This window comes from Lepus europaeus, chromosome 11, assembly GCF_033115175.1.
Source record: "Lepus europaeus isolate LE1 chromosome 11, mLepTim1.pri, whole genome shotgun sequence".
Taxonomy (NCBI): domain Eukaryota; kingdom Metazoa; phylum Chordata; class Mammalia; order Lagomorpha; family Leporidae; genus Lepus; species Lepus europaeus.
The window spans coordinates 27824958-28978390 of NC_084837.1; the positions used below are offsets into that span (position 1 = coordinate 27824958).

General features: G+C 38.0%; 2 protein-coding genes and 2 pseudogenes across 3 annotated transcripts; 3 read left to right on the top strand and 1 right to left on the bottom strand.

The window, feature by feature from the left end:
* Window positions 1-51409: 51409 nt before the first annotated feature.
* Window positions 51410-967447, top strand: MDGA2 (MAM domain containing glycosylphosphatidylinositol anchor 2). Its single transcript, XM_062206573.1, is given in 24 exon segments — window positions 51410-51509; window positions 56069-56147; window positions 80460-80484; window positions 80823-81050; window positions 81159-81735; window positions 81936-82203; window positions 82287-82445; window positions 82447-82580; window positions 469052-469191; window positions 576366-576540; window positions 646883-647079; window positions 670111-670243; window positions 693228-693497; window positions 731998-732327; window positions 756290-756583; window positions 831516-831785; window positions 883463-883611; window positions 934709-934886; window positions 939266-939286; window positions 942786-942941; window positions 943878-944036; window positions 954909-955039; window positions 963585-963690; window positions 965987-967447. Coding segments are annotated over 24 exon segments (4368 nt in total). The 3' UTR covers window positions 966076-967447.
* LOC133769706 (26S proteasome regulatory subunit 4-like) lies at window positions 917445-918598 on the bottom strand (annotated as a pseudogene).
* LOC133769873 (26S proteasome regulatory subunit 4-like) lies at window positions 947321-948726 on the top strand (annotated as a pseudogene).
* A 182073-nt stretch (window positions 967448-1149520) lies between the features above and the next one.
* Window positions 1149521-1150165, top strand: RPL10L (ribosomal protein L10 like). 2 transcript variants are annotated; one of them, XM_062204609.1, is made up of 2 exons: window positions 1149521-1149600; window positions 1149709-1150165. In XM_062204609.1, exons 1-2 carry the CDS (start codon window positions 1149521-1149523, stop codon window positions 1150163-1150165), a joined length of 537 nt encoding a protein of 178 aa, XP_062060593.1. The 2 variants fall into 2 exon arrangements, with proteins under 2 accessions (XP_062060593.1, XP_062060592.1); XM_062204608.1 differs by having other exon boundaries at window positions 1149521-1150165.
* Window positions 1150166-1153433: the final 3268 nt, after the last annotated feature.

Below are 1153433 nucleotides of genomic sequence, written 5' to 3' on the forward strand. Positions count from 1 at the left end.
TCCTCTTCTGATCCAGCTCTCTGCTGTGGCCTGGGAAAGTAGTAGAAGATGGCCCAAATCATTTGGCCCCTACACCCATGTGGCAGACCCAGAAGCAGCTCCGGATCCCTAGCTTTGAATTGGCCCAGCTCTAACCATTTCAGCCATTTGTGGAGTGAACCAGTGGATGGAAGACCTTTCTCTCTGTCGTTACCTCTCTCTGTAACTCTACCTTTCAAGTAAATAAATAAAATATTTTTGAAATAAAATAAAAGATCTCTCTCCCTCTCTCTTTCTTTGCCTCTTTCCTTCCCTCTCTATAATACTGACTTTCAAATGAATAAGTAAATCTTTAAAAAATGAAAAGAAAAACCCAAGCAGCATCTTTGCTTTAATGAATGCCTGGCCCAGCAGTTTAAGTTTAAAATATTAACCCTAATCCTTTTGATTTACTCTTTTTAAAACTGTAACTAGTATAATAATTATAAAAAGTTATTCATCTCAATTATTAATTAGAAGTGTTGAGCTACATAGACTTATTTAAATAGAAACCTGAGTGGAGCCCTTTCTCCAAGTCGACAATGAATGTTCCATTAGATGTCTTTAAACACTGTTACTCTAGCCAATCCAAAGCTTTCGTGAGAACTCAGCCTTTTTTTTTTCCCATCTTACACACAAAAATCACTTAAGACAAAATGTCACAAGTTGATATAAAAAGTGATCATGTATTAAGATTGTTGGGCTTTCCTCCACTGGTACTATGATTCTTAATGATAAAAGAAACAGGTAAGTCCAAGTGAAATCTACTTCTTACTAAAAGATTGTTAAGTATTCAGGCTTGGTCCAGCATATATGTATGCATTTATTGTAAGAGTGAAGAGTAAGGATGCTGAATTTTTGGAATATGTAGAATTCAAGAAGACATCATTAGATAATGTACAAACACATGATGGTATTACCGCAATTTGATTTAATTCACATTCTCATTTAATAGTTGGGATGAGACAGATAATCTGTTTCTTGTACAAAAATACAGTATTTAGGATGGTGTTGCGACATAGCAGGTTAAGCCACAAGCTACAACACCAGCATCCCTCTGGGTGCTGGTTCAAGTCCCAGCTGCTCTGTTTACAATCCAGTTCCCTCCTGATGAGCCTGGGAAGAGCAGTGGGAGAATGGCCCAGGTATTAGATACCCACCACTCACGTCGGAGACCTGGATGAAGCTCCTGTCTACTTGATTCCACCAGGCACAGGCCTAGCTATTGTGGGCATTTGGGGAGTAAACCAGCAGATAGAAGGTGTCTCCCTCTTTCTCTGTCTCTCTCACTATCTCACTCACTGTGTGTGTGTGTCTGTGTGTGTGTATCCCTCTCTCTCTTTCTCCAACTCTGCCTTTCAAAAGAAATAAAATCTTAAAAAAAATACACTTTTTTTTTCTTCTTTTAAATGTATTTATTATTAATTTATTATTTTTTAAAATTGGGATTATCTGTAATCAACAACTTCAAGTGAGACATTCAACCTGTTTAAAAAGATGTCCATAAAATAATTCCAAGAATAGAAGTCTATTCCAGCAAAAAAAAAAAAAATTGTAGAAAAGATGATCAGTATGGTATATCAAAAAAGTTTTTTTTTTTTTGGGGGGGGGAGGGGGGCAGAGTTTAGACAGTGATAGAAACAGAGAGAAAGGTCTTCCTTCCGTTGGTTCACCCCTCAAATGGACGCTACGGCCGGTGCACTGCTCTGATCTGAAGCCAGGAACCAGGTGCTTCCTCCTGGTCTCCCATGTGGGTGCAGGGCCCAAGCACTTGGGCCATCCTCCACTGCACTCCTGGGCCACAGCAGAGAGCTGGACTGGAAGAGGAGCAACTGGGACAGAATATGGCGCCCCAAATGGAACTAGAACCCAGGGTCTTGGCGCCACAGCCAGAGAATTAGCCAAGTGAGCCGCCGCACTGGCCAAAAAGACTTTAAGATAATGCTAGTTCTGATGAAAAAAATCGGAAGGGTCAGATTTGAATTCCTGAGCAAGAAAACAGTTTCTGAGAACAATGGTAAATCATATGAATTCTGATGAATAGACTAGTTCTGCAAACCCCATGAATGTGTAAAATATTTGTGTAAAACATCACGCCCCATATTTTTTTTAATTTTTTTTAATTTTTTTAATTAAACTTTTATTTAATGAATATAAATTTCCTAAGTACAGCTTATGGGTTACAATGGCTTCCCCCTCCCAAAACTTCCCTCCCACCCACAACCCTCCCCTTTCCCGCTCCTTCTCCCCTTCCAATCACATCATGATTCATTTTTAATTCTCTTTATATACAGAAGATCAGTTTAGTATATATTAGGTAACGATTTCAACAGTTTGCCCCCATATAGCAACACAAAGAGAAAAAAAATACTGTTGGAGTACTAGTTATAGCATTAAATAAGAGTGTACAGCACATTAAAGACAGAGATCCTACATAATATTTTTTTAAAAAAATTAATTAATTTTCTATGCCATTTCCAATTTAACACCAGGTGTTTTTTTTTCATTTCCAATTATCTTTATATACAGAAGATCGATTCAGTATATAATTAGTAAAGATCTCATCTGTTTGTACCCACGCAGAAACACAAAGTGTAAAAATACTGTTTCAGTACTAGTTATAGCATCACTGCACATTAGACAACACATTAAGGACAGATCTCACATGGGATGTAAGTACACAGTGACTTTTGTTGCTGACTTAACAATTTGACACTCCTGTTCATGGCGTCAGTAATCTCCCTAGGCTCTAGTCATGAGTTGCCAGGGCTATGGAAGCCTTTAGAGTTCGCTGACTTTGATCTTATTCCGATAGGGTCATAGTCAAAGTGGAAGTTCTCTCCTCCCTTCAGAGAAAGGTACCTCCTTCTTTGATAGCCCCATTCTTTCCACTGGGATCTCACTCACAGAGATCTTTCATTTAGGTCTTCTTCTTTTTTTCTTTTCCATGGTATCTTGGCTTTCCATGCCTACAATACTCTCATGAGCTCTTCAGCCAGATCCAAATGCCTTAAGGGCTGATTCTGAGTCCAGAGTGTTGTTTAGGACGTCTGCCATTCTATGAGTCTGCTGTGTATCCCACTTCCCATGTTGGATCTTTCTCTCCCTTTTTGATTCTATCAGTTAGTATTAGCAGACACTTGTCTTGTTTGTGTGATCCCTTTGATTCTTAGACCTATCAGAGCCATCGAATGTGAACTGAAATTGATCACTTGGACTAGTGAGATGGCATTGGTACATGCCACCTTGATGGGATTGTATTGGAATCCCCTGGCACATTTCTAACTCCATCATTTGGGGCAAGTCTGATTGTGCATGTCCCAAATTGTACATCTCCTCCCTCTCTTTTTCCACTCTGAAATTTAACAGGGATCACGTTTCAGTTAAAATTTAAACACCTAAGAATAATTGTGTGTTAATTACAGAGTTCAACCACTAGTACTAGAACAACAACAACAACATCAACAAATACTAAAAAGGATAAAGTATTACATTGTACATCTAGAGTCAGGACAAGAGCTGATCAGGTCATTTTTTCTTATAGTGTCCATTTCACTTCAACAGGTTTCCCCTTTGGTGCTCAGTTGTCGCCGATCAGGGAAAACAAATGATATTTGTCTCTTTGGGACTGGCTTAATTCACTCAGCATGATGTTTTCCAGATCCCTCCATCTTGTTGCAAATGACTGGGTTTCATTGTTCCTTACTGCTGTATAGTATTCTATGGAGTACATGTCCCATAATTTCTTTATCCAGTCTACTGTTGATGACGCCCCATATTTTGAATGATAAACTTCATTCTTTTCTAAGAGATATGAAGCAAAAGATATGAAGATATTATGCAAAAAAAAATTTTTTATATACAGAAGATTGATTTAGTATATATTAAGTAAATATTTCATCAGTTTGAACCCACACAGAAACACAAAGTGTAAAATACTGTTTCAGTACTAGTTATAGCATTACTTCACATTGAACAACACATTAAGGACAGAGCCCACATGAGAAGTAAGCACACAGTGACTCCTGTTGCTGACTTAACAATTTGACACTCTTGTTTATGGCGTCAGTAATCTCCCTAGGCTCTAGTCATGAGTTGCCAAGGCTATGGAAGCCTTTTGAGTTCACCGACTTTGATCTTATTCCGACAGGGTCGTAGTCAAAGTGGAAGTTCTCTCCTCCCTTCAGAGAAAGGTACCTCCTTCTTTGATGGCCCTGTTCTTTCCACTGGGATCTCACTCACAGAGATCTTTCATTTAGGTCTTCTTCTTTTTTTCTTTTCCATGGTATCTTGGCTTTCCATGCCTACAATACTCTCATGGGCTCTTCAGCCAGATCCGAATGCCTTAAGGGCTGATTCTGAGGCCAGAGTGTTGTTTAGGACATCTGCCATTCTATGAGTCTGCTGTGTGTCCCACTTCCCATGTTAGATCTTTCTCTCCCTTTTTGATTCTGTCAGTTAGTATTAGCAGACACTTGTCTTGTTTGTGTGATCCCTTTGACTCTTAGACCTATCAGAGCCATCGAATGTGAACTGAAATTGATCACTTGGACTAGTGAGATGGCATTGGTACATGCCACCTTGATGGGATTGCATTGGAATCCCCTGGCACGTTTCTAACTCTATTTGGGGCAAGTCTGATTGAGCATGTCCCAAATTGTACATCTCCTCCCTCTCTTTTTCCCACTCTTATATTTAACAGGGATCACTTTTCAGTTAAAATTTAAACACCTAAGAATAATTGTGTGTTAATTACAGAGTTCAACCAATAGTACCAGAACAAAAAAAAATACTAAAAAGGATAAAGTATTACATTGTACATCAACAGTCAGGACAAGAAATGATCAAGTCACTGTTTCTCATAGTGTCCATTTCACTTCAGCACAGCAGGTTTCCCCTTTGGTGCTCAGTTAGTTTTCGCCGATCAGGGAGAACATATGATATTTGTCCCTTTGGGACTGGCTTAATTCACTCAGCATGATGTTTTCCAGATTCCTCCATCTTGTTTATGCAAAAATATATTGCAAAAAACAAGCAGAAAAGTTGAAGATGTCTGATGCCCTAAAGGGTATATGTTTTAACATCACAAGTGAAGCCAATGGGGTTGATTTCCTCTGTATTACCAGTGATTTCTATGAATAATTCATTAAGTAGATGAAAATGTCAATCAATACTAGTAGGTGAAAATCTGAATTATTTTTTAAATTCATAGTGATAATTTTTTATAATCTTGGAATATATATTTTAAAAGAATATTTCATGTATCCTGAATAGAATTTCAAAGAAAGCGTTCAAAATGATTAGACAGACATCATCTTATAAAAGTATTTATGTAGAAATATGAGTATTTTGGGGTAAATACACTTATTTAATGTACTGTTGATTCATTTTCCCAAGAAAGAGTTCTAAATGTAGGAGAAGCAGATTTTTAAAATTTTCTTTACTTTCATTTTATTTGGAAGAGAGAGAAAAAAATCTTTTATTTGATGGTTTACTACCCAAATGCTCACAATTTCTAAGACTGAGGCAGGCCAAAACCAGGAGCCTGGAACTTATTCTGGGTCTTCCTCCTGGGTAGAAGGGATCCAGATAGTTGAGTCATCACTCCTGCTTCTCAGAGTGCGCATCAGTGGGAAGCTGGAATCAGAATCGGAGCTGGGACTCAAGTACAGGCACTGGAACATGAGATTCGGGCATCCCAAGGGGCAATTGCTTTGCTTACGCTCAGCCCAGATTTGAAGTAGTAAATGCTCTATTACAGTGATGGTTAACTTGATGAACAACTGTCTTCTAATCATAAAAGCCTTTGAAAAGTTCTTAAAAATCATTGGTATTATTTCACAAAATTATATGAATCACTTTATAACTTACTTAAAGCTTTTTTGTATTTTAAAACTTTGACTAACATGTAATACTTGAATATTTTTATGGGTTATAAGCAGTGTCTCAACACATAGACACAGATTGAACAAATCAATATAATTCTAAAACAATAAGCATCATGGTATTTTTTTATTATTGCGTTATTCATCTATTCATATTTATAATTTATGGTGCATTTAATTTAAGAAGTATCTATGCCATGAAAAGATAGAAAATAACTGTTTTCTTATGTAAATAATTTCTGAAATGAAAGAAACTATTTTTTAAAGATTTTATTTATTTATTTGAAAGAGAGAGTTATAGACAGTGAGAGGGAGAGACAGAGAGAAAGGTCTTCTGTCCATTGGTTCACTCCCCAAATGGCCACAATGGCCAGAACTGAGCCAATCCAAAGCCAGGAACTAGGAACTTCTTCCTGTTCTCCCATGTGGGTGCAGGGGCCCAAGGACTTGTGCCATCTACTGCTTTCCCAGGCCAAAGCAGAGAGCTGGATTGGAAAAGGAGCAGCTGGGACTAGAACTGGCGCCCATATGAGATGCTAGCATTGCAGGCAGAGGATTAACCTACTGTGCCACCACACTGGCCCCCAAAAGAAACTACTTTAATGGGCTTCTGAACATCAAGCTTTTCAAAATCTATTTGTAAAATGTAAATAATTTTTAATTTTCCATTTTATTTTTTAATAATCAACATAAAGACAAAAGTTTCAGTATAGCAATTATTCATCTAAGATTTCACTCTGAATTCCATTTGAAAAGAACTGATCGTTTTATTCTGATAGACTATTAACATTAATTCAACTAAATTGTTATTAATGTGCATATATCCATGAAAATAAGATAAGAATATTTGATATTTTTATGTTCTAACAGACACATTTCAAACTGCTCTACTCCGTGGTCTTTTTAAACCTACAAGTCACAATGGAGTATCATGGGAATAGTAAAAATGTCTAAATATCAGGGTACATCTATCTTGAGATCATATGTTGTAATGCTAATTGTTTTATTTTAATAACTAGATGATACATTTAATTTATCATATCTTATGAATGACTACAATGTGCCAGGTGAGCTTTTAAGATATTGAGATACCCCACTGGAAAAAAATATTACAAAGAATTGTCTTCCATTTTACAAATTAGTGTGTATATTTGAATGGCTGGACAGGAAATGGATGTCAATTGCTTTTGATCCTGTTGACAACTCCACCTTTTTGTTGTAGTTTCTTTGGGTGACACTTCTTTGCCAAGCTCCTTCCTAATACTTTTCTAGCAACATGACATCAGTCTCACCTGCTAGCCCTTCTTCCAATATCTTCAATATTAATGTTTCCAGAATTATGTTGCTTGGTTGCCTCATTCATTTATCTGATTGCTTTAAATATTTTCATGCATTCCCAAGGTTTCATCCGCCATCTTTACATGGTTATTAATCATTTCTTTTTTTGATCTACCCTATGACTTTGAATCGCAGAACATTATTTCAGTTGCCCCCGATCATATTTCCCTCTGTGTTCTCAAATAAAATTAAAGGCACAAGCATTGTATAAGGCCTATAGGATAATTTAATTGATGCACAGGAAAATTAATACAGCATTAGATGCTAGATAATAGTTTCCAACATAAAAGGAGTTCTGCTAGAAATATGTATGTGGAAAGTGGAATTGAAAGTTTACTTTGGGTGCAAAAGCAATTTAAAATCTATACATAGATTTATTTTAAAACACATTTTTCATGCCATTTTTTAAATAAAAAAAGATTAACTTATTTACTTGAAAGACAGAGAGAAAGAGAGCTGGCAGGCTGGTGCTGTGGCGTAGTCGCTAGGCACCAGCACTGTGGTGTAGTGGCCTGTGATGTCAGCGTCCCATATGGGGGCCAGTTCAAATCCTGGCTGCTCCACTTCTGGTCTAGCTCGCTGCTATGGCCTGGGAGAAGATGGCCCAAGTGCTTGGACCCCTGTGCCTGTGTGGGAGACCCTGAAGAAGCTCCTGGCTCCTGGCTTCGGATGGGCGCAGCTCCAGCCATTGCAGCCATTTGGGGAGTGAACCAGTGGATGGTAGACCTCTCTCTCTGTCTCTCCCTCTGTCTGTAACTCTACCTCTCAAATAAATAAATAATTTTTTTTTTTTTAAAAAAAGCAAGCGAGAGACAGAGAGGTCATCTATCCAATGGTTCACTCTCAAAATGGCTGCAAGTGGTCACTCTCAGGAGCCAGGAGCTCCATGCAGGTCTCCAATATGGGTGACAGAGAGCCAAGCACTTACGCAATCCTCTGCTGCCCTGCATATTAGCAGGGAGATGAACTGGAAGCAGAGCAGCCAGGACTTGAACTGATGCTCTGATATGGAATGCTGGTATCACAGGCAGCAGTGTAACATGACGAGCCACAGTGCCAGCTCCTACATGGCCCCTTTTGAGGCTCCCTCTCTGCATAGTTCTCTGTTTACTTTTGCCCTGAAATAAACATCTTTTAATTCTATTTTTTACAAGCTTCTTGAAATACCCTTGTACATACATTAATCAACACAACAGTATGATAGCCTTTAATGCATCCCTCATCTGTAACAGGTACATTAAAATAACCAGTATAGTTATGAAGTTATAGAATACAGTATTATTCAAAACATGTAGACCTCTCTTATGTAATCAAAAGAAATTGTATGTGAAAATCAATGAAAGAATTCTGTTATTTATAATGTTTCAAATATTCTTAACAACATGAAAAATATAATCAGGAAACCTTGATACTGCCAAACTTAACTGAGCAATAAGTTAAATTTTGATTTATTTTAAGAGCTCATTGACTAGTATTCTTTATGTGTTTATCCATTATAAAGTGATGCTCGATCATTGTTCATCAACTTGACTGGTCTGCTGCTGGTGGTTGTAGCCTCTGGAAGTTATTTGTGGACTGACTAGTTGAAGGGGTTTGGAATATCCCAACCTTGGAAGGAAATACGGACTGCAGAAGTGAGGGTGCTTTGGAGACATGTGCGCTAGCCAGATTTCATTCATGCCAATACCTGAAAGCTGAACTTGAACCTCCTCTTCCTCTAAAGGGCTCTGGAAGTAAAGCACAGGCATCCATGCTCCAGTTTGTAGTCCAAACATGTGAGACAGAAGTTGTTCATGTGTATGAAAAAAAAAAAAAAAGAAATCAAGTTGATGTGTCCTTGGCAGGTTGAGAATTCTCAGTGGTTGAGCATTCTATTAATTTCTTATGATCTTAAAATTTTCATCTGGGAGCCAGTCTTATGGTGCTTGTGAAGCCAGTATTCCCTAACAGAGTGCTAGGTCAAATCCCAGTTGATAGACAGCTCCCTGCTAATGCACTCGGGAAGTCAGTAGATGATGGTCCAAGTACTTGGGTTCCTGCTACTCATGTGGGAAACTCAAATGGTATTTCAGGCTCTTGGCTTTGGCCTGGCTAAACCTGGCTGTGGACATTTGGGGAATAAACAAATAGATGGAAAATCTTTATCTTTCTGTTGCTCTACTTTTCAAATAAATAATTTAAAAAACAATTTTCCAGCAGTAACAGACATTCCTAGAAAGTCAGTATTATCAAAGCAGACTTTAGACAAAGTTGAGTGAACAGTTGCATCCTTTAACACACATCAACAGCTTCCAGTGAGGTAGATTCTTGGCAAAGAATATAAGAAAGCAGAGAAACTTCATGCCAAACACTGGAAAATTATATGACACTAATAAATTCCTGAAAAAGTTAATAAAACTGCCTGAAAAAGAAGGAATTTATTTCGGTTATTTATAACTATTAAGATCTTAATTCAGGGCCAGCACCGCGGCTCAATAGGCTAATCCTCCGCCTTGCAGCGCCAGCACACCGGGTTCTAGTCCTGGTCGGGGCGCCGGATTCTGTCCCAGTTGCTCCTCTTCCAGGCCAGCTCTCTGCTATGGCCCAGGAGTGCAGTGGAGGATGGCCCAGGTCTTTGGGCTCTGCACCCGCATGGGAGACCAGGAGAAGCACCTCGTTCCTGGCTTCGGATCAGCGCAGTGCTGATGCGCCGGCCGCAGCACACCAGCCACGGCGGCCATTGGAGGGTGAACCAACGGCAAAGGAAGACCTTTCCCTCTGTCTCTCTCTCTCTCACCGTCCACTCTGCCTGTCAAAAAAAAAGATCTTAATTCAGTACGATAAAATTTTTCCACAAAATTCTATCATGCCCAATTGGTTTATTTAAATTAAGTCCTAAATATTTAATAGTATTTAATAAACTTTTCTGCAGGATATGAAGTGGGAAATATCTCACACCTTACTTTAGGAGCAGTATGACACTGACAGAAAAACAGATAAGGATCATGTGAAAGAAATATTTTCAGATCATTCTCACTCTTGAATATAAATATAAATTTCAAAAGAAAAATCAGCAGATAACAAACAAGAGAACTGAAAAATTTCATAGAAACATTGATTTAAAATATTATTTGAGCATAAAAATGTTTTAAAATCCATGTGTAGGTTTTTCATAGTACATTTTTTTCAAGGACTTTTTGAAGTACCCTCATGTAGCATTGTTAATTTTAGAGTAACCAACAATTTCAGAGTTGGTTTAACACCAGAAAGTCTACTAATATAATTCACCAAATTAAGAGATTAAATAAAATCTAAATGATCATTTTGATAAATGCCAGGAAAAAAAATATAAGTCTGTAATCCCTTAACATAAGGAAGAAAAAGAAATTTTCAAAATATGACAAAGAATAGTCATCCAAAATTTTCAGTGAAACATATAAAATCATGTATTATTTTCTAAAATCTAAATTACATTATAGATTATTCCTACCATACATGATCCCTACTGTGAACATTATTATTCTGTTGTCTACACAGTGATAACATCAGTGTAATAGGAGAGGATAAATAAATCATATGCCACAATTCTTAAAGATGAAACAAGTATTTCATATTATTATTATTATTTTTTTTGACAGGCGGAGTGGATAGTGAGAGAGAGAGACACAGGGAAAGGTCTTCCTTTTTGCCGTTGGTTCACCCTGCAACGGCCACTGCGGCGGGTGCATCGCATTGATCCGAAGGCAGGAGCCAGGTGCTTCTCCTGGTCTCCCATGTGGGTGCAGGGCCCAGGGACTTGGGCCATCCTCCACTGCACTCCTGGGCCATAACAGAGAGCTGGCCTGGAAGAGGGGCAGCCGGGATAGAATCCGGCGCCCTGACCGGCACTAGAACCCAGTGTGCTGGCGCCGCAAGGCGGAGGATTAGCCTGTTGAGCCAAGGCGCCTGCTCATATTTTTCTAAATTATATATATATAAAAAAAACCTTTAGATACATATAGTTAATATATCATTTGAGACACAGTCAAGAAAGCAGAACTATCAGAGAGGAATTTAAAGACCCTAATTTACCGTCCGGCGCCACGTCTCACTAGGCTAATCCTCCACCTGCGGCGCCGACACCCCGGGTTCTAGTCCTGGTCAGGGCGCCGGATTCTGTCCCGGTTGCCCCTCTTCTAGGCCAGCTCTCTGCTATGGCCCGGGAGTGCAGTGGAGGATGGCCCAGGTCCTTGGGCCCTGCACCCGCATGGGAGACCAGGAGAAGCACCTGGCTCCTGCCTTCGGATCAGCGCCATGTGCCGGCTGCAATGCACGGGCTGTAGAGGCCACTTGGGGGGTGAACCAACAGAAAAAGGAAGATCTTTCTCTCTGCCTGTCTCTCTCTTTCTCTCTCTCTCACTAACTCTGCCTCTCAAAAAAAAAAAAAAAAAAAAGCCCCTAGTTTACCATATTGTTGGTAGGGAAACAAAGGTAGTATTCTGGAGAGATCAGGGACGATATTAGGGACTGGCTGATATTAGGATAGCACCACCACCCTGAAAGGAAAGAAGCTGATCTACTGCAATGGAAGGCACAATTCCAGGAGACCCCAGCCCTTTGCCAGTGACTAGCATCCGAAAACCTGTGCTGCTCTGAGCCTGCTGTCCTGAACCACGCTGGAATCACCTGTCAGACTGCTGCTTCTAGGGCTGCTCCCACCATGTCAGCCAGCAGTTACCTGCAAAAACCACAAGTCCAGTGGCTTCTACCTTCTTTCTCCCTTTTCTTTAATCTACTGAGAATGTTTCCCTTGGCTAGAACCTATGTACCACCTGGTTCTCAAGGCATTCTAGGAAGTAGAGTTTTCAAGCATCTAGTTCCAGCCCTAGAAGAATAGAATGGAAATGTGAGGGTGGGCCTCAGAATTAACAGAAAATATCAGGTGAAGTCAATAAGAGAAAGGGATAATATTTCTAAATACAAGAACTAGATTTAAAAATCACTGTACAAAAATTGATCAAATCAGAAATTACATGTTAAATTACATGTTAAAACAGCACTTATATTAATAAAAGTGAGAAAACTATGAATGATTCTAGAACACAATTCAAATATCTAGGAGTAACCTAGAATATAAATCTTTACTGCAAAACATTAAAGAATATCTAAATGAGTTACTAACCATGGCAAGACCAGAAACATTCAGTGTTTTCCAGCCATCTAATCTTACAAAACTGATATACAGAATCAAGGCAGTGCCAATCATCCTTGTACCATCTGTTTTGTTGAGTTTGTTTTTGGATTTTTAACAACTCTAAAATTTATATGGAAGACCAAGGTTCAAGATGTACCTGAAAAAGAATAAGTGTGAAATTGCTCTACCATACGTCAACACTTGTTATTTACACACAGCAATTTAGATTATGTTATATTGAATATTGAATGGATATGTGGGAAATACTAAACTACCCAAACTTATTCATATATTCCAGTTGATATAGTAAAGAACTACCATTGTCAATCAATATTTTTTAAGATTTATTTATTTATTTGAAAGGCAGAGCTAAAGAGAGGCAGAGGCACAGAGAGAGAGAGAGAGAGAGAGAGAGAGAGAGAGGTCTTCCATCTGCTGGTTCACTTCCCAAATGGCCACAAAGGCCAAAGTTGGGTCAATCCAAAGCCAGGAGCCAGGAGCTTCTTCTGAGTCTGTCACATGGGTGCAGGGGCCCAACCACTTGAGCCATCTTCCACTGCTTTCCCAGGCCATAGCGGAGAGCTGGATGAGAAGTGGAGCAGCTGGGACTCAAACCAACGCCTTTATGGGGATGCTGGCACAGCAGGTAGCAGCTCTACAGAAGAGAAAATACATCTGTCCAATAAGCATTTGAAAAGATGGTCAATCTAATCTGTCGTTGAAAACTCTCACAACCCCAGTATAATACAATTTTATATCCACCAAACAGAAAATATTAAAAAGTCTGACATTTCTGTTTGTGAGGATGTAAACAAATCCTGGCAAAGTATAATTTGATACAATAATTTTAGAAATCGAGGAGCCAACATTGTGGCATAGTGATTTACGCTGCCACCTGGGACGCTGGTATCTCATATCGGTGCTGGTTCAAGACCCCGCTATTCCATTTAGGATTCAGCTCCCTGCTAATGACCCTGGGGATAGCAGCAAATGATGGCCCAAATGCTTGGGGCCCTGAACCCACCTAGGAGACCCAAAAGAAGCTCCCAGCTTTGGCCTGGCCCAGCTGTGGCCATCGTGGCCATCTGGGAAGTGAACTAACAAATGGAAGATCTCTCTCTCTCTCTCTCTCTCTCTGTCGCTGTAACTCTGACTTTCAAATAAATAAATAATTTTTTTTAAAAAAATGAAAATTATCAAGTAAAAGTCAAAGATCTTTGCATCTTCTGACACAATAATTCAACTCCTAGAACACAAGGGAATATCAATACATTCACAGAAAAATAGAATTAGGAAATAAGTTTATTTTGGTACAGAAAAATACTGAACCCTAGGCACGGTTTTTTCATAATTCACATTTCAGTGAGCTTTTGGATGACCCTTCATACACCCTTGAAAACCATACATTCAAGGAGAAATTATTAGAATGATTATAGGAATATAATTTGTCTTAGCAAAACCTGGAAACAACCAAAATGTTTAATAAAAGGAGAATGATCAAGAAATATTTTTCTTTGTTAGCACATTAAATTAGCATAATTCACAGAAAGTTTGTGATAAATATTCCCCAAACTTCACAAAATTCAAATTTAGATTTAGTGGAAATATGTTTTTCACCCACTGATAGATTTCACAGCAGCTCATCTGGTTAAAGAATAAACTTGAAATCCTTTTTCCTGGAGAGGCAGCCATGGCAGACAGTGCACCTCAACTCCATCCCTGCAACCCCTACACTCTCCTGCGTCCCCTAACTCCCCTCAGCCCTCCTTCCCACATTTTCACTTGGGCTAGAAATAAACTCTTCTTAGCTTACTTTTCTCACGCACAAGAGAAGACTACATTTCCATTATACCTTGCAAGAAAGTTAGTGGAAAACATTCTTATCAAAGTCCAAATAATAGTTTCCAGGGCTTTATATAATTTACCATCTATCTTTCTGGTTACTTCTCCTTTTTAGATGCTGCTTTGTGTCTTCTGTTCTTTATTGTTCCTCAAATGTAGTAGGCAAGCAGCCAGTTCAAGTCCTTTGAGCTTGCTCTTCCTGTGGCTGAGAGCTATCTACACAACTCACTGTCTCATTTCCTTCCCGGCTTGCCTTCATCATCGCAACAATGTCTCCCTGATTATGTGATATGCAACTGAAATCCTTCATTGATTCATTTATTTCTATAAAGGGAACAATGTATTTCATATGTACAGTTTGCAGAAAATAATGATACTTCACACCCTCCGTCCCTCCTCCTTCCTTTCCTAATTTTCTTTTAATTTTTGCTATGACATACTTTCAGTTTACTTTATAATCACAAGCTTAATCCTCTGCTAAATAAAGAATTCAAGGAATAGTAAGTAGACAGACCACTGTTCCTCAGGGTATAGACAGGGACTATAAACAGTATCCTCCACTCTCAGCAGTCCACATGAGTCCATCTATGCCTCTTTAATTCCATAATGCTAATCCATTTATAACCCCTAATTTTTTTATTTCCTTTTTTATTCGTGTATTTACTATCTCTTGTAATCCCAGGAAATATGCTCTTAAAATACAAACTATATGCAGCTATTTTTGAATCAGTCACAAACTTGTCTTCCATAAAATAGAGCTGCAACATAGTACCACTTGATAAACCTATTTGCTCATTTGTGGAGATAGATAATGTTGGTCACAGTGCATTGTATTAATATAAAACACTTATTCAAATATAATAAATAGTCCTCATAAATATTTTAAGGCAGTAACTGAGTGGACACATATTGTACTCTTTTAAATGCAAAAAAAAAAAAAGGAAAATGTTCATAGAAAGAAGGTCAGTAGTTTTCTCATAGTAATGAAAAACACCCATGGCTTTGTTTATTCTTTATAGATAAGAAAAGTTGACATCCCCAAGTTATCCGAACTAGAAATGATGGAATAACAAGTTGAAAACCAAATTGTAATAAATCTTTGGAACATGGTGGTATTCGTCTGAGCATTCTGAAGTTTCTAAAGTATAAATCTCCCACTGAAAAGGATATTAAAATCAATCATTTTCTAGAATCACTGGAAGTGGTCTAACTTTGTTCTGAGGTTTAGAAACGATTTTTGTGGATATGCATATTATAGAACTTACATTAGACCAACAGAACTTATATTAGAATCCCCTTCTCCTCAAAAAAAAAATAATAATTGAAAGACAAAAATGAACCTAGTTCTAAAATACATCAATGAGTGTAATTCTCCAGAAATAAATCATTAAATCATTATGTTTTCTATAATGGCACAATAATCTTTCTGGCCTCAATAAGTAAAATCTAGTATGTTAGTCATCACAAAATTATTATATTTGAAAGAGATTAAAAACTAATTGGTCAAGGGAGGAAAGCAAGACTTTTAAAAAGTGTAAGAACTTTCACAAATCCTTACTGAGAAGATGAGGAAATGACCTTGATGTTATGAAAAAGTCACAGTTTGACAACCAAGTGAAAGCGAAAACACAAATTACAATCATTTCTCAAACTGAAAACAACAATAACATCAGGCTACCTCTCTGTTAGGACTGGAACAAGTGTGTTAGCTCTTATTTTGACATGCATGGTAATACTTAAATATTTAAGGGCATTATCTAAAACATCCAATTTATTTCTTATGGCTTGAAATCATTATAAAAGTAGCAAAAATTTAAAATGCTTATTATATATAGATGCTCTTCAGCTTATGATGAGGTTATACCCTTTTTAACTCATCCTAGATTGAAAATGCCATAAGTTGAAAACACATTCAATACAACTAACCCACCTGATACCATAGCTTAACATCACAATACTTGGTACCATTGTTGAGGCATGGGAGACAGTATCATTCCATATATCCCTTGCCAAGACAAAAATCAAGATGAAATATTTGCAATACAATTTCTGCTGGATTTGTATCAGTTTTGCCCCATAATAAAGTTTTATAAAAAACTAACCGAAGTGAAACCATCCTTAATAAGGCAGGGCAGGTCTGGTAGGCAGACTTTTAGGATGGCTCCAAAGGTCCTCTTCCTCTTGGTATTCACCTCATGTATGTCCTCCCTGTGGAATGGGCTTGATTTCAGCCAATGGAATACAATAATGGCAATGGGATTTTATTTTCATGTCTTGTTTAAAAATTTGTTGTGACTTCCATTGTTTTAGCTGACTATGGCCTTCTTGTACACTTCGATGAAGCAAGATCTCATGTTAAAAAACACCACAGGGTGAGGAACCAAAGGCAGTTTGTGGCCAACAATGAAATGAGACCCTTAGACCAGTAACCCAGAGGAACTGGTTCTTGCTAGCAATCACATGAGTGACCTTGGAATTTGATCCTTCCCAGATCAAGCCTTCACATAAGCCCCAGCCCTGGCCACATAAGGATTTTGAGAGAAACTGATGGCCAACTTACACTGTGCCAAAAAGCCTGACCCATAAAACTATACAACAAGTGTTATTTTAAGCACTAGGTTTGGGTATAGTTGTTATGCTCAGAATATAGGTAATATAACAACAATATTTATTTACTATTCAGTGTTCTAGGCATTGTTCTTGGGTGTTTAACATCTATTAGATTAATACAATATTTTAAGCCATATCCTGAGGTAGATGAGGTAATTATCTCCAACACAATCTGAAGCAAAGGGAGAGATAACCCTCAAAATTAAAATAGCCTCAATTAGAGAATTGATTTACACATAAACTCAGATTATCAGATTATTATTCTTATTTCATAAAAACCATATATGCTGGGGCCAGCATTGTAGTATAGCAGATAAAACTGCTGCCTACGGTACTAGTGTCCCACACTGGGGCTGGTTCATGTCACAAGAGCTCCACTTCCCTGCTAATGGCCCAGGGAAAGCAGCATAAGAAGGTCCAACTGTCTGGGCTCCTGGGTTCAGTGTGGCCCAGCCTTGACCATTGCAGCCATCTGGGGAGTGAACCAGCAGATTGAAGATTTCTCTCTCTCTCTCTCTTTCACTCTCTTTTCCTGGCTCCCTCTGTTTCTTTAACACTTTCAAATCACTAAATAATTATTTAAAAAAAAATAGGTAGTTGCTTTTACCTAACTCTAACAGCATCTATAATTTGTATAACTCATTATAAAAGATAAAATTATGAAGGTGATTTCATTAAATCTTTGAAAGAACTGAATTTTTAAAAATCCAATTTAAAGAATGATGAAAGACTTACATTTACTGATTTCAAAGTTTGTGTTACAGTAATGAAGATAATGTAATGGTGTAGAGTAGTTCAATACATCAATCAGGAGGAGTATAGAAATGAATCCACATGTACATGTTTAATTGATATTTTATACAGGCACCAAATGAAATCAATGGGGAAGAGAACACCTTTTCCAGACAAAAAAGATTTGAATAGCTGTCATCCAGTTACTCTTTATGATTTCCCACATAGAAAAATATTCTGGATTTCTATTCTATTCCATATATAAATATTAATTTTAAACCAACCACTCACCACTATGAAATTTAAAACTAGAAATCTGTAACAAAAAGGAATGGAGAATGTCTTCACAACTCTGGGAAGCAAGGGTATTTCATGACACAGAAATAGTTGACACAAAAAGAAAAGTGATAAACTGATCACGTTCAAATACACCACAAGCATCTGCTCACCAGAAGATTCCATTAAGGAAATAAATGGCACAACCACAGACTGAGAGAAAAAACATTCACAACATATGTATAGGGCAAAGAAGTTATATCCAGAATATGTGAGAAACTCCAATAACCCAAAAGCTTAAAAACAGACTCATTTAAAAGTGGGGAAAAGATTTTTAACAGAAATCACTATATATGAGTAACTAACAGGTATCGTTAATTATCAAAAAGTTTAAATCAGAAAACTATTGCTTCACACTCACGAGGTTGGCTAAATTGTTTAAAGACTGAAAATGCTGAATATTGCTGGGGTGCCCTGGGTTCTCATACATTGCTGATGGGAGTGTGTAATGATACAATTACCAGTTCCTTAGCGTTAAACCTGCACCTGCACCACAACCCAGAGTCCCCTTGCTAGCAAATATCTAAGAGAAATGCATGCACATGTTCCTCCACAAAATGAAAAGCTTTGTGTAAGAATATATGTGGTGACTGTATTCACAATATACCAAATATGAAGATAAGCCAAATGTCCATCACAGTGAAAACGTGAATGCTGCAATTATGATATATTTATGCAATGAAATACTACTCAGTAACTTAAAGGAACTGCTCATCACACAACATCGATGAATCTCAAATTTTGAATGAAAGGATCTTAACTTTTGTTTCACACCACTTGCAGGCATATTTCAGAGATATTGCAAGTTTGGCTCCAGACCACTGCAATAAAGCAAATATCACATTGCCTCTCAGCCGTTTGGTTAAGATCAAGTGTAGCAAATATCATGGCAAAGGAAGTCACATTTTTCTTTGTTTCTAACTATGTCTAGTAGTACACTATACTGCAGTCTATTAAGTGAAGTAGTATTATGTTTTTAGGCTATCATATATGCCTTAATTTAAAAATACTTTATTGTTAGCAAAGATTAACGATAATCTAAGCTATTGGAAAATGGCACTGATAGACTTGCAGGATTGCCACAAATCTTCAGTTTGCAAAATAAACTGCCATAGCCTGAAGCACAATAAAGTGATGAGAGATAAAATTTTCACCTGTATGCAAAATTTTCAGTAAACTAAGTGTGCTGATAGCAATCAAGCCAGAGGTTGCAGCTTAGTAGGATTTGCAAAAAGGGGACAAGGAACGAAGGCTCTTGGTGATCCCAGCATGCCATATCTTGATCAACACCGTGGTTACAAAGTCTAAAACCTGCCCTGCACCCGCGTGGGGGACCAGGAGGAAGCACCTTGCTCCTGGCTTCCGATCGGTGCAGCACGCCAGCCATGGCAGCCATTTGGGAGGTGAACCAACGGAAGGAAGACCTTTCTTTCTTTCTCTCTCTCTCTCTCTCTTTCTCACTGTCTAACTCTGCCTAACCAAAAAAAAAGAAGAAAGAAAGAAAAAAGAAATAATGGAAACAGCTGTTATACATGAAGAAAGGAAATTCTGACAGATTAAACATTTTCCCAGGATGACACTAAAATACGGAAATGTCTGCTTTGGGCCCTGAGTCTATAGTTTCTAATTGTATTGACCTTTTCAAATGGGCCAGTTGTGTTCAAATGTATTTCAGAATAACTACTATGTTTTCCAAATAAAGTCTACTTTAACATTTTGGTAACATAAAATGTAGGAGAGGGAACCAGATACTTATATAATGTGCATGTGTATTTCTATGGGTGCATCTGTTAGATAGGTAAACTGGTGTGACTTTTAAGGGCATATCCACAGTGCCCATCAACAGTAAACGTGCAGAAACATGTTAACTAGAAATTCCACCACTAGAATTTTATTTCACAGAATAATTACACTTAAAAATAACAATAAGAAGAAGAATATTGCAGGTGGTTGATTGTATATTCCTTATAATCACAGAACAGTAGAAGCAGTCTACATGCTTATTAACGAGGAATTAGTGAATAAATTATATAACATCAATACACTAGAAAATAAAGTTTCTTAGAGAGCCATAGGTCTCTATATGAAAATATTTCAAAAATTCATGGAAATGGAATCTAAAGATAATTTTTGGTGCCAAAATAACATTAAAATACTTATATAGTTTTTTTTTCTTATATACATGCTTCATGAACTTTAGGGAAAACCTGTGCATAAGTTTTGTATGATGATATGGAAGTGTCTTGGAGACTTTTTAAGTGAAAAAAATAGAAGGCCTAAGAATTGATATAATGTGACTGACTGCTCAATTGAAAATATGGGTGTATACTTCCGTGAGTTTATAAGTGTACAGAACACTTCAGAAAGATACAGACATTTTTTTAAACTTTTATTTAATGAATATAAATTTCCAAAGTAGAGCTGACATTATTAACATAAAGGGCTGAGAGGAAGATTCCCTTTTCATTGGGTAATTTTTGAACTTCAGCATTTAAGACTAAATATATTTTATTTTGCAATATCAACAATAACAAAGAACATAGGGTTTATATTAATAGGTAAATAGTGGTTTCTCCTCTGTAAGGATGAGCTTTGGCAAGAACGGTACTTTGGGAGGTGAACCAACGGAAGGAAGACCTTTCTCTCTCTCTCTCTCTCTCTCTCTCTCTCTCTCTCTCTCTCTCTCTCTCACTGTCTAATTCTGCCTGACCAAAAAAAAAAAAAGAAAGAAAGAAAAAAGAAATAATGGAAACAACTGTTATACATGAAGAAAGGAAAGTCTGACAGATAAAGCATTTTCCCAGGATGACACTCTAAAATACAGAAATGTCTGCTTTGGACCCTGAGTCTATAGTTTCTAATTGTATTGACCTTTTCAAATGGGCCAGTTGTGTTCAAATGTATTTCAGAATAACTACTATGTTTTCCAAATAAAGTATCATGAAAACAGGTATCACTTCGGAATGTTGGCGTAAAAGAGGAACACAACTGCAGGTACAAAAAAGAAACAGGAAGACCACTTCTGGAAGGTATTTTTTAAATCTTAAGTACAACGCTATAGGAAGAATTAAAGAGATACAGATAGTGTTGGGGTTAGGAGCAGGGTGAGGATAGGAAGAAGCACAGAGTTAGATTGATAATAGATAGGCAGGTATTTAGGGAGATGCACAGATAACGTTTTTGACTTCACCTAAGTAGAAGTCAAGGGAAAAAGAGTATTCAATAGTAAACATATGGTTAAAGATGGAATCTTTGGCTAGCGCTGCAGCTCACTAGGCTAATCCTCCACCTGCAGTGCCGGCACCCCAGATTCTAGTCCCGGTTGGGGCGCCAGATTCTGTCACGGTTGCTCCTCTTCAGTCCAGCTCTCTGCTGTGGCCTGGGAGTGCAGTGGAGGATGGCCCAAGTGCTTGGGCCCCGCACCCCATGGGAGACCAGGAGAAGCACCTGGCTTCGGATCAGCGCAGTGCGCCGGCCATATTGGCCATTTGAGGGGTGAACCAACAGAAAAAGGAAGACCTTTCTCTCTCTCTCTCTCTCTTTCTCTCTCTCTCTCTCTCTCACTGTCTAACTCTGCCTGTCAAAAAAAAAAAAAAGATGGAATGTTTGGGTAAAAGCTTATAAGAAATATCAGAGTTCACAGAAAAGAATCTGTTAAGGATTTATAAGCAATAAAGCATTAATTTGCAATGGCATTTCATGTATACCTTCTGGGTTCACTATCCACTTTCTTCACTTTTCACTAGCTCCTTAGGAAAATACATTCATGTCAATGCCTCATTTTCCAGCTGAAATGTTTATCGTCTGTCAAGATCTACAACTGCATGTGGCTGTCCCTAGATAGAACCAGAACAGATTTCTCAACTCCTCTGAATAGATCAAGTGCAGTACTAGCAGGTGTGGCATTGAGTGTTCTACAGAAATCTCACCTTTGCCCAACTGGTTGACACTGGGAGAGCATATAGAAATAGGTCATTGCTGACTCTTTATCTGTAAGAACATGGTCACTCCAGTTATTTCCCACCATTGCCAGCCCCACTGATTCTGCAGGACTCCTTGCCACCTCCCAAGTAGGTGACACTCCACTTACTGTCCTTGGGATCACTCTAGGATCAATGGCATCATTATTATTCATAGTTATTTTCAATAAGTCAGATAACTTGAATTTTATTTTATTTTGGGAATTTTTAAAATTTTAATTAAATATTGATTTTTTTCATTTTTTAAAATTTTTATAAAAGATTTATTTTATTTATTTGAAAGACAGTTACACAGAGAGGTAGAGACAGAGAGAGAGGTCTTTCATCCAATGGTTCACTCCCCAGATGGCCGAAACGGCTGGAACCGCACCAATCTAAAGCCATGAGTCAGGAGCTTCTTCCAGGTCTCTCATGTGGATGCAGGGGCCCAAAGACTTGGGCCATCCTCCACTGCTGGACATAGCAGAGAGCTGGATCAGAAGAGGAGTGGCCAGGACTAGAACTGGCTCCCATATGGGATGCCAGCGCCTCAGGCCAGGGCTCTAACCCACTGCACCACAGCTCGGGCCCCTAAATATTGACTTTTTTAAATTAAAAATTTCTGAATTTTTTATTCCTGGTACCACTACCATAATTTACAGGGCAATACAATGGAAATAATAAAAAGAAAGACACAACAAAAAATTAAAGTCTTCAAGAATATATTTCTAATAAACACCACATTGCATTAGTCAATGGCTGAACCTTTCTGCAAACTTTGGCTATGACAGTGTTGAACAAGAAGGCTCTCTTGTGTAAGCTGCAGCAAGTTTTCTAACTGTGGACCATTGTTCCTTCTATGATGTATTTTTTAGTTCCTCTAATGCATTTGCTATGACTGCTTCAAAGTAGCCTGCAGCTTTCCTGACAACTTGCCCTCTCTCCTGCTAAGAACTCTAGCCCCTTTGTACTGTTTTTAGAACTTGCTATAAACTGATCCACTGATTCCATCAGCAGATCTATAACCACACCAAAACTTGCTCCAATGATAGGTCCATAATTTGATTGCTGTGGCCCAGTATAATTTCCAACACCTATATATTTCTCAATAGCACCATATTTTTCCACTGCCAAAATTTCATCCCTCATTCACTTCCTCTACCATCATAACCATCATCTTGGTATTTTTTAAGATTGTTTGTTACTAGTGGTATGTTTCTAACTTGTAATTGGTATGATTTCTTTCTGTTTCTAAATATTCAATATCCTGTTTTGACATATAGAGAATGTAATATAATTTGTATTATGAAATAATATGATGTAATTTCTTTTTTCTGTGAGGTCCCTAAAAGTGTATGATTTCCACCCCCACAAAGCCCAGAATATGCTCCTAGCAAACAGGGACAGTTTGTACTCAGAAATAGAAGGAGAAAAATTTTTATTAGAGTAGGCATGTGTAATACTTAAGGAAACAATTTGGGAGTATCATCTCAAGTATCAACCTTCTGGCTAAAGTGGTTCTATACTACTTTTGATGAAAACTTCAAAACTTGAATTTTCAAGACCATTACTAATTTAAAAATTAGTTAATATGCACAGTGATTTTATACACACAATAAAAACATGCCAGTATTATAATCAGAAAGTAGCTTTACAGAAAGACTGATATTTTCACTGAATCAGAATGAATCTGTAGAACTCTACTGGAATGTTGAAACTATGAGAGAGAAGATACAGTTTAAGAAATGTAGCAGTTAAAAATGATTGTCTTTACACTTGGATTAACCTGGATACTTGATTTAATTTTCTGGGATACTTTTTCATCCAGTTCATCTACTATTAGCCAAGTGTATGATACAAATTCTTGCATCTATACAAAGTCAATGTGAGGGTTTATCTACCTAATATACCTAAAAGCTACCTGAATACCTATCTACCTAATATACCTAAAAGCTCCTGTCAGTTAGTAGGACTATTAGATTCCCCTGTTTGTACACATACTCCGAAGAATAAAAACCGCATTTCTTCAAAATCAGTGACTTATTTATTTATTTTAAATTTGAGAGACAGAGACAAAGTGAGCTCCCATCCACTGCATTACTTCCCAGATACCTGAAGTGGCCAAGACAGGGCCACATTGTAGTCAGGAGCTGGAAAATAAATCCAGGTCTCCCTCTTGGGTGGCAGGGACTTAATCCCATGAATTTATCACCTTCTGCCTCCTAAGGTGTACACTAGCAGGTAGCTGGATTCAGGAGCAGAGCTGGAACTCAAACCCAGGCATTCCAGTATAGGGTATGGACATCCCAAGTAGTATATTAATATCTAGCCCAAATGCCCATGTCCAATGTCAGTTATTTCTGTAAAAATCAGCACACATAATCTTTAACCATTTTTGTTCTAATATTTCTCAGTAATTTTTGTATTTCAGATTCTCAAAGTACATCTTGGTGCTTTGTCCTCAAAACTAGACAAGATTTACTCTCGTTGATAGAACCATATGTAAAGAATCCTTAAAATAGGATAGGTTTTACTCGGTTGTGTATTTCTACACAGACCTCTGTGCTCCATCCAAGTAAATAAATATTTTGAGATTCAGTAGCTCTTTTAGTGCTTCATGAAGACATGTAAGACACCCAAAGGAATTTTAACATGGTATTGTGTGTTAGCCGCCTACGAAAGTGCTCAAAAGATCTGAGTATAATTGCACAATAACGGTTATCAGAATCTTAAATGTTTGATGCTAACTTTAAATTCATCATTTACCCCTTGAATGTTGCCTTGTTTAAAGAATATCTTTTTCCTACATTTTCTCTTGAGTAAATAAGACACCACGGCATATTAGTTACACTTATCTGTGACATCAGCCATCAGACTCACCAATAAATTGTGACAAGAGATGAGCCTTTAGAAAAAAAACATTAAAAGCCTGTCAAAGATCCATTAAGTACTGATTCCTCTGGGAGAGTTGCCTTCTTAGCATCCACTCCCTGACATTGATTAGAAGCATGGAATCAGAAGGCAGCTCAATGTTTGTTGGGCCCAAAATTACACTCTGGAAACATACATAGCATTTATCTGAATTCTGCTGTCAGAATTTCTTTTACAGAAAAGCCAGAAAGAGAGATTTCTGTATCTTATATCTGTGCCCAACACAGTTCTAATTTCTAATCTGGTACAAAGATCTGATTAGTCAATGAACATATTTTGTTGATAAAAGCTCCAGAAAACAATTAAAATGCAAACTACTTTGTTTTGGAAACTATCAATGCCATCTAAAAGACTTGCATCTGGCATCCTAAACATTTCACTTTTCATCAGACTCTGCATGTCCCAGTTTTTGGCCATCTCAATTCATGATTATTCCCAATTTTTTTAAATAACCAAAAGACTAATTAGGTCACTTGTAGCTTGGCTTCAGTGCCAAGTCCACAATACCAGCTGGAAGTGAAAGCACTTAGGAGAGCAATCACCATGTCTAACGCTGCTGCCTAGCTTTGGGGATGATTGACATTTCAAGAGCTGAGCAAGCTTAGCATTGAGTGAAATGCATTGAGGCAGAGCTGACACTAGGAAACGAACACATTTGTTTGACATATATTTTCCAGGCATTTATTATGTGCCAACCACTGTGTTAGATACTGGAAATAGAAAGATGAATATAAAGTGGTCCCTGCCCTAAGAAATCACAACCTATGGATTCAGATAATTATGGGATCTATACTTTGCGTGATAAGTTCCACAACCAAGACAAAAAAAAAAAGGAATTACTAGAATACAACATAGCAATATAAATTGAGTTTTAAATAGAGAACAATTTTGAGGAAGAAGTATTACTGAGAACATAAAACATCTAAGGCAAATAGCAAATGCATGAGATGGGCAGTTGTCTGGTATAGCAGTTAATATTCCAGTGGGAATGATGGCATCCCATAACAAAATGTCTGTTTGCAATACCTCTTCTGGCTCCTGACTCCAGCTATCTTCTAATACAGACCTTCGGAGATAGTGGTGGTGACTCATATGGGAGATTGCTGTCATTCACATGGGACACTTGACTGAGTTCCTGGCTCCCAGTTTTCCCATCTCAATATTAGCCTTTGTGGCCATTGGAGAGGTGAACTGGGACAAAGGAACTCACTCTCTCTCTCTCTCTCCCCTCCCCCATCTCTTCCTGTCTGTTTCTCAAGTAAATACCATAAATAAATACAAATTTTTTAAAAAAGAATCACAATACAAAATATGAATACCTTCTGGGGAAATCTATTTAGACGAATGGGTGAAAACTCATTACCATGACCTTCACTATGTATTATTTATCTACCCTTCACTTTTCAGCATCCTGCTTCCGTTATTCAGGCTTTGAATCTGCTAATACTCTATGTCCTTCCCTGGCTCAGAGTCTCTGCCCATCTGGTTCTTCCTCCATTGGATCAACCTTATCTTTTATCTCAGACTAAATATCACCTCCTCAAGGAAGGATATACTTAAGTGATCATATCTCCCTGATAATTTTCACCATCATGACAACCTACAGAATCTCATTGTTTAGGTATAGGTATTACAGCTTTTAGTCAATTATGCTTTGCCTTTATTTTTAGCACCAATTTACTGAACATCTTTTTATCATGGTATGTTTTTTTCATTGTTTGCATGATATGAATGCTATTTCATCATGGTCTAGATCCGTGCCTGACATATAGTGGAAGATCAATGAATATGTATGTCACAAGTAAATGAATTCTTCCTCTCTTTGTATGTTTCAAGAGAGCAAGGTTAATATATTTTATTTACCTTTGTATCCTCTTAGTTTGGGTCAGTACTTGACACAAATTAGTGTCTCAAAAAAACAATAGATGTTGATTGGTTGCATGAATGTAAGCAGAGTTGAGAACAGTGAGAGATTGGATTGATGAATTAAGTCAGGAGCCAGATCCGGAAGGGTACTTTAAGCCTCATTAAGGAATTTAGATTTTGCTCTGAGGGCAATATGCACAAATGAATGGTTTTAAAATTGGGAGTGACAGAGTGAGAACTTTTTTATAAAGATTGCCCAGCTGCAGTGTCACAATGAATCAAAGGGATAAAAATATAGAAAAATCTGGGAAATAAGTCTGTAGAAACAATCCAATTCATTGCATGTCTCTACTGGGGATTAAATGTATTAGTATAGGAGTATAATGCTATCAAAGAACGTTCTCCACATGGGCCCTTTATCTTTATGTGGCTTATGAAGCTTTTAATGTTGATTTCACATGGTGCCTTAATATTCCTTTTTTTGGAAATTGAAAGAATATCTTGAAAATAAAGCTAATTTATCATCACACCACAGGGACATATTAAAAAAGAACAACTTTGTTTTTTTGTAATTTTATGGATTTATCAATATTTAACATTAACCTCCTTCCTTTTGGTAGGATTTGAGGTTCTATTTGAAATTTTATAAAAACAGGATATTATGGCATCTTACAAAGTATATTGAAAAGACTCTGTGACTATGTCTGATACCATCATCATCCTACCCTTCCCACACATGATGTGTTTAGCTAACACTGAGGAGATGTTAATTTAGCAAGAGACACAAATGAATATGCTGCCTTTCAGCAGGGAACTTAGCCAATTTGCTCTCGTTCATGACTCCAACGGTTGTATTTAGATAAATTTGGAAACTGATGTAATTGTCCTAGATAAAACTGATTTCATTTTTATTAAGTCCTACATAGGTGGCATTCCATTTGTATGTTTTGTTTAATATTATATGCATTTCATCATTTAATATAATAATTCTTATCATTTTTAATATTTATACGAGCATTATGAGAAAATTATAAAAACTCATTTGTAATTCCTCTTTATGAGACAAGGTATTTACCACTTAAATGTAGATGCTTAACCAGAATTTTATATCAAGCCAGCAGTAGAGCATAGCTTTGAAAACACATAGTACTTTTGGCTTAATCTGAAGCCTGACTTGGGTTCTCTTCATCTCTCTTTGTTTAGTATCTCTCAGGTTCATAATATAAAGGGTAGGTCATTGTGTCTCTCAGAGCCATTCTTATTCAAGAAGATCTTTATGAATTGTGGATCTGAAATTCTTTGTACAAGTATTTTGTCTGAGTGGCACCAAAGTATCCTGGCTGCATAGAACTATTTATTTATTTATTTTATTTTTCCCTAAGATAACTTTTTATTTAATGAATACAAATTTCAAAAGTACAACTTTAGAAATATAGTTATTATTCCCACCATACCTGCCCTCCCACCCACACTCACATCCCCAACTCTCTCCTCTCCTCCTCTTCCCTCTTTGCTTCCCAGTTCCATTCTCCATTAAGATTCATTTTCAATCAACTTTGTACACAGAAGAACAACTCCATACTAAGTAAAGGTTTCAACAATTTGCACACATGCACACATACACACACACACAAACTGAGAACAGGTTTTACATTTAGCTCCCATAATACAACTCATTAATGACAAGGTCCTGCATGGGAAGTTAGTGCACAGTGACTCCTATTGTTAGATTAACAATTAACACTGTTATGTATGACATCAGTGACCACCTGAGGCGCTTGCCATGAGCTGCCACAGTTATGGAAGTCCAAATCCACAATCTCCATCAGTATTTAAACAAGGCCACAAGTAAGGTGAAAGTTCTATCCTCCAGAGAAAAGTACATCCTTCTTCGATGGCCACTTCCTTCCACTGGGGTCTCACAGAGATCCTTCATGTAGAATTGTTTTTGCTCTAGTGTCTTGGCTTTGCTTGCCTGAGATGCTCTCATGGGCTTTTAAGCAGATCAGGATGCATTAAGGGCTTATTTTGAGGTGAGAGTGCTACTTAAAGTGGTTGTCATTCTATCAGTCTGCTATGTAGGCTGCTTCCTATGTTAGAATACTCTCTCCTTTTTAATTCTATCAAATATTATTGCCAGACACTTGATCCTATTTATATGATCTCTTTAACATTTAATCCTATCTACATGTTCATTTTAACACTTAATATAATCACTTTAACACTTAAGATGGCGTTTTTACCACCCAGCTTCATGGGATTTGAGGTCCCATAGCAAATTTTAAACCATACCCTTAGAATTAAGTCTATAGAAATGTGTGCAGAATTATACAGTTTTACAGTTACAAACTTCCTCCTCCCTCTCTTATTTCCACTCTTATTTTTTACTGTGATCCATCCTCAATTGACTTTATACACATATGATTAACGCTATGTTAATTAAAGAGTCAACAAATATTATGAAAAAAAAATGTTTCTTAACAGTCAATTCAAGTCCACTCAAGTCATCCCTTTTCAAAGTGTCAGTTTAGCTTATACAAATTTCGTTTCAGGTGCTCTATTCTCACAGATCAGAGAGAACATATTTCATTTGTCCTTTTGGGACTTATTTCACTAAGTAGGATGTTTTCCAGATTCATGCATTTTGTTGCAAATGACCCAATTCCTTTTTTTAACTGCTGTGTAGTATTCCATAGAGTATGTATTCCATAATTTCTTATCCAGTCTTCAGTTGGCAGACATTTATGTTGATTCCATATCTTAGGAATTGTGGATTCCTAATGGGGATGCACATAACTCTTTAATTTACTGATTTTATTTCCCTTGGATAAATTCCCAAGAGTGGGATGGCTGGGTCATATGATAGTTCAATATTCATATTTCTAAGGTATCACCATACTGTCTTCCACAGAGGCTGCACCAGTATATATTCCTACCAGCGTTGGATCAGGGTACCTTTTCTCCACATTGTAAGTAGCATTTGTTTTTTGTTGATTTTTATATTAAAGCCATTCTAAGTAGGTTGATGTGAAACCTCATTGAGGTTTTGATTTTCATTTCCCTGACAGCTAGTCATCCTGAACATTTATTTATGTGTCTGTTGGCCATTTGGATTTCCTTTTTTGAAAAATATTTGTTTAAGTCCTTTGCCCATTTGTTCACTGGGTTGTTTATTTTGCTGTTGTGGAGTTTCTTGATCTCTTTGTATATTTTGCTTATTAATCCTTTATCAATTGCATACTTTGCAAATAATTTATCCCATCCTGTCACTTTTCTCTTCACTTTCCTAACTGTTTCTTTTGCAGTACAGAAGCATTTCAATTTGATGTAATCTTACTTGTCACTTTTGACTTTGATTGCATGTGCCTCTTTGTTCTTTTCCAAGAATTCTTTGCCTGTGCCAATGTCTTACAAGGTTTCCCCAGTGTTTTCCAATAATTTGAATGTAACATTTGTGGAATAGACTGTCCTTGTTCTAGGAGCTGGTCAAATATAAGTTAGTTGTAGTTACTTGGATTGATTTCTGGCATTCCTATTCAGTTCCATTGTTCTATCCATCTGTTTTTTACCAGTACCAGGTTGTTTTGATTATAACTGCTTTTTATTCTCTTGAAATCTGGTATTATAATGCCCCCAGCTTTGTTTTTGTTATATAAGATTGCTTTAGCTATTCGTGATCACCTGTGTTTCCATATGAATTTCAGCATCACTTTTTCTATATCTGAGGAGAATGTCCTTGGTATTTTGATTGGTATCGCATAGAATCTGTAAATTGCTTTTGGAAGAATGGACATTTTGATGATACTGATTCTTCTAATCCATGAACATGGAAGATTTTTCTATTTTTTGTATATTCTTCTATTTCTTTCTCCAATGTTTTCTAATTCTTATCATAGAGGACTTTGACATCCTTGGTTAAATTTATCCCAAGGTATTTGATTTTTTTATAGCTATTGTGAATGGGATTGATCTTAGAAGTTTGTTCTCAGCCTTGACATTGTCTATGTATACAAAGGCTGCTGTTTTTGTGTATTGGTTTTACATCTTGCTACCTTACCAAACTCTTATATGAGTTCCAATAATCTCATGGTGGAGTCTTTAGGATCTCCTATATATAGAATCATGTCATCTGCAAATGGGGATATTTTGACTTCCTCCTTTCCAATTTGTATCCCTTTTTTTTTCATACCTAATGGCTCTGGCTAAAAGTTCCAAGACTATATTGAAGAATAATGGTGAGAGTGGGAATTCTTTTATGTTACTGGATATCAGTGGGAATGCTCCAACTTTTCTACTTTCAATAGGATGCTGGCCATGGGTTTGTCAAAAATTGCCATGATTGTATTGAGTTAATATTCCTTTTATACCCATTTTGCTTAGAGTTTTCATTATGAAAGAGTTTTATTTTATCAAATGCTTTTTCTATGTCTATTGAAATAATCATATGGTTTTTGCTCTTTAGTTTTTGCTCAATGCTATGTATCACATTGTTTGATTTGCAAATGTCAAACCATCCCTGTATATCAGGCAAGGATCCAGTTTGGTCTGGGTGGATGATTTTTCTGATGTGTTGTTGGATTAGATTGGCTAGAATTTTGTTGAGGATTTTGCATCTATGCTCATCAGGGAAATTAGTCTGTAGTTCTCTGTCTTGTTGCATCTTTTTCAGCTTTAGGAATTCAGGTGATTCTGACTTCATAGAAAGAATTTTGGATTCCTTTCAATTGTTTTGGATATCTTGAAAATAATTGGAATTAGTTCTTCTTTAATGTCTGGTAGAATTGAGCAGTGAAGTCATCTGATCCTGAGCTTTCTTTTCTGGGAGGTTCTTTATTATTGATTCAGTTTCCATCTTGGTAATGGGTCTGTTTAGATTTTCTATGTCTTCATGGCTTAACTGAAGTAGGTTGCATGTGTCCAGGAATCTATCCATTTCTTCTAGGTTTCCTAGGTTGTTTGCATACAGCTCTTTGTAGTAATTACAGATGAGTCTTTTTTATTTCTGTGGTATCTGTTGTTACATTTCCTTTTTCAGCTCTAATTTTATTGATTTAGGTCTTCTCTCTCCTTTTTTTGGTTAGTTGGGCCAAGTGATGTGTCAATTTTATTTATTTTTTCCAAAAAAAAACTGTTCTTTGTTTTGCTGATCTTTTGTATTTTTTATTCTAATTTTCTTGATATCCTCTCTAATTTTAAATATTTCTTTTCCCCTACTAGTTTTGGGTTTTGTTTAAAGTTGTTTTCCCGTATGCTTTAGATACATTAATAGCTCATTTATTTGGTGCCTTTCCAATTTCTTGATGTAGGCACCAGTTACTCTTGACACTGCTTTTGCTGTATCCCATAAGTTTTGATATGTTGTATTGTCATCTTTATTTGTTTCCAGAAATTTTTTGATTTCTCTCTGATTTCTTCTATGATGCACAGTTCATTCAGGAACATGTTGTTCAGTGTTCATGTGTTTGCATATGTTCTATGGGTTCCTGAGTTGGTGTTTTCCAGCTTCATTCCATTGTGGTCCGAGAATATGCATAATATCATTTCAATTTTTTTGAATTTTCTAAGGCCTAATATGTGGTCAATCCTAGAGACAGTTACATGCAGTGGAGAGAAGAATGTATATTCTGTAACTCTAAGATGAAAAGTTCTGTAGATGGCTGTTAGGTCCATTTGGTCTGTAGTGTCTATTAACTCTCTTGTTTCCTTGCTAATTTTCTTTCTGGTTGATTTGTCCATTGCTGAATGTAGGGTACTGAAATTGCCCCATTACTGTTGTATTTGAGTCTATGTGTCCCTTTAGATCCCTTACCATTTATTTTAAATAGTCCGGTGCCCTGCAATTAGGTGCATATATGTTTATAATAGCTATATATTCCTGTTGAATTGATCCCTTAATCATTACATAGTGCCCATATTTGTCTCTTTTAACATTTTTTGTTTTAAAGTCTATTTTGCCTTATATTAGGAAGGCTATACTAGCTCTATTTGGTTTCTATTGGCATGGAATGACTTTTTCCATCCTTTCACTTTCAGTCTGTGTGCAGCTTTGTTGGTGAGATGTGTTTCTTGTAGGGAGCAAATAGATGGGTTTTGTTTTTTAATTTATTCAGCTAGTCTGTGTCTTTTAACTAGAGAGTTGAGGCCATTTACATTCAAGGTGACTATTGATAAGTAAAGACTCTGACATTTTTCCATAAATATTCCAATTTTTTTACTTTGGGTTTGCTTTTTACTTTTACTGGGAGATTTCCTTCACTTTCTTTTCATTGTGATGACCATGTTTTTGTGTTTCTTTGTGTAGCGTATACTTAAGCATTTTTTGTAAGCATGGATGGGTAGTGACAAATTCTTTTAATTTCTATTTGTCATTGAAGTTCTTTGTTCATAAATGAGAGCTTTTCAGAGTATAGTATTCTGGGTTGACAGTTCTTTTATCTTAAGACTTTGACTATATCTCACCATTCTCTCCTAGCCTGTAGGATTTCTGATGAGAACTCTACTGTGAGTCTAATTGGAGATCTTCTGAAAGTAATCTGGCATTTCTCTCTTGCACATTTTAGAATTTTTTCTTTATGTTTTACTGTGGTGAGCTTTATTACAATGTGTCATGGTGCAGATCTTTTCTGATCATGTCTATTAGGGGTTCTATGTGCTTCCTGTACTTGGATGTCACTTTCTTCAAATTAGAAAGTTTTCTGTGACTATTTCATTAAAAAGGTATTTTAATCGTTTCTCTCTTTCCATGCCCTCAGGAACTCCTAGTACCTGTATATTGGGTCATTTGATAGTATCCTGTAGATTACCAACCGTATTTTTTAGTTTTCTAATTTCCTCTTCTTGTTTTTGGTCCTGTGCCTTGTGTTCTTAGTCAGATATTCTTTCTTCTGCTTCACCAATTCTTTTGTTAAGGTTTCTCCTGCATTTTTTATTTGTTTTATTGAATTCTTCATTTCCTTTTGATTTCTCTTTAAGGTCTCAGTTTCATGGGAGACATTTTCTTTCATGTTCTGTGTGGATTTCAGTAATTCGTGCATTTATTTCTAATTACTTCTATGTAATCTTATCAGTTTTTTGAATTCCATTTCTGGCATTTCTTCAGTCTCATGATATTTATAGTCTAGTATTGAAGTGCTGTGTTCTTTGGGGGGCATCACATTGTCTTCTTTAGTCTAGTTTCTTAAATTGGTGCATTTGTTATTCAGCATTTGTGGAGATACTCATTGGTTTCTTGTTTGTTTTTTCACTATGATGGTTTTTATCTTTGTATTAGACCTCTGTAGACTAGTGGAGTATCTGCTTTCAGTGAATATCTAGAGGCTTGTAGTGGGTGTGGCCAGGGAGCTCTGTTTAGCTCTCCAGGGTGAAGGCCATCTCTAAAGTGACACATCCACATTTGGCATGGTAGAACTCCTCTTTTCTGTTTTATCAAAGGGGAGGTTTAATCTACTCAGCTCAGCTCCTCTCCTAAAAGGAGAGCAGTGCCTGAGTGCTAGCCCTAGTGGGTATAATATTCCTCTGCTCTGCAACAAGGGCCACACAAAGGATCTGTGCAGTCCTCAGTGTAAGCTCATATTCCCCAGCAATATTCCTCACCAGGTAACCAGGGAGCCCAGAATGTGTGGAGTCTCCCACAGTGACTGCCCAAAGTCCCAGCCACATATGAGCCCTCCCACATAGCCTCAGTTTTTTTCACAGTCCCAGAACACAAACCTACCACAGTCACGATCACCCAGCCCCCTGATAGTTCTCCCCACCAAAGTCAGGAATCTCTACTCAGCTAGTTACTGGGTTCAGACACAAGCTGGAGTAGCTATTAACATATGTCCAAAATGGCACCCACCTCTATCAGCTTGTTGTAGGGTGATCAGGGAGAGAGAAACATGTCCCTCCTCTTTTTTTTTCTCCTCTAGTTTGGCAGGTACACTATCCCCCACATAGCTCCAAGCCAGGTTCCCTCTAGGCTCTTCCTGCAGCTTTATCATCAGTGGCCTGTGCTGCTGCAATCTGGTCTCATTTCATTCTCCAATGCTGATGCAGAAGCTCTCAGCTGTGAGGTCCTGAGTTGTGAGTGTCCATGCCCTACACATAGGTCCACTGTGTCCTTCTAATTCACTTAGAGTTTCCTCTGCCATTTTATTCCTAACTCTTCCCTGAGATTACACTCTCCATTGTTTTTTAACTATCTTCTCCTAAACTAGAACACTAAGTTCTCTCCCTGCTCCACCATCTTGGAAGTTCATCCATAACTATATATTTGCATCTTACTATCTCACAAAAATCCATTAGTCTTGCCTGTGATTCAAAACCATAGAAAGAGAATGAAATATCTAAATAAACATTAAGGCAAAGTGATGTAGCTAATGACTAACAACAAACTTAGTATCAAACTAAGAAAGGATAAAATTGAAAGCATGATTAAGTAGATGCTGTTAATTTCTAGCTTTTAGTTGATAGAAATCATCTAGTAACAAAGAATATTAAACTATTTATTTGTGCTTAAGTGATTCATAAAAATAAAATTGAATGCTCCTTTCCCTAAGATGAAAGGAAATACACCAAGGAATTAGGATGCCATGACTTTGCACTTTTGATATCTTTTAATTACATTAAATATTATAATTCTTAAAGGTAAATTATTTACATTGAACTTTATTGTTTAATAGATAGAATTAAAAAAGGAATTAATGTTCCAACATGGGAAGCAGTCCACACAGCAAACTCATAGAATGACGATTACTTTAAGTAGCACTTTGACCTCAGAATTAGTGCTTAAGGCATTCTGTTCTGGCTGAAAAACCCATGAGAGCATTTCAGGCATGGAAAGCCAAGACACTGTGACAAAAAATGTCCTACATGAAGATGGGTGAGACCCCAGTGGAAAGAGGTGGTCATCAAAAAGGAAGATACTTTTCTCTGAAGGGAGGAGAAAACTGTTACTTTGCTTATGGCCTTGTTTGTGGATTCAAAAGGCTCCCATAGCCTAGGCAGCTCATGTTGCTGACATCATATGTAAGAGTTTTAATTGTTAAATTAACAACAGAGTCACTGTGCACTAACTTCCCATATAGGACCTCTGTCCTCAAAGATTTGCATTGGAATTTCTTCGGTGCTTCTTTAAAGTTAATCAAGTTTCTAAAAAAAAAAAAATGGAAATTAACTTCAAGATGCAATGATTTGAGTAGCCTTTGTCTCAACTATTGAGGAACAGTTTTTTGTTTTGGTTTGGTTGGGTTTTAGTTTGGGGTTTTTTTTTTTTTTTTCTGTGCAAATTGTTGAACACTTTGCTTAGTAAAGAGTTGGTCTTCTGTGTATAATGTTAATCGAAAATGGCTCTTAGTGGAGAATGGGACTGGGATGAGAATGTGGGTGGGAAGGTGGGTATGGTGGAAAGAATCACTATATTCCTAAAGTTATGAAATGCATGAATTTTATATTCCTTAAATAAAAGGTTTCCTTGAGGAAAAAAAAAACAAGAACTTTATTGTTTATCAATTGTTGATCTCAGTGGTCAAAATCAAGTTCATCAGTAGGAGCCTTTGAAAAAGTACAGTCTGAAGCTTTTTCTAAAATTCTAACACAATGCATATACAGCAAACACTGTACCTAAATATCTAAGTGTCCTATACCAGGAACAGAACCTCAATGGGTAGCTTTTTATAGATAAGAAAATGATCTATTTAAGCAGTAGAGAAGTTACATGTTATACTTCTTTACAGAGAGTTCACATTTTATTGTCTATCCAAATATCTAAAAGAACAGCAAATCTGGTCTGTGATTTATGACTATAATCTTACTTTCCTAGTTAAGCTCTTCTAAAGTTAATCCTATTTAAAATGAATAGGATCAATGAATGCTGAAATTTAAGCCATGACAAAACTAAATGTATTATATAATTTTAATAACAGTACTATATGTTTATTCTCTGTGAAAGTTTCCCCCAAATAATTTTAGTCACATGTTCTTTTCCATTATTAGAAATGTGAAGGTTAATGTCTATCCTAGTTAATAATGTGTATCAACAGAGAATTGCTTGCTAGTTTTTTTTTTATTTTACACATTTAAATATGATCCCATTTTAGTCTGTTATTTAACTATCCACTACAATTGCAATATTCCTAAGTGAATCTCTATAAAATATCATTTCAATATCTTAAAATGAGCAACTTTGCTTGAATGTAACTAGATGTGTTTTGAGTGAGTAAAGAAATAACTGCTGGTGAATATTCAGAATTTCATGAAACAAAGAATGAGGGGAAACATGACTGTAAGGTTGTTTGATTTGATTTAGACAAATGGAGTAAGCTAAAAATGTAAAAGGTGACGTTTATGTTTATGTGAATTGGCAGAAGTGAAAGGTAACTGGCCCGTTTAACTTCCTTTCTGGAACAGACTGATAGCATGTTACAGCTGGAATTAGATACTTGACAATCACAAGAGGTCCATAAACCTCGGCCAACTTGAACTCTTTATTTAAGCAGCAAATGGTAATCTAAAAATGCCCTCTTTTGTGCTATTCAATTTACACAACATAAGAGATTAAAAAATGAGAAAGACAAATAGGAGGGAAACAAGAAGTTTCATTCAGGAAGAAAATGCACCTCAAAGCAAAAAATAGTTCCATAAAGTTATTCTTACAAATTGCGGTAAATCAAACACTGCTGTGTATATTTATAAATATATAATACTGCTTTATTGTATAGATTTTATGTCACTGGACTTGATCAGTAATGCAACTGTCATAACTTGTTATGTTCATGATTGTTCTATACTTGTTTTTGTTTGTACAACTGTGAAAAGTAATTAAGCAATATTAAGTCATTCATAAATTCAGTAAAAGAACTAAGAATAATGTTTACATAGTATTTTTTCTTTCCCTGAAATGAATAGAAATTAGGCAATTATCTAATAAAAACATTTTTTTGTCCTGAATTACAGCATCTTTGACAAATAACACCTGTGATGCATAGACTTTGAAAAAATCAGGCACTAAAGTAATTTTTGAGAGACTCTAAATATCAGTGGTCAATACATAACATGAAAATTATGTTTTGACTTTAAGCTTCACAAAACATGAAGATTTCCAATAAGGATACTCAATAATCAACTCGATCACCTTGCTCTAGGTTTCTCAAATTATTGGTCCCAAATTTTGTACCATTATATCTGCAAAAATATTTTTGAGAGGTAGAGAGAGAGAAGCCCCTTCCACTGAACGGCCTCTGGTCAGAATTAAAGCACTGGGAACTTAGAAAATTCTGGTGTCCTGTGCCGGAGGCAGGAACACAATTACTTTAGCCATCACCTGCTACTTTCTAGGATCTGTATTAACAGAGAGCATTGTGGGGGACTAGAGCCAGGGATTGAACCCAGGGACTTTCATATTGGAGGTAGGTGTCTTATGTGCTAAGCTAAATGCTCGCCCCCAGAATTCAAAACTTTAACCTCTTCTAAGAAATATTCTCCATCTAGATTCTGCACAGAATCTTACTGTATGTTCAGTGAACCTAAGAATCAGTAGTACCAAGGCCAGCTCCACTCAGAGGTTGTTCCCTGCAGACTATTTAGAGCACTCTAACAATCTGATAGGCAATTGCTTAAGTGAATTAGTAACTTTCCTTTCAGAGCACTACCCAGGCTGATGCTTGCACTTTTGCTGCCTTGACCCAAACAGTAGTGCTATCTCCACCTGTGAAGAGAATAGTGAATGCCTTTGTTATTTTATTCTGCTACCCATATTCATATGCGGTTTAAGGACATAGGTCTTTCAGCATTTAGCACAGCTCTTATTCTCAAAAGTACACCTGCTTCTGGAAAGTCTAGGTCAAGCCTGCCTCATCGTACCAGGAAACTCAAGCTCTGTTTTTAAAATTGTCTCATCAGGCTGCTCTCCACAAGTTTGTAGGTAGAACTCTGGAAGCTAAAAATCTGCTAGCCAACTCCATCCCCAGGTCTCAATTTTTTCATGCAAGAAGTCTAAAATGTCACATTCTCCTATGAGGCATTTCAACTTCCATGTAGATCAGAAGATATACATGAACTAGGCCTCAGGGGAATGAGGGAGAGATTGATGTTACCCATTTCCATAACCCATGCTTAACATTGAATTACCCCACTGCACTAGAGCTCAGCTGATACAAGGCACAGGTAGTTGCAAAGGAATCAACAATATCAAATAACAGGGTCCGAGATCTTATATGTACAATTTCATTGTCCCAATATTTGTTCTCCTCAAACATTCACAAGACTCTGTTGTTGATTTTCATGGTATGTTGTCATGATCCTAATTCTGATCATCCTCACCAGCAACAACAGTAATGAGGGTGATAAGCTCTCAAGCTCTCTGTACAGCCCTTTGATCTGCCCCAGGGGACTAACACTACACATGCATTTCATGACTTCTTAAATGTTCTTCTTTATTCAGTATTCCATTTCAAGGCCCTGGGAACACATCTGAAACAGAGCAGGTTATTTGTAGTATACGTTTGCTTAGTAAATGAAGTGTTTCATGAGTTTGGCTGCTATGATGAAATGCCACTTTCTGAATGGATTAGAGGAAATGTATTTTCTGTGTTCTGGAGGCTAGAAGTTCAAGTTCAAGGTGTTATGGAATTGGTTTCCCCTTAGGTCACTCATCCCTGACTTGCAGATGATCATGATCCTACAGTGTCCTCCCAGGGTCTTTCCTGTGTGTGCCTGGATACCTGCTGTTTTTCTGTGTGTCCAAATTTGCTCTTCTTGAAAGATCACCAATCAGATTGAATTAGAGCCCAATCTAGGAACCTAGTTTTAATTGAATCACATTTTCAAACACTGTCTTCTAATAAACTCACATTCTATGTGAACGTTTATATCATCTGCTTAAAATTTAAGATGACAGTAAGTCAGACAAGTACCAACTTATGTGTAAATTTTGTTATTATCTGTTTAGTCAACAAGTATGCATATACTTCAAGTGGTCTAACAGAAGAAAGTCAATAAAACAATACATTTTAACAGGAAAAAGAGTCAGTTGTGCCAAGGCCAGTGTTTATAAGGAAGCCAGTCGTCATGCTACTGTGCTTCTTATAAAATTATCAGGATGTGTTAGGTAAGTAATTCTGGGTGACAACGTGAAGGATGCAAAAAAAAAAAAAAAAGAAATGCAAGAGAAAAGGGAAGAAATGAAAAGAGTTCTAGAATACCTAAAACCATGGTTTAGAGCTTAATGAGATAGTGATTTTTATTTTAAAAAAACTCATAAAAGCATTGTAAAAGAGATGCAAAATGTTGCAGTCGTTAGAATCAGAAGACCTGTGACTCCAGACCTGTGACTGCATTGCTGTCCTGCCAGTCCCCAGCTGTGATTTAGACGACTGTTTAACCATGCTGAACCTGCTTCTTCAATAAAATGAGTAATAATTAGGGATATTAGGGACTTAACAAGTGTGGTAAGTAAAGATCTTTGCACAGGACCTAGAAAAAAAGCAAATATTTAATAAATGACAGAGAAAAGCAGGAGTTTGTAAATTAAACTTCAAAATTCAATTTACCCATAGTACTATACGATTACATAGCGGGCTCATTTGGCACATGTTTAGCTTTCAGTTCAGAGCAAGAGATATGAGATCAAATCATTGTCTTTTTCTCCCTCTTCATTATCACCAGCCCTTCTGAAATGTGTATTTGCTGCTCAATATACCAACATACTCACATACAAACATTATTACCATTATCCACATTTTACAAATGAAATAAAGCAGTTTTCCCCAGATCGTATGCTCACATGTAACTTAGTTCTTTAAAGTCTAGAACATGGACTTGGAACTAACATACTTACTGTCAATCACTAATATTCAGGTCTAATAGATGTATACCAGTTGAATAAAAATGTTAGTTAAAATATTCAGAATGTACAAAATTAGCATATACTAAAATAAATTTTAAAGGAATCGGAACAAACATAAGGTTAAATGCTTTATTCTACATCCTGTTTTTAAAGAAGATATAGCTTGTGGCTGGCATTGTGTTATAGCAGATAAAGCTACTGACTGCAATGCCAGCAATCCATATGGGTGCTGGTTTGATTTCTGGCTGGTGTGCTTCTGATCCAGCTCCCTGCTAATGGCCTGGGAAAAGCAGCCAAGAATATTCAAGTTGTTTGGGCTCCTGACATCTGTATGGGAGACCTGGATTAAGCCCCTGGCCCAGCCCCAGCCATGTGGCCATCTAGGGAGTGAACTAGTGGATGGAAGTGCTCCCTCTATTTGTAACTCTGTCAAATAAGTAAGTAAATCCTTAAAGAAAGAAAAGGAGACATAACTTGCAAGTAAACAAGCTAACTTTGGACTTATAAGAAGGCATTTAATCTATAGGCCATTTTACTTGCAGGTGTGGACCATGGGGTGATCCTCCCTAAAATGATTATCTTCACTGTTCACCTTGCAAAAAAAAATCCTTTTGATCCAATAGAGACACAGTTACTTATAAGTAATCGATGCCCTTTCTTTCTGACTACTTTGAAGACTGATGTGGAAAGATGGGATGCTTGGAGCGGCTTGAGTGATCTTATCATGACAGTAAAGCTAAAGGCCTCTCAAGGGAACAGTAGTTATTAGAGGTTTTTGTTAAAATTCTTGAATTAGTTGTGTGTATGATCATACATATGCATATATGTGCATATATAATGATAGTGTGAAGCCCACCCAAATAATCCAAGTCTGCCTCATTGTCCAAAGATCTTAAATCAAATGTGTATTAATTGTAATAATTACATTGATTTATTTTTTTCTCTTGTTCACATATAAGATTATATTCATTTGGGGGAAAATAAGTTATAATTGTAGAATACCAAATATGGAAAGTTGTTCTTACACAAAAACTATTTTTATGTGTGACTAAATTAACAGAAAGCCCCTTGGCAAAAAATTTGCAGTAAAAATAATTTCACAGATGATGTGAACATTTTTCATGCAGTTCTAACTTCGAGTATATTGCCCATAAGCCAAGTGTCAATTTCCATATTTAGATCGATATCAAGCCAAAAAATAAAGAATGCCTCTTGCTATCATTTTAAATGATTGTTTGCTAAAAAATAATTATTTGTTTTTTGTGGATGCTGTTTCTTCCCAGGTAATATAAGAATTCATTCTTTCTACAAAAATTATCACACAGTATATTTTCAGTCCAAACTGCTTAAAATTTGGAGACTTGGTCAGCTGTAAACTATCCATAACAGTGTTGCTGGTACTCTCCCTGGTACTTATCAGCCCTGAAACACTTTCTGAAGTTTTCAAGCTATCATCACAGAATCACTCAACACTAAGGCCTCCAGTCATTTGTATCATCACTGAATTTCTTTAAAGGGCAATGAAGACAACAAGAGAAAACTTTCAGAACCAAAAAAAGGCTCTTTTCCCCCAAAGAGGTTTATATTCAAAGATTCTAGCACAGAGCCAGGCATATACAGAATCATAAGCTCAGAAATGTGTCCCAGATATAAAGTGTCTTTGTACCCACCTGCAGCAAAGTGAGACTATTCCTTTAATTTAGACATAAGCAGTTGATAGTGTGATGTGACAGACTGGAAGCTCCTAAGAATCTGCACACTTTATCCCTGTTTGAAAGTGCTAGACTTTCTTCTTTCCTCTCCAAAGCCTTCACATACCATATCCATAGTATATTATAAAATCTCTAAAACAGATGATTTTCTGTAATATCAAGTTAAATATTATGTGCTAACCTGTGGTCAATAGACATTCTAAATTTTAACGATGACCTTTTGTATTTAAATGTGACAGTTCCTCATCAGGAAGGGCCTTCCTTTGCTTCACGTTCATGTTTGCCCTCTTTTATGATGACAGTATCAGGTGGTAGTTGGGGAGATTTGAGGCATGCCAATATTGTTCGCTTAAAAGCGGATCCTTCAGCCCTCGTTCAGCATTGAGATGACTACAGTTCTGCTTGACAGCTTGAGTGCAACCACATGTAAGAGCCTGAGCCCAGGGCACTCTGCAGGCTGCTCTAAAATAAAAGACCTTCAGCAAATGTGTAACCTGGTGCATACATTAAGCTTCTAAGTTGTCAGGTTTTGTTTTAAAACAGCTCATAGAGGTACAAACTAAACAAAACTATTTCCTTGGCATTATAGTTGAGACTAAATCAAAATTGAAAACTGATAGCAGAGTCCACTTTGTACCATTGCTGATTCATGGTGTAGGGGTATTGATAAAAAGTGTTCAGATTGTCAATTTGCCCACTGATAGTGTATTTTTTGCCTTTTCTGCAACAAATTTCTACAATTACAAGAGTGTCTGCACATTCATCTAATGAGTTGTCTGAGATCTATATTTCTACTGATCTATTTATCTATCTAGAGATATGCGTGAATCAAATCCCACCTAAACAGTTGAGAATATTGGACCTAAAGAGGGCAAAGATTTCTTGAATGACTGTTTCTGTCTTAAAGAGTTTAATGTCCTATACCAATCAAAAATACCAAAGACATTCTTCTCAGATCTGGAAAAAATGATGCTGAAATTCATATGGAGGCACAGGAGACCTCGAATAGCTAAAGCAATCTTGTACAACAAAAACAAAGCCGGAGGCATCACAATACCAGTTTTCAGGACATACTACAGCGCAGTTATAATCAAAACAGCATGGTACTGGTACAGAAACAGATGGATAGACCAATGGAACAGAATAGAAACACCAGAAATCAATCCAAACATCTACAGTCAACTTATATCTGATCAAGGATCTAAAACCAATGCCTGGAGCAAGGACAGTCTATTCAACAAATGGTGCTGGGAAAACTGGATTTCCACATGCAGAAGCATGAAGCAAGACCCCTACCTTACACCTTACACAAAAATCCACTCAACATGGATTAAAGATCTAAATCTATGACCCGACACCATCAAATTATTAGAGAGCATTGGAGAAACCCTGCAAGATATAGGCACAGGCAAAGACTTCTTGGAAAAGACCACAGAGGCACACGCAGTAAAAGTGAAACTTAACAATTGGAATTACATCAAATTGAGAAGTTTCTGTACAGCAAAAGAAATAGTCAGGAAAGTGAAGAGGCAACCAACAGAATGGGAAAAAATATTTGCAAATTATGCAACAGATAAAGGATTAATAACCAGAATCTACAAAGAGATCAAGAAACTCCACAACAACAAAACAAGCAACCTAAATTTAGGAATCAACGTAAATTCCCATCAACAGAAGACTGGATAAAGAAATTATGGGATATGTACTCTATAGAACACTATACAGCAGTAAAAATAAATGAAATCCAGTCATTTGCAACAAAATTGAGGAATCTGGAAAACATCATGCTGAGTGAATTAAGCCAGTCCCAAAGGGACAAATATCATATGTTCTCCCTGATCGGTGATGAATAGCCGAGCACCTAAAAGGAAACATGTTGAAGTGAAATGGACACTATGAGAAACAATGACTTGATCAGCCCTTGTCCTGACTGTCGAGGAACAACTTACTATTGTATTCCCTTTAGTATTTTTTTTTTGTTCTACTTAATACCGTTGGTTGAACTCTTTAATTAACCCACAATTATTCTTAGATGTTTCAATTTAACTGAAAAGTGATCCCTGTTAAATATAAGAGTGGGAATCAGAGAGGGAGGAGATGTACAGTTTGGCACATGCTCAATCAGACTTACCCCTAATGCTGGAGTTAGAAACATGCCAGGGGATTCCAATTCAATCCCATCAAGGTGGCATGTACCAATGCCATCTCACTAGACAAAGTGATCAGTTTCAGTTCATAATTGATCATAATGATAGACCAAGTGTCTAAGGGATCACATAAACAAGACTAGTGTCTGAAAATACTAAGTGGTAGAATAAAAAAGGAGAGAACAATCCAACATGGGAAGCTGGATACACAGCAGACTCATAGAATGGTAGATGACCTAACAGCACTCTGGCCTCAAAATCAGCCCTTAAGGCATTCAAATCTGGCTGAAGAGCCCATGAGAGTGTTATAGGCATGGAAAGTCAAGACACTCTGGCAAAAAAAAAAAAAAAAAAAAAAAAAAAGACGTAAAAGAAAGATCTCTGTGAGTGAGATCCCAGTAAAAAGAATGGGCCATCAAAGAAGGAGGTACCTTTCTCTAAAGGGAGGAGTGAACCTCCACTTTGGCTATGATCTTGTCTAAATAAGGTCGGGATTGGTGAACTCAAGAGGCTTACATAGCCTTGGCAGCTCATGACAAGAGCCTCGGGTGATTACTGACATCATAAATAAGAGTGTCAATTGTTAAGTCAACAACAGGAGTCACTGTGCACTTACTCCCTATGTAGGATCTCTGTCCTTAATGTGTTGTACTATGTGAATTAATGGTATAACTAGTACTCAAACAGTACTTTATACTTTGTGTTTCTGTGTGGGTGCAAACTGTTGAAATCTTTATTTAATATATACTAAGTAGATCTTCTGTATATAAAGATAATTAAAAATGAATATTGATGAAGAATGGGATGGAAGAGAGAGTGGGAGATGAGATTGTTGTGGGTGGGAGGGAGGTTATGGGGGGAAAAAACCGCTATAATCCAAAAGTTGTACTTAGGAAATTTATGTTTATTAAATAAAAGTTAAAAAAATTTAAAAAAGAGTTTAATGTCTTTCTTAATGCGTTATCCATTCAAAGATGATGATTTGTGCTATTTAAGTGGTAAAACGAAAGCACACAACCTCAGTTGAAGTCAGAAAAAAAATCCAAGGAAACAATAAAAACATGCCAAATATAATCTAACCAGTTTGTATTGAGGCAGGTACACGGTGAGACTTGCTGCTAGATCAAGAAATTCTACTTCAACCAAGTCACACTGTATTAAGACGTATCTGCTTGTGCAATGTAAAATAATAGTTTTATATTTATTCATGTGAGAGGTATTGACAACAAAATGCTGACACTATTTAATTTTTTCCATTTGCTGCAAATTTCTCATGGAAAGTGCTTAAATTCACCAGTTGCAAATCATGGCATTAATATTTTATAATATCTAACACCTTCAGGTTATAATTTATAGCTAAAATAATTTACCTCTAAAAAAGCTGTTATGGGTTAGCTAATATATTCTAAAATTATAATAAAGCACATAAAATCAAATATGAAAAATATATTTTGTAACATTAAATTGTCATATTAATAAACAACTTTATTATGGTAGGACCTATAAATGATCATCTACTATCCAGAGCTTCTCATTCATTAGACTTTATTTAATAAAAATATATATGTATACAAACAAAGCCAAAAACAGAAGTAACACCAAAATCCAATGCACTGATGGTGATCAAAGTTTTTTTTTTTTTTTTAAGGAAAGTCCTATTTGTCATCATGCTGTATGCTTTACATAATTGATTTAGATGATCACTTTAATAGCTTTCAGGTGGTACCTTTTATGCAGTAAGAGTTCTGATATACATAGGCTACAGGTGTTTGAAGTAAATCTGGGAAGTTCTGATTTTTTTGTCTGTAGTGTGCATTTCTAGATTTCTTTTTTAAGCTGAACAACATCTGCACACTCTTCTTATTTTGGGCAAGGCTGCATGAGAAGCAGAGCCTGGGACCAGATTTTTCCACCTGGAAGTTTGAATTGTGAAGCAGTAAACCAAAGTCTCAGATATGGAAAAGAGAAATCCTCAAAATGGTGGCCTTTATGAGAACAATTCAAAAGTTAGCATGAAAGGCATAAGGGTTTCAGTGCCAGATGTCCTATGCATTATTTCTTTGACAAGGCTTTACCCATGCTCTCTGCTACTCAGTCTTCACTCATCTTGACCAATTTTCTGAATTTAACTCTCCAAGTTCAAATTCCTTTCTACAATTTTGCTCACAATGTGATAATTTTGCAATAAATTGGTTTTCTGCTTGAGTTGCCAGGATCAGTTTTTATAGCTCATAACCAAGAAAGGAAAAACAAACATGCGTGGCCACAGTTCAATACAATTGTGTGGAGAACAAAGTGTAGCTACATATTGCTAATATGTTCTCCAGCAGGTACTCTATGTTAGCACAGTCATTACCCAATGGTAGTGAAATTGTTTAGATATTAGACACTTCTTTGTTTTCATTTTTTTAAAAAGTTTGTTTTTATTTATTTGTAAGGTGGGGCTGGGGGAGACAGAAAATGTTCCATCTACTGGTTCACTTCCCAAACAGCAAGGTCTAGGCCAGGCAGAGGTCAGGAGTCTGCTATGTGCATGGCATGGAACCAAGTTCTTGACTCATCATTGCCTGCTGCTTCCTAGGATTCACACCAACAGAAAGGTGGATCAGAGTGGAGTAGCCAGGACTTAAACCAAGCACTGTGATAGGGGATGTTGGGATCCCAAGTGCTGGCCTAAATTGCTGCTCAACACCAGCCCTTCCAGTGAATATTTTTTAAATGTCAATGACTGCTTCTTTCACAGTATGGTTTGATAGAAAGATCTCAATGTTCTTATAGATCACTGATCAGTAACAGTATTTACAGGACAAACTACTATATCAAGAAACACTCGCAAAACAAGCAAATGACCTTCATCTATAAAGATAATTCATAAGTCAATCAAATTAGTAGAACTTTATAGAAAGCTGAGTATTCATCCTTCCAAAGCTAAAAATTATTTTTGTTAATTGAAAGCATGTCAATCACAGATACATAGGTCAATGAATTTTCACAGTTTTTTTTTTGCATCTGTGTAGTCAGTACCCAAATCGTAAAACCAGATACTGAATTACAAAGTCTCCTTCATGGTCCCTACAGATTCAGCTGAATGGAAACCATTACTCTGACTTTTGGTAGTGTAAATTATTTGTGTCTGTATTTGTACTTTGAATAAATGGAATCATTGTTCTCTTGTGTCTGAGTGATTTCATTCCACATTGTAGTTGTGAGATTCATCCATACTGTTATTGATAGTAGTAATTATGTTACTGTTATGGCTTTTATACAATGCATTGTATAGTTATATTTTTTAAATTTTGAATTTTTCTAAAAATAAGTTTTACATTATATCATCACAATGATTTATACTTATAACATTTCCTCTCGAGGCAGGTCTGTAATTACAAAAATCAGTTATGCTCCGGGTTAAGAACATTGAGGTAGTGCAGGTTAATTTGTCCTTTCATCTATGTCTCTTTCTTATGTTAAGACTTTGAGACATCGCCCCCCCCCCCTTTTTTTTATTCCTGTTTACTTACTTGCAGTTTCTTCTTTCTTTTTATTGTAATTTTTTGGTAAATAAGAATTTTGAAATCAATGAAAATCATGTCAACTTTTTTCAAGTAGTGTTAATTGGATACCTACAAGTAGCCTGTAATAACTCACCCTAAATTTATTGGATGAATAAGAAAGGAAAGTTAACAGCTTGCTCTTAATGACAAGGATCTCCAACCATTTTCAGGAAGGAACATGTTTTAAGTTTTCCCAAACTGTTGTGGACTTAAAATTTTGTAAAACGTAATAAAAGTAAAATACTATAAAAATGAAAAAGGTATATAAAATACAAGCATACATGCATATTTTATAAGATTCAAGTGCTGTAAACTTGAACCACCAAATTATTATGTATAGTAGTATTCTAAATATATACTATCATGTTTATATAATTGTGGACCTGCAATAATTGACCCTAGAGTCTACAGACCAAGTGACTGACCCAGTGAACTCCCCGTAAAATGTTCTAGATGTAATCCTTAGTTATTTCTGTGTGGTTTTATTTTCAAGGTCATTTGTGTATTTTGTCTTCTTCCCTACTTAAGCATAATATATATGACAAAAGTGATTTTTATGCTTCATCAATGTCAACTAAGACACATTCAATAAATGTTTACTGAGTGAAATAATAGGTAAATGAATTGGGTGGAGATAAATGTCATGAACCTTATTAACTGTTCAAAGACTATTTTATTTCGGGTTTGTACCTGGGTCCCAAGTAACTAATGGTTATTACTGTGTTTTAGGAAATTGTAATCCTAGAGCCATCATGATTTCTCAGCCAAACACATAATACTACTTAATGTTTGTGGGCAAGCTTATGTGGTCTAAACTTGCTATCTCTAGCTCAATAGAGACCTCTTTTCTTTTAGTTACCCCTCTGAAGCCATGCATAGTAGATATTTATCAGCTGTTGCTTTGAACCTTCCCTCATTAAGTTAGTATTTTCTTCAGATTTGAAAAAGTATATATGTGTCTGTAAATATATATATATATATATATATATATTATTTTCTCCACAACCTTTCTTTCCTTAATCACAAAACAGTATATTAAGTTGAGAGGGGTGGAATGTAAGTTAGAAATAATCTCATTGTACTAAGCAAATAATGGAATCTGTTTCCATTACTTTAATATTACTTTTGATACCATTATATCTCTTCTGATTATTTCCAGCAATAAAGAATTTCACACTATAACTTCAGGTAAATATTTATATAATCCAAAAGTGTGAGGAGTGCTAGTCAGAATTTTATATTGCCCACAAAATATTGATATACATTGTTATCTCTGAAAATAAAATATTTTGACCTATATCACTGTAAATCACTTAGGTTTAATAACATAATTGTTTACTTACTTATTCTCTTTGATTACCAAAACAGGTATACTGAAGCCATATTATACAGTGATTAAACTTCACCTATGTTAATAATAAGTGTGTCAAAAGATTTTTTCACACTTTGTTATTTGACTAATACGCTTATATCTCAGAGACTTAAAATGAATTTTTTGATAATTCCATAAAACTTTTTTTAAAATTAATATACTGTATGGATAGATACATTTTTATATTTGGAGCCTTACTTAGCATCTGTGTCCTATTCCTAGGTTTGGAAAGTTTCCATTTTGAGTCTAGACTAGAAGCAAATTCTTACTACAGTTATAGAAATGGAAAGCATAAGATTCTAAGTTACTTATTGCTTCTGACAGATTGTATTCAGGAGTGCCTGGATCTTTCAAAGCTTAGGGATCCATGGAGTGTGAGTTTTGAAGCATAGAAGAAGGATTTAGGCCTCATGGAAAATTCTTTGTAATAAAAGCAACAGGTCTAAAGTTTCAAGGACAATGGTGTTCGCTGTGTAGTGTATTTGTTGTTGGTGACGTGAATTGTGAAATGGTGTTTATACCTGTGTAGACACTAATTCTGTTAGGAAAGAAATTAGCCTATGGATATGCAGCTTATCTTTTTCCTTATCAATTTTAGGAGCTAAGACCTCCTGCTTTGTGATATTTCCATGAGACCCTTGACACCTAGTTAGCAGAAGCTTTTCTGTTTTTGTCTGTTTGTTTTTGATGTTTAATTTGCCAAAGTCAGATTATGATGGTTTGTGCAAAAGGAATCTAACTGATGAATTGGTAACTAAAGTATTACAGCAGAACCCCAGAAAAACAAGAGCATCTTGGAATAGTTTTTTGGCTGAACTTCAATAAAAAGTGGCAGAAGCAACACTCTTCCAGGGACAGTACTTAATTGTCTTTATGTCTCCTTTTACTTCCTTCGGAAAATTTGCTCTTAGGTACCCCTGGGCACCCACTTTTTATATTGGGCAAAACCAGAGGCCCATAGAGGAATCACTGTATAGGTCCTGAAATTGAGAGCCCTAGGTGAGCTCCCAGCGTCAAGTAGCAGTAAAGCTTTCACATTACCATAGCCCCACATGACAAATTACTGAAACTGCAGGCAGCATTCCAAAAGAACATCATCCAGCTGATCTTTGTCAAACCACAGAACCATGACAGATCGTAATCAGTTGGGGAACTAAGCTATTAAATTTTGGTGTTTTGTTATATAATGATAGATAGAGGAAGTGATATGTCAGTTATGGTCCAGCAGAACACAGAGACCACAACAGCAAATTGAACAAGGAAAATGTTATATAAATATCTGTTAGCTAGTAAAAGGGGTTTGATTCCAGAAAATGAGGAGACACGCAATTCTAACAGCTTATGGTTTCAATTGTCATTTCTTGTTGGTTGTATTAATTAACCATTAAATTTACTCATGATCCTACAATTATTACTTAGGCAATTCATCAAGAAGAGGTATCTACAATTTCTTTTTCCCAAGGCTATTTTATATTCTGAATTTCCTTTCCAACCTCTGGTGCTTTACCTAGTGGGGTAAACCATCTTTCTAAAAGGTCTGAGTCTTTAATAGCTTTAGTTTTCTGATGTTGTTTTAATCTCCTTTTAATATTTACCAGTGGTCACGGGAGCACTTCACTGAACCTTAGGGAATCCCCTGAGTTCCAGACATACCCACTTTGCCATAAGTGTAGCTATCAACCAATTTCTCTTAATAATTGGGATCAGTCACTTCACCTTTGCCCATTCACTCAGCAGGTCGAGAAACCCAAACATGTGCAGGCCACAGTCTACACTTCAAAGTAACTAGAAGCATTGTGTTTCCTAATAGAATAATCCCTTATTTGGACATCAAGACCTCAGCATACCTTCCAGAATGGGAAGCAAATATGCTGTGTTTGTTTTATTAGGTAAGATGCTAAGAGAAACCACCTCCTATCTTTGTTTCTCAGATTCATGTTTCTGACTAAGCGAGAAAAAGAACCACGTAATGTTGTCTGTGACTCAAAGTATATCTTACATCTATGAGATCACTTCACAATTACCACCATAAATGGCTCTTCCATAACACACTCCATGGTTACATTGGGACAACTATGTCTGGATAAGAGAGGATTGGTGAGACCATTTAACTGTGTAACACTGCTATGGAGCATGCTGAAAAATTATCTCCTTGTGCAAAATCCCATGACAGATCAAAATGCTACATGGATGCAGATGATGGAGGCACTGAAGGAAAATCTATATTCAGAAGGTATGTTTTTACAGTGATGTTAAATGTATACCACTTCACTCGTTGAAAAATTTCCAGTATTATCAATGCAGCTGGCATGCTTAGCGCACTTGAGGAAAGATGCCATATATGGAATTCAATGTTGGCCTATTTTACAAGCAGATTAAGCACTCATCAATGGTACTATGTCAGCCTAGGTAAAAGGAAGAACAGTTGTTGAAGCCCATCCCTCCTGCCATGATCTCTTTTTTCATGATCCATTGAATAAGCACCTGAGGAAGGAGGAGGCCTGGAAAAAGAGGGTGTTGGTTTAAACATAAGGTACACTTGTGTACCTTATTTTTAGGGTGTTTTTAGAGAATATTCCCTTCCTTTAAAACAATTTATTTAAAAGGCAGAATGACACAGGGGAGGAGGAGCAGAAGGAGGAGAGAGAGAGAGAGAGAGAATATCTTTCATCCACAGATTGACAGAGAGTGAGGTTTCATCCACAGATTCACTCCCTAAATGGATACAAAATCCAGGGCTAGGTAAGGTAGAAGCCAGGAGCTAGCATCCTCATTCCTGTCTCCCATGTGGATGACAGTGCCCATATACATGGGCCGTCTTCCACTGCTTTTCCTGGTGCATTAGCAGAGAGCTGGATCAGAAGTGGAGCAGCCAGGACTCACATTAGCGTTCTAATACAGGATGTCATTGTCACAGAAACAGTTTAACCTGTAATCCCACAATTCTGTCCCCTTGAATGCATGCATTCTGTCAGGTATTCATAAATAGCAAAACTATCTTCACAATTTTGTATCCATGCAGGGATATAATCCATAGACCTTGAATTCTGATGGGGTTATGTCACCATAAATCACTGTAAATTGAAAATATTAGAAGTCAAAAGTGGATTTTATATACCTAGCTTACTGAACTTTGGTAGCTTACTGTAGGGTATACTCCACATACTGTGTACTGCAGAATATGGCTTGTTCACCCTTGTGATTACATAGCTGATTAAGTGTTGTGATTTGATGCTCTTCCTCAGAATTGTGAAAGGTTCTTCTCTGTATTTTATTAGCCAAGGGAAAGATCAAACTTCAAAATTTGAAGTACTATCTCTATCAATATGTTTCAATTTCACACCATTTTAAGTCAAACCATCATAGGTCAGGTCCATCTATACTATATCTAAAGTATTGGCTTTGAACAGAGTCAAAAAACTCATCACTGAGATTCATTTAACTTTTGTGCTGGCCAAATAGTCAACTGAAGAAATGATGGGTATGACCACTCTGCATATTTACACTCTTTTTGATGAGAGCACAAATCTTTGCAATTTCTCCAAGAATGTAGTATTGTTTTGGATTGAATATCTGAATGGTGAGGTATAGACCCATGGATTTTGACGTAGGCCTTGCTACCATTGTGGACTTTATATACAGATCACAAAGCTAATGTGGGATTTTGCTAGTTTGCATGTGACTCTTTTTGAATCTATAAACAAGAACTGGAAAAAATAGCTGTGAAATCCATCTGATCAACCAGGGGCCCACTCTGACAAACTTGAGCTAAAATTTCAGCTTTGCCCTAATTACCGTTACTGGCTGATTGTGTATGACTATGGGGTTTTGGTGGAGGCAAAACTTTCTAAGAGGTGCTGGAAACAAAAGAGTAATTAGAACTGCTGCTATGGCTGCTGTCATGGAGAAGAAACAGAAGGCACAGACTCATAATCCAACAGAGTTAGTACTGTGGTGAATAACACCAGGCACCCCAAATGCCAACACGCTAATGGTCACGAGAGACAAAGCCCACGGGGAAAGGAAGAGAAGACCTTCGCTCTGTTCTTGTTTTGCAGTGCCTTTCCTTCCAGTGTTATTAGCAAAGACTAACACCAAACCAACTGGCAAATGAAACATGTTCAGACGGGCCAGCTTAATGGCCACAAAGCGAGGCAATGAAGCATGGATTTGGAGCTGAGACATAATAAATAAGTAACTAATAAAGCTGAAAAGATTAATTTCCTAAGATATACATTGAGAAATCTCTTGTAGTAGACTCAAGAGAGTGAGAACAGATATATCCCATGCAAGTAATAAACAAAAGACTCCTATGTTACAAAAATTATCAGATACAGAAAGTAAACTTCTCTGTATGTGTCATTTGACATCCCTTCTTGTCATCATGTTAATTTATGAAATTTTAAGTTATTTTGTATAATAAACATGAATGGAATGGCCAGTGCCACAGCTCAATCGGCTAATCCTCCACCTGCGGTACCGGCATACCGGGTTCTAGTCCCAGTTCGGGGTGCCGGATTCTGTCCCAGTTGCTCCTCTTCCAATACAGCTCTCTGCTGTGGCCCAGGAAGGCAGAGGATGGCCCAAGTGCTTGGGCCCTGCGCCCACATGAGAGTCCAGGAAAAGCACCTGGCTCCTGGCTTCGGATCAGCGTGGTGCTCTGGCTGCAGCACGCTGGCCATAGTGGCCATTGGAGGGTGAACCAATGGAAAAGGAAGACCTTTCTCTCTGTCTCTCTCTCTTACTGTCCACTCTGCCTGTAAAAAAAAAAAAAAATGAATGGGATGTCTTTGACAATCCTTTAACTTTCAACTATTTGCATATTTGACTATATATGAGTAATCTACAGCATATAATCTTCAGGAATATCTTGGATACCTGATATATCTTGGATACGTGGATATCCACATGCAAAATAGTTAGTATGACTGCATCATATCATATAGAAATAAAGAAATCCTCATTACGGATCAAAAACCTAAATGTAAGAGAAATAAGTATAAAGCTCTTATAAGGAAACATAAGCATGGATATTGTTGAGCTTGGATTAGGCAATAGTTTCTTAAAGATGAGGCCAATTGCATAAGCAACAAAAAAAATAAATTGGATTTTATCAAAATTAAAATCCCTTGTGTATTATAGGTATTACCAAGAAAGTGATAAATCAAAAGAGAGAAAATATTTGCAAATAATATGTTTTTAGTATCTGGAATTTATAAATAATAATCAAAAGTCAAAAAAGAGAAAAAGACGACTATCCAATATTCGATATTTCTCCAGGAAAGATACACAAATGGCCAATAAGCATATGAAAACATGCTCAGCATTATTGGATACCATGGAAATTCAAATGAAAACCATATGAGTTATTAATTCATACTCACTAGGAAAGTTATAACTTTTAGAGAAAGGAAAATAACAAGTGTTGGTGAGGATGTTGAGAAATTGTAACCTTCAAACATAATTGGTAAGAATGTAAAGTGGTTCAGGCTCTGAGATAAACAAAGTTCTCCAAAAACAGAAACCTTACTTACTTTATGACCCAGAATTGTTGCTCTTGTACATTCATAAACAACCTTTTTATTTATTGTTATTTAGTTGAAAGGCAGAGTTACACAGAAAAGAGGATGAGGAGGAGCAAAGACAGAGAGAGAGAGAGAGAGAGAGAATATCTTCCATCTGCTGGTTCCCTCCCCACATGGCTACAGTGGCCAGGGCTGGGACAGGCCGAACCCAGAAGCCAAGAGCTTCATCCAGATCTCCCATGTGGATGTAGGAGCCCAAGCACTTAAGCCACATTCCATTTCTTTCCCAGGCACATTAGCAGGGGGCTGGGTCAGAAGTGGAGCAGCCAGGTCTCCAACCAGAGCCAATATGGGATGCTGGCATTTCAGGCAGAGGTTTAATCTGCTACTCCACAATGCTGCCCCCTCCCATTTCTTTTTCGAACACAGTTTGTCTCCCATCCTATTTATTTTCCGTTTTGGTAACTCCAATAACCTAGATGCTAATTTTGTGAATTTTACATTATAATTTTCATATACATTATTTTATTGTTTCTGTAGTTCAGAATCATTTTTTATTGATATATTGATTCAAGAATGTTATCTTCAATATTTCTTTCATCTCTTTTAATTAAATATATACTTTCCTGCTACTCATTTATTATCTGCTCATTTTATTGTCAGAAATCTACATGCAATGTAGACAGCTACATCCTCTGTTTTGTATCTCATGAGGCTGACATCAAAATGTTGGCAGGATCACATTTTCTGAAGGCTCTGGGGATGAATTCATTTTCAAAGTATTTTGATTTGTTGGCCTAACTCAGTTCCTCACAGCGGTTAGTAGTGAAGTTCCAGTTTCATAGGCAGTCAGGTAAGGTCCTATCTTTTCTCCTTAGGCTCTTGCCACCCATCTCGTATTTTCCATATGGTTTCCTCCAACAATGGAGAAAAGAATCCCTCTCACATTTTAAGTCTCTCCAGTATCACTTCCTACTTTGACTCTCTGCTACCTACTGAATAAATTTATCTGATTGCAAAGGTTTGTGCGCTTAGATGGGGAAATACCCTCATAGTCCAGGGTAATCTAAATTACATCTTGATTACATCTGCAAGTCCCTTATATTATTATTTCCATGAAATCATTGGTTCCTAGAACACAGAGTGGATGTTTTTGTGGGAAACTTTTGGGCAAACTATAGACTCTAGGCCCACAATAATCATGTGTTTCAATTTATAACATACATTCACCACATCCCAACATTACCAAAGTCTTATCTTATTTCAGTATCAGATAAAAGTCCAAATCTCAAAGCTGAGAGCCCAATAGTACCCGTAAATCCATCATCTAAATCAAGTATGGTCAGGTAATCCACTGAGAATTGTCCCTGGGAACAAGAACTCTCCATCTGTGAATTAAGAGATATCATCTCTTCCTAACCAGTGGTGGAACGTGAAAAAACAACCATGTAAAACAGAATAACTATTCCAACAGTTTCAAAATGAAACCAAGTAAGCATTGTATGTTTCAAGACCTGAGAGTTATTCTTTTTGTTTCTTTGCTTTGTCATATAGTTTCTTTGCTTGTCTCATGAATTTTTATTTTCCCTAAAAGTTGTAGGCAACAGGTTTGGGTTTTCTTTTTCTTTCTTCATTTTTTTTTCCTTTTGTCCCAGTATCTTTTGAAATTTGTTTTAATCCAGTTTAAAGTTTGTTTTTACAAACTATATGGAAAACGAAAACCACAAAACATCTCAAACCTTCTTTGGAAATATTAGTTTGGAGTTTTTGTTTAATTAATTAATTTGAGAGAGAGTGAGTCTGTTGGTTTACTTCTCAAATACCCAGGAGAGCCTGAGCTGGAAGAGACCAAAACCAGGAGCTGCAAATTCAATCCAGATCTTCCACATGGGTAGCAGGAAATTACTTACTTGGATGTTGCTGCTGCTTTCCTGTGTCCATAATAGTAGGTAGCTGGAATCGGGTGCTGGAAGTGAGAAATGAGCCCAGATACTCTGATATCAGACCCAAGGTCTTCAACTAGATAGGCTACTCAGTCCTCCATGCAAAGATTAGTTTAAATTCAGAATGTAAGGGATGGCGTTGTGCGGAGCAGGTGAAGTCCCAACTTGTGATGCTGGCATCCATTTGGGCACTGGTTTGAATCCTGGCTGCTCTACTTACCATGTAGCTCCCTTCCAATGACCTGGGAAAAGCAGTGGAAGATGGCCCAATTACTTGGGCCCCTGTTACCCTCGTGGGAGACTTGGAAGAAGCTTCTGGCTTCTGGCTTCGGCCTCATCCTGGCTGTTGCGGCCATCTGGGTAGTGAACCAGTGGATGGAAAATCTCTCTTTGCTCTCCCTCTCTAATTCTGCAGCTCTTTCAAATAAATAAATATTTCTCAAAAGATATGAATATAAAACATCAAGGAAATCAGTAACAATGATAATGATTTGAAGTTCACATCCATGTATCTACTGATTCCCACTGTGAATCTTGTTATCCAATCAGGTTAGGCTATAATGAAAATTGTCAAACTAGGGCCCAGCAAACCAAACTGCATTCACAAATACCAATTATTTTTAGTTAAGTATTTATATTCTGGTAAGAACTTATAACATGAGATCTACTCTCTTAACAAATTTTTAAGTGTACAGTATAATATTAACTGTAAGCTCAAGGTAAACAGGATATCCCTTGAACATATTCATTTTTGTAACTGGAAGTTTATATCTGTTGAGCAGCATTTCCTCATTTCTACTACTCCGAGCCCCTGGCAACCACCCTCATATTATATGTTTCAATGAGTTTGCCTATTTTAGACACCTTATGTAAGTAAAATCATGCAGTCCTTTTGTAACTGGCTTATTTTAGTTCACATAATGTCCTCCAGGTTGCATTCATGTTGTCACACCTGAAAGGATTTCCTTATTTGATTAATGTTCCATTGAATATATGTATCACATTTTCTTTATCCACTCATCCATCAGTGGGTATTTAGATTTTTCTACCTTTGGGCTATTACAAAGAATACTGTAATGAACACAGAATACAAGCACATCTTTACCATCCTGATTTTAATTCTTCCAATAAATACCCAGACACTGGATCGCTGGATTGTATGGAAATTGTATTTTTATTCTTTGAGAAACCATCATACTGTCTCTATAGGGGCTACCCTACTTTACATTTCTTCTACCAGTGTGCATGGGTTTCAATGACTTGTCAGCCTTGCAACTTTTATTTTTATTTTATAATTGCCATTCTGATAGATATATGAGGATATCTAATTAGCTTTTGATTTACATTTTCCTCATAATTGGTGATGTTAAAAGTATTTCAATATACTTGTTGCTATTTATATGTCCTCTTTGGGGAAATATCTATTTAATTTTTGTTCATTTCCAGTTAGTTATTTGGTATTTTGCAGATGAGTTGTTAGAATTCTTTACACATTTTAAAGATTAATTTTTGGTTATATATATGGTTGGTAAATATTTTTTCTCATTCAATATGTTGTCCTTTCACTCTATTGATTCTTTTCTTTAATGTGCAGAAGGTGTTTAGTTTGATGTAGTCTCTTTTATCTATATTTGCCTTTGTTCCATATGCCTTTGATGACATATCCAAAAAAGCAGCTACTAAGGCCATTGTCGGGAAGTTTTCCTCCTATGTTCTTATGAGAGTATTTATAGTTCCCAGTAATGCATTTAAATATTCCATCTATTTTGAATTGATTTATGTGTATGTTATAAGATAAAGTTCTAGTTTCATTCTTTGCATGTATATATCCAGTTTTCCTAACACCCATTTCTTTTTTAAAAAAATTTTAACTGGCCGGCACCACGGCTCACTTGGATAATCCTCCGTCTGCTGTGCCGACACCCCGGGTTCTAGTCCTGGTTGGGGCACCAGATTCTGTCCTGGTTGCTCCTCTTCCAGTCCAGCTCTCTGCTGTGGCCCAGGAATGCAGTGGAGGATGGCCCAGGTCCTTGGGCCCTGCACCCGCAAGGGAGACCAGGAGGAAGCACCTGGCTCTTGGCTTCGGATCAGCACAATGCCAGCCGTAGTGGCCATTTGGAGGGTGAACCAACGGAAGGAAGACCTTTCTCTCTCTGTCTCTCACTGTCTAACTCCACCTGTCAAAAAAAAAATTGTTAACTTATATTGGCATATATGAAAAACAGAGAGAAAGAGAGAGAATTTTAACCTACAGCTTCACATACAAATTCCTACAGTATCAGGCTGGACCAGGCTGAAGCCAGGAGCTGCAATCCAATCCAGATTTCCCTTGAGTGTGGTAAGGACCCAAGTGATTGAATAATCGACTGCTGCCTCCCAGGGTTCACTCTAGCAGGAACTTGGAATCAGAAAGTAGAGCAACTCAAGCCCCAGCACTCCGATATGCTATGTGGCATCCCAAGTGCCATCATAGCCATAGTGCCGACACAATTTTTTGAAAGGACTCCTCTCTCCTTGTATGTTCTTGGCACCCTTGTCTAATATCAGTTGAACTTACTTGCGCAAGTTTATTTCTGTGCTCTCTTTCCTGTTCTCTTTGTCTATATGTCTATCTTTATGGCAGTGCTGTATTGGTTTGATTACTGAAACTCTGTTAATACATTTTGAAATCAGGAAATATGGTGTCTCCAACTTTGTTTTTCTTGCTCAGGATTGTTTGGGTTACTCAAGATATTTTGTGGTTTCATATGAATTTTAAGATTTTTTTTCTGTAAAAAGTGACATTTGAATTTTTTTTTTAATTATTGGAAAGGAAGAGAGGGAAAGTGGGAGAGAGAGAGGGAGGGAGGGAGAATGAGAGAGAGAGAGAGGGAGGGAGGGAGGGAGGGAGGGAGAAAGAGAAAGAGAGAGAAATATATAGAGAGAAACTCCTGACCACCAACCAGGGATGGGCTGAGGCTGAAATCCTGAGCTGGAATCTTATCCCTGGTCTCCTGCATGGGTAACAGTGCAGCCTCACAGAATCTGCATTAGCAGGAAGCTAGAGTCAGGAGCCAGAGCTGGATGGGGTATTGAACTCAGGCATTCCAATATGGAATGTGCATGTCTTAATTGGAGTGTTTACCACGAGGCCACCACCTATGCCTACAATGAGATTCTATAGACATTAAATGAAACTTGTTCAGTGCTTTGGATACTCGTTGCCAATTTAACAGCAAATCTTTTTATTTATTTCTGTCTTCTTTAATTTCTTTCATCAGTATTTTATATTGGTTGAGTTCATTCTTAAATATTTTATTCTTTTTGTAAGAATAAATGTTATAAATGGTATTGCTTTCTTTTTTTAAATTTTATTTAAGTTATATAAGTTTCATAAATTTCATCTTTACAGATTTAGGAACATAGTGACATCCCCCCCACACCCTACCTCCTGCCCATGCTCCAACCCTTCCTCTTCCCTCTCACATTCTCACTTTTAATTTTTACAAAGTTCTACTTTCAGTTTAATTAATGATCATGCAGTTAGCCCTACACTAAATAAAATATTCCAACAAATAGTATGAAGAAAAAGGAAAAGAAAAAGAAAGAACAAAAACACTGTTCCTCAATGGAAAAGACAAGGGCTATAATCAGTCACTGAATCTCACAATGTCTATTTCACTCCAATATATTACATTTCAGGTACACTGTTAGTTACCTCAGATCAGGGAAAATATGTGGTATCTCTCTTTTGGGGACTGGATTATTTCACTAAATATAATGGTTTCCAGTCACATCTATTTTGTTGCAAATGTAGCATATACATATACATATACATATACATATACATACCCTGATTTCTTTATCCATTCAACAGTTGATGGGCATCTGGGTTGACAGCAAATCTTAGCTATTGTGAATTGTGCTGCAATGAACCTGGGGGTACAGATAGCTCTTTCATATGCTGATTTCATTTCCCTTGACTAAATTCCCAGGAGTGGGGTGGGTGAATCAGATAGTAGGTCTATTTTCAGATTTCTGAGGTGTGTCCATGCTATCTCCCACAGTGGCTGGATGAAGTTAAAATTCCCACCAACAATGGACCAGGATACTTTTTTCCCCACATCCTCACTAGCATTTGTTGTTTGTTGATTTCTGTATGTGACCATTCTAACTGGAGTGAGGTGAAACCTCATTGTGTTTCTGATTTACATTTCCCTGATGGCTAGTGATCCTGAGCATTTTCTCAAGTGTCTGTTGGCTATCTGAATTTCCTCTCTTGAAAATTGTCTGTTGAAGTCCTTTGCAGATTTTTTTAACTTGATTGTTTCATTGCTGTTGAATTTCTTGAGCTCTTTGTAAGTTCTAGATGTTAACCCTTTATCAGTTGCATAGATTGCAAATATTTTTGCCCATTCTGTCAGTTGTCTCTTCATTTTTATTAATGTTTCATTTTAAGTGCAGAAGCTCCTCAGCTTGATATAATCCCATTTGTCAATTTTGACTTTGATTGTGCCTCTAGGGTCTTTTGTAAAAAGTTTTTGCCTATGCCAGTGTCTTGCAGAGTTTCCCCATTGTTCTCTAGTAATTTGATGGTATTGGGTCATAGACTTAAGTCTTTGATCCATTTTGAGTGGATTTTTGTGTAAGGTGTCAAGTAGGGATCTAGTTTCAAACACCTGCATGTAGAGATCCAGTTTCCCCAGCACTATTTGTTGAAGAGACTGATTGTGCTCTAAGGATTGATTTTAGCTCTTTTGTCAGAGAGGTTGGTTGTAGATGCATGGATTGGTTTCTGGAGTTTATTGTGTCCCGTTGGTCTACAAGTCTGTTTTTGTGCCAGTACCAAGCTATTTTGATTATAACTGCCCTGGAGTATGTCTTGAAATCTGATATTGTGATGCCTCCAGCTTTTTGTTGTTATTGTTGTTGTTATGTTGTTTCTTTGTTTATTTCCTGTCTAGTTGATCTGTCCATTGATGAAAGTGTGGTGTCAAAGTCCCCATTACTGTTGTATTGGAGTCTATGTCTCTCTTTAGATCCATTAATGTTTCTTTTACATAGCCAGGTGCTTTGTAATTGCATGTGTATATATTTATTATAGTCATATCTCCCTGTTGAATTGATCCCTTAATCATTAAATAGTGCCCTTCTTCATCTTTATTAACAGTTTTTATGTTAAAGTCTACTTTGATATTAGGATGGCAATACCTGCCTTTTATTGCTTTCCATTAGCATGGGATATCTTTTTCCATCCTTTTACTTGACTACAATATAGCATTGTGAAGGTCTTTTCTGGTCATGTCTGTTAGGAATTCTATGTGCTCTCTCTGTTTGGACATTCCTTTCTTTCTCCAAATTAGGGAAGTTTTCTATAATTAAATAGACCTTCTAGTCCATTCTCTTTCCACACCTTCAGGAACTCCTAAGACCCTTATGTTGGGTCAGTTGATTGTATCTTATATATCTACAACACTGTTTTTAGATTTTCTATTTTCTTTCTTTTTTTGGTTTGACTATAAGATTTCCAAAGATTTGCCTTCTAGCTCTGATATTCTTTCTTCTACCTCACCAAGTATGCTGTTAAGGCTTTCTACTGCATTTTTTATTTGATCTATTGAATTCTTCATTTCTATTAATATTTCATTTCATTTTGATTTCTCTCTAAAATCTCATTTTCATGGGATAATTTTTCATTCACATCACATGGTATTCTTTATTTCATGGATTTGCTTCTCATTGCTTTTGAGTAGTCCTATGATTAACTTTTGAATTCTATTCCTGGCATGTCCTCAATCTCTTTGAAATTGGACAAGACCCCCCTAAAATTCACACTGAAATGTGGCCCCTTAAAGTTCCCTAGAAATACTATCCAGGGTGCCACATGTGTGACCAGAATCTGGGGTGCCTTACAATTTCACCACAGGCTTATTACTAAATCCCTGATATTAATAAGCCCAAGAGGGTTCTTGCCTAATATTTAGAGAAGAATTCTAAATACCAGCACAGATAAATGAGGCAGCATGGTACATTTTAAGCTTTTATTTAGTGAGAAAGATGCATAGGAGAATGAGAGCTTTATTTAGGAGAGAGAGGTAAATAGGGGTTCATATGGAGCACCAGGAACCAGCCATGTGGAAGAGCATCTAGGCCTGTATCTGGGCCAGGAAGCCTAGACCACTTGGCCCGAAGGCCATGCACCCTGGAGACGCAGGGCTACAGCAAGCCCACTCCTAACAAGAGGCCGGGGAAGAAGAGCCGGCCAGGTCACACCGTGTCCCGGCTTTTAACCATTTCCAAATGGGAGTGGTTAATTAACTTGATTGGCTGGTGGGCACCCAGGTGTGGCCAGGTAGGGGAATGAGGCCACTCAGGGGCGTGGCAAAGGCATCAGGTAGGGGCATAAGGCCACACAGGGGTATGGTGAAGGCGTGGTCTTCCACTTCACAAATCCAGTCAATTTTAACCTGTGTGCCTGCCTACTTCATCTTCATCTTACATTCTAACTTTGAAAGGTTTTTGTGTTCCTCGGCGGGGGGAGGGGAGGTCATGGTGTCTTGCTTTTCTTGTTTTTTGAATTTAGGCATTTGTTTTTAGGTGTTTGTGGGGTATATTTTTGTTCTACTTAATAACATTGGTTGAATTGTTTAATTAACACACAATTATTCTTGGACGTTTAAATTTAACTGAAAAATGATCCCTTTTAAATATAAGAGTGGGAATAAGAGAGGGAGGAGATGTACAGTTCGGCACATGCTCAATTGGACTTGCCCCAAACGGTAGAGTTAGAAATCTGAATTCCAATTCAATCCAATCAAGGTGGCATGTACCAATGCCATCTCACTAGTCAAAGTGATCAGTTTCAGTTCATAATTGATCCTAATGATAGGATTAATTGTCAAAGGGATCACGTAAGTAAGACTAGTGTCTGCTAATAAGATGAGATCCCAGCGGAAAGAATGGAATCCCCTGGCACATTTCTAACTCTACCATATGGGCAAGTCAGATTGAGCATGTCCCAAATTGTGCATCTCCTCCCTCTCTTATTCTCACTCTTATATTTAACAGAGATCACTTTTCAGTTAAATTTAAACACTTAAGAATAATTGTGTGTTAACTACATAGTTCAACCAATAGTATTAAGTAGGACAAAAAAATACTAAAAGGGATAAAGTATTAAGTTTTTTTACTGGGTATAGTAAAATGTACTTAATTTATTTTCATACTTTGAAGATATTTTTCATTGTTATCTGGCTTCAATTTGTATTTTTGTTGAGAAATCTTCTTCATTTCTATTGTGACTTATCTGTAGTAAATTTATTTTTCCCCCTGAATAATCTATTCTTTCTTTGTTTTTCTGTTTAGTATTTTTTAGCAACACACTTACCATGTTAAGTAAATGTATCTTTTCTTCATTTCCTTCTTTTTTTTTTTTTTTTTTTTTTTGACAGGCAGAGTGGACAGTGAGAGAGAGAGACAGAGAGAAAGGTCTTCCTTTTGCCGTTGGTTCACCCTCCAATGGCCGCCGCGGTAGCGCGCTGCGGCCGGCGCACCGCGCTGTTCCGATGGCAGGAGCCAGGTGCTTCTCCTGGTCTCCCATGGGGTGCAGGGCCCAAGCACTTGGGCCATCCTCCACTGCACTCCCCGGCCACAGCAGAGAGCTGGCCTGGAAGAGGGGCAACCGGGACAGGATCGGTGCCCCGACCGGGACTAGAACCCGGTGTGCCGGCGCCGCAAGGCGAAGGATTAGCCTGTTGAGCCACGGCGCCGGCCCATTTCCTTCTTAATCTGAGGTTTTTTATCATCATTAGATTTTAAAAGTCTTAGCTATTATTTCTTCAAATCTTCAATATTTGTCTTTTTCTCTATGGAACCCAACAAGGTGTAATTGTCCTTTTTAAAAACATAAAAAAAAAAAAAAAAATTAGTCAGTTGTCTCATAGACTCTGTTTTGTACTTCCTGTTCTTTTAAATTGCAAATTAGGCAAATTTTCTTCAGTTCTTTTATCCAGTTCAATATTCTCTCTTCATCTGCATCAAATTTGCTACTAAACTTCTCTGTCAATGCTTAATTGTGGTTTGTGAAATTTTAATTAGTTTTCATTTTGTAGTTACTGTGTTAGCTGCATCTTTATCTACCTATACATGTATTAGAAATAGATTTTTTCTTTAAATCAATAGCTGCTATCATCAGTCTAGATTCTCTAAATATCATCAGTCTAGATTCTCTAAATATATGAACTAGGTTGCTAGTTTATATATTAAACATTTATATGAGAGACAGAGAGAGAGAGAGAGATTCCTCCACTGGCTCACTCTCCAAATTGCCCAACACAGGGCTGGTCCAGGCCAAACCAATGAGCCAGGAACTCCATTCTGTGCTCCCACACTGGCAGTAGGTGCCCAGATTCTTGGACTGTCTTCCACTGTCTTCCCAGGCACATCAGCAGAAAGCTGGTTAGGACTAATGAGCAGCTGGGATTTAAATTGTAACTCCAGTAAGGGATGCCAGTTTCAAGTGATGGCTGAAGCCACTGAACTATAACATTGGTCCCCTCTACTTTCGGTTTCTTTAGACTTTGATTACTTTGATAATGTGTCAGGTCTACCATAACAAAGTACCACAGATGGGTGCTCAAAATGAAATACCTTTACTTTCTTATAATTCTAGCTAGTAGTGAATCATCTTCCTCTGGTGTTTCTACATGATTTTTCATCTGTATGTCTATCCCAATCTGCTGTTCTTATAAAGAAACCAGAAATACCAGATTAGAGCCCACCCATATGACCTGTCTATCTTAGTTACTGCTTACAAATTCCACCTGTAAATATGGTCATATCCTGAATGGGGGTGAGAGATGAGCAGCAGCACAATTTAGTCAACAACAATCAATATGTCTTTTTATTCATATATTTAGATTGAATGATCAGTACTGTTTGTAAGACAATATTATCTTTCCCGGGATGATTTAGAGTTGCCCTGGCATGCAGCCTGTACATTAGCAATTCAAGGTCATCTTAATCCAGTAAGCACTGGAGTTGATTCAGAGCTATGATTCAGACCCAATGAGGACTGGCCTGTTTCCGTTTCATCCTTACTTTTAACTTGCAAGTTCTTCGGAGTTTCAAATCATGTATATTATGTATCAGGTTCTATTTTTTGGTGCGACTTGAATCACAAGTTTTGTGTCCCAAGGTTTTTGTATGTATTGGAAAGTTTACCGTACATTTCCATTTCTCAGCTGCCTCTTCAACGATAGGTTAATTCTTCATGGTGAAAAATGAATACAAATGCTCAACTTGGCCATGGCAAGTTTTCATCTTCTCTGAGATCTTAGCTGTGCAGTTGTCATTGTACTGTTATTTCTCTGTCATCTAGACAGATTGGTGTTGACAAAGGTACAGGTATACTCAAGTATGTAAATATTCATCTTTTATACTTCTTGGTGTAAACGTTGATCCAAATTGTCTACTATCATAACCAGGAACATAGGTCCACCCATTGGTATTTTGCAGTGGACTCAAACAAGCCATGATAATAATGATATCAGAGAAAGAACAAATTGAAAAAAATATTTTTATTTTTCACTGATATATAAATCAAGTACTTGGAATTATTCCTTGAGAGATAAATGATTACTACTTGGTAATTTTATGTTACTTCCCCCATCACTATTGTTTTTATCTATGCTCTTACACTTTTTCTTCAAAAATTGATTTAAACTCAGAGAATAGATATTGAATAAATGACTTTAGTAAAAAAAAATCCATAAACATAAATGCTTGGTAAATTACAAAAATAAATCACAAGTGCTTACTGTCTATAGAATAAGAAGAGATAATTTTCAGTGTTACATACTGGCTATCACTGTTTGTCAGTCCAGAATCTTCAAGTAGTTTGCAAAATTAAGATTAAAAATAAGTTATTATAAATTATTTTAGGTAATTTATTACTACCTAGGGTTTTTCTTTTGTGTCATTTAATTTGATATTCAGTAGATTTAAATCATATGTAAAAACTAATATATTGTGTTTACTTGAATTTTTTAACTAAATATGATAATAATAGTTATATAAGAAGACTGTATATTTGTTCCATACTATTGAAGGAGGAATACATAAAAATTTTATTACAAACCTAGAATTTTTCAGACCAATCATTAACCAGATATGTTTTTAATAGTTTTTTGTTTCCTACCTTTCTTTTGGAAAATTTATAAATTCAATATGAAAAATAAATATTAAAGCTGGGCATTATTTGTAAATGCAAATAAATAAATAACCTCATGAAATTAACTATCAGCCCTTTGTATTAACAAGGGAAGGGCTATACTTTAGCAGAAATGACAGAATACTCAGGCACTTCAATAATGATCTCCATTGGACATTTGTCCACTAAGTAACGCAATGTCTACTAAATATGAAATTACTGAGTATGATGGGAAAGTCAATACATTTCAGAAATATGTTCCCTTATGTAATCAACAAAATTAATTAGTTCAAGCACTTCAAATATTCGAAATTTAATCAACAGATGTATTTCAGCAAAAAGAAAAAATAATGTGATCATTCTGAAATGCCTCTAGTAACCCTAAAATACAGCTTTTCAACACTGATTATGGCTTAAGACTACATAAAATAACACGCATACCTGAATTAAAGCTAGAATGCAATGCTGTAATACTCCTGAAAATATTGTTAATAATGGTGCAGGGTTTCTTAACAAAATAATTCAATTCATGGAGGGAGAGGATGGCAAGTTTGAAAAACTTCAAAAGCTCAATGTGTTTCGTTCATACTTGGACACTGGACTCCACTTTTCCACTAAAGTCTAGGGCCATAGAGTAAAAGTACACCTTCATTAGACGTCTTTCTTCAATTCACTAAATTCAGATTTTGTTTCATCTTTATGATTATGTAAAATAATGACTTGAGACAAACACTTTATACCACATTTAATTAGATAACATTAATTTCTAGGAAATTACCACTGGCCCTCACATGCACTGCCTCCTCCAGGTGGGGTTTTCCAGATACAGAAAGAACTTTAGAGAAAGAACAGAAAGGGAAGAAAGCCAAAAATCAAGTTCTTTTAATTACTAGTGAATGTCCCTATTTAACATCCTAGTGGGCATTAATTTCCCCACATCTATGAACTACTCCTTCAGCAGACACAAGAAAACACTTCTTAAAGATGCAGAAAGCCCTTGTGCTGAGGGATCTGAGATGGGAGACCATTGGCTTGCCTGGGAATTCTTTACTAACCTGGAAGCTGAACTCCAGGACAGACCAAGAGAATAAGACCAGGGTATTAGAGAAATGTGACATGTTCCAATAAGTTTTTAACCAATATTTGATGCAAATTATTATTACTACCCATTAGTTTATGACCTTTGATTCATATTTTGTGGTTTTGTTTCATTTTCTTTCATAAGATATGGGTAAGAGAAGAAATTGGACGGTATATAATGTGATAGATGCAGGAATTTTGTATCCTTTCAAGATTCTGAGCAGTTTCTTCCAGATTTTCTTTTTTTTAAAGATTTATTTATTTGAAAGTTAGAGTTAAAACAAGAGACGGAAAGAGAGAGAAAGGGGAGAGAGATCTTCTACCCATTGGTTCACCCCACAAATGGCTGCAACAACCAGAGCTGGGCCAGGCCAAAGTCAGAAGCTAGGAGCTTCTACCAGGTCTCCCATGTGGATGCAGGAGTCCAGGCACTTGGGCTATCTTCTGCTGCTTTTTCCAGGTGCATTAGCAGGGTGCTGGATCAGAATTGGAGCAAATGGGACTCATATGGGATGCTTGCACTGTAGGTGGTGGCTTAACCTGCTTATGCCACAGCGCCAGCCCCTTTCCCCAGAGTTTCAAACAAGATCTCCCTCATTTTCAAAGTTGAAGATATGTGTTGAATCCATTTCAGTTTTTTTTTATTGTAGAGTCAGATTTGTCTTTGAGATTTTATCTGTGATCCCATCATTCCATCATTCTATTTTTTTTTTCCACTTAAAAGAACAACTTAACGGAATTCAAAATAACCCCCCAAATACATAACAAGGTATGGCATCCAAGTAGCAATATTAAGAATGCCATTTCTCATTTTTTGGTTGTCTACAAGAAAGGAAATGGAGACAATGACTCAAACTGAAAGAAGTCGAAACAAATTAAGGGTTATGATCCATATTTAGAGACATCTGGGTAAGATAACACTAAGACAGCCTTCTACCTGCAAAGAAAAAAATTGCTGAAAAAGACAAAAATCTATAACTAGGTAAAGTAGACACTTAGTGTTAGGCCTGAATATGTAAGGTGTTAACACACTTAAAAATAAATGCAAATAGTTTGAGGGAGAAAAATAGAAGGAAAGTAGGAAGTAGGTAGGCAGGAGGGAGAGAGAGAAGCGCAAAGGCAAGCAAAAGAAAGAAACCAAGCAACCTACATCTTTTTTGGCTTCAGCCTCTGACTGAGGACAAGAGATTGCCTGGAAAAGCAAGAAGGCAGCTGCTTTGCACATTCCCTGACTCAGACTGCACTAAGGCAAAATTAGGCTGCCTTCCCTCTTGACCTTTCAGGTGCCATTTACAAAAAAAAAAAAAAAAAGGTGACACAATATATATTTTCTGGGAAGTATAGCTACTATAGGTGAGCACTAAAGAAGGCACAGACAAAAAAAAATAAATTCCTGTTGCAGCATGCTGGAAATTATAATATTTGCCTCCCATATTGGTTTAGAACCAGAAAATGAGATTATGCAAGTGAGAGAAAAAGGCCCAGGAGTACCAGAGAAGCATGTGGCCTGCTCCTAGCTAGGGCTCCTTCAGCCCATGTCATCTGTGACTCTCAGGAGAGAATTGCACTTTTAAACAGTCGAAGAATAGGACCCAAGACAGTGCATTTACTTTGTTCACAGATGCAAAATTCTCATAGAGATAAATTCCTTTTAAAAAGGAAAACTGTTAGCATTGGGCTAATACACCACATAGCAAAGCAGTAAGGGGACAACGCTGAAAAGAACACGGCTCTGGCTATAATTTATCACAGGATCTAGAAGAAAATTACAGTCACTCATTCACCAGGGCTCAGGACCTCCTAAGTGTCAGAGAAAATTAAGAAGACAGTGGGACAAAGTAAACAATAAAAGGGTTAGAAAAAAACTTCAAAAAAATTCATAAATTAATGATAAAGTTAAAATCCTCATTGACTTTGCTGTGTGACCCCTAAAGCCATACACAGAGAGAAAGCATGAGAAGGATAATGACAGATTGGAAGTGGTAAGAAAAAAATTAACATATGCAAATACAAGCACACACACAGATGTGGGTGTATGTCTTCAGATTCGCTGCACCTCGGATCCCTAAACTCCTTTCTCAGAGACATATGTGAATCACGAGGGTTGCCAAAGGTGTATTTTTAATAGTTTGCTTGTCATTAGTTATATGCCATGTTAAGTATATCATAAAGAAAAAAATATAGACTTTACCATTTCTGCATGTTTAAGTTTGCTGAAATTTTCCTTAGTTGACTTCAAAAGAGTATGAACTACAGAAAGTTTAATTAAGACACAGCATTTCAGAGATGGGAAAGGGATTACTATATTTAAGGTATAAATAATGGGAAAAGCTCTAATCTAGATACATCCTGTTAAAATAGATGAGTCACAAACATGAAATAACAACAGTGAAAGCACTTTGGGAGAAAAAGAAAGCACCTATAGTGGATTCAAGTTGAAGTTTGCTCAGATCTTTCCTTTGCAACAATGAATGCAGAATACACTGAGGGAGAATTATCAAAATATACTGTAATAGGATACACAGCATGTAAGTAATTTATTAAGGTTTATTGCATATATTTACACATAAAGCTTTATATCCTACATTTAAAATTACAGAATATTTTCAGAAACTCTAAAATATTTTTCTAGAAAGAAACCCTTCAAAAGGCCAAAGAGAAAGTTTCAACAAATTTTTAAAAAGTAGAAGTGGTGAGGGATGTCACTATTGCAAGCTGTAGTTTAACCTGCTGTGCCACTCCAGTCCCATCACTGTTTTTTAAATATTACTTATGGACCATAATAAGTTATTATTGTTTATTGTTTTAATTATTATAGCTTTGTAGTGTGTTTTGAAGTAAGGGGTTGTGACATCTTCAGCTTGATTTTTTTTTTTCCTTTGTTTTTGCTCAGGGTAGCTATGGCTATTCTGGGTCTTTTGTAATTTGATATGAATTTTGTTTGTTTTCCACCTCTCTAAAGAACGTCATTGGTATTTTGATAGGATTGCATTGAATCTGTAGATTGCTTTAGATAGGATAGACACGTTAATGACATTCTTCCAGTCAATAAGCTAGGAATACCTTTCCATGTTTTGTGTCATTGACGATTGTTTTCATCAATGCTTTAAAATTTTCATTCCTCCCATGAATATGTAAGATTTTGAGAGGAATCAAGTGTCGAAGAAAGAAAGATTGGATAAATAATTGCATTTTGTCTCCATAATGGGATGCTATTCAGTCATTAAAAATGTTGCTGGAAATAAAACTTACTGAGATGAGATGTCACCATTGAAGGGAAAAAATATTACCTGATATTAAGTAAAGAAAAAATGTTATTTGATGTGTATCTCTTTAATAAGTATCCCTCCCCAAGGCCTTATCATGAAATTTATTCTCAGTGTGAGAATGAACGTTTGCATGTTCTCTCCAGACTTTTTAGATAAAGGAGATGTTTGTATTGTTTTATATTTTTGTTCTTGCTCTTTTTATTATTTCAGCATGCAAAAATTAAGCATTTTCACTTAATGTATCAAAATGAAATAAGTTTAATATGGCCCAATGACAATTTTTAAAGTAAACTAATGTGTAAAGGAATGTAATAAATTTAAAAGAATGTATCAGGGGCGCCGGATTCTGTCCCGGTTGCCCCTCTTCCAGGCCAGCTCTCTGCTGTGGCCAGGGAATGCAGTGGAGGATGGCCCAAGTTCTTGGGCCCTGCACCCCATGGGAGACCAGGAGAAGCACCTGGCTCCTGCCTTCGGATCAACATGGTGTGCCGGCCGCAGCGTGCCAGCCGCAGCGGCCATTGGAGGGTGAACCAAAGGCAAAGGAAGACCTTTCTCTCTGTCTCTCTCTCTCACTGTCCACTCTGCCTGTCAAAAAAAAAAAAAAAAAAAAAAAGTGAAAGAATATATCAGAATACTTTACATATGGTACAGGTAATTGCTCTGTGAAAGAGAAACTGTTTTGAATGTCTGGTTGTGTATAGTGTGTATGTACTGGTTCAGGAAATAAAATATATTAAGATACTTCAAAAAGTCCATGGAGAACAGAATGAAGACAACACATGTGGCCGGTGCCGCGGTTCAGTAGGCTAATCCTCCACCTGTGGTGCCGGCACACCAGGTTCTAGTCCTGGTCGGGGTGCCGAATTCTGTCCCGGTTGCCCCTCTTCCAGGCCAGCTCTCTGCTGTGGCCCAAGAGTGCAGTGGAGGATGGCCCAAGTGCTTGGGCCCTGCACCCCATGGGAGACCAGGAGAAGCATCTGGCTCCTGGCTTCGGATCAGCGCAATGCGCCGGCCGCGGCAGCCATTGGAGGGTGAACCAAAGGCAAAGGAAGACCTTTCTCTCTGTCTCTCTCTCTCTCACTGTCCACTCTGCCTGTCAATCAATCAATCAATCAATAAATAAATAAAAGGCAACACATGTATCCCAAAAACTTTTGGAAGACCCCTCAGAGTTGTTATTATGGATTGAGGGGGGAAAAAGTTACAAAAACAAAGTTTGGGAACCTCTGCTGTCAGTGGCATTTATTTAGAGGGAATGGGAATGGGAGCTTTCCCAGGCACTGACCACGTGGAGTAGTGTTCATCAGACACATGCAGGGGAACAGTGAGGAAGGCAGCACCTGTGTCTCAGTTCCTCACCAGGGCACCCCAGCCTTCCCACCGCTCTCTGGAGAGCAGCCTCATCAAAGCTGACTTGAGAACAGGAATCCTTCCAGTCTAGTTGTCCTGGTTCTGGTTCCCAGGGAGAGGGCAGGCTATGCCACCCATATGTAACAAACACTATTTCTCTGAAGTCTAAGGCAGTTGTTCTAAAGTTTCACAGGTGCCGCAACTCAACTCCTACTGAAGTGATTTCATTTGCCCACACTAGGCAAGTTTGATTCCCTAACGATTTAGAACAGAACTTCCTGAAGACAGGGATTTGAGACAGAGTTGGCAGATTTCCCAAACTGCCTTTGTGTAGACTCCCACCAAAGGGACAAGTGGTTTCCTGGAAATGCTCTAACAATTCAGACTAGGTGACTAAAGCAACAGAACTCTCTTCTCCTACAGTTCTGAGGGCTAGAAATCTGCAAGTACAGTCTCAACAGGCCCATGCTCTCTCTGCTGGCTCCAGGGAGAATCTGGTTCTTGCCTTCCTATCAGTTTCTGGTGTTGCTGACAATTCTAGATGTCTCTTGCAGACACAGAACTTCAACCTCTGCCTTAGTTGTCATATGGCATTATCTCCTGTATATATAAATCTCTAATCTAATCTAATCTAATGTATGTTTTGGTGTCTTTGTGTCTTCTTAGGAAGACACCTGTCTTACTGGATTAAGGGTACATGCTACTCCAGTATATGATCTCATTTTATAACCCTACTTCCAAATAAGGACAAATTCGGAGATTCTGAGAAGGAAAAATGATGTTGGGAACGGGGGCACACCACCAAACCTTAGACAGCTCCTGCTGCCACTTTTCATTTTCTCTTGTCTATCCTGTTCCATTCTTGCTTGTGAACAACTGTGACTCAGCCTTCCATGTTTATTTGGCTGGTCTGATTTTCTCTGACATTCCACTTGGGTGACCTGTGGGATACTTGTGTCTCCCACCTTCTAGTAAGTGATTTGTGTCCTATAGGTCATTTTGCTCCCTTTTAAGATACTTCTCACTGATCCTTCTGCACTCCCCACACATCTGCCTGTATGCCCATGGATCTGTTCCTGAGCTTTATTAACAAGGTTTTGCCTTCCTAGGCCACCTCAAATAGGCAGGCCCAGGCTCTAACACCTTCTTTTTTTTATTTTTGACAGGCAGAGTGGACAGTGAGAGAGAGACAGAGAGAAAGGTCTTCCTTTGCCGTTGGTTCACCCTCCAATGGCTGCCGCGGCTGGCGCGCTGTGGCCAGGAGCGAGGTGCTTCTCCTGGTCTCCCATGGGGTGCAGGGCCCAAGCACTTGGGCCATCCTCCACTGCACTCCAGGGCCATAGCAGAGAACTGGCCTGGTAGAGGGGCAACTGGGACAGAATCTGGCGCCCCAACCGGGACTAGAACCTGGTGTGCTGGCGCCGCTAGGCGGATTAGCCTGTTGAGCCACGGCGCCGGCTTTCTAACACCTTAATAACTTATTTATAGATGGTTGGACTGTGCAGCTATAACTAATATTTTGAAATGCTAACCTATATTAAATTTATTTCTGATTCTCTGTCATTCTTGCTACTCTGGGGCCTTATATTTACTGAAGTTGAGCATCCCTTCAGGGAAAGGGCAGAAGCCAGGGAAAAAAGAAACATCAGACATTTGAGAGAAAATGCTTTTTTGGGGTACTCTTATACTCAAGCTTTAAATTATTAAGCTCTGACTTAGAGCTCATAGCAGGGTTTCATTTTTTTTTCTTTCTCTTTTTTAATAAACTTCAAAGAGTAGGGAGAATGCAAGATTGAAATAAGGTTCATTATTTTTCCCTTTATAAGAAAGGTGAAACACCCTCCTCCTTGGTTGGGGATCTTGCAATGAGAGGCTTACTGTGTGGGAAAAACATAAGAGGCACTGGAGTTGTGCCACAGTGAGTTAAGCTACCATCTGCAATGCTGGCATCCCAAACTGGAGTGCCAGTTCAAGTTTGGGCTGCTCCACTTCCAATCCAGCTTCTTGCTAATGGGAAGGCAGCCATAGATGCTCCAAGTCTTGAAGCCCCTGCCATCCATTTGGGAGTTCCTGGCTCCTGGCTTTGGCCTGGCTCAACCCTGGCTGTTGCCGCCATTTGGAGAATGAAGAAGTGGACTGAAAATCTCTCTTTCTCTCTTTCCTTCCTTTCCCTCACCCCAATATTATTCAGTCTTTCAAATAAATAAACACATCATTATAAACAAAGAAAATGGAGGATATTGGAGGTGGGGAGAAAGGAGGGAGAAGAAGAGACAGCATAGTTTGAAGATTGGTGTGTGTGTGTGTGTGTGTATTAGAGTACCATGGCATGGTTTATTTTCCTGAATCTTGCCTTCTTTGGTTAAAATGCCACACACAATACAAATCAGAGAATCTACAGTGATGTAGAAGTGTCAGCATGGGGTATTCGAGTAAGGAGAAAATCAGAGGGTGCCCTTTGGTTTCCTTATGTGAATGTATATAGGAGATCCAGGAGGTCTTTAGTGGACCTGGAGAAGAATGAGAAGCGCTTGATGGTTAGATGACTGGGAAAACCTGTGACCAAAAATAGTGAGATGAGCTCTTCTGACTCAAAGTCATTGGGTGCCAATGTGAGTTCTGGATATAACAGGATGAGTGTCAGGCACCCAAAGATCAAGTGGGGGCCAGCAGTGGTGCTGGAAAAGGACACCTATCCCCATTAGCAGGACAAAACATGAACCAACTCTCTTGGGGTGAGGATAAGACTGTGTGAAAGAAACCCTGAAAAACTGATCATTTCATAAAACAGACTAATTTTTAAAACTAGCAAACATTATGTTTCTTTGACCTTTTCCAACCAGTAGCTGATATGGGTAGGTCAAGATAGCAGATTGAGTTTAACTGCAGAGAATGTTAAAAATTAAATGGTGTGAGAGCACCTATTGAACCCATCACCTGGTTGGAACCCAAATTTCCTACCCTTTATCTAGTATTACATTTACATCTGTAAATTGCTCAGAATGTACAATCTAGAGGTGTATTTTTGTTCAACTCTCTTTTAGACCCTTATGTCTTACCAGTGGGTTAATCAAATCACTTCTTTGTATGAAACAGTGGGTTTCTTTGTATTTATACCACTAAATTTCTAACCTAACTTTGATGCAGATTTTTAATCCGGTCTATTAGTGACTAGAATTGTAAGCATAAGCATAATTTCTTATTAATTTGTTTTTTAAAATAGTAAACCAAGCATAGCAATAAGCACGAACTTTTTTAAAGCTGTGGTTCTCTTAATGGATACAATTAAGGGTGTAGTACTTTCAAAAATAATCTTGAAGTAGATAATACTCCCAGTGTTTTAGGTTTGCAAAAGAGATCAACATTTTCCTAAGTACTAAAATACCAAACAATTACAACTGTGGAAAGATTAGAATTCAGTGTGGCTGGATAGACATGGACCAGATGAGCTCTGAATGAAAGCAAGTAATTGTTTTAGAAAATAAAAAGCCACTCCATTATAGTCATATAACTAAGAATTCTAAACTGTCAGCTAATCCCCAAATGGAAATCATTCAAGTTATTAATACCACATAATAATGCTCTCCAACAAGGAACACATATTATCAACCAAAATAGTCAAAGTAATAATTAATATGTTAGTTGAGCTCTATGTGCCAGGTGCTGAGCTATGGTATCTTACAGGTATTATTTTATTTGGAACTCTTACATCTGCTCTTTTCCTTATATGGAATGAAGAAGGTGTCCAAATCACAAAATGTCAGTGGTTCAAGCCCAGAGCCATCTGATGTCAAAGCTCAGACGTTTATGCACTATGTTCCATTGCCCTGCACTGAACATCTTCTACTCTGGAACAAATCAGTCTTTTGTCTGTTCCTGAAATAGTGTCAGAATTATAATAAGAGTTCAAGGGAGACATGCCAGGATAAGAATAAATCTAGGGCAGCCTACTAAAATTACAAAGGCTATATAGTATGTAACGGTAGGCTTTTAATTTTGGGTTCAGGATACAAATTGTACAGAAATTATGAGCAGTTCACAGAATCCTGGAAGTCTAGGGCTGAGGACCAGCGTGAAAGGAGGAGGGTAAAGAAGAGGGAATGCCTCTTACTAAATGTGTAGAAACTGAAATGTGCTGCAATTTTGAAGCTCTCAGAGGGAGACTATCTGCCTGTTTTCCCCAGCTTGTTGAACACTCCTCACTGTCAACCACAATATAGCTGAGATCGTAGCCCCATCATCTGGTTACAAATTACCCTGGCATCCACTCAAAACAGTATCCGCATATTCAACCTCAGCTGGGTACCTCCTTTTCTACTTACGCCTGCATTGCTGCCTCCAGGAATCATTCATTGGGTATTTTCTTGCTCCTTAAGCCAAAATATTTTTCTTGAACCTCTTAGTCCATACGATAGGGATTTCACTGTATTCCTATTTCTAATGTTAGGTTTAATATTCTCGTTATTCTTTTTACTCTCAGTATTGAGAGACGATGCTGTTCCCCCATACTAAGTCTTTGTCTCCCACTGACACAGTGTGATCTGCATCCCACTGCTTAGGAGCAACTGCCTGCTGCCTATCTCCTGGAAATGACCAGCATCTGGAGTCCTCAATGCAATGGTACACTCACGTCTTTTTTGTTTTTAATAGACTCCTTGTTGGATACTGGATTACATCAAGGAGACAATGAGTGACTTCTTTTTAAAATTTTTTTACAGATTTATTTATTTATTTGAAAGTCAGAGTTACACAGAGAGAGAAGGAGAGGCAGAGAGAGAGAGAGAGAGAGAGAGAGAGAGAGCGAGTGAGCGAGCGAGTGAGCAAGAGAGGTCTTCCATCTGCTGGTTACTCCCCAGATGGCCACAATGGCCTGAGTTGTGCCGATACGCAGCCAGGAGCCAGGAGCCTCTTCTGGGTCCTCCCACATGGGTGCAGGGGCCCAAACACTTAGGTCATCTTCTACTGCTTTCCCAGGCCATAGCAGAGAGCTGGATCTGAAGTGGAGAAGCCAGGACTAGAACCAACACCCATATAGAATGCTGGCACTGCAGGCAGTGGCTTTACCTGCTACACCATAGTGCAGGCCCCACACCCATGTCTTTTGTTACCATCTGTAACAGCCAGTTCTATGTGATGGTGCTTAAATGTCTGGCCTTGCCTATCTGAAGCAAAGTAGGAGGAAATTATACTATGTTCAGAGATTTGGCTATAAAACTTTGATCAGGAAGGATCGAAGATTTTGTGCACTACAGGGCGGTTCCAATCTCGCGGTTTTATCAAACTGTATTGTAGTCTGACATGGCTTTAAAGCGCTCTGTTTTTTTGGATAGAAATCAAGGTAGAGACAGTGTAGGGTCTCAGGTATATTTGCCCTGGCAAGTTTTAGAAATAGCAGAAATAGGTTTAGCCTCAGGACAAAAGGGCCAGGCCAGGGGTCCAGGTATGCAGCTAACTGAGGCACCACTCAAGGGGAGTTAGAGCCCCAGCAAGCTGCAGTTGGGGCTAGGAATCTGTGATCAAGAAAAACAGAGCACACAGAAGTGTGGAGCGGCAAGTCACTGTGCAGAAGTCCCAGAGACTGCCTTTCACTTTGTTTTTACAAACTGGACAGGCTGTATTGTTTATGGAAGGCTGTGTGATTTAATTGGCTGGCAAAGAAACAGGAAATACATGTAAATAACATAATAGACCCAGTATTTGTATTGTAGTAAGAAAGAAGAGATTTACCATTGATGTTCTGAATTTCTCTGACTCAGCCACATCTCCAGATTTTGGATTTTTTCCCCCTAATTTCTATCCTACTTCTTTGGGTGGGTCTCGGGCCATCCTCTAATTCCCTCCACAACATTGCATCTGCCATGCAGGCTGGATTGGAGCATCGTGCACACACTGGAGAACACACTTTGGAAGTTTCAATGCAGTTAGTCAAAAAATAGATCCAGCAAAGGAGAGCCCCTACATTTTCAAGGTCTGTCATCCTAAGTGATAAACGTCCACTGCTGCTCCTGTTAGAATAATACTTGGGATTGGAGCCTGGTAGTAAGACACAGTGCATCTCTGTAGGGTTCCATACCTTATGCCACATCCACCTTCAGTGGGTACAATCCAGGAAACAGGTGATCTCTAAGTTCTTTGCACTGCCTCTGTTGGAAACTGCTCTAATTGGGTTCTATATAGTGTCCTGTGTTTGATTTCAAATGAGCATCTTCTAGAGCTCCTGCCCTTGTCTCTGCTAAAACATCTCCTGCCTGTCCTGAAGCCTCAGCTCAGGCTCACCACCTGGAGGCTTTCAATAGCCATTGCTATGGTGTAGCTCTGTGCATCATGCCTGTTGAGGCAGCAGAGCCTAAAATGTCGACTTTGAAGAAGAAAATAACACCTCGGTTGATTGTATTGGCCAATTCCTCCTCCAAGTAACCTATGTCATATTTTCCTAGGGACAAAAAAGATCTCCAGTAAATCCAGTATTTTTTTTCCTGCTCACTGTTGTATAATCCAATTAATGGTTGCATGCAAAGATTTTGACACCGTACCCTAGCACTTTATTATTTATAGTGCTTAGAAAGCCAACAGAAATAGTGCATATGATCAACATGCCCTATAGATTGTTCCTTGAATGAAGATATTATCTTCTAGGTGTTTAACTGTCCAATATCTAGGTTAAAGCATGGATCAGAACAGATGCCAAGTAGCTTTTCCCTCAATTTTTATTTCAACATCAACTTCAGTAAATTGTAAAATGACTAGGTTCTCTAAGTTTTCTCCAAGCTCTAAGTATTTTATTCAGGAATTACTGAGGGCTCCATGCTGTGGGGCCCTTCCCTATGCAGAGATGTGCATTATAGAGAAAAGAAAAGGCCTGGTTTCCAGCTGAAGATTAAGGAAAGTAAACCCCAGCAGGTCTGATCACTTAGTCTGAGTTCCTTGCTAAAGGTGATACACTGACTTCTTGGAATGATGAAATAATCCTACATACACCCCAAACCCTACTGATCCCGCAACTAAGCATCTATAAGGGCATTGCAAACGTGAGAGGAAGTACGACTTCGGGGCCGAATGAGCTAAAATCCAGAAGAGCCTTACGGACGAGGTATATTCAGACCTCCCACTTGCGAGGAGGTGCTGCCCTGTGAAGCTTTGGTCCTGCGGTGTGCGGGAACCACCTGGTTACAAAAGGCAGCGCTCCCAGTGTAAGACAGCAACCCCCCCCACCCCCCCACCCCCCCCACCCCGCCACAGCCCGCGGCGCCCCGACAGGTGACCCGTGAGTGAGCCGCGCATCATTCATTTCCCTGCACAAATGCCACACAGCCAGCTAGGCTTCCGGAGTGCTACTTCATTCCATCTAGTCCAAGGTGCATTTCACAAATAAGGGGTCCTCCACACTGTCACCCGTCCCTGGGGAACCTCTAAAATTCGGTTTCCTCGTATTTTGTAAACGCAGAGAGTAAGCACTTGATCACACCGGGTCAAAATAACCCGCATAATTCACTTAAGAGAGGAGAAGTGGGGACCGTGCATGCCCCCCAGCCTGAGGGGCACCTGCAGTGTGTTGTGCCTCCCAGGCTACTACCGGAGCTGAAAAATGAATACTGTGCTCCAGATTTCCCACAGCACCTACTTTGATAACAGATGCATAAATGCAGGGTTTTTAACCATTACCGTCCCCTCCCTGCTGTCTGCTGTTTGAATAGGGAGAAACATGTTCTATGGAATGAACTGCGTAAACACTCATTATTAGGTTCCAGATATAAATCACCACCCCTCCTGTGTCCCCAGATTTTCCCTGTTAATTTTTGGTGAAGTTATTTCTATACTTGTTCCCAGGTACATTAAAGATGTTCTGGATCCGGTAACCCTTTTGTAACTATGATTATTTTTAAACATTAGAGCTATATCGCCCAAGATCTTTCATAAAAAAATGAAAGACTTTTCCCCCCAAGCAGTTCACTTTAAGAGGAAATAAGGCACCTAAAATAAAATAATCCCTGAACTCGAATGTTCTCCCAACAGAGCCTTCATCTGCTGTATTGACGGTGAGTGAGTGAGTGAGTGAGAGAGAATGAGAATATAATAGAACGGAAAGGGGAGGGAAGGAAAGGGAAAAGAAAAGAAAAAAAGAAAAAGAAAAAGAAAAATGGGGTGGAAGTGTTCCCGCTTCCATGCGCTGTGGCCTGTTCTGCCCTCTAGCCACGCAGGACGGATGCTGGAAGCCCTTGGGCGGCGGGGCGGGGAGAGCGTGTCACGTACTTAGCCGGGGTCTCAGGCGGTGGCTGGCCGACAGCGGCGGCAGGAATAAGTGAGGGCCCCCGGCGGCCGAGGAGCTCCGGGGGAGCCGCGGAGGCCTCGGCGGGGCAGGCTGGAGGCCGGGAGCCGCTCGGCGACACAGGAAGGCAGGGCGAAGGAGGAGCAGCGCAGGCAGAGGAGCCGCGCACCCGGCTTTGACGTCGCCCGGCTGCGGAGAGCAGCTCGCGCTCTCAGCACGTAGCGCACAACGTGACCACACACAGCCTTCCTCCCCGGCAGCCCGGCAGCCCCGCAGCCCGTCCGCCGGCGCCCCGCGCCCGCCTTCGCCTCCTCTTCCTCCTGCTCCGGCGTCCGCCTCCGCGGCGCGCACCCCTTGGCCAACCCAGGGATTCCGGCCGGCGTCGAACCCCGGGCGCTCCGCCGCCCAGCCCGGGCGCCTGTGCCGCAGCGGCGGCGGCCACGCAGCCCGGTGCCCTCCGCAGGCGGCCGCTCCCGCCTTCGCCTCTGGATGCCAGCGCTCCGGTAGCTCCGGCGGGGAAGCCCTTGCGCGGCTCCGCTCGCGCCGGTCCCGACCGCCCCCACCCCCTGCACCTGGCGGGGGTGGCGCGGAAGCGAAGAGGACGCGCGCAGTGCCGGTGGGCACGCGTCGACGTGTGTGCCGCTCGCCTCCCAGCTCGCCGTTCTGCCTCTCTCGCAAGTGGCGGCGCCTGGACTCTGCGCTCGGCTCCCCGGGATCGGCGCGGCCCGCCAGAACCCGCCGCTCTGCTGGCTGAGCGCAGAAGGCTGTTCGGAGAGCAGGAGCGGCCGCGGCGGCGGCTGGTGCCCCGGCGAGCTCCAGACGCGCACTCCGCTCCTGGTGGACCCCTCTCCTCCTCCGGCTCCCCTCCCGCCCCTGCTCTCCCCCCCCACCTCCTCCCCAGCCCCACTCCTCCTCTTCCTCCGCGCCCCGCTCGGCGATGCGAGTCTGTATCGTGTAACAGGATTGGCGTTGCAATGGCAACTGATGGAATGGGGGAAGGCAAGACAGCAGGGCTGAGGGCTCCGGACTGCGGGCAGGCGGGCCGCTGCCGCCGCTTGACGCTCCTCCGGGGACCTTCGCGAGTTACTTTGTAAAGGCGAACCCAGGCGACAGAGCCCTGCTCGGGGGCCCCCCGGGTCAGAGGCCACTTCCTGCAGCTCCGCCGTCCAAGCCGGCTCAGCCCCGCGCGGCCCCCGGCCCCCTGCCCGCGCAGCCGCCAGCCCGGCGCGCCGCCGCCGGCGCCGCTGAGGAGACTCGAGCCCGCGGCTCGCTGAGGAGCGCTTCGCCTCGCGGCTCCGCTTCGCCGTCAGCACCGCCGGCGCCTGCGGTTTCCCTCCCCCGCCCCCGGCGCCCGGTGTGAGTGCGGCGTGCGTGCGAGAGTGTGTCAGGGTATTCTGTGTGTGTGTGCGTGTGTGTGTGTGTGCACGCGTGTGCGGGCTCCTGGGCTCCGCTCGCGGCCGCCGCCGGGAAAGGACGGACGGACGGACGGAGCTGCCGCTTGGGTCAGCGGTGCCCGGGCGCCTCGGCTCGGGCCGGCCGCCGGCCTCCGGAAGGTCCCGCCGCGTCCCCCACCCGGACCTGGGCTGGATATGTTCATGTTCACGTGAAGATGGATTTGGTGTACGGTCTCGTGTGGCTGCTGACAGTCCTCCTGGAGGGGATCTCCGGCCAGGGAGTGTACGGTGAGTGCCATCGCGACGTTATCGTGACCTTGTGGTTCTGAAGGCGAGAGGGGCTCGGGAGCGACAGCGCACGAGTCGCGCCGCCCGGGGCCCCTCCCGGCGCGGGGTTTGATTTACACTTCCTCGCGCTGTGGGCAAGCGAGAGAGGAGAGAGAGAGAGGAGAGAGAGAGGCGGCGAGCGCGCTGCGGATTGGGCTGCGAGCCGCTCCCCCGGCGCCTCCGCTCAGGGCTCGGAGTTGGGTCGAGCCAGCGGTGGCCCCCGCACTCCCGCGGACGAGTGGCTCGCACTGGATGGATCCCCGCGGGGGGCTGGAGCTTGGGCTGCCTTTGATGTAACTGAGGTCTGGCTCCCTGCGGCCGCGCTCCCTCGGGGAGGGAAGCTCCGAATGTGACCCCCCCCCCCCCCCCGCGAGTCTCCCCCGCAAGCCCTCTCGATCCCCCGCGCCGCGCCGCCTCCCGCCAGCTCTCCACCTTTGCCTGGTGCCGCGGATGCCTGCATGGCTGGGTTTTCCGGCTCAGGAAGTAGGGTGACGGTGGAGTCGCGCTCTGCACCAGCCGTTGCCATGAGCACTGACTCGGGGAAGGGAACATAGCAGGCAGGGCTCTCCAGTGCCAGACACAATTAAGGGACATGTTGGTGTGAATGGATGAGCGAACGCATGAATGAACGGGCGGCCGAGTCCGCAGGACGCCAGCTCGCTGCGGCCGGGATACGGTCTTCAGCCTGTCTCTGGAGGACTCAGAGCTTGCAAGGGTTACGAAGGGCGAGTTTGCTCATTCGAGGGCGTTGAAGTCCTCAAAAGCAAATCCAGGTTCCTTCGCCTGTCAGCAGTTGGCACCCTTGGCTTTGAGACACACACACACGCGCACTCGCGCACACACACACACACACACACACGCAGGCCCCAGTTAACATTGGGCTGAAATGCAAGTGTTCTCCTGGGACAAGCCACGGGGCTCCTGAAGGGAAATAACTTTTGCGTTCTCCCGACCTAGGGTGGGAGGTGAAGAGGTAGACCGCAGGTCAGCCCCCTCTCCCCGACAATCTCTGGAAAATGTGCGCGGGGCACCCGGTTCGCGTCGCCCTTGGGGGTTTGCACCCCAGCGCTGCAAGGCTAGGTCGGTGGCGGCCCGCCCCGGGCCACCAGGCGTGAATGAGCATTTGTGGAAGTGCCCTGCAGACCCTGCAGCGGACTGCCGAGAGGACGTGGGTGCCAGTATTTGGGGAAGAAATCGGAAGTTGAGAGCCAGCCTTGACTGCCTGCCCTGCACGTCCAGTCCGGAGCCGAGCAGGGCTGTGGGGCGGCGAGGGGGTTTGTCCCCAGCCCTCAGAGCTCTGTTGAAGCCTGCTCTGCCACTCCCCTTTCCTGTCTTCCTGGTTCCCTGCTGGACTGGGGCCAGGAAACCTTCACTTCATCCTGCCTCTAAAGCATCTCAATTTCCCTGTCTCTCCACCCTCTCCTTTCCTAAGGAAAGACAACTTGCTCGGTGGTGGGAGTGGCTGCAGCGGGGTGAAGGGGGCGCTCGGGTGCGAGGGAGGCGCTGAACCTCCTGGCTGAGCTGTTTGACGGCGGGAGGTGGGACCGAAGACAGCAGGAATTCCCTGCGTGCTCTCTGGACTCAGCTGGACCTTGTTTTGTCCTGAGCAGCTGGGATCCTGGGGCTGGGGAAAAGCTGCAGACAGAGCTTTCTCGAGGGACCTGTCCCGAGGCCGGGAGACTGCCTCTCAGGCCATGTCCAAGTCTGTTCCTCTCTCATTGGTTCGGATCATCCCGGTCAAAAGGACACTTTTGTTCTGCTTTTACAAATTATTTATATGAGATAGTGTTGGGGGGCGGAAGTCATGAGAAGTAAGAAATTTGGGGAGGGGGTCGTGGTGGACCCTGGGACCCCAGGGATTCCAAAGAATGGTTCTGTTCTATTCTCCGGTCACTTTTGGTCAGTCACCTGATTTGTCTTGCCAAGTCTCCTGTCGGGCCAGGCAGTGGGAGAGGGTAAGACTCAACAGTGGAGACAAGTGGAAAAAGGATTGCATTAAAATAATCCCGTGCCTCCTGTCCCTTAGCAATAAAGGAGAAGGCAGTTCTCCCACCTCGCTGGTCATTGTGATGAAGATGGTGATCCTGTTTTTGTTTGTCTTCATGTTGATGTGGTTGTCACTTAGCTAGGAACAGACTTGACTTCAGTAAGAGGTATTAATCAGCACCCCAGGCCATTGTATATGCCACATTTATTATGTGGGCACAAGGAATACCTACATACTACTCTTCAGATATGGCTCCCATGTCATAGAATTTAGTCCTCAACCTGTGGTGCCCTGTACTCAAGTTGCAGCAGCTTCAACTTGTAACATGTTAGAAGTGTGAACTCCTGGCCCCTCCCAGACTTTTCTGAATGGAGTACTCAGCATTGGGGACCCTGCAGCCCAGCCCTTGCTCTTCATCACAAGTGACTATTGCTGTGCGACCCGAGGTCTGTGAGCTGGTCATCAATCATGACCTTTGCTACCACGAAGTAGTTTTATTTTCATTTGTTGGAGAGGTTATGGGGAAGAAAACAGTTTATTTTTGTTTAGTGGAAAGAGAACATTGATCAACATAAGGAACATAAATACAGTATTTGTAAGGTTATTAAAGTGTGCTTTGGAAATTTTACATGAAGATCTTTGAAAAAGATTAGTTGCAAAGCAGATCAGTTTCAAGTAGAAATTTCACAAACATAGATAGGATCTTTGCCAGCATAACACCTATATCCATATATCTGCCCCCACACTGCCTTTGCACATGTGTGACAGCTATGAGATTATTCACACTATGTACTATACATGAAATATTATTTCTTAATACTACTTTCTTGTGGCTAGATCTCATTGACAGTTTCCTACATAACAGGCAAAAATAATTTCACTGTAGCCTAAAATTATCTACATGATCTAGACCTATATTATTTTAATCTTTCTTCCCTGGAACAACCAAGAAATTCCTTTATCCTACCACTTCCTGCCTGAAAGACTTTGAGGATGATATTCAGATTTTTAATTTTGAGTAAGTTAAGGGTACTTGTTGTGATGCACAATCTATGTTTTCTTGAGAACCGTCATCTTCTTAGGATACCTGGTTTGGCAAGTATGTGCAGACTTTGGTGTAAAAGTTTCTGCTGTGATTCTAGGAACCTGCCTGTCATTCATTGCTTGTGAGTGTTACTAAGCAAACTGTGTACTGGTTAAGGTTTATATATGATGTGGCCATTAGGGAAGGGAGACTATGCTAGTATGCCTGACTACACACAACTACTAATTCTGATGTCATTAAATTTTTTAAAAATGGGGATTATCCTAATATTCCTTATAAATATCATGTCAGATTTGACATTACAGTAACATAAATTGTTTGAAAATACTTCTGAGAGATTGCAAAATTCTCTTTGTAATAGATTAGTATAAAAATCATGTGGTCTGGGACTGGTGCTGTGGCATAGCAGGTAAGGCCGTCGCTTGCAGTGTCAGCATCCCATATGGGTACTCGTTCAAGTCCCAGCTGCTCCATTTTCAATCCAGCTCCCTGCAGTGGCCTGGGAAAGCAGCAGAAGATGGCTCAATTCCTTGGGCCCCTGTACCCGTGTGGGAGACTAGGAGGAAGCTCCTGGCTCCTGGCCTCGGATTGGCACAGCTCTGGCCATTGTGGCCATCTGGGGAGTGAACCAGCGGATGGAAGATCTCTCTGTCTCTCTGTCTATCTATACCTCTGCCTCTGCCGCGCTGTAACTCTGTAAATAAATCCTTACAAAAACATTTAAAAGAATTATGTGGCCTTCTCAGGATGACTTTTTAATTGGGTTATACCCATTTGGAGATTGTCTATACATATATCTGTGTGTGTGTGTGTGTTTGTACTTATTTATTTATTTAAGAGGTGGTGTAATAGAGGTAGAGACAGAGAGAAAGGTCTTCCATCCTCTGGTTCACTTTCCAAATGGCTGCAATGGCTAGAGCTGAGCCAATTCAAAGCCAGGAGCCAGAAGCTTTATCCAGGTCTCCCATATGGGTGCAGGGGTCCAAGCACTTGGGCAGTCTTCTGCTGCTTTCCCAGGCCATTAGCAGAGAGCTGGATTGAAAGAGGAGAAGGCAGAACTAGAACAGGCACCCATATGGGATGCTGACACTACATACAGGCAGAGGCTTAGCCCACTATACCACAGCGCTGGCCCATATATATATATATATATATATATATATATATATATATATATATATATATAATATCCCCACAACATTCCTGGGATTTTTAAGCTCCAGATAAATTCTCTTTTGGCTTAATTGACACCACTACCTCCCCCCCCCCCCAAATCATTAAATACACAATAAACTGATTCAGTTTTATTGCACTCACAGTGTATTAGGTTTAGAATAATCAGTTAAATGTCAAAGGTCAGAGTGTTAACTCAGCTCTGCGTGTGCTTCCTGGAGTATCTACAGCCCAGTGACTCAAAGCATTTTCCTAGTCTTGAGAGGTCGTTTTCCCAAAGCCCTCTTGTGGTTTTATGTAATTTAACTGTATTTTCTTGAAACCCTGTTGGTGATGACTTAGTATGAAGAATCATACCTCCTGGAAACTTGTCAATTGACTTGCTTAAAAAGGGGAAAAGTGCTCCATTGATTGACACACACTGTATTTTTACCACTGGTCGTCATGCTTTAAATTAAAATACTATGACTGCATTAGCACAAACAAATCTCACAACAAAAGAAAAACAACATCAAGCCGGACGCCTGAGTCATTTGAGTGAATGCCCAATGGCATAGTGACTTGGTATCCTGAAATAGTTAATGCAGTGTCCAGAAATTGCTTCCAGGATGCGTTGGAAGAACTAAATAGACAAAGTTTATCAAACACATGTGTTTGTCAAATTAGCAAGCTATATTAACTCTGTTCATTAAATGTCAGTAAATCTCATACAATTCAAGAATGACACTGCAGGCAGATGCTGGCTACGCAACACGTTGTGGAATTGAGAACATGGAGGTAAGTGAGACAGGAAGGCTCTGAAGATATTTGAGGCCATCAAGGGGTTGAATCTGGATTAACAGTGATCCAAAATGCTAAGATTTCCACGGAAGCCCACTTGGCCATGAAAGCCAATCCTAGGATATAGCTGTTTTTCCTAGCATTTATCCTAAGGTCCGTTGATTGTGAATTCTGTCCAGTTTGGGCTAGGAGAACCCTGTAATGAATACAGCTTTTGACTGGATAGTGTTCAGGTTATCAACCAAAGAGGAAATGACTTTAATCAAGCTGCTAACAGAAATCAATTTGCAGCTCTATTCCATAGATTGTCTGTAATCTCTCTCTCCCTACTCCACTGTCCCCACATCTTCACACACACTTTTATTACCACCTTGGGCGCTATCACCAAGGAAAAGTGACTGGGCTGCCCACTGTATCTTGGGATCATTTTTTGTCCATTCAAGATGAATATACTATTCATATTAATGAGATCTCCTGCGCAAAATAGTAGTTTGTTTTATATGGTATAACTTGTTCATGTTTTGTATGACTCTGGTGCATCTTCTAGATGTACTTCTAACTGTAAAGTAATTATGCTTAATTGAGGTTATAAATCAAACCTAACGAATCATTTTAGAGTGAACAAGTCAGTGAGGGTGCCATGGTTCAGAGAATTAAGAGCCAGTGGTAAGGTGTAAAAGATTGGTTCGTCCAGTGATTCAATGTCTCAAAAGGTAATAGGAAGACCGTTTTCATTATCTTGATTTCCTTGATTAATTGTGTTGCCTCTTCTTCTGATTCATCATATATGTAGGTTGTATCTTGTTTATCTTAGTTTGTAGTTGTGAACCACCTTATACCTTTCTTGAGGAGCAAGGTGTAGATGAACTTCTCTGAAAGAGGATGTCCTGTATTCTTTTAAAGCAAGTGTGATTGGGATAGGGCTCATGGGAATGCAAGTTTAGCATGGTCTTGTGGGTCCAGTTTCTGTCTTATTAAGATGGTGTTAGTATCCGTCATGTTAGGTTGCTTTCCAAGTACAGAGGTGATTCATGACTCCTATTCTCTGGCTGGGTTCTCATACTTTGGGAAGACCCTTTGAGACTTGAGCCCAAGGCTGTAATCCACAAGGCAATGGCAAACTGCCACATGTACCAGCCTAATCCTGAAAGTGCCTTTTGGAAGCTTAAGTTGACTAAAGGAATGTGAAATCAGGTTGAAGTTAGATTGGGAAAGGTCTTTCTTCATCTCCCTTTTCACTACTAGAAGGATACAGAAAATATTATTATATTGAATGCATTTCAGATATGAATGAGGCAAATGGTTTTAGCTTCATGGTAATTCCCAAGAACTGAATAATCCCACAAAGTGCAGTTTAATTTTTTTGATTCAGTAATTGTTGATATAAATATATAACTTAAAGCAGACTGAATAAATAATTGTATTTATCAAAATCTGCATCCTATTTTTATTTTTAAATATAATTAATGAATTTTGACCATATAAGATAATAAAGTTTTAGATGAAAAAAGACTTGAATATGTCATAACTTACCACACTAATTGAAGACACAATGACTTAACCATTGTGTTAGGCAAATGGAGGTCATATTTAGTAAATTTTTTTTCCAGGGTCCAGAGACATTTATTGGGTGGATTTTTTTTAATTATTGAAAGTCCCCATGTTTCATTATATCCAATAAATGAAATCAGTGCAAGGTGGTATAGTTAGAAAAGAAAATAAAATTCTACTGATATAAAATCGAGAATAAAAGTTATTTATTTTTATGTTGGTTTCTTATACTTTTCCAAAACTCTTGTGCTACTTCTCATCTTATATTTGAAAACACTTTATTTCCTTTTCTGTTGATGTCACTGGTTGGATTACAAACGATGATTTCTTTTTCATAATCTAAATCATATATTCCCCAAGAATTAATAATCACAGAAGAGGACCTAAGCTATTAGGAACATGTTCTTGGCTTCAACATTTTTATTATAAATATCTCATTGAGTACATATTATGGAAGGATGAAAAAATTAATTTTTTTTGTTTTTCAATATTCTAGCTCTACAACTTTGTATAAAAATAGGAGACTCAAGATTTCTTTTTTCCTGTTCATGGTCAAGGCACTACTAAGGATTATTATGTGATTGACAGAAGAGGTTAAGTGTGTGACTTCTTACTGCATCTTCAAGCAGCATATTTCTCGCCTTACTTTGTAGTAATGAGGATGAGGGGAATACAAATAATTGAGTGACTCCATGGAGAGGAAAACATGTTGGTCTGAAAGTTTAAGGGTTTCTTCACAGCCAGGTATCCAGAGTCTTAATGGACAGCACAAAAGACAGCAGAGATCTGAAAAAGGTGAGTAGGCAGTAAAGGCTATTTGAAAAATGTGTCTGCCCTTTAAGTAATGGCACCATGGCAAAATCATATTTTTTTTTCTAAAGAAACTAGGACTTTGTTCACGTGTGTCCAACAGAGTAAAGGAGAAAAATGTCTACTGACAAGCTGAAAAACATCTGCAGGGAGGTTTTTGTGGTCTTGTGAGGGAAGAGGTGAGGGAATTGAGGGTTCCGAAATAGAGGCTGTGGTCCCTGGAGACCACAGTAATCTTCCTGCTGGAAAAGTGTGATCTGGGAATTGAAGGAAAGGTAGACACAAAGCAAGTGTTGAGACATTCTGTTACTTGGAGGTGTCACTGTGAGTTGGGTCCATGTCTCCACTACAGTGGACCTGTTGTCAAGAAGGAGTCTACAATGAGCATCTAAAGAAAGAGAAGTAGTTGAGGAAGGTATGCTAGTTTTCAGAAACTGTGACCAGTAGAAATTCTGCACAAGTTGCCCAGGTTCTAACTATGTTTAGGTTAAATTCAAGTGACTTCAGTTAATATATATAACTCCTGTGGAGAATGTATGTACCAAGAGTTGGAAGCTCCAGCAAGTTGTAAGTTCATTGATACCATAAAACCCAGTAGAAAAACTGATAATCAGGTTGTGATAGATATAGAAGTGCTGGCATATAGGAGCAAGAGAGCAATTAGAGCTGCTATCATGGTTAGAGAAAACATGAAAAAGCCACTCCAACATGATTTAAGCCTTGAAAATGAGTTGGCAAGATATCAATGAGGATGAAGCAAAGGGCATTGCTGCAGTGTGGATTCCACCCAGAGGCATGGTAGGGGCAGAGAGAAAACTAACCCTGTTGTTGATGTGTAACAAATTGGGAGAAATGTCTTCAAAGTTTACCCAACTGAGATGTATCTGTCCTTTAACCTATGCTATCCTCTTCCAAAAGTCCGTTGGTTTATGAGATAAATTTTATTGTGTGATAGTTTGGAACTTGCTCAGGTATTTATGTCCACCCAGAGTCAGAGTTAATGTGTTTTCAGTAGGAAACCAACTGACCTGTGCTTCAGAAGATGGGACAATTATCTGCCAAGTTGCTATGGGATACCGAGCCCTCCTCACATCTAAGCAAACTTGGGGAGCTTGGAAACCACACAGCAGCTTCCGTCTGGAGTTAAAGTCGGAGTCTTTCCAAAGCCTTTTTAGAGTGTGAAAAAGAAGTGTAGCTTAGAAACAGCAAACTGTGGGGCCAGAATGACTTAAAACCTCATGTTGTTCTTTACAAATGTACAGCCACTGAGATGAATGCATCTCCCTCATGAAAACAGAGGTATGTGCTGCCATTATTGTGTTTTATTCCTGTGTGAGGCAGCATGATGTAGAGGAGAACTGTTGGGTAACTTCGGCTTACTTCTTGTTCAGCTGTTATTTTACTGTGTGACCTCAGGCAAAAATCTTAATATCTATCCCTCAGTTTCCACATCTAGTACATTCTTTAGACACTGGGCAGGTGCACAGAAGAAATGTCAATAAATGTATCTGACACAGAAGGGAAAAAGCATGGAGAGTTAGAGTTCCCTCTCGTCTTACTACCCTACATTGAGATGCTGCCCCAGTTGAGTCTCATATGTATTGTTACTTAGTTTTTGGAACAGGATAAGGAACTAGGAAGTAACAAAGAGCAAGTCATAGATTTTTTTTTTTCTGTAAAACATACTCCAGTTATGCACTGTAGCAGAAAGTAACTGAAGTGGTATATTGGTGCAAATAATATCAATGTGGGTGAAAATGCTATTAGGTAAAGTATTTTGTATGTCTGCATAGTGGACGCTGTTACGGAGGCATGCCTGCCTGCCTCTCAATGCATATGGCCCTGGAATTTCTCCCTCTGCTCTTTAGTTTTGATGGTGGTAGCTGGCAGGGACCTGATGTCCTCCCTCTTGTAAGAACTGCAAACAACATTACTATAACCTCAGCTTTATGATTATGGGTAAACTTATATAAGTATACATGTGTTGTGAAATATATGTATAAATTTATTTTGCATCAAGGTGTAAGAAAATTCCAGACTAAGTTAAAATAGAAATTTATACAAAAATAATCCATCCAAATGGGGAAAAAAGACCCTGACGATATATTTATTACAATACTTATAATTGGCAGTGTAAAAACAGAAATTGAGGATAAATCAGTATATGGGGTTATCACAAACTTATTGCAAAACATCATTTTGATTGCAAAGTGACCATAATTGCTGTTTCCCAGATAATCACCTAATCATTTAGGAAATCTTTCAATGAATACTAACTGAAAAGCCTTGGGTTTACTTAGTGTTATACTCTTAGCAGCCACATATATAAGAAAGTGTTTTCATATTTAGTGCTTTTTAATTATCATTGCTAAACATTTGCATTCTGTTTCTTGAAGGTGAAAGGTAATTCATTTCAATAATTCCTATTGGTAAAATTAAGTAAATGGGTACAGTTGTTTAATTAGGTTAGTCTGTATGGTAGAATATTAATTCCTTATTGCTTGGGCATATCAGAAGGTGCCTCTTGAGCCGAACTAGAAGGTAATCTTTGATCAGGAATATAAACAGACAAAGTTATGAGTTGAAAGTTACCCCATTTTGTGGAATGAACAGCATTGGCTTTGTGAAACAAGTCACTTGAAGCATATGCACACAAGAAACTCTGGGTATGAGATGGGTGTGAGTGTACATAGTTTAGGAGCTGACTGTCTTATCTCAGTACCCCAGAGTTAGTGAAGATGTGACTAAGAAGTGATATAGCTAGTGTTTTCAATCTCTTTTTCTGCTTGTTCACTGTTTGCCCTGGCTTATTCTGCACCACTGCTGGGATTCGCCCTTACTTTTCAAGTTTCATTTTGCTTTTTGTTCATGTGCCTGCTGATCTCTGTACTACCTGTACCCTTTTCTCTTAACAGAGCTGCAATATTTAGTCTAAAGAGTTCTCATTCTTAGTCCACCGTTAATTAAAATTCTGTCTTTGGTTAGCTTTGTTCTTTCTTGGTCATGCGTAGATTCACCTAAATAGACTTGACTAAGGATTCTCCTTCATTAGGACCAACCCTGCAATATTGTACATTTTTTAGTTTTGTCATCAGTGTGATGATTGGAATTTCCAAACTTGCTGTTCTTTTCTGGAGATAAGAATAACTCCCAGTGGGCTGGCATGTGGAGTGCTCAGCCTTGTTACTCTGAGGCTGCTGCTGTTTGATAATCCCTTCTGCCTCACTGTCATGGTCCTCCAGTTGCAACAGCTGGGGCTGCAAGTAGGCTTTTTCCTGCTTTCTCTAATGTTGCTGTTAAACTCAATGCTTCTTATATCATTTGGATTAATATTGCAAAATGTTTACTTTTTTTTTGTTTTCTGCCATCATTGAAACACACGTGTTAATGCCATAACTCTTGGAAACATTTATATTGAATCACAAGAATACACACACACACAATCACTATAATCATGTATTTGTTGATAGAGTATATATATACATGTACTCTAAAACATATATTCATGCACACATGCATTTGTACACCATATATACATATGTATGTCTATGTGTATTCATTGAGTGGGTGTTGTGGGCTAGTAGCTGAGCTTTATTTAGGTAAAGCTTCAGGAATTGGATGACTTTCTCATTTCCCTTGCAAAGGTGACCTTGATTCAGTGTTGGCAGCAGGCCATGTGATCTCCGCCCTCAGCTTCATTTTGATTTTTGATATTTTCTGTGATTCATTCATGTTTGTACTGTTCATGAATTCACAGCATTACCTTTTAGGAACTCACACTACTTCTCTTTTCTGCAGTTGACAAAAGAGAAATAGTTTTAGTTGCATAAAACAGTACATATGTAGTTTATTCTATCTGCATTGCAGTGATGTTAACACTTGACACCTAGCATCAGCTTGTATCCACAGAAGGCCCTTCTTCCTTCTGTGTGCTCCTTTCTCCTTTTCATGCATCACACATACCTGTATTCATATGCAGATACTAAAATGTATCCACAAGTCATACTTAAGTAACTTGGGTTATCTTCCATCTTTCCCCATCTATTATTGAAAAATAATTATACACAGCAGATAGTATTCTTAATAAAATAATCTCTGTCAAGTGTCTGATAGATGACATGCATTATATTAGGGTTTAATGTATATCATACCATATTATAATCTTTGAATGAGATAGATCCAAAATCTAAAACACAAAAGGTTTAAATAATTACAGTACAGATGCTGGTGGCTGAGCTTAAAATAAAAAAATAAATATAAATATATGTATTCAAGTACATATCATTAACATTATGCTCATATATTTATGTTTATTGCAATTATAACATTCAAGTTAGCTGCTCACATTTTGCCATGCATGGAACTTACCTCAAACAATGTATTTTTGAAATGTACCTTTAGTGATAAATTTTAGATTTTTTTTTTCTGCCTGAGAAATGTGTGTAGGTAGCAAATGTCAGCATTTTATACCATACGGTTTTCTTTTTATGGAAAAGAAATGACATTTTTTTCTTTTTAGCATTGAAATGCCCATACTGAGGACTCTCTGGTATAGTTTATTTTTGGACTGATAGGATATTTTAAGCTTATTCATAACTAGTAACCTATAAAAATGAATAAATGTCTACACTACATATTCTGTAGAAGTCATATATTTCTCCATGTAAAATAGTGGGCATGTGCTTATAAAAAATAACCACTGTCAGATGCACTATTTTATTTTTCCCCTGGCTGATTAACAGTCACTGGCCTTGGTAAGATTGATAGTTAAATGTCACATTTGGCCTGATTTTTGCCTTGAGTTTCCTCTAGCTATTGGTTGAGATTTTTTTTTTCAGAGTTAATTGAGGAGACTATATGAGCGGATTTCTTTTTTTGCAAATCTTGTTGTGCTTAAGAGGACAGTTGATTGCAAGCTCTGCCCTTCTCTTAGCTGCCAGTGAGTTTGTCAAACCTCAAAGCTTACCAATTAGTGCAGCTAGTGATTGGAGGCTTTTAGCTACAGCATTTGCTTCTAGAAAAGTCACTTTTTCCTATGCTGTTTGAATGCAGTGACTGTCATATAGTGTAACCCTGTACCATTCTGGTTGTTGTGTGATTGATACAGAAGCTGCTTCGATAGGAAACCATTTCAAGAGAGAACAGGAAAGGTATTATACGCAGCTGTAGTGCCATGCATGTCTAAGCAGCTGAGGTTTTCTTTAACTGATAGCCCCACCCCCCAAATTTCCAGAGGAAGTTGAATCTTTAGAACTTTAACTCTTAATTCAGCTTGGCTGCAAGAGCACTGCTTTGAAATACATTATAAATTCACATTTCACACTTGGCAATTCGTTTAAAGTTGTACTGTAACCGTGTTGTTATTGGATTTTGAAGCCAAATCTCTTTATTTTAAAAATGTGGAGAAGGATCGACTTTGTAAATTCCTTCTCTAAAACAGTGATTTATTCATATTTGAGTCAAATCCTGGAAGATAATAGGATATGACTTTCTGCTCACTGAAAATTGTGGTAATAATGTGAAGTGGCATGGGCCATCATGTATTTTGTAACAAATATTTTCAAATTAAACTGAAGTCTTTATGAAGGAATACAGTAAAAGATGAGTCAAATCCAAGTTCAGAAGAGTTTTATAGAACTTAGGTTTGTTACTACTTTACTTATTAATGCTATATTGGGAAGTGCTTCTTGAATATAGCACACCCCAGTTATGTCTTTCTGCACTTCCAATTTTTTCATTTTAAGTACCATAGATTCATGCTCTATTTTCGGTGAAAGTGGATAGTGACTTAATAATAGGCATAAAACTATATACCCAAGTGTATCTGTATGTGATGGTTTAAAATTTATCTGAATATTACATAATAATTGAATGCCTACATAAAAGTTGGAAAAGATTTTTTTTCTTTTTTTAAATAATTATTGATTTGAATGTCAGAGTTACAGATAGAGGGGGAGTGACACACAGAGACAGACATTTCTCACCCGCTGGTTCACAGATGTTGTGGCCATCTGGCCACAACAGCTAGTGTTGGGCCAGGCTGAAGCCAGGAGCCAGGAGCTTCCTCCTGGTCTCCCACATGGGTGTCCAGGGCCCAAGCACTTGAGCCATCTTCAGCTGCTTTTCCTAGGCCATTAGCAGGGAGCAGGATCAGAAGTGGAGCAGCTGGGACACGAACTGGTGCCCATATGGGATTCCAGTGTCGCAGGTGGCAGCTTTACCCGCTATCACACAAAGCCGGCTCCAAAGAGATTCTTAAACAAAATAAAAAATGAAATATCTTATGATTATTAAAAATCTGTTTAAATGTCTTTGATTGGAAACATTTAATGTCAGGACTGGTGTTGTTGTATGGTGGTTTAAGCTACCACTTGCGACATTAGTGTACCGTATTGCACCAGTTGTAGACCTAGCCTCTCTGCTTCTGGTCCAGCTCCCTGCTGGTGCACTTGGGAAAGCAACAGAAGACAACCCAAGTACTTGAACCCCTGCCGCACATATAGGAGACCTGAATGGAGTGCTGGGCTCCAGGTTTGGTCAGACACAGATCTGGTTGTTGCTACCCCTTGGAGAACGAACCAGCAGATGTACGATCCCGATCCCTTTTTTTCTCTGTCTTTGCCATTCTGTCACTCTACCTTTCAGATAAATAAATCATTTAATAAAAAGGAAAAAAAAGCTATCGTCAAGATTTTCTTAAAGATTATTCTAAATTTGCCATAAGTGCACTTTCTGGTGGCTTAGCTGTTGTCTGTTTCTCATTCACTTTACAATGTTGCCATGCTCTCCATGATAATGGCATGGTAGAGGTTTTCACATTATTAATGAAAGAATCAGAAATTCTGCAGTTTGGATATTATTGATAAAACCAGTAATGAAGACTAATAAGGCAGCCTTCCAGCATACCACTGTGCTGTGCTCTGGGAGATTGAATTTGAGGTTGCATGGGTAGCAGAAGATGTGTTGACCCGCTCATGATCATGGCCTAGGGAAACAGGAAGAATCAACAAGAATAGATTTGGCGTTATCACAGAGTGATAGAAGGCTCCCAGATAATGCTAACTCATAGAATAAATAGTGGCAGAATGCAATACTTGCCCATCTTAGGTTAATTTCTTCAGGAAAGTGACCCTAAGAGGATATTTACAGACAGGTGGGTTATTAGGCAATGTTCTTGGGTGGAACACTTGTAAGGAAAAGAGGGAGCCAAGTTGAGTAGAGGGAGACGGTGAACTCTGATTCAGCTGCAACGCAGTTCTAAGCTAAGTGGATGGGATACACTGAAGCTAGGATGGGCCTTTGGAGATGTCCCCTATTCAGGGACAGTCGTTTTTACCCCTTTATCTACCGGACACTGCACGTAGCTCCTTTTGAGGAGGAGCCATGTCTCTGGGTGTGGTGGCTCCCAGTGGTCAAAGGCAGATTTGGGAGGAATTCAGCTGTGAACGGTCACCAGGTAACATTTTTGGTTGGATGAATGGATGCCTTCAAGCAGAAGGGGTTCTGGATGGCCAATCGCACTTGACCCTTTGTGCTGTTTGTAGTTGCTTGCTGAAGGGAATTCATCTAGATCTAGGCATCTTTTCTTAGCAAGATAAACTTCATCCCCTACTGTGACAGCTGATACTCATCATCCCCCTCTCCTGTCTCTCCTAACACCCGTCTCTCCCTCAGTTAGCAACTCAGATGGGCAAGTTGATGAAGTGCGTGAAGGGCCTGAGATCCTGGACACCACACCCTCCTCAGGACACAGCTGAGGTTTCTCAGTTTTCTCTTAGAACTAGGTAGGAGAACACCAAGGAGTTCTTAAGTAGGTCACCCGAGTGGCAGATGTCTTCTCCCCTGCTCATGTCACGTAACAGAAGTCTTGCTTCCTCCAAACATCGAGGGTTATTATTAATATTTTTTTTTGGCCTGAAAGACAACTCTTGCCTTTGTCTACTTAACTTTTGCATAAGGAGCCCAAAGTGAACAGATGACAAATGTCAGGGGAATTTGACACCCTGATTGTTGCCCCCCGGAGGGAGGAAGTATTCTTACTCTGGATCCAATATATGTTAGCCATACAGCATTCTAGGTAAAGGAAGCACCAGTAACCCATATGGGTCACTGGGTTTTTCCTTCCAGCTGTGGCTCTTGGGTGTGTGTATTCTACCTCTGGCAATACAGCTCCATGCTGTGCTCACAAGTTTAGGAGTCTGCCTGCTGTGTCTGGTATCCATTCCACTCATCTGTCATCTCTAAGCTGCTGTATGAGCTGGTTCCTCTGAAGTCTGTTGTAGCATTCTCTCAGGCCAGCAGCTTTTGGGTGGTGTATGATGTAGTAGACCCATTAGATTCCATAATCATATGCCCATTCTTTGAGCTTCAGTCGATCATTTTGTTTAGTGTAGTGTTACAAGAGATGCTGTTTTGGTCGATCTCATATTATGCAAATCCTTGGATTGAGGTATTTGTTGAGGCCCTGTAATCAGGAAGGACAAACCTATACCCAGAATAAGGGGGATCAGTAAGCTAATGGAAAGATAAAATTAAAAGACTACATATTTTCCATGAACTTTGTGAAGCCTCCCTATATGTGTCAGTGCCAGTCCAGATGAATTTTTGCTCTTTCATGTGTGAATGAATTCCAAGGTACTCAGTTACCACCAAGTGACTGCCCATCCCTTTAAGGAATGATGAGTATCAGAGACCCTCTTCCTGGCAGGTTAGACATTGGCAGCAGCATTCACCAGCTCGATCTTGACTAATAAAGGTCTGCATCATTCAGTGAACTCATAATCTTCGTATTTTGGCTTATATTCCTTCCTTCTTGTGCTCTTTGAACTCACATTGGAATGGCTTGATAACAAAGTGACAGATGTCAACTGCTGAAGTCATTATGCATGCTTAGTTGTTTATGACTTTATTCCCATTGCTGTTGCTGTGTAACAAGTCACCCCAACTTAGTGGTACAAAACATCCAGTTTATTATATTCATTTGTTTTGTGGGCCAAAAATCAACACAAGGGGTAGTCAGAATGGCTCGTCTCTGCCCCAGAATTTCTGAGTCCTTACCTAGGAAGACTTGAAGGTGCAGGATGACTTGACATCTGGACGTCAAAATCTGCTGGAGGCGTATTCACTCACATGTGTGGTGGAGGATACTCTGGGGGACAGTTGGAGCCTCTTCTGGATTGGTGGTAGAACTATTACATATGACTTCACCATATGGACTCTCCCATGGTCTGAGCTCCCTTAAAGTCTCCTGGCAGGATTCTGAGAGCATCTTTCCTGAAAGGATAGAAACATTCTCTTGCGATCTTGCCTTGGAAGACACACGCATCAATTCTGTGGTCGTCTGTTGTTTGAGGCAGACACAAAGGCCCACTCAGGTTAAAAGGAAGGGAGTTTATATTCCAACAGTTGATGGAAATAGTGTCAAGCTCACACATAAAGGCAGACTTGTAGGGTGGATAAATTGTTACAACCTTCTTCAGAAAATGCTTTCTGCTTCGTGTCCCTTTTGTGGTGAATGGTCTCTTAGAGGCAGTAGTTTGCTATACAGAGATCTATCTGCTTCCCATAGGAGGTACATTTGCATTCCACTTACCATGAGTTATTGTCACTGATCTGTTATTGCTATTTTCAGGTCTCCAGCCAACAACCAAATAAGCTATTTACTGTTGCCAATAAGACTATATGTACTGTTTCCTCAACCACAAGTCTTTTTAGACAAAACATAACATCCCTGAACTCTGCCCATCAGGTGGATTTTCCCTCTTTGCTGTTTTTGAAGGCAGATTTTATGGGGCTGCAGGGCAGGTGCAGTACCTTTTTTGTTTTTATCACATATGGAGCTAAGCCTTCTGTGAACACAGCTTGGAGTTGGTAGTTGTAAGGGACTTGCCATGCAGTCATAGGTATGAGTTGAGGAGAATAAGTCTGCACAACTATTTGTGCTCAGTTTCGAATGTACTGTTTTTATCTACTGATAGATTGCTGCAGGGTGTTTGATCTTAGAACCTGGCTGATAGATCCTAGGTTGTAATCGGCATCTGTGGCAATCTGGATTCTTAGGTAGCGTATATGTAAATACTTTGCCAAAACAAGTGCTCAATAGTATATCACCAGTTGTTTGCCAAGTAATTTGATATTACAAATAGGATGGACTTGCTCAAAAACCTTAAGTGTCTGTATTATTATTTTTGCTGTTGAGACTTGCCATATACTCCATATGGTGTCTTGTCTCACCAAAGATACTTCTAAAATCATAGAGTTTGTAAAGTTATGTGGTCCAAGCTACAGAATTACTCCAGTGGAACTTGTATGTTCTGTATGTCTTTGACTCCCATTGGCCCCACTCCAAGCCAGCATCCTTCTGTGGCACATGGGAAATAGGTCAGAGTGGATTTCCAATGCTGATTGTGTTTTCTTCTAAATGTTTCTAAGGGTTGTGTTTCCTTCTTTTTGATGGTTATTATGGGATGCAATAGTTTGTCCTTTCTTTTGGAAGAGATGTCCTCATTTGACTTGGACCTTAAACCCCTAAAACTTTCACTGACAGGGTGGTTGTTGTCATGCTGAGAGCACCTGTGTCTTTCAGGGGCTTCTAAAACACTGGCCACAGTCTGCTTAACTGGTCCACTTAACAAGATGTCGCTGACAGAATAGATTGTAACGTTTTCCCTAATATCCAGTGGGTTCCAATACTTTTGTACTGTATTATGGCAGAGGACACAAAAGTTATTGTAGTCCTGGATCAGAATAGTAGACATTTGCTGCTGTTTGTCTCATGTGAATGAAAACTTTTTCTTGTTCTCTTTCTTAATAGCTAACAGGTAAGAAAGCTTTTGTTAGGTCAATTGCCAGATACTGTGACCCACAGTTCTATGAATCTCCTTGAGCAAAGATAACACAATTAAATATGCTACAGCTGGGGCTTCCAGTTGGTTGAATTTGTGGTTGTCAAATACCAATTTAGAGCATCCCATCTGGCTGTTGTAGCCACAAGACTGGTGAGAGAAATGGCGAGAATAACAGAGGCTACAGCATCTGATTCATTTAGGTCTTTGAGTAAGGGACTAATGAATGTCTTCCGTAAATCCGGAATGCATTGTTATTTTTTGCTTTGCTGTTTTAGCTTGGGATGGGGCTGGTGGGCATTTTAGAAAACTCCCTTACCTTGAATACCATCCTGGTTATGATGTTTCTTAAGATAATTGTGTCAGTATTGTTCCTGGTTGTTTAGCACCTCAAAATACTGTCTTGCTTATAGAAATTATGATATTCCCCTTGCTATCAGGGAATTCAGTTCTGTGCTGACATTTCCTTCTCCTAGTCTTGACCTCCAGTAACTGCGGACCCATTTCCCTGGTGCAAACGTGGTGTTTCCACTCTCTAAGACCCTTCTAAGTACAATGGGCCGATCCTGATGATCCACAAGTGTTCTTTCTATTTTACAGTTAGTTTATTAACCACCTTAATTGCATCTCCAATGTTAATTCCTTTCTGTCTTTTGATCTAACATAGTCACGAGTTTCCAGAGAATAATGTATGAGCATTGGAGGGCATGTTTGTGCTGACCACAGTAACATATTAGTGTCGGCTTTCATTGGTGTTCAGAAAGAGCCATCTAATTTTGTAATTCTTGTAACTATTACTCCCATCAGCCTCCTAAACACTTCAGACAGTGAAGCCTCCTAAACACTTCAGACACATTCTCCTCTGGCATATCATCCCAGGTCACCCAGGGAAGATGCAGAACTGTGTAACGCTCACGTAGTCTCAGTCACAGATCTCAGCAAAGAATTGTGGCTTCCACAGTATTCCCTTGATAAATGAAGTTGATTCTCCTGGGAAATTGATTGATACTGTCTTGTTTCTTTGATTTCTGTTCTTCCATAGAAAATAGATTTTTCTATTTTAAAGAACCATGTCTATAGCAATTTCAGATCTTCTTATGGTAAGAATTATTTCTTGTCCGTGCAAGATTCTTACTGGATATTGACATTTTTCTGGCATTGCATTCATATGGACAAGCGGCTCCGTGATTTGTTTTTTGGAAACTAAGGTGTGAAAGTTGAGAAAAGACTATATGCCATACAGTACTGTCTCTTTTTCAACCTGAATCTGGCTTATGTTTCCAGCTACTTCCCTGTGGTTTGATAAGAATCTTGGCCTCACAGTCTGTCCCTTTAGGGATTTTGAAATCCTAATTTCTGAGTCTGAGTTATAGTCTTTACTCATTTTTAATTCTTTATAAAAATTTAAAGTGGTATTTTTCTTCCCACTATCAGTTATCAGTTGATGGCAAAATAGGTATGGGTGTGTATGTGTGTATATGATATTGGAACAATCTTTGTAACTTAAAAGATTATTTTAAAAATTATAAGGTACCTTTTTTTAAATTTTTTATTTATTTTTTTTGACAGGCAGAGTGGACAGTGAGAGAGAGAGAGAGAGACAGAAAGGTCTTCCTTTTGCCATTGGTTCACCCTCCAATGGCCGCCGTGGCCGGCGCGCTGCCGCCGGCGCATCGTGCTGATCCGAAGCCAGGAGCCAGGTGCTTCTCCTGATCTCCCATGCGGGTGCAGGGCCCAAGGACTTGGGCCATCCTCCACTGCCTTCCCGGGCCATAGCAGAGAGCTGGTCTGGAAGAGGGGCAACCGGGATAGAATCTGTGCCCCGACCGGGACTAGAACCTGGTGTGCCGGCGCCGCAAGGTGGAGGATTAGCCTCTTAAGCCACGGCGCCGGCCTAAGGTACCATTTTTTAATGAACATCAATTTGCCTGATTTGTTGATGTTTTATAACACTAGGTCAAACCTTAGGAAATAATTGTATAATCCTAAAATAATATTAATATCAGTAGGAAGCAAAGTTTAATTCTATTAAAGAACACTGGCCTGCGCCATGGCTCACTAGGCTAATCCTCCGCCTGCGGCGCTGGCACACCAGGTTCTAGTCCCAGTCTGGGCACCGGATTCTTTCCCGGTTGCCCCTCTTCCAGGCCAGCTCTCTGCTGTGGCCCGGGAGTGCAGTGGAAGATGGCCCAGGTCCTTGGGCCCTGCACCCCATGGGAGACCAGGAGAAGCACCTGGCTCCTGGCTTTGGATCAGCGCAGTGCGCCGGCGGCAGCGCGCCGGCCGCGGCGGCCATTGGAGGGTGAACCAATGGCAGAAGGAAGACCTTTCTCTCTGTCTCTCTCTCTCTCTCACTGTCCACTCTGCCTGCCCAAAAAAAAACACACATAAATGTTGAATAAATTAATATTTGCAGATAAAATTATTCTCGTTTTTCTACCATTGAAGCTGGTCTCATTTATGTAAAATTTAAAAAAACATTGATATATTATCTGATACTTTTATTGCTTACTATGTATGTATAAGGAAAGTTCAAGTTTCTTTGAATAATTTATAATGTCTATATAAAATTTTGTTCTCAGGAATAATAGATGAGAGGAATATTGTCTGTATTTAAGTTTTCTGTAAATAACGTTCCTTATTCCAGAAGAATTTGAGGTGTATCTGATAATATTTTACAGTAAAGGAAAATCATCATATTTCCTAACAGAAAAATCTATTTGATGGATAAAACTTCTTTGTATCCTTGGCTAGTTCTGTCTCCTCCCCATCATCACCAAACATTAAAAATTTCCAGAGTTCTATCATTTTCTCTGTTCTTCTCACTGTGTGCCCTATTACCTTGGCAATTTGAATAGCATCTCTGTCATGATTTTCATACTTAAACTCTGTATCTTATCTTTCTTCTGAGCTCCAGATCAATATACATAACTGCCTCCTTCACATTCGAGCATTCAAAGACATCATGGTTAGTCTGTCAAAAGTCAGTTAATTTTTGCCTAAATCTTTGTCCTTCTTCATCTGCTTCTCTTTTAAGGTCACCCAGTTCTGTGCAGTTGAGCTCGTCACCCCACCCCCACCCTTCCCCTGTCCTTTATGCTCCGATCCCCCAGTCCTTCAACTTCAGTGTGGATGGGGCCTGCTAAATAGGTCTCCTGTGTACCTCTGCCACCACCACCACCATAGCCCATGCCAGTTTTAGATTTTGTGCCTAGGAATGCACTTGTCTCTTAACTCGTGTCCTCACCTTTTGGAGCAACCCTCCACATAGTCCGTACACCTCTGCATTGCATAAATCAAACCTGTGTGATTTAAAAACACTAATCAGGTGTACTTCACTCCTGTCTTTGAGAAGTACTCAGTGGTGTCGCATTATCCTGCAGGTAGATTTTAAGCTCTGCTGTCATTCTCACACAGTTAAGACGTGGACCCCACCGGCCACTGCAAGATCATCTTGAATTGTTTCTCTAAGTGTTGTGCTAGAGACACAATTTTAAAAGGAAGTTTCATTCTACAAAGCTGTAGACTCTGTCAGTTCTTTCAATTTTTGAGTCTTTGTATGTGTTTATCCATTGCTCTGAAATGTTCTAACCTGTATTAATCAGTGTTCTCCAGAAAAACAGAACCAACAAAATGTGTGTGTGTATGTGTGCTCATACATAATGCAGCATTAGCCCAAGGCATTATGGAGGTTGACAAGTCCCAAGATCTGCAGCTGGCTCGCTGGAGACACAGGTGTAGCTCCAGTTCAAAGGCTGCCATGCTCCAGCCCCAGCAAGAGTAGATCTTTCAACCCAAAAGCAGGGGGAACGTGATGTTCCAGCTTGAAGTCAGGGGAGGGGAATTCCCTCGTATCCAGGAGCGGATCAGCTGTTTTGTTCTTCTCAGGCCTTTAAGGGATGGTCGAGACTACCTTACTTTACAGAGGCCACTTACTTTACACAGTTTGTTGACTGAAATGTTAAACTCATCCAAAAACACCCTCATAAAAACACCCTGAATAATGTTTGACCACACATCTGGGCAGCCTGGTATCCAGGCAGGTTTACACATAGCATTAACCATTGCCTTCCCTTTTTCCCTGCTAGGTTACCAAGCCTAATTTATTCTGGATTTTCAATTCTCAAATAAAACCAGCAGCTCTCCAGGATGCCCCACCCCCACCCATTTAAATTAAAACCGATAGTTAATTCTGTCATAGCATCATATGTTTCTGAGCACTTATTACAACTTCTTACTCTGTGTATACCTCGGAGAGGATTTGTTTGATGCATGTCTTCTTCACTAAGTTGTATGATCCTGGCTGAGAACTGCTCCGACTCGTTCACCATTTTCACACCACACGTTTATTTTATGAATGGCAAGATCCATGAGGTAATGCTTTGAAAGTTTACCCACTTGTAACCTTCTAAACAGTCCTTACAAACTCAAAATAGCAGGACAGTAGGAAAGTGGTATTATTTTCTCATTGATCCATTAAGAAGAATAAATCACTTGTGCTTTTTTTTAGCAGATTCTCTGAATCACTGTGACTACGAAAATCATTATTCAGTCATTCAATAAATATTCAAATACTTTATGTGATTAATTTTAGGTATTTCAGAGCTGGTGTTGTACTGTAGCAGGTGAAACTTGTGGTGCTGGCATCCCACATGGCTCCTCCACTTCTGATCCAGTTCTCTGCTCATGGCCTGGGAAAAGCAGCAGAGGATGGCTCAAGTGCTTGGGCTCCTGCCATCCACATAGGAGACCCAGAAGCTGCTGGCTCCTGGCTTTGATCTGGCCTAGCCCTGGCTGTTATATTCATCTGAAGAGCAGACCAGCAGAAGGAAGCTCTCTCTTTCTCCCTCTCTCTGTTACTCTGGGTTCAAATAAATAAATACATCTTTAAAACATGTTTAGGTATTTCTTAAATGTATTGGTATTGCCAACTAAATAAGTGTTCTAGATGTAACACGTACAGTCAGAATATATACATCAACCAATTTTAAGTGTTAATATGGAGAATTTAGTTAGCTTAGAGCCAGGAGCTTCTTCCAGGTCTACCAGGTGGGTGCTTGGGCCCAAACACTTGGGCCATCTGCTGCTGCATTCCCAGGTTCATTAGCAGGGAGCTGGATTGGAAGCAGTGTAGCAGGGATTCAAGCCACAGCACCAACAAATATGGTTTAATAAAAAAGTGTTAAACACATTCTATGACATCACAAAATTAATTTAATGAACATTATTTATGAACTTTTTACTGACTAAAATTACTTAAAATAGACTTCTGAAGTTTATTCTGTTGCTTTGTTCTCTCTAGAAAATACTGTCTTGCCTGTTCTGGTCCCCTCTGTCACTGATCTTTCCCTGACTGCCTGGCCACTCACATCTGATTCTTTGAAGCTGACCCTTTATTGTATTTGTATTTCAATGCCTTATGGTTTAGTAGTTAATTCCTCTCTATTTATTTCTGGTTACAGTTGTTCCTTGAGGAAATCATTATTAGACATTACCTACATGGTGTGATACGTTCCATACAATGAGGAAAACGTTCTACAAACTGTAATAATGCTCCTTGTCCTCATATGACCTTTATTGTCATTGAAAAGACAAGGAGGTTTGTAATTGTGCCCATGGTAATAACATTTACTGAGAAAGACAAGGAGGTTTGTAATTGTGCCCATGGTAAAAACATTTACTGAGAATGTACTAGGTAGCAGAAATGCTTTTTTTGTAAATTCTTAGATTACTTCTTTTATAGTAGCCCAAAATTGAGAAGAAACTAGGTTCCAGATAGTTTGCATAATTCATGAAAAGATATGTAGTAATAAATATGAAAACCCAGATTGGACACCAGAAGTATCTGACTCCACCATCTGTATTTATGTATCTTAACAGTATAGAACCACGCCTTGGCCATCGCCGAGGCTCAATAGGCAAATCCTCAATAGGCTAATCCTCCACCTGCGGCACTGGCAAGGCGGGTTCTAGTCCTGGTCAGGGTGCTGGATTCTGTCCCGGTTGCCCCTCTTCCAGGCCAGCTCTCTGCTGTGGCCCGGGAGTGCAGTGGAGGATGGTCCAAGTCCTTGGGCCCTGCACCCACATGGGAGATCAGGAGAAGCACCTGGCTCCTGGCGTTGGATCAGCGCAGTGCGCCGGCCGCGGCGGCCATTGGAGGGTGAACCAATGGCAAAAGGAAGACCTTTCTGTCTCTCTCTCTCTCTCTCTCTCACTCTCTCACTGTCCACTCTGCCTGTCCAAAAAAAAAAAAAAAAAAAAAAAAAAAAGAACCACACCTCATGGTGATCAGAAGACTTGCCTGAAACATAGTTTAAAGTAGTGTAGATGCTGATGGATATGATTGAAGACACAATTTGAATTGCTTTGTCCTAGTTTCTTTTTTCCCTTTGTTAGATTTTAAAAATGTACCTATGTTAATCATAATTATTTTATAGAGGTGAAGAAAAAATGTTAAAGATACCACAAGTTGTATACCTGGTTTTGTGTTTATGGTTTTGTGTTTATTGTTCTAAATTCTATAAGACACATATATGTGGGACATTAGGGCATTAACTTTCTATTTTTTTTATGTTAGAAGAAAAGAGCCAAGCCACCCTATCACCACACTGTTACTCTACTGCATAGAATAGATAAAGGAAGTGCCAATAAGGATAATAGGACTACTTTTTATCAACAAAACAGGATCTGTATTGTCTTCTGTGTTAGAGTTTGTTTCTCTAGTTCTGTTTTAATCATGCAGGATGAGAAATCTTAAGACATCCAGTCCCTGAGCCAAATAGTTTGTGAAATTATATTTAGAGGAATTATGATTTTTTGTAACCTTATTAGCTTGTATCTAATGTTAATACATACTATTATAGGGAAAAATCATCCCAAAGATGGTATTACAAAGATGCAGACAATGCAATAAAATGAATAATTCATTTGAAATAGGCCATATATGTTACTGCTGATAATCTAATAGAATACATTGCAGTTAACAGAAAACCTCTGGAGCGAATTTCATAAAGTGAGGCTTTAAAATCCATGTGTGGACTTCATATGTATTCAATCAATTAAAATTTTTGCATAGAAAGTCTTCCTGACTTAAGAGTGTTAGATATTTGGGTTAATTTATAATGTACTTATGTGTTCATTGGAGAAATTAGAATATCATATGTGATGCTAGGTATAGAGGTTAATTCAAACAGTATTTGCTGTTGACATCCCAACTTCCTAGGAGTTGGCAGTGTGTTCCATTAGGAAGCCATCTCTTGAATATGTAAATAAATCACAACACAGTAGAGTGCCACTCAATAGTTGAGTTAAACTTGTTTTATAGAAGCAGAATATATGAACATTTTATATAGTTCCATTGACACACTTGAATGAATATGGACTTAAGGAGCTGGTAAAGTTCAAATTCTAATTTCAGATTCATGAACAACCCCTTTTTACATAAAATCTCTCTTTGATCCAAATTCATCCCTGAATTCCAGCTGTCACCTAATGTTTGTTGAAGGTGTGCAAGACCTTGAGCTAAGTGTTCTAGGGCATAAAATTATATGCAATTAAAAACTTTGAATAGTAGAAATTGTATTTGTGTTTGGGTAAGCACATTATATTCATTATTAGAAGAGTACACAACTGTTATCCCCAATTTTACTGAATACAGTACTGTATGTAGGGAGGATAAATAAAACATCTATGTTTACCTAACTAATAGCCAGAAGGCCAGGATCCAGACACAAATAGAATGACCCTGAAGAATGCATTGTCAACTACTTTGCTGGTCTAGCCTCAGAATTAAAATTTAAAGGGAAATCTGGAATGAATATTTACATACCAAATTATATACTATAGAAATATATTTATATATTCTTATATGTTTATATACATGAAAAGTTTAAAGAAGTAGTATAGAGATTCTTACTGAAGTATATTTAATGAAAACTGGTAGTCCAGCCTACACATATCTTTAGCAAGTAAGAAAAATTATTGGTATATATGTATTTACAGCTTAATCTTTATTAGTGAATCTATTTCAGTAATGAAAGTTTGTGTTCAAGGCAATACAGTACGACCGGCACTGCGTCTCACTAGGCTAATCCTCTGCCTGCAGCGCCAGCACCCCGGGGTTCTAGTCCCGGTTGGGCTGTCGGATTCTGTCCTGGTTGCTCCTTTTCCAGACCAGCTCTCTGCTGTGGCCTGGGAGTGCAGTGGAGGATGGCCCAGGTCCTTGGGCCCTGCACCCGCATGGGAGACCAGGAGGAAGCACCTGACTCCTGGCTTCAGATCAGTGCAGCATGCCAGCTGCAACGCACCGCCATAGCGGCCACTTTCGGGGTGAACCAACAGAAGGAAGACCTTTCTGTCTGTCTCTCTCTCTCACTGTCCACTCTGCCTGTCAAAAAAAAAAAAAAAAGGCAATACAATAGAGGAAAAATTACTTTCTTTTTAAAAGCATTTATTTATTTGAGAAGCAAAGAAACAGAAACAGAACCAGAGAGCTTGTTTATGCTAGTTCCCTCCCGGAATGTCCACAGTAGCCCTGGGCTGGACTGGGCTGCGCCAAACTCAGAGCCAGGAACTCAATCCAGGTTTCCCCACAAGGGTGACAAGAACCCAATCACTTGAGTCATCCTTGCTGCCTCCCAGGGAGGCAAGAGTTGGAGCTGAGTATAAATTCAGCCACTTGGATGTGGGACACTGGAGTCTTAACCAGTGTCTTAACCCCTAGGTCAAACACTAGGCCCTACCTTCTCTGGTTATTAGGTATTATTGTTAACATGTCCTGAAACAGTTGTTACCATCATTGGCTGTTGGTTAGCTCTTCTTCTGATCAGTTAAAATATTATTTGTTAGTGCTACTACTGGATTAACACAAACAGAAAAAAATGCATATTAATGAGATATGTTTCCCTTGGTTTATACAGACTGTGTGTGAAGGTGGTGGCTACAGTATTTTTGTGAAAATGTATATGAAGAGGGTCTGAAAAGTTTATGGATATTTTGCATTATCTTAATTTCATTGTTTTTGTGAACCTTTGGAAGCCCCTCAGATTCTTTGTGTTGCTATAATAAATTATGATGTATTTAGTGGCTTCCAGTAACTCATATGTGTTATTTTTCAGTTATGGGGATCAGAAATCTGAAATAAGTCTTACAGGTCTGCACTAAACCTGTTTCCAGGGCTGTGGTCTTTCAGAAACTGTATCCTAACAACTGCCTGCACTCCGCGGTCCATGGCCCTGTCCTTCTTCAAAGCCAGCAGAGTAACGTTTTTTGAATAATTTTCCTGTTGTAAAACTGCTCCCTCATTCTTGTCATTCCACTGAAACTACCTGGGGAATCCACAATACTGCACACCCCAGGGTGATAGTCACCTTAGTGACACCTGCAGGTCCCTTTTGCCATATAAGGCAGTGTATTTACAGCCTTAGGGATCAGGATGCTTAAGTCATTGGGGGTTGGGTCGTTTTTCCGCCTACTTTAGCTAGATTCTATTCTATGAACTGGTGGCTCTTTTCCTGTAAAAACATATCTTTCTATATCTTCCTGCAAGAATATAGATGCTCTAATAAAGCAATTTAAAAATAGCTGCGAGAAAACTCACCTGCTGTACACTGTGATCCACTGAATGACCTTTTAATGGCTCATTTCCTCCTTTTCACTATGTAAATTATACCCAACAAGGAGAGTGCTCAGTAATGAGCTTTTAGAGATTACTGAATGAAAAAAAGACCTGATTTAATCAGTTGCACTCACACAATTTTTTTTTTTTTTTTTGCCTTTTAAAAGAGTGGAGAATCTAAATCATTTCATTTTCACTTTAGTACTAGTTGTCCCCAAGTTTATCTTTCTAGTTAAAACAGAAAAATAAAAACATTTTGATAATCTACTAAATGAAGATTGTTATTATCATTCAAAGAAAATGCCAGTCTAGTGGTTACTTCTTGATAATTTTATGTACACAGCAAAGCTTTTAGGGAGAGGTTCTGTGAGGCAGGTTCACAGTTGGTGTCTGCATGCTTCTGCAGACCTTTATTTCCATAATGAGGGTGCCATTTCCTCGCATATTAAACTACTTATAGTGGAAGAATATTAAGGAATGATTGGGAAGAAATTGCCATTTCATAGTTACATTGATGACCTTCCTACAGCAAGCCCATTGGACTTGGAGAAATAAGTGATTTACAGGTGCATGTCCAAATATGGTGAATGCCAGTGATTTCTGTATTATTTTAAAAATGATTGGCAAAAAGTATCATAGGGAATAAAACAGTCTGCTCATAGTGTATCAACATCTGATAGATATTTTATTAATGTGGTATAATATGGTACTTTAGAATGTTTTCCTCTTAAAATTTTTCTTTGTGAACAGAATTGAAAATAAATGCAAATGCATAGAATCCATTATATATTTGACAATTCCTTTAAGAAGAGAATGTGATTACTCATCAGAGAAGGGAAGGAGTATAGCCATTGTGTTTTATCCACAATAACAATTGTGATAATAGCAAATTTGTACATAGTGCTTATTTGTCAGATACTATCCTAAGTGTTTTGCTTACATACGTAATTACATATATTGGACCTCAGAAAAAAATACCTCAAAATATGGCACCTTGGCATGCTGAGCACTTTGAACTGGACAGTGGGAACATCTTAAAAGCGAAGTGTCTTTCTGACCTTCTTCTAACCTTCCCTTCTAGCCCAAAGCAGATTGCAGGAACTAGAACTCTTCTCCTCCAAAACCAATGTTAAAACCTGGAAGTATTGCTGTAGCTTCGCACCACTTTTCTATGTAACAGCTGGCCATAAAGGAATTCCCTGATTTGGGCTGTGTGAGTCGGTCCTAAGATGGGCACTCCAGACAGGAGCCTGTCCTATTCCTTGAGGATGAGGATCACCACATAGAGGGGCGAGGAAGAATTCTTGCACGGGCAGGTCTTGTTGGATTTCCCGACCCAGTCTGTTACCAGTAGGTCATAACTTTTCCGCCCTGTCACATGTTTTCATGGCTGTCTTTTCTTCATAAACTCTAATCATAAAATAGATAGCTTTCCCAAGATCATTTCTGAAGGCTCTCATATCACATGAAACAACAATAAATTGGTATGCTTTTGCATTGTTAACCTGTCTTCTGTTGTAGGAGTGTCAGCCACGACGCTCATGATGGAGAAGGAAGGTACTACACACTGCTGCACTCCACATACCTATACTGATACCCTTGCTTAACATATAAGGAAAACAAGGCAAAGACAGGTAAAGTAGAAGTCTTGTAACTAGTAAATAACATGTGGGATTTGAAGCCAATCCATACCCAGGGTCTGAGCTCATAACAAAATAAACTAAGTTATTTAAAATACTACTAAGCAGTAATCCTGATAAATATGCAAATACTTTGCCCCACTTAACAAATCTTCTGGAGCTTAAATTTACAAGGTTAACTCTTTAGTTAGCAGATGTTGGAATGTGGAACTTAACAATTTTTATGATATAAATGCAGATGTTGAGGTGTTGTAGCATTGAAGAACTAGGAGTTCAATATGACATGAGTTTAGGAGCACATTTGTTTTCTTTTGAAGAATATGAAGCTATATTTGTTTAGTAACATGTATCAGGTTGAGAAAATGTCAGTTTTTTTATCCAGTCATATCGATATTATTTTGATTGTATCCAGATGATACCCAGATAATAACAATCCAGATAATATACCTCCTTTGGAATGGCCATTGGTGGTGGGTTCTTGTCTATATTTCATTTGTTGAAAAGTCATAGTCTAAGCTTATTTTTTAAAAAAAAAATTTAACATTTTTATTATTTATTTGAGAGGTAAAGTTACAGACAAAGAGAGGGAGACAGAAAGGTCTTCCATCCTCTGGTTTACTTTCTAGATGGCCACAATGACCAATCCAAGCCAGGAGCCAGGAACTTCCTCAGGTCTCCCACGTGGGTGCATTTGGACTTGGACCCTCTTCCACTGCTTTCCCAAGCCATAAGTAGAGAGCCTGATCCGAAGAGGAGCAGCTGGGACACAAACTGGTGGCCATTTGGGAGGCTGGCACCACAGGCGGAGGCTTAGCTTATTACGCCACAGTACTGCACCCTGTTTTTTACATCTTAAAATGCATACATGTTTGTTTAACACAGAGTTACATAGTAGTCTGTCATTTATCATCCTTTTTTCTAAGGGCCTTGACAATATTGATTCATTTAATTCTCATAACAGACCAGTGAGATAAGTACCAAAATGATCCCTATTTTACTGGTTAGGGAGCTGTGTAGTGGGAAATGAGCAACCTGTCCAAGGCCACTGAGATAGAAGGTGGCAGACCTGGGATTTGAATCGGAGCAGTCTGTCTCCAGATTCCATTCTCTGTTCATTGATAAATCAGGTCAAGTCTGTGACAACAGATTCCCCTTGGGAAAGAAGCCTCTCCTCTCTAGGTTAGCTCAGTGCACTATTTTTCCTACATTTCTGTGTCACCCAGAATGAGGAGGATAGCCATAAAGGCTCTCTGCTCCCAATCTCCATCTGTTGGCTGTACTTCCAGTCTCCACCACTTGGAGTCTACCTTGTTCTCAGCCTTAAGTCTCTTCCCTCTCCTCTCTTTTTTTGCTTGTCCTTGCTTCTTCTTTCTCTTTAAAGAAAAGGAGTCAGTGGACTAGTGGACCAGTAAATGAATTTAGTTACTTCTAAAGTGGCATTTTGCGTGGCATGTCTGACAACCCTAGCTGAAGGTTTTCAATGGAAATGAAGTATTCCAGTAAAATTTTCTAATTATTACATGTCAAATTGTAGGATTACTACGGTTGTTCAACCTAAAATGCACTGCAACAGGTATCGTATCCTGTAAAAATAAATAACAACTGGTTGGAAGATAGCCGTGACTTATCAGTCTTTCTATTGATCTCTTACTGACTTTAAGAACTCAGTCATCATTCAGCTCCTTGCTTGAAAGCTGTTTCTACTTGGCATGCTTTTCTTCATGGATTTACTCTCTCCCTTCTTTTTTTCACTCTAATAATTGGCCACTCATTATAGGATTTTCATTAATCTACCTCTTATGGTCACATTTACACTTATAATCACATCAATAGAAATGATGAGATATGTCTACAGGCATTCTTTGAATCAGGGATTACAACTCCACAGGGTGGGGAGAATTGTCGATATAAATGAGGAATCATTGGTCCTGTTTTGGAATCAGACTTGCAATGGGACTTTTGTTTTCTTAAGATTTATTTAATTTATTTGAAAGGCAGAGTTACAGAGAGAGGTAGAAACAGAGAGATGAGGTCTTCCATCCACTTGTACACTCCCAAAATGGCCATTATGTCTGAGCTTGGCTGGTCCAAACCAGGAGCCAGGAGCTTCTTTCAGGTCTCCCATGTGAATGCAGAGACCTGAGGACTTGGGCCATCCTCTGCTGCTTTCCCAGGCACATTAGAAGGAAGTTATATTGGAAGTGGAGCAGCCAGGACTGGAGCTGGCACCCCTATGGGATGCAGGCACTTCAAGCCAGGGCTTTAACAAATGGGGACACAGTGCTGGTCTCCAAAGGAACTTATTTTATATCTAGATCAGACATAGTAATGTAGGAATCAAGGTAGTGGTCTGTATCCATGGTTAAACTACAGACTTCGTAGCTTAACTCCAAGTATAGAGTATATCAAGTTTAGACATATTTAATTTGCATTGGGTACATAAACCTATATATAGGCATACATATATTTTTGTATTTTCTAATTAAATGAATAAAACAAAAAATGCCAGCTATGTTTCATTCTCTGGGAATAGGTTAAATTTCTCTTCTTACCTATTGAAGTTGAGAAAATACAAAAGTAAAGAAATGATTACAAACTTGTATAAGAAATGTTCGATATTTACTTTCTAGATGCAAAGTCTTATTAATCCATGTATATGTAGATGTAGAACAGAGACAGTGCTCCTGCCTTTGGCTTATGTTGTGATTTTGATGATCTGCATAGAGCAAGGAATACATAAAAGGCTTGACAGCACAACGAGTGCAAGGTTTCAGAGAAGTACTGATCTTTGAGTATTGGAAGTACAAGGGAGCAGAAGATATTTCAGGTGGAGGGACAGACCTGTATCATAAGGTTTCTGACCCTTGGATGACTAAAAAGTGGGAACAAGGAAAAGTAGATGGATGTTGACAAGAGAGAGCATAGTCAGAGGCAGAGAGGATGTCTAACGAAGAAGCAGACCATGGTAAATGTGGACTTAGATGACATAAAATTGCTTTCTAAGCATTGCAGAATTATATAGGAAGCCTGGCAGAGATTTTTAGCAAGAAATATCTGATTGGTTTTATCTTGAAAAAACACATACCCCTTTAAGGACAGCCATGTGTAAGACTAAGAGAGGAAAGCCTTAGGGAGGACAAACAAGTCACTGCCTTAAATCTCATAAGAAGTGATGAAGACATGAATGGACTTAATCCTGCCGATGTTAAGAAAGGACTTACTGAACAGATAATTGGAAGAAAAGAGCCTACCCAGGAAGGAAACTGGATGTGCAGGGAAAGTAATTGTCAAATTCTTCCTTAGGTGGATTTCATTTCTCAAGATGTGGACTATAGACCATGGGGATTACTTGGTGTTAAATTTAGAGGTGAGAAAACAAGTGATGGACAGATATATGCCTTGTGTTTTCAACAGGTTGTGCCTTATATGGTCAAAGACACTCCAAGTCAAGTGAGCATACCGAGTGTAGTAGTAGGTAGAGCTGTAGCTGTGGAAACTAGGGAGAGTGTTCCGTGGAGTTGCCATTGACTTGGGTGTCCTCAATCACTAGGCAGGTATTTACTTACCTTCCATTATGCCCCAATACGGTGCTTGATGCTAATAATCCAGTGAATAAATTATACCCCCTTTCCTCATCTAGGTAAGATTACAGGAATCAGTGTGTTTATTTGGGAGCTGAAAATGTGTTGTTTGGGTAGACTGTTGTTACTGTGAAGAAAGTCACAGGTGGAATCTTAGGGAGCACTAATGTTTTGGTAGATTGGTGTTGGAAAGGTTTCCTTGAAGGAGACAGAAGCCCTAGGTCTTGTGGTGCTAACTGAACCAGAGGGGTCACAGGAACATAACACAGTATGTAATATAAAATGCAATAAAAATCTTAAATAGAGGCCGGCGCCGCGGCTCACTAGGCTAATCCTCTGCCTTGCGGCACCGGCACACCGGGTTCTAGTCCCGGTCGGGGCACCGATCCTGTCCCGGTTGCCCTTCTTCCAGGCCAGCTCTCTGCTGTGGCCAGGGAGTACAGTGGAGGATGGCCCAAGTCCTTGGGCCCTGCACCCCATAGGAGACCAGGAGAAGCACCTGGCTCCTGCCATCGGATCAGCGCGTTGCGCCGGCCGCAGCGCGCCTACTGCGGCGGCCATTGGAGGGTGAACCAACGGCAAAAAGGAAGACCTTTCTCTCTGTCTCTGTGTCACTGTCCACTCTGCCTGTCAAAAAAAAAAATCTTAAATAGAACAGCACAATTGCATTTTATTCCAAATCTGAGATTATCCATAACCCTTTGGAGACATAGTGCAGTTGTGAGTAAAAGTCAACTTACGGTGGTATGAGAGAAAAATATGAACTAGATAAAAGAACATGAGTGACTCTGAAAGGAAAGAGGATTAACTTCTCAAACACAGTTTTTTAAAAGCGTAGGTCAGAGAGTAAATACAGTGAGGGACAATGCATGGTGATATACATGGTAGTACCTAATGAATGTGTTCCTTCATCAAATTGATAGTTAAGTGCCATATTCAGAAGTCAAATAACTCTTATTAAGGAGCTTACATTCTAGTAGCTTGAAAGAGACAGCAAATTTTCATCTGTGTGTAACTATACAAACCCATTCATATATACATATATCAGGTAATAAGTATTTTTTTAAGTTTTATTTATTTATTTGAAAGTCAGAGTTACAGAGAGGAGAGGAGAGGCAGAGGGGGAGAGAAAGATAGAGGAGAGAGAGGTTTTCTATCTGCTGGTTCACTCCCCAGTTTGCTGCAATGGCAGGAGCTGCGCCAATCAGAAGCCAGGAGCTTCCTCTGGGCCTCTGGGCCTCACACGTGGGTGCAGGGGCTCAAGCACTTGGGCCATCTTCTACTGCTTTCCCAGGCCATAGCAGAGAGCTGGATTGGAAGTGGAGTAGCCAGGTCTCAAACCGGCACCCATGTGGGTGTTAACCCGTTGCGCCATAGCACCAGCCCCAGGTAATAAGTATTAAAGAGAATACGCATTAGGAAGAGAATATAAAGAATAGCGGAGATTCCTGTTTAAAATAAAGAAGTCGTGGAGGACTTCCTGTGGTGATATTTCACCAAGGACTCACATTGTGTGAAAAAGCTAGAGCAGAGCAGCAGAGTCATCCACGCTGAGGGAACTCTTCCTGCCTGATGCAGGAGCGGGTCTGGCATGCTCAGGGACTACCAAGCAGCTCCACAGAACTGGAGGAAATGATAGAGGCTGAGCCCAGAGTTGTGAGTAGAGACCCATCAGGTAAGCCTTGAAGATGAGTGTAAGCGTGTTAGAATATATTCTGATGGCATTCTGTGGGAACCAGCGGTTCTGAACAGGGATGTGAGAGCATCTGGAATGGGTGTTCAAGGACTCACCTTGGGTGTTTGGTGGAACGTGGATTGTAGATGGCCAAGGTTGGGTGAGAGGCTGGTTAGAAGGCATTTTCCTTAATTATGGAGGTACTGTTGTTCTAAGTTCTCATAACAAAACTGGTTTTCTAATTTATCATCTTCCCATGAATTCTCTCTGCTCCTCACCTGTATTGCTCAAACTGAGCTTATTTTCAATGATTTCAGCTGAAAAATGGATTTCAAGTTTTAGCTAAAAATTGTGCATTTGCACACACTTCTGTGGTCATGCACTGATTTATCAGCACGAATTTGTGCAGAATGAAGTATTTCTGATGCTGGATGTCAGCGACTTCATCTAAAATCTTTGTGTTAGGCATCATTAAGCCAGGCTCTCTGACTCTGTTGTGCCTTTGAAGGCCATAATCACATGTTAAAAGGCTGGCAGAATGATGAAAACAAAGGAGACCATGAGCTAGTGCATCAGAGTTGTGTCATCTGATCTCCTTGGGTAACCGCATAGACATTTAATATGTGCGCGTGTTGCTGATTGCCTTGCCAAAGCTGGTGTGGAAACAAACTGTGCAGTTATCCTGATAGGTCATTCAGGAAGAACAATGAAATGACCAGTAAACATTCAGGATTTATATATACATATATATATATACACATATATAATGCATAATGCATATATATAATTATAATATATAATATATACACATTTTATATATACATAATCACATCTGAAATCTGACACTTTGCTCTTTCTAAAACTATTTTGCAGTCAAATGTGTATAACACTTTCTGCATTGACTTCTCACTGGTTTGTATTTCAGATGCTATGTTACATTGTTTTTATTCAAAGCAGCACACATTTATGCTATACAGAATATTGACTTCTAAGAGGTAGGAGTTAAGCACTCTTTCTTCAAAATCTTTTAATGTTCAAAAATTTTCATTTAAACTCTTCAAAAGAGTATCATTCTTAGAAAATTATTTTAAAGTTATACTTTATACTAGTTATTATAACTGACCGTTTGTGTTATCCCAGAAGGAACTTGATGATAAAAGAGTGATATTTATCTCAAATTCATTTTTATTTATTGATATTCATGACAAAGATAGTTATTGTAATTTACTGACAAATTTAGTTTACCTTTAATTTTTTTTAAATTGAAAAGATCATTCATACTGAAAATAAATAAGTAAAATGCTTTATTCCAATGTTTAAACTGTGGGCATTTTAATCACCAACTGCAAACCAGTATCCCATAGAGGTTAAAATTAGGAGCTCTGGAGTTGTTCTGTTTGGCTTTTTATGCTGTTTGTATCCCTCACCAGATAAGGGACCTTACGCAAGTCTTTCGACCTTAAATACCTATATAGATGTGCAAGTGTGTTTTATGAGACCTTGTGTTCTCATTTATAAAATGAAGATCCATTGCCAGGTATCACTGGTGGAAATGAGTAGAAGCATGTGCAATTCTTATGATGCTTAGCACATTGTAAATACTTATTCACTTTTTAAAGGAACTTTGTATTTCAGAATGCTTTTACATTTATAAAACCAAAATTGTGAAGTAGTACAAAGAGTTCCCATATACCCTGCACCCAGTTTCCTCTTTTCTTAGCATCTCATTTAGTCTATTTGTCACAGTTAATGAACCACCGCCGGCCTCCCGGATCTCTTTTTTTTTCTTTTTATTTTTTTCAATCCAAACTACCTCCATCCCTCCCACCCCTTGGAGCCTCTGATAATCAACATTGTGTTTAAATTGAAGTTTTGTTTGTTTCTTAGCTCCCATATATGCCTTCTTTTCAGTGCTTGGAGTGCTGGGTTCACACATGCACACATATATTTCTTGATGCCAGCTTCTGGACATTAAATATCTTTAGTTGTAGCTATCTCTTAGAACAATAGTTTAGGTGGATTTTGCTCTGATGATTATTTTAAATGTAGAAACCAGCAAAAGCTCTCTACTTAATTTTCATTCAGTGAAGGCACCCTTAGATTCATTGTGGTTTCATGTATTTTGCTTCCAGTTATACTTAGAAGTCAATGCTGTTAATAGTCATCTTAATATTCTATATTATCATTTTGCTTACATTCAAGTTATACCTTTAGGAAGACACCTTAGTTTTAGGAATTCTGGTGTCTGGGAGCATGAAAGGGCTTGAAAGTATTATATTATCATGAATAGAACAGATGTAGTGATAAGATGTCCTGTTGTAAGAAATTATTGTGTTTATTTGTCTGCCGTATTCCCTAAGCAGATATTGGAAATATGTTACAGTGTATCCTGCTACCTCTTAAAAATTGTTGCTTATTGAAATTTTAAAGTAGGTAAGTTTTTGAATGAAGATTGCAAGTGCCTGTGTTTTTTGAGAATAAATTTAGTATCTTATCATTATTCTCTTAGATTAAGTCTTGCCTAAGGTGTGTCTGTTTTTGTTCTAATTTAATACATCTACACAACATTCTTGGGTATTTCAAACACTGCTTTGTATGAAGCCTACACTCACTGAAAATAACAAGGCGTGTTTTTCTTCATAGTAAATTAGTACTTGAGGGTGTTACATTTCCTGGAAAGTATGAATTGCAAGATTATAAAGTATTAACACTTCTGATTTCAAGGATCACTACACTTTGGGGATTCATTTTTTTTTTTTTCTGTGAAGATATATTTAAATCAGATGACCACAGTCCTTTCTGTACACACACTGGTATTTTTTAGTCTAGAAAGCAGAATATTTAATGTATCAGGAATAATGACAACTCATGAAATTTTACCTGTTGATTTTTTAAAATAAATTTGTGTACTCTGGAAAAACAATTTTGGACCCAATTATGCCTACTTTTAAAATTATTATTTGCAAACTAACTCCTCTATTAGATATTATGCAAGGCCATATAAAATTTAGGAGAAACATATTAATAATATTACATTGAATCCTACTATATTGCTCATTTAATCCTATCTAAAACATACCATGTTTTATTAGTGGCAGCTAATACTCAGAGAAGTAAGTGACCTTCCTAAAGTCAAAAATCTTGAGGCACAGAATTTTCTAGGACTTTCTTTGAAGAAAACGATATTTATTTCTTGCCATGCTTTGTAGAGTACATTATATAACACACAGAAAAATAAAGCCTAGCTCTAAATTTGAGTGATTATACAAACATTTATATGTTACTACCTGCCATTTAGTTTCTATGTGTTTTCCATTGAGAAACATTTTTTGTGCTGACAGCCACTTGATAGGTTCAGGGTAATAATCCAGGTGAGCAATTTGACGCAAGAGGTGTTAAATGACTTGCTTAAAGTCACACAGTTTATTACGTGAGGAGCTGGGATATAGCTTCAGAACACCCCTTATATTCAGTTTTCTTTCACATTAATGGCCTCTTTAGCTAAATATGATGTTAATAATCATAATTTAGATTGAAGAATGTATGAATGGTGTGTCTTTTACCTAGAATACTACTTACATGTTCTGCACATTTTGCAAAATAAAATATTTTTCACTTTGTATAAATTGTGATTCAAGAACATACAATGGTAAATTCACTGGTATGAAAATCTGTCTTTCTAACTTTGTACACTTTAGGCTTATGATATAGATGTGCTCATTTTCAACAAAATACAACCCGAAGAATCATTTATGAAAACAAAAAATATAAAGGTTTTGTCCACTAGGGACTAGATTGGCAAGCTTTTTTTTCTGGAAAAGATAATCTAATAGTAAAGCACTAGAACAGTGTGTTTATATTTGAGAAATTTTTTAAATGACAAATATAATAAATATTCATATTTTACATTTATTAAAAATGAACATTAAAAATTATACAATAAGTTATCGATCACCTATCCATATTGTCACATTTCTTGTTGATATGAATATGTAATTTTCACATAATTAAATGAATATACATAAAATTTTTTTCTTTTATTTACATAGCAATAGAAAAAATGTTTGTGATGTCATAATTTCAGTTTTAAGGGAAACATATTAAAGCCTGTCCTCATTTTGAATATACATTTTTTCAGTTTTATCCCTGTGTTTGGAGAAATATTACAATAAGTAACTTGATGGATTTGGCTTTTTTCTTCTTTTCAAAGGAGGTCACACCATACAAAAATTTTTGCAAATTGCTTTCTACAAGACATGCAGCTATTTTCTTTCTCTCTCTCTTTTTTTTTAAAGGTGTACTTATTTATTTGAAAGCAGAGCTACAGAGAGGCAGAGAGAGAGAGAGAGAGAGAGAGAGAGAGAGGTCTTCCATCCGCTGATTCATTCCCCAGATGGCTGCGAAGGCCAATGGGCCGATCCGAAGCCAGGAGCCAGGTGCTTCTTCCTGGTCTCCCATGTGGGTGCAGGGGCCCAAGAACTTGGGCCATCTTCTACTGCTTTCCCAGGCCATACCAGGGAGCTGGATCGGAAGTGGAGCAGCCGGGGCTCGAACCAGTGTCTATATGGGATGCAGGCCGGCAGTGCAGGTGGTGGCTTTACCCACAAACCACAGCCAGCACACAGGCAGTGTGCGGAATGGGTTAGAGAGAGACAAAGAGAGACTCAGATTTTCCTCCCACTGGTTCATTTCCCAGATTCCTGCAGTGACTGTGGCTGAACAGGCCAAAGCCAGGAGCTGGGGACTCGACTGAAGTCTACCACAAGGGTGGCAAAAATGCCCATCCACAGCCAGCGTGCACGGTTGCAGGAAGCTGGAATCAGAAGCAGAGCTGGGACCAGCACTATGCTATAGCAGGTAAAGCCACTGCCTGCAGTGCTGGCATCCCATGTGGGCGCCAGCTCTAGTCTGGGCTGCTCCTCTTCCAATCTAGCTCCCTGCTAATGTGCCTGGGAAAGCAGCCCAGCATGGCCCAAATCCTTTGGCCCCTATACCTACATGTGAGTCCCAGATGAAGACCCTGGCTTTTGCCTGGCCCAGCCCTAGCTTTTTCAGCCATTTGCTGAGTGAGCCAAGGGAAGACCTATCTCTATCTCTGTATCTCTCTCTCTCTCTCTCTCTCTCTCTCTCTCTCTGCCTCTGCTGTCTATCTCTGTAACTCTGATTTTCAAATAAATAAATCTTAAAAAAAATGATCTGTGACTGGAACCCAGGCACTCTGATATGGGATGAAAGCATATTTAACAGTGTCTTAACCACTGTGTCAAAGCCTGTCCCCGCAACAACTTTTGAAGATGATTTGGGTAGGTATTCCATACAGGGAGAAAAACCTACGTTAGACTTAAAGTATACTGTGGAGAAAATTTACATGGTCTTAATAGTAACATGAAAATTTTACAGCTTTTTTTTTTTTTTTTTGACAGATAGAGTTAGACAGTAGAGAGAGAGAGAGACAGAGAGAAAGGACTTCCTTCCATTGGTTCACCCCCCAATGGCTGCTGCAGCCAGCGCACCATGCTGATCTGAAGCCAGGAGCCAGGTGCTTCCTCCTGGTCTCCCATGTGGGTGCAGGGCCCAAGCACTTGGGCCATCCTCCACTGCCTTCCTGGGCCACAGCAGAGAGCTGGCCTGGAAGAGGAGCAACAGGACAGAACCGGCGCCACAACCGTGACTAGAATCCGGGGTGCCAGTGCCGCATGTGGAGGATTAGCCTAGTGAGCCGCAGTGCTGGCCAGTTGTAAAGCTTTCATATAGCATTTGCAAAATAAGCAAAGTGTGCAATGTAGTTCACTGAAAATTAAAGGTTTTTGAAGTTTTAAAAACTTTTTATTTTGATTTTTAGCTAAAAGTTTTTATTCAAAATAATTGTACATATTTATGATTGTAGCTGTTGCATTTATGGGATTCTGATGTTTCAAAACGTGTATAGTGTGTACAGATCAAAGCAAGGTATTGAACATCCCCCCTAGTGTGGCATCACTTTATGATTGGAGGCCTGGGCCTTCTCTCTTCTGTTTTTTTTTCATACACTATTTACCATGATATTGGGAGCTAGAGTCTCCCAAATAATTGTGTAACAGGAGGAACTTAGTCCTTTGACTAACTCTGGTTTGGTGGTATTCATTATCTCAACTCAGCCCACTCCCTCCCCCTACCACACTTCCCAGCCTCTAGTAGTCACCATTGTGTGTTTTCTCTTTGTTTTTTAGCTATCACATAGGAGAGAAAATGCGATATTTGCGTGTCTGTGTCTGAGTTGTTTCATTTAACATGATGCCCTCCATTACCATACATTTTGCTGCAAGTGACAAGATTTAATTATCTTTTTTTTGTAGCTGAATAATATTCCATTGTGTTTTCTTTATCCATTCATCTGATGATTAACACCTTCGTTGATTCTATATCTTGACCATTGTGTATCATGCTACAATAAACATGGTGGAACAGGTATCTCTTTGACAGAATGATTTTATGTCTTTTGGATCTATACCCAGTAGTGAGATTGCTGAATCATATGACAGTTCTATTTCTAGTTTTTAAACAGACCTACATGCTACTGTGGAAATTATTCATATGACACCAATATTTCCCAATGTCAGATTCTCTTTTTTTCAAACAAAAATTTTGGTGCTATAGCTACTTAGTGTTTTGCCACATTTATCTATGGATTTATTTATCCTTTATGTTTACAACACTAATGTCTTAAGTTGAAAACATTTAAGCCTAATGTTAGATCATTCTTGAATAGTTTAATTTAATATTTATATATTCACATACACTATGATTATCATCTTTTCCAGGAACAGTGTCATAATTTGAAAAGTGAATTCCCCATTAATTTGGAAAGAAATCTTTTAAATTTTTAAGCTCATGTTCTTTTATTGAATTAATGTTTAACTGGTGCTGTTAGAAGTTCATGTGCATCAGATGTCAGGAATGCAGTAGTAAATAAAATGACGGTACCCCTGACTCTCAAGAGCTTCAGTGTAGTGGAAAACACAATAAATAATAATAATAATAAAGACATCATCACTCCATGGCATGGGGACAGTGACAGGAGCAGTTGAGGCCTTGGTGAGAGCAGTTAGGATACTGTCCAAAAGCATTGCTAGGGTCGCTGAAGCACGTGATTAATAGCATTTGTTGACAATATGCGCCAGGCAGTGTGCCAACCACTTCCCAAGCATTGTTTCACTTAAGGGTTACAGAATTCTATGAGGTGTACATTTCTATTCCTCTCATTTTGAAGAGGAGGTGACTGGAAGTTAGAGAAGTTCAACAGTTCTCTTAGGTTTCTGCAGTAAGACATGACAGGGTCCCAGTGCAGAGATGGACAAAGTCCAAGGTGTGAGCATCTACTGTTGAACAAAACCTGAGAGATGAGTGAAGTGTTCCAGAGGGGGAGAGGTGAAGAGAGAAGGAAAAAGGACAAACCCTGGGCTTAGCCTTAGATATCAGCAAGGTTAAAAAAAATTTGAGAAGTTGATTATGAATATTTCATTTTTTTTTCACATTTTAATTGGAATTTTTAAACATATATCCATAACTCATTTCCTTTCATAATTTTAAAATTTTTGAATTTATTCTTTCATTTATTTCACTATGTTGAAGTGGCAGATTATATTGAAGTAAATATACATCATTTCACTTCAGCCATAAATATTTCAGCAAGGATCCCTCAGATCAAAATTCATTTTTAAAAGCACAACCACAGATTTGTTACACTTAACAGTGATTCTTGAATGTCATCATTTTAGTAGCCAACTTCCAAAATTACTTTTCTCAAAAATTTTATTTTTAATTTTCAAAAAATTTTTTGACATAAAAATTGTACAAAGTTGTGGTATACTTTAGGATATATCAGTACATGTATACATTGTGTAATATCCAATCAAAGTAATGGATATTTCTTTGAATGTGAAGGAAGAAACACATGGGATAGAGATAGAAAGCATAGTGGGGGGTCTGTCCATGAAGGACCTTTCAAGATAGCACTGTGTTAGAACCTTATTCTGGGGGCAGGCACAGTGGCTCATTTGGCTTATCCTCTGCCTGTGGCGCCGGCATCTCATATGGGCGCTGGTTCTCGTCCCGGTTGCTCCTCTTCCAGTCCAGCTCTCTGCTGTGGCCCAGGAAGGCAGTGGAGGATGGTCCAAGTCCTTGGGCCTCTGCACCTGCATGAGAGACCAGGAGAAAGCGCCTGGCTCCTGGCTTCCTTTCGGCACAGTGCCAGCCGTGGCAGCTATTTGGGGGGTGAACCAACGGAAGGAAGACTTTTCTCCCTGTCTCTCTCTCACTGTCTATAACTCTACCTGCCAAATTAAAAAAAAAAAGAACCTTATTCTGAACAAAATGTGGGGCCATCAAAGGTTTCACTAGGGAAAGTGACCTTTTACAATTTGTCCTTTTTTGTTGTTGTTTAGAGTTTAAATCTGCTTTTGTTTCCTCTGGTTCTTGTTTCTCTTATTCAACTTTTTGTTTCTCAGAAAATTTTATTATAAAGAGAACAGCTTTCATGTATTTCATAGGTACAGTTTTAAGAAAATAACCACATTTCCCTTCCTCTCCCTCTCATTCCCTCAGGATCCTCCCCTTCCTTTTTTTTTTTTTCTTTATCTTTTGCAAAGATGTAATTTTGATCCATTCTATAATCACAGGCTTAATTCACCACTAACCATATTATTCAACAAGTACAACAGTAGGAAGACCATAGTTTCACAGGATATAAACAGGGGCTAAAAATAGCAGTTATACCACAAGATATCTGTTTCATTCCTATGTTTTTTAGTATTCCAGACGATTCCAGTGCCTGCCATGCGTGGATTGTGGAGTAGAAGGAACAAAGTCAGGGGCAGAGAAGGAAGTTAGGAATAGTAATCTAAGTATAAATTAGCTAATTTATAGACAAGGCTGATGTCAAGGGGATAAATGTGAGAATTAAGACTTAATGAGTGGTTTCGATTGAGTCATTGGAAGCGTTTGCAGGGAAGAGAGACTTCAGAATAAAGTTACACTTCTAGGATGGAGCCAAGTCTTGTCACCATTCATTGCTTTAGGCACCATGGATAATGTTCTTGGGTGTAGTAAGTTTGGGTAGCTTTGCATGTATCTAGTATATAATTGCATACATGAATCCATGGGTCAAGACTGATAAAAGAGGGCATCAAGATTTGGGGTTTGTGTTCATCACAGTGTTTGTGCGGTCTTCATCTCCCTACAGTATACAGTGTGAGAAAAGCACCAAACCCTGAACAGAACCAGTGGAACAATACACATAAGACACACGAAACCTATGAAGTAGCTGAGAAGGACCTATGAGTGACAGGAGGACACTCCAGGAAAGTGCAGTGCTGCAGGGATGGAGAGAAACTGGAAGTCAAATGCTAGTAAGAAATGTGAAGTATTAGAACAAAAGTGGCATTGTGATTTTGATGAGAGTAGATTGTATTGAGCTAGGGGCCTTATAGTACATGGAGAGATGAATGGCAGATGTCCTCATCCATTGTGGATAGCTGGGAGAAGAAATGTGGCTGAAGTGATCACAGGATAGGCGAAAAGTGTATATACTGTCAGAAGAGGGCTTTTTTGTTTGTTTGTTTTAAAGGAGTAGAAATGGGCCTGCATTGTGGCATAGTGGGTTAAGCTGCCACCTGCAGTGCCTGCATCCCATGTAGATGCTGATTGGAGTCCCAGGTGCTCCACTTCCAATGGATCCTGGCCTGAGAGAGCAGTGGAAGATAGCCAACTGCTTGGGCCCCTGCACCCATGTGGGAGACCTGGAAGAAGCTCCTGGCTCCTGGCTTCTGCTGGGCTGGGCCAGGCAGTGGAGGCTATTTGGGGGCTGAACCAGCACAGGGAAGACTCTCTTCTCTCTCTCTCTCTCTAACTTTTCTGCCTTTCATATAAATAAAATATTTTTTAAAAGGAGGGGCTAAAACTAAAGGATTGAAAATGAATTGAATGGAGAGAGAGGTTAAGGCAGGTGATAAAGAGATAACAGTGCATTGGTTAAGGTTCCAGGAGTGGAGAGTGTGTATGTGGAACACTGCATGCCAAACTCAAGTGCAAATAACATTAGTGTGGGGTGGTAGAGACAGACAAGGAGAGAATATATATATATATATATATATATATATATATATATATATATATATATACACACACACACACACACATATATATATGTATATATATAATTAGTAATTAGTGTAAACCAAAGGAAAAGTGGAGAGACTGTGGATAGAATATCCCTGCCTGCTGCCTTGATATGGCAGTGACAAGTAGAAGAGCCTGTTGGATTGTCCTGCTGTCTCTGTGAAATGAGGCATGAGGCTATCTGCTTATGCTGAGGTGGGCGAGTCAGAGCAGGAGTTCCAGTGCTCCAGCACAGATGCTCTACATTCTGGTGCACGTTAGAGTCACCAGACACTTTAAAAACTAAGCACCTGACTGTTTATTTAGAATCTCCAAGAGGTGGGACCCAATAAGGCCTCCAGGTGATTTTTATCCATGGTTGAGAGATACTAAGAGGATTTTTACTTATCATTTTCAAGGAGGAGCTGTCTCCTTCTGTGATCAAGGATAGATCACTTAACATTTCTATTTCATTTATAAAATGAGGATAACAGGACCTTCCCCACATGTTGCTGTGCAAAATAGATAAGCAAAGAGATACAGAGCAACTGGTGTAGTTCTCAATACGTTGATTTGGTTGTTCTTTGTATCAAAATGGAAAAGAATTTCAGAAATGTGTTTCATTCCTAATATCTAGCCATTCCATGTACTCAGGCCATTAGTAGAGCTGTATTGACCTCATTGCAATGACAGAACAGATGTTCTTTGCTTTTGCACTCTGACAACTCATTTTCAGGGATATAGTGCACACGTACATCGGGTTTGTCTTGACATTCATTTTGTTTTTAATATTCAGACACTGTGAAAGTGTAAAGTGCCTTTCAGAAAGCCTCTGTGTTGTATGAATAATTCCATAAGTAGAGGAAAAGTAAGAATTTTACTCAGGAAATAGGCATGAATTAGAATAGAATCTTAATCATAAACTGGTATTATCTGTCAGTGAAGTATATCACATTAACTTTGGCATACAAAATTTGAAATCTGTGAATGATACACATGGACACATACATGCCCATGTTCATGCATATATACACATATTACAAACATTTGTACCCATATTACAATAGAAATTTTCATTCCTACAGTATGAAAATAACCTACAGATACTCTGTTTTCCATATAATGCATACTTGTAAAAATATCTAACATTTTGAAATATGAATTACAGAAGTGATTTTCTTTGCTTCCACAACTACTCACTGGTTTTGTTGGTGTGCCTATTGTACAAGTATAACAGTTAACTAGCTATGTGACTTTTTAAATTAGTTTTCATGACTGGGTTTGTGGACATTTTTTTCCCTTCATAAATGTGTTGTATGTCCTTTGTTTACACTGAACAGTGTATCAAAAGTATTGCCTTATTTATATATCATATTCTAGGAGGCCTATCATGTTCTTGTGTGTTTTTATACCTTGCTTCTCAAATTGTGGTCTATAGATCAGCAGTATAAGCATCACTTGGATGCTTGTCAGAGGTGCAGAATCCCAGGCCTCAACACAGAACCCGTGAATTAGAGTCTGCATTTGGATTAGGTCCTTTGGGTGATTTGTGTTCACTGTAAGGGTTGAGAAGTCCATGTACCCCAGGAGAAGCCTGCCCTGCGCTGTAGACATTTTCTAATAAGCTACATTCTCCTTCTGAGACTGCTTATTCCTTTAGAAAAAAAAATGTGTCTAATTCTAATTGCTTAAAGACAAACTATGCATGATTAACATGAAAGGGAGAAAGTAATAAGGGTTAAATTTAAGCTAGGGTGCTGAAAAACCACTGTCAAAGTCAGCTGGACTATTCTTTTATTTCAGTAACAAACACTCCTTTCTCTTGTGAACTAGCTATGCCCGTATACAAGCCTTACAGTCTGAACCTATGCCCTTATATGGATGATCTCCTGTTTCATGGAAAGGTGAACAAGAACTGCCTTAGAATGGCATAAGTATAGCATATCTGTGCATCTTCATGTTTTTTGACATAAAACTGTCTTCAACAATGTTTATATTCTCTTCAGGCAAATACAGATCATACTGCTTAATAATATTCTTTCAGAACCCAAGACAACAAGGTGAATGTTTGTAAACATCCATTATCAGAGTTGCTATTAACATAAAGCTGTGGAAAGAACATATGGCACTCATCTAAAGCCTGAACAATTCTTTAGTAATAACATATACATTGCCGCAATGTTTACATGTGTTTGTTATCTGCTATCTTTTATGTACTTAGAAATCTAACTTTTTTTCTTGTCATGGATGGATTTGCCACGAAGCAAACACTGAGATGGAATTTATCAAGCAGGACCTTTGTTGGGGATGGTGTTTTAGATCAGACGGATTAGAAGTGAAAGCAAAAAGAAAAGAAACCAAAAAACAAAAACAGGTGTGTGATTAGGGGAGAGGATGAAGGATGATATGTGTGTGTGGCAGCCCATGGGGGCTCTGTGGAGAGCTCCAGAGGTAAGGCAGCCTATCAGCATTGTCTCAAGTTGCAGTGAGGAAGCTGGACTTCTAGACATGGGAAAGATGAGCGACCCTTCAGTTGGAAGTGTCCAAGAGGCAAGACCGCACTGCAGTGATTTTCTTCAGCTGAAGCTGAGCTCACAAGGGAAGGTCATGCTCAGCAGTGGAGAGGGCAAGGCTCTGTTCCCTAAGGGAGATTTGCCTCCACATCTCAGCAGTCAATGTGAGGCTAGAGCCATACGAAGTTCTTCAGTGTGTGTAGATTACCAAAGAAAGATTAATACCATCCTTTTTTATTTTAGGGATTTGGGGTTGGTCTTTGAAAGTTTCCGATTTGATATAATATTTAGGGAGAATCTTCTGTAGGCAATTTGAAGTGTTACAAAGTCGTATAGAATCATCACTCTCCTAGAACATTGAACCTTAGTAATAGAGACATTATTATTCAACCAATATTTCTGAGCACTGCCTTGTACAAGTCACTGTGCCAGATAATGAGTCTGGAGTGATGAACAAAACCAAAGTGGTCTCAGACCTCATAGTACTTACGGAGACTGCAGAGGAAGACATTAAAATACTGGTCAGATAATCAGAAATTTAGGTAAGTGTTGTGAAAGAAAATAAAAATTTTCATGAGAAAGAAAATTGATTAAATTTGGGTGATAGAAATGACTTTCCAAAGAAGTCTTTTTTTAAAAAATATTTTTCTTTTTATTAACCTAAAGAGAGGAGATCTCAGTATCATAGATACAATTCTAAGGTAATCATATTTCCCTCCATTTTTCTTCCTTCCCTCCCTCATTCTCACCTCCTTTCTTTTTTTACCTTAATTTTTGCAATAACATACTTTATTATCACAGGCTTAGTGTACCACTAACCATAATGGTCAACAAGCAAAAAAAATAGAAAGACCACTGTTCCACAGGAATATAGACATTGAGGAAGAATGGGATTTGTGGCAGTGAAGCAGGAGGAAGAGAATACAGTAGACAAAGATCAGATTTGCATCCTAAGTTCCCTTCAAAAAGCCAAAACAAAGCACACCTGTGGCACGTGACTGAGCCTGTTGGGGAACTGGGCTGGGCAGGCTTCCGTAGAGCCTACGGAGCCAGTTGCCCAGAATTAGGAGGCAAGTGCTGGCTGTTTTTAATAACAGGATGAGGTTTACGTTTTTAACATGCAGAAAATGGATTTCAGCCTATGCTGATGGACAGAATGCGAATGTCTGGAGGATACAGTGGGAACACTCACGCGGGCACCTCATCAGAGGAGGCAAGAAAGCTCGTGCAGAGACCTCATGTAGGAGGGAGCTCAGGTGATCCAGGAGGGGGAAGAAAATGACCCTCAGGTGAGGGTACTGGAGACTAGAATTTATGGAGACTGGAACATTCTACTCCCTCGATTTCCACTTAACTATGATTAGCTTTATAAGGAGAGCAGATGTTCCTGGGACTGACGAGGGAGCAGCGGCCAAGTCAGAGGGCATTTGGGATTGAGGTAAGGGACTGTTGATTTATGAGAGTTCGTCCATGAGTTTGTGGAAAAATGGAATCAAAGGTAAGTTTATTTTGGTCAAAAGAGTAATAAGTTTGTGCATTTTTGCTAATATGAACTTTCAGGAATGTTTTGGAAGATACCCCTTGATTTCTTAAAACTGAGAGATACTGGTGGAGGCTGTGGAGGAGAAAACTGACAGTCTACTGAATATATTCAACAACAGTCATGCGGAGTAGATTGGACAGTGATAAGGTTAGAGATAGGGAACTGGTTAGAGAGATGATAAGCTTACACAATTTCATCAAGATTACAGTTTTTATTCATGTGACTGAATACTATTAGTAACTTTAAGGCATTGAAAATAAATATGAAGGAACAGTCTAGGAATGTTAAATATGAATCTATGGATGTGTATCTACGGGGGTGGAGCCAAACGGCCGCTGAGTAAGACACTCTGCTGATCATCTGCCCACAGAAACTTCAGTTTGAAGAGCTATCCTTGCACCAAGCCGCCTTCAGACTCTGAGGAAGCCAGGTGAGAGACCACAGTGCCTGCTTTTAGAATAATTTTTTCAATTACCATTTTTATTTAATCAAAAGTCAGAGCAATTTTGATAGTTGGAAACCACAGTTACCCTATTTAAGAACTGAATGTATAAAATTTTGTAATCATGCTCTTTGGTGTGTGACTGAGAGGAGTAGGTTTTAGTTTAAGACTCAGAACTGCACTGTTAAGTAGTCTTTTAATGCAGCAAAGAATCTTGTTCTGAAGCTTAGTGTAATCTTTCGTTTATGTGTGGTTTAGGGTCATCACCTGATAAACTTGATCGAAGTTTGATATAGTTATTGTGCTTGGAGAGACATCACTCCAGGTTGAATAAAGACCAATCATGTAAGTGACCATATTGTAACCTGTTAGTGGAAAATGAGGGCTAGCTTCAGGAGTCAGGGCTTATACTTAGGCCGCTGTAAACAACTGTTGCTTACTAGTTACACGATCTGGGGCAAGACACTTAATTTTGATGGTGGTGAGTGGATCGGTGCAGGTAAATTCACCTAAAGACAAGAGGCTTAGAAACAATGCAAGTGTGAGGCATTTGTAGGATTTCAGATGTCAAGTTAGTGGTAGAACTGGGTCTAAATGAAGGTTCCATTTAATTATTCTAACATAAATCTTTTATGGCAAAAATAAAACTGTCTATACAAAATTATTCATACAGGGTGCTTGCCATACAACTCCCTTATTTCTGTGTTTTATCTGAAAATTATTTATTTGGTACAGAGAATGAGTAGAAGTGCATGTTTCCCTAGGTTGAGATCAAAGGAGCTAAATTGGTTTTGACTTCCACCAGTTCAATATGACCTCAATTTTAATTTAAAATTAGAAGCACATAAGAAAATTGTTTACCACCTCTCTTAGCCTGGAGACTTTTCTTTTCTTTCTTAATTGATTGGATATAAGAATAATGATTTATTTGCAGGTCCTAGAACAACCCCTTGGCTCTATTTGTATTCTCATAATTTGGTAAAATATATAGATTTTTCTATCAAGTAGAAATCAAAGGACTTCTCAAAAGGAGCAAAGACTTTGCACCTTCTGAGACTGTAAATGTCTCCTTTAAAATTACTGTTTGCAATAATTGAATTAAAATTGATATCATTGGTAGGTGTTAAAGGGGAAATCGAGGGCTCTGAAAAGGGTACATCAAGGCTGACATAAGTAAACCTCCTGAGGATTTAATCTGGCTGAACACATTTCTCCCTGAGATGACCAAAAATCAGCTATGGCCTATGGTTTGTGAATCAAACCAAAGAATTTGAAATGATGGGAAACTTCAGTGTATATAGAGTATTGCCACGCGGATAATCTTTGAATGTTCTGCACTGATTGCTTAAGAGGCATACATCAGTGAAGTAACAATTACTTTCTGGTTATCATCTATCACAAACTCACCTTGGGGTCTTATAGGCAATTTTCAAAATTTTCTAAAAACCTGTATTGTTTCAGATATAAAATGATAGTAATAATAGTGGTTTTCCATAACACAGAATGGTAATTGCAGTTAAATGAAGCATTTTAAATAACTGGGAGAACACTTGAAACAAAAGGAAGTGGTATGCAAATAACTGGATCACTTTGACAATTCATAGAGAGCAACAGTTCTCAGACAGTAATACCTCAGGTAGTATGAGTGACTTAAAACTAAAAAAAAAAAAAAAATGCAGTAACTTCATTAGTGCCTTGCAAACTCTGTTTTTGTGGGGTCTTAAAGTGGAAGCACCCTCACCACCATCACTTCATTTTGTTCCTTAGACTTTATGGTCTGTAGCTCAGGGCCACACCTTGGCTGTTAGCCATCTTTCTAATTCTTCTTGGCTTCAGTGCAGCCATCTGGCACCAGGAGCTTGGATGGCACAAGCCACCTACCTGCTTGCCGCTTATGGTCTGAGTGGCCCTGTAGAGCATCCTCCAGCTCCGAAGAACTCTGCCACTCCAACACCACGCTCTCCAGTAAGACAGCAACAGAGCTGTGAAAACTTTGATTCCCCAGTCAGCTGCTTAGCTGCCTAGTTTGGAAATTGCTTCAACAGACCTCACCAAAGTTTCCAGACAGCAGCTTTATCCTGCAGTCTCCTCCCCCTCTCCCTTCCCTGGCAACAGATGGCTTTACCTGTTTTCACAGGGAGATAATTGTCATCAGCTGTTGGCTCTGCTGGCCCACATTGCTCCTCTTGATCTGTCTGCTTCCCTATTCCTAATGTTTTCCCCTACCTCTTTGCGTTTCCAGTCCTTGTACTTCTCCACATCAGAGGACACATAGCTCTCTCATTGCTGCTTACTTGTCATTATTTCTCTGTGCCAGCAAAGGCAGAATTGCATCATTGGCAGTTCAGTTGTTTCCTTAATGCTTATCACTTTCTGACTCAATTACATGTCCAGTACAATTTTTTTTTTTTGGACAGGCAGAATTAGACAGTAGAGCCAGAGAGACAGAAAGGTCTTCCTTCTGTTGGTTCACCCCCCAAATGGCCGCAACAGCCAGCGTGCTGCAGCTGGCGCACCACACCGATCGGGAGCCAGGAGCCAGGAGCTTCCTCCTGGTCTCCCATGCGTGTGCAGGGCCCAAGCACTTAGGCCATCCTCCACTGCCTTCCCGGGTCACAGCAGAGAGCTGGCCTGGAAGAGGAGCAACCGGGACAGAATCCGGCACCCCAACTGGGACTAGAACCCCGGGGTGCCAGCACTGCAGGCGGAGGATTAGCCTAGTGAGCCGCGGCGCCGGCCCATCCAGTAAATATTTACTGAATAAAAACAGATGATGTCGTCCATTCTCCTTTCTCACATTCTGCCCATTTTTAATCTTTCTAATGTGGCTGTCTTCAGGTTACTTTGTTACTAGTTTTCTTTGACTTGATGTAATACATATTAACCAGTGTCACTCTTCTAAGCATATCAGGAATGACTATTTAGAAAGCAAGTATTGCAACAATATTTGTTGGCCATGGGTTCAGCTGGGACTCTGTCCTAGGGCCTTTTCACTTTGTTAAGTAAGCAGAAAGAGCAGACTTGATTTGAAACATGTCTTAGTCCTTTTGTGAGGAATGCCAACACTTAGGCTGTAGCAAGACACGTGTTGATTCTTAAGGAATATATCATTTCTGCTCTCATTTTATTGGCTAAAGCAAGTCACGTGTGCAGTCCTGATGGCTATATTTTGATATATGTATCAATAGATAATATTTGCTTTGGTACTTTGAAAATTACAGAAAAACATACACGAATTTGATATTACAGAGTAGGCAGGATTTCTCATGAGTTTTTTGGTAAGTAGAAAAGTATGAAAAAGAATTTCTAGCAAATTGGTCTTAAATGTATTTAATAAGCAGTTGAGGGATTTGAAAGGACTTGAGCCTGAGTGAAAGGATAATGAAATTATTATAAGCAAGAATGTGAGTGGTAATGGGAAGAGGATTAAGATTTAATGAGTGGGGGCAGTCCTGCCAAATATACATATTCGCACATAAACATCATTGCGCTTAGCAATTAGGAGGGTGACAAAAATTTCAAAGGGCCTGCTCTATTGTAGCAATCTTCAAATACGTGTTGCATTGCAATATGCTAGAGGTAAATGACTAATCCAGTTGTCAGGGATGGAGATGCTCAATAATGACAATTGTTAGTGGACTTCAGGTGACACATAGTAGGTAGGTCCTGATGGTTTATGCATCCCCGATTAGAGTGATGGTGTTCCTCAACCAGTATGACCAGTCACAGTGAACATAATGTTCAGTCTTGTACCCTGGGAAATGCTCAGGTTTGCTTTCCAGAAGACTGGAAGACACTGCCATTAATTGTTCCATTCTTCTATGAAAGGTTTGTCCTACCTTTTGGCCATAACACAGCAACCAGATTCTTATTTCCTTACACAATTGTTTAACATTGTGATGTCATGCTTTTACTAATATTACAATTTGAGAATAAAAATATACAGATTTTTGAGGCATAGTTTATAGCATGATTAGGCAGGAAGCAGTGATGTTCTCATGTTCTTATTTGAAGAAAATTATTTCATAGGCATGCCCAGTATACCTGTGATTTAATGAGGTGCATTTTCATTAATTGGATCTTGTTATAAGAATTTATAGTTCAAATTGTAGTGTTTAAAAATTGATGTGAAATCCGTAATGCTTATCTTTGGATATGGACGTATACTCTGTGCAGACACAGTATGATATATTGGTAGAAAATATTTAATGTTGAGACACATTGATAGAAGAATCATTGTCATTCTGCAAAGATTCCCCCTGAGTTTCCAACGACACCTTTATATATTGGTAACATGACGTTATTGTCCACTACAGGTATATAATTTCTTCCTTATGTCCCAGAATAGGGAACAGCATCTTCACTGATAGTTACGCCTCTAATGAAAAAGACTGAGTTACTGATTCTCTTGAGTCACAAATGATGATGACTGGCTTAATAAAACATCATATTGCTATGCTGACGCCACGGCTCACTTGGCTAATCCTCCGCCTGCGGTGCTGGCACCCCAGGTTCTAGTCCCGGTTGGGGTGCCGGATTCTGTCCCGGTTGCTCCTTTTCCAGTCCAGCTCTCTGCTGTGGCCTGGGAAGGCAGTGAAGGATGGCCCAAGTACTTGGGCCCTGCACCCACATGGGAGACCAGGAGGAAGCACCTGGCTCCTGATTTAACTACTGTTAAAACTTGGCATCTATTGTGCATGTTGGTTTTCCTGATGTGTAACAGTAGATCTACGTTACCATCGTTAAGTCTCCAACTCCAGATTTCATAAACATCAGCCTTAAGCCAGGAATTCTGTATACCTCTAGCCCACATCTTCTGTGACTTTTTTGTTAGGGCCTTTTTTCCGTGGCTAAGATGTGATGAGAGCTTTGGGCTGTTGGAAATGAAGTGGGTGGCTGTGTGCTGTGATGAAGACAGCAACAGATCAATCTGTGGGTCCATCAGGCTCCACTGTTGAGAGTGGAGCAGCTGTGTCTCGCCAGTAATAAGTTAAATTGCAATCACATTTAGGATCAGTGTTAACCTGTTCAGACATCGCCGGAGTGGTGAGCAGTGTGCAGTCGGATGATTGACTTTGTCGAAGGAGAGAAAACAAACTCCACAGACTTTTTGATGATCAGTACCAGGCTTGCAAAAGGAATGTAGCCCCTTTTGGCTTGACAGGTGGGGACAGCAAAAATCTCACATGCCTACTAGTAGCACTATGTTGAGTCTTGGGAACCTTTCAGGCTCAGTCATTCAGAAATCTCATCTCTGCTATCCAAAATTTGGGCATCATTTTGTGTTGTCTGTTACTTACCTATGTCTAAGATTTGATGCAATACACAACACCTAATGTATGGCTACCTCTACCCTCCTCTGGTGTGTGGATTGAGAGAGCCTTTGGTTTCCCTGTAATATTATTATTATTTTAGTGTCTCTACTGTTGAGGACCATTTTTTTTTTCTTGATGCTATTTGTTAAACTTGTGATTTAGTGTAGGGTTAATCTTAAGCATATAAATTAAACTGAAAGTAGGTCATTGTAAAAATTGAGGGAATCTGGCCGGAGCTGTGGCTCACTTGGCTAATCCTCTGCCTGCGGCACCGGTACCCTGGGTTCTAGTCCCAGTTGCTCCTCTTCCAGTCCAACTCTCTGCTGTGGCCTAGGAAGGCAGTGGAGGATGGCCCAAGTGCTTGGGCCCTGCACCCTTGTGGGAGACCAGGAGGAAGCACCTGGCTCCTGGCTTCAGATTGGTGGATTGCGCCAGCCGTAGCAGCCATTTAGGGGTGAACCAACAGAAAGAAGACCTTCCTGTCTCTCTTACTCTACTGTCTAACTCTGCCTGTCAAAAAAAAAAAAATTGAGGGAATCGCAGTATGGGCATGAGGGAGGTTAGGGTGGGGAAAATCACTTTCTAAATCTGTATATAGGAAATACATTTAATTTGTATATGTTAAATTTATAAAAAAGGGTGGATACTCATCAAATACATCTGTCAGTAATCTTCTATTTACATCATATCTCATAGTGATATTGTTGCAGCTTATAAACTATAACAACTTTGATATACATTGTCTACTTAGTATCTAACACAGTCCTAGAGTTTTTACATGCATTGATTCTTGTCCTATCAACAGATGTGTGGAGAAAGTATTATATAGAAAAAATTAAGAGAGATGCTAATATATCAGTGTATGAAAAGCAGTATAGTATTTACTGTAAGGCTGTGTAGCAGTATTTTTGTTCTTCTCACTGAGGACATGAGAGCCTCTGTCTGGACCACATCTGACACCATTCTTTCAGTGTGGATTAGACATGTGGCCCTTCTCTAAGTGCTATCAGTAGAAAGTTTGGAAATCTTCAAAGCCCACTAAGATTAAGTACAGGAATTTGAGCTCAAGTCTGGTTGAATCCAAACTCTGTTACTTTGCTTCATCATGCTTAACTTTTTCTCAGCCTAATTTGGATCTTTTTCTGAATATAAGGATGTTTTAGATTTTGTGAATTAAAAGTGGTGAAATAGCACTTGGAGCAAAGCAAATAAGAGAAGAAAACTGGTGGAAGAAATAGCATATTGCATCAGGCATTCAGAAAGACTGCAAAATTGAACAAGATAGAGTGCCTACTTGTAACAGATTTGGAGCATATATTGCAGCAAGAAGGGTAGGAATGACGAGTCTTAGAGTCTTGAGAAAGCATAGGTCACATGGGTGACATTATAATTGGCATCCACGTAGTCATGGATGAATGGGTGGGTTTTTGATGGTGAGGGGTATAGAAATGGACACTTGGCAAACAACCAAGGCAACATACATAAAAGTACAGTGCCGGGAATGCCCACTAACTTTTGTAGAATTTACTTATCTTTCATTTTGAATTTTTTGTCTGCAGAAGCCATAAAAATGGATTCCCATTATTTCATGGATGTTGTAATGAGATTTAAGAAGTATTTTGATAGAATTCATTAGTGGAGCACTCTGATATGAAGAAACTTCCCCAAACTAGTATGGGGTGTGTGTGTGTGTGTCTGTGTGTGTCTGTGTGTCTGTGTGTGTGTCTTTGGCTACATTTTGAAAATAGACAGTTATAGTCTGTCAGCATTGTTCTGATTTTTGCCATTTTTACTCCTGTTACAGACTAGTAGTGTTTAGGAAAGAAGCAGAAAGGCTAATGAATTCTACATTGAATTTAGAATCCCAGATTCAATTATATTAAATATGTTACAAAATGAGTGTCCTCCTGAGCTAACTGCTGGAATTTGGATATAAATCCTAAACTGATCCACTTATTTGTATATACTGAATTATAAAATTACTCCTCTCCTTACTGACATTTTTCTTCTTCAGTCTGTCTCTCCCTATAAATGTTTAGTATTTGGTGCACACATATTATATGAAAACATAATAATATGTATCTGGTGAAAGAATCAAAGTGAGTTACTTTGTACTGAGCAAGCAGGTAACTTCCACCTTTTTTCCAAATTGCCCATAAAGAAATTGAGAGAGTTAACAAAGAAACAAATACATATGAGGTTTAAGAACTGTCCAAAGCTGATAGTCTTCGTACAGAAACTCATTTCTGAAGAATTACTGATATTTTCTTAAGACTTGCATAAGAGCAGTTTGCAAGCTCACCGATGTTCATTTAGATAGAACTCATAAGACTTACCTTAGAAATGATTTATGGCTGGCGCCGTGGCTCAATAGGCTAATCCTTCACCTGCAGCACCGGCACACTGGGTTCTAGTCCCGATTGGGACGCCGGATTCTGTCCCGGTTGCTCCTCTTCCAGTCCAGATCTCTGCTGTGGCCCTGGAGTGCAGTGGAGGATGGCCCAAGTGCTTCGGCCCTGCAGCCACATGGGAGACCAGGATAAGCACCTGGCTCCTGGCTTCGGATCAGCGCGGTGTGCCGGCCGCACAATGGCCATTGGAGGGTGAACCAATGGTAAAGGAAGACCTTTCTCTCTGTCTCACTCTATCACTGTCCACTCTGCCTGTCAACAACAACAACAACAAAAAGAAATTATTTATTCATCAGTTAACCAGTTAAATGCATTCTTCACTAGATAGAATGCTGGGTCATTTGGAGGCATGAGTTGAATCCATTGAAGTCTTTTCCTTAGGTTATCCCTACAGTGATGCTGTCAAATTAGTGCTGCCCAGTAGAACTTACTTGGATGATAGATGTGCTGTGTATTTTTGCTGTCCAATAGGGAGGTGGATAAAAATATTGTTTTTGAGTGCTTGAAATGAGGCTACTAAGAATAGGGAATTTAAAATTTAATTTATATGATTTTAATTTAAATTGGAATCGTCACATGCGATTTGTGACTTCCTAGTAGACAGTGTAGTTTTAAAAGATAGGTCATATTTTCAAGACTTATTTTGAATAAATATTTCTTGTTTTTATAAGATGTATATAAACTTGCACAAATATGAAAAATGTTAATAGTCCATGCTCTAAAAATACTGTATTTTATGCTGTAGTTGTAATTATTAAATTTGCTAGGATTTCAGTTATTGTCTTTGTGTGACAACCTCTAAAGTAACAGAAGTTACCACTTGGCCCATTATATTGTGTTTAAGGTAGAACAGTAACTAGCAGCAGCAGCCTGGAGAAGGGTGTATGGAAACCCAGATGTGCCTCAAGAAAAAGGCTTCTGAGTTGAAGAAGTGTCTGCCTCAAAATATAGAGGCAGGTGAGTAAAGAGGAGGCAGACTTTCATAGTAACATAAAACTTAGGTCTTTTAAAATCATATTAGCCCAGTACCCAGAATGATAGTAGATCATCTATTATCTCATAAATTATATGAATAATATAAATGCAAAAACTGACACCACTAGAATAAAGCCTCTAATTGGCTAATTCAGAGCTAACTGCCAGGAACAAGATAGTCGGCATTTTAGCAGCCTATTGGAGGAGGAGCAGACAATGTACAGCCATTGACCTTGATGGTTCTGTCACATCTGACAGTAAAGTTGCTTTACTCAGGTTGAAGTTGTCACAGCATTGAGATGCATCATGCTTGTTGACCTTGCATGCTAAGGTTTTGGTGGTCCCGATCATTCTTCCCATTGCCTCTGACTCCCACTGATCCCTGACCCAGAGACTGGAAAGGGGAACAAGGTCTACTCTTACAGATCTTTCTAGCCCTATGTATGGGAGTGCCATGGACTCTGCTTAAAGAACTCTGGCTAAGATTGTGTCAGTGCTGGCTGGACAGAGTCAGTCCATTTTCGTTCTGAAATGAGAATCGGGAATCTGGTTGCTTGCAGATAATATCCGTATCTTTACAATTGCAGCTTTATTAGTAACAGTGGGGTTCTAGTCTTTGTTCCAAGTTTGCCACTCAGATGGGGAATGAGGTTATTGTTAAACTCCTTTGAAATCCACTAGTTCCCATCTAACCTAGTGAGAAACAAGATGGATTCTTCCAGACTGTTCGTTAGACTCTTCTGGGGTAGCTTTTTCAAACTACGTTTGCACTCTTCGCTTCTCTTGCCGAATGATCTCGTCCCCTAACAGCCCTTGTAAATATCTCCTATTGAGAGTTGGCTTAGAAATTGGAAAGATTAATTGATGATTTTGCCTAGCATAGACTTAAATACTTTACATTCCATAACTACCCAAGGCTGCATTTTATGGTGTAGTAGATTATCTTGAGCTATAGTCATACAGTTAAGGATGATGTTGTTCTGTCCCTCAATACTTAATGTAGCCTTTGATTTGAATAATTGAAATTGCCTTAAAATGTTTATGAACTTGAAATGCTACATTAATTTTTAGTAAATGTACGTTATTATAACATAGTTATTTTGGTAGGAATTGAGTACCACAAAATCAAATGTAATTTTCAGTTTTCTAAATGGTACCATTTTATATTAATCCAGCATCACTTGCTCAGAACATCAAGGCACATGAATGTGCTCTTTTCAGTGGCCACTTACTTTTCTTACAAAGGTCGCTTTTATTTACTTGAAAGACAGTGATGGGAGAGACAGAGCTTTCATCTGCTTGTTCACTCCCCAACTGGCTGCAATGTGTAGGACTTGGCCACTCAAAAGCCAGGATCTCCCTTTGGGTCTCCCCGTTGTTGTCAGGGGCCACAGTGCTTGGGCCATAATTTGCTGCCATCCCAGGTTCATAAGAAGGGAGCAGGAACCTGTGCTCTGATATGGGATGCTGGTGTGCTAAGCGATGGCTGAACCCACTGTGCCACAATGCCAGATTGACTGTGTGTGTATGAGAAAGAATGTAAAGATGAAGAATGAAACCACCTAAGGAGGATGGATGATGCTTACCACTTGTGTTAACTTAATTTTTCTTCCCAACCAAAATTATTAACTAGCACCTAATCATTGTGGAATCTCCTTTGTCATGACTATCTCTAATAAACATGAAACTAAACTTTTAGAACAATCACTGTGTACCAAATCTGGGGCTACATCCTTCACAGATACAATCTTTTAAAATACAAACCTCACCTGAAGTGCATACTGTTGTTGGCACAACACTGCAAAAATAGACAAAACAAAGATAGAGAGGGTCTATCATTGCCAACCCTTTGAGCCATGCACTGAGCATCTTTGATATGGAATATGTGATACATGAGCAAATTGCTAGGCTTCCTAAATTCCTTTTCTTACTTTATTTAAGTAAAATAGGAATTGGTAGAAGTTTTTACTGATCAGGTGGCATTTAAGATCCTTGTCGGACTGGAGTGTCCTAAGTTAGGAAGATGATTTTTTTTAACCTTTTACTATTTCTAAAGATCACTCAATGATGAAGTATTCTAATATGCATTCATGAAAGAATACTGTATTAGAATTAACTTACAGTTACTCTGAAAACACAGTGTATATGAAAATAAATGAATAATGGGCACTTTAGGGTCCACTGAAAATATTAAACAAGTATGTATAGATTTTACATTTCTTCACTCGAATTTATCTTTTTTTTTTTTATTAAACTTTTATTTAATGAATATAAATTTCCAAAGTATAGCTTGTGGGTTACAATGGCTTCCCCCCTCCCATAACTTCCCTCCCGCCCGCAACCCTCCCCCCTCCCCCTCCCTTTCCCCTTCCATTCATGTAAAGATTCATTTTCAATTCTCTTTGTATACAGAAGATCAATTTAGTATATATTAGGTAAAGGTTTCAACATTTTGCCCATATAGCAACATCGAGTGAAAAAACTACCATTGGATTACTAATTATAGCATTAAATAGCAATGTACAGCACATTAAAGACAGAGATCCTACATAATTTTTTTTTTCAAAATAATTAATTTTCTATGCCATTTCCATTTTAACACCAGGTTGTTTTTTTTTTTTTTCATTTCCAATTCTCTTTATATACAGAAGATCACTTCAGTATATAATTAGCAAAGACCTCATCAGTCTGCGCCCACACAGAAACGCAAAGTATAAAAATACTGTTTCAGTACCAGTCATAGCATCACTTGGCTTTAGACGACACATTAGGGACAGATCCCGCATGGGGTGTAAGTACACAGTGACTCCTGTTGCTGACTTAACAATTTGACACTCCTGTTCATGGCGTCAGTAATCTCCCTAGGCTCTAGTCATGAGTTGCCAGGGCTATGGAAGCCTTTAGAGTTCGCTGACTTTGGTCTTATTCCGATAGGGTCATAGTCAAAGTGGAGGTTCTCTCCTCCCTTCGGAGAAGGGTATCTCCTTCTTTGATGGCCCCGTTCTTTCCACTGGGATCTCACTCACAGAGATCATTCATTTAGGTCTTTTTTTTTTTTTTCCCATGATATCTTGGCTTTCCATGCCTGCTATACTCTCATGGGCTCTTCAGCCAGATCTGAATGCCTTGAGGGCTGATTCTGAGGCCGGAGTGTTGTTTAGGACATCTGCCATCCTATGAGTCTGCTGTGTATCCCACTTCCCATGTTGGATCTTTCTCTCCCTTTCTGATTCTATCAGTTAGTATTAGCAGATACTTGTCTTGTTTGTGTGATCTCTTTGACTCTTAGACCTATCAGAGCTATCAATTGTGAGCTGAAATTGATCACTTGGACTAGTGCGATGGCATTGGTACATGCCATCTTGATGGAATTGTGTTGGAATCCCCTGCACATTTCTAACTCCACCATTTGCGGCCAGTCCGATTGAGCATGTTCCAAATTGTTCATCTCCTCCCTCTCTTTTTCCACTGTTAGATTTAACATGGATCACTTTTCAGTTAAAATTTAAACACCTGAGAATAATTGTGTGTTAATTACTGAGTTCAACCAATAGTACTAGAACAACAACAACAACAACAAATACTAAAAAGGATAAAGTATTACATTGTACATCTAAAGTCAGGACAGGAGCTGATCAGTTCATTGTTGCTTATAGTGTCCATTTCACTTAACAGGTTTCCTCTTTGGCGCTCAGTTGTCATCGATCAGGGAAAACAAATGATATTTTTCTCTTTGGGACTGGCTTAATTCACTCAGCATGATGTTTTCCAGATTGCTCCATTTTGTTGCAAATGACTGGGTTTTGTTGTTTCTTACTGCTGTATAGTATTCTATGGAGTACATGTCCCATAATTTCTTTATCCAGTCTACTGTTGATGGGCATTTGGGTTGGTTCCAGGTCTTAGCTATTGTGAATTGAGCTGCAATAAACATTAATGTGCAGATGGCTTTTTTATTTGTCAAATTAAATTCCTTTGGGTAAATTCCAAGGAGTGGGATGGCTGGGTTGTATGGTAGGGTTATGTTCAGGTTTCTGAGGAATCTCCAGACAGACTTCCATAGTGGCTTAACCAGTTTGCATTCCCACCAACAGTGGGTTAGTGTCCCTTTTTCCCCACATCCTCTCCAGCATCTGTTGTTGGTAGATTTCTGAATGTGAGCTATTCTCACCGGGGTGAGATGGAACCTCTTGTGGTTTTGATTTGCATTTCTCTGATTGCTAGTGATCTTGAACATTTTTTCATGTGTCTGTTGGCCATTTGGGTTTCCTCTTTCGAAAAATGTCTATTGAGGTCCTTGGCCCATTTCTTAAGTGGGTTGTTTGTTTTGTTGTTGTGGATTTTCTTGATTTCTTTGTAGATTCTGGTTATCAATCCTTTATCTGTAGTATAGTTTGCGAATATTTTTTCCCATTCTGTTGGTTGCCTCTTCACTTTCCTGACTGTTTCTTTTGAAGTACAGAAACTTCTCAATTTGATGCAATCCCAAATGTTAATTTTGGCTTTGACTGCCTGTGCTGCTGGGGTCTTTTCCAAGAAGTCTTTGCCTGTGCCTATATCTTGCAGGGTTTCTCCAATGCTCTCTAATAATTTGATGGTTTCGGGTCGTAGATTTAAGTCTTTAATCCATGTTGAGTGAATTTTTGTGTAAGGTGATAGGTATGGGTCTTGCTTCAAGCTTCTGCATGTGGAAATCCAATTTTCCCAGCACCATTTATTGAATAGACTGTCCTTATTCCAGGGATTAGATTTGGATCTTTGGTCAAATATAAGTTGGCTGTAGGTGTTTGGATTGATTTCTGGTGTTTCTATTCTGTTCCATTGGTCTATCCATCTGTTTCTGTACCAGTACCATGCTGTTTTGATAACAACTGCCCTGTAGTATGTCCTAAAGTCAGGTATTGTGATTCCTCCGGCTTTGTTTTTGTTGTACAGGATTGCTTTGGCTATTCGAGGTCTTCTGTGTCTCCATATGAATTTCAGCATCATTTTTTCTATATCTGAGAAGAAGGTCTTCGGGATCTTGATGGGTATTGCATTGAATGTATAAATTGCTTTTGGGAGGATAGACATTTTGATGATATTGATTCTTCCAATCCATGAGCATGGAAGATTTCTCCATTTTTTGGTATCCTCTTCTATTTCTTTCTTTAAGGTTTTGTAGTTTTCATCGTAGAGATCTTTAACGTCTTTGGTTAAGTTTATTCCAAGGTATTTGATTGTTTTTGAAGCTATTGTGAATGGGATTGATTTTAGAAGTTCTTCCTCAGCCGTGGCATTGCCTGTGTATACAAAGGCTGTTGATTTTTGTGGATTGATTTTATATCCTGCTACTTTGCCAAACTCTTCGATGAGTTCCAGCAGTCTCTTAGTAGAGTTCTTTGGGTCCCCTAAATAAAGAATCATATCATCTGCAAAGAGGGATAGTTTGAGTTCGTCCTTCCCGATTTGTATCCCTTTAATTTCTTTTTCTTGCCTAATAGCTCTGGCCAAAACTTCCAGAACTATATTGAATAGCAGTGGTGAGAGAGGGCATCCCTGTCTGGTACCAGATTTCAGTGGAAATGCTTCCAACTTTTCCCCATTCAATAGGATGTTGGCCGTGGGTTTTTCATATATTGCTTTGATTGTATTAAGGAATGTTCCTTCCATACCCAGTTTGCTTAGAGTTTTCATCATGAAAGGGTGTTGTATTTTGTCAAATGCTTTCTCTGCGTCTATTGAGAGAATCATATGGTTTTTCTTCTGCAGTCTGTTAATGTAGTGTATTACGTTGATTGTTTTGCGAATGTTGAACCATCCCTGCATACCGGGGATGAATCCCACTTGGTCTGGGTGGATGATCTTTCTGATATGTTGTTGCATTCTATTGGCCAGAATTTTATTTAGGATTTTTGCATCTATGTTCATCAGGGATATTGGTCTGTAATTCTCTTTCAATGTTGCGTCTCTTTCTGGCTTAGGAATTAAGGTGATGGTGGCTTCATAGAAGGAATTTGGGAGGATTCCCTCTTTTTCGATTGCTCTGAATAGTTTGAGAAGAATTGGAGTTAGTTCTTCTCTAAATGTCTGGTAGAACTCAGCAGTGAATCCATCTGGTCCTGGGCTTTTCTTTGTTGGGAGGGCCTTTATTACTGTTTCAATTTCTGTGTCAGTTATTGGTCTGTTTAGGTTTTCTATGTCTTCCTGGCTCAATTTAGGGAGGTTGTATGTGTCCAAGAATCTGTCCATTTCTGATAGATTTCCCTGTTTGCTGGCATACAAGTCCTTGTAGTAATTTCTGATGATTCTTTTTATTTCTGTGGCGTCTGTTGTTACGTTTCCCATTTCATCTCTGATCCTATTGATTTGGGTCTTTTCTCTTCTTTTTTTAGTTAGTTGGGCCAATGGGGTGTCAATTTTGTTTATTTTTTCAAAAAACCAGCTCCTCGTTTGGCTGATTTTTTGTAATGTTTTTTTGGATTCAATCCTGTTGATTTCTTCTCTGATTTTAATTATTTCTCTTCTCCTACTGGGTTTGGGTTTGGTTTGCTGCAGATTTTCTAGATCCTTGAGATGACTTGAAAGCTCGTCTATTTGGTGCCTTTCCAATTTCTTGATGTAGGCACCTATTGATATAAACTTTCCTCTTAACACTGCTTTTGTTGTATCCCATAGGTTTTGGTATGTTGTGCTGTTATCCTCATTTACTTCCAGAAAATTTTTGATTTCTCTTTTAATTTCTTCTATGACCCGTTGTTCATTCAGGAGCATATTGTTCAATCTCCATGTGTTTACACGTGCTCTAGGGATTCCTGAGTTGCCAATTTCCAATTTCATTCCTTTGTGGTCTGAGAAGCTGCATGGTATGATTCTAATTCTTTTGAATTTGCTGAGACTTGCTTTATGGCCTAGTATGTGGTCAATCCTAGAGAGGGTTCCATGTACTGCTGAGAAGAATGTAAAGTCCTTAGATGTAGGATGAAATGTTCTGTAGATGTCTGTTAGATCCATTTGGGCTATAGTGTCATTTAAATCTACTGTCTCCTTGTTGATCTTCTGTCCTGTTGATCTGTCTATCTCTGAGAGTGGAGTATTGAAGTCCCCCAGTACTATTGTATTGGGGTCTAAGTCTCCCTTTAAGTCCCTTAACAAGTCTTTTAAATAAGCTGGTGCCCTGTAATTAGGTGCATATACGTTGATAATCGTTATATCTTCTTGTTGAATGGATCCCTTAATCATTATATAGTGCCCCTCTTTGTCTCTCCTAACAGTTTTTGTAGTAAAGTTTATGTTGTCCGATATTAAGATGGCTACGCCCGCTCTCTTTTCATTTCTGTTGGCGTGGTATATCTTTTTCCAGCCTTTCACTCTCAGCTTGTATGGATCATTGTTGGATAGATGGGTTTCTTGTAAGCAGCAAAAGGATGGGTTTTGTTCCTTAATCCAATCAGCCAATCGGTGTCTTTTAACTGGACAATTCAAGCCATTAACATTCAATGTGACTATTGAGAAGGAGTAACTTTGCCCTGCCATTTGCCAAAGATATTTTCTAATATCTGGTTTGAGATTCCTGTGATCTTTTGCTCTGAGGTTTCCTTCCTTTACCTTCTTTCATATTGGTGACCGTGTTTCTGTGTTTCTGTATGTAACACGTCTTTAAGCATCTTTTGCAGGGCTGGACGAGTGGCGACAAATTCTTTCAATTTCTGTTTGTTGTGAAAGGTCTTAATTTCACCTTCATTCACAAATGAGAGCTTTGCAGGATATAATATTCTGGGCTGGCAGTTTTTCTCTCTTAGTACCTGGGCTATATCTCGCCATTCTCTCCTGGCTTGTAGGGTTTCTGATGAGAAATCAGCTGTAAGTCTAATTGGAGATCCTCTGAGAGTAATCTGTCGTTTCTCTCTTGCACATTTTAGGATCTTTTCTTTGTGTTTCACTGTGGTGAGTTTGATTACGACGTGTCGTGGTGAGGATCTCTTTTGATCATGTTTATTAGGGGTTCTCTGAGCTTCCTGTACTAGGATGTCTCTGTCCTTCTCCAAACTTGGGAAATTTTCTGCTAGTATCTCACTAAAAAGGCCTTCTAATCCTTTCTCCCTTTCCATGCCTTCAGGAACTCCTAGAACACGAATGTTGGGTTTTTTGATAGTATCCTGTAGATTCCTGACAGTATTTTTTAGATTTCTGATTTCTTCTTCTTTTCTTTGATTTGACTGTTTCCTTTCCTGTTCTCTGTCTTCTAATTCCGATATTCTCTCCTCTGCTTCATCCATTCTGTTTTTAAGGCTCTCTAATGTGTTTGCCATTTGATCTATTGAGTTCTTCATTTCATTGAGGTTTTTTTTCACTATCGCAATTTCCTGTTCCACTAGTTGTTTCATTTCATTTTGATTCCTCCTTAATATTTCATTTTCACGGGAGAGATTTTCTATCTTGTCCATTAAGGATTTCTGTAGTTCAAGAATTTGTTTTTGAGAACTTCTTAATGTTCTTGTGAATTTTTTGAAATCTGCTTCTTGCATTTGCTCTATCTCTTCATCTTCATAATCTTGCATTGGCATGTCTTGTTCACTTGGGGGCGTCATAGTGCCTTCCTTGTTCTTGGTAGCTCCGCTTCTATGTTTCTTGCTTGGCATGTTAGAGATAATTTGTGGTGTTTTTGTTTTTGTTTTTTTTTCTCTGGTTATACTATGCCTCTAAGTGAGCTGTCTGTTTTGTTGGAGCCTTAGGGGCTGTGATGGGTGTGGTCAGAGGGCTATGCTTGTTTCTTGAGGTTTAAGGCTGTGTAAAGAGCGACTCTCCCAGATTATTTGCTCCTTGCTGGGACGCTCTCTCTCTCTCTCGTTTTTTTTTGTTTTGACTTAGTTGGGAGTGGGGTTGAGGGTAGTTGAAATCTGGCCTCTGTGAGTATTCCTTTGATCTACCCCTGGGACCATACACAGCGTTTATGCAGCCCTCAATGTGTTCTCCAGTTTCGCTAAAGATACTGAGTTTGGCTGAGCTTTACATATGTAAAATCGCGGTGCTCTTTGTTTTGCTTGGTGAGTGAAGGGAGAGGCCTCTGTTCCCCCTCCCCCCAATGTCTCGGACTTCTCAGGTCTTTTGTCTTTCTTACCCTCCTCCGTTCCCGCGCTGGCGAGATTCTGTGGCTCTGCCTCCTCTCCCGCCGCTGCCGCTCGGCTTGTCTCGGTTGGTTTTCCACGCGGTGGGTTCCCTGTAAGTCCTCTGTGTTTCCTCCACAAGATCCGGAAGCGATTCCTCTGCAGTTTTTTTCTTGAGTTTTTTCCTGACGCTACAGTAATTCCGCTTTTATGAAAGTTTATTTTCCCAAACTAAGGCACACGTCCTCACTATCCGCCATCTTGGCTCCGCCTCGAATTTATCTTAATTCATTTTCCACTGGCTTGTATTTGCTGTTAACTTTCTGTTTGATAAACCAGAGTGAAATACATCTTTGGGTAAACAATGATTTAAATGATAAATATGATTTAAATGATGAATCTATGCAGATTTAACTTTTTATATGGAAGACGTTTTCTATTAAATCTAAACAAAGTAAATAAACTTCCATACTCACCAATTTTTCTGTCAGTTCCTCCAGTAGAATTTGTATTTAGCACAACTCAAAAATAGCAAAAATATTTTAAATATAGTAATGTTATTGAAAGAAATTGAAATATTTCTTAAAGCTTAAGTATTAATGTTTTCTCATGTAAGTTTCTCGTATGTGAAAAACTAATGAGATCTTGTACAAGTGAAGAAAATTGTTATTTTGAATAATAAATATTGATGTGACAGAGGGATTTTATTCACAAAGCAAATCAGGAAGTACGTGTAAGTGTGTTAAAGGATAGTATGTAATTCTGTAAGGTAGACTAGGTTGAGTGCTACTAGACCTTCTGATACAGCAACAAATCCCTTGTTCATAATAAAGAACATTGCAGCAAATCAGGATTTGTTTTTGAGGTCTGGGGGTGTGTGTGTGCATGCATGCATACATGTATGTGTGTGTATACGTGTGTAATGAATGATGTTTGTGGAGTGTGAATTCAGTACTTATCTAACAGAATGTGAATTCTGTCTTCTAGTGAGTATCTAAAATTACACCATGCAGCCTGATTTGTTTCTTTGCTTTCAGACCTTGTTAATAGATTAAGATGGAAAAGTAAATGCTTTAGACCATTTACCGTCTAACAAAAAACAGAGACTGTAGAATCTGAGAAATTTGGCTTGATTCTTGGACTTGCTGGTTGAGTGGGCACTAGGGGAGTTATTTGTACTCCTGAAGTCCTCAGTTAACTTAAGGAAAATAGGTAGTTACTTCAGAGCTGGTGTAAAAAGGTGTTAAGAAATCTCTAGCAATCAGAACAGTAGCTGGTGTGTGGAAGGTGCACAAAGCTCAAAATGAATGGCTGTCAGAGTCTACCCTGACTTCAGTTTCATTGCTAGGCAACAAGGATAGAAAATACAGTTATCAGTAGGTCTTCAGAAGATGCTTAAGTGTTGAAGATTCTGGGATGTGAAAGCTTAGATCCACAGACAAATTGGGTCTACTTTTAAATATGATCAGGTTGGTTTAGAATTCTGGAGCATATTTACCTGATAAGTCGTCATTCAGCTCCATATTTTAAGCTACTTGAGAATTTTCATTTGTATATTTTTACCAATGGAGATAGACTAGGTTAAGGCACAGTTGTGGGCTATAACGCCCTTGGAAATGCTGCTTTGGCACTTTATGTGGGGAGTGGGGTGGAGAGAAAAACTACAAATTGTATTTAGCACCAACTGTAGCACATTAGTTGGAGGAGGTTAATACTTTTCAAATAGAAGTGTACCTATATAATTTAGAGCCTATGATGAAAAAAAATTGTAAATGATGTTCAAGAAACTTAGACAATGCACTTTGAAATTCAAATGGTTTTAAATGCACTTGCCAGAAGTTAGGACTAAACATCTAGAAGATTAAGCAGCTTAATATAGTTAAATGCTGTTATTTTTTTGTTGTTCAAGGTTCTGTATGATAAATACTTTTTTAAAGTGTGGTATAACAAATAGTTACTTCACATTTGTGGTCTTTACGTGAGTGTATGTAGCTTCCTAAGATGCTTAAACTAGTTCTATGCAGTTAGTCTTTATCCTGCACCTACTGAGTGTGACACTTCATGTAACAAAGTGACTTTTTTATAAAGATTTATTTATTGATTTAAAAGAGAGAGTGAGAGCAAGGTGAGGGGATCTTCCATCTGCAGGTTCACTCCCCAGATGGCTCAATGGCTAAAGCTGTGCCCATCTGAAGCCAGGAGCTTCTTCTGGGTCTCCCACATGTGAGCAGGGGCCCAAAGACGTGGGCCATCTTCTGCCTTCCCAGGCCGTACCAGAGAGCTGGATTGGAAGTGGAGCAGGTGGAGCAGCCAGGACTTGAACCAGTGCCTATATGGGATGCTGGCGCTGCAGGCGGCAGCTTTACCTGCCCTGCCACAGTGCTGGCCCCAGGACAGTGTCATCTAATAAAAATGCAAAAGCTAGATGTGTGATGGGGAATAAACGCAGTGGGTAAACTGCTACCTGAAATGTTTGAGTCCCCTGGATTTGAGGGAGTCTTGGCTCTGTTTCTGATCTACCTCCCTGCTCACACCTACCCTGGAGGCAGCAGGTGATAGCTGAAGTGCACGAGTCCCTCTCTGTCATTGATCAAGTTTCCTGGGTTTGGTCTGGAACAGCCCCAGTTGCTCGGAGCATTTGAGTAGTGAGCCACATATGAATGATCTCTCTCTGTACTGTTCAGGGAGGTGAAATAAATCAAACATTCAAGGACAGCTATGTAAACATTCAGACATACATTGTGTTATTTCACTCTGGTATATTGTTTCACAGATACTGTGTTTATCACGAATGGAAGATTTGTAGAAACCCTGCATCAAGCATGTCTTAATGCCATTTTCCCAATACTTAAGATGATTAATAGTATGTTTTATCCATAAATTATTTATAAATTAAAGCATACACATTTTTAGACATAACAGGTTACACAAATACTATGAAATAGTGTAAACAAGACGAATATGTACCGGGAAACTAAAAAGATTATGTGATTTGTTTTAGTATGATAAGTGCTTTATTGTGGTGGTGTGGAAACAAACCAGCAATATCTCAGAGGACTCAATGTATAAAATAGAATGTGATGTGTGCTATGATAGAGTTAGGGTACAGGTTAGGAGAACCATATTTCTTGGGTTAAATATTCATTTGGAAACGTGAAATATTTTCAAATAAGAGGCTGAGTGTGTTCCTTCTAAATATTATGCTCAGAATGCCCAAATCATGTTTTCTTTCTTACTTACCCTTACTAACTCTTTTTTTTTTTTTTTTTTGGATAGCTGCATGCTCTTTGTACCTCACTAAATATGTCCTTTCACTTGTAGGAAGTAGTAGACTATGGCACGTCTCTTATGGGGAAAGTGTAGCACCACAAAGATCAGTCACTGTGCTGTTGATTGCCCCGTGATGCGTTTTTTTATGGGATAGGCATGCTGTTGGCTGATACACTTCATGTGTATTTTCAGTACATCCCAGATAACTGCGTTTCTTCACTTGAGTTGTGGGGCACATGGGTTTCCAAGCACCTGAGATTTGAGACATTTCAAACTTAACATTGAAACTGAATGTTTGCTTTTTCATCACTGGACTTGTACACATATTTCTCTTCTTAGTAGATGGCAGCTTGATTCTTGAAGTTGCTCATGGCAGAAACCTTGATTCCTTATCTCCCTCATCAGACCTAATTCCAGTTTGTGAGAGTCGCTAAATTTAAATCCAGAACCCATTTTCCCAGCTACCACCCTCATCAAAGTCTTATTTCATCACCTGAATCATACTCATTCCTAAACTAGTCTCCTGCTTCTGTCCTTGTGTCCCTCCAGTCTATTTTCAGTACATCAATTGGAGTGATTCTTTCAAAATGTTACGTTGGCTGACTTTTTCCTGCTTAGAACTTTTCAGTGACTTCCTATCTCACCTGAGGGAACAGCCATAAATCCTCACAGTGGGTTTTTAAGTCTGCCATGATGTGGCCTCTGTTCCTCTCTAAACTTGCCATTTCAATGACTGTTTCCTGGTGCTCCAGCCATCTGGATTTACTGCCGTTGTTCTCCATGTATGGATATGCATTTGCCCACATCACAGCTTTCATACCTTCCATTCATTTTGTTTGAAATGCCCTTCCCTGATAGCATCATTGCTGAGTTATTCGAGGCTGAACATAATGATACTTCCTGACTGCTCTCTTTGAAAATGAAAGTCCATCCACTCACACCAGTGTAGCATCCTATGTTTCAAAAAAGACACTTATTTCATTTTATTTGAAAGGAAGAGAAACGGATCTCTCTACTGATTTGCTCCCCAAGTACAGCAATGACCACGGCTGAGCTAGGCCAAAGCCAAGAGCTGGAAACTAAATCTGGGTTTCAAGGAGGGTGATGGAGACCCAGTTAATTGAATAATCACTTAAAGCCTCCCACAGTGGTTATTACCAGGAGGCTGGGCTTGGAAGCAGAGCCAGGCACTCTAAAAAAGGGTTGTAGGCATCTCAAGTGATGCCTCTACCACCATACCAAATACCCAAACCCAAAGTAGTATTCAACTGTGCTTCCCACTTTGTTTTATTTATCTGTGTCTGATAGATATTAGTCCTTAAAATCATTTTCTCTCCATTTCCCACTTATCTAAGTCCCATGAGAGCAAACAGTTTTTCTGTGTTTACTGTCTATGATGCTTTACATTTTATCTTGAACATTGTGTGTTTTCAAATATTTTATGCAAGAAAGAATGGACTTGGGGACCAGCCTTGTGATATAGCAGGTTAACCTGTCATTTGGAAAGGTGGCAGCCCACCTAGAGTGTTTGTTTGAAACCCAACTGCTGTCCTTCCAATCCAGCATCCTTTTAATGCATCTGGAAAGGTAGTGAAAGATGGCACAAGTGCTTGGGATCCTGCTACCCAGAGAGGAGACCTGGATGGAGTTCCTAGCTTCTGCCTGGTCCAGACATGGCTGTTGTGATCATTTGGAGAGTAATCTAGCAGATAGCAGTTCCCTTTCTCTCTGCCTTTCAAATACGTCTTTTTAGAAGGAAAATGTATGGATTTTGTGGGATATGCACAGGAATGTAACTATATAACTTGCCTTTCTGTTCTCTTTAGAACATGTTATGCAATTGGTATGGCTTGTTTCTCATAGTTCTGTTCAGAAGAATGTGCAGGAGGTTTAGAAGAACTAGTCCCCACCTTACTGGCAACTAGAAGTGCCTGTTGGCCATTCCTAAGCTGGGGTGTATGGACGGTGACACATTCTGTGCACCAGTCAGTGAGCTTTTCCCACCATGACCTGTAGTTAATGACAAATGTACATGAAAACATGTATTCTATAGGATTTTCCTTGACTCAGATCATTACCAGTGTTTTTGTGGTTGTGGAATTGTAAAAGAAACTTACAGTAATTTAGACAGTGGCATTCTTGAAGATCTTGGTGTTTTCCCTCCTTCTGAATAAAGCATTGAATTCTGTAAGTATATCAGAAAAAAGAAATGTGGCAACTGATGCAACCCAAAGTCTTGGTGTGGTATTTGATAACACATTATAATTATAAACACAGTTTTCCCATGTGCCCACATGAGGCTATTTCTTACAAGCACAAAACCATTAACCTGTTTTAGGTAATTGAATAGGTATTGACTACTTATTTGAACATACTGAATTAAGTTGGCTTATTAACCAGCCTTCTCAAATACAAATCCTGTGTTCCCTCTGGCCTACGTGATGAAGTCAGAAGCACTTAGTGTGGAAGCAAGGCCCTTCCTGCTTTGCCCATTCGTCTTCACGTTCTCGCTAGGCTGTGGCTTTGCAAGGACCCCCTGCCCACTTTGTTCTCCCCATTATGGTCCTTGAATTCTGTTATGGACCAAACCACTGCCACTGATGTTTGCAGTGGGTAATACAATGAAAGGAAACATTTTCTCCTTAGACATGTTTGTCTTAGAATTAAAGGCATCAATGATTGTCTTTCAATTTTTATCTTGTCTTGTTAAGGTATTTCATTTACAATATATTAATGCTTTTTCTTCTTAGCTGCAGTAAAAATGTAGAAAGGTGACAAATAAATGGATGAAGAAGGTTAATAGGGTACCTGTAGTGTTCCACTACAAATGACACTGAAATGCCTGTCTACATAAACAGGGACTCTGTTCTTTTTGCCTTTCTGATCTCGATTATAGGGGTGTAAAGAAGGTAAACAAATTCACAAATGGTGTATATTTGGAGATAGCAAACAGCTTATTTTCTACTGAAATATAGATTGTAATAGGAAATGTTAGTTTCCTTGGACATACATTTATGATAAAACATCTTAAGGGATAATATAACTCTCTATTCATTACCAAAGTAATCTTGAGCAAACAGTAACACAAACATCCTAAAATTTAATAGCTCCTGCTCTTCCCATATCAATTAAAATTGATAATTCAAATACATGAGTGCATGCAGCGTTTTTTCCTGCTCAAGTATCATAGTGTTATAAGACATTTTTTACTATGATTAAACTGCTAATGAAATGCCAGATTTAAGTGGTTGGGAAAACGGAATTTTTTCTTCTCTTAAATTCTCTGTGGTTCATGGAGCGAGGATTTCAGTTTTGCACAAGATGCATGCCTTCTGACTCACAGCAGCTCTTTTTGTCCTACAAACCATTTCTTCCCAGTGGGAAACAAATCATATCATACATCTTTATAAATGTACTGTGCGCTGTGGGGAAGGGTGGTGCATTTTCAAAGTCGTGTAGGTGGATCTGCTGACACAAGGCAAACAGTACCTTTAGTATTTAGCCTCAGGTGTACGCATTTAGCTGGAGGCTGAGGTTCCTGGATTGCTATACACTGCCTGGTCTCAGTTACCTCTACTCACGGTGAGGGGCAGAAATGTCACGCCCTGGTGAAGTGAGTAGTAAAGTGCATTTTAATCATGGAGAATACATATTTAGCTTTTGGATTAAATTATGTTCCCTTCAGTAGTTGCCATTTAAAAATTATTTCATTAACCCTATATCAAGGCCACCTTTTCTGAGTACTGATTTTGATAGAAAAGGAAAGGGAGGAAACCCCAAATTGTGTTCTGTGGCAGGGAGATCCTACATGGGATCAAGTGTTGGAACTTTACTAGGTGGTCGGCTCTATACTTCCTGGCTGTTTGATTAGTCAAGTGCATTTTAAAAAATGTGTGTATTCTAGTTGCTGAAGACAAAATAGTGTGCATGAGAAGGAAGGTCCTTGATTTCATAGTATGCATAATTTAATTGGAGAAAATAATAAGTCAACAGAGGAAGGTATAAGAATATCAGTTAATGATTTAGGCAGTGCCCATATGTGAGACACTAACTTGGGAGGGGAGGTACCATTAGGGACAGTGTGTAGAGATGGTCTTTGTGAAATAACACTAAAAAAGAAGAGACGTGGCTGGTGGTTGGCAGAGCTGTTTGAGCTGGGTATGTTTAGGCCAGAACAGGGAAGGAGAAAGTTGAAGGAACTGAGGAGAGATGGAAAAGATGCTAGGTTGCTGTGGGCAGTACATGTGAGATGCATAGATATTGTATAATAAGTAAAAATAGAGTTTGAGAACTTACTGTGAGAACCTACTGTAAATTCTTTTTTTCTTTTGTGAAGGGCATACTTGATTGCCACTTTGTGAGTTTTTTCCCAAGCTTCATTGAGAACACACAGTATAGTAATTTTTGGTAATTCTGAGAGTTGATTTCTTTCATTGTAACTTTTTTATTTGCAAGATTTTTTTTTTATTTGAAAAGCAGAGTTACAGAGGGAGAAGAGACAAAGCGAACTCCCATCCTCTGGCTTGCTTCCTAAATGGCTATGCTTGGCTGCTGGGCCAGACCAAAGCCAGAAGCCTGGGACAAAACCCAGATTGCCCATGTAGGTGGCAGGGGACCATATCCCTGGACTATGTTCTACAAAGGCAGGGTTACAGAGAGGGAAGGAGGGGAGAAGGAAGAGTGGGGTAAGAGTGAGCAATTGTCCATATACTGGTTTACACCCAAAATGACTGAAGCCAGGATTCTGGAACTCCACCTGCATCCAAAAGGCATGTAAGGGTCCAAGTACCTGGGGCACCTTCTGCTTTACCAGGGGCATTATCAGGGAGCTGGATCAGAAGTGGAGCAGTAGGGACTAGAATTGATGCTCATATGGCATGTAACACTGCAAGTGGTGGCTGAGCCCACTGTGCTACTGCACTGGCCCCCACTGCACCAATTTCCCAACTTCTCTGTAAGCCTGTGAGAATGTTGTGTGTTACCTGAGCTTTGTGCCCTTGAATATTTGTTGTATTTTTTTTTCACATTTCTTACTTGAGAGGCAGAGAGAGGAAGTGGGAGAGAGTGTGTGACTGCATGTGCTTGCTGCCCACCCCACCCCCTTTGCTCATCACACATTCATTCACTCCCTAAATGGCAGAGTGGTCTGAACCAGTGTGCTGGGCAGAGTCCAGGAGCTGAGAACTAGACCAAGGTCTCAGCCATGGGTGGCAAGATCCCCAGTACTTGAAGCATCACCACTGCTCCCCTGTCTGCATTATTGGCAGGGAAGCTGGAGTTGGGGGACAGAACCTAGTCTTAACTCACATACTCGTGTATGGGACATGGGCATCTTAACAGCTAGGCCAAATGCTAGCTTCTGCTACTGACTGATTTGATGTGATTTCTCCATTTTAGCAAGTCATGTTGTCCTTCTGTGTGTCTTCCAGGAAATAGGAAGGATATGGTAGTTATTGACTGCCCACTGCTTGACTTACCCATCCTTGAGGGACAACATATCTTCCCCACAGCTAGGACTTTGAGTTCAATGTCTTTCTAATCATATTAAAAACATATGGGTGTGTGCACACACAGGTGAACACTCATTGCCACTTCACTGTTTTGATTCTTATCTATAAATGGAGAAATGATGGTTATTTTTCAGTTTAATACTTTTTTTCAATTTAATGTATTTAATATAAATGGAATGAATTACTGGGTTTATGGTTGTATGTTGTTCACTAAAACAAAATGACTTACCAAATACAAAGAAATATGAATCTAGGGAGTAGACACATTTTAAACTTGAGAAAAGAGGACTGAAAGAAATGAGAGACTGTAAATGGAGTGTATCAGCTGTACTTTTTTTTAAAAGGTTTTATTTATTTTAATTGAAAGTTTCACAGAGAGAAGGAGAGGCAGAGAGAGAGAGGTCTTCAGTCTGCTGGTTCACTCCCCAACTGGGCACAATGGCGGGAGCTGCGCCAATCAGGAGCCAGGAGCCTCCTCTGGGTCTCCCATGCAGGCACAGAGGCCCAAGGGCTCGGACTATCCTCCACTGCTTTCCCAGGCCATAGCCGAGAGCTGGATAGGAAGTGGAGCAGCCAGGATTCTAACCAGTGCCCACATGGGACGCTGGCACTGCAGGTGGTGACATCATCTAATACGCCACAGCGTAGGGCCCTGTACCTTTTTTAATGAGACTGCTCCCACATTGACTGGCTTAGAAACAACTTGTTACTGGAGATTTTGTGAGTGGTGTGTTGGTTTGCTGGTTGTGCTTGGGCTCATGAAGATGCTTCAGCAGGTCCATCAGCTCCCATGGCAAGTCCTCTCTGCAAGCTGTCTTCCGGCTTCAGGAAAGCCAAGCAAAACTTCTTCAGAACATAATTTTTGGATAATTACTAAAAGGTGATAATTGGGGCTTCTTGGAAATGACAGAAATTGTTTCCTCTGAAAGCCACAAGGCCAACTGAGATCCAAAGAGTCAGGAAATACACTCCTCTTCTTGGTGGAAGGAGCTGCAAAGAAATGCATGGTTGTTTTTAACCTGAGAGTTAAGAGTAAGAGAAGAAAGGTTAAAGATAAACACAGTGAGAGAGGTGGAAAGGGGAGATGGGGAGGAAGTGTGAAAAGTGACATTTGAAATAACAGTGTGAAGGTGACGTGTATTTTTTTGAAATTTTATGCTTATTTTGCTCAGAGTCTATCAGAGTATGTTCCAGAGTCTTTCCTGTGGGTTTGGGGACCATGGGTCTTAGGTCAGTTTAAGGAAATGAGGAAGGGAGCAGGGAGAGGGAAAGAAGGAAAGAGAAGGTGAGAGACGATAGGATGAGTAGGCACACTGGAAATAAATTGGCATTCTAATTTTAGCTCAGTCGTTGGACACAATTAAAGCACTTGGCAATCATAGAAATGCAAAATATTTCAGAAGAGCAACCCGACATAGGAGTGCATTTCAGAGTAACATTAAATAGTCTTCCTTTTGAAGCAACTCTAAGTTGCATAGTAATGATTTTACATCTACCGCACATAATCTGAAGATATGCTCTGATGATTTGGGCTAATACATCACAATATGGAACTGGTACAGACCGATGTGTTAGTTTAATAAAGCATTCAAATAAAATACCATAGTCTAATGAATGACTGGGAAATGATTGTAAAAGCAAAATCAGTTAGTGAGACAGAAGAAAAATTGAAATCCTTTTATTTAAATTGTTAAAGGTGGAAAGAGTGAAAATGCTGCATGTCTCTGCTTTGGGCAAGTCGGACTGTATTGTTGCTTAGAGGACAGTAGTCTCCATTCCTACTGGAGTATATTACATTTAGAGTCATCAGTCCAAAGCCCTACATTGACCAGAGGAATTTGAAAGGATAAGCAGGCTCCTGTGGCTTAGTATGAGCAGTAATTGAAAGGAAGTCCTGTATGGGCTGGGTTGAATGCATGGCCTGTGGTCCATGTTGTTTCCTTTAATACTGGTAACTTTACAAGCTTACTAAATACTTCCCTTGGATTCCAGTGGTAGATTGACTTAGAACAAAGGTCAGAATTATTAGGCAGTTTTCATCCTAGCCTTCTGCCCTGTGAAACCACTTCTATCCAGTGCAATGTATTTCACAGCCCCTGAGCTCTGAACAAGGGAGATAAGGATGTTGGGCCACCTCCCCAAGCTCTGTCTTTCCTCAAGTTTACAAACTATGGAGGAACTAATGTTAAGTTTTCCTGCCATTCAAGGCCTCAAGGGGGCAAAAAGAAATTCTTGTTTGGAGCTCTTCTGTACTGGAAATAATCTTCTGTAAACATAGTAGGAAATCAAACATACGCAGATTTCAACCTAGTGTGGGGGATGGGGAACATAGGTGTTGTCCTTTCCCTGCAATTCATTTAGAGAAATTGCAATTGTTTTTATTTGGTGATGCTTTGGGGCTCTGTAGATGCTCTAAACATAAAGTGGAATTGCTCTCCTGTTGGCGTGATTCAGCTGATCCGGGTTCCTGCTTCACGTCTCTCCTGGCGCACTCTGATTGGAAAGCAGAAACTGATGAGGGCTCTGAGTGCCCTGGCTCTGTGCAGGATCCCGTGGTCTCCTCTGCCTTTGTGGAATTTAGAATAACTGACATTCGTCGAGCACCTTTGTGATCGAGTCTGTCAGCTAGGTGGCTAGTTATTTAACATGATCGTTTGGTAGGAGCATTAAGTTGTTGGTACAAGATTGAGGCACAATATATCCTACTTATTTAGAAAAACAGTGCCTCTGCAGATTCCAGGTAGTGTCCTCTTTACACAGCCCTGGGGCAGACTTCCTTAGATTCATCACAATGAAGGGATCACACAGCATACATAGTGTTCCTTCTTTTTGGAATGAGAGAATTTCCTACAGTGGTCATACTTAAAACTGCATAACGGATCCAGAAAAATAAGCCTAAGCCAGAATTCCAGAACTAGGGCAGAGAACATAATTTTTACACTAGCTTAGAGTCAAGAGTCTTCCTTGGAGTTAAGGTTTACATTTCATTAAGGAATGCTTTTTAGTGTAGGCACATATGGACATGGGTTGGTTTCATCCCTGCAGCTACACATGCACTGTGTGAACACATCCAAGCACCGTTCACAATGTAGCTGGAGTGTTACCCTTTGACCTTGTTTAGATGCCATTGAAACTAGAACAAAAATCCTTTTGTCCTCATGTTTAGGAACTAGGAACTAAATTTGGATTTTACTCATTATGTAACTCTGAACAAATACTCTTTTTTAAGAGAAAAAATTTACCATTGGATTTTAATGATGAAAATGGAAAAGGAAATGGTTAGAGCTGTTTGATCTTTGACTGATAATTGAAAGTTTTCTCTATATGCATCCTTTATAGTTTAAGGTATCATGTCTTACATTTTTACTCTCAAATAATTGTCTTCCAGAAAAATACCCTCAATCCGTGTAATTTCTTTTAATTCTTGTTTCTCGATCTAGAAGTTAAAATACTGTTAGAGAAAATCATTAATATGTAAATTTTAGACACAATAAACCCAGGTCTGTCACTTCAAGTGGATCCTTGATCTTGCCCTGTGACCACACTTATTCCAAATAATTCGGGGCAGTGCCTTGGCTCACTTGGTTAATCCTCCGCCTGCGATGCTGGCATCCCATATGGGCACCGGGTTCTAGTCCCTGTTGCTCCTCTTCCAGTCCAGCTCTCTGCTGTGGCCTGGGAAGGCAGTGGAGTATGGCCCAAGTGTTTGGGCCCCTGTACCTGCATGGGAGACCAGGAAGAAGCAGCTGGCTCCTGGCTTCGGATTGGTGCAGCGCTGGCGGTAGTGGCCATTTGGGGAGTGAACCAACGAAAGGAAGACCCTTCTCTCTCTCTCTCTCTTTCACTGTCTATAACTTTACCTGTCAAATAAAATAAAATTAAATAAAAAAAAAACTCTGCTAATTACTTTGTGTGTGTGTGTTTGTGTTAGAGACCTTCATTACTGTGCCTGCTACTCAACTCCTATCTGATGATGTCTATGAGCATTTATTCCACAAAACAAAAGGAATGGAAAACATAGTCCTCAATAAATGACATAGTTGGTACTCAAAATTATCCATTAATGAAAATGGTTTGTGTTCCTATGTGACTGGAAATTTCCTAATCTATGAGCTTGTACTCTCTGAGAAGCTTACGATGACTAATTTGGACTGTTACTCTATCCAACTCTACAGTCTTAGAGGCTTTTAAAAGTATTTTGTGGCATGTATCTCTGCGTGTTGTAAAAATTGCTGGTAATAACAGTAAATAATTTTCATACAGTAAACTTGATATTCTTGTTAAAGCTGCTCATTAAGTCATGGAATACTTAATGGTGAAATGACTTTTTGCAATGTTTGAAATGGCTTTTATTCACCTGTCAAAAAGATGCTTAATTGAAAACTACCTTTGATCAGCAGTAGTGAATTTATAGTAATTTAAATGCATTCTTTTCTGGTGTGTGTGTGTGTCTTAATCAGACACTGATATAGTTAGCTAAGACTAGGATGCTTGAGATTTTGGCTGTGCATGACAGTATCCACAGTCATGAGTTCATATGCATTTATGTAACTCAAAAGCCTGATACATAATGAATCAGAAGTACTAGGCAGCACTGGGAAAGGTATGGACACCATTACTGTTGTATCTAAAATAGGCAGTCGTTGATTCAGAAAGAATTCTATAAAGTATTAAACTGTTCTCCTGGGACAACTACATGAAGTATAAAACTGAAATACCATGATAGCCTTGTCACCCATTTAGCCACGCATCTTATAGTTCTCATTTCTTTCCAAGTTAGAATCGCAGTTCTTTATTCACTATGAAGTAAACTGATGACTAAATCAGTTCTTATTTTTCCTCTGTGTTAGTGATATTACTGAGGATATACAGAATGTACAATAGGCTATTTACCTAAATCAGTGTTAAATCTTCACGTTCATCTGTGTATATTTTACTTATTTCAGACACATTTCTCCATTTGAGTACACAGAGAGTTGAGGTTATAATGACACAAAATAATCCATCAGTAAATTTGATACTCAGTTCTGGCCCCAGCACAAGATAGCAAGGTGACTTTGAAAATGCAATTAACATTCTCTTGGCCTGATACACTCATGAAAGAAGAAGGCAAACTTATTTTTAAAAAGCCATTCACATTTAAAATTTACATAGTTTTAGATCACAAACTTGAAAAGTATATATGGAAGAAGGTATTTTGGTTTTCCAGATGGGGAAGTGGAGGCAAATCAAAGCCAGTTATTCAAAGCCTATTCTTTGGGTTAGCGTTAAATTCGCTGATGGGATTAAATTAAGAAAAAAAATCATGCCAGCTCATTCCAAGGACAGGCTACTTTCAACTAATTCTTGGAAGAAATAAAATGGTGAATGCATTAAAATACTCAGCTGTGTGTGAGTGCTTTGAGTTCCAGAGATTGCCTTTTTTGTGTGCCTAACTATACATCAGTAATTATCTTAATTTGATTTGCTGCCATTTGAATAAAGTGACAAAAAAAAAGAACTTGCTTAGTTTTCAACTGACTTGATTCTTTCCTGCCAGCAGAGTTTCTGTCTAGTCATGCTTCACATGGAATGACCTGGTAGATTCCTTTTAGCTTAAAACCATTGGCTCAATAGAATATCCACTTTCTGCACAGTGACATGGTGCGGCAGACCAGAGGACAGACTTAACGTCTTCCCCAAATCATCTTTTCATCTGGCTTAGGAGATGAAATAAGCTGGTGGGAGGCAAACAGACTGACACACTATTGGCGTGGACCTCTGGTTTGTGATTTGGACTTGGATTCCTTCTACTGGATTGTATTCTGTGTAGATTTTTTTCAAAAATAACTCTTCCTAAGGTGTCAGTCATCAGTTCTGCTGGTTCCTGTTTCTGTAGAATTTCAAGCAACAAAGCCAAAACTAGACACATGGTATTACGTTAAACTAAGAAGCTTCTGAAGCATAAAGAACATCAAGTGTGAACAGATGACTGATAAAATGGGAGAAAATATTTGCAAGTTATTCATCTGACAGAGGATTAGTATCTAAAATATATAAGGAACTAAAAAATAAGAGAATAAAAACATAACAATCAAAAAATGTACAAGTGACCCAAAGAAACAATTCTCAAAAGAAGTAGAAGAAATGGCCAGCAAATGTATGAAAACTGCTCAGACATGTTACCCGTTAGGAAAGTGCAAGTCAACACCATGAGAGGTAGTTCACCGAAGTTAGAAGTTAGAGTGGTTATTACCCAAAGACAAAACACAGCAAATGCTGACTAGGATGTGGAAAGAAGGAATCCATATAGTGGCAAAGAAAATTAGTTTAGCCATTATGGAAAATGATATGGAGGTTCCTCAGAAAACTAAAAATCGAACTCTCCTATGAACCAGCTATCTCAGTTCTGTGAGAGATATCCTAGGAAATGAACAGCAGAGGGAAAAGATAGCTGCAACACTCAGTGCTGCCAAGAACATCAAATACTCAAACACATGATTCACCTATGTTTCCATTGATGGATGGATAGTTAAATGTGTGTGCACATATACACAGCAATGAAATGTTACTGAACCACAGAATTGAATCCGAACTTTTGCAGCAAACTAGACAGAACTAGAGAATACTATGTTAAGTGAAATACGTAAGAAACAAATACAGGCATCCATATGGGTACTGGTGGCTCCACTTCTGATCCAGCTCCCTGTTGATGAACCTGGGAAAACAGTGGAAGATGGCCTAAGTACTTGGGACCATGCCACCCATGTGGGAGGCCCAGATGAAGTTCCTGGCTTTGGCCTGGTGTAGTCCCAGGCATTATAGCCCTTAGGGGAGTAAACCAGCAAATGGAAGAGCCCTCTGTTTCTCCCTCTCTGTGTAAGTCTGCCTTTTGAATAAATAACAAAAATCTTAAACCAGAAATACAGGGTATTTCCCCTCTCATGTGGAATTTTAAAAATTATATCAGAACTTAGAGCAGCGATCAGTAGAGGCTAGAAATGGTGAGTGGGTAACAGGTACTAAAACTCAGTTTAAAAGACCTAAAGTTCTGATGTTTCACAGCCCAGTGGTGACTGTAGTTCTTAGTAGTGCATTATGTATTGTCTGTAGAACTGGAAAGGAGGAGCACATAAGCTCCACACATAAAATAGGAGGAATTGGAGGTATACACTCCCTGATTTACTCATTTATGCTATGTACGTGTATTGAAATACTGTACCCCTGAAAATGTTCCAGTGTTACATTTTATTTATTTATTTTTTATTTTTGACAGGCAGAGTGGACAGTAGAGAGAGAGAGACAGAGAGAAAGGTCTTCCTTTTTGCCGTTGGTTCACCCTCCAATGGCCGCCGCGGCTGACGCGCTGCGGCCGGCGCACCGCGCTTATCCGATGGCAGGAGCCAGGTACTTCTCCTGGTCTCCCATGGGGTGCAGGGCCCAAGCACTTGGGCCATCCTCCACTGCACTCCCTGGCCACAGCAGAGAGCTGGCCTGGAAGAGGGGCAACCGGGACAGGATCGGTGCCCCGACCGGGACTAGAACCCGGTGTGCCGGCGCCGCAAGGCGGAGGATTAGCCTGTTGAGCCGCGGCGCCGGCCCCAGTGTTACATTTTAATGATAAATTTAAGTTAATTCCAATTTTATGGCTGAACAGTATTTGGTTGTACATATACGCTATCATTTAATCATTTGTTTATGGGTTCTTGTGTTGCTTACACCTTTGGTTTTTGTGAATTGTGGTTTTGCTGTGAACATTGGTGTTGAAACATTAGTTATAATTTTTGCTTTCAGTTACTTTGGTTACCTACGAGTAGAATTGCTTAGTCAAAATGGTAGTTCTCTGACCATTTGAAAAACTACCAAACCATTCTCCATAGCAGCTGCAACACCTTATATCCCCACCAACAATGCAGGAGGGCTCTAGTCCTTTATTTAAGTACTTAGTAAGCTTTGCGCATACACTTGATGTCTGATTCAGTAAGTAGTTGTCCTTTCTTAGTGCTTGGGCAACTATGTCTGGAAATGGCAAGACTAGATTCTGGGTGTGTGTGTTATAAGAGTCTTCCATATAGTTAACTTTTCCTATAATAAACTCTCATTGACTACATTTTATAAAGGAAGGCTTTCTGGCAGCTATTGAGCCCAGCCAAGAAAGTGTGGAGGTGTTTTAAAGTTATTATAGTAATGATAACTAGGGAAAAGGGAATTCAACAAAGGTCGTTGTGATTCAAATGACTGTTAAGTTGTCACATTTATATTCTTAAGCCATCTCTTCAAAAGGGAAATATTAGTTATTTTTCATATTTTTCCATTTCTGAGATATAAAGCTGTGAGTTAAAGGAACTCAATATATTCCAAGACATCCTAAAGACTAGACACATTGTGGTTGGACTTTCTAACCAACATTATTAAGTTCATCATTGGAAACAGGTATTGGTGAAATTGGCTAGGAAAACAGAGGAAAAGGTTCCCCTACAATTTTTCCCAGTGGACTTGAGTTGTACCAAAGAAGAAAAAAACTCTTAAGATACTCATTTTGTTTAAAAAATGAGCAGTTTAGTTCATAGGTGTCATTTCTTAATTGTGAAAACAAACTGAATAATTCCGTGAGAAATAGTCTTAGTTTATTTGGATGATTCTTGGAAATCTTAACTGGTTATATAGAAAATTTAACCTTAAAAGGGAAATTTTCATGATGTTAGGTGTGAAATGAAAGGGTTTTATGGCTGCTTGAGCATGTCTGTCAGAACCTCTTGTTTTCCAATGGGAGGAAGGTTTTGATGGGAATTTCAGTGTGGTCTTAGTGTAGTGGCACAATCCCTCACCAGCCCATTAGTGTGAATCCCTTGTTTTACTAGCTCTTGAAACAGAGTAGATTTTCTGTAAAATGGTTTGTCCCAAAATACATTGGCTCTGGAGGTGGGATCTTGATTTAGACTTGAACCAAAGCTCCATTACTTATTAATAGTTAGAAGTCATTTCTATAGAGATATGCAGCTTTCCTAGTTTACTCATTTGTTTTTATCAAAAGAAAATCAAAATGCTGACCTGAGGAATATTTGGAATATTAAATGAACTACTTTAGTTAGGTAACATTTCCCAGGCATTCTGCTATTTAGGAAATATTAACAGTTAACAGTGTTAATTTTGGTAATGCCAGTAGGAAAGAACAAAATATATCTAAATGTTTCCTATTCTTTAATTCTTGAAAGAGCCTTCTAAGATAGCCAGAGGACAGAATAGGTTTTTCTGGGAAGATTGGGGAAACGCATGTTCAAGGTGGGAGCAAATTACAGCTGCTTAACAATTTCACCATGGTCCCTTAGCCATTTGAAACATCAAAATAAATAAATAAATAAATAAAATAAGCCACTAAATCTGACTTTCTGAAGGTAATGAAGAGCCAAGTCCTTAACTTCCTCTGGATTTCCTTTTTTCCAGTGACTCACTTACTTTAATACCTTTCATTTTTCTGTAGGTTTTACTTGACTCCAGGATTTCTAGCCCAGAAATGGAAACTTTGGGGTCCTGTCCTCCTTAACCTTTAAATGTACTGATCTGGAATTAACATGCAACCAAATGCAGCTCTCTTAAATGAGTCAGAGTTTTGATAAAGATGTGTACTTGTGTAGCCACACCCACAATCAAAATAGAAAATATGTCCAGCACCTGCTGAAATTACCTAGCTGCCTTTGCAGGAAGTTGTTCAACCCTAGCCTCAGGCAACCACTGATCTGCTTTCTGGCATTATAGATAAGTTTTATGTGGTCTAGAATTTTAAATAGTATCACATAAAATTTACTCTCATGTTTGCCTTATTTCATTCAGTATGGAGTTACTATTGGATTTGTTCTTTAAAAATATTATGCATTATCAGGCTATTACTTTAGTTAGGGCTTTGAAAACCTAAATTGTATAGGAAAATCAAACTCTGGGGCAGAGATCAGTAAGTGCCTACATGCTTAAGACTAGTATGGGCACCGTTTTAATGACTATTTAAGAAGAATAAACTGCAGGAGGATCATCCATAGTTAATGTTTCTCACTGCTTTATGCTGTCGTATCCTTGAATGAATTACTTGCTTGAATTCAACCAACAACAAAAACATCCTAGTAGGGTGGGATTTTGTGAGCTGCTATTTTTCTAAAATCAGTTTTTATTTCTTCCACTAGTGCTGGAAATCCACAAACACAAGGTTGAAAGTCTCTAGTGGATCGTTTTTTAAGATTTTATTTATTTATTTGACAAGTAGAGTTACAGACAGTGAGAGGTAGAGACAGAGAAAGGTCTTCCCTCTGTTGTTCACTCCCCAGATGGCTGCAATGGCCAGAGCTGCGCCGATCTGAAGCCAAGAGTCAGGTGCTTCTTCCTGGTCTCTCACGTGGGTGCAGGGGCCCAAGCAATTGGGCCATCTTCTACTGCTTTCCTAGGCCATAGCAGAGAGCTGGATTGGAAGAGGAGCAACTGGGACTAGAACCGGCGCCCATAGGGATGCTGGCGCTGCAGGCGCAGGATTAACCAACTGTGCCACAGAGCCGGCCCCTCTAATGGATCTTCTTTTGAACTTGCCAGTTCCACTGGTGCTTGATGTGTATAATGTAGGCACCTGGTTATTTTAAACATAACTTTTTGTTAATCATGTTCAGGTTGGGAGAGAAATTTGAGAAAAACTGTTAAATGTCAAAGTGGGGTTTATGGAAAAAGTTGGGAGTTTAGATAGACCTTGAAAATAGGTAATTTTTAATTGTGAAAAGTGGGCAGACATTTTGAGCTGGCTGTTAAAAAAAGTGTCATAAAGATCAAAAGGTTAGATGGATATGTTTGGACTTGGGGAGACAGGTAAAATGTGACATACGCCTTACAGTGTCCTTTATCCATTGCCCTAGAAACATCGTTGGAACAGATGTTCCACTCTATTCTCAGCATCTGGCGCATGCTGATGATACAGCAGGTGCTCCATAAACACTTGCTGAAAATACTCGTGGTGCGTAGAACTGCATGTCAAGAGCTGGACTGCTGGGGCTTGGCTCCAGATCTACTACATAGTGAAGAACCACAGCAAGTGCTAGTGTAATTGTATCTGAGTCCTTAAAACCTGAAGACCACTTGATATGTAGTGCCTTCCCCTCTAAACTCTGAGGAGTAGTAAATCTCAGAGCTTGTTACGTAGAAGGGATGGGGATCCCTTCCAGCTCAGTCTGAAACACCGTCTTCTAATAATTAGTATCTTTCCATTGAGAACAACTATAAGAACCCTTCAAAGGAATCCACAGAAGGTTCTTTTGTGGGAATCTTGAATTCATTCACATGCTCTCAAGACATTTTCACTGCTTTTAAAATAAAAATAGGATCAGTCAGTCATCAAAATTTAAAAAAAAAAAACGGTATGGGAGATAATAAGTTAAAATAGAGAACGACAAGTGCTGAATTGTAGTGCAGCAGTTTAAGCTTCTGTGACTGACATAGCCTGTGATTGGGGTTTGGAGTACAGGCTGCTCCATTTCTGATCCAGCTTCCTGGTAATGCACTTGAGAAAGGCAAAGACGATGGAAGATGGCCCAAGTAAGTGGGCATCTACCCGCCCATATGGGAGACCCAGATGGAGTGTGTTTCAGGCTTCTGGCTTCAGCCTGGCTCAGCCGCAGCCATTGCAGCCATTTGAGAGTGAGCCAGAGATGGGGTCTATGTATCTTTCTCTCTCTAACTCAGTTTTAAACAAATAGATACTGTACAAAGATAAAGATTCTCAGTTCCATCTCCTGTGTCCCAAGAAATTGCATTTTAAAGGTGTGACCTGCTAATTGCATGTTCATCCTAGCAGCACAAGTGAATGACCTGAAGGAGACCAAGTCTTAAATTGGGAAGTAGTAGTTCTATGTACAAGGGCAGCGGCTTTCAATCTACACTGAATCTGAGTTCCTCTGTAAGGGAGGGAAATACTGATTGATTTTTGAAAAATATATAAATTTTATTCTGAAAACTGGTAACACTTAAAATTTCAGTAGTTTTTAGTGTATTTTAAATATGATGATGAATGCACAAGTTGTTGACAACATCTTTCCATAAGAAATTCTTTGCAGTATCGAAACTGACAAATAATCAGAGTACTAACTGCTGCCTCTGCATGCTGCTCAGAATTTACCACTGTTCTTGCCAAGCTTTAACAAATAAGTGTGAGGGCCTGAATGGCAGATATCCAATCTCGGCAGTAGGGCCTGAGAATTCCCACATCAGAGATCGGCAGTTTTCTTCTGCCACAAGGAAGAGCAGAGAGAAATTTACTTTTGTAAAACTGGTACAAAAATTTCATAAGGTTCCATAGAACAGAGTTATTTCTTAAGATTGACCAAAGTTTTTTTCATTGCAGTATAAAGATTAAATGCCATGTCTGCTCTAAAATTAGGCTGTAGTTGGACTAAATGCATGTTTTTTTTCTTAACAGTACATCTTTTATTTGTTGATTAGTCATCAAATCTCAAAAATACTGCTTTATGGAGTCAGTGCAAAAATGTCCTTGCCCTTGATGTGGATGGTCAATGACCATGCAGCCAAATAGTCTATACTATTGCATTTGCCTTGAGATAATACTTACGATGAGGTCTTGGTTTAACTGATCTGCTTGATTTTCATATCAAAATTCTTGGCATTTAAATCACTAAATTCACTAAAATGGGAACAGATCTCTATTTTCTGTTTTAAAAGTTCAGTAAGAAGTTTGGTTATTCCTCATATTCATATCCCTGTCCCAAGCTTATCTCTCTAAATGCCTTTGTCTTTGCCTTGCACTCTCTCAAGAATATACTTGATTTGTCAAAGCTCTCATGCTTCAAGATCCAGATTTTGTTCGAATACTGTAGCTCCTGAAATTTTGATTCTTTGCATCTTATTTTTGGTACTTCTTGTTTTGTGATTTTCACTTAAAATTTGTTATTTAACACCAAATCTTTACAATTGTGAGCTAGGCCACTGCAGAGCTTATAGACTAGTAGGAAAGACAGTTAATTTAATATGCCACTAAAACAAGAAAGCAATACCTTCTTTCACTATAACTTTACTGTGTGGGTCTGGTGAGTGATTAGGCAAGGAAAATGAAAAGGCATACAAATGAAAGAAGTAAACATTTCTCTGTTTACAGATATTCACATGATTTTGGTTATTGAAATCCCTAAGGATTGTACGTACACACATAATAGGATAAGTTTGTTTACCAAGGTTGTAGGGTATGATCAGTTTACAAACACTCAGCATGTTTCTATACACTGATAATCAAAAATGAAATTAAGAAAGCAATTCTATTTATAATATCAAAAAGAATACATTATTTTAGAATAAAGCTAACAAAAGAAGAGTAAAACTTTTAACTATAAAAATTGAAAGAAATTAAAGATCATATAAGTAGATGGAAATATACCTGACGTTCATGAATTGGAATATTTACTCTTAAGATAGCAGTAATTTCCCAATTGATTTTACTGACTCCACACAATGCATATTAAAAACACTCTTTGTTTTTCTTGCAAAAATTGATAAAGTAATTATAAAACTCTAATGGAGGATCAAAAGACAATAACCAAAACAGTCTTAAAGAACAAAATTGGAGGACTCGCACAATCCACTATCAAAATTACTTAGGACAAAGTTAAAGTAATCAAGACCTTGTTCTGTAATCTTTGATGTAGATGAATAGAATAGAGGTTGTCAGTACATTTGTGTTTATGGTAAACTGACTTTTCCAAGAATGCTATGACAAATTGTGTATAGGAGGAAAGAACAGAATTCTGAACTAACAATGCTGTGACAACTGGATATGCACGTGGAAAACAATGATGTTCGGCCTCACCCGCATCCCATATGCAAAAATTAATGCTGAATGAATTATAGGCCTAAATGTAAGTGCTAAAATTCTTAGAGAAAACATAGGCCTTAATTTGTAACCTTGACCTATGGTAGTGACTTCTGAGAAATGACACCAGAAGCAAAAGAGACAAAGAGGAACCAATTGTGGTAGGTAGAATGACTGCCCCCTCCCAGAAGGGTCAGTTTGCATCCTCAACATCTATAGTTAACATGGTAAGTGGACTTCGGAGTTGCAGTTAAGTTAAGGATCTCAACATAGATTCTCGTAGAATATCTAGTGGAGTCCAGTGTAATCACCAAATATTTAGCATAGGGAAAAAGGAGGCAGGACACTGACAGAAAGAAAGATAGACATGAAACTCATAGGTGGAGTGATATGGGGTCTACAAGCCAGTAAGCTCAAGCAGCCTCAGATTGTTCCTTCTAATTTCTACTGTTGTGTAGTACAGTAAGATGATTATAATTGAAAAGTATTTATAGAATATTTCAAGTTATCTTGGAGGATGGATTTTGAAGGTTGAAGTACAAGAAAACATTAATATTTGAGGTGGCAGACTTACGACCTTGGTTTGCTCATCACACATTGAAATATAACACTATATTCCATAAATACACACAGCTATTTGTCAGTTTAAAATTGAAATGATTTTATATTGGTCTAAATAAGTTTGCAGTAATCTGATAATATTGCAAATGAAATGTAACTGATAAATTGGACTTAAAAGGAAAATGTGCTGGCCGGCGCTGTGGTTCACTAGGTTAATCCTCTGCCTGTGGCATCAGTACTCCGGGTTCTATTCCTGGTTGGGGTGCTGGTTCTGTCCCGGTTGCTTCTCTTTCAGTCCAGCTCTCTGCTGTGGCCCGGGAAGGCAGTGGAGGATGCCCAAGTGCTTGGGCCCTGCACCCGCATGGGAGACCAGGAGGAAGCTCCTGGCTTCGGTTCGGTGCAGCGTGCCGGCTGTGGCGGCCATTAGGGGAGTGAACCAACGGAAGGAAGACCTTTCTCTGTCTCTCTCTCTCACTGTCTAACTCTGCCTGTCAAAAATTAAAAAAAAAAAAAAGTAAAATGTGCTTCAAAGGAGAACATCTAGTAAATGGAAGGACAAAATGGGAGAAAATATTTGAAAATAATATTTGTGAAATTTACACCAGAAAATATGAAGAACTCTTAGACTAAAAAAAAAAACAAGGTAAACTACCCAGTTTAAAAATGAGCAAAGGGGTGCTAGTGCTGTGGTGCAGCAGGTTAATGCCCGGCCTGAAGCACCGGCATCCTGTATGGGCGCTGGTTCGAGACCCAGCTGCTCCACTTCCTATCCAGCTCTCTGCTATGGCCTGGGAAAGCAGTGGAAGATGGCCCAAGTCCCTGGGCCCCTGCACCCATGTGGGAGACCGGGAAGAAGCTCCTGGCTCCTGGCTTCGGAATGGTGCAGCTCGGCCGTTGGGCCATCTGGGGCGTGAACCAGCAGATGGAAGACTCTCTCTCTCTCTCTCTCTCTCTCTGTGACTTTCAAATCTTTAAAAAAAAATGGGCAAGGGATGTAAATAATCATTTCTCTGAGAATATATATATATAACAAATAAGTATATAAATATATGCTTAACATTAGGAAATGCTAAAAAACAACACTTCACAAGTGATAGTATGATTAATAAAACACACATCATAATGAGTTTTGTTGATGGAAGAAATTGAAACCTTCATGCGTTATTGGAAGAAACAGAAATGGTAGGGTGAATGTTGTGACTCCCTCCCCCATACCCCTTCCTAAATCTTTCTCTGCCTCCATCTCTCCTCCTCCTCTTCTCCATCTCCCTATGTCTCTCTCTGCCTTGCAAGGAAATAAATATTTTTTTAAAAAAACAACAACTAAGGGGTCAGCACCTTAGCACAGTAGGTTAATCCTGCTCTGGCATCCCATATGGGTTCTGGTTCTGCTCCTGGCTGCTCCTTTTCCAAGCCGTTTCTCTGCTGTGGCCTGGGAAAGCAGTGGAAGATGGTCCAAGTGCTTGGGCCTCTGCACCCACATTGAAGAGCCAGAAGAAGCTCCTGACTTCGGATTGCTGTAGCTCCAGCCATTGTGGCTATCTGGGGAGTGAACCAACAGAAGGAAGACTTCTCTCTTTCCCTCTCATTGTCTGTAACTCTACCTCTCAAATAAAATCTTAAGAATAAATAATGTAGACCTGAATGCAGATGAACGTTAGAAACATGCTAAGTGAAATAAGCCAGCCACAGAAGGCCACACCTTCTGTGATTCCATTGATTTTGAACAGTCCATATTAGGCAAAATGATAGAAAAATATTAGTGATACTTAGGATATCTAATATGTAGCAGCAGGAAATGAGGAATGACTCTAGGTAGTACAGGGTTTCTTTTGGGATATTAAAAATGCTTTCGATTTACATTGTGGGCATGAGTGCAAAACAGCTGAATTATACTGAAAGTGATGGTGTATATGGTATATTAATTATAGCCCAATAGAACTAATATTTAAAATGAGGGACAAAATTAAGAGTAATACTCTTGGAGTAAAAGCAGAAGTGTTGCTGTGACCTAAGAGTGCCACCCCAACATGACTCAGTGTTTCCAAAGGCTTGTTTCCTGAGGATGAAGACTGTTTTGTGAGACATAGTATCTGATAGGGCATAGGAGTGACACAGTCAAATCAATAGGACTAGATATTGTTGTAGGATGCTATTGTTGTAGGATGACAATCTGTGTGACCCAAAGTGAAGAACCGTAGATTTATAGCTTTCTGTAGTCTGGAAATCTATGAGAAATATAATGTAGAGTATAAAGTAATTGCCAAGAAAGATTGAACATGACAGACATCAGGATCAAGATGCTCATTAAGAAAGGTGTATTGGATAGACCAACACTCAATTGAATCCTAAAAAGTATATGGGATACTACTTACAGAAAATTTTGCCTTCAATTTGGTTGTACTCAAAATCCTTGTATTCAGCCCATGTCCTTTGGGTTTCGTACACATGTTCATCCCTCTATGGCTTGCTTTGAAGGGCTTTGTCTCAGTCCTCATGGAGGAATGTCAGGAAATGCTTGGGGGACATGCTCTGGAGCTGCCCTGAGCCACTGATGAATGGCTGTTGGAGAATACTCCGGATTCTTCGTTTTGTTTTTTGTTTTTTTTTTTGGAGGGATAACTGTAAATAAGTGTCCTAAACCATCTCTGATTGGTGCCCAGTGGACTTGATTTCCTCATGCTTTCAAGAGTAACCCATTCATTAATACATACCAGACTGGCTGTCTTCCATTCTTTGTGTTACTTCCTGTTTTGTTCCAATGCTTCCTAAGGCCATCTTACAAAAAGCATGATATTCTAATTCTTATTTTATAGTTCTTTATCTGAGAGAACCATGATTTTAGATAATGTTGAAACAGGAACTGAGTTACAGTGTTAGGGAACAATTAGACTGATATACTAAATCATATTAACTGACACAGGTGAGGAGGGTAGAGAAAGAAGACAGCATGTCTGGTTGGATTTGTGACAGGAGTAGTAGTAAATAGTTAGATGTCAGCGGTTAATTTTGAATACTACTTTAGAAGGTAGTTATGTGAAAGTAAAAAGTAAACTTAATTTAGCTACAGGTGAGTAGAAAATGGGACTGTAATCAAGAAGTTTATTGTAATAGCTAGGGTTTTCATTTGTCAAGTCCACCTTCTTCCCTGTTGTGCTGACAGATTGTGTTCTCAAGAATGAAAGAGCAAGCACCTGAATTGGGTTGGACCACTGACAGTAATCCCCCTTCCTATGTAACAGTGGTCGTGATCCCAAGCTGACCCATCAAAGACGTTCCCCGATATGGTATTTACGGACTCAGAAGAGCAATGTTTCTTGTCTGATTTGCTGCAGAGGTTGATTGAAAGAATCTGGAGCTGCTGGCTTGAGGAAGCCTATATATGGTGGAAAACGATTGGAACAGTGTGTATAGGCATATAATGAAGAGAGAAGGATAAGACCTAAGTAGGCATTGAGAGATTGATGGATTGAGTCTGAAATGGAAAGAGAATTAACGAATTATGGCAGCCTATTTGACTCTATGCTTCCTAGTTATAGAAGGCAACTTTTTTTTAAATTTTTTTTTTATTTTTGGTGCTTCGGTTGGCTTATATTGGGTCTATCAGTTGCCTGTGTCTTAACTATCACACAGATTACACAGGGGTCTTTCATGAGTACTTAATATTTGCCATAGTTTGTCAGCCTTGTGTTTGCATTTTTATTTAAGCCTTATATCAGCCTTGTGAGATATGTATTGTTAACATCCCTATTTTATAGATGAGAAGACTAAGGTTTAGAAATAAGTAACTTTTCCAAGTTCATTTAGTTGTCATCAGTGGAAACAGGATGTTAGATAAGAAGTGTATGTAAATCCTTTGATAAATCAGTATTACTTTGGTAGGAGAATGGTGCTGATGATGGAGAGCTTTTGGTGTGCCCATATCAAGAGATTTGGGAGAAAGGCATCAACCACATCCTGGCCTTATTTAGCTTTCTGTAGGACCTATATGGCACCTTTTAAATAGGCATTCAGTTTATTTTTTTCATTGCATGCCAAATTATCTATTCATAATGCAGAGGTAAAAATCTAAATCTTGGGGCTGACACTGTGGCAGCACAAGTTAAGCTTCTACCTGCAAGGTTGGTATCACATATGAGTATTGGTTCAAATCCCAATTGTCCCACTGCTGATTCAGCTCCCTGCACACTTGGAAGGGAGTAGATGATGGCTCACCTGCTTGGTCTCCTGCCACCCACATGGGAGTTCCAAATCGAGTTCCAGGCTTCCGGCTGCAGTCTAGCTCATCACTGCCCTTTGTAGCCCTTTGGGGAGTGAATCAAAAGAAGGAGGATACCTGTCTTTTTCTGAGATTTTTTTAAAATTGTGATCAGCATATTATTGTGAACTGGTAATAGATATCTCATGATTCCATGTATCTATATATTACTAGGGATTATGTCTGAGTCTTAGTTATGATTGTGATTCGCCTATACAAACTGTTATAAGGGGAATTAAATAAGAAAAAAGCTTTTACTTAACTGGGAAAGTGAGATGCAGAAAATACTCCATTGAGTGCAGTCTTGATACGAATAGATATGTTCCACTGAGGGTGAAGAGGAAGGTATTCCATGGAAAGAACAGGAGACAAAGGCATGAAGCCATGGAACAGACCATGTTTTGGAGCTGTAGGGAATTGATTTTGTCTGTGTATTGGGATATTGATGGCATGTATGCAATTAATAGTTTGTGGAGGAACTTGAAAGAGTCTCTAAAAAGTTTAACTTTGTAAGTAGGGATGAAGGAATCATTAACGGTTTGTGTTTACACAGATGCCATGAGAAGATAGACTTAAAAATGGAGTGTCATTTTTTCTTACATGAGAAGGGATATTCGTAAAACTCTTAAAACTTTGCAAACTTCTAAATCAGTACTGAAGCAGAAGGTATGGCGAGGAGAGAGATTGTAAAGAAGATGGTTAAGATGTTTAGGAACTACTAATTTGGATGTCTGTAGTACAAAAAAGGCCAGGGATTTCATCTCTGAAGCTTTCAAGCTAAGCTTTGTGTTTGTCGTGATAAATTCACATAGTTATATCCACATAGTAAAGTATTAACAGTGAACAAGTGCAGAGTAAACAGGCACATATGTCCATACTAAAGGTGTGTTTGTCAGTCATTATTCACTTGCATGATCATATTTTATGTCATAAAACATTCAAAAACAAGTGTTTTGATTGCCAGGAAAAAAAAAAACAACATTGGATTCACAGTTGTATTCAGTCCTACTACAGTCTCAGAAATTGACGGTGCACAACAAAAGTTTTTTAATGACAGAATAACAAATTTCATGGAATCATTGGATCTAAAGAATGAAAAGTTTAATTAAAAGTTTGGATAATTTTATTATTTAAATAAACATCTGTATGTTGTTTAAATATCCAACCTCTTGGCATCAGGGAGATAACCTACCAGGGTGGCTACATTTTATCCAGACAGTTTGATATGAAAATGCAAGGTGCAGAGTAATCAAGAATAAGTAAGTTAATTGCCTAGTGCCTCAGTTTACTCATTAGCACAGTAAGGATAAGATTGTCTTCCATTAACATCACTAAGATGTGTTGAGGATTATGTGGGCTTAAAGTAATTAAAATTAAAAGTCTGAAGGGGTGGCAAAGCTCTTCAGAGAAAATGTTTACACACGTGGTAATCATTTCAACTTCTAAAGACAGCTAATAAAGAATTTGTCTTATAAAGTAATCACATGTTATCTGGGGATCACATTTTGCCTTAAACAGATGCACTTTCAGATCATTGTAAATCTGAGATCCAAATACAGGGATTTAAGTAAAGAACAGACAGATGTTAATAAACAGATATATTTAAAATCGGCCTTTTTTTCCATCCTTCTGAAAGTTTTAGGGAGATAATTTTGTTGCTGGGATCTGAAATACTCATGAGTTTTTCAAGGTAGAAAAGATTCAATGCTGGTACATGAATATGTATATTAATAAAATATTATTTAGCACCTAAGTCTCTGAGATAAATTAGAAGCCACTTAAATAGTTGGAAAGTGAATTGTTGGAATGAATTAAGGACTCAAATTCTGCTTAAGCCAGAAGTTGCCAAGTTGTCTCTGCTTCCTCTGCCTTGCTGCTGCTTATCATTCATGAAAAACTCGGCCTCAATCGCATCTCCTGAGAGAGACATTGTCCCAGGTGTTGCAGTATAATCTCACTGTCGTGGCTCCTGTAACTCAGCCTGAAGTCTGTACCACACTAGGTTTATTCATTGATTGACTTTCCTATTTTCCACCTCTGCCTCCCAGTTCTATGAGAGTGAAGATCTGCACTACTTGGCTTGCTTCTCCCTTTCTAGTGCCAAAATCGGTGTGTTGTATGTTCTCAGTAATGGTGGATTAAACTTTTATGAATCAAATTCATAGTTGGAATTGTCTTTGAAACAGATACCTTAAGTTTTACAAGATAGTTATTTGCCCATAAAGTTGGGTTCTGTGGCAGGCATAGTAAGGTGAACATTTGCTCACTTGTTGCAGCTGGAAGTTTCTGCAATGAGAGGCTGTATTGAATCTGACAAAGGTTGAAATGTTGAATAATTATGAGTTAAAAGAAAATTTTATAAGTAATGATATAAGATCAAAGGATGCTGATAAGTATTTAGGTTTACTAACTTGTTTGGGGAGACCAATGGTTATGTTCCATAAGCCTAGCAAATATACACTGTGCATTTAGTAAATTAAAGAAAAATGATGCTTCACTGCATCTAGGAATCTAAATTACGTTTTTGTCCTGTCATCTGTTGGGATGCCTCTAATTTATATTAAAGTTCAAAGTATCATAATTGCTAAAACAAGAAACTAAGAGATGAAGTCATCAAAAATAACATTTGTTAAAAAATGCATCTACTGAGAAAGGGGAGATTTAGGCTATAATTTAGAAACAGTTCTGGGGCCAGCGCCCTGGCTCACTTGGTTAATCCAATGCCTGCTGTGCCGGCATCCCATATGGGTGCCAGGTTCTAGTGCCGGTTGCTCCTCTTACAGTCCAGCTCTCTGCTGTGGCCTGGGAGGGCAGTGGAGGATGGCCCAAGTACTTGGGCCCCTGCCCCGGCCTGGGAGACCAGGAGGAAGCACCTGGCTCCTGGCTGCAGACCGGTGTAGCTCTGGCCAAAGCGGCCATTTTTGGGGTGAATCAATGGAAGGAAGACCTTTCTCTCTGTCTCTCTCTTTCACTGTCTAACTCTGTCAAATAAAAAAAAATAATTTAGAAACAGTTCTAATCAGAAGATGTAAAGATAATGTCAATGTGAAAGAATTGATATTCAGTCACATGTAAAAGCCATTCTCATTACCACATTTTGGAAACATAAATGTGTTGCAGGAAAATCCTCAGTGAGGCAGGGGGTTCTTTCTCACAGCACAGCCATGAGGGACTTGCCTTGCCGTCAGAAGGATGCCCCATGCCTGCCTGCCTCCTGTTTCACTTCCCACTTAGGACTGAGGCCTTCAGTAGCAGTTTGAGCCGTGAAACTATGTCAATTATTGAGGTATAAATTATTTAAAAATGCCATAACTAACATTTAGTGCATGCTTACCATATAGCAAACACTAGGAAGTTTAGTCTATCATTGAGTCATTGCAATGACAATAAGGGAGGTACTGTTCATCACATCACTTCTAAAATTGAGTAAGTTTACAAATTAATATCTTACCTAAGGTCCATCTTATTTGAAAGTTTGAGTACTTAACTGAGATGGTTTGACCTATAATCAAGATTGCAGCTTCCAGCACAATGAGGGAAACAGATGGCAACTAATTGTTAAAATATAGTGCACATTAATCTGTATATAATAATGAGCCCTAATTGATAAAAACCTCAAAGTTTCAGAGACTTAAAATGGCAACCATTTATTTTCCTGTGTAAGTTCAGGTTGCTTTACTTAGTGTTTGATTTAGGGACCAGTGAACCCTGGGGCATGCTCTTCCCATGGAGGAACAAAAGAGCAGAAGAGTTTTATGTCTACTACAGCCTTTTCTCTGAATTGGCAAACTGTCATGTCTGCTTTGAGTCCAGAGACCAATACCGGTCATGTGGCCACATCCAAAATCAATGAGTCAAAGTGTGCCTCTCTCATTAGAGGGAGAATTGGGGCTTGGCAATGCAATATATATACTTCATATAGTGAAACCTTCTATGTCCTTTCCATGTGATTGAACTAAGCACAATTAAACATGGATCCCATTGACTTGCTGACTACTTCAAAAAGACTGTATTCTCAAGTATTAAGTGTGCTAAAAAAAATCACTGTAAAAATTAAGAGTGGAAATGCGAGAGGGAGGGGGAGGAACGCGTGGTGCATGGGTGGGAGGGGGGTGGGTGGAAGTGCCACTGTATTCCTCTAATGTAAAGGACATATATGAAACTTGTATAACTTAAATATATATTATAAATAAATGAAAAGAGTGTTTTTAACATATTGCCCTAGAAAAATGGTTATTCACAATTCTTGATTTTTGTATCTTCTAATAATTACAAATGTCATGCTCAGCTAAGGCTTGACTTACTGGAAATGTCAACCAGATGAGCACAGCAGATAGTGTGGAGACAGTGTGGATACTGCTGTCTGTCCCCAATCTGATTGAAAACTTCCTTAAAAAATTGATTTTCTGTAGTCAGTTAGTGGACCAAAATGAAGAAATAATGTTGGAGAGGTTGATAGAGAATCTTAGTGCCTAAATATCTGTAAAAATAGGTGTTTAGAGCTTTAATGAGATGGAAAGCTAAATTAAGGGATAAAAGTGTTTAAGTTGCTGAAGCAATGCAAGGCCTTGTGATTGTTTGCAAGTACTTCCTGATTTAACATGATTAGAATCTTTATCCATTGGTGGAGCCATGACAACTTTAAACTTACTAGCAATCTTTTTTTTCCCCTAAAATAACCCAAGTTAGGGAAGAGTGCCGAGCCAGGCAACTGCTGTTAATGTGACCCGTTGATGTGTGGCCTGTGGAGAGGGCCATTGTCACCAAGGTAGCTAAGAATCAACAGGCAGCTAGCAGAAACATTATTTCTCATAATTCCAAACCATGGAGTAAGAAAACCAGTGCCTTTTTCTGAATTGAAACCTCAGAAAAATGTAAATATATTTTGTTCAAAAAAGACTTCTAGGGAGACATGTTGGCCTTTTTTCCTTAGTGCTTTCAAATATATAGAGACCCGGTGCGTTCTCTTTTCAGAGCACCCTGGCAAGCGTGATGTTTCCCTTTGACTGCTGTCTCAGCTCTTCTGTTAATTGACATAGCTTATAAGAGTGGTCTTCCTACTGTTTACTTGTTGAATATTATGGTTGTTGGTGAATTAAGCCTGTGAAAGTAATGGCTTAAAATGATGTCTTTGCAAAAACTAATGAAAAGAGGGAGGGAGGGAAGTGTGATCGTTACAGTCTTCTTGGAACTGTACCTATGGAGTGCATGAAGTCTGTTCTCTTTATATGAAAAAAAGGTGACTTGGGTAGAATCTTAATTATATGATTCCTGATTCTAAGTACAAACTGCTATGGTCTGGGTCTTGGGTTCCGCAGCAGATTGATGGGTTGAAACCTGACCCCTAAAGCAATAGTGTTAACAAGCGGGCCATGAGGAGGTGATCGGGTTGTGAGGGCACAGCCCTATTGAGTGGGATTATGAAACAGGCCTGAGGCAGACTGTGTGCCCATTCTACCGTGTGAAGGTACCTGGAAGGCCCCATGTGTGAGGAGTAGACACGTACTAGACAGTGGTGAGTCTTCAGTACCTTGATCTTGAACTTCTCATCCTAGCAGAATTGAGCAATTTCTGTTGTTTATACATTACTCATTCAAATGTATTTTGTTACAGTGGACAGAGTGGATTAAGTAAGACACTTATCTTTGTGTGGAAATGTCAGCTTTGGAAAGCACAGAATAGGGCTGTGTCGAAATTTTCGTGCTGACATTTAATTTTTATGTGAATGTGATAACACAATCTCTTTGGATTTGCTTTTTTATTTGTAATAAGGGGATAATAATTCCTCCCTCTTCAGACCTACCATGGAAATGAAATACAATTGTAAATAATACACGTATGTGTAGATAGTTATGTGATGTTATGACATGTATATAAGAATAGCTGCTCAGTAGTTTATGTAATTTACTTATCTTTAAAAAAGGGAAAATTGATGTGTACCAAGAATTATTTGCCTTCTGGATACTATCAGGGCCTATTGGAGTCAATTCTGCAGTTTTAGGAAAAAAAAATTATTTGCAGGGTTGGGGAGAGGGAGGTTGTAGCTGGGAGAGAGAAGAGAAACAGAGCTTCCATCTGCTGGTTTATTTCCCAAATGCCCGCAAAGACTGGAGCTGTACCAGGAGGGAGCTCGGATTCCAACCCAGGTTTCCCATGTGGGTGGCAGGCACCCAGCTGCCTTAACTATCACCACTGCTTTCCAGACCAGTGGCGAACAACCATAAAGCTAGAATTAGGAGAGGATTCTACTCAAACCCTGAAACTCTTACATGGGATGCAGGTGTCTTAACCAGCATCTTAACTTCCAGGCCAAATGCCTGGCCCTGATTGGATTTTAGGGACCTTAGGAGCTGTTCTGTTTGTACAAAACTGATATATCATGACTTCAGTTATTCATCAGAGGTCTTCTATAGGACAAAGAGTGCATTTACTTCTTTGAGATAGAGTACAACTTATTCTGTGTTCTAATTATCATGTGGGTCCATTGGATACTTTTATAAATCTAAAACATACTTTGGGACTTTACTGGTATTATTTTCCCTATATCTTAAAGCAGTTTACTTTTTTTTAATCTTCCTAGAAATTCTTTGTTCATCATTCATTTTCATCTATTAAGATGTTTCAGTTATTAAATGAATCAGAAGATGAAAACAGCAGCACTCTATACTTGTGAAATCTATTATATAATTTTGTTATAAATTCTGTATAATACATAAATGTTAAATTATATATTAAAATTTTCTTTCAACTATATAATTAACATCTCAGACCATGAGTCTTTAAATTATGATGTCCTAGATGACCTTTCTCAAACCAGGAGTAAGTGAATGAATAATGCCGTTTTATGGTCAGAAATTAAGATGACATACCCAGTTCAGTCATTCAAGTAGATCATGTCAAGTTTAAGACAAAAACTTGATCCCTCTTATTTTGATAAAAAAATTTCCTTTATAATACTTGTATCCTAAAATTCAGTTGAAAAAAGAAGCTATGTTTAAAATCTTACTACAAAGTATAGTAATTTTTTTCACTATTTTTTCCTGTGAATTATTCACAAAACTTCAATATGAAATATTTACATAAAAAATAAGACCAATATGATAAGTGATGATTGCTTTTTCTGGTATGATCAGAGCAAATATGCATATGCTTTGAGCTAATGTTGAATGCCCAGAAGTTTGTCTTAATGAAAATATTTAAACAAGAAAAAATTTCACTGTGACACAAAATGGAAACAAGCTAAATGTGTAATGTATAAATGCTTTAATAAATTGTGATGCATCAACAGGATGATCTGGTGGCCTGTAACAGAAATATCTATGAGGACTCCAAAATCAGAAATATGCTTATTTAAATAACAGTATATCAAAGAATAAATGTAATTTTAAAAATTAAGAACTTTTATGATGATGGTAGATTAGCTAAAACCAAAAATCTTAGTCATATAAAGAAGATAGTAAAATAACAAGCTGAGATGCACATACTTTTTTCATACAATCTTCATGAACTTTTGAAGAAGGTTCATCGGCATGAATTTCAATTTCTTTGCACAAAAATCATCTGTTAATTCCATTTTGAAAGCCCATTGTAGTATGATTACTTTATCATGTTCCTTCAGAATTCCTCTGACCGGGCAGTACAGTGGACTTTAAAGGAAGACAAGACATTTTTTTTTATATGTGAAAACCAAGAAATTTTATGTGATGCTCAAGAGTATGTTTTAGCCTGTTTTCCCCCTTCCTAAACAGGATGTAAGCTTCCTGAAGGCAGGCATATTTTCCAAGATCCTAAAGGTCTATGATAAACACATGCAAGATGATTCTTAGATTGAATAATTTTAAATGCTTCCGTGAGACAAACCCAGTACAATAAGGACACGCGTTCTTGAATCAAGGGGAAGAGATTGAAGAACACCAAAATTTCTTAAGTAATTGAGGTGTGCTGTCTGTGGCAATTAGATTTTAATATTTGTACATATGTCATTTATGGATGTTATTAAAAATATTATTATACAAACTTTTAACATATGGTAACATTTGGGCTCAAAATATGACATGTTTAAGATCACAGTGCAGGTACATTTCTGAGTCCAAATTCCAGCCCTGGCCTGTATGTTCCCCAGTGTGTATACTCTGCACTCAGTACTCCATACTGCAGCAAATACAGAAACAAAATCATCTGCTATATCAGCTGTTTTCTAAGTTTGAACACTTATCTGAGATTATCTGTGAACTTGGATGCCATCTTTAAAAATGATGCAGCCTAGAAAATGTATAATTAATTAGTTGGCTTGTCCAGGACTGTCTAAGGCTATGGAGCAAAGAGAAGTGAACTTTGATAGTGTTTTTGTTTCTAGTTTCATGTTCTATAAAGTAATTTATTGGCCTTAATACATATATTCTGTGTGTGTGTGTGTGTGTGTTTTATCTTTACAGTAAACCATCTTATTATTGCTGAAACCTTTTTGGGCTGCATGCAGCTGCTCCATTGGCATATGTTGCTGTGTGATACCATTCAAGTACACGGGAATGAAAATGGGGCAAAACTAGGTTACTGTAACAATGTTTTAGGATGGTGTTTGCTTCCATTTTATTAAGAAAAGATATAGAGGTCATAGGTTTGTGTTGGTGTTCGCAATTTGCATTCCACATAAACCAGTCACCAGGATGCAAAAGTACTGACCTTGCAGAGGGGGCTTGAAAGGTACATTTGTGGAAGTGTGTTTAGAAGGAAATAAAAAAATACCAATGCATCGAAATCAGCTGAGGTCATGAAGCTCTCATTCTCAAGTGAAGCTAGTGTGCTGAGCTTTCTTCCCTGCTCTTATTAAGTCCCATCTCCCTTTTCTCGCTGGATTTAATAATGCTTTCCAACCTTCAGCGACAATAGATGGAGCTTGTGGGGTGCAGAATCTGTGCGGTGTGAATGGTCTTTTTAACTACAAAACTGAAAGGACTACAGAGGGAACATAACTGATGGAGAGGCTTGAGCTAGCAAATGCACTTTGCCTTTGTTAAGGTGGGCACTGAGGGGTTGTTTATCAGTTAAATGAGTATTTGGCTCATAATATACTTTTAGTCCTATTAGTATGCATTTTTAAAAAAGATTTATTTGAAAGGCAAGGTTACTGAGAGGTAGAGGCAGAAAGAGAGAAATCTTCCATCCACTGTTTCACTCCCCAAATGGCCACAATGACCGGAACTGCACTGATTTGAAGCCAGAAGCCCCATATGGATGCTGGGGCCCGAGGACTTGGGCCATCTTCTACTGCTTTTCTAGGCAATAGCGGAGAGCTGGGTCAGAAGTGGAGCAGCCAGGATGTCCATATGGGATGTCAACATTGCAGGCGGTGGCAGCTTTACCCACTGTGCCACAGTGCTGGACCCTCGTATGAATATTAGCAGTTTTCTTCCTGCACAGGAACCATTTGGTAGATTTCTGAAAGGCTGTTTTTCTCATGTTTGTTCCCCACTTGATCCTTTCAGTTTATATTTTTCAATATTGCCAGCTTTCCACTGGGATTTGACACACTGGGGAAATGAGGCTGTTTGCTTTAAGTGAAGAGTTAAGAACTAAAAAAAAAAAAAAAATTTAAGAACATACCAATAATCCACATGAAAAGTAATTAGAGCAGCAGTTTAAAGAATACTGGATCTGTACTATAAGATCTATTAAGCTAATTTTAGGATAAGCCAGTTTTTATATTTGTGTCTTTTATAGCATACCTGTTTTATAAAAGCTTTGACATTGGTTAATAAGCCAGTAATTTGTAATGAAATAGTAAAAGACAAGTTGAATTAGAAAACATATTCCAAATACAAAGTTGCCAAATGACAAGCATATAGATAAATGGTCTCTGTGACTGACATTCCAATTTGGCTCTCAGCTCCCAGAAAGTTGGAGTAGGGTTCAGGAAAAAGCAAACATGGTGTAATTATATAATTGATAGTACTGAAAAGGAGTATACTGCTTCAGAGGAAACCCGGATTTCTTTAGCAACAAATTCCAAAATATAACAAGCAGATGTTTATGTGCTAGATAAAAATTGATGGAAAAGAGAGTACCCCATGTTTTGCATGCTACCAGCATTAGATTTCATATATACACGTTTTATGTGATCTTCATATTAGAGGCACAATCTTAATATATCTTTTAGCAAAGTTGACTTTGTAAGGGACATAATTCATATTCTAATTGTAGGTAATGTTGATCACTAATGCTATTTGAAGTAGCGAGAGAAAAGTGACTCATGATTTGTCTCGACATAGCTTTCATCTTTGATGGGTCATAGATAACAGAATATTCAAAGTTTTATTTTTCTGGTGATGACTTTTGAGGTTGATAGGACATACGTAGGTTGCGTAGAAATACATGCTTTAAAATTCATTTTACTGGTAACCATATTCGGCCAGTTTATCACTGGTTCCAAATGACATGGTAGAATTTCTGTCTGAGTCTGTGGAACCTTTGGTGGACATCGAATGGTTTTGTTGATTTGACAGTACTGCTTATGCAGCTGATGGAATTAATATGACCTCTTGCTTCTTTGCATATTTAAATATTTGGACCAGATTTTCGTTGTTTCCTGTTATGTATGAAAATTATCCATGAAGATAGTGAAAATCCTACCATCACATGCTTTGGTTTGACTTTTTTTTTTACTAGTTTTTTGTTACCTAGTAAAGTGTTTTCCCTATGCTAGTATGTACCACAGTGGTGGCATCTGCAAAGTTAATAATGATTGTATTTTGTGCAATGGCTATCATAATGAGAAACCATCTTAATTGAAAAATAACTTGAAATAGTAAATGTGGAATCATCTGATACTAAAATAGCAGTACTGTTCTAATAATAAAAGAGTGTCAGCTTTGGATCTACAGGCCCACATATGCTCATGCCTCTCTGTCCCACAGTGTTATGGCAAAACCCAATTCTGTCGTGAGTACTTGGAGGGTGTGAGCAACTAGAATAGGAATAGTAATAGTGGTGGCTCTGGGTCTAGACATGCTGTGTTCAATTTTCAGCTCTTCTTACCGGCTATGTAACATTTTTTTTTTCAAGATTTATTTTATTTATTTGAAAGAGAATTACAGAGAGAGGTAGAGAAAGAGAGCGAGGTCTTCCATCTTTTTGGTTCACTCCCCACATGGCCGCAGTGGCCGGAGCTGAGCTGATCCGAAGCCAGGAGCCAGGAGCTTCCTCCAGGTCTCCCACGTGGGTGCAGGGGCCCAAGGACTTGGGCCATCTTCTACTGCTTTCCCAGGCGGTAGCAGAGAGCGAGATTGTAAGAGGAGCAGCTGGGTCTTGAACCCGCGCCCATATGGAATGCCAGCGCTTCAGGCCAGGGCTTTAACCTGTGCCACAGTGGTGGCCCCGGGCTATGTAGTTTTGAGCAGGATATCTACTCCCTGATGCCTCATTTTCCAATTGGGCAAATAATAATAATAGCAGCTGTATCTGAGAGGTGGTATATAGTAACTACTTAGAACTTTCTAATTTGCATTAAGCAAAAATACATTTTAGCTATTTATTTTTGGATACAATAGTAAAAGTACCTGAAATGAAGATAAAGAACATCTGTTATTTTAAAAAGAATAAATAAGATAGAACCTTATAAGATAAGTAAGATATGGCCTCTCATGACTAGGGTGCAATTCAAAGGTAAGACAACCAAAGCAAATTATTGAACAGAAAGGGATATTTGGGAACGCTAGATAATTTACAAATAATTATTTGGACTTGGATTATTGGAAAGAGTATATTGAATTGAAGAAAGAAACATAGAATTCGGATATGGCAGTGAATTCAGTAGACCCAGAAGCAAGAGACAATCAGATGAAAGTCCTCTTGGTGAGCAAAGGTGTCAGGAACCCAAAAGAGGAAAGGGCCAATTACAAGGCTGCCATTTGCTTAGCATTTCAGCACCGTGAACTTAAGAAGAGCCCAAGAAATGACTGTCAGTAAGCAGTAAAGCATCCTAATTTAGGCTGATGGCATGAGCAGTGCCACAGAGGCTGAGCTTCAGCAGAGGAAAGAACCCTTGAATCCCTTAATACCCTCATGGGTTGAGTCCGCTCTCTTCTTTGGTCTAAGTCTAGCTTGCAAAAAATAATAAACAAAAAATAAATAATACCCACAGTGAGCAGAACCATTCTTGTCTGCAAGAACTTGACACTACTCACTCCCTGCTTCTGTTTCTACTTGGATGCATCATCGTAGTTTTATCAGCAGAGCAAAGAGACAACAGGATGGTGAAAAAATAACTTCAAAAGCCCATCTGGTGCAGCCATGAAATTTCAAGGATTTTCTTCCTCTCAGGTTCAAAGGTTGATCCTCCACAGTTGCACCTTTCAGGAATGTTTCAAGACAGTAACATTCTACAATGAAATCACTTTTTAATTTTAAAACAAGGTTAACAATTTCATGAGTTATAAAACACTCTTCCCATGTCATTTCCTCCAATCAGCTTTTCATCTGCTGTTGGCTGATTTTATCTTGCTTCTTAAAAGCAGTTGTGTTGAAGCAGCTGGAGCCCACAGTGGCCATTGAATGCATGCTGAGTAGCTATTTAGTACCACTTGGTACTTTACCAGGTATTACAACCTCTAATTAGTTAAACCAAAAAAATGCCTAAGAACATTAGGAAATTAATACTTTCACCCATTTCACAGATAAGAAAACTGAGTGTAAGGATGTTTGGAGGCAGCTGTGGCTTAGTGGTTAACCCATCCGTTGGCGTGCCTGCATCCCATTTCAGAGTACCTGCATTCAAGTTCTGATTCTCGCTTCCTGCTAATGCACCCAAGAGGCAGTAGGCAGTGCGTCTGCCGCTTGGGACCCTGACACCCACATGGGAGACCCAGATTGAATTTTTGGCTCCTGGCGTTGGCCAAGTTGTTGTGGGCATTGAGTGAGCGAACCAGTGTATGAGTGATCTTCACCTCTGACTTTCACTTAAATAAGTGAATTTGTATTTTTTTTTTTATAAAATCTAATGGTGAAATGTAAGATGTATGTATGCCAAACACTGAATATGTGGAAAAAAACTGAGATTTGCAAGTCCTTGGGGTTCTGGCAGGGACAAGTGAAATAACACTTGTATTATTGGAAGGATTGGAATGTGGCCAATAACATTTTTTCAGGGCTAGAAATAGCCTATGTACATTATGCTGGATTCAGTAATGCATGATTTATGATCAGCTGCTGGGAAAATATTCCCCAATAGAAAAATGTGGATGTCTTCAGGGTTATTCTAATCAAGTCTGATACCATTTTGTATTTACATTGATAACGTGATGGAATTGGTTTCACGTTAGTGTTTCTAGGTAGACAAAATGAAGCAGAGAAGTGCAGTCCTTAATTTGATTACAGAATTACATGTTTGAGAAATAATCACTTTGAGACGGGTTGGACGTTGGTGTTGTCTCACAGGGACCTGCTCATAAAACCACAAGGCCATGGTAAATGAATTATTTGATTCTGTCTTTAATCATGGCCTTGCACTGAGCTAAATGTAAAATATGAAATTAATCAGAAGATAAAGACAATTTGTATGAAAATGCTAATCAGGGTTGGGTAAATGTATTTCTTGTGTGAAGTTTAAATGACTTTGGCTGGTATGGTTGGTTTACACTTTTGGATAATGCTGCTGAGGCAAGAATATCCAATTCCATTTAAATATGGACCAGCTAATTTTCTAATGAGAAAAGATCTTTTCTGCTTCTGTAGTCTGTATTTCTAACTCCTGCTACTTGACTTCCTAGAAGCTGAGCTGCCTGTTGTGAGTGGAACCAAAGGGATTGGTGATATGGCCCTACTTAAAGAGAACATACTGTTTCTACCAAGAGTTTTGGGTCTTTGCAAGCTATCTCAGCAAAAAGCTGAGTATTGACTTAGGAGTATTGCCAGTTCATTGGATGGATATCTTTAATATTTCACTCATGTGTGAGTCAGGTCATAATTAAATAAAAATGTTAAAACTTAATCATATTCAAAGGATTGCTATTAATAACCTCCCAAATATTTCTAAATCAAGGGAGATGTGGATTGTCAAAATTCCAGTGCATAGCCTGTGGCACACAATATATAAAGTTTATGTGTGGAGATGTCAGAAATATAACAGTGACTTTTATAAAGTAGTAAGAATAGCACTTAGAAGTCAAAATTACTGCTCATGGTCACTACATATACACATAACTTGTATTTTGCCGAAAAAAACTGTAGCAACACTGTAAGTCAGAAATGCCTACAAACAGTGCAAGGAATTGAAGAAGGAAGGGATTAAGATTGGTTAGCCTAGAATTTTCTTTGGAATTTCTTTCATAAGTCTGAGAAATGGAAGGTGTGCTGTGCAGAGGGAGTAGCAAGAATCAGTAACATGTGCCAAAAGCTGGCTCTTATATTTTTGTTGGATTTCTTTCACACATGAGAAGAGTATGTATTTGCATATGCATCTATTAAACAGATGTGTGTGTGTGTTGATATACAGTGAATATATTTTTAAGAGATTTATTTTACTTGAATGGTAGTTAATAGTGAGAAGGAGAGGAAGAGAGTGGGGGACCTTCCATCCAGTGGTTCACTACCCAACTGGCTGCAACAGCCAGAGCTGGGCCAGGCTGCAGCCAGGCTGGGCTTCTTCTGGGCCTCCCACTTGAGTGGTTGGATTGAACATCCATCTTGGATTCCAGTATCTTTGTTTATTAGCAATTTTGGATTACAAAATTTTCACCCTTGGGGATCATTTATTCAGAAGACTGAGTGCCAGTGTCTATTCTTTTGTCTAGAAAGCATTTTTCCTTTTTAATTTTTCATTCTGTGGTGTATTTTATAAAGAAAACATTTTTAAGGTTTATTTTATAACATCTGAATTGGATATGTTCTTAAGGACAAAAAACTTTTATTCATAAAGTTGATTCATGTGTGGGGTTAAATCTCATTCCATTTGAAACATTTTTCTATCTTCTTCAATAGTGGGATTTGTTTGGCCTTAACATTTTATTCAGTGCTTCCTTAAAGATTTGCTTTGTGAATATAACCACAGGATCTTAAAAGCATCTTTACAACTTTGCAGGATTATCATGAATTTTTTTTTAAAGCTGACCTTTTTGAAATTAAGACCTTGAGGACTTTTTATTTGTACCTACGTGGAGCACTAGATCGCAAGAGTGAGCTCAGTATCTGAAATATGCGTAAGTGTGAATTCTCAACAGGATGCTTTCAGTATACCCATTTAGAATGCTGTGAGCTCTGAGCAATGGAAATTCTACAAAACTGTCCTAAGCAGTAAGAATTTTTCCTACCTTCAGCATTTTTGAGGGCTCAAGAATGTATTGTTGACTGAACCATATCATCTGGCCCTCGTGATGAGTGCTCTGCCATCTTTGGCTTAATAGATTTCCCTAGGATGGCTGCCATTGTGGTCGTGAGATGGCTGAGTGTGACCTGCAAGTATATGGGGATTTTGCTCATCCTCAAGGAGAGACAGAGAATTGCCTGGCTGTGAAAGGTGATTCTCTGTGTAGTCTGACCCAGATTAGTAACAGCTGTCATGTGCATACCATCCCCTGCTTAGCCCAGAGTGCTCCAGATCCAGCCTTGGGAGAAAGCATGAAAACAGCAGCAAAAGCTGCAGAAGCCGTTGGTGAAAAAGTTGAGAATGAGAGAAAGATTTTGGTCCTGCATGCCACGCATATGTGTTGTTTTATAATCAGTACCGGTATTACTCTCAGTTTTTATATAAGATCTTTGAATATTAGAGTTAGTGTGAAAAAAGGCATTAGATACAAACGGAATACAAAGTTGAATTTATTATTTTAGCACTCAGCCAAATTTATACCAAGGTGACAGTAGTTTTGTGTTTCAGTGGAACGTGAAGGAAACTCAGCTGCTAAAAAGAAGTTTTAAAAAAATCTGCAAATGGAGCCTACTTCATGACCATTAGGGGCTAACTTAAAAAAATACAGTGTATTTTATAACCAGCAAAGTATTAGCAACATCTAAAGCTGATCGCATGAAAACCTCGTATTTAAAAAATTATTTTGACACCAATAATTTCCAGTGTGCCAGACTGATTTTATTATATATGGTGTGCTTTGGTAGAAAAAGAACTTCACCAGTCTACAAAGATTTCTTGAGGAGTTAAATCTAATCTTTCTTCATCTTTATTGTTTGGGCCAACTTCTGTGATAGAGAAATAGGAGTAAATGACCAATTGAATAGCCTTTATGAGGCCATAGCACAGCAGATTAAGCTGCTGGTTACGATGCTAGCCTGTCATACCAGAGTGCCAGTTTGATTCCCGGCCATTTGCTTCTCATCCAGCTTCCTGATAATGTGCCTAGGACGGTGATGGAAAATGGCTTGAGTACTTGGGTCCCTGTTCAGGATGGAATTCTTGGTTTATGGCTTCTACCTGGTCCATCCTTGGCTGCTGCAGTCATTTAGGGAGTGAACAAGTGGATGGAAGTGTCTTTGTCTTTTCCTGTCTGTTTGTTGATCTGCCTTTCAAATCAATAAATCTTTTTTTAAAAAATAGTCTCTCTGTAGTCTGAATCATATTCTTTTTTTTTTTTTTTTTTTTGGACAGGCAGAGTGGACAGTGAGACAGAGAGAGACAGCGAGAAAGGTCTTCCTTTGCCGTTAGTTCACCCTCCAATGGCCGGCGCACCGCACTGATCCACAGGCAGGAGCCAGGTGCTTCTCCTGGTCTCCCATGGGATGCAGGGCCCAAGCACTTGGGCCATCCTCCACTGTACTCCCTGGCTATGGCAAAGAGCTGCCCTGGAAGAGGGGCAACCAGGACAGAATCCGGTGCCCTGACCGGGACTAGAACCCGGTGTGCCAGCACCGCAAGGCGGAGGATTAGCCTTGTGAGCCGCGGCGCCGGCCCTGAATCATATTCTTTCTTAATCAAAGATGTATTTAAAATTCTATTTACCATGAAGGGAATATTCTATTTTACTGGTGATATATTTTGGTCAAAAATTCATTATGAATCCATATTCCATACCATATCACTCAGTAGTTAGATGTAATTGGCACAAAAACAAATTTCCAAGTAATTACATTTTATTAAATTGAAAGATTAGTTCACTTTTATTTTTTAAAAAGCAAGCGACTTTCATTACTTGGCTGGCCTGGGAGGAGAGCTGGCCAGGTAAAGGCAGGGGGCATCTCTAACAAGAAATTGACAGTTCTGCCTGCAATGTTGCTGACCCTACTTGACCATCCCCTCAGCTGCAGTGGTCACTTTGGAAGTTGGGCTGAGTGAAGGGCTTTTCAGCTTAGAGCCAATAAGATCTGTGGCTCTGACCTGGGCATCCTTCGACTCCAGGGCAGGTCCATTTCCAGTGATCCAACTCTTGGCAGAGCTGCCAGGGCTCTTCACAAGCTGACTTCTGCTGAAGCCCAGGCTTACCACCTTGAAAGCCACTGCAGTGGACTGGCCTGTTGAGTCTCCTTGAGGGCAGATCACTGTACAGATCAGCCATTAATAGGCCTGCCACCCATTGCTTCTGATGCCGAGCTTTCTTTTCCTCCTGGTTTGTGTTCAAGCAGACCAGAGGATGCAAGTCAAGGGAGTGCCCGTTTCCCATCTCTATTCTTCAGTGGCCTGAACTACAAGTCTATAGTCACAGGCATGTTCTGTAGTAGTTTTTCTAAGGTAGACAATGCCAATGAGGAAAATTATATTCTCACTTTAAAACTTTCTTTCCCTTTGGTCTGAAAGGGAGGTTTTTTCTACTTACTGTATACTTCGCTGATGGCGAAGTGAATCTAGCTATGAGATTATTATTTGAGTTCTTATTTTGGCTATGCTATTGCAGAAAAATGTTAGCCATCTCTTTTATAAGGTCTAAAGATTAAATTGTGCATCCTACAGATTCCTTCATAATAGAATTAGTTTCCTACCTTGAAGAGAATAGAGAAATGAAAGAACAAGTTGGGCTTAGAATAGAGAAATGAGGGAGCAAGTCCTAGATCGCTTGCTGACATTAGCAATATCACATGAATACTTAGCAAACTGTTTCAACCATTAGATAACAACTTAAGAAAACATTTACCAGAAGGTCCAATGCCTTCTATAAATTTTAAGAATCATGTATTTGAAAACACCTCTTAAATATCTAACATGGTGTAGTTTGTTTAGCCAGTAAACTTAAGCACAACCATCTAAAATGTTTTGTTTCTTTCTACCAACAAGTCTAAAACATATGATACACAGATTCAGGTCACACAAATTAAAATGTATCTTTGATTGATTTTAGCAGCTTTAATTTATGGACAATCTCATCTAAAAGCCATTTAAAATAAAACTCTTAATAAAATTTCCCCATGTGGACATACAATATGTACACACATATAATATAGCATAATAGACCAATATAGCAATTTTAATAATAGCTTTTAAAATCTTTAACTCTTTTTGTAGATTGCCAATTGATTTGAATTGCTTTTTGTTTTTAGTAACCTCAGTTAACCATACTTTCTCTCAGTTGGTACTGTTAATACATTATTGGCTTCATCTGTTTACAGAGCCATCCCAAAGTACTGAATACAATAAAAGTGGCTGGAAAAAGTCCATAGGAACCTATAGGAGGACAGCTAAACACAGAACCAACAACGCTTTAGTTTTATGAGCAGCACATCATATATAACTGTGGATGACAAAAGACTTTAAGTCGCCATGTTTAAAATTATAAACTCATCAACCAACAAGAGGCACTTGCTTACTTCACAGTATTTTTGAAAGCACCTGTAGGATTTTACAAGTATTTAACCCTTTAAGCCTCTGGGGCTTTCTCATTAAGATAACTATCATGTCTAGTAACACAAGATCATTAGACTTTTTAATTCTCGAACATTTGTATTAATAGCATTTTCCATTATAGAAACTTAAAGTCTGGTACCACATCACATCTTGACAGTCCTTCTAATATACTCCAAATAGACTGATTAGTTGGTGTCTCTATAAGATGAGAGATATAGGTCCTTCGATTTTTTCAGTTGGGCCCAAACTGGAAAAACCAAAGTCTAGGATTTACTGGAAATTTTAGAGCCCAGATTGTTTGAAACTTTGATTTTTTGAATGCCTGTCAAAAATGCCAAGAAGGCTCAAAATCCAAAATATCTGGTAGAAATAAGATTCCTTAAAATCATGACATAACATAGACCAAATTTGATCACTGTTACAAGGTGATTATTCAAATTTTTGAAAAAAGCACATATTTAAATAACCCATAGCTCTTAATAAAAATTCAGCTGTTTTTGAACAATTAGAATTTAACAAGTAATGAAAGTCAACAGAGTGCCTTCCCCTAGGAGGTTCACACCTCCCTTAGGATATACCCCATGTGAAGAGATAGATAGGTCTGGGCCTCTGAATTTACAAGGCCTAAAGCCCACCAGATTATTATCAAGCCCCTTCTATCAGGTTCTATTTGCCTCTCAATCAGAAAACTTAATTGTAGCTTAGACAGCACCTTTCTTAGCTCCTCTAATAATGACTCTGTCCTTTGTTCTAGGCCCTGTCTAGTGCACTTGGGCCTCATTCCTTTGTAATCATAACCTCTACTCTACCACCAATGGCTCTACTCCCAACCTGTGTGTACTGATGGTCCTCTTCCCCACTTAATGCTGTATAATTGTTCAAACCTGGTAAATGCCACTCTTAGGATCATTGGTTACTATCCTCACTCTGTCTTTTATGACCTTGTCTAAATATGATCAGAGTCGGCAAACTTGGAAGGCTTCCATAGCCTTGGCAACTCATGACGACAGCCTAGGATGGTTACTGGCGCCATAAACTAGAGTGTCAATTTGTTGGGTCAACAACAGGAGCCACTGTGCACTTGCTCCTCAGGTGGGATCTCTGTCCTTAATGTGCTGTACATTGTGATTTAATGCTATAACTAGTACTCAAACAGGATGTTTCACTTTGTGTTTCTATGTGGGTGCAAACTGTTGAAATCTTTATACTAAATTGATCTTCTGTATATAAAGAGAATTGAAAATGAATCTTGATGCAAATGGAAGGGGAGAGGGAGCGGGAGAGGGGAGGGTGTTGGGTGGGAGGGAAGTTACGGGGGGGGGGAAGCCATTGTAATCCATAAGCTGTACACTGGAAATTTATATTCATTAAATAAAAGTTTAAAAAAAAAAAAAAAAAGCAAGCGAGTGTTGGGCAATGTTTTCAGTGGGCAGAACTGAACAACCTTAACACTCTAATTGGTGTTATAAGAATAAAATTCCCTAGAACAGCAGTTAATTGATGACTATAGTCCATGTAGACGACACGAGGAGTATAAAATCTACATGTGATTTTAAAACTTCCAGTTGTAATAAAATTGCTTGTGTCATAACTTAGGAAAACTGGGCATAGTCCATACCATTAGTGACCCAGTGGTACTGATCAGTGAAGAAAAGAATAGGATTTTGTTGAAAGAAGAGACTGAATCCAGGGAACCTGTAGGGCTGGATCCTTCCAGGGAAGCTAGTGTAGTAGGATCAAGGAAAATCCAACAGTTATCACCCAGGTGTTTGAAGCATGCCAACAAGCAGAGGGAGAGGCACTTCTAGACACCCTGACAGCTTAAAGCAGAACTTCAGTCGTGCCTGGAAGTACAACAAATAAAATTGGGCTCTTTTTGTTGGTGAAGTCCATGTGTATCTTTAGAACCTATTTTCATTTGTATTTAATGGGCAAAAATAAAGGGACAAAGACTAAGACATCTTTCTTCTATTGGTTCACCCCCCAAATGCCCAAAAGAGCCAAGTCTGGGTTAGGCTGTAGCCAGAAGTATAGAAGTCAGCCCAGGTCTCCCACATGGGTGCCAGGGATCCAACACCATCACCTGCTACCTCCCAGGGTGCAGTTTAGCGGGGAACTGGAATCGGAGCTCAGATACAACTCCCAGCACTCCAATATAGGATGCTGGCATCTCACTGTTAACGTCCATGCCAGATGCCTACCTCTTGGTGAAATTTTAAAACAAGGCATACTGTTGGTCTTGGCTAAGTAGATACCCCCTGGGTTAGGCCTCCTGGTCCAACAAGGAACACGAGTTTGGAGAAGTGAACGCTAAAGCCTATGGTTCTATTTCATGCAAATGAGTAGAAGTTGCTTCATAGGGGTGTGTTGTATTCAGCCCTCTCACACATGCTGGGAACACTGGATCTCATAAAGCATGGGTTTTAATATTTCCTTGCCTAGTGATATTTTTGCCCATAAAGGCATTTGCTGCCACGTCTAGGATGGACTCAGAAAACAGATGAAGTTTAGCTTCTTGAAGAGTGTTGCTGCTTGGGCAAGCCAATAATGAATGATTTCTAGAGTTTGTATTTGAATGCTTGGTGTCTCTATGATAATGTCTGACAAGCATTTGTCATTGAGGTGAGTGGGTCTCATTTTAGCTAGTCATAAGTAAAATTCAGTCTTGTTCTATTACAGACACTTGTTTGGTACAGGTTCTATAATGTATTGCAAATCATATCTGATGACTAGATATCTTTTAAAATAATACTTTAATGTTTTATTCATTTGTTTTAAAGTGCTTAATTATTTGAAACTGAATATAATATTTGAACAATTTCTTGTACAGCTCTTTTGCAAAGTTTGTATTAAATATTGAGATATATATATATAATTAAGAAAATGAGGAAGATGTACAGATTATAGCTGCCTGTTTTACTGCCTTAAAAAGAATAATTTGCTAGGCAGGAATGATAGTTAGCAATTTGTGTAATCAGGGTTCTAAGAGAAGTTCTGTGGTTAAAAATAATCACTTAACATCATTAATCCAACCCAAGATTTTCTAATAACCTTCCTTATATAGTATGTATTCCCTATGTGCCCTTAGGGAAAGAGATATATTTATATGCACCTATAAATGTGCAAGGATATTTTAATTGACTGGCTGGTGATAGTTACTATAATAAAGGCAGAGAACTCATCCGAATGGACAAAGGTATGTGTGTGTATCTCCCTGAAAACATAGGCTAATTATAAATCTCCCTGCTTAAAGGACTGCTTGCTTTTGTCAGTTTAGATCATTTATTTATTTCTGAAATGCAGAGATGTTTGTTCATTGTTTTTGGAATTTTGACAGTTCTTCATTTTGTTTAGGTACAAATAATGTACTCCCCCAGAAAACTGCATACTGAGTCACGCGTTTTCAGTAAACATTACTTTTCTATTGAAAATAAAACTTCCTCCAGATGCCAGGTTAAAATTAAAGCCAGCATTGTACTGGTCTAGACTTAAAATTTCTCCAGGACAATTGAGTGAACTTGGTACTACTTAGCCCTAAGAAGTTGGCCCCTATCATAGATATTTTTAAGCCATTATTGGCAGCTCTTTAAAAAGTAATATTTTGAAAAGCATTATATTTTTATCCATAGTCATACTTGAGAATAGTCAGTCTTCATTCCACCATAAATCTTGTTTGCTAAGGGTGCTAAAAGCGTGGTCTCGTAGAATGTCTATCACACCTTTCTGCCACTGCTCCCTGCTGGCTTTCATTTTCTTTCAGCTCTTCCATGGGATTTCTTTTAATTCACAATGACTCATAATTTCTAGAAGGTAGACCATTCAGACTAATAATTATGTAAGTGAAAAATTTTAATAAATTTTGAATAATGCTTACATGAACTTAGTTGGTCTGTGGATCAGTTGGTAACCCCCCATTTTTTTTTTTTACAATATGAGGAGGTGAGTTTTTCCATATAGAAAAAGAAGCCAAATAAAACATTTTATGAAAGGTAACTCATAAATAAATCATGCACATACACAGGTTATAGACCCAGGGTTAAACACACTATGTCATAACAGGTCTTCTATTCAGGATTGTGTAATCAGTGCCTAATATAGAACATGGCACACAGTTGGTATTTAGTAAAGGTTTGTTGGATGAATAATTTAAGAAATGGCTTTAGTTTAATATTTAGGAAGAATTTATTGAAAGGAAGAGAGAGGGAGAAGACAGAAAATGCTCTTTGAACAGCTGGCTCACTCCCCTAATGCCTGCAGCAGTCAGAGCTGGTCCAGGATAGAAGCCAGGAGTGCAGAACTCAGTCTGGATCTTCAATGTGAGTGGCAGGGACCAAGTACTTCAGCATCACCTGCTGCTTCCTAGCATGCGCATTAGCTGGACCCAAAGAAGACTACCGGACACTGGGACGGGATGCAGGTGCCCCAAGCAGTGTTCACCCCTGTAATTTGAGAATTTGAATGTTGACTCAGCTTTCTTTTTTCTTTTCTTTTTTTTTTTTTTTTGACAGAGTGGACAGTGAGAGAGAGAGAGACAGAGATAAAGGTCTTCCTTTGCCGTTGGTTCACCCTCCAATGGCCACCACGGCTGGTGCGCTGCGGCCGGCACACCGCGCTGATCCAGTGGCAGGAGCCATCTGCTTATCCTGGTCTCCCATGGGGTGCAGGGCCCAAGAACTTGGGCCATCCTCCACTGCACTCCCTGGCCACAGCAGAGAGCTGGCCTGGAAGAGGGGCGACCGGGACTAGAACCCGGTGTGCCGGCGCTGCTAGGCGGAGGATTAGCCTAGTTAGCCGCGGCGCCGGCGACTCGGCTTTCTAATACAGTATTTGCTCCACTTCTCTCTCACACCACAGCCTGCCCAGGTATTGAAGTTGTCACCTCTAATTTCTGGCTCATAAAGACTTGTTGTGTAGAATGATTTATTTTCACAATGGATTCATGAGCCTAGACACTGTTTTATAGATACGTTACATACTTGATGTGAACTTCCTTAATATAATAAACCAATGTCCCAGATGTCTCTGACCATATCAGGATGTTTGATCAATATTAAATACTAGAAGGTTTCAGTGCTCCAAATAGTATAAATTCCACTACCATTGTCTATGTTGATGCCATTTTCCTTCCTTTGATAAATTCATACAGGCACTATAGGCACTTGAAATAATTTCTCTTTTACAACTGGATAGCAATATGCATTGTGTAGTTGTTTTATACAAAACAGTGAGTTGTTAAGGAGAAAGATCGTAAAAATGTGGTCTCTCCCTCCCATGGAAGCTGTGCCACTAGTCATTCTGGTGTCCCAGAGCTTGGCATTTTGCAAGACTTATGTGTCTTTGGATCACTTTCTCTCTCGGAGTTTCAGTTTTCCTTCTAGATGAAACGATAACTCGCAGATCACACAATTATTGTGTGGATTAATACTGCAATGCAGAAATTTTAGGAAATCATATGCCATATAAAACATTAAGACATTAAGTGTCCCAGAAAAGCTTACAAAAGGAGATGAGTACTGTATACCCATTATGTTTTAATTTTTTTTTTTAGATTTGTTTATTTGAAAGGCAGAGTTACAGAGGCAAAGAGAGATCAATGTAACTTCCATCTGCTGGTTCACTCCCCAAACAGCTGCAGTGGACAGAGCTGGGCCAGTCCAAAGCCAGAAGCTTCTTCTTGGTCTCCCACGTGGGAGCAGGGGCCCAAGCACTTGGTCCATCTTCTGCTTTTCCATGCAGTAGCAGAGAGCAGGATCAGAAGAGGAGCAGTCGGGACTAGAACTGGTGCCCATAAGAGATGCTTGCACTGCAGGCGGCAGTTTTACCTGCTATGCCACAGCGCCGACCCCTATTTTACTTTTTATTGTAGTGAAAGTACACCAGAGATGTAATACTGATAATACCGGATATCTTACTGGGCATATATTGTGAACTGGATACTCTTTATTTATTTTTTTAATTATTGATGATGAGGGAGCATGTGCATTCACCCCCTGCATCTGCTTGTTTGTTGGGGTCTTTAGCCTGAAGCTGGCCCTGAGCAGCAGGGAACAGTACAAGCACTCCCCGACAATGGGAGAGGTAAGGTTGACAGGTCAAGCACACTGCAGCAAGCACCGGTGAGCTCTGTCGAAGCAGGAACTACTTTATTGAGGAAGTGTACAGGCTTATAATGCTTTTGAAAGACATGCGCAGTAGGGGAGCCAATCAGTGAAAAGGTCATGCAGGCATAAGTGGATCACGCACAGGGACATCTTAAGTAAGGTATAGGGATCATGCACTGTCCACGTGTCTGGAACTAAATCGGACCTATCCCTGCAGGTGGTCCTATCTCTCGTGGTTTAACTACAGCAGCCGCAGACACGCCCCCCTAACATGGACCAGGCGCCATGTTGTTAGGGACTATTTTAGGCAATGCCCAATACTGATTGACTCCCCAAATGCTTAGCGCTTCCAGGACTGCTCTATCCCAGATCTTAGTCCAGGTCTCCCATGTGAGTGCGGGGATCCAGTTACTTTAGCCCTCAGTGCAGACAGCCATGACGTGCATTAGCAACCAGCTGGAATTGTGGCTGGATTTGACATACTCCATTGTGGGATGGAGATGTCTTAACCACTTTGCCAGACACCTGCCCCCAGTATAATCATCCCAATAACTTGATGAAGGCATCATCTTTATTAGCTGCAATGTTCAGATTAGGATGTTAAGGTTAAGAAAACAACCTGATCAGAATATTGAAGCTGGAGAAACGAGTATTCCAAGCCAGCAGTATGGTTGCTCTGATGCTCTGCACAAGGTGATAAAATTTCAGAAAAGGAGAGGTTACTTCTGGCTGGATTCTAGAAAATTAGACTTTTAAAATCCAGCCTTGGGAATTGCGTGAAATTCTAACAAGTGGAGTTGGAATTCTGCCAAGAGCCTCTCCTACTCAAGGGTTGTTGAGAAGGAAATCTCCAAAGTGGGAATGCATTTGGGAGGCTTGTCTGCCCGGTGTCTGGGAAGAAGTGAAAAAGCAGCACATTACAGGTTCTGAAAGTCGAGTTAGATCAGATTTTGTAGTCTTAAGTGTTCGCGTACAGAGTTCGTGTTTTATGTAACATGTGTTATGTGACACTTGTGATAACGAAGAAACCCTGAAGCACAACCTAAATGCAGCCAGAGTGGAAGCAGAAGCAGGGGCCAGGAATCTGAAAGGGAGTCACTCAGCAAGACTAACTGCAAGACCAGAGTTCAGTAAGCCCTTAACTCAGAAATGTCAAGATGCAAGGCAAAGCAAACTTCTATTTCCATGCAATTATAATCTGGATTGCAGCCTGTTTAACAAAGGATTTCTTAATCCTGTTGAAGGATGTGGGATAGGGAATTCTGTCAGGGCTTAAAGATGGGGTTCACATGGACAGGATGGCAAATGACACAGTTATGCTGGTAGAAAACTATGTAACTTAAGGGTTTTAGACAGAGATTGGAGGTAGAAGTAGTTTAAAAAACATCTAGCAAAGTTTTGGTCAACTGAACTCTTTCACTATGAAAAGTAGGAAAGAATCATTTTCAGTGACTCACTGTTGCTCGATTTTCTGTTCTGAGAAAAAAAAATGTTAGAGTAAGTGATAAGTTTCTAAAAAACTCATTAATGTTACTGTGGTGGATTATTACTTAGATCCTTCTGAGGGCATGCCACTATGAGTAGGCTGATTGTGAATTTCAGGAGAACATAAGTGGCAACTTTACAACAATGCTGAGTATGGCAGCATGAGGTGTCCCAACACACATATTGCTCATAATGAGACATTGTGTCTTTCCCAGACCAGGAGTATATATTCATAGTTCAATTTCATGCCTGATTTCATTAGTCTTACAACTCACTAGCTCTCCACAGCTTCGCACTCCCAGTTCTTAGGAACAGGAGTGATTGAGAGTGTTGTAGCATTGATGAATGGAAAGCAGTGACAAGTCTGTGTTTCTGTGGTCTGATTTTACTGCTAGTGTTAAGTAGCTGTGTGACTTTGGTTAAAAATATTAAGAGATGTTTGCCTTCAGTTTGCCAACTTAAGGCAGAGAAGGTACTGGTAATCTGTTGGTGTTCGTTTACTTATTCATAGTATTAAGCCTGTCCCTTCCTACCTGCTTGTTCCTCGATTGAAATAATCTCCTTTCCTGTAATATTTGTAGGACAGAACTTACCATTTTTGACTGAATTGCGCTTACTTATTTGTGTGCATTTGGCCTTATTCTGTAGCTCCACCAAGAGAAACTAGAAAAGACAAGTGTGAGAATGAGATGAAAGTGTGCCACAGTAGGTGGTGGCAAATGACTTTTGATCTTAGTTTTCATATAAGTAAAAGAAAAGAATTGAAAGAAGGGATTGCTAAGACTAGTTAAAATGTAAGCTGTTTAAACTCTATATTTGAGTATAAACACAGTGTGGTGATAGAATTCTTATTCCAATCTCAGTTACTTGACACTTAAGTGAAATGGAAAAATAATTTCTTCCTTTAAAATAAGAAATTTGCATAAACTCATTATTTAAAGTGATAGCATTAAAACTTTTTATCATGGATACAGTTAGGGAAATAAAAATTTAACAAAAATCACTCATTAAAATTAACTTGCTCCTTGGACACTTTCCTAAATTATTAACTTCCTCTCTGTTACTGCCCATGTACATACTTACCCATCTGCAGTAGTGTAGTCTCATGTTTCCAGGATAGTCTATAAAGACAAGATTATTTTTCAAGGGTTTTCAATTCCTTTGAGCTTATACTCAAAAACAAGCAGAATTTTTAAACAAAATCCTTAACATTTTTTCTGAGCAGCAAAATTTCCATCTATATGTATAGTTTTTTTCCTGAGAAATTGAATACAGGCAGACTACTAGGTATACTATCTACTCATCTTCAGATAATCAAATGGAAAAGATAGATGCAATGCAGAGAAAGGAACACAACTGAAATCGGTAACACGTGTGATGGAACTCCCATGCCCAAATCCAGTACACTGGCACCCACAGAATCAAGGAGTCTTGCATAATAAAAAGTATTCATGGAAGTAAATGGACTTCTCAAATTATAATGGAAAAAAAAATAGGCAGAAAGTTAGACAACTCGGGGATGTACAACTGCCATTTCCCCACCTGAGAATTAAAATGTTTGATCATATCCATCTATGATTTTGCAATTAGGACAGTGTATGGTATTTACATATTGTCTTAACAGTTAATATTTCTTGAACACATAAAATGCAGAAAACATTAGCAAGTTCTAGAGATGCAAAAAAATAGGACACTATATATCCTCATGTGTTATGACTTAGTAACAATACTAGAAAGTCTTTGTTCTCCACTTACCCAGAATTATTCAATCAGTGTGGAAAGAAAACATTGAGTGAAATTATATGAAATATCTGGACTTGACCTGGTCTTCATAGAGCTTAAACTATAATAGTAGGTTACCTAAAATTAACTTGTGTGTGTCCAATGGACGATGATATGAAAATGTTTTGATAAATAGTTATGACTTGGTAAAATACTTTAAATATTTTTCTTATTACATGTTTTTTATAAGTATCCTTATAAATAACTTCTTTTGAGTTTGTGTTGTTTTCTCATGTCAAGAAATATAAATGAACCTATTAAGATTTGGGAGACTTAGCTCTGAATGTATTTTTATTACTTTTTGGCTTGTGTCTTGGGAATTAAATGCTAGGTTGTAAAATAGAAAAAAAATGTCTGATAATGCAGACTTCTTTATTGGAGATTATTAAAAGACCAGACTTGAGAAAGGTATGAAATTATTAAAATAAATTCCAGCAATACTTTTATTTATTTAATAAAATGCCATCAGGGTGTTATGGAAACTTGCAGAAGTAATATGTACATGTGTGGTGTGAAGAAGCAAAAACATCAAAATATTTAGCTTTAAGTGCAGGTGTGTGCAGTAGAGATGTTTTGATAGAACAGAAAAGCATAGAAAGCAACAGTGTTTATCTCCATTCAAAGAGTCAGTGCTGTGATTTTGAACCAGTTATCAGAAATCACTCTAATAAGGTGAAGGCTGGTGTTTTGTAGAAAGCAAAAGGAAAACCACCCCCGTAGGTAGTATGAAGGCAGAATTTACAGTTGTAGTGTTGAGGTATTTTTTGAATCAAAAACAGTATCCTCTGAGAGATACTAATTTTTAGTTACAGTATTTGTTGAGTTTGGAAGATGTTATACCAAGTTTTTAAAGACATTAATTATATTATATCTTTACTTTTAATATATATTTAATAAATTAGTATTAAATATGGATGTTTCTAATTTCAATAAGTACTTTTACCTTTATGAAAACTCTTAGAAATCATAAATGAATGAAATACTACTGAGTGCTTAAAAAGGATAGATTATTTTCACTCCTCAATGTGCCATGGGGATCATTTTAGTTGGATGGCCATGGTTGGCAGGGTAAAGATTCTGAGAGAGTATGCCACTCTCTGTGTGTACTCCTGACCAATTTCTGATCTTTAAATTCAATGAGGGAATGTTTTCTTTTTATGCTATCTGGTTATCAAAATGAGTTTGCCCTAGAAAGAACAGGATATAGCTTTTAACAGAAGCAAAGATTTGTCCCTTCTGGCATTGCTCATATAATTTCAAGGATTCTACTTTATTACTAAATGCAGGGACAGTGTCTAGACAGTCGCATGAAGAATAAAGCAAGGCAGGAGTTTAGTCATATTTTCAGAGTGAAAAACAAATTAGTGAATGAATCACATTAACTTGCATAATCTCAGAGAGTTGCTGTGATATTTTTTTTCTTCTCCAAATTGTGTACTTCACTGATGGGTGGTTTAAAGGTGCAGTAGACACAAATTTAATGTTACATGTACATTCCCTTTAATATCACTGGCTATGATAGTGATTTTCCAGTTATAGAGCATGGTTTTTATGCTTGCTGTTATTGATTCTGAAGAAAGTAGAGGAATATTAACATATTGAGGTGCCTTGCCAAAGACTCTGTACTATAATTTACTGCCATTGCTACAGATACGGGGAGAATAGAAATAGTTTATGCTCAAAGAAGTCACTAGTAAGGAGAATAAAATGCTAGATGCTCTTTAATCCTTCTTTTAGAAATGTCTACTCAAAAACTTTGAAAGACATTTTGCAAAATCAGTTTTGCCAGAGGATGAGCCTGGGTACCTGAGCTGTGAATCGTGCTTCAAATTATCAAAGACAGAAGTTTCTGCTTTATAGTTGGGAGTTGTAGTTGGACCCTGTTGAGATTTCAAAGCCAAAAAGACTGAGGAAGCAATGCCTAGCAAGATGTTGAATGTGGACGCTATTGGTTCTGAATTGAGTTTAGGGGTGGGGTTGAGAAATTGATTTGGATGGTAGGTGACTAAATATGTTATCTTTGGCTACCATAACAAAAATACCATAGATTGAGTATGTTAGTAAACACAGTATTTTCTCACAGTTCTGGAGGCCAAAAGTCAAAGATTAGGGTGCCACCAACACTTGATATCTGACAAGGATTCTCTATTTGATTTGTAGATAGCCATATTCTTGCTATATGTCCACACAGTCTTTGGTTGATGAATATGTGTGTGTGTGTGTGTGTGTATAGTAGCTATATAATATGGTCTATGATTTCCTTAACCTGGATTATATTTTTACAGCCCCTATCTCCAAATATAGTCATATTGGGAATTAGAGCTTCAATATATGAATTTGAGGAGAGGTACAATTTGATTCATAATGATAAAGTTTGCGAGTAGTAGATCACTGGTAGTTTAAGTATAGGAAAAAAAAAAAAGAAAAAACAAGAACCAGAGGAAAAGTCTGATAGTGAAGAATGATGAAGACTAAAGGAAACCTTTGACTTTGGGTCTTAAATTGCCCTCATGGGAGAAGCCCTTCTGAAATGATAGGGTAAGGACTTTGCAAAATCGTCTATTTAAAAAACAAGAATGCTGACAAAATTTGTCAGCATGAATTTTTCTCAGTTCTGGACATCAGTCAAAGTGTTAAAACCAAGTTAACGATTTTTTGAGAAAAAAATCATAGTGTTTCATTAAGAATTATGAGAGCCTTGTATACATCTTTTTTTTTTTTATACAGAAGATCAGTTTAGTATATATTAGGTAAAGACTTCAACATTTTGCCCATATAGCAACATAAAGTGAAAAAACTACCATTGGATTACTAATTATAGCATTAAATAGCAATGTACAGCACATTAAAGACAGAGATCCTACATAATTTTTTTTTTCAAATTAATTAATTTTCTATGCCATTTCCAATTTAACACCAGGTTGTTTTTTTTCATTTCCAATTCTCTTTATATACAGAAGATCAATTCAGTATATAATTAGTAAAGACCTCATCAGTTTGTGCCCACACAGAAACACAAAGTATAAAAATACTGTTTCAGTACTAGTTATAGCATCACTTCGCTTTAGACGACACATTAGGGACAGATCCCACATGGGGTGTAAGTACACAGTGACTCCTGTTGCTGATTTAACAATTTGACACTCCTGTTCATGGCGTCAGTAATCTCCCTAGGCTCTAGTCATGAGTTGCCAGGGCTATGGAAGCCTTTAGAGTTCGCTGAGTTTGATCTTATTCCGATATCCGTCCCCCTACTTCCTAGTGCCAAGGTATATATGAAAACCAAAGAAGCTACAGAAACCAGAAGCCTTAGAGCCACGGTGTGGAAGACAGGTTTGGAGCCCCTCAGGCTCCAGGCTGGCTGAATTGTCAGTACTTGGCATGCCTGGCAGATCCCCGGGAAAGCCTCATGCACAGGGCTTATCTTTATTTCACCTGATTGAGATTCTGTTCAGTGAGAAAAGCCCTACACCAGGAGTTTGTTGAGGAAATACTCAGCTGCAATTTTTAACATTGTAGTTGTCGGAAACAATGAAACCCTCTGAGCCAAACAACAAGCTGCCCCCAGATTAGAACATTTTGAAGAATGAGAAATTTAAAGGAAATTTGAAAATCTCTGCTGTATTCCTGGAAGTCCATAAGGCTACAGCCATGTGCAAGACTGTGTGCCTGTCCAAAAAGGAATTCAGGAAGTCTTAGTTTTTCACCTCTGATTGATCTTGAGGCTTTATATAAACAAAGTGAAGACAGAGTTTTAAAATGGCAATTTCAAGTATATGCCCTGAACACACACAGCTCCTTTGCAGTTTTGAAAAATCCCTTGGTTCAATGCATTAAGGATTCTGATAGGTATATGTGACAAAGAATATATACACTGTCTGGATTAACTAGGAAGTCATTAAGCAGACAGCAACAACCACAAACTGTTGGAATAGGGGATATGATTAATTAAAATACTGAGTTTTCAGCAACAAAAAATTCCATATACAGAGAAGTATGACTCATACAGTAATTTAAAAAGTCAAAAGAAACTCTCCCCAAGTAAGCCCAGATAATGGGCTTACTAGAGAAACTTAAAATAAGCTTTTATTAATACATTCACCAAATGAAAGTAAATAATGTATAATAAACTAAAGGAAAATAATAGAATCATGTGTCTCACTAAATAGGGAATAGTAAGAATGACATAAAGCTAAAAGAAAAATTTCAACTAGAAGTTAAAGATTGAAAGTATAAATGACTAAAGTGAAAAATTTAACCTGATAAGTGGACTTGTGCTTATAGAAGAAATAATGTACAAGCTTAAATATAGGAGAATTATGATTATTCAATCAGGAATAGAAAAAAGTGAACAGAATCTCAGAGAGCTGTGTGATGAGTTTACATATTTAAAGATACACATACAAGCAGTATCAGAAAATGGCAGAAAAATGTTTAAGAAATAATGTCCAGAGGCCAGCATTCTGGCTTTGCAGGTAAAGCTACTGCCTGTGATGCCAGCATCCCATATGGTTTGGGGTTTGTGTCCCAGCTGCTGCTCCTCCCATCCAGCTCCCTGCTAGTGCACCTGGGGAAGCAGCAGAAGATGGCCCAAGTGTTTGGGTTCCTGCTACTTATGTGGGAGACGTGGATCAAACTCCTGGCTTCAGTCTGGCCATTGCTGCCATCTGGAGAGTGAACGAGTGGATGGATGATCTCTGTCTCTTCCTCTATCTATAAAACTTTCAAAATAAATAAGTAAATCTGTTTTTAAAAAGTCATGGCTAAAAACTTCTCAAATGTGATAAATCTTAAAATATATATATCCAGAAAGTCACTGTATCTCAAGTAGGATAAATTCAAAGAAACTCATTACTGAATGCAGTGTAGTCAGAAGACAGAGAATTTTAGAGCAAGAAAGAAGCAGCCCATCATATGCAAGATGCTTTTAGTAAGATTAATAACTTAAAAAGTATGCAGTCCAGAGAGAGTGACAGAGTGCTAAAAGGAAAAGATTGTTGACAAAGGATTTTATGTCTAGCAAAACTACCCTTCTGAAAAAAGAAATTAAGAGATTCCATAATAAACAAGCTAGTATTTTCAGTTGTAGACATACATGGCTTACACAAAACCCAAAGCGAAGTCCTTTAGGTTAAGATGAAGGAAAAGCAGATAGAGGATGCTGCTTGGGCAACCAAGTCCCATATCATAGTGTCTGGTTCCAGTCCCTCTTCTTCCAGTCCTGCTTCCTGCTAATGTGCCTGGGAGACGGCAGTTGATGGTCAGAGTACTTGAGTATCTGCCACCAGTGTATAAGAACTGAATGGGGATCTTGGCTCCTTCCTGCCTATAGTTTGTCCCAGCCCTGGCTATTCAGGTTATTTGGGGGAGTGAATCAGTGGATGGAAGTTAATCTTTCTCTGTCTCTGTCTCTCTTCATCCGTCTTCTCTATCCCTGCCTTTCGAATGAATAAATACTTTAACAAAGAGCATTAGACAGTAACCCAAATCTAAATGAATAAACAAATGATGGTTAAGTGTACTGTGCCTGTAAAGACAACATGAATCTCTATGCCTTTGTAATTCTTTCATTTTATGTGATTTAAGACAACTCCATAGTTTTAAAATTGAGTTGGTGGATATATATTATGAAGCATTACGCTGTATAATCATAAGAGCATAAAGCAGAGGAGGGGCAGACATATTTTGGAGCTAAAGTTTCTCTTACTGGTGCAGTGAGATGGTATTAATCCTAACTAGATGGTTTTAAGTTCAAATATTAACTGCATACCCCAAGGAAGCTACTAAGGAAATGATTCACAAAGTGTAGTTCAAGAACTACTAGGGAAATAAAATACTAGGTAGTAACTAACAAAAAAGAAGGGTGTAGAGGGCAAGTAGAGGAACAAAACACACATAAGACATAGAAAATGCAAAAAAGTCCTAATCAGTAGTAACTTTAAGTGGAAAATCATTAAAGATGGTAATCAAGACTAAAAATTGAACAAGACTCGGCCTGACCTCTTTTTCTGCCTTCCTCTTGTGTATTTAATGATCCGTGCGATGGTGGTGGTTCACCTTCATAATCCAGGACAGTCACCACATTTAAAGGCCATATTTAAAGGCTGGATTCATAGGCTTAATTCCCCTTTGCCATGTAAAGTTGCATGTTTACAGGTTCTGTGGATAAAGATAAGGATATTTTGGAGAGCCACTATTCCGCCTATCAAAACTGAATAATGTATGCCAAAAAATTAGATAATCTGGATGAATTAGAGACATAAGTTGCTGAAACTGACTCAAAAGAAACAGAAAAAGATCTGATTAGATGTTGTATAGCAAGTGAAGAGATTTTTGAAGAACTTATTTGTAGGGAGAATTTTTAAACTTTGCACAAACAAAACCTTTTATGTGTGTGGCTCACTGGTGAATGTTTCTTTTTTTTAAGATTTTATTTGTGTGAGAGTCAGAGTTACAGAGGGAGGGAGAGACAGAGAGAAAGGTTTTCTATCCACTGGTTCACTCCCCAAATTCCACAAGTACTGGAGCCGAGCAGATCTGAAGCCAGGAGCCAGGAACTTCTTCCAGATCTCTGATACGCATGTAGGGGCTCAAGTAATTGGGCCATTTTCCACTGCTTTCCCAGACCTTAAGCAGAGAGCTGGATTGGTAGAGGAATAGCTGGGTCTTGAACTGGTGCCCATATGGAACGCTGGTGCCATAGGCGGAGACTTAGCTCACTATGCCACAGTGTCAACCTTAAACAGTTAATGTTTCTAAAGTTAAATATAAGGATTAGTAAAATTCTTTCCTATGTTTTCCTTCCTCCAAAAAAAAAGAGTTGGATATTTTTTAAAAAAGATTTTATTTATTTGAGAGGTAGAGCCACACAGAGAGGGAGAGACAAAGATCATCCAGCTGCTGGTTCACTTCCCAAATGGTTGCAACTGCAGGAGGAGCTGATCTGAAGACAGAAGTTAGGAGCTTCTTCTGGGACTCCCACACAAGTGCAGGGGCTCAAGCACTTGGACCGTCTTGCACTGCTTTGCCAGGCACATTACTAGGATGCTATATTGGAAGTGGAGCAGCTGGCAAAAACCGGTGCTCAAATGGGAAGCAGGCACTCAAGCCAAGACCTAGCCCACTACGCTATAGCACTGGCCCTGGGAATAATTTTGAAATCATTCTGTGAGATCTGAATTGCTTTGATGCCAAAGTTTTACCCAGAAAAATATAGACCAATGTTCCTTTTAAATATAGATGAAAAATACAAACAAAATGCTGGCAAACCAAATCTAGCACCAAATGTAAGATTATACAGCATGATGAGGTTGGATTTATCAGAGTTCAAGACTGATTCAGGAGCCGGTGCTGTGTCATAGTGGGTTAATCTGCCAACTGCAATGCCAGCATCCCATGTGGAGACCTGGCTGCTCCACTTTCAATCCTGGCCCCTTCTTATTTGCCTGAGAAAGCAGCAGAGGATAGCTCCATTGCTTGGGCCTCTGCACCCATGTGGGAGACCTGGAAGAAGCTCCAGCTCTGCCTTATGAGTATTTTTTTTTTTTTAAAGATTGACTCAACATCTTAAGTTCAGTTTTAACAGAATAAAAACAAAATAAGATGGCCATTGCAATAAGTACAGAAAAATATTTTACAATATCTAAAGCATTCAACAATTAAGAAATAGAAATGAATTTATTCAATTTGATAAATAACATCCACAAAAATAAATAAAACCCAGAACTAATATTATACTCTACCATCAAAGGAAGAAGTAAACTTTTACAGACAGGGTTTTCCATAGACAAAATCAGCTTATACAATCCTCAAAAATAAATTAAGGCTAAAAAACATTAAAAATTAGACTAAATTCTTAACAAATTTAAAAGTTGCGCAAGATTTGTACAGTGAAATCAATGAAATAGCTTTGAAATAAAGATTCAAATAAATAGACATTTCACATCCATAAACCAAAAAAATTTTTTGTTAAGATGGTGGTATTTCCAAAATTGATTTCCAGAATTAATGTCCTCTCAATAAAAATCCCAGATATTTTGGGCCGGCTCTGTGGTGCAGCGGGTTAAAGCCCTGGCCTGAAGCGCTGGTTCGAGACCCAGCTGCTCCACTTCCAATCCAGTTCTCTGCTATGGCCTGGGAAAGCAGTAGAAGATGGCCCAAGTCCTTGGGCCCCTACAGCTCCGTGGGAGACCCTGAAGAAGCTCTTGGCTCCTGGCTTCGGATTGGTGCAACTCCAGCTGTTGCGGCCAATTGGGGAGTGAACCATTGGATGGAAGACCTCTCTCTTCCTCTCTCTCTGCCTCTCCTCTCTGTGTAACTCTAACTTTCAAATGAATAAATAAATCTTTAAAAAAAAAAACCAGATTTTTTGGAAATATATAAGTTGATCCTATAATTCATAAAGAAATTGCAAGGGACTCTCAGTTGCCAAAACAATATTGAAAAAGAATCAAGTTAGAAATGTGCATTTCATAATTTCAAAACCTATCCCCTAAGCTATATTAAGACCCTGTATTACTGGTATAAAGATAGAGACTACTTGCAGATCAATGGGAAATTATTGAGTGCTCAGAAGTTAATTCTTAGCTTTTTGATGGCTGACTTTCAGGAAACATGACACAAGAATTCAGTAGTACAAATAATACACTTTTCTTTTTTCTTTTTATATTATTTTTTCAATGTTTAATTTTTATTAATGCAAAGAGAGCAGATTTTATCTAGTTGATACAATTTTAAGAATATAATGTTATTTATACCATTCCTCCTTGAATTTTTGCAATAATGTTTTTAATTTACCTTATAATTGAAGGCTTAATGCTCTACTAAATAAACACTTCAACAAGTAAAACAACCACTGTTCAGCAGGTGTATAGACTAGTGCTGTTGAAGTGTTTGATATCTACAGGTAAAAGAATTGGACTCTTAATGCCATAGACAATAATAATCTCAAAATTGCTCGTAGAGCTAAAACCATAATATGGCACCAAATGAACAATGACAACCATAGAATGGGTAAAAATACTTGGAATATATATTTTTACAGAAGAATGAAAAGAGAAGTAATTTTAAAATAGGCAAAGAATTTAAATAGATATTTCACCAAAGAAGGCCTGTAAATCTTCTTGGAAAGATAACATGATAGGAAAATTCAGAGGAAAATCACGATGAGATACTACTCCACAGCTACTTGAATGGCATATAGCAAAAAAAAAAAAAAAAAAAAAAAAAAAACCCAGCAAAGCAGAAAGATAAAACAACCAAATATAATGAGGGTTTGGAGACATGTAGACACTCATAAACTGTGCATGAGAATGTAAAATGTTGCACCCATGTGGTAAACATTAAGGAAGTGTATTAAAATATTAGTATATTAACCATAAAATATAGCAGTTCTACTTTGTGGAATATACTGTAGAAAAATTAAAATGGATCCCACATAGAAACTTGCCCATGAATTTTCATAGTAACATTGTTTATACTTGTCCAAAATTCAAAAAAAGTTAAATGTCTAACTGATGAAATGATCCTTGGCCATAAACAAATGAAGTAATGAGATACACTGCAATGTAGATGAATCTTGCATATATTAATTAATTCAGTTGCAACAAATATTTTGTGATGCAGCTTGTATTAAGTGTTCAGACAACACAAATCCATAGACAGTAGATTACACATTGAAGACTAATTAGTTGATTGTGAAATGCTGAGGGAAGGAGTGTATGGGGTTCGTTTTGGGGATGGTGAAAATATTCTAAAATTAGATTTGGGTGTGGCTTACAAAACTTTGTACATATGCAAAAAACTCATGCTATAAATGTGCAAAATTTGCATGGTATGGAACTTGTATATTACAAAGTTGTTATTGTAAAATGTCCTCATTAGGCATTTTACTAACAGGGTAGTGTACTTAAGGTAAAAGGAAGGACGGCGCCGCGGCTCACTAGGCTAAACCTCCGCCTTGTGGCACCGGCACACAGGGTTCTAGTCCCGGTCGGGGCACCGATCCTGTCCCGGTTGCCCCTCTTCCAGGCCAGCTCTCTGCTGTGGCCAGGGAGTGCAGTGGAGGATGGCCCAAGTGCTTGGGCCCTGTACCCGCGTGGGAGATCAGGATAAGCACGTGGCTCCTGCCATCGGATCAGCGCGGTGCGCCGGCCGCAGCGCGCCGGCCGCAGCGGCCATTGGAGGGTGAACCAACGGCAAAAGGAAGACCTTTCTCGCTGTCTCTCTCTCACTGTCCACTCTGCCTGTCAAAAAATTAAAAAAAAAAAAAAGTAAAAGGAAGAAGAGATAGCCTGAAGCAGTTGAGACTGAACCAGGATAAAATAATGCAGTTGTCATTTCCAGAACTTTCTTTGTGAACAAAAGTAGACACGAGAAATTTATGGAAGAAAATGACTCTTTGATGAGTCCTGTGAGAATTGAAATGTTTGAGGATAGAACATACATATGGAAAACACAACTGTGGGAGCATAATTTGATGAAGTTACTTGATACGAAAAAGTTACAATTCTTTTAATACAGATTTATTGTTTGTAATTATGACTGATGTCTGATATTATCAAATTAAGCTAATTATTCAATTTATCTATATCAGTGCTTTCCCACCCCCGAAGTATGTATGATGTTCTAACCTGAGCTGGATCTGTGAGTTAGATCCATGCTACTGAACTCGGAAAAATATGAGAACTGAAAATTTAATCATAGACCCTGCAATTCATGGCTGTGCCAGGCCAAAGTATTGGTAGTTTTTTTTCTTTGTCAGCTCAAGCAAGTTCTTTAATCTTTGTTGAATGGTTGACAGTTGTCAAAATGTTGGAAATAAGTGAAATGTAGTAACTTGATTCATCTGCTTCAGCAATTTTTTTTCCAAAATTCATTTCCAAGGATTGCTATATCTGGGTGACACTAGGCAGTGATTATTAAGTGTTTAGTCTGTTTTTAGGGACATTGATTTTTATATGTTCTGCTCAGTAGCAAGAGGAAACTTAAACTCTTCGCAATTCAAGAAAGTATTAATGAAAGATGCTGAGCCATGCTTTCACCTATCAGGAGGGCTGACAGAAACCTTCATTTACTTGTGATAAAGCTACGGACATTAGTTGACTCATACAGATCTTCTGTTTAAAAACTAAAAATATGTGCATGCTCTGCACAATGGCTGTTGGATTTTGCAGAGTAGAACCCTTAGTCTTTCTAATAGTAAATCAAAAATGCTGTTACTCCAATTTTCAATACCTTGTTGTTAAAATATCTATTTAAGAAATCTTTAAAAAGTAATATGAATGTTATAACTGGAAGAATTCAGATATGCAGCGTCTAACTTAAGATGGGGAAAATGTGAACAAATATGTCAATATGTAAATAAAATTGTATTTTCTAAAATATGACTGATTGCTACTTTAAAAATGTAAAATGTGGCCGGCGCTGCGGCTCACTAGGCTAATCCTCTTGTGGTGCAGGCACACCGGGATCTAGTCCTGGTCGCTCTTCCAGTCCTGCTCTATACTGTGGCCCGGGAGTGCAGTGGAGGATGGCCCAAGTGCTTGGGCCCTGTACCCACATGGGAGACCAGGAGAAGCACCTGGCTCCTGGCTTCGGATCAGCGTGGTGTGCTGGCCACAGCGGCCATTGTGGGGTGAACCAAGGGCAAAGGAAGACCTTTCTCTCTGTCTCTCTCTCTCACTGTCCACTCTGCCTGTCAAAAAAAAATGTAAAATGTAATACATTCCATAAATATTTTGAGTGTCATGGTAAATTTGTAAGTAATATATCCCAAGTAATAACAAGGGAAGATTTCTAGCCATGGTATAGGGTTTGTTTTTGCCTTCATCTAGTAATAGTGATAATTAATGAAACATTATTTCTAAGAATATAGGTAGGTAATATGAGTTCCAAAGAAAAGCACTGGGGAAAATGGACATTAATATTTGTGTGCCAGATGTTATTCTTAGCACTTTCTTTGCCTTAAGTCAGAAAACCATGATACTGACTGTCAAATCAGGAATGACGCAGAAGACCAGATAGGAAAAGGAGCGTGCAGAGGTGCACAGCACAGCGCTTTAGTGCCTGAGCTCCAGTATGAACCCAGAGATCCAGCTTCCAGTGTCTTGATTCATAGTCACTATGGAATACTGCAGTTTTTTTTTTTCTTTTTTCTCTTTGAGACACTACATTTTTTTCAAACTCCTTTCCCCTCACCTTTACCTATATTCCCAAAATAAATGCACTAAAATATGGTTATGTATTCTTTTTATTTGGTTGTGAAGAGTGTATCTAGATTTTGTGATGTTAAATTTGACATTCAGATAATTCCCTTTTTCCTGTCCAGTGTAGCAGGCATGCATTTAATACTTAAATTACTTAGTTATGTGAACATTTCCAAAAATTCTTAGAAGTGTTATATGAAAGTGGGGTTTGAATGCAAAGAGAATGTTGGTAATTGTTGGGAATCACGTGGTGAGCATGACTGTAACAATAATTTGTTTTCAAGGACACTGCTGACAATAGCAGTGTCTTTACATTTAGCTTCTGCGAAGAATTACATTTAACACAATTTTAAAGTGTAAAATCTGTTTCAAATTTATTTAAAAATTACTTTGCTCCTTTGAACTGAGAACATTTTTTATTCCAAGAAATGAGGACACAATATTGGAAATATGTTACTGTTCCACCTTAAGGACTGTAAGTGTGTTAGGGTGGACATCTTTATTTAGAGCAAATGTAAGTGGGAGGAATGTATTGGGTTTAGAAACAAAAGGAAAATCTGAATTTCCACCATGAGAATTAAACAATTTTCTTTAAAAATTTATTAGAGGGTGTGAGAGAGCGTATGAATGAGAATGCTCTCATCTGCTGGTTTATTACTCAAATACTGGCAAGTCTAGGACCACTATGCCACAGTGCAGGCCCCATGGATTTTAAATTGAAAAGTACTTACTCTGGAATCTCTTAACATATTTTCAACTTCGAAAGAATTTCTTAAAGCAGTAATCATACATCTTTCTGGATACATATGAAAGTGTCTATGGCTATGAGGAGTCCACTTCTCTCCGAGTGTGGCCTGTTTCTGTCCTACTGTTTCCCTTAGTTGGCAGCACTGAATTCCATCTTCTGCTTTTCCTGGGCCATGGTTTTGGCCAAGTCCTGGGTAGAAACACAAAGGAGCACATGGGAAAGTCAAAGAGAAAAATGAGGAAGGAAGAGTGCACATTCTTGGAGCTTTCTCTCTCCAGTAGTTGATGCTGTTCGGCACCAACAAAATGACATGCAGTGAAGATACAGGGATGAAAAATCAAGGAGATGTTCAGAGGTGCCCAATCGGTGCACGTGGTGGTTGATGACAGCAATTCTGCCCGTTACCTAACGCTTTTCATAGTAGCCTGATTCTCTTCTTTGTCTACCAAATAGCCAAGACTCACTTCATTCTCTCCTGTACAAAGTCTGCTAAAAAATGTATTTATTTTGGCTTAGGTCTTTTCCAATAAAGAAAAAAAATAATTTGTGATTAAAATGGAGGTGTTTTATTCCATATTTCCTTTTAGTAATTTGTATGGGGCAGTCTTACAAAAACTTTAAGAGCCTAAATACATGCTTCAGGAAAATAAAAGTTAAGAAGCATTTGTGAAGACAACCTATTTAATTCGTTTGTGAGTTTAGAAAGTAAATCTGGGTTAAAATAAACTTAGATATGTAATTGTTTGATTTAATTTAGTATGTTCTAAATAAATTAGGTTGCTTTTCCAGGCAATGGGCTTTAGGATTAATACGATTCAATTTCCTGCCTTTTTGGAGGCCCACTGAAGAAAAGACAAAATAACTCTCAGGGGACCAAGGAATGTTCCTAAGGTTATAAAAGAATGCAAAGCCCCAGACATTCCTTGAGCTCTCTTGCCACCTCCCTTCTTTGACAGCCAGATCTCTTGCCAAACAAAGCTGTTTTCCCATATGGCTTCCTTCAGAGAATTTCCATTTACAAAGTCTTCTGCATGGAGTTGAAGGCAAAGAGAAAGCAGTGCATTGCCACAAAGTGAGTTTCTGATAGACCACAAAAGAGCCTTGAATTTGTTTTCCTATGGAAATAGGGTGAGTCTCTTCCTATTTAATAGTAAATGAATATTATATCCAATGATATTCTGATTGGATTATGTGAGTCAACATCTATGTCTGTGCGTCTTCACCTGTACATACACACACACAGAACCTCAAGTAAATACAAACATGTATCTATCAAAAACACTTGGATATACATGAAGTTTCTATGTTCTTGGGATCATAGAAGCCAGTACTCCCAAATTAGTCCTATGAATGATTGATGAGCAATGTCATCTTCTTAGCTTCCCCTTGTGAACAGACACCTTCAGTGCTTTGAGGACGGGCTCTTCTCTGCCCAGCATGCCTACTTAAGGGCTGCTCCAGGCTCACTCTTGTTAGTTTCCATCTCTTGTGAAGGTTTCCATGACCACCACCCCAACCCCTGACCCCCTGCCTGTTAGGCTGTATGTGGTACCTTAACTACATTTTCCAATTTTGTATAGAAAGTATTTTTCTGTCTTATATGTAACTGTTCCTATTCTAGATAATCCAATTTTTTCTGAACTTCAGTATACTGATAAAACATTTCGAGTTATTGTTCTTAAATATAGTGCATTCTCCATTTCCCCATCATATTAATAATTTAAAGGATTAAGTTTTAGACTTTTAAATATTCCCCTAAGATGCCTAGTACAGTATTGTGTATTTCTATGATCATGTGACAGGTAGCCTGTCATGAACTGGATTACAGAAATCCCAGGCAAGCATCTCAATACACTCACAGTACTTTTACATTGTTAACAGTGCATTTGATGGGCATGGCTTGCAAGGCCCCACTTGACCCTCTTTGTTTCTGTTTGTAACACAAAGCTATACCTGAGACTGCTGCTTTTTTCTTATCGAATACTCAGTGTAAGTATCTGAGCAGATTTTTTTTTCCTTTTTGACCATCACAGAGTTCTTGAATGTCATTAATTGATTCCACAGAGTTGAGATGTATTTTAGGGAGGGAAGCTTTGTTGGCAGAAAGTCACCCATGTAAATAATAGATTAGAAGTAGCACCCTGCATAGTTTTTGTTTGCTTTTGGCATGTACAGCCCTTTAATCTATGGTTTTCATTCTTGTTTACAATGTAGACCAAGTCATGAACATATTTCTATTTGAAAAATAACATGTGCCTTACACCTTTCACATGATCCTTGCCCCTCGAATCTTTTTTTAATCTACAAGGACATAAGATCTTTAAAAATAAATATTGTGTCCATCTGACCACAAAATGGAGTGTTCCTCTTGAAATAAACATGTATGTTGATAGATTTTATTGTATGGTATTAAAAGTGCTTTGTAACCATGAAATAGACACTTGAATACATTTCCAGTTTAGCCATCAGCTTTTAGTGACATTAGCCTCCTTATTTTGTTATTGTAATTGCACAAATATTATGAAACACAGCCAATAGTGACTTTGCATTTCATGCCCATGAATTAATTCTTTTGTTACAGAATTTGACAGATTCCTTATTATACTAATACAAGAATTTTCATTGAAATATCGAACTTGGGTGTTACATAGTTCAATAATGAAAATTATTTTCTTAATCAAAATTGGTTTTAGTTGGCATAAACAGTACAGGTGATGATTTTATACTTCCTTCTCTTAATGTCATTCTTTTGAAAAACTAGATTTAGAACAAACTGGTTTACTTTTATAAACTAAGTTTGCATCTGCTAGACCTCTGGTGAAGGGAAGTAATTCAGAGGATTAGCTCCTATAATCTGGACCTGTGATGTCATTCTTGCCTACATATCTTTGATCCCATTAGACAGGCTTCTTTGTCTTTGATACAGATTGGGTGAGGGGACTGCTTTGATTAGATTTGCTTGTGAGGCTAGGTGGAGGGAAGATGGCAGCCTTACTCTGCACCACTTCAGAGGTCATGAGCTTGATGACTACAGATTCTGTCAACACCTCTTGACTGCTCGTTGGCCATCCCTCAGTACAATCAATGTATCAACCAAGCATGTTGTAACAAAGCAAATACATAGAAGTAAACTCCCTAGCACTAGTACACAGTAGCAGTTACATCTTAGGTACTGAGGGGTATTTGGCTTTGAAGAGGTATGATTGATGTATCCAGTGCACCCATTCATTCAGCATTGAATTTGAAGTGGCAGTGATTACTTCACATTGATCTTTCTGGCAATTAAAAGCAGTGTGCAACTTAGGAAGTACATATTTTAGTATAGCTGTTAACCTAGGACTATGGGATTGAAATATGCCAATTCTACATTTTACATCAAGGAAGAGTTAATAAAGTACACTTTTAACCTGATGATGATTTTGTAAGCACTTAACCACCTAGTCTTGTAACTGGTTGAACCTGAACATAATTAGATTTTGGATAGCTGTTATTTTCTCACTGGTGATACTAAGCCCAGAATTTAGTTTCTAATGCACTTTCTTTAGTTTTAAAGAGTGTGGATTTTTATTTGTAATACTCTTGAATATATTTAATTTTAAACTTGATATGAATGAATCTCAAATCTTGAAGATATTCCTGAGGGGTAGTGAGAAAGTTTGGATACTTTATGGTAAATACAACATAAATATCATGGATTAAATGGAGTTAATCCAGTTTGCTTGCCACAAGCTTCCTTGTAGGCTTTGTATGTTAACAGTCTTTGGAATCTCAAGTGGTGTTTGGTTTTCTAGGACACTCCCAGAGTTACCCCCTCCTCTTTGTTAGAAATCTCACTGGACTAACGTTCCACAGTATTCACTTTGGGGAGTGATATTTTAGAGCTTAAACTCTTAGGTAGCATCTTTCAACACCACTTCATTGCTGATTTATAGATTTTTACAGAGTCTGGTGGCTAGATTGGATGATTTATGACTATAACTCCAGCAGAGTGCATGAGTGAACACAAGATCTTTTTGAATTATCTGAGTAAATTCATTTGAAGTGGCAAGCACAAGGGTCATTAACTTATTAACCATGGGGAAAAACTGGGAAATTGATGGTGTCACCTGTTCAGATGTTATATTCAATTCTCTGTTTTAGATCAAGCCTGTGTCCTTAACTTTCTTAAATTGGAGTATGAACAATATAACCAACTCACGTTGTTTCAGGGTTTTAACTTTCTGCTTAATCATCTGAAAGTAGTAAGGGTAAATTGCAATCATCCATGAGATAGCCAGCTTGGTGCCTGATGGTGTTTATAGTACTTTGAGAACCAATGCATATTTTTTTATTTTTCTGCTTCCCATACTTTTTGGAAGTACTTAATTACCTCAGTAATATGAAAGGTAATAACTCTTATAGATCTGTTTTATAACCCAACACAAAGATTGCCAGTCTTTGCTTTAGACAGTACCAACATCTCAGAAATTAGTTCATAATGCAACATATAAAAGAATAACAGCATTTTTGTGACATTTTAGAATTTTTTTGTCTCAATTCTTTTTCAGGGGCTGGCACTGTGGTGTTGCAAGTGAGGCTGCCACTTGCATTCTGGCATTCCATATAGGCACTGGTTCTAGCCCTAGGTGCTCCACTTCCGATCTGGCTCTCTGCTATGGCCTGGGGTAGCAGTAGATGATGGCCCAAGTCACACATGTGGGAGACCCATAGGAGGCTCCTGGTTCCTGGCTTGAGACCAGCCCAGCTCTGGCCATTGCAGTCCTTTGGGGGAGTAAATCAGTGGATGGAAGACTCTGCCTCTGCCTCTGCCTCTGCCTCTCTGTAACTCTGCCTTTCAAATAAATATTTAAAAAAAAAATCTTTTCACTCTAGCAGGTTTATTTGCTTTCACTGCAGTTGACTTCTGGATCAACAGCAGTTTTTCTTAAAACTTTTTGTTTCAACACAGATATACTCTTGTTTTAATGAATGTAAGTGCTATTATTATGTCTTCAACTCAAAATTTATTTACGTGCTGCCCCTCTTCCAATTATAATTGAATATAATCTTAAGGTTATCATGAAATCTTAGCTGAATTTACCAGTATGAATATAAAAAGTTACCTGTTGAAAACTGAAAGAAGATGTGCTGGGTGAGTTAAAATCACCTTCTGATTTCCATTATGTGCTAACAGCCTAATCAAAAGTGCTTCCTAAGGGCTGTTAAAAATCCATGACAACTTTGCTAAGTACAAGTATTTTCAGAAATAAACACTTTTTAAATGTCTGCTAAAGAGACAATAACAGGAGATTGTGATTAGAAGTTCTCTTATGAATTCTTAAAGAAAAGCAACTACTGTTTTAAAATAAATAATTTCACTCTTTATAAAATATTCTTTTCTCTCATAATTTTAAGACCTTAGAATATATTCTTTTCCTTCAAGGGCCTTTCTGCCTGGCCCCCACCCCTCCAGCTTCACCTTTGTTCTCTCATTAGACTGAGGAAAGTAGTTGACAATGAATTGAGCCTGAGATAGTGATTGAGGGAACCAGAATGTTAGAACACCAGCGCTGAGTTTTTAAGAAGCTACTGGGGCCTTGTGTGTGATTTTCTCTGTTAAGTAGAAATGGATTTAGGCTACTCAAGGGCAGAGCACTCAGGATCCTGGAGGACAACCTGAAGACTGGTGTGGAGCAGTTACAGGAAGGCTTGAGAAGGGAAGGGGGAGTGATTTCCAAGGGAACTGAACTATTATGAAAAAATTAGAGGCGGTGGATGTGGAAGGTGATCAGAGTTCTTAGAACAACTGGGAAGTCAATTCAACCTGCCCCCTTGGTTTTCTGATGCCAAAGAAGACGCTTCTTCTGAAAATTTACCATGTGTGGGCCACTGGCACTAAAGAGCAAAATAAATAAGGGATGGAAATAAATAAGTAAATAAGTAAATAAATAAGGGATGGAAAGAAGGGGGGGAGCAGAGACACAATGATGTCTTTATGTGGACAAAGCCTATTTCGTAAGAGGGGACTGAAATGTGAGGACCTGAAAATCCTCCGTAGAGGAAGAGAGGATTTAGAAAGCAAACAAGGAATTTCCCTTTGATATCAGTGAGGGAAAACCATGAGGCCACCCTGCTGCTGTAGCTACATCCTCCTTCCAGGTCTGTTTTGTTCGTCTTGCAGAGTGTTTGGGTTTTATTTTTGGGATCCTTTTGTTCTGGAGTTGAATTAGTACCTGTTTTACAAACTAGGAGATGATACCTTTTTTAGTCCTTTTTTTCCTTCCTCTTTTGGACAGTGTGAGAATGACAAGACTTGATTGTTCTTTTTGTGTGGCCCAGTTTTTAGTAGGTGTGGTGAATAGCTGATCCCTCTGGCAGGTCTTGGATTCTCCACTCCTCCCAGGGACTCACTGCTGCCTACATCAGCCATTGACATTTCCTGCTTGGTGTCTGTAGGAATTTGAAAGTTTTAATGTCTAATAAAAGAGAAAGCAGTAATCTGGTCTTGAGTTGTAGGGTAAGAGTAACTCCACATGTAGTTATTCAACATGTAGTATGTGTCAGAAACTGATCCAGGTAGGATCTAAAATACAGTGCAGCAAACAAACATAAAACCAGGTTTGTGGACTTGGTATTCTACTTTGGATTGCAGGCAATAGTCAGAATGATCAAATTACATATAAACGCTCACACACACATAGTGTGTCAATGCTAATGAGAAATATAAAGCAGAAAGGGGACATGGAATATTAGCTGGTTGCTATTTTAAATAGGGTAGTTAGGAAAGGAATTAATGAAGTAGTGACAATTGATGTAGAACCTGAAGAAAATGAATGGATAGACCATGTGGCTCTTTGATGGAAAGGTGTTCTGGACAGAAGGAGAAAGCAGGTGCAGATGTCCCAAATGGATTTGTTGGTGTGTTGTAGGAACTTTAAAGACACCATTGAAAGTAGGAACAAGGATCCTGATCTGTAATGTCTCAAAGGTGACAGAAGCCCAACCTTCACTGTATAAAATATATGACCATAAACAGAAGACAACAAGTCTATGTCATACCTGTTATAAGCTACTCCATGAGGCTGGATATGATTTATTGTATCCAGATGTCTCCCACTTCTAAGAGATGGGAGCACATAACCTTTGCTCTTTAAACCGCTTGTGCATCTCATTGAAATAGATTGGTTCTAAGAAAGAGTTACAGATAGGACCAAAAGGTAAGAGACAGAGTAGGAATGATCAAGTCCTAGTATGAAGTGTTTATTGAGAATAAATTCATCTGTTGATTGATGAATGATGTTCCACTTACTCAATCTTTGTCTCAGCTCCAGAGTCAGCCGTCATTATTTGCTTCACTATGATGGAGTTGGATCCTTTGAACATTTCTCTTTTGCAGTGATTTTGAAATTAAGCTTTGTCAGTAGAGGGCACTAAAGCAAAATGGCAGGAAGTAGAGAGTTTCTTTCCAGGTCCAGTGTGACTCAGTGTTGCTTGTTGCTTCTCTTACTTACCAGGGATCCTCTAGTGATTCTGTGCTTCAGACACTGACCCAGAACTTGGAGTGGGATACCACTTACAGCTTGCCTCCTGCTGCCCTGCTGTTCAGGCAGTTCCATTGCCATGACTCCATTTGTGTGCCCACCAACAAGCCTTGTACACTGAGGGGAGTTTCCTGCTTGCCTAGCCGTTGTAATACGCCTCTGCTGTGGGCATCTCAATGGATTTTACTGTCCACTGGGCTGCAGCCATACCTGCTTCAATGAGATATGAATCCTAAACTTGGGAGAGATCTCTCTACCCATTCAAGTTGTTTCTTCCTTGTATACTCTCCCTGAGCTCTAGAGTTTTCATTACTTACACACACACACACACACACAGTATAATAAATATGATATAGTCATAAATAAGATATATATAATGCATTGTAGATCGGGGACCGGCGCTGTGGCTCAGCAGGTTAATGCCCTGGCTTGAAGTGCTGGCATCCCATATGGGCTCTGATGCTAGTCCCAGCTGCTCCTCTTCCAATCTAGCTCTCTGCTATGGCCTGGGAAAGCAGTAGAAGATGACCTAAGTCCTTGGGCTCCTGTACCCTTGTGGGAGACCCAGAAGAAGCTCCTTGTTCCTGGCTTCGGATCGGTACAGCTCCAGCCATTGTGGCCATCTGGGGGGTGAACCAGTGGATGGAAGACCTCTCTCTCTCTCTCTCTGTTTCTCTCTCTCTATGCAACACTGACTTTCAAATAAATAAATCTTTAAAAAAATACATTGTAGATCATATATCCCCACCATATTTTTTTTTATTAGAGAACTTTTATTTAATAAATAAATTTCAAAGGTACAACTTTTGGATTCTAGCAGTCTCCCCCCCCCCCCACCATAACCACCCTCCCACCCGCAGACCATCCCATTTCCTATTCCCTATCCTATCCCATTCTTCATCAAGATTCATTTTCAATTATCTTTCCATATAGAAGATCAACTTAGTATATACTAAGTAAAGATTAACAGATTGTACCCACACACATACAAAGTATAAAATACTGTTCGAATAATAGTTTAACCATTAATTCACATAGTACAACACATTAAGGACAGAGATCCCCCATGGGGAGTAAGTGCACAGTGACTCCTGTTGATTTAACAGTTGACACTCTTACTTATGACATCAGTAGTCACCTGAGGCTCGGAGTTTTCCTACCATATTTCAAAATTTATAATATTCAGTTTTGTCTATGTAAATCACGGTGTGGTTTCTGACTTCTGATTGTACCCTGAATGATACAGGTGGTGAGATTCAAAAGTTGCTTCTGAAATTTACTAACACATGATTGCTTTTACAGTATTCTCAAGGTTGCTTCAATTAGAACAACTCAGAATTGTGCTGTGGTCAACAGAAATTTCAAAAGACTAGCATGGGAGGTGGAGGGAGTACAGCTCCTGACATCAGTGAAAGCGCTCTAGGCAAAGCATCATGGGCTTAATAAAAATTGGAAAGATATGATTACATTCAGGGCTGTACACATTTATTGAACAGGTTTTACATGTAAAGTGACTTGATGAGTTGATCTGAAACCTATGCTTATGAAGAGATAGTATGAAGTTTACTTGATAGAGAGCTAGATGATAGATAAAATACTATATAGAGAGATAACATTACACAATTTATTAAGTGCTGACACACAAATACATGCAGGGTAATTGCTATGCTCATCACATAAACAGAATTTTCACCTTTCAAATAACAAAGTCCAATGAGGCAGAGAAAGGCAAAGAAGCACATCACACATCGACACAATCTCATCTGGATGCGTTGAAACCTCTGGTAGAAGCGACAAGAGTGAAATAGAAGACAAGGGCAAATATTCCTATCAGAGTTGAAGATACTTGGAATGTGAGAAAACCTAGTTGAGAAGAACCCCAAACTGAGAGGCATTGCGTTAACATTTTGTGTACCACTAACTCTTAGTAAGAAAAATAAGTTCTGAAAATACTTTGTCTTATTTACAGAATGAAATGATGTGCTGCGTCATTCCCTGTTTTAGAACAATAATTTACTGAGGATCACCTGGTGGCTGAAAAGTGAAGTCAGCTTCTAAGGGGCTCCCTTAACCCTCATGAAATGATTACCAGATTCTTTTACTCAAGAGAAAAAAACTCATAAAATTAAAACAGCATGCCAGTCGGTCAAACTTAAAAAAAAAAACTGATGCAAGGAAAACTCAATAATTGCATCATTAAGCCATTTTTTAAAGTGTGCTAGCACAGTTTAAAATCATCATGATTTGTTTACTGCCACTTATAAGTAATTAGAAATTAAAATGCCCAACTTTGTAATGGAAATTACAAGAGAAAAAAAATCTATATTGTCTCAAACATCAGTGCTGGTAACAGTAATTTTCATCTGAAACTATTTTTCCAACAACAAAAAAATGCTCATGTATATCAGTACTGTTGCGAATAGGTTTGTGTCAAGCTTTTTTTTCCTACCTTTGTCAAACCAGTGGTTAAGAATATTATACTACTGCTGTAGTTTTAATGATCTGTGATTACTTTTACATTTTCTATATATGGGTGAAATAGTCATCTTTCCCTTTGATTATTATTTACAGCACTTTCCTATAGTTAACTCTGAAGTAGATTCTATTTGCTTTTTACTTGTTGAAGTCTTTACTAAATGAAGCATTAAACCCTTGACTGCAATGCAAATAAAAATTTTATCTCAAAAATGAAAGAAATGGAGAGAGGGAGGCAGGCAGAATATATCATTATATTCTTAGAATTGTCTATGAACTATATTAAAAACTAAAAAAAAAAAACTAAAAATATAATTAAAACACTTTTCCTTGCAGAAATGGTAGTTTAGGATATAAAGCTGCCTGTCTGTGCTATCTAGGATTATTCCTCATTGTGTTATCCTGAAGAAGTCTGATTTCTAAGTATTTATTAGCTGAAACTCAACAGGTAGTTTTTATCCAACAGGGATATGCATAAATCTTTACTCTGTTCTCATGAGACTCGGCGAACTCTGGAATTAATGTGGTTACTGAAGAAGGGGGAAGTTGAAACCACAATTCTTTGGCACAGGATTCGTGGATCATTTCCAGTGTAAACAAAGGTTGTTTAGTCAAATTAGCCATCTGTCTGATGAATTTGAATAGTGATGTGACACATTTTAGTACTGTAACAAGATTTTGCTTATTTAGAAGTTTGTTGTTCACAGAGGGAAGTTATCAGTGGATACTGGCAGCCCCCAGGTTTCCTCTTCAGAGTAAGTCTTGCATTGTGTAGTAGTGTCTCTCTGCCATGTCAACAGCTGGTATAATTTGTCATGGTTGCGCATTGGGAGGAACTTTGATTTATAGAGCCTACAGTTCTGAAATTACTCCACTGTTACTTGACCTCTCTTTCAAGTCTTTTTCTTCATGAATTAGCCAAATTAGGTCTATGATTCTTTAATTATATGCTTAGAATTAGTGGCATATTTAACTTCTGAACAGATGGCAAGAAGGTGTTTTCTGTATTGTTATGTGACTCGCTTTTGAGCAAAATTATATATTTAGGTAAATCAGACCACTGAAATATTTCGGTGGCCAGGCTGTATGGAATATTCACGCTGAGCTGTCAGAACTGATGGTAATCTCATAAAGGTTTATTTATTTGAAAGACAGAGTGACATACACAGACTTGGAGCTGGATTGGAAGTGGAGTAGCCAGGTCTTGAACTGGCACTCTGATACAGGATACAGGATCCCAAGTGGCAGCCTAACCTGCACCAAAACACCTGCCCCTGTTAATGATTTAAAGAAAAGCCTTTTACTACTTACAAAGAATATCTCAATAGTTCTAGATTGGCTTGTTAGACAATTTTTACTTTATGAACTCAAAATTATGTTGTACAACAGGATGGATATATTATGGCACTTTCTCACTGTACAACTTGCTAAGATTGCTGGCTAGTGTTATTAACTGGTGAATGGAATACTTTTGAACTCTCACTCTGCTGTAGTAATATGAGTTTCAAGAATCTTCTATTTTAGAATACACAAACTGTAAGATAGTTATTACTTTTAAATCTTTTATGTGTGCTGTTAACCTAATATTTGTATGTATATGTGGCTAAAATTTTGATGCAGTGGCTTTTATGAAAAGCATTGACTTTGGGCCTGTTTTGTTAAAAAAAAAAAAAAAAAGAAAAAGAAAAAGAAAATCTTTGCCCCTATTCCATGTTTGAGTTTCCTTTTTTGATTTAATTTATTTATGTTGAATACCATTGTTCCTAAGATTAGTTATTTGCTTCTGCTAGTCAGCCTATCACTCTACTATGAAAATCCTCTCCTTCCCAACTAAAAGCCGCTTTTTCTTTCTTTACATAACAGAGTAGAATAAGCCATGTCCTTTAACTTGGGGAAGCAGGAAACTCCACACAGCAACTTCCAACTCCTTCCCAAAAGCAACTCCTTCCCTTGACTGCTAATTTAAGACATGGCATTACTTTCATTTCATTGGAACTCTATTTTACTTAATTTTACAAAGTTAACTGTTAAGCTACAGAAACTAAGTTTCTGCCTTACATCTGCATGTGCAAGAGAGGAAATCAAAATGACCTTAACCAGAAAAAGAAGGAAGTACTGTTTCTATTAGAATTTCCCAAAGGAAGAAACTCAGTTGTTTTTTTTTTTTTTTTTTTTTTTTTTTTTAACAGGCAGAGTGGACAGTGAGAGAGAGAGACAGAGAGAAAGGTCTTCCTTTTGCCGTTGGTTCACCCTCCAATGGCCGCCGCGGTAGCGCGCTGCGGCCGGCGCACCGCGCTGATCCGATGGCAGGAGCCAGGTGCTTCTCCTGGTCTCCCATGGGGTGCAGGGCCCAAGCACTTGGGCCATCCTCCACTGCACTCCCGGGCCACAGCAGAGAGCTGGCCTGGAAGAGGGGCAACCGGGACAGGATCGGTGCCCCGACCGGGACTAGAACCCGGTGTGCCGGCGCCGCAAGGCGGAGGATTAGCCTAGTGAGCCGCGGCGCCGGCTGAAACTCAGTTTTTAATGTAGCAGATATCTCTATTTTTAATTGCCCAGTCTTTGAGAATGTGAAGATGCACTTTGGAGCTTGTTGTACAAGGCAGTTGTGTAAGTGATATAAATGGAATTTACTTAATTTTTTGGTTTGCTAGAGGATAATTAAAATATAGACACTCTGTAACTTATAGCAAAGCTGTGTCCATTAAACTCATTGTCAGAAAAATCATGAGTTGAAAATGTGTTTAATACACTCAACCTTCTGAACAACAGCGAAACAGCACGCTGTGTCATATTGATTGGTTTCCTTGAGATCCAGTAGTTCCTGGCAGCTAGGACTCATTACTGCTGTTTAGCATCAGAGTCTACCACATATTGCTTGAAAAAATTCAAATTTCAGTTTCATAAGGTTGAAAAATCTTAAAACTTTGTCACTTTAATTGCACTCTCATAAGTTGGAACCATCTGAAGAGCCCTAATCCCCAGCATCTGAAAATCCTAATCACAAAATCTGAACAAGGAAAAATGAACAGTGTGTTGATGTCTTAATATGCTTATCTGGCCCACTACTTTTCACAACTGAGTTTCTAATTTTGAGACACAATCTGTTTTGTGCTAGACTTGACTTGAGTGGCATTTGCGAAGGCTGCAATACGAACAGCAATATTGTGTTACTTAATTTTTCCAAGCTAATCTGTAAGATGCGAATTTCTCTTCTGGTAGCCTCTGAGATCCTGGCGAGGTTGTTCATTGGATGTTTCAATGTAGTTCTGTAGTCACATACTGCATAATGCCTCCTAACTTTCTTGCTATTGGTGCCCCAATACATTCTCCAAAATTCCCCACACCTGTTTCAGAGAGCCAGCATTCTTTCCAAGACAATCTGTGACCACAAAGCTACTGTGCTGTTGGTGTCAAATCTGTGGAACCCCAAACCAGCCCTTTTTCATTGTTGCTCTGAATCCTCCAGCACCCCACACATTGGCACCTGTGCTCAGGGATTTATATATAAGTTCATAAAGACTTGACTGTAGATCATTCAGAGTAACAGATGTTGCTATCATTTTAAAACTCTCAGGTCTTCAATGCTAACTCACAGCACTTTTCACAATTATGAGACTCCCAAGGCATATCTAGATCTGTTTGATTACTATTTTGAAAAAGAGACTGCTTAAACTAGGACCTCTTGCAAATTATAAGGAAAATCTCACAGGGGTAAGTTTGATTATTTCAGCTGTGTTTAGTATGACTAAGAAAATGACAAAACGTACTTTGTGCTTTTTGATTCCTTTTTAAAAGACTTACATACTTGAAAGGCAGAGTGGCACAGTGGGAAGAACACACACACACACACACATATACTCCTATCTACCTTCCATCTGCTGGTTCACTTCCCAAATGGCACCAACAACAGACTAAAGCTGGGAACCTAGAATTCCAATCAGGAATACCACATGGGTGGCAGAGTGCTTATGCATTTTCCTCTGCTTTCCCAGACACATTAGCAAGGAGCTGGATCAGAACTGAAGTAGCTGGGACTCTGACATGTCCTCCAATATAGGATACTGGTGTTGGGAAGCAGTGGCTTAATCCACTATACCACAACACTGACCCACATACTTTCTGCTTGCTTTCTTTACTAATCAAGTCATAGAATAATAATGCCATTTAACAAATACATATTTGTGGCATACTATGTACTATACCTTTTAGTGACCTCTAGAGATACTACAATGAATAATAAGAATAATTTATTCTAAATAAGTGCTCAGGCCACTAAAGACAAATAAGTTAAAAATGTGTGGAAGTTATAGGGTTGAGTGGGCTGTCAGGACATTAGCAGTATGGAGAGGTCATGATTCTCAGTGTTCCAGATCAGAACGTGAGCATGAGAGTATATGTTAATTTTACATTATGTTCTAGGTATGTACCTTACGCATTCTTGGAAAACATGGTTGGAAAGACATACCCACTCATATTACCTTGGTGTACAAGTATCTAACCTGGTAGTAGATGCATTCATGTCAAAAATAAATCTTTTAAAAACGACACATACTGACCAATCAATAAATCCTAGCATATGTACTGAGTGTGAACTAAGAAGTCTTCAGCAGTGCTGGGTATTCTAGCAAAGGAGGTGAGGAGGACAGGAGGGAAGAGTAGAATGTGTACTTGATCCAGGCCCAGAATTTGTAACCCAGAGTGTGTGACAGACATCTCTTTCTTTGCTCCCCAGCACCTGTTTCTTGTTGGATACCCTGGTTGTCTATGAGGGAGTCATCCTGCCGCATTTCAAACCTGTGTTGTGGGAAGATCTGAGTAGTCCCCTGGTTTGGTAGACCTATCTCTAGTAGTGATTGATCATCACTATTTTTTTGTTGTTGTTTTTTGTTTTGTTTTGTTTTTTGTTTTGTTTTGACAGGCAGAGTGGACAGTCAGAGACAGAGAGAAAGGTCTCCCTTTTGCCGTTGGTTCACCCTCCAATGGCCGCCGCGGCCGGTGCGCTGCAGCCAGCGCACTGCGCTGATCCGAAGGCAGGAGCCAGGTGCTTCTCCTGGTCTCTCATGGGGTGCAGGGCCCAAGCACTTGGGCCATCCTCCACTGCACTCCCTGGCCACAGCAGAGAACTGGTCTGGAAGAGGGGTAACCGGGACAGAATCTGGTGCCCTGACCGGGACTGGAACCCAGTGTGCTGGCGCCGCAAGGCAGAGGATTAGCCTATTGAGCCACGGCGCCGGCCTGATCATCACTATTTCTATTGATGATAGGTAGACCTATCCAGTTAATGATGGACATAGTAGCTAAGCCAAGTCTAAAGAGAATTAATCCCCAGATAGGATGAATGCTACCAGAAGAAATGCTGAGGGACAGGTGTTTTGCCTAGTGGTTAAAATATCACCTGGAATGCAAGCATCTCATATGAAGTGCCTGAGTTCAAGTCCTGGCTGTGGTCCCAATTCCAGCTTCTTGCTGAGGTACATTCTGGGAGACAACAGCTAGTTGCTCAAGTCCCTGTCACTCCTGTGAGAGACCTAGGTTTAGTTCCTGGCTTCCAGACTCAGACTAGCCCAGCCTCTCGTTCTCACTCTCATCTGTGTCTCACATGCCCTGCAAATAAGTAAAATTCAATGAAAAGAAGAGATGACTTCTGTAATGTAAAGTGTGATGTGAGTAGTAGATGACTGAAAGGCGGCCCATGAAGGGAGGCGTGATGTTAATTTGAGAGCCACAGTATGCAGCTAGAGATAGAGCTGGTTCCATGGAAGCTAGAATAGGGAAGGGCAGATCCTGTGAAATCAGATCCTTGATAACATTGCTTGAAGGCCCTGTACAAAACTACAAGTCGAATCAAAACTGGGTCTGAATTTTAACTTGCCTGAGATGATGAGTTTTGTTAATAAAGTGGGTTTGTATTGCTCCTTGTGTTATGAAAAGTTTTTAAACTGGAGACTGCACTGCAACATAGCGGGTAAAGCCGCTGCCTGCTTTGCTGGTGTTCTATGTGGGCACTCACTGGTTTATATCCCAGTTGCTCCACTTTGCATACAGCTCCCTGCTATAGCCTGGGAAAGCAGTAGAAGATGGTCCAAGTGTTTAGGCGCCTGAATCCATATTGGAGACCCTGATGAAGCTGCTGGCTGTGGCCTGTCTCAAACCCTGGCTGTTGCAGCCATCCGGGAAGTGAACCAGCAGATGGGAGATCTCTCTGTATCTTTCTGTCTAGCTCTAAGTTTCAAATAAATAAGCAAATCTTTAAGAAGAAGCTCTAACTGATACAAAGAAAAAAATACTCAGTGGTATAAATAGTGAGGAAAACTCAATGTTAAGATAGAAGAAAATGGTACTACTGGCAACGGCAAGCAGTTTTATTTTCATGAGATGATACAAAGAGCTGAATATGATATGATTGTCTACATCCAGTGATCCTTGAGAAACTAGGCCTGGGATAGGGGTGAAGGCAGGACTATAGATATCTAAGGATGAGTGTTAATCAGAGATGAGCTTTACTATAAACATAGTACAATACTGTACATAAGTAAACTTAGGAAACTCAAATTTTAAGGCAAAAGACCCTAAATGAGATTAAAAAAGAAACAGAGGATGACCAAGCCAGAAGCTATCAAAGCCATGAGGTCCAAGGAGGAAGCAGCATTGGTAATGCCCATTGAGAAGAATAGATCCATTGCATTTCTTCAATACTAACCAATATGGAGGATAAACAATGAAGTTTTCCCTGCCTTTAAAGGGCTTTGTATTTACTCACAGGCCTGTAGGGGTCAGTGCTACTGCTTGATGCCCAGGTACTAAGTCTGTGGCTGTCTCCTCCTTCCTGAGCACTGTCAGCCTCCAATAATGTGAAAGGATGGCCAAGCCTGTAAGGAGCCCTCTGATGTGACTGTGTCTGGTGTGTAATCCTCACAGGGGTCAATTTTCTACAATTTTCTACAGCGTGTTTTGATCATAGCAATGTGTTGGTTGGTTTCATCTCATGGAATCTGCTTCAGGATGAATCTCTGTTGATTTTCTAGTTTTGAATGTAAATGCACATAGTTCCCTGAACAACTATAGTACTTAATTTGAGCTAGATGGTTTTTTACCTAGGTAAAGAGATGTGCCACATATAAAACCATTATATTCTTAATTTCAAAGGATAAATATTCAGAAATTGACTGTTGCCATATATGTTTGACAAATCCTTACTAATGGTATCTTAAGTCTAAGGAAAAGCCTTTCCACTAGGATGAAATCATGCTTAGTTGAATGTGTTAGAATGACAACAATGAACTGCTGTGTTCCTAGTATGTTGTAAAAGTTTTCTGCAGATTAATTCATTTAATCCTATAACAGTTGTGGTGCTGTTTCTAGTGTTCACATTTTGCAAGCAAGAGATGGAGGCTCAGAAAAGTTAATAACTCCCACACCTGGTCATATTGTATTTATTCAGTGACTGCCTAAAATAGTTAAATATTTCTACCTCCTTTTTAATATGGATCATGGTTAGTATTTTATTTTATCTATTTATGTAAGAAGCAGAAAGAGAAGGACAGACATAGATCTCAGCCACTGGTTCACTCTACAAATGTCCACAAAAAGAGCTGGGAATACAATCTAGGTCTCACACATAGGAGGCAGGCAACACATTTCTTGAACTATCGCCAGAAGGTCTCCCAAGGTGTTTGTTAGTCGGACACTGCAATCAGAAGCAGGGACTGGATCCAAACCTAAGTACTTCTATATAGGATGCAGGCATCCCAACCTGTTTTACCAGAAACAAGGAATCAGGAACCAGGAGCTAGGAGTCAAACCCATGCCCTTGATGTGGGACACAGGTTTCCTACCAGTACCTTAACTGCTAAGCCAAATACCCATCCTCTCTATTGACCTTTGAAGGTCAGTATACCATGTACAAATTCAGTGACCTCACACATCTTGATTTTTATATACTTATTTTGATATTGATGATATTTGAAACCTTGCTGGGATACCAAATAGAAAAGTGTTGCAATGTTAGCTTCCCAGGCACTTTGTAGCTTTCATAGGAAATTAAAATTAATTTTAGTTGGAAACTGAAGGGAATGTGTATTACACAGTTCTAATTTCTTATTTGGATAAACTCTAGAAAATTATTATTGGTTTTATTTTACCTATCACTTTGCCTTTTGCTTCATCATATTTCTAAATTGCAAAAATGTCAAACTAATTGAAATATTAGTGTAACTTCTGTCATTACCAAGAGTGGTGAAAACTGCTTGGAACTATATAAATATCATGTTTATGCATGCCCTACCAATTTTTGTGTGCAACTTTGCTTTGAGTGACAAGATTTCCAAAATCAAGAAGTTTGTAATCATGAGATGCGTAATAGCATTTACTCAAACACAAAGACTTACCATAATGAAAGACTACTACTCCAAGTATGGTCTGTTTGATCAATCTCGATACCTCCCACACAAGAAGTCAGAAAGTCAGGTCAGAAGTTCGGAATGCTGGGTAGGGCTTGCCATTTGAAGGTCAGTAAGAGTAAAAAAGGAAGATTTTCCTTAATTATACCTGTTCAAGGTTACTTTTTTTCTTTATTATCAAATCCTTCCCTATAGAAGTATGAGAAATAAATGACCATGGTAGCCTCTGGAAGAAATGTTGGAGTTGATATCTGTCTCTGGTTAGTTAAAACAGTCCTGTGATGGCTATCCAAAAAGGGATTCATGGGGCCAGTGCTGTGGCTTAGTGGGTAAAGCCACCGCCTGTAGTGCTGGCATCCCATATGGGTGCTAGTTCGAGACCTGGCTGCTCCACTTCCCATCTAGCTTTCTGCTATGGCCTGGGAAAGCAGTAGAAGATGGCCCAAGTCCTTGGGCGCTTGCACCTGCATGGGAGACCTGGAAGAAGCTCCTGGCTTCGGATCAGCACAGCTTCGGCCATTGTGGCCAACTGGAGAGTGAACCAGCAGATGGAAAACCTCCCTCCTCCTCCTCCCCCCCTCCCCCTCCCCCTCTGACTTTCAAGTACATTAATAAATCTTTTTAAAAAGGGGGGGTTCACTAAAGCTAAATAGCAATGAGCTGTAGTACAGATACAGTTTATGAGAAAATCTTTAATTTTTAATTTTATTTGCCCATTTTATAGGAAATTTTCCAAAATTATTTCTTGAAATATACTCAGTTTTTAGTCAAGAGTAGACATGTAGATGGTTTTCTCTGTATGGTAGATGGGTTATTACACACACAAATAGATTGATAGTCTTACTGCATATCAGGATTAGGTGCAAATAGAACTTGTCTATGTAAAATAGAACATTATTCACTTTACTCAATTTTTTCTGAAATACTGGTGTGTATTTGGAAGAAATAATGGGTAATAAACAGTGCTATACACAGATCATTTGTAAAAAGACAGTTAAAACTATATTTTAAAGCACTTGAGCTCCTTAATTTTGTTGTCAGAATGTACCTGCAACTTAGTGTTGATATCCTAGTCTTTTCTGAAAATCTGCTAGCAATTGAAATAAGAGATCTTGACTTCCTTCTTCAGATGGAACAGGGAAAATTGCCACAGGTTTCCACAGCCACGGACTAGAACTTGCTTTCATATTTTGCATGAAGTCAATAAGCACGACTGGTGGGACTTGAAGCCAGTATAGGCACTAGGACTAAAAGGCCTGACCTATCAGCAGTTCTTGTGAAAAAGATGGGGTCGTTTTCCTTGGCCTTCATTTTAATGTGTGCCCACTCTGAAATGTGAATACAGGAAAGGTCAGGGATAATCATATTCTGTATTAGAGCATCCAGGCAAGGGATCTTAGTATGTTGGCTTCGTGCTCTCTTGCCAGCACTTAACTTGCTGCCTTCTCATTATTCTTTGCCCTTAGTTTCCAAATACGCTCAAGTTTCAAACTAAGTTCAAACTAAGGCACGTCTTTGGCTTTTACCCACTGCTTTAGCTTGCTTTTTTTTCTCATGTCTGCATAATTAAGAAAGATAATTGGTAGTCGCTGCCTGCAATTTCTCCTTCCTGAGTTCCTTGTAGCCCCCCTGCAATGTGACTTTGCCACCCCTACTCTGCTCACGGTTGTTCATGTAAGCCACCAGTGCTGAGATTTGGAGGGTCAGATGCAGAGAATGGTTGTAAGAAATCTTTGCTGCGCTCGAGATCTCTCACATCTTACCCTGAAAACTCTCTCGACTTGGTCTCGGCGACTTCACAGTTTGCTCTTCGCTAACTAGCCTGGCTTCACTTCTGCTCTGTACTTCAGTTTTCCCCAAGGTTCTGCTGTTGAGTTTTAATCCACTTTGCTCAAGCAGACAAGCTTCATAGATAATCCTTTCTACTCCTATTATTATTTTCATTCATTTTTTTTAATTGATTCGAGGGACAGAGAAACAGAGTAGGGGAAGAGAGGGAGGGCTGCCATTTACTGGTTCGGTTCCCACAGACCTACAATCTGTGGTAAGGCTGCAGCCGGGAGCTGGAGACACAACATGGATTCTCATGTCGGGGACAGGAGCCCGGTTACCTGAGCCATTACTGCTGTCTCAGAGTCTGCATTCCATAGGAGGCAGAGTCAGGATCTGCAGCCAAGAAAGAGACCCAGGTACCATGTATCCTTGATGGATACACAATAAATTAATCGGTGTCTTTTTATTGGGATTCAAGAGGTTTTCAGTGTGTTTTTTCATGGTTACATTGATTTTCTAATTTTTTTTACAATGACTGCGAATTACCTTGATTATCAGATGTATGAAATGACATTAATTCCATTTTTAAAGAAAAACAGATTATTCTTAGGCAAAAATATTTTCTCTGACTTTCCTGCTACCATCTCAGACACGTAACCTTACGCCCTGTGTTAGATGAAAGCTGAGAACCACGTGTCCATCATCTTTTTAGTTTAGTGCAGTGCTCAAGATGTAATACTTAGAGGCCGATGCTGTGGTCTAGAAGGTTAAGCCTCTGCCTGTTTTGCCAACATCCCATATGGGTGCCAGGTTGAGTCCTTACTGCTATACTTCTGATCCAGCTCTCTGCTATGGCCTGAAAAAGCAGTGGAAAATGGTCCAAGTGCTGGGGACCCTGGACCCATGTGGGAGACACTGAAGAAGCTCCTGACTTCAGATTGGCCCAGCTCTGGGCATTGCAGCCATTTGGGGACTAAACCAGTGGATGCAAGACCCTGATCTCTGTCCCTCCTTCTCACTGTCTGTAAACTCTGTCTTTCAATTAAATAAATAAATCTTAAAGATATTTATGGGCCAGCATTGTGGCACAAAAAATAAAGCAACACCCTATGATACTGGCATCCCATTTGAGCACCATTTTGAGTCCTGGCTGCTCTGTTTCCAATCCAGCTCCCTGCTAATGCACCTTGGAAAGCTGCAGATAATGGCCTAAATCCTTGCGCCCCTGTACCACTTGGGAGATCTGGATGGAATTCCAGGCTCCTGGCTTTGGCCTGGTCCAGCGCTGGCCATTGAAACTATCTGGGAAGTGAACCAGTAGATGGAAGATAATCTCTCCCCTTCTTCCCCTCTCCCTGGCTCCCTCTCTTGCTTTCTCCCTCCCTGTCTCCCTCTCTCCTCTCTCTTCCTCTCATTCTTTCCTCCCTCCTTCCCTGTCTTTCTCTCTCTCTCCCCCCATCTCTCCCTCTCTCCCTCCTCCTCTCCCTCACTTCCTCATCCTCTATCCTTCCTTCTCTCCCTCTCACTCTTTCCTTGTCTCCCCTCCCTCTCCATAACTGTGTTCAAATAAATATGATAAAACTTTTAAAAATATTTAATATTCAGCAGTTATGCTCATACTATGATAATGTCACAACATTTTGCAAATGAAAATCACGTAGTGAAATCTTGGGAGATACAGGTGCAAGCCAAAAGTAGACAGGACTTGGGGCAATATCCTGGGTAGAAGAACCCACCATGCTAATCCCTACAATTGCTTTACTTTTCCCTGACAGGATGTGCTGATTTTCAGCCAGGGAAAGATAAGAGTGAGAATAAAGTGTCAGGTAGTGGCTTGCAACAGATTTGTTGGGTTGGAGAGAAAACTGTGAGCATTTAGAATAGTTACATAGATCAGGACTAGAAAGGGGAACGAATCTCAGAAAATTGACCCAGAAATGATACGTGTGATTACCTCCAAGGGCATGTGCCAGTTCTTAATCTGTAAGCACATAGCTTGAGAATTCCAGAAATAAAATAGAAATCTGTTTCCAGGGAAGCAAACAGCTGATAAAAGGCACCAGTAGCCTGGTGGTCCTACAGGAGACAGAAGTCCGAGTTTAGTGGCATTGAAAGTGGAGTGGCTCTTGTGTATTCCACAGGCTCATAGACTTGATCCTAGAAGTACTTGTGATCTAGGAGTTAGAACAAACTGGAAGCTCCATCTTAATAAATCCCAAACCACAAACCCACACTTCACCAAAGATGTCAGTGTTCTGCCTTCCACACACACACACACACACACAAAATTTGGGAAGAAATCAGACAAATATGGAATATTTCTGTGCTCTTTAGTATGCACTTAAATTTCCTCACATGCCAATAAACAGGTTCAGATGAACAAAAATGAAACAATAATCTCAGTAGATTATTTAAATACTGCAGTTATCAAGAATCCTTAAATATCTGGCTAGTATTTTTAAGAAATAAAGAAAAATGGAGAATTTTGTCAGAGAACTGAAATCTGAACAATGGAATATTGAAAAATTAAAAATTCAGTGGATATGATAATAAAAGATTTGGAATGTGAAAGGAGGAGCTGGAAGATAAAGACCAGAAATATCAAGATGTACAAGCAGAAAAAGGAATGGCTAGAAAATGAAGACATGGATTAAAAGGCTATAACATCTGACCAACATACATGAAATTAAAAGCTATAGAAAGTGAGAGGCAACAGAATGTGACAAAAAGCTATGAAAAAAATTTTTAAAAATGGTAATTAAGCTCCAAGTCCACAGTCCCCAACTGTAATGTAAAACCCAAACCTATATATCCTGTGGTAAAGCTATCACCAGCAAGAGAGAGATGGAAATCTTAAAAGCAGTCAAGCTATGTTTTAAATTGATTGAGTTCCCTGTTAATAGAAGGTGGATGAAAAACTAGAAATGCCCAACAACAATGTCTTGAGTTCATGAAAGATCTATAGAGTGAAACTCAAAACTGGAAGATAATGAAAAGATTGAGAGGCGTTTGAATGTTAAATGAGAAAAGATTATGTGAGGCAACCATGGTAGTCTTAAAAATGTTTGCAGTGTTTTGCAGTTGGGAAAGCAGTTTTTCTTACTCTGTGTAATCCGGAGGATTCAAGTTACTAAGATGCAATTTGTGATTGAACATAGGGAAGTTTAACCAATAGAAATGAATGAAAATGGAATAGTGAACTCCAAAACAGGAAGATTTTTTTTTTACCTAGAAACCTTTTATTTAAGATATACAAACTTCATGTATTTAATATACACAAATTTAGGAGCATAGTAATTCTTCCCACCCTATTTTCCCTTCTGCTTCCACTCCCACCCTCCTTCTTCCACCCTCTCCTAGTCCCATTCTTACTTTCTATACAGATCTAATTTCAATTAAGTTTATAGACATAAGATTAACTGTGCGTAAGTAAAGAATTCAACAAATTTATATATATATATATACACACACATATATATATGTAGATATATATTTATATAAACTTTTCCTCCACTGTCGAGAAAGGGCTGTTCAAAATCATCACATCTCAGAGTGTCAATTTCACTTCTATAGATTACCTTTTAAGTACTCTATTAGTTACCAAAGTTGAGGGAGAACATACAATATTTGTCTTTTTGGGACTGGCTTATTTCACTAAATATAATGGTTTTCAGTTGAACCTATTTTTTTTTTTGACAGGCAGAGTGGACAGTGAGAAACAGACAGAGAGAAAGGTCTTCCTTTTGCCATTGGTTCACCCTCCAATGGCCACCGCGGCCGGCATGCTGCAAACCTATTTTGTTGCAAAAGACAGGACTTCATTTTTTTTCTTAACACTGTGCAGTATTCCATAGTGTATATATACCATGATTTCTTTATCTAGTCTAAACTGGTGGACATCTGGATTGATTCCATGTCTTAGCTGTTGTGAATTGAACTGCAATAAACACGAAGGAGTAGAGAACTCTTTGATATACTGATTTCATTTCCTGAAAATGGAGAGTTTTGAAGTGAGATTTGGATGACTAGGCTCTTTTGGTTGTGGAAGGTATTCCTAAATTGAATGGGTTTCTGACAAGCTCTCCTGTAAGACTTTTTGTAACTCCAAGGTTAAATAATTCTATAATGTGCTTTCTAGTGATTGATTGTATTTTCGTGACTATAACCAACTTGAGAAGCCATTGATTTAATCATTGACACAGCAAATGTCACTGAGTGCCTGTTTCATGGAAGGCCCCATGAGAAGCTTTGGAACTACTAAGAGTCATAAGACACAGTCCATGACATCATCTTGATGGTGCACATGAGAAATCCTGTTCTGGAGAGTTTATAACTTATTCAGGCCATTATAATGTAACTTAGTACAAGGAAAGACAGGACATAGATTATTAAAATGGGGCTGAGTAGTATAAAAGAAAAATTTGTCTCCACCAAATGGGTATTTGATTCCATTTTATAGAGAAGATTACACACTGTTTGTCATATATTGAAGAAAACTGCCATAAATAGAACCCTTTTCCAGGACACATAGATGAGCTTTGCCTACTGTAGCTCCATGCTTTCAGTATCAATGTTTTAGCTTAAAGAATCTTGTGTGTCTACAAAAATCCCGACTCTCTGTTGTGGGTCCCTATGTGATGATTGCAATTTTCTCTCATGAAGTGATCAAATCAGTCTTTATGTCATGGCAGAAGAAAAATGCTACTGACTTTAATTTAAGTGTGTTTTCCGTGCCATTAAATTAAAATCCTTTGCACTTATTTCCTGCCCCCTAATTTTTCTCCCACTAAATCAGATGGGTTTGCAAATCTTTGATCTTGTCATTTTACTAACCCAGGCTGAAAGGTTGGATTACTCTGTGGTTTAAAATGATACAGACACATATCTTCAAAAATAGACATTTCCTACCTAATTCTGCTTATAAAAATATTATGTTTCAGGAAAGATTGTCGGGGCCAGTGGCCCTGGCCCGACATGAGATGCAGCAGGCTGAGGCTGTCCCTTATCTAATCCTGTTTCCAAGACTTTTCGTCCCATATTCCTGCAGGCAGGATGTGACTTCTGATGAAGGTTTATGATGTTCTTTGCACTATCTGCAGAGCTTGTACCCTGATCATTGCTACTTTGTAAACTTGCTCTATTCCTGTGCTATGCATGATTGCACACAATGAATGTTATCTGTATGGGGTCTGGGGTATATATCCTTGTCTTTCTGTGTGCTCGGGGCTGGAGACTGAAGGGTTTCCTTAGGGAGACTGCCTCCAGTCCCTCATCGCCGGGCCCCCTACTTTGGCTTGGAACGCGATGAGGCAATAAACGTGGTGATGAATTGACTGAGTGCTGCGTGTCTCCGTGTGGTTTGTCGGGTGGCCTCCGACAAAAGATGGTTAATATTTTTAAAAAATCTTGGAGAGAACAGAGGGAGTGTGAGAGATACACAGCACACCTCAGGTCATTGATATCTGTCCTTGATTTGCCCTCAAGCATGACTGAAAAATACTGTCAGTTCCACTCCTTGAAGATTGTTTTCAGAGGAAGAAAGATGTTTCAACTGTGACATGGTGTATTTGATACAACTTTCCTCTTGCAAGCTGTTGAAGGAAAAAAATAGGGTCATTTTATCTGAGTGACAAACTAAGGCAAAAGCAGCTCCTCGTATGATGGACAGCACAATAAAAACATAGCTGACAACCGTGTGCTGAAGGCTTCATGAACCTCTGTGTAATGCGACGATCAGCCCAGGCCTGGGCAGGTAAATAGACCCAGGAACCATCCCGAGCCCGAGCCTGCCATGGCGTGAGAGCAGAGCTCGGGGGCCTTGGCCTTTCCCAGCTCCCTGAGTGGACCTTTCCTTGTCATCTCTTTAACTTTTATATGAATTTATATCCATAGAACCTGAGGATTAACAAATGTAATATCCCTGGATTTCAGATTTCAGTCTCTGACATGTCCTTTCCACTTCAAACAGATTATCCTAAAAGCATACTGCTCTAAGGACATCCTCCAAATTGTTTTAAGATAAAAAAAAATTCATATATTCAGGCTCAGTATCAATTAAATGGTATGCAAACCCTGCTGTTTAGGCTAAACTGCCACTGTATGCCCAAAACTATTATGTTAGTTCTGCTTGGGTAGATTTTAACTTAATAGTTTTGTGTACTTACTGAGTGCTTTGTCATTTGACAACCAGAGGAGCAAGATAAATAGACTTGTTGAATCTATTTTCATCACTTCTTGGCCTCTGTGGCCTTTGCTTAATTGGCATCCCCAAATAGGCAAGGCCGGCTATTTTCCCTGTCAGGAGCATGTTGTTGGTGTTTGATAACTATATAAAGACACAACAATACTGATGAGCTGAAGAAATTAAGCCTTGCAAAGGGCAGCTTTAATTTGTTGATTTGGAGCCTGGAAATACGGGTTATTTTGTGATTGAATAACATTCTTGAATGCTTAATGCATGGCTCCATTTACCTTGATTAGCTCAGCAATTCGCTCCACATTATTTCCAAAGATGCTAATCAATTTTAAATCATAATAAATTGATTTGCCTCTAAAATTGTAGAGATTATCTGAAGGTGTCAATCTCTGGGAAATTGAAATTCTGGCGTTTTAGTGAATACAACCTAGTTATGGGCGTGCTGTATAAGAAAAATGGGTATTGAAAATAGTAAAAGAACTCTATTTCAATGACACTCACAGAAGCATTCAGAAGGCCAACGCTCCCCCCAGAGGCCTGGAGGAGTTTATGGAAAGGGACTCTCCTCTCCTGCGGAGGACCCGGCAAGCAGGCAGTATTGCATCTGAGGTTCCTGGCTCCTCTCGGGTACATGATGGGACTGAAAACAACCAGTGTTCTCTCCACCCCTTCCCAGTGAGCTTCCGCCAGCTGGGCTGGGATCACTGGATCATTGCTCCTCATCTCTACACCCCAAACTACTGAAAGGGGTCTGTCCTTGGGTGCTGCGCTATGCTCTCAATTCCTCTAATCATGCCATCATTCAGAAATTAAAGAAATCTAGTGTTGAACTTAATGTATTTAACAGTCCTCTTCGTAGTGACGAATGAGAGAACTTTGCAAGGTACACCGCCGAAGATTGGAGGGGAGGACATGGGGGATAATCCAAAAATACAGTTCCAAATCCAGTTTCTGTTTTGTTATTCAGTAACTGAACATTAAAACTGATAGTCATTGATCCACTGAGGCAGATGCCTTGGAAGGAGAAAAAGTCTCTTCCTGAAAAGGTTGTGGCAGATTTCCTGTGGGACATGGAAAATCAATTTGTGTGTGTGTGTGTGTGCATGTGTATACCAGCAAAATTGAAGTTACAATTATATCATAATAATTATTGTATCATAAACAATTTTGCTATCCTTGACTTTAAATCAATGACAAAATATCAATGTTCTTATTAAACATTAAAAAAGAAATAAAATTCCTATGTAAGCTGAAGTTGATTCTGTATTAATTTGTTTTGCAGTTTTTCCCTTACTGCTAGATGACATCATTCCTATACTTTAGAGAAGGTCAATATTGCTTTTAATTTGGATTTTTATCTTTAACTTGAAGGAAATTTATTTCAGCCTTACATGAATCCATTAGTTTGTAATCATATTTCAAGGAATGGTGACAATTTTCTTCAGTTTTTGGTGTGCACATTCATCTCCAACATAGCAAGTAATTGAAGACACTGATTCTTGAGTTTTGTTTGGCTGTGAGCTCATTTGTTTTCATGGAATTATTAATGTCAACTTTCTCTTCTGTGTTTTGTATCTGTTTTCTGACTAAGGTTGGGTGTATCATAGAAATAGGACTAATACAATTTTTCAAGGTTTTGCAAACTAGTAACTTTTTAACGTCCATAGTATAGATTTTTACATTCAGAAGTTCACATGGGTTCATAACATGCAACTTTATTAATCATTATTATCAGCCTCTCCTGGGAGCTGAATTCCATGAGTTGCTTCTATGGGATATTAGCAGCAACTATGTTTTAAGATTTTAGGTAATTTAAAATACATGAGTGCATGCATACATGTAGTTTAGTTTCTAAAAGGGCCCACTTGTGTCAGTAGCATTGGAGGACTTTTTAAAAGGAGGGAAAACACCATTAACCAGAGAATGGCAATCAGCAGATGGAAATTTTTTTTGGAGCTCATAGGCACTACTACGAATGCAATATAATGATGTGGTACCTCATGGGGAACATGACTTAGAACTGTGCATTTTATGCTGTGAGATCTGGAATGCATCTATAGATACAGTCTTTGCCAAATCAGATGTGACTTTGATACGTGCATCTAATATAGTTCTCCTTGTTGTCAAGCAGTGAGCTCTAGTGATCTGGTGCCTGTCTTTTTGGAGATGGAAGGATTTATTATCAAGAAGCATGATGACGATTTTCCAGCTCTTTGCACTTGTTTACCTGAAATGTTAGCAAGATAGGGGAAAAACATGTTTGCAATCTTGTTTTCCCTTTAATTCCAATAAGGAGGAAAACAGTGCTTACTGGGGTGGAAATCATTATCTCAGAAAGCATAGCTGACTGCATACCTGAAGGGAAGAGTGGCTGTCTCACTGGTGTATAGTGCAGACTCCTGATTTGTTTTCAGTTGACAGGATGACTCAAGATGAAGATTGAGGCAAGAGAACTTAGGAAGCAATAAAGAAGAGCAATGAGGGCTGTGATCCTTCTGTTGCTCTTCTGACAGAAGATTCAGACGAAAACTCGGACAAGCTTACCGTTGCCATTTCTGTACTTGTTTTTACTCCTTAATTTTCAAAAACATAAAGTATTTCAATTAAGGATTGACTGTAAATCCAAATGCTTTCCTCAAGGTAGAGTTGCAGCTTATTGGCCCAAATGAGGATATTTTTAAATCATACTTGAATCATAAAGTTATAATTTCAAAGAATTCTGTAGAGGGAGAGGCAAAACTAGTAACCTAAGGCATGTAGACCTTCCATTCCATGGGAGTAAAAGAAGACACCGAGAAGCAAAGAACTGAATCTGCTCTTTAAGTCAGAACCAGGAGACAAGCTCAAAAGGGATCTTAAAACTACTATATTAGTCCTTATTTTTCTACAGTATTTGTGAACATAAAGCATGCTTATTGTGTAAAAATATTCACTATTGCTTTCTAAAATATGAGTCAGAATTGCAGATTAAACAGTTGGAGATGATTGCTTGTTTTTTAGTAACAAAGGACATGTGAATTCCATCAAAATATTCAGAAGATGGTGAAGATAGTAAAAATGATGATGACCTAGCCCTTACCTGGCTCTGTGTGCATCCTAGATTCTGTTGACAGTCGCAGTTTAGTGCTAAGATGTAGGTCTTCAGTTAGCCCTGGTTGTGCTTTTAACTGGTTGGTACTCGAGCAGGCTTGCCTTATTTCTTTGTCTGCTTCATATTAATATAAAGAAAACAGAGTCCATACAGTTCATAGATACAATTCTAAGAATACAATGGTACTTCCCTTCCTCTCTCCACCTTTTTTTTTTTAATTTTTTTTTGCAGTAACGTGTTTTTAATTTATAATCACAGACTTCTTCCTCCACTTAATAAGGAGTTCAACAAGGAGTAGAGACAAGGGCTGTATACAACAATCAGATACCAAGATGTCAATTTCACTGACATGCATTAAAATGTTTGTACTGTATATATTAGCTACCACACAGAAGAGAAAATGCAACATTTCCCTTTTTGCAATCAAATGACTGATGTAACTGGAGACCATTATGCTTAGTGAAACAATCCAGGCCCAGCTTTGTTTTCAAAAGGCTTCTGTTTAGAAATAAGTAATGTTGTAGACTATTAGGAAAAAAAAAACATAAAGGAAGGTATAAAATGACAATTTTTGGCACAAACACTGATGCAATTATATTCACATTTGTAGATTGATAATGAAGGCAAGTATATGACAGGTGACTTCAAAAACTTTGTGGTGGGGCCAATGCTGTGGTGCAGTGGGTTAAAGCCCTGGCCCTAAGCGCCGGCATCCCATATGGGCGCCGGTTCTAGTCTTGGCTGCTCCTTTTCCAATCCAGCTCTCTGCTATGTCCTGGGAAAGTAGCAGAAGATGGCTCAAGTGCTTGGGCCCCTTCACCTGTGTGGGAAACTTGGAGGAAGCTCCTGGCTCCTCGCTTCAGCTCGGCACAGCTCCAGCCATTGTGGCCATCTGGGGAGTGAACCAGAGGATGGAAGATCTCTCTCTCTGCCTCTACCTCTCTCTATAACTCAATCTTTCAAATAAAATAGATCTTAAAAAAAAAAAAACCTTTGTGGAAGGATTAAGCCATAGTGTAGACGTAGCAACCCAATTGGAGTGCTGTTTTAAGACCTGGCTGCTCTGTTTCCTGTCCAAACCCCTGCTGATGTGCCTCAGAAAGCAGTGAAGGATGGCCCAAGAACTGGTGACCCTGTCACCCAGATGGGAGACCCCGATGGAATTCCAGGCTCCTGGTTTTAACCTGACTCTGCCCTGGCCATTGCAGCCTTTTGGGGAGGGAAGCAGTGGATGGAAGATGTCTCTCTCTTTCTGTGTATCTGTCACTCCGTTTTTCAAATGAATACATACATTAAAAAAAAAGTCTGGAAAATGGAATGAAAGGCATGCTTCTGTTAGTACAATTTTTAAAATCCTTGCATAGTTCATTTTCCATAAACATTTTGAAGACCATTCATGTGCACTATAATATCAGTTTCTTATGCCAAAATAATGATATCCACAGTGTTTTCCACATACTTTATGAAATCCCTTTGTGATGTTAGCTTATCATTCCTCCAGAAATCAAGGTTTTTTTTAAGAGCATGTTGCTGTTTTCTTCTTAAGCAGAGGAAATTTAGCAGATATTTTCTACTTCCGTCTCTGTGAAGCCTCTTGAACTCACCCCCACATGCCAGTCTCTCATCTCTGCAAACTTGGATGCTTCTGCTTCTAGAATTGTGAGCACAGTTAGGCTGTTGCTGGAGAATTACTAGCCTCACTTGACAATTTACATATGCATGTCTACTTAACACTTCATTCTTTAGTGTTGCAGCCCCTTGCAAAATTAGATCTATTTCCATGATATAATCTCCCCTACAGCATCATACCACAGAATCTGCCTCCTCATCCTGACTGATTACTTTCTTATTCTTTAACTTATCACAGTGGTAGCATTTTTGAAGTTGTCAAGAAAAATGAAAACTTAAGATGCACAATATGCTGAAGTCACCATTCTTTGTGTTACTTTTGCACAATCAGGGTACAGTCTGATAATTCACTACCTGTGTTCAGTGTGTGGTGATCAAATCTGGTTAGTTAGGATTTCCATCTTAAAACATCTTTATAACAAAATTTTCTAGTTTTGTAGTTGAAAAATAATAGTTTAATAAATAAGGATATATGAAAATCATGTAGTTAGGTCATAGGATTTTTTCTAACTTTCATATATTCAAATATAAATTATTCTTCATGATGTTTGAATTATGCTATGTCATTTGCTAGCCTTCTGTAGCTACAAGTGTGCAGGGTAACTGAAGATCAGAAAGGGTTTATGTTCTGCTCAAGTTCATTGAGGGAAGCAGACTCTTAAGTTCATTGCCTCTTTTAGAATAGCCTAATTTTATCCTAAGTCATCTATAAACATGTTTTCCATTTAACATGAACTTAACGTCTGCTCATATATGAGTTATTTTATTCTCTTGGTAATTTCTATATTGCTTTTTTAAAAAAATTGCCTAAAAAGTTTGTATTTTTCAAAGTTCTAAAATACTTTCTAAATATTTTGCTCTAAATATCCTCTGTTTTCTTCCCCATTTTTAAACTCATGGGATGAGTTTATTCAGGGTAGCACACTAATATCTTTGCATTATCTTTTGCTGAAGGATGTATTTTGACATCATAATTTTCCTTGAAAATTCTCAGGTGTTTTAAGCTTGATTTCCCTAGACTTCAGTTACTGAATTGCTCCTACCTTGCAAGTAGAGATCAACTGTGAAAGTCAGCAGCAAACATTTTTGCAGGCATTTTATTCCTAGGTACTTGTGGGAAAAAAATCAATCTAACATGCTTTTTATCTGACTGATATTTTCATTCTAAAAGGAGAATAGTCATTTGTGAAAACATTGTTGATATTTGTAAATTATTTTTTGTCACAATTAACAAATTTCAATCTGATTGCATCCAGTTGTTTCTTTGAATATATAGTACACGAAGAATTCTTTTGAAAATGTCTGTAGTTTTGGGTCTTAATGGTATAAGTTTGTACTTTCTCACCATTCACTGAGTTGCTCTTAAAATAGTGATACTTCAGTTGCATGTGTAGAAATCTCAACCTAAATTGGCTTATAATTTAAAAATAACTTTACACATGTCCCGGGAAAACAAGATTTTCTGACTTCATGCATGTTTTGATACATAGATTTGTGGTATCACCAGATTTTCCTTTATTTATCTTTTTTTTTTTGTCTAACTGTGCCCTCTCCTGTGTGTAGGCATAATGTTTAGTACTTTGGCACCTGGTTGCCATGCAAGGGTCAAACCTCATAACTTCACACCATGAAGTTCAAAAAAAGAGGAGACATTTCTCTTGGTGGCCTTTCCTCCCTAAAAAGGGAGGAGAAACTATTTTCTTGGGAAGACTCACAGATCCATCCTTAGGTTCACTGGCATGACCTGGGCTGTATGTTCCTTTGTGAGTCAAAGTTTGCAGGCTAGGGAATAGCAGTAACGACCCAGCTGAAGCAGGTGCCATTGAGAATCTGCATCCCAGGAGGCTGGGAATGAGGTCAAGGGGATTCACAGGAGCAAAGTCTGAGTGCACTTGGTGAGAGAAGAGTAGATGTTCAGGAGTCAAGCTACCAATGTTGGCTATGGATCTATGTGTAAAAGACTAGTTCACAGCATTCTTTGTGGAAAAACAATCACTGAGGGGCAGGCCATGTGGCATAGCAGATAAAAGCCACTGCCTCTAAGGCCAGCATCCCTATATGGGCACTGCTTTCTGTCCTGGCTGCTCCACTTAGGACTCGGCTCCCTGTTAATGGCCTGGGAAAAGCAGTGGAGGATGTCCTGAGTGTTTGGGCTTCTGCAACCACATGGGAAAACAGCTAATGAATGGCATATATAGTATTCCTCTCTGCATAGTCAGTATTCTGAATCACTGTGTTCCTCAAACGCGGGCCACCTTTTTAGTTCCCAGAGGAATCTGTGGTACTTGATGTTTCCTTGTCTAGACTTGCCCAGCATGGCTCATTTGTCTTCATCCTGCTGCTCGCAGTGCTCTGAGACTAGAAGTGAGCTCCCAGCAACAGGAGATGCCCCACTTGTCTCTGCCTTGGGTACTTGTCCTTGCTTGGGGCTCAGCCACTGAGTATGCGTTGTGTTTTCAGTGATTTGGGCAGCCGAAGATTCTGGTCGAATTAGCAAGCAATGATTCACTTACTCTGTGCGGAGAAAGACAGCAGAGACTCACCGTACTCTGACCGCAAAAGTGTCTGTGTGAGAAGCAGGCGTGGCCTAGCAGTTGTCAACTTTGCATCTTGAAGTGTGCAGGGTATTCATAGGTTATGCACGGTAAGCGCAACTGAATTATGATTCCGGAGGCACTGCTGAAAATGACCAGGATGATGATAGAGGTATCATCTTACATATTCATTTCTTGCTCTCAACTTTATGAATAACCAAGGAACTAGCCACTCGTGCAGCCTTACTTCTCTGTTGTGCTGTGAAAGTCAGTGAGCTACTCTCAGTTGACATAGACTCCTTTTCTGCAAAAACTATTCATCATTGCTTTCCAAGAGGGGCTGGCAGAGCTGTTTTTCTTACTTTGTGTTCTCCCACTAATCTTTGGTTAATTCAGTAAGCAGAATAGGAAAACATAAAGGTAGTACTTGGGATGTATAAAGAAATAAAATAGCAATTAATATTTCAGAAATAACTCTTCTTAGGTTATTCAGAGCTTTTCTTCACAGGGGAAAGGAGGACAGGAATGGTTTAATGTGGGTCTGAGAATAACGAGAACAGAGAGAGAGAAGAAAAGGTCTAATACTGTAGTGCAGTGACCCCTTGAGACCAACAAGTGCTGATAAGGGGTATCTGAGGGTATCGGAGGAAGAAATGTGGGGGCATTTCGCTAACCAATGAAGAGAAGAAAGAAAACAAGGAAAGGAAGAGAAAGATTCCTAAGTTAACACCCTTGTTATTCCTGTGTGATCGTTCAGTTACAAAGAAGAATGTGATACCTGTTTGAATTAAGACCTCCCTGTGGAACATGTACCACAAGGCAACGATGGCACATTTGAGGAGACCTTCTAGACCCAGCACGGGTGTTAACCTGTTTGTGATCTTCTGGAAAACCGTTAACGAGTTCCAGTGTTCTCCTTTGTAAAACAAGGATTAAAAGTACCAGGAGATCCCTCTTTCTCTAATCAATCAGGAAAACACAGGAGAACGTAACTCTGAAATTATTTTCAGTAGAAGTGACTTTCTGATGCAGTTAGACTGGCATTCTAAGCCCAGTTAGGAGCATGCAAATGAAGTAGAGCTTGTAAGTATCCCATTTCTCAGGACCTTTCCCAATCTTAACCATTTCTCTGTTTGACTTGTTGGTTAAAGGGAAAAAATGTGCCAAGGGGAGATTTTTCATTAATTTACAACTAATAATTGTGGCAAATATTCCCTTTCTCTAAAGTGAAACAAAACAAAGAGAATTAAGTGAAAGGCTGTTAAGATGATCACCTTGTTAAAATTAGAACTCCTGTTATTAAGTCTATGCTCAGTTGCTTTGTTTTCAGTCTCTGAGATAGCTCTGTGATCCACCCTATTCTCCTTGGTGTTGGGTTTAGTAGACTATTTCATTTTTTTAAAATCAAGATTTGCTGAGTATTTACTATATTTCATATACAACACATTCATTTCAGTATTCTGCAATAATGTCTGCGTAAAAATAAGACATACACAATAAATACTAGTGAATTCATATGGATAAGATTGTCTTAATTTGGAGATAACATTTAGTATGAATTTCTGGAGCACTAGAATTGAAGTCAATTTTTAACTTGGGGAATATGGTAAGAATAAGATGACATAGTTGGAGCTCCTTGAATTTCAAACATTTTGAGGCTTTCATTTATGTATGATTCTTGGTGTACTGACAATATGTATAGAATTTGTATGCCAGGAAATGTTTACTTTGTGGTTGATTATGCTATTACTGGTGAAATACTCATTGACTCATACATATTTTTAGATCCTTAAGTTATCTGTTTCTTGACATGAATAAAAAAAAAAAACTTAAGTGGCAAAGGATTAAATAATCCAGCATTTTTCACATCAGGGCCTCTAGCACCAGTTATCAAATAATCCCATGTAAATATATGATAATAGTTTGGTAGAGGCCCAATAGTACATAAATTATTACGGTTTCATTCATTGCAGTATCATGCACGTAGGAAATATGTGAAGAATTTGAGGGAACCCTATAATTTGTTGTATTTCCAATTTTCAATTATGGTTTCTATCATCACCAGCTTTACTTTAGTAACACCAACTATCTAAGAAATAACTTTGCATAAAAGTTCTCCTGCATTTCAGAAGTATTTAATTAAATGCATATACTAAATATAGAATAACTACATGAAATAAAAGATAACACAATTTTTTTTAAGATTTATTTATTTTTTTACTTGAGAGAGTTACACAGAAAGAGGAGAGGCAGAGAGAGAGAGAGAGAGAGAGAGAGGGAGGGAGGGAGGGAGGGAGGGAGGTCTTCCATCTGCTGGTTCACTCCTCAGTTGGCCACAATGGCCAGAATTGTGCTGATCTGAAGCCAGGAGCCAGGAGCTTCTTCCAGGTCTCCCATGCAGCTGCAGGAACCCAAGGACTTGAGCCATCTTCTGCTTTCCCAGGCCATAGCAGAGAGCTGGGTGGGAAGTGGAGCAGCCAGGGCTCGAACCAGCGCCCATATGGGATGCCAGCACTTCAGGCCAGGGCATTAACCCACTGTGCCACAGCGCCGGCCCAAGATAACACAATTCTTTATTAAAATATACATTAAATGAATTATATAATTAAGGGAATATAAAATATTATTGAAATTATCAAATTATCTTGAATGCCAGTTAGTCAGATTTTTATGGCATAGTATAGTCCATAGCAGAATTTTACACACACAAAAAAAATACTCACAATGCGTACTCAAGTTACCTTCAGTTTTTTTGAAGCAAGAATTCCTGACTCAATCCCAAAGAAGTTGTAATAAAAATCTCAATGTAGATAAACTAAAAAACAAGATATTTAAAAGTGCATATGTTTAATGAGTGTGATATTGGCCCCTATTTTCATCCAGTTCAGAGGTGGCTGGTATGCTCACAGTGAGAGAAAATGAGGGTTTTGAGTGGCTCTGTAGGTAATCTGCTTTATAAGAGACTGACATCAATAATTTCAACATTATACTGTCATCTCTTAAGAAAATCATTGAACTGTGGATCTAAATTAGCATTTCACAGTGGAAGTAATGTTAAGCACGGATGCTGGCATCCATGGTGATGGATTTATGATGTCACTGGAACAAGGCATCGCTTCATCAGTCATTCAGACCTTTGGCACTTGAGAGGTTGATACCATTTCAGGAAATAAAATGGCCAGTTTGATTTATGATTTTACAGTCCTTGAATTTTGGGGTCTCTGAATCTTTATGAGTGATTATTAACTGTAGTTGAATTGAGATCAGATTAAATGTTTGTGTAGTGAAAAACCGTTCATGTCAAAAATGTCCGTGACTTTCCTAATGCAAAAAGGTTGGAAGAAAAATGTACAGTGGGTTCTTTTAAGGTCACTTTTTTTTTTGCATTTGATGCTTATTTAATTTTTATTCATTGGAGATCAAACACAGTAGTAACAGAAAATATTTTAAACTTTACTATTTTGTATGTCCAAATATGTTACCTATACTTACAAAGAATTAAAATAGGAAAGCAGTTGATACGCATGATGTTCAGTGAGAATTTTTTAGTAAGACACATGATTTTCTATGAAGCAGTGTAGTGTAAGCCAGTTCTGTGATCTTGGCAGGAATTTACCCTTACTGAATTAGGTTTTATTATTTGTTGGTGTTGTGTTTATGATGCTGTTATCATGTGTGATTGAGAAGATGGCTCCAAAAATTTGGGGTATGGAGGCCTGCTTTTAAAAAAAACCTGTTTCTTAGATAAGCCTGACTGTGTGTTTCCATTACTTGTTCAGCTTTGTACATTACCCTCATTCCTTTTTTACTATATTTATTTACTTCCTGCATATTTGGTAGGGTGAAGATAGATTGTCCTTGAATTTGGAGGCTTCCTCAGTTGGGTTTATATTTCTAGTCTAAAATGTCTATATGATATGTATTCATTTTTCATCTTTATTTCCTTTCGTCCATGTGTGCAATACCTAAGAAATTTAAATAATTTCATGGCAACAGTTTTTATTTCCAGGGAATTGTAGTTAATGTTTAAGTTTCTAGAGTTTTATTGAAAAAGAGTAAAAGCAACCCAGTTACTTTTCAAATGTTTGCACATAAAATAAATTTTTTAAAAGTTTAATTATTGAATATGTACTTTCCGTTTTTTTTTTTTTTCTGTAAACATACTTAATGCTGATTTTATGGCATGGCCTTTCAAAATTCAGTTTCCTTTCCATGAGTAATGTTGTTTCTGTGGGATCAAGGTATTAGTTGTCTTCATACATTGATTCATTCATTTTACTGAGATTGGTTGACTCTCTCTGCTAGGAATTCGTCCAAGACCTGAACATAAACTAATGAATAAAAACACTCCTTGCCTGTGGTAATGTGTGGAGGTGTGTTGGTAGATATAACACAAACCAATAAAAATAAGAGACCTTTGGATCATAGTTGCTACTGTAAAGGAATTCACAGAAGACAATGGAATAGGAAGCAAAAACTTTGGGTGGGGGGAGGAAGGCTACTTTTTAAAACTTTTTTGTTTAAACAAATTTCATGTATTTCTTATATACAGATTTAGGAATATAGTGATACTCTGTACCCTACCATCCCTCCTGCCCACACTCACACCCTTCTTCCTCCTCTTTCACTTAGTCCCTCTCAATTTTTATAATGATGTACTTTCCAGTTACTTTAAGCTCATAAGATTAACCCTACACTAAGTAAAGAGCTCAAAAAATAGAAGAGAAAAAAACACTGTTCCTCAGCAGTACAGACATTACATTTTTGGTACTCTGTTAGTTACCTGGGATCAGGGAAAACATGGTATTTGCCGTTTTGTGACTAGCTTATTTCCCGAAGTAAAATGGTTTCCAGTTGCATCCATTTTTTTGTAAAACATAGTATGAGGAAGGCTACTTTAGCTGAAATAATTAAAGTTTGTGTCAAGAAAATGACACTGAAGCTGAGATCCACACTGTGCTAGTTAAGCATTCACACGGTATGCTGAGTGAATGACATGTAGGGTCCCTCCAATAGGAATATTTTGGTGCAGAGACCACAAGAATACACTTCTGATAGAAGGTAAAATGCGATGAGGTCAAGAGAGGTAGGCGCCAACTCCTGTGAAAACTTACTGACAACCTCAAGGAATTTGGATTTCATTGTATTCACAAAGGGGAATCACTGGAAAGCTTCCCTTTATCCTTAGATCACCTGGGTGATAAGGTCTTTGATTTCAAAAGGAGCAGTGGAGGAGGCATAACTAAATGGAGCAACATGACTGTTGGAGCCTTTGCAGATTAGCTCTTAAGCACATCATTAAATGATGAAGATAGCAGAAGATGGCCCAAGTGCTTGAGTCTGCCACACAGTGGAAGAAGCAGCTCCTGGCTTTGACCTGGCCAAGTCCCAGTAGTTGAAGCCATTTGGGGAGGGACCCAGTTGATGGAAGATGTGTCTCTTTGTATCTTTTTCTCTCTCTGTAGCTCAGACTTTCAAATAAATAATTTTTTAAAAGATTCTATGTATGAATTTTGATAAGATACTAGCAATCAAGCTATGAATTCCATACCTGGCCTGCCAAAATGCATGTCCTTCACCCATGTAAAATGCATTCATTACTTGCCAACATCCCTGAAAGTCTCAGCACCTTTTTATGGTCAACTGTTTTTTTTTTTTATTATTATTATTCTTGTTGTTTTTTAAAGACTTGTTTTGCTTGAAAGGCAAAGGACCAAAAAGACATGAAGAGATTTTAGAAATTTTATATCCACAGGTTCACTCTAAATGAGCATGAAGGTTGGAGCTGAGCCAGACCAAGGGCCAGAAACTCATTCCAGGCCTCCTTCATGGTTGTAGGGGCCCAAGCTCTTGGGCCATCTTGTGCTGCTTTCCCAGGAACTTCAGTGGGGAGCTAGATCAGAAGCTGAGCATCCAAGACTCCAGACAGCACTCTGCAATTCCTCATTGCAAGTGGCAGCTTAACTCACTGTGTGACAAGGCCAGTCTCCCACAAACAATTCTGAACTCTAAACTGCAGTGTTTTCTAAATATCTATATTAGACAAGAATGTGAGTTAGGTACAGTTCATCCTGAGGCAAATTTATCTTCAGTTGTGAAGTGAACCAGGTTCCAAAACCATAGCTCTTGTATAGAACTTCTTTTCCAAAAGGGAAAAATCGGGAAGAAGAGATACAGACTCCTACATTCAAGCTAAAGGAGAAAGACCATCACATTTCAAGCCCTGGTTTAATCATGTGAGTCTCCTCTTTGCCTTCCAGGCCCACAGGCGTGAGTGTGTTGCCATAGGCTTCTTAGGACATGTCATGTGTCCTAACCTCCCTAGTGGCTGTCTGGCCATGTCTTGCACCTGTCCTATTCCGGGGTCCTATGCCTGTGGCTATGCCAGGCAGTCATGTCTTTTGAAAGCTAGATAGGAGCAGCCTTGCCCTCAAGACTCTGTTGGGTATATCCCTTGCCAGAACACCCACATTTCTGAAATACAGGGACTTCATCAAACTTTCTTCTGTGCTTTCATATCACTATCTTTGATTGATAGAGTCCAGTCTCATGAATCATCACTATGTTTATAATATCCAAACTGATCTGTGATTCATTTTACCTAGCTCCAGAAAAAATGTCCAGGGTTTTTACTAGATACATGCAACTCTACCCCATCCCAGTAAAACTTCTTTTAGTATTCTGTGTTTTCGCTATGATAGTCTACCCAGTTACAACAAGTAGGCAAAAATTCTCTTTGATTTAGACAACTTTATTATTCGCAGCCTTTTCCTACAAATGGCAGCTGCTTTTTGTGATGTGTGTGTGTGTATTATCCTCAGTAGCTCAGCTTCTCTCATGGGAACCAATCTGCGTCTGCAGCCAGCTTGATTCCTTCTCTCAGTCCCTTCCTGCCCATGTTAATTATTTGTATTTGTGTGCAATTTGTATCTTATTTTGTTGTGATTGTGCAAGTCACAGTTGTAAGCTAGAAACCACATCTCTAGTTCAAATAAAGTATTAATGAAAAACAATGAAACAGCATTAGCAAAATTATTTTTGTGACCTTATCCACTTAGAGTATTTGTTTTTATTGCAACAGTTGACAAATAAAGATCAATATCCTTTTATTTTATACTTAAAAAAACTAAACAAAAGTAGATAAACTGCTCATAGGTAAAAACATTAAGCCACATGAAAATTAGAGAGGTATTTGGCTGACATTCTGATTACTCAGATATTTGTACAGAAATTACTGTAGCGCTGGTGATGTACACAGTTTATGGTCAAGCTAAAAGGGAAGAGTTTAGCATTAAAGCAATGATACCTTCGTTTCTTATTTTTATTCTTTGTATTTTTGTTTTTAAGACACCCAAATAGTTGAAAAAGATTCCAGCAGTAATTTTATATGTTTCTACCTAAACACACTGTTAGTTTTGAGAAAATTTTATTAATATGAAATAACTAGATGACAGAATTTATTAAGTTGGTCTTATAAATAGACTTGATGACTGTACATTAGAACTTAGAACAATAATATCATACTGGGGAAGAGATGTGTAGTTGTTTTCAGCATTGTCCTTTGCTTGTTATTTGAAAATGAGAGTCTTAATGTCAGCAAGCGATCTAGGACTTGCTCCCTCATTTCTCTATTCTAAGCCCAACTTGTTCTTTCATTTCTCTATTCTCTTCAAGGTAGGAAACTAATTCTATTATGAAGGAATCTGTAGGACGCACAATTTAATCTTTAGACCTTATAAAAGAGATGGCTAACATTTTTCTGTAATAGCATAGACAAAATAAGAACTTAAATAATAATCTCATAGCTAGATTCACTTCGCCATCAGCGAAGTATACAGTAAGTAGAAAAAACCTCCCTTTCAGACCAAAGGGAAAGAAAGTTTTTAAGTGAGAATATAATTTTCCTCATGGGCATTGTCTACCTTAGAAAAACTACTACAGAACATGCCTGTGACTATAGACTTGTAGTTCAGGGCACCGAAGATTAGAGATGGGACTTGGGCACTCCCTTGACTTGCATCGTCTGGTCTGCTTGAACACAAACCAGGAGGAAAAGAAAGCTAGGCATCAGAAGCAATGGGTGGCAGGCCTATTAATGGCTGATCTGTACAGTGATCTGCCCTCAAGGAAACCCAACAGGCCAGTCCACTGCAGTGGCTTTCAAAGTGGTAAGCCTGGGCTTCAGCAGAAGTCAGCTTGTGAAGAGCCCTGGCAGCTCTGCCAAGAGTTGGATCACTGGACATGGACCTGCCCTGGAGTCGAAGGATGCCCAGGTCAGAGCCACAGATCTTATTGGCTCTAAGCTGAAAAGCCCTTCACTCAGCCCAACTTCCAAAGTGACCACTGCAGCTGAGGGGACAGCCAAGTAGGGTCAGCAACATTGCAGGTAGAACTGTAAATTTCTTGTTAGAGATGCCCCCTGCCTTTACCTGGCCAGCTCTCCTCCCAGGCCAGCCAAGTAATGAAAGTCAACAGAGTGCCTTCCCCTAGGAGGTTTACACCTCCCTTAGGATGTACCCCATGTGAAGAGATAGATAGGTCTAGGCCTCTTAACTTACAAGGCCTAAAGCCCACCAGATTATTATCAAGCCCCTTCTATCAGGTTCTATTTGCCTCTCAATCAGAAAAATTACTTGTAGCTTAGACAGCACCTTTCTTAGCTCCTCTAATAATGACTCTGTTCTTTGTTCTAGACCCTGTCTAGCGTACTTGGGCCTCATTCCTTTGTAATCCTAACCTCTACTCTACCACCAATGGCTCTACTCCCAACCTGTGTGTACTGATAGTCCTCTTCCCCACTTAATGCTGTATAATTGTTCAGACCTGGTAAATGCCACTCTTAGGATCATTGGTTACTATCCTCACTCTGTCTTTTATGACCTTGTCTAAATATGATCAGAGTCGGCGAACCTGGAAGGCTTCCATAGCCTTGGCAACTCATGACGACAGCCTAGGGTGGTTACTGGCGCCATAAACTAGAGTGTCAATTTGTTGGGTCAACAACAGGAGCCACTGTGCACTTGCTCCTCATGTGGGATCTCTGTCCTTAATGTACTGTACATTTTGATTTAATGCTATAACTAGTACTCAAACAGTATGTTTCACTTTGTGTTTCTATATGGGTGCAAACTGTTGAAATCTTTATACTAAATTGATCTTCTGTATATAAAGAGAATTGAAAATGAATCTTGATGCAAATGGAAGGGAAGAGGGAGCGGGAGAGGGGAGGGTTGTGGGTGGGAGGGAAGTTATGGAAGGGGGAAGCCATTGTAATCCATAAGCTGTACACTGGAAATTTATATTCATTAAATAAATGTTAAAAAAAAATTCAAAAAAAAAATCTACAAGCAAAGCAGTGATGAATAATCCAGGCACAGGATTGGGATGTACTAATTTTCTCAATAGGTTAGAATAACAGAATTAATCAAGTAAGGTGAAAAAGATTAACAATTCATACTTTTTACAAAGATCTGAGGGGCTGCTGCTGTGGCGCAGTGGGTTAAAGCCACCGCCTGCAGTGCCAGCATCCCATATGGGCGCTGGTTCGAGCCCCGGCTGCTCTACTTCCGATCCTGCTCTCTGCTGTGGCCTGGGAAAACAGTGGATGGCCCAAGTCCCTGGGCCCCTGCACCCACATGGGAGACCCAGAGGAAGCTCTTGGCTCTTGGCTTTGGATTGGCGCAGCACCGGCCATTGTGACCAACTGGGGAGTGAACCAGCGGATGGAAGATCTCTTTCTCTCTGCCTCGGCCTCTCTGTAACTCTGCCTTTCAAAAAAAAATTTTTTTTAAACCAAAACAAGCTACTGGGACTGGGACTGTGATGCAGTAGGTTAATCCTCTGCCTACGGCACCGGCATCCCATATAGGCGCCGATTCTAGTCCCAGCTGCTCCTCTTCCAATCCAGCTCTCTGCTGTGGCCTGGGAAAGCAGTAGAAGATGGCCCAAGTCCTTGGGTCCCTGCACCTTCATGGGAGATCCAGAAGAAGCTAGAGGCTCCTGGCTTCGGATGGGTGCAGCTCTGGCCATTGTGGCCATTTGGGAAGTGAACCAATGGAAGGAAAACCTCTCTGTCTCTCCCTTTCACTGTTTGTAACTCTACTTCTCAAATAAATAAATGAAATCTTAAGCAAACTTCTGTGGTTTTGTTATACTCAATAAATTTCTCGTTAGCAGTAATATTGAAGCAGTTTCACTGTAATAGTTTGGTCATAAGAGATGAGACTTCCTATCTATTGTACTTGAATCAAATGCCCTTTAATTTGGTAATCCAGTCATCCACTCTAGATGTCTGTAGAATATGGGCATACAGAAAAGACTGCTCTACAATGCATACCTAGGACGGTAATAGTGGTACACACAACACAAGAAGAGATATTTTAAGGAACTAGAGATGTGTAGCCTGGAAAGGTTTAACTCCTTCAAATACCTGAATAGTAGACAAGTTGAAAAGTAATTTTTTCTATATAAAGAGTTGTCAATAGAGAATTGACAACTACAATAACTGGAATATTTCCTGATGAATAGAACCAGTTAAAAATAGAATTCTCTTTCACTGGTGTCAGGAAGGTAACTGGTGATTTTTAGACAGAGGCAAGACTTGTCAGAAAAGGTGTAGGACAATTTGATCATGAGGATGAGTTGGACTGCGTTGGACTTGAATCACTGTTACAATTGCGAATTGAATTCTTAGACTTTGTGCTGGAATAGTAGAAAGAACAACTGAGGTAATCAGCGTAGAGATCTTAAGCCACAGTTCGGCTTTATTCGGTTGCTGACGTAATCTTGGCAATAACAGAATTTTTGTGGGAATTATTTAGGCAGTTCTGACGGTGGAGATAAGATCCATGTAAGTTTTATCTTAGAGAGCATAAAGAAAAATGTTAAGAGAGTAATGTATTACCTTTATCACTAGGGAAAAGTTGAAATCACTGTTTAAAACCTTTTTTCTTCTGGGTGTCGGATAATCTGTAGCTAACATGTTATAGCTACTTGAAAAGAACTTAAAGTGAGAGGTTTATCAGCTCTTTTATTTAGGATCAAACGTGGATATGAGACATCCAGTCTTCTTCCTTTTTCATATCTGTTCTCTTGTATATTCTTTATAGTTCGTAATACCCTGAACTTATTTTTATGCAAATGTATGTGTAAACTGAAGATTTAGTTCTGCTCTCTGGCTAGTGTGTGCTTTAAATCTTAACACATAGAACATATTTTTCCACAAACCATAATTCCCTCTTCTAAATCCTGTTCCTTATTTTGTCACCTACTATTTATTAAATTTATTTGAGAGGTAGAGATATGGGGGAGGTGGGGATGGAAAGCAATCTCCCTTCAGATGGTTTACCCTTCAAATGTTCACAACAGCTGGAATTGGCCAGGAGGACGCCAGGAGCCAGAAATGCAATCCAGGTTTTCCACTCGGGTCGAGGAGACCCAAGTATTTGAGCCATCACCTGCTGCCTTCCAGGTTGCCCATAAGCAGGAAGCCAGAATTCAGAATGGAGCCAAGACTTGATGCCAGGAACTCAGATGCAGAATATTCCCACCACTTATTACCTAACTTTTTTTTTTTTTTTTTTTTTTTTGACAGGCAGAGTTAGTGAGAGAGAGAGAGACAGAGAGAAAGGTCTTCCTTTCCATTGGCTCACCCCCCAAATGGCCGCCAGGGCCGGCGCGCTGTGCCGATTCGAAGCCAGGAGCCAGGTGCTTCCTCCTGGTCTCCCATGCGTGTGCAGGGCCCAAGGACTTGGACCATCCTCCACTGCCCTCCCGGGCCACAGCAGAGAGCTGGACTAGAAGAGGAGCAACTGGGACAGAATCCGGCGCCCCAACTGGGACAAGAACCCCGGGTGCTGGCACTGCAGGTGGAGGATTAGCCAAGTGAGACGCTGTGCTGGCCACCTAACTTTTTAAAAAGTTTTATTTGTTTAATTTGAAAGCACAGTTGGAGAGGTCTTCCATCCACCTGGTTCAATCCCCAGATGGCTGCAATTGCCAGAACTATGCCTATTAGGAGCCAGGATCTTCTTCCTGGTCTCCTACATGGTGGGTGCAAGGGCCCAAGGACTTGGGCCATCTTCTGCTTTCCCACGCTATAGCAGAGAAGTTGGGTTGGAAGTACAGTAGCTGGGACTGGAACTGGCATCTATGTGGGATGCTAACAATGCAAGGGGTGGCTTTACCTGTTATGCCACAGTGCTGGCCCCATTGCCTAACTTTAAAGTAGCAAATCTGTGTTTCCTCCTGGGCTAATCGTGCAGTAGCTAATTAATCTGTTAATATACACAGTTCTGCATTCTGTACAGTTGATGTCTGTTCTCTTTTACTTTCTGATTTATGATGTTCACTGATTTGATGCTGTCTCTGGTATTTCTAACCAAGAAATGCACAACTGCTAGCAAATGCTTCTCAAGAGCATGATAACATGCAAAAAAAAAAAAAATAATAACAAAGACAAATGATCTACCCTCTTACTATCTGGTTCCAAGGCCATGACATGAAGTCTAGGCTGGCTCTGCTGTAGGGTATCTTTCAGGGATCTTGGTTTTGTCCTTTTTATGACTCCATATCTAGGAGCATTTATGTCACACACATGTTTGAAATCTAGTCGAGGTCAGAAACTTTCAGCCTATGGAGATGAGAAGGAGTGACAAAGTCAAGGACGAGCAGTTTAATGGAAAACAGCAGGAAGGGATTTGCATCCAACATTTGTGTATGTGTCCTGTGACAAGAAGTTGTTCACATGGCCATGTGTGCTGTAGGCAGGGGTGGTAAATAAGGTTTCTAAATATGTGGGTGAGGGAAAAATAGGTCTTTGAGGGGAACAGTAGATGTTTTCTTCACCAATTCTATTTTATGTATTTCTTTTATTCTTTTTTTGTTATTTCATGCATCAGTCCCAGTTGTAGACTTTTGGGTTATCCCATGTGGATGTTGTCTCTGACATTCAAGCTCCATTTACTTAAACACTTCAGGCTCAAAAAATACTTGCCCAACAGCAAATATACTGATTATTCCAGCCATTAGAAATCTACAAAGCTCTTGTAGTATCGGCTAAATTGCTCTCATCACGTAACTTCTGTATTTTGGTAGTTGCTTATGTGCCTGTCTGATCTCTCCTATCAGCTTTTATTTGTTGCTTCTGTTCATAATGGTCTCCCATTTTACTGAGGACAGTGTGTTTTGTCGATGATTTCTGCTCAGTATTGATTCAACAGATAGTAGAGTAGAATAATATCTGTCGTTTGGCCCAATCTGTAAATGAAGAAAATAGAATATTCAGAATATGAAAAGTATTGCCACTGAATTAGGAATTACTCTATAGATAAATAAATTTTGGATTTGAATTCAAATTATATTCTTCAACTGGTTTTGTATTGTTGTCCCAACAGATGGCAATGTAGTTGAAATTTTTAGTTTAACTCAAAATAAGGGAAGAATTAATCAACAGTTGAAAGTAATGGCATGAAAATTGCCCAGTACTTTTTTTTTTTCTTACTGGAGTGACCAACCTGTATAATTCACTTACACTTTGCCTAATTTACTGTTCAAAAAGTGCTTACAGAGTGATTAATAATACATTAAGATTGAGTCCTTCAACTGCAGACATAGCATGAAGAATACAGATACTATCTTTTTTCTCTACCATATAATATTATCATATAATAAGTAATACTTGTATGATGAAGAGCATGAATATTAGATACATTTGTCTATATTATTTCTCTCATACAAATATTTTTTTTTTTTTTGACAGGCAGAGTGGACAGTAGAGAGAGACAGAGAGAAAGGTCTTCCTTTTGCCGTTGGTTCACCCTCCAATGGCCGCCGCGGTAGCGCGCTGCGGCCGGCGCACCGCGCCGATCCGATGGCAGGAGCCAGGTGCTTCTCCTGGTCTCCCATGGGGTGCAGGGCCCAAGCACTTGGGCCATCCTCCACTGCACTCCCGGGCCACAGCAGAGAGCTGGCCTGGAAGAGGGGCAACTGGGACAGGATCGGTGCCCCGACTGGGACTAGAACCCGGTGTGCCGGCGCCGCAAGGTGGAGGATTAGCCTAGTGAGCCGCGGCGCTGGCCTCTCATACAAATATTTTTATATGTACCCACATACTGTTGTGATGTTTTCAGAACTGGTGCATGTTAGCAGTTTTCTAGCTCATAATTTGATATTCAGAAATTATTTTCACATCTAAGAATAATTATGGAACTATACACTTTTAAAAAACAGTTTTCAAACTGAGAACATGATAGATTGAATCACTGACCACTTAAAATTCTAATATCTTGAAAGAGCTTATTAATTTTTTTTCCTGTAAGTAATTTGGTCCTTGTCTTCCCTTAAATTTCAAACTCAGGTTTATTAGTTTCTTTACAGAATAATCATTAAGTATCGTGTCACTAGAATCTGTGAAATAACATCATAAATTTACCATGTGTGCTAGGTTTTTAAAATCTCAGGTATATACATTTATATGTCTCTACTCTATTGAGTATTAATACATTCTGAAACTCTTTTTATTCCATATGTAATATGTATAATCACATGCAATATGTATACTCATTTATATATATTTTATAATATCTCAAGAAGAGGGACCAGTTTTTCCCTTGTCTGACTGTAGCAGACTGCTACCTTGGAGGATAAGTTTGAATCACTAACTGTTAAACAGTATCCTTTATTTTGTTTTTACCTTTCCAGGAAATGATCAGGAATGCTGTAAATAAAACAGCAAATATTAGAATGTGTCTTTGGTATTTACAATTTTGCACTGAGTTCGTGGAATATTTCAATTGTTTGCATAGTACTTACCTAAAATCTTTCTCTAAAATTAGTTGTTAGAGTAAACTCAATGACATCATAAGGGCATGAATTTATAAATTATCATCATAAATATTGAAATATAGCTGGATTCTCTAACGAGGGTTGTGTAGTTTTCCAGTAGGTATCAGGCAGAATGTTGTTTTGGAAAGCGGCTTTAATTTCAGCTGTGTGTTCATGTTTAAACTTACCCACTAATTTAAAACTAGTTATTTTTATCAGATAGAAATGTACAGAGTGAATCTTCTACTTCACTCCTCAAATGTCCACAAAAGCTCAGTTCTGGGAACCAAAGCTGAGGGCCAGGGAATCAGTCTAGGTCTCCTGGTTGGCAGCAACCCAATGACTTCAACCATTGCTTGCTGTCCCCCAAGGTGCACATTACCAGGAAGCCAGAATCGCGAATGGAGCCTGGATGCAAACCCAGGAACCCTGAGATGGTATGTAGGCATAGTAACAGCTAGGCCAGATGCGTATGCCGATCTTTGGATTTTTAAATGTTTCTTATGAAACTTCACACTTTGCTGTTTCAATACATAAAATTTACATATTTGTGAGTTACCACATGATGCTTTCATTCATATATATATCGTCTAGAGTTCAAATAAGGGTTACCAAATCTACTCAAACATTTAATATTTCTTGATGGTAAAACATAAAATTCCTCTAAATTTAAAAAAAGTACCTTAGCAATGCCTATAGTTAGCCTTCTGTGCAATACAACACTAGAATTTCTTTCTCTTCTCTAACTGTAACTTAATATATATTAATCAAATTTTCTCCATCCCTTCCTCCAATGTCACCAAAACCTAAAGGCTGCCATTATACATCCAGTTCATTGCAAATAGACCATATTATATAATGAACCTTAGCTTAAATAATTTAAAGTTTCTATTCTTTATTTCTTCTCTCACTCTTTCTTGCTAGATATTTTTTAAAGATTATTTTATTTATTTGAAAGAGTTACAGAGAGAGGTAGAGACAGAGACATAAGTCTTTGATCCACTGGTTCACTCATCAAATGGCCGCAATGGCCAGAGATGGGCTGATCTGAAGCCAGAAGCCAGGAGCTTCTTCTGGGTCTCCCAAGTGCGTGCAGGGGCTCAAAGTCTTGGGACATCTTCCTCTGCTTTCCAAGGCACATTAACAGGGAGCTAGATTGGAAGTGGAACTGCCAGGACTCCAACTGGTGCCCATAAGGGATGCCAGTGCTGCAGGCTGGGGCTTTAACCCACTGTATGCCACAGCAATGGCCCCTGCTAGATACTTAAAATGGACATCTTATACATACCATTACATGGGTAAATACTTTAGAATGCATATCTAACTAATAAGGACATTTGAATGATGTATTAGTTTGCCAAGACTTCTATAAAGAGTACTGCACACTGGGTGAGTTAAACAATAGAAATTCATCATCTGCTAGTTCTGGAGACCAGAAGTCCAACATGAAGGTCTCAGCAGGCCTCTGGTTCTTCTGAAAGTGCTGGGAGAGAACTCTTCCATGCCATTGTCCTTGGCTTGTAGATGGCTGTCCCCCATGTCTCTTCATGTCGTATTCTTTGTATGTCTGTTGGTCAATCTCCATGTTCCCATCTTCCCCTTTATGACATTAGTCATAGTGGATTAGGGCCACATTCATGAACTTATTTTTAACTTGAAGTTAATTGACCTCATTTAACTTTATATGAGACTCTATTCAAATAAAGTCACATTCTTACATATTGGTGGCTGGGACTCTAACATATTATTTTTGGGAAGGACATTTGTTTTTTAAGATTTATTTATTTGAAAGGCAGAGTTAGAGAGATCTTCTATCTTCTGGTTCACTCCCTAAATAGCCACAATTGCTAGAGCTGGGCCAGACAGAAGTCAGGAGGCAGGAGCTTCATCCTGGTCCCCCATATAGGTGCCAGGACCCAATGACTTGGGCTATCTTCCATTGATTTTCCAGGCACATCAGCAGGGAGATGGATTGAAAGTGGAGTAACTAGGACTCAAACCAGTGTCCATATGAGATTCAGGCCTTGCAACTGGCAGCTTACCTGTTGGGCCACAATGCCAGTCCCAAGGGGACATAATTTAACACATAGTAAATGCTAATCCATTTCACTCATTGTTACATAGAAAAAAATTCCTGGGTAGTGTCCAATATGTGGGGTTGTTTTAGGTTTCCCTCATAAACTCTCAAATATTTTTGTAGACTGACTTCAAATCAGAAGCCAAACAATGTCTGCACATTGATACTAATATGTGATGTCTTTTTGTTCTGTAATGGACCCTGTCCCATTATTTTTCTTGTAAATGATTTATCACGAAATTGATCTATTTTTGTCCTATAGAATGTCAAACATTTTCTACATTTTTGATTTGACTGTCATTCTTTTTTTTTTCTTTGTAACTCTTTCAAATAAATACAACTTTAAAAAAGACAGAATGAGAGAAAGAGAGAGGCAGATCTTCCATCTGCTGGTTCAATCCCCAAATGGCCTCAACATCCAGGGCTGAGCCAGGCCCAGGCCAGGAGCTTCATCATAGACTCCAGTGTGAATGCAGGGGCCCAAGCACCTGGGCCATTTTCCACTGCTTTTCCCAGGCCATTAGCAGGGAGTTGGATCAGAAATGGAGCAGCCAGGAGTTGAACTGGCGCTTATGTGAAATGTCAGCTTTAGCCTATATGCCACAACTGTCATTCTTAAAATGTCATGTAACTTTTATATTATAAATTTCCCATCAATATTCAGTCTAACAAATTGATGAGAACAATATCCAGGATTTTGCTAGAGTTGCAGGACAGTGATTTTCTAATTCTTTTATTTTTGAATTATGATTGGAATCTTTAGTAAATTAGAATTATCCATCAGTATTTAGGAAAAAGCGTGAGAAATATCCATTACTCTCCCTCCGCACACTCTTAGAAACAACTCTGAAAATAAATAAACTGGTTGAATCTTGAGTTTTAAGGAGTTGGCTTGTTGATGAGTATCATTGTGAATCTGTGGATTGTAAATATTGGAGGTATTCTGATAGTTGGTAGTCATGTGCCTTTTTGACATTAATGTTGCTTATTGGATCTGTTGGAGTCCCTTGAGCTTGGTTCTGACAACTTCCATACTGGCAGGCACATTTCCCAGAGTCATCTTTTATCTGTTTTCTTCTTGTTAGAAATCACTTATTTCTATGAAAAGCTCAGGTTCCTTTGAAGTAGAAATTAGTATTCTTGTAACACAACTTTGGTGCTAGGTGTCAAATTTTGATTTTCAATAGAATCTCACTTCAGACTTTCTGGATCAGGTATCCAAGTCAGTAGATATTCTCAGCTACCGGTTTTGATCTTGTCTTGTTGTCTTATTGGAGAGCCCTTGTCACAGTTGTGATGTCCCAAATAGTCTAAATTGGGAAACAATACCTGCTACTGATTTGAGCCACTAAATAGGCTTTTGTCACAGGATTAATGTAATTCTTGAAATAATTTTCAGACTAAACAAAGATTGTAAGTTACCTGGAGCATATGAGAAAATGTGTACAATGTACTTTTCACTCAGTTGAAAGGATATGAGCCACAGACTTACATATGGGGATCATGTGTGCTTTCATGTATATTTCATAAGGTTGTGTGGCAATCTACAAATGATTTCTCAATGGAAATAGACTTGGAAATTTTGAAAGATTGAAAAATATTTTTGGTGTTCCAAAGATACCTACAACTGCACCCCACATTTTCTTTCATCTTCAAGTTAAATATAGACACATAAATCTCTTTGCTTACCTGGACAAAGATAAATGCCCTAATACAAGATGAGAGAAATACAGTTTTAATAGACTATATTAGATCTGATTGACAATGAAAATCTGCATATTTTCAATCGTGAACTCGCTGTGCCTGTATATTATGTCTTCTCAGGAGGTAGAGCTTAGCTGTCCTGATTTAGAGAGTGTGAAAACTCATCACAAGGTAAGCATAAGTTCTCCTGTTGTATACTGTTATTTTTGGAATAGTGTACTCATCTCTATTGCTGGAAGCTATAGGTATGTAAGGTAATTGTGGTAGTGAACTATAGGACAATTGTACTGTTAAGAGTCTAAAAATAGACATTAAAAATTAATTGCTTGTTAACTTGGTTTGGAAGACTAGGGAAGAATAGAATTTATATATATTGTAGCTATTAATGAAAGGGCAATAATCTGGTTAATGGTTAAATTTTTGCATAAATAAGAGTAGGGATATTATTTGCATATTGGAACAGACATTTCAGATAATTTTTAAGTGATTTTCCAGTAATAAACAGATAAACAAGATCCACATCATGATATCCCCAATCCTATAAAATTTGCTATGGATCTAAAATATTTGAATTGAGTAAAGAACAATCAACAGGAAGACAGCCAGGTACACTTTATGCAACTTTGTTCTGTCGTGATAGACCAGCTGCAGCTGGAATAATTAGGAAAATGTATCCCTATATCATGAAAACACACCGCTGGTTTCAAATACAAATCAGGATTAACTGTCCTGGAAAACTATGAACATATTAGCATATGACATGTTGAAAAAAATCCTACAGAAAAGAAAATGTACCAGAAATTGTTCATTATTTTAAAAAAATTCTAGATGACTACTTCCTTTCTACATGATTCATAAGCTGTGGTTTCATGTCTATAAATGATAATGTCATGGCAATGAATAAGGAAATTTATTTTCCTATTTTTAAGTTTTCAGACCAAAATATGTTATGATATAAAAAGCTACTTGGAAACTTCTCTGTATATGTTTTCCTGTCTTTCATTGCAAGATTTGACATATTAATATTTTTATCTTATTAAATCTTAGGCCCATTTATCCCATGTATGTTGCTACTTTTTCTAGTACATTTAGTAATAGCTTAATGATGTCTTTTTTTTTCTGACATAGAAGTGTGTCTTAAATATATCCTTTCTTGGTGAGTGCCTGAAGGAAAGTTCTCTATACCCTCTTGGAATAGCATTTCTGATATATTTGCTCAGGGTGGGAAGGACTTTGTAAGCATGCCTGTCTACTAATGCTATGCAGTAAAAAGGAGAATTTCTTCATCACCGCTTAATAAGACTTCAGAAACTATGGTTTTACATGTCCATACCGTACCAGGAATAGCTTCATGATAAACAGAATTTTTATCTCTGGTGTTTGAGTATTAGCTGAGTAAGTTGCAATGTGTTTAACGTTAGTCTCCGTGTGGAGATTGAAGGAATTACAGGAGGCAGGAGAGGTAAACGTAGAAGATGCCGGTACCCAGATGTTGATGGAAAACAGAGATGTGTAATGTGCATTTCAGCTAGCCTTTCTTGTGGTCCTGTTGGCATTTGTGTTCCCATAGTTTTGCCTCTTGTTTCCCACATGCAGCTTTTTTTGATACTTATTTAACTTCAGAGAAGCGCCACAAATAGAATATCATACTTGATTCTTACTTAAAGGAATAATTATCAGAAAAATAGTATACTAAGTGAACTACTGTGAATTAGATTATATTTTTCCATTGACTTACACTAATAATACAGACATGTGCCATGTTTGTAGCTTATTTTAAATTTCCGTAGCCTCTGATAAGTACATCTTAAAACCTCTCAGATGTGCATCCATACGAAATGACTAATCTGGTAACAAAGAGTTCTAAGGTATTAATTATAATTTAAGGGGACTGTTGTAGGGCTAATATTGTGGTGCAGCAGGTTAAGCCACTGCTTACAACACTGGCATCCCATGTCGGAGTATTAGTTCAAGACCTGGCTGATCCTCTTTCGATCCAGTTTCCTGCCAGTGTGCCTGGGAAGTTGGAGGAAGATGCCCTTGGCCTATTGTTACCCATGTGGGAGACTGGAATGACGTTCCTGGATCCTGCCTTTGGTTTTGCCCAGACCTAGCTGTTGTGGCCCTTTGGAAAGTAAACCAGAAGATGAAAGATATTTGTGTGTGTGTGTGTGTGTGTCTTTCTCTGTTGTTCTGCCTTCTAAATAAATAATCAATTTTTTTTTTAAAAAACAAGGGAATGTTCTGATAATGTAATTAGAAAAGGAAATATATTCTGATAGCACTATTCAACCCTCTATTAAAATTGAAGCGCAGTCACAGACCAGATTGCTCACCAAACCAATGAATGGTCATGAGTGACTTGTGTTTCAAATGGGTCTGAGTATTGGAAAAACCCAGTATTGGAGTCTATGTTGTGGATCAGCAAGTTAAGACCCTATTTGAGATGCTGGCAACCTGTGTCATGGTGCTGATTTGAGTCCCTGCTAGTGTGTCTGAGAAACAGTGGACAGTGATCCAAGTGCTTGAGTCCCTGTTAGCCAAGTGTGAGATGCTGATGGAGCTGCTGGCAGAGCCCTGGCTTTTGAGGCCATTTGGTGGGTGAGCCAAAAGGTTAAAGATCTTTTTTTCTCTCTCTCTCTTCCTTTCTGTCTCTCTGCCATTTGAATGAATGAATACATAAATCTCTTTTTAAAAACTGTGTATTGAAAATCTCAAAATTAGTCAAGTCTGATCCTCACTGGACATTTAATGATCACTACATTTATGGAACCCAGATGACCTGTGAGAAATAATTGATATGAACTTGAACCCTTTGATGACTGACATTATTTATATCATACTTAAAGAGAATTTGTGTATATAATCACTATTTTCATTGCAGATGAGTTAACTGTCTTTCATATTCCCTTAGGTAAATTATCTATGTTCTGTATTTTATAGACATTTTAACATACAGAATTAGCAAATATTAGGAGCCACATCGATGATAACGCACCTTGATTTTGCTGGTGAAGCATCAATAGAAGAGATACAGTGTTTCAAAATGAATGTGGAGAATGTAAACAGGAAATGGCTACAGTTTGGGAAAAAATGAGAAAATGATTTCTCATGGTTCATGTGAAGTAGTAACATTTACATTTTTGGCTTTATTCTTTGATGCTACAGCTGGCTGACCTTGACTTATGAACTGAAAGACTTATATATTGCATGAGTCTAATGTAGTGTTATCGTTGTTCATGTAATCAAATAGAATCGTTTGCATCATTAAAGACTCTGACAAAGATTTTTCATGTTTCATAAATACATGTATTCAGTGTGGCCTTTCAGAAGGTTAAACTGACCTGTTAAACTAAAATTAAGCTCAGATAACGTGATCTGAAGTTGATAGCATTTTAACTTAGCTACCGGAATGAAGATTCACTTTTAAGTAACTTTTATTGGAATGAATGAATGAACTCAATCAACTATAAATGATCTTTCCTTCTTCTAAAGCACTCATTTTCTTTGAGTTCCTTTTGTCATTTTTTTCAATTTTTTTGGCCTGATTCATAAATTTGGGTATGCTAGTATATATCATTATTCATATGCTAATTAGGAATGTGATCTTTGGTTAAGGTTCACATTATCTGCAGAAAAGAGGTTGAATTTTGCATTTAAATAATATAGAAACTTAATGTTTGTTTAATAGATGATTGAATAATGATTTTCATAGTCTGTTCATATCTTCTGGCTGTTGAGATTAGAAATCATGCAAGCATGATTGGCATCTGGGGTAGATTCTGCAACAAAGTCATCATTGTTAAATATTAATACTAGAAAATTAAATATTAAATGAAAGTGGAAACAAATGCATAATTACTCAGATACATTTGGGAATTCTTGGCTGAGGAAGCATTGGAAGGAAAGAGGAATTTTTCTTTCATTTTTAAAACTTTTATTTTTTGAAACAGAGGAAGTGGAAAGAGAAACAAAGCTACTATCTTTTCTTTCACTCCCCAAATGCCTGCAACCAGTGAGATTGGGCCAGGATCAAAGCCGGGAACCAGGAGCTCAGTGCAGAGATCATGTGTGGGTATCAGAAGTACAATTACTTGAGCCATCACCACTGCCTGCCAAGGTGGTGTGGGAGGATGGAGTCAGGAGCCAGAAAGGGGAACAAAACCCAGGTACTCTAATGGGAAATGCAGGTGTCCTAGTGCTAGGCTCTAAGTGTACACCCCAGGAATTTATATTTGTGGTTGATGGTTCAAAGAGGATGAATGTTGCTAGAGATTCTTTGTAGAAAAATATATTTGCTAGTCTAACTTAGATTCTAGATAATGTCATTTCTATTCATAGAATTATTTATGTATTGAATGAAAAGTGAGTAATTATGGAAATATATGAAAGTGCTGTCACCATCCTGTGGCCAAATGTAGTAAATTGAATTTTACGGAATTCTTTTATTGAGATGACTTTCATACTTTGGAATTAATAATGACTTTAAAATCTTTAAAGAAGACTTGCCATGTAGCCACCACAGGACACACATAAAATAATAATATTCAAGTTAATATTTACTAATAAAACATTTTTATTACTCTTTTGTACTATGGAAAAAATAAAATTATTTCTTAACCATGGCTATATATTCTGGTGTCCAGTTCAGCATACAAAAACAAAATGACATATTGTTAGACCACTCTTTTGCTTTTAATGATACAACTACTTTTTAAGATTTATTTTTTCATTATTTAAAAGGCAGAGTTACAGAGAGAGAGGGAGAGACTGAGAGAGAAATCTTCTACCTACTGGTTCACTCCCCAAATGATCATAATGGCTGGAGCTGGTCTGGTCCAAAGTCAAGAGCAAGTACCTTCTTCAGGACCTCCCACATACTTGGCAGGGGCTCAAGTACTTGGGTCATTTTCCACTGCTTCCGCAGGTGCATTAGCAAGGAGCTGGATGGGAAGTGGAGTAGCCGGGATTCAACCAGCTCCCATATGGGATAAAATGCTACAGGTGGCGGTTTTGATCTGCTGCACCACAGCACCTGCCCCTATACCTCCCTTTTAAAATTATTTATATTTTTATATTTTTAATTTATACAAAGTAATTATACTTACCTTTGGGGTTCAGTATTATGTATTAGTGAATATACAAAACATGCAGTGGTGGTGCCTGATTGGCATATCCTTCCCCTCACACACTGCCATTGCTTTGTGCTTGGACAGCTGTCTTCATGTTTGTCATTTTGAAGTCAGCTTACTCTGGCTAGTCAGCAGATCTCTTGGTTGCACTGAGATTTTAGCAGATGAAGTGCTAGTCTCTCCATCCTGTAGGCAAACTGAACGTTCTTACTGATAGCTCTCTCAGCTGGCGGGAAAGCTTCCTTTTCTCTTTCTTGACAGAGATGAGATGGACTCTGTCACTGTGAGGTATGCACTCCTGGCAAGACCTTCAGAGAAACTCTGCAGTGTCCGGTGCAGTTGTGTTTGTTGGTAGTGGTGCCAGCAATGCCCTACTCGGTAGATTCTGTCAATGGCATTTGATCCCTACTTGAGATTCTTGTGTGTTAGTGTGAAATGTAAGATAATTAAGTAACTTCATTTTTAGTTATGGGCTTTATCTCTAGAATACAGAAAATAATTCACTCAACATGCTGTTATAATTATTTCCCAGAAGTCAGTTTGTCTTCAGGAATTGATTGGATTTGTGTATTTATCCCTTTCTCTGTCCATCCGCTGTCGGGATATCAAAGATGAATTTTCTGAGATTTTTTTAAATAGACACACAAGTAATGGGTAGTAGCTAAGTAAATAATATTGTTAATAAGAATCTTGTCACAATTCCTGTAAAACACTCTTTTTTTATTATATGTGTGCAGCTCATTGTTGGAAAAAGGTGCCTGTACTAGGCCTGGCCACTGGATAAGCAGGAGAAAGGATTCTGCTGGAGTGTCAGTTAATAGAGATTTTCCAGAATTTCCATACACAATGATATCTTACTTGCTATGTCAAATCGGATTCCTCGTTGCTACTTAACTCATGTTTTTAGTTTTTCTTAGTTTCTTCCTTTATAAAATCTCACACTCTATTCCCTTTTCCTTAAATTTCTATTGAATACATCTAATGTTGCTCTGTTATGGCTTTTTATCACTTTTGTAAAAAGAAAATACACAACAGCACCTATTTTATTTTTAAAGATTTATTTTATTTGTAAGTCAGAATTAGAGGGGTGGGGGAAGGCACATCTTCCATCTGCTCATTCAGCTCCCCAAAATAGCCCCAACAGACAAGACTGGGACAGGCCAAAGGCAGGAGTCAGAAGCTTCATCCAGGTCTCCCACATGGGTGCAGGGGCACAAGAACATGATCCATCCTCTGCTGCTTTCCCAGGCATGTTAGCAGGGAGCTGGATCGGAAATGGAGCAGCCGGGACAGGAACCAGTTCCCACACAGGATGCTGGTGCTGCAGGCGGAGGCTTATCTTGCCACTCACATCGCCTGCCCCTTAGCACCTTTTTTTAATTTTTATTTTTATTTATTTATTTATTTTTTTGACAGGTAGAGTGGATAGTGAGAGAGAGACAGAGAGAAAGGTCTTCTTTTTGCCGTTGGTTCACCCTCCAATGGCCACTGCGGCTGGTGCATCGCGCTGATCCGGAGGCAGGAGCCAGGTGCTTCTCCTGGTCTCCCATGCAGGTGCAGGGCCCAAGGACTTGGGCCATCCTCCACTGCCTTCCCTGGCCACAGCAGAGAGCTGGCCTGGAAGAGGGGCAACTGGGATAGAATCCGGTGCCCCAACCGGGACTAGAACTCGGTGTGCCGGCGCCGCAAGGCGGAGGATTAGCCTGTTAAGCCACGGCGCTGGCCTTTATTTTTTTTTTTTTTAATTTCCACATATGCATTCAGCTTTGTGAAAGTAAGGTTTGGAAATTATTGCGTTAATGTCATTAGTGTTGAAGAGACAGACTACACCATCTGATAAGCAAATCTTCATTTAGTCCTCAAGGAAGTATTATGTGATGCTGTCAGTCACCAGTTACTGAGCAGCAGCTCATTTTCTTGAAATGAATTCAGAATAAGATTCTTTGTCCCAACTCTGTGATTTCTTTGGCATCCCGGATAGTGTTAACTTTAAATGAAATGTTTTCAAATGACTAGGGTTGATTGCTCTCTCTGAATGCAAACCGTCACTCGGGTAGTCAGTAAAATCCACATTTTCTGTGAGTGGAAAGGTGATTCTGAGTAACAGTGACAAGCACAGAAAGGAGGAATTCCACAGTCGTTCCTGCTAGCAGACCCCATGAGTTTGAAGTTCCACAGTTTATGAGTAGCAGATAGGCTCACTGGTTTTATTATTGTAGGCATTCACTTGGGGAATAGATTTTTATCCTGCTGTTGCCACACCATTGCTCATTAGAGCAGGCATCACTGTCTGAATTTTAGGAGAGAATTAAAAGTAGATACATAGAGGCCTTATTTGTTAGAATCACTGCAGAAAACAGCCCTCCAACAGATGCGCTGCCTGTGTTTTCCCTTGATAATATAATATGGAGATGGTAACCATTCTTAATGCTAACAGGATTTTCATTATATAAATAGCATAAAATAAACTAAATATTCCAAATTTTATTGTGCAAATATTAAAAAGTATATTTTTTGGATTATCGATGTCATTTGCTTCTCTTATTCTGACTACTGGTTTAGTGGTTTTCTATACCACTATGGTTTTCACCAAATAGATGGGGAATAGAGAGTAAAAATGACAATCCCCCCAAAAAGGAGGGACTATTTAGGAAATAGCACATTTATTCTTGTCAATTACTTATTTAACTGTTAATTCTTTGGGTAAAATGTTCAAGGATAAAGTGAAAACTAAAAGTAACTAGATGAAATCTTCAATATGTGCCAAGAAAAATTACCATGAATTCGTTATAAGTCTAATTCAATAAACTCCAAATATGAAATTGAAGACAGAAAAACATTTTTAAGTTTTCTAAATGCTCATTCTCATTAAGGTTATAGTAGTTATTTTATTTATTTATGTATTTATGTATGTATGTGCCAGAAAAGCACAAGTTTCCTTTATTGTTAGATCCTGTTGGTGCTCAAGTCACCCTAGCCTAGCAAGGAGCTTATTTTTTTGTGTGTGTGTATCTTTAACTATAATTTTTTCAACAAAATTTGCAACAAAATAAATGGTAGAGCTGATATAATTCAGAGTACTCAGAATGGTGTACAGGAACCACATTTCCTAAGTATATTTTTTGGTCATTTATTGGATCAAAACTATCATATCATTTATAAGAGTCACCTCCTACTAGGTAGAAGTAAATGCTACAGTTTCTACTATTTATAATCTGTATGTTTATCTGAGCATATTTTTCCCTTGTTATGCAGAGATTATCATCCTTGGTTCATTATATACTCTCAGTATCATTCCGCAAGTTGCTGCTTTAACTTGTTTGTTTACTAACTTCCTTAAGAATCTCTTACATGCGTTTCCTGAGGAATTTTCCATTAAAAACTAGAACTTTGACCATTACTTGTTGGTACTTCTGTGCTGTGTCTTCATTCCATTTCTTCCCTGTATTCCTGTTTGACTTATTCTTTCTTACAGTAATACATAGGAGTTGGCAACTTAACAGCATGATGATGTCTTTTAATCTGATATGTGAACACAGTGCACAGGCCACTTGATCCACTGAGTCAAAGCACTAGTCAGCTTATATATCATGCTTTGCAGAGTTGAGTTTGTAAGTACATTGTACTTACTGTAGTTTTAAAATTTAAAACGTGCTATTCTCCTTTTGGCCAGAGTACAGCCTGTCTTAGTTTGAAATATTCTTTGCCAGCTGATAAATCTGACAACACACTTCATAGGATGACCTAATAGGTACACTACATATACTTTGATACTTAGAATGCACAGTGATCTCATCAGGTAGACAGGTAGAGAATGAGTAGCTTGGCACCTAGAGATTGCTCAGAGAACCTCCAGGGCTCTATAGCATTAAATAATTTCTAAAGGTCATATAGACAGCTTGTACTGAAGCAGTCATTCCTAATATTTTCCTAATGTCACAATGCTCCAACGGTAAGGAAATGCTTGTATAATGCATTAAAAATAAATAATAAAGTAGATAAATTTGGGTTGTTACAAAAAAGAGATAATTTTCAAGCCAACTTATTCACAAAAAGCATAAAGACAGAATTGTGACAGTGGAGATTTTTGAAGTTATGGTCTAAAATAAGGGAAAAAAGAATTCTTGGGAAAGCCAGGTTGATAAGCTAATTGTGAATTCAGATTTATGAAATAGCAAGGGAGGGTTACATGTTTTCTACTTATGATGCTGCTTTGAAATTTAGAAATAGGCAGCCATTAAGTTTTAAAAGTAACACTCAGAGTTACCAGGCTCAAATAATTATGTGATACTAATTTTCATTCTAATCTGTGAAGACGTCATTCAAATGATAAGAAGGTGCTAAAAACATGTGAATACTAACAGCCAAATACACAGTTAAGAGAATAATAATGAAAATTTTCATTTTCCTTGAGCCTTGTCTGCCAGACTCACTTTGCTTATTCCATTTAATGTAAAATTCTGTAGATTTGAAATACAATTTTGTTTCATAGATAAGGGAATTGACACACAGATTTTTCTGCTAACCTGCTCATAGTGTAAGTTTTGAACATATTATTCTCTACGTTTGTTTTTGGGAAACAATATTGAATCCCCTTCAAGTCATGCATACATGTCCTAACCTTCTTTCTGATTGAATGTGACTCCCTGAATCTCTGTTGGGATCATCCATTATAATGTGACTGAACATACTCCAGGAAGATTGGAAAAACAGCAGAGTGGTATAGAGCATCTCTGTCCCTTGTTTGGAACATGATCTATAAAGTGCTTGTTTTCTCAAGTTTTGACATAGGAAGAAATAATTGAGATGAATTGAATGATCATTGAAACTGAGCAGTTATTTCCTGTTGTTACAGGGAAAGACTTCTATGTCTTTAATGTTGTAAATTGATGAAATCACAAAGCTTCTGAAACACATTTGCACATAAAAGTGATAAAGGAAAAGGTGTTAATTTAGCATCCCCACATCAAACTTGGGTAGCTGTTTGGACTACTGAAATCTCAAGAGCTTAATATCAGGCATGAGAGCAAATTAACAGTGTTGAATCCTTGGAAGTTTCAAGGAGACTTTCAGTCATGTAACCCTCCCTAAAATCAACCAATATCTCTGTACTTTGTGATGAGTATGTTTACTGCTTCATAAAGCATTGATTTATGAATCATTTCTTTTGACCTGCTGCCCTCAAAAAATGCTGGGAAAGCAGATGTCCCAAGTCCTTGGGCCCTGTTCCCTGGTGGGAGACGTGGATAGTGTTCCAGGCTCCTAGCTTTGGCTTGGCTCAGCCCTGACTGTTGTAGATGAGAGATCATTCTCTATCTCTAATTCTCCTTCTCTCTCTGTAACTCTGCCTTTCAAGCAAATAAATGTTTTTTTTTTTTAATGCTCTCTTGGATGGATTTGAATGTTGCAATTTTTGTCAAGCCTGCAAGTTATCCCTTTATAATTCCATGAAATATGAAAATCAGGGGCTGGCATTGTAATGTAATGGGTAAAGCCACTGCCTGCAACAGTGGCATCCATATGGGCACCAGTTGATATTCTGGCTGCTCTACTTCTTCTTCTTCTTCTTCTTCTTCTTTTTTTTTTTTTTTTTTTTTTTTTTGACAGAGTGGATAGTGAGAGAGAGAGACAGAGAGAAAGGTCTTCCTTTTTGCCGTTGGTTCACCCTCCAATGGCCGCTGCCGCCGGAGCATCGCACTGATCCGAAGCCAGGAGCCAGGTGCTTCTCCTGGTCTCCCATGTGGGTGCAGGGCCCAAGGACTTGGGCTATCCTCCACTGCCTTCCCAGACCATAGCAGAGAGCTAGCCTGGAAGAGGGGCAACCAGGATAGAATCCGGCGCCCCAACTGGGACTAGAACCCGGTGTACCGCACCGCAAGGTGAAGGATTACTGGCTGCTCTACTTCTGATCCAGCTCTCTGCTACTGTGCCTGGGAAAGCAACAGATGTAGGCCTAAGTGTTGGGCACCGACCCCCTATCAGAGACCTGGTTGAAGCTCTTGGCTTTGGCCCTGCCCTTGCAGCCATTTGAGGAGTGATCCAGCTGTTGGAAGAGCTCTCTGTCTCTCCCTCTCCTACTGTAACTCTGCCTTTCAAATAAATAAATAAATAAATCCTAAAAAAAATTTGAAACTCTGATTGCATTGTTTTGTGTTTAGTTGTGTCTATAAAAGTATATTTGAAAATATGCATACATTTAATTTTAAATCATGGCCTATAACTATTGTATTATTGTAAAATATAGCTTAATAGTATAAAGCCAATACTTTATTGAAAAAAAAAACTCAAAAAAGTACAGAGTGAAAAATCAGTCTGTTACCATATACCTACTCTTCATTTTGAGATTTCTCCTACACAAGTACCATTGAATCTAATTTATTAAATAGGCAAAGTTAATCTTCAAAGGTTTACTTATTCTTGAAAGAGTGATAGAGAATGAAGAAGAGACAGAGAGCTCTTCCATCCATGAGTTCACTCCCCAAATGACAACATCAGCCAGTGTTGGACTAGGCCAAACCCGGGAGCTCCGTCTGGTTCTTCCACATGGATGGTAGGGACCCAAGTACTTGGGTCGTCATTCACTGCCTTGCCAGGTGCATGCACAGGAAGACGGATCGGAAGTAGAATAGCTGGGACTGGAACCACCACTCTGATATCGAATGTAGGCATCCCAAGGCATGGGTTAACATGCTGCACCATAACGCCTGCCCTGATTTCCTTGAGAGGCAGAGAGAAGAAGAGACATCTCAACTTCTGGTTCACTCCCAAATGCCCACAATGTCCAAGACTGGACTTGAATCCAAAGTGAGGAGCTTGGAAATTAATCCAGGGCTCTCATATGGTTGGCAGAGGTTTTATTTCTTAAGTATTCACCACTGCTTCCAAAGATCTGTATTACTAGGAAGCTGGAATCAGGGTCTGGTGCCAAGAGTTGAAACTAGGTGCTCCATTGTGAAAAATGAGCTTCTTAGCTGGCATCTTTTTTAAAAAAAATTATTTATTTGAAAGTCAGAGTTATAGAGAGAGGGAGAGACAGATGGAGAGATCTTTTCCTTTGCTGGGTCAATCCCCAAATGACCACAATGGCTGGGCCTGGCCCAGGCTGAAGCTAAGATCTTCATCTGGGTCTCCCCAAGTACTTGGGCCATCATCTGCTGCTTTTCCTGGGCTGTTAACATGGAGCTGGGTCAGAAGTGAAGCATCTGGGACATGAACCAGCACCCATCTGGGATGCCGACATTGCAGGCAGCGATTTCACCCACTGCACTGTGAGGGTGGCCCCTTCAGTGGCATCTTAACTGTTAGGCTCCATGCCCAAGAGGATGATGTAACTACTGGCTAGAGCAAGTTTGTCTTAAGGGTTTTTGACAACAGTGGACAGATACTAGGTGCATTGTTCACCACTACTGATCAGTTAACTGAAAAACGCTGAGAACTACTCACATTTCTTGGGGGCTAGAATATGGCCTTGGCACTTGTCTTAATAACATCATGCTGTTTAGAAAATGGAGACTTGAGAACTACTACAAGATGAATATAGATGCCAACCGCTCGCTGCCTGCTGAGATCTGCTAGTGTGAGTGGAGAATACAGAGGAGTACTTGTAGGAAAATGAGGTAAATATGAATATGTTAACAGATGGAGAGCCACTGTGATTTTGACTTCTGGGATGTACTCCCGAGTGTTCAGCTTTGTCTGTCACCATCTGTACTTACAGGATGGACCTTGATGCTGTGTGAGACAAGATTGAGAGTGATTACGTGTTGCACCTCTTTGAAAGGAGGGTCTCAGATCAGTAATTACGATGATTTTTTTCAATTGAAGCCTCTCAAAGATGAAGGTCAGCTTTGGACTCGAGATTGATGGGCCAGGAGGAGTGAGCAGAAATGACAAAAGAGGCTGCAGCTGTCATGGTTATGGAGATTGTCGGTCTGTTGGAAGCAGGCTCTTTGTGTCAGTGCTTCTGATTGAGAACTTGAGAATGGCAGGACAATTTGGAGAGAGAGGAAAGAGAACAGTGTGGAATATATGAAATTTATGTTTATCGAAAGTCGGTGTGACAAGGAGTGGCAGTAAACAGAATTAAGCAAGTTTTGACAAAAAGACTTGCACGGGAATTTAGAATTGTGTTAGTGGGAAAGAGGAGGTCCACGAAGGCACTCACAAAGGGTTACCGTGTTAGGGTTACCATGAACTGAAAAAAAAAAAAAATGGTAAGTGGAAAGCAAGTATTGTCTTTTTTGTTGTTTTTAAGTTTCAATGTACATATAAAGTCTTAGTCCACAGTCCATTATTGCGAGAATACTTCTGCCCTGTTAGATTTTTTTTTTTAAAGTCTTTAAAAGGGAAAGGGACAGATTAGAAAAACAGCTGTTATAGTATCCACTCCCGCCCCCTCCCTCTCTCCCATCTGGTCTTACTCCTTTCCTTCACCCCACACGGATCCTTCAGCAAGTACTCTTGACTGTGTGTACCTTGAGAGTGTGAGCATATCTAGAATCTGACCCATTTCCCATGGTCTGTGCCCCTAACTTCGTAGTGTAAGCCTAGAGAGCCTCTGTAGTCTCTGCTGATTCCACTTTACTTCCAAGAGTTTGTCACTGGGAGAGTTAGAATGATTGTTAGCAGGTGGCCAATAAGAATGAATGAATGAGTGAATGAATGAAGAAAGACAAAGATCATGTCTTTGACATAGGCTTCCTTTATTGTAGCTTAGGAACTTAGATTCCACTTAAGTATTGAGAAATAAAAAATGGCATAAAAATCAGAGCTACTTAGATATTTCAGTGTAAATGAACTTGAGGGCATGTTCACCTTATGGAGACTTCCCTTTGCTGCCCTCTTCCTAAACCTGTATCACTCCTGAGACCTTGTGATTTGCTTCCATACCCGGGTATTACAGCATTCAGAGATAAAGCTGAAGAATCCTTTGCTTTTCACCTAGAAATTGTATCTCCAAGAACTGATCCTGATGCCTACTCACAGTTGTAAACCCACAATGAGTTCTAGCTAGAAAATGTAGGTTAAGCCTTCAGAAATTGTCACTAATTTTATTAGTAATATATCAAATGAAACTTATATTAGACTCCCTACTTGTCTCTAGCATTGTTAAGATTGATGTATATTACTGTAATTTTTTGACTCTTTATTTCTGACAGTTATATGGTACCTCAAAATAGGTACTTGAAAATAGTAGGGGGGAAAATGGAATTAAAACATGCTTATTTTTGTGCAAAAAATTATTTGAAATCACTGCATGGTTTTTTCATGATGTGCATTTTCTTTGCTTTTTGATGGCCCCTTATCTGATACTCCTTGAATTTCTTGTCATCAGGATTAGTTTTTGGTACTTCCTCTGAAAGCTCTGTATTTTTGGTAGTATTTTGATTTTCACTAACATGTAAATAAGCCGTATAGGATATTTTTTATTACACAGTGTCCAAGTCAAACATAAATGTTTCCTGGATGATAAATGTTTTTCTTTGACCTTCTACCTAGAATAAAAAATAATCAATGCATAATTTCTCTTTTATTCTTTAATTTATCCATTAATAAAAAGGAGTTGAGCCATTTATCCACAGATAAGTGATTATACTACCCTGGGATAATTTTATTACTTTTGTCTGTAGGCAAAGATTGGGTGTTTCTGAAGTAGAATTTTCCCATTTTGTATTAAGACACATGGAGACATTATACAGGCAGTTCCAGATGTTAGTGTTCGTTACAACTCATTCCTTCTTGGTGGTTAATATGTTGGGTGAGCTACCTTGCATCTGTAAACCTTATCCTGCATTACAGGCAGACCTAATCATTTGTAAATTTCATTTCCCATCAACTGGTACATCATGTGAACATTGTTAACAGGGCTCTGATAGACGACTCAGATGCTGATTTCACAGTCTAAGTTGAAAATGGTTTCTTCACCCTGGAAATGGTGCTGGTTCTTTTCCAAGTCAAATTTCTTCCTGAGATTATCTGTGACTTTTTTGTGATAAAGGAGTTTAAGAGCAGGGCCAGAGAGGCTGATACCTTTTCTTAGCATCGCACTAACCTAGGCAAACAGTTGTACCTCCTTAACTCTGGTTGCAATGGTAGTGTCATTACATATGTACATTTTAGTGATATTAGTTATTCTCAAGTGTTAGTATGTACTCATGTAATGATTTCTAATTTCTCAAAGTTTTCTTTTTTTTTTTCCCCACTTTCTCCATTTCTACTCATACAACATGAAGAATACCATTATAATGGCAAGATAATTATTACTATCAGAACAATCCCTGGGGTGCTTCTCCCTATCAGTGTAAAAATTAATCATATAATCATCCTATAGTTAGAGAATTTTTACAATAACACATTTTAATTACTATAGGAAAATTTACAATATCTCATTCTTCTTAAAGGATCCTATTTAGGCACACACTCAAAAAAAATCTCTTTCCTAGTTTGTTTTCAATACTTTGCTTCAGAATCCACAGTGGATGTCTGGGGACAAATTCTGGTGGATGTAGTTGATGTATTCCTTTCTGTCTTATGAACAGTAGTTAGAAAATTGACTGCATATTCAAAGGTTGGGGAGAAATATAGGAAAATATTTAATAAAAGATTATTTCTCTTTTTTTATTGTATGAGTGTCTAGGAAAGAATCTAACCTATTTTTTTGACAGTGAAAGATTCTGGTTTATTGGTACTTGCTGCTCAAAATAATTCTTAAAATCATTTTTACCAAGTGATAAGAGAAAGTAGAAACTAATATTACTGCTGTTGGTAAAAATAATTTTATTGCAGATAAGTGGGGAATATTACTTTCATAGTACTTTTCCTGTTTAGGCTTAAAAGATGTGAACTAGGAACAACATGATTAAATAAAGTAGTCAACTAATGTTTAATTTAAGTATCACTAGAAAGTATTTGATAGGAATTGATGCAATGTTATGATATATCCAATATCTTCTCTGAAAATACTTGATTTTTCTTTCCATGTTTTTCAATTAATTTTACAGGATTAAAGTTTGATTACTTTTTAACAAGGTGCTCATTGAAAGTTTTAAAATAAATACTAAGGAAATTATTTGATTTGAAGTAGTTTCTAAACAGCAGGAACATTTTTTTTTTCAATAAGGAAACCTCATCACTTATGGTATTTATGCCCAGTTCAGCACATTCAAATGGGAAAGGATGAGCCTAGTGGGAGAGAGAGCAGAAGAGATGTTCTTGCATGACTTTTTGAAGACAAGATGTGACCCTGAGGTGAAACAGTGGCAGAGGAAATAGAGAAGACAGAATCGATGTAAGAGCAATTGTAGAAACAGGAAGCTCCGAACAGGTGGTGCTTCAGAATGATCCCAAGGCTTCCCTGTGCTTAGAAGGTGGGGAGGGGGATGGGCTAGTATCACAGAGACAAGGAATACATGGAATCTTACAAATAATTTCTGACTGTAATACCTGGTTTCTTAGGCTATGAGGATTTTTTTCCTTACTCATGAGATGCTGAAGGTTTACCAGTGATTATTTAGGAAAATATTTCAGTAAAGGTAATATTTACATCATTAAGTCTTTACGTCCTCTGTGTGGGGCAATTACTGCCTCTATGAGACACTGTATACCTATAAAGGCACCAAGGTGAGGTATTTAAGTTTTCTTTTTATAGATTATAGCATTAATAGTGTATTCCTCATTAAGATCTCACTTTTGAAATTACTCAAGCCTTATTTGAAAATGAAATAATTATGTTTAGCATTGCATATTATCATTTAAATTGTCATATTCTGTTCTGTATCTCAAAAGGAATGTAGGAAGATAATTATTGATTTAGAGTTCTAAGTTTACTTCAGGATTTGGTTTTCCAAGTGCAAATCACCTTGCCAATTCAGTTTGAGGAAAAAAAAAAGATTTGTAGGATTGTTGCCACAAAGCATCAATTGCTGTTACCCTGAGAAGTAATTGTTAAAGCATTGTGGATATTTCCTTTAGATGCAATAGGGTACCAGGAACTACTGCCAACTCTGACTTGCCTATAAAAAAGCCAGAGGTGAGGCTCTTTAGAATTACCCAACATTTCAAAGATTTCAAGATGTTGAAAGATTTCCAGCACTTCAAAGCCTTGTCTTTTTCTCATTTGCTTAGCATGATGTCACTCACTGGGGAAGTGATCTCCACTGATTGCCTAATTGGTGGAGAATTTTTCTGAATTTGTCTTTCTTCCCTGACCCCCCAGCAAATAAGGGTTACCTGAAGAGATACTGCTCTTGTAAGTGAAAACATAGTTAAAGTAACATTTCTAAATTATTGGCTAATAGTAAAAGTATCAAAGAAAAATGTACTATTAGATACTGGATACTGTGTTTTTTTGGCCATCAATATGTTTATCCAGAGTAAGTACAGCATGTCAGTCTTTGGAAAGGTAGAACTCCCACTAGAAATCTCTGCACTTTAATTTGTTATCCTGTCAAGAGGAAGACAAAATTTCTAGTTAGGTTACTGCGGTTTTCTGAAGCTAAATTTATTTGCATTTTTCTTTGGGTAGAATATGTACGACTGAGGTTTGCCTTGAGCATTGTGAACTAGAATACCAGAAACTTCGTTCTTTAAAAAAAATGTTTAGTAGCAGTGAGTATATTTTAAAAGCTTAGAAGCATCAAGCTTTGGAGAACAGGGCAATGGGCTTCAAATAACAAGGCTGGAACAAAGGGCTCTACAACCTTTTAGATGTTTAAACATTGATAGGGGCTTTTGTCTTCAGGGTTAACATTTTTTCAAATTAATGAGAAAGCTTGCACCTGCTGATCAAATAGTTTTTGGCACCACAAGGAGGTCTTGACAATGCTCTAAACCATCATTCCACCTTTTGAAAGATCTTAGAATTCTTAGTTAAAAAGCCATGGATGGGCAGGTGCCACGGCTCACTAGGCTAATCCTCCACCTGTGGCGCTGGCACCCTGGCTTCTAGTCCTGGTTGGGGTGGTGGATTCTGTCCCGGTTGCTCCTCTTCCAGTCCAACTCTGCTGTGGCCTGGGGAAGATAGTGGAGGATGGCCCAAGTGCTTGGGTCCCTGCACCCGCATGGGAGACCAGGAGGAAGCACCTGGCTCCTGGCTTCGGATCAGTGCAGCGTGGCGGCCATTTGGGGGGTGAACCAACAGAAGGAAGACCTTTCTCTCTGTCTGTCTCTCTTTCTGTCTCTCTCTATCTAACTCTGCCTGTCCAAAAAAAAAAAAAAGTCGTGAATGGGTTTGGTAGAAGAGTATACAGTCAGTTCTACTGTCACTAGGAAGTGAAAATACAAGATAAATGTAGAGTGAAAAAGTATAAAACTATAAACTTGTATATATGGTGTAAACATGACTACTTATTTTATGAATGAATTATAAATACAAGCATAGCTCAAAATGAAATAAGTACTAAAGCATCTAACTAATAATACTGGGGCAGTGGAATTGTGTGTAGGTTTTTCTCCAGTTTTGGGGACTGTCATTAGCTTTTCTGTATTATTTCTGTGGATAAAAGCAAAGAAAGAATTACAGTATTGTTTGGCATTTATTTTCTGTTCTTTAATATACTACATTACCTTGAATAAAAAACATTTTATTCATATTTGCTCAAAATATGACACCATAAGTGTTCTATTTGTAGAAACCTGGTCATGAAACATGATTGAAGTTATTTGGCATGAATGATTTTTCAGATACCCTCTTCCAATTTAGCAAATTATTATTCTAATACAAAGTGGAACTCTTTTAAAACACAGGAATTAGTTTACTTGCCAAGTCTTCTATTTTTATTTATGATTTTTGCTGTTAGAGTTTAAATTGATTGCCAGTGAATAAATATGCTACCGAAAATATGGAGGTGATTTTCAAGTTTGAAATTGAACTTGTTTAAACATTAAGTAACAGTACCTAAGTTATTTTCTTTGATTCAAAAAAATCAACTTAACCAAGATTAATTTGTGAATTGAATTGATTTGTGAATTGAAAATAGAAAGCATTTTGCAAGAGATTAATCCTGAAACTAGGAAAAAGTCTGCTATGATGAATTTGTAGGTTTTTAAAATAAGCTTTTCACTAAATTTTATTTCTTAGCGTTTTAAATAATAATTGTCCCACATTTTTACTGTGCTGGTTTCAAAGCATCTAGCTAGTTTATCTGGAGTAGAAATAAGGTGGTATCTTTTTAAAAGTCAAGACTATGAAGCATACAGTTTTCTCATGACTATGTGCTTTAGGATAGACTCTGTGAAAAAGGTGATTGGTTAGTGAATCCAGAATCTGTTAGTGAATCAAGAAGTCTCCTTTAATAGTGCTATCACAGGAAACAGAAAAATGCTCAGGAGTATCTCTCCTACTCATCTACTTATTGTTCTGAGAGACACCTGATACATACTTGGCCAGATAAAAAATGAAAACATTTGTTTCCTACACTGTCACCCCATAAAATTTGGGGATACTAGAGCAGTGGGAAGTGTGATTTAGAGACAATCTCTGAGATTCCCCCTCATACAGGTAGACAGTCATCTCCCCTCCTCTTCCCCTTTGTCACCAGCCTTCTGATGAGCCTTGTAAATACATCCACTGTTGATGGAAAAGTATAACATGTGAATTCACTCCTTGGAAATTTCCAATATGCAGTTTATGGAAAAATGCTGTCCTCTTAGATAAATATTAAATCAATTAATTTTTAAAATTAATTCTGATCGGGAGAATTTCTCAATCTTAACAGAAATGATGCACATTCCTTTAGTTGAGGTCTCATTAAATGAGAAAATTAGTTCTACAAGAAGCCTTAGCGCCTGCTAGCTGCCACCGTGTCAGAGCTGAACCTTGCAGTGACCTGCCTGTGGTGTCACTTAGCGTTTTTAATCCCTTGCAGTTTTTTGTTTCATGCCCAAAAGGGACAAGGTGAGGGGGAGAAAAGACCCACTTTAGGTATGTCTACAGATTCTGGCTTTCATATTGCCCTGTAAGTATGATATAAAGGTGCTAATTTATGTTATATGAACCTGTTGAGATAGAAGTTTCTGAATATTTATATCATGATATAATTCATGCGTGGTTTTCACATTTCTCTGGGGATATTTCATGCATATAGTAATTTTAAAAAAAATAGACTGCACTTTCCTATAGGTGTAAAACTTGAAAACTTATTTTTAATTTCCAGCCCTCAGTATGGAGTAGATTTGGCATTTCAAGCAATTTTAATTGATTATTATTTGCATAGGAAATTCTCAGACTTCTCTGTATGCTCAGACACTTTGCAATGAAGTGAAGTCGTCTGAAAAGCAGTGTATCTGGCATTTGTATCCGTAAGAGATGCCAGGTTTAACTGAAATACACTTTACAGAATTGCTCCACTGGCTTGAGCTTGATTGTAATACTTAACTTTCTAGTTAAGGAAGAAGACTAAGGAATACAGTACATGATACCAGAAGAAACTTTGCTGGGCAGAGCTAAGGACTCCAGTCTGCTTTTGTTTCAGGAGATTTATCAAGTATTATATTGAATTGGAATAGTTTTGGCTTCAACTGCCAACCCTCATCACGGTTAGTGTTGGGGTCTACAGAGCCAGAGGCTTCAGGAAGAAAAACTCCTTACTCCACTCACTCTGATGAAGAGTTTTCTGGCATGTAGGGACAGATAATTTGTGTTAAATGTTTCAACTTCGATTGAAAATGAAATGCAGCAAAGCAACATGTATGTCCATCTACTTTGTAGTTGTCTTAATTATGTTGTGTGCAACTCCCTTCAAGAACAACTCTATTGGTCTCTTTTTTTTTCTTTGAGAAGACTTAGAAAGATCGTGGATAGGCAGGACCTTAGAAAGCTGCGCTGGATCTCGATGTTGTTGGTTTGAGGTCACGGTGAGACTGCCTTTGTCACGGCTAGCCACTAAGAAATGCTTAGATTTCTCATGACACTCTGCATTGCTGTCCCTCCTTGGCTCTCCTTGAATACTTACTTGACAGAAATGCAAACCTGTTTGGCTTTTAATATGCCTCTTCCATAAGGTACTATCCTCTTCAACTATGTGTTATTATAAAACAAGATCCAATTTCCTTGGCCTGTTACCCAGTGCTTCCCACTTTCTGCTCCATTTTGCACAGACATTTCATTAGTCTTAGTATATTTTTCACTGTACTGTTGTTTTTACTATGGAGTGAAAGTTTACTTTATATAAGGCTAATTAACAAATTAAATATTAAATATATATGGCATTGAATATTGAACTGTTATAAACACCTGTATAAACACACATTACATCATAACACTTTCATTAAACTTTAATTTTTATGGATGGGAAATTTGAGGCGTAGAAGGATAAATTATTTGTGCAAGGTCAAAAAGTTAAGTGAGAATTCTCCCATGGTTGTAAGAGACTATCTATTTACCCATTGTATTCTGCTGGCATAATAGCTACTTCTGAATATAAAAGTTTTGCCAAGCTATCAAAACCTTTAAATGATGCCCCCATTTGAGTGATTTTAGGGCACATTTATGAGGGAGAAGGAAAAAAGACCATCTGCTTCTTCAGTTCCCTTATCAAGAACTTCTACTGAATGTCATATTACAAAGTTTGTGTTTTTCCACTTGAGGTTTCCTTTTGCATGAAACTTCTATTGTGTTACTTTTTCATTCTTGCACTTTGTATGCTGTTGTTTTCTTTGCCTGAGCTTAGCAATCCATTGTCTGCAAGTAATAAGTAATAATGCTTAGGCTTTGGTAGAGTAAGGGAAACCTTTCTCAAATACTGAGGAGCTTTATTTCTTTCACTCTTTGTCAGCCTTATTTTGGCTTCTTCTTGGGGCCGTTTTGGCTGGCATCTATCAAATCTTTCTGGCTTTTTATTGAATTAGTAGTAATTTATGTTCTTGGTCCCATTTGTAAGAATAGAATGAGTTACTTATAAGCACCTCCACTATTACCCTGGGTTACAGTTAATGGGTTGCTTATTCCAAACATTTGGCCGTATTCCTTCTAGAATAATAATTCCCCTTCCTTGTTTGCACATTACCTATTGCTTGTGTTGCACACATAAAGTGCAAGCTTTAGAAAGTAAAATGGAAGATGCTTATGGAATATATGTAAAAACTTTTGTATTATATTATTACCTTAGCCACATATTGGTAATATGTTGTGTGTATTTGTATGTATTTACACACAACAGACACATGTATTTCTGAGAAAAAATTTAATACTTTCAGTTTGAAATAACAGACTTCTTGAAAGTATTCCCATAGTTCCAAGAGCAGGAACCCAGCAATTCTAATGTAAATTAAATATGATATCAAGTTATCACCTGGAAAACTTGTCACAGAGGCTGAGATTGAAATTGAAAATTAGGAAAGTAAAATTCCTCTGTTTCTCCAGGATAATCCTGGTGTGTAAGCTTCTATGTCTGGTTTCCTCTCTTCCTTTTTCTCATCTGCTTATGTGTGTGTGGTTTTCTGTTTTTTTGAGATTTTTTAAAAAAATTTATTTATTTGCCAGGTAGAGTTACAGACAGTGATAGAAAGAGACAGAGAAAGGTCTTCCTTCCATTGGTTCACCCCCAAATGGCCGCTGTGGCCGGCGCTGCACCGATCCGAAGCCAGGAACCAGGTGTTCCTCCTGGTCTCCCACATGAGTGCAGGGACCTAAGCACTTGGGCCATCCTCCACTGCCCTCCCAGGCCACAGCAGAGAGCTGGACTGGAAGAGGAGCAGCCGGGACTAGAACCCGGCACCCATATGGGATGCTAACGCTGCAGGCAGAGGATTAACCAAGTGAGCCAGGGCGCTGGCCCCTGCTTGTGGGTGTTTTATCACTCCATCTGCTTTCACATGTGCCACATACGTACATCACAGTGTAAGTCATATAACAAGAATCATTTAGTGATTTTACATATGTAAATATTTCTTTTTAATCGACATAATTGTACATATTTATGGGGTATAGTGTGATGTAATTGTACATATTTATGGGGTATAGTGTGACATGTCAATATATGTATGAAAGGTGTTTCGCTGTATACATAGTACATTGGAAATGAATTTCAAACTAAGCTGCCTAGTTTATAGTGCAGTAGTTTCTAGGGATAACTCATCATGGTTAGAGTATTCGTAGGTCAAACCTGCTAGTAATCTTTCTTTAGTAATCCTCTTAATGAACATTTGGCTTTTAAATTACATTGCTAACAGGTTCAATATATTTTAAGTTACATCCTTTACAGACTAAAGGAATGTCATTAACTAAAGAGTAATCAAAAGAACCTTGGAGTTTCCATACTATTAGAGGAAAGGTAACAAAAATAATAAGATTAATTAAGGTGAAAACAAACCCAATGCATGGTACATAACTGATAGTTAAAAGCACCAAATATTGTTTTAACTATACTAGATACATGTTCCTGTACCCAAAAGTTTCTTTGGAAACTAAGAGCTCTTATATCCACAACATTCTTACCCATCTCTTTGCTAATTTCCCCCATTATCCAAGTTAATTCATTCACTGCTTCCTATGTGAAGACTTAGCTATTCAGTTAGAACTCATGGACATGAAATCCTATTCACATTATTTAAGTTTGGTGCCTAATTTAGAAAATATGCAGTAAAGAAACATTGGATAACCGGTATAACTGTTTATAGTTGTATTTACTATTGACTATTTTATTTTTAGATGTTTCTAATACCTCTTTACTTACACTGTTCACATTCTGAAAACAAAGGCTAAGACATAGTCTCCACAGTATCTGCCATTGTGTCACATGCTTGGGCAAGTATTCATAGGATGCCTGTGAGGAATTTTTAAATGAGTAATTTTCATCTGAATTTCTGAGGAATAGGAGAAGGGCACATAAAGACAAATTTAATAGAAATTCAAAATTCAGAAGTGCTAGAAAGTGTTTTCTGAGTTAATGTTTATTTTCCTCAGTTCTTTTTTTTTCATCTTCAATTATCTTTATATACAGAAGATTGATTTAGTATATATTAAGTAAAGATTTCATCAGTTTGCACCCACACAGAAACACAAAGTGTAAAAATACTGTTTCAGTACTAGTTACAGCATTACTTCACATTGGACAACACATTTAGGACAGATCCCACATGAGAAGTAAGTACACAGTGACTCCTGTTGTTGACTTAACAATTTGACACTCTAGTTTATGGCGTCAGTAATCTCCCTAGGCTCTGGTCATGAGTTGCCAAGGCTATGGAAGCCTTTTGAGTTCACCGACTTCGATCTTATTCAGACAGGGTCATAGTCAAAGTGGAAGTTGTCTCCTCCCTTCAGAGAAAGGTACCTCCTTCTTTGATGGCCCCATTCTTTCCACTGGAATCTCACTCGCAGAGATCTTTCATTTAGGTGGTTGTCTTTTTTTTTTTCTTTTCCATGGTATCTTGGCTTTCCATGCCTACAATACTCTCATGGGCTCTTCAGCCAGATCCGAATGCCTTAAGGGCTGATTCTGTTCCCTCAGTTCTTTAGCTAGTGTTTTAGGAATTCTTGGACTGCTGACTGCCCCTGCACTTTTTGATGTCTTAGATTTTAATTCATTTCTTCAATATACACACACAGACACACATTAGAGACTGCTTTTCTAAAATGATCGATAATTCCTCTTGAATTTTTCTGGCAAACCACAACTTTATGTAAGTACTTTGATTTTATTAGTAAAATAAAATTTTAAAAGTTTGATTTCTGTGCTTTGAACATCTTGTGTTAATATGCTCAGCAATTTTCACATCAGATAGAAGGGAAGAGAAAAATTCTAAGTAACCGTTGAGTTGAAATCTTCTAGTCAAAAACAAACCTGTAGCTGATTGTTAGTTGCTTTCTTTTTCAAATACTCTACTGTTGGTATCAGTGTTTCCCAAAACTTCTCTGTTGATAATAATCATGTGAACACTGTACACAAAGCTTCCTGTCCCTTCTTGGGAAACCGTTAGCCTTTCTTGGGTACAAATTGTAATTTTTACCAGAAATTTTATTTTTAACCATAACTTCTAGTCTGGCAGAATTGTATAGTCTTTAAAAGTAACTCAGGCAATTCTGAGATGTTTTCCAACACACCTCTATGAAGTAGTTAGCATTCGTGTCCGCTTTCTTCATTCCTACTTACAAATATTTGTGGGCATCACCTAACAGGATCATTGAATTTGTTGGAAACACCTTTGGCAAGTGAGATTTAAATTCGGGAAAGTAGTGAGAATGTATTAAACTTCTTTTTATCGCAAAGAAAATCACTCTCACTTCAGAGTATTGCTATTTGATAAATCTTCGTTGCTTATGTGTCCTCAGTAGTACAGGCGAAAATCCTACAGATTTGAATTCAGGAACTGTGCTGAAAGCACATTCCTCATCAAAGAGTTTCTCTCACTATTGTTGTTTTTGGTCCTTTCCAAGTGCTCTTCTATGAAATGAGTTGAAGTGGGTTTCCAGAAAAAGTGTATAGGTTTGAACTTCAGTACTATCATTCACTTCACATGAAAATAAGAAAACCAGGATCATATGTTCAAATCTTTTTGATCAAATATCTACCTTTGGTTGTTTTTCTTGTTCATTTTTGAAGCTTTATTGGTGGAACAGTCTGTGGTCTGCAGTCATTACAGGTTTTCTTGGGACTGGAAAATATCTGGGCTGCTGAACACGCAATCTGTGAGGAAGAGAATGTTCACAGTAGGAAGCCATTTTCTTGAGAAACAAATGTTGTGCTGAAAGTTTAAATTGATTCCATTTTGTTTTTTGTGGTGCTATTCTGTTTATAAGATATGTCTCTGTTGTTATTTCCAGATTTGAACCCCCTCTGCTCTAAGATCTGGAAAATTTTCTTTCTTAATTGTATTTTGAGGGAGAAGTTTGAGCAAATGTTATTCCTGGTGCAGCTGCCTAGACCGTGCTGATTTTGTGTGTTTGCCTAGCAATACATGTAGCAGAGTACTTCAGAAAGTTTACGGAAAATGGAGTTAAAAGATAAGCTTATTTTCATGCAAAAAAAATGAAAATCCATGCATACGATGAATTTTCAAAAAGTTATAAAAATGCATGTTAGGAAAAAAATTACTGATTTCAAATTTTTGTGATCATTTTAATCTATTTTTCTTCTAACTATTTAAAGTACTCTCCAGTTAGTTTTTTATTTATTTTTTTAAGATTTGTTTATTTATTGGAAATTTAGAATTATAGTCAAGGAAGGAGAGAAAGCTTCCTTCTCCTTGTTCACTTTCCAAATGGCCCCACCGGCCCTCACAGGACCGGACTGAAGCCAGGAGCTAGAACCTTCATCTAGATCTCCCCCTGTGGGTAGCAGGGACCCAAATACTTGGGCCATTTTCCTCTGCTTTTCCCAGGCCATGAGGAGGGAGCTGGATGGTAGGTAGAGCCTTGAGGACGCCCATATGGGATGCCAGCCTTGTAGGCAGTAGTTTTACACACGATGACACAATGCTGGCCACACCCTCAAGATTTTTTTCAGTTTATTTTAACTTGAGATTTTTGAAATCATGGTTTTGCTGAATTTTGAATCTTTCATTGAAATTCTTGGGAAACTCTAGGATTACTCTGATTAGAGTCCTTATTTAGCCTTCTCACCTCCCATACTGCTTGTTAGTTAATAATGTAATATTGATGTTTGTGCAAGGAGAGGGCTTAAATCACAGTTGTTACTGATGAACAGTTTTTCATTTGCTACAATGGAACAAGGATTATTCCATAAGATTTGAAGATTTTCTTCTATTAAAAATAGAAACACATTAGGGGCCAGCACCGTGGCTCACTTGGTTAATCCTCCACCTGCGGCACCGGCATCCCATATGGGCGATGGTTCTAGTCCCGGCTGTGGCCCAAGTGCTTGGGCCCCTGCACCAGCATGGGAGACCAGGAAGAAGCACCTGGCTCCTGGCTCCGGATCGGTGCAATTCTGGCCGTAGCGGTTATTTAGGGGGTGAACTAATGGAAGGAAGACCTTTCTCTCTGTCTCTCTTTCTCACTGTCTATAACTCTACCTGTCAAATAAATAAAAAAAATTAGAAACACATTAGAGTCAGTCCCTTTGTAGAATGTGAAGGTATTTGAAATGGGCAACGTTATATTCCTTTCTTATTTAAATGTAGATAATTAATATTTAGTCAACTGCATATAACTAATATATGTTTTCAGCCAGATAAAAGGGTTGAGGATCACTTTTTGAGGGCCTGTCTGCATTTCTTATGATGAAATTTGTGTATCTCTGCAGTTGGTGTCCAGGCTTTCCAAGGTGAGCAATACCAGGAATGCTGGTTTATTTTATCCAAGTCTACCTGGCAGTCCCCACCCAGCTGCAAGGACATTTTGGGTTTGCTTTCTGTGTCCCATGGCATGCTATTACGTGACATTCAGTCTTCTACCGATGGCACACCCTTTCTGGGCTGCAGAGTGAGATATGGAGTGTCAAAATATTGTTGTGTAAATTTTATTTGCTGTCTTCTGTCAGGTCGTCCATCTCTGTCTTTTCATCTTTCTTGATGAATTTTGCATGAATTTTTATAGCTCTTTACTCTCTTGCAATGATTTTCTCTCTCTTCTCTCTGTCTTTTCTAAATGACTAACTAATATACTAAAGGCAGAAGTTGTGATACAGTTGTCTCCTTTCCATTTTAACATGTTTCCTTTGTTCCTATATAATTCTCAAAGTATTTCAAAATCATCCCCATACTCCCAATTACATTTTTTCCTTTTCCATGCATCCACATATGTAGACAGAGAAGAAAAATGTTATTGCATATTCCTAATCATCACTTAAAGAATCATAAGTTCCAATACCTTAAAAAGGAGTCTGAAGTCCTTAGAACAGATTCTATACAAGACATAAGTAAAAAAATTAATATTGATACTGAGAACCAAGAAAACTTTTTTCATGGAAAGTTAGTATCAGATCAAGTGAAAGTACTCATTTTATAATTTTGAAGTTAAACATAATTCAAATTAATGTGCGTAGTCAATTAATGTGTACTATGTTGAAAAATCTCTAGATCACATAATAAGTTGTCTGTATTGCAGATTTTGAACATAATCTTCTTTTCTCAATTCTTCCCAGTTCTATGAAAATAATTCTGCTTCCTAGCATCTTTATAGACCTTATGGGAAAAAGTTACTCTTTTAGATCAGTTCATTTTGGTATTATCATAAATTTTTGGAAAGAACCAAAGTATTTGAGACTTAAAAATTATTAAAATATTTTGGATTATTTGAGTTTTCCTTCCTGTGCATAATTTCACTTTAAGGGTTTGATACAACCTTTATACCACGTTTTACTGAGCAGCACACTTGATATATACTTGATAAAGAAAGCAGAAAAGGAAAGAAGGAAAGGAAAGACAAGACAAGAAAACACATCCATCTAACATTTTGGTGGGGGGTGGGGGGGCAAGGGGGAAATTAACAATTGAGCGATGACCATAATATATGATGAATTCTTCACTCTTTAAAATAGTACAGTTAGGTTCACTTGAGTATGAAGGACCTGTGCTATGGAGAAAACCAAGCTACCATCTTTCACCCCCAAACCCAGCATCTCTACTGGCCTTCTTTAAGAAATTCTTCTAGGGCAAGTCAGAGTGGTTTTCCTTCACTATCATCATTAAGTCAACAATTCGTAGACATCAAAGAGGATCACAGAGGGGGAATTGATGGCATCACCTTGCCTTCTGGAGTTTTATTTTCAGTATATAATGTTCTGTACAATAGTAGAAATAGTCTGGATCAAAGGGCTTTAAAGACTTTTCTGTTCAAAGAATGATAGACTGCGTCATATTCACTAGGACACAAATTCTCCTTCTAGTTCAGGAGTGATTGGCCAACAGAAGAGAATATACCTTTATCCAACAAACCTTACTAGAGAATTTTTGGCTACTACTGTAACTTGAACTGGAAACTCTGTATTATCAACCTGCCAAAAATTGGTATGTTTTTTCATTCCCAGAAGACAATGGTCATGCAAAGATTATTTTCCACTCTCTCTTTATTTGTAAGTTTTCTGTTCATGTATGTAGTTATTTGTTGTACATATTTAAGGTATATCTTAATGGTATATCTATATGTTAGGTAATCATTCACCACACCCATGCTAATTAGTATGTCCGTCACCTCACACAGGCAACACTTTTTGTTTTTTTTCCCCTTGTACTAGAATAAGTAAGTTCTTCCCTCCTAGTAGGTTTCAAGTTTACATTAGGGTATAGTGACCTATAGTCAGAATACTGTACTTTAGTTTTCTAGAACATACTCACCTTGCATCACTGAAACTTTGTGTGCTTTGATCAGTAACTCCCCATCTCCCCTTCCTCCCAGTACCTGGTAATGACTATTCTCTCTGCTCTTTTAAAGATGTATTTTTTTAGGCTGGTGCCGTGGCTCAATAGGCTAATCCTCTGCCTGTAGCTCCGGCACCGGGTTCTAGTCCCAGTCAGGGCGCCGGATTCTGTCCCAGTTGCTCCTCTTCCAGTCTAGCTCTCTGCTGTGGCCTGGGAGTGCAGTGGAGGATGGCCCAAGTCCTTGGGCCCTGCACCTGAATGGGAGACCAGGAGAGGCACCTGGCTCCTAGCTTCGGATCGGCGTGGTGTGCCGGCCACAGCGGCCATTTGGGGGGTGAATCAACAGAAGGAAGACCTTTCTCTTTGTCTCTCTCTCTCTCTCACTGTCCACTCTGCCTGTAAAAAAAAAAAAAAAAAAAAAAAAAAAAAAAAAGGATAAGTAATAGAAATTGGTGGAGAAGTCTTATGAAAACATTAAAAACTATTGGTAAGGATATAGCCTAATGTTTAAGATGCCTGCATCCCATATTGGGAAGCCTGGTCTGAATACTAGTTTCCAGCTCCTGATTCTAGTCTGCTAGTAATTGAGATCCTGAAAGGCAACAGTGATGACCCAAGTAAGTACGTGCCTAGCCTCCCTTTGGAAGACATGTATTGAGTTCTTGGTTCCCAGCTTTGACCTCTAGGTCAATCCTGGCTCCAGGGCATGAACCAGCTCATGGGAGATGTCTTTGTCTCTCTTTTTCACTCTGCCTCCCAATGAAATAAATATTAAAAAAAATTTAATTAGCTTCATTAAAATAAGCAATGTCTTTTAAACCACTTGGAAAAATAGTTTATTATAGTAACAATGGATAATTTTACTTTTTAAGATTTTATTTATTTTCATTTTCTTGGAAAGACAGAGAGTGGGAGAGTGACAGCATTTTTCCATCTGCTAGTTCACTCTCTGAATGCCAGCAACAGCTAGGGTTGGGCCAGGCTGAAGCCAGGAAGGCAGAACTCCCTCTATATCTCCCATATATATGGCAGTGGCCTAAGTATTTTGTAATTTCTTGATGCTTCTCTGGATGCATTAGCAGGAAACTGGGTTAGAAGTAGGGGAGCAGGTATCCCAAGCACCATGCCACACATTTGCCCCAAGAGTGGATAGTTTATTAAAAATATATGCTGTTATAATCCTGTCATTTTTCTTAGCTTTAATGAAAAATTTTCTTATGATCTGAGAAAGGAAGTCACAATAAAAGGTGAAAATTATACATAAAAAGCATAAACTGCCCAAGATAAGCATTAAAAGCAAGACAAAATGTTATGTTATTATGCAGTTTTCTTTTACTGCTATTTAAATAATAGATTTGAGGCAAATAATATGTTTGAGGCAATGAACAGCACAGTGCATAGTACAGAAAAGTAGGTAATGTAGAGTAATACTGATGGAAGCCATTTCAGAATGTCCGCTTTGGAAAAAATGTATTATCTTGTTCCTCTCCAAGCTCGCTTTCTATGTTTTCAATTGTATCTTCCAAAACCATTTTTCACATGGTTCCTTGAATTGGAATGCCGCCTTTGTGTCTTAATTCTCAACTTTATTTTAAATTATGATGGGCAATTAGTGTGTTTTTGCTGTTATCACAGTGTTCATCATATATATATATATATATATACACACACAGAAAGCATGCCTTCTAAAATGTAGGTTCTCTGTTATTGTCTAATATTTCCTCTTTTGGAAGACTGCATACTAAGGAAACACAATCAATCTTCCTCTAATGATGATTGATAATGCCTAACTAATATTTCCTTTTGGAAGAACATATACTGAGAAGAAGCAATAGATTTTTCACTACAAATTGGGAATAAACACGTTTAAATGTTTATTTATTTATTTATTTATTTATTTATTTTTATTTTTGACAGGCAGAGTGGACAGTGAGAGAGAGAGAGACAGAGAGAAAGGTCTTCCTTTTGCCGTTGGTTCACCCTCCAATGGCCGCCGCGGTAGCGCGCTGCGGCCGGCGCACCGCGCTGTTCCGATGGCAGGAGCCAGGTGCTTCTCCTGGTCTCCCATGGGGTGCAGGACCCAAGCACTTGGGCCATCCTCCTCTGCACTCCCTGGCCACAGCAGAGAGCTGGCCTGGAAGAGGGGCAACTGGGACAGAATCTGGCGCCCCTACCGGGACTAGAACCCAGTGTGCCGGCGGCGCAAGTTGGAGGATTAGCCTGTTGAGCCACGGCGCTGGCCTAAAATATTTATAATTGAATCATAAACTTTTTTCCATGAAGTAATCTATAACTTAATACTGTATATCCCTTTGTTCATTCACACATACTTTCTTAGAATATATTTTCCTTCATCTCTCCAACATGGACTTAGCCAGTTGTTGCAGTATGTCAGCTTAGAATCTAAATGTCTTGTTATACTGATAAATATAGAATATCTGTAGTGCTGAAGTATTTATATCCAGAATCTATAACCATGTGACATTTTTAACATACTGTAAGTTATTTTCTTTTTTGAATTTTAAAAATTTTATTTAAGTTATGCAAGTTTCATGCATTTCATATACATGGATTAGGAGCATAGTGGCACTTCCCCCTCCACCCTTCCTCCTGCCCAGACCCCAGCCTTTCCTCCTCCTCCCTCTCTCATTCCTACTCTTAAATTTTTAAGATCTATTTTCAGTTTACTTTATGATCATATAGTTAACTTTACACTGAGTAAAAGAGTTCAGCAAATAGTAGGTTGAAAAAAAACAAACACATTGTTCCTCAATGGAAGAGACAAGGGCTGTAAACAATCATTAAATCTCAAAGTGTCCTTTTCACTCCAATACATTACATTTCAGGCATTCTATTAGTTACCTCTGATCAGGTAAAATATACTGTCCTTTTGGGACTGGCTTATTTCACTAAGCTTAATGGTTTCTAGTTGTAGCCATTTTGTTTCAAAAGACAAGATTGCATTTTTTTTTTTTATAGCTCAGTAGTACTCTATAGTGTATATATACCATAATTTCTATATCCAGTCAACAGTTCATGGACACCTGGGTTGATTTCATATCTTAGCAATTGTGAGTTGTGCTGCGGTGAACATGGGGATACAGGTAAGTCTTTCATATGCTGATTTATTTTGGTTTGGGTAAATTCCCAGTAGTGGGATGGATGGATCATATGGTATGTCTATATTCAGATTTCTGAGATATCTCCATACTGTCTTCCACAGTGACTGCACCAGTTTACATTCCTATCAGTAGCGGACCAGAGTAACTTTCCCCCAAATCCACACCAGCTTTTGGTGATATCTATATGAGAACCATTCTAACTGGAGTGAGGTGAAACCTCACCATAGGTTTGATTTGCTTTTCTGTGATGGTTAGTGATCCTGAGCTTTTTTTCCAAGTGTCTGGTGGCCATTTGGATTTCCTCTTTGAAAAAATGCCTGTTCAAGTCCTTTGCCCACTTCTTAACTGGATTGTTTGTTTTGTTGTTGAGTTTCTTGAGCTCTTTATCAATTCTGAGTGTTTAACCCTTTATCAATTGTGTAGTTTGCAAATATTTTCCACCATTTTGCCAGTTACCTCTTCACTTTACTGAGTGTTTCTCTTGCAGTGCAGAAGGTCCTGAGCTTGATGTAATCCCATTTGTCAATTTTGGCTTTGATTGCTTGTGCTTCTGGGTCTTTTCCAACAAATCTTTACCTATGCCAATGTCATGTAGGGTTTCCCCAGTGTTCCCTTGTGATTTGATGGTATCAGGTCATATATTTAAGTGTTTGAACCATTTTGAGTGGGTTTTTGTATGGTCTAAATTCATACTAATATACGCAGAGATCCGGTTTTTTTTAGCACCATTTGTTGAAGAGAATGTCCTTGCTCCATGGATTGATTTTAGCTCCTTGATCAAAGTTAAGTTGGTTATAGATGCATGGATTAATTTCTGGAGTTTCTATTCTGTTCTATTGGTCTACATATCTGTGTTTGTGCCAGTACTAGGCTGTTTTGATTATAATTGCCCTGTACTATGAATTGAAATCAGGTACTATGAAGCCTCTGGCTTTGTTTATGTTGTATGAGATTGCTTTTAGCTATTTGAATTCTTGTGTTTTCCATGTTAATTTTAGTATCTTTTTTCTAGATCAGTGAATAATGTCATTGGGATTTTGATTGGGATCACACTGAATCTGTAAATTGCTTTTGGTAGTATGGACATTTTGATGATGTAGATTCTTCCAGTATATGAACACTGAAGATTTTTCTATTATTTTGCCTTATAACCTTTTATTTAAGGCATACAAACTTCATGCATTTCATAAATTCTAATTTAGAAGCATAGTGATTCTTCCCACCCTACCTACTCTCCTACCTGCACTCCCACCCTTCTTCCTCCTTCCTCTCCTATTGCTATTCTTATTTTTACTAAAATCTATTTTCAATTAACTTCTCTATTTCTATTTTAGTAATATTTTGTAATTTTCATTGTAGAGATATTTGACATCCTTGCTTAAATTATCCCAAGTTACTTAAGTTTTTTTTTTTTTTTTTTTTTGGAGCTACTGTGAGTGGGACTGATCTTAAAAAGTTCTTTCTCAGCCATGACATTGTCTGTGTATACAAAGGCTACTGATTTTTGTGTGATGATTTTATACCCTGCCACGTTACCGAACTCTTATAAATTCCAATCGTCTCTCAGTGGAGTCTTTTGGATCCCCTATATATAGAATCATATCTGCAAATAGGGATAATGTGACTTCTTCCTTTCCAATTTTTATCCTTTTGATTTATTTTTCTTGCCTAATGGCTCTGGCTAAAACTTCCAGAGCTATATTAAATATCAATGGTGAGAGTGGGCCCCCTTGTCTGCTTCAAGAATTTAGGGGGAATGCTATAAATTATTTCCTTAAATATATTTATTCAACAAAATCTCACACTGTTTTCAACCAAAGCATATTAACAAACAGAATCATTAACTATATTTCTATTGCTTTTATATTAGCATTAGAGAAATGATATTATAAATTCAAACATCATAGTCTTTTCTTCAGAGAAGTTAGTCCCTATGATTTGCATTTGTTTATCTCACACATAGAGACTTGAAAACTTGCCATTTGCCTCGTGATTCATCTTCTACCCTATGGCTATACATCTCTCTTACTCTTTAAAAATATACTATATACTACTGTCTTGCAAGCTGTGACTCAATTGCCTATTTTAGTATAAGTGTTATAATTCATTGTTGAAAACTTCTTCAGGAGCAGGTGTTTGGCCCACTGGTTAAGATACCACTTTGGATATTCTCATCTCTTTAAATTCCTACTGAATCTTGTCTGTTCTCCCAGTTCTTGCTAATGTATATCCTAGGAGATAAAGGTTGATGGCTCAGTACTTATGTGTTGCCACCCAAATGGGAGACTCAGATTGAGTTTAGGCTTCTGGCTTGGCCCAGCCTTGATGTTTGTGGTCATTTGGTGAATGAATCAGTATATGAATGTGCACTCTATCTTGCGCTCTCTCTCTCTCCCTGTCTTCATTTCCACATCTATCTCTTACTCCACTTTCAAAAAACATGTTAATATAATATATAAATGAAAGATAAATTTATTTTAAAAAGAAAGCTTTTCAACTATGACTTCAAATTCTAAAATGTGCCCTCTCTAAAGCCTTACAAAATGCAGTGACACTAGAAGGCCTCTCTTTGTCTTCCTGTCATTTATATTTGATACAAACTCAAAAGAAATTTTTCATTTTTTCTCATAGCACATCCTCACTCCAACTCTTTAATTTTAAATTTACATAAAGGTGACATGGTTCTTATATACAGCCTTAAAAACATAATGATACTTCCCTCTCTCTTCCTTCCTTTCTTATAATTTTATGATAAAGTACCTTTAATTTACTTTATAATAACAAGCTTAATCTTCCACTAAATAATTTAACAATAGTAAGTGGAAAGATCACTGTTTCTCAGGTGTATGAACAAGGGCTATAAACAATAATCAAACCTCAATATGTCAGTTTTACTCATGTACATTATATTTTTTGTACTGTATGTATTAGTTACTAGAAATTAGAGAAAAAAATGTTTTTTGTCTTCTTGGGACTGGCTTATTTCACTAGCCAGAGTGGTCTCTAATTGCATCTATTTTGTTTTGTAAGAGAGGATTTCATTCTTTTTTTCTGACTGAATAGCCTTCTATGATGCATATATAGCACATTTCTTGATTCAGTCAAAATACCAGAAACATTATTCTCAGATCTAGGAAGAAAGATCATAAAATAATTATGGTAATACAAGAGACCCTCTCCCAGTTAGTTAAGGCAGTCCTAAATAGTAAAAAACCTGAAGGTTCCATGATACCATATTTCAAGATATACCACAGGGCAGTTATAATTAAAACAGCCTTGTACTGGCACAAAAATGGACATGTAAATCAGTGGAACAGATTAGAAACCCCAGAAATTAATCCACACATCTACAACTCATTTTTGACAAATGAGTTAAAAGTATGCCCTGGTTAAAGGATGATCTCTTCAATACATTGTGTTGGAAAGTTGGATTCCCACATGCAGAAGTATGAAACCCTATACAAAAATCAACCTATAATGGATCAAGGATCTAAACCTAAGAACCAAAACCATCAAATTGTTAGAGGAAATCTTAGGGGAAACACTCCTAAGATGTTGGCCTCGGCAAAGACCTCTTGGAAAAAACCCAGAAGCACAGACAATGAAAGAAAAAAAGACAAATGGGATTACATCAAGCTTCCAAGCTTCTGCACAGCAAAGGAAACACTCAAGAAAGTGAAGAGGCAACTGACAGAGTAGGAGGAAATACTTTCAAACTATGCATCTGATAAAGGATTAATATCCAGGATATTTAAGAGCTCATAGAACTCAACAACAACAAAGCAGACAATCCACTTAAGCAATGGACTAAGGATATGGAAAAGCACAAACAACATAATACAAATGGCCAAAAGACACATGAAAAGACATTCAGGATAACTAGAGATCAGGGAAATGCATATAAAAATGACAATGGGGTTTCACCTCAACCCAGTTAGAATGGTTATCATTATCATTCAAAAGCCAAGAAATAAATGCTGGAAAGGATGTGCAGGGAAAGATTGTCCAATTCTCATCTTTAGTGTTTTCAGTATTTACTTTTATTTGTTTGAAGGTAAAGCACACACATATGTGAGACACTCCAGGTATGAAATATGGGTGTTCCAAGTGAGGACTTAACTACTGGGCCAGATACATGCCCCCCTATTCCAGTATTTAAACTGTGACTCTGTTTCATCCATGTATTTTTAAATAAAAAATACTGTTTCTGTGGCTATAATCAACCTCCTGATTTTGTGTATCAGTGTTCTTCATTAGGCCATGTTATGTTATCTGATATTTACTAGTGCCTTGCGAGGTTAATCTAGCATACCCATTTTTATCATACTTCCATATACTCTCAAAAGCCAGAGAATATATTTTATAGACACCTTCTTGTTCCTTTTGGTTCATTATTTTTTATAACAGAAATATTAGTATTTGTCATTCTTTACATAATGTCTATGTTCTATATAATTAAATATTCATATTGTAAACCTTGTTCCATTCTATTATTTTTTTATCTTTTTATACCATTGAGGAAAGCTGAAAGAAATGATAGATGCATTGTTTTCAATCACTTTATTACATCTACTTTTCTCCTGTTATGATTAGTGCTCATTAATCAGTGCTATCTCCCCATTTCCATCAGTTAAAATCTCTTTATCCTTCACATTCTAAATTTTCTCAAAATAAGCTTTACTTGGAGAAGGGTGCAGTTGTCTCACTTAATGAGTTCCAGGTCTGAGGAGATCCTCAAAAATACCATTTTTGTGTGATTTTTTTAAGCAATCATTGAACAAGCTTTCAGATCCTCTCATTCAAAGCATCCCAACAGATCACTAATTAGCATCTCAGCTAGAATCTTCTTTATGTATATACTGCCACTACTGACCCTGAGAAATGATTGTAAGGCCCAAGAATTAAGTATATGTGTTACTCCTTACTCTGTGTGCAGAAACTGTATACAGAGTATATTTTTAAAAAGTGGTAGGGTGAATAATAATTCCCAGTAATTCTTTAAAAATATTTACTATCGATAGAACAGCTTGTAGATGGTTAAGTGCTACGTTTTATACATTTAAAGTATTAAAGAAATATTGAGGTGATAAATATACCACAGACCAGTCATTCCTCTTCCTGCAAAGGAGAATGTAAAACCTCATGATTGATGATAAACAGTATTGCCTGTTTTCACCCAGCTTATCCTTTATCATAAATAAATGTTGACGTAGTTTGGAGGGGAAGAGAAAATGTGTCACGTGAATGTCAGTTGCTCTGTCAGACATCAAACATTTCAGAGTCTACTGCCTAAGACCCTATCCCACCTCCCTTGAAGAGACAGAAGCTCCATCAATCACACGGACCAGCAGTCTGAGGAATAAAGTGGCTACATTTATTAAGCTAAACCTCCCTACTGGGGCCCGTTCTCACCGTTCTAGTAGCAGAGGGAATGCACAGCCTATCATATGACAAATCAAAGATTTCAAAGTGCTGTATGCTAACATTTTAGCATGACATTTAGCATCTGTTGCCTCATCTTTTTAAATGCTCATTTATGTGGCTTGATATTCCATGAAATTATAAGACTCATAGGAGCAGAGATAGCCCTTACATTCTCATCAGTCAACTTCAGTTCAAGAAACTCAACTGCACTTGACGGCTGTCATTTGTCATTCAAAGTTGCATTTTCTTGTGCATTTCCAACTCTTTGCCTTTGCAAACTGGCTATGCATGAATCAGTCATTCACAACTAACAAAGCATTTCAGATATATTGTAATATTTTCATGCTTACAACAAGTTTTGTCAGAGTTCCTCATCTAATATTTTATTTACTTTAACAGTCTTTACTGTTTTTCTTGCAAATGTGAGTGTTTTCAAACCTTTTCAGTTTGGCCACTAGGTAAAGTTAGAGACGTAATCAGTAGGGAAGACAGGACTTAAAAATAGCAGGTGTTGGAGCACATCAGGTTAAGCCATCACTTGAGATGCTCATCTTTCAAGTTGGAGTCCCAGTTACTCAGCTGCCAATCTGGCTGGCTTCCAATGTGCCTAGGAAACAGTGCATGATGGCTCAAGTGCATGATTTCCTATTACCTGCGTTGAATTTCTGGCCCCTAGCTTTAGTCTGGCCCAGTCTCAGATCCCTCCCCTCCCACCTCTCTCTGCCTTTCAAATAAATAAAATCTTGAAAAATAAAAGAAATGAGTAAAACAGGCTTAAAAGTAACTCAAGATTTTTGTTTAAATTACCATGAGGGAGATAATTATGAAGCTTTTTCAGTTATACCTTTGCTAATTAACAGATTATTGCCAGATTTAATGCTTTACAATGATACAAATTTATGAATTTTCATATCTTTGAAATTCATATCTTGAACTTATCAAAGAGAGGGTACTTTGGTATGGTTTGAAACTCTACAGTATTCCTTTGTAAGGGAACTTTTTATTTATTTTTTTATTTTGACAGAGTAGACAGTGAGAGAGAGACAGAGAGAAAGGTCTTCCTTTTCCGTTGGTTCACCCTCCAATGGCCGCTGCATCCGGCATGCTGCGGCCAGTGCATCATGCCGATCCAAAGCCAGGAGCCAGGTGCTTCTCCTGGTCTCCCATGCGGGTGCAGGGCCCAAGCACCTGGGCCATCCTTCACTGCACTCCCGGGCCACAGCAGAGAGCTGGACTGGAAGAGGAGCAACCGGGACAGAATCCGGCACCCCGACCAGGACTAGAACCCAGGGTGCCGACGCCGCAGGTGGAGGGTTAGCCTAGTGAGCCGTGGCGCTGGCTGGTAACTTTTTATTTTTAAAAATGAGAAGCCAAAGACAAAATTTCATAAATAATGAAAAGGTAGACAAAACAAAAGCTAAACCCAAGTGTGACCATTTATTAATTGTACTTGAAAAGAAGAGGTAGCCTTTACTTAAAGTTACTCTCTTGACATTTCTTCCCTTGTCATAAATGTACATAGTAATAGAGAAGTGATAAATCATAGTAATATTACAGAGTAAGACTATGTAAAATATTGTTAAAGTTCATTAAAGGAGAAAGTATCATAATTTTTATTACTTTGTAGACTGTTATAACAAATTAACCCCCAAATGTTAGTGACCACGTAATATAACTTTCTCACTAATGTGGCATTTACTGTAATGTGCATGTAAAAATGGTGAATTTGCAGTCATGGTCTCCCACAAATCATGGTCTCATGTGCCTTCAGTCTTGTGTCTCCACCATTCCATCCAATATTGATTCTTCTGTCTTCTAGCAAGAAGACAAGAAATGAGAACATGCATATAATAATACTATAATGTACTATATGTTTTTCTTAGTTTTTTTTAGTACTTATTTTCTTTTAAGATTTATTTTCTTTGAATGGCAGAGAGAGGCAGAGAAGGAGAGAAAGAGGTTTTCCATCTGCTGGTGCACTCCCTAGATGGCTGCAATGGCTGGAGGTGAGTGGATCCAAAGCCAGGAGCCAGGAGCTTCCTCAGGGTCTGCCATAAGGGTTGTGGGGCCCAAGGACTTAGGCCATTTTTCTACTGCCTTCCCAGGCCATACCAGAGAGCTGGATTGAAAGTGCAGCAACCAGGACCCAAATTGGCATCCATATGGGATGCCAGCACTGCAGGCAGTGGCTTTACCTACTTCGACACCGCGTTGCCCCCCCCCCCCCCCGCCTTTTCTTTTACTTATTTGAAAAGGAGAGTATATGCACATCTACAGATGCAGTCCCCGAATACCTGCAGTGGGCAGAGCTGTTGCATGGGGTAAGTGTATCCCAAGCAGTATTAGAATCACAATGTCAGATACTTCCCCTGCTGTGTGTTTGTCATTTAAAAAAATCTGGAAAACAGACTCTTGAATGCTTCAACCATAAATAAATTACAAATGTTTGAGGAGATAGATATATTTACCCTGATTGGGCATTATGCCATGATAGATGTATCATCCATATACTACCCCGTAAGTATGATTAATTTTATGTGTGCATTAGAAATAAATAGAAATGAGAGCACTGTGAAAATATAGTGATTTCTCTTTTTTTTAAGATTTATTTTTATGTATTTGAAAGAGTTACAGAGGGAGGTAGAGACAGAGGTCTTTCATCTGCTGGTTCACTGCCCAGATGGCCGCAACAGCCGGAGCTGAGCCAATCCGAAGTCAGGAGCCAGGAGCTTCTTCCAGGTCTCCCTCACAGGTGCAGGGGCCCAAGGACTTGGGCCATCTTCTACTGCTTTCCCAGGCCATAGCAGAGAGCTGGATTTGAAGAGGAGCAGCCAGGACTAGAACCGGCGCCCATGTGAAATGCCGGCACTTCAGGCCAGGGCTTTAACCTGCTCCGCCACAGCGCTGGACCCCATAGTGATTTCTTAGCCACTTTACTTTAGAACTGATGCATACTACTTCTGCTGACAATCCGCTGGCCCCATGTATATTATAGTGGAGCTGCAAATATATGCCTCTGGCCAGACTTCTGTTTTGTGGTAACAATTTTATTTTGGAAAGGAAATCACAAGTCTTAGGCTGACCACTGGTCATTGTGTGATAAAATCTATATTTTAGAAGAAATGCTAAAGATCATGTAGTATAATCATGCTACTGATGTTTGAGTCCTTGTATGAAATTTAATGAAGTAGCAACCTTGCTCAGATCTCGGTCTGTTGGAACATACTGGCCTATAATTATATCCACCAGTTGAGATGAGTTTGAATCAATATTGTAGGTAAAAATAGTAAAATAGTAAAGTTTTCTTAAGACTCACTTTTGCTATAAATGATTTTACTCTTATTTTTACTTGTATTCATTTCTTTCTTTGTTCAAGCAATATGGAAGGGATTCTACACAATTTTAGACTGCCAAATATTGTCATTGACTCCCTTCATTAATACCTGGGGAAGAGCATGCTGCAAACATGTATGTCATCTGTGTGTGTGTGTGAATGCTTGAGAGACGTTTACCTGCTTATGCACATTATGCATGTGATAGCGTAGTTACTGACACTCAAGGCTGCTCTTTTCATCATAAAGGATTCTATTTGAAAGTTTTCAGTAACAAAAAAGCAGTCACTGTTACCCTCTGCAGTTAACAGAGATACACTGAGAAGTCTAGTGATTAAAACTGTCTTGATTGCCTGGTAGGTTTTTGGTGCATTAGTTGTGTTAATTCCTAAGCCTGGTAGACTTGTTGATTTATATGTTAGCTTAGAAATCCTGTAGTTTGGGTTATGATCAGATGAAGGTTGCAGCAGGCAATTGCACGTCACCTGGATACCTTCAGAGATGCTGTCTTAATACGTCTGGTGTGTATGGTGGGAACAAGTGCAATGATTATAAAAACAAAGCAATGATATTCTCCCCATTTCAGATCTATTTATGACATCATTCCTCCAGCAGAATTAGTAGGATTCCTCCGTATCTTGGTGCTCTGATTTGGGCATTTTTAAAGAATCCTCGACCAGATATCATCCTCTCTGGATAGCAAAGGATGAAGTGCTGCTACTTTTTGTATCTATAAGGTGCTATGTATTTGCAAGCCTTTAGAAACTACATGTGGTAAGCATTTCTCTAGTGATCATGGGCAGGCTTTAGAGGGCTGTAGAATGGACGGAGTGGAGTGGGAAGAATTTCCTAAGGCACCTTTTCTAGGGAGTGACTGCCTCTTTCAAATTGCTTTGTAGTGAGCCATGGTTGCTGACATGTGTGTCTGTCTCCTTTCCGTCAGATGAGCTGGAGAGTAAAAAAGTTAAGAGCACCTGCCCTATACAAATGTTAGTTTAATAGTGTTCAAACTGAGTAAGAATGACGTAATTGAATCTTAGAGGTTATTTGAAAAGCAGGCCCCCTTCAGTTCTCTATTCCATTAACCTTTATTAAGATTTCCAATAGCAATCACTTGAAAAAATTATGATATTCACAATTGTGTGCAACAATTATTCTTCCCTTTAACTTGAAAATAAGCAATCCCTATTCATATTCCCTAATACAGTATTTCTTCCATTATTATAAAGCCCATAGGAAACTTCTCTGAAGATTCTAATGTATCACATTAGAATATAATTTCAAAAATGTCTTGCTAAATGCTCATAAACCAAAAGAAAAAAAAAATTCAGAATGACAGGTGGTAAAAGCCAGAAATTATCCGACACTGGCATTTTAAATTTTGTCTTTATGTTGGTTCTGGAAATGTTCTTCAATACCTTTAATAATGCTAAATAATGTCAGCATGAATAAAACACTGCTGGGAAGTTACTTCCCCATTTTTGACCCAGCAGGTCCATTCTGCAACTTGCTTTATTCTGTAAATAGATGATGCTGTGTAAATCTGATCTGAGAGATACAGCTTTTGTTTTCTTTGGCATGGGGAAGGAAGTTAGTGTTCATGTCTCAAAGTATTCTGCTCAGAGAAATTAGAAGTGACAGTTCCATGAAGCAATTTTTATGCACATTGGAGATCCAAGTATATGCTACTAAATGCCAAGAAGTTCATGTTCAAGCAAGATGGGAGTAAACTTGAAAAGCACAGCTGTTTATTCAGAGAAAACCTCCAAAGGAAGATACAAATTGAGAACATACAGGTTGTCTGTCGATGAAGACTGAAAAATCTTAGCCCAAAAATTGAATTCATGAAGTGCTGTTCAAGTAAATAATTTTTACCATTTTTAGGTAGGCCTTTTTAAATAAAGATCGACTTTATTTATTTGAAAGGCAGAGTGACAGAGAGCTATTCCATCTGCTGTTTCAATCTCCAAATGGCCGCGAGAGCCATGCCAGAGCCAGGAGCCTGGTTTCCCACAGAGGTGGTAGGGGCCCAGGCACATGGGCAGTCATCTACAGCTTTCCCAAGTGCATTAGCGGGGAACTGGACTGGAAGCAGAGCAGCTGGTACTCAAACTGGTGTTGCAGTATGGAATGCTGCCATTGCAGGCTGTGGCTTAAACTGGTACTCCATAAGGCTAACCCCAGGCAGCAGGTTTTTAAAAATACCATTTTATTCTTTTTTTTTTTTTTTGCAAAAAACATATGTTTAGAACATTCTAAGAACTTAAAGTATTTTCGTCACAAGGGAATTACTTGGCCACTGTCAACATCGGAAGTTTTGCTTCTGTTCTGCATACCATTTATATTTCGAGAGCATAAAACTTCACAATTTTTTTCATCTTTCTTGTTATTTTTGTTAGTTTGTGTTAATTAAAAATTTAATATGAATATTTTATGGCTTTCTCAAGCTATAATTTTAATGCTAGTGACTTTGTGACTGTTTAACTGTTTCAGGAAAAACTGGATAATTTGAAGGTCACACCTAGTTCTTTTTTCAAAATAAAGATTTATTTTTATTTATTTGAAAGAGTTATAGAGAGAGGTAGAGAGAGAGAGGTCTTCCATCTGCTGGTTCACTCCCCAGATGACCACAATGGCTGGAGCTGTTCTCATCTGAAGCCAGGAGCTTCTTCCAGGTCTGTTACATGGGTGCTGGGGACCAAAGCCTTGGGCCATTTTCTACTGCTTTCCCAGGCCATAGCAGAGAGCTGGATCAGAAGAGGAGCAGCCGGGATTAGAACCGGTGCCCATATGGGATGCCAGCCTTTCAGGACAGGGTGTTAACCTACTACACCACAGTGCTGGCCCTGATAACATCTGTTTCTAATCAAAAAGTTGCCCTCTTTTCAATTAACACAGTAAACATGGCTAATTCTCATGTCTCTACTACATGAAAAGTCTGTCCTGGACACAAAAATTGATAGTGTGCCCTATAATCATTTATAGTGTGGGTCAATCTAACAGTGTTTCTTTAGCTGAGCCATCTTTTATTCCTGCTTCAGACTACATGAAACCTGAATTTCATATATGAACTAGCTTTTTGTAGATGTAATGGTTTTTCAAGGGAAATACACAGTTGGACATAAATAAGGTTCCAAAAGTAGAGAACAAAAGAAGTGTTGTGAACCTTCACATATTTTAGGAAAGGTGCTGGACTACTGTTGCAGGACAGGAAAAGGCAAAATTCAGGGCCAGTAAGTCTGAGCTGTTCATCCTTGAGGAGACTTCAAAAAAGTCATGGAACATGGGATTAAAGGCATATGTTCATTTTGGTGCAGATGTTTTTCATAGTGTGTGGACCATGCATTTTATTTAAAAAATGCATGAATTTCAAAATCGATTTTGCACCAAAATGAACTAATACTTTTAATTCCATTTTCCCATACATTTTTAGAAGTATCCTCCTACTCTAAGAAGTTAGAAATCAAACAGAGCTAAATTTTTTCTAGAAAAAAAGCTGGGGAGATGCTTCCTGGTCATACAGCATGCTCTGGGTCTACCTACAGAAAAATGCTGATAATGTGTGGGATTTCCTTTCCCATCAGCAGTCAGTTTTCAACTATCCATATACCAGTAGGGTGGCCTACAATTCCATTCAATTCTGACACCAGCTATCTGAAGTTAGTGTTAGGACCCATAAGTTAGGGGCTGAGTCCTGCATGACTGTCCCCTTTTAAAGACGATTGATAAGTCCTAGGCCTCTGGGACTTCTGACCAACTGGCTCTAAATTAAAGATGCTTCCACAATTCTTTTCTCATGATTGCTAATTTGAAATTTGATCCCTACCTCTTACCATATATAAAAATCAACTCAGCGTAGATCAGAGATCTAAATGTAAGACCAGAAACTATGAAAATGCCAGAAGAAAACAGAGGAAACACTTTAAGACATTGGTATAAGTGATGGCTTCTTGTAAGTTCCCAAAAGCACAGATAACAAAAGCAAAACTAGAAAGATGGGGTTTGATTGAAGTCAGAAGCTTCTGCAAAATTAAGGAAACAGCCAGGGGAGTGAAGAGACATCTGACAGAATGGGAGAAAATATTTGCAGGCTACTTAAGCTAACATACCCGAGATATATAAACAACTCCAAAAACTCACCAATGAAAAAAACAGCCAATCTGGTTAAATGGGCCTAGGACCTGAATAGACAGTTCTCCAGAGAAATAGAACAAATGACCAACAAATATATGAAAAAATCCTCCACCTAACTACCCCTTAGGGAAATACAAATCAAAATCAAAATGTGGTATCATCTAACTCCTGTCAGAATGGCTGTTATTCAAAAGACATAGAGTAGCAAATACAGGAGAAGATGTGCAGAAAGGTGAACTCTTATACACTGTTTATGGCATGATAAATGAGTGCAGCCACTGTGGAAAACACTGTTGAGATTTCTTTAAAAACTAGAAATGGAACTGCTACAATCCCACTATGGGTATATACCCAAAATACATGAACTCAGTGTATCAAAGAGATAGCTGCTCCACATGATTATAGAAACACTGTTCACAATAGCCAAAATATGGAATCAACCAAGATGTCCATCAGATGAATAGGTTAAAAAAATCGAATGTGTTCACATTGAAATAGTATTTGGCTATTAAAAAAATAAATCCTGTGATTTGCAGCAAAGTGAATGGAACTAGAGGACATCACACTGAGTAAAATCAGCCATACATAGAAAGACAAGTAGCACAAGTAAGCAATTCAATCTGAACATGGAATGTTGATTACTAGAGGTTGGAAGGAATAAAAGGATTTTAGATTAAAAAGTGATGGAAAGCTAGTTTATTTCATTAATTGTGAGAAAGATACTGAAAAGAGATGTTAATAGGGGAAATGAAGGACAACTGGGAACTCTGTTATCTGACAATTTTTGTTTTGTAGATTTAGAACTATTCTGAAATGAAAAGTTTTCAAAAATGACCAGAGAAGTGCATTACTCCCATATCTCCAACCAAAATGGAGAATTTCCATGTAACCTGAAGGAACATCAAGAAGAGAAGTATTAGTACCAGGTAGCTACCATACAAGGGAGTCTCATAGCAGAATGGCTTCACGGTTCCTTTGATTTCCCCGTTCTCCTTCCCTGCTGTAGCACCCTGAATTGCCAGCAAACAGTGGGATGCAGTGGAGTAAGAATGAGATAAATGTCCTTTCCCCTGCCCTCAAAAAGAAACTTTCCAGGCTAGCAGTACCAAGCTGGTCTTGAGTTTGGTATGAGGGAAAGCATTAAATTCAGTGAAATTAAGATCTTCTTAAGGTAGGATTTTTTTATTACTAAGATGGTAATATTTACTATGTGAGAGCCATATAACAGTATTTACTATTTTGGAGTAATAGGAAAATATTTCATCTAGGGGTTAGGGATGAATGAGTCCATGGGTCAGGTTTAAGAGAACAGTGTGAGGGGAAAAATAAATTGTTTTCTGATTGCATGCCATTGTGTACAGCCCATTCAGTATAATGATTGAAGTTGCTACACAGATGCATAGAATTTATTCAAAGTCTGTGATTAGAATTCTGGTCTGCTGCACATAAGTCTACCATGGAGCCAGGCTAAAATAAGTATGGTGGTTATTAACATCAACAATTTAAATTTGGTTTTGGAAAGTAACTGCCCTCCAATGGACGCCTCTCCCAAAATCTTTCTTCTGTTTTTATTCAGTTTTATATATGCCTAGCATAGCTCTTTTTGAATTTTATTTTAAAAAATTTTTAAAGATTTATTTATTGACTTACTTAAAAGGCAATCAACAGAGAGGAAAAGGGAGAGATAGAGGGGGAGAGAGATTTTCCATATGCTCACTCTCTCACCAAATGGCCACAACAGCCAGATTTCAGCCAGTCCTAAACCAGGAACGAGTACCCTCATCCTGGTCGCTCACATTGGTGGCAGGGGCACAAGGATTTGAGCCATCCTCCTCGTGCTTCCTAAGCATATTAACAGGAAGCTGGATCAGAAGCAGAACAGCTGGGACTGGAACCAGGACTCCAGAGTGGGATGCCATTGTTGTAAGCAGCAGCTTAACCATCTGTGCCACATCAGTCCCTTAGTTTTAATTTTTATTCAAGAGACAGAGATAAGAATGGGGGCAATGGCCCATGTGGTAGCTCAAACCCCACAATAGCCAGACCCTGGTGATGCCAAAGCAAGGAGCTAGGGACTCATTCCTGGACTCTTACAAGGGCAAGAGTGCTAGAAATACTTGAGCCATCATCTGCTGTGTCTCAGTTGCTGCAGTAGCAGGGATCTTGAATGAAGAGTGAGAGTTCGGTATTGAACCTAGGTACTCCAGTATGGGATGGGACATTTTAATTGGTGTCTCAACCACTAAGCCAAAAACCCTGCTCCTCAAGTTTTTAAATTGCATTTACTACTGGGACCGAGTTAAGGAGAAGCAAAAGAGAACCGTCTATAGTTTCGTAGATAAGCTCAGAACTGTGTCTTTTTCTCTTTTGGACATTTTGTAAAGCTGAATTCAGTCTTTAAGTTTTCATGAAACAAGAATATTCGTGTTTTCTTCTCAGTGCCAAACCACACTCTGCAGGTCTCTTTTTACAAAGAATTGTCTCTCAAACCCAACCACAGGTTTTTTTTTTTTTTTTTTTTTTTTTTTTTTTTTTTTTTAATATCTACTTGTCTAGCAATGAACCCACCCAAAGGGAAGAGAAACTAATAATACTTCTACTTAATCAGCTGCTTTCTGTTCAAATTTTAAGCCTTACAACTGTAACATAACCTAAGTAAATTTTGGATCACAAGTACATGATCATTCCTGATAACAGCCACTGACTATAACGATATACTCAGATTTATTGTGTAATCTGCTCATACATAATTCCCAAAGTGATTATGCATTCTACATCAAACCAAGTACTCACACATTTCTTTATTGAAAAATTTCTCTGTGAAAAATCATTTTTCTTAAAAATTTTATACAGGGTTGACTCTATTTGTAGCATATTTTTAAAAAATTGAAATGAAGATTAAAGTAATAGTTATTTTATGTATTGCTAATCAAGTTGTTAAAAAATCAAAATTATATGATTTCCGTGGGCTTATAGCGATGAGTTATTGGGAGGGTGGCCTTGAAATAAATAGCTAAGTGCTTTTTCAGATGAAGACTACAAAGCTTTGTGCTTGTCAAATGAACAAAGTATTGACCCTGACTGCTTTCTGTGTTCCTTTGAGAGTTAAGGAAATGAATTATATTCTTCCCATTGTGTTCTTTCCTTGCTGTTTGTCAGACATCATACCTCTACTGTTGGTACGATCAAAAAATTGAATTCCATTTCTGACTCATTGCTTTGCCTGTCCTGTTTGTGCTTCGTGTTGTCCCGGACCATTTACAAAGGAACCATATGGCATCCACTGAAGCTGGCCTGCAGCAATTTTGCTGTCATTTCTCTCCCCTTCCTCTCATCCCTTGAAGTCATCTTTATTTTCTCTAATTCCTGTCTCTCTATGAAATTATTTTTACTTTGTCTTATGTTTTGTGATCTCAACAGATAGGGGAAAATGGGTAAGAATGCAAACTAAGAAATTACTTACATGTTGAAAAATGTTTTTCCATGAGTCTTTCTTTATCACCTAATAATAAAAAAGGAAATTGGTGAAAATGAACTCACTAATTAAAAAGTAAAAAATTCTCTTGTTGCAATTGTAATACAACGAGCCTACTCTAGTTGTGATTTGTAACTTTAATAATTGCACTTACTATACTTTGAATTCAGAGGGAAGATGCATAAATGATTATCCCATGAATAACATGTCTAAAAAGAAAAGGTAACTACAGCCAATTGATAGAGGTGGCTAAAGGCAGATCATCTCCCAAGACCTTGCTGCTGTTTCATGATCTATTCTTTCCTTCTTTTCTTTATCCATTCTCCTCAATCAATACCAATCTTGGCTGTGAGTACCAGATGCCCTACCCTTGAACTTCACATCCCTTTAAAAAGGAGAGGCAGCATAGCAATAGAATTGAAGAGACAGCTGGGATCTGTGCCTCCTCCCCCTTCATTTTCTCCATTTGTACCCAAGATTTAACAGTTATCTTTTCACCAATCACATTTTCAAACTTTGGTCTCCATGGTCACCTTACCAGAGGCTTATTTCAGAGCACACACTGGGATGACTGGTGTGGCTTGATATGTTTTATGATTCTTTTCAATATATAGCCTTTTGAAGTAGGCAATCCAGATAACATGACTATATTCAGTTACATTATGATAATTTAAATGTAGAAAACTGAGATGAGGTTGTAAATGCAATCTTAATGACCCATTCTGCAGTATAATAATTTAATGACAGTTTATAGGATTGGGGCAAAAAGGGTAATCCTGGAAACCATGTGGGAAAGAAATAAGCCTGGGGTTGAAGAGTATCCTTATTCCAAGATATAAGCCTTAGCCCTTCTTTCTTACTTTGTTACATGAATACCTGAATTCCTACACTCACCGGAGATCTTCCCTCCTGAGGATCTTACCTGCTCCTTTGTAGATCAACAGTGTCTTGCCTTGTATCCGTTTGTGTATCCATTTTTAAGATTTAATTATTTTTATTGATCCCAAATGCAGAGAGACAGAGATGGAAGCAAACCCATCGCTTCTCGGCCTTTTGGCTAAGATCAAGTGAAACAAACAAACTGGATCTCCCATCTACTTGTTTACTCTCCCCAAATGTCTGCAGTAGGGTTGGGTCAGATTAGGCTGAAGGGAGGAGCAAGAAACCAAAGCCAGGTCACTCTGATAGGTGGCAGATAGCCCAGTATTGAGCTGGCACAGGCTGCCTCCAGAATGCTCATTAGCAGAAAGGTGGTATAGGAAGTAGAACCAGAACTCCAACCGAAGCACTCTGATGGGGGAACTTGGTGTCCCAAGCAGTGTCTTTTTTTATTTTTTATTTATTTATTTATTTATTTGACAGGCAGAGTTAGAGACAGACAGACACAGAGGTCTTCCTTTTCTGTTGGTTCACCCCCCAAATGGCCACTCTACGGCTGGTGCGCTGCGCCAATCAGAAGCCAGGAGCCAGCTGCTTCCTCCTCATGTGGGTGCAGGGCCCAAGGACCTGGCCCATCCTCCACTGCCTTCCCAGACCACAGCAGAGAGCTGGACTGGAAGAGGAGCAACCGGGACAGAATCCGGCACCCCTACTGGGACTAGAACCCGGGGTACTAGCGCCACAGGTGGAGGATTAGCCTAGTGAGCCGAGGCGTCGGCCCCAAGCAGCGTCTTAACCACTGCATTCAGTGTCTGCCCTGGCATATCAGTTTTGATTCTGAATTTATTGTCCATTGAATCATTGTTGCATGTAATTGGTTATGCCAATATCAAACTCAACTGCAGACACTATAGTGTTTAAACAAGCATTTGAGGATGAACTTGGACAAATTGTACCATGTTGGATAATTTATTACAGAGGTAAATTATAAGTGTATATTTTATAGATGAACAATGCAGTAATAAATTTCTGAACAGTGCATATTTATGTAGTAAACATAGATGCATATAGAGACATGTAATATACAGAAATATGATTCTTTGAATTTTATGAGCTAGTCAACAAAATTATATATTGTAATCTGTTTTAAGGTTAGAGGTCTCTTGGTGCTATATCCATAAACATGGTGTCTGCAGGGATACAGTGAAGATAAGGGTTATGGTGCATGTTGCAGGCTCATATAACCTGTATGCTATCCACTGTGCCTCATTTATTTAATATCTTTAAGTCTTGTTTGCATGTGGAAAATGAAGTGTATAATAATACCTGTAAGGCAGGATCATTGTGAAGATTAGAATGTGAGTATTGGACTCCTGCTTTCTACTGATTTTTGTCTACAGGCACGGTTCATGCTCACACCACCTGTTCCCAGTCTCCTCACTTCAGGCTTTGATGAAGTCAGGTGTGCCATTCCTCCCAGCTGTCCCCTCCAGCGCCCTCTGCAGGGAAGACTGAGCCTTCACACAGTGCTTTGCCTTAACCTTTCATTGTCTCTCAAATCATCAAAGAGGCCTCTCTTGGCCAGCTCATCCACTGGTGGACTCATTATCTTAGCTTGCTTCATTTTACATTAAGTGCACCTTTCTCTGGACTTCCTTGTATTTCCCCTCTTTTCAGTTTGTGTTGCTGTCTTTGCACTAATGGAAGGTGAGCTGCACAAGAACAAGAACTTTTGCTTTAATCTCTATTGCATTTTCAGCAGCTAGAGGAGTGCCTGGCACTACATAGATACTCAAGAAATGCAAATTCAGTGATTAAGGAAACAATAAATATTTGAGTCCTTTAATAGGCCACTCATTACAAAATATTAAAGATTTGCTATCCATTATCTTTATTATCAACTTTATTATAAATTGATAACAATCAATGATAAACCACATGACAGATAATGTTTGTTTGATTTTTCAACGATCTCTCCACCAGAGTTCTATTTTTTTCTGTGCTATACCTAGTTTTTTTTAAGTAGAAGTTTGAATCAATATATTTGACTGAGTTATCTATTTTCTGAAATCAAATAGGAAAATATTTGTTCTGTGACACAGAATTTATGCAGTGACACTGCAGTTCTATCCCAGCTATATTCTTTCAGCCGTTTGTAATCATTCTTAGTTTATACTCATGGCACTGGGTTTCATTAACAGGTTTCTTTGAAACATCATTTACTGAGTTATGTTTCTACTACAATAGTGTGTTGACATAGTTGTAGATGTGCATTTCTGTTGTTTATCTACCAGCTATATGTTTTACTACTTTACTAGCTCATATTGTCTGTTTCCCATCAATAACTAGGTTTTCACAAAACTACAAATTTCAGGAGGAAAGTGAATTTTTAATGAAACGATATTGTAACCCTAGAACTTAGAGTTACTTAATACAGAAATGTCTTCAAAAATTTAATAGAAATACATTTCATTGAAAACAGTGTGCTTGGACATCAAATTGTTCAAGACCCTGCCTCCCTCGGCTTCAGTCTTCGCTGCTGCCTGCACGACAGCTGGTTCTGTACACTCCACGTTTGCTTCCTCCAGGCCCTTGCACATTCTAACCTATTCTCTGACGCACTATGCTCAATGTTGAAGCCTTCTTCCATTTAGATTCTGCTTGACCAAATCTCTCACAGGGAAAGGTCTCATCAAGGGTCGTCATTTCTGTGCCGTGCGTGTTGTGTCCCCACTCAGTTCAGTGTTCTGTCCATCTCAACTTTGAGCTGCCATAGACCTTTCTGTAGTATTCTCTTCGAGGCATGGTTCCTACCTTGTTTTATAGTTGTTGTACACATGTCCGTCATCCCTAAACTACCATAATACAGTTGAAGGTAGGGATTGTTAGTTTATCTGCACTGCCTAAGTGGAATCAGGACTTACCATATATTCAGGGATTTTGCTCTGCTGCTGAAATTAATTCCACCATTGGAAGTAGAACAGGCCTGACATGGGAAAAGTGGAAAAAATGTTGGCGTAATGATTCCAGGGAAAACAACCACATCTTTCTCTCATTTAAGCACTATTCTGGGGGCCAAGGGCATGCCAGGAGGGAGCCTCTTTTTGTTTTGAATCTTTTCTCTTCCTAGGGAATCTCTGGAAGCAATACAGAAAGTGTAGGATCATACTGAGTTAGACCATGGGGCTTTTATTAGCTTTCTTTTTATTCTTTTTTGGTATGTATCAGGATTAGGAACTAGAAAACTTTGTCTTTTCACCTTTTTTCTTTTCTTTTCTTTTTTTATTTAATGAATATAAATTTCCAAAGTACAGCTTATGGATTACAATGGCTTCCCCCCCCCCCATAACTTCCCTCCTACCCGCAACCCTCCCCTTTCCCGCTCCCTCTCCCTTTCCATTCACATCAAGATTCATTTTCAATTCTCTTTATATACATAAAATCAGTTTAGTATATATAAAGATTTCAACGGTTTGCCCTCACATAGCAACACAAAGTGAAAAAATACTGTTGGAGTACTAGTTATAGCATTAAATAACAGTGTATAGCACATTAATGACAGAGATCCTGCCTGATATTTTTTTTAAAAAGATTGATTAATTTTCTATGTAATTTCCAATTTAACACCAAGGTTTTTTTTTTCATTTTCAATTATCTTTATATACAGAATATTGCTTCAGTATACATATGAATTTCTGAGGAATAGGAGAAGGGCACATAAAGACAAATTTAATAGAAATTCAAAATTCAGAAGTGCTAGAAAGTGTTTTCTGATTTAATGTTTATTTCCCTCAGTTCTTTTTTTTTAATTTTCAATTATCTTTATATACAGAAGATTGATTTAGTATATATTAAGTAAAGATTTCATCAGTTTGCACCCACACAGAAACACAAAGTGTAAAATACTGTTTCAGTACTAGTTATAGCATTACTTCACATTGGACAACACATTAAGGACAGATTCCACATGAGAAGTAAGTACACAGTGACTCCTGTTGTTGACTTAACAATTTGACACTCTTGTTTATGGCGTCAGTAATCTCCCTAGGCTCTAGTCATGAGTTGCCAAGGCTATGGAAACCTTTTGAGTTCGCTGACTTCAATCTTATTCAGACAGGGTCATAGTCAAAGTGGAAGTTGTCTTCTCCCTTCAGAGAAAGGTACTTTCTTCTTTGATGGCCCCATTCTTTCCACTGGGATCTCACTTGCAGAGATCTTTCATTTAGGTCGTCTTCTTCTTTTTTTTTTTCCAGAGTGTCTTGGCTTTCCATGCCTAAAATACTCTCATAGTCTCTTCAGCCAGATCCAAATGCCTTAAGGGCTGATTCTGAGGCCAGAGTGCTATTTAGGACATCTGCCATTCTATGAGTCTGCTGTGTCTCCCTCTTCCCATGTTGGATCCTTCTCTCCCTTTTTTGGTTTTATCAGTTAGTATTAGCAGACATTAGTCTTGTTTGTGTGATCCCTTTGACTCTTAGACCTATCAGTGTGATCAATTGTGAACTGAAATTGACCACCTGGACTAGTGAGATGGAATTGGTACATGCCACCTTGATGGGATTGTATTGGATTCCCCTGACACGTTTCTAACTCCATCATTTGGGGCAAGTCTGATTGAGCATGTCCCAAATTGTACATCTCCTCCCTCTCTCCTTCCCACTCTTAAATTTAACAGGGATCACTTTTCAGTTAAAATTTAAACACCTAAGAATAATTGTGCATTAATTACAGAGTTAAACCACTAGTACTAGAACAAAAAAAAAATACTAAAATGGATAAAGTATTACATTGTACATCAACAGTCAGCACAAGAGCTGATCAAGTCACTATTTCTCATAGTGTTCATTTCACTTCCACAGGTTTCCCTTTGGTGCTCAGTTAGTTGTTACCGATCAGGGAAAACAAGTGATACTTGTCTCTTTGGGACTGGCTTCATTCACTCAGTATGATGTTTTCCAGATTGCTCCATCTTGTTGCAAATGACCGGGTTGCATTGTTTTTGACTGCTGTATAGTATTCTATAGAGTACATGTCCCATAGTTTCTTTATCCAGTCTACTGTTGATGGGCATTTTGGTTGGTTCCAGGTCTTAGCTACTGCTTTTCACCTTTTTTCTGAAAAAGAGGGCTATGTTTTTGTCCAGAGAGTCTGAGTTCTGCCAAATTTTGTTTTTTTAAAGAAAAGATTTATTTACCTGAAAGTCAGTTACAGAGTACACACACACACACACACACAGAGCGAGAGCGATAGAGCTGTTGAACATAAGAGAGATATTTCATCTGCTGGTTCTCTTCCTAGATGGCTGCAGCAAGCCTGTGCTGAGCCAAACTAAAACCTAGAGCTCATAGATTCTTGCAGGTCTCCTACATTGATGGCAGCCACCTACCATTTGGCGTCTTTTGCTGCTTCCCCCACACCATTAGCAGGGAGGTGGATCAGAAGCGGTGCAGCCAGGACAAGAACCAGTACCCATATGAGTTTCAGGCATCACAGAAGGGAGGTTATAGCTGCTACGCTACAACACCAGTCCATAGTTAGAGCTTTCACAATCATCTGTGCCGTGGTGACTCTCACCCTCTCCATAAATAGACCCTAAAATAAGGTTTCATGAGGATATGATTTATTAGAAAGTATTCATAGGAATGAAGAAATGGCATAGGGAAGGATAGCAAGTAAAGGTCAAGTACAGAAAGTACAGCTAAGGTCATAAGACAGCAAATCAAGTCAACATCCCATGGACCCAGTTCCTCAAGGGAGCTCTCCAGATATGTCAAATCAGGGGCAAGATAATTTATGTGTCCTCTTTAAGGTCTGCCCAAGGGGATTCTCCTTCTATGAGTAGGTGAGTCAGACTCCAGCAGCTGGAGGGCAGCCTGCCTCTAGAGTGCCACAGGTGCAAGCTGTTGAAAGTGAGAGCCCATTGGGGCCAGCACACATGATCCTTAAGGAATCCTATGAGGTTGGGTGGAACAGTAGCACCGCATGTAGCAGGCTTCCTGTATTCCTGCAAGTTTCTGCTGAGAATACTGACCCAACCAGGGCTGGGCTGAGGAGCAGTACAGCCCCATAAAGAGGTTCATTGACTGTAGAGAATTTAAAAAACTTAAAGTGGTAATTCAGAATACTTTCTGTAATCATGGACAACAGTTTTGAACACCGCCACTTCTGAAGTGCTTTGAGAAACTCCCCTATATCATACACACACACACCTATTCATATATGCACAGCCTTGGTGCCCCACTGTCCTGGCCCATTGTTAGATTCTTGGTGGCTAAAATTGTTATCCTTGCCATGTTAAACAGTAACATTTGGACAAGATAGATCGTTTTTAAAAAGTCAGTCATTATCTCCCTAGGTACAAATTACTTGGTATTCTTTCTAAACCACATGGAAACAACAACAATAGAAAACCAGAAATATTTTTCTACTTCCATGAAGGAAGAGATGTCCTTGTGCTCCTAAAACACCACAGGCTTGTAGAGAGTAGAGGACAGAGAAGGAAGACAAACTGACAATGAGGAATGTTAACCTTGCATTTCAGATCATCTATTCTGCAGCTGTTTCTTGAACAATGGTTAGGCTATGGATACTGACTGCTATTCACAGTTTTTGACAAATGATTACATAAACATTATTCCATTAATAAATGTAGGAGATACACATATACTATGTGTGGTTTTATATATATATATTCATATGTTTATATATGCATGAAGTTTATAAATATCTGCTTAAACTATGGTTCATTTCCTTATTTGAATTCAGATGTTTTTATGTTTCTCAATATAGCTTGCTATATATATGAACCTGTCATATTCAACTCCTCTAAAGAAAGATCCTTCCTGGCTTTAGAATAACTTTTCTCCCACTTTTATTTTTTATTAACCAGAGCACTACTGCAGTTCATTTCAGCATCCTGAGCAAGACAAAAGGACCTAATTCACTACAGAAGGCTAGTGCATGGTTAAATTTTACAGATTATTTGCTAGTGAGTCAGCCTATTTACTGAGATAATTCAACTTGCAAATTAGTCATGTAGAACGATTTAGCTGGCGAAGAGAGTGGGCGCATTTGCCCTAAAAATAGACACACTATGTTTGTTCCTAAAGCAGTACAGTAGCACCACACATAAGAGACAGTGAGACAGCGAGACTTTTTTTCTTATCCGAATGATCAATTCCTTTCCCTGATAGAGCTTGGAGTGCATTGCCAAGCATTGGTGCCAACTTCTTTCTACATTGGAAAATAATCCCGGGCCCTGGCTAATGAATCAGGCACTAGCAGTACCAATTGGTCTGGTTCTTCTTTTGCTTTCTGCATTGCTTACATTTCCTCCTTCCAGCTTGGGAAGCGCAGCTGCAGGATAGAGCTGCAGCATATTTCTGGCTCCTGTCTCTTGAAGATGGCATCGTGAAGCTAGGGGAGGGAAGCATCCCTACTGGCTTGCATGTTTGAGACGTGGGAGTTGTTTACAACCTGGTCAGGAATGTTTACAATTCCTTGAAAAATGTGATGCACTGGGCTGTAAGGTCAGAACACAGTGCTCTCCTGTCAAGTTGCATGCAATGATGTCTCTTTCAGGATTGTGGGGTGAACTTGAAGCTTGAGAGATGTACATGCCACTCCTCTTTGAAAAGAGGTGGTGATTCTTATTATGCTATTGCTTACCTTTCGGTTACATCATTGCAAAATCATAACTTCCTCTTGTATTGATCATGCCATAAAATGGATTTCCCTTATGCTTATCCTATTTTTAGACTTCACGTTTGTGAATGCAGTAGGAAGTGAAATCAATGCACAGGTAGCTAATAACAGTAAAAACCAGAAAAGGGTAAGTAATACATAGCCCACAGAGTTATACCTACCCTAATGTAGGATGCATTGCAACGATTAAGTCCAGAGAAACTTCAGAAAGAGGTGTGGAGAAATACACAGTTCCATGTGTTTTTGACAAGCTACCCATAATGGAAGCAGATTCGTGACTAAAAAGACTGGTACTTTCTGGAGAAAGACACCGCATGTAAGACGTGACCTTATGTAGTACTCAGGAAAATGCTGCCTTTATTAGAGTATAGCATTACTGCTTGGAATAAACCAGGGCGAGAGCTCATTAATGAGGCTTCTTCAGCAAATTACCCCTACTGTGGATATGCTTGCATATTGCTAGACTGAAATACCAAAATTTGCATGTGTTTTTCCAGCTGTGCTTGTTTGTTTAATTTAAAAGATCAGCTGCTGAAGAAATTCTGATCGTTTTCTTAAATTAGGAGATGGCCCTAGTTCCCCAATCACATTTGAAAGCTGATGAGTTTCACACAGTAACTTCTTGTCATCTGTTGCCTCCACTCCACCCTGGACTCCATTTGAAATTTTGTGGCCCATCCCATTTATAAACTGTGGGTGGATTTCAGTGCCAAAGATGAAAAAATACTATTGCCACTACAGAAATGAAGGCACAGACACTGTGTATCCCAGCAACTAGCAGTTTTTCTAGAATGACATTACCAGTATGTAGTATGTTGTCAACAACTGGAATTATATCAAAGATATAAAATAGAATGCAAATAACGGATAAGTGTACTGAGATTTACTGTATGCCTCAGATCAACCTAAGGTTAGGTTCTTTATTGTAGGTAAGCCTCTCAACTCTGTGCCATTGGAACTTTTGTCATCCTTATTCTCTAGTTGAGATATTAAGGCTCAAAGATGATAAATAGCTTGGTTAAGCTTCCAATGCTGGGTGGGCCCTGTGGTGTAGTGGGCTAAGCCTCTGCCTAAAAGGCCAGAATCCCATTGGTTGCTGGTTCTAGTCCTAGATGTTCCTCTTCTGATCCAGCTCTCTACTAGGGACTGGGAGAGCAGTAGAAGATGGTCCAAGTGCTTGGGCCCCTGAACCCACATGAGAGACCCAGAAGAAGCTCCTGGCTCCTGGCTTTGGCCTGACCTAGCTCTGGCCATTGCAGTCATTTGGAGAGTGAACCAGCAGATGGAAGACCTTTCTGTCTCTCCCTCTCTCTGTCTGTAACTCTGCTTCTAAAATAAATAAATCTTTAAAAAGATTTCAATGCTGCAGGCAGCAGTGAAGAAACCACTTGGGATGATTCGCTTCCTATATTGGAGTACCTGGGCTTAAGTCTCAACTCTGCCTCTGGTTCTATCCTGCTAATGCACCCCCTGGGAGGCAGCAGATGATGACTCAGATGTAAAAGTCTCTGGTTCTCAAAGGGGAGATCCAGATCACGATTGATTTCTGGACTCTTCATTGGCCTGTTCTAGCCTCAGATATTGTGGGCGTTTGGAAATTGAACCATTGGATGGAAGTACACGTCTCTCTGTCTGTCTGTCTGTCTCTCTCTCTCTCTCTCTCTCTCTCTCTCTCTCCTTCCCTCTATTCATCCCTTCCTCTCCCTGCTATGGCCTCACTGCCTTTCAAATAAAATGCAAATAGATAAAGCTTAAAAAAAGACTCCAGGGTTGGTGTTGTGGCACAGAAAGTTAAGACCCAGGCCTGCAACACCAGCATCCCATATGGGTGCTGGTTCTAGTCCTGGCTGTTCCTTTTCCTATGAAGCTCCCTGCTGATGTGTCTGGGAAAGCAGTGGAGGATGGTCCAACTCCTTGGCCCCTGCACGCAGGTGGAAGACCTAGAAGAAGCTCTTTGCTCTTGACTTCAAATCGACTTAGCTCTGGCCATTGTGGCCATCTGGGGAGTGAACCAGTGAATGGAAGACCTCTGTCTCTACCTCTCTGTAACTCTTTCAAATAAATCCTAAAAAATTAAGACTCCAATTATAATAGTCCACAGAGGTAACCATTATTCCATAAATCATATTTTTACTTACCTGCTTTGGAATGGAGATGAATTAATATGAGGTAGTCTCTAAGAGATGATTTAGAGTAACTGACATGAAAAATACATATTTTAGAATGAAGGTATGAAAGTCAACTAATTTATGTACTCTTTAAACCATTTTCTATATGGTTGTAGAGGCATACTGATCACAACTCCAACACCCAGTGAAAATTGCTATGTTAAGGCATATTTGCACATGACGATGGTGAGCACACAGGGGTCACCCAAGACGCAGAGGAGATCCTGTTCTTGCTACAGTAAGGTACCATTGCTGTGAACATGGATCAGAAACTCAGTTCCTGAGCTGAGCCTTTCCTCGAGAGATAAGTTGGCTACAGGGTACTTTTTGTGGTTTCCCTGGGAGTCTAGGGTGTTGGAGAGAAATCTGGTGGGTTGACCTGCAAAGAATGGTATACTAAACCACATGAAGTCTGTTTTCCTGCCTTTCTGTTTTATAATACGTATGAAATCTAGTTGAGGCTCCCTCTCTATAATTCAGAAAATGCCATCTGTCCTGCTTGGCTGTATTGCTAGAAAGCTGGTCCATATAACATTATGAAATGCCATCTTATACATAAACCTGAAAATACTTAGCTTTCTACTCACCCAACAAGAATGTCTGATGCCTTTATCCATGACTAACAACTTAAACCATTTAAATTCTTAAAATTAATTGTCATTCATGGAAAGGCAGAGAGAAACACACCAGAGACCTGCCATCTACTAGTTCACTCCCCAAATGTCCACAACAGTGTGGGCTGGGCCATGTGAATGACAGGGATCTAGGTATTTGAGCCATCCCCTGCTGTCTCTCAGGGTGCACATTAGCAGGAAGCTATAACTGGAAGCAGAGCTGGAACTCTAACCCAGGCACTCTGATAGGGGATGTGGGCATCCAAGAGATTACCTTAGTTGTGATGCTAAATCCTGACTCTAGTCATTTTTTAAAACCTGAATCTCTTGTCTTCCACTTACCTCTGTGAGAAGGGCAGCTTATCAGGTAGAGAAGTTGTAATGCTGGGGGTATGAGAGTTTTGTTATTTGTGGATAAGTTTTCTTTGAGATGTCCTAGTTTGTAGAAAATTATAAGTTACCATTATAACCAGTGGAGTGTTGGGAACACTGAATGCAAGAGTTAAAATCAAGTAAACTTCTGAAGAGAGTGGGCTCCCTAATTAGAAGTCAGTAGCAGGGGCCAGTGTTTTGGTGCAGTGGTTTAAGCTGTCTCCTGCAGCTAGTTTGAGTCCCAGCTTTTCCACTTGCTACTTAGCTCCGTGCTAATGCACTTGGGAAAGCAGCGGAGGATGGCCCAAGTGCTTGAACCCCTGCCACCCACAAGAGAGACCTGAATGGAGTTCCTGGCTCCTGGCTTCATTTGAGGGGTTGAATGAGTAGGTGAAAGATCTCTTTCTCTCTGTCATTCTGCCTTTTAAATAATTAAGGCAGAATTTTTAATATATATTCTGCTTTAGAGAGAAAGAACTCTAGAAAAAAGGCCAAAAGTTTGAGATAGGTCAGTTTGGGACTCTGTAGATTTTGTAAAAAAAAAAACAACAACAACAACAACAAAAAACAGAAAACTGAACAATGCCATCAGTTTGATGAACCATGGTCTGTGAAATTCATAAGGAAAGAAATTGAGAGAGGTGAGCCCACAAATAAAAAGTCTTTGGGGATTTTTTTCAGTAAGCTAGTCATAAAGGAAAGGAATCATGCATCAGCATGTTGTTGGCAGGAATGTAAAGTTAGATGCTTCCCAGTACAAGAGACATTTGACAGGACTAGTGTTTCTCAATAAATCTTTAATATTTGTGAATCTGCCATGAACACAAAAGGCAATTTATGGAGAAGCTTTCAGGAAATAGGTTAAACATTATTATGAAGGCAATAGTAACTCACTGCATAGAGCATACTCTAGACTAAGCCAAGTGGTTAAAGTGTGAGTAAAGGCTTTGGGAGTGAAAACAACATCGAGATGAACTGGTTTCTTAAACGTTATGCCCAGATGTGGGGCTCGGGCCACACCCCACAGTCTAAACCCTCACTGATGAGTCAGTCCAGGTAAAAATGTGTACAATTACCCATTCAGAAAATGATGAAAAATCTGGGAGAGACTACACAGCAGCCAAAAATAACAGCATTGCAAAAATATATCCAAGAAATGTCTGGCAGAACAAAAAGAAAGTCTTGGCTTAGCTAAAAATTAAGGGAATGTGGTATTGTTAGGAAGGGGCATCTGCTGCTCCTCGGAGTAATAGTTCCACCAAAGCCAAGAACAGTAACCGACTGTGGGATTGCCCACAGAAAGGACACGTGTGTATTGCTGTGTGGATGGAATGAAAGCATTGTAAACAGCCCCTCATCTTGATATATTGGGGTCCAGAGTAACACACAGAAGTCTGTGTACCTTATACTTAAATGTTGTTTCTAACTAAAACTAGTTACAACTGAAAGGAACTAGAATAGAGAAACAGCTTCAGTTTACTCAAACACGCTCTGTTTATATTCACCAAATGTCTGTTTTATGCTGAATATACCAGCCATCCTGCAGATTGCTTACCATGCCCTGTGAGATACTTTGTTTTAACCAATGAATATGAAAACGAATCAGTTCTATATGATATTCTGCCTTCTTTGGCATCATAGAAACAGTCGAGAATTGTTAAAAATGATTTGATTGAAGCATAAGACATAGGTTAAATTTCCAATTGAAATATTACTGGGTATGCTATGAGTACAAGAGTTTCACAAAGCTCTGAATCATCAAAGTTGTGTGAGATGCAGCTTCTGTAGTCTGGTTTTTGAAATAAAGGGTGGCATTAATAGTCCAAGTAGCATAAAGCATCTATAAGTAGCTACTTATGGAACCGTCTTTAAGTAAACTTTATAAGACAGCCTCTAAGTTCAATGACAGTTGAACCTTTGTCAAAACTGAAGTATTACAGAACGGTGCAATCATAGGTGAAGAACAACAAAGGGCTCCTATTCAGTAATGGACCAACTTTACCTAAATGGATATTTCCAAAAACAAAAGATTTCATGTGTACTTTCTTAGCCAAAAATCTTGGAGTTCTTTGGTAATCAAAAGTCTTCATGTTTCATTTTCAGCTACCAAAAGCCATCTATCTTTCAAGAGATATTTTACCTTCTGTTCACTGTCTTTAGCAAGGGCTTGGAAATAATTTGAGAATGATGATCATGGATACATACTCTAAATTCAGAGATGTCAGATATGTCCACCATAATTAAATTTCCAAACACATGCAAAAATTGAGTAATAACTGATAATTGTTTTGCTGACCATAACTAAGGCTATGCTCTGTGAAGCTTCAACACATTCCTGAATTAGCTCATGCATTAGTTTCCTGTGCAACTAGATGAGATACTTAAATAGCAGAGAATGCTCTGTCTGCTTTGAATAACAAAGAGATGATTTCATTTTTCTCAGTGTATTTACAATTCAAGTCTACAGCTTTATTCCATTTTCATGGAATAACATTGTAAATGGCAGCATCAACCCCACAACACTTCAATTCCCTGATGTACTGAATCCAGAATTTCTCATTTCCCTTAGAGAACAGTTTGCCAAATGTCTCCTCTGTCCTAAGTTAGGTTTTATAAAGCTTTAGGGTATATTTCCATTAAGATTTCAGGCTACTTTCTTTAAAACTGGTATTAGTCATTTTGATTATGTTACAGGCTATAGTTTTTAAAGTGTTTTAAAAATTATTTTAGTTCTCCTTTGTTCTGTATTTTTCAATGCATTTACTTTGGGAATTGAAAGCTAGATCTCCCAAAAGTTCTATCAAATTAAAAGTCACATGCCTACTTAATCAATATGTGGTATTTCCAGAAGACAGGCCAGCCAAGACAACAAGTAGAAGAAAGTAGAACCTGTTGCCCAGAAGGGCAGCTCTGCTGGTCCTAAACTTTCCATGTATGTCTAATATTATCAGAATGCCTTTAATTAAAAACTGCTCTGTGGTTTTGACCATTTTATAATTATGCAAATTACATTTCCTCTCCAATACTTTTTCATTCTGTTTATGCCCTGCTCGTCCTGTTCTGAAAAGGCAATTTTGCCTCTAATTACTGGCTAGGTGCATGTCTTCTTCATGTGACTGTGAGGGCAGCTGCCTGGGAGCATGAAGTTATTTCTCTTCATCTCTGTATCCCAGTATTTGGGCCAGGGCTTGCCATCAGGTAAATACTGAATAAATGCAGAAGGAGTGCATGAAATTATATCACAACCTGAATCCTGGTCTGCACCCAAGCCCTAAGATAAATATTAATCTTCCAAACTCTTATTTACATTTACTTACATCATCCAGCAAAGTAAAATAATTATTTCAAATGAGAGCTTGTGAAATGTCATGCTTCAACAATCAGTTTATTTATTGTATATTTTATTTACACTTCATTATCTATGTTGGTGATATCAAGATTGAAAAATCAATTTTCAGAGTAGTCATATTTAGAATTTCATTTCAAGTTTTATATTTAATAAAAGCTTTTTTTAAGAAATACACAGAAAATAGTAAGTAGTCGATAAGCTGTTTTTTCATATAACTATTTTAGCTAAATGCACCATGGCAAAACCCTTCTACATGTGATTAAGATAAAATAGGAGCCACAAGTACATATAAAGTAACTTGGATATACAGATTCCTATCCTGTGGTTTTTTTAAATTTTATTTATGGTATAAAAGTTTCATGTATTTCATACATGCAGATTTAGGAACATAGTGATACTTCCTACACTACCCTCCTTCTCATCCACATCTTCTTCCTCCCTTTCCTATTCCCATTCTTAATTTTTGCAGATATCTATTTTTAGTTAACATTACAAGATTAACCCTTCACTAAGTAAAGAGCTTAACAAATAGTATGAAGAAAAAAATACACTGTTCTCCAACAGAAGAGACAGAGGCTGAAAACAATCATCAGATCTCAAAATGTCCATTTCACTCCAATACATTACATTTTAGTTACTCTAATTACCACAGATCAGAGAAAACATTTGATATATGGCTTATTTCACTAAGCATAATGGTTTCTAGTTGCATCCATTTTGTTGCAAAAGACAGGATTTTATTTTTTTAACAGCTGAGTCATACTCCCTAGTGTATATACGCCATAATTTCTTTAGCCATCAGTTGGTAGACTTCTAGGTTCATTCCATATCTTAGCTATTGTGAATTGAGTTTCAGTGAACATGAGGGTACAGGTAATTCTTTCATATGCTGGTTTCTTTTCTTTTAGATAAATTCCCAGAAGTGGTGTGTCTGATCCTTTTGGCAGGACTATATTCACATTTCTGAGATATCGCCAATCCTTTTTTTTTTTTTATAAAATATTTATTTATTTGTTTGAAAGTCAGAGTTACACAGAGAGAGAAGGAGAGGCAGAGAGAGAGAGAGAGGTCTTCTATCTGCTGTTTCATCCCCAATTGGCCACAATGGCCGGAACTGCGTCGATCCAAAGCCAGGATTCAGGAGCTTCTTCTGGGTCTCCCATGCAGGTGCAGGGCCCAAGGACTGGGGCCATCTTCTACTGCTTTCCCAAGCCATATCAGAGAGCTAGTCCTGACTTGAACTGGCACCCATGTGGATGCCTGCACTGCAGCTGGCTGCCTTACCCACTATGCCACAGTGCTGGCCCCAATATCTCCATTCTGTTTTTTCCAGTGCTTACACCAGTTTACATTCCCACCAACAGTGGATTAGGGCAACTTTTTCCCAACATCCTCACCAGCATTTGTTTTTTGTTGATTTGTGTATGAAAGACACTCTGCAGGGTGTGCTGCAGGGTGGGGGGTGGTGGGGGGTGTTGAAATGAAACCTCATTGTGGTTTTGATTTGCATTTTTCTGAGGGCTAGTGATTCTGAACATTTTGTCAAGTGTCTGTTGGCCATTTGAATTTTCTCTCTTGAGAAAATGCCTCTTCCAGTCTTAGAGAGTTTCCCCAATGTTCTCTAGTAATTTGATGGTATTAGGGCATAGATTTAGATGTTTGCTCCATTTTGAGTTTATTTTTGTGTAAGGTGGAAGGTAGGGGTCTAGTTTCATATTTCTACATGCAGAGATCCAGTTTTCCCAGCACTACTTGTTGAAGAGACTGTCCTTGCTCCAGGAATTAATTTTAGCTTCTGTTTCAAAGATAAGTTGGTTGTAGATGGATGGTTTAATTTCTGGTGTTTCTGTTCTGTTCTGTTAGTCTATGTGTGTGTGTGTGTGTGTGTGTGTGGTTTTTTTTTTTTTTTTGCTGGTATTAGGATGTTTTGATTATAAGTGCCTTGTACTATGTCTTGAAATCTGGTATTGTGATGCCTCCAGCTTTGTTTTTGTTACATAAGATTGCTTTAGCTATTTGGCCTCTCTTGTGTTTATATATAAATTTCAGCATTTTTTCTAGATCTAAGAAGAATAGCATTGATATTTTGATTGGGATCACATTGAATCTGTAAATTGCTTTCAGTAGTATGGACATTTTTGATGATATTGATTATTCAAATCCATGAACATGAAAGATTTTTTCATTTTTTGTAACTTCTATTTCTTTTTTTAAAAGATTTATTTTATCTATTTGAAAGGCAGAGTTACAGAGAAAAGGAGAGGCAGAGAGAGAGAGGTCTTCCATCCACTGGTTCACTCCCCAGTTGGCAGTAATGGCAGGAGGTGTGCAGATCTGAAGCCAGGAGCCAGGAGCTTCCTCCAGGTCTTCCCACATGGATGCAGGGGCCCAAGTATTTGGGCCATCTTGTACTGCTTTCCCAGTTCACAGCAGAGAGCGAGATCAGAAGTGGAACAGGCCGGTGCCGCAGCTCACTAGGCTAATCCTCCGCCTGTTGCGCCGGCACCCCAAGGTTCTAGTCCTGGTCACTCCTTCCAGTCCAGCTCTCTGCTGTGGCCCGGGAAGGCAGTGGAGGATGGCCCAAGTAATTGGGCCCTGCACCCGCATGGGAGACCAGGAGGAAGCACCTGGCTCCTGGCTTCGGATCTGCGCAGCACCAGCCATAGTGGCCATTTGGGGAGTGAACCAACGGAAGGAAGACCTTTCTCTGTCTCTCTCTCTCACTGTGTATAACTCTACCTGTCAAATAAATTAAAAAAAATAAAAAGTGGAACATCCGGGTCTTGAACCGGTGCCCACATGGGATGCCAGCACTGCAGGTGGAGGCCTCACCTGCTACACCACAGTGCCAGCCCCTTATTTCTTTATTTAATGTTTTCTAATTCTCATCATAGAAATCAGACATCTTTGGTTAAATTTAATCCAAGGTATTTAATTTTTTTGTACCTATGGTGAATGTGATTGATATTATAAATTCTTTCTTAGCTATGGCATTGTGTATATATAAAGGCTATTGATTTTGGTGTATAATTCTATATTCTTCCACTTTACCAAATTCTTTTATGAATTCCAATAGTGTCTCAGTAGAGTCTTTTGGAATTCCTATATGTAGAATCATGTCATCAGCAAATAGGGATAATTTGATTTTTTCCTTTCCAATTTGTATCACTTTAATTCTTGACTTATGGCTATGGCTAAAACTTCCAGGACTATACTGAATACCAGTGGTGAGAATGGGCATCCTTGTATGTTTCTAGATACTACTGGAAATGCTTCCAACTTTTCCCCATTCATTAAGATGCTGGCTGTGGGTTTGTCATAGATTGCCTTGATTGTATTGGGGAATTATCTTTCTATACCTAATTTGCTTAAGCTTTTCATCATGAAATTATATTATATTTTATCAAATTCTTTCTCTACATTTATTGAACTAATGTTCTAGTTTTATTTTTCAGTTTGTAATGTGATGTATCTCATTTTTTGATTTGCAAGTGTTGCATCATCCCTACGTACCAAGGATAAATCCCTACTTGGTCTGGGTGAATGATCTTTCTGATGTGTTGTTGGGTTCCATTAAGTAGTACTTTGTGAGGATTTTTACATCTCTGTTCATCAGGGATTTTGGTCTACAGTTCTCCTTCTCTTTTGTATCTTTTTCTGGTTTAGGAATCAAAGTGAAGAGGGCTTCGTGGAAGGATTTGGGAGGATTTCCTCCCTTTCAGTTGTTTGGAATAGCTTGAGAAGACTTGGAAATATAATTTGTTAGGTAGGTAAGAGACACAGCTGCTGGACAAAATTTAAACAGAGCTATGATCTCATATGTAAGTGTGATATTTCCTCAATCATCATAAATGGATTTTAATTCATTGATACCCAGTTCACTTTTAATATTCAGAATTCTACTTTATTCAGATTTAAAATAATTTTAATCATAAAACCATAAGCTAAGCATTCTCATGTGAGATCCACTTATCTTGCAAAACAGTCATGATTAGATACATGTACCAGCGTCCATAGATTGTCCCAGTCATCTAGAACATTCAGACTTCATGAATAGTCTATGTAGGAGTTAGTCATTTTTGGTGACTAACTGCTGCACCATATATATGTGTGGCTTCCAGACTTCACTCTTTGAAGTAATAGTGCATGAGGTTATTACCAGTGGTGCTTAAAACAGCATGCCTTACTGGTTTTAATTCTAAATATGTTCTGAATCATTCTGTTTCTTTGAATTATTTCCTAAACTCCTGCAACAGTCTCTGGACTAGGGTTGTTTTCACTGTACAGTGGCTTTTTATAAATGCATTTCAGATTATGTCACTGCCTTGCTGAAAATGAATTCTGTTTCCTTGCAACCAGGTCTAAATTCTAGCCTGCTGTTCTGACTTCAACCCCGTTTTCTCATGTATTCATTACATTCATGATACAATATCTTTCTCTCCTTCCTACATCAGGAATTTCCCAACTGCATTTCTTCCTGGAATGCTCTTTTTGGTCATTACCATCCAGGTCTCCTTTTGAATCACTTTCAGGCCTCAGACTATCCAGTGCTGCTGTCCCCCTGCTGCTTGTTTTCCCCAAAGCTAGTCATTCTGTCACATTATTTTATTTTCTTCTAAGGACTTACCATCAGGTTTACTTGTTATTGCTCCATCTTCCTTAATAGACTATAAGTCTTGGTCTTCTTATTCACTGATTTGTACTCAGTACCAAGACTGGTGCCTGGGACATTGAGAAGCTCAATAAAAAACATCTTACAATAAATGATTAATCAGCAAAGTTGGCGTTAGGTGTTTACATGGGAGGAGTAAATCCACAAAAACTGATTTATGAAGATTGCATCTGCAGTGAATTTTGAACACTTCATAATTGACTATGCAGAAATGCTAACGATGAAAAATGCTTTATAACAAAAGTAAAAGTATCGTAGGACAGAATGCTATGAGAGAGCAATGATGTGAAAAATGACAGAGGATCTACAGAACAAGAATAGGATGAAGAAAAAGTCCAGAAAATAAAAACCGATACTTCACATTTACTAAGAATGGTTTTAGTTTCATTTGGGAGAAAAAAAATCATTCCTAAATAGCAAATTCTTTCTCTCTTCCTCCCTGCCTCCCTTCATTCCTTCCTTTTATTGTATAGTAAGTATGGATGCTTCAATTTTCATTTTAATTTCTGCAAAATACTATTCTTTATAAAAATGTGATTTTTGTAATCTCATGAATTTGAGTGTATGTGGTATGAATGTGTTTGGGGGGAAGTGGAGGAATTAGAATGAACAATATTAGAGAAAAGTTCTTCATAGAAAACTGCATGTAGTGATGCGCCAGCCACAGCGCGCAGGCCATGGCAGCCATTGGAGGGTGAACCAACGGCAAAAAGGAAGACCTTTCTCTCTCTCTCTCTCACTGTCCACTCTGCCTGTCAAAAAAAAGAAAAAAAAAAAAACTGCATGTAGAAAAAGCTGCCCCTGTTAGGTTCCTTATTTGAGTTTGACTGATGGTTAGACACAAAAATTGTAAATGTGTTTTGAACTGAGATGCTTATAAATTTCTATTTATGGTGATAGTTTTCATATTTAAACAGAAGCAAATAGTAGGAATTAATAAAAACTTTATTTTGGGGTGGACACTGTGGCACAGAGGGTTAACACCCTGGCCTGAAGCACCGGCATTCCATATGGGCGCCGGTTCAAGACCCTGCTGCTCCACTTCCAATCCAGCTTTCTGATATGGCCTGGGAAATCAGTAGAAGATGGCCCAAGTGCTTGGGCCCCTGCACTCATGTGGGAGACCCAGAAGAAGCTCCTGGCTCTTGGCTTTGGATTGGCGCAGCTCTAGCCGTTGCTGCCAGTTGGGGAGTGAACCATCGGATGGAAGACTTCTCTGTCTCTCTGCCTTTCCTCTGTGTAATTCTGACTTTCAAATAAATAAATTAAATATTTTAAAAAAGTATAAAAAATAAACGATTTTTAAAAATTAGGTTTTTATAAGCTAACCAGGGTTGCCGTTTGTGTGTTATGGAACAGCTTTTTTTTTTTTTTTAAACAAACTCTTGTATTGGAGTGGGCCTTTATTCTAATATTTCAAATGCTGGTTAAGGCACCCGTGTCACACGTTGGAGTACCTGGGTTCAATCCTCACCTTGGGATCCAGATTCCAGCTTACTGATAATGCAGACCTTGGGAGGCAGCAGTGATGCTTCCAGTCACTGGGTCCCTGCAACCCATATAGGAGACCTGTATTGAGTTATGGGTTGTCAGCTTCACCCTGCCCCAGCCCTAGCTTTGGGGAGCATCTGGTGAGTGAAGCAAAGAATTTGAACTCCTGCCCACTCTCCCTCTTCCTATCTCTGTACTTCTCATATTAAAAAAATAATAATAATAATAAAACTGTGCTACTTTAATATGAGGAAAGAATACCTCTTTGAAATCTTGAAAATATTCTAGAGCAGGCCGGCGCCGCGGCTCACTAGGCTAATCCTCCGCCTTGCGGCGCCGGCACACCAGGTTCTAGTCCCGGTCGGGGCACCGATCCTGTCCCGGTTGCCCCTCTTCCAGGCCAGCTCTCTGCTGTGGCCAGGGAGTGCAGTGGAGCATGGCCCAAGTGCTTGGGCCCTGCACCCCATGGGAGACCAGGAGAAGCACCTGGCTCCTGCCATCGGCTCAGCGCGGTGCGCCGGCCGCAGTGCGCTACCGCGGCGGCCATTGGAGGGTGAACCAACAGCAAAAGGAAGACCTTTCTCTCTGTCTCTCTCACTGTCCACTCTGCCTGTCAAAAAAAAAAAAATATTCTAGAGCAACAACTTGTGTAAAAGTTGAATTTGAGAATTGCATATTAGTGTTTCCAAATATGAGAATGACTGCATTTTACTAATGTGATATTCTCCAACATAATTATTTCCACTTATATGCAGTGTATACAAGAAAGAAAGAAAAAAAATATTCTTTACTGTTTTCTAATTCTATATCAGGTTTGAAGAGGTGCAAACAATGTATTTTTAATGTAATGCATCCATAGTGAAGTTTGCCTGTGAACTGACCATCAAATCACAAATAGCTATTCTACAGAAAAGGGAAGAAAAAAATCTGGTAAGATTAATCCATGTGCTTTAGTGAAATCAAGAAATAGTTTACTTCTTTCTTAGGTTGTAGCTAATCCATAAATCTAGACTAACTACATGATAAATTGTAATCCTGGCATGTTCAAACGATGTATCTATTAATAATGAGAAGCCCATCTGACACAGCCTGCACTGAATCAAATGTTTAGCAGAGCTCACAGCTCATTGGCACTTTCTGAAAGAAAGAATTGCTGGACAATAGAAGCGCATTCACCTTGAAGTATCTGGCATCACATTAAGTCCCAGGAAAGAGAAAAGCGGTTCTGCTTTTCTGACCCTGTCTCTTGGCTCCCACCGCCTAGCCTTCGGACAATTACTCAGATGCAGTTAATTCAGCCATCCACTGAGAATTTTGCAAAATAGAGGAGAGGACTGCAGAGAATAAGGAGCTTGTATGTTTGTGTTTATATAAATGAATAATAGCAAAAATGGTAGGGAAAACTTGGTCCAAAGGCTTCTTTTTCCTTGTTACCTTGATTAAATTGATGAGCACCAAGAGTATTTAGAACACTGTTGAGAAACTGGCATGTGCACACCCCAGCATCTGAAAATTTTAACCCTTCCTTTCCTTTTATCTGCCACTCCTCAGTCGTAACTTCTATTCCAAGGCAAAAATCATACCATTTTCCTTCTAGTGTTTTCTCTGTTCCTGTTAGCCTCAGACTTCTTTAGGGTTAGGGGGTATTATTTTCTTTATACTGTTGGAGAATTCATTTAAGCCATTTTTAAAATATCAAAATGCTAATGACTTTTACATCATTTTATTATAATGATGGAATGATGATAGTTTAAGGGACATTTATATCTGTTTAGGTTACATATTTGTTTAAATACTTTCCATATGGAAACAATCTTATTTAGTCATATTTTAATATAAATTACCATATGCTTTTAGTAAGCGCCTAAAATTCACCTAATTTCACTCATCTGTTGGATTTTTTTTTCCAGACATTTTTCCTATGTTAATAGGATAACACAGTATGTAGGGAATTCCAAGGTGGTTGTTCACCAAACAGTGTATTGTGAGTGTCTTTTCTCTTTTGCAAATATGGATCTGCACCATACTTTATGTACATCTATATATAATATACATAATTTTATGTATTTATACATATGCATATAAATTTATAAATTTATACATAATTTTATGTATATTATATAATATGTATATACTATGTGTATTTATATGTACATGTTATGTACACCATAGTCTATGTTCATCTAATGCTAAAATGTAGGTGTCTGTCTATTATTGACAATTAGGTTCACTCATGTTTGTGTATTTGAAAGCTTTTGCAAGGAATTGTTTTTTCCAAAATATTAGGATGTTTTTAAGAAAATGATTTTAAATATACAATTTAAAACAGTATTTTCTGCTTATTAGTAATAACTTTCATGTTTCCTACTTTATGGTTCAAAGAGTCACTGTAATTGAGTTAATGGAATCATCTGTGGTTATAAAAAATAACTAAAAATTGGAGTATATATAAGAAATGGTATAGAAACCAATTTAAAAACAATCCCAGCAATCAAATTTGGAATAATTTGATCAATAAAATAAATAAATGAAATAAAAACAAATAATGATAGACCCTGGAAAATAAAAAGGTCACTAGTGAAAAAAAACTGGTGAAATCTGGGAAAAAATATAGTTTTCTTAATTCAAGTGTTCTATGGGTATGTAAGATGTTAGCATGAGGGGATACTTGGTGAAGGGCATATGGAAACTTAGGCTTTTTTATGGTTCTTATGGAAGATTAGTATTAAGTCAACTGATACATAAATATGCACATATAAAATGTAATCCATAAGCTGTACTTTGGAAATTTATATTTATTAAATAAAAGTGAAAAAAATTTTAAAAATACAGAAAAAAATGATTCAGAAGTCATATACCAAAATTGGACTAAAATATTATTAAGTCTGGAAAAAGTATTTTTAAATTACACTTTAGTGAAAAATATCTGAACACTTCTCAGTAGCACTGCACAGACTAACCCCCTGTTCCTGGAAGACTTGGGCCTCTCTGTGTGTCCATGTGTATGTGTCTAATATTTCCCTTATTCCCTTACATTATATTCACCAGTTCTGAAAGATCTCACATTAGGTACCTCATAAGATGGCACGGTAATAAATACTAGTGTGTTGCTACTAGCTAACTTTTTCTACAATTATTTCCTGCCGAATTTAAATGAGGGCTTATTTGTGTGATTTAATTTTGTTGACTGTACAGATATGTGCTCTGTTACTTGAAAGCTATTTTGCCAGGTAGTACTAAAGATTGATAGCCCAAATTGAAGTGTGGATTATGAATTGCAGTCTTGGTGTAACCTCTCCCAACAAGGTGTTAACAGTGAACTATGTTTTTCAAGGACAAGGAATTTCAGAAACCTAGGGAAATACACAAGGGATCATACAGTCTTATCAAACAGGCTAAATTGAAATTGCCTGATAACTTTAAATGAGAAATTCTGTTTGAAAGTCTACCTGGGGAGCTGTTCCAATTCCCATCACACTTGGGCTACTTCTATGCTAGATCTCTCTAACTTCCTTCTCAACAGTCTCCACCCGTCTCTGCACACTCCAACCTACTTCTCCTGGGACATAGCAACACAAGAGGCCTTTTCTTTTTCTGTTTCCTTTAGAGTTAAAAAAATAAAAATTATGGGATGTGTGGATTTGTTTGCTTTGGATTATCCATAGTTTGGCAAGGAGAGGGCAGATGGGCATCGTAGTCTGTGAAATCACCGACGTTTAATTACAAAAAGCAAAACTACACAGATACTAGTTACTCAAGTTCTGTAGGAATGAATTGTTCCTGTGTATAACTCTGTCTCCACTCAGCATTAACCACACAATTGTAGCAACTAGGGGGTCAACATTTGAACAATAATCAGAACCACCACCCCTGTGATTGTACATGCCTAAGAGTGATGCACCTGTTGTGTGCAATGCACCTGTTGTGTACAAATGAGTGTAAGTGGTGATATAAGCTCTGACACATGGAAAAATGTGGAATGTTGAAACGTCAAATTCAGGAAGCTTAAATGTGCATGTCCATATATGTCATTCACTTGTTGGATGAATTGTGGAAAAGCAGATAGTATAGTCACTCTGCACAGTTCAATTATCTTTTAAAAGTTAAATAAGGGTGAAATTAAATAAGTTGTATGTTCTTACAACACACACAGACATATGCATGCACAAAATTCAGTAGAAAATAATATCTTATGATTGTTGAAAAAGCTACATAAGTAAAAAATAATAAAGTCAAATGCACACTGTGCACATTTTAAATTTCAATTTCCATGTAATCACCATATTGTAGTTGAAGAGCATACACACAGAAGGGGAGCTTTGGGGTCTGGGAGAGGAAGAGAGAGAGGGAGAGTGACAACTGAATTCTGATCAGTGTTTTCATAACAGTAGTGTGATTTGGGAGAAGGTACATAATTCTAAATTTCCCTTTCTTCACTTGTCACATAACTTGACTAGTACTTAAGTGAGATGAACAATGCATTTAAGCACCCAGCCCATGACCTGGTACATGGATATCAGCATTAGTAAATATTTATTTCCCAACCATTGCTAATAAATATTGTGTGTGGTTAACTTAGTATGGAGGAAAGAGTAAATTGACTCAGAGAAATGAATTACTTGAGGCATTTAAAACATTGCACACATGCTTTTGAACCTTATTTTTCTAATCAGTGAGGAGAGACATGATTAATTTAAAATTTAGTCCATGATAATGTTATGAATATTACTTTTTCAATATATAAATGTGTTGTATGTAAGGGAGTCATTAATTTTTTTTAAAAAAAGCATCATTGAAAATGAAGACCTGTGTATCTGCAAAAAGAGTTTGTATAAGTATAAAAACTTTAAAAAGTTTGTAGAAAAGTGGATAAAAAGATAAGGCCCAGGGGCAGGTGTTCCACCTATCTTAAGCCTATGTGGTTAAGATGCCCTCATTCCTTCTCAGAATGCCTGGGTTTGACTAAGAGTTCAGACTCTGAGCTCGAGCTCCCTGCCACTACAGGGAAGTAGAAGTACTGACTCAGGTGTTTGGGTTGCTGCCACCCATGTGGGAAACAAGGGTTATACTACCACTTTAGCCCTGGTCCATTAACTACCAGTTTGTCACTTGGATAGTGAACTGGCAGATGGGCAGCCTCTCTATCCCTCTCCCTCTCCAATGTATAAACTTTAAAATCAAATTAGCACATCTTCCCTCAAGTTTCTGAATTTCCCTTTGATGCTTCACATACATAAAGGAGAAAAAAATTATGATTAAGAAGGATAAGTTCCAGTAATCAGCTGTCTGTCTAAATATCTGACTATCCCTCCCTCTGTTATCTCTAGTTTTTATTCCAAATATAAGTTGTAACTCAGTACTAGTGAGTGGCCTGACATGAAGGAGACATCATTATGACTTGCAACTTGGGGGGGGGGGTTCAACAAACTTAAGCAGAATTTTAGCCAAATGTATATGTGTGTATGTGTTTTTATTTTATCAGCTCAATGAACCTAGGAATTGGAAAGGAGACAAAAGAGTGGCTATATGTGTGTGTATGTGTGTGTGTGTGTGTGTATATATATATATAATCATAGAGGGCAGGCATTGTGGTGCAGTTAACCTGCTGCTTGGGATACTGCGTCAGAGTGCATGGTTTGAGACTTACCTCTACTTTCGATCTGGCTGCCTAGTATTGTACCTGGGAGGTAGCAGGTGACGGCCCATGTTCTTTCGTTGCCACCGATGTGAGGGGCCTAGTTGAGTTTTACAACTTCCTGCTTCAGCCTGGCCCAGACTGGCTCTTGCAGGCATTTAGGGAACTATCTTTCTATCCCTGTCTTTGTGATTCTGCCTTTCAAATTATTAAGATGCACCTATACCCACACACACTGATAGATCTGATATATATATATATATATATATATATATATATATATATATATATATCATATATGTTATATAGATTTAGTGGACATGGTAATATAAGAAGTTAAAAAATTTCAGACCTAATCTGTGAGTGATGAAAACAAAACTGTGCTCAATGTAAATATGTATTTAATGGAAGCTACCTTCAGCCTTGAATTCTGAAGTCCTTCACATGATTTCTGGGATTATCCTGAAAGGTAGAACATTCTTTGAGAGACACGTGTGTGAACTCATTTTACTTCTGGAAGCCTGGACGCCAGAGGAGGGAAGTGGGAGTTTCCAGGGACCTGGAGAGATCTGCCTTGCTAAACAAAACTTAGAGAAAATCTCCAGCTTCGTTCATGATGCACAAAGGTAATCAGATGATCTGTGTCAGCACTCATATTGACTTCTTGGTCTGTGGAGGTTTTACAGGCACATAAACACTGGTATTTCATTTATTACAATTAGAATGTGCTGAGAGTGCTTTCCTGAAGAGGAAAGCAGAAAATTTACACATTTAGACATTAAAAATCAAAAACTGCTGGCCTGGCCAACTGGTAAACAGAATGGGTGAATAGGCAAGGGAGGACAACTTCCACATTGTATAAAGAGATGGGTAATCTGTTGAGTGGCACTATACCTCAAAGAAAGTGTGAAATTTGCAGACTACTTTATTAGAGTCTCCAAATCTTGAGTTTTCAAGTACTTGGTATTTTTTAACTTAGAAAAATGAGTTTAAAAGTCAACCCAATGAATAGAGGATCTCACAGCAAAACAAAATGCACATTCTTAAATATGTGAAAATATTAAGGACATTCAGGAAATATAACCTGGTTTTTGTGAAGAGTGATCTACTTGTACTAGTGTTTGTCTGTTAATGATAAGTAAACAGCATTAGCTATTATGAGTGAGGAATTTCTCTTAAAGTTGTTTTTTTAACAACAGTTTGGTGTTCAGTAGTAGTTCAATGATATATAAGGAATATTTGAAACTCTGTGTACTATAATGTAAAGTAAGCATTTTCCATAAATATCAATATTGTATGATTGTATTCTTTTATACTGGGAAACAAGGCTCTAAGTATTTTTAGCACAGTTATGCATTTGTTTTCATTTCAGCTTGGCCACATATTAAGAGTCAGAACTTAATAAAATATTTGCTACTTTGCAAATATTTTTTCTCAAGAATAGCAATTATAGTACTCAAAGTTGTTTGTCTTGACTTTCTCTTAGGCCAATCAGAGAAGGCAGAATTCTTCTCCATAATTTGTGGTTTGGTTGGGTTTCTTTTGGTTTGATTTTTCTTGTGCTTAGACTCATTTAATTTAAAATGTCTCATAAAATGATCCTTTTGTGTCCCCTCATTGCCTTTGAATAAGAGAATTTTAAAATGTGAATATTACAGATGGACATAAGTGGGGTTTTCCAGATCTGTTCTCCAGATCTGTGACATTAAACTGACACAGGAGGTAGTTTTTAGAATGCATTATGGGTTAGTGAATGACTAGGTGAAATAATATTTTGATTTGTGTGCTTTCAGCTCCCTGGGAAGAGAGGGGCACTCTTCATATCTTGTTCTTGGCTCTGTGGTCTGTTTGCTGTACTACATTATTCAGGTTTTATTCTTGAAATTGAATGTTTTCCTTGCATAGAAATAAATGCAAAACAACACAATCAAAATGGTCTACTGAAAGGGTGCACCATTCATACTGCTTGCTGATAGATGAGACAGGGTGTGTTCTGTGATGCCTGTTGAATAATCATTTCCCTCACCCTTGCTTTTTTAGAGACAGCTTTTGCATCTAAGGAAAATGAGTCCTGATACAAATGAGTACATGGTATATTAAATACTATGTCTTTAACGTGTCAAAATGTGTAATACCTGTGGCTTCATGGAAAAGGATTGCAATGAGGAAAGGATTCTTACCCAGAATAGAGTATGTCACACAGCTGAGCCCATCTGGCTAAATGTGTCCTTTTTAAATCAACTCTGAATTTTCATGTCTGTGTTTTACAGCACCACAAAAAATGTCAGCATACTACTCAGTGATTCCTCCCCTCTCCTTTTCTCTCCTCTTCTTGTGTCCACCCCACAGGGCCCTGCTGCTCATCCTCTCCCTTCTCTCCTCCCTTCTCCTCTCTTAGGTTTCACTATACTCAGGGTTAATTAAAAGACCTTTTATAATAATTTGATATATAAATTTTCCCCAAATGTAGAATTTCTTGGAACCACAATAGATACTGGCAAGCTTAAAATAGAACAGCAGGAGCTATTTGAGAGCTAGTCTCTTTCCTTTCACATTTGAATTCATCTTTATAATTCATCTTTATCCTGGTATATGGGCATATTTCCATGGCAAGATTATTTCTGCAAAGATTCATATGGATTGATGCCTTGCCAGTGATCACACTTGAATTGTTTGAGTGACTTCCAATTTAAAATCATGAAAGTTACCTTTTAAAATATCATGTAAATTTTAGCTGCCATGTATATTCTGTGTATGCATATGGTTTTATATGGGCAACTTTACAATTACATGCTTATGTGTATCATATCTGTTTATTCATCCTTCTTCACTCCAATCTCAACTTGTATAATTTACTCTATAATCTTTATTGTTTCTACAATATTTTAATTGCTAGTATTATTGCTGTATTTTATCCACGCCAGAAGTCTTATCTGTTATTACCACTATAATTTTTGAATTCTCTTCTTCATGTTTGTGTGTTCCAACTATGACCAAAGAGTCCCACCCCTGGTGAGTATACCTTGTTCCATAGAAGCATACACTCACTCCTATTCTTTTTGGCTCCCAAAAAAAATGGTCCTATTGGGTAAAGATTGCTTACTGTTGCTTCAATTATCAAAACAATTTTATAGTTATCAATCAAATTGGGAAGAGTCAGTGTGGCTTTCTGAATAATAATATAATGTATATATTTGATATATCATATGTTTGGAGATATATTTTCTCTATACAATTTCCACAAAAATTAGATTATCTAATTAAACAAATTTACTTCTTTGCTAGAATTACATCAGATATATGGAAATATGTAGCAAAACGATGTAACGAATATTTAAAGAAAGATCATGACTGGTAAATATAGGAGTACTAAGTCCAGTGAGTCAAGCCCATTCTTAGGTGCTCAGGTGTGTTTCTTTGAAAAAAAGTTACCATGCAGAAATATTTTATATACTTTTCTCATGATTACCTGAAATACATGTAATTTCTTTGAGTCATGGTCTTTGACATTGCATGGGTCAATCAGCCTACAACAAATACCATTTGATAGTTCAATAAGTAAATATTTGATAGAACCAATTTAGCAAGCCCTTTTTGCGAAGTTCTTTTCTCAAATGAATGATAGGAATAGTGTAGTTATGCATAATGCCTTCACATTTAATACCACTTAAGCTACAAACGATCTTTCCATGTTGATATTTCTTTGCCAATATTTTTTTTTTCTTAAAGTGGACATTAATCCACTGTTGGTGGGAATGCAAACTGCTTAAGCCACTATGGAAGTCAGTCTGGAGATTCCTCAGAAACCTGAATGTAATCCTACCATACAACCCAGCCATCCCACTCCTTGGAATTTAACCAAAGGAAATTAAATTGGCAAATAAAAGAGCTGTATGTACCTCAATGTTTATTGCAGCTCAATTCACAATAGCTAAGACATGGAATCAACCTAAATGCCCATCAACAGAAGACTAGATAAAGAAATTATGGGATATGTACTCTATAGAATATTATACAGCAGTAAAAAAAAGAAAGAAAGAAAGAAAGAAATCTGGTCATTAGCAACAAAATGGAGGAATCTGGAAAACATCATGCTTAGTGAAATAAGCCAGTCCCAAAGGGACAAATATCATATGTTCTCCCTGATCAGTGACAACTAACTGTGCACCTAAAAGGAAACCTGTTGAAGTGAAATGGACACTATGAGAAACAATGACTTGATCAGCCCTTGTTCTGACTGTTGAGGAACAACTTACTATTTTATTCCTTGTAGTATTTTTTTTTGTTCTACTTAATACCATTGGTTGAACTCTTTAATTACACACAATTATTCTTAGGTGTTTAAAGTTAACTGAAAAATGATCCCTGTTAAATATAAGAGTGGGAATAAGAGAGGGAGGAGAGCTACAGTTAGGCACATGCTCACTCAGACTTACCCCTAATGGTAGAATTAGAAACGTGCCAGGATTTCCAATTCAATCCCATCAAGGTGGCAAGTACCAATGTCATCTCACTAGTCAAAGTGATCAGTTTAAGTTAATAATTGGGATTAAGTGTCAAAGGGATCACATAAACAAGACTAGTGTCTGCTAATACTAACTGATAGAATTAAAAAGGAGAGAACAATCCAACATGGGAAGCAGGATACACAGCTACACAACAGACTCATAGAATGGCAGAGGTCCTACACAGCACTCTAGCCTCAGAATCAGCCCTTAAGGCATTCAAATCTGGCTAAAAAAGCCCATGAGAGTTTCTCAGGCATGGAAAGCCAAGACACTCTGGCAAAAAAAAAAAAAAAAAAAAAAAAAAAACTAAATGAAAGAACTCTGTGAGTGAGATCCCAGTGGAAAGAATGGGCCATCAAAGAAAGAGGTACCTTTCTCTGAAGGGAGGAGAGAACTTCCACTTTGACGATGAACTTGTCTAAATAAGATCAGAGTTGGCAAACTCAAGAGGCTTCCATAGCCTTGGCAGCTCATGACAAGAGCCTCAGGTGATTACTGACGCCATAAATAAGAGTGTTAATTGTTAAATCAACAACAGGAGTCACTGTGCACTTACTCCCCATGTAGGATCTCAGTCCTTAATGTGTTGTACTATGTGAATTAATGGCATAACTAGTATTCAAACAGTACTTTATACTTTGTGTTTCTGTGTGGGTACAAACTATTGAAATCTTTACTTAATATATACTAAATTGATCTTCTGTATATAAAGATAATTGAAAATGAATCTTGATGAAAAATGGGATGGGAGAGGGTCTGGGAGATTGGATGGTTGCAGGTGGGAGTGTGGTGATGGAGAGAAAAGCTGTTAAAATCCAAAAGTTATACTTCAGAAATTTTTATTTATTAAATAAAAGTTAAAAACAAACAAAAAATGTAGGTATCTCCATAAAATCAAGGTCATGTCCATGGGTTACAGGGACCCAGCTACTTCAGCCACCCCTGTTGCTTTTCAAGGTGCATTAGCAGGAGACTAGAATTAGGAATGTAGTAGGGACTCCAACTCAGACTCTCCAAAACAGGATACAGATATTCCAAGTGACTTCTAAATTCTATGTGAAATGCCCACCCAGGAGTTAATATTTTTTGTAAAAGAGATCGCAGGGCTTTGGGTTTTTTTCCCCCTCTTCCACCATGTTAGGAATCAGCAAGAATGATCCATCTATGAAACAGAAAATGAACCTCTATCAGACACTGAACCTCTGCACTTTGATCTTAGATTTTCCAGCCTCTAGCACTTTAAGAAAGAATGTTCTCTTATTGACAAGCCACCTGGTTTGTGGTGTTTTGTTACAGCAGCACACATAGACTGTGACAGAAAGTTGGTTCTGGCAGTAGGTTGTTACTCTAACAAATACCTAAAAATGTGGAAGCCACTTTGGAACTGGCTGAGAGTAGAGACTGCAAGGGTTTTGGGGTGTGTGCTAGAAAAAGCCTGCATTGCCATGAATGGACTGTGCAGGATGATTCTGGTGAGGGCTCAGAAAGAGGTGAACTGAATGAAAGCCTCGGCCATGTCAGAGAACACCAGGAGAAGGTTCATAGACAAATGGACAGTGAAGAGCATTCTGATGGTTCTAAGGTGGAAACCTGGAAAGGTGTCATTGGCTCTTGCCTAAATTAGATTCCTGTTGCAGTATTTTAGGAAAGGCAGAACTTTGAGTGGATAGTTAGCAGAAGAAGTCTCTAAGCAAAATGCTGAAAAAAATATGCTAAGCTACTCTTGGATGAAGTGAAATGTGGGAAAAGATTCAATTATGTACCGTTCTATCAAAGGGGACTCAGAATTTTAAATTTGGAAAGTTCTCATGTTACCTATTGAAAGGAATGAGGAAATGTGTTTGACCCAGAACAGTGGTGTAGTCGATAACCGCTCACTAAGATGAGCATGAGTCTGTCATCATAGCAAAAGCCACTTGCTGTGTGTCATAGCCAAGAAAGAGTGACCCCAAGGGTATTTCAGAAACTGGGCTGGGAGTAGGGTGTGCCCGTTCCATCACACACTCAGAGGGTAAGGTCCTGGGGGACCAAGACTGGGGGTGAGATGACTGTCAGCCTCTGCTCACTGTATCCTGGTGGATTGCTCCTTGACTGCCCCAAGTGTTGCTCCAATGGCCCATGTGTGTCACAGGATGCAAGAGTTCCCCTCATGCAGGCACCAGTAGTAAATCTTGTATGCTCTCATGCACAGTACATGAGCTGTGGGAAAGTGTCTACACATACAAACTAGATTTCAAAGGATGGAGTCCTTTGGAACCTAGGGTAGAAGGCTAGCCAGGCAGCAGGGACTCTACAGAAAGTCCCCAGTTAGGGCAATGCGTGGTAAGATCTGGGAGATGGGACCACCCTCATAATGGTATACAGATAGATCATTTCCATGTGACTTCAGCCTGGAAGAGCTGCAAGCACCCAACTACAAGCCATGGGAGTTTGAGGTTGAGCTGTGACCAGCATAGCCGGGGTGGGGTGGGCAGGGAAGGGGAAGGACTGGGGAGGACCTTGCCTCCTTCCCCTCAGCTCCCCTTGCCCCTGTATGTCTGGGAGGCTGGATATTAAGTCCCAGAAAACTGTTTTTGATTGCCTCAGGACTTGTAACACGTTTCACTTACCATATTTCCCCACTGCAGAATGCGAGTGTCTGTACTATACCATCCAACCATTGTCCTGTGAAAGTCGACATAACTGATTACATTTCAGACGTTCACAGCTGGAGGCCAGTTTGCCTTAGGATGAAGTCTACATTAAGTCTCACTCATAACTGACTTAAATGCTATTTAGGTGAGACTCAGACTTTAGACATTTGAGGAGATGCTGAAAGTAGTTAAATGTTTGAGGGCTATTGAGATGAAAATAATGTATTTTTCATGTGAGAAGGGCATTGAGGGAGCAGGGGTGTAGTGCTATGGTCTGAATGTTTGTGTCTTCACCACCCAAAAAAAGTTGTATGTTGGAATACTAACTCTTAAGCTATTAAGACTTAGGGCGTTTGAAAGTGATTAGGTTATGAGTCCTCTCACCCCATATGAAAGAGGCCCCAAGAGAATGTCTTTATCCCTCAGTTACTGTAAACTAGCAGCTGAGGAATGCAGTCTGCAACCTGAAGAGGGGCCTTACTAGATACTGAACCTGTTGACGCCTTGAACTTTGAATTCCTAACCTCCAACTGTGAGAGATAAGATTTTTATGTCTATAAACTAATTGGTCCATGATCTTTTGTTATAAGTTAGCCAAAAGTCTTTTGGTAATAACAGGGTTATGCTTTTTCCAAACAAAAGTCTTTCTGGGTTAGAATAAAAATATAAAATAAACTCTGAAAAGCAATGTGTTTTAGTCTACTATACTGAGGATGAAATTATGTATATGCATAGATTCCAAAATGTACATAGTACATATAGAAGACACATTTCAGTAAAATTAGAGTGACTAAAATTAGTTAAATTATGGAGTACATGATGTCTACTATCTGGTACTATGAATTGGTCACTCAGAAAAACTGTTGATTAATAAAGATTTCTTCTTTATATGTTAACAACCAAACAAACATATAGAACAATCATATATATAGTCTTAACAGTATTGCTGGTGTGGACATTGCTCTTCATTTGGATCTGGTTAGGTTTACCTAAACTAGATTTTCCAAACCTGGCTTCATCAAGTCAGAATAGTAAGATTAGTTTAATGGGGTTTTAAAGGAAATGAGTGACCTCATAATTCATTCCTGAAGGAAAGTACCCTAATTTGTATGTAAACATATGCATACATTGATTTACATTTTAATCAAAGATTCTTTGAACAAAAAGGAATCCTTTTTTTTATTTGCAATGGTATTAAATCTGAATCTTTACAATATTAGTAAAAATGACAGTGACATTAATTTTTATGATTATTCCTTTTCCTTTCTTGCATCTATTTTTAAGTATCTGTTTTGTTGTATCTAAATTTTTGTTGGGTTTCTGGTTACGTGACACGAATTTAAATCAGGAAAGAACTTCATAAATCTTAATAATGGTCAAATGTTCAACAGCAGTGATGTACAGAATGAAATATGAATCAAAGAAAGTAATTTTGAAAACTCCAACCTCGGCAGGTTTTTCTTCTACAAGTTGTGTACGTTAGCATTTTATGTAGAGCTCTGGCAACTCAATGTTTTCATTTTTACTGAAATTAATGATCAGCTAGTATTTAGTTCTATTTCCGTTCTCAGATGTATATACCCTTGTATATACACACATACACATATTCCATCTATATTCAGTGTATGTTCAGTCTTGAAAGATGATTGTTAGGCCAAGGTAAACAACTCATGAGGTTTCAAGTTAGTGATGTCCAGGGTGTGTATAGAAGGGTACTTCCAAAAGTTCCTGGAAACTGAAACTAGGAGATAAGTTTATGGGGTAGGCATTGTGACACAGTGGGCTAAGCTGCTGTCTGCAACACTTACATTCCAAATTGGAGCACTGTTCCACTTCCCATCCAGTTCTTTGCTAATGCATTTGGAAGGCAGCAGAAGATGAAAGAATTTGGGTCCCTACTGCTCATGTGGGAGACCACGATGGAGTTCCTGGCAACTAATTTCAGACTGGCCCCTCTCTGGTAGTTGTGGCTATTTGGAGAGTGAACCAAAGGATGGGCATTCTCTTTCTTGTGTCACTCTACCTAATAAATATAAGAAAAAGGTACTAATTTATTTTGGTGCATAAATTTTTGAAATTCATGCACATGAATCTTTAAAAAGTTCATGAAAAATACATATTGTGAAAAAACTATTGATAAATTTTCTGGTTTTTTTGTGCAAAAATAAACTTTTCATCCCATCTTTCATGAACTTTTTGAAATATCCTTGTTCAGGCCAAAGTGAGTTTGCTTCTTGGTAAGTAGAAATCAAAACCTTTACCAGAAGTAGTTGTTACACAAAATAATTTTTATTTGCATCAAATAAGGAGACTATAGAGAATGATTTCCAAAGTCTTGGATCTTAGAGCAAAGGGAAATGGGTGTTTTCTATTTTAGGGGCAAAAGAATTTGCAAGAGGAAAGTTGTGGTTATCACACGTAGGGATAGGCACTCAAGCACAGGCGGCTGGCATTTGAGCATTTTTTGATCTATTTGTAGTGTCATCATAGCAGGGTCTATTCTAGTTAAGAATGCTTGCTGTTTTTTTTTGTTGTTGTTGTTTGTTTTGTTTACATTTTATTTATTTTTTATTTTCCCCAAGAAACCATTTATTTAAAGAATACAAACTTCATGGATTGCATAATTACAACTTTAGGAACATAGTGATTATTTGCACTGTACCCACTCTCCCACCCCTCTGCCTCCTCCCTGTCATATTCCCATTCTTATTATTTACTAATATCTGTTTTAAATTAAAACTTTATATGCATATGATTAACTCTGTTAAGAGTTCAACAAGTGATATGGGGAAAAAAAAAAAAAAAAAACCCTGTTCCCCAACAATCAAGACAAGGAATGTTCAAAGTCATTGCTTCTCAATTGGTGAACACTGGGTTGATTCTGTATCTTAGCTATTGTGAATAGAGCTACAGTAAACATGGGATACAGATCACTCTTTCATATGTGGATTTTATTTCCCTTGGGTAAATTTCCCAGGAGTAGGATGACTGAGTCATATTCTACATTTCTGAGATATCTCCATACTGTCTTCCATAGTGGCTTTACCAGTTTACATTCCCAGCAACAATGGGTTAACATACCTTTTCCTCAAATCCTTGCCAGCATTTGTTGTTTGTTGATTTCTGTATGAAACCCATTTAAACTGGGATGAGGTGAAACCTTATTGTGGTTTTTATTTGTGTCTCCCTAACAGCTAGTGATCCTGAGCATTTTTTCAGGTTTCTGTTGGCCATTAGGATTTCCCCTTTTGAGAAATGCCTGTGTGAATCCTTTACCCATTACTCAGCTGGGTTGGTTGGTTGGTTGTTGTTGAGTTTCTTGATCTCTTTTATATATTCTGGTTATTAATACTTTATCAGTTGCATAATTTGCAAATAATTGCTCCCATTCTGTTGGTTGCCTCTTCTCTTTGATGAATGTTTCTTTTGCAGTACAGAAGCTTCTCAATTTGATGTAATCCCATTCATAAATTTTGGCTTTGATTGCCTGTGCTTTTGAGGTCTTTTCCAAGAACCCTTTGGCTATGCCAATGTCTTGTAGGATTTCCCCAAAGTTTTCTAATAATTTGATGGTATCAGGTCAAAAATCTGGTTTGTTGGCATACAGCTCTTGTAGTAATTTCTGATGATTCTTTTTATTTCTGTGATGACTGTTAAATTTCCTTTTTCATCTCTGATTTTATTAATTTGAGTCCTTTCTCTTCTTTTTTTTTGGTTAGTTGGGCCAATGGTGTGTGAAGGGAGTGTCCGAGGTGACACCCAGGTTAGGTGTGGTAATTTTTTGTTCTGCTCTGTCGGTGTGGTCTCAGGCTCACCTCCTCTCCCCAAAGGATACCACTGCCTGGGCACTAGCTGCTGTGAGTACGATATTCATTCACGCTGTCCCAAGAACAACACAAAGGATCTGTGCAGTCCTTGGTGTGAGCACAGATTCCACAGCAATGACCCTGCAGGGAATCAAGGAGTCCCACAGTGTGGGAAGCCCCCCACAGTGACAGCCCAAAGACTCAGCCCTGCCCTGTACCCTCCCATGCAGCCACAGTGTTTCACAGTCTGGGAACACAGACATCCCACAGTCACGAGCAGCCAGCCCCCTGTCAGTTCTCCCAGCCAGACTCGGGCATTTCTGCTTTGCTGGCTGGGAGGCATGGACAGGAGCTGGCACAGCTGTTACACATGTCCAGAATGGCGCCTGCCCTCTCTTGGCTTGTTACAGGACACTGGTGCAGGGTGGTCTGGGAGAGAGAAACGTGCCCCCTTTTTTTCTCCTCTAGGTTGGCAGGTACACCGTCCTCCACAGGGCTCCAAGCTGGGCCCTCGCCAGGCTCTTCCTGCAGCTTTGTCTCCAGTGGCTTGGGCTGCTTCTGATTGGTCTCACCTCACTCCAAAAGCTGGTGCTGAGGTTCTGAGCTGCTGGGGTCCTGAATTGTGCTTGTCCACGTTTCATGTAGTTCCATAGTGTCGCTCTGATTTGCGTGGAGTTTTCTCTGCTGTTTTTTCCCTAACTCTTTCCTGAGACCGCACTCTATCCACTTTTTTTTAAAACTATCTTCCCTTAGACCAGAGCTGTAAGCTCCCTCCCTAATCTGCCATCTTGGATCTCTCCACTTGTTAGTTTTATATCCTCTTGGGTCTTAACTAAAGTACCTGAAAAACAAGTTTGGACAACATCAGGTGGCTTGGATGTTTTAGGGTTTCGAGGTAATACTCGTAAAGACAGTTTGGCTGCTCAGACCATTAGCTGATGACATGCTGACATCCTCATATGTATCAGAAATTTATTTCTAGACACTGCTTTATAATTTAGCAAAGGGTGTTATTGTCTTTAGTAGCTAAAATTTACTAAACACTTTGGTATATACTAAGTATGTTTCATGAATTACATAGTTTAATTTTTTTAAAGATTTATTTATTTATTTGAAAGAGTTACAGAGAGAGAGGGATAGAGAGAGAGGGGTCTTACATCCGTTGGTTCACTCATCAATGGGCCGCAACAGCAACAGAGCTGCACTGATCTGAAGCCAGTAGCCAGGAGTTTCTTCTGGGTCTTCCACTTGGGTTTAGGGGCCCAAAGACTTAGGCCTTCTTGTACTGCTTTCCCAGGCCATAGCAGAGGGCTGGATTGGAAGTGGAGCAGCTGGGTCTTGAACCAGCGCCCATATGGGATGCTGGCACTTCAGACCAGGGCGTCAACCCACTGCACCTCAGCGCCAGGCCCACATAGTTTAATTCTTAAAACTAGCTGATGAAAGTAGTTGTTATCCTCATACTATTATGAGATATTCAGTCTTGGAGGATGGTTGTTAGGCCAAGGGCATACAGCTCATGAGGTTCCTAGTTGGTGATCCTACCTACAGTAGCCATAGTAATCCTGGAGATGAGCAAATTTGATTCAGGATAAGCAGTGTGAAGAACAATGGGTTTTCCCACACTATTTTATTCCTCTGAGATTTCACCTTTCATTCCCATCTGACCTTTTATCACTTGGATTCATTTTATCTCTTAAGAAATACTACTTATCTTTTTATAAATACAGTTTTATTTGGAATAAACTCTCATATTCTAGAGAACTTAATCTAGTCCTTATTTCCTTGGAGCTTAAAGTCTGGGACATAGATACTGTAATGTTAATGATCTTGAGGACAGAACTCAAGGTGTTAGTTCTGTTTTTGATACATCTCTAACCTTGCTGTTGCCACCTTATTCTCTTACTGGCTTATGTTCTTTTGCTATGTGTACTGCTTTGCATATAGAATATGTCACTTTGTCTTTAGTCCTCTCCCAATTAGCTGATTAAGGTCTTTTCTTTATCATCTTTGTAAATTATACCTGGGCATTGGGTGGAATGGAAAGAACATCAAGAAGGCTGACCCATCTCTTATTATATAGCTATTTACTTCAGAAATGCGAGCTCTAGAAATGTACACCAACATGTTAAGATGTGTTCTAGTCCCTCCAATTCTTTGAAATCTTTCTCTTACAGAATCATTGAAGACCCACGCAGTGCCCTTGGTTACTTCATGTCACTTTTCTCTTTCCCACTGCCCTTCCCCTTGGTTGTCTGTAAGTATTTTCCATCTTCAGAAACTCAGACACCTACTGTCAGGCATGCATGAACCATTGTCAAAACTTAATTTTCTTAACTTTGTTTTATGAAAAGCATGCTTCCAACTCCAGAAATTAACCAAGCCCAACTTCTAAGCGAGGTATCAATCCTTTGAGGCTGTGCTTTCTCTGATGCCTATTGTTTATTTTCAGTCATGTATTTTGAAGCGTGATGAAAACTTTTGTCCTTTGATAGATATTTAATACTGATAGTTCAGGTTTAATATCGGTTTGAAGCACTGAAATATAGCTCAAATGTTTAATCAGCCTGATGGAATGATATAACTGATGTGGAATAAAAGGTTTTGAGGTGATACAATTTTCTGAACTAACGCGAAAATGGTTCTGAAGAAAATCAAATGAAATTTTGATGAGATGCTGATAGTTTTCAAACACGTTAATAAAACTCTGAGATACATTGGCTGCCTTTATTTACAATTTTTAGTTTTCAGTGCACATAGGATTAAAAGCTTTGACTTCTGATTAAGGATAAATGCACAACTGTTTAGCTCAAAGCACCTTTTCCAAGAATGTCACCTTGAAATCACAAGAGCAACATGTGGCTTGTGTTTGCACATCAGTAGCATCTGAAAACCTCTGGGCTTCTTTCCCAGGGAAACGTGGGTGACAGCCTGGAGCACTCCTTTCATTCCTGCCTGTCTCTCCCTCTGCAAATCTACTGTCAAAATAATTTATCTCACCACATAATTTATACATTACCTGCAATCTGCAATGTTTCAAAAGTAGGTTTGCAATCTGAAATATTTTCATTTCCATTTCATTTTTCTTCTAAACAATTGTTCTAAACAGACTCCTGTCTAGTGCTTTTCCCTGCCTCCCATTATTCATCATTTCCCTTTGCCCATGAAGACTGACAAGTGTTTTATATCAAATAAACCAGTCATGGTTGGTGGTTGCACTTGCCTGCTTTCCAGTCAGTGTTACCAGAGAAGGTGGATGGTAGTCTGCAGTGGATTGCTAACTGAGATTTTAAAGCAAGCTTTGTAACATTGCTCTGGTTTTCAGTTTCCCAGCATGTGAGATGGTAGTACCCCTAATAGCAGTACCGACTGCTCAGGGTCATTGTGAGGAATGATTAATATGGGCAAGAGTACCTGACATACAACACTCGGTGGGCAGCCTTCTAGGCCTTTGGGGTTTTCTTAAATATTTTCATAAGGCCAGGCAGTGCCTGGGTTGTAGGTTGAGAACCTACACCTGTTGGGACCTCCTAGAATGCCCATTGATTGGCAGCATGAGTGCATCTGGTAGACCAATAGAGTAGCGTGGTGTGATCTTCCTAATGTACACATGCTGACTTTTTCCTTATGTGGTGCTTCATGAGCCTAGTACTGCTGGTTAACATTTTCTTTCCATGCCTGCATGCTTTCGTGTCCTGTCCTCTGGGTCTGTATGAGTTTTCCGCTTTATAGTTGTCTCTTGTTTTCGACACTACTGTTACTATCTCAGAGATGTAAGGAAATTTACAGAAAGTTCAGATAAACTTATATTTAATTAGAGCTTGCAAGGTTTGGCCACAATCTGCCTGCCCAGACATGGAAGCTAATGGCCTTAGTTCTTTCCATGGTGATTTTTCCAGAGTTTGTCAAGGACATTCTAGAGTGCTCCAGCCCCACCGCACAAGCCACATTTACACATACCTTAGTTTCTTGTCCGTAGTGGCATTTTACTTCCCAGGGTACTCTCAAAGCATGGAGTTATTTTTTTGACTCTTGTTCAACCATTGATTCTTCCCGTCCTGGAGAAAATACGTGTGTTCCTGATATAATTACATAGGTAACATTTTATCTTTCTCAAGAAAGGGCCCTTTCTTGGTTACTCTCACCCTCAGAAGAGATTGGCAATTCCTCCCTGATGACCTGTGATGTGCCTGTTTTCATGGGAAACAGTTTAGTCTCCCAGCACTTGAAGAAGCTCTACATTGTTTCAGATCTCCAGAAACTGATTGGAGTAGTTGCTGTAGAAATCCCAAAACTGGGTTCACTCTTCTCACACATACAGAAAGCCAATTGCTGACATCAGGGTAATAGAAGAAAGTCGTCCTTTATTGTAGAGCCAGGAGCCTGGTAGCTGTTGCCCAGTTCCTGGGCTCCTCAATGTGTTAGGGGTAAAGATTCTTATAGAATGAAGTTGGGGCTGAGACAGGTGCATGCTCATCTCACGTCCAAGTCTCTGCTTGGTCAGTGATGCTTGAGGCCTGCCTCTGTTTGGTGGGCAATATGGTCCTCTTCTGGGAATTTTTATGATGTCCAAGTGGGCTTCATTCTGTCAGGGGGCACAATAAAGAGGTGGTAAATTTCTGCCCCAGACCTGGAATTTCCCTGAGATGAAACCCTGAGAGACAAAAACAGCCATGAGGATGTTATCTGTTGGACAAGCAAATGACCTTGGGAGTCAGGAGAGCAGAACCTTGTTGAGCCAGCCATACCACCACCTCAGTTCAGTGAGTTAATTTTAGTGCTATCAAAAGGGAGCACTAAAGGCTAACAACTGGGGCCTCATGGTATCTAGCATCTGCATTCAAGACAGTGTTTATAGGCTTGGTTTCACAATGAGTTAGCCAGTGGCAGGTCAAATACATGATAATGAACATGGAATCCAGAAGATACATATTTCACCTGAGTAGTGTTGAAGGCCTAATCAGCAGAATAAAGTTTGATTTGAAATATAAGGTCCTCAAAGGCAAGACTCAGGTCTCTCTCTCTTTTTCTTTTTTTTAAGAAGATTATTTTACATTCCAGTTATTTACCTATAAATGTTCAATGTTTGATAAAATAAACTTTTATACCATAGACACCTTGTTACATATACAACATAATATTGCTATATCCAAGTTCAAAAGTAAATGCTTCCAGCTCCAAGTAAAATGATGTTGAACATCCTGACCATAGTTAGGAGAAATTTCCTGAATGACCAATTTTTCCTTGACTTGGAAAAAAAATTACACAGTTAAAAATATAAATAAGACCTTCAAAATTATGAATGATAAAAATGCTGTCTGACCAGTCATCTGAACTTTTAGATGTTTGTAGTATGAGAGCATCAAGGAAAATGAAACTAAGCCTTGTCCTCCTCCTGGAATGAGTCCCACCTTCCACTTTTCCTCTCCTGTATCTGTGGCCGCTGTCACCACTGGTTCCTGCAGGGCAGCCTGCCTGCAAATTCCTGTCCCACTTCCTCCCCACGTTGCAACGAAGTGCCCCACGAAGCAGCAGCTCCAAGGCTGTCCTGTTGAACAGGGTCTTAGTGTGGACATGCAATCCTCCCAATCCTTGGGCTCCTGGAGCTGGCTTGCTTTGGCTCAGGAAAGCCATTGGTTCAATTTTCAGGAATTTTGTTGCAAAGCAGTTGTGAAACACAGCCATTACAAAAAGTTCAACTGTGTGAATTTTCAAATTAATATCAAAAACAAAGGTAATCAATATTCAAAACTCAAAAAATAAAATCTGTGTCTTCATCTTTTATTTCTGGTGATTGCCAGGATACTTGATGAATAGTGAATTTGTATAAATACCTTTTGGATAAATACATAAATTTAATATTAGTGCAGTCTAGCATACAATGTGATCAAATTACCTTAAAAAAACTTAGGCTTGGTTTCACATTGAGTTAGCCAGTGGCAGGTCAAATACATGATAATGAACATGGAATCCAGAAGATACATATTTCACCTGAGTAGCATTGAAGGCCTAATCAGCACAATAAAGTTTGCTTTGAAAATAAGGTCCTCAAAGGCAAGACTCAGGTTTGATTTACATGAAAAGAAAAAATATGGGCCCAGTATTGTAGTGCAGCAGGTTAAGCCACTGTCTGTGATGCCAGCATCCCATATGGGCACTGAATTCCTGAGGCTGCACTTGAGATCCAGCTCCCTGCTAACGTGCCTGGGAAAGTAGTGGGAGATGGCCCAAGTGCTTAGATCCCTTCCACCCAAATGGGAGACCAGGGTGAAGCTTCTGGCTCCTGGCTTCAGCCTGACCTAGCCCCACCTATTGGAGCCATCTGAAGAGTGAACCAGTGGAAGGAAGATCTTTCTTTCTTCCTCTCTATCACTTTGCCTTTCAAATAAATCAATCGGTAAAGAAATGGGAAAAATAGGGGGTGGTGACAGTCTACACTTCCTATTAAGATAATAAGTTTTTGGAAGTTTTGCTGCTTTTTCCTTTTCTTCACCCATGCCTACATTTATTCATGTTTAGAAGAATATCTGTAACTCTTTTTTTAAAAATTATTATAGTTGATATGTCCTTTGTTCCTGAAGTGACTTCTTCCAGGTCTATTACAAATATAGACTTTAAAACAGTTGAGGAAATGAACTACAATAATTAAAAACAGAAAGAAATGCCAGCATCAAAATAGTATAATGAAAGAGATGAAAGGGTACAGTTGACCTCTGCTTCTTGGAATGTACTTTAGCTTTCTTGTAAAATGTGCCAAGACCAGGAAAGTAGTGACAAGTTTTTCTTCATTTTTCTCTCTCTTCCTCTGTGTTTTATAATTCTCTTAAGTCAGCTATGAAAACCAAAGGCTCACTTCAGGTTGATTATGCTTTTCCTGGTACTAAGTGGTTAAAGCTAGTAGCATCTTTTAAATAGTGATTAGAATGCAGACTAGTTCATGCTTGAGACCCTGAGGAGCTTTCTGTCTGAAGATAACAAGTGTGAGTTGTCTTTGGTTCCTGTTAGAATGTAGGCCAAAGAACAACCGCCAGTAAAACAACAACAAAAACCCACAAAGTGTGTGAAGCAGTGGAAACTCACAGCCTGTGATGAGGGCTACTTCCTGCCGAGCAGAAATCACCTGTCAGACATGCTTCTGAGGCTTTGTAAGTCTTTGTACCTCACTCCTCAGTGATACCCTCACATGTGTCATTGTTCACTTTTTATGGGATGTGTACAGAATTATTTATTAAGAATGGCCCAACCCTTCAAGGATGGGGGAAAGTGAATCCAATCCAGGAAGCAGTCTTCCATGTGACCAGTCTGTTGATGGTTATCTTCCTGAGGTGTTCTTTCTGCTAAAAATATCTGAACAATAGGAATTTGATTTTTATGTCTAGGTATCATTTAGATTGCTTGAAATAATACAGCTTCTGAGGGAGGTGACCTGGAGGACCTCTGCTTAGTCATAAAAGATAAGTCTTTGTAGAAGATTGACTGTACTTAGAGTACAGATGAGAAGGAGGGGTGGCAGGATGTCGCTTTGTGTTAGGCTCACCTAAAAATACGCAGTTGCTTTTCTTAGAATCCAGGTTGTTTTCTAGAAGGAGAAAAAAAGAAGGTATCTTCAGATCAATGTGGGAAGTGCTTTGATCATCATGTGTTCTGTAATGATAATTAAATGAAACTAAGCATATCCTGGGTACTTCCTGGAAAAACTATCCCTTACATTTTATTTGGAAACTTTAAAAATTGTCTCCATGACTGATTTCTTCTCATCACCTCCATTTTTGCCACCTCCGTTTAAGCCCTCATCATCTCTGTGCGGATTTGTGAGGTGACATCAGAACACATTGCCTGTCTCCTGTCTCTGTCCCCGTCATAGGCTTTCTCATTATAACAGCCACGTTAGTCCTTGAAACATTTAAATCCGATCACATAGCTTTTGCACTCAACATCCTGGGGCCTTGCCATTTCGCTCATAGTCATCACTCACGCTTCCAAGGGCCAGCATGGCATATGAGCCAGGGCACCATACTTCTCTGACTCTTTCCCTGCCCTATCTCACCCTAACCCACTCCATTCCAGGCATAGGAGACCCCACACTGTTCCTTAGAAATGCTGTGTCTATGCTAGTCTGCATCTAGCAGGTTCATCTGCCTGGAAAAAACATCTCTTGGGCTGTCTGCTTGGCAGCCAGCCTCACCTCTTACATGTCTGTTCCGAGATAGTACCTTCCTGAAGAGACCCAGCTTGGCCACCAGTGGTCCAGTCTCTACACATAAATATCTCTGACCTCTCTGACCTTGCACTAATTTTACTTTCTAGAGCAGTTGATACCTCTTAATATCAAATTAACTTATTTATCTTGCATTTTACATTAGGTTTCTACTGATGTCAGGACAGATAACACAGATGTAATGACAGCTTTGAAAAGAACAGATTTTTTTTTAAAGACTTATTTTATTTATTTGAAAGAGTTACAGAGAGAGAGGTAGAAACAGAAGAGAGAGAGGTCTTCCATCTGCTGGTTCACTCCCCAGATGGCCGCTACAGCTGGAGCTGTGCTGATCTGAAGCCAGGAGCCAGGAGCTTCTTCTGGATCTCCTATGTGGGTACAGGGGCCTAAGGACTTGGGCCATCTTCTGCTATCCCAGGCTATCAGCAGAGAGCTGGATCAGAACAGAAGCAGCCAAGACTAGAACTGGCGCCCATATGGGATGCTGGCATTTCAGGCCAGGGCGTTAACCCACTGCGCCACAGTGCCGGCCCATGAACTGATTTCTAAGCTCATTCAGATTGCTGGTTGAATCCTGCTACCAGCAGAGGCCTCAGTGGCCTTGCCACAGTCAGCTGTGTGGCCGTAGCTCACAGAGTCCTTTCTCCAATCCTTGCTTCTGGATTCCTGCGTCTCAGTGCCAGCATTTACTCCTTGAATCCTTCTGATGTGTGGAAATATCTCTGCTGTACCTCCCTTCCACTTCCAGTCAGACAGTTATCTGCTTTTTAAGGATCTTCATAAATGATGATTTCCCTATATTATGTCTCCCACCTAAATTATATGCAAATTCCTTTTGCTGTGTCAGGTGCAATATATACAGGTTCTGGGGATTAGGATATGAGCATCTTTGAGGAGCTAATACATTCCCTATTACATGTAGTGTTCTCAATTCCCCTCTATTGGAATGGAAGCAAAAGTTCATACAGGTAAGAATCTCCATCTGTTTAGTTTCTGAATGGTTCACAGTGCTAAGAAGGAGGTCTTTTCAGCTTAGTAACTCAGCAAATCGTGATTAGTATTGAAAGCATGAATAAATAAATGAACAATGCCTCTCATTTTCACCATAATACTCAACTGTTGTACATCTGAGTAATGATGAATCAGAAAAGTTTAGCATATAGAAAAATCTAAACTTTTAATATAGATCTTTTGTTAAATGTGAATATAGAAGTGTATTCTCTTATCCTTCTCTAAGTGTATACAGTCCTGGGAAATCTAAAAGCCAAGGGAATAAGAAACAAATTTTCAATGGTATAAAAACTGCTGGTTTTTTGGTGTCATTTAAAGAAATTATGGTAGTCTGTAAAGGCATAGTAGTTTCATTGAAACTTATGCATAAAGCAATCACAGAAGAAAAAGTAGGATAGCTAATAAAATATTAGATTCTAAGCTATGTTATTAAACAAATGATTGAAGACAAATTTTAAGGTCCAAGAGAAGTAGTAAACTATCTGTAAATGAGTACATGAAGTGTTGCCTAGGGTGCAATGAAATGGACACCCATGTGCATCTATCTGTTAGGAGTATTAAGTTGCTGCATTATGGAAAACCAAACCAATTCACTTGAGAAAGTTTTTCCAGTATGATCTTATGAATTAATTGGGTTAAAAAGTGCTTACATAGTATATCTTCCTGTCTTTGTACTTCATATATAATAATCAACATGAAAGGTCCCTACATCTCAGTATTTGTCCATAGAGAGAGAGCAATGGTATATAATGTTTATATGTTTTATACATTTTCAGAGCTTTATAATTCTCTTCTGTCAGGATATATTACTTTAGTACCCAGGGGAAATTATTTAAAATCTCAGAGAAAAATAAATGTATGTTCAACATAGAATCAAAAGTTTACTTGTCCAACCACATCACTTTCTGCCAGCATCCATTAAATAGAATAGAGAAGTGAAGTGGAAACAAGGCAAATAGCACTTGACACACTTTATGGCTTTTTCTAGCCATTCTTCTTGATCTGTGTCTGAAAGAAAAGATTTAATGAGATATGAAGACTAGGTTATGTTTTCTTTCTTCTACTTCTTCATGGAAAATTGTGTTGCTCAGATTTAATTTTGTTTCCATAATTATTGCTATCTTATTGTATATATAATAAAGCAACCTAAATTTGTGCTATAATTAATTAGTTACTATGTTGTCATTCATCTCTACCACATTTAATGAACACATCATAATTTCAGAAATTTGTGTTTTCATACTATGGACATCTAACTTAACTGGTTTTTATTTGACAGGCAGAGGAGGGAGGGAGGTGGGGAGCAAGAGACACAGACAGACACAGAAGCTCCCAACTGCTGCTTGCTCTCCAGATGCATGCAATGGCCAGGGCTGGGCAGGGGCTGGAGCCAGAAGTCAAGAACTCAGTCCAGGTCTTCCACATGGGCAGCAGCAGCCCGATGTCTGATCCACCAGTAATGCCTCTAGAGGCTGCTCTGTTGGGGAACTGGGGTCTAGGGCTGGGGTTTGGAAGTGAACTCAGGTACTCCCATGTGGAATATTAGCATCTTAACCGCTAGGCCAAACCCCTGCTCCCAATATTCTTACTTTAAAGAATGTTGCAATGAACTACTGACATAAGTAAATATGTATTGGTTTCTGATAATTTCTATGAGATAGATTTCTAACTATTAAATTTCTGAATATTGAAAATTATTTTTCTAAAATAAAATATTATTTGTACCCCTACTGGCAGTCTATGTAAATGCATTTTATTCATATAAATTCTTAGAACTATGATGAACTCCTTTCTTACTCTTAACCTTGTCTGATATTAAACCACTAGAATAGGATTTCTACATAAAGAGATCTGTAATTTCAAATTCTATGGACTATTCCCTGCAGCTGGAAATTTATACTTTAGAAGAAAAGTTTTCATCATACTGAAAACGTGAAAAGCTTAACCAAAATTAATTCTTGAAGTTCTCAATTGTTTCTCTTTATTCAAATATTTTCTGTAAAGGTGCTGGGTTAATAATGTTGGGTCATGCGTGAACATAGATAAGATTTTAGACAGGATCTTCATAGAAGTAAATCTGTTGATTGGATTTATATGATTGCTTCATGTGACGTTTATACTCTGGCAATTCAAGTTCTTTCAATCTCCCTCCTATTGTCATGCTCCAAGTGCTTGGAAGATTATGTAAAACGGTGACAAAGGGCACAGATTCTAAAAATAGGGTCTGTAACTGTCAAAGTGGTTTTGTGTTTCATAATTCACAAAAGGTATGTGGAAAAGCCTGAAATTGGGCAAACTATTGGACCTTCAAAGTCACGTGCATAGCTTTGGGATTGATAGTTGCATTTTCTTTTACCAGTAAGGATAGTAACGCTGCTTAACATTGCTACTCCCCTTATCTTTGAGAAGCACGCAAAGCATAAAAGACACGTCAGAAAAGGGACATTAATGATTAATTCTGAGACATTTTTAAAAACAGCATGTAACCCATCTATTCCATGGCTTACGACTTTGTGGAACTTAGAGATATGACAGAATGTTACACTATGGCAGTTAGCCATCGGAGTTCATATTTATCAGGAGAGAGCCAAATGAAAACTACAAAATGTGTAACATATTTTTTTAAGAATTCAGTGAAGAACTGTAAGATGAAGAGCGTATTGTAGTTCCCTCTTTTAAAAAGTATTTTAATTATTATTTCTTTTGTTCTCTGGATAAAGTCTCATTGAGACATACTTATTTTCACATAAACATACAAGTATATGTCTGAGAAGATATATACAGAACTGTTTTGGGGGCCAGCACCACTGCTCACTAGGCTAATCCTCCGCCTGCGGCGCCGGCACACCGGGTTCTAGTCCTGGTCGGGGCGCCGGATTCTGTCCCGGTTGCTCCTCTTCCAGTCCAGCTCTCTGCTGTGGGCTGGGAAGGCAGTGGAGGATGGCCCAATTCCTTGGGCCCTGCACCCACGTGGGAGACCAGGAGAAGCACCTGGCTCCTGGCTTTAGATTGGTGCAGCGTGCCGGCCATAGCAGCCATTTTGGGGGTGAACCAATGGAAGGTAGACCTTTCTCTTTCTCTCTCTCTCTCTCAATGTCAAACTCTGCCTGTCCAAAAAAAAAAAAAAAAAAAAACCTGTTTTGGAGGTAATGCTTAGAAGGAACTGATTAAAGAATTATTGTTTTAAATATCATTTATTACTTCAGACTCTAAAACTTAGAAATTAACATATACAGAGTCTGAGCTGCAGTTTTTTATCATTGTCTTAAGACTTTATGACAAAAATAATCTAAGATTCATTTCAGGTAAGAGAAGTTTGCTTAGTTTCCTTAAAAGATACACATTTGTCATAATCGCTCGTCTAAATTTGTGAGGTAGGCAAATGAACCAGCCGTGCAGCAATAGCCTAAGTACAGTTGGCAAGAAAAGACCATGTACATTTATGTAACATAAGTGTCGTGTGACACGGAAGCCTGCAGAAATGAAGACCCAGAGGAACAGGGAGCTTGTATGTTTTGTATGATGAAGAGTGAGTCATGCAGATGTATGCTTGGGTAACCGGGTATGATCTAATGATAAGAAACCAGGAGTAGGACCAGCATCATGGCAAGTTAAGCCACCACTTGAGAGGTAGACATCCCATATGAGTTTCCTGGCTGCTCTGCTTCCAATCCAGCTCCCTGCTAATGCCCCTGGGATAGCAACAGAGGATGGCCCAAGACCTTGGGCCCTTGCACTCATATGGGCAACCAGAATGGAGCTCCTGGCCTCGGCCTGAGATAGCTCCAGCTGTTGCAGCCATCTGGGGAGTGAACCAGTGGATGGAAGATCTCTAGATTGATTTTTCTGCCTCTCCCCCTCTCCCCCTCTCTCTTTCCAAGTCTGCTTTTTAAATAAATAAATATTTTTAAGAAGATAAACCCAGGGGTAAGTTAGCAAGGCTTGTTTGTTCAGATTCTTTTCTTTGTCCCTGGATCTTCAAAGATGAGGGCATTTTATTTCTTCCAGTGTCAGCGTGATCCTTAGAAGGCGGCCAGAGAATTAATTGACTTAATTTGACACCTGTTTGAGGGGACATGGGAAAGAGGAGGTCAGAGAGACCGCCTGCTCCTGTTTCTTCCAGCATCAAGGGGCTGTATTTTGTGCTAGCCTGTCATGAACCTCATCATTATAGAAAGTTAAAGGACACTTGAGTAAGTCTTAGGACATTTTAAAAAGACATAAGTACAGGCCACTAAAGATAAGTGGCAAAGAGGGCATTTCTAGGTCAAGGGGATGGCATCTGCATAGAACTGGAGGCCTGAGAGTGCAGCTTGACCTTGCAAGTTGGTGTGGCTGGAGATGAACAATGGAGGAAGCTTAGAAAAGTATGAGCCTTAAAAATGAGCTTGCTGGGCTGGTGTTCGTACAGCAGGTTAAGCCACTGCCTGTGATACTGACTTCCCCCATGAGTGCAGATTGGGGTCCCAGCTGCTCCACTTCTGATCTGTCTCCCTGCTAATGCACCTGGGAAAACAGCAGAGGATGGCTCTTGTTGTTGGGCTCCTGCCACCCACATGCAAGCCCCAGATGGAATTCCAGGCTCCTGGCTTTGGCCTGGCCCAGCCCCAGCCCCATCCTTGTGGGGAATGAACCAGCAGTTGGTAGTTCTCTCTCTCTCTCCTTCTCTCTTTCTCTCTCTCCCTGTCTAACTCTACTTTTCAAATAAATAAATCCTTTTAACAAATGAACCTGCCGTTTTAACTAATTGGGGTCTGGATTGTCAGGTAAAGTTGGAAAGTACTATTTGAATTTGTGGAGGATGAATGAGTGGTCCTTGTCAATGTTGATGATGGTGAAAGTGATAAAAAACAAAAACAAGAACTGCTACCATAACTCTGTAGTCATCCATGTAGTACAAGTGACAGATAGTGGGGAAATGAGTTAAGACCATGGTAGTTAAAACTGAGAGGACAGGTTGGCATTTGCAAATGAGGAGTTAGTTGAATGCACAGTCCTGGTGAAGAATGGATTGCTGTGAGGAAAAAAAGGGAGAAATCCGAGAAGTCTGCAGTGTTGAATGTGGGTGTGATCATCTGACATTCATGTAGCCAGCACAGAGCAAGGAGATTTCAAAGAATACTGACAAGGCATCAACAAGAAAGCGAAAGGAGACAGCGGGGCCCTATTCCAGAATGGCTAATGAAAGCTATCTTTGAGGAAGAGGAAAACCGTGTCACATGTGACAGGGGTGTTAATCTGGTCAAGAAGAGACAGTGCCCACCTGAATTAGCAGGTAGGGAATCTGGAGTGTATTCAGAGCCCTTTTACGGCATTGGGAAGCACAAGACCAAGTTGCCAGCGAATGGTCATGGAAATGGAGGGCAGGGACTGGAGATGAATCTTAAAAAAGAATGAGGGGAAGAGGTCCCAGAGCATGGGAGCTACAGAGAGACAGTGTTGGGAGAGGCTGCTTTTTTTTAATATGAGGAAAAGTTTGTGATTTTTTTAATTTTTACTTTTTTTGTGAATGGTTTTGAGTTGAGTGGGAAAAAGCAAGTCACTGTGGAGAAATTACATACAGAAGGGAGTTCAGTGATGGTGCCACGTAACTAAACAAATGCAACTGTGGAAAATTCACAGCCTGAATGGGCAAAGAATAGTCACAGGGCGTATTAGCAACTGTTAGTTCATGAAACAGAAGAGAAAAATTTTGAAACATTGGCTGTACTTCCTAATAGATACGTTTTAGAAGTTAATTGTGTTCCCTTTTTCTAATTTGTAATTTCTCTATTGCATGCAGTTTTAAAGACGAAAATAAGACATATGCACTTAGTGTTTTGTAAACTGTGTAGTGCTGTAGAAATGCAAAACATAATTTTTGAAGAAAAGCAGTTCATGTTTTTTTTTTTGTTTCCTTTTTATGTTCTCTGGTTCTTCCTTATCCATTTTGTCCTACAAACATTACAGAATAAGTATACTTAGTAGACTGAAAGACTTCTACAACATGCAGTGAAGCACAGAGGCGTAAGTGCTCCTTGTGAGTTGGAAATGTGACCCTCGAGGCCAAGTGCACACTTATACTTACAGCCAGTAGGAAGGGGCTGTTGGAGTAACTTGGCTTCTTCCTTTTTTTTTCCTCTGTTTTGTCTCTGCCTCTGATGATTCTGACCTAGTGTAAAATAATTATTAACTTGTTGTAAATAAGCCTTGTGGGAACATAGTGGTCACACTACCACTTGGTTTGTGCATTCAACATTCTAACTTGAGGTCTGCAACTCTTTTTTTAAAAATATTTATTTACTTTATTTGAAAGGCAGAGTGAAGAGGGAGGAAGAGATCTCTGTGCTCATTCAGTCCCCAAATGTTTACAACAGCTGGGGGTAGGCCAGGCTAAAGCAAGAACCAGGATCTCCACCCTGATCTCCCACATGGGTGGCAGGGGTCCAAACACTTGGACCATCTTCTGCTGCCATCACAGGCTTATTTGCAAGGAGCAGTATGGGAAGTAGAGAGACTGAGACTTGGACCAGGGCTCCAATATGGGATGCCAACACTGCAGGAAGTACCCTAACTGGCTGTGGCACAGTGCTGGCCCCCAGCAGTCTATCTTTCAAAGGTGTGCTAATGCTTCCTGTGTCAGATTTAGGAACATAGGTAGCAAAACAAAATTTAATTTGCTGAATGAAATCCCATGAGGAAAAAAACAAAACAAAAGAAAAACTCAAGTATTGCCCCTAAAGCATAAAAGGTAAACACAAGAAAACCACGTGGTTTTTTTTTTTAATGGTTTCTGCCACAAATTAGAATTTCATGGCCACTGATTTTTCAGACTTCTAGATCTTCTGTACTAGAACCAGGAGCTTTGCTTGTCCAGAGGCATTTGAATATTGCTTGTTTGGTGTCTCTTCTCTGTCACTCCTATGAGAACTCTTGCATTAATTCTGCCTCTCAATGAATAAATCTTACGTTTCAATAGACATTATAATTTATCAGTTATTTTAGTCAGCACAAGACAGGTAATTAGTGGCCCAGGCAGACCTGACATTGACTGTCATGGGGTTGTCAGAAGGACAGCTCTCAGGAGATGGTGCTGGAGGTACAGCTGCAAAACACCTCAGCTTTCTGAGCGCATTGATTCGATTGAGTGCACAGAGAGGGCCAAACAACAACTGTCCAGCCTGGCTGTTTGCTGCCAGATAGCCTGGTGCCAAACATATGGTCATAACCCCAAATCACAGTTTGATTCTGTTTATTCAGATGATATTGACATATGCACAGAGCCAAACTGTATGGGAATTTGTTGGTTAAAAAAATAATCCAAGCATTTTTGTGAATACCTAGGTCTTTAAGTGTGATCATGCTGTTTCTATGCAACTAGGCTACATTATTGCCTTTTTCTGGCAAACTGAACAAAACCTGGTTTCTCTGTCCCTCTACCCTCCTACCCAATGGCTCAGTGTTTGATCCTAGGGTACCCTCAGCTATGAATGCCTGGTTTAGTTATATCTGGTTTTGTTCTCTTCCTTAATAGACTTTGCTTTCAAGTGTAGCCTTCTGAAGATCCTTGTGGCCCTACTGCACCTGATAAACATGAATGGAGTAAGAATTGATGACAGGGGTGGGCGTTTGTCACAGCAGTGAAGCTGCCGTTGGGATGCCCGCCACTTGTGTCAGAGTGCATGGGTTTGACTTCCAGCTCCACTCTCCAGGCCAGCTTCCTGCTAATGTTTGCCCTGACAAAGAGTAGGTGATGCTTAAGAAGATGGGTCCTTTCCACTCATGTGGGAGACCCATATTCAGTTCCTGGCTCCTGACTTTGGACTGGCCCAGCCCTTGATCTTGGAGCAGGTGAACCAGTGACTAGGTGCTCTGTATGTGTGTGTCTGCCTGCCTTTCAAATAAATAAATGAAAATTATTTTAAAATTAATGTTGAATAGTATGTTTTTATTAAGATTTTTTTTCAATAAGGAGAGTATCTATAACAGTACTGATGACACAGAGGAAAAACCATATGCCTTGCCATAAATGATTTTAAAGTTTATCTATTGTTTCCTCCCAGTATTTTGTTCAGTGTCACCAATATAACCCTATAAAATATACTTTATTGTCAGATAAGCAAATGTATATGATAGACTTCTGGCTCAGAACCTGATATAAATATACAAATATAATGAGATAGAGAGAGCAATCTGTAAATTTATTCTGCATAAATTAGAAGTGGAGAGAGAGAAGTTGCAAAAATTATTAAGGGAAAAATAGTCACAAAAAAAGGACTTTAGACATTTAACATAAATTTGAATGAGTTTGGGGGAGAATTGAGATGAAATGCTGCATCTGGAAGCCGGAGACCATGGGGATATGTGTTGAAGAATGAAGATTTTGACTTAAAATTGTGAAGTAGGCAGAAAAAGAAATAACACAGGGATATTTGTTATATATTTTTTCATAAAATTATGTAATTATAAGTGCTCTGCACTTCTGTTTTTTTCCAAATATGATTGCTTTGTCAATGAGATTATTTTTGCCAGAACATTGCACGTTAGAACTGGAAGAGTAATGTCAGAATAGAAGGGAAGCAAATTGGAGGAACGTCTCTTCTTGTGCCACAGGTCAGCCTTTAGGTATCTCTGCCTAATAATATGCTCTCTGCACCTCACAGAGAGATCCGGATGATGACTAGAGCCACCTCCTCATGGCTGCCTTCCCTGACAATCAGCTGACCCATGCTGGTTTTCCTTGCTTCTGAAATCTCAACGCTGGCTACTCTTCTGTCCTATATTTGATAATTACCATGTATTTTTACCTACCATCATCTTTATTTTCACCAGACACAATTTGTTTCCTGAGTGTTTTGTAAGCTCCTCATGGAAGAGAAGAGATGGTTATGGGCTGTCCAGTGCTGGCTGGTGCTTCACTGTATATCGACACGCTTCAGTCCATCTGCTCTGACACCTTTGAATGTGCTTGGCTTGCTTCCCGGGGCAGAAAGGGGTTTTCCCTAGAGCTGGGCAGCCGAGCCTGTCGTGGTATGCAGTGTCTTAGAACCTGAGTCAGTCATGTTCATGGCTGTCTGAGGCCTCAAAGCAGATGGAAGGAAATTTCCTTCTAAGGTAAAGGAGCTGTAGCTGCTTATTTTGAGAATTCAGATATTGAACTATGTGTATGGTTCTCCATTCTTCCTCTTCTGACTATGAAAATGGATAATCCCCAATTTCCTTTCCTGTGTTTCCTGTTTTACAGTTCTGTTGGTCCCTTAACGCCTTATCCCCCACAGTTGGGTACAGTGAACCTACGTCAAACCTCATTGTCCTCTTTCTTCTTCACTGTCCTTTGCTTTGATACTTCTGTATGTGACTCTCTAAGAGAATTGTTTATGTGATTTTAAGATGGGCACTTTTCTTTTTTCATTGGTTATATGTTTAACATTTCTCTCCTGTATATTCCCTCATTTCTATTGCAACACATTTATTTCTCAGTATTACCCATTATTTTGTCAATGATAAACTTGCTGTCCAAGCCTGGTTTTCTTTCCTGACTGGAGAAGGAAGAATTCCTGGAGAAGCAGAGAGTGAATATAAGTAGATCCTAATTGTTGAAAGAGTAAACTTTCTTCTATAATGAAATCAGGTAAAGTTAGTTACTCAGTATACAGATACAGGTAAATTCAGTTGTATGTAAATATCAGTTACTCTGACCTCAAGGAATCTGCTGTGTTATTGACTGAAGCAACTACATATAAAGCTATAAAGTGTTAAGTATATATCAGAGTTCTTAGAACCTTAAGGTTTGTATAATTGTTAATTACTGGATATTGCTAATTATTGAAGCATCTAAATAGGTGAGAGAAATTCACATAACTGATAATAGAAATTCAACTAAGAGAAGTATTATACTTCTCTCAATCTGATTGTCTTCCATCAGCACCTACTGCTATCCCATTGTATCTATGACTATTTTACAGCATTGGTTTTTAAACTATGTATGTGCATGTGTTAGCTTCTATTTATATGTAAATATATTTGCATATATTTACATGTGTATATAATATATTCATAGTTATATAGAAAACTTTCAGATTTTTCTGTGGAGATATCTATTATATAGAGAAAACAGACTCCATTGCTTTGCCTATACTTTGTCTTTAAAGTTAGGTAACTTTTTCCATCATAATTCAATGTTATCTATGAGTTTTATGATGGAGTATGTATAAGAATCTATGAATACAATTTGTAATTCAATACTGAAGGCACTACAGTGAAAATGAAAAAAGTGAACAAATGAAAAAAAGTGAAAAAATATTTTAAATTTCCTTAACTTTAGAAAATACTTATTAGGAAAATGATGCATATTTACTTGAAGTTGTTCATTATGTTTGTTAGTGAATATTGACTTATGTATAACCTTAAAAATATTAATACATAGTCTACTATTTAACCTCAATTTTAAGTATCTCAACACTTAGGAACCATGTAAATTGCTTTACAAATCAGAAAATCATCAGACTTTGGTTTAGTCTTTTCCTCTGTACTTACTACACACTGAAGTAAATAGGGAAGCCCATGACATAAATTGCTAGCTAATTTACAGTTGAAAGAAAAAGGAGTCCTTTATTTTCAAACTTAGCATGTAATTAAGCATTGTGATTACTACAATGAACTTAAATGAAAATGGTGACTATACTGTTTTTATACTTGAATGTGATTTAAGAGTTAGAATTGTGTGTGAACTCATTCTGAAGTGTACCATTTTTAGAAAAAAATAGATATTGTATACCTATTATATAGTAAGTTAATTATTGATTTGTGAATTACTCATAACTTAAGCATTATGCCTTTTATTTGGCATAGTTTATAAGTCCCAAAAGTTGCATTCATATCATTTTCCAGTAACTTAATTAACTTTATACTCACAGATTAAACATTATTGCCTTCGACATGAATTACTGTTTGGTACTTGCCATGAAGTCACAAATTTAAATGTTACAGGTAAAATATTGTATGTAGATACATGTATTATAAGATGACATTTTTTTGATTCTCTGTAGAAAGCTATAGAAAAATAGGTAAAGTTGTAACTTTGGGGACTTATTTTCAAAACAGTGTAAACAGTTGGAAGTATTCTGTCAGAATTTTTTTGGAAGACATCTACTTTGTTTAAATTTGAGACACCCTATTAGTGTCTAGGCATATCAGAGTTTTTTTTTTTATTTTTAGTCACTATTGCATGACTTTCCATTTTCAGTTAGGAATAAATTATTTATAAACTTTATAAAAATTTTGTTTTTGAGACTAATTCATAATCTTATTTTTATTCTCATTGGACACTTTACATTCTAATGATATGAATAAGCTCATGGATTTTAATGGTTATGTAATCATGCAACTTGCAAATTAGATGATTATGACTTTAAAGAGACCCACTAGCTACCGATGAAAAGGCAGTGTACTAACATGTATGAAGGAAAACACTAAGTATTCTTTGGATTCTATTTCTGTGGTACCTCCAGGTAGAAATTCAGTGGCCTTTCTGTGTGGGATAAGGACAGTGTTTTACTATTTAGTTGTAATAAATAACCGTGTGTAAGATGAGCTTCCTGATTTATTTAATTTCTGTGAAAGTCAAGGTTAACCTCAAGATAGTTTCTGACTGGTAAATACTTGAAGTCTGGGGCCTGTATAGGAGGTTTCAGATGCCCACTAGGTGATTTGTTGTGTTCTAATTCAAGAATTTCAGGCTGTAAAAACCATGTGGCCTTCAGTTGTTTTTTGGAAGTCTGAGTGATTCAGTTGATTTTTAAAACAAAAAATATTATTCCTACTTCTTTGTGTGGCTTACAAGTTCAGATGCCTGAACAGAAACAAAAGCAGAAAAATAATGTTGATGCTAACAAGTACATAGCAATTTGTTGTATTTTTTAACTTTTGTGGCTTTTTTTTTTTTTGACTCTGACAGAAGTGAAAATTTTACATTTTGATTTTCATAGAGGGAAAATAAGGCCAGAAAAAGCAGGTTAATAAGCAATTTTGCTTTTGGAGGACATGACTAAGTGGGGCCTAATTTTTCTCTTCTCTTTGACTAAACCATTGTCCAACCCAAATTCCATTGATCATTTGCTTGTATTTCAGTGCCAAATGTCACTTTTCTGGGAAAATTCATAGTGTCCTGGTGAATAGAATGACTCGTTGGGTTGCAGATGGGTTTCCTCATCTCTGAGGAAGGCACAAATGGCAGGATTTTCTCTGTAGTGACAAGAGGACCAACAGCTGGAGATCCTATATAGGCAGATTGTTCAGTGACTATCAATGTCAAGTTCAGATTTCAATGGACCCTGAAGTTTCATATAGTTTTGAGGGGAAGAGGGAATGACTTTTAAATAAACAGAATTTAAAACAGCAAATAAAAACTAGAGGTAGGGCCCTCCTTGGGAATAGGCTGTGCAAAAAGAGGCCTTGAGCCTTGTTTTGGGGTTTGCTTCAACTGATTATAAATGTAACTTTCTACGCACATTTTAAAAGAATACGTCTTATCTGTGAGACTTCAGTTTTTTAGTAGCAACTAGGAGAACATTCATGCATTAAGTGTTGAGTTACATTTTTGAAATAAGAAAATTTCAATTTATATAACACAAAAATTATAAATCGAAAATTTTGAAAAAATGATTCCCACCTATACATGCAACAGTATTGCACAAGTAAGTTATATTGCTCCAACCTATATACAGTTTCTGAAGGTTAAGGAAATGAATAATTTAGGCTTCACAATTAAAGTATATATTTTATATAAATTTTATTCTTCAAATCTGTCAATCTTAGAAAGCATGGATTTTTTGACACAGCTAATTATTTGTAGCCCTTGATGCTGTCTCTGATTAGTGTTACCTGTTATTTAGCTAGAAGCAATTTAGGGTTCACCTAACATTTTAGCTTTTAGTACTGTAGAAATTTAACTTGTCTTTTAGCCACAAAGTCTTCTTAGAAAGCCTTGGGAAGGTCTGTTTTTTTCCCTCTAGAATTCTCTTGACTGGAGAAGAAGTAAAAGTAATGAGATTCCTAAATAGGAATGATTCCCACATTCCTAAGCCTTTTCATTTCCCTAAATGTGATCTTGGTGTCTGTTCAGGCAGTAACAGATTTATGTGCTTTTTGTTTGGATTCTGAAGTCTCACTCATCAGATCTTTATTCTTAGGTTGTTTTTGTATGTTGAGAATATGCCTACCTCTGAAAAGCAAACTTAAATGGAAATGTAGGCTCAGCCAATTTGCTATGTGTAGCTGCTCTTGATCTGTTCAAAGAGATGCAAATAGCACCTTGTTTCTGGCCTTTCTTCTTAGCAAGGTTCCAAAAGCATCCAAGGTATATGCAGCTCAGCAAAGCATCTCTGAACTTTGTGCCCAGAGAGTCTATCTGGTTCTTGAAGGCAAAGTGTGAATTTATTTTGCTCATCCTTGTATCATCCACTCAGAGATACTTGTCGAATGAACAAAGCTTTCCCTGAAATTTGGCCAGGACTCAAGGCTTAGTTGCATAAGTGTCAACATAATAAACATTTTGATATGGTTCAGCTTGAGACATCAGCAAAAATTAGATCTTGCATTACAGTATCGTATAGCTATAATTTCCCATCACTTTAAATGTCAGATCATTTGCTTCATGAAATGATAAAAGATAATGACCTCTAAGCTCTATTTTTTCTTTGCCTCTTTGACCTTAATAATTAATTGAGATGTTTTTCTCACTGCAACCTCATCCTATACAACTTACTTAGGTATTCCCTTAGGTATTTGTTCGTTCATTTACTTGTTAATTAACACATACCATCCCTTTGATACCCCTCGCTGAAGTTCTCAGGGTTGATTATGAAATCATGAAAATCTGATAAGATAGAGCCAAACTTAGTTTGATGTCACCCTCTTAGAAATAGAAGTACTATGATGTGCATCACTGGCTCACAGGATACCAAAAGCAGCATAGTCAAGCCCTCTCCCCTTTTGAGTGATACCTATAAGAATAATTAATGAAAAAAGAAAATTTAATAGAAAATAAGGGAATAAAATGGAATTTTTAACTGGAGAAAATAGATCCAGGAATGTGACTTGTAAAAATTAGGGGGAGAAAAAAGCAACTTTAACTAGTGCTCTTAAGTTGCTTGCATTGGATCTTTATACTGCCTGTGATGCAGAGAGGTATATAATAGCAACAGCTTGAGAAGGGAAAAATAGAATGCCTGTCACTAATCATGTATATGTACCTGGATGATCCTAGTATTTGGTAATGTTGACGTTAGAAATTATGGGAAGATTTGCAAACTCATATACATTACTGTGGACTGACTTGGAGATAATCAAGATCAAACCTAATGTTTTATGATTGAAAAAAAGATCAAAGAAATGAGTTGTGTTAATAATGTGTTTTGTTTATAGATAAATTGTGCTATAACAAGTGCAATTTAAACATATTTTGGAAGTAAGGTAAGGTTGATAACCAAGGTAGCCCAACTGGCTGTCAAACATGGAGACCCAAAAATGACATCCTCTTGGGTCTGAATTTCACAGCTTGAAACCTCAGAAATACTCTGATTGGATCATCCTTCTTGGGCACAGTTTGACTCTCACCTCCCACAGAAACTGATTTATAAAAAAGATGGTAAATAATGCAGGACTATTTTGTGATGAGAATTCATGGTCACGTTGCACAATAGGAATTCTGGAGCAGACTAGTGCGGTTTTCCCCCTTTGGCAGAACAAACCTGTGTATTCCACATGAAATTACAGCCAGAAAATCATTTGGGATCATGAAACCTAAGCAGTTGACAATGAAGAGATTGATGTTCGAAGTCTGTCTGGGTGGGATTTGATAGGGCTAGAACCTGCCAGGACAAGGACTGGAAAGGTGAAGAGAGATCAGGCATTGAAAAATCTGGACCCCGTTGTGGCAGATATTTCAATCAAGATCAACAATAAGCAAACTGAGACACAGGAGATAATTCAGGAGACACTAGTGTCCAGAAGCTAAGAGGAGGTGTTGGGAAAATATAATGAAACACAAAATCTTCTATCAAACCAGAAAACCTCTCTACAATGGCAAGAAAGGAACAGGATAGTTTTATTGTGGAATAAGCATCATACCAAAGTGAAGTGTGCAGCACAGCAATCCACAACAGTGACCACAAAGACAAATTTCACCCTTTTGTGTGGTCAGACAGAACCATTGCATACATGTTTTCAGGCTAAATGATAATTAGTCCTTAAGTAAGAAAACGCGATGATACCATTGTCACACATAGTTTAAGTTTGCTTGGTAATTAGGTGACCATGTTTGTTAGGTGACTTTATTAAAGGAAATGTATTTATCTTTATGATAGAAGGTAGCTCTGTAGGGAGGCTTTGGCTGGAAAGAATTCACATTCTCCTAAAGGAAGTGCTGGAAAAGGAAAGGGAAAAATCCCTTCCATTATTTTCAGTGGAGAAAATTAGGATCTTCATTGTAATTTCTATTTGCCCTTTGGGATGGCTTTAAATTAGGAGTGATCAAATTGCTCCAAAGCTGAAGTTCATGAGATGGGATCTGAGGGGACAGGAGGTAGAACAAGGTAACAGGGAGTGTCTAAATTTCCACCATCACAGGCTTGTCTTCTACATCTGTTTGTCCGCTCCATTTGTGGGAGCACAGAGAAAAAGCCAGGCTGCCTTAACTTCTCAACTTCTCAGAGTCAGGAAGTTACTACTAAATAGTTAGATGGCCTCTTTTTTTTTTTTTTTTTTTTTTTTTTTTTTTTTTTTTTTTGGCAGGCAGAGTGGATAGTGAGAGAGAGAGACAGAGAGAAAGGTCTTCCTTTTTGCTGTTGGTTCACCCTCCAATGGCCACTGCGGCCTGCGCGCTGCGGCCGGCACACTGCGCTGATCCGAAGCCAGGAGCCAGGTGCTTCTCCTGGTCTCCCATGGGGTGCAGGGCCCAAGCACTTGGGCCATCCTCCACTACACTCCTGGGCCACAGCAGAGAGCTGGCCTGGAAAGGGGGCAATCGGGACAGAATCCGGCGTCCCGACCTGGACTAGAACCCAATGTGCCGGCGCCGCTAGGCGGAGGATTAGCCTGTTGAGCCGTGGCGCCGGCTTTTTTTTTTTTTTTTTTTTTTTTGACAGATAGAGTTAGACAGTGAGAGAGACAGAAAGGTCTTCCGTCTGTTGGTTCACCCCCCAAATGGCCACTACACCTGGAGCTATGCCGATCTGAAGCCAGGAGCCAGGTGTTTTCTCCTGGTCTCCCACGCGGGTGCAGGGCCCAAGCACTTGGGCCATCCTCCACTGCTTTCCCAGGCCACAGCAAAGAGCTGGACTGGAAGAGGAGCAACTGGGACTAGAACCTGGCGCCCATATGGGATGCTGGTGCTGCAGTTGGAGGATTAACCTAGTGAGCCATGGCGCCGGCCCCAGATGGCCTCTTAATATCATGGAGATCATTTGACTCAGTGCTTAAAATGTTGTTTGTATTGGAGGGAATGATACTGGAATCCTGTACCTATAGGTGTTGCAAAGCACTTGACTCTAGCAAGAGTTCTTATTCACAGCTCTGTGGAAGTCCATTTACCCCCAACCCCCTCACCCACCTTATTTTTTTCCAAGGCCTGAAAAGTAAGGTGCTTTGCCTTCACACTTCTGCAGCTGCAGAGGGCAGTGAAGCTGTAAACTGTTTCACTTTCCCAAGACTTTTTCCCCAACAGGAAATTGACAAGTCCCCTGTAATTGTTCATATAGCTTTTTCTTGTTTATGTATCCATCATCTGAAGATATTCTAAACAGCAGCTTTTAGAGCCTGCATTGTAGTGTGATGCAAGAATGTTGTCAGTAAGTGGAAAAGAAGCATTTGTATATGCCTTTTAAAATCACACAGATTGGGACAATCACAAAAATCTAGGCAAGTGTTTGGCAGGGTCCTTAACACACCAGCTAGGATGCCTGCGTATGGATGGGTGTGCCTAGATTTCAGCCCACAATTAGGCTTCCTGCTACCTGTATATACCCTTGGTGGAGGGACAACAGGTGGTAGCTCAGGTAGTTGGATCTTGTCATTCACCTGTGAGACCCAAACTGGATTTTTCAGGACCAAGCTCTGGCTTTCCCAGTCACGGCTGTTGTGTACACTGGAGAGTGAACCAGTAGATGGGAGACTTCAATCTCTGTCTCTACCTTTCAAATAAAATATCACAAAAAGTAATCTCACCCTAAGAATCATGATATATCATTAAATAGTTTTTTTTTTATTTTTTATCATAAATGTGAATTTACAAAGTGCAACTTTTGTATTGTTGTGGCTTCCCCCCTCAACCTCCCTCCCTCCCTCCCATGTCCCTCCCCTCTCCCACTCCCATCCCACCCTTCATCGAGTTTCATTTTCAATTACCTTCACATACTGAAGCTCAACTTAGTATATACTAAGCAAGGATTTCAACAGGCTGCACTCACACAACCGCACAAGGTATAGGGTATTGTTCGACTAGTAGTGTTTTTAAGTTTCATAGTAAAACACATTAAAGACACAGATCCTACGTGAGGAGCAGTGACTCCCGTTGTTGATTTAACAATTGGCACTCTTATTTATGACGTCAGCAATCACCCAAGACTCTTGCTATGAGCTGTCTAGGCTATGGAAGTCCCTTGAGTTCACCGACTCTGAACTTGTTTAGTCAAGGCCGTGTCACAGTGGAGGTTCCTTCCTCCCTTCGGAGAAAGGCGCCTCTCTCCTTGATGGCCTGTTCCTTCTGCTGGGGTCTTGTTCACCAGGGTCTTTCATTTAGATTGTTTTTTGCCACCGTGTCATGGCTTTCCATGCCTGTGAGACTCTCATGGACCTTTTAGCCAGATCCAAATGTCCCAAGGGTTGATTCTGAGGCAGGAGTGCTGTTTTGGGCATTTGCCATTCTATGAGTCTGCTGTGTGTCCTGCATTAAATAGTTTTTTAACCGCTAAAAACTAGTTTTGGACTTTTGCATATCTTGTCTATTTTAGGAGTCAACATATTCATGTGCTTACACTTACATTTTCTCTGTGTAAAATTTATAAAACAATTATGTTTCCATTTCTGAGATTCCAAATGCATACATTGTTAAAGTTGTTATGAAGCAGCAACTCTATGGTATATTTGGAAATACAGAAAAAGTAAAGACATGGTGCTCGTTACAGAAGCTCGGGAACTTAATGATGAAATGTGAATAACAGACATAGAACGTGAGGGACGCTCTGTCAGTAGTACAGAATAGTATGACTGAAAGCCATGTTTGCACTGAAATTTCTGTGACTCAGGAAGTGGTAATAGTAACCAGGGAAGATGGTGTACAGAGGATAAAATCATGACCTTTTATTTGACTGGTTGTCTCACTTGAGACCCATTTTTTTTTTTTTTTTTTTTTTGACAGGCAGAGTTAGTGAGAGAGACAGAGAGAAAGGTCTTCCTTCCGTTGGTTCACCTTCTAAATGGCCATTACGTGCCAATCTGAAGCCAGGAGCTAGGTACTGCCTCCTGGTCTCCCATGCGGGTGCAGGGCCCAAGCACTTGGGCCATCCTCCACTGCCCTCCCGGGCCACAGCAGAGAGCTGGACTGGAAGAGGAGCAACCAGGACAGAATCCGGTGCCGCAACCAGGACTAGAACCCAGAGACCCGTATTTGTAACTACCAGAAGTCTACTTGTTATGGGTAAAATGACGGCAAAGAAAGATGAGTGTCTTATAGAATGCGGCCTCAATTCTTTGTGTCCAGTGAAAGAATTGCTAAGCAGACAAGACAGTGAGCGAAGCAAGATTTATTTAAGTCAGAAACCTCTTGCCACAGCAGCTAGGAGGGGACTCCAAGAGAGGCAAACATGAGAAACTGTGATGGTCGACTGTAAAGCACAATTATTTGTGTGTGTGTGTGTGTGGGAGGGGGTAGGCAAACAGCAGCTGACAGAAGGTGGGGGAAAAAACATCAAAAGGTCAGATTGATAATCCTGTCTAGCTTGCTCATGATGAAACAAAAGACCATCAGAAAGGTGTGATGGGCAGCGTCTCCCTTCTCTTCTCGTGATGACTCTGAGCTACCTGTGCCCAGTAGGCTGCTTCATGTGCACCTGCATCACTCCCCTTTTTCCTGACGTCATCTGGGTGCATATTTCTTTACAGAATGGAAGACTGCTCACATCTCAGACTCCCAGATGCTTTCTTCTGTAGTTTGAGTGCCTAGCACATGCTGCCTAGCATCCCAGAATCTGAATTTTAATGTCCTAAGAAAGTAAGTTTGACACAGTCAAGAAAGGTCACACATCTCTGGTCAAAAGCACAGCCAACTTTTGTACATGACCCTAAATACATCTCCTATGAAGGGAGTAAGGAAGGCAGGAGTTGGATATTCAGGTGGAGGTGGACAAGGTTGTGGGGATGTGTAAAAAACAGGAGGGAACATTGGTATGTGAGAGGTAAAATAGCATTGTAAAACTGTACATCATTCTGTGAATGATGAATGTCTAGTAGAATGTGTTTTTGAAAGCTTTGAGTCTGACAGCGTTCCAAGTTGGATGGACAACTAGCAAACATGTTTAAGAAACAGGCCTTGTGCAGATCCTTCACTTTATTGCCAGTGTCTTAAAAGCCACTTAACACCCACCCCCCATCTCCTGTTCAAAAGCAGTAAGATACTGCATTGTGTGGAGCTTGAATCAAGTGGCCAGGAATCTCATAGGACTCTCTGTCAAAACTAATACTGCTGCTAAGACAGGAGTCCCAGAAGTTCAACAAGACATAAAGGATGCAAGTGGACTTGAATCAGGTCGACAGTGTGTGGGGAAAGAAAAAGGACTTGAGGCTACTAGAATCCGTGACTTCTAAGAGTAACTTTGTAAGTGAGAAACCCTCACTCAGCATTAAGATCTCTTAAGTGGTCTGTGTCAAGACAAGGAGGCAGTCTTTATAGTGTGAATAGATCATTGGAGCATGGTTTACTTTCACTGGGAGAGGAAGTCTGAAGGGCTGAAAAGCGGGGCAGTTCCTGACAGTTGACAGGTGTTGGTTGTTCCGTAGATGGAGTCGGCAGCATGGAGGAGAAAGCTGCAAAGAGACAGCATGTGCAGTGTCGGTGAGGGCAGGCAGAGCAGGGGAAATAAAGGTGTAGAATTCGCCTTGAGGACCACACACCTTAGAACAAACACAGGAGTTGCATCAAAAAGCCTTTGGAGAGTCAGGAGGCATTATGCCAAACAGAAGAGGAATAGGGATTCAAGGAAGGGGAGAATGTGTCTCAGACACGGTAGGAACATGAAGACAAATGAGGTTGGAGAAAAGGCTATTGCATTTGGCAATAAGGAGGCTTTCAGTGACCTTTGAGAGAGTAGAATCGGGAGATTGGTTTGGTGAGAAACCAGGTTGCACAGGATTAAAGTATTGAATGGATGTGAGAAATGAAGGCAGCATTCGTAGATCAATCATTTCAGACACTTGTCAGTGGAAGGAAAAAAACCAAAGATATCTGGAGGTCCTAACAGGCTGTTTTTTAAAGTGAGTGGAAGCAAACATTTCAAACTTGAGTCTGCCTGTCTCCATCACCCATAGCTGTCATTCCAGGTATCGTGGATTTCTGCAATAAACTGTTAGCATGTTAGGTCCATGTCCCTAATCCCCCTTTTGAAATACTCATCCGACGATTAGTGTAACATCCAATTGTGTGTTACTGATACAGCTTCAAAGAGAGAAGTCAGATTGCTAACCTGTACATTTTTTAGGGTTTGTGTGAATAGAGTATGAAAGAGTTGACTTAGCATCATTACAGAACTGCCCAATGATTCCATTTACTTTAGTATACAATCTTTAATATGAATACTTAATCAAGAATAATTATTATTTAATTTCAAACTAGATTTAGTGAAAGAACTAAAATGAGGAATCATTTATACCACTAATTTCTACTTTTTTATGTCTCCAAAGACAAATACAATTTTAACTCATATTTTGGGAGTATCTAACAGAAGGAAGAACAACACAAACCAATAAAAGCAAGAAACAGACTCTCCAAGTCATCAGGAGATGAGTTCTTAGAGAGGAAGGGAGATTTAGAAATAGGCATTCTCATCATTTACTTTGTCATCTGTGCTCTCTACAGCAAATAACATTGAGATCAAAAGAAAATGAAGACCAGATCAAGTAGATATTCAAGAGTGTGGCTTACTGGCCAAAAAGGATTTTTAATCCATATGTCAATATAGTCCTTGAAACGGAAAGCTATGCTGATGTGACTCAGTCCTTAAATATAGACAGGTGTGGAAATAGACAAGAGACCTGCTGACATGCTAACATACAAGACAGTTGGTGAGATCTGTGGCTTTCAAGATTGTCATACCCATTCTACATGAAGTCTAGGGTATGCTACTTAGATTAAAGGATGTGTTTATCCTGTCATAAAGGATATTTGAAGTATAAATACATTAATCAGAATTAATCAACATGATGATGTTTGAACGAAAATATGTGTTCTGCAGAAAACATTTGTAGAGGCTGGGAAAGAGAAAGGGAGAGACAAAGAGGCATCTCCTACCTGCTGGTTCACTCCCCAGTTGCCCACAACAAGCAGGGTTGCGCCAGGCTGAAGCCAGTAACCAGTAACCATCTGAGTCTCCCGCATGGGTAGGAGGGACCCACATACTTGAATCATTATCTCCTGTCTTCAAGGGTACACATTACAGGAAACTGGAATCAGGAACGGAGCTGGGAATAGAACCTAGAATCTCAGATAAAGGACTTGGATATCCTGAGCAACATTGTCACTGGTATACCATACACCCACTGTAGCAACTTCTAATTTTTCTTCTTCTTTTTTTTTTAAGATTTATTTTATTTATTTGAAAGAGATAAAGAGAGAGGTAGAGACAGAGAGAAAGAGAAAGGTCTTGCATCTGTTGGTTTACTCCCTAAAGGGCCACAACAGCCAGAGCTGAGCTGATCCAAAGCCAGGAGCCAGGAGCTTCTTCAGGATCTCCCAGGTGGGTGCAAGGGCTCAAGGACTTGGGCCATCCTCCACTGTTTTCCCGGGAGCATTAGCAAGGAGCTCCATTGGAAGTGCAGCAGCCGGGACCTGAACTGGTACCCACATAGGATGCCAGCAGTGTAGGTCAGGGCTTTAACCTGCTGCACCACAGCACTGGCCCCTTTTCTTCTTATGTAAGTGAAATTGAGTCCAGAGTGATAGAGAAGAGTAGAGTACATGAGTACAGTACATGATAGTGACAAGAAACAGGGAGCCTCATGGAGCTGTCTTGGTATATTGGTTGTGAACATCTAAATGAAGCCCTAGCCTCATCTCCAACTTAGGACTTGACCCTTCAGATAGCAGGAGTAGGTGGGCATGGGGGAACCACAGTGAAAACACTTGATCTGTTTCCATTTGTGTTGAGCTCAAATGATTTATTTATGAATTGGAGAAAAGAGTCAATTTAGCCTACAAAATTTGAAATACTTTTTAGAGGAGTCCTTAATATTTCCTGGGATTATCCAGTAACTAGCTCCTAAAAAAACACTCTAAAAATAGTAGGGGCCAGTGTTGTGGCTGCTCCACTTCTGATCCAGCTCCCTGCTCATGCCCCTGGGGAAGCAGCAGAGGATGACCCAGGTGCTTGGGCCCCTGCACACACTTGGGAGACCTGGAGAAGCTCTTGGCTTCAGATTGGCTCAGCTTCAGCCATTTGGGGAAGGAAGCTTCTGCCTGGTCCAGCCCTGGCCACTGTGGCCATTTAGGGAGTGAACCAGCAGATGGAAGATTCTCTCTCTCTGTCTCTCTCTCTGCCCCGCTCTCTCCCGTGCTCACTTGCTTGCTCTCTCTCAACTCTTTTAGATAAATAAAATAAATATTAAAAAAAAAACAAAAGTAGTAGACATGGCAGAGCTACTTAAGATGACTTAAGATGACTTTTAAAAAGGCTTATGAGAAGGTAAATTGCATCTTAAGAAAGTTAATGGAAAATGTGTATATGAAAAAACTATGCATGGATTTTAAAAGTATTTTACATCAAGATGAATGTATCTTTTGGTTCTGTTGTTCCACAGACATTTTGAAATTTCCCCATATAGTCTGGTCATATTTGCTTTATATTTGAAAATCATTGTATGAAGAGCTGTCATTTATTAAGTGTTCACCACGTCCCATGTATATATTTTTAAACTCGTCATATTTTCTCCATGAGAAGCCAGTGAAAAAGGTAATAATGCTCCCATTTTGCAGGTGAGGAAGGTAAGACTTTCTAAGATCCCACAGCTAGGGAATGAGGAGCAGAGTTAACAGGCAGATATTCTGACTTACGAGTTAACACTCATAGGCAGTTCACCACTTCGAATCAGGCTGTGGCTCCCATGTAATCTCTACATGACACGGATGGCAGTTATGGAAATGGGTTCTCTTACTGTTACTGCTACCCTTCGAGGCTAGCTTCAATAGGTATTGATCCTGTTGATACTTGTCTCTCCATTTTTCTTTTTTCTCTGGATGTGTTTTTACTCTTGCTTCTATAGCTAATCAGTACCTTGCGGCAAGGCTCACATTTGATGTTGTCATTTCCTGAGAACTCTTTCACATTGTAATTGTCACTGTTGTTGCTATTTTTTCTGAAATGCTTACCCAGTTCACATTTTTGAGGAGTGGTGGTCTTTTTTATCGTAAAACTAAAGGTGATGATTATGTCTTTGCTAACTACATAGTACCAGTCAATGGTTGCATTCCTTGCTTTGATAGAATCCACTAGAATCAATTCTTGTGAAATCAGAATTGTTCAGAAGATTATAAATGAAATCTTAGATTATTTTAAGTCAAAAATTAATGATTTGATATGAGTACTCTCATTATGACATTTTGAATGATAATAATCTACATTTGTTATTTTCCATCAACCTTGCATGTTAATGGTTACTCAGTGCTAGGATTAATCCAATTGTAAAGATAGATAAACAGATATCATCAGTGACTTTTCTTAGAATATCTTAGACATAACTTGCTCTCTGCGGTTAAAGGAGACCACCCATTTCTTCTGTCCTCCACAGAGTGCTAGTGTAAGGCTCTTCCACTCCTGGCATTTAAAGAGGAATGATGATGTAATTGGTAGTGGGGGGAGGGCAGGAAGGAGAAGTGAAGGTGGCGAGAGCATACTCTGATGCTTACTGGACTTTCTTTGGAGCTATCTAAAACCGTGCAAAGGAAACTCCTGTTTCAATCATCAGTGTCGATCTCTGAAATAACAGTCTTACAACTCCATCTTGAAAACAAGGTCCTGTGTGTCTTTCTTGCAAATATTTCTAACTGTGTTTGAATTTTCAGTTTGATAGGTCACTTTGTATGGTAGCTTACCTCATTTGTAATAAATCACATTTATCAGATGTTTTGATCTTCATTTTCAGTTTTTACTAGGAAAGCATTTTATTGTATCTAAGTTCATGAAGGTTAATTCCTGATCTTGGAAATGTTACCATTCTCAATGGATTTTGTTTGGATCCAGAACTATCAGTGACACAGTGAATATCGTCCCATGTCTGTATAGTTATAGTCTTCAGGCTTTATCATGCAGTTTATTGAACAATGCACAAGAGCTTTCTAGAAATAAAGTCTGTAGTTTTATGCTTCTAATTGGTTCACAGGTATTATTAAATGCTCACAAATGTAGGATGAGTCAGTGTTATCTTCTTCAAGATTGTTCACTTGCATTGCCCAGGATTATATAAGCTGCTAATAACACAATTGGGACTTGAAATCCTGTCTTTTCACATCAAGAACAATGTTTTCTCTCTTTAAAGAAATTCTGGCAAGAAAAATTTGAACTAGGTGAAGGCGTCAGAAGTATTCACTGTGCAGTTTCTCCATTGTTACAGGCTCAGCTGTCTTTGTGTCCCCAGGTTGCATGGTTTTCTGATTAGCTCCGCAGTGTTCTGTTCCTCTGGTCCACCCCACTGGGCTTAACACCCTCATTTGTTCAGTGACTTCCAATTTGTTTTTGCAATATTTTGTTCTCTACTGGAGAGTCTCTAAGTGGGTATATCAGGTGGGATGGAACCACTGGGAGCTGTGTGAAAGTACTGTGGCACCCGCCCAAGCAATCAGCGGCACTGATTTTTGTGGCGGTATGTGGTAAAGTAGCCCTCCCAAGCCACAGTGCAGAACATAGAAGTATGAAATGCGCTTGGTTGCAGAGGAGAGGATGCAAATACTGGTAAACCTGAATAGCAGTTCCAAGTGCAGTCAGTACAATACCAAGGAGAAAACAGAAGGTACGAGATGATCCAGGAAAATTAATTTCCAGGAAAAATAAAGTAGGATCTGTACATTCATATTTTCCAGATCTTAAAATTATTATGAGATTTGATATCATTTTCAATTGGCATTATCCTTTTAAAATCATAGGGAACTTTCTCAGACTTTGTGCAGCCTAGCTGCATGCAGAACTTGAGGGTACACCAGAGCCCTTCCTCTTGGCTCAATAGAAGCTCCCGGCATCATCCTTTCTCTTAACTCAATCCCTTTGCCTCCATCAGTGTTGTCAAGTACAAACTCTGCCCTATTTTTTAATATGGTGTGATCATGAGGTTCTATTTTATAATACTTGGTAAGACTTTGTATAGATTACTTTATTTAAGTACATGAGAAAATATGTGATGGTATTGCCTAGTTATTAACCAATGTAAAATGACAATATGGTCTACCTAGGAGGGTACTATATATATATATATATATATATATATATATATATATATATATATATAATTATATATATAAAGGTCATGGAAAAATATAATTAAAAGATAAGTTTGCTACAGAAATTTTTTGAAATCCTTCCTTTTTTTATTACATGCTTTCCATGAACTTTTAGAAGACACTGCACCTGTATCCAAGACCCCGCATTGAGGCTTTTGTTTCTGCCTTATGCACCATGTAGCCCACCTTTTGCCTCAGTATTGGTTACAATAAGCTGATCACATATTCCCCATTAGAGCATTTCTGTGCAGAAAAAATTGGCATGACTCCGTGCTCAGAAGGGTCTGATGTGTGAGCTTTACTTTCCACTGAATCCATCTCCTTCGATAGTCACAAATCACAGAAAGTACTGAGTTAACACAGGGATCTTAATAGACAGCATTTGATGTGCACTAAATCATCCAGAATTTCCTTTATTATCATTAGTCCTAGCCATCCTCCTCAACGAAACTGATGTGTTATGCCTTGAATTTCAGGATTCATAGTGCATCTCTCTGCCATTTTATATGCTATCTCCCTCTGAATATCTCTCTTCTCTCCACAGAAAACATTGTTTTTGTCAGTTAATTCTTTTAATTACTTCCAAGGCTCAGTCCTCTAAAACTTTTGTATATTTCTATATAGAGGTTCCAAAACAAGTATTTCTCAGATTTCACAATTCTCTACTGAAGTGGGAAAAAAATAGTAAAGACACAGTTTAAAGTGTATATTAAATGAAACTTGTTGTAGAAAATACATTTGTGTTTGTGAGAAATGTGTGTGGTATTTTTTTTTTTTGTACAGTCAGGTCTAAGTTTGACCAAGAATAATTTTTGCTTACTTTTTTTGTTAGGCACACAAGTCTATGCAATAGGCATGTAAATATTGATAATACAATTTGCTAGATAAATAAGTGTGGAAGGAATATGTGTAAATGTCTGGCTCATGGATGAGCTCCAGCATGTGCCACTTTTTTATGATAATTCTTGAGACCGTTCACATAGGTCTCTAAAAATGAGTAATCAGAAATCAAAAGTAATTAAAATATTGATATAAAGACAGATGAAGATACTTTAAGACTGAGGCATTGAAATAGTGTTTTATGTTTAAGGGGAAATGCTACAAAATGTCTTTTTAGTGATTTCTAAATCTTTTCTGTCTGAAAGACTGAGTTTCCTGGAATTTTATTTTCCTGATGATTTAGAGGGATGTAATGCTTTGAATAACCTTGCAAATATGGGTAGGGTTTAGTTGGCTGATTAAGCTGCAAGGAAACTGGCTAAAGAAGACATCAGGGCCATCGCTGTGGTGCAATGGATTAAGCCGCTGCCTGTGACAGCAGCATCCCATGTGGGCACTTGACCTGACTGCTAAAGTCCCTGTGAATGTGCCTGGGAAAGCAACAGAAGATGTCCCAGTGTCTGGGCCCCTGGGCCCAAGTGAGAAACCTAGATGAAGCTCCTGGCTCCTGTCTGGTCTTACCCAGTCCCAGTGGTTATGGGCATTTGGAGAGTAAGCCAGTGGATGGAGGATATCTCTTTCTCTGCCCCCCACCCCTGGTCCCTGTCCCTGTCACACTCCTTTTCAAGTGAATAAATAAATCTCTGAGGAGGAAATCAGGTTTCATAGCACAAAATTAATTGCCTTATAAACTCTTCAAAACTGGGGTTTTAGGCTGGCCCCGTGGCTTAACAGGCTAATCCTCCACCTTGCGGCACCGGCACACCGGGTTCTAGTCCTGGTTGGGGTGCCGGATTCTGTCCCGGTTGCCCCTCTTCCAGTCCAGCTCTCTGCTATGGCCCGGGAAGGCAGTGAAGGATGACCCAAGTGCTTGGGCCCTACAACCGCATGGGAGGCCAGGAGAAGCACCTGGCTCCTGGCTTTGGATCAGCGCAGTGCGCTTGCCACAGTGCGCTGGCCTCAGCAGTCATTGGAGGGTGAACCAACGGCAAAAAGGAAGACCTTTCTCTCTGTCTCTCCCTCACTATCCACTCTGCCTGTCAAAAAAACAAACAAACAAACAAACAAAACAAAAAAAAAAACTGGGGTTTTAGAGAAAGGGAGGCATGGCTTATAATTCGAATAATTAGGGAAAGTTTTACAAAGCAGTTAAACGTTGATATCTGGATAATTGTAAGGATTGCGATAGAGCAGACATCATGAGATTGATCATTGGAAAAGGAAATTGTGAAGTGTGGCTAGTCATGGAAGTAGAGAAAAAGCGACTTAAAGTTAAAAATCTTTTTTTCTTTTTTAAATGTGAAAGACTAGCACTAGAAAAAATGGTGGATTTGGGGAGAGTGGGTTATTTGAGTGCTTCAATTTTAGTAGAAAAGGAGAAAGATGAGACCAGACTAAGGAGGATTTTAAAGGTCAAACAGAAGCATTTTGATTTTATTTGGCAAGTTATTCCCATAACCTGGCCTTGACCATTTGAGGAGTGAAAACATTAAGTGGATTTTAGGGAGATAAAGCTGACAGCAGATTTTGGTTTAGATTCAAGATCAAGCAACATGGTAACAGCTTTCATTAAGATGGAAGTTGTAGGCTAAAAAGTTAAGAAAAAGAGAATTAACTATTACAGTGTGACTCACTATTGGTAAGAGGCTATGGGCAACATTTGATTAATGACTAAACTTTCTGAACAACTATAAAGTAGATACACGTTTTCTCAATTCTGATAGTGGAAAAATATGTCTGTTAATGTTGTCAGTCACCAAAGATACGTTTAGAAAAGAGTTGGGCTAGATTTCAAAGTAACTGTACTTTTTTGCTTAAAAGTTCAGGGTCTTCCTACTGTAACACAGTGAAAAATTCTTTGAAATATTGGTAAATGATTAGTTACGGGATGATCAGGTTAAAAGGAAATTGAGTCAAAGGTGATGGTGTTTGGAGAAGGGCACACTTGGAAAACTAATAGGTTGTGTATTTAATCCAGGTAAGCATCTAGCATATTAGCTTGATATGTTTTTTTTTTTTTAAAGAGATTCCATTAACGATAGAAGACTGGTGCAGAATGGTTCACCTATTTCTAATTCTAATTAATAGCTTCCATCAGTTGAAGGAAGGAATGTGCAGAAAGCCATAAAACAAATCCAGTTGTGTGTTCTAGCACCTGAAGCTCTTTCTTAATCTTTTGTAATATTCCTGAGTTGACTTGTCAAAAAAATTGAAACCATTTTGATGTTTAGTTTGAAAATGTGAGTGCTTCTGTTGATGGAAACTGCATTTGGCCAACTGTAGACAGCTCATAGATATTCATCCAGTAATTTAAATCACCAATGGAGAAAAATCAGATGTGAAAATCTCAATAATTTGAATGTCAGCTCTGCTCAGACTGAAAATCAGTTGGTTTTTTTTTTAAGGTTTATTTTTATTTGAAAGACAGAGTTAGAGAGGTGAGATATCTTCTCTCCACTGGTTCACTCTCAAATGGCTGCAGTGGCCTACCTGGGCCAGGCCGAAACCAGGATCCTGGAGCTGCTTCTGGGTTTCCCACATGGGTGCAGAGGCTAAAGCACTTGAGCCATCCTCCACTGCCTTCCCAGGTAGTGGGAGGTAGAGGGAGCTGGATCGGAAGTGCAACAGACGTGTGTCAAACTAGCGCTTATATGGGATACTGGCGTCACAGATGGTGGCTTTCCCTGCTACACTGTAATGCCAGGCCCAAAGATCAGAGTTTTCATTATCACGTTTACCTTTTTGCCTAATAGTTAAAACTATACAGAAAAAGATAAAGATAAAAAATTAAGGAAGAAGATACCTGAACAGTAAAAACTGACATCGTAATATGTGAACATTTAAGGTTAATTATATTATTACTGGAAGTATAGACCTCCTCAATAATGAGATTTATTTTATATAAATAATAAGTATATTACATAATATGTACATACACACAAATATAGAATATACATACACATACATGTATTTATTTAAGCTTTATTTAACTGAATGGCAGAGATACCGGGTAAGGGGAGGGAGAAGTAGGGAGCAGATATCTCCCATATATTTCACTCCCCAGATTCCCACCACACCTGGGGCACAGCCAGTCAGAAACTGGGTGCTAGGAACTTAATCTGGGTCAAGACTAAAGTACTTGAACCATCACCTGCTGCACCCCACAGTGTACGTTTATAAGAAGCTAGGCTCAGGAGCAGGACAAAGACTCAGAACTCATGAGCTACAACACGGGATGCCAGTGTCCTCAGTGACATTCCAGACATTAGCCAAACAGCCATGCTTGTCCATTCATAAGCTAATATATATTTGGTTGTTTCTACCTTTTGGCTTTCAGTCCATGAATATTGATTGGTTTCTGTATGGGTATGCAAACATATAGTTTACAATGAGGTTATTGGACTTTGCTTGTCCTAATATGACATGTGTTGACAAATGCTTGGAAGAAAGAAAAACAAAAGTTCGGTAAAATGATACAGAGGAATGAACTTTGATGGATGGCAGGAGAAATTTAAGACCATTAAAAACAGAAAGACCACTGTTATGAAAAGAAACAAACATTCTGATGTCCTGCCTGTGAATCTTGGTTGATCATTTTGTTTGACAGAGAGTGATAGTATCTCCTATATTTCAAGCTTATTTCAAATTGTAAATTTACTTTTCTTTTATTTGATGCATTTTTCATCTGTTATATGTTGTAAGAGCTTTCTGAAGTCAAGGGATATTTTAAAAATATCCCTTGCTGTCTCCTGGATGTGGAATACATCCCCAGCTCTGGATGAATTTGTAACAAGATTGGAGATATAAAATGTACATTCTGAGCAGGATTAACTATAAAACCAGAAGAAAAAATGTATTAAGTGATTAGGTGGTGTGACATCAACTAAGCAGAACAGTGGCACAGAAAAGGAGGTAGCATCTGAGGTTTGAAAGTCATTGAAAATAAATAAGTGGGTAATTGGTATGAGTTGTTTGTTCACAAGGGAGTGGTTCACATCAGGTATTGCCATAGTGAAGGCAGAAAAGCAGAAACAGGTCGCAGCTGTGTTAAGAGAAAGCTGAGGTGGTGGACACAGGAGATTACAAATTGACAAAATAATTGACTTGTGAATTTAGCAACATAGTGACCATTTCAGTAACTAACCAGTTTGAATTATACACAAACAAAAACATTTAAACAAATAAAACTTCTTGAATTCAACATGCAGCATTTGAGATCGACTTACACATAAATTTCTTTCGGAATGCTCACATATAAAAATAATGAAGCATGCATATATTATTTTATGTCAAACTTGTGCACTTTCTACTAAACCTTTAATTTTGAACTCAAAGTTTTATATTTAAGACAGTTTAAAACCTGAATAAAAATGAAATGAGATGATCTTTAAAATGAATATTGTCATTATAGATACTAATTATTAAAATGTGATAAACTGGACATATATTTCAGATTCTAATTGATGGTTACAAAAAATTGCCATTGACTAGCAGTATTAAAAGTTTCTTTTTTCAAGCATGACATTGAAAGCATATTTTTTTTTATTTGACAGATAGAGTTAGACAATAAAAGTGAGAGAGAGAGAGAGAGAGAGAAGGTCTTCCTTCCGTTGGTTTACCCCCCCCCCCCCCAAATGGCCACTGTGGCCGGAGCTACGCCGATCCAAAGCCAGGAGCCAGGTGCTTCTTCCTGGTTTCCCTTGTGGGTGCAGGGCCCAAGTACTCGGGCCATCCTCCACTGCCTTCCTGTGCCACAGCAGAGAGCTGGATTGGAAGAGGAGCAGCTGGGACTAGAACTGGTGTCCATATGGGATGCCCTTGCCACAGGCGGAGGATTAACCTAGTGAGCCACGTCACCGGCCCCTGAAAGCATGTTTAATTTGCAATTTTTTAACTCTTGTTTTTCTATTATGGGTTTCCCAAAATGATCTCTTTAGATTGTATGGTAATTCAATTTGTATCACTATCTAACTTAATTTGTGAGCACATCTTGTTAATGTTTCTTAGGTCTTGTTGTATCATTTATTTATTTCATTTTCAGATTAATGTAGCACACCTTCATTTTTTCAAGGAGTGTGGCTAACAGAGTACCTGGCTATTTTTAGGTGAAATTGTTAATTTTATATTTCAGGGGAACTTAGTTTTTACAAAACTATATTTTACTTTCTCATATATAATAAAAACATTGCCCTAGAAATTGAGATTCTTATTTAGAGTCATCTGATGTCAAGTTTGAAGAATTAGAAGGCTTCAGCCAAGTAAAAAAGTTGACTAGGTCAGAGAAAACCTAATTTCAGAGGGATTTAGGAGGTCAAGAAGCATGTGCAAAATTGCTTTTCTTGTTTATGTTAGGTTTGGTTTGATTTTAAGAAACTTGAAATAAGTCAGGAGCCCAACTACTTAGGCCATCTTCCCCTGCTTCCCTGGGTGCATTACCAGGGACCTAGATCATAAGTGGAGGAGCCAGGTCTCAAACTGGTGCTCACATGGGATGCTGGCACCTCAGGTGACAGCTTTACCCACCAAGCCTCAGCACAAGCCCCCTGGTATCACACTTTTAGAACGTTCAAATGTATTTGGATATGAGTGTCGCTTTATGGACTGAATTACATATGATATTTTAAAATATTACTGTTGTGGGGTGCCTGCATATAAGTTCTCTCCAATGCAAGAAGGAATTCAAGGATGAGACACGGGTGAACGTCAGCAGGAAAGCAAAACTGATTTACATTCAAGTTCACACTCAGGAAGGTGTTGGCATGCTCAGGAGAGTACCGTCCTCAGCAAGGTTCAGACTGTCCCTTTATATGATCTCAGAGGATCAGGGTAGAAATGAACTGAACATTCAGATGGCGTGGACTTTGGGGCAGGGCTTGAGTACCATCCATTTTCTTGTTCTTTTTTTTTTTTTTTTTTTTTTTAATCCCAGAACTGTTTTGGCATCAGGTACACAATAAGAGTAGGAGTATCTGCCGTGATAATTTGATTAGGATGACAGTGTAATGAGCCAATGGTTATGGGAAGATGCTGCAGTGGGGTGGCTGGATGGTGTTAGTGGTATTTTTGTAGCACAGTGAAGGCTGTAGGCTGATGATTTTGTCTCCTGTTTGCTAGCTACCTCCCTGCCTCCATTACTTCTGTTGAAGGATAATTGAACTCAATCTGTACTGATTAATGATACATGAGCGAGAAGGCAACACTTAATATATACTTTAAAAATATACTACATAAGGGGCGCCGGATTCTATCCTGGTTGCCCCTCTTCCAGGCCAGCTCTCTGCTATGGCCCGGGAAGGCAGTGGAGGATGGCCCAAGTGCTTGGGCCCTGCACCCGCATGGGAGACCAGGGGAAGCACCTGGCTCCTGCCATCGGATCAGCGCGGTGCGCTGGCCGCAGTGGCCATTGAAGGGTGAACCAATGGCGAAAAGGAAGACCTTTCTCTCTGTCTCTCTCTCTCACTATCCACTCTGCCTGTCAATATCTATCTATCTATCTATCTATCTATATGTATATATATATATATGTGTGTGTGTATATATATATATACACTACATATTATTTGGAATAGAAAAAGAGGTTGTATTATTCATTTGGTCAACAAATGGACTTAAATTCCTGGTAAAAGTACTGTGGTGAAGGGTGAAGAAAAGAATTAGTAAGGCCTCCATATTTGGCCATTATTGTGGCCGTCAGTATTAGAGGCCATGAAAAAGCCAGCTCACACTTGCTCATCTCAGAAGGACCAGAAAGACTAGTCTTCTCTCGAGGGATGCTCTAGAGCAGAACTCTTTTCTTGAATTTTGTTGCAGACTAATAAATCAGAGCCAGATATCCTTGGGGCATTCACATTTTAAAATTCTACCCTTTTTGCAGAAAAGGCACCATTACATAAGACAGGGTTGACTGGGGATTCTGCAATTCAGCACGATTGCAAGAGTTTTCCTCGCCTCCCTTCAGCAACAAAACCCCAAAGCATTCAGTCTGCAGAAGGTTGAGCTATGTGGAGGGACCATTGAATGTATCTGGTGCAATAGGAAGAGTAAACCTTGCTGTGAGCACAGTGTTGCTGGAGCTGTGACTTATAAAAGTGGTTTGGAGCTGCCCCTCCCTTTGGGCATGATTATTGAGATTGCCTTTCTGATTGAGTTCTTGGCACCTCTGCTCTAAAAAAGATTTAGATAAATTAAAAAAGCTTCCGAGAAAAGCCACAAAAAATGATGAAAGAGAAGTATTGATGTATGAAAAAAGATTAAAAGAATGAATCTGCTTTGGCTTGGTACCAAATTAGGATGTGGTGGCATGCTATAAGCTATAAATATTTGTAAACAAAGGAGGAAAAATTCTCTACATTGTTCCAGTGAACCAATATCTTAGGCAAGAAAGGGAAGGTTAATACTAAGTACCAAAATCCTTTCGTCTGAATTTTTTGTCTAAATGTTCTGGGCATGTCTTAGAAAAGGGATAAGTTATCATTCGCTATATGCCTGACTGCCTCTTACTGCTTAAATTGAGGGAAAAATTCAAAATGAGGATATTCTTTATTAATATTTGAGAATTTACATTGGCAGCTTGCTAGGTCTACTTGTACAGTTCACGGATACTGAATAGTTTAGGAATAGCAAGGAGTTGAACAGCCAGCCGCATAGCTGTGGCGATTCTGCCCATTCCAGCACAGTCAACTCTTTGTGTTCCATGGGGTAAAGAACTCAGCTCATCTATTATGGGCAGAGCTATCTCTGCCTTAGCAGCTGTGCATACTGTTAGCTGCAGCTTCCAAGGGGGAAGCCTAAATGGATGCGAAAGTCAAGGGTGAGCCCCAAGACACCTGTTTTCCAGTGGTGCTCAGAAAGACATATTTTTCTTCTAATTCAGAAGAGGAAAAATGAACTCCATCTTCAGTATATCTGAAATGATATACTAATGAGAAGTGGGTGGAGATGAAGGAATTGAATTTATTTGATTTCTGTAATATGCCTGAGCACCTGTTTAGTTCCAATTTTATTGGTTACTGAAGAAAAGAAACTACAAATTTCCCCTAAAGAATTTTATTTGTTACAGATGGGTTTCTTTCCCACTGACTTCACTTGTTTCTTAGAATTCATGTGTGTATATATTATTTCATGAAAACAGTGTTAAATTTGGTAATTCAGATTTAGAGTAGTTCAAGAAACTCCATTTCACTAAAAATTACTAACAATTCTGTTTTGAACTCTACAAGATAATTCTTCTTACATGGCTTATATTGAGAAAACGAACTCTTAAGATTGAACTCAGGATACCAGGAGGCTGCTTTTCCTGAGGGCCAGTTCACTCAGTGAATTTTTATGCAGTGAATATTAGCAGCAATCACTTTTTAACTATCTAAATTTGCTTTAAAAGAAGGACCTGATTTTACTGTCACTCAGTAGAAAAACTACTCTGGCATCTAATATAATTCAAGATTAGCAAATTCACAAATTCAGCATTGAAAAATTATTATGTATGTACATACTTAACATTTAGAGATGACTCATGCATATTGAGTTGAATCAATAAAACTCAGAGAAAATCACCATAGTGGTTATTTGAAATAAGGACAACCAGCTCAAACATGAGAATGTTCAGATTCTAATTAAGTTCATCTACAATCACGTGACTTGCTAGAGATGCTAATTCATTTTTAACACTGAATTTTTAATAAGTCATTTCTATTTAAGCAGTTACTGTTTAAAAATACATATGAACACTTAGAGTCAAAATTTAAAAAAGATGCTAAGCCAATAAAACAAAAATTGAGAAAGACTGAATAGTATTAAATACATACTCATATTTTAAAGTGAATTAGATGCTATCTAAAAATTGAAGTATTCACTCTTCTCTGTATTCCTCTTCCTCCTTCATATACTTCTTTTTCTAGCTCTTATTTATAAAAGAATTTAAATATTTACCAATTCATTTTCCATGTTGTGTGACTTTATATTATTATTTGATGAGAAAGAGCTGTTTAAATCTTGGATCTGTTGTCAATATTTGGTGAACATACAAATCGGATGCAACCCAGGTACTCAAACATTTTTAATGAACTAGGAAGTATGGAAGTGTATATAAAAGTTATGAAAATGAGGTACATACAAGTGGAGAAAGACATTGTCACATGGATTGTTGTTTCACCAAAATAGTAAACAGAGACACCAATATCTTGAGGTCTCAGAGAGCTTTTCCTGTGGAAGAGAAATTGGGTTGTTTTTGCAGGATATAAAATGAGTGAAGTGACTAAATTTATAACTGTTTCCCAAAGGCTTATTAATTTGTTTTATATCAGGAATGCATACATTCAATTTTGAATCAAAGCTGTCAAGCATTTCTAGATTTAAGTGCTTTTACAGAATGAGATTTTAGAGAGCAATCCATTAATACTGTGATCTTTGATGCACTTGTTTTGAAGTAATTCAAGATAAGGAAAATAAAATAGTACCTATTGTCAAAACCAGTGAAAAAACTTCCATTTGAGCATAACAGTAACAAAGAAATGTCAGACTGATAGGACATAGCAAAACATTGAAAAAAAGTCTCATTAAATTTGGTAAAATATTTCTTCAAAATTATTTGCAATACTTAGCAGCCTGTGACTCTGAATTGTATCTGGTTATTTTATAACCTTACATATTCAGAGTTATCTTTTTAGAAAAAAGTACAATGGAATGAAAATTTTTCATGTGGCAAAAAAGCAAAGGTAAATGTTAGATAGGAAAAGTAAGTCTTGGTGTCCCATTCCACAGTAGGATGAGTACAGATGAAGATACTGCATTCTGTATTTAAACAAAATAAAAAGCTAGAAGAAAGGCTTTTTGAAAGTTTTCACCACAAGGAACTGATATTTGAGGAAATGTATATGCTTACCCTGATTTAAATGTAACATAACAAATAGATGCATCAGGTATCACATGATTCCATAAATAGATAAAATTTTTATGTAAATTAAAAGATAAATGCATTTACTTTTTAAACATTTTCAATCAACATAACAAATAGCTGCATATTAGTAAGAATTTTAAGAATATCAATACCTTAATTTTTTTTGTCTTATAGAACACTTAGTATGGCTGATCCATGCCTTGTAAAGGCAATAAACATTATATAAGCTGTAATTAGATTAATGAAAATGGACTGGAATAATGTGTTACTGTGTATATACACACTCAATACCTTCAAAATTTTTGTTATTTTTCAAACTTTTTGTTTGAAAGGCGAAGAGAAAGAGTTCTAATCTGCTTATTCACTCCCTGACTGCACATAATGGCTGGGGCTTGACTGAGACCAAAGCTGAGAGCTAGGAACTCAATCCCTCCATGTGAATGGCAGAAACTCAGACAGTTGAACCATCATCCATACCATTTAAGGTCTGCATTAGCCAGAAACTGTAGTTGGGAGCCAGAACCTGGAATCAGACCTGGCTACCCCAATGTAGAATGTAAGCATCTTAATTGTTAAAGCCTGTTCCTCATTTTTGTACTCTTTTAAAGTCTGTTTATAATTTTACTGTAGTTGGCCGGCGCCATGGCTCAACAGGCTAATCCTCCGCTTTGCGGCACCTGCACACCGGGTTCTAGTCCCGGTTGGGGCGCCAGATTCTATCCTGGTTGCCCCTCTTCCAGGCCAGCTCTCTGCTATGGCCCTGGAGTGCAGTGGAGGATGGCCCAAGTCCTTGGGCCCTGCACCCGCATGGGAGAGCAGAAGTACCTGGCTCCTGGCTTCGGATCAGCGCAATGCACTGGCCGCGGCAGCCATTGGAGGGTGAACCAACGGCAAAAACGAAGACCTTTCTCTCTCTCTCTCTCTCTCTCTCTCTCTCTCTCTCTCTCTCTCTCACTATCCACTCTGCCTATCAATAATAATAATAATAATAATAATTTTACTGTAGTACCTGTTTGGAAAGGATTTCTCCTTGAAGAAAGTGGGAGATAACTAAAGATGCTTGATAAGCCATACAGATGTCAGTGTTTTCTTTATGGGATTTGATTACTGAAGAACATGTATTTGAATGATAAAGCATTAAATCTAAGGGCAGTTAGTACAGAAGACAAGCTGTCAGGATTCCAGTTAGCATTTCAGGACTGCTGAATTTAATGAGAGATTGATATATGCAACTGTGCTCTCATATCTGAGATAACAACCATTTTGCTTTGTGAAGTATCATCTTAAAATAAAAGCCCACTGCCATTAGGCAAGGAGAAGAAATCAAATGAACACAAATTAGAAAGGAGAAGTCAGATTATCCCTGTTTGCAGGTGACATGGTCCTCTATAGGGGAGCCAAAAGACTCCATGGACAGACTATTTTAACTCATAAATGCTGGTGAGGATGTGGGGAAAACGTTTCCTAATAAACCGTTGTTGGGAATGTGAATTAGTAAAAGCGGTGTGGAAGGCAGACACCGTGGCTCAACAGGCTAATCCTCCGCCGTGTGGCGCTGGCACACCGGGTTCTAGTCCTGGCCGGGGTGCCGGATTCTGTCCCGGTTGCCCCTCTTTCAGGCCAGCTCTCTGCTGTGGCCAGGGAGTGCAGTGGAGGATGGCCCAAGTGCTTGGGCCCTGCACCCCATGGGAGACCAGGAGAAGCACCTGGCTCCTGCCATTGGATCAGTGCGGTGCACCGGCCGCAGCACACTGGCCACGGCGGCCATTGGAGGGTGAACCAATGGCAAAGGAAGACCTTTCTCTCCTCTCTCTGTCTCTCTCTCTCTCACTGTCCACTCTGCCTGTCAAAAAAAAAAAAAAAAAAGGGGCAGTGTGGAAGACAGTATGAAGATTGCTCAGAAATCTGAGTATAGAGCTACCATATGACCCAGCCATCCAACTCCTGGAAATTTATCCAAAGGCAGTGAAATCAGTATATGAAAGAGTTGTCTGTACCCCCATGTTTATTGCAGCTCATTTCACAATAGCTGAGATATGGAACTAACCCAGATTTCCATTAACTGATGATTGGACAAAGAAAATGTGGTATATACACACTGTAGAATATTATGCAGCCATAAAAAGAATGAAATCCTGCTTTTTGCGACAAAATGGATGGAAATGGAAAATATTATGCTTAATAAAATAAGCTAGTCCCCCAAAAGACAAATATCATAGGTTTTTGTGATATATGGTAGTTAACATACAATACAGAAAATGTATGGGAGCAAAACAGACATCAGAAGTACTTAATTTGGAGTAAGGGCAAAATACCTTTTCTTACCACAGGTCAGAGACAACACAGAGTTGTAAATTATCTTGGACTTTTCTGAATTTAGGCATGGAGTATATATATATATATATATATATATATACATATATATATATATATTTTGACAGGCAGAGTGGACAGTGAGAGAGAGAGAGACAGAGAGAAAGGTCTTCCTTTTTGCCATTGGTTCACCCTCCAATGGCCACCGCGGCCAGTGTGCTGCGGCCGGCGCACCGCGCTGATCCAATGGCAGGAGCCAGGTGCTTCTCCTGGTCTCCCATGGGGTGCAGGGCCCAAGCACTTGGGCCATCCTCCACTGCACTCCCAGGCCATGGCAGAGAGCTGGCCTGGAAGAGGGGCAACAGAGACAGAATCCAGCGCCCCGACCGGGACTAGAACCCAGTGTGCTGGTGCCGCAAGGCGGAGGATTAGCCTATTGAGCCACGCCGCCGGCCTAGTCATGGAGTATTAATTTGCTAAGGCTGCCATAATACTATACCTCAGTCCAGCTGGCTTGAAAAAGAGATGTATTTTGTCCTAATTCTGAAGATTGAAAGTCCAACATCAAGGCATGTAGTGTGCGTGGTGTCTTCCGAGGCCTCTCTTCCTGGCTTGCAGATAAATGCTTTCTTGAAGTTTCTTCATATTATCATGCCTTTGGTCCCTGAACCCCTAGTTTTTTTTTTTGTATGTCCTAATTACCATCTTCTCCTTTTGTTGTACTTGTTTATGATGTGCAACGTGTTTTAATATACATGTATGTTAAAATGTTCACTACCGTTGAGCAAATTTAACACATCACATAGTTACTTAGAGAAAACACTTCCAATTTCTTTTCATTGATGACAATCTTAGCTGTGGCCTTTTCATTAGAGACATTCATTGTGTTAGGGAATTTCCATCTACACCTAAGTCACTGAGGGTTTTTCTTGTGAAGAGATGCAGAGGCTATCAAGTGCTATTTCTGCACTTACTTTTAGGATCATGAGATGTTTATTTTTCATTTGATTAATGTGGTTTCACATGGATTTGTGCGTATTAAACCAGGTTTGCTTTTGAAGGACGTATCTTGCTTTGTCATTCTGTATGATCTTTTTGATGTGTTGCTGAATTTGATATACTAGTGTTTCATTGGTGATCTTTACAGCTGTGTCGGTCAACTTAACTAACCTTTTTCCTTGTGGTTATTGTCTGGCTTTGGCATCAAACTTTGTTGGCCTCAAATTTGAGTTCAGAAAATCTTCCTTTCCTTCCGTTTTCTAGAAGAATCAATCTTAATTTTTCTTGGAATGTCTGGTATAACTCATCCATGCAGCCATCTGGTTATGGGGTTTTGTTTGAGAACTGTTTAGTTACTAGTTAAAGATTTGTACCTACTATTTACCGTTTTGGCTTTCTCTTTCTTTTTCTTCTTATAAGCATAGCAGTCAGATTGGATAAGGACCTACCATAAGAGCCTTATTTAACTTAATCACTTCATCTTCATTGTCAGGTAGAGGGCTTTAGAACTTCAGTGTATGAATTTTGAGGGGACACAATTCAGCCTGTTACCCATGGTTTATCAGATTATTTGCTAAAGAATTAAGCATTGCAAAATAAAGGATTTCCCAAAATGTGGTCTAAAAATAATAATTAACATATGTTTGTTAATATTAACAAAGAACCTTTGCAAACATGATCTCATTTTTTTTTTTTTTTCTAAAAATACCCTTGTGAGGGGCCAGCATAGCAGGTAAAGTTGCTGTGTTCAACACCAGCATTCCTTACGGGTGCTTATTTGAGTCCCAGATGTGCCATTTCTGATCAGCTCCCTGCTAATGTGCCTTGGGAAGCAGTGGAAGATGGACCAAGTCTTGAGCCCCTGTCACCTATGTGGGAGACCCAGAAGCTCTTGGCTTCATACTGGCCCAGCTGCAGCCATTGCAGCCATTTAGGGAGTGAACCAGCAGAAGGAAGATGTCTTTGTCTCAGTCTCTCCCTCTCTCTCTGTAAACTCTGCCTTTCAAATAATTAATTACATCTTTTAAAAAATGTGTTATAGGTAAGCAAAATTCAATAAATATATATAACATTTACTTTTTTAAAACTGTTATGTGTAACGCAAATTGTGGTAAGCAACTTGAAAATGTTATCTGTATTCTGTTAAGATTCATTTTTTATTTATTGTGTTAGAGAGAGAGGGAGAGATAATGAGATAGATCTTTCAACCACTGGGTTATTCCCCAAATGGCCACAATGCCGGGGCAGGGCCATGCTGAAGTCAGGAGTCTGGAAATCCATCTTAGTTTCTCATGTGAGTGGCAGGATCCTGTTCAAGTAGGTGGGCAGTTTTCGGGTTTCTGAGGTGCGTTAGCAGGGAGCTGGATCAGAAGTGGAACAGCCAGGACTCATACTGTTGTCCATATGGGATGCTGGCATTTCAGGAGGTGGTTCAACCTGCTGTGACTCAACCTAGGACCCATAATGCTCATAACTCTATCTCCAATTACAAAGATGATCAGAAGTAACTATGAGATAACTCAGAGATGCTATGAAATGCATGTGTTTCCTACCAGGTTCTTTGATTTTTAAGTATTATAGAATTACATAAATATATGTGCATATAATTTAATTCATTTAAGGGCATATGATGTATATCATTCTGAAAATTACTTCTTAGTGTTACTGAAGACATGGTAAGGCTTTTGAATTCTTCTTATCATTTGTAACTTCAGATATTTTGAATAATTCTTCTGGCTTTCCTGGAATCCTCTGTGAAGCTGTTTTTGTTCTCAGTCTACATCATTTAAAGGATGTTTAACTTATTTTCCTAAGTATTAACATGAGACCTATGAGCAGTGGCATAATCAATACAGAGCTTCTCAGTAAACATGATAAGAGTGATGGATACACATTAAACTCATGAAAAACTGAGGAGTCCAGGCAGATGGTTTTTACACCCTCTATCTCATTGAACAAATGTTTATTGGGCGTTTACTAATAAGCGAAGTTGTAATCTTGAAGGTATCAAATTCTTGCCCTTTACGGTTAACTAATGGAGGAAGAACAAAATTCAGTTGTTCTAATAGATAGTCTTTGGTACCTGTCAGTTTGGTGCCAATCACGAAATCCAAGAATACTTGATCATGTATCAGAAGTTCACATGCATAGGAAATCATTGTTCTTCCTCTGACTCTTCCCTCCCCCCTCCACTTAGAATTCCCTTGCCGTCTGTAGAAATCTTCTGTTGAACCTTTCTCTGCTCCTTGGATCCAGCCACCAAAACCACTTAGGTACTTAAGAGCTACTGAAATGGAAATTTACTGAAATGATAGGTCTGCCTCAAAGGCAGATTCTCTGAGTGGAAATTCAGATGTCAGAAAGTCATTCAAAAGTTTGCTGAGTGAAGAATTTGATTATTTTTAATATTTCATCCAGATTATGTGCATAGATGTGATGTTCCTTATCAAAATAATTAATACATTTTACATATGCTTAATTTGCATACTTAAAATTTCATATGACTTGTATGTTTGAATATGTAACTTAGCATTATTCAAATATTCCCTTAGTGTATTGATTCCTGATCTGAGACCTGTTATTTTACCTGTTATTTCCACATCACTCCCTATGTTCTAGCATAACTGGACAGTCCTAATATCCTGACAGTGCTCATCATTCTTAATATTATTCCATCAGGAAATGGGACCAGCATACAGAAATCTTTATGATGTCCTTGAGTAGACTTAGCATACAGCAAGGTTGCAGGCTAAATTATCAAGAGGGAGCATTTACAGGTGATTATTTAAAATAGGTTATATTCTCTATGGATGCAGAAGGAAAAAAAAGATTTCCAGAATATTGTCAGAGCAGAAATAGTGTTTGATTCTAAACAAATATGCTGAGATCTAATTGTATATAATCAGCTATATGCTCACTGAAGGGCTGTAGGGTTCAAGTCCTACCTATTGAAAAGAAGCTTAGATAAGTGCAGAATCTGGGAGAAACTGTTAAGTCTAATACAGTATCAAAGCAACAAGCCAGTATCAGGCATTATGACAGAAATCCAGTTACTGCAAATGGGCCTCAGGTTATTTTTTTTAAACAGGTGAAACTGTGATTAAACAATGTCAGAATAAAATAACAGTAATCTCAACAAGGTAAAAGTTACTCTCATGTTGAAGAACTTGAGGGTAATGGAATGTCAACATAGTTCTTCTTGATGTTGGGGAGCAAGAGTCCTTTCTTCTATTCTCAGTGCTATTTATGTTCCAAATAGCTATGGGAATTCTCAGATTGACTGCCTGTTTTTTAGTCTGCAGGTTGGATGATATGAAAAAGGGCCCTCCTCCCATTTGGAAGGAAGAGGATGTTTTACATATTGTTGCTTGTGTACCAATGGACAAAAGTTAATTTCATGACCAAAATTAGCTTCAAAGGATATTGGGATATGTAAGCTTTCATAGGCTTTATTCTAACAACTTTGTTACAGATTAAAAAATTAAAATTTGGGTCAGGTGTTGCAGCCTAATGGTTAAAATGACACTTGTGATGCCCATATTCCCTATCTGAGTGCCTGGTTCAAGTCCTGTCTGCTTCACTTCTAATCTGGCTTCCTTCTAATGCACTTGGAAGGCAGGGGATGATGGCTGAAATATTTGGGTTCTTGCCACACACATGACAGATCAGCATGGAGTTCCTGGCACTTGCCTTAAGCCTGACACAGCCCTGGATGTTGTGGGTGTTTGAGGAATGAGTAAATAGAAAATCTCTCTCTTTCTCCCTCCCCCCCTCATTCCTTCCCTCCCCACCTCCATCTCTCTCCCCTCCATTTCTCCCCTTCCCCCTCCATCTCTCTCCCCACTCCATCTCCTTCCCATCCCCCTCCCTCTCCCTCTCTCCCTTTCACTGTCACACCCTCTTCCCTCTCTTCTCCTCTCCTCCCCTCTCCTTCCTTCTTTGCTCTCTCTCTCTCTGTCTCTTTATATGTCTGTTTCTCTCTCTCCCTCTTCCTCCCTACTTCCCTCCCATCAGTAAGGAGATTCAACATGTAGGAAACTAATAAGAGATAGCAACAAGGATGATTGCTCCCTAAGAAATCTGCCCCAGAATTGGGGGAAAAGTGGTTCTTGAGATTCTGGAATTGCTGTAGCTATAGGCTAGGCTCACCCAACAGGAACACTGGTCTTTAATAGAGAAACACAGCTATTACCCAACCTTTGCGTCTCAGAGGGAAAATTTGGGGAAGGGAAACCTGGGCTTGTTTCTCCTGACCGCTCATCTTTTGCCAGGGCCTCTCAATGGCTGAGGCCAAATGGAGGGCAGAGACCAAGGAAATGCCAGGTTGATGGACCCTAAGAGAATGACCTTTAAGATGGTGCAAGAATGAGATGGAGACAGACAGGGCCCGGAAAGGTCAACAGTTAATTTGCAGCTCAGACAGAAACACAAAGAGCTGATTATGTTATTCGTTGTTTTCATCTCTAAACACTTCAGAAGTTAAGATCTTATTTTTGAAAACATAACCATAGTACCTCATTTTCAATCACCCAGAAATGAGTAGTGGTTTAATATCATCAGAACTTATGATTTGATGTCCTTGTTTTTTTTTTTTTCAGTTGGATTGCTGTATATAGCAGATAGTTTGTCCCTTGTGAATTATGAAACTTCCTCCTTTTTCTCTGCTTACCCTTCCTTCATGTATTTGTTGAAGAAACTCGATAACCTGTCCCTTAAATTCCTCCATTCTGGATTTTATTGATTGCATCTGTGTGACGTTTAGTATGTCCCACTATCCCTGTGAAACTAGGTAAGCTGTCCTTTAAATTTCCTCTACCCTAGATTTTGATGATTATATCTGTGTGGCATTAAGTGTGTCCCCCTGTCCTCTGTATTCTTGTATATGGATAGTTAGATCTATTTCCATGAACAGATTTCGGCTCATAATTTATGGTGAAGATGTCATAGTGAGCATTGAGAACCAGAGGTTCCATCACACCAGGAGGCAGATATGACTTGATTAGAATTAAGCCCTTACTAGTAAGATTTCATGATCTGTCACTCCCACAGGTAGGAAATATCTGGAGCTGGTGATAGTCTCAGATCTCCTCTAGTAACACCACATGGGATGCTTGCAATTTTGCATGAGCCCTTCTTGAGAATGGGACTATTAAAATTTTGTCAACACTTAATTCTGTGCAGATAATGTGGCAGGGATCAAAGCTGTGCCTTTGAGTTTTGATTCATACATTTGTATAGGCAAATTTATTTTGGTATAATGCTGTCATATAGATGATTTCTTCTTCACAGTTAGTACATAAAGCAGCAGAGGGGGATTCCTTAAAAGTTTGAGGTTTAGCTATGAATCATCTCTCTTGCATGAGCCCCTTGAAAAACCATGTGCAAATATGGCATTGGTATTTTTGTATATTTTCTTCTAATGTGCTTTAGACCCCACAAACTGTGGGACCACTGCAGGCTATTGTTGATATGATTAAGGCAATAACACTGGAAGCATATGGTTAATTGCTGGAAATGAAAGAAGACTCTTTTACCTTTTTTTTTTTGAATTTTTAAAATAAAAAATTTTTATAACATAAACAATTTTAGATAAAAATATTTTATCTTAGATCAGCATATTATTAAGTGCTATAAAGTTCAATCTTTAATACAAATAATATTTAAGGACAAATTTTGACTTCTATTCAAACTGTTTTATCATGTACAGAAAATCTTAAGTTGTCAAAAAATTGTCAAAAAACATTTATAACCAAATGAATTTATTAAAAGATGAACTTAACACCAAATATATACTGAAATGTAGACTAACGATTGTGTTATAACATCCAGAATAAGTAAACTGCTCTTTTTTTTAAGATTTACTTATTTATTTAAAAGGCAGAGTTACAGAGAGCCAGAGGCAGAGAGAGAGAGAGGTCTTCCATCCACTGGACTCTTTTACCTTTTAAAAATATGTATTTGTTTGATTTATTTGAAAGGCAACATTTGAGGGGAGAGAGAGAGAGAGAGAGAGAGAGAGAGAATCTTCCATCCACTAGTATACTCCCTAATGGCTGCAGTGGTCAGGGCTGGAACAGGCTGAAGTCAAGAGCCAGGAACTCCATCCAGGTCTCCCATGTGGGTGGCAGAGACCCAAGCCCTTGAACCAACACTCATATGGGATGCCCATGTTTCAGGTGGTGGCTTAACCAACTGCTCCACTACAGCAGCTTCAGCTCCTTTATCTTAAGGTCTCCTAAGTATGGGTCTTTTTGCAACTGACAGATGGTTGTTGAGAGAACTCTGTTCATGTTCTAAGAAAAACAAACATATATCCCTGTTCTACACAACTGTTTCCAGAAGGGCACTCCCTCCAATACTGGGATGCTGGCCTCTGACTGAGGCACTCTGGTTGCAAATAAATAGCTCTGTCTTCTTAGCTGCAGTTTTACAAATGGGCTGAAAAAGCCTTTTCCCCAACAAAGGGATTGGTTTTTGTCATTGTTAGGATTACAACTCAAGCTGTGAAAACGTGCTCAACCTAAAATTGTTCCCTTGTGCCATCCCCTCTGGCATTGCCAATGATGAAAATGCAGCTTTAATGCTTGCTCCTTTATTCCAGTGGAAAGACATGACAATTTTAGTTTTCATCAGCCTTATACTCTCACTACCTCCTCTGAGTAATGTCTTTATTTTATTCTGCAGTTCATCTTATTTTTGAAAAATAAGAGGTTTCTGAAAAATAAACCACAGTTGGGGCTGGTGTTGTGGCACAATGAGCTAAGCACCTGCCTGCAGTGCCAGCATCACATATCCCAGCACAAGTTCAAGTCATGACTACCCTTCTGATCCTGCTCCCTGCTAATGCACCTGAGAAGAGGTGGATGGCCCAAGTATTTGGGGCCCTGGCCACCCATCTCTCATTTCTTTCTATCTCCCTGACTTTCAAATAAATATTTTGTTAAATTAATAAAGATAACAAAATAAAAAGCAAGGCCAGCACCGTGGCTTAACAGGCTAATCCTCCGCCTCGCAGCGCTGGCACACTGGGTTCTAGTCCTGGTTGGGGCGCCGGATTCTATCCTGGTTGCCCCTCTTCCAGGCCAGCTCTCTGCTATGGCCCGGGAAGGCAGTGGAGGATGGCCCAAGTCTTTGGGCCCTGCATCCGCATGGGAGACCAGGAGAAGCACCTGGCTTCGGATCAGCGAGATGCGCCAGCCACAGCGGCCATTGGAGGGTGAACCAATGGCAAAAAGGAAGACCTTTCTCTCTGTCTCTCTCTCTCTCACTGTCCACTCTGCCTGTCAAAAATAATAAAAAAATAAAATAAAAAGCAATGAAAACACTAACATTCTTTAAAAAAAGCTTTGCACCAAAATATGGAAAAGTTATGTTTTGGAGATAGCATAATAACATGACCATACTTTGAATGGTCACGCTTATTTTTGTAAGAAGGGATGCTTAGTTACACTAAATTAATTTTTGTTTGAAGGTATTTATTATGTACCTTCCATACTTTGTCCTAACAACAACATTTTGACTTTGTCAATAATAATGATAATGATTATCAGTGATTATCTATTAGCTATCAGAGATGCACCTGTTATGAGGCCCAGTGCCTCATATAAATTTCATTCCTCCCAAGTCAAACAAGTGAAGAGGTTTCTGAGCTCCTGTCTAGGTCAATCCAGTGGGCTTTAGTGCACTCCAACACTCCTATCCTGCTACCACTTTGCTCTGTATCATGTTCAGATTTCTTGGTTTATCACTTTAAGGACACTCTTGGAAATCCTCTGACCTCTATTTCTGTTTGTCCCTGTGCCATAGCTGTTCATCGATACCTGAAGCTTGTATCTGCCAAGTGCTTCCTTTCTTTACTTGTCCACCACAAATTCTGCATATTACCAGGGAAGCCAAACAAACAAAAAGATTGATTTTCCCTGTAAATTGAGTTTTTTACATCCCTTTGATCTCAACTAGATTCTTAATAATAATTGTGTTTGTCTGTGAGTCTCCACTTCCTCTTGAAAGCTATTTCAAACCTGAACTTGTCTGTACTTGGAAACTAGCTGCCTCTTCTCCCAATAAATTCAGCAGATGAGTTTAAAAATAAAGTCATCAAGCCAGAATTTTCTTAAGTTCTTGCCAACGTATCTACAAGGATTTTTGTACTCATCTTTTCTTCTCTTTTTGGCTCTGCCTCTCTGTCTCTGAACATCTCCCTTTTTCTCCTCCCTTCTCTCTCTCTCTCTCTCTCTTTTTCTCTCTCTCTCTAGCTCTCTCTCTCATACACACACACACATACACATACACACACACACACACACCTCTGCCCCATGAATAGGGAGGTATTTTATTCCTTTCCAAGTCAAATTCCTCCAATGTACTTTCTCAGAGAACTCTCTCAAGTAATTATCATCAATTTTTCATTCTGCTGACTTCACACAAATCAGCCCTGAAATGTTGGGGATTTTCTTATTTTAAATACGCATATACTCACACAGAGAAATATTACTCCTGTCTCAAGTGTTCTCCCAGCTACTGCCGTCATGTTTTCTCTCCCTTCCCTTGTACTCCTAGCTGTATTTCCTTACATCTGAGTCACTATTCAGCCAACTTCAATAGGACTTTGCCTATAGCTTCAGTTTTGCCTGCTTCCTAGGAAGCACTCTCTCAATTCTGTTATGCTTTACCTTTTCTTAGCATCTATTGTTTTTGAATGTTTGCTTGTGTCTTGGATTCTGTGAGGCTACTGTTACCCCATTATATGTCAGATCATTCCTTCCCAATCATTTCCATAGACACCATTATTTATATGTTGATGTTGTTCATAACACAGTTCTTAATACTTCATGTAGTTTCAATGAACTGTCAAACTGTCCTGAGTGGTTTCTACTGTAGATTGATGATGATTCTCCATTCTTTTTTTTTAACTTTTATTTAATGAATATAAATTTCCAAAGTACAGCTTATGGATTACAATGGCTTCCCCCCCCCATAACTTCCCTCCCACCCGCAACCCTCCCCTTTCCCACTCCCTCTCCCCTTCCATTCACATCAAGATTCATTTTCAATTCTCTTTATATACAGAAGATCAGTTTAGCATATATTAAGTAAAGCTTTCAACAGTTTGCACCCACATAGAAACACAAAGTGAAAAATACTGTTTGAGTACTAGTTATAGCATTAAATCACAATGTACAACACATTAAGAACAGAGATCCTACATGGGGAGTAAGTGCACAGTTGACTTAACAATTTGACACTCTTGTTTATGGCATCAGTAATCACCCTAGGCTCTAGTCATGAGTTGCCAAAGCTATGGAAGCCTTTTGAGTTCACTGACTCTGATCATATTTAGACAAGGTCGTAGTCAAAGTGGAAGTTCTCTCCTCCCTTCAGAGAAAGGTACCTCCTTCTTTGATGACCTGTTGTTTCCACTGGGATCTCACTCGCAGAGATCTTTCATTTAGGTCATTTTTTTTTTTTTTTTTTGCCAGAGTGTCTTGGCTTTCCATGTCTGAAATACTCTCATGAGCTTTTCAGCTGGATCTGAATGCCTTAAGGGCTGATTCTGAGGCCAGAGTGCTGTTTAGGACATCTGCCATTCTATGAGTCTGCTGTGTATCTTGCTTCCCATGTTGGATCGTTCTCTCCCTTTTTTATTCTATCGGTTAGTATTTGCAGACACTAGTCTTGTTTATGTGATCCCTTTGAGTCTTAGTCCTATCATTATGATCAATTGTGAACTGAAATTGATCACTTGAACTAGTGAGATGGCATTGGTACATGCCACCTTGATGGGATTAAATTGGAATCCCCTGGTATGTTTCTAACTCTACCGTTTGGGGCAAGTCAGCTTGAGCATGTCCCAAATTGTACATCTCTTCCCTCTCTTATTCCCACTCTTAAATTTAACAGGGATCACTTTTCAGTTAAGTTTCAACACTTAAGAATAACTGTGTATTGCTTACAGAATTCTCCATTCTTTATCTGCATTCCAGAACTCTGTTCTGTGCTTCAGGTTAAAGTACTGCAAATATCTCAAACTCCAGATTTTTTTTTAATTCACACTCTTTCAAAAACTTCTATTCATTTTGTCTTGTCCTCTCTGGCACAGTGACTGCACCAGCCACCTGGAGGTCTAAGGCAGACATCTTGAAGTCTTGTCCTCTTGACTCATAACCAGTTCTTCCCATTTTCTTATGCCTGCTCCCACCTACGTGCCAATAAAATGCTTATATTCTATCAGCAAAACATCTGTTATGTTTCACACTTTTATCCCTTCTCATTGCCACCTTTTCTTTCATATATACTTAACTCATCTTTCACTGGAATTATATCCATGGTCTCCTCAGCAGTGCCTTCATCTCCACTTTTACCTGGATAACCCATTACTCACAGTTGCTTTCCATATGACTTTTAAAATGATAATTTGACTGGTTCATCTGTTTAATATCCATGGCTCTGAAAGTCCAGATTTCTCAATGTGGCTAACAAGCTCTGTATAAGTAGTTTCCCACTTAGATCTGACCATTCCTCATTCCTGTACCTACATATTCTAGAACCAGCCCTTCAGGTTTTTCTGTTCCTCTATTAAACACTCTTGTTCTGACTCTGCCCTGAAATGTGGAGCGTAGCCCCATCCCCATTCTTCCACCAGGCTCATGTTTTCAGATGTATTTACTGTTGTTTCTCACTTTTTCTTGAATTACAGGAACCTGTGAACTCCTCCTCCTGTGTATACGTCACTATCTTACTGCTTTACATATTTATGTTTTTATATTTTCCTTTGTGTCTTCCATGAATTATATTTCTCATGGATTACGAACTTCATGAGCAAGGAAAACATACCAGTTTTGTCCATCATCATTTCTCTGGGACTTAGAAAAGTGCCAGATATAATATATGCTTAATAAATATTTTATGTGTGAATTAACAAAAAATAGAACATGTACCATAAGAAAATTATAGTTAAAAGGAATATTTGTTCATTTACTCCAGTTGGAATATTAACACCTAACATGTATACTTTTTGCATATATTAATATCCAACACTAAGAACAATTCTCAGAATAGGAAGGTCTGTCTTCTTGTATATGGGAATATAGAGACTTAAAAATAGTCAAATTTATTTACCTAACTTCAGAAAGAAGGAATTTTTTAAAGATGTATTTATTGTGTGAAAGGCTAAGTTACAGAAAGAGAGGAAGATACAGATCTTTCATTCACTGGTTCATCTGCTAAATGGCTATCTGGCCAGAGCTAGGTCAGCCAGAGCCAGCAGCCAGGAGCTTCTTTCAGGTCTCCCACATGGGTGCAAGCACCTTAGTACTTGGGTTTATTCTCCACTGTTGTCCCAGCAATATTAGCAGAGAGCTGGACTGGAAGTGGAGCAGCTGGGACTCAAACCAGTGCCCATATGGGATGCTAGCACAGCAAGTGGCAGGTTTACCCACTAAGCCAAGATGCCGGCCCCTCCTTTTTTTTTTTTGAGAGGAGTATGTTTTTGAAAAAGTGCTTTGCAGGCAACTGGTGCTTTCTTCAGTTTTGCTCTTAACATTCCACTCTTGCTGAAATTCTAAAGTGCTGAAAGTACAAAATTTATATATATTGTTACATTAGATAAGTCTGTGTGATGCCCTGCTGATTATAACTAATAATAAAACAGGAATAATAGTTACCATTTATTGAAAGCTTACTGTAGTACTCAAAAGTTGTCTTTTAATTGATGCTAACTTGACTAAACAGAAATCTCTTGCCTCAACTCCGATGCCATTCACAAATGTGTTTCTGTTTATAATGGAAATAAAACAGCCAACACACACTGTACTTGCATGGAATATAAAATGTCCCTTATTTGGATTAGCTAATTTATGACCAGTCTTTGAACTTCAATGAAATTCATCTTTAGTCTTAAAGTGGAAGAATCATCATGCTGTGGAAATTGCCAGATCTCTGTAGTTTCATTGTTTAACTGGGTAGCTTCATTTGAGAGTTGGAAGGGGGAGGAATCAACTTCAATTTTAAAATTTTAAAAGGATATCTAGTTGAGAATTGTCACTCAAAAGTGGTTAGAAGTAGGAATTCATAAATATGTTTGAAGTTTTTATTATCTTTTAATCCCTTGATACTTCACTTGTTAATGGACATGAAATTTGTAGTGATATTTGTGTGAAGAATGTTGGTACAGTCTTTCAATGCTCATTGTTTTACAGAACGACCTTGTAATTCTCAGCTTCCTATTCACAGCACGTGTGGGAAGTATATTTTAATAGAAAAGGGACAGTCTGAAGACCATCTTTGTTTCCTGTTGGGGTATTTCCAGATTGGGTGAAATCGAAGCAGAGCCATCTGTTGAATATTTAGTATTCAGAACTGTAGAACTACTCCTGGCAACTGGTTTTGCCAAGTCCTAGCTAAAAATAAATATTAAATGGAATTTGCTTCCTTTTAAAAAAAAATGATTTTCAACTTTCCTAGAGGAGGTTGTATATTTTCTAGGGAGAGAAGTGTGTGTGTGAGAGAGAGTCTGTCTGCCTCAGGTGTATGGAGGAATTGAAAGCATTTATTTTTCATTTTCATTTATAAAACATTAAGTTGAATTTTTAAGATCAAGTAGGCTAAGACTATTCTGCCTTCATTTCTTTGTCTTTCCTGTAAGTTTCTTTTAATTATCAAATTGTGATTGTCAGTTCATTGATACGGTGTATATAACATACACTCCAAAACAAATACACATATGTCTGTCCTGCAGTCACATAGCACATTGGTATTCTATGGTAATGCAATAAAATGACAAGTCACACTAACTGGCTCCTGGGAAAGTATCTTTCAGAGTGGTGGGATATTCTTTCCTGATTTTTCTGACTGATAAATGAATGACCTGTACGGTGACTCACGATCGCTGGTAGAGCAAGTGCAGCTTCTTGGCTGGCATCTAGCTTAGACAGACCTCCTTAGACTCACAACAGTGCTTCATTCATTCACCGAAGACTGAAAGTATCCCATCGGTTTTGAAGCTACATATGAAAATGAGACAAACTGAATCAAGGCATTTTATATAGGTATATAAATATTAAATTCTCCTCTACAGGGTATAATATTATGCGGTGGAGAAAGCCTTGGGAAGTTTTATAGAAATTGTCTGTTCTCAAGGAGCTGTAGGACCAATTTCCAAAGGGAAAAAAAAAGTAAATAACTACAAAAATCTGTTTTACTTTCCTTTTTCAGAATCTCCCTAAATACCTGACTTTATTTACTGCTTATAGATATTAGCCATCATTCACCCATAAAATCTTCTCTAATATTGACTAGGGCATTGAAGATAAGTGATGGGGGAGGGAAGGGACTCACATGCTTTTATAATTCTATGGTCTTTCTGGGACCGCAGGGAAAAAGAAACTAGTTTCACAATTGGCTCTGGTTTTGCCTGGCAAAACATTTCATCAGATTGGTTTGTTCTTGTATTACTGAGGGGAGGTTCTTCACACAAAAGAATGTCAATAGGCCCCACCCTGGCCAGTCTTTAATCATAGGCTATGAGGCTGAATACTGGTCCCCACAATGTGGTATTGTGTAAAACACTTGGCTTATGCACATGCCAGGCTTGAGATGCTTTTCTCTTTATGCAGTAAAGAAATTCTTCCTACTCAGAAGAAATACTGTTGATCAGTGCCAAGGATAAAGAAAGCAGAAGGGGATTGTAGAGAAAACAAAGGAGACAATTGTAGTTGAGTGTGATTGTGTGGTAAACAATGATGAGCTGTTTGTATTCAGAAGGGGTGACAATCACAGTTCAGCTAATTCTGGATGCTCAGAGGTATATTCTTCTCTGATTTTACTGAGCAGATAAAGGAGTGACCCATAAAGTTGTGAATTCCATTGTTGAGTTGAATAATGAATAACTTTGTTGAGGTCTTAGATACATGTAGCTATTTTATTTAGAATGATTGTATTTTCACCTTGATTGTATTTTAAGATATTGAATTTTTTATTTTTTATTTTTTGGTCATTCTGATTCTAGGTAAGCTACATTGCTTTTTTTTTTTTAATGATTTATTTATTTATTTGAAAGAGTTATACAGAGAGAGGAGAGGCAGAGAGAGAGAGAGAGAGAGAGAGGTCTTACATCAGTTGGTTCACTCCCCAGTTGGCTAACTGCCAGAGCTGCGCCCATCTGAAGCCAGGAGCCAGGAACTTCTTCTGGGTTTCCCACATGGGTACAGGGGCCCAAGGACTTAAGCCATCTTCTACTGCTATCCCAGGCAGAGAGCTCTCCCAGCAGAGAGCTGAATTGAAAGTGGAGCAGCTAGGTCTTGGCTGGCACTGCGGCTCACTTGATTAATCCTCTGCCTGTGGCACCAGCATCCCATATGGGCGCCGGTTCTAGTCCCGGTTGCTCCTCTTCCAGTTCAGCTCTCTGCTGTGGCCCGGGAGGGCAGTGGAGGATGGCCCAACCGCTTGGGCTCCTGCACCTGCATGGGAGACTGGGAGGAGGTACCTGACTCCTGGCTTCTGATCGGCACAGCGCTGGCTGTGGTGGTCATTTGGGGAGTGAACCAATGGAAGGAAGACCTTTCTCTCTGCCTCTCTCTCTCTCTCACTGTCTATAACTCCTATAACTCTACCTGTAAAAAAAAAAAAATGGAGCAGCCAGGTCTTGAACCGGCACCCATATGGGATGCTGGCACTTCAGGCCAGGGTGTTAACCCACTGCGCCACAGCATCGGCCCCAGCTACATTGCTTTTTAAAAAATTTTTGTTAATATAAGAGAACAGAAGCAAAAAATTTATAGAAGCCATAGAATTATGCAGTGTTTGAATATGCAGGCGGCAAAAGACACAGACATAAAGCAGTAGGCAATGCTTTATCAAATCAATTTACAGAACAATATGAAATTATATTATATGAAATTATAACAACCTAAAAGTGAAAAATTTATATTTAAAGAGAAATGACTTTCCTGTTAATATTTGTATGTCATATTTATTTGTTTTAAAGACTTTATTAATACATTAGATTCTCAGAGTCACATCAAATGTATGATATTAATAAAAAGAGAACAGATTTCTTGTACAATTCTAAGAATGTAATTGTGGTGTCCTCCCTCTCCTCTTTCCCTCCCTCCCTCCAGCCTTCCCTCCCTCTTATTTAGTTGACTGAAAGGTTATCTTTATTTATTGTGATCTGCCTTCTTTGGTAGAGAAAGTATTTTCACCCATGGCAGTTAATTATGCTCTATCAACTCAAGATAAAGCCTATAAAGGAGTCATCATAAAAACAATTGAGTGGAAAATGACAAAAAGAAGGAAAGAAAAACATTGTACTATCTGAGACTGATACGTGCCATTTGGTGATGTTGATAAGAAAGAAGAAAGTGCAAAGTTAGCTTCACATGGGAATTTTCACACTACTTTATGCCCTCTTGGAGTGTTTGGTTCATCATGGATTCACCACATCTCATTGCTACTTGTAACTTATGTCATGTTACCTTCCTGATATAATGTAATGCTCAAGATTCAATAGTCTCTCCCTAATTAATTAAATCAGCTTTCCTTCCCTTAAATGGCTTGAGGCCTTACAGGTGAATTAGGAGAGACTAATCCTTCTTGCAGTAACCTCCACTATTTCGTTCATCTATCAAGTGAGTCAGGTTTCTGGTTCCCCAAGGTATGACCTCCACATTCAGGCATGAGTCCTTGGAGATTGTTTGTGGCTCATGGTCATCTGCCTGCTTCTCCTGCTTTGAGGCTGCCTCCCTGCAGCATTTTTTTTGCAAAGCAAAGCTGCCTTTCCTTTCTCCCATCACTCTGACTTCAGAACAAAGGACATGATTTTCTCCACTCTATCCCAAGTATGAAATAAGCCCCTCAGTTTTATTCACAAGAGCAACTGGGCTTTACATCTTCAAGGAAGCTTTCTGTGGTGAATAGAAGAGAAGCATAATGTGGAGAACTTACTGCTACTGTGAAGTGGCTCCTTTCATGCACTGCCAATGCAGATCTCTTTACATGAACATCTCTTTCAGGCTGCTCTCTGCCCTACGGATAGGGCCACTCTCTGCCCAGGTCTTGGACAGTTTAGGTCCTCCGAGAATATCCACAATCAGAATTGCCTTCTCCAAACTGCAGTTCTACCTGAAAAGCATTACTGCCTTCCCCAAGTCGATGTCTCCACAAGACACTTCTTCTAACCCATCCTAGAGTTCCTCCTAGGAAAATGTGTAAGTGCATCTTCGACACTTTTCAGAGGAAACCCATTATCATCCTCTTCTATAAATATAAGAATGTAGTAGTGTGAAAGTGATAATGTCTTGGTCTTGTTCTGGAATATTTGCTGGGGCAGGGGGCAGTAGAGAATACAAGAACTTGGGCTATGTAATGAGATGCCAAGGTTTGAATCTCATCTCTAGCACTCACTGGTTATGAACTACTACTTCTTCAGCTGTAGCATGGTAATAATGTTGTCAATTTCATATAGATCTAAGATATCTTATGTGAGATAATATATTTTATCTACTTGGCATAAATTTTCATTGTTAATATAATTTAAAAAATTCATTTATTATTTTCTTAGAGAGGCAGATAGACAAGTAGAGAGAGATCTTCCATTTGCTGGTTCACTCCCTTCATCGGGAGCTGGGAACTCAATCCTGCTACCTGCAACTCCAACATCCAATATAGGTGCCTGGAGCAGTCTCAGCAGCTTCATACAGCTCTCTGCTATTGGCCAGGGAAAGCAGCAGAGGATGGCCCAAGTACTTGAGCCCTTGCTACTCAAGTTTGAGACTGGAATGGAGTTTCTGGCTTAGACCTGGCTCAGTCCTGGCCATTTGGAGAGTAACCAGCTGAGGGAAGATTCTCTTTGTCTCTCTGTGTGTACGTGTGTGTGTGTATGTGTGTGTTTTCCTCTCTATATATATAACTCTGACTTTCAAATAAATAAATCTTAAAAAAAAGAATATCAACTTGGGTGAAATCAGCCTTATGGTAGAACAAATGGAACTGAATATAGTTAGTACATAGAAAGCAACAGCAACTCCCCCAGTATTTGAAGATAAAGCATTCATTGAGAACGAAGTTACATGATATTACATATAGAAGATGAGATCAATAATCAATAGAAGCAGCTCACATCAATCAGTATTGTGTAAATATCAGATCTGAGATCACAGAAACAAAATATTAGAAGCAGGATCAATTCTGTGATGTTGAATCTTGAGTGTTTGAATATATGACATGTCTGAAACTTAATGTTAGCCAGGGAATACTGAATAAATTTCATTTAATATTCCCGTTATAATCAAATGATAGTATCTACCTGGGCAGAGGAAGTGTCTAAAAGGCTGTGTAGCTTTATCAGAAAAGAGGGCCCTAACTGGTAATGGCCTTGGGATGGCACTAGGAAAAGGCAGCACACCATCTACTGAGCCTCTTGTTACTGTGTCTTATAAGATCCTAGGAAGTGATCAATTGTGAACTGAAATTGATCACTTGGACTAGTGAGATGGCATTGGTACATGCCACCTTGATGGGATTGTATTGGAATCCCCTGGGATTCCACCATTTGGGGCAAGTCCGATTGAGCATGTCCCAAATTGTACAATAGTGACTTGATCAGCTCATATCCTTACTGTTGATGCACAATGCAATGCCCCATCCATCTCAGTATCCTTTTTTTGTTCTAGTTCTATTGGCCGAACTCTGCAATCAACACACAGTCATTCCTAGGTGTTCAAACTTTAACTGAAAAGTGATCCCTGTTGAATATAAGAGTGGAAACAAGAGAGGGAGGAGATGTACAAATTTATTTTCTTTTTTTAAACTTTTATTTAATGAATATAAATTTCCAAAGTAAAGCTTATGGATTACAATGATTTCAGTTCACAATTGATCACACTGAAAGGTCTGAGAGTCAAAGGTATCACACAAACAAAACTAGTGTCTGCTAATACTAACTGATAGAATCTAAAAGGGAGAGAACGATCCATCATGGGAAGCGGGGTGCACAGCAGACTCATAGAATGGCAGATGTCCTAAATAGCACTCTGGCCTCAGAATCAGCCCTTAAGGCATTCGGATCTGGCTGAAGAGCCCATGAGAGTATTTTGGGCATGGAAAGCCAAGACACTCTGAACGGGGCCATCAAAGAAGGAGGTACCTTTCTCTGAAGGGAGGAGAGAACTTCCACTTTGACTATGACCCTTTGGAATAAGATCGAAGTCGGTGAACTCAAAAGGCTTCCATAGCCTTGGCAACTCATGACTAGAGCCTAGGGAGACTATTGACGCCATAAACAAGAGTGTCAAATTGTTAAATCAACAATAGGAGTCACTGTGTACTTACTCCTCATGTGGGATCTGTCCTTAATGTGTTGTCCAATGTGAAGTAATGCTATAACTAGTACTGAAACAGTATTTTAAACTTTGTGTTTCTGTGTCGGTGCAAACTGATGAAATCTTTACTTAATATATGCTAAATTTATCTTCTGTATATAAAGATAATTGAAAATGAATCTTGATATGAATGGAATGGGAGAGGGAGCAGGAGATGGGAGGGGTACGAGTGGGAGGGAAATTATGGGGGGGGGAAAGCTATTGTAATCCATAAACTTTACTTTGGAAATTTATATTTACTAAATTAAAAAAAGAAAATAAATTTGTAACAAAACATTTGAAAAAAAAAAGATCCTAGGAAGTGACTAAGGCATTTTGATTTTCAAAGAGGCAGAGAAACAGAAAGATAGCTTCCATCTACTGGTTTACTCCCCAGTTGTGAGAGCCAGGAACCAGAAATGGAGTCCAGTTCTTTATATGTGGGTGGAAGGAACTCAGTTACTTGAGCCAGCACTGCTGCCTCTCAGAATCTGCGTTGGTCAGAAGCTAGTTGGGAGCCAGAACTAGGAATTGGGCCGGCATCGCGGCTCAATAGGCTAATCCTCCACCTGCGGCGCCGGCACACCAGGTTCTAGTCCTGGTCGGGGTGCCAGATTCTGTCCTAGTTGGCCATCTTCCAGGCCAGCTCTCTGCTGTGGCCCGGGAAGGTAGTGGAAGATGGCCCAGGTCCTTGAGCCCTGCACCCCCATGGAAGACCAGGAGAAGCACCTGGCTCCTGGCTTCGGATCAGGGTGGTGCACCCGCCGCAGTGGCCATTGGGGGGTGAACCAACGGAAAAGGAAGACCTGTCTCTCTGTCTCTGTCTCTCTCTCACTGTCCACTCTGCCTGTCAAAAAAAAAAAAAAAAGAAAAAGAAAAAGAACTAGGAACTGAACTCAGGCACTCTGATGTGGGACATTACTTCCAATAAGAAAGACTTTGTTATTAGATAATTTTGAAATGAATTCTTGCTTTGGTTCTAGTGCTGACAAGTGAGTGTCACTCCCACAGGAGACCCCTGTGGAAGGTAGAGCCTGTGACTGAGACCAAGATAGCCCAGAGTGTTGTTGCTGATTTCTCTGGATCAGGCCAACATTGTAGCACAGCGGGTTCAGCAACTGCATGTAATGCCAGAATCTCACATTGGAGGGCGCCAGTTTAAGTCTTGGCTGCTCTGCTTCCAATCTTCCTTCCTGCTAATGTACTTGGGAAGGCAGCCAGTGATGGCCTGAGTAATTGTATCCCTGCCACTCATGTGGGAGACCTAAATGGAGTTCTTGGTTTCTGGCTTCTTCCTGGCCCAGACCTACCTGTCATAGCAGTTTGGTGAATGAACAAGTGGTTAGAAAATGCTCCCTCTCTCTCTCTCCCTCTATATCTCTCTCTGTCACTCTTTCAAATATGTAAATAAATCTTCAAAAATTACCTTAGATCCTAAAATCATATTACAAATCAATATTCAAAATTTTTTTATTAATCTTCCATTTTAGTCACTGAGACCACATTGACCAAGAGTATATGAGTACAAATATTTGATTTGTTTGGCATTCATATTTCTCATAATAAATTAAGTAAGAAATGAGTTTATAAATTGGTCTTCAGATTGGTGTCTTGAGAATTTGGGTAGTCAGAATGAAACTGATTGAGTTTGCCTTGTTGTGGTCTCTGGCTGTGCTGACAAAATTAAATGACTCCCTGTGAAACTGAGGACTCGAAACTGAGTGTCAAGGTTGTCCTGGGAAGCCCTCCCATAGTGTCCAACCAGCACCAAGGCGACACTTTGCTTTTTCTTTGTAATTTGATTCTTTTTTTTTTTAAAGATTTATTTATTTACTTAAAAGAGTTACAGAGAGAAGGGGAGGTAGAGAGAGAGAAAGAGAGAGAGGTCTTCCATCTGCTGGTTCACTCCCCAGATGGACCAACAGCCAGAGCTGCGCCGATCCGAAGCCAGGGTCTCCCATGTGGGTGCAGGGGCCCAAGCACTTGGGCCATCTTCTACTGCTTTCCCAGGCCATAACAGAGAGCCGGATTGTAAGTGGAGCAGCCTTGACATGAACCGGCACCCATATCTGATGCCGGCACTGTAGGCTGCGGCTTTACCTGCTACGCCACAGCTCCGGCCCCTGTAATTTGATTCTGAGATCAAAAGCGATTCTTTGCCTGAACATCCATTTTTAAAGAGCATTTATTTGATGAATTGTGTTATTTTCAATATTTATTTTAAATTTACTATATGACTCATGTTGAAAATTTAGAATACTGTCATTAGTGGTGAAAATGCATTTGTGCATACATACATAATATATATGCATGGGTATATGTACATATGTAGAGGTCATTTAGCCTCAGAAATGCTTTCTCAGTTATAAAGTTTTCAGGTTTACAGTATCTATTTTTAATATCTAAATTTTATTACTTATATTCTGTTTCTCTGAGAAACAAAAAATCTCTTTTTACATTATCAAAAAATTAAAAATTACAAGAATTAAAGCTATCCAAAAAATAGTGTTTCCTTTTCTAACTATACACGACAATTTCCTGGTTCTTTTGTGTCTCTAAATGTGATAAACACACCCTTGTATTTTGTATGCTCCATGATTATAAATGTAGACATTCTGGTCTGTTTTAAATAGACTTTCCCTGTAAAACACAGAAGTTTAGCACCAGTGATTAATTTCAGTCAGAATGAAGTAGACACAGTTTTTTTTTTCTCCCTAAATTCTTAGAAGGCATGTCGAAATTCTCAAAATGAGCATCTCCTAATGAAGACAATGGCTAGTTGCACTTTGTTAATTAAATTAGGATTTTGTGAGCCAGTTAGAAAGAAGTGTGCATCTTATGAACAAAAATACGTGTTCTTCATATTCCTGAACACCAAGATTCAGGAATGAAATTCTCACTATTGAGGTTTCCTTGTTTGTCAATATTTCAGAGTTAAGGAAATAAATCATGATATTTTAAGAGCTTAAAAACAGGTCTTTTGAATTATAATCCTTATTCCAGGATATACATATGCTTTATGTTTAAACAAAGATACGGTCACCTTGTGGGTAGAATTCTGAGGCATACATGAAACTGCAACTGTACCTCCAGAGTACTCTTGAATTGATAGACAGTCTAGAATGGGTCTCCATTTTCCAACAATCATAAGCTACTGTTTTCCTAAGAGTGATTGTTTAAGCATACTGTAATCACTGCTTTTAATTAAAATGCAAAACTACAACCTGGTCGGTAATGTGCCCGTGTAAAGACAGAGTCTAATATTCATGGCTGTTTGAGAAGCACGAAGTGGGCTTAGGTACCACACGGCTGTAGGGCAAAGCTATTCTGATACTTCAAAGCAGGCACATTTCAGTTCTCTGCTTTGAGCAATAAGTCGGTGGACTTCTGAATCATGGCTAACACTAGCATCAGAGCCTATGGATTTGCATAAGCCATTTATGATAGAGTCATGATTTTTACCACTGTCTTTTAATACCCAAATTTAAGAAATATGTCAAATTCACCCCCTTTGCAGTGCTTGAAAGCTTTATAAGCTATGAGGCACTTAGGAAAATGTATGCTTATGTAATTGCACTGTAAATTTGCATAAATCAGTGAGAATGTGATCATTATTTTATGCTTGGGATTAAATACCAGCAAAGCATGCCTACACACACACACACACACACAGTATAACCCATGTTGCTGTAAGGTATGGGAGACCAGGAGAGGCACCTGGCTCCTGGCTTCGGATCAGCGCGGTGCGCTGGCAGCAGTGCAGCGGCCATTGGGGGGTGAACCAATGGAAAAAAGGGAGCTCTCGCTCTCTCTCTCTCTCTCTCTCTCTCTCACACACTCTCTCACTGTCCACTCTGCCTGTCAAAAAAGAAAAAAAAGAAAGATATATACTCTGTTCAGCTAAAACTTTTGTCTTTTTAGCCTCATGTTTCTTCCCTGTGATACCACAGTAGAGTTCTTTAGAAACTACATATTTAATATGTGCTATCTAGACAGTAAAGTGATTTCCATAAATTTGCACAAACTGTTTAAAACAGACCATCTAAAGCACAATGGAATCTCATTCACACTAATCCTCATGATCTGGTTTGATGGCATGCTAATTAAAAAGAACAAATACACAATTAGGATATAACAGTTATTGAAAAGCAGGCTCATCTTACCTAGATTATTTAAAACAGTAAAGTAAACACACAGATTATTTTAAGATACTTTCAGAAAAGAATTGCTGTTTTGCAGCGCGTAATTATTTAACTGATTCTCAAAAGAAAAATGGGCTATGCAACACAAACTACAATGTTGTGTTTCAGTGTCTGTATCATTAAAAAAAATGGGGCATGAGACATTTAAAAAATAATGGTGTTTAGAGAAAGTTTACTTTAAAGAAAGTTTTTTTTCTTGATTTCTCCTGTAATCATAATAATGTATGAAAGTGGATCATGTGTTGGCCAGCGCTGTGGCTTAACAGGCTAATCCTCCACCTTGTGGCGCCAGCACACTGGGTTCTAGTCCCGGTTGGGGCGCCAGATTCTATCCCGGTTGCCCCTCTTCCAGGCCAGCTCTCTGCTACGGCCCGGGAAGGCAGTGGAGGATGGCCCAAGTCCTTGGGCCCTGCACCCACATGGGAGACCAGGATAAGCACCTGGCTCCTGGCTTCGGATCAGCGAGATGCGCCGGCCATGGCGGCCATTGGAGGGTGAATCAATGGCAAAGGAAGACCTTTCTCTCTCTCTCTCTCTCACTATCCACTCTGCCTGTCAAAAAAAAAAAAAAAAAAAAAGAAAGAAAGAAAGAAAGAGAAAATGGATCATGTGTTATTAAATACCTTGTAATTCTAAATGAGAATGTTTAATATCATAGATCATGAAAGTAAGGGCAAAAAGTAATACCATCTAGACAGTAACCACATATTCACTACCTTTATTTTTATCGTGTTTCTCCTGCTTCATTAAATCTTTTTCTGATTTCTTTTGGTTTTATTTTTGTACCTGTGCTCCCAATAAACAGAGTTGTGGGATCAGTTACTGTGGTTCAGGTATCGAGAAAATAGAAAGTGCCTCTCTTCTTTCTTACTCTTGTGTGTGTTACGCCAATATCTTTGATTTTATATGGTATAAGACCCTTATTATTCTTGCCAAATTAGTCCAATAGACAAAAACTCTGATTTATTAACAAATTTTTGTCAAGTTTCTCACAAAGAAAATAACCAATAAGGCAAGGTGGTGGTCATTTTTCTTTTGATTTGAGGTTTAGGACATTGATCTGTCAGTAGCACCTGAACCACTTCATATATGCTAAATGAAAAGATCTTTCTAGAGAAGTGCTATAGGGCGAGACTGTGGACAGGAGAATACTGAAAAGCAAATGAGTCATTTGAAACTAATCTCATTCTTTAAGTATTTATTTTAAATTTATTTTAAGAGAAACATCTGTGTTCAATACTTTTGGGGGCTGTATCTGACACACAGATGTCATCACATTAAAGTTCTAGAAAAATAAACTAATTTGAATATCTAGATTTCATAACATGTTCTCTACTGACTTTTCATGCATTTTACCTTGCTTGAATTCACTGTTTACTTCCTTGGTTTGTATGAGAAACTAAGTGAAGGATATAATTTATTTAAAATCTGTGTTATTATTTGAGTAAGTTATGGTTCCCAAACTCATGCCATGTTGAAAGTTTCAACTGCAGAAATTTGTGATGACGGTGCTGGGAGGGTGGGCCTTTACTCCAGTTGTGGTCTTTAGGAGGTGGGCCTGGTAGAACTCACTGGGGCTATGCCCACGGGCAGTAGTTCTTGTGAGAGAGTTGGTTATAAAAGCCTGAACTGGGCCTCGTTCTTCCTCTCCTTCCTGGATTTTCATGTGATTGTTCCTCCAAACACATTATGCCATGGTTATCCTCTCTGGCCACATGGGATGGCTGAACAAATGGAGTCCACCCACTCTTGGAACAAGAACCCCTAACACTGTGAGCCAAAGTAAACTTCTATCCTTTGTAAGTAACTTAATTCAGGTGCTTTGTTATAGGGAAAAATAACTGATACAAACAGTATCATTAAAATTTAATATATTCTTAGCTAGTTTATTGTCTAATTGTAATTAGAGTAATATTTTTGAGACATATATATAAAATATATAATTTATGTAAATATATATTATATATATGAAGAAATTCACATACCAACAGTGGCTAAGGGTGAGCTAGGCTGAAGCCAGGATTGCGGAAACTAATCGAGGTCTTAACGTGGATGGCAGGGATGCAACTATGTCAGCCATCACCTCCTGCTACCTGTGTTACACATTAGCAGGAAGCTGGTGATAGGAGTGGAACTGAGACTTGAACCCAGCTGCTGTGATAGGGACAACCGTCATCTTATCCAGTGTCTTAATTGCAGGGCCAACACCTACCCATAGAGAGATCTTTTTAATGGATTTTTGTAGTTTAGCAACTAATAAAATGGAAGAATATCCAAGAAATAGCTACAGACATTTCCCCCTTCTATTGGCATTTATATGAAAGGGAGAAAGGACAGAAAGATAGTCATTTATTGAAGATATTTATTACACATACACTGAGCATACACTAATGCAAGCACTAGGCTGTGTCCAGTGAACATAGCCATCAAATCAGAAAAGTTGAGTAAACTCATTCATGCTCAAGAAACAGAAGATATGTAAGTAAGTAAATGTAATAACTAAATGGGATAAGTGTAGATTACTGAATGCTGTTAAAGAACATGTGGTGTGATGTTATGGAGGTCGTGGGGCAGTTGGCTCTTCACTGGAGCGATGACATTTAAGCTGAGATCTTAAACATTCCCTGTTTTAAGGCAATGCATAGGTATGAAAGCTCTGCACTAAGACCCTAATTAATTGATTTAAGTAAGTCATTGATTCACGATGGCTCTCCAATTTCAACAAAACAATACATGGTCACTTACTATTTTACTTTACACTTTTTAAACAGCAAAATTAATGCCAACCTCAGAGAATTATTGTGAGGTTTCAGTTATTTATGCTTCTCAAAGATACTTGTTTTTACTTCATGCTCTCTGTTGCCACTCTGTTTTCTGTTTGCCTTGAGGAGCCTGGGTACTTCCTGAGGGTGATTGCTCTAATTCTTTCTTTGCTCAGAACTGCTTTAGTCCTTGCCAATTGCTCTCTCCGACGCTTTGTCCATGAGAACTGGCCTGTTGGGGTCAGTGATGACTGCCATGTTGTTAAAGGGAAAGCTGAAATCCTACAGTAAATCTCGATGTTTGCTTTACATCTCTGCATGAAATCTAAAAGGCATGTCTAGGATGTTGGTACATGCAAGTCTTGATCTTTTCCTCAATATCAGTCCTTCCTCCACTTTAGCTTTTTCAAGTTAATAGCAGCTCTATCACTCCATGGTTCAATTGAAACCTTGGAGTTCTACACACTAAGAACAGTTCTGGTTCTTGAATTAGTGCTTTGCTATCACTGTGTGAAAATTCTTAATTTTGTATTGAAATTTGAACAGGGGACTCCAGGTAATCTAGATTTTTCATTAGCTCCACAACTAATTAGAAGTTATGCTCTGCTCTTTCTTTTTTATAATTTTTTATTTATACATTTCACATATGCAGGCTTAGGAGCATAGTTATATGTCCCACCTGCCTGTGATCCCTCCCTCCCTTCTCCTTCCTTTCTTATTCTTTCTTTTAATATTTACAGTGGCCTATTTCAGTTTATTTTATAATCACAAGCTTAATCCTCCACTGTATAAAGAATTCAACAGATCATAAGAAGGAAAGAAAAAAAAAAACTTCCTCAATAGTACAAGAAACTAGGGGTGTAGACAATAATCAAATCTCTAAATGTCAACTTTGCTCATCTGCATTACATTTTTTGTATTCTATTACCACATATCAAGGGAAGCATATGGTGTTTGTCTTTTTGTTACTGGCTTATTTCACTAAGTATAATGGACTCCAGTTCTATCCATTTTGTTGCAAAAGAAAGGATTGCATTCTTTTTTATGGCTGAGTACTACTCCATAGAATATGAATACCAAACTAAACATTTGAGTCCATACATCCACCCTAATTTCTTATAGCATTCTAATCGGTCTTTCTTTTTTATGACTTATTTGTTTATTTGAAAGGCAGATTTAGAAATAAAGGAAGAGAGAGCTTTCATCTAGTGGTTCACTCTCCAAATGGATGACATAATCAGGCTGGCCCAGCAGAAGACAGGTGCCTGGAACTCCAGCCAGATGGCCTTGGATGGCAGGGGCAGCAGGACACTGCGTCAGAAGTGGAGCAGCCACCACTCAGTCGGTGCTAACTTGGGGTGCCTGTAACTTAGGCAGCTGCTCAACCTGCTGTTTCACAATGCCAGCCTCCCAACTGGTCTTCCTGTTTTAAGTTTTGCTCTCCTTCAGTCCATTATCAATATAATAGAATGATCCTGTTTATATGTGTATGTGTGTGGATATGTGTTTCTCTATAATATACACACATATATGCATTCTGATGTGGGTACACACACACTTATTTACATACACATACTTACATGTGTGTGTTTTACATTACATTTTCCCACTGTTAAAAATCATCTGATCACCCTGATGATTTCCTACCTCTTTCAGATTAAACACAGATACCCGAAAACCTCTCTTAGCCCTTCCTGCTATGACAGGTGACCTTATTTGCTATGACTGCCCCCTCAGTCTTCATTCTGTGACCCTGACCACCTCAGGGTCTGTGCCATATTATTTAACCACCCATAATACTCTGTCCTGCATATCCTTATAGCTCTCTGCCTTACTGATGTCAAGGCTTGGTTCAGTTATTTTTATTTCTGGGAAGTTTACCCTGATCAATCTACTTCCAGTTGTAACCCTTCATCCCCCTGCAAGCCTTATATACATTAGACTTTTCCTTTTCTTCCTTAGTACTTCTTAATAATCTAGCATGTATTTTATCTAAATTGCCTTTGTCTCTGCTTTCACATTATAGGAGTGAAGGCAAGAATTTTGCCTTTTCACTGCTAAACTGACCATTGTAAACAGTAATGAGCTGGCATTTATAGTAGGTGTTCAGGAATATATTTAAATGAATGAAATTAAATGAGGAAATAAACGTAAACTACATGCTGTTTGGGTCAATAAGTCTGCAATAAATAATAATGCTTTTCTTGCTGTCTTTAAAAACCACCAAATTTTAAAGCTAGACCAGATCTGCATTTCTAATTATGCAGTTCTACTACCTAATGATTTAGATGGGGAAACCAAGGCTCAACTATTCTGTTAAATGAACAGTAGTGCTCAGTCAACATAAAGACAGATCTGGAATTCTTCCATCACAAAAGATTATTTCAGAGCAGCCATGGGTCCTTCTGGTTTGTTCTTTGTGAATTACAAGTCACACTATAGCCATTTATATTCTGATACTCTGAGTGTAGCCAGACAGATACCTGTAAGGGGTTCACTCTCCTTACAGAATTACCAAGACAATACTAGCAACTTACATAATTTAATTTTAATTTGTCACAAACTTTGAAATAATGAAAGCTATTAAGAGCAGTATATAAGGGGGCTTCATGAAACTCATGGAAAAATGGAACTAAAAGGTCATATAAATTTACCACAAACTTTTTTGAAGCCCTTGGATAGTTCAATAAAAGTTTAAATATAACCCCTGTTTATTTGCTGGATGTGTTTTAAAGGAATTGTCTCACTAATCCTCTCAACAGCACTATGAGGTGTCGTTATCCCCCTGCTCAGACAAAGAAACTGATGCTTCGGGAAGTTGGATGCTTTCCTGTGATTTTGTAAGCAGTCAATAAATTTTGAACTCACAATTGGCATTCTCTAGAACCTTGTGTTATAAAGATGGCACAATAAATTAGTTAATCCACTGAAGGTGCAGACAGCCTGTTTAATGCATATAAGTGTAATCTATGTTTCAGGATGAAAGTGAGTCAGAATCACATGGCCTGACAATGAAAAAAAGGTCTGATATAACTCCAATATAAACATGTTTTTAAACATTAGCTTTTTCTTCAGTGAATCTGTGCTCAAGAGCTCTCCAAAGCCAGAGAGCTTTTTGCTTTGTTTTCATGTCATTTGAAGATTTCAGATAATGCTGGAAATCACATTTTGAGTCACAATGCCATTATAGATGTACTGTGTCATTATCATCTCAGTTGAAAGCTTTGGTTTGCACCTAATTTTACTGAAGAGAACTTCTTAACCATAACTTGAAGTACATAAGAATCCAGAGATATTATTGTTTGTCACTGAGGACTGCAAACTCATTTCAAATAAAACTACCACTAGTAATACTACTATTATAATCTATTTGTTTAAAATATAGGTTCTTCGTATTTTTGGTTCTCATTAATTTGTCAAGTCAACTTAGAATTTAATATTAACACATATTATTCATTAAAATAGATTTATAATTTTATCTATAAAATCATTTTCTTATCTTGTTAAATAATAGCTTTTAAATTTGCACATTTGTAACTGTAAAGGTTGAGGGTAGAAACCAGGCTACAATTGATGGTAAAACTACAATTAAATTTGTAACTTTAAAATATTATTTGCATAGTATTGGGTTACTGAAATAAAAACCAATATCATTAAAGCAAATAAAAAGTTAGGTCATATGAATTAGAGTGATCAAGCTTTTTGAACAAAATTTAATTTTCAGTATATGTGATGATAATCAACACTATTCATACTTTCTATAGTAACAACATATTGCAATGTAACTGAATTAGAAGTATTTGGAAAATAAAGAAATATATTCTGTGCTATTGTGACAGTTTGTGAGCTCTTATAAGTTAAAGTAGTAAGTCATCTAAATTTGATGTTTAAATATAAAGATAGAAATATGTTTTGAAAGGCAGTTTATATTAACATTGAATCAACTTAGTGCCCAGTCTTGAGTTCTATTTAACTTTGCCTTTTTTTTTTTTTAAGATTTTTATTTATTTCTTTGAGAGGTAGAGTTACAGACAGAGGGAGAGAGAGAGAGAGAGGTCTTACAACTGCAGGTTTACTACACAAGTGGCCTCAACGGCTGGATCTAGGCCAATCCCAAGCCAGGATCCAGGAGCTTCTTCAGGGTCTCCCATGTGGGTGCCAGGGTCCAAGCACTTGGGTCATCATCTACTTCTTTCACAGGGCAGAAACAGAGAGCTGGATTGGAACTGGCACCCATAAGGGATTCTGGTGCAACAGGCACAGGCTTAGCCTACTATGCCACATTGCCAGGCTGATAAACCTTTGCTTTGAATAGGACTGAATGAGGACAAATCAGTACTTTCTGCTGCAAACACATGCTATTCTTTTTCTTAAAAAATGGAAAGATTTATTTATTTGAAATGCAGAGTTACAGAGAGGGATAGACAGAAAGAGATCGACCTTCCATCTGCTGGTTCAATCCCGCGAAGGCCCATAAAAGCCAAGGCTGAGCCAGACTGCAGCCAGGAGCCAGGAGCTTCTTCAGGGTCTCCCATGTGGGTGCCAGGGTCCAAGCACTTGGGTCATCATCTACTTCTTTCACAGGGCAGAAACAGAGAGCTGGATTGGAACTGGCACCCATAAGGGATTCTGGTGCAACAGGCACAGGCTTAGCCTACTATGCCACATTGCCAGGCTGATAAACCTTTGCTTTGAATAGGACTGAATGAGGACAAATCGGTACTTTCTGCTGCAAACACATGCTATTCTTTTTCTTAAAAAATGGAAAGATTTATTTATTTGAAATGCAGAGTTACAGAGAGGGATAGACAGAAAGAGATCGACCTTCCATCTGCTGGTTCAATCCCGCGAAGGCCCATAAAAGCCAAGGCTGAGCCAGACTGCAGCCAGGAGCCAGGAGCTTCACCTGGGACTCGTAGGTAGCAGGGATCTTATCACTTGAGCTGTATCTGCCGCTTTTCCAGGCCATTAGCAAGAAGCTGGTTTGGAAGTGGAGCAGCCAGGAGTTGAACTAGTGCCCATATGGAATGCCAGCATGGCACAATGCCAGTGCCAGCTATTCTTTTTCTTAATAGGTTTATAGTTTTAGATATTCACTCAAATTGGCTATTGAAATTTGTTGCCACTATTTTATCATTGTTGTGATTCACCAGCATGGCTGCATTTTGCTAATGTGTTGACATTGTGTTGCCAAAAGTGACTGGAGTAAGGCCAGCGGTCACTGGGCTGCTGTCTGAATGTAGACCAGTTGCTGATAAACAGAACTGGAGAGCTGAAGGCCGACTTCACAAATGACTGTCCTTAAATTTTCCGGCTGTGAAAATGGAGCTTTACTGAATATAATCGCTTTGTCCAGGCTTACACAGATGAAGGAGATTTTTAGAGTTGACTTGATGATTTATGGTGAACAAGATGATTCATGTAATCAAACTTAATACTGCTATTTTATGTGTTAGATATGTTCCAAATCACTGTAAAAGTTTTTATTATAATGAGACATCTAAGTAAAGATTTTATTTCTTCTACTTCCATGAATCCTGTCTCCTTGGTTAAATTGATTGACTTCTTTATGCCAATATATCTGTGTGTATTGAGAGCTAGTTTATTTTATTTCCTTTTAGAAGCACATCTCTGTGATCAACTATTATAAAGACTGTTAGACTGCTTTTGAAATATTAGAGTTAATGGCTGGCGCCGTGGCTCAACAGGCTAATCCTCCACCTTGTGGCGCCGACACACCAGGTTCTAGTCCCAGTCGGGGCACCGTATTCTGTCCTGGTTGCGCCTCTTCCAGGCCAGCTCTCTGCTGTGGCCAGGGAGTGCAGAGGAGGATGGCCCAAGTGCTTGGGCCCTGCACCCCATGGGAAACCAGGAGAAGCACCTGGCTCCTGCCTTCAGATCAGCATGGTGTGCCAGCAGCAGCACGCTGGCCGCGGCAGCCATTGGAGGGTGAACCAACGGCAAAGGAAGACCTTTCTCTCTGTCTCTCTCTCTCTCACTGTCCACTCTGCCTGTCAAAAAAAAAAAAAAAGAAATATTAGAGTTAAAACTGAAAATTCACTAATACACGAATTTAATCACTAATGGCAAAGCTATCACTGACCTAGCTAGACTAAAAAGTGAGTACAAAATAAGGCAACAATCTATACTAATTCTATTATCAGGTAATCTAATAAACTTCTTTCCTTATGTCCTTATTTGTTAGCAAAAAAAAAAAAAAGGAAAAAAACCTGTCAAGCAACTTTCCAAACAACTGACAACTGTTAAAATAACCCAGAAAAATATCAAGTGATTTAACAAAATTATGGGAAATTTGTTTGAAGTGTCCTATGAGGGAGTAGAAGAGTTTATAAGACATTTGTGTTTAAAAAAAAAAAAGAAAGTGTTGTGAAAAAGACCCTTTGTCAGATATTTATGTTTGTAAACTGAGTGTGTATAGATTAAAATACTAGTTTCTACAGTATAAATTTCTATTTTAGAACCTTTCTGTTACTTGTCATAGTGACACATATAGTAATTTTTCTGTTGATTTTTCTTTCATGCTTTATACCAAAATGCTCAGGGTTAAATACAGAAAATTACATTTTTCTTCCCAAAGACAGTATTTGATTAAAGGAATGTGTCAGCTTCTATTTTTTAAGAAGACTATTTTGCATTAAAAAAAATTTCACTAGTGTTGAAAACAGTGATAAGTTTTAGTTTTGTAAAAATTTACATTTTTATGCAACTGGATGTTTCCATCCTTAATATTAATGTTTTTCATTGATGTTTAATGAAATTGTTCATTAATTGGGACTGCAGTTCATAAAATGTGTGTCATAGAACTTGTGTCATAGAAAGCTTTCTAGATAGCAGATCTACCTGAAGCTAAGAATTGGGTCTCTAAAACTGATAAAGACATTTATCAATTTAAAATTGGTGAAGACGTTTATCAAAACTGATAAAAACTCAATCTGAATAGCTCCAGTCATCAAAAAACAGAGAATTATGTAATTTTTTCATTGATACTGCATCTTAATTGTATTTTTGGAAGAAGTATAAACTTAGATAAGGATTCTGAGAATTGTTGTCCAATAGAACTGTTTCCATAGCTTCTTCATTTCCCCTATACATACTTTAAATATCAAAAGACAAATGACTTTATGAGGTTCCTTGGGAAAACTTGCATATGTTTTTGAGTTTCAAGTATCTAATATCTTTGGTTTTCTTTGCTGCTGGCTATAGGGGAAAGATATTAACTATTATGTGTTAGCTTAGTCTTCATTGTGGTTTACTACTTAAAATTATGATTGGAACTGAGTTGACAATGCACGTTATACTGATTATATTTGTCACAGATGAGGAAGTATGCCCTATGTGCTTAAGCCTCTCTTTTCAAGGAGGTAACTTCATAGCTGCTTTTCCAACTTAAAATTCACCAAACGTCTGTAGATGACTCCTTGTGATGTTGTACTGAATTATGAGACTTGTCATATAAATACTGCCTGAAATGTGTCCTCCTTTCTCTGCCTTTCTTTGGATTTCTCAGTAATTCAAAGCACAGACATATATTCCTAACTGTGGCATTTGAAGTATCAAGCAGAAGTTGTATTATAGACTAAGGTATCAGAAACATACAGAGGAATAGTAATAATTCTCAAGGTATATATCAGTTTTATATCTAGTTACATAAAAATAAATGGACATGTGTGACACCTGATATGAATTAAATTTTTGTTGGATAGTGGGTAATTCACTAATAAAAATGAGAGAAATTGAGCACATTTAAAATTACCATTTGTGAAATACACGTGTAGATGTGGATACATTGATTCCATCAAACAGCAGGTGTTACAAGGTTATTAATTGGTTCTCTGTTTTGATATTAATTGATTACTTAATAAATACCATACTTGGGAAAGTGATAAGTCAATCATATTTAAAATTGATGTGTTTATTATAAACTAAGGGAAAATTGTTGAACATCCAAGGGCTGTAAGCAATTATTTGTTGGCAGTAAATGCATACACAGGTCTCCACCTGCCAAAATCCTTACTTTTGTGATAGGTGAGAGGCAAGACTATTCCAACTGTAAGGCAGTGGGAAATGGAAGCCCCAGAAGCCTTCCCATTGATGAATGTCAGAAGATATTTTTTAATTGTTTACTTATGTGCTAGACAGTGTTACAGAGGGATAAGGAGAGATAGAGATCAGATAGAGAGAGATTGGAAGTTATCCATCTGCTGGCCAAATGGCCACAACTGCCAGGTCTGGGCCAGGATGAAAGGAAGATCCATGAGTGATCCAAATCTCCCATGTGGGTGTAAGGGCCCAGGTACTTGGTCCATCATCCACTGCTTTCCCAGGTGCATTAGCAGCAGGATGGAGCTGCAGTAGAACAGCCGGGATTGAACGGCCTCTCTGATGTGGAGTGTCAGAGGCATGGGTGTAGTTTACCTTGCTACCTCACAATAGCACCCCCAGCAATATGCTTTTATCTTACTTTTAGACAGGCTTTGGTTTATATAATTTAATATATACAGTTTATATAGTTTAATTTCAAGACTAATAATACATAAAGGCAGATGAATATGCTGGATACTCGCCTTTTATGCTTCTCTATTGGCTCTCTGCCCTGGTCTGCCTGGTTTGTTCTCTGGTGATCTGGCCTGTGTGTACTGGTTCCACTGGGCATTGGTTCTGCTGGCTCAGTGGGACAAAGAGGGAAGGGAGAGGTTTGTGGGAGAAGAAGATCTTGGGCAGTTCCTTGTCCTCAATTCCTCTCTTAGGAGACCACACTTTGTCAGTGCCTGTGTTCCTCCGCACCTGTGAGGGCTCCTGTCTGGTGGTCCTGTTCAGCTGGAGGTCTGACCAGATCCAGCCTTCCAGTGTGTCCGGCCCAGCGGGGGGTGTGGCTTCCAGCCCTCAGTGTCCCCTGAGTCTTCCGCTGTCCTCGCTGTTTTCCTTAGCTCCGCCCTCTCCTCAGGAAACGTTCTCTTCACAACCATCTCTTCCATCAGGCCTTTTGTTTGCTCCATCTGATTCCTGACAGGACTTGGACTGATGAAAATGTCTTCAATGGAACGAAATTAATGATTTCTCTGGAGGGAGGAAGGGATAATGGATTATTCAACTCCAGTGATCAATAGTACTTAATGTCTCTATTTCTGAAGCCCAGACAGTTGTAACTGATTTGCCTGAATCCTCTCTGTCCTCCACTCCTCTCACTCTTGCTCAGTCTTTCCGATTAATAGTTTACACAAATGGTTTACAACTGTTTGTGTATGAGTACCGTCTCTTACAGGCAGTGATGTCATGGGTTGCATTAAGAATGACAGTGGGCCAGGGCCTGTGTTGTGGCTCAGGAGGCTAAGTCCCTGCCTGCAATTCCAGAATCTCATATGGTTGCTGGTTCAAGTCCCTGCTGCTCCACTTCGATCCAGCTCCCTGCTGGCATGCCTGCCGAAGCCATGGAAGGTGGCCCAAGTATTTGGGTTCCTGCCATTCATGTGGGAGACCTAGGCCCTGCGATTGGGGCTATTTGGAAATTGAACCAGTGGATGGAACTTAGTGTATGTGCTCTCTCTCTTGCTCGTGCTCTCTCTCTCTCTCTCTCTTTCTCTCTCCTCCCCCTTTTCTCTGTAACTATGCATCTCAAATAAATAAATTTTAAACAAAATGGATGACATATGTGTCCATAACAAGTGTAGATTGAGAAGGAAAAAAATCTGAATGTGCAAGCATTCATTTGGAAACTGTTGTGTAGTTTAGGTGAGAGGTAGAAGTAACTTGAATTACATCAGTGAGAGGACAGGTGTGCTAGGGAGGAATGAGCTACTTAAAGGGCCTCACAGCACAGTGGTTAGAAATGCTCAGCTTCTCACTTGCTTTGTGGATTAAACTGGTATGTGTGAAGTGTGCCTGACACATGGTCAACACAGTATAACCTGTGTGGGTTTTTTTTTTTTTTTTGACAGAGTTAGACCGAGAGAGAGACAGAGAGAAAGGTCTTCCTTCTGTTGGTTCACCCCCCAAATGGCCACTATGGCCGACGCGCTGTGCCGATCTGAAGCCAGGAGCCAGGTGCTTCCTCCTGGTCTCCCATGCGGGTGCAGGGGCCCAAGCATTTGAGCCATCCTCCACTGCCTTCCTGGGCCACAGCAGAAAGCTGGACTGAAAGAGGAGCAACTGGGACTAGAACCTGGTACTGATATGGGATGCCTGTGCCGCAGGCAGAGGATTAGCCTAGAAAGCCACGGCGCCGGCCCCTATAACCTGCATTTAAAGTGTTATTAATAGTATCGAATCATGCACCACATGATGACAGTCTGCATATTCAGCAGTGGCCCCTAAGATTAGACACCCAGTGAGTCTGTAGCCGTCTCCATGTGTGTGGATCCACTCTGTGGTGTTTGCAGTGAGGAAACCCCCTCCTGAAATGTTTCTCAGAGGGTGTCCCTGTTGGTAAGCAATGTATGACTGATGGCTGGAGACGCACATGGGTGCATAGAACTTAAACACCTGCCATGACTTGCGGATGACATTTTGGTGGAGTGTGTGCTTTTGGTGCCAAACACTGAAGCAGGTAATTTAGTAGGAAGTTCAGATCTTCACATTTTTCTCCCACATAATTTTTTTTTTCAAATTTACTTTGCTGTCCTCTTAATGTCTGATGTTGTCATTATTGTGTCCAAAATATAGCTAAATAAAACCCCAGTTCCTTTGGCTAGCATGTCAGTTGCATTCGAGGTAATAATCCTGTTTCAAGTGAATTCCTTTACCCCGTTAGAGGCCTCCATAGTGGCTAGTGAGTCTTTCAACCGATCTTGTCAAATGTCGCCTTTCTGTTATTTTGTCTGATTTAGTCTTATGCAGTTTAAAAAACCCTTTGAAATTCTGTTATCATCCGAATGCATTTCTTTAATCTGGAACCCAAAGCTCGTACTAGTGCAGTCCACCTATTACTTGGCTTTATTTCCTCATTTTACTCCATTGTCAGCTATCTAAGTGGTCTTCAGACAGTTGTGATTGATCCCACATCTCACCTCTGAGCTTTGCTGCAGTTTTCCCCTGTGCCTATCATGTGTCTTCCTCATCCCTGTGTGCCCAGTGAAGTAGTAGTCATCTTGCAAATCTCAGCTCAGGTCATTTCTCAGAGGCAGTCTTCAGATTCCGTCTTCCCACCTCAGCTGTCTTCTCTCCATCCTTCATATCCCCATCACATGCTAAATGAAGATCTGTTACAGTACTTTTAATATAAAAATGTTTTATAGTAGGAAAAAGATACCCAGATTTTATGGTGAATGTCACTAATGAAGCTTCTTGGGTTGAACACAGGAGATTAGGATTCATTAGCTCTCCAGACATGAACATAGATCCCAATTTTGCAGTGATCAGTGAAGCTAGAGAAAAAGATGTGGCACTGCATGTCAATTTTGGTCTTGTAGTTACATGAAGTTGAGAAATCAAATCGGATCGTGGCAATCAGGCAAAGTGAATCACAACATGATCTCTCATGCCTGTATTTTCTGTGTTCTTTTTGTTTTCCTTCTTACTACATTGATTTTCTTTTTTTTTTTAATTCTATTTTTCCTACATTTGTGAGATTTTATTTCTGAAGTTATGCTGCAATATGTGAGTATGCTGTGTAATTTACTTCCATTATAGCATTGTTTTTCTATTTTTGGTTCAGATCCATGAGCCTATTTTTCTTTGATACATCTTCTCCAAATTTCCTAAGTCATAAATGGAGGCTACATCTTTTGATTTAATTACTGCTAGGGCTGCCTCATTTCTCTCTGTCTCTCCCTGTCCCCTTCTCTCTGGCTGACTTTTTTTATACCAAATGTAAATAACATTTATAAAACTTACCATTCTTCTGTCTTTTACCAAGATTAAGCTAATCACTAAGAGAAATAAAGAAAAAGCCTTTGCATATTTACATTTTAAATCAGTTTATAAAGTAAAAAATTTTAAACAACTCCTGTTAGAATCTAAAATTTGGTGACGAATAGTCATGGTCAAAAAACACTATGGATGGGTTTTTGGTTTTTTTATCATTCAAGGAAACTAAGAAAGGAAAATTATTTTTTAGGATCCTTGTGATAATTGTGATAAGACCGTGGTTTGATGCAGTGATTCTTTGCCAGGAAAGGTCCATAGAGAACACAGGATCTGGATGATTGGCACAGCAGCCACAAAGTGTTATGACTTTCTCCAAATGGAAGAGGATTTTGATGTTTTCTTGCTGATTAACAGAATGTGTGTTTTTTGACATGCATTCCCCGGGATGTTTTATTCTGCTGACCCATGGGCAGCTCTAAACATCATATTCAACTCTGTAACTATGTTTTGAACTCCTAGAAGAAACAATGTTTGATACACTTTTGTATCTTCACAGATCTTAATAGTAGTTTTGTTATAAAATTTTCACTCAGATATTGATCAAATGACATTAAATGTAATTCTTTGCAATTTGACTTTTTTCATTCCTGTTTCATGTTATTTCATACTTTTCTTCTTAATAGTTTCTTTCTAGCTTATTTTAAGTTCTTTAATGTTTTTGCCTATTTCTACTGTACATTTTGTGTTGCAAACTAATTCAAGTTGAGGATGTCATTCCAGTTGATAATATTTAGCAACCCTTTTATAGTTTTAGACAAATTTCTTTTTTTTTTCTCTCATGCAGGAAATGAACCATTTATCTTATCACATCTATTAACTAAATCTAGACACAAGTCATTTAAAAAATAATTGTAGTTGAGTCACTTCTATGTAATCATTATATATAGTCACTCAGAGTGTCATCTGGAACTGAATACCATGCATATGCATGACTCTGTTCCTTAGGGCTAGAGTTATCTAACAAATAACCGAAGTTCTTCCCAGGACAATGGAGAAAGTTCGTTTTTAGAAGAGAATGGGATTTCTACAGCCTTACAGTTTATCTTTCCACTTCCATGACATAGCCTTTGGCCTCCTCTCCCCTTTTTGTGGTAATTGCAAATTTACTATTAATGTGAATTCTAAGCAGACATCAGAGGGCAGTGGATATAGCTGTTTTCAGAAGAGGATGGAAGTGAGGGTGGTGGATATGAAAAGGTGGGTGGAACAAAGATGCTGCACATTAACTGGAGCAATCCAGTGCTGAAAAAAAGTATTTCCTATAATAGAGCAAGAATTTAACCTGGTGGTTAAGATGCCAGTTAATAGGTCTTTCTCCCATATCAGAGTACCTGGTTTTGATAGGTCTCTGGCTACTGACTCCACCTTCCTGATAATGCAGACCCTGGGAGGAAGACGTGATGGCTCAAGTAGCTAGGTTCCTGCCCCTATATGAGAATTGGCTTGAGTTAGCAGCTTCTAGCATTAGCCCAGCTCCGTTCCCAGTGCTCCGGTATTTGGGGGAATGAACCAGCAGATGAAATCTCTCTCTTTTCTCCACTTCTCTCTCTGCATCCCAATAAATCAATAAAAATTTTTAAAAAAAACTTTCCTATATTTGCATCATGGTTCATTCTGAAAAATACTCGATTTTTGGTCAAAACACAGGCCTTTAAAAACTAGTAGCAGACTACTCTTCAAAGAACCTGACATTATCCTGCCATTTCAATCCAAAGAGCAGCTGAGTACCTACATGATAACCACAATCTGAGAGGTGGAGATGCCAGGGAAGTTAGTGCCTTGACACGCAGGTCATGCTTGCTGGCTTCTGTCATGATAAAGTCCCACAGTCTGCATTCCAGCATCATTCCTGACAGATAGGATCAGAGTGAGTTGTGTTACTCCACAATCCGCATCTCCTTGGCAGGGTGTTTGACTTTATTAAATTTGAGCAAGACGTTTCATATTTTAGTCTTTCTTATTGTCTTGCTTGAGGACTGAAAGATTAAAATAATAGTAGTAATAAAGCTTAAAACGAGTTATGTGGTAAAGCAACTTCCCAAGCCTGCCTTCTGGGATAACCTAATTTGGACTCTTCAAAATTTGTCAGCAGAATTCTATTAAGGAAGGAGCATTGTTATTTTACATGTAGAAACCCTAGGCCTCTCCCATCTACAACTGGTTACTCTGCTGTGTATGTCTGTGTCTGCTGGGTAAGTTTTATAAACCTAAGCTCTGTGACATATGGCCATGTCTGTCGTGAGTCTATCTCTGCAATGACAGGGAATCAGTCCAAGTGGCACACTGTTAACAAAAATGCTCTGTGTGTAGAGAACCTTTGAATCTGCCTGTTTATGTTTCTGTCTCTCCACTCAGTTTGCTAGTACATGAGAAGTTGCATATTTGGAAAAATCGAGCCATTTTTAGCATTCTGTGTAAATAAGCAGCTATTTCTTTCAGTAGAATGCTGCCTGTAGTTGTAAGATCATACCTTACAGGATTGAAAGGGACCTTGTAAAAACAAATTATTAAAAATAATTACCATTCTCCTTCTAAATACATGTAATCAATAGTTGTTAACGGGAGAAAAGATAAAAGCAAGGCATGGCAATTTTGCAGCCAAAACGATTGTGCAAGTTTCCTATTAGATTGTGATTGCATCTTTATTAAGACCATTGCATCTGTCTTTGTTTCCAAGCATCTTTAACTTGCCATTATGAATGTTTTTGTAATTTTTCTTTTTTCTCTGGCTCAGATTAGTCAGTTGAGTACCTAAGGTATTGCATGTCTGCTAATTGGCTTTAATAGTCCTTCCTAGATCTGTGTGTAGCGCTAAAAAAACCACAGACTAGGAAAAGGTAACATTCTTTAGCTGGAGACAACTGGCACTGAATGCTGACACACTTAACAGTTAGAGGTCAAGGTTCAGTTTCTACCTTTTAGGGCAAGCACTGTGTGATGACCAGAAGTGGAATCTCTTGGTTAAGACACAACATTTGAAAAATCAAATTATTTTATGTGATGTTAATAATGCTGTATTGAACATTAACTGAAAGAAAAAATACAAGCAATCTCTTCCCTTCCTGCAGTGACCTTGGTTATGCCTGCCATACAGCAAGAATCTCAGGAGCAGAGTATAGGATTTTCCGGAAGTAATTACAGTTCACTTGTGTGTGTGTGTGCACGTGTGCATGTGCAAGTGTATACACACATACATCAAAATGATGGGGCATGTTACTACCTTTTTCCCAGAAACATTACCAAGTGTTTTCTTTGCTGTGCAGAAGCTTCTTAGCCTGGTGTAATCCAGTCTGTCTATTTTTGTTTTTACTTCCTGTGCTTCTGGGGTCTTATCTAAGAAGTCTTGCCTTAGGCCAATGTCTTTCAGTGTTTCCTTTATGTTTTCCTCTAGTAATTTGGTAGTTGTAGGTCATAGGTTTAGATCCTGCATCCATTGTATAGGGTGTAAGGTAGGGATATTGTTTCATAGAGATTGCATTTTACTAACACCACTCGTTTGACTATCATTTTGTTACAAACATGGGGGGTGCAGATGAGGGTACTCCTTTTTAGGTCATTTCTCTAAGATTAGGTGGTTGTAGATGTTTGGATTAATTTCTGGGGTTTCTGATCTGTTCCATTGGTCTATGTGTCTAATTTTATACCACAACCAGGGAGTTTTGATTATAACTGGCCTGTGTAATATGTCTTGAAATCTGATATTGTGATGCCTCTAGCTTTGTTTTTATTTTTTAAGATTACTTTAACCATTCAGCATCCTATTGTGTTTCCATATGAATTTTAGGGTTATTTTTTTTCTAGATCTGAGTAGGATATCCTTGGTATGTTAAGTGAGATTACAATGACTCTATTAATTGTTTTGGGTAGTATGGCCATTTGTATGTTATTAATTATTCAAATCCATGAACATGGAATATTTTTCTTTTTTTTCCTGTTTCTTTTCTCAATGTCTTATAAATTTCATTGCAGGGATCTTTCAGGTCCTTGCTAAAATTTATCCCAATATATTTAATGTTTTTGTAGCCATTGTGAATGGAATTGATCTTTGAAGTTCTTTCTCAGCTTTGTCTTTGTGTATGTAAATGCTACTGATTTTTTTCTGTTGACTTTATATCCTGCCATTTTGTTGAATTCTCTTATGAGTTCCAATAGGCTCTTAACTGGAGTCTTTTGGTTCTCCTATGTATAGGATCATGTCGACTACTAACAGACATAATTAGGTTTCTTTCTTTCAAATTTGTATCCCTTTGACTTCTTTTTATTTGCTAATGCTCTATATAAATCTTCCAGAACTATATTGAATAGTAATGATAAAAGTGGGCATCCTTGTCTGTTTCTAGAACGTAGTGGAAATGCTTGTGGTTTGTCCTCATTCAATATGGTACTGGCTGTGGGTTTGTCAAGTATTTGCAAACTATACATCTAATAAAGAATTAATATCCAGAATATATAAGGAATTCAAAAAAACTCAAAAAGAAAATATGCAATCCAGCTAAGAAACAGACTAAGGATGTGAACAGGCATGTTTTCGAAGGATGAAATACAAGTGGCCAATACACACATGAAAATATGCTCTGGATCACTAGCCATCAGGTAAATGCAAATGCAAATTAAAACCACAAAGAAATTTTACCTCACCCAAGTTAGAATGGCTGTCATCAAAAAAAAAAAAATGCTGGCAAGAATGTGGAGAAAAAGGTACCCTAATACACTGTTGTTGGGAATGTAAACTAGTACAGCCATTATGGAAGACAATATGGAGTTGCTCAGATGTCTGAAAATTAATCTACCATGTGACCCAGCCATCCCACTCATGGGAATAGATCCAGAGGAAGTGAAATCAGCACATTTAGTAGTTATCTGTTACCCCATGTTTGTAGCAGCTGAATTTGCAAAAGCTTAGATTTAGAATCCACTGATACGTAAATCAAATGATGACTGGTTAAAGAAAATGTGGTGTGTGTGTGTGTGTGTGTGTGTGTGATGGAGTACTCCTCAGCCGTAAAAAAGAATGAAATCCTGTCTTTTGCAACAAAATGGATGCAATTAGAAACCATTATGCTTAGTGAAATAAGCCAGTTCCCAAAAGACAAATATCATATACTTTCTCTTTCTTTTGGTAAATAATGTATACATTTCAAAACATATAATGTATATGACATATTGAGATTTGATTATCGTTTATAGCCCTTGTCTATATTCTTGAATAACAGTGGTCTTTCTTCTTACTGCATGTTGAATTCTTTATTTAGTGGAGGATTACACTTGTGATTATAAATTTGTTTATAAGGTATTTTTGTAATAGAAAAAGAAATATAAGTCTAATATGTTGAGGTGAATGTAGATCTAGAGATAGGCAGGGACATTTTCTTTATTTGAAAGTCTTTTTACATTTGCAAATTATAATAAATGTTTTACAACCTGACTGCAAGCCAGAAATATACATTGCAGTTGGATACAAGATGTTTTGTTTGAATCTGGTTAAACCTAAGAATGTTGTTCACACATGTATCTGTGACTCACCTATGTAAAGCAGTTAGTCTGTTCTAGTCACAAAACATAGGGGGTGACTGAAAATCTGCCATTCAGTAAGAATACCGTAATGTAACATTTAGGGAAACTATTGTAGCATAAATCATGGTAAATATTTTACGTTACATCCTTTCACATATTTTATAAGTGGAAGTTGCTGCATAATAAATAGACCATGTGAAAGATGGTCTTTATTCTGCATGTTGAAAGAAATTATGTTGTAACTTATCTCACCGTGGAGATAAGGTCCTGATATATTCTCATTTGATGCAATGAGAATCAGGAAAAAAATTAAACTTTTAGAAATAGATCAACAAGTTATCCATGAAATTAGAATTCTAGAATATTCGTGCATATTACAAAGTTATATTTAGGGACAGTCATTGGGCACAATGATTGAGATATGATTTGTCTTCCTCTGCTCTGATTCCAGCTTCCTGTTAACCTACACACCCTGGGAGGCAGCAAGTGATGGCTCACATATTTGGAAGCCATGTGGGAGACCCAGACTGAGTTCTAGTTTCCTGACTTTAGCTTAGCTCAGCTCTGCTTTTTGTAGCATTTGGCAAGTGAACCAGCAGAGGAAGACCTGTCTCTCCTCTCTCTCTCTCTCGTGTGTGTGTGTTCAAATAGTAAAAAACAAAATTATGAGCAGGAATTATACTTAGACTCTTTTCCCATGAGCCAACAGCCTTCCTTGCATTCTTCCTTCATTTCTTTTCCAGTCTCTCTTCCCCCTCCCCTCCCTCTTCCTCCCTTTCTGTTTTACAAGAGCTACTTTGTTTTACCACATTCACTTTGTTCAGTAAATGTTTCATGAACAACACCATGTGCTAAACCCAGTGCCAGACGCTTGGAGTAGAATACCGGGCACACTCAGGCATAGTCCTGCCTCTGTGGTTTACTTTAAACTGGAAGATGCAGACTGGAACCACCACAAGTGTGTGTGTTCACTTATATCTACTGCAAGTAGCAGAAAGAAGAGGCCCATGCTCCTCTGAGCGCTCCTTAGTGACTGATTGGGTTTGTTGGCAGGGTAGTCAAGAGTGTGTCCCGAATTAAAGGGTGCTGGAGCTGAGTTCTGAGTAGGCAATGAGTGTAGAGGACTTTGGGATCCGGAGCACAGCATGGACAAAGGCCTTAGGCTGGAACTAAACAGAGCACACAGAGTCAGGAAAAGAGAGAAGGGTGGTTGTTTTCCAGGAAGAAACAGAACTAGAGTTCATGGGGTTCTCAGAGTCAGGTTGCCAACCGGTTTATTTAAAAAGTAGTAGATTTCTGAAGATTTTCCATGAGGAGTTGAGAGGATCATGTAGGAAAGGTGATCCACTGTTGTCTGGAGGGCTGACTGGAAAGGGGTCATGGGTTAGGGAAGCTTTGTAGTAGTCATCATCAGAGGTGCCCATGGCTTGTGATGGCAGAAGGTGGTGAAGACGGACTGAATGGACCCGTTAGGGGATCGAAATGACCTAGTTAGTGATGACATTAGGGGAGTTCTCAGATTCTGGTATAAGCCACATTCCTGGAGGTATTGCCATTCAACGAAGGAGGAAAGGCTGAAAGAAGACACGTTTTCCTCTTTCACTCAGAAAAGGATAATATTTTATTAAATCTTTAAGTTATACAACATTTAACTATTTAATAAGCATTTCCCAATGAGAGGAGCTAAAAGACACCTTTTCATGAAGGGAAAGAGGTGTTGAGTCATGAGCTCAGTTTTCAATGTGCTGCGACGCACGCAGTTAAGACAGTCAAGAGAAACCAGCAAATTAGCAGCTGAGTATTAGGGCCTGGAAGGCAAAGCAAGGCGAGCCACATAGATGGGGACTGGGAGATTGTACAACTTACTCTGTGTTTCCTCTGACTTTAGACTGGATAAGAAGAGGTAGATCAGCATTTGGACAGCCTTGGGGTTTTCACTGTTCTTCCTGAATAACCAGATTAGGATGGTTCATGGTCCTCTCTCCATGTAAATCATTAATGAGAGAAGGTGCTCTCTCGGGAATGCTTCGGCAGTGTTGACAAGCATTATGAGAATCTTTTCTTGAGAAGATATAATTGGAAACCTTGGGCGAACTCTTCTGAAAAGAATGTAACAGCTTCTAGCTCCATGGCACACTATTAGCAACCTCCACGCTAAGAATAACAGAAAAAAATAGGAGACAAATCTCAGTTCACCATGACTCGAGGTTTTCATGAACAGATACATGTATATTTTTTTCCACAAAGTTAGCAATTTCTCATCCCATTCATTCATAGAGGATGTTTATTTCCAGAGTTCAGTGATACAATCTCTGTAATAATTCCAAAGTAAAAAAAAGACATTTTGAGAATCTATAAAGCTATTTATCATTGTATTTAATTTTTCCTTAATGTCTCATAAAATGAGTGAAGGAAAAGCAGAGATATGTGCATTTCATTGCTGTTGAGGTGCTTCTCTCACTATTTGACTGGAGTCTGTAATCTGAATTGTTAGGATGTGCAGCCATTAATGTGCTGTCAGAACTTGATATACTAATGTAGGTCAGTGACAAAACACCACTTACAGGTACTGGTAGCTAATAGGAGCTCACTGATTTGAGAACTTGTCAACAGGGCTTTCATCGTAAATTAAGGAATGTTTGATATATGTCAAAATAGCTCTGGAATGAGGCCTTCAGGTCTCTCATTTTCAGGCCTTAATTAAAATGGAAACCTCATCTGCATAATAACATTTCTGGTTTATCTTACTGCCTCTCCATTCTAGGTGTGAAACTGCAATAGAGAAGAAATTTAGATTTTCTTGGAATTTTCTGCAAGTGTTTGATTCCTTTTGAAGTTGTCATAGGGAGGCAAATGAATGGTTTGCATTCTGAGTATTAGAATTTAGGTGTTTCTATATATTCATTTATTTAGAGGTGGATTTACAGACAGTAAGAGGGAGAGACAGAGAGAAAAATCTTCCTTCCGTTGGTTCACTCCCCAAATGGCCGCAATGGCCAGAGCTATGCCAATCCGAAGCCAGGAGCTTCTTCTGGGTCTCCCATGCGGGTTCAGGGGCCCAAGGACTTGGGCCATTTTCTACTGCTTTCCCAGATCACAGCAGAGAGCTGGATGGGAAGAGGAGCATCCAGGACTAGAACCAGCACCCATACTGGTGCCGCAGGCAGAGGATTAACCTATTGCACCATGGGGTTGGCTCTGATATATTGTTATTTATTTAAAAGTGATTTATTAGCAAATGAAATAATATTTACCCAAAAATTTTTTTCTGTGTTTTTTTTGGGGAAGTCCAATATCAAATGAAATTTTTAGCAGTTATTTTCTTGTTTGTTTATTTGAGAACTTCATGTTTAGTGGAATATTTGATTGTTTCATTAAATTGAGTAATTTATGTAAAGTTGGTAATTTTTATGTGTCTTTTTATCTAGATTTTTGTTTTATATACATTGTGTAAAGTTAATAAATTTACAAGCATCCTCATTTTTTTAGATTTTTGTTTTATGTACATTTTAAGAAAATAATTTTAATAATCAGCAATAATGTTACTCAGTGTTTGCTCACTACATAGAGATTTCAGATTGTGAGCAAAAGCTGAGGTTTTAAACAATTAGTGCTGTGAGCCAGAAACTGTTGTAAGACATAGATGTGAATTATCTAATGTGATTGCTACAACACTATGATGTAGAAAACTGTATCACCCCCATCTTAGATATGAAGAAAGTTAGATTATATACTTGTTTTTCCAGTTTAAGAAATCGTACTCCAAACTAAAGCCCAATATGCTAAATTAGCAACATTGGGAGATATAACTTTTATCATAGGAGACTTTTAAATTAGAAAATATTATGCAAATATATGTCATAAATATATATAGGAGTTCAAAAATTTTTAGAAATTGACAAGAGCCTCGGGTGATTACTGACGTCATGAATAGAGTGTAATTGTTAAATAAACAACAGGAGTCACTGTGCACTTACTCCCCATGTAGGATCTCTGTTCTCAATGTGTTATATTATGTGAATTAATGGTATAACTAGTACTCAAACAGTACTTTATACTTTGTGTTTCTGTGTGGGTGCAAACTGTTGAAATCTTTACTTAGTATATACTGAATGGATCTTGTGTTCATAAAGATAATTGAAAATGAATCTTGAGGAAGAATGGGATGGGAGAGGGAGTGGGAGATGGGATGGTTGTGAATGGGAGGGTGGTTATGGGGGGAAAAAGCTGCTATAATCCAAAAGTTGTACTTTGTAAATTTATATTTATTAAATAAAAGTTAAAAATGAAATTAAAAATAAATTTATTTTGATAGAAAAAATTGAAATACATATATAATATGAGGGGTGTTCAGAAAAATTTATGGAAGGCTTGAATGTTTGGTATAGCAGTTAAAACATGACTTCAGACCTGCATCCTACTTTGGAATTGGGTTTAAGTCCAAGTTCTGCTGTTGGTTCCAGCTTCCTGGTAAGGTACATACTAAAAGGCAGCTGTTAATGGCTCAGTGTTTGGGTCCTTGCCACCCATAGAGGATAACCAGTTGGTTCCAGGCTCCTGGCTGCTACCTTGCCCAGCCGAAACCCAGGCCAAGGGCCAGCTATTGTGGATATTTTGTTTTGAGGGAGTGGATAGCGTCAACCAGCAGATGGGCCATCTCTTCCTCCTCCTTTCTCTTTCAAGAAATATGTGTCTGTTTAAAATATATTTATCTTTTAGTTCTATTTTCTATGACCTTTTAAAACAAGATTTATTTATTGCTTACTTGAAAGGCAGAGTTACGGAGAATGAGAGAGAGACAGAGAGAGAGAGAGAGAGAATCTTCCATCTCCTGACTCACTCCCCAGATGACCACAAAAGTTGGAAAAGCCTGGAACTCTTATCTGGGTCTCTCATGAGTGGCAGGATAATTTTTAAAAAAATATTTATTTTAATTGAAAGTCAGAGTTACAGAGGCAGAGAGAGGGGGAGAGATAGAGAGGTCGTCCATCTGCTTGTTCACTCCCCATGTGGCCACAATGGCCGGAGCTGGGCCTATCTGAAGCCAGGAGCCTGGAGATTCTTTTTTTTTTTTTTTTTTTTTCTGGAGATTCTTATAGGTCTTCCATGCAGGTACAAGGGCCCAAGGACCTGGGCCTTCTTTTACTGCATTCCCAGACCATAGCAGAAAACTGGATTGGAAATGGAGCAGCCGGGACTCAAATTGGCACCCATATAGGATGCCGGCACTGCAGGCAGGTGGCTTTACCTGCTATGCAACAGTGCCAGCCCCGAGTGGCAGGAAAATTTAATGGAAATTATCCTCTCCTTATCAGAATATAGGGTTGATAGTTTGTTTTCTGTATTTTGTTCCTATTACATAAATCCCAAAGAAATAAAGAATAGCTAAACTTTTAAAAATGGGAAAACAATATGGTGAAATGAAAAATAAAAACATGCACACACACAATGAAAATCACAAAAACTGTCTTTAGTACAAGGCAGGATTTGAATCTAAACTAAGCTTTGTCAATTCACTGACTTTACCTGGAATTTTTTTTTTTTTTCTCAAATGGAGGTAAAATGCTTTTTGGGGTTTTAGGAAGAACTAGAGATCATCAAAACAATATGTGCTTTAAGGGTGCCTATAATTTAATAAGTTCTTTTTTTTAAAAGATTTATTTATGTATTTATTTGAATGCCAGAGTTACACAGAGAGAGAAGGAGAGAGAGATGGCTGGAGTTGCGCCTATCCAAAGCCAGGAGTCAGGAACTTCTGAGTCTCCCACGTGGGTGCAGGGGCCCAAGCACTTGGGCCATTTTCTGCTTTCCCAGGCCATAGCAAAGAGCTGGATTGGAAGTGGAAGAGCCAGGACTTGCATATGGGATGCCTGTACTGCAGGTGTTGGCTTTATCTGCTATGCCACAGCGCAGGCCCCGTTTACTAAGTTCTTGAGCCATGCCAGTCTGGTCTGCATAGACTGTGAACTATTCTCTTTGTGTTAACTATTCTGCCGGGTTCAGGAGAAGACAGATTTTGGTTACATGCCACCATCATACAATTGGTTTATTCCAGAGGCCACAGGAAATTTTGGTGACATGGTGAGAAACTAACTTGACCTTCTTAGGGCTGGTCACAGTGGCAGTGATTTTTCAGTGGACAGGAATAGTGGAAAAGTTGGCAGAGAAGATTCTGAAAATGTTCTCCATGCCCTGGTGACTCTGGGAGAAAGCAAATTGAAGTTCTCATTTTTTGACATATTTTGTAGTAAGTCTCATTTGTTTCCTTAATGAGCTGGGTTGAAAGAAAGAATTGTTCTCTAAATTCCATTTGTGATTAAGGTTGGGGGGGTAATGATGACTGTAATTTCATTTTGGTTGGTATTTGCCGGAGTTTTGTGGTTATTTCCAAGAAAGCTGAAAATCTCCTAATTTTATAGGAAAATGAGGAATGTATTTAGGTACTCATTTCAATCCAAAAGAGGAAAAACAGTGGTGTTATGGGTAGCTGTGCTCATCAGGATCCTGATCCATTGAGGTACTATGATAATCCATAAGAGACAAAGCCCTTGGAGAGTTAACTGCCCATTTGATATGTGGCTATGAGATGATTGACAGCAAAGTATCTCACAAGTTTGATTGAGAGGGAGACACCTGCTCAGAGACTTTAAATACTAAATGCTGTGCTCTCCTGCAATACCTCATTAGTTTGCTTGTCTGTTTTACTTTGCCCCCACACAAATTCCAGAACTTACTAAGAATGCTATCATGAAAGCAAGGGAAAAAGTCCCTTGCTTTATTTTTCCTTCCCTTCCCTCCCTCCCTTTCTTCTCTTTTCCTGTTTGTCTTTTCATCTCCCTCTGTTTCTTTCCTTCCTGCATCTTTTTTTAAAGTGGTCTATGTGGCTTAGTCTCCAGAATTTGTGTAATTGTTATTTTTAATCCAAAATGCACTGATTCGATAGAGACCTGACTCAAACTTTGAGACAATTCAGGGTGTGTTGTAGAATTCAATATAAAAGCAGGAATTAGAGTATAGAATAGCATATTCCTACCGAGCAAGGAGACATCTCAGTTTCCCCCAATATTTTCTTTCATGTTGAAATATTCAGCTTGCTCACGGAAGTCCTCTGTGAGTGAAAGCTGAGATTCGTGAAATATTCAGTGGGCCTTCAGGTGTCGTCTAGATGCGAGTCCAGCATTTCTCCTGGGGAATACCTGGAGAACCATAGTGAGAGGCTAGGTGTGGGATGGAGACACCAGTGACCAATGGCTGGGCATGGCTGTGTCAGACTTTGTGGCTCCCAATTCTACTCTCACACATATGTCAGAGGTTATCAAATGCTGACTTTGAAAGGAATGTTAAAAACCGTATGTTCTATGAAATTTTATTTTTTTCATCTATAAAACACAAGGAGTCTTTGAAGTTTGAGCCTTTGATTTAATAAATAGCACTTGTGGATGAAAACAAAGGAAAGTATTTCTGGTGAAATCCTAAGTTGCAAATGTAGAAATCCTTCTGCAGTAAAAATTTTAAAATGTATCCTCTTTGGTTAAAAAAGTATGATTGTGTACATGTCAGTTTGGGAGATAAATTCAGATAAGTGGTTTTTAGCTTTGTATTCCATTTTCTATGACATTAATATCTTGATAATTTAACAAAAAATGGCATTACAAGGTAGTTTTTACACACAACATTATTTTTATCTTTGTTTTAAGCTGAAATTTTAAATTACATCTTTTTGTTTAACAAATTTAATGTTTGTAATTAAGACCTGGAACATTATTATCCTACTCTGCTGGCCTTTAGGGTTTCTGCTGAGAAGTCTACTGTTAGTTATATATAACTTGATGCTTTTCTCTTGTCCTCTTCTTGTCCTTTTGACAATATGACTACAATATGTCTTGGAGAAGATCTCTGCTTAAATCTACTTGGGGTCCTTTGCAGTTCCTGTATCTTAATTTCTAAGTCTCTTTCATGACCTCGGAAATGTTCAACGATTTCATTTATCAAGTTCTCAACAGCTTTTTCTTTCTCTTCTGCTTTAGGAATCCCTATAATATGAATATTTGGTCATTTAAGGTGATCCCATATTTCATATACACTTCATTTTTTTAAGATTTATTTACTTATTTGAAAGTCAGAAAGTTGCACAGAGAGAAGAGGCGGGGGGAGAGAGAGAGAGCGAGAGAGAGAGACAGATCTTTTATCCACTGGTTCACTCCCCAGATGGTCACATTGGCCAGAGCTCTGCTGATCCAAAGCCAGGAGCCAGGAGTTTCTTCTGGGTCACCCACACAGTACAGGGGCCCAAGGACTTTGGCCATCTTCTACTGCTTTCCTAGGCCACAGCAGGGAGCTGAATCGGAAGAGAAGCAGCCAAGACTTGAACCAGCGCTCATATGGGATGCCGGCTCTGCAGGTGGTAGCTTTACCCACTACATGACAGTGCCGGCCCTTAGACTTCATTTTTAATTCATTTCTGTTTATTTTTGTATGATTGAGTTATTTCAAAAGTCTTATCCTTCAGAAATTATTTACTCCATTTGGTCTGTTCTATTGTTGAAGTTCTGAATCATATATTTTATTTCATTGACTATTTCATCTCCAAAATTTGTTTGAATACTTTTAATGATTCTGCCGCCTTATGAATGTGTCATTCATGTCACCTATTGTTTCCTCATTTCATTAGGATGTCTATCTGTATTCTTTTGCATCACACTGAGTTTCCTTACATTCATTATTTAGAATTCTATTGCTGGCATTTCATAGATTTCCTTCAGATCATGATCTATTTCTAGAGAACTGACGTGCTCTTTTGGAAGTATCATGCTGCCTTCTTCATATTGCCTGTGTCCCCATATTGACATCTGCACATCTGGTATAACAGTCCCTTCTTCTTTACAAAGTAGGTTTTACTTGAAAAGTGTTTATAGTTTAGCTGGACTGCGGGGTACCAGTATCAGGTGACTTGTTGCTTTGGCTTCAGTTCTAGGCGAGCCCAGAAGTGTAACCTCTGATTTCTTTTGCTTCAATCAGTGTCTAAGTGACACAGTGGTCTAGTCCACAGTAATTTGTAGGGGTAAAAGTGTGACTTTGTGGTGATTGTGGTCTCCCTAGGGTATTTATCTACAGTCCTCAGAGAGCTGGGTGTTAGTTACACAGGGATGGTGATAGTCAAGGCCTCATTCTTGGTATAGAGGGATATAAAGGGAGTTTTCCTGTTGTCCTACTGGCAAACCTGAGTGATGCTGGGGCTTGTGGCACTAACTGTGTATTTAGAACTGTGTGATGTAGATGCAACAGTCCCCAGATCCTGGTTGGAGAGTTAGAACTAATGCTGGGGTTTATAACCCCAAAAGCTCCTGTCTCTGGAGTGGGAGATGTGAACTGAACCCTGTGCCAGTCCTGCAGGCTGCCTACAAGGTATATAGGGGATTTTGTACTGCCAGATAGGGGCTCAGAGAGGGGGATTGCAGGGAGGTCCTCCCCTAGATCCCACTGGGTAAATTCCAGTGGGTTTCATGAAGTTAATGTTGATTATTACAGTCCAGGTGTTGCAGGACACAGTGGTGTCATCACCAGGATCTCCCAGGGTGGGAGTCAGATGTTGGAGATGCTGTAGTCACCCACCTGAAGCAGAATGTTGCAGTAGAGCCCTCCAAAGACTGCAACTGAGTGCAGGTGACACCAAAGAGTGCAGTAGTGGCGTCAACACTTCAGCTCTGCAGGACACAAATGGAACTGCCTATGGTTGTTATGTGGCACGTAGGGGTGATGCTGGGATTTGTGCCCAGTGTTCTCAGCACCGGGATTTAGGAGTTTGGGAGTGAACTTCTGCAAGTCTGGTGTGGATTTCTTTGTTCTGCTGCTGGTGTTAACCCCAAGAAGCTGAGGGGAAACCCCCTGGATCATGAACATTGAGTTGAACACAGCTCTGGGACTTAATGCCCAGAATTCCCACAGCTGCAGGATTCAGGGAGTGTGCTCCCCACCCTGGAAATGGCCCTGACTCTGGCTCTGGTGGCTTCTGGTAGCTGCATGATTGTGTGTCGTCTGCAATCAGAGCAAGGTTCAGTCAGGACTGTACCACACTCAGTTGAGAATGGCACTTAAGGAGGGTGGGGGAAAGGTGGGGGCTTTGTGGCTTTCGTTTTGAGAGCACAGTAGCTCTCCAGGCTGGACCTGAAGTCACTGTGGGACTATGGAATTCTCCCCCACTTAAAGCTGCCCGTGCTGGGGCGCCACCTTGACTTTTTCCTGTTTCGACATGGGAAGATGGTGTTTCCCTGATGGCAGTTGGCTGTTCAGATGCAGGGCTGGCTGGCGGCACAGTTGGTCATGTCGGTGTGTTTGTCTTCTCTTCTCATTTTCCCATGGAGTCTCTGTTCTGTTCCCGCTTCACTGAAAATTTCTGTCATTCAGTTCCCTGAAAACTGTTACCTCTCTGGAGCTGGAGGTCAGCAACTTAGATCCTCCTTTAATATATAATTAAGTTGTTTTGAATGTCGTTGAGTTTTTGTAACAACCTTTCTTCCATCTTTTTAAGTAGTATATATTACATGTAATTAGATACTGATATTTAAATTTTAATGTTGAATTTAATATTTTGCTTTAAATTCTTGATTCTCCCTTACAAAAAAACATCATGTTCACATTGTTTTTAATTTTGGAAGCTGGGGCTTTGGAGGGTGTCTCAGGGCGCATCAGTTAATTTATAACACTGCTGTTCAACATGTGCTGAGAAAATAATACAAAATATTCAAAAACCTTTCATAAATCAAAGCCTTTCAACAAAGTCATATGGGATACATATTATCTTTTTTGATTAAATTCAGTATAATCAATAAGGCCTTATTACTTTCATTTTGCAGCTCATCACATTCTAAGATAATAAAGTATTTCCCTCTAGAGGATAGGAATATAGTGTTAACCAAATATAGGGCACGGGGCAAGAAGAGGGAGGGGTAAATCACCTTGATGCTGAAATTGTAGCTAATTCAAAATAACCCATAAAAGCAAGTAAACTCAGTGAGCCAAAAGCTGATTTAAAATCATATATATATATATATATATATATGCAGGTTGGGTATGTGTTGTTATGCAGGGGTATGGTTTGGGATATAATACTCTGTTATCTGTTATTCTAACTGTGGGGCAAGTGTGTCATTCAAAGATTCCAGTAGAGGAAAGGCAGGTAAAATAAAGCTGAGGGAGAGGGAAGAGATCAGAATTACGACCACAGAAACATAGAGTCTACCAAAGTGGTCTTGTATTTCCCTCCCTCCTGTGTTACAAATGTAAATGATGGGTCAGAAGCCAGGCTACAGTAGAAGGAGGATGGCAAGTCTTGTGCAGAGGGTGGCTGAGAGTAAGTATCATTATTCCTAATCACTAGTCTATAAAGACAAGTCAAGAGAGGATAAATGTTAGTTGAATCTCTTTTTAATATGGGAGAAATTAAGTATATTTATGCTGTGCAGATTAATCCTGATTGGTTAGTATTTTATAAATTGATAGCAGTTTTTAGGGATTTCTTCATATATGCTACAGAAATTGGCCAAGTTGAACTTGTAAAAAAAATAAATTAAGACAAAGGGGAAAGGAAATAAAGTAGGTTTTTAGGGAATCATTTGTATTCATTAACATTTATTTTGAATACTTATTTATTTGAAAGGCAGAAAGAGAGATATCTGCCATCCACTGATTTACTCCCCAAATGGCTGCCATGGGCTACTGCCAAGGCTGGCCAGGCTGAAGCCAGAAGCTTGGAACTCCATCTGGATCTCCCACATGGGTACGACAATGCCGGCACAAGGAAATATTTTTAAAGAGTGACGAAAGATATTAGAACTGTAGTGTTAGCAATAATTAAATACATACATACATACATGCATACATTGCAGTTATGTTGGAAGGGCAAATGTTACAGCTTTTTTTTTTTATACCATGTAAAACATTTCCTGCATTTCTGAGATGGTGGTATCATACTGGTAAAATATACAGTCTTTCTTACTCAGTCTTTCTCTTTATATATGGGTGAACCTCAATGGCAGACTGCACTTTAGCTGTGAGCTTGGCTGGACCCATCAAGGTTTTCCACCTCCGTTAATCACACCTCATTCTTCCTCTGACCCTGCTTCTCTGCCGCCACCCTCACTCAGATTCCACCAAGCCTGTCTGAACTCTCAGTGGCAGTGGCTCGCTGTCCATGCTCCTCCAAACTGACAAGTTTGTGATGACATTTTGACCAGGCCACCGTGCTGGAGTATGACTTCGTGTCACTTCTGAAGTACCACCCGTCCTTGGTACTCCTTCTGTTTTTCCTCTCTGACTTCACATCATACCAAGTTTCTTTTTCTGTGTTCCTTGGCTAACAATTCACATCTGTCCTGGTATCATCATGACTCTCTTATTCCCCTACTCCTCATGTTCTGTTTTCGATCTTTCATCTAGTCCATTACTGCAGCCATCAACTAACATGCAAAAACCCTAAATCTTGTCCAGCAGTAGCTTGTCTGTTACTGGTCAACTTATTATCAATATTCAAAATGGAATTCTTTACCTTGTCCACAAAAATCTCCATTCTCCTTTTTCCCATCTGAGGTTATAATATACACTATCTAATATAACTAGTTTAAGGAAAAAGATGTTAGATGAGGGAGTTTTCAACAAGAGGAGGAATAATGGACTAGGCTTAAACACAAAATACTGTTTTGAAAGCTGTATTGGGGAGACATTATGAAAAAAGGAATAGTGGAGAGGACGCATGTGGTATGTGAAACCAGCAACTAGGAAGGAAAGAGAGCAAGTAAGAATTGGAAGCCACCTGTGTGTGTGTATTATATTTGAAACTGTGAAATACGGAGATGAGACCAAGGACTGGCAGGGCTGGTTAAGTAAATGTAAGATGTAGAAAACGGGGACATGCATTATGGAAGTATGTAATCATTGTATCATTAGATAAAATGTAAGGGAGTTTTGATGACCGCCAGCTTTGCATTTAAAGGGAAATTGAGTGACATCCAAGAGAGTGGTAGGACATATGCCAGCTCTATGACCTGTGTCTGGCCATGAGAGGGAACAGAACGATTTGAAACCCCTGGACTGTATATCCCCCCCCCCCCCAAATGCCACAGAACTCTGGAGTATCTGAGGGGTGCTGTCGAGGAATGGCTCATTGATTTCTTGACCAGAGCTTCTAGGAGATCAGTGAGCAGTGACACAGGGTATCTGTTACCTGTACCAGGAACACAAGTTACATTGATCTGGCACAGAAGAGTAGCAGTGTTTTTGTGGCTACTTGAATTCCCAGAATTTAGGTGCATGAGGGACTTGAAGGATTTACTAAAGAATAAGACTTTCACTTGGGATTCTTAGAGGAGAGAAAACTCCTAATACCAAAACAATTGTCTATAACAGCATGCCCCTCGGGAGCTGTGTCTGTTACAGGAAGTTTTTCCTTCAGAAATACCTCTCAGCCAAGTCCTTAGTATAGCAGCCATCCCCCCACCTCCTAGAGCCCATCTCAAGCTGTTCCCAACCTTAAGTTATGTGAGCTGTCTGATCACTGGGGAAAAATCTTCTGTTTTGAAAAGCTTCATCTTTCACCTAGCTAACCAGTGTTTAAGTGTTGGCCGCTCCTCCCTCACCCAACAGATTCAGTTCATCAGTGCATCCTAACAAGACCTCTGAACTACATCTCTCTCCTCATGTCTGTTCCCTGCCTTAAACAGTGCATGTCTTGTATCTGGCCACATAATGGCAACTTGACCATAGATACTTTGTAAACATTGGAGTAGGGACCAGCGTTGTGGTGCACTGGGTTAAGCCACTGCCTAGGATGCCAGCACCCCTTGTGGGTACAGGTTCAAGTCCTTGCTGCTCCACTTCCCATCCAGCTCCCTGCTATTGCAAACTGCAAAGCAGTAGAAGATGGTCCACATCCTTGGGCCCCTGTTACCAATGTGGGAGACTGATATGTAGTTCCAGGCTCCTGGCATTGGCCTGGCCCAGTCCTGGCCTTTGTAACCATTTAGGAATATCTCCCTATCTCTCTGTAAATAAATTTTGTAAGTTTTAAATAAATAAATTTAAAAAAGAGATTTGTAATAAATTGAAAAGGATTTGGAACTCATTTTAATGTAGTCTGGATCACAGCACGCACTTTGTTATAGACATGCCTTTGAGCAGTTTTCTGTTACTAGAGTGTGCTTCCTCTCTCACAAGTAGTTTTCCAAAAAGTAGTTTTCCAAGTGCAAGTTGAATGTTACTGATTTGGTAGAAACTGTTGGAGTCCTCCAGACAAAATTATCTATCTTGTACTTTGTCATTATGTAGTACTTTTCATTTTCTTCTGTTGAAGTACCTGTTCTGTTCAGCCATCATGGTTACTTTTTTTGTTTAACAGGCAGAGTGGACAGTGAGAGAGAGAGAGACAGAAAGGTCTTCCTTTGCCGTTAGTTCACCCTCCAATGGCCGCCACGGCCAGCGTGCTGCAGCTGGCGCACTGCGCTGATCCGAAGGCAGGAGCCAGGTGCTTCTCCTGGTCTCCCATGCGGGTGCAGGGCCCAAGGACTTGGGCTATCCTCCTCTGCACTCCCGGGCCACAGCAGAGAGCTGGCCTGGAAGAGGGGCAACCGGGACAGAATCCAGCGCCCCGACCAGGACTAGAATCTGGTGTGCCGGCGCCGCAGGCGGAGGATTAGCCTGTTGAGCCGCCGCGCTGGCCTTTCATGGTTACTTTTAATGAATTGCACAGAAGCAATAGGCTATAGACCACTGTGGGCACAGATCATGGTGTTACTCTTCATATCCCCAGTACATAGTCTGGTATACCAGTTGCTCAATAAATATATGTTTAAATGTTAGTATACTACATTTAAAAAAACCAAAAATGCTTTTGGTTGTCTCCTTTGAGAAAAATTTATTTATGTTCCTTCTCCAACAGAAAACAGATAATTTGGTTTAACCTTCAAAAGTGTACTCTAACAAGATAAAAGAAAGCCTCTCTTTTGCCCTTTGAGGCTGACCTCTTGAACTCAAAAGCCAATTTATTCAAATTAAGGTAGTTGATATGATTAGTGTTAGGAAAGATTTTATGTAATGAGATTTGGTTTCCTTCAAGAAAATTTGGATGAATAAGAGTTCCATGCAGTGTTTTAACATTTTAATTCATTGTTGAATCTACAGGGCAAAGGGGATCATAACCCCTACTCCAATTTCAGGATGATGAATTGAAGCTTTTTCCAATAAGGAAGATGATAAAAGACATTTGACTTCAGCTATAATATGGCAAAGAGCATTTATTTTTAAAGTAACTGAATCCAGTGCCATAATAGTTGATATCTTGCTAAAATAGGAAATCCAGTCATTATACTATAGTGATATTTGTTAAAATAGAAGTTACAAATTATTAAATAAATACATGCTGTGTGCTATAGTTAGGTGATAGGGAACACATAACAACTATGCTCATCCTGACAGTGAAGACTTCTCAGGCAATAGGAACATAATAGAGAACTGAGAACAGAACAGTTGCTAAGTCATTCTAGAAGGCATCAGGAATATGGGTCCATGTATCAGTCTGGAAATGCTAGGTGGGGGAAACTATAGGCAAAGAAAGTTAAAGTCCATGCCTTCCCACTGATAAAGGGTTGATCCTACAGAGAACAAGGGTTTCAGGTTGGATGGTTGGACTCAGGACAGTCTACATGAAGGGATTAGGGCCCTGTTAAATGACATGGGGAGATTTGGTTCTTAAGCTGGAAAATAATGGATGAAACAGAAATTCTAAAAAAATACAGGTTGGGCAACTTTCAAGGTATCAATGCATTTTGCAGCGTCTGAAAACCGGGTGGTGAACTGGAACAGTAATATTACTTATGTTGTTTCTTCATTAATTAGGAGCCAGAAAGACAGCTGTGTTTTGTTGCTTCCCTCCCCACATGCCCTGTGATGTATTTGATGTATTTGCTGGGCTGAAGCTGAGAGCTGATATTTCTTTTTTTTTTTTTTAAGATTTATTTCTTTGTTTGAAAGTCAGTTACAGAGAGGCAGAGGCAGAGAGAGAGAGAGAGAGATTGAGATTTTCCATCCGCTGGTTCACTCCCCAGATGGCTGCAGATGGCTGTGCCATTCTGGAGCCAGGAGATTATTCTGTGTCTCCCCTGTGGGTGCAGGGGCCCAAGGACCTGGGCCATCTTCTACGGCTTTCCCAGGCCATAGCAGAGAGCTAGATTGGAAGTGGAGCAGCCAGGTATCGAACCAGCGCCCATATGGGATGCTGGCACTGCAGGCAGTGGCTTTACCTGCTATGCCACAGAGAGCTAATATTTCAATCCAGGCCTCCCATGTGGGCAACAGGGACCCAGCCACTTAAGCTGTTATTGCTGTCTCCAAGGTTCTGTTGTAGAAGAAAGCTGGAGTCAGGAGCCAGAGCTGGGAATCAAACCCAGGCACTGTATTGTGGGATGTGGGCAAGTTAATCACTAGGCTAGACTCCTTCCCCATCTACTTATACCATAATCCTTGTCATGATCTTTAAATACTTCAATAATGTTTCTCATTCTTTTATTATAATAATAATTATTATTATTCCCCTAGTGTAGTCTAGGTCTAATTTGGGAATTACTGTACAACCCTAACTTATCAATGACAGGTTCATTTGCTTCTTTGTTTTTTTCATTGTTTTCTTTCTTTCTTATTTGGAAGGCAGAGCCAAAGAGGGAAAAAGAGTGAGGGAGACAGACAGATAAAAAGGCAGAGAAGTCTTCTACTCTCTGGTTCACTCCTCAACTACCTGCAACACCTGGAATGGGAACAGGCTTAAGGTGGGAGCCAGGCTCTCCATCTTGGTCTCCCCGATGGTTGGCAGGAGATTGGTTAGGAATGGAGAGGCAGGGCTCCATCCCAGGCACTCTGATGTGAGAAGTGGGCATTCCAAGCAGCAGCCTAATCTGTGCAACAAAACCTAGCCCAGTGATTATTTTGATATGCTCCAGAAATACGAGAACAAAGGACCAGTGCTTTTGGTCTGTTACTCCATAATTGGCCAGAGTACCATGCGAGTCCCTTGATATCTCTAAAGTGGAAATAAAAGCATTGACTTGGGTGACCTCTACAGCCCTTACAGGTGAGCTTTCTTCAGACAAAAGATGGAAGCTTTCACATGTTCATCTTATTGGGAAGTTAAGGCACTGAGCATATATTTTAATAAATACTGAACAGAACATGTCTTTATCACTTAACAGTTTGGTGGTGTATTCCAGCCTCCTGCAGGAGAGGTGGTAGATTCATGATGACTGCATTATGTAGGCAATTACCTTTTCCAAGAATGTGTTAAAATATAGAAGAAAATAGCAGAAAATTAACCCTTGTAAATGTCACAGTGTGCTTACTGTATAATTTAAATGGTTTAAATAAAGCTACTCATTTGCATAATGATGCTTTTGAAAGATACATCTTGAAAGTAACAATACTTTAAACTGATTAAAATTAAAACAAAAATAACAAGTGTAAATTAATCTGGAAAGATATCAGGTCACTATATAATTAGACATATTAATAAGTAAGTGGGCTGTCACTAAGCTAAATTTGGCTTGGAAATATATTTCAAGATAAATCTATTTTCTATTTAAAATCTTTCTATTTTTGTTTTGCAAGCATTTATTAGTTTTGATCTGTCTTTCAGCATTTTATGTTTACAATTGTATAAGACAGATGTCTAAGAATAAGTATCTTGCTAGTATTACTTATTGCAATTGAAGTCTAAATTTGATGACTGTCGGAAATGATTTGTGGGAAACACTGGGTGAAGCATCAGAGCACCAAGAGAATGGATAAAAATAAGAATTTCTAATGTCATAGAACTAGACAAATTATTATAATGTCTAGACAGAGTCCAAAAACATGACATAGAATTTTTGATACACTTTATAGAACAAACTAAATATTTGATTTACTTAAGCAGCATTTAATCTTTCAAGCCAGTGAAGTGATGAATATAATGAAGGTTAGTTATTTTAAAAAGTTGAATGGGAAAGAACATTCTATCCCTGGGAGTATCTTCCTTTAGTACATAAATATTTACAAGACCCAGAAAAATATTTTTAATAATTTAGTCTAAGTAGCGTTGTGATGGTAGTCACTTGGGGTGCATGATTAAAAAGGCAAATTTCAGAGATTTTATAAACATATGTAGAAATCTGTGTTTTAGCAAGTTCTTGGGTGGATTTTGTATTAGATGTAAAAATTAATTTTCTAGAAATACTCCTCCATCTTAAGCTACCATTGGAAGATTTTGTACATCATTTGATGGTGGATTTTGGAGAGAGTGTTCTGAATTTCAAGATGTAGGAGCAGGAGTATACTCAAATACCTAGCATGAGTTGGAAATAAGCAGTTGTTTCATTAGTCCTAAATGTAATTTTCCATCTCCCAGTTTCTGATTGAAATTGACAAGTATAATGAAATATGCCCTTGCCAATTACTGAACACTATTGTGTGACCCATATCAGTATATTACATAAAGACAAATATCAGGTGTTATTAGTATTAGGTGTTACTGTATTTTTACTTCTGTAAATTGGTGGAAGGGATTCCTCCCATAAATTAGCCTTTTATATATATTTTTACTTCAGAGAATCACCACATTTATATTCAAATTCTGTAGGTTCATTGTCTTTTTAATCCTAAATAAAAAATCCAAATCTATCAGCACTCATTTTTAAGCAGTTAAAGCCTCTGTGAAGAATATTGCTGTTTAGGTTGAAGATGTCTACAGAAAATTCTTGAGACTACTGCACTTGACATGTGGATGTAACCTCTCCATTTTCCTTTAATTAAAATAACGATTTCTCTTCCACTCCTAATTGTATTACAACAAAAAGTCTGACTTCATAAATAAGGATGATCTCCAATCTGAAGTTAGTAGCTGTCAATCATGTATTTGATGACAGTTACCACACCTTATTTCTCAAGGCCCATAGAGTTTTTTGCATATAGTTGGTTTCCAATGAGACATAAGCCAATGAGTTGTAATCAAATTTTATTTGCCTTTTAGGGGCTTAAATAAGAGAAAATTGTATTTAGAAATTTGGACAGCTTCTTAAGAACTGAGTTTCTCTTTAATGAGGATTTTAGACTCAGGCATCAATGATTTATAGCCTTCATTGGTTTAATTCAGTGATTATCTTTTTTTAAAAGATAAATTTATTTATTTGAGAGTCAGAGAGAGAAGGAGAGTCAGAGAGAGAGAGAGAGAGAGAGGTCTTCTATTCACTGGTTCATTCCTCAATTGGCTGCAATGGCTGAAGTTGCACTGATCTGAAGCCAGGAGCCAGAAGCTTCTTCTGGATCTCCCGTGCGGGTGCAGGGGCCCCAGGACTTGGGCCATCTTCCACTGCTTTCCCAGGTGATAGCAAAGAGCTGGATCAGAAGTGGAGCAGCTGTGTCTCGAACCATCACCCATATGGAATGCTGGCACTGCAGGCAGCGACTTTACCCACTATGCCACTGTGCTGGTGTGATTATCTTTTTGCTCAACTTAGTACAGGGTCAAACCTTCTTATTTAGCTTCTTCCTTGCCCCACATGATATATAATTAGTAGTCAAATGCCATTGTTGTCAAATCAGAGTCCTTTTTCCCTTCTAATGATTCTCTCTCTCTCTCTCTTTTTTTTTTTTTTTCAGTATCTATTTTGGTACAACTTTCTTTACTATATTAAAACTTGGATTTCAGATTAGAGGGGCCTTCTGACATTTCGACAATCAAATTTTATCATATGGTCTTGTAATAATGGTCATTTCCTGAGGCGTTAATTTTCTCCCATCCCATTCCCCTTAGCCATTTTTAGAATGCGTTGGTGATGCTGACTATTAGATAAATTTGAAACTTTCTCTCCAGCAAACTGTTTAATCCCCTGGGGAAGCTCAAAATGTGAAGACCGATGGGTTTACTGTGGCGAAATCAGATAAGCGTTGTTCTAACGATCATGATGGTTCACGGGAAGACAGTTGACTTACCTTCTTATTTCTCTTTTCTCCCTGACTTGGCAGCTCCCCCCACGGTTCGCATTGTGCACTCAGGCTTGGCCTGTAACATAGAGGAGGAACGCTACTCTGAAAGAGTCTACACAATCCGGGAAGGAGAAACGCTCGAATTGACCTGTCTTGTCACAGGACATCCCCGTCCACAGGTGAGCCCCGAACTGTGACATTGAGGAAAAACTGTCTTTCCTTAAAAGTCAAAAATTACATGTTTTAGATTTAGCGAAACGGCTGTCTGTGTGTGTGTGTGTTACTCAAGTGTTTGTGTATGTGCAGTGCAGGACCCGAATTGTGATTTCTTAATGTTCAAACAAAATATTCGTGTTCATAAGATGAAAAAAGAGTTTATTGTGGTATTATGAGCTATTTAGAAGACACTTCTTAGGAAGCTGTTAAAACACAGCTATAAAAATATCTCAGTAAGATAACAATTCATACGGCAATGAGCTTATTTTAGAATGTGTAACATGATTTCATAATGACATAATTGCAGCTGAAAAAGCATTTGTTCTCAAGAATGTGATGTGTGAGGTCACATGTGCTTTGCTTACTCCCAGTCATTATATTCATGGAAAATTATGAGAAACAGACATTTGCAGGTGCTATATGAATTCAGGCTTTGAGAGTTATCACCTATGATAACTATGACTTTCTTAAGCTGATTTAATAGCAGGAATAGAAACTAAGACTTTCAAAGGGCATATCCCAAGAGAAAAACTTGAAGGAATAAAAGGAGCTAGACGGAGCTAGACCCTAGGTGTTCTATTAGAGTTATATACATAAGATTAAAATAAAACCCACAAATCTGGATATAGAAGGTTAATTGACAAGTTTTATTGTCATATGTTTAACCTGACTAGTTCAAAATTCACAATGGTGATTTCTATGAACCGCATGGCAGGAAAAGAAGTCTTATTTAGTAGATAGACAAAACTGCATATTTTTACTATTTGTATTAACTGAAAAGCACCCAGCTAACATAGTCACAGAGAGAAAAGTGAAGAGCACTGTGGTGATTTTATGAATTCCTATTTTGATCTTGACATTTTGACCTTAAAGAACAAATAAAAATAGGCATATGAATCATCATAGAATGGGTCATTGGATAGATAGATAGGGAAAGATGGATTGACAAATATTATGGACAAAATTAGAATAATAAAATGTTTCCCAAAATATATGCTGTTGTTAAAGTGGAAAGTAGTAAAACTCATAAAATAGTTAATAAATTAATGAAAAAATGAAACAGCTAACATTTCATATTATATTTAGTACTAGCTACAAATAAATTAATGGATAAGGGGTCTTAATGAAATCTGGATCAACAAAATTGATAATTAAATGTTTTAGAAAAAAAAATTCCCAATGAAAATATGTAAGTATATAAATAATATTGTTAAAACATGATACAGATAGTAGAGCTAATATGTGTTTTTGTTCTTAAATTTATTCAGAAAACATAGGAGTCCAGTGAAAATAATATTATAATTTTAAAATTAAAAAATAGAATTATCTATAGGGAATATTTGCTGAAAGAAAATTTATAATAGTTATAATGTGATTATTGTTTTTGTATTTTTAGACATGGAATAAAAATTCTAGAATCATATGTTGAAGTCAGCCCAAGAGGGTCAGGTGAATCCTCAGTTTTGCGCATCAGTTTCAGTGTTTTATTCTTTCTGTGATGATTAATTAATTGCTCATGTATTTCCATAAAGCTGTATTGCATAAGGCTAAAATGAAACTGCATTTTGAAAAGGAGGGGCCAAATCAATCTAAAAGAAACCACAAGGAGCTAGAGGAGAGGCAGTTTATGGCAAGAGAAGACATATCAAAGCCCCCCATCTTCCCCACAATCAATGTACCAAACCCGCACCGTTTGAACTGCAGCTTTTACTTGAATACACAGCTTCTTATCTCTGTGCTGATTCATCACAAGAGTTCCTCTACTCCCTCTATCACCATGATTTTGTCTCTTTAATATTAGAGATGTCTTGCTTTCTCCATACATCGTCCTTTTCATCGTTCACAGTTGGGAGCACAGTCTTTGATCTCTAGCCAATACAAAATAAGTTCTGAAACAAAGAAGTTAGATAGATTTTTCCCTAAGCAGTTCTATTTCTGGAAGTATTGCAATGTATGCTCTTTTACAGAAAAAAAAAAAGATTTATTTGAAAGTCAGAGTTACAGAGAGAAGGAGAGAAAAGAAGAGGTCTTTGATCCACTGGTTTACTTCTCAAATGTCAGCGATGGCCAGGGCTGGGCCAGGATGAAACCAGGAGCTTCATCCAGGTCTCCCATGTAGGTGGTAGGGGCCCAAGTACATGGTCATCTTTTGCTGCTTCCCCAGGCACTTTAGTATGGAACTGGGTCAGAAGTGGAGCAACCGCCCACTTCTGGGTCAGAAGTGGAGCAACTGGTGCCCATGTGGGATGCTGGTGCCACAGGTGGCAACTTAACCCACTGCACCACAACACCAGCAGCTCAATGTATTGTTCACTGTATGTTTCAGCATCCTTCTTTATTTATTCCTAGAATGCTCTTGTTTATAGGTGAATCAGTTTCCATTTGTATTGCCAGTTTGAAAACAATTAACTGGGCTTCCTCCTCTATCACCAAAGTGGATAAGGAAAGCTGACAGATCATCTAGTTCTTGGCAGCCTGCCCAAGAGACCAGGGCATGCTGTTGGCCACTGGGTCTGAGGATGGTTTTTTCTTGGCAAATATCATGAAGCTGGAATGACTTTCTTGTTTAATCTGAGCATGATTATACTTAGATATGTACTGGGAGAGAGAAGTTTCTCAATCATTCAGTGGCCTATTTCTTCATTTCCTGCCCATTCCCAAAGAATATTAATGATTGTTTCCAGAAGTATTGTAGGACAGTTTTTTTCCCCCTTGGCTCTAGATAAAAGTTTTAATGTGATATGTTGTTTGTTGATAGATAGTGATCTGATGATACTGACATCCAAGAAAAATAAAATGAACAGTGGAGAGGTCAGTAGCATAAAGTGGTGAAGAGGTGACACTGGGACCAGACTGCCTACAATAACCCTGGTCCCATCTTGATTAACAGTGTGACCTTGGAAAAGTTTCCTAACCTCTCTGACCCTCAGTTTTCTTCTCTGTACAATAGGGATGATAATGAACATCATGCTTAGATAAAGGGATACCTTTGAGAGAGAAAATTATATTGTAAACATATATATGTGTTCTATGTATTTGTACATCCATATACATACATGCAACCATATCATGTGTGAAACAGTAAATGACACTCATGCATTTTAAGATTGTGCATTTTAAATCGCTGTTCAATTTAAACAATTTCTCACACATTTTTCAGCCTCCTGTACATCTTTGTTCTTATCTTGTATTTTCTAACCAACTTGCTGCCTATATTTTTGTAGACTGGTGCCAGCTATTAAATACTACATAAAAATTCAGTTTTTAATATATCTGTGGCATGTTTTACCTCCCAGGGTGTTGTTTGCCTTGAAACATTGTTTATGTTATTTTGTTAGACTTTGTCACATTTGTTTGATTATAAAATATTAGTTGCTTCAACTTTTTCATTTTTGGTTCTTGTATTTTGTTTATTAGTCTAATGTTTGCTTTTTCTCTGTCTTCTCTCTCTTGCCTTAAGCAAACAGGAGCGTCTACATTCCACCCTATAGTTTTCAAGTGCTGTTTTTGTCATTCATTTAAAAATTGGATATATTGCCTTTCTATTTTCCTTTTCTGTACCAATGCCATACTATTTTAACTTCTATTGCTTTATAGTATTTTTGAAATTGTTCTTTTATATTTGTTTTTCAATATTTCCTCGATTGACCTCAAATGTTTTTTATCTCCCTATGAATTAGAAGAGGTTTTCATATGTCCTTTCCAAATAAATATTGGGATTTTAATTGCATTGTTTTATTTTTGCAATGAGATCATGTGCTAGCAAGCATTAGAGAGCTTTTAAAAAGAAATTTGCAATAGGACATTTCAAATATTTCAGCCTTCTTGAAGAAGAAGATGGTTTTATTGTAACGTGAAAGGTGGTCTTTGAATTTGCTTTAATAATAAACATGGAAATGCACATCTGGAAGTTTGGAATATCGTGACCTCTCCATCTTTTAAAAACAAGGGAAAATGAAGAAAAAAAATGTGCATCAACCCAAGCAGCTTTACTTTTACGTGTTTTGTATGTTGGCTGGATGAGATTTCATTTGAATAATATGTGTCATCACTAAAATATGGATAATGTTGAAAGCAATTCTATAAAAATTATTTATATCAAAACATTTAAGAAGCATTAAAATTGTTTACAGTCTTATAATACCTCACCCTCATTGGTGTTGGCCATTTTTCAATTGTTTATTAGAATCATATTCAGTCATTTGATTACCCTATAAATGCATTCTCAATTATCAAGGCTGTTGCAGAGTTACTGATGTTCCTTTGTCTTCATTAATCTTTTATGAAAATTCTGAAGTTATCATCTTGCCATGATGAAAATCTCGGATGGTCAGTTCTTTTTAGTTTTATTCTTTGTAGGTATTTTATAAATCTTGGTTCATATTTTGATACTTTATTCTCATTCATTCCACTAAAATTGTTACAAAATGCTAATGCATACTCATGAATAATTGATATACCTGATTTTTTTATTTATGTTCAGTTAATATGGGCAGAATTGGGTCCTGATACCTAACTAGAAGAATAAAATAATACATTGTTTCCTTCTCAGAGTTTGTATAATTCAGTATAATTGAGGCTTTTCATCTGCAATAAATCTGTTTAGATTGAGACTATCTGTACCTGCATTTTAAAAAATGAATCTTTGGATAAAATGTGGGAAGAATTTATGACAGCATACAAAAATTAATTCATCAAGAATTCCAAAAAATGGCTACTTTGCCAATCTTCTCCCCACCACAGGCACCTAGTCCCATTCATGTGTGATACAAAGCTTTACTAAGTTGGTAGTTACATGGATAAATACATTTAGAGTACCTTGCTTAGGAGGAATCAGAATCTTTCTGATAGTTGATATCGTACCTTCAAATAATTGTTTCCATTGATTTGATTTTCTGTTTGGTTGTTTGAGGGACAGAAGGAGAGAGAGAGAAATCCAACAAAGAAGGGAGAGAAGGAGGGAGACCTCCCATCCACAGGTTCATTCCCTAAATGTGGAAACAAGTCACTCAATCCAAGTCTCCCACGTAGGTGGCAGCAATTCATTTACTTAACTGGAACTTCACTGCTAGACCAGTCACACACCTTTCCATTGATTTTTTATATGTGTTTAGGAAATCCTTTTGTGTTGATATTTAATATACTCCCAAACGTTGTTTTCACTTCCGGTGCATCCTTAGTACCTGTTAAAATTCTTGAATACTTAATTGACATTCTCATAAATGCACTCATTTTTACTCCTTGGGAGATCTGAACCTATTTGCTATTCTTTCAGGATTTACTTTGTATTTAATTCTATGGATGGTCTTGAAGCTTAGAAGAAGCATTTATCATTCATTCCAAAGACTTTTGGAAAAAATATTAGTTGATGAGAAAAATATGGAGATTACTTAACAGAATGCCTAGTAAAACATAAATACTTTGTAAATCATAATCATGTTTAAGCTGTTGATACAAAATAATACATTTCTCTAACTTTAATAATTCTAAAGTATTATTGTCATTACTATACAATTACGGTGAACTCAGTATAGTCAGTGGAATGATTGTCCTGTCCTGGTGGAGTTGGCCTTGGCCTTAAAATGAACTTTTACTGATGGATCTTGAGCTTGATGAAATACAGAACTAGATTTTGAGGGTGTTGAATCAGGGAGAATTGAAGATGAGCTCACTCCTTCATGCCTTAGGCTTAATTATTTGTAAAGATACCTGGAGCCAGTTGCTGCATGTTGATTCTTTGAAATTTAGATACCATGATGGTTTAAGATAGTGAGGTAGACAAATAGGAATCGCCTTTATAGAATATTTAAAATGGGGTCAGAAGGCTGAGAGAGGTAGGTATGTTAAGATCATAACAATTTTATTATCTTATTACAGTAGTTTCATCAAATAGATATTTTGAAATTATCAGGATTTTTCAGGGAGCTCAAAGTAAATCAATGCTGCCTATCAACATATAATTAATTATAAATGTCATTTTAAGGTAAGCAATTGAAAGTTCTTTAATTTAGAATTTCTGAAACTATATAGATATTGATGAATTGAATTATATGTTTTTATTTTTAGAACATTCATTGGCTGGCGCCGCAGCTCAGTAGGCTAATCCTCCGCCTGTGGTGCCGGCACCCCGGGTTCTAGTCCCAGTTGGGGCACCAGATTCTGTCCCGGCTGCTCCTCTTCCAGTCCAGCTCTCTGCTGTGGCCCGGGAGTGCAGTGGAGGATGGCTCAGGTCTTTGGTCCCTGCAGCCACTTGGGAGACCAGGAGAAGCACCTGGCTCCTGGCTTCGGGTCAGCGCAGTGTGCTGGCCGCAGCGGCCATTGAGGGGTGAACCAACGGAAAAGGAAGACCTTTCTCTCTGTCTCTCTCTCTCACTGTCTAACTCTGCCTGTCAAAAAAAAAATTATTGACATAAATTAGAAATGGACTATTTACCTGGGGAGATCACTAAATAGATAATCTGCAATATAATTTTTCTTAAATTTTTCCTTCTTTTTCATAGTAGCTGTTGGATTGTCTGCAGCATATAAGTGTACTATTAACAGACAGAAGTAAATATTTTAATAATAGAATGTTAAAATTACTTTATCCATTTTTTTGTGTCTGCGCTATGTGAATACTTTGTGTATATACACACAAATATGTACATATAAAGGTAAATCCAGACAATATGAGTCATTTGGGGACATTCAACAACATACAAATCATAGTTGACATTTCTATGCCTATTGTTTTAAAGTAGCATGAAAATAAACAGTAGTGATTTATGTTTGATCTTATTAAAACAGATTAATCCTTTTTCACTTATAGTTAGTACATTAAATATTTTAATTAAGGCAAAGTTACTTCAGTTTTCCAATTCCTAGTTTGTGGAGCACTTCTTGGAATGGCTTTGGAATATGGAGATGTGAAATTTAAGTTTCATAATATTACCTGTCAACTTCTATGTGAAGATTATATTGTCAGTGCTAATTAATGATCTATACCAGTGTTGGTTATAAACATGTTGCATTTATTCTAAATCAGGCTCATCACAGCCTTTTCCCAAAGTGCTTAGAGATGCTTTGAACAGAATCGATAAGAAATAAGAACCATTGTTGTAATCTGAAAAAGTTAACTTATGCTACAAAGAATGAGCTTATAAAATGTATTTTTCTCCCCAAAATGAGAAAACATATTAAAAATGACTCAGTTCTTTTTTTGGGGGTGGGTTTGGGGTAGGAATTGTTAGTCTTTTATTTTTGTTTTCTCTTAGTGTCAAGGCCTTAACAGAAATCTGAAAGTAACATTTGTTTTCCTGACAGTTTTATCTTTTTCTATCAGCAAACATCGATTTCTTCCCTCTTCTACTACTTGTGGTACATGAGGAAACAGTATCCTTTATAACCTAGCCCCTTCTTGTTACTTACTTGCCTGGGGCAGAAATCACTAAAAGATGCTGAATAGGCTACAGCATAGCAAAATCTCTAGTTGGTGACTTCTCTTTTGGGTGTCATGGATATTGTATATTTCTTGTAATTAAGTCTTGGGCATCTAGGCCTGAAGTGTAGAAGGCAAGCTAAGTGATTTTTTTTTTTTAGGTTTATTTGACAGAGTTAGACAGTGAGAGAGAGAGAGAGGGAGGGAGGGAAAGATCTTCCTTCCATTGGTTCACCCCCCAAATGGCCACTACGGCCGACGCACTGTGCTGATCTGAAGCCAGGAGCCAGGTGCTTCCTCCTGGTCTCCCATGCGGGTGCAGGGGCCCAAGCATTTGAGCCATCCTCCACTGCGTTCCTGGGCCACAGCAGAGAGCCATAGCAGAGAGCTGGACTGGAAGAGGAGCAATCGGGACTAGAACCAGGAGCCCAAAAGGGATGCCGGTGCCGCAGGGGGAGGATTAACCAGCTGAGCTATGGTGCCGGCTGCCAAGTGATCTTTTGCATTTACACCATGTGTAATCAGAACAACTGGACTTTTTGATAACTCTTTGTAATACTTTCGAGAAGATAGAGTATAACCAGTCATACTTACAGATCATTTTGGAAGAGTTTTCTGAAGTATTATACAGCAAATATAATACATTTCATGAGAAATTATTAGAAACAATACCAAGTGCAATGTCATTCCACTATTAGATAGTTGAGCAGACATCCTTGCCCAAGTAATTTTTACATAAGCAGTTGGTTTCCTTTGCACAAGGTTGTGATTCTGGCAGTCTTCTGTATGTAGCTGTATTTGGAGATATATACACAAGATTCCCCCTCCTATATGACCCCCCTGCATTTATTATTTTGTTTGGGACTAGACAAAAATGATACCACTTTGTTTGAACTTCCACACAGATTGTGTCACATCTGAGGAATTTGCGAGCGTGCAAACATAGTTTTGAAGTCACGAGACATGTTATTTGTAGTTTTAAATTACTTATATCTTTAGTGAGTGTGTTCTGAGGCTGCCTTCATTGGGTATATGGTACATCCTGGCAACCATACCTACTAATAAGATATGGCATAATTGAAAATTGCCAAGAGAGTGGATCTTACACATTCTCACAGCAAGAAAATAATAGATGTGTGAGGTGAAGAATATGTGAATTCCCTTGGTTTAACCACTTTACATTGCATACATAGATCAAAACACCACATTGTATACCATAAAAATATACAATTTTTATTTCTTGACTTTACCTTAATATAAATAATAATGAAGGGAGCTTGTTATCTACTGGCTTTATATTTGTTGTCTCTTCCACTGGTTTGCACCCCTTTCATCTTGTCTGGTTTAAGGGACTTCATTGCCGTTTCTGTACTTCTGTGTGGTACTTTCCTATTTGCCTACTGTCATGGCATGTTGCTTAGCAAGTGCATGAGATTTTAGGTTCTGGAATCTAACTGCATGATTTACCATTACTAAACCTTCCTTCCTCTTGCTTTACTCATATAGAAAATGAAATTATTAATAGTAATTAAGCAGTAAGTTTCATTAAGGATCAAATATATCATGCCAGTAAAGACTTAAAATTTTAAATAATTACTTGTTGCAAGAATAATAGAATGATCACGTTCTTCTTTAATGCATTGTTTTTCTCTCAGTGAATTATCAGCTACTGAGTAGGCACTGGGTGTTGCCGTCCTTTTTTTAATCCTATTAGGGTACATATTTGCTGTGATTTGTCTTAGCTCTTGTCTGTGGCTGTTCTGGGATACTTTTTAAGATCATCCTTTCTCAACTTTAACAAATGTCCTGTTTTCAAGGGTAGAATATATGGGAACCCAAACAAAAAGTCACATGTGGATGGTTACAATAGCTTACTGAATGAATGAGGCAGGTATTATCAGTTTAAGCTAATTCTCTGGTATTTTAATTAATTTTATTGCTTTTTAAAAATAGTAAATTGTATTTGCCTGTCATTTACTTTTAAGAATTCAGCATCTAAAGAAATCTTCATATACAATGATGTCTGTGAATTGCTGCTGGAATCTGTATCCCTCATTGTCTATAGGAATGCATTAAATGCTCCCTTGGTGGCCTAGAAAACTTAATGTCTTCCCGTTTTACCATGTAACAAGGATGTAAAAACATTTGATGAGAGTCAATAATATGAGTCTATTAAAGCCTTTCATCAGAGAGAATTCTAACTTTAAACTCTATATGGGGCTGACGCCGCGGCTCACTAGGCTAATCCTCCGCCTTACAACGCCGGCACACCGGGTTCTAGTCCCATTTGGGGCGCCGGATTCTGTCCCGGTTGCCCCTCTTCCAGGCTTGCTCTCTGCTGTGGCCAGGGAGTGCAGTGGAGGATGGCCCAAGTCCTTGGGCCCTGCACCCCATGGGAGACCAGGAGAAGCACCTGGCTCCTGCCATTGGATCAGCGCGGTGGCCATTGGAGGGTGAACCAACGGCAAAGGAAGACCTTTCTCTCTGTCTCTCTCTCACTGTCCACTCTGCCTGTCAAAAAAAATTTAAAAAAAAAAAACAACTCTTTATATGGCTTTGGACAGTATTGTACATTTTTCTTTTTTCTTTCTTTCTTTTTTTTTTTTTTTTTTTTTTTTTGGAAAGGCAGAGTGGACAGTAGAGGGAAACAGAGAGAGAAAGGTCTTCCTTTGCTGTTGGTTCACCCTCCAATGGCCGCCGCGGTAGGCGCGCTGCGGCAGGCGCACCTCGCTGTTCCAATGGCAGGAGCCAGGTGCCTATCCTGGTCTCCCATGGGGTGCAGGGCCCAAGCACTTGGGCCATCCTCCACTGCACTCCCTGGCCACAGCAGAGAGCTGGACTGGAAGAGGGGTAACCGGGACAGGATCGGTACCCCGACCGGGACTAGAACCCGGTATGCCGGCTCCGCAAGGCAGAGGATTAGCCTGTTAAGCCACGGCGCCGGCCTAGTATTGTACATTTTTCAAGTCCAGATGTAGCCATTAAACATTTAGATCACATTCACAGAGTATCACACAAAAACATGGAAACTCATTGCTTATAATTTGATGTAAACAGCAAATTCTAAAATCAAAATCACACGTCTAAATAATATAATGATGATAGGAGACTGACGTTCATTTTGAAGGGAAAAAATCATAGAAGGTGGAACAGAGTTAGAAAATGTATGTGCTATGAAATGTTTGACTTCACGTTGACAACTGGCTGTGGTTCATTTTGCTAGAAGCCTTTGAGGAGACCTAGCCTCTGTTGTTTTTTCAAAGTCCCAGGACGGAGTTAATCCCTTCATAGGTACAATGGATGTTTGTGCATGAAATAGAATGGGTGATCCGTAGCTTATTGAAGTCTATTCTTTGAAGCATATACTTTTTATTGACATACCTGAATTAACATTTCATTTGGCCCACTATATTAACTAACATAATCAGTAAGTGTTCTAATTTGTGGTGATAGACTGTAAATCATGCTATGAGTCTGAACATTGCTAAGCATCCTTTTACAACTTTATAAGGATTTGATATGTTCATGAGTTAAGCTTAACACATTTTATTTCTTATTAAATATGCACATAAACTAAGTCTACTACTGTCCTTATGACCATTTATCTACTTGAGATTTAGATTTCCTCTGACTGTCGTTTGGTGATCACAACAAGCCACATAACTTGACTTGTGCCTGCTTAAGGCTGATGCCTAGTTTAATTTATCAAAATAAAAAGTAGAGGCAAAAGCTTTTATTGGTTCATATAATTTTACTATGAATCTTTGTGTGTGTCCATGATGCTTAATATTTCTTAAACATAATTGCTGTTACTAGTGGGTTCTTTCTTATGTTACGTGGTGTTCAGTTAGGACATTACAAGGAAAGTAGAAACCATTCTGATTATTTAAACTCTGGGTTTTAAAACTGATGGACTTTAATGCAGGAAATGAGTTACTCTGGGAACGGGAAAAACTGAGAAGGGGAGAAATTGGGTGTTTCCTTTTCTTCTGTCAGTCATGCCGGTGCCTCCCATTGGTTGAAACCAGCAAGCACTTGGGAAGTATATTCTGCAGGGTCTTCCTTTTCCCTGTGCTCCAGAGCACAGCAAGGGAATGTTTAAGAGAATAGATTTGTGGGAAAGCTGGGCCACAACCAGCTCTCTCAGCCACTCCAGAGAGAAACCACCTGGGGAATGCTGGCTGGCTTTTGAGGCAGTTAGCCACAAAGGGACATTTACTTCTGTAAATAAGGCCACTCCAGATTGGAGTACTCATTATGGAGGCTCATAAACCTAGTTTAGTTTTGTTAGTATAATGAAAGTGGATTGTGGATGAGTTTGCATTTTCCAAACTCACAAAGGCTGATATACCTTCAAAGAATCAGATTTCAATCATTTCATCAGATTTCAGTATTCCTAGTGAAAACTACAACTGTAGACTATAGCAGATTGTTCGGTCTGTCAGTCCATGTAGATGAGCTACAAATAATGGTAAATTATAATAGAACAGCCAGTTTCAGATGTTCCCATGGGAAATGGTCTGGACATTCCTCTTGTCTAACAGGATTACTCGCCCAGTAGGGAGGCCAAATATAAGTGAGAATGATGAGCAGACACCTTGAACTGGGGTATCTAAAGGCCATCGTGTCTACTATAGGGTGGGAAACCATAAGGCTCGAGTCTAATAGTAAAAATTCTCTTTTCCCTGGAAAGCTCCCAAATGATTACTGCTTGCCAGTTTATCCTCCTCAAAACTTGTGTTTCTTTTCCCAAGGTTGACCAATTCTAGTCTTGGTTGGCATATTTTTCTTGAGCTATATTGACATTAACACCTTTCCTGGCATGATAGCCAACACCCAGAGATGTCTTACCAGTTTGACTTCATTAAGCTGACTTTGCACATTTCTATTATGAATTGTTACACTTAATAAATTATAACTACCTCTCTGAGGACATTCTTAATTTCTGTGTTTCTGAGTTCTTTAGCATGGATGTACTCTATTAGATTTTTATTAGAAAGAAGAAACCTTGATGAAATTTGATCATACCTTATCCTGTCTTCCTCATTCGGCAAATGTGTGCAATGAGACTGCAAAAGCTGAGTGCAAGGCCACTCTGACATTTGGAGACAGAGACTGGACGACTAAGATGCCACCAAATTTTTTGTCTCACCATCCTCCCACTGTACCACTCTGAGTCTTCAAATGTTTATGCCTATTCTGTTCCTTTTCTAGGATTTGCACACTTTTCAGCCTGGTGCACTGGAAATTCTCTTAATTGACTAGTTCACGTTTCACAATCATCACCCATCATGCGCACAGAACATGCCGCTATCTGCAGGATATTTCTGCCCTATTTGTCTTTGAAGATTTTTCTTTAAAGATTTATTTATTTGAAAGTCAGAGTTACACACAGAGAGGAGAAGAGGTAAAGAGAGAGAGGGAGGTAGAGAGGGAGGGAGGGAGGAAGAGAGAGAGGTCTTCTTCTGCTGGTTAACTCCTCAACTGGCCACAACAGCTAGAGCTGTGCCAGTCTAAATCCAGGAGCCAGGAGCTTTTTCGGGTCTCCCATCTGGGTGCAGGGTCCCAAGAACTTGGGCCATCTTCTGCTGTTTTCCCAGGCCATGGCAGAAAGCTGGATTGGAAGAGGAGCAGCCGGGACTTGAACTGGCACTGCAGGCAGTGGCTTTACCCGCTACACTGCAGCCCCAGCCCCTGTCTTTTAATAGTACTTTAGGAGAGGGATGCTGATGGTTAATTTAAATTACTGATTTCAAAAATGACATGACAGGGTGATCAACTTTTTTAGCTTCTACAGATGAGTGAAAGCATGTGGTATTTAACTTTCTGGGACTGCCTTATTTCAATTAAGATAATGTCTTTCCAGTTCCATCCATGTTACCACAAATGACAAGATTTTATTCTTTTTATGGCAAAATATTCCATCATGTAAATCTACCATTTACATTCTAACCAACTATATATGTTTGATCAAAATTAGAAAGGGTACAGGAGAGAGATTGATAACAGGAATCAAATTGCAGTTAAATCGAAGAGATAAGCTCTAGAGCCTTCTATCTCAGTAAGGCGACTGTAATTTATAAGTTGATTATATATTTCAGAATAACTAGAATAGATGATTTCAGAGACTGTCAACATACAGAAATGCTAATTTTCGTGACTAGATTATTACATATTATGTGTAGATATCAAATTATCACACTATATACCATAAATTTGTCCAATTATGTGCCAATTAAAATAACTTTTTTAAAGATATGTTTATTTATTTTAAAGACAGAATTTGAGAGAGAGAGAGGAAGGGACAGAGAGAGAGAGAGCTTGATTCCATCTGTTGATTCACTCCCAAAATGGGTGCAGTGGCCCAAGATGATCTGATCCAAAGCCAGGAGCAAGGAGCTGGGTACAGGTCTCCCAAGTGATGGCAGGGGCCCAAGCACTTGGGCCATCTTCTGCTGCTTTCCCAGCTGTATTAGCAGGGAACGGGATAGGAAGTGGAGCAGCTGAGACTCAAATCGATGCCCATATTGCATGTCAGCACTGCAGGCAGCAGCTTAACCATGCCATAGCACTGGCCCCAGTAGTGTAGATTTTAAAAAAATAAAAATAACACTTAAAGACTATTGACATTTTATAACAGATAAAATGAAAAGAAAACCCTATTTACCTGAATCAGGGCTTAAGAATCTGACAGTAACCTGTACCTGATGTTAAAATGCTTTTAACTTAAGACACAATATGTGGCGACGCCACAGCTCAATAGGCTGTTCCTCCACCTGTGGCGCCGGCACAGGGTTCTAGTCCCGGTTGGGGTGCTGGATTCTATCTCGGTTGCCCCTCTTCCAGTCCAGCTCTCTGCTGTGGCCTGGGAGTGCAGTGGAGGATGGCCCAAGTGCTTGGGCTCTGCACCCCGTGGGAGACCAGGAGAAGCACCTGGCTCCTGGCTTCGGATCAGCGCGGTACGCCGGCTGCAGCGGCCATTGGAGGATGAACCAATGGTAAAGGAAGACCTTCCTCTCCGTCTCTCTATCTCACTGCCCACTCTGCCTGTCAAAAAAATAAAATAAAAAAAAAGACACAATATGTGGTTGTTTCTCTGGAATTGTATTTGCAGTTTTTATGGTTGTTCTTGTAACTAGTCTCAAAAGTGACAAAATGGTATTCATGTAATTTTTATTACTAACTTCTTTGCAGAGCATGGAGAATATAGGCATATAATATGATACATTCGGTGGCATGCAAAAAAAAAAAAACACACAAAAGTCCCACCTACCAGGAAATTACTAGAATTTTAAATTTTATTGCATTAAATAGCAAAAAAAGTGGAATACAGTATCTTCTCAAAAAATAGTGTGACAATATTCATGATGTCCTTTTCCGAATCTTATTTTGTTTTCCTTAATTGAGAATAGAGGCCTTATTTACATGCCATTTACCCCTTATGGATTTTTTTATCTTACCTGCCATCTTACTGCCTGCTTCTCTATATAGTTTGCTCTCTTTCACTTTCTATGTCTTTTCAAGCCTTACATCCCCTTCATTTTGCTATTAGCACAATCAGTACATTTAAAACAATCATTCAATATTTGGTCAAGACTAATAGCCATGAGCAGAGACTTCTGATATGTGATCATTTCAACACTGATGGGATTTTCAAGAGTATATATGAACAGTGAACATTGCCGTTGCCTTTCCATTATTAATACTTACATGTCTTTTTCATAAAGATGATTTTTTTTTATTTGGCAGATAGAGTTAGACAGTGAGAGAGAGAGAGACAGAAAGGTCTTCCTTCCATTGATTCACTCCCCAAATGGCTGCACCGATCTGAAGCCAGGAGCAAGGTGCTTCTTCCTGGTCTCCCCTGTGGGTGCAGGGACCCAAGTACTTGGGCCATCCTCCACTGCCCTCCCAGACCACAGCAGAGAGCTGAACTGGAAGAGAAGCAAACAGGACTAGAACCAGGTGCTCATGTGGGATGTCGGTGTCGCAGGCGGAGGATTAACCAAGTGAGCCGAGGTGCCGGCCCCTATGATGATATGACTTCTTGTATTGGACAGAGTAGCTGTTTGAGTTTCTGAAACAACCATCCATGAATATTTAGCTGAGTTCTAGTTCTTCCGGTCATGTATTTATTTGTGTAGATTTATGGACAGTCACATGAGCCTTGGGTAACTGTATTAGTGTCAAAATATCAGTGTCTGTAAGTAGGTAAGGTCACTAGGCCACCAAAACAACAAAAGCAACATTAAACTGTAATGACCACATTTAGAATTTGCTTACATATACATTGACTTTTCTGAAGATTGATAATATAATTTAGTTTTTTTTTTCTGATTTTGTGTACAATTGCACTTTGAGGCAAATAGTTGTTGAAGACAGTGTCGTCTTTTCAGGTGCACTCAACTGATACATGCTGAACAAATTCAATACATCAAAGACCACCATTCTACAACTAAACATCAGTAACTTCTGAAAGCTGTAGGTGAAATATTTTGAGAAAATGAAAATGGATTGATCAATAGGATGGTGGCAAAAGCATCTGATAAGCCTTAACCTAACGAAGAATGGTACAAGCAGAGATGTACCAGGGGGCTGCAAGAAGTTCTTAGAAGACAAATCTTTTAATTCCTTTTTCATGAACTCCATGTGCCTCCTGGTAACTGCCAAGCACTTCATTGCCATCTGTGAGTGAATTAGTCACGCCCTGTCCCAAGTGAAATATAAAATGAAGTCTCAGAACAAAGCAACTTCTGGAAATACCTAGTTAAGAATCTAATAAATATATTGCTTCTCAGCCTTTTGGCTAAGATCGAGTGTAAAAATCTAAATGACATGAGGGTGCAATCATTGACATATATGCTACAGGAAAACTTAGGAATTACCTAGATATCATGCTGTGGGTGCAGATTAAGGCAAAGAGGGGCAGAAGAGAGAGCAGACAGGCTACAAGCGCACAGCGAAAATGAATTTATTCCAGGAAAAATAAGTACACAGAAGTGGCTGACTGCCTGTGTGCACACAGCCGGAACAAGTGGCAGAGAGTGCAGCCCTCCATGATGAGGCTGGGTCTTTATAGCTTAAGTGGGGCTAAGGGTCCCAAGGAGGGGGTGGTAGGCAGAGCTGAGCCACTTATATGGGTTTTTCCATGGGCTTGCAAAGGTGAAACAGAATGAAGAGGATGGGGAGGAGAACAATATAGGACATGGGACTGAGCTGGTTTCTTGAAAGAATGCAGGGGTAAAGGAGTCCTTCAGGGAATTTTATCTGCTTTCAGGCAAGGGGCTAATTAGGAGAGATGTCACAGATGGGGATACTTAAGAACTGTGTAAACTTTATGTAATAGATATACCCTTTACAGATAATAATTTAAAAAATACTTTTTTCCCAAAGAAACCCTTTATTTAAGCAATACAAACTTCATGCATTTCGTAAGTACAACTTTAGGAATATAGTGATTCTTCCCACCATACTCAGCCTCCCACCTACTTTCCCACCCCTCCACTTCCTCCCTCTCCCATTCCTAATACCATTCTTCTCTTAGATGCATTTTTGATTAACTTTATTCACAAGACCAACTCTACTAAGTAAAGAGTTCAACAATTTGCATGGAAAAACTAAAACTTCCTCAACAATCGAGACAAGAGATGTTCAAAGTCATTGCATCTTTTTTAAATGATTTATTTATTTGAAAGGCAGAGTTACAGAGAGGCAGAGTGAGTGAGAGAGATGGAGAGAGAGAGACGTCTTCCATCCACTGATTCACTCCCCCAAGTGGCCAAAATGGCCAGAACTGTGTTAGTCCGAAAGCCAGGAGCCAGGAGCTTCTTCTGGGTCTCCGACGCAGGTGCAGGGGCCCTAGGAGTTGGGCCATCTTCTACTGCTTTCCCAGCCCATAGCAGAGAGCTGGATTGGAAGTGGAGCAGCTAGGACTTTACCTGCTGTGCCACAGCACCGGCCCCAGTCATTGCATCTTGAAATTAATTTCACGTCTTTTTTTAGAAGCAATTAACTTTAAAGAAGCACCCAAGAACAACATATCTTTTGCAAGTACTTAGACATAATTAGAATACAACTCTTTGAGGACAGAGGTCCTGCATGGGAAGTTAGTGCACAGTGACTCCAGTTGTTAATTTAACAATTAACACTCATGTATAACATCAGTGGTCACCCGAGGCTCTTGACTTGAGCTGCCATGGCTATTGGAAGCCTTTTGAATGCACAATCTCCATCAGTATTTAGGCAAGGCCATAAGCAAAGTGGAAGTTCTCTCCTCCCTGCAAAGTACCTCCTTTGATGACCACTTTTTTCCATTGAGGTCTCACCCATCGAGGTCCTTCATATAGAACATTTTTTTTTTTTTGCCTCAATGTCTTGGGTTTTTATGCCTGAAATGCTCTCTTGAGCTTTTCAGCCAGACCAGAATGCCTAAAGGGCTGATTCTGAGGTCAGAGTGCTTCATAAAGCAATTGACATTCTATGAGTCTGCTGTGTGGACTGCTTCCTGTGTTGGAGCATTCACTCCTTTTTAATTCTATTATTTTTATCAGACACTTAATCCTATTCATATGATCACTTTAACACTCAAGATGGTGTTTTTACCACTTAGCCTAAGGGGATTTGAGGTCCCATGGCAAGTTTTTAAACTATACCCTTAGAAGTAAGTCCATGGAAATGTATGCAAATTGATACAGCTTTACAGTTACAAACTTCATATACTTCATAATTACAACTTTAGCTACATGATAATTCTTTCCACTGTGCCCACCCCCCATACTCCCACTCCACCTCCTCTTCACTGTTTTATTCCCACTCTTATTTTCTACTTAACCTTTTTGAAAACAATTTTTTTAAATTTATATAATTTTGTATATATAATTATATATTAATTAATATAATAAATTATATAATTTTTAAAATTTATATAAGGTGAACATATTACATGTATTTAATAAATACAGATTTGGGAGCATAGTGATACATTTTGCAATAAAGAACTGCCTGATTTTTATATTGAAGAACTTTATTTACAAAGCATGAAATGTAGGTTTTTTATATTTATCCATTAGAGAGACATACTGAGATATTTACATAGTTTAACATATGAGTTCTGGAATTTGTTAAAGACATTTCCAGAAAACATTTTTTTAAAGATGATATGGGATAGGCTAATTATGAATGGCAAACATTTATTTGTTGAAGTTGTTTAATGTGTATAAATAGGTTGAACTAATTTCCTTTCTTTCCTGTCAGCTTATGGTATTCCAGGGTAGTAGGATATAGATCAAAATGTCTTACGGATTGGCTCTAGCCTAGCAATGAATGGTTGATTGATAAGCTAAATAGCTAGACAAGATAATTTTTAATCTTAGAACATCCATAAAACATTTAATTTTGAAAATAGCAGCTTCTCATAGTGCACAATATAAAATCAATTATGCATTATTTAAGGAATGATACATGAAAATTCACATTTTTGTTTTGGTGACTACTTAGATAAATATCTGAAAAAATATTTTTTACAAAACTAGGATTTGGGATTTAGATTAATCTCTAGTCCTTTTTATTATTAGACATGGACCAGGTGTCTGATGAAGTCCTATCTAGGAGTTAACAAAAATTATATTGTTGGCTTCTTTTAAAATAGAAAATGTGTGTGTGAGTGTGTGTGTGTAATAGGTCTCTAAGTGTTAAAAATTTTTTAGAAGACAAAAAAGTAGAGGGGAATGGTAATTATTTTTTTAAATCCAAGACAAGTCTTCTGAGGATGACATGAGATCCTGAAGCTGTATATAAAAGTATGTTTGAATACTTTTAATAGTAGTAATAATACCAATTACAAAATAACTGTAGGGAAAATCTGGAATTAAAGGCAAAAGTCAAGCTGAGAAAGTATAAAATATTTATAATTTACATTCAAAACAAAGAGGCAATGTTTTAAATATGTTATTTTTAAGAAAAAGTAGAAATCAAAAACATTAACTGGCCAAAAACCACAAATGTCTCAGACCAAAATTAGGTTAATCTGATGCTTATTAATAAACCTGATGAAAATAGAAAACAGAGACCTTTTTAAAAAACTGTGACATTGGGCCGGCGCCGTGGCTCAACAGGCTAATCCTCCGCCTTGCGGCGCCAGCACACCGGGTTCTAGTCCCGGTCGGGGCACCGATCCTGTCCCGGTTGCCCCTCTTCCAGGCCAGCTCTCTGCTGTGGCCGGGGAGTGCAGTGGAGGATGGCCCAAGTGTTTGGGCCCTGCACCCCATGGGAGACCAGGAGAAGCACCTGGCTCCTGCCATCGAAACAGCGCGGTGCGCCGGCCGCAGCGCGCTACCGCGGCGGCCATTAGAGGGTGAACCAACGGCAAAGGAAGACCTTTCTCTCTGTCTCTCTCTCTCTCTCACTGTCCACTCTGCCTGTCAAAAAAAAAAAAAAAAAAAAAAAAAAACTGTGACATTGGCAATGATGAAAAGTAATTGATAACACACTCCGTCAGTGTGTGTGTGACAGAATGCATAATCTCTGATATTGCTGGTAGGAGCACAAATTGTTAAATTTGTTGTCAATTTCCTATTTGGATTAAGAAAAATACACTTAGCTTTTGGTAGAATTGCATTTGAATGTATTCATCTTATAGCTGTACTCTTGCACATGTCTCTTGAGTATATTACACACATAGATAAATCCAAGGATTTTCAGTGCAACATTTTTTACTAGCAAAATGATAGAAACAACCTAAGTGTCAATTATCAAGGAATTAGATAAATAAATCCACTAAAATAGAATACAATTATTTAAAAACAGTAAAGCTTTCCTACACATTCTGATTTCACACTGTCTTCAAGGTATATTGTTAAATTATATGGTTTGAGGCCAGCGCCGTGGCTCACTTGGCTAATCCTCCACCTGCAGTGCCAGCACCCTGGGTTCTAGTCCCGGTTGGGGCGCCGGACTCTGTCCCAGTTGCTTCTCTTCCAGTCCAGCTCTCTGCTGTGGCCAGGGAGAGCAGCAGAGGATGGCCCAAATGCTTGGGTTCCTGCACCCACATGGGAGACCAGGAGGAAGTACCTGGCTCTTGGCTTTGGATCGGCGCAGCACTGGCCGTAGTGGCCATTAGGGGAGTGAACCAACGGAAGGAAGACCTTTCTCTCTGTCTCTCTCACTGTCTGTAACTCTCTCTCTCTCTCGCTGTCTAACTCTGCCTGGCAAAAAAATAAATAAAAATAAAAAATAAATTATATGGTGCAATCACAAGGCAAGTAGGAAAACAGTGCTTGCACTTTTCTGCAAAATTTGTGAACTATTCCTGAAAAAGCATAGAAAATGATAATAAGTGTACCACCTTAGGAGAACTGGGGCGTAGCACACATGGAAAGAGAAATACTTCACTATGTGCATTTCTTGATTCATTTGAATGTGTACTATATCCATATACCATCTGCTTTATATGCAAATCTTCTGACTGCACAGATTCAAACAACCATGGATTGAAAATATTTGGAAAAAATTGCATCTGTACTAAACATGTACAGACCTTTTTCTTGTCACTATTCCCTAAAGCACACAGTGTAACAACTATTTACATGTCACTTACATTGGTTTAGTTTTATAAATAATCTAGAGATTATATTAAGTATATAAGAGGATGTGTATGGTTTGTATAAGGGCCTTGAGCATCTGTAGTTTTTACTGCGCACAGGAGGTCCTGAAACCAGTCCCTGGCGGATATTTAGGGACAACTGTGCTAACTAATCCATATTTTCAATTAAAAGCCAAGTAACATTCCCAAAATGTCCTTGTAATCTGATCTCCTTTGGTAAACTCAACACTTAAATGCAGATTTGCAGATCCAGTTGGAGATCTCCCTAAGGAGCCTGGCTGCCTAGCACACCTGTCTGTTTCAGTGTGTGTCAGTTTGTGGTGGAAACTGGTCTCGCTGGGCACACAGTACATCTCTAGGAGCAGTGATTCCCACGTCTAAGACCAGCCATAAAGTTTTAGCATCATCAACATATTCTCCAAGAATGTAACATTTTCATTATTACTGTTATTTTCCATTTTAACTTTGGTCACTACTATAGGTAGCTTTCTCTGATTTTACTTGTTTATTCCTCTGTATTTTCATAAAGGTTTGATTGAGTTATTTAGAAGGCAGAGTGGTGGAGAAAGAGGGATCTTCCATTTGCTGATTCAGTCTCCAAATGTCTCCAATTGATAGGGCAAAAACCAGGAGCCAGGAACTCCATCCAGGTCTTCCAAATGGTGGCAAGGGGCCAGGTAGTTAGGCCATCATCCACTGCCTTCACAAGTGGATTAGCAGGAAGCTGGGTTGGAAGTGAAGCAGCCAGCACTCAAACCAGCAGTCAGTTATGGGACATCATTGTCACAAACAGTGCCATAATGTAGAGTTTTAAACCTCAGAGATATCCTTCTCTTCTACCTTGTACTCCCCTGTATTGCTACTTGAGTCTTCCTTTTCTCGTTTTCCTTTTATCCTCTTCTGGCTGCTTTCTGGAATCTTCCTTCCTGTATTTTGTTTCAGCTGACTTTTCCTCTGGGACAGTGCTGCACGGCTTCTGCTCAGCTGTAAGATTGTCTGGATGTTTTGTTTCCAAAATATTCAAATGTGGCGCATGAACAATTTGCTCTTCTCATTTTGGTTAGAGAAACATTTCATAGTTTTGACTAATAGGTACAAGTGACCTATGTAGACTTCTTAATTACTACCTTCAGTTTCTACCAATTAATGTCAATAATATTATACAATGGATTTTTCTCTGAAGTTCCTCTCTAGTCCATGTTGCCAAATCGAAGACATCGGAATTACACAATGGGTATATGCACTTACATTTGTTGCTCAATTTAGTGAATCATACTTGTCCACTTAAACATTTCTATGAAATATTGACTAGTGCTATCCTAGTCAAAGCAAGGTGATAAGGATCATCTAAAGTTTGCAATTTATTATCTGGCTACCTTTGAAAAATCTAACTTGTTCAAAGTACCTACCTGTTTCGTTGTATCCCCTGTCGGAATGTTTTAGGTCAAGTTCCCTGGAAGCATTTCCTGAGATGAGGGTTGGTGTATGAGAGGTTTGCTATGGAAGTACTCATAAGAGACTGTTGAGGGAGTGGGTGGATCAGGGCAGAGCAGGAGGAAGTTCAAGGCGGTGATCTCAGGGGGAGCCCCTGAGAGGGGCTTCAGTCTGATCCTGCAGGGGAGCTTGGGGAGCTTTGCAGTGTGTTTTGTTTCAGAGTTCTGTCCCTATGGCTTTCACTGCACTGTATTGTCATTCATGGTCAAGTCCTATCTCTGGCAAAACAAATTCCCTGGTAGGAGGGGAAGGATGATGATATTTTAGTTTCAGAGTTCCAGTCTGTATCCTGCATGCAGTAAGCTAGACTTGGTAAGTACATATTTGCTAAGTAAATGAATGGAAAATAGACCTACCTGGTAGGGAATATCACATCATAAGAAGATAATGAGAAATGTAATCAAAGCCCTTAGAGCAGTAGGAATAAAAGAACTTTGGAGTTCAGAAGAGGGACAAAAGATGCCTACTTTAGATCAAACTGATGAAACCCATTGACTGTTCGAAACAATATGCAGCTGGGCACAGAACCCTTATTACAATCTTGGCAGAGGCATTGACAAGGTTTACTCTTTGTCTTTTCTTAGTGTCTTTTTGAAAGGACATTTTTTTCCTAATTCAAAAGATACTTCCACTGAGGAGAAAAAAATAGACTCATACTATGTGCTAGCATCCCTTGCTTCTTAATAGTAAAAATGATCTTTTTTTGTAAAGGTACTACAGTAACCAAAGTCTCTCCTTCAGCAGTTTAATTTATCTGATGCCTTAATAAATTCATTGATTGTTGCCTGGTTTATATCTGTATGGAAATTTGGTTTATTATAAAATGCAATTTTACAACTATTTACTTCCATTCTGATAGGTGATCTGGGAGGACACTGGGATGACAAGCATGGTTGATTTATACTCTTCTCCATTATCAAGCATATTGAAGCACTGCAGAAGAATATTAGTGTGGGAGAAAGCAGGTGTTCTGAGAGGTGTTCTTGACCTGGCACCAAGTGATGATATGCTTTTGGTCAATTTATTTATCATCTCCAAGACTTAATTTCCTTATCCATTTGAAGGGTATCCTTTTTGTCTCATAGGTTGGATTAGAATTCACATTTGGGCTCAGGTACTATTTGTATTTTTGAAAGCCATGACTGGTTATGTTTAGCAGAGAAATGACTAAATGAAGGGTACTGCTAAGAGGCTCAGCTGGCATTTTCAAATCAAAATGCCGAGGTGGACAAGTGTTTCCTGCACGTCCACATTCCCTGACCAAGGCGTCCACCTCTTGCCTCTCCAGTCGTTGCTGTTTGGAACACCATCCCAGAAAGTCCCAGTGGGAGATACTGTGCAGTCAGACCTCCCGGTTTTTCAGATGAGGTGGTGGGCGTGCATAGGGGTAAGTGTGGGCCAGCGCCGCGGCTCAACAGGCTAATCCTCCAGTTGCGGCGCCGGCACACTGGGTTCTAGTCCCTGTCAGGGCGCCGGATTCTGTCCCGGTTGCCCCTCTTCCCAGCCAGCTCTCTGCTATGGCCTAGGATAGCAGTGGAAGATGGCCCAAGTCCTTGGGCCCTGCACCCCATGGGAAACCAGGAGAAGCACCTGGCTCCTGCCTTCAGATCAGCGCAGTGCGCCGGCCGCAGCGCGCCGGCCGCAGCGGCCATTGGAGGGTGAACCAACGGCAAAAGGAAGACCTTTCTCTCTCTCTCTCTCTCTCTCTCTCTCTCTCTCTGTCACTGTCCACTCTGCCTGTCAAAAAAAAAAAAAAGATTATTTATAGGGGTAAGTGTGGTATCAGAAGACAAGTAGTGCAGAGAGCAGGAATTGTGTGTCGATTGCTCAGGTTTGGTGCTTTGTGTTCTGCAGGCTGTTCTCAAGAGGAAGTGAAATATTTCTCTGCTGTAAGATGACATGGTCAGGACCTTTGCTCAATTTAATTTACTAAACATTAACAAAAACAAGGCAGAACATTCCATGTTTAAAGATGATGTTGAAAAGGAAGATTCGTCCAAAATAAAAAGCATTAGTTAGCTATATTATTGAAATGACTTGCTTTCTACCATTTTTTTTTAAATTGAACTATAATGTCGAGTATATCTGGAAGTCTTCTAGATCTAACTTAAAATCTAGAATATTAATCATTAGTTTTGCAAACTGGGCATTGCTTGAGGACTTCCAATTTAGAAGGCACAAATCTTCTCATTATTAGAAGGAATATATGCATCTTTAAGATATTTACTTACATCTTTAACTAAGCTTACCCTGTAGCTTTCACTAGAACAGTGCTAATAATTCCATCTGGGGAGCCACATTGTGCACTGCAGAATTGAAGTTATGGTATGACAGTATTGTAAGATACAGCTCTGTAGGGATCTGTCCTCTTCTGGACATACAGAAGAATTGACAGTGAATCCTGTTTCCATGCCATTGCTCATTCTATTTCTTTCATCTGAAATGAGCTTCTGTTATTTTAAGATTTATTCATTTATTTGAAATGCAGAGTTATAGAGAGGCAGAGGCAGAGAGGGAGGGGGGAGGGAAGGAGGGAGGGTGGTCTTCTGTCTTCTGGTTCACTCCCCAAATGGCTGGAACAGCTGGAGCTGTGCCAATCTGAAGCCCCGAGCTTCTTCCTGGTCTCCCACGTGGGTGCAGGGGCCCGAGGACTTGGGCTATCTTCTGCTTTCCCAGGCCATAGCAGAGAGCTGGATCGGAAGTGGAGCAGCCGGGACTCGAACTGGCACTCATATGGGATGTCAAAACTGTAGGCAGCGGCTTTACCCGCTACCCCACAGCGCCGGCCCTAAGCTTTTGTTGTTTATACTTTGGTTTTTCCTTACTCTTTATGAAGGGCCTAAGCTCATCTACTTTGTTAAAATGATACTTGAAGCACGACAAAGCAGATAAATTGTAGTAAGTCAAAATTAGAAATATTTGTGCTGCAGTTGAGACCACCAAGAAAGTGAATCAACAGTCCACAGAATGGGAATATTGTTTAGTCACATAGCTGATAAGGAACTTATGCACAGAGGATTTAAAGAACCCTTACAACTCATTAATAAAAAGACAAATAGTGCAATTTTACAATGGGCACAGGGTTTATTTATTTATTTATTTGAAAAGCAGGGACAGAGCAGGCAGGAAAGAGATATCTTCTATCTCTGATTCATTCCTCCAAATGCCCATATCAACTGAGGCGTGGTCAGGTTGAAGCCAGGAACAGGAACTCCATCTCTGTTTTCCACATGGATGGCAGCGGCCCAACTACTTAAGCCATCATTGCCTGCCTCCCAGGGTGTACAATAGCAGAAAACTGGATTAGAATTGGAGGCAGGACTCACGCCCAGATACTCTCATATTGCGTCTGGGCGTCCCAAGTTGTAGCATAACACACTTGGCTGCGGTTTGCACTTTTCAACAAAGGATATTAATAGACATTTCCCAAAGAATGTAAGCAAAGACAAGCAGATGAAGTACATGCTCACCATCTCTAGTCATTAGGAGAAATGCCAAGCAAAGCTATGAGATACATCTTTATATCCAGTAAGATGACTGTAAACCCAAAGAAAAATAACAAGAGTTGGTGAGGATATGGAGCAACTGGAACCTTATACACTGCCAGTGGGAATGTTAAATGCCTGCAGCATGAGCATCCCATTTGGGTGCCAGTTTGAGTCCCTGCTGCTCCACTTATGATCCAGCTCTCTACTAATGGCCTGGGAAAGCAGCATAAGATGTCCCAAGTGCTTGGGTCCTTGCACCCAGATGGGAAACCTGGAAGTGGCTCCTGGCCTACTGGCTGTTGGGGCCATTTGGGGAGTGAGTCAGTGGATGGAAGATTCTCTCTCTCTCTCTCTCTTTCTCTCTTTCTCTCTTTCTCTCTCTGCCTCTCCCTCTCTCTGTGTGGCTCTTTCAAACAAACAAAAAAATCTTAAAAAAAAAAGAGAATTTGTAAATATATCAAACTTACCATATGATCCAACAGTTTCACTCTTGCATGAACTGGAGAGAGAAAATTGTATCTTCACACAGAAACATTTACACATACAATATTACTAATAATTTCCAAAAGTAGAAACAATCCAAATATCCATAAACTGACAAATAATTAAAATACAATAGAGCAGCATTCAGTAGTAAAAACTAATGATGTATAATATGTATTACATCAAAGATGAACCTTGAGAACATTATATTATGTAAAGAAACCAGTCGTAAAGTGTCATCTAGTATCTACTTCCATTTATAGGGAATGCTAAAATTAGGAAATGCTGTAGGCAGTAGATGATTTAAGACTAGTTTTGTGGGAATGTGGACCCGTGGTGTGAGGTGCTAATTGGCTTGGCTACAGGTTTTCTTTCAGAAGGAATTGGAATGTTCTGAAGTTTGATTTGGTGATGGTTTTTGAAATATGTGAGTATAAACTCTGGGTAGATTTCTATTGTATTTCACTAATATCTCAATGAAGTTGTTAAAAAGCAAAACAAGGCCAGCGCCATGGATCAATTGGCTAATCCTCTGCCTGCGGCGCCAGCACCCCGAATTCTAGTCCTGGTTGCTCGTCTTCCAGTCCAGCTCTCTGCTGTGGCCCGGGAGGGCAGTGGAGGATGGCCCAAGTGCTTGGGTCCCTGCATCCTCATGGGAGATCGGGAGGAAGTACCCGGCTCCTGGCTTTGGATTGCCCCAGTGCTGGCCAAAGTGGTCATTAGGGGAATGAACTAACGGAAGGAAGACCTTTCTCTCTGTCTCTCTCACTGTCTATAACTCTCTCTCTGTCTCTCTCTCACTTTCTAACTCTGCCTGTCAAAAAAAAAAAAAAAAAGCAAAACAAAAATCCCATGCTTAAGTGTGGCTTCTAGAAAAATTTCTCTAAAAGCTCAATTTGAACTAATCATTGTGTTGATAGTGTATATTTTTATAGTAATATTAAAATATCACAGATATATCTTAATTAAGGCGTTACTAAATTTAGAAAGTTACTCATGATCATACCTTCTTTATTATTTATAGTTTTATTTTTGCCATAATCTAGCACAGTGATGAATACATTATTCCTGTTTTCAAACAACATTTGAGGATATCTCAAAACTTAATAGCAGCAAAAGTCTTTATGGATAGGAAAAATTACTGTATCCTAATTGTCAAATTCTATGTGCATTTTTTTTTGATGAGAGACATTTTACCTTGGAAGGATGCTTGGTAAGTATAAGTTACAAGAGGAGATAATCAGTACTTATATACAGAAAGGAACACAGTGTCCTGAGACATGGATATGATCTTATGAAGGAGAAATCAGATCAGACTCATTAATTTTTCCTATAATGTAGCTCTTTTGTTTTGTTTTGTTTCCTCAGAGCACAAGCTAAGAAAAATTTTTTATAAACACTGTTCTTTTTTTTAAAGATTTATTTATTTATTTGAAAGAGTTACACAGAGAGGGGAGTGGCAGAGAGAACGAGAGAGAGAGAGAAGGGGGTCTTCCAACCGATGGTTTACTCACCAATTGGCTGCAATGGCTGGAGCTGCACCAGTCTGAAGCCAGGAGCTTCTTCCAGGTCTCCCACATGGGTGCAGGGGCCCAATGACTTTTCCAGGACATAGCAGAGAGCTAGATAGGAAGTGGAGCAGCCGGGTCTCAAACCGGCGCCCATAAAGGATGCTGGCGCTTTAGGCCAGAGCATTAACGAATTGCACCACAGCACCAGCCCCAGAAAAATTTCATTTAAAATCACAGAATTCTTTTTTTATAATGATTTTATTTATTTATTTATTTAAGAGGTAGAGTTGTAGACGGAGAAACAGAGAGGTCTTCCATCCACTGGTTCAGTCCCCAAATGGCTGCAATGGCTGGAGCTTAGCCTACCTGAAGCCAGGAGACAGGAGCTTCTTTCAGGTCTCCCATCTGGTTGCAGGGGCTCAAGCACTTGGGCCATTTTCTACTGCTTTCCCAGGCCATAGCAGGGAGCTGGATCAGAAGAGGAGCAGCCGGGACTGGAATGGGCACCCTTATGGGATGCTGGAGCCACAGGCAGATACAACCCACTATGCCATAACAGCAGCCTCTCCAAATCACAGAATTCTAAGTGGCATAAATGGCTCAAAGGGCAGGGAGTAATTTAGGAGATACTGCACTACAACACTGTATTTGTGGATGTAGTATCAGAAATAGAAAGACAATAAATATTCCTATGTCTAAATACATTTTTAGGAACAAAAATATTCTAAAACTCCTGTTTGAAAAATAGCAACAAGAACAACAACAAATCTACAGAAACTTACATGAAAATTTGCACAAAGGTTTCACTCCCTTTGGGATCTGAATTTTACTTTTTTCTTCTAACTTGCTATTCAGGAAATATTTACTAAATATTGCAACGTGGATATGTTTTCCCTGTATATCACTTCCAGCCTTACAAAGAAGTAAATATACTAGTATATTGTGAAAATAATTTATGTCTGAGTGCACATATTTGAATGTAGGGTGGCACATAAGTCTTTAGAATTGCTATTTTTAATCACTTCATTTATAAATGTATTGCCATTCTCTGTTATTCCTAGTGGTGGCCCATGAAAATATTTGTGTTTTTCCGCAGATGCTCGGCTTTAGATCCTGATAGCGCAGATATTATAAATCAGAAAAAGCCCTTATTTTGTCATTTGTTAACGTACCACTGAGATTTTCAAGTGTTGTTAATTTGCTCTTTTTCTTCCTCCATATTGAGCAGAAGAGCTAGTTTGAGCCACTGAAACCTTCTTATTCAAATATTATTACATAGTTTACCTGAAAGATTTCACTGTCATCCAAGTTTTATTAATAACAACACAATATGCTATGGTATGAGTTTTGAGACAGCTATCATCATTAGTTAATGAATCAGCTGTTTAGGTAACAGTTTATATTTGCAGCTATGCCTAAGGGCAGTAACAGGTCCCTTAACTTATCTCAATGAATTGCACATTTTTTTTCAAGATGTATTTATTTATTTGAATGGTAGGGTTATTGGGGGGGGGGGGGAGGCGGGGAGAGAGAGAGAGAGATCTTCCAACCACTGATTTACTCCCCAAATTTCTGCGACAGCTGAGACCGGGCCAGGCTGAAGCCAGGAACCAGGAACTCCATTCATGTCTCCCATGTGGATGGCAGGGCCCAGGTACTTGGGCCATCTTCTGCTGTTTTTTGCAGGCACATTAGCAGGGAGCTGGATCTCAAAGTGGAGAGGCCAGGACTCTTAGCAGTGCCCATATGGGATGCTGGGGTTGCAGGCAGTGGCTTAACACTGGCCCTGCAAAACTTTTTTTTTTTTTAATGCAACTCTTTTCTCAACTAAAATCTATTCCAAGTCTGGTATATAAGTTGAGTTGCTCTGCTTATTAGGGATTGAAAAAAGAGAGTGGAGACCTTACCTCTAGCCACCATAGACCCCAGGAAGGGAACTCCTGAGAGTAAAAATCACTGCTTTTGTTGATTGGCAAGTAGGGCTACATAACTTCCTGTACCTGAGGAATTATTTTTTGATAGGGATGAATTACTTTGAGCTAAGCTAATTTAATGGAATTTTGCTCACTGATCAGCAAACAGTGGTACCTATCTAATATGTATATTATTTCACAGGGTATTTTATAGAAAGGTTTTAATAGGTTTTCTCAATATGAACACATTAGTCAGATGAAAACAAATATGAAATGTGTCACATGCAACTTGTTAGTAATATATATGTTCATTTAAAAAAATTTTCCTTGAAAAAGTGACCATTTGAGGTTATTTCTTTGATAAAATTATTTTTATTCCATTTGTTTCTCTTCGTTAAAATCCCCAATTGGAGTACACAGGAAAGAGTGGAGTAACAGTTGGTATGGCTTGAAAGTGTTGAATCCAAAGTGGAGCAGCCAGTGCAGGTGTCACAGGCATTGTGTCGCAATGTTGTTCTTAGAATCCACTTCTGTTCTAGCTAACTGCTGAAGTGCACTCCCGGAGACAGCAGATGCTGGCTGTAATCCCTGCTACCCATATGTGACAGCTGGAATGAGTTCAGAGCTCCTGACTTTGGCCCCGCCCAGCCATGGCTGTTGTGTTTGAACCAGCGGATGTATGATATCTATTCCAATGCTCCTCCTCTCTCTCTCAAATAAATAAATTGAAGGGAAAAACAGTTTTTGTGGAGTTGGTTATCCACAATTGAGAAGGAAAACCATTTTAGAAATCCAGGAGAAAATTAGAAATAATATTTGATTCTGGGAAATCATTTGTAAGCAAATTTTATTATTTAAAATTATTTTTTATTTTTCAAATTTCTTATTTTCTTACATTAGTGGAGTCACTATTTATTAGGGGAAAATAGAGTTATCTCTTTAGCATGAGAGACTTCAACAAGATCAGGAGGTATAGAGCCTGCCTGAGAAATGGGGTGGAAACTGTGACTTTCATCATTCTTGCTATTTGATAACTCTTTCTAGGGCATCTCCCAGGACCTTTAAAAATCATAATTTCAATTCTTCCAGGTTCTCCATACACTCTTATTTCATCCTCTGCTCAAGGGTGACTTTGTAAATGTGCTTGAAATCAAATTTTAGCCTTTTACATTTAATCCTCATCTTCTTTGAAAATGGGGGTGTGTGTGTGCATGGAACACACACACAAACACATAAACGTGGATCCCCAAAGTTTAAAATAGTAAGGCATCAAACTTTCACATGCTTTCCTGGACTCTTGCAGGAGTTTAATTGCAAAATCAGTAGGCTGAGCGAATTAGAATTAAACTATTGGTTTTTCAATCAATTAAGTCTGTTAAAAAATTAAAAATGAGGGGGCCGGCACTGTGGCAGAGCAGGTAAAGCTGCCTCCTGCAGTGCCAGCATCCCATATGAGTGCCGGCTTGAGTCCTGGCTGCTCCACTTCCGATCCAGCTCTCTGCTATGGCCTGGAAAAGCAGCAGAAGATGGCCCAAGTCCTTGGGCCCCTGCACCTGTGTGGGAGACCTGGAAGAATCTCCTGGCTCCTGGCTTCAGATTGGCACAGCCCCGGCCATTGCGGCCATCTGGGGAATGAACCATCAGATGGAAGACCTCTCTCTCTCTCTCTTTATCTCTCTCTCTCTCTGCCTCTCCTTCTCTCTCTGTGTAACTCTTTCAAATAAATAAATAAATATTTTAAAAAATTAAAAATGAAAGGCAGAATTCACAAGTAAAATTTTTGCTCAATTTAGAATAGCACTTTTTTAAAAGGAGGTAGAACCAAGCTTTAGGGTGAAACAGAATCTTGGGAGCATAGATACTGAGGTTTGGAACCATGGTTAAGTTCCTCTTTTGGGTAATGAGGCTCTCAAACCTTGCATAGGCACCAGAACATATGCCTTTGTGCCTAAAGTTAGGGATCCCACACAGGAAAGAAACGGCCAAATCAGACAGAAGAGGAACTTCCTTTTACACGGAAAATGCCTCTAGCGACAGCTTTAATCTTGCTAAGTATAGATTTTTCTCCAGAAGATTTTGAGAGAGGAAATCATGTAAGTAAACGAAGCTCCATGCTTTGGGAAATGAAGTCTGGAAGGATGCCTTTCTGTGATTTTCATCTGTTATTTTTAGTGCCCATTCACACAAGCGCACACATGACAACACACCATTACATGTAATCTGTCCCAAGCAACCATTGAAAATGTGGTTCTCTTGCAGTGATTATCATCCCCTGTGAAATATTTAAGTAGTTTACTGTTCTACTGCATCTTTTGACACATCCCAGGCTGCTTTGTCATTCCAGTCGTGCATAAACCAAGAATAGATACAAAATGATATTATGACTCCTTTTGCCTATTAATATCAGAATCTATGCTTCGAATACATTTGACTCTTTGTATTTGGGATATCCTGGACTGGATGAATTTTAACAGCCAATCTCCTTTGTCTCCGATTTCCTAAAACATATGCCCATATTTCAAATGAATATTCATGCTTCTGTTTTCAGTTCTGCCACTTCAGCATCACTTCCTAATTTATAGAACTTCCTAATTTATAGAACCATGGAGTCTCTTCTATTAGGCAAAATCAGGGTTGCATATACATGCAAAAGAAAAATTGGAAAAATTTCCAGAAAAGCTAGAAAAATTGTGTTGTCTTTTTTGGAGGACAGATAACCTCAATTTGGTGTTGAAGTGCCTCATATTGCTTAATGGAAAAATCCGTGCTACAGTTCAAGCTAAATGAAATAATGATGGAAGTTAGGGTGCTCCTTCAAACAGCATCTTAAGTAGATACTTATGTACTTCTGAGCTCAGCCCCACAGCAGCCGGGCGGCCTCAGAGCTTGTTATGGACTCTCATATTCCTTTAATGGAAATGGCCCCATACTGTGCTTTCACTTCCCAACTGTGGCAGTCATAGTTACTAATCAAGTCATAATGTAATCATCACAACTCCAGGAAAGTGCTGGCTGACGTAATGGATTGCAAGGTGGAAAATATTGGTGTTTTTTCAGGCTTGACTTCACCTGCCTCCTTTTTTTTTTTTTTTTTTTATGTGTTGAAAGTATCTAGGTTACAGGTAAAATCACTTCCTCAAGAGTTCCTGTATCACTTTCTCAATCCTATTGAATTTTTCCCTGTCCAGATACTTAGGGTTTATAAACTTGGGTATTTTATGTTGAAATCTGAAAAGCAGTATCTTAAGAGCCAGGAGCTTTCCTAATTCTAGAATTCCTTTTTATATTTCATTACTATTTTAATGGAGCAGGCAGCAACAAAAATATTTATACTTTATAGCTTGCAGTTATCTGACTTCTTTCAAAAACTGATTATTCATAATGTTTTGATTGAGAAAATGCTACTTGCTGTCAAGAATAAGGTGCTACTACAACTTGTGCTTATTACTTAAGTGTCCCTTACTTGTCAGAGTGAATATAACAAAGTCTTCCAACTTAGAAGTGTGAATTACACTCATTGTACGGTAACCAGCTGGTCCAGTCTTCTCATGTACTACCTAAGGGAACTGGTCCCTAGGCAACTCAGTCATTTACTGTATGCTTTTTTTTTTTTTTAATATGCAGGCTGGCATGAATGAATACAGTTAATGATGATTATGGATAATATTAAATGGCCTGTTGTTTCTCTTTAACAAGTATATGATATATCCTACCCCCCCCCAAAAAAAAAAAGCTTGCATAAAGGCCCATGAATTTATACAACATATAGTATTAGGAAAAAGTCTTAAATATTAGAGCATATTTTCCTAAAATATTTCCTTTGGCAAACTCCAAGTACTTAATTGCAGGAAGTCTCCCCTTGGAAGTTTCCTTGACCCGTAAAGGACTTATCCTCAATTTTATTCAAGTATTAATGTGTAGGTCTTTGCTCATAGTACTTGGTCTTGCTTCAAAGTACTCTGAAAACTATATAGACCTCAAAGTGTTAAGAACAATTTTTGGAAAGTTAAAACTTACTATTTTTCAGAGTTTGCTTCTTTTTGCTGTTGTTAACATCCCTAAACTTTGATTCCCACTCATTCTGCCAGTCATGTATTTCTTGTTGAGTTTATGCTTCATGAGTGCTGAAAGTATTGTGAATATAGGTTAAACTGGAGTAGTCAAGTGTCATCAGGCCTTCTTAGGGTAGACAAAAGAGTGGAACCCAAATTGCATTCCTGTTTTGAAAGAATAGATAGAGTTTTTGCATCAAAGGGACCAGAACTGTGCAGCCTTTTTGCCTGCTCATCGAGGACAGGATTGTAGGAGGAAATGTCTCTGAATTCTGCTCCCAGCTCCTGCTGTACTCATGCCTCTTCTGTTTTTAAATATTTTGTAGTTTCCAGATATTTGTTTAGTATTTATAAAAAGATTTTTCCTTTTTTTCATGATGATGCTCCCTCTGTAAAAATAGAAAATGAATTGTTTTTGAACCCTCCTGAATCGGTTATAGACATTGTCACTCTGTGTTACTTACAAGTACAGTGTTTAAAACTCAAGAGGTGGGCAGAGAGGGATTGTTCAGTAATTCTAATAGATACTTTTTTTCAAACCACAACATTTTGACTCTTACATTGAGCTCTCTGACAAGCACAACTTTGACCAACTAAAAGACTTCCAAATATTTTGAGCTTTATCCACCGTTGCAGCCAGTTGGGGAGTGAACCATTGGATGGAAAATTCTCTCTCTCTCTCTCTCTCTCTCTCTCTCTCTCTCTCTCTCTCTGCCTCTCCTCTCTTTGTGTAATTCTTTCAAATAAATAAATCTTTTAAAAAATATTTTGAGCTTTAAATTTTACTCCAAAGAAAATAAAATTATTCACTATTCATTCACAATAAATAATATTGTTTAGAAAAAGAATTCAAAGTAAATCCAACAAAGAATAAAATTGAACAATTTCAAATGTATTTTAAAAATGAATAACAAAGAGAAGATTGTCTAAGAGATTTTCAAATTGTATGTGAGTATGTGTGAGTACTTGTCTCTTAAAAATTTATATAAAAAACTGACGTTGGTTAGATAAGCCAGTATTGCCAATGTAATCCTCAATGGATAAAAGAAAAATAAAATCCCTCTGAAAAATTTCTGTTTGCCAAAATTGACTTGAAAAATTAGGAATCAAGGCCGGCGCCGTGGCTCAATAGGCTAATCCTCCGCCTTGCGGCGCCGGCACACCGAATTCTAGTCCCGGTCGGGGCACCAGATCCTGTCCCGGTTGCCCCTCTTCCAGGCCAGCTCTCTGCTGTGGCCCTGGAGTGCAGTGGAGGATGGCCCAAGTGCTTGGGCCCTGCACCCCATGGGAGACCAGGAGAAGCACCTGGCTCCTAGGCTTTGGATCAGTGTGGTGCGCCGGTTGCAGCGCTCTGGCCGTGGTGGCCATTGGAGGGTGAACCAATGGCAAAGGAAGACCTTTCTCTCTGTCTCTCTCTCTCACTGTCCACTCTGCCTGTCAAAAAATTTAAAAAAAAAAGAAGAAAAATTAGGAATCAATAGTCACAATGGCCAAAAAACAAACAAAAAAACAATTAGCAATTAAAATTCAAATGGACAAAGTCAAATGGATGAATCAAATCCTTTTTGTTTAGTTAACATTAGCAATGATGGATGCAACTGAAAATACTCAATAAAATGCTAATGGAATTTAAAATCATTCAATTTCCTTCTTAAAGAATTAAACTGCTTTTGTATCCTTAATTTTAAGGGTTAGTTTCTCACTTAATATATACCCAAATTATGATTAAATTTGTGTCTGTCAAAAAGGATCATATTTGGAGGTTGAAGTGGAGAACTCAAAAGATCCTTTATTCTTTGTCATGTCTCTTCCAAGCTTTGTATTTCTCTTTCAATGTTTAGGTTCTTTAGGACAGGATTATCAGGTACTTCCCATCATTTTCCCTTTTTAATCTTCAGAACAAACTCTTCTGTCATTCACATGTTTATTGGTTACCAATACTGTTTAAACAAACTATTCAGTATTGGATGAACTCATATAGACATAAACAAGACAGACATGGTTTCTGACCTCACAGACTAAATAGAGTGTTATGATTTGGTGAGGTAAGTGTTGTGTATAACATGCAGACAGGGCTCCCCTCTTAGCTTCCTAGAGAAGGTGATGTTTAAGTTGAGAGGTGAATATCTTAATAGAGAACAGTGGAAGTGTTGGAGAAGAATGGTAACAGATTTGATTAGCGCCTCTGGCAGAGAAAATCACCAGTTCAGAAGCCAAATGGTGAGAGCTTGACTCTTTCAGAGAACTAAAGCTGGTTCCTTTAAGAAGGGGACTTTCAATTTCAGACATTGAAGAAGTGATAAGGAACAGATCATGAAAAGCCTACAGAAATTCCTTCAAGAACTTTGGAGTTAACTGCTGCAGTCTGAAATAGTTTAATGAAGATATTGACTGTATTAGACTTGAATTTTGGGAATATGGTTAAAACTTCATGCTAAAGAATGTACATGGGGAAGCACAGAGTAAGTGGCTAGAAAGAAAGAAAGGAGACCAAGTAGGAGATTCTCGGAGTGACCTGCACTAGAGATGAAAAGATTCAACTAGAGTCTTGGCAGGGCTGCTAAGTAGATATGAGAGCTATTTTTGAAATTTAAAAATTTTAGTTTTTATTTATTTGAAAGATAAACAGCTCAGAGAAACACAGAAAGTATTCCTTCATCTGCTTATTCACTCCCCAAATGCCCACAAAACCCAAGGCTAAGCCAGGCTATAGCCAGGAGCCCAGAACATAGCCAAAATCTTCTGTTTGAGGGGCAGGGACCCAATAACTTCTGCCATCATCTCACTCCCAGAGAGTGCCTTGGCAGGAATCTAGAATCAAGATCAAATCCAGGACTTTGATATAGGTACAATAGAATGCAGGCATCCCAAGCAGTGTCTTAACTGCTGGGCTAAATGCCTACCGTTGAGACCTATTTTGGAAATCAGATGCATAGATTGAGTAAATTTAAGAGGTGATGAACTAGACACAATTAAATAGCCTCAGATTTCTTGTTTGAACACTGAGTGAATAAGGGGTGAATGAGATACAGATATGCATAGAAAAATATAGTGAAGTAAACAACAGAGATTAAGAACTAGGCAGACCTGGATGTGGATTCCAGTATTACACCTACTATTCTTTTTTTAAAAAAAGCATTTATTTATTTACTTCAAAGATTAACAGAGAGAGAAGGGGAGAGAAGGAGAGAGAAGGAGAGAGAGAGAGAGAGAGAGAGAGAGAGAACTTCCATCTGCTGTTTCACTCTCCAGATGGCCACAACAACCTGGCCCAGCCAGAGGACAGCCAGGATCCAGAAGCTTCATCTGGGTCTCACACATGGGTGGCAGGGGCCAAATACTTGGGCCATCCTATACTGCTTTCCCAGGCACATGGGGATTTATACAAGCTTACATTTTTTTAAAGATTTATTAATTTATTTGAAAGGTAGAATTAGAGAGAGAGAGAGAGAGAGAGACACCTTCCAACCACTGGTTCACTCCCCAGATGGCTGCAAAGGCCAGAGCTGAGCCGATCTGAAGCCAGGAGCTTCTTTCCAGGTCTCCCACCTGGGTGCAGGGGTCCAAGGACTTGAGCCATCTTCTGCTTTCCCAGGCCATAGCAGAGAGCTGGATCAGAAGAGGAGCAGCTGGGATTAGAATGGGAGACCATATATGATGCCTGCACTGCAGGTAGCTTGGCCTGCTACATCACTGCACTGACCCCACAAGCTTACATCTTGATTAATAGTAAACTGGTAAAGAGTTCAACAAATAGTAGGAAAAAAACACACTATTCCTCAACATTAGAGTTAAGGGCTGTAAATGATCATAAAATCTCAAAATGTCAATTTCACTCCAATGTATTACATTTTGGGTACTCTATTAGTTATTATAGATCAAGGAAAACATATAGCATCAGGCTTTTGGGGACCAGCTTATTTCACTAAGTATAATGATTTCTAGTGGCATCCATTTTGTTGCAAAATACAGGACTTCATTATTTTTACAACTGAGTAGCATTCCATAATGTATATATACCATAATTTCTTTATCCAGGCATCTGTTGATGGACATCTGGGTTGATTCCTTATCTTAAATATTGTGAATTGAGCTGTAATGAACATGGAGGTACAGAGAACTCTTTCATCTACTAATTTCTTTTGGGTAAATTCTTGGTGAGGTGGCTGGGTCATGTGCTAGATCTATTTTCAGATTTCTGAGTTATGTCCATACTGTCTCCCACAGTGGCTGCATCAGTTGACATTCCCACCAGTAGTGGACTAGTATACCTTTTTCCCCAACATCTTCACCAGTGTTAATTTTTAATTTGTATATGAGAGCCATTCTAACTAAGGTGAGATGAAACCTCATTATAGTTTTGATTTCCATTTCCCTAATGCTAGTGACCCTGGGCATTTCTTCAAGTGTCTGTTGGTCATTTGAATTTATTTTATTGAAAAATGCCTGTTCAGTTCCATTGCCCATTTCTTTATTGTTCTGTTGATTTTCTTGAGCTCTTTGTAGATTCTGGTTATTAATCCATTATCAGTTTCATAGTTTGCAAATATTTTCTCCCATTCTGCCTGTTGCCTCTTCACTTTGCTGTTTCTTTTGCAGTGCAGAAGCTTATCAATTTGATGTAATCCTTTATGTCAATTTTGGCTTTGATTGCCTTTGTTTCTGGTGTCTTTTCCAAGAAGTCATTGCCTGTGCCAATATCTTGCAGGGTTTCCCCATTGTTTTCTAATAATTTGATGCTATCAGGTCATAGATTTAGGTCTTTTGTCCATTTTGAGTGGATTTTTGTGTAAGTTGTCAGGTAGGGATCTAGTTTCATGCTTTTGCACATGGAAATCCAGTTTTCCCAGCACCATTTGTTGTAAAGACTGTCCTTTCTCCAGGGATTGATTTTTAGCTTCTTTGTCACAGATAAGCTGGTTGTAGATGCGTGGATTGAGTTTTGGAGTTTTTCTTCTGTTCCATTGGTCTACAAGTCTATTTTTTTTTTTTTGGCCAGTACCAGGATCTTTTGATTATAACTACCCTGCACTATGTCTTGAAATCGTATTGTGATTCCTCCAGCTTTGTTTTTGTTGTATAAGGTTGCTTTAACTATTCAGGTTCTCCTGTGTTTGCATATGAATTTTAGCATCACTTTTTCAAGATCTGAGTAGAATGTCATTGGTATTTAGATTGGTATCACATTGAATATGTAAATTGCTTTCAGAAGTATAGACATTTTTCCAATCCACAAACATGGAAGATTTTCCATTTTGAGTTTCTGTGTCTTCTAGTTCTCTCTTTAATGTTTTGTAATTTTCATGGCAGAGATTGTTGACTTCCTTGGCTAAATTTATCCCAAGGTATTTGATTATTTTGTAGCTATTGTGGGTGTTCTTTCTGAGAATTTCTCCTTCTGAGAAGTTCTTTTCAGCCATGGCATTGTCTGTGTTAACAAGGGCTATTGGTTTTTGTATGTTAATTTTATGTCCTGCTACTTTACCAATCTCTTATATGAGTTCCAATAGTCTCTCTCAGTGGAGTCTTTTAGATCCCCTATTTATAGAATAATGTCCTCTGCAAACAGGGATAGTTTGACTTTCTCCTTCCCAATTTGTATCCCTTTGATTTTTTTTTTCCTTCAAGATGGCTCTGTCTAAAACTTCATGAACTGTACTGAATAGCAGTGGTGAGACTAGGCATCCTTGTCTGGTTCAATATCTTAGTGGGAATGCTTCCAACTTTTCTGCATTCATTAAGATGCTAACTGTGGGTTTGTCATAAGTTGCCTTAATTGTGTTGAGGAATATTCTTATATACTGAATTTTCTTTAGGTTTTCATTATGAAAGGATGTTGTATTTTACCAAATGCTTTCTCTGCATCTGTTGAGATAATCATTTTTTGTTGTTGTTGTTCTTTAGTCTGTTAAGGTGATGTATCGCATTTGTTGATTTGCAAATGTTGAACCATTCCTGAGTACCAGGGATAAATCCAACTTGGTCTGGGTGAATAGTCATCTTTATGTTGTGTTGTTGGATTTGATTAGCTACTATTTTGTTTAAGATTTTTGCATCTATTTTCATCAGGGATATTGGTCTAAAGTTCTTTTTCTCTGTTATTTCATTTCAGAATTTGGGTAATGCTGGCTTCATAGGAGGAGTTGGAGAGGATTCCCTCCCTTTCAATTGTTTTGAATAGCTTAAGAAGCATTTGAATTAGTTTTTCTTCAAATGTCTGGTAGAATTCAGAAATGAAGCTTTTCTTGTTGGAAGGGTCTTTATTATTGATTCAGTTTCCATCTTGGTTATTTATCGGTTGAGGTGTTATATGTCTTCATGACTCACTTTGATAGATTGTATGTGTCCAGGAATCTACCCATTGTTTCTAGATTTTTCTATCTGTTGTCATATACTTCTTTGTAGAAAATCTTTATAATTCTTATTTCTGTACTATCTATTGTTACATTTCCTTTCTCATCTCTGATTCTATTAATTTGGGTCTTCTCCCTATGTTTTTCTTTTTGGTTAGTTGGGCCAATGGTATATCACTTTTGTTTGTTTTTTCTAAAAACCCCCTTTTTATTTCACTGATCTTTGATTTTTTTTGTTTCAACCTTGTTTATTCTTTAATTTTAACTATTTTTTCCTCCTACTTTTTGTTGTTGTTTTCTAGGTCTTTGAGATGCATGGTAGCTCATTTATTTGGTATCTTTCCAGTTTCTTGATGTAGGCACCAATTGCTATACATTTCCCTCCTAACACTGCTTTTGGTGTATCACATAATATTTTTTTAAGATTTTTTTTTTTTTGGCTGGTGCCATGGCTCACTAGGCTAATCCTCCGCCTGCGGTGCCGGCACACTGGGTTCTAGTCCCAGTTGGGGCGCTGGATTCTGTCCCGGTTGCCTCTCTTCCAGTCCAGCTCTCTGCTACGGCCCGGGAGTGCAGTGGAGGATGGCCCAAGTGCTTGGGCCCTGCACCCCATGGGAGACCAGGAGAAGCACCTGGCTCCTGCCTTCAGATCAGCGCAGTGCGCTGGCCATAGCGCACTGGCCGCAGCAGCCATTGGAGGGTGACCCAACGGCAAAAAGGAAGACCTTTCTCTCTGTCTCTCTCTCTCACTGTCCACTCTGCCTGTCAAAAAAAATTTAAAAATAAATAAATAAAAGATTTTTGTTTGTTTATTTGAGAGGTAGAGTTACAGTGAGAGGGAAAGACAGACAGAAAGGTCTTTGTTCGGTTAGTTCTCTCCTCCAGATGGGCGCAACAGCCGAGCAATGCCAATCCGAAGCCAGGAGCCAGGTGTTTCTTCCCAGTCTCCCATGCAGGTAGCAGGGTCCCAAGCACTTGGACCATCTTCTACTGCTTTCCCAGGCCACACCAAAGAGATGGATTGGAAGAGGTGCAGCTGGGATTAGAACCAGTGCCAATATGGGATGCCAGCGATGCAGGTGGAGGATTAACCTACTGCGCCATGGCACCAGCCCCTCATATAATTTTTAATGTGTTGTATTGTTGTCTTCAATCATTTCCAGATTTTTTTTTACTTCTCCTTTGGTATCTTCTATACCCACTGTTCTTTCAGAAGCATGTTATTCAGTTTCCATGTGTTAGTGTATACCCTTGAGATTCTTGCGTTGTTAATTTCCAGCTTCATCCTATTGTCAGAAAAGATGCATGGTTTGCTTTCAATTTATTTGAGTTTGCTGAGACTTGCTTGATGGCATTACATAAGGTGTATCCCAGAAAGTTCTATGCACTGATGAAAAGAATGTGTGTTCTGTGACTGTGGCGTGCAAAGTTCTATAGATATCAGATCAATTTTGTCCATAGTGTCAGCTCTGTTGCTTCTTTGTTGATTTTCTGTCTAGTTGATCTGTCCATTGATGAAAATGGGGTGTTGAAGACCCTGTTACTATTGTATTGAATCTATGTCTCCCTTTAGATTCATTAACATTTCTTTTAAATAGCCAGGCTCCTTGGCATTTAGTACATATAATTATTACAGTCACATCTTCCTGTTGAATTGATCCCTTAATCATTACATAGTGATCTTCTTTGTCACTATCAACACTTTTTGTGTTAGTCTATTTGGTCTGATATTAGAATGGCTACACCTACTCTTTTTTGATTTCAACTAGCATGGAATAGCTTTTTCTATCCTTTTAATTATCAGTCTGTGGGTATCTTTGTTGGTGAGGTGTATTTCTTATAGACAGCCAATAGATGAATCTTTGGGGGGGACGTCATGTTGCCTTACTTATTCTTATTTTTTTTAATTTCTAAGTTTATTTGTAGACATTTGTGGAATACTTCTTGTTTTTTTTTTCCTCTGATAACTTTTATTTTTGGATTATACATCTTTGGCTTAGTGGAGTGTCTCTTCTTTCATGAATACCCCAAGATTTTTGTCCAGGGACTCTATATTTAGTGCTCCAGGGTAGGATGGGTATCAAAGGTAACACCAAAATGGGCATGATAGATCTCCTCTTTTAGAAAAAAGGATGGTGTGATCACCTCTGTTGGCATAATCGTACCCTCACCTCCTCTCTTCCAGGGTGATCAATGCCTAGGTATTAGCACACAGTGGATATAATACTCATTTGCACTACTGTATGAACCACACAATGAATCTGTGCAGTGTTCAGTGTGAGCATGGATCCCACTGCAGTGACCCTCTCTAGGATTCAGGGAGCTCTGAGCATGTGGACCCATGTACATTGATTGCCCAGAGGCTCAGCTACACCCTGTGCCTTCTCGTGTAGTCACAGAGTTCCCACAGTCTCAGCACACAAGGCTCTCACTGTCATGGGGTGTCCACCCCACTAGCCTGTCCAGTCCACAGAGAGGCAGAGATATACCCAGAGCCAGCTACCTATGGGCGTTCTGCCTAGGCCGTTTGAACCCTAAAGCCTGTAATACGTTGAGAGTCTGTGGGCACCTCAGAATCCTACATGGGTTCCCAGCCATGTCAGTTCTTTCAGGCAAACTCAAAGTCATTGGGCAATGCAAACTTTTTGCTTTGGTAGAATTCCTCGATCACATGCAGGCATGAGAGCCACTGGCCATAGCCCCTACTCATTTCACAATGTTGCTTTTTCCATGCAGGTTCCTGGGTGCGTGCACCCAAGCTGCAGCTATGCTACTGCTGAGAAGCTGGCTTGTTGTCATGGTGCATTGCTGGGCCTACACACAAGAGCTTCTGCTGCAGCTGCTTTCACCCAAAATGTCACTTACCCTCTCTCAGCCAGTTGCTAGGCCCCATTGTTGGGGGAAGGGATGGGGAGAAACATCCTCTTTTTTGCCCTGGATTAGCGGATATCCTATCCCCTTTAGGGCTCCAAGCTCTCCCTCCAGCTGTATCACCAGTGGCACAGGATACTGCAGTCTGATCTCACCTCAGCGCTGGCCCCTTTCCGGCTCTCAGTTGCTGGGTTTTGTGTTGTGTCCATGCTTGTGCTGCCCTTCTGCACCTTCCACATTATTCCACAATGTTCCTCTTCCTTCCATAGAATTTCCACTGCTGTTTTGTAACTCTTCCCTGAGAATGTACTTCCTCCACTTTTTTTTTTTTTTTAATATATTCCCCTAGCCTACATTACATTTTTCCCTATTCCACCATCTTGGAATCTCTTTGTATCTCTTCTGTATGTATGAATATCACAGTGATTATCATAAAATAAGGTATTAATGAGAACCTTACAGAAACACCAGAGATCTTTCTAAATCTTTAAAAATGCACTTATTTATAGTCCAGTGTTGTGGCATGAAAGGCAAAGCTGTTGCCTATGATGCCTGTATCCCATATAGGCACCCATTCATTCCCTATCTACTCCGCTTCTGATCCAGCTCCCCACTAGTGGCCTAGGAAAAGCAGCAGAAGATGACCCAAATGTTTGGGCCGCTGCTACCCATGTGGGATCCTAGATGAAGCTCTTGGTGCTTGACTTCATCCTGATCTAACCCTGGCCCCTCCAGTTATCTTGGGAGTGGAACAGCAGATGGAAAATTGATCTTTTGATCTCTATCTCTCTCCTCTCTCTGTGTAACTCTAGCTTTCTAACAAACAAATATTTAAAAATATTATTACATTTAATTATTTACTAGGTAGGGTGAACAAGAGATCTTTGACCCATTGTTTAATTCATCAAATGACCACAGCAGCCAGAGCTGCGCCAAGCTGAAGCCAGGAGCCTGGAACTCCATCCAGGTCTTCCATATTGGTTGCAGAGACCTTTTAGTACCTAGACTATCTTCTTATGCTTTCCTATGTACATGAGCAGGAAATGAGATGAGAAGTGGAATAGCTGGGAATCAAACCTGCACTCCAGTTCAGGGTGCAGGTGTCTCCAGTGGTGGCTTAATCCACTGTGCTACAGCACTGGCCCGAATCTTTCTAATACAAATGATTACTTCTCAGCATGAACTATAAATTGCACGTTTGGAAGGACCGTTAAAAGTATTACTCTATACTATTAAATAGCTGTGTCCTAAATACTATTCTTGAGTAAGTAATTCAGTGAGATAAGGCTGTAGTAGGTAAAACAAACCCAAAAACTGATCATTTGAATCCACATTCCTAAATAAATCTAGGTTCTTGAGTTTGTGTGTCATGAAAACTGCAAGGAGAAATTTTCTATTTCTTGAATCAACTCTGCAAGACCTGTTGTCTACAGTTGAACTTAGAAAACTTTAATCACTTGCATCTAAGAAGCAGGGATGTCACCAAGGCAGTGTAGCCAAGCTGACTGTCAAGGCAGCCAGAGACAGACAGGCAAGAATTATCCTCATAAATCTGATGCTCTGCTGGATATGCTCCACGTCCCTGGTAGGTCCTACAATTCAAACTTTCCAGCAAACTTGGGAGGCTAATTCATGCTGACCCAATCCACAGTAATTTTCAGTCTATAAGCAGCATGATCAGTAATTGCTTATCATAAATTTAACTGCCAAGTGGATCACCTCATGCTTTGATGAGAACATTGCTTCCTGGCAGGAAAAATGAAGGGAAAACCAAAGTTTAATAAAGAGTATTAGGCATGTGATTCAAGATAGAATAGTAATATGTTCCAAAAACCTATTTTGTTCATCTCCACAAGAGTAGATGCAGAGTTATCAGGGCCTGTCAAACCAAACATTGGGACCATTTGTTCTGCTCTTTGCTGGTCATATTTGACAAGGACTGCCATCTTTGTCTTTTGATTCTATTTTGATCAAAACTTTTCCTATTGGACTTTTATCTTCCATACTAATGGCCTGGACAGTATTGTGAAAACAGATTCATGTGGCAAAAGAGGAAAATATTAAAAATTCCATTCATGTTTATTTCCATCATTTTTTCATTTTATGTATATTTTAACTGGGGAACCACTTCATCTGCATAGCTTGCAGCAATCGGTCGACCACAAGTCCTACGAAAACAACCAGGTGAAACAGATGAAGTTGAAACAGAATGAACTCTGCATAAACAACTAGGAAGAACCAGGTGAAACAGATGAACTTTCAACCTGAGACTATACGCGCCCTTTCATCTGATTGGACGATATCAGCATAAAGGGACATTGGGATCTGGGCGGGGCGCAGCCGCCACTGCTGGCGGCCACCTTCGCCACGGCCCCTCCTCCTCTTTTCTCCTCTCCCCGCTTTCCTTTTGCCCCCACAAGTAAAAGTTCCTTGAGAACCAATGAACAGTGACCATGTCGTGACTACGTTGGACCCTCTCTGGCGAGGGCCCGACATTAACAAGTACATAAATGTTTAATAATATCTTGTATTGTCTGGTGATAATTTTGTCATTTACTCTTCTAAGACTTTTAAAATATTTTATATTAATTTTTAATCAATTTATTTGAAAAAGTGGCAGAGAAGGAGAGACAGAGATCCTTTATCTGCTCAATCACTTCCCAAGTGCCCACAATTGCCAGGGCTTGGCAAGTTTGAATCCAGGAGCCAGGACCTTCATCCAGATCTCTCACATGGGTGGCAGGGGCCTAAGTACTTTGGCTATCATCTTCTGCTTTCCCAGGTCCATCAGCAGGAAGCTTGATGGGAATTAGAACAGCAGGAATAATCAGCTGGGTTATGGGATGAAGGCTTGCAGTGTTAGCTTAACTTGCTGCTTGAGAATGCCAGCCCCTAAAGACATTTGGTATTTCAATAGTCTTAAGAATAAAAAAAAAAAAAAGAAACCAAATTTAGCATGTAAACTTGTCTGAAGTAGATGGGTTGAGTTTTAACCTATGTTGCCTGGCTCCAGATTCTACGTTTTTTTTTTTTTTTTTAGATTTTATTTATTTATTTGAGAGGTAGAGTTACAGATGGTGAGAGGGAGAGACAGAGAGAAAGATCTTCCATCTGTTGATTCACTCCCCAAATGGCCGCCATAGCTGGAGCTGCACTGATCTGAAGCCAGGAGCCAGGAGCTTCTTCAAATGTCCCATACAGGGGCCCAAGGACTTGAGCCATCCTCTACTGCTATCCCAGGCCAAAGCAGAGAGCCTGATTGGAAGAGGAGCAGCCGGGACTAGAACTGGCACCCATATGGGATGCCGGAGCCACAGGCAGAGGATTAACCTGCTGCACCACAGTGCTGGCCTCAGATTCCACACTGCTAACCACAGCACTGTGCTACTTTCCTGAGGTGTAATTCACAGATGAATGAATACACATCCATTAATGAACAGTACTTACTTGTAGGGTCATAGAGATGAATATAATGTTGGCCTCAGCCTGCTCTTCTGATTTCAGAATGGATTTCAGAACTCTTTGAGGGTCGGTACTCTGATCTTGTGCGGTGCTTTTGTAGTTGAAATGCCTGTGGGAATCACAGCTGCCTGTTTACACACGCTGCTCTGTGTGTCCGTATTCTGCAACTCCTTTCCTGGCATTGCCTTTAATAATCTTAAGGTCACAAGATTTAATGTCTTCAGATTTAACGAGCACTCTCTCTTCATAACTAATTCAAAGGCTTGTGAATTCTCTGCTTGTTTAATGTGCAAAAAAATTCTCTGCAAGAATACTTCTTCCTAGGTGCTCGTTTAATTTACTCTCATTTATCTCCATCGTGCAGGAGGTCCTATAAGACAAGGAGGCCTCATTTAATGAAAGAGGTGAATTTATTTCATCTGAGCATGGCAGACACCCAGATACTTAAACATAGGCAGTGGACCAAGAGTAATTCAGAAAATAGCATCAAGTGTAAGGAGGAAAAACCTTTTTGAAGTGAGATTTCTTCCTAAAGGTATTTTTGCTGCAGTACTTGGCATCTTGTTAATAAAAATATTACATGGGCTATTTTAGGCCTAGTCTCCGTTCTTGTGTGATGTAGCACTGTGACTGAGGCCATCTGTTTTAACGTCTTATGATATATCATTCTTTGCTGTTTTTAGCAGATGAATCTTTCAAGTAGCAGTTCAGCAAACTTGATCCTTGCTTCCTTATTGCATCACCTTTTTCCCTGTTAAAAGCTGGATGTCCTGGATCTAATTCTGGGTTCTGTTCTTCATCACGTCTTGAGATGCAAAGGGGACAGTCAGTTTGTAAGATGGAGCTTATATAGTTGTAAAGGATTTTGGCAAGGGGCCGACATTGTGTCGTAATAGGTTAAGCTGCCACCTGCAGCACCCGCATCGCATATTGGTGCTGGTTCAAGTCCCCTCTGCTCCACTTCCTATCCAGCTCCCTGCCAATATGCCTGGAAAAGTAGCTGAGGATAGCCCAAGTGCTTGGGCCCCTGCACCACATGGGAGACCCACATGAAGATCCTGGTTCCTGTCTTCAGCCTGGTGCAGCCCTGGCATTTGTGGCCATTTGGGGACTGAACCAGCAGGTGGGAGATCTCCTTTCATCTGTATCTCCCTGTTTATCTGTAACTTTGACTTTCAAAATAGATAAATAAATCTTTAGAAAAGAAAAGATTTTGGCCAAATATCAATTTGTACATTCCAATTTGACTTTCTGTTTCATTTTAAATCCTCAGCTTAGAATTTTAAAAAGCGTTGGGCTGACATTGTGAGGCGGTGATTTAGCTAACATCTGCATCCCACGGGAGCACTGGTTTGAGTACTGGCTGTTCCAGTTCCAGTCCAGCTCCCTGCTAATGTGGCTGGGAAAGCAGTGAAAGATGGCCCAAGTGCTTGGGCCCCTGCACCTGGATGGAATTCTAGATCCTTGGCTTCAGAGTGATCCAGCCCCAGGCATTGCAGCCATCTGGGGAGTAAACCAGCTGATGGGAGATTCTCTCTCTCTCTCTCTCTTTCTCGCTCTCACTCTTGCATTCAAATAATAAAACATAAATCTTTTTAAAAAATTAATTTTAAAAGCTTGAAGAACATGACAGGGAGGAGGTATTAACAATGTGTCACTAGTTATAGATGTGACTATTTATAATAACCTGCTGATTGATTTGTTCTTTTTCCAAATATTTATTTATAATAACCTGCTGATTGATTTGTTCTTTGTTTTTCCAAACCCTCTGAACTGTCTTAAGCCTGCATGGCTTTCATCATCTTGCTGTGTTATATGAAATTGAAGTAATTTGCTTTTGACCAACTTTCATGCCATTCTCTGTTATTAACTCAGTGAGCTAGAACGCTAACAACTTTAAATAGCCCGTTGATTGTCATAGTAACCATGCTAAGTATAAATATAATCTGTGTCTTGGATTTTACCTTTAAGTCATTGCTTGTATTTGCATGCTTTAGTGACTCTATGAACTGACCATGAAGCTTTACAAGAGGGGCCTTGACTGTTCTGGGTTGCCTGAGGAGTTGGTTCAGTGGCAACCAGTTTCAGCTCACAGCTTGGGATTTGTTCCGGCGCAGCCTAGTTCCAGCAGATGTATGCTCAGGAGCCCTCAAGCGTCCTTATCTCAAGGGGTGGTGTAGAAGGAAAAGTCTGATTTTTCAAAACTGTGTTCATTGACTGTGGGTATTTACCATGCTGTGTCTTTTCTGTATCTTTGTAATGTTCTCTAAGGGTAGAGAGAAGTGAAAAGGCACATTCTAGAGAACCTTTCAGGAGAGGTGTCTCTGAGGCACACCTGTTGTTCTGTTTTATCTTGAGAGGCTTTTTGATCACCCTCTCGCAGGGCTCAGTAAAGGTTCTACCTCCTACTTAAGATTCTGCCATCTGCCTGTACCCTCTCACTTTGCCTGCACGATTCTTTTATTTCCCCCAAATGTGTGCACTGCCCCAGAACACAAAATTTGATAATGGTGATAGAGGGGATGTCAGAGATAAGGCCAAGGAAAAAGAGAGAGAGCCAGAGACAGAGACAGAATTTGTATCGATGTGTATATACAGATTCAGCTTGAATCCTTCCTCATCTCACATGAGTTTATGTATCTTTCTCTTCCTACATGGCCTTATATTTTGAGCCATGCTGTCCTCTCCTCACCCCATCACCATTTTCCCAGCTACCACCTTCCAAGGCTGAATGAATTTTCTTACTCCCTGGATCAGAGTTATTTTCTGCCTAGGCTCCCCATCCGCCCCCAGCTTCAAGAAGAAAGAACACTCTATTAGCAGCAGCAGCTTCTCTCTTGAATATGTATGAAATATCCTCGATGTTAGATCATCTTGTCACCGTCTCTTATATAACCACTTGGTGGTGACATTGTGTCCTCTCCCTTCCTCCGTATTTCTTCCAGTAGCCCATTTCTGTTCTGAGTACACAATGTCCGACGCATCCCCTGTGTCCCTCAGTACTCTCTTAGATTCCTTACTTAGGAAAATATTATTTCCTATGACTCCAACCATCTGTCTCCTCAAGCCCTTAATTTCTAAAGGTGCTGTATAATAGTTTTAAATATGTACCAATGGAATATTAGTTGTATCAATTGTCAAATAATGTCACAAAAGTGTCCTATGTTCAAATATTATTTAAAAAACTTGGATTGAATAAGACTACTAGGTTTCTTCAGCAAAGAAATTATATGCCAGTGGACAACACTGGGGACCTCTTAAGGAGAGAAATAGAAGTAGTGTTTCATGGCTACTTTGAAGATATGTAAGGATTCTCATTTGTGAGACTGATTGTTTTGTTTTAGGCAACAGTCTTCACATAAGAGTATCTAACGGGCAGTTTTAAGAGAATCAGCCTTAATATCTTCAACCTCACTTTTGTACCTTCCTGTAATTCATCTGCTTGAGAAAGAGTTGATGAGATTGTAATCATTCTTGGATCACTTTACACAGTAGGAATAGATGCACGTGTTTTGGTAGCTTAATCTTGTTATTGGTACATTACTCCACAGTGCAAAATACTCCAGGGCACCAAACAAATGGAAATTGGTTTTGTTGGAAACCAGTGACTGATTTTTAGGTTTGAGAACCCCATTATTCTATAGCTAAGGTGGTTTTGAATTCTTTCAGCTTTAAACAAAATCAAAAGTGGCCGTAGTAGAGTTGTTAATACTGGAAATAATTTTTAATGGGATAGCATTGAACTGCATGATATTCTTCCCATAGCAAGGAGGAATTAAAATTCTTAAATTCTTATTTATTTATGCAAATTTCTCAGTTTTTAATTAGAAAAGTTAAAAATAGAATTAAGCATTATGTTGAACCTCTTGTCTCTTTTAGCAATAGGCAATGATCATCCAAGGACATGAGTGGATTGAGAAAAGTAATTTCAGCCATGTGATTAAGAGATTTCTGATAAATGCTTTTTCAAATTATGTTTATATTGTTTAGCACTCCTGTTTACTAATGCAATTTTCGTGATAACTCAAGAATCTCAATCTCCAAAGATACATTCATATTCCTTCCTCAGTTAATATTAGTGTATGATCAGTAAATCATTTTGAAACATGTAAGTGTATTAGGATAAAATTCTGTGGAGAAAAGTAGAATGAAACATGATTAAAGGAGAAAAAGAAATGATGTGAAACTTCTTATCATTGAAGATGGTGTTTTCATATTTTTCAATACATCATGTTGTATATTCTGTAGATTTGTTCAAAAAGAGAAAACAGATGGGTTTTTTGCAGAGTGATTAAGATGCCACTTGGATGGCCTGCATCCTATATTGGAGTGCCTGGGTTTTGATCCAGACTCTACTTCTGATCCAAGCTTCCTGATAATATGTACCCTGGGAGGCAGGAGGACATGGCTCAAGTGCTTGGGCCACTGCCATCCATGTAGGACATCCAGACTGAGTTCCTAGCTCCTGATTTCTACCTGACTCAGCTCTGTCTGTTGTGACCTTCCTGGGAGTGAGTGAAACAGGTGTGGAAAATCTCAGTCTCTCTCTCGCTGTCGCTTTCGCTGTCTCTGTCTCTCTTTCAAATAAATAAATTTAAAAATATGTAAGAGGAAAGACATTTTACTTATAAATTGCAAGGTTTAAAATGCATCTTTGCTGCTAGTTAAAATTAAGAGAATAATTTTAGATGTCAACCTAAAAATATATTTGGAGTGGCTGGGTTTTCAAGTCTTGTAGGAGGTTTGTGAACAAAAAATGTTTGAACTCGGTAGTTCTACAGAGCACTGCCTGGAAAGCACTGATCCATGCTTTCAAATTCTCCTTCTAGAATCCACGTTCATCTGTTCTTTTCTTTTCAGGACTGCTGCCCTTTGTTGTAGAGCTCTTTAAAAATTAAAAGGTGATTAAGTAGCTAATCAAAGAATGTAGTCAGCTTAGATAATTGAAAATAAATGTGGAGTCAGAGCAGACTCACAGAATGACAATCACTTTAAGTAACACTCAGACCTCAGAATCAGCCCTTAAGACTTCCTGTTCAGGCTAGAAAGCTGATGAGAACATTTCAGGCATGGAAAGCCAAAATACTGTGGCAGAAAAATGTCCTACATGACGGATCTCTGTGGGTGAGACCCCAGTGGAAAGAAGTGGCCATCAAAGGATATACTTTTTTTCTGAAGGGAGGAGAGAACTTCCACTTTGCTTATAGCCCCATCTAAATACTGGCAGTTTATTGACTCAAAAAGCTTCCATGGCCTAGGAAGTTCATGTCAAAGAGCCTCAAGTGGTCACTGAGGTCATACATAAGAGTATTAATTATTAAATTAACAACAGGAGTCACTGTGCACTGTTCCCATGCAGGACCTCTGTACTTAAAGAGTTGTATTGTGACAGTTAACAGAAAAACTAGTTATCAAACAGTTTCGTGTGTCTGTGTATGTGCAAATTGTTGAAATCTTTCCTTAGTATAGAGTTGGTCTTCTGTGTACAAAGTTAATTGAAAATGAATCTTAATGGAGAATAGGACTGGAAAGGGGAGGGGGAGGAGGAGGAGGGGTAGGAATGTGAGTGGGAGGGCAGGTGTGGTGGAAAGAAAAACTAGATGCCTGAAGTTGTACTTATGAAATTTGTATTCCTTAAAAAGTAAATTTAAAAACATTTAAAAAGAAAAAAATGTGGAATTCAACTATTTCTGAACATTTCATTGAACACCTATGCCAGGCAGTTATAGGCACTAGTGAACTAATGATACTAGTAAACACAAAGATATAAATCCTTATCTTTGTGAGTATTTTAATATGGAACATAGACAGCAAACATATGTACATAAGAATAGTTGCTAGGGAGATTGGGAAGAGGTGTTCAGCCATTAGACCAGAAAGAGAAATCAAAGGATACAAATGAGAAAGGAGGAAGTCAAATTTATCCCTGTTTGTACATAGCAAAATCCTGTACATAGTGGAACCAAGACTCTATTAAGATTATTGGAATTTATAAGACAGTTTGGCAGCATTGCAGGATATGAAATCAACACATAAAGATCAATAGCATAGTATACACAAACAGTGCCATGGCTGAGGTAGATCAGTCCAGCAGCTGTCACTGTGATGTAGCAGGTGAAGCAGTGGCCTGCAATGCTGGCTTCCCATATGGGCACTGCTTCATGTCCCAGATGCTCCATTTCAGTCCAGCTCCCTGCTAATGGCCTGAGAAAAATAGAAGATGGCCCAAGTGCATGGGCCCCTGCCACCCCCATGGGAAATCCAGATGAAGCTGTTGGCCCCTGGCTTCAGCCTGGTCCATTGCTAAGTAATGTGGCCATCTAGGTAATGTACCAGTGGTTGGAAGATCGATCTTGATCTCTCCCCTACCCTGTCTCCCCTCTCTGTAATGCTGCCTTTCACATAAATAAAAATAAAATCCTTAATAAATCTTAAAGATCAGTCCTATTAATGATAACTACAAAGAATTAAATACCTTGGGATATACTTCACCAAGTAGTTGAAAGATTTCTGCAATGAAAATTATATAATACATTAAGGAAAGAAATAGAAGATGACACAGAAAAAAGGAAAAATCTTCCATATTTGTGGGTTTGAAGTATTAACATTATCAAAATTTCCATAGTTCCTAAAGAAACTTACAGATTTAATGTGATCCCAGTCAGAATACCAAGGACATTCTTCTCAGATGTAGAAGAAAATGACCCTAAAATTCATATGGAAACATGAGAGACACTGAATAGGTAATGCAATCTTAAACAATAAAAACAAAGCTGGACACATTACAATACCAGATTTCAAGACATATTATGGGGTAATTATAATCAAAACAGTCTGGTACTGGCACAAAAATAGACATGTGGACCATTGGAACAGATTAAAGAACCCAGAGATTAATCTACACATCTATAACCAACTAATCTTGACAGATGAGCTAAAATCACTCCTTGGATAAAGGACATATTTTTCAACAAATGGTATTGAAAAATAGCATTTCTGCATGTAGAAATATGAAATAAGACCCCTAGCTTACACACTATACAAAAATCAAGAATCTAAACCTAAGACTTGAAACCATCAAATTACTGGAGGAAAATGTAGGGGAAACACTGCAAGCCATTGGCATAGGCCAGGACTTTTGGATAAGAACCTGGAAGCACAGACAATAAAAGCAAAGATAGACAAAATGGGTTTACATGAAGCTTAGAAGCTTCTATACTGCAAAGAAAACACTCAACAAACTGAAGAGGCAACTGACAGAATGGGAGAAAATACTTGTGAACTATATATCTGATGAAGGATTAATATCCAAAATATATAAGGAGCTCAAGAAACTCAACAACAACAAAACAAACAATCTAGTTAAGAATTGGGGTAAGGATATGAGCAGGCATTGTTCATAGGATGAAACACAAATGACCAACAGACACTTCAAATAATGGTCAGGATTACTAGTCATCAGGGAAATGCAAATCAAAACCACAATGAGATTTCACCTCACCCCAGTTTGCATCACTATCATCTAAAAATCTAAAACAACAACAATAACAACAAATGTTAGTGAGGATATGTAGAAAAAGGTACCTTAATCCACTGTTAGTGGGAATGTTAACTGGTACAACCATTATGGAAGACAATATGGAGAGACCTCAGAAATCTGAAAATAGATCTACCAAATGACCCAGCCATTCCACTCCTGGGAATTTATCCGATGGTAATGAAATCAACATATGGAATAGTTATATGTACCTACATTTTTATAGCAGATCAATTATTGCAGAATAGTAGCTAATATATGGACTCAGCCTAGATGCCCATCAACTGATTACTAGTTAAAGAAATTGTGATATACATGCAAGATAGATTACTACTCAGCCATACAAAGAATGAAATCCTGACTGTTGCAACAAAATTAATACTATTGGAGATCATTTTGCTTAGTGAGATAAGCCAGTCCCAAATAAAGACAAATATCAAAGTATCTTGTTTTTTCTGATTTCTGGTAACTAATATACAGAGTACAAAAAATATAATGTATATTATTAAAATTGAAATTTTGAGATTTGATTATAGCCCTTGTCTATACTCCTGAGGAACAGTGGTTTTTCTTCTACTAAATGTTGAACTCTTTGTTTAGTGGAGGATTAACCTTGTGATTATAAAGTAAATTGAAAAGTATGTCATTGTAAAAATTAAAAGACAAATAAGAAAAGAAGGAGGAGGAATGGGTGGGAATGAATGAGGGAGAGAAGGAGGGCAGGGTGGGAAATATCACATTCTTTAAACTGTCATGCATAAGATTTGTCCCTTTATATACATTTTTTAAAAAGAAAAAAACTTCAATGAGATGTTTAGAGAAAACTTTCATGAGAAGCTATGTGCGCAGAGACTTCAATCAAGTAAGAAAGTGAGCCACATGAGTATCTGAGGCAAATCCTTACTAAAAGAGGAAACAGCAAATAGCAGATCCCTAGGGTGAGAACATGTCAAATGTTGTTGAGAAAAGTGTCAATGTGAATGGAGTGGTATGAGCTACGAAGTGTAGAAGTTAAGATCTGAGAGGCTGAGGGCAGAGGCACAGGGCTGTGTCATCTGTTGAAATGATATTGGATTTTATTCTAAACTGGGAAGCTGGAATATTTTGAACAGACACTGCAAGCCACAACCGAGTGGTGTTAAAACAGTTATTTACTTCAGACTTAGGTTTTCATAACCTTACTGTCCTGACATTATTCCTTTTCTCTACTTGTCTATACCTTTCTCTACTTATCTCTCATTTTTCTCTCTCTTCCTTTCTTTTTGCTTTCCCTTTTGTTTTCAGAGTCATGTGTAACTAGATAACATTTTTGTGATTTATTGGATTTATAAAATTTTTGTCCCATTCCCTCCTAATTTAAAAGTAGACCCCAATAAAACTACAAAACAGGAAGATAATATTCTACTTACACTCGCATTAAATTGGTCACTTTTCCTAATAGGGTATCAATATTTCCTTGCAGAGCAATAGCTTTATATTTACTATGGTATGTTCTTTAAGTATACAGGGGACTGTTTAAGTGCATAAGGTAGCTGGAAAGAAATCAGCAGCTAGATAAACTGTTTCACTTGGAGATATGCTCTGAAGTTAAGGAGACCAGAAGGAGAGTTAAAGAGACCAGAGGAAGGTAGGAGGAGAGGTAGGGAGGAAGAAAGCAGAGAAAAAAGTACGGGAGGAGGTGATGCTGATGCTACATGCCAGCCATTGATAATCTCCTGTTTGGAGTGGAGGGAAGGTAGCTGAAAGAATTTTAGGATTATGGATATTTAGAGATATGGATATTATTTTAGGGATATGGATTTATTGTTTGCTAGATAATTCTATGATGTAATCATAGCTCCTATTTCCAAATGCTCTCAGACTCTGTTATCTCACACATGCTCCATGATATTTGTCTCTTGGCAACATAGAATTAAAGGGAGCTTGTTCTAGGTTGCTATGAGACATGAAGAATGAAACAGTTAAGGGAGTGAGATACAAATAGAAGTTACATTAGGGATTCAGAGAAAACATGGAAATTTGAATTAAAAGAAATTAAAATAACTCGAGAAATTGATAGGAATCTAGAGGTAGGCACCAGGCTTCTCACAAAATGCAGACGATAGAATTATGAGAGGAAAGGGACAGGAAAGATGTCAGCTTCATTTTATGAAAATATCTCAAAGGAGATGACCTCAGGTGACATCTGGGCTACAGAAACACTCACACTGCTAGTTAAAATATATTCTCCAATCTTACTTATGAGACAAGAAGGACAAACAGACACAAAGTATTCACACACAAAACTGTCCTGTAAGCTTATTTTGTGCTACAGTTGCATGGGTGAAGCTAAGCAATGTGAAAATTAAGAGGTGATATAACTAGCAGATACCAGAATAAAAGCCATGCAGCTGTTAAACCTAATTCTCATTTTTTAAACAATTTTTTAAAGATTTATGTATTTTAAAGGCAGAGGTACAGAGAGAGAAGAGAGAGGAGGAGAGTGGGAGAGAGATCTTTAATCCAGTGGTTCACTCCCCAAATGGCTGCAATGACTGGGGCTGGGCCAATCTGAAGCCAGGATCCAGTAGTTTCTTCTAGGTCTCCCACATAGATGGCAGGCACCCAAGCACACAGGCTGTCGTCCTCTGATTTCCCAGGCTGTTAGCAGGGAGCTGGATTAGAAGTGGAGCATCTGAGCCTTGAACCAGTGCCCATATGGAATGGTAGCATCACAGGAGCAACTTAACCTGCTATGCCACAGTGCCAGCTTCTAATTCTCATTTTTAAGCAATGATGAAAAATCCAATGTCAGTGAGAGCTCATCCTTTGGAAATTAGGGAAGCCAGAAAGAAAGTCCACAGTAAAATGTGGAGAAAAAGCTATGGTCCAGAAAAATTCCTATGGAGAAAGTCGCTGCAGATAATTTTTGCAGGCAGTCCTGTAGTTGCTGGCATAGGCAAAGTTGACCGTGCCGAATGTAGACAACCTAGTCCTAGACACACAAATAATACAACACACACACAAATCTGATGGTGTTTACCCTTTGCTTAAAAGCATCTGTTGTGAATTGAGCTGCAGTAACTCTTTTATTTGCTGATTTAATTTCCTTTGGGTAAATTTCCATGAGTGGGATGGCTGGGTTATATGGTAGGTCTATATTCAGATTTCTGAAGTATCTCCAAACTGTCTTCCACAGTGGCTACACCAGTTTACATTCCCACCAACAGTGGATTAGGGTACTTTTTTCCCCACATCTTTGCCAGCATTTATTGTTTGTTGATTTCTGTATGAAAGCCATTCTAACTGGGGTGAGATGAAACCTCATTGTAGTTTTGATTTGCATTTCCCTGATTGCTAGTGATCCTGAATGTTTTTTTCATGTGTCTGTTGGCCATTTAGATTTTCTCTTCTGAAAAATGTTTAAGTCCTTGGCCCATTTCTTAACTAGGATGTTTGGTTGCTGTGGAGTTTCTTGATCTCTTCGTATATTCTGGTTATTAATCCTTTATCAGTTGTATTGTTTGCAAATAATTTTTCCCATTCTGTCGGTTGGCTCTTTATTTTTCTGAGTATTTGTTTTGCAGTATAGAAGCTTCTCAATTTGATGTAGTCCCATTTGTTAGTTTTAGCTTTGATTGCTTATGTCTCTGGGGTCTTTTCCAAGAAATATTTGCCTGTGCCAATGTCTTGCAGGGTTTCCTAAATGTTCTCTAATAATTTGATGGTACCAAGTGAACCAGTGTATCAGAGATCTCTATTATCTCTGTATGTCCTTCTGACAACTAAATAAATAAAACCTTTGAACCTTATGCCCACAGAAAACTTTTTTTAAATTAATGCCATTGTGTATCCTTTTCTTGCGGTGAATTGTACCATACATATTTAATAAAATTTTTTCAATTATGATTAAAAAAAGGCACGTACTAGACTCTAGTAACTAAAAGATGATGATCAGTCCATTTTCATTGCCTTTGCTTCATGTCCCATGAGTTACTCCTGTCAGATCCATTCCTTGTTTTCCTTTTGTGTACTTTCATTGATTTGCTAGGATTGAGAATATCTTCTTTCTCTGGGTGAAGATAAATCTCCTTAATTCTAATCCTTTTAGAACTGAGGATATTTTAATATCTTCAAAACTTAATTACTTGCAATAATTATATATTTGGTAGGATCACAGTGTTTGGTTTAGACATTTTCCACATTACTTACTATCTGAAGTCCTATATCAAGTTACTTGGTTTCTGTAAGTCCTTCAGTTTACCCAATTACCACTACAAATTGAATTTTACCTTTTTCTCTTTTTTTGGTGTTAAAATGGTTAACTTAGATGATGTAGTTGAGATCCAGCGAGTATAGTCAGATAAAATGGTAATTACAAATAAAATAAGTATCATTTCTGGGTAAAAATGCACATTTGGAAGCAGATTCTCAAAGAGATATTTGCACAACTGAGATCATGGCAGTATTATTCACAATATCCAAGAGGTATTATTGTTTTTTTGAGTGTTATGTATTTATATGCACAAAGGAGTATTATGCAGATACTTTAAAAATTCATGGAAGGTTCAGATTTCTGACCAGCGGGTTAAGCCTCTGCTTGTGAAGTCACATCCCATAATGGAATGCCGGATTCTATCCCAGTTGCCCCTCTTCCGGGCCAGCTCTCTGCTATGGCCCCGGGAAGGCAGTGGAGGATAGCCCAAGTCCTTGGGCCCTGCACCCGCATGGGAGACCAGGAGGAAGCACCTGGCTCCTGGCTTCGGATCAGTGCGATGTGCCGGCCGCAGCGGCCATTTGAGGGTGAACCAATGGCAAAAAGGAAGACCTTTCTCTCTGTCTCTCTCTCTCTCACTATCCACTCTGCCTGTCAAAAAAAATAAAATAAAATAAAAAAATAAAAAAGTAAGTATATTTGATTTACAAATTTCCTGAAAACCTTGCTCAGAGAATCTTCAAAAAAAATTCTTGGAAAACACCACATAATATGAAAAAGTATGCATGGATTTTAAAATGTTTTTGCAGCAGAACTTACCTTTAATTCCCTTCCCCCATAAACATTTCAAAGTACTGTCATATCCAGCATTTAAAAATAAGGAAATCCTGCCACATACTAAACCATGAATCAACCTTCGGGGCATTATTCTAAGTGAAATAAACCAATCATAGGACAAAAACTGATTGCACTGGTGACAAATTCATAGAAACACAAAATAGCTAGCAATTTCCAGGACTATGGAAAGAGAGAAACTGGGAGCTGTTGGTTGTTTCATGGGGTTAGAGTTTTAATTTTGCAAGGTTAAAAATTCTTGAGATCTGTTGTACAGCATTGTTGAATTCACATAACACCATGGAATTGTATGCTTAGAAATGACAGAGGTAGGAAAAAGAAAGTGGAAAAAATTGTGAATTTTCTTCTTTCTTTGTGACTTTGCTCTCACTTTGTCCTTTTATAAAGTTTCTAGTCTCTCAGTGAATCTCTGTCAGCAGTTGTCCTAATTGCCTCATTATAATAATAATTATATCTTGATCTGTTTGCCTTTTTCACAAGAAAGTTCCTTGGAGGCAAAACTCCAGTCCAATTCTCCCCTGTGTCTCTGTAGCTTGGTGATCAGTGACCCCTAGCAATTGGCTCACACCCCTTGCTGACTTAATGAATAAGTAAGGAACAGTAACATCAGCCTTGTGTAACCATCTATCAATTTCAACCCATTTTTCAGTTTAAAATCTAAGTAAGGAATAAGAGAAAACACAATCAAACCACCTTGAAGTCCTCAGACACCATACTTCTTGGACAACAAGATCCTATCCTGCAAAATGAGTTTTCTGTCTTTTAAGTGTTTTGTAAATAGGAGAGACTTTACTTCACGAACATAATGTGCAGATGGCTGAGCTTGAATAGCAAATTATTGTCTCAGTTTCATAAGGTCAAGAAAAGCTGCCAAAGGAATATTGAGTGAGATATTGACCATTTGTTAGATTCTATTTCAAGCTTTTCCATAACCATAAGCTATGACTGCTAGAAAAGTGATCTTCACCTTCACTTTTCTTGAAAAATTAAAATGGGAACATGTCACACATAGTGTTTTTCTTCTTCCTTTATTAAGACAACGTTCTCCCCATGTCCTCCTCCTCATGGTTTGCTAATTCTTTCTGTATTCTAGCATCAGGTATGTTCATCATTTCTGTGTGTGTTGAGCTTTGAATTGTGATTGTCATTCTTAAATTACACTCCCATTGACTTCTGTTTCACCATCCAAATTGAATAATGAAGACATGACTCAGTTTTCAGGAAAATCACAATATGTTAACAGATTGGATTGTCTTCATTCTACATATTTTTCCATAAATAGTTTTAAGTCTTCAAAGCTATCTTTAGTTCACCGGATTATGAAAGAATAGAAGCAGCCCACATTAATAGAAATATGCAAAATTGTGATTAAATACACTCAATACATTTTTTAAAAATGGGACCTGTGTAAAGATTATTTTATGTGAAAAGAAAGGGTGTCTCCCACAGTTGAATATGTCACATCCCTATTCTGTTCTGAAAGTGGTATTCCTGAAAAGTATGATAAGTTGTTATTTATTATATTATCTCCAGCAAGATTTACATATTTCATGACAGTCTAGTAATTCTAGATTTCCTGAGCTTCATTGTTTTCATCAAAATGTGCTCCCTTTCTTTTTTTCTATTTAACTGTAAGATGGCCTGTTAAAGTTAAAATAAAAATGGCACTATGTTCCCTCTTACAAATCTGGATTGAGAACGAGGTGGTATGGATCATGGTACTAGAAGAAGGCAGAATAGCTGGGGTGAGGGGAAGTAATGGCGGTGTGTAGAGGTAGCTCTGGAGAGGCTCTAGCCTATTTTTTTTTTTTTTGACAGAGTTAGAGACAGAGAGAAAGACCTTCTTCCATTGGTTCACCCCTCAAATGGTTGCTGTGGCTGGCACTCTGTGTCTATAAGAAGCCAGGAGCCAGGTGCTTCTCCTGGTCTCCCATGCGGTGCAAGGCCCAAGCACTTGGGCCATCCTCCACTGCACTCCCAGGCCACAGCAGAGAGCTGGACTGGAGGAGGAGCAAATGGGACAGAATCTGGCACCCCAACCAGGACTAGAACCTGGGGTGCCAGTGCTACAGGCAGAGGATTAGCCAAGTGAGCCGCGGCGCCGGCCAGCTATAGACTATTTCTAATGGCTCCTTCCCTCCCAGTCTCTATGAACTAGTAATAATAGCAATAATTGTAAAATGTCAGGGAAACCCATTTTGCTCTGTATATTGGATAATATTGTTTTGCCCACTTTAAAGGCAGAACTAACTCAGAAATAGGTTAAAGGACTTGTTCAAGGGCACTTAACTAATAGCAGAGATAGACAAAATAAAATTATAGTATGCTGTTTGTGTTGATTGTTTTTTAGCCTGAAGTTTGGGGAAAAAAAAAAATAGATGCTCTATGTTGAGTTGGTTTACTTCCAAACAATTATGTGTCTATTAGAGTTCATGAGTCTTAATGGTTCACCAGGGACCTATGCATCTTGGTGCAGTTTTGGTGAAATAATAAATAGGTGGTGCTTGCTTTTGGTAATCATACTTTTATTGACATAAAATAATAATGGAAAACTTGTATGATAGTTTATTCATTGCCATATAATAGTACCTAAGATATCCTACATATATTCATCAGAACTAGTGAATTATAGAAGACAGAGCTCTGTATTCCTTGCATTCACATAACAAATATTAAATACTTTGTCCGGCTGCATGGCTCACTTGGTTAATCCTCCACCTGCGGCGCCGGTATCCCATATGGGTGCCGGGTTCTAGTCCCGGTTGCTCCTCTTCCAGTCCAGCTCTCTGCTGTGGCCCGGGAGGGCAGTGGAGGATGGCCCAAGTGCTTGGGCCCCTGCACCCACATGGGAGACCAGGAGGAAGCACCTGGCTCCTGGCTTCTGATCGCTGCAGCACCGGCTGTAGCGGCCATTTGGGGAGGAACCAATGGAAGGAAGACCTTTCTCTGTCTCTCTCTCACTGTCTATGACTCTACCTGTTAAAAAAAATACTTCAGTAAATATTATACATAAGTAAATGTTAACATTTAGTGGAATTATTTTATTTTGGGGAGATATAAATGTACATAAGATAAATAAGGTCTAAGTTCTTATGAGATTTGTATTTTAGTAGAGAAGGCAATCGTGAACAAGTATAATAAATGGAGTAACTTCTGGTGGTGGAGTACAGAACAGGCCATTAAGTAAGGGACTGCAGGACTCTTCCAGATAGGCTTTTGGAGATGATAATATCTACCTGAAATCCAAATAATGAGAAAGGACTGAGCTACATCGAGTGTTTGGTGGGGTAATGTGAGTCAAGAGGCAGAAGGGATGGTCTGTGTTGTGGTGTAGTGTGTTAAAGCTGCAGCCTGCTTCGCCTTCATGGGTGCTGGTTGAGTCCTGACTGCTCTACTTCCAAAGCAGCTTCCTATTAATGTGTCTGGAAAAGCAGCAGAGGATAGCTCAAGAGCTTGGGTCCCTTAACCCATGTGGGAGACAATAAGTAAGCTCCTGGCTTCAGCCTGACCCAGCCCCAGCTGTTGCAGCCATTTGGGGAGCAGACTAATAGAAGATATTGTCTCTCTCGCTCTCTCTCTTTCTCTCTCTATAACTATGGGAAAGTTTCCAGTAGATAAAATTGCAGTTGGAAAAGACCTGATGCAGGGACAACATGAAGAAATCGAAGAACAGAAAATGAGGACAGATGATTGTCCTTGTATGGCAGTTAAGTCTGGGATTGGGAATCCCACATCCCATATTAGAGTTTCTGGCTCTGGCTCCTGAGTCTAGCTTTCTGCTAATGTGGACCTTGGGAGTCAGTGGTGATAACTAGAATAATTGGATTCTTGCCATTCACATGGGAGACTTGAATTGAGTTCCCGACTTCCAGAGATGCCTCTTTGTTTGTTGCAGTTGAGGAGTGAACCAGCAGATGGTAGCACTTGCATGTTCTCTCTCTCCTTCATAAATGAATACTGGAATACATAAAATTTAAAAATAGAAAACATATGAACATCAGATTTCCAGTAGACGTTTGTTTATTGTCATTTTATTTGAAAGGAGAGGGAGGGAGGGTGGCGGGGAGAGAGAGAGAGAGAGACCGAGACCTTCTAATCACACTAGTCCACTCCCCTAAATGCTTGTAATAGCCAGAGTTGGGACAAGCTGAAACCAGGATTTTATGTGAGTGGCAGGGACCCAAGTATGTAAGCAACCATCTGCTATCTCCCATGGTGCACATTGGATCAAAAGCAGAGTAACAAGGACTCAAACCAGGCACTCGGACATGGGAGCCAGTACCCCAGGTGAGGACTTAAATGCTGCAACAAAGTCTGCCGCTGCTGTAGGCCATTTGAAGCTAAATACTAGGAAGCTACTAGTAGATATACTAGGAGATACTTTTAAGCAGTGGTATAACTAACACATTTTGATTTAGGTTCAAACATCAGTTTTCTTTCTTTTGTGAGAAGTGTGGGCCATAGGGAAAGAACAGTTTCCACTGGGGAGAAACAGTTTAAGACTGATCATCTAGTTTTGAAATGAGTGACAGATTTCCAGTGAGTTGATAAGGGTGGCCTACAGGATTGTGATAAGAGCTGAGATGTGAATCTGTCTAGACACCATCTTTCAAAGGGGAAAGCCTCAAGGGATGTGTGAGTGTGCTTTACAATTGCCACAGTATCTTAAAATCTTCTTGAGTGATTGCCAGATGTGTGTGTTTGTGTGTATTGGGCAAGGTGTGGGTCAAGGATGGAACAGTGTCTGCTGTAAAAAAATACCATAAACTGGGTGGATTAGAACAATTGAAATTTCCTTCAGTTACCGAGGCTGTTAAGTACAGAATCAAGACCTTGGCAGATTGGGTGTCCAGGAAAGATGTGCTGTGTGCTCGCACAACAGGAGGGGAGGACTCTGCACTGCTCAGCCCCCTGGAGGGCTCTAACTGCATCCCCCAGGGCTCTCCCCTCACAACCTAATCCTTTCCAAAGGCCCCGCCTTCTAATACCGTTATGTTGAGAATTGGGTCCCAAGATACGAATTTGGGACTTATACAAATACTGAGATCTTTAGTACACCAAAGGGCATATTGTTTTGCTAAGTGATAGGTAAGGAGGTAGCAGTGTCATCCAGTATCTGCCAGCAACCATCTTGACCATCTCCAAATCCCGCATGGACTACTCCATGTAGTCTGTAGCAGGGGTTGAGAATTTAGCCTCCTAAAAATCCACCTAGCTGTTCTGACTTTAGCAGTGTTTGCATGAAAGAGTCCACGTAGATGTTTCCTTTGCTACGGTCTAGGGATAGGAATGCGTAACTCAGTGTCTCATGTGATATAAAACTATACTACACATAGTTGTTTTTCTTCAGAATGATTCTTTCTAACACCCCCTCCCCAAAAAAAGATAGTTCTCGTTATTAATGCCATTCTAACTGCTGTGCAATTGATGAAGTCTAAACCCATGTAACTACATAAAGTATTGTACAAAGAACAGTGGCATATGTAAATATGGAATACTGCAATCTTTTAAAGCTCAGTTAAGAATAATAGATTGAACACATGCATTAAGGCTGTTACGTTATACAGTTGTAAAAATAGGAAAAGAGACTCCACCAAACAAATTTTTGAAAGATGAATAGCAGTTGACCAGCAGAAAAGGGAAATGACACTGCATTTGAAGCCAGGGTTGTTAAAGCAAAAGACATGATTTACAGTGATAGGATCCCTCATTTTTTTTTAAAGATTTATTTTATTTATATGAAAGTTACAGAGAGAGGTAGAGACAGAGAAGTCTTACATCCGCTGGTTCACTCCCCAGATGGCTGCAATGGCTGCAGCTGTGCCGATCCGAAGCCAAGAGTCAGGAGCTTCTTCTAGGTTTCCCACATGCGTGCAGAGGCCCTAGGATTTGTGCCATCTTCTGCTTTCCCAGGCCATAGCAGAGAGCTGGATCAGAAGAGGAGCAGCTGAACTCGAACCAGTGCCCATATGAGATGCTGGCACTTCGGGCCAGGGCTTTAACCAGCTGCACCACAGCGCCGGCCCCAGGATCCCTCATTTTTACCATTATAGGTTTATAAACCTGCGACACCACCTACTCCTGGAAATGCAGAGGGATGCAAGGCTTAGAAAAAGGAGAGTTGGTTGAAAATCTGTTTAAGAATCAGTTGCAAGTGTAGGCTTTGTGGCACAGGAGGTTAAGCTGCTGCTTGAGATGTCTGCATCCCTTAGGCAATCCAGTTCCTTGATAATGTATCCTGGCAAGCACCAGATGATGGCTCAAATGCTTAGGCCCCTGCCAGCCCAGTGAGAGACCCAAATGGAATGGAATTCCTGGCTTCTGACTTCACCTGGCAGAGCCCAGGGTGCCTTTGGGGGATTCTCTTTCTCTCTCTCCTCCCTCCTCTGTCACTGTGCTTTTCAAATCAATCAATCAATCAATGAATTTTTTTTTTTTTTTTTAAAGAAGCAATTAGACCCAGATCTTCTCTCTGGGACTTTGCATAGTTGAGTGATCCTCCTCCCACACCCTTACAGCTGATTTTTTTTTTTTTTTTTTTTTTTTTTTTTTATTTTGGGAAGAGTGAATGAGATAATCTCTACCTAGGTAGGAGGCACTAAATTAAAACAGACTGAGAATGTGAACATCTAGATGGTGGATTTGAGATGTTCAGTATTTTCCCTAAACCTCTGCCATCTAACATCCAGGGCCTTAGAAACATGCTGTACTTACCCCAGGCTGGAAAATGAAAGATGCCTTTTTAGGGAATGAGAATAGAGGGAATGGCCCTCATGTACATATATTTCAGGCCCTCAAGCAGACGGCCCAGTAGATGAACAATGGACCACGGTTAACCAGTCTCACCTACAACTACTGAATTTCCAATCAGCTTTTTAATGTTTTGCCCTAAAATACAAATAGATAACAATGGATCACTGCACATTTGTGGAATCTAAGCAGAAAGAAGAAAAAAGGAGTCAAAAATAGACAGATGCTGAGCAGTGAGTTTCTCTGCAAAACTCCTCATTAGTAATCTTGTGATAAAATCCTAGCATTGAAATCATGAAACAAGAATAGTTTGCTATAAAAAATAAGTATCAAACCAAAATGAGCTCTTTGATGATTGAAGAGCAGATAGTGGTGAGTGAGATCTCAATAGGAGATTTGAAAATTAAGTCTTTCAGAAAGGAGAGAAAACAGAAAATGAAGTGGAAACTAAGAGACCCTTCAAAAAATAGGGAATTATTCCAGAAGCCCATCATTCAAGTAATATGATTACCAGAAAAAACAAATGAAGAGTAAAAATTGCTGAGTCACTATCCTAGAAGTAATACAAGAACTTTCCCAGGATGTAAGATCCCAGGAGAGAAGCAAGTTCAAAGGTATCCTGGTGACAATGGTGAAGGGATTATCTGAGAGGACAGCAGCTGAACAGCTTACCCAGACTGAAAGGGTGAAGCTACAGACAGGGGTTTGTCAGTAAGAGGAAATGATTGAAATACCCTCTGTGCGTGTATGACCTGGAAAGATAAGCACTCTGGCAAAGCGGGTAGAATGAATTATTTTTGACTTTTGAAAAACAGAGTGAACATAAAAGAACTACTTTGAGGAAAACGAAAAGTTGTAGATCTCCGCCTGTGTAATGTTCACACAGTCACACTAGTGTAAGTGCTGTTTAGGAAGCTCCACCTCTAATATATCGATGATTCAGGCACTGGGGGTCTGCACTTGGGTGTCCCTGTGGTGGCAGAGGTGAGGCTGGGCCATGTGGGAGAGCTAACCTTCTGTCTTCCACAGTGGGGAGCTACTACACAGTGCTTCACATGGAAAACAGAGGAGAAACAATCAAATATATCATTTAGATTTTTAGAAGCAAATGTTACATGATAATGGACTGGAAGTGATTCCCTTGGGTAAGCAGGGAATGTGTTTGTATTGCAGGAAAAAAAATCTCTTAGAATCATTGGATGCCAAATTATGCGTGGAATTTTCCCAAAAAAATGTATTGGGCAAAAAAAGTGAATGTTTCTACAACTTTATAATACTCGTGGAGTCCTCCTCACTAGATTTTAAGAATAGAGTCATGGATATGGGGGAGCCTTCAAAAATCTATTTCGTAAAAACTAACCCTGTTTTCTGTGGTGGCATTCAGGAATTTGAAGCAAAGCCCTGAGAAAAGATTTTGAGAATTCCATACTGTTAACATTATGACTGAGAAACAATTTCTTTAAGAAGAGTGAGAGGTGGCCGGCACACCGGATTCTAGTCCTGGTCGGGGTGCCGGATTCTATCCTGGTTGCTCCTCTTCCAGGCCAGCTCTCTGCTGTGGCCCAGGAAGGCAGTGGAGGATGGCCCAAGTGCTTGGGCCCTGTACCCACATGGGAGACCAGAAGAAGCACCTGGCTCCTGGCTTCGGATCAGCGCGGTGTGCTGGCCGCGGTGGCCATTGGAGGGTGAACCAATGGCAAAAAGGAAGACCTTTCTCTCTGTCTCTCTCTCTCACTGTCTACTCTGCCTGTCCAAAAAAAAAAAAAAAAAAAGAAGAAGAAGAAGAGTAAGAGGCAAGTATCTTTTTATAGCAGGTAGCAGGAGACCTGGCATCATTATGGTCATAATTTACTCCCCAACAAAATTGACTCTAAAACAGCAACAAGGGAGGGACATGTGGCAAGCAAATAAAATCATATTAATTCCACTACTTGTTTAAAGAAGCACAGTGAAATTCTGTCTTGAAGCCAAATCTTTTTTTTATTCTGTTTCATTGAACATTTTTATTGTTTTTAAGTCACCAAGGGAACAAAGGATTGTTTTGGGACATGTATGTAAAAATGCACAGACACAGAGCTCATATTTTTAAGTCTCTTCACAGGATAGCATCTTCTGTCCTTAAATCAAGATGTCACCACATTGAAAACAGCCAGATGGTCTGTGGGTTACAGCGCACACAACAACACAGTATGTGAAGGCTTGACGCTCCTTCATTGATGCTCTGAAACTCAGTTATGAATTAGATACGAGAATCAAGTCAAAGATAGAAGGAACTTTTATTTGAATGAATTAAGACAATTATATGTATTTGCGAATATGATTCTTTCCAGGGACTTTCATTGAATAATACATGTGATTAAAAAGTGTTAGACACTAGAGGCTGAAGACCAGCCTTCAGAGCTGGGATAAAGTAGAGAAGATTTAGAAATAGAACTTGTAAGAGTTTGTAATTGAATACATAGAGACTTATTTATTTATTTAATTCCAGATGGCACCTAAATCACACAGAAAATATATTATTTTAGGGCAAACAGAAAATGGAATGTTATTTAAATACATTAAAATGCACAGACTCCTATTGTCCTTTCACTTTAATGTATTGGACGTTTATTCATTAAACTAATTCATTATATTTCCAGTGGGTGTGTTTAAAAACATACTATGTGGATAAAATAATTAAGAAGAAAGATACGTCTTTTTTTTCCCCCTCAAAGGCAGCATATCTTGGAAGAGACAGATACAGGGGCAATTTCTCAAGTGTGTTAAATGCCAGAGAGGGAAAATCATAATAGGCCATGATTTTCACAATTCTTAAAGATGAAACACGGCATGGCCGGCGCCGTGGCTCAACAAGCTAATCCTCCACCTTGCGGCACCGGCACACAGGGTTCTAGTCCTGGTTGGGGTGCCGGATTCTATCCCGGTTGCCCCTCTTCCAGGCCAGCTCTCTGCTATGGCCCAGGAAGGCAGTGGAGGATGGCGCAAGTGCTTGGGCCCTGCACCCGCATGGGAGACCAGGAGAAACACCTGGCTCCAAGCTTCGGATCAGCGTGATGCGCCGGCCACAGCAGCCATTGGAGGGTGAACCAATGGCAAAAAGGAAGACCTTTCTCTCTGTCTCTCTCTCTCTCACTATCCACTCTGCCTGTTAGGAAAAAAAAAAAAAAAAGATGAAACACGGCAGTGGTCATCTAATTGTTTTTCGACCTACCAGTTTTTGACTTCATAGGTTTGATATCCTCTATGGCAGGCAATATATTATCAAGATTTTAAATAACCGTATAACTATAAAAAAAGAACTGCAGCTGTGTGCAGCAGGGGTTGTTGAATGGAAGGACAATTCTAAATGAAATACCTGTAATAGCAGTAGTAATAGATTTGATAAGAAAATACTTAGAACATTTTACCAAATGCTGGGGAAGCAGCAAAGATATGCAGGATAATGTAAACATTCCTTACTGTCATGTTCTATTCTGTTCACTTGTGGTCCTTATAGCAGCCCTCTGTGTGGGGTACAGATGTTTCCATTTTCCTGATGAAGAATGTGAAGTTCTGGATAACAAAGAGAAACTTCCTAATGACCACAAAGTGATTTCATAATGCAAATGAAATTTCAGTCTAGCTATTTTGTTTTGTTTGTTCTCTACCTAAACATATTGTTGGTATATAAGTGGCACCTTGTCAGTGTGGATATTAAATATTATTTTTACCTCACTGAAAAAATTATAGAACACATACAAGGGTTTTATGGTAACATAGAATATTCTGAATTGTGAGGATTCAGAAAGAGGAAAAGAGGTGGGAGATGCAGGAGTTTCAGGAAACTCTTAGGAATTCATGCAAGTATCTGGAGATACAAATAATTTACTGGAGACCTAGTGATTTGTTTGGAGCACTGATCTTTAATTAAAGGACACTGTTGCTACAACAAGCAACTGACATCTTCTCCATCATTAAGGAACATAGCTACCCCTTAATACTCATGAGAAATTGCATCTAGGGCACCCACAGGCACCAACATCTGAGGATGCTCAAGTCCCTTGTATACAATGCCTAGCGTGTGTATATAACCTACACACATTCTCCTGTATATTTTAAGTAATCTCTAAAACAGTGTATGCCATGTAGATAGTTGGTTTGTAGGGATAATGACAAGAAAAAAAAAAATCTGTGCATGTCAAATACAAATGCAGGTTTTTCCAAACATTTCCATGCATGCTTGATTTAATTCCCAGATGAGGAACATAGGTGCAGAGCACTAACTGTATTGATGAATTTCAAAAGTCATTTTTTGTTGCTTTTTGCCTGTGAAGGTATTGCCGCATTAGTGGAGAAGATCCGATTTCTGTGGAGCAGGGTGGAGTGCCCTTGGGAAGATTACCTGTGATGGTGTGAGGATGTTAGGGTGTTGATTTGAAAGAGAAATTTGGTGCCTGAATGAGGACAGTGGTTTCGCCAGTTTGCCTATCTTCAGTCCAACCTTAAGTCCACAGACCTAGCTTTGTTTGATCACTCCCAGTCCATTGTAAGATGCCAAAAAGTTGAGTTACATATTTCTTAAGGAACTATTAAACTAGAATTTAAGATGTTGAAATTTGCAATGTTAGGTAGCTCTGAAAGCCCATCTCCTGAATTGGTTATTCACACTTCAGGGTTCAGGGGGTAGAATTTGAAAGCCCTCAATGATTTCAATAGACTTACCTACAGCAGGTTTCCTCCAAATAACCTATTTTCTAAAATCACACCACACACATCTCTTCATACTCTGCTATGTATAACATTTCCTAAATTCAGCTGATTCAGCTCAATGTTTGGAAGAAAGCAACTGATTAAAGTAATTGGCAATAAAGTATGAATAATTAACTGACACCACCCTCCTTCGAGGCATTTACTTTCAAGAGAGTTGGCTAAGCGCTCACTAATTGGGAGATCAGGAGAGAGCAGCAGCAATTTAGCACACTGTTTCCACCTTTCCCCTTCTGTTCTGGGTAATGTATTTTCATCTAAAACCTCTCGGTTGTGTGTGTTCTGAAACATACACTATCTCTTTTGCAATAATCATGAATTCGTTTTTGTCTATGGATTCCAGGACTTCAGATATTTTTCCATCCCCTCGCACACTATGCTCCTTTTCATTTTTGGCTTTCTCACACATGGGAGATCCTAAAGAGAAGCACTGCTGATGGTCCCTTCCAGAATGCATCTGATGCTCTTCTCATTATCTATTTTCTCTTTCTGATTGTGATTGTTGGTCTATTGAATGTTCACTAACTTAACCCACTCCTATAACCTGATTCAAGAAACTGAACAGCATTCCCCTTAAACAGTGTTTATAAGCTAAAAGAAAAGAAAGTCAACCTTGCCTTTGCATAGTAAAAGGCAGGTAATAGTCTTTGATCAGTTCAACGTGAAATATAAATGGCTTCTTTTATATAAAACAGAGAATAGCACCTATCTTCTCATTAGTTTCTGGTGAAAGAACTTTGTGTTTTATCAGATATTTGAGTGACAAGGTTAGAACACTGAATGTACCCAAAATGCTTTGAGGACTGAAATATTTAGAGACAAAGATGGCATTTAAACTTCAGAAAAAAGATACACTTAAAAAAAAGATGGAATTTTTCAATTTGCTTCAATAAACAAAATATCTTAAATGTTTATTAAAATAGTTAAACTGCCGCTAGAGATGTCTGCATCCCATACCATGGAGTTCCAGCTACTCTGCACTGTGGATCCAGCTCTCGGCTAATGGGCCTATAGGGCAGTGGAAGATGGCCCAAGTGTTTGGGTTTCTACCATCCACGTGGGAGACCAGATAAAGTTCCTGGCTCTTGGCTTCAGCCTGGCTTGGTCCCCATTGTGGTGGGTATTACAGGAGTGAATCAGAGGATGGGAGATCTCTTTTTGTTCCTCTGTTTCTCCCTCTTTGTCACTCTGCTTTTCAATAAGTAAATTTTTTAAAAACATAGTGATGTTTTAGTCATAATTTAGGATTATTGGATGTAAGGATTGAAGATACTGTTTCCTAAGGAAGATTTATTATCATTTTGTTATAAAAGTAGTAAAAAAGCAATTTGATATACAGCTCTCTTTGTTGTGAGTTCCTTCAAAATACTAAAAATTTTAAAAAATCGTTCTCAATTAAAATTGTATGCCCGATATCTGTTTTATATAAAAGAAGCCATTTATATTTGAACTGATCAAAGACTATTACCTGCCTTTTACTATGCAAAGGCAAGGTTGACTTTCTTTTCTTTTAGCTTATAAATAATTTTACACAATGTAATTTACATTATATATGTTAAAAGTGAAAGCCTGTGCTGAAACCTTTGTAAAAATATTGATAGTTTGTCTCCACTCGGGGATCTTAGTCTATAAGCTAATGCTGTATGACAGAATTTTTCCATTATTTAATTGAACACTTATGAGAGACTTTTTTTAAAATAAATTTGTGCTTTTGTAGGGATTAAGGTTCTTGGGGTTACTGAACGTGCTGTTTATCCCATGGTTCATATGATGCCCTCAATAGAACTTTGAGAGGTGACAGTTGTTAAAAAAGCTCAGATGGTTAATCAGGGGTAACTGGACCCAGCCACGGATGTGCAGGCACTGGAATCTTTAGTGAAAATTAGCAGATGGTTGCCGAGGTGATCACAGCTTATTTACAGTTTTAAAATTAGACCTTCTTTTGTTTGGCAGGGAAGGGCTTACTTTCTCCATTTCTACATCTTGCCGTATCCTTTTAAGTAATCTTCTACATGATACTGGTTTAAAGCAGAGGATCTGTGTTGTCATATTTTACTAAACACGGACTTTTGTTGAGTGTCTGCTAAGCTTTGTTTGTATCTCATTAGGAGTGAAGAAGTCAGTTACAAAAATTTCCTCTTTGTCCCTGAGCGTTTACTTTCTTTTCGTAAAAGTGCTGAGCGTTTATAGTCTTTTCATACAACCTCTTCTCTGAGTAAAATGCCCTCTGGGAACATGGCACTTCCACATTTATTTGGACAAGTCTGTAGGGTAACTTAAACCACAGCATTCTAATTAATAATGTTGATGTTTTTATTATTGCTGAGGGGGTAACCTGTTTTTTGGTGAGCACAGAAGCAGTTGAGTTTTCCTTGGAATTACAGCAGGGCATTCATGAAGATGTTTCTGCTTTCTAACGCTCACCCAGGGAGTTAGAAAGAAAGACAGCTAAACCCACGGTTAGGAGGTGAGTACTAAGTACCTACTAAGTGTGAGGTACTGTTTTGGTGCTGCGATACAGCAATACACAAGACTTCTAAGTCTGTGTTCTTACAGAGTTTATTTTTTAGGGAGAAACAGGTAATAACAGATAAGCACACATTCTGATTCCTGGTATTGGTAAGTGTCCTGAGGAAAATTAAAGTGGGTAAGATGCTGAGAATAGGAGATCTCTCACTTGCATAGGGAAGTCTGGGAAGCCTATTGTGATGGACTGGCCTTCAAGCAGAGGCTTGTGTGAAGTTGAGAGGGAAAGCGCAGGGTGCACCCTGAACCAGGAGGACTGTACGTGTCACTGGGGAAGATCAGTTAGGCTAGAGTTGAGTAAGGGGCCAGGGATGGGACATGATGTAGGAATAGGGCCTTAAAAAGGGCTGTGTTCCATGCTGTGAACAAGGGAAGAACGAAGGAGGGCTTAAGAAGAAGGTGACGTGATATGGCTTGTGTTTTAACAGGAATACTTTAATACTTTTTGGGAGTAGATTAGAGGAGTCAAGAGTAGATGCTAGAGTCATATCCAGGGAGAGCAGATGATGGCATGGGCTGTGGGGTAATGTTCAGAGGTCGTGGAAGAAAGTAGGTTAAATAAATGAAAATACATGTTTAATTTTTTGTTTTATGTATTTGAAAGAGAAAGAAATCTGTAATGCACTGGCTTATTCTTTAAATGTCTGCAACAGCTGAGACTGACGCTGGCCAAAGCCAGGAGTGGAGAACTCAATCTGAGTCTCTTTTGTGGGTGCTAAGTAACCAACTACGTGAGCCATTTGCATCTGCACCCCAGGGCGCACATGAGCAGGAAAGTGGAATGTGGAATGGAGCCAGGACTGAAGCCCTGGCACTGTGATAGAGAATGTGGGCTTCCTGAGTGGCATCTTAACTACTGTGACAGATACCTGCCCCCAGATATGTTTTGAGTGGAGCGTTTTGTTGAGCCAGTGGATATTAAGGTGAGAGAAGAAGATCACTCAAAAAGGATTGAATACTTCCAGTGTTGTAGACACCGGAAGTGGCTGGCTTAGGCATTACTCGGGACTCCTGTGTTTTATATTGGAGTACCTAGTTTGAGTCCTGGCTGCTCTGCTTTCTTCACTCTGGATTCCTACGACTGCGTGTGGAAGGCAGTAGGAGATGTGTCGGGTATTTGGGACTCTGCCACCCACATGGGACCAGGATGGATTTCCAGGCTCCTGGCTTCAGCCTGTCCCAGCCTGCCTGTTAAGAGTATTTGCTAGCACTCTAGTTCTTTCTCTCTCTCTCCCTCTCCTTCTCTTACTGCCTTTCAATTAAACATAAACATTTTTAAACAAGAATTTTGGTCTAAGGTACTGAGTTAATTGTGGGTGCCAAATACACAGATACAGAGTTTTATTAATTTTTGGTGGTAAAGTTTGGATCTGTTATCAAAAGAGGTACTTAACAAATCTCAAGTCACTAATACTTTTGTGCTGCAAAGGGTTAATCTGTGACCATTCCAGAACGAATGTTTGGGCCTTGCTCCATTTCACCACAAATGTTAGTGAATGAGGAGAAATAAACTGAGTTTAGAAAAAAAAAAAAAAAAGGTTTATTTTTTATTTGAAAGGCAGAGTCACCGAAAGAGAAGGAGAGAGAGAAAGCAAGGTAGTCCATCTGCTGGTTCCTCCAAATGGCTGCAAATGCTGGGCCAGGCCAAAGCCAGTAGCCTGAGTCTCAGGATCTTCTTCCGGTTTTCCCACACAGATGCAGGGCCCCAAAGACTTGGGCCATCTTTCACTGCTTTCCCAGCAGCATTAGCAGGGAGTTGGATCGGAAGTAGGGCAGCTGAGATGCAAATTGGGGCCCATATGGGATACCGGGGTTGCAGACCAGGGTTGTAGGATCTGGCTTAACCCATGCTAGCCCCAATAAATATCATTTTCTGAAAAGATTTATTTGTTTATTTGAAAGGGCAAGTGAAAGCAGGAGAGAGAGAGGGAAGGAGGGAGGGAGGGAGACACAGAGCCATCTTCCATCTGTTCTTTCACTATAAGGTCATGTTTACAAGCCCTTCCATTGAGAGTCATTTCTACTATGTTGTCTAATGTGAATGTGGAAAACAAGGAAAAGCTTGCCTTAAGGGCAAGGTCTGAGTGACTAAAGTGATAAATGTGCCCAGTAAGATCAGTTGATTTTGTCAGAAGTTAGAGTTCTTCAATTTGCTTAATCTGATTTTGATTTATTTTTTAAATCAAGGAATAAAGATATTTATATTTTAAGACCTTCCCTTCTTGAAATGAGTAGCTTTTTTCTTTGCACAGCTCTCCTTTTTATGCACCAGATTTTCTGACATTTTGAATTAATAATAAATCTGTCTAAATTAGATTTAGGTTGTGGGGAAGAGAAGACTTGCTTTACTCTAGGGGAGGCAGTTGCTATTTTTACATGAACCTTGATATTGTAAGTACTGCAAATTCAGGGTGTTTGCACTAGCAGGTTATTTTAATAGGTAACTGAGTAGATTTCTAGGAACTGGGTCAGGGGGAGATACTGAACTGGTGCCTGGTAAAGTTTCCTAACAGCTTCCTTTATGTTGCAAGCAGAGGTAAAGAGTGCATTTTCATGAAAGATTTTCTTTGCATTTTGTGGCCCAGCTTGGGAAACTTTCTCAGAAATCCACGTTAACTCATTTTAAACATTTTTTTTTATTACATTTTAAACATTTTCAAGTGGGGTGATCATTGGATATATTAATACTTCGCTAATGTGGGAAGGGACCATACCCTTCTATCCCCTCTCTGAGGGCCTCACAATGGGTGATTCCTTAATTTAGCACTCATTTATTCCTTAAATTAGCACTCATTTAGCATCTGGGAAAACATCAGTGACCAAGTCACTGTTTTTATAAACTTTGGAAGAAGGCATGCGGCCTGCTTAGTGTTCTTTTATTCCAGAAAGAGCATGTGATGTTCGGTCTCCTTCAGTCCTGGATCGCCTGACTTTCCCAGATCTTTCCTGTAGGGTAAATTGGATTCTTCAGCTTTAATCTTTGTAACACTTACCTGGTAATGTAATTGTTGTCTCCTCGTGTTGTTCCATTTTCTCAGAGCACAGCATTGCCTCCTCATTCCCCTTTTTTCTTTACTTTTTGACCTAGACATTGATAGGGGTTAAGTCATTGAGTCCCAAGGTCATTTTGAAGTCTTCAAATTCTGGCTTTTTGAACAAGTGCTGGGGGCCAAGGGATGAAGCTCAATCATATGGGAGAAGCAGTTCATGAACCTGTGGCATGAATATGGACAAACAGAGACAAATTCCTGTCTATTTCTCGCTCAGGTTACAAAAGTGCAAGTGTGTTTCCTGTTTGCAAACGTTCCAGGTAATTGTGCGTGCACAGGACAAGCGTATCGTAATCATCATATTTTGGACCTTGTCTCACATATTTCTTTGCTAAGATCCCCTCCACCCCTTTATTAACCTCAGCTGTTTTTCTTGGACTTCCATCTCCCAAAGAAAATGTGAGTGCTCTAATCCTTGCCTCAGGCTATGTTCTTTTTAAAGCATCTAGAGTAAGATGGCTAGTATTAATGTATTCACTTAGCCAAGATTATAAGGGGTGGAAACGTCTGTAAAATTCCTTTTCCCTACACTGTATGAATTGCTTTCAGATTTTCATGATACTCTTTCTATAATGAGTCTCTAAAAAAAATTCCTCTTGCTTTTTTTTTTTTTTTAAAGATTTGTTTATTTATTTGAAAGAGTTACAGAGAGGGAGAGACAGCAAGAGAGAGAGAGAGAGAGAGAGAAGGTGGGAGGAGAGAGAGAGACAGATCTTCCATCCACTGGTTCATTTTCGGATGGGCAAGCCAATGTCAGGAGCCAGAAGCTTCATCTGGGTCTTCCACATGGGTGCAGGGGCCCAAGCACTTGGACCATATTTCATGGATTTTCACAGACCATTAGCAGGGAGGTGGACTGGAAGTGGAACAGTTAGAACTTCAACTGGCATCTGTATGGGATGATGGTGTTGCAGGCCGATGCTTTACCCACTGTTCCACAACGCTGGCCTCTCCTCAAAACTGCTTTGTTTTTTTTTTTTTAAAAAAAAAAAAAAAAAAACTTCACTATTCAAAACGTGGAAGTGAAAAATGTACCATAAATTAATAAATTGAATGAACAAATCAAGGACTGGTGGGATATCAGCAATAGCGATTTTGAAATAACATGGCAGAAAGAGCAATTGTTCTGTGAACTGGTAGGGAAACATCAGTATGCCATTACCTTATTTCTCTCTCAAATCTTAAATTAACTTTGGAAAATAAGCAATTTTAAAGACAGTATTATCAATGATGCTTGACTCTTCTGTCTTTTTGATTAATAAATACTATACAGTCTTCCAAAATCTATAAGATAATGAAATTTTGATCATTTCAGTATACCCTATAATTATGCAATTAGATGTATAATTATGTGTTCAAATGATTATATATATGGACATTGCTTTCCCAATTAGGAACAGTTATAGTCATTGTGTAAATAGACATTAATTGACTGAAGTAAAAACTTTCATCAAAGAATGTTATGGGAAAATAAAATAGATGTGTATTGTACAGGGCCGTTCAGTGTACTCTTAGTAATTGCTGTTTATTAGAGATCTGACATGACTGCATTGCTTTGGCAGTGGGATTTGTGACAAGTTTATCTTATCTAAAGTAGTGACTATATAAATGTAATGGAAAAGCTAAAAATCTTTTTCGTGGGATGTCATGGTAGTATCTTGGAATGGACGTCATTTCCTTTTATGGGATAAATTCAAGCAATGTTTATCTTCTCTTGGTTTTGTGTACTCAACATGCACTATTGCCAGAAAAATTAATATCTGGAATATTTAGGTATAGTTGATAGCTAAGCTTCTTAGGTATTTCAGGTAGACTAGCATTGCTGGATCTGCTGTTGGAATCCTGAGGCCTTAGGTCTGAAGGAATATGATGTGGAAACTACTGAAAATAAAGTTTAAGATGTGTTAGTACCTTAAGTGATAATTGATAAATAGTATTTATAATTTACCTCAGGGTACTTTATATGTTAGAGGATTTATAATTATAGAGAATGTATGATAGTCATGTATAGGTATATATACATTTATAATATATCAATGTATATGTATGAGTTCATGGAAAATTAGAAGTAAGAAATTTTGATGTTCTATTGCATGGTAAAATGACTAAAGATAATACTAGTTTATTATATATTTCTCTAAAAAAGAAATATAGAAGAAAAGATTTTGAATATTTTCACTATAAAGGAATGCTTGATGTTTTAGAATATAGATATATTTATCCTGATTGGATATTTTACAATGTTTGCATATATCAGAACATCTTATGGTATTCCATAAGTACTTAAAATTTTTACACTGAGTGAAGTAAGCTGACACAGAAAGATAAACACTGCATATTTGCCCTTGTATGTGGGAGATAAAATTTAAAAAAAGCAAAAAAATAGCAAAAGACAAAACAAAAAAAGAAATGTCTTTGTTTATCAGTATTGCTGAAACTATAGTTTTGTCAAATTTTATTTTATATTGTTGTTAAACTAATGGTTGACAATGATATAGTACTGTAGTATTAATGACCTATGATGATTTCAAAATTTACTGCATATGAGTGAAATGATCACCTTTTGAAGTGAAATGATCACTTGATTATTCTTTGTAGCATTTGTCTGTATTCCCTCTGAAATAAGGTCTTTTTCATTTTTACTTATTAAACTCTTTATTTAGTGAATCATTAAGCCTTTGACTATAATAGAAATTGAAAATAAAACAATGAAATGGGAGGAAGGCAAAAAGTATTATATTCTTAGAATTGTATCTCTGAACCACACTGACTCTGTTCTCTCTACATTAGCATCAAATTAATATGTAACTTGTGTTGTAATTTTCATGCATTTGGTGTGATCCTATGATCTGACTAAAAGAATCGAAAAGACTGTAAAAAGTTGTGTATTTTAGTGCAATGAAATTATTTGTTTTTGTTTTTTAATGGTTTTATTTATTTTATTAAAACTTGAGTATTCCAAAACATAACAAAAGCAATGTTTCATTCTAACACAAATAACATGCATTTAAAATTACTATAATAGTATATGTCTTATAAGATTGGGAGGTACCATTTATTGAGACTTAATTACATTTTAACATTTATAGCCAAAGAGCTTTTTTAGTTTTTCTAACTCTCTCTCTCTTTTTTTTTTTTTTTAGAAAACTTTTATTTAATAAATATAAATTTTGGGGGGACTGCCGCTATGGCACAGTGGGTTAAAGCCCCAGCCTGCAGTGCCAGCATCCCATATGGGTGCCAATTCTAGTCCTGGCTGCTCCTCTTCCAATCCAGCTCTCTGCTATGGCCTGGGAAAGCAGTGGAAGATGGCCCAAGTCCTAGGGCTCCTACACACAGGTGGGAGGCCGGAAAGAAGCTCCTGGCTCCTGGCTTCAGATTGGTGCAGCTCCTGCCGTTGTAGTCATTTGGGGAGTGAACCAGCAAAATGGAAGACCTCTCTCTCTGTCTCTACCTCTCTCTGTAACTCTGTCTTTCAAATAAATCAAATAATTCTTTAACATAAATATAAATTTTAAAAGTACAACTTTTGGATTTTAGCAGTTTTTCACCCCATAACCATAACCACCCTCCCACCTGCAAACCATTCTATCTCTCACTTCCTCTCCCTTCCCATCCTTCATTAAGATTTGTTTTCAATTATCTTTATATATGGAAAATCAACAGTATTACTAAGTAAAGATTTCAACAGTTTGCACCCACACAGACATACAAAGTATAAAGTACTGTTTGAAGACTATTTTAACCGTTAATTCACATAGTACAACACATTAAGGACAGAGATCCTACATGGGGAGTAAGTGCACAGTGACTGCTGTTGTTGTTTAACAATTGACGCTCTTATTTATGACGTCAGTAATCACCTGAGGCTCTTATCATGAGCTACCAAGGCTATGGAAGCCTGTAGTCCAATGAAATTTGGAATATACGTTTTTTCAAAATGTACATTCCAGGGAGCATTTTAAAGATATAGTAATGTGTATAATTATTTATGTAGATATTTCATATTATACATTTAATACACATAAATATGATTAGGCAGATATTCAGTACTTATACCTGATTAGTTTATCTCTATCACTGTGTGATTTGGGTTGTTATCTAAGTGTAAAAAATAAAGTTAGTAACAAGAAAAATATATCAAATAAAATTTGGGTTTTTATGGTGGTGTGCACTGGTCATAATTCAGACTATCCAGATAGATGAAAATATCCTCAGGATTTCCCTTAATAACTCAAGGACCAGTAGGCAGGCTGAACTAGTTTCATCAGTGTCACCTATTTTCCTAAAGTATCTGAGTTCTTGTTATGTAGCTAATTGTGAGTTAGGCACCCTACTTCATGATTTTAAAAAGGTTTTGAATACACAGTGATTTTTTTGTTACTCAGAAACTTTTCAATGTGAGTCTGAATTAGAATAGTTCAACATGCTGTTAGGTCAGTATTGTGCCTTTTACCTAACTACAAAGTATGGTTTCTTTTATAAACTTTTTTTTTTTTAAAAGATTTTATGTACTTGAGATGTAGAGTTACAGACAGTGAGACAGAAAGGTCTTTCATCTGCTGATTCACTTCCCCAAATGGCCCTCACAGCTGAAGCTGGACCAATCCAAAGCCAGGAGCCAGGAGCTGCTTCTGGGTCTCCCACCTGGTGCAGGGCTCAAGGGCTTGGGCCATCTTCTACTGCTTTCCCAGGCCATAGCAGAGAGCTGGATTGGAAGAGGAGCAGCCGGGACTAGAACTAGCACCCATATGGGATGCTGGCACTGCAGGCAGAGGATTAACTTAGTGTGCCATGGCACCGGCCCCTATAAACTTTTCCTGTCATTTGCATTTTTAAAGCAGCATCTTTTGAGATGGCATTGGTACATGCCACCTTGATGGGATTGTATTGGAATCCCCTGGCACATTTCTAACTCCACCATTTGGGGCAAGTCTGATCGAGCATGTCCCAAATTGTACATCTCCTCCCTCTCTTATTCCCACTAATGCCATCTCACTAGTCCAAGTGATCAATTTCAGCTCACAATTGATGGCTCTGATAGGTCTAAGAGTCAAAGGGGTCACACAAACAAGACAAGTGTCTGCTAATACTAACTGATAGAATCAAAAAGGGAGAGAAGGATCCAACATGGGAAGCGGGATACACAGCAGACTCATAGATAGAATGGCAGATGTCCTAAACAGCACTCTGGCCTCAGAATCAGCCCTTAAGGCATTCGGATCTGGCTGAAGAGCCCATAAGAGTATTTTAGGCATGGAAAGCCAAGACACTCTGGCAAAAAAAAAGAAGACCTAAATGAAAGATCTCCGCGAGTGAGATCCCAGTGGAAAGAACGGGGCCATCAAAGAAGGAGGTACCTTTCTCTGAAGGGAGGAGAGAACTTCCACTTTGACTATGACCCTATCGGAATAAGATCAAAGTCGGCGAACTCAAAAGGCTTCCATAGCCTTGGCAACTCATGCCTAGAGCCTAGGGAGATTACTGACGCCATAAACAAGAGTGTCAAATTGTTAAGTCAACAACAGGAGTCACTGTGTACTTACACCCCATGTGGGATCTGTCCTTAGTGTGGTGTCCAATGTGAAGTAATGCTATAACTAGTACTGAAACAGTATTTTACACTTTGTGTTTCTGTGTGGGTGCAAACTGATGAAATCTTTACTTAATATATACTAAATTGATCTTCTGTATATAAAGATAATTGAAAATGAATCTTGATGTGAATGGAATGGGAGGGGTGCGAGTGGGAGGGAAGTTATCGGGGGGGAAGCCAATGTAATCCATAAACTGTACTTTGGAAATTTATATTTACTAAATAAAAGTTAAAAAAAAGCTGCATCTTTTAGTAAATATTTAGGACCAGCAGGCCCCATGTTTTCTCCTGCTGCACGTCATGCATATCTCCTAGCACCTGAAGAGTTTTCAAAGCACTGGGATGCACATAACAACATAGTAGCAGAGGCCTAATGTGCAAAGTTCAGATATAAAAAAGCGTAAGGACAGTCCACTATTTCAAATTAAATATATTTCCCCACAGCTTCAAAACTAAATGATGAACAATATAGTATGCATTGTTTTTGACATAGATTTAATATATTAATTTTGTAACCAGTTTTATGCATATTTTGTCTGACATATATCTTAGTGTTTCATAAGCAGTTCTCTCATGCTTATGAAGTCTATTTATTGCAGGTATTATAAAGAAATCTCCATTATGTTAAGATGAAACTAAGCATTCACTGAGTAGTCATGCTTTTATACGTGTTAGTGTTAACTATGTAGACAGGTGAACTTGTACATAATTTACCGTCAAAGAGCAAAGTTTTATTTTAAAAATTCATATAGTTATTTATTGAAATGTAGCCACATTGGTAATTTAAATACTGACTGTAAAACTTTTCTAAGAGCTTACCTTCAGTAGAAGACACACTGAAGTATTTATGGATTATGCACAGTAGTTTTTGCATATTTCATGTAGCCCCAAATAATATTTCTATTTAGCAGATTCTGAATTCTGATTGTTCATCGTAAATCGAAGGAGCCACTTCTCGCCTCACTAGCTGCTACCCTCCTATTCTCCATCCTTCCTGTTGCTCTCATTAAAATGAAAGAATTGAAACACATCATTTATACTCTAGAATTGACTGCTAATATTTAAGCAGTAAAGAGTCTTCGTCAATATATCAATTCTGCTGGATAGTTAGATTTTTCAGTGTGTGTTTATAATTATGGAATAAAATGGTAGTCCCTGGCTGTGGGTAACACAGAAAATTAATTCCAAAAAGAGAAGCATACCTTTGGAGAATGAAGGTCAAAGAGGTGTTGCTGACATTGGACATTTTCTCCACGAAGCCTGACTTTCAAGGTGAATCGGATTGCAGGCAGGTCACAGCAAGAGGAGAAGAGGCTTCTTAGGGTACAGTTAGAGATAATAAAATCCATTCTATATTATTTAAGAATATGTACGTTAATCTAAGTAATTAAATCCTTGCAAAACTTACTGTAAAGACTGCAGGCAAAAATCCTATGGCTATATCTCTAGGAATAACATCCAGGGTAACCACATCATAGCACTAGCCTGCCCACAAAAGAAATGGCTTCCTCTCTTAAAATCATGAAATTTCCCTCCCATGAGTTAGAAAAACTGTACCTGCGATATGATCAAGGCTTTAGGTAGTTCAACCTAGAACTCTTGGGTCCATTTTTTAACAATGCATACTGTTGTTTGCACCTGCAAAAAGTTACTCTTCTCAAAATAGATCTATTCCCAGTTAATTTCATTCTGAATTGTTATCGATCACAATCCAGATCTGCACTGTTATTGCCAGGGATTCTGATGGATGTTTTAGCTTCCAGACTCTGAGCTGCAAGAAGGCACCCTCCGAAACATCCAAAAGATATGGTAGCAATCAGTGAACTGTATCCTGTGGTCCTATGGGGTGATTGTAAGGGGGAAATTGCTTTCCCTCTACCTTCATGACCCATTTTATCCTTACCATATATGGCTGAAAATCAAAATCTCTAACTTGCTATTTGGTGCATGTATCTTGAAACTGCTAACATTATGTGTGCTGACGATGATATCCTAACAATTCACTATTGTTTGTGGAAACAATAGTTTGCTTTAAGAAGACTTCTATTGGAGACCCTTTTCTTATAACTTTTACACTCATCTTTTCCCTTCTTTGCTCAGCATAAAGCTTCAAGTTACTTTTTTCTATAATTGGAACACTGCCACCAAAACCCCAGCTGATAGTATATGGAATCATTTTGTGTTTTGTTCATCATCTCCATTTCTTTCATTTCTCTGATGGACAGTTTATTTAAATGAGCATACCTTTGTCCCCATATATGCTTCTGTGTAAAAATAACTTCAGATGTTAGGACAAATATTTTTATGCCAAGAAATTACACTTACGATTTTAGAATAAGTCTTGAGACAGTATCTAGTCTATGGATCTGGGGATGTAAATCAGTGTAACGTAACTGTCTCCCCATTCTCTCTTGCACCAACCGGTAGATGCCTCTTTGCTTAGCTTCCTTTTCTGTTTCAGATTGAGAATCTTTCTTCTTCCTGGAAAATGTACATCTCAGATAGCAGTTACCTGGCTCTGCCTTTCCTTTTCACCTGTTAACTTTGCACAGTAGTTTCCAATTGGTATGTGGCTACTATCTGTCTTCTTAAAGAATAGCAGAAGAAGTCCTTTGGTTTTCCTTCTGAACATAGCATTTTTTAAATTTTTAACTATCAGATAAATATTGTATATATTTATGGGGTATCATGATTTTTTGCTGCAGGTATACATTGTATAATATTCAAATAAGTGTAAACATATGTCTCCTTAAATATTTACTACTTCTTTATGGTGAAACACCCAGAAGTCCCTTTTTCTTCCATTCAATACAGTGTTAGCTGTTGGCTTGTTTTATGTGGCCTTTATGGTGTTGAGTTATGTTACTTCTATACCTAATTTGTTTAGAGTTTATATCATGAAGCATTGTTTGATTTTATTAAATGTGCCCTTTTTTATGTCTTTTAATATGATCATATGGTTTTTGTCTCTCATTCTGTTGGTGGGGGCCTATGAATAAATTTGTTGCATCTTTGGCTTTGGTATCAAGATGATCTGGTCTACTAAAACAAGTCTGAAAGAATTCCCTCTTCTGTTTTTTGGAATAATTTAAGAAGAATTAAAATTACTTTTTCTTTAGATGTTTGATTTAATTCAGCCTTGACCCCATCTGGTGCTGCCTTTTTCTTTGATGAGAAACTTTTTATTTCTGATTGTCTTTTTATTCATTATTGGTATGTGCAGATACTCTGTTTCTTCTGGATTCCGTCTTGGTAATGTGCTTGTTATTTATTTACTAGAAAGGGAGAGTTACAGAGAGGTAGAGGGAGAGCAAGTGAGAGGTCTCCGTCCGCTGGTTCAGTCTCCAGTTGGCCTCAACGGCTGTAGCTGAGCCAATCCGAAGCCAGGAGCCAGGAGCTTCTTCTGGATCTCCCACGTGGGTGCAGGGGTTCAAGCACTTGGGCCACCTTCGCTGCTTTCCCAGGCCATGGCAGAGAGCTTGATCAGAAGAGGAGCAGCCGGGGCACAAATCAGCGCCCATAGGGGATGCTGTTGGCCAGGATATAAATCCAGTTAGCTGATGCCCCAACTCTCTATTTGGCACCAAAATGGGTCCAGAGAACCTATCCACAGGCACTGGCCTGAGGACAAGGACCATTAAGAACTGCCCAGTGGCAGGTTTTGCCAACACAACACTGAATTACCAGACAGAGGCTTGGGCTCACTGTCATGCTGCACTCTCAGTGGTTGCAGTCTTGCCCCTTGCTGTCTGTATTTTGGAGAGGGAGTAGTGAAGGCACGGCCTTAGTGGCAGAGGCTGACACTGACATGTGTTCTACGTGGGTCTCCCGGCTGCAGAAGCCTCTGTGCCTCTTGCATACATCCCATGCCTGCACAAGGAGTTGATGACATAGTCCACAACTTGGGTCGATCCTGCTGGCATGCAAGTCTCTGCGTGTTGCCAGAAAAGGTCTAGACCCTCTGTTTGTCTATGCTGCCTGGGATATGGCTCACTGAGCCTTTTCAGGTTCTGGGTCTCACTGGGGCAGGCCCAGCACAGAGTTCCAAAGCAAAGTGCTGCGCTCAGTTTATCACTTGACTCCCCAATGATGAGAGTTTTGCTTCACTGCTTTCCCAACCTGGAAGATGGGCTTGTGGTATCATTCTCTTCACTCCCTGAGAAGGGGCTAGAGGCTCAGTCTGCTGGTACTGGGCAGCGAGCAGGGGCTGTGGGGCCCTGCTGGTACTGGGTTTTACTTAATGTTTTACTAGAGCCAGGCCCTGCAGCCTCTTAGCTGGCTTCTTTACCTCTTATGCAGGTGGCTCGGTGAGTGAAGAGCCATTGAGCTTAATGTCTTTGTGGAAACAGTCACTGGAGCATCTTGTTCTACCTCCCTCATCACCATTTCAGTTACGAAAAATAATCTGGCAAAACTTAAATGCAAGGGGGTTTTTAAAAGTTTGTAGAAAAATGGAATTCCAAGATAAGTTTCTTTTGGTTTAAAAAACTTTTTGAATATCACAAATATGTTTTCCATGAACTTTTTGATGACCCTCCTCTATGGCCATAAAACTTTACAATAGGTGATTCAGTAAAGTTTAACAGTGCATTGGATTAAAGCTGTATGTATGTGTGTTTGTATTTTTACTTAGAGAAAGATTTTCAAGTCTGCTTGAATTAAAGCCAGTAGACAGTTCTTAATATCAGAGATTGAGCCCAGGCCCTTATATACTAGAGATTCTGGGAAAATAATTTCCCTACCTAAAGCTTAAGTTTTCTCATGTGTAACATGGGAATATAATGCTAAATTAGTATGTTTTTGTGAGGATTACATGCGATATAGTTCTAAAGAATATGCCAGAGTAAGTCCTTAACAAATACTCATATTTGTGATTTTTACTAGAAAGAGTTGTACAGATTCTTATTAGAATCCAAGAACCATTATTTACTAATTATGTAGCTTTGAGGAAGTTAGTTTATATTTCTTTTTGTTTTTACAGGAGCACACATTAAAAAACTTCATTATTTGGTTTATCAAATTTGCATATCATGTTTCTTCAAGGAACATGTTTATATTATATGGGGAATACATGGCCACAACTTGTCAAAAATAAAGGTACTAAGGTCATATTTCTGAGTCTTAGCTCAGTCATCTGACAGTTGAGGACAGCAATTTTTATCAGTGGCGTTTTTACGAATACAGCTATGCCAATTGCCTAGTAGAGAAATTAGCACAAGAAGAGTTCCTATTTCTTTTTTTCCCTAAGCTTTACTTAAAATGGAAAGAAGTTAAATTTTTTCAGTATCCCACCCTGGCGTTATTCTACTTGGCTGAAATATTTCTAATCTGTATGAGAATAGTGTACTGATAATGCTGTCTGATTCATGGGTTTGGGTTGGGCTGTGTACATGAACATATGTGTAGCATTCCCTAGGTCTCGGTTGAGTTGTGCATATGTTCTTGCTGGCAGGCTTTCAGTCACCTGAATGCTGTGTGGAGTTCCAGTGTTAAGCTGACTGTTATGCTTGAAGATCACTTACGCCTCCTGGTGCAGTAAAGTGCCCTGAAAATGTTACTGTTCTTGTTTGGGCAGCCCTAAAGACGTTTGTCAAATATTTCGGCAGCAAAATGAGAGGTGAAGATTTGCCCATAAGAATTGGAGATGCTAATTTTTCTTTTTCCAGTCCCAAACGCCTAGAAAAATGTACAGTGACAGATGATTAACTCTACAATATTTTTTGGTGATTTAACATGCTTTTAGAGGTACTTTAGTGAGTTTACAGAAAACATGAAATATAATTACTCTGCGATATTTATTTTGCACAGCCTGATTACATTAAACTTGGTAGGAGAATCCTGGATTACTGTAATTACAAATGTCTTTCAAGCCTATATGTCTTGAGGACATTCTCATTTTTCTATATGTGCTGATACATATTTATTAGTTCCTTAAATGGCAAGAGTTCACTGGTTACCTTGCAAATATGCAAATGTAAATACAACTTTAGAAGATTGCTGTCTTGGAGTGACTGGAACAGAGCAACGTATTCTTTTATTACATTTCTGATACTTAGCAGTGTCTGCAGTGCTGTTAATTTAGATTATATTCTATTATAAAAAAGCATTAAAGACATTAGGGCTTCACTTTCATCAAGATTGAGAATAATGGTGAGAGAATTCCCATAAGAAACCCATAAGGAGAAGATGGAAATGCTACTCAGCAGCAACACTTAAAACAGAATCTTTAATTTGTAAAATTTATCGTAAATCAATACTGATTGTTAAGAGTAATCACAGTAAATCTAGATCAGGGAAGCCTTTTAGACTTGTGGGAGAAACATTACAGTGAAACCGGAATGCTCTCCTGAGCTCATGTTTATTTACTCACATTATAGAAACAAAGGTGTTTGAAATACCATATATGTCATTACAACACTTTCCCTATATTAAAACGACACATTGTGATTAAGTTGGGATATTCCACTTTAGGCTGTTTGAAGCCCAGTTTAGGGATTTTTTGTTTGTTTGTCTAAACCAGTACAATAGTATGTACCTTCTCATGTGAGCTGCTGTTCAAATATTTAAGATTCTTTAAAATGCAGCATTTCCAATATGTGCAATCTCCTTTATTTCTTGGGGCATATCTAGATGTTCCTCCAAAGGTGATTATTTTGTGTTTGAAAAACAAAGCAGATATTTCAATTATAGGATCTTCAAATGTTAAAAATGTATTTCTTCTATTTTGCTTAAACTTTTCATGAAAAATTCTGATTTGGCTTTTAGTCACTGAATTCAGAAATAATAGTAGATTAAACAAATCAAGCATTGACTCTGAGTGACAGGAATTGTAGACAATGCTGAGATGACAGGATGGCTTCTTGGTGACATCAGGTACCTATTCAGGACTGCTGCAGTGGAGTTGACCCACACTCTGAGGTGGATTCTAGAGTCCCAGCTATCACAATTGATTGTCAGACAATGACGGCGGAAAGGTAAAAATATAATGAGATCAATTCATTTCACTTTTACAGGGCCTCTCCACAATGCCTACACAACACTTCTGCTTACATGGTACATATGTGTGCAGAAAAATGTTAACCTAGCAGTCTTGAGACTATTGCCTTTAGAAAACCTTATGTGCAAGGTTGTCCTTTGGTTAACATCTGGGAATTTGATTTTCAGGAGCAGTCCCAGCATTCCCTAACATCAGGGTAGCTCGTTGTATCTACATAGCTTTTGCAAACTCTATTTTTGCTGAATAATCACTCTCTTTCCTGGGATATTGGGATTTTGATGTATCCTATGCAGAGAGTGTGTAATAAACAGACCCCAGTAAAAACTTTGAAACCTGAGTCTCTAATGAGCCTCCCTCATATTCAGCATTGTATGGTTCATTGCCATGGTTCAATGATGGAGCTAAATTACAACAATTTTGTGACTCCATAAAGGAGGGTACTCTTGGAAACTTGTGGTCTTTTCCTCCAATCTGCTCCATAGACCTTTTTCTTTCTGCTAATTTTGCTTTGTATGCTTTCATTGTAATATATCATAGTTATGAGTGTGACTATATATTATGGCCCGTGAGTGCATTGTGAATCATTGACCCTAGGTGTGGTCTTGGGGACCCCTTACAAACATAAAAATTGAGTAAATGACTAATTTTCTTCTCGAGTTATATAAAGTCTATCAAAGATCTGGTGTAGTTGTTTGGAACCAAGTTTAATAGTATGACTTTTTGTTTTTACTGAAATTCTCTTTATTTTGAGCTAGACAATTTGGGGTCTAAATGATTGGAAGCACAGAGTTACCAGTAATTCAGTTAGAAAAGGCTAGGAGAGTTAATTTGGAAGGGAGACCAATGGTTCTTCCTGGATATGTTAGATTGGACATGGAGAACAAACAGCTGGTAGCTCTAAGTCTGGGATTTAGTGGAGAGGTCTGAACTAAATACACTAATTTAGGTTCATTATATAAATGATATTTGAAGTATATTGAAGTCGGCACCGTGGCTCAATAGGCTAATCTTCCAACTGCAGCGCCGGCACACCGGGTTCTAGTCCCATTCAGGGTGCCGGATTCTATCCCGGTTGCCCTCTTCTAGGCCAGCTCTCTGCTGTGGCCCGGGAGTGCAGTGGAGGATGGCCCAAGTCCTTGGGCCCTGCACCCGCATGGGACACCAGGAGAAGCACCTGGCTCTTGCCTTTGGATCAGCGCGGTGCACCGGCCACAGCACACCGGCCATGGTGGCTATTGGAGGGTGAACCAATGGCAAAAGGAAGACCTTTCTCTCTCTCTCTCTCACTGTCCACTCTGCCTGTCAAAAAAAAAAAAAAAAAAAGACGAAGAAGAAGAAGTATATGATGAGGTGACCGAAGAAGCGAGTTTCCATTAAGGCACTCGGCCATTGAGAGTTAGGGAGGTGAGTACAAATCACAAGTGAAATCTAAGAGAGAATTTTCATTGTGTAAACGACTAAAAAATCTCTCTCCATTTACCTTGTGGCCAATTTTTTCTGATTTGTCTATAACACATATGTAATGTTATAATGATAAAAATGAAGTCAGATCTTTAAATTTCGTATTTGAGTATATTCAGCACATTGTTTGACATTTTGATACCAGCTGTATTGTACTGTTGATTCATTTGGTAGTTTAAATCTATACTAACACTTGAGTGGTTTTGTAAACTGATTCTTAGCTCTTATCACTTAGCCTTTTGTTTTCATGATTATATTTTTTTCTCCAGTATCAGTTCTCTTGAACAAATTTACCTTATGAATTCATTTTATCCATTTATCAGTTTATTTTAGTCATAATAATGCTCATAATTAATACAGTGAATATTTATAATTTTGTTACAAAGCTATCTTTTGATACTTTAATCTAACTTCAACTACTCATGTTCAAAGTATAATAAAAATATTTACATATATTAATAAAAATTCAGTAAAAATTATAGAACTTAAGTAAAAATCCCTCTATACTGCAAAATGAAAACTTTCACTTAAGAAGTATGTATTAAAAGATGAATATCTCAATTAGCTGAAATTCACTATATTGTGAGTGCTTTGTGGAGTGAAATTTTATATAAAATTTATATTTGTGTTGTCCCAGGAATTAAAGTGCCATGAATCTACTCAAGCCACAGAGATTTTGTTAATGACTAGTATGTCCCAGGCTCCATTCTTAGTGCTGAGGATGCCAAGATCAAGTATACTCCTTTCCATAATGAGCTTACAGTTCATTAAAGGCAAAAGAATTATGTCTGAGGTTGAGTTCTTTACAAATGCAGCTTGAGATGAGGATTCCTGTGCAAGTGATTTTGTTCCAGGAGTATTCTTTGGAGAAACTGCTAATGGAGCATGAAATGAGGGAAGAGGGAGAAGATAGGCAGGGATGTGATTTCAAGCAGAGAGCTTCAGCCTGAGACTTCAAGGATCTCTGGAGGATAAATTTTGCTGTAGAGTCTGTCCCAGGTGGAGGTAAGAGAGCAGGTTTCATATCCCACAGGAATCCCTCATTAGCTAAGTGGCAGTGATAAGGGGTAAGCTCTTCAGATTTCAAAGACTTTTGAGAACAGCAACTTCACAGCCTAAAGGACCTTCCAGTGAGAAAACCAGGAATTGTAGTGGGGCACGTATCAGAAGGGTAAAGGACTCTAGGAGAATTAGGCGGAGAAGTACGTACTTCAACATATAAGCAGCTCATTTGAATGTCATGTGATGAGTAATCTCATAGAAGAAATACGTAGCACTTTTTGTACTATGCCAACAAAAAAGAAGAGGACATAATATAGGAAAGAGCATCCTTTCTAATGATATCTGGAGGATCATAGGGTATTAACTGGACACCAAGCGCAGGAAAGACGGAGAACTTAGAGATGAGCAGGAATCAAGTGCACAAGAAAAAAGAAGCCACCTGGATACAGAAAAATTGGAGCTGTAAATGAAAAGAGAAAAATATTTTTTCTTTTCATCTTGTTATGGGATTAAAATCATAGAATGAAATATAAAAGTATTGTGTAGACTTTTAAAGAAGTCAGGTGCTATTAGTGGTTTGGGGACCTGTGGTCAGTTTCTTGGTTGTGCTACATAAGCACGATGTGATTTGCATTAAAACATTTCAACGTGATAACCCCTGTCACCAAGCTGTCCCCTTTTCTCTGATCTCTGGTTTGAAATAATGCTAGCAGGCACTGTTTAGAGATCCGTATGCATACAGAAGTCTGTCACTGTTAAAAGTACTGCGTTTATTTGTTGCCTTCCGTTGTTTATTCTTACAAGAGGTAAATCAATTCCTCAAAGTTTAAATGCAGAGAAAAGGCTTAGGCAAAAAAAGATCAAAACCTGCTGTTCCCCACTTTCAATCTTATGTAGTGTTCAGAAATACTTCTGTTCTCACCCACTGTTTTCCTTGTTTCCAGCTCTTCTGCTACAATGACTCCCTCTCCTTCCCTAGTCTGTGTTCTGGTTAGAGAGAAGACCCAGCTCGTGATCCCTTTCAGACTCCCACTTCTGTGTGTGCCCATCTGTATGTGCCCAGGAGCTTCTTACCTGAGTACTAAACCTCTTTAATTTCAAAAATGTTTGCCCCAAAGTAAACTTGCCTTTTTGTTCCATTTCTCTCATGAATTTTTTTTGCAATACCCTCATAGGTCAGACAGTAATTATAACTTGTAGAAATCATTTAAAGCTGTTTATTGATTTATTAATAGTGGTAGTAGCAATGTTAATTATCATGATCCATAGTATTCTGGTCATACTAGAAAAACAATGCTTTATGTATAGAGCATAGAAAGTTTCAGGTTAAAATTTTGTTGCTTTGGCAGAAATTCATGGCTCTTTTTAAAAGCAGATTTAGAGGCAAATGTGACATGTTGTTATAATGTATTGTAAATTGATAACAATTTATTAAAAATTGAACCTGTATGATCTAGAGTCCCATGGTATTCAGAATTCTATCTTTTATATTAAGCAATTCAAAGAAACCTATTTCCTCTGTAATTTTCCTTGATATCAGTGCAGGAGAAGAGGGTAACCTTTATTTTCAAACTATAATGAACACCGGGCTCATAATTATCTGCCATAGATATCCCTTTGTACTCTTTCAGGCTGATACTCTGGAACTGGATTTTTAAGTTTCACTCCCAAAGGCTCTGATGGCAGATCTTCAGATAATTACAGCAGATCAGATGATGTTTACTTTATTTTTTCTCTAGCTTTCTCTTACTGATGAAGGAACTTTATACAGCATACAAATAATGTTGGGACAAAACTCAGGTTAGTCTCCATAAATTGACTTCAGGATATTTGGCTTAACTTGTTGGCAACTAAGAGAAAATAGCATCAATTCACAAATTCTCACTCACTAGACTTAATTAAAGGAGGAAACCTAGAAGTGTTCGCTCTGTCAAGGTCTAAGCCCTTACTGAGTTTGTAGCATCTGTGCAATATACTTTTGGGATTCAGCAAGTCTCTCTGGATGTATACTTCAGGGTTTTGATATTTTCTTAAGGTTATCTCAGTTGATGTTGATTTTATTTTATTTAAGGCTGTATAAAAGCAATGATGTTTCACAGTAGTATTATACCAAAAAGCACAATACAGAATTCTCTATTGGAAGCTGGGTAGCCCTAAGCTAAGAGTTGTGATCTGCAGCCTAAAAGTATCTACATGTTGCCTCTTTGGCTTAAGTGATAGTTTCAGTATAAAAAGTATTTCCTAAATTCTAGTATTGTTATGATCTTTTATGGAGATAGTTATTTAATCTTATACTGTTGTAGCAGGATTATATATAAGCATATTTAATATAAAGCATATCTGAATATTGGATATATTTTATTCCCATTGTGGGGCTAGTAGTTGTCTCAAATGTTCATTCTCCTTTTTTTCCCCAGTTATGAAATACTCAGGGAGGTGGTATTCACAATAGAGAGTGTATCACCTAGCTGTCCATGTAGTTATTGATGAGGATGGAAGAAGTGTTTTGATCTTCCCAGAGCCTTCTGTAAAAGCAACTGACAGGCACTTCCTTCTGCTGGGAAGAATATATGAAAACTGGATCTGCTAGTTTGGGCCTTGAACCCCTGCAGCATTCTGGAGGGAAAGCCTTGGAGTAGCCTGAGTCTCTGAGGACTGACTGGAGCAGAGTGACAGTGCTGGCCGGCCTCACTCCAGATGGTTTCACAAGGGGGAATCTCACTTTCATGCTACAGAAGTCACTGTTGTGTGTCAGTTTTCTTACAGCTGAACTAATCCTAACCATTATATCCAGCAGCCCCTCGAGTTTTAACTCAGATGCCATGTTTTCATTCAACAAATATGTGAGGACCATCTGTTGCACTCAGTTCTAGAGATCCATTGTTGCATTATCCACAAAATCTTCCTGTGGAATGTGTTACCTGTTTTATTATTTCCCATTACCATTCTGTACATCTTTGTGCATCTAGTTTAGAAGAAACTCCAAGGAAAGATGATAAGGATGAACTGCTTCTGTTTGCCGTGGTTAATAAGCAGTCATGGGGTGGAGCCCAGGAAAACCTCCATTAAATTAGAACACATTAAATGAGTACTTCTTGTTGGTTTATTTGTTTATATATGCTTAATATAAGAGGTAATTAAGCTTTACATTTTGCTCTGGGTAGTTCTTTCATTGCATTCATGGATTCCGTATAAAATGGTTTTCAGTTCTTTGGCTTTTAGGTAGCGATTTCCCCTTTAATTTTCTATGTGGATAATGGCTGAATATCCATGTATTTGTGATCATTTGATTATTATAATTACATTAAACTAAGTCCAGATAACAGGGTCAGTACTGTCTCTACCTTTGTTATTAATTGAGGTTGTCTTTACGGCCTATTACATGATCAGCTTTTGTAAATGTTTAGTAGATATTTAAAAACCTTAATGTGGGTAGGAAACCTTCTACATATTTGTTAGTCATACATGTGGATGGAATTTTTTGTTTGCCTTCTGTCTTATTTACTCTTTAACTTGATGAAAAATATTATCTAGAACCGCCTGATTTTCAGAGAGGTGTTTTGGAATTTTCTAAAGCATTTGCATGTTTTGCACGTGCTTCCCTTTCTAATTTTATTTGTTGTATGTGTTCAGCTGTTCTGTACTTTACTGAATACCAATTACTGACATTATGTTTTAGCTTTTTGCTTTCAACATTACAAAAAGTAATAGCTTTCCTACTCTGTTAGTATTTCAGTGCACATTAATTTTTGTTAATATATCACATATAAATATTCTCTCTCCGAACTGATTTTACTTTATATATCCATATATACCAACTCCTCTGTGACTTTTCCTCCCATCATGACCTTAACTCTTCTGTTGTTACATTGTTTAAAATAAACAGAATATTTGTGTGGGGCTGGTCTTCAAAAAGTGCACAGAGGGCCTGTTGTTGCTCAGTGGGTTAAGCCGCTGCCTATGAGCCTGCCCCATATTGTGGCACCAATTGGAGACTTGGCTGCATCATTTCCAATCCAGCTCCCTGCTAACGTGCCTGAGAAAGCAGCAGTTGATGCCCAAGTCCTTGTACCTGTGCACCCTTGTAGGAGACTCAGATGGAGTGCCAGGTTCCTGGCTTTGACTTGGCCCAGCCCCAGCCTTGGAGGCCATTTGAAGAGTGAACCAGCGGTGCAAGATAGATTTTCCCTCCCCCTGTCTTTCTCTCCCTCCCTCTCCCTTGCTCTATGGGTTGTCAGACAAAAAAAATGAATACATAAAAATAAATATTTTTAAAAGTTCATGGAAATGCATATTATGAAAAAAACTGAATGTTAGTTTGCAATTTAAAAAAATATTTAATTTGAGATTAGAGAGTGAAAGAGAAGGAAACACATAGAAATAGCTCTCTCAACTGCTAGTTCATTCTCCAAATGCCTACAATAGCCAGGACTGGGCCAGACTGCAAACAGGAATCAAGAGCTCAAATTTAGGTCTTCCATGTGAGTGGCAGACACTCCAGTACTTGAGTCATCACCTGTTACCTGCCAAGGTGCACATTAACTGCAACCTGGAATTGGGAGTGGAGGCTGAAAAGAACCCAGACACTCAGATATGGGGTGTGGATTCCAAGTGGTATCTTAACCACTATGCCAGAAACTCACCCTGCACCGACTTCCTTTCCTCTCCCTTTCCTTTCTGCTCATGTGCTCTCTCTCCCCTTATCCTTCTCCCTCTATCCCCTTCCTCTCTCTCTCCCTCTTCCTCTCCTTCCCTCTCCCTCTTCCTCTCTTTCCTCCCTTCCTTCTTTCCTTCCTTCTTTCCCTACCTTCCTTCCCTTCCTTTCCCCCCTCCCCTTCCTTTTATCAACCCCCCCCTTCCCTCTTTCTCTCTTGCCCACACATTCTTTTTCTCTTCCTTCCTTTCTTTTTTTTTTAGATTGTGCTCCAAATAATCCTATCTTCATTTCCTCTTTTCCATGAATTTTCTGGAGTATCCACATGTTGTCTCCCAAGGTAATCCATGCCCCGGGGCTAGACCTAGTGGGTGCATTATTGATCCACACTGTCCTGCAATGACCAACCCTGGCAATCAGGGAGCCCTGAGTGAGTAGAGCCAGTCACAGCGACTGCCCAGAGATCCAGCCACACCCTGTGTCCTCCCATGAAGCCACAGTGTTTCCACAGTCCCAGCACACAAGGCTCCCATAGTCACGGGGTGACAAGGATCCACTCAACTGTGCCAGTCTGTCCCTTCCACAGAGAGGTGCTCCCAGAGCCAGCTACTTGGGGGTGCTCACCTAAGCAGTCTGAGCCCCACAGCCTGTGATGTGTCGGGAGGCTGTGGACACTTCGTGTTCCTGTGTGTGCCCAGTCGCCTGTCAGTTCTCCTTGCCAGACTCAGGCGTCTGCTCTCGGCTGGTTGCTGGGCACGTGGACACAAGCTGGCATAGCTGTTAAGGATGTCCAAAATGGTGCCTGCTCTCTCTCAGCCAGTTACAGGGCAGTGTTGATGGGAAAGTTGACGGGCAGTGTGGCCTGGAAAAGAGAAATGTGCCCCTTTTTGTCCTCTAAGTCGGCACAAACCCTGTCCCCCCCCCCCCCCAGGGCTCCAGGCCAGACTCACTCCAAACTCTCCTCACAGCTATATTGCCAGTGGCTTGGCTGCTGCATTCTGGTCTCGCCTCACTCTCCAATCTTGTGCAGAGGCTCTCGGCTGCTGAGGTCTTGTGTTGGGTCCATGCACCTGCTGTGTGTCCACACCCTCCCGTCGAGCCACAGCATCCCTCTTCCTTCCATGGAGTTTCCACTGCAGTTTTCCCCCAAACTTTCCCTGGAGATTGCACTCTCTCCACTTTATTTGAACTATCTTCCCCTAGCCTAGAGCGCTAAGCTCTTACCCTATTCTGCCATCTTGGAATCTCAATAGTATGTTTTATATTTTAAAGCTTTAATGACTATATTCAATTCAACTTCAGAGTCACTTTAGAACCATTCCCCATCATTTGTATTTTTAATGTTAATAGAGATATAAAATTGTGCATATTTATAGGATACCATGCGATGCTTCATTATATGTATACATTGAATAATTTCTAATTAGGGTAACTTTTCTTTTAGGCATGTAACATTTCTTTGTAGTAAAGCATCCAAAATGTTGTCTTCTATTTTTTTAATGGAGAAATAAACAGTTCATTAACACTACCTATAGTCACCATATGGAACAATAGGACCCCGTGACTTCTCACTCCTATTTAGCTATAACTTAGTACCCACTAATCAACCTTTCTCTTTTCTTTCTCTTTCACTATTTACCCTTCCGGACTTTGTTAACCACTGTTAAAATTTTAGCTTCCATGAGCTCAGCTAATTTTTAAGACTCTATATATGAGTCACATCAATGGTTTCTCTGTATTGGAGATGATGGCATCTGCAAAGACTTTTTATTTCCTCCTTTCCAATTTGGATACCCTTTATTTTGTATCTTCCTAATTCTTCAAGCTATGCTTTCTAATACTGTGTTTAAGAAAAGTGATGAAAGTGAGAATCTTTGTCTTGTTTTATGACTTGGAGAGACAGCCTCCAGCTTTTCTTCTTTAATATGATGTTAGCTGTTTATTTATTTATTTATTTTTTGCAGGTTTTTTTTTTTTTTTTTTTTGGACAGGCAGAGTGAACAGTGAGAGAGACAGAGAGAAAGGTCTTCCTTTTTTCCGTTGGTTCACCCCCAAATGGCTGTTACAGCCGGCACACTGCGCCGATCCGAAGCCAGGAGCCACGTGCTTCTCCTGGTCTCCCATGCGGGTGCAGGGCCCAAGGACCTGGGCCATCCTCCACTGACCTCCCGGGCCACAGCAGAGAGCTGGCTTGGAAGAGGGGCAACCGGGACAGAATCCGGCACCTGGACCGGAACTAGAACCCGGGTGCCGGCGCTGCAGGCGGAGGATTAGCCTAGTGAGCCACGGCTCCGGGCAGCTGTTTACTTTTTATATATGGTGTTTATTTTGTGGAGATATGTTCATTTTATACCCAATGTGTTCAGAATTTTTACCATGAACAGATGTCTACCTTTATTAGATTTTATGCCATTTCTGCATCTAGGAAATGATCATGTGATTTTTGTCCATTTGGTTAATACTGTTTATCACATTTATTAATTTATACATGTTGAACCATCCTTGCTTCCCTGGGATTAATCCCACATGATAATGGTTAATGATCCTTATAATATCCCATTGAATTTTATTTGCTGTGTTTTGTTGCGAATTTTCACACTCATGTTCATCAAGAGTCTTTGTGTCCTTGTCTAGCTGGTGTCAATTTGGAAGAATTTCCCTCTTTTATATTTTTGGGAATAATTTAAGAATGACTTGGTTTTAATTCATCTTTTTCAAAAAGATTTATTTACTTACTTGAAAGGTAGTTACAGGGTAGGGAGAGGGGAGAGAGAAAGAGTGAGTAAGCAATTCTCATTTTTCTGGTTCACTCCCCAAATTGCCACAGTGGCCAGGAATGGGCCAAGCTGAAGCCAGGAGTCAGGAACTCCCTCCTGTGTTCCAAGCTACATTAACAGGGAATTAGATTTTAAGTGGAGCAGCCAGGATTCAAGCTAGCACTCAGATGGGATGCCAGCCTCACAGGTGGCTGCTTAACCTGCTGCACCACTACACCAGCCCCTTAATTTCTTCAAAAGCCTTGTAGAATTCAACAGGGAAGTCATCTCTTCCTGGACTTTTCTCTGATGAGAAACAATTTATCGCTGATTCCAAACTTGCTTCCTGTTAGTTTGTTTAGCTATTCTCTTTTTTTCATGATTGAGTTTTGGTGAGGTCTGTGTGTCCACGAGTTTGTCTATTTCTTCTAGGTTATCAAATGTGTTTCTATTTAGGTATTCACAGCAATCTTTAACAGACTTTGTATTTCTGTGGTATCAGTTATAATGTCTCCATCCTCGTGTCTGACACTATGTGGCTGAATTTCTTCTCACTTTTTCTTAGTTAATCTAGCTAAATTTTTTAATGAATTTTAATCCTTTGAAAGAAGCAGCACTTGAATACATTGGCTTTTGTGGGTCTTTTGTTTGTTTTTAGTCTCTGTGTCATTTATTTGTGCTACAAGTTTGTTACTTGTTTCCTTCTACCAGATTTGTATTTGATGTAGTCTCATTTCTCTAGTTCCTTGAGATGCAGTGGTAAGTTGCTTCTTTGAAATCTTTGTGAGTTTTTTGATGCAAGCATTGATGCTTAAACTTCACTGTTAGTACTTCGTTGGCTATATCCCATTTATTTTGGTATATTATGTTTACATTTGCATTTGTTTCAAGAATTTTTTTTAAATGTCCTTCTTGATTTCTTTGTTTATCCATTGACTGTTCAGGAGTAAGGTGTTTTATTTTCATGTATTTGTGTAGTTTCCAGAAATTTCTTGGTTTTTGATTCTAGTTTTATTGCATTGTGATCAGAAAAGATATTTAATGTGTTTTCCATTCTTTGGAATTTATTGAGACTTGTTTGTATGTTACTATATGATCTCTTCTGAACATATTCGGTGTGTGGTTGAGAAACAACTCTGTATCCTGTAGCTGTTAAAGGGAAAGTTCTGAAGATACTTTGTTAAGTTCAGTTGATTTAGGGTGCAGATTCAGTCTGCTCCTTCTTTATTGATTTTTTCTGTCTGTCTGATTTGTCTGTTTCTGAAAATGAGGTGTTAAAGTTCTGTATTATTGTATCGGAGTCTATATCTCCCTTTATATCTATTAATATTTGCTTTATGTATTTGGATGCTCCAATATTGGGGTGCATATATATTTATAAATATAATTTCCACTGGCTAAATTAAGCCCTCTAACATTATATAATGACCTTCTCATTATCTTTTTACTGCTTTTGATTTCAAAATTATTTTGTTTGCTAGAAGTACCTCTATTTCAATTTTCATTTGGATTCTATTTGCATGAAATATCTTATTCTTTTCTTCTGATTTCAGTTTGCTTGTGTCTTTATAGGTGAAGTGTGTTTCCTGTAAGCAGTGTTTAGTTGAGTCCTGTTAATCTATTCTGTCATTCTATGTCTTTCTTTTTTTTTTTTTTCTTTTAATTTTTGACAGGCAAAGTGGACAGTGAGAGAGAGAGACAGAGAGAAAGGTCTTCCTTTGCCGTTGGTTCACCCTCCAATGGCCACCACAGCTGGCGCACTGCGCTGATCCAAAGCCAGGAGCCAGGTGCTTCTCCCGGTCTCCCATGGGGTGCAGGGCCCAAGCACTTGGGCCATCCTCCACTGCACTCTCGGGCCATAGCAGAGAGCTGGACTGGAACAGGGGCAACCGGGACTAGAACCCGGTGTGCCGGCGCCACTAGGCAGAGGATTAGCCTGTTGAGCCACAGCGCCGACCCTCATTCTATGTCTTTCAATCTAGTGATTGTAATTTTTTAGTCTTCACAGTAAAGATATAAATGGCTTAAATTCATGTCTACAGTATTAAAATATTATGAATTTGTGTACTTACTTTTTCTCATGAGTTTTTAAAAAATTAAAATGCTGTCTTATGAAACCAAAATATTTGTGTATGTGTATGGCCAGCTATAACAATGAGTTATTCTCAAAGTGTGGTTCATAGATCTCCAGGAGTTCCATGCATTCCTTATAGTGATAGTGAAGAAAAATGCCTTTTTTAAAAAAAAAATATGTTGTGTTTGCAGTGATGGTGCAAAGAAATGGTGGCGAAACAAGTGGCACCTAAATACAAAGCAGAGGCATAAATTATACTAGCAACTTCTGTGTTGTTAATGCCAAACTTTTAAAAAAATTCACTGTCACTAAAAATCTTTGATAAATCACCAAAATTATTAGTTTTTGATGTCTTTGACTATTTTTATGTTCTGTGTGACAAAATGGAAAATATCTAGAAAGCATTTCTACAGCTTACTATAGTTTGATGCTTACCGCAAGTCAAAGAACCTATATGACTGAAAAGCCATGTCTTTTCACAGAATACCATTTGTACTATTTTTTAAGTTTACTTAAAGTATGCAAATTTCATGTATTTCATATAAACACATTCAGGAACATAGTGATAGTTTGAACCCTACCCACCCTTTCTGCCCACAAGTCCTCTTCCCTCTCCTATTCCCACTTTTAATTCTTAAAAAGGTATTTTTTTCAGATTACTTTATATTCATAAGATTAACCCTACACTAAGAGTTCTACAAATAGTGTGGGGAAAAAAAAAAAAAAAAACAACTGCTCCTCAACAGAGGAGACACGGACTATAAACAGTTTCCAAATTTCAGAATGTCAGCCGGCGCCACAGCTCACCTGGCTAATCCTCCGCCTGCAGCGCCGGCACCCCGGATTCTGTCCCAGTTGCTCCTCTTCCAGTCCAGCTCTCTGCTGTGGCCCGGGAGTACAGTGGAGGATGGCCCAAGTGCTTGGGCCCTGCACCCACATGGGAACCCAGGAGGAAGCACCTGGCTCCTGGCTTCAAATCGGTACATAGCGGCCATTTGGGGGGTGAACCAACGGAAAAAAGGAAGACCTTTCTCTCTGTCTCTCTCTCTCTCTCTCTCTAACTCTGCCTATCAAAAAAAAAAAAATCAGAATGTCTATTTTACTCCTATACATTATTATATTTTAGTTACCTTGTTAGTTACCACTGGTCAGAGAAAACATATGGTAATTTTCTTTTGGGGACTGTCTTATTTCATTAAGTATAATGGTTTCTAGTTGCTTCTATTTTGTTGCCAAAGAAAGCATTTCATTTTTCTTCAACATTGAGTAGTATTCCATAGTGTATGTATATCATAGTTTTTTTATCTAATTATCAGCTGATGGACATCTGGGTTGATTCCATATTTTAGCTATTGTGAATTGGGCTGCAAAAAATATGTGGATATAGATTATTCTTTCATATGCTGATTCCATTTCCTTTGGAATCTGATTCCCAGGAGTGGGATGGCTGGGTCATATGGTAGGTCCATATTCAGCTTTCTGAGGTATTTTCCAAACTGTCTTCAATAGTGTCTTCACCAGTTTACATTCCTACCGACAGTGGATTAGGTACCTTTTCGCCCACATACTTTGTGGTTTATTTCTGTATGAAAGCCGTTCTAAGTGGGGTAAGGTGAAACCTCACTGTGGTTTTGATTTGCGTTTCCCTGACAGCTAGTGATCCTGAGCACTTTTCATGTGTCTGTTAGCCATTTGAATTTAATATTTTGAAAAACACCTGTTTAAGTCCTTTGCCCATCACTGGATTGTTTGTTTTGTTGTTGTTGATTTTCTTTAGCTCCTTATAGATTCTGGATATGAATCCTTTATCAGTTGCATAGTTTGCAAATATTTTCTCCCATTATGTTGGTTGTCTCTTCACTTTGAGTGTTTCATTTGCAGTGCAGAAACTTCTGAATTTGATGTAATCCCATTTATCAATTTTGGCTTTGGTTGCCTGTGCTTCTGGGGTCATTTGCAATAAATCTTTGCATACATCAATGTCTTGCAGAGTTTCCCCAATGTTTCCCAGTAATTTGATGATATCTGATAATAGATTTAGATCCTTGATCCATTTTGAGTGGATTTTTGTTTAAGGTGTTCGTTAGGGGTCTTGCTTCATACTTTTGCGTGTGGAGATCTTGTTTTCCCAGCACCATTTGCTAAAGAAACCATGTTGTTCCATGGATTGATTTTAGCCCCTTTGTTAAAGATAAGTTGGTTGTAGATGTGTGGATTGATTTCTGGGATTTCTATTCTGTTCCATTGGTCTACACAACTCTTTTAACCTTTGTACTTAAATGGTGATAGATACAGAAATTATAGTTATTTAGACTTGAGCATTTGGTAAATATTTTCTGAAAAATGAATTGAACTTGCCATCTCAAAGAAAATACATTGAATATATTTAGTGCGAATGATAAAAGTAATGTTTTTAAGAGAAAAATGAGAATTTTGGAAAATCTGTCAACATTAACATGATGGCTTTTCAATGCATAAAGGCTCTTATGAAGAGCCATATTTCAGCAGAGGCATAAGCAAAGTGGACGTTCCCTCCTCCCTTCAGAGAAAAGTATATCATACTTTAGTGGCCCCTTCTTTCTTCTGGGATCTCGCCCATAGGGGTCCTTTGTGTAGGAAGTCTTTTGCCAGAGTGTCTTAGCTTTCTGTACCTGATATGCTTTTCCTGGGCTTTCCAGTCTGACTGGAGTGCCTTAAGGGCTGATTCTGAGGTCAGAGTGCTACCTAATGCAACTGTTTTTCTATGAAACTGCTGTATGGACTGCTTCTCATGTTGGAGCCTTCTCTCCTTTATTATTATTTCCATACACTTAATCCTATTTATATGATGACTTTTTCACTTGATCCTATCTATATGGTCACTTTAATACTTAATCCTATCTATTTGGTCTTTATAACACTTAAGCTGCTATTTTTATCAGCCGACTTAAGGGATTTTGGGGTCCTATGGCATTTTGTTTAGCTGTTCCCTTAGAAGTGAGTCTGGGCCGGCACCGCAGCTCAATAGGCTAATCCTCCACCTGTGGCACTGACACACCGGGTTCTGGCACCGGATTCTGTCCCGGTTGCCCCTCTTCCCGTCCAGCTCTCTGCTGTGACCTGGGAGTGCAGTGGAGGATGGCGCAAGTGCTTGGGCCCTGCACCCCAAGGGAGACCAGGAGAAGCACCTGGCTCCTGCCTTCCGATCAGCATGGTGCACCGGCCACAGCACGCTGGCTGCGGCAGCCATTGGAAGGTGAACCAGTGGAAAAGGAAGACCTTTCTCTCTGTCTCTCTCTCTCTGTCCACTCTGCTTGTCAAAAAAAAAAAAAAAAAGTGAGTCTGCAGGAATATGTAGGACTATATTGTTTTATAGTTGCACCCTTCATTATTTCCAAAATTATAGCTTTAGGGTTTTGGCAATACTTCCCTCTAGGCCCAGCTCTTACCCACTCTCCCACTCCCCTTCCTCTTCCCTTTCTTATTCTCAGTCTTATTCTTTACTAAGGTCTATTTTCAGTTAGCTTTATACAAATATGATTAACTCTATGTTAAGTATAGTGTTCAGTGATTCATATGAATGAGAAAAAGAAGGAAAATACTCTGGAAGAAAAAAAATTTTAATAACTACTAGTGTGTATCACAATTCTCATTTTTTAAAAAGATTATTTATTTATTTATTTGAGAGGTAGAATTTCAGAAAGTGAGTAGAAGAGACAGAAAGGTCTTCCATCTGCTGATTCACTCCCCAAATGGCCGCAACAAAGCTGCACAAATCCGAAGCCAGGGGCTAGGAGCTTCTTCCAGGTCTCCCATGCCAGTGCAGGGACCCAAGTGCTTGGGCCATCTTGCACTGCTTTCCCAGGTCATAGTAGAGAGCTTGATCTAAAGAGGAGCAGCTGGGACTAGAAATGTTGCCCTTGTGAGATGCTGGCACCACAGGTGGAGGATTAACTTACTGTACCTCTGTGCCGGCCCCATGTATCACAACTGTCTCCTTCCTTCCCTTACACACACACACACGCACACAGAATCCCCCCTTCTTGTACCTGATTTATTAATGTGCCACTTAATTATTGTATTCTAATAACGTTAGTGCTATGCTCTTTCTGTAACTTTCCTTATTTTGCACCTACTGTTACATTCTGAAATATTTATTTTTTCAAATAAGCTTTAATATTATATTGTGATATTTAAGTAAAACTTGAAATCTCAGGAAAATATTTATTTGGCAATCAGAGAGACAGAGAGGGCTCCACCTATGCTCATTTATTCCCTAAATGCCCACAGTGGCCAGCGCTGGCCACCACAGTGAGGAGCTAGGAACTGAATTCCAGTCTCCCACATGGCTGGCAGGAACCTAATTACTTGAGCCAACACTGCCACCTTCATTGTCAGGAAGATGGAAATAAGACTTTGAGCCAAGAATTTAAAACCCAGGCACCCCGATGGGAAACATGGGCATCTTACCAGCTGAACTGAAGGCTTGCAACAGAAAATGTGACATCTTAAGAGTATTTTTATATTTTAGATTATATCATAAATGCTTCAGTTGTTTAAAAGAGGATTAGGATCTCTGTGTATAAAGGCAAAAAATGCAATTTTTTTTTGTGAACTTCTAGATGTTAAAAATTAAATAAAAATAAAATCTCGGGTTTGCCAAATATGACTAATCAAAACAGTGCTCTAGTAATGCCCTTATAATGTAATAACATTATAAGCTGCCTGAAGTTAGGAATCATTCTCTTTGTTTCTTTGTACAGTCCATGCAGATAGAAGGTATTGAATAAATATTTGTTTATTTTTGTGGCTTAATTAATTTTTATTAACCCCTAAGTAACATTTTCATTTCATTTACAGTTAAGGGAAAATATGGTCATATTCATGGTAACATTTTTATGATATGGAGAACTTTTTAGAGATATTTGATACCATTAATCATGCAATGTAATTATCATGGAAAATAGGTATATATATTAGCACTGTTAGAAAATTTCAGTTATCAAGACTCTGTATTTTTATTCTCCATGTTTTACCGTGTGCTTGGCCAGAGGACTTCTATCAGCTGTTTCTCAATCTTAAAATAAAACAAAAACGGGGCCAGCGCTGTGGCTCACTTGGTTAATCCTCTGCCTGCGGTGCTGGCATCCCATATGGGTGCCGGGATCTGGTCCTGGTTGCTCCTCTTCCAGTCCAGCTCTCTGCTGTGGCCCGGAAGGGCAGTGGAGGATGGCCCAAGCGCTTGAACCTCTGCACCCATATGGGAGACCAGGAAGAAGCACATGGTTTCTGGCTTTGGATTGGCGTAGCTCCAGCCTTAGCGGCCATTTGGGGGGTGAACCAACGGAAGGAAGACCTTTCTCTTTTCTCTCTGTCTCTCTCTATATCCTACTCTGTCACATAAAAAAAAAAATTTAAAAAAATATGTTATACAACAGAGACCAGGAGAGAAATAAAGTCAAATCCTTTTACTTTTTACTTTCTATTTTGCATCATATTACAGTAATAGCATGTGGCTTTTGTTCAAGTTTTATGAACCAAAATCCACAAAATATGAGTTGAATGCCAGTCATTATTGGTAGCAGAAATGAAGTGTGTTATACACAGCTGTGTTTAAAAGAATGATGTTTATAATGAGATGTCTGGATATTCAGAGTGGCTTGGCAGTTTGGTAAAAGTGTTCTCCTTGAAAAGGTTTACAATTTTCAAAAATAATTATTGATGTAAATTCTGATGATAAAAGTAGATAAACCCCTTATGGGTACATTAAAGCAAAGCTATTAAAGAAATAAAACCTTGCTTTTATCAACCAGGTGTATAAAATTATACATCATCTCAATAAGCCTTTATGGTAATATGTTCAAACTACCCAAATCAAATAGGAAATTTAAAATTATGTAACAAAGCATGTGTAAAAAGAAAATAAGTGAGCCTTCCTGGACTAAATAAGTAAAAAGTATCTTACACGGTTTAGAAAACATGAAAGCAACTTCAGATGCTCAACAAAAAGAGAAACTAATCCGTATTTCCAATGTACTAACAACATTTAACTCTTTTTGTATTTATGTTGTCCTCTGGACTACTTATTTCATGAGTCCTGTGCAGTTGGATTTAAATTGCATTCACTATTCAAGGATAACATTGCATTTAAAATTCTATAATTTAGTTACACATACACACTCTTTTAAACCTTGTCAGTAATTTAACAGGTAATGCAGTGTTCCAGCTCTGAAAGCAAACTCTTCAAATGAGTGATTGCTGTTTTTCTGTGGGAAAACCAACCTAAAGTAACAATCTTTGTTGATGCTTGCTCAGATCAGGTGGACCAAAACAGCAGGAAGTGCCTCTGACAGATTCCAGGACTCAAGTGTCTTCAATGAGACTTTGCGGATTACAAATATTCAGCGACACCAAGGAGGCCGGTATTACTGTAAAGCAGAGAATGGCTTGGGGTCCCCAGCGATAAAGTCAATCCGAGTGGATGTGTACTGTAAGTAACTTTCCCAGAAAATTGTGAATAAGTCTAGTATGGGTTTTCTTTCTTGTATCACTGCTGTTCTCAAAAACCATAGAGTTCTGTTTACTTGGGAATGAAAAATATCTAAGGAAATGATGGCTCCTTTACCACATTCCCAAAAAAGGAATTTTTCATGAATTTTATAATATTATGTATATTCCTTATAGGACATTTAGGAATCATATTCATGAGAAGACAAAATATTATTGATAATCCTAACAACCTAGCATTGTAATGTATATACTTTATATAGTTATTTCTATATTTTTATACAGAAAGGATCATTTTGTTTATAGTGTAACTTGTGTCTGTTTTAACCGTGTGTGAATCATGCTATTCTTCTTGAATATTTGAAAATGCAGTCGAGAAGCATACAGGGAATTGTCTTGTGAGTTCCCAAAAATTTCTGTGTAGAGTCTATTTTTGACCCAGTTCTATTAAAAATAATCAACACCAACCCTGGGCAATGCTATGCCACCTGGAAAATGTTTTCTTTTTTGTTCTTAACCTCATTTTCCTAGTTTTTGCTATTGACAAATATATTTAAAAGCTCTAGGTTTCCTTACATCTGCACTAGAACAAATCAGGGCCCAAAACATTCAGTTTGGTCTTTTCACCCGTTTGTCTATCAGTCCGTTACCTTATTACAAGAACTTGTATTTGATTTTTGTAAATCTATAATGTTAGAATATAAGGCAACTTTTTCTTTCCTTAGAGTAATTCAGATGTAAGTAGCAAGGGAAGAGTGCCTGTTTTCTACTCATCTTTCTTATTTTCCTCAGTTCAGGACATGTTAGGACCTGTCTTGAAAGTGTACGAAGGTTATTTATCAGACTTGATGCTGAAGCTCGTTATTCAGTGACTGGCAAGTGAGTGACAGAATAGCTTTTGACATTTGTCTTGCACATTCAGGTCCTTCTTTTCTGGAAAATACGGGAGAGCAGCCTGTACTCCATTCTCTTGCAGTATCTTTTGGTCCCTGAGACATCCATTGGCATATTTTTAAGCAACATTCTTCCAAACATGCCACCTTCTTCCAATCAGCATAGGTACATGGGTTGGTATACTTCCAAATCACAACATTAAAACCCCTTGTGTCCCTTCACTTGACCTAATATTTCCAGTCATTTTGCTAACATATAATTTTATCCTAAATTTAATTGACATTAATTGTATAATACCATGCTCTAAAGCATATATCTGTACTTTTTGTTATAATTTAGACCACACATTTAAAAATATACCTACTCAGGAATTTATACACAATTCTAAGCTCTAAAAACTTTTCAAAACTTGTTTTTTTCTTTTCTTTTCAACTTTTATTTAATAAATATAAATTTCCAAAGTACAACTTTTGAATTATAGCAGCTTTTCCTCCCATATCCTCCCTCCCACCCGCAATCATCCCATCTTCCACTCCCTCTCCTATCCCATTCTTCATCATGATTCATTTTCAATTATCAGAAGATCAATTATACAGAAGATCAATTATACAGAAGATCAACTTAGTATATACTAAGTAAAGATTTCAACAGACTGCACCCACAAAGACACACAAAGTATAGAGTACTATTTGAATAGTAGTTTTACCATTGATTGTCATAGTACAACACATTCAGGGCAAGGGTCCTACCTGGGGAGCAGGTGCACAGTGACTCCCGTTATTGATTTAACAATTGACACTCTTATTTATGATGTCAGTAATCACCCGAGGTTCTTGTCATGAACTGCTAAGGCTATGGAAGCCTCTTGAGTTCACCAACTCCGATCTTATTTAGACAAGGCCATATTCAAAGTGGAAGTTCTCTCCTCCCTGCAGAGAAAGGTACCTCCTTCTTTGATGGCCCATTCTTTCCGCTGGGATCTCACTCACAGATATCTTTCATTTAGGTAATTTTTTTTTCTTTTTTTGCCAGAGTGTCTTGGCTTTTCATGCCTCTGAAACTCTCATGGGCTTTTTAGCCAGATCCAAATGCCTTAAGGACTGATTCTGAGGCCAGAGTGCTGCTTAGGGCTTTTGCCATTCTATGAATCTGTTGTGTATCTGCTTCCCATTTAGGATCATTCTCTCCTTTTTAATTCTATCAATTATTTGCATACACTGGTCTTATTTATGTAATTCCTTTGACACTTAATCCTATCTTTTTATCAATTATGAACTTAAACTGATCACTTTAACAAGTAAGATGGCATTGGTACATGCCACCTTGATGGGATTGAATTAGAATCCCTTGGTACATGGAAACTTGTTTTTTTATGTTTTTTTTGGGGGGAGGGTAACTTTAGTTCACAAAACTTGATTGTGAACTACTTTGGTGGCAAAATTTGACCTGAAATAACTTGAATCTAAAAATAGAAAATACTGTATACTCTGTTTACCCTACATTTTATGAATAATGCATGTTTGGCTTAAAAATGCACTGGACTGTACAGTATAGCTGACAATCCCGTTGTGTCATGTAATTGATGGTGTATGTACTGTATTATTTCTCTAAAATCAGAAAACTTCTAAAACATAGTCTCTAAAGGTTTTGAATAAGGATCATGACCTATATTGCTACCACAATAGATTTGATAAAAAAAGAAGATTGTACAGTTGGATTAAAAATCAAATACAAAGAGAGGAAATCACTTTTTTTATAGAGTTAAAAAAAAGTCTTCTTTCCTCCTTTATTGCAGAGCTTTTTAGTACTATTTTGTATTATGCCTACTCCTTTTGATCTGCTCATGTCTCTTGTCTAGAATGCATTATGCCTTCACATCTTAGTTCATATTGGACACCTTCCTGGAAATGATAACAATGCTGCCTCCAGTTTTCCCAGCCTTCTTAGTCTTCTAAGGCTTGCATCATCTTGTGTGCAGCTGCACCTGAAGGCTCTAGCTCTGTTACCTCCTTCTTTTTTGAATTCCTTTGGGGGCTTTTCTCAAACCACCAGAACATGATAGACATCTTGCTCCATGGTATTTACATGAAATGTCACTGTGATGTATACTGTATTGGAGTATTATTTTCAGTATTGTTTTGGTTTCTATTAGAAAAAAAATTAAAATTATATTATTTGAGAAAATGGCATGTGGAATTCTAGACTCTATGAGCAAATGTGGTATCTGTGTAATACATTTGACTCAGAGAATGCCTTAACTTTGGCTCCAAAGTAGATTGTTATAGTATGGCAATGTTGACATAATTTTTAAGTACTTAGGTCTGGTTTTTTTTTATTGAACTTTTATTTAATGAATATAAATTTCCAAAGTACAGCTTATGGATTACAATGGCTTCCCCCTCCCAAAACTGTTCTTAAATGTTTTAATGAATATATGCCTGTTTTTTTTAAAGATTTATTTATTTATTTGAAAGCAGAGAGAGAAAGAAGGAGGGAGGGAGAGAGAGGGAGGGAGGGAGGGAGACATCTTCCTTCCACTGGTTCACTCCCCAAATGGCTACAATGGCTGGAGCTGTGCGGATCCTGAAGCCAGGGGCCAGGAGCATCTTCTGAGTCTCCCACGTGGGTGCAGGGGCCCAAGGACTTGGGCCATCTTCCGCTGCTCTCCCAGGCCATAGCAGAGAGCTGGATAGGAAGTGGAGTAGCTGGGACTCTAACTGATGCCTATATGGGATTCTGGCACTTCAGGTGGCAGTTTTACCAGCTAAACCACAGCACCAGCCCCATATATTTCTTTCAATAGTAAATTTTCAACATGTTTTGAGGAATACAAATACTCCACAATACAGGCAATGATCTATTTGAAGAATAAGGTTTTCCAAATATAAATTAATAGACAACTAGAGGTCTTAGGTTCAAGTATATTATATATACATGATTTTTTTTAAAGATTTATTTGAAAGTCAGAATTAGAAAGGGAGGGAGATAGAGACAGAGACAGAGACAGAGAGAGGTCTTCCATGCACTTGTTCACTCCCTAGATGACCACAATGGCTGGTGCTGGGCCAGGGTGAACACAGGAGTGTGAAGCTACCTCAGGGTCTCCCATGTGGGTGCAGGGTTCCAAGCACTTGGGCCATCTTCTGCTGCTTTTCCCTGGCAATTAGCAGGGAGCTGGATCTGATGTGGAGCAGCCAGGACTGCTTCCATTCCCCATTTAGGATGCCGACAGTACAGACTGTGGCTTAACCCTGTACGCCATAGCGCTAGCCATCTACATGAATTTTTGATATACAGGATTTATCATTGTATTTAAGGATAATACTAGCATATTATTTTAAATTTGGCAACATTGATGTCTAAAATTTTATTATAATGTGTAGTTCAGTGTCATCTTCGAATTCAGATTTGATGTTGCTTGCTTGAATGAGACTCTTTTTTTATTTGTTTATTATTGCCTCCCCCCCAAATAAACATTTTATTTAATTAATACGGACCTCATGCGTTTCATAAGTACATCCTTAGGAATATAGTGATTTTTCCCACCATAGCAGCCCTCCCACTCATTCTCACACCGCTCCTCCTCCTTCTCCCATTCCCTGTTTTATTCTCCACTGAGATCCATTTTTTATTAACTTTATACACAGTAGACCAACTCTATCCTAAGTAAAGAGTTCAACAGTTCACATGGTATTTATAAAAAAAAAAAATGTTCCTCAACAGTCAAGACAATGGATGTTCAAAGTTACTGCATCTTGAAGTTAATTTCACTTCATCTTTTTGTTTCGTTTTGTTTTTGGAAACTTCCTTAACTTCAAAGAGGCAACCAAGAATGATATACATCTTTTGGGAGCACCTAGATATAGTTATAATAGAACCCTTTGAGAACAGAGGTCCTGCATGGGAAGTTAATGCACAGTGACTCCTGTTGTTAATTAACAATTAACACACTCATATATGACATCAGTGAATACCTCAGGCTCTTGACATGAGCTGTCTAGGCTATAGAAACCTTCTGAATCCACAAACTCTGTCAGTATTTGCACAAGGCCATAAGCAAAGTTGAAATTCTCCTCTCCCCTCAGAGAAAAGTACCACCTTTGATGACCACTTCTTTGCACTGGGGTCTCACCAAAGAAGGTCCTTTATGTAGGACATTTTTTGCCTTAGTATCTTGGCTTTCGATGCTCTTGTAGGGTTTTTAGCCATACCAGATGCCTTACGGGCTGATTCTGAGTTCAGAGTGCTATTTAAAAGTGATTGTCTTTCTGTGAGTCTGCTGTGTGGATTGCTTCTCATGTTGGAGCATTCCCTCCTTTTTAATTCTGTATCTTATTATTACCAGAAATTTAATCCTATCCATATTATCACTTAAACACTTAAGATGGGATTTTTACCACCCAGCTTAAGGGGATTTGGGGTCCCATGGCAAGTTTTTAAACTGTACCCTTACAAGTAAGATGCTCATTTTTATAAAGCATAAGCAAATGAACAGCACTGTGTCAGATACATTTCCATTAACTATTTTTAGGAAATGCTAAGCTAATAGGATCAACTTTTCTATTTGGAGCTCTGATTTTAGACTCATCATCTGCACTGTTAATTTCTTTTTCTCTTTAACTGGTTTCACAAGTGGAACTTTCATCATTGGGAGAAGTCGAAAATAGGAGGAGAAACAATACAAAATACATACCCAAAATCTGCAGGACCACCTTTGCGATGGTAAACTGAAATACACTGACTTGGATTTAACAAAAATAACAATATCTTCAGAATTTAGCATTGAGACCCTTGGTATAGGTTATCCCACAAATCTCTCACAGATCCATTTAAAGTACAATTAGGGGCTAGCAATTACTGTACCAATTAGTGGTACAGTAGGTTAATCCTTAACCTGCTGCACTAGCACCCCATATGGGCACCGGTTCTAGTCCTGGCTGCTCCTTTTCCAATCAGCTCTCTGCTATGGCCGGGGAAAGCATCAGAAGACAGCTCAAGTCCTTGGGTCCCTGCACTCTGTGGGAGACCTGAAGAAGCTCCTGGCTCCTGGCTTCAGATTGGCGCAGCTCTGGCTGTTGTGGCCATTTGGGGAGTGAGCCAATGGATGGAGGACCTTTCTCTCTGTCTCTCCCTCTGTCTGTAACTCTACCTCTCAAATAAATAAATAAAATCTTAAAAAAATAAAGTACAGTTAATACATAATACAAATATTAATGTCACATAGTAGTCTTGGAGAATTTTCATACTGTTATATATGGGTGTCACTCATTAAATCTCATGTTCTAGGGATTGGCATTGTGGTGGAGCAGGTTAAGCCACCACTTGTGATGCCAGCACCCCATATTGGAATGCTGTAGGATTCCTGGCTACTCCAATTCCAATCCAGCTTCCTGTCAATGTGTGCCTTGTAGCAGCAGTATATGAGCTAGCCTCTTGGGCCCCTGCTGCCCCTGTCGGAGATCAGGATAGAATTCCCACTATTGGCTTCATCCTGGCCTACTCCTGGCTGTTGTAACCAGTTGAGGAGTGATCCAGTAAATTCAAAATCCTTGTCACACATGTTTCTATACTTTAGAGCCCAAAGTGACTTAAAATAAAATCTAATGTCAACCACTCATTACTTTGATGAAGAAATTTATTTCAGAAATGGAAGTTAACCACAGTGGTAACATATAAAATGAGGTGAGCTTGTTAGATGGCTATGTTGAAATATCTGTGAAACTAGAGTTATAATATGATCATTTTTGTGAGATCTGTTATTCTTCATTAGCAGCTTTCCCCACATAATTTTCTAAAATGTTTTATAGTAGAAAAGCTGGGCTCCATAGACTTTTATCAAGGAATTATCAATCACTGTGCTTCTAAATCTGTATATATGAAATACATGAAATTTGTATACCTTAAATAAAATTTAAAAAATAAAAATGAACTATCAAATGAAGTTTTATATTTATCCTTTTAATCAATATGGTTTTAGAAATTATTTTAACAGTGTTCATTTTTATTTATTAAATATTATACCATCATTCCAAGAATTCTATGAAATGTAATTTCTTCATAATTGCATATTTATAGTTTGGTAGGTTTCATAGCCACCTAGTGATGTAAATATTTTTTAATTTGATGCCATCATTTATATAAATATTTCTGATCAAACGCTGATCAGTTATAATTTTTCAAGTGTCGGGAAATAATTCCTGAGAGTCTAAATACTAACAGTGATTCGAGAAACATGAAGGCTAAATTCTGCTTAAGCCAGGTATCTTAAACATATGCTTTCTTCCTCTCTTCTCCCTGAAACCATGGTTAAACAACAGTAAAGGGATAAAATAAAAACCTCAACAATAGAAAATACACATATCAATAAGGATATGGAGTTTGAGAGAGTAGATGACAAAAAACAATTTTGAAGGAAAAGAATCAGATTAAGGAATTTTCAGTGTGCTAGCATGCCAAAGAAAACTTAAACTAGACTTTTTAGTGTGGAGGTCAGAGTTAGACCTACCCAGGCTATGGAGTCCTTGAAAAGCTCAATAATTGGAGTCACCAGCTGGCTTTAGAGGAAGAATATGGTTGAGTCTAAAAACAGAAGCACTGGTTGAACGTGTGTGTAAGACACACATCCCTATCTCCTGCCATGTTTCATGTAGCTCAGTGCCTGAACCCATCCCTGCATCTGCCAGCTGCCTTGTCAGTCCTCCCGGAATACTAGAAATAGACTTTCTTCAGAAATTGAACCAGAAAAACACTGGGCTAAGGAACTCAGAAGAGGCAGCTTCTTGTAGTTAAATCAGGGTTTGTGACAGTTTGTATACTGATTTCTGTCTCTTTTCACGTTGGTTCTAAGAATGATGGTCCTCAGATTCAATGCCAGCTAGGAAGGAGTTGGGAGGGCTCCTCTCTACAGAAAAGTAATGAATCTAAAGAAAAAGCTACAGAATCCCCAAACTGAGGGTCTTTGCAAAAAAAGTCTGGATAGTATGAGAGCATTTTAGAAAGTTCAAAGTAGAGCATTAAAAGATTAATTTACTTTGGTGCAAAAATCATGAATTCATGCATAGGCAAGGTCTTAAGAAAGTTAAGGGGAAATGCATGTTATGAAGAAATTATGCATGGACTTAAGGCTATTTTTTGCACCAAGAATAACTTTTTAATTCTATTTTCAACCAACTTTTTAAAGTCTCTTGTGCATTCAAAATAAAACCTTCTGTTGATCAGCAGAGCTATCAACAAGCTCTCTAGTAGTGATTCTTAGATGTGAATGTGCTGGATATAGCCAGGCATTTAGAATACCTTTTTAATAATCAAAAGAAAGAGACTAAGAGAAACAAATGAGAAAAATACTTCAGAAAATAAGCTAAATTCAGTAGCTACTATATGAAAACAATGATAATTCTTAATATTTATAAATAGAATTCTCAGGAAAAGCAAATATTTCCTTTGTGTAAATACAATAGGAAAATATAAACAGTGAACTTACAGATAACATAAAAGAGTCCTTAGAATACTAAAAATGGTTGTATAAAATCAGAAGTGATAGAAATTTGAAGAAATCTTATAGAGTAAAATAAAATTTAATGATCATAAGGAAAAAAATTAGAGAATTAGTCCATCTGATGTGGTATTTAAATAAAAAATCCAAATAGATTGAAATCGAAATAAAAAAACTTTTTAATTAAGAAAGTTCCTCATCATAGGTAGATGTATGTTTTTAATTAGAAGGTGAACACTGAGTGCCTTGCACTACAAAGTAAATAAAATTCACACTATAGCACTTTAGTGGACAGTTTCAACACACTAAGACCAAAACAAAGACCTTAAACATCTTAAAATAGTTTTTGTTTTTCCAAAATGATCAAATATTAAAAAAAAAAAAAAAAAGGAGAATCAATATGGTACAGGTCTTCACAAAAGAAATGTGGGAGTTAGGAGACATTTGAATAAAGCTTTTGAAATTCTTAAAGAAAATTACTTCCTAACTGGGATGTTCTATATAGTCAGACTTTAAAAAAATCAAATATGAGGGACCGGCGCTGTGGCACAGTGGGTTAAAGCCCTGGCTCGAGGCACCGGCATCCCATATGAGCACCGGTTCTAGTCCTGGCTGCTCCTCTTCCGATCCAGCTCTCTCCTATGGCCTGGGATAGCGGTGGAAGAAGGCCCAAGGCCCCTCACCCACGTGGGAGACCCAGAAGAAGCTCCTGGCACCTGGCTTCAGGATCAGAACAGCTCCAGCTGTTGCAGCCATGTGGGGGTGAACCAATGGATGGAGGACCTCTCTCTCTGTCTCTACCTCTCTCTGTAACTCTACCTCTCTGTCTTTCAAATAAATAGAATAAATCTTTTAAAAAAAATCAAATTGAAATAGGAAGGAAGCTCTTTTTTAATGTAGACTATTTCAAATTTTTTTTCCGAGGACTGCTTATAGATATAATCCACCAAAACAAAGAAGTAACTGGTAACAGAATAGATAAAATCCTTAGCATAGGAAATTATGTGTAGCAGACTATGGAATGGGAACCCAGGAGGACTGAAAAACTGGACACCATGGTAACAGCTGTGTGCTGGGCATCAAAAGGCAGCCAGGCCAGGTGGAAGCTGGAAGAAAGAGACTGCAAGAAGGGGTCTTCAGGAATCTGATCCAGTTGTGGTTACCTGAAGTTTTAGAGAGAGTTCTTAAAGTTCCCATCGAAATTCTGAAATCATGGTAGAGGCAGAGAAAATTGATTGTACAAAATCAAATGAAGGCAGAAAAGCACTATATGAAATATAAACATATACAGGGTTTAACTGTGAAGGATATTTGCATTGTAAGATTCTAGAAGTCAAAACAAATTTTATTCCAACTTTTTTTCAGAAGGTCATTGTCAATTCCAAAGCCTAAGACAAGATTTAAACTCAGTTTTCCTTAAATTTTCATCAGAACTGATTTCTTACTGATTCTTGATGTTTGAGAACACTTTATGCTTCATAAGAACTAATGCTCCTTGTTATTTAACACCAAATAAAGTTGCCCCAACAGATCCTGCCTCACAAGAAATGGATAAACGGTAGCATAAATATCACTGGTACCACATTTTGATAACTACATTGTTCCTAAAAATTGTTTTATTTCATGCTGTTCCACACTACCTTTTGCTTACATGTTTAGAATGAAATGTTTTTAAACTTTTGAATCATATTTCATTCATTCATTCTGTATTTGACCATTCAAAACTGTCCCATAGAAAATTTTAAGGCTAAAAATTAGTTTGTTAAATAATTTGTACCTTCTCTGAGTTTAAGCTTAAATAGGAAATATCTAATTACCTTAAGTGGAATACATATATTAAACAATAAGGTTAATATTTCATCAAATCACACAGTGAATGAGGTACTAATGGCACAGAAAATACAGTGCCAAGAGCAAGATGTTACTGTGTGAAGCAAGTGGGATTGAATTGTAGTTTGAAGGATGAGTTTTCAGAGATGGATCTCTGTGACATTTCCATGAGTCTTGACAGCTGTGTCTTGAAACTTCTTTGTCAAGCATGTTTATGTAGCAGATGGCCTTGGGAAATCCAGAGAGTCTCTGTCTTCAGAGTGGAGGGCGAATTTGTTCCCCAACAAGAATAAGGAAGATAATGTCTACATAAGGAGCAAAGATTGAGCAGGTTGTCTAACGGGACGTTTACAACTAGTGGAGCTTCCTAAGCTCAATATTCCTTCGCTGTGCCACGACCTGACTGCATGGCATCCACCTGGGCTGCTCCACTAATGTGCTGATTCCTTATGAAATTGAAAGGGGTGGAGAATGCATGAAATCAACAAACTCAGGCTTCCATCAGAGACTTGAGCAGTAAAGTCTTTGTCTCTGACCTAGGAATCTAGTGTTTTGCCAGCATCTTTGAAACTTTGGCAGGCTTTCACGTTAGCCACCATGTAAAAAAATACCAGAACCATCACAATCCTTGGCAGAGGAGGGTTTAAAATAGAGAAGAAGGCCATAGCTGTTCTTGAATGAGAGAAGCATAGTTAAAGACACATTAGGGAGAAGAGACAGTTTTTCGAGGAACAGGGGTTAAAATGCTGGGTTTGAAGTAGGAAGGAGAGTTTAATTTTTTGTATTTATTTTATTTATTTGAAAGACAGAGTTGCTGAGACCAGGGGGAAGAGAGGGAGAGAGACAAAGAAACAGAGATTTCTATCCAGTGATTCACTCCCCAAATGGCAGCAATACCAGGGGCTGGGCCAGGACAAAGCCAGGAACTTCCTCCAGGTCTTCCATGTGGGTGCAGGGGCCCAAGTACTTAGACCATCTTCCACTGCTCTCTCAGATGCATTAGCAGGAAGCTGGATCAGAAGTGGAGCAACTGGGACTCAAACCAGAACCTATACGGCATACTGGCATTGCATGCAGCAGCTTAACCAGCTCTGTCACAATGTCGGCCCCAGGAGAATTTAATTTGAAAGACAGACTCATAAATTATATTACAATTTTACTGCTGATTTTTTAGACAATATGAGTAATGATCTGCCATTTGTATGAGATGTAAAACAAAGAATTATAGTTTTAATGACTGCAGGATTATTGATGAAAATCTGTATTCTCCTAATACCAGTAGTGCTTCCTGTGCCCTAAGAAGCGGTGGATACCCATTGGGAGCCCCAAATCATCTTTGGAGGGAAATTGTCTTTGGAGGAAGAGAGAATGTATTTTTTGTGGACAAGTTTGTCACCCCCAAATATGTTATCTTAGATTCTTGAGGACACTTAGATTTCTGAGAATGTGTTAGCCTAGTTGTTCCACTCATTCCTGGCTGTGACTGTGTTGCTCACTGGGTAATGGAGGTCATACAACTTTAAAGGTTAGGATTTGATTAAAACTTATTTTTAATTCAAAAAGAAATTAGATTCAGAGGCATTAGTGTAATAAGTTTTCATATGTGCAGACATTGTTCACACATGAGAGAGATCTTTTCCATTATCTACTAAGCATTTGAAAGCATTCTTATTTGTAAAACATACCCCCACTTTGATTTCACTTATGTAGTTTGCTGCATTTCATAATGTTCAGAACAGGCAGTGATCTTTTTGATCCTTGTCTGTTAGGTTTATTTATTACATTTTCACCTGAGAAATTGGTGGGAGATTAGGGTAACATATTATTAATTTGTTCTATAAATACAATTTACCTGTGTTAGAAGAATTATAAACTATACAGTTAAAGATTATTGACACTGAACCTTTAAAATTTTTATTGGCTCCATCAGCATGACTTCTAGACAGGAAAGTTTTGGAAAGGGCTAGAATCACTAATGGGAATTCTGGAAGCATGGCAAACCCTGGCACAAAAGAAATGCCTTTTGCAATCCCAAAGGCACAGTGTGCTTACCAACCACCCATCCTCTCAAAACATCAGGCTTGTGTTTAGAAAGTCTTAATAATATATGATGTAGTAATCACAATGCTTGCTAAGGTAAGTTGCTGTCATGGTTATGACCCAATTAATAAAAAATTAAGACAGGATTTTGCAATTTTATGTAGGCAACAAATGAATTCTTGCTTTTCTGTAGTATTTACTAGAAAGCCTACAGTCTAACTCATAAATGATGTTCCTAATAAAAAAGCTCACTCCAAAAACCCTATTTCATCCCTGCCCATTGTTGCTTATTCAGAAGACATAGGGAAGAGTTCATTTGAAGTCAGTTTAACCCTACCTTTATGAAGCTGATTATTATCCACTCACTACCAGTCAAATGCCCCCTTTGAAGGTGTATTCACAGAGCACCTGTCAGAATCTTTTCCACATCCCACAGACACACAATGAGAGTGGCAACCAGCAGCTTTCCCTTCGTTACTCTGCACCTGTGCCTACTACTTTTCTATTCCTGGCTCATTCAACCTGATTCTGAAAATCACAGACATTCTTTGAGGCTGCTGGACTAGAGGCCCTGGCAGTCCACTTCCAATTAGAGTCTGTTGGTTTGCAATATTAATTGAGGCCAGCTATATGCAAAACAGGCTACTGGAGGCTCTGGTGAGAAATCAAACTAAAACACAAAGCCTTTGGCCATTTTTTCCAAAAAAAAAAAAAAAACATAAAAAAGAACTTAGTTAAAAATAAGACTAGTAAATCTTACAAAATTGATTTGCATATTAGAAGTGCTAATGGAAATAATGACATTAATTATAAACTGAATTGAATATAATAAATTATTAATGAAGTTGTATGTAATTATCACATTGATGTATTTTTAATATCAGTGTTTTTTTGGATAAAAGTTATCAATTCCTGCTAACAGAAAAATTGCAATATTTTTGACAAAGATTTCAGCCTGTTCTAATGTGCAGTTGTAATTGTTTTTGCTGTTTTTGTTAAAAGTGTTCACTTCTAAATTTAGTAAAGATTCTCCTTCATAAAAAACTATGAAATTTAAGTGATATTTTAAAGAGTTAAATCCATTATTAAATTGACTAAAATACCGTTAAGAACACAGACCATGGGCTGTATGGGATTTCTTAGCCAAAGGTTAAAGGAGCAGCACCTGCTGCTGCTGAGTCAGCCAGAGAATAGTTTGGCGTCGAGTGTTACGATTTCCAGTCAAGTCTTGAACCATCTGAACCCGAATTTCTCCCCCTGGGCAAAACCTGCAATTTTCAACTCTGTATTACATACACATTTCATTAAAACAAGAAAAAATCAGGAAAAGGAATATCATCTCTACAAATCAAGTGAGCTATTAAAATGGTTTGCATTTTTAAAAATGAGAGTACTAAATGTGATTATTTTTCATTTTTTAAATCTGGCGAATTCTGAGTCTAACAGAGGATAAAGTAAAAGCTAGGATAGTAATCTGTTGCTTATTTTTTAGTACTTGAGGCTATTATATGAGTATAGCATACTTTCTGAATTTATTAAAAATGCATCATAATTTCTGCTTTTAAAATGTAAGCAATGTTTAGGTGACTGATTTTTAAATTTCTTGAAAAAATAATTATTTGAGAGGGATGGGGTGTAGGAGTAGGGCAGAGGGTGGAAGAGAGGGAGGGAGAGACAGAGGGAGAGGGAGAGGGAGAGAAAAAGAATATGCTCCCACCCACTGCTTCATTTTTCAAAAGCCAGCAACATCCTGACCAGTTCAAGTAGCAGCTGGGAACCCGGAATTCAGTCCAGGTCCCTGACGTGGGTGGCAAGATCCAAATTACCAGAGGCTTCGTGTGGTGCCTTCTGGGGTGCACATTAGCAGGAAGCTGGAGTTGGGTGCTAGAGCTGGGTGTCAGACGCAGGTAGTGCACTATGGCATGTGGGTCTCTCAGCTGGCATCTTAACTGCCAGGCCGAATGCCCACACTGTATCCACTTTACATTTACAACAGCCCCAGAAAACCTGGAAACTTGTACTTCTGCAGTTTGTTTTGTATCATGAGTCAGGTCAGATGATTTGAAATATCAGTAATTAACCAGCTTCTTAGGAGGGGGTGAAAAGATTCTGATAAAGAGTAAAAAAGCCGTTAGATTTATAATAGATAAAGAAAGACTTTAAATTAAAATAATATCTGCCTCTAACTTTAAGGGCAAGAGTTTTAAAAAGCTTTTTTTCCTTTGATAGTTGGCAGAAATGATTCTTGCAGAGGATATCAGAGAAGACATCTGATCTTGCCTTGATATTTCATATTTTCAAAAATATTACCTCTGTTCTCTATTGATCGAGGAAAAAATTACCTTGGTAATTTTTAACTTGAGAAACATACAGGTGTGACTACTCAACGTGGAATACTGAAGTAGCTGAAAAGTAGCCTGCTTTCAGTCTTTTAAACTGTGTGAAGTGGAAACATTACTGTTGATGAAAGGGCACGGCCTTGGTTTTATTCAGGGCCCCTTGAGTTTGTCACCAGGCTGAGAATGCAAAAACCCATGTCATGCGGTAACTGCAGCAAACATGCAATCAAGTCTTAGAGATGGCTGTAAATGAAGTAAATGAAAAGATTTGCTTAATTTCAGATATTTCAGGTGTCCTTCTTTCTGAGGTTATATTCTAAATGCAGAATTGAACATGTGAAGAAAGACTTTTAGACATGCTTTCGATTTTCAGAAAGAGCTAAGATGGAAAAGAATAACAGGTTGAGTCTAATCCTACCTCCACAATCTTATTCCATTTTCTCATCATTTCATGTCTGGCTCCTTCAAAAAGTCTCCCAAAAGACCTCTCATACAATAATAGTTCTCTCCTTGAATTTATTCTGCATATTCTTGTCAGATCAATCTTCTTTAAATTCAATAGTTTTAATTGCTCTTATTAAGAATTTTGCATTCAGTGGAGGATGACCCAAGTGCTTGGGCCCTGCACTTGCATGGGGGACCAGGAGGAAGCTCCTGGCTTCGGATTGGCACAGCACCAGCCGTGGCGGTCATTTGGCGGGTGAACCAATGGGAGAAAGACTTTTTCTCTCTCTCTCTCTCTCTTTCACTGTCTAACTCTACCTGTCTAATGAAAAAAAAAAAAAAGAATTTTGCATTCATTCTGTTTTTTAATGATGAAAATCCAGCCTCATCTGGTTGTTTTTTTCAAGTTATCCTGAAACTGAATCTCTCATTCTCAGAAAATACCATTCTCCCACCTCACCTCTTCTCCTCCCTACCCTCTACTCTCCTTTAAAAATGTTAAATTAAAAAATTCATGTACAAAAGTTATATTTGTAGAGTACTGTGTGATACTTCATTGCTTTTATACATTATGTAATGTCCAATTAGGGTAAATATGTGTATCCAGCAAGACTTTAACTTTTATTTATTGTGAAAAGATCCAAAATTCTACTGTTTAGTCTTTTATAGAGAAATATACAGTACATTAACATTGACTGTAGTCACCATACTGTGCCACTAGACCTCAAGAACTTCTTACTCCTCTCCAGCTTATAGCCTATTACACATCAACCAACCTTTCCCCATCTCCCCCTCACAGCATCTAGTATCCACCATTATATTTTTAACTTCTGTGAGACTATCTAGTTTTTAGCTTTCACATATGAATAAGATAATGTAATATTTACCACTTTGTGCTTGGCTTATTTCACTTACACTGTCCACTGGTTTGAATCCATGTTGTTTCCAATGACAGGATTCCTTCATTTTAGTGGCTAAATAGTACAATAGTACAATTAACTTGGGAGTGCAGAAGTCTCTTTGGAAGATGTCTGGGAGGGATATTGTAAACAGTGTAGCGATAATGCAAAAAACTAAAACTATAACTACCATATGATGCAACAATCCCACTACTGCCTTCCTTCTCCATTCTTGTACTCTACCTGGCTGGTCTTCTAATACTGCATAAAGGACGTGCTCCTATCATGAGTTGTAGTATATCTGGCTTTCCATTATTCCTACCAGCTTCCAAATATGTCCTTCTCTTGGCTTACTTGTTGAGGTCTTGCTTTATCTCCTCTTTTGGGAAGTATGACTTTTTTTTTTTTTTTGCTTTGTAAAGTGTTTTTTAATATGATTACCTGCCTTTTGTTGTTCTATGTCCACAACTTATTTTATGAAACATTGAAGCCATTCTGGGATTCGGAGTATTTCTAATTTTAGAAAATGTATGTAGAATACACAAAATGTTTTGTAACATCATCAGTGAGGTCTGGGGCACTACATCATGATGAAAAACCATAATATTCAGTATGTTCTTGATATACACTCAGTTATGTCAAAGATAAAATGGGATATATCAACTTGATAAATAGGCTCAGCGTACACAAGGGCAATGTTTGGAATAGCTACAGTCAGACCAAGTGTGCATTCATGTAGATTTGGAAAAACTTTCTTTTTGCAGAATTTTCTAGACTTCTGAGTCATATGGGGGAATTGTAGAATGGTACATAAGATACAGTGGGTTATTCTGTATTGTTGACCAGGATTATGTAACAGCTCATGCTATAGTGTTTTTTTCTAAAAGTCTTATAAACGCCAGGAGAACAGGGATCATCTTATACATTATTTAATATACTTCGATTCACATGACCAGTTCAGTGACAAGCTTATAGCAGGGTAGAAGAAACATGCTTATGGAGGTCACGATTAGTTACCCAAGGGCACTTGGAGGTAAAACCAAGATGCTTGGTGTAATCTTGTTCAGTTTGTGTATTTTGAGGGGTTTTTTTTTTTTTTCAGTTTGTTTTAATTCTTCATCCTTCTTTAGACTTATGGCTTCTCTTTTATACCCTCTGAATTCTTAGAAGTTGTCTATATGTTTTAAAGTCTGCAAACCCTTCCCCGCCACTGCCAATCTTAACAATGCCTAATAACAATAATGTTTGCCTTCGATAGGTATTTTACTTCTTAAACGTGTTATCACAAATTTCCTCAAGGCAAAATTCAGGTAAAGATGTGATGGCTTGTGTCCATATATGCGTTAGGGAAAGTAATGTGCTTGTGATCTTAATAGCAGTGTGTCGAGAGAGGGCAGTGTGCGGCAGTTGGAAAACAGAGTTACAAAATGAGCTGTATCTTCCTTTTTTTCTGTTTCTGAATATGAAAGCAATGTTTCCAAAGTGAAGCTGAGATCTGGAAAGCAATGCCTTTGAACAATGCTGTTTGTGGGAGTAAAATTCTGCTTCATATGGTACAGTTTATAGTGGGCCATTCAGTATTCATTCAACAAACAATTATCAAGTGACTTCTGTGTGCCAGGTTCTGAGTGAGTAAGTGTTGGGAAAAGAGTGGTAAACAAAGCAACACAGTTCATATCTTCCGTGAGAGCAAAATGCAACAGAGCAGAGTTGAGATATTTGCTGCGGAAGCTGAAATGTTGAGGGAAGAGAGAGGAATTATGGCTTCATCTCTTATGTTGGCTCTGAGACTTGCTAAATTACGAATTCAGTGAGACTTGACTGTTATGTGTCTCTAGATAAATGGATGGGATGAAAACACAATCACCCCCAAAGCTTTTAGATTTTTTGATTTTGGACTTTTTCGTTCTTTTTAAATTAACATATACATTTATATATATTTATAATATACCACCTGATGTTATGAACTAAATATGCCTTATGGGATGGGAAATCTAGCTAATGAACCTTTGTATTACCTCATGAATTTATCATTTCTGTGGTGTGATCACTTATCACATACTTTCTTTGCTTATTTCAAGAATGCACTGTTGTTAGCTGTAGGTACCGTTCCATGTAATAGATCTGAATTTATTCCTCCATTCCAATATGGACAATGTTGGTAAGAATGAAAGTGCAGCGAGTATGGAAAACAGCATGAATGTTCCTCAAAAAATTAAAGTCAGAAATACTTTATGATCCGTGGCGTGAAATCCATGTGTCAAAATATCTATAACTGCATGTATATTGCAACACTGATGGATAATATGGAATCCAAGTAAACACCCATCAATAGATAAATCTATAAAATATGGCATATATACACAGTGGAGCAGTGCTCAACCAAAAGAGTGAAATCCTGTCATTCACAACAATAGGGGTGAACCTGAAGGCCATTATATGAAGTAAAAATAAGTCAGGCACAAAGAATTACATACTACTTGATCTCTACAACGTATATAGAAGTAGACTATAGAATGGTTTTATTCAAAGCTGAGACATTGTGAGGAAGTTGTTGGGGAGCCGTTGATCTTATGCTTCTTTTCATTGAGAGCACATCTCAAATTAATCTGAAATCACTCTGAGTATTTATAAATGTATGCTGAGCATGATGGAAAAATACTTCTAATAAACATTGACTTTGCTCTCTTCAGAACAGCTCTGAATGCTTACAATGATATGTCAATGAACAGATTCTGAGCATGTGTTTATACTTGGTCATATGAAAATGTATAAAGCATTTTATCTGCCCACCAATAAGTTACAGCCTTTTTGGAAGTGAGGATGGATGTTAGACCATAAGCACAAATAAGTGTATTACAGAAGAATAAGGGAAGAAATCGTTTCTGGACATTGTCATAATTGAAAGAAAAGCTTGAAACTATCAAAACAGAGTAGATTTAGTAAGTCTAGGTGAAGAAAGAGATTGGGAGAATAGGACTGTTTATGTATTTATATACACACTCAGAAACACAAAATTCATATATACGTGTATAATCACACATATGCACAAGCATATGTATATATATACATAATATGTGTATGTATAATATATAATATGGGAAAATTTGCTGGTGGAAATATGAAAGATGCAGAGAGAGAAAAAGCTAATAGAAACTTCTTCCTATATCTGTGACTTAGGCCACTCTAGTTTTATTTATTTATTTTACTTTATTTTATTGTTTTATTTTTTGACAGGCAGAGTTAGACAGTGAGAGAGAGAGAGACAGAAAGAAAGGTCTTCCTTCTGTTGGATCACCCCCCAAATGGCCGCTATGGCCAGCGTGCTGCGCCAATCTGAAGCCAGAAGCCAGGTGCTTCCTCCTGGTCTCCCATGAGGGTGCAGGGACCAAAGCACTTGGGCCATCATCCACTGCCTTCCTGGGCCACAGCAGAGAGCTGGACTGGAAGAGGAGCAACCAGGACAGAATCCAGCGCCCCAACCAGGACTAGAACCCAGGGCGCTGGCACCATAGGCGGAGGATTAGCCAAGTGAGCCGGTGCGCTGGCCTTCTAGTTTTATTTATTTATTTATTTGAAAGAGGGAAGAGGGATCCCATCTATTTGTTTACCCCTTCAATGCTTATAATAGCCATGGCAGGGATGAAGCCTGGAGTTAAGAACTCAGTCCATGTCTCCCACGGGAATGGGAGGAACCCATTCAGCTGCCACCACCACTTGTCAGGGTACACCTCAGTGAGGAGCTGGAGTCAAGGGACAGAACTGGGTATTGAACCCAGGAACTCCAGAACGGAATGCAAGCATGCTTACTGGTATCTTCACCACTAGGCTTAACTCCCATCTAAGCTACTCAGATATTAAGAAGGTTGTTCGGTCTTCTTAGTGTATTAGTGGCCCAACAAATATTAGAAATTAAATTTTTTAACCATGTGGCAACAGTGAGTGTCATTGTCTTAGTATTTACGTAGTTAGTTTAGAAGAGAAAAAGGCAGATACCTAAAATGAAGCTATTGATTATTATATAATTTGTTAATAATAACATTGGTCTTTGGAGACATGTTTTTTTTTTTGTTTTTTTTTTTTGTTTTGTTTTTTTCATGTTATTTGAAAGGCAGAATGACAGAGACATGGGAAAAAGGGGAGAGAGACAGTGAAAGAAATATCCCATTTGCTGGTTGACTTACTTGTGTCTGTAATAACCAGAACCAGGCCATGGGTGTCCCATGTAAGTGACAAAAACTCAAGTATTTGAGGCAGCACCCAGGGTGGTGAGTCCCTCCCAGGATGTGCTTTAGCAAGAAGCTAGATCAGAAGCAGAGTGGTCAGGACTCAAGCCGGGCTTTCTCATATGGTATTGAGGTCTCCCAAGTGATGACTCAGGTGATGTACCCCACAGCTACCCAAAGAGACAAGATTTAGGTAATATTTTCTATTCTATACTTTTCTTTCATACTGCTTTTATGTCTGTTGTATTTGATGGACATGCATAGATCACATATCCCCTGTATAACTTTATAATAAAGATTATTTTTACCACTTGCTCGTGATGAATTTTCTCTCATCATGGTAAGTCCTTGTCTATTTTGCTTTCTCTATCACTTACCTTTTCTTGCAAAATAAACAAGAGGTGTTGTATTTTTTAAAATATTTATTTATTTACTTGAAAGTCAGTGTTACAGAGAGAGATGGAAAGACAGAGAAAAAGATCTTCCATCCACTTATTCACTTTGAAGATTTCCACAACAGCCAACGTTGAGCCAGACTGAAACCAGGAGCCAGGAGAGTCATCTGGTCTCTCATGTGGATCATGGACCCAAACACTTAGGCCATGTTTCATTACTTTTCCCAGGCCATTAGCAGAGAGCTGGATCAGAAGTGGAGCAGCCAGTACTAGAATCAGTGTCCATAATGGATGCCAGCATGGCAGGTGTCGGTTTTATGTGCTACACCATGACACTGGCCCAAAGGTGTTGTATTGATACAGGAATGGTTTTGAGATTTAATGATTGTTTAGAGCCCCTGTCTCTACTCCTAAGGAACACTTTTTTTTCTTCATATTATTCATTTAAATATTTTACTTAGTGTAAGGTTAATTTTATGACCATTAAGTAAACTGAAAGTAAGTCTTTGTAAAAATAAAAAGTGGTAATGTGAGAGAGAGGAGAGAAAAGAGTTGGATCATGGGTGGAAAGTATCACTATGTTTCCAAATCTGTATATATGAAATACATGAAACCTATATAACTTAAATTAAAAAACAGAAATGAATCAATGTAATTCATTATTATGATGATAACTCCTGGAAAAAAATGTGTTGAAAACCTTACTCTTGCTATGCATAGCAACTTAATAGGCAAGGCTCTCAGTACAAAGATCAAATTATCCTTTCAAAATGTTCACACTGTGTATGCTCATCTCTAATTTGATCAGAACTGTTCATATCTATACTTTTCCAAATATTTTTCTGTGTCACCTTTAATTTTTCCTGTTGACGCATCTGTAAGTTCTTTTTTGCCTTTCATAGCGGCACCCAAAACATTTATCTGCTCTGTCAAACTGAGAAAATCCTCAGGAAATATTCGTGGAGAAGTTTTTCTCCCTTCTATTATCCTGAAGTCGTTTTGTGGCTTTTATCTCTGGTTATACATCCTAAGCTCATGTGGATCTTTAAAAATTTATAGATTATGTGCCCACGCCCAAGATCTCGTGACTCAGAAACAGGGGTGTCATTTTCAAACTCTGACAAGTCCAAAGTCCTGCCTCGGGGTTCCTGAAAATCACCCTACTGTAAGCTGGGCTTCTAGCTCTCTGTCCCTGCTGAGATGCCGTGCCGTGATACCAGTTGTGAAGCAGGATGTCTCTTGGTTTCACACCGAAAGTCCACAATCACACACTTCCATGGCACAGAGACTTTATTCAGAGTTGTTAAACAATGCTACCTGCTCAGGGCAAAATCATTGCACTTAAAGGCATTGGTCATACTTGATTGTGTCCCTGCAGTGTCTCTGGATCGTGCCTGTTTTCCTGGTGCCCTTCTTTTGCCTCATCATTTCTTCTTCTACCTTTCCTATCTGTCACCATGAAAAACCTTATCACCCTTCTCTGAGACTGGGCCCTCCCTCCGTTCTGCCCTCATTTGCTTTCTGCTACACACTAATGTATGTAAAGCAGTCATTTTCCTCGAGGAACGTCTGCCAAATATTAGTTGCATGCGTCCACATCCTCATAGTCACATAAGAAATATCTGGCTCCCTGTTACTTGGCAGTATCCGTCGTATGCTCTACTTGCTTATACACCATTTTCTCTTAATCAGACAGGTGTGTGTCACACCCATAAAGGAAAATCTTGACATCATAACTGAGAACTGTTTAATGTATTGAAAACACCAGAACTGTCCAGAAAAGAGTTATACTTCAGTATTTCAATGATTGCCCTTAACATTGTATTTAGCCATTTATTATATGAATTCTGGAAGAAAAGTATTTATTCAGCAAGCATATGGTCAGCATCAATTATCTGTGACCTGGGCATGAAGCATTACAGTGTCATCAGAGCGAGTACAAATATTAAGCTAAGCTGCTGAGTTCCCATCCTGGATCTACATCTTGTCAGCTGTATAAATTGTATAACTCAATAATCCATATAATTTCACTCTTTGAACCTCAAGCAATGAATTTTGCTTGTTTGTGAAATGTAGATAATAATATCAATGGTTTCCTTAGTGGGTTGTTGTAAGGATAAGATTAGAGAATCCATGGCTCATGGTTTCATGGCTGGTAACAGAAGTTAAAGTTCAGCTCTTCACAGCTGTTGACAGGTGGAAGATTAGGGAGGATGCAGGAAGGATAGTTTCATGAACAGCAGTGTAAACTCTGTGATTTGATGCCTGGAAAGGGCTCTTTCTAAAAAATCAGGAATTTAATGGAAAGCTTCCAAGGGTAGTGATCATTAAGAGAAGTTGTGTCAGTTAGTTAATCTAAGTGACACAGTCTAACTCCATCTTTCACTAATTTAAGGACCATACAAAAGTTGCTGAACTCCTTATGCAGGGACAGTAATGACATCTGATCCATAGAGTCATTGTCATTTGCTCATCATGGTTACTTCTACCAGCATTGATCAGTTGTTGGCCTCTGGAAGCATTAAGCCCATTATAAAGAATTTTCTGTTTAAATCTTGTAACTGCAAAATGGTGAGAAGGGTGAGGGATGTAGTAAGAATTCAATAAAGGGCGTCTCAAATAAAAAGTGTAAGGATGAAAAGAAGAGAGAGTGGGATATATCTTATTGATTTTAATTGTTACTTTTGTTTTTGTGCCAGAGACTTGATCATATATGCAAAAATTGGGTCATGAATACTACTATTCTACAAACAATAATAAAATATATTCATAGCATTTAATATGCACTATACACTCTGTTAATTGCTTCATATAACTCACTAAATAGGCATAATACTGATTTTACAGATAATGAAATTGAGTACAAGGAAGATAAATGATGTAAGGTAGAGAGTATTTGGGATATTGATTATCTGAAGGGAACAGAATGAATAAACCCAGATGACCAGAGGAAATCTTACTCTCCTACTTCCTACGTGAAGACATGCAGTAAGGAGTTATACAAATAAACAGATAAAGTATGGGCAGTATTTGTGAAGCTGAAGTTCATACCTGTTGACCCTTTGGTCTTCTAACATAGAACATAAGTTATTTGCTGATAATATGGGCAAAGGCTGAGTTGGAGGTGTGGAGAAAATTCCCCATATTAGTTATTGTCTGGCATGGATTATTTCATTTCCTTGGAGGAGAGTTGTGAAACACCACTGAAGGTTCTGTTGGTTTGATGGATAGTTACATCAGGCAAGAAGCAGAGAAAGAATGGGAGGCCTACGTAAGAAAGAGAACTATTTGGGTTTACCATTGCAGGAATAGAATGCTTTTGTGTCATCCTAAGTTCCATGTAAGAAACCATTCAGAAGGTTGCTAAATGGAATGAAAGTGATCTTTCTTCCAGAAGAGGATATTAGCAAATATGGTGCTACCAAAGATGAATATAATATTGATAAGCATCTTGAAATCTTACTGTCTGGTAGCAGTAGAGGGAGGGGTTATAAACAGATGTAAAAATGTTCTTCAGGAAATTCATGGAGTGCTCAGGCTAGCAGATGATGCATTAAGAATAAGAAGGGGGAAGATACTGCAAATATGAATAATTAAAAAAACATTGTGGTATATGATGTATGGCATCAAATTATTTTTTTGCTTTCAACAAACCAGATCCATTATATTGAAAGAGAATAGTTTCAGAAAGATACAATTCTTCATTACCATTTCATTCCTTCTTCTCTTATAATAAATATTTCAATTTATTTTTAGCTATAATTTTGTGCTTGATTTTTTTTTACTTAATAGAAAAAAATTTTTAATATCATATAGAGTAAAAACTGATTGTACTAAGCCAATGTCCATCAGTTATGCTATTCTTCACTTTTCATAATTATTACTCTTATGTGATATTGTTCATAGTGTACATGACCAAATTACCACCCTATAGATAAAAATATATGCAAATATGTTTCAATTAAAAACAATATAGTACTATTATTGCTGTTTCTATTCTATTACTATTATCAAGGCAACTATGTATTACATTTATTACATAATATGTAGATATATATATCAATACATACATATATGGTCTATTATTATTATCCATACAACTACATATTCTATCCTCTATACTATGTTTAATAAGTATCAACTGTTCTCAGCATGTATGTGGTATTTTATATAAATTTCTTAACTCAAGGGAAAATTATTTAGCTTATCTTAATGTATGCTGGTTAAATTTTCCTTTAAAAGGAATAATTAGAGCCAGAGAACTTACTTTCTCATCATAAATGCAAAATTTTTAGATAGCTTAAAAACTCAGTATATAAAGGGTTTTTTTTATTTTGAAAGCTTTTATAAGGCTAATTTTTAATTATAAAACTAGTGACATTTATATATACTTACTGTTATATAGTCAATATATAAATATATTTATATGTAAATATTTTTAGTTACTTTATGTGTGTGTGTATATATATATGTGTATATATATGGCTAGATAACTATTCTAAATGTCAAACTGGGATGCATAAGAAACCATTGTTAAAATTAGTCTTGTTAGTAGAATGCTCAAAATCATAACAATTTTTTTTCCCTTTGTGTGGATTTTAATTTTGTTCTAAGTGCAGCTTTTAATTAATTATCGGCCCGTCCTTGGCATAACTTGCAGATGACCTTCAGTAGCTGTCTGTGGGTCTGAAGCACTCAGGTTTAATCCAGAGCTGGAAGGGAATATGTAATTCACTCACAGGTTCTTCTGCTGCTCTTCTCACTTCTGACTGTCAGAGACTGAAGCCGACTTTGAATTCTTGTTGTGATAGCATTTCACGTGCTCTTTCAGGATACACAACAGAAGTCAGTGAATTATTTGAACTTATCTGTCTTTATATGCTTTTTATTTCATCAAATCACCAGTTTATTTCCTGGTTTGATTATCAAAATAAACTGTAATATGAAGTTTGTTAAACGTTGCAGATATAAGTCTATGTTAATTCTTTATCATTTTCATGTGGTTCAGTTAAACCGGCTCTTCTTCAAACATACCCTGCAGTGAGGTGTAGTAGATAATGGGCTTTAATGTCTTCACATTTTAATGAAACATATTTTTCAGCAGATTAAAATTGTAAATGAATTTGAGGATTCAAAAGCCTTCCTTGGACTTTTAAGAATATTTTCTATATTCTATAATTGAATTGCAATATTAACTTAATTTTGTTGAAAAGAGGATGCTTTTCATGGTGGTTCAGTTCATGTGAAAATATAGCCAAACTTTATGGAAAAGCAAAGAATGAAATTTAACCTTTGAAACTTGAAAGATAAGTAAAATTCACATGAAAAAAATACAATTTGAAGTTGAAGGAAAGCAAAATTTTACCCTATTGGTTTTAAATAGAAAATACACTGTCTTCATTCCCAAGGTTTGTGCTGAAATCGAGGGATTCTACTTTATAAGACAGATAAAATGAGAGTCTGTGTCTTATATCAAACATATATCATTCTAGAAAATATAAAATAAATGTGAATGTGATGTAATAGAAAACAAACAACACATATGACCCTGTGTCTATTTAAGAGCTAAATGAGAGAAAGCATGAAGTGTGTTTAAACTCATTTTTTTAATTATTATGACTATAATAGTTGTAAAAAAAACTTATAAAGTTGGGAGGAGAGAAAAAATGGGGGAGAGAGGGAGGGAGGGAGAGAGGCCAACAGACACTGACCTCTGCCTAATTAATGAATTGCAATCCTGCCTTTGCTTTATCTGAATCTTCAGTTCAATACCTTGGTTTTATTGCATAAAAGTTTCTGGCTTATTATGAGCTGATTCTTCAGTGGATCCAAATGCTGTTTTGAAATGGTTTCCTAGAGGGGGCCCAAGGGCCAGTTAACCTAGCTGAGTAGCTCCTTAGTACTTCCTCTTAGGGGTGTTCCCTCTTATGCAAAGGGATGTTCCCAGTGTATCTGTTACTGAAAGGCATAACAGCGTTCATGACTGAAAATTGTTTAAAAAAGAAAAAGAAACATCAAATTTGTTCAATTAATTGACATTGCTCATCAAAAATCCTGGTAATTGCATTTTACTTATGCAATAAATACATATAAAGTTGAGTTACTTTGAAAATATGTTTGGGAAAGAAGTTATTACTGGTGGATAAACCAAAAAAAAAAGTGAAAAATTAATGACCCACAGTCTTCTGGATCGACTTGAGCATGAAACTACTTTGTTATTTTTGTTAAATTAATCTCATCTCTCACAGATTTAAAATTGTTGATAAGTCCAGAAATTCTTTTTCAATTAAACTTCAGCTTTTTAAAATTCAGAATGTAGTTTTGTCATACAGGATAAAGTACAGTGAACGGAAAACAGAAATAGGAGAAATAATCTGGAAACTTTGCCATATTCCCATTCAGTTCAGCATGCTGGCCAACTGATAGTTGAGTTATTTGTCCAGAAGGGAGGGCAGGAAATGTATGCAGCCCTTCATTTTAGGGGCTCAGGAGCCAACTATTGCAGCCAAATGATACTAATTTTAATGAACTTTTGAAAAATAAATCTTAAGACTAAATTAATTGGTAACTACTATTTAAGAAATATGTCTTCTGGCCGGCGCCGCGGCTCACTAGGCTAATCCTCCACCTTGCGGCGCCGGCACACCGAATTCTAGTCCCGGTCGGGGCACCGATCCTGTCCCGGTTGCCCCTCTTCCAGGCCAGCTCTCTGCTGTGGCCAGGGAGTGCAGTGGAGGATGGCCCAAGTTCTTGGGCCCTGCATCCCATGGGAGACCAGGAGAAGCACCTGGCTCCTGCCATTGGATCAGCGCGGTGCGCCGGCCGCAGCGCGCTACCGCGGCGGCCATTGGAGGGTGAACCAACGGCAAAAGGAAGACCTTTCTCTCTGTCTCTCTTTCACTGTCCACTCTGCCTGTCAAAAATTAAAAAAAAAAAAAGAAATATGTCTTCTTACTGGTGCCCCTGTTATTTTATGCTTAAAATAATGTTAGAATAACAAATGACAGATCCCATTTTCAGTGGCTATCTGAAGGAGATACAAAAGAGCACCAAATGAAAAGAGTGCAAGTTTATTAATCTCTCTGAGTTTGCAGTATGCTATGAATCCAGATTGGGTGCATTAAATGAATATGTCATTCAATGATAACTCAGACACTTAGTAGTAGCCTTATATCTGCATATATGGGAGAACCAGCATCCTAAATCCTTTCTATGCGTTATCTCACTTACACTCATATTACCCTGTGAAGGAGACACCTGGTAGGCACTATGTGCTTGTTTTATGCTACATATTCTGAGATCAAACTTGAAGAGGAGGACATGTTCTGCATCCTTAGAAAACTCATAGTGCATGGTTAAAAAGTGCACAGTCAAGACAAAGAATAGGAAGTCACATGGTTAAGATCTGTGGCTCTGGGATGGCTGGATCTCGTTCTTTATTTCACCCTAACTAGCTGTAGGACACTAGGTAAGATTCCACGTATTAAATAGTGTTAGGGATATGGTACTTGCCATATAATGTGATTATAAGTGTTAAACCAATGAATAAAATGTTCATAAGTTATATTAAGTTCCCCATTGTGTTAGCTGTGTTTCTTTTTTTAAAGATGTAGGTATTTACTTTGAAAGTCGGAGTTACATAGAGATGAAGAAACAGAGATCTTCTATCCACTATTTCATTCTCCACATGGCCACAGTGGCCAACACTGGGGCAGGCCAAATCCTAAAGCCAGGAGCTTTATTCTGGTCTCTGCGCATGGGTGGCAGAAGCTCAAACACTTGGGCTATCTTCTGCTGCTTTTCCTAGGCACATTCACAGGAGCTGGATCAGAAGTGGAGCATCTGGGACATGAACATCTGGGACATCTGGGACTCCAGTGTTGCAGGTGGCAGCTTTACTTGCTACACCATCATGCCAGCCCCAGTTGTACTTCTTCTGTTGCTGCTGCTACCATGGTAGCTCTTGCTGCTGCCCTAGTTAGTCCAGGTGGTTGACAAGGCTACATTAGATGAGGGAAAATCTTACTCTGTCAGAGAGCACTGGCAAAGGTTTCTAAGGACAATACTTGAGCTATTTCTCAAAGTATGAATAGGAATTTCATCAAGTAATTTCAGAATCATAAGATTTCCTGATTTCCTGAACTTAGGATTTTTCAGTGTTGCAGTGGTCAATTTCACACAGCCCTGAAGGGAGGTTTACATAAAAACCATATTGATGGAACCTGCCTTTGAACCCACAGGACTGATGAGTCCAGAGAAAATGTTTGTCTATGGCAGTGACTGCCAACCTGTTTTCACAAGTAGCTGCTTAGATGGCATAGTTGATAAAATCAGTAAGAATTTAGAATTGGCTTCCTCAATTGAGACATTTATTTAATAGTTAATTGAGAATGATTGTACACATCTGATGAAATAATAATTGTGTATACTTTGTTGTTACAAATAAAATTTAATTTTGGACAACAGACTCTTAATGACAAATTCTGGAGAGCTGCTGTTATTATTTTATATACCTCTTTCCAAAAAATTAGTAAGGCAATTATTTCTATTTCAGACTGTCATAAACCTTAGTCTATCTCACACTTAGCTGCACTAGAATTGTTATTGCCTTGACCTTCTTATTAACTACTAATTGCAGACAGTTCTCAGTCTCTGCATTTGTACACAGTTTAGCTTTTAAGTGCAGAGGCATCATTAATTGCATGGCTAAGGTGGTTGCTTTCTCCTGTATACTCAGTAAGGTACAAGCAGTCAGCTGTTCATTATCTTGGAAGGTTTCCTTGTTTCCATGAGCTGTGTTATTCTGTACCTTAATTAGCATCTAGATTTTTCTGCCTTGATTTAACTCATTGTGTGCTCATCACAAGTGTATTCATTTTACTCTTCTGACGTTGAAAAGAAAGATAAATGAATATGTAATGTTACTAGATATTTGTGGGGCATCAGGAGGTTTACTGTTTAAACAACATGTTCCAACTAATTGCTAAGATTGACCACTGATAAACAGGTATTCAAGAAGCAACCCATCTTTAGTGGAAAAATTCTGAAAGCATTCATATCATTGATACTTGCTAATATCATTATTTCCATGGATTAGAACCATTTTCTAGTAAAGAATATTGGGTAAAAAATGTAGTTAATAGACATCCTACTCAAATGAAGGTGTATAATTACAGATGTGGCAACTAAAACAGTGAAAATGTGAAGATAGCCTCTTCTAATAATTAATATTATAGGAATTGATGACAGTGTTTATAGAATGTTTGTAATTATTCAGATTAATATTTTATGTAGAAAACAATTTTTGATTCTTTGAAATAAAATAAATTATACCAATGTATTGGATCTGTAAATAATACAGATATATAAAAGAAGAAGTCAAAAAATTATTATAGGTTTCTAGAATCTTAGTATTGGCTTCAAAATTTTGAACTGCTAATATACATGAAGTTCTAGTCCTACAGTAGAAAAATACACTAATATGTATGTGTGCATGTATACTTACAAACATATACATACAATAGAAACTAAATAAGATGATAGAAGTTTTTTTTAATTTAAAAATATTTTTAATGTTTCAGTTGAAAAGCTATCCACCTTGCCTAAAGCTAATGCAATAGCTTGTAGGGCAAGTTTCAACTTGATACATTTTGAAACAGTTGAGTGAATGAGTGCCTCCTGAAAAACCGAGCTTATATATAGAAAAACAAAAAACTGCACTAACTGACCCCTAACTATATTGTTTCAAACAAGGTAGTGTAATAAGATTGAAAACGCCAGTGCACATACAAGTCTCCCACATTGGATTTTCCACTATATTACCCCAGCCAGTCAGAGCTGTATTCAGCTGTGGATGTGGGAAGAAAATTGATTTAGATAGTTCCATACTGAGCTACATTGTCTTTCATGGGAAAGATTTCTGTTGATAAAATTACTTTATTACGAGGGGAAAGGAAAGAAAAACCCTCAGTAGCTTATAAAGTCATGATTTTGTGAGTTTTTTAAAAAATGTATTTATTTCAGAGGCAGAGTTACAGACAGAGGGAAAGACAGAGAGAGGTCTTCCACTCGCTGGTTTACTCCCCAAATGGCCACAATGGCTGGAGCTGGGCTGATCTGAAGCCAGGAGCCAGGAGCTTCCTCTGGGACTCCCATGGGGGTGCAGGGGCCCAAATAATTGCTTTCCCAGGCCATCGGCAGGGAGCTGGATCAGAAGATGAGCATCTAGGACACAAACTGGTGCCCATATGGGATGCTGGCACTGGAGGCAGAGGCTTAGCCTACTGCACCACAGCACCAGCCTCAATTTTGGGAATATTACGAGACTAAATGTTACATGTCATACAGATATGAAATCTTTTAGGGATGTACTATTTTGTTTGTCTTTACATAGACAAAGACAATATTTTAGGTACTGTGCCATCCTGGTAACTTTGACCTTTCATTGAAGTCAATTTTTGAGGTTGCTTATTCCATGCGCTGATGTTTATATATTTCTAGCAGTGATGATAAGAAAAATTCCCAAAGACACATGCCCTGAAAGCAGATGTGGTAACACAGGACATATCTTTACTACGGAATATTTCACCCCAAAGGATAGACAGGCACTTTCAGCCCATTTAATTAATATTAACCCTCTCAGGCTTGCTATCCTGGGAGGCATATTGTTGTCATTGAGAGTAGTTACCCATTCATGCTGTTTTCCCACACGAGCTTTGCAGAGGGTCACTAGGTTCCATCTCCTGGATGAGCAAAGTGGCCATTTCCAGGCACTACCTGGAAACAAAGACATGTGCTCTGTGTTTCAATTTGCACAGGATTAGCTCTGGTTTATTTTGGTGTAGTTTCAGATCAAACCGATTTGAATTTATCATGGCCTGTTTGTTTTATTTCTTTTTTTTTTTTAAAGTAAATATAGAAGGCAGGTAGTTGAGAGGTTCTGTAAGATGTCGCCATGACGAGACAGCTAAAGCATTAGAAAAAATGAGAGAAACAATGGGACTTGGCAGACAAGGGAAAGTTTGCAGAAGTAATCAAAAGAGTGACATTTTACTAGGTTATTGGAGCAGTCTCATTATTTCTATTCATTGCTCCATTCAGGTGCTTTCTTTTTTTTTAATTAAACTTTTATTTAATGAATATAAATTTCCAAAGTACAGCTTATGGGTTACAATGGGTTCCGCCTCCCAAAATTTCCCTCCCACCCACAACCCTCCCCTTTCCCGCTCCCTCTCCCCTTCCAATCACATCACGATTCATTTTCAATTCTCTTTATATACAGAAGATCAGTTTAGTATATATTAGGTAACGATTTCAACAGTTTGCCCCCATATAGTAACACAAAGTAAAAAAAAAAATACTGTTGGAGTACTAGTTATAGCATTAAATAAGAGTGTACAGTACATTAAAGACAGAGATCTTACATAATATATTTTAAAAAAATTAATTAATTTTCTATGCCATTTCCAATTTAACACCAGGTTTTTCCTTTTTTCATTTCCAATTATCTTTATATACAGAAGATCAATTCAGTATATAATTAGTAAAGATCTCATCGGTTTGTACCCAATCAGAAACACAAAGTGTAAAAATACTGTTTCAGTACTAGTTATAGCATCACTGCACATTAGACAACACATTAGGGACAGATCCCACATGGGATGTAAGTACACAGTGACTCCTGTTGCTGACTTAACAATTTGACACTCCTGTTCATGGCGTCAGTAATCTCCCTAGGCTCTAGTCATGAGTTGCCAGGGCTATGGAAGCCTTTAGAGTTCGCTGACTTTGATCTTATTCCGATAGGGTCACAGTCAAAGTGGAAGTTCTCTCCTCCCTTCAGAGAAAGGTACCTCCTTCTTTGATGGCCCCGTTCTTTCCACTGGGATCTCACTCCCAGAGATCTTTCATTTAGGTCTTCTTCTTTTTTTCTTTTCCATGGTTTCTTGGCTTTCCATGCCTACAATACTCTCATGGGCTCTTCAGCCAGATCCAAATGCCTTAAGGGCTGATTCTGAGGCCAGAGTGTTGTTTAGGACGTCTGCCATTCTATGAGTCTGCTGTGTATCCCACTTCCCATGTTGGATCTTTCTCTCCTTTTTTGATTCTATCAGTTAGTATTAGCAGACACTTGTCTTGTTTGTGTGATCCCTTTGACTCTTAGACCTATCAGAGCCATCGAATGTGAACTGAAATTGATCATTTGGACTAGTGAGATGGCATTGGTACATGCCACCTTGATGGGATTGTATTGGAATCCCCTGGCACATTTCTAACTCCACCATTTGTTACCACTGTATCAACCAGGGTTGCCCCCTACCCCCAAAATGAGGCCAGCTTACTAGTCCATCTCCCACCTGACAGTGAATGAATGTTTCTTTAATTCCAAACTCTCCAAAAATCATGAATCTGAGCTCTGTCTCTCACATAAAGGATTTAATAAATTTAATGAATTGAAATCCAGTGCTATTTTTATCATGAGACCACTCTGGGATTACAATAAACGCCGCTTGATATCCTAATGGCTCAGGCATGTTTGCAGCCATTACACCTGCAAATCACAGACAATAGGTTAAGAGGTAATGTTATGGGAGGGAGGGAGGGAGGTATTTGATTTCATGCTATTTCCGTGTTGCACTAGAAAGCATAAAAATGGCAGCTGACTCAGTATCAGCAGCTGTGCTTGCTACCCATAGTATTTTTTACCCTTTTCAGGGTGGTTTCGATGAGTCTTAGGGAGAAGTAGTTAAACTGACTATTCCAGGGCTCTGGGGCAATAATCTAATGCTGTACCATCCAGTCCCTCTGGGAGGAACCCCTTTTCACCAAGGAGCAGAATGATGGTTCCAAACTACCCCTGTGCCTTTAAGAGTTCAGTAGCAGCCTTGATAATGAGTTGTTGATGCACTTCAGTATATTTGTGAATGTGTGTGTGTGTGCATGTGTGAGATTGAGATTGCAAACTGGGGGTACTGTATCTATTGACAGTGCTGTTTATTTTTAACTGAAAATACTTCAGATCAAGTGAATTGTCTATAACAGCAACAGCAAAACTGGATTGGGTTCCAAAGACTGCTTAGGCTACTATGCAAACCCTAGTTAGAGTAGGAGAGTAGCCACATGCTGCTCCTACCTGAAGTTTACAGATCATTTAGTCATTTTTCAGAATAACTGTTTCTCAGTTTATTTTATTGCCAAGGTCAACTTATAGAATATTCTTAAGCTTGTTGCTTAAGGGGAAGGTATCTGAGGAGTTCTTGATTATCTTACTCTGTCATACTGAAAATGAATCTCCTCTTTATATTTTTAATATATCACGAATATTTCATTTTTAATGTTACTCCTGGAAATATTTTATGTTTGATAGTCCAATTCATATTCTTTTTTTTATTAAACTTTTATTTAATGAATATAAATGGGTTACAATGGCTTCCCCCCTCCCATAACTTCCCTCCCGCCCGCAACCCTCCCCTTTCCCGCTCCCTTTCCCCTTCCATTCATGTAAAGATTCATTTTCAATTCTCTTTGTATACAGAAGATCAGTTTAGTATATATTAGGTAAAGATTTCAACATTTTGCCCATATAGCAACATCAAGTGAAAAAACTACCATTGGATTACTAATTATAGCATTAAATAGCAATGTACAGCACATTAAAGACAGAGATCCTACATAATTCATATTCTTAATAATGGAGTCTTGGTTACTTATTTCTGCACAAGCAATTACCCCATATCTTTGGGTCTTAAAAATAGCACACGTTTGTTATCTCATAGTTTACACGTGTCAGGAATTCCAAAGCATTAGCTAGGTCTTCTTGCTCAGGGTCTCACACGGGCTGTCATCAAGTTGTCACCCAGGACTACTGTCACACGAGGTTGGCTGGGTGAAGAGTCACTTCCAAGCTTACTCACATGGTTGTTGACAGACTTCACATCCTCTCTGACAGTTCCCCAGGGACATGAGATCATTGCGACTTGTCAGCCTGCAACATGAAAGGGCAAATGGGCGAGAGAGTGAGAATGAGCACCCAAGAAGGAAAGCACAGAATCTCTGAGCTGAAATTCTATCAATTTCCCTCTATGCTGTTTATTAGGTGTGAATCAGTAGATCCAGTGCTCACTAAAAGGGAGAAGCACAAATACCATGGGGAGAGAGTAGTTGGGGGTCATTTTATAAACTGTTTACCACAAGCAACTGTGCTATCAATGACTGTACCAACAACAAATGAGTTTCTTGAGTCATTGTGGAAAATCTCTGTGGGAAACTTTTTCACTTTAGGATATTTTTGCCTTCATATTTTCGAATAAAGGACCAACTTTGTCTAATTTCACAGAGCCCTTTGGGCCTTAAATGTGGACAGAAGAGGACAAATGCTACATTAGTAATAAAACATGGCCATTATAGTGAAAATCCCCTGTATATCCTTCCTTTCTTAGGGATAATTGCTATTCTGTTATTGAGTGGTTTTTCCTTCCATTATATTTATTTGTAATTTTACCTCATATGCACATTATTAACAATGTATTATTATTTTATGTGCTTTAATACTTCAGTTAATGCTGCTGGTACTTTGTGTGCTCCTAAGGGATATGTAAAATATTGTTAGAAAGAGCATTTTTCATAACAGACAAAAGGAGAGTAAAAAAACTATTTCTTTTAATAGTTAAATGGATATATAAATCTGTGATATATTCATAAAATTGAATATACTTAGATAAAATGAATAAACTGGAGTCACTATTAGTGTGGATTCATTTAAGTATTGAGAAAATATTTTTAATACACATATTTCCAATCAACTGATTTTTAGGAGGGTGAATGCAATTCAAAATTTCTTTTTAAAAATGTATCCTGATAACTTTTCCTGAAACTAACGATATTAGCGCATACTTTATTGTTTTTAAATTTGACAGTGTTTACAAGGGCAAGTTGAATCTCATTTCTGCAAAATTCTCTGCAAATATAAACTTTTTCATGACTAATTCCAAACCTGTCTTTAGGTTATGTTCATTGTGTATGTTAGGTATTGTCAGGGTTTATGTATGTCCATTTAGTTCCAAGTCTGCTGTCCTTTTATTTTTTTTTTCTTTCACATTTTATTCTGTGTGCCTAGAGAATATGTCTACCCTGTTGACATATTTGTGTCTCCATATCCCCACCTCATTTCTGTCTTAAAATTGGGAAAATTGCAGCAGCTGTGGCTAACCATTTACATTTTAAATACTAACATGTAAATAACATCTTCCTAACTCTTCATTATTGGCTGAATAAATAAAGGGGAATATTGGCCCAGTCTTCTCATGGAAACAGAGCCACATCCAGAATGAGACACAAATGATTAGAAACTGGTAACAAACAAGAGAACGAATTAACAGAAGGTGGTAATAATGATCGTCACCAATACATACTAACCTAAGAAAATGGAAGGAATCTGGCAGATAGGGTCTTTGCTCAGAGAGGGTCGGTCTCCTCTGTTGAATTGCAGAGGAAGAATGATCTGATTACAGTTCAAAGTCAATTCATGTTTAGGATCCATTGAGATTCAGCTCCCTGCATGGTGAATAGCTTGGACTCCACGGTCTGGATTTGAAAATGAGCTCTATCTCTTAGTAGTTAGGCAACTTTGATAATTTCCTGAATTCTCCTATTCTGTTTCCTCTCTCATAACCCTCCTAAGTCTAATAGAATTTCGCTGAGCAGTAAGTGAGTTAACATTTGTAAAACACATGCCTAGGATAAGCACTCAGTAAATGTCAGCTTTTATTATTTGCTAGAAGTCAAACATGTGTTGATTTCCAACCGTTAGAAAATAATTTATTGCTTTCAATGAAAATGGTTACGCTCCTATAAACCCACAATTTCGCCATTCTAGATTTCTATATCTATTAAGTATATTCAAATAGCTGTACTACCTTGTAATATTAGGGTATTTCAGAAAATCTGTGGGAAAACGGAATTAAAAAAAAAGTTTATCTCGGTGCAAAAAAAAATTCGAAATCTGTACCTCCAAGTATTAGAATGTAATTTCAGCCAGAGAGGCGCTGGGGGAGGATGGTGGCCCGCGAGGCCCGCGGCAGACGACGCGGTGGCGATGTCCGCAGGCCCGGCAAGTGCCATGGTGGCCTCGGCAGGCCGGGCTGGGCTGCGGCCTGGCTCTGGTTCCCTGGACGTGGGCGGCTGCCGGCGCAGGGGCCCTGGCCGCAGAGGACTGGGTTCGGGCGCGTCTCTGTGCGCATCCGCTGCCCGAGGATGGGAATTTTCTTCACTGGGATACGGAGACTGCTCAGTCACCTGGCGCACGATGTTATCACTGTGGGCCGGATAATGCAGGGGCAACCACCATCCTGTACCAGTTTTCTGTGAATGAAGTTGTACATGCATCCCCTACAGTAGGGAGTAATGTAGAAGAGAGTGATTCGTAATACACGCTTCCTGGGGTGGCTGAGGAATCTCTCCGTTCTTCTGTAACCAGAGAACGCTATAGAACGTTAGCCCAGGAGGACATAGGGGAAGCTGGATTGCTGGTTTTTGCTAATAAAAAGATGTTAAAGAATGCATGACTGTGGCAGAAATCTCTGGCATTGCAGGCAGGGGCTTTAACCAGTTGTGCCACAGCGCCAGTTTCTCCAGCCTGGTCTCCCAACGTGGGGCCAGGGACCCAAGTGTTTTTGCCATCCTCCATTGGTTTCCTAGGTGCATTAGCAGGGAGCTAGACAGGAAGTAGAGCACCAGGACTTGAATAGGAGCTCAGATGGGATGCCAGCATCACAGGTGCAGCTTAACCCTCTGTACCACAGTGCTGGCCTAGAACATACTTATCTTCAGCTTATGAACCAGATATGTTATATGCATTGTATCTTAGCTGAACAGTGTGATCAATTAAACCAGCACTGTATATAGTGCTAAATAATGTAGAAAGATAATATATCATACTTCAAGATGTGTTTCAATTTTAATTGGAATATGGAAATTACTAGCTAACAATTCCATACAAAGAAACAGTAGCAGACTTATACAGATAAGTCTATAGAGAAGAAGAGAACTGCCAGCTACCCCTGAGTGCAAAATTGAGTGATATTTACTTAATGGTCGACTCATTCCAGTTGGTTTGAAATGTCATTTCACTTACAAATTAAGTTTCTGTGTACATATGGCTATTATCTGGGGTTCCCTGTTCTGATCCACTGGTTCGTTGGCTCTTCCCAAGTTGACCCCAAAGTATATGCAGGGGGCTGGTACTATGGCATAGTGGGTTAACGCCATGGCCTGAAGCACCGGCATCCCATATGGGCTCCAGTTTGAGACCTGGCTGCTCCACTTCCAGTTCAGTTCTCTGCTATGGCCTTGGAAAGTAGTAGAAGATGGCCCAAGTCCTTGGGCCCCTGCACCTGCATGGGAGACCCAGAAGAAGCTCCTGGCTCCTGGCTCCGGATTGGCACAGCTCTGGCCATTGCAGCCAGTGGGGGAGTGAAGCATTGGATGGAAGACCTCTCTCTCTCTCTCTCTCTGTATAACTCTTTCAAATAAATAAATAAATAAATAAATAAATCTTTGTAAAAAAAAGTATATCCAGGAAGTTATTCTTATCTATTGTTATAATTGTTTCATATTTAGGTCTCCTTTTTTCTTTATTTTTTCATGTTAATGTAATATTAATACAAAGAAAATACATTCAATAGAGTTCATCATTAAAATTCTGATATAATGATATTCCCTTTCTCCCTCCCCCTTTATGTGTCCCTTTATCTCTGTCTCTATCTCTGTCTCTCCCTCTTTCTCTTTCTTTCTGAGTTTTGAGATAGCATACTTATAATTTATACTACAATCAGGGGAGTTCAGCAGGCAAAAAGAAGACTCTAGTTCAGTAGGAATGGATGCATAGCCTGCAAACAATATGAAATGAAAAGGCAACTGAACCCATATACAGTAAATTTTAAAGTAAGAATAGGTCATTAAAATGGAGTAGTACAACATTATTAACGAAGATATAAAACATACTTGACAAAACTATGTTTGCAGCAATACTGATACACACAGGCATTTCTTTTTTGCTTTTATTTTCATTTTAATATTTTAGTTTCCACATATAAGAGAGAACATGTGATATTTGTCTTTCTGTATTAGATGTATTTCGTTCAACATGATGTCCTCCAGTTGCATCCATTTTGCTGCAAATGGTATATTTCATTGCTTTAATAGCTGAATAATCAATCTTCAACTGTGTGTACATATGTGTATGTGTATATGTATCAGTGTGTATCACATATTCTATATCCATTCATTTGATGATGGACAGCTTGGTTGATTACATATTTTGGCTTTGGTGAACAGTGCTGCTATAAACATGGTGGTGCAGGTATCTCTTCAATACAACATTTTCGGGTCTTTGGGGTGTTTACCCAATAGTGGGATTGCTGGGTCATAGAGCGATCTATTTCTACTTGTTCTCTTTTAATAAATCTCCATTCTATTTTCCATTGTGGTTGTACCAATCTACATTTGCATCTACAGTGTGTAATTGTTCGAATTTCCACATCCTCACTTGCATTTGTTATTCTCTATCTTTTGGATAATAGCCATTCTGATAGGGATGATGCGATATCTCATCGTGTTTTTGATTTGCATTTCCCTAGTGGTTAGTGACATTTAACATTTTTTCATATATTTGTTGGCCATTTGTTTTTATTCTTTTGATAACTATATGTTGAGGTCTTTTGTCCATTTCTTAATTGATTGCTTTTTTGTTATTGAGTTCTTTTAATTTGCTGTTATATTCTGGATATTAATACTTTGTCAGGCAGTTTCCAAATATTTTTTCCCATTCTGTTGGTTGTCTCTTCACTCTGTTGATCATCTCCTTTGTTGTGCAGAAACTTCTGAGCTTGATATAATCTCATTTGTTTAGTTTTGCTTTTGAAGCCAGTGCTTTTAGGGTTCTTTTCCAAGAGGTCATCACCTACACCAGTGTCTTAGAGTGTTATCCCTACATTTTCTTCCAGCAACTTCATAGTCTTAGGTCTTGAATTTGGATCCTTGATACATCTTGAATTAATGTTTGCAAATGCTGAGAGTTAGGAACTTAATTTCATTCTTTTACATGTGTACATCCAGCTTTGCTGGCCCCATTTATTGAAGAAATTATCCTTACTCCATTGTACAGTCTGTGCATTCCATCAAATCAGTTGGCTGTATGTACATGCACTAATTTCTGGGTTCTCTGTTCTGTTATATTGATCTATGTGTCAGGTTTTTTGAACAATACTTGTTAAAGATTTATTTACGTATTTGAAAAAGTTAGAGAGACATAGAGAGGCAGAGAGAGAAGTCTTCCATCCTCTGGTTTACTCCCCAAATGGCCACAATGGCTGAGGCTGTGCCAGAGAGAAGCCATGAGCCTGGAGCTGCTTCTTCAATTCCCATGTGGGTTCAGCACTTGGGCCATATTCCACTGCTTTCCCAGGTACATTAGCAGGGAGCTGGATTGGAAGTTGAGAAGCAGGACTTGAACTGGCACCCATATTGGATGCCAATGCTGCAGGTGGCAGCTTAACTCACTACGCCACAGCGCCGATCCCTGTGTGTCAGATTTTATGCTAGTATCACATTGCTTTAATTACTATCTCTTTGTAGCATGCTTTGAAGTCTGGTATTGTGATAATTCTGTGATACCTCCAGCTTGATTTTTGTTGTTCATGATCACTTCAGCTATTCTGGGTCTTTTGTGATTCTGTATGAATTTTAGAACTTTTGTCGATGAAGAATGTCACTGGTATTTTGGTAGGATTAAATTGAATCTGTAGATTTCAATTTTATTAGGTAGTGTAGAAATTTTAATGATATTAAGTCTTCCAATCCATGAATAAAGAATATCTTCCCATTGCTTGTGTATGTCCTTACTGATTTCTTTTATCAGTGTTAATATTCATTGTCGAGTTTTTTTCCACTTCCTTGGTTAAATTTATTCCTAAATACTTTATTTTTTGTGACTATTTTGAGTGAGATTTTTTCTTAGTTTTTCATTCAGTGAATTCATCATTAATGTTTAAAAATCTACTGTTTTTTATATGTTTATTTTGTAACCTGAAACTTTACAGAAAGGGTTTATCACTTCTAACAGCTTTTTGGTGGGATATTTAGGTTCTTCCATGTACAACATCATGTCATCTGCAAACATGGATATGTTTACTTCCTCTTTTCCAATTTTGATGTTCTTATCTCTTTCTCCTCCCTACTTGCTCTTGTTAATATTTCCAGTACTATGCTGAATATGTGTGATGAAAGTGGTCATCCTTGTCTCATTGCAGATCTGGGGAGAAATGCTTTCAACTTTTATCCCATTCCGTTTGATATTGGCTGTTGGTGTTTTATATATGGCCTTTATAATTTTGTGATATGTTCCTTCTATATGTAAACTGTAGAGGGTTTATATCATGAAGGGAAGTTGAGTATTATCAGATGCTTTCTTCCCATCTGTTGGGATGACCATACGATTTTTGTTCTTCATTCATTGGTGTGATTCATGATGTTTATTGTAAGCAACCACGCTTACATCACTGGGATTAAATCTGACTTGATTGTGATATATGATCTTTTTTGATTTGGTTTTAAATTCCATTTTCTAGTGTTTTGTTGAGAATCTTTGCATCTTTATACATCATGGATACAGATGTGTAGTTTTCTTTTTGTGTTGTGTCTACTCAGTTTTGGCATTAGAGTGATGTCGCTCTCATAAAAAGAGTTTGGCAGAGTTCCATCCTATTCAGTATTTTGGAATAGTCTGAAAAGAACTGACATAAAATTTCTGAAGTAGAATAGATTCTGTCATGGTTAGCAGTACCTGTGTGAAGTGGATACTGAAGTATCATATTCCTAGAATGGAATCTATGAACTACATTGAATCTTTTCTCTTTGTATTTTTTTTTATTTTTTTTTTTTAATTTTTGACAGGCAGAGTGGACAGTGAGAGAGCGAGAGAGACAGAGAGAAAGGTCTTCCTTTTTGCCATTGGTTCACCCTCCAATGGCCGCCGTGGCCGGCGCGCTGCGGCCAGCGTACCGCAGTGATCTGAAGCCAGGAGCCAGGTGCTTATCCTGGTCTTCCATGGGGTGCAGGGCCCAAGGACTTGGGCCATCATCCACTGCACTCCCGGGCCACAGCAGAGAGCTGGCCTGGAAGAGGGGCAACCGGGACAGAATCCGGCGCCCCGACAGGGAATAGAACCTGGTGTGCCGATGCCGCAAGGCAGAGGATTAGCCTATTGAGCTGCGGCTCCGGCTTTCTCTTTGTATTAATATCATATTAACATGAGAATTGTGTTGTAGTTACAATCATGCATTTGCTGTGACCCTGAGAATCTAATGTATTAGTAAATTCATTTTTAAAAAGTACATTCCAATACTAAAGAAAAAATTTATCCCTTTTAACAGTAAAAAATCACGTATATTATTCTGTATCATGAGTCCTCAATGAACCATGTAGGAGAATTTTAGATAAGTAGTTAATACTTTCTATACAAATTGCCACTGCCTCAGGCCTAAACCTCCTATAAAAGTTGTCCTAATTGTTAAATGTGTATAGAGTATTTTTTGCACAATTTAGGTTCTGATAAATGATAGCAAATAAATATTATTTGTTATGATTTATGGTTTATTTTCTCTTTGTTGATCTGCTCAAAGAACATTACTGTTGCTGTCATTTTCCCTCTTATTGCTTACTTACAGAGTTTAGTAAGTGAACCAAAAGCAATTTGTTCCTGTATCTAAAAGCTTAGAGTGGATTGGAAGTGAAAGCAAAGGTGATGACCCCTGTGATTAAAGGCACAGACTTCTTTCTGTTTAGGCAGAGAGCTTTATGTATACATGTGAACACTGTGATTTATTCTGGTGCTTGCCAGTATAGGCAGAATTGGATAGCTGATATGTTATTATACCTACCACTTGGTATTTATGTAATAATCCATTTTATCATTTTGTCTGACTAGAACATTATAAATGTGCAAGGGGGCAATATATACATAATTTGTCTTTCAACTTATGAATCAGTTCCATATATACACACAGACACTCCACACACACACACACACACACACACATATATATACTTTTATTTATTTTTTTTCCAACAAGACTTTACCAACTATATTTGCATATGATATCCCTCAGTGTTGGAAATGAACTTATTAAATTTCAAATATTTCATTGCTGCCTGAAGTCCTGCCAATAGCTGATCTTATTTCTTCCTTGATATAAATTTGTTTATACACTAGTATGGAGAAATCCTATCACATTTTGACAGGTGTGTGAATAAGTGGCCATCGATCATCTTGATTGACAGCTTCTGGTTCTGCAGAAATAATTAATCTGATCAAAAGCAATTATTTGAGTTCTTGTAGTCACAAACCTTGTATTCTTTTCTCCCTGTTGATAGCAAAAAGTAGTTCCTAACCTCTTTTCTTAGCTTGGTGGAAGTGGCGGTGGGGATTTTAAATGTTGCATCGATCATAATCATAAAGCACGTAAGAGGAAGGGAATGGCACGAAATTTGGCACTGACAACTTGAGGTCAATCCAAGCTGGTTACACTTGGGTGATGCTATAGTAATCGTGGTGAAGTTCCTGCCACTTTCATTGAGTTTACTGTGTATTTCTTGTTTAAGTAGCAACAGGTTGCTATACGACTTTTTTTTTTTTTTTTAACTTTTTAGAACTCCCAAAAGAGGGAAAGCAAATTCAAAAGGGAGAAATGTTTGACTTAATCAAGTAGCAGCCAGATAAGTTAAAGATGCATAAGCTGAACCAGATACTATTATATTGGGTCTAGTCCATTGAAAATGGGAAGTAGTAGAAATATTTATTTATAAACAATTCACATATGGTTCAATTCAGTGAAGCTGTATATGTTATTTAATTGAAATGGGATGAGAATGCAATCAAGTAATATGCTAAGACTTTTACAAACAGCAGTCATGCATTGTTCAAAAGCTAGCCTATCAAGGTGCTCAATTGTGTCTGATTATCATAAATTAAAAAATTGTATTTAGAATAAAATTCCATTTCACTTATAGTACTCAAGTACTTCACTGACTCCCTGAGGTGCTTACAGGTACAGCTGGAAGGTGTGTTAGCCGCTCTAATCTGACATCTCAGAGATGAATGTGTGCACCAGAGCATTAACCTTGGCTTAGAAATCCCTGATTTCTGTGTTCTCGCCACCTCTGCTCCTTGTGTTGGCTGCTACTTTGTTCCATGTGAGAAGAATGCTCACTGCTATTGATTTTCTCCTTCTAGTCAATCTCCATTGCTTTTGTAGGTCTGCATTCCGTCAGAAAACTCGTAGCTTTTTATTTATTATTATTATTATAACCAACTGGCTCTGAGGTGCTTCCCACAGCAGAACTTTTATAAGGAAAAGACATGCCACTGAGAGGTTAACTAACTTCCCTCCAATTGCAGTATTAGTAAAGAACACAGTAACGACTTGGGTAATGACTCCTCAGCTGTTCTTGTAACTAGCAGATTAAAGAGATTCTTATTCAACCACAATGGGAATTAGTTTCATCCAGTTACTTTCTTTAATTTCTATTTATACATTTGCATGCTGAGTTAGGTCCAGTACAGGCATCTAGAACTCCATTCAACTCGCCCATATTGGTGGCATTGCCCCAAGCCCTGGAGCCATCATCTGTTTCCTACGCAGGATGCATTAGCAGGAAGCTGGAGTGGAATCAGAGGTGCTGGGTCATAACCGGCACTCCGATAGTGATGTGTGCGGGAGCCTAACCCATTGTCCCTCTTCCCAGTAACTTTTTCAAATAAATAACTCCAGAAACAATAGTTTGTGAAAAAGGGATAACCATATCTAATTTTGGAAGGATGTTCCTATAAATAATGTTTTAGAAGAGGTGGGGGGGGTGATTCTGATAAGTGAAACATGCTGTGGTTGGCCAGGATCTACCTTTGGGAGTATTGCTAATTTTTCCCAATTTTCTGAAAGCGAAGTGCAGACCATTAAGAGGTGCCAGCTGAGAGCAGAATCCTGTGTTCTGAATATTTGGCTGGATCGTGTGATACATTCAATCTGACACAAATTGTCTTGTCTGCCAGTGAGGAGCCCCTGTTGATGAGTTTTTAAATTAGTAATTAAAATGAGGAGCGTTTGGTAATTAGTGGGAAGCACAAAGTAGTATTTTCTTGGTGCTGTCAGGCTAATACTAGTCATGCATGAGGCAGTCTGTTTATTTCAGGTGAAGCTTGGTTGTGTAGGTTCATATCTCTGTTCTATATTTTTGGTTTTCGTTTTAATGTGTATTTCAGGTGTTGTTATCTGGAGTTGGAAATAATTGTTACTCTTGGTCATGTCTCATTTAGAGGTTGTACAAGGTGCTATGATACCTTGCCTAAGACCAGCAGATTCTGATGCCCATATTATGTAACAGATAGCCAATGCTAACAGCCAAAAGCAGGAAAATGCAAGATGCATTTTGTTTGAGAATACAGAAAAAAAATAAAAATTTCATTACATAGAAATACATATTTTTGGACTGATAAGTACTTCACTACATGTCTGATATTGTTATTGAATCGTGAAACTTTCTAAGGATGAATGAAGTTTAAAGTAGTAGACATTGGTGCTTATAAAACTGAAAAAAACCTCAAAGTTTCTAGGAAGAGCATATTGGCCAACAAAAATGTAATTATCTATTATTTAGTCACCAAAGCACTTATTAGGTATGTTAATCAAAGTAGGACAAAAATATCTATTTTCATTATAAATATAATTAGATAATGGTAGTACTTTAGGAAAAGAATTTATTAGAACAGTCAAAAGCCCTATGCATCAGAATTCATAGTTGCAAGAATAACAGAATACTGCTTGATACTGAAGTTTTCCAAACTTATAGGGACTTCAAGAGTCCTCCCCTGAGATCTGTAGACTTTCTGTATGAAGCATGGAGCTCCATCTCTCATACTTCACCCCTTTCCATCACCATAAAGACAATCCTGCAAGGACTATTTGTAGCTCGTGAGAGAAGAAGGGAGGAATCAAAGAAGGACGAAAAGGGAAATAAAAGGCGAAGGAACCCCAGCTTCCCTTCCTTCCCCCCTCAGATTTTCAGGGCATCAAGCATGAACTAGAGCACAACTGAAGGAACAGAGTAAGTCCAACATAAAAACTTCATAGTTTGAGCTTTCTAAAATTATTAAATTGGACATTTTAATTGAAGAAATGAGATTGTTCTTGTGATTCACTACAGGAAACTAAAAAAGCAGTTGATGTGCCTGAAATTTCTCCCAAAGCAGGACAAGAAATAATCTAGCACATAGGCTTTAAGAGCAACTGGTGGAGGAAATAAAGTTAACTTATAGCTCCCTCTGGCTGAATAGTGCTAATTCAGTAAACCATTGGATACAAGCAACAGATTTCAAATAGGGACAATATAAACTACCTACATAATTAACAGCCTGATTAACTATCTAGCAAGCTAAATAAGTAGGTAAAATTGAATTTCATAGAATTGCTTCAATATTGCAGATTGAAATTTAGAAAATAACCTGGAAAACAGGAGCATCTAACCAGCATGGAGGAACACAGTCCCCAGTACCTCCACAAACCATTGAGCACAGGGCTACTACTTTTACAGCTAGTGTGCCCCAAATTTCCCAAAGTGCAGTGGTATTGTTGATATTAAAAACTAGGAGCTGTCACAAGCACAGTTCTCCTGCTTCCCAGGAATCTCAGTGTAGTTGCCACTACTCCCCACCATATGCCGCTGGAATGGGTCGGTAGCTCCCAATGCAAGAGTTGCGGTGGGTGCATTCAATTGTGTAAGCTGAGCCTGGAAAGAAAGTACCCAGCATTTCATCCCTTTGGATGGGATATGGGAAATACTCAAAATACAGGAACAGAGTTTGATCAAATGTTACTCCTGGTATTTGACAAGAGGCAGCCATTTACCAGTTTGCTAAGATATTTACAGATCTCAAATCTCAGAACAGCATTATATAAAAGATGTACTTTCTGAGACCTCCTTCAGCATCTTGAAAGTTTGTGTTCTGGTATTTTTAGCTCCATGTCAATCCTGTTAACTGTCAGGATTCCTATGCTTGTCATATAGACAGCCTCTGTTTTCATGGTGGTCAGTACAAAGAATGAAATCAAACTGGTCATACAATTATATAGGTCATATAGTTAACAAGCTTTCTTTTCATTTATTTACATCATGATATTAACTTCAAAATGTCTGTACATAATGAATTCTATTTCCTTCATAAAAGTTGAATATTATTATTCAATTCCATTGTATCTGCACCATAAATGGTTATTATATAGCCATCTAAACAAAATTACTTTACCTTTCCACTAGCACCACCCTAGCCATGTATCACAGCCGTTTTCCTGGTCTGCTTGTATTCACATTTGCTTCCTATCAGTATGTTCTCAACACTGCAACCAGAGACTTTTATAGAAGTAAATCTGCTTATGTAACACCCTGCTTTAACCATTCAGAGGTGTCTCATTGCCAAATGCTGCAAGCCCCTGTTTCTTCTAAGCTCTGTTTACTTCTCAAGTTTCACCTCCAGGTCCTCTCCATTTCTTTGCCATTGCTTCAGCCATGTTACTTTTGTTTCACCTCATGGAATCCATAAAGACTTGGCCCATTTCAAGGGTTCAGCATACTCTTGTCTTTGCCTGAAATTCTTCCAACTGGCCCCTATCAAATTCACCTTTATAAGACACCCTCTTTCTCAGGGACATCGTCCCTGTTGCTACAGACTGGTATGTATTTGCCTTTAACTCATTCTCATAGTATTGTATACTTTCCTGCTAGCATCTATCATAATGACAAGCAAATACTTGTTAACAAGGTAAATATTTAGTTACATAATTTATTGCCTGATACTTGTTTACTTCAGTAGAATACAAGCTTCAAAAGGAAACATAAGTACTGTCCCTTTTTTCTCCCTTCCTCGTTTCCCTATTCCTCCCTCTCTTTCCCTTTCTCCCTCCCTTCTTTTTCTTTCCTTTCTTTCTATTGTGATGTTAGTGACTAAAATATGACCTAAACATCATGATTAAGTTGCAATTGAATTAATGAGGGAAGAAAGGATAGAATGGATATTTATAAAAAAAAATGTCATAAGAAACTCAAAAAAAGAGCAAAAACCACAATGGTTTTTCAGTGTTTTACTTGTTGAACACTATATATAGTGGATATTAAGCCTGTGATTACAAGGTAAATTGAAGGTATATTATTGCAAAAGTTAAAAAGAAAGGAGACTACCTGGCCAGCTCTCCTCCCAGGCCAGCCAAGTAATGAAAGTCAACAGAGTGCCTTCCCCTAGGAGGTTCACACCTCCCTTAGGATATACCCCATGTGAAGAGATAGATAGGTCTGGGCCTCTTAACTTACAAGGCCTAAAGCCCAACAGATTATTATCAAGCCCCTTCTATCAGGTTCTATTTGCCTCTCAATCAGAAAAATTACTTGTAGCTTAGACAGCACCTTTCTTAGCTCCTCTAATAATGACTCTGTCCTTTGTTCTAGACCCTGTCTAGCGCACTTGGGCCTCATTCCTTTGTAATCATAACCTCTACTCTACCACCAATGGCTCGACTCCCAACCTGTGTGTACTGATGGTCCTCTTCCCCACTTAATGCTGTATAATTGTTCAGACCTGGTTAAGGCCACTCTTAGGATCATTGGTTACTATCCTCACTCTGTCTTTTATGACCTTGTCTAAATATGATCAGAGTCGGTAAACTTGGAAGGCTTCCATAGCCTTGGCAACTCATGACGACAGCCTAGGGTGGTTACTGGCGCCATAAACTAGAGTGTCAATTTGTTGGGTCAACAACAGGAGCCACTGTGCGCTTGCTCCTGATGTGGGATCTCTGTCCTTAATGTACTGTACATTTTGATTTAATGCTATAACTAGTACTCAAACAGTATGTTTCACTTTGTGTTTCTATGTGGGTGCAAACTGTTGAAGTATTTATACTAAATTGATCTTCTGTATATAAATAGAATTGAAAATGAATCTTGATGTGAATGGAAAGGGAGAGGGAACGGGAGAGGGGAGGGTTGCGGGTGGGAGGGAAATTATGGGAAGGGGAAGCCATTGTAATCCATAAGCTGTATACTGGAAATTTATATTCATTAAATAAAAGTTAAAAAAAAAAAAGGAGACAGGAGGAGGGAGGAAGGGAGGGGAGTATTATTATATTCTTAGCATCTTATCTATGAAATATATGAGATCTGTTCTCCTTATATCAATATAAAATGAAATTAAAAGATAAACTTTAACACCCTATCCTAAAATTAGCAAAACTTAAGGGTTGGAAATTTTCCCTAGCCCTCTTCTAAGAAATGTAGCTTCCTAAGATACAAAAAAAAAAAAAAAAAAAAGAAAGAAAAAACACTCAAGATTTAGATTTATATGAAATTCATTCTTGTGTTAGCTGGAAATACACCTAAGTTTATTAAACATTTTGCATAGATTATGTTTTTGTAACATAGTTTTTTATACTTTACTGTATTTTCATAATTATGTCTGATAGCTCTTAAGGATAAAACATGATTAAGGAAATATATTATCTTTATTCATTAATACTTGAAATCTTACAAATATTTTGTACCAAAACATTACACAATTTTGAGTTGGATCCACCTGTCCTCTCTGTCTAAGCTTGTGGAATTGAGGCACCTTTTCATTGAGATTGAGTATGTGTGTGCATCTTCCTGAGAACAATCATGCTATCTGCTCTGTTTATTTTCATGTTAATTTATGTGTCATGTAATGTACACAGAAAGTTCCCACATGAATTTTATTCACATAAATCACTTGATGATAATTAGAGATTTAATTCATGATCTATATGCATATTTTCAGAAATAATTCCTGAAAAAGCTAAATAATGAAAAAATTGTATATTGTGATCTTGTGTCCCATGACATTAGGTGTATATTACAAACATTAATTTTATTAGTATAATAATTTTACTGAAAGCATAACTAGGACACAAAGTTATATTTATTAAATAGATATTTTCTTTTTTTAAAGCTTTATTTATTTATTTGAAAGTCAGAGTTACACAGAGAGAAGGAGAGGCAGAGAGAGAGAGGTCTTCCATTCGCTGGTTCACTCCCCAGTTGGCCACAACAGTTGGAGCTGCCCCAGTCCAAAACTAGGAGCCAGGAGCTTCTTCCAGGTCTCCCATGAGGGTGCAGGGGCCCAAGGACTTGGGCCTTATTTTACAGCTTTCCCAGGCTATAGCAGAGGGCTAGATTGGAAGAAGAGTAGCCAGGTCTCAAACCGGAGCCCATATGGGATGCCAGCACCAGAGGCGGCAGCTTAACCCGCTACTCCATAGCACCAGCCCTGAGATATTTAATAATAAATTGAAATTGAATTAGATATGCACTCTACATGTAATAATAATGAACATATTACTATTTTTTACATATTAATTAGTTTCAACTAAGAATGTTTCTTACTGATATTTTCTTTTATCTATTTTTCAATTTTTGGACATTGTCTAAGTATTCTATCATTGTTTTAGTTCCAAAATTTCAAAACTACTTAACATCAGTAAAACAATTCCTAATTTTCACATAAAGATTTCTTTAAGAGATAATTGAGTTTTTAATCTACCATTTTATCTCAAAATGTGTTCTGTACTCTTCTTGACTCTAGAGTCAATGGCACAGTGAAAAGGGACAAAGGTAAAAAAAAGGGGGGGGGATTTGAATGAATTTTTTTTCTTTTTAATATCAGATGTCAGAAGGCAGTAGAATAATATAAACAGATCATTTAAAAAAACTGCACCTCAGGAATTTTATAGCCAGTGACCATGCCATTCACTGACTTTAAGGACAAAAGATTTTCTGGAATTCGGTGAGGACATCTTCAGTGGTACAGTATGAGATGTGTACCCTAGGAAAGATTGGAGGGAAGATTAGTGAACCCAAGATGGGGCATGTGTTTACTGGGGGAGCACTAGGTAGCTTGCATTGTGTTAAAGAAGAATCCAAATGCAGTTCTTAAAACTGAAAGGTGAGAGTGTAAGGGAAACCTTAAGCCAATAGAAGCAAAGAGGAGGAGAATACAATGGCACTCTAAGCTCAGGTGAGGAATGCAGGGCAGGAAGGGTCAGAGTGTCCATGGAGATGGCCCCAAAACCTTACTTTATTGATGTGAGGAGGAAATGGAGACACTGACACCCCGGATCAGTAAAACTTCACTTCTTTATGGTTACATCCACAGAAGAATTCATGTGTTTGGGTAAAATATTTATAGAAAACCTTAAATTGTAAAATGTAAAGATTTATAGGACATAAATTCTAACCATAATAGAAATCACTAATGAAGAGGTAATTATCAAATCCATTCTACTTGAAAACAGATCTTGATAACCTTCAAACCTGAGAAAAATGCCAACTAGAAGGTAGCTAAACAGACAATTTGTAATAAAATCTGTGAGCACAATAAATGCCAAATTTAATGGTAAATGTATACTTAAATGCCTTTGTTATTAAAACAAAATAAAATACAGTAGAAATTAATATTCAGTGAATTAAGTAAAATTAAGTAAAGTGGATCAGGAAAGGTACAGATAGTAAAGTAAGAACAAAAACAGCATAAAGGCAAATAAGACACATATCCAAATCTGATTATTTTTATTTTTTCTCATTAAATAATCACAGGATATATTATTACTGAGCAAGTCTAGTTCTTTTTTTTCCACCCACATAGAATGAATTTTAAAGTAATCCCAGATCACTGAAACTATGGTACTTTAACATTCTCAACCATTGTTTTGCAAAGGTATAAAACAGAGTTTTACAAAGCTGTATTTGCAGCAATACTGATACAAACAGATATTTATTTTTTTTCTTTCTTCTTTTTTGTTTTTTAAATTTAATTCCCACATATAAGGGAGAAAATGTGGTATTTGTCTTTCTGGGCCTGGCTTTTTTCACTCAACATGATGTCCTCCTTTTGTGTCCATTTTGCTGTAGATAACTGAATTTCCTTCTTCTTTGTAGATTTATTTATTTATTCAAAAGTCAGAGTTAATGGAGGGCAGGGGGGATAGATTGAGAGAGAAAGACATCTTCCATCCTCTGATTCACTTCCCAGATGGCCTCAATGGCCAGGGCAGTGCCAGGCTAGAGCTAGGAGCCTGGAGCTTCTTCTGGGGTAGCAGGGGCCCAAGCACTGAGCCATCTTATCTTGATTTTCCCAGGCCATCAGCAGGGAGCTGGATTGAAAGTGGAGCAGCTAGGACTTTAGCTGATGCCAGCATTAAAGCCAGAGCTTTACCCACTATGCCACAATTCCAGCCCCCATATTTCTCTTTTTTGGAGAACTGTCTATTGAAGTCCTTTGCCCATTTCTCAACTGGATCAGTTGTTTTTGTTTTCGGGTTTAAGTTCACATATATTTGAGATTTTAATCCTTTGTCAGATACAGGTGGTTTGCAAATATTTTTTCCCATTCTATTGATTTCTCTTCATCTATTGACCATTTCTTTTGCTGTCCAAAAGCTTCTGAATTTGATGTAGTCCCATTTATTTGGTTTTGCATGTGTTGCCTGTGCTTTGCTGGTCTTGTCCAAGAAGTTATTCCCTATACCAGTGTCTTAGAACATTTACCCTGTGTTTTCTTCCAAAAACTCCATAATCTCAGGTCTTAGATTTATGTCTTTGACTCACCCTGAGTTGATTTTTGTATATGGTTTGAGATATGGATCTAATTTCATTCTTCTACATACATCCAGTTTTGCCATTACCATTTGTTGAAGACACTATCCTTACTCCACTGTGTGATCTGAGCACTTTTGTTAAAAATCAGTTAGCTTTATATATGTGGATTAATTTCTGTGATCCCTATTCTGTTCAAGTGATCTATGTGTCAGTTTTTATGCCAGTACTATGGTGTTTTAATTACTATAGCTTTGCAGTATGTTTGAAGTCAGATAGTGTCATGCCTCCAGCATGATTTTCCTTATTCAGAATAGCTTTGTCTCTCTGGGTCTTCTGTGATTCTATATGAATTTTAGGATTGCTTCTTACAGTTCTGTAAAGAATGTCATTGGTATTTTGATAGAAATTACTTTGAATCTGTAGATTGCCTTAGGTAATACAGACATTTTAATGATACTGATATCTTTCCATTATTTTGTGTCCTTGATGATTATCAATGTTTGATAATTTTCACTGTAGGTATCTTTCAGTTTGTGGATAAATTTATTCCTGAACAATTTATTCTTTTCTGAATATCATGAGGGGGTATTGAATCTTATAAAATGATATCTCCACATGACCATGTGATTTTTGTCCTTAAAATATTGATGTGATTCTTGACATTTATTGAGTTGTGTATATTGAATCACCTTTGCATTTCTGGGAAAAATCTCACTAGATCATAATGTATAATCTTTTGGATGTGGTTTGGGATTCGATTTGCTAATATTTTGTTGAGAATCTTTTCATCTGTTTTTATTAAATACATAGGTCTTTAGTTTTATTTATGTGTTGAGTCTTTGGTTTTGATATCAAAGTAATGCTGTCCTCATAAAAAGAGTTTGGCAGGGTTTCATCCCAGTCAATATTTTGGAATAGTTTGAAGATTATTGGAGTTTCCTCCTCTTTGAATATTTTGTAGAATTCAGTAGTAAAGCTGTCAGATCCTTGACTTTTCCTTGATGGAAGACTTTTGATTACTGCTTTAATCTCATTGCTTGTTATGAGTCTGTTTAGGTTGTCTATATCTTCTTGATTTAATCTTAGTAGGTTACATGAATCCAGGAATTTATTTCTTTGAGGTTTTGCAGTTTCTTAGCATACAGTTCTTCAAGTATTTCAGTGGTGTCAATTGTAATTTCTGCTTTATCATCTCTTATTTTATTAGCTAGAGTTGTTTCTCTTAATTTCTTTGTTAGTCTGCCTAGAGGTTAATCTATTTTGCTTACCTTCTCATAAAACCAACTGTTTTGTTGATCTTTTATATTTTTTGTTTCAATTTCATTTATTTCTGCTCAGATCCTTATTCTCACCTCCTGCACATTTGGGGTTCGCTTTGTTCTTGCTTTTCTAAGTCTTCAAGATGTATCATTAGATCTTTAATTTGAGACATTTCTCTTTTCTAATATGAGCACTTAAATCTGTGAACTTTCCTATTACTATTATTTTTGCTGTATCCCACAGGTTTTGATATATTGTGTTTTCATTTTCATTTATTTCAAGAAAAATTTTGATTGTCTTTTAAATTTATTCTTTACCCATTGGTTATTCAGTAGCATGTTTGGTTTTTTTTTTTTTTAATTTTCAGGTATTTATGAGTATTTTTTTTTTGGACAGGCAGAGTTAGACAGAGAGAAAGGTCTTCCTTTTCCATTGGTTCACCCCCCAAATGGCTGCTACGGCTGGCGTGTTGCGCCAATCTGAAGCCAGGAGCCAGGTGCTTCCTCCTGGTCTCCCATGTGGGTGCAGGGCCCAAGCACTTGGGCCATCCTCCACTGCACTCCCAGGCCACAGCAGAGAGCTGGACTGGAAGAGGAGCAATCAGGACAGAATCCGGCACCCCACTGGGACCAGAACCCAGGGTGCCAGCGCCATAGGCAGAGGATTAGCCTAGTGAGCCATGGCGCTGGCCTATGAGTATTCTATTGTTCTTTTCTAGTTTTATTTCTTTATGGTCTGAGAAGATACATGATATGATTTCAGCCTTTTTAAATTAGTTAGGACTTGATTTATGGCCTAATATATGGTCTGTGCTAGAAAATGTTCCATGTGCTGATGTGAAGAATGTGTTTTCTGGGTGAAATATCCTGTAAATGTCTGTTAGGTTCACTTGCTTGATAGTACATTTCAACTCCAAAGTATTTTTACTGACTTTCTGTTGGATGACCTGTTCATTGACGAGAGTAGAGTATTGAAATCACCAACTAATACAGTATTAGAGTCTATCTCTCCTTCTAAAGCTAATAATGTTTGCTGTATATATCTGAGTGGTCCTTTATTGGATGCATTGAATCTGGATTCTTATGTCTTCTTGCTGAATACAAATTTCTTGTAAAATACAAATTTCTTCTTCATCTCTTACAGTTTTTTATTTAAAGTCTGTTTTATATGATATGAGGATAGCTACCTCTGCTCACTTCAGATTTCCATTTGCCTGGTGTATCATTTTCCAATCCTTCACTTTCAGTATGTGTGTATCTTTGTAAAGTGAGTTTCTTGTAGGCAGCATTTGTAAGGTCCTGGTTTTTTATCCATTCAGCCACCCTAAGTCATTTTGTTGGTTAATTTAGTCCATTTAAATAGATAAAAAATAAGACCTGTCATTTTGTTGATTAGATAATGATTCTACATGCTCTGTTAGTGAATTTGGTGTCTGGTGTTTTCATGTTTACTTCTAATATAGGACACCCTTCAGAATCGCTTGTAAGGCTGGTGTGGTGATGGTAAATGCTCTCAGTTTTTGTTTATCTAGAAAATAGTTTATTTCTACTTCATTTTTAAGCTTCACTGAATATAATATTTTGGTTGGAAGTTTTTTTTTTCTTTTAAGTTCATGAATGTATCATCCCACTCTCTTCTGGCCTGTAGCGTTTCTGCTGTGAAGTCCGATGTTTATTTTTATGTAACTTGAATCTTGTCTCTTACTGTTTTGGGATTCTTTAATTTTCTTCTCTTACAGGAATATCTGTAATACTAGTATTTGGTCGTTTAATGGTATCCCATATTGTGCAAAGACTTTCTTCATTCTTTTTAATTCTTTTCTCTCTCTCTTTTTTTTGTACGATTGAGTTATTTGAAAATTCTTGTCCTCAAAGTCAGAAATCCTTTCTTCCACTTGGTCTGTTCTGCCATTAAGGCTCTCAATAGTATTTCTTATTTCACTGACTGAATATTTCATCTCCATAATTTCTATTTGGTTCTTAAATTCTGTCTCCTTAGTCATCTTTTCATTCATGTCACTCATTGATTTTCTCATTTCTTTAACCTGTCTGTATTCTCTTGCATTTCACTGGGTTTCCTTACAATCATTATTTTGAATTCTGTATCTATCATTTCATAGTTTTCCTTCAGGTTAGGATCTAATTCTGGAAGATTGTTGTGTTCTTCTGGAGTTGTCATGCTACCTTGCTTCATGTCTCCATGTTGACTTCTGTGCATCTGGTGTAACCGTCCCTTCTTCTTTATGGGTTAGGTTTTATTGTAAAAAGAGTTTATGGTTTAGTTGGAATGCCAGGTATCACTTGGGTTGTTGCTTTGGCTTTGGTTCTAAGTAAGCCCAGGAGTGTAGTCTTTGGGTGATTTCTTTTGTCTTAATCAATATCATCTGTGTCTATAAGCGACATTGTAGTCTAGTTTGCTGCAGTTTGTAGGGATAGAAAGTGTGGCTTTGAGATGAATAAAGGTTTGTGTTTTTTTGTTTGTTTGGTTTTTTTTGGTGTGTCTTTGGTCCACAGCAGGTTTGGTGTCAGTCTCTTGGTGAATGTGATACTGGCAAGCCTGAGTGATGTTGGGGCTTATGGCACCAATTGCTGTGGCTTTAGGATTGTGTGATACAGATGGGCCCTTCCTCAGGTCCTGCTAGGAGAGTCCAGCTGGTGCTGTGGCATATAACACCAATAGTCCTAGTCATAGGGCTAGAGGATGTTAAGTGAGCCCTGTTCTGATCCTACAGGGTGACCACAGGCATGCAAGAGATTTTATGAATCTAGAGATGTGGAATGCAGGTGGTTCTTCCTTATGTCCACCAGGTAGATTCCAGTGACACCAAGAAATCTAGAATGAATTGTTACAGTCCTGGTGTTGGAGGATATAGTGGGTTATTGCTCAGATCTCCCAAGGTGGAAACTTGTTTTTATTGGCTTCTTCTCGTGTTAGCCCTCAGAAGAGTAGGTGAATCCCCCTGGTTCACGTAGAGTTTGTGAGCATAGCTCTGAAGCTAATGCCCCAAAACTCCTACAGTTCTAGAATGCAAGGGATCTGTCCTTTACCCTACACGTTGCCCTGACCCTGACTGTGATGCTGGTAGGAGCAGAAGAGAGGTGTTCCTTGTGGCTTTTCGCTGCTGAGGATGGTGCTCTGTGCTGGCGGTGGAGGGGAGGAAAGGATAACAGGGTGGCTTCCCTGCTCTAAGCCCAGCATTGCTCAGGCCCCAGTCAGCTCTCCAGGCTGAAGTAAAAGTCAGTGGGTGACTGTGGTATTCCCTCTCAGATAAAACTGCGAGTGGCCGGGCAGGTGGCAGTTTTTTCCTACCTTGACTTGTTAATATGTTAGGATGGCTGTTCACAGCTAGGGAGGCCTGCTGCAACAGTTTCTGTTTTCTCTCCTCTGTCACAAAGTCTTCCTTGTTTTTTTTTTTTGTTGTTGTTGTTTTGTTTTGTTTTTCACTTATCTGATTTTCTTTCAGTTGGACCCATGGAAACTTAGATCCTTCCTTTGTCCTTTTCAGATTTCAGAGCAACTTGAGTTAGTATGGCTATATCCTGTTTAGCTGTCTTGGATTCCCAAATCTACTTATTTAAAAAGGCCCCCCAAAATTAATGAACTTCTTGTAATTCCAGTTTAAAAGAAAATAAAGGAAGCAGAAATAGGGCTTTATTCAGAAGCATGAAGAGACACAATGAGAGTAGTAGCCAGTTAGTGCAGTGCGTTAAGACATCGCTTGAGTTGCCTGCATCCCATAATCAGGTGCCTGGGTTTGAGTCCTGGTTCTGCTTCTGCTTCTGGCTTCGTTGTAACACACACCCTGGAAGGCAGCCAGTGATAGCTCAAAGGTTGTGGTCCCTACCATTCATTTGAGAGACTTGGATTGAGTTCTGGGTTTGTAGCTTTGGTCTTGCCCTAACTCCAGCTGATGGGGGCACTTGGGGAGTAAACAAGCAGAAGGAAAATCTGTATCTCTGCCTATGAAATACAATGAAAATAAATTTTTAAAAATTAAAAATGAAACATCATAAGTAAGATCACAAATTGAGGTACTTCATATGTCTCATGGAAATGTGTGATGTCTAATGAAGAATACTAAATACTGCACAATGAGCAGTATCAAGTAGAAAATACACTGCTTTGGATAAAATTAGAAATATGATCAGATATCTGTCTTTGTTGATGGCATCAGGCCAGATGAGTTTTTGTATTTTATCTTAGCTAAAATTAAAAATACTATACAAGTTTGATCTCAATGAATAATTCAAAGAGGCTTAGGTTTGTGTATAACTCTTTCAAAATCTGAATAAAAATAAACTAATCTGGATATTTATCTCAAGACCAAAGCACAGTATTAACCCAAATGGTATAAACTTGAACAAAGCATGAGACTAGAATAGGGATAAGCTGTCCCAATAGAATTAAGAGGATAAAATTTTTACATATCACAGTAATGTGATTTTGCAGAGGGATAGACAAATAACATAGAAAATAAACCAGGAAATAGCTCCTAATTTCTATGAGATATGATAAAGTTAGAATATAAATCATTGTGGCAGAGAACTTGGGAGTCAGTTCACTGTAAAAACTACTGCTACTGCATAGTAATCAGAAAAAAAAATATGGTAGACCTCTAAGTAACAGGACATTGAAAATTCAGTTCTAGATAGAGCGAAAAATTCATGTACAACCTGAGGGGAAACTTCCCAAACTTTATTTCCATATCAACCAAAGCCATCCAAAAAAGAGACAGTCATATTTCATTCTATAAAATTTAAGTTATTTTGATTGTGCAAAAGATGAATACAATTAATAAACAATAATGAAAAGAATATAGTGCACAAAGATTTTTTTTAAGGATCTGTTAAAGAAAAATGCACCTAATCCAAGTGAAAAATAGCTAAAGATACAATGCAGCAGCTAGGAAACAAAAGCCTGGAAGATCCCAGTGAAGAGGACACTCGAGTTCACTAGTATCAGGGAAGTGCAATCTGAGGTAGCGAGGAGCTGACACTTCATACACTCAGATGGCACAGAATGTGGAAGGGCAGTAAAACCTATCATGACTGAGATGCCAGAAGGGTAGTAATCACATGCTTGTAGTGAAAGGGACATTCCCCCTGGAGAGCAACCAGAGCCAGCTTTCTATTTAAAAAAATTTCTCCCATCTCAATAAAGTCATCAGTTTGAAGTCCTATGCTTTGAAACAATTCCTGATCAATATATGTAGAGGAGAATCGTAGAAATAAAGTCAGTGACCATAATATGAAAATGCACAAATTTCAATCCATTCACTTAAGGGATATTGTACAGCTGCTTAAAGTTAAAAAGGGTTGGGGGGCAGCATTGTGGCATAGCGGGTAAAGCCACTGCCTGTAGAGCCAGCATCCCATATGGGTCTGGTTTGTTTCCTGGCTGCTCCACTTTTGATCCAGCTCCCTGCTAATGTGTCTGGAAAAACAGTGGAAGTTGGCCCAAGTGCTTGGACCCCTGCACCCACATGAAAGATCTGGAAGAAGCTCCTGGCTCCTGACTTTGGACTGGTCCAACCCAAGCTGTTGTGGCCACTTGGGGATTGAACTAGATGATGGAAGATATTCTCTCCCCCCCCACCCCCCACCCCACCTATCTGTAACTCTGCCTTTTAAATAAATAAAATGAATCTTTTTAAAAAATAAAGCAAAAGGAGGGGCTTAGATTTCTATCTTGGAGGGATTTCCATGAGGTATTTTATGTGAGAAGATAAATAAGACAAAAAGTAGTGTCTGCCCTCTTTCTCCCTCTCTATCACCCTGCCCTTCAAATAAATAATTATATATATCATGTATGCATAAATTATAATTATGTGTTTGTCATACCATTGTCCTATCTCTGTATACATATAAATATCTCAAATATCCGTGTCTCTTATCCTCATTTTTTTAGGAAATTGATAGAAAATGAGTGAGAAGAGGAGATAAAGTGAAAATCCTAGGGAAGTTTATCTAGGCCATCTTCAAATTTAAATACACTTTCCCCAGAAAGAATCATCTGCATAGTATTGACTAAGAGAAAACGTACTTATGTGTTGTTTTAAAAACCCTAGTTTTTAAAAGTAGAATACAGAAGTCAACAAACAATAAATTGGCAAGGTTGTAGGGAAAAAGGCATCCTAATCTACCCTTGGTGGGAATGTAAACTGGTACAGCCATTGTGGAAGACAGTATGGAGAGACCTCAGAAAGCTGAAAATAGAGCTACCATATGAGCCAGCAATCCCACTCCTGGGAATACTCTCAAGGGAAATAAAATCAGCATATGAAAGAGTAATCTGTATCCCCATATTCATTGCAGCTCAATTCACAATAGCTAAGATATGGAACCAACCCAGATGTCCATCCACTGATTAATGGGTAAAAAATTATGGTACATATACACAGTGGAACACTATTCAGTGCTTATATAAAAAAATGAGGTCGTTTCTTGCAATAAAATGGATACAACTGGAAACCATTATACTTAGTGAAATTAGCCAGTCCCCAAAGGACAAATAGCATATGTTTCCCCTGTTCTACGGTAGCAAATAAAGTATGTAAAATGTAATCTATAGGAGTGAAATTGACATTTTGAGATTCAGTGATTGGTTACAGCCCTTGTCTCTACTGTTGAGAAACAGTGGTTTGTTTTTTTCTCATACAATTTGTTGAACTCTTTACTTTTGTGTTAATCTTATGAGTCATAAAGGAAACTGAAAATGCATCTTTATAAGAATGAAGAGTGGGAATAGGAGAGAGAGAAGGAAGAAGGGTGGAGGTGCAGATGAGGGGGGGTAAGATGGGAAGAGTCACTATGTTCCTAAGTTTGTATATATTAAATGCATGAAGTTTGTATGCCTTAAATAAAATTTTTTTTAAAATTCATATGGAAATGTAATTTACAAAAAAAAAAAAAGAGTAGAAGAGTAAGAGCAAAATTCCCAGAAGAATGAATCTATATTTTAAAAATAGCCTCAGTCATCTACATGTCACATTTTGAGAAGTTGGCTATAAGAATTCATTTTTTTAGTTTTCTTTCATGGGTTATCAGATAAAATTAGTCATAGTTGAAGAACCAGGAGACTATATGAAAAATTTCTTGTCATTGATATTTGCACAAAATTTCTCATTGATTTATCAAAGAAAGCCATACTTTTGAAATGGTATCTACAGAAAATGCTATAGATCACTTTCAAAAATCCTTTTTTTATAATACAGTGCTTTGTTCTTCATTACTGATTGGTCTAACAATGATTTAATTGGTTTCCTTATATGACTTAGAGGTAATTTAATTTTATTCCCATTGTGACAGTCGATACATGCATATAGTTAGCATGGTCTTTTGTTATGTGTGCTCATCCTTTGATAGCAGTGATATAAACTTTCCCATAAAATGGAAAATAATAACTTTTAGTACCCCCATGTGCATTGAGTAGCTATTTTTCTTAAGAAAATATATTTGCATGTTTTCTCTTAAGGATCTTTTGAGTTCTGGGACTTCCAGAGGGAAAGATGACAGTCCAATACAGTATTTAGTGTCTCTTTGTCATCTGGATTTTCAGATTCATTTGGTTTAATTCAGAGATTAAAGACAGAAAAAAAGAAAAAGAAAAATTGGACAAAAGGGTGGGAATAAATCCTTGTGGAAAACGTTTTTCTGCTGTGATTATTTTTGAGATTAATTGATTATTTATTTTATAACTATACCTGTGCAGTTAATAACTGGTTAATCATAAGCATATAGATTAGGCCGGCGCCGCGGCTCAATAGGCTAATCCTCCGCCTTGCGGCGCCGGCACACCGGGTTCTAGTCCCGGTCGGGGCACCGGCCCTGTCCTGGTTGCCCCTCTTCCAGGCCAGCTCTCTGCTGTGGCCAGGGAGTGCAGTGGAGGATGGTCCAAGTGCTTGGGCCCTGCACCCCATGGGAGACCAGGAGAAGCACCTGGCTCCTGCCATCGGATCAGCATGGTGCACCGGCAGCAGCGCACCTAGTGTACTCCTGATTGATGTACACAGTAGATTAAGTAAATTCTCCATAAGTTAGTGAACTAGATTCACGTAAAGGTAGAAAATATCACTATATTCCTAAATATGTATAAATGAAATACATTAAATTTGCATACCTTAAATAACATTAAAAAGGATACTTAATATGGAACAAATAATTTTTTACTTTTTTAAGGATAAAAGAGATCTGTGCTTTGATATAAATATAGGGAGGAGTAAAAAATAATTCCAACTCATTCACCATAGAAGACTAGGAGCTTGAATGGAAACCTCTTGATAAATAATACACTACAAATAAAAGAAATGTTAAATAATATTGATTGTAAGAACCCATGTAAAAAAATCACACCACTGAAATAGCAATTTATTATCATACTTATTTCAAAGAGTGATTTTTTTCCTTATGTTTTTTCATTAACCTGGTTCTTCTCTGTTAGGAGCTATAAAGTACACCTCTCAACTTAGGGTAAAACAAAACAAACCAAGACTCCTTTAATCTGATGTTGTCTTCTTGCTGCTCCTCAACTTTTTATGTACAGAGCCATTTCTTGAATGGAGTATACACGTTAATAATGCCATGTTTTTACCTGCTTTTCCCTCCTTAAAATACAGAAAATTGTTAGTTCCAGAGCTCTGCTACATAACCCTGGCAAAGGTTGCGAATGACGTGAATGTTGCCAAAGTTAAAATTACTTTCCAAATCCTTTTTTTAAAAAAAAAAAATTATTGTCCTTTCCCTCCATTTATTCTGCTTTCCAACTGCTTGGTGTCATGAAAGTACTTTTAAACATGTATTTCATTGAATATTGATATTCTTTGACTCTATCTCTCCTATTGCTTTTTCCTCCATCTTTTGGAAAGAATTCCTTCTTTTATATCTGCTTTTGATGCTGCCTAGGGGTTCTGGGTCCTTTGCTTTTTTCAGTCTGCACACTCCTTGAATGAATTCTTTTCCCCTACTGCATGCTGATGACTCCTAAATCTATATTTGCAGATCATGCTTTGCATTCTGGCTCCATCTCACATACATTGGGACTGGAGCAGCTATAGCTGCTTGGTGTTCATCATGATCTAAACAAGGTTCATCAGCTTCCCTCCCTTTCACACCCACACTGTACAATTCATGTTTCAGTCTGCCCAGCTGCCAAAATTCATGCATTTAAAGGAAAAATGACCCCCTATATTATTACTATGATATGCATGGCTATCCTTGATGAATATTGACATTGACTATATTAATAACATCTCTATTAATTAGATTATTATTGACTTCTTAGACTTTATGTTGGTTTTTGGTAATAGAAACATGACTAAGCTATAGATCCTTTGCACTACAAATGTATTTTAGCATAAAACATATTAGTCATATAATTAAAATATCTTTAAGGATATATTTAAATTAAATTTAAATATAAAAATATATTTAGGAAATATTTAAATATTTAAATAAAATAATCAGATTTAATTGCATCATAAATATTTTGGCTACATTTAAGTAATAAAAATCATATGATCTTTAAAGAACATTTTGTATTCTCAGTGAGTATAATTTCAAAAATGTTTGAATTTCACACATTTAACCTATGAAATTAAAATTTATTTTAAAGAGATGCAATAAACATGAAAATTATCACCAATAACAGAAAATAGTCCAGTGTGAATTTATGGTATCACTGGGCCATATGGCATGATACAGATTTTACCTGCTATAAACTACATGTAAAGGCTGAGGAGAATAGTAGAAGGTGACCACAGAGTCCTTGGGTAATGATGTGAAGCAGATGCTCTGTCTAAATCTTACCAAGAATGTTGGAAAATGTTCACTCTCAAGTGAGTCAGTCTCATGGATTCGTTTTCTGTCGAGAAGAGCTACCTAATGCAAGGTCAAGACTTCACAGTAGGAGAAATCCTAATGTAGTGACTGATCATTGTCCTTTTCAGGAAAGCCCTGCAGAACAGTCACGAATGGCCTTCTCGGCTGGAGCTCTGCCTGGATCAGCTGGAGGCTTTGTAGGGATGCATCATAGTTTAACTTCTGCTGCCTAGTCTTCTTAAATGTATGTCTTTACCCAAGAATAATGTTTCCAAAGAGCCTATTCTGAGGAAGTTGACTCTCAAAATTCTAGGAGTGGATCACCCATCACCCAGCTAGTTGAATGGGAGTAAGGGCTTGATTACTCATGGAAGAATGGACCACAGGCAACCCTTGAATTCTAGAGTGGTGCAGTTGTTAAAACTTTCACTCATGGTGAATGAAGAAAGGTACTGGTGGAAGGTAATGCACTGAGTTCAATATTTCAGACCTTTGGAGAATTCAAGGGAAAGTAATAATTATGTGACAACTGGATCATTTAGCTTCTGCTAGGTTCCATTCAGGCTGTGGAAAAATATAATGAAAGGCTGAACATAACTAATCATTACTTGAGGGTGATGTGTGACAATAAGAAGACCTCTTTAGTAAAGTATAAAGAGACTCTGTTCTTAATCAGAGGTCATAAAAGCTGAGAATAAGGCTCAATGCTTATGTAAAATTGTAACAGATCTTGTATCCTTAGCTAAACCAGGGTCTGAGTCCTAGTTTGGAACAAATGGAACTCTGACTTGGGGATTGGGCTTCATCTGTGTTTATGAACTTAAAAACCTTGAACCCTTTCTTCTTCTAAACCTTTAGGAGTTTCAAAAGTGGCCTATTTGTCTCCTTTGGAAGCTAGCACTTCTGTCTTGTTTGAAGATGATTCAGAAACTTCTTTTATTTGGGGGCAATGCAAACTTCTTAGAATATAGCTCCACTTTTGTTCCTGGTCATGAAATCAACATATAAGACTAATAGGCAACATTAATATATGCTTAGGGAAGTGTTGATTCTCAAAGCAAAGAAAAAGATCATGCCTCAGGTGACCTATAGACCTTAGTCAATATTTATTAGGAGTTACGAGATACATATGGAGCTAGATACTGAGGCTTCTGAATTAAGTGGTGTAGAAAATAAGATTAAGTTTGAAGAATAAGAGTTGATGAATGTAATAATATTTTTCTGTGATAAAAGGATGAAACAGTGCTAAATGCAGCTAGGATTAGTTTAGAGATCCCCACTAAATGAGTAAGTGCTAGAATTACTACAAAAGAAAAGATCAAAAGACTCAGAGAAGTAGGCATGCTAATATAAGTTAATCAGGTGTTGTCCATCAGATCAGTCTATTCTTTCTAAAGGCTTGAAGGACAGCTACTGACTGCAGTAGTTCGGAAGTGAGACACGGGCATCATTGAATAGTTTGGGAGTGACTGTCCTCCACAGGCAAACTTGCATGGCAGGAGATGCTATTGGGCTGTCTGCTCGGAATCAGAATGGGAGGTGGTCAAAATAATTGAGGCTAGATGGTGGTGCTTAGTTGTGAAAAGTAAGGTGGGCACAGTTATCGTATTTATTTTAAATATGTATTTATTTGAAATAGTGACAGAGAGGCAGGGAGAAGAGAAAGAGGAGAGCAAGAGGGAAATGGAGAGTGAGATGGAGGAATTCAGTTGTATATGCTGAGTCACTTCCCAAATGCTTGCACCAACCAGGGCTAGGTCATCCAGGAGCTTGGAACTCCCTATGGGTCTCCCACATGGGTAACAGGGGCCCAAGAACTTGAACCATCAGCCACTGCTTCCATAATAGCATAGTCATGAAGCTGGATAGAAAATGTAGCAGCTGGGACTCAAACTAGCACTCTTATTTGGGACATGGGCTAGATAGGCAGTGGCTTAACCTGCTGTGTTGTAGCCGCAGTCCTGGCACAATTATCTTAATGACCAACTAGTTCAGTTGTATCCAGGACTCACAGAAAGCCATCAAGATGGTTAACAGAACACAGCATGCCTAGGGAAAAAAGATTGAATAGACAATACAGTCTACTCAACTAAAATTAATCAAAGATGAATTATCAAGATGATAAATATTGCCATTTTATAACATGTCATGACTGTGTGCCCAATATATGATCCTGAGATGGTTCATAGTCTTTGAACTCATTGATTGAATGGGTGATTGAATCACCAACCAAGCAACAAACAAAACAAACTATAATACCACTGCAATATATATGGTAGTGATTCACTTCTTTCTGTGTATTATTTACTTATATAACTCTACACTATGGAAAGAGGACCTTTGGAACATTTGAGAAACATCACAAATAGGATGCAGTTCCACATGAATATCTCAGATTATGAAATGGGCATATTACTATGGGATTATCTACTCAAACCTAGACAGTGTCGCCTAAAAATGCCAGCTTACTAGAGATAAAATGGCATTTTCGAAAGGGCAGCTGGGTCTTATGGAGATAATATCTTGGAAGGAAGGGGTACTGTCCTGTAGGATGCTGCTGAATCTTAGATAAATGACCATTATTATATCATTTTTTTCTTGTAGAATATGCAGGTCCAAGTACCATGGGATGACCTCACTTATTACTATCACATCCAATGACTCAACTTGGGGAAATCTGTATCCTTTCCCGCAACTCTGTACTCTGCCAGTTCAGATGTTCAAGTTCCGAGAAAAGGAAAACACGTCTATTAAGTGATACAGAAAGAACCCCATTAATCTTTAAGCCATTTCTGCTTCTCAGTTAATTTAAGGTCCTTGTGTCTGGAAGGGCAGATAAGAAGAGTTGCCATCCTAGCAGGAGCAATTAGTTTGTATGATCTGCTGAATGTAAGCTGTTACTACCTCACAAGTTAGTAAAGAATATGTTTGATATACATATTTGTATCCTCTGAGTCCCTTTTTGGATTCCCTGCTCAATTTTGGTGTTAACCAAGTAAGGGCATCAGTCTTGGTCTGAGAAGGGTGTGGTGACCAAGAGCGCTCAGTGACAAAACGCTGGTAACCCTACTAGATAAACTATCTACACCAAAAAAGGAACTGACCATTGGTGAGAGGAATCTAGAGTGGTAATAATAGATTATGAATATTATTTCACCATAGTTCATTTTAAAATTTTACTCCAAGAAAGCAGACTAACCGGAATCCCAAAGTAGATTTTCCCAGATAGAATTATCACATGTAGAAGTTTATCTGAGTGGATGTTCCAGCTAGATCCTTCTCAGGACTGGCCTATCACTTCTGCAGCTCCTGAGAGTAGCAGCCGTTGGCTATCCACTGAGCCCCTCTGTAGAAAATTTCCCAAGCCAAACACAATGGACCTTCCCACTCATTTGACCTGTGAAGAGCAGTACAACTGAATGACTGGTTAATGGGGAGGGCCATAGGTGTATAAAGGCTTAGGGCAGTGCAGCTCTGAGTGACATGTCAATTTCAGAACTTCTCCAGAGCTTGAAAAACCTTTGTTGCTACTGTCCTATGATTCATGTCCAACCCATGTCCAACCCCACATCTTCCGCCTTCCATACATGTTATTCTGGAAGGTAAATCGCAACACTGTTGCTGCACACACATTTCTGTCTTCAGAGTTTGTTTTCTCTGAAGACTGACCTAAGACAAATGTACGTGCCCAGCATAGATTTAGTAATACATAGCACATATGTATTTAAATATCAGAACATCTTTAAATGTTACAATGTATGGTTTACTTAAACTGTATATTATATATATAATTAATGTGTACATATAGTTACACAAATAATATCCTGTAACATATATTTGTAGGCATTCCTGTATTTGAGTTGTCTAAAACAATGTTTGTTTTGTCATGTTTTAAAATAAAGAAGTCATCAGCAATTTTGGGAAGCAGAAATTCCTACACATGAGTGAATCCAACATATAATTCAGTCAAGAGAATGTTCAGCCAGCCGGGGTCGTGGGGTTAGATTCTGAGACCAATGCCTTGGAATGCATCCAAATCAGGGAAGAGCATATTTAAATGATGGTTCAGGTTGTTCTATTCTTGCTTGAGCCTGTTGACATGGCCAACAATAACAGGAGAGCTGAGGATACATCAGTAAGTGGAAGTTGGAAAGACCAAGCTATTAACTATTTGAAACTCAAGGAGAATCCAATTATTTTCTGTTCTTAGGTTTTCTAGCTTCACAGTTTTTTGTTCTTTGTTTTTTTTTTTGTTTTTTTTTTTAATAACATAATACGGGTCCCGCCTTCTAAAAATGAGCCTATGGCCTAAAGGAAATACAATTTTAATAAGAAAGGAAATAGTTGGGCCAGAATTATGGCCTAGTTGGTAAAGCTATTGCCTGCGATTCTGGCATCCCATATAGACACCAGTGCATGTCCTGGATGCTTCCCTTCAGATCTAGTTCCTTACCAATGGCCTGGGAAAAGCAGCAGAGGGTGACCTAAATGCTTGGGCCCCTGCCACCCAGATGTGAGACCCAGATGTGAGACCCAGATGAAGCAGCTGGCTCCTGGCTTCGGACTGACCCACCCCTGACCATAGCAGCCATCTTGGGGGTGATCAGCAGATAGAAGATCTCTCTCATCTCTCCTCTGTAACTTGGACTTTGAAAGAAAGAAAAAGAAAGAAAGTAGTTTATTATTGATTCACAGTCCATTTTTAAAAGTTACTAAGGCAGGGGGGCCGGCGCTGTGGCGCAGTGAGTTAATGCCCTGGCCTGAAGCACTGGCATCCCATATGGTAGCCGGTTAAAGACTCGGCTGTTCCATTTCCAATCCAGCACTCTGCTATGGCCTGGGAAAGCAGTAGAAGATGGCCCAAGTCCTTGGGATTCGGCACCCATGTGGGAGACTGGGAAGAAGCTCTTGGCTCCTGGCTACGGATCAGCACAGCTCCAGCCTTTGCGGCCAACTGGGGAGTGAACCATCAAATGGACGACCTCTCTCTCTCTGCGTCTCCTCTCTCTATGTAACTCTGTCTTTCAAATAAATAAGTAAATCTTAAAAATTATAAAAAAAAGTTATAAGGCTGAATTCAGTCAACATTCTGTATGATTTGATTTATATAAAGAGTAATCACCAAATACATGAATATCTTATAGATTTTTTTAAAACTATTGATTCTTTAATGATAATGAAGCCAGCCACTCTAAATATTGCAGCTTATTAAAACCAGACAGCATATACCCCTGAGCAAATAATAGAGTGAATTTAAACTGCAAGTTCCTTAAACTTTACCAAAAGCAGCATTTGTTCTGTGAATTTACACTGCTAAAATTATACTTTTGAGGTAGCTGTGAAAAGATTCTAATGTTGGAAAAGAGAAAGAAACCTCAGAGAATTGCAAAACTAGAAATCAAAGTAGGGCTGTCAAACAATTCACATTGAAAAAAACTTTTTTAAAAATGGAGAAATTTTAGATTATGTTCTTGGATATCATAGGGCAACTCTTCACTACTTTTGTTGGCTTTTTATTATTTTAATACATCAGAAAGAATCTTTTCTGAAGAAGAACACCTTTTAAATATTCAGGGCAGAATGTGCCCATAAACTTTAACATTCTTATGTCCATATAAATATTGTAGTTTCTTTACAGGCTTTCCCATAAAAGTGCTTGTCATGTAGAAGCCTTTGATGGCTTAGACAATAGACAAAGATATTTTCTACCTATTTAAAACAAGAGATAGTGCATTATGAAATGGTAAAATAAAGATACGGAAATAACATGGAATCCGTGGGAGTTTCAGTGAGACTTTAAAAATAATAATATTTATAGCTAACTTACTGAGCATTTTTTATATGGCCAGGATCTTATGAACTGTTCATGTAATCCTCTAATAGCCTGATTATTATGGTACTATTATTATTACTATTTTACTGATAAAGAAATATTAATGATAACAAAGGTTAAGTAAGCTTTACCTCTTATAAAATTAACATGGGTGGAACTATGGCAATGCAGCAGATGTTTGCATCACATTCCATAGGGATCTATGGTACTAAATTGATATGAGCACATGGAACTGAGAGCTCATTGTTACACTCAGGTAAATATACTTCTTAATTTCTTTTTGCCTTCATGTAAGACCCTTGGGTATGCTCCATAGGGGTGATCAACTATGGCCCCTCAGCCTGTATTTATAAATAAACTTTTACTGAAACTCAGAAGCACTTGTCATTCACTCATTTATCCATTGTGTTTGGCTGCTTTCACTTTATACTGGTAGAGATGAGTAGTGAAGACGATGACTGTAGGACCCACACACCCCAAGATTTAATGGATTAGTATTTTTCCAGGAGATGCTACACCTGTGATCTCTCTTTAGAATTTGTGTAAAATGGCACACATTTAATTATAGTATTCAATATTAGAAATATTAATGCCTTTTAATATTGTCTTCTGTCTGCACATTTCATATCAACAAATATAATTGGGGTTATATTTGGTTACAGAGAATAAGATAAAATTCAGTTCACTGTATAGGCACATTTTGTTTCTGTAAAAATTGAAATAATTTATAAATATTCTTTAATCTTTCAAGATTTCATTTATAAATTATTGGTAGGAGCCATACATTATGGAACTGAGCCAGTCATGCTGCATGGTAAAGACAATAATTTCTCTGTTGTATTCTTTTTATTAAACCCTTAAATTTAAGAGTTTTGAATTTTGATTTCTCGGAGTTCTACTTTTTTGTGATTAGAAGTTGGAAATACACAGTCATTTTTACCATCTCAACAAAAATATCTTAGGAAATAACATTTATTTCTTACCTCTTGAAATTTCTTGCAGATAAGCTGAATAAACAGTGAGGGAACAAAAAAGCCTAGCTATGAGTAGTAGAATCAGCAGTGTTCACCTTTGTTATTTGTATTTGTATAATATTTGAAAGTAAGTATGTAACTCTTAATGTTGCCTGTTGCCTGTTTTATTTCTTTTAGATTTGGATGACCCAGTAGTAACTGTTCATCAAAGTATAGGTGAAGCTAAAGAACAATTTTACTATGAGAGAACAGTGTTCCTCCGGTGTGTTGCCAATTCCAATCCACCTGTTCGGTACAGCTGGAGACGTGGCCAGGAGGTGTTACTGCAAGGGTCTGATAAAGGAGTTGAGATTTATGAACCCTTCTTTACCCAGGTAGGAACTAAGCTATAATATTTCTGTCATACTTTGCTAAAATACTTTCCTAACTCAGCAACATGTAATATTATGGCTGCTAGGAAAGATAACTTCCCCTAATTTGGCCTTTTAAGAACAGTAGGTCCTTGACTGAAAGATTTAGAGGACTCAAATATGAATGTGAAGGGTAATTTTTTTATGTAAAAAAATGAATTTCCAACATTTTGTTTGAAATGTTAACTCTTTAATATGTTTTTATCTGTATGCATCCTAACATTTCTTTGTCCAAGCATTTATTCGTGTTTCACTGTAGAGTACATAATGATACATTTTGCTGGCTGGTTTGTTTTTGTGGAAAATATGTCTTACATGGAGAGATTTTGATATCCCTATTTGCAATGGTAAGTAAGGTGTAGAGCAGTTGTGCCTTGCCACATTGTATACCTCTGAAAATCATCATTGCACATGAGTTGCTAGTAGTCTTCCATGGCAGAGTATTGAAGCCTATTCTGATCTGACTCCTCTTGACTGAGGCCCCTAAGGTATCAACTGTGTTCAGCCTGCAAGGTAGGATTTAATTTCCCCTAAATATTCTGTACTACTGCAACTCATTCTTCTCTTTTTACTAAAATTGTTTGCATTGGCTAAAAAAATGAGAAATAAAATCATTCTCATCCAGATAAAAGTTCACCAGTTTGATTCATCTTTTTTCATTATTTTTTTAAAATTGACCATTGTAACAATTTAGGACACAAATTTTCATCTGGAATTTTGTGAAACGTAATTTTTATGGATTGAGATAATTCTAAACACCTGTTCACTGTTGTCTCATCTGCAGATAGTCTGAGCACTTGGGAATGGACATATGGACCTTGTCCAAATTTTGGGAAATCTTTTAAACTATCAGAATAACTAAGAATTTGGTTTAAAGCTATTAAACAAGGTTATCACTCATTCTTTGAACCTGTCTCTATTCTACGGAAACAGTTCTGGGAGGCCATCTTGGAAGAGCTCTGAAACTTGTAGCTATTGATTCTGCCCTCTTAAAAAATCACTTTCGCTTTCTCTTTCTGTTTTATCCAGCTACCCCCTTGTGAGAAAACAACTCCTTTATTCAAACATGCTATTATGAATACTTCCTTCTATCTGAATATTAGTGTTTACTAACTGGCACCACATCCCACCTTTGCTTTGCTCATAAATCTGCTGCTTAGTCTACATTAAATCTTTGGGAAAATACCTAAGAGGAAGAGTCATTGACCTGATGGTCCCTAATGGCTCAGGTGGTTGGTTTTCTGCCACCCTGTTGGAGACCTCTATTGAGTTCTTGGCTCACCGCTTCAGCCTCAGCCTCATTGTGGCTATCTGGAGAGTGAACAATAACAGAAAGTGTCTAAAAATCTAAGAAATATAATCAGTTTTTCCTTGCAATACTGTGTGCTAGATTAAACAATTTTAGTTAATAATTATCAATCATGCTGCTTTTGTGCTTATTTAAAAAGATTTTCCTGCCTTTAATTATGTGGCTTATCCTTCCTTCTTCTTTAGCTGGTATTAGTATGTGTCCAGAAAATTTAGGTGGCGAAAAAAATTTCAATATTTTTATTTTAGATGAACACTTAATTTGTTAACATACAATATATGTTCTAGTCCAAACTAATAGAAAGACTCAGACATCAACATATAGCAAGTCTACTTCTTGCAGCCATATTCTTGGTTGGTTTTTTCATAGAGAGGAGGTCATTGATGCTTTTTCCTTGTAGAACTCAACCTTCATATACTGTATACAACTGATACACACAGATGAACCATATCACACAAGTTCTATTATCCCTTCATGGAACACAACAGTAGTCTCCTACTTGGCATTCATGCTTTATTACAGAAAACTGCAAACGTCCAGAGTGATAATTTAGAAATACAAAATGATAAGGTATTTTTTCTGTTTTAATATCTCTAGTGGCTTCCCAATGTTCACAATAAATCCAAATGATGTCTTGTGGTCTATTAGAACAGGCTTCTACCATGCCTTGCCTTGGAGTCTTTTACCTGAGCTGCTAATCTGCTCTAGTCAAAGCATGCTAAAGCTGGCCGTGCTTGTCTATGCTGGGGTTCTGCACAGTGTTGATCCCAGAATGTGCTGTATTTGATAACACACTGGGGCTCTTCTTAATACGTGAGATTCATCACCGCAAGGAGAATTTCCCTGACAAATCTACGATGAGTCATCAGCAAGTTCGTGGAAAATGTGTGTCAAGAAAAATTATGCACAGAATGCAAAATATTTAGCACCAGAATGAATTTATCTTTTTATTTCATTTGCCCACAAAATCTTTCACTGCACCATCATGTAAGAAGTAATCTCTGCCTTGCTGTAGTTACTACTTCCCAATAACAAGTTTTATTTTTATCATGGGACAAATGATAAAATTATTTGTATTTTCAGACATAAACTCTAACTATAGAGTCTTAGTCTGCTCTTAACAGTTCAACAACGCCTGGCACATGGAAGATTCTCAGCAAACTTGTTAAAAATTGAACTAATACTCCTTTGGAGACATCTGAATTACTAGCTGTGGAATAGTTAAAGTTAGCTTCAAGGCACAAGTAATTCCTGAATCACTCTCTGTAAATTTCTTTATAACCAATAAAGAAACAGTGAAACATAAATGAGAAGGATGTTAGAAATGAATCCATTTTGGCCAGCGCCGTGGCTTAACAGGCTAATCCTCTGCCTTGCGGCGCCAGCACACAGGGTTCTAGTCCCGGTCGGGGTGCCGGTCTCTATCCTGGTTGCCGCTCTTCCAGGCCAGCTCTCTGCTATCGCCCAGGAGGGCAATGGAGGATGGCCCAAATTCTTGGGCCCTGCACCCGCATGGGAGACCAGGAGAAACACCTGGCTCCTGGCTTCGGATCGGCACGGTGCGCTGGCCGCAGCGGCCATTGGAGGGTGAACCAACGGCAAAAAGGAAGACCTTTCTCTCTGTCTCTCTCTCTCTCCACTCCGCCTGTCAAAAAAAATAAAAATAAAAAAAAAATAAAAATAAATGAATCCATTTTAATGTATTTAATTTCCAACTATTGGAGATTTTGTAGTTGTAATTTTTAATTGATTTATAGTTTAATTCTACTATGCCACAAAACATATTCTGAATCACTTCAGTTCTCAGAAATTGAAATTTGCCTTGTGCATAGCCTGTGGTCTGTTTTCATAAATATTGTGTATGCACTGAAAATATTGTGCATTCTAAAATTTTCAAGTGCCAGTTAGTTCACGTTTTCTAATTGTATTATTTAAATCTGTATTTTTTCTGATTTTTTTCATCTGCTGTTCTCAGAGCTATTAAGAGAGATCAGTTAACCCTTGTGAGTATAGGTGTGGATTTGTCGGTTTTGCTGTCATTTTTACTTTAGATGAGCATGTTTTGAAGAGGTATTATTACTGCTTCGGGATTTAGAATGTTGTATCATAGATGATCTTATTAGTGGATTATAGATGTCTGTTACCTTCCTGATATTTTATCTTCTTAGTCGATTATCTTTCAGAATTATCTTCCTTAATCTCCAGGAGTGTTTCTTGCCTTAACGTGTTTTCTGTTTTTCAGTGTAATGGCACAAGCTTTCGTTAGATGAGTGTTTTGGGGACAGGAGAGGTGTATAGATGGTGATAAACATTCAATTCTGCTTCTACTTTTTAACTTTTTATGTCTCTACACCTACAATATTTCACTTGTAACTAATAAATAGATTTTGTTGTAGATTTAATCGAGTGGGACAATCTTAGCTTATAATACATTTAATCAAGTAATAGATAAACTGTTTCTTTCTACCAGTATATAATTCACTTATTTTATTTTGCCTTTTTCTTGACTTCTTTTGGATTTATAAAATATTTTTATCATTCTGTTTTCCCTGAGTTTATTATCTTAGTATCATTTATTGGTAACCTTAAAGATTAAACTTTATATCCTTGATCATTACTTTCCCATTTTCTCAATAATAATGGCTAAAATAGTACAATCGTATTTACTTTTTTGTATTTATTGCATTTCAAGTATTTTACATGTACAGATTTTTATTATAAAATAATTATTCCTAAAATTTTATATATTAATTTTGTTTATTTGAAAGGCAGAGAGAGAGAGAGAGAGAGGATATGCTATATACTGGTTTACCCCCTAAAAGCCTGCAACAACCAGAGTTGGTCCAAGCTGAAGCTGAGAATCTGGAACTTAATCCAAATTCCCAACGTGGGTAGTGAGGACCCAAGTATTTGGACCATTGCCTACTGCCTTGTAGGATACACATTTTCAAGAAGCAGGAATCAAAAACAGAATCAGAACTCGAACCCAAGTAACTTAAGTGGCATCCTGACCCCAGAGCCAGATGCCTACTTCTTTTTATGTTCAAGCAGAATCTTTATCCATTAAGTTTATCATCCAATTTGCTGTTTCTGTTCGGTGTTAATTTTGTTTATAGTGTAAGGGAATGCATTAGTTCATTGAGTTTTGTTTTGTTTTGCTTTTGCAATGGGTATACATATTTCTTATTGAAACATTCCTTTCACAACTGTGTTCCCTCGGCACCTAGATGAGTACTCAGTTGGCGTGTATATTGGTATCTGTTTATGAACTACTATTCTTCCCACTCATTTTTTTTTTCTATCTTTAGGCCAATATCATACTGTCTTAATTATTGTGGCTTTATAATAACTCTTTTTTTATTAAACTTTTATTTAATGAATATAAATTTCCAAAGTATAGCTTATGGGTTACAATGGCTTCCCCCCTCCCATAACTTCCCTCCCACCCGCAACCCTCCCCCCTCCCGCTCCCTTTCCCCTTCCATTCATGTAAAGATTCATTTTCAATTCTCTTTGTATACAGAAGATCAGTTTAGTATATATTAGGTAAAGATTTCAACTATAATAACTCTTAAAATCAGGAAGAATAAGTCCTCAGAGGTGTTCGTTTTTTTTCAGGCTTGTTTTGAATATTTTGAATATACAAATTTGAATTTGTGTTTCAACTTAAATCTCAGAGTTGTTGGGGTGGTCTCTACAGAATGACTGCTAAAATGTTGAGGGGTTGAATCTCCTGATCAATTTGAGGAGAATGCTACTGAAGCTACTACTCTGATGGTGACTGCTATTAGCATTATATTTGGAGAGTTTCCTATAAGAAATTGCTCCTCAGCAACAAGACAGGTAGCTGTATAAAATAGCTTCCCACACATTCAAGTGTTTCTTTTTCAATTGTGCTCTATTAGGTTTACTTTTGTGTAAGAATCACAAATGCAAATACCTACTGAGACTGAAAAGGTAGCACAAATACATGAATCTGTCTGGTAATATAAAATAAGTGGAGCAACAGTATGTGACTTTGACAATGCATTCCTACTCCTTAGAAAGCGATGAACCACTCATTGCCACCCGACTGCTGTATCTGGGCCCCTGCAGGTACTATTCTGAAACTCTTCTTTATGTCCTTCAGGCTTTATTTCAGGACAGATTTTTAGTTGTATATAGATTCTTCTGGATAGATGTAGTGGTACAAAGAACATTGATAGTTTCATGTGCTTTCACAGAAAGCTCTAGAATAAAAGTTTCCTAAAAGTTATAATGAAGAAGAAATATTAGAAGTAATAGGTTGAGAAGTCTAGATTCTAAGACAAAGTTTAATAATGCAGATGAAAATGATATGGGAAACATTTTTACCCCTGAGTCTACTGGATAGAAGATAGTGTCCTCATTTGTAGCTTACAACTGCCTTAGAAATTTGGAAATGAGCTGAATTATGGTTGTCCAGCCATGGAGAACAATCCAGGTGACTTAGTTGCTGTTTTATTTTCACGATGGTAAAATATAAATCTGAATAGTTGAACTGTTTGCACAGATTTATTTTGCCTTCCTGGAATATGACTTTGCTATTTGTGCAAGTTTGCAATGGTGTTTACTTTTCCTTTTGCTTATTGTGCTAGTGATTTTATATTCTATTACTGTGAGATGATAATGATTTTTTACTGTCATACATAATTTTTACTGAAAAAATTTCCATTTTACTATCATATTATTTGTATTACTGCTGTTACAACAGAATACCACAAACTTGTTAATATAGAGAATAAAGAATTAATTTACAATAAATTTGTAAAGAAAGGTGAATTATTTTTCACCATTATAGACTCTTGGAAATCCAATATCAAGTTTTCGGCATCTGGAGAGGTCTTTCTTAGTTGCATCCTAACATGGCAGAGTACATGGTGTGGCAAAAGACAATGAGAGATGGGGCCTCACTATTCTAACAAGGTTCACTCCCATGATGATTATTCCATATTAATTCATTCATGAGGGTAGAGCTCCCAAGATATCTCTTCATAAAGGCCCCACCTCCCTGTACAGTAGCAGTTAAATTTCAGTGTCAGTTTTGGAAGGGATATTCAAACCACTGCAAAAGACTTGAATGTATGTCCTTATATCTATAGCTTATGGATTTTGTAACTTCATAATGTTAGTAAGATCCAGTTAAAATAACTGAGATATACTAAGTGTAAGAAATTAGTAAGTTGGTGTCTGAGATCTAGAGGTCACCAGGAAAGGCTCCTCCTCCACTAATTCTGCTGTTATATAAGGGAAATTGAGGTGTACAGTTATTGTAATACAAAGGAAAATTCTTGGTCAACATAGAGGTATGGCTGCTGCCATGGAGGCAGTGTTATAGTGGAAGCAAAAGCACCTGCAGAAAACAAACAAGGAAGACAGTTTATCAAGTTGGCTGGAAAAATAATTGGTATGTGGGTAATAGTTGGCTGTGATGCTGGGAAGGCATATTGGGACTATATTGTGAGGATTCAGATGGCAGATCATATGTCTGCTTACTTTTTTGATGTGAGAAAATTAAATTTCTTTTAAGGATATTGTGTTTTCAATAATAATGCTACTCAGTATACTTTCTGAGACCATGTGATATATCTCTACCCTGCATGTCCATTCATGCTAGGTTAATAACTATATCAATTTGAATTGAATCTTTATTTCATGATCCCATTGAGTGACACAACCTTATTTATTGTTTTTGATAGATAATGTTTCCAGAAAGATATTGGTCTAAGTTACTTAAGGCTGTTATGAATTCACAAAACTACAATGTAATAAGTCTAAAAGGAATAATTATGCCTTTTGTACCTCTACTCAATATTAAAAGACATAGACTAGCAATTATCATTATTTACAAGTTTTAATAAGTCAATCATGTGAGGTACCAGAATGAATACATTAGAGGATTTTACTTTTCTTTGTGATATCTAAGGATCATCATAAACAACTAAAGAACTTTTTAAGCTCCAGTTTCTATAAGTAGCATAGAAATACTTCTTGTAGCATAGAAATACTTCTTGTATGGGTATTATATTCCTAGAGCAATGTCAATAATGGTAAGGGGCCACTGTCTAAATGAATAGTATGTATTTATATCTTATATTTAAAATGTGGTTATAAAAGTTTAAATATAGTTATTGCACATTATTTTGTAATTGTGTACTTAAATTTTTCAAGTTGCACATTCACTTGCCATTTTCTAGAACTTTTGTAAAATGTTCATGACATCATTTTGTGGATTGTAATTATACCAACTAATTACAAAACTGAGCATATTTACATCAATTACATAATTAGTTATAATTAGACCAAATAGGCTAATTATGCAATTAGAAAATGATCAACTCAAAATTCTTTTTTGCAGATTACTGAAATTCTCATGCAAAAATCTCCCAACATCACAGAATAGCAATTTTATATGGCTAAGAAAATCAAATTAATGTTATGTCATAAAGCAATTGTAGATAATAAGGTATTAATTGTATATATAGAATCACATATAAACATACATAACATTTGATAACATGTATCTGTGTGTGTGTATATACATAATCATATTTTCTATTGCTATACCTCATGCTATATTTTTATAATTGTATTCTACATCATTTCCAGAAGTGGTTTATTAAGTGGGTAGGCTTCTAATTCTGATTTATGTCTGCATATTGTATTTTTATTTTCTTAAACAGGCTGTCTGTATTAGTCCATCATCCCTTTACATGATGTATAAGTTAATCCTATTTTTTAATTCAGTAGAGAGTTTTACATGGGTCCTGTAGTCTCATACCTATTGATATTTTAATTTCTGAGTTGGAAAAATAATTATTTTATATCACCTAGAATGATTTTGCAGTCTCATTCATGGTGGTTGAGTATTTGGAAATTGCAGATTTCGAGATTTTTCTTTCTTTCTTTGTCCTAATATTAACATTTTGCTACTGTGTTCTGAAGAATTAAGTAGAGTATGTGTATGCAAACCATTGTACTTTTTGGAACATACTTGTTGGTTTTAAAAGAATGGGCTTCATGCTCAATCGGACTGGCCGCAAATGGTGGAGTTAAAAATGTGCCAGGGGATTCCAACACAATCCCATCAAGATGGCATGTACCAATGCCATCGCACTAGTCCAAGTGATCAATTTTAGCTCACAATTGATAGCTCTGATAGGTCTAAGAGTCAAAGAGATCACACAAACAAGACAAGTATCTGCTAATACTAACTGATAGAATCAAAAAGGGAGAGAAAGATCCAACATGGGAAGTGGGATACACAGCAGACTCATAGGATGGCAGATGTCCTAAACAACACTCTGGCCTCAGAATCAGCCCTCAAGGCATTCAGATCTGGCAGAAGAGCCCATGAGAGTATAGCAGGCATGGAAAGCCAAGATATCATGGAAAAAAAAAAAAAAGAAAAGAAAACCTAAATGAATGATCTCTGTGAGTGAGATCCCAGTGGAAAGAACGGGGCCATCAAAGAAGGAGGTACCCTTCTCCGAAGGGAGGAGAGAACTTCCACTTTGACTATGACCCTATCGGAATAAGATCAAAGTCAGCGAACTCTAAAGGCTTCCATAGCCCTGGCAACTCATGACTAGAGCCTAGGGAGATTACTGACGCCATGAACAGGAGTGTCAAATTGTTAAATCAGCAACAGGAGTCACTGTGTACTTACACCCCATGTGGGATCTGTCCCTAATGTGTCGTCTAAAGCCAAGTGATGCTATAACTAGTACTGAAACAGTATTTTTATACTTTGCGTTTCTGTGTGGGCACAAACTGATGAGATCTTTACTAATTATATACTGAAGTGATCTTCTGCATATAAAGAGAATTGGAAATGGAAAAAAAAAACAACCTGGTGTTAAAATGGAAATGGCATAGAAAATTAATTAATTTAAAAAAAAAATTATGTAGGATCTCTGTCTTTAATGTGCTGTACATTGCTATTTAATGCTATAATTAGTAATCCAATGGTAGTTTTTTCACTTGATGTTGCTATATGGGCAAAATGTTGAAATCTTTACCTAATATATACTAAACTGATCTTCTGTATACAAAGAGAATTGAAAATGAATCTTTACATGAATGGAAGGGGAAAGGGAGCGGGAAGGGGGAGGATTGCGGGCGGGAGGGAAGTTATGGGAGGGGGGAAGCCATTGTAACCCATGGGCTATACTTTGGAAATTTATATTCATTAAATAAAAGTTTAATAATAAAAAAAAAGAATGGCCTTCATCTCAAAGAGTAACAATTCTTTTTGTAAGCCCTAAAGTATCAATATTACTGCCCAACTTGTATCCTTTATTTTGGGGTGACATAAATGCCAAAAGCACTCTTGACAATAAAAATCTAAGGTTTACAAAATGTTTCACAAATGTATCCATTAAAAGAGTGACCTCTGCAATTTAATGGCCATAATTTCATAGGTATTGTTTCTAATATATTTGATTATTTTATAATTATTTCTCTTGAGGATTTATTTCCATTTACATTCTCTTATCCATAATTGGCTTCTTAATTTTTTATGAATGTCCCATAGCTTACATTCATAGATATGTTTTAATATTTTTATTTGTATAAAGCGAATAAATATACAGTTTTAAGAGCATAATGATATTTCTCACCCTCCCCTCCCCTCTTTCTTCACTCCTTTCTTATTTTTCTGTTAATTTTTACAATCCATACTTTCAATTTACTTTCTAATCACAAGCTTAAACTTCCACTATATAAAGAATCCAACAGGTGGGAACTAGAAAGACCACTGTTCCTCAGGAGGATAGACAAGGGCTAAAACGATAATCAAGTCTCAAAGTTTTGCTCATAGACATTGCCTTTTTTAAAGACTGATTTATTTATTTGAAAGGCAGAGTTACACTGAGAGAGAAGGAGAGACAGATAGAGAGAGAGATCTTTCATCTACTGGTTTACTCCCCAATTGGCCACAGTGGCTGGAGCTGTGCCAATCTAAAGCCAGGAGCCAGGAGCTTCTTCTGGGTCTCCCACATGGGTACAGGGGCCCAAGGACTTGGGCCATCTTCTACTGCTTGCCCAGGCCATAGCAGAGAGCTGGATCAGAAGTGGAGCAGCTTCGACTAGAACTGGTGCCCATATGGGAAATGGGCACTCCAGGTGGTGGCTTTATCTGTTACGCCACAGTGCGGGCCCCTACATTACATTTTTTGAACTCTGTGTATTAGTTCCCATAATCGGGGAAAGCAATGTATTTTTTCTCTGAGGGCTGGCTTATTTCATTAAGAATAATGGTCTCCCACTGCATCTATTTTGTTGTGAAGACAGGATTGCATTCATTTTTATGGATGAATAGTATTCCATAATGTACATATACCAAATTTTCATTATCTAGTCATATGTTGATAGATATATGGGTTGCTTCTATATCTTAGCTACTGTGAGTTGAGCTATTATAAACATGTGGATACTTGTACCTCTTTCATATGCTGATTTCATGTTCTTTGAGTAAATTCCCAAGAGTAGGATGAGTGGGATATTTTTAAATTTCTGAGGAATTTCCATACTGTCTTCTATAATAGTTGCACTAGTTTACATTCCTACCAACAGCATATTAACCTTTTCTTCCACATCCTCATCAGCATTTGTAATTTTTTTTTTTTTTTGGATGATAGCCATTTTCACTGAGATAAGGTGAAACCTCTTTTGGTTTTTATTTGCATTTCCCTGATGGCTAGTGATCCTGAGCATCTCTTCATGTGTCTGTTGGCCATTTGTATTTCATTCTAAGAACAATACCTGTTCATGATCTTAGACCATTTCTTAACTGGATGGCTTGTTTTGTTGTTTTTGAGTTTCTTGAGCTCCTATATATACTGGATAATAATCCTTTCTCTGATGTTTAGTTTGCTAATATTTTCTCCCATTCTGTCAGTTGTTTCTGTTGACTGTTTGCTGTACAGAAACTTATTAGCCTGATGTAATCCCATTTTTGTGTTTTTGCCTTTATTGTCTATGCTTCTGAGATGTTACCCAAGAAGTTTTTGCCTATACCAGTGTCTTGTAGTGTTTCCCCTATGTTTTTGTCTAGTAATTTGATGATCAGTTCTTAGGTTTAGACCCCTGATCCATTGTGAGTTGATTTTTGTATAGGTTGTAAGGAAGGGGTCTTGTTTCGTATTTCTGCATGCAGAGATCCAATTTTCTCAGCACCACTTGTTGAAGAAACCATCCTTTATCCAGGGAGTTATTTTAGCTTGTAAAAGTTGGTTGGTTGTATACTCAGATTAATTTTAGGGGTCTCTAATCAGTTTCTTTGGTCCACACGTCTATTCTTGTGCCAGTACAAGACTGTTTGGATTTTGACTGCTTAGTATTATGTCTTGCAATCTTGTATTATAATACCTCCAGTTTTATTTTTCTTGTTTAGAATTGCTTTAGCTCTTTGGGGTCTCTTGTGATTCCATATGAAATTTTGGGTCATTGGTTTCTTTATCTGAGGAGAATATTGTTGGTGTTTTGCTTGGGATTGCATTTAATCTAAATTGCTTTGGGTAGTACGGATATTTGTATATAATACTAGTTCTTCCAATCCATGTACATGGAAGATTTCCATTTTTATGTCATATTATTCTTTTTCTTTCCTTAATGTTTTATAGTTTTCATTTTAAAGATCTTTCTTCTTTTTCAAAAAAGATTTATTTATTTTACTTGAAAGAGTTATACAGAGAGAGAAGAAGAGGCAGATAGAGAGAGAGGTCTTCCATCTGCTGGTTCACTCCCCAATTGGCCTCAATGGCCAGAGCTGTGCCGATCATAAGCAAAGAGCCAGGAGCTTCTTCCTGGTCTCTCTCGCAGGTGCAGGGGCCTAAGATCTTGGGCCATCTTCTGCTGCTATCCCAGGCCATAGCAGAGAGCTGGATCAGAAGTGGAGCATCCGGGACTCGAACCGGCACCCATATGGTTTGCCGGCACTGCAGGCGATTGCTTTATCCACTATGCCACAGTGCCAGCTCCTAAGATCTTTCATGTAAGTGGTTAAATTCACCCATTTTGCAGCCTATTTTTATGTTAAGATTTTTTTTCCATTCCTATCACTTCTATAGGAATCAATGTATTTCGGCAATGTTCAATGAAAGCTATTCTTTTCCTGTTATTTACTTCTACTCATTTTGACAACACTCAAAACACTGTACAAATGGCAAGGATTAGAATTCAAATGAAGTTATCTCCAAAAATGTAAAACACATGATGAATACAATTATGTAATGTAAGTGGCATAAAACACACATAAGAATATACACAAATACTAGTGATATAGGTAAATAGCAACTTTGAAAATGAAAGCTTATAAGAGGAAAGATTTTTAGAGGCAGGCTCAGTGGCAAGAACTTTTAGCTTGAAAACTTCCTTGAAATAATGTTTGCTAGGTAATTCTCAAAATGACTGAAGGGGAAGCTATTTGGTATAACAGACAGTACGGTTGATGGAAATCATGTTAAAATATTTTCCATGAAATAAAACACAAGCCTGGTTTATAAAAGTCAGATGAGTTTAGTAGCATGAAACACAGCCTAGGTAACTTTAGGATAAAGTCATATCTACTCTCCCAGCTCACCCACTCTGGCTTTTTCCGGTCTCAGAGGTTTCGTATCATTCCATACTCACCTCAGTTTGGGAAGTTAGTCCCATTGGACAACCCAACTTTAGTTTTCTTTCAGTCTCCAGAGTTGTGGTTTCCTGTGCCATGCTATGTCACTCATCCCTTACCTATCATTCTGGTCCTTCAGGTTTCAAGTCAGATACAACTTCTTTAGGCATGCTTCCCAAACTGTCGCATCTGAAATAGCTTACCGTACTTCCAAATTTCTCTGTATTTATTTATCTGATACCACTTAAGTTGCTTTAAATTCATCCTCTCTTTAGATATTTATCACTCAAACATGTGTAGTTCAAACTTGTCCTTTTCATTGTGTTCCCAGAATTTGGAAAGTACTTGGCAGAGTATGTACTAATTCATGATCTGTTCAGTAAAATAAATTAATTTAGTATAAACTTTTTTATTAAAATGTAATATACATATAGAAAAATGTGGCCATAAGTACACATATTGAAAAACTATTTAAGTTATTATTTGAGAGGCCAGGAGTGGGTGAGAGAGCCTCTGATATAGAACAACCCCCAAAACTGGTTGGAGGAATTGCGATAGAACCCCCAGAACTGTTTCTGCTCATCCAGTGCACAGAAAACCAATCACTGACATTGGATCAGTGGAAGAAAAGAGGTGTCAGTTACGAAGCACAGAGCAAGGAGCTGGGCAGCTATTGCTTAATTCCCAGTCTCCCCCAAGGGGTTGGTTGGGGTGAAGGGTTGTTTGGGTTGCAATAGGGATGAGAGGTGTGTGTCCAGCATGTGTCCAGTTTCCTGTTTGGTTGATAGTGCCTCTGTTTGATTAGCCTGAGAGATCATGTTTAGGGAATTTTTATTATGCTTTAGTCTCTGTGGGCTATATCCAGGTGGCAGTTACTTTCTGTCTTGTACCAGGAATTATCTGAAGATAAACCTCTCAAGACAATAGTGGCAATCAAGGTATTATCTATTGGAGAAGCAAATGATATTCTCAGTCAGGTGATTTGAAACTTGCAGAGCCAGTCTATACTACTCCTTCAGTTAGTGAGTTAATTTTAGTAAGTGGTTGATTTACTTTCAAAAGCTGGGCAAGAACACTTCAAGATAAGTGAGGGGAGCTCAGCAATTGGCCTGATGGTGTTTAGCATCTGCATTCAAGATATTGTTTAGAGGCTCAGTTTCACTTTCATTAGCAGATGCACTCCTAAATTGTCCATAATAGCAGGGGCTGCACCAAGCTGTTGCCAGGAACCGGGAACTGAATCTAGGTCTCTCCCATGGGTGGCAGGGACTCAACTACTTGAGCCATCACCATTCTTTCATCAGCGTGAACTCAGAATTGGGAGGGAGGCCAGAAGAATAACTGAGGCACTTGCTTGTGGGATGCAAACACTGAAATTCGCATGTTAACTGCCAGGGTAAACATCTCCTCTGATGAATTTTTACAGCAATCATATCCCTCTTGGTAGCATGAAAATCAAGAAAAAGAACTTTTGAGCCAATCACCCACCCCACTGCTGTAGTTGATTTTAATTCAGCAACTGGCAACTTATTAAAATTTGCTAGCATGTGCCCTAACTGGCATGAGTTTTAAAAAATTGACTTTCCTTAGTGTAATTTTATTTTTTTTACAGTGAACAGGAAGGTATATGAAAGTTGGCAATATACCATTTCTGCTAGGCCCTGTGAAAATATATGAACAAAGAAACAAAATAGAGAAGAATCACATAGTCTACAGTTGATTGTTAGTGTGATAATATTTACAGAGAGGGCAGAAAAATAAGAACGTAATGAGGATGAAGCAAGAGTTATAGCAGGGGCTGGCATGGTGGTGTAGCAGGGTAAAAGCTGCCAGCTGTGATGCCAGAGTCCCATGTGGGCACTGGTTGCTGTCTTAGCTGCTCCTGTTCTGATCTAGATCCCTGCTGATGGCCTGGAAAAAGTATGAGGAGTCAAATAAGTTAATAGGCATTCTGGAAATTGAGGGTGGAAAATGTTCCCTTCACCAAGTCATCTTAAAGCAAGATCAAAAGTGGCCTCCTTCCTTAGGAATCTCCAGATTTGTCATGAGAATAGCAAGGGAGTGGGGATTCCATCCTCCTGAGCCCACAGTTTATCCTGAAAACAAATTACTTATCCCACCCATGAGTAAGCCTGACAGGATAAAAGATTGTAAATAAAGTCTTTTCTTGGGTTTGCTCCACCTTATTGAGTTTCTTTCCCAAAATTGTACTTAAAAAGCCTTCTCCCACCAGCCCCTTTGGGATTTTTCCTCTCTTGAAAGCCTACCCCTATGCCACTTTGGCTGGAGGTCTTTGACTCTAATAAATCTTGCTTTTTTAAATCTCTCTGCCTGTCTGGAAATTTTTCTTCCATGTGAGACAAAGAACTGAGCTCTGCCACTGTTTTCCCATAACAAAAAGCAGCAGAAGATGGCCCAAATGTTTTGGCTCCTGGATCTTGGCCCACAGTCCTGCTCTTTTCAGCCAACTAGAAAGTAAACCAGCCGTTGGAAGATCTCTCTCTGTCTCACCTTCTCTCTCTGTATCTCTGCCTTTCAAATGAATGATTTTTTTTAAGAAAAGGATTTATTCAAGAGAGAAAGAGTGAATATACTTTTATGTGTAAATGTGGGCCACCCCACATGGCAAGATTCCTGGGACAGTTACCTATAGTGAGAGAGAGTGGGAGGAGGCCAGAGGAAGGTGGATTCGCACGGTCCAGAAGCCATGCTCAGAACAAGGGATGCTCCCAGGTAATAGTCCCTTTTATAAGATAGGAGGTGGTGTCCTAGTTAAATATACAAAGAGGACAGGGTTTAACATGAGTGAGGCTTTCTGGGAGTTTCGTGGTGCCTCTGGCCGGAGCTCAACTTCCACATGGCCATCCTTCCTGGTTCCAGATGAGACATCCCTGCCTCATGGAAACTGGGCATACTGGATTTCCAGGTAAAAGAGTAAAGATGCAATGCAGGGCTACACAGAAATTATGAAGAAAAAAATTCCTGCTTCATTTATCCCTACCTAACTTCCTGCCTGGTTCATCCATATCACCATTAAGATACATATTTATGAAGCAGTGACTTTGAGAACTTCCCCATATGTTAATAGAGATGCAGGATTCCTTTCCCCCTAGTGGCCTTACAGTTTGCTTAAGGAATATGAGTCAGCACACCTCATGATTCCTGGTAACCAAACCTGAACAGTGAGTCCTGAAGAGACGCTATGGTATACAGATGCAATAAGTACTCTAAAGGAAAGAACTTACTGATAGTTGATGGTGTCTGAAAGGGCATCACAGGATACATTTTTTAAAGCAATTCAGATAGCAACAGAAAATTATTCAGAACAGGAACTGGGCAGTGGTTTCTTTTTTAATGGCAAAATGTTGGAAGTCATAAAGAAACACCTCGAAATACTGACATAAATAAGTGGATGAAAAATGGAGAGTTTATTTGTGGAATAAGGACAAAGTAGTTTCTCTGGACTACATAGGTTCTCAAATGACAACCTGAGGGTTTAGAAATGACCTTTCATTAAAGGAGAGTTATTTGTGATTTTCCAGCATTCCAATGGCATGATAAAACCTTGTCTAGTAGCAGCATGCTGAGGGATTACGCTAAAAGAGCTGCAGTTCCTAGCATTAAGCCGCACGTTACCTTCACCAGAATAAGTACTCAAGTAATATTTGTTAAGCCAGTGGTTGGTCAGATTCTAAAGCAAGCATCCTACCTCAAGGATAGGAAAAGACTCTGTGAAAGGAAAATGACAAAATGAGTCCACGGCAATGCCGTCGATGCGTTTAGGGGCATGAGACTCGGTGGAGAGGACACAGATGATACCAAACGTTCTGAATCTGGGCTTGGGAGCGTGCTGGTGGCTATCATTAGAAAACCCATGGGAGGCGGCAGGATCAATAAATGGAGTGAAACGCGGAACCCGCTGAGTTGTTATCACGCAGTCTGTTCTGGCTCTGCAAGAGTCTATCAGTTTTCAGAGGACATGAAATGAAAGTGGAGGTCAGAGGTGGAGACAGAAATGTGGGAGAGCCCCACGTGCTCAGTGGCAAATCCAGAAAGAGACCAAAACATCTATACCTGTCTGTCTGTCTGTCTATATATAGAAACAGAAGAAAAAAATCCAATATTTTCTTCCTTTGCAAAGTAGGAAGTGTGGTACTGTATGTGTTTTTTTTTCTCCGCCTTGGGGATAGAGGATGAATAAAGTAGAAAAAAAAAAAAAGAAGTCAATTTAAGAATAAACAACAAACAGAAGAATTGCCAAAAGGAATTAGAAAACCTGGATAGATTATTTTAGGAGATCAAGAATGTTAAAAAGGGGGGGAGGAGGCCAAAAGCTAATCACAAGCAAACAGTGCAATCAGGAAGAAAGAAAAAGGCAGTAGGAGCTAGAATTTATTAATTACAACGCTATTGGTTACTTTTGCAAGTAACTTGTTTTTTTATTTGCTCAGAGTTTTGCCAGCTGTGTATGCATGCTAACTGAAACTATGCTAATGGGTTAGATTCACTAGGAGTGTATCAGAAGAAGATTGTAGACTCAAATTTGTGTAGTGGATATAAAATGAACTGGAAAACAACCAAGAAATGGCTAAATTATTCTACCTATAACCACCTACACATGAGGGGCTGTCAAGGTAGCAAAAGTAATGTTAAGAAATAAGCAGAGAGGCATGGATGCATAAAAAAGAAAGGGATTTTAACCAAAGAGTGTCATTTCGGATGTTTGCAGATACAGTTCCAGTGTTAGTATTGAAAAGTAATATCAAGGCCGGCGCTGTGGCTCAACAGGCTAATCCTCCGCCTTGCGGCACCAGCACACCGGGTTCTAGTCCCAGTTGGGGCGCCGGATTCTATCCCGGTTGCCCCTCTTCCAGGCCAGCTCTCTACTATGGCCCGGGAAGGCAGTGGAGGATGGCCCAAGTGCGTGGGCCCTGCACCCGCATGGGAGACCAGGAGAAGCACCTGGCTCCTGGCTTCGGATCAGCACGGTGCGCCGGCCACAGCAGCCATTGGAGGGTGAACCAACGGCAAAAAGGAAGACCTTTCTCTCTCTCTCTCTCTCTCTCTCTCTCTCTCACTATCCACTCTGCCTGCCAAAAAAAAAAAAAAAAAAAGAAAGAAAAGTAATATCAAGAAAATGTAAATTAAAGAACAATTGACCCTTGAAAACAGAAAAAATAATCACTGACTATAATTAATTTGTTGTCAAAGAGACTTCATCATTAAATACACATTCTGTTTTTTTTTTTATTTTATATTTATTTATTTATATTTAAAGAGTTACAGAGACAGAAGGAGTAAAGAGAGATTGATCTTCCAACTGTTGGTTTACTCCCCAAGTGGCCACAGTGGCCAGTACTGGGCCAGGTCGATGCCAGGAACCATTGACTTTATGCAGGTTTCCCATGTGGGTGCAGGGAACAAAACAGGCCATCTGCTGCTGCTCTTCCCAGGCCCTGATCAGGGTGCTGGTTTAGAAATGGAGCAGCCGAGACACAAACTGGCACCTGTATGGGATGCCTGCATGCAGGAGGGCTTAACCTGATACACCACCGTGCCAGCCTCTAAATGTACATCTCTCTCTCTCTCTCTTTTGACAGTTTGCTCTTTTTTTAAATTTTTACAATGATGTACTTTCAGTTTATTTTATAACCATAAGCTTAATCCTCCACTAGAATTCAACAAATAGAAAAAAAATAAAAAACATTGTTGATCAACAGTAAACACAGGGCTATAAAAAATAATCAAATAAAATTTCAATTTTGCTCATATACATTACATCTTTTTGTACTCTGAGTTTCTACAAATCAGGGAAAACATTTGTCTTTTTGCATCTTAATGACACTGTTCATTCATCTTTGTAAATACTTAGGAATAGTTATAACAATGTGATTGCTTTTAGATTATTGGCATAATAAACTTTCGAGAAAAGTTACAGATGGATTTTTTTGCTGTAATTTATGTAATTTTATGATACTCTTGTATTGCATTATATATGTGCTTGTATATATATATATCTATATATCTACCTATCATTTATATTTCTGTTGATTTTCACTATTTCCTTTGTTACGATTCAAGCTTTGATTTAATATTCTGTCTGGGCATATTTCCTCCTAAAATTAAAAGGGTAAACAAAGCAAATTGTTACTGGAGGAATATATAAATATCTATTGATTACCTGTAATATAGTAAATACATTCTCTTTTACACACTTAATCTATAATTATATTTCATTTGCTTATTGAGTTCATAGCAGGTACCCTCTGGGGTAGTAAATTTGGGGGAAATAATCTATATAAAGCAAAACCATGGCTGATGTAGGCACAGTACTTTGAATTATGAAAGTATTGATTTTAAGAATGGCTCCTCTGTACAAGTGCTTGGCTATTACCAGAATATAGCGCTGGGGGCAAGGCAGATAAAATTCCTTCCTTCCAGGTTCTCAATGGCAAGGGGAAGGAGCCTGGCAGAAATAAATCCATTACCCAAGTAAGTGTAAAAATGCAACTGTTAGAAAGAGACAGAAGGGCATCTCATAAAAAGGGATCACTCCTATTTCAGAAAGTAAGAAGACTTTACATGAAAGTGAGGCATGTTGGCATCCAAGAATGAGATGGAGTTGATAGACAGGAAGAGAAAGGTATATGTGCTAAGGGTCTATGAAAGGACGAAGCTGGCCATGTCCTGGGCTCTAAGAGAATGAGGTAAGAGCAGAGAAGCAAGAGGAATGTGCATCGTATAGCACTGTCAGCCACATTCCTAGTACTGTGTTTTCTTTGTAAGAACAATATCAGGCCTGGTGCTGTGGCATAGTAGGTTAAACCTCCACGTATGGCACTGACATCCTATATGGGCACTGGTTCAAGTCCCAGCTGCTCCACTTCCAATCCAGCTCCCTGCTAATGGCCTGGGAAAGCAGCAGCTGATGGACCAAATGCTTAGGCTCCTGCACACACATGGGATATCCTGAAGAAGCTCCTGGATCCTGGCTTTGTGTCAGCCCAGCTCCAACCTTGTGGCCATTTGGGGAGTGAATCAGTGGATGGAAGACCTCGCCTTCTATCTCAACTTCTCTGTCTGTAACTCTTCAAATAAATTTATTTTTCAAATCAATCAATCTTTAAAAGAAAAAAAAATTGCAAAGCATTCATGTGATTTAGTGAAGAGATGATATAATCAGATTTAATATTTTTAAGAAGTGTGGAAAGTGATAACTGTGGGGATGGATATATGTTAATTAGTTTATTGTGAGGATTACTTTGCAATGTATAAGCATATCAAAACATCATGTTGGATGGCCGGCTCCATGGCTCACTTGGCTAATCCTCCGCCTATGGCGCCGGCACACTGGGTTCTAGTCCCGGTTGGGGCACTGGATTCTGTTCCGGTTGCTCCTCTTCCAGTCTAGCTCTCTGCTGTAGCCCAGGAAGGTAGTGGAGGATGGCCCAGGTGCTTGGGCCCTGCACCCGCATGGGAGACCAGGAGGAAGCACCTGGCTTCTGGCTTCGGATCGGCGCAGCGCGCTGGTGGTAGCAGCCATTTGGGGGGTGAACCAACAGAAAAGGAAGACCTTTGTCTCTGTCTCTCTATCTGTCTCTCTCTCACTGTCTAACTCTGTCCAAAAAAAAAAGCATCATGTTAGATTCCTTAATATATATGATTGTATTTGTCACTCATACTTCAGTAAAGCTGAAAATATTCCTAGTTGAAATATGGATCATTTTGTCTCCTCCAATCCTTAAACTGTAAATACAATCAGGAGTTTTTCATCTGAATGTAGGATTAAGGGCATTAGAATCCAAAAATAAAGAGAGAAAGAATAGTTGAGATGGTATATATGTAATCATTAAAACAACCTAGTTGAGACACTAAACATGTAAATATAAAGTTATAACTGAGTCTAAGATTCCTCATAGATTAGAGAGGTAAGTTTAGAGGATGGATTAGAGAGGCAACTGATTTTTAGAGGAATAGATTTAAAGTCCTGTTTAGCTGTTTGTGAAATGATAAAATGGACACGTTGAAGCAAAAATTTGGTATATGAATCTGAAATTCATGGTAGAATTCTAAAATATAGATGCAGATTTGGAAGTGAGGCATGACAATAAGGTTTGTCATATAAATTGATCAACGAGGGGAACAACACTTATGGAAATTTTATAAAATTTGTTTAAGTGTGGAACAAACACAGCTTCTGGGAATACCGTAGTTCAGTGGTAATGAAAGGAAGAAAAGCAGAATAATCTAAACTCTAAGTGTCTCAGAGATAGGAGGGGTTGAAAATTGCCACCTCATTCAGAAAGTTTCTGAGTAAATTTTAAAAAAATGTTTCTGAGTAACTATCACTATTATAGGGTATGAGAATTCTCTAACACAAGGGAAGTATTTTAAATATAAGTCCTAGAAACACACAGAGACTTCTGAATATATTTGTGTGGGATGGGTTTATATCTGTATAGAAAAATGGACACGTTTCCTAAAGAAAATTAAAAATAATGAGTTTTTGCTTAATTTACTTAAGAAAATTTTAAAGGTGGACCTGTTTGAAGACTGCATTTTGACAGTGAATCAAAGAAGTCTGTCCACAATGCCCATGCACACTGAAGTAGAGGTTTATTGGACACATGTGGGAAATTGTGCCAATGTCTGGACAATTTTTTTTTTTGCAATGCACATGATGTCTTTAAATGTTAAGTCACTAAGTATTGCAATCCTTCTCTTTCTTTTTTTTAATTTTTTTAAAATTTTTATTTATTTGAGAGGAAGAGTTATAGACAGAAGGAGAGACAGAGAGAAAGGTCTTCCGTCCACTGGTTCACTCTCCAAATGGCTGCAACGGCCAGAACTGCGCGGATCTGAAACCAGGAGACAGATGCTTCTTCCCAGTCTCCCATGCGGGTGCTGGGGCCCAAGGACTTGGGCCATCTTCCACTGCCTTCCAAGGCCACAGCAGAGAGCTGGATTGGAAGAGGAGCAGCAGGGACTAGAACCAGCACGCATATGGGATGCCGGCGCTGCAGGCGGAGGATTAACCTACTGTGCCATGGCACAGGCCCTCCAATCCTTCTTAATAGCTTGTGAAAGTATTGTAACGTTTAGGACTTTAGTTACTTTACCCCATTAAAATGAAAGGAACACATTCCCTTAAAAAATAATAACATTTTAAAAATTGCTACCCCAAATCTTAAGTCTGTGGACATTGTTTTGCCATCACCATAAGTAAGTTAGTTATAGGAGGGATGATTTTGAGATAAATTAATGAATTTAGAAGGCAAAGAAATCGCAAGGGCTTAATTTTAATAGGGCAAGGAGCAGGAGTTTTTTTTTTTTTAATTGTTTCCATTACTGATTATTTTTACCCTTTGAGCAACTTTTATGTTTTTTTGGGTCCATTACGGGTTTGTAAGATACTTCTGACTGCTTGCATGACTTGGGTCTCTCTGTGGTTTAGCAGATTTCCCTGGAAAACCTAACTCTCCAACTCCTGAATATAAAACAGCAAGAACATTCATAGTATAGAAGTACTTATAAATATTTATTTCATTGCATTTTAGATGTGTTACTTGTCATTGTTTCATATTTATGTATAAACATTTAATTATCTGTATTAGACATGTTTTATTAATTTTGTTCTAGTAACAGGGCTTTGTTTATTGGTTCTTCCTCAGAATCTTTTTCTTTCATAAAATTTCATGTTGAAAACTGTATAGATTGTAGTTTTTGTTGAATAAACTCCGTTATTAAGTACACTGTCCTAATCATTGGATATAATTTGCATAACTATCACCAGAAATAGATTTGTTCCTCTTACAAGCTAGCTTGCAAAGAAAACATTATTATTTTTCTTTGTAGACTATTGGATTTTATCTGCGTATATTAAATTATTATTTTTTTAAATGCAGAGTTCTTTTTAACGTCAGAGTTTTTTTCATAAAAATAAGACAGTTGGCCACATTATAATAATGACTTGATAGAATATAATGTTGTGTTTCATTCATTTATTCTGCTTACCATTGGCTTTTTCTAATGACCTTCTTTATATTTTCAGGGTGAAACAAAGATCTTAAAGCTAAAGAATCTTCGACCTCAGGACTATGCCAATTATAGCTGCATTGCTTCAGTGAGGAATGTGTGTAATATTCCTGATAAGATGGTATCATTTAGACTTTCCAATAAAACAGGTATGGAACTGTCTCCATGGAGTACATGTCTGTTATCTACAGATAATGTTTGAAAAGGCTCTTTAATATTCTTATAGGCCAAATGATTTCTATAGCATTGATAGGAACAAGAATCTTTTTTTTTTTTTTTTTCAGGAAATTCTGGGATAACTGAAAAGTTTTCTGTAAATGGACACAGTAAAATTTCATAGCATGTATTCTATGTCATGCATTTTTTATATAGCATATAAAATTATAGTTCTTTAAATACTATGCATTCTACTCAGATATTTTTGAAAAATATTAGACTTTTCAAATAAAAACTCAAAAATCTTTCTGTTACTCTGTTTCAAGTCAAGAAAAATAATTGGTAATTTCAGGTAGATGTGTTTGGGGCAATATTTTTGTAGAAAATCTCAAAATATTAGCAAATCTACAACTTGTTGACCTATACTTCATAATATAGACATCAGAATCACTTAGCAGATTAGAGTTGCTACACAAAGAGCATGGGGAGCACATGAATGAACTGTCTGTTGTATGATCTTCTACAAAGATTCACCTTATTAAAGTAATATTTGAACTAATTTGGGGAAACTCCAATTTTCAATGTGAATTATATATTTATCTTCAAATAACTGCATTAAACTAAAGGACTTTAGAAATCCTTTTCCATTTAACAAAAGCTTATAAATGTGTAGACTTTTTTGTATCTCAGTCTTCATTGTCCCTGCTTCTGTCTTCTTGTAGCGCCCCAATCTAGTTAAGCAAGTAACTGTCCTTCTTTTTTTCATTTCTTCATGAACACAGAAGTTGTAGGAAAGAATTAATAATTTGATATGTATAATGGTTGTAGAATACACTTTTTTAGTTCTTCCAGCAAAGAACGGGTCAGCAGCTCCAATGAGCCCATTTGGTTAACAGACTGTATTGGGGGAAAAAATATGTGCACATGCATTGATATGGAAAAATGTATTCAGTTGCTAAAATTTTGAAATGCTCATTCTTTTATTCATCAGAAATTTGTTGGACTCTTCTTATGGAAAATCAGTGATAGGTATAGGATATTAGCTAACCCAGAGAATGCTCTGTTAAGTGTAAGATAGAAGTCATTAGAGGAAAGTACCAGAACAGTATGACTGAGAAAAGAGATTATATCAAATAGAATGAGAAATGCTTTATAGAAATTATGTGGCAGAAAAATAGAAATACAAAATCTTAGTGTACCTAATACTTAAAAAAGGTTAATAACCTCATGTCGCTTAACAAGAAGGAGTAAGATATAAGGAAATAAAATTAGAAATGATTTAGAACTGACAGTAATTCTGTTCTTGTTAGCATGAACTGTGTTGTGAGTTCTTATAACTAATTTTGTTTATCTTAGTTTCTCTGATATATTTTAAAGATATACATGCTCCAAAGAGAAAAATTAAAAATAAAATAGATATAGGTCCTGTGGTCTCAGTAAAGACTGGCAATAGATTAAGGAAGAATAAAACACTGGATTTATTACTAGCTGTATTACAACATTGCACTTGAGTAGTGCTTTATTAGTTTTTAAAATGTTTCATATTTATTACAGCAGGTTATAACTACTGGGACATAAACAGGTATTTTAAAATAAATCATAGCTTTTTCTTTAATCTGATATAACTAAGTAGCCTGTGCAGATTAAAGTATCCTCATTGTATTGTTTTGAGAGTGAACTAAGCCAACACGTGAAAATTATTTGAAGACTGAAATGCAATAAAATTATCTTTAATGTTGCTGTGCTCTAGAAGTGTACAGTTTTATTCTTTCCCAGGGCCTCACAGCTCGTAAGTGGTGGGGATAAATTGATTCTATGTCTGAAGAGTTATTTTAAATAGAACATTGACCAGCTGTTCACCATTGTCATAGAACTGGAGCAAATGGATGTGAAACTCAGCCAGGGTGTTCTGTTAGGACTACGTAAGTAGTTCTTACCTGAAAGCTGCAAGGAGATGACCACAGAAGGTGATAGAATTCCTGAAATCTTTTTAAAGCAAATGGATCATTTCCTTTTGGAGGTGATTTTTAACAGTTGGCAGTTCAGAAAACAAATTCCTGACTACCTGTCACACGGAGGGCACGAGCCTGTAGAGGTTATGTTTAAGCTTTTATACTTCTGCCCAGGCTTCGTTTTTCAGGGTAGTGTGTACTCCAGTCCAACAGACCAATGAAAACTGCTATTTTTTCCCTTTATAAACTACCTCATAACAATTTTAGATTGAGGTTTGATACAAAATGTGTATTAGAGTTACAGTGAATAATTTGGTATAAAAACATAAGTTACTACCTTTTTGACTCAGCAGTCACTCATCAGGCAGGTCGTGTGTCTGTCTTATACTTTACAAATTCTAACCAGGGTTGCTTCTGCTCTTTTCCCATTCTGGTAATGCTCATAGTTGTAAGGGTTTGTGCATTCCAAACAGCTGAAATCGTTGCTCTCCACGTACACTGGGAGTAAATTAAGCTTGGAGAATCTTTATGCAAACAGGTCTTACATTGCCAGCTGAGAGCATGCAAGCTGGCTCATTGTTCTTCCAGAGAAACATAAATTACCATTGCCACCACCCCAGTGAGAGGCAGGGGCGCCATAGGAGTCTCTCTGTTATGACTCTCTCAGTAACATAGGTAAAATTCCCATATTTCTAACTCTTAGCTTGCAAAACATGGAAGGAAATATGTCCCTTATTGTACGGGAGAACATTATATTGCCACTGTGTCGTATGTTTAGTACATCTCCTCCTCTGTAAAATCATGAATTAAGAAAAAGTACTGATTTTAGAAATTATTTTTCTAATAGAGTCAAATAATTGAATATTAAATATACTTTCAGCAGAAACAAAATTTTGTTGCAATTTCTCTACAAATAACTTTTTAATTGCAGTCTATAGACTTGATTTACATAGTGTCCAAATGACATAGCATGTTCAGATGGAGGCAATGTCTGCCATGGGTAAGATTTTCTCAATTTTTTTTTTATTTGTTTTAAGAAATGCTTATTTTTCATCTACCTAAAAGGCAGGGAGAATGAGAAAGGGGAGGGGTAAAGGGACTGCGAGAAGGGGAAGGGGGTGAGGGAGAGAGGGAAAGAAAGAGATTTCTCATCCCCTGATTCAGTCCACAAATGCCGCACAATAGGTAAACTCCATAAGTGTCTCCCACGTAGGTGGCAGGTCCCAAAGCTCTTGAGCCATCATCTGCTGCCTCTCGGGATGCCTTAGCAGGAAGCTGGATAGTAAGTGGAGGAGCCTAGACTGGAACCAGCACTCATGTATGGGATGCAGAGTCCCAGGAAGTACTTAACCCATTGTACCACAATGCTCACTCCCTCAAAATCTTTGTAGGGGAACCACTGCACCACAGATTATACTCTCTAGGGCCTATTCTCTATCTGTTGAATTAAACTTTTTCAGGGATTGCATGACGATGTCTGCATCTTAAACAGGTTTAAATAATTAATGTGGATAATAATAATAAAATATAGTCTTTGTTATGTTATTTTGCATCCATCTATTCCATTATGTGAATAATGACTTGTTCATAGAAATCAATTTTTTAGAATTGCTTGGAAAACCCATGTCTAGATATCATTTATAAAGTCAATGTCATCTATTGATTTACCAACAATGTATTTCGTAACTTTCCTACTGTGAATTGTCATTATAGTAGAACTCTAATTGTATACAAGCCAGAGAAAGCAACCAATAATCTGTTGGCCCCTGTTGATTGCCGGGCATACTATGAAATTGTCTCCTGTGTCATTATGTATAATTCTCAATCCAGCTGTCCTAAGCCTTCCAGTGAAAGTTCATAGAGTGTTATGCAGTATGAAGTGCTATGCTTTCTTGTCTTGCACACTGATCAATTGACATTGTGCTGTAGTGGGGTACACAAGCAGTTTTCATTGTTTTCCTGCTCCCATTTAAAAGAAAACGGTTGGTGAATTCTTAAAGTAGCTGTTTTACTCATAGTTTATTAAAATAAGGCCTAATAAGATTGGTAGATTTGGAATGTTAATAAATTATGTTAACTAAGTATAAATTATCTTAAATTTCTCAGTTTGTGTGTATTCATAACAGGAGGGCACATAAGAATTATGATAGCAAATTTCATACATTTTAATTTATTTCAAGCATGTTTGTGTCTTAAGATTTCAAAAGCAAATAAGAATAAGTAAGTTACCTATGTTAGAACAGAAAACATAAATTATTACTTGCTTGGGTATTTATGATAAATTCCATAAAGAAATGGGATAGATGGGGCTCATTTTACTTATTAAAGTCTCTTGATTTAGTCTACTCAACCTTAGTGTCTGATTAGGATGTCTTCATTAAATGTTCGTTGCATAAAAGAACCAAGTCATCACAAAAGTGTTACTGATTACAGAATTGGGGAAAGCCTCTGACCTATTATTCCTCCTCATTCCTCTGTTGTCTTTCTATTTCTTCTTTTTCATCTCACTCCTTCTTTTATTTCTTCAGTTTGTTACAATAAACTTTCATGGGAAAATTTACAAGTTAAGGACCATCTCAGGTTGGATAACTCTTATCTGTTCTTACTCTTTTCCAGAACTCATAGATTAGTTGCAATAGAAGGGCCCCACAATTGCTGGGAACTTCAACATAAAACTCTGCATGCTGTGATCTATTTGTGGTAGTTCTTTTAACTAAGTTTTATAAGACATAAAATAATATCTCAATTATAGTAATTTGATAGCTTTGGGTATGAAACAAACATATTAAAAATTTTCTCTTGATAAAATTTTCTCTTTGACATGGATACTCAGGTTAAGTGCAAAAGAAGTAATTTTTCTGTCACCTGCACATAATACAGATTTCAGACATTTTCCTTAACCATATAGAGTGTTTAGTTTCTTTTAGATGACCTCCATAACATCTATGTAATCAGCAACATCATTTATTAGAAACTACCTGTGTTATTTTACCAGTAATCTTAGTTTTGAAGAAAGATCATGTAGGTTGGTGAGAAATATGTAATGCTAATATGATACTGTTTTATGTTGGTCTACCATAGACTGAGTGGATTAGGTAATAGAAAGTCATGTTGTTGTAGTTGTAGAGGCTACAAGAGCAAGAACAAAGCACATGTAGGTTGTTCCCCGTGACTCCTCCCTTCCTGACTTGCATTTGTCTACTTGCTGCTCTTCCCTCAAATGACTTTTTTTGTGTGTAGGCATGGAGGGAAAGAGGCAGAGCTTCAGTGTCCCGTTCTGTTCTTGTAAGGACAGCAGTCTTGTCACACTCTACATTATATGGAACTCAGAGTCCCATCCTTATAACCCCATTTAACCTTACTTGCATTCCTGAAAGGCCTCTTCCCTGACACAGTCACAGCTCAGGTTAGGATTCAGCATATGACTGTAGGGAGAGGGTACAAGTCAGTCCATAACTCTCCCAAATTGCTTGAAGTAGTCTGCATTTAGGCTTGCTTTTCCTTTAAAATGTCAAATATGAATTTATGGGTTAAAACAAGAAAGTTATTTGGGCATGTTTAGAAGACCGTTTTTCAATAGAAAGTCAACATAAAGAGAGAAAACTATTGATAATCTTTATGACCATATAATCTTAGCTTAGGGGAAGAAGGAAGAAAGCGGCTCTAAAGGAAGAAGGAAAGATGACACTTTAGTGAGTGACAAGCTTCATGTCGTAATTAATACTGTTAATTATGAAAGTCATATTCAAAATAGGGTCACAAATGATATGTGGATAAACTTGTGTACATTTTTTTCTGGTGGCAAAGTTAGTACATAAAATAATCTAAAAATTGTTGACTTTTCACTTTGTTGTATGCTAAAATATTGGACATACAAATGCTTTCCTAAATTTTTGGAAAAATATCATTTATTTAAAAGGCAGAGACAGACAGACTAATCTCCCATCTTCTGGTTCACTCTTCAAATATGTGCAACAGCCAGTCTTGAGCCAAGCCAAGACAGAGCCTGGGGATTCAAACCAGGTCTCTCCAATGGTTGACAGAGCCCCAGTTACTTGAGCCATCACTTGCTGCCTCCTGGGGTATACATTAATAGAAAGCCAGAATCAGGAGCAGAGGTGGGACTCAAACTGTGGCGCTCTATTTAGGGACTCATATGTCCCAAGTGGTATGTGCATCTGTATGCCAAATGTCTGCCCTTCTGATTTTATTTGATTTATTTATTTTTTGGTCATAGATAACTCAAGTTATCTGAACAACAGTACTTCTACAGACACAAGTGGAAAGCAACAAATGTTATTAGAATAATGATGATATATTTTAGCTAGAAAACAAGATATCCTGTCTCTTTTGATCTCTTTTGCTTAGAATTTAAAATAAGAAGTTTAACATCCAAATTTTGGTTTTACAACATTGGTGTTGTTAGTGTAATTTAACTTGTTTTCCACTTTCTTTAAAGTGAGGATAACAAAAATACCCACATTATTTTTTTTTAATTTTATTTATTTATTTTTTTGACAGGCAGAGTGGATAGTGAGAGAGAGAGAGAGAGAGAAAGGTCTTCCTTTTTGCTGTTGGTTCACCCTCCAATGGCTGCTGCGTCTGGCGCGCTGCGTCTGGCGCACTGTGCTGATCCGAAGCCAGGAGCCAGATGCTTCTCCTGGTCTCCCATGGGGTGCAGGGCCCAAGCACTTGGACCATCCTCCACTGCACTCCCGGGCCACAGCAGAGAGCTGGCCTGGAAGAGGAGCAACCGGGACAGAATCCGGTGCCCTGATTGGGACTAGAACCTGTTGTGTCAGTGCCACAGGCGGAGGATTAGCCTAATGAGCTGCGGCGTGTCCCATTATTTGGTTTTATAGACAGTGAAGTCTATGTAAAATTTAGGAAACCACCCTGTGAACAGAATGTCTGATTGGGTTGTCAGTGTAAATAATGGAAAGAAAAGGTAAAACTGGCATCAGTAATGAATGACAAAACCTTCCAAATTTTTGCTCGAGTATAATATACAGCTTCAACCACAGATTACATCTTAAAATGCATTCACAATCATTTATGGACTTTTTTTGTCAATGTATACATTAGTTATTAATACTTCCCCGAAAAAGCTATAGAAAAGAATGTGTATTTTAGGGTATATTTGCACTTAACTTATTCTCAGCATAAATGTTTCACATAAATGCATAGTATTGTTTGGTGAAATCAATTATTTGTCAGGAAAATAGAAGAGACTTGCAACATTATTGATATTGAATGTATTCTCTTCATCTCACTGTTTTGTTATTTCATAAAGTCATCACACTTATATGTAGCTTTTTCTCACATAACTTCTGAAATGTGAAAGTACGACTAATGGCTAGACAGCAAATTTCGGAAAATATGGTCATTATGGGGTTTCAACTTCGATATTCCTGAGACAGTTTCCAAAGAAACAAGATGACCCAGATTTTTCAAAATCCTATTAACATGGTAACAGGAAGTTTGCATGTTTCTGGGATCTCTTTATACCCATGAGTTTTGTTGCCCTAGCAATGAATTTTGTAGGTTCTTTGTATTCAAGTATAGTTTGAGACTGAATTCTCACCTAAAATATGACCCACCTACCAGTAATTCTCACAGAAGATACCATAACTTAGATACAATGGTTACGAAGAAGCTGGAGTTGAAAAAAAAGTCAAATAAAAATCAAATTATTTTACTTAATTAAAAGGATGCAAAATGTTGAACTGCTGTCTCACAACTTAGCACAAATGCTTTGAACCATATCAAATAGTCTTTGTTTTAATGAATGCTAAGAATATTTATTGATTTGATTTTTCTAGGTTATATTTACAATTAAATATTTTAAACTATATTCACAGGAGAATATTACAGAAAATCAAAACGTGTTCTACATGATTCAGGTGGTAGAGTAAAAATATACTAAAATAAGGTAAAACTATTTATGCTACTATGAACTACTAATGTTTAATTTGTGTACCACTCTGAATCATAAATTATAGTCCATGTCTTGCCTATTTTCTAGCTTTTACTGTTGTAGTGAAATTGTTGAGATTTGTTATGGTAGGTAATAAATAATTTGGTTGCTGTAGTGTTTTTCTTAATAATTTCTTCATGGTTTTTGAGCCTGCCACCCATAACATGATCATTCAGCGACAAATTTGATTTTATAGATTACTGATTCTGACAATGAAACCATTTCCATGAGTGCATGTAGCTACCTGCATTACTTATTTACCAACAATTCTAGGATGATTTACATCAAAGTTTCATCTTTAGGATGAGCAGGCATCCCAGTTTGCCTTGAACTCAGTGAAAGTCCTGTATCCTGGGAAATCATCCAGTCTAAATCCATGCTTCATCAAACCATTCTAAAGTGATATAATCAATTCCTGAATCTCTTTGAACTTGATGTTCTACTAAATCATGTTGGTAATGTGCTCTGGGCTAGGATAGATTTACAGATTGATAGGAAGAGGACACCCTCTGTGAGATTTCACTTGTGGTTGGCAAGATAACACAGCTGTCCTTGAGCCTCAAGGTCTAGGCTTCCAGAATTCGAAGATGATACCCAGTTATGCTATTGTCCTTTTACATCTGGGTGTATGTTATTGTTCAAGAAGAAAAATTGTCAACAAATAATCTCTCAATCTATTTTAGGGAATGTGTGTGCTCTCATTGTTTCTTATACTAAAAGTCACTTTCATAGAGTCTTCATCCTCACAAAGAAGATGCATTCATGGCCCCTCTCCTCCATCAAACTCTAAGGCACTTGGAGCAGAAATTTCCTCCCAGAATTTTCCTCCTTATAGATATTATGAAGATGAGATGATATTATATATTTAAAGTACCTGATATATCATAGATTCTTAGTCATGGTGGTGGTGGTTGATATAATAAAACTATCCTTTGAGAAGAGAGCAATGAGGCTTTTGAGAGTCTCATCTAGCCCATTGATTGATTATATACACACACACACATAAATACATACATATATATCTTATCTTTTATTTAGTGAAAGGATCAATGATAGAACCTACTAATCTGACATTTTCAGCAAAGATAATAAATTACAACTAAATTCCAATTTTTTTGCCAATAGTTAGAAAATTAAGTAAAAATATGTATTCATTAAATGCAAATTATTTTACTCTCAATTTTGGAGTATATTTACCACATTAGTTCTGATAGATTTTATAAAGCCTTTTTGTAATATATTATTTTAATAATGAAGAAATATAAGCCTTACTGTTTCTTAAAATCAAATGTTCTGATCAGATCTGGATAAATATGATTTTTTAAAATTCTTATTAGGAGAATAGAAATTTTTCCATATCTCACCCAAGAGCACTTATAGAATACATTTTTTAAGTTAAAGAATTGATAAAATACAAACAGCTTTCCTTTGAGTTGGTACTCTGATATGATAAAATGCACATATGAATGTTTTGTTAAATCTTAATGAGAAAATAATGAGCTGGGTAGTATAGATAAATGTAGTTTTTAGATTACTATAAATACTGCAGAAAAAATGTCTACCATAACCAGGCATAAATCAAAGATCTATATTGGGTCAGCATTTTTAATTAGGTTTGAAAAAGAGACTGCATGTGGTAGTCCATATTTGGGGGGTGGTGTATCCATTGCATTGCTACAGGAAGTGGAAGGACACAGGAGGGTTGGTAGGCTGGGAAATAATGGGCAGACAAAAGATCAGACGTGAATAACCATCAACCTTTGACTGTAAGTCCAGGGCAACATGTAATTATTGCTTGTTATTGCAGAACTATTTCCAAAGAATCATAATCTCAACTGTTTGCCCAATTTCCTGTTTCTTCAGTCTTTCTAAAAAGCACCTTATATTTTTTTTGCTGTTGTTCTGTTGCTGTAGAAAATAGGCATGTACAATGGTTTAATAATCTGGTTCAGGTTATATTTTAGCTGCTGTGCTTTGGGTCCTGGATTTTACTAGTTGAGAACTTTCTTCACTGCATTCTTCAATCACATACAGTCCAGTGAATCTGCAGTAAAGTCACCAGTATTGATTTTTGATAGAAACACTATGTTTTAAGGATTTGTTTATTGTAACTTTGTTTTCTTATTCTTTTAATGGTACCTATTGCATGGATTTGACAAAATGGAATAGATCAAGAAATGACCTATAGGATTTTTTTGGCATCATTGATCAAAAAAAATCTTATACCCATATAGAATTAGGACACTTTGAGCTGTATCTATAATCAGTGAAGTTGAAAACTTAGTGAGATGTAGATTTTGACATGTTCAACATTATGTGTTTAAACAAAATATTTAATATAAGTTACAGGTTTTTTTTAAATATGTATTTCCTTGAAAGGTAGAGTTACAGAGAGAGGGAGATACAGAGAGAGAGGTCTTCCATCTGCTGGTTCACTCCCCAGATGGCCACAACGGCCATCGAGCTTTGCTGATCTCAAACCAGGAGCCTGGAGCTTCTTCTGGGTCTTTCATGCAGATGCAGGGGCCTAAACACTTTTACTGCTTTCCCAAGCCATAGCAGAGAGCTGGATCAGAAGAGGAGGAGCCAGGACTAGAACTGGTGCCTGTGTGGGATTCTGGTACCACAGGCAGAAGATTAACCTACTCTGCCAGAGCACCAGCCCCAGTACAGGTTTACAAAAGCAGATCCAAGGTAATGTGGATCTAATTTATAAATTGTTGGAGAAACAAATCAATACATTTGAATATTAAGAATTTGAAAAGCAAAAAGAAAACCCCTCTCTATTAAAAGTAAAGGATATTTTTTGTTGTTGTTCACAAAAGGTATCTCAGTAGCTCCTCAATCATTCAAAAAGGGCAAATGTGATTTTACCAGATCTATCTTTAAAAATCGAGAGCTTGAATCTGAAAATTGGATGTTCAGTAGCTTTAAGAAATGAAATACAGGATATTGTGTACCTTCATTTCTTACATGTAGAGTGGGAGTAAATTAGGAGGTGTTTCAATGTTTTTCATTTTAAAATAGTGTTGAAAAAAGCTTTGATTGGCTTTTAAATCTTTCCTTATGTAATGTTTCATTTTGTGCAACTTAGTTCCTCTATGTATGTTACATTACAAGATTATTTTATTCAAAAAACAAACACCTCCCTTATCACATGGAAGCATTGTCCTATAATGTGGCAAAAATATGTTTCAGTGTTTTCTGAATGTCTGAAATACCAAGATAAGAAATAGAGCTAGTTAAGTAGACTGAAATTGACTCCTGTTGGAATTAGATCTGTAGGAACAGTATTAAACCACAGTTAGTGTTTATGGTAATGCAATACGATACTGCCGTCACACATAGTACAAGGTGTGTAGTGAAAAATTATCATTTTCGCCTGTCTAAACCACATTCTGCGGCTTTGTAGTTCAGTCTAGTAAATTAGCTCCTACTGCACACACAACCTGGAATTACCTCGTTCTGTTTGGCATGTTTATTTTTTAAATGCATTTTTTAAAATATTTTTATTTTATTATAGTAAGAACTCTTTTTTTTAGATTTTATTTATTTATTTGAAAGTCAGAGTCACACAGAGAGATGATAGGCAGAAAAAGAGGTTCTCCATCTGATGGTTCACTCCCCAACTAGCCACAGTGGCCAGAGCTGCGCTGATCTGAAGCCAGGAGCCGGGAGCTTCCTCCGGGTCTCCCACGTGTGTGTAGGGGCCCAAGGACCTGGACCATCCTCCATTGCCCTCCCAGGCCACAGCAGAGAGCTGGATCAGATATGGAGCAGCCAGGCCTCGAACCAGCACCCATATGGGATGCCAGCACTTCAGGCCAGGGTATTAATCCACTGCACCACAGTGCCGGCCCCTATAGTAAGAACTCTTAACATGGGATCTACACTCTGAACAGTTTTGCTTGTATAATGCTTAGTTTTTGAATATAAATACAAAGTTGTACAACAGATCCTTGAGAGGTTACTCTTGTCACTTGGCTAAAACTTTATGCCTAGGAAAACTCAACTCTCCACATTTCATTCTCTTCTCTCCTCATCCTTGGCAGCCACCATTTCACCTGGGATTCTCTGGAATGGACACTTTGCAATACCTCACATAAATGGAATCACATATTTGTCTGTGACAGGCTCACTTGGCTTAGCATTGTGTCCTCAGAGTTCATCCATGTTGTCACATATTGAAGTATTCTCTTATGGTGTAAAAGCTGAGCAGAATTACATGTTATGAATACACCACATTTTCTACATCCTTTCCTTTGTTGGTAGCTGTGTGGGTGGTTTCCACCTCTTGGCTATTACGAATAGTCCTGCAGTGAACATAAGAGTCCAGCTATCTCTTAAAGATCCTGATTTCAATTTATTTTATTATTATTTTTTTTATAAACATCCAGTCCTCAAAGTGGGACTGCTAGGTAATGTGATAATTCTAGTTTTATTATTTTGAGGCAACTTCATGCTATTTTCCTTTGCAATTGTACCACTTTGCACGTCTTTCCCCTCTCTCTGCGTTCTCACCAATACTTACTGGCTTTTTAATGTTGAGCATTTTTGATTGAATATACCTACTAGCCATTTGTATTGCCTTCTATAGAGGAAAGTCCTTTCTAGTCTTTAGCCCATTTTTCAGTCAGGTTATTTGTTTTTTGTTTGGCTTGTTACTCAGTTTTATGGAGGTTGATCTATAATTAGATGCATGGTTTAAAATATCTTCCCCTGTGCCATAGGTTGCCTTTTCACGCTGTTGATTGTGTTCTCTGCTGTACAGAAGCTTTTTCATTGACTACAATCCCAATTGTTTTTGTTTTACTGCCTATGATTTTTTTAAGTATTTTTCATTTTGTTTAAAGATTTATTTATTTATTTGAAAAGCAGAATTACAGAGAGGGAGGAAGAGGGAGGGAGGGAGAGAGGTCTTTCATCTACTGGTTCACTCCCCAAATGGCCACAATGGTCGAAGCCAGGCCAATCTGAAGCCAGGATCTAGGAGCTTCTTCTGGGTCTTCCACATTGGTACAGGGACCCAGGGACTTGGGCCATCTTCCAGTGCTTTCCAAGGCCATAACAAAGAGCTGGATTGGAAGTGGAGCGGTGGGGGACTCAAACCAGCACCCATATGGGATGCCGGCACTGCAGGTGGTGGTTTTATCTACTAAACCACAGCACTGACCCCTTTTTATTTTTTGCTTAACATGAAATTTTATTTACAGTATTTTCTATGCACAGCATGATTTGAAGCATATATACATGGTGAAATGATAATTAAAATGTGTTTAATCTCACATAGTTATTATTTTGTGGCAAGAACAATATATTTGCATTTTGAGGATGTGCTATTAGCCATCGTCACCATGTTGTAGCTCTCTTGACCTAGTCCTCCTACCTAACTGCCTTTGTGTTCTTAGACCAATATCTTCCCTCTTGCCAACCCTGTATCCCCATCCCTGGTAACTACCATTCTACTTTCCACTTTTATGAGATCAACTTTTTTTGATTCCAGATGTAAATGAGGTTGTGCGGAACTTGTCTGAGTCAAGTTATTTCCCTTTAACATCATGTTCCCTGGGTTGGCCCATGTTATTGCAAATGACAGGATTTCATTCTTTTTCTGACCAAATAGTTTTCCATTGTATATACATACCATATTTTTGTTATCCGTCCATCCACTGATAGACACTGAGGTTGGTTTATATCTTGACTATTATTAACAGTGTTTCAGTAAACGTGGAGTACAGATACTTCTCCAGATACTGATTTCATTTCCTTTGGGCATCTACCCAGTGGTGGGATTGCTGAATCATATGTAGTCCCATTCTTAGTTTATAAGAAACTCCATACTTATTTCCCTATGTGGCCATACCAATTTACAAATCATCAATAGTGTGTTGGGTCTCCCTTTTCTTTACATCCTTGCCAATACTTAATTTTTTTTTCCCTTTTGTAACAGTCATCTTGACAGGTGTGAGGTGATATTTCATTGTGGTTTTAATTTGTAATTCCCTGACAGCAAATTAATGTTGAAAATTTTTTTAAATGGCTATTGCCATTTTTATGCCTCCTTTAGAGACATAATTTTAAAATGTTTTAAAAAGATTATTTATTTGAAAGGCAGAGTTTCAGAGAGGCAAATGCAGAGAAAGAGGGAGAGAGAGAGAGAGAGAGAGGTCTTCCATCCCCTGGCTCACTCCTCAGATGACCCCAGTGGCCAGAGCTGTACTGTTCTGAAGCCAGGAGCCAAGAGCTTCTTCCAGGTCTCCCATGCAGATGGGGCTCAAAGACTTGGGCCATTTCTGCTTTCCCAGGCCATAGCAGAGAGATGGAGTGGAAGTGGAGCAGCTGGGACTCGAACTGGTGCCCTTATGGGATGCCAGCACTGCAGGCGGCAGCTTCACCCACAGCACTGGCCCTCCTGTCCTTTTTAAAATTAGGTTATTGGTTTTCTTGCCATCAGCATGTTTGCACTATTAATATATTTTGGATATTAGCTGCTCCTGGTCTTTAGATTGTCTCTTCATTCTCTTGATTCTTTCACTGTGCAGAAGCCTTTATTTTGATCTGTTTGCATTTTCCTAGTTTAGTTTTTGCTACCTGAGCTTTCTGGGTCGTATTAATGAAATTACTAACACCAACATCATGAATTACTTCCTTTATGCCTTACTCTGATAATTTTATAGTTTCATGTTTATTTTATGTTTTAATCCATTTTGAGCTGATATTGTGTATAAAGTCTCCTAAGGATCTGATTTCGTTCTTTAGGATGTGGGTATCCAGTTTTCCCTGAAAATTTTTTGAAGAATATCTCTTTCCTTTTGTGTGCCCTTGGTGCTTTGTTGAATGTAAGTTGACTGTACGTTCCTGGATGGATTTCTGGATTTGCTAATTTATTTGTCTATATGAGAGGTGTCATGGGGACGAATGGCGACAATACATGAGTTCATTTGGATGTGTTTTTTTAAAATTCATAATGTTTTCCAAAATCTAATTTGACATGGCCATTTTGAATGTATTCTTTTGTGTTTGCCTCTATGCCAGTACTATGCTGCTTGATTACTCTAGACTTATAATCTATTTTGAAATCACGAAATGTGGTACCTCCACTTTGTTCTTTTTTTAAGACAGATTTGGGTCATTTTTTGGTCTTTGTGGTTCTGTATGACTTTTAGGGTTTTTCCCCCCATTTTGTAAGAAAAAATGCTTTTGGGATTTTAATAGGACTTGCATTGAATCACGACATCATGCTAGGCTGTACTAACATTTCACCACAATTTTTCCAATCTATAAACACAAGGTATCTTTTCATTTGTTTGTTTCACCAATATTCTGTTGTCTTCAGAGTGTAAATTTTTCACCTCCTTAGTTAACATTATCCCTAGTCATTTGTGTGATATTATTTTTAATTGGCACATGGGACTGTTCTCATTTCTTTGTGGCCGCTACAGCAGGAGCCAGGTGCCCTCTCCTGGTCTCCCATAGGGTGCAGGGCCCAAGCACCTGGGCCATCCTCCACTGCCCTCCCGGGCCACAGCAGAGAGCTAGACTGGAAGAAGAGCAAGCGGGACAGAATCTGGCACCCCAACTGGGACTAGAACCTGGGGTGCCAGCGCCGCAGGTGGAGGATTAGCCAAGTGAGCCACGGCTCCAGCCCTACACAGTCATTCTTAACATACTCAAGGATTATCGTTATCTATCATTTTTAATTCTGAAAGTAGTTTTACAAAAAAAAGGGATTCAAGGCTGCAGAAATAGTTTGTGATCTGCTAATCTGTGATGAAGATGTCATTGCCATTCACTATGTTTCTCAAAATTCTAGTATTTTTCCATTAAGGAAAAAAAAACTTGTTACTATCACAGGTCTTCATTGGAAGTGTTTAGCTTGGATCCTCTCTTCATGAGAGATGAACATCTGTGCTTCTTACAGCAGCAATGAATGGTCAGTTTCTTGTAAAATTGAATGAAAGCAAGTTTTCCAAAACCTTGTCTGATGGAAAGAACATTAGGGGATTGTTGATCCAGGGGAGGAGGTGGTAAACCTTAGCACTACAATATGTAGTGCTAAAGTTTCTATTCTTCATGCATTTTCAGTGTTTATTAAGACTTTTCAGGTTATTAGATGTTAGCTCACAAATTCTGAGCATAGCTTATTGACTGTGACAATCTTATTCTCTTCATTCACTATAGCTCTTCGGGAACACAGGTTCCTTTTTTAATTTTTTTTTTTTATTTAAGTTGTACAAACTTCATCTTGTTCAATGATCAGATACAAATGTGTCCACTGGTGTGTTTTGTAAAGTCTCATTGCACTGGTGAATGTATCTTTTGGCAACTCTGTTTACTCACTGTGCTCTGATACATAAACCAATGTACTTGATGTAAATGGGAGACATCCTAGAGATGAGGGGGCTCATGAGGAGATGGCTGGTCTACTGCCTATCTGGTGCCAACCTCCTCAGTGCAGGGATTCTGTGGGTGTTTTGTTCATGATATTTTGCAAATGTCTGTCACAATGCCAGATACATGGTATTGTATAAGTTCTTACTGATTACTGTTGTGTGTTATACTAGGGAAACAATGCCTGAAGACATTCATTCACTGTTGATAGCAACAACTGATAATGTGCCAGCCAGACAAAACAAACCTGGGAAATTCCTGGTTAGGAACTCAAGGTCAAATGAGAAAAGTCTCTTCTTGGAAACTTTTATGCAATTTTCCATGAAGAGATGCACTTACTCTGCCTTCTTAATCATTTCTGGAAATACCTGCCCTGTAATTATTAAAATTATGAAAAAAAGTTTATTGGCTTGAATATGTGTAGTAATGGTTGATTATTGCACTGAAAACTATTTGTGAATACTCTCAAATATTATCATACCCCAAGGTATCATTTGAGGTAGAATTCCCCAGTAGGATACCACTCTAGAGTTTCTGGAGAATCAATCAATATGTGAATAAAATATTTGAATAATAAACCCAACTAAATGGGTAGATTATTTTGTGTTTTCAAATCAACTACTAACATATTATCTCATTTTTATTTTGTGAAATAGTCACTGGTACTTAAACTTTTATTTCAGTGAAACACATGTTGGAAATGGATTTTAATAAAATGTATGAAAATATAGTGATATCATTTTCTCAGTGAAAGGACTAGTTATTTTGAGAGAACTTTTTTCTATTCTTTGAATCTGTAAGAATAGCTTGGATATATCTTCACAAAGCTGTACGTGGCTTAGCAGCTGTATATGTTCTACGGTTTAAGCAAATACAGGCTCACAGAAACAGAAAGTTAATAGCATATTTTTACCTCTTCGCACTTTAATTCATGCTGTGTTCTCATTCATTTCATTTTGTGCCTGATTCCTGTTTGGTAAAGGGCTTCCACTCAGACCCATCCCTTCCTCGCTCTTCCTGTCTTCACTATTTTCGCATTCTGTCCATGTAGATGATAACTGATCACTGAATTTACATGGAAACCTTATCAGGAGACATTGGCAGTGCCCTGCTTTCCCTCTTGACTTGTCCTGAAGGTTACTGCTGTTTCTTTGGGCAGATTCCATCCCTGTTCTCTTTCTGCCTGAGAACTTGCGTCGATGAAGTTTCTGGATAGTCACATTAGGAATTTAAGGCCCACAGAAAAATCCTCAGTTAACGAGGGATGTGAGTTGGTGGTGGGCCCTCCCAGCCAGTTTCCTGGGCTTTTACAGGGAGTCTTCTGAGCTGAGTTCAGTGCAGTCTCTCAGAGGGTTCCCAGCAGCAGGGAACCAGTCTCCCACAGGGACAACCTACTAATTAGTGGCTTTTCTCCTTTTCCTGTCTCTCTTCCCTGCCCATTCAATATGCTTCCCATGATTCCTACCCAAATGAACTACTGTGTCAGGACCCCCCTTTGGAGGCATACTGTAGGAGCTGAACATTTTTATTCATGTTCATTCTGTTCTGTTACCTCTTTGTGATTTTTCTATGAATTTGGTTACTTTCTAAGATTTAAATCGCTTCTTTTCAAAGCAACACAGCTTAGAATATCCAAAACATAAGGTGACTAGCAGATTTCTGAAGTAGCTTCTACTGTAGTTTTTACAAATTTCATCAAAGTATGAGTAGAAAGCTAGACTCCCTGTTCAAAATTAAAAGCCCAAGATCCATCGATGGCCAAAGCCTAAAGGGTACGTAGATGATTAGTATTGCATTCTGCATTCACATTTTTATCCTCAGGTGTTAATCTTCATGCTTAACTATTATGTTAGGTGTTATTAAAAAACAAAATAAAAATCCCAAGAAGCCATTGAATTCTGCTAAAATAATATTCTCTTCCTACAGAGTGTATTCTTAATAACCCAAGCTAAATCTTTGCATCACATATCCAGAGGACCTTATGAGGATCAGAATCACTAAAATTTGTAGTTATCATGAATCCCAGTCTACACATTCAGGTTTGAAAAAACAATCTTGATTCATCATTTTGTGATTCAACTCTATTTTTCTACATCCCCCTATTCTGCAGTCATATCAGATATTTGATCTCAGTTTGGAGTTCCATGTTAGTTTAAATCCTAGGGCATGCCCTGTTGGACCACAGCCTGCAACATGAGGTGTGAGTCTTTGGAAGATCCCCTCTGTGCTGGAACATGCTAAGTTGGAATTTTGGTGGGGCCTACTTGTTTCTCTATTAGTTCTTCTGAAGTACCTGTTGCCCAGCTTAAGAAAAATTTCTTTCATTTCCCAGAGGAGAGGATTTTCAAAGAGAATGGGAAGGAATCCCTTTCTAACAGATATTTTGCAAAACATACTTGCTACATTCCAGTTATTAATGTTTAACAATTTTAGAAATGGAAACTACAGTCTTGTCCCTTGCCTTCCTCTCCCTCTCCTTTAGTTCTTTCTCTTTCTGTCTTGCCATTCTGTCTCATCTCATCTCATCTCTCCCAGGACCAGTGATTCACATCTATCTCTCTATCATCTGTCATGCATCCATCCATCCCATCAAGAATCTATCCACTCTGCCTGTCTTCCCTCAGACTTTTCCACCACAGAGACAGCCAGTGTGCCAGAGTGTTTGTATGCATATCTTGTAGAGCAGAGTCAAATCTCCGTGACAGCCATCATGATGGTTGTGCCTTCCATCACTAAGTGCTGGCTAATTACCAGTCTCACAGTCTGGCTGGCACCACAGTCATTTATAATCACTGTGTACATACAGGAAGTTTACAACTGGTGGTGTACTTGAAATAATTCTATGTAATTAGAACTTTGTCTGCCAATAATGATAAAACATGTTTAAAAATATGAGTTTGTTAAATAAATGTTACATTTTCATTGAAGGATTTTTTGTTTATATATTTTACCTTTTTCTTTTACTTTGGTTTGATGAACGTCTCAAATAAAATGACAAATTGACCCATTAAGTGTTTCTAGTATTCCAGTTCTATTCTTCATGTTTAAATTCTTTATTACTTAAAAATGAGCTATGGTGATAACCTCTTTTGCATTCTGCTGTGAGAAATGAATGGGCACCTAGATTCTGTAAGTGTTATAGATCAGAGCATTTTCCTCATGGTACTAAGACATATTATGACTTCTGTGGACTTACATGTTTTTCAAGACTCTTTACGTAAGATAAAGTTCATAGAAAATACATATTATAAAAACAATAAGCATGGGTTTCAAAACTGTTGAACCAAAATGAGCTTATGTTTTAATTCCATTTTTTTCTGTGAACTTGTTGAAGTTCCCTCAGATGGCAGTGGAATAACTTACTCAATATAGGCTGTAGATATGTACTGAACACTAACTGGGTTATGTACATAATTTAGTGAAATGAGCCTTATTTTTTTGATAAATTATTTAGCCATTTAAGTGAAGAAAAGTAAGCTTAGAATGCATACAGTTTGGATGGTTGGAAGTTTTAGGATACTGAGAAATTAGCATTATATTTCTTTAAAAGGTAATGACATTTAAATGTGTTTCTGTGATATATGGGACCTCAGAAAGTCAAAATGATTTAAAATTTCTATAATAGGCAATCAGAACAATTATGTTTGACAATGATTACATATTTTATACTAGTCATTCATTTATTCATTTTTCTATTAATTGATTTGTCTTACTGGTATTTTTTAATCACCCACTGTGTGCCAGGCTATCACAGTAGAAATAAAAACAGTGACAAAAGCAAACTTGGTTTTCAGTGCATGTTTTGTACTAGATACTATCGTAAGGATGTTACATAAGATGAATCCTCTCAAAGAGTGGGTTCAGAAGTAAAAGTACTAAACTAGAGTGTCAATTTGTTGGGTCAACAACAGGAGCCACTGTGCACTTGCTCCTCATGTGGGATCTCTGTCCTTAATGTGCTGTACATTTTGATTTAATGCTATAACTAGTACTCAAACAGTATGTTTCACTTTGTGTTTCTATGTGGGTGCAAACTGTTGAAATCTTTATACTAAATTGATCTTCTGTATATAAAGAGAATTGAAAATGAATCTTGATGCAAATGGAAGGGGAGAGGGAGCGGGAGGGGGGAGGGTTGCGGGTGGGAGGGAAGTTATGGGGGGGGGAAGCCATTGTAATCCATAAGCTGTACACTGGAAATTTATATTCATTAAATAAAAGTAAAAAAAAAAAAAAAAGTACCTGTCAGGCACAATAAGTTGTTAAATGGCAGAGTCAGGATTTGAACCAATGGTTCTTTCTATGGAAGCCATGCTTTTACCAGTTAACTATCACTTCCAACTTCTGATACAATCATAACAGATTACTTCTGACTGAAGAGCCACATTGGTAGTCTAGTTAATAACATATAGTGTTACAGGAAAGGAAAAATTGAAAGCCTGTAAGAAAGAGGTAACTAGTTCAGAATCTTTAATGTTGCACTGATATACCCAAAACTTAGCACACAATCCACCAATATGAAACTTGTCTTTAAAGTATTTTAATAACAGACAAAAATATTCTTAATTCTTTGCTATGTTTGTTTTTCTCCAAGACATGATTTGTACTTAAACTTGCATCTCTGTGGTTCTTACAGAAATCTTTGTAGTTGTAAAAAGCTGATATTTTTGGAATCAAAAATAGGATATTGTAACAAAAGATGACAGTGGTTTACATTTTGAAGATTTAAAGCTAAAACATTTTGATTCTAAAAATATACATCTGAATATTCTTAAAGAGTTGAAAGTGTTAACCATTTTGTGTTCTACGTAGGCTATTTTTAATTTCATGAACAATCACAGAAAATAAATGGCATACTCAATAAAATTAAGCATTCTGTGGTTTTAACTCTCTTTTTGGAAAACATATTTTAATAATGTACTTTTACATTTGCTTAAGATTCTCTTGAGGTTTTTTTTTTTTAATAATGCTTAATAAAAAGCAACTCATCCTTATACCAATCAATGACAGGGAAAAATATTCCTTAATGTGGTTCTGGTGCATTCTATAGTCCAAATATATGCAATTACTGGACTTTTAGGCCTTAGGCATTTTAATTTGGCTAAAATTTGGTATAAGCCAACCAAGCTTTTTAAATATGCTATAAATGTTGGAATCTCTGTGATTGTATTTTAATGAAATACTTTTGCAAGATTATGGTCTTTACTTTAAAATGGGCCATAGGGATTTCCTTTACCTCTTCATAATGATATATTAATAATTAAGAATATTATCTCTTTTCAGAGTACTTATTTAGCAATATTTTCTATCAGTACAACAGTATTAAATAACTCTTTGAGATACTCATACCATACTGTGTTGACTTTAGCATATTATTTCCACTACATGTACTTCCCAGCAGGTTTTAACCATAAATCTTTATAATTCAACCGAATACTTCAGAAAGGCTAATCCTATGACAATTTTAATTTCTCAAATGCTTTTAAATGATGTTAGAAGAGCCAGCGTGTAGCAGTAATGATTTAAAAAGTTATAAAAGAACCCCATGTCTTGTCCACAAAACCACTATACCATTTTTTTCCTCTCGTTCTCTTCTGAATTTTTTTTTTTTTAAATAACAGGACAGAACCAAAGGAGTCTAACTTTTATTCTGGGGAGAGCACTCACCAATTCTAAACTGAGGTTAATATCTAAAAAAGTCAAGCAGTACAATAGAGCAGTTTAAACATTTCTAATGTACACTGAATTCATACATTACAGTTCCAACATTGATGTAAGATATCTCTGAATGTGTGAACTCAGATTTCAGTTAAGTGCATTTGTCCCATTTTTATTTACAAATGCACTATTTAGGCTCGCACTGAAGCATACAAAGGGAAAAAATGCCATATACAAATGTAGCTGTTGTGCAGTTTGTTTTAAATGAATGGGTGTGTGTTTAACCTGAAATATTATAAGTAATTTATTTTGAATGGGGATTTTTATAATCCAACAATTAAAGTAATGGCAGACATGGTTTGTGGTCTGTGTTTCAGCTCTCATATGTTTGTTTCCATCTTATTATGAGAATTGGTACCTAAACTTTGCAATGAAAGTGGTTAGAGATGAAGTATGGGCATTTTTTTAAATTAAATAATTTTGTTGTTCTTTCAAGAACAAAAATCAAGTCTACTATATGATAAAAGGCTATTCTGACTTAGGTCTTCATCTCTTAGTTATTTGCAGGTTGCAAAAAAATGATTATTTCTCCTCAAATGATCAAAGATTTAAAAAGTGACTGTCTTTGCTGTGAAAACACAATGACTAAACAGCTGTAGTTTCTGTGTTGGGATTGACAGACACAAAAGGTGGCTGTCATCATTAAACCAGTGAGAGGTGCTTTGTTTTACTTCACTTCCTCTTATTCTAATTTCAGACAGAGCAATAATAATAATTCTTAATTCCCCTTGTCAGGTATAAAACTCTTAAGAGTTCCATATATTTGTACCATTTGAATAAAATACAAATAATTAAATCTTGTTTAAATTGGTGTAATACATGAGATTTTAGCAAAAGAGAATATTTCATTTGCTTAAAGGAATGCAAATAAAGCAAGCTGTTGAATGTCAGTTGTAGTATATCTAAATAGGTGCATGTTCTTTTGTTTATGTTTTTTAGCATCTCCGTCAATTAAACTCTTGGTGGATGATCCTATAGTTGTAAATCCTGGAGAGGCCATAACATTAGTGTGTGTTACAACAGGAGGAGAGCCTGCACCTTCTCTCACCTGGGTTAGGTCCTTTGGGACCCTGCCTGAAAAGATTGTTTTGAATGGAGGGACTTTGACCATACCTGCCATCACCTCAGATGATGCTGGCACTTACAGCTGCATTGCCAATAACAACGTGGGAAACCCTGCAAAAAAGTCCACCAACATCATTGTGAGAGGTAAGTTTGCTAAGAGAACATTTCTAAGTCCTGTGTTAACCAGGCAAATCATGAACTTTTTTATATAATACGATTTCCTCAAGTATTGCATACTTATAGAAAAAATCATTTGAATAAGATAGTATCTAATTATTAATGGAGCCTCAAATTTCTAAATCTTAATTACAGTACCTTATATTTGCATTGAACAGTTTTTACAACATATGCATATTGTTAGTGATATCATCGGATATATTTTATAATATGCTCCTACTTAAAAAAAATGCAACTTAGAACATAAAGCATTGTAACATACATTGTATATTGGTTTAGAAACTGGGTAAATTCATCAATGTAATGTTTATGAAGCATTTATTGAACCCCTGTTAAAATCAGGGCTTCAGATTGTAAAATCAGATAAGGACCTGTAAAACATTGGATTGTACTGAAAGATTCCATTGACAGGGAGTGAAAATGAAATATATTGATGGTCACATGGTATTTGAAAAGCATAACCAATAAGTATAGAATTTTTGAACATGAATTTCTAATGACTTTTGGTTAAGGTTGTTAGGGTTGTTGATGACATTTGTGCTAGTAGAGTAGTACTAGAGTAAAGGTTTGACAGACCAAAACTTGAGGAAGACTGGGGATGTTCAAGGAAGAAAAAACAAAATGTATGTGAGGAATGAAGGTAGAGCATGAGTCCCTAAGTCAACAATAAAGAGGAGATGCTGTCCATCCATTTTGAAGGAGGAGAAGAGGGTGCAAGGAGGATGGGCAGAGACCCTCTGGTTTCTCATCTCACATCACTGACATGGACTTGAGCTGCAGGTACAGTGTGGACAATGATGCGTCTGAAGTTAAATAGACATCTGTATGCACTAGAGGACCCCTTGAACATGCAATTGGAAATTATTCATGATGGTGGATTGGGATGGAAACAAAAACATAATTGAGTGTATCAAGAGAAGCAATTGTGATTGTGTGAGTATAGATTGTTGTAGTCTTGATGAGCACAGTTATTAGTTATCAATCCAATTATTAGAAATATGCTGTTTGATAAAATAGATTTGATTTAAAACATTGCAACGTATTGTAATATGAATCAAAGTACTCTGAATAATGTACTGCGTGCTACAAAATTGTAGGCAATGCAATATCAGCTGCCAGTTGCATCATTATTTTATCTATTATAAAAAATAAAACATGCTGTCCCAATATTTTTTTATAAGATGGAATGTTATTGAGCCTTTTGAAATTTGTTTATACTTGAGTTTGCTTTAAACCACCCATTATCATATATAAAAAGTAAAATAAAATCAGATACATTGATCTGATTTTTCCTAACACTTCATAGTCAGAATTCAGCTTCTAAATGTTTTCATCTCAAAGACTTTAATGAACATGGTTTTCTACAGATTATTTTTCTTTAAGTCATTAAAAGCATTTGTAACTCAGGCTTATAGAGAAGCATTGTCTGGGAAATTTTCTTCCAAGTCAGATCACCACTGCTGTGCTTAAATCGTAGCAGCTGTAAGTGGGTAAGAATGTAAGATATCTTCTAATTTAAGAAATGTTAAATGGAAAAAATAAATATTTCAGACCAGTGAAATTTCATCTGCCTTTCAATTAACAAACCCCTACTGGACAAGTACTGTATGCTCAGGACTTTCCAAATGTAAGTCATGCTCAGGTTAACCATAAAGATCCCTTCCCTCAAAGGATTTTGCAATCTGCAAGGAAGATAGAAATGCAAAAAGAATTTTATATGGAAATAAATTCAAAGATAGAATTCATTAATGGAAGAATCTACCTGTTTTAAATGGATGGACTGGGAGTCATTTTAAGCATTGTCTCACTGAGTAACTAGATACTTCTCTTCTACTCCACATTAAAAGTAAAAAGGAATCCAAAACTGTATGGCCACCAGTGTCTATTTCTTTTTCGTTTGGTTTTCTAAGTACTTGCTTTTCCAAATAGCCATGAAATAATCTATCAAATCTTGGTGCTATGATCGAATATGCTTTTATTCCTGAACCCAGGCAGGACTTTTAATCCTAGTATGCTAAATTATTGGTAGGAAGAGAATGCAAATTTAATCCAGTTCTGATGTTTGGGAGGTGGGCCTAGAAGGAGGTCATAAGGTTACGGGGCCAAATTCTTGGCAGGTAGATCTCAACAGAGGTTGGGTATGGAAGTCTGAGGTGGGCCTATCTGTTTTCACTGCTTCCTGGCTCAGTATGCGATCCTCCCTCTGTATGCATACTTTTCATTTGCCATCTGTCACCCTATCAGAAGCCGATCTTGGAGTTGAACTTCTAAAAGTATGGGCTAAATAAATTTTGCTTTTTAAAAAGTTACTTACATTAGGTATTTCATTATAATTATGAAAAATTGATTAATACACTCAAAATGATTGTGAAATTAATTGAAGTATTAAAGTACCTATCCTTCTGTAGTATAGCTGCAATATAGAACTTTTTGTTTCATTATTTTATCAAGGAGAGGAACACACTAGGAAAAAATGATGGACTGAATCTAGTTTTGCAAAACAGGATCATTTGCAACCCTGACTTCATGCACAACTGACAAAATGTCAGACATTAAATGTTTCTATTGCTCAGGTATCCTTTCTGAAAAACGAACTCAAGAGCACAGCTAGAAGATGCTCAAAGATGATTTGTTCCTTTCTACCCCGCCTATCAGTTTTCATCTGTGTCCTTACAAAGGAAAGTTTCACACTTTGGCACAAATGCCCTAAAATAAATAAAACCCTAAAAATTCATTTCTCTGATCTATAATTTCTTTTTATGTCTTTAATTTCTCTGAAGTGTGAATCTGCATAATTGTATCATATCACCAGTGGGGATTCTCCACAGTGGCATCCATAACATCAAATTTATATACAATCTCACTAAATACGGAAATAGCCTTAGTAAAGGGGTCCTAGTTAAGCTGTGGGGAGAAAAAACTACTGCAGTTATATGAGGTTTCTGATTTATGTCCACAGAGGCCAAGAAATTCAGTTAAGGGAAATAGTTTTCTTTTTATTATATCAAAGAAATTGTTTCCAAGTCTCCTGAATTTGTAGACTTCTGCAGTGTCTTAGATTAACTGTATCATGGATACAGTCGAAATAGAACTCGAGGTTTATTTTCTCTCATTCTTTCCTGTAATTAAATCAGGATCTATAGATCAGGTTTCTGAGCAAGCACAAGGATTTTTTTTTTTGTTCCAACAGTTCCTCTTCCTATTTGATAATGTCCATGTGCAGTGTAAGAGTGTAAGGTGCAGACAGAAATGAAACTCTCAAAGTATACTCAGACTCTTCACGTGACTTCAAAAGCGTCGGTTGATTTGCCAGTCCTACGTTTGCTCTCCTGGACTCTGTGCTTTTGGGGCTGCAGTTAGATGGCATGTCATTCTTGTTTAAAGCTTTCTGCTGTTGTGATTCACTATAAATGCCTACCTTCCTCTTCTGTCATTAATTAAAATACTGTGTTGAGCACGCATGGCAAGATATTACTCTAACTTGGGATCCCGTGGCCTCTTTGAATGTCACACAGCACATACAGATCACAGACACACATTAGGTCAGTGTTTCCGATGCATAATCCAAAATCTTCACAATCTCTAAATCTGATTAAATGCAAAACTTCATTCCCTCCTCAGTTTAGGTCCACATTAGACAGGAAACCTGCAGAGGGAAAAGGAGAGGGAGGTGCTTGGTTCCTTTCCCTTCATCTGCCCATTCTCCACCCTGCTCTCTAGCTACCCCACCCCAAGCCTGACAGGTTCTGACCACCATGGCTTGGGGTGCTGTACAGACATCCTCTCTATAGAAAGCATTTTTCCTTATGTGATCCATTAGTGGACACTTAGGTTCCTCCACCTAGGAAATACGCACACTTACTTAGGTGGTGCAGCAAGCCTCGAGAAACAGAAGTCTCCCTTGAATCCCTGGATATGCCATGTTTCTGAGCATCTACTGTACACCTACCCCTCTGCCCTAAGGCGTCTGTGTGTGTGTGTGTGTGTGTCTCCTCAGAAGTCATACAGCCTAAGATGAGCCTGTGCTCCTTTCCTGTGAGACTCAGATCTGACTTTTGAAATGAGATGCTGACTGATAAACTCCATGAGCACACACAAGTTTCATGTGACTTCCTCTATCTTATTGCTACCCTCATTTAGGTCTCTTCAAATATGAGTTAGAAACCATTTCAGGGAAACCTTTCAGAATTCTAGCGGGTCCCATGGAAAGCTACTCAGTTGAGTTGACATTAAATATACAGGTCCTATTTTCTATATCTTGGATTTTGGAGTAGTTGCACCTAAGAGGTTTCTCAAAAAATATCCTTCAAATCAAATTTGGTCTCTGACTTCTCTTTGGACCTTCATTGTCTATAAAGTCTGACACTCGTGGAATACAGTTTCTTCCATTTCCTGTGAAAGTTCTGCAGGTCTGTTTTGCACTCTGGAATTCTTTGGGTTGGGGCTGACACTGTGGCACAACTGGTTAAGCTACTGCCAGCAGCACCTGCATCCTATATGGGCACCAGTTCAAGTCCCAGCTGCTCCACTTCTGATCCAGCTTCCTGCTGATTCACCTGGGGAAGCAGCAGAAGATGACCCAAGTGCTTGGGCCTCTGACCCCTCATGGGGAACCTGGAAGAAGCTCTTGGCTCCTGGCTTCGGCCTGGCTCAGCCCCAGCTGTTGTAGCCATTTGGAGAGTGCACCAGTGGATGAGAGATCTTTCTCTCTCCCCTTCTCTCTATTTAACTGTGCCTTTTAAATAAATAAAATAAATTTAAATATAAGAGAATTCTTTGCGTTACATTCTTGGACAAAACAGGGCCAGGAAAATCTATTTTACCATCTATTTTTCACAAAAATATATAGAAAGGGAGAAATTTCAAAATTTCTGTCTGATATTTACTTATGTATTAAATTTTTTTAAAGATTACTTATTTGAAAGAGTTACAGAGTTACAGAGAGGCAGAGGCAGAGAGAGAAAGAGGTCTTCCATCCACTGGTTCACTCCCCAATGGCTGCAATGGTTGGAGCTGGGCTGATCTGAAGCCAAGAGCTGGGAGCTTCTTCCAGGTCTCTCGCGGGTTGGTCCTGGCCAAAGCCAAGAGCTTGGAATTCCATCTGAATCTTCCCTGAGGGCGACAGGGGCCCAAGCACTTGGGCCATCTTCCACTGCTTTCCCAGGCCATTAGGAGAGTTGGATAGGAAGAGGACCAGCCAGGATTTGAACCAGCGCTCATATGAGATGCCAGCACAGCAGGCAGCAGCTTCACCCCATGCCACAGCACCAGCTCCCCTGGTATTTTTTTAGTTGTGGTACTTCAGCAAGTCTTCCTTGTTCTATCTCAAAACATCCCTGAATCTAATCATATTCTTTCAGGTCAGTGTTACCATCCTTGCCCAGACCATCAATGCCTTTCTCTGGGTTGATTAGCATAGCCTTTTTGTTGACAGTCTTCCCACGTCAGCCTCTCTTTCCAATGTTCAGACACTGTACCTTATACAGGTAAGGCCGTCCAGGCAGCACTGTAAATAGACCTATGCCTGTCATTACTCCAAGAAAAAGAACTTCAGATCTTATTCATGAGAGAGGATAGGGTGTTTCCGAGTTGATCACACTGCTGATGGTGTTTTGTGTGGATCTGGTGTGCATGGGGGCACATGTCTGCATTTTGTAGTCATTCAGGTATCTAAGCTGGTCATTTCTTTGCCATCTTCAACCTGTGGTTACTGAGTTGGTTTTCAGCGTTGCCTCCATCCCTGTCGGCTGGCAGCAGGAAGGAGCTTGAATCAACAGACAGGCGACACTTTTATGGGGAGATGCCCCATTAGTTCCAGTTATATGCTGTTGCTAGAACTTGGGAAAAGGACTTTACTGACTGACTGAAAGACAGGGAAATACATTTTTTCTAAGCACTTGGGGATAAAAAGACATGCACTTTTTTCAACACCTAACCATCTTTACTACATTCATGCTAAAGCCAACATAATTAAAGTCATCTCATTTTCCTGAGCAAATTCTCCCCATAGATTCTATGTTATGCAGAATGGCATTAAAAGTCCACATCAGCAGAGCTGGTGCTGTGGTGTATTAGGTTAAGCCACCGTCTGCCGTGCCATGCTGGCATCCATATCATATCACATGGCATTTTGAGTTCCAGCTACTGTACTTCTGATCCAGCTCCGGGTTAACAGGTCTGGAAAGCAGCAGCAGAAGACCCAAATGCTTGGTCCCCTGTCATCCACCGGGCAGATGCAGATGGAATTCCAAGCTCTTGGCTTTGGCCAGGACCAACCCCAGCTGTTGGGGACCATTGCAGAGTGAACCAGGGGAGGGAAGACCCTTTTATCTCTATCTGTCTTTCTCTCTCTGGAACTTTGCCTTTCAAATAATGTTTTTTAAATCTTTAGAAAGAAATTTCTCATCATCATCCCATAAGCCTCTTGTCCTTACCCTGCGTTAGCCACATGATCCTTGTTCTTCACAACTCAGAACTCGGGCATTGCTGTTATTTCTGCCTAGAATGTAAGTTCTCAAATAACACCCTCTCCACCTCTAATTCCCACGATTTATTGGTTCTTCTTATCACAAAACCACTTGGAATTCTTTTATACATATTTCCTTGTTTATTGTCTGTCTCTTTGTTGAGATTTTCAGAATAATGAATTTAATATGAATTTATTCAATTAGGTGTCCTTGGATCCTAGGTTATTACCCCATGAACACTAGATGCTTGATAAGTATATACAGAGTCATTATCTCTTGTAAATTCACTAACTTACCCTGGACATCCCCCTTTGCTATCTAAAGTATATATTAAATTCTGGTTAACAAATTAGGATTTTTATTTGAATTTTAAGTCTTGTTAAATCCCTTGTGTGATATGAGTAGCTCACTTAAAAGGCTACATTTTTTGATTATTCCCTATTGTTTAACATGCACCATCCAACAGTAACTAATAGGAATAACAGTCTTTTGTTTTGCTCACACATATGAGATTTAAAAGACTCAATTGGAAAAGCCAGGGTCTTTCATACATTATAGTCAGAAGTGACAGGAATTGAAATCATCTTCAAGTCTTTCTCAGATGAAAAGAAAATCTGCTAAGTGGATTGAAAAACGCAAAACAGCAGGGCTCCTCAGGCCGGTCTAGCTCCTGTGCTCCCTCTCTGACTCTGTACCTGACCCTACTGCACCATTTCACTCCATTTGTTGATAGCAGCTCTCTGCATGGCAGCTTCATCTGTGGAAGGCTCCCAGGTGGAATATCTTAAGAACTGCATGGGCTCTGAGAACCTCGCCTCCAAAGTCCTTCAACATCATTATTGCACTTGAACTTCCGGGCAGTAGCAAGTCTGGCCTGCTTCCAGGAAGGGTGAAAAAGCCCTACTCATTGGTGGGAGAAATGTCAAACAATTTTCAGATGGTTTTCATGCCACCATGGTGTGTTCTGTACTCCATAACTGTACTCTTCACATCATGCTCCCACATTGCCTGACTGCTAATCTAGGCCTTCATTTTTCCCCTTCTCTGTTTTATCAGCCCCTCTCTTGAACCCATGACACCTGCAAGATGACACTATAAACGTGTTTTTTAATTTTAGAAATATTTCAGCATATTTTTGATGACTGTGATCCCAGGTTCCTAGTATGGAGAAATAAAAAAAAAGTCAATATTGAAATAGAGTTAACCTTTCTAGAAAGAAGTCAATATGTATTCAGTAGGGCATGATTTTACACTTCCCAACTGCACAGAAATATACTGTAATCTCCAAGAACATTATAACCCTCTCTTCTGAGAGGTGATGAATTACCTAACTCTAGTTTATCCACATGAAAGAACTGCATCTTTTAAATCTGAATTTTAATATTAAACATATTTGTTCTGAATTCCTTTTACTGAAATATATCAAATATTAGCACTGCTAACATTTCAAAATGATCTCCTTTATGCTTATTTTAAAGAATCTCATAATTCTAAAATTGTATGCAGAACATTGTAGACTTTTGAATGTACCTATTCTATTTAAATAACAGTAACAGCTAACATTGATCGAGCAGTTACTGTATACCATGCTAGGAAGCATATGATACAAAATAATTGTCTAATCATATCAACACATCATGTAGAAATAATATTTCCACTTTAAATAAATGTAAAACTGAAGAGAAAGAAGTTAAGTAACTTCCCCAAAATAAGCTTTGTATAAGAAACAGAGCAGTTGACTAAAAAAATAAATAAATAAATAAATAAAACACATTGTATGGTTCTTGGTCTACTAGCTAGAAACCCCTAGGTGGTTTTCAAAAATTAGCCAGTTTTTAAAAGTATTTTAATTTCCTCCTAAATATTTAAACTGACCAAAGCCCTTTCTTTCTCTGTCCTCTTATTGCCAAAGACTGACTTGGGATTCCTTCTCTGTCATGATTAAATTCCCTTCATAGTTATGAAAAAAGGTACCCATCAATACCGAGTGGACACATATTTTTCCTAATTACACTGCTACCTTCCCAAATGTACAGCCACTGTTCATTGGAGGGAGTTCTGGTTTTTTTGTTAATCATCATTTTTATTCACATAGAAGTGAACAAACTTTTCTTTAAATTCTAACCAACATGGTACTTATGATTTTCTAAATAATATTGTAATTTGAAGAACGTGGCATGACTCTTTCACAGGCTGCCTTACAAATTATTGTACAAATGTTTTCAAGATTGTCTACTGGTTAGAGGGATCAATGGAATCATTAAAGACAAAATATCTGCACGATTAAAGCATTTAACATAAGCAAAACGTACAGCAAGTAGCATATGGTTATAAATCTATGATCAGTGTATGTTGAAAGGTATAAATCTTCATGCTGCTGATCCGAAACTTAAGGTAATTGGCAGTTTTTCAGAAAGAATTAATCAAATTTTGTCTACAGTGCACTTCTGAATGGAAATTATTTGTGAATTACCTATTATAGGGTCAGTGCTGCTCTTCTCAGGCACATAGAGTCATCACATTTAATATACAGTCATCAGAAGTTCTATAATCTTTTACTTATTAAAACTATAGTGATAACAGCTGAAATTCACATTCCACCAAAGCAGAACTGTCTGGCGTGTGCAGGTGTCCCAATTACTCATGCAGATTAGCAACTCTATTTTTCTTTTCCCAACTTAATATTCGTGCTAATTACTCCTCCCCAAAACACCACAGAGAATTTTAATATATTGTTTTGTAGCTCTGAAAAGCTTTCATTATTATTCTTCAAAAAATTAATCAGGACCACACAAAACTACAAAAATTATCAAATTCGGTAGTTCTCCTCTGAATAGAGATAGTTCAGCTTTCTTTTGTAAATAAACCTATCTTTGTTCATTGAAATAACATGAAGAATTATGGTAAAATACAATTTCTAGTAAAAGAAGTTTGGCCTGGTTGTGGGATAATGATAAACAGTTTAGTTATACATGTTTAATTTACCAAAAAATTTCCCTGCTTACCATTTACTGTAGCCAAAAGAGGATGGACCCATTGATAGCAGTGTTCCAAAAGTTAAGGCAAGAAAACAAGAATCTTATTCAAGTTTTTTTTTTTTTCCAATTCTTTGATTGGTTTCAATCCAGACACTCAGTAGTTTTTATTTTTTAATACCCTCCAGCTGTACAAGGGTCCCCAAACAATGGATGCTAACTCCCAAGTCAACATTTTCACCCCATTACTGTAGCAGAGACTGATTTCCCAGACCCACTGACTCACCACACTTTGTGTGGGAAAAGGGGTCTGTAGGTAAGAAGTGACTTGGTAGAATATCTGTGATATGGTTGTAAATGCCTTTCACATGAATTTATAAATAGGTCTCTGACTACTTTTCTCTATAAAACATTTCAATAGATAAACTTTGAGACATATTCACTTTAACAATCTAGTAAAGTCTCTGGACTTCATCACTCTTTACCTTTATTTACAAACTATTGTTATTGACAAATGAATAAGAACACAGAGCTCTATAGATCTACAGATGTTTACGTATAATTACTAAAGAACACTCAAAACAGAATTCAATTCTTGAAGATTATGTATTAGTTACTTACCTCAATGTATTAATCCAGGAAGATACCTGTAAGTGATTCTTTTAATTAGTAGGTTTTTAGAAATTTTCCACTCCATGCCAGACCTATGTCAGTTGCTATCAGTGAGAGAAAAGGAATGCACACGTCCTGAACCCATGGTGTTCACATAGTTATGGAGAGAAACACCATACAGCATAAGGAAGAAGAAACTAACTTCACAGGAACGCATAGGCAATGTGTTGTTAGAAGCTGAGATGAAGGAACAATTAATTTTGATTAGGGAGATGGGGGAAAATTCCACAAAGGAGGGTGTCATTCGTGCTGGGCTTTGAAAAATGAGACTTTCCATCTTCAGAAATGATGTATGTGTATCTCCTTCATATGCTGCTCAGAATGGTACTATTAACTGTCCTTTTAAACCCAGTGCATTTCTTATTTATGAAGTATAAAAACTGTTGATCATCCTTTAAAGGAAAATATAATTCCCATCTAAAAATATAATTTTTTCCAAACCAAATTATTTATACATTTCATTCTGTGATTTTAAAATATGCTTGAGCTAAATTTTCTGAGGATTGAGTTGCATGAGATTTATAGACAGTTTTAACTGAATTAACCAACTGCCAAATTTTCTGTTTCGTGTGTTTCTCTGTTTACCTTTGAATTTCATCCAATAATCTTCCAACAACAGTGCTCATTCCAAATGCTCTGGGAATTTAATAGAGCCATTCAAATCTAATTTTCAAACTATTTGACTTCTTGCTTCCATAACAATTTCTTAATTTTAGCACTCAAAAAATCTTTTATTCCTTTTTTACACTGTTGACTCAACAAATATCTAAGAATTGTCTGAACAAAGAAATCATCTGTATGTTTATGTACATTAGATCAGCATAAAGTGAATATGTCAAGTTGTTAAAAATAATTAATTCCAAAAATATATAGTTTTTTAAAAAATCATTAGCCCAAGTTACCCAATTCCATCTTAGCCAAAATCTACCTGTTAAGATCAACGAAGAATTAGTTACTGATTAGAGAAGAACTTACCTTTTCAAAGTCCATACTCACAAAACTGAATACTAAAGAAATGGACATTTTACTGCATGTAAATTGTATTTCAATATAAGAAAAGTTAACAGTAAGTTGGGGTGCATATCTTCTTTTTGGCTATCTTTAAAGTTATGGAGAATCATTGTTATTTTCTCGTTAATTGTTTTAAAGGAAAAATAATCTGGGCTTACACATTGCTTTCTACAAATGTTTTCAAATATAAATCAAACTTCTTTAATAAATATAGGACTATTAAAATACCTATTTCTTTTTCCATCTTTTTTCCTCTAAGAATCTGAATGTTATTTAAGCTGTCAAATGTATTGATATAAAGTGGTTAAAATTTTATTAATTACCTTCATTTTGGGGGGAGGCAGTGTTTGCTGGTAAATCAATTCTCTGAAAGAAAAAAAAAAACCACTTTGTAACATTTCCCAGTTTCTGTGGTGTACATAATCAGAACATAATGCATTTCCAAGTTTTGTGGTTGGAAATAGATACAACAGAAGAAACTAGATACCTTTTCTACTCCCATGAGCAGGTTTGAGAGGTTCTAAATTGTCATTTGTAATGAAACTGTGATATTTTTCATTCAAGTTTCATTGATTCTTTTTTCTAGAGGTCCTTCAGTTTCATTAGTTATTTCAAAGAACCTAGTTTTGAACTCAATTTTCTTGCTTTTTCTCAGTTGTACATGTGAAGTCTTTTTTAGTAATTTCTGACCCTGATTGTTTTCTACCATTTGTATTGTTGGATTTATTTTTTTTTAAGATTCTTTTATTTATTTGAAAATCAGAGTTACAGAGAGAGAGGGAGCAAAAATGAAAGAGCAAGATCTTCCATCCATTGGTTTACTCCCCACGTGGCTTCAATGATCAGGGCAGAAGCAGGCCAAAGCCATGACCCAGAAGATTCCGCCTGGTCTCCCATGTGGTGCAGGGAGCTGGACCAAAAGTGGAACAGCTGGGACATTAACCAGTGCCTGTATGGAATGCCAGTGTCACCAGCGGTGGCTTTACCCACTGTGCACCAGTCTTGTATTGTTGGATTTAAAAATTCATTTATTTTTCTGATTTTATAAGTCATTGATTTCTTATTATAATCTTATCTCTTTCCTGATGATGGCTTTTAAGATTACAGATGGTAGAGTTCTTTGGATCCCCTAAATAAAGAATCATATCATCTGCAAAGAGGGATAGTTTGACTTCTTCCTTTCCAATTTGTATCCCTTTAATTTCTTTTTCTTGCCTAATGGCTCTGGCTAAAAATTCCAGTACTATATTGAATAGCAATGGAGCATCCCTGTCTGGTACCAGATCTCAGTGGAAATGCTTCCAACTTTTCCCCATTCAATAGGATGCTGGCCGTGGGTTTTTCATAAATTGCTTTGATTGTATTGAGGAATGTTCTTTCCATACCCAGTCTTCTTAGAATTTTTATGATGAAAGGGTGTTGTATTTTATCAGATGCTTTCTCTGCATCTATTGAGATAATCATATGGTTTTTCTTCTGCAGTTTGTTCATGTGGTGTATCACATTGATTGATTTGCGAACTTGAACCATCCCTGCATACCTGGGATGAATCTCATTTGGTCTTGGTGGATGATCTTTCTGATGTGTTGTTGCGTTCTGTTGGCCAGAATTTTATTGAGGATTTTTGCAGGTGGGAGGGAGATTATTGGGGGGCGGGGGAAGCTGCTATAATCCAAAAGTTATACTTTGGAAATTTATATTTATTAAATAAAAGTTAAAAAAAATTACGGGTGGTTCTTTATACAGATTTGTAACCGTATCCAAAATGATTGTTTAAAGATTCATTTTATTTACTTGGAAGGCAGAGTGAGAGAGAGAGCCAGGGACAAAAACACAGAGAAAGAGGTCTTCCATCTGCTGGTTCCCTACCCATTTGGCCACAACAGCCAAGGCTAATCCAGGGTAAATCAGGAAGCTAAGAGTCAAGAACATCACCCAAGTGATGGGTGGCAGGGGCCCAAGTATTTCAGTGCTTTTCCATGTGCATAAGAAGGGAGCTAGATCAGAAGCAAAGTAGCCAGGACTGGAACTAGTGCTCTGATATGGGATGCTGGCATTCCAGGCAGAAGCTTAACCTGCTGAGCCACAATGCTGGACCCCCAAAAGGTTTTTTTTTTTTTTAAAGATTTATTTATTTATGTGAAAGGCAGAGTTACAGAGAGGCAGAGGCAGTGAGAGAGAGAGAGAGAGAAAGAGAGGTTTTCCATTCGCTGGTTTGCCCCCCAAATGGCTGCAACGGCCGTAGCAGCACTGATCCAAAGCCTGAAGCCAGGAGTTTCTTCTGGATCCCCCATGCAGGTGCAGGGGAACTTGGGCCATCTTCTGCTGTTTCCCCAGACCATAGCAGAGAGCTGGATCAGAAGTGGAGCAGCCAGGACTCAAACCAGCACCCATATGGGATGCTAACACTGCAGCAGCAGTTTTACCCACTATGCCACAGCACCAACTCCCCCAAAAGGTTTTGATATGTAATATTTTCATTATCATTCAATTTGAAGTGCTTACTAATTTGCACTGTGATTTTTTTTTCTTTGGCCCATGGGTCATTTAGAATTATATTGCTCAAGTTCTAAACACATGGGGTTTCCTAATTATATTTTCATTATTAATTCTAGCTTAATTTCATTATGATCAGAGTTCTCATCCTGAATGTGTTACTCTAATTCTTATTCTGATGCTGTATTCTAATTATCTCCCAGCCCAAAGACCCACCACCTAAGACCATCACATGGGGGAAGGGATAGAGCTTCATGAGAAGAGGTTTGAGAGACAAGCATGTATCCCCTAATAATATTACTGAGTTACTTTTATTGTACTTTATGACTCAGTAAATCAGTTTTATTTTACTCTTCTTTTTTGGTTCTTGAAGACTTTTCATCATATGTGTTACATGCATTTGGTACTATAAATTTCCCTCTCAGCACTTTTTAAAAATATATTTATTTACTTGAAAGTCAGTTAGAGAGAGGGAGAGAGGGAACTAAAAGAAGGAAGATGGAAAGAGAGAGCGAGCTTCCATCCGGTTTACTCCTGAAATGGCTACAAGGGCCAGGGCTGGAGCAGCCTGAAGCCAAGAAGCTGGAATTCCATCGGGGTCTCCCACATGGGTGGCAGGGGCCCAAGGACTTGGGCCATCTTCCACTGCTTTCCCAGGCACATTAGCAGGGAGCTTGATCAGAAGTGGAGCAGCTGGGACTGCAGCTGATGCCAGCATTACAAACTGCTTCTTAATCCACTGTGCCACAATGCTGGCCTCTCAGCATGTCTTCAGCTATGTCTCAGGAATTTTGATGTATTCTATCTCATTTTAATTCTGTTTAATGTGTGTGGTTTTTGGTTTTTTGTTTGTTTTATTTCCTTGATGGGATATCTCATGTCTAAGAGTTTGAATATTTTTGTTACCTTTTTTTTTTTTATTGATGTCTAGCTTAATTTTACTCCCACTGGAGAATTCCCTATGTATGATTTCTTTTGGATCTATTGAGATTTGTTTTATAAGCAGGATACAGGATGTCTTCATATGCTCCATGGATACTTGAGAAGAATATGCGTTCTGCTGCAGTTGGGTACAATGTTCTATACATGGAGATTTATTCCTGTTGGCCGATGCAGTTCCTCAGTATCCATATTGATTTGCTATCTAGTCATTGTATTGTGGACGAGTAGGGTCAAAGTCTTTGACTATATTTGTTGACCTGTTTTTCCTCCCCTATCTGTTCTTGGTTATATATTTTTCTATTTTTTTATGTGCATTCGTACATTTAGAATTGCCATCTTTTTAGAGATTGAATGTGGCAGCTTTCTTTGCTTTAAAGTCTGCTGCATCTCATTGATAGAGTCCCTCCTGCTTACCATTGATTGATGTCTTCAAGTTATATTCTTGCCCTTTTACTTTTATTCTACCTGGAGCCTCATAATTGAAATAAACTTTTTTTTGTTTTTGTTAAATTTATTTATTTATTTGAATGTCAGAGTTAGAGAGGAGACAGAAAAAGTGAGATCTTCCAACTGCTGGTTTAATCTCCAGATGACCACAATGGCCAGGGTTGTGCCAGGAGCTTCATTTCAGTCTTCCACGTGGGTAGCAGGGGCCCAAACACTTGAACCATCTATCACTGCTTTTCCCAGGCTATTAGCAGGGAGCTGGAATGCAACTGGAGCAGCCAGGATTCAATCAATGCTCATTTGGAATGCTGGGCCCAGCACTAGCCCAGATATGAGTTTCACATAGATAATATATAGTTGACTTATTTTTAATGCACTGTGCCATTCATGTTTAATTGGTGTATTTAGACCACTTACATTGAATATGCATGTTGAAATATTAGAGCTGTTTTTTTTTTTTAATTTGTCCTTTTATGCCTGCTTTCTTTGCCCTAACTTATTGTGGGTTGCTGGTACATAAAGAACTTTTGCGGCCGGCGCCATGGCTTAACAGGCTAATCCTCTGCCTTGCGGCGCCGGCACACCGGGTTCTAGTCCCGGTTGGGGCACCGGATTCTATCCCGGTTGCCCCTCTTCCAGGCCAGCTCTCTGCTATGGCCCCGGAAGACAGTGGAGGATGGCCCGAGTCCTTGGGCCCTGCACCCGCATGGGAGACCAGGAGAAGCACCTGGCTCCTGGCTTCGGATCAGCAAGATGCACTGGCCGCAGCGGCCATTGGGGGGTGAACCAATGGCAAAAAGGAAGACCTTTCTCTCTGTCTCTCTCTCTCACTGTCCACTCTGCCTGTCAAAAAAAAAAAAAAAAACAACTTTTGCTTCCTGGAATATGGAGTAGATATCTTTTCCCTATTCCTCCCATTAAATATAATTAAATGTTTCAGGTTTATAGTTAGATTTATATGTAATGTTTGTTAATTTATCCTCCATTTAGAAAGTTTTTTCCCTGGTGCTATTCTAAGAATTTCTTGTTATATTTAGAGATCTAAATAATTTACTGATATGTACTTAGATGTGGCTTTTTGTGTGTTTACCATGTTTGGATTTTTCTGAGCTTCTTGAATCTATGGATTATAGTCACATACGTTTTGAAAAGTCTTTGGCCTATTTTCTGCAATTCTTTTTCATTCGTATTTTCTTCTCCTTCACTGATTCCATTTTCACTTATGTTAGACCTATCACTGCATTTCATATTTTATGCTAGGCAGATTTATTGTCCCTATTCAAACAGGGATAAGTGGATTCAAATATGGCTTGGTAAAGCTCTGTTTGTGTCCAATTTGCTCTTATGACGCAGCTCTTCAGAGCTCCCAACTGAGTGATCTGGGCTATTCAGCAAGGATTACTCTTTGTTTATAAGTCTTCATTTGTTTTTAATTGAGACATAACATTTTACAAATTTATGGGGGACAGTGATCTTTTGATAATGTATATACACTGTGTAATAATCAACTGTTTTGAAATGCAAATACATTGTTGTTAACTGCAGTCACCTGTTGTGCAGAACACCAGAATTAATCTTATCTGCCCATAACTTTATACCTGTTGTCCAGTCTCAATCCACCCCAGCTCCCAGCCAAAGTCTCCCCAGCCTCTAGTAACCACGGTTCTCCTCTCTAATTCTATGAGGTCAACATTTCTACATTCTACATGATTGAAATCATGTGGTATTGGTCTTTCCGTGTCTAACTTCTTTTGCTGAATGTAATAGCCTCCTCACTGGAGATTTTTGCTTGGATCTTCAGCCTCCTGCTGTATAGCTTGAAACTGGCAATTGACTTGAAAGAAAAGTAGTTATAGTATGTCAGGTTTTTTTTTTTTTTTCCATTACTTGAGATGTTGACCCCTCATGTTCAGGCTTTCTGAATGAAATCCGATACTTTCAAAAAGGAAATTGAAAAAAGGTTTTTGGCTGTTCTAATTTTCTCCATCGGGTTGTTGGTCAGCTGTAAGAAACCCCAGTAAAGCAAAAAAGAAAGAAACCTCAGTCCATATATTTGCAACACTTGTGTATTTGTAGCACTGTACACTCATTTTGTATTTGAGTCTTTGAAGAACAATGATGATGGAACACAGAAACAAATTGTATAAGTAAGTGAAATAGAAAAGAATTGAATGTGTTAGGTTGTTTCAGCTTTCCATCCTAAATTTGATATGAAGCTTCTTATAATAAAGGGAAATTTTATTACTTCTTCATTTTTGAAAAACCAAAAAAAATGTGATGGAATATGAAAGGATCTGTCTCTGGTACAGAGACAGATTTGCATGGTAAAGGTGCCCACAGTATCATAATTTCACAATGTGGTAATCAACAGCACAGAAATAATAATTAACAAATAGTTCAATCAGCAAATAATGAAAAATTCAAATTGAGCAATAACTTCACAGTTCTTTCTTCCCTAATTGGATATGTCTTAATTGCAGGCACCATGAACTGAAAATAATATGTTAATGAATATGTATTTTTCCACCAACAATTTATGGACCATTCATGGTTACCAGTTAATACATGATACTAATTACATGTAATTGAAACATTTCATTTAAGAAACACATATTTTCAAAAAACATAAGCTTACAATGACTTGTACTTGCTAAATAAACTCCAAGGGGATTGATTTTGTTTTTGTTATTCTGGAAGCATTTTGTGACCAAATTTTCCAGCTGTTCTCTCTGACCTTTGAGGAAAAACCCAAAAGGCACAATTAATCAGTAAGTGTAGAATTTGAATTATGTGGGAAATATACTACTTTAGAAGATATTTTCTGAAATAATATTTAAAATACTATGTGGGTACAAAATATTCCTTACGAGTTTGGAATGTACAGACATCTTTACATGAAATTTTATATTATGTTTCATCTGTAGACTAGTGGCAATATGGTATCAAATGAACTAGAAATGAGTCTTTGGAAAATGTATCCATTTGAGAGTTATACAACAATGTTGAAAACTTCAAAAAATTGTTTTTCACAAAATGAGAGTCAGAAACTGATTTTCAGAGGTTTAAGAGAAAGGAAAAAGAAGATTTCAACAATGAAGGTATGGTTAACACTCTAAGATTCTAGAAAGACTTAAGGCAGAAGAATGGCTGAAATTTGACAACGATGTCAGTGTAACAGAGAGAGGTAGATCAGAAGCCAAATCTCAGCATATTAGGGAGTGACTGGCCTTTGAGAAATACAGACAATGAAGATGCCTATTTGAAGATGACTGTGAATAGAGAAAAAGTGGGAATGTGGAAGCTTGTTTTTAAGATTACAGAGACTTAAGCATTTGCAGCAGCTTGAGTCAGTGGCAGGGTAGAGATTGAAAATCAAAGGGAAGAAATGGGTACAGAGGGATCTCAGGAACAGGATAGATGCATGCCTTGTGCAAGAGCAGTAGAACCTAGAAGGGGTTATTCTGCGACTGAATGGAAAGGGTAGGAGGGGGCGGAGCTGTATAAGAAGCTAAAAATAAGCTGTAATAAACTGCAAATGAGCTTTGGCTTGCTGTAGATTGCAGAGAACATTGCTGAGCAAAAGAGAGTGGAATATTTTTATAGCCTTGTGATTAATTTTCATTAATAATATAAACAAGATAACTCAAAACTAACCTTTCATAATTATTATGTCAAGCCAGTGCTTGCTGATTTTGCCTATGTTTACTTGAATAATTGAGTTTAACTGAGATAGTGATTATTTTATTTATATTAGTTTAATTAAAGCATGTTTTCATGACTGCCTATTTAAAATGAGGCAATATCTGCATTTTATCTAAGGTATTTGTGCCATACTTCTTTCCAAAATGCGAGAGAAAATTTTGAAAATAATAATAATTTATATATCAAGATACCTTTTATAGAACAGTATTTTTATTTATTTTTAAAGACATTTATTTATTTGAAAGTCAGGATTTACAAAGACAGAGGGAGAGGTGGAGATAGGGACAATTCTTCGATTCATTGGTTCCTTCCCCAGATGGCCCCAACAGCCTGGGTTGGGCCAGGTAGAAGCCCAGAGCTAGGAGTTTCCTCTGGGTTTCCCACATGAATGGCAGAGACCCAAGTACTGGGCCATCTCCTGCTTTTTCCAGGCCATTATCATGGAGCTGAATTGGGAGTGGAACATTCAGGACATGAACTGGTGCCCATATGGGATGCTGGCATCACAGGAGGCGGTTTCACCCTCTATGCCGATTTTAGATTGATTGTCAAACGTTGTTTTCTCATTGAAATACAACCATGCCAAAGTATCTGTGTCTCTGCTTATAAACTGGTGACTACATGAATGAACAAACATTTCTTCAACCGGAAATCATTGAATTAAATCTAAGTGCAATAAATTTTCTTTTTTTTTTTTTACTTTTCTTAGTCCTCAGTTATTCAGTTTATTTTAGAATCATTTTTCTTCCCTATCTGTAATGACAAGGACTGTTCCAGGAGTGCCTGCATTATGTAATTGGTGTTGAGCAAATCTGTTTAATTGAATCAAAGTGTTAACCTTCACCTTCTTACTCTATTTTATTGAATTCCAGGTGGACTGCAAGTAGAAATTGGAAGAAAAACAACACCGGACCCAAATAACACAGTGCATTTAACAAAATTCATCTTTTATTAATGACCTAAAACTACTTATTAGCATCATTCTAACATTTGGATTCAATGCATAATTTTCTATAGTAATATTGCATGCAATGAGACGATAACTTTCGTCTTGTCACTAAAATTCATTACCAAATTCAAAATAATGCTTTTAGAAACTACATACATTTTGTATTTGATTTGCCTATAAATTCTAGTATTTTTCTGTGCTGCCTTCAACTTCAAGTAATCTGAATAAGAAAATACTTAGAGAAAACATAATTCTGTGCTGATCTCAGCTATTATAGGAGAATCTGAAGGAATGAAATTTCATTACTACCTGGGTCCTTCTCAGTTAATAAACAGAAACATTAGCGTCACAGGCAGATGCAGGGTTAGTTTTCTGGAGGACTCAGCAATGCATCTCTCACTCTATTAGTGAGACATTGTCCACATAATTTTGACATATCCTAAATATGCGCCTTCTTTAATGACTAAAAATATCTCCCAAACAATCTGCACATTCAAAGGGCATTTCATTAAGGAAAGTTCATGTCAAGTAATGACTAAATTAGCTATCAAAGTGCAGATCTCTATCTCTGTCACTCTCTGTGTGTATGTGTGTGTGTGTGTGTCTCATTTCACTTATGATTGTATATGAAATCTGAAAACACTAGATTTATAGAAGTGAAGAATTGTATGATTACCCAGGGCTGAGGGCAGGGAGGAGATGTAAGTCAAAAGGATGGGAAACTTCAGCCAGATAAGAATAATATTTCAAGAGGTCTCTGCATGCATGCCCGTGCTGATCAAATCTGAAGCCTCTTCAAAAAGTACATGGAAAAATGCATGTTATGATAAATCTATGCATGAATTTTCAAAAAGTTTTGCATAAAAATAAATTCCATTTTCCATGAAATGTTTGAAGTCACCTCCTGTTAATGGCTATCTAGAGACGTGTGTCCTAAGTAGTTTTGAGATGTTATAATCCTGGGTAAGAACATTCTTAGGATTAATTTATGACAATGATATAGGCTACCTAAGGACAGAAATGTGATGTTTGCCAAACTAAGCAGTCATCATTTTTCTTCAAAAGTTTTTTTTTGAAATATTATCTTATTTTCCTGTGGGTAAATGTGTGTGTGAAGATATGTAAAGCATTATCTTTATATTTTCAAAAATACGGAGTAAACAGGTACATAGGTTGTAAGTTGTGCTTTTGGAATGTCAGTCTATGTTATCATTGGTTCTTTGTTTTTTTTTTTACTATGAAATGCAATATATTATAGATAAATACTGAAAGCCTATTAAATCTTTCTTAGAACACAGCGTGGTATAAATAAATGAGCTGCAGGTTAAATCCCATAACATAGAGAGCACAGAGTATCATCACATGCATGTAACAATCATACTGAGCCCAAAAGAACAGAGATGAAAATTGGGATACAGCAAAAGATAATCAAAAATAATGACAGTGTAACCAAGAAAGAGTGCAACTGTGTTTATGTGCATCTTTCATAAAAGAAGAATAACAAATTACAAAGAGAGTAAAGTGATTGCATAATCTATGATGATAGTGAGAAATAAGAGCTGATAGCTACCAATAAAGAAAATGGTAAAGCCTCAAAAAACCATTGACACAAATTAAAATATGCATCCTTGTCTTTAGCCATTTAGTGAAGAAAAAATATTTTTGTCATAATTAGAAAGTATCCAGCGGCCATTTGTGTGTGTGTGTTTGTATTGGCATAATAATGTCACGTTGCATGTGTGAAATTTTCTTTGTATAAGTTCAGAATGTTTTCTAACTGGGTAAAATTTAACATTCATGTGAGATATCATTAGCTGAGAAACGTCTGTGGAAAAATGAGCAAACAGAAGTGGGCTTTGGGGTTAGTGGCTAAAATGCCAGTTGGGATGCCTGCATTCCCTATCAATACTGGCTTTGCTTCCAATCTACTTCTTTTGAATGCACATCAGGGGAGGTAGCAAATGATGGCATAGGATAGTACCTGGATCTCTGACAGCCACATGGGAGACCTAAATGGAGTTGCTGACTCCTGGCCACAGTCTTACCCAGCCCTGGCTATTGCTGCCATGTAAATGGTTCTCCCTCTCCCTCTCTCTCACCCTCTCTCTCCCCTCCTATCCCCTCCCCCTCCTCTTTCCTCCCTCTCTCTTTCCGTATTTCAAATGAAAGTAAATAAGATCTTAAGTGTGTAGATTTGTACCATATGTTCAAGTAAGAAAATATTTTCAAGGTGAAATAGATTCTAATTCTCTTTTTATACAATGAATAATAACAATGAAGCAGAATTTAGGAAACTAATGTTTTGCTTCATCACTCCAAAGGAGTGAACTCAGGAAAATTAAGTCTGACATAATATTTGAATCAGTCCTCTATAAAATTCTCATTGGTTTGCTTCCATGTTTCATATAGACCTACATATAAAGGAGCCTGGTCCAAATAGTATTTCAGATAGGTATTTCTGACATTAGATTCTATGTCTAGAAAAAAATAGAAATAAAAAGGAGAGTAAAAGTAAACATGCTTAAAAACAGTGCTCATTGGATCATACAGGTATGTACATGCATATATATATATATATATATATCTACACATGTATATATCCACACATGAGTTGGTCTGACTGGGCTTTCACAGTTATATGTAGCCATATAAAATGAATTCTTTTGATTTAAAATTGAAAAATAGTATATGTTATATATTAAATATGTTATTAAATATAGTATTATATAAATATAATAAATATATTAAATATTAAATAGAACAAAATATTATATATGATAGTTCCACATTTTGAGTACTAATTTTTTTCAAAATATCTAGAGAATTGTCATTATCAAATAGTAAACATTTTTATTTCTCTGTCATATTAAGTGAATTTTGTTTCATAATGACAAATGATTAATTGAAGGCAACTAAGAGAAATATTCTGCAACAAAATTCTTCAAGAAAAATTTATAAAAATCACCTATTACTAATCAGGCACCATCATTAATTGGCAACCACTTGTGTAAGGATGATTATTCCATTTGCTTGACAAATATTTTAATGAGTAAAAGTTCATTTTGCTGCCCTATATTATTTGCAGATTTTTTGGTGTATTATATCAGTATTTTATAATGTTTTCCTATTGATAATTTCTGAAAAGTCATAAGAGTTAAGTTTAGCTTAATATAAAGAGAATAGATTAACATGAGTGGAATCATCTAGATCTGTAAAACTGGTTTCCACAGGGAGTACAAATTTTCAATCTGTAGGTATATGTAGTAACAATAAACCCATTGATTTTTCTACAAATTAATTTATTAAACAACTGCTTAAGAAAAATATTTAAATATCCAGGGTTGTACAAGGAACTCCCATAAATATGTAGTATTTAACCAGCTTCACTGTTAGTTTGCATTTTCTTTATTTACTTTATCACCCCTTTTTAAAAAAAAAAAAAGATTTATTTATTTATTTGAAAGACAGAGTTACAGAGAGAGGTAGACACACAGAGAGAGGTCTTCCATCCACTGGTTCACTGCCCAGATGGCTGCAATGGCCGGAGCTGCGCTGATCAGGAGACAGGAGATTGTTTCAGGTCTCACATGGGTGCAGTGGCCCAAGGACTTGGACCATCCTCTGCTGCTTTCCCAGGCCATAGCAGAGAGCTGGATGGGAAGTGGAGCAGCCGGGACTAGAACCAGTGCCCATATGGGATGCCGGCACTTCAGGCCAAGGTTTTAAACTACTGTGCCACAGCGCCAGCCCCTACTTTATCACTCTTTCTTTAACTTTGTGTATGGATGTTTTATGACCCTTTTAAGAGAAGGTTGGAGATACAGTTCTCCTTTTCCCAGAATACTTTAGTGAATACTTTCCATACAATCCAGGACAGTTACTAAAAGTGTGTAAATTTTAGCATCATCTATGGCTCATATTGAAATATCAGTTGTCTGATAATTGACAAAATTTTTAAGATTAATGGTTCAGTGATGACAAACTGATGACTATTTGCCAATTACCTCAATATGTCCATTTCATGGATGAAACGTTTCATAAATTGTGCATTGTATTTGTTCTGTCACATCACTAACCCTAGGGCTGTGACAGCTTACCACATGTAAGAGGATTTGCTTAGGAAGACAACAAAGGAAGTCTTCAGAGTTTGAGAGTTCAAAGGACACGGAGGACTTTGAAAACCAACTCTGTGGAAGGGAGTTTTCTGACAGACAGAACGCTGGAGATCCTGCTATCTAATTGCAAGAACTGGGAAAGTATGGTGAAGGAAATGCCATTGGATCTATGCTGTGGTGATGGGATTGGACTTGGACAACACATGGCGATATCTTAGGTGAATGCAATGGCAAATTCAGGGAGACTGTAAACAGTACAGTACGCAGAAAGAAATCAGTTATATGAGACAGTGCCACTGATGAGAGGGAAAATAAACCCCGACCCACATTAAAGTGATGGTGCAAGAAGTTTAGTTGAGGCACATAGGTCTGAATTGGTATATCGTCTAAGTCTTACAGACATGTGGAAACAAACAGTGAACCATGGGAGCAGTGGCTGTAAAGTGGCTTCTGTTCAGACAGAAAGGATAGATGTAAAAGCGAGTGTGAAGATGGAGTATAGGATCGGAGGAGATGAGTGGAGCCCAGGTTCCTGACAGAGGAAGTGGAAATATAATCAATCTGAGAGCTGGAAGCCGAAGTCCAGGATACATTGTACATAGCAAATGCATCAGGGAGATCGCACTGACCCACAGGTGCTGGCAACCTATGCCCACGGTGATTGGTAAGAGGGAAGTTCCCTTGCAGGTGGGAGTCAAATCAGTGGAAAAGATGCTCAAAGTGAGTGGATGCTAGATTGTTTGGACACTGAGGTACCAAAACAGAGTAAGGAGCAGCTAAAGGAAGGAAGGCTTTCTGTATTACTTAGTGGTTGCTTAGTTTTATTTGATGAGGTGCTGCTTTATAAAAATCGTTTTGTTGTCATGTTGTTTGAGAGGCAGAGAGAGAGAGAGAGAGAGAGAGATTCATCTGCTGGCTCAGTTCTCCAATGCCCACAGTAACCAGGGCTGGGCTATGCTAAAACCAGAAGCCAAGAACTCAGTACAGATCTGCCGTGTGGGTGGCCAGGACTCCAAGTATGTGAGTCAACATTTACTGCCTGCCAGGGTGTCCTTAGTAGTAGGAGTGTGGAATTGGAAATGGAGCTGGAACCCAACCTCAAGAACTCTGATAAAAGATGCTGGCATCTCAAGGGGCCTATTAGCTGCTGCACCAAATGCCCGCCCCAGTGAGGCGCTTTTGCTCAAGTTTGCAGCTAGTGTTGGAAAGATCTCACTGTGAGGGAAAATTTAAGAGACAAAGACAGGAGAAAACTGATGGTGTGTGGTGTCCCGTGAACAGTTGTAGCTGAGTTCAGGAGTCCAATTTAAGAGCTCAGCCCTTTACCAGTGCTGTGATGGAGCAGGTAAAGCTGCTGCCTACTACATCCCATATGGGTGCCTGTTGGACACCTGGCTGCTCCACTTCCAATTCAACTCCCTGCTAATGCACCTGGGAAAGCAGTGGAAGATGGCCCTGCCACCCACGTGGGAGACTGGCTGTAGATCCAGCTTGCTCCAGCCATTTCGGCCATCTGGGGAATGAACCAACAGATGGAAAATCTCTGTGTGTCTCTCCCCCTCCCCCTTCCCCCTAACTCTGTCTTTCAAATAAATAAATAAATCTTAAAAAAAAGTAAGCCCTGGAAAGAGGAACCATTCTGCATCCTGAGAAATGGGAAAAAAATGAAAATGACTAAAATTCCAGAGAAATAAATTTTCAGGAAGAGGAAAGGGTTTGCTAGAGTTACCGAGAACTAAGTTAGCACTACTTGTTGGGACAGTAAGAGTTCCTGCTCCACATGTCACCCTCTGCAGTGACCTTGCAACATTTCCCATTGCCTTCCCTTTACCCCTGAATTCTCAAGTACCACCAACTGCAGGAAGCCTTCTCTGACTCTGCCATAATAACTATTCCATCCCATAATACCAAGTGCCCTCACTGCTTGTCTTTATGAAATTAGTAAATTCTATGCTTTTCTCCACTATGAGGCTTTTGAGCTTAGTGCCCTTGGTAGCAAAAACATGTTGGGAAAGCTCGGGAAACATTGACTAGAAAGTAAAGCTACTGACATCTGCTATTTATTTTTGGATGGTATTAGGATACTCGAAGCTTAATTGATCAATTTATATGTTTTATTGTCATTGCCATTTTACAGATTTCAGAATCTGTGGCTCTGTAGTTAATTGCACAAGGTCACACCTCTCTAGGTAGGAAGTAATTTAGAACACAGGTTGTCTGCCTCCAGGATTCTTGGTCTTCATTCGTTTCCATAGGAAATCTCCAAGAAACCATGGACATTCAGAAAAGTGGTGCTGGGCTGTTAAACTCTCGGTTCCACCTCTTGAGCATATTCATGCTTTTGTTGCTCTCTACTGAATCTGTGTTTGCAGTGATGAAACTGGCGGGTCTTCAACAACTCTCTAACTTGTGCAAGCTATTGATTTAACAAGGCTTATTTTGTGAAAATATTTTTCTTCGTGAAGTGCTCAGGGTTTTCACATTATGAAGTTGTGTTTTTCCTGAGTGTCCAGGTGGACATCTGTAACTTGTACCTATCCACATGCATCCCTCAATCTACCATTTTATAGAGCCTTAGTTATAAATTGATGTTTTTTCTTTCTAAGAATGCATGAATCCTACCTATTATCAGTTAACTCTGACAGAATTAGAGAAAGAGTATGTTTCCACATAACTTTCAGCATATTATATCTCAGTACCCCTCTCACACATGCACGAACACTACCAATGCCACCATCAGCAGACTATATGGTTAATCTTCCTAGAATATTAACATGTATGTACTCCTACTTAATACGTACCAAGACATGGTATTTGGATTCATCCTTGAATTGGGTTTGAAAACCTGTGCACTTGGCATGTGCTTCTTTGGTTCCTGTATAAAATCGCTTTAAATTGTTATCATGAGATAAGATTGACAGCTAATCAATCCTTTGAGTTTCATTGTTACCATCACTTTAAGGATGTGGTTAAAAAGGCTGTTCATGGTATGACTTTTATGCAGTTTAAGAAGATAAATTCCCACCAGATCTCTGAACCAGGATTAGTGTTTCATCTGTTGTTTATTGGAAGAGTTGGAGTATTTTTAATGCATAGCTACTGTAGAAAATGAAATATCAGTATTTCCCTCTTTGCCCTTGTTCTAATATTATTAAGTGTAGGGTTAATTTATAGACCAATAAACATGTCTGTAACACCACCATCATTTTGACCTTATTTAATTTTTCATTAAAAATAAGAAAAACAGTATATATTACTAAAATTTGCCTTAAAAACTCTGGAGCCAGATGCAACATCCTTTCCTTTTTTTTTTTTAAAGGAAATATCTCTTTGTAGTGTATATATATATATATATATATATATATATATAGTGTATATGTACACACATGTGTAATATACTCATATATGATTTATTTAGTTTTATAGTTTCTTCACAGCTCATTTTAGCAGTCCTGCCATCTGTTGGTAACCACCAAGTCTGTATCCTTGTCTACAGTACATTAAAGATTACATAGCATTGACCTTTTAGCACCTTCTAAAGAAATTAAATGCACCTTTCAACTCTCATGTCCTCTTATATTCATATGACTTTTCATCTTTTGGTAACATATTATAGTATGTGTATGTGTATGAGTGTTGTTAAGCACTTGAAATTTGCGGTAATGAATTTCTTAGACTGATTCTACTCTAATCTATTTCAGTAACATACGATCCTAAATTTAGTAGTGTAAAAGCAAAGTTTGGCACTTGTTAAAAATGGCAAGGAAGATTTTCAACACTGCTGCAGTTAAGAAGAGAGAGTGAACTCAACTCCAGTGAAGTAGTGCTGGAAGGATTTTTAAAATGCTGGGGTGAGCTAATAGAAAAGTACCTGAATATGTTACTGGGGAGGTTGGTCAATGTCTTTAAATCATCTGTGTCTGCTAATGATATATTTTCACTTTGCAAAGTTAGGCACTCAGCTTTCACAGAGACTGGGAGATAGGAGTATTTCAGTCTTTGATGATTACATTTCAAAGGGATGGCTCCCAGGTACTTAAGAAAAACAGTTCTGTGGTTTAGGCAATTTACATCTCAAAGAAGCAGTAAGAAAATTTACAATTTTTCTGAATATTCAGGTTTTTTAAAGTAGATGCTCTAAGGACAGGAAGGTCAGGGACTTCTAGTCAGAAAGGTAACTATCAGGCGGACTGAGGGAATGGTTAGGTAGTCTTGGTCAACAACATTGACTCATCAGTTTCTTATAAGGTAGGATAAGATGATTAAGATAATTTACCTGAATTCCTAGTGAAAATAGACACTATTTATTTAGTCATTCAATATATCTAGGTTATTTTCTTTATTCTATAGTGATAAAATGCTTGAATATATTTCAGTGATTTAAATGCATTTTTCCTTAACTTTTGAAATGTACATGGATATGATTGTAACATTTTCATGATTTGTTTTTGCACTGTCAGTATAGCAAATGAGTGAAAAATGGTAATACACAATTGGAAATTTTTGTTTTTTTTTAAATCAGTTTTTTTAAATTTAAATTATACCAGGGCTGAAAACCTGTTTATGTTCATCATAGTGGGGATGTTTTTAATGTCCACATTCTTTCTAATAAACTGTTGAAAGACTTAAAGCATTTCATCTCAAAAAATGAAACAATAAGAAATAAAAACCAACCCCATGTTCTCTCTGACATGGACAGCAGGATGGAAGGTATTTCATTAATGAAAAATTCCATGATCTGCAATTATAGAAAAACAATTCAGAAAAATCCTTCCGTCTGCAGCAAGCCTGACTGTGTAACTACTAATCTAATACTAAATCTCAACTTAGGAAGGGAGACTATCAGGAAAATGGCAGGGCAAATGAGCAAAGGCAATTGATTTATTTACTTAAATGTTATCCCATTTCTTACCAGTCATAGAAACCAGCACTAGAGATTTTCAGGATGGAAAAAAAAATTTAGTAATGTAACGTGAAGTGAAGTGAAAAATGAAGATGATAAGAAAATTGCATTATTTTGTTAAGAAATCCTTTTGCACCATTGAAAACCAGAGTGCAGAGTGTCCACATAAGTGAGTATGTGATAAAACAGTAGATACAACTGGTGTCACAAAATTTTATCAAGAATGCCAAAGACAGTTTGAGGGATTATTATTATTATTTTTATGAGGATTAAGACAAGTTCATATATGACCTAAACATATTTCTAGTCTTGGAGAATGGGATATGGAAAATAAAATATTGAGCTTTCAAAAGGAGTAGATAACTGTAAAAAAAAAAAATACTTTGTTAGGTAACAGTGGGAGAAGTAGGCAAATGGGCAGCATCATTTTGGAAAGAAAAGGGCCAAATCTTTTGAGACAAAAGATTTTAAAAAAGGAAGAAAGGTAAAGAAAAATTATTAGTTTGAGTTAATCTCAGTATTTTAATAGTTTGTACTGTTAGATTACCAATACCACATATAATATGAATGTACTGCTCTTGATATAATTCCAACAGAATTCTATTTGGTTCAGTCATTATAAGTTGAAGTTCATCTTATGGTGGCTGTTTCAAGTCCCAGATCTTTAACAACTAATAAAAAAATTATAGTTTAACCTGGATGCATTCTCATTTCTCAAGTGAAGAAGTGTTGTTAAATGTAATATAAATATCCACAATTTTTTAACATATCAGGGCCAGCCAATCATTCAGATGAATAATCATCTATTCAGAAACTGAAACGCCGTGTTGTGTCAAGTACTATTATTTTCATGGCAGCCATGTTGTGGAAATGTTTTTATTTATGACACTTATGCACATATTTTCTCCTTGGTTAACATAGGGCTTATATGGTTGGAATAATGATGATAATAGTATTATTTTGATTGATCTCTTTTCCCCCTTCTCAAAGAAGCAACTACTCTAAAAAGCTCAATTTATGCCCTTCTAACATATCCTTTTTCTTTAATTCCTACCCTGCATGCTTACCTGCATTTGTTCTATTGAGTAAGAGCATTCAAAAGATGATTAAAATTCAGCTATACTTTGCTTACAACAATTTGAATGATTAACCATAGTAATTAGCTCCAAGTAAATTCACAAAATAAATAGTGTCTTGATACCTTACAATTTAATAGAACCCCAACTTCCTTTCAACATCAAATTTTACATTCAGATTATAGGCAGTGCTATATTAAACCACATTTAGGAAACAGTATAATGATCTTCTTTGTTCTTGCGTGATTAATGAACTTCAGTTCAGACCCTAGCTTGGAATTTAGAGTTGTTAGATAAGGGATATGAGTATAAGAATACCTGATAGCATCTAAAAAGGAGACCTCCCTACTCCCATGCATCTTCTATAAGCTTTAATACCATTATACTTTTTATAATACATCACGTACTTTTTAAATAACAACTTAAGCTGTAAGTGTACTCTGATTTTTATTTTCTTAAGAAACTTAGCTTGGGTCTTAATGAGTTTATATCAGTGCTTGAAATTGTACAAATGTGAATATATTTAGTTTCTTTTTATTGCTTTCAAAATGCCTATTTCTAAACGGAAGAAATTGATGTTTCTTTTCAAAAGAATCATTTTTTTAGTAGGGAAGGAAAGAGACATGCTGCCCTTACTGCAGGTAGTTTTATTGAAGAACTCAGTTTTATTGAGTAACTAGTGTTTATTGAAGAAAACAGAATATTTTTAAAATTTTCAGTCTGCCATTAGATACTTAGAAATTAAGATTTTTATTAATTTTATTTTCACTAAAGAGCCTTATCTTGTGATACAACTTGTGATATTTTGTAATGTTTTGTGACACTCATAATGGAAATGTCCAAGCATCAAAAATGAAATCTACTTTAAAATCTTTTTACTTAAAAACACTTCTAGTTGAACAATACCCTATACCTTGTGCGGTTGTGTGAATGTAGCCTGTTGAAATCCTTGCTTAGTATATACTAAGTTGATCTTCAGTATATGAAGGTAATTGAAAATGAAACTAGATAAAGGGCTTGATGGGAGAGGGAGAGGGGAGGGCCACGGGAGGGAGGGAGGTTGGGGGGGAAGCCACAACAATACAAAAGTTGCACTTTGTAAATTCACATTTATGAAATAAAAAATTTTTAAAAAAATCTTTTCATTACCCCCTTCAGTTGGCAGATTCTGTTAGGTCATTGTCTCCCCAACTTTATTTTCTGGGGTACTCGTTTTGGCTGATCTATCCTTAGAGTTAGGCTCTCTAGGAATGTGGCAGTATGCATGGTAGCATGGTCAAAGCTCTGACAAGTTCTGCAGAAAAGCTAGTTTTGACCCATATAGTCAATCTTCAGTTTTTCTTTGTTCTGCTTTGCCCCGACTTAACTCTTATTAACCTTTTTCTGAAGCAGGTTTTGGAAAATATTATTTTAGATAATGCAAGTATACTTAGTTGTTAGCTTTCTTCTTGCTTCCATTGTTCTTCAGAAGTAATTATTAATTGGGCTCCGAAGCAGTTTCCTTTACAAAGCGGGATGCATGATTCCTGCTGTCCCTGACACCATGTGTTTAGGACTATACTGCAGTGAAGTCCCTGTGTTCTGTACAGGATCCTGTCCCTCTCTCTCACATAGGAACTTGTATTGCACTATTTGTTCACTAAGTACCGTCTTGCTCCCACAAGAAGGCTTTGGAATCTAGTAGACATCAAGTATTTCCCTTTCCCTTTTTCCTTTTTTGCAATGCTTTTTAGAATATAGGACTGTAAAAACAGAGTCAAAGGTAACACATACATGACAGACTGAATGAAAATAATCACCATCCAAAGAGTTAGTTCACTGAATTGAAGTGTCAACTGTAATTAAATCCAACAAAAATTGCTGAGTACCAACCGTAACCAGGAATTGTACTATGGATTTGAGGACAATAAAGAAGAATGAGGTGGGGCCATACCACCCAGATCTTCACAGTTGTTTCTAGGAGACAGATAAATACCTAATTACATTAGAATATATTTTATTCATTTATTTACATATATATATATCCATATATATATAATTTACTATCTTTTATTTGCTTTGGTGGTATAATCTATTTCCAACTGCTTATTGAATAGGTATCTGGTGGGACTAGAAAGTACTTTCTATTTTTCTCTTTTGCAAAGAATAGATGAGAAAATAAATTTCTATGATTTTATTAAGATGTTATTGGTTTCCAAATCTGTTGATCTCAAGAAATATTTTGTTATTTTTTCATGTTGTCCAAAATCTCACTGATTATAAGATATAATACATTTGGAGAGATGTTTCACTAATTTATCAACTTGAAATGATGCTCTGTAGTCATTCCTTGTCTTCTGAAACAGATTTTTTTCAGAGCTTCAAAATCTGACTTGATATATCTTACCTCCAAAGAGATTCTTTATTTTTTTACAAAGATTTATTTATTTATTTGTTTGATGGCGGAGTTATGGAGAGTGAGAAGGAGAGAGAGACCGAGAGGGTTACCTTCCACCCACTGGTTCTCTCCCCAAATTTCCACAATCACCAGATCTGGGCTGATGCAAAACCAGGAGCCAGTAGCTTCATCTGGGTCTCCCACATGGGTGCGGGGGCCCAAGTACTTGGTCCATCCTCTGCTGCTTTCTTAAGCACATTAGTGGGGAGCCAGATAGGAAGTGAAGCAGCCAGGATTCAAACCTGTGGTCTTCTGGGATGCCGGCAATGCAGATGGAAGCTTACTCATTATGTCACAGCACCAGCCCTGAGATGCTTTCTTATTAAAATTTTAAGGCATTACTTTCAAGTTTGGTTTTGTCTACAAATTTCATTTTATTAATGTTGAAACATTTGACCAAGAAAGCAATGTATCTTACAGCTTTGTGATAAAGTTATAGTCAAGGTAAATTTCATAGCCTCCTCCTATGGAAACCACAAGACTAGACTTTTCCAAAGCCAATTCTCTCTGTTTCAAGACCAAGAAGTAAATTAGTTTTCAGCACTGAAAGTCTTCCATAAAACCACTGGTATTGAAAGAACTGTCAGTACTGACAAGCAAAATAATCTCTGTCTCTAGGGAAAGGTCAGCAGCAAACCCTATCCAGATTTCTCATTTTGTGGCCTCCGCTCCTATACATTGGTTTTCATTCCATACATAGAGCATCTTTCTTTCTCCCAAAGTAAAGTGACTACAGTAAGTGCAGTTGGGTTGTACTTATAGATAACCTGTCAGAAATGATTGTGGCGGAACATGTGGGACATTGCAGGACCCATTGTGCCCCAGTGGGTTAAACTGCTGACACCAGCAGCCGTATCAGTATCAGTTCAAGTCCTGGCTGTTGCACTTCACATTCCTGCTAGTGTTCCTGAAAGAGCAGCTCATGAGGAACCTCATATTAGGGTCCCTGCCACCCACATGGAAAACCGAGATGGAGTTCTGGCTCTTGGCTTCCACCTGGTCCAGACCTGGCTGTATGGCCGTTTTGGAAATGAACCAGTGGATGGAAGAACTAACCTTAGTGTCTGTCTCTCTCTGTCTCATCCTCTCTTACTCTCTGTCACTCTGCCTTCCAAATTAAATAAATGTATACATAAATAAAAAACAGTGAACATAGACCAATGCGGTGACTGTTCCTCGCCACCGCCGGAGAATTAGGCAGGCTGCCCGCAGCTTGCCTTGACCGAGGAGGGGAAAGTGCGCCACCCACCACTCAGCCTTCCCCAAACCAGGGGGACAATCAGGCGCGGTCTGGAGCCCAGTGGAAGCAGGGTCTCACTGTATTGTAAAAGGGAGGTGTATATGCAGCTGAGGTACAAAGCAGATGGTACAGAGCGGATGAGCGGATGTGGGCAAGGGGTGGGGTGTTGTGATGCAAAAGGGTCTTAGCAACTCCTATTGTACCACCTTAATGATCCTTAGGCAGAAGCACCCTGGGGCTGGGGTGTTTGCTACCCGGGAATTGAAACTTAAAGACAGGTTTTCAAATTCGAGGCAGACTCAGGAAGTTCCTCTAGGCCTCTCTGGATTCAGGGTCCCCCACAGACCAAGACTGCTTTTAGATCTTTCACTACTGAAAAATGAGACTATGGTTACAATGCAACGTTTCCAAATTGATTATCCAGAGCTTCCTGCCAGTCTTTTACATGCATTGCCAGACTAAATAAGTAGCTTTTGGGGTTCATCCATCACAGTTTATAATACATTATACCGAATCTAGTGTTCTCTCAGGCTAGTGTTAGGGGATTTTCTATGTTCAGACTAAGAAATTGCATTTGAGGAAAGGGATTTCTTCTTTCTTTTTCCCTAGAATTTCTTTAGTTCTACAGAGTCTCTTAAGTGTATGGGACCCTCATTGTACTTCAGCACTAATTGCAGATTGATTTTAAGAGTTTGAAATCTTAACTGGGAATGACTTTAAATTAACTTTATATGAACTACTATCAATTGTTCACTGAAAAATAAAGTAATTATAGATGAAGGAAACTGCCTTCCAGCTTGCTAACTATTATAAACACTTTATATTTTCAAAATTCAACTACAGTTGTTAGACATCCATTTCTCAGAATGAATCGATTGAGGAGCCTTATACTGTCACCTCCTGTTTTTACAAATGGCACGCTTAACCCATAAAAATTAGATCGTCCATCTTAGATCACATAGAATTGGAAAAAAATAATTAGGTTTGAAGTTCTCAATGTTCATACTCCTATCTAGTTTATGAAGGACCCAAAGCTGGCGGGGTCTTTGGTAGCACCCTGGGGACCCAGAAATTCAGACTCCAGACACCAGCGATGCAAACACAAGAGGCAGTTTATTTACATTTTGCGCAAAACGGACCCCTCCCTCCTGAGAGAGTGAGGTACTGGACCAGGGTTATAGGCAGTATTTAAAGGCAAAAACCACAAAATTATCTTAAGCAAGTGAATACTAAGGGGTTTTTGTTTACAGTAATTTCACTTATCTTAGTATACAGCAGTTTTACTTATCTCAGTACACATCAGTTTTACTTATCTTAACCATTGCACAAGGGGGTTTCCAAACTGGTATTCCCTGTTATCTGCTAAGTTGCAGTTTCCCAGAAACTGACCTTTCTTGGAACTTTCTAACTGACCTTTCTTGAAACTTCCTTGTTTTTCAGCAGGTTAGGCTCTGGTAAATTTTCAGAAGTCCTTCATTTACAGGGCTGTATTCTTACTCATTTTCTGAATAGTCAAAATGAAAAAGTTTTCTGTACTCCATTATGAGAGATGTCTACACACATGCACATACACTCACTTCACCCAATTTTTTTTTTCTTAGAGTATCAGACATGAGAAGCAGTTATTTTGTTACAAGGACAACATAAGCAAATACAGAGACCCAACCCTGGTGTCAAATGATTCCTGTGATTTTTTTCAGTATTCCTGAACTGGAACTTGCTTAACAGAATGATTTGCCCCTCTTTTTCTCTTTGGAGTCTGTGTCATTAGAAAGACTTAGATGGTTGGCTTATGCTAAAACTTTATCTGATACAGATATCAACAAACAATTTTGGCAGTTAGTTCATTCTTTCTTAAAAGTGTATTTGAGTTCATATAATGCTTTCCATAGAAATGAAAAATGACATTTTCAATGTATTTATTAATTGTTTATAAAATTTATAATGAACATTTTAGTTTGAGTTTTAAAGATTATTTTTTTAAAAAATTTTCTAAGATGTAACGTGAATGTTTAATATGTTTTATCAGTGGTTTTGAGTTGTTTAGTAGTGTAAATCTAAATTGATGAGCTTGCAGTTCTCTTCACTATCTATTCACTTTAATAGGCCACTCCACAGACAGAACTAGCGATCAGTAAGTGCATGGTAAATAAATATTAATCACTTAGACATGAGTTTGTGTGTGTTTGCAGATGTATAACATGTAACTTTGTAATAAAAATTATTCCGAAGAGTACTCCCATATGTACTCTTATATTAATAATTGGAAATTATTAATACATTAACATATAGAATATGAATTATAAACAAATTTTGACTTGTTCAGAAATTTTAGTTATATTTACCACTTCTTTCTTGAAATAGGATAAGGAAAATTCTTAGCAAATGAAAAGCAACTCTCACTTCAGTATTATGGTGCTAGCAAGAGTGAATGTTCTTGACATGCTCTTTTCAGATCTATTTACAAAAGAAAACTATATTCTGTGTTCTTATGATTTGTTTTATATATAAAACTCTAATTATGATTGCATTATAGGTACAGAATGTTATCTAACAAATATAATATCTACAAATAAGCATTTTACTCACATTTCCCTTGGCAGATACAATGTGAAGTCATATCCTACTGCCTATGAAAATATGATTATACAACTATAGATAATAGAATGAGGGTCCTGTGTCTGCTTTGTTTATCACATGTAATCAGGACATACTGTAGTGCTTGTTCTTCAGGAGCAGCCCTAAAATATTTCCTGAGTAGAATGGAAGGTGCAGATATTGCTTTTGATTCTCATTTGTGTATCATCAAGATGCAAATCAGAAAATGGATGAAAATATTTGAGGCTAAAGAGTAAAAACTTAGAAGTATTTTTTTCAGGATTTAAAAATGTATCCATTTCTAGTTGATTCTGAACATTTCTATAGATTTCCTTGATGTATCCTGGCTATGTTGGACTAACAAGAAAATGTGGCTAAATTCAGAAACAGTTATCCAGAAAGGGTTGCACAGGCTTTGTTGTCCGCAGGTCCGCTAAAATGATGTGGATTTTAACAGTATAATTATGTATTTTGGCTTAGTGGTAAAAGTGGCCAATATTCTGGTCATTGTGTTGCACTACATATATTGTGTTTTATCAGGTAGGGATAGCAATGTGGAAACAGAGGAAAGTGGAGAGAATATTGGAAAAAAGAACCTTGTGCATGTAGGAGAATCGCTGTTGGAGAAAGGAGAAAGCTATTCAATGCTGAGTCTCAGGGTGTCGTTCAGAGTTCAGGTCCCTGGGAAACCTGTTGATGCTTCCCCAGTGGACTTCTGGTAGTCCTCACCACTGACCGGATCTTGAGGACAGCACTGACCTTGAGTTTGGAAAGCACTGCTGTTAGGATACAAATTGTATGTTTTCCAGTTCTTGTCACAAAGGTGCTTTTGGTTGTCTGTATGAGAAGCCTGCTGGCAGTTTCTAACTGGAGATGCTTCTGTATGGTAGAAAAGAGCAGTTCGTAGCAAAGCTCTGTTTTTTTCCTTCAGTTTAGCTTGTTTCAGTACATGAAGAGACCTCATGAATGTGAACTGATTAAATTTTTACCAAACTATGTGTCAACAGCGAGTACAACCTTAAAAGAATTTCCTTCAGTATGACATTTGCATATTACTTAATTTATTTTGGAAGTTACCCAGGGGACCCACGCTGTGGTGTAGTGGGTAAAGCCACTGTCTGCAGTGCAGGCATCCCATAAGGGTGCCGTTTCTAGTCCCGGCTGCTCCACTTCCAATCCAGCTCTCTGCTGTGGCCTGGGAAAGCAGTATAAAATGGCCCATGGGGGACCGGCGCCATGGCTCATTGATTAATCCTCTGCCTACGGCACCGGCATCCCATGTGGGCACCGGGTTCTAGTCCCAGTTGTTCCTCTTCCAGTCCAGCTTTCTGCTGTGGCCCTGGAAGGCCCAGGTGCTTGGGCGCCTGTACCCGAATGGGAAACCAGGAAGAGGCACCTGGCTCCTGGCTTCGGATCGGTGCAGTGCCGGCCGTAGTGGCCATTTAGGGGGTGAACCAACAGAAGAAAGACCTTTCTCTCTGTCTCTCTCTCTCTAACTCTAGCTGTCAAAAGAACAAAAACAAAAAAAAATCTGTGTCACGTCTTTGGGCCCCTACACTTCCATGGGAGACCTGGAAGAAGCTCCTGGCTCCTTGCTTCAGATAGGCACAGCTGTGGTCAGTTGGGAAATGAACCAACAGATGGAAGACCTTTCTTTCTCTTTGCCTCTCCTTCTCTCTCTGTGTAACTCTGACTTTCAAATAAATAAATATATCTTAAAAAGAAAAGAAATTACCCAATAATTGATGGGTGTCGATTAGAGTGTTACATATTAAGTGGAAATTGAATATACAGTGATTTAATATAAAGATTGCATCATTTTTTTTCAAGACTTATTTTATTTATTTGAAAGGCAAATTTACAGAAAGAAAGGGAGGAGACACAGAGAGAGAAAATCTTACATCCACTGCTTTGCTCCCCAAATGACCTCAACAGCCAGGACTGGACCAAACTGAAGCCAGGAGCCAGGAACAACTTTTAGGTCTTTGATATGCCTGCAGGGGCTCAAACACTTAGGCCACATCCTGCTGCTTTTTCCAAGCCATTAGCAAGGAACTGGATTGGAAGTAGAGCTGACAGGACTCCAACTGACATCCATACGGAATTCTGGGTGGTACCAGATTCCATCATTTGTTCAAAATGCAGTGGCAGTATTTTTTAAGCATAATTATACATAGGTTAAAAGTTTACTTTTTAATATCACTGAGAAACAGATGCAATTTATAAAATCAGTGCTTGGAGCTCTAAGTGTCTTAAGGTTTAGCTTATTTGATTGCCTGAATGAGGTTTATTGGTATGCACACTACTTAGAAATAGCAAAGAAATATGTATATATTTTATTTTTTATTTTATTTCAGCCCAGAGATGAACCTGCAGTCAATGAATTTCTAAAATTATGAAGGTAACACTAACCACTTATGGATTTTTTTTATTTTAGCATTAAAAAAAGGACGATTCTGGATAACACCAGATCCTTATCACAAAGATGACAACATCCAGATTGGGCGTGAGGTGAAAATATCTTGCCAAGTAGAAGCTGTTCCTTCTGAGGAGTTGACATTTAGTTGGTTTAAGAATGGCCGTCCATTAAGAAGTTCTGAGCGGATGGTTATCACCCAGACTGATCCTGATGTTTACCCCGGAACAACCAACTTGGACATCATTGATTTAAAATTCACAGATTTTGGAACATACACATGTGTGGCATCTCTGAAGGGAGGAGGGATCTCTGATATCAGTATTGATGTTAATATATCCAGCAGCACAGGTAAGGCACGTATTTATGATTGAAATGATATTCAGGTTTAGAAAACTAAGTTTTGCCAGAAAAGAAATAATCTTTAGTTAAAGTAAGACCATTCTTCTTATAAGATTCTTAAAAAAAATTCCTATTATTCTAAATGGTCAATAAATATATGAATTCATGAAACATTGTGACTTTATACATCTGTATATTTAGAATTATTTATCTGAAAGGCAGCATTAGAGAGGCGGGGAGAGAAAGATACAGAGAGAAAGAGAGGAAGAGAGAAAGAGGTAGAGAGAGAGAGAGAGAGAGAGAGGTCCTCCATCCACTAGTTCACTCTCCAATGGCCATATATATATATATATATATATATATAGGTTTCTAGGTTAAATTATATCAGTTTTTCATTAATTACCCCCTATGGAGCCTACAATTTTATTGATAAATGAAAAAAGAATGTTTAAAAATTTAAGATGGTCTTCAGAAATTATAGACAGAAACTATTTTGTTCTAAGAAGAAAATATTGAGAGATAATTTAAGACTGTTCAAATACAAAATAGATGTGAGTGCTTTGGAAAGTTCATGGAAAAGTGCAATTCAAAGATCAGTTAATTTCGGTACAAAAATTTTAAAACCTATGTATAGTTTTTCACGGTAAGTTTATGTTGGCCCATATATTCTAGAATGTATATGTAATTTTTTGTAGTATGAATTTTTCTTTTTTTAAAGACCAGTATGTGTTACACTAGTAAAAACCAATAAGAATTGTGTTAAGGTGGTTATCAGATGTTACATTTTGAAGAATCCTGTGATACAGTATTGTCACAATGGAAATAAATATGAAAATGTATTGCTCTGAATTTCCTTCCTTTAAGGTTAAAGATGAAACCATGCTGCGATTTTCTCTTGATTTAATATGAGTCTGTTGATGAGAAAAATGTCGAGGGAGGGGATTGGAGGACACACTAGTTTAACCTCAGGACGATAGAAGGTCCTGTGCTTCTGTGAGATATGATCTGCATGTATCCACAGAACTCCAAACTATCTGTGTTTTGCCAACCTGTTACCAGATTGACAATTCTTGAATGATATGTGTTGAAAATGTAGAGTGCAAGTGTTGTAAGCGTACTCTGTTTTGAGGAATATTTAACAATTGGCTTTTCCTTTCCAGTCAGACAGCGTTTTGACTCTTGAGTGTTAATATACTCACCTGTACTTTGTGCCTTCTGCTGGGTGCAAATTGCCATGCGCATGGGATTGATTTTGTTCCTTGAGGGCACTAGCTCCACACGTCAGGCTGATAAAATGTGTTAACTTTTCACAATTCTGCTTTATTTTAAAGGGTATTCCATTTTTATTAGTTAAAATTAGTGTAAAATAAAATGAAGGTAATGAAAAGTATGTTTCAGATATTAGTCCTTTTCTAGGTTAAAAGAACATTTTTAAATTTAATGGATATTTAAATATTGCTCTTAGCACTAGGAGATGGATTTATTTATGGTATCTGATAGAAAACTGTAGCTATGTCCAGTTATTCATTTAAGTATTCAATTAATTGGTAACTACCTATTGATCATTGTATCAGTTTGCTATGTGACATTGTATGAGATGACAACCCACATCTGGTCTTTCTGTTAGGATAAAAACAATTTTTTATGATTCAGGATCATGCATTCTTATTTCTGAAGTACATTTTTCAAGAATTGTTCTACATTTCTTTATAAGCATTCTCTTTGGTCATTTGTTGGCTTTTTTTTTTTTTCTGCTGTTTCTTTTTCAGCACCAGTTATTAAAAGACCAGATCCAAGGAATCAATATTTCTATCTGAAAGGAGTTGTTTGAAAGGAGCACAGTTCACATGCTATTAAAATTAGACAAAAGAGGGAGCACACATCAGGGAAAACAAAAGGAATATTGTACAGTTATTTACAAAATGAGTATTAAAGTTCACTTTTAATTTCTTTAGTTCTGTTGCCTATATGATACTATGTTTTTCAATGGCAAAGTAGAAAAGATGACCAGCATTATTCATGAAATTTCCAAAAATCCTAAAAGGAAATTTCAAAATTATCAGGAAGTACATTGTACTCAAGAATTACCTCTTAGTAATAAGAGATTACTTGTAAAAATTAAATGATCGTGATTATTATCAGTTTGTCTCAGAATCAAAGATAAAAATGCTAGAGAAAAAGGAAATATAATCTTACACCATAACACTCCTCCCTGATATCCCCTACCTACTACAGACATCCCTGATTCTTCTAGAGTTGTCGAGAAAAATTAGACCTCAAGTATATCGGATGGCTACTATGCTTTAAGTCTGAGCATGCTGCTGGTAAAATCTTGTGGATGATTTTGTCAATGTGGATGCAAGAAAGTTTCATAGAAAACTGACATTTGGTTTAATATCTTGATGGAAGTTTTATTTTGGTATGACAGGAGGAGAGTAGATTTGAGAAAATACACAGGATGAAGAAAGTCCCAGGAATACTAGTAATTCTTTATTTCTTGCTTTTACTATAGCCTTGATATTAGTTAACATAAACTAATAGTGTTTATTTCAATTTTACAGTTTTTATTATTGAGCTGTATTGTACCTGACTAGACGATGGATATCTAAAAATACATGATATTCATTGTTGTTAAGCTATTGAAACAAGTATTATAATTCAGTATTGTACAATAAAAGTGCTTCAGATAGTTGCTGAGAATAGCACAGGAATTTAGCCTAAAATTTAAGTAGCAGTATAAATCAAAAATTCTTAAAACATGGCAGTAGATCATTATTCATTTGTATAAATATAATTTTTAAAGAAGTAACATTAATATTTAGTACTACCTTCTTCTTTTCTCCAGTTTTCTTCCATGGTAAAATCCTCAAGTGCTCATTAGCTTACAGGTATTCCTCTGAATGATGCCATTGAGTTATTAGTTTATAGTAAACTCTGAAGCTCTTACACCTTGGAAATGTAAGAATAAGATGTGATCATTGGAATTCCATGACACACAGTTGAGACATCTGCTGGGCACATAGCGAATAAGGTTTGGATGATTGTTTTCTTCCTTGTTAAGGATATGGGCACTCTGCATGGCAGGAAGCAAAATGTGGAGAAGCCAGATGTAGAGGATCTAATAGAAGACTGAAACATAAACATAGGTGCACAGTGGTGACCAACTGAGAAAAGGAGCCTCACATTTTAACATTGCTGCTGACTGCCTGTCTAGGCATTGTCATTGTGAAAGTTGACCAGTGCCTGTGCAAGAATTCACAACTTTGACATGGAAGTTCAGGAAAACATAGGACAACAGTATGCAATGAATAAGAACAGTTATTGAGCAAGGGAGTAAAGAAAAAAAATGAACAACTCCATATAATTGCATTTGCTCCTTGGCCCTTTTACAGTTAAGAAAGAACAGAAACTCATATTAGTCTGCAGCTTAAATCCAAAGTTCTGTAAGATGACTCCACTGGAGGATGGTTATTTTATGTAAGAAGAAGTCATACAAGTGACAGAAGCAGCCCTGGCCATGCTCTGGGCAGAGCAAGCATCCATTCAGTCAAAAGTTATATAATTAGGACCAGGGTTACTGGATAGGGAGAATTTAATTTCTTTCCTTGAATCCAAAATTATGAAGTACAATCCATGACTTCCAAATTAATGATGGCTATCAGAGGTTGGCAAACTTTGTGTCAAGGGCTGGACAGTCAATATTTTCTGCTTTCCAGACTGTATGGTTTCTGTCACAACTGTTCTACTCGGTGGTTAGAATGGGCATTCTGCCATGACAATAAATAAATGGGCACAGCTGTATGCTGATACAACTTTATTTACAAAGACAGTTGGTAGGCCATATTTTGCCCACAGGCCATAGATTGTTGACTTTTAGCCTACACCTTTGAAACACTATTAATTAAGAATTCAAAAAATAGGAAAATTAAACTCTATGGACTTCTAGGTAATTAAATTAAACCCACATTTAACCTATTTTTGTCCATACAGACACTGATATGTTTCAAGACTGAGGCGACATCTGTCTTATTTCCCCTTTTACGTGTCAGTTTGTTGGCTGCCTTGTGAGGACATTAGTGCTGGAATATTCCATTGAATGGGACTATGCTACAGAGATTCCTGAGATTATTTTGCCTTTGCAAACATTTCATTCCTAACAAACAGAATTTTGTGCTGTAGTCCCTATTCCGTCATCTACCTTATACATCTGTTTCTAGTATTTCTTTAACATTTTGTCTAATTGAGAAGGCATACTGAAAAACACACCTTTAGAAAAAATGAGATGCCCTGAGAACTTTCGAGTATCTTGATAATGGGCTGTTTTTTCTGTGTGGCTCATTGGTCACTTTTCCCATTGGCCTCAGCAGCACTGGCTTCACACAGATTACATTTGCTCTTTATCTCTTGAAGATTCCTTTCTTAACCATCTGACTTCTGTGTTTATTGGAAGGGGTATTTTATCTGTCCTTGATAGGAGCCAGGAAGAATCACAGTATTTCGAGCAGGATGTCACTAGGGAAACTGTCCCCTAAAAACAAAACAGTAAATTACCTCCTCTACAACCTTTATCATTTTTCTTTTATAGCTGTTTCTCTTCACTTGTACCATTGGGACTGTAACTAAATGTGACTAAATAGGTATTTTTACTGTGTTAATCTCAGAGTCCTGAGTTGTGATTGTGCTGAGTGAATTTTCTGGAGAGATGCTGCATATTGAAATAGCATTCTTTTTGAGCATGCGTGTTTCACTAAAATGTATACATAGAACATTCTTTAAAAATATTAGATTAAGCACACTCATAGAAATATATAATTCATTTGTGTTTTTAGTAAGTAATGATATTAATATCAGACTATATGGTAGACACAGTTAGATAAATTCATATTTAGTTTTATAAAAGTTACCAAGAATATTACATGCTTAACATTACTTACTTGAAAATAAGTTTTCTCTTTAAATGGGTTTTTATTTAAAAATGTGAATGGTTTTCTATTAAAATTTCTAATGCTTTAAAGAATTATTAAATATTCTTTGAATTATGTCTTCTGTTCTCTTGTATAAATCCTGCATTGTTCAGTGGCTGATGCAGATTGTCCATAGAGGAGATGGGTAAATGCAACAGTCTAAAAGTGCAGAGTGTCTGCGAGACTTATCTGGAATCCATATTTAGATAAATAGTATTCATATGACATGCTTAAAATAATATAAAGAAAATGGCAAAGGAAGCAAAGTATTCTAAATATGTTTATTCTCACACTTAAGTAAGTTTGAAAAATACCTGAAATGGAGAGGAGAGAAAGAGATGGAAGGAGAGGGGAGGGAGGAAGGGAGAAGAAGGGATCAGAGTTTAAATATAATATTTAAATATTAAGATTCAATTCTCAGATTTTATACCAACTTTTTTAACAGGCACAGATAGCCTGAAAGATCAACACAGAAAATAACCATTGTAGTAACCTTCTTTTCAATTAGATCATTTAAAAAAATGAAATTTTGCAACATTTTAGCTTTAGTTGTATTTAGAAATATCAATATCTTTATTCATTATTTTTGGGAGAATATAAATTTAAAGGCTGGCTATATATTTTTTTATGTTAACATTTTATTTAAACCAGTACAAGCACCATGCTTAAGAAAAGACTGTCCAAATAAGCATGCAATATGAACTAGCAGAGACTGGAACCACAGCTTAAGAAGTTGTGCCAGTTGTTGGTTTTGTTAAACAATAAGTCTTCCTTCCATTGGTTCACTCTCCAGATGGCCACTACAGCTGGAGCCGTGCTGATCGGAAGCAAGGAGCCAGGCATTTCTTCTCAGTCTCTCACCTGGGTGCAGGGGCCCAAGGACTTGGGCCATCTTGTACTGCTTCCCCAGGCCATAGCAGAGAGCTGGATTGGAAGAGCAGTAGCCGGGACTAAAAGGGGCACCCATATGGAATGCCGGTGCCGTAAGCAGAAGATTAACCTACTTACTGCGCCACGGCGATGGCCCCTGGATTATTATATTTTAAAATGTCCACATATTTTCCCCTAATGTCAGAGCAAAGATTCTAGATAGAAGATACACATTAGCAATTGTTAGTTATCTTTTTTCTATGCTATCTCATGTTGAGAACTTTCTTCATGTAGTGAAATTAAGCATTTTTTGAATTCCCAGATTACCTTAAAATAAAACAGATCAGTGATACTGAGAAATGATCTCCAAATTTTGCTTTCTGTACCCTTCATCTTTTCTATCAAAGCTTTGGGGATATATCGTCTATTTAAAAGTTACATAAATGAATATAAAATTATCTATTGAGAACTGAAAATCATTATTCCCATAATTTGCACTTGAAATTGTAACAACCAGCAGTAATTTACTAGAGCTGAAGTCTTGTAACAAATATTTTCTTGAGGTGATGGATAGAAACTGAATCCATCAGATTTATAGTTAAGAATAGAATATAAATTGGGAAATAGTATTTTGAAGCTACAGTTTCAATACTAACCCTGGCTCTTTTGAGAAGAAGAGAAGGAAGAGATATGGGAATTGCTATTATGTTCACTTAATTATGTAACTTGATAACATTTCAAATGTTTATGTTCACAGAAGACGCTATCAATCTGCCTTTAGCAACTGGGCAACAGAATTAAACAGAAGCAGCCATGTGTCCAGATCCATAGACTAGTAGTTTGATTACTATTTTGATCCAGGTGATAGCAAGATCTCTAGAATCCTAGATTTTCTGAAACCAGAGAAAAGGTATTATAGTGATTCATTGATACATGGTATCTTTAATTTTCATTTTACAATATGTAATGTCTTAAACTCCTTCTTTGTGTATTTGTTTATTTGAAAGACAAAGAAACAGAAGGAAAGAAAGAAAAAACTTTCCATCCACTGATTCTTTCCCCAAATGCCCACAAGTACATCAGCTGGGCCAGGCCACAGCCAGGAGCCAGGACCACCATCCAGGTTTCCCACATGGGTTGCAAGAACCCAAGTATTTGTTCCATCATCTGTTGCCCCCCGGATGTACATTAGCAAGAAGCTGGATCAGAGGCAGAGGTTGGGGAACAGCATTGCAACACCATGTGTTAAGCTGCTGCTTGTAACACTAGCGTATGCTGTTTGGTTGTCTGCTGGAGTCCAGGCTGCTCCATTTCCAGTCCAGCCACCTGCTCCTCTGTCTGGGAAGGCAGCAGATGATAGCTCAAGTGCCTATGCCCTGCCACCCACCTAGGAGACTCAGTTGGAGTTCCTGGCACCTGGCTTCAGCCTGGCCCAACCCTGGCAGTTACAGGCATTTGGGGAGTGAACCAGCAGATGGAAGATCTCGCTGTTTCTGTCTCTCCTCCTCTCTGTTGCTCCACCTTTCAAATAAATAAACAAATCCAGAAAAAAAAAAAAAAGAAGTGAATGTAGGACTTGATTACAGGCACTCTGATATGGGTTATGGGCATACATGTGGCAGCTTAAACCTGCTCATAACCCACTCCTTACATTTATTTCATCAAGGATTCCAGAGTAGGAACTATAACTATCAATAGTGCTGAAAACTTTCCCTCCCAAATCTGCTTACAGATGAATACATGTTAAAGTTTAAAGGGGCCTCATGAAATTTCAGTCTTAATTTTTTGCTCCTTCATTATTATCAATGAGTTAGGAAACTTTAGAAAATTGTTAATTGGGTATTTTAAAGGTACAATTATGGGACATTTATGTGCTCTGATTTTTGTTTTTCATTAAATAAATAAATAGAAATAACAGATTATTGAGGGAGGTGCTCCACTACCTATTTCATTAGACATTTCAAAAATATTCTTAGATGTCTTAATTATTACAGATTTTCAACGTTGGAGGTTCTTGTAGATTATCTAACAGCTTTTTATTTTGCAGAGAAGAAAATGGTATCTAAAAGTTGAGATACATTGTTCACTTCCTACAGCTCTACTCTGACTTGAGCTTAAAATGTCAGGTTCCAAATCTAGTACCGGAGCCAGCAGAATGCACGGAAAATATGGATGAAATGGACATTTCCCTTTGCTTTCTCCAGTGATTGTGATACTCATTCACACACCTTTGATAAGCATCTTGCATAAAAATGGTGACTATAGACAAGTGTTAAAATATCCTTGAAGGGACTCAAGGAACATTTGTAACTGGTTTTTTGTTTGTTTGTTTGTTTTTGGCAGGCAGAGTTAGACAGTGAGAGAGAGACAGAGAGAAAGGTCTTCCTTCTGTTGGTTCACCCCCCAAATGGCTGCTACGGCTGGCGCGCTGCGCCAATCTGAAGCCAGGTGCTTCTCCTGGTCTCCCATGCAGGTGCAGGGCCCAAGCACTTGGGCCATCCTCCACTGCCTTCCCGGGCCACAGCAGAGAGCTGGACTGGAAGAGGCGCAAACGGGACAGAAACGGTGCCCCAACCGGGACTAGAACCCGGAGTGCCGGAGCCACAGGCGGTGGATTAACCAAGTGACCTTGGCGCTGGCCATGTAACTGTTTTCGTTGAGTCCTGGTCCAAAAATGCCACGTCCAAGAATGTTAGGATGTTAGATTCTGCTTGCTGGTGTCCTGTGCCACTCAGGAAAGGAGGGGGAGGCCCTCCCATGAACACAGGTGGTCCACCAGTCATGTTTGCACCCTTAGGCTAAGTCAGAGCTCTTCTAGTCCCTATCAAGGTGATGGCATTCTGCCTGAAAACATTGGACTTAGGTTTGTGTGTTTAAATTGTTACCAGACTGCATTTGAAATGTGTCATCAGGAGTAGCATGGCATAAGTGTTAATAGCTCCTCTAGAAAGTATACTAAACCTTGCAACTTGCAGATGGAGAGCACGTTGTCTATGGGGAAGTATCTTTTTAAAAGACTTATATAGCAGGCCGGGGCTCAATAGGCTAATCCTCTGCCTGCGGCGCCGCACACCAGGTTTTAGTTCCGGTCAGGACACCGGATTCTGTCCCGGTAGCCCCTCTTCCAGTCCAGCTCTCTGCTGTGGCCCGGGAAGGCAGTGGAGGATGGCCCAAGTGCTTGGGCCCTGCACCCGCATGCGAAACCAGGAAAAGCATCTGGCTCCAGGCTTCGGTTCAGCGCGGTGCGCCGGCTGCAGTGCGCTGGCCGCAGCGGCCATTGGAGGGTGAACCAACGGAAAAGGAAGACCTTTCTCTCTGTCTCTCTCTCTCACTGTCCACTCTGCCTGTCAAAAAAAAAAAAAAAAAAGACTTATATAGCTGTATAACAAACACAGAAATAATGCATGGATGATAAGTGTGTAGTTTAAATATGCATACACATACCCATACCCTATTTCAGAAACAAAGCATTTCCATTTGCGGTGGTGTTTCAAAGTTACAGGCCATATCAAATAGAATACCTGTTTATTTACATACACACAGAAGAACCAAGGTGTCTGGAGTGTGTATCAGAATTTCATTGCAGGACTAAACACTACAATCGATGCTTCATTGAGTCCTCAGGTCATACTGAGGGGTAGATGTTGTGATTTTACTCATTTTATAGTTGAGATACCTCAGTGTTAGCAACCAAAGCTAATTTTCCCAAGCCTCAGAGTAACTTAGAGAAATGAAATATCATACAAAGATCAGTTCTGGATGCAGAATCTGAGTCCATTTTCTCTCTCTCTCTCTTTTTTTCTCTCTCTTATTTATTTACTTGAAAGAGTTAAACACAGAGAGAAGGAGAGGCAGAGAGAGAAAGGTCTTCCATCTACTGGTTCACTCCCCAATTGGCCCAACAGCCAGAGCTGAGCCGATCCAAAGCCAGGAGCTTCTTCCAGGTCTCCCACGTGGGTGCAGGGGCCCAAGAACTTGGGCCCTCTTCTACTGCTTTCCCAGGCCACAGCAGAGAGCTGGAGTAGCCAGGACTTGAACCCGTACCTATATGGGATGCTGGCACTGCAGGTGGCAGCTTTACCTACTATGCCACAGCGCCAGCCCCAGTAACCTGAGTTCTTTCTACAAGATAGTTTCTCAATAGAATGAACTCATGTAAAATATTTTGGCCTAAGATCTATACTTTGACAAATGTATTTTTGGTGAGTGAATCCAAATACCTCAAATCATGTTTGTCTTCTGATTTCTTTCCCAAAGTAATTTAACCTGGGAACTCTTACTGGGTGAGGGTCAGCCAAAGAGAGCCTAGGCTTAGGTTTGAAAGCTTTTGGAAAGGCTGACAATCATTTGCAAGGGAGAGGGGAACTGAGTTCTCCAGACTCTTCTCAGGCATATGACAAGTAGAGAAAACAGAATTTCCTGATTTTAATTGATGCTCTACTAGTAACAGTGACTACATTAAAAATATGTGAGTAGACACAATGTCACTGTATTTTTAAAACATTTTATGCATATATGAAATATACTGATAATTTAAATATGTGAAGTAGAAATAAAATCATAAGCAGTTCAAATGTCTGTGTCTAAAATGTATTTAGCATGAACCAGTAGAAGTGAAATATATATAGTCCAATTTTACTAAGTCTATCTAAATAATAATACTTACAAACAAAATATATTTAGTTGACATTTAAACAGAAATGTTCTTGCTGGGAAATAAAATGCACTGCAGAACCATATTAATAAAATGGTACTAAACTCTGTTCACATTCACATGTTAGCTTACCATGAGTTATGGATGATTCCAATCAATGGCATTACATGAGTTTTTATGTGGTTTTAAAATTAGGTTTTAAAATATTTTTATTGTGGCACCCTATAATTCTATAGACTTACCAGAATGGATCATAAAATGCAATCATGCATCAGTACAACGTTTGTTAATAAGGTCTTCATGTGTTAAAAGAGAATTCACCTCCTGTTTTTTAATTGACCAGTTATCTACTAACGGATCTGATCATTAAATCCCATTTTCTCTGAAGAAGATGTGTCCCTGTTCTGTTGAGGGAACATTGTGTGCTCTGGCTCTTTCATTTGCTCTTGACAAAACACGAAACAATTACCTTCATTTTATGTCAAAACGTTTATTAAAGTGACAATCGTGTCTATTTCCCCAGGATAAGGCATATGTAGCGGTACACAATCAGTGGTGTAATTAGGGAATTCGTAAGCCACAGGCATTGTCCACAGTGATCATTTATAAGAGGCCTAGCAATGTCACATGGGTTCTACCAGAAGACAAATGGCCTTTTTATTGTAGAAGTAAATAGATTTTTCTGGCCATTCTGTATTGAAGAGTTTACCACTGTGAGCAACAGTTGCTCTAGAAAGTATAATGAATCGTGGACTGTTTTAAAGCATCTTTCTTTTACCATGCTCTCTTAAAATGCATTTTATATATAATTGACAGTTTATCTTCCTTTCAATTTAGATTTCCTCCATCCACAAGAAAGGAAACATAATTAACCTGATCAGACAGCTCCTTTAAACTTACTGGTCCCTGGTTTTCATGGCAACACCCTGACCTTTGTGAAAATGGACAGCACTGACATTTTGTCATCCTTGTAAGGGAGGAAGAGATGTATTTAGGGATGTCTAAAACTCATTACTTCACAGAAACAGAATGAGAGCTGTGTTATCTGTATTGTATGTCATTTTATGATAATACCCAAACATACAAATAGTGTGTGCCATGGCAGGACTAATTCAACTTTCTTGGTTGGCTTTGTGGGATGCCTCTATGTGTTCAGATCAGGAAGACTCATTATGTATTTTTTTTTGTTAGAGAATTATTTATTTACTTGAAAGTCAGAGTTACACAGAGAGAGAAGGAGAGAGAGAGAGAAAGAGGTCTTCCATCTGCTGGTTTACTCCCCAGATGGCCGCAATGGCGGGAGCTGTGCAGATCCGAAGCCAGGAGCCTCCTCCGGGTCTCCCACATGAGTGCAGGGTCCAAGGACTTGGGCCATCTTCCACTGCTTTCCCAGGCCATAGCAGAGAGCTGGATCAGAAGTGGAGCAGTCGGGACTTGAACCGGCGCCCATGTGGGATGCCAGCATTTCAGGTGGCGGCTTTACCCCTGTGCCACAGCACCGGCCACAGGAAGGCTCATTCTTACCTTACCAAAATATTATTTTTTTCAAAGAAGTTCATATTGGGAACATGTATGTGTCTCCCAGATGACTGACAATGCCAGTGAGTTTTCTTTATATACATACAATTGTTCATATAAACATTGTTGACCATATATGTACCTATGCTAAGTACTTGAGACACTGTAGGTATGAATGAAACATAATTTATACCTGCAATGTAGAAATATATGCGTAAAAAAAAGTAGGGTCATTGATATCCCACTTTCAAAGGGTAGTTATAATAAGACATAATAACTAGCATGTATTCCATGTTTATTATATGCTGTACCTTGTGTTTGATATCTTATGTATAGAACAAAGCAAAGTTGGTACTGTTATGGTCACTGTATGTCCATTAGAGAGAGAGATGCATACTAGTGAAGTTTTGTGTGGTTACCCAGCTGGGAGGTAAGAGAGCTGGAGTCTGAACCTCAGCATCCAGACCTGAACCTTGCTTTGTACAAGTGTCGCGCCCAACTCACAGTGCTTTACAGTGTAGAGGACACTTTCCTATGTGTTGTGACATCTCAAATTTCTTTTTCAGTTTTCATTTTCAGTAGCCTAAATTGCATGCGAAAAACCCAAGATCAGGATCCATTTGTCATGATTATACAGTTAAGTTACATCTTGTGCTCAAGTCAAATTTCCAGTCTTGTACACTTAAAACTTTTCAAAACCTTTTTTATCTGTTGAAAAAGTCCCTTTAATTTAGAAATAGACAGGAATAAATACCAGTTGCTTAGAAGGCTCCATATTCATCGGTCTCCATCATGCATAGTGCAATTCTTACAGGCAGTGAATGGCCTCGTTTACCTTTCATTTCTTCAGTCATAGCATATTTTTCTATTGGAGATACTAAACAATGTGGAGATACTAAACAATGTAAAATACATTGATAATTAGTTCTAGTATAAGATACAAATTCCCAAATATACGGTCCTGCTTCTGTTTGTCTTGAGTCTGTGCTGCTAGCTTAAAAGATTATGCATGTATCTATGTATATAAATGTATTTCGACAAGCCATGGCACCCATTTTAAGAGCAGGTAGCAAATCTGTCCATACATCATGAACTGTAGCTCTTGTAGGAATTTGATATCCTCAACTAAATTCAGTAAATATAGGATTCTGTTGCCCATTACATTTAGCTGCTAAGTTACGAAGTTTGTAGTTCAGTATACAACTTTTCACTTTAAAATTCAAATAATTAGAGTTTTCCTTATTAACTTTGTGCTTTTAAAACGTAGCAAAACTGAAATGAAACTTGATTGAAAGAGTTAAATTGAAGAATTTACTACCAGACTAAGGAATTGCTGAGAGGTTGGTTATTACTTCATCAAATGACCTAGTTAACATCTTGGTAATTCACTGTCTTAGAACCCTTATTTTAATGTTTTGACTCTGTTAAAACTCCCTTTGTTACTAGACAGAAGACTGACTGCTTGTGTTGTAGAGTCATATTCCTTCCAACAATGCCAGAGTAGGCTGTCTTCCTCACTTGTTAAAATGTAAACCTAATTTAAGTCACTAGAAAAAATATCTTGTTCCTGTTCATTTGTTTCATTGTTTCAGAAAACAGAGTTTTCCACACGGAGGACATTAAGAATGTTCTCAATTACTGAGTTTCATTTATATATTTCTTTGAGGGAAAAAAAAAAAAAAAACCTGTAAGGGAAGAGAGGTTAGAAAAAGAAAGTGCACATTCATGGCTTTTTCCAAAGTTTAACAAGAGCAATTAGGCGAGAGATAGGAAATAATGCACATCCAAACAGGTTAATAGAAAATCCTCATCTGAGTATAGATTTGTTTTAATGATTGTAGAAAATAATTTATTAAATGATCATAACAACTCAAGCTGTTTAAAAGCTGAACCAGAATTGACCTGAGCAACCTTAGCCTAAATCCCTATCAATCACTTGTTCATGAGGCAGCAAGGGTAGAACATGTGTTTATTGCAACTGGTCTTGTGTCTTGTATAGCAGGGAAAGTATGAGTGCCACCCAGAGAACAAGAACAATTTTCTATTTTTTTCTTTCACCTTATACTTTGTATTCTATCGAATCCCTCAAAGACTATTCTTACCATAGCAACACCTGCTGGGAGAAGGAAGTTGGAACAGCCACACTGTTGCCTGCCAAATTTGTTTTCCTGATTGAATGACACTGCATGTCCTTCATCTTCCAATACCAAACCAATCAGAGGCACCACATGCCTCTCCCTGTATGCTTCAAATAGCTAACACCACCATATTGATAAATTTTCCCAACTCTTTTAAAAATAAACATCATGCATGTGTGTGCATGAATGTACAGTTCCCTTTAGAAATGCAAATGTTTTATTTTAACTTCATGTCTATTTTTAATGTTCCTGCTGTATTGCCAGCTTTGTAAAATCATTATCGATTTTGGCTTATTAGCATCTCCCAAATTATTATTGGTGAAGTACTTAAAAGTGTGTGCCATTGCAAAGATAAAGAGCAATTTTTATTTACAGAATGTGAGAAGAGATATGTTTATGAGTATTTGTAACATGGACAAAACAGTAGGCATGCCATCTGGCATAAAGATATACCCAAAAATAAATGCTTATTTTGTATATAATTTATGGGACTATAAGTAATACAAACTTAAAATATGGAACCGCATGGACAGTCTTGCAGAACCAACAACATTTTCTTTCCTGCTAACTAAGGAGAGTTATAGAATGGACAGATTACTCAATACTATCAAATGCTTCCACTATTTTAGTGTATTATTTCTACTCCCTTGAATCATAAATCTGAACAAGTCCAAATCCAGTAGAAATGCTGATATTATAAATATCTGTTGTGTTTTTTGGATTTTTAAACTTTAAAACTAAAATAATTATATGTGAAAAATGATCTTGAAATGTGTATGCTTGATAATTAACATTGGATAGTCAAGGGTGATTATTCACCGAAAGTTTTCATACTTGGATTCCTTGGTAACTTGATTAGCGTTGCATCAGTCCATCAAGAATATATCAATCTCTAAATACTTTAAGATGTCACATGATGTGGGAACTACTGAAAACTCAGAAAAATTGTTATGCTGTTAGCATGGTTAGCTATAAGTGAATAAAGAAGTGCTCATTTTGTTAGGACATCTGGAAAGATAAGACTGAACTGTAAATTTAGCAATTGACCGTCATTGGACGAGTATGTTGAGAACAAACTCATTTCTGGAGAGAAGGAAGGAAGATAAGGAGCTGAGAATAAGCCATGTGAGTAATCAGATGAGAAGTCCTGCCTCAATGGAGTAGAGATGTTTTCATAGAAGTAATATGGTTTACCAAGATTCTGCATGTAAGATGGAAAACAAGCAAAGGGATTTAGACCTTCTATTGTGAAAAATGGTGAATTTTTATAGATATCTGACATGATTTTCAAAAAAGATTCATAATAGTACATAAGCTTTTTTAGGAAGAGAAAGAAACATTATTAAATGGATTTAGTAATTTGTTTATAAGAGAAAAGATAATCCAGAAGTAAGTGCAATAATGCAGTATATTACATTAATCTATAGCCCAGGATTGTTCTACATATTTTATTTTTTTTAAAGATTTATTTATTTTCTTGAAAGTCACAGTTACAAAGAGAGAGAAGGAGAGGCAAAGAGAGAGAGATAGAGGTCTTCCATCAGATGGTTCACTCCTCAGTTGTCCGCTAATGGCCGGAGCAGCACCGATCTGAAGCCAGGAGCCAGGAGCTTCTTCCGGGTCTCCCGTGTGGGTGCAGGGGCCCAAGGACTTGGGCCATCTTCCACTGTTTTCCCAGGCCATAGCAGAGAGCTGGATCAGAAGTGGAGCAGCCGGGTCTCGAACCAGCGCCCATATGGGATGCCGGCACTGCAGGTGGCAGCTTTACCCGCTACGCCACAGTGCTGGCCCCTATATATTTTATTTTTAATAAATTTTATTAAGTTCTGCACTTTTAAAAACAAATGAATTCAAAAAATAAATTCCGGTTACTGTGTATCATATAATTCACCATATTATCCCTTTGTATTTTTACATACCAGGAATTATTTGTAGTCAAGTGAGAATCTTTATTCCTGTATTGAAAAAGGTGCAGAAGTTGTACTGCTTTTCATCAAACATTGTATGTTACCAGTTGTGAACTCTACAAGGAAACAGATATTACAAGGCCCGTCAATAAGTGAGGATTTTTAGTGTATTGGATTTCTTCTTCCATTGTTAATACCTTTCAAACACATTTTATATTTTTAGTGACATGTAATTATTAATCATACTTTATATGGGTCAACCTTATTAGTTAAAAATTACTTGACTTAGATCATAATTTTTTTTACATTGACGCAAATTCTCAAAATTGCCTTAAATAATTATGTGAATATTTTCCAGGGGCCTCTGAGTATTGTGTTCTTATAAACTTTGTATATAAGGCAGTTATTCCCAATCTTGGTGGTATGTTCAAATCTATGATGTGTGTGATTATTAGAATATTTCCAGTATTAGGGTATGAAGGTTTTACAATATTGACTACAAATAAAATTATTTTCACAGCTACTATACTTTCTGGAGTGATGTTACAACAAGCATGCTGATGATCTCCCTAAGCTAGTGGTTTATCTTATTTATGCCACAGCCCATTGTGAGACGTTGTTACTGATGTGCCAGGGACAGTTGTTGCTACTGTAAATTGTTTAGTTCCTTGCTTCTATGTAAAATTACTTTATGATTTCTCAAAATGGTCATGTGTTTTATAGCTATCTGCATGACTCTTGCTTATGAAGCTGATCTGCAGTGTGCTAACAGAGGAGTCAGGACTGCTGACGCAGACCGTGAGAAAGCATCTAGTGTCACAGTATCTTTCCTTTACAACTATGGGGTCTCAGTAAGGACGCTGCTTACTTGAGATTCTCAATCAATAGGTCACTAGGGTTGAAACCCATAGTCTACAATAAATTCTTTAACCCATTTGTTCTTGAAGAACATCCACACACACAAATAGATTTGATTAATTTGCATTATTTACCATAGTGACATAAAGTCATCATTTACTTCAGTCTTCTTTATGTTTGTTTATTTCTGATCATCATGAGAATTCTTAATATTTGGTCTCCTAGGGTCATTCTCATGAACAAACAATTCTTTGAATCTTATTTATATTTGTATTTTTGATGCAGACTATGTATTCTGCTCTGGAACATACATATTTGTTGTAAACTATTTCCCTCAAAGGTCAAGTATAATATAAAATTAACTATATTTATTTTTCATTTCTTGAAAATATAGTGTTGTTGTCCTAAAGAAAATTCTGCATATTACTCATTTTATTACTTATTTTATTGTGTATTTATTAGCAAACTGAACTATATTCACATATTTAAGACCATAAGTCTACACAAAGTATATTTTTTTTTGTATTTCAGACAATATCACGTGATATCTCACAGTTCAAGCTAAGCTTCCCCTGCATTTCTTTGAATAAGGAAAATAAACCTGTGATCTTCCGAGGCTGAGGGTCACCTTTCCTCAGCTTCCTTCCCAATTAATAAATGAAGGCATCGAACTTTTTTAGACCTTCTTATTTTATAGTCCGTGATACCGTGAAGAAGTTCACAGAAAACCAGTTGTTCAGTTGTTTATGTTGGGAATGAGAAACTTTGGTGTCTTCCCATGTTTTTCAAGTTTCTCTGATTGTAGAATATCCTGCAGTGACATTCCAGGCAAGACAATTCAAAGCAAAGGCAGTGTATAGACTATGCGTCAGAGAATTTATCTGTATGTTTTACTAGGAAGGAGTTTTCTAGGAAGTTCATTATGAATACAGATATGACATGTTGTAGACAAATGAAACTTTGTGTTTAGTTTCATTGTGAGGCTTAGTTTTAGGAAAAATAATTTATTTAGTTAAAAACATAAAAATATTAGAAAAATTAGATGGCATATCTTCAAATTGCCTCTTTCTTGCATGTTTTTGGTTTTTTTTTGGATTTGCAACTTCTCTCTCCACATCTGTTTTTAAAAGAATTTATTTTATTTATTTGAAGAATGGAAGGAAAGAGAGGAAATCCTCCATCTACTGGCTCAGTCCCCAAAGTGTCCACAACAGCCCAGGCTGGGCCAGGCTGAAAACAGGAGCCAGGAACTCCGTCTAGGTTTCCTATATGGGTGTCAGGGGCCCAAGTATTTGCACCGACTTCCACAGGCAGGTGGATTAGATGCAGAGCAGCCAGAGCTTAAACTTATCTACCCTCCAACATTGAAAGTTAGTGTAGGAAGTGGTGGCTTAATCCACTGAACCTCAATGCCAGCCCCTATTTGTGTCTTTAAATAAAAGGAGAAAAGAAAATTTGAAAAGTTCCTTCTTGATTCTTAAGACACTCTCTACATCTTAAGAGGTACTTCAAGAATCTATCATGTCAATATATTTTACAAAAAATTTTGGTACCTGTGTGTAACTGATTGCAAAATTACTTTATTTTACTTTTCTCCTTTTCCTAAAATTTGCATGATCTATGTGTTGTGTTTATTCCTACTAACAATTACATTCAGAGCTTTTTTATCTATACTAGCCTAAACTCCTCTCCCCTTTTCTTTTTCTTCCTCTCTCAATCACTCATAATTATCTTTTGTGTGCCAAGCAAGAAAGCAAGGCACTAGACATTCAAGATAGAAGAAGTTACAGCGTGCCTTCTAGGAACCATGTTGTCAGAGCTACATGCAAGGGAGAAAATACAAGCCAAGGGACTGGCATTGTGTCACAGTGTCCCAGCTGTCACTTACAACATAAGCATCCCATAGTAGAGTGCGACTTCAGGCCCATGCTGCTCCATTTCCAATCCAGCTTCTTGCTAATTCGCGTGGGAAGGCAGTAGATTATGGCCCATCGCACCAATGTGGAAACCTGCGTGGAGCTCCTAGCTACTGGCTCCAGCTCCATGCTAGCCCCAGCTATTTGTGGACATTTGAGAGAAGCGACCCCAGCAGATGGCAGCTGTCTGTCTTCTGTTGCCTCTCGTCTCCCCCTCCCCCTCCCTCTTTTCTCCCCAATCAACTTCCTCTCCTTCCCTCCAAAAAAATAATTATAAGCCAAGCTACAAGCCCAGATTAGATGAGTATACAACATATAATGTAATGTGGTTCCAAAAAGTGACTAATCAGGTCATCCTGGAGTAGGCGAAGTCATTGGAAAAGCCAGTAACATTTAAGCTGAGTTTCAACACAGAGGGCGGGCAGGGGTGCTGGGGACAGACAGTCTGAACACTGGAAGGAGCTGTTTGCTACAGAGCTCTAAGGTTAACTGATCTAGGAAACTGCAAGCAAAGGAGTGTACCAGGAGAAAGCACTTCTGACTATGTTGTGCAGAGCCCTATTTCTGGTGTGAAATATTTGTGTTACTGAAAAGTGGAATTTTTTTGAGTGAGTTTTGAAAATAGATTGAAATGACCTTTTAAGTTTCTCTGGGATTCTGGAGCTTATAATATACCAATATGCATTGCACATGTGGTAGAGAAAGTGAACAGTGAAGGAAAGGTATGAAAATAAAATTTACCAGTAGTTTTTCAATGTGAAAGAACCACTGTTTATCTTTCGATGTAGTTCTTCCTGGGATTTTCTTTGTTCTAGATTTTTCCCTGCATTGGTCTCCTGTGCCCTGAATCAGTGCTCCTCTCCCTTACTGTCTTAATTTGTACAACAGGTATAAAATCTTTTCCTGAGTTCCTGTTAGGGGAGGTATAGTGTACTGAATGCTGAAAATACAGAGAGTAAGCAATTGCATTCTTGCCTTCAGAAAACCATTTATTCACATCCATTACTGTCTGCCTGCTAAAATACAGTTTATTGTATGCCCTTGAGGTTTACAACATGATGTCACGGGATATACCTAGAGGGGAAGATGGTAACTATGGAGAAGCAGATTAACATGCTACTGTCTCACATTGTTTATTTTTGTTTGTACATAACAGGAGCTGCTAAACTCTGTATAAAAATTGTATATTACTATTCTTGTATATAGTAACACATTTTTATCAGTAATAATGGTTATAGCTATTTATACTGTCTACTAATACACTTTCCTTGATAACGATATAAATACCTTTATCAATAAATCAATTGATAGGTCTATTTTTTAATAGGTCTATTATATCATTTTTAAAAGGTTTCTGTAATATATTACGTTAATGTTCCCTGGTTTTACTTAACAAGGAGATTCTGCTGTTTTCAGTTTTTTTTCTTAAATTAAAACAGTGTTATAAGAAGCATTTTCCCTGGGGTTTGCAGTGTTGATAGTGATATGAATGGAATTGTGTTTATGAAAACATTTATGACAAGGTAATGGGAAACCTGGAAGAATGAGACTGGTGACAGGAAGTCAGTTTAGGATATTGTCACAAGAAGGAAAAATGACTTCTGAGAAAACTGCCTGTGGCCATGCGAAGAAACAGACAAATATGAGAGACATTTTTGATAAATAAAAAATAGGATTTGGTGGATATTAGTGGTGGACAAGAGGAAATGGTGAAACAAAAAAATCCATGATTTTAATTAACAGACAGGATGTTTTGATAATTAACTATTATCCTAGTCAAGAAGTAAGTGGTGATTAGATTTGAGAGAGTTTTGGAATATAAAAATAGGGTGCAATCATAGGCTGGAAGAGCCTTGGAATAAAGTAAAAATTTATATTAATAATAATGATAGTAAAACATCACATGATAACTCCTAGTGGAAAATCTATAGTAATAACTAAGAGGGTTTAGTTTGTAATTCTGCAGAATAGAAAATTTAATTAGACGATTTAAAGAGTAAGAGAAAACTGTAATACTTTGAAAAATGATGAGGTCTTTTTGGCCAAGAGAGCTGACAAGTTGTAACTCTGATTTTAAGTTTCAAAGTCTTGTGGAAGAGATGAATTTAAACCAACTTTTAGTCAATTTTTACCGTGTAGTGGAGCCTGGGATAGTTTATCTAAGAATCTATTTTTGTTACTGAAATTAAAACTGAGATTGAGATTTCTATCATTTTTATCAGGCAAAGGAACAGTTAAAGTTTAAATAAATATATAACAAACAAATTTATAAGGAGAATCATCAAATTTTCAGCATGATAAGCTTTAACAGTATGGCTATTCAAGCAAATTTTTGGATTAGAATGACAAAATATAATAAGATCTTTATTTGTCTTAGTAAATAAGAAAATACATAATTTCATATGTTCTAATCTAACTTTTTACTCTTTGCTCCTTTGTTAAGAATTTCGATAACCTTGGGGCACACAAAGTATAACTTTGTCTTCACAATTCAGTACTCAAATAGGTTACAATTTACTAAGATCATGGGGGCTTGTTTTTGGATGAGATATGGATTGAACATTCCAAGAGATAACACTCAAAGGAAATTACTTCACAGAACTTATCAGATTTTGGATTTATTTGGTTGGCAGTTTTTAATGCATATGGGAAGTAGCCTAAGGTGGATGAAAATACTAATTTGACATGTATAAGTTAGAAGTCAGATAATTTGGAAAATATTTTAATATACTCCTTCACATTTTGTCTCATCTCATATTGCCCTGGGACAGTGACCATAAAATGGGCAGACATTCTGTCTGATCTGTCCATGTGAGCAGATGGGTACAGCAAGAAAGGAGTCCAGTGCTTACTCACTTATGGATGCCAAATTCCATAGTCATTGCAACCTGGTTCAGGAGTTAGGACTACATTGCCAACCTGCTATATATTGGCCTTGGCTTGTATTCTAGAAAACCAACATATTTTTTATCTCTTCGACTCAATATTCTAATTTTTAAATGTTAACTAGCTGGTTATTAATATTATTAATTGAGTTAAATTCCTAATTGTGCCTGACCCATAGTAGAGGCATAAGAGTTGGTTAAGGTAGTTACTAAAAGGTATATATCTATTAAGAAGAGAGTGTTTAAGGTACCATGTGTTCTAAATTATAACATATAATGCATTATGAAAGGTATTGAATTAAATGAAGGAATTAAATGAAAAGTAGGTTGGTTATTTTTATATGAGCAAGATTATTCTATCATTTTGAACTTGAATTTATTTTTCTCTTTTTGTAATAAGAGAAGATACATGTCAACATTAATTGAAAATAATTTTAAAACCTAGTTGTGTTAGTTTTTGTACCTGGGAAATAGAGCATTTCAGTGCTAGAGGGAGAATAAAATATTTCATTTTTCTTTTTTTTGTTTTGTTTTTATTTAAATATTTATTTATTTGAGAATCAGAGTTACACAGAGAGAGGGAGAGGGAGAGGGAGAGAGAGAGAGAGAGAGAAATCTTCCATTCTCTGGTTCACTCCCCAAATGGTCACAACGGCCATGACTAGGCCAGGCTGAAGCCAGGAGACATGAGCTTCATCTGCGTCTCCCAAGGGGGTACAGAGGCCCAGACATTTGGCTCATCTTCCACAGTTTTTCCCAGGCCATTAGCAGGAAGCCGGATAGGAAGTAGAGCAGTCGGGACTCGAACGGCTGCCCACATGGGATGCTGGCATAGCAGGTTGCAACTTTACCGGCTACACCACAGTGCTGCCCCTAAAATCTTTCCCCTTCCACGTGTATTTCTATATGCAGAGAGAATGTATGATATTAATCAGAAGGATTAAGTTATTCATATATTTCTGGTTATTCTTGTCTCTGACATTTTTATTCGTGCTTTCCTAATAAATACACTGTTCCATAAACCCATTTGAATTCATACATAATTGCATAAGATAAAAATACTTCCAATGGAAAGGTGACAGTGTCTGTAACAAAAATAATTGTGTAGTCTCTCCTTCAGTTCATGTTTTTCACTAAATCCTCATTCATATGTGTTATAGTATAATAAAAAAGATTCAGTAAAATCAAATTTCACTACAAATATTTCCAGTAAAATCAGAAATTACCTTTACTTGAGAAAAATGTACTTATGTGCATTGAAATCTATTTTTTAAATTTTACTGAAATAGTGATAACGTCATGGCAAAACATTGGCTTACAAATATCTTAAAATGAAATTCACATGTCAGAAACAACTAGAGAGCTAGTGAGTAAAGTCACTGCCTGCAGTGCTGGCATCTCGTATGTGTGCCAGTTCAAGTCCCGGCTGCTCCACTTTTGATCCAGCTCTCTGCTATGCCCTGGGAAAGCGGTGGAAGATGGCCCAAATACTTTGGCCCCTGCACTCTCATGTGAGACCTGGAAGAAGCTCCAGGCTCCTGGCTTTGGATTGACGCAGCTCCAGCCGTTGTGGCCATCTGGGGAGTGAAGCAGTGGATGGAAGGCCTTTCTCTCTGCCTCTCCTTCTCTTTCTGTGTAACTCTTTTAAATAAAATAAATCAATCTTAAAAAAAAAAAAAACAACTAGGAATCTGAAACAAGAGAAAACAGTTGATTTTCAAAGAGTGTGTCATTATAGCCAATTTTTCAATTCCCTTCCCACTAGCCAGAGAGTGGACCCTGAAGTTAGGCAGTGTGGCCACAAGTTCTAATCCAGAGTAACAACTTCTGATTTTATGTCAGAAGTTCCTCTTGTTCATTTCCCACTACTTGCAATTCCGGTGGATGCTAAGTTTATGAAGTTGATTCCTACCTTCAGCAGTCTGGATCCAACTCGTGAGAAAAACTGGTGTTAAAGACCCAGGCAATGGCTAATGAGGACATGTGATTGAGGAGGTTGTTTTCATGTTGACCATTCGTTTTTCAACGCAGTGCCTTGTATGTTGTGCTAATGTTTGAAACCCTAATTTGAGAGTATTCAGTGAAAACAACTCTATATTATTTTTGTAAGGATGTTTGTTCACAAGGTCTCCTTATGTTTGTCATCTGAATTGTCACATTTCTTCAACCAGCAGATATTTTTTCCTAATGATTTTCTGTGTCTGAATATGCTTCACCAAATTTTTACTAACCTTGAAAAATTTTCTTTTTCCCATTTCAAGTTCCACCCAATCTGACTGTTCCACAGGAAAAATCACCTTTGGTCACCAGAGAAGGAGATACAATAGAACTGCAGTGTCAAGTAACTGGGAAACCTAAACCGATCATCCTTTGGTCTAGAGCAGACAAAGAAGTGGCAATGCCTGATGGGTCAATGCAGATGGAGAGTTATGATGGAACGCTGAGGATTGTGAATGTGACTAGGGAAATGTCAGGAATGTACAGATGCCAGACCAGCCAGTACAATGGATTTAATGTGAAACCCCGGGAAGCCCTGGTGCAGCTCATCGTGCAGTGTGAGTACATTCCTTTTTATGTATTTCAATTTTGGGGCTAACAGGAGAAATGATACCTTTATTCTCTGAGTGAAACGAGGTGATTTTTGGAATTGGATTAGAGTGAGATGTTTCTACCTCATTGCTATCCAATTTGAACTAATTTTCCTTAAATCTGCTTATTACTTGAGCTACTAGGAAAGAGTTGTATTGGTGTGTGCGATGATTATGATAGTGTTATGTGGTTGGTTAACACCAAAGGACTGACAAGCCTAATGGTTAAAAACTGTCCATGTGCAGTGTAGCAAAGTGGAGACTAGAAGTAATTGCTAATTGCTAATGCTCTTTTGTTTTCACAGTTCATATTTCTACTGCAGGCAATTGCCTGCCCTTTGTCCAAATTATCCACCTATTTTAAAGCATCCTTTGCTTAAATTGTGGATATGGAATCATTAAAGTGCTGTTTGCACATCGGAATCTATAACCATGGGTTGCAAAATTATCTGGTAACAAAGAACTAATTCGGCAGATTTTTTAAGTTCTGAACTTTTGTCTGACTTTCTTAACAAATAATTGTTTAACTGAGTGTTCAGTAAGATAAGTTTTCAGTTTTTTAATTGAGATTATGGTGATAGCTTAAAAACAATAGACACTCCAGGCTTTCCATTTGCTTTTAGGGCTAAAGGTATCTAAATCCATAAATGTAAGGGTCCATACAGCTTTAGCAACATTATTCTTGTTGTGTCCCTAGAGTAGGTCTTGGTGACTTTGTTGCAGGCGGTGAGGATACTGCTGAGACAAAACAAACCTACACAATCTGACCAATCTCTGTTAGTGCTGCCGGAAATTGTAACTGATGTACCATTTATTAAATAAGTGCTAATGTAGTCTTCAAGAAAACAGTTGAATTAGTTCAATCTATGCACTTTAATAAACATTCAGTGATCCTTTTGTAACCCAGAACACTGAAAATAGAATTGATCCCAAAAATGTCCACATTTATATTAAATTTTATGGTTGTTGCAGAATGAATTAGAAGGTTTTCAATATGGAAAACAATTGACATACGGAAAGATTGTGATTAGAATGTCTTAGAAGCCAATACATTTTTGAAGGAGGTGTGTGGAGGTAGAGAGGGGACAAGGTGCTGTTCTTTAACCATTCCCTGCTTCTACTCTGAGGGAACTCAGATTCTAGGAATATTATTTGTCTTATAAATACGCAATCTGATATCTGCAAACAAATGTCAAGTTACTTGACTGATTCTACTGAATGGTTAGTGTTTTCTTGAAGAAAATGGGTCCTAGATTTCAAGTTTGATTTAATTGCATGCTTCTTACTATCCTTTGTATTTTCAAGGTATGCTCACAGATATGAGGTTCATGTGAAAACAAATTTTAGAGTAAAGGAAAAGAAATATGAGGAAGAAGGAGGAAAGAAAGGGAAGGGAAGAAAAGGAGGATAGGAAGGAAAAGAAAAGAATGAGAAACAGCTCTTCAATTTTCTTTTTAAAATTTTATTCAATGTTTTACTGAAATACAGTATATCTACCAAGAAGCACACATAAGTGTGTAGATAAATGAGTTTTTGATCCTCTGATCACGCTTACAACCAATATCCAAACTGAGAACAGCACATTGCTTGTATTCCAAGAGTCCTCACTGCCCCTCCCCATTTCAGTTTTTTTTCTTTTAACTTGGCAAAGATTATATTGTCATTTGCATACTATGGTTCAGTGAAGCAATATTTTATAGCTCTATACTGAATGACAGGATATACACACAATTTTTATACTTGCTGTACATACCATCTATCACAAATAAGAGAAAGCATGTGCTTTGGCCTTTTGTAGTCTGGCTTATTTCACTTAACATAATGGTCTATAGTTGTATCCATTTTGTTGAAAACGTCAAGATTTCATTTGCGCTGGCACCATGGCTTAACAGGCTAATCCTCCGCCTTGCAGTGCCAGCACACCGGGTTCTAGTCCCGGTTGGGGCGCCGGATTCTATCCCGGTTGCCCCTCTTCCAGGCCAGCTCTCTGCTATGGCCCGGGAAGGCAGTGGAGGATGGCCCAAGTCCTTGGGCCCTACACCCGCATGGGAGACCAGGAGAGGCACCTGGCTCCTGGCTTCGGATCAGCGAGATGCACTGGCCGCAGCAGCCATTGGAGGGTGAACCAATGGCAAAAAGGAAGACCTTTCTCTCTGTCTCTCTCTCTCTCTCACTATCCACTCTGCCTGTCCAAAAAAAAAAAAAAAATTTCATTTGCCTTTATGGTTGAGTAACATTCCATTGTGTATGTATACAACATTCAACATTTTCTTTATCCAGTCATCAGTTGATGGACATCTAGGTTGATTCCATTATCATTGTGGATTGAGCAGCTATAAATATGGGAGTACAGGTATCTCTTTCATATGCTAATTTGATTTCCTTTGAATATGGCTCATGAATGGGATTTCTGGTTTATATGGTAGATCTGTTTTTAGATTTCTGAGGAATATCCATGTGGTTTTCCATATTAGTTGTACAAATTTGAATTTCCACTAACAGTATATTAGGGTACCTATTTCCTTGCCAGTATTTGTTGTTTTGGATTTTTGGGTAATAACCAATCTAACTGGGGTGAGGTGATACCTCATTGTGGTTTTTATTTGGATTCCCCTGATGGCTAATGATCCTGAGTCCTTTTTCATGTGTCTGTTGGCCATTTCTATTTGATCCCTTGAAAAAAAAATCTTTTTGTATGCTTTTCCCATTCCTTTTTAAAATTTATTTATTTATTGGAAAGGCAGAGTTACAGAGGCAGAGGTAGAAGATGCTTCCATCTGCTGGTTCACTCCCCAAATGGCCACAATAGCTGGAGCTGGGCCAATCTGAAGCCAAGAGCCAGGAGTTTCTTCCAGGTCTCCCACATGAGTGCAGACTTGAACCATCTCCTGCTTTTCCCCTAGCTAAGCAGAGAGCTAGATCTGAAGTGGAGCAGCTGGGACTTGAATCGACACCCATATGGTAGCTTTGCCTGCTACACTACAGTGCAAGCCCCCATTTCTTAGTTGGATTGTATGTCTTGTTATTTTTGAGTTTCTTGAGCTCCTTCTATATATTGGATATTAATCTTTTATCATATGCATAGTTTGCAAATATTTTCTCCCATTCTGTTTGTTACCTCTTCACTTTAATTGTTTTTTGTTCAGAAGCTTCTTAGCTTGATGTAATCCCATTTGTCTACTTTTTTTTTTTTTTTTTTTATTGCCTGTGCTTTCCAGAAGTCTTTGCCTATGCCAATGTCTTGCAGCATTTCCCCTATATTTTCTTCTGGGAATTGGATAGTTTCAGGTCTTAGATTTAGATTCCTGATGCACTGTGAGTTGATTTTTGTATAGGGTATAAGATAGGGATCATCTTCCTTTTTTTTTTTTTTTTTTCTTTGTTGGTCCTATAGTTGATCAATTGTGATTATCTTTTCAAAAAACCATCTCTTTATTTCAGTGATCTTTTGCAGTAGTTTGTATTGGAGCTTATGTCTCCCTTTTTATCCATTCACATTTGTTTTATAAAACTGGGAGCCCCAACATTGGGTGTATATACGTTTACTGTTTTCACATCTTACTGTTGAATTAATCTCTTAGTCATTACATAACGACCTTCTTTGTGTCTTTTAACAGTTTTTGTTTTACGTCTATGGCCATACTACCCTGAACGCTCCCAATCTCTGAACTTGGACTTTTTTTTTTTTAGATCTATTTAGTCTGATATGAATATAACAACTGCTGGCTTCTGACTTTTGATTTCCATTTGCATGGAGTAACTTTTTGTGTTGTTTCCTTTTCAGTCTATGTGTATCTTTATTGTGGAAGTGTGTTTCTTATAGACAGCATACAGATAGGTTTTTTTTAAAATCCATTCAGCCAGCCTATATTTTTTAGTTGAGCAATTAGGACATTTATTATCAAGGTTATTATTGACATATAAAGGCTTGATCCTGCCATTTATCCATTAGTAATCCTATTGTTTATTTTGAATCTTCTTTGTTCTTTTACTGTGAGGTTTTCTGTCTTCATGTTATTTCATGATACCCATTGTTTTCTTTTTTTCTGTGTGTAGTACATCTTTATGTACCATTGATACGACCAGCTGGGTGGTTACCACAGCAGACTGCAGTGGGTCTGTCATTTCTCCTTGCTGTCCCACGGAGTCTCTGTTTGGTTCTTCCATTCTTCACTGGAAATTTCTCTCAGTAAGTCCCCTGGAAACATGTCCTTTTATTTTTTTTTCTGATATCTTCCAGTGGCTGAAGTCAGTGTAGTTTCTCACTATGCAGCCATCTTGGGTTGATCTCACTCTTTAGTTTTGGAGGCAGAGAGGAGACCCCATGCAGTGAGCACAGAGGAATCTGATGGGGCTTGGAACACTGCACTCTTGTGTACACAGAACTCTGGAGGCTCCTGGAGTTAACACCAAGCTTCGGTGATCCTGGAGCTCTTAGACCAATTAGTTTTCAGTTTGCTTGCTCCTTTCTGGGAAAACTCTGATACACATAAAAGCTGCAGGACTGGTAATTTCAAGAATAGCAGTCTCCTCTTCCAGGCCAGCTCTCTGCTGTGGCCCGGGAAGGCAGTGGAGGATGGCCCAAGTGCTTGGGCCCTGCACCCCATGGGAGACCAGGAGAAGCACCTGGCTCCTGCCATTGGCTCAGCGCAGTGTGCCCGCCGCAGCGCATTGACCGTGGCTGCCATTGGAGGGTGAACCAACGGCAAAAGGAAGACCTTTCTCTCTGTCTGTCTCTCTCTCACTGTCTACTCTGCCTGTCAAAAAAAAAAAAAAAAAAAGAATAACAGTCTCCTCACAATTTTTGTTTTGTAGATTTAAAGCTATTCTAAAGTAATATGTTTTTTAAAAAATGAATAAAGATCTTTATTCTCAATATAATATACTTAAATCCCAAATTCTGTTGTTTAGCTAAATTGTTGTTATCTCCCATTTCTTAATAGGTCCCTTAGAAAATGCTAAGTTCAAAAGCAGATTTTAAAATGTAATCCTATGATCATGGATAATGATAAATAAGAGTACAGTTGTCTGTAGTATGACAAGAATGAAATTGGCAAAAAGATACCAGCAGACACAGGAAAAATCTAGCTCTTTTGATATATGAAGAAAGGTGTAATTTATCTGCCTTTGAAGCCAACTTTACAGAGAAAGAGGTAGCCTAGAGAGCTTCCCTGGCCCATGCAGGGAGGTGATTGGATCTAGCCAGCACTCTTCATAGTCCAGGTGAGAATACAATCATGTCTTCGAATGAGCTTCCTCTCACATTTTTCCAAGTTTTCTGAAGAATTGGATATATATCATTGAGTATTTTGCAGGTAAAAATAACTTGAAACAACTGCAGAATATTGCTAATTAAATTAAAGGTTCGTTTTCCAGCCATATGGCTTGGAACTATAACAGGTTCAGCCTACATGCTTGCCTAAGGCTTATTCCTATGAAACAAATGTCACAGGAACCTGTCATTGTTAAACCAATAAACTAACTTTCATCGTGAGTTTTTAAAAGTATTAAAATAGTTACATATATTTTGATTTACTTGGATAGCAATGCTTCATGTTATTTATTGCATGTATGTACACACACACCTACACATATGTAGGTGTGTGTGTTTTTCTATCATCATTGGCATTAGTTCTGTCATTATAGTTAAGAAGCTGCATTTTATTTATTTTGTATTCCTAGCATAGTATATTTTGCATTATAGTTATTTGGTAAACTTATTGAATAAATGGCAGCTATGATAACAAATAGAATATATATACATTTCACACTTCTCCTTGCATGCCTTTTTTATTGTGTTATTTAGATTTCAGGACTATCCCAGGATGTGTTGCGTATACTTGAAGGTGTCCAAGTATATGAAGGGAGAAAATGTCACATTATTCTGTCTTTTCTGGAACACCTCTTAGAGTTTATGAACTTTACACTTAGTGAGAATTTCTTTTCTTCAAATATTTATTATATTATATATAATTTTATGTAGTAAAAAATAAGATTGAAAAAGAAGTAGCTAAATCAAAGAAGAAAAAATGTTACACCTGCAAAGCACATTTTTTCATTTAGTTTTACTTCTGCACTTGATCTTAGCCGAAAGATCGAGAAGTGATAGTTTTACTTCTGTCCATTTACATAATTTATAATTGAGAGAATTAACTTTATTAATTGTATGTAGGATTTACACATAAATAGTAATTTTGTTTACTTAAGTCAGTGAATAATTATAATTTATACTTATTATATGTGAAGGACCCCAAATCTGGGAATCCAACGCACTCGGATGGTCGCCCAAAGACCCAAAACTCCAGCCCAGTAGATGCAAAAGCAAGAGGATATTTATTGTGCAAACGGGCTCCCCAGCACCACAGGCAGTCCAGAGAGCGAGAGAGCCCCAGCAGGGATTACAGCAGTTTTTAAAGACAATAGCCACCTGATTAACATATGTATGTGGGGCGTTAGGTGATTAGCTACCTCAAAGGGCAAACTCTTCTTTCGATTTTAGCGAGGGAAGGGGTAAGTTTATACAATGGTCACAGAACCTTATTGCAACTCTTTTCTGGACCCCTGCAAGTTTTATCGAGTGAAACAGTTACACAGAGCAGTTTCCCAAGGTTATTCTGCAGGCGGGTGGAGACACAGTTATCTTAAGGAATGGCTACTGTCAGCAGCCAAACTTTTTAACCCTTGCTAAAATATTATTTTAATATTTACTTTTAGCAGGGGTCTTACAATATGTAAATATTAAACAGTCTCTTTGGCTTAATGTTAATGTTCTAAATTTCCAAATGAGATTTCTTTATGAATAATGCTAAAAATAAGGAGTATAATTCATGACATTTTAAGTTTAATTAAATCTTTGTGAATGATTAGATTGACTCTTGGTGACCATGGAGGACCTTTTCCTGATAATTCTATGTACACCTGCATTATTAGTCTGTACAGGACAATTTGGAACTTCAAAGTGAAACTTCATCTTAAAGATGCATATCAGATGACATACTTCTTTCAGAAGTTTTTTTTTTTTTTAATTTGTTTATTTATTTGAAAGTCATAGCAATAGAGAGAAGGGGAAAGACACAAAAAAAGAGATCCTCCATCTTCCAGGTCAGTCCCCAATGGATCACCAGCACCACAGCTCACTTGGCTAATCCTCTGCCTGCAGCCCCAGCACCCCACGTTCTAGTCTCGGTTGGGGTGCCTGATTCTGTCCCGGTTGCTCCTCTTCCAGTCCAGTTCTCTGGTGTGGGCCGGGAAGGCAGTGGAGAATGGTCCCAGTGCCTGGGCCCTGCACCCTCATGGGAGACCAGGAAGAAGCACCTGGCTCCTGGCTTCGGATTGGCACAGCGCACCAGCCGTAGCAGCTATTTGAGGGGTGAACCAACGGAAGTAAGACCTTTCTGTCTGTCTGTCTCTCTCTCTAACGCTGCCTGTCAAAAAATAAATAAATAAATAGATCCCCAATGTATCAGTGGCAAGCTAGGAAGTCCATCTTGTTCTCCCACATAGGTGGCAGGGATCCAAGTGCTTGGGCCAGCTTCTGCCTTTCTGGGCACATTAGAGGGAAGCTGGATCAGAAGAGCAGCTATGACTCAAACTAGCACTCGGATATGGGGTGCTCATAGCAAACAGTGCTGTAACCCACTGTTTGACAACACTGGCTCCAGTCAACCACTAATTTTTATGTCACCATTGCCATCCTCAGAATTCTCTAATACTGTCATATTGTCTAGAGTCAGTTTGAGCAACAAAAAAGAAATACTTCTGATGGTTCCAGTTTAATTCTGTTACCAAAGTGACCAGATTTTAAAAGCTTTGCTTTCTTTCCATAAAGTGATTCTCAAAAGCAGAAGACTTACCTTGCCTCAGTAAGCATAATTTGAAGAGAACATTAATTTGGAGGATTTTCTTTTACTCAAATAATCTTAGTTTTACCACTTAGTACTACATATGTATCTCTTAGCACATGCTTAGTTTCTCCAAGCTTGAGATTAGTTTAGTTTAGTCAAAGTTAGGAGCCAAGAACTACATCCAGGTCTCCCTTAAGGATGCAGGAGCCCAAGGACATGGACCAACTTCTGCTGCCCTCTCAGGTGCATTGGCAGGGAGCTGGCTGGGAAGCTGAGCAAGCAGGACTCAAATCCAACCTCCGGTACTGGATGATGGTATCCCAAGCAGCAGTTTAACCTGAACCTGAACTTTGGTTTTCTTACCCCCAAACAGGGAAACATTTTCCCATTTTTCAGTTAGTATTTGGAGATTAAAACATTTTTTTTAAAGTTACTAGAACACTGCTTAATTTTTAATACATACTGGCAATTACTATCATTAAGAGTATCCTTTTGATATGTAAGTTCTGATATTTTAACTTAAAAAATTCCATTTTCCTACTTGTTCCTCTAATAACCAATATCTTAGTCTGTTTGAGCTTTTTTAACAAGACAGCCCTAAACAAATTTATTTCCTACAGTTCTAGAGGTTGAGAAGTCCTAAACCATGGATGAGGGGTCTCATCTGCTTTACATGTGACCCTTTCTTGCTCTGCCCTTGCGTGGTAGAAAGGGTGATTCAACTCCCTGGAGTCTCTTGTAAGATCACTAATCCCATTCCAGAGCAGACCCCTATGAGCTAACCACCTCCTAAAGTTCCCACCTTCTAATAGCACGCTGTCACATAAGCAGTTACACTTCACTCTTTCAATTTGGGGCTGACACAGATATTCAGAGAGTAGCACCCTATTCCCCGCATCCTGCTATATTTTAAGTTCCTTGAGGGCCAAATCAACTTTTTTTTCTTTTTAGTACCACACAACTACACATTGTTAGATTCTGTGAGAAATGATCCATTATAGGCATCTCTTCCAGGGAAAAAACTCTCATCATTAAGAAATTCTTTCTTTTATGTCCTTACTGGGACAAGCTTACGTTTATTAAGATAATGCTTAATGTTTTAGGGGCCGGTACTGTGGCCTAGTGGGTAAAGCCGCCACCTGCATGCCAGCATCCCATTTGGGCGCTGGTTCAAGTCCCAGCTGCTCCACTTTCAATCCAGCTCTCTGCTTTGGCCAGGGAAAGCAGTAGAAGATGGCCCAAGTCCTTGGGCTCCTGCACCCACATGGGAAAGTCCAGAAGAAACTCCTGGCTCCTGGCTTTGGATCAGTGCAGGTCTGGCCATTGCAGCCATCTGGGGAGTGAACCAGTGGATGGAAGGCCTCTCTCTCTCTCTCTCCTTCTCCTTCTTTCTCTGTATAACTCTGAATTTCAAATAAATAAATAAATCTTTTAAAAATACTTAATGTTTTAAAAATTCCTTTTTTGTATTTTAACATGATTGACTATTAAATAGAACCCAGCATTCATTACACAATGTTCCTCAAAATGAATTAAACACCTTTATTGGTTCTTTTATGATTTAGAGTAGGTATTAGGAGCATGAATCAACTAAACCCTAAGGCAATGCTAACATTTTGAAAACATTAATAATTATATTTTCTTTTATCTTACTGTTCCCAAGGACCCTGTGCTTAAGTAATTTTCTTAAAAAAAGAGGAAGAAATGTAATTATGTTTGTACCCAGTTTAGACTCTTTGCAGAGTAAGTTCTTTGACTATTATTTCATGTCAGCATGTCATATATAAATACTTCATGTCTTACTTCATTTTCCCATGGATTTACTTTGTTCTAGAATACTTGAAAATTGAACTTCCCATGTGGGCATATTTTTTTCCAGGAGGTTTCTAGGAGGATATTACTTTAGCTGAATTCCTCCTGTCGTCCTGGGCATTCTTTTGCGCTCTGTTACTTCTGCCTTCCAGAAAACATAGCACAATGGACAACCACTTAAGGACTAGATAACCATTATCCACAAAAATAGAAAGAAATTGTCCCTCTCTCAAGGACTCCTCACTTCAGAGCATGGATACAGTGCTTTCCAAATCTAGCCCATGCCACTACACATTACCTAGCAAATGGATATTTGTTAGTATTGGGCTCATTTAAGAAAATAATACATCATTTGTTTTTCCATTTGTCTCTACCGCTGTCTTAACATAAGTACAATCACGGTTTAGTATTTAGAAAGACTTCATCTATTAAGTTTTATATTGGGTATCTATGCAAACAGGTAGATTGGAACCAGCTAGGTTTAATAACTCACTTTAATAATAAGTGCAACTTAACCCAGGCAAGGTTTGTGTTTATTGATGTTGTTGGCTAAGTACATCTGCCCACCCACTTGTGCAGAAATGAATTCAAGCTGATGATTTTAGTGTTTCCATAGTACTTTAAGGGTATTTCTCCCTCAAAACCCTCCAGATATGTGATTAAAGTAAATATATTTTGACTAGAAAACAGTTAGTATACCTCATTTCCTGGGGCCCTTTTCTCTCCTTCCTCCTGTTTTTGCTTTATGAAAATATATTCTCTTTTAGGAGAAATGAATATCAACACATTTTCTATTAATATGTTAGTATATATATTAATATTTGATATAGAAAAGTGATGTGCCTTTATAATATTTGCTAGTTAAAAATAATTTATCTGTTTTCCAAAAATCAGCATAGTATTTCTAAATATAGAACTTAGGCATTTTTAAATGCAAGTACTATTATCTTCTCCAATGAAATAAAAAGGCAATAATAATAAACCATTAAAATAATCACACATAGAAGTAAACAGTAATATATCACATGAACATTGCTATGATGTTATCAGTTTTTTTTATATTTTTAATTTTTATTTATTTGTAAGTCAGAGAGAGCAAGAGCAAGAGCGAGAGCAAGAGTGAGAGAGAGAGAGAGTGCGCAAGCTTCCATCTGCTCGTTCACTCCCCAAAAGGCCACAATTACCAGGGCTGGACTAGGCCAAAGGCAGGAGCTTCTTCCAGGTCCCCCACATGGGTACAGCGGTCCAAGCACTGGGACATTGCCAATGAGCTGGATTAGAGGTACAGCAACCAGGACTCAAACTGGCGCCCATTTGGGATGCCGGTGCTGCGGACAGCAGCTTAACCCACTGTACCACAGCACCGTCCCCTATCAATTTATTTTAAATATGCTACTAATATGCTTTCTGTAGAGAGATATATAAGTACAAACACCATGAGTCTCTGACTAAGGAAAAATATGCGTAAGCACTTCAGGAGATAGATGACAATGTAAGAAACTGAATATCAGAAAAGTGCTTTATTTAGTACGTGGTATAGTCAATCAGAAAAGTTGAAGTCATCTGCCAGTAATGTCAAAAACATGAATGGTATCCCTAGAACAGAATTGTTGTCAGGGATATTATTTACAAGTTATTTGATATAATTTTTTTTTTTTTTTTTGACAGGCAGAGTGGATAGTGAGAGAGAGAGACAGAGAGAAAGGTCTTCCTTTTTGCCGTTGGTTCACCCACCAATGGCCGCTGCGGCCGGTGCATCTCACTGATCCGAAACCAGGAGCCAGGTGCTTCTCCTGGTCTCCCATGCGGGTGCAGGGCCCAAGGACTTGGGCCATCCTCCACTGCCTTCCTGGGCCATAGCAGAGAGCTGGCCTGGAAGAGGGGCAACCGGGATAGAATCCGGCGCCCCAACCGGGACTAGAACCCGGTGTGCTGGCACCGCAAGGTGGAGGATTAGCCTGTTAAGCCACGGCACCAGCCTATTTGATATAATTTTAAATACTTAATATTAGCCATAGATTTTTGACTTGTATGTATTATATAAGATTCTATTATCATGGATTATATTTTAATAACTTACTTTGTAAACTCCTTTATGATATATTCTACTAAGAATCTTCTTAAATTCAACTTTAGGAGGACTACTAGAGGCATGTTTGGTATCAGATGCAGTCACGTGTACATCAGAAATAACCTACACCTATCCAGCGCTCTTCATCATTCTCCAGCCCCTCCAGACAGCTGAAGATGTCTGAAAGCCGTGTTATTTTCATGATTGGAAGGGGAGGAGTGCTAGCTGTGTCTGGCGAGTAGAAGTCAGGGATACTACTAGAAGTTTGATGCAAAGGGCCTCTCCTAACTCCAAAATGTAGTTTTTTGTTGGGAGAGGGAATCCGGCCTGGCAACTATCTGGCAGTTATAGAGTGTTTAGATGGCAGTGGGATGCCCTTCCCCCCGTGTCATGATGACAACAATATCACCACACATTGCCATATGTTCGCTGGTTGGAAAAATCACCCAGGTTAAGAACCAGTACCTAAATGATGTCTCATACATAAGAAGACAAAATTTACATAATATGAGAATGGGCACTCTGGCAGAATCCTCTGCTCCCTAGGAGCCAATGGCTCTTGTAACACATCTGTATTCACAATTTCCAGGATTTTATTTATTTGGAAAGATGCAGTTATAGAAAGAGAGGTAGAGATCTTTCATCTGTTGGTTCACTTCACAAATGGTCACAAGGGCTTGGGCTAGGTCAGGCCAAAGCCAAAAGCCTGTGGCTTCTTCTGGTTCTCCCATGTTGGTTGCAGGGGCCTTAGCACTTGGGCCATCTTCATTGTTTTCATGGGCACAGTAGCAGGTGGCTGGATTGGAAGTGGAGCAGCAGGACAGGAACTGGTGGCCATATTGGATGCTGATGCTGTGGGTGGGTGGTGGCTTTTCCTGCTATGCCACAACACTGTCCCCAGTATCCAGGATTTTTTGAGACCTGACAATTACAAGAGTCACCGAAGCTATACATCCAGTTTGAACAGTCCTCCAAATGCAAGAGCAATCTTGGAAATGTTGCCTAAGCTCAAAATTAACTTCCCTTGTCAGGTTACCAGAGATTAGCGCTAAGACATTAAAAGGAGGTCTGATTCTCCAGCAGCGGGGAAAAGACTGTGTTTTTCTTTCTTTCTTTGTTTTATAAATCCCTTTAACTGCATCTATTCTTTTTATCTGCCATGGTAAGCTTTCTTAGCAACTCTTTTACTCTTGTATTTTTATTTATTTGATCATAATATTTGTAGTCTTGTGTTTTAAGCCAGTGTGTTTCCATCATACCTATTTTTTGAATCTTGCTTTTGATGCTGCTTCTGTGCCTGCCTGCTTTCTTTGTAGCCTTTTGGCTTCTTTATCTGGGTTTGGCAGGGAGTAGCTTACTTCATGCTTCCAATAGATCATTTTGATGCATCTTGTGAGTTCCTTTCTTCTAGCAAATGAGTATTTCCTTGAAGCCTTAAAGAGTACAGTAAACAAAAGCAAAAGTTGTTCAAAAGGAAACGTCAGGATTTAAGCTGACCAAGCATTTTCAAACTGAAAGGTATTCTCCCTTGATGTTATACATACAAGACTTCTTTAGAAATTACTTTCTCCTGCTTTCCAACTATTTTCAAAGAGAAAGAAGGCAAATGTATTTTTTGAAATTACTGAATATTTGGATTTTCTTCTTTAATATTATTTATCAGTTAACATAAAAGTTTTTAAATATTTCCCACAAAAAAGGTTACTAAGTAACTCCAGTACCATTGTTTTAAATATAAGAGGGGTATAATTACAAAAAATTAATCATAGGAGGAACATACAAAGAACTGAGTGGGAAACTGAACGGTATTTAAGAAAACTGCTGTGCAGTCAATTGTCACGTAAATTGTTTATGCTGAAATGTGCAGGTAATGTGGCAGAGGTTATCTGAAATCCCTTCAGTATTCTCAGTTCCTTTGTGCTCATTAGTGTTAACAGTTTCTTCGATTCTAGTATTGGAAGGTACATGTTTTAAAGATAATTGCCTTGTGTATAAAAGAAATTGATGAGAATAATTCTTTGTAGCTGAGAAAAAGGTATAAATAATTTATCAAAGTGAAATTTTCATTTTCAGTGCTCACTTGAATCCCTAAGGTACAATTGCATCAATCCATTATATATATATATATATACACACACATATACACATGTATGTGTATTTATGTATACATATATATGTACATATATGTGTATGTACCTATATTTGTGTATATATATACACGTGGAGATATAAAAAATGCAAATATTTAGCAGTATGAATGTATGTTAGTTTGTCCATACATCCATCTGTCCTGTCTCATTGTTGGCTACAATCAGTAGGTATATTTCTTGAATGAACATTCATCCTGCTTACTGTATTTTTCTTTCTCATTTTTTATGATACCGTGTATGTTAATTCTGTTTAATTTCTAATCATAGTTTACTATTTATTCTCCTGTCTCCCAATCACATCATGATTCTGTTGTGCTCAAACTCTACACTCTCTTGCTTTGTAGCAAAATGCCTATCACTATCATGCACATTTTTTTCAAATTTGTGTTTGAGATTTAGCTAAATTCTGTGAAATGTCAGCTCAGTTTCTTGATGAATTCAACAATCCAGTGTGACTGAAATTAAAGTTGTGCTTATCCCCCTTAGTTTTTCTCCTCTTGTATTCCTGCCCTAACTTAAAGGATCCCTCTTCTTGAAACCAAGTCCAGAGTCACCATTTTTTCTCTGTGTTTCCAGCATAGTTTAGATAATTAGCCAGTTTCAATTCTGGCTTTGATACTTCAACTGTGCTTTTTGAGTTCACTTTTGTATATTTGTAATGATGCAACGAAATCTCATAGGATTGTGCTAGATGATGCCTGGAAATGCTTAGTCTCACATTTGAAAAATGGATCACACTCCCTAAATGGATCACACTCCTCTTTCTGAAAAAACTCCCTGACTTCTCCACTCCAACTGTTACTTTGAAGTGTGAGATCTCCTTGAAAGCAATCTGTGGTGGTTAATTAATTGCAGGTCAAAGTTCAGTCTCCTTAAAAGGGCAAACATTATTCTTCATATGTGCATTGCAATCAAGGAGAGTAGTTCATTGTCCTGTGTAGTGTTTAACTAGGTGCTTTTTTTGAAGTAAAAGAGTTCAACAAATAGTACGGAAAAGAAAACACTATTCCTTTTTTTTTAAAGATTTATTTATTTGAAAGTCAGAGTTACACAAAGAGAAGGAGAGACAGAGGGAGAGAGAGAGAGGTCTTCCATCTGATGGTTCATTCCCCAGTTGGCCGCAACGGCCAGAGCTGTGTCAGTCCGAAGCCAGGAACCAGGAGCTTATTCCAGGTCTCCCACATGGGTGCAGGGGCCCAAGGACGTGGGCCATCTTCTACTGCTTTCCCAGGCCACAACAGATTGCTGGATTGGAAGTGGAGCAGCTGGGTCTCGAACTGGTGCCCATATGGGATGCCGGCGCTTCAGGCCAGGGTTTTAACCCACTGACCCACAGCGCCAGCCCCAGAAAACACTATTCTACAGAAGAGACAAGGGTTGTAAACAATCATCAAATCTCAAAATGTCCATTTCATTCCAACTCATTACATTTTAGGTACTCAGTTACTTTGAATCAGGGAAAACACATGCCATCCTTCTTTTGGGGACTGGCTTGTTTCACTATAATGAATTCCAGTTTTGTCCAACTTGTAAATGATGGGATTTTTTTAATTGCTGAGTATGTACACCATAATTTCTTTATCTAGTCAACAGTTGGTGGACACTTGGGTTGATTCCATAACTTAGTTGTTGTGAATTGTGCTACAGTGAACATGGGGTTACTAATAACTCTCAAATGCTGATTTCTTTTGGTTTGGGTAAATTCCCAGTAGTTGGATGGCTGGATCATATGATAGGTCTATATTCATATTTTTGAGCTATCTTCATACTGTATTCAACAGTGACTGCACCAGTTTACATTCCCACCAACAGTGGACCAGGGTACCTTTTTCCCCACATCCTTGCCAGCACTTGTGGTTTATTGATTTCTGTATGATAGCCAGTTTACCAAATTCTTTTATGAGTTCTGATAGTCTCTTGGTAGAGTCTTTTGGATCCTCTATTTATAGAATCATCTCATCTCCAAATAAGAATAGTTTGACTCCCTTCTTTCCAATTTGTATTCCTTTGATTTCTTCTTCTTGCCTATTAGCTCTGGCTAAAACTTCCAGGAGCATACTGAATAGCAATGGTGAGAGTGTGCATCCTTGACTGGCCTCAGATCTTAGTGCAAATGCTTCCAGCTTTTCCCCATTCAATAACACACTGGCCATGAGTCTGTTATAAACTGACTTGATTGTGTTGAGTAATGTTCCTTCTATACCCAATTTGCTTAAGGTTTTCATAATGAAAGGATGTTGTATTTTACGAAAGTCTTACTCAGCATCTTTTAGGATAAACATATGGTTCTTGTTCTTCTGTTTTTTAATGTGATACATCACATTTATTGATTCACAAATGTTGAACCATCCCTGAACACCAGGGATAAACCCCACTTGGTGTGGATGAATGATCTTTCTAATGTGTTGTTGGATTCAGTTAGCTAGTATTTTGTTGATTTTTGCATGTATATTCATCAGGGATATTGGTCTATAATTGGTCTGTAGTTTTCTTTCTCTGTTGTATCTTTTTCTGGTTTAAGAATTAAGGAGATATAGGCTTCATAGAAGGAGTCTTGGAAGATTCTCTCACTTCCATTGTCTTGAATAGCTTGAGAAGAATTCGAATTTGTTCTCCGTTAAATGTCTGGTAGAATTCAGGAGTGAAGCTGTCCAGTCCTGGGCTTTTCTTTGTGGAGAGGGTCTTCATTACTGATTGGATTTCCTTCGTGGTTATTGGTCTGTTTAGGCTTTCAGTGTCTTCATGACTCAATTTTGGTAGGTTGTATGTATTTAAGAATCTATCCATTTTCTAGGTTTACCAAGTTGTTGGCATTCAGTTCTTTGTAGTAATTCAGATGATTCATTTTATTTCAGTGCTATTTGCATCGTATTTCCTTTTTACCTCTGATTTTGATTTGGATCTTCTCCTTTTTTTTTTTTTTTTTTTTTTTTTTGGCTAGTTGGGCCAATGATATCAACTTTATTTTTTTAAAAAAAGCAGCTCTTCATTTCATTGATCTGTTGTATTTTTTATTTCAACTGTGTTTATTTTTCTCTCATTTTAATTATTTCTTTCCTTCTGCTTATTTGGGTTTTGATTTGTTGTTATTTTTCCTGGCCCTTGAGATACATTGATCGCTCATTTATTTTTTGTCTTTCCAATTTCTTGATGTAGCACCAACTGCTATAAATTTCCCTCTTAACACTGATTTTGCTGTATCCTATAGGTGTTTATATTTTGTATTAGCATCTTCTCCTCAGGTAGTTTTTAATGTCTTATTTGATTTCTTCTATTTCCTACTGTTCATTCAGGAACATGTTGTTCAGTCTCCATGTGTTTGCATATAATCTAGAAATTCTTGAGTTGTTGATTTCCAGCTTCACTCCATTGTAATCAGAGAAGATGCAACATATGATTTCAGTTTTTTTTTTTTTTTTTTTTAGTTTGTTGAAACTTGCGTCATAGCCTAGCATAGGGTCTACCTTGAGAAAGTTCCATGCGGTGAGAAAAGAATGTGTATTCTGCAATTGTGGGTGAAAAGTTCTGTAGATATGTTAGGTCCATTTGATCCATAGTGTTGATTAGCTCTGTTGTTTCTTTGTTGATTTTCTGTCTAGTTGATCTGTCCATTGATACAAATGGGTGTTGAAGTCTGCTATTACTATTGTATTGGAGTCTATGTCTCCCTTTAGATTCATTAACATTTCTTTTAAATTGCCAGATGCCCTGTAATTGGGTGCATATGCATTTGTTATAATTACATCTTCCTGTTGAATTGATCCCTTAATCATTACATAGTGCTCTGGTTTGTCTCAGCATACAAGGCTCCCACAAGTTACTGGGAGCAGAGGCTTCTCTCTGCCCCGCCAGCCTGCCCAGTCAGCAGAAAGGCAGATGTTCCCTGGCCAGCTCCACCTAGGTGTGGGAGGCCGCGTGTGCCTCACCATTCTACGTGGTTGCCCAGCCACCTCCCAGGCAGGCTCAAAGTCAGTGGGGACTGCAGATTTTTCTCTCTGCTACCATCTCTGGGTCACACGTACACAAGAGCCACTGGTGGAATGTTGCTCTCCCCCGCCACTGCCTCCATGACTGCTGAGATGATAGCATCCTATCTCAGCAAGGGCGCACAGAAGCTTCCGCAGCTACCTCCTAAACCCAAAATGGTGCCTGCTCTTTCCCAGCCAGGCAGCAGGCATTGCTGTGGGGAAGTTGGGGTGAGATACACATGTCCCCGCTGCTTCCACTTGGTCTGCGGACCCCCAGGGCTCCCGTCCAGACTCACACCACACTCTCCCTCTGGCTATATCACCTGTCCCACCTCCATCTCCAAGCTGCCTCCCACTCCAGCTCTCTGCTGCTGCAGTCACGTGTTATGTCTGTGTCCTGCTGTGGGTCCCCACCCTCCACACAGGTCCATGGCATTCTTCTTCCTCCTGTAGGATTTCCAGTGTACTTTTCTCCCCAGTTCTCCCCTGATGGTGCACTTTTTTTTTTTTTTTATCCCTAGCCTAGTGCTGTATATCATTCCCTAATCCACCATCTTAGAATCTCTTCAAGATCATAAATTTTACAAAACAATAAAAAGATAGCATAGCTTAGAAATCATTATTATTGTGGGCCAGTTAGTGTCCAAATTCCTATTCCAGGTACTTTTATTTTAGTTAGAAAAACATTCTAAGTACAGGCACAAATATGGTACACAAAGTGATAAAGTTTATTAAAAAGGTGAGGAAAACACACATGCACACACACATATGCACACGTGAGCATTGTTCAGAAATAGAGTGGGCCAGGAAGGGAAAAGTATTAGGGAGGGAAGAACAGAGATGATGCCTCAGTACCCTAACCCATGTGCATCACAGAGAGATCAAGCCCCACCCAGTTGCAGTCCTCTAATGAGGTTAAATAGGGGAGTGGTTATGGGACCCCTCCCCTGGTCCCAGATGAAGGGACAAGCATCCTGAGAAAGGATTTTTTTGTTGACTGATAGGCAGATAGGATTACCTAGGGTGGAGGAGGTGTGGCTTTTAACTCATCTTCCTCCCTGTCTTATCCAATATGAGTCAGTGTCTGTCTCTGTCTCTGTCTCTCTCTTTCAGAAGTTATTTATTTTATGTGAAATGCTTAAATTAAAATTATATTTATCCTTAGCATGCATTTTTTGTGAAAAGTATGAGTTCCCCCTCACACAAGAAGTATGTTATAAAGCAGTATGCTTCTTATGTGTTTTTAAAATTTATTATTATTATTTGAGAGGTAGGGTTACAGACAGAGAGGGAAGATGGAGAGAAAGGTCTTCCATCTGCTGGTTCACTCCAAAAATGGCCACAATGGCCAGAGTTTGGCTGATCAGAAGCCAAGAGTTTTCTCCAGGTCTCCCACATGGGTGCAGAGACCCAAGCACTTGGAACACCTGCTGCTACTTTCTCAGGACCTACACAGAGAGCTAGATTGGAAGAGGAGCAGTCAGGACAGGAACTGGCACCCATATGGGATGCTTGCGCTGCAGGTAGAGATTTAGCCTATTAGGCCACAGCACCAGCCCTGCTTCTTATGTTCTAAATGTTTTAAAACAATTAATTGGGGTAAAACAAACTAATTTTGAAGTAGGCAGGCATACAGGTTGGAGTTGATGGGATTTGTGAACTGGAAGACCATGCCCCTGTGTGACCTCATGATCCTACCTGATGCCTTTGCCACGCCCTTGTGTGGCCTCATTCCCCTACCTGGCCGTACCGGGGTGCCCACCAGCCAATCAGGTTAATTGACCACTCCCCTTTGGAGTGGGTTAAAAGCCTGGGGCACAGTGTGCCCGGCCTACTCTTTTTCCCTGGTGTCTTGCTAGGAAGGGGCTTGCTGTAGCCCCACACCTCCAGGGCACATGGCCTTCGGGCCATGTGCTCTAGGCTTCCTGGCCTAGATGCTCTTCCACGTGGCTGATTCCTGGTGCTCGGTATGAACCCCCCATTCGCTTCTCTCTCTTAAATAAAGCTCTCACTCTCCTGTGCACCTTTCTTACTAAGTAAAAGCTTAAAACGTACCATGCTGCCTTGTTTATCTGTGCCGGTATTTAGAATTCTTCTCTAAATATTAGGCAAGAACCCTCTTGGGCTTATTAATATTGGGGATTTAGTAATAAGCCCGTGGTGAAATTGTATGGTTCCCCAAATTCTGGTAGTACATATGGCACCCTGGCTAGCATTTCTATGGAATTTTAAGGGGCCACGTTTTAGTGTGAATTTTAGGGGGTCATGTCCAATATCAATTTTTTTCAGTACAAATCATTAGTGTTTGGATTTGAAAAATATTTGGATTGAAAAGTCCACTTTGACCTTGAGTGACATCCAAATTACATTTAATAAATCATGTGAAAATCTTAAAATATCCATCTCTGTGTTAGGTTCTCTCCAGTAGTCTTGGGAATCTATGATTATTTTCTGAGGCACCTGTTGAAGATTTTAACCTTCAGAGAAGCATCTCTCTCTCCCTCTTCCTCCCTTTCCTTTCTTCTTTCTCCTCTGTTTCTCACACACACACACACACACACACTTTGAGGACATGATAACTTGAGTATCTTGTTCCTTGTTTGAAGATGGGACATGCCTTGTCACTTGTTTGTTTTATATAATCAAGCTGATTTTCTTTAGAATTTTACATAAGAAATCCATAATTTTTTCTCTCCTTTAATTCCTTAAGATGGGTACAGTGCTATCCCTGCTTGTCCCCAAACTGTAATTTGATTATTCTTCAGTTTATCAGTGATCACTGAATTAACAAATGACCCACATCCTCCAACTTAAGGTACCAGTAACTTGATTTTTTTTTATATTTTAGTTAGCTCATCTATTGAATTACTTAACACTGATGTATTTATTCATGTCATTGTTAGGTAAAGAGGTCCTACAAATGAAAAATAGAAATGATTTATCTGTATTTCTAGTTTTTTATATATACTTTTTAAATTTTTTTAAATTATAATTTGTGATTAGGCTTTAACAGATTCAATGTGATTTGTTGATAGAGTTCTGAGAACATGGTGATACTCCCTTCCTTCCTCTCTCTCTCCTTTTTTCCCTTTCTTGCTGCAAATATAGTTTTGTAAAGTTTGTTTTAAACCTTTGTCTAACCAATGATTAAGAGTGTTATAGTTTTATTGATCTGTAATTACTTTAAAAAATTTACTGCAAGTGAAATGGTCATTTTCCCATTCAGTTGTTATTTGAAGCCATTGTCTATATTCCCACTAAACTAGAGTCTTTTTGTTTCTTACTTATTAAACCTCTTATTGGGTGAAGTACTAAGCCTTTTTACTGTAATGTATATTTAAAATATGTTATATCAAAAACTAAAAAAAGAAAGTGAGTAGGAAGGAGGATGGGAGGGAGAAAGGAGAGAGAGGGAGGAAGGGAATGTCATCATGTTCTTAGAATTGTACATACAAACCACATTGAATCTGTTAAAAACTAAAAATTAAAATAAGATATGATATGTCTGTACATACTTCATGATATTTGATCTCACAATTTCACTGCCTTGAATTTTAAGCTTTATTATTGACTAAAAATCTGCACAGTTAGGCTTAGTTTATCTGTGACTTCCAATAGGGTCCTCTTGAAAATAAAATTTTGGCAGTTGTCAAATTATACTAAAACTAATAGAGATGAAAGGACATGGCTTTCCTTTTAGCAGTGGTAATATGACATAAATTTATTTTAGATATGATGCTAATTTTCAAAAGAATTTAATTTCTTTTGCTGAGTAGATAACATTTGACTCCCTTTTTCCATATAAATCATGCAAATCTATTTACACATTGTTGAAATAATAATAAAAAAATAAACCAACCTGAAAAATAAAGTCAAAGTTTTTAAGAAGTCTACCTTTGGTATATCCTTTGTGCTTTACTTTGATTATTTTACATACTTTCTCTAATTTCTTCAAAATAACAACTAATATTCCTATGTCATCTAAACTTGTGATATTGACATTATTTTGAGTTTTGAACTACTTTTGTTGAATTTATTGTTAAATGCTTCATTCTTTTCTGATTAAACTGTTTCTTCTATATCTCACTGTAATCAGTATTTTAAATTGGAAATACTTAATTTGGCTAGTAAATATGTTCAGTCAAGAAATAGTAATATAGGGGCCAGCACTGTGACATAGCAAGCCAAGCCTCTGCCTGTGGCGCTGGTATCCCATATGGACACCGATTTGTGTCCTGGCTGCTTCTCTTCAGATCCAGCTCTCTGATGATGGCCTTGGGCCCCTGCATCCACAGGGGGGACTTGGAAGAAGTCACTGGCTCCTGAATCCTGGCTTCAGGTTGGCCCAGCTCCACCTGTTGTGGCCATCTGGGGAATGAACCAGTGGATAGAAGACCTATCTCTCTATGTATCCTTCTCTCTGTCTATAATTCTGCCTTTCAAATAAATAAATTTAAAAAAGAAAAGAAGAAGAAATAGTAATTCAGTCAATAAAAATGTACTGATTTCTGTTATAGGCTAAGATAATTCAAATAATAATTAAAGGTAATCTTTGGCATAGGAAAGAGTATGATCTAATGTGGAAGCAGACAGAAACTACTTCTATTTATTTGTGAGGCAGAGAGAGGCAGGCATATAGACAAATACTGAAAACAGAGAGCTGCCATCTGCTGGTTCACTTCCCAGATGTTTACAAAAGCCAGGTCTGGGAATGGGCTGAAACAGTGGCTGGAAACTCAATCTTAGTTTTCTGCTTGGGTGGCAGAGACCCAGCTGACTGGACCTTCAGTGCTGACTCCAATCTACGTTGGCTTGAAACTAGAATCAGCCAGAGCTGAGAATTGAACCCAGGCACTCCAGTAAGGGATGTGAGCGTCTTAAGTGACATCTTAACCCCTTGGACAAATGCCTAACCTCCCAATCTTTTAACATACATGATATTACAGAAGTCACCTGTAAGCAAAGATGAGGGGTTACTAGCTGATAATGCCTTTTCCAAACAGATCTATTATATATATTTTTACATTTGAGTTCACCTATATTAATAGACATTGATATGCATGTATAAAATGATTTTCTCTAATCTTCTTACTTTCTTTTGTTTCAGTTTAAATTTCTTTATAAAATGGCTTGAGCCATACAGTTTATTTGGGAAGTTGCCGCTCATGTTTCTGGGAGCTTCAGTTCTTCTCTGAGTTTGTCGCTCAGAGCTCTTCCTGTGTTTTCAGTGTGTCAGCACTCATCCCTATTCATTATAAACTTTGCCTCACATAACTTCCCTTCCTGGGTAGGATCTCTCCCAAGCAGAGATTCTGGAAGGTTCCCAGAAACTGCTGGAGGAGTAGAAAAACAGAGGAGGCACTGTGACTTAAAAGTGCCTGTTCCTAGATGGCTGTCACTGGCATTCTCTCCAAAAGCAATTTCTCTGTGGGGGGTCTTCTGCTAATTCCCACGTGTACCACGTCTTTTATTCCTCACCTTGAGGATGTCTTAAATGTCTCACTTGTCATGTATAGTAGTTTAGTTCTTTTTGTGATAATGCTCCCTTTGTCAGACTACCCAGTCACAACCAAATGAACTATTAAAGGTGTTTCTTTAAAAAAAAAAGATAAGGAAGAAAACCAAAAAAGGTCATTATACTTTCACATCTTATAATCAATTCAGGTTTTAAAACAGAACATTTTTTTCCTTTTTTTTCATGCATAGTGTGTTTGGGCGTATTTTTGTGTGCTAGTGTGTATGTGCTAAATATATTTGGGTATGTGGGTGCCTGTGTCTGCAGGCTTTGTAAACAGACAAAGGGCCCTGTGCAGAGGAACAAAGGATAATAATTACCACAATTATGAAATGTAAAAGTTAATATAATGATGAAAAAGGATAAAACTAAAGCAAAAATACACATCATACATGGGGTCCTCTTTAACAGTTTGACATCATATGGGTCTCATTACAGCAGTACTCACATTTAAAGGAACACAGGCGGTAGTATTGATACAATTGTGTGCAATCCCCTCCTTTGACATTTGAGAACATATATTCTCCACAGTCCAGAAGAGAAGGACAGGGCTTTCCAATAAATAAGGAGAAAGGAAGGTTTTTTATTTATTTATTTATTTATTTTTTTAAGGGAAAGGGTTTATTGGGGAAAACCCAGCAGACCGGAGGGAAGGGGCAAAGAAGGAAAAAAGAGAGTAAGAGAGAGAGAGAGAGGAGCTGAGAGAAAAGAGAGGGGAGCGAGAGAGAGGAGAGAGGAGAGTGGAGAAGAGAGGAGCTGAGAGAGGAGAGGGAGAGGAGAGAGGGGAGCAAGAGAGAAGCCAAGAGAGAGCAGAGAGACAGCAAGAGACAGCAAGAGAGAGAAAGAGTGTGAGAGTGAGAGAGAGTGAGAGAGAGTGAGAGAGAGAGAGAGAGAGAGAGAGAGAGCCAGAGCCAGCCACGTGTTCAGGAACAGGTCCTTGTAAAACTGTGCTGGAGGGCGGGCAGGGAAGCAGGAGCAGTGAATCCCATTAGGATAGGGGTGGAGCTTGACAAAGGCGGTTGTGCCTCGTGGCCACCTGGCTTCCAGTAATGGCGGCAGGGGCTAGAGCCTAGGATGGTGTCAGGCTGTAGCTCGTGCCATAGATAAAACTGGGCCATTTTTCTAACATTCCCCCCTTTTGTTTTTTATAAAGCAGGAGTTGTATGGGATTACATTAATCCCAAAAGTCCAGGAGGGGTAGACGGATGATGATCTGTCTTTAGAGCTACTTCCTGCTGACATGGGGCAACGAGGTACTCTTTGCTGGCATGGGGCAGGTACTTTTCACTGGCATGGGGTGATGTCTCAAGCCACTGTCTCCTGTGTAGGGAGCCAAGTATATCCCTGTAGCAGCATTTGGTTGACCGCCTTGTTGCTGAAGGTCTTGGTTCATTCCATTATCACCTGCTGTAAACACTTAGACACTGTAGTATAAAAGACAGGGTGAGAATAACATCCAGTGATCCTAAGCGTGGCATTAACCAGGTAATGAGAGGATTTCATAGAGGAGAGGAAATGAGAAGGGTCTCTGGACTCTTGTGAAGATTGTATGATGGACGTGGTTTAAAGCTGATCCCAGCCAAGACCGGGAGAAAAGCCACTTAATTTTTGCAGGTAGCAGGATTTGTCTGTAGAGAAATTCTGAGCAATCATACAACATTAAGTAGGGGAAAGGACCATCAATACACACAGGATGGGAGTAGAGCCATTGATGTTAGAATATAGGCTATGGTTACAAAGGAATGAGGCCCAAGTGGGCTAAAAAAGGACAGTCATTATTAGAGGAGCTAAGAAAGGTGCTGTCTCAGCCAAATAGAAACTGACAAAAGGGGCCTGATAATTAATCAGGTGGGCTTTAAGGCCTTGTCAGTTATGAGGTCCATACCTATGTATGGCTTCACATGGGGTACATCCTAAGGGAGGTGTGAACCTCCTTGGGGAAGGCACCCTGTTGACTTCCATTACCTAGCTGGCCTGGGAGGAGAGCTGTCCGGGTAAAGGCAGGTGGCATCTCTAACAGGAAATTTACAGTCTGCCTGCAATGTTGCTGACCCTACTTGGCTGTCCCCTCAACAGTAGTGGTCACTTTGGAAGCTGGGCCGAGTAAAAGGCTTTTCAGCTTAGAGCCAGCAAGGTCTATGGATCTGACCTGAAGTCCTTCGACTCCAGGGCAGTTCCATTTCCAGTGACCCAACTCTTGGCTGGCAGAGCTGCCAGGGCTCTTCATGAGCTGACTTCTGCTGAAGCCCTGGCTTACCACATTGAAAGCCAATGCAGTTGCCTGGCCTGTTGAGTTTCCTTGATGGCAGGTCACTGTTCAGAGCAGCCTTTAATAGTCTTGCCACCTACCTATCTTTATTGCTTCTGATGCCCAGCTTTCTTTTCCTCCTGGTTTTTGTTAAAGCAGACCAGAGGATGCAAGTCAAGGGGGTGCTCAGGTGAAAGGAAGGCGTTTTAAATAGGCCTACTTTTCTACCTTACTGAGGATCTCACTAAGAAAAACTCCACAAAAATAACACCATATTTAATTTTCATTCCTTTGCTTTATGTGAACCTGGATTAATTCTTTGTGACCCTTTGGTTCAAAGGCCTTGGTGGAGCCCAGCTTTCCTATCTAGATCTAAAATAAAACCTGTCTCTTACTGCCAGCAAGGGAGCATGAAGTCAGGAAAATGTTTTTCTTTGATAAGCTTGAAAAGCCAATTTCAAGGATAAAGCACCTTGATAAAAGTGAATCAGACTACATAAACACAAATGGAAACCAGGAGAAATAGAGACGTAAACAGATATATGTGATATCTTCTACTTTTCCTAGATAAGAAAGACAGTTACACATAAAACGCAGGTACTTTGCAAGATGGAAACATAGCAAGAACAAAAACCAAGAAGAAAAAATAGGTTAGAATATGGAAGAAAACAATAAAAACTATGAATGGTAGCAAATTATTTAGAGCAAGTGATTTAGAGACATTTGTACATTATACATCTCAATAATTTCTCATCAGTTATGAATATACCCCGTGTATTGTTTAAATCTACTTAGACAAAGAGAAAAAAAGATGTTCTGCCTGCTGGTTTGCTCCCCCAAAGGCCTGCAATAGCTGGATTTGGGCCAGGCATAAGCCAGGAACCCAGAGTAGTCTGCTGTCCCCCCACCTGGATGGAAAGAATCCCGCCAGCTGGACCATCACTGTGTCTCAGAGTGCACATTAGAAGGAAGCAGAAAGTGGCAGCAGCAGAGCTGGCATTTGAACCTGGGCACTCTGAAATGGTTTGCAGGAGAATCTTAGACGACTATAATTTCATTTAACATTTTTTTCAGTGATGAACATATTTGTTTAAAAAGTTGATGCTACCCTTTTCAAGATGAGTTCATTTGGTAAGACAATTTAACAGCCACAAAAGTCCAGCCCAAAATGCATCATCACGGAGTCCAAATTAGTGGACAACTAATAGGGTTTCTGACATTCCTTACATTTAGGAAACTTACAGATACTCAGGATCGTTGAGCCATTGAATTGCGTATAATTCCGGCCTTCTCTGATGCCTTTCCTTTGACATTGCATATTCAGAAATTATTTTCTTATAAAATGCTAAATCTGTGTTGAATAAACCAAGTAAAAAATGGAAAGAACAAATTTTGAATGATAAAGAAATCAATAGTATGTTATGTAAGTCTTGAAAACCAATAATTTAAAGATCTTATATAATGTTGGGTTCTACATTATTTGGGAAACTGTTTTACATATTATACTTTGGACTGTATGTTATGAAGGACTCCTTATTACTCTTCATAACCATCCTGTGTAGAATGCATCCACCATGTTTTTCTAGAGGCTAGTTTATTGAAAACCAGAGAAAGCAAATGTTTTCACAAGTTGGCAAATGTAGCATGGAAGATCAGAGGATCCGAAGGCAATTTTTAGACTGTTTTCACCATATTCCTTGCTACCTGCATACTTGTTTAGAAAGTCTAATTGAAGCAATAAAATTGAAAACTGGATATGAATTTTGCCAGTGTCCTACTACCAATGTTAGGTCTATCAAATAAGCAAACAAGGGGGTCACTTAATGCTTTACTGATGCCAGTTGACTACTCTGGGAATCTCCTGAATAGTTGACCTTAATTTCTTTGTCACTTTATATCTCCACAAAATTTACCTCCTTTATTTTTTCCATACTGGATTCTAGGATTTCTGTAATTCTGTACTTTCTGGGATTCATTTTTACCATTTCAAACTTTTAGAGTATATTTCTCATAGTCTTGCCTGTAATACATATGTTACACTTTTTTTTAACTTCCAGATTCCTATTTCAGATCTGCCTTGCTTCTTGCTCATCTTTTCCATAACCCTAGCTTCAGTTGCTGTCATTCTAACGTGTTAGAGTTCTGTGTTTCTCGTTGCCTTGTAAATTAATTCTAGGTGCTTTAGCCTTAGACCATCATCCTCGCTTATTGGCCTCAAGCCTTTTCAGTTACTTTCTGTAGAATCTCCCCAAGGCAGACAGAGTGGACTACTTGGATTTCATGTCCCCAGGTTTTCATGCTTCTACCTACTTCTGTTGTACTTGCCCATTTAATTTTTCATGTTTTCCTGGTCCTTTCACTTGAGAATAACACATGGCAACTTCATGAAGATATTTGCACTGAACCTACCCACTGAAATATTACCTGTTGCCTCTATACCTGTTTTATCAGTGGCAGCAACATTATTAACAAAACCCACCATTAGTGGAATACTCACTTTATTCTAAATGGCTTTACATGCAGTATTGAGTTTTAAGTAACTACCCTCAGCCCCCTGTAACTTTACATTGTGTTTTCATTTGATGGTGTGTTTATTTAAGCTCCATATGTTCCCTTTCTAGCCTACAAACTGTAAGTTTATTAATGCTTGTTAAAGCTAAATTTGGGATTGATTTATCTTTATGCTTTATGGTGTAGACAGTTCAGTGCCAAAGATGAAATTGGTATTTGAAAACAATATATAACATAATTAAATGATGTACTAAATCATTGGAAAATATCCACCTTGAGAATTCAGGCCTGAAGTGTATGTTTAAAGTGATTTAACTTTTGCATCATTAATGTTGATTAAATTGACCATTTTCATGATAAGTCAATTCATTTTATGCAGGTCCCTATTCTCGGCAACAGCTATATTTAGCTTATAGATTTTCAGGGAATATGTTAATGAATATGTTTTTTATGCCAAGCTTTGAGTTTTCACTGCTCTACTTTTACATTTTTTTTCTTCTGAGCATAGCATCATAAACTGTTTAACACAGTTATGGTATACATGGAGATTAAAAAAAATTATTGTTGAAATAAAATAAATAAATGCCTAAAAAGATAATAACAATATGATTCAGGAAAGTAGTGATGAAAATAGCATATATTCAATTGAGCACCTTATTATGTTTTGTCTTTGTAGGTTAAAACTGAAATTGGGAAAAATGACAAAAACAGAAACTGAGAAATTTGTGTAATATTTCATTGTTTCTAATTTTAAATTATCCATAAAAAGATCTCATTAGTAAAAGTATCAAATTGTAATTGTGATTTATCCTAGGATTAAACTGAAAAATAACACTAGTATATATTTTGCTAGCTATTTTTTGTGTTTTTGTTTTTGTTTTTGTTTTTCTTAATGGATTTCAGTTTTTACATGTTGATAGCCCTTAGTGCTCTTTGGATTTCTTAATACCTATAGTTCTAATTGCTATATAATATTAGATATGAATTATTAGGTATAACTTGTTTATCTCAGAGGCAATTTTTTATAAATATGCATGTTTAAAATTGTGAATTAATGTTAGCATGACACCAAAGAAATTTCTACAAATGTGCTAGAGTGTGAAATTAATGGAGTTTACATGTATAACTAATTTAAATTAAGAAAAATAATCTCTAAAACTCCCAATACACTGATAGCAGGAGCCAAAGCCAGGAGTCAAACCCATATATTATGATGAGGATTGTGTGCATTTTTAAAAAAATATTTATTTAAGTATTTAAAAAAAATTTTTATAGAAAGCTTTTATTTAATAAATATAAATTTTGTAAGTACAACTTTTGGATTATAGCTGTTCTTCCCCTCATACCCACCCTCCCACCCCTAAACCATCTGACTTCCTACTCCCTCTTCCATCCCATTCTTCATTAAGATTAAATTTTAGTTACCTTTATATACTGAAGATCAACTCTATACTAAGTAAAGATTATAACAGTTTGCACCCACACAGACATATAAAGTACAAAGTACTGTTCAAAGACTAGTTTTACTGTTAATTCTCGTAGTACAACACTTTAAGGACAGAGGTCCTACATGGGAAGCAGGTGCACAGTGACTTCTGTTGTTGAGTTAACAATTGACACTCTTATTCATGATGTCAGTTATCACCCAAGGCTCTTGTCATGAGCTGCCAAGGCTATGGAAGCCTCTGGAGTTCACCAACTCTGACATTATTTAGACAAGGCCATAGTCAAAGTGGAAGTTCTCTCCTCCCTTCAGAGAAAGGTACCTCCTTCTTTGATGGCCCCATCTTTCCACCGTGATCTCACTCACAGAGATCTTTCATTTAGGTCATTTTTTGCCACAATGTCTTGGTTTTCCATGCCTGTGAAACTCTCATGGGCTTTTTAGCCAGATCCGAATGTCTTAAGGACTGATTCTGAGGCCCGAGGGCAATTGTTTAGGGCAATTGTCATTCTGTGAGTCTCCTGTGTGTCCTGCTTCCCATGTTGGATCCTCGCCTTTTTAATTCTATCAATTATTATAAACACCTGAGAACAATTCTGTGTTAAATAAAGAGTTCAACCAATGGTTTTAAATAGAAAATACTAAAAAGAATAAAATAGTGGCCAGCGCCATGGCTCAACAGGCTAATCCTCCGCCTAGCAGCGCCGGCACACCAGGTTCTAGTCCCGGTCAGGGTGCCGGATTCTGTCCCGGTTGCCCGTCTTCCAGGCCAGCTCTCTGCTGTGGCCAGGGAGTGCAGTGGAGGATGGCCCAAGTGCTTGGGCCCTGCACCCCATGGGAGACCAGGATAAAGCACCTGGCTCCTGCCATCGGATCAGCGTGGTGCGCCGGCCGCAGCGCGCCAGCCACGGCGGCCATTGTAGGGTGAACCAACGGCAAAAGGAAGACCTTTCTCTCTGACTCTCTCTTTCACTGTCCACTCTGCCTGTCAAAAAAAAAAAAAAAAAAAAGAATAAAATAGTAAGCTGTTCCTCGACAGGACAAGGGCTGAACAAGTCATTGCTTCTCACAGTGTCAGTTTCACTTCTACAGGTTTACTTTTAGGTGCTCAGTTAGGTGTCACAGATCAGGGAGGACATATGATATTTGTCCCTTTGGGGCTGGCTTATTTTACTTAGCATGATGATTCCAGATTCCTTCAGTTTGTTGCAAATGACCGGATCTCATTTTTTTTTTAACCACTGTGTAGTATTCCATACAATACATATCCCATAATTTCTTTATCCAGTCTTCCATTGATGGGCATTTAGGTTGATTCCATGTCTTAGCTGTTGTGAATTGAGCTGCAGTAAACATTGAGGTGCAGATAGCTCTTTTATTTGCTGGTTTAATTTCCCTTAGATAAATTCCCAGGAGTGGGATGGCTGGGTCTTATGGAAGGGCTATATTCAGGTTTCTGAGGAATCTCCAAACTGTCTTCCATAGTGGCTTTACCAGTTTGCATTCCCACCAACAGTTAGGATTGTGTGCATCTTAACTTTTCAGCTCAACACTTGCTTCTCCACCAAATTTTAAATAATATGGAATGCAAAACTGGTTATAAAGGTACAGTTATAAATTGAAGTAGTTATTTCATCATATTCTGATAAAAATATTTATTGAAATAACTCATTATTTTTACTGTGATTTTAACCAGGCAGATTCCTTAGTATACTATCTCAAAGTATACACATGCAACTATAAAAAAACTAGAAATTTATATTATCCTTATGTATTTAAAATTCTTCCTAAAAAGATAGCAAATGCTTATATGAATATCTCTAATCTATTTCTTCAAATCAATTCAGAAAGCCTACCTACTTTCACTGCATTCCAACAGCAGGGCTGAATGCTGCAGGTACAGAGATTATTAAGATCTAATTCCCATCCTCTAAAAACTTTCCATCTGGTTGGTAAATCAGAAATAACCATGGACCATTTAAATGCTAGTCAGTAAGGAGAAAGGTGCTACTGTTATTGATGCTACAAGAATACTAATGGAGGGAGATGCATTCTGGCTAAGCAGAAGTAGTCGGAAATCTTCCGTTAGGTGATGGCTAACCTGAGTTCTGAAGGGTGGCCATGACCTTGTTGTTTGTAGAAGATGTACAAAGCAGAGAAATCGGCATGCATAAAGGTTCAGAGGGTTGGAAATGTTGTTATGTACAAAAGACGTAAATAGACTCAGTATTTCTAGAATGAAAATTGAAAACTCAAAAAGCACACATGTGGTTGGAGAAGGTGGAAATTGAGTCGTAAAATGCTCCTGCCTGAGGCTTGGCTCATTGAATGCCTATTACCACAGCCACTGTCTTTTCCTGAGACACTGAGTTCAAAGTTCTTACACAAACCCAATGTGGTGGTAAGTGTATCCAGCAAGAAAAGCCTGAATCACAGTTTCACGTGGCTCGTTCATTGTATGCATTGACCGTAATAAAATAATTCCCCAAATCTGCTTCCACCCACCCCATTAAACTTTGTGTTACTGATGTAATTTAAAGTGTGCTTGATTAGAGAAAAGTGAATATTGATTAAATCTTAATGATTAGGAATCAGTGGGTCAGGGAGGTTAGTTAACATATTAAGTTACCTTAGTTATCAAGGGAGGCAGAAAAGGTTTGGGTAATCAGATCCTTAAGGCCATTTGGAAAGAGAGGACAAATTGAAATCAATTGTATTTATTTTTCACATGATAGTTACCTTAGGAGACTGCAAATTAAAATGGACAACTTTATTAGAACCTCTGATCACATTATTTGAACATTTCCATGGTGTGTTATAGATGCAGTGTTTATTCCAGAAAACAAAATAATTATTTAATTATTACAAAAATGGATATAGTGCCAGCTTTGATTTACATGAAAAATGTAAACTAATCTCTAGGACTACTTGGAGTGCCATACTATACAATTTTTATTTATAGATTAAATTAATGTTACGGCTGGTGCCGGTGCTCACTTGGCTAATCCTCTGCCTGCGGCACCGGCACCCTGGGTTCTAGTCCTGGTTGGGGCGCTGGGTTCTGTCCCGGTTACTCCTCTTCCAGTCCAGCTCTCTGCTGTGGCCTGGGAAGGCAGTGGAGGGTGGCCCAAGTGCTTGGTCCCTGCACCCTCATGGGAGACCAAAAGGAAGCACCTGGCTCCTGGCTTCAGATCGGCGTAGCTCCGGCTGTAGTGGCCATTTGTGGGGTGAACCAATGGAAGGAAGACCTTTCTCTCTGTCTCTCTCTCTCTCACTGTCTAACTCTGCCTGTCAAAAAAAAATTGTTACATTATTACTTTTTTTAAAAGATTTATTTATTTTAAAGATAGAGTTACAGAGAGAGGTAGAGACAGGGAGAGAGGTCTTCCATCCACTGGTTCACTCCCCAGATGGCCACAACGGTCAGAGTTGAGCTGATCCGAAGCCAGGAACCAGGAGCTCTTTCTAGGTCTCCCATGTGGGTGCAGGGGCCCAAGGACTTGGGCCATCTTCCACTGCTATCACAGGCCATAGCAGAGAGCTGAATCAGAAGAGAAGCAGCCAGGACTGGAACCGGCACCGATATGGGATGCCGGTGCTTCAGGCCAGGGCATTAGCTCACTGCATCACAACGCTGGCCCCTACATTATTACTTTTTAAGCAAAGTTAGCCTGATAGTATTCACTAGAAATAAGAGTGTATTATTTTAGTTATGAATTGAGTAATTGGGATATTCCAGTTTGATATATTGGAATAAAAATAGAAAGAAATAGATAATAGAAATAGATAATATCTTATTTTGCTAAGTAAGATTTAGTCATTAAACAGCTAATATGTGCTCAGGGAGAAGTAAACCTTTGAATGAATTCTGAATAAGGATTTTCAATATTTTTAATTAATGTATTATTTCAAAAAGAATAAAGATACTTCATGGGAAGAAGTGTGGAAACTGAATGTTCTGTAATTATATTTATGGAGTTGTTTAATTCTTTTTTTAAAAAAAGATTTATTTATTTGAAAGGCAGAGTTACAGAGAGGCAGAGACAGAGAGAGAGGGAGAAGTCTTCAACCAGATGGTTCACTACCCAGATGGCCGCAATGGCCAGAGCTGTGCTATCCGAAGCCAGGAGCCAGGCACTTCTTCCAGGTCTCCCACACAGGTGCAGGGGCCCAAGGACTTGGGGCATCCTCCACTGCTTTCCCAGGCCATAGCAGAGAGCTGGATGGGAAGTGGAGCAGCCGGGACTCGAACCAGCATCCATATGGGTTGCTGGCACTGCAGGAAGCTGCTTTACCGCTATGCCACAGCACCAGCCCCAGGAGTTGTTTAATTCTTAAAAGCTCCTCCAAGAACATTATGTTATTCATACCTCCAGACCAGATATTAACTGAATCACGCAGCTATTAGTGACAAAACTTAGGCCCACATATCTAGTGCAGTACCATTTTTCACTCCATACTGCCAAATTAGATAAAGAACTTAAATATTTAAATCTGTGCAAAATTAGTTTTTCTTGGCAAAAATGTAAAAGACACCATGGTTCTCCAGTGTAGAATTCAACATGGATGACTCCTAGAAATGGGCACCTGTTTTTACAAAGTAGTCCTGGAAACATCTAATTTTATAGACTTAGTTCCACATACTAGATATAACAGCATCATTGTTAACTGCTTCCATGAGTCATTTACATGAACTCTAGGAATCAGAGATGAGCCAATTTCTTTGACACTATCTAATCGGAATTGTTCTTTAGATCTGCATTTAGCTTTGAGATTTTTGCTAACACTTTGTTTTTGTCTTCGTCATAATCCCTCTGGCAATCTTTACATTTATCCAGAAGACCTCTGAACTGTTTTTGTTCTTCTAATATACACCTTTCTAAAATGTGGCTTCCTTGGTCTGCATAATGTCTGTGTACCTTGAAACCTTAGTATACATGTTTCCCTTATGTATTAGTCAAAGATGTGATTAAACAGTAGTTGTTTACAAATTGATGCTCAATATTCTAAGAATTGGAATTGTCGACACAAATAAAGGTTCTAAGTAAAGCAAGAACATTTAGAAATGGCATGCTTGCTACAGTAGTTCTCATCATGTTACGATCCACCCTGTGCTCATTTTCTTTCCTCGGAGATGAATATAATTGGATACTTTTAGAATTTGATTAACCCAAATTTAATATAATTCTATAAAGAAAATAACATCATTAAAATGAGCATCATTAACATGATAGGCAAAACAATCTGATCCAATCAACAAGATAATTAAGGAGCAAGAGGATTGACCTGGAAACCATGGGAAATATCAGTGCTTTTGCAGTGTTTCATTTCCTACCTGTCTTCTTTCATTTTCTAATCATAGAGCAAAAATAAATAGGTCTTTTGTAATATATAGTCTGTGGAAAGTGTTTTTCCTTGCTTCTTAGAGTAGTAAGGTGATGTTCACTGCAAGAATCTTTATGAAGTGACTCATGTTTCTCTCACAAACAGTAGGATACAATGCAATCTAGGTGGACTAAAATAGCTTTTATGTTTATGAGAACATTTCCAATGACCAGGCTCTTGCTTGTAGCCTTCATTTACTAGGTTCATCAAACTCTGCAGTGAATAGACCACAACATGGTAGACACAAAACATGAAATCTCAAGCTTAGGTTCATTGATGATAATTAATGTGAAAATTGGAGGGAAGCAAAGGTTTATGACTAGATACTTATTTTTTTCCTGAGGTATTTGTAGTAGACATTTTCAACTCTGCTACATAAATATATATCATTTTCTATCATGAGGAATCTCGATGCATTAGTCCATCCTTTGGCAAAAAATTTTGACCCAGGAATGAAATTAAACTATCAGAACCAAAGTAATAAAACCCATATGGTACAACTCTTAGGAAGTCTTAGCCACTCATTCATTGGATTTCCTCATTTATTATAGTTCACCAGGTAATCAGAACTTCGAAGTTTTAAAGGAAATTTTGTTTCCTAAAATATTCTTGATGTCTGCATAAATTTGTAGAGTCAAATAGTTGCATTGAAAAAGAACATTCCTTAACTTGCACTCCAGAAAGCTTATCTAAGAGTGCAGCCCGTACTACTTTTGTCCATCAGAATATGAGATAATTAGGTGTTACAACAAAACAAGGAAAAGAAGTGACATCTATATTAGAAAGAAAGAAAATTCTCTTTGTTTAAAGCTGATATGACATCTGTGTGAAGAATCTGGTGGGATCTACAGAAGACACTACATCTAATTAATTTAGTAAAGTTACAGGTTAAAAGCTAGAAATACAAAAATTAATTGCAGTTATGTATATGACAAAAGAATCAACAGAGGTTGAAACTAGAAAGGAACAATATTTAATCATACTTAAAATGTGTTGTTATATGATTATACAAGGAAAAATGTGAATAAAGATGTGAAAGATCTATACCATGAAAACAATAAAACATTGCTGAAGGAAGTATAGAGACACTTAAGATATTCATAGAATATAATTCAATATCTTTATGACTTCAGTTCTCCACAACCTAATATATAGATTCAAAACAATTTAACTTAAAGGTTTGAATTTAATTAAGCAGGTTTTTTGGGTAAAAGTTAACATACTGATTATAAAATTTATAAGGAATTATAAAGAAACTGCAGTGACTGAAACAGATTTGAAAACTAACAATAATGTTGAATTTCTAACATTACCTGCTATAAAGTGTTATTATAATGATAGAATGTGGTCTTAGTATGTAGAGAGATAGACTAATGTGCTAATGTAATGGACCAAAGATCCACAAATAAAACCTGCATGTGTAGTCAATTGATCATTACTAAATTTCTTAAGCCAATATAGTTGACAAAGCATAATCTTTTCAACAAGCTGAACCATAATAACTGGATTTGCAAGTGCCTAAAAGGAAATGTGGATCCACTCCTTGATCTATATACCGACATGAACACAGTATTCATTACTCGTTTGCATTTTACTCCCTGATCAATATGGAAAAATTGATCCATAATTCATTACTGATTTCCCTAATGAGTAATAATATCGAGCATCTTTTCCTGTGATTATTTCCCATCTGTATTTCTTCACTGGTGAAGCGTCAGCTCAAATTGTGTCCAATTTCTATTAAGTTGTTTTCTCAATACTGAGTTTTGAAAATTCTCTATAAATCCATTTTATCACATGTGTGATTTGCAGATGTTTTCTCTGAGTCTGTAGTTTGTTTTTGCATTCTTTTCAATGTCGCTTCACAAAAGTTTTTGGGAAAGTCTCATTTGTCATTTTTTTTAGCTTATGTTTTGAGTTTTGCATTCAAGAAACATTTGCCTAATCCATGTTTTCTCCTGAAAGTTTTGTAGTTTCCTGATTTTTTAGATGCTGCACCCAGGCTACAAGTCATAAAAGAAAGAAATGGTAAATTAGATGTTATAAAAAGAGAAAACCACAGACTTCTTTAACGACACTGATAGAAGAGTAAAATGACAACCACAATTGAGAAGCAAATTTAGGGCATGTAAACTATTTTCAAAACTCAGCGATGGAATAACAACAGATGAACAAGATTAAAAATTTACTTATTTGAAAAGTAAAGTGACAGAGAGAGGGACACACACATGCACAAACACACAGAGCTGTCTTCTAGCTGCTTGTTCAATCCCCAAGTGGCCACAACAGCCAGGGCTGGGCCATGTCCAAGTCAAGCCGGGGACTCCATCCTGGTTCCTCACATGGGTGACAAGGACTTAAGTACTGGAACCATCCTCTGATGCTTCTGGGGTGCATTAGCAGGGAGCTGGCTCAGAAGAAGAAGAGTTGGAATAGGATAGGTAGGCAATCCAAGGCAGCAGCTGAACCTACAGTTCCATGATACCTGCCCCTGAGCAAGATTTAAGTAGACATTTGATCAAAGATATCAATGGCACATAATCACCCGAATGAGTACTCAACATAATTGTTCATCAGAGCAGGACTATGATAACTGTGAGATGCTGCTATTTACTTATTAGGATGACTAATATAAATAATAGTAGCCATGCCAATAGCTGGAGGATTTGACTAGATAATAGAACGGACATTCCCTGCTGTTTAGAAATCTAAAATGGTATAACCACTGTAACAAATAATTTGGTAATTTTTGATTTTTATCACATTAAGCGCTAACTTATTATAATCTAGTCATTCTGATATTTATAGTTCTTTTGCTTCAAAATAGAATTTTCATTGAAATTTTTGAAGAATTTTGTATTCTACATCTTTAGATTTCTTAGGAGAAAATGAAGGTTCTATATTTTAAGAAACATATATTGTGCTTTGTATTATTTTCAGTCTCATTTGTTAGATCACTACCTCAGAATACTTTGTTTTTGTGTTAGGCAAATGTTTGAGCTTGCCATTTATCAGTTTCCTTCTGATTGATAAAGTCTTTTTCTGTTTCTGTGCAGGTACTCTGTTTACCTCAAGTCTTTCTATCACATTAATAACTCAACTTACAACCTTGTGCGTTTTGCTCTATTCTGTTTGATTGGTTTTCTTTCAGTTGGTTGTTTTGGTCCTCATATTATTTCCATAGAGTTGAGTTTCTCTTTTCATTCTATCTTGATGTAACTGATCACTATGAACATTTATTTAACAAAACTCAGGTTCTTATTAAACTATCCTTCAGAGAGCACTTAGGTAAAAGTTTCTTCTATTTCTGAGATTATACATGTTTGATCAGCTGGGTTGTGTCTATATTTGCACACTGCATGCTCTCCTTTTTAAATTTTTGCTTATATTTTACTCTCTTGATCTGGTTATGTAACTGGCTGGAATTTGCTTTCCATCTTGTCCTTGATTTGGTAGCTCAGAATAGGCAATTTATTTGTTGTGATATAGTGCAATTGGTTTTCATGCTGTATTTCTACTGTTGGCTGCCCTAGGCTTGAGTTGGAAGCCTGAATATTTTATGTTCTGTCCCCACTATAGGCTGATGATATGGTATTTTGCTCTCATTTAGGATATTCTGAAAAGTGAACTTATTTGTCTTGATGTCAAATTGAAATACTATGTATAGATTCTTAGTTCTGGTATCAGACTGTGCTTAGCTGAGTAATAAAATTATTTAGGTTTTGCATGCTATTATTTTCTTCTATATAGAGAAATTTGAAAGAAGATTATCCATGAAAAGTCATATATTTAAGGTATAGCTACCTTATGGATACTAAAACAGTGGAATAAGGAATCTAAGAAATTCAGTTTTCTTCTTAAATTTGTTGCTACCATACTACATGGTCCTGGGCAGGTCATCTAATGATTTGTGTCTCATTTTTGAAGGTAGGAATAACACAGGACTAGATGATATCAAAAATAATTTACTCCTGACTGTAAAACTCTATAATAATTCTGTACTTTTCCCGTGAACATACGGAGAAATACTCCCTTTCCCTTGAAAAACTTACACTTGAATATCATACTACAATATCTCACCATGTACAGCCAGCAATTTAACTAGCAAAAATTCTACACACATTTTATCTATTATATATCAGGGCTGCCTAGAACTGAGGCAAAAAATGTATTATTATCTTTAGTGACTTCCCATGCTATGAAATTGGGCTTTCTATTGTTCAACATCCTTGTCTATTAAGTAGATACAATTATGTCTAATTCAAGGTGTTATGAGAATTAAATATACCTGGTATACAGTAAGTATAAAATAAGTAACAACCATTAATGTTTGTGTAACTCTTTAGCTTTTAATATTTGCTATTATTATGCATAAAATTGCGGTTACTTTCACGAGTGATAACTAAAAATTATAAAGGACAAATTATGTGTAAACTTTGTTTTATTCATGAAGGATAATGCTTGTGTTCCAATTCAGGTGTTTCACTTCAAATATCATCATAATTAAATCCCATGTGTTGTGTCCAATGAACAGATATCATTTTCATAAAACCCAAATACCTGTGAATGTGTGTTCAAGTAGACAAAGTAGATTGTCTTGCATGTCCCAGTTTTTATGTTATGTGCCCTTCTATACTATTTCTTCATTAATTTATGGCAGTTTTCAGGCTGGTCAGAATTTCAAAAGAGAGAATTAGTAGGCTAAGGAGTGATAAGGAGTGGGAGTAGAGTTTGCTTTTTTTGTGGTTTCCATCCTGGCTGGAGAAGGAAGATATGACCTCTTTTCTTTCTTTACAGCCCATCTTCCTCCATAGCCAGGGTTTTAAATAATTTTAAATGATGGAATTTATTTATTCAGTCATCCTGATGGGATAAATTTAGCTCATTATAGATTTATCTGTAGATAGATTACAAAAGCAGCAAAAAAAAAAAAAAAACTTTCCAAATTCCAATTATAGTGCAAGAAATATTTTCTTAATGAGGTATTGTCAATCTAGAATCAAATTTTATGCCCAGTTAGGCTATTAATGTTGAATCTTTAAATTTGTAAAACCTTTCTAAGTGCTTGACCTTAGTGATTTTGTAGAAAACCAAAGCACCAATACCTCAAAATATTTATACTCCACTGCTGCGTATAATCTCGATGGAAAAAAAATGTAGGCTGTGTCGTGGCTATTTTTTTTTAATTGCAATGTTAACAGTAGAAATTTAGCCCTTCTGGTTCATAATTTATACTTAAAATCACATTGCAAAATGGTGTGTTGTAAATTTGACCAAAAAATTGTGGTTTGAAGTGGTGATTAAAATAGTAATGATAATGAGCTTTGCCAGAGGTAGTACTTTTCATCTGCTACATCTCATTCTGCATTTCCATTCCCACATATTATTTTACTGATACGTGATTTAGTAAACAGCAGATTATTTTCTGTTAGGAGAGTTAAGTTGTAAAAATCTCCCATGGCAATATAATTTGTAGTTGAACAACTTGACATTATATGAGAAAAACAAAACAAGATAAGGGAGTCAAACACCTTGTCTATTTGTAAGTACTTTGAAATAATATAAAAGTAACACACTACTTAAATCATATAAATAATGTAATACACATGTTTAATTTGTAACGGTTGGTGGTAGTGTGTATTTACTATTCATAATTGATTAACAAACTTAAAATACTTGGGAAGTTTGAGATGTCATTTCAAATATTTTTTATTTTGCAAAGAATAGCTGAACTAAAAGAATTTATTAATGTGTATCTGGTCTTCTGTAATCTTTTCTTATTTTGTGACCCAGTATTCTTGGCCTCTATCTTCTTGGTCTCATTGGGTTTGGAAATATAGAAGAATTTCATCTTAGAGTGTTAAGCTTAAATAAAATTTATGTAACCTTTATTTAGCCTACCCAGCTTTATTAAACTTGTCCAGATAAACCATTCTCTCACACATATGTTTACATAACCCTTGGTTATTCTAGATAGCTTCATGAGCTCTGCTCTTCATACAAGTGTGGCTTTATTTTCTCACCCTTATAGACAGAACAATTGTTGTCAAAGCTTCATGATATTTTACTTCATTCACCTTTTCTTCTTGGGGGTTCTTGTAAAATAACTCTTTTCATATCTGCCATCCATTTCTCACTCTTTATTCTTATTTTCTTCTGATGATCTTCAGTAGGAAGATCTCTCCCTCTCTGCCTTTCAAATATATAACATATATATATATATATATATGTATATACATATATGTACTAAGTATGTTAAATATATATATTTAACAAGAAAGCAGCTAACATATGGTACAGGGTACAGTGTGGAAGGCTCAGGCTGTTGAATTGTTTTACGCCTGAACCTGGCATCAATTTGTCAAAGGGCTCATGGAACCATGAGTAGTCACTGGCTACTGCATTATCAGAACTTTCTTAGATTTCACATCTACTATTAAATATCCTCATGCCTGCAGGCAAGAATCTCTGTGGGTTCCAGTTGTGGGGGCTCACAGGAGCCCTTAGAAACCTGTTGTTTACTGTGTAACTTATTACTGGCTTCCTTTTGCAATTGGATTGTGAAGAATCTTGAGTCCACCAAGATTTTCAAGCAGTATTTCCGTCCCTGAACAAGACTGTGGTGCTCATTGAAAGTAGTTGTGGCCTGCGCCGTGGCTCAATAGGCTAATCCTCTGCCTGTGGCGCCAGAACACTGGGTTCTAGTCCCGGTCGGGGCGCTGGATTCTGTCCCAGTTGCTCCTCTTCCAGTCCAGCTCTCTGCTGTGGCCCGGGAGTGCAGTGGAGGATGGCCCAAGTCCTTGGGCCCTGCACCCGCATGGGAGACCAGGGGGAAGCACCTGGCTCCTGGCTTTGGATCGGCGCAGCGCGCCAGCCATAGCAGTCATTGGAGGGTGAACCAATGGAAAAGGAAGACCTTTCTCTCTCTCTCACACACTGTCCACTCTGCCTGTCCAAAAATAGTAATAAAAAAAAAGTAGTTGAAAACTTAAGGTGATGAGAAATTTTTGCAAAAACATATACCAGCTATGTTACTAGCTCATCACTCCTAGGAGCCTGCCTAAAAACTTCACAAAAAATACTAACAGATTCATACTATTTTCAAACCTCTGTGATCAATGACATCTTTGATTAAGATACTGGCCACTAGATTAGAAGTGAAGTTAAATGATGTAGATTGATAGATTGATTGGTTTTTTTGTTTGTTTTGAAAGAGAAAAACATATAGACAGAAAGGTAGACAGATAGACAGAGTTCCCATCCACTGGTTTGCTCCCCAAATGCCTGCAACAGCCAGGCCTGGGTCATAGCCAGAGATAGGAGCCTAGAACTCATTCAAGGTCACTTATGTGAGTGAGGCTCTCACCTGTTGCCTCCCAGAGTCTGGTGTTGGTGAGAAGCAGGAATTGGAAGTCAGCCCTGGGAATCAAACCTAGGCACTTTGATATAGGACATTGACATGTTAATTGACTTCTTAACTATCAGGCCAAATGACAGCCCCAGGTCTTTTTCTTTCTAATGAAGTGACATCTTACAAATGAAGTGACATCTCATTTTTTTTCCCAGGCAGCTAAATAAAATACTTCTGTTTTCTAAGAAGTATATTATATATATATGCAGAATTTAAGAAACTAGCTCAAATTCTAAATTTTATTGTCTCATGAATAATAAAGTAAAGATTTATATTAAGCATTTTCTTATACTAATTCTTTGTTATTTTAAAGGTATAAAGAGCTGAATTTTTATATTCACAATATTAGGTTGAAAAAGTTCCTGCTAAAAAGCTGACCTAAATATCATCAAATGAAGCATTAAAATATTAATAAGTGGGAAGAGTTAGTTTTTCATAATGAATTCAACAAAATATACTGGTAAAAAAGTAGCTGTAATGGATATAAATATATTACCTCACAAAAAAATCAAAATTAATTTTAAAATCACAATTAAATGATTAGATGTTAAAATTTTTTTCTAAAATATACAATCCACATTTATTTAAAGTAAAGCAGTGTGCTACTTCCAATACTCAGGAAAATTGTATTATTTTTTCCAATAATTTACTTATTTGTTTGAAAGTCAGAGTTAGGGTGGGAGAAACAGAGAGGTCTTCCATCTGCTGGTTCACTCCCCAAATGGCTGCAATGGCTGAGGCTGGGCCAGGCTGAAGCCAAGAGGCAGGAGCATCTTCTTGATCTCCCACTTGGGTGCCAAGGAACCAGTCACTTAGGTCATCTTCCACTGCTTGTCCCAGGCCATTAGCAGGGAGCTGGATCAGAAGTAGAGAAGCTGGGACCCCAACCAGCACCTATATGGGATGCTTGTATCACAGACAGTGGCTTTACTTGCTACAAAACAATGCCAGCCCCTCAAGAAAATTATAATTTGTGCAACACTTATTTAACTTTGGTATTTAACAGAGCTATCTAGAGAGTTTGCTAAAAATACAGAAATTCAGAATCCTACCCAATATAACAATTAAAGATTGCTTGGATTAGTATCTGGGCATCAAAATATCAGCAAGTTGGTTATCATCACCACTGATTTGATACCTGCTGTATTAGAAAAAGTTGTAATAGAATAAAACAGAAGCAAAGTATATAGAAATGATTTTTAAAAAAACTTATTTATTTGAAAGGCAGAGTTACAGAGAGGCAGAGGCAGAGAGAGAGAAAGAGAGAGAGTGAGAGAGAGAGAGAGAGAGAAAGAGAGAGAGGGATCTTCCATCCTCTGGTTCATTTCCCAGGTTTCAACAATGGCCTGATCTGCACCAATCCGAAGCCAGGAGCCAGGAGCTTCTTCCAGGTCTCTCACATGGGTGCAAGAGCCTGGCACTTGGGCCATTTCTACTGTTTTCCCAGGCCATAGAAAAGAGCTGGATCGGAAGTGGAGCAGCCAGGACCTGACTGGTACACATATGGGATGCTGGCACTGCAGGCCAGCTTTACCTGCTGCGCCACAGTGCCAGCCTCAGTGATTTTGTTTTGTTTTATTTTAATCTTCCTTTTGCTGCCCTAAATCCTTTACATAAAATATTCATCACCATATAATGATCTACCATCTCCCTTTGATCTGAGAAATGCCGTTTTACTCATATAAAATTTGAGAAGTATGATTTTGCTCTGTACTAAATATGCTAAACTTGAAATTAGGAATTCCAAACACTTCACTTTAATACTGGTACTGACAAATGTGAATGTACTCACAAGAATAACACAGTAATGAGGCCAAGTCAGAAGATGACATTTCAAGAAAACTGATTAAAGGAACTACATTTTCTCTCTTAAAAATGAAAAAAATAGGCCGGCACTGTGGCTCACTTGGCTAATCCTCCGCCTGCAGCGCCGGCACCCCGGGTTCTAGTCCCAGTTGGTGCGCTGGATTCTGTCCCTGTTGCCCCTCTTCCAGTCCAGCTCTCTGCTATGGCCAGGGAGTACAGTGGAGGATAGCTCAAGTGCTTGGGCCCTGCACCCGCATGGGAGACCAGGAGGAAGCACCTGGCTCCTGGCTTTGGATCGGCACCAATATCCCAGGTGGTTATTTTCTTTTCATCAAAATTTAAAATTAATGTTATACTTTCAAATCGAGAGGGTTTATATTTAAGGGTATTTTGCTCTTATATTTAATGGTGTTTGCCTGAATACTTGAATTTTCTATTTGAATCCAAGAGGCAGGAGCAGAGGCACAGTTGGCAGTGACAGTAAGCTATTAAACTATATTTGTTAATCTGTAGTTTGGAATGAGATGTTAATTTTTGGTTGGACTGAGTTTCTGTATTCACATATTTGAATGTGTGTCTGTGTGTGCCTGTCAGACTCTTAGTTAATATGTTATCCAAGCTCTTCTTACCCAACCTCTTCTTCCTCGGGGTAGCCTCGTTGCAAAGTTCAAGGGCATAGTCTTTCACAGACAGTCCTCCCTTCTTACAGCAGCTGCAAGATTTTACTCAGGTAGTATCTAGAACCACTTTTGGGTTTCATAGTTTATTAGAGCAACCTACAGAACTCATAGAAAGCTAACATATTTAAAGTTACAACTATTGCAGGGATGAGATACAGATTAAAATCAGCTAACAGAGAAACACAGCTAGATTTTGAAACGGTGCTAAGTGGGAAACTTCCATTGTCTTCTCCATGGAATCAGGATATATTTCCTTTCCAGCATTGATTTGTGACAACATTACAGAGTGTTGCCAACCAGACAAATTAATCTGTGATTCCATGTTTAGAGACTTTAATGAATCTTCATTGTGTGGGCATGGTTGATTGATTGCTCATATCATGGAATGAAGTTTCCTGGCCAACTAATATGGTGTGATGGAAAGTCCTCACCATACATCACATGGTTAGTATTTCTGTTTGACAGCTATCACCAAAAAATCACACAGTTGGTCTTTGTGACATTTCTGCACCTCAACCTCAGACTACTGATGTGGCCAGCTACCTCCCTGAAAGAAGACACTTCTATCAGGTGCAACTTAGATTACCCCCTAGAAGCTGACAACAAAGGTGACACTTCTCTTTGGGAAAGACCAAATTGTTTATTGCACAGTCTTTTAAATTATAAAGGTGAAGAACTTAAATTATTTATATAGAAAGATAGTCAACATGTCCCTATAATATATGAACAGAATTGAAAAAATGTGCTGTCAGTGCAAAATTCATAGGTATTATTTGTCACATTTTTTCCCCACAGGAAAATGATTTTTAAATTTCTTGAGGTAAAGTATTTTTAATTTACATTATAGACAAAGGCTTGCAGGATCTACTAAATAAAGAGTTCAACAAATAAAAAGTAAAAAGTCCAAAGTCCCCCAGGGGAAAAAAGCAAGGGCTAGAACAATGATCAAATGAAAAAATTTTCATCAGTTATTTTAAGGTACAGGAGTTAGAATTAATTGTTCAGTATTAACCATGGAGAATCAAGTAATTCAGGGACCTATGAAAGTAAAATGTTGACAGGAGAGATAAATGGTTTCTGGGCATTTTAAAATAGTTCTATCCATTTACGGATAACAGGAATCAAATATGCTTAATAAACAATGCCGTTTTATTATGGGCATGTATCATCATTATTCTAGAGTAATAGAACACCCTTATCTATTCCTAATAACCTGCTCTTATCTCTATAGCAGAAAAGACATTCCTAGTGAATGAGAAGAAAAATAGTTTTAAGTATTCACAAACAAGAGACAGTGCTTAAGATTGAATAATTAACTGTTATTGGGGAAAATATGCAATTTCAGTACACTGGGTAGAAAAGGTTTTCACATCAGTTACTTCCCCTTGTCAGTATTAAGTGATATGTAAATGATGAGGTTTAGTCAAGGCACATTGCTGAGCCATTAATCAACTTCGGTCACATCTCACGAATCATCAGGACAGTCACGAAAACTATTTTGGTCTCACAATTCATTTTCTAGGGCTGAGCCCCAAATTTCATTTCCCCACATATCAAAAGTGAAACAGTTTACATATCTATGCTCATTACGTGGGAGCTTTTAGCAATGTACAAATAAGTATATGACTGCTGGAGAACTCAGACTACTTTGAAAAATGTACCAATAAATGATTAGAGTGGTATGACAAAATGCTCTCTTTAAGATGGAAAAAACACTATTCAAATAAAAATTACTACACTGTCCTGTAGTATAAATTTAAGTATAAATGATTGGTACTAGTAGCTGCTACATATATGAATTACTAGTGGATTTTTCTGTAACATTTTGTTATAACCAACATTGAGCTTCAAGAAATTGTTCCTTTATGGAAATAAGAAAATAGTCTAAAAATTTTGCTTGAAATTCTTTGCTGATCACTTAACCATGAAATAACCTTGAATGTTTGGTAATTTTGGTGGATTTTTATCTACATTTTAATTTTTTAATAAGATTACATATTTAATTTCAAGTGGGCATTTTAACAGCTTTTATTTACACATTAGAAATTCCAGGCCGGCGCCGTGGCTCAACAGGCTAATCCTCCGCCTTGCGGCGCCGGCACACCGGGTTCTAGTCCTGGTCGGGGCACTGATCCTGTCCCGGTTGCCCCTCTTCCAGGCCAGCTCTCTGCTGTGGCCAGGGAGTGCAGTGGAGGATGGCCCAAGTGTTTGGGCTCTGCACCCCATGGGAGACCAGGATAAGCACCTGGCTCCTGCCATCGGAACAGCGCGGTGCGCCGGCCGCAGCGCGCTACCGCGGCGGCCATTGGAGGGTGAACCAACGGCAAAAGGAAGACCTTTCTCTCTGTCTCTCTCTCACTGTCCACTCTGCCTGTCAAAAATAAAAAAAAAAAAATTAAAAAAAAAAAGAAATTCCAAATTATATGTACCATGGATATTATTCTCATTTTTCTTCTTTAGTGGAGGCTCTCACATCAGCGATTTGAGCTGTGTGGGAATTCTTTTAGTGATGTCACTGGAAGCAGTTTTATTGTAATGATTTATATAGAACTGTTGATAGCATCTGTTGGTTTTGCTCTTTTGAAAGCAAGATTATATTTAGAACTAGCTTTTCTCACCAAATCATGAGTTGGAAACAATTATTATCCTGCTGTTGACATCACACAAGTATGCATTTTTCTGAGAATGTGACAAAAATCTGACCTACAAACAAGGCTTTTTTTCCATATAACCTCTAAATGGGATCCAAGAAAATCTGGTACTGAATTCTGTGTTGACACATAGAGACCTAGCACAATTCCACTGTGATGAATGGACAAAGATATTTGAAGGTTTACTTTTGACTTTGTTTATTATGAAACTTGGTGGCATTAACTATTTTACTCTTCTTGTAAGCATAACAGAAATTATTCCTCTCTTAGTCTCATTGGTTGAAGGAATTTCACATTTTTGTAAGAATTTCTCAGTCTGAGAGGGGGAAAATAACAGTGTAAGTTATATTTCTGAATATTCTCACAGACATCATTATTTTTTTCAAAAATTTATATGAACAATATAGAGGATGTAAAATTGTCAAGTATTGTAAACATGAAAGTTATAGATGAATAAATTTTTCTGCTTTGAATCTTAGGACATAAATGGGAAAAAAGGAAGTGTGGTATTGTTATGGGATTGCTGAAGCCAAAATTTTGGATTCTTGCTGTTTAGTTAGATAAGAATTCTAAGCACCAGCCCAAACAAGACTGACAACATGGTAAAGTTCTGGATTTATTTGGAAAGTGAAAGAAATACACAGGAATGTGAGGGCTTTATTAAGGCAAAGTGGGTCAGAAAAAGAAAATGGGGAGTTCCATGCCAGTCTTTTCCAAGAAGCAGGCCATGGACTGCAAGCAAGAGAGGGCGTGCAGGTGTGAGACCCGCAAGCTGTGGCAAAATGGAGGGCCGACTCAGTGTGTTCCAGACCCCTATTCTCTTCCAAAAGGGGAGTGGTTACGAGGTAGGATTGACAGGTGGGTGGATGCAGATGACATCTCACAGGGGATAGGGGGTGTGGCCTCCAGTTCATCAGCCTAATTCTATCTTCCTGATTAGTCCCCTATTGGTATTAGAGACTTTTAAGCTAAATTATTAAATGACAATTGACAATGCTGTTGGACAAGTAGTCTCTTTGATAAATATAATGGATCATTCAGTACTTCACAAAATTTGGTTTCGAAGTACCAAGATGGGTATACTATTTCTTTTCTTTCTGAAAACTGTAAGATCTTTATATTTCATGAAGTATTTAAATAATCCCCAGGAGATGACCTTTCTGAAGCTGCAGATGTTTTACCTATTAATATTCTGAATCCTAAAGTTCCTCTTGAAGTGGTGACATTTCCACAGAACATTAAGTAGAAATATGAAAGGAGAGAATAGGAAATACATTCATAAGGATAAAAAACGGCTGGCTATTTGACCCCAATAAGACAAGTTAAATATAGTAATACTAGTTATTTCATATTGAATGACCAGATGGTAACTAGAAAAAAATCGCTGAGAAGAAAGCTTAATTCAGAGCGTGTGCTGTGATACTTGCAGTCCTAATCCCATTACTTTACGGAAACAATCTCTTGCTCCTGCATTTTCTGGCTGTGTGTGTGTTAGTGTGCTTGTGTGTTTTATGTATTCTGTATATGAAGATAATAACTTCGTATTTGATATTTATAACTTCTTTTGTACTTAATTAGATTATTAAGAGTACTATTTTATGAAACAAAGTGAAATTTAATATTTTCCAAATGAAATTTGTGTTTTGTTGTTTATCCGTATTGAATACCCTTTCTCGAAATTATTCTTAATCCTCAATTTTGTATTTTTTTCATGACATATCATTTCAAAGCCAACTTTTTCCAGTGTGTGTGCACATTCAACCCTGGACATTAGGAGAATCTAAAAACCAAAAGGAGTAGTTGACATTTTTGGAAACTTTCTATTCACACATATCAATAGCTTTTTTGTACCTTTTTACAGTACTCTGCACCATATTTTAATTGGAAAATGAAATCCTATTTTCAAGAGAATAGAATATATAACATCTTAAAAGTTCTACTATGAATATTTTATGTCTGATAATTTATTCAAGAGATTAATGTGTACTTAAATTATCATAGCTAAAAATTTGAAAAATCCCTCCTCTCATGTTATGTATATTCTAATAAGCTAATTTCTAAGGACTCATGCTCTGTAAAACTTCTATGACACCTGCAGGAGTAAGGGGCTACATTAAAAACTTAGTGCATATTATCTCATTTAATTTTCAAAACAAAGGTATGAATTAAGCTCTGTTGTAATCCTAATTTTACAAATGTAGAAATTAAAGGCTAAGGGACATATATTTTATGTATTTCAAGGCTACCAATCTAGCAAATTAGAAAGCCTAGATTTGAACCTAGGAACACTAATATAGTGACACTATATTATATAGAGAAATAATCTTTATAGCAGTTGTCCTACATAAGAAAAAGCATTTTTTATATACATGAAATTTGGAGGTGCATTTTTGGTTTTATTATACAGATCAATGGTGGGAAAGTAGTAGCACGAATTTCATTTGAATGAAATGGGCTGTTGGACTGTTGACCTTTAGTGTTTCTTAGGATCTGAGAGGTCTGTAATTTTGTGAAATACTCAGGATCTTCTTGGTGGCCTCTGCCACCTCTTTCCTCCACCACTTGGTGTGTGTCTCATAATGATAGAACATGTGGGCCCATATGTAATTATGTCTAATAAAATGCAGTATAAATACAAGTTATTTTGGAAGTAGAAGCAGTCTGTTATTTCATATCATCTGTATCTTTTCCTCTCCAATTGGCATGGTTACTTGGGAGTTAACTGAATGTGGTTTGAGAAACCATTGCCCACAGAAGATACAAGCTGATGTTTCATTTCATCTCCCCTGGCATCGTACTAGCATTATGTAATTCTAGCCACAGTGAAAAAGATAGATTAGTCACATATTGTCACTTGCCAATATTTTAAAAAATGAGCTTTCTACCCTCCATTTTTATTTTCCAAAGCTCATAATCTAAAAAGAAATCATCTTCCTCAGGAATGTCTTCTGAATCGCCCTCACAAGTGTAGTTTTAATTCACTGCAACTATCCTGTCATATTTTTGGGGAAGTTCCATTTTCCTTTCACTCTTCTGCAAGCATTCTTAATTCCTAGACATGTAAGAAGCCATAAGAGCTGGTAATGGAATTAGGAAATTAGGACAATCTACTTAGACACAGAAAGTAGAGATTTTAATGACATTGGGACTCAGAGAGTTATATGGATTGACTCAAAAGTGCAAAGTGGGCTGTGAATTACAGGTACATTGATGAATAATTATATTAGAATAATTAAAATTAGTATCTGTGACTTGGGATTGTTTCTTAAGTATAAAATTAAATAGTTCAGTACAGATTTGGCATTATTCATTGGATACATTCTTCAAAAATTTTATTTATTTTATTTTTGGCATGTAACTTTTTAAAATTTTTATTTAAGGTATACACGTTTCATGTGTTTCATATATACAGAATTAGGAACGTAGTGATACTTCCCGCCCTTTCCTCCCTCCTGTCCACACTCCAACCCCTCCTCCCTGTCCTATTCCCACTCTTAATTTTTACAAAGATATACTTTCAGTTTACTTTATACTCATAAGATTAACTCTACACTAACTAAAGCAACAAACAATATGAAGAAAAAAAAACATTGTTCCTCAGCAGTAGAGATACGAGCTGTAAACAATCATTGAATCTCAAAATGTCCATTTCACTCCAATATATTACATTGAGGTATTCTCCAAATGTCCACAACAGGTCTGGACCAGGCCAAAGCCAGGAGCCTGGAATTCCTTCTGGGTCTTGCACATGGGTGGCAGGGGTATATTGAGGTATTCTATTAGTTGCCCCAGATCAGGGAATACTATTTATTTATTTTGAAATTCAGAGTTACAGTCCAAGAGAGAGGGAGAGACAAAGAGAGAATTTCCATCCACTGGTTCACTCCCCAGATGGCCACATGGCCAGTACTGGACCAGGCCAAGTCAGGAACTAGCAGCTTGTTTTGGGTCTCCCATGTTGGTGCCAGGGCCCAAGGACGTGGGCCACCCTCCACTGCTCTCCCAGGCACAGAAGCATGGAGCTGGATCTATGAGAAGCAGCCTGGATTCCTTCCGGTGCCCAGTTGGGATGCTGACATCACAGACATTGGCTTTACCCACTGTGCCACAACGCCGGCCCCTTGAATGTGTTTTATTTAAAACAATGACTATAATTCACTCTAGCAGTTCAGTAATTGCATGTAGCATGTAGGTGTTTATAATCCTTGCTCCTATTTCAAGAACACAAGCTTGTGCTTGTGGGACTGATATCCAAGTGACATTCTGGAGAAACAGTTGAAAATCACTCTTTTGAAGCAGTTCTCATTCCCATTGGTAGAACCACCAAGGATCATGATTTTCAACTCAGTCTGAAAAGAAAGAGGTAAATCACACCTTGCTGAGATTTCTTCAAACTGTTCCACCCATCTCTATTTCCAACTCACTTATGACATCAATACTGTCACATACGGTGACTGCCCCATTGGTATTTTGTTACCTCTGAGAGCCTTCTGACCATTCTTTGGCTTCTTCCTGACCATAATGTGCCTACCCTGGAGTCACAGTGCTGCTGTGGATCTTCTGATGACTGGAATACTGTGGTCACCACACCCAGCAACTGTAGCTTGCTGTCAGGCAACATGTCAGAATTTAACCCTTACTTCCCTGGTGCTTCTGCTTTCATTAAGTTGCATAAGCTCAAAGTAGATTTTTCTGGCAGTAGCGGAGTTGTGTAGTCATACTATGTTATTGTTATTTTAATTTTTCCCCATCAACCCCTCTTTTTCAGCACATTCTTTTTTAGTTTTTAAATTTTGGTTTTTAACAGACTCAATATAGTTCATGGGTTCATGGATACGATTCAAGGAATATAATATACTTTTTCCTCCCATACTCCTTTCCTCTCCCTGCTCTTTCCTTTTCTTTTCCTTCTTTCTTTCCTTCCTTCCCTCCCTCCCTCCTTTTTTTGGTTCTTGAGATAATATATTTTAAGTTTATATTACAGTAAAAAGAATTAATACTTCACCAAACAAGAAATTTTACAAGTAAAAAACTAGTAAAAGGCAAAAAGACTCTGGTTTAGTGGCAATATAGGCAATAGTTATAAACAATAATTGAATGTTAAAGAGACCCAGAGGGAAGGACCAGGATTCTTGTAATCAATAAAAAAGTCAGAGTAGGATAGGTAATGGTGGGTAGATGAAGGGGTGCAGGTTGATAGGTATGAGGAGGGTGTGAGGACCAGATAAAATAGCAGAATGCCTCCCTGGGAGTGAGCTTTGAAATTTGTTCTTCTTTGTAATTATCCCTATCCTCTTTTTATGATTATAGTTAGAAGAAGAAAATGGAGCAAACATGAGGTATTTAGAAAAAGTAATGAAGGGACAGTCTCCAAGTATTCAAATGAATGAGTTTATTGATTTGAGGTTGGGATTCTCAACTTGCATCCTTTAAATGCTTGGTATCCCTTTATTGCCAGTTCATCTTACAATAATTATTTGTAAACTTTTAGTTTTTCTTTCAAAATAATTTTTAGGTAACTATTATCAGTCCTTATTCATGATTATTACAGCTCACTCAGTTTTATGTTTTGAATTCTTGATGATTCCCTTCTTGGTAACTGTAGCGCTGCATTGACAATATTTTACTTATCTCTGAAAGGCAGTGGAGTGTATTGAGTAATGTTTTTCGAAAGAGAGGTTTGGAATGTTGTGAGACTCTCCAAGAAATCCAGTGGGTGGCTTACTTGGTGTGATTTGTTCTTTTGACGGAGATACCTGTGTCTCAGACATCGTCTTTCATTTGTCTCTAGCTCCATGACTTATCCTGAGATCGCAGACAACACCAGAGTTAAGTATTCCAGGTTTCTATATATGCTGGTCTCCTCTTTGTTCCTTGCACATGATGTTCTCCATTCTCTATTACTATTTTTTAATATTTAGCATATTACTTTAAAAATATTAATCTCAAAAATGTTTCCTTTTACCACCACATGAAATAATCAATTGCAAATAATTGTAGTAAGTATCAATGGAAAATTATAACATATATACACACATATCCCTCAGATTATTCAGTCCCAACAGCCTTTGGCATACATCCTGCCTCTACCTCCCTGGGCATTGCAGTTGATCACAGTAAGGATACCCTATGGTGTTATTATATTACTACATTTTTGAGGCCATAATGTTACTGCATTTTCACTTTAGTCAATCCAGGTTCAGTTGTCTAACACACAGTAGCAACTTATTAAATGTCAGCATCATTTCATTTCTGTGGGTTATTAGGGGGATGTTCTTTCAACATTTTTGTGAGTCTTAGGCTTAAACAACTGTCAAATACACCAGTGTTGCTCTTTAAAGCAATTTTGTTTTCAGATCACCAAGAAAACTCTTCCTCAGTGTGTCAGTACAGCAACTGCCATGTTGTTTTGTCTATAGTCAGGAAACTCAACATATAGGCCTCCTTATGTCCACGGCACAGAGTAGAGAGCATCTGCCCAAGTAGCCAGGCTCTGGTCAAGGAGAAATTCTTGTAGATATTGCAAATAAAGAGCAGAAAATGATGTTTATTACCTTAGACTTTTTTGTATCAAACTCTTTGTTACATCATGTAAGGGAAGATCACAAACAATATTTTGTCATATTTACTCACTAATAATCAAGGAGACTCAACTATCACATCAACTAACAAACCAGTAATGAAAAAAACCCAGCCTTGTTTATTTGACCAGCCTTTTCCCAAAGAGCTACCTGGTATACATTAGTACTTACTTCATATACTATAGAGAACTTTCATTTGAAAGTAAGTTCTGTCTTAATACATTTCTTAAAGAAAGTTGAGGTATATACAAATTATGTGTCAGGTAATTAGACTCACATATACATACACACACATACACACACATGCATACATACATCCATACACCAGTGGAACAGAGTAAGTGTGTCATTATAATAGTTGGAAATCAACCTAGGGCCACTTTGAGCAAATGTCAACAGCTGTCTTTGAGCATCATAAGGTCCATGAAGAATGATCCTAAAAATTAACATTCTTAATCAAAGTTTCTAAGTAATTTCTAAGAGAAAATCTGACACACTTGGCAGCTTATGCTAAGAAGTACAGAATAAGTTACTTATTTCTACTGATTTCCATACCTGAATCAGTCCTTAGCAATTAAATATAGCTTATTGGTGATAAAATTGCCAGTGTGTCTATAGGATAGCTAGGGCAGCATGCTAAACACCTAACACCTACTTGTGTATTTTGAGTAGGTACTTTCTGCTGAACTTTTGATTTCTTTTTCACTCTGCTTTTTTCCCTAAGGTGAACAAATTTCATGTATTTCAGATATGCAGATTTAGGAGCATGGCATTACTTCCCATCCTGTCTTCTCTCTGGCCCGTGATCTTACCTTCACCCCTCCTTCATTTCTTATTCTTTCCTTTAATTTTTACAATTATCTACTTTCAGTTTATTTTATACTAATAAGATTAACCCTACACTAAATAAAGGACTCAGCGAATAGGAAGAAGAAAAACACTGTTCCTCAACAGCAGAAATGAGGGCTGTAAATGATTAATCTCAAAACATCAGTTTCACTCACACATATTACATTTTTGTTTGGTACTCTACTGGCTACCGAAGATCAGAGAAAACATACCGTATCTGTCTTTTTGGGACTGGCTTATTTTACTAAGTATAATTTTTTCCAGTTGCATCCATTTTGTTGCAAAACAAAGGATCTCATTAGTTTTTATGGCTGAGTAGTATTCCATACTATACCTACATCATGATTTCTTTATTTAGTCATCAGTTGATGGGCATATGGGTGGATTCCATATCTTGGCTGCTGTGAGTTGAGTTGTTAGAAACATGAGGATACAGATAACTCTTTAATATGCTGATTTCATTTCCTTTGGATAAATTCCCAGGAGTGAGATGGCTGAGTCATATGCTAGATCTATTTTCAGATTTCTGAGACGTCTCTGTACAGTCTTCCACAATGCTGTACCAGTTTACATTCCCACCAACAGTGGATTAGGATACCTTTTTCCAGACATCCTTGCCATCATTTGTTTATTGATATATGTATGAGAGCCATTCGAACTGGTGAGAGGTGAAACCTCATTATGATTTTGATTTTCATTTGCCTGATGACCAGTGATCCTGAGCATTTTTTCAAGTATCTGTTGGCCATTTGTATTTCCTTTGAAAAATCCCATTTTAGGTCCGTTGCCATTTCTTAACTGGATGCTTTTTGTTGTTATTGTTGAGTTTCTTGAGCTCTCTATAGATTCTGGATATTTAATCCTTTACCAGTTGAACAGTTTGCAAATATTTTCTCCCATTGTGTCGGTTGCCTCTTCACTTTTTTCACTTTGCTAGGTGTTTCTTTTTTTTTTTTTTAAGATTTTTAATTTATGTACTTGACAGATAGAATTACAATCAGTGACAGAGACAGAGAAATGTCTTCCATCCGATGGTTCACCCCTCAAATGGCTGCAATGGCCGGAGCTGCGCCGATCCGAAGCCAGGAGCCAGGTGCCTCTTCCTGGTCTCCCATGCAGGTGCTGGGGCCCAAGCACCTGGGCCATCTTCCACTGCTTTCCCGGGCCACAGCAGAGAGCTTGACTGGAAGAGGAGCAACCGGGACTAGAACCCGGTGTGCTGGGTGTTTCTTTAGCAGTGCGGAAGCTTCTCAGCTTGATGTAATCCAATTTGTATATTTTGTCTTTGACTACCTATGCATCTGAGTTCTTTTCCAAAAAGTCTTTGCTTAGGCCAATGTTTTGCAGAGTTTCTCCTGTGTTATCCTACAAAAATTTGATGTTACCAGGTTGTAGATTTATATCCTTAATCCATTTCGAATTGATTTTTGTATGAGGTGTAACGTAGAGGTCTTATTTCATACTTCTGCATGCACATATCCAATTTTCCCAGCACCATTTTTTGAAGGGACTGTCCTTTCTCTAGGAATTGAGTCAATGAGTAGTTGATTGTCGATTTGTGGATTGATTTTTGTAGTTTCTATTCTGTCCCATAGGTCTACATGGCTGTTTTGAAAACAACTGCCATATAGTATGTCTTGAAATCTTGTTTTGTGGTGCCTAAAGCTTTGTTTTCATTGTTTAAGATTGCTTTAGATATTCATGGACCTCTTGTGTCTCCATATGAATTTTAGCATCTTTTTTTTTTTCTAGATCTGAGAAAAATGTTGTTATTTTGATTGGGATCCCATTGAATCTGTAAACTGCTTTTGGTAGTGTGGGCATTTTGATGATATTAGTTCTAATCCATGAACATGGAAGATTTTTTTCATGTTTTTGTGTCTTCTGTTTCTTTAATATTGTATAATTTTCATTGAACAAATCTTTTAACTCTTTGATTGAATTTATTCCAAGGAACTGATCCTACAAATTCTTTCTCAGCCATGGCATTCTCTGAGCATACAAAAGTTGTTTATTTTGTTGATTTTATATCATGCAACTTGATCAAACTTTCTTATGAGTTTCAGTAGCCTCTTAGTGAAGTCTTTTGCTTCCCCTATATATATAGAACCTTGTCATCTTCAAATTTGCCTATAATTCTGGCTAAAACTTCCATGACCACATTGAATAGCAATGTTGAGAGTGAGCATCCTTGTCTGGCCTTGGATCTTAGTGGGAATATTTCCAACTTTTCCTCATTCAATAGGACTCTGGCCATAGATTTGTCATAAATTGCCTTGTTTTGAGGAATGTTCCATCTATAGCCAATTTGCTTAATGTTTTTATCATTAAAAGATGTAATATTGAGGATAGCACTTTAGTTCAGTGGGTTAATGCTCTGGCCTGAAGCTCCAGAATCCCATATGGGTGCCGATTTAAGACCCGGCTGCTCTACTTCCCATCCAGCTCTCTGCTATGGCCTGGGAAAACAGTTGAAGATGGCTCAAGTCCTTGGACTCCTGTACCCACATGGGAGACCAGGAAGAAGCTCCTAGCTCCTGGCTTTAGATTGGTGCAGCTCTGGCCACTGCAGTCAATTGGGAAGTGAACTAGCAGATGGAAGACTTTTCTCTCTGTCTCTACCTCTCTGTAACTCTGTCTTTCAAATAAATAAAATACATCTTAAAAAAAAGGATGTCATATTTTATCAAATGCTTTCTCTGCATCTAATGAAAGAATCATATGATTTTTATCCTTCAATTTGTTAATGTAATGCATTACATTGATTGATTTGTGTATGTTGAACCAGCCCTGCATAACAGGGATAAATGCCACTTGGTCTGCTTGAATGATCTCTCTGATGTGTTACTGGGTTTGATTAGCTATTATTTTGTTGGAGATTTTTGCATCTATATTCATCAGTGATATTAGTCCATAGCTCTCTTTGTTGCATCTTTTCTGGTTTGGAAATAAGGTGATACTGGCCTCATAGAAGTAGTTTAGGAGGATTCTCTCCCTTTCAATTGTTTTGAGTAAGAATTGGAATGAGGTCTTCTTTAAATGACTGGTAGAATTCATCAGTGAAGCCATCCAGTCTTGGGCTTTTCTTTGTTGCCATGGGCTTTATTACTGATTCAATCTCCATCTTGATTATTGGTCTGTTTAGGTGTTATATGTCTTCATGACTCAATTTAGGTTGATTGCCTGTGTCCAGGAATCTATCCAGTTCTTCCAGATTTTCCAATTTGTTGGCATATAGCTATTTGTAGTTAATTCCCGATGACTCTTTTATTTCTGTGGTATCTGTCATTACATCTCCTTTGTCTTATTTTATTGAGTTTTCTCTTTTTTGGGGGAGGGGAGGTTAGGTCAGTGGTATATTGATTTTTTTTTTTTTTTTTGGACAGGCAGAGTGGACAGTGAGAGAGAGAGAGACAGAGAGAAAGGTCTTCCTTTGCCATTGGTTCACCCTCCAGTGGCCGCCGCGGTAGGCGCACTGCGGCCGGCGCACCGCGCTGATCCAAAGGCAGGAGCCAGGTGCTTATCCTGGTCTCCAATGGGGTGCAGGGCCCAAGGACTTGGGCCATCCTCCTCTGCACTCCCTGGCCACAGCTGAGAGCTGGCCTGGAAGAGGGGCAACCGGGACAGAATCCAGTGCCCTGACCAGGACTAGAACCCGGCGTGCCGGCGCTGCAAGGCGGAGGATTAGCCTAGTAAGCCGAGGCGCCGGCCCTGATTCTTTTTATTTTGTCAAAACAAGCTCTTTATTTCACTGATCTTTTGTATTTTATTTTGTCAAAACAAGCTCTTTATTTCACTGACCTTTTGTATTGTATTTTTTTTGTTTCTTATTTTCAATTTTGTTTATTCTCTAATTTTAATTATTTCTTACTCCTACTAAATTTTGATTTGGTTTGTTGTTGTTTCTCTAGGCCTTTGAGATGCATTGATAGCTCAGTTATTTGATGCTTCCAACTTCTTGACGTAGGCACTAAATGCTATAATCTCCTTCTTTGCATTACTTTTGCTGTATCCCATAAGTTTTGATATGTTTTATTGTCATCTTCATTTGTTTCCAGGAATTTTTTTACTTTCCTTTTGATTTCTTATATCTAGTGTTCATTTAGAAACATGTTGTTTAGTGTTGATGTGTTTGCATATTTTCAAGAAATTCTTAAGTTTTAATTTCTAGCTTCATTCCATAATTGCTTTTAAGAAGTTTGTCTTTTGAAAAGTTATTTAATAGCCTTTTTAAGACTGAATTCCAGAAAAATTAATCATGAATTTAATCAGCCTGTAAATGAGAATTGGAAAAAATTTCTCACATAAATATTTTCAGGGATATTTTGGGATCAGTGTTGACAAATTCTCAAGTTGTCAGCCTTAAATATTGTTTCTTCATTTTATGTGGAAATTAATGTTGAGCAAAGCACCCTAGTGCCTATAATTAAAAGAAGTAGCTTTCTCTCAGAAAGAATCCCCAAAGAGGCTTTGTTGATACAAACAACAGAGGCACAGATGTAGAGGTAGCTGATAAAACTTCTTACACAAAGGGTTTCTGTATCCATTTGTGCATAATTGAGTTCTGTATGTGACATTGCTTTTGAGTAGAGAACAATTGTTATCTTTGTGCCATCTGTTGTTTTGTGTCTGTGCCAAGTGTCAACACCGTAAGGTGAAAACAGTGGTTTGTGAATACTGTAGTATACTAGCCCTCAAATGGAATCTGATATTCCAGCAAGCTTCATCAGGTTGTCAAGACTAACAAAATAACTGACACTTTATATAAGCAAAGATATTACTGAGAATGGTTGCCCCTTGATACATCACACTTATGGATCAATCTGTGAAACTTAAGAAGACTTGAAATCTTTTTTCATGAAAAAAATATTCCAAGTACAGAGGTCTAATGGTGAATAAGGTAGTAGTGCAGTAGGACAAATTGATGACATCCATGTTATTTTCTTTGCTTATGTTATTTTTGTGATCAATATAAGTATTTGTTATGGCCTCAGATGCTCAACTGATTCTCAACTCTATGAGCTCCATTGCTATTAAACAAAGGCTTGCTAAGTTGTCAAGGGCCATGTTCCATTGTTTACCTTTGGTACTGCATGTTTCCAATGTGGTCTAGATTCCTTTCTTGCACATAATATCCTTTTCCCCAATATGCTATTTGGGGTAGCAGTAAGTCAGATAAGTGTGGGTTAGGTATGCGCTTAAGAAAATTAAACTTTCTCCCCAAAATTCAATAATCTATCCATATTATAAGTCACTATAACATAATCACAGGCATTGAGAAAAAAGAGAACATTAGTAGAAATTTAAACTGAATAAAGCAATTCAGCTTCCGCATCCCCTGGTGTATAAAAACTAAAAAAGTATCATTACATGTAAATGTATAATTCTCCAGGGTTCACTTCTTTTTTTATGATTTATTTATTTATTTGAAAGTCAGAGTTACACACACACACACACACAGAGGCAGACAGACAGAGAGGAGTCTTCCATCTGCTGGTTCACTCTCCAATTGGCCACAAAGGCCAGAGCTGCACCAGTCTGAAGCCAGGACCCAGGAGCTTCTTTTGGGTCTCCCACAGGGGTACAGTGGCCCAAGCTCTTGGGCCAGCTTCTACTGCTTTCCCAGGCCATAGCTGAGAGCTGGATTGGAAGTGGAGCAGCCAGAACTTGAATCAGCTGGCACTGCAGGCAGTGGCTTTACCTGCTACTCCACAGTATCAGCCCCAGGGTTCACTTCTTTTCAACAAATTTTTCTTGATAAGGACATTCAATAGTCTATACTAGATTACTGAAACAAACAAAATAAATTAGTAGAATATAATAGATTTTTCCTTGCCATGATACTACTTTATATTTTTATGAATTCTTTGGAACAACTTTTAAACCTTATTTCATATAATCTTCACAACAGCTCATTGGTAGACAAAGAAAAAGTCTATATCAAAAGCACAAAACTCCAGACTGGGAAACTGAATCCAAGGGAAATTCAGTTGTTTGATCCAGTCACCAATGCCATCAGTTTCAAGAACAAGAAGAGAGTTCTAGTTTCTTGTCTGAAACTGTCTTCTTTTCTTATAACTTTGTAATTTCTTTAGAAGCCTTAGAGGAAAACAATGAATTGAAAATAAAATACAATTTACTACTAAATATTTAAAGAACAATATCCAGTTACAATAATGTCTTCAGGGAAATTCAGTAAATGCCTGTTTAGGGTATTCAGGATTAATTATAATTTACAGTGATGTTATTATGTTCAAGCTAAAGTTTTTCTAATTATAGAAAAATGTAAGTGCATAGCATGAAAGAGAAAAATGAAGATTTGAGCCATGTGTATATTTTCTTACTAACAGATATAGAACATGGAAGTAATCTCTGGTTCTTCTGCAAGTTGGCAAAAGGCCTTTGCCTACAGAAGAATCCTTAACCTAGGCCACAGTTATTTGTGGAAGACCATTGTCAGGTAGAAATGAGAAACGAAGCTTTAGACGTAATGAAACCATAAAAAATAGAGCAATTTATTCAAAGTCATTAACAAATAGAAAAACTAAGATGAAACAGAAATGAGCATGGTTAACACTTTCCTAAAGAGAAGTAATAATTCCTCATTATTTCCTTGTAACAGTTTGATGAATCGTAAATTTTGTCAGATACTCACTTGAAATACCAGTAAAAACAAATAGTTATGAGAGTTTTCTGTGTAATAAGAAAAATAAAGAAACAAGATGAAGCCGGTGCCATGGCTCACTTGGCTAATCCTCTGCCTGCGGCGCTGGCACACCAGGTTGTAGTCCTGGTTGGGGCACAGGGTACTAGTCTTGGTTTCTCCTCTTCCAGTCCAGCTCTCTGCTGTGGCCCGGGAAGGCAGTGAAGGATGGCCCAAGTGCTGGGATCCCTGCACCTGCATGGGAGACCAGGAAGAAGTACCTGGTTCCTGGCTTCAGATCTTCACAGTGCCGGCCATATCGGCCATTTGGGGATTGAACCAACAGAAGGAAGACCTTTCTCTCTGTCTCTCTCACTGTCTAACTCTTCCTGGCAAAAAATCTTTAAAAAATTGAAAAAAAAACCAAGGTGAAGATGTAGGAGGCTAGATGCAGGTGTGCATAGGAGTTGAAATGTTGAGTTCTAATTTGAGCTATAAACTGTAATACAAATATATTAATGTTTTAATAGAATACTAAATCTATAGTATAGCATATTTATACTTAGTGATATTAGTGGCTTTAATTCTGTACACTAAAATAAGTTAATATCCAACCTGATTTTGTTGAGTACCTGATTTTATTGAGTTAGGCTGCTATGAGTCTATTAGAAAAAGAAGAAAACTAGTAAAAATGATCATCATTTCCCTTCCATTTTGAATGGCATAGGATAAGAAATATGGTTTGAGTGTAAAGTTACCAACAGCTGAAACTCTTTTTATATGTCTGGAGTGCCAAAAAACTTCAACTGTTAAATTTTTCAGCACATTGATGTTAGTGAAGAGCAACCAGCAAGATCGTGAAAGTCACCCTATAGAACAAGTAGAGATTTTTTTTTTTTTTTTTTTTTACAGGCAGAGTGGTCAGTGAGAGAGAGAGAGAGACAGAGAGAAAGCTCTTCCTTTGCCATTGGTTCACCCTCCAATGGCCGCCTCGGCCGGTGCACCGCGCTGATCCAAAGGCAGGAGCCAGGTGCTTCTCCTGGTCTCCCATGGGGTTCAGGGCCCAAGCACTAGGGCCATCCTCCACTGCATTCCTGGGCCACAGCAGAGAGCTGGCCTGGAAGAGGGGCAACCGGGACAGAATCCGGTGCCCCGACCGGGACTAGAACCCTGTGTGCTGGCGCCGCTAGGTGGAGGATTAGCCTATTGAGCCACGGTGCCGGCCGAGATTTTAACAAATGAGTTGGGGACTCAAATGTATGGCACAGAATTTTTAAATCTCCGATGGCACTTCGGGATGTTTCCATTTTCGATAGGAATGTTTTGATGGTGTTTCTCTGGAAACACATTAACAGACTTTTTTTCATATAAAATTCTCATTGAAAGAGGAAGACTGTTAATTTTGAATTTATGAATCAAAAATTACAACTGTGAAGGAACACATCAGAAATCTTATATAAAATTATAAGTGATAGACCACAGGAGGTGTGGTGGAGGACATTTGGCATTCAGTGAAGACACTGATTAGAATGCCCACGTCCCACATCAGGGTATCTGGGACCCATTCCCTGCTTTGGTTTCTTGTTCCAGATTCCTGCCAACACACAACCTAGAAAGCAGTGGTGATGGCTCAAGGAGCTGTGTTCATGCCACCCACATGGGAGACCTGGATGGAGTTACTGAGTCCGGGCTTCAGTTCAGCCAGATCCTGAGCCTTACAGGCATTTGGGGAGTGAACAGTGGATGGGAGAGCTCTCTCTCTCTCGCTCTCTCTCTCTCTCTCTCTCTCTCCCTCCCCCTCCCTCTCTCCCTCTCTCCCTCTCTGCCTCTCTGCCTCTCTCTCTGCCTCTCTCTCTGCCTCTCTCCTTCCCTCTCTTTCCTTCATCCTCTCCCATCCTATCCTCCCTCCCTCCTCCCTCTTTGTCTTTTCTTCCTTTCTCTCCTTGTGCTTATTTGAGAGGCAGAGGTACAGACAGAGACAGGGAGAGACAGAGAGAAAGGTCTTCCATCCACGTGTTCACTCCCCAAATGGCCACAATGGCCAGAGCTAGGCCAGTCCAAAGCCAGGGTCCAGAAGCTTCTTCTGGGTCTCCCACATGGGTACAGGGGCCCAAGCACTTGGGCTGTCTTCCACTACTTTCCTAGGCCATAGCAGAGAAGAGTCTCAGGAGAGGAGAAGCCAGGACATGAACTGGAGCCCATATGGGATGCCAGCACCGCAGGCAGAGGCTTATCCTACTAGTAACGCCATAGTGCTGGCCACAATAAATGATTTTTTAATAAAGATTTTTCTTTAAAATAATTAGAAAATTAATTTTCAGAAAAATACTGATGACATGATATTGGACAGTCAGCTAAGGAGCTGAATAAGAAACATGATTATATAAAAGAATTACTTTGTTTAGTTTTGATAATGCTTAATGAAATTAAAATGTTTATGAGTTAATACAGACTTATGCTATATAAACTTTGCTCATTAAAGTAAAATTGAGTTCTGTTTTAAAGGAGCTAATTTTTGCCTTCCACCAATTTATTAAAAATAATTTGTCAGCCAATAAATTTCAAAATTATACCAATTTAATGATTTAGAGCTCTTCTGTATAAGGTTAGAAGATAAATTATAGGGTTATCCTAGTTGTCTTTTCATGTTGGTGCTTGTATTATAGCAAATATTTGTGTGTATGTGTGATATATATAATGCATATCTGATAGAGATAGATATACGTATATATCTTAACTACCAAGGAAAATGGTAAATTTCTTGAATGCAATGCAGAATCTGTGTCTGACATAATTCTAAACCTGTCCCCAAAGGAGTCATCAATATTTGAGTAATGTTTAAGTGTTAATGAATGAATGACCAGACGCATGAATCCAGTTCCACACACATCATACATTACTCAGTACCTGAACGCACTGCAGATGATATCTGTCTGTGGCTTTCTTTTTTTTTTTTATTCTTTTTTTTTATTTTTATTTTTTATTTTTATTTTTGACAGGCAGAGTGAGTAGTGAGAGAGAGAGACAGAGAGAAAGGTCTTCCTTTTTGCTGTTGGTTCACCCTCCAATGGCCGCTGCGGCCGGCTCATCACGCTGATCCGAAGCCAGGAGCCAGGTGCTTCTCCTGGTCTCCCATGCAGGTGTAGGGCCCAAGCACTTGGGCCATCCTCCACTGCCTTCCGGGGCCATAGCAGAGAGCTGGCCTGGAAGAGGGGCAACCGGGATAGAATCCGGTGCCCCGACCGGGACTAGAACCCGGTGTGCCGGCACCACAAGGCGGAAGATTAGCCTGTTAAGCCATGTCGCCGGCCCATCTGTGGCTTTCTATCCATCACTGCTGTCCACATGCTTTTTGTTTTACCACTTGTATAATTTTGTTTGGAGAGTTGTTCATCTCTGTGGTCAGTCTAAGCCTTTTTTTAACTTTGATTTTATTTGAAACACAGAGTGCGTCCATTCACTGGGTCACTCCTCGAATACCTGAAACAGCTGGAGCTGAACAGTTTGAAGCTCGGGAACCTGGAACTCATTCTGAGTCTCACACATGGGGGTCATGGGGGTCAACCTCTCGAACCATGCCTGCTTCCTCCCAGAGTACACGTCAGCTGGAAGTTGGAATCTGGAGAGGAGCTGGGAATCCAATCCAGGCATTTTCTTATTGAGTGCAGCGTGTTATCTCTTAGCCAAAGGCCCACCCCAGTCTAAATATTCTTTATTTTATTTTATTTTATTTTATTTTATTTTATATATGTATTTGAAAGGCAGAGTTACAGAAAAGCAGAGGCAGAGATTGAGAAAGGTCTTCCATCTGCTGGTTCACTCCCCAAATGGCTGCAATGGCCGGAGCTGTGCCGATCTGAAGCCAGGAGCCAGGAGCTTCTTCTCCATCTCCCTCACGGGTGCAGGGGCCCAACCACTTGGGCCATCTTCTACTGCTTTCCCAGGGCATAGCAGAGAGCAGGTCAGAAGTGGAGCAGCAGGGACCCGAACCTGCACCCGTGTATGATGCTGCAGGTGGAAGATTAACCTGCGCCACAGCGCCGGCCCCTAAATCCTTTGACTAGCTAAAACTCAGATGTTTGATAAGAAAGTGCAGACTGAGGAAGTGTACAATGTTTAAATTTTCAGTCCCAGCTCTTCTCCACACTAAGTGGTACTTCTCTGCAGTTTTCCTTGCCTCCTCCTCTCTGGGTGCTCAAAATATTCTTTTAAAATCAGATCGTGGAAATTTTGATAACCCTATCACATAATAACATTTGTCTCTCATGGTAACTTGGAGCATTAGTACCCTATCACACCCATTATGCATCTACCACTCAATCCAAGTTTCTTACACTCAGACTTACCCACTGTGCTCTTTAAAGGTTCATGGGTCAAGGCTGTGTCTACCCGACCCAGACCATGAATCCTGAAAAGAAAGGGACTTTGTATTTCTCATAATGTTTTATCTTCTTATTTCCTATCTTCTAGTTAAGACTCTTAAAAGTCCTTGAGGTGTAAGAAACATGTTTTACATGGTTCTCAACTATTTCAATAGGTGTTTGTTTATTTGTTGACGTAAATTTGTGCTGTTTCTTAAGGAAAAATTACAAAGACTCTACTGTAATGAGTGATTAGAAGTTTTTTAGAATTTGAGTACATAAATTTTTTACAGTTTTAATATTGGATACTAACCCAATCTCTTTTTACATTTGTAGTCAGGGCATATGTATGTGATAAATCCATAAATGACCTAATTTGCAAATTTAGTATTAAACACAAATATATAATTACCAATATACTGAATATGATTGGAGATAAAATATTTTGCTTCCTTGTGTCATTCTTCAGGAAAGATTTAACACCTTTTAATAGGGATTCTGTAGCATTTTCCCAAGGTGTTCAAATATAGAAAGCCCAACTTGACAGAGGCAATGAAAACAATTCTTCCTCTGTTACCAATAATAACCTCTCAAACGTGAAACCTCAGATTTACCATGAAAATGCATAGCACATTAAAATTGACTTGCTTCTTCTATTATTACACTTATGTGAAATTTAGAAAAAATATGTGTTGTCCTTGTAAGTAGCGGTAGACTGTTTTGAAGTATTTACTGAGCACATTCACCTTAGGTCCTAGTAATTAGTGTCAACAGTGTAACACGTGCTGCTGAGTGACTGCCCACAGCCTCCATTCCACACGAATCTATTTAATGTATTGCAGGACTATTAGGATGTGTGCTAAATGTTTTCCTTAAATTATTATAAATGAATAAACCATTTTGAAGACTAATTAGAATGATATATTGATTTAAATATTTTCTGTATGAGTGTTATCTAAGAATCCTTTTCATCAAAGTGTTCATCTTCGTTATAATAGAAAAAGAGTAAATTAAAACAATATGGTCATCAAATTTGATATGACACAATTATAAATATTTTGCTTTTATTTTTTTGATTTTTTTTTGGTTTTGTTGAGAAGGATTTTAATCCCCAAGGAAAATAAAATAAGTATCTTCTAAGTAGAGAAACACTTCTTGAAGGAAACCATTACACCATGAGCAAAAACTGAAAAACATACAGCCACTACTGTCTCACAGTTTTGTTGATGAAATCAATATTTAATACCTCTTTACTCCTAAAACTAAAGTGTATATCCTCAGCTCTTCTGGCCTAAGATTAGGCTTCAAATATCATTTATAAAATTTTCAAGGATAGTTAATATTCTGAGTCTCTTCAATTTTATCTGGCCAATTCTTGCAGGAAAAAATAAAAACATGTATTTCTAAAAAGTTTCATTCCTAATAAATTTATTGTCATGTTAATGTGCTGTTTTACCTGTTTATCCCCTTTGTAAAGGATGAATCAATTTATATCCCAAGTTTTGAATTAGGCATTTATTATAAGTCACATTCTATGACTTAATTAAAGTTACTATATTTAAAATTATTAGTTATAATTAATAATCAGATATTAGAGACAGCATTTTAACTGAATTTTGAGTAGTCCAATATTAGCCTAATTGGGGCTATTATCAAATAACCAGTTAATATTTGTATATAGAAATATAATCAAAAGTAAAATAGATTGTCTTACTATGATTGCTTAAATCTGAACATAGACAATGAGAAGTCTGAATTCCTGTCTCTTTTTTTGTTAATAGTTGTCTGTTCTTTTGAAAGGAAGAAAACATTAGAAATTTCACTGTTTCTCATTTGAACTCTTTCCATGTAACATCTTCAGAGAAATTTATACTATCCTTCAAGAAAAAAAATGAGGGCCTTGTATGAAAAAAATATTTTTGAAGAAGGTATTCAAAAAATTGTCTCGTAATATCAAAATTTTTTAGAGTCAGTTTTTACTTAGAGCTTGATGATGCATATGGCATTTTCTGTTATCCACACCAATGTTCTGTATCTTTTCCAAAATTTAATTTTCAGTGTCAAAATCACTCTTCTTAGACTGTCTCAACTCCTCTTTAATCCTGTGTGAACCACATTTCTCTGGGGAAATGTATTTCATGAACAAATTAAATTGTCACCTCCTTAACGTAAGTCTAAGTACAAAATGTGAGTTCTTTCAAGCTCTCAAGAATTGATATGTCAGTGGCATGATATTGTATCTCCTACATGATACTTATCCCATGTTTTTAAAATTCATCTTCTGTCTTATAAAGGATAGGTTAGATGATTCCCCAATTGTTTCTTTCCTAAAACCTATTTTAAGATAATCCTTTTATTTTAGTTTGAATTAATCGTGAAAGTGGAATTTGATGGCGTGTATGAATTTCCAAAATACAGAACTGGTGACCTGGCATCATAGTCTATTGACTGCAAAACTTAGCCTATTTCTTTTTTTTTTAACTTTTATTTAATGAATATAAATTTCCAAAGTACAGCTTATGGATTACAGTGGCTTCCCCCCGCCCCATAACTTCCCAAAACTTAGTCTATTTCATCTTCTTCATGTTATAAATCAAACTTAAGCATAAACTGTAGATATTGCAATTCCACTTTTCTGGGAAAGTTCTTCTGCTTAGTTGGACTTCTGGTCCATTTCAAATTAATTTTAAAAAATGGTTTTTGTTGAAAGAACCCTTACTGGTCACCAAGTTTCTGAAATACTCTTTACATTGATAAGTAAAAAATGATGGAAAGGGTTGAAGACATGAAGATTTAGTTTCTTCCATTTCTGCTTCCTCACGGATAGCTATCTGTAATGTAGTTTATTGCTACAAGTCAGTACTCCAACTTCTATCTTTATTTTTTTTTTGAAACTACCTCATTGAGTTATAAGCTCACAAACTGAAATTCCAAGATACTCTATGAAGAAATCAGATGGTTTTAGGGTTGACAGTTTCATCAATAGGAATATGTTGCATAATTAATCATTACCTTCCTGGACTCTTACTCAAATCAGAAATAGAATTAGTTTTCCTTAAACTGTATCATTCCCTTGCTCAGTAACTTTATATTGCTCACTTTTGCCTTGGGATGGTGCACTACCGTAATTTAACTCTATCATTATGTTCTAGTCAACTTTCATTAAACCTTGTATATAGCCTAACTATTACTTGTTACTCTATTTGTGCTTTAAACATCTTTAGCTGAAACAATCTTTTGCAATTCAGTAAAAGCTGCCTAATTTGAAAGCCTCAGTTTAGAATGCATATATTCTGAATCCCATTCATTTTTTTTGAGTTCACAGCAGATTGAAGACTGCCAATGTTTGTTTCCCATACAAATCCTTCTGCACTGTCTGTTAAATACTCACCAATTGTTTGATTCAAATTTAATGTCCAACCTAAAGTTTCTCTAAAGAGCTGATCTCCAAATCAATTACCTGATTTTCCAACAGCAACATAATGTCCATCAATTCAGTTTAGCTATAACCCAGAGCTGGTTCAGAGCCCACAAGTTAAAGAACTCAGTCCTACAAGATTGCCTCTATTCAGATGCCAGGTTGACACCTGCATCTGTAATCTACAAGCTATAAATTTAGATGTTCCTGATCATCTCACTTCAGGTTTGATCATTTATTAAAACAACTCAGAGAACTCAGGAAAATAATTACATTTACAGGTTTATTATAAAGGCTACAACTTAGGAAGAACCAAATGGAGGAGGTGTGTAGAGTTAGGATGTTGGGGAATGGTGGGTCTTCCTTGCTGTCTTTTGGCACATCACCTCCCAGGACCTCTGTGTATTCATGGAGCTAGAGGTCATCATAATGTGTGTTGCCACTTTATTATTTTTACTGGAAAAAGAAAGAATTTCATCCATTGACCTAATACTCCAAATTTTAGATTTCTCCTGTAAATACTGGATATGTTAATTATTGAGTGCAGTTTCTCTAGTCCCTTTAAAGCTAGCAAAAAGCAGATGACAAGAGTTTGGGAAACCTTTTGACTTGTGCAGGTATAGCACTGTCCCCTGTAATGTTTAATTGTGGTCATACTTGTGCTAACATACTCCAAAGTAGTGAGCATTCTTCTCTTTTACTATTAGTGACTGAATAAAACTCTGTTTTTAATATCTGTGGTATCATACTCCCATAAGGATTTTAAGATGCTTTATATTAATATTGTTATAATTAGTTTGAAGAGTCTTATTTAAATATGACTTGTTTTTATTATTTTTAAATTAATATACATATAAAAGCATTCTTATATATCAGGGACCACATGATGTTTCATTACCCATATATATTGTATAATATCCAGAGTCAACATAGTTATGCTTTCAAGTATTTAACATTTCTTTATAGTGAAAGTTTACCAAATCCTATCTTCTAAGTTTTTTAGATAGAAAAGTATACAGTTTATTAACACTATTTATAATTACTACACTGTGGAATAGAACCCCCAGTCTTCTTACTTCTTTCTAGCTATGAGTATGTACCCATCAATCAATCTCTTCTAATACCTCGATTCCCAACTCCCTCCCCAGCTTCTGGCATCCACCATTTTTTAAAAAAGATTTATTTCACTTATTTGAAAGGCAAAGTTGAAGAGAGAGAGAGAGAGAGAAAGAGAGAGAGAGACAGAGAGTCCATCCACCGTTTCTCTCCCCAAATAGCCCCAACAGCCAATGCTGGGTAGGCTGAAGCCAGGAGTTGGGAGTTTCATCCAGGACTCCTAAGCACTTGGGCCATCTTCTGCTGCTTTTTCCAGGTGCTTTAGCAGGGAGCTGGATCAGAAATAAAGCACCCCAGATTTCAACCAGTGTTCATATGGGATTCTCACGTTGAGGGTGGCAGCCCAACCTACTCTGCCACAGTGCCGGCCTCTACCATTGTATTTTTAACTTTATGAGATCCTGTATTTTTGGACTCCTCCCAGGAGTGAGGTCATTGGTCGTTGTCTTTCTGTTTGGGGCCTATTTCACTTAATGTTAGTGACTTCCAATTCCATTCATGTTGTTGCAGATGACAAAATTTCAAAAATTTCTTTTTATGGCTCAGTAATATTCCATTGTGTTTATATACCACATTTTCTGTATCCATCCATCAGTGGATAAATACATATGTTGTTCAATGCTGTGATAAACATGGGGAGCAAATGTCTCTTTGGCATATGGATTTCATTTCTCTTGGATATATGCCCAGGGATGGGATTGCTGGATCATATATTGTAGATCTATTTTATGTCAAATGTACTTCCTGTCTTATAGGTTTTTTTAAAAAAAGATTTACTTATTTAATGGAAACTCAAAACTACAGAGAGGGAGGGAGGGAGGAGAGAGAGAGAGTGAATGAATTAGATCTTCTATCCACTGACACTCCCCAACTGGCCACAACTGCTGGAGCTGGGCCAGACCAAAGTAGGAGGCAAGAGCTTCTTTTGGATCTCCCACGTGGTTACAGGGGCCCAAGCACTTGGGCCATCCTTTGCTGCTTTCCCATGTGCATTAGCAGGGAGCTGGATAGGAGGTGGACTCACATGGGCGCCCATATGGGATTCCAGCACTGCAGTTGGCAGCTTTATGGGCTGCGCCACAGCACTGGCCCCTGTCTTACACTTTTGATACACATCTGAAGCAGGCAGTTGTTCTCAAGAAATGAAGACAAATTTTATTCATATGCGAAATAAAAAGAACTCATAAACTAGTCTCTGATCCCCTTAAGACAAAAACTTGTACATATTTTTAAATAACCCAGCATTTTCATGCATTTCCCTTTCCAGAAGTGTTAGGCATCTGTAAATGAACTTAAACATTAGAACTACCCTGCCAGACATCTTGAGCCTATAGATGCAAGAAAGGAAAATGTCAAATTTGGAATTAATTTTGAGCACTTTATACACTTAAAACCCATAATGTATTTAGTATATTACACCTTAACCTTCACACACCTACTATTTTGTATGCACTTAGATATATTAATATGCAAGTAATACATAATATATATGGAGTACTTTCTACATAAACTGCAATTTGAATCTGGTTTGTAACCCATTAGCACTTTTTCCTTAACCTAGCAGTTGTGTTGCAATACTTTCATACTTTCCACAAAGTATGATTTCAGTTTTTTACCTAGAAAGTTTTGAATTCTAAGTAATTTGAACACATAAATCTCTATTTTAGTTGATAATTTTAAATAACCAGTGGAGTGGGGCTGAAGCTGTGGTGCAGCAGGTTAAAACCCTGGCCTGCATCGCTGGCATCCCATATGGGTGCTGGTTCTAGTCCTGGCTGCTCCTCTTCTGATCCAGCTCTCTGTTATGGCCTGGGAATGCAGTAGAAGATGGCCCAAGTCCTTGGGCCCTTACACCCACGTGGGAGACCTGGAAGAAGTTACTGGCTCCTAGCCTCAGATCGATGCAGCTCTGGCTGTTGTGGTCATCTGGGGAGCGAACCAGCGGATGGAAGACCTCTCTCTCTGTCTCTACTTCTCTCTGTAACTCTGTCTTGCAAATAAATAAAAATAAATCTTTAAAGAAAATAACCAATGGGGTGAAATTTTCAAAGCCCTTTTGAGGAATAGAGACAAACCATGCACTATTGATAATATTTGTATTTGGGAATAATGATAGTCAAAAATTATAATTATTAAGAGTATATATTCTAGAATCAGATTGCCTTTTTAAATCCTTATTATACCTTTTGTTTGGTAACTGAATGCATTTGTTTAACCTCTGTAGTCTTCACCTCTTCTATAAAATGGGTGACTGCTATAAAAGGAAGTCTTGTAAATAGCTTACCTAGTGCCTAGCAAATATTCACTTTCAATATCAACAAATATAATTTTATCTTCATTTAGTATATAAGTAGTGAGAATTTTGATTTACTTTTAAACCATATATAATATATACTTATATAAGCTAATAAGTTATATAACTAATATTTTAAGAATCATTTTGCTCAACTGAAAAAATAGGTTCCTATTTATTTCTCTAAGGAGTTTTACTTTTTAATATTTCATATGAAAGTTTATTTTTCTCATAACATATTCATTTATTTCACTTTCATAATGCTAAGTAATTCATAATAAAGTATATTGAATAACTCTGACAACAGGAAAAACTGAGTCTATCAGAATCATGAACTCTTTATTTTAACATCTGAAGCTTTCTTCATCATATTCAAAGACTTCATATTATAAATTAAATCATAACTGCAAATATCAGTCCTTCCCCCTGCATATACAAAGATTGAAATGTTGAACTCTTTAATAGCCTGGGCACTTGAAGTGAATGTGAATGTTACCATAGTCATAGTTGATTGGACTATAATGAATGTGTTCATTTTCATACTTCCTGTCTTTTTGGAAAATGAGGTTTCTTTAAATTAAGGAACCACCCCGTGTACAAATATTTTGAGTGGTCTTTTTTATAGAAATTATGATTAATTTAGGAATGCTTTCTAATTCAGACTATATTAAAATTCAGGAAAGTATACTGTTTTTAAATAATTTTAACTACCATATCAGATATGATTATAGATCATTAACAATTGGAAAGGTTGAATCTTTTAGGTACAGAAAAAAATGTCACATTCATATATAGAAGGCTCTAAAAACTTATTTAAGCAATCCAGTAGGTCAGATTAATTCAAATAATTCTCACAGAAAAATTTTTAGATCCATTTGTTTATTTGAAAGATAGAGCAACCAACCCCCCAAACCCCCATCCTCCCAAAAAATGGCCACTATGGCCTGGGCTGGTCCAGGCTGAATCCAGGAGCCAGGAATTCTGTTCAAGTCTCTCACATGGGTTGCAAGGGCCCAAGTACTGGGGCTGTATTTCACTGCTTCCTGAGGTGCATTATGGGGCACTCCAATCTGGGACATCAACATTGAGTCACCACAGCAAGGCTCCTCACAGCAAGTTAAGTAAATATGTATTTTAGAATATTTCCTGTGTTAAGAATAATTATTTTCATTGATAACCCTTGCCACTTTAAAGAAATTCTTAAGAATAAATCTTTGCACACTTTTAGTTTTGTTACATAGATAAAAAGTGAGAGCAAATGTATATTCACTTGTATGCATTTGACTACAACATCACTAAGCTTTACTCCATTCTAGCATTTCATTCTTTTGAATGTATCTTTGATTTTGTAAGCACTCCAGATTTCTCTGCCTCTGTAATATTTAAATTCCAAAAAGTTCCGCCCCTTGATGGCAGCTTTTTTGGCTTCCAGATTCTTTGACCCACTCCATTACTTGCTGTTCAGGTTTTCAAGTTGTTCTACTGATCCAGTAAATTGAATGTCTTCTCTTGTTAGCTTCCTTCTGAAGTCATATCTTTCCAGAACCAGCTTTATCTGACACTTAAACTGTCTTGTCTGGGTTATCCTCTTGTCTTTTTGTTTTCCTATACCAAGTCTCCAGATACAGTATCAAACTGCCATGTTTTTGAAGGGGAAAGGGCATTTCTTTAAATTATCTTTCTGTATAATAAACCAACCTAATAGTTACGAGTGTAAAAGAACCCACATGTTTGTATATCTTGTTGCCTAATATCTAATAAGTCAAGAATCTAAGTAGCTCTTGGATGGATAGGAATAGAGCAGCAGGAAACCCAGTCTACACATTCCTGCTCTGAAGGGAGTGCCAGAAAATTGTCATTTTGAACTGAGCACAGCACTGATGATAGATAGCGAAGTCCACGCATGAAACTGCTACCGCACGCTGGCCCTCACAATGACTTTAATATTTGTATCTAACCATGTTAGCAATCATAATGAATGAAAATGGATAAGATACTAGGTGTTCTGGGTAAATTTTTTTTAAAAAATTATTTCCCTATTACTTGGGACTGTGTTCATAAAAATAAGTTCTGATAATAAGAATGGCCATTGGCTTATTGCAAGGCATATCCTTCATCTCTTTTCCACCGTGTTTTTATCAGATCCCCCTGCCGTGGAACCGGCATTCCTGGAGATTCGGCAAGGACAGGACCGAAGTGTCACGATGAGCTGCAGGGTGCTGAGAGCCTATCCAATACGGGTACTGACCTATGAGTGGCGCCTGGGCAATAAGTTATTACGGACGGGTCAGTTTGACTCTCAGGAGTACACGGAGTACCCGGTGAAGAGTCTTTCCAATGAAAACTATGGGGTTTACAACTGTAGCATCATGAATGAAGCTGGAGCTGGGAGATGCAGCTTTCTTGTTACAGGTAAGATTCCAGAGTTTTGCTTTTATGTTTTTATTTTTTTTAGACCAAGGGACGTTAGGTCTATGTCAATATAAAAATGTAAACATTTCTTAAATCCATGGAGCATACCGTGAGCAGTTTGGATCTTCAAATTAGACTTTCTGCTTGTTTATTTTCAAAGCCAGCCTATTTTAATAGTTAAAATAGTACATGTGCCTCTAGACTACCTAGAAGTTTACTTGAATTCAAATGGAGTCAGTGATGAGGTTAGTTATTTTGAGTATTTTAGTAATAAAGTGACAAATAGACATGTTAACTAGTTTCATTTGGATCACATTATAGGTATTAATATTTGTTTCTTATGCAAGTCAAGTCTAAAATCATGTGAAGATTTCCCTACTCTTGTTTTCTTAATAGCAGAGAAAGTGATTTTACTATTCATTTACTCGAGAATTTATTCTCAATGTATGATAACTTTCCATTCTGTTCTTAGTCTGCCATAATTTCAAAAATATTCCACAGAAAAACAATATGGAGATTCAAGTAATTCCTAGAAAAAAGTAAGTTTAAGGACAAGTATCTGATAAGGAACATGGGCATCCTAGTGTCTGCAACACTGGGTCAGAGTGCCTGGGTTTAAGTCCCAGCTCTACTCCTAAGTCCAGTGTCCTGTTAGTGTGTACCTTGCAAAGCAACAATGACTCAAGTGATTGGGTCCCTGTCACCCATGGGAGACCTGGATTGAGTTCCCAGCTCTTGTCTTCAGTCTGATTAAACCCCCACTATTGTGGTTGGGGAGTGAACCAGCTCATGGGCGATCCTGCTTGTCTGTGTGTATGTCTCTGTCTCTCTGCCATCTAAGTAAATAAAAGAGAAAAAGATAATTTTTAGAGAGAAAGATAAACTTACTTTGTTGCATACAAATTTGAAAATAGATGAATAGCTTTTCAAAATACTCATTTCCATTATCTTTTGAATATCCCTTGTTAACATAGATTTCAAAATTTTTTGCATTAAAATAAGATCTTTTTTTAAAAGAACTTTTATTTAATGAATATACATTTCCAAAGTACAGCTTATGGGTTACAATGGCTTCCCCCTCCCAAAACTTCCCTCCCACCCACAACCCTCCCCTTTCCCGCTCCCTCTCCCCTTCCAATCACATCACGATTCATTTTCAATTCTCTTTATATACAGAAGATCAGTTTAGTATATATTAGGTAAAGATTTCAACAGTTTGCCCCATATAGCAACACAAAGTCAAAAAAAAAATACTGTTGGAGTACTAGTTATAGCATTAAATAAGAGTGTACAGCACATTAAAGACAGAGATCCTACATGATATTTGTTTTTTAAAAATTAATTAATTTTCTATGCCATTTCCAATTTAACACCAGGTTTTTTTTTTTTTTTCATTTCCAATTATCTTTATATACAGAAGATCGATTCAGTATATAATTAGTACAGATCTCATCAGTTTGTACCCACGCAGAAACACAAAGTGTAAAAATACTGTTTCAGTACTAGTTATAGCATCACTGCACATTAGACAACACATTAAGGACAGATCCCACATAGGATGTAAGTACACAGTGACTTCTGTTGCTGACTTAACAATTTGACACTCCTGTTCATGGCGTCAGTAATCTCCCTAGGCTCTAGTCATGAGTTGCCAGGGCTATGGAAGCCTTTAGAGTTCGCTGACTTTGATTTTATTCTGATAGGGTCATAGTCAAAGTGGAAGTTCTCTCTTCCCTTCAGAGAAAGGTACCTCCTTCTTTGATGGCCCCGTTCTTTCCACTGGGATCTCACTCACAGAGATCTTTCATTTAGGTCTTCTTCTTCTTTTTTTTTTTTTCTTTTCCATGGTGTCTTGGCTTTCCATGCCTACAATACTCTCATGGGCTCTTCAGCCAGATCCGAATGCCTTAAGGGCTGATTCTGAGGCCAGAGTGTTGTTTAGGACATCTGCCATTCTATGAGTCTGCTGTGTATCCCACTTCCCATGTTGGATCTTTCTCTCCCTTTTTGATTCTATCAGTTAGTATTAGCAGACACTTGTCTTGTTTGTATGATCCCTTTGACTCTTAGACCTATCAGAGCCATCAATTGTGAACTGAAATTGATCACTTGGACTAGTGATAAAATAAGATCTTTTTATAGCGCATTCCATACTATTTGAAGTACCCACATACAATGTACTTAGCATTTAATAAGTTAGGGAGATATATTCACACTATCTTATGTTAATATCTTTTAAGTATTCTCTCAATATTAAGCCTTACATATTTATGTTATATTTTATGTACTAAAGTAAATCTGTGCTCTTTTCGAAATAGAGTTTAGCCATATAGTAAAAGGAAATGCTTCTCATTGTTCTTTTGTCCAAGGTAGAATTATTTGTAATAGTTTCAGTATTTATATTAGTAAGAGAAAAACCTTGAATTTATGTACTCTTCAAAAAGCAATCATAAAAAATTATCAAAGTGTTACAAGCTGAAGACTTCTTCACTAATAACATTAGTTCTTAGTGATAAATTCTTACTGGTAAGAGAACTCTGAAAATAGTAATTGACTGCTTCCTAAAGTGTATTATTAATTAAATGAAATATAACCAGCTAACCGAAGAACATGAAACTGTCCTCTGTTGATTTTTCCTCCTTTTTGTTTGACAGTGCCTTTTATTGTTTCAGTTGAATTTGAAGCTTTTATTTTAATTTTTGACAGGCAGAGTGGACAGTGAGAGAGACAGAGAGAAAGGTCTTCCTTTACCATTGGTTCACCCTCCAAAGGCTGCTGCAGCCGGCGCGCTGCGGCTGGTGCACAGCGCTGACCCAAAGCCAGGAGCCAGGTGCTTCTCCTGGTCTCCCATGTGGGTGCAGGGCCCAAGGTCTTGGGCCATCCTCCACTGCCTTCCCAGGCCACAGCAGAGAGCTGGACTGTAAGAGGGGCAACTGGGACAGAATCCAGCTCCCCGACCGGGACTAGAACCCGGTGTGCAGGCGCCACAGGTGGAGGATTAGCCTATTGAGCTGTTGTGCCTGCCGCTTTTGTGTATTTGAAAGAGGAGGAGGAGGGGCAGAGAGAGATAGCATCCTTCCTCCTGTTCAATTTGACAGTGAACAGTGAGGGCTGGGCCAGGTCAAAGCCAGGACCCAGAAAGCAGGAACCCCTTATATGGTTCTCCTGTGTAACTGGCAGGAACCTAAGTATTTGGGTAATCATTCCCTGCCTAGCAAGTGCATTAGCAGAGAGCTGGATCAGAAATAGAAAAGCCAGTACTTGGCCGGTGCCACGGCTCAATAGGCTAATCCTCTGCCTGCGGTGCTGGCACATCGGGTTCTAGTCCCGGTCAGGGTACCGGATTCTGTCTCGGTTGCCCCTCTTCCAGGCCAGCTCTCTGCTATGGCCCGGGAGTGCAGTGGAGGATGGCCCAAGTGCTTGGGCCCTGCACCCACATGGGAGACCAGGATAAGAACCTTGCTCCTGGCTTCAGATCAGCGCAGTGCACCGGCCGCAGCGGCCGGCCATTGGAGGGTGAACCAACGGTAAAGAAAGACCTTTCTCTCTGTCTCTCTCGCTCTCTCACTGTCCACTCTGCCTGTCAAAAATAAAAAAATAAAATAAAATAAATTAAAAAAAAAAAAAAAAAAGAAAAGCCAGTACTTGAACCAGCTCTCTAATGTGGGATATCAGTGTCCCAAGCAGCGGTTTAACCCACTGCATCACAGCATGGCCCTCATTTTGATTCTTAAACCATTAACACAAAACTACTTTGAATTCTTGTTTACATATTATTTATAAAATCTATAGGAATTCTTCAGAGACTTATTTTTCACATCTGAATGCCAATGAATCACCTCACTTTCATTCATTAATCCCTCCAAACTAAAATACTCCATAAAGTTAACTAAATCTCTTTCCTCAACCGTTTTGGCTTTATACACCATTCTGTGGTGTTACCACTTTGTTATGGCTAGAAGGTTTCAGTCCATGCCGCCTCTGGAGATTTTCAATTGCTCTCTAATATGTGATCCACATTCTGTTCTTTGAACCAGAAGGCAAGCTGAGACCAGAGGAAACATGGGCTACATTCTTCCAATCAACATACATGGGGTGCGGCAAGTAGATTTTGATAGTGATCAAAAAGAATATACCTTTAAAGGTTGCACCATAGAGAAAGAGGAAGTAGCCCTGTGTATTAATTTCTTTAGAGTTTGTATTTTTCAGTTATTGGGTTAACCTCATTGTTTCAAGATCTCCACATACAATATACTGTAGGTTTGACGAAAACTAAAAGGTTGAATCCAAAATACAGTATAATTCAGGGAAATTATGGGACAACTCCTATTGAAATGTTATGATCTGTTTACATGATCGGTAGACAAGATGACTCCAACATCCTGAAACCAGATGAAAGAATCTCTTGACAGATTTTATTAAGTCTTGCTCTTGAGGTCAATAAAAATACACCTTTACTGTTTTCTTGAACATTAAGAACCAGGCTGCTGGCAGTAAAATGTAGTGTTGATTTATAAAGTATTTCATTATACATGTGTTAAATAGTTCTAATTGATATTCCTCAATATTTAGCAATCAGTATCTAGCTCTAGGCTATTCCAATTATGTTCCCACTAACCATTTTTTCTTTATATATCTTTCCTTTAACAGACTTGTTTCTGAGAATATTTTATTGAAATGATTATAGATATCAAGAGACTAATATTTATTAATGGATTGGATGAAGAAATGAGTATTGTGAAAATATTATGTATAGCTTTTTTGACTTGTTGCTTAAATTAACTATCATGTGATAGTATAGCCATAAATAGTTATTACACTAGGTTTTGGGTCAAGGAAAAGAAGAAAATAGCAATCACCATCTTATATGATGTCCATAAAGTAAAAGTAAAATGACTTTATAACTTCCAGAAAATATATGCACAGTTATATTGACATAGACCTGTAAAACAGTTAGGAATGTGCTCAATGAAGACAATTTTATATTTGTTTAAATGAAGGAATGGTTTCTCTTTAAATAGATGACAGTGGACATGTATTATGTAAATTTTAATTGTGTACCTGTAAATTATAAATGGATAGAAAATAATCAGTATATACTGTCTCAACTAATGGCACTTTTTGCAATCAAGGAAACACTTAACAACTATTTGCTATGTACTTACTAAGTGTAGCGTAGTAGATTAGAGACCAGAAAGAGAACAATGAGTAATTTCTTCCAAAACCTTGTCCAGTTTTATATTTGCTTAGTCTCTTGAAACTGTAATTTTATTTTCATTCAGGTTGCCTTTCTTAAGCTTCATATTTTCTTCTTGGATATTGTAATAGTCTCTTATCTATCCTCTGAATTTTTAGCCTTTTACTATTTCACGCCATTTTTTATATTGCTTGATTTTATTTTTCTAGATCTATATTTCTAAGTGAGAAATGTTGATGCTCCTCATGGTCTCTTGGATGATATGCAAATTCATCATTGTCATAATTCTTCATACCATTCATTAGTAATATTCCAAACAAAATATTCACACTCATGTTTCCCTAAATTATACCAATTCTCCAAGCTATATTCAGACTGAACTACACTGCCTTCCACCAAATGATTATACACTTCAAGACTCTCGGCCTTTGTTCACATGCTTCTTTATTCTGAAATACCAGCTTCTGTTTATATTCTTCTTCTATAGTTATTACTACCTTTATATGTGACTTTATGACAGTTACATTGAATTTTGTTCTTGAGAGAATACAAGCTGTGAAACTTACACTTTTGTGATTCACAAAATAATTATATATGTTAATATTTGTAGAATACTTGAAAGTATCAATAAATTCCAAGTAACCATGTTTTAAACAGGATAGAAAATCATTTCACTTAGGCTAAGTCCATGTTGTATCATTTCGTAAACTAAAATGATGACTTGGTGCTACAAGGCTCTCAGGGATTCAGGCTTTCTATATCTTATTGTTTAAACATCATTAATAAATGGCACATCTCACACCTACTTAAGTTCCAACTGTTACTTCCCCAGTTCAGCCTAAAGTAAAAGCATACTCATTCTTTTTGAGGACTCTTCCCAGTAATTTTACATACCCTTTATGCTTGCATGTCACTGGATATAATGACATCATATTGCTTTACCTTCAGTACAGACTGTATGTATAGATTACATTACATAGAGAGAGAGAAGTTGGCTTTATTGAAAATGTTGTGATGGGATCAAACTGAGATTGTAAAGGAAAATACTGTATGAATGGTTTCAGATCTGTAAATTTTATGCTATTTCTATTAGCCATGCTTGCTTTTCAAGGAGCCATGAGCATCAAAAGTCTTAGAATAATTAAAAAGATAAGAAAAGGTTTAATTTATAATCACAAGAAAGAAATTTTAATAATAAGGACAATGGGTTTAAGAGGGCTGTGTCATTTACTTATTTCTGCAAGACACATTAGTGCAAAATTAACATATAGAAATGGCATCTAATTATAATCTCAGGGTTTCTGTGTGTCAGGAGTTCAGACGTGGCTTAGCTTGACTCTTGGCTTTGGCTCTCACAAGACCACAGAGTGTTGGCTGGGATGTGTTCTTATCTAGAAGTTCAAGTGGGGATGAAGTCTTCCCAACCTTATTCATGTTTTAGAAGAAGTGATTTCCTTGTGATTACATTATGAGAGAGCTCTGGCATGTGCTGGTTGTTGGCTGGAGTCTATAGTCAGGGACTAGAGAATACTTGGAGGTCCTGGAACTCACTTGTACTTCTCTGTCACCTGAGCTTCTCCACAATGGCTGCTTACCTCATCAGGCCTACAAGGAGAATCTAGCTCCAGTCTGCTGACATAGACTCTTACATAACCTGACACCATCATGGAAGTAACATCTAACCACCTTTGCTGGCTTCTACTCATTAGGAAGAATTAACAATTTTCTCCCATTTTCAATACAAGGTAATTACACAGACATGAAAACTAGGAGGTAAGAACCCCGCGGAATTAATTTAGGGTCTGTAGCCACTCATGCCAACCTTTCCTGCCATTACTGCATTTAGAACCTAATTTACATATGAATGTAAGTGCTGACTCTATTATGATACTTAATTCTTCCCATAGTCATAGCAAATAGGATTTACCAGATAAAAATTTGCCATGAAAATTACTTTTACCTTTGGTATAGAAATATTTGTTCTGGGGCTGGTGTTGTTGAGTAGCAAATAAAGCCACTGCTTACAACACTGAGATCCCAAATGGGCACAGTTTGTGTCTTGGCTGCTCCACTACCAACGCAGCTCCCTGCTAATGGTCTGAGTGGATCCAAAGCCACTCAGGAGCCAGGGGCTTCTTCTGGGTCTCCCACGTGGGTGCAGGGGCCCAAGTACTTGCACCATCCTCTGCTTGTTTCCCAGGCCATTAGCAGAAAGCTGGACTGGAAGAGGAACAGCCAAGTCTCCAACTGGCACCATATGGGACACCTGCGTGGGCTGTGGTGGCTTCACCCACTGTGCCACAGTGCCAGGCATGAAGCGAGTTTTCAAAATGTCACTCGGTGAATGTAGAGGTTCAGAATGATGTGAGGCTGTGATATTACCTATGGTAGATTTTAGAGGACTCTAGCACTCTAGCATCTTCCTTGTGCTCCAGAGTGAGGAGAAAGGATAGAAACAAAAGCAGATTGACTCCAAGTCAAATATTCTATTTTTGTATTCTGATTTTGCATTGAAGTGTGTTTTAGTCTCTTAACAGTGCTTATTTTTGTACTATTCAGCTAGATACTTGTTTCATTTTCTTTCTTTTTTTTTTTTTTTGATTCATTTATTTATTTATTTGAAAGGCAGAGTTACAGAAAGAGAGGAGACACAGGTCTACATCTACTGGTTCACTCCCTACATGTCCCCAATGGCTAGGCTGGGCCAGGCTAAAGCCAGGAGCTTGGTCTGGGTCTCCCACATGGGTGCAGGGGCCCAAGCACTTTGACTATCCTCTGCCACTTTCCCAGGCATATTACCAGGGATCTGGATTGGAAGTGGAGCAGCCACTGGCCATATGGGTTGCCAGCACTGCAGGTGGCAGCACAGCCCACTACACCAATACTTGTTTCTCATGAGTATTTAAAATAAACAACATAAGATTGTTACAAAGTCCTTAATAGCTATGAGAAATAAGAGCAGCTTAATCTTACTGTGAAAATTAAAAAAATACCTTTTAGTAAAATTCCCTGGGACAATTTTAAAATTCAAGAAACTTCCATCTCAAGCACATGTTTTCAGGGCAGGAATTCCATTTAATTTGATTTTTTAATGATAATAATGGATAGACTAGTGGATCCTAATGTTTTAGCTTGGTTTTATGTTGAAGTTACATTTAAAAAATAGCCTATAGTAAAAACTGTGAAATAACAACTTAATACATAGCGTTCTCTGGTGTACAAAGTGATTCCACATATCTGACATCCCTAATGCGTTTGCTGAAGAGATGCTATCACCTTTCTTTGACAGATAAGTGACAGAAGCCCAGGAAGCCAAGAATAAATAGTTCAAGTTCTTTCTGATAACTCAGTGACTCTTTTATTAGTGGTGTTAAAAGAATTTTTAATAATAAAACCAGATAAAATAGAGGTGAATCCATGTACAATCTGAAAAAGCAAGAATAAAATATAAAGGCAATTTAAGGAAGCTAGTATTATCACTCAGAAAAAAGTTTTACTAAAATATATATCTTGACATTCAATATAAATTTATATAGTATTTTAAAAAATGTATTTTTCCCCCAGTAAACACATCAGGAATAATTCATAGCACACTTAAATCAAAATTTAATTAAAATGTTCTTTATTTTTCAGTAGCATGATGGCTCCTTAAGTTCTCTGCAATACTCACAAATTCTTCATAAAAAAAATCATAATTTGAGGCCAGCATTTTGGTGTAGTAAGTCATGGCCTGCAGTGCCAAAAAGCCCTATGGGCAACGGTTCAAGTCCTAGCTGCTCCACCTCTGATCTAGCTCCCTGCTAATGTGCCTGCAGGGCAGTGGAGGATTGCCCAAGTCCTTGGGCCCCTGCACCCATGTGGGAGTCCCAGAAGACCCTCCTGGCTCCTGGCTTTAGCCTGACCCAGCCCCAGTTGTTGCTACCATTTGTGTAATGAACCAGCAGATGGAAGATCTCTCTTTGTCTCTCCGTATCTCTCTCTATAACTGCGTTTCAATAAATAATCTTAAAAATATCATAATTTTTCCAATTTAAGATTCATGATAGCAGTCTTGCTATCAAAGTCTATTATTGGGCTCTCTTAACAAATGGCTGCCATGCCAAAGATCAATTTAGTGTAGTTTTTAGGCATTTACATTTCATTAAAAACAGATAAAATGTTAGATAAACTAAGAAAATCATCATTCCCATGATACTATATTTCTAGAGAGAGAAAAATGTCTGTGCTTTCTTAGGGCTAAATAACATGGTAAGTCTTATAATTAATTGAATTCAGCAAACTTAGGTTTGAAAAAGTTATACATCAAAGTTTAGAAATCTGGTCAGAAGGCCAGGGAAGAGAGTGTAACTGATAGCTGGACTCAAAGTAAAGCTAAGTTAAGATAACCACATCTTGGCCGGCGCTGCAGCTCAATAGGCTAATCCTCTGCCTGCGGCGCCAGCACACCGGGTTCTAGTCCCAGTTGCCCCTCTTCCAGTCCAGCTCTCTGCTGTGGCACAGGAGTGCAGTGGAGGATAGCTCAAGTCCTTGGGCCCTGTACCCGCATGGGAGACTGGGAGGAAGCTCCTGGCTCCTGGCTTTGGATTGGCGCAGCGCAGGCCGTAGCGGCCATTTGGGGAGTGAACCAACGGAAGGAAGTCCTTTCTCTCTGTCTCTCTCTCTCACTGTCTATAACTCTACCTGTCAAATAAATAAAAAAAAATCTCCATGTAACCAGAAGCAGGAGACTACACAAACTCAGAAAGGCTTCGGCTATGAGATTAGTTATGTTCTCTTCCTCCAGATTTTCATGTGAAGCTTTAATTCCCAGGGTGATGGTATTTGGAGTTGGTCTCTTTGGGAAGTTATTAGGTTTACATGAGGACAGTTTAAAGGGATTAGCACCATATAATAAGAAAAATCAGAAAGCATGCTTCTCACTTTCCACCATTAGGAGAACACGATGAATATGTGGAGAAACAATGATTGAAGATTTCTATCCTCCAGAAATCTGAGAAAATAAATACCTGTTTAAACAACCGAGTCTATAGTATTTTGTTGAGAACCCAAGTAAGTACACAGTGATAAGTACAATGTCACAGCAGAAATCCCAGATAAAATTTTAATAAGGGGTAAAAATATGAACTTCTCTGATCTGTATTAAATTATTCTGAATAATTTATTGTGAGTATAGCTCTATTTTTGTGATCACTATGTAAAGATAGTTCTAAAAGTCAAACATAAGCAACTTCTAATTGTTCGGCCTTGTACTACCCATGTGACTCTTTGTGGTCTTGGCCTCTTTATCTGCATGTGAGATAATATTTCCATGATTTTAGGAGTATCAAATAAGCCAATCAATATGAAGGTATCTTCAAAGCAAAACAGTATGATCATATCAAATCAGGAAATGGCTGATCTGAGGTATAGTCATTCTGAGTACAGGTGACACTTATGCTGCACCTTGGAGGAAGAAATGTGTTGAGATTATTAGGTTGGAGCAGAAGCAGCCAGTGCCAACATGCTGGGGCTAGTTTGAGAGAGGACTGTGTCTTAAAGGTGAGGATTTTCCCTCTGTAATTTGTTATAGGTGGGCCATTTCCTGACCTTAGCATGTAGCAGGAAACCACTAACTGTAACTTGAAGCATTAAGGGGGAGGAAACTAAACGTGAGGGAGAATCGAAGGCTGGCTGGAGTGGACATTCATCAGCAGGAAGGGCAGCCTGGTGACTGAGCTCGGGAGAGAAAGGGAAAGTTCTCATTCTGGAAAAGTCTTCACTGCAGGTCTTCTGTGTCCAGCTCCTTCATGATCCTCAGATCCTCTTGTCACTTTCCAGAGATCATTTCTTCAGAATATTACCAAGCTCAGGAATTATGTGCCTGTTGTCATTATATTTGTTATTATTGTTTGTTTTACCATGTCCACTATTATGTGCATATCACAAGGCCAAACTCCAGTCCATTTGCTGAATGAATATTTAGGCCATTAATATTTCTTTAGAAACCACTTGAATATGTCTTATCATAGCTTGTTAATTTTTTATTCATCGCTATATTGGCAACATGTACTACCTTACTTGAAGGCTTAACTGTAAAGGATTACTTTGTTTTTTTGTAAAAATAAACATCTGGATCCATGGGAAAGAATAGAGAATCCAGTAATAGACTTCCTTTTTTTTCTTAAAGATTTATTTATTTATTCGAAAGTCAGAGTTACACAGACAGAGGAGAGGCAGAGAGACAGAGAAGTCTTCCATCCGATGGTTCACTCCCCAATTGGCCGCAACGACTAGAGCTGTGCCGATCCGAAGCCAGGAGCCAGAAGCTTCTACTGGGTCTCCCATGCAGGTGCAGGGGCCTAAGGATTTGGGCCATCTTCTACTGCTTTCCCAGTCAATAGCAGTGAACTGGAGTGGAAATGGAGCAGCCGGGTCTCAAACCGGCACCCATGTGGGATGCCGGCGCTTCAGGCCAGGGCGTTAACCCGCTGTGCCACAGCAGCGGCCCCCAGTAATAGACTTCTGTAGTTTCATATACAGCAGGAATTTGATCATTTGACTTTTCAAAGTAATCAACACAATCCACTGGAGAAAAGCTAGTCTTGAGAATAAATTATACTATTATAACTGGATCTTCAGATGGAAAAAAAATTAACATATCACAAGACATTGCACTACCTGCAAGATTGTAACTATAAATCTAACTGTAAGAAGCTTTAAGATTCTGGAAGAAAAATAAGAAAATCTACACAACTTGAAATATGCAAATATGTCTTAGATATTAAATAAAAACTCTACTGATAAAACATATTACACATTATTGGAACCATATTTTTCTGTTCCCCAAGACATCAGTAAGAAAGCAAAAAGGACAGGTGTTTAATGGTTAAGACGTTCACTAAGGAGCCTGCACCCCATATCAGAGTTCCCGGGTTCACTGCCAGGCTCTGGCTCCTGATTCAAGCTTCCTGCACTTGCAGACCCTGGAATGCAGCAGGGGGTGGTTCAAGTGACTGGGCTCCTGCCACTCATGTGGGGAATCTGGATCGAGTTCTCAGCTTCTGAGTGCAGCTTTGCCTGATCCCAGCTGCTGCGGGTATTTGGGATGTCGATTAGTGAATGGGAGATCTCTCTGTGACTCTCTCTCTCTGCATCTGCCTCTCACATAAATATACAAATTATTTTTTTAAATTAAAAAAGCAAGTAATAGACTAGAAGAAAGTCTTTGAGATGCATATATGTGACAAGGGACTTACATCGAGTATAGAAATAATTCCTGTATTTCAGTGATAAGAAGTCTGATTGAACATTGACAGATAGCATATGAAGGCTGGCGCTGTGGCTCACTTGGCTAATCCTCTGCCTGAGGTGCCTTTACCCTGGGTTCTAGTCCCAGTTGCTCCTCTTCCATTCCAGCTCTCTGCTGTGGCCCGGGAGGGCAGTGCTTGGGACCCTGCACCTGCATGGGAGACCGGGAGGAAATACCTGGCTCCTGGCTTCAGATCTGCGCAGCCGTAACGGCCATTTGGGGAGTGAACCAATGGAAGGAAGACCTTTCTCTCTGTCTCCATCTCACTGTCTATAACTCTTTCTCTGTCTCTTTCTTTCTCACTGTCTAACTCTGCCCAGCAAAAAATAAAATAAAAATTTTTTAAAAAGATGAGTTTATTTTTAAAAAATAAGCATATGAAAACTAGTCACCATCATTAGTTATGAATAAATTTAAACTACAATAACACTATACATACATTGTGATGTCTGAAGCAAAAATAACTGACAATACCAGGTAGCATTGAAGATATAAAGTAAATAAAATTATCACACACTGCTATTGGGAATGCAAAATAAAATCAGGATATTTTTATGAAAATTTTTATATGAAAAAATGTCATTCTCTTATGGACTTAAATATGCACTTACCAAATGATTCTGCAATTTCATTCCTGGATTATTACCCAACAGAAATGAAATATATAGTCTGCACAAAGACTTATGCCCAAACGCTAATAGCAGCTTTGTTTGTAACAGCTTCAAACTAGAAACAACCCAGATACCCATCAAAAGTGCAAATGACTTGCATTCTACTAACTGAATTTTACTCACTCACTAAAAACAGGTAAGATACTGATACATGCAATACTGTGGATGATTGGATTTTGAAAACAATGCTACATGAAAAGAGCCAGACACAGAAAGTTCATACTTTATGATTCTGTGTATATGAATTTCCTGAAGAGGAGAAATTAATCTTTAGTAATAGAAAGTCTATTCCCATTTACCTTGAACTATGGGTGGAGATGATTGATTATAAAAGCTACAAGGTAACTGTGCAGCGAGGGAAATTTATCTCTTCTTCAGAGTCATGATTACAAGATCAAAAAAAAGTGTAGCTACAATATATGTATTTTATTGAATGCAAATTATAGCTTAAAAAGTGCTATCAAATAAATAGATATTTGTCAAGTAAGCTAGACTTGAAAATAAGTACTTCATAATATCTCATGATATATGTGATTTTTTTAATCTATATTGTATTAATATAGACAAGGTGATTTTTCAAAAAGTTAATTCTTACTCTTAATTCTTTGTTCTATTTCCTCTACTAACCTTCAAAATACTTCAGTTGGAGACACAAAGCTGATTGTTCTTCACAGTATTTTGCTCTTCTGATAGCCACGCCCATCTTTTCTCAATTTCTTGCTTTAAGTAAGAGACAGTAACAATTATGTCAAGAATCTAGAATGACCTCATACTCTCCTGTTGGTAGCAAAGATCATGTGTAACAGTTAATCACAAAGATAAGAATTGGGCTTGGGAGCATACCTGTTTCTTAAGCAGAGACTTGCTGTACTGTAGGATAAAGAGAAGACAGATTAGCATAGTAAGTGAGGCCATAGGATTCCAAAACTATTCTCACAACTCCTTACCTTTGTTTGGAATCTGCTTTCAGGTGTCCCTGAAAGAATAGAACCATAATAAAAACCAAAACAAAAAAGTAGAAAGTAGAAATCCGCACGTAAATGGTTGACTATCATCTACGTACTGTTTCTATTGCTTTCGTAAGCACCTGTTTAGCACTCAGTGTATTTGGACTTCTCATTAGATATCGAGTGGCCGTAATCTATGAATGACTCACAGGACTTTTTCACTGGTATCGAAGCCATCTCTGAAGCCTCCAAGTGTCTCCTTAGGCACCTGGCCTCTGTCCATCATCCTGAGAGAATGATTAATGGATGAGATCAGTGCAGAACCTGTTGCAAAGGCACGCCAAAAAGCAGAGTTAATGCGGGCAAGAGGAAGATCCCACACATGACAGCACACAGCCTGATCAGGCATCATTTTTCAGGGGAGATTTTGTGACAGAGCTGTAAGTGAGGAAAATCAATACAGGTTTTTATTTTGTAAATTATTTTGGGATTTCCCACCAAAGAATATAACCATAGTCTTAATAATTTCCCCTTGCTTAGGCGAGCATTATTTAAGAAATCTCCATCTCTCACATTTCTAATGAACTTTGTCCATTTTTAAGGAACTTAGCAAAAAGACACTTACTGGACACTTTAGGATCTAACTGCTGGCAGATACTGCTTCGTACTCAAATCCAGACCAGTGTTTCTTAGCAGCGTGATTAGAACACCTTTTTGTGCTCTAATCCTTCTCTTGGTCAAGGATCTTTTATTTATTCTTAAAGCATCACAGTGATGCAGTTTCAGTAACTAGTTTCCTTTATTCACACCCTAATCCACTTTATTAGCTCAAGTTATGTGTTTTGGTCAAAATAAATGTTCCTAGAAGATAAACAGCAGACTTTCTGGGCTTCTCTCCAACTCCCTTGATCTCCTTTTGCTCCCTGCTTCAATGATATTCAGCACATTCATATTCACTGATGGGCCACCCACGTGTGCAGCAGTGGCAACTGCCAAGAAGTTAATGTGGTCTGTAAGTACACCATTGAACACTCAGTTCTCTCAGCTTGAGTGCCACTGGATCAGTTCATCCATCTGTTCCCCACAACACACACCTGACAGCCAGTGGCCCTTTAAATGGACACATGGCTTTAGATAGTTTGGAACTACTAAGTTATAAGAGGATGTGTAGATTCAAGGGAGACTGAATACATTTATTTGCAGCCTTTTCGTTATTCATTATTCCTGAGTTAAGTGTTTAATAAAATACTTGCAGTTCTCAAATTAGAGATTTAGTCACATCTTTTAAAAGATTTATTTGTTTATTTGAAAGGCAGGAATATTCACAGAGAGAGAGAGGGAGAGACAGAGACAGAGAGATCTTCCACCCTGTGTTTCACTCTCCAAATGGTTGGGCCAGGCAGACGTCAGCAGCCAGGAACTCCATCTGGCTCTCCAACATGGGTGGCAGGGACACAACGACTTTGACCATTTTATCCTCTTTCCTTTTGCTTTAGCAGGGAGCTGGATTGGAAGTGGGGCAGCCAAGACTTTAATCACTGCTCTTAAGGGATGCTGGCATTGCAGGCTGAGGCTTAACCTACTGCGCCATAACATTAGCCCCAGACAAACTTTATTTTTATAAATTCCTGAGTGGACAGCACTTTCAGGTAGCAATGTGATATGGAAAATATGGTTGAGTCCCAGACACATAATTGTGGTTTAAAATTCTATATTCACAGGGGGCAAAGTAGGTACGTAGGCATCCTTTTTGGATAGTGGAAGTACCCTCTTCTAATGAAACCCATCAACCTATTCAGTGTCTGTGTGTGAACTGAAGAGGATCCAAAGCTGCTTTCTTGAAGGTCATGGAGTCTTATTCCAGGGCACAGGATGACACAGGACGCACAGAGCCTAGATGCAGCTCCACTTAGCCGTCAGCCAGGGGTTGCCATGCTTGTGAGTGGTCACAAACAGAGGCTTTGGATCTTCCAGTGAGACCTGCTTTGGACAGCCTAGTCTAGAATGTAGCTTTGTGGCTTGATGATTGCTTCCTAGAGGCAAAGTTCCGATCCCCTGTCTTCAGTTTTATCTTCTGCAAGGATAAAATAGATAATAGATAAGAATGTTGACATTTTGTAGGAAGTTGTGAATATTAAAAAAAAAACAACAAATGCAACTTGACAAATAGGAACAACTAAAAAGGGCCTTTAAACAGCTTCTTCTTGCCTTGGAGAGATAAATGATCTCTTCTTTTTGTAAATCTAGAACAAACTGTTTTATTCCCAATATTAAACTTCCTTGTAATGATTTAGAAGGTGCAATTGAAATATTTTCTTTATTAGGTAGAACACTGGAAGTAGGCTTGCAAAATGTTGAATAGGAAGACCCAAGAAAATTTCATGGAAAGTTATCCATCTGTACAGATGTATTTATGGTGTATGAAGTGAAGAGAAAAATCCTCACTGTCTGATATTATAAGGAGTGAACCCAAATAAATCAACTCTCTAATGTTATATCCTCTGAGATTTTTTTTCCTTGTTTAGATGTACTCTATTTCAAATTTTGTACATTGGTGCTTTCATAGATTATTTCATCTACGTAATTCAAATTCATATATATCCAGCCCCCCAACTTAACCAATATACACAGTCGGGTTGCGGGGAGGAGAATCAGTTCCTAGAGGAGAAGAACAGGCCTCATAGAAGAGTCAGGTGATGGCAGGGAAAGGTGTCTTCTCGTTCCTCTGAATGTCCCTTGGCATCTGGTCTCCTGTGCTTCTGTGCTGTGGGCTAATGTCTGAAACTGACGGAAGTGTGCAGGCGTCAAGCTGTAGACATAAGCAGGAGCTCGAAGCACTGAGTGACAGAGCAGCGTTATGACTGCTTTGGGTTGTAGGCCCTTTTGTCTTTGTGAACCTGCTCTTCTAAACAATACATGAATAAGTTACAGTTTAAAATTTAAAATTAGGGGCCCATGCTGTGGCACAGTGGGTTAAAACCTCGGCCTGCAGCACCATTTGGGCCCCAGTTCGAGTCCTGGCTGCTCCACTTCCAATCCAGCTCCCTGCTAATAGCCTGGCAAAACCGTGGAGTTTGACCCAAGGGCTTGGGCCCCACACTCATGTGGGAGACCTAGAAGAAGCTCCTGATTACTGGCTATGGGTTAGCTCAGCTGTGGCCATCTGAGGAGTGAACCAGCAGATGGAAGACCTTTCTCTGTCTCTCCCTCTCTCTGTAACTCTGTCTTTCAAATAAATCTTTAAAAATACTTAAAACTATAACTGCATCTTAAAAATAAACTAATTCCAACTATTATTTATGCAATCTTATGTTAATTTTCTTTCAAGTTTAAAAGAAATGAAAATTTAAAAGGTTTCTTGGTCCCTTAATATCTCCTGGGTCCCAGGCACTGTGATTCCTGTAGTCTAATGAATAAATCATCCCCAAGGAGTGGGGTATAAGTATAGGAACTTCTCTTACCTCTCTATGTCAGCTCGGCAATTTTCTGACAGTTTATGACTCCATTCTACACCCAGTGAACTGTTGGCAGCTTCTGGAGACAGAACATTGGAGACGGTGGAGGTAGATGGCAGTGGTTAGCCTTTGCTAACTAGACTCATGAGCATCTCCAATGGATAGGTGGAAATTGAAGCAAGAAAGGAAAGGCAAAGATTACATGTGAGTAGTCCTGTGAGGATTTGAAAAAACAGTCAGAAGTTCCAGGGCTTAAAAAATGTGAACCTGTTAAGTAAGCAGAGTTCTGGGAATTTTTCCCTTTTGGCTCAGAAATGCTCTTGTATGTATTTTATATTTAACAGAACTAGAGGGAGTTCTTCCCTCTCTATACCAGGTAAGAATTAGCAATCGACTTTCTAAATACTTGCTAGGTCCTTCAGTGCTTCAATTCTTTAACAGATACTTTAGAAGTATTTCTTAGATAAGGGATGTATGGGGTGAGCTGGAAGAAACAGACTGATTGTGCTCAGTATTCATTTAAAATGGTAAGTTTTTAACAAAGGAACACTCACTGCAACATGGGATGTTTCTAAAATCTCAGGAATTGGATACTATGTATATTTAATAATTTTTTGCATCTGCTTCTGCTATTTTGTGATATGTAGTGACATCTATGAAATTTCTATTGCAGTGTCAGTTATCTCTCTGTTTCCCATTCAGCCACACTCACATATTCTAGAGTTGGCTCACTGAGAAAGTGGTGATACAGGAAAGAAGGGGCATAACTTTTGAAGAGCTAGTCTGTAGATCTTTACTTGTAAGCAAAGGAGAATTGACCTAAGGCCACAATTGTGGTGTAGTTAAGTGTAGCAGGTCAGAGTAGCCATCTTTCCTCATCCACAAATAATAGTCAGAATGACAGTTAACACCTTTCATATTTTAACAATATGATTTTTGAAAATATAAAATGCAGCAAAATTAGGTTTGTGTTTCCTCTGCCTTGGGGAATATTTGCTATAGTATTTCCATAAAGAAGGGTTTCTCATATTTTCATTTTCATAATATTCCTGATCTAATATGCATTCATATGCTGCATTACAACATTTCTGTGAACACCAGACCAGATATACAACAGTGGCCCCATAAGATTCTAAAAAGAGTTGAAAAATTATCACCTAAGATATTATAATTCAATGTATCACCAATAATTGGTGCTTATTAACAAATCTTTGATATGTTTAGTACACAAATATATTGTTTCATATGCTACAATATTTAGTACCAGTACATACTTCAAATGTTTGCATCCTAGGAGCAACAGAGTATACCATGCCACCTACTTGTGTAGTAGCCTATTCTGTGGTGGTGACACAACAATGAAATTACCTAACAACAAATTTCTATGTTTCTACAGAAGATGTTTCCATTGCTAAGTGATATATGACTGTAATTTTTAAAAAAGATTTTGTTTATTTGAAAGAGCTACAGAGGCAAGAAAGAGAGAGAGAGAGGTCTTCCATCCATTGGTTCACTCCCCAAATTGCCACAGCGGCTGGAGCAGGGCTGATCTGAAGCCGGGAGACTTGTTCTTCTTCCAGGTCTCCCGTGTGGGTACAGGGGCCCAAGGACTTGGGACATCTTCCACTGCTTTCCCAGGCTGTAGCAGAGAGCTGGACCAGAATTGGAGTAGCTGGTACTGCAGGCAATGGCTTTACCTGCTCGGCCACAGCACCAGCTCCTGTATGACTATAATTTAAGGGAGGTAGGAATCAGAGGTTCTGTTTTAATGCCATCTTTCTTTGTTTTAGTGAATTGTATGTCTGCATTCCTTCTGATGAAATACCCATTAAGGTATTTTTGAGAGACAATCTTCAGACTGAGTGAGGACAATAGTCTATTCTAGGTCCATAATTATGTTGCTGTTTTTAACTATTCAGGCTTGTTATGCAAACCAACTAATATTCCTTTGCTTATTTTTCTTTTACCACCTCTCTGAAGACTGAACTTAGTATTGGTAAAAATTCTTTGTATACTGCTAATTCCTATATAACTTTGAGGTAGTATTATCTCTTATTTTTTCTTGTCCATGGGTCCTTGTTGAAGAGGAAATATACAATAGAGAAATTATTAAACTGCATCTTTGTGCACACAATTCTGGCGTGTGTCTAAAATACTTAGTAGAGTAGTGATGAGAGAAGGCTCCTGGGAAATCTTTATGGTATACAAATGAAAGGATAATTGGAGGATACCTCTTCTTCTTCCTCTACATATAAGTCTCTCTTTCACCAGTGGTCAATAATCTGTATTCTCAAAGGAGCTCTCCAGATTATATTTCTCTAAAATGTGGGGTTTTAATGTACATAACATTTACTTAGGTGTTTCCAAGTTGAATATCAATGGACTAATATGTGTTATTTTCAAACTTTCCAAAATGTTTAGGCAATTTCCAATTTGCATGCCAAGCATCAAAGCTAACTGTTTCATCAAATCCAAATCACCTTTTAGAATTTTTGGACCAGATTCTACTATAAGCTTCTTTTGGAATAACAGGACTTACATTATTAATATTTTCACCATTTTTTGCAAAGTATAAGTTATAGGGTAAAAGCAATATTCATTTAATTTGAAATGTTGTTATCTGATAAATACATGTATTTATTTTGTAAGGCTCAAGGCAACTATATATATTTTTCATATGTTCCAGTGATTTGCATAAATAATTTTTTTCCTTAAAATGATGCCAAAAAGGGAGCAAAGGTGACTCAGTTGTGTTGAAATATTGCTTCATTAAAGTTTAAAAAAATAAATGGGAGATCATTTAAATTTGTCAAATTTAGTTTTAAAATTGTTTCATATTCCTGTGCTTATTGACAATAAACAGTAAAACCAACTTAGACAAATCTTCCTGGAGAGTTTTATTTTAGCTTCTTTATTTTTTGTGTTAATGGGTTGCAATGGGAGGTGATATTTATTGAACACATTATTTGTCCAGTACTGTATAAAAGGTTTTATTCAAATATTATTTTTTTAAGTTTTATTTAAAGTATGCAGATTTCAGGTATTTCATAAATACATATTCAAGAAAATAGTGATACTTTCAAGTACATTATCAGTTGCATAGTTTGCAAATATTTTCTCCCATTCAGCCCATTGGCTGTTCACTTTGCGGAATGTTTCTTTCACAGTGCAGAAGCTTCTCAGCTTGATATAATCTCATTTGTCAACTTTGGCTTTGATTGCCTGTGCTTCTAGGGTCTTTTGCAAGAAGTCTTTGCTCATGTCAATATCTTACAGAGTTTCCCCAATGTCCTCTAGTAATTTGATGGTATTGTGTCATAGATTTAGATCTTTGATCCATTTTGAGTGGATTTTTGTGTAAGGCGTAAGGTAGGGGTCTTGCTTCATACTTCTGCATGTGGAGATCCAGTCTTCCCAGCATCATTTGTTGAAAAGGCTATCCTTGCTCCAAGGATTGATTTTAGTTCCTTTGTCAAAGAAAAGTTGGCTGTAGATGTGTTGGTTGATTTCTGGTGTTTCTATTCTGTTCTATTGGTCTATCCATCTGTTTTTGTACCAATACCAGGCTGTTTTTATAACTGCCCTGTACTATGTCTTAAAATCTGGTATTGTGATGCCTCCAACTTTGTTTTTGTTGTATAAAGTTGCTTTAGCTATTCAGATTATCTTATGTTTTCCATATGAATTTCTGTATCATTCTTTCTACATCTTAGAAGAATGTCCTAAGTATTTTGATTGATATCACATTGAATCTGTAAATTGTTTTTGGTAGTATAAACATTTTATGAGATTGATTTTTGCAATCCGTGAACATGGAAGATTTTTCCATCTTTTGTGTCTTATTTCTTTCGTTAATGTTTTGCAATTTTCTTCGTAGAGATCTTTGTTATACTGTAAATATATCTTTGTATATATTTGTTATATATAGTTATATATATATAATTTTTGTTATATATAATTTTCTTCATAGAGATCCCAAGTTATATTTATTCCAAGGTATTTAATCATTTTTTAAAATTTATTGTGAATAAGATTGACCTTGGAAGTTCTTTCTCAGCTTTGACATTGTCTGTGTATACCAAGTCTATTGATTTTCTGTGTTAGTCTTATATCCTGCTACTTTATCAACCTCTTTTATGAGTTCCAGAAGTCTGTTAGTGGAAACTTTTGGTTCCCCTATAAATAGAATCATGTCATCTGCGAATAGGGATAGTTTAACTTCCTCCTTTCCAATTTGTATCCCTTTGATTTCTTTTTCTTGCCTAATGCCTCTGGCTAAAACCTCCAAGACTATACTGAATAGCAATGGTGAGAGTGGGCATCCTTGTCTGGTTCCAGATCTCAGTAGGAATGCTTCTAATATTTCACTATTCATTAAGATGCTGGCTGTGGGTTTGTCATAGATTGCCTTGATTGTGTTGAAGAATGTTCCTTTAATACCCAATTTGCTTAAGGTTTTCATCATGAAAGGATATTACATTTTACCATATAATTTCTCTGTATCTATTGAGATAATCCTATGATTTTTGTTCTTCTTTTTGTAAATGTGATGTATCACATTTATTGATTTGCAAATGTTGAACCATCCTTGCATACCAGGGATAAATCACACTTAGCCCTTGTGAATAGTATTTCTGATGTGTTTTTGGATTCAATTAGTTAGTATTGAGGATTTTTGCTTCTATGTTCATCAGGTATATTGGTCTATAATTCTCTCGCACCTTTTTCTGGCTTAGGAATTAACGTTATGCTGGCTTCATAGAAGGAGTTTAGGAGGACTCTGTCCTTTTCTGTTGTTTTGAATAGCTTGAGAAGAATTGGAATTCTTCTTTAAATGTCTTATAGAATTCAACTGTGAAGTCATCCATACCTGGGTGTTGTGTGTGGCCAGAGAGCTCTAGTCAGTACTCCAGGGTGGAGCAAGTATCCAGAATGACTCCCAAGTTGAGAGTGATAGATCTCCTCTTGTTAACAGAAGATAGGGGGATGGGGTATGGTCACCCCTGTTGGTGTAATCACACCTTCACGTCTTCTCTTGTAAGGTGATCAGTGCCCAGGTGTTTGACCTCAGTGAATGCCACACTCATCAGTGCTTCTACATGAACCGCACAAAGGATCTGTGCAGTCCTCAGAGGGAGCACAGATTCCAGTGCAATGATCCTGCCAGGCAATCAGGAGCTCTGAGCATGTGGTTCCATACACAGTAATAGCCCAGAGACACAGCTACACCTTACGCCCTCTCATGCAGTCTCAGGATTCCCAGTCTCACCACTCAGGGCTCCCACAGTCATGGAGTGCAGATGATCCACTCCACCCTGCTAGCCTGTTCCATCCACAGAAATGCTGACATGTTCCCAGAGATAGCTCCCTGTGGGTGCTCTGCCTAGGCAATTTGAGCCCTGGATCCTGGAGCCTTTGGTAAGTTGAGAGGCTGGGGGCACCTCACAGAGATATGTGGGTGCCCAGCACCCTGTCAAATCTCTCAGCCAGAGTCAAAGTCAGTGGGGAACACAGAATTTTTTCCCTCTGATAAAATCCTTGGATCACGTGCATACATAATACCTGCCTGCTGCAGACCTACTGGTCTCACGACCGTGCTGGGCATGTACAAGGGTCTCTGCAGCCGGTACTAATAGAATGGTTCATTCTCCCCATCCGTTTCCAGGTTTGTGCATTGGAACTCCTGTGTTTGCCTGTGTTGACAAGATGGCACCTGTCTCTGCCAGTTGCTGCTTGTGCACACAGACTTGTAGCAGCTGCCACCTAGTAATGTCCACAATGGTGCCTGCCCTCTCTCAGCCAGCTGACGGGCGCTGCTGTTGGGGGAGATTGGGCATAGTGAGAGACGCCCCCCTTTCTCTGTCTCTGAGTGGGCAAACACCCTGTCCCCCTCAGCGCTCTTGGTCGGACTCACAGTTCCTGTAGTCCACAAGGCTCTCTCTCTGGCTCTGTCACCAGTGGCGTGGACCACCTCAGTGTGATCTCACCTTGCTCTCCAAAGCTGGCACTTTGTCTGCTCAGGGCTGCTGGGGTTGTTGGTTGTGTCCGTGCCCATCGCTGAGTGTCTGCACCCTCCGCACAGATCCACAGCACCTCTCCTGCTCCGGCAGGATCCCCACCTCAGTTCGCCCCCCAACTCTCCCCTGAGTATGTACTTGCTCCACTGTTATTTTTTTTAACTATTTTCGCCTAGACTAAAGCAGACTGCCCTGTCACTATTCTGCCATCTTGGAATCATCTATTCAAATTTTTGAAAGGATATTTATATATATTGATAATATGGATTTCCAGACATATCATTCTACCCCTTTGAATTTCATATAAAAATTTTCATATTGAGAAACGTTAGCCTGAGTTTTAACTAGTAATTATATGTATGTTATTAATACTCTGTAACAACACACTTATTAATTACTGTGTTAGTAAAGGATAATGGTTTTGTACCATGAAGTCCTTCTCAAGTGAAATCATGAACACTTCTGAGAAGTGTTTTCAACTGGGGAAGAAATTTAAGAATAAGAAACATATCATGTTACCTTCTACCTGATGTGGATTATGTATGGAATGAGTATTTAGGGGTTTGGTAAAGAAAATAAAATTTTTTTTTTGGTAAAACTGAAGTAATTACAAACCCATATTACTTCTGAATCCTCTACTTGGTTGCCTACCTACTTCAGCATGAGTGACTTGTTTCCTAATAATCAATGGCAAGATTCTTGGTGAATTATTTATAGTCTATGGATTTAATAATCATTCTCATTATTTCTGCCTCTTAGCAATAGGCCTGGAGGCCATATTGAGGCACTGCCTTCCTGCAGGTTAAGGAAAAGGCTAAATATTAACACAGGAATATGATTTTAGGCAAGTTTATAAATTGTTTATTATCCTTTTAAATGATTTTTAAATTTGGACAATTTGTATTCATTATAGTCAAATAATGTCACAAGTGGATATTTCTAGAAACACATTTCTTTTAAATACCTAGTCATTTAAACACATGGGACATTAGATTCTTTTTTTTTAACTTTTATTTAATGAGTATAAATTTCCAATGTACAGCTTATGGATTACAATGGCTTCCCCCTCCCATAACTTCCCTCCCACCCACAACCCTCCCCTCTCCCGCTCCCTCTCCCCTTCCATTCACATCAAGATTCATTTTCAATTCTCTCTATATACAGAAGATCAATTTAGTATATATTAAGTAAAAATTTCAACAGTTTGCACCCACATAGAAACACAAAGTGAAACATACTGTTTGAGTACTAGTTATAGCATTAAATCACAATGTACAGCACATTAAGGACAGAGATCCCACATGAGGGGCAAGTGCACAGTGACTCCTGTTGTTGACCCAACAAATTGACACTCTAGTTTATGGCGCCAGTAACCACCCTAGGCTCTCGTCATGAGTTGCCAAGGCTATGGAAGCCTTCCAAGTTTGCCAACTCTGATCATATTTAGACAAGGTCATAAAAGACAGGGTGAGAATAGTAACCAGTGATCCTAAGAGTGGCATTAACCAGGTCTGAACAATTATACAGCATTAAGTGGGGAAGAGGACCATCAGTACACACAGGTTGGGAGTCGAGCCATTGGTGGTAGAGTAGAGGTTATGATTATGAAGGAATGAGGCCCAAGTGCGCTAGACAGGGTCTAGAACAAAGGACAGAGTCATTATTAGAGGAGCTAAGAAAGGTGCTGTCTAAGCTACAATTAAGTTTTCTGATTGAGAGGCAAATAGAACCTGACAGAAGGGGCTTGATAATAATCTGTTGGGCTTTAGGCCTTGTAAGTTAAGAGGCCCAGACCTATCTATCTCTTCACATGGGGTACATTAGATTCATATGAGCCTGAATTATTGATGCAAACTATAAAAAGATGTAAATTTTCTTACGTCTGAATTATTTTTTTACTTTAGGAAAACAATGTCAGTGTCTCCATATAGCTATAACACTTTATACTAATATATTTTAATGAAATCCATTAACTATATGATACTTTCTTACAAGCATATCATTAGAGTTCTATTATGGTGCCTTATCCAAATTTATCTTTAACATTCTGTTAATGATCCTAATCAAATTTGAACCTATGTAGATAAGTGAATGGCAAATAAGAAAACATTTTTAATAACAGATATTTGTCAATTTCTGAGTAATGTACACACACAATTCCTTTTAGCTCTCTATAGATTTTATTATTCCAGTGTTATATTTTGATGTCTGTGTAATGTTCTAGTAACTTTTATTTATTTAATAAGAGTTAAAGACAATTCAGTAATAGCTTTTATTGAAATTGAGTTTTATTTCAGTTGAACTGACAACATGATCTCATTTACCCTAAAAATGGTCAAAGTAAACTGAAAGAAATTTAGAAAAAATATTTTATTTTCTTATTCAAAACTGGGAATGATGGCACATCTTCCAAGATGTCAGTGAGATTGGTGCTGCCTACGTGAGTGCTCTATCCTGAGGAGTTATTTATGAGTACTGTTTACAAATTTCAAAATAATTTTCCAGCTTTAAAATTTTAATTAACATACTTCCGATAACAGCTATGTAAACAGTAATCACCAGGATTTTTGTCTTCCCCACCCAAAAAAGACCAGTTGTAAATGACTGCTTTTGTGATAAAATTTGGATTTCTTTTAAGTTCCACTTATTTCCTTCAGATCCTTTACTAATAGGATAATATTTGAAAGAGATACCTGCCATTAATTTAATGCACTTTTTAAAAGAAGAAGATAAAGTTAAATAAGTAACAACAGAAAGAGTGGTAAAATTTAATTGGGTAGCACATGTAGAAAATGTAGTGTAGAGCATTAGTATTTGTATCAAAATGAAGCAAGGTGTATAAGTAAGGTTTTTATTACTAATCTTAAAGAAAAGATACAGAATGGTTACTTAACATATGGTGAAATTAATTCTCTTCCATTTCAATTATGTTTCACCAATGGAATCTTGAACTTTAAAATTATTTGTCATAAAGAAGGACATATAAAACTATATAATTTTATTTCAATTGAAGTTTTCTAAATATTTTGAAGTTTGTGATACTTTTAAAACACTCATTAAATCTCTATTCTAAATATTATTGTCAGTGACCACAGTTTATTGATCAATGGCAATATATCAGCGAATAATGCATAGACTATCAAAAACATTATGAGATTGGCCTTTTAAAGAATACCTGCTGATACATTTTAAGTCCATTTCAGTTTGTTCTAAAAAAATGTAAACAGTTGCTTGTGCTTCTACAAACTGCAATTGATATCTATTTTTTTTTAAAGATTGATTTATTTATTTGAAAGTCAGAGTTACACAGAGAGGAAGGAGAGGCAGAGAGAGAGAGAGGTCTTCCATCCACTGGTTCACTCCCCAGCTGGCTGCAATGGCTGGAGCTCCGAAGCCAGGAGCCTGGAGCTTCCTCTGGATCTTTCATGTGGGTGCAGGGGCCCGAGGACTTGGGCCATCTTCTACTGCTTTCATAGGACATAGCAGAGAGCAAGATCAGAAGTGGAGCAGCCGAGTCTCGAACCAGTGCCCATATGGGATGCCAGCACTGCAGGCAGCAGCTTTATCCACTCACTATGCCTCAGCACCAGCCCCAATTGATACCTATTTTTAATCAAATGTTTGTAAGAGATACAATAAATTCTTTTAAAATATACTGAAGTTACTTTTCAACATCTGGCTATTAAAGTAAGAAATACTGACTTTTTTCTTACTTGGATATTAAGTACTCATGAAAGAAATAGAATTGGAATGACATATCACTTCTGAAAAACATAAAATAAGGAAATTAAGCAACCTGAAAACTCACTGATAATTAAGTGATTTTGCACTTGTATTACTCTCTCAAATTATACCATCATGGACTACATATATTTACTAAAAATTGTATGTAATCTTAAGCACATATCAGCTCAGATGTTTATATATTTGTTATTTAAAATATTTTGAAAGACTCTTTTGAAGGACCCCTTCAATTTATTCACTAATCAAATTAACTTACAAATTAAATTTCTAAATAAAGAGGTCATGCATCTGTTCTCAAATATTGTATAACTGGATTAGGTATTTCCTTTACCAAAAAGGTTCATGTTGTCAAAACAAGTTCACATGAATCATAGATCTTTTACAATGTAAAAATTTATTAATAATTCACAAAGTATACAAGAGATTACCAGTCTCAGCATTCATTTTTAAGGGACCCAAAGTATGTCATTTCTTTTCCCTTCATGAGTGTCTGATGTGACATGAGTTGGACAATACATGGGTCAGATTATCCAAGGGAATCTAAGTTTGCAGGCTTTCAATTGTTTTGCTTTGCTACACACATCGTAAGATATTTTATATGGCCAACTTAAAATAAGCAATTTGGCAGAGAAGTAGAGCCTCATAGAGGCATTTTTTTTTTTTAGTTACAAACTTAGTATATCCTGAACTATTTATATTATGTGACTTTCCTGTAGTCCCTATGTAGGGTCTTAAACTGTAATTGGAAATAAAAATATATAAGTACTATATTACTTTTATAGTAATGACGCCATTTCATTGTATTTTTGTAGATCATACAAAATATTTCAATGAAGGATTAACATTAAAAACATACACATACACAAGGAAAGTTTCTCATGGTCAGTAGTATTACACCTCTTTAATGGCTGTAATTAAGTAAAATAAAAGTTTTATTTAGAAACCTTGTTTATTTATACCATGATTCTCATTTTAAAAATATTTTAGCTGAAATTTAAATCATTAGCATTTGTATTATTTTGTAACAGCAGGCAGGAGTAGCTTGCATTGTTTAGCATCCTGTACTCCTCTCAATTATGTCTGTATCTGGGAGAGGGACTCATTGAGAAATAGAAATGATTTTACAAACATATCATCAGCAAAGGCTTATATGTTATATAACATTGGGGTTTCCAAATTAATTATTAGTTGTCACCAATCAGGGAGAACATATAATATTTATTAAATAGAAAAATTATCATAGAAGAAATAGATGAAAAGGTGCATAAGAATAAGAAAGAGAAAAATGACAAGAGCAAAGTATTTTTGTTTATGGGAAGGAGGTGCGTAAGGGGGCCGGCACTGTGGCATAGCGGGTAAAGCTGCTGCCTGCGGCGCTGGCATCCCATTTTGGTGCTGGTTCCAGTCTCGGCTGCTCCATGTCCGATCCAGCTCTCTGCTGTGGCCTGGGGAAGCAATAGAAGGTGGCCCAAACGCTGGGGCCCCTGCACTCGCCTAGAAGACCCAGAAGAAACTCTTGACTCCTGGCTTCGGATCGGCACAGCTCCGGCCATTGTGGCCAAATGGGAAGTAAACCAGTGGATGGAAGGCCTCTCTCTCTCTGTCTCTCTCTTTCTGTCTCTCTCTCTGTCTCTCTCTCCTTCTCTCTCTGTGTAACTCTGACTTCAAATAAATAAATAAATAAATCTTAAAAAAAAAGAAACTTTAATCCTTAGCAATTCTGATTCATTACACTCTGGAACAGAGAAATGCACCTAGGTGGAAAAGTTCACCAACTCACCTCCTCCACAAATATTGAGGTATCAGGTTTTTGTTAGTATGAAATGATGATATGAATTTAGATGTTAGAAGATAACTTCAACAGCTACAAATAAAAACATGAGTCTGCAATACAAGAAAAAACAGCAAATATAAGTGGGTAAGGCTTCCTTTTATAAATTAATTTAATGGTAAATCCCATAAAGCTTGTTCCATATTTCTACCATAAAAATTCTGTAGACAGATTATTAGGAATTTATCAGTTGATAAGACAAATTGTATATGTATTAAAATTTTGTTTTAGTGACTATGTGTTTGTTAAATAATGGTACAATTTATTATTTTATATTTTTTCTACATAGAAAATAGAAACATTTCCATTGAGAACTGTCCAGATTATGTGTCCGTTTCTTTTTTTAAAGATTTATTTATTTATTCACAAGGCAGAGTTACAGAGTGGCAGAGAGAGAGAGAGAGAGGCCTTCCATCCACTGGTTCACTCCCCAGATGGCTGCAATGGCCAGACCTGCACTGATCCAAAGCCAGGAGCCAGGAGTTTCTTCAGGAACTCCCATGTGGGTGAAGGGGCCCAAGGACTTGGGCCAAATTCCACTGCTTTCCCAGGCCATAGCAGAGAGATGGATCAGAAGTGGAGCAGCTGGAACTCGTACCAGTGCCCAAATGGGATGCTTGCACTGCAGGTGGAGGCTTTACCTGCTAAGCCACAGCACTGGCCCCATTTTTCCCATTTCTTAACTGGATTGGTTGTGGAAGCTTCTAAGTTGGATATAATCCTGTTTGTCTAGTTTAGCTTCTGTTCCCAGTGTTTTGGGGTATTATCCAAAAAGTCATTCTCTACACCAATGTTTTGAAGTGTTTCCCCCACATTTTCTTCCAGTAACCTCTTGGTCTCAGGTCTTAAGTTTAGGTCTTTGATCTCTCTTGAGTTGATCTTTTGTATGTGGTGAGAGGTCGGGGTCTATTTCATTCTTCTACATATGTACATCCAGTTTTGCCAGCACCATTTATCAAAGAGATTATCCTTTCTCCAGTGTATGGTCATGGCATTTCTGTCACAAATCAGTCTGCCATGTATATGTGGGTTAATTTCTGGGACCTTTATTCTGTTTTACTGCTCTATACGTTGATTTTCATGCCAGTGTCATGCCTCTTTAATTACTAAGATTTGTAGTGTGATTTTCTGTCAGGTACTGTGGATACCTCCAGCGCAAATATTTTTTACTGAAAATAACTTTGGCTATTATGGGTCTTTTGTGATTCCATGTGAATTTAAGACTGTGTTTTGTAATTCTGTAAATGACATTGGTATTTTGATATAGATTACACTGAATCTATAGATTGCTTTAGATAGTGTAGACATTTTAATGATATTAATTTTTACAATCTATAAGCAAGAAATATCTTACCATGTTTCTGTATGTCTGGATGATTTATTTCATTAATATTCTAATACTTTCATTGTAGAGATTATTCACTTCTTTGGGTAAACTTACTCCTGAGTATTTGCTTGTTTTGTGCCTATTGTGAGTTGGATTTCTTTCCTGATTTTCTTTCAGCAGGTTTATTATTGACATATAAAAAACCTACTGGCTTTTTTTATGTTGATTTTGTAAGCTGCAACTTTACTGAATTGGTTTATCAAATATGTGAAAAATGCTCAATATCACTAATCATCAGGGAGATTCAAAATCACAGTGAGATATCTCTTCACCCATGTCAGAATGGCTGTTATCCAAAAGACAGACAGCCACAAATGCTGGTGAAGATGTGGAAAGAAGGAAACCCTTATACACTTTGGGTAGGAATATGTTAGTGCCGTCACTGTGGAAAAAACTATAAAAATTTCTTTAAAAACTAGGAATAGACTTTCCATATGATCCAGCAATCTCACTACTAGATATACATGCAAAAGACATGAACTCACTGTATCAAAGAGGCACCTGCACCACATTTATAACAGCACTGTTCACCATAGGCAAAATATAGAATCAACAAAGGTGTCCATCATTAGGTGAGTGGGTAAGAAAAATGTAGTATTATTCACCTACAAAAAGAATGAAATTTATCTTGCATCAAAATGGTTGGACCTGGAGGACATCATCTTGAGAAAAATAAGTCAGACAGAAGAATACAGAAGACAGAAGAATACTGCATGCTGTTCCTTACATGTGGGAGCTAAAGTTAAAAAAAATTAAAAACTAAAAAAAAAAGAATTGCCTATATCAGTTTTGGTGTAAATACAGTGTTTTGTTAAAGTTTGTCTTTTTCAAACACATTAAGAATTATGTACAACTAGTTTAATGATTTTCTGACTAAAATTTATTTGAATGAAGTGGCACATCTTTTAATTTGATTATTGTTTATAGCTCTTGCCTATTTTCCTACTCAGCTATGGTCTTTTTACTTCTTACTGTTGAACACTTTATTTAATGGGTCATTAAGCTTTTGACTGTAATATAAATCAAAAATACATTATCCCCCCAAAATAAAATATTAAGTTGAAAATAACAATTATTAAGTGAAAGAAAAAAGAAATACACAAATACTAACAATACATAATATTTTAAGTAAAATCATTTTTGGAATGAGAAACTTAATTTTTAGCAGTTTTATTTTTGAAAATTCATACCTGCAAGACAAATCAAGATACTGTAAATATAGCAACTGTACCTCATGCTTGGATGGATTTAAGGCTTTCTATAGAGATCCCACTGATTTGTAAAGCCTGACAATACTACCAATAGTTTTATTATTTAACCGATCAATGAGCTTGCTCTTCAGAGTATAAATTCAGAGGCAGCTCTTGAGTTCTGATATGTGGTCACAAGCGGTTGCTGCCTTGTAGTATGCACAACTCTAGCTGTGCAGAAGAAAATGGATTCACATAGGGGATGAATAAAATCAGTTGTGTTGCAGTTTTAAAACGTCGTAACAGTGACCAGTCATTGGAAATTATAAATGGGAAAGCACAGTAAGGGTAATGTTTCTTTGTCTTGAGCAAAAATGCGCTCACCTAAATTCTATGCATAGCTGAGTTTTAGTTTCTTACATACATCTTACTTTTTTTTTCAAACAAGTCAAAGCAGTCTTTACTTTAGATGTTGTCATTGACTTCACATTTGTATTACTTATGTGTTATATTTACATTTTCCACATACATCTTCACAAGTTATCACTGTTGGAAAATATATTGATGACATTGAATTTTACTACTGTTTTGATAGTCATCTTAATTCTAAGGTTTAGATACCATAATTTCTTTTGTTAAGTCTTACTTACATGTATACCATTATTAAATTCCTTCTTCACATTAATTTACTACTTTTCAAGTCAAAAGAAAATAGGTAGAACCTATCAAAGTCATAATAATTCCTTTACTACTTTTGATGTCAAGAATAATATTATCTTTAGATTATTCAACTAAATACCAAATATAGGTGACAGAGAAGGAATTCATTGACCCTCTCTTTAAGCAATTTTTCTTGACTTTTCAGGTAGAGAATTTTATCCCCAAAGTACCAGTTTTCCTCCAGTAACTTTTACATGGCCTTGAATCAAAATGATAAGCTTTTAGAAAGATGGGATCTAAGGAATAATGCAGTTTTTTGCTCCTTTCCAGGGTGAGATGCGTGAGGTCATTTTGCATCTCAGCCAAGGTTGGCATGTACAGGTCCACTCTGGAGATTGAAATTCAGGAGTCCTCACTGACTGCAGCCAGAGGAAGAGCATGGATGGAACAGCTGTCCATGTGCAGTCTTCATCTGCTTTGTCTTCATTCTCCAAGTCATGTGTCTTTTTTCTTTTCTGCAGTCAGTATCTTCTTCCTGCCTCGGGCTTCTTGCCTACTCCATTCATCCTGCTCATTTTCACCAGATACTTTTGTAAACTATGAAATGAATTTAGGAATGAGCATTTGGCCTAGTGGTTAAACAGCTAATCAAGATGTCCCTATCCCTTACCAGAGCACTTGGTTTTGAATCCTTGCTCCATTCTTGATTCCAACTCCCTGTTGATGTGCATCCCGGTACGTAGCATGTGATGGCTCCAGTGGTTGGGTCTCTGCCATCTATATGGAAGACCTGGATGGAGTCCTTGGCTTTTGACTTTGAAGTGACCTCAAGCCTGGCCATCGCAGATAGTTGGGTAGTAAACCAGTAGATGGAAGTTCTTTGTCTCTCTCTTCCTCTCCTATAAATAAAACAGCAAAAAATGAAAATGATGTTACATCATTTTCCAGGTTAAAAAATTAGAAAAATCAATTCTTTCCTTTTCTTTCTTTTCCTCTCTTCTTTCTTTATTATTTTTTTAAATTTTTACATTGACAGTTAAAATTGTGTTTATTATGTACAGCATGATATTTTGAAGTATATTTACATTGTAGACTGACTAAACCCGGGTAATTAATTTGTGCATTACCCCACATAGTTCCTTTCTTTTCTTTTTCTTATGACTCAAGATTGATTCATTTGAAGAGAAAGTCATTCTGGTTCCAGCAATTGACTGTTCTTTCTTCTGCTCTGTGGAAGAATGACAAAGAGCTGTGCAGATTTTTGCTCTGTATAAAATGTAACAGAATGACTAATCCACTGCTCAGTCATTCTGGGGATCTAAATGTATAATGACCCTGACTCCAAAATCAGCTGACTACACTGTTCAGCTTCTAGTGAAAACACAAACAAGCTCAGAGCTGTGATGTGTATACTTGAAGACTGCTTTTAAAAAAATCTCTGAACCCTCATTGTTCTAAGTTTACCATGAATTTCAACAAGTACTTTTTGAATTAATAATACACATATGAGAAGTTTTATGTACAATTATTTTATACAGTAAATGTGTTTTTTCAAACTATTTCCTTACTACCTTTTGGATATTACTCATTACTTTAGTTCCCATCAATTTTTTGCTATCATTGTTTTTTTTTTTTTTTAACACTGGAAAGTGAAAATCAGGGGAAACACCGTTTGTGAGTACAGGTTAAAATAATTTAGCAGGAACTGACCAGCATTCAACATCTTATTATATCAGATAAGATGCCTTACAGATGAATACTGACCTGTTCTTCCTGTTTGATTCTAGCACAGGTATTGTGTTAGCCATTCGGGTAAGCGCTGATGATCCCATGCCTGTTCTGAAGAGCATGGTTGGGTAACGAAGGTGTGCACTGCGTTTTATAACCATAGTAGGTCTTGTGATAGACTCAGAAACATTATACCATTGAATTTTCTACCATCTGTGATCATGCCTTGTTTCTTTATTCCTCTGTGAACTACAGTTGTCTGAGCAATTTCTTGTCCTTTAAGTCAATGCAAATGTCAGACCTGTACCCCATGAAGCCTTTCCTTGATCTAAAGAGTGTTATTCTTTCATAGACTATCCCCAGTGCCAGTTTATATTCTCTATGTGTGTGTCAGTTGATGTTTTGCATACTCACTTATAAATTTATTTCATTTTTTATTGCCTGAGGTCTAATTCTGCTGTTCCTCAGCCATTTGAGTCATACAACATTAAGTGTTCATAATGTTGGAATCATTGGGCTGTGGAGGGATTTTTTTTTTTTTTTTTGTAGAATTTTCTGCACTTGTCTTTCAAAATCTAGTTGGTGTTGGCCTCTCTTCAAGTATTTGTGATATCACTAGCCAATGGTGTTTTTAAATATTAATTTAAATATTTTTAGTTAATTTAAATATTTTTGTTTTCAGTCTCAACTGGGAAAGGACCATTTGTTTCTAGTATTCTCTGTCTGAAGTTAAAGCTCTTTGTGATTTTGTCACTTTTTTGGGATCTTCTCTGACTTCTCAGTTTACACAGCCGCATTAATTTCATTGTCATGGGCCCAAAAATCCATCTCTGGAGGGCAGAAAGACCAACAACAATCTTTTTTCTCCCCCAACTCTTGATTATTGTGTCTTTCATTGCAGAATTCCTCTGTTTACTTGTAAGCTTAGGTATACTCCTACAAAGATATGTATTAACAATTTAGTATGCTTGGGAAAAAAATCAGATTTTTTTTCTAGCTTTATTTACTACATACACCAAAAAATAAACCAGAGTCTGTTATTTGTGTGCATTCCCCTTTTCTGTAAAATCTAGTCTGAGATAAAATGAACTCCATCTTAGTTATTAAACTTTTGCCTGATACATAAATTTATACCTGTTTATGGAATGACATGTTGATGTTTATGTATTATATATATCTATTTACATACATACAGTCATTGTGTAATGTTCATATCAGGTTAAACACATCTATATATTTAAAAGCTTACATTTATTTAGGGTAAAAACATTTACAATGTTTTCTTCTAACTTTTTTTTATTATTTAATAAATGTGAATTTACAAAATGCAACTTTTGTATTGTGGCTTCCCCCCCACAACTTCTCTCCCTCCCGTGCCCCTCCCCTCTCCCATCCCGCCCTTCATCGAGTTTCATTTTCAATTATCTTCATATATAGAAGATCAACTTAGTGTATACTAAGCAAGGATTTCAAAAGGCTGCCCTCACACAACTGCACAAGGTATAGGGTATTGTTCAACTAGTAGCGTTGTTTTTAAGTTTCATAGTAAAACACATTAAGGACAGAGATCCCACATGGGAAGCCTGTACCCAGTGACTCCTGTTGTTGATTTAACAATTGGCACTCTTATTTATGGCGTCAGCAATCATCCGAGGCTCTTGCCATGAGCCGACTAGGCTATGGAAGCCCCTTGAGTTCACCAACTCTGAACTTGTTTAGTCAAGGCCATATCACAGTGGAGGTTCCTTCCTCCCTTCAGAGAAAGGCGCCTCCCTCCTTGATGTCCTGTTCCTTCTGCTGGGGTCTTGTTCACCAGGATCTTTCATTTAGATTGTTTTTGCCACCATGTCATGGCTTTCCATGCCTGTGAGACTCTCATGGGCCTTTTAGCCAGATCCGAATGCCCCAAGGGTTGATTCTGAGGCCGGAGTGCTATTTTGAGCGTTTGCCATTCTATGAGTCTGCTGTGTGTCCAGGATCATTCTCTCCCTTTTAATTCTATTCTTCATTATTTGCTTACACTGGTCTTGTTCATAAAATCTCTTCAACACTTACCCTATCTTTTTGATCAGTTGTGTACTTATACTTATCACTTTACCAAGTGCACTGGCATTGGTACATGCCTCCTTGATAAGATTGAGTTGAAATCCCCTGGCACATTTCTAGTTCAACTATTGGAGGTGAGTCTGAGTGAGCCTGTGCTGAGCTATATATCTCCTCCCTCTCTTATTCCCACTCCTATGTTTAACAGAGATCACTTTTCTTTTAATTTTTAAGTGCCTAGGAATGATTGTGTATTGATTACAGAGTTCAACCAGTGGTATTAAGTAGAACAAACAGAGCAACAACAACAACAACAAAAATACTAAAAGGAATAAAATAGTAAGTTGTTTCTCAACAGTCTAGACAAGGGCTGATCATTGTCTCTCATAGTGTCCATTTCACTTCAATGGGTATCATTTTAGATGCTTGTTTAGTTGCCATCGATCAGGGAGAACATATCATATTTCTCCCTTTTGGACTGGCTTATTTAACTCAGCATGATATTTTCCAGCTTCCTCCATTTTGTTGTAAATGCCCGGATTTCATTGTTTTTTTTACTGCTGTATAGTGTTCCATAGAGTACATATCCCTTAGTTTGTTTATCCAGTCATCCGTTGATGGACATTTAAGTTGCTTCCATGTCTTAGCTATTATGAATTGAGCTGCAACAAATATTGAGGTGCAAATGGCTCTTTTTTCTCCCCTTTAATTCCATTTGGGTAAATTCCAAGGAGTGGGGTGGCTGGGTCCTGTGGTAGTGCTACATTCAGGTTTCTGAGGACTCTCCAAACTGTCTTCCATAGTGGCTTTACCAGTTTGCATTCCCACCAACAGTGGATTAGTGTCCCCTTTTCCCCACATCCTTGCCAGCATGTGTTGTTGGTTGATTTCTGTATGTAAGCCAATCTAACTGGAGTGAGGTGAAACCTCATTGTGGTTTTGATCTGCATTTCCCTGATGGCTAGGGATCCTGAGCATTTTTTCATGTGTCTGTTGGCCATTTGGATTTCCTCCTTTGAAAAATGTCTGTTAAGGTCCTTGGCCCATTTTTTTATTGGGTTGTTTGTTTTGATTCTGTGGTGTTTCTTGATCATTTTATAGATTCTAGTTGTTAATCCTTTATCTGTTGTGTAGTTTGCGAATAACATCTCCCATTCTGTTGGTTGCCTCTTCACTATCCTGTTTCCATTGCTGTAAAGAAACTTTTCAATTTGAGGTAATCCCATTTGTTTATTTTATCTTTGATTACCCGTGCCTCTGGGGTCTTCTCCAGGAATTCTTCACCTGTTCCAATATCTTGGTGGGTTTCCCCCATGCTCTCAATTAGTTTCATGGTGTCGTGGCACATCTCTACTTCTTTGATCCATGTTGAGTGCATTTTTGTATAAGGTGTAAGGTAGGGGTCTTGCTTCATACTTTGACATGTGGACATCCAGTTTTCCCAGCACCATTTGTTGAAGAGACTGTCCTTGTTCCAGGGGTTGGTTTCAGGTCCTTTGTCAAATATGAGTTGGTTATAGATGTTTGGATTGATCTCTGGTGTTTCTATTCTGTTCCATTGGTCTATCCATCTGTTTTTGTACCAGTACCAGGCTGTTTTGATTATAACTGCCCTGTAGTATATCTTGAAGTCTGGAATTGTGATGCCTCCAGCTTTGTTTTTATTATAAATGATTGCTTTAGCTATTCTTGGTCTCCTGTGTCTCCATATGAATTTCAGCATCATTTTTTCTAGGTCTTTGAAGAATGACTTTGGTATTTTGATTGGTATTGCATTAAACTTGTAAATTGCTTTTGGGAGAATGGACATTTTGATGATATTGATTCTTCCAATCCATGAGCTTGGCAGGTTTTTCCTTTTTTTTTTTTTTTTTGTGTCGTCTTCTATTTCTTTCTTTAGTGTTTTGTAATTTTCATCATAGAGGTCTTTGACATCCTTGGTTAAATTTATTCCAAGGTACTTTATTGTATTTGTTTAGTGTAAATGGGATTGATCTTAGAAGTTCTTCCTCAGCCATGGCATTATCTGTGTATACAAAGGGTGTTGATTTCTGAGCATTGACTTTGTATCCTGCTACTTTACCAAACTCTTCTATGAGTTCCAAAAGTTTCTTATCGGAATTTATTGGGTCGCCTATATATAGTATCATGTCATCTGCAAATAGGGATAGTTTAACTTCCTCCTTTTCCATTTGTATCCCTTTAATTTCTTTTTCTTGCCTGATGGCCCTGGCTAACACTTCTAGGACTATATTGAATAGCAGTGGTGAGTGTGGGCATCCCTGTCTGGTGCCCGTTTTCAATGGAAATGCCTCCAACTTTTCCCCATTCAATATGATGCTGGCCATTGATTTATCATAAATTGCTTTAATTGTGTTGAGAAATGTTCCTTCTAACCCCAATTTGCTTAGGGTTTTTATCATGAAAGGGTGTTGTATTTTGTCAAATGCTTTTTCTGCATCTATTGAGATAATCATATGATTTTTGTTTCTCAATTTGTTAATGTGATGTATTACATTGATTGACTTTCAAATATTGAACCATCCCTGCATACCAGGGATAAATCCCAATTGGTCCGGGTGAATGATCTTTCTGATGTGCAGTTGGATTCGGTTTGCCAGAACTTTGTTGAGTATTTTTGCATCTATGTTCATCAGGGAGATAGGTCTGTAGTTTTCTTTCTCTGTTGTGTCTTTTCTGGGCTTAGGAATTAAGGTGATATTGGCTTCATAGAAAGAATTTGAGAGGATTCCCTCCCTTTCAATTGTTTTGAATAATTTGAGAAGAACTGGGGTTAGTTGTTCTTTAAATGTCAGGTAAAATTCAGCGGTGAAGCCACCCGGTCCTGGGCTCTTCTTTTTCAGTAGTGTGTTTATTGTGATTCTTTTTATTTCTGTTGTGTCTGTTGTTACATTTCCATTACTATGTTTGATTTTACAGATTTGGGTCTTCTCTCTCCTTTTTGTTGGTTAGTTTGGCCAGTGGTGTGTCGATTTTGTTTATTTTTTCAAAGAATCAGCTCCTGGTTTTGTTGATCTTTTGGTTTTTTTGTTTGTTTGTTTGTTTTTGGTTTCAATTCTGTTTATTTCTTCTCTTATCTTTAGTATTTCTTTCCTCCTGCTGGGTTTGGGCTTTATTTTCTGCTGTTTTTCTAAATCCTTGAGGTGCATGGAGAGTTCATTTGTTTGGTTCCTTTCCAGCTTCTTGATGTAGGCACCAATTGTTATAAACTTTCCTCTTAGCACTGTTTTTGCTGTGTCCCACAGGTTTGATAGGTTGTGTTCATTTTCATTTGTTTCTAGAAATCTTCTGATTTCTCTTTTAATTTCTTCAATGACCCACTGTTCATTCAGGATCATGTTGTCCATTCTCCATATTTTTACATATGGTGTAGAGATTCTTGGGTTGTTGATTTCGAGTTTCACTGCGCTATGGTCTAAGAAGCTGCATGATATAGTTTAAATTTTTTTGAATTTGTTGAGTCTCCCTTTATGGCCTAGCATATGGTCAATCCTAGAGAATGTTCTCTCCATGGGGAGAAATACATGAACTCTGTGGCTGTGGGGTGGAAGGTTCTGAAGATATCTATTAGGTCTATTTAGTCTATAGCGGCAATTAGCTCTGTTGTTTCCTTGTTGAATTTCTGTCTGGTTGATTTGTCCATTGGTGAGAGTGGGGTGTTGAAGTCCCCTGTTACTATTGATTTGAATCTATATCTCCCTTTAAATCCTTTAGTAATTCTTTCAAGTAGCCAGGCGCCCTGTAATTAGGTGCGTATACATTTATAATAGTAATGTCTTCCTGTTGGATAGATCCTTTAATCATTATATAGTGCCCTTCTCTGTCTCTTTTAATGGTTTTTATGTTAAAGTCTATTTTGTCTGATATTAGGATGGCCACACCAGCTCTTTTTTGATTTCTGTTAGCTTGGAGTATCTTTTTCCATCTTTTCACTTTCAGTATGCATGCATCTTTGCTGATAAGGTGTGTCTCCTGAAGGCAGCATATAAATGGATTCTCTTTCTTGATCCAATCAGCTAGTCTGTGTCTCTTGGTAGTAGAATTAAGACCATTCACATTCAGTGTGGTTATTGTTAAGTACTATGTTTTCCTGAAACGAGCTGTTTATGTATTTTGAACTTTGTTTGTAGCTTACTCTACATTTGCTTTTTTTCGTAGTGAAGTTCTTGTTTTTGTATTTCTGTCTGCAGCACGTCTTTGAGCAAGTGTTGTAGGGTTGGATGCGTGGATACAAATTCTTTCAGTTTCTATTTGTCTTGGAAGATCTTTATTCCCCCTTCATTCATAAATGATAGCTTTGCAGGGTACAGTATTCTAGGTTGGCATTGTTTGTCTTTTAAAACTTGAAATATATCACACCATTGTCTCCTTGCCTGTAGTGTTTGTGATGAGAAATCTGGGGTGAGTCTGGTTAACTTACCCCTGAATGATCTCTGGCACATTTTAGGATTTATTCTTTGTGTGTCACTGAGCTGAGTGTTGTCACATCAGAACTTCTTTCTCCTACCTGTGACTTAGTACCTTGTAATCAATATTTCTCCACCCTCCCCCCCTTTCCTCTGGTTCCATCAGTCCTCTGTTACTCTCTGCTCTTCTCTCAACTTTAGTGAGTTGAGTTTTTCTTTTCAGATTCCCTGTGTGTGGATGGTATCACGTGGTACTTGTCTTTTTGTGCTTGGCTTATTTCATGGCCTTTATTTCCATGTATGTGATTACAGATAATAGGATTTCATCCTTATTATTGATGCATGGTGTTCCACTGTATATGAAGGACTTTTAAAAGTTTGTGGAAAATTGAACATAAAAAATTTCAGTGCAAAAAGTTTAATTCTATGCAAGTGTATTTACCATAGTTTCATTGTCCATTCATCAGCTGACAGGTTGTTTTTATTTTTTAGTCATTGTGAATAATGCATCAATAAACATGGGATTTAAGATACCTCTTTGACAAATTGATTTCATTTACCTTGGATTTACCCAGTAGATCCTTGGTAATTTTGAAGAATCTCCATACTATTCTCTACAATGGTGATGTAAATTCACATTCCTGCCAGCAGTGTGCAAGGGTGTCCCTTTTTCCAAATCCTCACCAGCACTTGTTAATTTTTATATTTTTTATAATAACCAATGTATTCAAGTTAGGTAATATCATTATTTTTTGTTTTGCATTTCTCTGATGCTTGGTGATGTGGAGCCTTTGTTTTAATTTTTGATGTGTATTGGCCATTCATATGTCTTCCTTTGAGAAATGCCTGTTTAAATATACTGCCCTTTGTAAAACTGGATTTTTGTGCAAGTTTGTTTTGGTTTTTTGTTTTTGCCTTTTGCTATTCAGTTGCTTGGGTTCCTTATATAATCTGGGTATTAATCATTTGTCATATATTTTGGCTTTTGAAGCTGCTTTTTTAAAAATTTTATTTAAAGTATACAAATTTCATGTGTTTCATATATACAAATTTAGGAATATAGTGATATTTAATACCCCACCCTACTTCCCACCTATGCTCCCACTCTTCCTCCTCCCTCTCATAGTCCCACTCTTAATTTTTTGCAAAGATCTATTCCCAGTTTACTTTATATTCATAATTGTAATCTTACTCTAACTAAAGAGTTCAATAAATAGTATGAAGAAAAAAACACTGTTCCTCAATGGGGGAGACAAGGGCTGTGAACAATCACCAAAGCTCAAAATGTCAGTTTTACTTTTTTACATTACATTTTAAGTACTCTATTAATTAGCACAGATCAGGGGAAACCTATGATATCTGTCTTTTTGGGACTGCCTTATTTCACCACATAAATTGGTTTCTAGTTGCATCCATTTTGTTGCAAAAGACAGGATTTCTTTTTATTTTTAACCACTCAATAGTATTCCATAGTGTATGTATCCATAATTTCTTCATACAGTCATCCATTCATTGACATCTGGATATATTTTCTTTCAATTTGTAGGTTATCTCTTCACTCAGTTGATTGTTTCCTATGGTTTGCAAAAGCTCTATAGTTGGATGAGACCCTGTTTGTTTATTTTTGATTTTGTTTCTTGTGCTTTTGGGCTCAGATCCCTCCCCCAAAAATGCTTGCCCATTCCAATATATAAAATATTTCCCATACATTTTCTTCTACTAGTGTCATAGTTTCAGGACTTCCATTTAAATCTATAATCTATTTTGAATTGATTTTTGTTTTAACATGGTGTGATATAGGGATCTAGTCTCTTTATTCTGCATGAAGTTGTCCAATTATTGGAAATTGGATTTCTTTCTTGATTTCCTTTTCAGACAATTTTCTGTTTGCATTAAGCAGTACTACTGATTTTTTGTACATTGATATTACATCCTAAAAGTTTGCTAAATTTATTTCTTAGTTTTAGTGATTTATGGGTAGAAGCTTTGGGCTTTTGGTTTTTGAAATATTATTTTTTTTCAGATTTATTTTTATTTATTTGAAAGGCAGAGTTGCAGAGACAGGTAGAGACAGAGAGAGAGAGGGGTCTTCTGTCATTGGTTCACTCCCCAAATGGCTACAACAACTGGGACAGGGTGAGGCCAAAGCCAGGAACCAGGAGCTTTATCTGGGTCTCCGATGCAGGTGCAGAAGCTCATGTACTTGGACCATCCTCTGCTTTACCAGGGGCATTAGCAGGGAGTTTGATTGGAAGTGGGGTGGTGGGATTCAAACCAGTATCCATATGGGATAACAGTGTTGCAGGCTGGGGCTTTAACCATTGTGCCACAGCACCAGCCCGGCCCCATCGGGCTTTATTTATATGTATGATCATGTCATTGGTAAATGGTGATAGTTTGTCATCACCTTTTGCTAGTTAATTACCTTTTCTTTCCTTTTTCTTTTTAATTTTTTATTTATTTGAAAGGCAGAAAGAGAATTATTTCATTAGCTGGTTATCTCTTCTCAAATGTCAACACAGCTAGGTAGGGCAGGTCAAAGGCAGGAGTCCAGAATTCAGTTAGAGTCCTATATGTGGGTGGCAGGAACCTAGGTACTTAAGTCATAACCTGCTCCCTCCCAGGGTGTACATAAGCAGAAAGCTAGAATCAGGAATAGAGCTGACACTTGGATCCTGGCAATCTGAAAGGAGATGTGGGTATTCCAAGTACTGTTTTAACTACCGTGTGAAGTACCTGCTCCTTATTTGTTTTTCTTGCCTAATTGCTCTGCTGGGATTTCCAGTTTTTTTGTTATAGCTAATTGGTGAAGGTAGGAATCTTTGCTTTGTTTTAGATCTTAGAAAGTCTTCAGCTTTCCCCTATTCATTACAATGTTAGCTATTGGCTTCTTATACTCACATATAATCTTTACTGTGTTGAGGTCTCTCTCCTCTATACCTGATACGGTCAGGGATTTTATCATGAAGTGATGAGAATTTTTTAAATGCCTTTTCTACATTTATTGAAATGATTATATGGTTTTTGTATTTCTTCATTTTGATGTTGTATAACATTTATTGACTTCTATATGTTGAATCGTCTTTGTATCACTGGCATGAATCCCACTTGAAGGAAGTGAATAATCTTTTAAACCTGCTATGGATTTGATTTCCTAGCATTTTGTTGAGTATTTTTGCATATGAATTTATCAAGGATATTGACCAGAAGCTTTATTTTGTTTTGTTTTGGTGCATTCTTGTCTGGTTATGAGGTCAAGTTAATGCTAGACTCAAGGAATAATGTTTGTAATAATTCTTGCCTTTTCTATTTTTTTAAAGATGTATTTATTGATTTGAAAAGCAGAGTTACAGAGAAGCAGAGACAGAGCCAGAGAGAGAGAGAAAGAAAGATCTTCCATCTGCTGTTTCACTCCCCAAATGGCCGCAAAGGCCGGAGCTGGGCCAATATGAAGCTAGGAGCCAAAAGGTTTTTCCAGGCCGGCGCCGTGGCTCAGTAGGCAAATCCTCCGCCTTGCGGCGCTGGCACACCGGGTTCTAGTCCCGGTCGGGGCACCGGATACTGTCCCGGTTGCCCCTCTTCCAGGCCAGCTCTCTGCTGTGGCCCGGGAGTGCAGTGGAGGATGGCCCAAGTCCTTGGGCCCTGCACCCCATGGGAGACCAGGAGAAGCACCTGGCTCCTGCCATCGGATCAGCGAGATGCACCGTCCGCGGCGGCCATTAGAGGGTGAACCAACGGCAAAAGGAAGACCTTTCTCTCTGTCTCTCTCTCTCACTGTCCACTCTGCCTGTCAAAAAAAAAAAAAAAAGGTTTTTCCAAGGTCTCCCACTTGGATGCAGGGGCCCATGGATTTGGGCCATCTTTTACTGCTTTGCAGGACGTAGCAGAGAGTTGGATTGGAAGTGGAACAGCCAGGACTCGAACCAGCGCCCATATGGGACGCAGGCACTACAGGCGGTGGCTTTACCTGCTACACTGCAGCACCAGCCCCAGTGCTTTCTATTTTTTTTTAAATATTTATTTATTTAATTGAAAGGCAGAGTTAGAGGGACAGCCAGAGAGATCTTGCACTTACTGGTCCATCCCCCAAATGGCTACAATGGCCAGGGCTGGGCCAGACCAAAGCCAGGAGCCTAGAACTTCATCCAGGTCTCACATGTGGGTAGCAGGGAACCAAGTTCTTGGAACATCTGCTGCTGCTGTTCCAAGAGCATTAGCAGGAAACTGCAATCAACTGGAGAAGTCAGGACTCCAGCCAGCACTCATATGGGATGCTGTTGTTGCTTGCATCCCAAGCAGTGGCTTAACCAACCATGCAATAATGCTAGCCCCCTTCTTGTATTTTGTAGACTAAGAATAATTAATGTAAGTTCTTTTTTTTCAAATTTTTTATTCATGTAAGTTGAACAAATTTTATGTATTTCATATATAAAGTTTCAGGAGCATAGTGATACTTCCCACTCTGCCCTCCCACCTGCCCATGTTTACACCCTCCTTCCTCCTCCTTTTCTTATTCTTTCTTTTAATTTTTACAATTATGTAATTTCAGTTTGTCTTATAATCTCAACCCTCCGCTAAAAAATTCAACAGGTAGTAAGAACATAACACTTTTTAAAATGTGTCTTAGAATTCAGGAGCAAAGCAAACTGATCTTGAGCTTTTCTTTGATGGGAGACTTGACTTGATTTTATTTATCTAGATTTTGTTAGTACTTCATAATAAAGTGACATGATTAGCTATTTAATATCTCTCTACAAATGAAAAAGATTAGCAGATATCCCTCATGTATGCAAAAGTACCTTATAAATATTTTTGTAAAGCAAATTTAGCTGTTTTGTTTTACTTTGTGTTCCTTCAGGACACTTTCTAAAATGTTAGTTGCCTTCAAGAAATAAATGTGGGCTGAGCCACTACTGTGAAATTCTTTAATTTTTTTTATTATGAAAGCTATTTTGATTTTATTAAAATCGATTCACATGGCTAAGGACATTTTAAGTCTTTACATGGATGATATTTTCCATTTGTATTTGATCTTTGTGCCTAAAAGTATGTTTTCAACCCTCATTTAATCAATTCCATAAAGCTTTTTCCAAAAAGGAATGTCTATACTTTCACATAAATTGTATGTGATATTTTGGACATATAATGTTTTCCTATACACTTGAAAATATTTTAAAATATATCATTATCCATAATTTATCTAAAAATGATCTTCCAGTTTATATGCTGAATGTGCTTCTAGATCAGTTAATCAAAAAATATTTATACTGGAATAATGTTGTATAAAAATAAAACTAAAGTATGAGAGCCTATGAATATTTTCTTGGTATGCTTGCTGAAATAAGAAGATAAATGCCTGAAGTAAAACAAAGAAAAAAATATGTATTATGAAATCTTTCTCTGTTCAACCAGCAGATGTCCCATTAGTCTGTCAAAGCCTAAAATTATTGATATTATTGTGCACTTCTTACAAATGAGTATATAAACATTAATTATGATTGGCTCTGAAATTAGAGAAAAAAATTAAGTTTCTGCGTTTGCTTAGTTTTTAGATTTATTTCTCAGTTGATATCAGGAAATGTGTTTGTTTTCTAAGATTTTTCCAAAGAAGTTTGCTCTGGGACATAAGCAAGCATTTTTTTTTTTATTTTTGACAGGCAGAGTAGACAGTGAGAGAGAGAGAGAGACAGAGAGAAAGGTCTTCCTTTTCTGTTGGTTCACCCTCCAATGGCTGCCACGGCCAGCGCGCTGCAGCTGGCGCATCACGCTGATCCAAAGCCAGGAGCCAGGTGCTTCTCCTGGTCTCCCATGGGGGTGCAGGGCCCAAGGACTCCACTGCACTGCCGGGCCACAGCAGAGAGCTGGCCTGGAAGAGGGGCAACCAGGATAGAATCTGGTACCCCGACCGGGACTAGAACCCAGGGTGCCGGCACCGCAGGTGGAGGATTAGCCTATTGAGCCGCAGCACCGGCTGCATATCTATTTTTAACTACAACTATTCAAAATTATTATTTTTTACTAATCAATAATATGAGTAATTATCTAAAGTAATTATCTAAAGTCATTTAACATGTAATTATAAGGTAATGTAGTTATTCAGCTATAAAAGTAGTCAAAATTTTTAATTTTTTTTATTTTGAAATTTAGAATTACAGAGAAGGAAAGAAATAGATTTTTCCATCTGTTGTTTATTCACACCAAATAGTCCCAACAGCCGGGGCTGTGCCAGGCGAAAGCCAAGAGCCTGGAACTCCCTCTAGGTCTCCTACATGAGTGGTAGGATCTCAAGCATGTGAGCCACCTTTTGCTGCTTTCCCAGGCACTTTGGCAGGGAGATGGATAGAAATGGAATAGCCAAGACTCAAACTGGTGCTTATATGGGATGCTGACATTGCAGACAGCAACTTAACCCACTGAAACGTAAGGTTTGCTCCTAATTTTTAAAAATTTCTTGAGCTGAAATAAAAAATTGTTATGTGCCTTATTGTATTTGATTACTAATATATAATTTTCTATATTGTCATTACTATCTCTAGTCTATCCTAAATTTCTTTGTATGACATTGGATTGATGTCTAAAGTTTTTCTAATCCAGTGTTCCATGAAAATTTATTACATATGATTTAACCAGTGAAAATTGCAACCATTACAGAAGACAGTATAGAGATTCCTCAGAGATCTGAAAATAGTATAACCCACCCATCATACTCCTGGGTCTTTACCCAAAAGAAAAGAAGTCAGAATATGAGTTATTTGTATACCCATAATTATAATAGCTCAATTCACAATAGCAAAGATATGGAATCAACATCAGCTGATGACAGGATAAGAAAATGTGGTATATACACAAATAGAATACTACTCAGCCATAAAAAAAGAATGGGATATTGTTTTTTGCAACAAAATGTATGCAAGCAGAGATCATTATGCTTAGTGAAATAAATCAGTACCAGAAAGACAAATATCATGTACTTTCTTTGATATGTGGTAGATAACATAGAATGCAAAGGAAAAAAAAGTAGTGTATAAGAATGAAACAGGCATCTTCAGATTCGCTTATTGTTTTTAGCCCTGTCTATATTCCTATGGAACAGAGGTCTTTCTACTTTATTGTTAGTGATGCATTAAGTCTGTGATTATAAAGTGAACTGAAAGTTTGTTATCTCAAAAATTAAAGAAAAAAAAAAGGAAGGAGAGATGATTGAGAAATGAAGGGAAGTATGATTATCCAGCATTTTATCTATGAAATGCATGAAATCTATCCTGTGTATATTAATAATATTTTTAAAAATTAAAAAGTAGGAAATTGCATTAGCAAGAGGAACCATTAAACCAAGAAAATGGTTCCCTAGTTGGTGGGGTAGAAATGAGAGCAGGGGAGTTACGACAGGGTTTTCTACTTTCCGATTGTTCCATTCAAATGTTGCAATCAGTAGGATTTATGTTAATGTTCAGTAATGCTGGAATATTCCATATTTAATTCCCTGTTCTTATCTGTTTTAAAGATAGTTGAAATAAAAAAATAAGAAAAATATAGCATTTTAAAAATGCATTGAAAAGCCTTTCTAATAGTCTGCAATTAAATATAAAAATGATGATGGAATTTTAAAGTAATTGATCTATTTAGAATATTTAAATGAGGATTAGATTGGAACTTATCTTTTTTCACTGCTTGAAAATAACTCTTGATGAACAAATTCATATTATTCACCAGGTCACAAGGATCCTTTTAAAACCTCAAGGTCAGACAAGTTCGATAAACTTAAAAGTATTAATTTAAATCAACAATCTTCCTAGAATTATAACAATTTGCATTGATTACTTGAAGCAGATCCACCCCTCTCTCTGCCAGCAGTCAACTAAATGTCGAATATTCTAGAATATGGAAATGCCCAGAATAGGATTTCTTTTCATAATTCTATCCCACTTTGTCACACTCCCATTTATCTGACCTTCCTTAGTCTTGCCCTACAGAGCTTGGCTGCTGGATCATGTCTGCTGCTCTCTCAGAGATTGATGAAACCCAAGAGATAGACGATTCTTACTCTAGAATTAATTTTTTAGTCTTCTGTTATGCAGACTTGGAGGTGATTTCAGATCCTTTAAAGCATTTCAAAATGTGTTGCCTGCATTCCTTCATCTGAATAACCCAAGATATTTATAAATTATGTGGTTTCCTGGGCTTGCCTTAAAATGAATTCATACTTAAATATAATTTGGAGCAACATTTTTCTTCATAATAAATATAAGCCCTTTCAAAACAAATACTTAGTACAAAATTGTAATATAATTTGTAATTGCTAGTTCCTCCATTTTTTAACCATGTGTCATTTAAAATAGGGTATTAAATTCGATTTGATGTTAGGCATGCATTTCAGAGCACTGTGCAGTCCAGACTGAAAGATTCCTCCTTGGCTATCTTGGAGACAGTGATGCTACTCAGGCCTGCTAAATGGCTATTTAGGATATTGACTAAAACACCTCTCCTGAAAGGAAATGCAGAGTCTAGTAGGGTAGGCAATTCTGCATTTAGAGACCATTGATAGGACATTTCAAAGTCAAACTTTGTATTTGTTTAATAAAAATCATTGATGTGTATTTTGTTATAGATCTTTGAACCTTTAGTCTGATTTTCTTTATTATCACATTATCAACTCAAAAAACTCCATGAATCCACTTTTAATAGATATTTCTTATCTGTGCTATATAGCCGTTGGTTGTGAATCTGTTCTGTCCCTGTTTTGCTTTGAATGCTTCCTTGCTTCTATTTTTGCAATAATAGACATTCAATTTCTCTATAATCACTGGCTTAATCACCACTAACATAGTGTTCAAGAAGTAGAATCTAGAACGACCACTGTTCCACCAAAATATAGACAAGGCCTATAAACTATTATCAGACCGTAAGACATCAGTTTCACCCTTAGGTATTCAGGGTTTTTGGTTTTCTTTTGACTATGTATAAACTACCACAAACATGAAAGATTTTTTCCATTTTTTGGTTATTTCTTCTATTTCTTTCTTAATGCTTTATAGTTTTTATTGTTGAGATCTTTCACATTCTTGGTTAAATTTCTTCAAAGATATTTTAATTTTTTGTAGCTGTTGTTAATGGGTGTGATCTTAAAAGTTCTTTCTCAGCCATGGCATTCAGGAACTTTGATTTTTTTTTTTTTTTTTTGGACAGGCAGAGTTAGAGAGAGACAGAGAGAAAGTTCTTCCTTTTTCCGTTGGTTCATCCCCTCAAGTGGCTGCTACGGCTGGCACGTTGCGGCTGGCGCTTTGTGCCGATTTGAAGCCAGGAGCCAGGTGCTTCCTCCTGGTCTCCCATGTGGGTGCAGGGCCCAAGCACTTGGGCCATCCTCCACTGCACTCCCGGGTGCTGGACTGGAAGAGGAGCAACTGGGACAGAATCAGGCGCCCCGGGACTAGAACCCGGTGTGCCAGCGCCACAGGCGGAGGATTAGCCTAGTGAGCCGCAGTGCCAGCCAAAGGAACCTTGACTTTTGATACAAGTTGTCAAAAATACTTTGGGCAATGATTCCTCCATTTAGTGTAGTGTTCACCTCTCAAGTAGGCTGTGTTCTTAGCTATTGTGAACATGAAATAGTGCTACAGTAAGTAAAAATACTATGTAAAATGGAAGAAGAAATATATGAATATAATGGCTCTTCTCGAGATTTCTGTGTGAGATTCTTCATATTGGTACTAATCCATTTTCAATTCAACTGAATGAATATTCAAATAACATTTAAATTTTTATTTGCTTGAGAGGTGTGGAGAGATGCCTACAATGGCCTGTCCTAATAAGCCAGACTGAAATTGAAAACCAGGAATTCAATTTGAGTCACCCATGTGGGCGGCAGGAAACCATCTACTTGAGCCATTACTGCTGCCTTTAAGTGTTTATATTAACAGGAGGCAGGGGCCAGGAGCCAGAAGTCATACTCAAGTCCATGTACTGTTTCATGGGATGCAGCATCTTAAACGTGTCTTATCAGCCAGCTCAAAGGCTTGCTCCGGTTTTTCATTATTTCTTTGTTTTTAAATAGATTTGGTCATTCACCCCTGTATGCTTTGCTTGATCCACACTTTTTGTTTTCTTCCTTTTCCCTGGTTATTTTATCTCAGGTCTTTGTGTGATTTTTATCTCTTCCCATGACTCCAACTATGGCTTGCCCAGTGATCAAATTTTCTTGGTCTACTCAAACTCTCTGTAGTATGTCTTCTGTCTCATGGCTTTTGATTCAAATTCTAATTGTAAACTTGTGCTTTGCAAGATGATGGCTCTAGTTCTTTTTAAAATTTTATTTTTTAAAATAATTTATTTAAGAGATGAGGAGTCAGAGAAAGAATGAGACAGGTCTTTCATCTGCTAGTTCATTCCCCATATGTCCACAACAGATGAGGTTAGGCAAAGCCAAAGCCACTCTTTCTTTCTCTCTTTCTCTCTTTCTCTCTTTCTCTCTTTCTCTCTCTCTCTCTCTCTCTCTTTCTCTCTCTCTCTCCTTCTCTCCTTCTCTCCTTCTCTCCTTCTCTCCTTCTCTCCTTCTCTCTTTCTCTCTTTCTTTCTTTCTTTCCCAGGCAGTGTTAGACACTGAGAGAGATTGACAGAGAGAGAGTTATAGACACAGAGAGACAAAGAGAAAGGTCTTCCTTCCATTGGTTCACTCCCCTAATGGCAGTTATGGCCAGTGCTGCGCCGATCCAAAGCCAGGAGCTGGGTGCTTCCTCCCAGTTTCCCATGCAAGTGCAGGGACCCAAGCACTTGAGCCATCCTCCGCTGCCCTCCTGGGCCACAGCAGAGAGGTGGACTGGAAGAGGAGCAATTGGGACTAGAACCTGGCACCCCAGTCGGGACTAGAACCCAGGGTGCCAGCACTGCAGACAGAGGATTAGCCAAGTGAGCCACGGTGCCGGCCCATTTATCAGTTCTTACATCTGCTCTCAAAAGTATATATAAAACTGACTAGATTTTAATAATGTGGCTTTTTTAGTAGTTTAGTAGAGGGAGATGAAAGGGTCAAAGGAAATATGCACTAATAAACTGTGGTATGTCATCATTCACATTGAAGCACCCCTTCTATTTTCAGGAAAGGCATATGCTCCAGAATTCTACTATGATACCTACAATCCCGTGTGGCAGAACAGACACCGTGTTTATTCCTACAGCCTTCAGTGGACACAAATGAATCCCGATGCCGTGGATCGGATTGTTGCATACCGATTGGGTATTAGGCAGGTAAGACATTTAATTGCCATCTTTTATTTTTCCTTTGTAATCTTTGTGCAGACTTTGTTACTACAATTTTTCTAGTCCTTTTTCATGAATTTCAGGATGTATTTTCCTTTATCAGAGATAATGCCTTGCTGTATAAAGTGCTCTGAATTACATACAAATTTTTGAAGTTAATTTACATACTTTCCCCTATGACAGCAGACATATTAAAGCAACATTATTAGAAGTTTCTGAAATCCTTCTGTACTAGATATGCTGGAAAAATTGTATGCTATAAATGCCAGGAACTTATTTAAGATGTGCCCTACTTACCTATATTCATTAATCATTTGTTTCCAGAGGAGCTGTACATTTTAAATATTATTTTTGAAGCATGAAAGAAATACAGAGAATGCATTGAGAGTTAATTTAATAGATCTGACAACGAATATGCTTTAGTAAAATGTGAAGAAATAATAAAGTATGATATTTTCCCTGTGTACTACATGAAAACGTGTATCTTTTTCAAATGAGCCACTGTTAAGCTTATTTGGCCTTTGTTGGTTTAAGTAATATTTTTCAAATTTAAATGAGATCTTTACATTGTTTCTTGTTAGATAACATCCGAGGAACTGTTTCAGATTAACACAATGTTTTTCAAGATATATTTGAATAGCATCCCATTCATCATTCTGTCTTGAAACCATTGTTTCTCTATAGTGCTCACCATGACATAATAAAAGAATTTGTTAGACAACCTCTCAAATTAAGATAGATTGGAACTTGAATATGTCCTCCTTATTAGTTAATAGGCTTAAAAAAGTAAGAGATCTATTCCTGGTGGAAACACACTGCTACTTGTTAATGACTGATACCTTGCATGAATGCTCACAGCAGATCTCAGTGGACCGCTCTGAAAATTTGCACTTGTCCTTGGGTAAATTTATGTAAATCCTAAAGCCACATCAAAGTTGATTGTTCTACCTGTTCTAATTTGATCATTTTTATTGGCATGGAGATAAACGTGACAGCAAAAGGGGATAGCAGTTTTCACTCTGACAAGTGGGATATGCCTATATTTTTCTTTTCTTAACACATCCATTGTTTTCTTTTTTTTCAGTTTTGCATCATTTATTTGTTTCCTGAGAGCTTACTTTTTTATTAATTTTTTTAAGTAATACAGATGTCATAAGTACATCTTTAGGAATATAATTATTTGCACCATACCCACCTTTCCACCCCTCCCCTGCCAGTCCCATTCTCCATTAAGAATTATTTTAATTTAACTTTGTACACAGAATACCAACTCTATACTAAGTAAAGATTTCAGCAATTTGCAAACACATGCACCCTCCCCCCAAAACAATCTGTTTGAGAACTAGTTTTACTGATAGTCTCATAATCCAGCTCTTTGAGGACAGAGGTCCTGCATGGGGAGCTAGTGCAGTGACTGCTGTTGTTAATTTAACAGTTAACACTCTTATGTATGACATCAGTGGCCACCCGAGGCTGTTGACATGAGCTCCCTAGGGAGCCGTTTGAGTCCACAAACTCTGTCAGTACTTAGACAAGGCCATAAGCAAAGTGGAAGTTCTCTCCTCCCTTCAGAGAAAAGTACGTCATTCTTTGCTACAGTCATTTTCTTAAATTTGCATGTTAGAAACTTCTCAAGGAATTCTTCTCTTTTATTTTTCTTAGTTCCCTACCACATTATTTGGTTATCCATTTTCATCTATCTATCTATCTATCTATCTATCTCCAAGAGTAAATTGGTATTTGTAAAATTAAGCTGCTTTCTTTAAATGTCATTTACTATTTTCTGGTTATGGGTTCATTTGCAATGAGAGTCAGAATTTTACATTTAGTTTCTATTTTCTTCCTCAGCCGTATTTTCACAGTCTCTGGGTAACTGGCCATGGCAATCTGAAGGGCTGCTGGCTTTATGACTACACAGTTTACCCAACTCTGCTTCCTAAGTTCCCTCTTTGACAATAATGTGCCTCAGAAACATTGTTCCCACTCAGTGTCTCTGTGGTGTGTGCAAGTCAGAAACCTTCTGTGTAGGACAAAGTAACAGAAAATAGTTACCAATGAAGGATCTTATCCCGAGATGAGAAGACAGATTTTTGGCCTAGTTAGAATTATTCCATAGAAGGTCTCAGTTAAAGCCTCTCCATATCTTGTACTTGTAATTGGCAAATTGTCTTCCGCAGTATCTTTTGCTTGGATTGCTATGCTGTGATGGCATTTCTTAAATTTTCCATTCAAGACACGGACATCACCTCTAAATTCCTGCCTTTACATTTGTTGATCATAAAACTAGCATATAACTTCTGTAACACTGTGGCACACATCACCAAATTATTGTGTTGTTCCCTGTGAACAACTTTTTATATTATTCTGCTGTTCTGCTTCTTTATGGTAAGTTATATATGTAGTACTTGTGTGTATAAATTTCTCTACCATGTTTGTTATAATGAAATGTAGATACACCTGTCTTCCAAGTCTAGACAATCCAGCATCACTGATTTTTATCTATATGAACTTGATGATGTTTTGGGACATGTCTAAACCCGAGTTTCTATCCTGTACATGGAAGAAGAAGTTACTTATCAGACAGCTGTAGTACGAAGGGGAATATGACCCCAAATGTCCCACAGTCCAGGCATTCTTGTGCAGGACAGTCCTTGTACAGACATTTTTGGCATTTCCTATCATCATCTATCCAATGTATGTGGACTTTAAACAGTATTTCAAGAGTTTATTAGATTTGATTTTAACATTATTGTGTTATTTTAGCTTTTCTTTTAGTTCTTTAGGTTTGTTTCTTATGCAACGTAAATAAATCCAAAGCATTATAACTAATGATTTTCACAAATGGTTTTCTAGCTGTTTTTTTTTAAACTTTTATTTAATGAATATAAATTTCCAAAGTACAGCTTATGGATTACAATGGCTTCCCCCCCGTAACTTCCCTCCCACCTGTAACCCTCCCCTTTCCCGCTCCCTCTCCCCTTCCATTCACATCAAGATTCATTTTCAATTCTCTTTATATACAGAAGATCAGTTTAGTATATATTAAGTAAAGATTTCAACAGTTTGCACCCACATAGCAACACAAAGTGAAAAATAGTGTTTGAGTACTAGTTATAGCATTAAATCACAATGTACAGCACATTAAGAACAGAGATCCTACATGATATTTTTAAAAAATTAATTTTCTATGCAATGTCCAATTTAAAACCAAGTTTTTTTTTTCATTTTCAATTATCTTTATATACAGAAGATCGATTCAGTATATACTAAGTAAAGATTTAATCAGTTTACACCCACACAGAAACACAAAGTATAAAAATACTGTTTCAGTACTAGTTATAGCATTACTTCACATTGGACAATACATTAAGGACAGATCCCACATGAGACATAAGTACACAGTGACTCCTGTTGTTGACTTAACAATTTGACACTCTTGTATATGGCATCAGTAATCTCCCTAGGCTCTAGTCATGAGTTGCCAAGGCTATGGAAGCCTTTAGGGTTCACCGACTTCGATCTTCCGTGTTATCCAATAAACCAAATTATGCAGATTCAGGTCCCCCCCCCCCCTTTGAATCTTAGTGTACATTCTCGATCGAATCAGTAGGGCTGCTGCTCATGCTGTTCTTTGCAGGTTCTGTGAGATGCATGCCATCATCTAGAGGGAAATAGGTTTCTGGTGTTATATACCATGGTCCAGAAAACAAATCTTGTCCATTACCCGGTTGTTGAATCTGATTGTTTGCTTGCCATAGTATTCTTTTCAGGGCTTTTTTGTTATTAGGAATTTGTATTCTATTTGGAAATAAACATTTTTGGATATGTACTTGTTATGATGTACTTTTGTAATTGGTAATATTATTGGGATGTCATATTGTCCCATGAAAGAGAAAACTTGGGATGTCTCAGTAAGGAGTCATAGTCTTACACTGTTTGACCCTGTGAGCCAGAAGATGATGCTGCGAAGTATAATGTAGGAAGAGACAACACGTCTGCATGTTTCTCTTTTCCTACTACTGTATTCTTTATGTTCTCCTTCTTTACATGAAACAAGTCTTTGCACACAAAATGAACTCACTGAGTAACATTTCTTTTGAAGATATATTTATACTTGGGATAACACAGAAAAGCCATCTTAGAATTAAATTGTTACAATCTTTTTAAAAACTACCTTTTGATAGGAAATGCAAGGGTTATTTATCCATATTAGCATAGAAATACAAGTTATTTCATTTTCAAGTATGTACATTTAGATAGTGGCTTTGTCTTATGGTGTAATAAGATACCAGCTTTTGAAAAAATTGCTTTAGAGTTCTGGACCTGATTTTCATTTTAATGAAGATCTTGAATTACATGCAAATGTTTTGTTTTTTTTTAATTTCCAAAACTCTCTCAGAATCTTGAATCAATGAACTTTGAATATAATCAACAAAACAGTTTAAATGAACTGTATTATAATGTGGACTCTACAACATAAGTTTTAAAAGAAATGACATTTCCCTAATCACTGCTATTTATGTTTATGGTTATAAGATGAAATTTCCTTCCAGGAATTATTAACTCACAGTATATATTTTATTGATTCTGGAGTCTTAATGTTCATGCTATATTTATATTTTAATCCCATACATCTAACTAATTTCTTTTATCTTCAAAATACCTAGGTCATTTAGTATAAAATATCTTCCCTTTAAGATCACATATGGCCTTCAGAACACAATATTTCATTGCATTTTTGAAGATTTTGGGAAAAAATTTGATTCTTTAAGACTGATGACACATTCAGTCCTAAAAACCCTAATTTGTTTTTAATTTATAAACCATTGGAAACTTCATTACCTATTCCTAAATAAGAATAAATAAAATTATTGCTGTTATTAAACCCATTATGGATAGAGTTGGTAAAATGAAACAGCATTCCTTTTAGTTTTCTAATAGTGTTAACTGACTTTTTATTAAAATATATGATCAGTACTTAACTGTGATGTGGAACAGCGTCTTTAAATTTTACCGTTGCCTGATATACTTCTTGTAAAATACTTCACAGTATCTAGAGTAAAGCACTGGAACTCTGGAAGCACTACTTTAAGAAGCTTTAAAAGGAGAAATATATCATGGGAAGCCAAAATACTAATTTGCAGAAAAAAACTTTTCTTAAAGTCTTAATGTTGTTAAGTTATACTTTTCAGGCTCAGCTAAGCAATTGTTTAATTTCCTTAGACAGCTACTAGTCTCCAATTACTTGCTTCATTTGTTGCTTAATAGGAGAGAGAAAAGAGTTATTTGAATGTTTGCCTCAGATGGTATCTAAGGAATTAAGAAACCAGCAAAATTATTTCTAACTTGTATATACTAACCAACGTAAACATCATTAGAATCCACTGGCAATAGAGACAATTACAGTTTTTAATAAGAGATTTTACAGTTGTATACACTTTTTTCATATTTTGCCATACAGATTTACAATGAGTATGACATTTTGATGATCATTTTAGAAAGTCAGATATGTCATTACTTAGAGTACTTTAGTTGCCCCACTCTTCCCTTCTTAAACCATAGTATATTATAGTGCTTAGAGTTATCATATGTATTTCCTCACCCATTCAATTAATGAAACTTTAATTAATCATATGGTATTTAAAAATGAAGAATTGTCTTAAATGTCCTATTAAATGTTATAATAGAAATATATACAAAGTGCCACAGAATCAAGTTTGGGAGCAGCTACTACTGCCCGGTAGTGGGTTATAGCATCACTAAGATAGACTTTGTTAGTTTTATAGGTTTATTTCCAGATTTTCTACTCAAGTGCTAATCATTAATAGTTACTAACAAAGAAATCAGTCATCAAAATATAAATTGTTTTTTAATTATTCTATTGTCTTATAAGATTCATTCTGGTCTTCAGACATGTTTTTGCCAATTGAGTAATTGAGTTACTGCATATTCCTCTTTCTGGTTAAGCAGTTTTTGAAGTTTTTTTTTTTGTTGTTGTTTTTTGTTTTATTTTTATTTTTGACAGGCAGAGTGGACAGTGAGAGAGAGACAGAGAGAAAGGTCTTCCTTTTTGCCATTGGTTCACCCTCCAATGGCCGCCGTGGTAGCGCGCTGCGGCCGGCGCACCGCGCTGTTCCGATGGCAGGAGCCAGGTGCTTCTCCTGGCCTCCCATGGGGTGCAGGGCCCAAGCACTTGGGCCATCCTCCACTGCACTCCCTGGCCACAGCAGAGAGCTGGCCTGGAAGAGGGGCAACCGGGACAGGATTGGTGGCCTGACCGGGACTAGAACCTGGTGTGCCGGCGCCGCAAGGCGGAGGATTAGCCTAGTGAGCCGCGGCGCCGGCCTGAAGTTTTTTTAGTAAATAATTTGTGTTTACTGTTATTTAGTGAAAGCACAATATTGTAATACTTCATAGTAAATAAAAATTTATAGATTTCTTATAGATGACAGTGTATGTAATAATTGTGGTTATTGTGGTTTCTAAGTACTCAGATTAATATGTTTATAGAAAAATCAAAATTTGCAGAGTTTGCAAGATTGTGAGGAATGACTTTTTCTACTTAAACTACTGGTATGAAAAAGTACTAGTATTGTAGTACATTCTATAGATGCTGAAAGAGAATGGAAGGGTAAGATAAAAATGAAAATGGAATACCATATGTGCTTGACTTAAGCCAATTAGACTTGGTCGAGAGAGATGTTTGAAGGAACTGTTTGACATGGGCTTTTTAATTCTAGTGCAGGGACATCTACAGATTTGATCAATGATCTGAATTGTTTTGAATAGTTTTAAATTATCATCAGTATCTTTGTAGAACTCTAAAATCTCATCCACTCATGCAGCAAACCATCACTGACACCAGCAAAGGGTAGAATTTTTAAATAATTATTTTCAATTTTATTTATTTGAAATGCAAAGAAACATAAAAAGATAGACATACAGGTTTCCTTTTTGGTGCTCGGTTAGTTGTCACCGATCAGGGAGAACATATGATATTTGTCCCTTTGGGACTGGCTTATTTCACTCAGCATGATGTTTTCCAGATTCCTCCATTTTGTTGAAAATGACCAGATTTCATCATTTTTGACTGCTGTATAGTATTCTATAGAGTACATGTCCCATAATTTTTTTATCCAGTCTACTGTTGATGGGCATTTAGGTTGATTCCAGGTCTTGGCTATTGTGAATTGAGCAGCAATAAACATTAAGGTGCAGACAGCATTTTTGTTTGCCAATTTAATTTCCTTTGGGTAAATTCCAAGTAGTCGGATGCTGGGTTGAATGGTAGGGTTATGTTCAGGTTTCTGAGGAATCTCCAGACTGACTTCCATAGTGGCTTAACCAGTTTGCATTCCCACCAACAGTGGGTTAGTGTCCCTTTTTCCCCACATCCTCGCCAGCATCTGTTGTTGGTGGATTTCTGAATGTGAGCCATTCTAACCGGAGTGAGGTGAAACCTCATTGTGGTTTTGATTTGCATTTCCCTGATTGCTAGTGATCCTGAACAATATTTCATGTGCATGTTGGCCATTTGGATTTCCTCTTTTGAAAAATGTCTATTGAGCTCCTTGGCCCATCTCTTAAGTAGATTGTTTGTTTTGTTGTTGTGGAGTTTCTTGATCTCTTTGTAGATTCTGGTTATTAATCCTTTATCTGTAGCATAGATTGCAAATATTTTTTCCCATTCTGTCAGTTGCCTCTTCACTTTCCTGACTGTTTCTTTTGCAGTACAGAAACTTCTCAATTTGATGCAATCCCAAATGTTAATTTTGGTTTTGACTGCCTGCGCCTCCAGGGTCTTTTCCAAGAAGTCTTTGCCGGTGCCAATATCTTGCAGGGTTTCTCCAATGCTCTCTAATAATTCGATGGTGTTGGGTCATAGATTTAGGTCTTTAATTCATGTTGAGTGGATTTTTGTGTAAGGTGAAAGGTAGGGGTCTTGCTTCATGCTTCTGCACGTGGAAATCCAGTTTTCCCAGCACCATTTATTGAACAGACTGTCCTTGCTCCAGGTATTGGTTTTAGATCCTTGATCAAATATAAGTTGGCTATAGATGTTTGGGTTGATTTCTGGTGTTTCTATTCTGTTCCATTGGTCTATCCATCTATTTCTGTACCAGTACCATGCTGTTTTGATTACAACCGCCCTGTAGTATGTCCTGAAATCTGGTATTGTGATGCCTCCAGCTTTGTTTTTGTTGTACAAAATTTCTTTAGCTATTCTTGGTCTCCTGTTTCTCAATATGAATTTCAGCATCATTTTTTCCAGATCTGAGAAGAATGTCTTTGGTATCTTTATTGGTATCGCATTGAATCTATAAATTGCTTTTGGGAGAATGGACATTTTGATGATGTTGATTCTTACAATCCATGAGCATGGAAGATTTTTCCATTTTTTGGTATCCTCTTCTATTTCTTTCTTTAAGATTTTATAATTCTCATCGTAGAGATCTTTAACATCCTTGGTTAAAGTGAAATGGACACTATGAGAAACGGTGACTTGATCAGTCCTTGCCCTGACTGTTGATGAACAACTTAATACATTATCCCTCTTAGTATTTTTTTTGTCTGTTCTACTTAATACTATTGGTTGAATTCTGTAATTAACACACTATTATTCTTAGGTGTTGAAATTTAACTGAAAAGTGATCCCTGTTGAATATAAGAGTGGGAATAAGAGAGGGAGGAGATGTACAATTTGGGACATGCTCAAGCTGACTTGCCCTAAACGGTAGAGTTAGAAACATACCAGGGGATTCCAATTCAATTCCATCAAAGTTGCATGTACCAATGCCATCTCACTAGTCCATTTGATCAATTTCTGTTCACAGTTGATCATAATGATAGGACTAAGAATCAAAGGGATCACATAAACAAGACTAGTGTCTGCTAATACTGACCAATAGAACAAAAAAGGGAGAGAATGATCCAACATGGGAAGTGGGATACACAGCAGACTCATAGAATGGTGTATGTCCTAAACAGCACTCTGACCTCAGAATCAGCCCTTAAGGCATTCAGATCCAGCTGAAAAGCCCATGAGAGTATTTCAGGCATGGAAAGCCAAACACTCTGGCAAAAAAAAAAAAAAAAAAAAAAAAAAAGGACCTAAATGAAAGATCTCCGCGAGTGAGATCCCAGTGGAAAGAACAGGTCATCAAAGAAGGAGGTACCTTTCTGAAGGGAGGAGAGAACTTCCACTTTGACTATGACCTTGTCTAAATATGATAAGAGTCGGTGAACTCAAAAGGCTTCCATAGCTTTGTCAACTCATGACAAGAGCCTAGGGTGATTACTGATGCCATAAACAAAAGTGTCAATTTGTTAAGTCAACAACAGGAGTCACTGTGCACTTACTCCTCATGTAGGATCTCTGTCCTTAATGTACTGTACATTGTGATTTAATGCTATAACTAGTACTCAAACACTATTTTTCACTTTGTGTTTCTGTGTGGGTGCAAACTGTTGAAATCTTAATATATACTAAACTGATCTTCTGTATATAAAGAGAATTGAAAATGATTCTTGATGTGAATGGAAGGGGAGAGAGAGTGGGAAAGGGGAGGGTTGCGGGTGGGAGGGAAGTTATGGGAGGGGGAAGCCATTGTAATCCATAAGCTGTACTTTGGAAATTTATATTCATTAAATAAAAGTTAAAAAAAAAGATAGACATACAGAAACAGAGAGAGAGTGATTTCTCCCATCTCTGTGTCACTCTTTTAACATCCCCAGTTCCCTGGAATTGGGGCAGGCTGAAGCCACAAACTGGGAGCTCTATGCAGGGTTCCTCTGTGCGTGGCAGGTCCTCAGGCACTTGGCTCATCACCTCTGTACCTCCCAGGGAACACATTAGCAAGCAGCTGAGATGGAGAGTCAGGACTGTCAGGACTCAAAATCAGGCACTTATATATAGATTTGGGCATTCCAGGGGCATCTTACCTACTGTACCTGAAAGCACTTGCTATTTCCTGCAAAGCATAGAACTAGAGGCCAGGCAGTTCTCCTTGAATTCTTGGGCTCCCCAGGGGGTTAAGGATAAGGGATCTGATGGATTGAAGTTAGGGTTGGGGGCTGCATACTTAGTTCAGGTAAGAGTTTCAGATTGTTCCAGTACTTGGGGTCTTCCTTTCATTAGTCAGTGATACCACAGGTTGTAGGGCATTGTCATTGTTGCAAAATGGGATTTACTCATGGCAATATTTACTTTTTACCCAAGGTCTGGGTATCCTGAAAAAAAAAAAAAAAAAACACCGAGGAAAAACTAAACATTTACCTGAAGAGGATATAAATGATCACAATCTGAATTTACTGAGTTGATTTTAGTAAGAGGCTGATATTTTAGAGACATTAAGCTAAAGGAAGGAGATGGGGAGATTGTGAGAGACTAGGTTCTGACAATATGTAGCATTTATATCAAGGGCACTGTACAGGGACTTGGTTTCACTATGACATTTTCTTCTTTTATACAAATTTATTTATAAAAAGAAAACAGATTTCATGTATTTCAAAGATATAGGTTTACAACATAATATTTTGCATCCTCCTGCCTTTCTTATTTTTCTTTCAGTTTTTGCAGTAACTTTAAATTTACTTTAAAATCACAAGGTTAGTCCTCCACTCAATAAAGAATTCTAAAGTAGAAAGTTCAAAAAACTATTGTTCCTTAGGAACAAAGACAAGGGCTGTAAACAATAATCAGATCTCAAGATGTCACTCTCACATGCATTACATTTTTTTTGCCAAAGATCAGAGTAAAAGTATTATTTATCTTTTGGGGATTGGCTTATTTCCCTAAGCATAATCATCTCCAATCACATCCATTTTGTTGTAAAGACAGGATTTCATTCTTTTTATGGCTGAGTAGTTTGCACATATATAGTATGTGTATATATATATATATATGCATCATTTTCTTTAATTATCAGTTGATGTATGTTGGGTTGATTCTATATCTTACCTACTTTAACTTGAGCTGCTGTAGACATGAGGGTACAAATAATTCTTTCTTATGCTGATTTCATTTGCTTTAGGTAACTTCTAAGGTGTTGGGGGCGGTTCTCTCCTTTTCAATTGTTTTGAATATATGAAGAATTAGGATTAGTTTTTTTCTTTAAAAGTTTAGTAGAACTCAGTAGTGAAGCCACCCAGTGCTGGGCTTTTCTTTGTTGGAAGAGTCTTTATTACTTATTCAATCTCTGTCTTTGTTATTGGTCTACTTAGACATTCTATGTCTTCTGCTTCAATTTTAGTAAATTGTATGTGTCCAGAAATCTATGTTTCTTATAGATTTTCCAGTTTTATGTGTAGCTGTTTATAGTAATTCCTGATAATTCTTTTTATTTCTGTAGTATTCATTGTAACAACGCTTTTTTCATCTCTGATTTTATTAGTTTGAATCATCTTCCATTTTTTTGGTTTTTCTTGTGCCAGTGGTTTATAAATTTTCTTTTTGTTTCAAAAGAACAGCTCTTCATTTCAGTGATCTTTTATATCATTTTTATTTCAGTATTATTTATTTCTTTTCTAATTTTTATTGTATCTTTCCTCCTCCTAATTTGGGGTTTGATTTGTTCTTGTGTTACTAGGTTCTTGAGATGCGTTGTTAGGTCATTTATTTTATGCTTTCCAATTACTTGATGCAGGTACTAATTGCTATAAACTTTTCTCTTACCAATGTTTTTACTGTATCCCATAAGTTTTTATATGTTGGTTTGTCATCTTCATTCATTTCTGTGAATATTTTTTTTTATTTTCCTTTTGATTTCTTCTATAACCCACTGCTCATTTGGGATCATGTTCTTCAGTCTTCATGTGTTTGCATATTTTTCAGGGTTTCATTTGGAAAAAAAAAAGATTTGTTTATTTATTTGAAAGGCAGAGTTAGAGAGAGAGAGAGAGAGAATATCTCTAGTTCCATCCACTGGTTCACTTCCCAAATGACCACTCTGGCCAAGGATGGGTGGGCCAGGTCAAAGCCATGTTCCAGGAACTTCATCCAGATCTCCCACATTGACACAGGCACCCAAGTGCTTAGGCCATTTTCCACTGCTTTCCCTGGCACATAAATAGGGAGCTGAATTGAAAGTGGAACAGCCAAAATTGGAACTGGCACCCATTCGGGATGCCAGCATTGCAAGCTGCTTAAACATCTGTGCCACAATGCTGGCTCCACAAGTTTCTGAAGTTCTTAATTTCCAGCTTCTTCCATTGTGGTCAGTAAAGATAATGATATGATTTTATGTTTTTGTTTTTTTTTTTTTATGACTTTTGTGGCCTAGCATATGGTCTGTCCTGGAGAAACTTCCATGCACTCATGAAAAGATGTGCTTCTTTGTCTCTCTTAACAGTTTTTGTCTTAAAGTTATTATGTCTGATACCAGGATGGATACACAGCAACTCCTGTTCATTTTTATTTCTATTTGCACGGAATATCTTTTTCCATTCTTTTTCTTTCAGTCTGTTTTTATCTTTGTTGGTGAGGTGTGTTTCTTATAGGCAGCATATAGATAGTTCTTGTTTTTTAATCCACTCAGCCAGTCTGTGTCTTGTAACTGGAGAATTGAGGCCATTTACATTCAAGTTTATTATTGATAAGTAATGATGGCGTCTTGCCACTTTTCTGTGAATATTCCTGTTGTTTGTTTTGGATTTCCTTTGTATTTTTACTGGCCAGTTGGTGACAATTCTTTCACTTTCTGTTTTGGAAGGCTTTTCTTTCACATTCTTTTTTTTTTTTCAAATTTTTATTTAGTAAATATAAATTTCCAAAGTACAGCTTATAGATTGTAATGGCTTTTTCCACCCCATAACTTCCCTCCCACCTGCACCCCTCCCATCTCCCACTCCCTCTCCCCTTCCATTCACATCAAGATTCATTTTCAATTCTCTTTATATACAGAAGATCGATTTAGTATATAGTAAGTAAAGATTTCATCAGTTTGCACCCACACAGAACATAAAGTGTAAAATACTGTTTCTGTACTAGTTATAGCATTAATTCACATTGGACAACACATTATGGACAGATATCCTACATGAGGAGTAAGTACACAGTAACTCCTGTTGTTGACTTAACAATTTGACACTCTTGTTTATGGCATCAGTAATCTCCCTAGGCTCTTGTCATGAGTTGCCAAAGCTATGGAAGTCTTTTGAGTTCACCAACTCCGATCTTATTTAGACAAGGTCATAGTCAAAGTGGAAGTTCTCTCCTCCCATCAGAAAGGTACTTCCTTCTTTGATGGCCTGTTCTTTCCACTGGGATCTCACTCGCGGAGATCTTTCATTTAGGTTTTGTTTTTTGTTTTTGTTTTTGTTTTTGTTTTTGTTTTTTGCCAGAGTGTCCTGGCTTTCCATGCCTAAAATACTCTCATGGGCTTTTCAGCTGGATCTGAATGCCTTAAGGGCTGATTCTGAGGTCAGAGTGCTGTTTAGGACATCTGCCATTCTATGAGTCTGCTGTGTATCCCACTTCTCATGTTGGATTGTTCTCTCCCTTTTTGATTCTATCAGTTAGTATTAGCAGACACTAGTCTTGTTTGTGTGATCCCTTTAACTCTTAGATCTATCAGTATGATCAATTGTGAACTGAAATTGATCACTTGGACTAGTGAGATGGCATTGGTACATGCCACCTTGATGGGATTGTATTGGAATCCCCTGACACATTTCTAACTCCACCATTTGGGGAAAGTCAGCTTGAGCATGTCCCAAATTGTACATCTCTTCCCTCTCTTATTCCCATTCATATTTAAAAGCAATCACTTTTCAGTTAAATTTCAACACCTAAGAATAATAGTGTATTAATTACAGAGTTCAACCAATAGTATTAATTAGAACAAAAAAATGCTAAAAGGAATAAAGTATTAAATTGTACATCAACAGTCAGGACAAGCACATTCATTTTTAATGAGAGCTTTGCTAGGTAAAGTATTCTGGCTTAGTGATTTTTTTTCTTTCCAAGCCTATTGGGTTTGTGATAAGGAATCAACTTTCAAAGTAATTACATAGCCTTTTTGGTAATCTAGTGTATTTCTTTCACACATTTTAGGATCTTTTCTTTATGTTTTACTTTTGGAAGATTTACTATAATGTGTGTTGGTGAAGATCTTTTCTGATTATGTCTATTAGGGACTCCATATGCTTCCTGTACTTGGATGTCTATGTCTTTCTCTATACTAGGGAAATTTTCTGCTATTATTTCCCTAAGTCTTCTAAGCCATTATTTCTTTCCATACCTTCAGGACATCCTGATGCCTATATTTGGTTGTTTGATGGTATCCCAAAAATCTAGAACACCATTTTTTTTTCCTAAATTTTTCTTCTTTTTTTCTTTTTGTCTGACACATTCCAGAGATTTGTCTTCTAGCTCAAAAATTCTTTCTCTAATTCACCAAATCTGTTGTTACAACTTTCCACTGTATTTTTACTTGACATATTGAATTGTTAATTTTAATATGTCTGTTTGACGTTTCATTAATATCTCTTTCTCCTGGCATAATTTCTCATTGATGTCATGTGTGGATTTCCTTAACTCATATATTTGTTTTTGTGTATTTTGAGTAATCTTATGATAATTCTTTTGAATTCCCTTTCATGTATTCCCTCAATCTACTCATCTTCACATCTAATATTGAAGTGCTGTGTTTCTTTGAGGAAGTCATATTGTCTTCTTTGTATGTGTTTCTTGTATTTCTACTTTTATTTTTACTCATCTGTGGAAACATTTGTTGGTTTTCTTTTCTGAGAGCTTTGTCCTTTGAAATGTGCTTCTATTGCTTAGTGGAGTGTTTGCTCCCTCAGTGGATATCCATAAGTGTATTGTGTGGGGTAAGGGAGGTCCAGCCAGAGCTTGTGGGTGGGACAGGAGTATAGAGTAGCACCCAGATTGGGTGTGGTAGGTCTCCTCTATTGTTAACAGGTTGAAGGGTATGATCAAGCTGGCTGGCATGTTCATAGCTACAGCCACTCTGCCTTGGTAAACAGACTACGTAGGGTTAGCCCACAGTGTCTATGCATCCTACCCTCTCAGGCTCACAACCCACACAAAGGATCTTTGTGCTCTTTAGTGTAAGCACAGAGCCCTCCACAATGATACTGCTCAACACTCAGGGAATGCTGAACTTCTGGAGCCAGACACAGTGATTTCCCAAAGACCCATCACACAGTAACAGGAGCAGGGATCTTCCTTCTGCCCTGCAAACCAGTGCATCCATGGAAACAGCCACACAATTCCCAGAGCCAGTCACCTGCCTGAAGTATTGGTCAGTGCTGTGCCCTGGAAAGCTGAGTCCAGGGCTTTGGTGGGGTTGGAGGGGAATAACATGTTCCCCCTTCATTAGGTTACGTGGCCACCTGCCCTGTCCCCCACCACTACCACCAGCACTTTAGGCTGGACGCAAAGTCAGTGGGGACCACACGTTCTTCTTCAGACAATATCACCAATGACACTTGGGCTGCTGCAGGTTCCTCTCACCTCACTCCCAGAATATGGTCCCCACCAGCCTTCAGCTCAGGGATGACTGGCAGGATGCAGTCCCCACAGCTCCACAGTCTTCCTTCTGTACCCTCCCCTGAAAATGTCTCTCCACCTGTCTCCTGGGAATCTGGTTCCTCCCCTATGCTCGTAGATTCCTGTGGTCAAGGTCAGCAAGTATTTTCTTAAACAGCCATATCTCAATATGAGATTTTCTAATGATTGATCTGATAATACTGTATAGAGTATATTAATAATATAACAGAGAAAAAGAACACCATTGGGTATGTGTTTGAAATAAGTAGCAGTGATTTAGATTAAGGTAATGAAGGGAGAGAGGAAGAACAATTGAGCTAATAAATTATTGAAATCGACAAAAGTATAATAGTGATGTAAATTTGAGAAGAATTTCTGAAAAGAACAGTGACCTAATGTTATCTGTCATTCACTGCAATGTCTTTAATGAATGTTCTGAAAAATATCAAATGTATAGAGATGAGAGAAAGAAACAGGATACATATAGGAGACATATAGAACGAACATTTTGCAAATGTTCTCTTTGGCTCTAAAAAAGAAATAAGCCATAAGTCCCTTTAGTCAAAAGTGAAATTACCTTGATCTTCCATGTGAAGGACCCTGCACGTGTCTGGTTCATTTCTGTAACCACTAACTTTGCAATGTATCTATTGTGACAAATAAATATGTGGTAACTATATGGTAAATAAATGTGCAGCAAATGAGTGATATATAGACCTCCACTACAATATAAGGGTTCTTTGCCTTGGACAATTCCAAGTTCTCTCTGAAGAATTTTTCTGAGTCTGTGGCCCAACAGGTCTTCCTCTGTTTAGCAATATGGTTTGGGAAAACTAATTAGAATTTCCCTTCTGTTTTTGACCCTGGATGTGGTAGATATTGAACAACTTTGAAGAGGTTTTTGGTATGAAATTTTATCAAATTACTGGTATAAATATAGTCTAAATTGAAGTTGGCAAGTGTGCTTGCATTTTCAAATTTATACTTCTTAAATATGATTAACAGAAGGAGATGAAATTAACAATGGTACCCTAGTTAGGACAAATTAGAACTTAGGTAAACACTTCTTGTTGAGTACAGAAAGTTACAGTAGAGTAGATATGAGAACTGATATTACCAAATATGTGGAGATATAAATTTACCATATGAATGCAGCAATGATAGAATTTCCAGTAAAAGCGAAGGAAGTGAGAGGTGGAAGAATCTGACGTATTAATGGGAATTCATGGAAGAGTCTGTGAATGTGTGTGGTATGGGGAGTTAAAACACTTAACATTTTAAGATATTAGATGCCAACCAGGGCTGGCACTGTGGCACAGTAGGTTAATCGTCTGCCTGCAGCACCAGTATCACATATGGGTGCCGGTTCTAGTCCCAGCTGCTCCTCTTTCAATCCAGCTCTCTGCTGTGGCCTGGGATCAAAGATTATTACAACATCAAGCCTCAAAGTTCACGTGGTGGAATCAGCACTATTCCAAATGCAAATATTTTCATCGATCTTCCTGAGGGTGTACACAGTTCTTTAGGCTTATGATTTTTAGACTTCTAAGAAACCTACTAATGAAATATTATCAGTTACTTAATCTTGATACACAGAAACTAAAACCTGCATTTGGTAGTTTTCTGATGACAAAGTCCTACTAAGCCCTAATAAGGCATGCAGCTGGAAAGGAGTAGGTGGCATCAAAACTCTATTACTCTTCCTACGTGGTCATCTAAATGATTGTTGCTAGATTGTTCTGAATTGATCATCTTTTTCAATATTGTCTCAATTTTAATTATAAATTTATTGTTAGTTTCGGTTTATCATTTCCACTTTGTTCTTTAATATTTCTTACATTATCCTAAAGTCTAAAGCTACACATTCTCTTACACTATTTTTATAGCAAAACCCTAACACTTTTCAACAGTTAAAATATTTAAAATGGTTAGAACAATATTGATCATTGAATAATAAATGTTGAACATGAAAGATTTCAGTAAAATTGTATGATTAGTGCTTTACAATTGCTTAATAATGGCTTGCTGTATTTTCTAAGGTTAGTTCTTTGTTTTGAAAAATTTCAAACAACAAATGCAAAACCTTTTAGGCTACATAAGTTGCTTCAGTGTATCTCAAACTTTGAAAGTTTTTTCTGGAAAGTCATAAATGAGTTTCAAAATCTGAAGGTAACATTTCGAATGTCCTTGGCATTACCTGTTTTTAATAACTGTGCTTAAAGGACATTTCAACATAATATAGATCACTAATAAAATTCTGTCTAATTTGCATCATCTTCTTGGTTTTTGAGGAAATAATCTTCAAGGAGTTAAGTTATGCACCCGCATTTTGCAACGCGAGGGTACTGGGAGATTATATCAACATTGCTTGTCTAATTTTAGCAGCATTCTGCTTAAGCTTTATACTTCGGTGTTACATACATAACTGTGATTCTTGGAATTATGGTATATAAAGTGATGGGATTTGGTTGGAGATGAGGCTGGAGAGGCAGCTAAGAGTCATATTGTGAAGATCTATATCTGTCTACTAAGCTGTTGTCTTTACCTCTACAAATGAGTGTTACAAATTAAAAAATTAGTTCAAGAATAGAAGTTTTACTTTCCGGGCCGGCGCCGTGGCTTAACAGGCTAATCCTCCACCTTGCGGCGCCAGCACACCGGGTTCTAGTCCTGGTTGGGGCACCGATCCTGTCCCGGTTGCCCCTCTTCCAGGCCAGCTCTCTGCTGTGGCCAGGGAGTGCAGTGGAGGATGGCCCAAGTGCTTGGGCCCTGCACCCCATGGGAGACCCGGATAAGCACCTGGCTCCTGCCATCGGAACAGCGCGGTGCGCTGGCCGCAGCGGCCTACCGCGGCGGCCATTGGAGGGTGAACCAACGGCAAAGGAAGACCTTTCTCTCTGTCTCCCTCTACTGTCCACTCTGCCTGTCAAAAAAATAAAAAAATTTAAAAAAAAAGTTTTACTTTTCCATAAATAAATAAGGTTTAATAATATAGGAGTAGGCTTTATTTTAATAAAGTACTTATATATGTTCTCTATGTCATGTCCATTTATAAGAAAGTCAAAAATAGAAAATCAGAACTCATACATGTAATCAGCAAATGATGTACTTAGACATTTCACTTGATGAAGGGGTAGTGGTAGGTCAGTGGGAGGATGGTTCTTACATACAGAGAGTTTAAACTGTGTGAAAATAGTCAAGCAGGCTATGACAATCTAGTATAACAGGTATCATGTTAGGTGTGCACATACAGTATTGTAGAAGTATGGAAGGAAACCTAAGATCACTGTGGGAAGTCAGGAATGCTGACAGAGGAAATGCTAGCTACAGCCTGAAGGATGTGTAGAATTAACATGTGCTGGACACAGATACCATAAAATTCTGGAAATAGTGCAGTATATCCGGATCACAGTCAGAAGAAAATGAAAGTGATCAAGTTGGAAATCTGAGAGACACAGGTCATGAAGGCTCTTATGAAATGTTTCAAAGAAATTAAGCTATACCATGAGAAGTGGGGAGACATTGAAAATGTCAAAATAGGGAGTCCATTCATCATTATTGTTGTATAAAATTAATAGGAAACAGGTTAAAGCCAGTTGTATTTTTTTCAAATGAAATATAACTACCCAAGTCAATGATGTTGCCTTGGGAACTGGTGCAAAATATATGTAGCAAATCTGTTGGATCTGATGATTAAATGGAGGTAAGAAGTGCAAGAAGGAAGAAGACAGGTGTGGGGACAGTATTTGCTACCTGTGGGCTTGTTGTCTTTAAAGACTCCTATGTCAAAACATATTGATATTTGTTGTCTCATTTCTACAAGTTTAGAATATAGTCTTGAATATGATTGTCCATATTTAAGAGAGAAATGAATTGTTATTGAGATGGGTGTTAGGCACGAGTTTAATGGAATATATTCAATGAAATAGAAAATGAATTTAAAAGATTACCTCAGGAAGCTTGAAGTCATAGTATACAATTGCTTTAACATACTTATGTATACATGCAATATTTTGTTTTGTGTTCCAACAATCTATTTAAACATTTCATTGAACAACTCTATATATAGCAAGGAAAGAATGTGAGTGTACAGATAAGTTTTTTGTTCAGTGAGCACACTCATAACCAACACCCAAATTAAGAAGAAAACACTAATCATACCAAAAGAGTTACCACTATTCCCTTTCTCCATTGTGTTTTTTTTAAAAAAATTATTTAAGGTATACAAATTTCATGTGTACAGATTTAGGAACATAGTGATACTTCCCACACTTAACTCCCTATCACCCACACTCCTACCCTTCCTACTCCTCTCCTAATCTCTCAATTTTTACAGTGATCCATTTCCAATTTACTTTATACTCATAAGATTAACCCTACACTAAGTAAAAGTTTTAACAATAGTGAAAATGAGAAAAAACACTGTTCAGGGCTGTAAACAATAATTAAAACTCAAAATAACAGTTTCACTCCTATACATTACATTTTTGTTACTCTATTAGTTAACACAGAACAGGGAAATATATGGTATTTGTCTTTTTTGGACTAGCTTATTTCACTAAGTGTATCAGTTTCCAGTTGCATCCATTTTGTTGCAAAAGGCAGGATTTCATTCTTTTTATGGCTGAGTAGTATTCCACAAGTCAGTCAGTCTGTCTGTCTGTCTATTTGATAATTTCTTTATCTTATCTTCAGTTGATGGACATCTGGGTTGATTCCATATCTTAGCTATTATAAATTGAATTGGAATAAATACGGGAATACAGATCACTCTTCCATATGCTGATTTCATTTTATTTGGGTAAATTCACAAGAGTTGTATGGCTGGGTCATATGGTAGGTCTGTATTCAGATTTCTGAGGTATTTCCAAACTATCTTGCACAGTGGCTCCACCAGTTTACATTCCTACCAAGAGTGGATTAAGGTACCTATTCCACACATCCTTGCTAGCATTTTTTGTTTTTGGTTTCTGTAAGAGAGTCATTCTAACTGGGGTGAAGTGAAACCTTTTTGGTTTGGTTTGTGTTTCCGTGATGGTTAGTGATCCTGAGCATTTTTTCATGTGTCTGTTGGCTGTTTGAATTTCTTCTTTTGAAAAATCCCTGTTCAAGACCTTTACCCATTTCTTAACTGAATTGTTTCTTTTGTTGTTTTCTTTTCTTCCAGAAATCTTTTTATTTAAGGTATACAAACTTCAAGCATTTCATAAATAGAAATTTAGAAACATAGTGATCCTTCCTACCCTACCTGCACTCCCACTCAAAATCAGTGGGGAACACAAATTTTTGCCTCTGGTAAAATCCCTGAATCCCACACTTTGCACAGGAGCTGCCACAGCTGCTACTGATTTCAAGAGAGCACCCTCTCCCTGCCCAGCCCATTGCTGGGTGTGCTCACAATAGTCGACATGATAACGGATAACAAAATGGTGCACTCACATTACCTGGGGGATGGGAAGAGAGAAACATTCCTTTTAATTTTTTTTTTTTTTAATTTTTGCTAGATTAGTCTGGTACTCTGTCCCACTCTCTGGGCTCTAGGCCAGACTCAAAGACAGTGTACCCCACCAGGGTCTCCTTCCAGCTATATTGCCAGTGGCACGGCTGCTGCAGTCCGTCTCACCTCACTCTCCATAGCTGGTGCTTCCTCCAGCTCTCAGCTGTGGGGCTTTGTGTATTGTGTCCATGCTTATTGCTGTGCATCCACAACTTCCACACTGACCCATGGCTTCCCTCTTCCTTCTGTACAGTTTATACTTCAGTTTGCTTTCCGACTCTGTCCTGGGTATGCACGTCCTGTACTTTTTCTTCTTGCTATTTTCCCCTAGCCTAAACCAGTACATCCTTTCTCTGTTCTGCCATCTTGGAATCCTTTTTTTTTTTTTTTAAATTTGGGAAGGAAGAGTATATTATCATTAACGTGGTTTGATTCAATGAAGCAATATTTGTAACTAAATACCAAATGATAGGACATTCACTCAATTTTTATACTCTATATAGTAACATCCACAAATAAGAGAAAATGTATTATTTGTCTTTTTGGGTCTGGGTAATTTCATTTACAATAATGATTCCAGTTGCTAGCATTTTGCCGCATATGTCAGGATTTCATATTCTTATGGCTGAGTCATATTCCATTGTGTATATATACTATATTTTTACTCATTCATCAGTTGTTGTACATCAAGGCTGGATCCCTATGTTTGCTATTGGGGATTCAGTTGCTATATACATGGGTTTGCAGGTATACCTTTCATAGGTTAATTGCATTTCCTTTATATATATATATATACATATACATATATATATTTCCTTTATGTATACATATACATATATATATTTCCTTTATATATACACATATATATATAATACACACACACACACACATATATATATATATATATATATATTTGTAGGAGTAGGATAGCTGGGTCATATGATAGATCTAATTTTAGCTTTATAAGAAATCTATACTGTTTTCCATAACAGTCATGCCAATTTTCACTCCCACCAAATACATTCGACTACCTTTTCCCCTATATTCTCTCAAGTACTTGTTATTTTTTGACTTTTGGATATTAGCCATTCTAACTGAAGTGTCATTGTGTTGTGGTTTTATTTGTGTTTCCCTAATAGCTGGTGATCCTGATTACTTTTTCATGTGTCTCTTACCTATTTCTATTTCTCCCCTTGAAAAATGTCTATTAATATCCTTTGCCCGTTTCTTAACTGAATTATTCTGTTTTTGTGATGTTTCTTGAGCTCATTATAATTCTATCAATCCTTTATAGGATGCATAGTTTGAAAATATTTTCTTCCATTTTCTCAGTGGCCTGTGGGGGAGGGGGTGGTGGGTAGGGGATATTGCAGCCAACTGGTTTGTTTGCAGCTCCACCACTTCCAGGTGCTGGTGTGAACAAGCTAATCCACAGCTGAGAATGAGCACAAGGTACCAGCGTGCTTTACTGACTCAGGTATGCAGCATCCAGAACACCAGCTCAGTCTCCAGTGTCTTCTGAGCTGCGGTGAGATCCACCCCCAGTGTTCAGGAAGCTCCGATTAGCTGCAGTCATACTGGGCAGATGATGGGAAACCACCCTCGCCCTGAGATTCTCTTAGCTCCATGACCCGGGCCCAGGACGCGCAGTCACAGGGGTGTGGGGGATCAGCTCTCCCTCCTGGAAGTCGCCCTGTCTGTGGTGGCAGTGGGACTTCTGGTATTCCCTGAACTGGAACAGAGCTCTGCAGCTGCTCTACCTCATCCAACCGGGTCCGGTGCTTTGGTGGGAAAATAGGATAGAGGCATTGTAGCTTCCCTATGCAAGACAAAGTGGTTGCTCAGCCTCCCTCAGCTCTCCAGGCTGGACCTAAAGGCAGGGGACTGAATTCTCCCCCAGTTAAAGCTGTTGGTGGCCGGATCTGTGACACCTTCTTTCTACCTTATCTTTGAAGATGTTTTTTCTTATCAGGGAAACTGGTGTAGCTGCAGGGATGGCTGGTGACCCAGCTGATGGCAGTGTGTCTGTCCTTTCTCCTTACTGCCCCATGGAATCTCTGTTCTGTTCCCTCACTTCTCCACTGAAAATTTCTCTCCGTCAGTGCCCCAGGAATGTGGTCCTTCCTTCGATTTCCTGGAATGTTTCTGTGGCTGAGGTCAGTGCAACTTCTCAGTATTTGGCCATGTCAGAGACCCTGTTTCAAAAATGTTAAATTGATATCTGTCTAGGATCCATGCCTTTGCAAAAAAGAACAATAACAAAGTCAAAGGTAGTTTTATTTATATAATAAATAGTGTCTGCTTAGAGAAGTTAATTTTGAGTATCCATGTGTTTATGAAAGGATATCAGATATTAGAGTAAATCTTAAGTTTTAAAAATCCTAAGAAATTTTTATTTGAATTAAGACATAAAATTTCATATATAAAAATTTAGGAACATTGTGATACTTCCCACCTGTGCTCCCACCCTTCTCCCTCCTTCCTCTCCTATTCTCACTGTTAATTTTTACAAAGATCTATTTTCAGTTTACTTTATACTCATATGATTAATCTGACACTAAATCAAGAGTTCAACAAATAGTATCCTAGGAAAATTTAAAAAGTAGTTTCACTTTAGAAGTATTTTTTCATCTTTACATTATCTCTTTTATAATTTTTATTTTTTCCTTTCAGCATGTCCTAGTTTCCCACAAATAGTGGTGTACTAGTCTGTGTTTGTATGTAATATTCTGAATGAGCTTACCTATTACTTGTGTTTTGCGGAGAGCATGCTAACACATGTGCCAGCTTTTAAATCTTCCTTCTGGGAGAGGCACAAATCACTTTTGCTCATACTTCCTTCATCCGAGTAAATCCCATGACTTCATTTAGGTCCGCTGAGCAAACCTGCTTTCCTCTGTTTTCTTGCAAAGAATAAAAGTACAAGATGCGGGTAAAGAGCTCAGATTACCACCAAGGGCTGCCCTTGTGGACAGCAGTATTTGATGCAACATATTGTTCTCTTTTAATTAGGTGTTTCATACCATTATGTGTACATTGGGTAAGTAAGTGAATTCAACAGAAAAGTCCATGATCTTATGGAAATTATTCTGGTAGGGAGTAGAACAGACAGAATAATTTCAGAAGGTGACTAATGCTATGTAAAAAGTTAGGAAGAGATAGAGGATACCTTTAAATTCATTCTGTACCCAGAATGAATGAAAATTTGAGAAGGTATCTAAAGGCAGATTTTCAATTATTACACATGTTCATCATTTTAAAACCATATTGATGAGAAGTAGACTAATGGTTAAATTTTGGAAAAGAAAAGAATCTAATTTTGGACAGTCCAGCAAATTAGCTAAAATGAAGCAATAATAGCTTCTCCCACATTCATTTTCCATTTTAGTGATTTTTAAAAGCTATTTGAGGTAAGGAAAATTATCTAAAAATTGAATGACTGCATTCATACTATAAATTATGTAGGAATAATAAAAATGTGTACTATATATAATCTATTGAGAGTATATTCTATCTGATGGCTATGCAAAACATAATGACGGTTTATAAGACAAGCCACTTGCATAAAACCAAATTGTCAACTAATAAGAACCTATGAGGTTCTAAGAGGCATGATTGTAGGTGCAGGTTTTAAAAGGGGCTGAGACTCCTAAAGCCTTTAGTTATAATGTATTTTTCCTATTTAAATAATTATTTTGAGTTTTCTGTCCTACTAATCACATTTTTATAAGTAGGATAGAATGATCCCAAATCACTCCCAAATCACAGGAGTTAGAGTTACACAACACTAAGAGCACCAGGACAAAGGCTAAAATTTCAAAGGGAAGTGTTATCCAACTCATCATGCATAATATTATGAAATACTACACACATCCTTTCCTGTTTCCCCCCTTCCAGACAGATTGCTCTATGCCTTGAAAAAAGCCCATTTTCTTGTGAAATTCTGAATGAAGTTTTTATTAATTCAAATTTTAACTTTCATTTTTTTTTAATGAGCATTAGAAATAGACATGTTAACAATGTGGTTTTGTGTTGATGTGATAGCAATGTGCTGATAGGTGTGAGAGTGGTTTGTTTTGGAGACCTTATTTCACAGTAACGTGCTGCCTAGAACTCTTCCTGCTGCCTTTGAATCAGTGCTTTATACTCTGAAGCACAGGACCAAGACGTATCTCTCACTCTACCTTAATGAGGAGACCAGAATAGATCTTAACAAAATCCTCTAGCAAAATTCCTTACCTTTTGAAACACCATTTTAAATTCAGGAAGTCACTGTGCATACAAATATGTTGCCACTCTGGTCTCAGGTTGTAATAAGTGTTTTTCTTGGCATACACAGCCAGATAATGAAGTTGTGAAAGATGCTGCAACTCTCTATGAAAATAGGTCGGAGGATGCTTCTCTGAGGACTTGATATTTGAGCAGAGATATGAAAAATGTGAAGTAGGAGTCACAAGTGAACCCAGATATGATAGCAACACATGAATAATCACAGGAAAGTAGAAATGTGTACATCTTATATATGTTTTATGTTTATTTCCTTAAGCACTGGCAAGCAGTCTATTCGAGAAATACAGCTAGTCAGAACAATGGAGGTCTAAGTTAAAAATTTTATTGTGAATCTGTAGTTATAATAATACAAAGAACAACAAAACAGAATTGAGCCTTTTGCAAATGAGAAGAGTGATTAGATTGTTAGGGCAAGAGGTCTTAACAGAATAGTGTTTATGTCGGAGATGGAAGTACAAAATAAAATTATCTATTAATTCCATTTTTCACAAACTTTGTGAAGTACCTTCATCTGTTAAACTAATTTTGTCAGAAAATATGTACATTATATTGGCTATAAATAAGAGACTTTCATATATAAAAGTTACATTAGGGTAACTTGGCCGTAACACTGAAATTAAAATAATATAATTCTTGGTGTATAACAACCTATGCCTTTAATTTTCTTATGGAATTTATTTAAAAAGAGAATTATATCTTACAACCAAAAAGAGACACAGTGATTAACTGTATATTTATCTCTGTTTTTGTATTCCTGATGCCATAGAGGTAGTGGCAAATATATTGGCATACCAGGTAATGTAAGTCTTGAGAAAATGCTTATTTTCTGTACCATAAAATGCCAGACAGCATTATCTTGAACATAAAACAGATTCTTAGTCATTGTTAGTTGAGAGCATGAGAATATTATTGCCACATAGAAAGCAATAAAAGTAGACAAATGGAAAGAAGGAACTGTTCATTATAGCTCTTGCATTATGTATGTTCTAAATCAATGCAATGCCATGCCCACTTTGGTGAGGTCACTTTGAAATAAAAACCCTATTGTAGAAAAATCATTCTTGGCATAGCAAAAAAAAAAAAATCCAAATATTTTGGAAGTAATAGGGTATATTTCCCACTACAACTATAATTTTTATATAATCAAACATATGTTGGAAAAGTAAAAAATCATATTTGGGAAAAGACAAGAAGATAAGACATTCTGAATATAGTCCTCTGTGTTGTGAGAAAAGAAGAGAAGGTCTGGGTGGAGGTGACTATGAGATCTCACCTGTCAGTGAAATTTTATTTGTTTAGTAAACAAATCTCAGGCAAACATCTTATTCTGTGTACTCTTTTGCAATTCAATATTTTTTTCATGACTTTAAAAGTATTTTCAAATTAAGATGTGTCTGTAGTTCTGATGTCTGATTGTGTTGTTACATAGTAAAATTGATTAACTTAATGCACTTCCAGAAAATATTCAGCTAGCTCTGTTATTGATAGAAAAAAGGATAATAGAGGATGATAGTGTGGTCTTCAGAATTAGATATTCCACAATGCTCAAATATTTATAAATTTGAGTGTCAAAACTTGTTTTAAAGCTGATTTTAATGTTACTGTCATCAAAGTTCTTTTTTTAAAAATTATTTTCATTTAATATGAAAGGGAGAGAGAGACAGAGAAAAGAAGAGAGAGAGACAGAGAGAGTAAGAGAGAAAGGGGGAAGAGAGAGAGCTCTTACATCTGTTGATATACTGCTCTGATGCTCACAATGGCTGGGGCTGAGTCAGGCCAAAACCAGGAGCCAGAGCACAATCCAAACCTGTGGCTGACAGGGAAGCAATAACTTGGGCCATCTCCTGCTGCCTTCCCAGGTATGCATTAGCAGGAAGTTGGAATTAGGAGTATGCCTGGAACTTGAAGTCTGGTTGTCTGATATGGTGTATAGAGGTTCCAAGCCATGTCTTAAACACTTACCAAAAACCCAACCACCCTCAGATTTCATGATGTGCCTGAGTACAGGCAGCTAACACGTGATGAAAAGGTGATTGTTTGACAATGTCTGTGTACACCCAAACACACACCCAGGTGTACGCCTTTAAATGTCTCCAACTCCTACTTGTCAATTACACCTCAACAGTCTGAAATAAGTTTTAATAAAGCAAGTAGAATTCAAGTAACCAGACTTAGATTATTAGCACATTTGACACCTGTTTCTTTTAAGATGTTTTAACACATATATGCTGTTTCCTAAATTTTCATTTAGCTAATATTGTTGAATAATACCTTTAGATATTTAAAGTAAAATAGACTATGATCTACGTTTCAACTTCAAAATCTGTAATGTTTTAAATAAAGATATAAAAAGCAAATACAACAAGGTATCACGCTTGAAACAGATGAAATAAAAAGATCACATTTGCACAACTCTAGAGAAAGGGTCCCTCGGAATTGTGAGTGTATTCTACATACTGCACAAGCCACCTCATGCACTAAGGAATTATATGGTGAGCGCCACTGTAGTTTTCTTGTCACTGTAATTTTAGACAGCATTCTTTGTTGCTTACCAAACTTTCCTGTTACTACCTCTGTGACACTAGCCTTCTACATATCAACTATTTAATTATTTTTTTAGCATTGTTTCCCATTTTGGTGTATAAGATCTGGGCATTTTTCTTTTACTGTGTTTTTTATTCACTATTGTTAAATTTGTACTGTGGCAAATATTTGGATAAGGAATACTCTATACACTTTTGTCTAGAAATGTCATGTATGCGGCAGGCAGTGTATAAGTTTATTTTAGTAAGTTAATGATGGCATAAGGTAAATAAAATTCCACTGATTTTCACATGTCAACACCACTAAATAAAAACAATTCATATGTTAACATTGTTTTCAAAATTGAGGTCTTAGTGACACAAACGAAAAGAATGAACTAAAACTAATTTAAAATTAGACATAGTAATTCCTATAAAGACATTGTATTTGTTCTCACCAACATTATCACATATGTCATTCCTTTCGAACCACACCCTTGTCAAACTCCACAGAAACCCCTCGTTTCCAATCTCTTTCTACATTTATATTATATCACAATTGTTACACAAATGGAATCCTATAATAGATAATGATTTGAAGTGAACTTTTTTGCATTCAGAATAATCTCCTTGAGATTCATCCAAGTGGTTGCCTGTCTCTGTAGTTAATTCATTTTTATGGTTGAGCAGTATTTCATGGTGTGGGTATACCGCAGTTTGATGAAGAATTATTGCTTTGAAATGTAGTCAGTTACTTAAGTCTTTATCACAAATAGAGTTGCTATGAACATTCATTTGCACATTTTTGTGTGGAAATAAATTTTCATGTTCTAGGATAAATGCCAACAGTGCAGTATCAGAGTGGTAGAGTAAGTCCATTTTTAGTTTTAAAAGGAATTGACAAACTGTTTCTCCAGAGTGTTTTTTCCATTTACACTCCCACGAAAGCTGCCTGAGTGACCCAGTTTCTATACAGTCACCCAGACTCAATGCTATCACTATTTTCTTTACAGCAATTCTAGTACTGTAATTATATTTACATATTTGAATTCATTATTGGTACTGAAAGCATTTTCATGTTAATTTTCCATCTTTATATCTTCTTCAGAGAAATGGCCGTGCATGTCTTTGACACACTTTACAAAAAATAGGCATTTTATTTCTAGAAAATTCTGTGATTCTATCTTTACATATTGAATATTTTTCAGTCTCTCAGCAAATCTCTCAGGAGGTGTCAGTACAGTAGGGTTAAGAAATTATAAAGAAAAGTTAATAAGCATGCAGGAAAGAAATAAAATATCAATATTCATGTAGAAGAAAATATTGATACTTTTATTTCTTCCCTGCATACTTAGTAACTTTTCTTTATAATTTCTAACCCTACTGTACTGACGCCTCCTGAGAGATTTGTTTGATGTAATTTGGGTCAAAACTTTTTCTTAAGCTACATCCATTTTCTCATTGAGCATAGCTCTTTAGTTCTTTATTGTAATCATTGAAGCACCAAGTATTTCTCAGAGATTTTCAAAGCTATTTTTTTATAGCAAGTATTTTTAAAAATTGCTTCTATTTCTCTGGGGATGGCTAAGTTGATTTTAAAATCTTAACTGACATTTTGGTTAAGATTTTTAACACTAACTCTACATTGTAACATTAACTATTGTAGCTTGTTTTCTTTATTATTTCTTTATCGTCGTTGAACCCCATCCAATTCTCTTCCTGAGTGCATATTATTCCTTTGCCTGTGTCCACTATCTTGGGTGGTCATTAAGTATCTGTGAGATAAGCTAAGGTTCAGATCACAACTTCTGCAATCATTTGAGTTTGAGAATCGATTAGAAAGTGGATGTTACAATGAATTCATTTCAGAGTGTAGCCTGATGCATTGCAGACTGGGCTTGACCTGTCCTTGTCTACCATCCTACTTTCAGGAAAACGTGGAATGGAATGCTTTGGAGTGGCCACTTCACAAGTAATAATTATGGGGAGAGGAAAGTAAGGGGACTAGAGAATACTGTAGTCGCTAATTCACCTGTAAATGTTATATACTCCTGATCTGTTATCTGTTTTGATTCATTTTTATTGTCTCCAGGGAAAAGCTTTAGTAGTGATTAATCCATAACAGTGATAAGGGCTGGGAGGCAAAAGGATGATCTGCTACCCCTGTTTTTGACATGGCCTCCTTTCCTATAGGGACTGCAGGTTTCCTTTGGGCCCATCGGTCTGCCTCTTGTTTTACAGCATTTCCAGGGTTGGGATTGAGGAAGTTTCATTTTTAATTGAGAACTAAACCATGGACAGTTGAGTGCTGTCTACCTGAGCTAAAACTTTTATCCTGTTTCAATATTTTGCTGATGTCACCTGTTTAATTGCAATGATTGAGACCCTTTGTTCTCAGTTTCATTTTCCTCAGATCCTCACCTCCCATCGAGTCTTGCAGTTTTGCCATAGAGTATCTGCTTCTAATCTCTCTTTTTTTAACCCAATTTACTTTTTTCATCAAAGAAATAATTATAAAATATGTGATTGCCATTATCTTATATTATTTATCAATATCAAAGAATATGACAATGAATGGGGGTGTCAAAGTTTTAATGTTACCTCTCTAAACTACTCACTCTACTTGAATACCTTAGTGGCTTCTCAAACTTAAAATTTTGAATTCCTTTTTTCTAATTGTTTTTAATTTTAGATTTAATTACCTTTAATATTTTGTCATATTCACTTAATATGTAGATACTATATACATACAAATACATACTATGTTTCTTGAAAACAGGGATATTAATATCACAAAAAATGGTATTCATGACAGTGATCATAAAGTGAGAAGAAATGGGTATATGTCATGTATATAGTATAATTCAGTGAAGCACAAATTATAACAATACCAAAGAATATGCTATTCACATAAGGGTGTAGAAAAATTTTTAGTAATTATACCTTTTTTAAAAACTAGAATTAGTCTCGTTATATAAGAGAAATGAATGAATATATAGCTAAGCATCTAAAATTGATGGCCTTTCTTATTGTAGATAGATGATGATTTCTCAAAATGTTATTTTTATTTGTGATATATGAAAAAACATCTGATTTATATGAAGGCATGATACACCTTTTTAATTTTAGGCTTAAAGAGCTTATATTTTTGCTACTTTCTCTTTAATAATACAGTTGTACAAATGGAAATATGTGGTCGTTCCAAATTCTACTAGAACCTCATAGTAGATTATCCTTTCATCTAAGGTTTATTTCCCCCCAGCTCTATTTTCTTATGGGAGGAATACATTCAAGGTCCACAGGTGTTGGATTCAGCAGCCATGCGATTTACTTTTGACAGTGGAATATATTTAGGAATGATGAGTGTTAGTCCCGAGCCTAGGCATTAAGTGTCCTTGCATGATTCTGCTCACTTCTCTGGAACAATCTGACCTCATAAATGAGAAGAACCTGCTTTAGGTAGCTCGATGGTCCAAGAAAAATAAGAGACAAACAGAGCTAATCTGAATTCTTTCCATGACCAAACACACTCCTATTTACTCCTAGCTTAGATCAGCTAAAGCACAGACAACCTACAGATGCACCAGTAAGAAATAAATGCTGGTTGTTACATTTGACATATCTTATATTGTAATTTGCAGACTGCTACATTGATACAAGATGATATTAACAAAACCTTATATGATTAATGATTAAAAATTCTTTAATAATTATTTACATTGAATAAACTCAACATTCTATCTTTAATGACTAGTATAATAATACTTAAGATCACATATGACTACATATATCTAAAATGAGCAAAATAACAGATGTTTAAATATGTCTAGCAGAAAATAAATTTAGATGCCAGCAATCCATTATTCACATGGTGAATACCTGACAGCCTGTTTTTTCTTTTGTATTGTTTTGTTTTGTTTTGTTTTGTTTTTATGTCTTTGTTACAGGGCGTGACTATCAGGCTTGAGGTTTCCTGATCCTCTCAGATAGTGGTAGAACAGAATGAAAAGTAAAAGGAAACATAAAAAATTTAAAACGATTTGCAAAATAATAGAGTGAAGAAGCCTGGTTTCTGAGGCTAACTTCACTCTCCTCCCCAGATGCACCACAGGGCACCTCCACTTACATCTCCTTGGCCAGGACTAGGTCACATGAGCATACCTAATTTCAAGGGATGCTCTGATGTATAGCACAACTAAAATTTGAGTTCTCTTTTAAAGAGCACAAGAACTGGGAATAGTTTAGCAGGCAGGCTTTTCTGCCACACTGTCCTATTTTTTCATTAAAAATATTCTATTTCACAGGCCATACACTTATTACAAGATGAGACTACATTTTGGTAAATTTTAAATTCTAAATTTTGTAAGATTCACAGTGTAGTAACATGTTGAAATTATATTACACTGTGTTTGAATATGTTTTATATAATATTGCCATGTTTTTATCTGTTCTCCCTTTTTCTCTCAATTTTAATACTGAAATAATATAAAAGGAGCTTACTCTGTATGGTTTTTGATTACTTTTGTTTATCATAAGTTCCTAAGTTAGCTAATTTTCACGAACAAATAGTTTTATCAGTCAATGTTTTTGTTCAATGATTTCCTTGAAAAGAGAGTAGTATTGACATTTTAAATCCAAAATCCAGTAAATGATGCTAAACTGCATTTACACATTTGTATAAGCATTACTTGTAGTTCTTTTTTCCTTCTAAATCTATAATTTTGTGACACTTTAATTAAACTTTTTATCATATTGATATTTTTAACCCAAAATGAGTTAGTGATGCCAAACTCTTTCTAAACACTTATATGAGCTTCCCCTGTTCTTACTTTTATTCTAAGTCTATAATTTTAGAACACTTTGCTGATTAAACTTTTTATCATTGTCAATAATTGAACTAAAGCCCCTGTAGTTCAGTCATTTAAATTTGTATATAAATATGTGTAAAAAATCTATGAAAATATGTAAGCTGGAGGTTTCTCATCAGTGTCAAATTGATTGCCCAAATGGCTATATCTCTTTTTTTAAAAAAAATGTTTATTTATTTGAAAGGAGGAATTACAGAGAGGGAGAAGCAGAGAGAGAAAGAGAGAGAGAGAAAGTCTTTTATCTACTGGTTCACTATGCAAATGGCCTTAATGGCTAGGACTGGACGAGACTGAGGCTAGGAATCAGGAATTTCATCCAGGGATTCAGAATCAGGGGCCCAAGCACTTGGACCATCTTCTGCTTGCCTAGGTCCATTAGCAGGGACCTGGATGGGAAGTGGAGCAGATGAGCTCAAACCAGAGCCCATATGGGATGCCATCCCTGCAGGCGGCAGCTTAACCTGCTATGCCACAGATCAGTACCAAAATGGGTACTTCTTTAAGTGGTATCAAGCTAAAATAGTTTTGACACATGTATTAAACATTCATGGTGGCATGAATTTTTACTTAAGTTGAGTAATTCATCAGTGTACATAGTGGTGTTCAGTAATGTTATCTGCTATTGTAAATAATACAAAAAAGCAATGACAAAAAATTTGAGCAGGAGAATAATAATAATAAGCTACTTTATTGGAAATCTGTAGTCTATGTAGTAAAAATGAATCAACAGAAGTAAAAAGTTTATTTTAAAGATAATTTAAAAAAACTAAGAAATGCCCATGTGTATTAGTATTGCTGCAGATATAGTTTTGTAAAACTGTATTTTTTGCCTTTGTCAAACCAGTGTCTAAGAATGTTATACTACTATAGTTTTGATCTGTGATTATTTTTAAAAATTTGGGTTTTTTTGGTAATTTTTTGTGAGGTTAAGGGCACACTTCATTGGGAAGCAGAATGAGCAGTGACCAAAGGACATCTCACACTAAAAAGATATACAGAATGTTTGCTAATAAAAATCAGCTGGAACATGGGTTCCCTGGAGCAGCTTCCCCATCCACACCTCTATTGTTGATAAGGAAAAGTACAGGCATTATCCTAAGGGCAGCCACGGTCCACAAGAGAGAGAGCCCCTAGGAGTGCCTTCTGCTTTTTGTATAAAGAACTTTCTCTTTAGATATTTTGAAGTCTTCATTCATTACTTTCATTCTGCATCCTCTCAAGGCCATCAGGCCAGCTTCTGCACGGATTGCCTTGATGTCAGCACTGGAGAGGTCATCTTTAGTCAGGATCAAGTCGTACAGGGTTGTATCATCGGCCAGCCTCATCCTGCTCCTGTGAATCTGAAAGATGCGTCTCTTGGGCTTTTCACCTGGCAGGGGGAACTCCATCTTCCTGTTGATGTGGCCTGCTCTGATAAGTGCTAGATCCAGAGTTTCTGTTTGGTTTGTGGCAGTAATATCTTTCACGTCTCCTCTTGAATCAAATCCATCCAGCTGGCTCAACAGTTCCAGCAGTGTTCGCTGAAGTTTTCTCTGACCTCCGCAATTTGAGTCTTATCTTTTAGTTCCAATAGCATCAACTTCATCAGTACCCATGATGGATGGTGCATGTTCTTTGGCAATGCGAAACTTCCCATCGCCTAGGTATTTCTGAATTAAGTTCAGAGCCAACCACTCTGAAAGTGGCCGAGGTTTGGTTTGCCACTGCCTTGGCCAACAAGGTTTTACCTATTGGTAAAACCAACAGGTGGGCTACAGAGAATGACCCCCTTGGGGCTTTATTCCCATCTCTTTGCAATATTCTGGGTGGGTGAGAGGAAGCTCCACAGATATCTTTGTTTCCTGGATTTGGCATTCCAACCCCTAATTACAGCATCGGTCTCCTGAGGGGCCTTTTCTGCCTTCATCAGTACATCCAGGGGATCTGTGTCACAGCACGCACCTTGTGGTTGAGCAGGACCGAGCAGCCTGATTCTAGTACATCCTTGCCCACAAAGGAAAGGACGCTGATGTAGTGTTTTGACCCCACAGATGTCAACATGATGTGTGGCTGCCATCAATGATCTTCTCCAAGGTTCCTCCTGATAGTGGGATCCCTCTCCAGTCATCTACTTTTGCTCTTTCTTCCTCCTGCTTTTCTCCTAATCGTTTGATTTGTTCCTGATTTCTAATGAATTCTTCCTGCATGAAAAGATAGTCCTTAATTCTGACTTAAGTGAGTCTAGCCAGCACTGACTTTGACATGTCACCAGTGGCAGTTTGCTGGCAGCATCTGGCCCCTTGGGTCTTTTGGTTTTCATTTTTTATTTTATTTTTTTGCTTGTTACTTCTTAAACTTCATATTTGGTGAAGCATTGTCTATTTACTGTAATGTAAATTTAAACTATATTATCTCAAAAACTGAAAAAAGAAAGGGAGATGGAGGACAATTGAGAGAATTGTACCTATGAACTATATTGAATCTATTTAAAATGAAAGATTTTTAAAAATGTTTTTAAAAATTAAAAAATAATAATGGTAACTAGAGAAAGTTTCCAATGAGAAGCAGAAGGGACAGGTAGCATTCATGTAAGAATAAATATAAGGTTATTAATTATAAGCCCAGGACATAACAGCAGTAGAATATCTTATAGATGTAAAGACATACACCTCATCATTCATAAAAATAACTGTAGGAAGTGATTGTGATCCACCCATGTCAGAGAGATACCAAGAAAAATAAGAACTCTAAACATTCAGAACCTAAACACTAATCTGTTAGTACTCCCTGAGAAATCTAACTTATGAAGAAAGATGCTTACTGAGCCATTTAATTCCAATTTATCAGAGTTGAAATCTATAATACATTAATCTTTAGGTTGAGATGTCCTTTCACCTGCTGATCCAAGCATGGCAAGAAAATAATTAGACTATGTTATTTTCAAACTTGATAGGAAACAAGATTTTTCTTCCATAGTAGTTTCTCAGAGCCTGCTAAAAATGATTATTTTTACTGTTATACATGATCTCTTGGGTAGTTTTCAGTGTTGTTGTTTTGTTTTAACAGATGGAAATAATAAATACATGGTTGAGGGGATATGTCAGTAACATACAAATACTTTCAATATGCATATGAAACAATATGAAATATGCTGTCATTTAGTGATTTATGTAACATTTATGAGTGAAAACTCAGCACAGTCAGAGCACACATTCACAGCAGTCCCTAGATAAAATTCCAAAACAGAATTTGACACCATTTAAACTGTCAGGCCTTACAGAATAACAAGCTTTGTTGATTAACCCTTCTCCTAAAGATAGATTTATTATCTAAGTCTATCATTCATTGGTATGAATTCAGTTCAACATAATTAGGCCTCCCCCTGGAGAAAAAAAATCCACTATCATTTTTCTAAAGAAATGTAGATCAAGTATACATTCATCAGGATAACCTTTGAAAACAATATGTATGTAATAACAGGAAATAGAGAATAGTGATTAAGAGGGTAGACTGGTAGACTTGAAATTAGATTAACTGTGTTCCTATATCATCTCTGTCTTCTTACCAACTGTGTGACCTAAGAAGCTTTATTAGCTTTTCACTTTCCTCAACTGTTGAAATAAGGGTAACCATACTAACTCCAGTGGATATTTATAATTAAAGTATAAAATCTATTGTAAAATACTGTTAATAATGAGCCCTCGAAATGTTGACAGCTATTATTTTTTCTTTTACTTTTCTTAGTAATCAAAAATACTCCATTTGAATATTCCAAAATACCATTCTGACTGGAATTCCATAAATTGTATAAGATGAATATGTGCCATTAGAGGGTCAGCCTTCCTGATAGCTGGTGGTGGAATTAGGAATAGACAGAAGTTGGCATTTAGACACCCTACTGGTTGGGGTCACAGTGAATAGGAAGCAGTCTGTCACGGTATAATCATGTATAAGAGAATGTGTTTTTAGCACAATTGGGCACAATCTCATGTCTTTGATTAATTTCTTAATTCCCATATGAAAATTACTGCAGTTTTCAAGTTTGATCCTAGAAATTACAGGCTTACAGTGGTATGAGTCACAATTTTCAACTTTACATGGTACAGAACTGATATATGTTAATAGAAACTATACTTGGAATTGTGAATTTTGATATTTTCCCAGGCTAGCAATATGCAGTATAATAATATTTCAGGATGCTGGAGGTAACACAGAGCTATAGCCTCTAGCCAGCGACATGAATGTGGAAGAATAGTTGATATGCTAAGCTGGCATGTTCAGAAGGTTGAGTACAAAAAGAGTTTTTGACTTAATATTTACCATATGTTTATCAGGGCCTAATCTCTTCATCTGTTGAGGCACATCTGTATTAAAATGTGCATATACTTTTTTAAAGATTTATTTATTTGAAAGAGTTACACAGAGGAGAGACAGGGAGAGAAAGAGGTCTTCCATCTGCTGGTTCACTACCCAGTTGGCCACAATGGCCAGAGCTGCACCGATCCGAAGCCAGGAGCCAGGAGCTTCTTCAGGTCTCCTATGTGATTACAGGGGCCCAAGGGCTTGAGCCATCTTCCACTGCTTTCCCAAGCCATAGCAGAGAGCTGGATTGGAAGTGGAGCAGCCGGGACTTGAACCAGCACCCACATAGGTTGCCAGCACTGCAGGTGGTGGCTTAACCCGCTATGCCACAGCACTGGCCCCAAAATATTTATATACTGTTATATTTCTGATTTCTGTCCTTTATTTTATATATTTGAAGTATCTGAGGTTTTGATATACATATATATAATATAATGATTGCTATGAAATTATAAATTAGAGGCTGGCATTGTGGCATATCAGGTTAAGCTGCTGCCTGCAATGCTGGCATCCCATATGCATTCCAGTTCAAGTCCTGTCTACTTCACTTCCTATCCAGCTCCCTGCTAATGCATCTTGGAAAGCAGCAGAAGATGGCCCAAGTGCTTGGGCCCCTGCACTCTAACCTTTTAGGAAATGTCTAGCATACATATACAATATTACAATAATATTTAGTCAGCATTCCAAATCTTAGATCTCAGCTCATTTATCCTACATAAGTGGAACACTGTACCATTTCACTTTCAATTCTGTATTTTACCAACAATCCTGCCACTGGCAACCACAGTCTCATGCTCTGTATTTGAATTTCATTATTTTGTTTTTTCCTTATTTTAGGCTCTACATTTAATGAAATCATACAATATTTTTCCATGTCTGGCTTATTTCACTTAGTACACTTAGCATTATATTCCTTGAGTGCATCCATGTTGTCATAAATAGCAGGGGATCCTTTTTATCAAGTCAAATTGTATATTTTTATATGTTTTATCCATTAATGGCTATTTAGGTTGTTTCTATATCTTGGCTATTGTAACTAATGCTGCACTGAACACAATTGTGGAAGTATCTTTCATTACCTTGGAGATTAGTTATTTTGAGCACCTTTTCATATAACTTGGCCAATTTTATTTCCGGTTTGGAGAAATACCTATTTTAGTCTTTGGCCCAATTTTGGTTTGATCATTTATTTTCTTGGTACTGAGTTGTGTGAGTTCCTTGTACATTTTGGACACCATCCCCTTATCTAACATACAATTACCAATTTTTTTTCTCTATCCATTAACAGCCTTTCTGTTTTGTAAATTTTTTCTTTGCTGAATACAAGCTTTTTAGTTTGATGTAGTACCACTTGTTTCTTTTTGTTTTGTTGCCAATGCTTTTAGTAGGAGATAGATAGATACATATATAGATATAGATACATGTTAAAATAGCTTTCCCCCTGTTTTCTTCTCGGAATTTCATTGCTTCATATCTTATGTTTAGGTCTCTATTTTGAATTAAAATTTGTGTATAGTGTGATAAGATAAAGGTCAAAATCATTCTTTGGTACACAAATACCCAGTTTCCCCAGCATTGTCTATTGAAGAGAATGTCCCTTCTTCATTGTGTCTTCTTGGTGGCATTGTAAAGACTAGCTGAATATATATTGTTAAGCTTACTTCTGGATTCTGAATTCTAGGCCATTGAACTATGTGTCTGTTTATGCCAGTTCCACTCTTTCTGGTCATTGTTTCTTTATACATACATTTTTGTATTATGTTCTTTAAAAGAAGCAAATTCTCCATTTTTAAGGAGTTGCCACTTATATCCTGGGAATCTGTGTTTCCCTATAGGGACAATATTCCACAAGTAGGAGTAGGTTAGTCTCGAAAGTGACCACAATGACAATTATTCTGAGACCAGTCTCCATGCATTCAGCTCTACTCCATAACACATTTACTCATTTGTGTTTGCATAGGAAGCTTGCAAAAAATCAAATGCTTATATTGTTCCATTTTGAAGTCTTAAAACCTTTTACTATAATCATGGCATCAAATGAAATGTTCTAGTCTCATTGTTAAAAAATGTCCAATAATCAGAAATGTGTCAGGTGCTGAAATTATTATTGGGTATTTATCTGTGTCCTGTTGTTTCAACGAAAAGAACCTATTCTTTCATAAACTCAAAAAAGACCACTTAATTTATCCGACCTTTGTATGCCCTATCTGTAAATATCAAGTCATTTAAGCTCTACCAAAATATGTTTAAACTGTATTATTCAGTGTAGTTTGTATAATCGTAATTCATTGTTAATGTTATCACTAAGTAACTACATATATCAGAAAAATTTTCATTAATATAAATTAAATATTTTAAATATGTAAAATTTTCTCAAGCAGTCTCTAAACTGAGTAGTAGCAAAATGTTTCAAATGACAAGGAGAGGAACAATAAGTGCTAGAAATACATTTGCACATTGTTTTATCTGTCTCCTGGAATCCTGCATCTCGTCTCTTTCTGTTCACTTTTATTGTTTCCCTTTTTACAGATATTGTTATCACTAGAAGCAATGTTTCTACATGTTTAGTATAATGTGTTAAAATCTTAAGAATGTGAATGCAACTTAAATTTAATTATCCAACTACTTTATTGAGTTATTTGAGATTAAATTAATGACTAAAATGCTTAGATTCTGGTACAGAGTAATTATTCAATAATTATTAGCTATATTTAAAATTATTCATGGGGGTTGTCATTTGTCATAGTGGATATAATACTGCGTGGGGCACCAGATACCAAAGTGTCTGGGTTTGCGACCAAGCTTTGCTTCCAATTCCAGCATTTGCTAATGTGCATGTTGGAAGGCAGCAGGTTGTGACTCAAGTTCTTGGTTCATGCTATCCATGTGGGAGACCTGGATTGAATTCTGGGCTGCTGGCTTCTGCTGACCCAGCCCCAGCTGGTGTGCTCATTTGCATTGTGAACCAGCAGATGGAGGATCACTGTCTTTCCGTTTGCATATCTCTGTATCTGCCTTGCAAATAAATAAAGGAAAAAAAAAAAAAGGGAGCAGGGGTACAGTGGTTTAGGCTGCTGCTTAGGACACCATGGAGTCTTGCCTCCACATCTGACCCAGCTTCCTGCTAATGCTCACCCTGGAAGGCAGCAGGTGATGGTTCAAGTGCTTGGGTCTCTACACCAAAATTGGAGATGCTTATGGGATTCCTGGCTCCTGGCCTCAGCCTGACCCAGCCCTGGCTGTTGCAGGCTCTCCCTCCCTCTCCTTGTCTCTCTCTTTCTCCCTCTCCCTTCTTCCCCTCCCTGTTGCTCTTCCTTCAAATAAAAGAAATAAATACAAATAAAAAAAATTAAAAATTGTTCATGCCTATAACATTGGAACATAAAGTTATTTCACATAAAATTATTTACTTAATATTACACACTGTGTAAAATTCTAGATTTGCATTTCATCCCTGCATTCCACTTATCGCTATTGCAGAAGCATTCTGTTTCAGGGTATTAAGGGGTGCCCTTTTGCCCAATGTTCTATTCTTTGTCTTGCATTTTGTGCAACTACTTCTTTGACTTTATTATATCACCTTTAATATACTGAGGAAGTTTTCAGTTTGAATATTCTTTTATTCCCATGTTTTCTTTTTCTTTTAAGATCACTGAGCAAGACTATTTCATTTGGTTATCACAGAAGACTTTGTTCTGTGGGCCTGATTGTAGTTCTCTCTGAAACATCCCTGAAGTATATTGCAAGGCCTTTCATTTGTATACCAGTGATATTTGCCAGAGACTCTTTCTGTAAATTCAGTTCAAGACTCTCCAGACACCACTGGTTCACTGACATAAGAAAGGGAAGCAAACTTACCAAGCTACGTAAAAGGTTAAGACCCTGAAGCTGGGTTCCCACTTAATACCATCTTTAACTGAATGGAGGAGTGACTTTTTGTTTTAATTTATAATCTAGGAACTATTGCTAAAAGAAATATAGCATAAATAAGAAATACTTATTTTCATAGCATGCAAAGCTAAACACAGGTCAGCAGTAATTTGCTATATAAGTCAAAAACTAATTGCAGAGGTCAGTTGAGAATTTGAAATATTAACTAATGGATTTTTTTCTTTCTCATTATTCTCTACAGTAGCTACTCTTTATTATTTAAAATGACAACAGAGGAAGAGAAGGTTTAAGACCTAAGAAGGGGAAGGCAAACCCACAAACATAGATTTGCATGAAACAAAAGTGAAAACGAAGTGAACTTTGGTTAGATTTTCTAAAATACAACAGAAACGGTAGCCTTGAAGGCATTGATTTTAAAGCAAATGGAAGTCATGGCCATGGAACTGGGTAGGATGTGATTGAATGAGATAAAAAAATGTTGAGTTTCCAAATGCTTGATGTCTGAAAAAAAATTTTTGAGAAATCCCCACTGCACAAAGCTCCAGGCTTGGTGAAGGGGTTATTTTAGTGAAAGTGAGGTGTAAGCAATAGCATACTGTATCTATGTATCTATTCCTAAAGAACAGACTTTGGTAGGTGTGGGCTGTCTTCCCATCTTGTACTTGAGGAAGACCAAGACTTGACAAGAACTTGGGGTCCCACCTGAGGAGCTGTTGAGTAACCTCTAGGGTAATTGAATCAGATTTTTCAGGAAATAAGGACTGATCAGTACTGGAGTACCAGGGAGGCAGGCAGGCTTCCAAGGCTCTGAAAGGAAGCAGAGATAATGTGGCTAGACTTTAGGACCTGTGTGTGCTGTAGAACAATTCAGACTTAATAGACTATTGAGCAGAGGTCAAATCACTAAAATAGATACTAGATCTTAGAACAGAAAAGGAAAGGCCAGATAAAGGTGACTAAGTCAGAGACAGTGTCAAAGGAAACAGAAGGAAACCCAATCAAAAAGTAGCCCTTCCATTACCATGGGAGTATGCACCTAAGCTGGGTATGCTTCTGCCTCTGCCTCCACTTAAGTACTTTTCTGCAGTACCTAGTACTGAAAGTGATTGAGTTTTAAACTTGGGTTTAAGTTCAAATTGTGAGGAGTCAGGTTAATAGGCAATCAGGTTGGTTCCAGTGGAAATTTAAGATGCAAAATGCTTGCTTTCCCAAAAAGCTACTTTTAGCAAGGTCAAAAGTGCCTGCCCTATTTCTTAATATATTAATTTCTTTAATTAATTTCTTAATTTCCAAGTTTATCATGAGTATAGCAAGAGAATGATGATTTCATCCTTCTGAGCTCACAGTTTACTATACAAACAGATCAGGTGTTTTGGTGGGTGTTGTCTTTGCTTGTAACTGAAGGTCAGTCTGATCGTCAAGTTTTTTTTTTTCTTCCACAAAAATGTGCTTAAAAACCCCACTACCACCAGTCCCTTCAGGTTTTGGCTCTCTTGGAACTCCCCTCCATGCCACTCTGGCAGGAGATCTCACACTTAAATTAACCTTGCTTTTTTTTTTTAAATTTATTTGAAAGTCAGAGTTACACAGAGAGAGGAGAGGCAGAGAGAGAGAGAGGTCTTCCATCCAATGGTTCACTCCCCAATTAGCCACAGCTGCCGGAGCTGCACTGATCTGAAGCCAGGAGCCAGGAGCTTCTTCCAGGTCTCCCCTGCAGCTGCAGAGGCCCAAGGACTTGGGCCATCTTCCATGTTTTTCTAGGCCCTGGCAGAGAGCTGTATCAGAAGAGCAGCCGGGACTAGAACCAGCAACCATATGGGATGCTGGTGCTTCAGGCCAGGATGTTAACCTGCTGAGCCACAGCGCTAGCCCCATACCTTGCTTTTACATATATCCTGCTTTTCTCTTTGCCATGTCTGTTTGGAAATTCTTCCATGTGAGACAAAGAACCAAGTAATCTTTTCTCTGCCGCCGTTTCACCCATAATAAAATTCTAAATATACTGTGTTTAATTTAAATTCACAGAAATCAGTCTTCTGTCATCAGAAATTAGATAAGTAAAATTTAATTTTAGAAAGATAAGAATGTTCCATTTTTGGAAAAGTCAAGTTGGTAGTTAAGGATAGTCTTTAATTGCTACTGAATATAGTTTTCTAATACTCCATATTTTCATGTTGTCACCCTACTCTGATCTCACCAACTGAAATCATAATTTCCAGACATTTTAAACATTTTAAGTTGTATGTCTTGGTTGCAAGAAAATTATGGCTTATGGTTTCTTCAAATAGTGGAAGTTTCATGTTAGCTATTTAGACTTACAAAGGGTTGATGCTAGTTGCTGATTGTTCATATCTAACATGAGTTGCATTCTTTCCACTGTTGCCACACTATATCTTTGAATTGTGTTTTAAATATTGATCTCTAAATGCTTTCTAAAATGCCTTTATGTCACAGTATGGTGCGTTGTGCATTCACAATCAAAGAAAATAGGTACTTGGAAATGACCTATAATAATTTGTGGTGGTGGAAACGCAGTGAAAAGCAGCTGATGTCGCCCTGATCCCTCTGGAGAGCCACAGAATTTCCAAAGTGAATAGATATTGATGTCATCTGTCGAGGGATGAGCCATAGTCAGCCTGTCAGAACTTCCTGCTGAATTTCCGGGAGCATTACTTAAGTAATGTAGACCTAATCATACAAGCCAGCAAAGACAAATGGCAGACAAGCTAGTAAACACCTGTACGTTTAAAAGTACATTGTCACTGCTGACAGTGTTAATATCATGAGCAAAGTATCACAAGCAAAATACTTCTATGGACTTGTGAAGAGTAACTCTCATTCAGAATTCATAGACTGAAAGAGATAACACTCAAGTGTGTGGTAAGGAGGGAAGAAAGGGTATGTAATTAGCTGGATAAATGTATGTGATTATGAGTAGAACATAGAACTAAGGTGCATTTAATGCCATATAATTTATTATACCTTACCCTCTAAAAAGTGTTATTAGAACTACAGGGCATCATGTATTCCACATTATTGATTATTTGGTGTTGTAGGCAATTTGATTTTAATACATAACAAGTCAGCAAGCTTATATCCTTTGAAATCTCCTAAGAGTATATGAGTTAGGGTTTGCAATACCTAGAATTTTAACATGAGCTGTTATTTTTTCTAGCAAGGTGACTGATAAACATGAATCATAATTTCCCACCGAAGGGGACTACTGATGCCACCCTTACAGCGTTACATGAACACAGATGGAATGATCTAGGGTATATATGCCTTAGTCAGCAGATGGATGTTTCCCTTCTCTCTTTTAGGTCCTCACTCACCCAGTGCTTTTTATTCATTATAGTGCAGAAAACTCACAGTCCAAAGGAAATGATGGCAGGATTTCCCTCTTCACATTTCAAAGGCTGCAGAAGCCTTGTGCTTAAAGGAGATTGTTTGTTCCTTATAAATTTTAGAGAAAGAATGTTTTTCATTCTGAGACCTTTTTCATCCATAACCTTTTAATTACTCTCTGTGATAAAAATAACAAACTGTAGGCCGGCGCCATGGCTCAATAGGCGCAGTGTGCCGGCTGTAACAGCCATTTGGGGGTGAACCAACGGCAAAAGGAAGACCTTTCTCTCTGTCTGTCTCTCTCACTGTCCACTCTGCCTGTCAAAAAGTAAAAAATAAATAAATAAATAAATAAATAACTGTAGTGTTTAATGAAAACTCTCACTGTAGGAAAAGTGGGGATTTTTAGGCTAATCCCTAAATTAAATGAAAGAAACGAATTTCTGGGGAAAAGAAAAATCAAATGAGTTTTTTAAAGTGATGTGAAAATATATGTTAGCACTGAGGTCTTTGTCTATGTGCTTATAGATGTGATCTGGAGACTGCCGTCTGCCAAGGTGGTTTCTGTTCCACATTACATGAGGCTTTCCTGGGCTTGCTTTCAATCCGTAGGAGAATATCACAATTTCTCTTGAGTATATGCAATGATTGTATTTAGTTTTTCATTTTTCCATTTTGCATAGCTCACTGACAATATAAAATATTATATTGTGTATTCCTCCAACTGTAAATATTTTAATACATTTTTAAAGACTGGGAATCATAGTTACTGCTTTTTTAATACACATAGGAAGTTACACTCTGGAGTTTGTAATAAGTAACATCAACAGATCTGCTAACTAAAATTACTTGAGTAGAGCAACTCATTATAACAACAGAATATCTACCATCTCTTTCGTGGGATGTACTACGGATATTGAGTGACACTAAAATTACATTAACATCCAGAAAAGCACATCTTCATTAAACTTGTGAGTCTTAAGGTACTAGTAAAATGTCAAGTTGTTCTGTACACAGTTTTGTAGGTTTAAACTGCTTTTATCTGCCTTTTGAAATAACAGCACTTTGCCTTTAACCCATACATATAAAAATGTAAAACCTAAAGATAGTGAAATTATTATTTGCTTTAAATTACTTTAGGAATTTAAGCCTCCAGAATTGATAAAAATATTTGTAAAATGTGCTCTGAGCTTTGCATGATTATCCATGAATACTGAGTTGTTTCTTTTGGAATTTAGGCTTATACTCTTTCCCAAGATATCTCTTCTATGCTGTCATAAACATACATGACAGTAAATTCAGTGACTTTATGCAATTATCACTGAAATAACTTTGATTTCCTAATGCACCTGTTTGAGGCCAGTTAAATATGCCGTGTATGCTGGAATTTAGCATATATATAAATATAAATATAAATATATATATATATATATATCTTTACCAAGATGATCATGAATGTGGGTATAAAAATTAATAGAAAATAGTTCTTGCTTACAACCTATATGCAAAAAAGCGGTACTACAGCTATATCACAACTAAATATGCAAAGGCTCTGTTCAAAACAATTAAGAAGAAAGTAAATTATTGAAAAGCAAAAAAGAAAGTGACATAAGGAAGAGTCATTTTAGGTGTAATCCAGTTCTGGAACTGCTGCTCTCCAGCTATTCAAGCTTGGTAAACACATAAACCTTCTGTGCCTCTGTTGTCTCATTTTTAAAATAGAGCTAATATTAGTTCTTATATACTAAGCTTTGTGGTGGATTAAATATAATACTTATGATATATTTAAATCTAGTGCTTGGCACACAGAAGGATTGATAAGTTTTTTAAAATTATCTGATCTTAAGAAACAAGGAGTTATCAATGTAGAGGTATTGGTAAACCTATGGTATTAATTAGGAGGTGAGACTGAGCTTTGACTCAGCAACTGGAACCCTGGGTTATCTGCTCCTCAGTCTATTTGCGGGATAGGAGAGGATGCTTTTCTTTTAAATTGTGTTTTGAAATCTCACTGAAGCATAAGTTACTTTTGGTAAGACTTGGAATTTTGGCTTTTTACAAGGTTGTCCAGTAACTATCATGAATACTCAAAAGTAAGAACAACTATACAGAGTATCAAAAATACCAAAACATATGATCTTGGAGACACCAACATTTAGAACTCAGAAGAATGAAGTGCAGTCCAGAAAGGGCATAAATAGTCATCAAAAATGCTGATGTAGGGAGCGCTTTGCTTCAGAAATCAGAAGAAATAAATGTTAAGAAAGTTCAAATTCTTTTTTTTTTTTTTTTTTTTGGTTAGAGAAAGAGCACCCATCCACTGGTTCACTGCCCAAGTGCCTACATAGCTGGAGCTGGACCAAACCAATGACAAAGGCCAGGAAGTTGGTCTCCCACATGGATGGCAGGACCTAGCTACTTGAGCATCACCTGCTGCCTTCTAGGGAAGCAGATCCAAGCTAGAATGGGGAGCAGATCTAAGATTCAAACCAAGGCACTCCAACTATGGGGTCTTCACTGCTAAGTCAAACACCCACCCTTCTATTATTCACCAGTTTTCTCTTTAAAAAATAATGTAAATAATTTCAGGCATAACGAAACAATGCAATTTGGAAATAGACAACCAATCTTAAGAGGCAAAAATCAACAAATATCGTTGGAGTTCTTTGTATGTGCTTTAAAGGCCTTCTCAACACTCCCATGAACAGAATAACGAGTATCTTCACCTTGGTGTGTGTGCCCTTCTGCATTATACTGTAAAACCTATCTATGCATCTGTCTCAAAACGTAAATCTTACAATATGTCAGCTGCAAAATTAATTTTAGCCCAATATGACCTTTTTGAAACTCACCCATGTTGATATGTGTAGCTTAGGTTCTTTCTTTAGGCTGCATTTTATATCTATTTTATGAGAAGTCTACATTTTGATCATTCTACTTCTTTTGATAGACGACTAATAATATTGCTTTCTATGCCATGCATATGTTTGTTTCCAAGTACAAGAGTTTACCTGTTCTCATTGTGACTTTTTTCTTTGCCAGTTTGTTATCCATGCTTATAGCAGTATATATATTCATCATGGTTACTTTTTGGAAGAGTTTTTCATGACCTCTTGCATTTGGCCTGTCTTTTCAAGGTCATTTGCAAATATTAGAATGGTGTCCAGACTAGAAGTAAAGTTTGATGTCCAGTAAACAAAGATGTATCTTTTCTGGGCATTGATTGGGAAGTTTGGTTCATTTCAAGCAAAAAATCCTGGGGCCAACATTGTGGCATTCCATATGGGTGTTTCAGCTGCTCCACTTCTGATCCAGCTCCCTGCTAACGGTTTGGGAAAAGAAGCAAAAAATGGCCCAAGAACTTGGGCCTCTGCCTCCCACTTTGGAGACCTGGATGAAGTTCTGGTTTTAGCCTGGCTTCTCCTCTCTGGCCGTTGCAGACACTTGAACCAGCAGATATAAGAAAAGTTTATCTCTCCCTCTCTCTCTCTCTCACTTTCAAAGAAATGAATCTTCTTAAAAAATTTTAAAATGCTAAGATTTCCTGACCTTGGCCTCCCTCACATGTGATGCACAACCAAGGCATGTTTCTCTTCACCTTGGCACTTCTGTATTACCTCCATGGGACTTTGAGGGCAAAAGGAAGCAATCTAGCACATAACTTACGAGGTCTGTCATGTTGCAAATCTTTTTCTTTATCCCAGTGGTCTCCAGTCTCCTGCTAGTAAATTGTCACAAACTAACTTCTTAACTTGTATATGGGGTTAAATCTCATTTCCCAATGTTGACTTCAATCTTACATGCATAAAGATTGTCATTGTTTTTATATCTATATCAGATTTTAATATTGGTACTTGGACATTTTTTTGGCTGTCTGATGGTGGAAACTCGTGCTGGGGCTTAATTGCCGTTTGCTCATTGTGAGGCTGAGACTATTTCCTGTCTGTATCTTGGGTTTCCTCATCTATGAAATACCTGTCCTTACTAGTGGCTCATTTTACTAATGAACATGTTTTCTTGTTAAGTTTTTAAGATAATCTGCTTGCTTGTGTATGTTACAAATATCATCTTCAAACTTTAGACATGCCATTTCCCTGTTCAATGGGGACTACTGATGAGGTCAAGTTTTTAAGTAGACATTTTAAATGTAACATTAAGTTCAAAGTTAAGATTGACTGATCTATCATTCCTTTCCTTTAGATTCATGCTTTTCTGTTAAAAAGCAATATATTGCCTGAGGTCACAGTGGCATTCTTTTGTCCCTTGGTGATTTTAATGTTTCATTTCCAATTTAACTATTTGATTTTTCCAAGGCTGACTTACCAGTATAAGATGTCAGACAAGAACCAGCTTTTTTTTTTTATATATGCATTACCAAATTAGGAATACGTGTTTTTTTAATCTGTCTAGAAAACCCTACAATAAGCTTATATTTGCTTTTTTGGAACCACTTCATTATTTTATTGTTTTTTTTTTTTTGTAAGAATGTGCTAATAATATACATATTTGAGATTTTTTTTGTTTGTTTCTGGAAATATCTCAGTCAAGGCTATTTATTAGAATTAACCCACTTTCAAGAAACAAATGGATGAATAAATGCATATATTTGTAGTGTATGCCTATACCTATATTGTGTACATACCTAGGTAGAAAAAAGGAGAAAAATACCAGGAAAAATTCTGAAAGAAAATTGCAATGCCTACCTAAACTGCTTTCCCTTCAGTTGGTCATCAGTTCAGATAATCTTTGATTCTTAATAATTTTGCAGTATTGAGGCAGACAGGAATGAAAACCTAAGGCCTGCCCAAAGCAAGGGATCTCCTCCACTGTCTTTTGTGACAACCAAGGGTTTCACAAAGTAGGAGTGAAGTTGATTGCCTTAGGAGCATGTCAGAAACAAAGGTACTAAAAGCTAACAAAGGTATCTAAAAGAATATGGCTTTGCCCTAATTTCCATAGAACGCCAAGTAATAGGCCACTGGACCATCACAGAGTCAAAAATAACCCAGCAAATACAAAAGAAAAAGCACCATAAGAAACAACAACATCGATATCAAATATGAAAATAGCAGATACCTGCTATGAGGCAAGTGTGCTGATAACAGCTATAAGGAAGCAGAGCTAGATAAACTATATACATATGTACACCACACAGAGACATTCACACACACACACATTGATTTCTTTGTAGCAACCCTAGATATTTGTTTCATAAAGTGGAATTTTCAACACATGATATGTTAACTTATTTTTTCATTTGTGGTTCTAAAGGAAATTATTTTTTTTAAGATTTGTTTATTTGAAATGCAGAATTACAGAGAGAAAGAGAGATTTGAAAGGCAAAGAATGAGATAGAGTTCTTCCATCTGCTAGAAGCCCCAGATGGCCGTAACAGTCGGGTCTGGGCTGATCCAAAGCCAGGAGCCAGAAGCTTCTTTCAGGTCTCCCATGCACGTGCAGGGGCCCAAGTGCTTTTTCCCAGGTGCATTAGCGGGGAGCTGGATTGGAAGTGAAGCAGCTGGGACTTGAACCAGCATCCTTATGGGATGCTGGTGTAGCAGGTGGTGGCTTAACCTTCTTTACCACAGTGCTGGCCCCAAGGAAATCATTCTAAAGTACAAGAATTACAAAAAAAGTATCCTATAAATACTTGTTGGTTTTTACCTACCAGTTTAATGAAGTTCCTAACTTCTTTACTGTTTTATAGTAAGTAGGAGTTGAAGTTGGTCAAATTTTACCTTATTTAAGAGAAATGTATTTTTTTCTCTTATCAGTTACGTACATTAAAATGCTTCCTACTATTAAGCAATTCTTGCATCCTGGTAAGCTAAACCAGCCTGGATATAGTATGGCTGATAAAACCTGGTGAATTTGGTTTTCAGTTATGTAATTTTCTTTTCTAGTGCCATTTATTTTTTTTTCTTGGTTGTTTACATTAAAGTTATTTGGAAAGTTATTTTTCTTCTTACAACTCTGGAAAAATTTATATATGATCAGAATTTGTGCTTTCTGACCATTTTGTCTAATTCTCCCTTAAAGGTGTCTGAGTACTGTGTGTTTTAGTGTAGAAATTAGTGTGAAAATCCTTCTGTACTTGTTGCAATCAGGTTTTCATCTTCCCCATTCCACTGGCATTCTATTTCAAGATCTCCGTCAAGCTCAGCCAGCGGCCAATTCCTAGCTGTCCTCTTATTTAACTTTCTAACATCCTTGTTTTGGAACTGCCCTGTGACTCCTATAATAAAAACACCAACCTCCCCTTTATCACTCTTAATCCCCTTGGCACTTTTTATTTTCCTTTATTACAATATGAATATTTCAAATCATGTTATAGTATACATTTATTTTATTGTCTTTTTTAATAGACTTAGACATTAAAGACTCAGTTTTCTGTATATTACTAATGCCCTCAATACATACTGACAACTGTTTTATATGTAATACATAGTTTATTAACATAATAAAGATGTTGCAGGTACTCTAGAGTTTATGTCATTAATATGTAACTAAGAAGTAGTTAAAGTTACATCTCTCAAAACTTTGATTACTGGGATTCTTGTTTGAACTTTCTGGATGACCTATTAAATTTATTTAATTAACCTCTAATAATTCGGCAGTTTTCTGCAAATATTTGCATGCAAACATCTGTAAAATTGTTGCTCATTATGGGAATTACACTTTCATAAAATTTATGTCTTTCAATGTAATGTCTTTCAAATGTAATACAATTTAGAGGTTTATTTCATTTTCTTAAAACTCGCTAAGTCCCTCTGAGGTAAACACTTGGAACATTATTATATAATTGTTTTGATTTCAGGCTGGACAGCAGCGATGGTGGGAACAGGAGATTAAAATAAATGGGAATATTCAGAAGGGAGAATTGATTACATATAACTTGACAGAGCTAATTAAACCAGAGGCTTATGAAGTCCGACTGACTCCTCTTACCAAATTTGGTGAAGGAGATTCAACAATTCGTGTGATCAAATATAGTGGTAAGTAGTCTTTTATTTGAAAGCATTTAATCACATATTAAATATATGTAATATGTATGATGCTACTATCAACCAAATTTAGATAAAAAGTGAAATTCAGATTATTGACTTTCTAGATAATCATCTAAGTAACCAAACAGAAAGCTGTCAGAAAACCTTTAATCACCAAAAATTGTAGTATTTGATTACAAATGTAGAAATATGCAATAATGATTTCATTGACGTTGCACCTCTGTGATAGAAATGTGATCCCAATGCATGATGCAATGTTTTTCTAGATTTTGTCTGTCCGATTTGTGATGACTTTAAAGTGTATACTATTAAGAAGTTAAGAAATATGATCAGAATCTTTTTTCTGTTTTTAAAATATACACTTATTTTTTAGAGCTATTTTCAGTTTATGGAAAAATATTCAGAAAATACAAAGTTCCTTCCCCATGTAGTTTCTTCATTATTAATAGCTGACATATTGGTACATTTGTTGCAACTGATTCATAAATATCAGTGTTATTAGAGTTCATATATTTCATTAGAACTTCCTCCTTTTGTTCAGTTATGTAGATTTTGAGAAGCATATGATGTCATTTGTCCACCAGTTAGAATACCGTACAGAAGTTTCACTGACGTACGGTTCCCCTGCGTTCTACCTGTCTGCTTCTCCTTGCCCTCTCTAGCCCTGACAATCAGTATCTGTAGCTGCTCCTTTTGCAGAAGGTTGCAGAGCTGGATTTGTACTGCCAGTAGGCTTGTTAGTTTTGCTGATTCCAATGCATATTCCAAGGTGTTTTGGTGGCTTAATGGCTCATTTCTTTTTATTGTTAAATAATATACTGTTGGTAACAATACCACAGTTAGCTTATCCATTTACTTTGTGAAGGCCATCAGAGTTGCTGTGTGTATTTTTGTTGATGGTCCTTTTATTTTTCAAGTTACTAGTATTTTAAAAGTCCTATGTGTGTGTATGTGTTGGTCTAGTTTGCCTTTATAACCTAGGTATAAAATATTTTTTCACATTTAAGCAAAAATAAAAACTAGCTTAGAACTATGAGAAAATTACAAGCTGATCTAAAACGTTTATCTAGAATAGTTCAAAGAAAAACAATGGCATTTACTCAAAGGTATGCTATTATTTTTGTGTCTTTTAAAGAGATGAATATAAATTGATATATTTATGCATTTTAAAATTTTAATGAGCAGTGACTATCTGTCGAATTTTTCAGTATTAAGGAAGCACTATGAAATATGTCATATTTGTTTCATTGCTTCAGTGGGATATCATTCATTCTTTTTAATTATCAGGGCTGTCACTGAAAAGGTAACAAAAGTCTTCGTTTTGTTTGCAGTTGAAGGACTCCACTGTTTTACATTAGGTGTAGTTTTCCTACTTCCCAGGGAAACAATGAATAATGTCAGAAGTGAAAAATTAAATAAAACTATTAAGACCAATCAAAGCTGTTTATATATTCACTGTTCACTAAAGTGTTAGGATATATAATAAAGACTGAAATGTTTGTATGAAAACATTAGGATAAAGATATATCTCTTCTCAAGTATAGTCCTTCACAAATATGTGTTTATTTTTAACTCCAATACAAAACATCCACATAGTAGCAATTGTTATATTGTAATCAGCTTCATGATTCCACTGAGAAGTCTCTCTAGATAATGTCCAAGTACATTATCTATATTTATTTTGCTTCATATATTTTACATATTTTGTTTCATAAATGTTATGAAATTTTCATGTATTTTATAAACATTTGTTATGTTTTATATTTTTATAGAATATTTGTTACATCCTCTTACATACTGTTTTCCTGCTTCTGAGTTAGAAATCCTATTTGAAGGATTGCATTAGAAACCATGCATTAATTTTCATTCTTTTAAAAGATGAAAAATACTAGAAAATAGGAAGTTTTGGTGTCCTCCAAATTAAACAGCTGTGAAATAATAAACCCTGACTAGAACTACTGTCCACCCCTCCATTGTGGATAGGCTAATCCTCCACCTGTGGTGCCGGCACACCGGGTTCTAGTCCTGGTCGGGGTGCCGGATTCTGTCCCGGTTGCTCCTCTTCCAGTCCAGCTCTCTGCTGTGGCCCTGGAATGCAGTGGAGGATGGCCCAAGTGCTTGGGCCCTGCACCCCATGGGAGACCAGAAGAAACACCTGGCTCCTGGCTTCGGATCATCGTGGTGCGCCGGCCACAGCGGCCATTGGGGGTGAACCAATGGAAAAGGAAGACCTATCTTTCTGTCTCTCTCTCTCACTGTCCACTCTGCCTGTCAAAAAAATATATATATAGCAGTTCAGGAATTCTTAATAAAAATTCTTAAGCAATAAAGTAAATTTAAAATGTTTTTGAAAATAGATATGACATGTAGTCCTAAAATTATCTTTACATTCTTTGGCATACACATTAAAATCATAAACATTTTTAATTAAAATGACTTTTATATAACAGATTTGTGCAAGCTATACTTTAATAATGTACTAGAAATATATTAGTCTATGTGGGCTGCCATAACGTACCATAGACTTGGTGGAAATTTATTACTTACAGGTGTGCAAGATGCAAAGTCCAAGATCAAGGAGGGAGCATGGTTGGCTTCCTGCTCTCTCCTGGCTTGCACATTGCAGCCTTCTCACAATGCATCACATGGCACACAAAGAGCTCTTCAGCGTCTCCTCTCCTTAAAATCCTGGCACCAGGATTTAAGCCCCACCCGTAGGATCCCATTTAACCTCCATTACTTCACTAAAGACCCTAGCTCCCAGCACAGTCAGACTGGGGACTAGGCATCAACAGAGGTTGCATGTAGGTATGTTTCTTAAAACTAAATTATAATTCGGAGATGCTTACTTCATTGACACATATTTCATAGAAATAACTAAATTTAACTATTTGATTTTTCAAATTAAAATTTATTAGTATCAGGCAGGAACAGGAATTGTTTTTAGTTCGCTTCAGTGGAACTAGTAAATATACCATTCTTTGTCTATATTACTCATTTCATAATTTAAAATCTGACAGCAAAATCAGAAAAGCAATCAAGGTAATAGCATTTCCTTTGTATATATTGAAATAGTAACTATGAGAAGCTAAATCAGTTTGTGAAAATTCATTTCAGTATGTTAATGCGGTAACTGAATATGAATATGATTTGTGCATGGGTTTTTTCCTTCATACTTCATCAGTAATGCACAGGTTAGATAAAGGCAAATAAGAAGTAACAATAAGCCGGCGCTGTGGCTCAACAGGCTAATCCTCCGCCTTGCGGCGCCGGCACACCGGGTTCTGTCCTGGTTGCCCCTCTTCCAGGCCAGCTCTCTGCTGTGGCCAGGGAGTGCAGTGGAGGATGGCCCATGTGCTTGGGCCCTGCACCTGCATGGGAGACCAGGAGAAGCACCTGGATCCTGCCATCAGATCAGCGCGGTGTGCCGGCCGCGGCGGCCAATGGGGGGGTGAACCAATGGCAAAGGAAAATCTTTCTCTCTGTCTCTCTCACTATCCACTCTGCCTGTCCAAAAAAAAAAAAAAAAAAAAAAAAAAAAAAAAACAATAAAATGACTAAATAGAGAAAGTTATGAAGGGTAGATTAACTACCTTTTGTAATCTAAGGAGACTACAATAATGCTCTCTTCAACAGGAATGCAATTTTCTCTGAGTGATTAAATACCTACGTAATACATACACACTCCATTTTGTCTCTTAGGTTACATATGCTTTTGTCCATATTTTAGTGAAATTTATTCATTTCTCTTTTGACAGCAGTTAACAGTAATATTGTAAATGTAGTTTTGTAAACCAAATGTTTCTTTTGTTGCACAAAATGTAAAATGTGTTGCTTATCATTTGAAAACTCAGCATGCATGCAAGTTGTGTGTGGGGGTGTGTGTGACAAAGTAGGATTGAAGTAGTTATTTGTTTTGGGACACATTACATGGCATGAAAATTATTTTCACATATGCCATGCCATTTTTTCTAGATGTAAGTAACAGCAACAACATAGTATAAGCTCTGTTGGAATATTGCTTTCTTTTAAATCATCATCAGTTGGCCTACTGTCAGCTTCAGATTTGATTTCTGTTTGTTTAGCACTGCTTAAGATGTAAAAACCCAACAATCCAGTCTGTTAGAAATGAACAATTCCCCTATACTATTTAGCATTGATCCTTTTGGTTCTTTGAGGTCGTTATTGTTGAGCTCCAAGGTATACTCTATTCAGTCCTCTAGAATAAAATGAATTGCAGATATAATTCTCCATGGCCACAGTGGGGATGACCAGTTAAGTTTTTGGGAGGAACTATGAGACACTGATTGGAGATTTATTTATTTCAAGCATGCTAACATTGTCTTATTTTCTTGCTTTCCTTATAGCTCCTGTAAATCCTCATTTGAGTAAGTATATTTTAACTTTAAAAATGTCACTATCTTTCATAATTAAGAAAAGTAGACAATATATAAATAGATTATCTAATAATTATTATTAAATGTAAAACACAATGGTTTATCCTCAGTAAGATTGGCACTAAATGTGAATTTTAAATTTAAGAGGATATGGGCATGGGACAAGATTTTAATATTGATAGTTGATGTTTTTAAATTTTCCTGAATATGGAAATGTACAGCCATTTTCCCAATCTGTTTAGTATTTCTATAACTACAGTTATTTTTTTTTCTTTTGTGGGATTGCATATCACTTTGAGTTTCCATATTGCACTCATGAAACAGTATTATCACTTGGGAAGTGACTATTGGAATGGCTTAACCAAGTGTGTGTTTCTTTCATACATCTCTACTTTAATCCCAATGTGATTGGTCTGATTTAGGTTACAGATTTTTTAAAACTATCAAATTTTAGTGTTTTTGGAAAATTGTCTTTTGCTTTCTGTTGAAGGTTATCAGTGCAAGATGGCATAGTAGCTATCTACCAGATATTCCCATGCATGAAAACTGCCCTATCTCTGGAAAGCCACTTTGAACTAAAATGGATTTACCATGAAAACCCACTCTAAAATGTCAGCACAGAAGAGCATTTATTTTTATTGCAAGGTTAGATTTTTGCAGGTTCTAAGGAATGGTTAAAGAGGGTAGGTGCAAGATGGTTGCTGGGTATCAGACTTACTATTCTTTTTTTGAAGATACATTTATTTGAAAGTCAGAGTTAGAGAGAGAAGGTCTTTCATCTGCTGGTTCACTCCTCAACAGCCAGGGCTGGGCCGGGCTGGGCCAGGCTGAATACAGGAGCTAAGAGCTTCATCTGGATCTCCTACTTAGGTGGCAGAGGTCCAAGCACTTGCGTCATCTTCTGCTGCTTTTCCCAGGCCTCAGCAGGGAGCTGGAGCAGAAGTGGAGCAGCCAGGACTTGGACCAGTGCCCATATGTGGTACTGGTGTCAAAGGTGGAGGCTTCACCTCTTAGGTCACAACGCCGGCCCTCGGCTTCTTATTTTTGAATCCTGATGATTCTTCATCATATTGGGAAAGGTTCAAGAAAAGATAACAAAAGTTTAGAGACTTTGTAATGTGAACTATTTGAATCTCTTTATTATTTCCATGTGACCTCTAAAACTCTACCAAAATCAGGTTCTAATTAGAAAACTTATAAAAAATCCTAGACTCTATTACTTTCCTATTTTATGAGTAAACTTCCTTGTACATAATTATAATTATTTCATTGAAGCTGAGAGTAGAGTCATAAAATTATTATGTTCCAAATAGTGTTTTTTTCAATTATATCTATAAACTGTTTATGAAAATCTCTCCAGTAATAGGTTTTTTAACTATATACTTCAGAAGTAATGAAGAGTTACTTACATTACTTACATATTTTTCCGATTTGATTATAGTAATTACAATATCATAAACAAAATTTATATGTGAAGTGAATTAAGCTGTAGCTAAATCTTACTTTGAGAGACAATTATTCAGACTTTTGAAGTTTTTATTCATTTCTTAAAAGATTTATGTATTTATTTGAAAGGCAGAATTAGAGAAAGAGAAATATCCTCCATCTACTGGTTCACACCTCAAACTTCCACCTCCAGGAGCCCAGCTACATGGGCCATCTGCTGCTGTTTTCTCAGGCAAATTTACAGGAAGCTTGTCTGGAGGCAGAGCAGCTGAGAACTGGAACAAGAGCCCATATGGGATGTCAGTATTGCAGGCTGTGTGTTAACTCACTGTAAAACAATGGTTTTTATTCATTTTTAAAAATAAGATAAAAATTAAGATTTGGCTGCAGATCTATAATCTTAAAATCTTTGTATGTTCTTTGACATCCTTTTATGTATATGTAATTTCGTAAGTGAAAATAATCCACAGTACTCCAAAGTAGCAGCTAAGGGAAATTTGTGTTAAATATACAAGACATCATGCGTGGATGTAACTGCACTGCTACTTGAGCATTATACTCTTCATGGATAATATCAAAAAGTCCTATCTTATTATAAGATCTAGGACATAAACATGTCTTATATTTGTGTGCAATATTGTTTATCCAGAAACTTACTGATTTAGAGTTTCTTAAATCCTACATTCTTCAGAATGTAAAATATGAGTAAGAAGTACAGCAGTCTAATCTGAAAAAAAAAGACATGACAAAAACATATTCCTTAATGTAATGGGAAGCCCCCCCCTATTTTCTTTTTATTTGTAAGTATCATTGTTTCCAATTAACTCAGGTATCTTTTCACAACTGTGCAAGGCAGGAAAACTAAACCAGAGTCCCTTATCCTTAAAAGTTTGTATATTTTTTTATTTTTTTGACAGTGAGAGAGAGACAGAGAGAAGGGTCTTCCTTCTGTTGGTTCACTCCATAAATGGCCATCATGGCCGGCGCTGTGCCGATCCAAAGCCAGGAGCCAGGTTCTTCTCCTGGTCTCCCATGTGAGTGCAGGGCCCAAGCACTTGGGCCATCCTCCACTGCCCTCCCGGGCCACAGCAGAGAGCTGGCCTGGAAGAGGAGCAACCGGGACTAGAACCTGGGGTGCTGGTGCCAGCTTTCCTTAAAAGTTTAAATCTCCATTAATCTGGATGTAATTTTGAATTTATCATTTAATAGCTGATTTTATCCAAAGAATGCCTCTCTGTGAGTTTAATAAGTATTTGGGGAATTTCATAGAGTTTTATTAGGTCAAATGAAATAATATATACACTGTGTTTCATTTTGCTCAAGGATGTACATTGTATCTAATGGAGCTTATCAATCTCTTATACTTGTTTTTCAAGTAGGGCCATCACCACTTAAAAAAATAAAACCAAAACCTTTATACCTAGAAACATTATTACCACCCAGATATCAGGACAGATGAAAAAGTTGCTCTCAGAACTTGTGTTGGATCTAATTCAGTGTGTGGTAGGCATCTAATAAATCCTGGTTATTCATCAGAGTCTTCATAAAATCTTTTCGATACTCCATTTCAAGTGAATTAAAGCATCTGACAAACTTACGAAGTATGGAAGTGAAGAAAAAAATTTTCTAAAATATGTTGCTATCACATTGCCCTAGTAACCTTTCATTATTGTAAGTGGGTACACATAAAAAATTTTAGACATGGCATGAAAAATTAGATTAGTTAAGACTATTATCTAATTGACAGTTATGTTTTTGTTGTCCTTAAATTTACTAAATGAAAGTTGGGGAAATTCCTCAAGTAAGAACTATATTCCTTAAGTTATGTGGATATTTCAAAGGAAACTTACATGAGTCATGTTCAATTTTACAAGCAATTTTTTTCTTCATTAAAATTAGTTTTATGTTTAGCTGTAATCTTGTGGTCTGTTATAGCTGTGATACCATTATTTCTGTACAATGTTCTAAATTTCCTTATAATAGTATTATAATGTTTGTGTTGATTTAATTAACATTAAAAAATATATTGAAAATCTGTTAACAGGGGAATTTCACTGTGGGTTTGAAGATGGGAACATTTGTTTGTTCACTCAAGATGATACAGATAATTTTGACTGGACAAAACAAAGTACAGCGACAAGAAATACGAAATATACCCCTAACACGGGACCTAATGCTGACCGTAGTGGCTCCAAAGAAGGTATGAGGTTGTTAAGTGCTGTGTTCACAGAAATCAGGTCATTTTATAAATGCTATGAATATGAAATACAAAGAATCATTAGCCATTTATTAGAAGATAGAATTCCACAATAAATGTTAGGTACAATAACCATATGTTTTTTTCTTAGAACTGGCATAGCTGAGAGATTTGTAAATCTTTTAAAATATAATCGTTGTCTAAACTTTTTATTTATTTGATGGGGCCAGTGCTGTGGTGTTGTCATCCCTTATGTATGCTGGTTTGAGTCCCAGCTGCCCCACTTTTGATCCAGCTCCGTTTTAACGGCCTGGGAAAGCAGTGGAAAATGGTCCAAGTGCTAGGACCTCTGCACCCATGTAGGTGAACTGAAGAAGCTCCTGGTTTAAGATCAGCCCAGCTCTGGCCATTACAGTCATTTGGAGAGTGAACCAGTGAATGGAAGACCTCTCTCTTGTCTGTCTCTATAACTCTTCCTTTCCTATTTGAGAGGCAGAGTTACAGTGATCTTTCACTGCTGGTTTACTCCCCATAGGGCCACAATGAGAGGCTTACGCCAGGAACCCCAACCAGAGTCTCTCCCAGGCTCAAGCACTCAGGCCATATTCTACTGCTTTCCCAGGGACAGTGGATCAGCTGGGACTTGAACATGTGCCTATATGGGTGGCCAGTGTAACAGGTGGTAGATTAACCCACTGCTTCACAACATTGCCCATAAACTTCTAATTTATCTTAAGCTTCTGAATATCTTATTTTATGAACAAGATCATTCTTTTTGTTAAAGCCACTGTTCGTCATGTAGACATAAAGAGTTGAGACAGGAGATGCAGATCTTCCTATCGATCTTGAGTGTATGTGGAAATTCTACAAATCCCTAAGGACTTGAAAGGCCATGTTGCGTAATAATATATTTAACCATTCTATTTTGTCTGTTTTAAGGTTTTTATATGTACATTGAGACCTCTCGACCCAGATTGGAAGGCGAAAAGGCTCGACTTCTCAGCCCTGTTTTCAGCATAGCTCCTAAAAACCCGTATGGACCTACCAACACTGCATACTGTTTTAGCTTCTTTTACCACATGTATGGACAACACATAGGTGAGATGACAGCGAGTCGTGTTTCTTGTAAACTCTGTCATAGCTAAGAAGAGACAGATTCACAAATATAGCATGAAAACAATTGTAGTCAAGCAGTGTTATAACTGTTGTTTTAAGTGACTTACCTGAAAAATGCAAAAATAAGATGCTAAGAATTATCCTCTACTATCTAATTTACAAATTGATGTTAGAATTTGAAAATTTGGAAAATTTACCTAACTCCTCGGATATCCTGATTTAAGTTGACCATCAACAGGTTTCACTTGTTTCTTTCCAAAGAAATGTGCTTGAATAGTGTCTCAATGCAAAAATTAATAATGATGAAAAGGAATGTAGTCATAATTTCATACTGTCAAGTACTTTTCACACCATATACTTGTTTAGGATATCGGTGTGATCTTTTCCTTGTTTATAAAGTAGCCTAACGCAGTACTATAATTTAAGGACACTCTAGGTTCTAAAGAGCATGCCAAGATGATACATCCCCTGCCATGAGAATCTGTGGACAGGAGTAATGAAGGCTAAGATGAGTAAAAGATAGCTTAGCATAGAATACTGAGAGTGGATTCCCTGTGGGGCAGATTAGCAAAGGTGCAATTCTAAAATCAAGAAAAGTTTAACACCAACAAGTTCTAAAAGTAATCATTTGGCAATACATGTGTTGGGAATATATAACTTGAATGGATATGACCCCATTTATGCACATGACCATCAAGATTTATATCATTTAAAGCAAAAATAATGCCATGTGTAATGACAGGATTCTGTTCCCCTTGAGTCCACATCATATACAAGAGATATACTTTTCTAACCTAAGACAAAATCATTAGTAAGAAAGTGTATGTAGGCCTACTGATCTTAGACAAGGGATTGTGGACCTGTATTTGGTTTGTGAAGGAGGTATTGCTTCAAAACCAAGGCAAAGATCTGTCCTGGGTATGCAAGAGTTAGGGATTAGCTCAGTGAGGATTATAACACTGATATTGAGACGGTAAAATGTGGGAATTGAGGATGACTGTGCTGTCTTGTTATTAGTTTTAGTATTTTATTAACTTATAAAATTGGGCACATCATATACATTTACGCTAAATAATTCTCTTTTAAAAATGAATGCCAGTACAGCCTTAGCAGTGGAGAAAACTGAACTTCAAGATGTTTATAAAATTGCCAAGTGCTGGACTTCAAACTCATAGCCAACACTGATAACCCATACTCTTCACAGTAGAGCAGTAGGTGACAAGGAAGATAGCTTTTAGAAAAGTGCCCTCAACTAGAAATCAGCAGAACTAGTTGCTACTTGGTTATAGTACTCAGTCATTATAATACTTTTGAGAAGTCACATAGAAGGTCTGGCTCTTAGGAATTTTTTTTTCCCATTTTATAGAACAGAATACCGTTTCAGAAAACTGCAATAGTCTAAATAATATCTTCTATCAGATGATAGAAACTCATAATTCTAGATTACTCTGAATTTCAAATAGCGATAAATTAATAGCTTAGATTTACGGAGTGCTCATCCTGCATCAAGACCCTTCTGAATTATTCTCTTTTAAGCTTCACAATAAGCATTTATGCCAGTTAATATCATTGTCCTGTTTCATAGACCTGGAAACTGAGATACAAAGATTTTAATTAGAATGCCCACCAGATAGCTAGTAGTGAAGCCATAATTCCAATTGGAGAAGCTGGACAGAGTCTGTCTGTCTTACTACTCTTCAGGAAGACTTCTGGAGTGCCATGAAACCCTAGCTAAGTATGTGACACTTATTTAGCCATGTGGGTGAGTTATTATGTAGGCAAAAAACAAACAAACAAACAGTGAGATCTTTGATTTAGACAAGTAGATATCATAGGAGTGGGCAAAATAATTGGAAAACAGAATACAGACTGGAAAAGCATTTAGAAAACTACAAGAGTAGTCATCAGTTCAGTGCAGTGAAAACCATGACAAGATGCAGATATACACACAATTGCCTAAGCATGTGGCTCTTTTAAAAGTTCCGTGTGCTTATGCTGAAACCAAGGATAATGTTACAGGCTTTTAGCTTCCCAATTATTATTCTTGTTTTCTTTATTGTCAATAGGTTTTCAGGGGTTGGGCTGAGGAAGATAGCTCTCCATTTCCTGGAAAACATGTCCTGTGTTCAGCCCTATGCCACTTCTGTGCTTCATTAGATGATTCAAAGTTGCAGGATGGGCATCAATTCTGTTATCTGAGTCCCTCTCAGAAGGGCACAGAAGCCATGCTGCCTAATAACGTCTAACCAAAAATGCTTCATTAGGGAGATGGTGCCTGTAATTCAAACTTTTTTCTTCTTTCCATATATTCTGCTCAGACCTTCGTTCATCTGTAAACCAGGGGAGTATTGCACTTGTTACTTTTTGGATAATTATAAATAAATCTTGCAGTTTTAACTGACTAAAGGATAGCATATCATTGAGAAGAGTCACAAGTTTCTAATAATACAAATATGGGTGAAGTAAAGCCAAATGGTTTGTATTATTCATCTATTGCTGCATGACAAATATCATCAAACTTTTGTGACTTGAAACAACAAGGATTTGTTATTCTAGCTTCTGAGTGTCAGGAATATAGCTTAGCTGGTTGCTTGTGACACAAGGTCTCTCATTAAGTTTGAAGTCAAGATCCCAAGCAAGGACTCCAGTGTAATATGAAGATTCATCTCTAGGGTATGCCTATACTTGGGTCAGGTGTTGCACTATGGATAGCATCTTCTTGCTGGCTTTTGATTGGACCTCCCTACAAAGCTGTCTCAAGCCATGATAACAGGCTTCCTTCTAGCAAGCAAGCTGTCAGAGAGACAGAATAGATGCCAATGACTTCCTACAACCTCATCCCTGAAGTGACATCCTGTGACTCCTACCTTACTCTTTACTCAAGTTGGTATTTACAACTCCTACTCAATGGGAGGGAATTATACCAGAGTATTAATGACAGGAGGTTGAGATCATGGAAAGCAACCTGCCACCCTGGAAAAATTTCGTGATAAATGTTTCATCCAACTTGTTGATTTGTAAATAACCACTACAGGTTACCCTTGAACTGTTAACTTACATGTAAATCGTACCATACCTGTGGCTGGTAAGAGTACTAAGTTATTTCAGCATTCCTGTGGTTACCAAAGGGCATTCTACTACTTGATAAATCATCATAAGTTCTAACATTCCTACAAAAAAAAATGAATCTCACTGTATATGAAAACTTGTTAAAAGCCACTAATATAGGCACTTCCGGCAGTGGTGGCTGGAGCGGCCAAGTCAAGATGCGTCAGAGTGGCGGTAACGGGCCTGGAGGTGGCAAGAAGGATGACAAGGACAAGAAGAAGAAATATGAACCTCCTGTACCAACCAGAGTGGGGAAAAAGAAGAAAACAAAGGGACCAGATGCTGCCAGCAAACTGCCACTGGTGACATCTCACATTCAGTGCCGGCTAAAACTACTGATGTTAGAATTAAAGACTGTCGTCTCATGGAAGAAGAATTCATTAGAAATCAGGAACAAATGAAACCATTGGAAGAAAAGCAGGAGGAGGAGAGATCAAAGTTGGGTGACCTAAGAGGGATCCCCATGTCAGTGGGAACCCTGGAAGAGATCATCGATGACAACCACACCATTGTGTCGACATCTGTGGGGTCAGAACACTACGTCAGCATCCTTTCCTTCGTGGACAAAGATCTGCTGGAATCAGGCTGCTCCGTCCTGCTCATCCACAAGGTGCGTGCTGTGATAGGGGTGCTGATGGATGACACGGATCCACTGGTCACAGTGATGAGGGTGGAAAAGGCCCCTCAGGAGACCTATGCTGATATTGGGGCGTTGGACAACCGGCTCCAGGAGATTAAGGAATCTGTGGAGCTTCCTCTAACCCACCCAGAATATTATGAAGAAATGGGAATAAAGCCCCCTAAGGGGGTCATTCTCTATTGTCCACCTGGCACAGGTAAAACCCTATTGGCCAAAGCAGTGGCAAACGAAACCTCGGCCACTTTCCTGAGAGTGGTTGGCTCTGAGCTTATTCAGAAGTACCTAGGAGATGGGCCCAAGCTCGTCCGGGAGAACACGCACCGTCCATTGTGTTTATTGATGAAATTGATGCTACTGGGACAAAAAGATACGACTCAAATTCTGGCGGCGAGTGAGAAATTCAGAGAACGATGCTGGAACTGTTGAACCAGCTGGATGGATTTGATTCCAGAGGAGACGTGAAAGTTATTATGGTCACAAACCAAATAGAAACTTTGGATCCAGCACGTAGCAGACCAGGCCGCATAGATAGGAAGATCGAGTTCCCGCTACCTGATGAAAAGACCAAGAGGCGCATCTTCCAGACTCACATGAGCAGGATGACGCTGGCCGGCGACGTAACTCTGGACGACTTGATCATGGCTAAGGACGACCTCTTGGATGCTGACATCAAGGCAATCTGCACAGAAGCTGGTCTCATGGCCTTGAGAGAACGCAGAATGAAAGTAACAAATGAAGACTTCAAAAAATGGAAAGAGAATGTCCGTTATAAAAAACAAGAAGGCACCCCCGAGGGGCTCTACCTCTAGTGGACCACAGCTGCCTGGAGAACGGCTGGAGTTTCCCTACCCTTGGGGAGGTACGGAGGGGGAGCTGCCCAGAGGAACCCACGGTCCAGCTGATTTCTATTAGCAAACAGCCTGTATATCTGCATGTCAGGTGGCCTTTGGTCACTGCTCACTCTGCATCCCAATAAAGTGTGCTCTTCCCACACACAAGCCACTAATATAGACTCTATTTCTAAAATGAAGAAAATGAGATATAAACATATCACCCTAGGAAATTAAAAATTACAATACAAAAGACATTTATGAATGAATTCGGTGACTTTGACAAGAAGAGTTTAAAAAGCTATGTCTCCAGAAAGCAAATTTTACTATGAAGCAAATGGGGGCAAAGACATAGGAGTTCACTAATGAAGTCTACTGTTTTATGATACTCACAGGAAAAAGTTTAGAGAAAGGGTGACTTTTTAAATTGCATTTGTTTTTTTTGAAAAGTCAGAATGACAGGGTTGGAGAGGGAGAGAAACGGAAAGAGAGCGGATGGACAACCACTGGTTAACTCCCCAGATGTCTGATATGGCCAGGGCTGTGCCAGGGATTCCCATGTAGGTGACAGGGACCCAAGGACATGGACTTCCATCCACTGCCTTCCCGGGCACATTAACTGGAAGAACAGGAGCCAGGACTTGAACTGACTCTCTGATATGGAAGGTTGCCTTCCTAAGCTGCAGCTAAACTTCTGGGCTACAACACCTGGCCCCAAGAAATACAAAAGTCAGAGGGAAGCAAGTTTCATGAATTTTGAGCTCTGGTGAGGGAAGTAATCTTGAAGAAGGGAAGAAGGAAGGAAAAACCAATGTGGCTTCTCAAAGATTCTAGATGTAAGAACAGCAGGCACACACAAAAGTTGCTTTCCTGAGAGTCTCTGTTTCCTTTAAAAAATAAATGTACAGGTGCATGTTAGACAGTTTTAGGAGATCAGTATAAGGGAGTACAACTGATCATTGAAACAGACAGCTGGAGAGGCTAGAGACGACACCTGAAGTATGATCCAGACATATTACCTTATGATGATGTACCTTAATGTAGGAAAAGAATTTAAAGAATCAAGAATTAACCTCTCATTAGCTTTTGTTAAGAATACATCTTGTTATTCTTTAACAAGTGTTGAATTAAAGGTATTTAATTGCCAGATATGCCAATATCCAAAGATTTTAGACCAGGGACTTGACACCAAGAAATCAATGCTGACAATATTTTGCATGACATTATAACTCAGAATTTTATTATCACTTTGGTCAAACACCATATTTTTTTCTCATTAAACTTAAAAATACCAACATTCTTACTTAGATCTTGCATATACTCCTCAAATAAGAAATCTCTTCAGACATTGGGATGTTTCTCCTTGGATTTCAACACCAATTGAAAGTCGCCATTACAATAAGCTGCCATTATTTTAGAGCAATGACTACACTGACTCTAGAGGAATATCAGGGAACTATGGGGCCAGCATTGTGATACAGTGGCTTAAGCTGCTGCCATGATACCAGCATCCTATATGAGCACAGGTTCAAGTCCCAGCTGTTATACTTCCAACTTAGCTCCCTGCTAATGTGCCTGGCAAAGCAGCAGAAGATGGCTCAGACGTGTGGACCCCTGCTACAGACATGGAAGACCCATATTGAGTTCCTGGCCCCTGTATTAGGCCTGGCCCAGTCTAGACCATTGTGGCCATTTGGGGAATGAACCAGTAGATCAAAGATCTGTCTCTCACTCCCCTCCCTCTAACATGCCTTTCAAATAATAAATGATTTTTTTAAGAAAAAGACTGTCAGTAAAATGAGTTTGTAAAATACTTATATTTTGATACATTCTCAAAATTAAATTCTTTGCAAAAAAGCCATTCCAAGGTAACTGAGGAAATCGAAAAGATCACTGAGTGTTGCTACCAAAGAGTGAGCTGTTTGGTAACAGTAACATGAAGTCTCTTTCTGGTAAGCATTAGTCAATGCTGAATGAAGCCCGGTGTGCATTTTATACTAATCATGCCAGTGCCATCACAGTGAAAATCATGCTACTGGTGCAAGACGTTCATTCAGTAAACCTCTTTGTTTAAAGAAAGGTGTGAGAGAATCTCTTAAAGATTCGTGGAAAATGTATATGGTCTTTTAAATCTATTTTTTTTTTACCAACTTTTTGAAGTGCCTTCATGTTTTAAAGGGCAGGAAGTAGATTGAATCTAGTCATGATTTACTAGCACTTACAATGTAAACCTTATTACAGACACTTGTCACTGACCCTCTAATGAAACTTTAACAGCAAATTCATTGACCTTTAGGTATCTGGTTTCAAACTACCAACTACCTGTAAACTTATTTTCCTCCTATTTGATTCTTAATTGTTGATGACCCAATATAGTGGATAATAGGAGATAGTATGCTTAAACCAAATTAATAAACAGACTGAATTGGCTGTTTCAAAATATACAAGTCTTATTTCCACTGTAATTTATAGAAAAGATCATCTAACCTATTGAATTAATGGTAACCAAGTGAGTTTACCACTTTAGTTTCTTACCCACACTTAACAAAACTTTTTGAACTAACTTCAATGAAAGTAAATATTTCTTGTTTAGGGTATTTTTACCCATAGGTCTTGAATTCACTTATTTGTATTCAATGGCACAAACTGCATATGTGTGCCTATAGACTTGGAATTCAATACAGGATAGAAAGAATTATGGTAGTAGTCCTTATATAGATTATTTCAGATAGTAAATTACTGAATAAAATCAAAGTCAGGTAGTGATATATATTAAAGTATGACAGGCCATGTTGTGCATCCACAAGGGAGAGAACACTTAGGGCAACAAAGGATGAAATAAAAGTTTCTGTGGATGAGAAGAAATCCAAAGCATCCTCCAGAAGAGGTAGGTACGCAGGAAGTGGAAGCCAAACTGTTAGGGGACTTGAGAAGTAGAAGTAGCCATGCTGCAGGAATGTAAAATATTGTTACATAATAGGACAATGGGAACAGCAATATAACCAAAGAGTGAACAGATCCGCCTCAGGGATGTGACATAAATCAAAGAAATAGAAAGCCTCATGAAATCTATGTTTTGGAAAATCTGTTACCACACTAATGCACAGGTTTAAGTGGATTCCAGAAGTTACAGTAATGACTGGAGAAAGTGAACTGACAGTTTTTATTTAAGATACAATTGTAAGTATGTGCTGGAAAAATAATGGATGCATACAGCCGTTTCTGTTGAAGCAGAAAATAATTTTATGACTTCTCATTATGTATGTATGAATAAAACAAATGATGCCAACAATTACCTATCAATTCACATACATCTTGCATGGAACCGCATGATTTTGGCACATCCTCACCTTTCATGAAATGTGAACCTCGGATGAGTCTGTGTTACAGATTATAACAACAATGTTATTTTTATGCAAGGGATCTCCAGGTATTAGTTAAACCAAATCACAAATTAATTCATGTGAACTTGTCAATTTCAAGTATCTATTAGAAGTATATATGCACAGCTTTGGACATATACATAAATGTATCTAAAATAAATGCAATACATACTTATAGTAAAATAATGGTAAAATATTAAAGATTGAAAGATGAGAACAAGGCAATAGTAATGATAATATTTATGCAAATTATGTTTTATATGGCAATTTCTATGTAATAATATTATATTAAAGTAAAAATACTTCTTTTTCATATGCCATAGATGGCCCCCAAATTTTGGTCAAGAGGTAAAGAGCATTTAGATCATTTTTCTTTTTATGAATGTAAATCCTTAACTTTAAGAGATTACCAAAGTCCATTCTCCCTCTGGCGTATGGGAGATGATATGATACTTGGGGTGAGGTGATCAAGACGAGTATTAGCAACCAAGAAGGAAAAAAAGACAGTTTAAGTTTTGCTTAACTGCTTCAAACTTTTATCCTGGAATTATACAGCCTTTGAAAATCTTTGGGGATGATTTAAATTCATATGATTTGGTATCTGGTGCCCACTAAAGCGTAAATATAGAGTCTCTGAAGATTTAAAATTACTTTTAAAGGGTATTAACACAATCCATCATATTCACTTTGGCATTTTCTTAGTACGACGCCCTATTATTTGCTGAATCAGCTTTGCTGAATTCATCTTCGCTTCAACAGCTTTATACTGTTTCACAAGTTCTAACTTTGTTGACCAAGATGCTCTACGTTTAAATATCTTTTAACATTGAGCTCTATTTTATAAACTTAAGAACTAGAAACTTGCTGGGAGAGGAGAGTTTCAAGGTCATTGGTCATTATTAATCAGCCTCTAAAATATACCAGTGAATAAGTAGTTTGTATTCATTGATTAGCATGATAATTATTACTGTGTACTTAATAAGGCAATAAAATTATGTTTAAAAGCTTAATTTCAATTATAATTTTTTAAAACTTTTATTTAGTGAGTATAAATTTCATGAGTACATCTTTAGAAATATAGTGATTCTTCCAACCATACCCACAAACCACCCCCACTCCATGCGCCTTTCCTCCTCCCTCTCCCATACCCAGTCCCATTCTCCATTAGGATTCATTTTCAGTAAACTATCCACAGAAGACAAGCTCTGTACTAAGATTTCAAATATTTTGTTTTTTCAAACAGAGATTCAAATATTTGTGCACAAACACATGCATTCAATATTAAAAAAAAAAACAAAAAACTGAGAACAAGTTTTACATTTAAATCTCATAGTATGACTCATTTAGGACAGAGGTCCTGCATGGAGAGTAAGTACACAGTGACTCCTGCTGTTAATTAAAACTCTTATGTATGACATCCGTGATCACCCAAGGCTCTTGCCATGAGTTGCCCAGGTTATGGAAGCCTTTTAAGACCACAGTCTGTCAGTATTTGGGCAAGGCCAAACACAAAATGAAAATTCTCTCTTCCCTTCTGAGAAAAGTACATTCTTCTTTGATGGCCCCTTCTTTCCACTGGGGTCTCATTCATGAAGATCCTTATTTTTGCCACAATGTCTTAGAATTCCATGCCTAAAATGCTCTCATGGGATTTTCAGTCATACCAGAATGCTTTAAGGACTCATTTTGAGGTCAGTATGCTATTTAAATCAATTGTCATTCTACAAGTCTGCTGTGTGGATTGCTTCCCAACTGAACATGTCTAAAAATGCAATGTCTGACCTCATTCTAAGTCTTGTTTTTATTTTTTGTTTAATATTTATTTATTTGAAAGAGTTACAAAGAGAGAGATAAAGAGACAGAGAGATCTTCCATCTGCTAGTTCACTCCCCAAATGGCTTCAACAGTCAGAGCTGGGCCCATAATATAATTTTAGTGTCTTTTTTCTTTTTCTTGTAAAACAAGTATATTTTATATAAATAAAATACAGCCACAAATGAAAACAGCCCGTTTTGTCTGTTTGAAAACCTAATTTAAAGTCTACAATAATTCAGACCTGGTTTCTTTGGAGCTACCTAGACAAAATATTTTTCACATAATATATATTCAATAAACCTAAGTTAAATTCATTTGAATTTATATTATATATCTAGAAATGGAAATGTTAATTAAGAAATGTAAACATGATCATTAGCAAAGCATATTTCTGAGAAAAAACTTTTTCAATTCTGGCACAGTACCTTATTAGTAATATAATAATAAGTCATGTCTTAAATGTTTCTTTAAAGCATATATCCCTTAATTCTAAAAGACATGTATTATTTTGTTAGTGAACTAAAACTGATGCATCTACAGAATATATTGTATATAATATATAATATTTAAAATGCCCATATATTGATTTGATGATAGTTTCAATTTCCTCTCAATCAGAACAGGAGGTCATGGTACTCAACAAAGATATAATGTCTATGTAAAATGATACCAAAGAAGTCTCAAAGTTGTTTTAGGAAAGCCACCATAGAATTGCCATCTATAATTTAAGAATGAAGATAGAGAATCACAGAGAAAAAAAATTAAAGTTATTCTGGCACATACTCGAAGCATCATATATTGAAAAAAAACTTCATGGTAAAGTAAAGTTTGTAGACTACATGCTTCCTATTTTCAATAAGATCCCTTTTGCAACATAAGGTAGCATTTACAAGTTCTAGGTACTAGGTCATGGTTATCTTTGGATCAAATATCGCACGCCGTAAGTGTAAGGTAAGAAATGAGAAGAGACACTAGAATCAATTGAAAAATTACACATTTAAAAGTTACTACTTTTTGGAGGAGAAACTATTGTGAAGCAAAAAATTAAACAAAATAAAATGTCATTGTTATTTTTTAGGTGTTTTAAATGTTTATCTACGATTGAAAGGGCAGACGACAATAGAGAATCCACTGTGGTCTTCCAGTGGGAATAAAGGACAACGATGGAATGAGGCTCATGTTAATATTTATCCTATTACTTCATTTCAGGTAAGAAAGGTAACTCTATGGGAGCATAGCGTTAAAGCTAGTGCTTGGAAAATACTAAAATATGAGTGTTCAGGAATCCTGTGATATGACCATCACGATAAAGTTCCTCACTAGTTCTAATGGCTGTCTTACAGGGAAAAATGCCCCTTTTCATTTGAATAATAGTCTACTAAAATTAAAATAATTCACCTGGGGAAAATGCACTCCATTTCTATAAAACTCACATGATATATTTTATTCTGTAAAGAAAAACAATCCAAGTTTTATATGAATGGAACTGGCTAGTCAATTAGTGTGTTTGGAATTTCATACAAAATGTGTCAGTTCAAGGTAGTCATTTCAGTAAATTGCCACTTTATAGAAGTTACTTTGTTTATCCAGACATAAGTAAGGTTCTGATTGATAGAAAAGAGCTAATTATAAAAAAACAAATTTTAACAGTGGCCGTCAGAACGAATGATGAGATTGTGAAACTATTTCAATGATGTTAATACACTTTCAGTGATCTAATAACTATAAACATAAATATCCTGCATATAAATAACCAAATTTTTTTCATATTTTTAAAATATAGTGATCTTAAAATCTAATCATACATTTTGTAGATCTAACCCTTATGTTGAAAGGAATAAAACACTTTTATGAGATTATAGCACTGAGTATTTCTTCTAATGATTTATTAGATGCATATAGAAAATATGATACTGCTCCAATATTTAGTTGGTGGAATGTCTTCCTCTTTTAACATAAGATTCTAGTTTTAGAGATAGCACTTCTGGATCTAAGCAGGATAGTTAAAATGCATACAGCTATTCACAATGGTAAAGAAATAATTAAGACTAGCCAACTGTGTACAGATACATAACAGCAACCCCAACCATAAGACTCTGAAAAAATTTTTTTGTTTTTGGACAATACAGTTATGAAAATTCAATTTATACCAACATGTAAACTAAATTAAAATTTATGTAGGCCTCAAAAAGCTCTTCTTTCTAAAAGGTTGACGTTATTGTAGAGGTATTTTGCCTCTTCCATGACTGTCTCTCCAACAGTAAATTATTCAATGGAATACATACACAAGATTAAACAGTACAGTCATATTAATTTTGCCTTCAGGATACTCCTTTATTACCATTTGCACTCACTTAAAAAAGCATTTACTGAACACCTTCAAAACAAGTATTTGTTCTTATAGACAGTGGAGCAAAAATATTTTTTGAGTTCCTGTTATAGGCCAAGCACAATGCAAGACAGGGAGATTTTAAAAAATGATTATTTGCCTCACATTGATGCAAAGATACATCTAAGCAGGTAAATCCTATACTTGTAATAATTGTAACAACATAGATATGCACAAAGTTCTGTAAACATGCCCAACCAACAGGAAGAGTAGTCAGCAGGGTCAAGAAAAGCTTATTATGTGGTAAAACCTGAATGCAGCGGGGTCGTAAAACAGACAAGAGGCCAGCCGTGAGATTCTGGCAAAGTGTGGAGCAAGCAAAAACATCAAGGTCATCTCCCGCAGGATTTGCCAGAGAAATACAAAGTTGTTTATCTAGAATTTTGGTACATGAAAATAAATCCAGGACTGATAAGGGCTTAGGCAATGGGGAGTCATCAAAAACATTTCACCCATGGTACACTCGGGTTGTATGGAAGGCAGGGTTGGCAAAGCAGTTAAGAAAATTTTAAAAGATTTTGAAGGACAATGATAGAAAACAAATGCAAGATATGCTTAGATAATAACTAGCAGACTAATGTTAGGAATTTGGAAAGTAGTTGTGGATGACTAAGAATTTTCCAATTAGGGAGTCTTAAGTGTGCATGTGCCACACATTGCGTGAAATGATAGGAGTCCCATTAGGAAAATAAAAGCAGCAAAGCACTAGCTCCAAGTTTGTTGTTCCAATCTTGTGCAAAGGAGTTGATTTTGTTTGTGATTTGGCCAAGCTGAACTCATCCCATCTTATTCTCAGGATTATTCATTAAAATAAGGAACTTCAAGAAGATAGTCTTTTGTTATCAGGAAGACTGGAGTCAGAGTGAACTCAGAGCAGAGGTTTCTCACATTTTCCTGCAAATGTAAACAGGTTTTCTGTAGCCTCAGAGATTTGCATATTAGATCTACTAAAAGTATGTGCAAAGGAGATGTTTAGGAATGTTCAGATGACACAGCTTTATTCATAATGGTTAAAACCTGGAGAGCCTTACTCTCTGCATTCATAAACTCTTCTCATTCCAACTTAAACATCAGATCAGATTTATATAGGTAGCACTCAGCATTTGCACCATTTCTGGTACATTTAATCTAATCTTTTACATCCCTGTCTTCATCTGTATCAATTTCCTTTTGCCTAAAGGACTACATTTAACATTTCTTGAAGAAAGGGGTCTTTTCAACCTTTATTCGTTTAAAGATTTATTCCTTTCTTTTCTAAACTGTGAATATCCCACTGTCATCTTGTATTTTGTCCCATGATAAACTTGTAGAAATGCTTATATTTATGCAATGTGTCTTTTTCCCTCTGATTTAAGATACTTTTTATCATTGTTTATGAGAAATCTGTTGAGGCTGGGCTTTTATGTATTTTTCTTCATTTTTATGTGCTTAAGATTCATTTAACTAGGGTCTGTGGTTTTATGGTTTACATAGAATTTGAGGATTTTCTCCTTCTTAACATAGTTTTTGCTTCCCTTCTCCTTTGAAGGCTCCAAATATACAAATATAAAGCTCCTTGTGTTCTACAGATCATTTATACTTTTTTGTCACTTAAAACTTTTTTCTATTCATGTTTACTTTTTGGTACTTTCAACAGTATTGTCACATTTACTAATCATTTTCCCCACAATGTCCAATCTTCCTTCATTCCTATCAGTCATTGGTCATCTCTACAAGTTCAATTTGAATCTTCTTAGAAAATATTTTTATATGTCCAGTTGTTGTTTTCAGGATGTGAAATTCAGTTATACCGGTTTAAGGCATTATCTACTAATGCTAACATTTGTATCAATTCCTGGTTGGTTTCAGTGGACTGATTTTTCTTCTCATTGTGCATCTCTACTTTCCAACTTCTTTGCAAGTCTGGCAATGTGATTGTGTGCCAGACAGTGTGCATTATACCTTCACAGACGCCAGAGATTTTTATGATTCTTAGCTTTTTGGAAGATATAGAAACTTGGAAGCAGTCTGATCTTCTTAGGTGTTGCTTTTAAAATTTGCTAGTTCAAACTGAAGCAGTGTTTTGAGGACAGCAAATTATTTCATACAACTCCATTGACAGTCTTCTGAGTACTGTATGCAATAACCATTGAATTACAAGGTTTTCCAGTTTTGCTGGTGGTCGTATTACCATTCCCAGTCCTATGTGGGCTGGGCACTAGTAAGTAAACGCATCTTTTTAGTTCCTCCAGATCTTGTGTTGTTTGCTTACATTCATGTCCTAATCGGTACTATGCTGAATCCTCAAGGAAGCTCTTGTTCATGCTTCCATCTCTATGCAACTCCTTTTTTCTGGTATTCTGCTCTGGATACTCTAGCTGTCTCGGTTTCACTTGGGGAAATGGACAAGTCTACCTAGTTGGCGTATTATGTTGCCTTTCTTCAAATATTATTATTAATTGAAGATAGTTCTGTTATGTGCTGAATAAGTAACAAAATAAAGGTAACACTTGATAATAGCTATGTTCACATGTATTTATTTCCTGCAGTTTCCCAAAGTGACATATGCTGTCCATTTTCAAGCTCAGATTTCTGCACTTGTTTCATCAGTAGTAATCAGAATGGTTTGTCTCTTGTCAGAAAATATGTTGCCCACATTTGCAGAAGACGCTATTAACAAAAGCATATCGTATAATCCGAAATACATTTTGTTCTTTGGTGTCTCTGTCAACTTTTACTCATTAGTGTTATGTGAAGCTATTCTTGCTGAGAAATTATATCCGAATACTACAACTTTTAATAGCATCATATATATATATATATATATGTTTAAGTATTGATATTTAATATATATGCTTTAAAGCATCACATTTAATATCAGAAAGTAATCAACTGCTTAATAGAAACAATTTTGTGTGGTGTAATTCTAATACAGTAGTGCACTTTAAAAAATTGCCATCCAGAGATTAGGAGAGGGAAAAGGAAGAATGGTGGGTGAGAAGTAGGGAGGGAGGGCAGGGTGGGAAGAATCCCTATGTTCCTAAATTTGTATATATGAAATTCATGAAGTTTGTATACCTTAAATAAAATGTTTCTAGATTTAAAAAAAAGTCATATAAATTTCCACACTAAGAGTTAATTGCTTTATTATACAGTACTTTTTGCGTATCAGGTTTTCAGAATCACATGCATACACTAGGAAAATACTTAAATTTTAAATTTGTCATTTCCGTTAAGGAAAACTACAAAACTATCAACATGACTGTGTGTAAAGAAAGGGAGACCTGAACTTCCACATTTTCCACCTGGGTATCCAGATGCAATTCAGTTCCTTCTTCAAGTCAGTTACACCAAATCCATTTTAGAGAAACTGAAGAGGAAGGGAACATACTTTAATCTCTGTGATGTAATAATAGAATCAAGGTGAGCTTTGTAGAACATAACAATTTAACTTTTAAAATTAGATAACCTTTCTGCTCAACGTCAACATGACACAGATTTACTTCCAGTGTATCCAGATCACAACTTCCATGTTGAAATACAACATATTTTAATGGACTATTGTTGTGTCTCATGCTTATATTGAAGAAAAAGTTGTTTGTCAGCCAAGATTTATATTTTGTAAACAATTGACACTTTGGCTCAGGTATATACATTAAATTTGATACCTATGCATTTTATTTCTATAATATATCTCATAGTTAACATGGATATAAAGAAAACAACTAATACCTTCCCAATAGCAAAATCATATGGAAATCAAAAGAAAAAAAAAAGAAACTCATATACTGCTCAGGACCTTTCTCTTCTCAAAAAAGACCCAGAGGAAAACAACAATATTTGGCCTATTGAATTATATTCATATCATCACAAGATTTCAAAAAATAGGAAGACATTAATTATGATTGTTCCAAGAGTTTTAATACTCAGAAATTATCTTATCATACTAGTAAATAGCTACTAATTCCATGATGTATTTCCTCACAATGTTTGTAACTCATGCTGTACTTATACATGTATAAGAAAAAAATCAACCTGCTTCATTCAATGGCAAATTACAATTTACATGGCTGTAAATGCAAGCAGTTTTTATTGCTGTACCACTTCATTCATAATTATCACCAGGAGATGAAGTATTCATTTTCAGTACTGTTCTAGGTATATGGAACCCTCCAAAACCATGACAGCATGACTTTTGTTCACTTTTATTTTTGCTGTTTGACTAACAACACACTTGTGGTCCATATATTGCCAGCAACAACAAATGAACTTCTGTCAGCCAGTTTCCCCTTTGGTGTTTGCCATGAGCAGCTTCACAGCACTTGCTCTCAATTAAACCATAAAAGTTACTGTCCCTAACTTTTGTCTCTAGCACAAGTCTCGGTCCAGCCATCTGATTTTGATCAGGCCAGACAGGAAGTCAGGAGAATGAGCAATGGCAAGATCATTATAATTACAATGTAGCTTTCCAGAGAAAGCAACTTTGAAAAGTTCAATAATGACTTCGATGATTTCTATATTTTAGTTTTGATGTTTAACATAATCTCATGATTTTAGATTGACCCTTACCTGCAGATATCATGAACATACAAAGGGACAATCACTATGTACTTTAAAAATTGTGGATAATTTTAACAAGCCAACTACTCTTAGAAAGCTAAGGGAAATCCATGCAGCACCAAGCTCATCTCTTCAACATCCTTCTCCATGACAGCATTGACTTCAGCTTCATCTGTATGAATTTCAAGTGTCAGCTGGTGCGGAAACAGTTCACCCTTTCTTTATTGGAGTCTTCACCTACATCCTACTTCCTTACACAAAGATGACAGTATATCACTCTTATTATCCCCATGGCTACAGTGCAAACTCTGTATCATACTCAATAGGCAGCAGTTACTCCCTTCCATTCCCAATTCCATCCTTTAAAATGAAAATTCTGGATGACTGAGATTTCTCCGTTTACTCTACCCAATTTTCCCGAGTAAAACATTCCCACTTCTGCGCTCCAGAATTAAAACCTCTCTGGTATGCATGCATCTATATGTATTAATTTATTTAGGATTTAATTATTTAGGATATGTTATTAAGCTTACTGTAATGGCAGTATTACACTTTCAGGCAACCAAGTTTTAGCCTTGTGGCTAAAGTGAAAAATGTTTGATTATATGGACCCAGTCTGATTCAGCATGAATCTAAGTTCTTTTTCCAAGATAAAATTCCCTTCATATTAGAGATTGGGGCTAGCTAACTACTTATTCTAAAATTGACTCTCTATCAGGTAAGAAGCACATAGCAAAGAAAAAAAAAATACCTGAAAGATTTAAAAACTGGCTGGTAAGAACAAGACAGTACCTTCAAACAGATCAGTTGATGATATGGGCACTTTATTTCAATATAAATAATCAGGAAACTATTAATAAAATTCTTTACACCTGTTTTTCTCTGATTGTGAAAATTATTCTTAGGGGCTATTTAAATGAGGGACACAGACTCAATGCCAAAGTTGAAAACCAATACTTCTGCAGACTACTGAGAGATTTCCAGTGAGGAAACTATGACAGCATATGAAAGAACAGTCTACGATTTTCTCAAAAGAAGCCATGTTTTTCTGATCATCTTAAATTTGCCATTAAGAAGTTGTTTTTAAAGGAAAAAACATACTTTCACTCAAATTTGTTGTAATGAAATAAGAATAGAAATTGTATAAAAATCACACACATCAGTTTCGTATTAGAAACAGCTTTGCTAATTAGTCGGTGAACGTTATTAAATTTTATTTGAAAGGCAGATAAAGAAAAGAAGGGGTGAGGCGGGGAGGGGGGAGGAGGGAGGGAGAGATTTAGATTTTGACATTCCATCTATCATTTCATTCCCTAAATGACCAAAGAGAAAGATACTGAGATTCTAAGATTCTGTCTGTTGGTTCACTCACTAAATGCCCGGAACAGCCAGGGCTGGTCCAACCAAAACCGGGGGCCAGGAACTCAGTTTGAGTCTCTCATGTGAGTGGCAGAGACTGAAGTATTTGAGCCATCGTCTGCTGCCTCCCAGGACACATCACTAGCAGGAAACTGGAAGCAGAAGGAGAACCTGGACTTCAAACAGGTTCTTGGGATTTGGGCTTTCCTAGTGGAATCTTAAGAGCTGCATAAAATGTCCATTTCTTTGGAAAGACCAAACTACATAGTTCATTCTGATATTCATAATTTTTTTTTCTGTGAATAAAAAGCACTAATTTTGGGGGCCACACTGTGGCACAGCAGGTTAACCACCACCTCTGCTGCCGGCATCCAATATAGGCACCAGTTCGAGTCCCAGCTACTCCACTTCTGATCCAGCTGCCTGCTAATGCGCCTAGCAGCAGAGGCTGACCCAACTTTGAATACCTGGATGAAGCTCCTGGCTCCTGGCTTTAGCCTGGCCCAGCCTTGAATGTTGCGGTCATTTGTGGAGTGAACCCAGTGGATGGACGATCTCTCTCCTCCCTCCCTCTGTCTCTTTTTCTCTGGCTGTAACTCTGCCTTTCAAATAAATAAAACTTTTTAAAAAAAATCATTAAATGCATAGGCTTTCTTATAGGATCAAAAGAATGAAAGGTTATGCTAGAAGTATATAGTTGAAGGTTAGAGAAAATTCCATCTTGTTGCTGTAAAACAAAAATTTGCTAATTGTCCATATATTGTCATTATATCTAGAATGAAGTCACAGAGGCAATCTGATTTCACTAATCTCTTCTTTCAATACACATGAATTAAGCCCCAGTGCCATACACTGTTACAGACAGGAAATCCATAGGCCTACCATGAGACGTTCAACATTAGTGGACTCATAAATATCTTCAACTTTTAAAAGTAGGGTATCAAAAGGTAAAGCATAGACGTATGAGGAACTTATTCAACCTATTTACAAAAGAATAAACTATTACAGAGTTGATAAAGTTTTGTTCTTAGCTTCCATAAACATAATACTGTTAAAAGACTCCAGAACTGATTCATTTTTTTAAAAAAATGTTTCTAAAACACTAATTTTTGAGATATGTTTAGAGAAAACTGAAAGGACTCTATTTGAGAGGAAGATTGCTCAAATACGAACTGCTGCTTGCCCCAGAAAAGAGGAATTTAGTTGGTGTTTTTTACTGTTATTACCCAATTAGATTTAGTTTTGCTCTAAAATCGACACAATGCTTTTAGTGTTGAAAAACTAATACTATGCAATTCCATAATGGATTCCATGATCCATTTTAGGTTTACATTTTTGTGAGTAACAGCTTTGAAAACAATCAAGAATAAATTATGCCAGAATTATTGACATTGCTTTCCTTGACTTCTCAGTAAAATTGATCAACAAATTACAGCTCATTTATGTTTGTTTCATTCACATTTTTAGCTCATTTTCGAAGGTATTCGAGGTCCTGGAATAGAAGGCGACATTGCCATCGATGATGTATCAATTGCAGAAGGAGAGTGTGCAAAACAAGACCCAACGACTAAGAGTAAGTGTCTTATCTTGGACTGGTTTGATATGACATTACAATAGTGAAACTACTAGTAAATTAATATATTCAAATGTTATTTTTAATTCATTTAGAAATTTCCAATGTCTAAGATGCTAACATTTTGAAGATATTTTTAAATCAAAGTATAAAATTTCATTGTAGGCATCTTGTCATATGATAAAAGTAATTTTTATTTGTTCTATTTAAGGCAACCACACTTTCATTTTTAAATAATATTTTAAAATATTTTAATGTATACTATTTATTTCAAAAAGCTTTTATTGAATGTACATACTCAGCACACATTTATATAATCATAGCTTTCCTTATATCCCCAGGTTAGGTATATATTTCTTAGATATAACTTTTGCCAATTACTGTAACACATTTTATACAAAAATTCTTAGTATACATATTACCGAATGGAGGACCCTAATTTTATATGGTATAATTAATCTCCTGTTAGCTCCTCAGTCTTGATTAGTAATTTGGTTTTTAGTTATTTTCCTGATTTGATTACAGTTTAACAATATATTTTTAACTATAGATATAAAAAATCATAAATAATGCAAATAGCATTATAACTATGTTTAAGCTATTAAACTCTTCTTCATCTGCCTCTTAAAATCTTAATCTCCCTGTTATACATTTGAAATTGATAAATGTAATATCTTTGTGATTAGAGGTTCTTCCTGTTGAAGGATTTTCTTAGGCTAATCTGGACTCGAATTTTGTGGTCATATAAAGAGGTAGCAATCAAGACATTTACACAAATAACTCATCAGTGATTCAGTACATACCAAAGCATTGAAAGAAATGTTGTGTAAGTCTAGAGCAAATCAGAGTCTTTGTTAAAGTTTCTCACTAAACATGCTAAGTTATCAGTCTAGATGTTGAAAGTCAAATTTGTACAACTATCCAGTGATTGCTCCTATGAACTGAATTACCTCCATTTTTAAGCATTGTAATAAGACAAATACTAAGATTGTGGATAACAATGAGCCATTTGCTCATAGTTTTTTGCCATTACACTTAGCATTTCATCACATTTAGTAGCAACTTCTGCAGAAAACTAGTAAACTAGTAGCTGTGCCTACATGAACCAGGTTTGTGTCTTGCACAAAAATCTTACATTCTCCTTGGAGAATAATGAAATTCTATTTAAATTTCAAAGCGTGAATCAGTGGCTGTAACATATTAACGGAAAGTAGTCACCATTTCTGTACAGGAATCTTACACTTTTATAATATGATTACTAGAAAATACCATATAGTTAGTTCAACAAATTGAGTTAACTTTCCAACAAAGGAGAGCAGAGTACATAATTAATTCCCTAGAGAGAAACCAGAAACAGTCAGAGGAATCGCAGTAAAATGAATATGAGTGCCTGTAAGGAGTTCATTAATGCACACCACAATATTTTCATTATTAATTTAACCCTCCCAACCTAGTAAATTCTGAAACATGGGTGACTATTTTAACACGTATATACAATGTTCTAAGTGCAGACCAGCTTGCTAGTCAAAATCCTCCTCAGACTCCCAACCCTTCCCACTCTTTGGTACCATGGCCCTCATCCCCTAGAGCTAAGACTGTGTGTCTCTGTTTTCAAATTCCAGATCTCCCCTAGGTAAAGCCATTTTGTAAATGTAGCCCAGGTCAATGCCTCACCATGTTTGCTTATGCTTGCTTACGGGGTGCATTCCAAGAGGTATCACCTGGACACGAGGCTTTAATTGCAATATCAGCTACGGTAGGAATGTCATGTCACATTGGTATGAGGCAGTTTTTATTTAGAATGGACTTCATGTTCCCTTTGAAAGTCAATATAAAAAGAACTCTTTTTCTTTCCTCATTGTCATCTATTCCTAGTTTTCATCAAGAGCAGTTTTTATCTCAGTCTTCAAAGCCTTAAACACTTTTGGAATTCTGCTTGTCTTTTAAACTCTTTATAATTTTGGAGAATTTTTCTGTGTGCACTGTTTCACATAGTTAGCAGAACTGTGAGGATGAGGTCCAGCACAAACCCACAAGAATATCTCCAGAACAAGTTTTCATAGCTTATTATATCCATTTCAAATCTGTGAATAATATCTTAGGAAATCTCTAACCATGTATTCAAGTGATTTCCTTTTCACTTGCCTTAGAAATGGAGTTTATAAATGACAAACTTTCTAAAAGTGCTTTCCAGACAATAAATTTTATTAGTTCGCTGAAGTTATATTAGTAGCTGCATGGAAGGCTTATTCTCTTTTCTTTTTTCTTTTTTGGCATTTATTTGCCCTATCTTCAGATTCCGTGGATGGTGCTGTTGGGATTTTAGTTCATATATGGCTTTTTCCAGTTATCGTCCTCATCTCTATCTTAAGTCCTCGAAGGTGACCTTATCCTGGCAGAGGCTATACAAGATTCACCAGGCACTGGCATGAAGAAAGAGTCTTTGTAAATGGACACTGAAAAAACAAACTACCAAAGATTCCTCCACTGACTACTGACTCAAAAATAAAATAATAAAAACAAATTTTTTAAGCACTGGGGATAAAAAGATGTTATGGAAGTATAACTTATTCCAAACTACATATAAAAGATAATATTGACCTGAGTTGAGAAGAGACCTTCAGGTGCTTTTGTGGCTAAAAAGATTACGGCGTCATCTGGTTGAACTCTTGGGAAAAAAAAGGAGAAGAAGAAAAAGAAGAAGAAGAAGAAAGAAAAGAGCTATAGAAATCCTTGTCAAAGCACAAAGTCATGGCTGGTTTTGTTTCAAATGAATACTTTGCTTGTTACCATGGAAACCTAATGGCCTGCCAACAAAAACCTCACTGTAAACAGGGTACGTGAAGAGCTGGCATTTATTTTCCTTTTAAGAAGGTTTTACATGGAGAAGTAAATAAATGTAGGCCCTTTTACCTTTGGCTGTTACCCTTCCTTGCAAAGAACCCGAACTGAGAATTATTTAAGGCGTTCATGTTCCTCCCCACCTTATTCCCGTCCTACCTTGATTATCATTATTATTATTAATTATTCTTTTCCTCCCATGGCTAAGCTAGATAACTGTAAGCTGTCTCTTCTTGCATGCACTGCTCTCCAGGACGGTAAACCTGGGCTTACATATTACACAGGCTTAGCGGAGTTTGCTTGCGGCCACTTGAACACCCAAACTACGTCATCTGTTCAATGAAGAAACCAAACCACCATCTTTTATAAATTGCCATGGAAACCAAGTGCCTTCAATGAAACAAGCCTGAATAATTTTCAACTCAGAAGCTTGCACTGCTACGAGTGGTTTGTGTAAAACTATTTTATAAACAAACTGCAGAGCCTAAATGTGCAAACGACAGGCAAGACAACAAAGCCGCTTCTGAAGAAGAGAGGACCGGAGCTGCTGCGTAAGCCCAAGCAGACAAGATATTTGTTGTTTAACCTCCTAGACAGCCATGGCCTTTCGGCATATTGTCCATTAGAGAATAACTTCCATTCAGACCAGACACGGGAGCAACACTTTTTCTTCCAGGTTATTAAATGGGTCAACCAGAGCAAAAGGTGATTAAGATGAGACTTAGCGCAGAAGGTGGTAAAAAACAAAAGTGATTTTTTTTTTTTTTTTTACTCTAACCTCCATTTGAAATGAAATTGGCCCTAGCTTTAGAGGGAACAAGAAAATGTTTGTGATTTCAGTGCATACCAACTACAGCGGAACTGGGCCTGAGAAATCTGGCTTTATTCCAAACACTGAGGGTCATATGCCTCTGCCCTTTAGTCAGACTCTGTGCAAATTGTGAAATATTATTTTATTATTTTACCAAGATTAAAAAAACACTTTTACAAAAAAACAAAAACCTGTAAAAATGATTTTGAGCTACCTGAGGACAAATCATACCTTTAACCAGCCAGTTTTCCAATGCATTGTAAATTTCACTTAAACCTGTTGATTATGAAAATTTGAAGATCTTTTTCCTTAAATTATCTCAGCTTTTAACTTCATTTAAAAAGACTTTTGTCTAAAGGAGAATATTATTATTATATGTTCTTTCAGCACCCCAGGATTAAAAAAAACTGATTATGCAAGTAATTGGGATATAAGCATTAAATTAATTATAACATTTGCAATTATTAATATAAAAAGCACAACAAAATGTAGTAGAAAATGATGAAGCTTGATTTTTTTTTAAAAAACAAATCTGTAGAAATGTTTGTGCAAATTCAGTAATTCATCTTAAAATATAATTTTACAGCTCTGTTCAATAAAGCCTCTTTCCAGGTAAGGTATGACAAGCGGTATGTGTGTTTGTTGAGCAGTGTTCATTTATCACTAAAATGAGATTAGTTACACAGTTTATTGGTTATGTTACCATGGGATAAATCTTCAGTGGTTCATCTACCTTAATATCTGCAGGAAAAAATTTTAATAACAATTCCCTGATGCACACGCCTATATTTGTAAGACATGTAATACATGTTAAACATTTGAAGGTAAAATAAGGAAACAAATATGAACTTGGATTTTAATACTTTCATAGTCAATTAAAGAGGGGTAACCAGTCAGACTATACAGGTAGTGATAGAACTGAGTGAAACCAAGTCCTTTAAATTAAACACAATAAACAAATGAGTTTCATAACTTTTTCGAACAAGTAACACATATTGAAAACTTTTTCAAAATCACTTACTTTAGCAAACCAAAGAGATTTATTTGAATTATAGCTCAGAACTTAGCTTAATATTTGCAAAATCTCCCTTCACCCTGACTACCACTTTGTGACAACTAACCACTTCTCTTCACTATCCAAAATAGTCGATTGCTCTCTTATCTATACACTTGCAGCGGATACTATCAGTAGAGATATTTTAGATGTGAAGAGACTTAACTCACTGCCTTTTTCCCATGATCTTTAAGTTGATTGGAATGAGGCTTTTGCAGAGAATCTTTCAGAATATTTGCGTATATATGTATCCTTTCCAAGAAAACAAATTTGCTTTTTTCCTAAGTAACCCTGCACAGTGTAAGTGCTCTAAGTGAAAGCTGCACTTTTACCAATAAGTATTCATAAAATACCAAAATCCTTCTTAACTTCTCACACAGTGAGAACACACAACACTTCAAAGTTTATGAGAACTGGCTGGTACTTCAAAATTAATTTCGGTTAAATATTTGAGAAGTTGTGGACAAATGTGAGGAACAAAGGGGCAATCAGAGAAAGTAATTCACAATCAGAGTTACTGAGATGGTAATAAGGGAAATGCATTTGTCAAGTAGCTTCTGGTTCTCTTATGTAAACCAACAAACTTAGGATTAGAATCAATGTTTTTCACTTCAGATCAAGTGTTTAGTTGCTTTCATTGAAATTAAATGGGTAAAAATGCAGAAAATTTGAAAATATTGGCATAACTGAAATGTAAATTATGTTAAGTAGCCTCTTCTTTAATATTAGTAATAATAATGAGAACTTTCAAACACTGTTTAGCAACTGCCTTCTTTTTCCTAATATTTTTTATATTTATTGTGAATTGAACTCACCGACACATTCCCCCTCTTCCATTTTGATAACATATTCAAAGTTAATGATGCCATTTTTATTTCTTTTATAGCAAGGTATCAGGCACTGAAGCCTCTAATTTTCTGAGACAAAAACACCACAGTGTAATCCCCTACTGCCTATAATTGAGTCCATTAATTAGAAGCATTACTCTATAGTTCAAAAATCCTTGCTTTACTACATTTGAATATTGCTGCAATCAGGCTTATTTTAGTTGGAACTGGTGGCATTTCTGTGTCATAAGATATAAAATACATCTTAGAACTGATAGCATCAGAGGTATGATGACTTTCCCGCAAGTTTCCAGAAGTGCCACATAATGCCTAACGTTATTACATCTCAACAAACCCCGAAGTGACAAAAAGATACCCACTTATGTTTGTGGGATTGATAGTCAATGCTCACTGACTATGCAGTATTAACAAATAACGCTTATTTTGTTCTTTCAAAAAATTGTCTCTTACATTCTTTCCATACAGACTTAGCCTTTGTTTATTCTTTAGTTCCACCATGAATTGCAACCCGCTATGTATCCCTGGTTTCAAATGCTTCCTGGTTCCATGTGAATCTCAGTACCAAGCAGGCCTGAAGTTTGGCCTGCCATTAAATTTTCTTTGACATTTGAAAGAGGCATGGTACACCACAATGTCATGCATTACGCTAAAGTAATAGCACTTCATTTCAAATGTATCACAATTGACTTTAGCATGGCAATGAATTATGACAAACATAATAGTCAGAATTAGCACCGAACTAGTCATTCACATCATGTAATTAATAGTTAAAACAAGCCCATTCCTTATATTTTCTAATATAGTAAAATACAAATTATAGCTGTACTGACTTTTCACCAAACATGCATTTTTATTTTAAAGATTTCATAATAAACTGATCTGTCAATAAAAAGTATAATTTGAAGAGCAATTAATTCATTTAGTTCTGTATTTAAGACTCGATGAAATTGGCTGTGGTATTTTTCATGACCTGTTTTTGTTTGTTTTGATTATTGATTTGAAAGATGGTGACATACTAACCTGATTTCAAGGGATTCTTTTGAACACATGTTCCTTACCAGAAAACATTTTTTTTTTAATGTGCCTTTTAAAGATCAGGGCCACTCAACACAGACATTTAAATTGGAAAAAGTTTACCCCAAATTCATTAGTTTCTTGGTTCATGACTACTTCTTAGGAATTGTCTCACCTGTGTCTCAACAAAGCAGAAGGTATATACTCTTCTTGCAACTGGGCAGTTGACGTCAATGAGGAGTTATTGCATTTTCTGTGAAAACAATAAAATCATAGGGTTCAATCCCAAACTATTTTCCTTTCCTACAATGTTCCCTTTGTGGCTATCCAGTTTAATTAGTTTTCTTAGTGCTTATTTTTAAAAACCAATGTCTGGCATTTTCTACTTCAACTTAAAAGAAAAGCTACTACAGAATGATCAGAATTTTTTTCAAATATAGTATAAAAAGTCTTTGCTGAATATCCACAATATTTATAAGTAAACATGTATGTTATTATTATATAGAAAAACTTATGGACTTGAAATTTTAATGTGCAATATGTCAGTTTAGAATCAATCCACCATATGTTCATGTCTGCTTAGAAACAGAAAAAGATATTCCCTATATTTGTATGTAGATTACTTTATTGACACATTTAATTTAAAGCTTAATTAATTATGAGTGGTGATTTCACTATCCTGAACTCCCATTGAATATATTGAAATTAAGAAGTTGGAATAAAAACATTGAGTAGGACAGAAGTTAAACACTGGATAGAAACTCAGTGTTCTCCACATAATATTTACAATGGATTGAATTTGATTTCAGTTGTACTAATAATATTCTATGAGTTGAGCTGAAATGTATTTTCATTTTTCAATAAAATGATGGGAAATTCTATGATATAGGGTTTAGCTTATTAGTTGCGGTTTGTTTTTGTGTGGGTCTCAATCATTATCCTGGATTTCTAGGATATTCTTTTTATTTCTTCAGTATCATCATATTTAAATGTACAAGTTGACTCAAACATCTATTGTGTTGAATTTATATTGACTATTAGTTACATTTGGGATCTCAAATTTAAGATTTCATTTTCCTTTTGATATTTTCCTTTGCTAAATAGTTCCAGTTAGCTCTGTGTTATTTTCCCTTGGATTTTTTTTCAATAAATGAAATTATGTTTAACACTCTATTAGTGTTTTGGGGGAATTTCTGCTGTCAATAAGCACTTAACTTAGGAACAAAAAGATATTTAGAATGGCAATTATGTTTGCAATTTAAGATGAGAATGCCATCATTTGTCTCACTATTAAAATGCTTTTATAGACTCAACACTGCAGCGAGCACAATTAGCCCATTAAGATATGTGTTGATTTTTACATCCTTTGTGAGGAATCATTTGTAAGATTGTGTTAAACAAGTAGGCACTAAAATCTTCTTGAATGGATGTGATTTAAGAATTATGGCTCAATTTAGTAACTCTGGGCTTCTGTGAGATATGTGAAATAATTGTGGCTTAATGGTGCTGATGTTATCCAGGAATATCATGTTAATCATGTATTCCATGGACACTCTCTAAAGTAAACGTGGGTGTTCCGTGGGAAAACTAACCAGACAGCCTGACAGTGATTGAGAGAGCCCAAGTCTAAATGGAATCCAAAAAATTAACTTGCTTATTATTGTTTCCCTACTGCCTATTTAGCTATTTTTCTCTTTATCTTTGATATTATGTCTCTAAATAAATTCATGAAATTTTGGACATGTAAATATAGTTAACATTAACAGTCACTGTGTTTGAAAATCAAACCTCCAACTGCTCTCTAAATCACATTAAAATACTGTTTATTCTTTATATACCTTTTTAGTTTAACAAATTGATTTTACCTATAATTTTTATTTCTTCTACTACTTTTATTAAAGTAGTCTTTGGTTATCTGCATATCTGCTTTCTAGATGAAATTGTAACCTCCTCGTGGCAAGGATAGAAAACTGAAGATGTGTGTGTATATATGTATGTATATGTATATATATGTGTATATATATATATAGATATATATATATATATATACTTTTTACATCTTCAGTTTTCTATATAGGTCCTACATTCATTGTATCTAGATCCTATAGAGATTATTGAATGAATGATTATTGAGTTACCCATCATTTAGAGCAATATTTAGAATGGGATTATTCAGTGAACCTAGGAAATAAGCAGCAATTTTAAACTTTTATTTATAAAATCAATGAAATGGCAAGGAGAGAAGACATCTCTAGTGTACTATGACAAGTGAGAAGTCAACCCATCTGAAGTAAGTTTAAACAATTTTCAACACAATTTTCGGCACTTAGTTTAATAACAAAAAAATGATATTCTGTAGAGAAGAAGGGCAAATGTTGTTCATGTTTTTTACAAATGAAATCATTATATGGTTTAACTAAGGAAAAATCAAGCAAATCCTGTTTGTTTTGTGTTAGATGCCAGCATTATCCACAACAACACTAGAAACATTTCTTTCACCTAGAATGTATTGTATTAGCTATGATTAATTTTTTTATGTTAGATCGCATGAGCTCTTGGCTAAATTCAGTCTTACTCCTTCAAATTGTAAAACAAAATGATAAAAATCAGATAGTGTGGGTAATAGTTGAGGTAGAAAAATATACATGGAACAAAATTGTGAGAAATTAATTTTTAAATTTGGAAATAGGGCCAGAGAGTATTAATTTTTATCATTTGAATTTATTTCTACTTTGAGTATGTTTTAATTTCCAAAATTAAAAAATTCTACAATCCAATGTACCCAAGTGGTTTTGGTAATGCTGATATGTGGTAGCCACACAATAATTTTAAAATACATGGAATAGAGAATATAGTGTCTGTTATGATTTTTAATGAAATAAACACGAATATTTAATTTTTAACGGATTTAGAATGGCAATATCATATATGACACTGGGATTTTTGCATGTGTCAAATCAGCCTTTCCGATGTCATCCTACTTGAAGTGACAAGAATTGTATCCATTCCAATCAACATGCCCCACAGGGCCTTGCCATTCCCTTTTCAGCTGCTCAGTCCTTCATGCTTTCACCATTTGGGCTTTCAAACTACAAGTACTTCCATAAAGGAAACATACTACTCTATAACATTGTAGGGTGACATTTTATCAGCTGATTCTCTTCCTAGATCTAGAAAAAACAGGATGAGAAAAACCCTGGACCAAGGTGTAGGAATGAAAACACATAGAGAAGTAATGCTGAGAGGAGAGGCACAGAACTTCCAGCACCACATTCATGTCACGATTTTCCTTGATCCCAGATCCAGATTGCATACCCAGAAAAGAAAGCATAGATAGAAGGGGAGCAAGGCCAGGCTGTCCAATATAGGCAAAGCCTCCAACAGCAAAGTGAAAGAGCTTCCAGGATGGGAACATAGACATTGAATAGGTATGAATTATGCGTTTCATGATTAAACTAATCAACCTAGAGTGTTCATAGAATGAACAGGAACCATTGTCAGTGAGTAGGGAAAAAGACAAAGCAAAAGAATATGGGGTAAAATATCTGTAAACGTATTTATTGCAATTTTTTCAAACTTATTTTAATATGTCATTTTCATATTCTGTGTCCCTACCAGATGCAGTATGGAATTTTTCTTTTCATTCTATGAACACTCTAGGTTGATTAGTTTAATCATGAAATACATAATCCATACTTATTCAATGTCTATGAAAATGGTATATTAAAATAAATTTGAAAAAAATTGCAATAAATACATTTACAGATATTTTACCTCACATTCTTTTGCTTTGTCTTTTTCCCTACTCACTGACAATGGTTCCACTTCATCCTCTGTCTGTGTGCTCCTTCCTGTGTTATCTGAGTCCACAGTATGTGGGTTAGTGCATTTTACTTTCAGATAAACTTCAGGAATGGAGTTCCTGTCTCAAACGGCCTCCCTGTTCACACTCTTACTCCACCACTTTTTCATTATGTAATTTTACTAAGTTCACCTGAGGTCACTACAGTTCAGTCTTCTCACCTTTAAAAATAGGGGTAAGAGCAACAGTAATCACATTGCATTTCATAAGATTGATGGGAGACTCAAATGCAAAAATCTCTGTAAAGCACTTAGATAATTTCCCAGAACAGACATAGCAAGCACTGATGAGCACTACCTTTTTGATAAGGTGCTTGATTTTCCTAGAGGACAAAGAGTCACAATGCTGCACATATGCCAAGTCTGGAAATGAATATTTTCACTTTCTCTAACAATCTTACTCTAAGTCCATGCATACAGGCACATTTATACACCAACACCGTTTGCATAAATATTTACCTTTTACAAAGGATTTTCAAGCATCATTTCATCTATTGTAACCCTGATGATTAGTCACTTACCCGTGGTGTACATGAATCTAGGTATGGTGCATGGCTCAAGGATCTCTGTCAGCACCCCACTTCTCATAGCATGCATATGGAACCCTTACACATGTGACCCTGGAATAAAAAGAACAGTACTTACTAAGCACTATAATTTGTATTTTATTGTCCAGTGAAATTCAAATTTCATCAAATCTAAAATATTCTTTTATGTACCAAGAAGGAAAAGCATTCTGTGTTCACTGGGATTGCAAGACACCACCAGATATAATACACAGTTCTATTTCAGAGATGTCGAGCTGTGGGAAGCAATTGAATGTTAAAATTGACAAAGTATGACATCATTTATAATTACACTGCACAGTTCACTTGAACCTCACAGGTTTTGTGTGTCAGGGTGCAGTTAGACTCAGACTTTCACATTAACTAGAATCTCTTAGGAGGGCTGTTGAACATTCCGATTCCAGGATCTGGTCACCAGATGAAATGAATCAACAGAGCTGGGGGACTGGAGAGAGCCCAGGTTTTTGTAAGAGGCTGCCAAATGATTCTAATATAAGTGATTCCCCCTCAAAACCTCACAGTTTGAAACACATCAGTGCAGTGGAAAGAACCTCTGTTCAGATCTTGATTTGATTGGTAGGGGTCCCTTGAGTAGATGGATTAAAATCTTTCTGATTTAGAGCTCCCTGGAGACATGGTGTAGAAGGCCAGAACCAGTCTAAATTCTTCCTTAACATAATTGCCCTTATCGTTTCCTGTACCTGTACTAGGGGATCGTACACTATCTGATTAATAACCTTAAATTCATAAACACTTAGAATATTACTGGTCCTAAGAAGTACTACATACTCATTTTATCTATAAAAATGGGGAATAATAGTACCCTCTCATAATGTCATGATAATCAAGTGAAGTCAGTATTTCACAAAGAAAGTATGCTTCTTAGAAAACATACATAGGGGCCAGCTCTGTGGCACAGCGGGTTAATCCTCTGCCTGTGGCGCTGGCATCCCATATGGGCACCGGTTCTAGTCCTGGCTTCTCCCCTTCCAGTCCAACTCTCTGCTATGGCCTGGGATAGCAGTAGAAGATGGCCCAAGTCCTTGGGCCTCTGCACTCATGTGGAAGACCAGGAAAAGCACCTGGCTCCTGGCTTCAGATGGGCACAGCTCCGGCTGTTGGAGCCATCTGGGGAGTGAACCAATGGAAGGAAGACTCTCTCTCTCTCTCTCTCTCTCTCTCTCATTGTCTATAACTCTACCTCTGAAATAAATAAAATCTTTTAAAAAAAAAAAAGAAAACATGCATATACACAATTGGTCAATTAATGAAAAACCCTTGTTTCCTTTTCCTTGTTACTTTTGAAAGATAAGCAAGGAAGAATTTCCCACAATATATTTTTATTAAATTTTTACTTAATTATTGGCCAAAACTCCCACTCACTGTTCCTTCCCCACATGTCCACTGTGGCCCTGAGCTGTGGCCTAAGCCAGGAGCCAGGACATCAATCCAGTTCTTCCATGTGGGTAGTAGGAACCCAATCACTTGAGCCATCACCAGTGCCTCTTGGGGTCTGCATTAGGAGGATGCTGAATGCAAGAGCCAGAATTGGGTCTCAAACCCAGGCACTCCTGTTCTTCAGGAGGCCAAACACCTGCCCCTCCATGATGTTTAAATTATTCAAGTATTTTAATGCTCTTGTGGACCTATGTTTTATATATTAGCCCCTCAATGAAGTAAAGTCTCTGGCTTTACTTTATAATACAAATGATTTTTAATAAAATGCTTTATTTTAGACTATAAAATTTTTAACAGAAAAAAATACAATTGTTAGTTTTAAAGGACAAGTTTGGCATTAACTATTAACATTACATATATACGTACATTCTATACAAACACTCATTTAAAGAAATTTTAATTTTGACGTCATTCAATGTGTAGTTTTAAGGAGTGGTACAAAGATCCCATACACACTGTTGTATTTTTTTATACCCAGTTTTCCATAGTGACATCTTGCTTTGATACGAACCGCTCATCTTGTTTCCCAGTTTTGTTTGGACTTGCTGCTCTGCTTTTAATTCTATGTCTGCTCAGTTGCACCCAGAGGGTCATGTACCCACCACCACAGTCAAGTTCAACAGTTCACCACCACAAGAATCCCTCCTGTTCCACCGTTTTACCATGCTTCTCCCTTCCCTAATGCATCCTGTACTCTGGAAATAACTTACACATTTTTCATTTCTTCAGTTTTGTCATTGCAAGAATGTTTTAGAAATGGTGTTGCATATGATATCTGCATTTCTGGGATTTACTTGTTTGACTCAGCTTCATTGCCTAGAGATTTATTGCAGCTGCAGTATGCACCAGTGGTTTATATTTGTTATTATGTGGTGTAGTTGTGCTAGTTTGTGTGACCATTCATTGACTGAAGGACATCTAGTTTGTTTCCAGTGTGGGGCTGTTGCAAATAAAGCTACGACAAACATTCACGGATACATTTGGCCTGAAAGTTGTTTTCCATTTCTGTGAGATTAATGTCCAGGAGTGTAATTCCTGGTGGGTACTGTGGTAGTTTCATGCTTAGTTTTGTAAAAACAAACAAACAACTGCCCAAGTATTTTCCAGAGTGAATATTCTATCTGTTGTCACCACCTTTTTAACTATCCTGATAGGTGTGTAGTGGTATCTCATTATGCATATTTAGTTGTTTTCTTTCATTCATTTTACTCATATGACAGGCAGAGAGGCATACAGACAGCTCCCATCTACTGGTTCACTCCCCGAATGCTTGCAGTGGCCAGGCCAAAGTCAAGAGCCAGGAACTCCCTCCAGGTCTCCCATGTGGGAGCCATCACCTATTGCCCCCCAGGTGCATTAGCAGGAAACTGGAGTAAGGAGTACAGCCAGGACTCAAACCCAGGCACCCTGACAAAGGAACCTGCAGCCCAATATAATCACTACCCTAAGTCCTCACCCTGTTTATGGTTTTGATATGAAGTCTCCTGAAGGCTGATGAGGCTGGGCATTTTTTCCTTTGCCATCTGAATAGCCTCTTCTGTAGAATGTCTAGCCATGTCCTTTGCCAGTTTTCTAATTGCAATTTTTAAGCTGTTGAGTTTCTTTATTCTACATTAAAGTCATTTGCCAGATATATGCTTTCAAATATTTTCTCCCAGTCTATATTTTGTCTTATCCTTGTCTTCATCTGTCATTTTGAAAGGAAAAATATTTTAATTTTGATGGGGTTCAGTTTATATTTTTCTTTCCTTGTATGGATTGTATTTTTTAAAAAAATATACAGCTTTTTTCCCCCTAAGGTTTTATTTATTTATTTGAGAGGTAAAGTTACAGACAGTGAGAGGGAGAGACAGAAGGAGAGAGGTCTTCAACCTGCTGGTTCACTCCCCAAATGGCTGCAATGGCCAGATCTGGACTGATCCAAAGCCAGGAACCAGGAGCTTCCTCAGGTCTCTCATGCGGGTACAGGGGCCCAAAAGCTTGGGCCATATTCTACTGCTTTTTCAGGCTACAGCAGAAAGCTGGATCAAAATTGGAGCAGCTGGGACTAGAACCAGTGTCCATATGTGATGCCAGCACCATGGATTATATCTTTCTTAAAACAAAACTATAAGTAGTTTGTCTAAGCTCAGATACTGAAGATTTTCTCTTGGTTCTTTATTTTTAATGTGTATTTACTTATTGTCATCTACTTGAAAGGCAAAATGACAGAGAGGTGAGAGCGATATTTTCTATCTACTATTTCAGTCCTCAAATATCCTCAACAGACAACACTGATCCAGCACAAAGGCAAAATCCCAGGACTCCATCCAGGCCTCCCACATGGGTGACAGAAGCCCAAGAACTTGAGCCATCATCCACTGCAAAAATCAATGTTACCTTATCTTAAGAAGGGTAATTATACAAATATTAAATTCTGTCCTAAGGTTATGTCTATTTATTTTAGTTCCAATTATAGCAGTGATGGAAGATGTAAAATAACTTTTTAAATATGCCTATAAATTTGGATACTTTGAATATTAAACTAAATTTAGATTATTGCAATTAAAATTAATTATAAAATATTATATAAACATTCCAAAAAATCATTTATATAAACTGAAGAAAGTTTCCTCTCTCCATCCCAAAACACATTCTAAGTATTTAGTTTTTAAAGCCTTTAGTCTTTTGATTAACTTTTTAGTTTCACTTATAGGAATTTTGTCCTGGAAATAATCAGACATCCATATTAAAAAGTATATAAGGGGGTATTAGAATATGTGAGAATGGTGAAAAACTGGAAACAATCTAAATGCCCATCAGGAAGGGAATGCTGAACACCATATAGCCGGGCTCGTGTACCCTCTGGTTTTAACAGGATGGTGCAGCCCTAGGACTGCCAGTGGAATGGGAGATACCTTCAGGAGTCAGATACTTAACTACCGCAAGTAGGCACCACTCCACCCCACACTGCACCAGCTGCCCTCAACCAATGCCCTTGCAGCTTAACTATGAAGATCATGTTTGGTAGACAGGCAGACTTCTCCAGTGGGTACCACACATTACCTTCAGTGGTCTCTGGATGAAGAGCGATACTTAACATCTGTTGCCTCAACTTCCTTTCTCATTTCCTCACATTCCTTTTAGAATTTCTTGGAATCACTTGGACTAGTGAGATGGCATTGGTACATGCCACCTTGATGGGATTGTATTGGAATCCCCTGGTACATTTCTAACTCCATCATTTGCGGCAAGTCAGATTGTGCACGCATCCAGATAAAATACTGCACTGAAACCCTGGTCTGAGACTGCCCCTGAAAGAACCCAGCTAAAACATTTTATTTATAATAGAACCAATAATCTGTTTTCAACAACAGGCTCTAACTGTATGTATTAAAATATAAATGTCTACTATATCTAAAAAATTTGTACCATGAATGTCACTGGTTAAGAGAGTATTTATAAAAACACGTGTTCACCCAACTACTGGCATTCTTCCTGTCTGGCAAGTGTAGCTTAATAGTTAGCATTTTCTGTTTTCTTCCCAATTCTCCCCCACACAGTAAATAAATGATAAATTTGTAGCTTAAAAATACCCCAGGAAAGAAAGAGAAGAAAATGGCTGGTGTAACAGAAGAGAGTTTTGGTGTGTCTTCTTATTCAAAAGAAGAAGGTCTTTTCTAGGTTTCTATGGCCTAGAAAAGACAGCTTTAGGTATCCCGTATGTGGGATCAGACAGTGCAGAGAATCATGTGCCTGCCTGGTCAGGTCTTAGGGATGTCCCACAATAATGCAAACAGGCCAGTTATCAAGGACACAATATCACCTGATAGCAAAGGAAAAGAAATAGGTCGATGGGTCAAAATACGCTTGATTTTACAAAACATCCTTATTTCAAATTCTGGGTTGTGTATATTAATAGGAAAAAAGTGAAAATCATGTCTGTAAGTCATCAGAACCATAACATGTGAGTTAAGGGTGAATGACAATAGCTTACATGCCTGGAGAAACTGCTGTGTTAGAACAGAATGGGCCTGCAATACAAGATTGTTTTTCCTCTTTTATCTCTCCTCCTATACACTAATTATTTGTTGATCTCAATTACAGTCTCTCAAATGTATTTATCTGTTTTAGAAAACAGTACACTGTACATGAAAGCAGTTCCCATAACAATGAGCGCATTTCTTTTCATCTTTCTCATCTGATTAGCTCTGTTGATGTGGGCATGTACTAATGAGGGCAGTGATGTACAATCAAACCCCATCCTAATTAGCTGTACATAGAGAGCTGAAGTCCATGGAAACACACTGCTAGTCTCACCCTAACATCTAACAGATGCTTATTACTGGTCAGAAACAGGACAAAGATGAGACTGTGTGGCTAAATTGATGTTTATCATTATCAATATTGAATGAAAGTGTGACGACCATGTTTCACACTAATGTACCTGGATGTCTAGAAAGGCACCAATAGTCATTATAAAAAAAAAAAAAAAAAACCTTGGAGTCAACCTTGCTGCCTCCCCATTCTCTACCTCCTGTATAAAATCTATCACATCTTGTTGATCTTGCCTTCTTGCATATGTTGTGAATCTAATTGCTTCCTGCCATCTCCAATGCCACTACCCTTGGCCATGTCACCATGAACTCTTGTAAGGATACTAGAGTAACTTCTCATCATGTTCCTCTACCTCCTGCCTGCTACCCTCTGTCATTCTTTTGACTTTAGCTTTTATTTCCTGAAATACAAATGCAAGTTCATTTTTCTTCTTAAAGTCTTTTAATGATTTTCCATTACTTGCCAAACAAGTAATTTCATAAAGCAGCATAAAAAGCCTGCATAATCTAGCCCCTTTTCATGAATGCAACCTTATCTCCTTTGTTTGCTGGGTACTGGTGCTGTGCCATATGTACCATCTTACATAACAGGTCATCCTATTTAGATGAAAGGTGATTATCCTACCATGCTCCCTCTTGCTTATTTCATTTCAGAAACAGAGCATGTCTTCAATTTCACCAGTGCTGCTGCCACACGTAAGGCTTTGCATATGCTTTTGTAGTGTCTTCAATGTTGTAAGCATTCCTTCCCTTCTCCTGGTCCATTCCTGGTCTTGGCATGCATGTGTGTTCCTCTGGGAATTCTTATTTCATCATTTAGGCCAAGTAAGTTTCTTCTGTATTTTCCTTTCCCTTAGACTATTTCTCAAAAGGTTTTGTTTGTTTTTTGAGTATTTGTTTTATTTTTAGGAGTTCCCTTTACTATCAACTCTAGGAAGCTACAGAAAACATGCTCACCAGGATACTTACTTAATAAGTTCACAGAGGGGAAGTCATTTGGACCAGGAACTGCAATACCTACATTTTATACCAGAGTGCCTGGGTTTGACTCCTGGCTCCTCTCTAGATCCCAGCTTCCTGCTAATTCACACCCTGGGCAGCAGGTGAGTTCCCCAGCAGCTGGCTCCCTGCCACCCACATGGGAGACTCAGATTGAGTTCTCTGCTCCTAATGTTAGCCGAGACCAGACTCAGTCATTGTCAGGCACATGGAGATTCAAGCAGTAGACGGGAGCTCTGTTTCTCTCTCTCTCTCTCTGCCTTGAAAATAAAAAATGTTCAAAATTCATGAAAAATCAAGAGTTTATTTTGGTGCAAAAACACCAAGAAATCCAGTTATTTTTCCTCATAATGTATATTTTCCATGAACTTTCTACAACATCATAGTATGTTATTTTATTTTTTGGCATGGAAGGGCCTCAAATACTTGTTAAGTAACAATGAATGACTGGACTTCCGCACTATTGACCCCACAGAAGCCAAGTCCAAAGACTTCCCAAAGATTCGTTCTTCAGTCATTTCCTTCTTTTAAAATTAAAAATGTTAGTATATGTTAGTGTTCATGCTAATTTTCCTTGATTGTTTTGGGTATTATTTATCATGTCACATGCCACATACTCCCTCATCTAACCTGTTAGGTATTTTTAGAGGTCTATGTTCCGTTGTTAAGGTCTGTCCCATCTACTGCATCTCCATGGATGATGCACAATTGACCTCATTCTCTAGCCCACATTTGTTATGGACAAGCAAGATTTATGTTGCATCTTACCCTAAAAGGTTCCAAATCGATGTCTTTATTCTCAAAATTCTATTTTTCTCCTGAGTTTTGAAATTCTTTTTTTAATCCTCTGTCTTGGCTAATTTGTCCAGCACTATGCTCCCTGTTTTCCTGTCAATTGTGTCTACCCATAGTCAAAACTCATAGAATCATCCTCGCTCCATATTTCTTGTGTCCAAGTGTACTCAGTATTGTCTCCTCATTTATGCCATTCTTAACCCTTTTTGATTAAAAAGTGTTTTTAATCAAACCCTGCTTTTAGAGACATTAGACTGTTTTACCTCCCTAGAGAGTGCTATCACAAGTCATGTTATTTACCCTTGGAACCCCTGTGGCCAAATTCATCACCACAACCTGTCAAATCAGTCTTCCTAAGTAGCGATGCGTTCTCTTAAAAGAATGAGGAGCCTAAAACATACTGTTTCCCTGCTCAGGAATCCTTGGTGTCTACCTATAATGTATTGAGTAAGGGTACAAATACCTAAGTGCATACCTTCAGTTTTTTCCTTAATGTTTATAATATACCTTGCCAGACGACTGTATGTTGCAATTTTACTGGAAAGCATACCATCCTTAGAACATATTCACACTTTCTAAACTCTTCAGTTTTATCTTTCTAGTCTGCTATTTAAGTGACTTCTAGCTCATGTTCTTGGGATGGGGTGGGAGGAATCCTTCCGATTCTTGAACATTCATGTCAAGTAAATCTTTTTTACCTGATAATTTTCTTGAAGTCCCTAACACCTTTTGGCACCTATTTTATGGAATCCATGTTTGCTTTATTACTATTGGGTCCTTGTCTTGTTTCCCTAATAGAGACTGTAAGCTCCTTAAGAGCAGGTATTATTTGTTATTAATTTTATGTTCCCTGCAATGCCAATGTCAGGGGTTGGCATACAGTAGGTGCTCAACTATTATTTGTTGAATCAAACTAAATATGTAGGAAACCAAACTAATAAAAATGTACATATATATATAGAAAAAATTTAAGAAATCAGTAAAATTTGTACATCAGAATGTATAGAATAAAGAATTTATTGTTCCTGTTGTATCATTTGTTTTATTATAAGATTTAATATTATCCAAGTTTATAGGAATTACCTTCAAATTTTCTAACAGTGTCACATTCTTAAATGATCTATAAGATAGAACAAATAATAATCATCCCATTGGTTTTGGAGTACAGAGATTTCATCATTTAATACTTAAGGTAAAATGACTGAAAACACAGCCAGAATTAAAACCAAGTGTCTTCAACATTTGTTGCTGTAGCATAGTCTTCTAATCCTAGTACTATTTGCACATAAAAAGGGAACTGATATATTAATGGTGTTTGATAGTTATATCTTGTTTTATAGAGGCATAATCTGTGTAAAACACACACTACATATTCTATTAAATGATGGGAAGTTGGACAAAACAGTTTAGTGTAAAAAATAAATGCCAAAAATAAGAATTTATCAGGTATTTATAACTACATATAAGCAAAAATTATGTAAATTTTCATACACATTTGTATGCATGTGTATATGTATACACACAATCTGTTTTGTCTATATGGTATATATAAATGTATATATAGTATCTATGTGTGTATATATATGTATATGTATAGCATGTGACTGAAAATCCGAGGCATGTAATTATTTCTTCCAAGCTTATGATACAGAATAAAGGCTTTAGTGACCATTTCTCAGAAGGCATACTAATCTTTCAACAAAGAACTACAAATCTGCATATCGTATTGTAGCTCAGAGGTGACAAAATCGGGATTTACATTCACATCAAATTGTAATCATGTTCATGATAACTTGAAATCATCAGCACATAGCATAAAATAAGGTTCATGTAATTGCTGCCACTTCAGTTACTGTGGTGTCACTCACACACTGCAGTCTGTACAGGAACAAGCTAGAATAAGAGTCTTTATGATACCTTATGGTTTGGTTCTAGAGTTATACTGGAAACTGCGCAAGGAAGACATAGGGTGTAAACATCAACAGTCTTTCTCATTCTTCCTTAGCACTGCATGTAGGCTCAAGAATAGAACTGGAAAAGCCGTGCTGGCAGACTCACACTGAGAACCCCGTGTGACTAAGTGGTTCACTTACTCACTAGTGCACCGATGTTGCTAAATGAATGACATGAATTAGCAGTAAGGAAAACTGACCTTTGTAATTTCCTTCCTGAAAAATTGTTTGGTACAGGGCGTATAGCCATTTCCAAATGGATATAAGTATCAAAATGGGATTTATAGATTGTTAATTTTATGTAGAAACTAGGTAGCGATAAACTTCATAAAGAGAGATTTTAAACACGCATGAGTCAAAGGAGAAGCGGGGATTAAGGCTGGTATTCAAAGTGCAAATACTAAGAAGAATGTCTTGTTATTTCTTTAAAAATTTCCTAATCCTGCTGATACTTTTAAATGAATTTATTTTTTAACCTTAAGAATAAGATTCAAAAAGATCAATTTTGAAACTGGTAGAATAAGAGTCCTGTTCTACATGAAATAAAGTTTCTCCTGTTAGAAAGGAAAGTTGTATCCTAAGAAATGTTTGTTCAGAAACAGAACATTTCCATATTTACAAAGTACTTTTAATAATAAAATTTGGCTTATCATATTTCTCAGAGGATTTTTTGACATCTTTATTCCTTTTCAGTTTAATTTTTTACATTTCATTTACTTATTTGAGAAGTAATGAGAGAAAGGCATACAGACACAGAGTCAGAGACAGAGAGATCTCCCATCTCTGGTTCATTCCCCAGATGCCCACTGTAGCCAGGTCTGGGCCAAGCCAAAACTAGGAGTCAGTATCTCAATCCAGTCTTCCAGGTGGGTGGCAAGAACCCAAATACTGGAGCTATCACCTGGACTCTTCCAGGGTATGAATTAGCAGGAAGCTAGAATCCGGAGAGGAGCTATAAAGCAAACTCAGGCTCTCTCCGATGGCATACAAAGTCCCAGGCAGTGCTTTAATGCTGATGCCAAAGGCCCACCCCACCCCTTTTTACAATTGCGAATTGAGTTGGTCTTGCAAGTTGAGGGTTCTCTGTAGTAAGCAGAGTATGGGACTTAGCAGAGTTATACTCGATTTATGACTGTTCTGCTTTTGAAGTGTGTATTCGTTCAATAGCTAGAGCTACACAAGTGTAACAGGTTATTTTGAGCTTGGCCTGTGCTAAGAACTAAGAATTCAATGTGAGCAAAATGTCAACACTACCTGTTCTTTTCTTTTTCTTTCTTTCTTTCTTTTTTTTTTTTTTTTTGACAGTTAGAGTGGACAGTGAGAGAGAGAGAGAGAAAGGTTTTCCTTCCGTTGGTTCACCCCTCATTGGCCGCTGCAGCCGGCACACCACGCTGATCCAAAGCCAGGAGCCAGGTGCTTCCTCCTGGTCTCCCATGCGGGTGCAGGGCCCAAGGACCTGGGCCATCCTCCACTGCCCTACTGGGCCACATCAGAGAGCTGGACTGGAAGAGGAGCAACCGGGACAGAACCGGCACCCCAACTGGGACTAGAACCTGGGGTGCCAGTGTCACAGGCGGAGGATTAGCCTAGTGAGCTGCGGTGCCAGCCCAACATCACCTGTTCTTAAGCTAATTTTATCTATTTAACTGTGCTTTGTTTTTCATATTTAAAGAAATTTAGTCTCAATAATCTGCATGGGAAACAATAATGAATCTTGAGTAAAATATTTATATGTGCATGTGGAATTGCTCTCAATTCTCAGTAAATATTTCTTAAACATAATGTAAGGTGTCCAGTGTGTAACAGATCTTCCCAGGCAGACAAATCAATTAGTTCACAGGCTTTTATTGGGGTTAGCCCAAACCATACAGAATTTCTGAATACTGATTCTATTTTGTTTTGCATTACAAAATTTAAGAGGATTATATTGAAAATAATTTCCTATTTCCACAGGCCATTCGTAACCTATTAAGCTAGCATCATGTTACAGAGTAGAATTGCTAGAGTGACCAACATAGGGTGATCACAAAGGGAAGGGAGCAAGTACCTCTGGAGGTTGTGAGGGTCTGGTGAAGTCATTTGCTCAAAGATATCTCGTTTCGCACAGACCTGATATTTTACAAAATTACTAGAGAAATTTATAAAGTAAATATGTTAAAAATTCTGAAGAAACAACATGAGAAAAGTGTCTTTTGGGGGAGTTTGCTCTGGCCTGAACCTTAAATTTAATTTTCAAAAATGTACTTACCAGGAGCTTAATGGAATCTGTGTTGCTGCACAATCAATTGAGAAAAAAGATAAATATATATATCTTTTGGTTAACTCTTTGGTTAACACACTCTCTCTCTCTCTCTGTGTGTGTGTGTGTGTGTGTATATATATATATATATATATATATATATATATATATATATAACTCTTTGGTTAAATGTGTCCATGTCTAAAGAAGCTATGACGGCCGGTGCCGTGGCTCACTTGGCTAAACCTCCACCTGCTGCGCCAGCACTCCAGGTTCTAGTCCCAGTTGGGGCACCGGGTACTAGTCCCAGTTGCTCCTCTTCCAGTCCAGCTCTCTGCTGTGGTCTGGGGAGGGCAGTGGAGGATGACCCAAGTGCTCGGGCCCTGCACCTGCATGGGAGACCAGGAGGAAGCACCTGGCTCCTGGCTTTGGATCGGCGCAGCGCAGGCCATAGAGGCCATTTGGGGAGTGAACCAACGGAAGGAAGACCTTTCTCTCTGTCTCTCTCTCACTAACTCTGCCTGTCAGGAAAAAAAAAAAAAAACAGTGTTAACTCATGAAAATAACTACTTTTAAGTAATTTGCACTCCAGTGGAGATAGATATACAATCAGCAACACCACTACAAAGACAAAGTAACTAAACTGTATTATATGTGCTGTGCAGAAGGAAAATTGTAAAGCAAGAAGAAGAAAAGTATTTCAACTGCAGGAAGCTGTCCAATCATTTACCATTTACCATTTGATTTGAGAATATTTTAGGAAATTAATTGATAATGACCAAAGATAAAAAAGGGAAAAAAATTTTTCATTGCTATTAAGCCACCAAACTATTAAAATTATCTAATACTTCATCTTTTATTGTTTTCTTCCCATTGGGAGAGCAGAAACAAAGAAAACCATGAATTGTGCTTATCTAGAACAGCCTGGAAGTCAAATGTCTCTGAAATGATTAAAACAAGCTAAGACTGTTTCGCAACTGAAATTTTTAAATAAACATGGAGAAGGTATTCGGCCCGGCAGCATAAGGCCCCACCTGGGACACCAGCACCCCATGTCAGAGTGCTGAGCTTGAGTTCTGGCTATTCCACTTTGGATCAAGCTTCCTGCTAACGCATACTCTGGGAGGCAGCAGAGGGTGGTCCCAGTACCTGGGCCCCTGCTACCCCTGTTAGAGACCCAGATGAAGTTCCTGCCCTCTGATCTCAGCCTGACACAGCCTCGCGTGTTGTCAGCATGTGGGGAGTGAACCAGTGGATAGAAGAGCCCTCTCTATTTCTCTCCTTTCAAATAAAATTAGTTTTTCCAAAGATGCTAAGATACACAATACATGATATTGCAGCTTGTATGAGGTGTGCTGAATCCTGTTCACATCTCCTTTCTGCTTCATGCCATCTTTTGTTCTACAAAGTTGATAAGGTACATTTTCAGATAAACTCTTACCTTTGGCCACACTAGATTTTGCTTACATTTAAGGTCATTCAAAATGTCTGATATGTCAACTATATTTAGAAAGGCCGGCACTGCGGCTCACTAGGCTAATCCTCCGCCTGTGGCACTGGCACCCCAGGTTCTAGTCCCAGTGGGGGCACCGGATTCTGTCCCGGTTGCTCCTCTTCCAGTCCTGCTCTCTGCTGTGGCCCGGTAGGGCAGTGGAGGATGGCCCAGGTCCTTGGGCCCTGCACCCGTATGGGAGACCAGGAGAAGCACCTGGCTCCTGGCTTCAGATTGGCGCAGCGCGCCGGCCGTAGCGGCCATTTTGGGGGGTGAACCAATGGAAGGAAGACCTTTCTCTCTGTCTCTCTCTCTGCTAACTCTGCCTGTCAAAAAACAAAACAAAAATTAAAAAAGGAGAATATCAGTAAGATAAAAACTGAATTAGTACCAATTTACACTAAGCAGCTTGAATTAATGTCTATGTCATTACATTTAGTGTTAGAATCCATGTGGGTTACTAGCAAATTAGCTCAACTTGCTTTTACTACACACTGGTCAACAATTCAAAGATGAGGGTTCAGATTATTTAGTTTGAGGAATGGTTTTTGATCTTGCCCCTCTCTGAATGTAAGAAAGAAGCTTCATAATTTTAACTCTATTTGACCTCTGAATATGCATATGTATACGCATACACACCCTAGCCCTCGCCTTTTTCATTAAACTATCCTTCGATCTGTATTTCCAGAAAAAAAAAAAAATTCAAAACGGCATGTATGGTTCAGCTCCTAGTCTTTCTTTTCCTCATGACCTCTCTAGACTATAACCATTCAGCAATTTCTCCAGTTTGTTCTTCCTCCCATCCCTTGCACGTCACTAGGCTTACTTATAGCCTTTGTTCTCATGACTCTGTAATTTTTGCTCAAGCTGTTTTCTCTTCCAAGATGTCTTCATACATACTTGTATGTATGTATGAATGGCTTCACACATACTTGTATTCAATATTTGTCCCAATCAATAGTTCCTCAAGAAGCTGTCCTTTGCTAACAGTTCATGTTCATTTGGGGGATGTTCCCTCATCTCCCATCAAAACAGTTTATATTATTTTGTTTTGTTCTAGTTAAACATTAGCTTTCATCAGTTTGAATCTTAGCTAAATCTGGGTACATTCTGGCTGACTACAGTGGAAAAATGAATTACTACAATTGTGCCTGTCGTATCAGATATCCGGAGAATGGGCACTGGAGGTTGGTAGCTATCCCTACAGGGATCAATATCTAATCAAGCCATACTAAATTTGATCACCCTATAAGATCCAATTCATGCTGCCTTTTCCTCTAATCATCTCTGCTGAGTGAGTTTTGGTTTCCACAGCACACTTAAGATACACTGTATACCTAAATTTTTGTGTATCTTTTTAGACAAACTTATTTAACTTTGCTCCACAAATTTAAACAGTGTTAGACACATAGTAGTTTCCATTAAGTTGCCATTGAATTAAAGCACAGAGATCCAATTGGCAAGAGCATTAACTTGGTGCTTTGCCCAAAGACCCAAGCTTGGGCCTCCTTGAATCTTTCCGCCTAGTATCAGCTTGAAATGGGGCTGAATTTAGACTTAGTTGTTCTCCATTGTAGGGAAAAGAACACTACAAAGCAAATCACCTAGAAATATGAGAAAGAAGCTATAAAGTTGGGCAAAAACAGTGAAAGCAAAGAAAAGTAGTCCACCACATGCTGAGAAGGGAATACATGTACGGGGTACTGAGTCACCAGATGATGTCACCCTGGAACTTCTGCAGAGCTCCGCTGGAATCCCGGCCAGTGCTTGAGTTTGGGCTTGAGGACAGCCTGTGTCCCAGGGTTTCCGTTGTGTTGGCCTTACTACAGCACATTCCCTTCCAACAAACCAACATTTACATTCAACACACTCCCCAAGTGAAACTTTTGCATGTGATAGTTTGAAACACATAGCCTGAAGCCACTGCCCACAGTGGGTTCAGAAAGGGTGACCAGGGAAGCAGTTCCCGGCAGGGTTGGCGGGGTCCTTTCAGGCAGGACGACTTGGCCGCACACAGAGACTGGGCGTAAGTGAGGCTTTTCTGCTGGTTTAGACTCCTGAATGGTAGAGAAGGTAGATCTCTGGAATCGATCCCGTGCCAGGTCTGAGGCATGAGGCAGATGAGGTTTGCTCAAGCAAACTAGAACAGGGTCGCCTCATTTACTGCTACACGGGGAACGAGGATCCACACAGTGGAGGCAGTGGGGAGCCTGCAGGCGGCGTCAGATGAAGGTTGAGGCGTGCTCTGAAAACATCTCCGGTACTAGGGAGACTATAATCGAAGGTCTTCTTAGTGAGATTTTTGTCTTCTCAATGGTTCTATAAACTATAAGGTCAATAATTGGGGGGGGGGGGTGGAGCTGTGGTGTAGCAGGTAAAGCCTCCGCCTGCAATGCCAGCATCCCATAAGGGCACTGGTTCAAGTCCCGGCTGCTCCAGCTCTCTGCTATGGCCTGGGAAAAGCAGTAGAAGATGGCACAAGTCCTTGGGCCCCTGCACCCATGTGGGAGACCAGGGTGAAGCTCCTGGCTTTGGATCAACACAGCTCTGGCTGTTGCGGCCAATTGGGGAGTGAACCAGCAGGTAGAAGACCTCTCTCTCTGCCTCTCCTTCTCTCTGAGTAACTCTGACTTTCATCTGAATAAATAAATCTTTTTTCACAAAGAAAGCCCTCAACTTTATCACCTCCAATATGGGGTTTCTTATGTTACGCAGGAACCCCAGAATCAGCTCACCGGCCACGGACATTGAAAAACAACCACTTTGCCTTTTACAACCCCTTATCTCATCCTCCAGGAAAAGACATAAAAGAAAGGAAATTTTGAGAGCAGCTGACCAAGTTCACCCACCTTACAAGGCAAGCTACTGAGGCCTCACTGAGCTTGCAGTGGGAGAAGGGGAAGGGCAATAACTCAAAGATGAATCTAGTTTTAAAATATGCAGAATAGAACTGCCATAATAGAACTGTCTTAATAACCCATGGTGAATCACAACTTAGGGAAATCAAATTGAGATATCAAAACGTGATCTTGATATTCCATACACATAGTTCTAACAGAGCAGAGAGGGTAACAATTATAAGAAAAATAAAACCATCTTATATTATGCACAAATTAAATGAAACACTTTACAGAGTATAGCAAAAAAAATTATAGAAGCAAAGAACTGGTTTCATTATAAGGCTTAAAAGGTGCTCGTGATTTATACAGCTACATTTAATGATACCAATATGATGGACAGGCATCATATCTCTAAGGATACCAATTTCCAAGTAATTCTAAACCTTCAATTAAACACAACCCTTACCTCAACCCCCCAGGATTACAGATCCTAGTTTATGTCTCTCTGACTAATTAAGAACTGAATACCAGGAAATTAGGATGCCTGAAAATACATGCAGAATTCTGCTGAGCTTTTAGTACTGAAATAGGAGAATGAAGCGGGAGCTGCGGCTCACTAGGCTAATCCTCCGCCTGCGGCACTGGCACCCTGGGTTCTAGTCCCGGTCGGGGCAACGGATTCTGTCCCGGTTGCCCCTCTTCCAGGCCAGCTCTCTGCTGTGGCCCGGGAAGGCAATGGAGGATGGCCCAAGTGCTTGGGCCCTGCACCTGCATGGGAGACCAGGAGGAAGCACCTGGCTCCTGGCTTTGGATTGGCACAGCGCACCGGTCTTAGCAACCATTTGGGGGATGAACCAACGGAAGGAAGACCTTTCTCTCTGTCTCTCTCTCTCACTGTCTGACTCTACCTGTCAAAAAAAAAAAAAAAGAAAGAAAGAAAGAAAGAAAGAAAGAAAGAAAGAAACAGGAGAATGAACTGGATCTTTTGGAACAATTGCTCATACTTTGCACAGTGCAGATACTTAAAGATGCTGTTTCTCTGATTGTTACACTGACAAAAGGTGAGTCACACATTATGAAGAGATAATCAGTGGATTTAAGTGAGCCAAAAACAAGTCTGTGGACTGAAACTAAATACTTGGCACCAATCGTTGCATTTGATAAGTGAGTGCTAATTTAGCACAACATAGAGATTTTGGTGATTATGGCTTCAATTTAGCCTTAAAACATCCTAACCATTGTATTTCTACTAGGATTTTGATACTAGGGGTCAGCATTGTGGTGCAGTGAGCTAAGCAGCCATCTGCAATGCTGGCATCCTATATGGGCACCAGGTCCCAGTTATTTGCTTTCAATCCAGCTCCCTGCTAATGCACCTGGGGAAGCGGCAGAAGATGGCCCATGTGCTTGGACTCCTGCCATCAGTGAGGGAGACCCCATGAAGCTCCTGGCTCCTGGTGTTGGCCTGGCCCAGCGCTGGTTATTGCAACATTTGGGGAGTGAACCAGCAGATAGAAGATATTGCTGCCTCTTCTTCTCTCTCTCTCTGTAACTCTGCCTTTCAAATAAATAAATAGATCTTAAAAAATAAAAGATTTTTGAGACATAGTAGAATCTCCCTGAAGTTTTATACACAGGATACCAAACTATCATTGTGAAGGTATAGCTCTATAATTGTCTGAAAACTCTGTTGAAATTCTTTCCATTTCTATGACTTTATTTTTCCCTCAGCTTTATTGAATATACTTGGCAAAACAAACTTGCATGTATTTGAAAAAGAACATGATATTTTGATATACACATACCATTTGATGACTATCCCCATCAAGCTAATTAATGAATTTATCACCTATTTATCTTTTCATTGTCGTAATATTTAAGATCTCTCTTAGCAAATTCCAAGTGTGAAATACAGTGTTAATAACTATGGTCACCATGCTGTGCCTTAGATCTCCAGAACCTGTTCATTCAGTATAACACAAACTTTGTAGCCCAATACTTTCATTTCTATTCACATCGTACAACATTTTTGCCTGGAGACTAATGTAGTAATCTGATTAAATATGAGAAGAAAATTAAAAGAAAGCACTTGGGACCAGCACTGTGGCACAGAAGATTAAGCTGCACCTGTGATGCTGGCAACCATATGAGCAACATTTCAAGTCCTGGCTGCTCTACTTTAAACCAAGCTCCCTGTTAATGCACCTGGGAAAGCAGCGGAAGTAGGTAGGCTGGGGCCACAGATGGAATTCCAGGCTCTTGGCTTTAGCCTGGCTCAGCTCTGCCCATTGCAGCCATTTGGAGAGTGAACCAGCAGATGGATCTCTGTCTCTCCCTCTAACTCTGCCTTTCAAATACATAAATCCTAGAAAAATGTAAACACTAGAGTATATATTTGTGGCTTCTATTATTTCAAGCATAATAAACATTGCATTTTATCAGGAAATAAAATTTTGACCAATATTTTCTGAAATATATATTATTTGACATTAGATGACAAAGGTTAATTATAAATTTGAGAGCGTATTTAATTCTAATGGCTACCCATATTATTCTTTGGGCACATATTCTTTCTTCATAATCATTACAATGAGGATTTGGAAACAAGTGCCCTACCATCACTGGCAAGTGGCAAATTTTACGTGCATTAATGATTTTAAGCTATCGGGGTTCCACTTAATGCACTGGAGTAGTAATTTACTAAATGGATTCAAGTGACCTGAAAGAGGATGCAGCAAACAAAGGTAAGCACTTGCTCACTTTATTAGGATTTGGATCATTGTCTGCTCAAGAGCAGGATTGGGGGAGTGAAAAGTTACCATTAAGAAATGAAACAGAAAAATGTGGCAAACATAAGCAATTTCAGAGTTGTATTTTCTCAAAAAGTCAGAGGTTTTTAGGATGTTTCTTTCAAATCATTAACATACTAAGTTTGATGTGACAAATTGTAGTTAATAAAATTACTCATGAATATTTAAGATTTAAACTAAGAATGATCTGGAAGGCTTACTGCAAATGCTAAACACTGTACCATGAGGTTGCTACAAGTAAGAAGAAAACAAAAACAATAGCAACCACCACTCATGAAGAGAGAACTGAATATTAAAGGTTATTTAGTTCCAAAAGGACCTAATTGATATATAAAGATCATTTTATTCCACAACTACAGAATACACACTCTTTTCATGAGTGCATGGAACTTTCTCCAGGATAGACCATATGCTAGACCATAAGGAACATCTCAACAATTTCAAACAAATTGAAATCATACCATGTACATTTTCTGACCACAAAGGAACCAAGCTGGAAATTAACAACTTAAGAAACTCTAGAAAATAAATGAACACGCGGAAACTGAACAACATACTCCTGAATGAATAGTGGGACAAAAAGAAGTCAAAATAAAAAATTCCTGGAAACAAATGAAGATGACAACTCAACATGTCAAAATGTATGAGATACAGCAAAAACTGTATTAAGAGGAAAGTTTATAGCAATTACTGCCTATATTAATAAATTGGAAATGCATCAAATAAATGATCTAGTAATGCATCACGAGGACCTACAAAAACAAATCAAACCCAAAATTAGTATGAGGTAAGCAATAATTAAAATTATAAAGGAAAAAAATTGAAACAAAAAAGGTACAAAAGATCAATGAAATGAACAATAGATTTTTAAAAAAAAATAAAATTGATATATTATTGGCCCAGCTAACCCCCTAGATAAACTGTGGGGAGGAAAGACTCAAATTAATAAAAGCAGATATGGGACCGGCGCCATGGCTCACTTGGCTAATCCTCCACCTGCAGCATCGGCATCCCATATGGGCACCGGGTTCTAGTCCCAGTTGCTCCTCTTCCAGTCCAGCCATCTGTTGTGGCCCGAGAGGGCAGTGGAGGATGGTCCAAGAGCTTGGGCCCCTGCACCTGCATGGGAAACCAGGAGGAAGCACCTGGCTCCTGGCTTCAGATCGGCGCAGTACCAGCTGTGGCGGCCATTTGGGGAATGAACCAACAGAAGGAAGACCTTTCTCTCTGTCTGTCTCTCTCACTGTCTATAACTCTAGCTGTCAAATAAATAAATATTTTAAAAAATAAAAATAAAAGCAGACATGAAAAAGGAGATGTTACAACAGATACCACAGAAATAAAAACAATTAAAAAAAGAAAAAGAAAACAAAACAAAAAGAAATAAAAGGAATCATCAGGAATTTCTACTAACAGCTTTATGTCAACAAATTGAAAAATCTAGAAGGAATTGATATATTTCTGGACAAATTTCTATCAAAATTGAGTGAGGAAGATACAGAAAACCTAAACAGACCAATAACCAAGACAGAGATTGAATTAGTAATAAAAACCCTCCAAACAAAAAAAGCCCAAAGCAGGATGACTACCCTGCTAAATTTACCAAAATTTTAAAATGAACTAATTGCAATTCTTCTGAAGCTATTCAAAACAATTGAAAGGGAGGTAATGATCTCAAACTACTTTTATGAGGCCAACATCGGCTTATCTCTAAAACTGGAAAATCATACAACAAAGAAAGAGAACTACAAACCAATATCCCTGATGAACATAGATACACAAATCATCACAAAATACAAATCCAACACATCAGAATGTTCATTCACCTAGACCAAGTGATATTTATCCCTGGGACGCAGTGATGGTTCAATGTACACAAACTGGTAATGTGAGACATGACATTAACAAATTGAATAAAAACCATATGATTACCTCAATAGATGCAGAGAAAGCATCCTAAAAAATACAACATAATTCCATTAAAAAACCTTAAGAAAATTGGGTATAGAAGGAACATTCCTCAACACAATCAAGGCAGTAAGTGACAAACCCACTGCCAGCATCATATTTAATGGGAAAAAGTTGGAACCAGACAAGGATGCCCAGTTTCATCTCTGCTATTCAATATAGTACTGAAAGTTTAAGCCAGAGCCATTGGGCAAGAGAAAGAAATCAAAGGGTTACAAATGGGAAAGGAGGAAGTCAAATTATCCCTATTTGCAGATGACATGATCCTTTTTGTTCAAAAAAATGTATTTCTTATTTCTTTGAAAGGTACAGTTACAGAGAGGGATAGAGAGAGGGGTATCTTCCATCTGCTGGTTCAATCTCCAAACAGTTGCAATGGTCAGAGATGGGCTAATCTGAAACCAGGATCTAGGATCTTCCTCCAGGCCTTCTGCATGGGTGCAGGGGCCCAAGTACTTGGGCCATCTTCCAGTGCTTTCCTAGGCTATTAGTAGGGAACTGGAATTGAAGTGGATCAGTTGGGACTTGACTGGTGGATATTGTATGCCAGTGCTGTAGGTGCCAGTATTACCGGCTATGCCACAGCTACAGTCTCAACATAATCTTATATAAAGAGAAATAAGACTCCACCAAGAGATTATTGGAACTCATAAGAGAGTTTGGTAAAGTTGCAGGATGTAATATCAACACACAAAATTTATAGCCTTTGTATACATAAACAGTGCCAAGGCTGTCAAAGAATTTTTAAGATCAGTACCACTTCAATAGCTACAAAAAACTTAAATACCTCAGAATAAATTTAATCAAGGATAAGAAGGATCTCTACAATGACAATTATAAAACATTAAAGAAACAAATAGAAGATGCAAAAAAATGAAAAAAATCTTCCATGTTTGTGGATTGGAAGAATTAATATCATGAAAATGTCCATGCTATTCAAAGCAATTTAGAGATTCAATGTGATTCCAATCAAAATATCAAAGATTTTCTTCTCAAATCTAGAATAAACAATGCTAAAATTCACATGGAAGCACAAGATACCCCAAATAGCTAAAGCATTATTAAACAACAAACACATAGCCAGAGGTATCACAATGTCATATTTCAAGACATACTACTGAGCAGTTACTATCAAAATAGCCTGGTACTGGCACAAAAGTAGACATGTACACAAATGGAACAGACTAGAAACCCCCAAAATTAATCCATACATCTACAACCAACTAATCTTTGAAAAAGGAGCTAAAATCACTGACTGTAGAAAGTAGTCTATTCAACAAATGGTGTTGGTATAATTGTATCTACATGTGCAGAAGTATGAAGAAAGACCTCTACCACATTACACCTTTTATAAAAGTCAACTCACATTGGATTAAGGATCTAAGTCTATGACCTAATATATGACCTTATACAATCAAATTGCTAGAGGAAAACATCAGGGAGACTCTGCAAGATAATGGCAGAAACAATGACTCCTTAAAGAAGACTACAGGAGCACAGGAAATAAAAGTAAAAATAGGGGCCAGCACTATGTCACAGTGGATTAAAGCCCTGGCCTTAAGCACTGGCATCCCTAATGGCCTGGGAAAACAATAGAAGATGGCCCAAGTCCTTGGCCCCTGCACCCACATGGGGGACCTGGAGGAAGCTCCTAGCTCCTGGCTTCAGATCGGCACAACTCCGGCTGTTGCAGCCATTTGGGGAGTGAACCAGTGGATGGAAGACCTCTCTCTCTACCTTTCTCTGTAACTCTGTCTTAAAAAAAAGTAAAAATAGACAAATGGAGGTTGCACCAAGCTAAGAAGCTTCTGCCCTACAAAGAAACACTCAACAAAGTGAAGAGGCAACTGACAATATTTTTTTTTACAAACTATGAAACTGATAAGGAATTAATATCCAGGATATATAAAGAGTTCAATAAATTCAATAGCAACAAAAAAGAACAGCCAATTAAGAAATGGACAAAATATGTGAGCAGGCATTTTTTAAAAGATGAAATATAAATGGCCAACAGACATATAAAAATGTGCAGGAAATCTAGTCATGAGGGAAATGCAAATCAAAACAACAATGAGGTTTCATCTCACTCCAGTTAGAATAGCTTTCATACAGATATCAACAGGATGTGGTGAAAAAGGTAACTTAAACCACTGTTAGTGGGAATGTAAACTGGTACAGCCAGGTCACATTGTGAAAGACAGTATGGAGATACCTCAGAAATCTGAAAATAGGTCTACCATATGACCGAGCCATCTTACTCCTAAGAATTTACCCAAAGGAAATGAAATCAGATTATGAAAGTGTTATTTGTACCCTCATGTTTATTTCAGCTCAATTCACAATAACTAAGGTATGGAATCAACCCAGATATCTATCAAGTGACAAGTGGATAATGAAAATGTGGTAAATATACACTATGGAATATTACTCAACCATAAAAAAGAATGAAATCCTATCTTTGAAAAAATGATTTCAATAGGAAACTATTATGCTTAGTAAAATAAGCCAGCCCCCAAAAGACAAACATAATGTTTTCTCTGATATGTGGCAGTTAATATAGAATATTAAAAAATATACAAAATGGACATCTTATGATTTAATCGCTTTTAGCCCTTGTTCATATTCTTGTGAGACTTGGTTTTTCTATTTTTTACTTGTTGAATGTTATGGTTAGTGGTGCATTAAGCCTGAGATTGTAGAGCGGACTGAATTTATGGTTTTATAAAAATGAAGGAAAGAAAGAAAGAAAGAAGGAAGGAAGGAAGGAAGGAAGGAAGGAAGGGAGGGAGGGAGGGAAGGAGGAAGGGAGGAAGGGAGGAAGGGAGGAAAGGAGAAAGGGAGGAAGGGAGGAAGGGAGGAAGGGAGGGAGATTGATGGAGTGAAAAAATGAGAGGGAAGTATGAGTATTTTAGAATTGGATCTATGAAATACATATATCTGTTCTTTTTCTATTAATAAAAATTTAAAAATTAAAAAAAATACTTAATAATCAAAAAACATTTGATCTCATAGAACTACTTTTAACTTATGTAAATTAAATATGCATAATACAAGGGTATACATATACTATACCATATAAGAATCTTGATGTGAATGGAAGGGGAAGGGAGCCGGAAAGGGGAGAGTTGCAGATGGGAGGGAAGTTACGGGGAGGGGAAGCCATTGTAATCCATAAGCTGTACTTTAGAAATTTATATTCATTAAATAAGAGTTAAAAAAATATATACTATACCATATTCAATGTTTAAAGAAGTTTTGATTACTTTTGATTTCATAGTTCAACTCAAGCTTCAAAGAGAACACAATACAATCTCCCTTGAATTTCCTTTTTTTAAAATTGAAAATAAATTTACTGTAAGAATGACTGACTCTGAATATTGCAATTAGTTATCTTTTTGCCAGACTATTTTTAGAATGTGGCTATAATTTATGATGTTAAGGAATAGACACAATAATTAAGTCTCTTGTATGAATATTCCTCAGTTTCTATACATAAGTTTACTCTACATTAAGTAAAAGGCAAGATAATTTTGAAAAATATTTTGGAAGGCTCCATGTCATATGGTCTAGAAAATTTTTTGTTTGTGTTTTTCCTAGGCACCATTAATCACAAATACTCGTTCCTGAGGTAGTGCCAAGTAGGATTAAGCACTTAGGAGAGTACTTCAAAAAGTTTGTGGGAAAATGGAATTAAATAAATCTGCATTTTCTTATGAGCTTTTTGAAAGCCTTTCATTTATGGGTATAAGAGAATCTGAATTTCACATACATCTGTGAAAAGAAGTTTTATGCTACTGCAGACTATAATCCTTTTTGGGTTCAACATTTGGTGAGTAGCAGAACTTCCTGAATGTGTATGATAATATTTCTTGTTTACACTGACTCAACTGTGTTCTGTGTGTCTGTTTCTATGTAGATCTAGCTGTGTCTCCTTCTGTTATCATCTGGATCCTTTATTCAACCAACAAATATTTGCTTACTGCCTGTCATGCATCAGACTCTGTTCTTGGCACTTGCAAGACATCAATGAACAAAACAGATACATAACCAGGCTTCTTGGATGTTTATCTTAGATATGGAGAAACTGACAATAAACAAAAAGTATCATTTGTTCAGTAAATTATGTAGTATTTAGATGTGCTGGTGCCAGGTGTGGGAGTGGCAGGGGATAGGCAGAAAATGAAAGGCAGAAAAATTATGATTTAGTATTAATATTGACAAAATTTTAAATTTGACATGGTAATTTTAATAAAAAGTGATGAGATGAAATTTGAGCAGAGTTGAAGGAGGTGAAAATGTTAACTCATGAATGTTTGAATAAAGAATATTCCAGAAAGAGAGAACAATAAGATCAAAGATCAAAAGTGAGAGTGTGCCTGGCTTGTTCTAAGAAATAAACAATAACTTTTGTAACTACAACATATTGATCCAGAGACATTAGTAGATGAGATCAGAGAGGCTGTGAGAGAAGACAGAGAAAACAGGGCTTTGTATATGTCACCAAGTGAAACATAGATATTTCAAAGAGTATTGAGGTGGATGCCATGTTTTAAATGAATCACAGTGATTGCCCTCTTGAGAAGACTGTAGGGAGCAATGGTGGGAACAGAGGATCAAATCAGAAATCCAAGTAAACAAGGGTAGCGACCAGAATCACTACAGTGAGCTTTGTGGCTGAAGATGGATTGATTTTGAAGACAGAGGTATTATTTCTCAGTAGGCTGGATGTGTGATATGAGAATAAGCTGACAGTTGAAGAAAATTCCCAGGTTTGGGCCTGGGCCACTGGAAGGGTGGCATTGCTACTAACCAAGATAAGAAAGGAAACAGAGCAGTTAGGGTGGGAGTAGTTTAAGTTCAGAGGTTTTGGGTTTTTGTATATTTTGTGTTTTAGTACTACCTTTTAAATACAGTAAATAAGATTCTGAAGTTTGGGAGAGAAATCTGAGTTTAAACCTAAATGTGAAATTTCTCAGCTTCATTTATCTCTGTAAAACATGGGACATTCTTCCATAGGTTGAGTCAGGATTCATCCATACCTTATATGTATATATATTTCATGTATTTATAAAGATAGATTTATATATCTGTATCTCTTGCTTAATATGACATTTTAAAGCACTCACAAGTAAATTGAATGCATGGAAACAAGGAACTGAATGAGACAAATTGAGTATTACACAACAGATTCTAGACACTCAGCTTTTACATCATTTTGAAAGTATATGACATGCACCTTACTACAAAAGATTCTTAGAATGACAGAAGTATAAACATTACAGATACATAGATTACCCTCCTGTGTCATTTTAGCATGACTGCTGACAACAACTGATACATTCTTGCTATCATTTCCAGGTCCATATTCAGAGAGAGAATGATGGGCATAGCTTCTTCCAAAGATTTATATGAGCATATCATAGAAATCAGTGTATCATAGTCCTCCTTTATCTACGATTTCACTTCCCATGATTTCAGTTTACTAGAGAGCAACTATAGTCTAAATATGTTAATTTGAAAATGTCAGAAGAAACAACTCATAAGTCTTAAATAACTTATTATAGGATGTTGCTATTTCATTTTTTTATTTACATCACACAATGTTGTTCTAGCTTTTTAATGTTGGTAATCTCTTACTAGGCCTAAATTAGATATTAAACTTTATCATCAGTATGTAAGAGGGCCTTTCAAAATGTTTGAAAACTGTAATTAAAAATAACTTTTGCTTCAAGAATTGGAAATCCATTCATAGTTTTTTTCCAAAGACACCATGTCCCATAAACTATTTGAAGACTCTCCCCTACCCCATTTGTATATGCAAAAGCACATAGGGATCATTAACATCTGAGGTTTCAGGCATCCACAGAATTTCTTAGAGCATGACTCATGGATAAGAGGAGACTATTGTATGGTATGTGTGATTTTATATATATATATATATATATATATATATATATATATATATATATATATTTCTTCGTTAACAAATCAAGACTTTTCCAGTTCCATTCTCATAAGCATTGATTTAAGAACACAGTATATGTGTTCATTATGTAATAATAATACTTATGATATACTGGATATTTTTTTATGTCTCTAGGCACTGTGGTAAATGTTTTATCCATAAGGACTCATTCTCAGTATTATTATATAGACATGAATCAGAAGTCTTCTGTCTATGTACTATATGCTGGTTATCACAAGAATCTTACATGAGCTGCACAAGACAATACGTGAACAACAAGCATAGTGTTTTGGCTCAGACAAAAGGCAGGCTCACTTATCTCTATACTTACTTCTGTCTCCTAGGCCCTACTGAATTTTCACTTGGCTTTATATTCCAAAGAACAAGTCATAGTGACATTTCACAATATGCCTGATTCTAACTCCCCATTCAAACAGCCCTGTGAGATTAGATAAAGACACATTCCCAAAAAATAAATACAAAGCTGAGTAATATATCTAAAAGGAGGATGTGGACAAAAATGCAAAAAAAAAAAAAAAAGGAAGTAATATGTGACATGCTAAAAAGGGAAAAATGTGAAAGAGGTTTTTCTAAGCCCTCTGCCTGTAACCCACAAGGAAGCAAGAACATTGTAATGATTAATTCTTCTTGAACGCTGTCCATCTGAGCGTCAAGATCCAGTTAGGTCTCTCCCTCTTTCACCAGTGGCAAAACCCTTGATCCAGAAGATGAAGATGTAGTGGTGATGGTGATAGTGCATAGAATGGGGCCGTAGAAGAAGCCTCTTGCCTTCATGAGATGCACTTCACATTTAACATACCTAAGCAGGATCGCTATGTAAAGAACCTCTCAGATAAACTTATTAAAATAAAGAACTGATTTCATTTTTGATTTGCAACTGTAACAATTTTTAATTTCTTTCTCTCTTCTTGCCTCACATTTGGACAAGCCAATAAGAAAGCTTGATGCTCCCTCCTTTGGCACTGGGAGGAAGTTCAACTCACATAATTCCTGGGTTTCCTGAGGAAATCTTTATTTCCATTTAGTTCTTAACTGCAATAAAAGCCAAAACCAGTTATTCCTCTTTGGTATCTCAAGTCATTCAGGAAGGTGCCCTGGACCCTCTTTTGAGTCTCACAGATGGTTCGATGTGTTAGTAATAAATCTGTTCAATCTTTTGATGTATGTGGCCTCATCAATTTTTACATCTTAACCAATTTTATATAAAAGTCCATCTCTCCTCTGAGAGGCAAGCAAAACATCTATGATCAACTTGAAACATATCCATGTGTCTCACATTTATGAGTAACTTTTCCTTTCATTTCTTATAAATTACATATTTAGGTCATTATGATTAGCTCCAATTAATCCCCAAACCACTAAATATAATCATAAGTTTATGTTTAATAAATGTACTCTGTCAATCTCCTAAAATAGAGAAAAAACAGAGGGATTTATTGGATGCCTAATTAGAACTTATGTTGTCTATATACATATACACCCAGTGTTGATTTTCTATTCCACAGCAGCTGAAGAATGAGATGACTACCATGAAAAGTGATATGATCCCTTCAACATCTCCCAGGCTAGAATAATCAAATCTTAAATTAGCCCACACATTTCAACAGTTCAGATTCCCAAGGAGAAAATAAGACATACAAGAATATTATATAACTCTGGTATTCAGAGCTTAAAAAATATCACAACCAAATATATAGCAGTCAATATCAGCTACTATACAATTAATTGGAAATCTTTGGTGTATTCAAGTATAAGCTATTTTATTATTGATATTATAGCAATAATTTACCTAATTATTAATTATTCAATGTCTGGAAATAGAGGAAATAATCAGTAAAGTGTCTATTCCATCAAAAGATTCAAATTGGGAAAGATAAGTTAAGCAAGCTAAAGTCATGTATATTTTAAAATATCATTTCAGAATCACTTTGGAAGTTTTCCTGTTCAGTACGTTTGAGTATAATTGTTCACTGATATTTTAGGCAGTAAGTCAACTCTGTTTTAGAAAGGTCTGGATTTTTCTATTTTTATTGCTTCCAAGAACTAATACGGTTCCATTTTTAAAGATAAGCTCATTTTTAAAACTTCATCTCATTTATGGCACTATGATATAAAACTTTTTTCCTAGTAATAATCATTTATGATAAAAGACTGTAATCACATTTTTTTTAATCTATACCTGTGATATTAAAAAAAAAAAACATATACTGGACTTGGTCTCTGTTTGCTGACACACACAGCCCCCGAAACCCTGGGAATGACCTGAGTGATGAGTGTCCTTCCTATGTTGACCATCACTCTTGGCTATGGAGTTTCTCAACAGCTTCCAGATGAGGTTGATCACCAGAAAGACCCAGTCATGATTGGAAGCTTGGAATTTCCAGTACTACCCCATAATCTCCAAGGAGAGAAGAGAGGCCTGGAATTGGGTCAATGACTAATGATCAATGGTTTAGTCAATCATGCCTATAAAATGAGTTTAGCATAAAGATCCCTAAACAAGGGTGTTCAGAGAGTTTCAGAGTTGGTGAATATGTTGGCATGTGGGGAGGGTGGCACGTGCTAACTCCCTGGGACAGAAGCTCACGTGCCCAGGATTCTTCAAGATCTGACCCTATTAACCTCTTAATCTGTTTGTTTGTATCCCTTATAATAGCAATTATATAGAAATTAATACAGTGTCTTCCTGAGTTCTTTGAACTATTCTAGCAAATTATCAACACTGGAGAGGGAGGTTGTAGAAACGACTTTCAACTGTGCAAACAGGAAAAAGCAAAAAGAAAAGAAAAGAGAAGCAGGGAGAGATCGTGTCAAGATTAAGGAATCTGATCTGCTGGTCCTAAATAGAGGTATCTCTGATCAAATATTTCAAGGTGAGATATGCTGTGTGATTATCCTAGGGCGTACACTTCAGGTGGAGAAAACAATACACACAAAACCCTTGAGCAGGATAGGATATGCCATATTTGAGAAAAGTAAAATAATGTGGACCAAAGTTTAGAGTGAAGGAGAGGAAAAGACAAAATAATCTCAGGCACTCTCTGCTGAGAACAGCAGATTTGGTTATAAACTGAACCTTTAACAGTAAACAATTGCAAATTTTAAAATGGCTCTAAGAAAGTTATGTAATTATTCATCTGTTATGATGCAAATGCTTTCAAATGGCAGACAACCTAAACCTTGCTCATATTATTGGAAAGACAGAAATAGAATGAGATTCAGAATTAATTTGATTGAGTGGCCTAAATGAACCTAAAAGAACCGTTTCTTTTCTCTTCTCAGCTAACACAGTTGCTGATTCACCTTTGTAAAAGAATCTTTGCTCTTAAGAAAACCATATGGCTGTAGCACTTTATGGCTTCATAACAGATAATCATGAAATAGAAGAGAAGGAGCTAGTAATAAGGAAAAACAAAAGAGACTGCAATCGAAAATGAAGAGTTAAAACTATTGAATTCACACAAGATAGGATTATCTACATAAACAAACTCAAAAGATCTACAAAGTAGTTACTAGAAATATTAAGTGAATTTAGTGAGGGTAATAAATATGCAGTCAATTTGCAAAAATTGTAACTGGAAACTGAAATGTAGAAAACAGTAAGATAATGACACTGAAAACATGAAATACATATAAATCTCACAAAAATTATAAAAATCTACATTCTGAAAATTGTGAGGCACTAATGAAAGAACACAGATAGATTGGAGTAAATGGAGGGAATTATAAGATCAAAGACTGGAAAAATATTCTTGAGATGGTAAAAAAATCATTTTAAATTTTATGGTATTAATGCATTGCAATCAAACTCTTGTAGGACTATTTTTACTAAAAATTGGCAAAGTCTAAAGTTTACATAAAAAATAAAAACTATAATAGTCAAGAAAATTTTGAAAAGGAAAAGACAAAAAAATGGAGTATACACACAAATGGATTTCAACACAATGTTGACCGAGAGACTGTGATATTGGTGAAAGTGTAAGTACAGGGGCCAGCATTGTGGCGAAGCAGGTAAAGCTTCAGCTTGCAGTGCCTTCATCCCATATGGGCTCCAGTTCAAGGCCCAGCTGCTCCACTTCCAATCCAGCTCCCTGGTTATGAACCTGGGAAAGCAGCACAAGATGACCCAAGTACTGGAGCCCCGCCATCCAAGTGGGAGACCCTGAAAAAGCTCCTGGCTTCAGATCCACCCAGCTCTAGCCATTGCAGTGATTTGGGGAGTAAACCAGTGGATAGAAGATCTCTCTTTCTCATCTTTCTCTCTTTTTGCATCTCCCTCTATAAACTCTGCCTTTCAAATGAGTATATAAATCTTTCAAAGCCAGCCAGTGTTTAATTTGAACCTTGTTTGCCTTCTGGAAAGTCTGAGAATTGCCAATGACATAAAACTATCAATCATTAATGTTCAATATTACCTCCCTTGTATATGCCTTCCCTCCCATATCCTACTTCTAAGCATTAAGAAGCCACCAGACAGCATGTTTAGGGTGGAAACATGTGAAGTTGGATCCTGCAGTTCATTGAATATATTTTGCTTTCTGAACATTATCAGAAGAGGCAATGTTGCTAACTCCTGCTACATTGCAAGTATCTGCTTCCCTTCAGTTTTTAGTAACATTTTCCTCCTGTTCCTTTTAGCTTTCATGCATAGTCTCAGACAATGCCATGATTCTTTAGCAAATATTTTCTTTTAGGCTTTTCTTTCAGTTTTTACAAACAGCCTGAGATTCTCCCAGCATCTTTCTCCTGTTCGATTTCAAAGACATTCCCACAAGATAGCATTATTTTATAGTAGCTCCCTACCTCAGGGTACCAACATATATATTAATCATCTTTTGCTGCATAACATATTATTCCACATGTTCTGTAGTTTAAACCAAATATATCATAGTTTCTGTGGGTCATTAATTCCGGAGGAGCCTACTGAATAGTTGTGAGCCAGGGTCTTTGAGTAGTTATGGTCATTTGTCCACCAGGGATGCTGTCATCTGAAGATCGGACCAAGTGAAGAATTTGTTTAAAGATACCCTACTCACACAGCTGTTGGCAGAAAGCTTGATCTTCTCCCCACTGGGTCTCTTGTCACAGTATAGCAGCTACTTTTCCCAAGAGAGTGAGTGAGAAGTTGAAGTTTATGACATACAAAACAAAGCTTTAATTACCAAAGAAAATATTCAAGGCAGAGGCTGATAATTGCATCAAGGAAAAATTAAATTTTATATTTTGCATTTTCTCTCATATTTTATAGGTATATAAAATATCAGGCCAAACGTCACTTTAAAAATTATTATTGTATGTCTGTGTGCCTCAAGTTCCTATTAATTTGAAGCAGCAAATTTGATTTTCTCTTTATGTAATGAAACGCAGCTCAGAATACATCTCCATCATGTGGTTCTAACTGATTCTACGAATTGCTTTCTGAGATGTTTTTATAAATGATTTCATTTTGGTGCATATTGATTGCTGTGGAAATGAATTACAGCTGTCAGCACTGGTTTATTTAGCTGACTTATTCGCATCTTTTAATAAACTGATGCCATGAATTTTGTTACTATTAAAGTAACAGCATTAATTTTAATGCAAAAACAATAAAGAAACTAAATCCTCAGAAGATGAAATAGAGAAATTGATATTCTTTTTCATCCTAAGAGCACTTCCAAATGCAGTAATGCCTTGTAAACTGGCCCTTTCTGTACCGCTCTTGTGAAAGAGCATCCCATGAAAGTCAACACTAGACTAGCATTCTTCAGATCATTGTCACTGTACCCACGTTGTCATCAAGGCAAAATAGGGAAGTGAAACTCCACAGTTACCAAACATTCTGACTCCATGACACCATGTCTTGGCCAATCACAAAGAAAAAAAAATTTTTTTCTCTTAGCAGTAAATCAAGGTTAAGACAATAAAACCAAAGGATCAATGAAAGAAGAGGTGTTAGCTTCAAGCAACTACAATTTAAAACTAAGCAGTACTTTAGAAACAAGGCTATTACAGGCCCCCAAAATTAGCTACTGTAAAGCTGTCTTAAACATCCTGAATCAGCATATAGAGCCAAGCTTAATGGCTACATTATAAACAGACTTCTAGGGCTAAAGTTAATATCCTCTAACTAAAAATGAATAAATCAAATCTAGCAATATTACCTTGACAATGTGCAGCATATAACAACAGAAAAAATGAGAAATGTAAAGGAACATCAGACTCATAACCAAGAGACCCCTAAAATAAGAAGAAAAAGGAAAGGAAAGAAACAAGAGGAAGAGACACATATGTATATGTACATATAAATTGGAATCAACTGTCAAGGAATTTGAAACCAGCTATAAAAACAAGGTTGCTGATTTAATAAAATAAATAAATATGTATATATAATGAATTTAGAGATAGGGATCCTACGAGAAAAGTGAAAGAATATAAAGAACCAAATAGAAATTATAAACTTTAAAACATTACCTATGAAATTAAGAACTTACTGCACATGCTTAACCATAGATTAGTTATTACAAAAGAAAGGATATGTAAGTACAAATCACCCTAGTTGAAGCACACAGAAAAAGAATCTTTTGAGGGGCTGGCGCTGTGGCTGCCTGCAGTGCCGGCATCCCATATGGGTGCCCATTCGATTCCCAGCAGATCCGCTTATGATCCAGCTCTCTGCTATGGCCTAGGAAAGTAGTGGAAGATGGCCTAAATTCTCGGGCCCCTGCACTCGCATGGGAGACCCGGAGGAAGCTCCTGGTTCCTGGCTTCAGATAGGTGCAGCTCCAGCAGTTGCAGCTATCTGGGCAGTGGACCAGTGGATGGAAGATCTCTCTCTCTCTCTCTCTCTCTCTCTCTCTCTCTCTCCCCCTCTCCCTCTCCCTCTCCCTCTCCCTTCCTCCTTCCCTCCCTCTCTCTCCCTCTCTGTAACTGTTCCATTCAAATAAATAAATCTTGAAAAAAAGAATCTGGGCTAAAACTAACTTTGTCACTGTCAATCACTCTAAACTTATTTGGGTGTCATATTGAATTTCTTTCTTTTCCATGAATTTGTTTTGTATATTATACACATGTGACTAAAGTTTTGAGGAAAAAAGAGATTATATAGAAAAGAGTCTAATGGATTGTTAATGGAAGAGAAGGAAGTTGAAAGTGTTAACAATTGGAATGGAAAAATATTTGAAGCAACAGAGTCCAATGCAAATTTTTATGAAGAATATCAACTCATATGTCCAAAGAGTTAATCAAATTTAAAGCAAGATAAACCCAAATTAATATAACTTGTTACAGAGCAATCAAAAGTTGATAATAAAAGAAGGAAAAATATTGAAATCAGCCAAAAAAGAGAAATGACAAATGAAAGTTTCTAAACTTAAAAAAATCTTATCATCAATTATGCAATTGAGGCAAATATAAAAAGACATCTTCAGAGTGTTGAAATAAAAAATGGTTCTGTTAATGTTAATTTTATATCAAGTAAAAATATTCCTCCATACTGAAGTTGATGGCTCCGCTGCTGTTTTAGACACTGAAGGGCCAAAGAGAATGTTTTCATGCTACCAACAATGAGAAAATACCTGAGGGACCTACAAAATTGTGTTATTTGTTTGCCGTTTATCACAAAGCAATCACTATCTTGAATTCTAAAGAATGACAAATTTCCTGAACAGTTTCACCCATGGCAAACCACTGGAAGAAAAAATGAACAGCATAAAGCATACATGACAAGGTAGCTACAATTTTAATGTGTTCGTGCAGAGAAAGCACAGGACAGCAAGACGTGAATGGTGAGTCTCCTGAGACAAGGTTATTTTATATTCTCTCTCAGTGTCTTTCCCATGAGTCAAAGGCAGATGCTCTTGAGAAAAAGTGAGAATCGAGCAAAGGACAAGAAGAAGGACCATTGTGGGGACAAAGTTGTGCAATGGATGATTTACTGCTCTTGGGTTCGGGCATGAAATCTCACACAGACTTGAGACCTTTCTCGCCTGTGAAACAAGATATTCTCCCCTGTGAGAGGGGCAGTAAACTCTGAAAGTCCCGGGGCTTTGCAAAAATTTATCATCTGGAAAAAAAAACATTTTCAATATTTCTTATAATGCAGACTTACTTGTGATGAATGCTGTCTGTTTACTTTGAAAGTCTTCCTTGGCTAGATTGTAGAGAGATATTATAGAGAGACTGTCATGGGAACTGAGCCACTGCTATAGGAAAGATCAAACAGAGACTTGTGTTCCAGTGGGCAGCCCAAGCTCAAATCCCAATTGACCAGCATCAGTTGTCTTACAGTAGATGGATGAGGAAGACTTTGGTATAACTTCAGACATGACCACAACCTGATTGCAACATTTTGAGTGTCTGAGAGCAAAAAACCACCTAGCTGAGCCTGGTCTGCCCCCGAACCACAGATATAAAAATAATATTTTAAATTATAGCAACCTTGAGTTTAGGATGGTTGTTATGCATAAACAGATAACTAGAAAATTTATCTAGTGTGGTCTACTCCAAGACTGTATGCTGGTTTCACATTTTAAAAATTAGTCCTATTTACCACATTAAAAAAATAACCTCACAAAGATCAGCTTAGTAATTGTACTAGTTCAAAATACAAACATTTAACTACAGCCACAGAAATAAAAAAGATTTCCATGGTTCTTATCAAATACTGGTTATGGAAAGAGGCATTTTATCACTGCATACAACATTGTGAGTATGTGATCCTAGGGTTGCAAAAAGATAGCTCATCTCTTTTTTTTAAAAATATATATACTCTTAAAGAGAAATAAACCACAAAATAGATGGTTGTAAAAATAAGAGTTGGAGAAGGAAACATGAATGCAATCTAACCTGAAGTTCTAATTAATCATGCATTTTTCTTAATTTTCCACTATTTCCTTAAGATGTTCATCATCCACTTAATAATTGGGTCTCTGTCACCCACATGGAAGACCAGGTCTGAGTTTCTGGCTCCTGGCTTCAGCCTGATCCAGCCCCTGATTTTATAGGCATTTGGAGAGTGAACCAGTGAATGGATCTCTCTCCCTCCTTCTCTCTCTGCTTTACAAATAGGTAAAAATTTTTAATATAATTGTTTTTCAGTAGAGACATCTCAGGTTGAGTCTTTGCTCTTCTGAACAAATCTCATTCTCTCTCAAGATCTTCCAATTCCAGTCTTGTTTTAATAAGCACCCTTACTGAAAGTAGGCACACAGTAGCAGACTCTCCAAAATACTATACACAAATGACTATTGTGATCATGTAAATTTATCTTGTTTTGGTGAAAAGATAATATTTATAGTTTATATAGTTACCCAGAACAAAAGAAAAAAAAAAAACTTGTAGGTATTCGCAGTCTCCTTCTTTTTTGTTTTTGGTTTCTGAGTTGTAAGAAGGCAAATGAGAGAAACTCTAGGACCATAAAAATTCCTATATAAGAATGTTAGATATATTAGGGCAAATTCCTAAAATAAGCAAAGATTTACTTTTTAAAAAAATCAGCAGAGATTTAAAAATCATACCTTTTTGGCAACAACAATGATGGAAGAGGGACAATGAAGAAAAAAAGAGGAAGAAATAATAGCAAAGCTTTAAGAGTCTCAGAAACGACTGTCATAAAAGTTAGCTGAAGGAAAAGGAAGAGGCTCTGCAGTCAGACACTGCACATAGGAGCAAGCCAGAGGCTTTAGCTGGAGAAGCGAGAAGCCTGCGGATGGCCATCCCGTGTCTGAGGGACCGTAGAGATAGGATTGACAGCATTGCATGGGCTTTCATGGTAGTTTCTGCTCCTTGTGGTGCTTCTGAAATTTCAGTTGGCTGCCATCTTTACTTTTCTCATATATACTTAATGTTTTCCTGTCAGAAGTGTCACACTATTTTTAACTTAAATGAGTTCATTTTTAAATGTTTTATTATACCCCAGTTCTACAGAGATTTCTTTGACAATCCCTACAGCAAAAGTGGAGAGCATTCTTTACACCACACTGTACCTTCATCCTGTAGCTGGCATGTGCTTTGTAACTAATTTTACCTGTCACTCCGCTGTATCTGATTGCGAGTTGCTTCAGGGCCAGCACTTTGTCTCCTCTCTCTCTCTCTTTTGCAATTTTTCTAACTCCAGGGTCTGCTACTTCTAGAACTTGATGGGTGTTTAACAACCAAAAAGAATGAGTCAACGGCTATTAATTAACTAGCCTGATGACTTGTCAATTTACTGTCCGGACCAAGGTGATTACACAGCACCACAGCGATGAGTGTTAGGACTTGTACTGAGGATTACCTGATTAAGAATGAATCTGTAGCATTCTTTGTTTCTAAAAGGCCACTTTACACTTCTGAGGTATCAGACAACTTAGGCTATAGAAAATGAATAGCAATGTAAATGCTATCATCTCTATTAATGTAACTACGTCCAGTAAAATTATGTATATGTAACATGTCAAATTGTTACTTGAATCCATTCTGGATGCCTCAATAATTAAGGAGACAAATTCTTTTGACATGCATTAATTTTATATCTCTATTAGAACCATAGCTTTACTTCATTAAGTCTATTTTTATAAGATTTATATATTTATTTGGGAGGCAGAGTTACAGATAGAGAGAGGAGAGACAGAGAGAGAGAGAGATCTTCTGTCTGCTGGTTCACTCTCCAAATGGCTGCAAGGGTCAAAGCTGGGCCAATCTGAAGCCAGGAGTCAGGAGCTCCCAATGGGTCTCCCACATGGATACAGGGGCCCAAGAACTTGGGCCACCTTGCACTGCTTTCCCAGGCCATAGCAGAGAGCTGGATTGGAAGTAGATCAGCCAGGACTTGAACCTGGGCCTTTATGGATGCCAGATCTGAAGGTGGAGACTTAGCGTACTTAGCCACAATGCTAGCCCCTCTGGAAAGTTTTATGTGAAAGATACAGTTAAGGGCTGGTGTTGTGGAGTAGTGGGTAAAGCTGTCACCTGCAATGTGACCATCCCACATTGGAGCTGGTTCATATCCTGGCTGCTCCATTTCCTATCCAGCTCTCTGCTATGGGATGGCTCAAGTCCTTGGGCCCCTACACGCACATTGGAAACCCTGAAGAAGCTCCTGGCTCCTGACTGGCCCAGCTTCAGCCATTGTGGCCATTTGGGGAGTGAACTAGCTGATGAAGGATCTCTCTCTCAATATCTGCCTCTCTGTAACAGTCCCTTTCAAATAAATAAACAAATCTTGGAGGAGAAGCAGGAGGAGGAGGAGGAAGAGGAGAAGGAGGGGGAGGGGGAGGAGAAGAAGAAAGAAAAAAAAAAGGAGCTAAGGCATAGCAAGAGGGAACCTTAAATAACTTAAATAATCTGAGAACATGTTTTGTCTTTCAATTAGTTTGAAATATGGAATAGGTTTTGAGAGTAGGGACACAGATCCGAAATCCCAATTATTATCAAGGTAGGCATTGGTATCTGTGAATAAATTTTCAAATTGTCAATAGTCTTTAAAAATCAATATGATTGTAAAGTTAGCATGATATCTTTTATTGACTAGTGTTATTGTTAGGGTTCAGAAAACAACATCCCAGAGTACAGCACTTGATGTGCCAAATACTTTAACCACTGGATGGTGGACGAGCCTCAGATGCGAAGGCTCTGGCTCTTTGTGATGTTCTCCTGCCCTTCTTTCCCCCATTCCCCTTGTCCCCCAGAGCAGACTGTCAGAAACTAAGAATTCTGCTTCCTTAAGGTGAGTCATAGAAATCCTCTCCCCCAAAGCCCACCGTAAACCCTGCAAATGTTCCTCTAACCTTCCCCTGCTGTTCTCTAATAGCTGGCCATAAAAAACCGTTCTGGCCTATGTTGTAAGAGAATGAGTCCTAAGATCCTCTTTCCAGAAGGGGTTCCGCCCCATACCAAGGAGAAGAGAACAGCACACACAATGACCAAGAGGAATCGGGGCAGGTCTTGCTGTGCTTCCCCACCTGGGCGACTATGCTCAGGTCACACCCTTTTGTCCAATTACATTTCTTCATAGCTGTCCATCCTTCACGTACTAAGCATGAAAATAGACAGCTTCCCTGGGTTTTGCGGGTAATTGCTGAAGGCTTCCAAGTCATATAAAATTTTAATGTAATGGGCTTGTTCCACTCTCCTCCTATTAATCATTTTTCATTACATCTCAGACCTCTCCAGGAACCCTAGAAGGGTTGAAGACACTCTTCCTCTGCTACGTTGTCAGGAGTCTTCTCAGAAAATGAGTATTATGTTAAAAATTATGCATTGATTTCAAAAACTTTTTGCAGCACAATAAGCTTAACTTCTAACTCAGTTGTTCCACTAACTTTTTGAAGTAAACCCATACTAATGTTGATGAAATAGGATACTTTCCCATTTAAAATAAAATAAAATAATTTGCATACCTTGTTAAAAGGTGTTAAACTTCAGATATGTATATATTTGTGTAGAGTAATATAATATATTTATCTGAAAGCAAAGCTTCCAAGAAACAGGAAAAAATGATTCCTTAGATTAATATCTGGAATAGAAACTGCCGACTTCAAAGGTTTTTTCGATGTCTGAATATTATATTTGCATCTGTGAACACAGGCAGGGCTTCCAGAAGTTGTTAACCAAGCTCCTCTGGCTGTGACTGTCTCTTCCTGTTCCTCACTAAAGTAGCCATGAAAGTGCCAGAAAGTTAAATGTCAAACAGGTAAACAACCTGTAGAAGCCCGCATTGCAAATAGACACCTGTTGATATAATCTACAATTACACACTTGAAGCAGAACTGAGAAACTGCCAAGATGCTCCTCCTACGTGGAGGCTCTGGACTGGGAGGAAGACACTGACTTCAGAGCAGGGACGCCTCTGACAATGGCGTGGTCCCTATGCCAAATTCTCTACCAGGTGCTGTGTGATATCAGGAAAATGACACCGAGGGACTTATGACTGACCATCCCACACAGATCTCCTACGTCACTTACATGGGATATCAAATGATGACAGGCTATCAAAGGCAGACAAAGAGGGAAAGTTCCAAATAAGTGTGATGCATACATTCACATCCCAAACAAATGTTTCCCTGGTTATCCTTTCACACTTTCCCTTGGGCTATTGGCCTGAGACATTGGCACTGAAGGCTTAAGATTCAACATCACTAACCTTTGGAAGGTCTGGTTTCCAGAAGGAATGATTTTTCCTTTAAATGAACTGCAGAAAAGCACCACACAAGCTTGTACTAAGTGGACTATCAGTTATTAGCTGAACAATACTCTGAACTGCATGAATGGATCTTTGAAGAAAGCAGGCTTTGGGGTTAAAGGACCTATATTTGTTCACCAAAAAAATTATGTAGGAAATTTACTTAAAATATCTAAGCCTCAGTTTAATCAACTGAAAGATAGGAATAATGGTATCAATTTTTATAATTTTTGATGTTGTAATGAAATAATACATAAAGATTCGTCACCATTGAGCTTGGTACATAATGTATTATGACACTAAATTTCTAATGATTAGCAAGATATATGCAAAATATTAGCAAAATACAAAATAGATCAATTTAAAGACCTCATGGAAAATATATACATTTTTTAAAATAAAGAAAAAAATGCCAAAAAATCTTCACCTTTAGATAGAGCTCTTACAGGAAATGAATGAATATTTAGGAAAAAATAAGTTTTTCTCTATTCATATGCAAGTAAAAGAAATATCAATCATAAGTTATAAAAGAATAGGCTGAAATTTTGCTGCAAAACAATTAGAATAATCAGTTAAAGAAGCAAATGAAAGAATTGAAGCTGTAGAAGATTTGATTTGTGAAACAAAGCAGACTGCATTAGCAAAGGGGAAAAATCAGTTAGAATAGGACACTCTGAAAGCCTGCTGGGTGCAGACTGCATATTTACATGGTGAATAATGAGGTGCTTTAAAGGAATATATAAACAAACGAAAAAGGATGCTCAGCCAGGTAGTAAATGAAGTGTCTGGAGGCCATAAAACTGAAACCAAGATTGGATAGTGCTAATTGTCTTGGGAAAAAAATGTGAAACAGTATGGAGACAAAATCTCAATAAAACACAGTTCACTTCAAAGAAATATTGACTAAGCACTAAATACAAAGGAAAACACCATCAGTCCTCCTTGTGCCCAAGACATCGCAACAGGGAGTTTCACATGGGCCAGTTTTAGTGCTCCAATCACATGCTCACTTAGGGGTGTGTTTTTACCCAAGACAAAAAGTAGCTTTAGTACAAAAGTACCCCACTACATTTATAGTAATTCTTGGACCTTTACTGTCAACCCACAAGGTACTTCCCTTTGGAAGCAGGTACCATGAAAAGATACCACACTCAACCGTGTATGTTAGGAACTTGTCAGTTCCAAGAAACACCAATTTCCATTATCGTCATCTACTTTGTCCAGAGTAAAACATGAAATCACTTGGGTAAAAATGCTGTCTATTACCATAACAAATAGTCATGATTCAAAAATCAAAATAGTTTGCTAGACTAACTGTAAACTACCCTGGGGACATATCCTGTTATGAATGGGTTTGCTCCTCTAAATAGATTTAATACCATGGATTCTGAGTACTTTCTTCAAATGTCCCATTTCTTTTGGTAATTCAGAAGAATCAGTGCTCAAAATAAATGTATGGTCTGTGAATACTTTATGTACCAATTCCCATTGATATGTGCAGAATTTTGTTTAAACATGAGATACATTAAATATAGGGCGCTTATCTTAATAGACATTTCCTATATCAAAAATAAAACTTTAAAGTAAAGAAAAATATATGCATTAAATAACATTATATACAACAAATTTGTATAACAATACTTAGCATTAGTATTATATTTATTTATATTCTGTACTGTGTATGAGAAATTATTCAGACATTTTCAGTTTTCCCACTTTTTATCTGATAGTTTCTGATAACAGTAATCAACAATATTAGGGTTACATAAATATTTAATTTAAAATCAGAATATTTGAAGTAATTTAGACTTAGAGAATTCTAAACATACTACAGATATTTCCCTTATATCCCTCACTCTGCTTCTTCTCATCTTAACATCTTCCAAAGCCATAATACAATGATCAAGAAAGAGTGCCTAAAAGTGGAGGGGAAGTAACAGGTGCAGATGGAGACAATTTTTCTCATTTTTTTTCCTGAGAAGAAATTATGTGCCTGATGAAATCCTCAAATATTTTCTGAAAATATTTTTTTTTGGAATTAAGATCTCTTCAATGGAGTAGTTACCGCTCCATTCTACTGACGCTCAGCCATCAGGCAGAGCCAGAAAGTCTGTAGTCATTATTGCTTTGTGTGTCTAACACAATGATTATATATTTAGTCTCTTCCTACTCCTGTCCCTTGGAATGCCCTGTTATGGCTATATTTTTGAACTGTCTTTTTAGGGGCCTTGTTTCTTCAATATAAGATTGTAAAAGTCTTGGGCACTTACCGATAACTATATTTCTGAATAATTTTTCTGTGAGAAATATATTAATGAATTGCAGACAAAAAATATTTTAATTAAAATATTTTGCAGAAGTGAAATGAAAATATGAATTCAAATAAAAATGGTATAAAAACTATTACTCTTTAGAAAATGCTTTTCCACAAATTTTTAAATAGATGAGAATGCTTATAACTTAAAATGGCTATTGCAGTTAGATCATATTGACTGCATTTAAAATTATGACATTAATTTTAAAAGGTTGATGTCAAAAATATATATAAATTTTTATTTATAATAAGTTGTTGGTCCTAATGCCCTTGTTGGCAAATCTCTGTTCTAAGCCAAAGTGCTGTGGGCTTGTTTCTTAGATAGCAACAGACCTCTGAAACACTGCTTTATGTATAAGAGGGAAAACACATCATTTCTCCAGAAATAACCCACACATAGAACACCTTGTGGTTCAGATAGTCTCATAACTAAGCCTAACTTCAAAATAAGACTAGTGCTCAGTTATCCCATACTTAATGTAAAAGAAAGCAAGGGAGAAAAGAGAGGATTATCAGCTAAGCCTTCCTTTGTATTACACAGTGTCCGAGTGTTTTCCTTCTCTATACGGAGGAATTTTGAGGGAAAGGTGAGTTACTCCACTGTCCTTTCCTCTATGAAGGGTAAGAACCAAGTCACTTACACAGAATCTGATTTGAAACACAAGGAAAATACTTTTAAGCATGAAATATACTTTTACATAAAACTAAATTTGTAGCAGATCTTACTTTCCTAATATGCTGAACTGATCAAAGTAATTTTATGTCAAAATTAAAAAATCAAAAATGCAAATCATAGCTTAAATACCATCTTTCATTTGTAATGGTGCCAACTCAATTTTATTGTTAGGTACTTCTCATATCAGAAAAGGTTATTTATATCTTAAATTTGTCACCATTGAAGTACATTTGATATGGGTCAAGAATCAGTGACCCACACTTCTTTTATGAATTTATTATTAAAATATATTTATTAAGTTTTGATAAAAAATTGACACAAAAAATGTTTTATTTAAGAGGAATATTCATATTCTCTTCTAGATCTCTCATTTATATTTTACTATATTTGCTTTTTCAGAAATATACCACATAGAGTAATCCTTAAATTCATCAGTGTATTTTCTGCTAAATAATTCAACTTCGTTTTAAATAATTGTTATGAGTTTTTTCCTTGTGAAGTTTAATTAAATGCACAAGTTTTAAGGGTGCATTTGGTGGACACAAATATATTAATTTTTATAGCTATGTAATTGTAATCCAAAAATCCGTTAAGACATAGAATCTGACCAAAGCCCTAGAAAATTCCCTTCTATTCTTCACAATAAAACTGCCCTCACCTTCCACAAAATAACAACTACATTCACTGATTATTTTATTATAAATCTTGATACAAATGATGTGATACCAGCATCAGTATAATTTATTTTGATGTATATATATATATATATATATATATATAAAATCCATCTATGTGGTTGCATGTATTAGTATTGCATTAACTTTCATCATAGTGTTAAACTAATTCACTTATTGATTGGTAGTTGGCTGAGCTCCTGTTTCTGGCTGGCATAAATAAAGCTGCTATGAATATTTGAACATTGTTGAACTTTTTAAAAATATGTGTTTCCACTTGAGGGGGAGTAAACTCCTGGGAAAGGAATTTCTGAGTCAAAGGTCAGATATGCGCAAGCAGGTATACAGGGGGCATTTTACAATACTTTTAAAAATATATGTTCAAGTTAAAATCTTCATAAAATATAAATAACAAAATTAAGCTTTATATAATAATGATACCACTATTAAAGCTAGACACGTGTTGCAGAATTTCCACTCTATATAGAAATTATATATAATACAACTTACATTTGGATTAATTTTTAATTTAAAATATAAAAATACTATTGAAAAGCAATTATATGTATGGATACAATAGTGAGAAAAACATAATTTGTACAGATCCTACATGAACAAATAAAAATAATAATGAGTGCCATGATATAATGTGCATTTGATGAATAAGCTCATTTAATATTTACATTAACCCCAGAGAAATAATTTTAACACTTATACAACTTAGATGTGGAGACAAGGGTTAGAAAATTAATGAACCCAAGACCCAGATCCCTTGTCCTGAACTCTGTAGTATAGGAGATGCCACCAAGATAGCAGTTGCATTGTAGTGTATGTGAATGTTGCCTCAGGAATTGTGCTAAGCAGTGGTTGTGAGTGCCTCTAATAATGGTTGTGAGTGCCTCTAATAATAAGTATATCATATATGTGTATAATCTGATATCCCACTAATAATATGATTCTGCATCATTTTTAGTAATTATTTCATTTTAATTTATTTAAAGTATAATCTCTTTGTAAATAATTCCCTATAGTAGAATAATGCTTACTGTACATATGAGAAAATATATCTTTGTACTTGTATTATGCTGTTTCCTTAGGATAAATTTTTGAAAATAGAATTTCTTGGCAACTCATATAGAAACATTTAGATATATTTTTGGTTTCTCCACAAAAGCATTAACATGATGTGAATAATGGTATGTTAGAACAGACATTTCCCAAAACTCACTGTATACTGGACACTGTTATCCCATTAATCTTCACAACTCACGTATTTGGTATTGAATTACTATAATTTCTGAAACTTCATACTTTTATCAGAAAGTAAGTATCTTCTCAAATGAGAAAGATATTACTGTAACAAGTTCATTTTCAAACAGGCATGGAGATGTAATTGCTACCAATATTTTACAAGCTCATAACATTGATTTAAGATTGTTCACATAATTCCAAATTTTGAAAGGTTCTCTCATTTATGAAAAAAGTTCACACATGATAAAATGAATAGATGATATTTTGTTATTCTGTTAACACCTACAAGTTTGAAGGGTATTGAAATTAAAGGTTGCTCTTTTTAAAATTTAGAACTGTATTCTAAGATATTTACATGTGGATACATATGAACTCTGTGGAAGTAGGTAGAGCTGGACAAGGAGCAAGCTAAGCCAGACTTGACAATTGCTGAAGATGGTGATTTGTTTGAAGTGTTCATTGTGCTACTTTTACCCTTTGGAAAATACATTTGGTATATACCTAATGTATTTGGTTTATACCTAATGATATTAATATGAATTCATTTAAGACTTTTTAGGAACAAACATTGCCATGTAAATAAAGTACAAGAAACTCACGTAAGAATTGAACTATATATCAAACATCTTCAAAACACAGAAGCAAAAAAAGAAATTGAAGAGCAAATGCATAGTTAATAAATATGAAGCATCTTCAAAATGTTTATTGAAAACATGTATTATCTTTTAATTTTACTTTTCTATGAGTTTTTTAAGTCCTGTTATCTTTATCACGTTATTAAACAAATAGAACTTCTCTTCAGGTGATTATCTGTAGGGAAATGCAGTTCTTCCACTACTACTATCATATAATAAACATTCTAGCAAATTATTTTACTATAATTTTGTGCTGGTTAGACACATCTTTTTACTACAGAATTCATTTTGAATGTCAAAGCATATAAGCCTGTTTTACTCATTGCATATGTGATTTGCTTATGACATGTGTGAATTGTTATCTGAATGGAATATCAAAGACTGTTCAGTTCTATGGGTGCATTGTAGTTACATCCACATCAGATTAGCTGTGCAAATGATCTGTTGTTACATAACAACATCGCCATAAACTTTGTGGTTTAAAGAAGCACATATATTAGTTCACAGTTTCTGAGAGTTAGATTCTGGGCACTGCTTAGCTGGGACATCTGCCAGGCTTAAATCAAGGTTTCAGTATGGATTAAAGTCTCATATGGTGCTTGAGTGTGAGAGGATTTATCACCTCACTCGTGTTGTACTCTTATGTTACTCATGCTATTGCAGAATTCAGTTAATTTCAGACTCTCAAACCGAGGGCTACTCACATTCAAAGGGAGACCATTACCTTAGGATATTAAAATCAGAAAGAAGGGATCATGGGCTCCATGCTAAAATCTATTCACAATATTAACCAAATCACTGATGCTTATGAAACATAATTTAAAAATCCAGTTTAGAAAAAAACTAGCCCCGTTTTGCTTATTACATTCTCTTAGCCAATCTGTCTCACATTGAATTAATATTTTAAATAGTTTTGTATATTTATGTATCACCAAGTATTTTGTAAAACAGCCTTTTTTTCAAAAAAAGCTTTATTTCTTTTTTATTTGATTTATAGAGAGATGGAAAGAGAGAGAGAGAGAGAGAGATCTTCCATCTACTTGTTCACTCTCCAGATGGCTGCAATGGCCAGGGCTAGGCCAGGCAGAGGCCAGGAGTTTCCTTCGGGTTCCCACATGCACAGCTGGGAAATAAACACTTGGGCCATTTTCCGCTGCTTTTCTCAGGCCATCAGCATAGAGCTGGATGGGAAGTGGAGCAGCTGGAATATGAACTAACTCCAATATGAGAAGCCAGAATTGCATATAGCAGCTTTATTTGCTATGCCACCATGCTGGACCCTGTAAAACATTATTTAATGTTGAATATCTTGAGCTCCTTATATATTTTGGATATTAAACCTTTATCAGAAATATAGTTTTCAAGTATTTTCTCCCATTCTGTTAGCTGCGCAGAAGCTTGTTAGCTTAATCTAATCATATTTGTCATTTTTGCTTTTATTGCCTGTGCTACTTGTGTCTTATCCAAGACATCTTTCCTTAAGTCAATGTCTTGCAGCATTTCCCCTATGTTTTCATCCAGTAATTCCATGGTTTTAGGTTCAATGTTTAGGTTGTTGATCCATTGTGAGTTGAAGTTCACAGGTATAAGGAAGGGGTCTTGTTTCAATATTCTGCACGTGGAAATACAATTTTCCTAACACCATTTGTTGAAGAGACCATCCTTTCTCCAGGGAGTGAGCTTAGTTTGTTTGTCAAAGATTAATTGTTTGCAGATGCATGGATGACTTTCTGAAGTTTCTGTGGTGGCCCACTGGGCTACATGTCTGTTTTGTGTCAGTGCTAAGCTGTTTGATCATATCAGCCGTGTAGTATTCTTGAAATTTGGTATTGTGATGCCTCCAACTTTGTTTTTATTGTTTAAGATCCATTTGGTTATTCAGGGTCTTTTGTATTTCCATATAAACTTTAGGATTTTTTCCCCTAGATCTCTGAAGAATGTCCTTGGTATTTTGATGGGGATCACATTAAATCTGTAACTTGCTTTGGCTAGTATGGATATTTTGACTATATTAATTCTTTCAATCCATGAACATGGAAGGTGTTTCTAGTTGTGTGTATGCATGTGTGTGTGTGCATGTGTGTGCCATCTTCTATTTCCTTCACTGATTTTTCTAAATTCCATCATGGAGAACTTTCACATCCTTGATTAAATTTATCCCAAAGTATTTAAATTTTTTATAGATATTGTTAATGGGAATGCTCTTACAAGTTCTTTCTCGGCAAAGCATTGTTGGTGTATAAGAATGCTATTGAGGGGCTGGTGCTGTGGCGTAGGGGGTAAAACTGCACCCTGAAGTGCTGGCATCCCATATGGGTGCCAGATCGAGTCCTGGCTGCTCCTCTTCTGATCCAGCTCTCTGCTATGGCCTGAAAAAGCAAAAGATGGCCCAAGTCCTTGGGCCCCTGCACCTGCATAGGAGACCTAGAAGAAGCCAACCTGGCTCCTGGCTTTGGATTGGTGCAGTTCCAGCCATTGCGGCCAATTGGGGAGTGGATGAAAGACCTCTCTTTCTCTCTCCCTCTCTCCCTCCCTCTCTCTCTCTGTTTGTGTGTATAACTCTGACTTTCAAATAAATTTAAAAAAACCTTTAAAAAAGAAAAGAAATACTATTGATTAAGGCCAGTGCCATGGTATAAGCAGTGGAAGATGGTCCAAGTGCTTAGGCCCTTGCATCCTCATGGGAGACCTGGAAGAAACTCCTGGTTTCTGGCTTCTGATTCTCCTAGCTCTGGCTGTTGTGATCATTTGGGGAGTGAACCAGTGGAAGAAGACCTCTCTCTGTGTCTCTCCCTCTGTCTGTCTGTAACTCCACCTTCAAATAAATAAATAAATCTTTTTTAAAAAAACTATTGATTTTTGTGTGTTAATTTTATATCCTGCAACTTTGCTGAATTCTCTATGGATTCTGATTATCTCTTAAGGGAATCTTTTGGTTCCTCTATATAAAGGATTATGTTATATGCAAACAAGGATACTTTGACTTGCTCCTTTCCAATTTTTTGTATCTAATCTTAAAAAAGAAAGTGGGCAGTATTGAAAATTAGGTGCTCATACCATCATCTAGTGACCTGGGACAGCAGGCTGTAGACTGAAGTCCCTAGAGTTCAGAACCATTTTTCTTAAGCCACAGTTGGAACATTTCAAAAACTGGAGAATGAGAAGTTACCTACCAAAAAGGAAGTCAGTCTTACAACTTCTTGCTGCAAAACATAACTCCCTTAGTTAAAAACATCTTTTAAAAAAAAGATTTATTTTATTTATTTGGAAAGCATAGTTACATAGAGAAAGGAAGAAATAGATCTTTCATTCATTAGTTCACTCCCCAAATATAAATAAATATTTAGAAAAAAATCTAATGACTTTTGTGTGTTAATTTTATATCCTGCAATTTGGGGACTTGGCCAAGTCAAAGCCAGGAGCCAGGCGCTTCCCCTGGGTCTCCCACATAGGGGTAGGGACCCAAGATACTGGGCCATCTTTGCTGCTTTCCCTGGAGCATTAGCAAGGAGCTGGATCAGAACTGGAACAGAAATTCACAATAGCTAAGACTTGGAATCAACCTAAATGCCCATCAACAGAAGACTGGATAAAGAAATTATGGGATATGTACTCTATACAGCAGTAAAAAACAATGAAATCCTGTCATTTGCAACAAAATGGAGGAATCTGGAAAACATCATGCTGAGTGAAATAAGCCAGTCCCAAAGGGACAAATATCATATGTTCTCCCTGATCGATGGCAACTGAGCGCCTAAAATAAAACTTGTAGAAGTTAAACGGACACTACGAGAAATAATGATTTCATCAGTGCTTGTCCTGACAGTCGAAAACAACTTACTATTTTATTCCTTTTAGTATTTTTTGTGTTCTATTTAATACCATTGGTTGTACTCTTTAATTAACATATAATTATTCTTAGGTGTTTAAATTTAACTGAAAAGTGATCCCTGTTAAATATAAGAGTGGGAATAAGAGAGGGAGGAGATGTACAGTTCGGCACATGCTCACTCGGACTTACCCTTAATGGTGGAGCTAGAAATGTGCCAGGGGAATCCAAATCAATCCCATCAAGGTGGCATGTACCAATACCATCTTACTAGTCAAAGTGATCAGTTTAAGTTCATAATTGATCATGATAAGATAAGTGTCAAAGGAATCACATAAACAAGACTAGTGTCTGCCAGTAATAACTTATAAAGAGGAGAAAATGATCCAACATGGGAAGCAGGATACACAGCAGACTCATAGAATTGCAAATGCCCTAAACAGCACTCTGGCCTCAGAATCAGCTCTTGAGGCATTAGGATCTGTCTAAAAAGCCCATGAGAGTTTTGCAGGCATAGAAAGCCAAGACATTGTGGCAAAAAAAAAAAAAAAATGACCTAAATGAAAGATTTCTGTGAGTGAGATCCCAGTGGAAAGAACAGGCCATCAAAGAAGGAGGTACCTTTCTCTGAAGGGAGGAGATAACTTCCACTTTGACTATGACCTTGTTTAAATGTGATCAGAGTCAGTGAACTCACGAGGCTTCCATAGTCTTGGTAGCTCATGACAAGGGCCTCGGGTGATGAATAAGAGTGTCAATCAACAACAACAAGAGTCACTGTACACTTGCTTCCTGTGTAGGATCTCTGTCCTTAATGTGTTGTACTATGCAAAATAACGGTAAAACTACTACTCAAACAGTACTTTATACTTTGTGTTATCTGTGTGGGTGCAAATTGTTGAAATCTTTACTTAGTATATACTAAGTTGATCTTCTGTATATAAAGATATTTGAAAATGAATCTCGAAGATGAATGGGATGGGAGAGGGAGTGGGAGATGGGATGATTCTGGGTGGGAGGGAGGTTATGGGAGGAAAAGCCTCTATAGCACAAAAGTTAACTTTCTAAATTCATATTTATTATATAAAGTTTAAAAAAGAAATCAAATTTGACAATTATCTATTTCAGCTTATTTTATAGAAAACTTGTCTCCCAATTCTTTTAAAAGAAAGAATAAGGACAATATTTTCACCTCCATAGTTTTGAAATTAACACGTTAACACCAGTGGATTAATAATAAACTAAAATCAAAGAATAACAGTATCATTTAAATCTAGTGATGGTGGCAGTACTAATTGGTTGACATTTTGTATAAGCAATTTCACAGTCCATTTCCAGGATCATTAAAATTATCCATACCCTGACACATGGTATAATCCAGGAGGATATAAAATTACACACAAAAATACTTTATATTATTTTGTAGTTTTGCATCTTATTCCATATATTCTACTGTGTAATCAACATTTTCTTTTCTGAAAAGAAAAAAGGAAGAAGTGGAGCAGTCAGGACTGGAACTGGCACCTGTACGGGATGCCAGCATTACAGGCAGTAGCCCCACCTGCTATGCCACAGCACTGGGCCCTGAGCTTTCATTCTTTCAAATTTGGATAGGGGTGGGGAGGTGGCACAGTATCTGGAGCCTGCATTTGGGACACCCTCACCCCATGTTAGAGTGTCGATTCTAACCCTGGCTACGCCACTTCCCATCCAGCTTCCTGCTAATGCATCCTGGGAGGCAGCAGATCTTGGCTCAAATACCTGTGTCCCATCCACCCGGAAGGGAGACACAGAGATTCCCATGCTCCTGATTTTGGCCTGGGCCACCCCTGACTGCTGTAGGCATTTGAAAAATGAACCAGCAGAGGGAAGCACTCTCCTGTCCACTCTCTCCTCTCCCTTTGTTGCTATCTCCTGTTCTACCTTTCAGTTGATGAAAACAAATGAACATTAAAAAACTTTCAGTAGAGGAAATGTCTCTCAGCCTGGTGATGACTTCAGTCTCCTCTCTGGTTCATCTTTCCTGGCTATTTGATGAGATTCCGAGGGAAATTTAAGACAACTGCACTTCCTTTGGGAGACATTTCCTCCATCAGATAAGGAACTTCAGAGAAAGCCTCTCCCTGAGCTTGCAGGGAAGGACAAGAGAGGGTAAAAGAGACCTTGGATCTGAAGCTGCTTCTAGTTCCGTCCAGCTCTCTGTAACTCAAGGTGCTTTGCAGGCTCATGGTTTGAGGAGCAGCAGTGGTTCTTTGGGAAATTTTTGGGGGTCCTGACACTCAAATCACCCATGATTGGGAATGAATTTCAGATTTGGCGAAATCAAATCAGCTTCCCAGTTCAATGGCTGGCAATTGGATGCAGATTTCCTGGCTGAGGCAGCAAACTGTCTCCTCTAGCTCAAAGTTAAATTATTTAAATATGTTGCTATAAAATTACTACAATCACATTTATAAAATTACCTCAATAATACAGAAATGGGGCCACATGTTAATAAGTAGTTAATTTGGATAAAGGTATATGAATATTTTTGTACTACTTTTGCAGTTTTTCTGTAAGCTTGAAATTATATCAAAATAAAAGTTAAATAAACTGCATTAATACTTTAGAAACACTTCAGTTTAGATAAGGATACGGTAATTTGGAGGATCAGAAGCATTTTGAAATAGAAAGTTTCTCGGAGATCAGTAAACATCGGCTCTCAATAGGAATCTGAGTTAAAGATGACTCAATGTTTTATATCATAGAAACTTGGACTTTGAAGTTCCAAAGCATAAGGAAAGAAGGAGCAAACATTCAATGCTTCAAAAATCACATCAGGCCATGCTCTGTAGACTCTTAAGATACTTTAGTCTGTATGTTTCACTAGCCAACAGAAATGGCACCATGATTCTAAAGAGAATGAGATAAATGCTGCTTTGCCCTACTGCCTATCTGAAGCTCCAAATCTTTCAAGGAGATCCTTTGCACTGGATTCTATTATTGAGACAAATATGCCAGACAAATAATCAAAGAAAATATACTGTTATAAGTTAACAACTACACAAGGTCCCAAACAATGGACAAAATTTGCTCTTTCTGTTTCATTTAATAAAAGGAATTTTTAAACTTGTACTATGGTTCATTAGTTTATTCTAGTACACCACAAACAGAAGGCTTCTATTTCTGTTCATAGGTAATGATTTTTCCCAGAAATTCCAGTGCACTGAACACTTGGTCCAGAAATTATTACTCCAATTGTGCTTGAAACTATTATAACTGACATATAAAGATTGGTTTGCCCATGGGATGTCAAATGTACACTATTTTAGTTACAATAAATTTGTTTAAAGAACTCTTATATTGTCTTCTATTTAAACAAATGGGTAAAACATAACAAGTAAATGCTAACTTATTTATATTTACATTGATCTTACAGAAAATTAATTGTGTAATTAGTCCATACAGTAACACTATCAAGGCTGACTTTCTTTGCTGTGGAATCTAGATACAACAGGACCAAGTTTTAAAAATTTAACTTTTAGTTTTGAAAGTGTAAAATATGTGCAAAGACAGAAAAAGAGTGAGAAAAGATCCCACACACTCATTCCCAAGTTTTAAAAATTATCAACTCATCACCAATCTGTTTCATCTATCCCTCCCCACTACCACTTCTTGCCATTTCTGTGCTACTTTATTTTAAAATGTTGGCAACTTTATGAAGATATAATATGCATGCCACAAAACTCACTTATTATAAGTGAACAAGTCAGTAATTTTCTGTAAATTTATAGAGATGTACAACTGTTAGGTAGGGAGTCAGAAATTGAGCCTATGTGTGTGTGAGACAGGCCTGAAGACCAGCACCCACTGTGGAAGCCCCAGAAGCCCAGCATGTTGCACTTCAAAGTCCTGCCCAGACCCTGATAACCTCGCAGGTGGTCCCAGCCCTTCCCCCTAGGAAAGCTCCCAGGAGAATTCTCTCTCCTCAGGACCAAATGGGTTACCTGACCTGATGACACGGGGCAATAAAACCTTCTCAGATGCCCTAAGAAACCCCACTGCTCTACTGGGACCCAGCAAATTTGGGGAGGAATTTGCTAATTTTTACCCAATTTTTTCCTGAAGGAGAGGGGGAGGTGGGTAAACAGACTTCCTTAAAAATGTAGGGAGTCCAAACAGACTACATGCTCAGTCCTCTGCCTCTCTGCTGAGCCACCGCCTGGCCTGCCCAGGTCTATTCTCTCCATTCAACTATGTAACCTCGTTCTCCCCCAGTCCGAGCAACTGGGAGCTCTCTCTCTGTCCCTTCCATTCTGACAGATGCCCCATCCCCAACAAAGCCTTATCACTCTCATCTTTCACACACCTGGACTCTTTCTTGCATGAAGACAAGAACCCCATGGCTTCCATGGCCTTTCCTCTCGTGACACAATCATATCACAGTGCCGGTAGCCCCAAAAGACTCTCCATGTTCTTCTGTAGCAATTCTACTTACTCTCAGCTCTCTTACAAATAAATGGAAGAATACAAAAATTTTTAAAGGTTTGTTTGTTTGTTTGTTTATTTATTTATTTGCAAGGCAGAGTTACAGAGAAGCAGAGGCAGAGGCAGAAAGAGAGAGAGAGAGAGGTCCTCCATTCGCTGGTTCACTCCCCAAATGGCCACAATGTCCGGAGCTGCATCGATTCAAAGCCAGGAGCTTCTTTGAGGCCTCCCACAAGGTGTAGGTGTCCAAGGACTTGGGCCATCTTCTACTGCTTTCCCAGGCCATAGCAGAGAGCTGGATTGAAGGTGGACCAGCCGGGATTTAACCAACACCCACATGGGATGCTGGCACTGTAGGCAGTGGCTTTACCTGCTACGCCATAGCACCGATACCATGAAGAACACAACACGTACTGCTTTGGCATTCGGCATCTCTCATTCAGCCTCGTGTTCATGACATTAATTCACATTATAGTGTGGGCCATCATTATATCTTTTTATTGCTGATGGTATTCCATATCACTTTTTCTTTAGTTATAAACATTGGTTATAATGAATAATATTCCAATGAACTCGCACCTAAGGCTTTACATGAAAATGTGTTCTGATTTCTTTTCAGTACAGCCCCAGATGTGGAGCTGCTGAGATGTATATCTAACATGACTGTGTTTACTTGCACAAAGCAAGGAGAACTAAGCACAATTCAAAAAAATCATACTTCTAAATCAGTTTAAAGTTGCTATATATTTTCCAAGCAAACTGTTATTATCTAGAACTATTTTGATAAACTTTGAACTTCTTCATTCTGCATGTCAGTTGAAATTATCAGGGCTTTCTGGAAGGATTACAAACATACCCAAGTTTTCAATTCCCACTACTGATTCCTAATTTGTCATTCTTTCATGGCACATTTTGATAGTTTTAGGTTTGCTGCTTGAAATTCTTAACACAATGACTTTCATAAAATGCAATTATGTGATAGAAAGTGGACTGCTGGATGAATCAATAATCCTATTCTATATTAATACTTACATTTGAAATCTTTCATGCATTGCTGTGTCAAGGTGGGTATAATTATACTGTACCTCTTAAAGTAGTTGACTCTGAACATAAATCTGAGAAAATCCTTTAGTCTTTTCTGTATTGGTTAGGTAGATATAATAAAACCTCACAGGACATGAATATTAATACTGTTTTTTATTATTTTTGGCTGATAATCTCAGAAATCTGAGATTTTAAAAGTGAAAATGGCTTTATTTCCCAGTAGGAATGAAATATCATTACTATTGCTTATTTAATTTTATCTATTCTAAATGTGAATCAGTTAGTAGATGGCATAGAATGGTAATTTGTAGTGATAGAATATGTGTATGAACCCCTTGGGTATTTAAGGAACAAAAAGAACAAACTTCTCTCATCATATGAAAGTATGGCACTTTAAATTTTGAGATGTTTATAAAACTAATATACAAACTTACCAGAAATGCTAAATGCTTTATATAATAAAAATGTATTTTAAGCATAGTCAGAGGCCATGTACTGATATATTTGGTTATCATCACTTTTTAAGAAGATTTTATAACTAGATGCCCTGGCCATGGACATCCATTGTAACCTGCTGCAGTTCTCAGCACTCACTCTAGTCCAGCAGCCTTTTGCTTCTCTTGCTTTCTTCACCCATTGGTTTCCCAAAGTACATAAGTGTATATTCAGGAAGTTTATTGCACCTTGCAAGTATGGCACTCCTATGAAGTACCCAAGTCAGGTCACCAAATCAAGTATTTTATTTACAAGTCTCTGTAGCAACCCACATATATTGTAGCAAAATAGAAGTTTTGGCCAATGAATATGATTCACTTACCTGATTTTGTCATTGAGTAAATCTTAGAGAACATTAAAAAATACAATTGTGATGATAACATTTAAGTTCAGTGGTTCTATTTACCAAGAAAATATCCGTGGCAAAGACAACCTAGTTTAATTACAATGGTAAAATTCTTCCATTCACTAAACAGCCCAACAAAAATGGACACTGGCCCTTCAACTCTTCACCCCCTTTCAAAAGGCATTTTTTCCATGTCAAATTCTTTCAGACTTAATCAAGAATGAAATTTACATGTGTTTTTATCATTTACTTTTGAAACCATGACCCAAATTTGCTGATTTTTAAAATTTTTATTTCATTCATTTATTTCAAAAGGGGCAAGACAGTGAGAGAGAGAGAAACAGAGAGGGAAAGAAAGACTGCCTTTCATCTAGGTCTCCTAAGTGCATGGCAGGGACTCAACCACTTTAGCCATCACCTGCTGGAAGCTGCATCAGAGGAGGAATAGGTGAGGATTCAAACCAGGAACTCTTATGTGGGATATGGGCACCCCCAAAAATGGCTTAACCCACTATGTCACCGCACCTACCCTAAATGTATTCAACTATTTACTTTGGACAAAGGTGGAAGGACCCATGAAATAAAAAAAAAAAAAGAAGTAGGGAAACCAAGATTACACAACATATAATTTATTAGACTTACAGACCAAATCAAGCTTTGGAAAGCTATAAGATAAGAGGATCCTGGTGTGAAGAAATGGAAGAAAAAGGGGTTTTCAAACAAAGATGGCCTGCAGCCAACTGGAATATACACTTCTCTAGAAATATTAACATTTAGAGATCAGAAAGAGACATAGATATCAGCTAAGAGCAGAAGATTATCTTAATGAATTTTTTTTTAATCTCATAGGGTTTTGGATGGCTGCCAGGGTCATCCAGAGGGCAAGATGAAACTTACGATGAAGATAATTGCAAGCATGTCAGTCTGGATCCCTTTGCATTTGTGTACCTGAAATGTACAACATTGCCATGGGCTTAGGTCCTAATACTCAGGAACTCAGCAGTGAACAATGTTTGCAGACAAGGTTTATAAAGAGGAGACTATATTAATGTGAGACCTGTAACATGAGTCCTATCCAATCTAATGGGTGTCCATATAAGATGAAGAAATCTGAATATGGTGAGCAAGAACGGAGAGATATACCCTCACAGAGGAAGGACATGGAAGACACAATAGGGTACAATCTGCAAAGTTAAGAACAAAAGCCTCAGCAGAAGGCAAGCCTGCTTTTACCTTGAACTTGAACTTTCAGCTTCTAGAATGGTGAAAAAAGATACTTGTTTAAGTCACCTAGTTTGTGGTATTTTGTTGTTAACCCTAGGAAATTAATATAAATATAATACCACTAATTCTAGTATAATACCATAGAGTTCATTCTACTAATTTTTTTCTTTCCATCTTTTTTTAAAGATTTATTTATTTATGTGAGAGGCAGAGTTACAGACAAAGAGAGGGAGAGACAGAGAGAGGTCTTCCATCCACTGACTCACTCTCTACATGGCCGCAATGGCTGGAGCTGTACCAGACCAAAGCCAGCAGCCAGGAGCTTCTTCCAGGTCTCCCCTGTGTGTGCAGGGGCCAAGCAATTGGACCATCTTCCACTGCTTTCCCAGGCCATCAGTAGGGAGCTGGATCAGAAGTAGAGCAGCCAGGACTTGAACTGGCACCCATATTGGAATGCTGGCACCGCAGATGGAGGCTTAACCTACTATGCCATAGCACCTGCCCTTCCTTTCCATCTTTGTAACTCCATTCTCTGACTGTGAGGATTCAGACTTATGCTATCTTTAACATATCCATCTCTGAAACTAACTCTTATCTCTTCTCCTGCACTTTCCACAGAATAAATACCTTCTTCATTCCTGCCACATGACTCTGCAAGGATGGCTTCCCCATTCTGTGGGTTCTGTTATCTCTTGTGAGACCATCTCTGCAGGGATTCCTCTGCTACCTCTCCAAGGCTCTGGTACTCCACAACAAGCCACATCCCAGCTGCCTTCACACTCTACTAGCCCTGGCCCCACAAAGACCCTTTCCATACCATGCACTCTGCAACTCTCTGGCTGCATGATGCTTCTCCTCACCATCCACCCTGTAGCTCCAAGTGGCTTGGGTGCCTCTCCTGCAGTATCTGATAACTTAGGATGTAACTATCCAGTAGAGAAAAATGGAGAAAGAAGAGGGATGTGAAGGGCTAGCAATTTGTTTAGAAAGAGATGATAGCCTTCCATATATAAAAATTGTAGCAGCAGGTACATACAATGACACTCATCAAATCAATGATATGACTTTATCTTTTTTTATGACAGTCTCTAAGTTGACAATTTTAAATCACAAAGCCAATTTATTTCATCATTTCCTTTGGTGAAGGGTAGAGAATCCCCTCTTTAGGTTGTGTAGCAGGTTCTAGGAATTTGGGGAGCGAGCAAAGAAAAGGATGTTACCACCAGGGGGCAGTAACAAACAGCTTTATTGGGCATGAGCTACAGGTTTGTGTGAAGGTAAATCACAAGGGAATTCCCTCAGCGGAGTCCTTCCAGGGCTAAGGGCGTGGTTGGGATCCATTCTCAGAAGAGAAGGGGTAGAAAACTTTGCGAGAGGAGAAGAATGAGCAGGCTCGTGTCTAGATATTGTTGCTCAGCAGTACAAGGATGGGGAGAATCTCTGGATCAGAAAGCTCCAGCAGATGGTAATTGAGATTTTGTAGGGTAGGTAGAGCAAGAAGGCTCTCAATAGCTTTTACCTCAAATGTAATGTATTGGAATGAAATAGACATTTTGAAATTTAATGATTGTTTACAGCCCTGTCTCTTCTGTAGAGGAACTGTTTTTTTTGTTTTGTTTTGTTTTTGTTTTTGTTTTTTTCTTCATACTAGTTGCTGAACTCTCTTACTTAGTGCAGGGTTAACTCTATGATCATTAAGTAAACTGAAAATAGATCTTGGTAAACATTAAGACTGGGAATGCGGAGGAGGAAGGGTGGGAGCGTGAGCAGGAGGGAGGGTGGGGGGAAGGGAGAAGTATCACCAGGTTCCTAATCTGTATATATGAAATACATGAAACTTGTATAACTTCAGTAACATTTAAAAAAAATCTCCTCGTTGGCAGTGTAAAAATTTGAGTATGGCGCCAGTGGGCATTCTAGCTAATGGGTCCTAGCCTACAGTAAATAAATAACCTTGTGGTCAACACAAATTGGCTAACTTTGGTTTATTATGTAATAGGTTGCAAGATTTGTAAGGGGAAGTTAGGATTCTCCAAAGAAACAACCATATCATGTGTGTGTATGTGTGCATATACACACATGCACATGTGTGTGTAAAAGCATGTCTATTTGTTATTTTTAGAATTGATTCATGTGATTATGAAGGCAAAGAAGTCCCATGGCATGTAGTCTACATGTTGGAGAATCAGGAAAACTGGAGATTGAATTCATTCTGATTCTATTGTTTTCTTGAAATTTATTTTTCTTGAAATTTATTTTTCTGAAGTTTAACTCATGGGCTTTTACATAAAGTACACTAGTAGGAACCATATATAACGATTATAAAAGCAAATCTCTTTTAGTCCCTAAATTATTTGGAGGTGGCATGGTAAATGCACAGGATAAAAGCACTGAAGTCAGGCATCTCTGGTATCTCAGGGAACAATTCCTGATGTTGCTCTTTCTTTTTTTATTATTAATCTTCTCTTCTTTATGGTGTAACTTTTTCATGCATGCCATTTATGTGATTTGATGTTTGAATATCAGCTATTTAGCCTATTTGCCATCTTTGTTCCTCAATTCTCATGTTAATGTGGTACTAGTAAAAAGAGAGCAGACTCCATTTAGTGTGTAGATACAATTTTAAGAATATGATACTAGCCTTCCTCTGTCCCTCCTTCCCTCCCTCCCTCCCTCTCTTACTTTTTCTTCTTTTTTATAAAGCTTTTAGTAAGTTTAAAAAAAATCTCTCAAAGTCATATATTAAAGGAAGTTTATGAACTTTTGAATAGGATGTTTGGCACAAAAGTTTGGACGGCAGTTGGGATGTCCACATCCCATACTAGAGTGCCTGATTCAAGTTCTAGCTTGACTTCTCTTCTAGCTTCATGCTAATGTACACTTGCTTTTCCTTCTCATTCTTAATTTTTGAGATAGCATTTTAAAATTTACATTAAAGATTTAATGCTACCCTAAATAAAGAATTCAACAAGTAAAAAATAAGAACATCTTAGTTGAGCAGAAATATAGGCAAGGGCTAGAATAATAAAATCAAATAAGTTCGTTGCACTCATATACAGTAAATTTAAAAATAATCACAGATTATTAAAACTACAGTATATATATATATTAACAACTACAAATGAGACAAGTGAAATATGGTATTTTCCTTTTTGGGTCTGAATATTTCACTTAGCATAATGATGTCTAGTTGCATCCATTTTGTAGAAAAGATCAGTTTCTTTCTTTTTTTTTTTTTTTTTTTGGACAGGTAGAGTTAGACAGTGAGAGAGAGACAGAGAGAGAGAAAAGTCTTCCTTTCATTGGTTCACCCTCCAAATGGCCGCTACGGCCGGCACACTGCACCCATCCAAAGCCAGGAGCCAGGTGCTTCCAACTGGTTTCTCATGTGGGTGCAGGTCCCAATCTCTTCGGCCATCCCCCACTGCCTTCCCAGGCCTCAGCAGAGAGCTGGACTGGAAGAGGAGCAACCGGGAATAGAACCCGGGGTGCCAGCACTGCAGGTGGAGGATTAGCCTAGTGAGCCATGGCACCGGCCAGAGTTTCATTTTTTATGGCTAAGTAGTATTCTATAGTGTATATTCACCACATTTTCTTTTTTAATACAGAAGATCAATTTAGCATATATTAAGATTGCAACAGTTTGCACCCACACAGAAACACAAAGTGTAAAATACTGTTTGAGTACTAGTTATAGCATTAAATCACAATGTACAGCACATTTAGGACAGAGATCCTACATGGGGAGTAAGTGTTCAGTGAATCCTGTTGTTGACTTAACAAATTGACACTCTTGTTTATGGCGTCAGTAATTACCCTAGGCTCTTGTCATGAATTGCCAAGGCAATTTGAGGCCTTGACGCCTTTTGAGTTCACTGACTCTGATCTTATTTAGACAAGTTCATAGTCAAAGTGGAAGTTCTCTCCTCCCTTCAGAGAAGGTACCTCCTTCTTTGATGACTTGTTCTTTCCACTGGGATCTCCCTCACAGAGATCTTTCATTTAGGTCATTTTTCTTTTCCAGAGTGACTTGGCTTTCCATGCCTAAAATACTCTCATGGGCTCTTCAGCCAGATCCTAATGCCTTAAGGGCTGATTCTGAGGCCAGAGTGCTGTTTAGGACATCCACTATTCTATGAGTCTGCTGTGTCTCCCACTTCCCATGTTGGATCGTTCTCTCCCTTTTTGATTCTATCAGTTAGTATTAGCAGACACTAGTCTTGTTTATGTGATCCCTTTGACTCTTAGTCCTATCATTATGATCAATTGTAAACCGAAATTGCTCAGTTGGACTAGTGAAATGGCATTGGTACATGCCACCTTGATGTGATTGAATTGGAATCCCCAGGCATGTTTCTAACTCTACCATTTGGCACAAGTCCGATTGAGCATGTCCCAAATTGTACTTCTCCTCCCTCTCTTATTCCCGCTCTTATATTTAACAAGGATCAATTTTTAGTTAAATTTCAACACTTAAGAATAATTCAACCAATAGTATTAAGTAGAACAAAAAAATACTAAAACAAAAAAAAATACAAAAAGGGAGAAAGTATTAAGTTGTACATCAACAGTCAGGGCAAGGGCTGATCAAGTCACTGTTTCTCATAGTGTCCATTTCACTGCAACAGGTTTCCTTTTTGGTGCTCGGTTACTTGTCACCGATCAGGGAGAACATATGATATTTGTCCCTTTGGGACTTGCTTAATTCACTCAGCATGATGTTTTCCAGATTCCTCCATTTTGTTGCAAATGACCAGATTTCATTATTTTTGACTGCTGTATAGTATTCTATAGAGTACATGTCCCATAATTTCTTTATCCAGTCTACTGTTGATGGGCATTTAGGTTGGTTCCAGGTCTTAGCTATTGTGAATTGAGCTGCAATAAACATTAATGTGCAGATGGCTTTTTTGTTTTCCCAGCACCATTTATTGAATAGACTGTCCTTGCTCCAGGAATTGGTTTTAGATCCTTGATCAATATAAGTTGGCTGTAGATGTTTGGGTTGATTTCTGGTGTTTCTATTCTGTTCCATTGGTCTATCCATCTGTTTCTGTACCAGTACCAGGCTGTTTCGATTACAACTGTCCTGTAGTATGTCTTGAAATCTGGTATTGTGATGCCTCCAGCTTTGTTTTTGTTGTACAAGATTGCTTTAGCTATTTGAGGTCTCCTGTGTCTCCATATGAATTTCAGACTCACTTTTTCTAAATCTGAGAAGAATGTCTTTGGTATCTTGATTGGTATCACATGGAATCTATAAATTGCTTTTGGGGTATTTCAGTTATTTTTTCCCAACTACTTTTAACTATTTGTGATGCTCATGGCTGACTTGAGTAGAATTACCCTCCTTCGGGGCAGAATTCTATAATGCCTTCTGGTATCAAGGATCTAGTAGACAAGGGACTCCCACTGTTCAGTTGGGAGAAAATGTCTCTCATTTATCAAAGGCATTGTCTCCAGTGGCATGAGGAAATATTGTTACCCTGGCATCGCTCTCTCCTGGACATGGACAGGGAGTGTCACCTGGGTAGTTAGCCTCACATGCCCCTTTCCTTTGGAGGTGTGACAACTTAATTTTTAACAGTACTCCAGACACTATTTTCCTTTATTTATTAACCCCATCCCTTCTTATAGATAATGAGCTGTTTGAGAGCAAGACCTGTATCTTAGTCATTTCTGCATACAGCTCTTACATTCCGGCTATGTTTCTGAATGAAGGGATGAATGGAAGTCTGCCAGCTGAGGCTTCAATTTTGGCCAATTTTTCTAGGAAGAGACAAATATTTGTGGAATTCTTTGGTGAAGCTTGGTCACAGGATGAATAACATGGGCTAATGTTTCATAAATCGCTATGGTATGGAATAAAGTTTCTATTCTGAAAGCATTATGATTTGGTTTAAGACTAGCCAAACCACTGAAATCATCACTTTTGAAATTGACCTTTGCCAGCATTTCCACATTTAATCTGCTAAGCTTCAATACCAGAGCTGCCATCAACATGCTAGAGGTTTTCCCCTCTAGAGTAAGAATCTATTTACCATCTATTCATAGAAATGTTACTAAACTTGGATGAGAATTAAGTTTTAGTTCAGATTATCAGAAGCCCATAGTTCATTGCAATCTAAGACAGTAGTATCATCAGTAAAAGCCAGTGGCTTAAATGTATTAAATATAAAGTTACAGCTCAGTAATTATATGACTCTAAGAAGGACTTTTTATTGATAAATAAATCCATTTAGTTGACACTGCTCATAAGAACTAAACAAAAATATTACTTGCGGTGCAGTAGCAATATTGTATGATGTTTACAATTACTTTTTTTCTTACAACAAAATGCTAATTGGGTATGCAACTGAAAAATTCAGAAAAATTCATGATAAATTTTGTGCGTGATGACAAAATAACAGAAAGAAATCAAGTTATCTCTAGTATTAAAAAGATCTTAAATGGTAAAACGATAGGACATTAGCTATTAAAAATTGGAAAGATAGCAGTAGCAGGGCAGGTTTTTCGGTTTTTTTTTGTTTGTTGTTTTTTTTTTTTTTTTTTGCTGAGACTCAGCTGTTTTTACTATTGTTTCATTATACTGCTAAGAATACAATGGGAGAAACTTATACAATAGGATGCATAATCCACAGGCTACTGCATTTTTTCCCACAGTTTTATATTTACAATGAAGGCATGGCTAGATTAAAAACTGCAGCAAATATTGAATAAACTGCAGATCTAAAGCAAAAATGTTTTGCACTAAATTATTCAATTTAATTCAAACATTCAGATATCACTGAAGCTTCTTCTAAAACCATATTCTGTGACTTCCAGTCACATAATGTTGTATGACAAAGACTGGAAAAATATGCATTTTAGCTAAATGAGTTTATAAATTTGAATTTGAAAATGAAAGAGTTCTTGATACCACTGTAGTTTAAAAAATTCCAAAACCCTTCCACTTAAAATGGGTGTTTTTAAGATAGGAAAAGGAGTAACTCCTCCTCACATGAAAACACCTAAGAGGAAATGCCTTGTCTAACACATCTTATCTCTCAGTTTTTTCTAAAGAATTTTATTTCTATTGCTAGTTTTAAACAATCGATTTTCTGTTTTAGGTTTGCATTCTTCCTCTCTAGTCACTATCTGCTGCAAATTAACATTTTGAAACAGAGATCAGGCCATATTACTGTGAGCTTCCTAAATTGGCTCTCCAGTGCATAGAGAATCAATACCCAGTTTTGAAACTTGAAATTTAAGGATTCTTGCAGTTTGGGTTCAACCTATCCTAGGGATGTATCCTCTGGATTTTTTTTTTTTTTTTTTTACATTCATCCTCCTCTCTGGCACACTGGGTTAGTAGTTAATCAATCCCGGAGCCCACCAGGCCCTCAGTCAACCCTTTGGATGGGCTTTGAGATGATCCTGTGCACTCCTACCTAGTATCCATAGAAAACACTAATTCTGGACATGCAGACTAAACTCAGTCCATTTCCTCTCAGAGAAGCTGTGTCCCTTTACATGTGAACCTGGTCCTCTGAGTTCACCTGAGATCAAAGAGTTCCTCTCTGGAAAGAAATCAGACACAGCAAGTCCCTGCGCATGAGGTGAGGGTGCTGGTTGTCTTTGAGGCACAGCATCCGGGCAGTTCTTCCAAATTACTCTCTTCACAAGGCCTTTACTACCATATTTCACTGAATCTGAGACACCACGGATGATATGTGTTCCAGTAATTTATTTTCTGCTAAAAAGAAAAAGCAAGCTGCCAAAAAATATAGTGTACTATTGATTTTAAGATATACTCTGATTTCAGAGAGATCAAAATAACTACCCATGTTTCCTCTTAGGGACATGGGGTTAAAGATGGAACTCACAGCCCACTTCTTCAGAAGCAACTCACTTCCATAACATTCCTATCATCTTGAACTCTTCACCTGGATGGAGTTGGAGGCTTGAGAGATGTATGATGGTATTTTCTGGTAGCCTATTTTTGCTGTAGCCAAGTTATATGTACTTGTTACACAGTGGTTTCTCTTTTCGTCTTTTAAGACTCAAATGAAATGTATTTGTTTTTCTTGAAAGCTTCCTCTAATCCTAATCTTCCAAATTTCTCATTGCTAGGAAAGATAAGTCACTTTAAAAAAAAGTACCTATTATAAAACATTTTAATAATGTAGTGGGGTTCAGATTTGCCAGTCCTTTATGTATATATTTGAGGTGCTAGACTATTGCTTGCAACACAGGCTCCATATTTGTGGAAAAAGTAAATGCATCAAAAGTTTCAAAATAGGTAGCTGTCTTTTCATTTCAGATAAAATCCAATAAGGTTTGAATAATTTTTTTGGTGATCTTTACGTTTCTATTATTTAGTTTTTAACGGCTCAGGCTGACAAAATTGGTTATAATTCATCTAGAAGTGACTCTATTTGTGACTATGGTATGGCAAATTAAATTCTAAGGATTTTTTTAATCTGTAAAATATATTAATTTCTACTGTTAACTACAGCTGCCAGGTAGACATGGCCAGAAGGTTTCTTCACTTTTAAGACTCTTTGCAAGGTAAAAACTGCTGACAAGAGCTTGTTCGCCAAGCATGGGTGTTATTATGTGACTCTCCTCATTTGGACAAAGGGTTTTCTACCCGCACATCTTGCTGAAGAAATTGTATCTCTAAGTAACTAGAGTTTTCATATGCAGACTGTAACCCAGTGGGTCCTCAAAGTAATAATTTCCTAACTTATGTAACAATTTTGTTGGCTATTGTTATTTCAGAATCTACCCAAATTTGACAGAGCTAGCAACATAGTCTCATTAGGAATATATTTAAATATAGTTTCTTAGAATGTCTTGGTGCTGCAAATGAGGATACTTTTTATGTGTTGATTTTTATAGCTGTCAGTTTTAGGAAGAAATTGTTACCTTAATATTTTGTAACCTAACTTGAATGGAACATTAGAACTGCCTGCAACTTATGCAAATATAAAATTTTGTTCTATAAAGAAGAAGATGGGTTACATTATTAAGACAAGTTTGCAGTATAAGTGAATATTATGGAGTAAAATGACTAAGTACATATTTAGGCCTAGCAACAGAATATATTTCTTCACTGAGAAATTTATTGGACCATAGAATAATTTCTCCTGGGAATTTCTGTGGAAAAATTGAGTATATTTGCAGTATTGATTTTCTTTCAGCCTAAGCAAGTGACTCATTGAATTCTATATTAAGAAAGAAGTAATCCCAGAAAAAGCTGTGATAAATCTTAAATTTGATTGCATCTATAAGAATATAATGATTCACTCAAATATAAGATAGACTATGATAAAAATTATTGGTCTAGTTTAGTTACATATATTCTCCTTTTTATTCAGCAACCAAATAGCCATTCTGAAGCCAAGATAACTAGCTTTGTATTTGATTTCTTATAAATGTATTTATTCTGATTTTAAAAACTGCACTTTGAGTAAAACCGTAAAGAATTTTTAGCAGTTGGCTTCCTTGAATGTTTGAATTAATACTGTCACTTTGTTTTTATATTTCAGTATATGGGACACATCATCAACTAAACATATCCTCACCAAAAAGACAGCTGCATCACAACCACTCCTTCCCTTGATTAAAATGAAAGAAAAATTTTCTTTTATTGTTATAATATAAATGTATTGCTATACATTTTAGATACATATTTCATAAAAATCTGAAAATGAAATAACTGCTGCTGAGGTTTTAGAGAGGGAAGCTGATTTCTGTATGTTTTAAAGTTATATTACAGCTAACAATAAGCTTCCAACTACCAAGCTCCTGTGATCACTGCTAGAACTAATCCATTGGGTGGCAGCTCCCCAAAGAGAAAGCATAATAGCTTTTGACATTGCCTGCATGAATCTAGTCTATGATACTTACTGGAGGGATTTTTTTTTTAAACTAATATGTGCTAAATAGATTTTTTTAAAAAGCAAGTCTCTTAAATCACATTTTAGGAGAAAAGATATTGAAAAGTGATAGATCATATATGCATGAACTTCCACAAGCTTACATCACTTTTCTTTCCCCAAAGTTTTAATTTTAAGGTATCATTATTTTTATTCTTCAGTGAAAAAGAGTCTTTCCCCTTTATATATGGTTTTCTTTTCCAAAACTATGTTCTTATTATGTTTAAAAACAAACTGGATAGGCCGGCGCTGTGGCTCACTTGGCTAATCCTCCACCTGCGGCGCCGGCACCCCAGGTTCTAGTCCCAGTTGGGGTGCCAGGTTCTGTCCCGGTTGCTCCTCTTCCAGTCCAGCTCTCTGCTGTGGCCTGGGAGGGCAGTGGAGGATGGCCCAAGTGCTTGGGCCCTGCACCCGCATGGGAGACCAGGAGGAAGCACCCAGCTCCTGGCTTCGGATCAGCACAGCGCCGGCTGTAGCGGCCATTAGGGGAGTGAACCAACGGAAGGAAGACCTTTTTCTCTTTCTCTCTCTCACTGTCTATAACTCTCTCTCTGTTTCTCTCTCTGTGTCTGTCTAACTCTGCATGTCAAAAAAAAAAAAAAAACTGGATAAGAGATGAGTCTCTCGGTAATCTTCCTGATAGAAATATATGTGTGCAATACATGTGGCACACTTTGGAGTATATTATGTGCTTTTCTTCCACTGGATTTGATACATTCATCGTAATACAAAGGTTTTTTTTTTTTAATGAATTTTCTTTTCTGTCCTTAGAGTCACTATTTAGAGAGAAAATAGCTACTATTCATTCTACTTTACTCCATGGACTTTGTCCTTCATGAAGACCACATCATTTAGAAAACCAACAACTAATATGCTTTAACCCAGTAAACAACTGGCATTGTCAGTCACTTAAAAAGAAATATATGCATTCCTGAAATGTTATGCCCTGTTAAAAGACAGATATTTCATATGTCTGGGCATCTGTCTCTGCTCATTGGACAAGGTTACCTGCTTTTCAGATCTGTAATATATTAAAATATTTGTGAGGCACATTTCAGTTCTCAAGAGGAACAACTTACTATTTCATTCCTCTTACTATTTTTTTGTTCTACTTAATGCTATTGGTTGAACTCTTTAGTTAATACACAATTATTCTTAGGCATTTAAATTTAACTGAAAAGTGATCCCTGTTAAATATGAGTAGGAATAAGAGAGGGAGGAGATGTACAGTTCAGCGCATGCCCACTCAGACGTACCCCTAATGGTAGAGCTAGAAATGTGCCAGGGGATTCCAATTCAATCCCATCAAGGTGGCATGTACCAATGCCATCTTGTTAAAGTGATCAGTTTCAGTTCATAATTGATAAAAAGATAGGATTAAGTGTTAAAGGGATTACATAAATAAGACCAGTGTCTGCAAATAATAATTGATAGAATTAAACAGGAGAGAACGATCCTACATGGGAAGCAGGATACACAGCAGACTCATAGAATGGCAAATGCCCTAAACAGCACTCTGGCCTCAGAGTCAGCCCTTAAGGCATTCGGATCTGGCTGAAGAGCCCATGAGAGTATTGTAGGCATGGGAAGCCAAGTCACTCTGGAAAAAAAAAAAAATGACCTAAATGAAAGATCTCTGTGAGGGAGATCCCAGCAGAAAGAACAAGTCATCAAAGAAGGAGTTACCTTCTCTGAAGGGAAGAGAGAACTTCCACTTTGACTATGACCTTGTCTAAATAAGATCGGAGTTGGTGAACTCAAGAGGCTTCCATGGCCTTGGCAGCTCATGACAAGAGCCTCAGGTGATTACTGACATGATAAATAAGAGTGTCAATTGTTAAATCAACAACGGGAGTCACTGTGCACCTGCTCCCCATGTAGGACCTCTGTCCTTAATATGTTGTACTGTGCGAATTAATGGTAAAACTACTACCCAAGCAGTACTCTATACTTTGTTGTCTTTGTAGGTACAGTCTGTTGAAATCTTTACTTAGTATATAGTAAGTTGATCTTCTGTATATAAAGATAATTGAAAATGAAAAAAAGGTCATAGTTAATGTAGTTCATTTTTACATTTTTTTCCTCCCTCCCCCCGCCCCTCTTTCACAGGCAGAGTGGACAGTGAAAGAGAGAGAGACACAGAGAAAGGTCTTCCTTTTTCCATTGGTTCACCCCACAATAGCCGCTGCTGCCAGCACACTGTGGCTGACGTACTGCACTGATTCAAAGCCAGGAGCCAGGTGCTTCTCCTGGTCTCCCATGAGGGTGCAGGGCCCAAGGACTTGGGCCATCCTCCACTGCACTCCCGGCCCACAGCAGAGAGCTGGACTGGAAGAGGAGCAACAGGGACAGAACCTGGCACCCCAACTGGGACTAGAACCTGGTGTGTTGGCGCCACAGGTGGAGGATTAGTCTACTGAGCTGCCCATTTTTATTCTTACTATGAAAAGACCTTTTGTCTATCTTGTAGCTTAAAGTGGTAGAACACAGTTATAGACTTAAGATACACAATAAAGTGTTGGTCAAAAGAGCAATGGGATTCAGGGATTTCTCTTATGTTAGATGTTGCTAGCAATGAAAGCAAAACCTTAAACTTTAAAACTGATATTTGAAATTATTGCCAGTGATTACAATATTTTTCAAATAAGTTAAATGGAGAACAAGATAGGTAGGACATTTTGTAGTTATAGATAAGAAGGTTATTTGAGTTCAATTTTTAAAATATAAGTATACATTCAGTTAAAGATCTTGAGCTTATTGACACATGAAATGGACATGGCTAACTCTCAGATTTGTAAATCATAATTTGGAATGGGTTTATATCTAGTCTCGGAAAGATTACCATATGACTCTGATTTTAAATATGTATACTTATTCCCTATTTGTTTCAGTACTTAAATTTTAATATTAGATTGGCCAGCGCCACGGCTCACTAGGCTAATCCTCCGCCTGTGGTGTCCGCACCCCGGGTTCTAGTCCCTGTCGGGGTGCCGGTTCTGTCGCAGTTGCTCCTCTTTCTGTACAGCTCTCTGCTGTGGCCCGGGAAGGCAGTGGAGGATGGCCCAGGTCCTTGGGCCCTGCACCCGCATGGGAGACCAGGAGGAAGCACCTGGCTCCTGGCTTCGGATTGGCGCAGCGCGCCTGCCACAGCGGACATTTGGGCGGTGAACCAACGGAAGGAAGACCTTTTTCTCTGTCTCTCTCTCTCACTGTCTAACTCTGCCTATCAAAAAAAAAATTAATATAAGATAAATGTCATGCTCTAATCTCATGCTCAATATCTTGCTGAAAGTAATTCTACTGATAGACTATGACATCTCATAAAACACTTTAATTTTCTGTTTTGCATTACTTGTTTCAGAGAGGGATATAGGATAATAGTATAATGGCACAAACAATTTTTATGTATTTTTGAAAATGTTTATTTCCATGAAAATGATCAAACTATAGACTTTGGAAATTGCTTAACTTTAAAGATATTTTCTGAAAGCATAGTGTATCTATCTTTCAGAAGGAATTTGTATTAATTACGTTTTCCTTGCTATAACTTAGGAAATACGATGTCCAAGCAGGTTGGCACAGGTACTCGAGAGGGTACCCTGGAGTAAATCATGTCAGGCAGGAGTGCAGTTGCTTCTCTGTATTTGTTTCAGAAGCTTTCAGGAGCACTTGCTGGCTCAATCCTTCTTCCCCTCCTTCCCCCTAGAAAGCAACCTGGATTAAATCACGGGAGCTCCAACCCAACGACCTAACTCCATCTAATCACTTCCCAAATGCTTCTCCCTCTTTAAACACCGTAGCCACACTATGTTTCTATCCACTGAGTACTATTAGTACAAGATTTTGAGGACACTAGCTCTCTGTGAGTTTCAGAGGACAAATATTCAAACCACAGCAACACGCAAAAATATTTCAGTAAATGAATGAAGGAGTACACTTTCTATCTTTGATGTTCTAACATTGGAGAATGCTACTGGACTGTGGTGTCTATGACAGGCTCCAGGTTCCACCATTTGCTAGACGACTCACTGGACCCACCAGATAGTCATTCTTATGGCTGGAATGTATTAAAATGAAATGATCGAAAGCAAAAATCTTCAAAGGACGAAGGTACATGGGGTGAAATCCAGAGGAAATCGGGCACAAGTTTGTGAGTTCTCTCCCAGAGGAATCACACAGGATGGGCTCAACTGCTCCAGCAACCAAGCCGTTATGACAACACATATAAAGTGTTGTCTACAAAGAAAGCTATCCTGAGCTGTAGACTCCAGGAATTTTATTAGGGCATGATCCCATGTGAAATTCTAGATTATCAGAGAGAAAGTAGATACTCAGCACAAAACCACATTGTATGGTTGAGGCACACTGATTTATTTGAAAGTCAAAGTTACACACACACACACACACACAAGCACAGAGAGAAGGAGGAGGAGGAGGAGGAGGAGAAGGAGGAGGGAGGGAGGAAAAGAGAGATCTTCCATCCACTGTTTCACTTCCCAAATGGCCAGGCCAAACCAGGAACCAGGAGCACTATTCAGGTCTCCCACATGCATAGCAGGGGCCCAAGGACTTGGCCATATTCCACAGCTTTCCCAGGTGCATTAGCACAGGGCTGGATCGGAACTGGAGCAGCCAGGATTTGAACTGGTGCTCATATGGGATTCCAGCATTGTAAGTGCAGCTTAACCTGTGTGCTACATTGCCAGACCCATTCATAAAGTTTTACATCACTGGTGAAAACTATTTACTAGCCAAGTTTTCAGGCACAAGCCAGGGGCCAATCTGATGAGCAGTCCTGTCTAAGGCCAGTCTCAGTATTGCTATGAGAATTATTTTCTGTTAGTGAAGGAGAAATAGAAAGTGTTGGCATTATAATCACAGTTTTGTAATGAGTATTGTTATGCTTCTCTCCTCATGGAAGAAACCTGAAAGGTAAACACTGTGTTGAGAACTCAGATAGTGGATATGTTGGGTATCTTCCACTTTCCCCTCCAGATTCATCCCGCACTCTGTGTCTTAGGATATCTGTGGACTGCAGCAAACAGCTCTCCCACTCTCTCATTTGGGAAATGGGAGGCACAGCAAATCGCTAGGTGGCAAAATGGTAGTAAGTTTATGTTTATTAATATTACGTCAGAGGAAGACTTGGAAAGCAAGAGTAGCTCCAGCATAGTCCCTCCTTGACAAGCACATGGTTAACCTCTTTCCCAGAGGTAAGGCTATGGCTGCAAGGTATGCCACCCCATGAGATCACTGTTACTCACATCACTAGTGTGGCATATAAAAGGAGAGCACCCAGTCACCATGACAAAAATTGACTATAGTGTCATGGTTTCCTCTGGCGGCACTAGAGAACATATACAGGAAGAAGGAGAAATGAAAGATTATGAATAACCAACTTAGCAAACAAATGGATGATCAAGAAATTTCAAAAAATAGCTTGAAAGAAATACCTTATCTCTGACTGCTGACTGCTATAGGTAGAATATGACCGCAGGTCACACCTGCATTGTGGTTATAAGAATTACACAGAATTGCGATTGCAAAGCTAAGACGTCAGCGCTACTGAACTGTTCAAGCACCCCATCCCAGGACTGTAAGCTAAGGTAAGGAAACTAGAGGGAAAGGAACTAGGTCTTATGATATACATTTGATTGGGAACATCTTAGGCGAAATGAATAAAATTTCATACTCTCCAATCTCCCTGAAGCTGTCCTGCTGCTAGAAGGAGGTATCACCTACACTTAGCATTTTGAGAGTACCAGCCTTCTCCTGTGCATGCCTCTTACTACCGAACATGTATAATACACCAGATGGAGAGCCTTACACCAACCATTGGACACTGTCTGCTGTCGCATTATGTAAGTCAAAACATAGATGGGATATTGAAGTTGCCAACCTGCTTTAAGGAGAAATACTCATACTCTAAAAGTATTTTATAAAGTCTCATCAAGATGAAGAAGCCTTGGAAATATGTGTGGGAGTGGAGTATAAGGGATTAGAAATTAGACCTCGAGTCATGAGATACAGAGCCATTCAACCTGAAGTCACTGACTCAGGTATACTTGCCTGGAATCTGAATTTTCATTGGTTTGAGTACTCAAAATGATGTTAATAACCAGACAGAATGGCTATTTGAAGTCTGAAATAGTTTATGCCCTGGACTCTGGGAGAATGAAGATCTGGAACTCCTATAACATTCAATAAAGCAGTGCTTTTGAGAGAGCACAGGCAATTAAGTTAAACTGGGGAGGAGGGGTAAGGACGGGAGATTAACGATGCAGTTTCTTATTCAGTAGGCCTGGGATGAGGATGGAAATTCTGCATGTCTAAAAAAATTCCCACGGGATCCTGATGTTGTTGGTGTTGAGCTTACACTTTGAGAACAAAGATTCAGACTGTCATTTTAAGGACAAAGACAAATTTAAAAAGAGGCTTATTTTTTTTTTTTCTGTGAAAAGTAAGGAAAGATATTTCTTTCCCATCCTTTTTCTTAGACCACTTACTTTAGACAACTAAGCACTTTCTCCTCTCATTGAAATGTATGCAAACCCATGTGACAATGTTCTAGGCCTTTTTGTCACATTTATGACAAAACATAGGGAGAAAACATAGGAGCCTCTTTTTGAAATGCAGGGATACAGGCCCTGAGTTGTGGCACAGCAATAAGCCACATGCTGGGATGCCGGCATCCCATTTGGACTCCAATTCCAGTCCTGACTGTTCTACTTCCCACCCAGCTCCCTGCTAATGTGCCAGGGAAAGCAGCAGAACAGCCCAAGGGCTTGGGCCCCTGCAACCACATGAGAAACCCTGAAGAAACTCCTGGCTCCTAGCTTTTTGCTGACCCACCCTGGGCCATTGTAGCCATTTGGGGAGTATATCGGAGAAAGGAAGATCTCTCTCTCTCCCTTCTCTGTAAATCTGCTTTTCAAACATATAAATAAATAAATCTTACGGAAGAAATAAAGGAGGAGGAAGGAAGGGATGGGGGAAGGGACTAAATGTCAAAGGAGCTACCACCCTATCTCCCCGTTTCTGTGGGACTATGGGATCTTTAGGCTGCAAATTGCTAAACTACCTTTTGTCATAAAGATAGGACAAGTTTATTTTCCTTTGTTTAAAGTGAATAGGCTCACAAGAGGTCATCCAGCTACCAAGTACATTTAGGATGAACTGCGCATTTAGAATGAACCAAGTACATTTAGAATGAACCTGGTGTTCCCAAGTCCCCTTGAGGACTAATTATTGTTTATGTGGATACAAGTAATATGTTGAACCTTCTTGGCTGTATAATACAACGTGTGATTTCTTTTAGTAGACAGCCTGTGATGTGCATCATATTCTGTTTTAACTCTTATTCAACAATAAAATTGTTTTCTATCTCCATTACCTTGTGAATATCTGAGTTTGAAGAATTTACTTTTTAATCATATTTCCCCAACACTTTAACCAAAACCCAGAAGCTCTTCATTGTTAGCAAATAGGACATCAGTGTGTTTAACTTTCACCTGTTTTTGATCTTTGTGTTAAAATGCTAATTCAAGGCAACTGAATCTGCATCAAAACACTCCTGCTACCACTGTGTCACACCCCTACAGGATTTCTTCTATCCTTCCAAGTTCTAGCTTAATGCTTCTAACAGAGGAGTTGTTTTTGTTCACACTAAGCTTATGTTCAATTTAGCAAAAATGTGCCTACTTCCTATCACTGCATTTGACAGAGTAATAGGAAGTGTATACATTTTAAAGGTTCTAGAAAAGTGAGGGATTGAGACTCTGATTATTTCAAATAAAAAAGCATGTCAGTGTTTCCGTCTCATAGACAGACAGGCATAGATACTATTATAAGCAAAAAGGGACAAGCAAGTAATGGCAGTGGATGAAGAGCAAGGCCCAGTGGTCAAGCATATGCACCAAGGAAAAGCAGAGACAATAAGAAATGCTATAGATCACAAAGTTCTGGAAATAAACTTTTAAACTGAAATCCAGGATCCACCATATTTTGTGATACAGTACTTCCAGTATCTTCATTAAGTGTTCTAAAGCAGCTGTCTGCTTCTGCACCAAGATCAAATTACAATGTCTACCACCCAATAAAAAAAGTTAGGACTCATTCAAAGAAGCAGTAAAAAATGACTTACAATGAGGAGGAAACTTCAGGAAGTCAAAATTGACCCAGAAAGGATAGAGATGCCAGAATCAATAGACAAGTACAGGAAAATAGTTACTACAGATGTATTCTGTATGCTCAAGAAGCTATTTGGAAAGAGTAAGTAGAGATATGGAAAATGTAAAAGAGATTCACACCAACCTTTTGGAGATAAAAATCTGTAAGGTCCAATAAGAAAATGCACTGGGTGGAATTAAAGGCACTTTATGTGTTTACTGAAGAAAAGATTCGTTAACTTCAAAACACAGCAGTACAAGCTATCTGAACTGGAACAAAGGAGGAAAGAGATTTAAAAATAATCAGAAGGTTATAAGGGCACTCTGAACTCTGGCCTCACTCCACAGCCTTCTGGGGGCCAGCCTGGATCTGCCATCTTAAAATTCACCCTTACCACAGACAGAGCTTAGGAGACCAGAAAATGGCTCCAGGGTATGAGAGAGTCAGTTGAGAATGACCACATTGTGAGCTCTTCTACTGGGGAATTCCCAGTGGCAGGAACCTAAAACTCTCGTTCCAACAACCCAAGGAAGAATGGAGAGAACATGGTTGTATATTGTCCAGCCTTAGTCCAGACTTGAAATGGGTGTTGGTCAACACTTTGACAATGGCCTCATTGAGACACTGTGAACCAGATTCACTCAGCTGGACTGATCCCATATTCCTAGTCCTCTGAGTTTTAAGGTAATAATTACTGTTGTTTTTAATAATTTTTAGTTTACTAATAATGCATGACCAAAAATTGAAACCAAATAAACACTACCAGCTCCAATTGCATCAAAATGTTTGTAATACTTTGAGATAAATCTGGCAAAAGATGCACAAGGTGTATACTCTGAAAAAAAAAACAGAGAATTTGCTGAAACAGTGAAGGCATCTAAACAAATGAGATAAACATTAACATCTAAATCTGAGCCACTCGCATTGAATTTAGTTGAACTCTCAATTTTTTTCATCATCAAAAATATATCTATTAAACAATCTTTTTATGATGCACTTCCCACTCTATTATACTATAAACTTCATATTCTGATTTTTTTCACTTTGGGTTTTTTTGGATGTTCTATATATGTGTGTGTGTGTAATTTTTACTGTCAAGAAGCTCAGGTTTTGCATTTGAAAGTAGTATTTTCAAAACTATTTTTCAATCAAGGATTTGATTTTAATATTTGATTAGGTTCTTTGTGTCATTTTTATCTACCACGTCTATTCAAGTAGTGGGAGAATTATAGTTCAGAAGAATTACAAAGGAGGAAAAAAACCCAGAGGTTTCACTGACAGACTATCCTACCAGACAGAAAGTTATAAAAGTAAGCTAGCCACAGGTGCAAAGAGTCTCTATTCTTTTCGTCCAGTGGACAGACATGACTAATAATATTACATCCTGTTTGCAGGGAAGAGTACATCCTTTTGCTTTACTCAAATTTTAGATTAAGATATTTCAGTAAATATGCATGAAAGAAATCCACTAGTTTTATATTTTTGGTTTTTGCAGGAAGTTGTTGAAATACAAGATCTTTGTTGGCTGCATTTCTTGAGTTTGAGTTATCTCTGTTTTTAGCTTCATAGAACTCGCACGTGTAAGTTTTTCCTTCTGGCATTCTGAAAATGCCTTCTCTCAGTGCCTTATTTCCTAGAAATGTTGTCTACTATGCTAGCACTGACGTACGCTCTCCTCAGTCTGAGACTTGTTTGTGCCCCGGGCCAGCTTCCTGTGTGTTCTGATGGAGCTGTAGCAAAAGGTGAGATTATAATTCAATTCCTTTGACAGAAAGATTAAATTCCACATTGGATTCAAACTCAAAAGCATCCTTTCATGTACAAAAACATGAAATCTATGTTACCTGCTGTGTAACACCATTGCATACCCTTTCTGACTGTGGAAAGCTATAGTTTGACCCTTTAATCACTTTTATTGGCTTGTTTTCCTTTATATTGAGTATATGTTTCTTTTTAGACTTTGTAACTCCTGGACAGTATCAAGCCACCAAAGAACAATCGTCCAAATCTTTTCCTTTATTCTGACATGAGTTGAACTTAGTTTATTGTAGGTGGTAGGGAGTCATATTTCTATAGGAATAGTACTTAGAACAGTCTAATATTCATCAGATGCATCATACATTTTGATGCATGAAAACGGAAAATTGTTAAAACACAGATTACTGGCCAGACTCCCTGAAATTTTGATTAAATATTGCGGGACCTGGAAATTCAAGCTTCTCCAAATTCTCTGATGCTATCTTAGAAGACATAACTTCCAGCTGAAAAAACGTTAGGTTCCAGTCTGCCTGGTAAAGAGAGCTACAACATGAAAACAGGCCCTTCCACTTTGCCACAGAGGTATAGTTCAAATTGCATTCACATTTTTATAATTTGAAAGTTATACTGGGGGTGCCATCATTGCTTTCCTGAGGGGCACAAGTTCCCTATAATGATGAAATGTCTTTGCTAGGTTAGAGAATTTTTGTTCTCTATAACTATGTTTGTTCTATATACAATGAGGAATGAGTGCAAGCAAACTCAGAAAGAGCCATAATTAACAGAATTCTGCCCTGTTCTAAGATCTGACAGCGTTAGGCAGGGTAACTGGATGAGGTTTAACTGAATATTTAAAAAGGGTGGAGTTTGGGTGGAGCTTGAGTATTGCCTGTTTTTTCACTTTTTTTTTTTTTTTTTTTTTTTTTTAAGTTTTGCAATCCTGGAAATGTCATGGCATCAGATGTATGCTGACAGTGGGAGTATCAGCAATGGTAATTCTACTATAATGAACTAAAGGCCATCATGGGGATGCAGCCAGCAGCTGTATTTGATATATTTAGCTGTTGTCTTGGTGTAAGCAAAGAGGTGGAGTTTGGAAAATGCACATGGCGCTGCAGTGCAGGTAAGGCTGTGGTGCCAGGGCTGGCGATTCTCAGCTCCTCTTTGCAAGCAGCCTCCCTGCCCACATCGCTTAAAGTGCTTTTTCAATTCAATAGAAGCTGTACAAAGAATATTGGAGGCTAGACACAATGGAGGTTGTGACACAGTTGCTGAAAGCTCAGACATTAAATACTTACAGCAACAAAGCACAAAAGCATAGCCCTTTGCTGATGTGCTTATTTTGATTGGGAAAAATTATAACTTCAAATTGTATATACAAAACAATGGATCTATTCAGGAGACATAACCAAGAGAATTTGGAAATGGCAGACTAGAATAAAATGACTCTCTCTCTCTCTCTCTCTCTCTCTGTGTGTGTGTGTATGTGTGTGTGTGTCTTAAGGGGTTGAAAGGAATGGTATAGTCAAGAAAATATAAATAAAGCCAGACATTGCTGACACCAAGTAAACAACATTTACCTGGATCATTCTTGATATAGGCTTGTACATTTATGTTCTTTTAATCTATGAAATCTGAAGTAAAATAAGCATATTTTCTTCACATATGAGTGATAGAAGGGCTATTAACAGAATTTAAATCCTAGGCTAGAATAATAGTTCTCAAACTTGGCTATGCACTAAAATGACTTGGGACAGGTCTGAAGCCAGACCTCAGACCTGTCTAATCGATCTCTATGGGTAGAAACCATATGCACCTTTTTATTTTAATCCCATGCTAATGTGCAAACCTGATCTTCTGTTTGTTTAACTTGCATTCAACCACTTGGGAACTTTAAAAAGCACAGATACTTATATAGCAACCATTTGTAGTCAGGAAAGTTGAAGTCAAAATCATTAGTTCTGGGACTGCTATTCAAATGTCCCTTCTTTTGTTTTACATGAAGTATTTGTGCCCGTTAGCTTTTAGTCCTCTACTAAAGTGATCCAATTCTATCAGGCTAGAATTGGCACATTTATTTTGGATGCAATCGGCTTTTCAAGAGATTGAAAGCTGACACATTTGAAAACACTTAGCTGGTCAATCAGTTCCAAATATCAGATATCTATATAAGTCTTTTAAAAGCAATTTCTAGACTTTCATTTTTTTCTTTAATGTATTTTCACAATGGAAAATTACTGTTCAAGAAGAGGAAAAGTATGTACTTTTCAGCAAATCATATCTACACAATCAATTTTTTCAACCATTTGTTGAAGCTATTTTATTCTACTGGTAATGATGAGAGAGTTACAAACATGTTAAGTGCTTCTGAAAATTATTTTTTGAAAATTAATTTTTGGTGACTTTCCAATCTCAAAATATTTTCTGGTACTGAAAATGAATGTGCTATTTTAATGTATTATGCAGAAAATATTTATTAAATATTCTGTATAGGCACTGTGCCAAGCATTATAGAATACTAAAAATTGACCCAGACACATTGTTTTTCTTTCTGTTAGAGAAAGACATACAGGAAAATTATATATACCTATAAAATTCTGTTGCATTGGATTGGAAGAGATCATTTTCTTCTTGGCTGTGAGAAAAACCATTCATCAGTGATACTACAGGTTGTTTTGCTGATCATTTTTTGGAAAACAAGAGTGGTATTCAGAATGTGTTCTTAAAATCACTATGATTTGGATATTGTCCTGTGTAAAAGACTGATATTTGTCTACCTGAGGAAAATCACCAAATAATTAGTAGCGTACTCTTTAGCTAAAAATTTCTGAGCAATACTTCACTTTAATAAAGACTTAAGGATCCAACCTAAAATGTCTTTAAAGATAAGATCAGTCATTTAAATGAGCAAGGGATAATAGAGAGTATTAGGGGCTATGGCAAACTAAAGCCACAAATTATTATGAGAGAATAGAAATGCAATAGAAACTGACGATCTTTTATACTTATAAATATGTAGTAATCTGGGAATTTACTAATTTTAAAGTAATTTACAGACAAAACAAAATCACAAAAAGGCCATATTTAATGAGTCCTTGGTTTGTAATTTCTGGCTTACAACAGGGTAAGAGTCCTGTGTAGGTATGGTGCTAATTTTTGCCAACTTCGCTGGGCCATGGGATGCTCACATACTTGGTCAAACATTATCCCTGGATGTATCTGTCAGGGCATTTTTGAAAGAGATTGACATTTAAATGTGTAGCCTGTGTAAAACATACTACGCTACCCAGTACTGGTGAGCCTCAACTAGTCCACTGAAGGCCTGAATAGAAAAGTGAAGAGAGAATTTCCTTTTTCTTCCTGAGATAGGATGTCTGACTTCCCTTGCCCTCAGAACAGGACCTATACCATCAGCTCTCTCATTTTCAGGTCTACAGATTTGGACTAAAGCTCATACCATTGGTTCTCCCAGCTCTCAGATCTCCGAGTTGGAACTGGGAATTCTACCACTGCAATCCCTCAGGCTTCAGTTTGCAGATGGTAGACCATGGGATTTCTTAGCCTCTGTAATCCCGCGAGCCAGTTCTCCATAATAAATCTACCTCTCCCCTCTCTCCCTCTGCCTCACTCTTCTCACTATTCTGCTGGGCCTATTTTTCTGGAGAAACCTGACCAATACAGAATGTTAGGACAAGGTTCTGACATGTTTCTATGGTTGTACTGCTGTAACAAATCTGTGAATAGTTACCTTTTGTCTAGTTTCTGAGGCATCCTAGGCTCTAAATACTAAATAATATCAATTAATTAAGTGATGAATCGATTAAAAGCTACTAAAGGTTCATTTATGTCCATGCATAGTTTATAATATACATTTTGCATGAACTTTCTGAAGCCCCTCCATATGTATGGACTTCCAAACATTTTGCAAAAAAAAGAAGTATGTTTCTTTTGACTCAATTTTCCCATGACTGTTCTGAAGTACCGTCATAGCTACCCTACTGAATATACATAAAGTGTATTTTTATTGTATATCAGTCCTACAAATGGTAGACTTGAGAATCAGAGAGAGCAGAAATGAAAGCTTGAGTGTAAAAGCAAACCACAGCTGCTATTCTAGGAAGAACGAAGTCAGGTAAGAAAAAATCCTTTCCTAATCAAGGAAGCCAGTGTTTCTGTTCTTTTTTGGAAGTCCTCAAGTGATCAGATGAGGCCCAGCCATATTAGTGAGGGCAATCAGTCTCCCAACTTACATATTAATCTCATCCAAAGATCGCTCACATTAACAGAATAAAGTGTGCTCTTGACCTAGGTAAGTTCACACATATAAAATCATTGTCACAATAGGAAAGCTATGTTTTCCCTCTAGGTTCTCTTAAGATTTGTTCTCTTTTTTTTTTCTTTTGGTCTTTTTGCACTTTGAATATGATATACATAAGTGTAGGGGTTTTGGTATTTATCCTTCTGGGGCTTCTCTGAGTTTACTGGGTTTGTGATTTGATTTTTGTCTTAAAATTTAGAGTATTCTAAACAAATATTACTGCAAATGTATTTTTTCTCTTCATTTCTTCTTGTCCTTTTTGGCTGTTACACATAGTAACATGTTTGGAATTGGCATGGTTCTTCATCATTCTATTATACTTTTTCGCATTCTTGTTTCATCTTTGAATTTCAGTTTGGGAAGTTGCTATTGACATGCTTTCAAGATCACAATTATTCCTTTGGTTGTGTCCAGTTTATTGATGAGCATATCCAGGGTGGTTTTCATTTCTGTTAAAGCATTCAGCAGAAACAAAGCCATCCTTTTGATAGTTACTTAGCATTTTTATCTCTTTGATTACATTATCCATTAGTCATTGCATGTTTTTCACACTTTCCATTAGAGCCTGGAGCAGATAAACTATATTTAATTTACATTTGCAGCCTGATAATTACAAAATCTCTGTCAGATCTGGTATTTCTGATGTTTGCTTTGTCTCTTCTGATCATGTTTGTGTTTTTTTTTTCTCCTTGTTGAAAGCCAACTATGATGCATGAATCATAGGAATTCAGGAAAATAAACCAACAGTGTGAAAATTTATGCTTATCTGGCTAGAAGTAGATTGTTTGTGGTGGCTGTTCATATGTGACTTCAGTATACTCTAGGGTTCTTATTTTATTATCTCTCCTGTTATGTAGGTTTTCCCTAGAAATTCCATAATAATAGAGTGAGCTCTGCAGAACTTTCAGTTGTAATTGGTTGTTATTATGCAGGAGTCTGGTTGATAATGTGTGGTAATGTGTGAAGGAAGAAGAAGCTACCTGTAATCCTACAAATCCTACCTCTCCGGGCTGTGACATTCACAAATGATTTTCAGCTTTTTTTCCTCATTATAGGTGAGACTAGAAAGCAAGAGGTAGCTGGAGTTTGCTAAATTTCCTGCCTGTAAGTCAGATGAAAGAGGTGCGTATCTTTCGCTTGATGGTCTTGCTTTTGTTGTGGAGAATGCATTGGACTTATTTCAAAATGATGACTCTCCCCTGAGCACATTTCAAAATGGTTACATTTTTCAGCCCGCTGGTTCAACAAGAAAAAATTTTACTCTGATTTTCATGATGAGAACTTTTATTGACATTTGGCAATAAAACCCACAAATGTATGGGGGCCTCCTATAACAAATTTGAAAGATTCCAGGAGATTTTCAATCTCAAGCTAATCCATTTTGAATCTGCAGTAATTACAGATGTTTCTTCATTGACAATGAGGTTACATTCTGATAAATTTATTGTATATTGAAAATAATGAGTTGAAAATGCTTTTAATACACCTGACCTACTGAACATCATTTGTCACAAAAAGTTATAATTTATGTAATTTTTTTACGTGATTTATTTGCTAGCTTAACAGCCCTATGTTTTCCAATAAATTATGATACTTGCTGTGTTTTCCAAAAGATATTACCAAGTTGCTACAGTTGAACATTCATTTGTTTATTCTCTTATTCATTTTTTTTATAAATACAAAGTTACTGTGTACTAGGAGCACCCCATCTTGCCTGATGTGAAAAATCATGAGTAAACATTATTTACTTAGTGCTATAATTTCCTTCTTTATGATATCTTCATACACTTGTTTCATAGGTATGATTCAATTTTCTCAGTTAATCCATCAGTTGTCTATTGATTATTAATTTCTGCATTTTTAAACATAATCCATGTTTGGGTATTTTATTAGATAATTTATAGCAAACTGTAAACATACACACAGAAAATATACATGAAAGATATAAAATCAAAGTTCTGTCAATTGTATATAGTGATACTGGTACTATTTTGGATCCTTGGATTCCTGAGTTGAAGTCAGTAGTGCTTTAACCCAATTCATATAAAGATTCAGTCCCTGGGGATCCACTGCAGTAATTTTCACCTGGAATGGGGTCTGGGAGTCAGGACCTACTTGAAAGAATGTGGCAGTAGCAGGATAGGTAGACACAGAGTGTGCAGCTTAACAAAGCATCTCTTCTAAAGCAAGCTCAGGGAAATATCCCCTTGCCTTAATATTTACTAATCATTCATTTAATTATTGCATGCAATTGGAATATATTGGATGTTTTATCTTAGTACAAAAATCCCTTTACAATTGTTAAGAGGTTTTTGATAATGCTTATTTTTCTTGGAAAAAATAAGATGAAATAATTATAAGGAAGTTTTAGAATATTTTGTAAGCAAGCATTTTCACTTGAAGATTTTTGTTTGATTAGTATCAAATCTTGTTGAATTGCTTGTGTCAGAGTTTGGATTAATCAGCTCATGGCCAGGTTAAAATGAAAATGCAGTGATAGCCTGAAAATATCAAAAGTAGACCTTTTCTGATGAGGTTTTTAAAAACATATTTGTTATGGCAAATAATGTTCTGTAAATCTTTCTGTAAAGTAATATGGCATACTTTATGAATTCTCCTACATTTTGGGAAACAATGGCTCTGGTTCTCAGTTTTACATAAGCATTTCTCTCAAAGAACAGTGACCCAAAAAAATAAGAAGAGTTGTATATTTGTTTCAGTGTGGTATACAACATTCAGATAATTCTTTCAGGATATATACCTGGCTTTGTTTATATACTAAGCATTATATTAAATAGTATGAGATTAAAAGTTTTATAAACTCTAAGTACCCTTTTCATAAGAAGCTCTCAGCCTAATTGAAATTCAAAGTCTACATTTATTTTTAATTCAGCATGTCAGCTTTGCAATGATGTAAAAAAGGCCACATATAATAGGGAGATTATTGAAACTTAACTATAGGTATTTCCTAAGTGATGGATTTCTTTAACAAATGCAAGATTTCTTTTCTCAATTTTGAGAAAATCTTTTGCTAGAACAGGTAGTAATAGGAATAATAATATCCCTGCCAGTAGTATGCAATAGCTGTACCCGCAGCAATAAAGATATCTTCAGTAACAGCTACAAGAATTCCAGAAACGCTTTTACAGAGCATTGTTCCAGGCACTGTTGCCATATGTCACACAAATGGTTGAAATGAGCAGGAGCCCTACTAATTATACATTGTTGGTATGACACATTTTGCTGAATATCAGCTGTGGGAGATATTGTGGAGTAGTTACAATTTGTCCACATATTTTTGTATTATGCTTTTCTTTACTTATTTCTTTTCTTCTTTTAGTGTCCTTTGCTTTTGCCCACTCTTTATTCCAGAATATCTCTACTCTTCTGACAACATTTTGATCTAAGTAAAATTGGTATGGGCTACTACCAGCTTTATGTGTTGCTGGTTCCAGAATTTTCAACATTCTTAAGGAAGCTGATAACTGAATTAAAGGACTCCATTTTGTTGCAGAATTTTAGACTCTTCTCTCCAGAGCCCTTCCCTTCAATGATTTTAAAGCAGTCTTCCAATTATGTTCGATCACATCATAGGGTTTTAATTTTTTGCATCATACAACACATGATCCAAGTTTTGTTTATTTCTATAACATTTTGCCTATAACCTCTTGACTAGAAAGGAAGATATAGTTGTCATGAATGCATCGAATTCCATTAGCATTATTTCCCCAGTCTGAAGTGGCCTGACTTAATGACTTTCTCAAAAATATTTGGTGAATTAATGAATGAAAGAAAAGTAACACAGATGTCAGAAATGCAGTTTTGTGTTGGCACATAAGTATATTACCTAAGGAAGAAAAAATACGAATGGCAAAGCTCAAGACTGGCAGTGATGAACAATAAAGACTGAAGGGAAGGGAAAGCTAAAGGTGACCCTAATGTAGTTCAGACCTATACTGTTCTTCAGTGGCAATTCAACTCAAATCTTACACTGTGCAACAGCTCCCTCTTTGATACACATATTCTCTTCTGTTTCCTGTGATCTTTTCTATGCGCCTTTTAATTTGGCTGTGCAACAACAAAGATATATTGGATTTATTAGCTTGCAGAGTTTGTGATATTAAGATGACTCATGAAAGTGATCAGGGAAGCTGAGAAATTTTGATGCAATTAATCTCATCTGCTCTAATGGAGACCTGCACAGTAAGCTTCACTGTGGAAGCTTAGTGTAACAGGGCATCAGGGTGTGGCGAGTACTGAGCACTTTCCTTGAAGAAACAGCCAGCAACAGTGACCTTCTAGGACCTTTTCGCATTATTCTTAATCATGTCTAGAAGGATAGAGATGGTCACAGAATAGAAAGGCCTACATCAACTTCCCTAGCACTTCAAATGCCTTTTGTAAGCAGTGAACATATTGCATCAAACTTAATAGAGAATGCTCCTTGTAAATTCAGAATAAAAATTTCCTTATCATGATATAAAATTTTCAAGCAAAGAGCCAACATTCTACATTATAATGAAGTCTTAGAACCATTTCTGTGAAAGCTAGATTATTAATTATGCCCATTAATGATTTTTAATATTACTCTGGAAATGCTAGCCTATACAATAAAACATAAAAAGAAATTAGAATAACAATATCAGAAAATGATATAAATATATAAAGTGTATTTAAGATATGTTTCCAGAAATCCCATGAAATAAGATGTAAAACTGTGAAAATAAGAATAATTCAATAAATGTTCTTTCAGCTGGAACCATCATCTTCCAGTAATTCACAAAGATGAGGAACGCAGAAGGAAAGAGGAGACACCTCCTATGTGATCTCCAGGCCTTTGAGAAAACACAGAATTGTTCTTTGGGCCACACACATGTGTATGTACACAAACAGTGACATTGTAGACATCAAAGGAATGGGTACTATTCAAAAAGCAATGCCCCATCCAAGTACTAACCAGGCCTACTTGGTTAATGCCACTCTTAGGATCATTAGTTGCTATTCTCATCCTACCTTTTATACTACAGTGTCTGTTTAAGTATTTACAGGAGGTGATAGCGGAACAAACCAAGGCCTTCAGCAACCAGGCAGTCAAACAAATGCTGCTACAGGGATATCCCCGGCTCCCCACCCAGGGGACAGAGGCTTGAGACATCGCCCCATGCGAACAGAGAGTACCTCATCACCCCAAGTCAGCAGGAAGTACCTCTAAAGATCATCCCTCTACCCATTCTGCACTTTTGGGGCTAATGTAATCCCATACAACTCCTGCTTTATAAAAAACAAAAGGGGGCATGTTAGTAAAATGGTGCAGTCTTATCTATGGCGACATCTACACCCTGACACCATCCTAGGCTCTAGTCCCCGCCGCCATTGCTGGAAGCCAGGTGGCCACGTGGCCCAACCACCGGTGTCAAGCTCCATCCCTACCCTAAAGGGATTCGCTACTCCTGCTTCCCTGCCCGCCAACCGTCCCCCCACCGCAAAGTTTTAAAAGGACGTGTTCCTGAACACGTGTCTTTCTCTCTCTCTCCATCTCCTGACCTCTGTGTGTGTCTCTCTGGATTTCTTTCTCGCTCTCTCTCTTACATCCTCCTTCACTCTCTTTTTCCTTTTTCACCCCTTTGCTCCTTCATTCCAGTCTGTTGAGCTTCCCCAATAAACTCTTTCCCTTAAAAAAAAATGTAATGCCTCAAAATGTTACTATGGCAACACTGGAAGAGTCCACACTGTTAGCCAGCAAATGCTGTTGGCGTTGTTGTAAACAACCAAGTTAAGGGCAAGATCCTTGCTAAGAGAATGTACATATTGGGCATATAAAGCACTGTAAGAGCTGAGGTAGCTTCCTGAAACGTGAAGGAAAATGATCAGAAAAAGAAGCAAGTGAAAGAGAAAGGTACCCGGGCTCAGCAGAAGCCCCGCCTGCTCCAACCAGGGAAGCCCACTCTGTCAGAACCAAGAGGAACCTGAGCTGCTGGAACCTATTCCCTATGCATTCATGGCATAAGTGTAAAAAAATAAAGACAAGACCTTTGGAGTATAAAATATAATCATAATTCATTAAATAATAAATATATACGGAATTCAGTAATAAACTATAAGAGTACTTTAAAAATTGTTGGAAAACTATGTTAAAAGTTCAGCAGCGGGAATTGTGGTGCAGAGATTAAGTGGCTGGCTATGGTTCACATATGCCATGGAGGAGTGCCTGGGTGGGGTCCCAGCTGTTTCTGATTCCAGCTTCCTTCTAACATGCATCCTGGGAGACAGGTGATGGCTCAAGTACATTGGTCCCTGCCACCCATCTGTGAGACCAGATGGAGTTCTTGGCTGTTGCATGGGCCTGGAAGAGCCCTAGCTATTATAAGCAATTGGGGAGTGAACCAGTGGCACTTGGGCCATTTGTTGCTGCTTTTCCAGGTGCATCAGCAGGAAGCTGGATCAGAAGTGGAGCATCAAAGACTCAAACTGGCACTCATATGGGATGCTGGCATCACAGGCATTGGCTTGGTCTACTGCACACAACTCTGGTTCCTGAAGGTCATATGTTTTTCTCAATGAGCTCATAAATGTAACATAAAATTGCACTGAGATTTTGGGATGAGTGATGTCAAAATAACACTGGGATCTGAGGGAAAAATAAACAAAATAACAAAAAGATGTGAGGAAGACTACAAGGTGTTTACCTCTCAGATACTGACTATGAGCAAATATATTTTCATGACTGCTTCATGCACTTATAAAGAATACACTACAGACAGTCTCTGAAGCCCTGGAATTCAAAATCTAGGGTGAGATATAGGGATGGGAAATATAAAATGACAATGCTGAGAGGATGGGTAATATGATAGGGTGAATAGAGTGTTGTCTGACAGCACACAGAACAAAGTGCATTAGGGAAAACTGCATTGGATTCGCTTCAGAAATAGACCAAAGGAACAGAAATCCTAGGCCAACAAATATGAACAAATTTAACTCAAGCTAAGTTGATGCTTCAATGGCAGGAATAATAGCTACTTTTAACAAATAGTATAAAAACAAGTGAGACATTTTTGGAGGCAAATATATAAGAAGACTTCACAGCTTATATCAGAATAACACATAATAAATTTAAGTATTAAAATGAAAGATAATCTACAGTGTAATTACAGAACAAAGAAACAAACACTCTAGTTATCAATTGGTGTGAGTTAAAAGTAGCATTGCTTTGGGGATTAGAAATATTTTTATGCTTTTCAAAAGATGTATAATTACATTTCTTTGATTATTGACTTTATATGTATAGGAATTTATACTGCCGAGAAAATTATGCGAGTGCAAATAAATTTGATAACAAGAATATTCACTACAAAAATATTTAAAAAGGATACTGTTTACTTGTCCAACAGGAGGAGTTAGGTTAATTTCATTATGGCATATGAATTATTAACAAACTAATATACAATCATCAATGAATATTATTGACCAATACTTAACACTGGAAAAACAGTATGAGACTTATAAAGCAGTAAGCACACCATGACTCTATATTTCAAAGGCGTGTATACAATAAAATATGTATTTAGATACATGTATAAAAGTGTGATAGATAAAAGTCAAAATATAAAAGCAGTTCTCAGTGAAGTGAGATATTACTGGAGAATTTTATTCTTTACTTATCATTACTATACTGAATATATCTTACTATCATGAAGTAAAAATGTTTTCAGAAAGAAAACTTTAAAATGATAATAAATTGATACCTTATATGTAATATGCCATTTTTCTAAATGACTCTTTGGAATGTATTTGGCTTTCAGAAAGTTTTTGCAGCTTATCTCCATGAAAGAATAAATCATAAAATATATGAGTATGCTGAACCAGGAGAACAGAATCATCAATTAAGAGTAGTATGATTTAAGAGATGGAAGTGAAAAAATGGCAGCAGTAATGCTGCTTATAACCATAAATTATATGTAATTTATGTTTTCTAACTGTTTGATGTTTGTTTTTAAGGAACATTGGCATGAAGTTTGAATTCAGTATGCAGTGGCTCTCTTTGAATGAGATTACAGACTTTTCAGAGTGGCTTACCATTTACTTCAAAAAAAGATAAGCTATTTAATATTTTGTGTGCCATAGGAGCCCCTGAAAAATGATTAACTACATAGTCAGTCAACAACTTATAACTAATTTAAATAAGTTGATGTTTACAAATAGTTGTTTCCATTTTTGTCTCTGAACTAATTAAAACAGCTCACATAATTTTGAAATCTTACACTTAGAAACTTATTTGTCTTCATTTGTTATTCTGTTATTTATTAATATACATAAATCATATTTATATTAAGTAGTATATTAAGTAATATCAGGCTATTAACAATGAATTTGTGACCATCCAATACAGGGATATGATTACAACAAATCATATAAGGAATATTCTGTGAGATTTTTGATTGGTGCATGGTACATGTTTTAGAAAATAAAGAACAGAGTATTTTTTACCATCTAAACTATTACGTAACATTTAGTAAGCTGTGTTGCACTTGTATGTGTGTATGAACTACACACTCTGCTAGCAGTCATTCTAAGGAGGAGAACAGGAAGTTGTCTACCTACATACACCTCATCTCAGGAACCAAACTTCAGCAGTCAATCAGGTTCTATGACCAATCTTGTGGAAAAAGCAGTTGTTTGAAGCATCAGTTTATTTTGCCTAGACCACTCTTATGTTTAGGTGTTGTGCTCCACATGGAATTTTTAAAGCTATTAACTTTAAATGGGAAAGTTTGATATTTGCAATTTTTATTTTCAGTTATTGTTATTACAAGAGATAATTTGATTATAATCGTACTAGTCTCAGATAAGCCTGTTCTAGGGAGATCATTTTGTTCATTTTGGTTTTCCTTTTAAATACTTTTTTTTGTCCTCCAATGGAGAAGCTCAGTTTTATTTTTGTGGCCATGCCTCGTACAACATTTATCTAAACATTGAAAAAATAATGCTAACAGGCACTTTTCTGTATGTTCAATATCCTTTGTTATAATAAATAAATTTCAAGTGTTAGAATAACAAATCCAGAGATACATGTTAGAATGTATGCATTTGCAAATTAGAATCACAATGTTGGTTATTTTATTAATAAAATTTAAAAACTGCATCTATGAAACAAATTTTACATATTTTAAAAATGTTTAGCTTCTCAGTACTTAGAGTATTTTAAAGAGTGATGACATAATTTTATAATTTTAGTTAATTGATCTCATAAAGATTTATGCCTAATTTAGTAACAACATACTTCATATTATAAAATGATTTTTAAAAATTTTAGGTGCTCTTAAATGTGTTTTTAAGATATCAGTTTTCATTTATATCAAATAACTGCATAATATTGTACTGTGGGCAATATAAGAAATGGGTTGTAATTTATAAATACTATACATCTCATGAGTACTTGAAAACTATTTTGCTGGCCCAAATACATTTTGGTATGAAATAAATTGCTAGAATAATCAATATTTGGGAACATCAGGAATTTCAAAGAACAATACATTGCACTGGTATGACTATTTAATTTGCTTATAACTTATTTCCAATACTGCTTTAGTCTTTTACAACCATTAAAACTTTATTTGTTATTCACATATTCCTCAACGTGAAATTTTCTATCAAAAGTGTACAAACTTTCTACTTTTAAGATAAAAATATTAAGCATTTGGTGAAAGCTTGCTGAGACACACAAGGACATCAAGAGTAGATTGCCATAAGTACAGCTCTGGAAATTATGAATAACACTAAAATATTTCCCAGATCGAAATTCTGTCAAGTCTTTAAAATCTCAATGAGGAGTTCATACTTTAACCAATACGCCTGATTTGAAAACAGTTGGCCTGTACGTGTAAGTGTGTGTACATGTGCATATTTGTGTTAACAAGATTGTAGTTTGATCTAAAATTTTATTATAGCATCAATGTCTACACTTGGTAAGATTGGTGAGCTTATTAACATTAGCTGAAGAAGTAGGGCATTACTGAAGGAGTTCAGATGTGTGTTGACAAGATTCTGCACTTAAATAAGTATCAGTAGTTTTAAGAAGCAAGCACATGGCCGGTGCCTTGGCTCAACAGGCTAATCCTCCGCCTTGCGGCGCCGGCACACTGGATTCTAGTCCCGGTTGGGGCGCTGGATTCTGTCCCGGTTGCCCCTCTTCCAGGCCAGCTCTCTGCTGTGGCCCGGGAGTGCAGTGGAGGATGGCCCAGGTCCTTGGGCCCTGCACCCCATGGGAGACCAGGAGAAGCACCTGTCTCCTGCCTTCGGATCAGCTCAGCGCGGTGCACCGGCCGCGGTGGCCATTGGAGGGTGAACCAATGGCAAAGGAAGACCTTAAAGAACTTAAAGAATTTACTGAAAAATTTCATATAGAAAACTGAAAAGGAATAACAAATATGTTTAGCCTATACATAGCACATTTTAAAACACTGAGAGCTGAATACATTAGTAGATGACAAAAATCAAAGAACTGAAGTATGTTTAACTCAAATCTTATTTAACTCCAGACTTGCTTAATAGAAATTTAAGTGTCTATCTTGTTCTTGTTTATTATTCATTTTAAAATATTTATTTAAAAGGAAGAACAAATTTCATATATACAGGAGCATAGTGATGCTTCTCATCCTACTCTCCCTCCCTCCCACGCTTCCACCCTCACTGCTTCTTCCCTTATTATTTTTCTTTTTAATTTTTACAATGGCCTACTTTCAGTTTAATTTATAATTACAAGCTCAATCCTCCACTAAGAAAAAATTAATTTTAGATTTACCAAGGAGTTGTAAATATAGGAGAATCCTGAATACTCTTTTCCCTTTCACTTACATTAACAAGTACCATCACCATGGCATATTGATCAAATCTAATGAATACATATTATAAGCATACTGCCTATAAAGTACCAGTTAGTAGACTATGATCTTTATTTCTATGCCACCTGTTTTTGCATGGACGTCTTCTGTCTATTCCAGGATCCAATGGCAGATACCACATTGCATTTAGTCATCAGGTCTCCTTAGACATCCCTTATCTATGACTGTGTCTCATTTATTTGTCTTTTTTTTTAACTGTTTTCAAAACTGTTTTTAAATTTTATTTAAGTTACACAAGTTTCATGTATTTCCTATACACAGATTTAGGACACTTCCTCCCCTACCCTCCCTCCCACCTATGCTCCAACCCTTCCACCACTCCCTCTTGCATTCCTACTCTTAATTTTACAAAGATCTATTTTCAGTACACTTAATGGTTGTATAGTTAACCCTACTCTAAGTAAAAGACTTCAACAAATAGTATGAAAAAAAACAAAAAACAAAAAAACACTGTTCCTCAAAGAGACAAGGATTATAGACAAAGAATCTCAAATGTCTATTTCTCTCCAATACCTTACATTCAGGTACTCTAAGTTAACTCAGATCACAGGAAACATATGGTATCTATCTTTTTGGCATTGGCTGATTTCACTAAGTCAATGTTTTCTATTTTCTTAGTCTTTTATACATTTTTGAATGTATTTTTAAGTAATATTGGTCAGGTAATTTGTAGAAGGTGCCCCCATTTGGGTTTGTCTAATATTCTTCATAAAATTAAAAAAGTGTGGATTTTTAGAAAGATTATACAGGGATGAAGGCACTTATACATATTGACAACTGATTAGTTATGTCTGCATCGACCACTTGATTAAGGTGGTGCCTACCAGGTTTTTCCACTGTACAGTTAGTCTTTTTCCTCTCCCTTTAATACTTATTTTGAACTTAAACCAGCACAAAATCAAGAGGGAAACCAAGCTCCCCTTTCTTGTAGGAGTAGCATCTAAATATATTATTTGGAAATCTGTAAAAGTGATTTATTCGTTCTTTCAGTCATCAGTTGCTGTATCCTATCATTTATTCAAGCAATAAGGGAATTGTTGAGGAGGGATGGAGGTGAGTGTGATTCTGGAACACACTAGAGCCTGGTGTCCTGTGCAGAAATTGCTCAGGGCATAAAGGGTGGGGCGATTTCTTGACTGTCTCTGCCTTACATTAGAGTGGGCGTCACATAAATTTCAGTGTTGTCCATGAAGTAGCATCACAAAATGCAGTGATTTAGTCTGGACTCAGGAGGTTAGGGAAACTTTTTAGTGGGTATGCTATCCACTAAAATCTCACTGTTTTAAAATCTCACTACATGTGAGATTTTAAAAATGTGTAGTGACTAAGTAGATGAGGGAGGTGGAATAGGAGACATTTAAAGTTCTGAAGGCTAGAGATTGTAGAGAGTAGGACAAAATAAAGTTTAGTGCAGTTGGAATTAGCATGAAAACGGCAGAGCTGAGAAGGGTAAAGTCCATGATAATGGAGGGGTAATCAGGGACCAGAATAGAATGATAAGGGATTTTATGGATTTTTAGAGAAGATAAAATGTGTACTTTGGACACAGGTTAAATCTGAACAATTCAGAGTAATCAAATTATTGGATATGTGGTTCAGAAATATTCTGAACTAAATGCCTAAAACTGAGGCTTGGAGCAGGGAGCAGGAGGTTGTAGAACCATGTGAGAGGCTGAGAAAGAGTATAGGAGACGGGAACATTTGTGAACCATGTTGGTAAGCTTAGTTTTATTTTGTTGAATTTGAAGTGACTCAGATATTCACATGGAGAAAGTCAATAAGTAATTAATATACATGTTTGAACTTAAGAAGATAACTTTGTATTGAGGAATCAAATTGATCATTATCAGTATATAGATGGCTGTGACTTCTCTTATTCTCTCTCTCTCTCTCTCTCACACACACACACACACACACACACACAAATTTCTCCAACACTTCTCACCTGATGAAAAGTTTTTGGAAAAAATTGTTTCTTTCTTATTTGGGGTTTAAATACTAAAGAGTCATGAAGCCAAGTATAGCTTGTCTCTGCGCCATAAAGACTCATTTATTATTATGATATTACATTTTACAGCCAATAAAAGTGTATTACTAAGGTGCATGTACTGTATTAACATATCACTAAAATTTTGTGTAAAATGACAAAAATGGCTTTGGGATTTTATTTTTATCATAGCTTTTTCTGGCTATCCTCTAGGTGCTGAGATGTTAGGTATGCTTACCTGTAATTCTCCTATTGAATTTGATTTTAGTTTTATGTGCATATAAATTCATTTTTTCTGTTTCTTTTGGTATAACTACCTGACATTCTACTGTAAATAAGCTTATTGCATTACAAAAATATAGATATAGTTTTAAATGGTAATCCAAAACTCTGGTATGAAATCCCTGGAATAAATGAACCAGAACTGAAAGAAAAACACACAGGATGGTACCAAGGAAAATATGGAAGGAGAGAGAGAGGTGGGGAAGAACAATAGAATGAAAATCACTGATATTTCATGCACTCTCTCCTAAATGTCCACTGCTATTACAGTGGAAGAAATTTAATTTCTTAGGGAAGAAAGGGAAGAAATTGTGGATATGAACTTATCTTCCTTAAAAATCTGAAGAAAACAGAGTATTATAAGTCCGAATATGTATAACTGAAGAGTAGGCTGATAGAATTTAAGGGAGGTAAATGTTAACTGAAAATGTGGGACAATGAATGGGTGATCTTATGAGGTAAGAGCAAGAGAACAAGACATAGCTCCACCTAACTACCATCAAGGAGAGAATTAGAACATCACCCAAAATCTGTGTACTCACCACATGCCCTTCCTCACTTGCAATAGCCTCATTTGCCCCTAGAATTATTCTTCAGTCTTTTATGATAATAATTACCTTTATTCTCTTCTTAATTTTAATATTTATAAATATATCCCCAGAAAATATGGCTTCATTTTACCTATACATATATTATAAAAGAAACATAGTCGCTTCTACATCTTGTTTTTTGTTTTTTGTGTTTTTTTTTTTTTTTGACAGGCAGAGTAGACAGTGAGAGAGACAGAGAGAAAGGTCTTCCTTTTGCCGTTGGTTCACCCTCCAATGGCCGCTGCGGCCAGCGCATCTCGCTGATCCGAAGCCAGGAACCAGGTGCTTCTCCTGGTCTCCCATGCGGGTGCAGGGCCCAAGCACTTGGGCCATCCTCCACTGCCTTCCCGGGCCACAGCAGAGAGCTGGCCTGGAAGAGGGGCAACCGGGACAGAATCCAGAGCCCTGACTGGGACTAGAACCAGGTGTGCCAGCGCTGCAAGGCGGAGGATTAGCTATTGAGCCGCAGCGCTGGTCCCACATCTTGTTCTTTATCTGAACATTATAGTTTTGAAAACAAACAGGATGACTACGTGGTTGTGGAATCACAGAAAACTCCCAGAGTTTGACCACAGAACTGGAGACCTTAGAAAGCACACTCTGGGTCACCTAGTGCAAACACATAGCTATTGTTTGAAGCTTTCTGTGATTCCACAACCAAGCAGTCATCCTGTTTGGTTTCAAAATAATTTCCTTCCTCCTGAAGAATGTCCTTCCTCTTGTGGATGGAACTGTTCCTCAAAGACGTATTTCTTACTTTGAGTCAAAGGGTGGCTCCTATAGTTTACATGTACTGTGTAAAACTGTCTTTGCAAAACACATACTTTGGGTTATTTCTCAAACAAAGAAAGATGGCTACCACAGCATCTTTGTAAAAATTGTTTTTCCCCTTTATCAAAATGTATAACCGAAAAAATAGAAATTTTTTCAATTCAGGTGGAAAACCTGATATTCTGATATATGTATCCATTGTTAAATGATCAGCAGAATCAAACTAGTTAAGGTTTGGATCACTGTCATGGTGCATATATGTATGTATGTGAGAACACTTAAGATCTACCCTCTTTGCAAATTTGAAGTATACAAGCCAGTGTTGTTAACCGTAGCCATCATGCTATATATTAGACCTCTAGAACTAACTGTCCATAACTGAAACTCTGCCCTCTGACCAACAACTTTGTTTCACCTACCACCTCTATAACCCAACAACTGCCACTTGACCTTGTTCTTTCATGAATTCCACTATTCGATTGTACATAAGAGATCATGCAATATTTTTCTATTTTTTTCTGGCTTACTGCACCAAGCATTATGTTCTCCACACATAGCATTGCAAATAAAAGGATTTCTTTCATTTTTAAGGCCGAGTTAAATATCCCCAGTTTAAAAAATGTTGTCTCATCTTTTTCCCATATCTATAATAATTCTATTTTTTATATCAATAAGCAATTGTTTACATCTTACTGTGCTTTCTAGAAATAAAGTTCTGTGAGTTGACAAGGGCAAAGTAACTTTTCTTTTGAATTTACATAGCATTTCTCTTGTACCTGCACTGATACTTATTAATATAGCCAATATTTATCTTTTCTCTTCTGTCAACTCTTTAATATAGAATCCAGTTCTTTTCAGCTTTGTGTCACCTAAAATATCATGCATTCAAATAAATTAATATTCAGTAAATATCACAAATCAAGGGTTTCTAACTGTTTAAAAGTCCCCCCAAAATGCCCATATCCAAATCACTGGGACCCATGAATACACCACTTTCTTTTATAAAAGGGACTGGACAATATGTGATTAAGTTATGAATCCGGAGATGGGGAGATCACTCTGGAGTATCAGGCTGGGTCCAATGTAGTCTTAAAAGTGAAAAGGTAATGTGACAAAGGAAGCAGAACCCGAAGTTACTTGGTGCTGTGAGCTAAGCAATCCTGGCAGCCTGGAGAAGCTTTAAATGATGTAGAAATGGGTTTTCACATTTCAGAAGGAGCACATCCCACTCACTCTGTGACCCATCTTGGAATGCTGACCCCAGAACTCTAAAATAATAGTTCTGTATCATTCTGAGCTACAACATTTATGATAACTTCTTATAGCAGCATTTGTACACTGATACAGAATAAAATAATAAATAGCCTTAAACTGGTGGGGTTGACCACTGTTCTAAAATAGTATCTTTATGAGAGGTATTCTTTTGTCACTCAATAAAATAATCAGTCATCAAGATGAACTGTATTACTTCATTTTATTTATTCAGTTTTGCTTATGTAGCATTTAACTTGGAACAAAGATTTTCAAATATCAGCGAGTATTTAACTGTCTCTTTAGGTGGTACCTTCTTTTCTTTTTTAAAGAGGATCATTTTATTGAAAACATTTTCATTTTGTACAGAGAAATATAGTGCATAGTGGTAAAACTCTAGAGTTCATTGTTCTGATCTGTTAATTGAAAAATAATTGCAGCCAAACTGAAATTAAAATCACCAAGGTTTTATATTAAAGTAGCTATGCTAACAGATTATTATAATTCCAGCAACATTTCCACTAATTAGTATCTCTGGATATAGAGACACAAAGTAGTAAGTGACTTTTCTCTGAGCTCATCAAATTGCTCCTGGAGTAATCATTTCTCATTTGTAATCAGTGTGCTTCAGGGTACCATTTGTCAAGTCTGACATGAACATATGAAATCTAAGAGCTTTACCCAAGAACTGAGAGTCAAGAGGAAACTTCGTACCAACAGTGTATTATGGAGCCAAAGTCTATAAAATTCCTTGAACTTACTCATGTTCACACTTGAATTACAATAGAAAAGCAATCAATATTTCATTTTCTAATTTATAGTTTGCATTTTTGCCATTTTATTCAACCAGTTCCTTACTACCTGCAACAATATTCACACAAGATTTTATAGTGATATAGGCAATCAATTTCAAAATATGTGATCTATATACAGTGAAAGACAAGAATTTGTCAGTGATTATCATATGTTTATGCTTATACTTAGTCATGCTTTTAACTTGCTGGTTAAGCATATGTTAAGCAGGAGGGAAAAGTGAAGAAATTATCAGAATTAAAAACTTGCCAAAGTTTTCTTCGATTGGTTAAATATATTACACAAAATTGTGCTGCTGATACCTTAAGTCAAATATCCTTGGAAGATTTTTCTATTGGCTTTTTTTTAATTTGAGAGTCAAAGCAATGGTGAGGGGATAGGGAGGGTGAATGGGAATCTTCATTTGCTTGTTTACTCCCCAAACCTAAAACAGCTGGGGCCAGGCCACCAAAGCCAAGAGCCAGAACTCCATCCTGGTCTCCCACGTGGGGAGCAGAAACCCAAGCACTAGAGCCATCATTTGCTGCCTGCCAGGCTGTGTATTAGCAGAAATCTACATCAGTAACAGAAGCTGCACTGACACCCAGGCACTAGGCTTTGGGAGGCAGGCACCTCAAGGGTAGCTGAACCTACTACACCACAATGCCTGCCCTTTCTTGGAAATTTTTCTGGGCTGAAAAGTAGTATGTGACTTACGTGTATCATGTTCTCACAGAAAAGATTTCTCCAAATGTTGCAGTGCAGTAATGTTAAAGACTTTGCAATAAACCATGTGGTCACATCCAAATAATAAGTGAGGCAATTTTCAGATGGCTAAAAAACCATTAGTTACTTTAACTTAAAATGTCCAGACTTAAATTCATTAAAAGCTTTAGAGTCAAAGACATGTGATCTTTTATAAAATTCTATGAGCTCAGGCAAAATATTTAGCCTCCTGACTGTCATAAAATCATTTGTAATATATGGCATAACGACACGTACCTCATTTTATCATGGTGTCTTCCTAATACAGGAACATCATCAAAGCAGGATTTCTGTTTGTTGTTCAACTCTCCAACTACAGTGAGCAGCACGATACAAGTCTTCATTTTAATGCTGTTGAGTAAATAAATTAACAAGTGCTCAGCACGGAGGTCACTTAATACATGTAGCTGTTAATATTAGATATATACACTATTCCATTAAACATTTTAATATGTTCCCCTTTGCCTCCACAAAATTCAGAAATTAGTACTTTCATCACTGTGACATTTATTCCTATTTCCTACATTGCTTTGCAAGTGCATATAAAGAATATACATTCAAATATGGATATTAATTAAAGTAATACTGGGGCTGTAGTTTGTTAGCTTTGAAATTTCAGATTTAGCACAATAGAAACCTGATGTTGGGATGGGTGTTTGGCATAGCAATTTGAACCATACTTGGGACTCCTGTATCCTATATTGGAGTACCTGGGTTTCATTCGTGGCACTGGTTTCCATTCTAGTTTCCTGCTCAAGTGCACCCAAGGAGATAGCAGGCTGTGGCTCAGGTAGTTGGGTCCTTTCCACTCACAACAGAGACTGGGACTTGTTTCCTAGCTTCTGGCTTTGACCTGGTCCAGCCCTGTCTGAGATGTGGGCATCTGGGGAGTGAACTCACAGTTGGGTCTGTCTCTCTGCCTTTAAATAAATGAAATGAACAAATAAAAATACAAAATAATTTCAGTGAATTCTCTTGGAAGATCAGCGAGCATGGGAGGAGAGCCGGGAGATTCAGGGGGTAGCAGAATGCTGGGATTCACACTTGTCAAGCATGCAGGCTCCATCCTTCCTATGGTTTAACCTTTCTTTACACAATCGTGGCCTTCTCCATTCTCCTAGGGTTGCGGAAATGACATCTATAAATGCCACTTATCTTCCACGTTCAATATTTAGCGTATGGTCCCACCAGCCACCAAGAGAAAGTTAGAGAAAGACTGGCTCCAGGCCCAGGAGGAAGAGAAAGGAGAATTGGTGAACTGCTAGCTTGTTCTCTATCATAGCCTGACCTTGTTTGCCACTGGTTATCTATTCCTCTCTCAAAGAGAATCACTTGTTCACCCCAGTAAGGCAAACCAAAGCCCTCTGCAGTCATGGCATCAGGAAGAAATCCAGTGTCTCGGTATGATATGCCATCCTTCCTATCAGGTTGTGGGTTCTGGATGTACTTATAAGGCCAAATGACTCATTCAATAGAAGATAATTTTTTTCTCTCTCTCTCTAACACCTTATATAAAATGACGGTACAGATATAGGAAGGTTGTAATAAAAAAAACTACTTTGAGAGGAGATAAAGGAGAAAGAAACCAAAAGTATCCAGTGATTTCTATCCATTTTGATATTGTGCTAAGCAGGCATTTTGCAGTCTCTTTTACCTGAAGGCAGTGAGAGCTCTTTGATTATATTCTAATTCAGATCTCTGAAAGCCCCTCCCTGGACTGTTACCTACTTTCGTATCAGAAGTAGGTGTTGGGGAATATGCTCTCAGAGAACTTCAAGATTCACAGCTGGTTTCATATTTAAACAAGTTGAGTATTTGACAGTGATACTGAATTTCAAACATTCAGAATGTTTTGTTTGCTTTTATGTATGAGTGAACCTGTGTGTGCTTGTGCACATATAACTCTGTTAACAATTTATAGCTAGCTTCTGATCTATGAATGTATTTTCATGTACCTATAATCACATCTCATTTTTTTACTTGACCTAAGTGCTTAGCTTTATTTCTTTAATTTCTTGACTCAGTATTTCTCTGAGCTTAATGGTTTCATTTGAGGTCATTTGGAAAGTAATAGCCTTGCTGATTTTGCTTTATTATAAAGTATCATGGTTCAGTTGAGAAGTCTTACAATTATAATTCAAAAGTTTTTTTATATTCTTGTTTTAACAGATTTATTTATTTATTTGAAAGTCAGAGTTAGAGGGGAGAAAGAGAAAGAGAGACAGACAACTTACATGTGCTGGTTCACTCCCCACATGGCCTCAACAGCTGTGGTTGGGGCCATGGCTGCACTAGGCAGAAGTCAGGAGCCAGGAGCTTCTTCCAGTCTCCCACATGAGTGCAGGGGCCTAAAGACTTGTGCCATTTTCTGTTGCTTTTTCCAGGCACATTAGCAGGGAAATGGATCAGAAATGGAGCAGCCATGACTGGAACCTGCACCCATATTGGATGCTGGTGTTGTAGGCATCAGCTTAACCTGCTTTGCCACAGTGTCAGCCCCCTTCGTTTGCATTCTTTTTTAAAATTTTTTAAAAATTGTATTTTCATATATTTCATATATACAGAATTGGGAACATGGTGATACTTCCCACCTTACTATCCCTCCCACTCACGCTCCAACCCTTTTTCCTCCTCCCTCTCCTGTTCCCACTCTTAATTCTTACAAATATCTATTTTCAGTTTACTAATGATTATAAAGTTAACACTACAGTAAGTAAAACAGTTCAACAAATAGTATGAAGCAAAAAACACTGTTCCTCAACAGAAGAGACAAGTGCTGTAAACAATCATCAAATCTCAAACAGTCCATTTCACTCCAGTACATTGGCTACCTTGGATCAGGGAAAACATATATCTGTCTTTTGGGGACTGACTTATTTCACTAAGTATAATCGTTTCCAGTTGTGTCCATCTTGTTGCAAAAAGACAGGTTTTTTTTTTTTTTCATATAGCTGAGTAGTATTCCATAGAGTATATATACCATAATTTTATGCAGTCAATAGCTGATATACATCTGGGTTGATTCCATATCTTAGCTATTATGAATTGTGTTAAATGAACATGGGGTACAGATTACTGTTTCAGATGCTGATATATTCTGGTTTGGGTAAATTCCCAGTAGTGGGATGGCTGGATCATATGGAAGGTCTATATTCAGATGTCTGAGATATCTCCATACTGTCTTCCACAGTGGCGGCACCAATTTACATTCCTACCAACATTGTATTAGGATACCTTTTTCCCCACATCCTCACCAGCATTTGTTGTTTGTTGATTACTATATGAGAACCATTCTAACTACAGTGAGGTGGAATGTCATGTGATTTTGATTTGCATTTCCCTGATGGCCAGTGATCCTGAGCATGTTTTCAAGTGTCTGTTGGCTATTTGAATCTCCTCTCTTGAAAAATGTCTGTTTAAATACTTTTCCCATTTCTTAATGGTATTGTTTGTTTTGTAGTTGAATTTTTTGAACTCTTTATAGATTCTGGATGTTAACCCTTTATCCCATTCTGTCTGTTGCTTCTTCACTTTACCGAATGTTTCTTTTGCAGTGCAGAAGCTCCTCAGCTTGATGTAATCCCATTTGTCAATTCTGGCTTTGATTGCCTGTGCTTCTGGGGTCTTTTCCAGGAAGTAGGAAAACAGATGGAGGTAGATGGCTATGACAATGTCTTGCAGGGTTTCCCCCAATGTTCTCTAGAAATTTAATGGTATTGGGTGATAGTTTAGGTCTTTGATTCATTTTGAGTGGATTTTTGTGTAAGGTGTAAGGTAGGGGTCTAGTTTAATACCTCTGCATGAGGAGACCCAGTTTCCTCAGCGCCATTTGTTGAACAGACTATCCTTGCTTCACGGATTGATTTTAGCTCATTTGTCAAAGATAAACTGACTTATAGTCTTAATACATTAGTTTCAATGGAAGTTGGCTTTTTTTCTATTTTATTTATTTTTTTGGACAGGCAGAGTTAAACAGTGAGAGAAAGAGAGACAGAGAGAAAGGTCTTCTTTCTGTTGGTTCACCCCTCAAATGGCCACTACAGCCAGCACGCTGCGCCCATCCGAAGCCAGGAGCCAGGTGCTTCCTCCTGGTCTCCCACATGGGTGCAGGGCCATCCTCCACTGCCTTCCCCTGGCTGCAGTTGAGAGCTGGACTGGAAGAGGAGCAACCAAGACTAGAACCCAGTGCCCACATGGGATGCTGGTGCTGCAAGTGGAGGATAAACCAAGTGATTTGAGGTGCTGGCCACTGCTCTACTTGTTATCCAGTTCTCTACTATGTGCCTGGGAAGCAGCAGAAGCTGGCCCAAGTATATCCCTGTCACCCATGTGGGAGACTTGGATGAAATTATGGTCTCCCAACTATGGCCTGGCCCAGCCTTGGCAGTTGCTGCCATTTGTACAGTGAACCAGTGGGTGGAAGATTGATCTTTCTCCTCTCTCTCCCTTCCTCCCTCTCTCTCGTTTTCTCTCTCTGTTGCTCTTTCTGTCTCTCCCTCTCTTTGTCACTCTACATTTTAAATAAATCTTAAAAAGAAAAATATGTGAGGATGTAGATATAGAAGGAAGATGAGTAGCCACAGGTGTCGGGGTCTACGGTAGGATCCTGACAAAACACCTCCACAGATACAGAAGGATGACTACACTTGTTTAAGTTTCTGAAAAGACAATGGGTTTCTAAATTCAGGAAATAATGATTAGCACGTCTTTGCCTAGACTGATGACTATTTTGGACACAGTTCAGGTGATATTCAATATGAAGGAAAAGATGAACAACATCTCATATTTTCACACAAAAAATCAAATATCCAATGTGAGTCTTATTTGAAAATGCAGGATTCTTATATTCAATGACAAAAGTAATTTCCTCCTTTCACTTATTAAAAACAATTGGGGGGGCGGAGCCAAGATGGCGGAAGAGAGAGGGCGTGCACCAACAGTCCGAGAAAAGATAGTTTAACAAAAGTGGAGTTACTGTACCCTCAGGAAGAGACTCAGAAAAAAAACTGCAGAGGAAACGCTTCCGGATCTAGTGGATGTGACACAGAACCTACGGAGAGAGCAAGGTGGCCCACTGCCGTGATGAGCTGCGCCGCGGGAGCAGAGCCCCAACAGCGGAGCCGCAAGAGCAGGAAACCCAGCGAGCCCAGCCACAGAAGCCCAGCTGCAGAATTTGAGCCCTAGCATGGAAGGACAGGTAACCCGAGACATTGACTTGGAAGGTTAGAGCGTGGTCTGAGGTCCCACGGGGGGGGGGGGGGGAGTGCACCAGGCTGACTGGAGGAGAGGAAAAAAAAGCGAATAAACAGGGGGAACCAGCAGGGTCGCTAGCCTCTCTCTCCACTCACCTTACAAAGACCAGCAAGACAAAGAACAGGCACCATTTTACATATGTAAAGCAAACTCCGTAACCTAGGCAACCAGGTGAGCTGTGTGGAATTTCTTCCCAACTGAGTCTAAAAAAAAAAAAAAAAAAAAAAGAGAGAGAGAGAGCGCAAGAGAGCAAGCCAGAGAACAATCTGGGTGAGTCACCTTGGGCACACCCTTAACCCTGAAGAACCAAACAGAGCTCTTTGGCCACACCCAGCATAGCCTCTAAGGATCCATCAAAAGCAGGCAGTCCACATACTATAGAGTCATAGTATATTAAGATAAAACACCACAGCGAAGGAAACAAAGAACACCTCCAAGATGCCAAACAAATGTAGAAACCAAGGTAACAAGAGCAAGGAAGACACTATGACGCCCCCAAATGAAAAAGACACCCCAATTCAAGATTATGAAGATGATGAGATCGAAGAAATGCAAGAAGCGGATCTCAAAAAATTGATAAGAACATTAAGAAGTTCTCAAAAACAAATTCTTGAACTACAGAAATCCTTAATGGACAAAACAGAAAATCTCTTTCGCAAAAATGAAATATTAAGGAGGAATCAAAATGAAATGAAACAACTAGTAGAACAAGAAACTGTGATAGAGACGAGAAACCATAATGAAATGAAGAATTCAATAGATCAAATGACAAACACATTAGAGAGCCTTAAAAACAGCATGGTTGAAGCAGAAGAGAGAATATTGGAATTAGAAGACAGAGAACAGGAAAGGAAACAGGCAAGCCAAAGAAAAGAAGAGGAAATTAGAAATCTAAAAAATATTGTCGGGAATCTACAGGATACTATTAAAAAACCTAAGATTCGGGTCCTAGGAGTTCCTGAAGGCATGGAGAGGGAGAAAGGATTAGAAGGCCTTTTTAATGAGATACTAGCAGAAAATTTCCCAGGTTTGGAGAAGGACAGAGACATCTTAGTACAGGAAGCTCATAGAACCCCTAATAAACATGACCAAAAGAGATCCTCAACACGACACATTGTAATTAAACTCACCACAGTGAAACATAAAGAAAAGATCTTAAAATGTGCAAGAGAGAAACATCAGACCACTTTCAGAGGATCCCCAATTAGACTCAAAGCAGACTTCTCATCAGAAACCCTACAAGCGAGGAGGGAATGGTGAGACATAACCCAGGTACTAAGAGAGAAAAACTGCCAGACCAGAATATTATATCCTGCATTGCTCTCATTTGTGAATGAAGGTGAAATAAAGACCTTTCACAGCTAACAGCACTTGAAAGAATTTGTCGCCACTCGTCCTGCCCTGCAAAAGATGCTTAAAGATGTGATACATGCAGAAACACAGAAACACGGTCACCAATATGAAAGAAGATAAAGGAAGGAAACCTCACAGCAAAAGATCACAGGAAACCCAAAAATGGTAGGGCAAAGTTACTACTTATCAATAGTTACATTAAACGTTAAAGGCCTGAACAATCCAGTTAAAAGACACCGATTGGCTGATTGGGTTAAGGAACAAAACCCATCTATTTGCTGCTTACAAGAAACACATCTTTCTAACAAAGATGCACACAGACTGAAAGTGAAAGGCTGGAAAAGATATACCATGCCAACAGAAATGAAAAAAGAGTGGGAGTAGCCATCTTAATATCAGATAACATAAATTTTATCACAAAAACTATTAGGAGAGACAAAGAGGGGCACTATATAATGATGAAGGGATCCATTCAACAGGAAGATATAACGATCATCAATGTATATGCACCTAATTACAGGGCACCGGTTATTTAAAAGACTTGTTAAGGGAATTAAAGGGAGACTTAGACCCCAATACAATAGTACTGGGGGACTTCAATACTCCACTCTCAGAGATAGACAGACCAACAGGACAGAAGATCAATAAGGAGACAGTAGATTTAAATGACACTATAGCTCAAATGGACCTAACAGATATCTACAGAACTTTTCATCCTACACAGAAAGAATTTACATTCTTCTCAGCAGTACATGGAATCTTCTCTAGGATTGACCACATACTAGGCCATAAAGCAAGTCTCAGCAAATTCAAAAGAATTAGAATCATACCATACAGCTTCTCAGACCATAAGGAATGAAGTTGGAAAAATTGGAAAGGCACCAAAGAGATGAGCTTTCAGTTCATCTCAAGGATGTAGAAAATCAGCAGCAAACCAGACCCAAAGCTGGTAGGAGAAGCGAAATAATTAAAATCAGAGAAGAAATCAACAGGATTGAATCCAAAAAATTACAAAAAATCAGTCAAACGAGGAGATGGGTTTTTTTAAAAAATAAACAAAATTAACACCCCATTGGCCCAACTAACTAAAAAAAGAAAAGACCCAAATCAATACAATCAGAGATGAAAAAGGAAACGTCAATTAAAATAAAACTCTTAATAAAATTTTCCCGTGTGGACATACAATATGTACACACATATAACATAGCATAATAGACCAATATAGCAATTTTAATAATAGCTTTTAAAATCTTTAACTCTTTTTGTAACTTTTGCAACTTTTTGTAACTTTTTTTGGCTTATACATAAGATTATCCATAAATTTAAGCTGCTAAAATTAATCAAAGAGACATTTTAATTCGTGTGACCTGAATCTCTGCATCATATGTTTTATACTTGTTGGTAGAAAGAAACTAAAAACATTTTATATGGTTGTGCTTAAGTTTACTAGTTAAACAAACTACACCATGTTAGATATTTAGAGGTGTTTCCAAATACATGATTCTTAAAATTTATAGAAGGCATTGGACCTTCTGGTAAACGTTTTCTTAAGTTGTTATCTAATGGTTGAAATGGTTTGCTAAGTATTCATGTGATATTGCTATTGGCAGCAAGCGATCTAGGACTTGCTCCCTCATTTCTCTATTCTAAGCCCAACTTGTTCTTTCATTTCTCTATTCTCCTCAGGTAGGAAACTAATTCTATTATAAAGGAATCTGTAGGATGCACAATTTAATCTTTAGACCTTATAAAAGAGATGGCTAACATTTTTCTGTAATAGCATAGCCAAAATAAGAACTTAAATAATAATCTCATAGCTAGATTCACTTCGCCATCAGCGAAGTAAACAGTAAGTAGAAAAAACCTCCCTTTCAGACCAAAGGGAAAGAAAGTTTTAAAGTGAGAATATAATTTTCCTCATGGACATTGTCTACCTTAGAAAAACTACTACAGAACATGCCTGTGACTATAGACTTGTAGTTCAGGCCACCGAAGATTAGAGATGGGACACGGGCACTCCCTTGACTTGCATCCTCTGGTCTGCTTGAACACAAACCAGGAGGCAAAGAAAGCTAGGCATCAGAAGCAATGGGTGGCAGGCCTATTAATGGCTGATCTGTACAGTGATCTGCCCTCAAGGAGACCCAACAGGCCAGTCCACTGCAGTGGCTTTCAATGTGGTAAGCCTGGGCTTCAGCAGAAGTCAGCTTGTGAAGAGCCCTGGCAGCTCTGCCAAGAGTTGGATCACTGGAAATGGACCTGCCCTGGAGTCGAAGGATGCCCAGGTCAGAGCCACAGATCTTATTGGCTCTAAGCTGAAAAGCCCTTCACTCAGCCCAACTTCCAAAGTGACCACTGCAGCTGAGGGGACGGCCAAATAGGGTCAGCAACATTGCAGGCAGAACTGTAAATTTCTTGTTAGAGATGCCCCCTGCCTTTACCTGGCCAGCTTCCTCCCAGGCCAGCCAAGTAATGAAAGTCAACAGAGTACCTTCCCTAGGAGGTTCACACCTCCCTTAGGATGTACCCCATGTAAAGAGATAGATAGGTCTGGGCCTCTTAACTCACAAGGTCTAAAGCCCAACAGATTATTATCAAGCCCCTTCTATCAGGTTCTATTTGCCTCTCAATCAGAAACCTTAATTGTAGCTTAGACAGCATCTTTCTTAGCTCCTGAAATAATGACTCTGTCCTTTGTTCTAGACCCTGTCTAGTGCACTTGGGCCTCATTCCTTTGTAATCATAACCTCTACTCTACCACCAACGGCTCTACTCCCAACCTGAGTGTACTGATGGTCCTCTTCCCCACTTAATGCTGTATAATTGTTCAAACCTGGTAAATGGCACTCTTAGGATCATTGGTTACCATCCTCACTCTGTCTTTTATCACCTTGTCTAAATATGATCAGAGTCGGCAAACTTGGAGGTTTCCATAGCCTTGGCAACTCATGACGACAGCCTAGGGTGGTTACTGGCACCATAAACTAGAGTGTCAATTTGTTGAGTCAACAACAGGAGCCACTGTGCACTTGCTCCTCATGTAGGATCTCTGTCCTTAATGTGCTGTACATTTTGATTTAATGCTATAACTAGTACTCAAACAGTATGTTTCACTTTGTGTTTCTATGTGGGTGCAAACTGTTGAAATCTTTATACTAAATTGATCTTCTGTATATAAAGAGAATTGAAAATGAATCTTGATGTGAATGGAAAAGGAGAGGGAGCGGGAGAGGGGAGGGTTGTGGGTGGGAGGGAAGTTATGGGAAGGGGAAGCCATTGTAATCCATAAGCTGTACACTGGAAATTTATATTCATTAAATAAAAGTTTAAAAAAAAAAGAAAAAGGAAAAGGAAACGTAACAACAGAAACCACAGAAATAAAAGAATCATCAGAAATTACTACAAGGACTTGTATGCCAGCAAACAGGGAAATCTATCAGAAATGGACAGATTCCTGGACACATACAACCTACCTAAACTGAACCAGGAAGACATAGAAAACCTAAAGAGATCCATAACTGAGACAGAAATTGAAACAGTAATAAAGGCCCTCCCAACAAAGAAAAGCCCAGGACCAGATGGATTCTCTGCTGAATTCTACCAGACATTTAAAGAAGAATTAACTCCAATTTTCCTCAAATTATTCAGAGCAATTGAAAAAGAGGGAATCCTCCCAAATTCTTTCTATGAAGCCAGCATCACCTTAATTCCTAAGCCGGAGAAAGATGCAGCATTGAAAGAGAATTACAGACCAATATCCCTGATGAACATAGATGCAAAAATCCCCAATAAAATTCTGGCCAATAGAATGCAACATCACATTAGAAAGATCATCCACCCAGACCAAGTGGGATTTATCCCTGGTATGCAGGGATGGTTCAATGTTCGCAAAACAATCAACGTGATACACCACATTAACAGACTGCAGAAGAAAATCCATATGATTCTCTCAATAGACGCAGAGAACGCATTTGATAAAATACAACACCCTTTCATGATGAAAACTCTAAGCAAACTGGGTATAGAAGGAACATTCCTCAATACAATCAAAGAAATTTATGAAAAACCCATGGCCAGTATCCTATTGAATGGGGAAAAGTTAGAAGCATTTCCACTGAGATCTGATACCAGACAGGGATGCCCACTCTCACCACTGCTATTCAATATAGTTCTGGAAGTTTTGGCCAGAGCTATTAGTCAAGAAAAAGAAATGAAAGGGATACAAATTGGGAAGGAAGAACTCAAACTATCCCTCTTTGCAGACGATATGATTCTTTATTTAGGGGACCCAAAGAACTCCAGTAAGAGACTATTGGAACTCATCGAAGAGTTTGGCAAAGTAGCAGGATATAAAATCAATGCACAAAAATCAACAGCCTTTGTATACACAGGCAATGCCACGGCTGAGGAAGAACTTCTAAGTTCAATCCCATTCTCAATAGCTACAAAAACAATCAAATACCTTGGAATAAACTTAACCAAGGACATTAAAGATCTCTATGATGAAAATTACAAAACCTTAAAGAAAAAAATAGAAGAGGATACCAAAAAATGGAGGAATCTTCCATGCTCATGGATTGGAAGAATCAACATCATCAAAACGTCCATTCTCCCAAAAGCAATTTACAGATTCAATGCAATACCAATCAAAATACCGAAGACATTCTTCTCAGATCTGGAAAAAATGATGCTGAAATTCATATGGAAATGCAGGAGACCTCGAATAGCTAAAGCAATCTTGTACAACAAAAACAAAGCCGGAGGCATCACAATATCAGTTTTCAGGACATACTACAGGACAGTAGTTATCAAAACAGCATGGTACTGGTACAGAAACAGATGGATAGACCAATGGAACAGAATAGAAACACCAGAAATCAGCCCAAACATCTACAGCCAACTCATGCTTGATCAAGGATCCAAAAACCAATCCCTGGAGTAAGGACAGTCTATTAAATAAATGGTGCTGGGAAAACTGGATTTCCACGCACAGAATCATGAAACAAGATCCCTACCTTTAACCTTACACAAAAATTCACTCAACATGGATTAAAGACTTAAATCTACAACCTGACACCATCAAATTATTAGAGAGCATTGGAGAAACCTTGCAAGATATAGGTACTGGCAAAGACTTCCTGGAAAATACTCCAACAGCACAGGCAGTCAAAACCAAAATTAACATTTGGGATTGCATCAAATTGAGAAGTTTCTGTACTGCAAAAGAAACAGTCAGGAAAGTGAATAGGAAACCGACAGAATGGGAAAAAATATTTGCAAACTATGCAACAGATAAAAGGTTGATAACCAGAATCTACAAAGAAATCAAGAAACTCCACAACAACAAAACAAACAACCCACTTAAGAGATGGGCCAAGGACCTCAAGAGACATCTTTCCAAAGAGGAAATCCAAATGCCAACAGACACATAAAAAAATGTTCAAGATCACTAGCAATCAGGGAAATGCAAATCAAAACCACAATGAGGTTTCACCTCACCCTGGTTAGAATGGCTCACATTCAGAAATCCACCAACAATAGATGCTGGGGAGGATGTGGGGAAAAAGGGACACTAGCCCACTGTTGGTGGGAATGCAAACTGGTTAAGCCACTATGGAAGTCTGTCTGGAGATTCCTCAGAAACCTGAACATAACCCTACCATACAACCAAGCCGTTCCACTCCTTGGAATTTACCCAAAGGAAATTAATTTGATAAATAAAAAAGCCATCTGCACATTAATGTTTATTGCAGCTCAATTCACAATAGCTAAGACCTGGAACCAACCCAAATGCCCATCAACAGTAGACTAGATAAAGAAATTACAGGACATGTACTCTATAGAATACTATACAGCACTCAAAAACAATGAAATCTGGTCATTTGCAACAAAATGGAGGAATCTGGAAAACATCATGCTGAGTGAATTAAGCCAGTCACAAAGAGAAAAATATCATTTGTTTTCCCTGATCAGTGACAACTAACTGAGCACCAAAGGGGAAACCTGAGGAAGTGAAATTGACACTATGGGGAACAGTGACTTGATAAGCTCTTGTGCTAACTGTTGATGTACAATATAATACTTTATCCATTTTAGTATTTTTTTGTTCTAGTACTAGTGGTTGAACTCTGTAATTAACACACAATTATTCTTAGGTGTTTAAATCTTAACTGAAAAGTGATACCTGTTAAATATAAGAATGAGAAAAAGAGAGGGATGAGATGTACAACTGGGGACATGCTTAATCGGACTTTCCCCAAATGATGGAGTTAGAAATGTGCCAGGGGATTCCAATACAATCCAATCAAGGTGGCATGTACCAATGCCATCTCACTAGTCTACGTTATCAATTTCAGTTCACAATTGATGACACTGATAGATCTAAGAGTCAAAGGGATCACACAAACAAGACTAATGTCTGCTAATACTAACTGATAAAACCAAAAAGGGAGAGAAGGATCCAACATGGGAAGGGGGAGACACAGCAGAGTCATAGAATGGCAGATGTCCTAAACAGCACTCTGGCCTCAGAATCAGCCCTTAAGGCATTTGGACCTGGCTGTAGAGCCTATGAGAGTATTTTAGGCATGGAAAGCCAAGACACTCTGGAAAAAAAAAAAAAGAAGAAGAAGAAGAAGAAGACCTAAATGAAAGATCTCTGCAAGTGAGATCCCAGTGGAAAGAACGGGGCCATCAAGGTAGGAGGCACCTTTCTCTGAAGGGAGGAGAGAACTTCCACTTTGACTATGACTCTGTCGGAATAAGATTGAAGTCGGCGAACCCTAAAGGCTTCCATAGCCTTGGCAACTCATGACTAGAGCCTAGGGAGATTACTGACGCCATAAACAAGAGTGTTAAATTGTTAAATCAACATCAAGAGTCACTGTGTACTTACGTCCCATGTGGGATCTGTCCTTAATGGGTTGTCCAATGTGAAGTAATGACATAGCTAGTACTGAAACAGTATTTTTACACTTTGTGTTTATGTTTGGGTGCAAACTGTTGAAATCTGTACTTAGTATATACTGAATCGATCTTCTGTATATAAAGATAATTGAAAATGAAAAAAAAAAAACTTGGTGTTAAATTGGAAATTACATAGAAAATTAATCAATTTTTTAAAAAAATCATGTAGGATCTCTGTCTTTAATGTGCTGTACACTGTTATTTAATGCTATAACTAGTACTGCAACAGTATTTTTTCACTTGGTGTTGCTATGTGAGGGCAAACTGTTGAAATCTTTATATATACTAAACTGATTTTCTGTATATAAAGAGAATTGAAAATGAATCTTGATGTGAATGGAAGGGGAGAGGGAGCGGGGAAGGGGAGGGTTGCGGGTGGGAGGGAAGTTATGGGAGGGGGGAAGCCATTGTAATCCATAAGCTGTACTTTGGAAATTTATATTCATTAAATAAAAGATAAAAAAAATTGGAATTATGTTTTCTCTCACTGTAAATAATAGTAAAAGTAGAGTAACACATTAAAAAAAAAAGTTTTCAGGTATTGGACAACAGGTGATTCATAACTTTGATCCCCGAGAGAGGGCAAATGCCTGAGAAAGCTACGATGCCACTTGCCTACTGAAGCAGTATCTTCCGTACATGCCGAGAGAATCCCAAAGCCAGGATGTCTTGACAAAGTGAGGATACCAAGATCAAAATTTAGGGAAACCAAGGAGGCTGAAATTTGCAGAGCAACATACCAGAAATACAGGACATTGAACTGAGAACTAAGCTTTAGGGATCTCTTGTGATGCATAGCTGGGGTGAAAATCCCTCAAGTCAGAACAACCGATAGAAAACTACAAGCTGAACAATTCTGATATAACACAGGCATAGAAGATGTTTACATTTTGACCAGCCAGAGTGGAAAGCTATGTTGAATACTTGTGGTAGTTAGTAAAACCCCAAGAAGTACATGCCTTAGTAAAAGGCATTAAGCAGCCCTAGAGTGAAACTTACCTTGACTCACCCAAACTGATCTATAAATAACTACCTTCAAAACTGGCTTCAATAGTCTACAAGAAGTGAAAGTTATAACCCATAGCTAGTCAATAAATGTAAACAAAGACATGAATGATTTGCCCACTTAGAAAATTAGTATATGGAAAAATAAAAAAAAAATTATGATCCTACCTTAGGGATTATTTTTTTAAAAAATATTTATTTTTATTTAAAAATTATTTATATAGAGTGAACAAATTTCATGTATTTCATATATAGATCTAAGAGTATAATGATACTTCCCACCACACCCTTCTACCCATGCTCTCACCCCTCTCCTCCCTTTCTTATTTTAATTTTTATGACATACTTTCAGTTTATTTTATAATCATAAGCTTAACCCTCCATTAAATAAAGAATTCAACTAGTAGTAAGTAGAAAAACCACTGTTCCACAAGAGTATAGACAAGAGATATTAAATAATAATCAAATCTAAAAATGTCAATTTTGCTCATATACCTTACATTTCTATACTCTGTTTATTAGTTATCACAGATCAAGGAAAACATGGTATTTCTCTTTTGGGGACTGGCTTATTTCACCAAGCATAATGCTTTATTTCTTCATTAGGATGAATGAATGGAGCATTCCTTGGAACTGCTTCATGTATCCATTCATTTCTTCTTTTTTAATTGAAGCTTGGCTCTTATGAAACTCAGTATCTCATGCGTTATAAGAAACCAAATTAGGTCAGTTTTAATGTCTAAAATATAAACAATAATGAAGTATAAAATTTGTCCAAATATACTTTTCAGAAAAGAATTAGGTGTAAAAATATTGAGTTTTTTTTTTTAATGGTGATTTTTTTTTTCATTTAATAAACTTTTATTTAATGAATATAAATTTCCAAAGTACAGCTTATGGGTTACAATGGCTTCCCCCCTCCCATAACTTCCCTCCCACCTGCAACCCTCCCCCCTTCCATTCACATCAAGATTCATTTTCAATTCTCTTTATATACAGAAGATCAGTTTAGTATATATTAGGTAATGATTTCAACAGTTTGCCCCATATAGCAACACAAAGTGAAAAAACTACCGTTGGAGTACTAGTTATAGCATTAAATAACAGTGTACAGCACATTAAAGACAGAGATCCTACATAATATTTTTTTAAAATTAATTAATTTTCTATGCCATTTCCAATTTAACACCAGGTTGTTTTTTTTTCATTTCCAATTATCTTTATATACAGAAGATCAATTCAGTATATAATTAGTAAAGACCTCATCAGTTTGTACCCACACAGAAACACAAAGTATAAAAATACTGTTTCAGTACTAGTTATAGCATCACTTCACATTAGACAACACATTAAGGACAGATCTCACATGGGACGTAAGTACACAGTGACTCCTGTTGCTGACTTAACAATTTGACACTCCTCTTCATGGTGTCAGTAATCTCCCTAGGCTCTAGTCATGAGTTGCCAGGGCTATGGAAGCCTTTAGAGTTCACTGACTTTGATCTTATTCCGATGGGGTCATAGTCAAAGTGGAAGTTCTCTCCTCCCTTCGGAGAAAGGTACCTCCTTCTTTGATGGCCCTGTTCTTTCCACTGGGATCTCACTCACAAAGATCTTTCATTTAGGTCTTTTTTTTTTTTCATGGTATCTTGGCTTTCCATGCCTACAATACTCTCATGGGCTCTTCAAGGCATTCGGATCTGGCTGAAAATATTGAGTTTTAAAAACATATTTACTGGGGCCAACGCCGTGGCGCAGTAGGTTAATCCGCCGCATCCATATGGGTGGTTCTGGTCCCAGTTGCTCCACTTCCAATCCAGCTCTCTGCTGTTGCCTGGGGAAGCAGTAGAAGATGGCCCAGGTCCTTGGGCCCCTGCACCCATGCGGGAGAGCAGGAGGAAGCTCCTGGCTCCTGGTTTCAGATCGGCGCAGTTCTGGCAGTTGCAGCCAACTGGGGAGTGAACCAGCAGATGGAAGACCTCTCTCTCTCTCTCCTCTCTCTGTGTAACTCTTTCAAATAAATAAATAAATCTTTAAAAACAAACATTTATTATTTTATTAATCAGAGAGGCACAGAGACAGACAGGAAGAGAACTTCTACTTGCTGGTTCACTTTCCATTTGCTCACAACAACAGGTACAAGCCCCAAAAGCCTAGAGTATTCACTGGTGGCCCTTCACAGAAAATGTTTTCTAAACCCTGATGTAGATTATTATAATAATTTGAAAATTGGTTAACTTTGTGTTTATTTTGCTTTGTCTTAGACCATGCCTATGTGCTACATGAAAATGGCATAACAATTTAAAATCTTAAATGTCAGGTGGTAAATTATGAAGCCTCTTTACTGAATTAACAAGGCAGTGAACACCAACATGAAAATAGGATTTTTAAAAAATGTCCATTAAATACAGAGACAAAACACAGTCATAAATTTTAATCAAGACATCTCAATTAGTCATACATTGTCAGAATTAGTAATAAATAATTCTGTTGTATTTTAGGTTTAAAGTAACAGCTTTCAAATGTATGAATTTCAAATTAGTCTTAATAGTTTCCAATAATTTAAATGCAAAGAGACCTGTAGCACTACTATAATATTTGGGATTTATTTAATTACACATGATTAACACAATGAGCTACATACAAAGCATTAAGTTGTGGGGGCAGCATTGTGGCTCAGCAGGTTAAACCACTAACTATGACACTGGCATCCATAATGGAGTGCCAGTTTGAGTCCCAGCTGCTGTAGTTCTGATCCAGCTTCCTGCTAATGGCCTGGGAAGACATTAGAAGATGGCTGCGTTTTTGAGCCTTTGCCACCCACAAGGGAGACCAGAATGGAGTTACTGGCTTCTGGATTCTGCCAGGCTCAGGCAGCCTTTTGGGGAGTGAACCAGCTGTGGGAAGATCTGTCTCTCTCCCCTTTCTATCATGTACTCTGCCTTTCAAATAAATAAACAAATATTCAACAACCATTATGTTGAACTTAATCAAATCTGAAGATGTATATTTCACTCACATACATTACTTTTTTGTACTCTAAATATTAACTACCACAAATTAGAAAAAATACCTAACATTTGTGGTTTTAGGTCTGGTTTATTTCACTAAGCATATGGTCTCCAGTTGCATACATTTTGTTGCAAGAGACAGGATTTCATTCTTTTTTATGGCTTACTGGTATTCCATAGTGTATATATACCACAATTTCTTTATGCAGTCATCAGTTGATAGACATCAGGGTTGATTCCAGGTTTTAGTTATTGTGAATTGACCTGCTATCAATATGGGGGCCACAGATAACTTTTTGCTATGCTGATTTCATTTCTTTTGGATAAATTCTCAGGAGAGGGACAGCTGGGTCATGCATATCTATTTTCAGATTTTTGAGGAATCTCCATACTGTCTTCCACAGTGGCTGCACCAGTTTATATTCCCACCAACAGCAGATTAGGATGACCTTTTCCCAACATCCTCGCCAACATTTGTTGTTTAAACAATGCTATTTTACTACAAGAATGTATCATATCATTATCCTTGAGTAACAGAGTATTTCCATGTACAACATCATGACATCTGCAAACATGGGTATTTTGACTTCTCTAATTCTGATGCCTTTTCTTTCTCCTCCTGAATTGCTCTTGTTAATACTTCCAATACTGTTTTCAATAAGAGTGGTGACAGTGGATACCCTTGCCTTATTCCAGTTCTGAGGGGAAATGTTGTCAGCTTTTCCTTATTCAGTATAATATTGACTATTGTTTTGTCAGATATAGCCTTTATAATTTTGAGGCATGTTCCTTCTATACCTAATTTGTGGAGCGTTTTATCATGAAGGGGTGTTGGCTCTTACCAAACGCTTTCTCCACTTTTACTTAGAGAGGTCCCTATGGTTTTATTTTTTCTGAATATATTTTTTTGACAGGCAGAGTTAGACAGTGCGAGAGAGACAGGAGAGAGATATAGATGTTATATATTAATATTAGCCATCGCAAAACACACAGAACACCGGAGTAATGGAAAGGGTTTATTGGGAACACCCAACAGACCAGAGTGAAGGGGTGGTGAAGGAAAAAGAGAGAGAGAAAGAGTATAAGAGAGCCAGAGGAGAGGAGCTAGTGAGGAGAGGAGATAGAGCAGAGAAGAGAGGAGGAGAGGAGAGCAGAGAGCAGGAGAGGAGAGCTAAGAGAGCAGAGCCAAGAGAGAGGAACCAAGAGAGAGGAACCAAGAGAGAAGAACCAAGAGAGAAGAACCAAGAGAGAAGAACCAAGAGAGAAGAACCAAGAGAGAACGTGTTCAGGAACAGGCCTGTTTAAAGCTTTGCCTGAGGGCGGGCAGGGAAGCAGGAGCAGCGAATCCCATTAGGATAGGCATGGAGCCTGGCTCAGGTAGCTGGGCCACGAGGCCACCTGGCTAAAACTGCGTCAGTTTCCTCACAATAGACAGTGAGAGAGAGACAGAGAGAAAGGTCTTCCTTCCATTGGTTCACTCCCCTAATGGCTGCCACAGCTGGCGCTGCGCAGATCCAAAGCCAGGAGCCGGGTGCTTCCTCTCGGTCTCCCATGTGAGTGCAGGGACTCAAGCACTTGGGCCATCCTCTACTGCCCTCCTGGGCCACAGCAGAGAGCTGGACTGGAAGAAGAGCAACTGGGACAGAACCAGTGCCCCAACCAGGACTAGAACCCGGGGTGCCAGTGCCGCAGGTGGAGGATTATCCCAGTAAGCCATGGTGCCAGCCGACCATAGGGCTTTTGTCCTTCATTCTATTGGTGTGTTTTATGACATTTATTGATTTGTGCATGTTGAACCACCTTGCAATTCTGGGATAAATCCCATTTGATTGTGATGTATGATCTCTGATGCGGTTTTTAACTGCTTTGCTAGTATTTTGTTGAGACCAAGATGCAGTCTGTAGTTTTTATGTTGTGTTTTAGTTTGGCTTTGGTATTAAAGTGATGCTGGCCTCATACAAAGTTTGACAGAATTCAACCCTGTTCAATATTTTGGAATATTTTGAAAAATATTGGAGTTAATTCCTCTTTCGATATATTGTGAAACTCAGTAGAAAAGCTATCAGGTCATGGACTTCTCGTTGGTGACAATTTGAATTGTTTCAATCTCATTGCTTACTATTGGTCTATATTGATTTTTCTTTATCTTCCTGATTTAAGCTTAGGTTATATGGTATAGGTATAGGAACTTACCAATTTCTTTAATATTTTCCAGTTTCGTAGCATGTTTTTCATAGTAGCTTCTTATGATGCTTCATTTCAGCAGTGTTTGTTAGAATGTCCCCTTTTTTGTCTCAAATTTTATTTATTAGTGCTGATTCTACTTTAGACATTGTTAATCTGGTTAACAGTTTGTCTATTTTATTAAGCTTCTTGGGAAAAAAACAGCTTTTGGTTTTATTGATATTTTGCATTTTTCAATTTCAATCATTTATTTCTACTCAGATTCTTATATTTCTTACATCCTGATAATTTGGGGTTTGGTTTGTTCTTGTCTAAGTCTTCATGATGTATCATTTCATCTTTGAGATTTTTTTTTCTTTTTTATGCTATAAACTTCCCTCTTAAAACTGCTTTGGCTGTTTCCCACTTATGTTGTTTTTATTTTCATGTATTTCAAAAGTGTTTTCAATTTATTTTTTTAATTTCCTCAATAATCTATCAGTCATACAGTAGCATGCCATTTAATTTTCATGTTTTGTGAATATTCTGTTGGTCTTCTTGTTGATTTCTAGTTTTATTACTTTGTGGTATGAGAAGACACATGGGGTGTTGGTCTTGTTAAATTCACTGAGACATGACTTGTGACCTAATATGTGGTCTATCCTAGAAAATTTTCTGTGTGCTGATGAAGTGTTGGGTGAAATGTCCTAGAAATGTATGTTGGATCCATTTGTCCAATACTGATGTATCTTTATTGTATATTTATTGTTGAAGTCATCTACTATTATTGTATTAGAGTCTATCTCTCCCTTATGTCAACAAATATTTGCTGTATATATTTGGGTGGTCTTTTGTTGAGTACATATGTGTTTATAATTGTTATATCTTCATACTGAATAGATATTTCATCAATATTTAATGTCCAATGGTTAAGAATGATATGCTACTATAGTTTTTATGATCTATTTTAAATTTACTGCATATGAGTGAAATGGACATTTTTTCATTTTATTATTGTTTATAGCCCTTATAGCCCTTGCATGTATTCCCAAAGAACTATTTTTTTAAAATTTTTACTTGTTGGAGTCTTTATTTAGTGAAGCACTAAGCTTTAACTATAGTTTGAAGTAAAAGTGTTATCTCAAAAAGTTAAAAAGAAAGAATGAAAGAAATAAACAGAGAAAATGAACTACAAGGAATCTCTTCTCTTTGTACTAATATCACATTAACATGAGAATTTGTGAGCATTGTTTGGTATAATTATTATGCATTTGCAGTGATAATTGGTGTGTGTCCAAAACCAGCTGAGAGGAGATGCCTGAACCTGGCAAAGAGGACTAATGGCAGAGTGGGTGCTTATGTAGGACGGTGAAGTGTCCCCTGCCTCCCAATGCATCACAGGCTCTGGGGCTCAAAGTGCCTAGATGGAGCACCCATAGACAGCTGGCTCTGGGAGAGTCTCTGCCTCTCTTTGCACAGGACAGAATAGTGGGGTAGTTTGGATCCTCAGCACCTCATGACTGTGGGAACCTTGCATGAGACACTGTGGGAACACTGACTGCACAAGAGGGCACAGGATATAGCTGGGTAATCACTGTGAAAGGCTCCGCATGTTTAGAGCTTCTTGATTGCCTGGGGTGGGTCATGGCAAAGGGATCCAGGCTCACACTAAGGACTGCACAGATCCTTTGTGGGCTTCATACTGCAGCGTGAATGAGTATTACACCCACTGTGGTCTACCACTTGGGCACTGATCACCTTAGAAAAGCTGAAGTGAGGGTGTGACTGTGCAAAAAGAATTGATTAAACTCTCCCTTCTGATAAAAAAGAGGTCATCTACCATGGCCAATGGGGTGTCACCCTGGATACTTGCCCCACCCTGAAGCACTGGCCAGAGATCCCTGGCCACACCCAGAACACGCTTCTGGGTATTCCCTGAAAGAGCAGATAATTCACTAAGCCACATAGGTATAGTCCAAAGGTAACAGCCAAGAGAGGAAGAAAAACAACAACAACAACAACAACAATTATCTCCACAAATACCTAAAAATAAACACAGAAAAATCACGAAACAAAAATAAAGAAGACAACGTGACCCCACTACCTACCCTAGGAACACAAAGACACTTCAGTATTAGAATACAAAAATCAAGAGATTGAGGAAATACCTGAAACAGAATTCAAAAGATTAATCATAGGATTACAAAGAATCAATCAGAAGCAAATCCATGGACTAAAGAACTCCATACATGACATGAATGAAAATTTTTCCCATGACACTGATATTTTAAAGAGAAATCAAAATGAAATATTAGAAATAGAGAAATAAATAAATAAAAAAAAATGTGGTGGAAACCCTTAACAATAGACTTGGTGAGGTGGAAGAAAGAATATCCAAACTAGGAAACAAATTGTTGAAAAATTTTCAGACCAAAAAAAAAAAAAAAAGGAAAAAGAAAAAAATTAGATAAATTTAAAAAGTTTTAAAGGTAAATGGAATACTACCAAACACCCAAAATATGTGTCTTAGTAGTTCCTGAAGGTGTGGAAAGAGATAATGGGTTAGTTGGGTTAGTAGGCCTATTTAGTGAAGTAATTAAAGAAAACTTCCTCTATTTGGAGAAAGGGATGTCCAAATATAGGAAGCGCAGAGAACTCCTATTAGACATAACCAGAAAAGATCTTCACCATGACACATTGTAGTCAAACTTTCAACAGTAAAATGTAAAGAAAAGATTCTGAAATGTGCACAAGAGAAATGCCAGATTACTTTCAGAGGATCTCCAATTAGACTCACAGTTGACTTCGCATCAGAAACCCAATAGGCTAGGAGAGAATGGCAGGACATAGTCCAAGTCTAAAGAGAAAGAAAAAACTGTCAACCCAGATTATGTACCTTGCAAAGTTCTAATTTAGGAGTGAAGGAGAAATAAAGACCTTCCATAACAAACAAAAATTGACAGAATTTGTCACCACTTGTCCAGGCTTACAAAGATGCTTAAAGATGACTACACACAGAAACACAGAAACATGGTCATCACTATAAAGGAAGGTGAAAATAGAAAATCTCCCAGTAAAAGTACAAAGAAAATCCAAAGTGAACTATAGGAATATTTGTGGAAATATTGGCAGGCTCATTATCAGTAGTAACCTGAAAGAAATGGCTTAAACTCTCAGTTAAAAGATACATATTGGCTGAATGGATGAAAAAACAAGACCCATCTTTTTGTTGCCTACAAGAAACACATCTCAATAACAAAGATACCCACAGAATGCAAGTGAAAGGATGGAAAAAGATACAACATGCCAATGGAAAGCAAAAAAGAACTATTGTAGTCTTCTTAATATCAGTCAAAATAGACTTTAGCACAAATTTAATAAAAGGAACAAAGAAGGACACTACATAATGATTAAGGGATTAATTCAACAGGAAGAGGTGACCAAAATAAATGTATATGCACCAAATTACAGGTTGCCTGGCTATTTAAAAGGAATGTTGATGAATCCATAGGGAGACATAGACTCCAATACAATAGAAATGGGGGACTTTAACACACAACTTTCAGCAATGGACAAATCAACCAGACAGAAATTCAATAAAGAAATAGCAGAGCTAATCAATACTATGGACCAAATGAACATAACTAATATCTCTAGAACTTTTCATCCCACAGTTGCAGAATACACATTGTTCTCATGAAACTTTCTCCCGGATAAACCACATGCTAGGCAATATAGCAAGTCTCAACAAACTCAGACAAATTGAAATCATAACATGCATCTTCTCTGACCGCAATGGAATGAAGCTGGAAATCAACTCAGGAATCTCTAGAACATATGCAAACACATGGAGACTAAACAACATGCTTGTGAATGAACAGTGGGTCACAGAAGAAATCAAAAGGGAAATAAAAAAATTCTGGCAATGAATGAAGATGAGAATACTACATATCAAAACCTATGGGATACAGCAAAAGCAGTGTTAGGATGGAAGTTTATTGCAGTTGGTGCCTACATCAAGGGATTGGAAAGGTACCAAATAAATGAGCCATCAGTGCATCTCAAGGACCTAGAAAAACAACCAACCAAACCCAAAATTAGTAGGATGCAAGAATTAATTAAAATTAGAGAAGAAATAAATTGAAACCAACTGAAAACACAAAAGATCAGTGAAACAAAAAGCTGTTTTTTTTAAAATAAACAAAATTGATACAGCATTGGCCCAACTAACCAACAAAAGAGGGAGATGACCCAAAAGTAAAATCAGAGGTGGAAAAGGAAATGTAACAGTAGTTACCACAGAAATAAAAAGAATCATCAAGAATTACTACAAAGAGATGCATGCTGACAAATCAGGAAACCTAGTAGAAATGGATAGATTTCTGCCACATTCAACCTACCTAAATTGAGCCATGAAGACAGAAACCAAAACAGACCAATAACCAAGATGGAAATTGAATCAGTTACAAACACCCTTCCAACAAAGAAAAACCCAAACCGGATGGCTTCACTGCTGAATTCTATCAAACATTTAAAGAAGAATTAATTCCCATTCTTCTCAATGTATTCAAAACAATTGAGAGGGAGGGAATCCTCCTAAACTCCTTCTATGAAGCCACCATCACCTTGATTCCTAAAACAAAAAAGATACAACAGAGAAAGTGAACTATAGACAAACTTCCCTGAAGAACATAAATGCAAAAATCCTCAACAAAACACTAAGCAACCGAATTCAACAACATATCAGAAAGATCAATCACCAGGACCAAGTGGAATTTATCCCTGGTATGCAGAGATGTTTCAACATTCATAAATCAATAAGTGTGACATATCACATTAACACACTGAAGAACAAAATCCATATGATTATCTCCACAGATGAAGAGAAAGCATTTAATAAAATGCAATATCCTTTCATGAAGGAAACATTAAGCAAATTGAATATAAAAGAGATATTGCTCAACTCAATCAAAACAGTTCATGACAAACCCACAGTCAGCATCGTTTTGAATGGGGAAAAGCCAGAAGCTTTCCACTAAGATCTAACCAGATAAGGATGCCCACTCTCACCATGACTATTCAATATAGTCTTAGAAGATTTGGCCAGAGCCATTAGGCAAAAATAAGAAATAAAATGGATACAAATTGGAAAGGAGAAAGTCAAACTATATTTGCAGATGACATGATTCTAAATATAGGGGATCCAAAGGACTCCACTAACAGACTATTGGAACTCATAAAACAGTTTGGTAAAGTGGCTTAATATAAAATTAACACAAAAATCAATAGCCTTTATATACCCAGACAATGCCATGGCTGAGAAGGAACTTCTAAGATAAATTCCATTCACAATAGCTACAAAATAAGTACACTGGAATAAATTTAACCAAGGATGTCAAAGATCTCTATGATGAGAATTACAAAACATTAAAGAAAGAAATAGAAAAGACGGACTCCAGAAACTAATCCATGCATCTACAACCAACTTATCTTTGACAAAGGAACTAAAATCAATCCCTGGAACAAGGAAAGTCTCTTCAACAAATGGTTCTGGGGAAACTGGATCTCTGCACGCAGAAGTAAGAAGCAAGACCCATACCTAACACCTAACACAAAAATCCACTCAGAATGGATCAAAGACCTAAATCTGTTACCCAATGCCATCAAATTACTAAAAACATTGAGAAACTATGCAAGACATTGGCATAGGTAAAGACTTCTAGCAAAAGACCTTAGAAGCTCAGGCAATCAAAGCCAAAATCAACAAATGGAATTACATCAAAGTGCGAAGCTTCTGCACTGCAAAACAAACATTCAGCAAATTGAAGAGGCAACCAACACAATGGGAGAAAATATTTGCAAACTGTGTAAGTGATGAAGGATTAATATCCAGAATTTATAAAAAGCTTAAGAAATTCAACAACAAAACAATCTGGTTAAGCAATGGGCAAAAGGTTAAGAAAATGGGATTTGTACAGCCATTTTTCATGAAAGGAAATTCAAATGGCCAATAGACACATGAAAAAATGTGCAGGCTAACTAGCCATCAGGGAAATGCATATAAAAACCACAATGAGGTTTCATCTTGTTCAAGTTAGAATGGCTTTCATACAGAAATCAACAAACAACAAATGCTGGCAAGGATGTGGGGGAAAAGGTTTCCCTAATCCATGGTTGGTGGAAATGTAAACTGGTACAGCTACTGTAGAAGACAGTATTGAGATTAATCAGAAATCTGAATATAGACCTACCATATGACCCAGTCATGTTACTTCCTAGGAATCCACCCAAATGAAAAAAAATCATCATATGAAAGAGTGATCTGTATCCCCAAGTTCATTGCAGCCCAATTCATAATAGCTAAAATATGGAATCAACCCAAATGTCCATCAGTTGAAGATTAACTAAAGGTATACTATAAAGCGGTAGAAAAAAAGAAAAGAAATCTTGTTGCTTGCAACAAAGTGGATGCATTTAGAAACCATTATACTTAGTAAAGTAAGAAAGTCCCTAAAAGTCAAATACAATATGTTTTACCTGATCTGTGGTAAATAATAGAGTATGTAAAGGAAATATATAAAAGTGAAATTCACCCTTTGGGATGTGATGATTTGGAACAGTCCTTGACTGTTGAGGACAGTATTCTTATTTCTTCATACTATTTTTTTGAACTCTTTACTTAGTTTAGGGTTAATCTTATGAGTATAAAGTTATCTTAAGATAGATCTTTGTAAATAGTAAGAAGGGATATAGGAGAAGGAGAAGGAAGAAGGGTGAGAGTTCAGGCAGGAGGGAAGTCAGGGTGGGAAGACTTACTATGTTCCTAAATTTGTATATATGAAATGTATGAAGTTTGTGTACCTTAAATAAAAGGTTTAAAAAAAAAGAAAATTTCTAGGACAGTAGATACTAAGTGTTCTCTCCACAAAAAGTGAAATAGCTACACAGGGTGATGGACATATTAATCAGCTTAATTTAATCATTCCACCATGTATATACTTATCAAAACATTATTCTATGCATCATAAATATTTGTAGCTTGATTTGTCAGTTATACCTTTATAAAGGCAGGAAAAATTTTGAGAAGTGACTTTCTGAATGTTTTTAAGTTACTACTGTTAAAAATGTATACTGTGGGTACTTTTTGTACTTAATTAAGAAATTTGTTGTCTTGATATGAATTTATTGGTTGAATAAATGGGTATAAATTTGCTAATAAGCCCCATACGTCCTGCTGTCTACAATGACATGCCACGTCAGTGACCTTATTGAAACGATTAGTCTATAAATATTAACAATTCTAGCACTGTTAGGAAGACTCTTCTAGAAAGTAAATTACAATTTGCACATGCAGCCTTGCATTGGTGTAATTATTTACAAATGTCATTTTGGCATTTGCTTCATGTCCACGCATTAAAGTTATTCGGTTGCTGCCTTTCTGTAAACACAAATTTTGAAATGACTGCTCCCAAATAATTACTGCTCCTGATAAATGCATGAACACTCTGCTAATAAATTTTCTAGAATTGATGACTGTATTTAGCTTTATTTCTTAACTCTAGATTAATTAAAATGCTGTTACTGTAAAGGAAAATCATTTGGAAATATCTTCGCAAGAATTCCATGTAAAACATTCACTTTTGAGATGACCACAGATCATTGGCACACTGATGTAACTTGCACATAGTCGGTGTAATTCATACATGCACACTCCCTTAGTTACTGAGGAGACCAGAATCAATGCTTGTTATAAACCATTCTCACATTAATTCATGTATCACTTATCCCTTTATAGATAAACTCTAGTAATTCTAAGCAGTAATGGTTTGAATTGGTATATAATTTTCTAGAAGAGATCATTTTGAAGTACTACATTAGCACATATTTCTAAATATAATTTTAATGTATTTTAGGCCATAATCTATTTCTAAAAGCAACACTATATATACCCAAGGTTTCTAGGTATAAACCTTAACGATGGTCCACTTTTCAAAGAATTTATCAATAATTAGGAGAAAAAAAAAAACAGAGTTTTGCTGCTGTAGGATTTAATTTATAGTATCTGTTACTGATAACAATTGTTCAGATCCTTTCCAGTTCTAGAGGAATGTAAAAGATATCACAGCACTCTTAAAGATTTATTTATTTTACTTTAAAGACAGTTATAGAAAGAAACACAGATATCTTCAATTTTTAGGTTCATTCCCCATATGGCCACAATGGTTAGAAGTGGGTGAGGCCAGAACTCCATCGAGGTCTCACATGTGAGCGCAGAGGCCCAAGTACTTGCATCATGTTCTGCTACCTTCCCAAGCACATTAGCAAGGAGCTGGATCAGAAGTAAAGCAGCCCCGGGCTGTCACTGTGGTTATAGCTGCTGCCTGCAACACCGGCATCCCATAGGGGCACCAGTTTGAGTCCTGGCTACTCCACTTCTGATCCGGCTCTATGTTATGGCCTGGGAAAGCAGTAGAAGATGGCTCAAGTCCTTGGGCCACTGCACCCACGTAGGAGATTGGGAAGAAGCTCCTGGCTCCTGGCTTTATATTGGTGAAGCTCTGACCATTGTGGCCATCTGGGGGAGTGAACCAGTAGATCAAAACCTCTCTCTCTCTCTCTCTCTCTCTCTCTCTCTCTCTCTCTCTCTCTCTCTCTCTCTGCTTCTGCCTCTCTGTAACTCTGCCTTTCAAATAAATAAATAAATCTTAAAAAAAAAAATAAAGACGTAAAGCAGCCAGAACTCAAATCAGTGCTCATATGGGACGCTGGCATTGTAATGCATGGGCTTAACTTACTGGGCCACTATGCCAGTCCCTTAAAAGATCTTGAAAAAAAAAAAAAGATGCTTTTGTATGTATGACTTCCTACTTTTCATCATTGCAATTCTTGTTGCTTATTGACCTTATTTGTCAGAGTAAATGTTGTAGTACTGTAAAGAGTCTATCAATCAATATTTTATTTATCTATAATGAAAGATCTGATATCCAATGGATATAGAAGACACAGATATGAAGATAGAAAATAAACTCAAGCAGATAATTGTAAATGCCTTCAAAGGTCCAAATCTAAGCATGAATGGTAAAGTTATTGAAGAAGAGATATATAATGTATGGTTAACTTAATTTAGTGGAGGATCCAAAATATTTTTATTATAATACTTACATAAAAGTAAATATTGTAAAAGTGCTTTTTATAAGGAAACCATTTGCCTTACATAAATTGCTTTCTGAAGATAAAAAAGTCCATAATAATCCTTCATCTGATAATGGTAAAATGGCTTAGAGAATGAGTAAGCATCTTAGTGCATTTGGATTGCTATAACAGTTATAATAAGCTGGATGACTTATAAACAAAAGGACTTTCTCATTGCCTTAGAGGCCAGAAGTCCTAGATTTGCCAGAAGATTCAGTGCTTAAAAGAGCCTCATTCATGACTGGCCATCTCTTACTTTCTCCTTCCCATGGTAGAAGGGGAAGGCAGTCCTCAGGAACCTTCAACCTAAGGGTGCTGATTGTATCACAGTGAGGGTTATGATTTCAACACAGCCAGTCCCTGCCTGGGAGAAAACAAAACAAAACAAAACGAGGGAATCATCTCAATATCTATTGTTTTGGAAGCACCAAATCTGTATGTATTTTGCCAGTATATAAAGTTCCTGACATAACTATTTCTCAATTTATATGTAACTATTTAAGAGTCAAATTAAAACTAAATTAAAGAATATAACTTCTTAAATAAAAAACAACACCGTAAAAACTAAGCAATTGGGAAACCCATGGGGCAAGTGTCTGGCCTACCAGTTAAGACAACACGTGAGAGCCTCTCATCCCATATTGGATGCATGAGTTTGTCATGGCAGAAACTTAATGTAATATTGTGATTAGATAATAACATTAGAATAGAGCCCCTATGGTTGGGTCCTGATGGTTTTTGGAGGGGGGGGGAGAAGGGGGAGAGAACCTACTGATTGACAGCTAGACATGCCCATTCCCTATCTCTCTCTCTCTCTCTTTTTTTTTTTTTTTTTTTTGACAGGCAGAGTAGACAGTCAGAGAGAGAGACAGAGAGGAAGGTCTTCCTTTTGCCATTGGTTCACCCTCCAATGGCCGCCGCAGCCGGCGCACCACGCTGATCCGAAGGCAGGAGCCAGGTGCTTCTCCTGGTCTCCCATGGAGTGCAGGGCCCAGGCACTTGGGCCATCCTCCACTGCACTCCCGGGTTACAGCAGAGAGCTGACCTGGAAGAGGGGCAACTGGGACAGAATCCGGCACCCCGACCGGGACTAGAACCCGGTGTGCCGGCGCTGGAGGAGGAGGATTAGCCTAGTGAGCAGCGGCGCCGGCCTCCCTATCTCTTGTATGCCCTGTGCCACCTCCTGATCTGCCAGCAAGAAGGCTATTATCAAAGGCTAAGCCACATATAAAGTGGTTTTCCTCTGGTATTTCATTATACAAATGAAAAGCTAACTAATACAGAAAATCTGCCACAAGGAGGGGAGTGTTACTCTGACTATACAAGAGCAGCCTTGGGAAAGTGAAGTTACGGCAGAGGTGGGAAGAGTTTGCAATAGCAGATAAAGTGTTTATAATACTATAGGCAGACGTTCTGGGTGGTTTTTGTGACCCAGAAGAAAAACTCAGGGAAGAGCTAGACTCTTTTAGAGATTGGTTAGGTTGTTGTGACCAGATGCTGTCAGAAATGTGGACAATACAGGGATGGCATTGTGATGTAATGGATTAAGCAGCCACCTGCAGTGATGGCATCCCTTAAGGGTGCTGGTTTTAGTCCTGGCTGCTCCAGTTATCCAGTTTCCTGCAAATGCTCCTGGGAAAGCAGTGGAAGATGGCCCAAGTTTCAAGTCTCTGAACCCACGCAGGAGCCTTGGATTAAGCTTCTGGCTCCTAGCTTTGGAATGGCCTAGCTCCAGATGTTGTGGCCATTTGGGGAGTAAACTAGCAGATGAAAGATCTCTATCTTTATTTCTCTCTCTGTAACTCTGCCTCTGTAACTTTTTATTTCAAATAAACAAAATCAATCTTTTAAAAATGTGGAAGATAAATGTTATCCGCTGAGGTCACAGGTGCAAATGAGGACTTTATTCAAAACTGGACTAAAACTTGCCCTTGTTACAGTGTGGCAAAGAACTTAGATACATGTGTCCATGACTTAAGATGAAAACTAAAAATGATGATTTGTCTGGTGGAGGAGATTTCAACACATTCAGCAGCTACGTGGCTACCTCTGACTGCTTATAGTGAAACAAAAGAGAAAAAATAATTTAAAGAGAGACTTTTAATTAAAAATGGAACAGTGGAAAATTTTGGACAGTGTTCAGCCAGGCCATGTGGAAGGGAATGAAAGCATACTATCAGGAGAGAAAAACAAGGGTGTGGTGGAGTAACCCATTGCTAAGGAGATTAGTATGAATAGATTCAGAATGAATTATACTCCTTTTCTTTTTGTTCTTTAAAGACTACGAAATATGAGACTGCTTGGCCTCCATCATGAAGTGAACCAACTCTCATAATAAATTCCCTCAGGAATCTCTATGCAGGTTACTTCAAAAAGTTTATTAAAGTAGAACCAGAAGTATGGGTCTACTTCCGACTAATGAGCCTCAAAAGATGACTCCAGGACTTGGGTCCTCGCCAGCTGTGTGGGAGATCCAGATGCAGTGCCAGGCTCCCAGCTTCAGCATGGCCCAGACCTGACTGTTGTGGCCATTTCAGCAGTGAACTAGCAGACAGATCTCTCTCTCTCTCCCCCACGCTGACTTTCAAATAAATAATTTTTTTAAGTATGGGTTTATTTTGGTACAAACAACTTTTTTTGAAATCCACATATAGTTTTTTCATAACACACATTTCCATGTATTATGACCAAAAATTTGCATCAGGAATCTGTACTAAAATTAAATCATATTTTTAATTTAACACTTTCATAAAGTTAAAGTCCCTTCATTATATCCCATTGGTACTGTTTCTCTGGAGGATCCTAACTAATATACCAATTGTGTACCAAAACTTAAGGTTTTGAAGTACAAGGGAACGAATAACCTGGGAATCTGAAGGGCTGGATGAATACCTGAGTTGGGAGTAGGTAGGAATAGGAAAAAGATGCCAGAAACCTATAATTTCTAAGATTTGCCTGATCAAGAACTGAATCCCAATATCCCTAGCTTGGCTTATATTCAAGGTTCTCTGTTATCCTATTTGCTATGATTCGAATGTCGTTTGTCCTCCACTAAAATTCATGTTGAAATTGATCACCATTGTAGTGATGTTGAGAGATGGAACATTTCTCATGAGACTGCATTAGTTCTCATGGATGTGAATTAGTTCATGTAAGAATGGGTTATTATAAAGTGGGTCAGTTCTTTTGACTCCCTTCTCTCTAACGTAGGTACCCACTTCCTCTTTCACTCTAAGTCATGCATGGAACAGCATGTGGACCTTACTAAAGTCAAGTGGATATGGCCACCTGATCTTGAACATCCCTGCCTCCAGGACTGTGAGCTAAATAAATTTCATTTCTTTAAAAGTCATTTGTCTCAAGTTTTCTGTTTTGAAAACAGAAAATGAACTAATAAAGAAAATTTGTACCAGATTAAGGTGTTGCTATAAAGATACCTGGAAATGTAGAAGCAGCTTTGGAAATGGAACATAGCCAGGGGTTAGAAGGATTTGAAGGAACATGCTAGGAAACACCAAGAATGTCACGAGCAGATCACTAATGGGCATTTTGGTGTGATAGCAGAAGAAAAAAAGAATAAAGAACGTCTGGAACTTAATTATTACTTGCATGGTTGTGACCAGAGTACTGACTGAATTATGGACAGTAAAATCATTCTGATGAGGTCCTAGGCTCATTTGTGTTAAATAATCTTGCCTTGTGTTCATTGATAATAATTTATAATTAACAAGGCAGTCGAACTATATAAAGAATGGAAATATGTGCTTATAAAAGAATGCCAAGAGTGTGGCTGATTGACAGGTTACAGAAGAGATGAGCAGAAGGGAGAAGACAGAAGGGAGCCAGATGCTAATTGCAAAACAGTAGGCAAAAGACCCCGAAGGCATTTCAGGGGTCTTCAGATTAGGTTTCCAGTCATACATGGGTCCAGAGCTCCAGGAGGGTGGAATGGTTTCAGAGGGCTGGCATAGGGAATCTTATTCAGACCTGCTGCCCAGGGTCATCTCAAGACTTGACTTTGTGAATTCTGGTGAAGCACTCATTGGTGGATCCACCTAGGGCTCAAATATTCCCAGATGTAACTTGGGTTGCAACTCTGGGGAGTGCAAGCTGTAAGCTGTGACAATACTCACATGGTGGTAATTCTGCCGGTATGCAATTTTCAGGAGCCCAGGAGGTAGGACCACCTCCATCTAGATTTCAAAGGAAGTAGGACACCCCTTGGGAGCTATATTCTAGCAATGTGTGCTAATTTTATTCCCTCTTTACACATTTTGCTTATATTCTATCAAGAAAATTTCCTCTCCCAAAGTTGTGTATTCAAACCCTATCAAAGTCTTAATATTTAGACTTTCACCCTTAATCTGATCTTTTCTCTTTTCTGAATTTCCTTCTCATTGCTCCTATAGTGGCCCAGAGGATATATGAAAGGAAGAATTTATGTCTTCCTTTAATTCCAGAATATTTTACACAGCTTTCTTAAGCTTTCTTACCTTACACTTGTTACATATCCTCAAGTTCATTTTTTGATATGGTTGGTTCAAGTTAAGAGACTAGAATGAGCAAAGCAAATAGGTAAAGCCAAATGGGAGCAAGAAAATAGTTCAAGTAAAACTACTGGCAGGGGAGTCATGAGCTGTAAAATTCAAATAATATTTAGGGCTATAGATTGAATTTTAATTGTAGAATTGTGTATATTATTCATAATTGTTTTCCCAGTGTTTTGCATAATGTTATCTAATGTCAGTTATGTGCTCTCTCAGAATCCATTTATCCATAATTCTTCCTTTTGGGGGGATATATCCATGAATCATCTGAGAATGAGTGAATTTCTAAAATAGAAATCTTATCATTCCATTCTTTCATGTAAAGTGGTTTAAGTTATTAGTTATTAATTCATTTTCCAGATTTCTTAGACTTTTCAAACTACTTGGTTTAGATAATTTGTTCTTTGAACATTCTTGTCCACAATAGGTCCACCATGAAATCATGTTGATTGTTGAAAATTCATTTCCTCCTTTTTATCCTTATAGAATTTATCCTGCCACATATAATGCCCCAAATCCTTGAAATATTAGAGGCTCTGCCTTTAACTTCCCTGCCCTTAACAACTCACATATGCATCTGTTATTGAACATGTTTAGTGCTTGTTTACTTTTGTTTTTCTCTTTAACCATAAACTGGTTTGCATAGTGTTTACTTTTTATGTTCTAGCACTGTGGGGGGCTCCAATCGAAAAGGAAACAAAGTTGCTAAGCCTTTGCTCAACAAGGCCACTAAGCCTTTGTTTGCCACACTTCCCCATCCCAGTGACTCAGCTTTTGCAACAATCCCAGATGGCCCCCGGGGGAGGTACCTAGCCTCACAGGAGACTTTCATATTCGTGAACAGTATGTGTCCTCAGCTGTGATAGGCCCTTGAGGCCCAGCTCATGTCCTGCCTTACCTTTCTGCTGGTTGGCTCGGTTCCCTTGTGCCCTGGACAGCCCCTTTTCTGTGTCTATAAAAGCTCTTCCCCTCCCAATAAAGTCGAGAACCCGGCTGCGCTCTGGGCATTGACTGATCGCCCGGCTCTGGTGTGGTTCCTTTGCCACTCCTCATCCCGCTCGGCCCCTGAGCTCCCCAGGCTGGCCCTGAGGAGCTCTACTAGACCTGCTGCCCCGTGACGAGCAGCATAGCACTTGGCACAGAGAAAGGCTATATTAAGTATTTGTAGAACCTGAATTTGGGGAGATTTCTCTGGTATGAGAAACTGGAGGCTGGTAGCCCAGTCATAGAATCTATGCGAATCACACCAATTAACAATTCCCTATATTGCTGTGAGAAGCCAGTCAGCATTGTCAAATATCATCAATATGGGGATATAAGAGGCAGAGAAATTTTGAAAGGTTAGATGACTTGCTTGTGTCTCATGAACTGACATTAAAGTACTTATTTCTTAACAGCTAACTCTTCTCAAGGGAAATAAAAAACTCATTCCAAACACCATTTGAAAAAGATCATTTATGCTCACTTTGATACAAGTGAGTGCAAAAATTTAACATCTTATTGACATTTATAAATGAGATAAGCAAACCCCTCTGAGGTTCATCAGTCCCGCAAGGGCACAGGTTAGATTCAATGACCTTTATTAATGATGTAAATGGCCACATTTAGAGTTGGGGCACTTGGGTATATCCCCACAGGATGAATGCCAAACTGTTAACTAGCTGGAGGAAATCTACCCATTCATATGAAATGAATACTGAAATGATTTTCACTTTTTTTGATAGTTTACTTTTAAATACTGGGCCGCCATTCCAGATCAATAGTAATAGTTTTGAATACCATTCCTTTTCAGGTTTATGAAAGTCTAATGTTCAAGTGAAATAGAAAATGACAGATTCAGAAAAAACGGATCTTGGATTGAATATAACCAAGATAGCAATTGATACCACTATCGTCTATTCATTCAGTCAATACAGAATATTTGAAAACATATCACTGCTATTTTCCTAGACATTTAAGAGGATTTTCTAAGAGTGAACTAGAAGAATATTAGACTATGTGCTATTTGCGCTCACTAAAATGGGGTTAAATTGGCCAAACATAATCACTCTTGGGATTTCAGAATAACTACTACCAATAGATAGTGAACTGCTGGTTTTTATAGTTCATGTGTTCATGTTAATTAAAAAAAAACTATTAGGCCGGCGCCGCAGCTCAATAGGCTAATCCTCCGCCTTGCGGCGCCGGCACACCAGGTTCTAGTCCCGGTCAGGGCACCGATCCTGTCCCGGTTGCCCCTCTTCCAGGCCAGCTCTCTGCTGTGGCCAGGGAGTGCAGTGGAGGATGGCCCAAGTGCTTGGGCCCTGCACCCCATGGGAGACCAGGAGAAGCACCTGGCTCCTGGCTTCGGATCAGCGCGGTGCGCTGGCCGCAGTGCGCCTACCGCGGCGGCCATTGGAGGGTGAACCAACGGCAAAGGAAGACCTTTCTCTCTATCTCTCTCTCTCACTGTCCACTTTGCCTGTCAAAAACAAAACAAAACAAAACAAAAACAAACAAAAAAACTATTTAGTACCTACTAAGAGATGTTTGAGATAAAGTAATAAATAAAACTTTGTTTTATGGTATTTACATTTGTAAGAACATAATTTTCATATAATGCAGAAAAGAGAAAATGCTGCTACTTTTCTGGCTTCATCAACTAAAACGTAAAATGAATTCTCCATTGAAACTATTAAAGGAAGGCTTTTTGTACTATGCCTACATTTTATTAAAAACATGAACCACTTGCACAGATAAAGCAGACATTTTTAGAAATACCAAGAGAAAGATCAACCTGAAGTGACATCTTGAGTATGCTTTTTCAAGAATCATGGAATTATATCCAATTGTTTTGACTAAATTCAGAATGTGATAATAACCATCATCTTGATCCCAGAAAAAGAAAATAAATCAAAAAACTTCTACATCATTCAAAATGCATGTAAGGCAGATTTCAAAAATTCATTTACCATAAATCATGCAAAAATATTTTTAACAAAACAATATTCATTTACATATTCAACAAATATTTATTTGGAGCCTATCAGGAATTTTGCTTATCTCTAGTACTAATACAGTGAACAAAAGCATACTGATCCCTTACAAACTTTGAAGGCTACAGTGAGAAATAGAAGTTAGTTACTGGTTCTAATATCCAATGTCAGACTGCTAATATAGTTCTTCAAGGAAGAAACCGTATGTGTGAGCATATTGAAGAAAGGAATCTGATTAAACTTGTGTGATGGGCTTTACTGAACAAGAAACACTTAACCTGGTGTGTGGAGAATGAGTAGGATTTCATTAGGTGAAGAGAAATGAAACAAATAGCCCAATTCATGAAAAAATATGTAGTTGCTGGAGGACATGAGTAGGGAGTGGACAAAGTGGCTGTGAGGAAGAATGATGAAGAATTCGCAGAATTATTGAATGATTCAGGCAGATAAGAGAACAAGTTATACCACGTATGGGAAAATACTATAGCAGTCACTATGAAACATATCATCTGGGCTTGTTTTGGAGTTCCTGCTGACAAGTGAATTACATTCATTCATTAGTAAACAACTGAGAAACATGCACATCGATATGATAGAGATAAAAAGATAAATTTTATTGCTAAATGACTGGAGAGCCCAACTTAAACTTTGTATTTGCTATAAATTAATTTGTATCCTACCGAAACATGTGCTGAAGTTCTAACCCGAGATACCTTGGAATGTGGACTTACTTAGAGATAGGGTCATTGAAGATGTTATTAGTTAATATGAGGTCAAGTGGAGTAGGCTAGGACTTTAATCCTTTTTGAAATGATGACCTTGTAAGAAGAGAGTGACAGAAGAAAATGACATGTGAAGACATAGACACAGAGGGAAACCACCCTGTGGTGAGAGGCAGAGATTGGAGTGAATCGATCACAAGCCTAGGAACTTTAAATGTCCATCAATGACTTTCATTAGAAGCTTGGAAAAGGAAAGAAAGAATTCCTCTCCACAGGCTTTAGAGCAGAGGTGGAAAGCTTTTTTTTTTTCTTTTTTTCTGCCAAGGGCCGTTTGGATATTTATAATATCATTCGTGAGCCATGCAAAATTATCAACTTAAAAATTAGCCTGCTGTAGATTTGTTGAATTTTGAGTTCCACCAGCAGTTGCCTTGGCAGGGCCAGACCACTTGATTTCAAGAGTCTCATATGGCCCACGGGCCAGATACTCCTAACCTCTGTCTAGAGGGACCATTGCCCTGCCAACAACTTGGTTTCAGATTTGTATCCTTCAAAATTATAAAGCAAGACATTTCTGTTGTTTTAAGTCACCCGTTTGGTGGTGCTTTGTTATAGCAGCCATCTAAACTAACCTGCCGGCTTCCCACCTTTCAATTCCCCATGAGAGGAGGGAAGTTTAATTGATGTTTGCAGGAGGAACAAAAAAGACTAACACAGGAGATGTGAGATGTGATGCATACTGAATCCCTTTCCCAGTCTTTCCAGGAGCATATTTCATTATTCATGATGGGGAAGGAGAGAAGAAAAAAGGATGGGTGGAAACCAACTTTTCAAACTCAAAGGAGATAGCGTGGACAGGGGGATAGAATATTGTCCCCGAGGATAAATGCCTTACCTGACAGCTGAACTGTTTTAAATCCTGACATTTGCTTATGAGAGTTGAACTATTTCACCAGAACATGTGTTAAAATATATAACAAGGGGCCGGTGTTGTCCTTCAGCCGCTTAAGCTACACTTATAGCATAGGCACCCCTAAATGCAGGGCTGATTCAAGTCCCAGCTAGCTACTCTGCTTCCAACCCAGCTTCCTGATAACGCACCAGGGAAAGCAATGGGGAGAATGGCCCAAGTGCTTGGGCAGCTGCCACCCACATGGGAGACCTAGATGGTGCTTTGGCCTGGCCCAGATCTGGATATTGTGGCTATTTGGGGAGTGAACGAGTGGATAGAAGATCTCTTTCTCTCTTCTTGTGTGTGTGTGTGCATCTCTTTCATTCTTTCAAATAAATAAATAAATTGATCTTTAAAACAATGAAGTTGTATAATAAGGACAGTGTATTGGTAGAAGGCAGTCCTATCACTAATAGGAAAGTTTGTAAGGTAAGTCTCTTCAATGACAGAAAGAGATTATTTAAAAAAAAAAAAAAAAAAAAAGCAAAGTAACTCTTCAGGATGCTGTCAAGCAGAAAACTGGGGTCTTGAGCTTCTATGTGTGGTCAGTAATTGCAGTTGATAAATAGTGCAACTTTTTATGTAAGAAAAGCAGCCAAGAGGATGGCTATACTGCCTGGCAAAAGCAAATACTTAAATGGGACTAATATTTTTGATAGCTTCAAATTTAAAGCTGGATGAATGAGGATTTTTGCACAATAAAATTATCTAATTTCCTGGGGGAGGAAGTGAGAAACTACACAATGTATTTTACATACCAGGTGCCCCTATCCATTGAATAGGATTAGTGTATTTTTTTTTTTATATTTTTATGTTTCTGTTAAATAGATAAATGTTTTCAAAGCTACATGTACAAGAAAGTTGGATGTAGCTGATAGGGTTTATTTCAGTTATAACTGAAGACCCAGGTAAAAGGAGGTTAAATGATAGGCCTTTGGTTTCTTAACCAACACAATGCCCTGAGGAGGGTTCATTTGGAGTGAACTAATTCAAACTTGGAAATACTTCAGTGCTTTTTGTCTTTGTCCTGTCCTGTCCTGAGTGTGCCAGGGGTGTCTCAGTGTGGCTGCATGATGCTGACTCACAACTCTAAGCGCTCCGTGTGGTGCCCCCGTACCAGTTCAGGTCAGCCACCCTCCCAGGGAGTTCTGACTGCTCAGGACTCCCAGCAAGGCATCCCGCTGAAATCCGCCCTCCACCCTTAGGAGCTGCCAAGTCCAGGGTCCCTCTCCCTCCACTCCTCAAGCTGAGTCTATCAAAGACTGATTCTCTTGGCCGCAAGGGGACAAGAGTCTGTGACCGCACACAAGCTCCAGGGCTCCCGTGGGACCAGGCTGAAGGGAAGCAGCTCCCCCGCTACAGGGCCCTTCTAAGAGTCAGGTGCACTGTTCTCCCTCCATAAATCACTTCCACAGTCTCAGGCTCTGCTGCTAGGGAACGGAATTCTAGACATCTCCCTTCACTTTCTGTTCCACACCAATTCTCCCTGAGCAGACAAACCACCTCTGAGTTCTTCAGTCCTGTTGAATAGGGTCCGAGGAGTGTTGTGTTCTGAGTTCTCAAAAAAGGCCTTCCAGAGTATCTATTTCCCCGTTAAAGCCTGTGCTGAGCACCTTCGCCTCGTTTTACAGGAATCTTCAGTGTGCACACTTAGTTTTGAGATCATTGCGAATTCAAGTCCACGTCTTTTTCTTTAATGCCTTTCTTCTCATCCAAAGCATGTACAGATGCTTTTTTCCAGTTTTTCTCATTGTTAAGTGTACCGCATGTGATCCATCCTAAGATACGCATTGATATGTTCTCTTCACCATTTCCAACAAATACAGCTACCCAGAAAGTACTATATTTTTGTTTTATGAAGAAAGGATTAAAGAAGAATCATGTGATGAGCAGAGTGACAGAAGGGGGCGGGGAGGGGGGTGTCTCTCATCCACAGGTTCTCTCTCCAGTGGCCACAATAGTCAGTGCTGGTTCAGACTAACACCAGGTGCTGGAACTCCATGTGCGTCTCCCAATTTACTTAAAGTCATTCTTTATGAGAAGGGAGATAGAAGGACATACTGAGAATTTCAAATACGTTTTCCTTTGTTTCTGCTGCAGTAAAAAAAGAAACAATCATCTGTGTCGACTGGTTGGGGAGACAGATGAAGAGATGAATCCAGTGGAGGGAATAAATGGATTAACTGCTATTCTAGGACAGTAGTCAGGCCTTTGGAAAAAATAAGCTCTTTGATGAGTGCTATTATTGTTGCCATTGTTTTGCAGTAAGCTGCTTGCTGATGAGAGGTTAAGCTCTCCTATAAAGGGACAAAATAAACTCTTTATGTTTCCAAGAGTTGTTAGAAAGTTGCCAAAACCCTAAAATGAATCCTGGAAGACTAGAAAAAAGTGACAAAAAGTGCAAATGTTATAAGAATTGATATCTGGCTCTTTTTCTTCAGGATACAAAAACCTTCAACAGAAATTATCCTAACCTGAACTGTTTTACATTCTATTTATTTCCATGGAAATTTACTCAAAAGTTACATTGAGTTATCAATGGAATTGCATCAGAAATATTTGTGTTTTTCCTTTCCATCAAGTTTGCAGAAGCTTTTGTAAATGAAGTGATTTGCTAATGTTTATTTCAGCATGGTAGAATTACAGTCCTTCCCCTGGAATATTTCCTAGGTCTCAAGAAAAGAAAGGAAAATAACAGCTAGGGACTTTAGAGCCCCTAGAAATGCATGGAAATGTTTCTTAGACCAGTTAGGATAATCAGTCCACTGGAATCAGGTAAAAGAAGTCCTATCCCACAGGTCAATGATATTTTGTTTGTTGACCATAATCTTTAGAGCAGTGTAACCCAAGTAGAACATTCCATTGTGCACAAACCTAACACGTAAGTTACCGCTAGCTCTGACATTTCATTCCGTAGAAAATTGTTCAAGAAAATCCCTTAGCCACATAATCTAAATTTATTTAATAAGTGATTAAGATATGAGGTCATAAGAAATATTTTAGCCCTAAGAAACTGATGTGTACAAATAATTTTCCTTTGAATAGTAGCAAAGTAGCAAAACTTTATCAATAAAAACAATGAGAAATAAAATGACCTTATTAAATAGGCAGGCAGAGAGAGATCTTATCAGCTGATTTAATCTCCGAAAGCTTGCCACAGCCAGCGCTAAACTAGGATGCAGTTGGGAGCTAGGAACTCAATTTGGATCTCACGCGTGGCTGGCAGTGACCCAGCTGCTTGAGCCACCACCTGCTGCCTCCCAGAGTGCATATTAGCAAGAAGCTGGAGTCAGAAACAGAGCAGGACTTAAACTAGGCCTTCTGATGTGGGATGCCAACATTCCAAGTTGCATCTTGACCACTCTGTGCCAAATGCCCACCCCTAGCAAGTACATTTTCAGAGATAATAAGGAGGGTCATCGTCTGAAGCACTGCTAAAGTTAAAACAGTCTAAAACATTTTATAGCTAAACTTGTAACATCAGTAAGTTCATCAAAAGATTTTCAGTTAAAGGAGAGATGTCATGGAGGTTTTTTGTTGTTGTTTTAGGCCAATTATTATATTTACTACTGTAAATTCTAAAAGATTAGAGAAATATACATAAAACCATTTAACAATCAAGGAAACAGTTTTGTATTAATAAACAGCTATCATTAAATGAGCTTCTGATATGTAGTCACATCCATATCAATGTTTTTCATTTATTACCTTCTACTAGAACCTAGCCTTCTACCATTGATCACCCTTGGTTCTGGATCTGTATTCTAAAAATTGCTCAGAATTATCCTGGGTTCAAGTATCTGATTGACTAAGGCTAGGCTGCATGCTGCTCAGGTCATAGCTGTAACAGAGTGGAAGAAAGGAACTTTATTTATGCCCTTGAAGTCACGTTGTAGGAAGCAGGGTGCTACTCCGAACGATCCAAGAATTTCCCTAAAATTAGAATGACTCCATGATGCCATTTGTCTAATTACATCCTGATCTGTGCTAGCTGATTTGGTGCAATTAAGAGCTCATACGTTTTCTTCTTAGAACTGACCTAATTTATATGAGAAAGTCTAGACAGATTTTACAAAAACAGGAAAGATATTTGGGTGCCTAGTAACTAAAACGATGATGAATATCTATTATGTTATTTTAACGTAGATCAAACCAAATTCTATACTCTCAAAAATTCTGCTTTCACCATTGAACAATATAAAATGTAGTCTTGTAGACAACGTTAACCCAGGGTGGGTGTTTGCAGCAATCATTTAGTTGCCTCTCAGATCCTGTATCAGAGTTACTGCGTTCAAGTTCCAACTCCACTTCTGATTCTAGACTCCTGCTTCTGTGCACCCTGGGAGGCAGGGGGTGGTGGCTCAAGTACTTGAGTCCCTGTCACTAATGTAGGAGGCCTGCATTGAATTCCAGGCTCCTGGCTTCAGCCCGGCCCAACCTCGGCTGTAGAAGGCATCCAGGAGAGTGAGTCAACAGACAGGAGCTCCCTCTCCACCATCTCCTCCCTCTATCTCTGTCCCCCCACCTTTCTCTCTCACTCTCTGTGGATTACCACAATGACTTTATGAACATGGGGAGATTTTGAGATCATTCTAAAAGGTTGAAATGAAGTTATCATCCAAAATTAAAAACAAGTAAAAAATTGTTGATTCATGAATGAGATGATCTATCTGTGATGGGACCATAGCCTAACATTTTTTTAAAATAAGAGATTGAAGGAAGAATCAAAAGTTCTTGAAAGCAATTATGTAGACTTTAGACATTATATTTTAAAGTAACACAGGCCATCACCAAGGTTTGTTAATATTTTTTGAAGAATGTATCAAGAGAGAAAAACCACAGGAAGAATCACAAGAATTTGAGGAGTGGGAATTTTGGTGTAGTTGGTTAAGCCACTACTTGGGACATCCACATCCCACATTGGAGACTCCCCATGGGAGTCTTGGCTATTCTGCCTTCAGTCTTTGTGATGACAGGCCTAGCTGCTGCAGAAGACAGTGCAAGTGTGTGGGTTCCTGGCACATCCATAGGTGACCAGGATGGAGTTTTTGTCTTCAGGCTTTGAGCTGGCCCAGCCCTGGCTGTTTTGTCTCTTTGAGGAGTGAATTCATAGGCTGCTCCTTCAGGTCACTAAGAATGAAATCCTTGCTGGTACAGTACTGAGGTCTTCAGTTTCTTGCTGCTACTGCATCATAGAATGTGGAGATGTTTGCAATTTCCTCTTTTCAATGGAAAGATCATTCTGGTGGCAATTTGGAATTTAGAGCCTTACACATTTCCATTCACTATGGTCTGAATGTTTATGTCCTAGGAAAGAGGAATGGTACTAGGAAGTGAGAGGTGATTAGGTCATGAGGGTGGAGACATCATGAATAGAATTAGTGCCCTTAATAATAATACCCCTTCCATCTTGTCTGGTTATAATGAGAAGACGGCCATGCTTGAGGAAGTGGGCACTCACTTGACACAGAATCTGCCAGCACCATTATCTTGGGTATTCCAATCTCCAGAACTCTAACAGATAAACTTGGTGTTTATACACCACCTAGTCACTGATATTTTTGGTAGAGCAGCCTAGACAAAGACACCATATGATAGACCTGTCCTCTCGGAAATAAAACAGTTGTCCGCCAATGGATGAGTTAAGGGATCATTAGAAGACTTAAGGAAACACCTGTCTGCACACATTGGTGACATGAGTGGGAGAAGAATGGAACATGAATAAATAAAATAACTTCACAGGCTACCTGGTACTTTCATAATTTTTTTTTTTTTTATTTCTAGCAACCCTCCCCAGCTTAGGGCAGAAGTAGCTCAGATGTTGGGATATGTTTAAAATGAGCTGTTTTCGGAGTGGACATGGTGGGACAAGGAAAACAGGTCTTTGAGAGAGCTGCTAAGGAGAGGAGTGAAAGTGTTTAGTATTTGACTTGAAGGAAGGGAATTTGCTCAAAAGAGGGTTAAGAGTGAAATGTGAAGGGATTAAGCCACTTGATAAGATAGAATTAGCTGATAAGGATGAGATTATCAGACCAAACAGAGAGTGTTTTTACTGGAATTCAGACATGAAAGCTTTAGAATAGCAACGTTCACAGGAAAATAGCAGTTTGTCTGAAGAATGGCAATGGGTATGGACAGCTGAAGTTTAAAGGGAATAAAGTTGCATGTTTTTTGATGTGTTGACAAAACTAAAAGGGTTCCTGATGTTGGATACTTAGAGAGATACCCTGCAGTGGGAGAATCTATGGCAGCCATCATGTTCTTTTTAAAAGATTCAGTGAGCCTCAATATATTAGCACTATATTAAACACGTGAGTCCACATATAATAAAAATGTTATTTCTAGTTTATTGTGGGTTTTGTTCATATGGGCTGTAATTATCTCATTTTCCACCTGTGACTTACTGTATGTCTTTTGTAGCTTATTTATCCCCTACACAAGTTTCAGGATTTCAATTTGTTGTTGAGTGTCCAGGACATATTTGCTTCGTTCTTTTCTTTGCAATAATAAATTATATCTTTGTAGAAACATGGTATTAGACTTGACAGAGAAGAAAACAATGTTCATTCAAACTGTAAGTTTATTTATGTGAGCATATTTGATCAGAAACTACCCAGATGTACCTTACTAAGCATATGTCATGAACCAAAGATTTTTTTCAATCATTTAACTATCTAAATTTAATTGCTCAGAAAGTTTATTAATAAAGTCAGAAAAATCGGAAAACAGATTAGAAACTTTGGATAGATCTGTTCTCTGACTCAGACTGAGAATGTTTAGACTTTTCCTTTATTTCAAACTTTGATTTTATGTCTTACTAAATCTGTGGAATAATAGGTGAATATGGAAGTTAGCTTTGAGAATACTCCATCGGAACAGCGCGGTGCGCTGGCCGCAGCGCGCTACCGCGGCGGCCATTGGAGGGTGAATCAACGGCAAAAGGAAGACCTTTCTCTCTGTCTCTCTCTCACTGTCCACTCTGCCTGTCAAAAAAAAAAAAATTTAAAAAAAAATACTCCACAGATATTTCTCTTTTTCCGCTTTTGTGGAAGAAGAAATGTAGGTTTTATTAGCTGTTTTGTAATGAGGAGATGATTCTTATAAAAGTAAAGAAGTTATCATTTGCAGGCTTGAAATGAAACATTTGGAAAGATTACCTTTTGTAACAAAAATGTAATCCTAAAATTGACAGTTGATAGATTTTACAAATATCTCAGTGTATGTAAATCCATCAGGAAAATGACAAAATGATAAAAGAGAATGTTGCATGGGAATATGAGTGAAGATTGAAATGTGTGCTAAAAAACCATCCTACTGCTGAGAACATCATTAGAGCTATTAACCAACCCATATGCAATGCCAAACCCACATACTTGGAGTGATTGATTAGAAAGTAACTGAGTTTATACTTTGTGAATTGGGCCAAAAAAAAAAAAAGAAATAATATCAACCTTCCATAAAGTACCAAGTTCTTTTTTTGTGTGTCAAAGAAGTTTGTATATTTTAATTCAATGGAAAAGTGAAGTACGCCCCCCCCCCAAAAAAAAAATCACCAAGATTTATAAGGAAGAAGAAATAAACTAAAGTCAGACAGACAGGAATAGAAGCCAGTAGTACAGGGAAAGGACACAAGTACTTTCCATATTGTATTGCCTACCACTGGTTTCATTTTGATACCTAACATTAACTGAGCCCTTCTACTAGTCATTTCATAAATTGTGTGTGTGTGTGTGTATAAATTATCACCAAAATTCCACAAAGTATAATTGGTGTGCTCATTTTAGAAATAAGAGCCAGAGTCCAGCATTGTGGTCAAGCAGATTAAGCCACTGCTTGTGACGCCAGCATCCAATACAGGAGCACTGATTGGAGTTCCCGTTGCTCCACTTGCATTTCAGCTCCCTGCTAATGAGTCTGGGAAGGCAGTAGAAGATGGCCCAGGTGCTTGGGCCCCTACAACCCCCATGGGAGACCTGGATGGAGTTCCAGGTTCCTGGTTTCAGCCTGGCCCAGCCCTAGCCTTTGTGGCTATTGGCAGAGTGAACTAGCAGATACAAGATCTATTTCTGTTTCTGTCTCTCTCTTTCAAGTAAAACAAATCTTTAACAAAAAAACAAGACCCCAAGAACAGATAAGTAATTTTCCCAGTGTATATGGCCAGTAAATGGTAGAAAAAGACCATTATGCCAGTCTAACTGCAGGATAGACACGATAGATTTTTTTGTTGTGTTTCTATTAAAACGACAGCAACAACACTCTACAATGATGGGCCTCTTCATTGCCAAATAATTTCACATAATAGCAGTGCATTCTAACAAAAAACACTTTCATAATTTAAGATTTAGAAAGAATGCATACAAGAAGAACAATATCAGTATACTGTTATTGCTGTTTTTAATGGTATTTTGCATCAACACATGTTTCCAAAGAATATAGAGGAAATAATATATATTGTAAATGCATTCACTGTAAAATATTCAATTCCTACAAAGGGTAATAGACGTAAGTATAAAGTAAGAAGTGACAGGAGAATTTCTTAGTTACAGGAAATAATCCAAACCCAGTTTCTGAATTAGAGCTACTCAAATCCCAACTGTGTTACTTAGAAGCTGTGTGGACTTAGGTGAGTCACTTAAATCTCAATGATCTCATCTGCTCAAAAGGGCTTATAAGCTAATCTATTTAAAATGGTTATTTTGACAATGGCACTAGTTAATGCATTCTAAATAGCAAAATATCTGACAAAGTAGAAAATTAAAACTACAAATATTAAAAAATGAATAATAAGTGATTATTTTATTATCTCATTGTAATTGAACACATGAAAATAGAGGTTCATGAGACAAAAGAGGTACTTAAAAATAATGTACAGTCACTGAATTTTTCTCATTATTTCTATAATATTGAGTATTATAATTTTAAAGTGATCAAAGATCTCTAGATTAAAATATTATTTACACATAAAAACAAAATAATCTGTTCATTCACTTAACATGGGAATTTTTTCTAGCTAGACAAATTTTTTTTTAATTTAGTATTCAACCTTTAGTTGAATGTTTATCTCAGTTTATAAGAGAGATAAGGAAACCTTGCTCATACATACTTAATAAACCAGATTTTATTGGCAGTTAGTACTTGGTAAGTTAAGCTTTATCATTATGCTTAATAGGGTTATTTTAAGAGTATTTCAATTTGTACACATGACAAACACTGACACTGAATATACCATAGCAGTAGCATATTTTTCATCTCAATCTAAACATTTCAGTATTTGAGTACTGTTAAAAGGAAAGATTTTTTAAAAAATATCATTTTGAAAGGATTTTGACTGTACATAATTGTTCTATACAAGAAATGCCATCTAGCATAATTCTTAACATGCTTGTTTTGGCTTTTTGCCTTTTAGTTCTTTAATTAATTTAAAAAACAATAGTGGGAATTTTACTAATCAAATCAATCAACTTGAAAGGCAGAAAGAGTGTGAAAGAGGGAACTCCCATCTACTGGTTCAATCTCCAGATAATTGCAAACAGCCTGGGTTGGGAGCCAGGAACCCAACCTGGGTTTCCCACAGGAAACTGAGTCGTCACCTGCTGCTTCTTATGGTGTGCATTAGCAGGAAGTTGGAATCAGAGGGGAGTTGGGACTCAAACCCAGACACTGATATTGGATGCATATGTCTCAAACAATTTCTTAACCCTTGGATCAAAGGCCTCCCCCTGGCTATTCTTAATAATAAGCTCTGCTTCATCTCTATTGAATCCTAAGCCATTTATAAACTGTATTTTATATTTTTGTTTTCTGGAAATATGAAGTGCTTTGAATGAATTAATGTTTGGAGGTAAAATTTAGAATACATCTTTGTGTCTATGATTTAAAGTTTCAGTAAGTAATATGATTCTACATATAATTTACAAATTTTTTTAATAATCCATGTTTCTTATAAAAATTTGGCCTCATAGAATTTCTCAGTCATCATGTAGGCATATCTTTCAATTTCCCTTAACCAAATATTATAGTGCAAGTATCACAATGATGAAAGGTAATGAAATTTCATTCTGCAGTTAATAATATACTTATATTACATAATAATCTAAGTAAAATATTTGTTTTTTTCTATCAGGATATTCAAAGACTATCTAGCTGTTTTTATAGAAAACAGATATAACACATTAAGAAGTGTGGCTCACCTACAACTTGTGTTTTTCTGCTATTTCCTAGCTTTAGAGTAGAATCTGATGGTAGGATCATGTACAATTACGTCAATAAAAAATGCTAACAAGTTTTTATTCTGTTTAGAGATAGATGGAATAAACCAGATAAGTAATGCTTAATAAAGAAAAATTATTAATCCATGGCCTTAATGAATGACACTATGGACATGTGTCAGTTTATCTTTTAGTTCAATAATCAGTGAAAAATAAAATTCTGAGGTGTCTGAATTTTATAACAAAAATCCCTATTTCTAAGACAGTAAACAGGGAATAACACAAACACATAATAGATACAGAGATATGGTGATAAATCATTGTCTTTCAATACAGAGAAAATTAATGGAAGTTGTCTAATCCTTAGCTTTATTCCTTGAAATGTCTATATCTTCACTGTTGACATTCCATCATGTGAACTCATGTGGCACTGTTGGATATGCCCTCATCATGGTACAAAGACATTGCTATGCATATAATTGTGTTATTTTCACAGAAGTAACAGAACACAACAGTCAAGATGACAGAAGTTTCATCTAACTGGGAAAGAAATTACTAAATCATTCCTATTCTGTGCTGAATTGATTCGCTGCCGAAAGCCAGGATGCTGGGATTTTGCTGGCCTTTGTGACAGATGCACCTCACTGCCTTTGCTCTTGCCTGCTGTAGTTCCTCACCACAGGCCCACTGAGAGAGCTGGCTTCCAGTCTGTACCCTGCCAAGTTCCAGCATAGAAAGGGCAATCCTGAAGCAAGAAGGAGGGATATGAGCTGCAAATCTTCGCCTTTGCCATTTGGAATGTATGTTTACTATGTTTAGAACTCAATCCACCCAGGGGGCCTCATTGACTGTCTTGCTGGCCCCACACCTCCTTGCGTTGAATAATATAAAATATAATACAGCAAAGCATAAATGGTACTTTGTCAGTACAGAGAAATATTTGTTAGATTTGGTTTTTATCCCTATTGCCTTTTACTACACATACATATCATAAAATATGCATAAAATATTGCTCATGGATTTTCCCATAAGCACACCATTACTGAGGAATGAAGAACAAATCATTGTAGGTGGAGGCTGAAACAGAAGCCTGTGTGGAAAAGGTGCATTCAGGCAGAAGAAAGCCCACTGGGTAGCATTAATGAATCCGCAATGGGTGTGGGAGCCTCAGGCTCAGTCTTGCTAAAAAACTTAGGAATTGGAGTTGTCCCACACAATGGGTTAGGCACCTGGGTTATTTAATCACACACTCCTATCCATTATTGGCTGAGGGCTGTTTTTCTCAAAGGTGCTAATTTTATACACTTCATGTCTGCCTTGTGTTTTCTCAGAGCTAGAAATAGGCCTCAGGCACCAGAAATATCTGATGGAGAAGGCTTAGGAATTTAGGATGGAGCATTTATCGTAGCACTATACATAGAGAATATTTTTCTTACCTTGTTTTTAAACTTTTAAATCTAATATCTTATTGTCTGTGCAAATTTACCTTTAATGATTTTTACATCCTTATCAATATATTTTACACAGCATATTTGCTATACTATTTGTTTCCTATTTCCTTCTTTAAGTCACTTGAATTTCCCATAAATTTGTGATTTAATTAACAGTGCACAAAATTGTTGATTATTTCTTTGGAATAAGAGAATAGTAGAGTCAAAGAATTTGCCCATTTTAAATTTTGGCTAATTTTTAAAATTATCTCAACATGTTTCCAATTGCTGTGTGTTATCAACCTTTGCCTATTTTTTTCTTTGAAATTTGTACTATCTATATGATGAAGGATCAGTTACCGATTTGTTCCTCTACCACAGTATCAGGATGTTGGGTTTAACTTCTATGCAAACTCTGTAGAAACTCTAGTGTCTTCATCGATGGGGTCCTCTGAAAATTCACAGAATTTCATGCCAGAGGTAACTCTGAAATTCAACTTCTGTGTAATTTGAAAAGGTACTGCCATACTTCTCTACTTTGACTTTTCCATGGCAACCACTGGTGATGAATTTTGCTAGTTGATCTTTCTTGTAAACTCAGAGTGCCTTCAGAACTTTTTAACCCAAGGTACCCAGGCTCCCTCCATGTTGCTGAAGCTTCACTAACAGATAGATGCCAGCCCCATGTAGATGATCGCAAAATGCTGTTGTTTTCAGTCATGTGTTTTACAAACAAGAGTGCCTGTTACTGTTGGTGGCATTTACAATGCAGTCAGAACGTGTTCTCCTAGCCAGTGACCAAATCTTGCTTTGTGATATGATTCCTGAATATGATGCAAAAACTTTTCAATCTTGCCATAGTTTCACTGGGATGTTTACAAACAACATCCAAGAAATAAAGCGCACATTAAATTAATTCTTAACATCTAATACTCCTCTAAATTTTAAAAGCATTGAGATATTTTAAATAGAATCTGCTTTCCTAGTATTTCTAGGAAGAATGCCTTTGAAGTGATATTATAATGCTAAGTTTAGGAGGGGATGTGTCTTAATAATCATGTTGTCCACCTAAGGAACAGTTACATTACTCGGAGTTGTAGAATCCAATATATCCTATGGTGTTCAGGGGCTTTTCTATCAAAATATTTGATTAACATTCATTAAAGCAGTCATTATTTCTACTAAACCAGTTTAACACTTGGTACCATTAAAATTAAATACACTTGGTTAAGTGTCCTTAGAGGTTGCTTAGGTTCTATTTGCAGCACTTCTGCATCTTTTGTGGCTCAGTTAAGTACCAAAGACAGGAAGCTCACTCTCATAACATGAATGTCAGTTAACTAATGTATAATTAAAAACATCTACAATTTGATAAGGCAATGTGCCACTCATGATGTACATGCATTTGTTTCAGTCAGCTGATGTATTCCCTGACTTAGATAAACTTTAAATTCAAAAGCTAGGGTAGATTCCCATTAAATAATTGAGCTCAAATAGGTGATTTTCTTAATTTTCTACCCTTTTTTTCTTTAGAGTTTCCCAGGTATGGTATCTGAGATTTGTCCAGTATAAGTTGAATTTTTAAATTGACTTCTGTTCCTCTTGAATAGAACTCTCTGAAGACATTCTCACTCTAAAATAGCCACACAGTAGACTAAATACTGTCCACACCAGAAATAGCTAACTATCTCCACTAAGACAAAGTCTCACTCTCCCTGCAGGTAAAGGTTATATGACCTATAGAGACTTTTGCTGACCTTACTCTTTGTTCTAACTAAGAAACTTTCAGGAGTAAGTCACTCCACCTTCCTTTCACAGGGATGACTAAACATTCACCTGCTATGTGCAAGAAATGTCAAGTCCTTCCTCCTTCCCCAGTACATGAGAAGCTTTTTCTTAAAATTCTGCTTGTAAATGTGTAAACCAGTTGAAATAAAAGACACAAATTTAACATAAATATAACCCTGTATATGGAAATTTTTTCCTATTAAATATATTTTTTCCTTGTAAAATAGTTGCGATAGTTGCGTTTTAACTAGAAAAGTCAAGAACGCTCAGCAATGGTGACTACAATCTGGCTAGAACAGTAGCTTGGTTTTTTCCTTGTATATATCGTGACCTTGTTCCTCTGATGTGGAAAAGCAGGTAAAATTAGCTGGTATAAAAGGTCTGAGAGCCCCAGCCGCACCGTGGGTTAATAGCTACCGTTGATCCACAGCGGTAGTGTAGGCCACTGGAAGTCGGCTCTGCTGACCCCTGCAGCACCATGGGCCAACATTTCACAGCTCCAATGACCCAGTGCACGGGGTTTCTAACAGCTCTCTTCACAAGAGCTGGGGCCAGTCCCTGTTTAACAATCTACCCCAGCCTGCACCACACCGCACTTTCTGTGCACCACCCATGACCATCTTCTCTTCATCACCAAGCCATACAGCAGAAACCACAAGTTCCACAACGTTGTAAATTTAGAACCAGTGCCAAACAGAAAGATCCAGTATGGCTGTGGGATGTTTCCCCATAATGCCATTTATGAACTGTGGCACTCCCACTCCCACAACACACCTGATGCCATAACATAGCTGATATTTCCAAAAAGGGCGGAGAAATGGGTGTTTCTCAAATGCTGACCCAAACTACATACCTCCTTTGACTGTTCAATTAAGCTTTACCCCGACATCACTCTCTATACCTCCAGAGTATGAAGGGATGGACCAACCTTTTTTGGAAGGGTGTTTTTTCGTGAAGGACTCTTGCTTGTTTAGGATCTCTTTGTGTGTTGTATTTTGTTTCTCTTGAGCTTGCCTGAGTATTTCTTTGCCTTGAATACCTTCCATTTCCCTGTACAGCTTTATGTCTCCACTTTGAATTCTTTCATACGTGGGAGAAAGAGCCTCTAATGAACCCAGCTGGGTACCCCCACTGACCACAACACCTCTACATCAGTTATAGCAGTTGAAATTGAAGTTTGTGGAAGATCTAGACCTCTTATGTTTAGTCCGAGTTCTGCAGAGAAATCCGACAGGAGACTGTGTGTGTGTGTGTGTGTGTATACATATACATATACACACATACATTATTAAATACATGATATGTATTTCAAATTATTTTGCACCAAAATAAATTTATCATCTCATCTTATGTCACAGAGGGAAAAGGAGAAAAAGATTTATTATAAGGAATTTGTCACACAGTTATGAAGGCAGAGAAGTCCTGAGACCTGTAGTTGGCAATCTGAAGACCCAGGGGAGCTGAGGATATAAACTCTCATGTGAAAGCCAGTAGTCTGTGGACCCACAAAAGCCCATGTTTCAATTCTCATCTGAAGGCAGGAAAATACTGATGTCCTAACTCAGTCAAGCATCAGCCATATCTTCTTACTCTCTGGAGGTCCAGGCTTTTTATTTTTGCGCCTTCAACTGATTGGATGAGGGCTACTCACATTAAAGAGACTACATTAAGAATTACTCAGTTTAACTATCCAAATATTAATCTCCCTTAAAAAATGTTTGACCAAGTATCTCAATATTCCTTGGCCCAAACTGCCACATAAAATAAACCATCACCCCATGTCTCCTCTGAGAATAACCAATAGAAGATAAGCACCTCACCCGAAAGAATCATCAGTAAGAACTGCGCTGTAGAGTCCATGACCATAGCTGGGGAGGGGGTGAGGGAGATGAGCAGTGATCAGGGCTCAGAAGTTGGTTATAGAATGCAGCTGTTGACAACAACCCTTATCTCCCTGTGTATCCATGACTAAAAACCACAGCCAGAAAGCAATCTGGGGGCAAAACACCATCACTTTCTGGTCCATCTTGGGAAACAAAGATACAGCCAGCCAGTGATATTTCAAGTAAAGTGACCCAGTATTTGAGGATATCCTACCTTGGTACCATGAGTGGAAAAGCATCATAACCCTCTCTGTATTTACCCACACGATGTGTGAACTTTTCTGAGTATTAGATTTGGTACTTAGGATGCTGACCTAGAATCTAGAACAGAGGTGGGCTGGGGAGCACGGAGAGGCTCTCTGGGAGCCAGGTGGTCAGTGCAGGAGCCATCGCACAGCTGTGGTGCATCTTGCCAGGCTCAAGAGGGAGCCACAGAGCATCAGATAAGACCCATGCACTGCACGTGAGGCTTGCTGTTTAAATCTACTCATTTCATACTTTCAAAAACATTTTTACTCTTTATAATATTACAAATATATAATTTTGCTGCAAGCCCTGTGTTCCTCTGATTCAGAATCTTCTCTATCAGTAAAACTTATCCCACTAACAAGGTTAAAAAGAAATCCCCTGGTTTAATCTTCCATCTACGGAGAACTTTTTCATTTTCCTAGGACTGTTGAGGCAACTTGTTATTTTACCTCAGTCACCTAATCTGAGAGATCTAAGCCTAAACAATATGAGGTTATTTCATAAAGTTATTGGGAAATGGGATAAAAATATAATTTGGAGGCAAAATACATTTGAAATCCATGAAAATGAGTGTTCAAAATGTTCATGAAACACATATTTTGAAAAAACTGGGGCCAGTGTTGTGTCTTAGCAGTTAAAGCCATCACCTGTGACACCAGCATCCCATATGGGTGCTGGTTCATGTAGCACTTGCTCCACTTCCAATCCTGTTAATGGCCTGGGAAAGCAGCAGAAGATGGCCCCAAGTGTTTGGGCCCCTGACACCAACATGGGAGATGTGGATGAAGTTCCTGGCTCTTGGCTCCTGGCTCTTGGCTTTGCCCTGGCCCAGCCCTGGCTGTTGCAACCATCTGGGGCATGAACCAGATATCTGTCTCTCCCTCTCTCTGTGTAACTCTTTCAAAATAAATAACTCTTAGAAAAAACTATGCATGGAGTTCTTGGTTTTTGTTCCAAAATGAACTTACCTTTTAATTCCATTTCTTACAAACCTTTCAAATACTCAGATGTAAAATCTTAATCTCAAACTGAATGTGAAGCACTCATTCATTCCTTCCTTCCACACCTAACTGGGGTATATAAAAGGTATCTGATAATTATAATAATAATAATCACTATGCATGTTAATGACAATCCAACCCAATAAAATAATAAATCTGCAGTGCTGTGAAAATTGTCACAAAATTGTAGTGATAGTTTTGATTTTTACTAATGGGTCACTGAGGGAAGTGAAAAAATAAGAAGAAAGCTTGTAAGTGTCAGCAATGAAATGTATGCAGAAAGTTACGGTTGGATGATAAACTGGTGTGACTGTCCACGCCACTCATCCTCAGAAGGACTTGAGTGTAATGCCGTAAAGTGAAAGCGTGAGGTATGTTAGGCAAAACCGTATCTATACAAGTAGAAGCTGTTTACAATTCTTAATCTAGAGGTGAGATGGTGAAATGGAAAAACATTCATATGGGCTGCCAATCTCCAAGTCTGTCATAAAAGTAGATAATATTTATCTAGCTAAGGCAGTTGTAGAAACTACAGGAAAGACTCCAAAAAAGATATTTTCTCTCTGATAACAAACTGCATACAACAGAAGCTGACTCCTTTGCTTCTCTTTCTAATTGCTTCTAATTGGGATACAAAGCCTTATTAAATGACCTGAGGTTTTTATTCTGACCTCAGGTTCCAGCAACTTCATGAACAAAAATGAGTATATGAACAATCATTTTGTCATTACACGTGTTGAGAACTTTTTGTCTTTTCTGCTGATGTATCAAGATTTCTGTTGAAACACCTCTATTGCAAAAGACCGCATCATACTAGTAGGTTTCAGGCTACAGGACAAGAGAAGAGGAAGGACACTCAGTGGAAATAGAGAAGATTCACAAACAAGTTTCCTCCCAATCATCAGAAGTGCTATCTTAGGGGGGCTGGCGTTGTGGTGTAGTGGGTAAAGCTGCCACTTGCAGTGCTGGCATCTCATTTGGGGGCCAGTTCAAGTCCTGGCCACTCCTCTTCTGATCCAGCTCTCTGCTATGGTCTTGGAAATCAGTTCTTGCTATGGTCTTGGAAATCAAGTTCTTGGGCCCCTGCACCCACATGGGAGACTGAAAAAAATTTCTTGGCTCCTGGCTTCAGATTGGCCCAGCTCAGGCTGTTGAGGCCGTTTGGAGAGAGAAACAGCAGATGGAAGATCAATCTCTCTCTTTCTGTCTGTCTCTTCCACACTGCCTTTCAAGTAAATAAATCTTAAAAAAAAAAAAAAGTGCCATCTTAGAGGAAGCAAAGGAGAACACTGTTGATATTCACAGATGGAATCTCCATGGGGTGTTTTTCACCATCTAAATTTAAGGAACACTTTCTTTTCTTCCACCTTTCCTATCTCCAATTGTGTATACCAATTATATTGCAATTATCATATCTTATCTTGAGATTTTAGTCATCTTTTCATGTGCACAAATTTTTATCTCCCAAATCATCTATTCTTCATTATGTCTACCCACACGTTGAAAATACAGTAGCATAAAATTTAGCATTTAGCATTCAATAGATATTTGTGGATTAGTTAATCAGATTGCTTTAATGCTACATAGAAAATTACGGTTATTTTGATTCAGACAGAGTCAACTAAGATAAAAATGCTTGCAAAGTGAGATGTTATGAAAATAGTACTGTTGTGGGCTGGCGCCATGGCTCACTTGGTTAATCCTCCGCCTGCGGTGCTGGCATCCCATATGGGTGCTGGTTCTAGTCCTGGTTGCTCCTCTTCCAGTCCCTCTCTTTGCTGTGGCTTGGGAAGGCAGTGGAAGACGGCCCAAGTGCTTGGGCCCTGCACCCGCGTGGGAGACCACGAGGAAGCACCTGGCTCCTGGCTTCGGATTGGTATAGTGCCGGCTGTAGCGGCCATTTTGGGGGGTGAACCAACAGAAGGAAGACCTTTCTGTCTCTCCCTCTTACTAACTCTGCCTGTCAAAAAAAACAAAAAAAATACTTCTGTTGTGAGGAAGTATCTCCAGAACTCACTTGGTAGCATTGGCCCTCAGCTCCTGGCTAATTAACTCAGGTGAAAAGCATGCAAGTCCCAACACATTTTAACTTAGTTTAAATCTTATTTAAAACTGAAGACTTTGTTTAATAAATAAAGAATCAGAACATTGAGATTGATCAAGTTTATAGCTGACAAATCCATGCAGCTGTACGCAAGAGATAGTGTCTTATTCCGTGTGTCAGTGACCGGATGAGGAGCGGCCACTGTTATCATTAGGAGAGAAGGGGTGAATTTTGATGGGCCAGGCAGGAAAGTCTTCCTATAAGCCATTTTCCAAGAGGACGAAACTGTATCCATTAAACAGTAAAGATGATTTGGGACGGCAACACTGGATCAATGAAGAGAATTAAAAATTTATATGTCCTAATATCCATGTCTTTATAGATTTTTAGCTCTAAATATTTATACTCATATAAAGGAGCCAATTAACTGCTTTATAATAATTTAATCATTATAATTATCTCATGCTTGGAAATCTGTACGATGTATAAATGCTGTAATATCTGGCACATCAATAATTATGTCTTCTTATCATGATATCTTATAAAAAAACATGTCCAGAAATGCTTGGTGGGATTTTTGTTTTTCATATTAGTAACAGTTGTATTTGAAAACAGTAAGAGATTGCTGAAGAGGATTATTTCACAGAAACCTAAATTAGTCATTAATACTCTAGTTTAATATTTCATAATTTTCTGATTGTTCTTAGATTTAATTCTGTCCACATTTTATTATTTGGAAAGTAACCAGTCGTTACTGTTTATTTCTAGGAAAACAGAAGCCCGAGCAATATACATTATATAGCGTTCTTTCAAATAACTATTTTCTCTGTTGTTTAAAATATGGATTTTATTTGCCTTCTATTTATCAAAGCAGCAAAAAGTAAAATATCCAGACCAGCTCCTGCCAATATAATATTAATGAAGAGTCTCTGTATATCTTTTATATTGTTTCAATCTGCTTAAATGTAATTGCTAGAAGTATTCCAATGTACATTTTTAAACTTTTCTAGTATTACCACTATTTGGTTTAGTCTTTTACAAAAATTGAGAGCACACCATGTGTTGATTAAGGAACAGATAAATGATTACATGTAAGAGAAGTTATATAAGGCTGGTGCTATAAGGGGTAAAGCCACCGCCTGCGATGCCAGAATCCCATGTGGGCACTGGTTCGAGTCCCAGCTCCTCCACTTCTATCTAGTTCCCTGCTAAGGCACCTGGGAAAGCAGTGGAGGACAGCCCAAGTGCTTGAGCCCCTGGCACCTACATGGGAGACCCAGAAGATGTTCTTGGCTCCTGGCTTCAGATCAGCCCAGCTCCAGCCATTGTGGCCATTTGGAGAGTAAGCAGATAAAAGATTCCCTCTGTCTCCCCTGCTGCCCTGTAATTTGCCTTTCAAATAAACAAATATTTTTTACAAGAAACATTATAGATAATCTTTTCACTTCCATACTGGTTCTTAAAATTGATGAAATCCAACAGCTTTCCTTGTCATTTGTACTTTCAGGTCACATAAAAGAAACCATAAAGGTTTATCATTATATTTCTTCTAAAACTCTTATAAATTTAGTTTGCATTCACATCTGTGGTCATTTTTTAAAAGATTAATTTATATATTTGAAAGGCAGAGTTACAGAGAGGTAAAGGCAGAGATAGAGAAGTCTTCCATCTGCTGGTTCACTCCCTAGATGGCTGCAAAGACCAGAGCTGTGCTGATCTGAAGCCAGATTTGCATGCATATTGCTGTCTCAGTATCATTTGCTGTAAGGACTGATTTCCTGTGCTGGGTGTTGTCTTGTAGCATGTTAAGCTGCTGCCTGCAGCACTGACATGGCATATGGGCACTGGTTTGAGTCCCAGCTGCTCAACTTCCAGTCCAGTTCCCTGCTAATGTGCCTGAAAAGTCAGAGGAGAATGGCTCAAATTCTTGGTCCCCTTCATCTGCCTGGCTCCTGGCTTTGGCCTGGCCCAGTCCCTACCACAAAGCTCACTGTTCTTAATACAATGAAGCAACTTTTCTAGAATAAGTATTCCTTGTTCTGTTGCAAATCTTAATTTTCAGAGTTCAGAAAAAGTCAATTTTTACAGTTTTTGTCAAACTTATTATTGCTTTTATGGAGAAGCAGATTTTCATAGGTCCCTTCTCAGCTATTCTAGAAATCTCATTGCTGTCTAACTTTTAACAAATCCAATGTGGTGGCAGTGGTACTGCATGCCTTGTAAGGCTAGTTACGAAAAGTTAACTCAGGATCTACCCAGCTTCTTCTGTTAGGATTCCGTCCCTTAAAACACAGAAACAATGTTTTAAGGAAACCTTGGGCACATGGAATAGGTAAGTGTAGAAAACTGACAGACAGCTGCAGGTGAGACCCCTGGCAACCGCTCCCATCATCCATAACTATATGGAAGAGAAGCCTCCAAGTAGATTTCCAGCTCTGCCTAAGGACAACATTGATGCCTGTAGTAGCACAGAAAATAAAAAATGTGCTCACTGAACTGATGTCTGTGTATAGAGAGTCCAGCAAAATTTTCAAGCTGCTACCTGGCTTCTTCTACTTGCCTAATTAAAAAAAAAAAAGAGGTTAGTTAATGAATAGATTGATAAATATTTTTTTTTAAAAAAGCTGAAATTGGTTGGCTTCAAAATAAAAATATCTCTCACTTACAGATTCTCCCAGGAACAAATTAAGAAAAAACTTCCTGACAAAAAATCCAGGAGGATACATTCAGGAAAACAATGTCTAAGGATAAAGTCAAGAGAACATAGCTGTTAACGCATTGTTAAGATCCCAGAAAGTGTGAAATTAGTTCTTCAGATTGTTTCAAAAGAGAAAGTTCTCTCTAAGAATTTTAAGGATATTTCTTGCGAATTCTCTCTCTCCTCTTTCTCTCTCTGAAGATTTATTTATTTGAAAGGTAGAGAGAAAGAGAGAGATACAGAGAGATGTAACTTACATCTGCTGGTTTATTCCCCTAATGGCCACAATGGCTGGGGCTGGGCCAAGTTGAAGCTAGGAGCCAAGAGCTTCATCCAGGTCCCCTACTTGGATGTAGGGGCTCAAGGACTTGGTTCTTCTTCCACTGCTTTCCTAGGTGCATTATCTTGGAGCTGGATCAGAAGCAGAGCAGCCAGGACTTGAACCAGTGCCCATATAGGATGCTGGTGATGCAGGTAGCAGTTTAGCCAGTTACATCACAACACTGACACCAAGTTTCTGAATCTTAAGATTATTTCCTACACAGCTTTTCAGGAAGTTCAAGGTAGAACAGGGTTAATCTCAAAGGGACTTGTGCAAAGTGGATTTTGGTGATATTGTGAGCACCAATTTAATTCATAGAACCCTGAAGAATGTTTAAAGGTGGGGGCCGGCACTGTGGTGCAGCGGGTTAACCCCTGGCCTGAAGCACTGGCATCCCATATGCGTGCCGGTTCTAGTCCCAGCTACTCCTCTTCCAATCCAGCTCTCTGCTATGGCCTGAGAAAACAGTGGAAGATGGCCCAAGTCCTTGGACCCCTGCAACTGTGTGGGAGACCCAGAAGAGGCTCCTGGCTCCTGGCTTCGGATCAGTGCAGCTCTAGCCTTTGCGACCATCTGGGGCATGAACCAGTGGATGGAAGACTCTCTGTCTCTGTCTCAACCTCTCTCTCTAACTCTTTCAAATAATCTTTAAAAAAAAAAAAAAGAATGTTTAAAGGAAATGTATCACTGGAAACCCCACTAAATCAGACTTCAAAGAGAGACAGCACAAAATGAAAACTACCCTTTGGATATCCAAGTATCAGTGGACCTGGTTTAGAACATGCTCAGCTACAAGCACAGACCTCTTGGTGAAAAATGAAGTAATATTTAGAGGATAGAAATAAGAGCTCAGAAGGCATACCCAAGTTGTACAGAGAATTATTTCTAAGAAGTAGGGCAGAGCCAAAATCCAGGCGCTGTCATCATTTGTCTAGATGGTTTTCATATTTTCTGTGGGCTACTGGGTCTCCTGTGTTCATGCCAGTAGTTGTGTTATTCCTGTTCCATTATTGCATTTTTTTTAAAACTTCTATTTCATTTTAGATATACACAGGGCAGGTAATTTGTCTCTTAGTGTACAGATTTTCGGATTGAGATGAAGAAAATTCATTTACACTTGGGTAGGATTTAGACCGTGAAATGGATTCTAAGTCTTCCTCCCATGAGCATGCACTGCATTAATAACTCACGTCAAATGAACAGCATGCAACAGGATTGATGTCACGTAGGCTCTGAGTTTAACTAATGGAGTGCTCACCTGAATCTCCCTTAGGATGTGTGTTCTAGGATCCCGGTCACCACACCGTGATGAAGTCCAGGCCACCCAGGGAGGCATCTGTTAGTGTTTTAGCTGGTATGGCAGCTGAAATTCCACCTATCAGCTAGTATTAATCGCCACACCTGCAATGCGTTAGCCTTCAAGGTGACGTCAGTCACAGTAACCACGTGATTGCAACATCATGAACAAACCTGAAGTGACAACTTCAGGGGAGTCAACACCTAGAATCATGATGCATAGGAGAGCTAGATGATTTTTGTTAGGTAACCCCACTAAGTTTGGAGTGGTTCATGGTACATTAATGGACAGACATAGTCCACTAGTATTCCTTTCTCCCCCCGTTTTAGGCTTGCCCATTGACCTTGCTCTCCCCTCAGGGATGTGAGCTACGTCTGCATCCTGGATCCCTGCCAACCACAAAACCCACCCCAGCCCTCCTCCTCCGCCACCGAACACTCGGGTTTCCATCCACACACCGGCCATCCAAATCCTAAGGTAAGATGGGAATGGGGAATCTTCCCACTGCGACCTCTATCTCAGGTTATGGTTCCACTCTGCTTCGTCTTGAAGTCCTGGTACCAGGCATGGACTTTATGCCTCAGCAACAGTGGGCATGGGTGATGACCCCACCCTCTGCTTCCCTGCCTGGGCTCCAGTGAGTGTGGGTAATGACCCCTACCCACTCTCTGCTCCTGTACTCTCCCACGGCCATTATCGTGGGGCTGCCTGATATCCACCAGTCTGACCCCACCTGTTGCTATGGGAGCTTCCTTGTTCCCTGTTCCATCCAACTCTCGGTTGTCTCCTAAATAATCTTATTCCATGGGGCCAGCACCGTGGCTCACTTGGTTAATCCTCCACCTGCGGCACCGGCATTCCATGTGGGCACCGGGTTCTAGTCCCGGTTGCTCCTCTTCCCAGTCCAGCTCTCTGCTGTGGTCTGGGAAGGCAGTGGAGGATGGCCCAGGTGCTTGGGCACCTGCACCCGCATGGGAGACCAGGAAGACACGTGGCTCCTGGCTTCCGATCAGCGCAGCACCGGCTGTAGTGGCCATTTAGGGGGTGAACCAACAGAAGAAAGACCTTTTTCGCTATCTCTCTCACTCTAACTCTAACTGTAAAAAAAAAAAAAAAATGGCCCACATCCTTGGGCCCCTGCACTTGCATGGGAGACCTGGAAGAAGCTCCTGGCTCCTTGCTTCAGATAGGCACAGCTCCGGCAGTTGTGGTCAGTTGGGAAATGAACCAACAGATGGAAGACCTTTCTTTCTCTCTGCCTCTCCTTCTCTCTCTGTTTAACTCTGACTTTCAAATAAATAAATATATCTTAAAAAGAAAAAAAATTACCCAATAATTGGTGGGTGTCAATTAGAGTGTTTGATATTAACTGAAAACTTAAGATACAGTGATCTAATATAAAGATTGCATCATTTTTTTGCAGATTTATTTTATTTATTTGAAAGGCAAATTTACAGAAAGAGAGGGAGACACAGAGAGAGAAAATCTCTTTCTCTCACTGTCTATAACTCTACCTGTCAAATAAAATAATAATCTTATTCCTCTCAAATGGGCCCCCGATCTGAAATGCCATCCCCTCATCTTTCCTTGTCATCAGGCATGGCCCGTGTATGATCTGGACAACCAGGAGAAATGGCCACTTAACGACCTAACATTATTCAGGATCTTTAACACTCTGTGAGCGCTCGGGAAAGTGGAAGGGAATTCTCCAGGTCCAGGCTTTCCTCCATCTCAGCTCTAAACCTTCTCTCTGGATCTGTGTTCTCTGGCTCAGGTTCTCTTAACTTCCCAATTTCCCACTAAAAGACCAAAAGCTCTTTCTTCCACTTTTGACCCTACAGATGAGCCCCCACCTCAAAGCCCACTGCCCACTCCTGCACTGTCCACTCTGCTCCGTCTCACTCACTGTACCTCCCTGTCCCGCCTGGGAATGCCAAGCTCCCACTTGCCCTTATCTCAGAACCAGCCCTTGTTAACTCTTGCTCTCCCCCATCCCACTACTCTCTCCAATCCTCTCCAGTCCCCTCCTTCCAGAGCAAAGGTGAGTTTGGGAACAGACCCCTCTCCGTGCCGATAAAACCCATCAAACTGACAGTGTCCTGTGCATACTCTCCTCCAATATACCAACCTCTAGCCTTCTTATAAATAATTTTTTTTTTGCCCAGAGTTTTGCAGACGTCAAGGCTAAAGAGAGGCCATTAACACCTCAGGCAAAAATTCTAAAGGTGGCCTTCAAAGTGCATAATGGGAAAGATGAGAGAACCCAAAAGGAAAAATTTCAAAGGCTGGCCAAGGCTTTTTAGCAACCTGCTACATCCAGTGGCCCAGGTGATCATAGGAACTCTAGAGCTGATAATAAAGGGCCCCCCGGGGTCTGTGCTTTAAATGTGGCCAAATAGGCCACTGGGCCTGAATGTCTCCCAACCCTAGGTTCCCACTGGGTCTTTGTCCCAAATGTCACCAGGAGGGCCACTGGGGTAGACTGCCCTCTTGTCCATCAGGTCAGTAGGCCATCACTTCACTCAGGCCCCAAGTTGACTGCTAGGAGTGGCAACTGAGGATTAAAGGAGCCTGGACTACCACTACCTGACTAGGACCATCACTCTGAGGGAGCCCAGGGTAACCGTGATGGTAGAAGGTAGGTCAATTTCTTTCCTCATTAACATGGGGGCAACTTTCTCAGTCCTTACCCACTACTGGGGGACCCACCTCTTCTGCCTCACCCTCCACAGTCAGAGTACAGGAAAACCTTGCTTCTACAAACTCCCAATCTACTCCACGTGACTGATAGGATGCCCTGCACGCCTTTTGGGAGGAGACATACTCTACCTCCAGCCATTGGCCTGGTCCTCCAGCTCATCTTTGTCCCTCACCTCCTGTTCCAATTTCAACATAAGAATAGCAAGGGAGAGGGGATTCCATCCTTCTGGGCTCACAGTAAACTGTAAACAGGTCATCTATCCCACTTCTTTGGCTTCTGATGGCTCTTTGTTTTATGATGAACGAGTCAGGATAAAGGATTGTAAATCAGGTCTTCTGATGAGTTTTCAGCCCATTAGGGTATTGGGACTGAACTTGTCAGTGAGACTGGGCAGCCAGGAGCAAGGCTTCCATACCTTGCCAGGTCTCATCTCCTAGATATTTCATTCGTTAGCTCTGAGTTAACATCCAAAACTGTCTCTTCCTAAACGCTGCTCCTCCGTTATGCCGTGCTAGCCTCCTGAGGACAAAAAAATACTGTAAAGGCTAATAAAATGTTTATCACTCAAAGCCCTGGGACAGGGACATTCCAAACTGCTAGAACAATACACTGTAAACTTCACCAAAGAGCCTTGTTCTCATCCTGCGCCCCTACTTATGAGAGTCCTTGGGGTGCTCCACACCTCCCCCAACAAGCAGCTCTGGCGTTCAAGGCTGACTTCAACACCCGTGTCCTCGGTCTGGTCTGGGCAGGTTCAGCTCTAACATCTTCTCTAACTAGCCACTTCTTCTTTGGACCCTCAAATCCTAAAACCTAACAAAATAAATATCCTCCTTCAAAGACACCTGAAATGCTATCTCTCCCGACCTATGTGAAATAATGATCAAGGCTACTGGCCCTTCAAACCAGCAGGCTCACCAGGTTAGTTACTATTTCCAGACAGACCTCCTTGCCCATAATTGCCCTTTATTCTGTCACCTATCAGATTCTCCTTAGGAATCTCTGGAGGAGTGCCCATCTACTCTGATGGATGCCCTCTCCCATTAAACCTAACATAATGGTAAACAATAATTTGCCAAACTTGTTTTACAACTTGGTTTAACAGGTTTCTGATAGCAACGGGTATCTCTGGTTTAATGTCACTGATTTGTGCAAGGTGTCTGTCGCGTAACAAATCTTCCCAGGCACATGAATCAATTAATTCACAGGCTTTTATTGGGGTTCCGCTCCTGGGCGAGGTTCCCCGGTCCCAACAGAGCAATAGAGCGGGGGGCCGGAGAAGTCACGCTTCAGAGATTGGGAGAGCTCCTTTTATAGATTCAGGGCATGGGGGTTAAAGGTTGAGGCAGGTCTGATCCTAATTGGTTGACCTTTAGGCACCCTTGGGGACCTTGACAAGGACTCTTTTTCCCAAAAAGTACAGGTAGGAACTTTCCATTCCCGGAAGTATAGGCCTTCCTTCCATGTGGATCCCAAAGCTACCAATTTGTAGCTAAAAGGAGTAGAATTCCATATAAATACAATTTTGACCTTAATTTAGATGGAGGTGTGGTATAATATCAGCGTCTTCAGTCATCTAGGTGTAGTTATTAAACGTAAATTGGGTAAAGACAAATGAAAAATGAATCTAAATGTAAATGTTGGTACTTTGAGCACCTTATATTCTATAAAAAACTATTTGGGTTTGTTAACAAATATATTTTCATAAACTGTCTATGAAAAATAGTTCAACAATGCTTAAAAGTAAGTTTGAAATTTGATGTGTTTTCTCATTTAGAAAATGTTGTCTTAATTTTGAGATTTTTAAAAGGTTATTTCAAAATGTAAATCAAGGAAATCAGCAGATGGAAAATGTCACAAGTATAGAAATGTGTTCCTGGTAATGAAGGTTAAGAAGGAAGGCTTTTTTTTAAAAAAAAAATAAAGAAAGGACATGGTTTGTAAGAATTACTTTATTCTGATAGCTAGTTTATTCTAGACTGGAATGAAATATAAAGTTTTAAAGTAAGTTGCAAAAGGTGTGTGGAAGTCACAGAAGGTTATGAAAGAAAGAAATTTTGGGGTACTAAAGCTATTAATCTATTTTTCTTTGACATAGAATCTGATCCTTTGTTAAGGCAATGAAGCCTCTGCAATACAGATATGGGTTAGTAAATATTTTGAAATCATCTTAAATATTTGTTTAAAACCTGTAACATCTCTTTTTGATCGTTTTTAATTGGTGACTGTCAGTTTACTAGCCAGCTCCAGTAAGATATTTTCTCTTCCCTAGTCCTGACTCTGTTAAAATTGCTCCAAGTTATGGGATGATTCCATGTGCTAATTGAAGTTTTTATCTGCAATTCTTGGAATGACCAAAGAGACAGATTTTGTGTTCTGTTAATGAATTTATACTTTTACCTATGGCTTAAAGTCTTTTGTCATCTTTAGTTTGTGTTATCCTCCAAACACTAAAAATCAAATTGTACTGCTCGTGAAAACTAACACATGTGTTCTGTGTTTAAATGTGTACTCCTATAGGCCGGCACAAAACATACAAAACATCAGAGTAAGGAAAGGACTTATTGGGGAAAACACAGCAGGCGGGAGGGAAGGGGCGAGGAAGGAAAAAAGAGAGTAAGAGAGAAGAGGAGAGAGGGAGAGAGAATGAGGAGCCGGGGAGAGGAAAAGATGGGGGGAGAGGAGAAGACAAGGGGGGGAGAGGAGAAGACAAGGGGGGGAGAGGAGGGGAGGAGGAGAGAGAGAGGAGAGGAGAGGAGAGGAGAGATGAGGAAAGGAGAGATGAGGGGAGGGGTGGGAAGGGAAGGGGAGGTGAGAGAGAGGAGAGGAGAGAGAAGAGGAAAGAGAGAAGAGGAGAGAGAGAAGAGGAGTGCCACATGTTCATGAACAGGTCCTTTTAAAACTTTGCTGGAGGGCGGACAGGGAAGCAGGAGCAGCAAATCCCATTAGGATGGGGGTGGAGCTTGACACGGGGGTGGTAGGGTCACGTGGCCACCTGGCTTCCAGAATGGGCGGCGGGTGGGGGGCTAGAGCCTGGGATGGTGTCAGGCTGTAGATCGTGCCATAAGACTGAACCATTTTCCCAACACTTTTTCCAGTGACTTCTATTGTATTCAGTGCTTTGGGATGGCCCTACAAGCAGATAAAGCCAATCATGTACTTGGGTTCCAATTTAAAAAAAGTATGGTTAATTCAGATTACTAAGAGCAGAAAGTCGAATCAATGGGTAATTTAAAAACAGATTTTAAGAAACTATTACTGAAACGCCTTTATTGTTCTATCTTGTATAGGTCTGGGCCTCATAACTGGCAAGGCCTTAAAGCCCACCTGATTATTTATCAAGCCCCTTCTGTCAGTTTCTATTTGCCTCTCAATGGGAAAATTTGCTCATGGCTTAGACAGCACCTTTCTTAGATCCTTTAAAAATAAATGATTCTGTCCTTTGTTTTAGACCCTGTCTAGCCCATTTTGGCCTCATTCCTTTATAATCATACTCTCTACTCTTACATCAATGGCTCTATTCCTGGCCCATGTGTATTGATGGTCCTCTTCCTGCCACTTAACGTTGTATAATTATTCAGATTTTTTTCCTGACAAATCTCCCTACCCACAAGAGACGAATGGCCTTTCTCCTGGTTTTGGTTGGAATCAGCTTTGCAGCTTCCCTCTCTTCGGTGGTGGTCTCAGGAAATGCTCTAGGCCACAATGCCATGTCTATGGACCGGTTCCAAGAACAACAACTACAAGAGGAGGTCATGAGGTCCCCTGAAACTTCGGCAGATGCTATTTGGGGGCCTCCAAAGTCAGATCACCTCACTGGCAGATGTAGTGTCACTAGACAGACGAGCTCTGGCCCTTACAACAGCTGTAAAAGGGAGAATTTGTGTTTTTTCCGGGAGAACCATATTGTCATGTTAATGAACTGGGCCAGGTAGAGCAAAATGTTAAAAATGCTTCAATAAATCACCACATCTATTGAACAGTCTTCCCTAGGGCGCAGTCTTTCCCCTCTACCTCCCTATGGAGTCCCCTCACCACTTGGTTAACGCCTTGTCTGTTCGTGTTTACAGGAGGTGATAATGGAAGGAACCGAAGCCTTCACCAAACAGATAATCAACGAGGAATATACTCAGTTCCCCACCCAGGAGATCATAACTTGAGATGTTGCCCCACCAGTGGAGAGTGACTTGTCACCCCCTGTCAGCAGGAAGCAGCTCTAGAAGAAAGATCATCATCCCTCCACCCATTCTGGGCTTTGGGAGCTGATGTAATCCCATACAACACTTGCTTTATAAAAAAAAAGGGGGGAGGATGTTAGTAAAACTGGCATCACCTTTTCTCTTAAGCCCTGGGTGCCATCTTGGGCTCTGACCCAGTCCCAACTTGTACAGTAAGTTCGGCCTCTCCAGGATCCAGCCTGGTTTACTACGAGTCAGGTGATCAAATGGCCCAACCATAAGTGCAACTCCACCACGACTCTGACAAGATTTACTGTTCCCTCTCCCTCATCCCTGCAAAGCTGTAACAGGATCAGCTTTCCCACTCAGGCCCTCTTTCTACTCGCTCCCTCCAGGCTGTCGGTTTCCTGTCAATAAGCCCTTTCCCTTACTCTGGTGTTCAGTGTGTTTGGTGGTGGCCTTTCGATGCACCTTTTAAGTATTTTGATGTTAAAATAGTAGACAGAATCTCTGAAAAATATTTTGTAATTAAAAAACTTGGTAAGTACTCAGATTTGTTTTCCAAATGAAGGTTAACATTTATTGACATTTTGCTGTAAGATTTTGATTTTGGAAATTTTGAGAGATAAAAACTTTACATGGAAAGTTACAACCATCATCTCAGTGTGAACAAAGGAGTTGGGGGGAATTATGGCATGAGCACTGTTAGGGGATCATGAAGATTTGGGCCCTACAGCAAGTAATGAAGAGAAGACCACCATCTAGTGAAGCCAGATTGAAAAGGGATATTATGTAGAAGGCAATGTATCGACTGAGGATTGAAATTACTCTTAGCAAAATCAATCAATGAAGTTTCAGATTCAAGACCTTCATATACACAGACCCTTTCCATGGCCCCAGGATAAGCCCTAATGATGAGTTTGTGGCCTCTGTTGCACTCCCACTTCTCTTCCTATACAATTGTCCTGAGTTCAGGCAGCACTGGAGAAGCCTTGGAAATTCTGGGGTCTGGCTAAAGAAATTAGAGAATGCACTTAGCTGGGTTTACCTTGGGATGTTTGTGTGGATTACAGTCACACCCATGTACACATGCGTCATTCCTCACTGGCTGGTATTGGAATTGTTTAGACTCTAACAGTCCCCTGATCTACTACTAATCAGAAATACAATGCAAAGAAATATGGCCAAAGAGGTAAGTGTTTAAATAATTAAAAAATTTGGAGTATTTTTCAGATAGATAGGTACACACACAGATCATTATATTCTAGGAATTGTATCTCTGAAGTAATGGAATCTGTTTATCTTTGTATTACTATCACATTAAAACATGAGAATTGGTGACAATTGTATTGTACTAATTATCATGTATTTTCTGTGACCCTAGAATCTAATGCATTAATACTTTTTTTTTTTTTTTTTTTTTTTTTTTTTTACAGGCAGAGTGGACAGTGAGAGAGAGAGACAGACAGAGAGAAAGGTCTTCCTTTGCCGTTGGTTCACCCTCCAATGGTCGCCGCGGTTGGCGTGCTGCGACCGGCGCACCGCGCTGATCCAATGGCAGGAGCCAGGTGCTTCTCCTGGTCTCCCATGGGGTGCAGGGCCCAAGCACTTGGGCCATCCTCCACTGTACTCCCTGGCCACAGCAGAGAGCTGGCCTGGAAGAGGGGCAACCGGGACAGAATCTGGTGCCCCGACCGGGACTAGAACCCGGTGTGCCGGCGCCGCAAGGCAGAGGATTAGCCTGTTGAGCCACGGTGCCGGCCAATACATTCTTTTTAAGAAAAAGATGAACAGGTTGGCCTTGTGCTATAGCAGATAAAGTCACCGCCTGTGGCACCAGCATCTCATGGCCAACGGTTTGTGTCCCAGCTGCTCCATTTCTGATCCAGCTCCCTGCAAATGGCCTGGAGAAAGCATCAGAAAATGGCCCAAGTTCTTGGGCCCCAGACACCCACATGGGAGACCCGGAAGAATCTCCTGAGGGCTTGTGGCCATCTGGGGCGTGAACCAGCAGATGAAAGATTCTTTCTCTCTCTCTCTCTCTCCACCCCCCTTCTCCCTCTCTCTCCCTCTGTAACTCTGACTTTCAAATAAAAAATAAATATATGTTTAAAAAAGATGCCATTGTTACTGAAATTTGGAAAGATATTTTGGAAAATTCTACATGGAACAAAAAATACAAACTTTTGACAGTAATTTCACTTATTTATTAAATGAGAGAAAAGTTAACAAAAATGGATGGACTCTAAAACATATAATAAAGATGAAAAATAATAGAAGTATTTTGTAATCAAGAAACAAATTATTGCCAAAACAAGTGTCAGATCCTAGCAACAGCTTTAATTAATTAAATATGTTAATTGAAGTTAATAATGGGCTCTTGAATTGTTTTTTACTCTAATTAATGGGGAATAATGAATTGTTCAACTTGTTAGAAAAAGATTTATGATCTGGCTGATCTGACTTGTAGTACTGACACCAGTGAAAGAAGTCTGTAGCAGACAGCTTGGGAGAAGGCAGTCACAGTGTTGTGTTCATACATGTTCAACAACTGGCTCTCCAGGAAAAGCGTGAGCACCGACTTTGTAGGTTTCTTCCCACTCTGAAAAGATCTCTACCATGACCAATCCCAACTACCAATGTGCTGTCACTGCATTCAAAAGTTGGGAAGAGATGCAACCAATAATTTCCTATGAATCTGAGTAGTATAATTGCTTTCCGCCCACTACTTGGTTGCAATGAGGACATCAACTTAAAATTACTTCAAGAGAATTGTTCTTCAATATTTGAGAGTCACTGTGCAAGGAAACCAGAAATTCTTTTAAGTATTTCTATTCTTATAGGAAGGAAAAAAGGTTTTCTCAATATGACAACAACCCAAAAGATGCACATGCTATTAGCGGTACTTAGTTGTGAGGCTGAATGAAAGTTTTATAACAATGCAGATTCCAAACAACATAACAAATTGAGTTTTCATTTATCCTATTGAGATTTTGAAAGAAGTCTAATTGAGAGGAGACTGAAGAATACCTAGCCAGAAAAAATAATAATGGAAGATTATAAAAATGGATCAGGTAGGGAAGAGAAATACATATTTTAACATATTTGTAAGGTTAAATGCTATTTGTCAGTTATTTACACCATGCAACATATTTTCTTTGTTCATCCAAAAACACCTGCTGTAATACTACTGATTCAAATTGCTACATCACACTGTTGGTGTTTCTAGTATGGCAAATCACCATTCTAAGTCATCTGAACAAAAGCAGTTAGAGACTCCAGAAGCTTAGGGTAGCGAAAAGAACTCTTTGGGCAAGGCCAAATTCTTTACTACATGGACTAAATAGTCAGCAATGTAGTGGTTCACCATGTCTCTCAAACAGTTTAGTCCCATTTAGTTTATTCATCCAAGCCTACCTGAATCTTTCTACTTTTTTGTCTCTGGTATATTGCTCTGTGTTTGCTGCCATGGGAAAAAAAAAAAAAAACAATATGAATGAATAAAAATGTTTGACAGTGTGTTAGTCAATATGCACTGCTATTACTAAGTACCACAGACTGTGTGATTTATAAACATTAATTTCTCACAGTTATTGAGACTAGAAGACTTAATCCCAGGGTGCTAATATGGTGAAATTCTGCTGTGGACGTTCTTCCAATTGCAGAGGGTCAACTCCTTGTATCCTCATGTGGTAGAAAAAGGGCTAGAGAGTTCTCTGGGGTCTCCTAAGAAAGGTACTGTTTCTAGGTGTGAGGGATCCATCCGCATGACCTCATTATCTTCCAAAAGGCCTTACTATCTAGTACTGCTACCTTACATATCAAGATTTCAGCACACAGTCAATCCATAACAAATGAGGCACACAGTTTATAAAGCCATCCAAAATCAGTGCTTTTATCAACTGGAATTAGTGATTTCTTTCTTTCTTTTTTTATTTATTTGACAGGTAGAGTTTACAGACAGTGAGAGAGAAAAACAGAGAAAGGTCTTCCTTCCATTGGTTCACTCTCCAAATGGCCGCAATGGCCAGAGCTACGCCAATCTGAAGCCAGGAGCTAGGAGCTTCTTCTGGGTCTCCCATGCGCATGCAGGGGCCCAAGGACTTGGGCCACCCTCCACTGCTATCCCAGGCCACAGCAGAGAGCTGAACTGGAAGAGGAGCAACCAGGACTAGAACCTGGTGCCCATATGGGATGCCAGCGCCGCAGGCGGAGGATTAACCTAGTGCACCACAACACCAGCCCCAGTGATTTCTTAATTAAAGAACCCTTAAATTTAACTGCTAAATTTGACTGCCCAATGTGATAAAAAAAATATGTATTTAACTGCAATTAAAACTGAGCACTGTAATAAAAAATGAAATTCTATCAATATTTTGGCAGGTGTTGTAAAGCATCCCATATCAGAGTGTCTGTTCAAGTCCCACCCCCTCTGCTTCTGATCCAGCTTCCTGCTGATGCATCGTGGGAGACAGCAGGCAATGGCTCAGATGCTTAGGCGCTGGCCACCCACATGGGAGACCCAGATGGAGCTCTAGGTTTTTGATCAGCTTGGCCCAGCCTGGTCCAGCCCAGACATCACAGGCTTTTAAGGAGTGAATCAGCAGATGGACCATTATTTCTAAATGGATATTACTCATAATAGAAAGTATCAGCCGAAAAAGGAAAGCATTAGGTTCAGGGGATGAAATAGTTAAAATATTTTTGTTCAGAAAACTTGTGCTTTCCAAATAGATAAGGGCACTGGTGTGAATCAGGTGCACGAGTGATGGCATGACCACCCATTAGTCATGACAACAGGCACAACTGGATGACTTTGAAGAAAAGGCCAGTCACAACCATGGCTCTTTTACATTCTCTGCTCAACTCCAGGAAGATACAAATTACTCACTGAGACTCTCAAAACTATCGAGATGATGGCCTCCCGTGTGAAGTCACTAAGAAATGCAGATGAAAATGACTGTTAGTCATCAGCGGAGCCTTCATACCTCATTGAGAGCCCAAGTGGGAACACGGTCTCTGAATCACGGCGTATTGTCAAACACCGAGGGATGGAACACTGCATAATGACGGAGCGATCGGTAATGCACAGGCTTCCTGCAGCAGGAGAAGGCATCCAGGGTACACACCACTCAATATATTGGATTCCAGCACATTTTCTGAGAACAAAGTCCCATTTAGCTCTTTGTGAGGTATTTGAAATGCGGTATCAAAAAGGAAAGCAGTGTGGGTTGAACTATGCCCCCAATGTTCTTTCGCACATTTGATTGTATCGCTGACACTGGCTAGTGCTAATTCCAGGTACTTACAGGCTGACTTGATATATTACTAATCAGTAAGTACAGAGTAGTGCAGCCCTTACAGAGGGGTTATGAACAGGACAGAGAACCCGTTGGCAAATAATCTTTTTTCACAGCCAGAGCTGAATCAAGTCTTTACCTGTGTGCCTGCCTGCCTGCCTGCATTATAAGGGCCTCTGGAACATGATTTCTCCCTGTCCATTTCCAAATTTATTATTCTAGGTGTGTATTAGTGTTAGCCAAGATTATTTTTCCTGTTTTTCTTGTGTGTACACAGCTAAATGGTAGTGTGCTAGAGCCAGTTACCACTGGGCCACAGATGACAGCAGTAACTTCACTATATACAGGCAACCTCAAAGCAGCTATGTTTTAAATGTTTTTGCAAGGTTTCCCGAGCAGGATGAATGCTGTAGGTGGCAGTAATAGAAAAGCAGCGGCCACCCCAAGTTTTGGAATTGAAAGGCTATTTTATTATTTAAATATATTGAGATGATTCAATTGTTTCATAATGTTTATAACTCTTTAATGTTTTGCAATGCTTTTTAATGTTTATAGAGCTAGGGAAAGGAATGTAACGTTTATAGCATTATGGACAGGTACATAAATGAAGGATCCCAGTCCGGCCCTCCTTTGTCTGTTTTCATCCTTTGTTATCTATTCTGCACCTTGTGAGGAGCCCCACACGTGGGAGTGATAGGGTAACCAACTCTCTCATTTTGCCTGAGACTGAGGGATTTTGCAGGACCCAGGAATTCAATGCTGAAACTAGTACAGTCCCATGCAAACCAGGAAAGATTACTATTTGGATTAAACCAAGAGGTTCATGCAGGGAGGCCCAACACAGCCATTACAGCATGGCTCACAGAAAATTCTAGGGTTTTGAAAACTGAAAGCACGGTCTAGACAGGTAGGAGCCAGTGTGGACGACACAGCAACCCTGATTGGACAACTTCATTCCACCCAACAGACTCCTCCTCTCTAGGCACTATGATGGATGCTGGGCACATAGCAATAAACATGCAAATATAAAGTAAAATAAATTATGTTCAAATTACTTCTTTTTGCACTACTGCAACATGTTCCTTTCTGTGGTTTTGGCCCATTCCTATCTGTTCACTATATTACAACAAAATGATAAAGCCCATGTCTTGCACTAAAACCAATTGCAACCGATTTCTTCTTATCCCAATCTCCCGTCTGCTCTCATCCCTTCCTGAGACCTATCACAGGGCACATGCCAAGACAGCCAGCACTCCATCCCGGGAAGGTGGTCACCCACCCTTCAAGAAACAGCAGCTGCTCCCCAAAAGCTGTCAGGGACCACCAGCTTTGGAAAATGGATTGCTTAGCCAAACTGGATCCATAAAGTAGTATAGTAAGCCCTGTGTTCTATCCAACGCCTCTCTTCCATACACACATACCCTGGGTTCATGTTATGTCACTTTCCCCCTCACTCACGGTCATACAGCTATTACTTTATTTCCTTAAACGTTCCAGCTTCCTGCCTGCTTCATGGCCGTGACATATTCCCCTGGTTCTATATGTCATGCTCTTTTTTTCTATGATCTTTCCTGTACATTCCCCAGTCTAGCCTAGGACCTTATCCTAGGTCTCAGTCCTGGATTTCAGGGCAAATTTTGCTATTTCTTTTTTGACATAATTTGCCCTTTGATAAGTGATGATATACTGGCAGCACCTGAACTGTCTTGTAGAATTGGCAAGCTTAGTGAGAGCATCGGATTACCCACTGCTCTCTCTGTATTCAGGCCTGCAACAGAAACTATTTAAGGAAAAGACGAAGGGACACCTGCAGGAAGGAAAAGGAAGCAAGCGAGTTTCTATCTAACATGGGAAAGTTCTCTATGCTAGAAGTTTTATTTATTCTCCTTAACATGGGTATTTTGCAAATTCTCAGTCGCTGTATGGCAGGCCTTATTTTATAACAATTATTTTTCCTCTCTGTTGAAGAGAAAAAGGATATTTACATCGGAAGGATTTTGTTCCAGGATGTCCGAAGTTTATGGCATAGCAAAAAGTAACAAAATCTAGGAAAACGCAAGCAAGGTTTAAAGATTATGCAAATTCTTTTTCTCCACATTCTTCCTCCTTCCCTATCCTTTTAATTTTTACAGCACCTTGAGGCCAACCTTGTGCCACAGTGGGTTAAACCCCACTTGCAATACTGGCATCCCATACAGGTGCCAGTTCCTGGCTTCTGCCTTCTGCCTGGCCAAGCTCCCACCACTGCAGCCATGTGGGGACTGAACCAGCAGATGCAAGACTCCGCTGCATCTCCCTCTCTCTAAATCTGCCTTTCAAATAAATATTATAAAAATATTATAAAATATTATAAAAATTTTATAGAGCATCTAATATCAGAAAAAGATTAATTCAGCTCATTCTTAGCAAGATAGAAAAATTATTAAAGCATAAAGTTATGTTTTTGCAAAGTGTGCAGCAGCTTTAACATTTGAAAATGCAAGCCGCCTTAAATATTCAGTTGGCATTTCAATTTGGTAGATGCCCCTAGATAATAAAATCATTCAATTGAGCCACATAAATATAAAAACAAAGTTCTGTGCTTAGGAAACAATTATCAAACAGTGAGTGCAACCGATTTCTTCTTATCCCAATCTCCCGTCTGCTCTCATCCCTTCCTGAGACCTATCACAGGGCACATGCCAAGACAGCCAGCACTCCATCCCGGGAAGGTGGTCACCCACCCTTCAAGAGCTCTACAAAAGCTGTCAGGGACCACCAGCTTTGGAAAATGGATTGCTTAGCCAAACTGGACACAGAGTATTCTGAATAACTGGAGGGACATTGCTTTTTAAACTCTAGCAAAATAAATCTTTTCTATCCACGGCACAGCCTACAGCTAAGGAACCAAGCCCAACACGGCCAACAGGCAGGAATGTTTCCGTGCCATGCCGGCAATGGCTGGTTCCTTACCCAGCAACCCACGGGAGTCACACCCAACCGTCCCTGGCCTCAGCTAACGTGCTAAGTGACGTAAAGCGCCGCTGCCGCGTCGGTTGAGATGTCGTAAAAGGATGTCTTCCCCTTGGTCTTCCGGGGTTAGGCACAGAAGGTAGAGCTCCGGCGAGCGTGTTCAACGTCTCCCTGGGATCCAGCCACTCCCATGGGCCGCCGCCCTGCTCGCTGTTACCGGTACTGCAAGAACAAGCCCTACCCCAAGTCCCGCTTCTGCCGAGGTGTTCCCGATGCCAAGATCCGGATCTTTGACCTGGGCCGGAAGAAGGCGAAGGTGGACGAGTTCCCTCTGTGTGGCCACATGGTGTCGGCTGAGTACGAACAGCTCTCCTCGGAAGCCCTGGAGGCCGCCCGCATCTGTGCCAACAAATACATGGTGAAGAGCTGCGGCAAGGATGGCTTTCACATCCGGGTGCGGCTCCACCCCTTCCACGTCATCCGCATCAACAAGATGCTGTCCTGTGCCGGCGCTGACAGGCTGCAGACCGGGATGCGAGGGGCCTTCGGGAAGCCTCAAGGGACCGTGGCCAGGGTGCACATCGGGCAAGTCATCATGTCCATCCGCACCAAGCTGCAGAACAAGGAGCACGTGATCGAAGCCTTACGCAGGGCCAAGTTCAAGTTCCCTGGACGCCAGAAGATCCACATCTCCAAGAAGTGGGGCTTTACCAAGTTCAATGCTGATGAATTCGAAGACAAGGTGGCCGCCAAACGCCTCATCCCTGACGGCTGTGGCGTCAAGTACATCCCCGACCACGGCCCCTTGGCCAAGTGGCGGGCTTTGAACTCCTGAGGACTCTGGGAGCCCTGCTTTCTGGGACCATGCCCGTCTCTGCTGTGCCATAGATTGTGTTTACTGGCAAAAATTTAAACATTTCTTGATTTTAAAACACTTTACATGTTTATCTGGTTTTTAAAATGTAGCCTACTAGAAAAGTTTTATAGTAATACAGAAAGTTATAATGAAAAATGATAGTTTCCTCACTTAAGAAATATTAGAACACGTTTATAGAGAAAGCTACTGTTATTCTATTCCATATACGTTGGGAGAATATACGGAGATATGTCAAAAGTGTTGTTTAAAATCGTAATTTACACAGCTACCGTTAGATTCAATAAAATCCAAGTTTGTATGAAAAATCCTTATTTATAGAAATATAAATAGAGATGAAGTAACGGTAGGCATTAGAGGTGTTCCAGCTTCTGTCACTTGGAAACTCAGTGGCCTTTTTTCTTGTACGTTGTTTTTAGATTTCGCCATCTCCTCTGATTAGCAGCTTTAAGGCAGTTGGGTATCAATGAAAAAGGTTTTTCCAGACAAGACTTACATTATCTCACACTCAGGAGACAACCGCCCAATCTTTTCTTTATCACAGAAAGGTCATGGGTGACAACTGAGTTTATATTGGACAGATCTGGGCCCCAGTAGAATCAACTAGCGGCTCTCAGTGCTTTAAAAGGTCTCCAGAGAGTTTGCATTCTGTTGGTGCTTGCCTTAAGTTAGTTCATTGATCACATGGGTGTTGTTTTTTGTTTTGTTTTATTCTAGAGCCTACATAAAGTAAATTTCCTGGCTCTGTACTACCTTTTAAAAATTGGTTTTTAAATTAATTTTCTGAATCTTAATCCTGCAAACAATGTTTCCAGTTTTCTTATACTAATCATTCAAAGTCAACGCATTTAACAAAAGGAACAATAGTACTAAACATCATAGAAACATAATATTGTTTAGTCTACATTTACATAAATTCCTTTGTCTACCCTGAAATGTTGTATTTGGTTTGACATATCTTTCAGCCCCCTGTTCTTATTAGAAATTTCCTGTAAAGCTAGCTTGCAATTTTAAGCTATAATGTTTTTCAGGTAACACACTTGAGAAGGATAATCCTCATTGAATACCAAATATATTGAAAGTGCTCTTCCGCCTAAGAAGCACTTTCCTTGTGTTTTGCTTGAAGCTTGAAAACTGTTGAAGTTTTTTAGGAAATTAAGAAGTGTGCAGTTAGTAAATAAAGGTGAACCACATTATTTGATTCCTGTCCTGTTGTTTTTGTTTTGCCCCACCATGTATAATAAAACTAAAAAATATTGAATTTCAAAAACCCAAAGAGCAGAATAAAACAGAAGCAATTCCTTAGCCATGTATTCGTAAAATCATGGTCCAGCTTGGAAAATATTCTCCATCCCATTCTTCACCCTTCCCTTTGATCACAAACCTCTCAAACATCTTGACCTTCAGACTTGGACCTCTGAACTCACTAAATATACAGGAAGACAGCTGAGGATGAGCTTGTGAATTTCCTTGCCCTGCAATTGGTAACTGATTGTTAATGCACGTGAATGAGTAAAAAGAAAGATTGAGCTTTAGTTTAAATATTGGTAATTGATTGTTAGTGCATGTGAATGTGTGAGTGAAAAGACTGAGTATTCTAAGAAGTAGATAGGTGTGAATAAGCCTCGTAATTTGACCTTTTTTCTACAGCTTTGTATTACAAATGATTACACATAAATTCTATTTATTTTGAGGCCTGCACTGTGGCATAGTGGTAAAGTCTCCACCTGCAGTGCCGGCATCCCATATGGGCACTGGTTAGAGTGCTGGCTGCTCCACTTCCGATCCAGCTCTCTACTACGGCCTCGGAAAGCAGTAGAAGATGGCCCAAGTGCTTGGGTCCCTGCACCCACATGGGAGACCCAGAAGAAGCTCCTGGCTCCTGGTTTCAGACTGGCCCAGCTCTGGCCATTGCAGCGACTTGGGGAGTGAACCAGCAGGTGGAAGACCTCTTTCTCTCTCTGCCTTTCAAATAAATGCTTTTTTAAAAAATTCTATTTAACATTGGTAAATGCATATACTCAATTGTTTTTCTTAAAGAAATCCATTACCTTATGTTCCCCATGGCATGTTTTTTTCAGCATTTTCCTAGTTTAGCATTTTTCTAGTTACTGAAAAAACATGGTAAAACAATTGGACTGAAGGATAATTTAGTTATATCTTTGCAGAGCTCTTTGTTATTTAAAAATTTCCATTCAAATTTAATTTGGGAACAGAGGTTTATCTATGCATTTATGCACTGTGGTCATAAACAGAACTGTTTGCCGATTTGAAATAAAAAAGTACAAGTACAGATAACTAAATTCAAGCAAATATTGCCCAATAAAATATTGTGATTTAGTTGAGAGAGTCTACAGGATTTTATGGAAAACTTAATGACTGAATAAAAAGATGAAAAACTTGGAGAATTATTTACTGTATCAATTACTTCCAAGTGCATTCCACAAATTTTGATTAACCCACCATTCCTACTTGCTCAAAATATTGAATTGTACTAAGCATATTTAGCTTCCAACATTTCATTTTCATAAAAATATTCACCAGCTCTCCCATGAATTGGCTGTAACTAAAATTGGCAAGCATTTGATTTCTGCCTTAGCAACCTTGCACTGCCTAATATGACATAAATAAAGCAAGGCTTTCTAGGTCTTAGAATGTCACTATTGACCTAAAGATTGAGCTAAAACACGATTTAACTACAATTTTCTATCTTTACATTAATGATACAATTTTTGATATGTCTGATTTTTAAATTAATGAATTCATGAAAATACATAAATTATTTTCTAAAAGCAAATAACATAGCAAATAATGTGTAAAATTGATCCCAAATGAAGTTGTATTTTCAATACAATTCAAAACGAGGTAATTGTCACAGTAATGGTGGACAGGAAGGGAAGCTCTGGTGTTAGCATCGCTGGATTTGAATCTCAACTTTTTCACTTGGGCAAACTATTTAATTTAACCTTTACTTGATTGTCTAATCCATAAAATGGGGTTAAGATACTTTAATTATAGGGCTGGTTTAGGATTAAGTGAGAATACATTGGGAAAGTAAGAATATACATTGGGAAAGCTTATCTTATGTACATGGTGTGAACATAAAATTGTTAACTTACAACAGTTAATACTGATGTTATTAGATTTGCTTCTGCCTCACTGCTTCTCAAGTTCTAATTTTTGGTGCTTTATTTTTTTAATGATTTATGACTTTAATATTCTGTGTTGC

Excerpts from the sequence above, each read along its gene's own strand:
- RPL10L (XM_062204608.1), top strand. The coding sequence starts at position 1,149,521 with ATGGGCCGCCGCCCTGCTCGCTGTTACCGGTACTGCAAGAACAAGCCC.